The following is a 1,143,797-nucleotide window of genomic DNA, read 5'->3' as shown; positions in this document are numbered from 1 at the left end:
GTTACCATCTTTCTAAATTCCATATATATGCATTAGTATACTGTATTGGTGTTTTTCTTTCTGGCTTACTTCACTCTGTATCAATTATATACCCATACGGTGTTTAAAATTTTTCACTGTGGGGGAATTCCCTGGAAATCCAGTGGTTAGAACTCCACTCTCTCACTGCCGAGGGCTCCGGTTTAACCCCTAGTCAGGGAACTAAACTCCCATAACATGTGGGGTAGGGGTGGAGGGGAGCAAAAGAAGGAAATTTCACTGGGGAAATACCGCAACTACAGTGCTTTGCAAAAATAATAATTAGGACACTGTATGTCTAAAGCCAGAGTTAAAATTTTGGATAGGAATCGCATGTATTTACCAGTTTGGGGAAAACTGACTTATTTACTATGTTGATTCTGCCAATTCATGAATAAGTTATGTTTTTCCATTTATCTATTCTTTGATTTCTTTCTTTCTTGGTTTATAGTTTCCAGTACACAAGTCCTATACATGTTTTGTTAGATTTACATCTAAATTTTTCTTTTACTTTTTGTTTTTAAGCAATTGTAAATGGTATTGTACTTTCAATTTGAGGGCTCACATGCTTATTGCTAGCTTAAAGAAATAAAACTGACATTTGTGTGTGTATCTTATATCTGGAAACCCTACTGAACTCACTTCATAGTTCTGAGTTTGGGGGGAAGGAAGTTCCTTGGGATTTTCTACATGGACAATCACGTGCCTCAGAAATCACTTAAAGTGAATCTAAATTAAAACTAAGTCCAAAATTACACAATGAGGAAAAAGTCTGATTGGGGTTTTATCTTAAAATCAAGACAAGACTTCACTGGTGGCCCAAAAGATAAGAATCTGCCTGCCAATGCAGGGAACTTGGGCTCCGTCTATGGTCTGGGAAGATCACGCATGCCTTGGAGCAACTAAGCCTGTATGCCACAACTGCTGAAGCCCACAAGCCTAGAGCCTCTGCAACAAGAGAAGCCATCGTGGTGAGAAGGCCAAGCAAAGCAATGGAGACCCAGTGAAACAAAAAATAAATAATAAAAATCAAGTCAGAAGTATTGAAATAAATTTATTTGCTCCTGTACCTCACAGGATTTACACTGTAACTGCATCTCTGCTAACTCTTAGAACAAAGAATAAATCAGTGTTGGGGTTGGGAGGAAAGGGATATAGTTCCCACGATCTTGTATGATAGGGCACCCTTTATGTTTGATTTTTGCAGTCCATCATAAAGAACGTCTTTTGCAGCAACAACAACAAGTGTGATGCCTTCATTGCCTTCCTAATCCTTTGATCCTAAACTTACTCTCTCCTGAAACACTTATTGGATCATCATCTTTGTCCATTTTCAGATCTTTAATCACTAACTAGTTCAATGCTGCTGCAACACACTGGAATTGTTTTGCAAAATTCAAGCAGATTTCTAATACCACTTTCATCAACTTTAGGAAATTCTGTAAGTTTTGCAGTATTTGTCATTTTATTTTGCAATCATGCTGCATTGACTGTTGTATGTTTCCAACACCTGATGATCAGCATGATCACATACCACAATAAGGAATAAGAAATCTGACTCTATATTAAATGTTTCTTTTACTTTAACATTTTGTATTCTATAGCTTTTGCTACAAGATAAGACTGTTTCCTGTAGCTTGAAATATATAAGATAGCCCACTCCTAAGGCTCTGACCTTTAAGGGTATAACATTTTTCCATTTGTATAGAGATAAAAAGTTGCAAAACAGAGAATAACATTTATCTTTTGGAGGTTCACAGGAACATCATGACCTGACCTACATGGACAGCTGCAAGAACAAAGGAGTCCAACACCAAGAAGTTTGCAACAACCAACCACACTCCCTTCCCTTTTAGTATAAAAGAAGCCTGAATTCTAACTCAGGTAAGATTGTTCTTGGCGGTTCTAGTCCACCACCTTCTCAGTTTGCTAACTTTCTGAATAAAGTCACTATTCATTGCCCCAACAACTGTCTCTCAATTTATGGGCCTGTCATATGGCAAGTAATATGAGCTTGGACTTGGGACAATCATTAGTGAATACTTTTTGGTTTTTTATGCAATATCATTATGGTGGAGACAGTAATGACAGGCACCGCACTATAGCAAACCTGAAAACATCCATAGCCTTTGCTCAGGAAGTCTATTATATGAATTTCATAAAGATATACATAAACACACGTGCACAAGTTTATTAGAATACTATGACGTAGAACAAGAGTTAATATGATAAGAATTTCCATAATCTAATAAGCTGTAAAGGCATAACACAAAACCATGCTTACAGGCTGATATCCCAACTGTGTATTTGTTTAAAAACATGTTTTTTTAATTAAAAAAATATTTATGTGTTTACAAACATAGGGGGAAAACGTATAAAAGGACTTACACCCAATTTAGGTAGAGATTACCTCTATGTTAAAATCTAGTAGTGATTTAAATTTTTCTTTCAGTATGTTTGATTATATTTTTCCACCTTTCTACAATGTGTACCTTAGTTTTGAAATTGTTTTAAATTCTTTTAATAAAATACAATAAATAAAAGGAATTTGCTTCTTAAGATGTCTTCATATCCACTTCTCATCAAAGACATGGGTATAACTGACAAGAGAACGGTGAAGAGGAGTGGGTCATTTGATGGATGAGACCATTAACACAACTGCTAAAAGCTGCTGCCTTTCATCCACACTCTTGCTAAGGATTAACATTCCAGGGCTAACACAGCAGCTGTCAGTGAGCAAACTTAAATTCTACCTCCTGGCTGTGACAGAGGTTTGGGTGCATGTTACACACACCAGTGTCCCCAGGCACCTTCACTGCGGACTTAAGTGGGTCACATTTTCCTAAGTAGGAAGCAGAAGAATCAGCTGTGGGCAGATGGAAAGAACCTTACTTAACGGTGGAATTTGCCAGCCTGATTCCTCCCTCCTGGCTCCAAGCCCCACCAAGATGCTGCTTCCGGAGCCCACAGAGAGAAAAAGAAAACCTCTTCGCTGATGAAGAAGAAAAATATCCCCCTTGGGGAACACACCCCAAACGTGACTTTTCTTAAATTACAGTAGCCTGACCTTCACAAGAGGTCAGGCTACTTTCTCAGCTCCTCATAAAATCTATAGCTTATGGCTCTCGCTCAGGGAAACTGAGGCACAACACAGTGGGAGCTCTCAAATTATAAAAAATATCATTAAGAGTATGGATGGGAAAGGTGGTACCTTCTGAGAAAAAGACTCAAATTTTTTTTTTCTAGCATATTCAGCAAAGTAATTCAATTGATACCCACAATATTTAATACCCCAAAATGGATTTAGCTTATCCTAGGTATATGTATAAGCAATGTAATAACATGCCTATAAATGCACTGAAAATCTTCAAATGCAATTTGATGACTTGAAAATTTTCAAAAATTTCCTTGAGGCCCAGTCACCAAGATCCGGGCATTTGAATTCCCTCCCCACGTCTGGTTTCACACCCTCCTCTTTCCACACACAGTTACTCTCTGGAATCTCAGAGAGAATGATGAAGGCCTTCCTCTCTCACATACTCGCAAACACAACACTCACCAGCCAAGCTCCACCACAGGTTCCAGGCTGGTTCCAACAATGGCGGCATTGCTTCGGCCTTTCCGGAAGACATAATGGAGTGCGAAGTCAAGTGGGCCTGAGGAAGCATCACTACGAACAAAACTAGAGGAGGTGAGCTATTTCAAATCCTAAAAGATGGTTGGATGGCATCACCAACTCAATGGACATGAGTTTGAGTAAACTCCGGGAGTTGGTGATGGACAGAGAGGCCTGGCATGCTGCAGTCCATGGGGTCCCAAAGAGTCAGACACGAATGAGCGACTGAACTGAACTTCGGCCTTTCCTTCCTCCCAGGATGCCCTGGGGCCCAGTCCTCCCAGGATGCCCTGGGCGCACTCCTCCCAAAATGCCCTTGCGTGCACTGGAAATGAATTCCTCACTTCTCTGGGAAATTGAAACCTGATTTCTTCCCAGTTGTTATTGGGGGCTTCTCTCCAAGTCCAGGGCTACTGATTTTTTCATGTGTTTTCAATGTTGTGTTCCACTCACCTACCCCTAACTAGTTCTTAAGCTTTCTGAGAGAACCAACTGCTAATCCCTGACGCCTGGAGCCGTGCCTTTGTAAGCCATTTGTTAAATGAAGAGCAGGTGTTAAACTGTTGTTTGAAAGAATGAAGCAAAGCTGAGTAGGAAAAGAGCAGATTAGAAAGAATGAAGAGACAGAGCCAAAGCAAAAACAACGCCCAGTTGTGGATGAGACTGGTGATGGAAGCAAGATCCAAGGCTGTAAAGAGCAATATTGCATAGGAACCTGGAATGTTAGGTCCATGAATCAAAGCAAATGGAGTGAACATCGACATTTTAGGAATCAGCAAACCAAAATGGACTGGAATTTAACTCAGATGACCATTATATCTACTACCAAGAATCCCTTAGAAGAAATGGAGTACCCCTCACACTCAACAAAAGAGTCTGAAATGCAGTGCTGCTAAGTCGCTTCAGTCATGTCTGACTCTTTGCAACCCCATAGACAGCAGCCCATCAGGCTCCACTGTCCCTGGGATTCTCCAGGCAAGAACACTGGAGTGGGTTGCCATTTCCTTCTCCAATGCATGAAAGTGAAAAGTGAAAGTGAAGTCGCTCAGTCATGTCCGACTCTTAGCCACCCCATGGACTGCAGCCTACCAGGCTCCTCCGTCCATGGGATTTTCCAGGCAAGAGTACTGGAGTGGGATGCCATTGCCTAGTACTTGGATGCAATCTCAAAAGCGACAGAATGATCTCTGTTAGTTTCCAAGTCAAACCATTCAATATCACAGTAATCCAAGTCTATGCCCCAACCAGTAATGCTGAAGAAGCTGAAGTTGAACAGTTCTATGAAAACCTACAAGACCTTCTAGAACTAACACTCCAAAAAGATGTCCTTTTCATTATAGGGGACTGGAATGCAAAAGTAGGAAGCCAAGAAACACCTGGAGTAACAGGCAAATTTGGCCTTGGACTATAGAATGAATCAGGGCAAAGGCTGATAGAGTTTTGCCAAGAGAACGCACTGGTCATAGCAAACACCCTCTTCCAACAACACAAGAGAAGACTCTACACATGGACATCACCAGACAGTCAACACTGAAATCAGATTGATTATATTCTTTGCAGCCAAAGATGGAGAAGCTCTACAGAGTCAGCAAAAACAAGACTGGAAGCTGACTGTGGCTCAGATCATGAACTCCTTATTGCCAAATTTAGACCTAAATTGAAGAAAGTAGGGGAAACCACTAGACCATTCAGGTATGATCTAAATCAAATCCCTTACGATTTTACAGTGGAAGTGAGAAATAGATTTAAGGGACTAGATCTGATAGACAGAGTGCCTGATGAACAATGGATGGAGGTTCATGACACTGTACAGGAGACAGGGATCAAGACCATTCCCAAGAAAAAGAAATGCAAAAAAGCAAAAATGGCTGTCTGAGGAGGCCTTACAAATAGCTGTGAAAAGAAGAGAAGCTAAAGGCAAAGAAGAAAAGGAAAGATATACCCATTTGAATGCAAAGTTCCAAAGAATAGCAAGGAGAGATAAGAAAGCCTTCCTGAGTGATCAATGCAAAGAAATAGAGGAAAACAACAGAATGGGAAAGACTAGAGATTCCTCCAAGAAAATTAGAGATACCAAGGGAACATTTCATGCAAAAATGGGCTCAATAAAGGACAGAAATGGTATGGACCTAACAGAAGCAGAAGATATTAAGAAGAGGTGGCAAGAATACACAAAAGAACTGTACAAAAAAGATCTTCGTGACCCAGATAATCACAATGATTTGATCACTCACCTAGAGCCAGACACCCTGGAATGTGAAGTCAAGTGGGCCTTAGGAAGCATCACTACAAACAAAGCTAGTGGAGGTGATGGAATTCCAGTTGAGCTATTCCAAATCCTAAAAGATGATGCTGTGAAAGTGCTGCACTCAATATGCCAGCAAATTTGGAAAACACATCAGTGGCCACAGGACTGGAAAAGGTCAGTTTTCATTCCAATCCCAAAGAAAGGCAATGCCAAAGAATGCTCAAACTACCGCACAATTGCACTCATCTCACATGCTAGTAAAATAATGCTCAAAATTCCCCAATCCAGGCTTCAACAGTACGTGAACCATGAACTTCCAGATGTTCAAGCTGGTTTTAGAAAAGGCAGAAGAACCAGAGATCAAATTGCCAACATCCATTGGATCACCAAAAAAGCAAGAGATTTCCAGAAAAACATCTACTTCTGCTTTCTTGACTATGCCAAAGCCTTTGACTGTGTGGATCACAACAAACCGTGGAAAATTCTGAAAGAGATGGGAATACCAGACCACTTCACCTGCCTCTTGAGAAATCTGTATGCAGGTCAGGAAGCAACAGTTAGAACTAGACATGGAACAACCGACTGATTCCAAATAGGGACAGGAGTATATCAAGGCTGTATGTTGTCACCCTGCTTATTTAACTTATATGCAGAGCACATCATGAGAAATGCTGGGCTGGATAAAGCACAAGATGGAATCAAGATTGTCGGGAGAAACATCAGTAACCTCAGATGTGCAGATAACAGCACCCTTATGGCAGAAAGCAAAGAAGAACTAAACAGCCTCTTGATGAAAGTGAAAGAGGAGAGTGAAAAAGTTGGCTTAAAACTCAACATTCAGAAAACTAAGATCATGGCATCTGGTTCCATCACTTCATGGAAAATAGACACAGCAACCCTGACAGACTATTTTTGGGGGCTCCAAAATCACTGCAAATGGTGATTGCAGCCATGAAATTAAAAGACGCTTGCTTCTTGGAAGAAAAGTTATGACCAACCTAGACAGCTTATTAAAAAGCAGAGACATTACTTTGCCAACAAAGATCCATCTAGTCAAAGCTCTGATTTTTCCAGTAGTCATGTGTGGATGTGAGTTGGACTATAAAGAAAGTTGAGGGCTGAAGAATTGATGCTTTTGAACTGTGGTGTTGGAGAAGACTCTTGAGAATCCCTTGGCCTGCAAGGAGAGCCAACCAGTCCATCCTAAAGGAAATCAGTCCTGAATGTTCACTGGAAGGACTGGTGCTGAAGCTGAAACTCCAATCCTTTGGCCACCTAATGCAAAGAACTGACTCATTCGAAAAGACCCTGATGCTGGGAAAGATTGAGGGGAGGAGGGGAAGGGGGCAACAGAGGATGAGATGGTTGGATGGCATCACCGATTCAATGGGCATGGGTTTGGGTGGACTCTGGGAGTTGGTTATGGACAGGGAGGCCTGGTGTGCTGCAGTCCATGGGTTCGCAAAGAGTCAGACACAAATGAGCGACTGAACTGAACTGAACTGGGAGGGCCAGCCCTCAACAGAGAATAAGGAAGAACGCGTGGGTGCATGCTTAATCACTCAGTTGTGTGCCATTCTTTACCACTGGATGGACTGTAGCCCTCCATGCTCGCTATCCATGGGATCTTCCAGGCAAAATACCTGAGTGCGTTGCCACTTCCTTCTTCAGGAGATCTTCCTGACCCAGGGATTGAACCCACGTCTCCTGCACTGGCAGGTGGATTCTTTACCACTAAGGCACTTAGGAAGCCCTATAGGAAGAATAAAGCTAGCTTTATAGTAACAGCTGGCATGTAAAACCCTATATCCTTAGCTGCATTTGCAAGACTTTAACTATCTGGCCCATGGCCACTTCTGCCACTTCATTCCTTACTACAGTATTCCTGGCTCCTTCCCCACTGGCCTTTACTCTGTTCCTGTGCAGCCAAGTTCCCCTCCCAAAGAGTTTGCGTTTGTTTCCTCTGCCTGAAATACTGTGCCTGGTTGATATTCTCCTGGCTTGCTCCTTCAATAAGTGTCTGCTCAAATATCACATCTTCAGAGAAACCTTCCTTGATTGATCTATGTAGACACCACACAGCCACTGTTTCCTTATCCTAATTTTTCTTTCCTTCAGAGAATTTATCACTAATTGACACTTGATATCTGTTGTTCCCACATACACACACTCAAATAGAATTTAAGGCAAACTTTGCCTGTTCTGTCCTCTAGCACTTAAAATCTTCTCAGCATGTTGTAAGTCCTCAGTGGTTGTTTGGTGAATAAACAATTGAATGAGTGTCTTATAGTTTTAAAATTATCAGTTCCACATGTGATTTTTATCACTATCCTGGCTTGGTGACAGATCTCAGCTCGTTCCATTCAACCTCATCTTTACTATCATACCTTCAACAACCTTTTGGGTAGGGTGATAAATTTATCTGAGTTTGCCAAGGACTGTCCTGATTTTAAAACTGAAAGTCTCAGGAATCTCTTCAAATCCAAGCAAATTAGGGTAAAGGGTCACCCTGCTTGGAGATATCCAGGCCTCATCTTCCTTCTTTTGATTTATTGTTGTGTGTGGTGTTGAGGGGCAAGCGGTAACTTAAGAATGTTCTGAGGGGATTCCTTGGTGGTCCAGTGGCTGGGATTCTGCACTTCCACTGAAGGGGATGTGGGTTTGCTCCTTGGTCGGGTAACTAAGATCCTGCATGCTGCACAGAAGAGGAAAAAAAAAAAAAGATGTTTTGTGCCATATGAACAAGAAAATGGGAAGACTGGATGAATAATAGTCTGGCTGTGGTCAGCTGGTGAGCCTCACCAAACAACAACAAAAAGACACGAGAGAACAACATAGAACACATTGTCCTGACTTCCAGAGCCAACTGGCACTGCCAGTGGTTGGTACATTCTCTAGAGAAAGCTCCTGGCTTCTGAGTCTCAGGCTTGCCTGTTGACATGGTCTCACCCACTCTGTGTCACTTTCAAAAAGGAGCCTATGATGCATTCATTAACTCAGTTGTCACGAGAAGCCCATGAGTTAGGTATTATTATTAGCCCCATTTTACAGATAAAGAAACTGAGGCCCAGAAAAGCAGAAGAAGTTTTGCCTTATTGCCCAAATTCACACAGTTTAAAAGGTGAAGTCTGGATGTGAACCCCAACATTCTGACTCTCAAAGTCCACTCTAAGTGACTAAATTATCATGCAGATTTTAGCCATGTAAATATACATTTGGGCTGTGCCCAGCAAAGTTTTTGATCATGGTTTAGAAAAATGTTTTTATTATAGAATAAAACGGTATGAATTTTTAAGAAAAAAGGTATTAATCATGAACAACAAGGTTCTACTGTATAGCACAGGGAACTATATTCAATCCTGTGATAAATAATAACAGAAAAGAACATGAAAAAGAATGTATGTATAACTGAATTGTGTTGCTGTACAGCAGAAACTAACACACTGTAAATCAAGCATAATTTCGATCAAATAAAAATTTTAAAAAGTAATCAATCATGCTTTCCTTTGTTCTAATGAGGCTTTAAGCAACTGAAGTAATCAAAGTGCAACATAAAAGATGAAATGATGGAGACCTTAACTCTCACAGCCATCAGTCAAAGTTACGAGGCCAGATTGAGGGAGGTCTTCAGTTTACTGAGCAGACTAATTTTCTGGACACAATGTTCCCAGGTCATGAACACATGCTCTCCAGGATGTTTTCAGAGAAGGACGCCTGGTTTGTGTGTAGTTCTGAGAAGCGTGTATAATTCTGAGAACGTTAGTGTCTTCCAGGAACTTGCAAAGCCAGAGGCAGCTGTCTTGTAGTGAAAACACAAACTGGACTTCTTCTAGTTCCCATTCTGTCACTTACTAGCTATATGACTAGTCACTTAATCTCACCAAGCCTCAGTTTTCCCACCTGTAGAAGTGATAAATCTATGTCCTCATTGACTAAAGGAAAATCAATTTAAGCAATTCTCTGGATAATCTCCTATCAACTTTTTGTTTTGCAAAACTGAAGTGCATACATGCTAGCAGTGCAGAGGTTATGTATTGCACTGGGCTTCCCAGGCGGCACTAGTGGTAAAGAACCCACGTCAGCAGACTCGAGAGACGTGGGTTTGATCCCTGGGTCAGGAAGATCCCCTGGAGAAGGAAATGGCAACGCGCTATAGTATTCTTGCCTGGAAAATTCCATGGACAGAGGAGCCTGGTGGGCTACAGTCCTCGGGGTCGCAAAGAGTTGGGCACAACTGAGCACGCACACACACACACACACACACACACTGGATAATCCATCAGCTTTTTTCTTTGCAAAATTGAAGTGCATAAATGCTAGCAGTGCAGAAGATTATGTGTTGCACTTGAAAGTGTTCTGAACTAGCACTCTTGGATCTGAGAGTTAAATGGGGAAAGTTCTGTTTAATTAATTAAGATTAATTAGGTAACCTGTCCGGAACCTCAATTTCTGATTCTGTAATGTCAGAGTTCGATTAGCTAATAATATTCAAGGCAATATTCTAGTTCTGCAAGCTAATATTCTCACTCAGTGTTTTTAATTAGGTGATTAAATATAAATATATATCCTTCACAAATGTACCTGTCCTGTGACTTTTGCCCAGAAATTTCTGTTCCTGGCGGCGGGAGACCTTCTCGCTGCTTTGTGAAATTTCATCTGTTACATAAGCTTTTAGATGGTTGTGAGGGGTGAGGGTGATCCTCCAATTAGGACAATTAATTGCCCTTTCTTCTCAAGTAGCCCTCCAAGCCACGACCTTGATTACACTTGCTTTCTGGGCCTCTCTAGTTGGCCCTGCTACCGCTTTATCCATCCAAATCATGTCCTCTGAATGCACTTCCTATAGTGATTGGTGGAGAGATTTGCTCCCAGGGAAATGAGGAAAACTTTTTCCTCCTCCTTGACACCTGTCACTCCTTAATCCTTGCCTTCAGGGCTTCCACCCCCACCATCCTGCTGACATTCATGTCAGGATCACCTCTGTGACTGACCTAATGCCCTTTTCATGGTCCTCCTTTTCTCCATCTTGCCTGTAGAGCTTTTTATTATATCCTCTCTCTTGAAAACACCACTTCCCTTGAGTTATTTTGACACAAATAAAGTCCCGTCACTTTAGAGTTGACAAAATGATTTTGTAACAAGACTAGAGAAAGCCCTCATGGACAGAAGAGTCTTGAAGTTGGGAGAGATGGAACAATGCCGTGGGTGTGAGCTACAGACTACTACTCCAATTTAAAAAATAAATTCATATTTCCCCCTTCAGTATTGCTCCTGGGCTGGTGTCATGCCCCTAGATTTCTCAGCTGCTGTGAGGGCTGGATGAAAGGCAAGATTCTCTGATTTCATTTCCCTCCTCAAACCCAGCGGCATCAAAGTCCTGTTGGTCCTGCCTTCAGGGTATCCCTTGGGTTTTCTCTTTCCTTTTACATCTCATTTCTGTCCTGCTGAATCAAGGCCCTCTTTGTTTTCCACTATGATTATTTTTTATATTCAATGGAAATAGATATTGTTTGCTTGCTAAGCCACTTCAGTTGTGTTCGACTCTTTGCAACCCTATAGAATGTAGCCCTGCAGGCTCCTGTGTCCATGAGATTCTCCAGGCAAGAATACTGGAGTGGTTTGCCATTTCCTTCTCAAGGCAAATAGATATTACTTGTATGTTTAATGTGGACTTCCCAGGTGGCACTAGTGATAAAGAGCCCACCTGCCAATGCAGGAGACACAAGGGACGTGGGTTCAATCCCTGGGTTGGGAAGATCTCCTAAAGAAGGAAATGGCAACCCACTCCAGTATTCTTGCCTGGAGAATCCCATGGACAGAGGAACCTGGCAGGCTACAGTCCATAGGATCACAAAGAGTCAGACACAACTGAAATGACTTAACACGCATGTATGTTTAATAAATATATTGAGTGGATTTTAAGATATTAATATAATGTGGGGTAGGCCCTCAAAAAATAAGTCTTGAGCTCAGAGAGATCTTATACTGGCAAACATATTCCTTTCACCTCCTAGGGTTCTCTCTCTTTTTATTTTTTTGCCAGGCCTAAGTGTGTGTGTGTACATGTGTGTGTATATATTTACTTTTCTGCTTAAAAACCTTGAAACATTCTCCAATCATCTCAGAATAATGCCCTGATTCCTTCCAGGGTCATCAGGAGCCCATCGGAGACAAGCCCAGCCCACTTCTCCAACTTCACCTCCGTGTTACCCCCAACCCTTCCCTCTAGGCTTGCCCAGTCCACCTTCCTGAAACACCTTCCTGAAATCTTGTTTCTAACCACAGTCCCTGCAATCCCCCACGATCCCTAAGCCTGAAACTTCCTCCCTGTGCTCTCAAAATCTCCCTCCTCTAAGAGAGAGCAGAGGATAGAAGAAAAACTCAGGAACCAGACACCAGGGATGCCGCTTCTGGCTCCATTGTGTACAAGCTGTGGGGCCTTTTGGTCAATCACTTAACCCCCTTAGGCCTCAGTTTTCTGTGTGGACAACAGAAATAATAATGATTATTATTAGTACTTAATAATATAAGTAATATAACCCCCTAAGGCTTGCAGAGAAAAATAAACATAATAAAACATAAAATTTGTGACCCTATGGACTGTAGCCCACCAAGCTCCTCTGTCCATGGGATTCTCCAGGCAAGAATACTGGAGTGGGTAGCCATTCCCTTCTCCAGGAGATCTTCCTGACCCAAGGATTGAACCTGGGTCTCCAGCATTACAGGCAGATTCTTTACCCTCTGAGTTACCAGGGAAGCCCCTGTAAATTGGAAAGAACCTAGATAGCATATTCAAAAGCAGAAACATTACTTTGCCAACAAAGGTTCGTCTAGTCAAGGCTATAGTTTTTCCTGTGATCATGTATGGATGTGAGAGTTGGACTGTAAAGAAGGCTGAATGCTGAAGAATTGATGCTTTTGAGCTGTGGTGTTGGAGAAGACTCTTGAGAGTCCCTTGGACTGCAAGGAGATCCAGCCAGTCCATTTTGAAGGAGATCAGCCCTGGGATTTCTTTGGAAGGAATGATGCTAAAGCTGAAACTCCAGTACTTTGGCCACCTCATGCAAAGAGTTGACTCATTGGAAAAGACTCTGATGCTGGGAGGGATTGGGGGCAGGAGGAGAAGGGGACGACAGAGGATGAGATGGCTGGATGGTATCACTGACTCGATGGACGTGAGTCTGGGTGATCTCCGGGAGTTGGTGATGGACAGGGAGGCCTGGCGTGCTGCGATTCATGGGGTCCCAAAGAGTCGGACACGACTGAGCAACTGAACTGAACTGATAAAAAGCATTATTATCATCATCTCCACAATCACCAGCCCCTTCAGAGCTCTCCTCTCTTCCAAAGTGGTACCATTTCATTAGTAAGAACTCTGATAATATTTCACATGCACAACATACCTTATGGGTTTCAAACACCTTGTCCATACATCTAATCCACTGGGCATCCCACTCATCTTGGCGCTAAAGTTTACCTTGGAAAAATAAATTGTACTTTTTGTGTCTCTGTACTCTCTTACCATGTCCATTACCAACCACCTCCTTTGGGGCAGAGTCCCTATTTCATGTCTCCATTCCTCAGTATGCCAGCACTCAAAAGTGCTGGGCTTGCAAAAGTGAAAGGTTATAGGCATTGGCTCTAAAGCCAGAGAGGATTTGAATCCCATTTCTGCCACTTGCTGGTTGCATGACCTCAGGCAGGTTACTGAAACTCTCAATGGCCCAATTTCTTCAGCCATAAAATGGGGATGATATTAGCACCTACCTCCCAAAACTATTACAAAGCATAAGTGAGCCAAAATGGATAAAGCCTGGGTGCGTGGTGAGTTCTTAATAAAAATAAACTCTCACACCCATGGCGGAGTCATGTTAATGTATGGCAAAACCAATACAATATTGTAAAGTAATTAGCCTCCAATCAAAATAAATAAATTTAAATTTAAAAAATAAATAAATAAAAATAAATATAAACTCTTACTCTTAAGTGAGACTCAGTCTGATTCCATTCTTTTCCACTTTATCACTCTGACCCTCTTTCAACACAGATTCCCCATGAATTGTCTTGACTGGTTTATTCACAGGAACAACATTTACTGAGCATCTGCTACATACAAAAGAGGCTGTCCCTTGAATAAAAGCGGCTGTGTGTTTGCCTGATCGCTCTCTGTTGCTTTGTTCTAGGCCAAATGTAGCTAAGAAACAGAGACAACTCTATGGACTGCAGTCTTCAGCCTTCTGTTCTCGTTTTTTTGAACAGGGAGTAAGATGGTGTTCCAACAGCACATCACTAGTTACAAGAAAGTTCTTCGTGATTCTTTACTGGTAGGCTTCTCAGATTCCTTACCATGCTAATATTTATGGTGAATTTCCAATAGCAGGGAATAGAGTTGGCCACATTTCCCAAACTCATTTAACCACAGAACCTTTTATTTCACAGTTTCTCTCAGAATCAGCATTCTGTCAAATCTGCTTTAGAAAATGCTATTGTGGAAGTTTTATTCCTATCTGCTTCTTCCACTGCCTACAGTTTCATTTTCACTAATGCACGTTGTCATTTGGAAATGCCTTACTTACATGAGACTACCCACTGGAAAACTAGAGAATCTTTTTTTTTTTTTTTTAATTTAAGGATAGTTGATTTGGGCTTCCCCAGTGGCTCAGGGGTAAAGAATCCACCTGCAATGCAAGAGTTGCAGGAAATGCAGGTTCAATCCCTGGGTTAGAGGAGGGCATGGCAACTCACTCCAATATTCTTGCCTGGAGAATCCATGGACAGAGGAGACTGGCCGCTATAGTTCACAGGGTTGCAAAGAGTCAGACACAACTGAAGCGACTTAGGACACAGGCACGCATAGTTGATTTACAATATTGTGTTAGTTTGGGCTATATGGCAAAGTGATTCAGTTATTTTTTTTTCAGATTACATTCCATTATAGGTTATTAAAAAATATTGAATAGAATTCAGTACACATTGATCATATACAACATAAACAAGTCAGACTGTATTACTGTAAATGGCTCTAACTTCTAATATGTATGGTTATTCCTACATATTCAAGCATCACTTCCGTCTCAGCCAAAAACACCTGTGCAAACATAAGAGTTGTCACACAGACTATGTATTTTCATTAGAACTTCTAGAACTTTATGACTTTTTTTTTTTAATTTAAGCTTGCTCTTAATTTTATAATGGGGCTTCCCAGATGGCTCAGTGGTAAAGAATCCGCCTGCCAATGCAGGAGACACAGGAGATGCAGGTTCAATTCCTAGGTCAGGAAGATCCCCTTAAGAAGAAAATGGCAACTCACTCCAGAATGCTTGCCTGGGAAATCCTATGGACAGAGGAGTCTGATGGGCTATAGTCCATGGGGTCACAAAGAGTTGGATGTGACTGAGAGACTAAGCATAACAAAGCAGAAATCATCATATTAAGTCGAAGTAAGCCAGACAAATATCATGTGATATGGCATATATGTGAAATCTAAAAAAAAAAAAATGGATACATACGAACTTATACACAAAACAGAAATAGAGCCACAGACATAGGAAACAAATTTATGGTTACCAAAGGGGGAAATGGAGGGAGAAAAGAATAAATTAGGAATTTGGGATTAACAGATACACACTACTATATAGAAAATAGATAAACATCAAGGACCTACTACATAGCACAAGGAACTATACTCAATATTTTGTAATATAAGGAAAACAAATCTGAAATATAAATACACACACACATATATATATAACTGAAATACTTTGCTATATACCTGAAACTAACACAATATTGTAAATCAACTATACCTCAATTTTTTCAATGTTAAAAAAAAGAATGGATATGTTAAATGGCCAATATTATGTTTTCTGGAAATTTCTGAGAAGAGGCACACAGTATCTCATGTTTACAGTCCTTGGTAAAGGAGACGTAATTAGTATCCATGCTATTGATCACCCATTGCTTGACAATTCATCCTGTGTCTCTGCCCTTCACTGACCTTCTCAACACACTCTGCCCCAGTTCTACTCAGTCCCTAGTACTCTCTAAGTCTCAAAGATCTGTGTCCAACGTCAAAATCCCTACGCAGCTGACTTGGCATTACACAGCCTCCGCTGGTCATTTATCCAAGTAACTTAACAAGAGTGAGAGATCAGTGCTACGACGCATTTACATCTAACAAGTAAATGGTGATCCCCAAATATAGCCAAGCTAGAGCGCTGGGCTTGCAGATTTGGGGGTATAAAGGGAGCCCGGCGGGTCACGCTTCTGAAACCGCTTTGACCGCACCATAGTGAGGTAAGTGCTCACCAGTGCCCACTTTTCTGCTCCATGTCACTCTGATTATACCTGATTAGGTTATGTGGAAAGAAGAAGAGAAAGCAATACAGTAGCCTTTGCTGAGGACCTAGTAAGTGCAAGGAACTGTGTTAAGCGCAGTATGGAAGACAAGATGACAAAGCCTTTCAAGAAGCTTCTACAAGGAGTAAAAAGACAAGAATATAAGCAATTATGAGACCAAAAAAATTACCTTGCAGGATATGAAGCTGAATACAATGCATACTTACCCTTCTAATTGTTTAAGTCAATATTATAACATGCAGTCAGCAAATAAACCTGCTAATTTGTGATATCTCTTCTGCAATTGCCTTGAACTATTATTTGAAATTTTTGTGATCATTTAAATGTTTTTCTTATGTCAGGATATCTGGAAGATAATTGTGGGAAGAAATCCTCTCATGCATTTTATCCATCTCAGAATGCATCCTTAGTCTGCTTAGGAATGACTGGTTTCCAGATTGCTCTTGCGGTGTGCCCGGTGGACTTTGGGCTGGGTCATGTCTGACCCTGCAGAAGCATTTCTCAGAAGAGACTTGGGAGGCTTTGATTTCTGGCCACCATCTTCACCAGAAAGCCTCCTGTCATACATTCACAGAGCTAAGAGGAATCTTGAGATTTTCTGGTCTGTCTCATTTGACAGAAGGGAACCAAAGCCCAGAGACATTACAACAGCTACTTTACAGGACTGGCATTAGAAACCTAAGGTTCTGCCTCCAAGTCTGGTTTCTTTTGAACTGAGGGTTCAAAATAAAATACTTAATCATTTAATTGTTTCTGGAAAAATGTGGGAGAATTTTAGGATGTAGCTAGAAATCTTTTAAAGACTCATCAAAGAAAAAGATAAAAGGAGGCAACCAAAGTAGTAAAGCAAGTGTTGAAATGTCTGTTTCTACCTAAATGGTATTTCATGGCATGATTCTCTGATTCTATAGCAGTACTCTATGGTAAATGGGAAGTTGAAGGCAGATTTTATATGGGAAATTATTCAGACTCTTATGATACCTTGAGATCTTCATGCAGGTTATAAACTTGTGGACTGAGGTTAGTCCCAAATGAGTTATCAGCTGACGTACCTTCATCTTCTCCAACAGAATATAGTATATTTAAGAGAGTGCCCTTCCTAGACCTCTTAAAGAAGTCTTGCCTATAATTCACAACTTTTCTCCCATTGCCAAAGAACTCAACTAACTGATCTAAAGATTCAGGTAACAGTCTGGATGATTCTTCCTCTTCCTTTCTTCCCTGACCCCTCACAGCCCCCTACACTCAGCCAGAAGCATCATCTCTGTAAGTCCCCTAACATTTCATTTAGACTCTTACAGAATTTGCATTATTCTTCCTTGTATAAGGATTTATTTGACCACTTCTCTTACCCCGTACTATATTTTGCATTATTTTAGAGTAGAGACTGTCTTTATCCTTTTTTATACCTGCTTAAGGCGCTAACTCCTGAAGAAGGAAAAGGCAACCTACTCCAGTATTCTTGCCTAGGAAATTCCATGGACAGAGGAGCCTGGGTGGGCTACAGTCCATGGACTTGCAAGAGTCAGACATGACTTAGCAACCAAACCACCAAGGAGCTAACATGGTACTTGGCACACACAGAAGATACTCAAAAAAATTATTAATCAATATTGTATTTAACCAATTATTTAAAGAATAAAGAACTTAACCAAAAGGAAAATGGAAAATTTCTTTCCATACCACACCATCTACTGTGTACCCATTTAAAAGTAGATAAATTTAGAACAAGCACAGTTCCTAGATTTATTTAACTCTTCATAGTTCATTTTTCTTTGTTTTTGTTTGGTTTTGATTTCTGGAACCACCACCCAAGAAGATACTTCATTTCTGAAGGACACTGACGGTTGCTTTGGGAACCAAGAAGGTAAGAGTTACTATTTCGGTTGGGAATACAGTAATTGATTGAAATTAGCAAACATTTTATACATTGTCATCCTTGTCGCACTCATGAGAAGCTAAAAATGGTGAAATTAAAATCAGTTACTTAAGTATTTCTAAAGGCAGATTACAAATGTGCAAATTGTATCTAAGGACGAATGGCTTCCCAAATTTGCCCATCATACTGAGAATAATAAAATACACTGCAGAACTCTGACATGTAAGCTCCAAGCCAATATACTTAGTTGGCAATGAGCATGATGTTCATAGGCTCAAGATTCAGTCTTCACACAAGTCTAACTTTGAGGTTTTTTGAGCAGGGTCCACACCCCTGAGTCCACTCAGCTATGCCTTTACTCACAGATAATGCTGAGAGAATAAGGAGAAATGGATTCAACCTTATGTCCGCTAGAGTAATAAAAACACTCCCCTTCAAAATCTGCACTTTTGGAGGTAACTCTAGATGAATCAGGACCAAGGAAAGCAAAGTATAATTAAGTCATGACCGCACCGCTGTTGACAAGATACAGTAGCTGAGAAATCCCCAGGAGAAGGATGTAAGTTGAGATCAGTGTCATGTACACTGACAGCAGAAAGAGGGGGTGGGGAGCAGTGAAAAGGTGGTGATAGAGGTTAGGTAGACCGGAATGACTATCTCCATTGGAAGACCCTGAAGGCTGGAACAGAGTGGATGGTTGAAGGGACACAGCTGTGTAGGCTTGGAAGTAGGTTAAGCTCTTAAAACCGAGGAGAAGCTAATTAGGGGACTTTCTGGGGGTAGAGCCTCCAGGGACACCGCAAGTCATGCCAAGGGTGTTGGATCAGACCTAACAAGGCTAAGTTTATCAGCCAAGCATAAATGGTTTTAGCCTGGGCCCCAGAGTACAGTTGTATAAATATGGGGACAAGATCTGACTTAGCAACCACACGTAGGCAGCGGATTGAGGGGCTTTGCTGGACAGTGACTAGTGAGTCAGCAGTGTGATGAGACTGCCAGAAGGCAGTCACCACCCCAGGCGTAACACCTAGGTCAGGAGAGGTGAGTGCAATGCTGACGGAGAATGACATGTGGTCTGGGTGCCACACCTCGAGAGATTAACAGGAGTGAGCTCACCGTGACTGTAAAGGAGGTGCCAAAGCAGCAGAAGAAGATGGAGATGGTCCTGGGCTTATTCAGCCTGGAAAAGAAAAAGCTAAGGGGAACCCAGAGCAGCCATCAAATTGGTGTAGAGTTGTCTTTTAGGAAGAAGATTTGAACTCTTTTTGTTGTTACCAAGAACGGGAATGAGGATGGAACGTCCTGAAGTCATAGAAACCCAGATTTCAGTTTAAAGCAAGAAGAATCTTTGGCCTGAGAAACATTTCCCAAGTGATTTTCAAAAACTTCCAAAATTTTTCCAAAATGGAAAATAGTCATCCTGGAAGGTGTTCGAGTAGCCTGGACAACACATTTGCCAGACTATCACGGAGACAACTCATGCATCATCTACGCAGGGTAATAGAGGAAATGAAAAGATACTGGATTTTCAGTCACAGTTGGAGTTGTGGGTAGAAAAAGAGAAATCTCCACCTCAAGACTGGTCATGACCTGAATCCCAGATGGAAGGTCCTGTTTTTCTAGGAGGCCTAAAGACGTAGCTTGACCACCAGCTAAGCTTGACCACCCACCTTCAGACTTCAGTCTTATGCAATCATCACAAAGTTTTCAATATTCACGTAATACCAGAAACCAATTCATTTAGTATTTTGACTTGTTTCCTTTTTTTTTCTTAAATGTGTTTTTCAAAGCTACCTTATATGCTTGCTATGAAAGTGTGAACCATCTATATGAGTGTCAGCTGAGATATTTAGATATTCACAGTCTCAAACTGTACTCATACCTGCTGAATCACAATATCCATTTCAACAAGACTCCCACTTGGATTCCTACACACCAAAGAAGAGAAACACTGCTTTCCATCACTATATAAACAAATACTTCACAGTCATACTACCCTATGTTTTTTCTTCAGTGTCGTATCTTTTTGCTTTTTCCTACTGTTCATGGGGTTCTCAAGGCAAGAATACTGAAGTGGTTTGCCATTCCCTTCTCCAGTGGACCACATTTTGTCAGAACTCTCCACCATGACTCATCCATCTTGGGTGGCCCTAGACAGCATGGCTCACAATTTCATTCAATTAGACAAGGCTGTGGTCCATGTAATGAGTCAGTTTCTTCTGATCAAAGAACTGACTCATTGGAAAAGACCCTGATGCTGGGAAAGATTAAAGGCAGTGGGGAAAAGGCGGCAGCAGAGGGTGAGATGGTTGGATGGCATCACTGACTTGATAGACATGAGTTTGAGCAAGCTCCGGGAGTTAGTGATGGACACGGAAGCCTGGCATGCTGCAGTCCATATGTTTGCAAAGAGTCAGACATGACTGAATTGACTGACCCTATTTTATAAGTTCTAATTTTCTTTGCAATTTTCACAGAATATTATCTCTACACTTGGGATGCATCTTAGAAGCAATGAAAAAAGTATCATAATAGAGAAGGTTTTATCCTTATTTATGGGATGTAAAATTGTTCATGGCATTGTAGATTTTGTAGATATTTGTAGACTAAGGTAATAAACTTTAAAATAAACATATCACTATTAAAATTAAGAAATAGTTGCCTAAATCACTTTGTGTATGACCATTGGGACTATGCCATGGTTTTAGAAAAGCAAAATAATGTTCCCAAACATCACTGTGTTTGAGGCCCCTGGGAAAAATTCAGTTTCCTCAGTCTCAACCACAGAGATTCTGTGGCAGGTGATTTTGATATGGATCAACTTTCAGCACTTTGGGTACCAGGCTGAAGTCAAGCAGCCTGATGAGATTTCTTCATGCTCTGGTCCAACCATTCTCAAAATGTTACCCATGGGGACTTCCCTGGTGGCCCAGTGGTTAGGAGTCTGCCTGCCAACGTAGTGGACATGGGTTAGATCCCTGGTCCAGGAAACTCCCACAACCGCAGAACAACTAAACCCAGGCACTGCAACTACCGAGTCAAGCTCTAGGGTCCATGTGCCGCAACTACTGAAGCCCAAGCACCCAGAGCCTGTGCCCCACAACAGGGGAAGCTACTGCAATGAGAAACCCGTACTCCACAACCAGAGTAGCCTTCCACTCATGGCAACTAGGGAAAAGCACTCACACAGCTACAAAGACACATCATGGCCAATTAATCAATCAATTTTTTAAAAAGAAAAAAACATGACCCATGGATCCTTGGAGATCCATGGAGAGGTACCTTGGAGAGGTACATGAGGTCAAAAAAATTTTAATATAATACCCAGACACCATTTGCCGTCTTCACTGTGTGGACGTAATGATGCAAAAGCAAGGATGGATAAAAGTTCTAGTGCTTTATTACAAACCAAGACATGGCACCAAGCTGTGTTAGCAGTCGTAGAAATCTTCACTGCCATATACTGACACTGGAAAAAAATTTTCTTTATTTAAAAAGCCAACTTCATTGAAAAAAATGACAAGTTTTGCAGCAGTGGAAATGATTGGTTTTGTCACACCTCAACTTCATCCACGTCTTCATAATATTCTATGTAATGGAACAGGAAGTCCGCGTGACAAGCTCTCCTGCTGCACACTGGACTCTGAGGGTTGTCTGGAGGGAAAGCACGTGTGCAGTTGTCTCAGCTGCGAGATGAACCAGCCACTTGTTTCATGAAGCATCCTTTTTCCTGGAAAGAATGACTAGTGGACAAACTATGGTTTCCCAGACTTGGATATTTGGCAGACATTTTCTCAAAAAACAATGAAGTGTGCTTATCCAATTTCAAGGAAAACAAGTATTTGTTACTGATGATAGAGTAGAGCTTTCAAGCAAAAATTGAGATTTTGAAAGACTTGTGTCTACCACCATTAGCTTGACAACATCCTAATATTTGAATCTCCTAATAAGATGAGTGCTGATATTAATGACTGTGATTTTTTTATATTGTGCAATGAAATATGTTGATATTTGGAAGTGTTGTAGAATTCAGTGAACAAGATTTCTCAAATGATCAATGTATGATGTTTATACATAGGTAAAAGTTTCATTCAAGTTCAACACAGACCAACAGATTATAAGGTAACAGGTACCAAATGTTTGTTGATGTGGTTTCAGATTCTATGCTGCAACTAGCCTTTAAGAAAGTACCACAGAAACTATCATGTGTAAGTTTTGGTACAGTATCTAAAAAGAATATCCACAATCATTTGAAAGGACAATTAAAATACTCTTTCCTCTTCCAAATTACATAATTGTGATAATTTCTACTAGGATTTATCAACATTCAGTCATTCTTCTTAGACACCTTTAAGATTTGGGAATGACACAGAGATCATGAGGCTCAAATATGATATTGAATTAAGGAAGCGTTTTCTGAGTTCTCTTTTATTGAGCTCAGCTTAGATTCCTCTAATTGGTTTAGACTTCCACACTTGGAGCTGGACTTAGAGCTGTTCCAAAATCAACACTCAGAGTTGAAAGCAACCCCTCAAAAATTTTCTTGGAGTAAAATATCCCCTTTAGCTTGCCCCCACTTGCCCTAAACCTGGGCCTAGATTCCGCAGGAACTGGGTTAATCCCAAGAGCTTTTGAATCTGGCCCCTGTTTGAATAGAGATAATAGGCTGGGCCCCTCAGAGTCAAGAGCCCCTCAGCCCCCGCCTCAGCAGCCCTGGTGTCCCCAGCCCCTGCAGCCATGAGTTCTGATGCGGAGATGGCCGTTTTCGGAGAAGCAGCTCCCTACCTGCGGAAATCGGAGAAGGAAAGAATCGAGGCTCAGAACCGCCCGTTCGACTCCAAGAAAGCCTGCTTTGCAGTGGATGATAAGGAATTGTACGTGAAGGGTATGATCCAGGGCAGGGAAAACGACAAAGTCACAGTCAAGACCCTCGATGACCGGGTAAGTGTTGATCTCAGACGTTCTTGCTAACGTGGGCATCCTCCTTCATCCTCTGGAGTAGAATATTAGAAATTGCATGCTGATCCATGGCAACCTGATAACAGAACAAGACTTCTACTGATCTACTTTATGGTGACACGGCAGGTGAACACTGCTTTGACACACACCTTTGCCCCTGTCTCTTCCTTTCTCCAAGGACTTGAGCTTTGAGAGTTTTTGTGAGGTTTGCTCTGGGGAAAGGGGAAGGCGGTGGTGAAAGAGGTTGGACTATTGAAGGGAGAGATGGATGAAGACTGCTGCTGGATGGGTGAATATTCCACATAGAACTCTCTAGGCTGCGGTGTGACTTAGAGAGGGAGCTCCAGAGGCAATGCCTAGTTTACTACAGAGAATTACAGAGCACCGTTCAAGGTGGCTGAGATGGTAAAGAATCTGCCTACAATACAGGAGACCCAGGTTCGATCTCCAGATTGAGAAGGTCCCCCAGAGAAGGGAATGGCTACGCTCTCAGTATTCTTGCCTGGAGAACTCCATAAAAAGGAGCCTGGCAAGCACATGTGTCCATAGGGTTACACAGAGTCAGACATGACTGAGTGACTAACACTTTCACTATTCAGTTCAGTACTTACTGGACAACTACCACATCTAGATCACAGTGTCCATCACTTTGCAAAGGTGAGAAAATCTCAGTAACCATTTCCCCAAAGTTTATCATCCAGGATAGGTATCAAGAGTACATGACGGGTACAAATCGCAGTTCACAAAGCCAAGCATACAAAACAGGTGATTACTATTGTTGTTGACTTAACCTCTGATGTTAGTCTCTTTAAAAAGGGCCAGAAATAAATTTTCTTGAGTTACTATTGGGGTCCACTCCCAAGAGTTGTGCCACATTTTCAGTAATACCATATTGGGTCTCACTGTCCCCCTGAAGGATCTGCTAAGAAGCAAGCCCTGAATCTTCAAGACTCACAGACTTTTCCATCTCCCTTGTGCTACTCTGGGTGTCTCTCTCTTTAGTGTAGGGCAATGGGGCAGAAGGGCCTAATTTCCTCTAGAGATGTGGCCTTTACCAGCAAATCTTTTTCAGTAAAACCCTCAAAGCTCTTCTAAGGATATAGGCTTATGGCAAAGACTAGAAAGCCTTACTGGCTGTTTCTCTTTTATGCACTAGTTTCTACCTTTCCTGAGTAATGGAGTGCCAGCTGTATGCTTAAAAGGAGGGAAAAACAGATAAGGGAAAACTAGGTATTAGTCTCAAAATACTGTTTGGCCATACATGGCCATATGGCCATGGACCATACTCCAAGTCCAAACGTTTGAACTATTAGAGCAGAGGTGCAAGGAATTCTGGAAGCCTTGAAAAGACAGGGGAGAGCAGAGACAGGTCATGGATGAGGGAGCACCTAAGAAGAGCTCTGAAGGTAGCTAGACATAATTTCAATGTAGATATTCTAGACAAAGGGACCCATGTGAATAGGGATATCGAGGTGGAGATGTACCAAATATGCTGGAAGAGTTCTTTCCAGTATTCCAAGCTTGAGCTCACCGTAGCACTCACAGCAAATGGGGTACACAGAGACAAGCTTCTCTGGCCTTGGCCATCCTGAGTACCCCTGGCCACCCTGAGGTTGAAGGGCTCTACAGCTTTGCACAGGTGTAAGCCACTCCTGGTGCAGAATGGCACACTGACTTGGGGGCATCAGACCAGAGCTGGTTACACAGTTTGACCACACGTAGATTCAACAAGAACAGGTGGTTATGGACCATCTCTGGGCACAGATATGATCCATGATGCTATCCATGGTAATGGGGTCATCGCACCACAATATCTCAGCACTTTCTCCACACTGGTAGCATGGATAATGAACATCGGCTCTCCCACTCATCACCTGACTTTCCTCTCAATATCCAGACACTCACTCTCAACAGCGAACAGGTGTTCCCCATGAACCCTCCCAAGTTTGACAAGATCGAGGACATGGCCATGATGACCCACCTGCACGAGCCCGCTGTGCTGTACAACCTCAAAGAGCGTTATGCAGCCTGGATGATCTACGTGAGTTTGTTCTCATGGCCCCTGTTCATGCAGGCGGTTAACATTTTGAAAACCAGTATTAATGTCCTCATGAAATAATTATATTCCTTTTTTTATGGTGCAGACATATTCAGGTCTCTTCTGTGTCACCGTCAACCCCTACAAGTGGCTGCCGGTGTACAACCCCGAGGTGGTGGCAGCCTACAGGGGCAAAAAGCGCCAGGAGGCCCCGCCCCACATCTTCTCCATCTCTGACAATGCCTATCAGTTCATGCTGACTGGTAATTTCCATTTTTTATGTATTTCTTTTTGGTGTGCTGGGTCTTCCGGAGAAGGCAATGGCACCCCACTCCAGTTCTCTTACGTGGAAAATCCCATGGACAGAGGGGCCTGGTGGGCTGCCGTCTATGGGGTTGCACAGAGTCGGACACGACTGAGCGACTTAGCAGCAGCAGCAGCAGCAGTGCTGGGTCTTCATTGCTGCACACTGGCTTTCTCTAGTTGCTGCGAGCAAGGGTCATTCTCTAGCTTTGGTGCTCAGGCTTCTCATGACGGAGGCTTCTCACCTACTCCAGTATGATTGCATCTTTAAAGACATCTGCAATGACCCTATTTCCAAATAAGGTCACATTTTGAGGTATTAAGGGTTGGGAACTCAACCTATGAATTTTGCAATTCAACCTATTGTAAATGGAAAACCATTGTCACCTTCAAGTAAAAGGGAAAGGGAAAAGAAAAATGCAGTGACAACAAATAAGCATCCATAAGTCTAATTATTAATAGAAGCTATGGATTCTTACAAGTTCTGGGTCTGAGACTTGCGTTTTTGTGGTTGCTGTTGTTAAAAAGGGAGATAAGAAAGTGCTAGTGAGGAGATTAAGGTCTGTGAACGTGAAGAACTTTCACATCGTGGGACTCACTGTTCACGTCCCATGCTGCCCACATTACACATCCTACATTTTGGAAATCTGCACAAATTGTCTCAAAGAAGATTGTGTATGTTTAGTTGCTCAGACATGTCTGACTTTTTGTGACCCCATGGACTATAGCCTGCCAGGCTCTGTCCATGGGATTTCCCTGGCAAGAATACTGGAGTGGGTTGCCAATCCAAGGATCAAACCTACATCTCCTGCTTGGCAGGTGGATTCTTTACTGCTGAGCCACTAGGGAAGCCCTAAAGATTAGATATACCCAAATCATCACACCGCTAGTTATGGCAAACTCAGAACTGGACCTCAGGGGCTCTACCCACCCCTACCCAGTGTTGCCTTATTTGTACATCCTGCCTCTTGGTTAGTCATTGATTCTGTTCTGCTTCCCTCTGTATTTCTAGATCGAGACAACCAGTCCATCCTCATCACGTGAGTAACCCATGTCTGCTCTAGGATGACTTGGAAGAGGGCCATCCATCCCTTCCACTCTCCTTTATCTCACTTACTTTTTTAAAATATATATTTTATTCAAGTATAGTTGATTTACAATGTTGTGTTAACTTCTCCTGTACAGCAAAGTGATTCAGGTATATATGTGTATATATTCTTATATATACAATTCTTATATATGCAATTGTATATATACAATATATTTTCATATTTTTCCCATCATGGTTTATCACAGGATATTAAATATTGTTTCCTGTGCTATACGGTAGGACCCAGGTGCTTATCCATCCTACATATAATAGTTTGCATCTTCTAATCCAAAACTTCTGGTCCATCCGTCTTTCATCTCCTCTCTCCTGTTGGGCCTCTTTCCACCCATGGGTCTGTTCTCTATGTCTGCATTTCTCACTTTTAAATCAACAGTGGAGAATCTGGAGCTGGGAAGACGGTGAACACCAAGCGTGTCATCCAGTACTTTGCAACAATTGCAGTCACTGGAGACAAGAAGAAGGAGCAGCAGCCAGGCAAGATGCAGGTGAGCAGCCTCCTGCCCCTGGAAGGCTCCTGGGATAAGTACAACTTAAATCTTGGGTGAGCACTAGGTGTTCTGTGCAGGGCTCTGTGCTCAGCACAGATGCACAGTAAGAAGTCTTGCCTGGGAGTACTTAGGGGACAAGATAAGAAATGGCTCCACCTCGTGGACTCAACAGCCCAATGACCTTGACTATCTCCACATCCTCTGGAGAAGGAGTGGTTTAAGCCAGAGGTTCTCAGAGGATTGCTAGGCTCCTGGCCCAGAATTTCTGCTTGAAATTCCTATCTCACCTTCAAAGTCCTGGCAGGTTGCATTTCTCTCATGTTCCCACTGTTCATGCCGCTGGTCTAGGGACCACACTTTGAGAACCACTGGGCTGGACAATAGTTTCCAGAGAGCCAGAAAGATAAGCAATCATGCATGGAAGGGGGAGGGTGAAAGCTCTGCTTTCCATAAGAGGACTTTTAAATAATAATTCTCATGAAATATTTTATGCAACTTAAAAATATTTTCAAGACCCACTATGTCTATCATATGGGTCACTTTCGTTGCTCACAGTCTAAATTCTACTTCTGAACCCAAATATCTATATAAACGGATCCTGGTGCAGGCAGTAACATAGGTCTGTACTCTAAAAATCTGTATTTTATAATGAAATGTTGTCAGAGGAAAAAAGCGGTCTGGGAAATCGAGATGGAGTGGATAGTACTCCAAACAGGAATCTGGTGTGGCCAGAAGTCACTGTGATGCTGTGCTAAAACCCTCTCTTGGATGAGACCTTGAAGCCTCCTTCAGTAGAGTAGAGATGGGCTTCTGGGTACTTCCACATTCTGCACCGGCCACCAGCCTGGACTGTGTGACATCTCTCCCTAATCCCTTCCCAGAGCAAGCATACTTTAGAGTCACCAAGAAATTACTTCAGAAGATGTCCACAGTCCTCCCTTTTCCTCTTCTCTTATTTTTAGGGAACCCTGGAAGATCAGATCATCCAGGCCAATCCCCTCCTGGAGGCTTTTGGAAACGCCAAGACTGTGAGGAATGACAACTCCTCGAGATTTGTAAGACTCATTCCAACTGTCAACAGCCCCCAGAAACCAAACCCTCTCCTCCAGTGCTGGATGTGAGAAAATGGCCACAGAAACTAGGGTATTCCTGGCCTCATCTACCCCCAAGTGATTCAGATCAAGCTGCCCAACTGGGATATTCTGATACACTTCCAAGAACATGCTGGCTTGTTCCCAGCACAGGGAGGATTTAGCTATCCTTCCCTAACTAATCAACATCACCTTAGAGCATCCTGGGGCTTCCCAGGTGGCACTAGTGGTAAAGGATCCACCTGATAGCAGGAGACACAAGAGAAGTGCGTTCGATCCCTGGGTTGGCAAGATCCCCTGGAGGAAGGCACAGCAACCCACTCCAGTATGCTTTCCTGGAGAATCCCATGAACAGAGGAGCGTGGCAGGCTACAATCCATGAGGGTCACAAAGATTCAAACACAGCTGAAGCTACTTAGCACGCACATACACGCACAAGAGCATCCTGAAGTCACAATGACTCAAATTCCACAAGTACAGAGCAATTTCTTTATGCGATAATTGGTCTTTTGGAGTGGAATCATTTTAAAATGCAGAAGTCTGCTGAGCAACATCCACTGACTTACTAGCCATGAAAACCTTAGTGTGAAGTTAGTTAGCAGAATTGACCTCCTCCAAGTCAGGAGGACGAAAAACCTGGTGAAGGCAGCAGAGATCAAAAATTGGGGAAAAATTTAAATCGAAGGCTGTGTCCCATCCTTCAACATTTCACTTAGAATTAGCTCAACCAAAGAGGCATTTACCTCCGACATTGGCAAATAAACAAATATCCAGTCTTCTATCGAATTTCACTGGCCAGAGGAGCAAGTGCCCGAGGCACTTCCATTAAGGAGCTAAAACTCCTGAGAACCCAACACATAATTCACATAAACCTTGGCTGATCCTTCATTAGCTCTGCTTTAGGCTTCATTCAGAAAATACTGAGAATATCACTGAGTACAGTAGATTCCAGCGTCTGTGGGTGAACAAGCAAGGCAGGATTTTTGCCCTCGAATCTGCTCACAGAATGGCAGAGACCAAGTTAATGAACAATGTAAGGAGGGAATATACACACACATACACACGCGTACATTCACACACACACACACACACACACACACACACATATATACACATATATATACTATATGTAATTTCACCTCTGACTACCCCAAACTGAGTGAACCCAGGTGCTGAGTGGGTCTTTAGGGAGCCAGCTCCTCCTGGGAGCTAGGTTTGCCTGTAGTAAACAGTAAGGGGATATGAGGCAAGAAATCTCAAAAATGAATATGTAGGATTCATTTTGATATTTGGCAAAACTAATACAATTATGTAAGGTTTAAAAATAAAATAAAATTAATTAAAAAAAAAAAAGTAGCACCCAGAGGCAAAAAAGAAGTTAGTTATTCCAACCAGGTTATCAATGCAAAGATGTTATGGAGAGTTTGAGCAAGACAGAGACCAAGGAGGCAGTCAGGTGAGAGGTGGTCCCAAGAGAGAGTTGAGAGGGAGCTCACAGGCATCCCCAGAGCTAAAGGGACAGAGCCATGGGCTTTGGGCAGAGCTATCTGAGGCTTGGCTGAGCTGGTGGGGGGACCGGATGCCAAGCAAATGGAGAGAAGGAAGTCCTCAGGCTTCTGGCATCACCCTTGCTGACCCTACATGTCCCACCATCCACAGTCTCACCTAACAGAGGCTGCAACAATACCATGCAAATAGAATGGCCACGTGTCAGTCTCTCAGTGGTTCTCTTTGCGACCCCATGGACTGTAGCCCATCAGGCTCCTCTGTCCATGGGACTCTCCAGGCAAGAATACTGGAGTGAGTAGCCCTTCCCTTCTACAAGGGATCTTCCCGGCCCAGGGATCGAACCCAGGTCTCCCGCATTGCAGACAGATTCTTCACTGTCTGAGCCACCAGGGAAGCCCAGAATAACCCTGGTGTTTGTCAATCTGTCGTTGGACAGGGGAAGTTCATTCGGATTCACTTTGGAGCCACAGGAAAGCTTGCGTCAGCAGACATTGAAACCTGTGAGTCCAAACACACACCTTGAATTTGGCCCCAGGGTCATCTCCTGGGGAACATAAAAATCACATTGCTTTTTGTTGCCTTAGATCTCTTAGAAAAATCCAGGGTGACGTTTCAATTATCCAGTGAGAGAAGCTATCATATTTTTTACCAAATCATGTCCAACAAGAAGCCAGAACTCATCGGTAAGTTTCCTTAGTTACAATTCTTATCTTCCAAACCAGTCTCATTGGAAAAATCCCAGAGTCAGTTGTGCATAAGATGCTAAAGGGATCTTCCTGCTCCACAGACCTGCTTCTCATTTCAACCAACCCCTTTGACTTCCCCTTCGTGAGCCAGGGAGAGGTCACCGTGGCCAGTATCGATGACAGTGAGGAGCTGTTGGCCACTGATGTAAGTATTCTGTGTGTTTATTTACTTAAGTGAGGAATTGTTGAATTTATGAACAGGGAGGCATCCATGATCTCACAAAGAAGCTGGGACAGAAGTATGCTCAGTGATTAGACCCAAGATCTTGGAGAATTTGTACAGATGGCACCCTGCTCCCACTCCAGAAAACTCCAGAAATGGGAATAACAGAAAGTTCTCCAAAACAGGCCTCCAGTTCCATTCTGCAGCCTTTCAGGGTACAATGTTTGCATGGATAATGGATAAGATATTGATCAAAGTCTTCAGGATACAAGACCATCTACATGGTTCTTTAAGAAAATCTAGAAGATACAGAAAAGTCTAAAGCAGGAAAATTCAGCCCCACTCTGCAGTAGCTGCCCCATTCCCCCGTCTACCTGCCCTCGGGCTCACAGGAAGCACACCTGTCAGGCCTCTGGCTTTTAGCCCTGGGGAGCATCTCCAGAGTCAAATATAATTAAGTGCATTGAGCACTTACATGTGCTGCTGCTGCTGCTGCTAAGTCACTTCAGTCGTGTACGACTCTGTGCGACCCCATAGACGGCAGCCCACCAGGCTCCGCCGTCCCTGGGATTCTCCAGGCAAGAACACTGGAGTGGATTGCCATTTCCTTCTCCAATGCATGAAAGTGAAAAGTGAAAGTGAAGTCACTCAGTCATGTCTGACTCTTCGCGACCCCATGGACTGTATGTAGCCTACCAGGCTCCTCTGTCCATGGGAGTTTCCACGCAAGAGTACTGGAGTGGGGTGCCATTGCCTTCTCCCTTACATGTGCTAGGAACTGAAAAAAGCTTTGCCTGCATCGTCTCCTTTAAGCATCAACAAAACCTCTAGGATTGGCCCCACTGTTGCCCCCATTTCATAAAGGTAGAAGGAAGCTGAGTCTTAGGGGAAAAAAACTCACAATTTGCCTGAAGACAATTTGTAAACAACTGTCTGAACCCAGATCTGCCCAACCCTGAACTTACATTTTTAACTAAAATACATCTCAGCGTAGTACATCTCTACCCCTGAGTGGCTCCACCCTCTCAGAAGCTGTAAGAGCTTTTAGAGAAGGGTCTCATCCAATACCCCAGGGGCCCTGTTCAGGGCCCAGCTCCCTGGCCTTCATTTTCTGCCATTTCCAGGTGATGCTGATTGTTTTTAAGGCAAGGAGAAAATACACATGATCAATAAACTTCAGTTAACGTCAGTCTGACTATTGTATATTTTTAACCAGGTTTCCTCACCAGGTTTCTCCAGCCTTTACCACCTGGGGAGGAAGCTTAGTGACTGACACAAGGCGTCCCAGCACCCCGCCACCTCCCGAAAGTCCCTCCTGTTGTGTTGGCCACTCAGTCATGTTCTCCTCTCTGTGATCCCATGAACTGTAGCCCGCCAGCCTCCTCTATCCATAAAATTTTCCAGGCAAGAATCCTGGAGTGGGTGGCCATTCCCTTTTTCAGGTGATCTTCCCGACTTAGGGATCAAACCCTGGGCTCCTGCATTGCAGGTGGATTCTTTACTGTCTGAGCCACCAGAGAAGCCAAAGCCCTCCTAAGGAATTCTAAAAATTCCCAAAGTAATATCTCAGGTCCTCACAGGAGACCCCAGCTGTCAGGGGATGCCGTTGCTCCCCCCTCCCAAGGAGAGTCTTCAGGGCAGTGGTTTACCTATGGCCAGAACGGAGGGGGACAGGTGTCTCCAAGAGACTGTGTTCTCCAGTAATGCTTTCACCAGCATCCTTTTAGCTTTTAGCCAGAGTTCTTTCTCTCTTTATCTGTAGCCACCCACTCCTAGGACACAGACATGCACCAGCTGGGGTGGGATACGGATTCTAGGGCCTCAGAATCTCCCCTCCCTCAGTTTCTTATGCTGATTCTCCCTCCCTCACAAGGGAGTGCCACCCTGGAGTGCCTCCTTCTGCAATACCGTCCTACTGACACAGACCTGGTCTGTACCATCAGCTCCCCAGACACACCCAGACCTGTTTCAAATCCATCCCTGCACATTGCTGCAAACTCTCTTAGAATATCAATTCTTCACCTGGTTCAGTTCAGTTCAGTCGCTCAGTCGTGTCTGACCCTTTGCAACCCCGTTGAATGCAGCACACCAGGCTTCCCTGTCCCTCACCAACTCCCGGAGTCCACCCAAACCCATGTCCATTGAGTCGGTGATGCCATCCAGCCATCTCATCCTCTGTTGTCCCATTTGCCTCCTGCGTTCAATCTTTCCCAGCATCAGGGTCTTTTCAAATGAGTCAGTTCTTCACATCAGGTGGCCAATATTGGAGTTTCAGCTTCAACATCAGTCCTTCCAATGAACATTCATAACTGATTTCCTTTAGTATTGACTAGTTGGATCTCCTTGTAGTCCAAGGGACTCTCAAGGGTCTTCTCCAACATAACAATTTAAAAGCAACAATTCTTCAGCACTCAGCTTTCTTTGTAGTCCAACTTTCACATCCATACATGACTACTGGAAAAACCATAGCTTTGACTAGATGAACCTTTGTTGGCAAAGTAATGTCTCTGATTTTTAATATGCTGTCGAGGTTGGTCATAACTTTTCTTCCAAGGGGCAAGTGTCTTTTAATTTCATGGCTGCAGTTACCATCTGCAGTGATTTTGGTGCCCAAAATATTAAAGTCTGTCATTGTTTCCCCTGTTTCCCCATCTATTTGCCATGAAGTGATTGGACCAGATGCCATGATCTTAGTTTTCTGAATGTTGAGTTTTAAGCCAACTTTTTCACTCTCCTCTTTCACCTTCATCAAGAGGCTCTTTACTGCTTCACTTTCTGCCAGAAGTGTGGTGTTATTTGCATATCTGACGTTATTGATATTTCTCCCAGTAATCTTGATTCCAGCTTGTGCTTCACTCAGCCCAGTGTTTTTCATGATGTGCTCTGCAAATAAGTTAAATAAGCAAGGTGACAATGTACAGCCTTGACGTACTCCTTTCCTGATTTGGAACCAGTCTATTGTTCCATGTCCAGTTCTAACTGTTGCTTCCTGACCTGCATACAGTTTTCTCAGGAGGCAGATCAGGTGGTTTGGTATATCCATCTCTTGAAGAATTTTCCACAGTTTGTTGTGATCCACACAGTCAAAGGATTTGGCATAGTCAATAAAGCAGAAGTAGATGTTTTCTGGAACTCTCTCACTTTTTCAATGATACAATGGATGTTGGCAATTTGATCTCTGGTTCCTCTGCCTTTTCTAAAACAAGCTTGAACATTTGTAAGTTCATGGTTCACATACTGTTGAAGCCTGGCTTGGAGAATTTTGAGCATTACTTTACTAGCATGTGAGATGAGCGTAATTGTGTGGTAGTTTGAGCATTCTTTGGCATTGCCTTTCTTTGGGATTGGAATGAAAACTGACCTTTTCCAGTCCTGTGGCCACTGCTGAGTTTTCCAAATTTGCTGGCATGTTGAGTGCAGCACTTTCACAGCATCATCTTTTAGGATTTGAAATAGCTCAACTGGAATTCTATCACCTCCACTATCTTTGTTCATAGTGATGCTTCCTAATGCCCACTTGACTTCGCATTCCAGAATGTCTGCCTCTAGGTGAGTGATCATACCATCATGATTATCTGGGTCATGAAGATCTTTTTTGTACAGTTCTTCTGTGTATTCTTGCCACCTCTTCTTAATATCTTCTGCTTCTATTAGGTCCATACCATTTCTGTACTTTATTGTGCCCATCTTTGCATGAAATGTTCCCTTGCTATCTCTAATTTTCTTGAAAAGATCTCTAGTCTTTCCCATTCTATTGTTTTCCCCTATTTCTTTGCATTGATCACTGAGGAAGGCTTTCTTATCTTGCTATTCTTTGGAGCTCTGCATTCAGATGGGTATATCTTTCCTCTTCTCCTTTGCCTTTCACTTCTCTTCTTTTCACAGCTATTTGTAAGGCCTCCTCAGACAACCATTTTGCCTTTTTGCATTTCTTTTTCTTGGGATGGTCTTGATCACTGCCTCCTGTACAATGTCATGAACCTCCATCCATAGTTATTCAGGTATTCTATCAAATCTAATCCCTTGAATCTATTTGTCTCTTCCACTGTATAATCATAATGGATTTGATTTATGGTTTTCCCTACTTTCTTCAACTTAAGTCTGAATTTGGCAATAAGGAGTTCATGATCTGAACCACAGTCAGCTCCCAGTCTTGTTTTTGCTGACTCTGTAGAGCTTCTCCATCTTTGGCTGCAAAGAATATAATCAATCTGATTTCGGTGTTGACCATCTGGTGATGTCCATGTGTAGAGTCTTCTCTTGTGTTGTTGGAAGAGGGTGTTTGCTATGACCAGTGTGTTCTCTTGGCAAAACTCTATTAGCCTTTGCCCTGCTTCATTCTGTATTCCAAGACCAAATTTGCCTGTTACTCCAGGTGTTTCTTGACTTCCTACTTTTGCATTCCAGTCCCCTATAATGAAAAGGACATCTTTTTGGAGTGTTAGTTCTAGAAGGTCTTGTAGGTGTTCATAGAACCATTCAACTTCAGGTTCTTCAGCACTATTGGTCAGGGCATAGCCTTGGATTACTGTGATATTGAATGGTTTGCCTTGGAAATGAACAGAGATCATTCTGTCATTTTTGAGATTGCATCCAAGTACTGCATTTTGGACTCTTTTGTTGACTATGAGGGCTACTCCATTTGTTATAAGGGATTCTTGCCCACAGTAGTACATATAATGGTCATCTGAGTTAAATTCACCCATTCCAGTCTGTTTTAGTTCACTGATTCCTAAAATGTTGATGTTCACTCTTGCCATCTCCTGTTTGACCACTTCCAATTTGCCTTGATTCATGGACCTAACATTCCAGGTTCCTATGCAATATTGCTCTTTATAGCATCAAACTGTACTTCCATCACCAGTCACATCCACAAATGAGTGTTGTTTTTGCTTTGGGTCCATCTCTTCATTCTTTCTGGAGTTGTTTCTCAACTGATCTCCAGTAGCATATTGGGCTACTGTTCATGGGGTTCTTAAGGCAAGAATGGGAGAAGGCAATGGCACCCCACTCCAGTACTCTTGCCTGGAAAATCCCATGGACAGAGGAGCCTGGTAGGCTGCAGTCCATGGGGTCGCTAAGAGTTGGACACTACTGAGCGACTTCACTTTCACTTTTCACTTTCATGCATTGGAGGAGGAAATGGCAACCCACTCCAGTGTTCTTGCCTGGAGAATCCCAGGGACGGCGGGGCCTGGTGGACTGCTGTCTATGGGGTCACACAGAGTTGGACACGACTGAAGCAACTTAGCAGCAGCAGCAGCAAGGCAAGAATACTAAAGTGGTTTGCCATTCCCTTCTCCAGTGGACCATGTTTTGTCAGAACTCCCCACCATGACCTGTCCATCTTGGGTGGCCCCTACATGGCATGGCTCATAGTTTCATTGCGTTAGACAAGGCTGTGGTCCATGTGATCAGATTGGTTAGTTTTCTGTGATTGTGGTTTTCATTCTGTCTGCCCTCTGATGGAGAAGGAAAAGAGGCTTATGGAAGTTTCCTGATGGGAGAGACTGACTAAGGGGTAAACTGGGTTTTCACCTGGAAATCTTGAAAAATCTGTGCACCTATAAGGTTTTCATAGGGACTTAATGAGATAACATAGGGATGGTATTGTTCACTTTAAAAATAGTCACCACCTAAAATGTTGAGAGTTATGTTTTATTCGGCAGGAATTTTTAGGACTTAAAGCCCGGGAGGCAACATCTCAAATAACCTGAGACAACTGCTTGAAGGAGGCTGGGGGGTGGCGGGGGGGGGGGGAGCGGGGGTGGGGGAGGGGTGATGGGGGAGGTTGAGGGGGGAAGTCAGGTTATAGAGAAGCTTTACAACAAAGGTCAGGTAGTTTGAACATGAAAAGATGATTGTTAATTTTAAAAAAGCAGATATCCAAACTTAAGGAATGTAGGGCTTTTCTATGTATGGGAAGATGCAAGAGTCTGGACTCACTGAAATCATTCCTTTCATATGCACCTCAGCTCTCTGGAGCCAGTATCCTATATTTTCACATCCTGAATTTCCTTAGAGCTTACTGGCTCTTGAAGGAGGGCTGCCGTTGCTGATGGCTGTGATATCTTTTGCTTACTGATACCGCAGGAAATATTCCATTTATCAGTGCCTAGTGCCCTCCCTAGCTCCTTTCACATTTGAAAAATTGCCTTTTCCCTTCCAGTTCTAATATTCTATGATGCCATGTCATTGCTATTCTGAACAACACTGGAATTCCTAGATGGCAACGCCAAACTCACAAGCTCTTGGATAACATCCATGAGCCTGCCTCCTCCCAGAATCACACAATCGTTCCCAATGGCCTCGTCCAGAAAACAGCCCCAAATCTATGCACATTAGGACAGGACTCAAATCAGTGCTCACTGGATGGAAGCAAACAGATAATTCACATTTTCTTCCCATAATCTCCACCCACCCACACAAACATGGTCAATGAAAGAAATGGTTTTTAACCCCTAACTTACCATACGCCACCTGTCATCCACTTGTTGGGGTAATGCCGTCTCGTGTGCTCTACAAAATGCCAGGAAAGAGCTGCATTGGGATCCCTGAGGTCTGCTGTGACGGCTGTCCTTCTTTCTAATTCCCAGAATGCCATTGACATCCTGGGCTTCAGCTCAGAGGAGAAGGTCGGGATCTACAAGCTGACGGGCGCCGTGATGCACTACGGGAACATGAAGTTCAAGCAGAAGCAGCGGGAGGAGCAGGCAGAGCCGGATGGCACAGAAGGTATCACACATGGGAAGGGGATGAGGTTCAACTCTCCACACACAGAGTCGGACACAACTGATGCAACTTAGCAGCAGCAGCAGCAATCAGAAGAATAATGGTAGAAAGTGAAGTCGCTCAGTCGTGTCCAACTCTTTGCGACCCCATGGACTGTAGTCTACCAGGCTGCTCTGTCCATGGTATTTTCCAGGCAATAGTACTGGAGTGGATTGCCATTTCCTTCTCCAGGGGATCTTCCCAACCCAGGGATTGAACCCAGGTCTCCCACACTGTAGACAGACGCTTTACCATCTGAACAAAGAGTGAAACATGCAGTTGGTCTCTTAGTAAGTCCTTAATAAACGCTGCCCTGAATTTTTATTAACGTGACTCCCCAACCAGCAATGAGGTGATGGTCCCAACCAAGGAGGAGCTTGGGAACCAGCATGCTTCTACTTCTCAATGAGCTCGAGGCAAGAGCCCAGGCTCATTCCAAAGTCCACCGAACTAGTGAACTTTGTGAAATTGCCAGTATTCAACTGAACTTGACCATCTCCAAATACTAGGAGGCAAGATTTTGTACTTCTCTCTCAAGTATTTGCATGGCACATTGAGCTCCCCTGGTGGCTCAAACAGTGAAGAATCTGCCTGCAATGCAGGAGATTTGGGTTTGATCCCTGGGTCAGGAAGATCCCCTGGAGAAGAGAATGGCAACCCACTCCAGTATTCTTGTCTGGAGAATTCCATGGACAGAGGAGCCTGATGGACACGACTGATGATTAACACTTGTAAAAATTAGGAATGTGTTCAACTTATATTAATTGTCCAAATGGTGCTTCCTTTACCTATACACCATGTTGTATTATCAGATTCCAACAGTACTAAGTAGCTATATATTTTTTGTTGAAATTTAAATTTCAAGTTTGTCAAAACTGACCTATTACTAAAGACTATCTATTATAGAAAGCAAAATGAAAGTTCTTGAAAACCCAGGACCCTGAATTATGGGATCAAAACTCCAGTGCAGGCCTGGGACTTGTAGGAAAACATAAAAATATCCAAAAGCATTATAGACAATACTTCTGGGAGGACCCAAGGCCTGACTGGATGTTTTAGCAGCTGCTGGCTGTGTGACACTGCGTCTTCTTTTCCTTCAGTGGCTGACAAGGCTGGGTACCTGATGGGTCTGAATTCCGCAGAAATGCTGAAAGGCCTGTGCTGTCCAAGGGTGAAGGTTGGGAATGAATATGTCACAAAAGGACAAAACGTCCAGCAGGTAAATGGAAATGCTCTAAATCCAATCAACTCGAGTGTTTTTCTATTTTCAATCTCATCCTGAAGTTCTTTCAGTTGCAGGGGTCAGAAAAACATATGCAACTGGCTACAGACAGCATGGAAAAGGAATTCATTCTTCAGGCTCAGGGTAACTCGAGGAGGGCCTTGGTGCTATGAGGCCTGGGACCAGGCAGTGAAGAGCCCTCTGGAGCCAGGCAGCCTCCTTCTCAGGGACTGTAGACTGTCTTCTCTCTCCTGCTCTCTGTTCTCACTAGGCGGATAAGCTTTCCTTACCTCCCCTACCGTGACCACCCCAGAGCTCCCAAGTTTACATCTTCGTGGTTCCATCCACATCCTGAGACCAACATCTTTTTGATCCCAATTCCAAATTCTCAGGAGAAACACTCTGTTTAACCCAACTTGGAGCAAATGTCCACATCTGGTTCAATTAGGTGTGGCCAGGGCTAGAGTCATGTGTTATATCCATGCTTGGTACAAAACGAGCTTTGTAAATGAAATTGACCTCATGTACTGAGAAAATGCCTTGAGATAGATTTAATGTTAGGTTAAACTGTATGAAATTGCCAGTGTTCTGCTGCCTTTCAAGGCATCCACTTTGTAGGTTTCATAAAAATACTAATTTGAGGGTTGAGTGAATGATCCTTTTTCAAGGTGACCAATTCGGTGGGTGCTCTGGCCAAAGCCGTCTATGAGAAGATGTTCCTGTGGATGGTCACCCGCATCAACCAGCAGCTGGACACCAAGCAGCCCAGGCAGTACTTCATCGGGGTCTTGGACATCGCTGGCTTTGAGATCTTTGATGTGAGTTGTTTGGGTAAATGATAGACCTCAAAGGGCCCTTCTGCTTTGTGTCTGCTCTGTTGAATCACCCCTGGATTTTCCAGACTCACTTAAATTATTTGGTATCTGAAACACCCAGTTCAACAGCCTGGAGCAGCTGTGCATCAACTTCACCAATGAGAAACTGCAACAGTTTTTCAACCACCACATGTTCGTGCTGGAGCAGGAGGAGTACAAGAAGGAAGGCATCGAGTGGGAGTTCATCGACTTCGGGATGGACCTGGCCGCCTGCATCGAGCTCATCGAGAAGGTAAGAAACACTGCTCCCTGGGGCAGCTCCTCATCGGCTGGGCCACCCCCTCTTTGCTCTAATGCTTCTCTGCTAACAGACTGGCTCCCTAAACCCATGTCCCCAGGCTCTGAACCTTCAGAGAGCTGAATTCCCAGTGCAGAAAGGGTAAATGTTTGGAAAGCTCCCAGAATCTGTTCAGACAATTAAAAAGGTATGTGAGCGATTAAGATCCAAGGGCTCAGTGATCCCCAAGAATGTGAATGAAGCCCAGGGGTGACTGGGCATTTCATACATACCTGAATTGTCCAAGGAGGAGGGACCATGGAGCAGTGGGCTTCCTGGAGGAATGTTACTATGAAAAGAGGATGATATTAACTTTTTAAAAAGGAATTCCCATCACATTTTGAGCACTGGTTGTGTTGGAAGCTTGTCTTCCTAAGGTGGCTACTGAAAAACCCAGATTTTATTGCTTAAAATATTACTCATATGATTTTTATGTCTATGTATGGAAGGAAATGGCAACCCACTCCAATAGTCTTGCCTGGAGAATTCCATGGACAAAGGAACCTAGCAGGCTACAGTCCATGGGGTCTCAAAGAGTCGGACATGACTCAGCGTCTGTCACTCACTCACTCATGCAACTTTACATTTTTTGTAAATTTGTTCCTAAAAGGGAGTAAGTCGGGGAAATATAGCTTTTTTTTTCCTTCCTATGTAGGGAAAAACTTAGTTCTTCCCTGCTGTGTGTTTCTCTTCTATGAATTTGCTTTACTACTCACACAGAGCACTTCGTTTTTGATATTTCTGGTCACCAAACATATGGAGGTTTTTCCTCATGACAGTAAGCAATCCTCTGCAACATTAACTGGTCAACCTACAATTTCACTCAGTTCTGGCACTCTCTACCCAGAGAGGCCAAGTTCAAACAGTAAGTACCCGGGTGTCCTATAACTTCTCACCTCGTTGGCTATAAATCAGTTTCTCACAACCCTGTCCTCAGGTTTAATTCATTTACTAGAGGGGTTCACAGAGCTCAGGAAAACAGTTACATTTACCAGTTTATTAAAGGGTTTTTGATAAAGAAAACAGATGAGGGACTTCCCTGGTGGTCCAGTGGTTAAGACTCTGTGCTTCCAATCCTGGGCACCCGGGTCTGATTCCTGGTTGAGGAACTAAGATCCCACATGCCACATATTATGCCCAAAATAATAAATAAAATTAAAAGTAAATAAATAAATAAAAAATTTTTTAAGGGTACAGATGAAAAGCCAGATGAAGAGACATCTGGGAGGGTCCCAAATGCAAGTGTTTCTGTCCCCCACCCTCCCAGTGTGGACATGTTTGCCAACCTGGAAGTTCTCAAAATCACCTACAACTAGGATTTTATGGAGGCTTCTTCATGTAGGCACGATCAATCATAAGCTGCATTTCCAGCCCCTCTCCCTCTCTGGTGGATGGGGGAGGGGATGAAAATCCCAAGCTTCTCATCATGGCTTAGTCTTTCTGGTGACCAGCCCTCAGCCAGGGGCCCCCACCCCAGAGTCACCTCAAGAGAACAACAGATGCTCTAGTACTCATCACTAGGACACTTTACAAAGGCTTTAGACGCTCTTTGCCAGGAACCAGGGACACAGACCAGTATATGTATTTTCTATTATCTCACAAAGAGCTGCACTTACATACGTGCAATTTCATCCCATGCTTTTTTTGCTCAGCAAACATTAAATAAGCACCTACTATGCTGCTGTGCTTAATGTCAAGCACTATTCTGTCGGCACCAAGCAGACCGACAGCCTTGTTCTCGCAGCACTGACATCCCAGTGTTCCTAATAACAGTGACGGCACCAAAGAAGTTGCCCTTGGCTCCTCCCGAAGATGGAGTCATGGGGCTGTACTAGTGAACGCTGAGGACAGTCTATTATCCTCCCTCCAGCCTATGGGCATCTTCTCCATCCTGGAAGAGGAGTGCATGTTCCCCAAGGCCACGGACACCTCCTTCAAGAACAAGCTGTATGACCAGCACCTGGGCAAGTCCAACAACTTCCAGAAGCCCAAACCTGCCAAGGGCAAGGCTGAGGCCCACTTCTCCCTGGTGCACTACGCGGGCACCGTGGACTACAACATCGCCGGCTGGCTGGACAAGAACAAGGACCCCCTGAATGAGACGGTGGTCGGGCTGTACCAGAAGTCTTCGCTGAAGCTGCTGTCCTTTCTTTTTTCCAACTATGCTGGTGCAGAAGCAGGTGACATCCTTTTTTAAAATCCCCCCTTGTGGAAACTATGTAATCACTCACAGCTCATGAAGAACCAGTAATTGGACATGAGCTTCAGGATGACTTTGATTTGCCTGTTTCTGTGTTTCTTTCTCCTACTTCTATTCTTCCTCTTCCTTAAGAGATTGAGTTCTAATCATATGACCCACAATTCTACTCCTGGGTATACATCCCCCCCAAAAAACACTAATTTCAAAAGACATATGCACCCCAATGTTTATAGCAGCATTATTACAATTGCCAAGGTATGGAAGCAACCTGTGTCTATCACCAGATAAACACATAAAGAAGACATGGTAATATCTTGTATGTGTGTGTACACACACATATAATGGAATATTACTCAGCCATAGAAAAGAATGAAACATTGCCATTGCAGCAATAAGGATGGAGTTGGAGGGCCTTAAGCTAAGAGAAATAAGTCAGACAGAGAAAGACAAATACTGTATGATATCACTGACTTGTGGAATCTTAAAAAACCAAAATCATAGAAACAGAGATCGGATTTGTGGTTGCCAGAGGTAGGAGGTGAGAGCTGGGGAAAAATTGGGTGAAGGGGGTTAAAAGGTGCATACTTAAGATTATAATATAAATAAGTTCTGTGGTTGCAATGCACAGTGTAGCAACGATAGTTAGTAATGCTGTATTGTATATTTGAAAGCTGCTAAGAGAGTAGATTTTAAAAGCACTTAACCCAAGAAAAAAATTAATTATGGAGGTGATAGACGTTAAGTAGCAGTGATCATTTTGCAGTATATACAAATATCAAATCATTCCTTTGTACACCTTAAATTTATGCAATGTTATATGTCAGTTACAGCTCCATAAAATGGGTGGGGGTGGGTAGGAAGGCCACCACTGTGTCCTCAGGACTCACCAGACACACCCGCCTTTGTCTGTCTGTCTCCAGGCGACTCCGGGGCAAGCAAGAAGGGCGGGAAGAAGAAGGGCTCCTCCTTCCAGACCGTGTCCGCCGTGTTCAGGGTTGGTTTTTCACACCTTCCACATTCAGTTGCTTTTCTGCCCAGTGAAACAGCCTTTGGAAAAGTAAACGTGCTTCTTCTGGTTTGTGTCCCAGGAAAATTTAAACAAATTGATGACCAATTTAAGGAGCACTCACCCTCACTTTGTGCGATGTCTGATTCCCAATGAGACTAAGACACCTGGTGAGTGAGGACCCACCAGCACAGGACTCCCTGAAACATAAGCAAAATCCCGCGGCGGGTGTGCACACGTGTGTGTGTGTGCATGTGTCGGCGAGTCTGTGTGCATGTGTGTGTGTGCTTCCCTGCGGACGAAGGTCGTGATAGCCTTTATCTCTTCTCGGTCTATGAAATAGGGCTCCCAGATTTAACAAATTAAAAATATGAGACCCCTCCCCATTAAATTCAAATTTCAGATGAGACAGTGAAAATTTTCTTAGTATAAATATGACCCATGCAATATTTGGGATATACTTACACTGAAATAATTATTTTACTGTTTCTCTGAAATTCAGGTTCAACTGGGCGTCATTTATTTCACCTATATCCCTACTATGAAATTATTTCCAAAATACTATGTATTGGGTTGGCCAAAAAATTTGTTCAAGGATTCCATAAGATGTTACATACAAACTCTTTGGCCAACCCATCATCAACTCAATGGACATAAATTTGAGCAAACTCTGGGAGATAGTGAAGGACAGAGAAGCCTGGCGTGCTGCAGTCCGTGGGGTCACAAAGAGTCGGACATGACTGAGTGAACAACAACAACAACACATATGTAGGTACATTATATTCATAACTTTCATAAGGTTCTTAGAAACTCCCCCTCCCCCTAAAAATGAAGAGCCACTATATTTGGCAAATAATCGACTTAGGTCTTTCATAATAAAAGCAGAATCAGTAACAACTGTTTTCTGAGCACACTACAGTCACATTATTATGTTACGTATTATAACAGTATTATGTCACTGCTTATAACAGTTCACCGCAAGATAAGTGTGCTTATCTCCATTTCATAAGTGAGAAAATCGAGAATCAGAGACCAGGTATATAGACATAGCACTGTGCAGTACAGTAGACCTTTAACCATCCCCAATCTTGGATTCACAAATATTCTTGGAGTAGGACTGAGTTTCAGGGTTCTTTGTCACAAAGAAAAGAACAGACCATCACATACACTGTGGCTATGGGGCAGCTCACTGATGAGCCAAGTTGTTCCATCCCAAAGGCTGGGCTTTCCGGCATCAAGTCCTGCTTCAGCAACATTACAGGAAAGCAGATGATGCGGGAAAACAGCCCAGCTCTACCCGTGACTGCTCAAGGGCCCGCAGCCGAGTCCTTTAGCTTCCTGGTCTATAAAAGGAGGCTTGAATGGCATTTTGTTGATTCATTCACTTAGTTATTTACTCACTTATTTACTGAGTGAAAGTGATAGTCATTCAGTTGTGTCCAACTCTTTACAGTCCCATGGACTATTATAGCCTTCCAGGCTCCTCTGTCCATGGAATTCTCCAAGCAAGAACACTGGAGTAGGTAGCCATTCCCTTCTCCAGGGGATCTTCCTGAACCAGGGATCAAATCCAGGTCTCCTACATTGCAGGCAGATTCTTTACCCTATAAGCCACCAGGAAAAATTAACCCCCTTCACCCTCCTTAGAGGGTTGTTGTGAGAATTAAATAAGCCAGTACATGTACAGCATTTAAAACAGAACCAATCATAAGAGAAAAAATTGTAGCTGTGTATGGTGATGGGGGCTAACTGGACTTCTTGCAGCAATCATTTCATAATTATATACAGATATGGTTGTACACCTGAAACTAATAAAATGTTATATGTCAATGATGCCTCCATTTTTTAAAAAATGCTAGTAGATAGCACTACAACAGTAGTTGTAGGTGAATTTAAATAAACTCTGTCAGCTCATGATTGATGAGGCAGACGAAAATATGTAGGAGTGCATGCAATATAATAAATGATACGGTCAACCTTGTCAAAATATCAAACACAGCAATGACAGAGGAGGCTTCTTCTTTGCATATTCTCATGAAACCCTTACACATGATTACTTATTAGGCTACCAAGGAAAATAATAAAAACAAAACAATATAGGGAAAATACATTATGAACACTCTGCAAATGTTGGCTGTCAATTATAGTAATAATAAAAACTGCTGTTATTATGAGAATAATAATGATGAGAGACATTTCTAGACCAAGACAACCATTCTGTCTTCACCAGAGTCAAGAGCGATGAACAGGGCAAAGATTAATATTTTGGCTTTTAGTCCCATGGTTATGGGGTGCTAGAGTCTCCCCAGGATGTTGAGATTATTTCTACTGGCACCAAACCTTCCCATTCGAGTCTGGGTATCCAGGGGTCTCGTGGTGCCCAGATCATCAGAGAAAGCAGTGGAAACGCCGCTAACCGCCCTGGGCTCCTCTCTCCCCAGGCGTGATGGACCACCACCTGGTCCTGCACCAGCTGCGCTGTAACGGGGTCCTGGAGGGCATCCGCATCTGCAGGAAGGGCTTCCCCAGCCGGATCCTCTATGGTGACTTCAAACAGCGGTAGGTCGCCTGCCTTTGCAGCTCTCTCCTTTGGAGGGTACCTTCTGCATCCCCCAAAGGCACTCCTGCAGCTGGGTGTTGGGTGAGCTCCCAAGGTTTCCATAGCATTCTTCTGCTGGGGCGACGAGCCTTTGCACAGAGCAAGGGCTGGACCAGCCCAAAGTAATCCCAAGATCAAGCCCAGACCACTTGAGCCTGACTGAGACTCCAGACCAGAGTTTCTCAACCCCTGCACTGTGGACATTTGGGGCTAGATAATCCTTTATCGTGAGGACTGTCCTGTGTGTTACATGATTTTAGCAGCACCCCCGGCCTCGACCCGCACCGCCTCAATCTCAGACATTGCCCAGTGTTCCCCAGTTGAGATTCCCTGCCCTAGACCAAGGCTCTCCTCCCAACTGCCATCTGGGCCCACAAGTCCAGGCCTTGCCCAGGGGGACAGGTGAGAAGAGGACACTCTAGAATGACCACTAGCCTGCAGGTCACAGCTGATTTCAAGGCTCTATAAGTCAGATAAGTCATCTCCTCTGAAAGCACCATCCCAGCCATGCACTCAGCTGGCCTTGCTTCCATACATTTCTCTCCCTCCTGCCATAGTTGGCTGGCCTAAAATCAACTCCTAGATTCCCCTCTGCCAGACTAGTCACTGTATAATAATCCATTTCCATGGCTGGAGCAGGAGAAGGTTCTGGAAGGCCTGGTCTCAGGCACAGAGCCTTTTGTAGGAGTTGATTCCATTGGGAAATTTTGCCCCTCGACTGAAAGCTCCACCCTCCCCAGAACTGCCCGGATGGTGGGGCTGATCTGGACTGCAGTGCAGGTGAGGCGTCTCCTCGGCTCCCGTGTGCTGGGCCCGCTGCTGGCATGGCCTTGTCCCCTCAGCAGCAGTGGCTCCCTGGATTCTGCCTCCCAGACTCCACCCTGGGTACAAGGGACACCACCTCCTCCTGTCCCAGAGAGACCGGGCTGGGACCCCACTGGGCTCCGTGGCCCCAGGGCCTGAGCAGGCAGGAGCAGGAAACAGCAGCCCCTCGGGAAACAGCGGGCCCAGCACCCTCCCGGCTCCACCCAGGGCTGTGTCACCAGAGGCTTTTCTCCAGACCACTCACATCCAGGCCCCACGCCGACCCCTCCCCCTCCCTCATCAGGTACCGGATCCTCAATGCCAGTGCCATCCCAGAGGGCCAGTTCATTGACAGCAAAAACGCTTCCGAGAAGCTTCTGAACTCCATCGACGTGGACCGGGAGCAGTATAGGTTCGGCCACACCAAGGTGAGCACAGGTGGGGCAGGGATGACCCCCACCCCCGGTAACCCCCAGGCCAGTGGGGTTAACCCCCAAACCCCCTTTTGAACTGTGGTGTTAGAGAAGACTCTTGAGAGTGCCTTGGAAGGCAAGGAGATCCTACCAGTCAATTATAAAGGAAACCAGTCCTAAATATTCATTGGAAGGACTGATGCTGAAGCTGAAGCATCCAATACTTTGGCACTTGATGTGAAGAACTAACTCATTGGAAGAGACCCTGATGCTGGGAAAGATTGAAGGCAGGAGCAGAAGGGGATGACAGAGGATGAGATGGTTGGACGGCATCACCGACTCGATGGACATGAGTTTGAGCAGGCTCCAGGAGTTGGTGACGGACAGGAAGGCCTGGTGTGCTGCAGTCCATGTAATCTTAAATAATTGGACACAACTGAGCAACTGAACTGAACTGGGCTGCTTGTGAGCTGATGGGAGGAAAGGTGACTCTTTCCCATTCCAAAAAGCCTGACCGTCCCTTGCCCAGAAGCCCAGGCCAAAAGAACTCTGTTCAGGAATAGGAAGCTCTCTCTATGCTGATTTTAAGTGTCTAAAGGCTTAATTGGAAGCCCCAGCTCCAGCCCCAGCAGCCATAGAAGAAATCAACAGCAGCAGAGAATGAGTGCCCAAGGGGAGAGGGAGCCCAAGAGATCAGAGAACACAGAATTCCAGGGACCATGAGGTCCTGAGAAGAATTATAACCAATAAAAATGATCACCGTTATTGAGCACATGTACATTGAGACCTGTGACATGCCTTCTATACACATTTTACCGAATCTTTCAGATCACCTGATGGTGATAAGGGTGGTACTTACCTCATGAGGTTACTGGGAGGCTCCCAGAGGACAAGAGACTTGTTCGAGGTCGCATGGAGAGTGGGTGACAAAGGGCAGCTGCAAATCCTGGCCTGACTCCAAAGCTCCGTGTTCTGAAAGGGGCCAGGGGACCATCAACCCCATTAGGGAAAAGCCTGCAGCCCCCACGGGTGCCCTGCTTCCCGGGAACATCACAGGGGCAGAGGAAGCCCTGCAGGTGTGGGCAGTGCAGGGAGGGACCCCGAGGGTGGGACCCACCTCCTCAGCTGGGCGGAGAGATTGGAAGATGAGGATGGGGAGGCAGAGGCGTCTGTGAGTCCCTCCTGGTCTGCATCTGTGATTACATTTCTGCCCCATCCTTGCTTCCTGCACATGAACTCCATCAGAATCTGTCTGCTTGGGCCAGCGGGGCCTGGAACATACCTCGGAACAGGACACAGAGAGGCTCCTGCAGAGAACACAGCCTCCAAAAACAGAGTCCTGGGAGCCAGATGCCTGCTGGTCCCAAGCCAGGGCTCTGAAGGCGAGGGCTGGGGCTAGACAGAGATAGCCCCCCTTGAGCACACAGGCTAAGGATGAAGCAGGGCCCATCTCTCCTTTCACACAGGTATTCTTCAAAGCTGGGCTCCTGGGCCTCTTGGAGGAGATGAGGGACGAGAAGCTGGTGACCCTGATGACACGCACGCAGGCTTTATGCCGGGGCTACCTGATGCGGGTAGAGTTCAAGAAGATGATGGAGAGAAGGTGATGCAAGCTCTCGCCTCCCTGCCCTCCTCCCGGGAGCTGACCATCGCTTCGTGCTTTAATCTTAAGATGTTCACTAATTTGTCCCACATTTACTGAGCCACGGTTCTGTTCTGGGGCCTCTGCTTGACACTGGGGAAGCAGAAATGATCCCTGGCCTCCAGGAGCCCACAGAGGAGTGGGAAGCAGACACCTGCTCGGCTAGTTTTGTGGACGGATTGGGGGCTGGGGTTGGCATGAAAGGGCAGCAAAAAACAAAGAGCTTTCCAAAGGAGGTTTTGCATGGCTGGAGGAAGGGTGGCCTGTGGGTTGGGGGGAGCAAAAGCAGGACACTTGACTGAAGCGAGGAGAGGCTGGCAGTGGAGGTCCCCACCTGCCACCTTGAAGAGCCCAGGTTAAATCTTCCACTTGATGGGGAGCCATGAAGATGAGTGAGAGGATCGGATTTGTTTCAATAGCTCAGACAGGTCACCTGGGGGACTTTCCTGGCAAGCCAGTGGTTAAGACTCCATGCTTCCACTGCAGGAGGCACAGGTTTGATCCCTGTTCCAGGAAGTAAGATCCCGCTTGCCACACGGCGTGGCCATAAAAAAAAAGCACACATACTCAGAGAGGTCACTGGCAGCCGCAAGAAGAGCAGGCCTGAAGGCACAAGAAGGGGAAGGCCAGGCTGTAGCAGAAGTCCAAATAGAAGATGACAGGACCTGAATTAGCAAACAGGACGGAAAGGATTGAATGAAGCTTGGAGGGCCTTCGTCCTTCAGTAATTCAACAGGAGGAACAGCAGCACTGTGGGCCAGTCCTGTGCGGGGATTCCCTGCGACCCCTTCCCCCTGATTCCCTGTATTCCCTGTCCTTCACTACCTCCCGGAGTTTGCTCAGACTGACAACCTTAGGGTGAGCATTTTCAGTAGGGTGGTGGAGGTGGAAGCCACGTGGATGGCACCTCTCTCACCTCCTAAATTTGCACATGCTGTTTCCTCTCCTCTTCGTTTCCAGAACAGACTCTGGAGCTCATGGGATGGGTGCAGCCAAGCTGCACCTCTTCCCACCTGACCCATGAGGGTGAAGGTCTTGGGCCCCACAGGGGCAGGGGGGTGGAGACTGCACCTTGCTGTGGTCCATTAACCCCAGTCCTAACAATACACAGGGACTCCATCTTCTGCATCCAGTACAACATCCGATCTTTTATGAACGTCAAGCACTGGCCCTGGATGAACCTGTTCTTCAAGATAAAGCCCCTGCTGAAGAGCGCGGAGGCCGAGAAGGAGATAGCCACCATGAAGGAAGACTTTGAGAGAGCCAAGGAAGAACTGGCCAGATCTGAGGCTCGCCGAAAGGAGCTGGAGGAGAAAATGGTGTCCCTGCTGCAGGAAAAGAACGACCTCCAGTTGCAGGTCCAGACTGTAAGTATCCCCCTGAGGCCAGGAGGACCCATCAGTTTATTCAAGCAATAGTGGTGCCACCCAGTGGGCTTGTGAGGTATTACATCACTACCCCGCTAGTAAAAGGAGGCCAGCCCAAGCTTGTGGACTCAATACACTGCAAAATACATTTGCAAAGTGAATTTCTGCTCACTTTATTTCTCCCTGTCTTCTACAGCAGAGTCAGATGTATTTTGCTGTGGGATGAGGGCGATGTGTCTGTCCTAATAAAAAATCTGTCAGTGATATACCAAGTCTTTTTAAAAATCATGTAACTAAATCACTTGGAGTTTCCTGGTGGCCTAGTGGTTAGGATTCCAGGTTTTCACTGCCATGGCCTAGGTTCAATTCCTGGTCAGGGAACTAAGATCTTGTAGGCTGAGTGGTTCAGCCAAAAAATTTAAAGATAAAAACATTTTTAAAAATTAAAGATGTGCATATTTTCAAAGATATAGGGAAAATGAAGCTGTATATCTAGTACATAACACTCTGGCAGCGTAATGGTCTCATTTCAGAGAGCCAAGACATTTAGTGTTCGCTCTTTTTAATAAACTCCCAATACATTTACCTTTTGCTTAAGTGCACAGCACCTCCTCCTCCCCTTTCACCTTCCCAAGCACAGTGAGCACAAGAATGAGTTTTGGAACCAGATATCTGGGTTTACATCCCAGATCCTCCACTTGGCAGCTGTGTGACCTCAGGCAGGTGACTTATCTTCTTTGTCCCTTAGTTTTCTCAACTGTGAAATGGGCACAGCAATAGCCCCTCACCTCTTAGGGTAGCTGGGAGGCTCAGATGAGTTCATGCATGTAACACAGGACATGTTCAGTAAACACAGAAGGCTATTCTTGCCGGACTCTTTTCATCCATTACCTTGAAATGCGTGTCCAGTTCTCACAACACTGAGAAGTAAGTAAGAGAGGATATAATGTGTTTACATTTAACATAACATAATCAGCTAATCGTGGCCACTCCAAGAGACTCATTGCAGAGCCTTCTGGGGAATGTACATATTTAATCACTTGTTTCTGTCTATTTGGGGTTTTCTGTTCTGTGGCTTAAGGAAGCAGGCCTCAGGAATTGTAAGAAGCACTAGCTGTGGAGAGTTTCAAAAGGTGGTCAAGTTTGTGGAATATTAGTTAGCGTGTGAAAGCACAGAGTGGATGCGTTGATCTTCAACTCGTGTAGGAGGAAGAGGGAGATGGCCGGGCGTCCAAATGTGACAAATTTGCAGAGGCTTCATGAATGCTACGTGCGCCTTTGCTTGAGAATTTCTATTAAGTAGATGACACCATTAGTGGCTAAAAAAAAAGTATTTGGATGACATACATGAGTATGTGCATGCATGTGTGCACACATGTGCACATATGTGTGTGTGTATGTGTGTTTGTGGCGATGATCCATTCCTTGACTTGGGTCCAGATAATGCGCTTTTGGAGGGTAAAGCCCTTCCCTCTGGGGTTGGTCAAAAGGCTGATTAAAAGACAATAGTCTGTAAATAACACGATCCTGCTGTATAGCACAAGGAACTGTATTTAACATCCTGTGATAAACTATAATGGAAAAGAATATGAAAAAGAACGTGAATCTGTGTGTAAATGAATCACTTGGCTGCACAGCAGAGACTAACACAACACTGTAAATCAACTATCCTTCAAAAAATAAATTAGAAAAAACAATGATCTGTTTGGTTTTTTTTTTAAGGAAACAGAAAACCTGATGGATGCTGAGGAGCGGTGTGAGGGACTCATCAAAAGCAAGATTCAGCTGGAGGCCAAGGTGAAGGAGCTGAACGAGAGGCTGGAAGAGGAGGAGGAGATGAATTCTGAACTGGTTGCCAAGAAGAGGAACCTGGAAGACAAATGCTCCTCCCTCAAAAGAGACATTGACGACCTGGAGCTGACCCTGACCAAAGTGGAGAAAGAGAAGCATGCCACGGAGAACAAGGTGGGCATCCCCACCCCTCCTCCCAGGAGGAGACAGGTGGGGAAGGAATTGCCCGGAAGTGGGAGGGGAATGAATCCACCTCCACCCTGTTCTTAAACCTGTGGGCTCTTCCCTCGCTCCTGCTACCTGCCTGGTCACACCACAAGCTTCTAGCCCCAACCCTTCCTCCACAAAGCAAGAGATCCTTCAGGAGAAGCACTTGGCACAGGGAAGCCAAGGAATGTGCCCATAGAGCCAGGCAGATGATCGGGGAGGCAGGTGGTGAAGGAGGCAGAAAACTGGACCACACCAAGGACTGGCAGGGAGGTTAGAGGTTCAGGGACCCTCATGCATTACTGGTAAAATGTAGACTAATGCAGCCTACGGGAAAGCCATCTGGAAATTCTTAGCTGAGTTAAGAATCCATGCATCCTTCAACCCAGTGATTCTGCTTCTGGGTATACAGACCAAGGAGTTCTTCTGCCAGGTCCATAAGGGGACATGTATGAGGAGGCTCATGGCAGCATTTCTTGCGGTGGGGGGATGGATGCTGGAGGCAGGATCAGGGTCCACCTGGGTGGATGGAGAGGTGAGATGTGGAGGAGACACAACAGGGTGTACACACAGCCATTGGGACAATGAGATGGATGTAAAAGACCTCGTGCTGAGTGTGGGGACAGAGGGAGAAAATGAAACATATGGCATGAAACTGTTTATGAAGACTAAAATTACACGCACACAAAATAACACTTCACAAAAATACATGGAAAATACAGTCCATGATTCACATCATCTTTGTTGCCAGGGAGGTAGAGATGGCTCAAGGCAGTGTCGAATGGACAACTGGGTGTCAGTAGGGAGGTGACAGGGAGGGGTAGGGACTGTGGCAACCTGGAGAACACTGGCCCTGCCCCCAGGTGGCAGCCAGGACCCAGTGCCAGCCAATTGTTGCCAGGTGGGGATGTGAACGCTGCATGGCCAGAGCTTCTGGTTTTCCTTGACGAATCAGACATCCAGATTTTAGGTGAAATCTCATTTTTTTCCCCCAATGTTTACAACTTATTTAAAAGTTGTACACTATTATGTGGCCGGATTTGGCCCACAGGTCAGGAATTAACAACGTCTGGTCTGGAAGAGCGCTGCACGTGGGAAAAGCTCAGTTTAATGCTTTAAAGCTCCGTGGTTGGTGCCCTGGCCCTGCTTCCTGACACAGGGGACTCCCCATTCTGGATTTTCTTGCGTAGCACCTCCTGCCTATTCCTCTTCCCCTTCCTGCCTCATTCTAAGCCCTGGCCAGCTAATAAACAAATTCCCATGGATATAATCTGATGAGTATAGGTTGATGTGTTGTTTTTTGGAGGCAGCATGTTTGCATGGATAATGTCCTTCTGTGTACCATATGATGTCCTCTTTAAAAAAAAAAAATTATCCTAAAGGGCCCTGTGATAGGCCGGTGAGGACTGAAAAACACCAGAGGCTGCCAATTTCAGGATGATGCAGCCAACACAAGGGCACCTGCTGGAGAGGCAAAGAAGCAGTAACCAAAAAAGAGAAAGTCAAAGAAAAAAAATCTATAGCCTTTGCTGGAAGCTTCTGGTTTAATTGCTTGAACTGGTTTCAACTGGTGATATACTCCCTTAGGTAAAGAATCTTTCAGAAGAAATGACAGCGCTTGAAGACAACATTTCCAAACTGACCAGAGAGAAGAAATCTCTGCAGGAAGCCCACCAGCAAACACTGGATGATCTTCAGGTTGAAGAAGACAAAGTCAATGGTCTGATCAAAATAAACGCCAAGCTGGAGCAGCAAACAGATGATGTGAGGAGATTTCATTACTATGCCCTAACATTGACGACTCGCAGAAACAAAGACAAGATGAGGTCTACACGGGATACAGGGGCTGAGGGTTCTGATTCTGGGGTCAGAATCTCTGAGTTCAGATCTCAGCCCCTTCCAAATAAATGTGGAATGCTGAGCGAGCCACTTAAACTTGTGATGCCTCAGTTCCCACCTTGTGAAATGGGGATTCAATTAGCTTTACCTCCAAGAGTTTTCATGGAAAGCTTAGCACACAGAGCGTGTTCAGTAAAATGTCAGCTGCTAATATCACCGCCACCATCGTCATCACTATCATCCTCACCCTCAGCATCACCAGCACCAGCATCATCACCCTCAGCATCACCAGCACCAGCACCATCACCACCATCATCACCCTCAGCATCACCAGCATCATCACTACCACCATCACCATCATCATCGCCACCATCACCACAATCATCACTGTCACCACCATCATCACCATCGTCATCACCATCGTCATCAACACTATTATCCCATCACCATCAGCATCACTGTCATCACCACCATCAGCATCATCACCATCATCATCATCATCGCCACCGTCATCAGTACCACCATCACCACCATCACCATCACCACCATCGTCACCATCGTCATCACCGTCGTCATCAGCACTATTATCCCATCACCATCAGCATCACTGTCATCACCACCAGCACCATCACCACCATCATCACCCTCAGCATCACCAGCATCATCACTACCACCATCACCATCATCATCGCCACCATCACCACAATCATCACTGTCACCACCATCATCACCATCGTCATCACCATCATCATCACCAATGTTATCCCATCACCATCAGCATCACTGTCATCACCACCATCAGCATCATCACCACCATCATCACCATCACCACCATCATCACCCTCAGCATCACCAGCATCATCACTACCACCATTACCATCATCATCATCATCGCTACCATCATCACCATCGTCATCAGTACCACCATCACCACCATCACCATCACCACCATCATCACCATCGTCATCACCATCGTCATCAGCACTATTATCCCATCACCATCACTATCAGCATCACCATCAGCATCACCACCATCACCATCACCACCATCACCACCATCATCACCATCATCATCACCACTACTATCCCCATCAGTACCACCATCATCACCAGCATCATCACCATCAGCAGCAGCATCACTATCATCATCATTATTAGCATCCACTTGTAGGTCCTCGGGTTCCAACAGCTTCAATCCTGTTCTAACTTTGTTAAAAATGAGTTCCATTGGTGGTCTGAAAAATTACCATCAACCCCCTCCCTACCCCCACATCACGTTACACTTTTGTTCTTGATATAAGAGCCAGGTTTGAAGCTTTAAGGTTTCACTGCCAATCATGGCTAGAATGTTTCCAGATTGCTACAATTGTCCTGAAGCCAGAGCAGGTGTCCTCCCCAACAACTCCTTTCCCTCACCACTCCCCCGACACACACATTTTTGCCTAAATCTCCCCACAGCTGCCTGGTGCAGGTAGGGGAGAAGATTGACAGTATATAATCTAGACCGTCCCAGGCACAGCTGGGGCAGTGCCCTCCCACAGGTGCCCCGTTTGTTCTGTCTGGGTAAGAGTGTGCATCCCCCAGCACCATGTTTCCATCATGGGGCATGGGTAGGCCAAATGGGCATCAGCTGAAAGAGGCACTGGGAGGCCTCGGGGTGGACCCAGCATTTGCCAGAGGACAGAAGAGGGAGGAGGCAGGGGCCATGCTCCCTCCCAGGGCAGAGGTGAGAGCTCACAGCTGCAGGATCCCAGGGACACTGCCTTTGGCTAAGAGGCAAGCTCAGCTCCCAGCATATCTCAACCCTCCCCCACCATGTCTTCCCAGCTGGAGGGCTGCTTAGAGCAGGAGAAGAAACTGCGGGCTGACCTGGAGCGAGCAAAGAGGAAGCTGGAAGGAGACCTGAAGCTGTGCCAGGAGTCGATCATGGACCTGGAAAACGACAAGCAGCAAATGGAGGAGAAGCTGCAGAAGTAGCTCTTTCATGTTCACCTCTGTGTTTGAGCCCGAAAGCTAACTTCTGCCTGTGAAGGGCTCATCATTCGGGTATTTTAAATATATATACGTATCTGTTTGCAGGAAGGATTTTGAAATCAGTCAGTTACAGACCAAAATTGAAGACGAAAAAGTTCACAGTCTGCAGTTACAAAAGAAGATTAAAGAACTGCAGGTAACATGTGGACACCTTCCCCACCGACTGGAAATCCCTGTATCAGGGACCCCTCCTTGCTCTTTCCCCTAGGTTTCTCTTTTTAAAGTATTTATATATTTGGCCGCACTGGGTATTAGGTGCAGCAAATGACATCTTGTGTTGCATCCTGTGGGCTTAGTTCGCCTTAGTTCCTGGACCAGGGATTGAACCTGAATCCTCTGCATTGCAAGGCACATTCTTAACCATTGGACCCCCAAGGAAGTCTCATCCCCAGGTTTCTTTTGCTGCTTTTTTGTCTTAGTCCTGTTGGAGCTGGAGAGAATCTCCTTCCATTTTTTTGAAGTTAATATTCAAATTGTTTAAGTTGCATATAAATAGATTTTCTTGAAGATAATTAAAATTATCCATAGACTAAATATTATTGATAAGGGTGCTCTAAGCACCGCTCCTAAGTCCAGGGTCCTTCCACCTTCTCGGAAATCCACTGCATCCTCTGGATCTTTTGTACACATGGATCTATGTACACAGACACAAAGAAAAATATATAGGAGATGCGTGCAAGCATGCTAAGTCACTTCCGTCATGTCGACTCTTTGCAACTGCATAGACTGTAGCCTGCCAGGTTCCTATATCCATGGGATTCTCCAGGAAGAATACTGGAATGGATCTGCAATGGATTGCCATGCCCTCCTCCAAGGGATCTTCCTAAAAGGAACAAGAATATTAAATAAATATGTATATATATAAACCTCTACATAATATATATGTATATGGGGACTTCCCTAGCAGTCCAGTGGTTAGAAGTCAGTGCTTCTACTGCTATGGGCCCATGTTTGATGCCTGGTCAGGGAACTAAGATTATCCAAGCCATGCAGCATGGCCAAATATATATATGCATACAAAAAATATATACACTTAGAATATTATATAGAGACTATCATTACACGAGTTGCTCTCTTCGTGTAGCTGTCCATGGTAGACATGAGTGGACATCTTACTACTTTGTGGTCTCCTGGACCATGGGCTGATCTGACCATTCCCCTATTGATGGGCACTTAGATTGTGGCCAAGTTTTCTTCCAAGGATTTAATGTTATAATGTATTCTTGACTATCCTCCCCACCATGTCCTCCCCAAAGTAGGGCTGTTGCCCAACCCCCCATGACCTTCCTGACCCAGTGACCCTTCCAGGCCCGCACTGAAGAACTGGAGGAGGAGGTGGAAGCAGAACACACACTCAGAGGCAAGATTGAGAAGCAGCGCGCGGACCTCTCCCGGGAACTGGAGGAGATCAGCGAGCGGCTGGAAGAAGCCAGCGGGGCCACTTCAGTCCAGATCGAGATGAACAAGAAGCGGGAGGCTGAGTTCCAGAAACTGCGCCGGGACCTGGAGGAGGCCACTCTGCAGCACGAGGCCACGATGACCACACTGAGGAAGAAGCACGCGGACAGTGTGGCCGAGCTGGGGGAGCAGATCGACAACCTGCAGAGGGTCAAGCAGAAGCTGGAGAAGGAGAAGAGTGAGCTGAAGATGGAGATCGATGACATGGCCAGTAACATCGAGACCGTCTCCAAGTCAAAGGTATCTGATGCTTTTGCTCTCTGCAAAGGCGAGGCAGCATCCACCTGCTGGGTGAGCAGGTACAGTTCCATGCCTGCAACTCACTGCATGTTCTGAACGGTAACACTCTCTCCACTTCCATCTGCTCCTGGCTCCCCAAATTCATTCAGGTCACCAGAGCCCTGATCCAAAGATCTGCTACAACTCAAGATCTCATCATTCATCCAGTCTGTCCCAAATGCTTCCAATCCATCTCCCATTTTCTTATTTATTTATTTGTGTGTCCATGCCTGCCAAGTCACTTAAGTTGCATCTGACTCTTGTGACCCTATGGACTATAGTCTGCCAGGCTCCTCTGTCCATGGGATTCTCCAGGCAATAATACTGGAGTGGGTTGCCATGTCCTCCTCCAGGGGATCTTCCCAACCCAGGCATCGAACCCAGGTCTCTTACGTCTCCTGTAGGTGGGTTCTTTACTATGAGTGCCACCTGGGAAGTCCATTTTTTTATTTGCTTATTATTTATTTGGCTGTGTCAAGTCTTAGCTGTGACACACAAAGTCTTTTGTTGTGATGCTCAGACTCTCTAGTTGCAGCACAAGGGTTTAATTCCTCCACAGCATGTAAGAGCTTAGTTCCTGGACCAGGGATCAAACCCGAATCCCCTCCACTGCAAGGCAGATTCTTCAAAGTGGCAACCCCACTTTGAAGCTAAACTATCAAATGATTTGATACTGGGAACCCAGGATCCATTTTTCCCATTCATGTTGGCTTTTTTTTTTTTTTTCAAGAGTAATGTGGAAAGGATGTGCCGGACTGTGGAAGACCAGTTTAATGAGATCAAGGCCAAAGATGACCAACAGACACAGTTAATCCATGACCTGAATATGCAGAAGGCAAGGCTGCAGACCCAAAATGGTGAGGATGGGCAGGGCCCCAGGGTCCCACCGCACCACAGAAGAGGGTGGTCCAAACCCTGACGTGGGCCCACATCTGTTTGCCAGGGGAGCTAAGCCACCAAGTGGAAGAGAAGGCCGCTCTGATCTCACAGCTAACCAAAGGCAAGCAGGTCCTCACCCAGCAGCTGGAGGATCTCAAGAGGCAGCTTGAGGAAGAAACCAAGGTAAGGATGGATGCCTCCGTCTAGAAAGGTAGAGTCAGGTAGGACCTGAGAAGCCATGGAGCTGGTTGAGGGCAGTGCTGTGTCATGAAGTCTGATGCTGCTCCTCTCTTCCTTGCAGTAGGACAGGAAATGTTCTTGGAGGTTCCAGAACCTTGGCATTGGATCTCCTTCTTCAGAGCTAGAAAATTCTACCAGGGTGCTCCATCCTCGGAGCCCCTCTGTTCCCCAGTGGAGGGGCTGATAAACTCCCCTCCCCCACCACTGTACTAGCTGGGCCATCTCTGCCTCTGTGCATCTTCCCACTCTGCCGAGCAATCATTCCACCCCCTTGAAATGCCCTCCTCTCTCTCCTCCATCACTGTTTATGTATCACCAGCTACAACACCAACATTTAAGAACCCCCTCCTCCAAAAGGCTGGTTGGTTTGGGGGCGCTCTTGAGACATTTGCATAAATGCAAACACCATCATCATGTTCTTGACGTCAATATCAATATATTTATAATTCACATCCCCCAACTAATCTGTCAACTCCTAGAGGGCAAGAATGATTTTTCCCCACTGTAGTAGTTAACAGTAGTTACAGCACACAGCAGAACAGTGCACACAGTGGGCGCTTAGTAAATGTTGTCGATGTGTGTTTGAGAACTAAAACACAAAACCAAGAGTGCCCAAAACTGCATATATATAGTTCTGGGGTTGCCATGTGCCAGCTAAAACTTACAGGGCACTTTTCTGGAATTCCAGCAAACTCCATCTGCCTCTCCTAAAAAACAAGAAAAGTGCTGTATTTGTCTCCCATCTTTCTAGTATATGGTTGGGGTTCCTGGGGGACTTGTGGGACAGAGGGAGTGGAGAGAATCAGAGCCTGAGAAGGCCCCTTCCAGGAGCAGGGCTGTCCTTTGGCCAGGATACAGAAGGAGCTAAGCTTTCCTTTCTGGGAAAAGTTTGTTGTTTATTTGTGTCTTTGTTGTTGTTGTTCAGCTGCTAAATCGTGTCCTACTCTCTGAGACCCCATGGACTGTAATCCATCGGGCTCCACTGTCCATGGGGTTCTCCTGGCAAGAATACTGGAGTGGTTGCCATTTCCTTCTCCAATTTGTGCCTTTGAAAGTATGCAAATATATGAGTTACTGCACTGGGCCAACCAGAAAGTGTGCTGTGACCATTATGATGAGAGCACCAGTTTCCTCCCGACCAGGTAGAAGTGAGTGATGGAGGCCTCCGACATGTCCCCCTTCTGCTTGGGAAGTGGTGGCAGGGCCGTGGAAACCGCACAGCTCATGTCAGAATTCCCGGGTGGGGACACAGCCCGCTGATGACACCAGAATACACTTTTGGGGTTTTCATGGTCACAGTATTCCGAAACACTGAATTAAGTAGTGAGAAGATCAATCCCTTTCTGATTCTCCTCCAATTATTCTGATTAAATAAGAAAAAGGTCTCAATTCGGATGTTGTTGTTTAGTCACTGAGTCGTGTCTGACTACTCTGTGACCCCATGTGAGCCCGCCAGGCTGGTTAGTAGTCCACGGGATTTCCCGGGCAAGAATACTGGAGGGGGTTGCCATTTCCTCTTCCAGGGGATCTTCCCGACTCAGGGACCAAACCCAAGTCTCCTGCATTGGCAGGCGGGTTCTTTACCCCTGAACTAGGAGGGAAGCCCCTCAGTTTGGATACCATCTCTCTCACACTGGTGCATCCTCCTTACCAAAACACAAGAGCGTAGGACTAGGAGACAGGGTCACAGCCGCAAATTACTCAGCTAGAAGGTGGTAACACTGTCTTACCTCCATTGCATTTATTCGATTACCTTCTGTTTACCGCAAGTGTTAATGGTTTTCCACTTAAATATAATAGTCTACTTTTTAAAAAGTGAAGTAAAACAGGAGCTATGCTCCTCCAGCGAAGTTTGTGAAGGCAGCAAGCGAATGGTTCAAGTTGGGAAACACTGAATGAAACAAAATTACTTACCCTGGAAAATGACCAAACGGTTTTGCAATTTGCCACCACGGCGATTCCGCAGGCCAAGAGCGCCCTGGCCCACGCCCTGCAGTCCGCCCGCCACGACTGCGACCTGCTGCGCGAGCAGTACGAGGAGGAGCAGGAGGGCAAGGCCGAGCTGCAGAGGGCGCTGTCCAAGGCCAACAGCGAGGTGGCCCAGTGGAGGACCAAGTACGAGACGGACGCCATCCAGCGCACGGAGGAGCTGGAGGAGGCCAAGTAGGGGCTCCCAGGTTACACTAGGACAGACGACCTTAAGACACAAGGGAGAGACAGGTGACAGGCCCTGTCTTCCTCCCTAGGCCTTCAAGTTTTCCTAAGCACACAGACCGGGTCTCCATGCCCTTCCCCCTGGGTCCTGTCCATTCATTCCACCTGGTCCCCTTGGCACCACCTAGGTGACTGCTTTGCCACCAAACATTTTGGGGTTCTTCAGGTGATACTTAGCTCCTATCCAATCATCAAACTCTGGCCCTTGGTCTTATCAAATTCCAGTCCTTTATAGATGGCTCCATTCCCTCCTTATCTGACAGTTACTTCTGAAAGAGTCCACCTTTCCCAGCAACAGTAGGTCTGATCCTCTTAGGAAAAAACTGGCCCAGAGGCTCCAGGAAGCAGAGGAAAACACAGAGGCTGCGAGCTCCAAGTGTGCATCCTTGGAGAAAACCAAGCAGAGGCTCCAGGGAGAGGTGGATGATCTGATGCTGGATTTGGAGCGGGCCGACACCGCCTGTGCCTGCCTGGACAAGAAGCAGAGGAACTTCGATAAGGTCCTTCCCCAACACTCGATGCAAGAGATGTGTGAATGCACACACCTTCGGGGTAGCGGGAGGTGCACAGAGCATCAAGTCTGGAGTGGAGAACTTGGGGCTTTGCACTGTCTCTTGATTTTGTGATGGTCCCTCTGAAAGGAATTTTATTTTCCATCAAAGTTAATTCAGATTACTTTGAGAACAGCATATCTTTCAGAATACAGCAGATGTCTGTAGAGATATCAGAGTTTGGAACCCCTGAGTTTGGGGAATCCCCTGTTTCTTTGGTCTCTAAAGATGGGAGGGTCCCACTTTGGCATCGCTGACATGACTCACTGTTAACATGACTCAGTTCCTGGCCTTCTCGGCTCTTGATGGGTCCCTCTGTCACCTCCTAGGTCATCTCAGAGTGGAAACAAAAACTAGATGAGAGTCAAGCTGAGTTGGAAGCAGCTCAGAAAGAGTCCAGATCTCATAGTACTGAAGTCTTCAAGATGCGCAACGCCTACGAGGAGGTGGTGGATCAGTTAGAGACACTGAGACGGGAGAATAAAAATCTGCAAGGTGAGCACTGCCCCTCGCAGGGGTAAGACAGCCCCCAGCTCTCTCCCCCCACTCACAGGAGTGCGACAGTCCCCCCTTCTCTTCCAGCCACCTCTCCCCGACTTAGCCACGGCCGCCTCCTTCTCACTGCCCCACAAAATCCTCACATCTACTCCGTGACCCCAGGACCCAAACTCCACCGATGGAAGGCATAGTGGCAGCCAAGCCTCTATGTTCTCAAGAGCAGAGGGCTCCTGGGCTGCCAAGCTCCTACGCTGCTAGAGAACAGATCTTCCATGAATTCTGTCTCTATGTGGCTTTGTGTCCTCGGGTCTGACACTAAATCCCTTAGGGTCTCAGACTCCTGATCTACAAAATTAGACCAGACCCAATGCCCTCGAGAGCCCCTTCTATTTCCGAGACTGTGATTCTATGCACACTCTCCATGATTTCCTCCCTGGTCCTCTCCGTGACCATTTTGTAGACTGTGTGAAGATGCAGGGTCACAGTGTTCAGCTGTTCCTCCCTCTGCCCCTCCAGGTGAGGCCACACACCTGTGTCTTACCGACACCTCCCCCGAAAGGCTACACTGTATTTGTTCTTTCCTGTATCAATGTCATGAATGAATTGCCAGTCCCTCAGTTCCCTGCCAAAATTTGATCCTGTGCGATCAAACAGAACCTGTGGAAGTAGCCTAAATCAAGCCTGTCCTTTGCAGAAGAGATTTCCGACTTAACCATGCAGATTGCGGAAACAAACAAGAATCTTCAGGAAGTGGAGAAGACCAAGAAGCAGGTGGAGCAAGAAAAGTCAGACCTCCAGGCTGCCCTAGAAGAGGTGGAGGTAAGTGCCTGGGATGTGATGGAGAAGCACAGAGCACCACGGAAGGGGAACTAGACCATCTCCCTGGGCACCCTTCCGGCACTGGAGCTTTGCTGGAAAGAACATTCAGCTGCCTGCACCCCACGGTGGGGGTGGGAAGGGCAGCTGTGTCCTGCTGCTTCATCTCCTCCAAGTCCTCCAGTCCATCATATAATATTTTCCCTATTGAATAAATAAACCTGTCTTTATGTCCTCAACATCTCAGAAAGCAAGAACTCCATCACCAAACATCCTGAAAGCCAGCTCCAAATGCCTTAGCTTCAGCAAAGAGCTATGCACAGTCATATTTGGCCACTGGGAATTCCATGTGGCCCAAAGAGTGCAATGTCCTGATTTAATCATCCACGGTAGCCAGTGCAGGACAGATGGTTGAGATGTTTCTAGGGAAATTTCCACGACTCAGGATAACAGGAGAGCAATTTCTCTTTCTCTGTCTTTTTAGAGATGAGGTAGGCTCCTGATTTATGGTCACTATTTTTTTTTAACAAAGACACAGTAATCAAATTTTTACTAATTCAAAGAGATGCTCTGTCCTCAAGACATAAGGCTGTTTGTTTATAACAAAGTTTCAGCTCTAGTTTCAGCACTAGTCACAACTTGGGAGCGAACCGTTTGACCTCTTTGAGCATTGTTCTAGTCATTTGTAAAACGAGCGTAATGGCATCCATTTTATCAGGATGGGGATGAAAAACCTCGTTCCAGAAGGTGGCTGCCCCAGCACTCCCAGTCTCTCCTTTGCTTTTATCAGGGTTCCTTGGAGCATGAAGAGAGCAAGATCTTGCGTGTCCAGCTAGAGCTGAACCAGGTGAAATCCGAACTCGACCGCAGGCTCACTGAGAAGGATGAAGAAATCGAGCAGGTGAAAAGAAGCAGTCAGCGGGCGGCGGAGGCCATGCAGAGCATACTGGATGCTGAGATCCGGAGCAGGAATGATGCTCTGAGGCTGAAGAAGAAGATGGAGGGAGACCTCAACGAGATGGAGATTCAGCTGGGCCACTCCAACCGCCAGATGGCTGAGACCCAGAAACACCTGCGCTCAGTCCAGGGCCAGCTCAAGGTGAGTGGGCGGCCCACGGGGGACCTGGTGGGACCTCATCCTGCCCTGGGCTCCCGTCTCACCCCTGGCTTCCCTATGAAGGACTCCGAGCTGCACCTGGATGATGCCCTGAGGAGCAACGAGGATCTCAAGGAGCAGCTGGCCATGGTGGAGCGCAGGAACGGCCTCTTGCAGGAGGAGCTGGAGGAGATGAAGGTGGCCTTGGAGCAGACGGAGCGGACCCGCAAGCTGTCAGAGCAGGAGCTGCTGGATGCCAGTGACCGCATGCAGCTTCTTCACTCCCAGGTGAGTCCGTTCTTGCTGCACTCAGGGTCCACCCTGGGGGTCAGGCGGGATCCAGGCTCTGTGGAATGGAGTTTCCACCACTCCTCCCAGGCTAGTGGTCAAGACCAACTTTCATTAGGCTTAGTTCTTGGGATAACACTGTCTCTAGATGGAAGATGGCTGAGCTTTCTTTTATCCAAAGATAAAGAAGGATGAATTATTGCATTAAGGGGCTGGAGAAGGCTTCACAGATGCAGTAACATTTAAGCTGCAAGCTTAGATAATTAGGGCTTCCGTGTGGCTCAGACAGTAAAATATCTGCGTGCAATGCGGGAGACCTGGGTTCAATCCCTCGGTCAGGAAGATCCCCCGGAGAAAAGAACGGCAACCCACTCCAGTATTCTTGCCTGGAGAAATCAATGGACAGATGAGCCTGGTGGGCTACAGTTCATGGGATTACAAAGAGTCGGACATGACTGAGCAACTAACACATACACACACTTAGATAATTAGGGTCGTCTTTTGAAATAATTTTTTTAAGAAAGTTACAGAATTCCTTGTTTTATTTATTTATTTTTGGCCATCCCACATGGCATGTGGGTTCTTAGTTCCCCAAGAAAGTGAAAGTGAAAGTCACTCCGTTGTGTCCAACTCTTTGCCACCCAGTGGACTATGCAGTCCATGAAATTCTCCAGGCCAGAATACTGGAGTGGGTAGCCGTTCCCTTCTCCAGGGGATCTTAAACCAACCCAGGGATGGAACCCAGGTCTCACACACGGCAGGCAGATTCTTTACCAGTTAAGCCACCAGGGAAGCCCCAACCAGGGATCAAACCCTTGCCTCCTGCAATGCAAGCTCAAAGCCCTAATCATTGGACCATCAGGGAATTCCAAAAAAAAAATTCCTTGCTTTAAAAACTAGAGAATACAAGCCAAAACACAGAAAAATACCAACCATATCGTTAGCATTTGGGGATCTTTTATTCTAGACTCTTGTTTCTATACATAAATATGATTTTTTTAGTAAATGTCATCAGTCTTTTTGTGATTTTTTTTTTCGTTTAACAATGTCATAAGCACATTTCTATATTTTAAAATAATTTTCCTTGATACAGTCTTTTTAATGGCAGAAAAGTAGTCCATTTTAGTTGTGTATTACGACACTTTTATATAATCAGTCTTCTATGATTTGGTATTTTTAGATTGTTCCCAATAAAAGTTTTTATGATTAGAAGATTGCTATGACAAACTTCTTCATGTACATCCATGATTACTATTTCCTTAATATTCCTAGAAGTAAATAAACCCCTGGAAGCCCAATTTCATGGTCAAAACAGTAAAAGCATTTATATGCTATAAATTGCTCTTTAACAAAGTTGTCCCAATTTTTATTCCTATTGGGAAAATATGTGAGAGTGCTTAGCAATTATTTGTTTTAATCTTCACTAATATTTATGCTTGAAAATGCCTCACTTTAAAATTTCATATTTCTTTGATTACTAATGAGGTAGAACATTTTGTCATATTTGTTGGTTATTTGTATTTCGTCTGGTGTGTCTTAGCTATTTGTATTTTTGCCCTTTTTTCTTAATGGTTTATCTTATTTACATATTAAGGAAGGAGATATTTTTTTAGCAGTGCACATTGCAAATGCTTTCTCATTTGTCATCACATTTACAACCCTATGGATAATGTTTGGATAATCAGAATTATTTTTCATTTCATATAGTGAAATCAACCATTTCCTTGTTCCAACAGCATTAATTAAATAATCTATCCTTCCTCAAATATTTGAAAACCTACCTTAATTGTTTATTGTTATTTTACCTACAATTCTTGAATCTGATTTGGGACTTTCTGTCTGATCAATAATGAGTCTTTTTTAATATTTTTCACGTGAAAAATAAGAACCAGAACGTCCTCAACATTAGACTTCCTTCCCCACCCAACTCTCTCCCTTCCAATCACTGTAAGTGTCCATACGCAGCCTGAACCTCTGGTATCTAATTTTTCTTGTAGAACACGAGCCTGATAAATACCAAGAAAAAACTGGAAGCTGACATAGCCCAATGCCAGGCAGAGGTGGAGAACTCTATCCAGGAGTCCAAAAATGCGGAGGAGAAGGCCAAGAAAGCCATCACAGACGTGAGCTCCATTCTTTCCTCTCAGAGACACTGTCTGGAGATAAGAAAGGGGCTTCTAAGCCAGGGCCTGGCGAGTGGGTCTCCTCTCCTCAGCCCTGCAGTCAGTCAGTGGTGGCTTCCTGGAGAGATGGAGACGGGAGGCTCAGCAGAGGCAGAGTGGGAGGGGAGCTGAGGGAGGGAGGACCAGCCTCGCAGCATCCTCCATGTGCCCGGGGAGGAGGGTGGGTGGCCCACAGACATTTCCTGTGAACCACAGGCGGCCATGATGGCCGAGGAGCTGAAGAAGGAGCAGGACACCAGCGCCCACCTGGAGCGGATGAAGAAGAACCTGGAGCAGATGGTGAAGGACCTGCAGCACCGCCTGGACGAGGCTGAGCAGCTGGCCCTGAAGGGCGGGAAGAAGCAGATCCAGAAGCTGGAGAATCGGGTAGGGGGGCCAGAGGGGACTCTCATTCCCAGAGTGACAGAGGTTCAGCTGCCTCTGGCAGAACCACAGTCCCAAAACTTAGGTGGTGGGGAAGTGGGCACTGAGTCGATTGCAAGTGCCGTTTGAGGGCCACATGTGAAATTCCCTGTGAGCCAGATGTCCCTCCCCCTCCTTCCTCTCTGCCCTACACCCCAAGACATATACAGACCCACTTCAGAAAGGGTATCCCTCAATACCTGCAGTGCAACGACATACCACATGTTCATGGTCTATCTTTATTTAGATTCAGATCGATATTAACTGGGATGGGGGAAACATACTTTGCAGTCATAAGATCATACATTTGGGTGTAATTCATCAAGCTGCACTTTGATAAGGGGCTTCTCTGGTTGCTCAGTGGTAAAGAATCCACCTGCCAGTGCAGGACACTCAGGTTAGATCCCTGGGTTGGGAAGATCCCCTGGAGAAGGAAATGGCAACCCACTCCAGTATTCCTGCCTGGAGAATCCCATGGACAGAGGAGCCTGGCGGGCTACAGTCCATGGGGTCGAAAGAGTTGGACATGATTTGGTGACTAAACAACAATAAGCACTTTTATAAACAACAGCCCATCCTACGTAAAATCTGCCACTTTGGCTTCCAGTCCCAGGTCTCATTCCCTTCCTGGCTTTCCTAATGTCGATTTCCTACTGTCAAAATACAACTTGCGATTCTGGTGTCTTTCTCACTCCATCCAAAATGCAGGGCGATTGGCGCTTCCCCCAGGCTAACTCTCCAGCAACTTGCAATCCATACGCAGAACAGGATTGCTTTGTCTTGATCTGGGAGCATATTTTGTAGTTTTCAGTTTCTTTCCTGATGATTCCCTTCGTTTCCTGTACCCTTTGCTTTTCCCTTTCGACCTGGGATGGTTCATTTTATTTGCTTTTTAAACCGGGCTGCATTACCTGTTGGCAGTTTGGAGGAGGCCTTGGAGAAGGATGTGAAACTGTCTCTGTTGTCCCCGAGAGAAGGGACATGAAAGAGGCAGACAGGATGAAGAGGTGGCGAAGAGAAGAAAACCACTTCTCCCACAGGAAAGACCCAAACGCATTCTTGATGCCAGCCTCCCAAAGATGTGGTCACCACACTTGTACACTTTAAATGTAGCCATTTTTTAACACCGTAGTTCAAAATCATCAATTCTTCAGCGCTCAGCTTTCTTCACAGTCCAACTCTCACATCCATACATGACTACTGGAAAAACCATAGCCTTGACTAGACGGACCTTTGTTGGCAAAGTAACGTCTCTGCTTTTTAATATGCTGTATAGGTTGGTCATAACTTTTCTTCCAAGAAATAAGCGTCTTTTAATTTCATGGCTGCAATCACCATCAGCAGTGATTTTTGGAGCCCCAAAAATAAAGTCAGCCACTGTTTCCACTGTTTCCCCATCTATTTCCCATGAAGTGATGGGACCAGATGCCATGATCTTAGTTTTCTGAATGTTGAGCTTTAAGCCAACTTTTCTACTCTCCTCTTTCAGTTTCAGCAAGAGGCTTTTGAGTTCCTCTTCACTTTCTGCCATAAGGGTGGTGTCATCTGCATATCTGAGGTTATTGATATTTCTCCCGGCAATCTTGATTCCAGCTTGTGCTTCTTCCAGCCCAGCGTTTCTCATGATATATTCTGCATATAAGTTAAATAAGCAGGGTGACAATATACAGCCTTGATGTACTCCTTTTCCTATTTGGAACCAGTCTGTTGTTCCATGTCCAGTTCTAACTGTTGCTTCCTGACCTGCATATAGGTTTCTCAAGAGGCAGATCAGGTGGTCTGGTATTCCCATCTCTTTCAGAATTTTCCACAGTTTATTGTGATCCACACAATCAAAGGCTTTGGCTTAGTCAATAAAGCAGAAGGATCTTAAGTTCACCCTAAAAACAACCAGCACACAAGTGGTGAGAAAAGCCTGGGAGATGTGGCCTGACCCCTGTGCTCTCTTCTGGGTGCAGGTACGGGAGTTAGAAAGCGAGCTGGATGCTGAGCAGAAGAGGGGGGCTGAGGCTCTGAAGGGCGCCCACAGATACGAGCGAAAGGTCAAGGAGATGACTTACCAGGTAGGCAGTGACTCTCCTGAAACCCCAGCAGGCATCCTATGGATCCCACCTGCAGAAGCAGCAGAGAATGGGTCTGGCATGGACCTTGTGTTTGCAGGCAGAGGAGGACCGCAAGAATATCCTCAGGCTCCAAGACTTGGTGGACAAGCTGCAGGCCAAAGTGAAGGCTTACAAGAGGCAGGCAGAGGAGGCTGTGAGTATGGGGTCCATCCCAGTCTCATAGGGTAGTCTTTATCCCACCCACCCTGACTCACAGCACTGCCCCTGACTCACTCAGAACTCCCTGCCCCTGTGAGCTGACCTCAAATACCTGGTCTTAATTCATGTCATCCCATCCTACCCCTGGCCCTGGCCCCCACCACCTCCATCCTTCCTCAGCCTCCCTAACTCCCACTCCCCAGTTCATGCTTTCAGATCTACCCTTGAGCAAACAGTGGAACCAACAGGGAGGAAATGGTTTGGGCTGAAATGAGCACTTCCCAAATACCTTCTGGGGACTCAAGGTCTGAAGGACTTTAATAGCAGGAAGCTGGGGTGGCGGGGAGGAGAGGGGTGGGGTCTTTCTCTTTGATAGATGAGAAATCCTTTAGGAAACTCTGGGTTCCACAAAGTTGGAGGGTTGCTTTACTTCAAGGGTTTCTCAGATTTTGCAGATGACGCGGGATGGACCTCATAGTGGAAGAGGTGTTCTGAGTTGTAGCATTTCTCACCCTTGATGGAACATGGCATCTCTTTTTAGTAAACAGAGCATCTCACAGGACTTGCACCCTGAGAGACAAAATCTGGGGGCGTCTGCTCCAGATAAATGATGGAAGATGAGGCTTCTCTCCCTGCCCTTTGTCTTCTCTGCTCAAGAGGCTGGGGCTTCCGTCCTGACCTCTGGGAAGCCGGTCTGGACTGGTTAAATGGGAGGAGGATTAGCACCGCTGCAGCAGAGCTGGCCAGGGCCCAGCAGGCCACTTTCATCAGAAACCCTTGGATGGTCCTCAGCCAGACCCAGCCTGGCCATGGGAAGCCAGCACTGGGAGCAGGCACAGGGCAGGGGCGGGCACAGGGCAAGGGGGCATGGACCGTGAGTCTCTTGACACCTCTATGTGCCTTGGGAGACTTAGTCTCGTCTAAAGAGCTCTGAGGGGTAGGGATGGTACAGAGGAGGGGCACAGGGGAACAGGCAAGCATCCTAGGGGAAAAGTGACATGTTAATCACTCAGTCATGCCCGACTCTTTGCAACCCCATGGACTGTAGCCCACTCCTCTGTCCATGGGATGCTCCAGGCAACAATACTGGAGTGGATTGCCATTCCCTCCTCCAGGGGATCTTCCCCACCCAGGGATTGAGCCTGGGTCTCCTGCATTGCAGGCAGATTCTTTATCATGTGATCCACTGGGGAAGCCCAGGAAGCCCTATCCTGTGGGCAGCGGACCTCCAGGTGACTGCGCGGTGCACATGGTCAGGAGCTACGGGCATCATCCTCACTGCTGGAGAGCTCAGCTCTCCCTCCTCTGACCTCAGGGAATTGGGGCCCAAGCTCTCCTGGCACCCCCGTTCCCACAGAGGCCGTCAGGGACCCAGGGCCTCAGAGCCAGAGGGAGGGGCTTCCTCAGCCTCCTGCCCCTTCGGCCTTCCCTTCAGGAGGAGCAAGCCAACACACAGCTGTCCAGGTGCCGGAGGGTCCAGCATGAACTGGAGGAGGCCGAGGAACGCGCCGACATCGCTGAATCCCAGGTCAACAAGCTGCGGGCCAAGAGCCGAGATGTGGGAGCCCAGGTGAGAGCAGACTCCCCACTCCAAACACCCTGAGACTCAGGACCAGGCAGCAGCCGCAGAGCTCAGAGGGTGCTTGTCAGTGTCCCTCCCTGGCTGCCAGCTGTGCCTTCACTGAGGTACTGCTTTAGCCAGGTCCCCGGGGGTTCCAGGCTCACAGGAGCAGTGAGGGGCCGGGAGCCAGATGCCCTACTATCCCTGCCCCTCCCTCCCTGTTGCAAAAGGCAGTGCCCAAGGAGCCCCTGCTTTTGGGGGGATTCGCCCCATCTCCAGGGGCTCGACTGGTTTGCTTTTACAATGTACAAAGGGAGACAAAGCCACGTCTTAATGTTTTCCTGAGACTCCAGCCTCCCCAGTTACCCCACTTGAACACGAGGCCCAGCCTCACCTTTGCTTTGACTCATTTCCTGACTCATTTCCTGTGTACGATTCTTTTTTTTCTCCCCAGAAGATGGAAGAATGAGCCCCTCCCAATGCCTGTTGCCATGGGACACCTTGGGAGAGCAGAGGGATGGTGTCCTGAGAAATAAATTCTCCTGGCAACTCAGATCTCTGGCTCCGCTATGTTTATTATCACTGTCCGTTCTTCCTCCGTGGGGTGGTTCTCAGATTCTTGCCAGGTCTATTGTATAAACCATAAAGAAAGAGATGTGAAAGTGGACCCTCCTGGCCCTGAGTAGGAAAGAAGGAAAATCAACTCGCTGCAAGATAGACCACCGGCTCCCTAGCAGTTAAAAATAACTTTCAGATACCTGTGGGCCATTCTCTACTAGGAATTCATTATTTTTTCCAGCTCAGTTCCCCCGAATTTACAGACAGGGACACTGGACCCAGATGGATTAAGCACTCTGTAGTTATCCAGATTGGAGGAGCCCAGACCCCCAAGATCCCAGAGCCCCCAGGCTAGACACCTCCCCCCAAGACCTCAGGGCTCTTTCCCCCAAGCACCTCTGCTCTTCCATCCCGTCTCTCCTGGGGCGGTGTCTCCACTCCTCTCACACCACCCACAGCTCCCAGAACATCTTCAGAGGTAGCAGGTGCTCCTGAACACAGGATTCATTCCTAGGACAGTTCCTTCGGGAAGGACTGCCCATAAGCTGGTCTGCAAGCTCTGCTTGTTCCTCCTTCCCATTTTCCTCCATGTGCACAGATCCTGTCCACGGTGCTCTGGCCAAGGATGAAGAGTGTGGCTAGTCTTATGGTCACTCCCAGAGCCCCCTGACTCTGATTAAGTTGGGTTTCTTGCCCTGAAAGGATAGAAATGCAGCAGCATGAACAAGGACAGGATCAGGAGCCAAGACTAAATCTGAGCCTCAGACGGAGCACTTAGTAGCAATAGCTGTGTGGCCTGGCTTGGCCATGTACACTCTCTGAACCTGAGTTGCCTCAATGGTCAGACTGAGTCGTGTGGTCAGGGGCATGGACTTTGGGTTCCATCAAACCTGGATGGAATCCCAATATTATCACATACCAACTGTGTGGCCTTGAGCAACTTAAGACCAATTCCCTGGGCCTCACTTTCCTTATTCTGTAAGGCAGAGATAACAATAAAAATCATTGCTTCTCTGGGACAGATGGAGAGTTGGGGTGATGGCAAGGGGTGCAGAGTTTCTGGCTTACTATGTACCAGGCACTACAATGCACTCTCCTCTGACATCTTAGACAGTCCCTTCTCTCTGGCCTCTAGATCCCTCTTTGCATCTCATCACCAGCTCACCCCTCGTGCCGCTGACACAGGGATTGGCAGCAGCGGTGGTGGCAGGAAAAGATTCTGAGGTCAGGTGACCTCAGATGTCTGACATCACCATCCCCACCATCACCGTCACCGTCCTCACCATCCCCACCATCACCATCATCCTCACCATCCTCACCATCTTCACCTTCACCATCCCCACCATCATCATCGCCATCCTCGATATCATCACCATCATCACCATCACCCTCCCAGCATCATCATCACCACCATCACCCTCCCACCATCATCATCACCACCATCACCCTCCCACAATCACCATCACCACCATCACCCTCCCACAATCACCATCACCATCATCATCGCTATCATCACCATCCTTGGCACCATAATGCCTAAACTTAAAGACTGAAAAGGTCCATTAAAAAATGATCTCCTTCAATCTTCTCAATTTCATACACAAGGAAACCAAGGTCATTCTCAAAGTCCCCAGACACCAGATCCTAGCCCTACACTCCTGCCACGCCACTGCCCCACCCTCCCGATTAGAATGATAATACAGTTTCAGCTACGCAGAACCATTCTATAAGATGCTGAGGATCCACGTGCCCCGTTTTCGTCTTTTCCACAAGGGTCTCCCAACGATCTGTCGGGAGGTCAGGCAGGTATTAACACCCCCGTTTTCTAGCAGACGGGCTGTGGCTTTTCTGACGCTGAGAAGGAGCTGAGCTGGAAGCCCTTCAGACTCACGGTACAGCAGAGTCTCCCCGGTGGCCTTTCCCTGCGCATGTGGGGAGAGCCCTGGGCTGACCTTCTGGGTCCCAGTCCCACCCTACCACTCGCAGCTGTGCGATTTGGAACAAGTTACTTCATGACTTTGAGCCTTTGCTGCCTCACGTGTAAAATGGGATGTAATGATGTGCATTAGAGGGCTATTCTGAGAAGTAACTAAGAATATGCAAGACATGCCCTTGGTCTGGAGCCAGACACATAGTTTGTACTCTGGTAATGTGTCATCACAGTGGGCAGGGGTGACATGTGACCTCAGAGTGCAGGTGGAATGTCAGACGGGGGTTCAGAGGGGGCTGGGATTGGGCTGTGTCTCCATGGGGATTCCTCTCGTTTAAGGAGCTAATATACCATGCACTTGAGGGGCATCAAAAAAATTTCCTGTGGAATCACTTCTTTCTGACATTCCAAAAAAAAGCAGATATGAATTCCATCTGCTCCAACACTCCCCAGTTCACTTAGAGCTGCCTAGCATCTCTGCATTCACCCCACCCTGGTCCCCCAGATCTCTAGCACGTCACACTTTTCAGAAGGCCTTGGGAAAGTCAGGGAGTGTCTCTGAGCCTCAACGTGGAGCAGGTAGTCCTGGAATTTCCTACGTCAGGACAGAACTGTTGAAAGATTCATACCTGATGCGTGTAAGAGATTTTCCTAGTAACTATCCAAATTGGAGATGTTTTACTAACAAGAATGATAATAATAATGATACTGTTGGCTGCTGCTGCTGCTGTTATTAGTTTGAAACCTAGCCACCAAACCTGGGCTTCAAGTTCTGGGGGCCTTGGACAACAGAGCCTACCCTGACCTACAGGCCTCTTCAAAACAGAGCTTTGCTGCCACCTCCTGGCGGTGGGAAGACAGGCTTTTCATAATGCAGATGACCCAGAGGTCTTACCCCTCGAGTCTTGACAATAGACATTCAGAGTCAGAGGTGTCCTTGGGAAACAGGATCATCCCATCCAGGCCCCCGGTTTTGCAGATGAGAAAATTCAGATTCGTGATGGGATCTGGTGACCCCCACAGGATGAAGTGTCAGAGCCAAACACCCAACTCTCAGGGCTCCCAGACCAGGGCTCCCCCTAAGTGAGTGTCCTCAGAAGAGGACCCTGCAGAATCTGAGATGGAGGCCTGGGACTGGCCGGGCTGTGAGTAGGCCCCGGTGATGGCCCTGGCAGCAGAGGGTGAGACCATGGCCAAGGGTCTTCTCCCAGACCTCACTCCCCTTGTCCCAGAAATCACTGCCAGACTGGAAAAGAAGGGTTGGTCCCCAGAGTAGAAGGCAGTGGGCCTCCACAAACAGCCTCCTGCTCCTAACAGGGTGGGTGACCAGACCCTGGGTGTCTCTGAGATGAAGGTGGCCTGTGGAGGTTCCAAATGTAAGTCTGTTGGCCCTTCTCCTAGGCTCCAGACAAAGGGAATACCCAGGTCCATAATGAGATACTCAGGTCAAGACCTTTGCCATCTGACCCTTCAGACCCCTCCCACTTTTCACTTGTCCCAAAAGAGGTCGAAGAAACAATGCTTTTCCTTGCCCTCTGGACTTTGGGTGGGTCCAGCCAACAGGGAGCTGAGATAGAAAAGCAGAGGGAAGAGGAAGAAGAGGGCATTTATTCCCTGCATCCTCCCACTCCCCAGCCTGCTCTGTCATCATCTCCACTGACCAGTCCCCTCACCCTGTTTGAACTTGGAGCTCTGCCTTATTCCCGTGGCCTCCCTGAACCTGCCTACATCTCTGTGCAGAGTCTCTTCCTCAAACACCCGACACGTTGTGCTGACCTGGGTGTGGCATCTGCTTCCAGCCGGAGCCCAGCTGGTACACACCCTGCCCTGCACATCTATTTCCCTGCTCCACGGCCCTCCTATGCAGTGGGGTCAGCTGACCCCACAAAGCACGGCTGCTTCGCTGCACCATGTGTACATCTCCAGGTCATAAATCCCATTCTGATTGCTAATGACCCATTCAGTTCCATTGCATGCTTCAACTCTGGCACAGGCCTCCTGCCAGATCAAGCTTTTAGGATCTCATCCAGGTCCCTGTTTTCATTTAAACCTGGGCTCACACCAATAGCTCTTGAACCCAGGAAGACGCAGTCATTTCCTGCTGAGATCTAAGTGGCATCAGTGGTATCCTGGAAACAGCTCGTACCAGCTCACAAGAGCCAGTTATGAAACTTTTAGGAATTTTGTGAGCCAGTTCTTAAGAGTTAAATTTTATAATTTACTTACTATTAAATTCAAATTTTATAATTTTACAATGAGATAAATTACAGCTCTTCCTCGACTTTCATCGTAAATTGAAAATACCATTTATTTGGAAATGCATTTGATACATCAAACCTACCAAACCATTATCATTTAGTTCAGCCTACCTTGAATGTGCTCAGAACACTTACATTTGTCTACAGCTAGGCAAAATCATCGAACACTGAGCCCATTTGAGAGTAAAGTGTTGGCTATCTCATGTGAGGTATTGAATACGCTACTGAAAGTGAAAAACAGAATGACTGTCTGGGTGCGGAAAGGCTGTAAGTATATCAGTTGTTTCCCCTCATGACTGCATTGCTGACGGGAGCTGTGGCTGGCTGCCCTGCCCAGCGTCAACAGAGGATCAGACTGCATATCTCTAGGCCAGGGAAAAGATCCAAATGTAAAACTCAAAGCACAGTTTCTACTAAATGCATATTGCTTTTCTAAAGTTGAAAAATTGTGAATCGAACCATCAAAAGTCCAGGAGTATCTGTATATTTTTTTAAAAAGGTAATAAAAAATCAATATGGGGACTTCCCTGGCAGTCCAGTGGTTATGACTCTATGCTTCCAATGTAGGAGGTGTGAGTTCAATCCCCAGTAAGGGAACGAAGATCCTGCATGAAGCTCAGTGTAGCCAAAAAAAAAAAAGAAATTAAAAATCAATACATAAAACTGCAAAATATTGAAGGAGGAGAGGATGGCAGAGGATGAGATGCCCATCACTGACTCAATGGGCATGAATATGAGCAAACTCCAGGAGATAGTGAAGGACAGGGAAGCCTGGTGTGGTGCAGTCCATGAGGTTGCAAAGAGTTGGACACGACTTAGTGCCTGAACAACAACATAACTAATCTATTGCATTTATAACGATCTGTGATTTACAACTAATAAATCTGTGTGATGGACATACTCTCCAGTGGTTTGCTACTTACATCTCTTTCTGTCTCCACATTTAGGAATGTCATGGGGGATGCTGAACCTGGCCGAGGTGGAAATATTTACACCACAGAAACTGGCAAACACTTTAGTGCAGGGCTTTTTATCTCTTTGCTTGTTAAACAGTTACCAGCATACCACTACGTAGAACCAATGAACCCAATAAAGACAAACCTGGAATTTGTATATAAAGATACTGGAGGACGTACTGGGTAGGCCAAGCCAACCCCCAGTTTCCACCAGTCCTACCAGGCCAGCTGATTCAAGGCAGCAGATTGAGAGGGCTTCTCAGAGCCAAGGATTTCCTCCTTCAGAGTATGGGCAGGTGGGGAAGGCAGGAAGGAAATGCGGGTCAGGCCATCCTAGTCCCAATTCCACAGCTATCTCCTGGGCGTAGGAACTCATTCATCTGTGACAGAGAGTCAGCTGCAATGTCTAGGCAAGAAGGAAGATTTACTGGTTCACCTAAATGAACATTTCGAGGGTAGTCAATCTTCAGGCTGACTGGGTCCACAGATGTGTCATTGGATCTAGGATTTCAGACAGTTTCTTATTTTTCTCTTTTCTTTCCATCTGTCCATTCTGCTTTCCTCAAAATTAACTTTATTCCCCAGAAGCCTGCTCCTTTGTGATTACAACATGGCCAAGCTTGTATCCTGTATCTTCCCATCTTATGCTAGTGGCCTAGGAGCATCTTTTTTTCCAGGAGTTCCTGCAAAAGCCGAAGGGTTGGGCTTCCCTGGTTGCTCAGTGGTAAAGAATCTGCCTATCAATGCAAGAGCCACGGGTTCGATCCCTGCTCCAGAAGATCCGACATGCCTCGGTGCAACTAAACCCATGTGCCACAGCCACTGAGCCTGAGCTCTACAGCCCGGGAGCTGAAACCAGTGAGCCCACATGCCACAGCTACTGAAGCCCTTCTGCCCTAGAGCCTGTGCTCCACGACAAGAGAAGCCACCGCAATGAGAAGCCAATGCCCCGCAACTAGAGAACAGCGCCCGCTCACTGCAACTAGAGAAAGCCAGCACAGTAACGAAGACACAGCACAGCCCGAAAATAAAAATAAAAACAAATAAACAAATAATTTTTTTAAAAAGCTGAAGAGCTGGTTCTCATTGGCCTGGATGGTCAGGCCTGATGTCAGGAGATGGCAGGAGGACGGAGGGTTTTGACTGGTCAGTTCTAAGTCATGATGGTCCAGCCACACCCAAATCCAAAGTCAAGAGGGATGTTTCCTATTCCTCCTACGAGGTCAAGTTCCTACTCCCAGAAGAAGCAGTATAGATCACCTCAATTTGCTGCTCATGACCAGGGCTCACAAGCCAGGGACCGTGGGGCTTTGCTGAGTCTGATTTTCGGTTTGGGAATTGAACTGCCTTCCCACACAGTCACTGTGAGGACAAATTCATACACGGCAGTCAACCCCCTGGCACAAAGTGGGCTTCTGGAATGCCGGTTGGCATTTCCCTTTCTTCTTTGCTTGTCCCCACGAAAGAGGCACCATGGCCAGCCGCCTCAGAGTCTAAACAGGAGATCTCTCTTGGACCCAGCCGGCACACAGACCCAGCAGACATCCCTCGTCCTTCAACACTCCTGCTTAGAGTGTAACTTCTCATAACATCACATCATTTCCTCCCCCGCCAGTGACCTGAATTCCACCGTGGGCCTCTCTCTCACCACCATTGGGAGGAGGAAGAGACTTTAGCTCCGAGGTACTGCCCTGCAGCTAGGGGCTTCCTGTCCCATGAGTCAGGAGGGAGAGGTCCGGGTGGGGCCAGACAAAACATCTGGACCCCGATCAGGACCTGGTAGGGATCTGGACCAGGCTGGTAGCCCTGCTGGGGTGTGACTCCTTCTAGAGAGCAAGCAGACGAGGCTTCCAGCCAGCCTTGGACAGACGGATGGAGGGACTCTCACATACTGGGAGCTGTTATAAGCTCTGGGAGTAAATTAGGGTAATAAATAATAAGACTTACAAGTGCCTTTCCCTCTGAGGAATTACAAGTTCATCTCAGACCCCAACCGCTCCCCTGAGCGCCTCCCAACGTTCGCCCGCCTCACGGCCCTCACCCATTCCTCTCTGGGGCCCTTGGGTTTTCATAATCACCCACTTCCTGTTTCTCTCCATCACTAAACTGCCACCTCTTCAAGAGCCAGCACCCTCTTCATCATCTTAGAATCCTCCAGGGCAGGTGAGGCAGTCCACAGAGGTTGCCAGAATGGATCAATGTTCATAACAGCATTTTCATAACAATAAAATACTTGCAGGGCTTGTCAGAATCCTCTTGTTGTCTTTATTACGTGTGTTCTTTTATGGTCTTCTCTGATAAAAGCTTTATTAAATTAATTTTCATTATACCTCAAAAAAAAAAAAATTGCAGGCCTTCCCTGGTGGTTCAGTGATGAAGAATCCACCTGCCAATGCAGGAACCATGGGTTTGAACCCTGATCCAGAAAGATCCCACATGCCACAGAGCAACTAAGCCCACATGCCACAGCCTGCGCTCTAGAGCCCAGGAACCGCAACTACTGAAGCCCGCACACCCTACAGCCCGTGCTCTGCAACAAGAGAAGCCACCACAGCGAGCAGCCCACACACTAGAGAGCAGCCCCCACTCACAACTGGAGAAAAAAGCCCGCACAGCAACAAAGACCCAGCCCAGCCAAAAATAAAATAAATGAATTTTTCAAAATCTTTTTACATGACTATTTTTAAAATTAAACAATCACAAATAACCTAAAATGCTTAGTAATTGAGGGCTATCTGAATACGTTGGGTCATAGTTATAACAGCAGCTGATGTTAACAGAGCACTCTTCATGTGCTAGCTGCTGTTTTAAGAACTTAACATGCATCATCTCATTTAATATTCACAAAACTTCTCTATTGTAGGCTCCTATTTTCTCCTCATTTTACAAGTGTGGTTCAGAGAGGTTAAGAATTTGCTTAATGTCACACAGCTAGTGAATGGCAGGGCTCGAGCTTGCAATTACCATGATAGTCTAGGATTACTCGGAGGGTTATGTATCTTGTAAGAGAGAACAGCACAAACAACATTTGAGTCCATCAAGATGCAGATATTAACGTACTTACTAAAAGAAGTTAAATGAAAGAAGCTTAAGTTAATACATACATGCCAATGACAGCCCTGTGTCAGACAAGCCCACAACCAGGATGATGAAATAGAGTTTCTCATCTCTTTGAGGTTTCATTTCTCTATAAAGCTGTGCATAATTTTCTAAAGTTATCTTTAGACTTTAAGATAAGATTTATGCCCTGGGGGCTGGGGAAACTACTTCCTAATTTGATAGAAGAATACTGGCTGAGATGTTAGGACTTGAGGCTGACTCAATTCTGCTCCTTCTCAGCAAACACATTTTACAGGGATCTTCCAAAACGAAGCCTTGACTGAAGCCTGGCTTCGGGGGAGTCCTGAGACACGGAGGAGGGGGCTTCAGGGTGGTGGGGATAGGGGATCCTTGTAAAGAGGGTCACAAAAGTGTCAAAGTAGTCATAAAAGCCCCTGTGTCTTGGTGTGGTCAGAGAGCCCCCTGTCCCCAGCAAAAGGAAGGCCCCCCTGTTATCTCCTCGCAGCCCTTCCAGTGAATCGGGTGCTTCAAGGGGGGATGCAGACAGGAAAGCCCAGGTCACCAGTGTTAATTGAGGTGACTCTGGAGGGCAGACAGGAGACCCTGGAGAGGGCAGGGGTCAGGAGGCTCACCAGGGCATCAATCCAGGGGGCAGATGGACACTGCACTTTTCGGCTCTAGTGCAACTTCCTTCCTCCATCCTGAAGAGCTTCCCAGAAGCATGAGAGATCCAAAAATCCCCCCAGGCCTGGAGCCAACCTAGGAATGACTGAAGGAAATAGCCTCCCTGGTGGCTCAGACAGTAAAGAATCTGCCTGCAATGCAGGGAACCCAGGTTGGATCCCTGGGTTGGGAAGATCTCCTGGAGAAGGGAATGGTTACCCACTTCAATATTCTTGCCTGGAGAATTCCATGGACAGAGGAGCCTGGCGGTCTACAGTCCATGGGGTCACAGGAAGTCGGACACAACTGAATGACTAACACAAGGTGCTCTACACAAGATGTCAGGAGGATAGGAAGAGGAAAGAGGAGGCAGGGCTGGGGGTGGGGGGAGGGGGGAGGCATGCCATCCACAGGTGCAGCCCAAATAGGGGTTGGGGTACGGGGGTGTGGCAACTGCTGCCTGAATAGCAATTGGGGGAACTGGTCCTCTTTAGTCCAGAGAAGAAGCTTGGGGGCTGGAAGCATAGTTGTCAGTTTCAAATATTTGGGTAGCTGCTCATGACAAAAGAGAACATGCTGTAGTCAGAGGCTTGCTACTCTGAAGTGTGATGATGCAGCAGCAGCAGCATCCCCGGGTGTTTAGAAACACAGACTCCAGGTCCCTCCCAGACACAGCGAATTCAAACATGGCCCTGAACCTGATCTCCAGGCCATCTGTGAGCACATCCAGTTCAAGAAGCACAGATCTGGAGTGATGCTACTCACATTGTAGTTCAGAGGCCAGTGCCCATCTCTGAATGGCTTGTTAATCGTTTCCCACAGATGAGTACAGACACTGAGAGTGTTTGGAAGCTTTTACAGCCATACGGTGCAGTGGTAAAGAATCCGTCTGCCAGTGCATAAGATTCAAGAGATGAGGGTTCGATCCCTGGGTCAGGAAGATCCCCTGAATGAGGGCTTGGCACCCCACTCCAGTAGTCTTGCCTGAAGAATCCCATAGACAGAGAAGGTTGGCGGGCTACAATCCACAGGGTCACAAAGAGTTGGATGCAACTTAGTGAATAAACAAGAACAGCAAACATCCTGGATTGGAATTTGGAACCAAAAAAGGACACTATTAGATCTAAGTACAGTGTGGAGTATAACTGGTAATGCACAATGTTGGTTTTAGTTTTGTTAAGTGTGCCACGGTTATGTAAGACATAAACATTAGGGAGAACTGGGGAATTCCCTGGTGGTCCAGTGGTTAGGATTTGGTGTTCTTCCTGCCAGGACCTGAGTTGGATCCTTGGTCAGGAAATTAAGATCCCGCAAGCTATGTGGCATGGCCAAAAATAAAAAAACAACTTTAGGGAAAACTGGATGAGGGATATACTGGAACTCTGTTCTCTCTTTGCAACTTTTCTATAAATCTAAAATCAATCCAAAATTTAAAGTTTACTTATAAAAATTTAAAAATCTAAATGTAAAAATAAATTATACTTGTTTATTCCAGCACCGAACAGGTAGAAAATGATTTTTTAAATTATGCTGCTTATAATTGAATTTTTAAAAATCAATTTCCTAACAGCGAATAAAGCACATACAAGACCTCTAGAGAAAATTACAGAACTATTAAATTTTAGATCCTTAAGAACTACTAAAAAAAAAATTTCATAAAACAAAGATACAGCATGTGAACTGATAGACGACTTTACAAAATAAAGGCATGGTTTCTTTCCAAATCTGTTTACAGACTCAGTACAATCCAGATCAAACATTTCTACAGTGCCGTGTCTTCCTTCTCCCCTCAAACCCTTTCTCTCTCTCCCCTTTTCTTTCTTTCTTTTGACAAAAGTTAACAAGTTAATCCTACATTTTATAAGAAAATGCAAAAGATAAAGCATCACTAAAGCATTCTTGAAGAAGAAAAACAAGATGGGAAGAAGGAAAGAAAAAAAAAGTTTTTTAAAAAAGAAAAACAAGGTGGAAAGATTTGCTTGTGTGTGTTCAGTCGCTCATCATGTCCAACTCTCTGTGGTGCCATGCACTATAGCCAGCTAGGCGTCTCTGTCCATGGAGTTTTCCAGGCAAGAATCCTGGAGTGGGTTGCCATTTCCTACTGCAAGGGATCTTCTCAACCCAGGGATCGAACCTGCATCTCTTATGTCTACCTCCATTGGCAGGTGGATTCTTTACCACTAGCACCACCTGGGAAGGCCCAAAGACTTGCTTGCTCTACCAAAAAGGACCTCTGGGGCATAGAAAAGGATGGATTAGTATTTTCTGTCTATTCATTCTATTAATTTTTGAAAGCTTGGTATTGAAACTCCAGTTTAAAATCTTAATTTAGCTACTTTAAAAAAAAACTGTAATATAGAGTAGAACTATATTTAACTTTGTTCTGTATTTTCCAAGTCTCCTGTAAATGTTAATGTCATACTTTCATAATTCAAAAAAAATTTTTTTTAATTTAAAAAGAAAAGGTGGATTATTTTTAAAAGAATCGATTTACTTTTAACAAATACCGGGGCAGCCGGAAGCCCCAACACTCCAGACCATGGTGGTCCCGGTGGACAGGGCCCCTCGGGCTCAGGTAGTGGAGCCCGTCCCACAGGAGGTGGGGAGCGGCGCTGGCCAGCTGGCCCTGGTAGAGGGAGAAGAGGCCTGCCCGCTGCTGGGGGGCCAGGGTCCCCGGTGGAGCAGCGTCCTCTTCCTCCCCATGGGGCGCCCCCGCAGCGGAGCCCGAGCCTCCAGGACGCGCTCACGCCCCACGAGGAGGGGCAGCGGTGGTCTGTGCAGTTGGACCAGGGCTACATCTCCAGGAGCTCCCCGCAGCCCCACGACGACGACGGGGAGGGGGTCGGGTGGGGGAGGACGGAGGGCAGCCGCTGTCCCCCCAGGGCCTGAAGAGCCTGCGCAGCCTCCAGTTGCTGCTCTTCTTCCAGGAGCTTAGCAAGAACCCTGGCCTTGAGCCGGAGGAGCCGCCATGTGGGGCCCTCCCCTAGCCGGGGCGGTGAGTGAGCACGTGTACGCGTGTGTGCACATGTGGGCTTGCATGCGTGAGGCCGCACATTTAAAGGTAGCCAGCTTGACTGTTGGAGAAGGAAATGGCAACCCACTCCAATATTCTTGGCTACAGAATCCTGTGGACAGCGGAGCCTGGTGGGCTGCCCTATGGAGTCGCACAGAGTCGGACACAACTGCAGCGACTTAGCATAGCATGCATGCATGCTACAGAAAATAGCTTAAGATTTGAGGACTCTTCTGTGCCAGGCGCTATTCTAGGCCTTTTTCGTATATATACTCATTCAATACCCACAATAGTTCAAACAGGTGATTACTGTCCTTACCCCAGTTACCATCATTAGGAATACCAATGAGGACAAGGCCACAGCAGAGGACCTTAACGAAAGCCCTGGTCCCCAGAGGGCTCTGGCTACCAACACAGCTCCAAGAGATCTGGACACACACCGAGCTGCCCATCTGAGCACATCTGCCCAACACACGGTATCTCCAGCGGTGAACCCCCAGGTACCACCTGGGACCTCAAAAAAAAAAAAAAAGACTTATTTCAGCCTCCAATCAGCCCTAGGCACTTACAAAGCTCCTGAAAGTGTTAGAAGGAAGAGGGGGGAGGGGGTACTAGGGTGCCAGAAAAACTTCTCAGAGAACTAAGATTCCTACTGATGCCAAGAACTAATGGGAATTCCCAGAATGTTTCCTTTTGTTTTTTCCTCTTTAGCCTCTGTGCCCTTCACAGGACCCCTGGCATCTAACAAAAGCTGCCACAATTCTGTTTTAAAATGTTATGCAAATCATCCTCCCCCAGGGTCAAGGAGAAACTTAAGCAGAGAGCCAGAAAAAGAGGTGAGGGCTGCCCTGGCAGGGCCATCGATTAGTAGAAGGCCATGTGGTGGGGGCAGGGGCCCCAGAACAATCACAATGTCTCCTTAAGTACAACCTTGGGTAGCAGGGGGAAGCTGAGGTTCAGGTCGTTCGGCTCCTATCAGCAGCTATCAGAACTTCTGGGGAGGAGTGATGAGCGGGCTTGTGTGTGTTTCCAGGCTGGCTTCTCAGCTGTTCTTAAGCCAAGGTCAGACCACCCTGGAAGGCTTCGTCACCACTGCTTACTGCTCTGGGCAGAGGAAAGAAGTAACAGCTAAGGGGTCTGGGACTTCGTTTAAAGTTTGTCTTTAGACTTGACCCTGGACTGAAAAATGTTGGTTGCCCTCGAAGCTAAAGACCAAGGGGAAATGGTATATTCCAAAAACTATGTGCCTCTCCCTTGCCAGACTCCCGAAGGTAATAATAACAACAACAGCAGCAGTTATTTATAGAGTGCGTACTAGGGGCTTTCCAGGTGGCGCAGTGGTAAAGAATCCGCCTGCCAAGGCAGGAGGCATTCAATTCCTGAGGTAGGAAGACCCCCTGGAGAAGGAAGTGGCAACCCACTCCAGTATTCTTGCCTAGGAAATCCCATGGACAGAGGAGCCTGGCGGGCTACAGTCCATGGGGTCACAAAGAGTCATACATGACTGAGGGCCTGAGCGCAGTGTGAGTGCCTACTATGTCCTACACACTTTCTAAGCCTTCACTCCCCTTTAGCCCCATGAGGAAGGAACCACTGTGCCCATTTTGTAGATGCAAAAACAGGTTAAAATTTGCCCAAAGCCACCCTGGAGCTGGGATTTAACCCTGAGGGTGACCCCGGAGCCCACACTCTCCTACATCTCAGTGCATGGCTCCTCTGATATAAGGAAGGCAGAAAATTCCAACCTGGTGTTCTCTGCAGGCCTCTGGTCACTCTCCAGATTCGGTTTGAGGCAGACTCTGAGCCAGACGATAGGACCCACCTAACCCTTGGGGTCACAGTGGGGGCTCCTTCGAGGGCAGCTGTGATCCTTCATTTACGGGTTCTCTAGAGGCCCTTTGAGGCAGGTTCTCGGGGCTGCAGTCAGTCCCCAGTTCTCCCGGCTGCAGCCACTCCCTCCGATGCTAACACAGCAGAGTCATGCTGATTCATAGAAAGTCATGTGCTCTGACTCGGACACACAGCGACATCTCTGTCTTCCTACCCCAGGGCCTGACTTCATTGCATCTCCATGGGGACGTTCTAGCGCTCTGCTCAGGCAGGTGTAAGATCCTGAATAGCCACTGACAGTCACTGTGCATTTGGGGTTAGAGATTGCCCCTCAAGCCCCCATCTCAGCCACACACACACTAGCGCACCTCACTTCCTATGAACCACGATAGCATTCCTTGTCCCACAGAAGAACAAAACCTTTTTAAGCCGTCATCTGTACAGTCCTCGTCAGCCTATTTTCAGGCACTTATGAGAATCCCTTTCATTACTCCTCTGTCTGCCCTGACAGAGTTTCAAGGGTTTTCTTTAACCACCCTCTTCTCTGCCTGCAGCTGGATGCGTGCCCCTCAGACCCCCACGGCTTCTCCGCTTTGCTCTCCCTCTTTCGTTCTCCCTTTCATGGTGAAGATTGATCTCTGCCCTTAGGTGTTGTGAAGCTCCCTGCTACAGCTCTTTCATCTTCAGCCTGCCTCATCTGCGGTATTTTAACAGGAGCACCCTATAAGAGGGTCTACCCCTTCTCCCTCCTCAGATGTGGAAAGTTCTTTTCTGATTCGCTGGGCCTGCTCAGTTTCGGTCAATATTGGTCCATCCATTTCTGTTCTTCTTTGTTGATTTTACCCTCCCTGGGACCAAGCTGTCAAGCTTGTGAGGACAGGCACCCACCGTTTCATGTTTGAAACTACATCCCTGGGACCTGGGATAGCATCAGGCAAACAGTGCTCAATCAGTCGTGTCGAACTCTTTTATGACCCCATGGACTGTAGCCCACCAGGCCCCTCTGTCCATGGGATTCTCCAGGCAAGAATACTGGAGTGGGTAGCCATTCTCTTCTCCAAGGGATCTTCCTGACCCAGGGATCAAACCTGTGTCTCCTGCATTGGCAAGCAGATACTTTACCACTGAGCCACCAGTCAGGCACACAGTGGAGGTTCAATAAGTATCTGCAGACTTTGTTCAGCCCACCAGTCCAACCTCCTTAACTGTTCAAGTCATATCTCAACATAATGCATTTGAGATGGGGAAAAGGAGGGAAAGGTGACATCCTGGAGCATCTCAGCTTGTCTTTCTTATAAGGAAGAAAACTTTTCCCAGGAGCCCCAGCTACACTTCCTCTTCTTCTCACTGGCCCAAATCAGATTACATGGCCACATGTGGGAAATTCTGTACTTGGTTTTCCAGCTTCTGTAATTGCAGGCAGCTGGAGGGAAAAGGGGGGCCAGAAATTACTTGTGTAGTTAAACAACAGTGTCTTCCAGAAAAGCCTTCACAGAGAAACCACAAGACATCTGAATGAAGGCTACTCAAGCCATCTCAGGCTGGGAAATTTTTAAAAACTGAGAAGAAAGGCACACTTCAGACTGAGTTCAAACATTCTGACTTAGACTGCAGCTAGACCTATCCTGGGAAAAGCCCCCGGATGGAAGGCACCTCTGCTGGAGGAAAAGCCCCTGTATTTAAATACATGGCCCTTGGCTCTGGTGTGCAGCCAGAAATTCCATACCAGGAACCCAGATGATGGGTTATACTGTGGAGCGGGCAGAAACGTGGCCATATTATGCTAATAATGTGGCTTCATCAATAGTTAGGGATCAAAAGCTAGTGGAGGGGGCAACTCTCATCTCAAGTTAATCACATAAGCCCATCAACCTTGGATGAGATTACATCAGGAGTAAGGATAGAACTAAGGGACCAAGTCTACTTTCCCATCAAGAATATCCTTTTCCCAAACAAGCTGAACTGTATCCTTTACCCAAGTTATGTAAACACTTGCTACCACCATTATTATGGGTCCAAGTGTCTCATTTATGCTGACTCATAGGGCTTTGGGCTTCCACACACGGGAAGTTGGAAAGTGACAATTCAGTCAAAACAAAAATTTGGCATAACGCAGTAAAAAGGAAAAGAAAAATCCCAAACAAAGTCTCGTGTGTCTCCACACATGTGTTTGGAGAAAACATACCCATGCATAATGTTAAAAAGCTATCCTGGCCTGATGACATCCTAAGCCCAGGCCTGTCCATGTACCTCTGACCGCATTCAAATGTTTCAAATCAGCAAATGATTTTGGACACCCACAATGTCTTTCTTTCATCTGGACGAGTTGAACCAAGTTACTTTGGGGTTTTGTTTATTTGTTTTTGGCCACACTGCACGGCATGCAAGATCTTAGTTTCCCAGCCAGGGATCAAACCTGTGCCCCTTGCAGTAGAACAGAGTTTTAACCACTGGACTGCCGGGGAAGTCCCTAAACCAAGTTACTTTGTGAAGAGAACAGAATTCATCATCGTGCTGCTGTGTTTAGAGACATTTTCAGCAAAATGAGCGCCAGCCTCTGCGACCTGCAATTTCATCCATCTATTCATCCAGTCATACACTCAGCCACCCAGCCCCCTATTGACCTATCTTTTCAGATAGATAGCTGTGTATCTATCTGTTCATCCATCCATACACCCATCCATTCATCCATCCATCCATCCAACAATCCTTCATTCATTTCCATGGGACTTTCACTATCCCCTCTTCTTCCTTGCTGCCTAGAGATGTACTTTCTCCCTGTTAGCCTTCCCTTTTCACAGCGAATGCCTTTCCCCTTCCTCATTTTGTGAAATCCCACTGATCCCGACAGTTCAGGTTCAATCTCTTTTGGAAGATGCTTCATGGACTTCCACTGTAAGCCCCAGAGTTATCTTAAGTCTTATGGTTCAGTTCAGTCACTCAGTTGTGTCTGACTCTTTTCAACTCCATGGACTGCAGCATGCCAGGCTTCCCTGTCCTTCACGAACTCCTGGAGCTTGCTCAAACTCATGTCCATTGAGTCAGTGATGCCATCCAAACATCTAAACCTTATCCTCCTGCCTTCAATCTTTCCCAGCATCAGGGTCTTTTCCAATGAGTCAATTCTTCACATAAGGTGGCCAAGGTACTGGAGCTTCAGCTTCAGCATCAGTCCTTCCAATGACTATTTAGGACTGATTTCCTTTAGGATTGCCTGGTTTGCTCTCCTTGCAGTCCAAGGGACTATCAAAAGTCTTATCAAACACTACAGTTCAAAAACATCAATTCTTGGCATTCAACTGTCCTTATGGTCCAGCTCTCACATCCATACAGGATTACTAGAAAAACCATAGCTTTGACCAGATGGACTTTTGTTGGCAAAGTAATGTCTCTGCTTTTTAATATGCTGTCTAGGTTGGTCAGAGCCTTTCTTCCAAGGAGCAAGTGTCTTTTAATTTCAAGGCTGCAGTCACCATCTGCAGTAATTTTAGAGTACAAGAAAATAATCTGTCACTGTTTCCATTGTTTCCTCATCTATTTGCCACGAAGTGATGGGACTGGATACCATGATCTTAGTTTTTTGGATGTTGAATTTTAAGCCAACTTTTTCACTCTCCTCTTTCACTTTTATCAAGAGGCTCTTCAGTTCCTCTTCACTTTATGCCATAAGGGTGGTGTCATCTGCATAACAGAGGTTATTGATATTTCTCCCAGCAATCTTGATTCCAGCTTGTGCTTCATCCGCCCAGCATTTTGCATGATATATTCTATATATAAGTTATTTAAGCAAGGCAACAATATACAGCCTTGACATACTCCTTTCCCAATTTGGAACCAGCCCGTTATTCCATGTCTGGTTCTAACTGCTGCTTCTTGACCTGTATCAGATTTCTCAAGAGGCAGGTAAGGTGGTCTGGAATTTCCATCTCTTTCAGAATTTTCCACAGTTTGTTGTGATCCACACAGTCAAAGGCTTTAGTGTAGTCAATGAAGCAGAAGTAGATGTTTTCCTGGAATTCTCTTGCTTCTTCTATGATCCAGTAGATGTTGGTAATTTGATCTCTGGTCCTCTGCCTTTTCTAAAACCAGCTTGAACATCTGGAAGTTTTCAGTTCACATACTATTGAAGCCCAGCTTGGAGAATTTTGAGCATTATTTTGCTAGCATGTGAGATGAGTGCAATTGTGCAGTAGTTTGAACAGTCTTTGACATTGCCTGTTTTGGGGATTGGAATGAAAACTGACCTTTTCCAGTCCTGTGACCACTGCTGAGTTTTCCAAATTTGCTGACATATTGAGTGCAGCACTTTCACAGCATCAATCTTTTAGGATTTGAAATAGCTCAGCTGGAATTCCATCACCTCCACTAGCTTTGTTCATAGTGATGCTTCCTAAGGCCCACTTGGCTTCACATTCCAGGATGTCTGGCTCTAGGTAAGTGATCACACCATCATGATTATCTGGGTCATGAAGATCTTTTTTATATGGTTCTTCTGTGTATTCTTGCCACCTCTTCTTAATATCTTCTGCTTCTGTTAGGTCCATACCATTTCTGTCCTTTATTGAGCCCATCTTTGCATGAAATGTTCCTTTGGTATCTCTAATTTTCTTGAAGAGATCTCTAGCCTTTCTCATTCTATTGTTTTCCTCTGTTTCTTTGCATTGATCACTTAGGAAGGCTTTCTTATCTCTCGTTGCTATTCTTTGGAACTTTGCATTCAGATGGATATATCTTTCCTATTCTCCTTTCTTATGGTAATTCGTGTGGTACTTATATCTTATATTCTTCTCTTATTATGTAATAAATTATTGCCTTCAACATTTTTGCACTGTGGGATGGGGCTGGGTGGGAGGGAGGTTCAAGAGGGAGGGAATATATGTATACATATAGCTGATTCACTCTGTTGTACAGCATAAACTAATACAACATTGTAAAACAATTATCCTCCAGTAAAAAAATAATACATGGAAAAAAATTTCTGCACTGCTGTATTGCACTGCTCTTGTCTCTTGTGATTGACACATTTGTTTTATTTTTTTATCTCCCCGAGTAAATTGTAAACTCTGTGAGAAGAGAGACTATGGTTTTTACTTCTTTGCCACCTCCCTCCACAGCTGGCCTTTTGCATAGCATTATGCAAATTGTAGGCACTCAACAAATATACTTTGATTGGTTACGCAGTTTCGTCTGTGAAGTGGGGATAATGTTTGTGTTATAGGAGTTCTGGGAGGATTAATTGAGACAGCGTGTATTAAAGAGCTTCTTAAACTGCAAAGTCCAAAAGACATTATTACTGATAATAATCACTTTATTTTTAATAAAATAATAAGTTAATAGCCATATGCTAGGTTATCTACAATCTGGATGACCAAGGATGTACCCCATAAACATTTCATTAGTACTTATAGAATCATTAGGTCCTACACAAGATACGAGAGCTACAAGGAGGATGGAACATAGTAGTAGCCTTCAAGGAATTCTTACTTTACCAAAGGAGCAAAAACAGAAGTTCCTGCCATGTTGTGTGAGGCTACAGAAAGCTCTATAATACAGACACAAAGTGCTCGGAGACACTTAAAGGATTCATTTATCATGACTGGGGCATTAAGAAAAACTTCAAAGATGAACTGTCACTTGAGCCGACCCTGGGAGGTGAATAAAAGTCCAGTAGATGGAGAAAGAGGACAAGAACATCCTAGGGAAGAAAAAGAGTAGAAGTGCAGGGTGTTTGTAGAAGAGGACACAGGATTATCTGATTACAACCTAAGAACTTTGTGAACCGTGTTAAGGAACGTGAACTTGATTCCAAAGGCAATGCAAAAACCACAGAGAAGCGAAATGATGAGACTTGTATTCTGGCTAAATGACGATCAGGGACAATGCTTCCCACTGCAAATAACAGACATTCAATGAAAACTAACGTAAACCATAAGGACATTGATCATCTTACTGGAAATAAAGGGCAGGCAAGCTACAGGCATGGTACAACCAGCCCCATAAACACCCCAGAATCTCTCCAAGTCTCCACCGTGCAAACACTAGTTATTGCCTTTCCCTGGGGTGGCTGCAAAAAGGCAGTGCCAGTAACACATTCAGGCACAAATAAACCCTAAAGCATCTTCCCTACAGGTGCCTCTCCCCTCATCTCATTGGGTCATATGGCCCTGTCAGAGGAGAGAGGCACATGCCATGCCTGGCTTGGGCCCATCATCTGAGCTGGAATGATACTGGAGCACCCACCATGATGTCCACCACAAAGAGCCTTGCTGCCAGCTTGCAGATGGGCTCCAAGGGGAGACTGAAAACAGGGAGACCCATTGAGGAGCAGTGCAAGATGGAAATTATACTCAGTATTTTATAATAACCAATGAGGAAAAAGGAATCTGAAAAGTCATATATACATGTATATATATATATATAGATACATAACTGAATCACTATACTGTATACCTGAAACTAACATGACACTGAAAAGCAACTTAAACTTCAAGAAAAAAGGAGACAGAAAGAAAGGAAGGAAAAAAAAATATGTCAAATGCTAAAGTGGACTTTGGTGTTTTTTTTGGCTGCTCAAGGACTCTACTGAGGCAGAGTCCTACAGTAACTAGATAAGTAGAATATTCTGGATCTTCCTCTCCCAGCCTCCCGTGAAGCTCAAGCGTGGCTGGTGACCTAGACTGTCAATCAAATACACACACTTCTAGGCTTTGAAATGAGGGGAGAGAGGGGAATTGAAGCTAGGAAAGAGGAACAGAGTGGGGCAGGGGATACCAGTCTTGACTTCCAGTGTCCAGGCCAGAGGGCTCAGCAGTGCAAGGCTCTGATCTCAGGAATTTAGTGGTGTCAACAGCATTCTTTTTTTACTGAACTAGTTCTGTGTCATGATCCACTTTTGCTGTTCTCTGACTGCAAAGGCCTGCTATATTCCTGTCTATTTGTCTATATATTCAATTAAAACTAATTTTTAAAAATCATTGCTTCTCCATACAAGCAACACATAACCCTGGAAAATGAGAAAATACAAATAAACAAAAGATAAATTTTAAAACTCTCACAACCCACCACGCAGTCATAATCATTGTAAACATATTCTTCCAGACTATTTTATCTGCTTATTATATTGTCTTTTCTATCAGTTGTTTAATAGTCCACGTATGGTATATATCTAACCAGTACCGTCTGGATGGGTTCTGTACAGCTGTGTTTTGTTTTGCTATTCTAAACAATGCTTTGATAAACCTCCTTATACATCTGTCTCTGCACATTTCTCTGATGGTTTCTTTTATTTCCAGCTTTATTGAGATATAAATAGACATGTAACATTGTGTGAGTCCAAGGTGTTCAACATGTTGATTTTCATTTGCTACACTTACATATTGCAAAATGATGATCATCATAGTATTGGCCGACACCTCTATCCCATCACATAGGTACCATTTCTTTTTTGTGGGGAGAGAATTTCCAATCTGCTCTTCTTGGCAACTTTCAAGTATGTGATACAGTATCATCAGCTATAATCACCATGCTGTACATGAGATCCCCAGGACTTGGTAATCTTATAAATGGATGTTTATACCCTTTAATCAATATCTTCTGGTTCCCTACACCTCCCACCAGCCCCTGGGAACCACCACTCTACTCTGATTCCCTGAGTTCAATTTTTTTAGATTCTCTTTGTCAGTGAGATCAAGCAGTATTTGTCTTTCTCTATCCGACTTATTTCACTTAGCATATCTGATGATTTCTTAATAATTCCTAGAGGTTGAATTGCTGGATCAAAAGACGTGCATTTCCCTGTGAGGCTTTTCATTACTTATCACCAACTTACCCTCCAGAACCAACGTATACTCCTATCGGCAGATTACAAAAGGTTTTAAAGCTCCTGGAATTTTCACATGTGAGCCTGCCAAGCCAGGTGTCTACAAGTAGTCTGGTTTTAAGCTCAATGAAGTACTGTCTTTATATTTCCATAAGTGTGTTTCATTGACTCTAGTTTCTTATTTCCACCTGTTGAGATGATTATGTTAGCGACCCCATCTTGACTCCTGAGCATGAGATCTTGAGATTGAGTCAAGCTGGGGGTCTCTCATGAATCCTGCATTCACATCACCTGCAAATCTGACTGTGTCCCTGCCATGTTTTCGCCTGAGTTATAGATGACATTGTTGGGTAGGACAGAGCCAAGAGCTGGCAATCTGTTGATGTGCCTTCAGCCCGAGATAATCATCTACAAACCTACCCAAAAGCTCTGGTGACACCCTGTATCATGCCTGGTCCTTCTCAAGGATCCGCCCACAATCCAGCAATAGACAGGTATAACGGCTCACACAGCAGGATGAGGCCCAGCCCTGCAGGTAGAGTCTCTTCTGGTCAGACCCAAGGTGTGTCAGTAGTTCAATGTTATTAATACTATGCTTGCATCCATGTTCTCACTACCATGATGAAACAGATGTTTGCCATATTTGTCTCAAATAATTTTCTTGAGGAAACAAGGTGTCTCAAACACAGCTGAAACCCCACTTCCATCCCCCAAAGAAGGAGCGATAGAATTCCTTTGCATTGTGTATGTTTAGTACACTTATATGTATCCATAGACAATGCACATTACTGAGGGTTTTTTTAATCTGAAAATTCTGTAAATCGGTGCAGCCACTATGGAAATGAGTATAGAGATTCCTTTAAAAAGATTAAGAATAGAACTACTGCATGATACAACTATCCCACTTCTGGGTATTTATCCCAAGGATACAAAAACACTAATTTGAAAAGATATATGTGCACCAATGTTCACTGAAGCATTGTTTACAATAGTCAAGATAAGGAAACAATTTAAGTGTCCATCACATGAATGGAGAAAGAAGATGTGGTACACATACACTCTGGAATACTACTGAGCCATAAAAAAGATAAAAATCCTCCCAGCTGTGACAACACAAGTGGATCTTGAGGGTATTATACTAAGTGAACTAAGTCAGATGGAGAAAGACAAATACCATATGATTTCACTTTTATATGGAATGTAGCAAAGAAAAAAATCAAAGTAAGTGAACAAACCAAACAAAAGCAAACACATAAATTCAGAGAACAGAGTAGCCCTTATCAGAGGGGAAAGGGCAGCAGGGAGGGAAAAGTGGGTGAAGAAAGTTAACTGTATAGAAACTAAAGTTTTGGTGATAAGCATGCTGTAGGGTATAAAGAACTAGAAACATAATGTTAGACACATGAAACATACAATGTTACCTCAATAAAAGAAAATTAATTGTACAGCAGAAACCAAGACAACATTGTAAAGCAATTATCTTCCAATTAACAATAAAATTTAATAATTTAAAAATGCTAAAAAGATTTTAAAAGACAATTTGTTGTGCATTTTTCAGTTTGAAGATTTTGTTCTTGTTCCTCACAAAGGCCAGGGAAAAATGATCATCAGTACTGCTGACACAATGACCTTATCCCTAAATGCCTCTTTGATTGCTCCAAATGTTGGAATAGGACGTAGATACCAGTCATTTCTCTTCGTGGGTCAGCATCTGGATCGTTTCTCCAGGTCTTGAGTACCCCACACCCCCATAAATCAGCACAGAGCTGATCACTGCTGACACCCACTCCCCAGCCTCCTCTGAAGCAAGGATATGGGCACGTGACCCAGAGCCTGCTGATCAGAGACATGCGTCTTAGACTTTGAATGCAAAGAATCACCAGCAGCTATGGAGAATGCTTCTCAAACCTTAATCTTCTCAAGAATTACCCTGAAGTCCTACTGAGACGCAGATGGCTGGGTCCCACCCTGAGAGAGTCTGACTCAGTAGGTCTGGGATAGAACCTGGGAATCTGCATTTCTAACACTCCCAGGAACACAGCAGTGTCTTGAGTTTGAGCACCCTCTGTAATGAGGGCTGTGGTTCCCAGGGGAGAGTTCAGGTCCCAGGGCAGCAGAACTGACCCTGCACCCAGCATCGGCAGGGAAAACGGGGCTAGCTCTGCAGTGGAGTTCGAGCACTGTTTCTCTCTGGGGGCCGCTGCCACAGTCCTCCTGTCTTCCTGGCAATTCTATGAGCTGCTCTGCTCCCTTTAAATAGACTGTCTGGCTGCTCAAACTGGCCAGAGTTAGTTTCTGGTTAGCAGCAACTAACACCGTTAACTGATCTAGTAGCCATTTTATTGTCTTTTAAATTTTTCTTTGAACCCTAAACCAGGGGTTCCCAACCTCCAGGATCTAATGCTTGATGACCTGAGGTAGAACTCATGTGATAATAATAGAAATAAAGTGCACAATAAATGTAATGCTCTTGAATCATCCCGAAACTACTCCCCCACCCCAGTCTGTGGAAAAATTGTCTTTCATGGGACCAGTCCCTCATGCCAAAAAGGTTGGGGACCACTGCCCTAAACCACTCCCAACTTTAGCCTTCCTGACGTTATTATTCCGAATCTGTACTAATAGTACTACATCCCTGGGATCTATGCCACTTAATTCATCTTTGGTACACATCTGTTAAAAATTACGATTTTCTTATTTCCAGAATAATGTATGCTTATTATAAACATATTTGGAAAACACCGAGAAGCTCATAGAAGCAAATTCACAATTATCTTTAATCCCACCACCAGAGACAACCGTTATGAATGTTTTGTTATATTACTTTCAGTTTTTTTCTATATACACACAATTTTTATTTGAGATTATACAGTACACACAGTTTTTTTATAATTTTTTCATTCCAACAATATAAGTAAACATTTCCCCAGTCAAAAAATATTGCACAATATAATATGCAATAGCAACACAGCATTCCAGCATATGACGTGCTGTAATTTATTCAACTAACCCTTGCTATTTGACCTATATATATAGGTTGATTCAGATTTTTCACTAATACAAGTAACACTGCCAACTTCTGATTCAAAATAGCACATGGTGAGCAATTCTGACTATAACCTCTCCAAATTCTCTAAATTTCATTCATCCAACAAATATTTCTTGGGTGTGTACCATGTGTCACGCACTGTTCTAGTTGCTGAGGATAAAGAAATGAACAAAAATAGACAAAATTATCTTACCTTCACTGTAGCTTTCATTCCAGTAGGATGAATAGTAATGATACTACATGTCAATAGTATACACACAAATATACAATACACTAGTAATATGCCAACAATAAAATACGAGGGCAACTACCACTTATTAAATGTTTGCCATCTGTCAAACATTATGCTAAGCCCTTTCTGTGTAATAAATCCACAGATGCTATTATCATCTCCATTTTTCAGAAAAGGCCGTGGGCATTCTAACTTTCTCCGGCCTGCCCCCTCCCTTAACCTAGGAAGACCTGGTATTGAATCAGTTAAGTCGGAACCCCTCCTCAAAGGGGAGTGAGAGGAAGATGCCACCCCACAGAGCTGTGGAATCCCAAGTGAGAGCCTGTTTTAATCAAAGAAATGCACCAGGATCTGCATTGCTCAAGCCTTACTTCAGCTGTAGCCTGGGTAGGAAAAGGGACCAGCGTCTCCCATGAGCACAGGTGATTTGCCTTCTAACTGCTGACAAGTATTAGATCATGTGTTATTCAGAGCAACAAACCCAGAGACTTCCCTAGTGGTCTTAATTCACCTTCCAATTAAGGGGCTGCTGCTGCTGCTGCTAAGTCGCTTCAGTCGTGTCCGACTCTGTGCGACCCCATAGACCGCAGCCCACCAGGCTCCAGGCAGGAACACTGGAGTGGGTTGCCATTTCCTTCTCCAATGCAGGAAAGTGAAAAGTAAAAGTGAAGTCGTTCAGTCGTGTCCGACTCTTTTCGACCCCATGGACTGCAGCCTACCAGGCTCCTGCATCCATGGGATTTTCCAGGCAAGAGTACTGGAGTGGGGTACCATTGCCTTCTCCACCAATGAAGGGGACACAGGTGCAATACCTGGTCAGGGAACTAAGATCCCACCTCCAGCTCTTCTACTGAGCCCACGTCACAAAAGATCCCAAATGCATGCCACAACTAAGACCCAACACAGCCAGATTTTCTAAAAAAAAAGAGAGCGAGAACAAAATCAGCACGGGGTCCACGAAAAAATCCAGTGGGGAGCAACAACGACAAAGAAAGCAGATGCATTATTAGAAGGCCTAAAGGAAGAGCAAGCCACTGATAACCATCCATTGTTGCATCGGTAGGAAAATGCCAGGAAATTTTTTGCATCCACCAGAGGATACATGAAGACATGACCTTTCTGAAATATAGGATTACAAGGAAAAACAGACTCAGGTGAAAAGAAGAGAGCAAGATAAATAAAAGTAGCATTAAGGGATTGATAAAGGAGGAATATAAGGAAACTGAGAACAATAGCAGATTACAGCTCATATCCTCAGTCCCTTTGCAAATGGTAGAATTGATGTTACCAAAAATGTTCGTTAATCAGACAATACCACATACTGGTGAAAACCTGAAGCGATTGGAATTTTCCCATGTTCCTCGTAAGAAAATTCGTAGGACAGGCAGACACACGAGGGTAATGGTTCCAAACCCGCTTTCTAACACCCACATGCCAGTCAGACCCTATACCAGTTAAGCCAGAATGCCTTGGGTGGTGGTGAGGGGGGATGAGCCACACATCAATAGGCTGTTGTTGCGTTAATTCCCACGTGATTCCAATGTGCAGTCAAGTTTGGGAACGACTGTTCTAGAGAAATCCTTATGTGTGTGTGCAGAGGATGGCATATACCAGAATGTGAACTGCAGCATTCTTTGTAATCGCAAGAATCCAGAAATTTCCCACTGTCCATGGGCAGAATTGATACAATGGGGTGCATTCACACAAGGAAACACTACAGCACCATAAAAACTAATTGCAGCCATATCCATCAGCATGGATGACTCTCACAGACGTGAAGATGGGAAGGGAGAAGCAATGCACAGAAGAGCATGTGTAACTTGATTGCATTTGCATAAGAAAAAATGCATTAACTAGACAATGTAAAAAGATATGCATGTTCATGGTATCAATAAGACTATAAGGAAATGCAAGGGAATGATAACCATAAGTTTCAGGATAGAGGTGACCAGGGAGGAGCATCTAAGATACTGTTCGATTTTAAACTGATGGTGGTAGCCTATTTGTTATATGTATGTTGTGAGTATTATTTTGCCTGCTTTAATTATTTTTTTTTATTTTAAAAATTTAAAAAGGGGAGTATTCATGTGTAGGGACCAACCTGAAAATTTTTTTCAAAATTCAGAGAAAAAGGGCAAAGAAACAAAAAAATGACAAGAGAAAAGTGCATCTGTGGAGGACACTGGATGGCCATAATGATACCTTTTATTATTATTATTATTCTGTAACATTCCCAGGTGGCTCAGCAGTAAAGAACCTGCCTACCAATGCAGGAGATGCAGGTTCAATTCCTGGGTCAGGAAGATGCCCTGGAGAAAGAAATGGCAACCCACTCCAGTATTCTTGCTTGGAAAATCCCATGGACAGAGGAACCTGGTGGGCTACAGTCCATGGGTTTGCAAAGAGTCAGACATGACCGAGCAACTAAGCACACAGGAATGCACAGCATCTTACATAAAAACAGGAATTTTTTTGCCAACTCAACATAAAGCAAAGAAAGTGGAAAGATTTTCTTAAGATCTCACCACTCAAAAATGAGATTTTCATAAACAGATGAGGATAAGAACTCCCAGAATCAGAAACGATGAAGAAAAAGATTTTCCTAAGTACAAACACAACTACAAACATAAAACAGCGTTAAGATTATTGGCTAAATGTGTTGGAATAAGTTGATTGTATCTAACTCTTTGCTCCTGGCCTTGAATGCTTCCTTAGGCAAACTCCTGGAAGTAGAATTACTGACACATAAATAGATGTTCAAACAATAGTTGTTAAAAGCATAAATAGACAGAGAAGATTCCATAAAAGTAACATTCATACAGAAGAAAATTCTGTAAAACCATAGTGTCAGAGTTTAATTTTGAAGGTGGACTAAGACATGACTTTTATCTGCCTTTTCATTTAGTCTGTGTTTTTTTTTTCCTTTCCAACAATGAATACATGTTACTTATATAATAAAAACAAAATGTGATTTTATAAGCAGGTGTATCAAGGGTAATTGCAGCAAGGACCTTTCCTAGGTCTTTCCTGGAAAAGCTCATGCGGTAAAAGCAACCTGCCTAATTTTAAAAGACTAAGAAAAAAGAGAGCTTGATTTTTAGCCAGATCCTCACAGTGGATAAACCTCATCATAGTAACCAGCCTCCCTCCGCCCTAGTATCCATTTCTCTGGGTATTCTTGCCCTTAGGTAGCTCCCCTCCCAATTATGAGAGTTGGTCTATGAAACCCACAGAATATGACAGAAGAGATGTTATTAGGTTTTAAAAGACACTTCCATCTTGGTCATTCTCTCTCTTTTGAATCAGCTGGTCTGGGGGAACCAGCTGCCAGGTCATGAGCAGCCCTGTGGAGGGGCCCATGTGGGAAAGAAGTGAGCCCCTTGCCAATGAGTATGCAGGCACACCATCCTGGAAGTGGATCCCCACCCCAGTCAAGCCTTGAGGTGATGAAGCTCAGCTGGGATCCTGACGGGGACCACACGAGATACCTGGAGTCAGAACCACCCAGTTAACCCTCAAAAACTATGTGGACTAATAATGGTTTATTGTTTTCAGCTGCTGCATTTTGGGGTCATTTGATCTGCAGCAATGGATAACCAATGTACCCTTTATAAACTGAGTTAGTAACTTTCAGGACCAGGGAGAAGTAAGGGAAAGGGTGTGGGATGGAGAAAGGGAGGTGAAGACCTTGCACAGAGACACACTGGCAGGCCTTGGCTGCACCAAGCCTCAAGGCCGAATCCTACCTGGTACCCCATACCGGTGGGGCCAGCCAAGTACACAGCCACCAGTGGACGCTGAGGGCTAGTCAAGCAGAGAAGCATAGCCTGGCAAAGAAAGGAGGGGTCCTCCTTCTCCACTTTCCATGGGAGACCCTCAGAGCTGGCACAAGGGGCTGCAGGGAGGAGGGAAAGGGGTGTTAATAAACAAAGTCATCTTCTGCTCCCGAGCTGAGGGCAAGGAGGCTCTCAACTGACATGTGATGGAAGATGACAACATCTGAACATGATGGCACATTTCCAACTCTTAGTTGATGCTGCTGCTGCTGCTGCTGCTAAGTCGCTTCAGTCGTGTCTGGCTCTGTGCGACCCCATAGACGGCAGCCCACCAGGCTCCTCGGTCCCTGGGATTCTCCACCCAAGAACACTGGAGTGGGTTGCCATTTCCTTCTCCAACGTATGCATGCATGCTAAGTCGCCTCTGTCATGTCTGACTCTGTGCGACCCCATGAACAGTAGCCCACCAGGCTCCTCTATCCACAGGATTCTCTAGGCAAGAATACAGGAGTGGGTTGCCATTTCCTTCTCCTTCCTCGAAATGAAAACTATTTTAAACTGGAAGTGGCTGGACAGAGCTGATATTTATAAGATTGGGCTAACTTCAGTTTTTCCACTGCTGAGTATGAATAGGGTTTGTTTTTTTTTTGTTTGTTTGTTTTTTGAGAAGAAAAGGAAGTAAGTTATAAAAATAAAGCCAGCCTCGCTGGTACATGGCTAAGTGGTTCAATCAGAGCAGGGAAGTAAATGAATGGTGAGACCTGAGATACATATGCTGCTTCCTCTTGGGTGATATAAGCTGGTCAAGGTCCCCATGCAGATGTGTAGCACACTTTCAAGATCTTCCACCGTTACCAATGCAGATATTTTAAAATTGCTTAGGCTCTCCTGCCCTTATAAATACTGCTCCTTCCTAGACCAGCTGCCCAACAAAACTTTCTGTGATGATGGACAAAGTTCTCTATCCACACTATCCAATAAGATAGCCACTAACCACACAGTTATCTGTAGAACCAGTTATCTTAATAGCCACTACCACATCTGTGCTCAGTCATGTCTGACTCTTTGCGAACACATGAACTGTAGTTCACCAGGCTCCTTTGTCCATGGGATTTTCTACCGGAGTGGGTTGCCATTTCCTCCTCCAGGGGATCTTCCTGACCCAGGGATCGAACCCACGTCTCCTGCATTGGCAGGCGGATTCTTTACCACTGAGCCATCTGGGAAGCTCCTTGATAGCCACTAACCGTCTAGTCAAGGCTATGGTTTTTCCTGTGGTCATGTATGCATGTGAGAGTTGGACTGTGAAGAAGGCTGAGTGCCGAAGAATTGATGCTTTTGAACTGTGGTGTTGGAGAAGACTCTTGAGAGTCCCTTGGACTGCAAGGAGATCCAACCAGTCCATTCTGAAGGAGATCAGCCCTGGGATTTCTTTGGAAGCAATGATGCTAAAGCTGAAAGTCCAGTACTTTGGCCACCTCATGTGAAGAGTTGACTCATTGGAAGAGACTCTGATGCTGGGAGGGATTGGGGGCAGGAGGAGAAGGGGACGACAGAGGATGAGATGGCTGGATGGCATCACTGACTCGATGGACATGAGTCTGAGTGAACTCCGGGCGTTGGTGATGGACAGGGAGGCCTGGCGTGCTGTGATTCATGGGGTCACAAAGAGTCGGACACAACTGAGTGACTGATCTGATCTGAAGGGCTATGAACCCCTTGAAAGGCAGCCATCAACTGAGGAATGGATTTTCAAATTGTATTTAATTTTAATGAATATAAATAGCCACAAGGGCTTAGTGGTCCTTCATTGACAATGCAGTTTGACATTAAGTAAACAATTCTTTTTTTTTTTTTAACTCTTTGGTTGCCTTGGGTCTTCGTCGCTGTCCACAGGATTTCTCCAGCTGCAGCGCATTGGGGCTCTCTTCTTTGTGGTGCACAGGCTTCTCGCTGCGGTGGCTTCTCTTGTAGCAGAACGTCGGCTCTAGGTGCTTGGGCCTCAGTAGGTGCAGCGCGAAGGCTCAGTAGTTTGGCTGATCCAGGTCTTAGTTGCAGCATGCACGGGATCTTCGATCCTGGTTGCGGCATGTGGAATCTTTAGTCGTAGCATGTGGGATCTAGTTCCCTGACCAGAGACTGAACCTGGGCCCCCTGCATTGGGAGCTCGAATCTCAGCCACTGGACCCCCAGGGAAGTCCCAGAATCAAATTTACAAAGTGTTCACAATAATATTTACACCAGGAAATTTTGAGCACAGACTGGCTATCTGATACTCTTTAAGAATTACTAAAATTTCATACTGAAGTATTTACAGATAACATAATGTGATTCTAACTTTGGAGAAGGAGATAGCAACCCACTCCGGTATTCTTGCGTGGGAAATCCCATGGACAAAGGAGCCTGGCAGGCTACAATCCATGGGGTCACAGAGTCGGACACAACTTCATGACTAAACAACAACAACATGTGCAACTTGCTTTAGATAAGGGGAGTGGGGAGTGGATGGAGGAAACAAGGTGGGTTGAAAATTGGGGTTTTTTTTGGTTTGAGGAGGGTTGGTGTTTGGTTGATATTAACAAATGTAGAAGCTGGGCAATGGGTGTACAGGCCTCCCTTAGATTAGTCTCATTACATTTTTTTTTTAAATTTTGAAAACTTTAAGAGTTTTTACTAATAAACACTGAATTGTGCACTTTAAAAAAAAAGAGTTTTTAACAAAATGGGAAAGTACTCATCATAATATCCACTGGAAGGAAAAAAGCAATCTACAAAATGATAAATATACCATCAAATGGGGGGTTTCTACCCATGGAATAAAAGATATAGCCCACTGCAGTGGCTAGGATCCCGATGGCTGAGTTCAGATTCTATGATACCCACTTGGCTTAGCAAACTTTTTTAGTTTCGATAAACCTCAGTCTCCTCATCTACAAAATGAGGCTCATACAAGAATGGATCTCTTAAAACTGCTGCAGAGATTAAATGAGCCTATTGATGAGATAATTAGCCAGTATCTGGCACACAAGTCCCATCATCACATCTGGAAATAGATTGATCAGCCGTTGCCGTTAGACCACCGTATTATCCAATTTTCCATAAAAGGGACGCCTTCCCTTTATAGTCAAGGGGGAAAATAACAGAACAGCTTCTTCTGTTATTACGTCTGTGTTCTGAAAAACTGTTAGCAAAGTAAGCTGATAATTTATCAGATGTTCTAAACTTCAGCAAAAGTAGAATTCTGGTTTATGCTTTCGATAAGTGGAATTCCCTGTGAACACCCTGTTTTGTGGCCTTTGCCACAAGACCAATTAGCAAAAGCATCTTCTGGAAGTTTCCTCTGGTCTAGGGTGGGGGTGGAGAGGGGAGTGTGGACTTGTTTCTGTGGTTCTCATTCTGGACCACAAAGCTCTCCACACTGGTAGAGAGATTTTCTTTGCTAATAATGCATACATAATTTCCCCTTTCTATTAGTTTGCATTTTTAAAGCAGTATATATCCTTCCATTGTCACCTTCTAGTTAGGAATCCCCTCCAAACCGAGAGTGGTGCTAATGAAATTTTATTTATCTTCTTTCGATAACATGAAAATCTTGCCTTATCCATTCCCTGTATCCTTCACATTGGGAGATAGACATGAAAGGCCATAAATAAAGTGTGGACCAACTGTCTTTATTTTTGCTCAAGAATAATAGCACTGTGTCTGTTACCCTGTTTCTATCTATATCACAAAGGCTGTTTTCCATTTTCTCCTATCAGTGGTAGCAAGTTCACAGAAACGAGACTAAACCAGAGACAGAGCAGGAGACAGAATATTGGCTCACATAACTGAGAAGTCCAAGGGGTAGGGATAGCTGCAAACATGGTTTAATCCAAGGTTTCTAATGTTTTCAGGAGTTTCTCTCTCTCCATCATGAGGCTCCACTTTCTGCTATACTGACTTCCCTCTCAGATTCATTAAGATAAGGTAGCATTCAGAAGCTCCAAGTTTATAATCAACCATCTCAGCCACTCTAAGCAAGAAAGACTTCCCTGGTGGTGCAGTGGTTAAGACTCCACGCTTCCAATGCAGGGGAAAGCTCTCCACACTGGTTGATCCCTTTTCAGGGAACTAAGATCCCAAAAGCTGTGCCGTAAGACCAAAAAATTAAAAAAAAAGAAAGAAAGAAAGAAAGAAAGTGTAAAAGTCAAAGTGTCAGTCGCCCAGTCCTGTCCAATTCTTTGTGACCCCGTGGACTCTAGCCTGCCAGGATCCTCTGTCCATGGGATTCTCGAGGCAAGAATACTGGAGTGGGTTGGCATTCCTTCTCCAAGGGATCTTCCTCACCCAGGGACTGAATCCAGGTCTCCTGCATTGCAGGCAGATTCCTTACTGTCTGAACCACAGTAAGACAGTAGTACTTACTGTCTTACATTAGTACTGTCTTTAGTACTAAAGTACTAAAAAAAAAAAAGGAAAATACTAAAAAAAAGAAGGCCTACCCCATTCCCAATCATTTGAGCAAAGTCCTAGTGACAATTCTCAATGATCTAGATCCAGTCACATAGCCAAGCTTCAAAACAGTCTTTAAGATTTTGATTGACTATTTCTGGAAGCAAAGGATGGAATCAACCCCCTTTAGCCAAATGGATGTTGAAGATGGATGGTTTTCCTTCAAAGATAAACTGGTAAGAGAAGATGGCAAATGGATGCTGAGCAGACAAAAACAGCAGCTGTCCACTCCATGTCCCATAACAATATTTTTAAATGCCTTTTGACGGCACTGGGGAATCTCCTGCCAAACACACTCTTCCCCATCTCTGTGATTCTCAGTCCTTTGCCAGGAGCCTCCTATTCCAGTATCTTGGGCTTTTGCCCAGGAAGTGAAACCCTCATCATCACCATCAACATCACCAGCTGTTCACTCCCAGAATCCTCTCCTTTCTCTTCCAAAGTCACAGTCATCAGCTGGATGAAAAGATGGAATACCACCTGTAGCCTCAAATCCTTCCAAGTCCTTCTCAGAACTTTAAACTTCCAGAGACATAATTCAGATTTCCTGTGACTGCACCACTCATCTACACATGAATCAGAAGAAGTAGGTCATGGCTGGAGATTCTAAGCAAATATTCCATCATACCTTCTTATCTGTGCTCCAAATTAAATCCTGTATCTTGGAAATTCCCTAGTGGTCCAGTGGGTAGGACCTGGTGCTGTCTGGGAACACACAAGTTTTGTTTGTTTCTTCAATACATGTACCTGGCATGATGCTGAGGCCACACTAGATGATGCATGCCCTGTTTCTACTCTTGCCCTTTCCAAGTGCCCTTAAAAAAAAGAAATACTAAGCTGAAGATAGCATTAGGAAGGGAATACCGAGGACTTCGTCTGTGATATATTTTTCAAGCTCGGAGGTGGGTATGTGAGTGCTCATTGTATGACTGGCTGGTCTTCTGAAGTACTTTATAAATTTAAAATTTTGCAGGTTCCAGCTCAAGCTGACAGATTGAAAAGCTAACCTGATCATATCACTCCCCAGCTTGGCTCCCCACAGCCCACAGGATGGCATCCAAGGTCCTCACAAGGCACACAAGGTCCAAGCTATGGCCCGGTCTTCCTTTCTTCCACCTGTAATGGTCTGAATGTTTGTGCCCCCTTCCCCCATTCATATGTTGAAGATCTAACTCCCAATAAGATAGTATTTGGAGGTGGGGCCTTTGGAAAGTGACTAGGGTTAGATGAGGTCATGAGGGTGGAGCCCCTATGATGGGATGAGTGTCCTTATAAGAAGAGGAGGAAAGACCAGAGCTCCCTCTCCACACCATGTGAAAACACGAGAAGGCAACCTTCTGCAAGCCAGGGATAGCTCTCACCAGGCACTGAATCTACAGGCCCCTTGATCTTAGACTTCCCTGCCTCCAGAACTGTGAGAAATAAATGTCTGAGATATCGTATTATTATATGAAGCCCTTTCACAGCCACTGCTTCATGCATCTTGAAGTGCAATGCTCTCTCTTGACTGGGTGCTTTGAAATATGTCTCTCTCCATTTTTCCACATGGCTAACTCCTATAAACTCATTGTATTTGGTAGAGTAGGCTAATATAGATCCCAAAATGCAGTGGCTTAAAGAATATATTTATTTCTATTCATGTAGCAGTTGTGAGATGAACAATCCAGGTGAATGGAAGCTTTGCTCCTCATGGTTATTCAGAAACTCAGGTTCCTTCCAGTTTCTGCTCTGCTGACCTCCCAGTCCTCAAGATCATCTGCATGATGGAAGCTGGGTCACCATCACGTGCAGATTCCACCTGCAGGGAGGAGGAAGAGAGGTTGGAGAAGGCACGTTGGGATGTTTTTTGCAGCCCAGATCCTGAAGTGGTCCACTTCATTTTCACTCATGCTATTGGTGATAACGTAGCCACATGACCACAACTAACTGCCAGGGATGCTGGGAAATGTAGTCCTTCATTGAGCAGCCATGTCCCTGCCTAGAGTTGTCTTATAATAGAAGAATGATTTTCAACAAACAATTGAAGTTCAGAGCTTGAGTCCTCTGAAGAGCCTTCTCTATTTCCAACCTCTCTGTCTGGGTGATATTCCCTCTTGCAAACAGTGTGCTCGACAGCAGCTATCGCAGTAGTTTCTTACCACTCAGCTTTACCCATCCCCCTGTTCCCAAGTGGACTATGAACACAGTGGGTGTTGCTCTGTATCCTCATTGCCTGGCATTTGATAGAAAAATGAACACATTTTGAATAAAAGTATGGAGGACCAGCTACTTAATTTGCAGGGCCCAGTTCAAAACAAAAATGTAGGGTCCCCTGTTCCAAAAAGATTAGAATTTTAAGAAAAAAGCATCAGGAACTTCTCTGGCAGTTCAGTGGCTAAAATATCGTCTTTCGATGCAAGGAGTACACGTTTGATCCCTGCTTGCGGAGCTAATATCCCATATGCCTCTGGCCAAAAGTCCAAAACACAAAACAGAAGGCATATTGTAATAAATTCAATGAAGACTTCAAAAATGGTCCACATCAAAAAAATCTTTGAAAAAAGATTGGTTGGCCCAGGCAAGACCACAATAATAGGGTCCTCCTGAATGCAGGTCCCTATACACCTACATGGGTCACATGCCCATAAAGCCAGCACTGAAATTTTGAATAAATAAATGAATACAATTGAATAGCCTGAGTCATCCTCCATAAGAAAAGTCGCATATCTGTTGTATACCATGCAATGAGTGGAGATGAATCACACTTGTCCATATTTGGGAAGCCAACCTTTGCTCTCTCTATGGGGGAAACTGACTAGAGGTCATCTTGATGGTGAGGGCATATTCCTTGTCATTGAGGGGGTAGGGACACAGCAGCTGGGGGGCTGCCAGCTCCCTGACAATCCAGATGCAGAACCTCTCACCTTCTTTTTGTCTCCTTTCAAACAAGTCACTGCAGCAGCAGTAGTCATCATGGAAATTTTCAGAGACTCCTGGGGCTGGGGAGACCTTAGAAGTCATTGCCAAGCAGTTCTCCAGCATCTGCTCAAACACCTCCAGCGACAGGGAACTTCCTACCTCCCCAGGCAGCTCCTTCTGTTTCTGACAGCTCTGCGGATGGAGCTCTTCCTAACAGAGGAGACGAAACCTCCTAGCTCGTGACTTGCATGCACTGGCTCAGAGCCACACGGAGGAAGTGTAACCCGGCTCCCATGCCCTTCAGGTGTTTAAAGGGCTCTGACGTTCACCAGAAAGCAGGGATTGCCAACAAGCAGAAGAGAGATGGGATATGGGCCACAGATGTATTGTGTTTGGCCCAGGCAAGATTAAATATTGGTTTTGGTTGGTTGCCAACACTGAAAAATCTGGAGGGCTCATATAAAATGGAGAATCTAAGCATCTAAAACTTGGAAGCTCCAGCAATACTGAGCTCATCCCTCAATCCTACTTGCCACTAAGGATGCTGAAGAATAGATACTGGGTAGGTGACTGTCAGTCTCCACCATGGCCTGTTGCTTGGGCCTGTTGATATGGGTGCATACGCACTTGACTCACTTTCAGAATCCTTACCTTGATATTAATGTGCCCAGACTCCCTACTCTAGGAGTCAACAATGAGATGTAAACCCAAGCTTTTTAACTGGTTTCAGGTAAAGTTACTTAAAGAGTCTTTCATGCCTTTTTTTTTCCCTTCCTCCTCAGAATGTAGAGGTGTTGACTGGTGTTTCAGCAGCTACCTTGTGACATGAGGTAATCTTGAAGATGGAGGCCACATACAGCAATGTTTGTTGAAACAAACAGATGAAGCAGGATCTTGGTTCAACAATGATTATAGAACTGCCATGTCAGCTCTCTCTACTTCTGAACTTCTTTTACCAAAAATTAATAATTAAAAAAACCAAACCAAAACCAAAAAGCCAATTAAAAAACAAAACCAAAAAGCCACTAAAAAAAAAATTGGCTTTTTTCAAATTAAGCTTTTATTGTGGCAAACTCTATATATATACCAACATAGACTAATATCTACATGTAAAAGAATTAATTGAGACCTCTTACCTCACATCATATCTAAAAATTAACTCAAAATAGATCATACACCTAAACTTAAGGCTGAAACTATAAAACTCGTAGGCGAAAACATAACAGTGAAACTTCATGAAATTGGCTCAAGCAATGATTTCTTAAATATCACACAAAAAAGCATAAGCAATAGGAGAAAAAATAAATTGGACTTCATCAAAATTAAAAAACTTTTTGCTTCAAACAACACCTTCAAGAAAGTTAAAAGGCAGCCCACAGAATGGGGGAAAATATTTGCCAATCCTTTTTCTGACAAGAGACTTATATATAAAGAAGTATTACAACCAGAATATATAAAGAGGTATAAAATTTCAAATATTTTTTAGACATGATTTTAAAATGTGGAAAGGATTTGGAGAGACATTTCTCCCAAAGGAGATATACAAATGGCCAATAAGCACATGAAAAAATGCTCAACATCATTAGCCATCAGGAAAATGCAAATCAAAACCACAATAAGATACCCACTTCACACCCACTAGGATGGCTAGAATAAAAAATAACAAGTGTTGGCAAGGATGTTGGAGAAATTGGAACCCTTGTGCATTGCTGGTGGGAATGTAAAATGGTGCAGCTGCTGTGGAAAACAGTTTGGCAGCCCCTCAAAAAGTTAAACATAGAATTACCATATGATCCAGCAATTCCACTCCTAGGTATATATCCAAAAGAAAGCAGAAACGTAGGTATTTTTATACCAATATTCAAAGCAGCATTATTCACAATAGCCAAATGGTGAAAAATAGCCCAAGTGCCCATCCACAGATGAATGGATAAACAAAATGCAGTGTATACATACAATGGAATATTATTTAACAATAAAAAAGAATGAAGAACTGGACTTCCCTGGTGGTCTAGCGGTTAAGGACCCACCTGCCAATGCCAGGGACACAGGTCCCTGGTCCAGGGAGATGCCACATGCCTCGGAGCAACTAAGCCCGTGCACCGCAAGTGGGGCCCATGTGCCACAACTACTGAAGCCCATGTGCTCTAGGGGCCGAGAGCCACAACGAGAGAAGCCACCACAATAAGAAGCCCATGCGTCACAGGTAGAGAGCAGCCCCTCCTTGCCACAACTGAGAAAGCCCACGCACAGCAAGACCCAGCACGGCCAACACATAGATAAATATGTATTTCTAATGAAGCACTGATACATGCTACAAAGGGATGAACCTAGAAAACACTATGTTAAGTGAAAGAAGCCAAATTAAAGATCACATATTATAGGAATCCATTTATATAAAATGTCCAGAACACGCAAATCTATGGAGACAGAATGGAGATTACAGGTTGCCAGGAGCTGAGAAGAGGAAGAAAGGGGAGTGACAGTTAATGGTAAGGGACTTCTTTGGGAGTTGATAAGAATGTTCTAAATTTAGATTGTGATGATGATTACTCAGCTCTGCAAACTAAAAATCACTGCACTGTACACTTAACATAGGTGAATTTTATGGTATGTAAATTATGTCCGATTCTTGTTAACTTCATGTTCTTCAGCAACATATTGGATCTTTCTCTCTGTTGCTTCATCTGTGAAATGGGAATAATAACCCATCAGCTATGTGAATTGAAAAGATGACATAAAGATAGATTTATAAGGTACCTCACTCAACGTCTGACATGGAATAGGCATTCCACAGCGGTGGTTCCCATCTTACCAGCCGTGCTTTATTAGTAAATATGAAATTGTGTTAATCTTGAATCAGCATCTTCTTAATCATAAAAGATTCAGCTCTTTTATTATTACTGTTTTGATTTTAAGGAATGGACTCATTTACCTAAGTGTACTATCTTTATATACTAGTGATAATAAGAATCACTAACATAAATAATAACATTTCATGCAAAGATTGGCTCAATAAAGGATAGAAATGGTATGGACCTAACAGAAGCAGAAGATATTAAGAAGAGGTGGCAAGAATATACAAAAGAACTATACAAAAAAGATCTTCATTACCCAGATAATCACGATGGTGTGATCACTGACCTAGAGCCAGACATCCTGGAATGTGAAGTCAAGTGGGCCTTAGGAAGCATCACTATGAACAAAGCTAGTGGAGGTCATGGAATTCCAGTGGCGCTATTTCAAATCCTGAAAGAGGATGCTGTGAAAGTGCTGCACTCAATATGCCAGCAAATTTGGAAAACTCAGCAGTGGCCACAGGACTGGAAAAGGTCAGGTTTCATTCCAATCCCAAAGAAAGGCAATGCCAAAGAATGCTCAAACTACCGCACAATTGCACTCATCTTACACGCTAGTGAAGTAATGCTCAAAATTCTCCAAGCCAGGCTTCAGCAATACGTGAACCATGAACTTCCTGATGTTCAAGCTGGTTTTAGAAAAGGCAGAGGAACCAGAGATCAAATTGCCAACATCCGCTGGATCATGGAAAAAGCAAGAGAGTTCCAGAAAAACATCTATTTCTGCTTTATTGACTATGCCAAAGCCTTTGACTGTGTGGATCACCACAAATTGTGGAAAATTCTGAAAGAGATGGGAATACCAGACCACCTGACCTGCCTCTTGAGAAATCTATATACAGGTAAGAAAGCAACAGTTAGAACAGGACATGGAACAACAGACTGGTTCCAAATAGGAAAAGGAGTACATCAAGGCTGTATATTGTCACCCTGTTTATTTAACTTCTATGCAGAGCACATCATGAGAAACGCTGGACTGGAAGAAACACAAGCTGGAATCAAGATTGCCGGGAGAAATATCAATAACCTCAGATATGCAGATGACACCACCCTTATGGCAGAAAGTGAAGAGGAACTCAAAAGCCTCTTGATGAAAGTGAAAGTGGAGAGTGAAAAAGTTGGCTAAAAGCTCATCTTCAGAAAACAAAGATCATAGCATCTGGTCCCATCACTGAACGGCAAATAAATGGGGAAACAGTGGAAATAGTGGCAGACTTTATTTTGGGGGGCTCTAAAATCACTGCAGATGGTGACTGCAGCCATGAAATTAAAAGACGCTTACTCCTTGGAAGAAAAGTTATGACCAACCTATATAGCATATTCAAAAGCAGAGACATTACTTTGCCAACAAAGGTCCGTCTAGTCAAGGCTATGGTTTTTCCAGTAGTCATGTATAGATGTGAGAGTTGGACTATAAAGAAAGCTGAGCACCCAAGAATTGATGCTTTTGAACTGTGGTGTTGAAGACTCTTCAGAGTCCTTTGGACTGCAAGGATATCCAACTAGTCCATCCTAAAGGAAATTAGTCCTGAATGTTCATTGGAAGGACTGATGCTGAAACTCAATACTTTGGCCACCTGATGCAAAGAGCTGACTCATTTGAAAAGACCCTGATGCTGGGAAAGATTGAAAGCGAGAGGAGAAGGGGATGACAGGATGAGATGGTTGGATGGCATCACCAACTCGATAGACTTGAGTTTGGGTAGACTCCGGGAGTTGGTGATGGACAGGGAGGCCTGGCGTGCTGCAGTCCATGGGGTTGCAAAGAGTCGGACACAACTGAGCAACTCAGCTGAACTGAACTGATTGTAACAATAATGAACATTAACTGAATGCTAGCTCTGCAGCAGATACTGTACTAAGGGTTTTTAGTATCTCGTTTCATCTTCTCAGCCTCATTGTGTGTTAGGAATTACCTTAGAGAAGAGAAAACTCAGGTTGAGTTCAATTTACTCCCTACAAGTTCCCACAACAAGCAAATGGCTGGGTTGGGATGCTGGGCCCACCCGCTTAGTTCCAGAGCCTTTCCTGTCTGGCTTCTCTATCTACTCAATCCTCTGCCTCTAGCCCACCTAGTTCCTCTCCTTCCTAAAGAGCTCCACTGCTGCCGCCTTCAGGGCAGCTTGTAACCTGGGAGGCAGTGGTTAGGGGTTGGGCAGGAGAGGAAGAGGGGGAGGGGGAGGAACAGGGAGAGATGGGGAGAGGGCAAGCAGGAGAGAGAGGGTAGGAGCAGAACAGAAGTCACAGTCTGCTGTAACCTGATCTCAGGAGTGAGGACCCTCAGATAAGATCAGATCAGATCAGTCGCTCAGTCGTGTCCGACTCTTTGCGATCCCATGAATCGAAGCACGCCAGGCCTCCCTGTCCATCACCAATGCCCGGAGTTCACTGAGACTCAGGTCCATCGAGTCAGTGATGCCATCCAGCCATCTCATCCTCTGTCGTCCCCTTCTCCTCCTGCCCCCAATCCCTCCCAGCATCACAGTCTTTTCCAATGAGTCAACTCTTCGAATGAGGTGGCCAAAGTACTGGAGTTTCAGCTTTAGCATCATTCCTTCCAAAGAAATCCCAGGACTGATCTCCTTCAGGATGGACTGGTTGGATCTCCTTGCAGTCCAAGGGACTCTCAAGAGTCTTCTCCAACACCACAGTTCAAAAGCATCAATTCTTCAGCGCTCAGCCTTCTTCACAGTCCAACTCTCACATCCATACATGACCACAGGAAAAACCATAGCCTTGACTAGACGAACCTTTGTTGGCAAAGTAATGTCTCTGCTTTTCAATATGCTATCTAGGTTGGTCATAACTTTCCTTCCAAGCAGTAAGCGTCTTTTAATTTCATGGCTGCAGTCACCATCTGCAGTGATTTTGGAGCCCAGAAAAATAAAGTCTGACACTGTTTCCACTGTTTCCCCATCTATTTCCCATGAAGTCATGGGACCGGATGCCATGATCTTCGTTTTCTGAATGTTGAGCTTTAAGCCAACTTTTTCACTCTCCACTTTCCCTTTCATCAAGAGGCTTTTGAGTTCCTCTTCACTTTCTGCCATAAGGGTGGTGTCATCTGCATATCTGAGGTTATTGATATTTCTCCCGGCAATCTTGATTCCAGCTTGTGTTTCTTCCAGTCCAGCGTTTCTCATGATGTACTCTGCATAGAAGTTAAATAAACAGGGTGACAATATACAGCCTTGATGTACTCCTTTTCCTATTTGGAACCAGTCTGTTGTTCCATGTCCAGTTCTAACTGTTGCTTCCTGACCTACATATAGGTTTCTCAGGAGGCCGGTCAGGTGGTCTGATATTCCTATCTCTCTCAGTATTTTCCACAGTTTATTGTGATCCACACAGTCAAAGGCTTTGGCATAGTCAATAAAGCAGAAATAGATGTTTTTCTGGAACTCTCTTGCTTTTTCCATGATCCAGCGGATGTTGGCAATTTGATCTCTGGTTCCTCTGCCTTTTCTAAAACCAGCTTGAACATCAGAAAGTTCACGGTTCACATATTGCTGAAGCCTGGCTTGGAGAATTTTGAGCATACTTTACTAGCATGTGAGATGAATGCAATTGTGCCGTAGTTTGACCCTCACTCCCCCTCTTTTTCTTAAGAGTCACCGGGTGGGGCTTAGGAGGCAGGAGATGCAAGAGACAAGGGTTTGATCCCTGGGTCAAGAAGATCCCCTGGAGAAGGAAATGGCAACCCACTCCAGTATTTTTTGTCTGGAACATCCCATGGACAAAGGAGCCTATCGGGCTACAGCCCAGGGGGTTGCAAGACTGAGCACGCACACAATGCACACAATGAGCTTGGGAGCAGATCCTTCCCCAGTTGAGCCTGAAATGACTTTGGCCTGAGCCAACATCTTGGTTAAGCTTATGGGACTCCCTGAGCCAGGGAACCTTGCTAAGTCTCACCAGGATTCCTAATTCACAGAAACTGAAAGATAATGTGTGTCTTGAATTGCTTCATTTCAGAGTAATTATTATGGAAAAACAGGTAACTAATCGAACCACTGACTAGAGACTTCCCTAGATATACCCTTCATCTGTGCCTTTAACTTCCAGCACCAGATTAAAGAGCTCTTCTACTAAACACCCCTTGGGGAAGACCAAAGGGCTTTATGCAAGATACACTGGAGCACAGCCAAGGACGATTGTATTGCCAATCTGTGGGAAGGAGGCTTATTCTTTTAGGAGTATGTTCTCAACCAGGGGCAAAAATTGGTTCTCAGGAGGTAGAAGAATCTTACCCTTTGTACATATAAAGCACAGATATGTGTACAATACATAAGCAGACATACAATATATCCATGGTATTAACATTTCACGGGATTGGGGAGGGGTGGATAATGGTAATAAAAAGTTGAGAAAACACTGCTTTGGGATGACAAACCTGGCTGCCTGTGCAGGTGAAGAACTGCGGTGAAGAACAGGACAGCAGAAGCAGGAGGAAGCAGGGCAGGAGATCAAGAAAGCCCTAATAAGAAGACTTCTAGAAGCCTGCTTGGGGCCTGCCTCTCCCGGGGGTACTTCTGACATCCTGAACTTCTCCGTCGTGGAATTTAGCACACTGTTTTAATTTCCTTTTCTGCTGCTGCTGCTGCTAAGTCGCTTCAGTCGTGTCTGACTATGTGCAGTCCCATAGATGGCAGCCCACTAGGCTCCTCTGTCCCTGGGATTCTCCAGGCAAGAATACTGGAGTGGGTTGCCATTTCCTTCTCCAATGCATGAAAGTGAAAAGTGAAAGTGAAGTCGCTCAGTCGTGTCCGACTCTTCGTAACCCCATGGACTGCAGCCCACCAGGCTCCTCCGTCCATGGGATTTTCCAGGCAAGAGTACTGGAGTGGGGTGCCATTGCCTTCTCCAATTTCCTTTTCACTTGTCAGTAAATCTGTAGAAGATAGGGACTGAGCCAGCCTAGGCCTGGCACATAATAGGAAGTCAAATAAAGACTGGCCACAGCTGGTGGTGCCCTGGGCCGTGTCTTCCCAGGCTCAGGACTCCCCGCTAGGCACCTGCATCCCCCCAACCTACCCCCAGTTGGGGTTGCTGACCTCACAGACCCAGGAAATCTGACCACCACAATGTAACTTCTGCAATTTCTGGACAATGTGAAAGATCCCATTGCTTTATGGTAATACTTCATGAACAGGATCAACTCTAAGGTAATAAATAGGTAATCAAACAACCACAGGACAACTCAAACCCACTTAAATTTGGGATGAGAACCAGGTTAGAGGTGAGCTGAGCATCCACCTTGGTCTTCCTCTGAAGACTCAACCTGCTGTGACTCAGATCAATATCTTGGCACCAACACTCATGGGTTGGGGAGCCTTAAGAAAGCGTATTAACTTCGCTATGCCTCAGTTTTCACATTTATAAAATAAGAGTAATTATAGTTCCTCCTCATAGGGTTGTTGAGAAACAAAATGAAGTGATGCATGTAAAATACTTTGAATGTTGCCTAGTATACAGTAGGAGAAGTGAAGTCACTCAGTCGTGTCCAACTCTTTGCAACCCCGAAGACTATAGCCTATCAGGCTCCTCTGTCCATGGGATTTTCCAGGCAGGAGTACTGGAGTGGGTTGCCATTGCCTTCTTTAAGTGCTCCATAAATGTTACCTCCAGGCTTCCCTGGTGGCTCAGTAGTAAAGAAGGTACCTGCCAATGCAGAAGTCATGGGTTCAATCCCTGATCTGGGAAGATCCCACATGTCACAGAGCAACTAAGCTTGTGAGCTGCAGCTACTGAAGCTCTCATGCCCTAGAGCCTGTGCTCCACAAAAAATAAAAGCCATCGCAATGGGACGCCCTTCCAACACAACTAGAGAGTAGCCTTCACAGCAAGAAAGACCCAGCATAACCAAAAATAAAAATAAATAAAATTTTATTTTAAAAAGATCAGATGATTTTCAAAAAAATGTTACCTCCATTGATTAATGAGTCCCCTCATAGTAAGTGCTCTCACATATTATGGTGGCAGGCTCAGAGTGTATATTTCCTGCTCCAAAGTTATTCTCTCCTTTCTTCCTTGCTGGTAGAAATGGCTTCCCATGTTAGCTTTCAGAAATGCTGGACATTCATTTCCCGATTCCCTCCTAGCAAGAGATAACCATGGGCCAGTTCTAACCAATAAGGTATGAAGGGAATCTATTAGAAGTGTCTGAGAAATGTTTCCTCCTTGATAAGAGAAACATTTGAAAATATTCCTCTCCTTTTGGCTTCCCTGGTGGCTCAGAGGTTAAAACGTCTGCCTGCAATGCAGGAGACCTGGGTTCAATCCCTGGGTCTGGAAGATCCCCTGGAGAAGGAAATGGCAACCCACTCCAGTATTCTTGCCTGGAGAATCCCATGGACGGAGGAGCCTGGTTGGCTACAGTCAACGGGGTTGCAAAGAGTCGGACACGACTGAGCAACTTCACTTTCACTTCCACTTCATGCTTTGAATGATCTGGTGATGTGATGCCTGGCACTGAAGCAGTCATTTTGTCAACATGAGGGTAGAGTCACATGAATAGCAAAGACCTGGACTCATGCTGATATCATTGATCTTACCCTGGAACCACCTACCTCCCACCTTCTGTTTAACTAGGACAATTCAAAACCTTTCATTTTAAAGCTGCTATGTCTCACTTTCTGTTATTTATAACCAAAAGTGTCTTACACGTCTTGCGAGTTTCTTACTTGTCTTACAAGGAGCTTAAGTAATATCATAAGTTAAGGAATCCTTATAACATAACTTGACCCTGTGACAGACATATTGTTCCTATTTCATAGGTGAAGGAGCTAAAAGCAACATGGCAGGAGTCTCAAAGATAAATTACTTAACTTAATCCTTATAAAAACTCTGTGAGGTAAGTCTTATTTCTATTGATAGATTTCTTCACAGGTTCAGAAGGTTTAAAAAAATGCCAATTTCACATAATTAATAAATGAAGAGTCAAGACTTAAAAACCCAAATGTAAATACAACATTCTTCCCAATGTTCTTTGGGGCTACTGCTCAGCGCCCACATCTTTCTGGACATTGTATTCCACTGCCAATGCTGAATAAGTAAAAGTTCAGTAACACTAATTCAGGTCATGTCAACCTGAACGTAATTATGTTCATCGCTTAGAAAAGAGCATTTGCTAACTAAATATTAGCCATAATAAAGAAGAATGGTGGCGACGGCTAGATGAAATTCACAGTCTGAAGACCCATGTGCCAATGTATATTTCTGTCTTTAGGCTCTTGGAGAATTTATATTCCTGATCCACACTTCAATTGGTAATTGCCCAGCGTCTGTTCTTTTTAAATCTTTATTATTTTTTATTCTCTCCCAGATGTTGATTTGAGCGGCAGTGATTTCAGAATTTCAGTGAGAGGTCCAGCTGCTGGGTTTGGGACGTGTCCATGTTTTGTTTCTTTTCAATCCTTCAACTTGAATTTATGATGAGGTTTTGATGAATAGTACCCTTCTCCAGCCCTGCCCTCTTTGCATGTGTCTGAGTCTGCGATATCGTTGGTCTAATTATGCGGATGTGTCTCTTGCTGGAAAATTTATGTGATGACTGTTGCCAAGAACTAGGAGCCAGAACCAGGGATTTGTGGTCTAAACATCCTTGATGCTACTCTGGGCAGTATATTCAAAGTCAAGTCAGGGAGACCAGGTAGCTAGTTAATTGAGGGCGCTAGCAGCTGAGAGTTTGAGAAAGTGTCAGCCCTTCCGCAAACTGCAAACTTATGACAGAAATCAAGGATCTGGAAGGTCAATCAAGATAGGAGCAAAGGAAGGAAGTGGGTATAGGAATGGAGGGAGAGAAAAGCTGGGATGTGTGGGTGTGTGCGTGCTCAGCTGTGTCCAACTCTTTGCAGCGCCTCTGTCCATAGGATATTCCAGGCAACAATACTGGAGTGGGTTGCCATTTCCTCCTCCAGGGGATCTTTCCGATCCAGGGATCAAACCCTTGCCTCTTGCATCTCCTGCACTGGCAGGCAGATTCCTTACCACTGTGCCACCTGGGAAGCCCCAGTGGGTGGGCGTATTTACTACCTTTACATAGACCGTGCTTCACAGTTTGGGCCTTGGTCACCCTGAGACAGCTGGCACTATCTAATAAGCTTGGCTAGGTTCACTCACTTCTTGGCTTTCCAACTCATTTTTAAGTTCCTTGAAGTCAGAATCTATTCTAGTGATCTCTTGCCGTATAACAAGTCACTCCAATATTCAGTGGCTTAAAATAAAGATAGTCATTTCTATGAGTCAGGAATTCAGGATGTTCTCAGTTGGGTAGCCTCACCCCTTCCTCCACTATCCTCCCGGTCCAAGGGACTCTCAAGAGTCTTCTTCAGCACCACAATTTGAAAGCATCAATTTTTGGCTTCATTCAGAGCTGTTTTGGCCACCTGATGCGAAGAACTGACTCACTAGAAAAGACCCTGATGCTGGGAAAGATTGAGGCCAGGAAGAGAAGGGGACAACGGAGGCTGAGATGGTTGGGTGGCATCACCAACTCGATTGACTTGAGTTTGAGCAAGCTCTGGGAACTGGTGATGGACAGGGAAGCCTGGCATGCTGCAGTCCATGGGGGTCACAAAGAGTCGGACACCACTGAACTGAACTGAACTGTTCCTCTCTCCCCTCCCCCACTAGGCAATAAACTCCATGAAGGCAGGGATTTTTGCTTCTTTTGTAAACTGTACTCACCATTGTTGCCAGGCAGAAGCCCAAGTTCAGTGTTACCAGAGCTTCTGATTTTCCAAGAGAAATTACGTAGCTGTATTTTTACGTCAAATATGATGTTTCAGTACTGGTATGTAATAAAATTTTTCAACAATATTGCACTGGCCAAGTAACTTAGAACCATGGATCTCTAGTTTATGGTCTCTGGCCTTGTGTAAAGAGGCAGTAGCCAGGTTTGGAAAGCAGGCTCAGAAAGGACAAAGCTCTTGTCCTTTCTGAAGGTGGGATGGAGTGGGGCTTGGTGGGGGTCCCCCAAAGGCCCCGGATTGACAAGTTTAATGATGGCCACTAGGGGGAGCTCCCCACTACCTCCTTCAGATCACACTAGCCCTGTCTCCACTCCCAGGGAGGAAGCCCTTTGATGGAACCCAAACAGGAAAACATGGGCAGGAGGTCCCCAAAGGGAGGCACATCTGGTGTGACAAGCAAAGTGGTCCAAGGTTCTGGGGTCCACGTGGCCGGATCTGTTCAGTCTTCTCTTGGGACCTCTCTTGAGCCCTCCCTGTGTTAGAATTTTTCTGGCTCTTCAGGTTGGATTCCAGCTTCTCAAGCCCTAAGTGTCCAGATGTGCCTGGGCAGTGTCCTCCTGCAACACTGGGCAGGGGTAAGGTGAGGCCAGTAACAGAAGAGACGGGAAGGCCCAAGCTGGGACTGGACACAAGCTTCAGTGAACAAACTAGAGGGACTGAATAGCTTCTTCATGAACCACCATCAAGGGTACAGGCTGCTGGTCAAGAAGAGCTGGACTCAGGGACTTGGCCTAAGGTCCTTCTGTCTCGTAATTACCAACAACCTCATGAGGGACGTGGTATCTCCATTTTTATAGACAAGGACAAGTGACCAGAGAAGTGACAAACCCAAGACCACACAGCTGTGAGTGGTGGGCTTTGATTCAAACCCAGTGCTGTCTGACACCAGAGCCCAGCTTCTGTCCGTCCCACACCTCTGCCCAGGAGAGCGGCATGAGTGGCTCAGGAAGCAATCAGACTCCAAGGAGCAGAGAGACCTACAAAGCCCCAGAGTCCATCACCCCACTGGACTTGGGACTTTTTTTTTTTTTTTTAATATTCTAAGACAGAAAATCAATTTATTTTATTTAACTATTGCTTGTTATAAACATGATAGTTTAGGGAACATTTAGCAAAAAAAATTGAGGCAAATTCTATATGCTTCCAGTGGTGCTGAGTCAGTTGGACAGCTGTATGTAAATCAACGAAGTTAGGCTACCCCCTCACACCATATTCAAAAATAAACTCTTAATGGCTTAAAGATTTCAAAGCAAGACATGACACCGTAAAACTCCTAGACAAGAACATAGACAAAACATTCTCTGACATAAATCGTACCATGGTTTTCTTAGGTCAGTCTCCCAAGGAAATAGAAATAAAAGCAGAAATAAACAAATGAGACCTAATCAAACATACAAGCTTTTGTACAGCAGAAGAAACCATAAACAAAAATGAAAAGACAACCTACAGATCAGGAGAAAATATTTGCAAATGATGCAACCGACAAGGGCTTAATTTCCAAAATATACGAGCAGCTCCTAAAATTCAATACCAAAAAAACAAACCACCCAATCGAAAAATGGGCAGAAGACCTAAATAGACATTTCTCCAAAGAAAACATCATGCTCATGCTTAGTCAGCTCAGTCATGTCCAACTCTTTGTGACCCTTTGGACTGCAGCCCGCCAGGCTCCTTTGTAAATGGGGTTTTTCAGGCAAGAGTACTAGATCAGATCAGATCAGATCAGTCGCTCAGTCGTGTCCGACTCTTTGCGACCCCATGAATCACAGCACGCCAGGCCTCCCTGTCCATCACCAACTCTCGGAGTTCACTCAGACTCACGTCCATCGAGTCAGTGATGCCATCCAGCCATCTCATCCTCTGTCGTCCCCTTCTCCTCCTGCCCCCAATCCCTCCCAGCATCACAGTCTTTTCCAATGAGTCAACTCTTCACATGAGGTGGCCAAAGCACTGGAGTTTCAGCTTTAGCATCATTGCTTCCAAAGAAATCCCAGGGCTGATCTCCTTCAGAATGGACTGGTTGGATCTCCTTGCAGTCCAAGGGACTCTCAAGAGTCTTCTCCAACACCACAGTTCAAAAGCATCAATTCTTCGGCGCTCAGCCTTCTTCACGGTCCAACTCTCACATCCATACATGACCACTGGAAAAACCATAGCCTTGAGTAGACGAACCCTTGTTGGCAAAGTAATGTCTCTGCTTTTCAATATGCTATCTAGGTTGGTCATAACTTTCCTTCCAAGGAGTAAGCGTCTTTTAACTTCATGGCTGCAGTCACCATCTGCAGTGATTTTGGAGCCCAGAAAAATAAAGTCTGACACTGTTTCCACTGTTTCCCCATCTATTTCCCATGAAGTCATGGGACCGGATGCCATGATCTTCGTTTTCTGAATGTTGAGCTTTAAGCCAACTTTTTCACTCTCCACTTTCACTTTCATCAAGAGGCTTTTGAGTTCCTCTTCACTTTCTGCCATAAGGGTGGTGTCATCTGCATATCTGAGGTTATTGATATTTCTCCCGGCAATCTTGATTCCAGCTTGTGTTTCTTCCAGTCCAGCGTTTCTCATGATGTACTCTGCATAGAAGTTAAATAAGCAGGGTGACAATATACAGCCTTGACGTACTCCTTTTCCTATTTGGAACCAGTCTGTTGTTCCATGTCCAGTTCTAACTGTTGCTTCCTGACCTGCATACAGACTTCTTAAGAGGTAGATCAGATGGTCTGGTATTCCCATCTCTTTCAGAATTTTCCACAGTTTATTGTGATCCACACAGTCAAAGGCTTTGGCATAGTCAATAAAGCAGAAATAGATGTCTTTCTGGAACTCTCTTGCTTTTTCCATGATCCAGCGGATGTTGGCAATTTGATCTCTGGTTCCTCTGCCTTTTCTAAAACCAGCTTGAACATCAGGAAGTTCATGGTTCACATATTGCTGAAGCCTGGCTTGGAGAATTTTAAGCATTACTTTACTAGCATGTGAGATGAGTGCAATTGTGCGGTAGTTTGAGCATTCTTTGGCATTGCCTTTCTTTGGGATTGGAATGAAACCTGACCTTTTCCAGTCCTGTGGCCACTGCTGAGTTTTCCAAATTTGCTGGCATATTGAGTGCAGCACTTTCACAGCATCATCTTTCAGGATTTGGAATAGCTCAACTGGAATTCTATCACCTCCACTAGCTTTGTTCATAGTAATGCTTTCTAAGGCCCACTTGACTTCACATTCCAGGATGTCTGGCTCTAGGTCAGTGATCACACCATCATGATTATCTGGGTCATGAAGATCTTTTTTGTACAGTTCTTCTGTGTATTCTTGCCACCTCTTCTTAATATCTTCTGCTTCTGTTAGGTCCATACCATTTCTGTCCTTTATCGAGCCCATCTTTGCATGAAATGTTCCCTTGGTATCTCTAATTTTCTTGAAGAGATCTCTAGTCCTTCCCATTCTGTTGTTTTCCTCTATTTCTTTGCACTGATCGCTGAAGAAGGCTTTCTTACCTCTTCTTGCTATTCTTTGGAACTCTGCATTCAGATGTTTATATCTTTCCTTTTCTCCTTTGCTTTTCACTTCTTCTTCTTTTCACAGCTATTTGTAAGGCCTCCCCAGGCAGCCATTTTGCTTTTTTGCATTTCTTTTCCATGGGGATGGTCTTGATCCCTGTCTCCTGTACAATGTCACGAACCTCATTCCATAGCTCATCAGGCACTCTATCTATCAGATCTAGGCCCTTAAATCTATTTCTCACTTCCACTGTAGAATCATAAGGGATTTGATTTAGGTCATACCTGAATGGTCTAGTGGTTTTCCCTACTTTCTTCAATTTAAGTCTGAATTTGGCAATAAAGAGTTCATGATCTGAGCCACAGTCAGTTCCTGGTCCTGTTTTTGCTGACTGTATAGAGCTTCTCCATCTTTGGCTGCAAAGAATATAATCAACCTGATTTCAGTGTTGTCCATCTGGTGATGTCCATGTGTAGAATCTTCTCTTGTGTTGTTGGAAGAGGGTGTTTGTTATGACCAGTGCGTTTTCTTGGCAAAACTCTACTAGTCTTTGCCCTGCTTCATTCCGTATTCCAAGGCCAAATTTGCCTGTTACTTCAGGTATTTCTTGACTTCCTACTTTTGCATTCCAGTCCCCTATAGAGTAGGTTGCTATTTCCTCCTCCAGGGGATCTTCCTGACCCAGGGATCAAACCTGTGTCTCCTGCATTGCAGGCAGATTCTTTACTCACTGAACCATTGGGGAAGCCCCAAAGAAAGCATACAGACAGCCAAAATGCACATGAAAAGATGTTCAACATCACTAATTATCAGAGAAATGTACATCAAAACTACAGGGAGGTACTATTTCACACCATTCAAAAAGGCCATCATTAAAAAGTCCACAAATAAAAAAATGCTGGCAAAGGTGTGGTGAAAGGGAACCCTCCTGCACCGTTGGTGGGGATGTAAGTTGGTGCAACCACTATGAAGAAAATATGGAGGTTCCTTAAAAAACTAAAAATAGAACTACCATGTGATTCAGCAATGCCACTCTTGGGCATGTATCTAGACAAAATTATAACTCAAAATGACACATGCATCCATATGTTCACAGCCGCACTATGTGCCATAGCCAAGACATGGAAGCAACCTAAATGACTGTCAACAGATGAATGGATACAGAAGACAGATAAAGAAAGAAAGAAGGTATATATATACAGTGGAGTACTACTCAGCCATAAAAAAGAATGTAATCATGCCATTTTCAGCAACACAGATAGACCTAGAGATTATCGTACTAAAAAAGGAAGTCAGAAAGAGACATTTAAATACCATATGATATCACGTATATGTGAAATCTAAAATGCGCCACAAGTGAACCTATCTTTGAAACAGACACAGACTCACAGACATAGAGAACAGATTGCCAAGCAGAGGGGGGCTGGATTGGGAGTTTAGGATCAGCAGATGCAAACTATTATATATAGAATGAATAAAGCAGGGTCCTACTGTATAGCACAAGGAGCTATAGTCAAAGTCCTGTGACAAACCATAATGGAGAAGAATATGAAAAAGGATGTGTATATATGTGTAACTGAGTCACTCTGCTGTGCAGCAGAAATTAACACAACATTGCAAATCAACTACAGTTTAATAAAAAATTCTATATGCTTCCTGCATAAATATAGTGAGATCAATCCCACTTTATCATATGTAAATGTAGATAATGTTCAAACTTCTTTTTTATTTTATCTTTTGAGACCAATCTTTATTGCTTCAAACTATTGGTCACTAGTGAAAGGTCCTGGAATAAATCTAGCATGATATCCCTCCCCACGTGTCTCTGACCAGCTCTGATCAGAACTTTGTCTCCCTATAAGGTTACACACCAGCTTCTGCACCACTTAATCCTCTTTCCCTAAGGAGGTCTCCTGCATTTGACCAAAGTCCTCAGTGCAGGAACCAAGCCCTCCTATCCTCCTAAACAGCACATCTTTCATTTAAAAGCACCAGGGTGTAGAGAAAGGAGTTTCCCAGGTGGTGCTAGTGGTAAAGAAACTGCAGGAGACGTAAGAGATGGTTGTTCAATCCCTGGGTCAGGAAGATCCCCTGGAAGAGGACATGGCAACCCACTCCAGTATTCTTGCCTGGAGAATCCCATGGACAGAGGAGCCTGGTGGGCTACAGTCTATGGGGTCTCAAAAGAGTCAGACATGACTGAAGCAATTTAGCATGCATGCATTTTAGAGACAAGACTGGGATTTAAATCAGGATCAGTGGGTGCCAGGAGGTGAGCAGGAAATGGGGGAGGCAGGTTTGTCCAGCGCCAGCATCTCTTACCTGATGAGCCCCAAGAAGATCAAGGTCAAAGAAAGTTCTTCAGGGGTGTTCCCTGGTAGCCTAGTGGCCAGGATTCCGTGCTTTCACTGCTATAACACAGGTTCAATCCCTGGTTGGGGACCTGAGATCCTGTAAGCCTTGGGGCTAGGCCAGAAAAAAAAAAATAAAAAGAAAGGTCGTCAAGCCTCATCTTTGTAGGCGTTTTGAACAAGCTTGCCTGCCAAGGTTCTCAGCCTTTGCTCTGGAGCAAGAGCTAACACTGGTCTGGCTTCCTTCTGGCCAGCTGCAGACTGTCAGGCAGGCCTCTCCCCCAGAGCTCCCCAGCTCTTCTGGTCTGCTCTTGTCCGCTTGGCCAAAGGAGACATCACTTGCTGGTGCCACTGGAATCAGAGCAATTACAGGCCCCTGCAGATGCGCTGGGGGTGCGGTGGGCGTGGGGGTTGAGCAGGCCGGAAGGGATCAAAGCTGATGGAGACAGAGTCTGTCTCACCCACTCGCCCCGCCTGCACACTTTCACTCCCTCGCGGAGTTACACGAGTTCAGTTGACAAACCCTCCTTCCAGAAAGTCTCCCAAGAGAACGCACTAATCAGATCCCACGAGAAGTTGTTCCAGCACCTTTCTTCCCTGAAACGCCATCATCCTGGGTCTAATGTACTGATTATGCAATAAGAAAATGTCTTCATTAATTTCGTAAGTAAAGCACATTAGCCTACTTTGGAACTCATGCTTCCTTGTGAAATCATGAATAATATCAGTTCCTGTTCCTAAATGGAACCCATAAGGAAAATCAAGAATAATTACTGTGTTTATTAACATTCGGTGATTAACATTTCAAAAGCAATTTAAATAAATACAGTGCAAATCTGAGAGGGGGCCCCACGGTAGGGATCTGTATGGAGTAGAACCACATTCATTGGAACCTGGGAAATTTAAAATTCTTATTTTTCAAGGTGGCTGTCGCTGACCTAGGCACCAAGGAATCTGTCCAAAGATCTCAGGCTGTGGGGGATGAGATGGGTCCAGGGTCGCTCCCAGCTGTTTCTTCTCCAAACGCAATGGGAGCCTGGAGACAACAGTCCTTCCCCCTGTATGTCCCCCTCCTCTGTGAGAGGGAGATGGCAGCAGAGGACAACATTGACTGCAACAGGGGGAGCCCCTCAGGTGGGTGTATAAAAAGTCTGCAGGTAGGAAGTTTCATTTTTTAACTGGCTCTGTCCCAAATTTCCTATGCCACTGTGATAGGCTGAATAACAGTCCCCTTCTTCCTAAAGATAACCACACCCTGATCTCTGATGCTTGTGAATATGTTGCCTTGTTTGGGGGAGGTGGGTGGGAAAAAAGAAGAAGACTTTTTTTTTTTGGTCTTGCCACATGACTTGTGGGTTCTTAGTTCCCTGACCAGCGATCAAGCCTCCAGCAGTCCTAGCCACTAGACTACCAGGGAATTCCCAAAAGAAAACTCTGTAGATGTGATTAAATTCAAGGTTTATTTTCAGTTGAAGTATAGTTGATTTATACTGTCTTAGTTTCTTGTGTACAGAAAAGTGATTCGATTGTACACACATCTTTTTCATATTCTTTTCCATTATGTTATTTTTTCTTTTTTTGGCTGCACTGGATCTCAGTTGTGGCATGTGAGATCGTCCTTGCGTTGCATGGGCTACAGAGCACACAGGCTCTCTAGTTGAGGGGTTTGGGCTCAGCTGCACCTAGGTATGTGGGATCTTAGTTCCCCGACCAGGGATCAAACTCTCATCCCCTGCATTGCAAGGCAGATTTTTAACCATCGGATCACCATAATAAAACGTTATGTTTTATTGCAGGTTCCCTGTGCTATACAGCAGGACCTTATTGTTGATCCTAAACTCAGGATCTGAAGATGGGGAGAGTATCCTGGATTAGCCAGATGGGCCCTCAAGGCCATCACATGCATCCTCATAAAGGAGAGGCAAAGGGAGATATACTACATGCAGACGACAAAGAGGTGATGTGACCAGAGAGGCAGAGACTGCAGTGATGTGGCCACAAGTGAGGGAGTGTCCACAGCCACCAGAGAGGCCAGGAACAAAACCTCCCCTACAGCCCTTGGAGGCTGCAGAGCTGGGCCAATGAAACTGATTTTGGACTTCTGGCTCCACAACAGTGAGACAATAAAGGTATGTTCTTGTAAGCCACCGAGTTTGTAGTAATTTGTTATAGCAGCCATGGGAATTAATAAAGTCACCTTCATGACTTCTGCTAAGTCTGTACATGTACAGGTTAATTGTTTACTAACATTTGTCTTTAAATCAATTCTGAACTAATAATAGAACTTTCTACCTTCACCTTGTGCTGGAAAACATTTCATGAAATCCTAAGCTTGATATTCATAAAATTTCAACATCATTTTAAATGCTCATGCCTGTGCCCCCTACAATTACCTGTCAAATCAGCAGACCACCAATAAAAGTGCCCATCACTTATGAAACACTGACCCAGCTCTGCACAGCATAGGAAGGATCCACGTGCAGCTGGGCTTTCAAAACTGCTCGGTTAAGTTCAAATTTCACTTGAAAATAATCAGAAAAAAAGAAGGAATCAGCCCCTTTAAAAATAGAAGCCACTTCTCCAGCAAATTTTCAGAGTCAGATTTTAAAATGCAGAATTTAGCAGAATCTTAAATCATTCTTTGTAGAGTTACGAACACATAGACAAGGACCCTGAAAGGAGGGAGCCATAGAATGTGCTAGCAGGAGGCTGGATCTGATGGCAGCATCTGGCTAAGAGGAATCTTGTTTCCCCAGCTCAAACCGGAACTGCATATCTCCTTTTGTTTCTTTGTCTTCTCTGCCTCAGGACAGACGGATATGTAGTAAACCAGGAATTGCTGTGCAAGGGAAGGGACTAGAATTTTTAAGGCTGAGGGATGGTGAGGTGGTGGAACTGATAAGGTTCCCAATTAGAGAAGAATATGCCAATTACTGAAGTTTCCTATGACTCAAGCAGGAGAATGGGCAAAGCAGGAAACTTTCTTTTTTTAAAATTTATTATTATTTGGTTGCACAGATTCCTCATCGCAGCACATGGGCTTAGCTGCCCTGTGAGGGCTTCCCTGGTGGCTCAGAGGTAAAGAATCCACCTGCAATGCAGGAAAGACTTGGGTTTGATCCCTGGGTTGGGAGGATCCCCTGGAGAAAGAAAGGCTACCCAGTCCAATATTTTTGCCTGGGAAATCCCATGGACAGATAACCCTGGCAGGCTGCAGACCGTTGGGTCGCTAGAGTTGGACACAATTTAGCGACTAAACCACCATCATGTGGAATCTCAGTTCCCTGACCAGGGACTGAACCAACATCCCCTGCATTGCAAGGTGGATTCTTAATCACTGGACCACCAGGGAAGTTCCCAAAGCGGAAACTTTCATCCACAAAGTTGAAACTGCCCAACTGGGCATACCTGGGGAGGTCTCAACCTGCAAAAGGAGAGTCAGGTCAGTGTAGCTCATGTCTGGGAATAGATATGAATAAGTAGTGAATACTGAGCGTTAAGGGCTTCCCAGGTGGTAAGGAACCCGCCTGCCAATGAAGGAGACAAAGAGACGAGGGGGTTCAGTCCCTGGGTTGGGAAGATCCCCTGCAGGACGGCATGGCAAGCCACATCAGTATTCTCGTCTAGAGAATCCCACGGACAGAGGAGCCTGGCGGGCTATGGTCCATAGGGTCACAAAGAGTTGGACACAACTGAAGTGTCTTAGCGCATACACGCGTGCACTGACAGTTAAATTCTAAAAGGGGCCAGTACTGGATCTGCATCTGTATTTTCCCATTTAAAAAAAAAAAAATTGTTTCATCACAAGGCATGGCAAGGAGGAAGTACTTCAAACGTGTTTGATGGGAAAACAGATACATGAATAGATTCTTTTAGTTTATACATTACTGCTGAGAAAAGTAATCTGAAAACAAAATTCTGCTTTTTATTTCAAAAAGGTCTGTAGCTTAGGTCATCCAGGCTCCTACCAGCCAAGCCTGGGAGAAATCAAGGCCTCTGGCCTCACCTAAGTGAATAGTCACATGTTTCCTCCTTTGCCCCTGAAACTCAGCACTGATCTGACCCATCCTCTGATCACTAGCATCACTCCAGGGCTCCAGGAGGAACTCTCTCCCTTCGGTTCAATTCAGTTCAGTCACTCAGTTGTGTCCGACTCTTTGCAACCCCATGAATCACAGCACGCCAGGCCTTCCTGTCCATCACCAACTCCCAGAGTTCACTCAGACTCACGTCCATCGAGTCAGTGATGCCATCCAGCCATCTCATCCTCTGGCGTCCCCTTCTCTTCCTGCCCCCAATCCCTCCCAGCATCACAGTCTTTTCCAGCTCTTCGCATGAGGTGGCCAAAGTACTGGAGTTTCAGCTTTAGCATCATTGCTTCCAAAGAAATCCCACGGCTGATCTCCTTCAGAATGGACTGGTTGGATCTCCTTGCAGTCCAAGGGACTCTCAAGAGTCTTCTCCAACACCACAGTTCAAAAGCATCAATTCTTCGGCGCTCAGCCTTCTTCACAGTCCAACTCTCACATCCATACATGACCACAGGAAAAACCATAGCCTTGACTGTGCAAAGTAATGTCTCTGCTTTTGAATATGCTATCTAGGTTGGTCATAACTTTCCTTCCAAGGAGTAAGCGTCTTTTAATTTCATGGCTGCAGTCACCATCTGCAGTGATTTTGGAGCCCAGAAAAATAAAGTCTGACACTGTTTCCACTGTTTCCCCATCTATTTCCCATGAAGTCATGGGACCGGATGCCATGATCTTTGTTTTCTGAATGTTGAGCTTTAAGCCAACTTTTTCACTCTCCACTTTCCCTTTCATCAAGAGGCTTTTGAGTTCCTCTTCACTTTCTGCCATAAGGGTGGTGTCATCTGCATATCTGAGGTTATTGATATTTCTCCCGGCAATCTTGATTCCAGCTTGTGTTTCTTCCAGTCCAGCGTTTCTCACGATGTACTCTGCCTAGAAGTTAAATAAGCAGGGTGACAATATACAGCCTTGACTGACTCCTTTTCCTATTTGGAACCAGTCTGTTGTTCCATGTCCAGTTCTAACTGTTGCTTCCTGACCTGCATACAGATTTCTCAAGAGGCAGGTCAGGAGGTCTGGTATTCCCATCTCTTTCAGAATTTTCCACAGTTTATTGTGATCCACACAGTCAAAGGCTTTGGCATAGTCAATAAAGCAGAAATAGATGTCTTTCTGGAACTCTCTTGCTTTTTCCATGATCCAGCGGATGTTGGCAATTTGATCTCTGGTTCCTCTGCCTTTTCTAAAACCAGCTTGAACATCAGGAAGTTCATGGTTCACATATTGCTGAAGCCTGGCTTGGAGAATTTTGAGCATTACTTTACTAGCATGTGAGATGAGTGCAATTGTGCAGTTGTTTGAGCATTCTTTGGCATTGCCTTTCTTTGGGATTGGAATGAAACCTGACCTTTTCCAGTCCTGTGGCCACTGCTGAGTTTTCCAAATTTGCCGGCATATTGAGTGCAGCACTTTCACAGCATCATCCTTCAGGATTTGAAAGAGCTCAGCTGGAATTCCATCATCTCCACTAGCTTTGTTCGTAGTGATGGTTTCTAAGGCCCACTTGACCTCACATTCCAGGATATCTGGCTCTAGGTCAGTGATCACACCATCGTGATTATCTGGGTTGTGAAGATCTTTTTTGTACAGTTCTTCTGTGTATTCTTGCCACCTCTTCTTAATATCTTCGGCTTCTCTAAGGTCCATACCATTTCTGTCCTTTATCGAGCCCATCTTTGCGTGAAATGTTCCCTTGGTATCTCTAATTTTCTTGAAGAGATCCCTAGTCTTTCCCATTCTGTTGTTTTCCTCTATTTCTTTGCATTGATTGCTGAGGAAGGCTTTCTTATCTCTCCTTGCTATTCTTTGGAACTCTGCATTCAGATGTTTATATCTTTCCTTTTCTCCTTTGCTTTTTGCTTCCCTTCTTTTCACAGCTATTTGTAAGGCCTCCCCAGACAGCCATTTTGCTTTTTTGCATTTCTTTTCCATGGGGATGGTCTTGATCCCTGTCTCCTGTACAATGTCACGAACCTCATTCCATAGCTCATCAGGCACTCTATCTATCAGATCTAGGCCCTTAAATCTATTTCTCACTTCCACTGTAGAATCATAAGGGATTTGATTTAGGTCATACCTGAATGGTCTAGTGGTTTTCCCTACTTTCTTCAATTTAAGTCTGAATTTGGTAATCAGGAGTTCATGATCTGAACCACAGTCAGCTCCTGGTCTTGTTTTTGTTGACTGTATAGAGCTTCTCCATCTTTGGCTGCAAAGAACATAATCAACCTGATTTCGGTGTTGACCATCTGGTGATGTCCATGTGTAGAATCTTCTCTTGTGTTGTTGGAAGAGGGTGTTTGCTATGACCAGTGCATTTTCTTGGCAAAACTCTATTAGTCTTTGCCCTGCTTCATTCAGATCCAGTCAAATAGTGCCTTGGAGCTATGGAGGACCTTCCCAGTATTATCCCTCCTTTTTCTGACACAGCATCCAGCACCTCTCCTTGGGAAGGTTTCTTTGAGATTACTGGATGGAGCTGAGCCAGCCTCCTTAGTTTCTTGGGGTGGCCCTATATCAGATTAAGCCAATCACTATATCCCATCTGCTTGCCCCTAGAGAATGTTCAAGGGAGGGGTCAAAGAGCGTCAGGGTCAGAAATTTTATTTCAGATGCTAGAAGAATCGCCATACCTCAACTGAATCTGAGAGCCAGTAAGACTGGAGATGCTGTCTGCCATGATAACGAAAAAGTTTTAAAGAATAAATTTGATGCTGCTGCTGCTAAGTCGCTTCAGTCATGTCTGACTCTGTGCAATCCCAGAGACGGCAGCCCACGAGGCTCCTCCATCCCTGGGATTCTCCAGGCAAGAACACTGGAGTGGGCTGCCATTTCCTTCTCCAACGCACGAAAGTGAAAAGTGAAAGTGAAATTGTTCAGTCGTGTCCGACTCTTAGTTGATGAGGCTACATCAAATCAAAAGAAAGCAGAGCTAAGGTACAGAGAAGTGAAGACATTGTTTGAGACCCTGGATCCAGCCATGCCTGAAGCATCATATCCCTGTACCCTTCATTTATAGAAATAATACAGGGACTTCCCTGTGGCTCACTGATAAAGAATCTGGAACACACGGGTTTGATCACTGATCTGGGAAGATCCCACATGCCACGGAGCAACTAAGCCGGTGTGCCACAACTATTGAGGCTGTGCTCTAGAGCCCAAGAACCACAATTGTCAAACCCACATGCCCTAGAGCCTGTGCTCCACAACAAAAGCCACTGCAATGAGAAGCCTGAGCACTGCAACAAAGATTGGCCCCCTCTCACTGCAACTAGAGAAAAGCCTGCACAGCAACGAAGACCCAGCCAAGCCAAAAAGAAATTAAAAGAAATAATGCAATACATTCTTCTTTTTTTTCTCTTTGGTTGGATTTTCTATTATTCACATTTAAAAGTGTCGTGAGGCACAAGCTATACCTTTGTACGAACAGGGCATGTTCCTCTTCTAGAGAGGCACATTACAAACAGGTGTACCTGCTTGCTCAGGCTGGGGCATGGCCAGCCTATCTGAGTTCAGCCTGGACTGTAATCCCCACTTGCCCCATATGCCTGGTGTTCTTGCGAAGGGATTAACCTATACAATATACTCCATGACAACACAGTCATGACTCAGAAAGGATTTTCTCCTGGTTGTAGCCAGCCTCAAACATGGCCTCCAGTGAGCCTAACCTCTTATATCTTATGTCTTCCTTATGCTCTTATATAATCCTTCTGAGCTCCATGTAAGGCTGTGTAACCACTAAGACATTGTAGAAGTAAGATGAATCACTTCTAAAGCTAGGTCACAAAAATGACTGCAGCTCTGTCTTGCTGGCTCTTCAATCACTGTCTCTGGGAAAACCAGCTGCCATGTCAGGAGGACCCTCAAGCAGCCCTTTGGAGAGGCTCCCTGTGTTGAGAACAGAGGCCTCCTGCCAGCAGCCACCACCAGCTCACCAATCATGTGAGTGAGCCATCCTGGAAGTAAGTCCTCCAGCCCCAGTCAAGCCTTCAGATGATGCAGCCCCTGCTGGTATCTCAACTGCAATCTCATGAGCAACCCCAAACCAGAAGCACCCAGCTCAGTCACTCCTGAATGACCCACACAAACTGCGAGATAACAGACATTTAACATTGTTCTGAGATGCTACATTTTGCAAGAATTGTTCCAGAACAATAGGTAGGTAGTGCATGCTTCTTCATCCGACTTCTCTTCTCTGATCCATCTCTTCCTCCTGGCTAAAGTCCCCGATTTCCTTACCAGGCTACCCACCCCTGTTCCATGCAGCCCTTCAGTCTCATCCTTTTTCCTCAGTTGCGGTTTTCTCTCCAAAGATCACCCTTCAGTGCAGCCTCATGACCCCTCTCCTTTCCCTCCACCCCTGCCTTCCTCTTCCACCTGAAGAAATGGCTCTTTCTCCTTCCTACATCCCCACTCACTCTCCTCTTGACAAACTTCCCAACAGCAATTACAGTTAACAGTCCTTGCTATAAGAAACTAGATTTCTTCATGTGTCCCAACAGACTGGGTAACTTGAGGGGGTTGTTTTGAGACTACTGTCCACTCCTTCACCCCATCTCCCCAAAGCTCAGAGGGGAAAAATCTCCCACATCCCCTTCCGGTGGAGAAGTCCAGGCAGGTTGAAAAGCCCCGTGAATTCTGATTTTCACAGGGCTTTTGCAGTGGCAGAAGGGGGTTGGGGAGAAGTATGCCACGATTGTCATGGCAACACGCTCCCTGGTGGGTCCTGGGCTGCACTCCCAGGCAGGGGAAGCAGTCCCAAGTGTGTCTCTCGCTGTGGGCATCAGATGACGAGCTGCCCAGGAACAGAAGGCGCTGAGGCTTAACAGGTGTCCCATCTCCAGAGGCAGACAGCCAAGTAACAGAGCCAGTAAGTCTGGCACTAGAGGAACAGGTAAGCTCGCCCTGGGGTCTCACCAGAGCCCCACATGGGCAGGTTTCTGTCCTCCCTACACTATTTTTACTCCCTGAGGAAGTGGTCAGTTCTGGGCTTCAGGTGACTCTTGCCTGTGGAAATAAAGGTCAGCAAAGTCCATCCTTCACTGTGTCAATGGGTCCCAAACTCAGTTGTTCATTGGCATCTCCTGGAGGTCTTTACAAAATGCTGATGCCTTGTTCCCACGCCCAGATACTGACTTATTGGGTATGGAGTACTGCCTGGCCATCAGGATATTTTTATGTCTCCAGGTGAATCTAATATATAGCAAAGGGTGGGAAGTCTTGCACTAAGCCGAGTCTCAGGTCTGTGCTGAAAATTTAAGCATGCACACATCCAACAACTTCTCAACCAAATTTTCCATTGTTAATCCCAGGTATTGGAACTTGTCACAACCTCACTATTGGTGTTTCATATCATGAATCCAGCATAACATTAGGCAAAGCTTTGTAGAATGGCTGGTCAACAAGGAATGTGAGAGGAATGGGGTGGGTTGGAGACTCCCACGGGCCTCACGTTACCTCTTAAAGGTAGATCTGAATGGGGGATGTTGCACCAAAACTTGTGAAGTTAAAATTGTTATTTGTATAGACCAAAAATGGTTTGTGGTTGTTGTTTTTATATGGTTCAATCTAATACCAACTCACTAGGAGGCAGCTGTTTCCAGTGGCTTCCGTAAGAAGGCAGGCATGGTGGGGGCTTAGGGAGAGGGTCAGAGTTCAAGGTTCCAATAGCTCCACAGGGTTATCTGCATGTGATATACATGCAATTACGGCATCAGCTGGAGTTATCGTCCCAATGTTAATTGTTGATCCCCTACCCTGACCTGCATAGACCTGATTCCCCATCTCAACAGCTGTTTTCTCAAAACATCAAGGCTTGATGCCCCTGCTCAGGAGGCTAACAATTCCCACTCTATAAGGACAGTGTTGCTGGAAGGTGGGACTCACCATGGGCTAAAATCGGACTTGGTGAAGGGCCACAGGTACAAAATCTCTCTTCATTATTCCCTTGCTTATTATGCATATTTAATTTTTAATTTTTTATTTTTAGCTTTGGTTTATAGAAGTCATATGTGCTCATTTTAACTAAAGAAATGATCCCAAGATTTATAAAGGGTCATCTCCTCCTACCCTCACCTCCATTTCCACTGTTTTTTCCTCCAAGTGACCAATGCTGGCAGCCACCTCATTTATTTTTTTGTTAGGAAATGAGTTGTTCCACATCAATGAATTTGCCCACAAATCAAAACTGTCCCTTTCTGTGAACCCTCCTACACTGTTGGTGGGAATGTAAATTGGTGCAGCCACTATGAAAAACAGTATGGAGGTTCCTTAAAAAACTAAAATTAGAGTTACCATATGATCCAGGTATCCCACTCTTGGGCTTATGTCCAGAAAAGACGAAAATGCTAATTCAAAAAGATACATGCTCCCCAATGTTCATGGAAACACTATTTACAATATCCAAGATACGGAAGCAACCTAAATGTCCATTGACAGATGAATGGATTAAAAAGATGCAGTGCACATACATAATGGAATATTACTCAACCATACAAAAGAATGAAATCTTTCCATTTGCAGCAACACGGATGGAGCTAGAGATTAATATACGAAGTGAAGTCAGTCAGATAGAAAAAGACAAATATTATGTGACATCACTGCTGTGTTGAATCTAAAAAAAAAATTAAAATACAAATGAACTTATTTGCAAACCAGAAACAGACTCACAAACCTAGAAAAAAACTTAGGGTTACCAAAAGAGAAAGGGTGGTAGAGGGAGGGATAAATTAGGAGTACGGGTTTAATAGATACATACTATTATATATAAACCAAGAAGGATTAAATATATAGCACACAGAACTATATTCAATACCTTGTAATAACCTATAACAGAAAAGAATCAGAAAAAAGAATGTATGTATATCTGAATCACTTTGCTGTACACCTGAAACTAACACAATATTGTAGATCAACTACACTTCAAAAAAAAAAAAAATCCTGTCCCTTATACCTGCAAATACTTGAAAAATTGGGGGTAGTTTAAGCACTGTGGATGAAGCTGGCCATAGATGGAAAGTGTCCTCTCACTCCAAATTAATATGTTGTAACCTGACCCCCAGTGTGATGGTGTTAGGAGGCAGGACCTTGGGGAGGTGAGACACAAGGATGGAGCTCTCACAAAAGGGATTGGTGCACTTACCAGAGAGACCCCACAGAGCTGCCTTGTCCCTTATGTCCTGTGAGGATATGGTGAGAAGACAGCCATCTATGAACAAAGAAGCAGGTCCTCACCAGACACTGAATCTGCTGGTACCTTGATCTTGGACCTCAGTCTCTAGAACTGTGAGAAATAAATTCGTGATTACAAGCCACCCAGTCTAGGGTATTCTGTTATAGCAGCCCAAGTGAACTAAGATAAAGATCATTCCGAAAGGTATTACCCAGTGCCTTGGCTTTTAAAATGGAGGGGTTCAGAGTCATTGTCACTCTTATAAAATTTTACATTCAGTTCAGTTCAGTTCAGTTGCTCAGTCGTGTCCGACTCTTTGCGACCCCATGAATCGCAGCACGCCAGGCCTCCCTGTCCATCACCAACTCCCAGAGTTCACTCAGACTCACATCCATCGAGTCAGTGATGCCATCCAGCCATCTCATCCTCTGTCGTCCCCTTCTCCTCCTGCCCCTAATCCCTCCCAGCATCAGAGTCTTCCAATGAGTCAAGTCTTCGCATGAGGTGGCCAAAGTACTGGAGTTTCAGCTTTAGCATCATTCCTTTCAAAGAAATGTTTAATAGTTCACAAGCCATCATTCAATGCATGAAACCTACTTTGGTTTTTCCAGCGGGCCTGTAGAATAAGGGAGACACCTTAGCTCCTGTTGCACAAATGAGGAAACTGAGGCTCTGGATAGAAGAGCAAAACCCCAGGCTGGCATCCACACAGCCTCCTTTTCAAGCTTAGTTCAGGATCGGCTTACTCAGCTCTGCCCCCAGGTCAGTGCTGCTCTGTGTATTAATGAACGTCCATAACCAACATCTTAGAAACGCCTCTGGGTAAGACTATTTTATTTTCTTGTGTCTTTTTTTAGTGATCCTTCCATATTCCTCTCCTCACCAGTGTCAACTGTCAGCTAGCCCTTCCTCCTGCTTCAAGATACCTTGCCCCACATAGTACTGACTGAAAAATCAGCTAAGGAAAATTAGTTTGTTAGAATGGTTTGAAAGCAGAGTGAATAGGCTCTCACTGAGATTCTGAAGGACTTTCCTACGAGTTAGGTATATGGAAGAGGCTCAGGGGCACATACTTCCTTTTTTATTATGGAAAATTTCAGTCCTGTAAAAAAGGAAGACTGATGCTGAAACTGAAACTTCAATACTTTGGCCACCTGATGTGAAAAACTGACTCCTTAGGAAAGACCCTGATGCTGGGAAAGATTGAAGGCAGGAGGAAAAGGGGATGACAGAGGATGACATGGTTAGATGGCATCACCGACTCGATGGTCATAAGTTTGAGCAATCTCTAGGAGTTGGTGATGGACAGGGAAGCCTGCATGCTGCAGTCCATGGGGTTGCAAAGAGTCAGACACGACTGAGCGACTGAAATGAACTGAACTGAAAAAAGGAGAGAGAAAAGAATAATGAATCTTTCCACGCAACCCCTGGTTAAAGTAGACCACCTTCAACAATTAACACGGTTACACATTTCTTGTCTTGTTCAAAATGCATTTTTGCTCAGCTCTTGTTGAATTCCAGATCCCTGAAGTGTCTGGATATTCCTGCACCATTACTATCAACTTTGAATACCCAGGAAGGACCACCCCATCATGCACCCTTTTCTTTCTTGTGAGTGAGTGAAAGTCGCTCAGTCGTGTCCAACTCTTTGCCACCCTGACTATACAGTTCATGGACTTCTTCAGGCCAGAATACTGGAGTGAGGAGCCGTTCCTTTCTCCAGGGAATCTTCCCAACCCAGGGATTGAACCCAGGTCTCCAGCATTGCAGGCTGATTCTTTACCAGCTGAACCACAAGGGAAGCGGTCACTCAAGATGCCGGCACGGGCGAGGCCAAAGGGCAGTTTGCTACAAAGTTCTCAGGAAGCACCTTGTGTTCAGCCCTATTTCCAGGGTCCGCAGTGAGTAGCTCATGCTTCTCAAACTCTGACCTTCAGGTGACTGAGGAAGAGCATTTGCCTGACCCGGGAGATCCTGCTGGGGAAGTCAGGAGGAATGCAAACCTGTGTTCTGTTTCCTTGCCGAGGTTGTTCTGGAAGGCTCTGGAAGGAATTTTTATTAGTCTAGAGAGAAAATAAGCATAAATTCCACCCGTTTATGACACCAAGCCTGGAAGTTTCCACATACCACTCTTGGGCTTCTCAAATCCCAGATTTAAGTCAAGTCTCTTCCATTCTGATAGCAGCCCAGGGCACACTCACTAGAGCTGGACTCTTGACCAAGAAGATTTCACAGATGACCCCTGGTGAGCCTATCCTTCCCATGGTCTCTTCTGAAACAGGTGTCACCCCCGCCCCCTACCCTCAAACCCCTGCTTCTGCAGATGAGGAAGTAGAGCTTCCGGGAGGTGAAGTCACTTGTCCCACATGTGTAATTAGTAAGCAGAAAAGTTGGGGCTCAGATGAGCCTAATAATTTAAGTCTTCATTAATAAATGGAGAGCTAATTATAGTCATTGAAGAGCCTGTTCCTTTTCTGTTGTGATTAATTATGAATTTATTTTTAGTCTTTGGAAGAATGAAGACTCGTGGTGAGGTTTTGTTCTGAGCCAGAAACGTGCTATTCCTGACTGTCCTCCCGGGCCGGCCCCCTTTCCCTCAGGGACAACAACCCCAAGCAAGGTCGCCCGTGTGCATTTTTTTCAAGGCTCAAGATTCCCCAGGGATTTGGGTCCACTTAAGCAACTTTGGAGAACTATTTGCACACCTTGATAAGAGGGGCGCCACCTCCAGAATCCAGCCTCAGCCACACTGTTGGGAAAAGGAATGAGGGTCTGGTTTGTTTTGAGGGTAAGAGAAGCAGGCTGGATGGAAATAAAAAACCCATCTTGTGTGTCTGTGTGGACTTCAACAACAGCAGAGACCGGGAGCGGCGGCAGTTCTCTGAAACTTGTAAACTTCCAAGGAAAGATTGAGGAGAAGGGGGTGATGGAGGGTGAGATGGTTGGATGACATCACCAACTCAATGGATATGAGTTTGAGCAAACTCCAGGAGATGGTGAAGGACCGGGGAAGCCTGGCACCCTGTAGTCCCTGGGGTCACAAAGAGTTGGACCTGACTTCGCTACTGAACAACAAAGCTTCCAGACAGCCCAGCCCTGACAGAGTGTATTTTCCCAGGCTTTACATATGTTAACAGCCACCATCAAGCTAGAGGTGGGGCTTGGCCCTGGAGACTTGCTGTCTCTTTAATGTGGCTTTGTCTATCTTTGTTGGGTTTCTCAATGACTTTTTTGTTGTTATTTACTCCCAAAGGGGAATCTCACTTCCTTACTTCCTGTTGCTGCCAGGGTCAGAGTGGGAATGGGGCAGACACTCCTTTACTACCCACTGCCAAGGACTGGTGTAAAGATACAGTTCTATTTCTAAATGCTATTTTTGGTCCCACAACTGACAATTTCTCCAAGGCCATTCTTTTCTTTTCTGTTCCTCTTTCTCTTCTCTTCTTGCTTCTTTTGCAAATGAATTTCAGTGGGGAAGTGAGGATCTGGCCAGATTCTGCTCTGGCTTCAGAGCCTGGTGGGTGGTTGGGAGGGTGAATGGCGTGGGAGAAAGAAGGGCTGTCTTTTCTCTTCCCTCCTCCCACCCTGATTTCTCTTCTCCTTCCCTTTTTACTCTATCCCATCCCCACTCTCTTCTTCTATAGTCTCTGTCTCTCTTACTCCCCACGATGGCTTCCTCTCCATATTTATCTATTCCATCTCTGCCTCCCAATTTCTGCCTGCCTCTGGCTCTTCTGCTTCCCTCAATAACATCTTTTTAAGTGGTGGTAGCCTGGCCAAATAGGATGCAAATTCAAACCCTTCCTACTTATAACTTACAACATTCTGTGATGGTACAAAGATTACCTGAAAATGTCTGGCAATCTTAGTGTTGAGGGTGATGTTTCTCAAAGTATGCTGCAAGGACTCCAGCAGTATTCTATTGGAGGTTTTATTCCAATAATAAAACAAAAAATTCAATAATCCAAAAGTTTTAATCAAAACACAGATTCCTGGGCCCTATTGTAGACCCACTAAATCTGAATCTCCAGGAATAGGCATCATTTTATTATTATTTTTTAATGGCTGTGCTGGGTCTTTGTTGCGGGACATGTCTTTTTTCTAGTTGCAGTGAGAGGAGCTATTCTTCCTGGTGGTGTGAGGGCTTCTCACAGCGGTGGCTTCTCTTGTTGAGGAGCAGTCTCTAGGCGCCTAGGCTCAGTAGCGGCGGCTCACGGGCTCTGGGACACGGGCTCAGTAGTCCTGGTGCACACGCTTAGCTGCTCCAAGGTATGTGGGATCGTCCCAGATCAGGGGTCAAACCTGCGACCCCTGCATCAGCAGGCAGATCTTAACTACTGGATCACCAGGGTAGCACCTCCATGATTCTTATACACACTGAAGCTTCAGGATCTTTGGCTGCACCTCTTTTTCATTCCGATCCCAAAGAAAGGCAATGCCAAAGAATGCTCAAACTACTGCACAATTGCACTCATCTCACACGCTAGTAAAGTAATGCTCAAAATTCTCCAAGCCAGGCTTCAGCAATATGTGAACCGTGAACTTCCTGATGTTCAAGCTGGTTTTAGAAAAGGCAGAGGAACCAGAGATCAAATTGCCAACATCCGCTGGATCATGGAAAAAGCAAGAGAGTTCCAGAAAGACATCTATTTCTGCTTTATTGACTATGCCAAAGCCTTTGACTGTGTGGATCACAATAAACTGTGGAAAATTCTGAAAGAGATGGGAATACCAGACCATGTGACCTGCCTCTTGAGAAATTTGTATGCAGGTCAGGAAGCAACAGTTAGAACTGGACATGGAACAATAGACTGGTTCCAAATAGGAAAAGGAGTATGTCAAGGCTGTATATTGTCACCCTGCTTATTTAACTTCTATGCAGAGTACATCATGAGAAACGCTGGACTGGAAGAAACACAAGCTGGAATCAAGATTGTGGGGAGAAATATCTAACCTCAGATATGCAGATGACACCACCCTTATGGCAGAAAGTGAAGAGGAACTCAAAAGCCTCTTGATGAAAGTGAAAGTGGAGAGTGAAAAAGTTGGCTTAAAGCTCAACATTCAGAAAACGAAGATCATGGCATCCGGTCCCATGACTTCATGGGAAATAGATGGAGAAACAGTGGAAACAGTGTCAGACTTTATTTTTCTGGGCTCCAAAATCACTGCAGATGGTGACTGCAGCCATGAAGTTAAAAGACGCTTACTCCTTGGAAGGAAAGTTATGACCAACCTAGATAGCATATTGAAAAGCAGAGACATTACTTTGCCAACAAAGGTTCGTCTAGTCAAGGCTATGGTTTTTCCAGTGGTCATGTATGCATGTGAGAGTTGGACTGTGAAGAAGGCTGAGCCCCGAAGAATTGATGCTTTTGAACTGTGGTGTTGGAGAAGACTCTTGAGAGTCCCTTGCACTGCAAGGAGATCCAACCAGTCCATTCTGAAGGAGATCAGCCGTGGGATTTCTTTGGAAGCAATGATGCTAAAGCTGAAACTCCAGTACTTTGGCCACCTCATGTGAAGAGTTGACTCATTGGAAAAGACTGATGCTGGGAGGGATTGGGGGCAGGAAGAGAAGGGGATGACAGAGGATGAGATGGCTGGATGACATCACTGACTCAATGGACGTGAGTCTGAGTGAACTCTGGGAGTTGGTGATGGACAGGGAGGCCTGGCGTGCTGCGATTCATGGGGTCGAAAAGAGTCGGACACGACTGAGCGACTGACTGAACTGAGCTGAACTGAACTAGCTCAGACTCTAGATGGGAGAAGAGGGGAGAGGGTGGATGGAGCTCTGAATGCTATCTCTTCCTTGGAGGCCCAAATGCTAGGCTTTCTCCAGACTCCAGGAGAACTGGACCCAAAGTCCAGGCTTATTTTCAGTACACTAACTTCTTTTTCCTTCCCACTGTCTTCTTAAAGCTGACTCTCAAGATCACTGATTTCCCAGAAATCCACAGAATATCCACGAGACAAAGCAGGAAGACAGTGTTAGAACCTCTAGTTAAGTATAATATATATTTTAATATAACCCTTTAAAAATTTTAATCTTGTGTATTTTAAGATACTTATTAGCTTAGTGGTTCATGTATCTAATTTATAAATAATAGAAATATATATATATTGGGGAGTTTTACTGACAGAGGTGCGTAGTCAAGGTTTGGAGAACATCACTCTAGAATCAAGATATTATATATTCTTTGAGATCAGTGACTATATTATTTTCTTTAACACACTATATTGAAGCATAACATTTATACAGAAAAGTGCACAAGGATGTATACAACCTGGAGAATAGCCCTGTGTAACTTGCACCCAGATCAAAAAGTAATTACCAGGATCCCAGATCCTTGGACCCCTGCTCTCAATACCCTTTCCTCCAATAATGATTCTCCTCACTTCTAGGAATTTCATAAAATGCAATCATGCTATGTATGGACTCTTTAGTGCTTTGTTGTTGTTGTTTTGCCATTATTTTGTTTGCTTGTTTGCCCAAAAGTACATCCGTGGGATGTTCATTCTTAAAGTGTAAAATTTTCCATTGTATAAATGTCATCATTTTATCCGTTCTCCTGTAGGTGAACTCATAATCAGTTCAGTTCAGTTGCTCAGTCGTGTCCGACTCTTTTCGACCCCACGAATCGCAGCACGCCAGGCCTCCCTGTCCATCACTAACTCCCGGAGTTCACTCATACTCACGTCCATCAAGTCAGTGATGCCATCCAGCCATCTCATCCTCTGTCGTCCCCTTCTCCTCCTGCCCCCAATCCCTCCCAGCATCAGAGTCTTTTCCAATGAGTCAACTCTTCGCATGAGGTGGCCAAAGTACTGGAGTTTCAGCTTTAGCATCATTCCTTCCAAAGAAATCCCAGAGCTGATCTCCTTCAGATAACTCATAATAGTGTGGGGCTATTATGAATAGTAATAGCTTCCCTGGTAGCTCGGGTTTGATCCCTGGGTGGGGAAGATCCCCTGGAGAAGGAACACTCCAGTATTCTTGCCTGGAAAATCCCATAGACAGAGGGGCCTGGTGGGCTACAGTCTATGGAGTCAGACACAACCTAGCGACTAAACCACCAACCATTATGAATAGTGCTGCTGTGCACACTGTATACATCTTTCCCTGAGTATATGAACACATCTCAGGCAGCTCTATACCTAGACGGGGAATGGATGAGCCACACAGGATGCTCCAGGCAGCTTTGCTAAATATGTTTTCCAACCGGTTCCTCTCAGCCGTGCACGAGCGCTCCAGCACCTCAAAATATCAATACATGGTATTTTCTATTTTGCTTTTATATTTACCACATGATGAGTATATATTGTTACCTTTTTATGATTAAAAGTATTTGGCCGTGTTGGGTCTTAGTTACGGCATGTGGAGTCTTTTGCTGCCGTGCACGAGCTCTCTAGTTGTGGCACGCAGGCTTTTAGTTGCTCCACAGCATGTGGGGTCCTAGTTCCCTGACCAGGGATCAAACCTGAGTCCCCTGCATTGCAAGGTGGATGCTTAATCACTGGACCACTAGGGAAGTCCCCCGCCCTTTGATTTTGATTTGCTCTTCTGATGATTGATGAGGTTGAACACCTTTTAATGTCATTGGTTGTTTGTATATCTTCTCTTATGAAATGCCTGTTCAAATCTTTTGCCCTTTTCTCTATTGTGTCATCTGTCTTTTTCATCTCGATCAATAGGAATGCTTTATATATACTCCACACTTCTCTTTCTATTCCAGGCCCAACAAACTGTCCGTTTTATAGAATGGGCTTAATAGCTTTTCAGATTGGTGCTGAATGAACTAGCACATGGGTGGGGAAGAGCATCCTTGTTGAATGAATGAGGCCTTTATACGTTTTTGTGTGTTTTTTGGCTTATGTTAGCAGCTTTCCTGAAATGTAGTTTACATACCAAAACATTTACTTGTTTTAAGTGTACAATTCAATGATTTCTGGAATTGTGCAGAGCCAATTGCCACAACTCAATTTCAGAATGTTGTCATCACCCCCAAAAGAAATCTCCTGCCTCTTTGTTTACCCCCTATTCCGACTTTCAGCTTCAGGCAACTGTTAATATATATACTGTCTCTATAGATTTGCCATTTCTGGATATTTTATATAAATGGAATCATACAACACTGGCTTCTTTGACTTAGTGCGATGGATATCTTTGAGTGCATCCGTGTTGCAGCATGTATCAGTACTCTGCTCCTTTTTGTGGGTGAATGAGTGACCCACTGCATGGGTGAACCATCATCTCTATCTGTTCATCAGCTGATGATTGCTATTGTTTAGTCGCTAAGCTGTATTTGGCTCTTTGTGATCCCATGGACTGTAGCTCGCCTGGCTCCTCTGTCCATGGAATTTCCCAAGCAAAGATACTGGAGTGGGTTGCCATTTCCGTCTCCAGGGGATCTTCCCGACCCAGGGATCAAATCCGCCTCTCCTACAGTGGCAGATTTTTTTTTTTTTTTTTTTTTTTTTTAACCATGGAGCCACCCGGGAGCCTCAAGATGTACCACATCTTCTCTATCTATTCATCAACTGATGATGGGCATTTGTATTATTTCCACCTTTTGGCTCTTAGAAATCATGCTGCTGCAGATATTCACTGCAAGTTTTGTGTGGCTGTTTGTCTTCATTTCTTTTACCTAGGAGTACTGCTGGGTCCTATGGCAAATTTATGTTTAATTTTTTAAGAAACTGAAACTCATATTTCTCTGCCATCCATAGGCTGATGATGGAAAGGCATATGAAGCTGTCTCAAGTAAAAAAGAAATACCTGCCAGCACACAGCTATCAAGTGCATAGTGTTGAGAGAAAAGTTACAAAAGATGGAGTGGAGCCTGCTCTCAGGAGTTTACAGGCTAATCCAGATGTTCTAACACATGTGTTTATAGAGTAACTTGGCAGTATGGAAAATCTGAATCTGAACAGAGGTCCCAATAATCTGTGCAAAATGAATTCAGGAAATACTGGATGCGTACTTTTTGTGGCTTTAGGAAAGATAGATAGAAATTTAAAACAAACACGTTATCCCTCCCCTGAGTTACTAAGCAACTAATCAGTAAAATAAGGCCTAGTTATCAAAGAAGTTAAACAATTAGAGATTTAAACACAAAGTCAAGATAATACTAGAAGACGTGGGGTGCAGTGGGAATGGAGGGAGGAAGGTAAGAAGGAAAACAGAAAAACTTGTCTGTCCTTTGAGATCTTGTGAGAAAACAGAAACCCAGAGTGTGTTCCTTTAAAATTGTGGCCTTTCCAAAAATGTAAGGGTTTCCAGTTCTATCACTGCCCTGGAAATCTTAGTTCAAAAAGAAGTGTTGGATAATAAATAATCAGGACCATTGAGCTAGATCAATAATAATGACTGCTAATATTTGAGTAATTAATGTGCCAGGAAGAAATATCAATAACCTCAGATATGCAGATAACACCACCCTTATGGCATAAAGTGAAGAAGAACTAAAGAGCCTTTTGATGAAAGGGAAAGAGGAGAGTGAAAAAGTTGGCTTAAAGCTCAACATTCAGAAAACTAAGATCATGGCTTCTGGTCCCATCACTTCATGGGAAATAGATGGAGAAACAGTGGAAACAGTGGCTGACTTTATTTTTCTGGGCTCCAAAATCACTGCAGATGGTGATTGCAGCCATGACATTAAAAGACACTTACTCTTTGGAAGAAAAGTTATGACCAACCTAGACAGCATATTAAAAAGCAGAGACAGTACTTTGTCAACAAAGGTCCGTCTAGGCAAGGCTATGGCTTTTCCAGTGGTCATGTATAGATGTGAGAGTTGGACTATAAAGAAAGCTGAGGGCCAAAGAATTGATGCTTTTGAACTGTGATGTTGAAGAAGACTCTTGAGAGTCCCTTGGACTACAAGGAGATCCAACCAGTCCATCCTAAAGGAGATCAGTCCTGGGTGTTCTTTGGAAGGACTGATGCTGAAGCTGAAACTCCAATACTTTGGCCACCTGATGCGAAGAGCTGACTCATTAGAAAAGACCCTGATGCTGGGAAAGATTGAAGGCAAGAGGAGAAGGGGATGACAGAGGATGAGATAGTTGGATGGCATCACCGACTCAATGGACATGGGTTTGGGTGGACTCCGGGAGCTCGTGATGGACAGGGAGGCCTGGCGTGCTGCAGTTCATGGGATCTCAAAAAGTCGGACACAACTGAGCAGCTGAACTGAATTGAACTGAATGTGCCAGATGTTGCTCTAAACAGTTTACACTTTTACTCATTTAATCCTCTTAATAACTCTATGAAAGAAATATTACTATCATCTTCTAATGGTAAGGAAAATGGGACTCAGAGAGGTTAAGTACATTGCCCAAGGGCACACAGCTAGAAAACAGCAAAACTGGAGTTTGGATACAGAGTCCAGAGCCTACATATTTAATCACCTCAAGTCGTGTAGTACAGTTATAGGACTCAGTCTCCAAATGCAGATGGGAAAGTAGATCCAGAGGTGTCTGGAGATTTATCTGAGATCAGGGATAGGAGTTGCACTCACTACTAGTCCAGTCTTACTTCTATCAAGAGTGACACTGGGTATCACCAGAGAGCCCATTATTAAGATGCCATATGTGGATGAGCCATAGGAGGCACAGGTTTCCTGACTCCAGCAGAATAGACCCAAGGAAGCAGTGCTTCATGTACAATAAGCAGGTCTGACCTCTGCTGTTGACCGGCCACATGAGGGTGGGCAAGTTATACCCTCTGAGCCCAGTTTTTCTACTTGTAAACTGTGGGCAGTAGCCATACCAGCTCATAGGATTATAGGAATGAAATGAAAGAATGGAAGAGACTGACAGTCATTGCCAATTTTGGTACTGTTTGGGGCAGGTCATTTGGAACTGAAGTGTATAGGATGCTGTGTAGGCGGAGATTTCTCAAGTCCAAACTGGATAGCAGGTTGTTTTTAGGTATCCCACAGAATTCTGTGTTGCAGGAAGGCTCTGGACCAGTTGTCCTAACTTGATCTGGGTTATATCATCAGATGTCATATCTTTTTGCCTTTTCATACTGTTCAACTGCTATGTTTTTTTCAGTAATCATGTATGGATGTGAGAGTTGGACCATAAAGAAGGCTGAATGCTGAAGAACTGATGCTTTTGAACTGTGGTGCTGGAGAAGACTCTTGAGATAGCAAGTCTCTTAGACAGCAAGGAGATCAAACCAGTCAATCCTAAGGAAATCAACCCTGAATATTCACTGGAGGGACTGATGCTGAAGTTGATACTTTGGCCACCTGATGCGAGGAGCCGACTCATTGGAAAAGACATTGATGCTGGGAAAGATTGAAGGCAGGAGGAGGAGGGGGCGGCAGAGGATGATATAGTTGGATGGCATCATCAACTCAATGGACATGAGTTTGAGCAAACTCTGGGAGATTGTGAAGGGCAGGAAGGCAGGGAGGCGTGCTGCAGTCCACGCAGTTTCATATCATCAGATATGAAACCTGAGGTCAGTCTGCACATATGCCCCGATACAACACATTTTAGTCCCTTTTATGACTTGATTAGGTCGATTTCTTTTAGTGACTGTTTTCTGTACCAAATTTTGCAGCTCTGCTTCAAGGGACTCTTAGTGGTAACCATAGTCAAGAGTTTGTTTCCCCACGATTGTAGACATGCAAAGGTTGGTAAATTTGCAATCGATGGAATACTGTAAACCATCTGCATTTGTCAACTTGCCCCTGGCCAGAGGCCAGGCTGAGGCTGCTCTTCCAGCAAGATAGCTTTAATGCAGAATTTGGCTCTACAGTGATTTTCGAAGCTAGGGTGGGCCTGGACCTGAGCGTTTAAAAGTTGCTCAGGTGATTCTAATGAGATCCACCGATTCTCACTAGAAAAATGTGTGAGATCTCAAGGTTCTCATAGCCCAGCTGGGCAGGTTTTGTAAAGGGTATCTAGGCAAGCATGTGTTTCTCTGGTGGCTCAGATGATCTGCCTGCAATGCGGGAGACCTGGGTTCAATCCCTGGGTTGGGAAGATCCCCTGGAGGAGCGCATGGCAACCCACTCCAGTATTCTTACTTGGAGAATCCCCATGGACAGAGGAGCTTGGCGGGTGAGATGGGGTTGCGAAGAGTCGGACAGGACTGAGTGATTAAGCACACAGGCAAGCGTAGTGAATGATGAAGCTGGGGGAGGTATTGTGTAGAGGGCCTGAAATGCACAGGCTGAGACTGTTGGCACTGAATATAAAAGGTTACTGAGTAGGATGCAAGGGTGGGTAATTAGAAGTATACATAGAGATTAAGGGGTTCAGCTATTCACAGTTTAGGAAACGGAATTTAATTTTCCTATAGAGTAGGCTAACAAAGCTTTTACTACTATACCGCTCAGTTCAAACAAAGGTCAGCTTCCTTCAGCACCCCGGTCCACTGGTCCCAGCAGAGCAGGAGCTTGTCCAAAGGAATTCTGTAGGTCCCTGGCACATTGCGTGGATCGTAGTAGTCTCCCACTAATGTCTGTTGACAGAGTAAACGAGTGTAGACTTCTCGGCTTGGCGCATCTCGGTTTCAGGAGACGTGGTACCCTGGGCCGGTCTCGCTTTTGCATGTAAAGGCTGTTCCCCCTCTTCTCCCTTTATCGGTAATGACCTGCTTCCAATTCTACTAACTCGAGTTTTGACTCCGTCGCCGCCTCACTGGGTCCCACCGGCTGCCACCTGGCTCAGGAGTCGGCTTCAAGTCTGCCTCTCACCCCTCGTCCAGTTTCCGGTGAGTCAAGTTCAACCCCAGGTTCAACCCTGACAGTGACGGCCACACACACATTCCCTCACCGGCACCTCGGAGGAGGCGCACGCCCACCACCGGCCAACAGGCCGCGCAGAAAGGGGCGTTTCTAACCCCGCGGCTTTCCGGGGTGGGGGTGTGAGCCTGGAGACCCCTCCCGAGTAACCCGCCTGCTCTGCGAGGGAGCGCCCGGCCCTCAGCGGGCGTGGCCGCCCTGGCCCAGCCCCCGCCCAGCCCCGCCCCCGCGCGCAGAGAGGGCCCCCGCCCGGCCGCCAGCCCCTCTCCACGTCCGCTGCCCCTCCCTCGCCGCGGAGCCTGGCCGAGGGGGATGCTCCGGGTCCCACCTCCCCTGGGAGCTGCGCATTTCCGCGCGCCAGGGCGGCCTCGGCTGCGGCCGGCCCTCGCGGCGGACGCCCGCGTTCCGCGTCCCCGGGAAGTTGTCTCCGGAGCCCGCGGCGCCTGGGTCTCCTCCCCCTGAGCCCCGCCCCCCCGCCCCGAGCTGGGAGCCGCGAGCCGCCCGGCCCGGGGGCGTCGCCGCTCGCTCTCCGAAGCCAGCGAGTCTCGGTTTCCCTGCGCGGGGTGCACGTCCCTCGCCTGCCCGGGGAACCCCGGTTACCCCCGAGACGGCGCGCGCCCAGAGCGCGGGAGCCCGGAGCGCCGGGCGCCTGGGACCCCGCGGAGCCGCTGCCCAGCCCGCGGGGCTCGGCAGGGATGCAGGCTGCTGTGTGAGCCCCGGCGCCAAGGCCATGTCCGGCGCCCGCTGCCGGACCCTGTACCCCTTTTCCGGGGAGCGGCATGGCCAGGGGCTGCGCTTCGCCGCGGGCGAGCTCATCACGCTGCTGCAGGTCCCGGACGGCGGCTGGTGGGAAGGCGAGAAGGAGGACGGACTCCGCGGCTGGTTCCCGGCGAGCTACGTGCAGCTGCTGGAGGTAAGGGGCGAGGGCCGGGGCTGGGAGGCCGGCGCGCTCGCGTACCTGTTGCCTGCTCCCGGGAGGCCGGAGCCGCCCCTGCCGGAGGGGAGCCCGGGGGGCCGCCTCTGTGCGCTGGACCCAGAGCCGCGCGCTCCTGTGGGCGGTGGAGGCGGCGTGCGCCCTTGGGGCGTGGGCAGCGCGGGGTTCGCCCCCCGAGCGCTCCCCGTGCCGGGCCTCTCGAGCACATCGTGGCCGCCCTGAGGAAGCGAGAACTTGTTGCCAGTGTAAGCTCGGGAGCGGGCGGGCGCGTTCCGGCGGTGGCCGGGGCCGCCGGAGGGCTGCGGAGTCCGGCGGTCTAGGGAAGACGTGCAGACGATCGGGATGTGAAAAGTGGCCCCGGCGCCCCGAGCCTGCCGACCCGTGGACAGTTGTGCTGCGGCGGGTCAGCTCCCCGGCTGCCTCCGGGCCGTCCACTTACTGGTCAGCTGAGCCTGGCTGGCTACCAGCCCGAGCCCCGTCAGCAGGCCTGACCCGGGGGTGCCGCAGCCCCCAGCCAGCGCCCCCTCCCCTGGCCCAGCTCCCCTAGGTCAAGGTTCAGAACCTGGAAAGTGGCTTGTCCTGGGGTCCTGGCCCGGCCCCAGGTTTCACAGGACCTGCTGAGCCAAGTCGACTGGCTGTTTATTGTCTGGGTGACAGTTGGGAGGCCTCGCTGTCCTCTAATCGCTGAGCTCATGGTCACAGCCTGAGTGGGATCCGAAGTTTCTAAAGTCCTTTGGTGGGGGGTGGGAGGTGGTTTTACAGGACGTCCCCTTCAGCCTGACCCCAGGATTGCTGCAAAGACTAACTGTGAGTCGTCGGAAATATTCTGTCAAAATACTGTCCAAATCATAGAGATTGAATTGATTAATAATTTAACCCCCACCCCCCACCGACCTACTTCACAAAGAACAAAGTAGCAAATTTTGACTGAAAATGCTCTGTGTGACTCAAAAAAGACAGACAGAAAGCCAGATAGGGATGGAATGGTTATGGGTGAGTTTGCCTGAGAAAAACCCTCTGGAAACATTATCAGAAATCGAGCCTGGCCTCATAGAGATACAGTGATGTTTCTTTCAGGTCCAGAGAACAAAATCCCTCCTATGAGGCTTTAGTAGCCTTTGAGCAAAGTTGAGGCTGGAAGGAGCTTTCATGGGCTGTCCACTGAGGCTATTTGGAAACCTTCTTGGTTCTGTAATTTGAGAGCCAGGCAGCGTAGGGGAGGCGCAGGTGTTTCTCAGCTTTCCTAACTGCCTTCCTGAGATTCAGGTGTGAAAGAAAGCAAGTGAATGGCCCCTTATGAAGATCTGGAGCCTCCTTGTTTCTATTCCAGAAGCCCTGGGAGAGGCTCCTGTGGTAGAGTCCTCTGGTGGCCACACTTTTCCAGGAAACACTGATGTGGAAATCTGGCTGTTGGATGTCCGGTGAGGAGCGTCCCTGGCTGGACTGAGCCAGCTGTGTGTTGGGTGGGGAGTGAGGTTGGAGGGTTTGTCCACTGTGTTAGCGAGAGTGAAGTGGCTCTGCTTTTCCTTCCTGGGAGGAAAGGGAGGGTGAATCAGACCCAGGGGACAAACAGAACGATCAGATGGGACAGTTGTGGGTGTGTCGGTCACAGTTTGTGGTATATACATTGAGACTCTCCTATCTCCTAAGGGGCTTTCAGACCAGCACCCATCTGAGGGAGCAGTAACCCTGAGAGGGGCTCCCATTTTGTTAAGCACTTGCTAGGCACCAGGTATGGTCCATGCATTGTCACCAGTTCCCCTGACAGCCCTGGGAAGGGGAAGGAGCTATCCCCATTTTTGTAGGCAGGCAAATTGAATGAAAAAGGTGAAGGCAGTCAGCCAAGGAGTAGTTGGTTAGCAGCTCAGCTGGCTGAATATTACCCTTTGGGCCTCTGTCTCTTTTAAACTCAATATCCTGGGTCACACTGTACCAGAAGGCAAGTGAAGGGTCTGGATCCTTGTGGTGAAGGGTCTGTGTAGCTCCTGAGGTCAGCCTGCCGGAGACAGCGTCCCTAAGGGGCGGCAGAGATGCTGGGGCTACGGTGAGGGCAGCTGCTCCTACCCACTTGAGAAGCTCTCCTGCAAACCCTGATGTTTGATTTCACTCAGAGCCAGCTGTGTTTCCCACAGGTGGAGGGAGGAGTGGGCCTGAGTCCTAGGACTCTTTTCAGGGAAAAGCAGATGCAGCTTTGACAGGGAGGGTCTTTGTATCTGGGAACCTCATACATGAGCAGGCCTGGACCTCGAGGCTGAGGTTAGTAGAGATGGAGGATATGCAGGTAGGTTCCCCTGGGTTGCAGTGAGTCCCCAAAGATAGGCTGGGTTAGGGAATGCAGAACTCGCAAGGGGGTCGCAGGTGGTGGACTGGCCAGCATAGGGAATCATGGGTCTGGAGGACTGCCAGCCAGGTGTTGGTGCTGAAACCAGGTGGCCAGAGAAGGAGCCCGTAGGTACTAGAGGTGGTAAACCTCTGCTAGTGGGGTGCCTGGCACTCAGCTTGCAGAGGGGCATGGAGTTCAGAAGGCCAGGGGAGCTGTTGGGGATATAAGTACAGACAGAAGGGGCTACACTAGGCTCCTGAGGCAGGATTCAGATGGGGGGATGCACAGCCTAGCCCCCACCCCAGTGCACCATTTGTTCTGATAGAGTGCTGTCAGGAAACCCCATCTTGGCAAAAATGTGCCAAAGATCGAGAGCCGTCTGTGCAAGATAGACACGCCTCAAGGATTTCCTCCTTGTTCATGTGGAAAAAAAAAAAAAAAAAAGGGGGAAGCACACCCCGTTGAGAGGAGTTGAGAGCTGACAGGGAGGTCAAAAGACCCGCCCTGGTGGCCAGTGAGCCCCTGAGCAGAGGCCAGTTTGACAGAGGTCCTGGTTCCTGGGGAAATCTTTTTGGTCAAGACCCCAAGGAAATGAGGGAATGGGCTGCACATACTTGGCTTCCAAAGGGTGGCTTCCAGGAAAACCTCCGCCAAGCAGAGATGGGGGGCCCTGGTAGGCAGGGACTGGTCACAGGGATCCCACTCTTCAGTGGATGGGGCAGCCTTCCAGAGGGTGACAGGCGGAGGGAGCCAATTTTCCCAGAAAAGGGAGGAGGCGTAATAGATAAGATGCACAGCTGCCTAGGAATTATCAAGGCCCTTAGATAAAAGCCTAGAGGATCTGGTGGCTCAGACGGTAAAGCGTCTGTCTGCAATGCAGGAGACCCGGGTTCGATCCCTGGGTTGGGAAGATATATCTGGAGAAGGAAATGGCAGCCCACTCCAGTATTCTTGCCTGGAAAATCCCATGGACGGCGGGGCCTGGTAGGCTACTGTCCATGGAGTTGCAAAGAGTTGGACACGACTGAGCGACTTCACTTTCACTTTAGATAAAAGCAAGCAGAAACATCTTTCTTGAGGGTCTGATCCACCACAAAGAGCTCGAGGAGCTTAGAGAGACATGGTTGAGGAGCAGCTGAGGTGATGCTCTTACCTTGAATGGAGAGAATTAAGGATCTGGAAGGTACTGTAAAGCATCTGCAGAAACCTCTAGAGGTTTTGGGGATTAATCCTAGGGGTTGGGGGGCTGGTAATAAGATTGGAATGCACACACAATAGAGCTTTCCTTGAGCGAGGTGCTGTTTTCAGCATCCACAATCTGGCTGCAAGGCCTGGACTTCAGAGATAGTAACGGAATATGAGACTTTGCCAGTCAAACTAGTTGGCTGCAGAGGGTCACCCTTGCACGTCCTTCTCTCCAAGTCCTGTTCTCCCATTTTGGGTTCAGGTGATTGTGTTGCAGAAGTTTACAGAATGTTGCTGGGGGAGAGAGATGCTGGGCTGGGGAAGTGGGCTGTGCTGTGGATCATGAGGGATATTTTATCCATTGCTGTGAAATAAGCCCCCTCAAAACTTAGTGTCACAAAACAACTGTTTGTTACTATGGCACATGTTTCTGTGGATTGATGGGGCTCAGCTGGGTTGTTCTTCTGCTGGTCTTGGCGTCTCTCATGCATTTGCAGTCAGATGGTGGCCAGAGTTGGGGTCATGGAGGCTCCGCTGAGCTGGAACCTCCAGAAGGGCATATTCACTCACCCATCTGGTGCCTTTCATGTGGCTTCTAATGTGGTGTCTCATCCTCTGGTGCCTTTCTCTGCAGCAGAGCAGCTGGAGTTTTGACATACTGACTTCCAAGAAAGCAAAAGTGCAAACTGCCAGGCCTTCTTAAGGCTCAGGTTGAGACCTGGCGCATCGTTTCTGCCAGGTTTCATGGGCAAAGTGAGTCTCAGGGCCAGTCCCTGATTCAGGGTAGGAGGGCGGTTCATACAGGTGTGGGTACAGGTGTGACACTGAAGCAAGGTTCACTGAAGGCCATTTTGCAGACTGGCTACCTCACAAGGCTAGGGAGAAGACCTGGGACAGATGATCCGTTAGAGGGGAAGGTGTACCAGGTCACATGGATGAGAGAGCTTCGGGGAGGTAAAATGAACAGACTTGGTCATTCTGCTAGGAAATTCTCCATCGTCATCCTTTTATGTTTTGTTTTGTTTGTTTTGTTTTTAAAGATGCCAGGGATTTCTTTGTAATGGCGATTAATGATGCAGCAGAATTTGAAACCAGATTTTTCTGTGCCTGAAGCCTGGGTCTGTCTCCTGAGCCACTGACAAACCAACTTTTTCAAGTTGGGGCTATTTGGTGCTGGTTGTTAATGGACATCATGCATCCGAACTGCCTGACATCTTGTAGATGCTCGATATGTTGCACAGATTGGTTTTAATACAGGGCCTTTCTTTTTGTAACATGGAGATTACCTAAAATGGGTGTGACCTTGTTCCTCGTGCCTGTATTTTTCAAGGCAGTCATAAGCTCTGTCCACAAAAGAAATAATTAGGGCTGGTGGTTCACGGAGCATGTGATTGTGACTGAAAAGATTAAGGTGCTTTCTGCCATCTTCACAAAGTCATCCTGCCCTTTGATTTGGGGGCTGTGGCCAGCGTTTGTGGCTCCCGCTGTGTGAAACTCTACCTACGGCCCACCCTCTGCCTCCGCTCCTGAGCAGCATTCCCCCCTTCACTGCTCTGTGCAGGTCTGGTCAAGTGGCCACCCCCTCAGGACTTCAAAGCAGTGGGCAGGGTTTGTGGATTCTCTGGATTCGGGGCATCTTCACAAAAGTTCCCTTAGCAACAAGTCGGCAGGAATCCCTGACATCTGTTAACCACCACGTGAATCCCCGGAGTCCATTACCAGTTAGAAACATGAATGAGATGCTGACCTGCTTGTACTCTTCCAGCCCGAAGAAGCCCAGCTTTTATCTTACAGCCTGGTTGACCTTGTCTACGAGCACGGATGCTGGGCCTTACCTGGCTGGTGAAAGAAAAGGTTTGGTAAACCAGGAAATCTTGGATATAAGTTAGGTGTTAGGATTTTTATCCAGAGGTTGGGGTTCTCCCAGCTTGCCCACTTATTACTCCCAACAGCCACATGACAAGCTTTCTAACAGAATGTCAGCACGGGTCCCCAGCACTTAAAATTGCAAAATAAGTAGATTCCGCTCTGCCTGCAATGGCGAGGCTGCTGGATAGTGTTCCCTGCCCTCACCTGTTTTTGATTGAACTGTATATGGGATCTTAGTTCCTCAACCAGGGATCGAACCCACGGCCCTTGCATTGAAAGTGTGGCGTCTTAACCACTGGACCACCAGGGAAGTGCCTGGGTGGTGCTTATTCCCATGGAGAGAAGTAGAAGTGGCGGCCAGCTGGCGGGCTTGGCTTGTCCCTTGGAGCATCAGAGCATGGGTGACACTGTGGAGGTTCAGCTACGACAGGTGTGTGGTGCCAGGTTTGCATGGATTCCTCAGAGGACTCGCCCACCTCTTCCTTTGCATTTAGTGTCTCTCCTGCCTCCCATCTCATAAAGATCAATTTTGTGAGATTAACTTCCTGGTTCACTGCATTCCCCTCATTTCTTGAGTTGGTAGCCAGACTCAGTCCCCAGGGACTCACATGTCACATGTCCATACTACACTTTTAATCTCTCTCCTCCTCTAAGTGCCTTCTCCCCCCACCCTCTGAACCCTCTGACGGTGCATGTCACCGTCATCTCTCCAGTGTCACCCGATTCTACCCCTTCTTACCTTTCCTCTCCTGTTCGGTTGAGTGCAAGCCTGGTCTGTTCTCCCTTAGAAACGTTCCTCAGAGCCTTCTCCTTCTTCGCTTGTGTTGGCAGACTTTTTCTGAAAAGGGCCAGGAAACATTTTCGGCTTTGTGGGCCAAGCGGCATCCTCAAGTTATAGCTGTGGTGCTGTGATGTGCAGTGCGCCGGAGACAGTGAGAAGCTGTGAGAGCACCCATATGGTCCCTGTCACAGCCACTCAGCCCTGCCTGTGGAGCACGAAGCAGCTCGAGAGGAGCCCTGAACCAGCGGGTGTGGCTGCGTGCTGATAAAACTTTATTTATGGATGCTGGGATTTGAATTTGTGCCATGCAGTATTTTTCTTCTTTTGCTTCATTTTTTTCAACTATTTAAAGATGGATAGGCCAGGGACTTCCCTGGTGGTCTAGGTTCCCCTGGACCACCTAGGCGGTTCCCCTGGTTGAGGAACTAAGATCCCACATGCCAAGGAACAACTAAGCCCTCATGCCGCAGCTACTCTCGAGCCACAGCTAGAGAGTCTGTGCACTGCAGTGAAGATTCCCTGTGCTGTAACCAAGACCTGCTGCTGCTGCTGCTAAGTCGCTTCAGTCGTGTCCGACTCTGTGCGACCCCCCATAGACGGCCTCCCACCAGGCTCCTCCATCCATGGGATTTTCCAGGCAAGAGTACTGGAGTGGGGTGCCATTGCCTTCTCCAAACTAAGACCTACACAGCCAGAAAAAAAAGATGGATAGGCCCTTCCTTAGCTCTGGGCTGTGTGTGGTTTGCCAATCCCTGTTCAGAAGTTGATCATTCATTCAACAATCCCTGAGTGCCTAACAATAGACTGTGAATGCTACTGTAGGTGAAGCAACGAAAGGCATAGAAAAGAAACTTACCTTTTAGTTGGGGAGATGGTAAACTAGCAAAAAAATAAATAAATAAATAAATATATATATATCTGATTTTATAGTAGTATATATGATTTTAAAGCAGGGTACTGTGATAAGTTAGGGGTGCAGGGTACAGGAAGGGGGGTTCCAGAAACTGTCAGAGAAAGCTTCTGCAAGGAGGGGATATCTGAGCAAAGAGCTGAGTGAGCCAGGCACATGAGGATCTGGGATGTGAGTGTTTGTTCTGCAAATGCAAATAACCTTAGAGACGAGTATGTTTGATAGATATGAGAGAACCAGAATATTCCAGAATGGTTAGAGAGCAAGGACAAGCTTGGGATGTGGCAGAAAGGGAGGCAGGTAAGTTGGATAGTTACTTTCCTTCTCCCTACAGTATATGTAACTTGATTTTTCTCTATGAATTTATGTTTTATGTACCTGTTCTGCACAGTGAAAGAAAGGTACTGTCAAGCATTTGAGGTTCTTGCCTTTCCCTAGATTTGCATTTATGTTCTGGGGAATTTAACTGCAAACAGCATCATTCCAAGGGCCCAGCTGTTCCTCCGTGTCCTTTGGGCCTCTGCTGACCTGTGCTTTCCTGTGTGGTTCTCTGTTTGTCCGTCCATACTCTCTTTGCCAGAGACAATCTCCTGTCTGAAGGGTCCCTCTATCTGGAGCCCCCTCTGCTCCTTCTCAGCGGTTTTTGGGTGGACAAAATCGGAGTATCATTCTCTGACACTCTCTGAAGCTTCTTCTGCCTCCAATGATGTGCTGGTAAATGTTTATTGATCAACTTTGGGGGATGGAGGGTGGAAGTTCTGATTTGTAGCATCTGCCAATTTCTGGGATGTAAATACTCCCACCATGGCCGGTTTCAAGCTACAGATGGTTTCTTTTCATTGACTACATTGGACCTGTCATCTTGTGTAAAATTAAGGTATATAGCCTGTTCATCTGATAGCAGATATTATAACATGATAGCAACATTTAGCACCTCTATCACATTCCCTGTTTATCCTTTCTTTTTCAGTGGTTCGTAGCTTTCGGTGTGATTGACAGGTTAGCATGCTCTGAGTTGTTTTGGAAAGCTCACCTGGGCTGTAGTGTGGAGGATGGATTTTAAAGGGCAGGAACAGGAGCAAGCAGATGAGTTCGAAAGCTGGGAGCAGGTTGGTGGGAGTGGAGGTTCTGAGAGAGAAGGGGATGGATTTGGAATATGTCTTGCAGGTTGAGTCAGAAGAATTTGCCAGTGGATTGACGGGGGACGTGAGGGGCCTTACCTCTGCAGGACTGTTGTGATGTACTCTATGGTATTTTCCTCATCCACGAATCGTCTGCTCTGCCACCAGAGACCTCTTCCTTCAAAAATGAGCTAAAAGGCAAATAAAAATTGGGGAAAAGTTAATGTCCTTAATGCAGGAAGTACTTTTATAATTTTTTTTTCCCCAAAAAGCAGAAACAGGAACACATCAGTATGCGAATGGGCAGGGAACTTGGATAGACACTTCATAATAAAAGATGTGCAAAGTCATCAGCATATTCAGTGTCATTAGTAATCAAAGAATTGTAATTTTTTTGGAAAAGGTAGCTTTAACGAAAAGCGTCAACATAAAAACAGAATGAGTCTTGGCTAGAGTGTAGGAAGATTGTCATATGCTTCCCAGAGTGTAATTTGGCAATACACCTTAAAACCATAACAATGTATGTGCCCTCTGCCCCAGCAATTCCACATATAGAAATTTGGACTCAGGAAGAATCAAGCCATAAGCCTCAGAATACCCGTTGCAGCCTGTTTCTGTTATAGCTCAATTGGCCACACCCGACCTTCCCACCTGGAGGAACTGGTTAAAACAAGGTTCACCTGTGCTTCACACAAGGCCACCCATGCAAAAGGGGTTCAGCTGAATTTGAAAAATAAAACATTTTTGTCAGTGATGCTAAGTGTTTTTAATGGAGTTAGCGTGGTTCAGATTTCACCTGATGACAAGGCAAAATGAGCTGGTGTTTCCAAGAATGAACTGCTTTTTAAAAGCAGAGACTGTGTCCCATGCATTCTCTGATGTATCCTTTTGTGCAAAGACCCAGCTGAAGGAGTACTTGCCTAGCCCAAGGCCATGTTCTTTTAGATATCCTTAGTAACAGCAAATCTTTGTCTTTCGAGCGGTGCATTTGGTTTTTTTGGAAACAGCCAGATTTTATTTGGAGCCAAGTCTGGTGTGTCTGTATGTGTGACTGTCTGTCTGTCACCTTGTTGAAAAAAGGATGTAAAGCAGCTTACCAAAAAGCATACGGTACAGTAAGATAGAAGCATAAATACATGGGGAAATCTGGGGAAAGGAGAAAATAAGATGATGGAGTGAAGTCTGAAGAGTGTAGAAGGTCACTGAGTTAAGTAATGCTGTTCAGGGTTTAAAACGAGGTCCTCAAGTCATGATGTGTTTGAGCTGTTCTCAACGGGGAGAAACAGATGTTCTGAAGATGGCAGCATTGGGGGCTTAGGTGCTGTGTCAGTCAGGATGGGTTAGGGAATGCTGCTGTAACAAACAGTCCCCAAGTCTGAGTGCTTAAAAACAATATAGGTTCGCCTCTTCTCACACTGCCAGTCTATAGCAAGTCAGTTGGTGGCAGCGAGACCCTCCAGGAAGGACCCAGGATGAGGGTCTTGGATCTTGCGGGGTGACCAACAGCACCTGGTTCTTAAAGCTTCTTCCCAGAAGTGGCACATGGCGTTGGTGCTCAGATGTCATTGATGAAAGCCCAGCCACACCTCACTTCAAGTGGGTGGGGTGATGTAGTCCTGCCCGGTGCCCAGAAGGAGAGGAGGAGTGAGCTACATGTATATGGACGGCTTTGGTGTCCACCAGGGTGTGTCTTCACTCAGGGGGATGCTCTGTTTCTGTTCTAGTTCAGTCTCCGTATTTTATGGCCGTACCGAGTGGTGCTTCTCAAGTTGACTTTGATACCTCTAGAGCAAGGTTTCTGGATGTTGTTGGATGCAGATTCTGACTTAGTAGGTCTGGGGTTAGGCCGGGGACTCTGTGTGTCTGATAGGCTCCCTTGGAGTTCAGCCCCAGCATGGGCCCATAGCTACTGAGACCAGGATGAGCTCTTACTGTTCTTTCAAATCAGCTCCCCCTCCACCAAGCTCTCCTGGCATTTGCCATGCTCCTGGGCACACTAGTGATACTTGGCCTGATCCCAGACTTCCTGTGATTTTTTTTTTTTTTTTGCGGTAAATACATCTGTCAACGTTTGGTTCAACAAAAACAAATATTTATATTTGAGCACCTACTGTGTATGCTAGGCTCTCTGCAAGGCCCAGTGGATACAGTCGAGGCCTGGAGCCAAGGTCTTCTCTGGGAGCCCTCAGGGATGTGCCAGCCCCCCTAGGTGACTCTGGCAGATGATTTCTCTAAAAAAAACTTCAGTTTCACAACTTGTTCTACTGGAACGAAAGCCTTTCCAGAAGTTTTGCATCCATCGTTCTTTCTCAAATGCCTTCATTTCTCCACTCTTCTCATTTGCTTGTCAGATGCACAGAGAACTCCCATATTCGTCAACAAAAAAACTAATTAAGTTGTAAAAACTCTTCAGAGATGATATTTTAAAATTTCTACAGAAATGAATCCTTGTCCTAATTTAATCATGACAGAGGCTCCTTATTTTAGCGATGGCTCATGGAAGAGTGTCATTTGTTTTTGATTCATAATATAAAGTAGAAATAGAAATAGGAAGTTGGAGGCCACTCTTCTCATTTAGCAAGTGTTTTACTGATAAATAGCTACAAGCTTTTGTTGTGTTTGAAGTGAAAAATGAAACTGTTGAGTTCTGGATAATCAAGGACATACTTCACAGAAAATCTACTCATCTGATGATGGTGTCGGTCAGTCCCTAAGTCGTGTCTGATTCTTTGTGACCTCATGGACTGCAGCATGCCAGCTTCCCTGTCCCTCGCTATTTCCTGGAGTTTGCCCACGTTCATGTCCATTGAGTCGGTGATGCTATCCAACCACCTCATCCTTTGCTGCCCTCTTCTCCTTTTGCCTTCAACCTTTCCTAGCATCTCTACCAGCTAATCTTGTACTCAATCTAGTATTTTCGTATTTATAAAGAAGGTTTTGGATGCCTGGGGCTTCCTGCTTGCTGTGGGCACATGGAATCCACCTGTGCAACATACCATGTAGGACATTAAGCCAGCACTTATAATATTAATGTGCATGCAAATCAAGGGGGCTTTTGTTCAGATGCAGATCTGGCTTCAGTGGGCCTGGGGTGGGGCCTGAGACTCTGCATTGTCTAACAAGCTTCCAGGTGCTGCTGGCCTCTGAGCCTCAATTTGAGTAGGAAAGCATTTGAGTGCCCTAAGGGGTTTTTAAGTTTGCAAGCCATGATTAAATTCTGGAATTAGATTGGATTTAGTTTACTTTTCTTTCTTCATGGGTTATGGAAGACTACATAGGGTCATGGAAAGAACACAGGTTTTGGAATTAGACCTCAATTTGAGTCTGTTTAATCTGAGAGGTTTGAAGATGGTAAAAAGGTAGGATGGTGGGCGGGAGGGTGTTATCTGGTGTTCCTATTTGCCCAGAGGGGTCTCTTGATCGCCATCATGGGTTGGAGGTGGGGCTTGGGAATGTTTCACCCTGGCTAGGTAAGGAAGAGAGGTGGCTGAGAGCTGAATGGTAGGCCCAGGGTCTTAACTACAGCATGCATGAACTTGACAGCATACAGAGAGCCCAGGGTGGTCTTGCCGGATGCCAATGTGTTAGGAAAAACATGTCCCCACATCTCAAGGCACTTGATCCCATTCCAAGGGGATGCTGGATGTGTTGTGTGGTTTGGTTTGTGGGCTGGAATGTGAGCCCTGTGGACACTCTGCTCAGGGGCAGGGACAGAACCTCCTCCAAATGGCTGAAGAGTGCAGGGTCAGGGTCTGGCAGCTCTGGGTTCAAATCCTGACTCAGACCCTGCTGCCTGAGAGACCCTGGGCCAGTTGCAGAATCTGCGTAAGTTTCCTAGGGCTCCTGTGAGGTAGCCAGGCACCTTGTACACACTGTTAGTGGAGTCTACACCCCCCATGTTCTGGGGATCATGCCAAGACCAATACTGAGAGCTACCGCTTTACCGGACTTCCATTGATGGGGGTGCTGCTGGGGTGAGAGGAAACTCCCTCTTTCCCTGGGCCCCTCTGAGATCAAGTACAGGGCTCCCTGGTTGCAGTCCTGTGGTCAGGGCCTTCCGACCCACAGGCAGAAGTCACCAGAGCCTCTTACTGAATGTAGATTTGGATTCTGAGGGTCTGGGGTGGGACCTGAGAGTCTGCATTTTTAAAAAGGTCTGACAAGGAGATGCTGCTTGTCTGGGGCCCACACTCTTAGAAGCACTGCCGGAGAGCACTTCTCTGGATTTTTCAGGACCTAGATCCTACTATTTAAAGCAAGTGAAGCTGCAGCCGCTGGCCAGTTCTGGTTTATTGGAAACTGCTGCATGATGGTTGTTGCTGCTCAGGCTGGGTTAATTAGTCTTAATTGCTTCTTACCTGGGTCTGATGGGCCTCTGGGTGCTCAGACGTTCCCCGAAGAGGCTCTTATAATGAGAAAAATGTCAGGAGAGGTGACGTGTCGGAGTTTGCTGAAGGATTTAGGCATTCCTTTTCGTCTTTGCTGGTCTTGGGCCCACAGAAAGATTTGTTTCAAGGGCCTGGATGGGAAATTCTCTTCTGAAGGTGTTGCTGTGGGGCTTAGAACAACTGATGGTCTCAGAACTGGCGATGGAGTTAGTGCCGTAAAGCTGGCGTCTCCCACGGCCCCTGGATGCAGCCCTCAGGTCTACGTGGCTCTGCGCTTGGCCTGCCTCCTCTTGCCTGGATCACTGCCCTGGCCCCTGACCGCGCTGGCTCTGCCTTTGGTCCCTTGGTGATGTCCATTCTCCGTAGAAATGCCGTGGTGATTTCTCTAGCCAGTTCGGCCAAGGAACATTCCTGGTTAAGACTTTCCTTGGGTTTTTTTGTCTTCCTGATATAACATGACTTACCTTTGCTTATGCGTCCCCTCACTACCTGGATTCTGCCTCCCCTCCCGGTCACGTTTTTAGCCACTTCTCTGTATAGGCAAAGCTGGGAAGTAAGATTGTCACCTTGTATATAATGCACAGCAAGCCATACCAGGCCCTCCTGAAACAGGAGGGAAGAGGGCAGGCACGGTCTTTAAAAGAGTGATACAGCCGTTGAGGATGTGAGGTAAACGAGTCAGAACCTACTAGACCCAAGATGGCGGAGGATTCCACTTCTGGCGCAAGATGGTGGATGACTTGACTTCCGGGTCATAGACCTCAAGCCTTATTATATGCTTATCGTAATATATTAGCACCTTAATGACATGCCACCAGATGCCATGACAGTTCTGAGGCTGACCATAAAAAGGCCAAGATGGGCAGTGCCCCAAAGCCTGGAAATCCCTGCCCCTTCTCCAAGATAGTTAGAATATTCTTCCCACTCATTAGCATACTAAATTACCCAGCCCATAAAAACTAACAACCCCAGTATTCTGGGGCCTGTTTCACTTTCCAAGACAGCTCTATTTTCCTGCAGCAGTTCTGGAGTCTTAGAATGGGAGTGTCCTCAGTTTGTAGACACTCTGGTGTGTTGGTGTTCAGGGCTGATCTGACCTGGGTTTGAGTACTGGCTGTGTGAAACTTGGGGCCAGTCGCTTTCCTGTCCTTGGACCTTAGTTTCTATGTCTTTAAGACCCATGTCAGGCTTCCCTGGTGGCTCAGTGGTAAAGAATGCGTCCGCCAATGCAGGAGAGGTGGGTTCAATTCCTGGGTTGGGAAGGAAATGGCAACCTTTTCCTTCCCAAGGAAATGACAATCCTACTTCCCTTCTACCCCCTGGAGAAGGAAATGGCAACCTACTCCAGTATTCTTGCTTGGGAAATCCCATGGACAGAGGAGCCTGGCAGGCTACAGTACAGATCGCAAAGGAGTCAGACATGGCTAGCGACTGAACAGCAAGACCCGTATCAGAGGATCGTTGTGCAAGTTAGAGTTGTCTCCTTTGATGTCAGTGCTCTGCAGAGAGCCTGGTGTCAGGGAGCCGGATGTGCTTGTGGCCATCTATCACTCAGGGTTCTGGCTATTATTTTCTTAGTAAAAGAAACCTGCTTCCCTGAGCATCAGTTCAAACCTCTTGGTCACCATTTCTGATGGAGACCTTGTCTCTCTGGCTCTTGTCACCTTAACTCAGTTTCCATCTTGGTTCTTCCAAGTTAAGTCTCTTTCCGTCAGGTTTCAGGTCATCATTGAAGATGTGTTTACAGGAGGATCACTGCCTTTCTGTGGATGGACCCTTTGTCATGGTGCATTTCGACCACAAACTTAAGCCAGAAATTCCTTTCTTGAAATGTCACAGTTGTCTGACTCTCCTCCCATCCGGATTCTCTCTGAATGTAATAAACCTGCCTGGGAGTGACCAAGATTAGAATCTTAGCTGGAGGTCAGCAGTCCAGGGGAATTTTATCTTAGAGCCTACGGCAGATAAACCCACTTATAAGGGCAGGTTTTTTTGCAGAAGATTGCCTCCTGAGGCCTGTGGGTAGGGTCCTGCTCAGAGTGAGGGGGTCACAGGACCCGTGGATGTTTTCAAGCTGATGTGTTTGCTCCGTGGCCCTCGATTCCTTCTTTCGGCCAGCCAGCTGCCGAATTTCTGAGCATGGCTGCTGTAGGTTCTTTGCAGGTAGAACGGAAGCACAGTAGTGGGAGATTCTGCCTGTGCCCTGTACCCCTCCACCCTGGCTCCATAATCTGATTCTCTGGCAGCACTTGCAGGGCTTTCTGCTCATTGTTGTCCCCTCTTTGCATTCCCCCATGAACCAGGCACAGAGAAAGCCTGCTTTCTGTGCTCACGACAGCTCCCTCCCCCCACCCGCCACAGAGAGGGCAGGGAGGGTTTTTTTTTTTTTTTTTAACCTTTATTTATTTATTTATTCTGAGCAGCATGCAAGATCTTAGTTCCCTGACCAGGAATTGAACCTGTGCTCCCTGCAGTTGGAAGCACAGAGTCTTAACCGCTGGACCACCAGAGAAGTCCCTGTCTTCCCGCTTCTGACTCTTCTTTTGAAAAGAGGAGATAATCTGGTCTTCAGGGAAAAAAGGAGTATCAGTGTGAATCTTTTAATTGTTCACTTGCCACTCGGGCCAGATGACTGATGCACACCATCTGGGAATTTGGGATCAGAGAGACAGGGAGCTAAGGTTTCTGGAGGTTCATACGGACAGCCATGGGATGAGACCTGATCTGTGCATGCCCTCAAGGAGCCCTGTGGTGGGCGTGGCTGTGGAGAGCCTGGTGTTGTTGAGAATTTCAGACCTGCCTCCTCTGCCTCCCTGAGGAGAAAACATTCTGAATTAAATTGTAGCCACGCCTCTTCCTCCTTTGTGCAGGGTTCTCTGTGGAGCCATTTCGAGTGTGTTCAGCATGTGGGGAGGGACTAGCCTGGCCAAAGCAATACCAGCCATTCCAGGGAGATTGTGGAGCCAGCTCTGGCCTGAGCCTTTGCCCCGACTATGCCCCTGGTCCAAGAAGATGACTGCTGGTGCATGAATGGAGGCAGGGGAGCTGGAGCTGGCCTGAAGTCTGCGTCTCCCAGACCTGGGGTTCTCTGGTGCTGGTTCCTGGGATCTGACACAGTGCTGCTCTTCCAGGGACTATGGCTTGATCATTCTCCTGTTCAAGTGACTCCCGGGATTCCTCCAAGAAACCTGAGCACTCTGGGGGACACAGTTTGAAAAGCGCAGTCTCTCGGTCCACTAAATGCCAACCCTCTCTCTGCCCATTAGGATCACTTTCAGTTAGTTCAGTTGCTCAGTCGTGTCTGACTCTTTGTGACCCCGTGGAATGCAGCATGCCAGGGCTCCCTGTCCGTTGCCAACTCCCAGAGTTTACTCAGACTCATGACCATTGAGTGGATGATGCCATCTCATCCTCTGTTGTCCCCTTCTCCTCCTGCCTTCAATCTTTCCCAGCATCAGGGTTTTTTCAAATGAGTCAGTTCTTCGCATCAGGATCACTTTAGAGGATGCCAACTCGAGTGCCATTCCGCGGTGCTTCTGAATTGAGTGCCAGGGCATGGTCAGGGTGCCCTGTTACTCTAGGTGGCTGGTCTGTTTTTTAATCAGTCCTGGGGAAATGATTTCTCAAGGAAGCAGCAGAAGGTGTAAATTACGTTTCACTGAAAATCATCAAGACTATATTCAGCTACAGCAGCAAGTCTCTTGCAAATAGGGACTGATGTGAGATGCAAACAGGTTGGAAAGAGTCACAGTGAGGACCTGCAGCTGGCTTGATGGACGGTCACAGAGGCACGTGCACTTGGCTTTCTCCTGTTTATAGGGGAGAGGGATGGAAAAGCAACAATTATTCTCAGAGAGCTGTACCCCAAGGGGGACGGTTTTAAGGTGACTGACATCCACCTTGGAATGGACGAGTTTTCTGTTAACCTGCTTCTTAGTAAGTATTCCTTGTATTTCCACTGAGCCAGGAATGCTGGGCTTAGGGCCGGTGTCCCCACTCTGCCCTAGCCTCTTGTTGCCGTCCACAATGTCCTTCTGAGTCCAACAGAACCCTCTCCACTGGCTCCCTGCCATCCCTGTGTGAGGGTGCTCCTTGTGGGGATGAGCACGGGGCTTCATAAACCTACCCCCGCCTCCTCACTTGCCCTCTCCTGGCGCCCAACTCTGCACACCCTGCCTTTGCACGGCTGCACCTCTCTCTGGGGTCCCTTCCCCCTCCGGCGTGTCTGGGGAATGATAATCCCCCTCCAGACCCAGCCCAAGTGTGGCCTTTGACCTCTCCCCAGGCAAGCAGGTCATTCTTCCTTGGCTTCCGTAGGGCTTCCTGCTGTGGTGGCCCTGACCACACTGGGTTGCAGTCACTCCTGTCCTGCACTCTGAGCTCCTCCGGTGCAGGAAACCTGCACCTGCATTGTCGTGGATCTTTGTGATGCCCAGCTTGACACAGTGCTTGGCATCCGTGAGATTTGGCTGGGTGACTGTTGGATGACCGGTTGGGTAGACAGATGAACTAAAGAGTTTGAAGAGAAGGCTTGCCAAATAACAATAAAATTCTTTTAAAAAGGTGATGAGTTAAGTGAGGTCAGTAGAGTGACTTTACAAGAAGAGGAGGTCAGGACACAGACACAATGGGGAAGGCTCAGGAAGGAGACAGCTGTCTGCAATCCAAGGAGACAGGCCTCAAGAGAAACCAGCCTGCTGACACCTTGATCTTGAACTTCAACTCTCCAGACAATAGATTTCTGCTGTTTGAGGCCCTCGGCCTGCAGTTCTGGCCACCGGAGCCGACTCCTCAGTTCAGTTCAGTCGCTCAGTCATGTCCGACTCTTTGCGACCCCATGAATCACAGCATGCCAGGCCCCCCATCCATCACCAACTCCCAGAGTTCACTCAGACTCACGTCCATCGAGTCAGTGATGCCATCCAGCCATCTCATCCTCTGTCATCCCCTTCTCCTCCTGCCCCCAATCCCTCCCAGCATCAGAATCTTTTCCAATGAGTCAACTCTTCGCATGAGGTAGCCAAAGTACTGGAGTTTCAGCTTTAGCATCATTCCTTCCAAAGAAATCCCAGGGCTGATCTCCTTCAGAATGGACTGGTTGGATCTCCTTGCAGTCCAAGGGACTCTCAAGAGTCTTCTCCAACACCACAGTTCAAAAGCATCAATTCTTCGGTGCTCAGCCTTCTTCACAGTCCAACTCTCACATGCATACATGACCACTGGAAAAACCATAGCCTTGACTAGACAGAACTTTGTTGGCAAAGTAATGTCTCTGCTTTTGAATATGCTGTCTAGGTTTGTCATAACTTTCCCTCCAAGGAGAAAGCGTCTTTTAACTTCATGGCTGCAGTCACCATCTGCAGTGATTTTGGAGCCCAGAAAAATAAAGTCTGACACTGTTTCCACTGTTTCCCCATCTATTTCCTATGAAGTGATGGGACCGGATGCCATGATCTTCATTTTCTGAATGTTGAGCTTTAAGCCAACTTTTTCACTCTCCTCTTTCACTTTCATCAAGAGGCTTTTGAGTTCCTCTTCACTTTCTGCCATAAGGGTGGTGTCATCTGCATATCTGAGGTTATTGATATTTCTCCCGGCAATCTTGATTCCAGCTTGTGTTTCTTCCAGTCCAGCGTTTCTCATGATGTATTCTGCATATAAGTTAAATAAGCAAGGTGACAATATACAACCTTGACGTACTCCTTTTCCTATTTGGAACCAGTCTGTTGTTCCATGTCCTGTTCTAACTGTTGCTTCCTGACCTGCATACAGATTTCTCAAGAGGCAGGTCAGGTGGTCTGGTATTCCCATCTCTTTCAGAATTTTCCACAGTTTATTGTGATCCACACAGTCAAAGGCTTTGGCATAGTCAATAAAGCAGAAATAGATGTCTTTCTGGAACTCTCTTGCTTTTTCCATGATCCAGCGGATGTTGGCAATTTGATCTCTGGTTCCTCTGCCTTTTCTAAAACCAACTTGAACATCAGGAAGTTCACGGTTCACGTATTGCTGAAGCCTGGCTTGGAGAATTTTGAGCATTACTTTACTAGCATGTGAGATGAGTGCAATTGTGCGATAGTTTGAGCATTCTTTGGCATTGCCTGTCTTTGGGATTGGAATGAAAACTGACCTTTTCCAGTCCTGTGGCCACTGCTGAGTTTTCCAAATTTGCTGACATATTGAGTGCAGCACTTTCACAGCATCCTCTTTCAGGATTTGGAATAGCTCAACTGGAATTCCATCACCTCCACTAGCTTTGTTCATAGTGATGCTTTCTAAGGCCCACTTGACTTCACATTCCAGGATGTCTGGCTCTAGGTCAGTGATCACACCATCGTGATTATCTGGGTCGTGAAGATCTTTTTTGTATAGTTCTTCTGTGTATTCTTGCCACCTCTTCTTAATATCTTCTGCTTGTGTTAGGTCCATACCATTTCTGTCCTTTATCGAGCCCATCTTTGCATGAAATGTTCCCTTGGTATCTCTAATTTTCTTGAAGAGACCTCTAGTCTTTCCCATTCTGTTGTTTTCCTCTATTTCTTTGCATTGATCGCTGAGGAAGGCTTTCTTATGTCTTCTTGCTATTCTTTGGAACTCTGCATTCAGATGGTTATATCTTTCCTTTTCTCCTTTGCTTTTCACTTCTCTTCTTTTCACAGCTATTTGTAAGGCCTCCCCAGACAGCCGTTTTGCTTTTTTGCATTTCTTTTCCGTGGGGGTGGTCTTGATCCCTGTCTCCTGTACAATGTCAGGAACCTCATTCCATAGCTCATCAGGCACTCTATCTATCAGATCTAGGCCCTTAAATCTATTTCTCACTTCCACTGTATAATCATAAGCCGACTCCTATAGGGCCCTAAACCTATATTTGGGTGGGAGACTTATTTATGTAATTCTGTGTGGTATTGACATATAACAAGGCTGAGCACCAAAGAATTGTTGCCTTCGAACTGTGGTGCTGGAGAAGACTCTTGAGAGTTTCTTGGACAGCAAGGAGGTCAAACTAGTCGGTCCTAAAGGAAATCAACCCTGAATATTCATTGGAAGGACTGATGCTGAAACAAGCTCCAGTACTTTGGCCACCTGATGTGAAGAGCCGACTCATTGGAAACGACCATGATGCTGGGGAATATTGAGGGCAGGAGGAGAAGGGGACGACAGAGGATGAGATGGTTGGATGGCATCACTGACTCAATGGACGTGAGTTTGAGCAAACTCCAGGAAGTGGTGAAGGACGGGGAAGCCTGCTGTGCTGCAGTCCATGGAGTTGCAAGGAGTCGGATAGAACTGAACAACAACATGTGGGATCAACACTTTGGATGTGGCGGTTGTCCTGGTTTTCTCCTTCACACATGTCCCCTTGTGAACACATGATATGTTTCAGATCCTACACTAGAGTATGAGCCCCACGAGGACAGCTGTGCATCAGGTTTGTTTGCTGTAGGATCCCTAAAACTCAGCACACATGAGGGCTCGTGTAGAAGCTGGAATGTCTTTTGGATGAATTCTGTCTGAAACAATGGCCTGAAAGTCAAATACCTCACTCTGGGTCTAAATCCAGAATTTTTAATTAAAATCACTGGTTTTCTGTGTTCAGCTAGCTCTCTGCTTCAGGCTCACCCCACAAGGTGGCTTCCTGCTCTGTGTCCTCTGTCTCTCTTATCTCTACCCAGCCACCAAAGGTGATTAAAATGTATTGAAAATCAGAAAAGAGTTAATTTATTAGTTTTTCTTGACTCTCGGTGGGCTGAGCCACAGATTATGTTAAGCTAGGTCGTATCAGTCAATGAGTTTGAGTGCTGTGACCTTCCCAAGGGTTAACCCAGTGAGGCCAGGGATTTGCTTACTGCAGCATGCCTGACACCGATGACAGTGGCTGGTCCAGAGCTGGGGACTTACTCATATTTAGGAAATCAGCGATTCCACCAGTATAAAGGTGAAGTGAAGGTGTTAGTCTCTCAATCGTATCTGACTCTGGCATGTGCCTCATGGACTGTAGCCCGCCAGGCTCCCTGTCCATGGGGTTTCCCAGGCAAGAATACTGAGTGGGTTGCCATTCCCTTCTCCGGGGGATCTTCCTGACCCAGGGATTGAACCCAGGTCTCCTGCCTTGCAGGCAGATTCTTTACCATCTGAGCCATCAATATAAGGGGCAGACAGATAAATGCTTGGCATTTCCTGGTGGTCAGCTGCAGTCTTTTCTGCAGGAAAGCCACCCCGTGCCTCCAGGCTCCCATTGTCCCTGATCACTGGCCTGATTTCCTCCTCAGGCTGCTGCTGGTGGTTCCTTGTCTGCAGCCCCCTGATGAAGGCACCCTTACCTCCTCAGTGTAAGAGAAGAGGTCTGCTTCTATACAGCACAGCTTGGCCGGTCTGGTGTGTGGAGAGGGCCCCTTTATTTGGAGAAACTCATGACTTGCCTGGGAATTTTTGACTCCTTTATCTTCCTCTTCCTCTGCATCTGGTTTTCTCATTTTTGATTTTATCCCTGACTGCCTTTAAAAAAAGTGTGGTTAAACTCACACACCACATCACACTTTACCATTTTAAAGTATACAGTTCAGTGGCATTTAATACATTCGCAGTGTTGCAGCCACTGCTGTCCTGTTCCAGAACATTCTCATAATCCCCTAAAGAAACCCTGTACCCGTTAAGCAGTCATTTCCCATCCCCCTACACTCCCCAGTCCCTGCCAACGACTCATCTCTTTTCTGTCTGTGGACTTGCCTGTTCTAGGCATTTCATATCAATGGAACCAAACAACGTGTGCTCTTCTTGTGTCTCGTTTATTTCACTTATCTTGATGTCTCTGTGGTTCATCCATGTTTCAGCATGTGTCAGGACTTCATTCCTTTTCATGGCTGAATAATATTACATCATAAGGATTCACCACGTTTGCATATCATCAGCTGATGATCCTGTGGATCGTTGCCATATTTTGGCTGTCGTGACTAGTACCATTCACTACTACTGTCTCTGGTTCTGCTTCCAAATGCTCTTTAATTTTATGTCCAGAATGCATAGGTTACCTCTGGTGGCAAAAGCATTGTAAAATGAGAAGGCAGAGTCCTGGTGCTCCGTTCTCCCTCCATCTCTGAGATTGTGTCAAGCCTCAGTTTGCTCATTTCCAAAAAGGGTGTAGGATTCTCAGCCTTCCTTACTCAGCCAGAATGTTGTATGAGGCACACGTCGTAGAATATGAGTTTAAGCCTTTTCCAAGCTGGGAAGTCTGATGTCAAATGAGAGTCACTGATGTTCCTCATTTTTTCCTATGCTTTTTCTCACTTTCTGTTTATCTCTCTGCTTCCTCTTTTTTCTTTATTTTGCTAACGGCTGCCCTTGGATTCCCTTTTCCTTTCTTCTCATTTCCTCTTTCTTCAGCTGGCTAGGGATGTAGGAGGTGGTCTTCTGTCCATTGATGTGCTGGAGATGAACAAGATGATGGATGTAATATGGGCATCCTTGGAAAGGGAGGGTGGTGGGTGGCAGAAGCTGGCAGTTAGCAGAACTGGCTGGGGATGGGGTAAAGTCAGCCACGGCTGGACCCAGTGGTAGAACGTGGGCTGAGACATTCCTGCCGTTCTCTTGGCCTTGGCTTTAGAGACTCCATTTACAGGCAGTTTTGAGGCCTTTTGCAGTCCATATAGTAGGTGGTTTGATGGATACTTAGGCAGATATTAGAATCCAAATAAGCAGACCCAAGGGACACTTGGTGGAAAGCTGCAGATGGAGGCTATGCTTTTCATGGTGTTTTACTTTGCAAATGCTACGTCTTCTGCAGTCCTGCATGTGTTGTTTTCCCAACTGAAGTTTAAGCTTCTTGAAGGCAAGGGTGATGGTCCTCTTTTTTATTTCTATCCCCTGCGCTTGCACATGGTGTCCTTCAGAGATTCTGGACATAAGTGGTGTTGAATGTATGTGATAAGAACTTTGTTTAGTCCTACAATGGTTGCAGGGGTCTTCCACATGGAAGTTTTCATGTGTTTTCTCAACAGCCTGGCAAGGTGAATTCTGTTTCTCAAATCTACAAACTTAAGGCTTAGAGAGGTTATGGAACTTGCTCTGAATACACAGCCAGCTGGAGGGGCTGTTGGCTTCCTGGTTGCAGCAGCAGGGAGGTTTTACATCGGATAAGAACCATGTGGCAGCACTTATTCGGGGAGATGGGAAATCAATCCTTGTGCAGTTAGACCCCATTCATTTTGGAGATTTTTTTTTTTTTTTTCTGGACACCTTAGAATTTCCGAGTCCAGAAGAAGTTCTGTTGGAGTTGCAGGTGGCCTTCCCTGTTAGTCAGGATAGATTCCTCTTTTCTCAACAAACTTTAGAGACGCCTCAAGGAAAGCTGATATCGTGCTACGTTGGTGTGTTCCTCATTTGCTACCAGCGGGGCTGATTTAAGGAACTGTTGTCATTCCTGGTGACAGCCTTGGAGCCAGCTCTCAATGACGTTGCCATTTGGAACAGGGTTCTTGGGTCACTGTCGGCATGCTGGGTTGGATGAAGTCTCTGAGAAGTCTGGCTCCGATGGGGTCTTGCAGGAGGGATGAGTGTTTTGGAGTGAGAGAGCCTATGGGGAGAGCGTGCCTGGAGGAAATTGGGTCAAGATGTTTGGTTTTAACACCTCTGATTTTCTTCCAAATCGGAGAAGGAAAAGATTCTAACTTAAGGGATGAAGGGAGATTTAGAGTTTTCCGTGAATAGAGCTCAGAGCTCCTTGGAGCCTAGGTTCTTCATGGCTCAGGTGAAGCTGCAGAGGGAAAAGCCATGCCTGGCATTTAGGAGAGCCATGTGCTTGGCTGGGCATATTGCTGAGCTTAGAAACCACATGAACTGGTAGGGTTCATGCTCAGCCACAGAAAGTGCCACTGCCTTTGAGTTGTTCAGGAACCTGTGTATATGTATTGTTGGGGAGGTGGAATTTTTAAGCTTAGAGATCTTCCCCAAGGTGACAGAACCACTGAGTATAGTTAAAGGGCACTTCCTGCCCATTGGAATCCTTAGGCGTGTTAACAAGATAAGTTCAGGGCATCATGGACTTTGCATTCTAGTGTCCATGGGGTCACAAAGAGTCAGACACAACTGAGTGACTTCACTCCCTCACTCACTGAAGGCAGCAGACCATAAACAAAACTAAGCAGGGTGATGACTAAGAAAATTTGAACCGGATGGGCAAGGAAGGTCTTATTAGGAGAGGACATTTGAGCAAAAGCTCTGGAGGAGGGAGTAAGACTTTGGATTTCTGGGAGAAGATTGTTCTAGCCAGAAGGCGGAGGGGGAACAGCCAGTGCAAAGGCCCTGTGGCCTGAGCATACTTTGAGTTCAGAGCAGCAAGATCAGGGTGGCTGGGCCAGGTGAGGAGCTGGGTGTGGGGTAGGGAGTATTGGAGGTGGAGGGCATCAGGGCAGGTGGACCTTGGAGACCCTCAGGAGGTCCTAATTTTTACTTTGGTGTTCTAGGGGGAACTGTTAAGTAGAGATTTGATGTGACCTGATTTATTTATTTTTCCCCCATTTTATTTATTTATTTTTGACTGTGCTGGGTCTTCACTGCTACACGAGCTTTTCTCCAGTTGTGGCGAGTGGGAACGCTCTCTAGTTGTGGTGTCTGGACTTCTCATTGCCGTGGCTTCTCTCGTGGAGCATGGGCTCCAGAGCGTGCAAGCTTCAGTAATGGTGGAGCACAGGCTCACTAGTTGTGGCTCCCAGGCTCTGGAGCACAGGCTCGTTGTGGTGCACGGGCTTAGTTGCTCTGAGGCACCTGGATCTTCCCAGACCAAGGATTGAACCCGTGTCTCCTGCGTTGGCAGGCGGGTTCTTTACCACTCAGCCACCAGGGAAGGCCTGCTTTTCTGTTTACAAGAGTCACTCTGCTGCTTTAAGAATGGGTGTGGGGGATGCAGATGGGGGGAGAGTGAAAAGAAGGAGATGAGTAAAGACATCATCGCAGCAATACAAGTGAGGGGTGATGACGGCTTTGACCAGGGTTGTATAGTTGGATTTTGGCTGTAGTTTGAAGGCAAAACCAGTGGGATCTGGTGATGGATTGGATGTGTAAGGTTTGAAGAGAGCTTAAAGATGAATTCAAGGTTTTTTGTTTAAGTGACTGGATGGAAGGAGCTGGTACTAAATGAGAAGGTGAGGACTGGAAGTTGTGGATATTGGGAGGATATCAAGAGTTTGGGCGTGTCAAGTTTCAGATTCCTATGTATAGTCGAGTCATGATAGTGAGTAGGCGTTTGAAAAGAGGATGCTTGAATTCAGGGGAGAAGTTGGCTGCTATTGTGACTTTGAAGTCTTTCTGGTGTAGATGGTCTTTCAAGCTGCTGTTCTGAATGAGGTCACCCGGGAGTTCGATGGATAGAGAAGCAGGCCAGGGGTGGGGCCCAGAGACACCCTAAAGAGGGTGAGGAGGAAACCAACCTCAAAGGAGAAGGTTCAGCCATGGGGAAGATGGGAGGGAAACCAGAAGACCAGAGCAAGTTCATTGAGCTCTGAGACTGCAGCTCAGGGTCCTTGAGACTGGGGGCTCTCAACTAGGCAGCATTAAGTACACCGTGCCTGTGTGCGCCTGCGCAGTCGCGTCCGACTCTCTGCATGGACTGTAGCCGGCCAGGCTTTTCTGTCCGTGAGATTTCCCAGGCAAGAATACTGGAGCTGTTGCCATTTCCTTCTCTAGGGCATCTTTTTGACCTAGGGCTCAAACCCGCATCTACTGCATTGATAGGCAGATTCGTTGCCACTGAGCCACTTGAGAAGCCCATTAAGCACTAGGCACACCCCAAACAGTGTTTGAGATGAAGTTTGCAGGTTATAGGATGATTAGAATTTTCTTCTGATTTTTGTATCCTTTTGGGTCAAGCACAGTCATCTTAGCATGGCTTTAGTCATATTTGCATTTTCTGTAATCCCCCCACCCTCACGGCTAGGCCTCACTGGCAGCCTCATCCACAGATAGTTTGGGGAAGGAGCTTTTAATTATTAAGTTTTAACCACACAAATCACACATGAATTAAACTTTACATCCACAATGGGTGGGCTTCCCAGGTGGCGCAGTGGTAAAGAATCCACCTGCCAATGCAGGAGATGTGGGTTTGATCCCTGAGTCAGGAAGATCCCCTGGAGGGGGAAATGGCAACCCACTCCAGGGTTCTTGGGTGGAAGATTCCGTGGACAGAGGAGTCCATGGCAGGCTACAGTCCATGGGGTCGCAAAGAGCCCAACACAACTGAGCGTGCACACATACTCCACAGTGGGTGGAAGGGAATTATATTTTGGATGGCAAGGATGTTCCAGGTCTTATTTGTGGTTTGTGACCATCCAGAGGCTATTTTTTGAGGAAAGATTTCCAAGTAAGCTGAGAACATCAGTACACCTCACCCTAAGCACCTCAGCATACTGAGGTGGTTAGTAACACTACTAACCACAGTACCGTGTTGGCAGTTATTTTATTCTTTTGAGGTTAAATTTGCATACTGTCAAGTGCGTATATTCTAAGAGTCATTTGTTGAGTTTTGACAACTGCCTACATCTGTGCAGCCCCAGACCCTATCAAGTTCCAGAACATGACTGTCACCCACAGGCCCCTTCCTCTCTTGGCCCTCACCCTCACCCTCACCCACCAGAAGCAACCTTGGCTCTGATTTTTTTTTTTTTTTCTACTCTAGAATCTCACTGTGGTTTTAATTTGCATCTTCCCGATGACTAATGATGCTTCTCACCTTTTAAGATACTTACAGGCCATTAGGGTTCCCTCTCCCGTTAACATGTCTAAGGATGACTTTTAATTTGAGGGTGAGGGACCCATGAGGGAAGGAGTCCAGTTGATTGGCAGGGGTACCAAGAGTATATTCTTGTAATAATATGATTCCAAGGTATCTGCCATTAACTGAATGGCATACCCTATGAGACTTTCCAACAAGGAAATGCTGATATGTTAAGAAATCCAAAAACCAGGTGGAGGAGTGAAAATTTGAAGCTTGTCACTCAAAGCCTTATCTTCTAATCATTTCCAGTTATAGGACTTTGCTTCCAATGACTGTCAGTCCAGCAGAAGGACTCAAAATCATTAGCAGATTCATAAAGAGATTTGACCAACAGCTGCTAGAGGAAGTGTGGCTTTGAGTTCCCCATGCTGGTGTCAGACTGGTCCTCGTATTGTCAGGCGAGGGTGCTGGTGCAGGCGTGGAGGTTCCCAGGGCAGTTGACAGCAAGGGATTTTAAAAAAAAATTTCCCTGGTAAACTGCAAGGTTGGCTTAACTTGCATTTTAGAGCTTCAGGTCTCGCCCCATCCTTCGTGGGCAAGGAGTCTGGTTTTGCTGTAGGCTTATAAGTGGTGGGTATTGGGTTGACCAAACAGTCCATTAGGGTTTTTCCATAACATCTGACGGAAAAACCTGAACGAACTTTTTGGCCCACCCAGTATTTCCTCCTCCTCCTCGGGCCCCATCTGTCTGATCATGCAGCTGGACACATGTGGCCTTGTGACAAACAGTGGGCTCTACTGACGGGGGTGGGGAAGTGAGGTCACCCACATCCTCACTTAGTTCTGTGTCTTATCAGCTGTCATTTTCTAAAGGAGCTATTGGTTGGGGGGTGGGGGGAGGGAAGGTGGTCACCAGAATGTTCTTCCAAGGAACCTGTCCTCAGTGACAGCCGTGTCTGAATTGCACCACTGAACGGTGTATCCATCAGAGTGTGGAGGGCAAAGAAACCTCTTAATTGTGGAGGCAGTGAGGAGTTTAAAGAAGGGACTTTTCCCAGAGATGTAGGTGGACTAGGGGATGGTGAAGCAGGCCCTGGGAGGCAAGGGGAAGGAGTGGTGACAGGAAGCTGGAGAGAGGTCTGCAGCTGGAGGGGCGAACTGATAGAAAGATGTTGCAACCAACCACAGCCCACAGAGAGGGAGCAGGTGGAAATGCCCGGATCTCGTTCTTCTCCTGAACCCTCACCTCCCACCTGTCTCCCCCACTGGCTGATCCCCCTTGTTAACCAGTGGACAGGGGAGTCCTTAGCTGCCGTTCACGCAGGCTGGCCTCCCAGTGCACAGAGCAGGGAGAAGGGCCAGTACAGATGCCAGCATGCAGGTGGAGAGTCTCCAGCCCAGAGGTGTTTTCCAGACCTTGTCTCATGTTAAAATGGCACTTACTTGCTTTTGGAGAAGGACATTTAAAACCCTCTTGGAGAATTCTTGGAGAATTCAGAAGAGAGCCTGGAAACTGATATGAGATAAAATGCAAATACAGAGTATGTGGATCTTGAACATAGAGATCTTCCTCAGCTTGCTTTTAAGTCAGGAAACATGGCAGAGGGGTCCTGTGGTTCGTGTTGTCAAGGGGCTGGGTGGAGCGGAGGCGCCTTGGAGGGATTGTGGGTCTGGGAGGTGGGGTGAGCCAGAAGGACCTCCCTGGGCTGGAGGTAGCTGGCAAGTCCACTCCTGTTGTTCAGTTGCTAAGTTGTATCTGACTCCTTGCCACCCCATGGATAGTAGCCCGCCAGCTTCCTCTGTCCATGGGATTCTCCAGGCAAGAATACTGGAGTGGGTTGCCATTTTCTCCTCAAGGGCATCTTCCCAACCCAGGGATCGAACCCTAGTCTCCTGCATTGGCAGGCGGGTTCTTAACCACTGAGTCACCAAGAACCCTGGGAAGTCTACTTACTGCTACTGCTAAGTCACTTCAGTCGTGTCCGACTCTGTGCGACCCCATAGACGGCAGCCCACCAGGCTCCCCTGTCCCTGAGATTCTCCAGGCAAGAACACTGGAGTGGGTTGCCATTTCCTTCTCCGATGCATGAAAGTGAAAAGTGAAAGTGAAGTCAAAAGCTCAGTCGTGTCTGACTCCTAGTGACCCCATGGACTTCAGCCCACCAGGCCCCTCTGTCCATGGGATTTTCCAGGCAAGAGTACTGGAGTGGGATGCCATTGCCTTCTCAGAGTCTACCTACTAGGGAAATACAATTACATATCAAAAAGAGAGGGAGAGGGATGTCCCCAGCGGCCCAGGGGTAGGACTTGGTGCTTTGACTGCTGAGCGTGCGTGTTCAATCCCTGGTCAAGGAACTAAGATCCCACAAGTTGCACAGTATGGCCGAAACAAAACAAAAGAGATGGCGAGAGAGGAAGGTCATGGCAGAGCCTAGGTTGTACTGAACAAGAAGGAAAACTCAACTCAGAGTGGAGAAGCAGCTGGCCAGGTCAAAGGTCAAGAACCCAGTCTCTAGACTGGCTTGTGGAACATGAAATACAAGGGCCAGGAGGGGGAAGGCTGTGAAGTGAGCTGAGCCTAAGTCAGTTCCTGGTGGGAGAGGTTATTCCGTGGAATCTCGACTCCAGGTGATGCTTAGCCATGGCTGTGGAGGATAATGGTCCAGAGTGCGGGGTTCTGCTGCCACGTAGTAGCTGTGGGACCACAGGAGGGTTACTTAACCTTTTTGTATCTCAGATTTCTCATCTCGTAATGAGACCATTTTAATACCCATCTCATAGGGTTGTATTAAAGTTCTAGTAAGTCAGTAGACATGAACCTTAAAATTATGCCCAGCATAGAGTAATTGGGCTTCCCTGGTAGCTCAGTTGGTAAAGAATCTGCCTGCAATGCAGGAGACCCGGGTTTGATCCCTGGGTAAGGAAGATCCCCTAGAGAAGGAAATGGCAATCCACTCCGATATTCTTGCCTGGAAAATCCCATGGACAGAGGAGCCTGGCAGGCTACAGTCCATGGAGTTGCTGGTAGTCAGACACGACTTAGCAACTAAACCACCACCACCACCACCACCACGGAGTAATTAGGCAATTAGTGTTATCTGTTAACATGATTGTCATTTGAAAAAATATTGTTCCAGCCTCAGGAATTAAACCAGCATCCCCTGGAGGTAGGGCTTAAGCGTTATGCTATTTTTAAAGCTCCCTGGTGAGTTGCTGAAAACCATAAGGCACTGCTTTGTGGTTTAACCTTCAGGTTCTCTGAAGGCTGCTTCTGAACTGGAAAGGACCAAGTGGAACAGTTTTGGGGGCAGGGAGAAAGAGAAGAGAGGTCCCACCAGGGAGGAGAAAGTGGAGAAAAGCTGTGATCCAAACTGATCTTTGAGATCAACTGGGATCCTTGAGATCGCAGCAGAAAGTGAGCCAGAGAAATTGGCTTGAGTTAGCATCTATTTGGAAGCTGCCTTTTGTCACAGAGGTGGCTTTTTGAAGCACAGCAGTCATTTACACTTCAATATGAACAGGTACTAGGATTCTCTGGTTTTGAATAGGGTACAGTTGGGGGACTTTAGGAGGGCACGGGTATCAGAAGGAAGAGTGTTGGGGAAAGGGAGGTGGAGGAAGAGGAGAACTTTTTACATCAATGTTTTCTCATCTTGAAGAGTCAGTGGTAGGTAGGATTTAGGACTGGAGGTTCCATGAAGCTTCGTGGAGATGAGTTTTAGGGGTGTTTATGTGTGTATGGCTTAGGTAGGGGTTGATGGTGGTGCCCCTTTTATGAAACACTTCTACAGGGTAGGTTTCCCAGAACACAGTGCAATAAACATTTTTTTTCAACTGTAATGAAGATATTGTACAGGTGGCTTGGAGCATCACAGATCAGTAGCCTCTTGGAAAGTATGCAAGAGGCACCTGACATATACCTCCCTGAACTGGCACTGTTAAAGCCCATGTGTTAAGAGAGAGGTCCTTGAAGGCAGGGACTATCTCTCTTTCTTCTGTGATTTTTATTTATTTTTTTAACTTTATGTGTTTGTTTTTTTTTCTTTTTTTAAAATTTTATTTTATTTTTAAACTTTACATAATTGTATTAGTTTTGCCAAATATCAAAATGAATCCATCACAGGTATACATGTGCTCCCCATCCTGAACCCTCCTCCCTCCTCCCTCCCCATACCATCCCTCTGGGTCGTCCCAGTGCACTAGCCCCAAGCATCCAGTATCGTGCATTGAACCTGGACTGGCATCTCGTTTCATACATGATATTTTACATGTTTCAATGCCATTCTCCCAAATTTTCCCACCCTCTCCCTCTCCCACAGAGTCCATAAGACTGTTCTATACATCAGTGTCTCTTTTGCTGTCTCGTACACAGGGTTATTGTTCTCATCTTTCTAAATTCCATATATATGCGTTAGTATACTGTATTGGTGTTTTTCCTTCTGGCTTACTTCACTCTGTATAATAGGCTCCAGTTTCATCCACCTCATTAGAACTGATTCAAATGAATTCTTTTTAATGGCTGAGTAATACTCCATTGTGTATATGTACCACAGCTTTCTTATCCATTCATCTGCTGATGGACATCTAGGTTGCTTCCATGTCCTGGTTATTATAAACAGTGCTGCAATGAACATTGGGGTACACGTGTCTCTTTCCCTTCTGGTTTCCTCAGTGTGTATGCCCAACAGTGGGATTGCTGGATCATAAGGCAGTTCTATTTTTTTAACTTTAAAATTATTAATTTATTTATTTTGGCCAGAGTTCGGGATCTTAGTTCCTGGATGAGGGATCAAACCTGCACCCTCTGCAGCAGAAGTGCAGAGTCTTAACCACTGGACAGCCAGGAAGCCCCTCTTCTGTGATTTTTATTTTTATATTTATTTATTATTATTTTTTACTTTTTAGTCTTTTTATTTATTTTTTTTTTCTTTTTATTATTATTATTTTTTACTTTACAATATTGTATTGGTTTTGTCTTCTGTGATTTTTAATATGATCTCTTGTACCTGGGCACTGAGAGTTGAAGAATTTATACTTGAGTTTACATCTTGACTGTGTGACCTTGACTGAGACACTTGGTCGAGGTGGACCTGATTTTGTCAGATGTAAAATTAAGCTATCAATAATGAGAGCTGTAAGGGTTAAGAGATCAATGTACGTGAAACTACCTCTGCACTGTGAAGTGAAATCACAGAAACTCAGGGTATTGTTATCCATCCTCTTGTATCCCACCAGGATGTCTTAGTCAGTGCTGAGCACATAATTGTTTCCTGATAAAATCTCTTTGGGCAGCTGATTGCTTTCCAAAGTGTGTTGCTATAGATTTGGGTTTAACCCACCTGTTATGATGGTCTATGCCTCATCTTTTGAGGGGACTCATCCCTCTTCTCTTTATCCCCAACCCTGTAGTCCTGGTGGGGCTTATCCAAACAAGGTAAGTTGCTAAGCTGGGAGGAAGTTACCAATTCCCTCCTAAATTGGGGAGGTGCCACCTGCAGAGGACAGCCAATCAGAGGGGAGAAATGGCACCCTGTTGACATTGTGTGAACCCCTGGAGCCAGTCATTGCTGAACTCCACCCATTAATAGGTGTTTATACACCCCTCCCCCTACCCCCTCCCCATCCCTTTTGGCTTAAACTTGTGGGTTACTGAAAGCCTTGGCTCTCTTTCCCTTTCATCCTGGAAAGCAGCAATGGTCTCTTTTGTCCTGTTAGTAAAAGGGAAAGAAAGAGGATGTCACAGGTAAAAAGTCAAAACTGGAAGATTTTAGTTAACATATATATACCGTATCTCGGAGAAGGCAATGGCACCCCACTCCAGTGTTCTTGCCTGGAGAATCCCAGGGACAGGGGAGCCTGGTGAGCTGCCGTCTATGGGGTCGCACAGAGTCGGACACGACTGAAGTGACTTAGCAGTAGCAGTATACAGTATCTTCCTGTAAGCAAATGCTATGCTGCCACTGAATGATGTAGAAGAATATTTAATCAGGAAAAGTCTCACCAAGGAACAATGAACATGTGTTAGTTTTGCAGTTAGAAAACAATCTTTGAAAGAAGTTTTGCACTAGGAAGAGGGCTTGCCATCAAGTCTGGGGAAGCTCAGAGCCAGCCCTCACTGACAAGTTTCTTTCTTTCATTTTCTTATTTATCAAGAACTCATAGAGCACTTGCTATACGCCAGGTGTTGTTCTAACTCCTCTCATCCTCACAGTGACTTCATGAAGTAGTTTCTACCATTGTCCCCATCTTACAGGTAAGGCAACCGAAGCCCAGAAGTAAAATGGCTCATCTGTAGTCATCACAGTGGCTGGGTTAAAGCCCAACAGCCACTTCCCCAGATCGTGCTCCAGACGACCCCAGGATGCTGCCTTTCACAGACACATACTAACTACTGGCTGAAAGGAAAGAAGTTATTTTTTAAATACAGGGATAGACGTTCATAGAGAGAAGACAATGTGAAGAGATAGAGATCAGTGAGATAATCTTTTCTTTTTTTTCTGTTGCATTTTGCATGTGTGCTAAGTAGCTTCAGTTGTGTCTGACTCTTTGCGATCCTATGGATTGTAGCCCACCAGGCTCCTCTGTCTGTGGGATTCTTGAGGCAAGAATCCTGGAGTGGGTTGCCATTTCCTTCTCCAGGGAATCTTCCTGACCCAGGGGTTGGCCTTTAATCCACTTTAAATTTACCTGTTCTTTGTTTTAGTTGCTATATTTTTTCGGTTTTCACATTTCGGGTGTCCTCTTTTTCTGATGTATTGTCACTGTTTACAGTTTCTAATTACCTCCTGAGATTTTTATGCTTGTCCTTAACTCCTTGAGCATAACATGCCTAATAATTTCATGGAATGTATCTTCTAATTGCAAAAAAAGCAAAAAAGCCCACTACCACCTGAACTGTGTTCAGTCATTCATTTTATTTTTCCTTAAGGATATAAACCAGTTAAGGGAAAGAAAGAAAGAAGAACAGAGAAAGGAAGGAAAAGTCAGATGCAGGAGGGGGAAGGGGTGGGAGGGAGAAAGGGAAAGAAAAAGTTAAACCATACCCAAGAACACGTGGGATTGAAGGTAAGATGATGTCAGCTGTCCATGTCAGCCCTGATTTTCTCCGGGGCGGTAATGAAGTGAGTAACCCCTGTTAGGGCTGCCCTGTGCCTCTTAATGAGTTGACAAATGACTATTCCTAGCTCTTTGTTTTTATAGTACATTTTAAAAATTGAGATATAATTCACATACAATAGAATTCACCCTTTTCAAGTATGCACTTCAGTGTATATTCACTGTTTAATCCTAGGACATTTCTGTCACCCCAAAAAGAAACCCTCTATCCATTAACAGTTACCCCCTTCTTCTTCCCTCCTCATTCCTGACCACCGTTAATCTGCTGTCTATCTCCATGGATTTGCATGTGTTAGGTGTTTCATATAAATGGAATCACACACCGCGTGCCTTTCTGTGTTTGGCTTTTTTTTAGCATGATGTCTTCAAGGTTCGTCGGTGTTTTTGCATTGTCAGCAGTCCATTCCTTTTTATGGCTGAATAATATTCCACTGTGAATAGAGAACATTTTATGTATCCGTCCTTCAGTTGATGGACATTCGGGTTGTTTTTGATTTTTGGCTATTTTGAATAATGCTGCTACAGTTTGTGTGCACATTTTTGTGTGGACAGTTTTCATTTTCTCTTGGCTATATACTCAGGAGTGGAATTGTGGGGTCACATGGTGAGTCTGGGCTTAACTTTTTGAGGAACTGCCAACCTATTCCCAGCTCTTTAACCTCTAGTCCTTAAATGTCATTTATGGAAGGCTGTAAAAAGATAACCTGCTGCTTCAGTCTGTGGCAGTGTCTTAAGTTCTCTGAGATAGAATATGGCTTGCCCTTAAAAATGGCCCCTCTTCTGTTGAAGCTGACGTGCCAAGTGCCAGCCTTCTGCAGCAGGAGATTGGTTTGTGGTTCCTCCAGGCCACCAGTGGTGATTCATGACCAGCAGAAAAGAGTCACCAGAAGAATGGTGTAGAGAAAGACCTAGGTTAATCCGAACCAACAGAGCCACTCCCCATCCCACAAAAGTGACTCCCCAAAAACCAAGATGCACCTAAGACATTAAAAAAAAATCCTTAAAACAGGTGATCCTGACTCTTTCCTGAGCTGCTCAGTCAACAATGCCTGCTGTTGGCAGTAATTAAGGTTTGCAGGAACTTGAAGGTCTATTGTGTTCTCACATGTAACTCATGGTGGGACCGTGAACTTGGGTGAGCAGTGACCCCTCCCATTCTCCTGATTTTCCAGCGGAGGACTTAGGAGGCGTGTCATTTGTGATTTGCTCCAGGTTAAGAAGTGGATGTTGGTCAAGCACAGACAGAGCATTCAGACTCTGATGCAGAGTTCTGTGCTCTTTTATTTCCAGCTCTTGGCAGCGCTCACACTCGTTTTAAAATGTAGATAAAGGTACTCTGGTTTTCTTTTTGAAATCAGCAAGTTATTTAGAGAGTTGGAGCTTGGTTTGGGCATGCTTTGATAAAATTGTGGTTGGATTTTTGGCACGAGGGAGGAGGTGGCCGTGTGTACCCCCGACCCCATCCTGTGTGTACAAAGGCAGTTTACCTAGTATACTTTTACAAGTGTGTTTTCTGTGTTTATGTGTGAGGTTTCTTTACCGTGCTTGGCTGGTCTTAGAGTCTCACTTTGAGCTCTAAGAGGAAATAGAAGGATGTTCCTGTTATTTTAATAGCTTGTAAATTCCAAACGGCTAGATAGGTTCAGCTGGGATCAAACGTCGTTTACAGAAACTTTCAGGATGTTTCCTTTTGTCTGAGTGTTTTAAGAATCTACCTAATTGATGTTGTCTGGAAATTTTTGCAAGTTTTAGAGACGCAGCTATGTATTTATACTTCACTGTGGTTAAACACAGGGACACATACGTGCCTCTCCCCCCACCCCACCCCACCCCCAAAAAAAAACCCCAAACTTCACTGCTTGGCTTTGCCCAAAATCATGAAAACAACTATTCATGAGCCAATACCCAGACACATAGAGGACCTTGTGCAAGTAGGATGAACAAAATACTTTCAAATGTTGTTAAGCGAATTGGGAAGGTATGCGTAAGAATATTGCCATTAACAAAAAATGTAAACTGGGTGACTAAGCATTTGAAGAGGGCTTTTGGATTTCCTTTTAGCTTGTTGAAATTTTTGATTTAATAGGTAAATCTCAATTTAGCGTGCCCAAAGGAGCACAGATTCTGAAATAGTAGGCCCTAAAGTAAGGAATTTTTACCATCTCACTGCAGGAAAGGAGTGCCCTATTTTAAGCCGTCATCCCCTGATGGTGATGTAGCCTGTTACATTCTGAGGTGGTCAGGTTCCAGCTGCAATGCATCAGTGCAGAACAGGGGCAGGGGGGGAGGGGGGGGGCGCGGCGCGTCTCAGAGCCCCCCTCGGAGTTTTCATTTCAGGCAGGTTCCTAGTGATGCTGGTCCGTGGCCCACACTTTGAGTAGCAGGGCCCTGGAGAACTTGCCTTCTGTCTTTTGAGAGGATTTTGCTTTGTAAGGAAAGATGTGAAGGTCCGTCACAGTGTGGGAGACTCAGCTAGGACCTGGTCCTGGGTCATCTTTTCTTGGGTTGACCCGGGAGGTGAGCTGGGCTGGGTAGAACATTTCGTTTCTTATTCATTCTTTCTGTTTGATACTGGTTTTGGTCACAAAACCTGTTGATTCAAAGGATGTGTGGCTCATGCCCTGGATCCTTCCCACAAAGCTCCTGCCTTTGGATCAGCAGGAGCAAGTTTCATCATTGAGATGGTTGCTCTTAGCCCCACGGAGACAAAATAATGTGTCTGTCCACCTCACTGAGCCCCTGGGCTTTGCTCTAGGATTATGCCCCTCTGAGAGCTGGGAGATAGCCCTCATTTCTGGGGGTGTCAGGGAGCTTTGCTGTCACGCCCCCTCTCCCTGAGCCCTGGTCACTCAATGACTCCCCGGCTGCTTGTCCTGACCCAGCCATTCTGTCTGCCCAGCTGCAGGTGTGATGGTGTCCCCGGCAGGAACAGAGGACCCATGGGTGCCCCTTTTCCCCACATCAGGACCAGGCCACCAATTAGGCCGCCGCACCTATAGGAACTTGGAACCTGATCCTGGGGACCTGGCTCTGCTTAACCTCAATGCTGTATATATGACAGACTGCCAAGGCCAGGGTGGGGCTTCACCATCTAGTTTAGGACTTTGAAGGTTTCTCCCCAGCCTCCACCACCTCCTCCCTTAACTACACTTTCTAATGATGGGATTGGGGGCCCTTCTGGTCTTAGGTGCTGCCTGCACTTGCCTGGGCACCTTTTCTTTGGACTGACCTGAGCATGACTCTCTCCAGAGGAACCTGGGGGTTCTGTCCTTTCTGCATCCCATTCCCAGCGCTTCTCTGAAACACAGTTTGTTTTCCTGCCTTTGCGTGTACACTGGAGCATTCTTTTTCAAAAATTTTATTTACTTATTTTTGGCTGTGCTGGGTCTTTCTTTATTGGGCTTCCCTTGTGGCTCAGCTGGTAAAGATTCTGCCTGCAATGCAGGAGACCTGTGTTCCATTCCTGGGCTGGGAAGATCCGCTGGAGAAGGGATAGGCTATCTGTTATTCTTGGGCTTCCCTTGTGGTTCAGCTGGTAAAGAATCCGCCTGCAATGTGGGAGACCAGAGTTCGATTCCTGGGTTGGGAAGATCCCCTGGAGAAGGGAAAGGCTACCCACTCCAGTATTCTGACCTGGAGAATCCCATTTGACCCTGCTCATGGGCTTTTCTCTAGTTGTGGCGAGCGGGGGCTACTCTTCATTGCGGTGGCTTCTCTTCTTGCAGAGCACAGGCTCTGGCTCACCGGCTTCGGTAGTTGTGGCACACAGGCTTAGTTGTCCCAGGGATCCAATCTGTGTCCCCTGCGTTGGCAGGTGGATTCTCAACTACTGGACCACCAGGGAGCCCCACTTGAGCATAGTGCCTTCACCAATACCTGTCTCCATGCCGCTGGCAGATGGCTCTGGACACCAGCGTGCTTGTAGACTTGAGCTGGGCGATGCTGTCCGCCAGGGATGGGATGCGTTTTTTCCCCTATGGTTTCCCACCCTCTGCCTGGGACAGCCTGTCTTTCTTGAGTCATCTTGGTGGAATGGCCCAGCCATGGTTGAGAACTCCTTTTTGAGACCTTGCTATGCATCTACAGAAAACACTCCTTGTCTTTGGTACCAAGTGGCTTCTGTCGTGAGTTTTCCCCTAGCCTCCCCCCATGCTTGTCTCTGATTCGGGATTTGTTATCCACAGGATTCTGGTCAAGAGATGGGCAGATCAGATCAGATCAGATCAGTTGCTCAGTCGTGTCCGACTCTTTGCAACCCCATGAATCGCAGCACGCCAGGCCTCCCTGTCCATCACCAACCCCCAGAGTTCACTCAGACTCACGTCCATCGAGTCAGTGATGCCATCCAGCCATCTCATCCTCTGTCGTCCCCTTCTCCTCCTGCCCCCAATCCCTCCCAGCATCACAGTCTTTTCCAATGAGTCAACTCTTCACATGAGGTGGCCAAAGTACTGGAGTTTCAGCTTTAGCATCATTGCTTCCAAAGAAATCCCACGGCTGATCTCCTTCAGAATGGACTGGTTGGATCTCCTTGCAGTCCAAGGGACTCTCAAGAGTCTTCTCCAACACCACAGTTCAAAAGCATCGATTCTTCGGCGCTCAGCCTTCTTCACAGTCCAACTCTCACATGCATACATGACCACAGGAAAAACCATAGCCTTGACTAGATGGACCTCCTTTGTTGGCAAAGTAATGTCTCTGCTTTTCAATATGCTATCTAGGTTGGTCATAACTTTCCTTCCAAGGAGTAAGCGTCTTTTAATTTCATGGCTGCAGTCACCATCTGCAGTGATTTTGGAGCCCAGAAAAATAAAGTCTGACACTGTTTCCACTGTTTCCTATGAATTGGTGGGACCGGATGCCATGATCTTCGTTTTCTGAATGTTGAGCTTTAAGCCAACTTTTTCACTCTCCACTTTCACTTTCATCAAGAGGCTTTTGAGTTCCTCTTCACTTTCTGCCATAAGGGTGGTGTCATCTGCATATCTGAGGTTATTGATATTTCTCCCGGCAATCTTGATTCCAGCTTGTGTTTCTTCCAGTCCAGCATTTCTCATGATGTATTATGCATAGAAGTTAAATAAACAGTGTGACAATATACAGCCTTGACAAACTCCTTTTCCTATTTGGAACCAGTCTGTTGTTCCATGTCCAGTTCTAACTGTTGCTTCCTGACCTGCATACAAATTTCTCAAGAGGCAGATAAGGTGGTGTGGTATTCCCATCTCTTTCAGAATTTTCCACAGTTTATTGTGATCCACACAGTCAAAGGCTTTGGTATAGTCAATAAAGCAGAAATAGATGTCTTTCTGGAACTCTCTTGCTTTTTCCATGATCCAGTGGATGTTGGCAATTTGATCTCTGGTTCCTCTGCCTTTTCTAAAACCAGCTTGAACATCAGGAAGGTTCACGGTTCACATATTGCTGAAGCCTGGCTTGGAGAATTTTGAGCATTACTTTACTAGCATGTGAGATGAGTGCAATTGTGCGGTTGTTTGAGCATTCTTTGGCATTGCCTTTCTTTGGGATTGGAATGAAAACTGACCTTTTCCAGTCCTGTGGCCACTGCTGAGATTTCCAAATTTGCTGGCATATTGAGTGCAGCACTTTCACCGCATCCTCTTTCAGGATTTGGAATAGCTCAGCTGGAATTCCATCATCTCCACTAGCTTTGTTCGAAGTGATGCTTTCTAAGGCCCACTTGACTTCACATTCCAGGATGTCTGGCTAGGTCAGTGATCACACCATCGTGATTATCTGGGTCGTGAAGATCTTTTTTGTACAGTTCTTCTGTGTATTCTTGCCACCTCTTCTTAATATCTTCTGCTTGTGTTAGGTCCATACCATTTCTGTCCTTTATCGAGCCCATCTTTGCATGAAATGTTCCTTTGGTATCTCTGATTTTCTTGAAGAGATCCCTAGTCTTTTCCATTCTGTTGTTTCTTTGCATTGATCGCTGAAGAAGGCTTTCTTATCTCGCTATTCTTTGGAACTCTGCATTCAGATGTTTATATCTTTCCTTTTCTCCTTTGCTTTTCGCTTCTCTTCTTTTCACAGCAATTTGTAAGGCCTCCCCAGACAGCCATTTTGCTTTTTTGCATTTCTTTTCCATGGGGATGGTCTTGATCCCTGTCTCCTGTACAATGTCACCAAAGCAAAAAGAATACCCAGCTGTGGATGTGACTGGTGATAGAAGCAAGGTCCGATGCTGTAAAGAGCAATATTGCATAGGAACCTGGAATGTCAGGTCCATGAATCAAGGCAAATTGGAAGTGGTCAGACAAGAGATGGCAAGAGTGAATGTCGACATTCTAGGAATCAGCAAACTGAAATGGACTGGAATGGGTGAATTTAACTCAGATGACCATTATATCTACTACTGCGGGCAGGAATCCCTCAGAAGAAATGGAGTGGCCATCATGGTCAACAAGAGAGTCCGAAATGCAGTACTTGGATGCAATCTCAAAAATGACAGAATGATCTCTGTTCATTTCCAAGGCAAACCATTCAATATCACAGTAATCCAAGTCTATGCCCCAACCAGTAATGCTGAAGAAGCTGAAATTGAACAATTCTATGAAGACCTACAAGACCTTTTAGAACTAACACCCAAAATAGATGTCCTTTTCATTATAGGGGACTGGAATGCAAAAGTAGGAAGTCAAGAAACACCTGGAGTAACAGGCAAATTTGGCCTTGGAATATAGAATGAAGCAGGGCAAAGACTAATAGAGTTTTGCCAAGAAAATGCACTGGTCATAACAAACACCCTCTTCCAACAACACAAGAGAAGACTCTATACATGGACATCACCAGATGGTCAACACCGAAATCAGATTGATTATATTCTTTGCAACCAAAGATGGAGAAGCTCTATACAGTCAGCAAAAACAAGACCAGGAGCTGACTGTGGCTCAGACCATGAACTCCTTATTGCCAAATTCAGACTTAAATTGAAGAAAGTAGGGAAAACCACTAGACCATTCAAGTACGACCTAAATCAAGAGACGGGCAGGGGCTATTGATCCCCAAAGTTGTATCTGCTGTATAGTTTCCTTCTAGTTGAAAATCTATATGTTTTCTTATAAATTCAATGTCCATAGATACTGATTTACATAGTCATTTCCCAGACCTTCTCTTATCTGCTATTAGGGGTCCTGCAGAGATTGGCCACCTTCGGGCTGATTTCACAGCTTATGGGATTCACTCTGGTCTGATAGATTCAAAACCACCAAGTGCATCCTGAGGTCTGGCATGCTGTGAGCACTCATTCTCTTTCACTTGGGGTTGGTTCAGCCCCTGGGCCCAGCACTGCCCATAAGCAGCAGAGGTCCATCTATCTTCTGTGCACATTTGGTGAGCGCTTGGCAGCCATGGTCAGGACACACTCCTGGCTCTATTTTAGGGGCCATGAGGAGTGTAAATGGGTCCAGCAGCAGATTCCTCAGCTTGACACAGGGCCCCAAATGGAGCCAATCACCAGCCTCACCCCCCTCAGCTGTTGGGAGTCTTGTGATCACATCTCAGTGGGCTGCTGGTTGACCAGTCTCAGTCTTCTTCCTCCAAGCTGTCGGAGTGTAGAATCTACCACCTGGCTGGGGTCCTGACTATTCCTAGCCCTGGCAGGGTCAGAGGAGGGCTAGGGCTGGGGCCTGAGCCCTCTTCAACGGGCTCCTTTTTCCTCCACACTCACCAACTCGAGCTGTAACACACACCTGACCCAGGAGTCCTAGAAGCTGAAGGAGGACCTGGAGCGGGTGGTGGACCAGTTGCTGATGCAGGAGGACTGTGTAGGGGGTCGAGAGTTGTGGTCTGGCTGCTGCTTTGTGTCTGTGATGTGTCAGTGCATCACCTACAAGAGGTGTGAACTGCAAGGTGACTGTTACTTCTCTTTTACCCTCCGACCTCCCAAGACTTTTCCTGTGGTCCACCCTGAACAGGACATACAGGAAAATGGGTTCTGAGAGCTGAAGTTCAGCCTAGCCAAGGTGACCCATTAGAAATCCATGACACCCCAAGAAGGCTGGCTGAGCTGATGGGCAGACAGCACATTTGGGAGTCAGAATGATCTAAAGTTAGGGAAATGGTTTGACCTGTGCCTCTTCCTTGAAGGGGGAATAATAGTACTGCTGCTGCTGCTAAGTCGCTTCAGTCGTGTCCGACTCTGTGTGACGCCATAGACGGCGGCCCACCAGGCTCCCCCGTCCCTGGGATTCTCCAGGCAAGAACACTGGAGTGGGTTGCCATTTCCTTCTCCAATGCATGAAAGTGAAAAGTGAAAGTGAAGTTGCTCAGTCGTGTCCAACTCCTAGCGACCCCATGGACTGCAGCCCACCAGGCTCCTCCGTCCGTGGGATTTTCCAGGCAGGAGCACTGGAGTGGGTGCCATCGCCTTCTCCGAATAACAGTACTAGTACCATTCTTTGTGGACCTCCCTGGTGGCTCAGTGGTGAAGAATCCACCTACAGTGGAGGAGACTCAGGTTCGATCCCTAGGTCAGGAATATCCCCTGGAGAAAGAAATGGCAACCCACTCCAGTACTCTTGCCTGAAAAATCCCATGGACAGAGGAGCCTGGTGGACTACGGTCCGTGGGGTCACAAAGAGTCAGACATGACTGAGTGACTAAGCAACCTACCGACCTTTTGTAGAGGGTTACTAATTGCAAGGATTATATTGAATCAAGGGTGTCAAGGGTCTCACTTTGCTCCTGGATGCAGGGTAAGAAGTCTTGAGACCTCTTCACAGTTCTGGATGCTATCCACGGACATAATATCTCCACATAATTAAGTTTCGGTCTGTCCCCTCCATAAATGGCTTCATATCAGGCTTGTGTATTCCTTGTGTTAAGTCCATTCCTAGGAAGCTTCTATTTCTTCTTGTTATTGTGAATGAAATTTAATTATATTTTTAAATTGGTTATTGATGATGTATGGCTCCAGAAGGCTGTTAATAAATAACCATGTTCTATCTTTAATGGGAATTCCTCTGGGGTGTCCTGCTAACTCTCTAATCCTGGCCTTTGGCTTTTAGATAGCATGTATCATATTTTCTATTAGCATTTTAATATCTTTTTAATGTGTGTTTTTCTCTGTCCTCATGGAGCATCTATGATCAGGCTGCTCCTAACACCAAGAAGAGCTATTTTTGGAGCCACACATAGATGTGGAATTTTATCAAATGATGCCTTATCAGCATCTCTCAAGATATGCATAGATTTTAAAAGCCTTTTTGGAATTTTAATACCATTAATGATATTAATAGATTTTCTAGCAGGACAGTGTTGAGATCAGAGGCAACTCAATGGAGAGAGTGTAGGACAGAGTGTCTGAAAAGCCAGATTCCAGCTCTAGTTTGGTTCTCGGTTACAAATCTGACCTTGGACCAGTCTGTGTGCTTCCCTTTTCCGTTTAACGATAGCTCGCGTCCGTGTTTCCTTGTCTGTCATGTGGCCATAGCTCCGCTTTCCCTCCCTTTCTTGTTAGTGAGTTGGAAGGATCACAATGAATCAGTAGTTCTATCCTCTACATTTGTTTAAATGTTTTCTCATCTAAACAGTGACAAAAGTGCAAAATGAGGGGCGTCACCATGTTCCTTATCGGACCGTCAACGAGGAATCCATGTGTCCATTCAGTCATTCCTCCAACAAATATTTATGGAGCAACTGCAGCGTGCCAAGAATTGTTCCAGACACTGGGAATACAGCCGTCAATGGAGTAGACCAGTTCACTTCACAGTGGAGCTGACATCCTGAGAAACACACACTTTCACACATATGTCAGCTAAGTGATACATAATATGAAGGTCTACAAAGCAGGGGGAGGGGGTGGAGAAAGAGGTGGATGTGGGGAGGTTTACTTTAAGTGGAGTGGTCAGCAGAGGCCTTTCCGAGGTGACATTTGAGCAGAGAAAGAAATGCAGATGGGCAACAAGCCACGTGGAGATCTGGGGAAGGATAGCCATGCCTTGAGTTGGGTGTACTGGCAGGAGGAGGGGATTTGAGTTCTAGTAGGTCAAGAAAAGTAGATGATGTGGTATCTTGTGGACCTACCATAGGTGCTGTCTCTCTATTTTTTATTTTCAGTATGAAGGGAAGTCCTTGGGGATGAGGGGGTACGTTGTGAACTGTGAGTGACTTGGTAGCGCTTTGCATCCTAGACGGTCTCTCTGGCTGCCTGATGAACTGAGGCCGGTTGTGAGTTGGGGTGGGCAGATCCGAGGGGATGGTGATCCAGCCTGGGATGATACACGGAGGTGGTGACGAGTGTTGAATTTGGGGTTCATGTCTAAGGAGGCGCTGACGGGATTTGTTGATGAATTGCTAGCCTCATCTTAGAGATAGCTCCTTGGCTTTTCCCCTGAGAAGGAAATGTGTCAAGCTCCTCTTTCCTGAGATGGGAACTCTGGCCCACATTTCCCACAGCATCATTGTGCTGAGTTTAGAGAAACCCGAGGACCCCCAGCAACTCTCCAAACCTCTGGCTGGACCGAGAAATGAAGATAAATCACCAAGGGGTTTGGACGTCCCTGGAAGAAATCCCCTTCCAAGGCCAAGCTTAGAAACGCAGTTTGATCAGATCCACGGAGGAAGCCCCCCACCTCCCATGGGTCATGGGAGGTTCGTTTGGAAAGGAAGATGAGCAAGTTGGCGCCCCGCCCCAAGTTACAGTTGGCGGTAGTCACAAGATACTCTTCCATGGGTGACAGTGTGATTAGTAAAAGACAGACCGCGCTTGGGAGGCATCTGCTTTAATTCGGGGCGTCTAATCTTCCTGCAGACAGCCCTTTGTCCTGCACTGGCTGCAGCCAACGCGTGCTGCTCTGGGGCCAAGTTGCTAATTTATGTCTTTGCCCTTTCAACTTTCCCTGCAACTCTGAACCAGAAAAAGTCTCATCTCTCCTCAAATCTTATGGCTTGAAGTCTTCCCCCATGGTTTTCTGCTGGTGTTCCTTCCTTTGATCTTCTGCTGGGAACTTATTTCCTTCCAAGAGCTGAGACATGCAGCTCTGAGCAGTGCAGACACCCTCCCACACCTTGGCTGGTGGGCACCCCCATCTCCACCCCCAGTTCTGAGCCTGTATTATGTGTGCTAGTGGGGCAGGGAGCTCAGAGGGTGGTACCAGAACTGTGAATGGATAGGAAAGAAAACGGCATCATGCCTGCACTGTCCAGCTCGTTCCCTCCATGTGGAGATGGGAGAGCACAAGTTAAAAATAATCTTAAAAGGCAAAGTTGGAAATATAAACAAACGTAAACCAGCAGGGTGTGATGGAATGTTCATAGCCACCTCCCGCCCCTGATTTTATTAGTTTAGAAGAAGTCTGGCCAACCCAGTTCCTTGCCTTCATTGTGGCAATCCAATCTGAGTGATGGGCAGGGAGGGGCAGAGTTAGAGCAATCTGGAAAGCTAGTTTCAAGAAGAAAAGAGGAAGGGCTGATCTTGAGGATGTGTGTATGAGCATCTCTTGGTCTGTCTGTCGGAGAAAAATGTCTGCTGGGGAGAAAGACCCAAGCCATGGGGACACGGGAGGAATTTAAAGTTTTCTGAAGCAGGAGGAAGATGTGGTCTTTGGCTGACGCCTGCAAGTCAGATTGAAAGAGATGAGGTGAAGGTTTTAAGTTTTGCTCTGTGCTGTGAGTTGGACCCCTTTTCCTCCTTTTAAGAAGAGACTGAGTAAAGATCGCGTTGCTTTTATAACAGTTTTTGGTCACCTGAGTCACGTTTCTTTGAATGTGATACCATGGGGAGGCTGAGTCATGGCTGTGTAGACAAGGAATTCGATGACGTGAGGCGATTATCTGTGTGTGCACACGAGCATGTACACAGAGGCACATATGCAGAATGGGTGGGGTTGAAGATAGGGAATCCAGAATTGCTGGATTCGATGGTGACTGTGCTTAACCTTCTGAGGAACTGCCTGAGGAGTTTCCAAAGCTGGGGCGCAGTTTACATTCCTCCATATGAGGGTCTTCCCATCCCTGCCAACACCTGTGGTCACCTATTTGATTACAGCTGTTCTAGTGGGTGTGAAGTGGCATCTTGTGGTTTTGATTTGCATTTCCCTGAATGCTAATGATGTTGAAGATCTTTTCAAGTGCTTATAGGCTATTCATATATCTTCTCTGGAGAAAGGTCTTGTCAAAGCCTTTGCCCCTCATCTTGAGTTAAATAACAGATATCTTTTTCTTACTGAGTTGTGAGTGTTCATATACTCCAGATTGAAGTCCTTTATCAGATACATGATTTACCAGAAACTTTCTCCCATTCTGTTGGATTGTCTTTTCATTCTCTTGAGAGAGTCATAAAACATAAAAAATTTAAAATTTTGATGACATTTTCCCCCTGCATTGTCTCCTGTGCTTCTATTAAGAAACTGATGTCTAATCCAGCGTCATGAAGATTTACACTGTATTTTCTTCTATGAGTTTTATAGCTATAGCTCTTACCTTTGAAACTTAGATCTATTTTGAGTTAATTTTTGTAAATGATGAGATAAAGACATCAGTTTCCTTCTCTTGCATGGGGTACGGACACGACTAAGCAACTAACACACACACTCTCTGGTCCCAGCACTGTTGGTTGGAAAGAGTGTCCTCTCTCTGTCTTACGGGCTCGGCACTTTTGTACTTTTGTCATCAACACATCTTTTAACTATGTTAAGTATTTAAGTCATTGGCCAGGGAAACATCTCATGTATGATGGTTGTGCAGAGGGAGAAATCAAATCAGTCAAGGATCGTTTATGTTAAAAGATGCCCTTTGTTGGAATTTTAAACAAGAGTTTGATGAGCACTTTAACTGCGAGTGAAAATAGGCGGCAGATGATGCAGTTGATTAAATACAAGTCACGACACGGAGTTGTATATTCTGGCCCCTTAAGGGGGATTAGGGGAGGCACTTGGCCTCGGTTCACTCTGAAATTCCATCATCTGTGGACTGAAAATCAGAGCTGAGGGCATCAAGTGTGGGTCTGTGAGCACAAGCAGCCCCTCTGTCATATGTCACCCCAAGCCCCCTTCCTCAGAGGCTCCTTAGCTAAGAGGTAAATGCAGTGACAGAGGGCAGCAGTCGTCTGGGGGACTCTGCACAAGTTGTTTCTTGGCCTTGATTTAGGAAAGGGATTAGGGAATTATTTCCTCTCAAAGCCTCCACCGCAGAATGGAATCCTGGAGCACCGAGGCCTCTGCCTCCCACGTGTGGGCTGGGTGGTGGAGCCGCCCCGGAACCGCGGGTGTGGGCCAGGGGGAGGCATGCATGGCCTCATGGGGGGACCCGGGACCCTGGCCAGGCCAGGGTCATGTGCTGGGCTCCCAGGCCTGGCCTGGCTCCCTGGAAACTGGACCCGAATCCCACTCCGGCTCGGCTGTTTCTGGCAGTCCACCCAAGCCGAATGCCCCAGAGCCGAGGGTTAGCTAAGCCCCAGATGTTTAGAACCCTGACTCAGTGTTTGTGTGTGCTCCATCGAGGGCTTATGTGGCCCCAGAGGTGGTCCTGGAATTGCTCAGATCTTTGTGTGGTTCTCGGGTTTCATCCCTGTTTCCAGGGAGAGGCTGGGGGTTCCACATTTGCTCAGGGCTTTCTGTCCTGGTCTGCTCAGCCTGTGGGAACTTGCCCAGTCTCAGGGGCTTCGGGGAAGGGTGGTGGTGGGGGCGGTTCAGGTCTTGGAGGGGAATCTGGTCAGAGCTCTGGGCTTAGAAGGCTTCTCTGCCCAGGTCCAGTGTTTCCTGGGTTCAGGTTAGTGTCTTTAAAGTCAAAGTTTTCAAGTAAGCAGTGTGTCCTCCAGCCCTGAGTCTGTCCCTCTGTGTGTGTGCTAAGTCACTTCAGTCATGTCCAACTCTTTGTGACTCTATGGCCTGTACCTGCTAGGCTGTTCTGTCCGTGGGATTCTCCAGGCAGGAGTACTGGAGTGGATTGCTGTGCCCTCCTCCAGGAGATCTTTCCGACCCAGGATCGAACTCATGTCTCTTAAGTCTCCTGCATCAGCTAGTGGGTTCTTTACCACTAGCGTCATCTGGGAAGCCCATCCTTCTATGAGCTGACAGTTGAAATGCTTCTGGGAAGCTGGATGGAGCTGTTGATGACAAAGGTTCTGGAACAAAGAAAAAGTGAGCCTTTCATGCAGTACCTCAAGCCCAGGTTTCCTCCAGACCACAGAGCCAGTAGCAGGAGCCCACCCACCCCCCACTGCCAGGCCCCAGCAGTGCCCAGCTGCAGACTTTGCAAAAAGTCTGTGTGGTACCCTCAGAGAAACCAGGAGTCCCCCTGATGTAAACTGGAGCTGGGTCTAGAAAGGGGCTTATGGAGGGGAAGGGAGGGCCCAGTGATGCCTTCTTTCCAAGGCTCCCTGAGTCCCTGCTTCTTAGCTAACCCCAGCATTCAGAGCAGAAAGACACCCCACAGTCACGGAACGTTGCTTCATCTCGAGTGGGGATGATGGATTCAGATGCCACGTACCAGGTGGATCACTGGGCTCCGAGGAACAACATGCCACTGGCAACAGGCAGCCCCTGCCGATTATGGGGAACCTTTGCCCAGCTGGAAATTTGAAATCACCCCATTCTGTAATGTTGGTGATTGATTGAGGCTGAAAACAGCAGCCAGCAACAGAGTATGCCAGCCAGGATTACCAACCTCTGTCTGCTTGCAACCGCTTGCTGCAGAGGACATTTGGTTCTAGGCACAGGGTGACTCACCCGAGGTTGCCAGGCCGGTCAGCAGTGTGCACTCGCTTGGATCTAGACGCCCCCCGGGCTCTGGTGCTGTGTCCGGCCAACTGTATGAGACCCAGTGTGGTTACAGAAGGATCACTCAGCTTAGGGAAGGTGCCAGGCAGGGGTTTGAACCCAGAAGTGGGGCTCTGGCCACTCTGCTCTCACTGGGAAAGGAGGTCAGGATCTGTTGGTTCCAGATCATGTTCTCTCCCCACAACCCCCCCGGGATTGGTCCTGACCCTCAAAATAGGGCTGCTGTTTGACCAGCAAACAGCATCCCCTAATTCTGTGGGCTGTTCAGGAATGAGAGGCGATCTTGTGGGTGTGTGTGCATGCCCACGTTCTTTTCCTCTCCTCCCTCACACACATTTATTGTTCCTGGGTTTTCTTTTTTGGCCGCATCTTGCAGCACGTGGGCCCTTACTTCCTCTGCTGCTACTGCTACTGCTAAGTCACTTCAGTCGTGTCCGACTCTGTGCGACCCCATAGATGGCAGCCCACCAGGCTCCCCCGTCCCTGGGATCCTCCAGGCAAGAATACTGGAGTGGGTTACCATTTCCTTCTCCAGTGCATGAAAGTGAAAAGTCAAAGTGAAGTCACTCAGTCGTGTCCGACCCTTAGCAACCTCATGGACTGCAGCCTACCAGGCTCCTCCGTCCATGGGATTTTCCTGGCAAGAGTACTGGAGTGGGGTGCCATTGCCTTCTCCAGAAGGGGTATGAGGGGAAGTATTAATACATAAAGCAGGGGGCATGTGTGCTAAGTAGCTTCAGTCATGTCTGACTCTTTGCAACCCTTTGGACTGTAGCCTGCCAGGCCCCTCTGTTCATGGGATTTTTCAGGCAAGAATACTGGAGTGGGTAGTCATTTCCTCCTCCAGAGGGGCAGGGGGGATCTTCCTGACCCAGGGATTGAACCTGAGTTCCCTGTGTCTCCTGCATTGCAAGCAGATTCTTTGCCCATTGAGTGATCAGGGAAGCCCTCTAGCTGAGTGTCTTCTGGATGTTTCCTAGTCCGTTAAGGCTGGTCCAGAAGAAGGCCAAGCAGGAGTTTGTCTAAGTTCTCCACTGGCTCTCATACTCGGTGGACCCCTCACGCCAGCCTTGTTCCCAGCATCACCCACTCCCTCACTCTGTCATCATTCACCCCCCTTTTCCATCCTCCTGGGAAAGAAAGAATAATCTTCTTTTTTTCTCCCTTTTAATCATATGTTTTGCAAGTTGCTTTTTTTCTTTAAACTTAATATATGTTAAATGTCTTTTTATGTGAGTAGATGCATCTATTGTTGTTCAGTCACCAAGTGATGTCTGACTCTTTGTGACCCCAAGGACTGTAGCCTGCCAGCCTCCTCTGTCCTTCAGTATTTCTTGGAGTTTTCTCAAATTCATGTCCATTGAGTCAGTGATGCTGTCCTACCATTCTCATCCTCTGTTGCCTCTTCTCCTCCTGCCCTCAGTCTTTCCCAGCATCAGGGTCTTTTCCAATGAGTCGGCTCTTCACATCAGATGGCAAAAGTATTGGAGTTTCAGCATCTATCAGTCCTTCCCATGAATATTCAGGGTTATGTCCTTTAGGATTAACTGGTTTGATCTCCTACCAGTCCAGGGGACTCTCAAGAGTCTTCTAAAGCATTATTCTTAGTGTTTGCTTTTAGTTCATTTTTTTGGATAAACTATTTATTACTTCTAATCCCCTAGTGATGGACACTGAGGTTACCTTCTTTTTCTTTTTTTGCTAGTATTAAGATCACTGAAGTCAGCATACCTCCTGAGGCATCTTTTCCTGGTAGTTTCCAGTTAGGCCTATGGTGTGCTTTTTTTTTTTCCTTTAAAGTCTGTATTGAATTTGTTACAATGTTGCTTCTGTTTTATGTTTTGTTTTTTTTTGGCTGTGAGGCATGTGGGATGCCAGCTGCCTGAGCAGGGATTGAACCCCTACCTTCTGCATTGGAAAGTGAAGTCTTAACCACTGGACCCCCAGGAAAGTCCCTCTGCGGTGTACATTTTGACTCATGCTGTCATTACCCTTCAGAAAGGTGGTGCCAGTTTACAGCCCTCGAGAGTGCCTGCTGCACCATTCACTGGCCAAGACTGGCATTTGCAGGCCTAAAGGAGAAAAACGTCGAGAAACTGGTGGCAGTGTGTTCTACCAACACCCTTATGCCCGAGACACCTGCTCCTTCTCCAACATCAGTCTCTCTCCTCCGTGCTTTGCTTTTGCCCATCCTTCAAGACCCAGTTAGCACCCTGCCACTCCCAGGAAGTGGGCTGCTATAATGGAAGGAAGGCTAGACTTGAAGGCTGAGGTCCAAATCTTGGCTCTGTGCTTCAGCGCTGTTCAGTCACGGCCGACTCATTGTGACCCCATGAACTGCAGCATGCCCGGCTTCCCTACCCTTAATTACCTAAGAAAAATTTCTTGTCTTCTCAGCGACTCTTATTTTCTAATCTTTAAAATGGGAACAGTAATACTTACCTCACAGAATTATATACTTGGCACGTAGTGGGTGATGAGTAAATATCCACCTCTCTCTCTTATTTTTTTAATTGGAGTATAATTAACCCACTCCAGTATTCTTGCCTGGAGAATCCCCATAGACAGAGGAGCCTGGTGGGCTCTATGGTCCATGGGGTTGCAAAGAGTTGGACATGACTGAGTAACCAAGCACACACATAATTGTTTTAATTATAATTGTTGTGTTGGTCTCTGCTGTACAACAAAGTAAATTAGCTGTATGTATACATATATCCCCTTCCTCTAGAGCCTCCCTCCCACCCATCCAGGTCTTTATTTTCAGGTCTCCTTCAGTTATTCTAGTGCATGTAACTGCTCTCTCATCTCCCTGACCCCTGGCACCACATCCACCATGGGGCACCTTTGTCCTTGCAGACTTGACCTATGAGTGATTTGAGTCTTTGAGTCCATGGTGGTAACCTAGGCTCTTCCTGAGTTGTTTTTCAGCGCTCAGACACCTGGAAGGTTGCATGAATGTGTCAGAATCACTGTGGTTCCGTCAGACTAAAAGGAGGTCTTAATGAGATCTGTTGCCACCTACAAATGATGCTGTGGGTTAGATGAGCGGGCCCATATCTGCCAATAGGATTTGTGCCTGGGGTGGTTGGGCGGGGGGCCGGCAGGGCATCGGATATCTGGGCCCTTTCCTTTGGGATTTGGTCAGTAACTGTGTCCTGGAGACTGTGTTTCTTCCTTCTGGGACCTGTCCTGTTGAGTCTTATTTCCCCAAATCCCCATACTCAGATGCTCAGCCGTGTCTGACTCTTTGAGACCCCATGGACTGTAGCCTGCCAGGCTCCTCTGTCCATGGGATTTTCCAGGCAAGAATACTCAAGTGGGTTGCCGTTTCCTACTCCAGGGGATCTTCCTAACCCAGGGATCGAACCTGAGTCTCTTATGTCTCCTGCACTGGTAGGCGGTTTCTTCACCACTAGCACCACCCCAGGCAATGGCACCCCATTCCAGTACTCTTGCCTGGAAAATCCCATGGATGGAGGAGCCTGGTAGGCTGCAGTCCATGGGGTCGAGAAGAGTCGGACACGACTGAGCGACTTCACTTTCACTTTTCACTTTCATGCATTGGAGAAGGAAATGGCAACCCACTCCAGTGTTCTTGCCTGGAGAATCCCGGGGACGGGGGAGCCTGGTGGGCTGCCGTCTCTGGGGTCGCACAGAGTCAGACATGACTGAGGTGATTTAGCAGCGGCAGCAGCACCACCACCCAGGAAGCCCAGGTCTCACTCAGTGGGTCTCACTTAGGACCCATGTACTCGGTTTTCTGAGTCTTGTGGTGGGTGAGGGCTGGTCTTCTCCCGGCTGTGCTCTTCCTTGTCCACCTTCAGCCTGGCCTGGCCTGTCCTTGTTGGCGGCTCGTGCAAGACCCTGGCACCAGGGGCCAGTCAGAGCTGGGGGGGCCAAGTGGGGAGCCTTCTCGGGCACAGTGAGGGCCCTGTTTTCCTCCCCCACCTCACCGGGGGCCCCCGTTCCCTGCAAGGAGAGTCACGCTTTCCCCCTTGAGATAAGAATAGAGCCTGACTGTGCCCCAGGACAGAGTCCAGCTTCTTCAGCCGGGCCTCCGAGGCCTGGCAAGGGCTCCCAGATGGTACTGGCATGAGTGGGCCCTGGCCGCCTGCCCCGCCAGCCCCTTGTGCATTGTGCAGCGGGGACACTGGTGCAGTGTGCGTGCCTGCCCGGCCCTCCACCCACTGCCCAGAGCCCTCTGTCTCCAGGCTCTGCTCAGGATGGAGGCGCCTGGCCTGGATCAGTTCCCCCAGGCTCTGTGGTGCCCCTTGCCTTCCCCAGGAGGGCCTCTCACTCCACCCTCCCAGCCGTGAGACCTCCTGTGAGCAGCCAGGCCTGACTTTTCCTGGAAGGGAGGACTGGAGCTGTGGCTAGGAGCGGAGACCAAGAAGAGGCCATCCAGAGGGCTGAGTGTTGAAGGCAGGGGGCCCGAGGGACAGGAGGCAGGAAGCAGCAGGGGCCTTGGATAGAGTGGTGGCGGGGTGCTGGGGCCTCTACCTTTGTTGCTGTTGTTCAGTCGTGTCCGACTCTGCGACCCCATGGGCTGCAGCATGCAAGGCTTCCCTATCCTTCACCACTTCCCGGAGCTCGCTCAAACTCATGTCCATTGAGTCAGTGATGCTGTCTAACCTTCTCTTCCTCTACCGCCCCCTTCTCCTTTTGCCTTCCATCTTTCCCAGCATCAGGGTCTTTTCCAGTGACTTGGCTCTTCATGTCAGGTGGCCAAAGTATTGGAGCTTCAGCTTCAGCATCAGTCCTTCCAATGAATTTCAGGGTTGATTTCCTTTAGGATTCACTGGTTTGATCTCCTTGCTGTCCGAGGGACTCAAGAGTCTTCTCCAGTACTGTCTGTGTCTGAGGTGGGAGCTGGAACAGTCTTGCATCAGGCTGACAGCAGGACTGAACCAGGAGCTGTTAACCAGGCACAGGGCATGGAGTGTCCCCTGGCTCTTTTTGTGATCATGTTGGGGGATTCCCGGTGCCCTTTTTAGCCTTCAAATTCTAAGGCCAGGCTTCTCAAACTATGGTCCTTGGGCCAGCCTCAGCCGTAGACCTGCTCAATCAGAAAGCAGTGGAGCCCTGAAATCTGTGTTGAGCATGTTCTCCAGGGACTTCTGTTGAGCGTGGGAACCCTGGGACCCTGCTGATTTTAAATATAGTTTTCAGTGCTTTTTCCAGAGTCCAACAGGTGACTCATGAGTGTTGAGGCTGTGGCAACCTTGAGGGCCCCATCTAAAGACATTCAAGTAAAGAGATATGAAAATATGTGTTTGAATATGGGGTCCCCCATTTAATCTTAAAAAAACAGAGATCTCAGCCTGCACATTTAATTTGACAGCATGTCCAGTCGTGTTTGGGGTTTACGGGGTGAGAAAAGCCAGGGTTCATGGCTGTCAGTAACTGGTTTGTGCAGTGTAGTGTAGGCGTGGTTGGGAGCCAGGGTTTTCCACTTTGCACTGAGGGCTTTAACCAAACCCGCCACACACGTCAACTCAGGTGTTTGGGGGCGGTGTGCTGCCAGCGAAGGTTGACTGGGTCCCTCTAAGAAATGCTGGCATAGACGCTAGTTCCTCTCTCAAGAAGAAAGCACTGTTTGTGAGTCTTCAGTGGGAGGGCGGGATGAAGGCACATGCAACGGCTGACCGTTTGAGTTTCTGAAGCACCGTCCCCGGGTTGGGTCTGGGAGAGGCAAAGAACCATGTTCACAGATGGGAAAGTCCACTCTCAGGGGTCGGGTCATAGAGCTCATCAGTAAGTCATGTCCTCTGATGTTCTTTTCCTTCCGTCTTGCCAGCTGCAAGGGCTATGGTGCCGATGGCCCTTGGGGCATGGGGTTTGATGGTGCTAATGAGAGTGGATGTTGTGTGACCTTTAGTGAGAGGTCAGGCTCTTGCCACATGCTTTGGGGGCCTTGTGTCAAGGGCTCACAGGGCTCCAGGCAGCCCTCAGCCCACCGCTTCCTAAGTCTTCCCCTGCAAGAATGGGTCTCAGTGAATTTTGAGATGGCTGTGGTGTGCCCTGGGTGGGAGGGTTGCCAAGTTCTTTACTGGGATGCTGGAGGCCCCCGGGAAGCACCTGGACTTCTGAAATTTCACTAGAAAGCCTGGGATTGGAGAAGCAGGGGAGAGGTTGATGAAGAAGAAGCAAGCAGTCTCAGTGGCCCACAGTTAGATCTTCAGTACTCCAATACTCTTAACTAAGTAACAAGCCTGTGGCCTCACCGATGGGTGCGTGCGTGTATGCTAAGTCACTTCAGTCCTGTCTGACTCTTTACGACCCTTTGGACTGTAGCCCACCAGGCTCCTCTGTCCCTGGGATTCTCCAGGCAAGAATAATGGAGTGTGTTGCCATGCCCTCCTCCAGGGGATCTTCCTGTCCCAGGGATCAAACTAGTGTCCCTTACTTCTCCAGCACTGACAGCCAGGTCACACAGGTGGCTAGGCTATTTTAAAACAGATCTGTCCAATCAAAAATATTTAAGTAAGGACTTCTCTGGTGGTCCAGTGGTTAGGACTCTGATTTCTGCTGCAAGGAGGCACCGATTCAATCCCTGGTTGGGGGACTAAGATCTCATATGTTACACAGTGTGGCCAAAACATAAAATTTAAAAAAATTTAATAGACAGCATTGACATAGCACTTGTTGTTTTTCAGGTACTGTTCTAGAGACTGTACATTTATTTATTCACTCATTTCATCCTTGCAATAAACCTATGAGTACTACCAGGCCCGTTTTATGAGGAAATTGAGTCACAGAGCAGTGAAATAGTTTCTTCAGGGTCACCCAGTCAGCGACAGGATTTGTACCCATGCCATCTCTCTCCAGAGTGTGTGACCTGAACGACTGGTTGCTGTATTGATTTTGTATGTGCCTGCCACAGAGGGGCATGGAGCCCCCATAACTCAGTGCAGCTGTAAGGTGTGGAGCTCAGAGCATCTCTGCTGAGAGTCATCACCGGGGTCTGGGGATTGAGTCCTGCTCTAGCTGAACCATTCAGGGGAGACTCCGTATCAGGGCTTCCCAGTGGTAAAGACGCTAGTGGTAGAGAACCCACCTGCCTATGTAGGAGATGTAAGAGATGCAGGTTCAATTCCTGCTCCCAGAAGATCCCCTGGAGGTGGGCATGACAACCCACTCCAGTATTCTTGCCTGGAGAATCCCATGGACCGAGGAGCCTGGCGGGCTACAGTTCATTGGGTCGCAAAGAGTCAGACACGAATGAGGTGACTTAGCGTTTACACATGCAGTAACAGGGCAGGATGGGAAAGTGACGGTGCCCCATCTTCTCAAGTCTCCTCCGTTTCTGGAGAGAAATGAGACTGGAGGGTTTATGGCAGGGCAGAGGGAGCCTGGGGCCTGCCCTGGTCCTGCTGGATGAACAGTGGAAGGAGATGGATGGTCCAGAGGTCCAAAGACTGTCAAGGGTGTGCATCAAAGGCCAGTCTTGACTTTCCTCCACACAGGAAGAGCCTTTGTGCTCAGTTCACTTGCAGTCCCCCAGTGGTTAGTGCCACTGATAAGAGAGTTCCAAACTGAGGTCAGAGACTTGAGCTGCCAAATGCTTTTGGTCCCCAGATGGCCTAAGTGTGATGTCCTGCACGTCATCCTCTGCCTCCAGGCTGCCGTGGGCTGGGGAGTGAGCACAGTTGGGCAAGAGGAATCAGAACCTGCTCGACAGAGATGCTCAGAGTGGAGGGGAGGGGATGGTGCTCCTTGGGAACGTGTTGGTCTGCAATATGGAACAAACAAGTGCGTCCAGAGGCCCTAAAACCAGCTGATGCTTTGGGATGGTGACCAGGCAGGGTGTAAGGACAGTCTGTGGGCAGCTTCCGCAGAGACCACTGAGTTGTGACTTCTGCTAATCCAGGTCCCAGTGGTGATGGGGGTGTGAAGTGGGAGGGAGAACGTGGGCCAGGCCCTTTGACCAACAATCCGACACTCTTGAGGGGAGGGGAGGTCTCCGTTGTGATTGGCACGCTTGCGGGAATCCTGTGGATGGTGAGCTTCTGCTCTTCTGTCACCCTTCTGGAATGACTGTCTTTAACTTCTCTCTCCTTGGATAAAATGTGTAATAAAATGTAATAAACTGTAGAAGAAAGCATGTTCATGAAAGTGGGGCTGTGCCCGGGGCTGACCTCCGGTGAGCACTCAGTGACTGAGGGAGGGAAGGAGGAAAGGAGGAGGCTGAACAGCTAGACAGTTCCTCCTGGAAAGAAGTTGTTTCTTCTTGGAAACAACTGTAATATTTTGAACCAGTTAGAATTGCTGCCCACCGTCCCCGTCTGCTCTGAACTCCTGATTCCCCTTGTTCTGTTTGTTTTCTTCCATCACCTTCTTCTTTTTAAAAATAATTTTCTTTCTTTATTTTTGGCTGTGCTGGGTCTTCATTGCTGCTCAGGCGTTTCTGTAGTTGCAGCGAGAAGGGGCTCCTCTCTGGTTGCGGTGCTTGGGCTCCTCATTGTGGTGGCTTCTCTTGCTGGAGCCCGGGCTCTAGGGTGCACAGGCTCCCAGGCACTGGAGCGCAGGCTCAGTAGCTGTGGCCCACGCACTTAGTTGCTCCTTAGTATATGCGATCTCGGATCAGGGATTGAACCCATGTCTCCTGCATTGGCAGGCAAATTCTTTACCACTGAGCCACCAGGGAAGCCCCTTCATCACCATTTTAATATTCTTTATAGTTTATTTATTGAGTTGGCCAAAAAACATCTGAACAACTTGGCCAGCTCAGTATTTATTGATTTTTATTGTCTGCTCCCTCTACCCCCATGCAGAAGTCAGTGGTCCACACAGACAGGGTTTTTCCCTTTCTGTTTGATCACTGACATGTCCCAAATGTCTAGGAGCAGTGCCTGACCCTGGGTAGGTACTCACTAAATATTTGTCAAATGAATGAATGGATGGAAGTGCCAGGGAAGGGCTTGGCTTGTGCTGTCTGTCCCTGAGGATCCGCTTGCCGTAGGTGTTGGAACATGTTATCCTCAGGGAGGGGCAGGCCTGCGTCCCCTGGGAGGGGCCCACACAGTCTGGCCACCTGCCCTTGGCCCTCTTTGTCCTCCTGATTTCCTGGGCCCCTAGGGTAGGACTATGTTGATAGTGTCCAGCAGCTCGGACACAGAAAGGCTTTCTAGGACTCGTGGGCTGGACAGTGAGGACCCTTGGGGGCCAACCGGAGCCAGACCAGTAGTGAGGTGAGCTCTCCTCAATTGAGGATCCTGGAGTCTGTGGTCAGACTGCATTCCTGAATCCCGCCTAACTACCCCCCCCCACCCTACCGCCGCCCTGGCCCCCCATCCCCACAACTCAGATTCCACCTTCCGGGCTGTGAGAAGTCGAAAAATTCCAGATTGAGCAACGGTAGGCTGAGACAAAATCCCTGTTGACTCAGCCTCTGTCTTCTTGTCTTGCAACTGGTGCCTGACCCAAAGGATTAACCGTGGTCATCCTGGCTGGCTCTACACCCTGGGCTGCCGCAGGGCCCAGGCGTGTCCCATTACTCTCAGGATCAAACCCAGACCTCAGTCCTTAGCCTGCTGTTTGGGCCCAGTCCGGACCCCTGGCAGCACCGCCGTGAGAGCCTTCAGTTGTGGCCAGCAAGTCCATTTCCAGCCTGAGCTCATCAGTTTTGCCCCTGACCTCCTGACCCATATCCAGTTGGCATTGCCACTCAGCCTGTCCACACCACCCGCAGCCTGTCCTGCTCAGTGAACTCCAAGTCTGTCGCTTCAGCCGCTCTGGCCAAAAACCTTGACAGCCCCCTCCCGCCGCTTTCTCTCACGTCCTGTGTTTGGTTTGTCAGATAAGCACGTGAGCTCCTCCTTCCAGATACGACTTTAAAAAAAAAATTTCCAACCATTCCACCGCTGTCATTTTGCTCTGAGCCACAGCCACCAGCATCATACCCTTTGATTTGAACAGTCGCCTCCTGACTCAGAACATCTGGATGGGCCCCTACGATAGCAGAGTAAATGCCGACGAGGTCCCCACCACAGCTGACAAGGAGCTACACAGTCAGACACGTGACTGCCCTGACTCTGGGGCCTCTCCTCCCCCTCCCTCGCTCACCTCCCTCACCCTGCCTCTCTGGCCCTCCTGCAGCTGTTTCAGGCACACTTCCTCCTCAGGGCCCTGGCAGCCCCGCATGGCTCACTCCCTGCAGTGGACTGAGTAATGGTCTCCACTCCAATGGACTAGTAATGTCCATGGCCTAGTCCCCAGAGCCTGTGGGGACGTTACCTTACAAGGCAGATGGGATTCCGCAGGTGTAAGTAACTTAAGGCTCTTGTGATGAGGAGGTGGTTTTGGATTATTCCGATGGGTCCAATGTAAGGACAAGGATCTGTAGAAGAGGCAGGCAGGAGGGTCATGTCTGGAGTAGATGTGACAGCAGAAGCTAGAGACTCAGGATGTGGGAAGGGGCCTCGAACCAAGGAATGTGGGCAGCGTCTAGAAGCTGAGAGGAGAGGCACGGACGCAGGTTCTCTTTAGGGCCTCTCGAAGGAGCTGCCTTGCCAGTACCTTGACCCCTTTCTAGGCCTCTGACTCCAGAACTGGAAGACAACACATTTATATTGTAACTTTGAGCTTTGGTGTTCTTGTTGTTGTTTGGTCACTGAGTCATGTCGGACTCTTTTGCAACCCCCAAGGACTGCAGCCTGCCAGGCTCCTCTGTCTGTGGGATTTCCCAGGCAAGAATACTGGAGTGGGTTGCTATTTCCTTCTCCAGGGGATCTTCCTGACCCAAGGATCAAACCCACATCTCCTGCATTGACAGGCAGATTCTTTACCACTGAGCCACCTGGGAAGCCAATTAGTTTGTAATAGTTTGGTGCAGCAGCCAGCAGAAACGAACCCACTCTTTCATCTCTTTTGAGTCTCTCCCTCACCCCACTGTGCCCACCCCTTTGCATTACTTGGTTCTTTTCCTCCATCACTTGTCACATTTCAACAAAACTGAGTCATTTACTCATCTATCCAGCTGTTGTGTGTGTCTACTCACAGGGGTGTGAGTTCCGTTAATGTTACGATGTAGCATTGTCAGAGCCTAAGAGACCTTGTTGATCTCTAAACACAGCCTTATTTCATCAGAGTGAGATGAGGAGGGGTCCTGCTAAAAGCTATGGTGTTGCCAGGGTAATTTCTAGAGCCGGGAGGGCTCAGACCTCCCAGTGCTTCCACTCTCAAGCCCTTATCTCTTTAGGGCTCCTCCTCCCTGAGGCCACACCCAGGGATAGCAGGGCCTGCTCACAGCCGGTGCTTAGAACTTGAAGGCTGGGAATCAGTCTTGGCCGAGGATTCTCCAGGCAAGAATACTGGAGTGGGTAGCCATTCCCAGGGGATCTTCCCGACCCAGGGATCACGCTGGAGTCTCCTGCATTGCAGGCTGATTCTTTACTGTCTGAGCCACCAGGGAAGCCCTCCTTTCCCTTGGCAGAGGAGTTGGTGGGTGAGGCAGGGTCTTACAGGAAGCCTGGAGATTCTCCCCAGGGAGTAGGGATGGGGAAGCTGATGGTCTTGTCCCCAGCAGCCTGGGTGGAAGATGGAGTGTTTGGAAGAAGGAAAGGAAGAGAAGATATGAAACAGTAGTGATGGGCAAGCAGGTAGGACAAGAGTTGTGTACCCACGATGGGCACCTGGGCTTGAGGACCCCAAAATGACATGGCACATGGCCAGGGAGGAGCAAAGGATATAGAAGATCTTCTTTTTAGAGGGCCTGAGGTTTGCTTCCCCAAGACACAGCTGCAGGGTGCAAAGGGTGACGGGTTGGCTGTTGGGAAGACTCCTTCCTGCTGTCTTCTCCAGGGAAGGACATGGTTTGAAAGGCTTCCTGGACTGGGGAGGGAAGGTGACATTTTTGCCCCTCTCTCCGCAGGCTGCTGCTGAAGTGCGGTTAGTGACGAGCCTACAGCTGTGTTTTTGCACTGCTCCACCCTCCCTCCCGTCGCCCGTCCCACAGGGCTCCCCTCCCTCCCTCCCTTGTCCTCCCCCTGCTGGCGGGTGACTCACTCTGCTCTTGTGCAACAGCCCAGGCTCTCGGAGCAGAGTTGTTTTCCTCGGTGCATCAGCTCCCCTCCTGATTTATGTCTTTCCATTTGGGTTAATGCTTTCCACATTTGGGTCTGAAGATTAGTGTGTGGCTCAGGGCTGCAGCCACCAAAACCCCAGCGCCCTGCTTGGGTCTGGCATGGAGAAGCCAGCTAGCCAGCCAAACAGACAGCCAGACAGACAGAGGGCAGCTTGGAGCTTTACCTGGAGGCCATCCTGCCTCTGGCCAGCCTCCTTGCCTCCCGGAGAAGGCAGAGGGAGGGAGGCTCACAGCCTCTGCACCCGGCTTGCCCGGGACTTGTGCTGTTTCCTGTGAAGGGCGCACAGCGTGGAGGGTGCGAAGAGGTAATCGCCCGAGCCTGTGACTTCCCATCAGAGGAGCTGCATCGTCGTCGGGAAGTGAGCAGCACAAGTCATAGGGCGTGGAGAAGTGATATCTCTGTGGCTGTGAAAGCTGCCGTACAACACATTGTGTGTGTGTGTGTTTCTCTCTCTCTCTTCGTGGAACAATAATATTACCTTCGTTGCCATGGTGTTGTTGTGGGGGTGGCTAATTGGACGCAGACCTGATACGGGCTGGTGTCCATAGTGATTATCGGACGCAGCCGTGGAGCCCGCTTGCATTTGCTCCCCTAGCTTGAGAGGCTGGCGGGGCATCATCGCCATGGCGATGGGCGCCCTGGGGTAGGGTGGCACCCTGGTCCGGAAATGGACCCAGAAACCAGGGCTTAGGCAGGGGCCGGAGCAGCCCTGATCACTTCCAGGGCTGGAGCACAGCCTGGGTTTGCTGAGGACCAGGGTTTAAGGAACTCCTCATCCTCCTCGGAGGCCCTGGACCACAGGGGAGCGGATGGGGCGTCTGTGGCACCGGGAGGGCCGGGGGGTTGACTCGAGGCTGCTTGCTGTGCAGCTGTTCCCCTGGGCCTGCTCACCTGGCAGGTGCCATCTTCCCACCAAGGTTGTAGCATCCATGCAGAATGGGGTAGGTTTTAAACTCTTTGTTGAGTGTGAATCCCAGGAATGTATCTGTGTTAGTTTTATTCTTACTGAATATGTCATATATAGATGAATTCTGACATTTGATGAGCACTAAGAAATACAGCAGGCTTCCCAAGTGGTGCTAGTAGTAAAGAACCCGCCTGTTAATGCAGGAGACATGAGAGATGCAGGTTAGATCCCTAGTTCAGGAAGATCTGCTGGAGGAGGGCATGGCAACCCACTCCAGTATTCTTGCCTGAAGAATCCCATGGACAGAGGAGCCTGGCAGGCTACAGTCCATGGGGTTGCAAAGAGTCAGACATGACTGAAGTGACATGAGCACATTTTTACTGAATAGGTAATATATAGATGAATTCTGACATTTGACAAGCACTAAAAAATAGAGTGAACGTTGGCCTACCTCTTACCCCGTCCTCTGCCTCTCAGTTCACCTCTCAGAAGTGAGCAAGTTATCACTTTCTTGTGGGTGTGGAGGAAATCATGCAGATGTTTGCAAATGTACATGTGTCTTTATTTCCCTTCACACTGTGATGGCTTCCTCTTCTTCACCTTGCTGCTGCTGCTGTTTTTTAAACCCTGTAACAATAAATCAATGGAAAGAGCATATTTTGTTTGTTTTTTAAAACGCCTTCCTGCCTCATTTCACCAGTGTGCCTTCCTGGAGGAATTTTGATGTCCACAGATGTCCATGGCCCTGATCTGGGCCTTGTGGGCACAGGCATGAACAGAACAAGCCAGCCCTGTTCGAATACCAGCGTCTCGTGTTGTCTTTTCAATAATGAAATAAGCAGAAAATCATGATCCTTGGGCACTTAGAACTTTACCTTGCCCTGTTACAGAAAGGGAGGTGTTGGTTTTCTCTCGCCACAAATGTAGTAGTTTCACATCCCTTCCATAAATCTGAAGAGCCAAAGTCTGAGATGAGTCATGAGGTTAAAAATCAGTGTCCCAAGACTGGCTTCTCCTGGGGGGAGGCGGGGGCATCCATTCCTTTCTTTTTCCATCTTCTAGAAGCTCCTTCCAGGACTCGGGGCTGCATGTCTTACTGCTTTTTCTCCCCATTTCTGGCCTCACTTTGGCTTCCTTCCCTCTTTGACCTCATCTCCTTCTTATAAGGACCTTTGTGAGTGTATTTAGGGTCCAGCCAGATAACCTTCTCATCTCAAATTCCTTAGCTTAATTACACCTGGCACATCCCTTTTTTCTTTTTGCAAGTTCCAGAGATTAAGATGTCGCTCCATTTGGGGGCCCGTTTTTCAGCCTGCTCCAGGGAGTAGCTTTCAGTACTTGTAGAAGAGCAAGTTTGTGTGAGAGAATGTCATTAACCAAGTCGGGCCCTTCCCAGGTGTTTCCTATTGGTGGAAATGGCCAAGACTTGAACTATTCCTTGAAGGTCTGATGTTCTAAATCAATGCAGCTCACTGTTTACAGTGGCCAAGACATGGACTCCTCAATGCCTGTGGACAGACGAATGGATAAAGATGTAGTACATATATACAATGGAATATGATTCAGCCATAAAAAAAGAATAAAATCATGCCATTTGCAGCAACATGCATGGACTCAGTTCAGTTCAGTTGCTCAGTCCTGTCCAACTCTTTGTGACCCCACGGACTGCAACACGCCAGGCTTCCCTGTCCTTCACAAACTCCCAGAGCTTGCTCAAACTCACGTCCATCGAGTCAGTGATGCCATCCAACCATCTCATCCTCTGTCATCCCCTTCTCCTCCTTCCTGCCTTCAATCTTTCCCAGCATCAGGGTGTTTTCCATTGAGTCAGTTCTTTGCATCCGGTGGCCAAAGTATTAGAGTTTCAGCATCAGTCCTTCCAATGAATATTCAGGACTGATTTCCTTTAGGATTGACTGGTTTGATCACCTTGCAGTCCAAGGAACTCTCAAGGATGGACTAGAGATTATCATACTAAGTGAAGAAAATCAGAGACAAATACCATGTATCACTTATATGTGGAATCTAGAATAGGACACAAATGAGTTTACCTACAAAAGAGAAACAGACTCACAGACATACGGAACAGACAAGTGGTTGCTAAGGAGTGGGGTGGGAGAGGGATGGATTGGGAGTTTGGGGTTAGCAAATGCAAACTATTATATATAGGGTGGACAAGCAACAAGGTCCTACTCTATCACATAGGGGACTATATTTAATATCCTATGATAAACCATAATGGAAAAGAATATGAAAGAAAATGTTTATATATGTATAACTATATCACTTTGCTGTATAGCAGAAATTAACACAACATTGTAAGTCAAATATACAAAAAAAAAAAAAAGAAAGTGGTGCAGCTTACAGTTGGGTCTCTGCATTACCTGGGGATTGTGGGGAAGGCCCAGAGGCCCAGATCTTATCCTGTGTCCATAAGCCTTGACCTTGTGCCCTTCGTGAACTCTTCATTGACTCTGCTCCTCAGTGAAGTTTGAGAAGCACCCCTCTTAGGAGTCATCTCTGGGGATGATAATGTGTGTGTGTTGGGTGCGGGGGGTGGGTATGTGTGGGAGGTGGAACGTCTTGTCTTCCGTGAGTAAGCACCGAAGCTGGGCTGCAGACAGGAAGCGCTGGAGGAGACCAGAGGAGGGGCTGGTGTCTGCAGAAGCAGCCGCCACCTGAGCCACACCTGGGAGGCAGGCAAAGGCGCGGCTGCATGGAGAAGCAGGGAGGGTGCGCCAAGCAGAGCGGAAGCCTTGACGGCAGCGCAGAGGTAGGAACAGGCATGCTACCTGTGGAGACACGGAGGCCGTGTGGAGCCAGAGGGACAGGAACGGGGAACTGGGCCGACAGGAGGAGCACTTGACAAGATTCACCTGCGAGTGTTTGCAGGCTCAGGATAGGGCAGAGGCAGGATTCTGTCTGCAGTGTCGTCACGGGATGAAGGCTGGGTGGTGGCAGGGAAGGTGGAGAAAGGGTGATTTAAGAGGAAATCTGAGTGGCTAATTGAGCAGGTGTGTCGGGCGCCGGAATGCTATGAGCCAGCCGGACAAGGTCCCTGATGTTGGAAGTCTGCTTCGGGGTGAGGAGGCGTGGGTGGGGTTGGGCAATAAGCAGACAAATCCAAATAAACAAGGAGGGCCTCAGCCCGTGGTAAATGCTGTGCAGGATTAAATTGGTTCCTGTGGTTGGAAGTGACTAAACAGTGGCTTTAGATCGGTGCTTGTGGGGGAACCTCCCACTTAAGCCGATGTCTGGATCCGGCCATGGGAACGAATTGCTGGGGGAAAGGCAAAGGTAACAGCCCATGCCAAAGCCATGAGGAAGGACCAAACTTTTTCCAAGGAGCAGCTAGGACAGCGAGGTCGAAGCTTAATCTGCAGCGATGGAAATGTTCTGGTCATTTCCGGGTCATCCGTTCTGGTCATGTGGCCACCAGCCCCATGTGACAGCTCGGTACTTGAAAGGTGTCTGGGAACAGTTAGGAACCGAATTTCACATTTTATTTTAGTTGTCACTGTTTTAACTTTAAAAAAGCAACATACGTCTGGGAACCACACTGCATTGAGTGGCACAGAGCAAAGAAGGTTGGTGTGGCTGGAGGGGATGTGGTATAAAATGATGAGGGATCGGGTAGGTAGAAGGGCAGACTTTATTGCTTTGTGAATTAGGCGAAGTAGTTTGGATTTCTTTTTTCAAAGAGCAGTGCAAAGTCTTTGGATGACTTTGGTTGAGGGGGTTGATGTAATCTGATGACTGTATTCTAAGTTCTCTCTGGTTGCCGTGTAGAGAATAGGTTGGAGGGGATGGAGAGCCAATTTGAAGATCATTGTGATGATACAGGGAGTGGTGATGGTGCCCTGGGAACGGGGTGGCAGCACTGGGTGGATTCTGGATGAACTTTGGAGGTGGATTGACCGGAGTTGAGAGGGATTAGATTGGGAAGGTGGAGAACTTGACCCTGGGTAGCAGCATTGTGAGAAGTCTGCTCAGAAGTCTGGCTAAGTCTCAAAGTCTGGGTAAACTGTACCCAGATCCCTGACCTGCAGAAACTGAGACCCCATGTCTGTTTGAAACCACTGAGGTTTGGTTTAATTTGGTACACTGTGGGCTTCCCTGGTGGGTCATTGGTAAAGAATCTGCCTGCCAGTGCAGGAGACATGGGTTCGATCCTTGAGTTGAGACGATCCCTGGAGAAGGGAATGGCAACCCACTCTAGTCTTCTTGTCAAGATAATCCCATGGACAGGGGTGCCTGGTGGGCTACAGTCCATGGAATTGCAGAGAGTCGGACATGACTGAGCACACAATACTGATACACAGTAATATTATTTATTACTAATTAATCATTATTATTTGCTTATTTGCTAGTAATTCTATTAGTAAAATAACTAGTAGAAGAGGCAAAGGCAGTGTCCTCAAAACCCTTCATCTCCTGGCTTTACTTTCCTCTATGTTGGCAGCATTTTCTAGCTTAGTCACCTCTTCAGAAAGATGCTAAAAACTCTTAGTAATTCCAAGGAAAGAGGAATATCACTGGGCAGCTTTCCAGTGGAGCCTAGGATGGCGTAGTTGAGAGGTGGGGTCATCCTAACCCCCATGGACTGTGGAAGGAATAAGAGTGATACCCAGAGGAAAATTAAGGTCAGCTGATTCCGGTGGGAGAGGAATGGAAATCTACCCGGCATGGTAACCAATGAGACGTGGCAGTGATGGAATCCTTGATGTGAGCCTGGATGGCATTTGAGGGGACAGGTCCAGCTCTCAGGCAGAGAGGGACCTGAATGGCTGGTGTCATCAACATCAAGGGAACAGTCTCAAGTGTAAAGGCAACAACTGCGAGGAGCTCGGGGAATGAGGTCGTGGGAAGTGGTGATCCCCGCGTTAACCGTGTGTGAGATTTGGTGTGCCCGTGTCCACGCAAGGACATTAAGAAGAGAAAATGGCAGTGAGATGCCAGGCAGGCAGATAGGGACCATTCTTCTGAAAAGTCCAGCAGCCAGATTTTGTTCCTCTGTGCTAATAGGCGAGGTTGCCAGTTGCAGGCCTAGAACTATAATGAAATTAATCACAAAAAGGCAAGGCTGCCAGGAACCATATACATCACTTGTTTCATCATCTGTTAAACCTGAATTATTCCCCCAAGACTTCTTTTAACCTAAAGTTTCCGTTTCCTCCTTCTGAGCCTTCAGAACTCCTAACAAGGAGGGGAATAGCTGCCTCTTTTCCTCCCTCTTTCCTGGTCGCCTGTGAAGGTGCTAAGGAGCTAGATTAATAATAAGCTGAGAATATTCCTCCAGCCCAGCAGGAGTGAAGAGAGAGGTCCTGGCCCTGTCCTGTCCCCATCAAGTGCCTTTTGGTATGAAGTGGAGCCTGATTGTGAGTTTGGGAGGAAGTTAGCTGTCAGGTCTGAGCAATGCTTGGTTTGTGAGAGAACAAAGATTTCTCAGGAAATAAGATTGGGCAGAGGCCATCACATGGACTGGCCACAGGGAGACTAATTTTGTAAAAGTCATGAAGATGCAGCTTTGTTTTTTTTTTTTTAACATTTTATTTTGTGTTGGGGTGTAACTAATTTACACTGTTTTGGTAGTTTTAGGTGCACAGCAGAGAGAGTCATACATAGATGTGTATCCATTGTCCCCCAGACTCCCCTCCCATCCAGGCTGCCACATAACACTGAGCAGAGTTCCCTGTGTTATACAGTAGGTCCTTGTTGGTTATCCATTTTAAATATAGCTGTGTACAGATGTCCATCCCAAACTCCCCAACTATCCCATTCCCCCCATTCTCCCCCTCCCCACAGCCATGAGTTCTTTCTCTAAGTCTGTGAGTCTGTTTTGTAAGGAAGTTCATCTTTGTATCATTTCTTTTTAGATTCCACATATAAGGGATGTCATACACTATTTCTCCTTCTCTGACTTACTTCACTCAATATGACAATCTCTAGGTCCATCCACGTAGATGAAGCTTTTTTTTCAAGCCCAAGTGTTACCTGCAGACACAATGGCACTGTTGTAACTGCCTGGGATGGCTCGCTTCCCTGTGGTATCAGGTGTATTCCATAGAGCAAGCGTGCAGAGTGTTAGAGGGTTCACTTCATGCCTCACCATCCAACTTGGCCACCTGAGCAAGAATCCTGGGGGAGACATAAATTGGAAGAGGAATTAAGAACTCCAATTCGTCCCTCACTTCCAGCCTCCACACGGAGAGAGGCTGACTGCCTCTGCAAAGTCCACTCCAGGCCAGTGGAAAGATGCCCCTCTCAGGTCACTTGACACTGTGACCCACTTTAGACTTCTCACCAGCCAGAGACGCAAAGTGCCCGCCTGCTCCGGCTGCCCCCTTCAGCCTGTGTAATGGTTGGAAACCTGGCAGGGCTTTCTGCATCACCTTTCCTGGAGCTCCGCGGGAATGCGTCCTGGCCTTGCAGGGGCTGGTGGGGCAGGCACTGTTTGGTAAACAGGGGCGGGACTGGGGCAGAGGGGGAACTGGACGGGCGGGTCCCCGACTCCCTCTGCTTTTTTCCAATGACTCACAGGCTGTGATGCTGGAAGGGGCCTCTGGGATAGATCATCTGCTCCAGCAGGCTTATTTCACAAGCGCGATTTCAGAAACAGGGCTCAGGGAAGGTCCCAGAGCAGTGAGTGTAGGGGGAGGGGGACGTGGGACCCGTCACTCGTGTCCACTCATGTCCACTCCCAGGGCCACACGTGCCCTTATTTATTTAGACCCTGATACTGGGAAAGATTGAAGGCAAGAGGAGAAGAGAGTGGCAGAGGATGAGATGGTTAGATAGTATCACCTACTCAGTGGACATGAATTTGGGCAAACTCCAGCAGATAGTGGGGAACAGAGGAGTCTGGCCTGCTGCAGTTCACGGGGTCGCAGAGTCGGACACAACTTAGCAACTGGACAACAACATATATATGGCAGGGATGGGTAGGAATGGAGTTTGGTTTTGGACATGTTGAATTTGAGGTGTCAGTGGCCTGTGTTTCTGAAGCAAAATGTGGTTTATCAGACTTCCCTGGTAGTCCAGTGGTTAAGAGTCTGCCTGCCAATGCAGGAGACTTGGGTTCAATCCCTGGGTCAGGAAGATCCCCTGGAGGAGAAAATGGCAACCCACTCCAGTGTTTTTCCCTGGAAAAGCCCGTGGACAGAGGAGCCTGGCAGGTCTACAGTCCATGGGGTCGCAGAGAGTCGGACACGACTTAGCAACTAAACAACAAGGTTTTGTATTCTCAGAATAGAGGGTACTAGGAGTTGCTGTTTTCAATGAGGTCGACAGGAAGGGTCTCCAGTTGCGAACGTTTGAACAGAGACCCGAATAAAATCAGGGAACAAACCTGTGGGGTCTGAGAAGTGTGTTCTGTGGGGTGGGGAGGAAAATGCATGGGCCAAGAGTGGACAGGCCTTCATTGGGTCTGGAATAGAGGAAGATGGGAAGGTGGGAAAGATTTGACTGGAGGCATGACATGATTTCTTTTAAAGACTGAGATGAAATTCACCAAACCTAAAATTAACCTTTTAAACTGTAAAATTCACTGATCCTTAAGTGTATTTGCAATATTGTGTGACCATCTCCTCAGTCTAGTCCCAAAACATCTTCAGCAACCCCAAAGGAGACCTTGTACCCTTACACATTCATTGCTCATCGCCCCCATCCATCCCTCCCCGCCACTTGAAGCTCATGGTCTTTAAAGACTTTTTTAAACTATCTTCTTTTTCTGAATGGTGGGAGGAATTTCTTTTGGCTTTAGTGTAGGAATGGTGCTTGCCTTGAGCAGGTGGCTTGTTTTATCCTAAGGACACGGAGGACCCTTTAGCCAAACACATTTCCCCTCTTTGCTCTGGCTGCAAAGCTTCATGCCAGATTTGGGGGCCACCCCTTCTAGTGTCGGAGAGATTGGACTGGAGAGGTCCCTGACCATAGCCAGACCGCATCTTATTTTTCCTGCTCCAATTTTCTCTATCCACTTTGGCGCTCCCAGGGTCTGGACCAGGGAAATGGATCATGGGAACTTTCACTAATTCTCTCCCCTCCACTCCATCCTCCCAGCTTCTCCCCACTCTGAAATCAGACGTGCTGCACTTGACCTCCCTGCCTCGGGGTTTTGTGCCCACACCACGTGTCCCCCCCACTGCCAGTGTGGAAATCAACAGCTCCAGAAATAGCATGCGTGGCAGCCCGCCCTGGGTCATTAGGGTGATTTATTTCTCTGTTAGAGACGCCGGACTGGGTGAGGATTTACCTTGAGTCCCTTCATTGCGCTGGGCTGAGCCTTGTGAAAAGAGGCTCGGTAATTAGGGCCGCGTGGAGCCTCCCTCAGCCCAGCCTGTGCGGGTTTAATGAGAGTCAGCCAGAGGCCAGGGAGCTTCAGGTTGGCACACGTGGTCCCCATCTCCTGAACTCTCATTGACTCAACTTAGGGGCCCAGAGGACCGGACTGTTAAGAGGTGAGGAGGTTGCCAGCAGCTGGGTTCCCTGGGACCTTGAACCCCTTCTCCATCCTCCTTCCGACCCCAACCCACCTTCTTGGTGCCCCTAACAGAACCTCAGTTTCGCTGGCTCAGTAATGTATTCTCCCCACCACCTTTCTTTTTTAAAGCAGCACAAGCCTCTCCTTCACTCTCTTTAATGTTACTGAAATTGTACCTGGTGCAATTGTGCCTTGACAGCGAGGTGGGGGACGTCTGCTCTGGGTGAAGCCCCAGCCTCCCTTTTGACCCAGCCCATCAGGATTTTATTCTCTCCCCTCCTTCTGGATATACTCCCTAACAGGCGGATGCATTTCTTATTTTCAATTATTTTCTTATTAGAGGATGCTTAGGGCCCTGGCGGGGCAGGCTTCCCTGGTGCCTCAGGAGTAAAGAATCCGCCTGTCAATGCAGGAGATACGGGCTCAATCCCTGGGTCGGGAAGTCCCCTGGGGAGAAAATGGCAACCCACTCCAGTATTCTTGCCTGGGAAACCCCATGGATAGAGGGGCCTGGCGGGCTACAACCCATGGAGTCGCAAAGACTAAGACACATCTGAGTGACTGAAAACCATCACATCATTGGGGCCTGTGGATTTCAGAACTCAGGGACCTCAGACTTCAGCCCTTCTTCCATTTCTGAGCTGTAAAGGGGTCATCGTTTCTGAGCTCAGCGGTGGTGGGCTGACTGCCTTCTGAGATCTTAGGCTTGCTGAGTCCATCCTCTTCACAATGATGAAGGTTTTGGAACTGTTTGAGGGAGCTGTTCAGAAAGGCCTCTTGATTGTTTCATTCATTCATCATCCATCATGATTCAGTGAATCTTTATTGAATGTCTTCAGTGTGCAAGGCATGTCTGCTGGATGCATTGTAGACACCCAGCATGGGCACCTGGCCCCCTGCATCCCAGGGACCAACAAGCTCATTGCCAAGCAGGGACAAGTCCATGCCACGCTCCAGCATCAGCCTTTTCTGGCAAGTGTTATTGACATGGTGATGATGCTTAGTGCTTCTCAAAAGCATCCTGGCCCACTTCTTCCCTGGTGATCCCATCTTCCGGGAGACATGTGCCTGCTCAGCAGAAATCAGGGCAGTTTGTGTATACACCACCACCCCCGCGCCCCGCCCCTGCCCTCCCCCCACACACAAACACAAACACAAACACAAGCCACCCGGGGAGGCCAGGCCCTGCTCCCTCTGCAATCTGGGCGGGTGGGATGTTTCCTTCACGGATAGTTTCTTTTGTGAGTTTTCCCATGCATACCTGAACCTCTTAATGGACTCTCCTAAAACTAAGTGGGAATCACAGTTGTTCCCTTCGTTTAGAGGGCAGGGGAAAACCTTTCGTGTAACTGTTCCCTGTATCTGCTTGTGCCTTGGGGAGGTCCTTTGTTAAATTGACAGAACCATTTTTGGTTATTTGAGAGCCACTGAAGGATTTCCAGGTTGGTCTGAGGGGATCCTTGTAGCTTCTAGGCCTCCTCTGCCTGCAAAGGCCTCTAGAACTGGGATCTCTTGGGAATCTATGCTACAGCTCTGAACCTCTCACTCCATGCCCCTATCTGTGCTGTAGTTCAAGTAGCTTTGATTCATGCTGAGATCATGCCTGATCCCCCAGCAGATCTCTTAGCACACCCATTGGGATCCATGAAGAAGCTTTGGTCTGAAACTGGATTTCTGCACCGACCACAGTTCTTACTGATTTCATCAGCTTGTGCAACCTGAGTTGATTCACTTTTCCCATCATGTTTAACGGGCTTCCCTGGTGACTCAGATGCTAAAGAATCTGCCTGCAATGTGGGAGACCCAGGTTCGATCCCTGGGTTGGGAAGATCCCCCAGAGAAGGGAATGGCAACCCACCCCAGTATTCTTGCCTGGAGAATTCCATGGACAGAGGAGCCTGGCAGGCTGCAGGCCATGGGGTCACAAAGAGTCAGACACGACTGAGTGTCTAACACTTGGTTTTAACTGAAACTCTGCTCCTATCCCCTCTGTTTAGAGAGCCCAGAATAAATTCAGGTTCCTTATGATGGTTTGAGAGCAGGGATGGTGCCAGGTATTGCAAATCCTGTGCCAAAGCCAAGGAAACGTGATCCCTGCTCTCAGAGCCTCAGAGGGACATGTTGAGACCCTGTTTACCCGTCCTCCCTGCTGCAGAGTGTAAGCATTCTCAGCTGATTAGCTAATGACTTAGGACTGGGCTAGTGCGATGCCAAAAACGTGAGTCACTCACTTACAGGTATGGGCAGCAGTGCGCATGTTCTGTTGCCATGGGAACGTGAACATGTATTCATCTCCAAGCAGAAAGAATTTACTTCCACTCCTCAGGGATGTGGATGGTTCCCACATTGTTCCCCGGGCATGTCTGTTCTCCCTAAGGCTGCAGCGTCTTCACCCCATCACCCCATCCACTGTGACGCTTTTCTGGGTGAGTGTCCTGACCCAGTGAATGCATTGCCCCACCCCCAGCCCTTCTATTTTGTCGGTGCAGCCAACATCCCACTGTGCCTCTGATACCCAAGTTGAAGTCCCAGTGACCTAATTGTAAAGCAGGAGAAGCAGGAGTGTTTTCTTGAGGCCAGGCAGCCTGATGAGGTGACAGGAGCCAGACTTTAAAGTTTGAACAGATTTGGCTCAGGTTCTGGCGCTGTCACTTATGAGCTGTGTAACCTTGAAAAAATATTTTTCTTCCTCTTCAGTGTCCTCATAGATAAAGGGGGGTTGATCCCTATGTTGGACTTCCTGGGTGGCTCAGTGGTAAAGAATCCGCCTGCAGTTCAGGAGGCACGGGGTTCAATCCCTGGGTCAGGAACATCCCCTGGAGAAGGGAATGGCTACCCACTCCAGTATTCTTGCCTAGAGAATTCCATGGACAGAGGAGCCTGGCAGGCTGCAGTCCATGGGATCACTAAGGGTCGGACACAACTTAGCAACTAAACACCACCACCACCATCAACAAATCCCTGTATTACCAGGTTGTGGGAAGGATGAAATTAAAGCATGTCAGTCTGCTTCGTGCGTCACTGAGTACATTTTCTTATTCTGTGCCCCAGCACCCTGGGGTGAAGCAGTGACGCTGAGTACCCTGAGGCATTACCTCTGGCTTCCCAGGTGGCGCTAGTGGTAAAGAACCCATCTGTCGATGCAGGAGACTTAAGAGACACAGGTTCGATCCCGGGTCAGGAAGATCCCCTGGAGAAGAAAATGGCAACCCACTCCAGTATTCTTGCCTGGAGAATCCAGTGGATGGTGGAGCCTGGCAGGCTGTAATCCATAGGGTTGCACAGAGTCGGACGCTGCTGGAGTGACTGAGCACACTACACCCAGGGACATCCTGGAGCATTCAGAACTCTGGACTGTGGGCTTCGCCTACCTTATGCTGGTTGGGTGATGTGTCATACGGGGTTCTTTGGTCACAAACTTCAGAAACCAATTCTTCGATGTAAGCAAAGTGAAATTTATTACAAAGATTCTGGAAGCTCACAGGATGGACCGGAGGCTGGGGATATCTTCTGAAAGCAGATAGAAACCAAGATGCTCAGCTGTGTGGGGCCAGGAGGTAGGACTGATAGGAATAACTTTAGAGCGGGACTGATAGGAATAAGCTTAGAGCGAACAGAGCGTGCTCAGGTGTGCTTGGTCGTTAAGGGGGAAACCCCATGCGTCTCTCCAGGTGTCAGCGGAGAGCATCTGGCGGCAAGCACACCTTTGCCCTGTCAAAGAGGGAGGAACTCCCACTGGCATCCCTTAGGGCTTATAGAGGGAGGGCTGGCACCTGGATTCGGAGATCCATGGAGAAAGTACCTAGTAGGAGTGCCTTTTTTTCGTAAAAAAAGAAAAGAAAAAGTACAATGGTGTTAAGGTTTGGGTAAGGGACACTCGGCAGCTTAAGCAACAAATGTTTGCAGCTGTGATCTTGGACAAATTTCACTGCTTTCCTGAAAATGAGAGACTTGAACTTGATAATCTCAAAGGACCCTTGGGTTTCTAATAGGACTGCTGCAGTGATGAAATAGCTTTCCACGGGAAAGGATAGGATTTAGCATTAGGTGCCTTCTTAGTTCTTTGTTTTTCTCCGGAAGCCTCCTGCTCTGCCAGATATGCAGTTAATGACCAATATTTTCTAAAACCCACTTAGTTTTAACCAAAAAAAGAAGTTATATGTATCTACTATATCCCTATTTTAAAAATCAACTATAATTTATATATTTTACAATAAAGTATATAATTTACCATAAGTGTATCATGAAAAAAGTGAAAGTGTTAGTCGCTCAGTTGTGTCGAGTCTTTACAGCCCCATGGAATGTAGCACGCCAGCCTCCTCTGTGTATGGAATTCTCTAGGCAAGAATCCTGGAGTGGGTTGCCATGCCCTTCTCCAGGGGAATCTTCCCAACCCAGGGATGGAACCTGGGTCTCCTGCCTTGCTTCTCCTGACTTCCCTGGTGGCTCAGACGGTAAAGAGTCCGCCTGCAATGCGGGCGTTCCATCCCTGGGTCGGGAAGATCCCCTGGAGGAGGAAATGGCAACCCACTAGTGTTCTTGACTGGAGAATCCCATGGACAGAGGAACCTGGCGGGCTACAGTCCATGAGAGTCACAAAGAGTCAGACACGACTGAGCGACTAAGCACAGCGTTGCAGGCAGAGTATTTACTGTCTGAGCCACCAGAGAAGCCCAAATGTATTATAATTTACCATAAATAAATAAAATGTGCTGTAAGCTATTATTTACCATAAAATTCACCCATTCTCACGATATAGGTCAGTGACTTGACAAATATATACACCTGTATAACTGCCATTCCAATTGACGTCTGGAACATGGTTCTGAAAAGTTCTCTCTAACCCATTTGCAATCAGTTTTTCTCCTATTCATCTCCTCAGGTCACCTCTACCTTCTACCCTATAGGTTAGTTTTGCTTATTCTAGGATTTCATAGAAATGGATCATGTGGTTTGTAGCCTTGAATCTTGGCTTTGTACCCTTGAAGTTTCGCTTCCTTGAATAGGATAAGGTCTGAGATTTAGCCATATTGTATCAGTTGTCGATTCCGTTTTATTACTTAGTAGAATTTCATTGGTTGACCATACTCGTAGACCCAAACTTAACCCATTTGTCAATTGATGGACATTTGGGATGTTTCCAGCTTTTAGCTATTATGAGTAATTCTCCGAACTTTTGTATGTAAGTCTTTCAGACATGTTTTCATTTCTCTGGTGTAAATACCTAGGAGTGAAATTGTTGGATCATATGGTCAGTGTATGTTTATATAAGAAACGGCAAAACTAGTTTCTGCACTTCACTCGTCACTCACAGCAACATATGAGCTTTCAATCGTCCTAGGTCCTTGCCAAGATTTATTTTTTAACATTCTAGTGAGTATGAAGTGGTTTCTCATTGCGCTTTCAACTTGTGTTTTCCTGAGGGTTAGTGATGTTGAACATTTTTCCTGTGCTTATCACCATCTCTGGATTCGACAGGTATCAACACTTGCCAAATGTCAGTTAGAAATACCACATTCAGTTCAGTCGCTCAGTCATGTCCACCTCTTTGTGACCCCATGGACTGTAGCACGCCAGGCTTCCCTGTCCATCACCATCTTCCGGAGCTTGCTCAAACTCAAGTCCATCGAGTCGGTGATGCCATCCAGCCAATTTATCCTCTGTCGTTCACTTCTCCTCCTGCCCCCAATCTTTCCCAGCATCAGGGTCTTTTCCAAGGAGTCAGTTCTTCACATCAGGTGGACAAAGTATAGAGTTTCAGCTTCAACATCAGTCCTTCCAATGAATATTCAGGACTGATTTCTTTTAGAATTGACTGGTTGGATATCTTTGCAGTCCAACTGACTCTCAGTAGTCTTCCCCAACACCACAGTTCAAAAGTGTCAATTCTTGGGCGCTCAGCTTTCTTTATAGTCCAACTCTCACATCCATACACGACTACTGGAAAAGCCATAACTCTGACTAGATAGATCTTTGTCCGCAGAGTAATGTCTCTGCCTTTTCATATGCTGTCTAGGTTGCTCATAGCTTTTCTCCCCAGGAGCAAGCATCTTTTAATTTCATGGCTGCAGTCACCATGTGCAGTGATTTTGGAGCCCAAGAAAATAAAGTCTGTCCCTGTTTCCCTTGTTTCTCCATTTATCTGCCATGGAGTGATGGGACCGGATGCCATGATCTTAGTTTTTTGAATGTTGAGTTTTAAGCCAGCTTTTTCACTCTCCTCTTTCACTTTCATCAAGAGGTTCTTTAGTTCCTTTTCACTTTCTGCCATAATGGTGGTGTCATCTGCGTATCTGAGGTTATTGAATTCTCTCCCAACAGTCTTGATTCCAGCTTGCACTTCCTCCAGCCTGGCATTTTGCATGATGTATTTTGCAGGGTGACAACATACAGGGTGACAATAACACATTCCTTGGCGTTAAAAAAAAATCCCACATGTTCCTCCAGTTCTATTCCCCTTTCTCCTTGTCTCTGCAGAGGTAACCACTCTTCTGTGGTTGGTGCCTCATTTCCGTGAACATGTTTAAACTTTTTATTACCATGTATGCATCTACAGGGACTTCCGTGGTGGCTCAGCGGTAAAGAATCCGCCTGCCAACGCAGAAGACGCAGATTCGATCCCTGGGTCAGGAAGATCCCCTGGAGAAGGAAATGGCAACCCACTCCAGTATTCTTGCCTGGGAGAACCCCTGGGTAGAGGAGTCTGGCGGGCCACAACCCATGTGATCACAAAAAATCAGACATGGCTGAGTGACTAAACCACAGCAACAGCATGCATCTGCAGTAAACATTTCCTAATGTCTTATGTCTTTTGAAACTTACATGAAATATAGTTCTCTTGGTGGGATTGGCTTTCTTCACGCATGTTTTTGAAGTTTATCCAGGTCAGTGTGTGTAGACCTGGTTCATTTTTCTAGCGCATGCGTATCTCATAGTTGATTCCTGTGGGTGGACTTTTTAGATTATTAGAAACAACTGTACGTTTCTTCTTGTGCACTTCTGTGAGTATTCCTCTGAAGCAGGTAGATACCTAGAAGATTATCTGGGTCTCAGTATGTACCTTGGGATTTTGCCACTTGGGATTTTGTATTTTTCAAAGAGGTTTTGCAAATATACACGTAATGCTACTCGCAGAGTATACAATATCCACTCCCCTTGCCAAGAGAGCACACTTATTTTTGCCATCTGAACGTGTGAAATATTGCACCTCAGATTTAACTTGGGTTTGTTTTCCCTTCATTGCTAGTGAGGTTGTGTATATTTTCATATGTGTGTTTGCTTTCAGATTTCCTCTCCTGTGCATATCCTGTTCACACCCTGCTCACTTTTCCATCACGCTGTCTCTTAAGCCTTGCTTTTTCATATTTTTTAAATGGCATATTTTGTTACGTGGCATTTAAAAATTGTGATCTAGTCAAATGCATGTATTAACTGCATAGACTGTTTTTATTGAGGGCGTAAGATGGTCCTCCCATCCCCAGAATTTGCTAATGTGTATTTAGGATTTTTACACCTGTGCTCTGTGAGGTTAAGAGGTAGGCTTTTAATTCTTACTTTGTTTTCCTTTGAAGATTTGTATCAGAGTATTCTAAAAGGAATTGATTGTTTTTCTATTTCTGGTAGAGATGGTGTAAATGTTGCCTTTCCCTTGAAGGTTAAAGAGAACTTCGTCAGTAAAACCACATAAACCCATTATCGTTTTTTAAGGTAGATTGTAAACCGCAGAATTGATTCCTTTGAAGGTTATGGATCTACTCAGGTTTTCTATTTCCTCTTGAGTCAATTTGAAATTTTTCTGAAAAATGATCAGTGGCAGGAGATAGCAAACAGTCAGGCGGTTCCAGGACTTGTGAGAAAGCAGCACCTTCTGCCGACTCAAATTCCAGACACCTAGGTCAGCTGAGGAGATCAAAGGGAAAGCACTGCAGGGCTTTGTATTATTCAGAAGGAGAAAAGAGTTATCAATTAACTGTGTGCTTCAAGTCAAGTGTACATGTAAAAAATGTCAGTGTAACCACCTAAGTAGTATAAATAGACTCTATAAATACCAAGTTTGTGGATTGGAGGGAAAATAAAGAAAATGCAGTCCATCCAACAGAATGCAAGCAGGAGGGAGCAGAAACCGTAAAGCAAAAAGCCTGGTAAATAGAAAGCATGTCATTACGATGGCCTGCAGGCAGCATCTCCTCCTAAGATCCCTTTCTGGACCCCTCGGTTTTTCCACTTAGCACTGCACCCATCCGTCACCCTGTGCCATGACTGCCCGTCTGCCATCTTTCTCTCTTTACAGAAGGCAGACTCTTCCCAGAACCTGACTGGGTCATATTTTTGCTGCTTCTCAGTGCCTGACATATAGTAGGTGCCCACTCGGTGTTTGAACGAGCCTGGCAAACAATTTAATAAGTAAGTGAACAGATGGGCTAATAAATCTGGAAAGGTTACTCTATCAAGTTTAGTGGCTGTGGGGAGACATTTTAATCAGCGATTGCCTTAGTTGATCTGTGAGGGGGGAACTGAGGAAGTAGCTGGAGCCAAGGATTTGACCGGGGGTAGGAATCAGCGTGAGATGCCTAAACGGGACAAGAAGTGAAAGTCGTATCCAGCTGTTTGCGACCCTATGGACTGTAGCCTGCCAGGGTCTTCTGTCCATGGAATTCTCCAGGCAAGAATACTGGATTGGGTAGCCATTCCCTTCTCCAGAGGATCTTCCCAATTCAGGGATCGAACCTGGATCTCTTACATTGCAGGTGGATTCTTTACTGTCTGAGCCTAAATTGAAACCACCTCTAAAGTCTTCATTCAGCTGTCTGTGTGGCTGTTACATACTTCAGTATGTGGTTAGTACCTTGAGAGGTACCTTATGCAGCCAACAAAGAGCCTCTGCTGCAAATAAGAGTTTCCCAAACATAAACCAGAGCACGGGTCACCTGTGCCCTTAGCAGAAAGCAGATTTTGATGCAGGAGGTCAGGGGAGGGTCCTGAATGCTGTGTTCCTAACCAGCTCACTGTGGCTGGTGTGTGGACTGGGCTTTTTGGAGCAAGGGTTCATGCTGTCATCTTGTCATCTACACCTTGGCTTTCCCCAGGGCCTCGGGGACAACAGAGGAACTCTAGACTTAAGAGAACAGGCTCAAACAAAAACCATTCTGACTTCCAGGATTGTTATCAGTGACCCTGAAAGAGCCCAGCCCACACTGGCTGGGGAGGGGTATCAGCTAGCCTCAAGCTGTGTTTCATCCTCTTCCCCATTTTCCTGTTTCTCAGGCTGAGCCACTGGGCCTGTTAGGACACGTCGGATCCTGGGAAGCCCTCGTCTTTGTGATTCACATGTCACTTGTCACTGTTCTCCGGCCCTGCCACACTTAATCTGAGCAATCAAAATCCCATTTCCTTGCCTCATTCCTGCGAGCCTTCGCCTTGCTGTCACTAGGGTCCCCGGCCAGGGAGGGTCTCCTAAATCTCCATTTTGCTGCCCACCCTGGGCGAGACTATGTCACTCTGCACCCTTGGAATCATAACACAGCCTGGGAACTGTAATACCCTGTCAACCAGCTCACTTCTTTTTAGCCCGTCTCCCCCTTTTTAGAGAAATGGCACAAAACCAGTGGGCAGGTAAGCCAGTAACGCAGCAGTCCTAGGGCCAGACAATCCGTGCACGTTGGTCCATCCCCAAGCCTCTGTCCACAGTCTCCCCGCTCCACCCCCGGAAACAGTGCTGGCAAGTGGTCCGCTCTTTTCTTTGTCTTATGCTCATTATCTGCTCCCATGGATCCAGGAGGCTGGTGGACAGAAAGATCATTCTCTCAGTAAATGATGGAACTTGGGGTTTCTCTGGGCATGGGGTAGCTCCAGGACTTTATAGGAAGGGTGTTGTAAGCCAGAAGAACCTCTTACCTAGCAAGAAAATCGAAATTTGAATGCCTTTGGGGCTGTTCCCAGACCGTGGGCAGAAGAACCCTCCCCACCAGCTTCTCTAGCACACTCCTGGTCCTCAGTGAGCTGCAGCCTTTGGCTTTTCCCAGGATGGGCAGAGGTGACGCTGCCCTGAGAGGAGGCCCAGGATGACCACGCCGGCCAGCATAGCTGTTGTGGAACAGATGATGGTCAAAGCAGGCTGCATGCTGGCTTTGCGTCCCAGGGCCCCAGCCTTTCTTATTATTAACCTTGGCTGAGCAAGCTGTAGACCAGGTCGTGTCTGCTACCGGCCCCCATGAGGCAGGTGGTGGCCACAGAGTCATCCGAGCAGCTCTGTTGGCTGCATGTTGGAATTACCTTTGAGTTTGCAAGGCAGCCATCTCCAGGTGTCTCCCTGAGACATCCTGTTTCACGGGCCAGGGGATTCCTGGGCATGCAGGTGGCTATAAAGCTCCCAGATGGGGAATTTCCTGGTGGCCACTGTCACTGCCATGACCCCAACTGAGGAACCGAGTTCCCACAAGCTGTGTGGCGCAGCCAAAAATAAATTAAAAAAAAAAAAAAAATTCTCAGGTGATGTTCATGGGCAGCCAGGCTGAAAACCACTGCTTTCGAGGATGACGGGGAAGATTTTCTTCATCCTGTAAGGACAGTTTTTGAATGGCCCTGTTGAGTTTTCATGAGATGACTGCAGTCTTTTTTTTTTCATGGGACATTTCCTGGTTTTTAGGTAGGCCCCTGACCTGCAGGCTAAGCCCTCACCTCTCTGGCACAAAAACCTGTTGGGCAGGGTCCCACCTCTCCAGCTCTCTGCTCACAGGCTGTTCACTGCACGTGTGGGGGAGTAATCTGCCTTCGGCTGTTTCCTATTCTTGTTCTTGGCTTCAGACTCAGAGCCCAGCTCCACAGAAATAATGGTACTGAGCCCAGTCTCTGGGTGCTTCCCAGTACCCCTACAACAACCCTACTGGGTTCGTATGATTTTTGATCCTGTGCCTCAGATGTGGAAAGTCATTTGGCCAGGGGGATGGTGGAGCCAGGACTTGAATCTGGGTCTGTTTTCCTCATCAGCCCAAGCTCTCAGCCATCCCCACTGCCTTTCTATGCTTGGGGTTCCTTGGTGCCTTCCTGCCTGCTGCCTCTGGATGGTTTCTGAGTGGGACCCTCTGTTTCTGATTGGATGGCTCCTTAAAGCCTTTGGTTGGGTTGGACCAGAAGATCATGTGGTATTGGGGAAGTGGGAATCAGGGATATCGTCCCATGTTTGAGAAAAAAGGCACATTTCCAACTTCAGAATGCTGCCCTCATCCCGGACCAACCCCCACATTCCAGATCATGACTTGCCTGTGAGAAACCCTCTGCCTGTCCCTCCCAGCTCCTCCTAATTTAGGAAATTGGCCAGAAGCACAGCATCTCTGGTGGCATTTTCTCTCCCCAAGTTCAGGCCAGTAGCCAAGGCCAGCTGAATGGAGCTCAGGGGAGCAGAAACTAGGGATGAGGGAGAACAGGGCCCAGGCTGGGAGCAGAAGGGGCACCTGCCCCAAGTGGGTGCTGATGTTGTGTGACTCCTGGGCACAGTGGCCGCAGAGGCTGGAGAACAGGTGAGCCAGTGGGGCAGGGAGGAGCTGGAAAATGCCTTGGGATGGGGCGTGGGGCAGACAGGGAACCAGCCAGCAGTACCTGCTTCCCTGCTGCCTGACAGTGAGCCAGACAGGGCAGGTTCCTATAGCACGTAGGGTAACCGTGTAGCATGTTCCAGAAGACTGGGCAAAGGTGGGTCTCAGTGGTCCACAGGCAAGACTTTCCGAACCATTAAATCACAAAAGGAGAAGTGTTTTCCTTTTGCAGTGCTCTCAGTTAAGGAGAGTTTGGGGTGGTGCTGAGTGAGAACAGGCCTCGGCAGGTAGCACTGTCTAGTTACGACTGAGTAGCATCGCTTTTTTTGTTGTTGTTGTTGCAGTTATTTTTGTGTTGTAGATTTCTGGCAGATGTTACTAGTTTTCCATTCAGAGAATACTATTAAGATTTTCTGAGAAATGTGTTTTTTTTTTAAGTAAAGAAAGAGTCAACTAAAAATATTAAGTAAACAAGAGTGGTATGATGTCATGCCAAAAATGATAGTGAAAGATGAGCTCCCAAGGGAAGCTGGATATAGGGGGTTCAAGGTCACCAGCTGTAGGGTCAAATAGACCAGGGCTCACACCCATTAAAATGGGATCTTGGGCAAGTCATTGCATGCCTGTAAGCTATAGTTGACACCATTGTAAACCGTGAATATTATATTAAATAAGGTCACGTGTGTCACATGCTGGGCCCAGTGCCTGACATAGAGAGTGATAGTAAGTGGTGGTGATTATAAGAAGTGCTCATCAGTGTGAAATATTGCAGTTGCAGGCCAGTGTTTCTGGGAGAAAAATGCTGTCAATGAGCACAGGCCAACCATGGGCCAGCACGCTGTGTGAGGGAGTGAGCTCTCCATCAGCACAAGGGTTTTAGAGGCTTGTCCCTTGCTTAGGGGTCGGTGGCAGGAATCTGCCACTGAATGGGCCAGCCAGACAGCAGGAGAGGTCCCTTTTAAGGAACATTCTATATCCAGCGTGGTGAAACTGTTAACAGAGCCAGCCCAGGACTGCTCTCCTTACAGAGTATGCTTGCAGTGTTGGCCTTTGGCTGATGCCACTTGGCTCTAGGGAGGGTTCCCGCCATTCCAGAAATGATAAGGCTGGCTCTTAGGTTCTTTCAAACATTGTGGTTCATTCTGAGCACCTGCTTTCCTTCTGGGAGTCTGGGGTTTTGCTATGTATCAGGCAGAGGATGCCTATGGGATCATGAGTGCATGCTCAGTCACTTGGTTGTCTCTGGCTCATTGCAACTCCTTGGATTGTAGCCTACCAGGCTTCTCTCTGTCCATGGAATTTCCCAGGCAAGAATACTAGAGTTCCATTTCCTTCTCTAGGGGATCTTGCTGACCCACAGATCAAACCTGTGTCTCCTGCATTGGCAGGTGGAGTCTTTACCCCTGAGCCACCAGGGAAGCCCGCCTATGGGACCAGCCCCTGATCGAGCCCCAGAGCTCTGGTCTCTGAGCATCCCTGGTGCAGCTGGACAAATTCAGTGCATCTTGTGTGGCTGCTCTGGGAGGAGACTCCTGCAAGCTTTGCACCTGGTTTCCTCAGGGCCTGGCCCCAGACACTTTTTCCCTTTATTGATTTTTCTTTTTTTTTTGTATCTTTGTGTTATAATAAATCATGGCTACGTACTGGTTCTGTGAGTCCTCCTAGTGAATAACCAGAGGTGGTCTTGGGAACCCTGGCACAGCTGGTCTCTGCCTTCCTGTCAGAGGAGAACCCAGGCTCCTTCAGCCCTTGAGGGAAGGGGTGTGGGGGTGTGGATGCTGCTTCTGGGATGAGCTTGCCTATCAAGAATTTGTTGAGGGGCTGCCCCTCTCAGTACTGGTGTGATTTCACTGAGCTGCTCACGAAGCAGCTTAAGAGGTTTGGGAGGAGCTGGTGGATCTTTTCACATGAGGCCTCAGTCTCAGCTGTGGGGCGTATGACATTCTGAAGGACAGATCACAGGCCTGGACTAGTTTGTGCAGAAGTGTCCAAGGTCAAGACCAAGACCCAGTGACCAAGGTTGTTTGATATAGATAGTGTCAGAGACACCATACCCCGGCTCTTTACAGAATGTGAGGTGACCATACCTCCGAGTCAAGATTATGGGATATTGCTGTCAGCTTCTCTTAGTTACAGAGTTAGCCGTCTCCTAGTTGGGGGTCTCTCTAACAACTTCTAGGGGATGGTTTCTTATCTCTCATCAAGGCCCCTGCCCCCAGCCAGGGCAGAGCAGGGTGTGCAGTGTCCAAGCTGTATTCTCAAAGAACTGTCACCAACTGGAGAGTGACAGACATTCTGGCTTGGTGCTGGTTGGGCGGGTGGCCTGGTTTTTCTGTGTGGGTCTCCAAGGAGCTTTTCAGCCAGAAGTAAGCTGGTGGGGGCGGGGGCAGTAGTCTGTATGGAGGAGTGAAGGGGAGGCATTTAGTGACCTGCAAGGAGCCAAAGTGGATCATGGCTGCCCATGCAGAATGTCAGGGACCACGCAGTCCTTATGTGTTAGCTGTGTGTGGGTTTCCATAAGAGGCCTTAAAATGAGTGTGGTGCTATTTAAAAACGGCTCTCTTAGCCTGCCCAGGCCATCCTGGGCACCCTGTAAGGGACTACCTTGAGTGTTGGTGGTGTTACAGGAATGCCTGTGATTTGGGGAACTTCCCTGGTGGCTCATTGGTAAAGAATCTGCCTGCCAAGCAGGAGTTTCAGTTTCAGTCCCTGGGTTGGCAAGATTCCCCTAGAGGAGGGCATGGCAACCCATTCCAGTATCTTGCCTGGAGAATCCCATGGACAGAAGAGCCTGGTGGGCTATGGTCCATGGGGTCACGAAGAGTTGAACACAACTTAGCGACTAAACAACAACAGGGCTTTGGGAAACCCCACCTTGCCTCACCAACCAGGTCAGCAGACCGCAAAGGAGGCTCAAAAGTTTGGTTTTGTTCAGGGCGTTTCTGTGGAGATGTGGGCGTGTCCTGACCCAGCTCCCCACGTTGTGGGGGCAGCTTCCAGTTGGGAGGGGGGCCTTCCGCAGTTGCTCGAGTCCTCTTGGGGACTGGCAGAGGCCGGACACCCCACTTAGATCCGAGTCCACCCACATACTCTTGTAGGTGTGACCAGCCTCTGTTCTCCCCACGGTGGGGGTGGGGATGTCACTCCAGAGGCAAGCCTCCCCGACCCAGCTGGGAAGCACCTGTGATCTACAGGTCTGGTTCTTCCCAGTGGGTGGTCTTTCCCTTCCTTTTCTCTGGTGCCAGGGCCCCCTTAACAGCAAGTACAGGCCAGAATCATCGCAGCTGTAAGAAACAGCCCAGCTGGACGTGGCTTCCTTCACACATCACACTCTCATTTTCCCTCTTTTCTTCCTGCTTCCAGTACAAAGGGGATGCCTTCCCCCATCCTACCCCAACCCTCCCACTCATTGGGGACATTATGGTTTATGTGGGGGTGTGTTCTAATTAGCCTTACCTTGATCTGAGGTCATACTGCATTTTATCCCTCAGCAGACAGCCCCCTGACTCCAGCTCCCCAAAATGTCCCTGATCAGACCTCATCCAGGAGTGCAAGCCACACTGGGCCGAGCCTGGCACTCTGCTCCCTGCAGTTCTTCTACTCTCTTTTAAAGACTCTGTGGTTATTTCCTCTCCTAGTGCTGCTCGGCCTGCCCAGGAGTTCCCCGCCATTCTGTGGAGCCCCGCCGGGTAGGCCCTGTGAGGCCTAGGAGGTGTGAACCGTGGCGTGCCTTGTCCATGCTCGCGTGATGGTCTGACTTGGCCAGGATGAGGGGAGATGGCGAGAATGGCTCCCAAAGTTGCGTCCACATTCCAGTCCCCAGGCCCTGGGAAGTTACTGGATTTGGGAGAAGGGTCTCTGCAGATGTGACCAAGTTAAGGATTTTACGATAAAGAGATTATCCCAGATTATCCAGATGGTCCTAAATGCAATGCTGGGTGTCCTTATTAGAAGGAGGCAGAAGGAGATGCTACTGTGCCCAGAAGAGGAGGAATCTGACCAGGAAGGCGGAGACTGGAGTGATGTGGCCACAAGCCAAGGGAGGCTGGCAGCCACCAGGTGCCGGGAGAGGCAAGGACAGGATTCTCCCCCAGAAGTTCCAGAGGGAACGTGGCCTTGCCAAAAACCTTGATTTCAGTTCAGTCATACAGATTTTGGACTTCTGGCCTCCAGAACTGAGAGAATATATATACATACACACACACACACACACACACACACACACACACACACACATGCTTCTGAGAGAAGTACATATTCTGAGAGAATACATATAGACTTAGTTTTATGCTACCAAGTCCGTGGTAGTTTTTTGCAGCGGCCATAGGAAACTAATACGGAGGATATTTGGGAATGCATGTCTCATTGGAAGAAGACTTTACCTTGATAGAAGGGGCTGAATCTCTCATACTTTCTGCTGTATGTTCTTTAGAGTTTGCTGCTGTTGATATTATGCCCTGGCCTGTGCTGAGAGAATGTTAGGCACAAATCTTTCTATTTCATCTTATATAAATGCCTCTCAAATTGGCTTCAGACAAAAAGGGAATTCATAGTTTGGTGTAACTGAAAAAGTCCCAGAATATCAGCTTCAGGCATGGTTTGATCAAGCAACTTACACAGTATCAGCAATCTGATGTCTGTCTCTCTCCCTACTCCCCTATCTCTTCCGTCTGTCCCTCACCAGCTCTTTTTTTTCTTCTGTGTAGCTTCTATACTCAGGAGGTTTTTCCCATAGGGTGTCAAGATAACCATCATTTATCTTACTGCATTTACCATTAGCTTCACATTTACTTTAATTCCAACTAAAATCCAGGAATTGAGCACCTGGATCACTTGCCCCCTCCAGAGCTAGTCACTGTGGCCCGGAGAATAGACTGTGCTCCTTAGAGAGGCGAGGGCCATCTCTCTCCACAAACCATGATGACGGGGTAGGGGAAATATGCACCCCCAAAAGAAAATCAGGGCACTCTCGGCAGAAGTAGGGGTGTGTTGGGGGAAGGCACACTGAGAAGGTAAGTGTCACAAGTTGCTTCTGGCTTGGTGTTTCCTGGAGATGTAGCATGCTGTTGGAGCCCAGGGAGGTTTCCAGGCCCCCAGATCACTGTTCTTGGAGATTCCAGGTCATGCCTTTGAGGCTTTCCCTCTGCTGCAAAAATCCAAGTGTGAAAACAGACGTCCACATCCCCACATGTCACAGGAGATGGAGATGCTGACCCCAGAGGTCCCGAAAGGAGGGTATTGGATGAGGGAGCCAAGAGGTTTGTGTCCAGCAGCGGCAGCTGCTTGCATTAGAAAATCCCATTATCAAAGCGTCTTTGAACTTCTGTTGGCATTTACATGACTAATGTGCTTGGAAAAGGGAAGTGGGGGTGGGTGCTCCCACCACAATGGGGCTTTCTCTTTGGCAACAGTCCAGGAGGGAGGTGACTCACTGTGGGGACTGAACCACAGAGGGGCTTCTGGAGGCACATGAAGACAGGATCCCTCTGCCCCTTGGAGGTGGGAGCCCTGGGGCCCGGGTCCAGAAGGAGGCATTCTGCAGGCAGAATGCTCAGTGGTTGAGCTGTGCTGGGTGGCGGTCAGGAAGCTGCCACACTGAGCAGGTGAGAGGAGAGGTGACTCACTAAGAGGTCCGGAGCCAGCTGTGCAAGTTCAGCAAGTTTCTACGGAATGCATAGAGCTTTTACACCATCGTAGAGTCAAGAAATCATAAGTCGAAGTCAACAAAAGTCACCATAAGCCAGGGACCATCTGTGCTTCCAGAACCTACCTCCAGGCTTGTGGTGAACGTACATGAACTGATGAGGACATTTAGCCATACAGTGTCGTGTTGTGTGTTTATTGTTGTGGTTGTTATCACCTGAAAATGAAGATGGTTTTTCACCTTCCTCCGGTGTTGGTTTGCCTGTTAAATCAGATAGTGTTCATCCATGTTTGGAGCCAAGCCTTACTGTTCTCCCTTCAGTAGAGTTAAGCTCCTTGTGGACAAGGCCCTTCTGTCTCGGCTGCTATGGTTTCCAGGTCTAGATGGTGTCTCGAGCTTAGTAGAAGCATGGCAAGTGTTTGCAGGACAGACAGATGGACGCACGTGGTGTGCTGTGTGGCCAGCACCTTGGCGCAAGGGGTCCTGAGTGCCAGGGCATCTCACTCACGGGGCTGGCTTCACTAGAGCTGGTGTTTCACATGGTTTGGGGCAGAGATGGTGGCTTTGGCAAAAAATGCTGGATAATTGCCACAGAGAAGTTAAATAAGCAGTAGGTGTGGAGCAGAGAGCAGGGGATTGTCTGGGCTGCAGGACATGAGGACACATGTGCCCATGCCTGGTGCCACCGTGCCTCTGCTCATCATTGTGGTGGAGGTGGGAGGGAGTAGGAACTCCTTTGTCTGAATGACAGAAAAGTGGGGTTCACAGGTCCTGCCTGTCCCTGCCAGGGAATTGCCAGGAAACCATCACCAACTCGATCTCTGCTGCTGCTTCTTGACCCACTCTGGGAGCCCCGGCCGGTGAATGGCCCAGGGGGTAGGATGGAGGTTGCCTGTGCGGAGGCGCATCCTTTCTGACCCTTTCGGTCTGCAGGGCTGGACGGGGCCTCCTGCACAGCCCTCCCCTCCCCAGGCTGCCCCAGCAGCTGCGGCTTCACCCATGCTGGGCTTCCCTGGCTACCCACAGGAGCCCAGGGGCTGGAGGGCTTTTGCTGTGGGGACTGAGACCTCTAGGTCATTAAGTACTCTCAACAGCTGCTGGTGGCTCAGCCCTCCTGGGAGAGAGGAGAGAGAACATGGGCGTGTGAGCACTTCTGGATTGCAAATTCAGGGGTTTCTGAGACCAAACAGCATGTCAGACAGCAAAGCAGAATTAGTCATGTTATTTGAAGTTGTTTATGTAAAGGGATTTAAATGATCTATGTCCACTGTGTTCTTGGGCCTTCAGTGGGCAGGGTGCATTTTATTTGTTTTTAAAGCTTGTATGTATTTCAGAAAAGAATCATTTGAGGATGATTTTGGAACACAGAATCTACTTTAAAATATTAAACAGAATGATGAGTGTTCCTCCTTCATTGTGAGTCACAGCTTCTCCTAAGGTCCAGTGGTTGGTCTCTCCATGGAAATGGACTTGAGTCAGGGTCACTGGGAACCTGGTCAGTATTAGGCTGTACCAGAGTTTCTCAGCCTAGCCTCTACTGGCATTTGGGGATTTGGGGGTGAATAGTTCCTGGTTGTGGGCTGAGGGGTCCTGTGCATTGTAGGATGTTCAGTAGCATCGCTGGCCTCTACTCACTGGATGCCAGTGGTCGACACAATCATGCCACCCATCAGATGTCCAGAGCCCCCCTTCCTGGAACCTGTGAGTGTATTAGGTCACATGGTCCAGGGAATTGACGTTGCAGATGGAATTAAGGTTGCAATTGCACCTTGTGTTATGTCCCGGGATATGTTGCAGTGTCTCCTAGTTTATAGTCTGTGGGAACTTGAATAAAATCTGTATCCCACTACCGTGTGAAATGGAGAAGGCGATGGCACCCCACTCCAGTACTCTTGCCTGGAAAATCCCATGGACAGAGGAGCCTGGTAGGCTACAGTCCATGGGGTTGCTAAGAGTCGGACACGACTGAGCAAATTCACTTTCACTTTTCACTTTCATGCATTGGAGAAGGAAATGCAACCCACTCCAGTGTTCTTGCCTGGAGAATCCCAGGGACGGGGGAGCCTGGTGGGCTGCCGTCTATGGGGTCGCACAGAGTCGGACACGACTGAAGCGACTTAGCAGTAGCAGCAGCAGCAACTGTGTGAAAATTGTTTAAATCTTGATTATGTTGAATTGGTTCTCAGTGCTTTTCGGGTCTACTGTACTTCTCTATCTATTTATTCTATTAATTTTTGAGAGTTTGATATTGAAATGTCAACTAAAAAAATCTTAATTTATCTACTTAAAATAATAATTGATATATATAATGGAACTATATGTAACCTTGTTCTGTATTTTCCAAGTCTCCTGTATATGTGTTATCATATTTTCATAATTTAAAAAAATTAAAGCAAGAAAATAAAAAAGATTGCAGAGCAGTTGACCTGGAGGTGAGTAGTTTGGATTATATAGGTAGGCCCCAATATAATCACTAGGGTCCTTATCAGTGGAAGAGGATGAAAGAGAGAGAAACCAGGAACTTCCCTGGCGGTCCAGTGGTTAAAACTCTGTACTTCCAATGTAGGGGGCGAGGGTTGGATCCTTGTTCAGGGAATTGAGATCCCATATACTACTCATTACCTGCTCCCCCTCAATCAAAAAGAAAAAGAAGAAACCAAAGAGATCAGGGGCTTCCCTGGTGGCTCAGATGGTAAAGTATCTTCCTGCAATGTTGGAGATATAAGGAGTTCAGTCCCTGGGTTGGGAAGATCCCCTGGAGAATGGCATGGTTACCCTCTCTGGTGCTCTTATCTGAAGAATCCCATGGAGAGAGGAGCCTGGCGTTCTACAGTCCATAGGGTCGCAAAGAGTTGGACACGACTGAGTGACTAACACTTTGATTTTTCAGAGAGATAAAAGCAGCATGAAGAAGACTCGATTCACCATTACTAGCTTTGAAAATGGATGAAGGGGCCAGGAGCCAAGAAATGCAAGTGGCTTCTAGAAGCTGAAAATTAAGACAAGGAAACAGATTCTTCCCTAAAACCTCCATAAGGAACATAGTCCTGCTGACACCCTGGATCTAGCCCAGTGAGACCCATTTCTGAAATTCAGAACTCTAAGAAATTTGTGTCGCCTTAAGCTACTGAATATCAATAACCTCAGATATGCAGATGACACCACCCTTATGACAGAAAGTGAAGAGGAACTCAAAAGCCTCTTGATGAAAGTGAAAGTGGAGAGTGAAAAGGTTGGGTTAAAGCTCAATATTCAGAAAACTAAGATATGGCATCTGGTCCCATCACTTCATGGGAAATAGATGGGGAAACAGTGGAAACAGTGTCAGACTTTAGTTTTGGGGGCTCCAAAATCACTGCAGATGGGGACTGCAGCCATGAAATTAAAAGATGCTTACTCCTTGGAAGGAAAGTTATGACAAACCTAGATAGCATATTCAAAAGCAGAGATATTACTTTGCCAACAAAGGTCCGTCTGGTCAAGGCTATGGTTTTTCCAGTAGTCATGTATGGATGTGAGAGTTGGACTGTGAAGAAAGCTGAGCGCCAAAGAATTGATGCTTTTGAACTGTGGTGTTGGAGAAGACTCTTGAGAGTCCCTTGGACTGCAAGGAGATCCAATCAGTTCATTCTGAAGGAGATCAGCCCTGGGATTTCTTTGGAAGGAATGATGCTAAAGCTGAAACTCCAGTACTTTGGCCACTTCATGCAAAGAGTTGACTCATTGGAAAAGACTCTGATGCTGGGAGGGATTGGGGGCAGGAGGAGAAGGGGACGACAGAGGATGAGATGGCTGGATGACATCACCGACTCGATGGACATGAGTCTGAGTGAACTCTGGGAATTGGTGATGGACAGGGAGGCCTGGCGTGCTGCAATTCATGGGGTCACAAAGAATCGGACACAACTGAGCGACTGAACCGAACTGAAGCTACTGAATTTGTGGGCATTTGTCAGGACAGCAATAGGGAACCGGTACTCCTGCCGGTCACTCCTACCCCCATCGTGACAGCCAGTAAATGTCCCCAGACATTGCCAGATGTCCCCAAAATTGCCCCAGTTCAGAAACACTGGCCACTCGAACCACCATGCTGTTTCCCTAGAAACTGGGGAAGAGCTTCTCTGCTCCGCGATGCGAATGAGGCCGGGAGTGGGTGCACCCAGCACGATTGGCTGTATGCCCAACACAGTTGTCTCTGGAAGGAAGGGACCATTGGTGTAGAAGAGGGCAGGGGTGAGGCTTCCCAGGTAGTTCAGCTGGTAAAGGACCCACCTGCGATGTGGGAGACCCGGGTTCGATCCCTGGGTTAGGAAGATCCCCTGCAGGAGGGCATGGCAACCCACTCCAGAATTCTTGCCTGGAGAATCCCCACAGACAGAGCCTGAGGGGCTACAGTGCGTGGGGTCACAAAGAGTCGGACACAACTGAGCAACTAAGCACAGTGGGGGCCACAGCTGCTCCCCCAACCCCTCCCCGAGGCTCCTGGTGCTGTCACCAGTGGCTGAGTGTGCTTGTGCATATTTGTGCAAAACTAGAAAAGAAGTTGAACTATCTTCAAGTGCACCGTAAAAGAGAATATAAAAATGCAGTAAATGTCAGCTGAAGCAGCCTCGCTCATAGAGTCCTCAGTGAGGAGGACTAGCACGCCGGGTGCCCCAGCACTGTTTGTAAGCATTGTGGGCGGGGAGGAGAGGCCAGGGAGCCCAGCCTGTGCTGGGGGCCACCAAACCCGGGCTCTGGGCCAGACACTCAGACCCCGGTTTCCTTCTCCCCAACCCTGATGCTGTAATTCTGTTTATTTTGCCGACTATGAAGTCCATATGGTTCTGATTTTGCCTTTGTGATCCGTCATCTCTGCATGGCTTCGGAGCCAGGGTCCATGTGAAGCAGCTTTGAAGTTGTCCTTCTGGGGTAAGCAGGACGTGGTGCCTTTCCAGGGTTTGATTGGAGCAGTGCTCTAGGAGTTGAGAGTAGGAGGTGGGCGGCCAGGTCAGAAGGGAAGAGTGTTTGCAGAGCCTGCAGCCCTGTGTGCAGCCCAGGGCCCCTCCCTGATCCTCCCAGCTCCTCCCAAGACTGAGGTCACAGTGACTCTTCCTTCCAGGCATCCCAACAGGACATGTGATTCCATGTCAGTTAGAGCTGTGGCCCCTGCTCCTCCCTGCAGGGCAACAGCTGGCCTGGGGGCAGAATAAAGGCAGAGATGGGGAGAGGGGGAAAAGAGGAAGAGTCAGTGAGCAAGGAGGAGGTGGAAAAAGGCGTTGTCTGCATCTGTACTTTAGACATTAAAGGGCCAGAAGGATCTGTGATGGACTGGCCTTAGATGGATCTAATGGATGTGTGGAGGCCAGTGGTCCCCAAATTTCAGCATGCATTGGAATCATTCACCCCAAAGGCTTGTCAGAAACGGACTGTGGGACCCCACCCCCAGAATTTCTGATTCAGGAGGCCTGGGTTGATGCCCCAAAGTTTCTACTTCTGATCAGATTCCCAGGTGATGCTGCTGCTCCTGCTCCAAGGTGGAGAACTATTCGTCTAAAACAAGAAGAGGCTCTTTGTAATTAAAAGCGGTATCAGTAACTAATAGTTCTCAGGACTTTACAGTTTATTGGTGAGGGCCCCTCCCTTTTTAAAATTATAAATTAAATAAATTTTATAATAAATTATAAATTTTGGTTTATTTATAAAAGATAATTTTCAGGTATACAACATACTGATTCAATATTTTTATAGATATAAATATTCCATTTGAAGTTAATACAAAATAATGGCCATATTTCCCTATGCTGTACACTGTATCCCTGTTGCTTGGGAGGAGCCCACTAATGATCTGTTCTATAAGGAGACAGCATCATTGTCTGTGTTTTGTTTTTTCTTTTTCAAGGTGAAAGTAGCATGTATTTTAGTTTTTTCTAGACAATAAGATTGACCTTTTTAGGTATACAGTTCTGTGAATTTTAACACATATTATAGACTTATGTGACCACCACCTGAGCCAGGATATAGAAGAGCTTCATCACTCTAAGATCTTCTCTCCTGCCCTCCCTTTGCATTCATCCCCTCTCTGACCTAACCCTTCATGGGTCATCCATCCTTGTACAGTGGTTTTGTCTTTTTGAGAATATCGTACAAATGGAATCATACAACAGGTAACCTTTTGAGACTGGCCTCTTAATATCTATGAGATGGGTCCAGGTTGTGGCATATATCGATAGCTTGTTCCTTTGCGTTGGTGAGTAATATCCCATTGCATGGATGTTCCATAGTTTGTTCTTTAGTACCTGCTGAGATCCTTTGGGTTGTTGCCAGTTTGGGGTTCTTAGGAATAAAGCTGCTATGAACATTTGTGTACAAGACTTGCTGTGGACCTATATTTTAATTTCTTTGGGGTACGTGCCTAGGAGTGGAATTGCCGGGTCATCTGGTAAGTATATGTTTAACTTTGTAGGAAACTGCTGAACTGCTCTCGAGTGGCTGTACCATTTTGCATTCCCACCAGCAATGGATGAGATTTCCAGTTGCTCTGCATCCATGCCAGCACTTGATATTGTCCATCTTTTAAATTTTAGTCATTGCAGATCATGTCTGATTTTGAAATACGTAATCGAGTCTCAGAAAGGCGCAGAGAGTTGTCTAAGGCCCCTTGGCTCTTGGTGGCTCCTTGAATAACAGAATCCATACCTTTTGACTTAATGGCTGTGAGTATTCTGGGTGGTGGCTGTGCTGAACAGCACTGGTGGAAGGCTGTTCCACATGCCATACCAGGAACCAGGAGCTCCTGTGTGAGATGGGGGCTGTAGACATATCAGGGCTTATGTGGCAGGGTTAAGGCATATGTCCAGGGACGAAGGAAACAAGGAAAGTAAAAAACAGAAGTGAGAAAGGACACAAGATGCACATCCTAGAATTGCAGAGGTAGGAGGGACTAAGCTGCTTCTTCAGTCCCTCATCCCCCCTGCCCTTATTTTTTCTTTTTAACTTTTATGGTGGCTCAGTGGTAAAGAACCCGCCTACCAGTGCAGGAGACACAGGAGACACGAGTTTGATCCCTGGGTCAGGAAGATCCCTGGAGGAGGAATTGACAACCCACCAGTATTCTTGCCTGAAAAATCCCATGGACAGAGGAGCCTGGTGGGCTACATTCCACGGAGTCACAAAGAGTCAGACACTACCGAGGACACAGTTAACTGACTTACAGTGTTGTGTTAGTTTCTGGTGCACAGTAAAGTGAGTCAGTTATACATCTGTGCACTCTGTTTCATCCATATAGACCATTACAGAATATTGAGTAGAGGTCCCAGTGTTATACAGTAGGTCCTTATTAGTTATCAATTTTACATATAGTAGTGTGCCCCCTTATTTTTACACTGAGGCTCAGAGAGGGGAAGCTGCCTGCCAAATGTCACTCAGCTCACTGGTGCCTCTTGATTGCGTGTGGCCGACAGATGACAGAAGCCACCTTTGTTTCCAGAAGCTTCCTTAGAAATAACACAGGCTGCTTCCCCTTGGTCCTTAAGGAGTAGAGCTGCAGATAGACACACCTGGTCAGGGTCACCGCACCCCTTCAATGTCCTGGCCTCAGGTCTGTTCTGGGTAAGGAGTTGGCTTCAAGAAGGAGCTTGTGCAGAGGGCCACGGCCACAGCTGAAAGCAGAGGGGTGACTTCACAGGGAGGAGGTTGATGGAGGACCAGGCCCTTCTGCTGAGCTGTCCCACCCACCCTCGCGGGGGAAACGGCACAGCTGTCCTGGAAGGCTGTGGACATGCTTACCCGATTGCAGAATACTTACTTTCGTTTTGAATATCATTTGTTTGGTTGCCACAGCAACGTCAAGTCTCTATTTTAATGCTAACCTGCGTGGCTGCAACTTTCTATATATAAATGCTGCTTTGCACAGTGAATTAGCTGATGCCACGGGGAAGCAGCGGATGTGGAGACAGTGGCAGAAAATGACCAGCAGGTCAGCTTTGCAAGAGGAGGGTCTGTGGGGCTGAGGTGAGTGGGCACCCAGGGCGGTGCTACTGGTCTGCGGGGCAGATGCTCGAAGCTCATTGGAGCAGGGTGAGAGCGGAGTGGGGGAGGCAACCCCACACCTGCCACACCTGCGGAAAGCCGGGAGGCAAGTCCTTCTTGGACGGCCTCCTGCTGGGTGGGGGCGGTGTGAGTCTTCAGTTTCTCCACAAATTCCCCCTTCCTCTTCCCTTTACCAAGTCTGGGCCAGCGGGGGGCCTGAGGCTCCTGAAAGAGGAGCCAGCCTCTGGGCAGAATGGTGTCTGCAGTGAGCTGAGTGCTGCGTCAGTTTTCCTTGTTTTCACTTTGACTGGGTTCCCTGGTCCGGAACTTCGCCTCCTCTCTTTAGCCTTTTCTCCCTTCCCTGTTGGGGCTGGGTGGCTCCACGTGGTACAGGTAGAGTAGTCAGGAGAAGCCTGGAAGGGACCTTGGAAGTCGGCTGGTTCAACTCCCTCGCCTCTAGATGAGGGCGAAGCCCAGAGAGGTACACGCTCTGCCCGTGTCACACAGCCGGTCAGAGAGACTGGGGCGGAACCAGCTCCCCTAGCATCTTCTGACCTGGGTACCCGTACCTCCTGTGGGCACTTCTGTCATGGGGTCAGGATGGCTGAGGGTATACACACCAGGCTGCAGAGAGGGGGCCCATTACTCGGGGGTGCTTCTTTCTTAAGTCACAAGTTGGGGGGGCATGTAAGGAACCCAGGATTACATAACAGGATCAGAAGCCATTAAGGCTTCAGGAAAGAGCATGGAAGTTGGAGTCTGGAAAACTTGGATTCAACAGATTCAGCCGCTTCCCGTGTGACCACTGTGTCCACTCTTCCGAGGCTGGATTTCCCCAGGGAGTACGGGCATCTCTTCCCCAGCACTGTTGTGGACGGTCAGTGTCCCAGCTGGTGTGGACCTGTCGGCGACAACACTGGGGCCCTCGTGGGGGTACATGCCTCTGAGGACGAGGGGCCTGGAAACCACGAGCATCCATGCGGCTCCGTTCCCCAGTGACAGGGAGAGGCTGCCGCCAGCAGCAGAGGGCTTTGCTGGAGATTGGGTTTCGGACATGCCTTGAAATGCACTACAATTTTATCATCATTTAGAAAGTGTCATCTGGGCACCCTCTTCCATGATATCAAACATTCAACCGATATTTTAAGTGCGCTAGATCCAAAGGCTTGGACCCTGTTCTTTTTTCTTTCTTTATTTTTCCTTGGCCGTACCATGTGGCTTGTGGAGTCTTAGTTTCCCAGTGAGGGATCAAACCCGGGCTTATAACAGTGAAAGCACAGAGTCGTAACCACTGGACAGCCAGGGAATTCCCAACTCTTCTTTTTATTATTTTTTTAAAAATTTTATTGGAGTATAGTTGCTTTACAATGTTGTGTTATTTTCTACTGTACAGCAAAGCACCAACTCTGTTCTTGAAAAGAGGAAATGTGTACAGTAATCCTGGGTGCCCACAAGTGGTGTACAGTCTGGGGCAGAGAGATTGGAAATGAAGAGCTTGCATGTCTCTCTGGGCGGCCCAGGAAAGTGCAAAGTGAGGGAATCCCTTGCAGGAATTTATGATGGAGAGTGGGGGGGTAGGTGTCCAGTGGGGAATTTAGAAAGAGGAGCTGTTGAGAGCAGATAAAGCAGTGTTTGTTTACTAAAGCAGGCATCACTAGCCACCTTGTGTCTATAACCTGTATTAGCCAGCATGGAAAAGAGGGGAAAACAGCAGAGTGCGTTGCGTGTGGTAAAAGCAAGTATTGCCTCGTGAAACTTTTGCTTTGCATGTATATTGGGTTGTGAAATAAAATGTGCTTATTACTTTGGGTCAAACTTTCAAAACAGACAAAAAAACGACAACTGCTGGCCTGGAGTGGTGACCCAGTGAGCCTGAAGTCTCCTGTGGGTGGCTGGGAGTGGATGTCCTTTTCAAGGAAGAGCTAGAAGGAGGAAGTATGGGTTCTCAGTGGGGAGAACCCACGCAAGCATTATCTTGAGAAGCTGGGGTGATGCAGTGGGCAGTTCAGATGGGGCCAAACAGGCCAGCTGGGAGGTGTGAGGTCAGGGGACCAGGGGACCAGAAGGCATCCCCTTCTCCCAGGACCTGAGAGCAGAGTTCCCTTTGGGCAGATTGAGAAGGATACCTGTGATCCTTGCCCACTCCCCCTGCTCCCTCCCCAGCGGTCCCAAAACACACATTCCCCTGCCCCGGAGCCTTGCAGAGCTCTGCACTGCTTAACGCGAGGAATGAATCCAGCCGTCCTCATCCCCAGGCACCATGCTTCCAGAGTTCTGGCTCCCCAGCTGCTCAGTGTGTGTGATCCCATGGAGGAGGTGGATCTCTGCTCACTCTAACAGCTGTGTCATCCACCTTTATACCCGATGGATGTGCATCTGTCCTCCCCAAGGCTGTGGTACTGGTTCACTTTCTCCTCCTCCTGCTCCATACTTGGCTTTGCCTCTGAACGCCTTCTCTGCCTCCCTGCCCAGCTGGTGATGCATGCCTCTCTCCTTAAGCTGTATATCAGCTTCCTTACTCACTGCCTCCCCTTCCAAACCTTCTCATCAACTGTTGAAGCACCATTTTTCCATAGACAGAGTAGCATGGAATTTCCAGGGTCCACCTTTCTGGTTCCCAAACCTCATCCCATGCCTCTCTTCCAAAGAAGGTTGGAGCCAGGCTGGGGTGCTCAGCTCTGGGTGAGATGTAGTTGGTCACACGTTTTCAGCCCTTGGAAGCTGTGTCCTGATACCCCGGAATTTGGTATTCAGTTCACCCACCAGGTGTCTTAGTAGTAAGAGGTCTTAGCAAGAGGGTGACTAATACAGGGTTTTGTTGTTCAGTCACTCAGTCATGTCTGACTCCCTTGCTGCCCCATGGACTGTAGCCAGCCAGGCTCCTCTGTCCCTGGGATTTTTTTCCCAGGCAAGAATACTGGAGTGGGTTGCCATTTCCTCCTCCAGGGGATCTTCCAAACCCAGGGATGGAACTCGTGTCTCCTGCATTGGCAGGCGGATTCTTTACCACTGAGCCACCTGGGAAGCCCTAATACAGGGTAAAAGTGCTAATTATACCTTTAGTCTAGGATGGTGGTATTCAGTTCTTTAACACGAGGGCACCCTCTCTTCAAATGACTGTTTAGGCAGGTCCACAACAATTAAAACCAGGAGCTACACACTGGTGGCCAGTGGGAAAACTCCAGGGGCTTTTGGTGGTGGTTTTTTGTTTCTGCCCATGGTTTCATTTAAAAGTTGTTGAGTTGGTTACCAACCTCCAAAAATCTACAGATTTTATAGTAAGAATTCAAATCTCCAGCCTCTCTTGCAAAAAAAAAAAAAAAAAAAAATGACTAGTTTTGACGACACTGAGCCCACTGTCCTGCATGACATCAATATGCTGATGATGATGGAGGGTGTTCCAGTTTGACCCAGTCCCCACCCATCCCTATTGTGATCGCCAGCACTGAAAGCTATAATGAAACCGTTGCCAGTATTTGTGTGATGTTTTTCTTAGGGTTAGGAAATAGGAAATAGACCCTGCACCCATGTGTATGAAAAGAAGGAAAGTGAGAGGGTCAGTGGTTTCCAAGAAGATACTAAAGAATCTTATTTTGAAAGTGAATGTATCAGTCTCCTAAAGATGAATTTTTAAGGAATAGACTTATAACAGGTGCTTTTTTTTTTTTTTTTGCCTTGAAATCAGTGGTTCTCAAAGTGTGATGCCTGAACTAGCAGTCGTATCCCTTAGGATTTTGTTCAGAAATGCAGGTCATTAATGGTGCTGCCCAGACCTGCTGATTCAGAAACACAGAGGGTGGAGCCCAACAGTCTGTGTTCTGATGGCCCTGCTGAAGAAGCTGAAGGCTGAGGACCACTGCTCTGAGGCTCAGAGCACAGACAGGCTTCCAGCACCCTGTGTGGTCACTTTCCATCCTTTTAAGACCCAGAAGGGAAGAAAGGCAGGGATCCCTGACCAAAGAGAAGGAGTTGAAGGTTTCACCTGACGCCACTCCAGGCAGAGTCCTGTGCATGTTTTGAGGGCAGGAGGGGTTCTTCTGGCTCCAGAATCTCCACAAATCCCAGCACTTTGTCCGGCACTTCCGTCTCTGCATCCCATTGGGGGCAATCGTGGTGAGGAGCCCTAATGCCTTTGACCATCCTGGGGAGATGCATAGTCACTGGGCTGTCTTCCCAGGGAAACAGCAGTGTGTGACCCCAACAAACAAGGCCCAGGAATGAATGACATGACGAGGGCCCAGATTGGCTGAAACTTATCATAGGTGACCAGGCATTCACGGGCTGGGAGTCCTTAGGTGGAAATGTTAATAATATACCAATTCTTTTAACACTCAGAGGTAAGAGCCCATCACAGATGTATATTTCAGCTCTCTCCTTGGTAACTCAGGCTGCTGTCATCATAGCTGATCACTTGGCTTCTGTCCACTTTCTCTCTGGTTAAAGGCTTTAATGACTTCAGTGGACAGCCTAAGTGAGCCAAGAGAGTACATTTTTTCCCGAGTGCCTTTACTTGAAGGGCACTAGGCCTGTGAGATGCTTGTTTCAGAGACCCTGACTGAGCCATTGTTGCCTTCTTTGCCCCTGGCCCATTTTGTTCCTTTATGATTTGGGGGCCCCTGCAGCGTGTGGTATGTAAGAGCCCTCCCAGCATAAAATAGGTAAACACATGGGCTGTGTGTCTGCCTCTGCCTTCTGCCTTCCTCCTTCCTCTCTTCCCCTTACCCTCCCCTTCATGTCCTGGTGACCCTGGAAAATTAAGAAACCCACTTTCTTAGTGGACTGACAGTCTTACTCAGAGACTGAAGGAGCTCCATTGATTCAGCCGTACTTGTTGGGTGCATTTTCTTTGTCTGGGGACAGATTTGAGTAGGACTCTGTTCATGTTCTCAGGAACCTCGGGTGAATAAGCCGTGGCGACCACTCATCATCAACCCCTGAACAAGGCAGCCGTGGCAGTGATGAGAGGACCAGCCCAGGGGGAGGGAAGATGGGCTGGTGGGGTGGGGGTTGTGGGGGACATCTCCTGGGAGACAGCAAGAAGTGAGAAGGCTGGCCCACCAGACAGAGCAAGATGGATCTCCATGCTGGCTGGAGCATTGAGCCAGGATGAGCCTTAATTCATGGAGGAACCGGGGAGATGACTTGGGGTCAGTGGGCAAGCATCCACCTTGAAGACAGGACACTGGGCTCAAACCAGTTCTGTGTCTTGTTAGTGGTAAGATCTTGGTTTATTCGATTCTAAAATGAAAATGATTTGATTATAAAATGAATAACTTCTTTCCCAGGATTCTTGTAAAGGTCACATAAGCCACAATAGATATGTTACTGACCCAGGATTGACAGTGCTTAAGCAAGGAAGAGCTCCAGAGAAGATAAGGACAAATGGTGAAGTGCAGACAGAGGGAATCGATTTTGCGGGGGGAAAGAGACCTGGTCCTTTGTCCTCCTTGTTATCCAACACGTGTGCTCAGTCATGTCTGACTCTTTGTGACCCCATGGACTGTAGCCCGCCAGGCTCCTCTGTCCGTGGAATTTCCCAGGCAAGAATACTGGAGTGAGTAGCCATTTCCTTCTCCAGGGCATCTTCCCAACCCAGGAATCAAGCTGGCATCTCCTGCATTGCAGGCGGATTCTTTACCACTGTGCCACCTGGGAAGCCCAACCTGTCTCATTTTTAGGAGCTTGAAGTCAGGGTTGGAAGCATTCTCTCCAGGTGTCCTGGCTGATGGCAACAATTCAAATGAAGACGCACGCGGGCCCCTTTGGGAAGGTTGCCAGGCCCTTGTGTAGGGCTTTGTGTAGGTGGGTTCACAGCTCTTGTGCACGGCCGTGTCTGTTTCTTGATCTCATTTGCTAGCAGTCACCAACTTCCCAGGAACCCTGGTGATATAGGTGTTTCCAGGCCCCACAGATTTTACTGGCCCCTTCTGCTGGTCCCCAAAATCCTAGTCTTGCCCCACGGAGCGTGCTGATTCCCTGTCACGTGCTGTTCCTCTTTGTCCTTCAGCGAGCTCGGTCTGTGTCAGGTCATATGGTGTCACTCTGAGAGGTTAGCCCGCAAGCTGTGCAGCAGGAGTGACTCAGCGTTGGGGACCTCAGCTGATGAGTCTCCTAAAGGTTGCTCAGTGGTTTCATGGGGATGGAACGGTATGGAAGTACAGCTGATACTTACAAAGTTTCTTCCATCATTTTGGCCCTCTTATTCAGTCTTTGCAAGAATTTTGTGCAGGGGGTGGTGGTATTTCCGTTTTTGCATGTGGAAAAGAAAAAGAGGTTCAAAGAGGTGAAGTGACTTGCCTGAGGTTATATGGCTGGTACGCTGTAGAACTTACACTTGAACTTCCTCTGCCCTGGCTGAAGGTGAGAAGCTAGGTTTAAGGACAAGCAGAGGCATGTCTGTGGCCATCCGTGTGGTTTGTGGGGGTTGCCTCTTCTCTTTCTTATCCGTGTCCACAGCCCAGACATCGTGCATAACCTTCTTTAGGGAGCCCCCGTCGCGGAGTGGAGGCTGTGGTTCCTCGAAGCCTCTGGAATCTTCCAGGCCTCCTTGTTGGAATGGAGCTTTGCATTTCAATGAGTGGAAAAAAAATAAGCAGAAGAGGCTTTGCCAAAAGGGAAAATCAAGTGCGTTTATGACTCCTCTTTGTGTGCACAGATGTTTCCTCCCGGGTCACCCCCCCTTTGCGGGGGCTCACTGGCCACAAACAGATGGGAAGTGGCTCATGGTTGAGCTGAGAGCCAGACTTGTTGGCAAAGGTCTTCTTGCATGGAGCCGTGTGGGGGTCAGCCTGGGGAGGGGTCCTACGTGGGGTTTGGCTTCTGCCATGCCATCTGGCCGGACCTAGTTCTCCAGCCCTGATGGCAACATTAGCACCAAGGCTTAGGGCCAAAGATCAAGGAGGAGGAGGCTTGTCGTCTAACCTCAGTCCGCCTCTGAGCCTCAGTTTCCCCATCTGTAAAATGACAACATGAGATTAAGTGATCTCTACAGTCCTTCTGATCTCTTAATTTTTGTGTTAGCCCTGCATTGGTTGAGTAAGTTCTTTACTGTTGCTCATTTTGTCTTACTTCATTTTCTTAAAAATAAAGACATTCCGCCCCCCCACCCCGACCAAATCTCCCTGTCATTTGAAAGATAACACTATGAACCCTAATCTGATAAATAGTTTTCATTTTAGGGGATGGCAAATGAGGTGTGACATGTCAAGGGGGGTTTTACTAGCAAATGTTATCTAAATATTTTGTATTCCCTGGTGGCTCAGTGGTAAAGAACCTGCCTGTCGATGTAGGAAGTTCGAGTTTGATCCCTGGGTTGCGAAGATCTCCTGGAGAAGGAAATGACAACCCACTCCAGTATTCTTGCCTGGGAAATCCCATGGACAGAGGAGCCTGGCAGGCTGCAGTTCATGAGGTTGCAAAAGAGTCAGATACGACTTAGCGACTAAAACAACAATAAGTGAGATGGGATATATCGAGGGAGATTTTATCAGCAAATATTATCTAAATATTCTTCATAAGGCTATATGCATGCATTAACTCGTAATGGAATAAGTTAAAGCGTTTTTTTAAATGCACTTAAAATGAATATGCTCATTATAGAAAACTTGGAAAATGCAGAAATAAGAAAAAATAGTTAGCATTCTTTTCTGTTTTTTTTCTTTGCTGTGCATATTTGTCTACATAATTGGGATCATATGGTACATTTAACATTGTATATGCTGATTTTGGGGGGAAAGGCACTATTTACGACTACATCTTTAAAGAAGAATTTTTAATTTTTAAAATTAACTCTAAATTTTGAACGTGATGAAATAAATTGCAACAGCCAGAGGAATCCCGCAAAACAAAGAGAGCCTTTGTAACATTTTCATGTGTTTCCTTTGTGCTCTGCTTGGAGTTGGGGGGAGCGTTATTTTCCGTGGTTGAGATCATGCTGCATACTCTCATTTCTAAAACTGGAACCACTCAGAGAAGATGATATAAAAGAGGGTTTTGATGGCGGAAAACATTGGCTATTGAGGGGTTTATGAGTCTTTCCTGTTTAAGGGTGTGGAGGAAGATTTGGTTCATTCAGTGTGAGTTTTGAATGTGCAGAAGATCATAACCCAAGTTCTTTGGCAGAGAAAGTGGCCCCTGTGATGCTCCCACATCACTTGGACCGTGGTAGATGAAGAAACAATGCCTTGTTGTTGGGTGTGTCTCCCAGCGCAGCATCCACAAAGCTTCAGTAGCTGCTCCCCCCAGCCATCGGCTTGTGCTTGGACAGAAAAGGTGGCATCAGTTACTGATGTGCCCCACATGTGGCCAGAGGCTTCGTCTGTACTGGCCGTAAAGGATGTTGCAGGAGAAACGTGTATCATAGTTCCAGGGTGGGAGGAAAGCTGCAGAGGAGGACCAAGGGAAATACTCAGTACCAAACCCTGCAGCTGGACAGTCCCCCAGACTGCACAGTTTGCTGGATTTCTGAGTTGGGGGTTGGTGCACTAAGGAAAGGAGAAGGCAGTGGCACCCCACTTCAGTACTCTTGCCTGGAAAATCCCATGGACAGAGGAGCTTGGTAGGCTGCAGTCCATGGGGTCACTAAGAGTCAGACACGACTGAGTGACTTCACTTTCACTTTTCACTTTCACGCATTGGAGAAGGAAATGGCAACCCATTCCATTGTTCTTGCCTGGAGAATCCCAGGGACCGGGGAGCCTGGTGGGCTGCCGTCTATGGGGTCGCACAGGGTCGGACACGACTGAAGCGACTTAGCAGCAGCAGTAGCAGCAGCAGCAGCAGCAGCACTAAGGAATGCATCTAGGAGATTTCCCTGGTGATCCAGTGGTTAAGACTTCGCCTTCCAATGCAGAAGTGGAAGTTTGATCCCTGGTCAGGGAGCTGGGATCCCACGTGCCTCGTGGCCAAAAAGCCAAGGCATGAAACAGAAGAAGCGTTCTAACAAATTCAACAGACTTCAAAAATGGTCCACATTAAAAAAAAAAGGCATTTATATGGTTATTCCCCTGGCAGCATCTTCTTAATTTTGATTTCTCTCTCAATGTCTGGAGAGTAAGTGGGTGGTGTCTTCAACTTGCATGTCTACAGGAACATTCCTGTTCCTTTCATGACAAATATTAATATAACTCAGCTGGATATGTACATCTTGAATGTCTTAACTTTTTGGACAGAAACTCACATTTACAGCTCAGTCTTTTCCATCACTCAACAAATGTTTATTAGACACCCACAGGGATGAACAAAACCATGGTGATGCCCATTAAACTTTGACCTCAGTGGGATATGTTTTCTAGCACTTTCAGATGGTCCACACCAGGCCCTGATGAGCTGTGAGCGAAATAAAGCCTTCCCCACATGGAGCTTTTTATTCTAGTGGGAAGTGTTCTCTGTTAGTAGGAGCAGAGGAAAAGTCTGGAGAAGGACTGATTTCCTGATAGCATTTTTCTTGTGCTTGTTGGTGCGCATGATTTTTGTCATTGATTGTTGATTTTCATATATTTGTTCTGGTCTTTTCTAGTGGAATACTACTTAAACCTACACTGATTCATTATATCCCTGCTTTCTGTGCTTTTCAGTTTTGGGTGATCCTTTTAAGTTTACTTTGCACTTTACTGATTTAATATTTTTATTTATCCACAGCTGCTCATGTGGCTTTAAATGAGCAGTTTTCATATAATCGTTTCCTCATCCCTTTTCTTCGTTACGTCATCCTTTCTGTTTTGCCTGTTTTTTTCCACTACAGTTTTTCTGTTCCTCTCTAAGGGGTCACAGCTTCTTACATTCTAGCAGTTTCCTGCCATTTTAAATTACTTTTTGAATTACTTTCCGAGATGTGCTCTTCCTTTGAGCCTTTGGGATGGTGTTTCCTCACTCATTTCCCATGTGTTTCCCCTCCGTTTAAACTTTCTTAACAAGGCAGGATCTATGTAGACTCTGCGTTATACCAACAGAGTATATAGATCGTCTGTCACAGGCTTTGGCACTCTGTAAACTTGGGGGAAGGTGGAATCCCTTTTCACGTTTGCTCAGCTGCAGGTTCAGTGGTGTACTTATATCTCCAAGTCCGGTCCTTGTTTGCAGATTGGCCGTCACCTGCTGCATTGTCCTGTACTGCCTGGTTCTCTGCTCTTCCGAATGGGTGGAGGGCATGATAAACCCATCCTGGCCCCATCCCCGCGCACTGCTGCCAGGGCACCCTCCAGACTTGACCTGTGGGATCCAGACTTCTCCCAATAACCAACATCCCTCCCAGGCCCCTGCACCTGCCTGCACTACCTGCTGGCTCATTTTCTGGGCATCTCTGTGCCGAAACGGGTGGTGGAGAAGGAGGAGCAGCCCTCAGGCTGCTTCTGAGCCACAGGGGCTGGCTATTCAGTGCGCAAGCGGGTGCAGATCCTGTGTATCACATCAGGACCCCAGAATGATGAGGGTGCCAAGTGCATCTCAGATTAGACACAGACCAGTGAAGGTGTAAAGGGCTGTTTCCCCTTTCACAATTAGTCTGTGCTTTGTAAGATTTTCTCCATTCACTCCACTGGCCTTAAAGGTTGTTGTTGTTCAGCCACTAAGGTGAGGTCAGGTGTCAGATATCTGACTCTTTGCAACCCCATGAACTGCAGCACACCAGGTTTCCCGGTTCTTCACTATCTCCCGGACTTTGTTCAAACTCATGTCTGTTGAGTTGATGATGCCATCCATCCATCTCATCCTCACTCTTCTTCTCCTGCCCTCAATCTTTCCCAGCATCTGGGTCTTTTCTAATGAGTCAGCTCTTCGCATCAGGTGGCCAAAGTATTGGAGCTTCAGCTTCAGCATCAGTCCTTCTAGTGAATATTCAGTGAAATTTCCTTTAGGATTGACTGGTTTGATCTCCTTGCAGACCAAGGGACTCTCAAGAGTCTTCTCCAACACCACAGTTTGAAGACATCATTTCTTTGGCACTCAGCCTTCATGGTCCAACTCTCACATCTGTACATGACTACTGGAAAGCCCATAACTTTGACTATACAGACCTTTGTCAGAAAAGCGATGTCTCTGCTTTTTAATACACTGTCTAGGTTTGTCATAGCTTTTCTTCCAAGGAGCAAGCATCTTAAAGGTTCTGGAGGATTTTTTCCTTGGATTCCGATTGCCACTATTTTTGGATTTTTCATAGCTTGGGTGGGTTTTATCTTTTCTTCTTATTGCCACTTTAGCCCAAGGTTGACAGAGGTGTTCACGGGGCTCCTGCCAATGCCCCTTCCCACAGGAAGTCCCCTGCATCCCTCTACTGTCCTCTTGGTCCTCCCTGTGGTGATTCAGGCCCACACCAGGGCCCTCATTCCTGCAGTTGTGGTTATGTGGTCACTGAAGAATTCCAGTTTGGTTTTCTGGGATTCAAAAAAGAACCTCCTAAACCACTGCCTGGATGCTGTGTACTAGTTTTACACATCGCCTGAGAGTATGTTTCTCCAACTGGGCTGAGTTTACAACTAAGGATATACAAAATGATCTTAGATGATGATCATTTCTTATCTCCTAAGAAAACTTAGGAGATAAGTTTTTAAGCTCCACTGATTTCGCTGTGTAATATAAAAAAGAATCCAAACCCAATCAAATCCATGGTTTTTAGATATTATTGCTTTGGGCCAGGCTAAATTGAGGTTCCATGTAAGTCTGTAAAAAAGCAGTTAAGGAGGGACTTCCATGGCGGTCCAGTGTCTAAGAATCCACCTTCCAGTGCAGGGGACCAGGGTTCAATTCTTGGTCAGGGGAACGAAGATCCCACTTGGCTGTAACTACTGAGCCCACACGATCTAGAGCCCGTCCTCCACAATAAGAGAAGCCTGCAATGAAGACTCTGCAGGCAAAACACCACCACCCACCAATTAAGTAAATCATAGTGTAGCTGATGCATGATGATGGAAAAGATTTGATAGCAGAATGTGAGTGACTGAGGTCCGGGAGATGCTGAGTGGGGGATCCCATAGTTCTAGAACTGGATCTGTTAGGCCTTTTAGACAAATCAGGTGCCATTTCTGATTATGTCCACGTGATCTGGGGACTCCTTTATGATGGGGACACATCTCCCTTACGAGGGGCCTTGGACCCCACCATGTTGAATGCAAGGAACTGGCTGCCAATCACTTCACAGGAGCCACCGTGTGGCCAGGTAGGCTGGGCTGGCCACTGTCTACATTCAGCCACATCCTCTTTCTTGCTTTCTTCTGAGCGACATCTCTCTGAATGTTCCCCCGCTTCCCTGTGCATCCTCAGGCTCACTGATGCCTTGTGTGCCCGTGTTCAGATTTCCATACCCACCTTACTTCCATATTCCTCTTTCTGAGATTAGCAGGGGAAATAGCCTCTCTGTAGTCAGCAAGCACTTTTTTCATTATCTCACATGGACACTTAACTCCACATTTCTTCTTAAGATCCCCTCCACATCATTTCCTGTGACTCTGATTCTCAGAACCTGCATCCGTTCATTCCCCGTCATGTAGCCCCTGCATGTGAGGCATTGGGCTGGTTTGGAGGGGAAACAGATTAAGACCTGGGTTTTTTCCTTCACCTTTAAGAATCCTGAGAGAAGCCCATGGAGATGGAGGGCATGGAGGTGGGATGGATGCATTCTTCTGCGACTTGAATGCGACACCCCCTTCTCCCGCCCCGGTAGGTTCCCCTGTGCATCCTTTCTGCATGAACTCAGCGTTGACCTGGAGCAGCAGTGCCCAGTCTTTTTGGCACAGAGTTTCCTGGAAGACAGTTTTTCCACAGACTTGAGTAAGGAATGGTTTGGGCATGATTCAAGTGCATTACGTTTATTTTGCACTTCACTTCTATTATTATTACATTGGCTCTACCTCAAATCATCAGGCTTTAGATCCTGGAGATTGGGGACCCCTGACCTTTAGGATTTCACCATCTCCATGCAGGTGCTCCAGTTCCATGTGCTAGACTCACCGCGGCTGCCCAGTGATCACTTTGAACTTGGACGTGTCAACAACAGACTCCACCACAACCCCCCAAATGGCTCTTAAGGGCTGGATCACAGTGCGACTGGTTCTAGCTTCCCTTGCTCCCTTTGGAGTCGACTTTTACTATTGCTCCTTCTCCTGATGTCTCATCAGTTACCAAACCTTATTCTACTTCTTACTTAGTGTCTTCCTGCTCTGATCAAGCCCTTCTTTTCATCCCTGCTGTCCAGCAAAGTCTGTATCTTCTGAGGAGCCGCCCCTCCGCCTCCCAGATGAAAGTGCTCTGCCCTCCTCTGGATTCTGAAAGATCCTATTGTTCACCAGCTTATCAGTTGGCGCTCCTTACAGACTCCTCTGTATGGTTCTTCTTTTTTTTTTTTAACACTTGTGTTTGTCTGTGGCTTATTAACCTTCCAAATTTTTAGAAGTCAGTTCCTACATATAATACTTGCCCGCATCATCCACAGCATTCAGGAAGGTGTCATTAGTAACTTGATTACTTATGAGCTTAATTAGTTATTAGTTCGGAGAAGGCAATGGCAGCCCACTCCAGTCCTCTTGCCTGGAAAATCCCATGGACGGAGGAGCCTGGTGGGCTGCAGTCCATGGGGTCGCTAAGAGTCGGACACGACAGAGTGACTTCACTTTCACTTTTCACTTTCATGCATTGGGGAAGGAAATGGCAACCCACTCCATTGTTCTTGCCTGGTGGGCTGCCATCTATGGTGTTGCACAGAGTCGGACAAGACTGAAGCGACTTAGCAGCAGTAGTAGTTATTAGTTGCTTGATGGATCAAGTAGCCAAGGGGCTGCGTATGGGGTGGGTGTGTCTTTGAGACCCTGTACTGTAGAGACTCCACAGGCTGGTGAATAATTTCTCCCTTCATCACTCTGAAGCATTTAGAAAAAGTGAGTCATCACCATCCCGAGATGTTCTTTCTTATTAATTATCATTACAAGACAACACAATTTGTCCAACGGGGGTCCCTCAGCAAACGTGGCCTATTTTGGTTGACAGCGTTCAACTTGACTGAAAAAAAGAATAATTACAGGAGGGTTGGTTGCATCTAACTCCATTCAACTTGGGGAAAATGAAGCTTGGTGGAAATGATTGTGGGTCTTTTTGCTTTTGGATCATGGGGCTCCATAGGTAGAGACATACTTATTTTCAGGAACCAGAAGGAAATGAACAATTTGTGCTTTTTCACAGCCAGCTGTACTGGTAGAGGACTATTGGTAAAGCAAAAGAAATATGACTTCTGGATTGAATGCTAGGATAACCCCAAACAGGAAACCTATTAGAATGTGTATATGAGTAAATGTTAACTTGGGTGATTCCTAAAGACCAAAATCTCTGCAGAACTTTTATTTCTACTCTATCTAGTTCAGGTCAGAGCAGATCAACCTCCTGGATTATAATGGTCCAGAAGGGCCCCTTGCCTCTGGCTGGAGAACCACCTTGATGGTGATTTCTGTGTTGCCTACAGCAAGGCATTATTGTCTGTGGTTGTATCAGCTTGTCTTTGTGGTGCAAGGTCAGAGCCACATCGGGGCTGAATGGCCTGAAAAGGGTCCCCTCTTTGCTGTTATAAAAACCAGAAGTCATGGGCTGTAAAAGCGTCCATTGCCATTTTAATCCCGGAAAACCAGAGGGCTGGCACTTGCCTGGTGGTCCAGTGGCTAAGAATCCACCTTCCAACGTAGGGGGGCCCAGGTTCGATCCCTGATCGGAGAACTAGATCCCAGATGCTGCAACGAGGAGTTTGCATGCTGCAACTAAAGATCCTGCATATTGCAATGAAGATCGAAGATCCCGAATGCCGAAACTAAGTCCTGGTATACTGGAGGGGGTTGCCATGCCTTCCTCCAGGGGATCTTCCCATCCCAGGGATGAACCCAGGTCTCCCGCAATGCAGGCAAATTCTTTACCATCTGAGCCACCAGGGAAGCTCAGCCAAATAAATAAATACATGCATTTAAAAAAATCAACCCCAGAGGGCTTGAAGGTAAGGGTCTTGGCTGTCTAGGTGCAAATGAAGTTTGCTCTCATCTTCTCCTGGGTGGGAGCCCATTTCCAGGAGCACAGAAGGACCTTGCTTTGTATTTCAGGGCATGGTTGGTCCCACAGCTCAAGGTGTAGGTTTGCGCCTGGTCTTCCCTCCCAGCCACAGAAAGGAGATAATCCAGCAGCCAAGGGAGGACCCTCACCTCTGGATATGTGCTCACTTCTTTTAGTGGCTGGTTTGGGACCATTTTACATATGTAGATATAGCCCATATCTAGACTGCGTGCATGCATGTGCTCAGTAGTGTCCGACTGTTTGTGACCCCATGGGCTGTAGCCCACCAGGATCCTCTGTCTAGGGGATGCTCCAGGCAAGAATACTGGAGTGGGCTGCCATTTCCTTCTCCGGGGGAATCTTCCTGTCCCAGGGATTGAACACTGGTCTCCCACATTGCAGGCAGATTCTTTACCATCTGAGCCACCAGGGAAGCCCAACAGGTGTTATCTCATTGTGGTTTGAATTTGCATTTCCCTGTTTCCCTAATGACTAGAGACATGAATATCGTTTCACTCACTTATTGGCCATTTGTGTATCTTCTTTAGAGAGATATGCTTGTAAAATCGGGTTGTTTGTTTTTTGTTGTTGAGTCTAAACCTTTTGTGTCCAGGGAAGCTGTAGCGCGGACTCCTTCAGCCCCTGCTGATAGTAACAACATCAACAGTAATAACTCACATCTCCCCCGCACTGTGCTAAGTATTTACATGGATTCTCTTCCCCTTTGAATCCTCACAACAACCTTTTGGGAGAGGTACTCTCTCTCTTTTACAGTTGAAGGAACCAAAGCTTAGAGGTCTTGCCCTGTGTGTCTCAGCTAGTAAGCAGTGAACCAGAAAAGACATGACCTTGATCAGACTGTGTCCCTAGTCAATAGTACTGATGTCCCAGCCCCAACCAAGGGTGGGCATTGAAACCTCCTGCTTAGACACTTCATTCATGTGTTTGAGAGAAGAAGTGATGATTTACAGGAAACCACTCAGTTCTTTTTTTCCACTGAGTCAGCTCTTCGCATGAGGCGGCCAAAGTATTGGAGTTTCGGCCTCAGCATCAGTCCCTCCAATGAACACCCAGGACTGGTCTCCTTTAGGATGGACTGGTTGGATCTCCTTGCAGTCCAAGGGACTCTCAAGAGTCTTCTCCAACACCACAGTTCAAAAGCATCAATTCTTCTGTGCTCAGCTTTCTTTATAGTCCAACTCTCACATCCATACATGACCACTGGAAAAACCATAGCCTTCACTAGACGGACCTTTGTTGGCAAAGTAATATCTCTGCTTTTTAATATGCTGTCTAGGTTGGTCGGGATTGGGGGCAGGAGGAGAAGGGGATGACAGAGGATGAGATGGCTGGATGGCATCGCTAACTCGATGCACATGAGTTTGGGTGAACTCCGGGAGTTGGTGGTGGACAGGGAGGCCTGGCGTGCTGCGATTCATGGGGTCTCAAAGAGTTGGACACGACTGAGCGACTGAACTGATATGAACTGACCCAGTCCTTGGGACCTCAGTCCCTCCGGAAAACCATATTTACTTCGATGTCAAGAATCAGTTTCTGAAATCCCTAAGATTTGCATCTGAAAGCGAACCCAGAAAGGCAGGGCACTTGTAAGTGCTAAACCTTCAGCTGTTCCAAAAAGCTTTGTAAGCGGAGTGACAGGGAAGATTCACCAAGGTGCCAAGTCCTTGCCAAACTCATGTCATTGTTGGAGACAGTGTTGCTCTCGGAGTCCAGTCCTTTCTTCACATGAAACCAACAGATCTCTGGTCCCCAGGCTGTTTTCGTCTGAGATGCCTGGCATCGCCTCCTCTTTTATCCTCTGTCTGTCCAGGTTTGGGAGTGTCAAGGGCAGAGTGAAGGCAGAGGACCCTCGTCTTGTTTCTCTGGGAGCTGTAGCTTTTCAGCCCTGGACGGGTGTAATACTATGGTTCTTTGGGAGGGCATTCTCCATCCTTTTTACGTTGGTTTTTATCTGGCCTTGGGTTTGCACAGCTGGGGCCGGAGCCGGGGCCAGAGCCGTGACTTCGGTTTGGGAAGAAGTTGGCGGAACATTCCCTTGCAGGGCCTGGGCAGACCCAGGGAGTCCCGCCTAAAATACAGTGGACAAAGGAGCTCTTGTCCACAGGCCTGGGGGTGGGAGGCAACTGGTCAGTGACACAGGCTTGGCCATTGTGTGTCCTGACCTCAGCCAACTTTTTTTTTAGCTGAGAAAGGGGAAAAAGAGAGAGTGCAAAAAAAAGAAGAAAGCAAGCAAGCCTCCAGACCCTTTGCATCTGGAAAGTCCAGAATGCATCGTTGATTTCCTCACAAGCGCTGGAGCAGATTTGGAAGGAACTGTGCAATGTAGTGGGTTCTTTGTGAAAGAACAGCAGTGTGAAAAGCCACAGGAACATCCTCCGGGCTGCTCGGAGCCCTGACCCTGGGGTAGCTGCCCGCCTGGGCCTCATTTCCTGCATAGGGGGCCCATGGTGAGGAAGCTGGCAGCCCGGAGACCTCACACAGGATCCTGAGTTAGCAGCCCCCAGAGAAGATGAGCTCGCCTCCGATGGTAAGACTCGATCCCTCTCACCTGCCAATGTGTCAGCAGCTGGCTTTTCTGTGCATGTTTCTGGGATGAGTTCGTCATTGCAGAGAGGCAGTTCTGAGAACTCTCTGAAATACAGGCTCCCAAATGCTGAGTTTACAAGTCTGGAGTGTCAGGGGCACCTTTCATGGGTCTGAGGCCAGAGTGATGGGGGGAAGGGAAGGTATGGGCTGATGTTAGAGAAAGCTGGGAAGGAGGGGGAAAAGACGGAAAAGGGAATGTTTGTTGGGGGAAAGGAAGTCTTGCCTCCATCTTGCTACCTGGGAAGGCAGTTTAGTTCAGTGTGACGGAGAAACAGTGTGATGACGTGAGTTTTTCTATGATGGGGATTAGAGTTCAGGTCTTGCCTCCATTGCCTAACTTCTCCCACATCCTGGTTTCTGCCCACCCCCCAACCCCCTACTCCATGACCCAGCTCCAGCTGGGACAGTGGGCAATAAAAGTCCATTAAAGGATACAGGTCCCCAGAAGGTAGTTGGGTGTCTGCCCATTTAAGCCAGTGTTGACACTAGGGTTCCAGGTTGGGCTCGTTGCTTCTGTCCAGCTTGGTGGCCGCTGCAGTGACCGCCCTAAAGACGATGGATGTTCCTCCAGTACTTTCTACCCCCCTGACTGGGTCAGAACCAGCATCTCTGGTTTTGGCATGACTTCTGATAGGGTCTTGCACCTGTAAGGAGGAGGAGAGATGATACTAGTTGGCCTCTGACTGGTCATGTGACCTGGTTTCAAAAGTGCATCTGAATTGCCCCAGGACCTTCGCAATGGAGAGCCTGGCTCTAGGGTGGGGCCCAGGACCCTGTGTCTCTAACCAACTCGCAGAGGACTCCCCAGCTGTTGGCTGAGGGACCACACTTGGAGAAGGACCGTTGTAAAGAACCCAGACACTGTCAGTCCAGGGCCAACAGTTACCGTCGCTCAGGACCTGGCTGCAGAGCGCTGGGCGGGTCTGGTCATGTCTGTGGGTGGCAGCAGGGAGGTTTACAGGGAAGAAGGGATTAGCAAGGAGATGAACACTGAGGGGCATTCAGGGAGCGGGGAGGAGCCCGGTAAAGCTCTTGGCAAGAGAACGAGGTGTGTGGGGCACCAGCCATTGGCAGGTTACAGAGTGAGTGGTGAGCAGAGGCCACTGTCTGCCGGCAGGTTCAGAACTGTTTTTCCAGAGCCTGCCTTGGGTGTGGGGCGAATTCTAACTTCTGATGTCTAGAATCTCAGGACACCAGGTGGATGTCTGGTTTTAGGCAAAACAGAGAGCAACCATGTGTGGCTGTAAGAGTGACAGGGAAGGGGCGGACATGGGCCATCAGGACATAACTCACTAGAATGTCCCACGGTGAGAGGCAGAATCACTGAACTCCGAGGCAGCGAGGCACAAGCGCAGGTGTTTGAGGTTAAGGCAGCGTTCCAGGCTCTCATACCTCTGAATCCCATGTGTACCCTTGAACATGACTTTTTTCCCTCCTACAAATATGGCACATCCCTCAAAGAGTTACACTAACATCTAGGATCGTTGAGCATCAGGCTGTATATTTTAAGCGGAAACAAACTCAGCCCTGGAGACCATCTTGTCCAACTTCCGTATTCTTGAAATGAGGAAATTCCGTACCAGCAGAGATGAAGTATGTTGCTCAAGATCTCACAGCAAGACAGTGGCCGTGCTGGGTCCATATTCTATTCACGATGCCCCGAGAGCGGTGGTAGACTCCAAACCTCAACAGCCATGTCCTCGGATGTCCCACTTGTCTAGTTTCATAGGCACCAGGAGCTGAGGCTCCAGAAATGGCAGCTGACTTGGGTTGGTTGGAATCACACCCCTTCTGACTCACAGTAACAGTCGCAGCCCCTCTTAGCCTTAATCTCCCTCTGGTGCTCATGGTTCTGAGCCCATTAGGAATCACCAGGAACAAGTTCACAGAGTTGGAAGTCTTTGATTGAAATCATTGGGAGCACACGTGGTTGGCACTGCAGAGTAACTGGAATTCGTCCCTACGGGGAGAAGACTGGTCACCCCAGGTTCCTTTTGGTCCCTGTGGTCCTGAGAGCAGCATCCATGAAGCTGGATCATCTGGATCTCGGCCACAGACAGAGCATCAGAGACCCTCACCTTTGTGCCCTGGCGAGCTCTACTCTGCCTCCCTTTTAGACAGCACTAACTCTCCCGGAGGAAGCCCGCTTTTGCCCCCAGAGCAGCTGTGGGCAGCAACTGTGTCACCTGTCTTTGAAGCTCCTTTTCTGGCAGGCAGGCTGCTTTTCATGAGGTTCCCAAGCCTCTGACTGTCCGGACTAGCGACTTTCAACTCCCTGACTTACTTCTGAGCTTCTAAAATACATTTTGAATAGAACAGAATGCTTGGGAAACTTGATTATGGGGTTTTCTTCAGAGTCTTAACAACTTATAAGAGTGCCAGGAACGGCATAAAGTATTTTAGGGTTTTGCACCTTAATACTGAAGGAAGGCTATATTTCTTTTTCTTCTTTATTTTTTCCCTTTCCAATACCAAGTGTTGGCAAAATTCTCTTTTTCCCAGGTTTTTTACTTTGTGAAGGGAAACTAGATTTGGAATCATCTAGAAGGGCCTTCACCCTACTAGGAGCTCCCTAGGGAGGGTGTTGCATGTGGATGAGCCTCAAATGTCCTGCAAAAGTACCTTCTAGAATGGGATAATTGATGTCATTATAAAGTAGTATAGAAAATCTGGGATTTTTTTTTTTTTGCCTCCCCCCCCCCCACCCCCGGATCTTCTTCTAGGATGCATTTTGAGATCCTTTACAACTATGTCATTCAGTTCCTAAGTCGTGTCCAACTCTTTGCAACCCCATGGATTGCAGCCACACTTCGCTCTCCTCCACTATCTCCCAGAGTTTGCTCAAAGTCACGTCCGTTGAGTTGATGATGCTATCCAACCATCTCATCCAAGGGAAGTGTTAAACTTTACCCCAACTCCTTCCTCTGAAACATAGAGACATTACAGCCACGAAAAGGCTAGAACAGTGACCTGTGGCAGAAAAAGGAGAATTCCGGGTTCAGTCTCCCCACAGAGGTTTCAGGTATATTGCCCACAATTCAGTTATCCAACTGCTGCGGTTCAGTCACTAAGTTGTGTCTGACTCTTTGCGACCTGGTAGACTGCAGCCTGCCAGGCTCCTCTGTCTGTGGGATTTCCCAGGCAAGAATACTGGAGTGGGTTGCCATTTCCTTCTCCAGGGAATCTTCCCCACCCAGAGATCAAACTCACATCTCTTGTGTCTCCTGCTAGGCAGGAAGATTCTTTACCACTGAGTCCCCTGGGAAGTTTAGGCATAAATTTTTATTTTAAAGAATTTTTTTTAATGTGGATGGTTTTAAAAGTCTTTATTGAATCTGTTACAATATTGCTTCTGTTTTGTGTTGTTGATTTTTTTTTTTTTTGCCCCCACCACGAGGCATTTGGGATCTTCCTTCCAATCCGGCATCAAACCCGTACTCCCTGCATTGGAAGGTGAAGTCTTAACCACTGGACCACCATGGAAGTCCTAGGCATAAATTTAATGATTTCCAATTGCTGTTAATCACTTCACTGTTCTCTTTCCCACCAGTCCCTAGTCTGCAAGAATGAAGCAGTAGTTCTAGATCAAAGGAGTTTCAGATCTCTGCCTCTGCAGCCCAAAGGAGTTTGGGGGGAAATTGTGCATAAAAAGGGGGGGAGGGGAGTTTCATGAACATTTATGTTCCTCTTCAGGAGGTTTCTGCCATCTCTCTTGTTTATGTGGTGGAGGCTTTTGCAAGTTCGCGCCAGTCATTTAAATGCCTTGAGATTTCCCTCATGGCAGTTTTGGGCTCTGTTATGAAAGATGCTCCTTGGGGTGTAGAACCCCAGTGTTTGAGGGCTCATAACCCCTGGTTTCACAGATGAAGAGAAAGAAGTCCAGGGAGGCAAAGGGGACCACGTGAATTACAGCTCGTTGCCTGGGAACGCAGCCTCTCTAAGCCTGGACCCCTGTGTTTTCTGCTGATGCTCCCAAAGTGGAGGTAGGATCTCAGAACAGCCCCTGCTATTTTTAATCTGTTAGGGGAGGGGTGGGAGGAAGGGAGCCGACATTCTCAACAGCCCATCAGGAAGCTGAGTTTGAATAAAATGTCTCTGTGAATCACAAGCTGGGGAGCAGAATCACTTGGGTTTTTCCTGCTCAGAAGTTAGAACCGGCTGCCGGGAGCTCACCACCTTGTCCTTTAGAGCGCGGAAACATCAGGATGAGACACACCTGAGACACGGGACAGGCGTTAGGGGTTCCCCAAGCCCCTCCAGACTCCAAGGTGGGGATACAACTGTGGCTTCTGTCTTACTCCTGGAGCATTCTCCATACTGCAGGAGCACCCACAGGAACCCCCATCCCCCTCCTCCCCACCACGTGGCCCTCAGCATGGCCACAAGGACTCTGGTTTCCTGCTCCTAAACTCGTCTGTAAGCACCAAGAGGGATTGTGATATTCAGTGGCACGTTGATGCTGTTCAGTCAATGTGGAGATTCTCCCAGGAGACTCTGAGGAGTGAGCCCCTCTCAAATCCCAGCCATACTGGATGGTGCCCCAGGAAAAGTACCAGCCGCTCAGAATTCCCCATCTCTTTCATTGTCTTTTCTAAAACCCTGTTAATTGACTCTTCTGGTTTATATCTGTGTGGAAGGTGCAACAATAATGTCTTTCCTCCAGGGTCGATGAAGTGGGGCTCATGTAAGAATGTGTGCGGGGCTGGTACAGAAGCCACTTCCAACACTATCCGTTCCTTCTTACTCTCTACTGCTTGGCCCCCAGACACTGCAAGGCCATGAAGTGGCCTCTGAACCTGAAGGGTTCATTCATCCAATTCATTCTCATAATTTGTGGTATTGCTTGCAAAGCTTTTCATCCATCCTTGCCCTGCTGGAGACCCCATGGTTTCCAGTTGAGCAAGTTTTCCTGTGAGAGTTGACTTCCTGTACCCTTGCATGGGCTACATTGTAATTGTGTTCATCAAAATTCCTGGTTCACCAGATCACTCCCTTCCTTTTCAGGGTCAGAAAATACAGAGTTGATTGTTCTGTGTCCTCTGCCTATTCAGTCCTAAGAAACATGCCCAGTGAATTGATGGGCCCCCAGGGAGGCACTGGGTGGAGGGTGGGGTGGGGGCTTGCTGATGGATATTCAGAGTTCCCGGGACCCTCACTAAGTCTTCAGGAGACAGTCTGCAATGCTCAAAGTAGTTCAGCCTCCGGGCCCAGGGCTGGCAGCTTTGTGGGTGCCGGGAGAGAGCCCCCATGGCACTGATGTTCACTTCTCAGAGCGGTACCAGTCTCACCCACGGTGTGAGGCTTCCTCTAGCAGCATGGTGGATGGAGAACAGTGGCAGGTTCAGTGGGGGGATTGTGGAAGGTAGCTGATGCAGACAAGGAGTTGGAGTGCACCTTTTAAGCACTTGATTGGTAAACATCCTGAGCCTTTATTGGTAGAGCGATGTATTTTGAGCGATTCCGTTCGTGAAAGGCAAAGTGACATAGTGAGGGACGTGTGACATAGTGGCCACATAGAATGACCTCAGCATCTTCTGCATAACGATCCACAGGTGTCTTTGGAATCGTGGTCACAGAGGAGCTGAGGGCCGCTTTATTTATGCTCCTTTACTGGAGACACCCTCCTCCTCCTCCCACTTAAAGGGTTATAGGACTTTATCCTTTCGTTGCTGTGTAAATGTGTTGTTAGACGGTGTCGGCTTGTTGTTGGGCTTTGAAATCCCATTTTGCCTGGAGCAGTACAGGACCTTCCTGTGTGTCTTCTTTGAGCTGAGGAAAGTTTTCCCCCAACCCCAGAAATCTTTGTTTATAGTTTCTTTTCTGTTTTGGCTTTTGTTCTAGCTTCTTCCTCGGGAATACCTAGCACCTTGGCCTGCTCTTCTGTTGATTCCGTTTTCATGTTTTCCCATTTCCTTTTGCATTCCGGGAGGGAAAAAAAAATCTTCAGTTTGTTTTGTCCGTAACTGATTCTTTTTTTTTTTTTTTCTTTTTGCAATACTGATTTTATATTCTGTTGCAACCAGTGTGGCTGTTCCTTCTGTCACTATCTTTTAATTTTCCGTACAGTTTTGAGCACATTCTGTCCCTTTTTTATATCACTTTTTTAAACAAATTTGCCTTTTCTTCATTAGTTTGTTCTCTCCTTATGACTTTTGTAGCATAAATGCTGTACATTCCTGCCTTCTTTTGTGGTCACTCAATGGTTTCCTGGAATTTTTCTTCTGGAGATCAGATGAGCTCATGAGTAGAAATTTGTGCTGCTCCTGAGGCTTCCGGATGCTGTTCCTCAGTTTATTTCCTACACTTGAAAAAACACTGTATTATCTGGTCTCCCCACCTCCCTGTACTTGAACAGTCTGTTCAGTCAGATCCATGAAGAGCTGGGATGTGTTCATGGGTGTGTGTGTGTGTGTTTGCGTGCGTGCACGCATGCATGTGCATGCTCAGTCATGTCCCAATCTTTGTGACCCCGTTGACTATAGCCTGCCAGGCTCCTCTGGAGTGGGTTGGCATTCCTTTCTCTAGAGGATCTTCCCAACTCGGGATTCGAACCCAGATCTCTTGCATCTCCTGCATTGGCAGGCGGATTCTTTACCACTGGCACATACATTGCTTGGACTGCTGTTCTCTACTTGTTTAGTGAGAAAGCCTCTCAAATCTGTTTGAAGCCTAGTTTCTGTTACAGTTCCCAGTTTCCGTTCATTTATCTGTCCATCCATCCATCCAATATTCTGAATACTGAGCTTAGAGTAAAGGTAAGAACAAGATGGACGTGGCCTTGCCTTCCTGAATGTTTCTTTCTTGTGTGGCCTCTCTTCTGCTTCCACCTGTTTCCCCTCTGCCGCCTCCTTCTCCACCACCTCTTCTGCCTCTTCCTCCTCCTCCCCTTCACTCTGGCCAGGTCTCCAAATCTCTAACCCCTAGAAGATCCACTCGAAGACCATGAACATGCTGTCAACATCCATCCTCTTCCCACCAGCCTATAAAAGTACTGTGAGGACTACACTTCCCAGAATGCCCTGTGCTGTTGTCATGGGTCCCCCTTTCCTCCCAAGTTAGTGTCTGTGAGTTGCTCTCCATGGACAGAAAGGCTGCCAGAGCCAGAGAGAGCAATACTTTCACCTGTGAGATAGAGGCAAGGTGCCAAGAATTCTCGTAGACACAGCCTGTGGGCTGGCGGCAGCAGTGTGGAAGGCGGGCCCCACTTCATGCCTGGTTTCTTAACCCGTAGCCAAAGATGCTCTTTCCTTGGGTAGCCGTTCCCAGCTTTGTGTGGGGCTCTCTCCACCCTGAACACATGTCAGCAGAAGGCGTGGGCTGGACTTGAGTCTCCAGTCTCTGGCCCGACCAGGTCTTGGTCCTCTTGGTGGCTCCTTTGCAGCCCTGTCTCTAATTGGTTGGCCCATGTTGAGTGACAGTAGAGGCCGCTCTGGGCCGTTGGGTTCAGGACTGCTCTGGGCGCACCTGTAACAAAGTGGTTCCCGGGACCTATGGCTCCCAGGCACCCCTGGCCATGTCTCGGCTGCCCCCAGGTGTCCCAGCTGGCCGTGTGGTTGAGAAAGGAGAACTTGCTGCAGAGTTCTTTGTGGAGAAGCCTTCAGGCAGTGCCAATCACAGCTCTGGGCTCATTAGCAGTCATTGCCATGGCAACAGGACTGCCAGAAAGTGGCTCGTTAGGCTGACAACTTCAGCACTGTTATATATAGATCTGGGTGTAGGGGGGTGGGGGGTGGGGGCTCCTGGATATGCCTTTCTTTAGCTCTTCTATTGCTTCTGGGTTTGGGGTGTGATAAGACGTGGAATGGGGGGACCTTAAACCCGTCTGATCCGACTACAAAATCGAGTGTCTGACGACCACCCGTTACCACCAGCGAGGACCATCTGCTCACATCTGTGGAAGGTAAGAGCAAGATGCTCCTGCAAGTCTCCTGAAGGGCGAGGAGTCCCGGGTTGAACTTGAGGCTACCGGGAGCTGAGTGTTGGGGTTTGTACTGCCTGGAGGCTGCAGAGGGAGACTGGGTCTCTCTTAAAATAGTCTCTCTGAAGGGTCTGGGCTAGGGGCTAGGAGTCTTTTCTTTCATACATAGCCAGGAAGCCAAACACTGTCTTTTTATAAATTGTTAATTTTCTGTTCCCAGTTTTGATTTAAGAAGTGATCGTTTCTCTCCATCACTCCCTCTCAGGAAAGCTGCAGACCCTCTCTTCTGAGTTCATTGAGCATGAGACTTAAGGATAACATGTTAAAAGGTAGCTTCCCAGGCTCAAGGTTGATTTGAAGTCAGGACTCCAGCATCTGTACTTTAACCCACATCCCAGGTGATGGATGGGGTGTCTTAGGGACCACACTTTGAGAAACACTGCTGTAGCGGGGATTTGTTTTTAATCTCTGGGTGACTTCCCTTTGTTCACCTGCTCTTCTGCCCCTCTCCCCGTCCCACCCCAAGGGGGAATCAGTAGCCATTACTAAGAGGAAAATTTTCTTCTGTTGTGTTGTTCTAAGTAAGGAGACAAGGAAGTCAGCCCACAGACGGGGAACGTGACTGCTTGCACGTGGGTGGTGATATTTCTGCACATCTCCTGGGGAGGCATATGTTCGTTTGGAGACCGTGAGACAGGCAGGAGGATCAGGCTGGGGTGCCGTCCTCCTCGGGTGGGATCTGGAATGTCAGGTGGTCCAGGCGAAGATTCGAAGCTGATCACAGACAGCTGGGGAGAGATGGGCTGAGGGTAGCCAGGATCTGAGTTACTGGATGGAAATCTCTCGAATAAAGCTGATACTGTAAAGTTTGGTTTCACCAGTTAATTAGCTGTGCAGCTTTGGGTGAGATATTAAACTCTCTGAGTCTCGGATTCCTCCTTTTAAAATGGGGGAAGAAAATGGCATCTCTGCAGCAGGCTTGTGGTGATGATTGAAGATGAGTGTGTGAGGCACCTGGCTCAGTCCTTGGTGCAAGCAGTGGAAGTCATTATAGGTGATTGCTGGTGGGGTCCGAGCCCAGATGTTTCTTGAGGACCTTCTAGACTGGGCTTCTGAAGTCGTCTGGAACCTCTGCATGTTCCATAGGAAATAGGATGAGTGAGTAGGTAGACACGTGTCTTCATTTGAAGGGTGGGGGGCAGAAGAGCCAGAATTTGCTTTAGATTCTCAGAGGATGGGCTGTCATATACCGTTGAGCAGGTTCTATACTGAACAAGGGGGCCCAGGTTGGGAGGAGGTGAGGTCAAGGGAGGCCAAACCCAGCCTTGCACTCGGGGCCAGCCCATCTGGAGAAGAGGCGGTATTTCCTGATTCCCACAAAGCTGTGCTGTGCATGAGGTTAAGAATTTCTGAGTTGGAGGAAACTGGTCTCATCTCCCCTGATTCCCACTTCTTCTGATCATCTTCATTGTAGGTGTGGCCCCCAACCTCACCCTTCACCCCTGCTTCTAGTTCCTATTCCCATGGGAAAGAGCTGCTGAAATGGAAGGGGAGAAGCCACAGGACTAGGGAAGGGAAGGGAAGGATTTAAGTTGGAAGGAAACTAATTAGAAGTATAGGTTTGGCAGAGACCTTAATTACTGGGTAGTTCCTCATGCTGAATCCTCTTGATTGCTCTGGGGAAGCTTTCCCAGGAGGCCTGGCCCTCTGCAACCACAAGAAGATAATGGTGGTTTGGGCCACTTAAATGACGGCCTGCAGGTGGCAAGGCCAACTCTGTGTGTGTGTGTGTGTGTGTGTGTGTGTGTGTGTGTGTGTGTTAAAATACACCTGTACCTGTGTGTGTGCGTTCGACTCTCTGCAACCCTGTGGTCCATAGCCCACCAAGCTCCTCTGTCCATGGAGTTCTCCAGGCAAGAATACTGGGGTGGGTTGCCATGCCCTCCTCCTGGGGATCTTCCCCACCAAGGGATCAAACCTGTGTCTCTTGCATTGGCGGGCGGGTTCTTTACCACTAGCGCCACCTGAATAAAGCACAGGGAGCTCAGCTGGGTGCTCTGTGATGACCTAGAGGGGTGGGCTTGGGATGGCCCAGAGGGAGGAGATGTATGTATACATACAGCTGATTCACTTCGGTGTACAGCAGAAACTAACACAACACTGCAATGCAAGTATACTCCAATTAAAAGAAAAAAATACACCTAACATAAAAGTTATCATCAGTGACACATACACATTCTCAGTTTTGTGCAACCATCACCACTGTCTATTCCAGAACATTCTCATCATGCCCAAAAAGGAGTCCCTGTACCTGTTTTCCCCTCCCCGCAACCCCCTGGCAACCAGTCATCTGTTTTCTATCTCTAAGGATTTTTCTATTCTGGATGTTTCATTTAAATAGGATCATACAGTATGTGGCCTTTTGTGGCTAGCTTATTTCACATGGCATCATTTCAAGGTTCGTCTGTGTTGTCATGTATATCAATACTTTATTCCTTTGGATGACCAAATCTTCCTTTTTATGGATACACATGGGCTTCCCTGGTGGCTCAGATGGTAAAGAATCTGCCTGCGGTGCAGGAGACCCAGGTTCAGTCCCTGGGTCAGTAAGATCCCCTGGAGAAGGGAATGGCAACCCACTCCAATATTCTTGCCTGGAGAATCCCATGAACAGAGGGGAATTTGTTGGTCTGTTCATCAGTTGACAGATACTTGGGTTGTTTCTACCAGTCGTCGATTGTAGATGCTGCTGCTGTGAATGTGTATACAAGTCTGTGTTTGAGCGCTGTTTTCAGTTCTCTTGATATACCCAGTTGTCCGCACATCTTTGATTCCTGACTTACTTTAAACCAGCTAACAGGAGGGACTTCTCTCTGGAAGAAGGGAGACAACAAGGGAACTGTGCCTGCCTTGTGGGTGGGAGGTGGAAGCAGAACACAGCCAGATGGCGTGCGGAGCGGGGCCCCGTGGCCATGTTAGAGGGGAGGTGGAGACCATCTTTGCCATGTTGGCCCAGGTGCCCCCGTCCCCTCTTTCAGCACCCCTACCTTCTGGGCTCAGCATCCAGGAGACCTCTCCAGGTACCTTCCAGAGGGCCCTGCATCTCCTGGATGGGGGCAACCTCAGAGCGGTCATGGCCCCTCCTTGGTCATCAGTGTCTTCAGATGGAAACTCGGGCTTCTTCTGACCCTACAGAGTTAGGCGAGTTCACTAGTCCTTCTAAAGAGAACAGCACCACGCAGCTGTGGAGACAGGACAGGCATCACTGATACTGTTTCACAGGTGGGACCCAGAGGCACGAAGGTCCAGTTCACTCACCCCACCAGCCCAGCGCAGGAGAGGTTGTCTCACCAGAGTGTGAGAGTCAGTGTCTTAACCCGCCAGCCTCCCCTGCAGGTCTGTGTTTGCCTTTTAAGTTGAGCAGTCCTAGAAATAAAAACTTCAGGGAAGTGACTGTGAATGGTGACATTCCATCTGCGGTGACGGTGGGGCAGAGGCCAGGTACGTGCCCCTGAACTTCACATCGTAGGAGGCAGAGGCTCTGTGAAGCTTGGTCTTGCTCAGCCTTGAATGGCTCCCCTTTCCTCTGGTAACCCCCATTTATTGAACACAGCAGGTGACAGGTACTGTCCTTGGTGGCTAGTGTGTTATTAATTTCCACGGTGTCTTCCACAACCGGGCTAATATCGCCACCCTCCTTTTCACAGATGTGGCAACAGACAGCTGGTTGAGTCATTTCCCCAGGTCACGTGGCTGCTAAGAGGCTGAGTCAGGATGGTGAGCCAGAGACCAGAGGACTGGTTTTCACTGTGCTTCTGGGTCTGTCTCTCCTCTGCAATGTATTTCTGATGACATCCATTTCTGATACCTCTTAAAAATCTCTCATTATTTTACCAGGTTATTTAGACAAGCTTCAATCCAGCCTTTCTTCATGGATTCTATAAGTTACTTTGGGTCAAGCAGAAGCAACCTGGTTCTAGAAGGTTTCTCTCTTGGGACTTCCCTTGTGGTCTGGTTTTCAAGACTCCGTGCTTTCAATGCAGCGGGGGTGGGTTCAATCCCTGGTCAGGGAACTAAGATCCCGCATGCTGCGTGGTGTGGCCCCCCCACAAAAGAACGTTTCTCTCCTCAGCCAACCCTCTGACCCTCCTCTGTTTTACTCCCACCTCCACTCAGCCAACATGCCCATCTCCTGCAGGAGGGATATTTTATACACAAAACACAATACTCATCATAGGGTTTGCATGTGTTTTTACCACTTTCCAATCTGGGAGGGGCTGAAGCAGTGTCTGGACACCCAGGTAAACATGCAAAGCTGTGTGCTTGGGCTCAGTGGACATTTTCTGCTGAGGAGGAGGCCTCCTGGCTGCTGTCTAGCCCTGGGAAGTTCTTCTAGAAGCCAGTCTTCTGCAGAGTCAGAGGTGCTGTGAGTTAACAGGTGTGGGAGTCGGAAGCCATTAGGGCATAGGGGAAGGCTTTTAATTAAACTGTGAACATTTGTAATGAAACATACACCACCACTCCACGGAGGGACACAGGGAGGCTGTGTTTACCCCAAGTCCCAAGAGCAACTACAATTGATCCCATCCCGCTGAGGGTGTGCAGGGCACCGCAGGAAGCAGAAGCATGAGACTTTGCAGCTTCAGAGAAGCTGAGAGCAGTCTGGGAAATGAGTGTCTCTACTGCTCAATTTCAATCTCTTATTTTCCCAAACAGTGTTCATCAGTGACCAGAACCTGCCTCTTCTGGTATGGCTGGAGGATTCTGAGGGCACTTAAAAGCTGATGAGTTTTAATATTTCTGAACAGGATCCAGCTTTGCTGAGAAATTCACCACACCTCTCCTCGTGTGGCTGGAATTCTGATTTTAGTCAACTTACTTTCTTCACAAGGAATAGCAATTGTCTGAGAGGCTAACTTGAGCCCTCTTTTCTTATTTTTCAATGTTCTTTATTTAGGTCACAACTTTTTTGTTGTGTGTGTGTATTAACAAAAATTTAGATGCGAGAGATAAGCAAAAAGAAAAGAATAAAAAATTCCTCATAATCCCACCACTACAAATCACCTCTGTTTAGCCTTTGTGTCTTTATCTTGTTTTTCTGTTGTGTACTTTTTCTCTGACCTTATTTATTTATTTTTAAAGAAAAGTACTGTCACGCTTAGTTAAAAGAATTAAACCACACATCAGTGCATACTGTAGAAAGGAAGAAGCCAGTTTCACCTCAGCTTCCCAGTTCTCTTTGCCATTTAGACATTTGACTAGAAAAAAACCAACTATTTGGTGGTCCCGGAGAGTTTCAGATTCCAGTGACCCCCCACCCCCCACCCCCTCAGGCAGGTGCAGCATCCCTGTGAGTGGTTTCCTAGGGGCCCAGGAGAGAAACCCAAGCCATGTTCATTGAGCACATCTCCACCCCCCATCCTATGGGGGGAGCTGTCCCTTCTGTGGTGGTTCTGAAAATCTAAGTGCTTTTCACCCGTCATTGCTCAGGCAACCTCCATAATCACACCTGTAGCCTGTTACCTCCCCCAGGGAGGCCTGTAGGCCACCACACCACCCCTAACCCCAACCAGCGTCGAGACATTCTAGGGAGACTTCATCTGCCTCTCACTTCCCGGTTGAGAGACAGCTGCAAAAATGCCACACGTGTGTGACCTTCTCTTTCCTCCTCCACAGAAGCCTGGAATGGTCCCCCCTCCGCCGGGAGAGGAAAGCCAGACTGTTGTCCTTCCACCGGGCTGGCAAAGCTACTTGTCCCCTCAGGGCCGGCGCTACTATGTCAACACGGCCACCAATGGTGAGTCCTGCTCCGGGCAGCGTCTTACAGCAGCCCCCGGGGTCCTGTCCGTCTGGAGGGGCACCTCTCTCCTCCACCTCCTGGGCTTTAGAGCTTTCCTTCGAACTCTCCCTCAGAGGCTGCCAGGATATCTTTCCTTCCCCCAGGCCTGGGTAGCAGGAGGTTGAACCAGGGTGGGGAAGCCTGTCCTTCAAGGTTGGGGTCATCTTTGTAACCTGGCGTCTTTGTGGAACCCAACCTCATGGTCTGGGACCATATTTTCCAAGCTGGGATCTTGTAAGGATCTGTAGTCCACAGCTGGTTTAAATCAAATCAAACAGGTTAAGCCACTGCATGATTTCTGGGAGCTTGGAATGTGCTGATTGATACCCAAACGGGTTACAAGAGTGGGGTTTTCCTGTGATTTCAACACAGCATGGCTCTCTTCCCTGAAGTATCTCACTTGCTGGTGTTTCTTAGGATGTTCTTTGGGAAAGGCTGGGGCTACTTATGGGTTTATTCTAACCAGTAAGAGAGGTCCACATGCATTTCCGAGTTGAGTCAAGATCACTTCTCTTTGTCCCAGTAATTGTGGGCATCCTGAGCCTTCAGAATGACTCCAGGATCCCAGCTCATTCCCGTAGAGTGACCTGCAAGAAGGGTCATAGAAGGAGAAGCGGTAGGAGCTATATAACAAGGTGGGCAGAGTGATGTGTAGGTTGTCGTCTTGGACCAGGCAGAGCAAAGCCAGCCATCAGCTCTGTCTCTTAACCCCAGGGCAGTTGCTATAAGAAAACAGAGAGGATGGAAACCCAGAAAATGAGATTTGGTGGGAATCTGTGCCAAGGCAGAATGTGAAATCTTACCTGAATGCGCCTGTTGACACCTCACTTCCCTCATCTGTGCCTACCTGACTACAGCCACCTCCTCCCACCTGACGGGGCCATGGATATGGTTTATGTTAATGAACCTGCAGTCGGGACCTGGTGAGAGAAGAGCCAGCTGCTGTTTCAAGGGAGCAACAGAGAAAGCAGCTGAAAACTGCCACTTGGGGTGGTTGGTTTGTTTACATCTCCTGGCAACTCGGCCTTCCGCTCAAGGGGGTGTTCTAGTTGAAGACTTAACCGGGGTTTCTAGAAAAAAGGAAGTGGAACTCCTTCTGACCATTCTAATCAGAAAGAGTCTTCCTCAAAATAAACACGTGAGCCGCTTTGTACTGTTATCAGATTATCAGACTTTGAAGTTTCGGAGGAGAGTGTGTTTATGTGCAGTTCCCCATCTGTAAAATACAGAAATTGAGCCATATGACCCTGAGATCATCAAGAATTTGGCTCCATCCTTGTCCTGAATTAGCTCCTGTTGCAAAGGAGCAGAGGGGTAGAAGTAGCTTTCTCAAAATCTCAACTCATTTTTAAAAAACAACCGTGTAACAAACAGTCCACTGCTGATATATGCTCTCCTTCATTCAACTAGCCCTCTCTTTATTAGGGGGATAGTTAGGTCGCATTTTACCAGGCAGGGCAGACAGCTTTTTTCTGAAGCCCAGATGTCATGCCACTGGGTCCTGGAAGATAGTGATCACAAGAGATTCTAGACCAGGGGTCAAACTCTTTTTCTCTGATAGTCCAGGTGGTAGATATTTTAGGCTCTGAGGCCCATGGGGTCAATGTCACAGCTACTCGACTCCACCATTGTCATGTGAAAGCAGCCATGCTGCTGCTAAGTCGCTTTAGTCGTGTCTGACTCTGTGCGACCCCATAGATGGCAGCCCACCAGGCTCCGCTGTCCCTGGGATTCTCCAGGCAAGAACACTGGAGTGGGTTGCCATTTCCTTCTTCGATGCATGAAAGAGAAAAGTGAAGGTGAAGTCGCTCAGTCATGTCCGACTCTTAGCGACCCCACGGACTGCAGCCTACCAGGCTCCTCCATCCATGGATTTTCCAGGCAGAGTATTGGAGTGGAGTGCCATTGCCTTCTCCAGAAAGCAGCCATAGATGATGGTAAACCCATAGGGGCAGCTGTGTTCTGATAAAACTTTACTTAGACCCTGAAATGTGAATTTTCAATAGCTTGCATGTCATGAAATAGGCTCCTTTTTTCAACCATTTAAAAATATAAAAACTGATCTTGGCTAAGGAGTTCCCAAGCTGTATGATGACATAACATATATTGGTCCACAGGCCAAACTGGCAGGTGACACCTCTCTGGGTTCTCTGTCATTCCCAGTAGGACCTGCCCTGCTCACCCCTCCCCATTCTCTCCCAAATGCTCACAGTAATCCAATAATTACATTTATTATGTACATATTACATGTCAAAATGTGTTAAATTAGCCGTAAGTAATTTTATTTAATCTACTCAACAATTCAGGAAAACAGGGGCTTTCAATAGGGACAATTTTGTTCCCCAGAGAGCAAGTCTGGAAAGAATTTTGATTGTTCCAACTGGGGAATGTCCTGGCATCCAGTGAGTAGAGGCCAGGGATGCTGAAAAACCTCCTGCAATATACATGCAAGTTTTATTCATTCATTGTTTAATTCATTTTCATTTGTGTGGTTGATTGAATTGTTCATGCAACAAGCATGTTTTGGGCCTCACATATGTTCCAAGCAGAGTGTTGGATGCTGGGATATAAGAATAAAAAACAGCCTTGACTCTCAAAATGCTAATCTTCTTATAGTAGTAACAGATTTTATTTAATTTATTTTTATTTTTTGGCTGTGCAACTTGCAGGATCTTAATTCCCTGACTGGGGGCTTGAACCTGGGCCCTGGCAGTGAAAGCCCCGAGTTCCCTGGACTGCCAGGGAATTCCCAGAAGCAGATTTTAAATGAATCGAAATTTAATTACAATTGTGAGAAGGGTTGTGAAGGAGAGAAGTCCATGGTGTTTTGAGAGCATGTCCCTTAGAGACCCTGGGAAGTCAGGGGAAGCTTCCTGGAGGAGGAGGTACCCTTCAGCCGAGATGGGAAGCATGATGACAACATTAGCCATGTTTGGAGGGATCGTGCAGACCCTCAGGGTCATGTTAAAAGTTGTACTCTTTAGTTTTAAGGGACTGGGAAGACCAGATGTCTTTCTAATTCTCTCTGGGACCTCAGTCCTGTTTTGTCTGGCTGTTGGACTGCTTGGTAAAGTTTTGAATCTGACCCCCTTTTCTGCAGGAAGGTACTGAAAGCAGCCTCTCGGTCTTCTCACACCTACGTTCATCTGACCCCCTGACTCCTGGAGGCATTTGTGTCTCCTCACCACCAAACGGGCTGCACCCACCTTTCTGCCCCAACTCTTGGATCTCTGCCGGCATGTTACTCAGGCCAGAGCCAGGCACCACTGCCAGGGAAGCAGAGCCCCTGTGCTCAGCCGCCATGAGCCATTTCCCTCTTCTTCCTGTCTGTCTTCCTTTGCTCCAAGCTCTCCTAGTCCCTGTAATCCCTAATCACTTCTTTCCCAGGGGGTGCTGGGGTACAATAGACATGCTGTCCCTGTTTTTACACCACATACAAATGTAAGGAGTTTAAAGCCCAATTTACATTTGTATTGCCTTGCTCTGGCTAATCTGCTTATTTTCAAATCCATTTAGGATTTTTCTGCCTGGGAATTGTCCCAGGGCCGGCTGCTGTGCTATGCTGGGCTATGGGGTTGCAAAATCAGAGCAGAGGCCGTCTTTGCCTTCAAAGATGGAAGGTCTGATGAAGGCAGAGAAACCAGAAACCAATAATGTTGCAGGGTGTTAGCGTGGAAATCTGGGGGCTCATTGAAGGGGGCCACCAGCTTTATCTGGGCATCAGACCAGTCTTTGAAAGGACAACGCTACTTGACTTAGGTGTTCCTAGCTGTGGTGTCAGCCGGGGGAAGGCTGATGTGTTGGAGCAGAGAGAGAGGGACTTGAGAGTCTGATTCACTAAAGACCTCCTCTGGGTGAGGAGGAGTTGGGACTTTGCCCTGTGGGCATGGCAAGCAATGGAAGGATTCAGAGCACTGGCTTGACATCTCGGAATGTTGTGGAAGGCTTGCTTGTGCTGCAGAGTGAGGGGTCAGAGGATGGCGAGCAGAGGCCTGGCAGACTCGATGAGAAGTAATGAGGTCAGCTCCACGGCAGCAGCTGTGGCTGGAGAAGAGGAGGTGGGATACGTCAGGAGGGATATGGCAGGTCCTGGAAGGTAGAACTCACAGGTTCCTTTTCTGCCTTATGTGCTGGAGCCATGTGGTGAGAACAGGGGATTCAAGGGAGGAATGGCCTTGGAAGAAAGAAGATGAAGCCCTGTTGAGCATGCAGTTCCCAGGGAACATTCAGGGAGAGATGGCCAGCGCATGTTGGATGGATGGGTCATGACTCAGAGGTCATCTGGGCTAAAGATGCGACTCTGGGGAGTCTTGTGGGTTCACAGCATGGCGGGCAGAGAGCAGGATGGATTTCACCCCTAATTGCCCCTTGGCCTGACCTTGTTTTTCTGGAACCAACCTGCACAAGCATGGGTGAAGCCCAGAATCCGCAAAGAACTGAAATCAGGAGTTCCCTCCCAGGGCAAGCCTCCAGGAGGAAGAGAGCCCTGAAGAACCATGCTTGAGGGAGGGACAGAGTGGGCTTGGAAAGAATTGTTAGAGATGGGAGGTATCCTTGAAAAGGCAATGTCATGAAAGGCAAAGGAGAAAAGATTGTCAAGACAGACTGAAATATAGATCAGATTCATGGTGGAGGGATATTTTAAATCCCTAGAGAAAGCACAAACTATTTAATAAATGGTGTTGGGCCAGATGGCTAACTTTTGATGGGTAAGTTAATGCTCTTGTTTTCATATAAACAAACTCAGCTTAAACTTGGGTTTCCCTGGTGGCTCATTTGGTAAAGAATCTGCCTGCAATGCAGGAAACCCAGGTTGATACCTGGGTTAGAAAGATCCCCTAGAGGAAGGCATGGCAGCCCATTTCAGTGTTCTTCCCTGGGAAGTCCCATGGACAGAGGAGCCTGGCAGGCTACAGTCCATGGGGTTGCAAGAGTCGGACACAACTTAGTGACTAAAACACCACCAAACTCAGCAAGACCATCAGAGCATGAGACTTAGGGAAGCCCCCATCTCCCCTCATCTTCTCACAGTTTATGGCTCCCAAAAGCATTTTGTCAAGCTGGGTGGTCCTGTGCTCAGGCCCAGGAACCCTGGGGGTTCTGGTATCAGGAAGCTGTTCATGCTCTGCTGTTCTGGAAAGTGCTCCATTCCACCCAGAGTTGACTCAGTTGCTAAAAATGAGGGTTGTGTTTAATTTCTGGATTTTGACTTGTTAATAACTAGCCTGTTCAAGAATCTAAACTAGTGTGAAGGGAGACCTCTTATTTGTATAACAGATAGTTGCATTTCAAGAAATATAGCACAAAATTGTTTTGTTCTGTGTATAATTGGAAGGCCAGATATGCATGTTTAATCACTTCACAGTGCTACAGTCCTAGGTATTCAGGTCTTCTTTTTGCAGAGATGCTGACTTTTTAGATATTGTGTGGGATATATTTTACCATTTGGATTTTGAAGGGGTATTTCCAGCCAGTAATGAAGGCCAAGGGCTTCCCCAGTGGCTCAGCAGTAAAGAATCTGACTGCAGTGCAGGAGACGCAGGTTCAATCCCTGAGTCGGGAAGATCCCTTGGAGGAAGGCATGATAACCCACTCTAGCATCCTTACCAGGAAAATCCCATGGACAGAGAAACCTGGTGGGCTGTGGTCCAAGGGGTCACAAAGAGCTGGACACAACTGAAGTGACTTAGCACACTGCACACAATGAAGGCCAAGATGAGTTTTGTTTAGTGTATGTCAGTATTTGACTTCTTATTTCCGTATACTCTACATCTGATAGTTACACTGCTCTGTTGTCTTTCATTTCTAAAGAACGAGGATCTTTTGGGAGGCACCTTAGCCCTGTTTCTCTAGAAAGCAGAGCCTGAGACAAGGATTAAGTGTTAACACCTTATTTAGGAGGTATAAGCCTAAAGGTGAGGATGGGTGAGAAGGGGAAGGGAGACAAAAGAAGATGCCCTGTGATGCTGGCTTCCCTCGTAGCTCAGACGGTTAAGAATCTGTGTGCAATACAGGAGACCTGGGTTCGATCCCTGGGTTGTGAAGGTCCCCTGGAGAAGGGAATAGCTACCCACTCCAGAATTCTTGCCTAGAGAACCCCATGGACAGACCATGGGATCACACAGAGTCAGACACGACTGAGCAGCTAAGCTAACACCTTTCACTTTCAAGGCCAAAGTGGTGAGGATGGGTGAGGAGGGGAAGAGAGGCAAAAGAAGATGCCCCGTGTGATGCTGGCTAGCCTTAACCCTGAACTGACAGTGAACTGGTCGCTCAGCAGCTATGTTCACATCTCTGCAAGGTTTGCAGAGAGGAGCCCTGCCTTTGCGTAGTCCACGGGAGAGCAAGGGGTTTTATCTGTGCACCTTCTTCTTAGCTCCTGTTCCCCATGGGCCATCCTTCTCCACTTGGGAGAGCTATTTCCGCCTCTTCCCCCAACTTTGGGGTTGTATCATCTGAACCCCAGCAGCCTCTCAGAAAGCTTCATTCCACTCCCATGGAGTGGTGCTTCTGCTAAGCCCAAGGCGTATGGTCAGGTCTAACCACAGTAAGAGGAGACAGTTAATGGAAATGTGAGGAAGAGCTCCATGTCAGTCCAAACCTGGAGGCTCCTGCAGCATTACTCATCTCTCCACTGTCAGACCTGGATGACTTGATTGTTTAGTCTTTCTGTGACCAATGACTTTTACTCCACAGTCATCCTAGGGGGATCCTTCCAAATCATTGGACACAGTGGTTGGCAACGTATAGCCCTTGTACAGCTTGTACAGGCAATCCACAGGGCTTGTACAACTTGCAGCTTTTTTTGTTAAAGTTTTACTGGAATACAGCTGTGCTCTCTTATTGTCTTATTGCCTAAGGCTGTTTGTTATTACCTGAAGATGGCAGAGTTGAGTATAGTCCATATAGCTCACAAAACCAAAAATATTTACTCTCCGGCCTTTAAAAGAAAACGTTTGAGATTCCCCAGCCTAACAAATAGAGCCCATTCATTTTACACATGAGGAGGCGGGTCCCCCATGCGGTAAAGGGACTTGGTCACAGTTACCTGGCCAACCTATGCCTACATCTTCTGTCTTGTAGTCTTTTCCTTTTGCCTCAATATCCAAGAGAATGAACATGCGCAGTGGTGACTTAATTTGCAAAAAGGACAACTGAGTTCATGGATTAGTAGAAAAACAATCTGAAATAACTTTTATTTTTAAGAGAAATGCCACGGTCTTTTGAGAGTGTCAGCTGAAACCCAGGAGAGCTGGGAGTTGTTTTTAAGCTCTTTTGACAAAGAATTCATATGTATAAACGTTTTATTATGTTTGCAAGCCCAGCTTGGAGGATTAAACCAGGATTTGAGCTTTTGGATTCATTTGCCAAATAGTCGGCACTTTTCTTGATTTCTGGTTTTAATTTTTCTTTAAATGAGTAGATTCCCACTTAACTTTATTACACCAGGAGCTAATGTGAGTTTCCGGATCAGTTTTCCAGTAGAACACTTTTTAAAAGCATTCTCTGAGCTTTTCTTTGTTACAAATAATTGGGTACTTTTCTAACTCCCCAGAGAGAGCAACTCTGATAATTCTCAGTTAATAAAAGTTGCCTAAGAAACTTCTGCATCCGAAAACATTAGTCTGTTTACATCTATCCATCTGTGTTGAACAAATGTGAGATTAAAAAGATGCATTTATTTGGCACATTCAGTTGATTGAATTAGTTGTGTGTGTGTTTTCATGTTTTTTATTTTGGCTGTATAATTTTTCTTTAACAGACCCTCTCTTAATGGAAAGGTTGTTGTTATTTTTCAGTTGCTCAGTCGTGTCTGACTCTGTGACCCCATGGGCTGGCTTCCCTGTCCTCAGCCGTCTCCTGGAGTTTGCTCAAGTTCATGTCCATTGAGTTGGTGATGCTATCTAACCATCTCATTCTCTGCCTCCCTCTTCTCCTGCCTTCAGTCTTTCCCAGTGTCGGGGTCTTTTCGGATAAGTCAGCTCTTCACATCAGGTGGCCAAAGTATTGAAGCTTCAGCATCAATCCTTCCAGTGACTATTCAGACTTGATTTCCTTTAGGATTGACTTTAGGTTTGGTAAAGGCTGTTGATCAAGACTGTAAATCTTACTATTAATCTATTTCTGTGGGGGTTGTGTTTTTTCCTTTCCAAGAATTCATTTTAATTTGTAATGTTACTGTAACACTTTATTATATAACACATCTTATTTCTCAGCAGTTTTTCATACCAGTAATCTCTTAGAATTTTGGCAAATGCCAAGTGGGTTAGACAGTCGTTCACACTGCCAGTAAGTTGAAGTCCCATAAAAATCAAAAGACAAAGGAGACAGGAAGACAAAATGTTACTTTGAAGATGTTGACTTATTGGCTGTTAGGTGGAACCACAAATTAGTAGCAAATGGTTCAGGTAGGAAATAAAAAAGAATGTGTGGCACATGACCCAGCAATTCCACACCTAAATACCTATCCAAGAGAGCTGAAAACATGTCCACACAAAAACTTATACATGAATGTTCATAGCAGCATTTTCATAATGGCCAGAAACAACCCAAATAATATCCAAAATAAAAAAAAATCTGGTCTTATCCTTGCACTGGTAAGTTCTTCAGCTGTAAAAAGGGATGCAGTACCAGTGGGTGTATGCCTTATGCATGGGCAAGCCTTGAAAGTATCATGCTAGGTGAAAGAAACCAGACATGAAAAGCCGTGTCTCGTATGATTCCATTTATATGAAATGCTTAGAACAGGCAAATCCGTAGACTCAGGAAATAGGTATGTGGCTTCTAGGGTCTGGGAGGGAGAGGTGACTTCTCATGGGTGTTCTTTTGAGGTGATGAAAATGTTCTAAAATTAGATAGTCATGGTGGTTGAACATCTCCGTGAATACACTAAAAGCCCCTGTGAGGGATGCTTTTAGAGAGAGAGTGTCATGGTCTATGAGCTGTATCACGATAAAAACAGGTGTATTGTGGAGGGGACCAGTTGGTAACTTTCCTGGTGTCCTTCCAAAACAAGTCCTTAGATGCCCCAGTTGAACATTCCCTCTGCCTGATTCCCAGACTTTGGCGGACACAGAATCACAGAGGGAATTTGTCTAGAAATATCAACACACTGGACCTACTGCTAAACCTACTGGCTTGGAATCTATTATTTGGAAAGAGTGAAAATTTCTGCTTATTATATTTTTAATTTTTTTCTTGTAGTCACCTCCTCTTTTTGACTTGTAAGGTGACAACTAGATTGAGGACAGCATGGCCAGTGGATCAGATATTCTAAACCTGGGGAGTCAATGTATTTATTTATGTACTTGTGTTTTTTTAAATAAATTATTTTTTTTTTTTGGCTGTGCTGGGTCTTCGTTGCCATGCGAGCTTTTCTCTCTTGCAACGAGGAGGGGGCTGACCCTTTAGTTGCACACGTGGGCTTCTCATTCTCATTGTTTCTCTTGTGTTGGAGCACAGAGTTCTAGGCCCAAGGGCTTCTGCAGTTGCAGTCTGTGGACTCAGTAGTTGGGGCACATGGGCCTAGCCACTCCATGGCATGTGAGATCATGAGATCAAACCTATGTCCCCTGCATTGGCAGGCGAATTATTATCCTCTGGGCCACCAGGGAAGTCCTGCTGAGTCAGTTTAAATCCAATTTTCTCTTTCGCAAATTCATTGAGAAAATATGGCTTTGTTCAAACAAGTAAACATGTGTTGTAATCCCAAGGTGGAAGATTATATAAGTATAAACTATTGTAATTAAAGTATAATGTCATGGAAAAGCTACTTGAAGACAACTCAGTTTTACAGTGACAGGGAACCAAATGAGTATAAAACTACCAGGAAGGGCCCTTCACTGGCTAGTGTCTATATCCTTATGTGTCGTCAGGGTAGCGCACTTGAGGCTATTTCTAGCTTTTACACTTATCCTCAGAACAGGATGTAGTGGCAGGTCTTATAATTTCAAAGCTTTTGAGTCAATAGCTCAGAAAGAATTTTTTTTTGAATCTCGGTGTTTTTGTCATTAAAAAACAACAAGACCCATGGGCTCTAGTTTCAACTTTGTTTCTAGCTGCAACTAAGTCAAAGAATTTGGGGCTTCTATTTTTCATTTTCCCATTCTGTGTAGCACTCTGACATCTAGCCAGAATGAACACCATCCTTGCCTTCAAGGAAGTGCAGCTCTATGATGACTCCATTTTTAGGGCAGTGGTGTCGTAGTGCCTCTGAGTGTGGTGGCGGGCGGCAAGACAAGCTCAGAACCTCACCTCCATCCCAGTGAGCTGTTCTGCAGAGATTCAGGTAGACTCAGTGTCTCACAGTGGGTTGTCTTGAGGCCAGAAGCTGTCCACAGAAGCATTTCATTCTGTATGCACCACCCTTAAAGATGTTGAATGAACTGCCAACATTGAACATTGGGAGGTTTTTCATAAGCACCCACATACTTGTCTCCTTTTGAAAAAGCGTGAGGATTTTCAACCCACCTTCCTGCCTGAACACAACTGGATGGATCTGAGCAGGTCTCCATCACTCCTGATTTTTCTTAGACTCGAGAGTCTGCTTCCTTCAAGCATCTTATGTGTCCAGTGCTTGTGTGGGCTTGAGCTTTGACCTACGTTTGGACGTAGCCTTGTGGATTTACAATGAGTATTGCAGGGGAGAACTGGTATTAGACATAAAGTCAGGAAGCTATAAATACAGTTGGAAATCAGAGATTATGAAAGAGGACCAGGCAAGAGATTAAAGAATCTGGAGAGAAAAGACTGGCTCACTTCCACAAGGATCTGTCAGACTCATCCCACACTCTGTCTTATACCTGGAGCTTTTGTGTGCATCTGACATGTTAGTGCAGGAAGCACTGCCTTTGGGGTCTTCCGTAAGGCCCATGTGTGTGTTGGGGGGTAAGGTGGGCTCATGTGGCTGCAGCAGGAAGTTGGGGTACACAGGGAAGGGCAGTCTGGACACAGATAGCCATCGATACTCTTGAAAGGTTTAGGTCCCTTGGAGTCAGTGGGATTCTTGGCAAAAATGGAAATTATCCATAGCTTATATCTGATGAGCAAATGGGCCAGGACCACGTGGATTGGTTATCAAGCCACAAGTGTTTATTCAGTGCCTCCTCTGTGCCCATCTCCAGTTATGCACTTGGACTGCTCCTTGCAGGGGCGGTGTGGGCGAACACAATGCAAAGGACTTCGTGAGCGCTTCTTGGTGGAGATGAGATCACTGAAGGAGACTTTCCTCGTGGGTTGCAGCCCATTCTCTTTGCTGCCTAAGTAGACCCCTGAAGGTCCCTTCCAACTCCGAAATCCTGTGCAACCAGGAATTGCCGAACCACTGTGTTCATCACCCCCTTGAAATTTGGGGATGCGCCTCTGTACGGAGAGTTGGCGTGGCTCCCGGCAATCAGACCTTCATCACTGGAGGAAGATCTTGGAGTTTGGGAATAGCTTCTTGTTTCGGTCCAAGTTGGAATCCAGAGTAGGCAATGCTCTTCCAGGAGGCGTGGGAGGAGAATAGGCTGAAAAGTTAATGGAGCGGGATGAGTGTTGTTTGCCCGTGCTCTCCAGGAGCGGGATGCTGGGCTGGGCGTGGGCTCTGGGAGCCTCCACTGAAGGATCTTGCTGTCCTTGGACAGATCATGGGCTGGGCCTTGCCCCTAGCGGGCCTCCTGGACATTCCTGTCAAATGAGATGCTGCCCTCCTGCCAGCTGTGGTTATTGCCTATCTGTGCGTCCAGCCTGGCATAACATCCCGCCTTCCTCAGTTCCTGTGCAGAGGTGGTCTTGTGTTCTGGGGACTCTTCTGGAGCTAAGATGCGCAACTGGAGCTTGAACGGGGCCTGGTCTTTTTTGTATGGTGCAAGAAGCATCCAAGAATGCCAGGCCCCATGATCTGTGCCATGGAAGGAGGTGTGTGCTAGGCAGGAGTCAAGGACCCCGTCCCCTCCTCCCTCTCCATTTCTCCTTCCTCCCTCTTCTTTTCTCCCTCCCTGCCCCCGTTCCTCCCCCGTCATCCCCTGCTACAGATAAAGACTTCAGTTGCTTTCAGCTGCTTTTGTATAAAATTCACATGTGCTAATGGGGGAGATGCTGCAGAAAAAGGTACAGATTGGACAGAGCAGGGCCTTGGGAAGCAGGACAGAAGGGGCCAAGGAGCACAGCATTTTTTGATACAATATCCCACCCAGCTGGCTCAACTCTTTGATAAATAGGAAGCATGAATTCCTATTGCAAGCTATTGTGTCCAACTCTGCGACCCCATGGACTGCAGCACATCAGGCTCTTCTGTCTGTGGGATTTCTCAGGCAAGAATACTGGAGCGGGTTGCCGTTTCCTCCTCTAGGGTATCTTCCTGACCCAGGGATCAAACCCATGTCTCCTGCATTGGTAGGCAGATTCTTTACCACTGAGCCACCAGGGAAGCCCCACCCCCACCAGGTGTGCAAGCGCAAAGCCACCTTAACTAGCAGGTTTTAAGGATGGAGTGGAAATCCTTAAGAGGCTTCCACAACAACCTGAACATCTGTGATCCTGACAGATTTCTTCTTTGCTTTCAGAGCATCTTCGCAGTGAGACTCACTTTTTCTTTCTCTGAATCTCTCAGGCCAATTACACTATCTGTTGCGGTTTTCAGCAACATACTTGTTTGGGGGGAAAGGGTAAGCAGTGGATGCTTTCAAGTCAGAAGTAATTCGTGGGTTGGCTTGATGTACTTTTCAAAACAGGTTTTTTGGACACCCCCCCCCCACTGCCCCACAGCTTTATCTGCAGCCCCTGTAGACAGGATGTGAACTGTGGCAAAGAACTCTGTTCTTCCTTGTCTTAGTCTGCGTCTGCGGTTCTCAAAGTGGGGTCCCCAGACCAGCAGCATCAGCATCACCTGCGCATTTGTTAGAAACTCAGTGTCTCAGGCCTCCCCCCAGCCCCCCTGAATCAGACCCTCTGGGGTGGCCCCGCAATCTCAGGCTTAACCAGCCCTCCAGGTGACGCTCAGATCATCTAAAGTTGGAGGAGGCTGCCCCTTTTCCCAGCGTTTTAGCATCTCCCTTACTGGATGAGGAAACTCCCCTGGTAGCTCCTGCCAATGCAGGAGATGCAGGTTCGATCCCTGGGTCCGGAAGATCCCTTGGAGGAGGGCATGGCAACCCACTCCAGTATTCTTGCCTGGAGAATCCCATGGACAGAGGAGCCTGGCGGGCTACAGTCCAGGGGCCACGCAGAGCCAGACACGATTCAGTGACTAAACAACAATAACTAGATGTGCCTTTTAGACTCAACTCTGCCCATTTCTTCCTCATTTTGTTTGTGTCGTCCTCTCTACCCTGAATGCCCTTTCTTGATGTTTGAGAAGAGCTCCTTTCGCCCAGAATTTCTATACCTGTTGTGCAGTGTGGGTTCATGATAAAGACCAGGCACCTGAAGGTGCTTTGGGGCTGCTTGTGCCTTGGGGGCTGGCCCGCCTTTCCCAGGGGCCCAGCAGCCTTGGAAGTGTCTTCGTGGCTACACCTCGCGGAGACGATTGCTGATTCCTTTTTCCCAAAATAACCAGAGCTCTTTCTGACAGTTTCTTCCAGCTTGCGAAAAGCAACACTCTCAGTGGTTCTGAGCATTATTTATAAAATGTAAAGTCACACCTTTTACTGGAAAGTCTTCTAAATCTGCATTAGCAAAGCAGAGCAAGGGGAGTCCATAGATGTTGAGTTTCTCAGAAAACAAAGCAAAAAGATGATGTTTGAGTGGAAAATACCAGTTCGTGGGTAGAGAAGCTTCTGAATAGTTGAATGTTGTGACTTTTTAACCCCCCTTGGAGAGGTTATGGAAGCCCTACTTGAGGGCATCTTAAGACATCACAATTCAGCCTGGTCACAGAAAGAGGTTCCAGATGTGGATCTAATGGCCCTGGGACTGGTGTTGGTTGTTACAGGGCAGTGCCGTTTGGGGATTGTAGGTGGGCAGAGACTGTCTTGTAGAGAAATAGAAGCCCACCTGAACAGTTTATGGGGAAAAAATAAAAGACCTTTATTAGAAGGACATGGGGTATCTCACAAAAGCCCCCACTTAAGAACCGAAAAATCAGCTGCGTTGTTTGTCCTGGGTCTCTGGGATCTCATGATGTCGGTTCCTGGGTTGATTTCATACATATTTTTCTCTGCAGACTTGCCTTTTCTCTTTAGCAGCCATTTAGCAGAAAAAGATCCAATGGGTGGGGGGAAAAAAGTGTCTTAGACTGCACTTCTCCAATTTTGACTGAGAGGAAGCATCTTTTCTTATGGGTCATTTGTAATTGCTTTCCTGTGACCCACCTGTGTATGTTCTGGGCTCTTTTTGGGTTGGGCAGCTGGCTTGATTTGTGCTTCATAGTCTGCGAGGGGGAATTGGTGCTCTCTCTGCTCTCCATATGGATGGTTCGGAGGGTAAAGAATCTCCCTGCAATGCAGGAGATGTGGGTTCGATCCCTGGGTCAGGAAGATTCCCTGGAGGAGGACGTAGCAACCCACTCCAGTATTCTTGCCTGGAGAATCCCATGGACAGAGGAGCCTGGCAGGCTACAGTCCACGGGTTCACAAAGAGTTGGACATGACTGAACAAGTAACACTTTGAATTTCACTTTCTGGTCTCCATGGCCCTTCTTTGTTTCTGTCCTCTGTGTATCTTTTTATCTATACACACGTATATGCACTTACTCATTTTTAACATCAGCCACTGGCAGTGTAACTGGACTGACTTCTAACAGGGCTTTGAACTGAGTCTTCATTCATTCATCAAACATCTATTGACTGCCTGCATACTGGCAGCCAGGGAAACAGCAAGGCATTTGTTTGACACAGTCCCAGCCCTCGGAGCACACCTCTGGGCGGACTGGATTTGAAAGCAAGTGTTGCAGCTGAGCTAGGAAGAGCTCATCCAAGTCCCCGAGGGCAGGGGCAATACTCTGAGCTCTCAGCGCCCCTTCCCAGCCTCGTGCCTATTCACAGGGTTCAGAAAGCCTGAGTGATGCTGGTGGGGAAAACACAGGACCGTGAGTGTCCCAGCCGGGCTGAGAATATCCCACTAGCCCTGACCTGCCAGCTCCATCCACGCCAAGCACCTGGGACCAGGATTGCGTAAAACTTATCTTTCCAGTTCAGGACTTTGCCCCAGAAGCTTAAGATAAGGTTTCCTGGGGAAGGCCAGGCCCTGTTGGAGTGCTTCCTTCTGCAGCCTGCCCACAGGCTAGAACCTTCTCCTGACACTGGGCTTCCTTCTCTACAATGCTTTCTACCCTCTCCTCTTCATCAGCTCCTCTTCTAGGAAAAACCCTAAGGACTCAGTCGTGCTAAAGGGTTTGTGATGGTCTGTGTGATTCATAAGGCTCCCCCAGAAGCTAAAATAGATAATAAAGCCACAGGCCAAAGCAGAGGCTTTTGCGCACAGATATTATAATCCTGATATTTTTAAAACATCAGGATGGACATGGCATTTCCAAGGGCTCCTTAAGTTTCCATACATTGCTGTCACACGTCTTGCTTCGTGTTGTTTTTTTCAGTCACTGAGTCATGTCCGACTCTTTTTGACCACATGGACTGTAGCACACCAGGCTTTCCTGTCCTTCACCATCTCCTGGAGCTTGCTCAAACTCATGTCCATTGAGTCATTGATGCCACCCGACCATCTCATCCTCTGTCACCCCCTTCTCCTCCTGCCCTCAATCTTTCCCAGCATCAGGGTCTTTTCCAATGAGTGGGCTCTTTGCATCAGGTGGCCGAAGTATTGGAACTTCAGCTTCAGTATCAGTCCTTCCAATGAATATTCTAGGTTGATTTCCTTTAGGATTGACTGGTTTGATCTCCTTGCTGTCCAAGGGACTCTCAAGAGTCTTCTCCAACACCACAGTTGGAAAGCATCAATTCTTTGGCGCTCAGTCTTCTTCACGGTCCAACTCTCACATCTGTACATGACCACTAGAAAAATGGTAGCTTTGACTATATGGACCTTTGTGGGCAAAGTGATGTCTCTGCTTTTTAATACACTATCTAGGTTTGTCATAGCTTTTTTCCCATCTTTTAATTTCGTGACTGCAGTCACTGTCTGCAGTGATCACACCTGACCCCTCCCCTGGGGTTTGTGTCTCATCCGGGTACCTCCCAGTCTGGCTGGTTCCTGTCATGATTTTACTGTGGACTCTACCCCGTTTTTCCCACATCTGATTAATCCCTGAGACTACTTATTAAAATGCTAACTTCTGGATTCCACCCAAGATCTGCTAAACCAGAACCTTTGGGCACAGGGTCTGGGAATCTGTGGCTTCAGCAGATGGCCCCCAATGATCCTGATAAGAGGCCAAGTTTGGGAAACAGGCCTGGAGCTTTACCAAATCACTGTGCTGAGGGCCTGGGTCCTGAGTGTCCAGGCTTTGATTTGATGCGATTTCCTTTTCAGGACCCATCTACAGTTTTCTCAGCCACACAGCAGGGATCATAATATCTGTGAGCTGGCAGTTGGCTGCCCACAGCTGTTGGTTCAGTGACCAGACACCCTTCTTCTTGTGTGGCATCAGCCCTCGTCACTGCCGGCTCAAGTTCAGGGATTCCTGCTGTGTTTGCCCGAGTCTATGCTCTATGAGGAGGTTGGGGATCCTAAAGGGATTGAAGGACAGGCTCAGAGTATTCCAGGTGGGCCCTGCATCCCCTCCCACTAGAATTTCTCTGGCAGCTCCCGACCCCGCTCTTGCAGGACTGAGCCAGCTGGAGCCAGTCCAGAGCTTGGCTCAGGCCAGTATCAAAGGGCCAGGGCACTGCCGGGGCCACTGGTTCATCCACTGGCCTCTGTATCACCTATGAAGTGTGCATCAGGACCCCTGCCCCGCCCAGATCACAGGGTTGCATAAGGAGCCTGTGGGCTGCCACGTGGAGGGAACTTTCTCTGGTTAACTCAGGGACCCCCTTCAGCTCTGACGTGCATTCTCACACCTCTAACCTGTCAGCATCACAGAGGGAGCCTGCCCTTGCTCTCCCTTTGGGAGATGTGCTCTGTGAAGGTGGATGGGGCAGAGTGGGGTGGGAGGAGCTGGTGGGGTGGAAGCTGGGAGGCGGAGGGAGGGAAGGAAGGAAAGAATGGAGAGGGGTTTGTTTTATTCTTGTCATTAAAGTCTTGAGGGCTTCCTCTGTCTCAGAGACTGTGCTGTATATGCTCGTTGGCTGCTCATCGCAGGACCACGAGACTACAATCGTGTTACCCCACTTTGTATGCTCAGTTGTGTTCAACTCTTTGTGACCCCATGAACTGTACCCCTCCAGGTCCCCTCCAGGTTCCTCTGCCCATGGAGTTTTCCAGGCAAGAATACTAGAGTGGGTTGCCATTACCTACTCCAGGGGATCTTCCCAACCCAGGGATTGAACCTGTTTCTTGCATCTCCTGCATGCGCAGGCAGATTCTTTCCCACTAGCGCCACCTGGGAAGCCCTCACTGTAAGAAAACTAAGATTGAGGACCCAGTTACAAGGGGTGGACCTGAGATGCAAACCTCTGTGTGACCCCTGAGCTCTTAGGAACACCTCCAGGTTGCCTTAGAATATTTGAGGGGTGTTTTTAAACACCCAGGTGGTGTTAGTGGTAAAGCACCTGCCTGCCAATGCAGGAGACATAAGAAATGTGGGTTCGATCCCTGGGTCAAGAAGATCCCCAGAGGAGGGCATGGCAACTCACTCCAGTATTCTTGCCTGGAGAATCCCATGGACAGAGGAGTCTGGAGGGCTACAGTCCATGGGGTGGAAAGAGTCTGACACAGCCAAAGCGACAACATATTAAACACCCAGGCCAGGTTCCCTTGCATTTCTTTCCTTTCTTAAAACAACGAAGTCCTCGTGAACCCAGTTTTGTAGACATGTCCACTTCTCCTTCCAATTCTGAAAGGTTTTTGGATGCACCTCATGGCTTGCAGGATCTTAGTTCCCTGGAATCCAACCCCAGCCCCCTGAAATGCAAGTGCAGAATCCTAACCCCTGCACCGCCAGGAAATTCCCTGAGAGAGGTTGTTTGCGAGAAGGTTTTGTGTCCTTCTGTTTCCACATGTTCTGTCTCTCCCAAGGGCATCCATACTGTGTATGAGCAGGACCCCAGAACCCATTTCTTCCTCAGCTGGTGAAAGGGAAAGTCACTCAGTCTTGTCAGACTCTTTGCCACCCCATGGACTATACAGTCCATGGAATTCTCCAGGTCAGAATACTGGAGTGGGTAGCCATTCCTCTCTCCAGGGGATCTTCCCAATCCAGGGACTGAACCCAGGTCTCCCTCATTGCAGGCGGATTCTTTACCAACTGAGCTATCAGGGAAGTCCTTGGCTGGTACCTATGGTTATTTCACTTGATAGCCAGTGGGGGCAACAGAGAGCCACTACCCCGCCAAGAAAATGAGTCAATCATGAGCCAGGAGTCTACTGGTGTGTGAGGTAGAGGGTGGGAGGTGGAGGGCGAGCAGGGAGGGGGCAAGGCTTACAGATCCACCGTAGGCCGATCACCGAGACCAGTGGCCTAGGTCCAGGGGCTCACTGACTCTCCCAATACCTATACTGCATGCAGGAAGCGGCCTTAACAAAGGGAGGTGAAGTTTAGAGGTGACTTTAAAGTTAATAACGTCTGCCTTGCTTTTTTTTTTTTTAAATAATCATCATAATAATAGTTATGATGATTATTTTAAGGAGGGGGTATCTGTGCTCTGAAACCAGATTTACATCACTTTCCACCTTTCAACTTCACACTCTCCAAAAGTTTTATTCTACACAGAGCAGCTGCTGTAATGGGGAAGTGGAAATTTCTGGCTTTTCACGTGGTTGGCTGGAATAGCAACCTCCCTTGGTCTGATTTGATCCACGCTCAGCAGTCAGCTCATTTATGTGTGCCTGGATTCCCTGGTTTCAGCGAGAAAAGTTCAAATTGAGTTAGAATTGCCTTTAGAAATAAAACATGTTTTCTCATGAATTGGTCAGTTTTCCAAGCGAGGGTCTCACTCCTTCCATTCTGTCTTCACTGATTCCCGCCCCCGCTCCCCCCTGGGGCCTTTGGGACCTGCATGGGAGCAACTGTTAGGAGTCTGGATGGTCACCTGAAATGACCTAGAGCCCCAGAATGGAAGCCCAGAGGACTCATGGGGGCCCCAGTCCAGGGTAACTTGAGCCCCAAGCTGCCATTTCAGTTTTGCTTTGGTGCTTTGGCTCCGTCAAGGAGCCTGGTGTGCTGTAAATAGATTAGGGAGTCTCTTAGAGGAAAAGACCTGAGAATGGCTTCCTCCCTGTGGGTGGTGTGGTCATCTGGGGCAATTTTTCCTGCTGCGGATGAGATCATTCAGCTAGAGCCCCAGGGACTCTCTCCAGATGTATGCCCGGGCTGGCCCCGTTCCTGCCCCAGGCTCGAAGTGGCTTTGTGTTTTGTGTTGACCCGAGCTGGCCAAGACCAGGAGGTGGACTGGGTGGAATCCTTCAGGCATCTGCATTGTCCATGATGGAGCCCTGGCAGAGGTTGGGCAGAGAGATTCAGTCCTTACAGGGATAAGGGTCTCCAGCCTCTGGGGGCCGGTGAGTGACCCAGGTCAGTTAGTGCAGGGCACAGGGCCTTCCTTTGGAATCCAGCATCTAGAGCGGGATTCTGACTGCAGGCAGCATCTTCCTGTGATTTCAGGGTCTCCTCTTGCAGACCCCTGGGAGGGCTGCATGGAGGGAGAAGCATTGTTGTTGGGACTTGACAAATGGACAGGATTCTGACACCAAGAGTGGGGGGCAGGAGGTGATTGGGGGTGTGTGAACAGCTACAGCAAAGACGTTCTGAGACCAGTGAGTGTGTTACCTGGGCTGGAGTGAGGTCAGCGTGGATCCGTCTGGACAGACAGATAAGGTGCCTGTGCTAGAGCCTTGCTGACTGAGAAGTGGGGCAGTGGGTGGGGGTGGATGCAAAGTTTGGACTTTATTCTCTGTGCCATATTGAAAAGGGCTCCACAGAGGACTCTCCAGGTGAGTGCTGACCCCCAAGTGGGGAGACATGTTAGGGGTGAGATGGAATGAGGAATGTGATGGAGGTGGATGCCTCTAGGCTCTGGGAACTGATTGGAGGTGGGTGGGGACCCAAGGGGAGCTGATGAAGCCATGAAGGTTGGTCCCCAGAGCCGCGGGGGGCCAGGTTGGAGGAGAGAGCCTGAGCTGGGTGCTGTGGGCGTGCAGGCAGCAGTGTGGTCAGGCCGATCTGGCAGCAGAAAGGAAGGTCTTTTTGGAAACAAGACTGAGGCTGCAGGCTATGTCTGGTCCCAAGGGGAACCCACCTCACGTTGTAGGGAGGCTGTTTTAACATCTGAATTTCCCCCGCATTTTCACATCCAGCCTCCATGATCTGTTTGCTTTACTCAACTCCGATAAGGCACCTACTGTGTGCCCCTGTCATCCTGCTTCATGCTATTACAGCCCTGTTTAGGTGCCATCTTCATCCCCATTTTACAGTTGAGAAAAACAAAACACAGGTGGCTTCCAAAGGTCACAGGTCACAAGCGGCCAGGCCTAGACCACTTTGCACTGCCCTCGACCTCCGAGCAGGCTTGTGGTCTTCACACAGTCTCCAGGTCATGGTGCTCTCAGCTCCAGTCCAGGTGTCCGTCCTCCTCCAGGGAGGCCACTGAGCCTGCCCTCTGGTTGTCCCTCCTGGAAGACCCCTCTGCTCTCTCGTTCCTGGTCACATTCTCCCCGCAGCTTCCCTTGCTCCCCCCATTTTCTCTCCCTTAAGACGTGAAAGAGCCGTATTACCACCCAACTGCTAGAGCCATAAAACCCTAAAGTCCAAACAGTGGGTCTCAAGGTTTTGATCAAAGTCTGGGGGCAAGAGTCTTGGGACCTAAAAAGACCAGTCAGCCCAACCCTTTCATTTTAGGTAAATAATCAGAGGACCAGAGAGATAGCGTGACTTGCCCAAGGCTGCCCAGCAGATGAGAAGCAGAACTGAGGCAAAGACCCCAGTTCTCTCGAATCTCAGCTGAGAGAAGCTATGGGAAGGTTGTGCTTGTTTTTGTTTTTAATATTCGAAACAATTGAATTTTCAGTAATCGAATTTTGGATTCAATAATGTCATATCCATATATCAGATTAACTTTAACAATAACTTGACACTAAATACTTGTAAATGGGCATTTGGCATGAACATAGCAGCTGTCTTGGGTGGATGCCACTCTTGGTCTCATTTTACAGAGGAGGAAGCTAAGGCACCAAGGGGACGATGAGCTTGGTCAAGATCAAACCTGGTGATGAGAGGCAGAGCTCGTTTAGACCCAGGCATTTGGCTCTAGACTCACTGCTTTTACTTGGTGGCTCAGATGGTAAAGAATCTGCCTGCAATGCAGGAGACCCACGTTCAATCCCTGGGTCAGGAAGATCCCCTGGAAAAGGAAACAGCAACCCACTCCATTATTCCTGCCTAGGAAATCCCACGGACACAGGAGCCTAGCAGGCTACAGCTCATGGAGGTCACAAAGAGTCGGACACAACTAAGCAACTAACAACCGCTGTGCTGTCGGCCCTTTTAATTGTTTTGGAAAGATACCCACAGAAGTCCAGCTCAGTAGTTGCAGAGCTCAGGGTTAACTGCAGCATGTGGGGGTCTTAGTTCCTCGACCAGGGATTGAACCCGTGTCCCCTGCATTGGAAGGGGGATTCTTAACCACTGGACCTCCAGGGAAGTCCTGAGAAGGCATTGTGTTTTTTTTTCAGTAGATAACTTAATGAGAAGTCTTTGCTCACAGCTGTGAAATGGGTGAAGTAGCGTTTGGGGGCTGATCGTATAGCTACAACATTAGCTTTATTTCTGGCTGGGCATCAGAGGAGAGAGAAGTGTGTGATCAAACACAGCAGCTGTAATTCACACAAGGTGTGGAATTGGAGAAGCAGGAAGGGAGTCATCTTCACAAGACACAGAACCTGGGTCTCTGTCCAGACCCCTGCCCAGGGCTCCTTCCTCTGGGTTTTGGGGTTTCAGATGACAGTGGGCATTTGGGGAGTGATGCCCAGTTGGCAGTTGAGGTTCCAGGATAAGGAACTGAAGTGGAGATGTGTGAGGGGGGAAGGGAGGGGCATTGGGGACTGTTTCAGAGGGTCCCAACCAGGAGGCCACCTTTTGGTCCCAGCTTTATGGAGAAGGGTCCCCAATAAAGAGAAGCTTTGTTGCCCTGGGGGGCAGGAGAGGCAATTATATGGGAGCAGAAGGCAGATTCTGGCTTCCTGGAGTCAAAGAAGCAGGTGATCCAGTGCAGCTCTGTGACACTCAGAGCTTCTGCCCGAGGAAATTCTCAATACGATTTTCTTTTTTTTTTCTTTCTTTGACCAGAGACCACCTGGGAGCGTCCCAGCAGTTCTTCTGGGATTCCAGCCAGCCCTGGCCCTCACAGGAGCTCTCTGCCTCCAACAGGTACTGTCCACATGCTATCTCAGGGCATCGGGATGGACCACACTCACATGCAACTTCATGGGAGAGGCCCAGCTTCTGGAGCCTGGATCTGAAACCTGGCTGTGGATCTCATGGGCCAAACCCGGGAGGGGTCTCGAGGGCTCGGAGGCCCCGTAGGCTGTTGCCCTGTGGGATGGTTTCACTCTGGCAGTGCCAGCTGCAGCTCTGGTCTCTCTCACTCCACTGGGGTGCTTAGAGGAGGGGGATGGGTGGGTGAGGTGAGGCAGCAGAGCTCTTGCCTGTCTGCCGGCGTGAGGACCTGAGCAGCGGCAGATTCACTCCACGTGGTTTCAGAAGACATCAAGGGGTAGAGGTTAAGGAGGCAGATGTTTACTCCTAACAGGGCGTCTTTAGGTCTTCTCCACCACTGAGAAATCAAAATGTGATGCCAGCGCATTATTTAGTGAAGATTGCTCGGCTTCCCTGGTGGCGCTCGTGGTAAAGAACCCACCTGCCAATGCAGGAGACGTAAGAGACACAGGTTCAGTCCCTGGGTCTGGAAGATCCCTGGAGAAGGGCATGGCAACCCACTCCAGTATTGTTGCCTGGAGAATACTATGGACAGAGGAGCCTAGTGGGCTATAGTCCATGGGGTTGCAGACTGGACATGACTGAGCGACTTAGCACTCACACACATAAAGATTACTACCGTCAGCAGAATTCAGAACTGAAGTGGTGGCAGAATAGACCTGGAGAATCATCTGAGGCCTGATAGAAGGGATGGGGGGCTGCTTTTCATGAAAAGTTCTTCTAGGCTATTAAAATGTTTTTATTTATATTTTTGTGTATATATGCATGTATACACACACACACTTTTTTTTTTTTTTTAACTTAAATTTAAGAAGGAACCCCCTGTGGGGCAGAAAAATGGGGTATTTCCTCCTGGTTTCCTGGGGATGCAGCCAGGGCTACATTCTCAGACCGAGTCCCCAGAAATGGGGCCAGTTAGCCTTCCTAGTGGTCATATGACGGTAGGCATTTCCCGGCACACTGCCTTGTCTTTTGTTGCTGTTCTTGTGTTTTTTTTAACAATAGAAATGCTGGTGTGAATACTGTGAGGTGTGGCCCTCTATCCTGGCTGGCTCCAGGCCACCTAGACACTAGAGAGGAAACCCAGCTGTCTTTTGCAACCACAGGGGGGTCCCCAGAGCAGGACAGGGATGTGACACGGGCAGGGAGAGGCTGGGGCGTGTGAGATGACAAGTGATAACCCTGCACAGCCGGGTTGTGCCGGAGCCAGTTTGGAAAGCTTGCCCTTTAGGTCAGTGCGGTCAGCTCTCCGAAGCCTGCTGCCCCTGGCACCGTCCCCAGAAGCATCCTGTCCCCTCTTTGCTGTGGACGGAGCCAGCCCCCAGAAGGGGGGTTGTGGGGAGAGGCTCAGATCCAGGGAGAACTGCCAGGGTGGGCAGGGCATCAGACAGAGAGTGTGGCCCCCGACCTCCCTCCTCTGCCTCAACCCCCTGCGGCCCGGGGCACCCCCTTCCCAGGTCTCTGCCTGAAAGGGCTTTGTAGTCAAATAGAGTTGGAAATCCTGCCTCGTCTCTCCACCTTTGGAGATCACACATCAGCTAGGAGAATGCCTGGACTGGACCCCATTTAACTCGGTGTTTCTGTCCTTGTGTGTGTTTGTCCACATCAAACTTAAGCTTCTCTGGCTCAGCTTCTTCTCTGGCTTCTCTTCTCTGACTCCGTCCGTAGTGGTTCTCAACTCGGGGTGATTTTGCCTTCCGGGGGACATTCTTGGATGTCACCAGTAGGGGGTGGTGCTCCAGACATCTAATGGGGAGAGGCCAGGGATGCCGCTCAACCCCCAACAGTACACAGGACAGCACCGCCCCACCGCAGAGGTCTGTCCAGCCGTGCATGTCAGCAATGCCCGGCTCGGAAGCCCTGTTCTAGAAGGACTCAGAACCTCAGCTCAGCACTACTCGGGGGTCAGTCGATGGACTACAGCCTATGACAATGAGAAGCAGCCACAAAACACGCAGGACCCCAGCTCTGGATTCTCAGACCCACGTTTTTGGGTTGGTTTTGTTTTGTTTTTAAGATTTATTTGAAGATAGCAGTTTTATTTAATTAATTAATTATTTTGACCCTGGCATGTGCGATCCTCCTGACCAAGGATGAAACCTGCGCCCGCTGCAGTGGGAGTGCGGAATATTAACCACTAGACCACCAGAGATGTCCTCAGGCCCACGTTTTATTTCCCAGTTTTAATATCTTGGAAATCAGTGATGTGTCCTAGTCTAATTGGAAGCATCCTTTTTTTTTTCTTTCTCGCTAGTGCTTAAAATAAGTGTGCCTCTAACAACCAGTGACATCTTAGATTTGTGACATTGCAGCTCCTTAGATTGAGGTCTCAGGCACATCCCTGCTCCTTGCCAGGCCTCACTTTGCCCACTTATAAACGGGAGGAAGATGCGGCTCAGGTCCTGTCCAGCCCTCCATGGCTGTGATTTGTGGTCCTCTCTGCCCTGGGGCGTGAACACACATGTCAACTCTCCATCCGCCCTCTGGGGTGGAAGAGAAGAGAACCCACTAGTGAGGCTAAGGCAGAATCTGTGATACCCTGACATCTTCTTTTCTGGTTTTTAAATAGAATCTTGAAAAATAAAGCAATAGCTAGGTTGGTATTTCTCCCTACAGGGGAGCAGCACCAGGATTTTCCCAGCCATTCTTTCCTTCAGTTTTATAAGCAGCTTTCAGGAGATTGATTTTTATTGTGGAGAGAAAAATAGACTTGATGAAGACATGAGGTTGCTTCAAAAGCTGACCATCCCCATCCTCGAGTTCCTGGGGCTGTGGGCGCCTCGCCTGGAGACCACTCAGGGCCCTGGATTGAAGCCCCTTTTGTTCTGCTCCTGCTTCTGCAGAGCAGCAGTGATGGAATCGAAGCCTTTCCATTCAAAGAATGTACAGACATGGTTCTCAGTACTGGGGGTACATCCTCAGGCAAGCCAGACTTGTGGGGTCCCTGGTCCCAGGAGCTACATGCTAATGGGCAAGTTGGATAAACAGGCAAATGTGAACTTGATCAGATGTTCGTTGCATGGTCAGCGGGACAGATGACTGGGGCATTAGGGGCGGCCTCACTTTAGGTCAAGCTTTAAAGACAAGGAGGAGACGGTATGTGTGGAGGGTGGTGGTGGAGTGTTCTGGGCCAGGGGACAGCGGGTGCAAAGGCCCTGGGGTGGAAGTGATCTTGGCACATTTGTGAATGGAAAGCAGACCCGTGTGGCTGGAGGGTGAGGGACAAGAAGAAGGGTGGTAGGTGATGGGGCAGGGAAGTCAGGGTCCAGAGGAAGGTATTGTTGGGATTTCCTTCTGAGTGTGAGGGTTGGGATAGGGGGTGAAAAGCAGTGGAGGTGTCTCGTCTTTCCATGCAGCTACCCACTTGAAGCCACTGGGCAGCTCTTGGTTAGCAGTGATGGGGTTGGGGGTTACCTGCAAGGTGCGTGCGGGCGTAAGGATGATGTGGGAGGAAAACATAACCACGTTTACTGACTACAAGCATCCCATATGGTCGTTCCTGAAGGTCATGGACAAACAGGCCAGGAAGAATATGGGTGGGAACCACAAGTGAACCCAGCTAAGCCAAGCTTAGATAATGCTCCTTCAAGGAGGCAGAGGGGTGGAGGCGACCTTGGGGCTCAGGTTGACTTTTTTTCTTTTGGCCACACCACTTGGCTTGCAGGATCTTAAATCCTTGACTAGGGATTGAACCCATGCCCCCGGCAGTGAAAGCCCAGAATCCTAACCACTGGCATTGCCAGGGAGTTCCCTCAGGTTTACCCTTGAGTTGAGCTTCTGAAGAGGGTTGGCAGGACCACTGTGGACAGGGCCAGTTTGTTCTTGGTCCAGGTTTGTCTGATGCCTGAAGCTCAGCCAGCCGGGTTATAGCCGGGGAGAGACCTGAAACACCCAGTACCCACTCCCCACAATCTGGACTCCACTCTTGGAATGTTGGGGGCCACTTTGAGTCAGCACCGGACCCAGGACTTTCCGTGTGTGGAAAGTGTGTGGCCTCCTCTTGGATCACAGTGGGAGCTGTGTTTATTCAGTAACTTTATTAGAAGTATTTAATGCCAGGGTTTCCCAGTGGGGTCCATGCAAGTCAGCTTGAAACCCCAACAGAATACCAAAGGCTCTGTTCAGTAACTACTGCATGTATTAAGGAGAAGGCAATGGCACCCCACTCCAGTACTCTTGCCTGGAAAATCCCATGGGTGGAGGAGCCTGGTAGGCTGCAGTCCATGGGGTCTCGAAGAGTCGGACACGACTGAGCAACTTGACTTTCATTTTTCACTTTCATGCATTGGAGAAGGAAATGGCAACCCACTCAGGTGTTCTTGCCTGGAGAATCCCAGGGACGGGGGAGCCTGGTGGGCTGCCGTCTATGGGGTCGCACAGTCATACGCGACTGAAGCGACGCAGCAGCAGCAGCAGCAGCAGCATGTATTAAAAACCATCTTTGGGCTGGTTTAACATGCCATGCAGCAATGATTCATATGGAGAGAAATAGTAATAGGCAGATGGAAAGAAAACACGAGTTAAAAATAAAGTTCTGGGAATTTCAGGTAAGAGTTGCTGGGTCCAGTGGATGCCAGCACAGACCTCTAGAACTTTCTGCCCTAACGGAAATGTTCTGTCTCTACCCAGTATGGTAGCCGTTGACCACATGCAGCTCCCGAATACTTGAAATATATCTGCTCTGCCTGAAGAATGAAGTTTTCATTTTATTTAACTTAGTACTTTTCAAGTTTTAGAATAATTTTAGGCTTACAAAAGGAAATTGTGAAGACAGTACAGAGAGTTCTTATATAGCCTGTACTCAGTTTCCAGTAATGTTTTATGTATTTATTTATTTTTTGGCCACACCACATGGCATGTGGGATCTTAGATCCCTGACGAGGGATGGAACCCAGGCACCCTGCATTGGAAGGTGGAGTCTTAACCACTGAACTTCTGGGGAAGTCGCTCCCCTAATGTTAATGTCACATTACATAACTTCAGTTCATTTATCAAAACTAAGACATCAGTGTAGTACATATTATTAACTAGTCTGAATTTCATTTGATTTCACCAGCTTTTTCAGTGTTGTCCTCCTGTTCTGGGATCCCATCCTGGGTACCACCCTGCATTTGAATTATATTTAAATGTAACGTGTTAGAATTTGAATAGCCACCTGTGACTGGTGGCTGCCCTATCAGATGACAGAGCAGGCAGGCATGCATGGAGAGTGAATTCCTTTCTGAGCTTCTAGGCCCGGACAGACGTGGGTTGAACTTGCATTGTGTTTCCCTTCGGGATGGAGGAAATCTGTCACTTATTGAGCTGCTCTGGGAGTGGGGGTGTTGGGAAGCCTGGGTTCAGATTCTGGCTTTGCCCAGCCTGGGGCTTGACTCTGCTGAGGGGTCATGCTTGGACAAGCAGCCTGCCTCCAGCAGCCGAGGAAAGCCAGATTGCAGGGGAGGGAGTGAGGTCTGTTGTTGATCAGGGAGGGCCCGCCTTTGAGTACACGCAGACAGCTGTGCCCCGCTATGAGCAGAGCACCCCAGGAAACGGGCTTCAGAACCTAGGCCTCACCCCCAACACATCTTCTTCTCCAGATCAGGAAGCCCCAGCCAGCCTTTCCCTCCCACATAGGAGCAAGTGGAGACCCTGGCCCGCTGCAGAAATACAAGCTGCCGGACCCAGAGCGCTTCCGACGCTTTCAACTAGGAATCACTGTTGACCCCAGGGGAAGGGCATGGGGATCCACCTGTTCCTTGAGAAACATGCCCCTGTTGGCGTTCCTTTCCTGGGGGCCCTTGCAAAGGCCTGTTTAACCTTTGATAACCAGGACAATAGACTCAAATTTCCAACCTTTCACATCCATAGACACATAGATTGTAAGTTCTCTTTGGGGAAATATAGTTTACATCTTAGACAACCGGGGAGGCAGTGGGGACTGGGTAGTCAGACAGAAATGTCAAGAACAGAAGGATTTCCAGACCAGAGGGCTATAAATGTAAAACTTCTTCCCTAGACAGACCTGGCCAAATGTGGCACACACTTGGGAAGGTGAATATGATGAAGAACATCCTTTTAAGGCCACACAGGGCATAGTGGGGCAGCGAGGCAGGGATGGTACCCACCAATCTGGCGTGGGTATTTGCCTCGGTAACCTGACTTAAAACCTACTTTCCCACAGCCCCAGTTGCCTTTCCCAAAGTGGGTTCCATGACAGCACCTCTGCTTTCCTGGCACCCCCCATCCTGGTTCTTTGTCCTTGTAAGCTTGGGACTGCCATGGTTCTGCCTTGATTGAGATTTACAGAGCACATCGGCATATTTAAAAAAGGCCTACCGTCAGATCCTGCCCTTTACTTTCACTGCAGGTCGCTTACAAGGAATGTCCTACAGAATTGGTTGTTGTCACCTGCCTGGGGAGATACCCTGTTCCTCCAGGTTCAGATGTCGTAGGAGTGAGGCGAGAAGGATTTCCAGAACAGGGGCTTCCCAGATGGCTTTACATTGAGGAAAGAAGTTACTTGTTTATTCCAGAGACAAAGGAGATGAGCCACACCTGCTGGAGGCATCCAGGGCTGGTTTTCTTGTTTGGAAGAGTTAAGTCTTATCTTTAGGGTGTTTTAGAGAACAGGACCTGGACATTGGGGCTTGGAGAATAAACCATCTTACATGGCAAATTGGAGTTGGGGAATGGAGTCAGAGTTATAGGGAGGGGGTGAGTTCTGGGCCGCAGATGATGCTGGCAATTCTCTGTTGGTCTTATTTCCGTTTCTTTATCCACCACTCCACCAGCAAATGACTTCTCCTTTCTACAAATTATATGCCCCCTTCTCTCACTGTAGAGAGCCCTCTCTTTGTTTAACTTCCCATAAAGAGGAATGAAGTGTGTGTGTGTGTGTTTCTATTTGTGTTTGAAGTTACTAAAGTTACTAGATAGAGCTTTCTGTTCCCTTTTCTTATCTTAAAAACAGCTGAATTTGGTATTTTATATATGTTTTTTTCTTGTATCCCCAACTGAATTATGGTCCTTATGGTTATGAGTGATCTTTGACTATATTCTATTTCATTTTTACCCCTGGGAGGCTGGAGGCCTCTAAAGCACCCACCTCTGCCGTGTTCAGTTTTGACCTCACCCTCAGTAAGCCAGGGGGCCCAGCGGCATGGGGATGCCCATCGGGACCATCTCAGGCGAGCTGTAACGGTTCAGATCCCCAAGGATGAAGGTGTGGGGACCGTTGGAGTAAAATGCAGTGAGACAGGGTGTCAGAGGAGAGGTGCTGTATGGGGAGAGATGGTTGAATGGAAAATTAGTTTTTCTTTCCCAGTAATTGTTTTGACATGAGTGGTAATTAGCCAACCGCTGACAGGCCAGAACTGAAGCGAGAACAAGGGGATGGATTAGGGGCAAATGCCATTGCATTAGATGGTTCCTGGCCGCTGTTAGCGTGGGGGTCGCCAGTCTGGGGGAGGCTGCAGGCGGGACAAGGGCATGTTGAGGGTGCACTTTTGTGGGGGGTGCTGTGGTGGGAGAAAGCGAGGATCAGAAAGACTCTGCCCTCAAGAAGATGGGGACCACCTTGGGGTACAAGGACCCAGTAGCATTAAAGGTAGTGACTGCTTCTAAACTAAGGCCTGCTCAGGTAAGAGCTTTCATATTTCATTTTCATAGTCAACTGAACTGTGGTCCCATTTTTGTTCTTGTCCTTGGTGGGTTTTAGGATCAGGGCAATGCTGTCTTTGTAGAATAAACTGAGAAAGTCACCAGGTGTATTTATACTGTGCAGTGTAAGCCTATATATTTCTTTCAAGAGTTTGAATGACTTTGCCTATAAAACCATCTGGATCTGATGTCTTTTGACAGGGAGGTCCTTTTTCAAATGTTTTACTTGTTTTGGTGTCTCTGGTATTCTTTGAAATCATTTTGATCATTTGAATCTCATGGAAGGTTTTGTATTTATTAGCATAGAACTACAGATCAAATCTCTTGCATTAAAAAAAAAAAAGTCTCTGTTTGCAGTCTAATTCCCAATTTTAAGCATTTGTGTCTTCTTTCACTCTCAAATTAGGCTGATCTGCCTTTTTTATCTTTGTCATTCTCTACCCTTCAACCCCTCAACCAGCCAGAGTTGCTAATATCATCCTGTCTCCTAACTTATTAATTTCTCTTGCCATATTTATATCCTTGTCTCATGTTTTCCTTGGATTAATTTTATTGGCTTTTAAATTTTTTTCTAAATTCTTGAGTTGAATGTTTAGTCCATTTATTTTTATTCTCTTGGCCTTGGTAATGCAATAATTAAGGCTATGAATTTTCCTCCAAATATAATTCAGGCCCTTTCCCATTTGTTTTGATATGTTATTTTTCATTATTTTCAAAATATTGTGTAATTATAGTTTGAAATTGCTCTTTGACCTGAGATTATTTTTTAAGAGGGCATTCTCTTAAATGTCCAAGCTTCTCGGGTCAGGGTAGGGGGAGAGATAGGGACCTTGTCTGTCTGTTCTTTCATTATTTCTATCTACTTTTATTGCTTTCCAGTCAAAGAATATATCTTGTGTTATTTATGCCTTTTGCAATTTATTGATACTTTATTTATGGCTTAAGTAGGCCCAACATTTTTAATGTACCGTGGCTTCTCAGTAAAAAGAGATTATCTGTTTATAGGGTATGATGTTTAATCCATCTAGTTCAATCAGCCGTTTAAATTAAATCACTGAGACATTCCACATCCTGACTTTTGTCCACGAAATCAGTCCTAGACTGAAAGCAGTATTAAGGTTTCCTACTGTTGCCTTCGAATTCTCCAGCATTTGCGTTTTGTCCATTTTAGTGCCGGGCTCCTTGAGAAGTTAAGTTTCTGGAATGTTATGACTGCCTCATAAGTAGTATTTATCTATCCAGTCTAGTCTGCCATTGCTGTCACGGCCTGTGCCAACCTGAGTAGGTTGTCCTCTGAGGCCTCAGTGTTCAGTGATGCCCTTGGAATCCTACCCCCCACCCCTGCCTTTTACCTAGAGGACTCTTGGATAGAATCAACAGCTTCTTGAGGGCCCTGAGTATAGACCAGGAGCGTGGTTGGCCACGTGAACCTAACTTGTTGTTCCTTCTTGTGTCCTCAGCCACTGCCCTGGGCCCCCGCTGTGTGGCCAATGCTTTGTTTTCCTGGTCTGTCTGTGCCCACCCTTCTTCCAGAGTACCCGGCCAACTGTCGGATCGGGAGAGACCCAGTTACCCCGGGAATCTGCTGAGTGCATCTCTGCTCACGGGTGCCCTGAATTTTTCCCTGCAGTTGGTGGAGAATGGGGGACACACCCCCAGGATGAAAAGGGCTCTCCGTGGCGTGGCCTTCACACCCCATTGCTTGCCCCTGGCCCTTGCCCTAAGAATGGGCAAATGGTCATAACTATAGTCCCTCCTCCTTTACCTCCTCCCTCTCTGTTGGGTTCTGGCAGCAAGACCCACAAGTGGACATCAGTGTGTCCATCTTTCTTCAGGCTGACCTGCAGTGTATGTGATGTAGCAAATCCTCCAAAGCCTGGGGCGTCAGGAAGATGGCTTTCCTGGTGTCCAGAGATCATACAAGCTTGGGGCTCAAGGCCACTAGATTAAGGACCTTCGTGAAAAGAGAATTCATCCATTCTCTTTTCATGAAGTGTTTTATAATTTAACGGATCCCTTCTGCAGGTGTGGATTTTCATCCCAACAGAGTGGGTTTGGAGACTAGGTAGAAGTGTTCCCATTTTACAGATGCAGAAGCTGAGGCTTCAGTAACTGTATCCATGAGAGGGCAGCACCGCCTCTGGGAACTGAGGATGCGTGGGCCTCAGTGTGTATGTGTGATGTCAGGACCAGGCAGCAGTGTTGGGGGCTTCAGATAGGCCCCCCTGGGAGCTTTGAGGCCATAGAAATTGGCAAACATTGCAGACCAGGGCTCCCTATCTTCCTTTGAAGAGCAGGAGTATCAGCTCATGTTGGGAGCATGAGTGAGTGTCATAGGGAGAGACTTTTAGAGCCTTGAATATTTTTTTGTCTTAATTTTAGCAAAACCAGGACTCATGAAGGCTGTCATATGATCCCCTAACTCTTAATTAGCAAAGCCAAATTTCCTAGAAACCCATGAGGCCAGTTCTCTTGTCATTAAACTGACATTCCAGTAGGGGAGGGGGAGGAAGTCCTCAGGGAGGAAGTCCTTGGGCGGGCAGTTGTTGAGGGGGCGGTGATTTGCCGGAGGGTGGGGGTGTCCCCACCTGACTCTAGGGAGAGACTGGACCCTTGATCCGCACCAGTGATCACGGCCGATGAGGTTATTTTTGGCGATGACTGTTGGACTGTGATGCCTCTCCTCCTACTGAGCATCTTTCTTTTCTTTGGTTCAAAAAGATCCCCCAAGAGATCAGTAGTTGGGTGCTGGCACTTGGGAGATGCTCTCAACCCATCTCCAGCACCACAGATAGGAGTGAGAGCCAGAGAGGTGGTCCTGGCTGTGCAAGACCCCTCAGAGGTAGACAATGAGGTGGAAGAAGGGGCCTCAGCTGCCCGCTGTGGTCTGCAAGTTCGGAGGGGCCTGTCTGTGGCCAGCGCAGCAGCATCTGAGTGGTGTTTCTGTCCCCGCAGTGAATGGATACCACACGTCAGGGACCCCAGCGCACCCTCCCGAGACTGCCCACATGAGTGTCCGAAAATCCACCGGTGATTCCCAGGTAAGGGGCCCTGTTCCGGGATGTAGGGGCAGCCCTTAGGTAGGTCCAGGGAGGCATCATTAGAATGGGGACACTGTAGGAGTCCAGGTAGCTATAGCCCAGTCCTGCCCCAGGTAGGAAGAGGTTGGTATCTAGGTCATTCCAGTGTACCATGATTGCAAGAGAGATGGTGTGATTGTGGTTTGGTTTTCCCTAGAAGTTGAAGATAGTAGGGTTTTTTGTTTTTTTTTTTTTTTTTTCGGCCCATGCCACACAGCTTGAGGGATCGAACCCAAACCTCCTACAGTGGACATGTGGGGTCTTAACCACTGGACTGCCTTGGAAGTTGAGGATGCTTTTGATGGGTTGACAGGGATGGGATTATAACCTCTCTGTGTTGGGGCAGAAGGTTCCATCCTGCTGTCTGGATTCCTAATGGAGTCCAGATTTCCCAACACTTTAAGAATATGGGTGAGTCCAGGCCATTTTCCTTCTCTGCGTGACCCTTTCCTACCCCTAGACTTCACCCAGAGTAAAACTGAGTCAAACATTTTGTCACATTTGATCATCCAGAGAGGGGCAGCTGCAGGATAGAAGGACATGGGAGTGTGTTTTAAGATTCCCAACCTGTCATCTCAGCCGACACTTGTACAAATGTAGGAAGGAGGTGTCAGCCTGTGTTACAGATGTGGTCATAGAGTCTCAGACCAGATACGTGACTCGAGCAGGTTGACATGATTACCAGGTGGTCAGACCGGACTCGATGCCAGGTTCTTCCAGTGGCCTTAAGCTCTGTCTGAGGAACTGGGAACGGGTCTTACGTGGTCCATCTATGAATTATCCACAAGATGTCCTTAAGCAGAAGCCTCCAGACCAACCCTTCCAGGAGTTAAGATGCCAGGCCCCAAGGATGGTGGTGGTGGTGGTGATGGGATAACAGTAGTGGCTTGCTGTCAACAGCAGTGGGTTCTGTGTGCTGGTCCTGGAAGGAAAGCCCTTGTGGTCAAAGCAGCTCCAGTGTGACACTTAGCTGAAATGCAGGCGAGAGGGGCATGAGAGCACGTGTTAGGACCCAAAAGGTGATGAACTATGCCTGGACGGGTGAAGCCATAGGAAACTCCAGCGGAGGTCCATAGCGGTCCTGACATGCAAATTGGTCGTCCAGCCTGGGCATATGGGGCGAGAAACCTCAGAAACCTAATGATGTTCTTGTCTTAGGAGGCTGAGCCTTGGGCTCAGGTCCGTTCAGTTCAAACTCTGGAGGAGAATTGGGACATCTGGGTGAGGCGAGGCTCCGTACGTACTGATGGATGGACACATCACCCCGGGCCTCCTGTTAGAATGCAGATTCTGATTCAGGAGGTCTGGGGAGGGGCCTAAGGTTCTCTGTTTCTCACGAGCCCCCAGGGGATGCTGCTGCTTCAGGTAGGGGGACCGTGTCCTGACAGGCGAGCATCCGGGCACAGTCAGTCGTGGCAGCACATGTGTGTCCCCTTCATCCTCTGCTCACAGCACACGTCACAGCCCTGGCTCTGTGTGTTTCCTGCAGAGCCCCCCTTTCAACACAGCCTGTCAGTCTGTTCGAAATGAAGCTCATATGCCACCCAACTGCAGAGTGTTGTCAGTCCAAGTTCTGCCGTGGTCTCTCAGCAGCTAGAGAGGCACTTAGGAAGGATATTGGAAACAGCCCCCTCAGCCCCTCCCCGTCATTCTTCTTTCCTTCTCTAATGACACATGACTCCCCCATCCTGAAACCCTCTCAAGTTGTTACTTAATCATTTAAAGCAACATGTATCCTGATCCTTATAACCTCCTGGGAAGGCAGTTGGACATTGTGTTGCTGTTAAGACTTTGACCCAGGAATTTCCCTCCAGACATCTGTTCTTGGAATAGGCACAGGGATTTTGATCTGTGTAAAGCTGTCCACTCAAGCATACAGCCTTTGACCCAGCCTAACTGTCCAGTAACGGGATGGGTAAAATGGATAATGGCAGTGAGCATCTGTCTGGCCAAAGTACCATGCAGCCATGGAAACACATTCTCCTGGAGAAAATGTACTAATTTAAGAAAATGCAGAGACCATAATAGTGAATGAAAAAAGCAGAACGAAATTGCATATATGTATGTATGTTCAGTCGCTCAGTTGTGTCCAACTCTTTGGAGATCCCATGGACTGTAGCCCACCAGGCTCCTCTACCGATGGGATTTCCCAGGCAAAAGTGCTGGAGTGGGTGGCCATTTCCTCCTCCAGGGGATCTTCCCGACCCAGGGATCGAAGCCCCATCTCCTGCCTGTCTCCTACATTGCAAGCAGATTCTTTACCTCCTGAGCCATCTGGGAAGTCCCAAAGCTGCATTTATGGTCCATCTTGTTTGGGAGAAGGAAGTCCATCCATATATGAAGACACGTGACTGGATGAAAAAATAAACCCAAGCATTGGTGTTTCTGTCCAGTTCTCAATCAGGGGACATTGGGCAATGTTTGGATATTTTGGTTGTTACAACTGGGCAGGGGGTTTTACTGGCATCTTGTCAGTGGGACCAGGGCTATTACTAAGTAAGGTGCAGGAGAGCCCCACAACAAAGAATTACCCAGATGAAAAGATGAAGGGTGCTGAGGTTGAGAAACCTCGGTCAAAGGTGATGTTTATTTTCTTTAGACTTTTAAGTATTTTAAGAATTTTCTAAAATAAACACATTTTACTTTTATAGACAGCAGATACAATGAGAACTAAGAAACAAAGAGTTAGAGGTGAGGTGCTGGGGATGCAGGAAAGATCAGCTCTGGATACCCTGGCCTGAGCGCTGCTTCAGGACAGGTGGAGTCCCGTGTATTCCTTTTTTGGATGGTAACATTCAGAAGGTGAGGTATCATCAGAGTAACAATAAATAGTGCAGCACATAGAGAGAACAAAATACATGTGTCCACCAGTTTGCAGCACTGTGTTAGCCTTTTAGACTGTGGAAGTGTTCGTGTTCCTGCAGAGCTGGCTGTCCACAAAGGCACCAGAGAACAGTCATAGAAATAGGTTAAGAAGGGTTGGTATTTAGAGAGCACTACCGATAAATGGTCCTCAGAATATGTATAAGCGCACTTCAGCAAGCTCAGTGTTTACTCCCCCATCCCAGGCTGTCAACTGTAATTAATGACAGTCATCACCTAATAATACTACAGGTGGCACAGTGGTAAAGAATCCACCTGCCAGTGCAGGAGAGGCTAGAGATGTGGGTTCGATCCCTGAGTTAGAGATCCCCTGGAAGAGGGCATGGCAGCCACTCCAGTATTCTTGCCTGGAATATTCCGTGGACAGAGGAGCCTGATGGGTTACAGTCGATGGGGTCACAAAGAGTTGGACGCTCCTGAGCGGCTTTGATAGATAGAGCATGCGCACAATATTGAAAAAGTGAATGAATGAATGAGTGAGTAAATGAACACATGGCCATTTGAGATGCTGGGTCAGGGTAGATACAGTACCTTGTCACACCTCTCTTATGCTCTTTTACTACTGCCTGTTGGCTGCCCCTCCTTGAGAAAGCTAATCAAGAAAATGAGAATGTTGGGCAGGTTTGGGGGTGGGGAGGCATGTGTAATCTTCATGGAAACCAGAAATGTGTCTGTACCATCGTGGGTGGAACTGAATGGCTGGGTGCCCTGCAGCCCCCGAGGGTGCCCACCCCTGCTCCAGGAGACCTGAAAGGCTGGGCATAGGTGATGGCAATCTGGTGCCACCCAGTGGAAGTTTGCAAGTGTGCAGCCCTGGGGCGAGCTACCTGGGTGATGGATGCAGGAACCCACTTGATGGGAGGTTAGGGGATCAGAGACTGAGACTAGTCATGCTGGCCTTGGCAGAAGCACACCGAGCCTGTCCCCTGCCTGCCTGCCTGCCAGGGCTATGGTGATTTTATTTTATTTTTTAAATTTAAATTTATTTTAATTGGAGGCTAATTACTTTACAATATTGTACTGGTTTTGCCATACATCAACATGAATCCACCACAGGTGTACACGTGCTCCCCATCCTGAACCCCCCTCCCACCTCCCTCCCCGTACCATCCCTCTGGGTCATCCCAGTACACCAGCCCTGAGCATCCTGTATCCTGCATCGAACCTGGACTGGCAATTCGTTTCTTATATGATATTATACTATGGTGATTTTTAGCCCTCTCTGATCCCTATGCTGCAGATGGTGATTGCAGCCATGAAATTAAAAGGCGCTTACTCCTTGGAAGGAAAGTTATGACAAACCTAGATGGTATATTTAAAAGCAGAGACATTACTTTGCCAACAAAGGTCCATCTAGTCAAGGCTATGGTATTTCCAGTGGTCATGTATGGATGTGAGAGTTGGACTGTGAAGAAAGCTGAACGCCGAAGAATTGGTGCTTTTGAACTGTGGTGTTGGAGAAGACTCTTGAGAGTCCCTTGGACTGCAAGGAGATCCAACCAGTCCATTCTAAAGGATATCAGCCCTGGGTGTTCTTTGGAAGGAATGACGCTGAATCTGAAACTCCAGTACTTTGGCCACTTCATGCGAAGAGTTGACTCATTGAAAAAGACTCTGATGCTGGGAGGGATTGGGAGCAGGAGAAGGGGATGACAGAGGATGAGATGGCTGGATGGCATCACCAATTCGACGGACATGAGTTTGAGTGAACTCCGGGAGTTGGTGACAGACAGGGAGGCCTGGCGAGCTGCAATTCATGGGGTCACAAAGAATCAGACACGACTGAGCGACTGAACTGACTGACTGATCCCAATGCCGGTACAGAGAAGGCAAGGAATATGCCCACCAGAGCCTAGACTCTTGTGACTCACTTTCCAACTGTTTTAGCTTTCCATGAACTGTTCCCCAGGAAGGTTATCTTTAGATGCAGAAGAGAGGAAAGGGAGTGGGACCAAGAGCTTGGAAACTTAAGGGACCCGTTGGAGGAGACAGTGTGTGATGAAGGAAGAGGTGAGATTCTGAGAGCTCATTTACTCAGTGGGGCTCCTCCTTCCCTACTTGGTCAATAGCTCGTGTTCTATTGAACATGTATTTCTTTGCCAGGTGCTGAGTCATAGACAGATAAAGCCCTTGTCTTGTCAGGGTTAGGGCTTCCCTGGTGCCTCAGATGGTAAGGAATCTGCCTGCAATGCAGGAGACCAGGTTCAGTCCCTGGCTTAGGAAGATCCCCTGGAGAAGGGAATGGTTACCCACTCCCGTATTCTTGCCTGGAAAATCCCACGAACAAAAGAGCTGGGTGGGCTGTAGTCCATGGGGGTCACGAAGACTCAGACATGACTGAGTGACTAACACTTTCACTTGATAGAGGTTAGTAGCTGGGGCTGGAGAGAGACAAATGTTGATTTCATATTGTCAGTGATGGGGCTGGAGGGGAGTGTGTGCTCTAAAGACCTGACCAAGTGGTGGTGGAAATGTCTGGAGATGGGCTCTTTAATAAAAGTTGAGACTGGAAAAATCAGCAGAGGTTTAGCTTGGTCGAGAATGATGGTAGGGGAACAGCATTCCAGGTGGAGGGAACAGCATATGTGGATGCTTAGAGGCAATGATTTTGAAAAAGCCGTAGAGGCCAAGCAGGACTATGGTTTACTGTGTTAGCAAGTGTGGGGAAGGCAGAAGAGGAGGCCAGAGAAGTCCTCGAGGCTGTTTTGAGGAGCTTGGGTTTTGTCTCAGTAGTGTTGGAGCCACTGAGAGGTTTCACACTGGGTTCTACCTGCTGAGAGTATGGGAGCCAGACTCTTCACACGCACGGAGACCAGGCTCAGAAGACATCACAGAGCCAGGGGCCTGTGCAGTCAGCTGGGAATGACCAACCATGGTCTCCCGGGCACTGCCTCCTCTGTCACCACCCTTGATGGGTCCTCACAGTGCCAGCCAAGCAGCCCAGGTGAGGCCAGGAAACCAGGCTGGGCAGAGCTTTCAAAAAAAGAGGAGAAAAACCTTCTAGAATCATAGGAAAGAGAAATTAAAAAAAACAACAACAAACTTTTGTTATGGACATTTGTAAGCATTTATAAGAGTAGAATGAATAGTATAATACAGGAGCAATGGACCAATCATTTAACTTCAGCAGGAGACCTGGGTTCGATCCCTGGGTCGGAAAGATCCCCTGGAGGAGGAAATGGCAACCCAGTCCAGTATTCTTGCCTGGAGAATCCCATGGACAGAGGAGCCTGGCAGGCTACAGTCCATGGGGTCACAAAGAGTCGGACGCAACTTGGCAACTGAGTAGCAGCAGCAAATACATGTATATACACATACACATGTATGTGAGATCAGTGGGGTGACAGTGTCAGGCCACGCACACGCTCTGTCTCCTAGCAGCCTTTTCTCTCAGCCTTTTCAACCATCCCTGATGGCTGTGGCCTGAGTCTTTGACACTGAGCTTTGCCAGTGGTCATGTTTGAATTCCTTGCATACGTTTTCTAGACCTTCCTCTGTTTAAAAAAAAAAAAAAAAAATGCTGCCCCTCCTCCGTCCACCTTTTGGAGTAATTCTTTGAGGTTATTATTCATATTAATGCTCCAGTGGTCCCAAATTTGGGTGTGGAAGCCCCTTTGAGCTGGAGTCTGTGTCCTTTTGTTAGGTCACACCGTTTGTCTAACACTTTTTTTTTTTTTTTACCTCCTGGCACAGGAGTTCCAGGTCCACCTGGCCTTTGGAACTAATCGATTCTCCAAGGAGCCTGGGTTCCTTTTAGTGGGGCATCATATTAAAATCCACTTCTGTCTACGGCTATGCCACCCTGAACGCATCTGATCGCGGAAGTTAAGCAGGGTTGGGCCCGGTTAGTACTTGGGTGAGAGAAGCCACTTAATTGTAGCAGGTGTTCTCAGCGTGGCTGAGATGTCGTTCCACCAGGGCCCTTTCAGTGGAGTGCTTCAGGGTGTATGTGTCTGTGTGTGAGTATGTGTGTCTATGTGCATGTATGTGATGTCTGTGTATATGACATTCAAATAACAGGCACAGGTCACCAGCAGCAAAGACATGAGACCACCCGAAGGACCCTGTGACCCCCGTGTGCAGCACTAGCCAAAATTGCACAGCTAGGAGGGCAGAGACCGGCACCCGGACTTAGAACATCCCCACCCCACCTCACAGTGCTATTACTTGCCCTCGTGTCCTGGCTGAGATTCTGGGGAGGAGGGTGACCTCTGTGTCCAGCATCATCCCAGACAGCCTCGGACACAGCGGTCCCCAAGTCAGTGTGTATGGGTGACAGAGATGTTTCTTTGGCCCTGCAGAGACACCTGGAAAAATAAGAGATGGTCCCGGATTTCTAAGTGGAGGGGTGGGGAGGCAGGAAAGAGTCGTTTGGGCTTGGGTGTAGGTTTGCTCTGTTTACCTGCCTTGCGTCCTTGGACACGTTGGTGTCTGCAGACCTCGGTGTCCTCATCTGTACAATGATGGTGATGCCAGTAACTTCCTGGGGTCAGGAGGACTCAGGGGGCATGTCTTCAGCTAATCTGATGCCTCCAGAGCTCAAGGACCATTGGCAACAGGTAACACTGAGGCTCAGAGCCGAGTTAACTTGATGGGATGTCGAGGCCAGTGAGTTCATCTTCTCGTCTATGAAACGATGACGTATGAAGGTCCCTTTGAGCTGGACACTCCAGGGATGTCAGTCTTGAGTAGTGGACTTCAGTTACTGGACATGGTAGGTCTGGGTGGGAGTGAGGGACTGATCGTGGATCTAGTGGGGAAGAGTCCGGGAGTGAGGGGACTGTGGGCAGGAACTCCCTTAAGCTCCTTATTTTGCCTGATGAGCAGTTGGGTTCCTGAGGAAGGGGCTGGCTTCCCCCCACCCCCACAAGACACTCATCTTGCTGGGTGATCCAGGGCTGTGCTGGCCTGGGGATGGGAGCTGTTGGTTCCCTGGGGCTTGCTAGAGGAGCCCCTCCATGCTTTTTCTGGGTCTTTCCCTGTAAAGGCCTAGCAGCCACTTTCTTCCATCCCACTAGAGACAGAATAAGGCTGTGAGTCCCAGGACACACATGCAATGCTGCCGCAGTGCCTTAGGGGCCAGCCTGCTTCCCAGCTCGACGTGTGGCTCAGGACAGGAGGGCACATCCCACATCTTGCTCAGGGACCCTACTCAGTCCCTAATGTAAAGGCTGATGGGACAGCAAAGAGCCAGGCTTAACCTTCTCCGTCAGGGCCGTAGACTCCTAGGATCAGTGTGGTGTTTTCAGCTGGCAATCCTGAGTCTTCCATTCCAGGGCCGTCCAGGATCTAGAGGCAAGCTGCCGAGGTCCGGTGGGCCCAGTGGTCCTTAGGATGAGGATCTTCTTGCCGGCAAAGGGAAGACCCCAAAAGGCAACCCCAAAGTCGGAATGGAAGCTGAAATCACAGCCTCCCTGCTCTTGGGGTAGGGAGGGTGACAAGTCACGGAGGTGTGGCAGAGCACCCCGGTCCATGGTACATGGATCCAGGGTGTGATATGTTGGACAAGGTGGGGAATTCAGAATAAGATGTCTTGTTCTGAATCCTGTAACAGGAGATGGTGGCCCACAGTCCGCCTTAACTCTCTACTCCCAGATGGATTCTGCAGGTGGAGACAGCTCTCAGAACTGCTTAGCAGCAGAGGGCAACTGAAGGGTTAATGCTCCCAGTCACCGATGGGGAGACGAGGAGGCAGACCTGCTTTGGAGCAGTTTTCTCAGAGCTCCTGTTGGAAGGTTTCCTCCAATTCGCCTTCAAGCCAGGGCATGGAAGGCTCCTGCCTGCCCTCTCCCAGAACATGGTGACTTAGGGGTTAACAACAGCTGAAGGAGCATCCTCGAACTTCCCTGGCACGGGGCTTTTAACCCATCCCTCCACCTTCAGGGAACCCGAAGGAAAAAGGATGTCCAATATGGAGAACAGCTCTGACGATATTTCTTGCCTCTCTCCCCAGAACCTGGGATCCTCGTCACCAAGCAAAAAGCAGAGCAAGGAAAACACCATCACAGTAAGTGGCTCCCGCGCGGCAGGTGGGGTGGCAGGCTGGGACTCTGGTCCACAGCTGGGCTGTTGCCATGGCAGTGTGAACCTCTGAGTGGAAGCGATGCCCAGCCTAGAATCTGGGAAGTTCTAAAGCTTGGACGTAGCTGAAGTTTCCCACCACCCCCTGCCGCCCCCGACCCCCACCCCCTGCCTTGCCCTGGCCCTTCTTCTGTTGATTTCTTATTCACTTTTTCTCTCCAGGCAAATAAGTGGAAGGATGGTGCTCGGAATAATGCAAAACCATTTTTCTCAGGGCAGGCAAGGGAAGCTGGTGTGCAGGAGTGGGTGGGAGGGGGTGGACTGTGCTCTGAGCAAGTGACGTGACGTGTAAATTACAGCCGTGGCAGGGTGGCTTTTGTGCGGGGTAACTTCTGGAAGACGTCAAAGTTAAAAGCAAGAGAACGCGCCCTAAGAATAGAGTTCCTAATGGGGAAGCAGGCAGCCTCTGCCTAGAGCAGCCACACAGTCTCCCAGGGCTGAAAGCCCGCCAAGACTCACCGGCCCCCCAGCCCCATGGAGGCTGAAGAGGACCTCCCCCCATTTCCCTCCCCACTGCCCCCACCCCACATCAGCCTTGTGCTCGGGGAAAGCTGGCACTGAATGTCAACATCCCTCCACGTAGAGAAACAACTTGTCTGTCTGCTCAGACAGACCAGAACTTGGAGATGGGAGAAGTGTGGTCCCGGGTATGCGGTTTTGACCAAGTGCTGCAGAGCTGGGACCGGGGGATGGGTCCCTAGGCCCATTGCCATGCTGCCCACAGCCTCAGAGATGGAAGTGGCAGGGAGACCCCTGACCCGGCTCATGCAGGCTGCACATCCACTTTGGAGGAAGAAGCAGTGGGCAAGCAGTGACAGTAACAATCATAATTGCTGCCACTGCATGTGCATTTATTATGCACCACTAGGCTTCTGAGCACCCATTCTAGGCTCCAATCACTGAGGGAGGGGCGGGTGATTGGACCAAGGTGGGTATGGGGATGGGGAACCTAGACTCTGAAGCCAGGGTATCAGTCACAGCACTTCTGAGCTGGACAGTGACCTGGGGAAGCTTTCCTGGCCTCTCTGTGCCTCAGTGTTCCCGTCTGCACAATGGGGAGATGGTGGGCGTGTGTGCCCTAGGGATGGTGTAAGGACGGAGTGAGTTCATACCTGGAAAGCCCTTAGAACAGCCTGGCACACAGTAGGTGCTCAGTTCGCACCAGTCTCCTCGTCGCCCTATTTACAGATGAAGAAACTGAGGCACAGAGCAGGACCTCAGCCAAGGTCACAGCTAGGAAGCATCGGGGCTGAGACCTGTGCCCCTTTTTTTTTCATTAATTTTTATTTGAGTAGAGTTGCTTTACAAAGTCATGCTAAGTTTCTGCTGAACAGTGAAGTGAATCAGCTATATCTATACATACATCCCCTCTTTTGGATTTCCTTCCCATTTAGGTCAGCAAAGGGCATTGAACAGAGTTCCCTGAGCTCTGCAGGAGGCTCTTAGCGGTCGTCTGTTCTATTCATAGTATCAGTAGTGTATAGATGTCAATCCGCACCTCCCAATTCCTTCCACTCTTCCTGTTCCGCCTTGGTATCCATACATTTGTTCTGTATGTCTGTGTCTCTATTTCTGCTTTACAAATAAGACCACCTATACCGTTTTTTTTAGATTCCACATACATGCGTTAATATCCAATATAAACAAATACTGTATATTAAAGCGTATATCTGAGACCCGAACTCTTATCACCGGCAGTGTCCCCCTGGAAGTTGCCCCCTGAGGTGGGGGACCAGGTGACTCAGGGTGGGGCCAGCGACAGTTTCCTTGTTACTGGAGCTGATGGGCAGGGTGTGGGAGACCCCCACCCCACCCCCTGGGCAGACCTCCCATAGGTGAATTTTGCAAAAAGCCCTTAGGGTGCTAGGGCAAAGTAGGAGCTTCTGAAGTTTCCTGAAATCGGGAGGAGAAAGTGCAAGAGAGGGAATATGTTAGCATTGTAGAAGGAGAGTGAAAGAGAAAAGGGGGAAGCAGAGGGTTATGCCTCCCTTGGGTGATGGTGTGCCTCTCACGGGCTGGGGCCTGGGTCACCTGCCTCGGTCTGCCTTTCGCTCAGAGCTTAGGGCTTTGTCTGTGTGGGCTGGGTGTGGCCCTGGGTCTCCTGGCAACTCAACTCCTCCATCCCTGCCTCACCACCTTCACTCCTCCTTCCCTCTGCCCTGCATCACTGCCTCTCATCCAGAGCCTCAAGGGTACTTGTTTAAAATGCAGGTTCCTAGGTTGGTCCCTCCAGGGTGAGGCTATAAAGTTCGGGTTGTAATCAGCATCCCCCCTGGGTTTGAAATAAACACTCAAGCCTTAGGGACTTTTTGCTGGGGCGACTGAGGAGGGGCACAGCGAGAGTGAGGAACAGAGCCCCCTGGCTGTGAACCTGGATCTGCCGGCTGCCAGCCCGAGGGCCCTGCTCATCTCCAGACTGGAGGTGGGTGTCCTCGCTGGCTGGCCGGCGGGGCTGAAGACCTCTGTACCTCGGCTCTCTTCCTCCCCGGGAGTACTCTCTCTCTACCCACAGCTCCTTCCTCTGAGCCCTGATCCTGCAGAGCTCATGGTTTCCCTGGGAGGCAGTGTTGCAGGGGTGGGGCTGAGGGGGGAGCGTGGAGCTCGGGCCCAAGCCTCCCTCTTCCTGGCGTGTGGGATTGGGGTGAGGGTCCTCTCGCACGATCTGACCCTAGGAGCAAAGATTTGCAGACCTGTGTGGCAATGACGGATACAACCAGGCATCTGAGTCTGGCTACCAATGTGGCTGAGATGCAAGGACCCAGGTTTATTCTGATTCTCTGGCTTGCCCCCCTCCCCCCACACACCCCACCCCACTGGGTCTGGAAGAGGTTTTGAAGAGGCAGACACATGCGCTGCTTGACAGCAATGGAGCCCCGGGTAGGGCTGGCGGTGAGTGGGCTTGATTGGAAGTGACGGGCGGTGATGGCAGTTCACAGCCCTCGGCACCAACATCATGCATAAAATCTAGAGGATTCGAGAGCAGATGACAGCCAAGCCAGCCAGCCACACTCCTGCCCTAGAAAGAGGGGTCTGGGCTCCCCTGATCCTCAGGTTCCTGGTGTGGCCCCCTGGGGCCTGGGGCCCTGGGCGGGAGCTTGGAGGCCAGATGTGTATGCACCAGGGGGCATTTCTATTCTGCTTCCTTAGGTCTGGCTTTTGCCTCTTACATACCCTCCCCATTAGCCTCTCTCCAGGAGGAAATTCTGTAGAGCTAGGAGATCAAAGCAGTCCATCCTAAAGGAAATCAACCCTGAATATTCACTGCAAGGACTGATGAAGCTGAAGCTCCGATCCTTTGGCTACCTGATGGGAAGAGCTGACTCACTGGAAAAGACCCTGATGCTTGGAAAGATTGAGGGCAGGAGAAGAGGGTGACAGAGGTTGAGATGGTTGGATGGCGTCACCGACTCAATAGGCTTGAGTTTGAGCAAACTCGGGGAGATGGTGGAGGACAGGGAAGCCTTGCGTGCGTGCTGCGGTCCATGGGGTGCGAAGAGTGGGACAGGACTGAGTGACTAAACAACAGCAAAGGAGGAAGTTCAGGGCCCATTTAGATGTAAAACCACCATCTTTACTGTGCTGAAGGCGGCCTCTGCCTCCAGGGAGGCCTCCATGCCGGGCCTCCCCGCAGGAGGCGCCTTGGCTGGGTTGCACTTGTATTCAACAGCTCTCGCACCATGGTTGGATGCCTTTGTGGCGACTGTAGCCCCCTTAAGACGCCCCCCAGAGAGATTCTGGGGGCTGCTCTTGTTCCGGTGGAACCCCAGCTGCTTAGTGGGCCCACTGGGAGCAGAGCAGGTGTTACTACGGTTACTGGGGGCTGGAGTCAGTCCCTGAGCGAAGACGCTGCTGGTCGAGGGTAATGGTCTTGGGAGCAAGAGTGAGAGGGACCCCTGGAACTTTCCCCAGACACAGCAGGGTAGAAGGCATCTTCTGCTGCTGCCTCCAGCACCCCTTCCTACTTGCACCCCTGCCTTGGATGAGGACATGTCATAGTTACATCTAAGCGTGTTAGAAGGCCGTGTGACACAGGTTAAGGGCCAGGTGTACCTGGCTGGCTTCTGACCCTGGCTCCACCATTACAGATGAAGTTTGCAATTACTCATTATTTCCTTGTTTGCCTTCCTCATCAGCCTGTAAAACCATCGAGGGCAGAGACCACCCGTTCTGTCTCTAGGCTCTGTTCCTTGTACTGACAGACACTGACAGCTCCCATCCTGTGGCTGTGCTGGGACACAGCAGGGAGCAGGGCAGTTTCCTCCTCTCTGGCAAAGAAAGAGAGATGCTACACAAGCAGTCAGGAGAAATACAAATGCACACGTGCAAAGTGCTAGAAAGATCTACCCTAGTGCGCAGCACCAGGTAGCCGTTAAACAAAGGTTTGCATGAACCGCAGACGAGCAAGTGTTCCTGGTACAGCCTCATGGATGCAAATACTTCTGCGCCCCTCAGTTAATCAAATGAGGCCAGTGACCCAGCTCGTGGGGTTGCTGGGAGGATGAAGTGAAGAACCACCAAAGCTCTTGGCAGGAATTCTTCCAGGAATTCCACGAGTTTTACAAGTTCCTTCCACAGCAGGGTTGGTGAGGTGCAGTTCTGGAGATGCCCACCAAGGGGGTGCAGGGCTCTGCGAGGATTCAGGAAAATTCCTGTGAGATTCCTGGGCTGGAGAAATGCCAAAATCGGGGTTGACTGAGTGGAGACGGGCACTCGGGGCCACTGGCCAGTCCCTCTGAGGGCTGGTGCCCTCAGAGTGGCAGAAGCCACAAGCCCTCTCCCCCAGCCCCATTAGCTTTCCTTCAGTGATGATTACAGGGGCACTCTTTGTGGGATCCCCCCTGCCTTCTAGACCCTGGACAGCACTTTCTAGAAGACCTCTATATCCCCTCTGCGTGCCTTCAACCTCCTACTCCATGATTCTTAATGCCTAGTGCAATGTCATAGTTCGTTTGTCATTATTACATTTGCTTTCAATTGCCATGGGCTACATTATGAAACAAAATAAAGACGGGCTGTGATCATCATTATTTGTTGAGGCAAGAAAAGCTGGAACATGAAATAGGGACCATGTGAGGCTGTGGAATCCGGCCCTGCTTTCCAGAAGGAGACTCCCCTCTGGACATTCTCTGGGGTGTCAGCCTGAAAAGAGGGTTTGGGAAGACCCACTGCCTGAGCTGGGTGTCAAGAGGCTGTCTGGCTGCCGAGACTGCAGGCCAGTGATGCGGGTGGCAATGGGACGGGCTCTGGGGGGAAGCTCCCCACCCCGGGGTTGCCTTGGCACCCACCTGGACCTTGGTGGCATTCCGTGTCCCCCTGCCCAGGGTTCTCTGGATCATCCCTGGCCATGGGCCTGCCTCTTGCGTCATGTTTCCTTCCAGAGCGGGACTCTCTGCCCTTACATTGGCCACATGCTAGTTTCTGGGAAGAGGGGGCTCTTTCCTTGGCTGGAATTTCTCCTGGATTCTCCCCCCTAGACTGCAGGAGGGGGATTTACTGGATTTACTTCCAGCCACCCCCGAGCCCCTAAACCAGAGGCTGCAGCTGGGGACCCATGGACCTGACTCGACTGGCAGAGGAGTTGCTTTGACTTGCAAGGGGTTGTTGTTGCTGTTATTAACCATGAGTGAATTGCCAACATTGGAGAAGGGACTGGCAACCCACTCTGGTATTCTTGCCTGGAGGATTCCATGGACAGAGGAGCTAGGCGGGCTACTGTAGTCCATGGGGTCACAAAGAGTCGGACATGACTGAGCAACTAACACTTTCACTTTCAAGCATTGAGATACTTCACGTATAAATCCTCATTCTCCACTACTGTCAAGTCATCACATAAGCTGATAAGCCTGGACTCTTCATTCTAGCTTGACAGCAGTTGGCGGGAGCTGAGAGGAATCTGCTCCCCGCCCGCACAGACAGACCCTCCCCAGCCTACCCCACTTTTGAATGTGGAGGCTGGTCACCCCCCACAGCCTGAGCTGCAGTTTCCATGACGTGCAGCCCCACACTTGTTTCCATGGCTTTCTGGCAATGGAGTTTGTGGCTTCTATTCAGAACCTCGGGGATTTTCTGCACTGTTTTCCCCCTGAACGTCTGACGACTCCCACTTCAGCAGTTGCTGGGATTGTGATGAGGGTTAAAGACTGCCGGGGCTTAGGCCTTGCCTTCCTGAGGCCTTACAGCTCCCAGAACAAATTAGCAGACTCTCCAGGAGCAGATGCGGGGCTTGAAGTAGCATCAGCAGGGTCGGCGGCGAAGGCACAGCTGCAAGCAGGGAAAGCCAGGAGTGCTGCAGATAGGCTCCAGCAGAAAAGTCCGAGACAGAGCCCAGGAATCTCTGCACTGCTCTCTCCTGGGCCAGCTAGCCCCAGGCACACACCCGGGATTCTCATTTCAGCTCTCTTTGTTCATAGAATGTATGTTGTTCAGTTGCTAAGTCGTGTCTGACTCTTAGTGACTCCGTGGACTACAGCACACCAGGCTCCCCTGTCCTCCACTGTCTCCCAGAGTTTGCTCAGATTCGTGTCCATTGAATCAGTGATGCCATCCAATTCTCTCACCCTCTGTCGCCTGTCCCCTTCTCCTCCTGCCCTCAGTCCTTCTCAGCACCAGGGTCTTTTCCAGTGAGTCGACTTTTTGCATTAGGTGGCCAAAGTATTCAGCATCAGTCCTTCCAATGAATATTCAGGGTTGATTTCCTTTCGGATTGACTGGTTTGATTTCCTTGCTGTCCCAGGGACTCTCAAGAGTCTTCTCCAGCCCTGTAATTCGAAAGCATCAATTCTGCAGCGCTCAGCCTTCTTTATGATCCAACCCTCATTCATATCTGTACATGACTACTAGAAAAACCATATCTTTGACTATACTCACCTTTGTTAGCAAATTGTTGTCTCTGCTTTTGAATATGCTGTCTAGATTTGTCATAACTTTTCTTCCAAGGAGCAGGTATCTTTTAATTTGATACATTTATAGAATATATATCCTGAGATAAAATTCACAAGGTAACCTCTCACCCAGGATGCTCAGCCACTTAATTCCTTTCCCTAGAAGCAAATGATGTCATCAGTTTCCTCCCAGAAATATGCCAAATTTGGATCTATTCCTACCTCCTTCCTTTTTTTTTTTTCTTAACTCTAAGACAACAAACCCTAAATACTATTCCACCTCTTCTCCCCAGTCACCCACCCACTTAACACTGTCCTGCACCTTCCTTATCAGTACAGAAGAATGTCTCACTGGGCCTTTCACCATGGTTATGATTCCTATCCATGTCTCTCATACTTTCTAATGATTCTCTTGCTGATGGCCAGTAGAGTTGGGCTCTAGCCTTTTGCTGTGTAGGCATAGCTGTGGTAAAAACCGTGTGCTTAAGTCCCTGTAGCCACGTGCAGGAGGAGGGGAGAATCCTACAAGCAGGGTCACTGGTGGAGGGCTCTGGACATTGGTTGTGTTGTTAAGCCCTGTTGCACTGCTCTCTAAGACGGCTTGGACTGACTCCAGCCCCTGTGGGGTGGGGGCGAATGCCGGTTACCCCTCATTTGAATGCTGACCACCGCACGATACCAGTGCATGTTCTCGACCAAGCTGGCCCTGTAGGGAGACTGCTTGAGTGCTTTGTCCTGGGACCAAAGCCTCCCCAGCTTCTCCTAACCCTCTAACCAAGCTGTGCTCTCTCCTGTCTGTGCCTTCCAGATAAACTGCGTGACGTTCCCTCACCCAGACACAATGCCGGAGCAGCAACTGCTGAAACCAACCGAGTGGAGCTACTGTGACTACTTCTGGGTAAGTGGTGCTCGGTGTTCCTTGGACTGTGGTCCCAGGGACCAGGAGTGAGCACCCGAGAGGTGCGGGAGGAGCCTTGAGCTCAAAGCAAAGCAACTTCTCCAGATGAATCCTAACAGCTGGCAGTCAGTTGAGCACTGGAGGCTAGAAACTTAAGACCCACTTGGAGTCTAGATTATTCTGTAAACCTCAGAGAGTCCACAGGGCAAAACGGAAACTCCAGCCAGAATGTAGGTAAGCTGGAGGGTCACCTTGCTGCTCAGCGGTGACAGGAGACCAAAGTCAACTCCACGAAAGGAACCTGGGCTCCAGCCTGTTCTGTCGCTCTTGAAGGTGATCTTGGACAGTGCTTCTCCGACAGCCTTCCTGTCTCTATCAAAGTCACCAGGAATTTGTAGGGAGCTCCAGCGTGAGCAACTCTGTTGTTCCAGAGCTTTTGTGTTACTTATGGGAACCTCCAGTTTTGCAAGATAAGCAAGTTCTGGAATGGGATGATGGTGATGGTTGCCCAACAGTGCTGCTTCTAAGTCACTTCAGTCGTGTCCGACTCTCTGCAACCCCACAGACGGCAGCCTACCAGGCTCCCCTGTCCCTGGGATTCTCCAGGCAAGAACACTGGAGTGGGTTGCCATTTAATGCCACTGAACTGTGCACTTAAAAATGGTTAAGATGATACATTTTATGTGTAGTTTTCCAAAATTAAACATCTTTTGACAGATGCCGAGTCCTACTCAGAAACTCTTGGAGTCCTCCTGGACATTTGTATTTTAAAGTTAACAAGGGCTTTAAAAATGAAATCACCCCATTCTGGAATCAGACAGTGGTGATGATTGTACAACCTGTGTATATATTAAAAACCAGTAATCATACACTGGGGCTTCCCTGGTGGCCCAGCAGTAAAATATCTGCCTGTGATGTAGGAGCCACAGGTTCAATCCCTGGGTCTGGAGGATCCCCTAGAGAAGGAAATGGCAACCCACTCCAGTGTTTTTGCCTGGGAAATCCCATGGACAGAGGAACCTAGCAGGCCACAGTCCATGGGGTCACAAAGAATCGGACATGACTGAGTGACTTAATCACCATCACCAATGGTACACCTAAAAAAATAAAGTTTTGCAAAGGCCCCAAGGAATCAGAAATTAAAAAAGAAAAACTTTATAAAATTTCATCCACCATGCAGAATGGATTATCTACCCTTTTTTAGATTTGCTAACCAAGTGTATATTAAACAGTCACTTTTGTCTTCCTACCAAACCTCTTGCACTTTAGAAGCTAGCCAGGGATTCCTGTTGCCCCATCTGTGTTTCTTCTAGATCTTCTGAGATGAGTATGGGGTGGGGATATTGCAGGAAGAACTCTGGCTCTGGCAACAGACACACCTGGAGATGGTGAAGAAAGAGCTCAGGGGTGTGGATGAGCAGGGACCAGAGTGTATGAGACCTCATAGGCTCCATCAGTGTGCTGTATTTTATTCTGTTTGCAGTATAAACAGATGGTGGAGGATTCAAACAGGAACAGGATGTGATCTGGTTTGTATGTGCCTTGGAACATGCATGCATGTTATGTCATTTCAGTCATGTCCAACTGCGCAACCCTATGGATCCTCAGTTCATGGGATTCTCCAGGCATAATAATGGAGTGGGTTGCCCTGCCCTCCTGCAGGGGACCTCCAAGACCCAGGGATTGAACCTGCGTCTCTTACGTCTCCTGCATCGGCAGGTGGATTTTCTTTACCACTGGCACCACCCAGGAAGCCCCACGTGTCATATAGGGAAGGCAGGAGTGCCCCTTAGCCTCTGGGAGGCCAGGGAAGATGGTGGCAGCTGTGGAGATGGAGGGGAGGAGCTGAATTTGGAGATGTCATCCAAAAAGAAGGGAACAGGAACCAAGCATGGGAAGTGGACCAGCTTAGACTCCAGGAATGGGTACCCTGGGAGCCAGAGGTCAGTGGAGGGGAGAGGGGTTGGAGAGTGAGGGAGAGTGGGCGATCCTGGTCAGTGCCATCCTGCTTCCATCTCGATTCAGGCTTTCCTGGGACTCTGATACCTACCCTAGGGCTTTGTCTCCCTGACCATCAAGACCTTTTCTTCTCACAGAAATTTCTCTGCTGACACAATCCTTAAAGCCCACTTCTTTGGGCCGGTTTTCCCAGTGTGGACAAATTGCTCAGCCTGTCCATCCTCTCTGGGAGGTGGATTGGGGCTAAGTGTTTTGAATAATTTTTCTTTGACTTTTTCATGAAGATGTAGCATTCATACAATGGAGTGCACACATCTTAAATGTACTTGGAGTAAGTTTTCAATGGCCAGAGCAGCTGCACTGTGATGTGGCTGAGATGTCAACCCTGGAAACCTGCCTTTTTCCACTCCGGCAGTGGCCCTTCAATCCAGCTTCTCCCCAGAAGTCACTGCAATCTTTTAGGCATGTGCATTGGAGGATGGCACTGCCTGGCCAGTGTTAAAGTGGATGGCAAGGCTCAGGGTTGGGGTTACCTGCCCCCGAGGTTATCCACTGTCTCCCAGCTCAGTCAAGATGCTAAAATTCTGCAGAGGATCTAGCCAGCCCAAGCAGCCACCTGGAGCCTGTGTTCTTGGCCACCTGCCCTTCCTTTTCTTCATTTCTAGGTTGAGGGGTTGAGAGGCCCAGATGTGGGGCGGCTGCAGTGGTCAGGGCTCAAGCATCCGGGAGCACATTGGGGCAAGGGCGCCGGGAGGGGCGTGAGTTGGGGCGGCTGAGACTACTGCCCTCGTCCTCCTCCTCGGGCTGAGGTCAGGGTTATTAGCAGGTGACTCGGGGTCTCTTGAGAGTCCCTTGGACTGCAAGGAGATCAAACCAGACAATAAAAGGAAATCAACCCTGAGTATTCATTGGAAGGACTAATGCTCAAGCTGAAGCTCCAGTACTTTGGCCACCTGATGCAAGGAGCCGACTCACTTGAAAAGACCCCCACGCTGGGAAAGATTAAGGGCAGGCAGAGAGGGGTGTGGCAGAAGATGAGAAGGTTGGATGGCATCACTGACTCAGTAGACATGAGTTTGAGCAAACTCCAGGGGATGGTGAAGGATGGGAAGCCTGGTGTGCTGCAGTCCATGAGGTCACAAAGAGTCGGACACGACTGAGCGAATGAAGAACAACAGGGTCTTTTCTGGGGTCTGTCTTCCCTACACTCCGTTCATCCCAGCTCCAGACGCCGGTGTCCCTAAGCGCTCCTGCCTCTCTCTCCCTCCTAGGCTGACAAGAAGGACTCCCAAGGCAACGGCACGGTGGCTGGGTTTGAACTGCTGCTGCAGAAACAGCTGAAGGGCAAGCAGATGCAGAAGGAAATGTCGGAGTTCATCCGGGAAAGGTGAGTCCTGGGCCCTCCCTGCTCCGGGGCTGGTGATGGCACCCACCGTGGTCCCTGAGCCCGGCGTGAGCCCCGCACACCCAGCTCTGCACTAAGGGACGTGCAAAATAGGAGTCAGACTCACGGGCCTTGGGACAAGTCTGGCCAGCAGGTGTGTTGCTTTGGCCTATGTAGTGTTTTCAAAGATTCAAACCAATGTTAAAAACTGGTGGATTTCACATTAAAATCTGCATATCTGACCTCTCTGGGGAGAGCAAAAAGTCTGGCTCCGTGGCTGTGCCTCCCTCATGCAACAGTGCCTGGAGCTGAGGAGCAGCTGCCCGTGTGCTGGGAGCCTGTGCTTCCAGTTTGCTGCAGTCCCCACCACTCCATAATATATTGCCATGAAGACTGCTTGGCTCCTTTGCTTATCTGTGCATGCACAGCCACTGTTCTTTAATGTAACAAAAAAGGAGAATGTTACCTTCTGTTCATCTTTGAGTCAAAACCACATCCCAGCCCTGGGCATCCAGAAACACCCACCCCTACCCCCATCTCTGCCTTTAGGGAACTCAGTCTGATGGGAGAGGTCAGGTCATTATGATAAGAGCAGAGTATAATAGTGGTTTGCCTGTGTGTAGATGAGGAAACAACGCATGCCTGCTCAGTCATGTCTGACTCTTTTGCAACCCCCTGGACTGTGGCCCGCCAGGCTCCTCTTCCATGGAATTCTCCAGGCAAGAATACTGGACTGGGTTGCCATTTCCTCCTCCAGGAGATCTTCCCCACCCAGGGATCAAACCTGTGTCTCCTGCATTGGCAAGGAGATTCTTTACCGCTTGAGCCATCAGCAAAGCCAAGGGAATGATGAATTCAGCCTAATGGAAGTGGGGAAAGTTATAGTGACAAGCTCCTTCTCCATCTCCCTCCCTCCCCAGGCTCTCCCAAGTTATGAGACTCTGTTAAGCTGACATTTACCTGCACATTCACACACATATGCTTACCCCCCTCCCTCACACACATACATACACACAACTTCATATCTGGAATTTCAAAGGCACACTGGAAATATTTACGGTAAATGGCAATGTATTTTTGAAATAATTTTTTTTTTGGCCACGCTGAGAGGCATGTGGGATGTTGGTTCACCCACCAGGGTTCGAACCCACGCCCCCTGTATTGGAAGTGCAGAGTCTCAGCCACTAGACAGCCAGGGAAGTCCCAATGTTTCTTTTTTATTTACAGCAACAGTAATTCAGTAACAATTCTGTGGTATGTTAAAGCACCTGCTTTCCTTTAGGAGGCCTATTTTCTATAGATAGAATCAAATCTTTGCTTTATGGCCTATGAAACAGGTAGGAAATTGAGAGACTGTGTAGTTCGGGTGTCAGAAAACAATAGTAGACACCAGGCCAAGAGGAAAATGGCTAGAAAAGCCAAGTTTGAACATACTTGTGGTTTATGCTTTCATAAAGACGTCACATTAATAAATAAATGGAACCATACATGCGAGAACCCTGGTCTTCCCTGGGACAGGTGGACTCTTGAGACTTCTCAGGCCACCTAGGGTCTCGAAGGGGCACCTTTCAGAGCCAGGAGGGGTGGGACCTGAGGTGCAGAAGCAAGAGCTGGGCCAGGGTGGGAGGCCAGCCGTCCGGTGAAGCACGTGACCTCAGCTTAGGGGAGCGAGGCTGGCATCAGCCCTGGAGAGGACAGGCCTCGTGCCCGGTACACACAGTTGGCATTGCTGAACTTTTGAAGCTAAGAGTGTGACGTGGTTTTGACATGGTTAGATCTGCTTTCTCGAGAGATCTCCTGGCCGGAAGCTGCAGGCTGACCGTCCACATCCTCCTGGGGAGAGGAGGGACTAAAGACTCGCTGGATGGAGAGAAAGCGAGGGAGGCGGGCTTGGGAGGATGTGGAGATGGCAGAGGTGGTGGTGAGAGAAGGACCGAGACTGGGCCTCTCAGCACTGACGTGGGAAGTGATCGTGACCCCCGAATGCTGCCCAGAGATTCGATCAGGTCGCTCTCTCTACATCCTTTCACGCTTCAGCTCCTGAGAAGCCAAGAAGCAAATGCTGCAGCCCTGGGAGTATTTCTGGGTTTGTTTTGTTTCCCAGATGACGGACTAGGGGCCTCTCTGAGGCCCCAGCCGTCTGGCCGGCTCTGGTCATCACAAGCATGGCTCCTCAGGGGACTGCTTAGACAGTGACTAATGCCATGACAACACGTTTTACACAGTTGTGGCAGATAATACAGACCCTTTCCCGGAGAGCTGCCTTGAAAGTGTGTCAAGGGCCTGCTGAAAGTGAAATCCAAGGCAACTTCCCTCTCTGGGGATGTGGCATCTGCTGGGCACCACTGGTTTCCATGGAGATGCTTGCACCCTGCAGGCTGGGAAGTTGGCGGCCTTGAGGGCTGGGAGAACATGGACAGCGTTCTCTTCCTGCTGCTTAGGGGCTGTGGCTACCTTGCAGGCTCTCACGCCAGAGCTCTCACTTAGGGGCAGGGCAGCTGTGGTCCATTACCAATTACATCTCTTCATTTAAGTGTTTGCCGTGTGTCCAGCCCTGTGCTAGGGGCTATGCAGATGACCACTTTTCATCCTCACACAGGCACCAATCCCCACTTTGCAGATCGAGGTTCAATTTCATTCCTTCATTCAGCTCATATTAAGCACCTACTGTGAGTCGGGTGGAAAGACAAGAGCCACGTACTTGCAGATTAATGGTCTTTACACGGTTAATGAGCAGCAAGGCTGCAGGTCAGATCCACGGTCTAGCTCTGAGGAGCTGACATGTTGGGTTTTCTCCCTCTGCAGGATAAAGATTGAAGAGGAATATGCGAAGAACTTAGCTAAGCTCTCTCAGAACTCCTTGGCCGCACAGGAGGAGGGGTGAGTAGGAGGAACAGGGAGTGGGGTAGGGAGGGGGAGGGACACTCAAGAAAGGGGAGGGTCCCTTTTCACTGATCACTGGTCATTGCCATGGTCCCATATGGAAGGTGAGGTCTCCATGCACCTGGCTGAAGGTGGGTGCCCATGATTCAAAGTGGGCATTCACAGTTAATGGTAAACATTCTTGGTTCAAGGTGGGCATTCACGGCTCCAGTTGACCAGCCATGACTCCAGGTGTGGGCATCCATGCTCAAGGTTGTGCTTCCACATTATTTACTCATTAGCAGCCAAGGGCCTCCTGGCAGATGCTGGAGTATGCCAGGACCCCTTCTGCCCTTTCCCCAGTAGCTTGGAACCAGCCTCCAGATGCCCACCCCTGCTCCCTTGTCTCCGAGAGCAGGCTGGCAAGAAACTAGATGTGGGAGGATTCCACACCTGGCCCCTTGGTTAGAATCTCTCCTGTGAGCCTAGGCCCAGGCTTCCCTCACCCTCCAGCTGTGACCATCCAGACCTCCGTGGGTGGGACCTTGGCTAGGGGAGGCCCAGCCCCACCCTTCTGGCCACAGAAGAGTCCCTAGTTGGGGGTAGATTGCTGCCTTCTGAGCTCCATATGTTAACATAGTTTCAGCCTGCTGGTGGTAAGGCAGATCGGCACAGCTGCTATGGAAAACAGTTTGGCAATGTCTCAGAAAACTAACCAGAACTCCCACAGGACCCAGCAGTTCCACTCCTAGGTTTATATCCAGAAGAACTGAAAGCAGATATTCAAATATATGTACATGCATGTTCATAGCAGCATGATTTATTATAGTCACCAAGTGGAAATAACCAAAATGTCCATCAAGGATGAATGCATAAGCTAATTTTAGTCTGTCCACATTGGCTATATTGATAGGAATGTTATGCAGCCATAAAAAGGAATGAAGTACTGATCCTCATTACCATGTGGATGAACCTCAAAAACATTATACTAAGTGGAAGAAGCAAGATGCAAAGGTTGTATGTTATAGGATTCCATTTAGAAATGTCCAGAATAGACAGATCCATGGAGACAGAATGAAGATTGGTGGTTATCATGAGTTGGGGGAAAGGGGACTGGGAGCAACTGTTTAATGGGTACAAAGTTTCCTTCTGGAGTGTATGTTCATCTGCTCTGGTTGCTATAATAGAATACCATAGGCTGAGTGACTTAAGCCATATGACTTAAGCCACAGAAATTTAATTAATCCCGATTCTGGAGGCTGGGAAGTCTAAGGTCAAGGTGCCAGCAGGGTTAGTGTCCCGTAAGAGCTCTCTCCTGTGTGGCAGGTGGCTTTCCCTTGGTGAGGAGAGAGAAGGAACTCTCTGGTATCTCTTCCTATGAGGACACAAATTCTATCAGATCAGGGCCCCACCCTTATGACCTCATTTAACCCTAATTACTTCCTTAGAGTAACAGATAAATGTCCAAATAACAGCCACACTGCAGGCTAGAGTTCCAACCTATGGATTTAGGGAACAACACAAGCATTCAGTCCATCACAAGATGATACTGATAAAAAAAGCTTTGGAACTAGATAGAGGTGGTAGTTGCCCAGGATGGCCAATGTAGTAAATGCTTGTTCTCTTTGAAGTGGTTAATTTTTAAGAAAATATTTCTTTGGCTGTGCTGGATCTTAGTTGCGGCATGTGGGATCTAGTTCCCTGATCAGGGGTCAAACCCAGTGCTCCCCTGCATTGGGAGCACTGAGTCTTAGCCATCAGGCCACCAGGGAAATCCCCTGGTTACATTTGTGTTAAGTGAATTTCCCCTCAATCACAAAACAAAACCAGAATCTCAGGAGGTAAGAGCTGAAAGGCCCCCCGAAGTCCCCTTTCTAGTCTGACCTCCCTGCAGTGCAGTCTCTATTTGAATCCCTCCTATGAAGATTCAAATAGAGACTTCCTAGGGATGGAAGATACTCTGTCATAGTCATCAGAGAGCCGTGATGTTGAACAAGCCCGAATCTGCCTTCATAGCTTGAATTCTCCAGGGAACAGGGCTTTGCCAACCAAACATAGCTTTGATTAGGGCCTTTTCGTGGGCTTGCCATGCAGCCAAGAGGTTGGAATGGTTTTTACTGACGCAGCAGGCCACAAACCACAGGATCGCCCTGCATGGCCAGTGTCCCTTCCAGGGACATCAGGAAGCTGCCTCCAGCCTCCTCCTGCTCCATGTACCCAGTCTGGGACCAGGGCAGGAGGGGACCCATGAGGGAGTCTCCCCTCTGAACTGGGGATGGGGCTTTCCTACGTGTTCCCACGCCCTGCAGTGTCGCGCTACTGCTCCTAAGAAATTCCACCTCCTCAGCCTGGGCCACTGCCAGAGACACTCCATCCTGCCCATGCACATGGCATATGCTCCCGGCTACACGAGTCCAGAGTCAGGCCTCACCAGCATGCAGTACACATGTGCAGCCACAAACACGGGCAATCCACCACACACTCACAGTCATGGATTGGCATTGCTCACCTGCAACACAGCCGTGAACCCGTACCCCATCAGCCCCGTACCCACATCCCGCTCCCACACACACGCTTCTTCCAGGAGGCACGTGGGCCACTGTTCACAACCTGCCGCCCCGCCGCTTTGCATTCACACATGGCTCTGTCCGTCAGCCCTTCCACCTGAAACTTTCAGAGCATGACGCTGGAGCCTAGAGATGTAGGGTAGCCTAGGAAGATGCTGATGGGGAGACTTGAGTTGCCCTCAGATTCCACAGGGTGTGTACAGAATAAACAGAATCAGGAGATGAATCCTGCCTTCAGTTTTGCTCTCCTGTGTGGAAAGGATTTTGGTCTTTCCTGGTTGGTAATTGTGACAGTAACGTGGATTTTGATTTAGCAGGCCCCAGATGGTGTTCTGGAATAGAAATTATGTCTTGGGGTGTTTGTTTGTTTGTTTGTTTTTTCCCATCAACCTCTTATTACAGTCTTCAATGAGAGAATTTCTAAATGGCTTTTTTCCTAAGTTGTGATGTGGCTCCAAGGCTGGCTAAGATGTTGCAAGGGGGCTGAACCAGCTCAGATAGGCCCGTCCACGTGTTTGGAGTGATGTCCTCCTGCCTGTGGGGGCCCAACCTGGCAGTGGGGCCAAGGACATGGCCCTAAGTATGAAACTGTGCTTCTGCCTTTCCTCCCAATAGTCCAGATGACAGTCTCAGGCCACTGTCACCATCCCTGGGCCAGTTATTGACCGTGTGCTTTGCTAACAGCTGACTTACAAACACTCAGCACCAGCAGGGCTTCTGGGCTCTTGTTCAAATCTCCCGCAGGCTGGTGAGTAGCTTCGCTGCAGGGAGAAACGCCCCCTTTGACCTCACTGTCATGGAGCTCCCGCTTCTCCCCAGGACTGCTGCTGTGAGCAGTTGACTTTTATCCTAGTTGTGTGATCCATCTGGAGGTCACCTGTGTGCGTGGCTGGGGTCAGGGGCAGGATTTCTTTTTCCCTGTGGATGTAGAGTTGTCTCTGCACCTGGTGTTGAAAGGCTGTCCGTTTCTCCGTGAAGATGCTTGGCATCTTTATTGCACATAGATCACCTGTATTTGGATAAATCTTTTTCTGAACCTGGTATTCTGATCCCATATCTGTATGACTCTCATGACTCCTTCCACTCCCTCCTTCTCCCCACCCCAGGCCCTCTACCCATCTGCCCAGTCAGGTGAGGGTACAGGCCACCCAGCATAGCCCCAACCCAGCTCCCACGAGCTCAGGCCCTTCAGGCCAAGACAGACGTCAGCAGCTTGCATCTTCCCAATTCCCAATCCCTTCTCAGGTGGGCCCCCCAGCCAGAATCACCCAAGGGGACCTTTCTTTGCTGTCCAACTCCTAGATAAAATCGGTCAGGCACCCACCCTGGCCTGAGCCAGCACCACCACCAGACAGGCCTGGACTCTGATCAGAGGGATCCATTCTGTTCTGTTGGGTAATTTTCAGCTGCTGGCTGCTCAGCTTAGAACCCAGAAGCCTCGCAGCAGGCTGTCTTTTAATCAGGTTTTGCCACTCGAGTTTAATGAATTCTCTGGGGGAAGTGGCTTTTTGATGAAAGGAAGTCAACTGACCGTTCAGCCCTGGTGTACTGGCTGGGTGAAGAGGTCTCGAGCAAGAATGCAGGAGCATCAGTGGGAAGGTCAGAGAGGTTCAAGAGTTCTCAGTCAGGGAGATTGGAGCGTGGGGGCATGCTTTCAAAAGTCCAGGGGACTTTGGGAGATTGCTTGTACTCGGAACATCTCTTTCAAGTGGAAAAGCAATTTAGCTTAGAGGACTCTGCCATTCTCTGGTTGGCTGTGGGCAGCACTGGGGCTTTATTACTGACCAGAATAGGTTCTAGAGCATGGGTCGGGAGGCCATGTTCCTGAAGATGGGGATGGCGAGCCTTCTCCGTGGTGTGGGCAGCCCTAGGAGGCCCCTAGACCCAGGTGGTCCATCTTAGCCCCCCCAGAAGTCAGGCCACTGGAGGTTTGCCTGGAGGCAGGGCTGTGTGATACCTTCTGTTAGAGAAGGGCTTCTCCCTGGAAAGGCACCCATTCTCCCTCCTTGTTTGCCAGCAGGTGTTTGCACCCCTCAACAACAAACCAGGGAGGGTGACGGGAAGGCAGGGGACAGTCATGGGACAGGTATCAGGGCCCTCGTGACACCCCCCCACCAGCCCCATCTGCCTAATCCTCTGGGCTTCTGGACACTTCCCAGGCACTCAGCTGGCTGCTGCAGTCAGTTCTCTCAGCTGTACGATGCTCAGCTCGTTTGGGGGTGGCTTTTCCAGTCCCATAGATCAAGGCATGGTACTCATGTTTGTTTTGTGCCCGACCTCCTCCTCATCCAAGTCCATGGTCTCAGGCATCGTACGTTCCCCAGGGACTCGGAGTCAAGACCCACCATCCTGCCTCATGGGGGGAGGGCTGTGGCCTCTGCCCTGAGGTCAGTGCGTCCGTCCTCGAGCCTCACCATCTCCTTGGTGTTGCAGCTCCCTGGGAGAAGCGTGGGCGCAGGTGAAGAAGAGCCTTGCAGATGAGGCTGAAGTTCACCTCAAGTTCTCTGCCAAGGTAACCCCTCCCTGGATTGGTCTTATACACACATGTGCAGCTGCTGCTCCAGTGTGTGGTGTTGCCTGGTTTCCACGGTGTAAATTTCAAGAGTCAGGAAGAGATGCTAGCAATAGATGGTTGCTCCCCTGTACCAACAAAATAGCATCGAAAGCCATACACATCCATCAAGAGTGCAGATAATAATCAGATGTCGTTAATAGGAGGGTGTGAGGGTATGTGTTACCTTTGTTTTTAATACAGTTTGTTAATTTTAAGTTTAGACCATTTAATTTTTAATACTGGTTGTTCTTTACTAATCAACTCACAAAATTCCTCCAAGTTTAACCCTGGGCTATGGTGAGCCTTGGGCTTCCCTGGTAACTCAGACGGTAAAGAATCTGCCTGCATTGCAGGAGACCCAGGTTCGATCCCTGGGTTGGAAAGGTCCCCCTAGAGAAGGGAATGGCTTCCCACTCCAGTTTTCTTGCTTGGAGAAATTCCCTGGCAGGCTACAGTCCATGGGGTTGCAAAGAGTTGGACACGACTTAGTGACTTAGCACAGCACAGCACATAGCTGATTTACAATGCTGTGCTGATCTCTCCTGTATAGCAAAGTGACTCAGTTATATACAACATAGACATTCTTTTTTTTTAGGGCTTCCCTGATAGCTCAGCTGGTAAAGAATCCTCCTGCAATGCAGGAGACCCTGGTTTGATTCTTAGGCTGGGAAGATCCCGCTGGAGAAAGGATAGGCTACCCACTCCAGTATTCTTGGGCTTCCCTTGTGGCTCAGCTGGTAAAGAATCCGCCTGCAGTGCTGGAGACCTTGGTTCGATCCCTACGTTGGGAAGATCCCCTGGAGAACAGAAAGGCTACACACTCCAGTATTCTGACCTGGAGAATTCCATGGCCTGTATAGTCCATGGAGTTGCAAAGAGTCGGACATGACGGAGCGACTTTCACTTTCAAAGACATTCTTTTTACATTTTCTTTTCCATTATGGCTTAGCGCAGGACATTGATTAGAGTTGCCTATAAGCCCACACTTTAAAATTGAGGGGTACACCACCTCCTTTACTGCTTGAAGGTGGCATCCCCCAAGATGGCTGCTCTTTCCCGAGATTTCCACGCTCAGCACTCGCTAGTCCTGTCTCTTTTCTAGTGCTTTTCCCACAGCAGTTGCTTTTCTGGGCTTTGTGCACTGTTGGGGGACAGGAAACTGGCTTTGTTTCCATGTCTCCCCACCCTGCCCCATGATGGTTCTCTGCACACCAAGGGCAGAATGAATGACTCATACAGTTGAGATGTGCGAGGGAGCTTTATAAAGAGCAGAGGTGGGAGGAGAAACAGTGCCATTACCAGCTCCCCGCTCCTCAAGGATGCTGGTGCCCTGAGAGGGAGTTGACACCCAAACGTGAGTGAGAACTCCTGGACCAACAAGGGCACACTAACCTTAGACACCAACCATTTCACAAGGAAATTGCCTCTCGAGCACTGGCAGAGAAAGGAGCCCCGTAAATGAGTCGCCTTTGAACCTTGTATACAGAGCAGTGAGTTATTTTTAAGCTGTAGATCACAGCAGTGTTCCCTCTAGGTCTCCCTCCTGCTCTCCTAACCCCCGGCAGCTCCAATCTCTGCGGCTGTAGAAACCTCCATTGACCGTGAGATGAATGGTGAGGCTGTGTCGTGAGCATTGTGAGCATCGAGGCTGGGAGCCAAGTCTGCAGGCTTCTAAATGGTCACCTGCTGGATCCCCGGGAATCCTGGTGGCCTTTTCTCCCCATCAGCAGGCCCCCGATTCTCAGTCATTTGTGAAGTGCTCACTGGGAGACAGAGCCCTCCCCCATGCAGTTCTCCTATATCTTACTTTTTACTACTGCTGCTCACAGCACTGGCGGCTCAGACGGTGAAGAATCCGCCTGCAATGCAGGAGACCTGGATTTGATCCCTGGGTCGGGAAGATCCCTTGGAGAAGGGAATGGCTACCCACTCCAGTATTCTGGCCCGGAGAATTCCATGGACAGAGGTGCCTGGCGGCCTACAGTCCATGGGATTGCAAAGAGTCGGACACGACTAAGCAAATTCTTACACATACTCACAGCACTACTTCTAGTCACCAAATGTCTGGGTTTTCCCCACACTGACCAATTCCCTGGCCCCAGCTGGAGGTCCTACAGTGTAATTCACTTCTGACACTTAACTGCCCCGAGCTCAGCATCAGATCCTGCAGGTTAAGGACTCAGTCCCACGAGGCCACCCTTGCTTCAGACGGCTGTTATAAGTAGTGGGTCACCGGGTTACTCACAACTTCTGTCCCACTTGGCTGCAAATCAGGGTTTTGAGTGATCCCCTCATCAGGTTTGGTAACTTATTAGAAGAGCTCACAAAACTCAGGGAGACACTTATTCATCAGTTTATTATATATTAAAGGGTATGATAAAGGCCACAGATGAACAGATGCTCAGGGTCAGGTAAGAAAGGGTCCTGAGTGCAGGTGTCTGTCCCCATGGTGCTGGGGATGCACATCCCAGCACGTGGGTGTGTTCACCAACTCAGAACCTCTTGGACCCTGTGATTTTTCAGACTTTTGTGGAGGTTTCATCACATGTGCTGTGTGTTAGTCTCTCAGTTGTGTCTGACTCTTTGTGACCCCATGGGCTGTAGCCCACCAGGCTCCTTGTCCATGGGGATTCTCTAGGCAAGAATACTGGAGTGTGGTTGCCATGCCCTCCTCCAGGGTATCTTCCCAACCCAGGGATCAAACCCAGGTCTCCCTCACTGCAGGTGGATTCTTTACCATCTGAGCTACCAGGAAGCCCATGAATGCTGGAATGGGTAGCCTATCCCTCTTCAGGGGATCTTCCCAACCCAGGAATCGAACTGGGCTTTCCTGCATTGCAGGCGGATTCTTTACCAGCCGAGCTCCCAGGGAAGCCCTTCATCACATAGGCATAATTATTAACTCAGTCTCCAGCCCCTTTCCTCTCCCTCCAAGGGATCAGAGGAAGGGGCTGAAAGTTCCAATCATGGCCTGATCTTTTTGGTGACAAACCCCCATCCAGGAGCCCACCAAGACTCGTCTCATAAGAAATTCTAAGAAATGTAGGAGTTGGTGTCAGAACTGGGCTCAAAGACCAAATATTAAGCAGAAGACGCGCTCTCAGCACCTTTGTTGTTTAGGAAATTACAAAGGCTCCAGGAGTTCCGGCCAGGAGCGGGGATGAAGAGCAAAATAAACACGTTGTCATTTGGTGGGCCAAAAAGTCCATTTGGGATTTTCTGGACATGGGAAAATCCTAACATATACAGCCAACCCCATGTATCACAGTATCACGGTTACATGAGTTTCATGTGCAGGATGTAACTCATCTCCCTCAGTTGTATCAGCCATAATGCAAGACAACGTCGCCGTTTCACAAATGAGAAGGAACAAAGAGGTCAAGTCACAGCCCGTGGTCACATAGCCAAGTGGGCTCAGCTATTGAGGAAACAAAGGAGAAGACTGAGTGGGTTGGAGCCTTGACCCCTGGCCCTTTCCTCTGGGCAGACCAGTGGCATTTAAAACCCAGAACTCTGTGCTGAAGCACACTGCCCTCTCTTAGGGGCTGTCCACCATGGTACAGGCTGATCTTCCAAATGCCGGGATGTTTTAATTCAGAGCTGACTTCATCTAGCTGATGGGAGGCTTCTGAAAAATACTCACACAAAATTCACACATAGATTTTTCCATAAGAATGTCTGCTGCCTCCAGCCCATCAGTCAATGTTGGTGGCCTCAGGCAGCCATAGTAGCAGCCCAGTGATTGTATGACAATTCCTTAAAAAGAAAAGACTATCCAGCCACCATAGATAAATATAGCTCCACATGTGCAAAACCCATTTTAACATCTGCTCCAAAAGGCTCCTTGAAAATGTCCTTCCTGAGTATTCTGTGTCGAGGGGCAAGAGCTCTTTAAGAAATGCAATTTCATTCCAGGGATCTTAGGCTTTTCTAAGTCTCCTAGCTCGAGCCATTGTTCAAAGCAACAGACTATTAAAGAAATAAGATTGCTCTGTATAAAGGAAGTTATACCTGCTTCTGGGTGAGGAAGAGAGAATAGAAAAATTCCTTGCGATGGGAGAAAATTTAATCATGCAATCGAGGCCATGTATTCAGCCAGAAGATTTTTGGGGGGCACAGAGGGCCTCAAGAGAATGATAAAAAAATGATTTTTTATCAGTGCTATCACTCACAAGCTTTGTGATCTTGGGAGAAGCCACTTAGCATCTCTGGGCTTCCATTTTTTCCAAGTGTGAAGTGAAGTGTTTGGACCAAATCAGTGAGACTTGAAACTGACTTGACTGTGACCCAGTTATACATTTTCCATGGCCACCCGGAACACACACGTATCCACACCTAGATAATCACATACAGATACCCCCGTATGTGGCTAAAACATCTCTGATGTTTCCTCTTCATGTCTGGGCTATGCTCATCAAAAAGCCGTCCTGATCCACTAACCATTTCATAGCTCTTAGCAATGTACTGTTTGAGAAACACGGGACCAGATACAGGCATCCTTGTTCTGTATAGTACTTGGCTTTAGTGTGTCTTTTTTACAAATTGAAGATGTGTGGCAACCCTGCATTGTCAGATGATGGTTAGCATTTTTTGGTAATAAATATTTTTCTTTTGACCATACCCACAGCATGCAAGATCTTAGCTCCCCGACCAGGGATCGAACCCGTGCCCCCTGGCTTGGGAGCACAGAGTCTTAACCACTGGACCACCAGGGAAATCCAAGTAATAAGTATTTTTAAAATTCAGGCATGAACATTTTTAAGATACACTGCTATTGCACACTTAATAAACTACATGCATGCTTGCTCAGTCATGACCGACTCTTTTCAACTCTGTGGACTGTAGCCCGCAGGCTTCTCAGTCCATGAGATTTTCCAGGCAAGAATACTGGAGTCCGTTGCCATTTCCTCCTCCAGGGGGTCTTCCTGACCCAGGGACCACATCTCTTGCGTCTCCTGCATTGGCAGGCGAATTCTTTACCGCTGAGCCACCTGGGAAGCCCTAATAGACTACAGTGTAGTATAAAACATTGCTCTCGTGCACACTGGGAAACCAGAGCATCCATATGACCTGCTGTATTGCAACACTCACTGTTTTGTGACACTCACTTTATTGTGGCGGTCCGTCACCCAACCCACAGTTTCTCTGAGGTCTTCCTGTGGTGTCTGAAATTCCTTCCAACCTGAGACTTCTCTTGCTGTCTTCTGATGAGTGACGTGGAAGGAAGAGGCAGAAATTCTGAAAGACAAACTGAATGGCTTCAATGGCCTATTGCAGCCAAGCCAGGCCAGTTCAAGTTCATAAGGACAAACTTCTGTGGAGGACTTTGGCCTCCTGGTTAGCCTGTAATGCTTAAAACTTAAGAATGAGTATAAAGACATCTAGCCAACTTTCTTAAAAAATTAGCATTTTTGTTAAAGTACTTAAAATATAGAGTGAGTCTCTGTGGGTCTTCAATCCATGGGATTGAATCACTTCTAACAGCCAGTAGTGTGATGTTTCCAGAATGTCATTTGGAATTTGGGGAGAGCCTTGGGGGTCCTGGCAGGATCTTGGTCCCTCCCCAGACCACACAGTCTGGGGCCAGGACCGAGAAATCCTGAGGATTGACAAGTCTCTGCAGGTCACTCCTGGGCATATGAATATATGGAAATCACTCGCAGTCCAGGGCCTCAGAAAGAGAGCTCAGAGTTACTGGGTCAACAAGCCAAGTTAACCCATACAGACCCACAACCAGGAGCAGTTTCCCAAGGCAGCCAACTGTGCAGCCCTCGCCTTCCTCCCCCAGTGCCTAATCTGTGTGGGGAGGGGGTTCCCTAGGTCTCAAAAGCAGTTAAGTTTGTAACATCTTACAGATTGCCACCAGATGGGGGTGTTTTCCTGTGCAAGGAATCTTCCCAGGGCTCAAAAACATGATAGCAGACATTACAGCCAACATGAGGGGAGAGGTGGAAGTGCAGCCCGGCTCCATTAGACTTTGAAGGTCACCCACCAGCAAAGCATCGTCTTGTCACCCAGAGCATCGGGCCCCGAAAATCTCATTTTTCTGAGTAGTGCAGGAGGGCCCCCTGTGTACCAGCTCTGGCCAGGCACTGTGGATACAACAGGGGCCCAGCCAGCATGGCCTCCACCCTCCTAGAGTTCAGAGTCAACATGTAATCAGTGGTTTGGTACAGGGAGCACCTCCATCCTTGAGGCCTCTGGAGAAAAGGTAATGTAGCAAGAAAGAGCCTGGTGAGGAGGGAGAGAAGTCCCAGAGCTGGCATGTCATCCATCCAGGGAGGTTCAGTTCTGATTCCCAGCGGGAAGAGTGGAGGTTGAGAGACCCTGGAAGGCCAAGTCAGGGGCCCTAGGAGGCCAGTAAGGAGGTCCTAGAGGTTATTTTGGGGGCCTTAGGAGCCAAGACAGGGTGGGTGAGGCTCTGAGAAGCTGAGTCGGGGGCAGGGAGGCCGCTAGACTGTGCCTTTGACCACAGCAGGTCCATATTTATCTGTTGTCACATACATCTCATGTTCGTACCCTCAAAAAAAAGTTTTAAGTAACAGTTCTCCTTCCAAAGAGAGTGGGGTGGAAAAGAGGAATGAAAGAAAAGAAAGCTGGGAAACCTGATGCCACCCAGCGCCTCTCAGAGCATAAAGGGCCCTTCTCTGGCCCTAGAGGTGCAAGGCTGGTCCACTCTGGTGGCGTGGGGGTGCGCCAGCCTCCGCGCCGACCAGCGGGCACAGCCCAGGGAGGGTCCCTGTGAGCCCCCACCATGGCTTCCTGGAGATTTGGACCACGTGCACATCATCTGTGGTCCTTGCACCTGGCACGTGGTAGATGATCAATAAGTAGAACCGACCCGAGATCGCCTGGTTAAATGTCGCCCTTGTGATAGTGGCTGAGTGTTTGGGGTCACAGGGATGGTCCCCAAAGCTCCCAGTTTAGAAAGTAAGGGATACATCTGAGCAAAGCCCTGGAGGAGGCTCTGCGGGCTTCACACAGGAAGAGGGTGCCCACAGGGACTTGGTGGGCTCCAGGCACTAACCCATCCTTTGGTGTGAACCCTGGGCCTGGCCGGTGGAGGTGACTTCCTCAACTGCATACCACAACCACGTGTCTCTGACCTCCCTGTGAGATGGTATCCATCCTCACCCACGGGGTGGGAGAGAGCACCCCCTCCCTCCTCTCATAGCTTGTGCCCCCCGGGTCCTGAGTGTGTCTCCCCCATCGACAGCTGCACAGCGAGGTGGAGAAGCCCCTGATGAACTTCCGCGAGAACTTCAAGAAGGACATGAAGAAGTGTGACCACCACATCGCAGACCTCCGCAAGCAGCTTGCCAGCCGCTACGCAGCGGTGGAGAAGGTGAGGGCCCAGGTCGCGGAGTGGGAGGGGTCCTGCTGGAGGGAGCAGGGGCTGGGGGCCGGCAGGGGCTCCATGTGCCCTGGCAGGGGCGTCTGTCCCCCCTGCAGCCGGATCTGGGGTTGCGGGGTAGTGTGAGAACCCCTACCCCGGCCGAAGGTTACGTGTGTGCTTCCCCTGGTGCTCAGATTCCCGGTGAGTGTGGGAGAGGCTGCACCTGCCTTGGGGTTGTAGAATGTGAGACAAGATACACCCTGATTTTGAGGGTCCTGAAGCCTGGATGTACTGCCAGTCCACACAGGGCCCCTTTGTCTGGGTCTCACCTGGCAGAATCCCTCCTGACTGGACCACCCCCCTCCCAGAGGCCAAGGTGGTCTGACCTTGCTGGGAGCTCTGATGGTCAGTTATGGAGCAGAGAGAGGTCTCCCCCCGGGGCTGACCCCAGCGCCTTTGGGAGGGGTGCGGGAGAAGAGGACCGTGTTACCTCTGCGGGCACCCTAGACCTTGCCAGTGCCCAGCACCGACAGGCCCATTCCACCCCAGAAGGGGGAGGCTGGTGTCACCAGCTGCTGAGCACTGTTGGGAGGTGACGTCGATGATCTCTGTGGTCCCTGCCTCCCTGGAGAAGCTGTGGTCTCAGGACTGCCTGGGTCCCCAGTGCATGTACATGCTCCAGTGAAAACATGCTCTGGGGGGCTTGCTCTAGGCCAAGGATTAAAGGATGCTTTGCAGCCTCAGTGTGGTCCCCAGCTGGCTGAGTGATGCTGATCTGGCCACTCAGCCTAACGGAACCCCTGTAGCCTCATTTACCAAAGCAGGGAAAAGAAAGGACTTACCTAGGAAAGACTCTGATGCTGGCAAAGATTAAATAAAGGCAAGAGGAAAAGGGGGTGGCAGAGGGCAAGATAGTTGGATGGCATCACCAACTCAATGGACATGATGAGCAGACTCCAGGAGATAGTGACGGATAGGGGAGTGTGGCGTGCTGCAGTCCACGGGGTTGCAAAGAGTCAGAAACAACTTAGCGACTGAACAGCAACCTAAAATAGGAGGCCAGGCCCAGTGGGCCCTTGCTGTCTCTGAGCCTGTGATTAACTCCACGTCCTTGGACCCCAGGCCCGAAAAGCCCTCACGGAGCGGCAGAGAGACTTGGAGATGAAGACCCAGCAGCTGGAGATCAAGCTGAGCAACAAGACAGAGGAGGACATCAAGAAGGCCCGGAGGAAGTCCACGCAGGCGGGTGAGTGCTGCCCTGTCGCCTGCTGCCCTCTCTGTCCTCACCTGGTCCCAGAGGCATGGACAGGAGAGGCTGGAGATGGGGTGCCTGGGAACATGCGTTCCACAGGGTGAGACTGGTGCAGGCTGTGGAGCGGGAAGCAGTGGCGAGGGAGGGGTCTCCCCACACCCTACCCAGAGAGGGCTGCTTCTGGCCCAAGCCCAGGGTCTCTGGTCAGGTGGTGGGCAGACTCCTCCAGGACCTAGAATTGAGCGGTCTTGCCCCTGCCTGGAGTTCCTTGAAGTGCAAACCCCACCCACCCGCCAAGTTGCCCCACCTCCCCGGGTACTAGTTCTCCAAAGGTTCTCCTCCAGTGATGGACTTCTGACCCAGAATAGAGGCTGACATTTTGTTTAAAGAAATAATCGTATTTCAGGGACTTCTCTGGCAATTCAGTGGTTAAGACTACTCGCTTCCAGCGCAAGGGGTGCAGGTTTGACACCTGGTTGGATAACTAAGAACCCTCATGCCTTGCAGTGCAGCCAAGAAAATATTTTTAAAAAAGAAAAGAAAGAACCATATTTCAGAGTCTCTCCAAAATATTCCTGTGAGTCAGCTTCTGCTTCCACCTAGAGGTAAAAATTAGCTAATGCACAAGGAAGGGGGAGAAAAATCAGCAAGAAAGTTTTTTTAAAAATTTCAATATAGCTTAACAACCAGTTTCGCAGTGTACAAGGTAAAAAGGTAAAGCACTTTGCTTTCTGGGATTAGAATATGTGCTGTGAGAGAAGGTTTGGATTGGATGGTTTGGTCTCTAAATCTTTTTCACCCCAACTTCTGTTGAACCTGGTGTAATTAGTTCATTAAAGGATGAAAAACAGCATCTTAGGGACATTTGGAAATAAGATGATGTAAAGATGTCATAACAGAATAATGTAATATAAATGCAACATTTATATAAAAATCTTTAATAGCACAGTAGTAGAAACAGAAGCCATGCTACACCTGTTGGGAGTAGGAAAGAAAACCCAAGGAGAGGAGAGGCACATTTAAATTAGCTTAACTACAGAAACTGTTAAATAATTATGTTACAAAAACAATATTGCTGCTTGACAAAATATTTTAATCAACACATAAGAATATAAAATCTTATTCTCCAGATATAGTCACTGTCGACACACCCTAATTTTTTAAATGTTTTTAAATGTATATACATATCATATTATATTGTTCTGAACTTACATTTTAATAGATGTATCTTAGAGATAGGTCTGTTTCATCGTCAATTTATTTACCCATCCATTTATGTACATCAGATTTCTTAAACAGTTGAATAACGTGCAAGTATATGATTGTATCCAGATGTATTTCATCATTCCCCTAATGGACTTTTGTAGGACTCTCAGATGGTTTCAGAGTGTTTGTCAATGCCAGCGATGCTGTTACTATAAATGCCTCTCTGTGGGCGGGGGAGGGGGGGGGTGTCTGCATGTCGCCAGGATGTGGGGGGGTGTAACTGGGTCAGAGGCTTGTATTCATTCTGATGGATGTTTCCAAGTTGCTTTGCAGATGGGTGTGCCTACTCTCTATGAATGCCTGTTCCCTAAACTCTTGTCAACACTGTATCCTGTCTCATTTTGATATCCTAGCTATCTAGTGAAAAATAGTATTTTGTTTCTAATTTAATTTACACTGCTTTTTTAGTAGAGTTGAGCATTTTAAAAATAGACTTTTAAATCATCTGTGACTTTTAAAATGATTCACTCATATTATCTTCCCATTTTCTTGTCAGATGGCGGGTCTTGTTCTCATTGATTGATTGACAGGGATTATGTTAGGAAAATCAACATTTTGTCATTTGAATTGCAAATATTTTTCATAAGTGGTTTATTTTTTTATTTTGTTCTTTGTATTTCTTTTTCATTTTTTTTTTCTTGGTTTGTCTAATCTTCACTGTGGCTCTCTGAAAGTACTGTTATTATCCCCATTTTACAGATGAGGAAACTGAGGCACAGGCAGGTGAATCAACTTGGTCCAAGGCTGCACAGCTAGTAAACAGTAGAGCTATATGACACCCCAGTAATCCGGTTCCAGAATCCGTGTCCTTAACCCGTACTGTTCAGAAGGGTCTGATTTCAAACCCTTGGACTGCATAGGGAAGAGACACACTTGCCTTCATCTGCTTTATTTCCTGATGTTGCAGAGGTTCGTGAAGCATGTTCTCAACATCAGGATCAACAAATAAAGCTTTGGGAATTTCATATTGTGTTTATAAGGGTGACCTTACCCACAGTCAGGCCCAGGCTTTTGGTGGGACTGTGACTGCAGTGAAATATCCACTTTCTTCCCTCCAGTTCAGTCCTTCTTGGGATCAAGGGCCCAGCCATTGGCCTTGGACCAAGAGCAAAATGAACCAAGCCCTTGACGTGGGTTCTGTTACTCAAGGCTTAGCTCCCAGATAATGGTGTGGCTCACTGGGGAGGAGACCCTGAGCCAGGCACTGGGCATAACTCTCCCCCACTTCCCTTCGCTTTCATATCTGAATACACGTGAGCAAGTGATGCCATTCTAGGGATCCCTTTGAAGAGTTAACCCATTATCGTTGGGTTCACTCATGAGTTTTCCCATCGTGAGCGAAGTCCCTGGTGTCTTCCTTTCTCTGGAACCCTGTGATAATCAGGAAGCTCTATGCAGACCGACCTGTGCTCCTCCAACTGTGATGTACACATGAATCACCCAAGGAACTTGTGCAAATCGTTTCTGATTCGCCCTGTCTGGGGAACATCATGAGATCACATTTGGAGCAAATATCCAGGGTGTACCAGTGCTTCTGGTTCAGGAATTGTGTTCTTTGTAGCAAGAGTCTAGGGTACCAGGACCTTAGTAACGCTTTCAGGTTGCTTTCTTTCTAACTATAAACTGTCTCAAACATATACAATTACATAAAAGAACACACTGGCCATCAAGATAGAATAGTTTGTTTCAGATGTCTCTCTTAAGAAATGCTATCGAAAGAGCCCATCCCTTCCCACCCGGACCCTTTCTCTGTTTCCCAAGGTAGCCAGTATCCTGGCATTGGTGTGGTAAACTCTGGTGCCTGTTTTTATACCATTATTGTACATGAATGAGCCATAAAGCATCAGACACGTTCTTTTGTGTTTCAGAATGACAGCTTGCTGCCTGTACACACACACAGACACACAATCACAGAGACACACAGACACACCAGTGGACGGACGTGGTGTGCAAACTTCCCTTCTGTAACTAGTACCGAGTTGCTTGAGACACATTGTTCAACCAAGCAGGACTTGCCAATGTGAAATCAAACTGCCATCTCTAGAGGAGGAAGCATTTCTGGGGCTTATGATAGACTTGAGGGGTCCCCGGAGTACCCCGACCCACACCGTACATACCGCCTTCCTGAGTTTTTGGCATCTGGAGTCAAGTTCAGGTGCACGCTCTGAAGCCAGTCTTTGATAATGCTGGGTTGCCCCTTCTTTGCCTCCATCACCTCGGCCGTGGGGTACAGGTGGCAGAGGGCAGCCCTGGTGAGTGACAGTGGCCTTGGCCCTTTGCAGGAGATGACCTCATGCGCTGTGTGGACCTCTACAACCAGGCCCAGTCCAAGTGGTTTGAAGAGATGGTGACCACCACATTGGTGAGTGACTGGAGATGCAGAAGCATGTCCCCGCAGGGGTGGGCGCTCAGAAAGCTATGGGTGGATGCTGGTGGACGTGAGGTCGATGGGTGGAGGTGAGAGATGGTCATTAGATCTTCTCTAATGTTGAAACTGAGAGCTTATCTCCAGGCCAGGCCATGTGGATTCATACCCTTGCTCTGGCACTTCCTACTGTGTGAACACAGGCAGCTATGGGCTCTTGCTGTATCGTCCTGAGGGGTCAGGGTCAACCGAGCAGAGAGTGGTCCATTTAGGAAAAATAGCCAAGTTGTAGGAAATGTGGGCCTTCCTTCCCCCAGAAGAATTAAGGGTCTACAATCACAGAGCCTTGCGAGACGTGTGGATGGGTGAGGTTGGGGCAGTGGGGGAGGCCTCTGACCAGGGGTGGGGGAACAGGCATTGGACCACTTCTTTGCTCTCCTGAGTATTTCTGTGAAGTCAGCACCCACTGCGTAGATGGTGAGATGGGTTGGCACTTGGGCCACTGGGCCAGGTGAGAAAGGAGGTGTCCTGCCAAGTGCTTATCACACCATCCCTCTGCCCCAAGCCACCCCTGTCCATCTGCCCATCCAGCATGGGACTACCCTCTGCCTTCTGCAGGCACCAGCCCACCAGAGCAGATTAGAGGCCTCCCCCGGGGACAGTGGCCTAGATTTCCTCCTGGTTAATCTCCTAATTAAGCTTCCTGCTTACTCCCCCGACTCCCGGCTAATCACCTGGGCAGTGACCTAGTTGGACACAGAATAGTGGCCGGATCCCCTAAATTCCAAAGAAGCAGGGCCATTTAGGAGTCAAAGCAAATTTCTGCTCTTCCCTGTGGCCTTGGCCACCCCGCTCCTGGCCCTTCTGCCTCCCCGGCCTGTCCCTCAGCACTCAGGGTGGACAGAGACGAGGCCACTCAGCAGAGGCCCAGGGACAAAGCCCCAAGAGTTTGAAGGGCAGAAGCTCCTGCACGTGTTTTGTTTCTCAGCCCTGTCAGGGCCTGGGGCTGCAGCCGTGCAGAAGTTTGATTAAGGGCACAACAGGGGGCTTCCCTGGTGGTCCAGTGGCTAAGACTCCACACTCCCAGTGTAGGTGGCCTGGGGTCAGTCCCTGGTCAGGGAACTACATCCCACATGCCGCAACTAAGATCCTGTGCAGCCAAAAAAAAAAAAAAAAAGAAATGCACAAAAGTGCAAATCCCACTGCTCCCATAATTCCTTGTCACTTTGGGCAAGCGATGTAACCTCTCGAGGTGTTCATTCCCTTGTTTGGAAAAGGTAAGAACAGAACCTGTATCTCTTAACATTATGATGAGGACAATTAAGCGATGCATGGAAAGCTCATAGTACCCACCATGCCTGGCAGAAGGAGATTCAGGAAACAGCAGCTACTGCGTCCTTGGCTATACCTTCGCCCCCAGATATGGGGTGGGTGCCTCGCCAGACCCCAGGGAGTCGGGCAGTATCTGTGTTTTGCCTCTAGGATGGTCAAGGACCCGTGTAGGGGGAAGGTCCCCAGGTTGAAGGGACACCCCAGAGGTCTCTGTGGGTTTCCTCCTCGCCAGGAGCTGGAGCGGCTGGAGGTGGAGAGGGTGGAGATGATACGGCAGCACCTTTGCCAGTACACGCAGCTGCGGCACGAGACGGACATGTTCAACCAAAGCGTGAGTTCTCCAACCTAGGTCGAGACCAGTGGGGCCCCTGGGGGATGCTGGGCCAGGGGGAGCCATGGCCTTTGTGCCATGGTGGCAGGTTACATAGCTGCTATGGAGGAATCTGTCCTGAGGGTGGGCAGGGACCTCTTGGGATGGACGTGTCAGTTACCCTGGGCAACCACGTGACTCCATCCCAAGCGCACCCCATAGATGTGTTATGATGGTTAAAATAGCTGGAGGTGACCTTGCCTCCTCTGTTGGATTTCTTACAATGCTGGAGCTATTCAAAACCTCTCAAGCTAAAGTTCAATAAACCTGTTTTCAGGTGGTAAACGGGGGGACACGTGAAAAGAGGAACAGGTCACAGACTCTTGAGCCCACCTGCCCTTTCACCCACCCTGTGGTCTGGAGGGTCATGTGTATGAGGGGAAGAAGAGCAGAGGCCAGAGCTCTGCATCTCCCCACCCCTGGTTCTCCCAGCCCCCAGGTCTGTCCCTCACACAGGCCTCCCTGGGACCCCACAATGCTCTAGAGGAGCTGCTGTGTCGGGTGCAAGGGTGTGAGTGGCGTAGCTCAGAGGATACGCCCCTGACTCCACCTCTGCCTCCAACTGTGTCCTCTTTCTCCATCCCTTGCAGACAGTCGAGCCTGTGGACCAACTGCTTCGAAAAGTGGACCCAGCCAAAGACAGGGAGCTGTGGGTCAGAGAGCACAAGACGGGCAACATCCGCCCCGTGGACATGGAGATATAGACGCACGGCCCGGGGGGTCCTACCGAGGAGGGGTTGGGGTCCCACGGAGAGGAGGTGGCACTCCCGCCGGGGGGGCCTGCTGTCGGGAGTGGCACTGCCCTCCCCCTGCTCTCCTGGTCCACTGAGGAGAGGGGACAATGATGCCAGAAGGGCGGCCCAGATGGCCCCACAGGGAGCTCCCCGGTGTTCCCAGGCCGAGAAGATGGATCCACAGCCCTGCCCTTGTCTCTGAGGCTGAAGCCCCCTGAGTCCCGTGCTGCGCTTGCCACTCCAAGGATAAACCGAGACTGGAACTTTGTGGTCCCTGTTGAGTACCAGAGGGGTCCCCTCCCCACCCAGAGCAGTTGTGTCCCATGCTCATGCCCCTGGAAGCCCAACGGCCCTTCTTCCAACTGACCTCCTTGTCTCCAGGCCTTTGGAGGGGCAGGGGAGGGAGGTCTCCGTCTCCAAGCCAAGTGTCAGGATCAGAGTCATGGAGAGAAGGCCACCATTCAGCACAGCAGCCCGCACCCAGAATCCTTTGCAGCAGCCCTCCCTCTTGATTTTTTTTTCCCCCCTTGAATATTCTGAGGGCCTTGAATATTCTGAGGGCCTACATCCTGGCTCTTCTCTGCTAGTTTTCACCAATGGGAGTCTTGGGAAGAAGGTCTGGCTCCAGTTTTCCCAGACTGACCCTGCCTGGAGAGGTCAGGATGAAACTACCTCATTCAGCAAATTCACCCCAAGTTGGAGCAGTGAATCGTGTGCCTGTTAGATCAGGCATCCATGTCACATGCTCTTTCCAGATATCCCAGTCCACCCAACCTGCAGCCGCTTCCTCGGGGAAGCCCCCTCCTCCACCCTCACCCATCCCAGGGAGCTGAGTCAGTCTCACGTCAGGGAGGGGCAGGTGGTTCTATCTGCCTGTGCACGGTGGAGTTGGGACTGCCGTTCCGTGTGTGGCTCTCATTGGCGGGCACCACGCAGGCATTGCAGACTGTCGTGGCCACAGTACATGTCACCATCCAGGCAGTCGGGTACCTTGGCCTCTCAGCCCCTTCTGCACGTTCCCAAGCCCCACATGCAGCCCCTGCTTGGGGCTGGTGCCCCCTTGCCCTTTTGCCATCTCCTTTTTCCCTGGAAAGCCTGGTCTGAGCTGACCTGGGAAGCCACCGGGTCCTCACTCATCACTTTCTCGCTTACATACTAAATCTTGAGAATTGGCTTGAGGGGACTGGAAGCAGAATAGGGCTGGAGGAGGTCAGACAGCTTGCAAGGGGCACATTCTAGCCTGGAGCCCACACCCTAAGAACCCGTGTTTCTTCACTTTTCCCATTGATTACTTTGGGTTCACAGGACTCATGTCTCATAAGGGCAGCCATCTAAGAGGATAACTCACTGGTCTTTCTCTCTCCATCATCCAGGCTGGTAACTGATGACTCGTTTTTCTTGTATCTCTTGGTACCCCTTTCTCTGAGTCAGTATGGCGCCCTCGTAGTGATAGTAGAAAGATGCTGAATATCCTAAAGCAAACCAAGCTTTGCCACTTTTCTTCTCAAAACATCCCAACCAGAAAGGTCAGTGTGAAGGCCTTCACTAACATGCAGGCCGCCAGGACAGATCTGTGTCTGGTGTGGAGAACCACTCCTTCTCGTCTGGGGTTGGGCTGTGACACCAGCTGCCCATTTGGGGCTATCATTTCTTGGTTTCTTGATTAAAAAAAAAAAAAAGATTGGTGCTAGTAGTAACTGCTTTGTGGCTTAGTCAACTAATTTGTGGATTCAACTAATTTCCAACATTCAAAGCCAATAGCCTTGTTAACATAGATACGTTCATGTGTGATGTGGCTCATTGATTTTGTTTTCTCATCCCCATCTGAGGATTCCCGAGTCTTCTGTTATTCCCTGGGGCTCTCGCCTCTTTCAGGGTAGCCTGAGTTGGCCTCATGTAGGCCAGTCTATTTTCTGAAGTCATGCTTTCCCCCTTTTCCCTCAGTCTCATTAGGCACCCCCATATACTTCTTTTCCTTTTTTCTTCCCTCCTTTATTCATTCATCAAGCATTTAGCTAAGCCTGGGCAGTATGCAAAGATCTAGGAACAAGATATAGCCCTATCTGTCATCAGGGAAACCAATGATCTGTTCTTTTGTGTAGACTCGTCTTTTCCCCAAGGGTCTTGCAGATGAGTAACCTTGGCATTCACCTACAGATACTCTCTGCAGAGTCTAGGTTTGCAGAGATACCCTCTGTTGTACTGATAGCTCTTCATTCATTCACTGATTCTCATTCATTCATCTAATCAGCAGACACTTGGGGCAAGCCAGGTATTATACAGTACTGCAGCCGTAGCTGCATACCAGCCAGGAACTCCGCCCCATCCCCCAGCCCTTCTGTTCTCCATGGGGACAAGCGCATGTTTTCAGACCTTTCTGGGAAATGAGAGCCTTGCACCTCTTCCACGTTTAACCTACTGCTAGCCTGTAATAAACCGTGTGGCATTTACCCAAGGACAGAAGAACCAGAGAGCACCAAGAGTACGATCATGGGGTCACTAGACCCTCACAGCTCACATCCAGCTCAAATTTGAGAGATTTGTTTGTTTTAAATAATTCTTGCTTTACACAGAGGAAGCATGAAGCCCAAGGCCAGCCAGTGAGAGCTGTGAACTGAATAGCGAATCACGAGCAGGGCTGGAGTTGAGAGTACAGGCCTCTGTCCCTGTGGTTGGGAGGAAGTCATGTCTGAGAGTCATCTTCAGAGTGGTGCTCTGTCCTCGTGGTTGGTTTGGTTTGGGTTTGGGTATTTAGGTTATAAGAGGATATGCTTGGCTTTTTTCAGGGTGAATGACTCCAGGTCATTCGTGAGCACATCCACTGTTCCATTTCTGAGAACAGGTGAGCCCCTTCTACCTAGGAGACACGGATGCACTTTGTTTCATCTGTGAAAGCCTGATTTTTAGAATAGAATCTAAGACAAACAGTTACCACGACAACCTCCAGGATAAGCTGCTTGTCCCTCTCTCTTTTTTTTTTTTTTTTTTTCTATTGCTTCTGATCAGCGTTGGAAAGCACTGGCCAGCTGACCCACAGGGATGGGTGACCTGAGGTTCTTCCCATGGGAGCACCTTGGGTCTCCTTTTAATCTATCCAACACCTGTGTCAGCTGGGGAGCAGGGAAGGGTGGGTTGGATTTCTTTGAGGGGGAAACACTTCTTCCCTCACTGAGGCTGATTAACAACTGAAGCAAATAGAAAAACCCTGTGTATACTCAGGAACCAGGGGTTTGTATTCCCTTTGTGGAAACCAATCAATTACTAGATTAGGAGATGGAAGCAAAGAAATCTTGGCAGAGCCAAAGTCCCTTCTTGGAAATGCAAGCCATAAGATTCCGAGGACATCAAAGACCTCGGCTTGTTTAAGTGATTTTACTTCCAATGGTGAATGGCCTTGACAAGGAGAATTTATACAGGATTCTGCAGACCTACTGGTGATTATGTAGATAGGGAAAGTTCCTGGACCAGTGTTAAGTGGGGCACAGATCAGAAGCACACTTCCTTAGCCAGCATACCATTATTTCCATAAACCTTCCTGTCCCCACAGGTCCCACTGCCTTTTTTTCCAAGTTTATTGAGATATTTGACATTCGAAATTGGGGGTTCATGAGCGTACAAGAAAATTCACCCTTTTGAAGGATACAGTTCAATGAATTTTGACAAACTTACACAGTCTTATGGGGCTTCCCTGGTAGCTCAGATGGTAAAGAATCTGCCAGGAATGCAGGAGACCCGGTTCAATCCCTGGATCAGGAAGGTCCCCTGGAGAAGGGAATGGCTACCCACTCCAGTATTCTTGCCTGGAGAATCCCATGGACAGAGGACCCTGGCGGACACATGGGGTCCATGGGGTCACAAAGAGTTGGACATGACTGAGCAACTAACACTTTGACACGGTCTAGTACCACTGCTGAGATCAACATAATATTTCCATCACTCCAAAAACATCCCCTCATGCTCCTTTGATGTCTATCAACTCTTCCCAGCCCCAGCACCTGGCAACCACTGATGGATTTTCTGACCCTGCAGATCTGCCTTCTATAGTGTGTCATAGAAATAGGCAGAAGCCTTTGAGTCTGGCCTCCTCGCTCAGGTTGATGCCTCTGAGTCACCTTGTCGTAGGATGTCACTAGCTTGTTCCCTGCAATGCCCAGTAGCCGTCCATTGAATGGGTGTACCCCACTGCTTCCTTGCTCTTAAAAACATAAGTTGTCTTCCTGGAAGCTCCTGACCTGGAGTCTTGAGCTTGTTTGCACAGCTACTTCCAGCCAGCTGCATCCAGTGGTTCTTGGGACTTACACTTGGCTTTTTTTGAGTCATTTTAGTTTGGGGGGCATCTAACACTTAAGTTTTTCACAATGCAGAGAGCTGCTGGGGATGGAGGCGGGGATGGCGGACAGGGTCTCTGCTGCCCCCTGAAGCTGGTATCTCAGCTGGTAGATCCACTTGCTCCTTGGGACCCTCCCTTCACCTCGCCCAGTCCCTGCCATTTGGTGAGAGTTCAGGGTGTGGGAGGTGGGTGGAGAGGGTGTGGGTGAGAAAGCAGGGGGCTGGCCATGGGCTCAGCACCACCTTTCTCTGGATCTTCCTTCACCTGCAAACTGAAGGTGTTTATTCTAGAACATTCTCCCAGGCCTCCTCCAGCTGCTGCATTCTGTCTCCTTCCGTTCTCATTTCCAGTTTTGTGCCCAATGCACATGTCATACCTAATCTGGGTCCGCTTGGCACAGCTGTGCATGCTGTCACCTCACACCTTCCTGAGAGGGGGCCCCGGGTGCTGAGAAATCTAAAAAGAGATTTTTAGACACAAAAACTTAGAGTTTCATGAGCTGTTGAGAATGAGGTAGTTCCTCCTCCTCGGACTCCTAAAGAAAGCAGAAGCCATTACCTTTCATCCACTGATGTTTGACACCATATCCCGAGGGTCACTTCCAAGGAGCAAAAACAGGCATGGTGTCAGAGCCCCCTCCCTTAAGGTCCTTGTCAGCGCCCTAGCCTTGCTTACCTGATCTATGCCTGCACCCTCCTGGGTGGTGGCAGAGAGAAAACCACACCCAACTGCTGATGCTGGTCAGCTCTGGCCAAGATCCCCAAAGTAAGGACGCCTCCAGCTACGTCCTGATTGTGCCCTGCTCAGTGAAAGCTAAGCCCCGGAAAGCAACCAGGTACCTCTCCCAGCCAACAGAAGACATCCTTGGGTCCAGCCAGGTGACGGTGTGGGCTGTGGAGCCCACAACACAGGATCCCCCGCTGCCAGGATGCCTCTTTTTTCTGGGGGAGGGGGGCCTGGGGGCTCTCAACATCTTCCCCACTCCACCCCACCCCCACTGGAGTAATTTCTATCGGGCCCTTTGTGAAGGTGGGGGACCCAACCCCTCTTTCCTGGCTTGGTGAGACTAAGGTGACAAAAACCAATGTTCTGTTTCCCCTGAACCTTCTAGATGCTGGGGCATGGCTACTGGGGGACCTTGTTGGAAGGTGTCTCCAAGGGAGAGGGGCTGTGATGCCTTTGGATCTCTGTGCTGTTCGGGGGACTTGACCCTTTATGTGTGATGGGGCATCCCTAACGGGCTTGCAGTGGTGGGAGGCAGAGGGTCAGGCACATGGGTACTCATGGGGACGGTGTGACGTGGTGACGAGGAAGGAAAGCATAATGAGCCAGGGCAAGAGCACCAGACTGGCCCCGCTCTGCTGTCATTCGTCCCATAACCTGTCATTGTCCCATCCTCTCCCGGGACCTGGGCGTTTGTTGTCTGTCGAGTGGAAGTGCTCTTCAACTGGCATTGCATGCAGCAAGAGACCAGCTCTTGGGACAGGGGCCTCCAGGCAGCCGTGTGGACCCAGGGACAGTCATTCAAAGGGACACATGCCATCCTTGGGGACGGGGCCCCAAATCGGTATCTCTGCCCTTCCCTTAGGAAGGGGACGATGGGGCAGGAACAAGCCCCTTCACAGACAGGAGCACATCAGCAAACCCCATGAAAACGGGATTTTCTAACAAAATAAACTTGCTTGTTTGCTCTGTTTTCTGTAACTTTTGCTAAATACTTTATACATTTTTAATGTTAAAAAGCTGTGTCTCCTCCAGCATTCCTCATCCCGGTATGAATGTGTTTATTCCACGTTGTATATCCTTCCATCCCCTGGCTGCCTAGATCGGTAAATAAAGTTGATGTACTATAATTTATAAGTAACACTGTTGAAACTCTGATCCCTACAGAGGCTATAATCCGCCCTTCCAACCCCACCCCCGTAATAGCATTCGTGTGTATTAATGCTGAAAAATTAAATGTTTAAATTTTGAAGGCGTTTGCTCTATATAATTGTTCTGCATTATTATAAAGCATTTTCAGGAAGTTAAATGCTCTCATTTTTTCCCCCTTTGGCTCTGTGTGTACACTTGAGATGCTTAGATTTCGTCCTGTGTAAAATAAACTGTCCAGAGACACCATGTCGTCCCACTGGGCGACCCTCTTTCCTGGAGGGCTCCCACACTCTTCTTTGCACAAATGGGCTCAGTGTCCTTCCCGAGCTGGGTGATCATTTTACCCCCAATGACTTAGCAGAGGGACAACGAGCATGTGGGCATTGAGCCTCCCCCACCCCAATGGGTATCATGCTGCCAGACCAAACCCTTGGCCCCAGTCCCCTTCCCTGGAGCCTTCTGTCCCTATGAACACAAGGGGCTCCTGGCTATTATTTCCTTTCTCCACCCATCCATCCCATCCACCCATCCATGCAATAATTAGTGAACACCACTGTATGCCAGGGTCTTTCCAGGTGGTGCTAGTGGTAAAGAACTCACCTGCGAAATGCAGGAAACTTAATATGAGACAGGAGTTTGATCCCTGGGTCGGGAAGCTCCCCTGAAGAACAGCATGGCAATCCACTCCAGTATTCTTGCCTGGAGAATCCCATGGACAGAGGAGCCTGGTGGGCTACAGTCCGTAGGGTCACAAAGAGTCAGACACAGCTGAAATGACTTAGCACGCACGCACAGAATGCCAAATACTGCTCTCAGTACTGGGAACACGTTGGTGATGGGAACAGATCAAGAATCTTGACCTTGGAACTTATTTTCCAGCAGAAAGAGACAGGCTAACAAAATGGTATGTAGAGTGTATGTAGAAAATGACAGGTGTTACGACAAAAGGGCAGGGGGAGGGTTTCAGGGTGATGGTGGGTAAGTGGCAACATGAAATAGGGTGATTGGAGTGGCCTCATTGAGAAGGTGGCATTTGACCAAAGTCAAGGACACCTGGGAGGGAGCCCAGCAGGTAGCTGGAAGGGAGAACATTCCAGGCAGAGGAGGTGGCCCTGTTAAAGGCTGGAGGCACCTCATTAAGGCCAGTTGGCTGGAGCTGACACAGTGACGGGGAGGAGGCAGCTTCTGCAGAGCTTTGCAGGCTTTGGAAAGCCTGTGATTTTGCTCTGGGGTCCATCCAAGCTGAGAGCGCACAGCCTGATTTCCTTGCTGGAGAGCTCACTGTAGGAAAAGGGGAGCAGGGCAGCCAGAATGCAGGGACAGGGGACGGTGCCTGCAGGGGTGGCCACGAGGAGGTGGGGAGAACGGTCAGATTCTGGAAGTGCTTTGAAAGTGGAACCAACGTGGTTTTGAGCCAGTTTGGAGTGGCTCGAAAGTGGGGTGTGACAGAAAGAGGGGCACAGGAGATGACTCCAAGGATTTTGGTCCAGGCAACCAAAAGGACAGACTGCTGTTTACCATGATGGAGACAGCCATGGGAGAGGCGTTCCTCCCATTCTCTGCCTCCCACTCACCCTCTCTGAGCCCTCTTTCCCCTCTGCTTCCAGACCAGGGTCTAAGGGTTCTCTTGTCCTTCTGCTCACAGCAAGGGAAGGTGGGGGAGGGGGACCGGGGCTACGGGGCTCCCAGCTTAGGGAGAGGACAGGGCCAGCCTCTGGGAAGAGTGTATGTCTTTCAGTCAGGGCCAGGCTGGGAGGGGGAGACACAAACAGATGCACTGGCCAGAGACGAGGGCTTCTCCCCAAGTGGTCTTTGGGGCTCGGGGACAGTTTATGGCCCCAGCTTAGACTTAACAAATCCCCTCACAATACATCATCTCCAACAACTTGTTTGGCTAAGGAACATAAACTCTCCCTCTGATAGAAGATGTTTACGCAGGTTTTCAAACAAACCTCCAGGTCATGACCCCTCTCTCAGCATCGACACAGCTGCCTGTGGTCCCCTTCCACGGTCGGGCCCTCCTGGGCACAGCAACCTGAAGAGTGTGGGCAGCACCTGCTCCTTGCTCTTGAGAGGGGCAGAGGGGCTGGGGGCTCTGGCTGCCTTCTGTGTTAACACGGGGTCCTGTCTCCTGGCCCACAGCCTCTTTGTTGTCATGGCAACCCAGCTCCTCACCTTGAGAAACACAGCTTCTTGCCCACTCTGCTCACTCCTTGAGAACGAGAGCTTGGTTTCTTCCTGTGACATTGGCCTTGTCTCACCTGCAGGCTCGGTGTGGACACCCAGGAAGCACTTCTAATCCTCGCACACCAGGTTCAGAGGCAAGGGTGGAGGCGTCTGACTTCATTTTCAGGGCTTGGGTTTTGTTTGTTTGATGACTGTCCTATTTCTAGCTGCTCTTGAGAACAAATGCCTTGCTGCGGGCTAGTGAAAGCCTAGAAAAGGAGAAACCACTCCTTTTAAGAAAGACTATGCTATCAAAAACTGATGGAAAAAATAGTAAGTACACAGACACACACACGTCTAACATTAAGGCCTCCTGAGAAGCACTCTGGACCCTCAGTGGGTGGGGCGACCAGGAGGAGTGGGTCAGCACACCTGAGCCTGAACTTCCGGGTCCTTCCTGCATAACATTAGCGGGGGCTGGTGGATGTCTTTCTCCCAGCAGCAGGGACCTGCCATTAGCCTCTTATGAAATAGGATACAAACCCTAAGTCACCTGCCTGCACACTGTGCGCTTTATTCTTTGCAGTTACTGTGTGTGCGTGCCAGGCTGCTTCAGTTGTGTCTGACTCTGTGTGGCCCTACGGACTGTGGCCGGCCAGGCTCCTCTGTCCATGAGATGCTCCAGGCAAGAACACTGGAGAGGGTGGCCATTTCTTCCTTCAGGGGATCTTCTCAACCCAGGGATCCAACCCACATCTCCTGTGCCTCCTACATTGGCAGGCGGGTTCTTTACCACCAGCGCCCCCTACAAAGCCCTTTGTAGTAACCACCCCTGGGTAAAGCCGAGACTTCTCTCCCATTCTAGATGGCGATTCTGGGGTTCCAGGTGTGATGCTCAGCCAAGCAAGGGCACCAGTGGCCTCTCCTTCGGGTGTTGAGATTTCAGGTACAAGCCTACTCATGAGGGCTCTTCCCTGAGGCCCACACTGGGTACTGAGCTGACCACAGGGGTGGAAGCCTCCCCTGGCAGAGCTCCTTCTTGTCCATTCATTCACTCAGCAAGCACATACTACTGTCTTCCAGCTCCTGGCACCAGGCTTGGTTGCCAACCAACGATATACAGCTGAAATCAAGCCACAGGTAAGTTGTATTTATCCCACACCATGTTGTTGAAAAAATTGGAAATCACTCCCACAGTTTGGAAATTGCATCTGGAAATCTGATTTCTGATTTCTCTTGGGTTACCAAAAAGTCTAGTAACACCAGGCCATAATCCCATCTGACTACATTCTAATGGAGGCAGCCCCTGCCATGTGGGACATAGGCCTCACCACTCCCTATTGCCTTCCTAATTCCCTGGCTTCACTCACACACTCCACATGCTGGCCTGGCCTCTGTTCGCAGTGCAGTTCTTGATCCCTGTCACAGAAGAATATTGGCAAAAGGTAACATGTGTTCAGGGCTTCCTTGATAGCTCAGTTGGTAAAGAATCCGTCTGCAATGTGGGAGACCCTGGTTTGATTCCTGTATTGGGAAGATCCCCTGGAGAAGGGATAGGCTACCCACTCCAGTGTTCTTGGGCTTCCCTTGTGGCTCAACTGGTAAAGAATCCACCTGCAATGTGGGAGACCTGAGTTTGATCCCTAGGTTGGGAAGATCCCCTGGAGAAAGGAAAGGCTACCCACTCCAGTATTCTGGTCCATGGGGTCGCAAAGAATTGGACATGACTGAGCAACTTTCACTTTCACTTTTCACTTTCAACATGTGTTCAGCTCTTACTACTGCCAGGCTCTATTGTAAATGCACTGCACATATTAACTCATTTCAGGCTTACAGTAACAGCGATGCTATTACGATGCCCGTTTAGTCAAGGAATAGTCACTGAGGGCCCAAAGCTGACAGGTACCCTTCATGCAAAGGAAATGCAGTGGGGAACAAAACAGAATCCCTGCCTTCACGGTGCTTTCATTCTGATGCCATCCCAGGCAGCACGTGGAATAAATAAACACTAAGTCAGAAGGTGTGCTCAAGAGGAAGAACAACCACGCAGGATAAACAGTTGGGGCTTGCTGGTGGTTGGGATGGGGGTGCTGCTGTTACTGAGAAGGCAACATTTAAGGAAAACCATGAGGGAGGTGAAAGATTAGAAGAGAACTCTAGGCAGAGACAGGTTAAGAAACATGCCTGAAGCCGCTGTATAGGTCAGGGAGCTCAGCTCGGTGCTCTGTGATGAGCTAGAGGGGTGGGACGGGGGAGGGCGGTGCGAGGGAGGCTTGAGAGGGAGGGGATGTATGTACACTTACAGATGACACACGCTACTGTACAGCAGAAACTAACGCAGCATTGTAAATCAATTATACTCCAATTTTTAAAAAATGAAAGAAAAAGAAATGCGCCAGAGGGTCACACGGCTAGTAAATTGCAAAGCTAAGGTTTGAACCTGTGCTGGTTCCAGAGCCTGACTCCTAACCCAGCATTATAGGACCACCCCTGCCGCAGAGACTCTCAGAGTTAGGGCAACGGAAGACAAGCAGGGAGCATCCTTGCTCTTAGAGAGCTAGAGCTAGCGGTGGGGGGTGAGGTAGGGATGGCCGCGGGGCCTAGGTGAGGCCTCAGGTCTCAAGATTCTGATCTACTGTCCCGGCCTCCCAGAAGGCCAAGATGGATTGACCTCCTGCTGTCAGCTCTTTATTTTAATCTCAGGGGGCTTCTGGGAGCTCGCCTCCCTCCCCTAACCGCAAGCTCCAGGCCCCTCCTCCCTCCAAGTACTGGGGTGACCCGGCCACAAATCCGCCTAATCCATCAGCATCTCAGGGTGCGACTGTCTCCTGTGGCACCAAGCCCGGCAGCCAGGAGACCCCATTGCTCCCATCCACCCAGCAGTGATAGCCCGGCCGGGCCCACACCACCTCACCCATGGGGAACAGCAAGAGTGGGGCCCTGTCCAAGGAGATCCTGGAGGAGCTGCAGCTGAACACCAAGTTCACGGAGGAGGAGCTGAGCTCCTGGTACCAGTCCTTCCTGAAGGAGTGCCCCAGTGGCCGGATCACCCGGCAGGAGTTCCAGACCATCTACTCCAAGTTCTTCCCCGAGGCCGACCCCAAGGCCTATGCCCAGCACGTGTTCCGCAGCTTTGATGCCAACAGCGATGGCACCTTGGACTTCAAGGAGTATGTTATCGCCCTACACATGACCAGCGGGCAAGACCAACCAGAAGCTGGAGTGGGCCTTCTCCCTCTATGACGTGGATGGCAATGGGACCATCAGCAAGAACGAGGTGCTGGAGATTGTCACGGTCAGTGTCAGCCTCCTTATCTCCGGCTGAGAGGGATGGGGGTCTCGAGGAATTGGGCTGCTACTAATTCCTCACGGGGGCCTGGCAGGGAGGAGGGAGTGGACACCCAAGGTTGGTGACTCAGTGGCTCTGAGAACCTGGTCAGGAGGAGTCTCCAACAAATCAATATTAATAGAGGGCTGGACAGTATTCTTGCCTGGAGAATCCCCATAGACAGAGGAGCCTGGCTGGCCACAGTCCATGGGGTTGCAAAGAGTCAGACACGACTGAGTGACTAAGCACAGCACAGGGCACATTCCCACAGCTTCATTTTCCTCCTAGAGAAGAAGAATCTGGGTATTTTCTATTATTTACCTTTACCATTTCCTTCTTTCCCTCCCATCATTCTTCCTTTCTTCATTAAAGCGTTCTTCAGGGACTTCCCTCGTTGTCCAGTGATTCCAATGCGAGGGGTACGGTTTCCATCCCTGGTCAGGGAAATAAGATCCCACCTGCTGTGCAGTGCAGTTAAGAAAATATAAATAAATAAGTAGGTGTTAAAAATAATAAAACATCCTTCAGAACCTCCAATAGGACACACTCAGATTCTTTTTTTGTTTGTTTGTTTATTTGGCTCCAGGGGGCAGGGGGGGTCTCAGTTGAGGCACGTGAGGTCTAGTTCCCTGACCAGGGGTGGAACACCAACCCCACCCCCAGCACTGGGAGCCCAAAAATCTTAGCCACTGGGCCACCAGGGAAGTCCCTTTCATAAGATCTTATGGACAAACCCTAACGAACTTTTCGGCCAACCCAATATATTTATGTATTTATGTTTATTTTATTTTGGTCCTGTGGCTTTTGGGATCTTACCTCCCCAAACAGGGATTGAACCAGGGGCCATCGCCACTGCAGTGAAAGCCCCGAGTCCTAACAACTGGACAGCCAAGGATGTCCCTTTCGAGTCATTTTAGAGACATAACATGTTTCAAATATGTTGGCCCAGGATCAGATCATCTGCCAAGATTTTTAGGTGTTTGAAAAGTAGTTTTATTTAATATAAAATGCATGCAATTTAGAAACCGATGCAAAAGAAAATGCAAATTGCCTTTACTTTCATCATCCAGAGAAAACTACTGTCAACAAATAGGCATGTATCTTTCCAGTCTTTTATCTATATATTTAAAAACAACTTTAGAATTAGGACATATACACATATAGTTTTATCATACTTTTCTTCAGCCACTATTTTACTATGAATATTTTCAATATCAAATTGTTTTTAACAGCTGCTTAGAATTCCATCTTATAGACATGTCATAAAATTATTTAACTGTTCCTGTATTTTTGGATAACGAGGATACTTCTATTTCTTCCCTATTATATCATTTTTTCCCTTCATTCAGTATCATTTTATTGAATTTTCCCCCTACCCCCACCCATGTCACTTGCTTTCTTTCTCTAATGCCACTCCTGTAAAGAGAGAATATTTTTCATCTTTTATATAATTTTTGAGGCATTTGTAATCCCACTTTCATTCACCCAATTCTTCCACCTTTATTAGGCAAAACCGTAGATAAAACAGTCAAGGATGCAGCTGTGGTCAGCGACTCCTTCTTGGGCCTCCCGTTAGGGGCAGGTGTGTTTAGAAACCTCACTGGTCTCTGGGTGGGGCCTGCAGAGCAAGCTCCCTGGATTGACAGGTGGCCTGTGGCAGGGACCACCTCCTCAGAACCACCTAAAGGATGCCAAGCCCAGCAGAGGCCTCTGAGTTGGTGATTCTTCAGAGAAAGGAGGAGGAAGAAGATGAAGGGGTAGAAGGGAAGGGAAGGAGGAAGGAGAGGGTGGGAGGTGTGGGGAGGCAGAGAGAGAAGGGCACGTCCACAGATGAGGCTATGCAAGAGCGTGCCAAGCCTCTGCTATTCACCATGTCCAAGGTAACTGGCCTGGGAGTCGGTCATCTGTTGAGGGTTCTGATGTACCACCACCAAGCTGGGCGTCCAGAAAACCACAGAACCTCCCACCCCCAAGGGTGAGGATGTAATGGTTCTTTCTCAGTCCGTTCCTGGAGGCCCTGACAGCGTACCCTTGGTTTTAGAAGCAGGGTGATGGGCAGCCAGTCACTCTCAGCCTTTAGCCTTCCGACCTGCCCATGGGTCCCTGGCTCAGGAACTTAAGGAAGCCCTTACTTCAGTGCCGGGTACCTTGGGGCTCTGAGCACTGTCAGTGAGGCAGCTGCCCCAGCTGCGGGTTTTGACTCCCTTGCTTCTCTTGCTGCAGCACAGGGAGCTGAAAGGAGTTTCTAAAACCACTGCTCTTCCCTCCAGGTTAATTCCATGGGCATTACTGCCCCTGCCCAGCTGGTTCCCCGGTGTCTCCACAGCGTCCCAGTCCCAACACTTAGGTCGCAAACTGGGACACTCAAGATGGGGGAGCCACAACCTTGAGCATCCACTCTGGGTCTGGCCAGCCTCCTGGAATCCTAGTAACCTGGAGCTGAAAGGGCACATCAAGACTACCCTGTCCCTTTCCCTGACCACATGTCGGAAGGCACTTCCTGCTTTGCTGGACATTGTCTACTCAGCTCCTGTATTAGCTAGAGTAGAGGGAAGTGAGAAGGACCCTTGAGCTTTACCCTCCCTAAGCAGAGGGGTAAAGGAGGAGCTTCCAGAGGCCTTACCCAGCCCCTACCATGCTCTTCAAGACATTCTAGGAATAGCATGAGATGCAAGCACAGAGGTTCTAGAACCAAACTTGCCAGGGTTAGAATCTCCAGTTTTCTGCTTCTGGTTGGCTGAATTCTAGCAAGTCAGCTGATTCAGTTTCTCCATCTGTGAAATGGGCCAATAACACCCACCTCATAAAGCTGTCATGAGTTTACATGTAAAGACACTTAGAAAAGGGCACAAACATTAGCCCTTATTACCATAAGCAATCCATGTGACACTGCTGTTGAAAAACCTGTCTGCCAATGCAGGAGATGTAAGAGACACAGGTTCGATCCCTGGATCGGGAAGATCCCCTGGAGGAGGGCATGGCAACCCACTCCAGTATTCTTGTCTGGAGAATCCCATGGACAGAGGAGCCTGGCAGGCTATAGTTAATGGGGTCGCAAAGAGTCGGACACAACTGAAGTGACTTAGCACACACGCACCATAGGCCAGCCTGCTAGGCAACCAAAGTACCACTTGGATTCAGAAAAAGCCGTCTGATGCACTTCTGGGCAGTGAGGTTAAAGGTACCAGTTTTCAAAATGCAGCCTTCAGGAAGCCTTTTATTTCTTATTTTCATTTTTTAATACAATGAAAGTAATATGTCTGCATGGTCAGGAAATTCAGACTGTGCAGAAAGGGACAAAATAAGAAGGGAAAGTCATCCTCACCCCTCCCCCGCATTCCCTTCCCCTTCTTAAAAGTACAGATGACTCCTCCCACTCTCAGGAACTAGGGAGGATTCAGTCGGGGCCAATGGGTTGGGGGGCCTGGGCATCTGCATTTTAACCTCAGCGTCCTGCTCAAGCCATGTGGGTTCCCCCAGAATCACTTCTGACCGGTGCTCCCCCTCAATTCGGTGCAGGCTATCTTCAAAATGATCAGCCCTGAGGACACAAAGCGTCTCCCAGAAGACGAGAACACTCCGGAAAAGCGAGCAGAGAAGATCTGGGGATTCTTTGGCAAGAAGGATGATGGTGAGTGACTTCTCCTTCCCAGCTCTTGATTTCACCGTCCCGGGCTATGTCCTAGAGACCCCAGTGAGATTGACCCTTCCCAGTCCAGAGACCAGGTGGGACGGAGGACCCCTCCTCCCACTGCGAGGTGGTCAGCAGAAGAATGGTCAACAGACAGTTGTGGGCCCTTCTGGAACTGACTGAAAATGTCACCACCTCCCACTGCTCATAAAACTCCACCACTGCCTAAGATTCTCTGGGGGCAAACATAGGCTGTAAATGATGGGGTGCTTTGGAAGAAAAAAAAGCATCTTTTGTTTGGACAGAGTTAACCCACTTTGAAGAAAGAGTGAAAAATCAAGACAACAGCCCATCATTTTGTAAACAAATGACAAGTTTTGAGGCTTTGCAAGCATACTGCTTTCTTTTTGAATGGAGTGCCCAGTTTTGTGTTGTTATTTTAGGACACTTTGGTTTACTTGTTTAAACCAAACAAGTAGCCTTCTGCACGGCTGGGATGGGGTAAAGCTCACTTCAGAATTAGCATGGCATCCCAAGTAAGCGGGATCTCAATTTATATGGTGTTACTTTAGGACATTAGTTTGGGTCCCCTCTCCCAACCCCCAAGCACCATCAGATGGAATTAGATTTCAATTCAATCTCAAGAGATTGATGGGGGTGGGGGGTGCTATGAGGGTAAATGAGGAGAGATATTCAGGAGGCTGGGAAGGCCATCAGACTGCAAAGCAGATGAACGGCTTATGGGCAGATGCAAGAGAAGTCTTAAACTGCAGGGCTGGGCTAAGAAAGTCTTGGTGAAGCTGAGGGTGTGTCCTCGGGCCCCCTTCTGCCAGGAGCTGACCTGTCTTGGCTCCCTCCCCTGTTCAGTCTGGCTGAGAGCAGCCAATGGGGAGCATGAGCTTGTACCGAGCGGTGATGGATTCCAGAACTGGGCAGTGGGGGCTGCTGGTGCCTGAAGCCCATGTCCAGCTCGGGAAGGACACAGGAGAGGGGTTGGTGTCAGATGGGGACTGCAAACTCGAATGACCAATGGGGCCGGGATGATGAACGTGAGAGAAGTGGACAGTGGCCCAATGAAGCAATAGGGACTGGCAAACACTGGGGCATGAGGGCCTGCCTGGTTTTATGGCCTCTGGTCAATTGTTACCACATAGGAATACAGAGCCGTTGGGGCCTCATCGTCTGCTTTTTTTTTTTAAAGAGAAGCCAGCAATCGAGATTTTTAAAATCTGAAGTGCCTCCACTGATGAAACACTACATGGTCCACACACATCTGAGGAGCTGGTATCGGCCCGTTTGTGATCTCTGGGCGAGTCTCTTACCAGGGTTCCAGGTCACACACCCATGGAGGATGTTAAAGAAGGCCCCTACTAATCTGCAGTCCAGGGAGAAGGTGGATTAGCAACCAGATCTGTGACGTTAGGGCCAGAACTAGGGTGAGGCATGTGAGGTGCCCTGGCACAAGATTTAAGGAGACCCCTCTTCTCAGATGCCAGCCCTGTGCCCATACGATGCTGAAAGTGAGAGCCTCCTTAAATGTTGAAGGGTAGGTACCTCCCTTTCCTCACCCAGACGTCATCTCCCCTTTGAACACCTTCTCCTGGCTGCTTCAGGTGCCTCCCAGTGGCATGTCACCCCTCTGGCTCTTTAACCTCCATCTTGACATCCTGCTGGGTCTGGCAAGTGCTGAATCCCTTGTTCTGCTACTTGCTGACCTGAATATTGACCCCAGTGAATGTCACAGGAGGCAGTGGTACTCCTGCCAGGTGACTTGTGTTTTCACATGGTCCATCTGAAGACCAGGCTTCACTCCACAATCAGCTTCTGAGAGTAGGAGTTTCAAGCTATCAGTGAGGTTCATAGGGCACCTGGGACCTTAAAACCCACATTTCATCACCCTGACCTGCACAAGGAACCTGCATCCTAATCCAGGAAGGATTAAGGTCACTCAAAAGGCCTGGAACATAAAAAGCCAATGGAAACCCACTTCAGCTAAGCCAAGCTTTACTGAGCATTTAGTACATCAGGACTATGAGCCTCGCCATAAGCAGGGAGGAACATTTGCCTCATTCTAGAGTCATTTCTCGGAGAAGACAATGGCAACCCACTCCAGTACTCTTGCCTGGAAAATCCCATAGATGGAGGGGCCTGGTGGGCTGCAGTCCATGGGGTCGCTAGGAGTCGGACACGACTGAGCGACTTCACTTTCACTTTTCACTTTCATGCATTGGAGAAGGAAATGGCAACCCACTCCAGTGTTCTTGCCTGGAGAATCCCAGGGACGGGGGAGCCTGGTGGGCTGCCGTCTATGGGGTCGCACAGAGTCGGACATGATTGAAGCAACTTAGCAGGAGTAGCAGCAGCAGAGTCATTTCTGGGCTTCCCTGGTGGCTCAGACAGTAAAGAATCCACCTGCAATGCAGGAGACCTGGGTTTGATCCCTGGGTTGGGAAGATCCCCTGGAGGAGGGCATGGCAACTCACTCCAGTATTCTTGTCTGGAGAATCCCCATGGACAGAGGACCCTGGCAGGCTACATACAGTCCATGAGATTGCAAAGAGTCAGACACAACTGACCAACTAAGCGCAGCACAGCACAGAGTCATTTCTACAGGTGACTGTCTCCCCATCAGACCAACAGTTCCCCAGGCCAGGGGCATTATCTCACTCCCTTCCATGTTACACCCTGCCCTCTGCCCCCTGCAATGACCTCAGCCCCATATACAGTGGCACAGAGGAAGGGCTTCGTGAGTGCATTTAACTGGAGAGAACTGAACTCAATAGTTGGGGCAAAGCCCTTTCTCGTCCCAAAGGGGGAGGTAGATTCAGTTCAGTTCAGTTCAGTCGCTCAGTCGTGTCCGACTCTTTGCGACTCCATGAACCGCAGCACACCAGGCCTCCCTGTCCATCACCAATTCCTGGAGTTCACCCAAATCCATGTCCATCAAGTCGGTGATCCCATTCAGCCATCTCATCCTCTGTCGTCCCCTTCTCCTCCTGCCCTCAATCTTTCCCAGCATCAGGGTCTTTTCAAATGAGTCAGCTCTTCGCATTAGGTGGTCAAGTATTGGAGTTTCAGCTTCAACATCAGTCCTTCCAATGAACACCCAGGACTGATCTCCTTTAGGATTAGGGATGCAGAGATGCCTAGGAAAGGATCGCCAACCAGTCAGAAGAGACACAGCACTGGCCCAGCCTCCTGGAGACCCTGCAGGGCCTGTCACCAACCCTCTCATTGTTGGTTCACCGGGAGGTCCAGGGGTCCTAGGAAAGAGTTAGAGGGTGGGGTTGTCCTCAGGGGCAAGGAGATCAGTATTTTCATAATAGAGCCATCCACTCTGGGTATGCTTGCAAATATCAGCTTCATTGCAGCTGGAAACAGTCTATCCTGACTGTATTATTTTCTCCTCTTGCAGATAAACTTACAGAGAAAGAATTCATCGAAGGGACCCTGGCCAATAAGGAAATTCTGCGACTGATTCAATTCGAGCCTCAAAAAGTGAAGGAGAAACTGAAGGAAAAGAAACCCTGATGTCAACTGCTCAGGTCTCCTCCCTCCCCACCCCTCTCAAATAAACACACATGTGCACGCACACAAACACACACCGCCCCCGGGGCCGGGAGGGCCTCCAACCCACAGCACATTAAACCCTCCTGCACACCTCCCTGCCAAACGGAAGTGTCGTTAAGCTATTCACCAAGTCCCGCCCACTATACTGCCCGCCTCCCCTCCCCCCAGCCCGCCAGCCCAGGCCTCCGTAATAATTCCAGGATTAGGTCACAGGAGCCCTAAATATAGGTCACTGGAGCCCTAAATATCCCCGCCCCCATGTAAGCTCCTTTGTGGATTGTTGGGTAAGCAGGTTCCAATAAATGCAAGAGGAGCCGGGCACTCAGCTGACTGGTCAATCTCCAACTGGAAAAGGAAATGATTTCTGTCGGTTCAGCCTCACGGACAAGGCTGTGTCGCCGTCGCAGTCACAGACCAGGGTGCGGGGACTGTGGCGCTGCAGGAAAGAGACACGGCCCTGTTCTGGTACAGCTCAGGGTGCAGAGGGGACCATAGACCTTGAAGAAGCCGGCAGGGGTGGTGAGGTTACCATGGAGACACGCAAAGCATTGTGGGAAGATACAGTAGGCGGGGCTGACTTGTTCAGGGATGGGGAAGATGTTCCGGATGAAGAGGCGTTTCAACTAAGACCCAGGGGATTGGAGTGGGGGAAATGTGAGGGTGGAAAAGTGATGTGTCTTAGAGACCCTGAGTCCGGTATGAGCAGTTCAAGTTCTAGGACCCTGAGAAGGCCAGTGTAGCCCAAAAGCAGAGGGAGGAGGCGGGGAGAGCAAACTGAGTTAAGCTTCCAAAGTAGGCGGTGGCGGGGGGAGGCCAGACCATGCAAGGACTTCCCTGCAGGCCAGGGGAAGACCTAGGGTTCACCATGGGGGTAGTGGGGGCTGTGTGGGGTTGGAAGTAGGAGGGATTTATGTTTGTAAGAGAACTACCCCGGTACCCCCCGCAGGATAGGAATAAATTAGGCAAGACTGGGGCCTGGATATCACACTCCTATAATTGCCCAGGTGGCCTGGGCCAGGGGAACAGCAGTGGGGTGGAGAGAACGCGACCTGCTGGGAGATATTTAGAAAGTAGGATCCACCTGACTGGTTCAGGGGAAGAGAGAGGAGCAAGGATGGTCAGTAGCCAGGTTTGTGGCTTGGGTGCCCAGTGTAATCCATTTGATTACACCAGATGCCTCAATGGTTTTCACCTGGTTTTCATTGTGATGTCAATAGGTTTCACTGATGATAGCCACCAAGGTGGGAAACAGCAGGGAGAGATGCTGGTTTCGGGGGAGGATGACCAGTTCAGCTCTGATCCAATGCAAGGTGAAGACAGATGTCCCCACAGCCCCTACTTTTTAGGGGCAAGGAAAAGGAGCCACACAGTCAGCAAGTGGCTTGGTTAGGGTCCACTAATGAGTGGAAGCCAGCCCAGTGCTGCCCATTGGCTCACACTCCCTTATCAGAGCTCCAGAGCCTGGGACACCTCAGAGCTCCACCTGCGGGTTCTCAAGATCATTGTGTTCCTTGTTTTGAAAGCTCTTTTATTCTTCAGCCTTAAGTTCCAAGACGAGGTCAGAAAAATATGCACATGTTCCGGACACTTGAGCAACCTGTATGCTGCCCTCGGGGGCTGGGGAGTCTCCCTCTGCTGGTGTGGGGGAATTACCCTCGCTTTAGCAACAGCAAAGGCTCAATCACCGCCACCAGAAGTGCTGCTCTTTGTGGAGGACAGCCTTGAGAGTCATCGTAATACTTAAGGATGCAGTGTTTTCTATGAGCCAGCCATTCTCCTGGATACTGGGCATTATTTCATTGATGGGGGTGTTATTATTAATATCCCCAGAGTATGGATGAGGACACTGAGGCCATAAAGTAAGAGTAGGGTTAGTACTCGAACCAGAGCCCCTTTGATTACACCAGAATGCCTCAATAGTTTTTACCTGGACCTGATAGGACAGAATTCTGGGATCGCACAGCATCAGAGCTGGAAGTGGGAATGGCTATACAGCGTCTAGTCCAGCGGTTTGGGCAGAAGGAGAGAAGCCAGCTGCCCAAGATGCCCCTCCAGTATCAGACATAGAGGCCACCCAGGAGCCATCTCGGGGGAGAAGAAAGGCCCAGGGTGGCCTAGGGAAAGAAGCAAAGGGCTCAAGGCCTCACTCCAGTGCTCTTTCCCAAGCTGTGTGCCGGGCTGCTGGTGTGCCTTCTGGGCTCACTAGCCATCAATGTTTCTAGAATTGCAATGTTCCAGTAATTGCAAAGCCAGAATAGAGACCCACTAGGTGGGATTTTTTTTTTAATTTAGGCTGTGCTGGGTCTTCATTTCTGTGCACAGGCTTTCTCTAGTTGCAGCAAGCAGGGGCTACTCATCATTGCTGGGGGAGGGTTTCTCTTGTTGTGGAGCACAGACTCTAGGGCACCCTCGGCAGTTGTGATGCCCAGGCCTATTTTCCCCCCTGCATGTGGAATCTTCTGGGACCAGGGATCAAACCCGTGTCCCCTGCACTGGCAGGTGGATTCTTCACTGGACCACCAGGGAAGTCCCTAGGCAGGATCTTTAAAACAACAGCAAAGTGAATGATCTAGGGAGCAATCTAGAGAAGGCAGACACCTGCCTTCTACGCTTTTGACATCTGACCTCTACTTCTCTCCCCTACCCCTCTGTCCACTCCTCTTGGTCCCTGAGACAGTGGACCCCCCAGGCTTATTATCCCCAGGCTTATTACCGCAGCTCTTTTCCCCATTCCTGGCCAGGAGCAGTGCACCAGGTTCTCCAGGGGTGGAAACCTTCAGCTCCAGTGAGAAACCAATGGAAAAGAAGAGACAAAACACAAATCCAATTAAAAAACTTATTTTAATCATTAGCAGAACAAAAGCAAGCAGTCTGTGTGGCACCCCATTTGTGGAGTGAGTGGGAAGGACTTATTTACAAACACTTTTTTAAAAGTCCCTTTTATAAATGGCCGGGCCCTGAATAACTGACTCTCAATAGCATCCAGTGCTCCCAAGACATATCTTTGTTTCCTTTGACGGATGTGTTCTGAACCTGTTCTCAACCAGCTATGCTGGGAACCAGCTAGGAATTCACACAGCCCAGCTTTCTAGGTGCTAATAAGCCAGTGAGAAACAGAAGAGACTTTTACAGAATGAAAAAACTAGGGCATATATCTTAAGGATTGAATTGTGGATAATCTGGACACAAAAAAGAAACCTTTGCTTGGCTCTATACTTGCCTAAGGTCAATGCTTCAGTTTCCCCTGGTGCAGAGCAGAGCCAGGCCTGGGAGGAGGGGAAGATGGGCACTTCAGGTGCAAAATGTAAGGTGGGTGACCAAAAGCTCAGTAATCAAGATAATACTTTGATGTAATCATTTTAAAATAAAAATTAATGTTAAAATGTCCATTATGAGCAAAACATTCAAAATTTTTTTCTGGCTGCATTCTGCATCATGTACGGTCTTAGTTCTTTGACCAGGATAGAACCCACACGCCCTGCAGTGGAAGCGTGGAGTCTTAACCACTGGACCACCGGGGAAGTGTCTCAAAAATTTTAAAAGTCAGGACCAGACCCTGCGTTTATATCTCATGGTCCCGCTTACTCCACCCTCATCGTGGCCTGGGTCCAGTAAAATATCATTTTTATGAATGGTCATGGGCTGTAGCTCACAGAATCGTCGTTGCTTTGTTATCACATTAAAATAGTACTTGACAGTTGTGGAGTTTTGTTTTTGTTTTTATTTTTAGTACTCTCTTCAATGTTGTACCTGAACTGTGCTTCTCATTTGCCTCTCCCTGGTCCCTGTCCTGATGCCAAGTGTCCTTGACAATGGAGTTGCCAGGTGACGTACCAGATGTACAATTAGACTTGAATTTCACATAAAATATATCCCATGGGATATACTTAGACAATACTATTATTCACTGATCCAAAATTCAAATTTAATTGAGGATTGTGTATTTTTAACTGTTGAATCTGGCAACCATACTTGATAAGCATCATACCTCCCGTCCCCCTAAAATAAGGCAGGATTTGGCCCCACAGCAATATATCCCACCCACCCACTCATGTACAGTTCACATATAATAAAAGCAACACTCCTGAACACCAAAACCCTATTTCCATAGCGCATTCCTCCTTTGACCTTCCCTCAGCCTCTCGCCTTACAGTTTCAGTCACTGAATTTGTCCCTAAGCCTGGGCCCTCCTCTGCCTCCAGAAACATCCTCCACTCAGGGCCTGTAGCACAACTCATTCCCCATCGGCAGACTGGGTTCCCTAGCCCTGGCCCTCCTCAGCACCACCTTGACATGTCCAGATCACCCATAGTCCTCTCATTCAACTGGGTACCTCTGGCTCTTAGCATCAATTTCCACAGGAGGAGTAGAATTCTTATCAGTGGGGACTTAGGGGGAGCAGTGGGTAAACCCCCCAGGGAAGCAGGTACAGCCATTGATGGCAAACCAAACACAGCAGAGTCAAGTAACGCTTGAAGTCAAACTCAGAAAGGCAGGTGGAGCCAGAAAGGCGAGAAAACAACCAATGGCAACTTTCAGAGGGGCTCTGGGAGCTGGGGCCAACGCTCCAAGGAAGGATGGGCTTGTCTCGGGTCAAACAGAACTTCCATGGAGTGGGATCTGCACTGTCAGAGAAGGAGGGCAGGCAGGTCACAGCCTAACCGCTGAATGCAGAATACCACAGGCCTCGCTGGACCAGCGGCCAGCTCAGAGGGGTTTCTAGTTCCAGCACATCCTGCCCTGGATTTTCAAAATGTAGGCTTGCATCAGAATTGCCTGGGCTGCTTGTTATAAAAGTCCCATCACCGGCCATCTAAGTGCTCAGGTGCGCTCTCAGTATCTTTGCTGTGAATGAGTCAGACTCTGCATGTGAAACACTTGGCAGGTGGTCCTGAGACACCCTGCTCCCGACTTCAGATGGATACCTGGTGAGCGCTGGCCTCTGTTTCAGAGCAGACATCTTTCTGAGTCCTCAGGCGAATTTAGGGCCAGCCTGGGAGGCTAATGGTCATTCTGGAAAACACACCTGCAGGGGTGATGTGAATGACAAGGGCAGGCAGAAGTGGTGAGGGTATGCAGCCTCTGTCTATGGAGCAGGGAAAGCCTGGAAAGAGTCATGGTGTTGGAGAGAGCTGGATGTACCAGAATGATGCTCACCCTGCACCATCCAGCTTGGCCGCCGCCTCCTTCAAGTGCTCAGGAGTCCGTGGGAACTGGTGCAGTGGGCTCCTGCCTAGATCTCACTCTCCTTGAAGATCTCCTCCATGGTGTGCACCAGGGTGAAGTAGCCCTCGCTGCTCTCCGACAGGCTGCTGCCACGGGGCCAGGCTGCGTGGCCTTGATGAGGCGGGGTGCCTGCCACCCCTAGGCCCTCCTTGGTCAAGTGCAGGAGCCGCCCACCACCAGGCCAGGGCCGCGCCTTCTGCAGCGACCCGGAGTTGGTCCCCTCAGAGAGCTTCTTGGGACATTTCCCCAGGAATCGGAAGTTCTTCCCCAGCACCCAGGCCCTGCAGCCTGAGTGGTGGGCTAGCAAGAAGCGGGCCCACTGTTTTCGCAGCTCAGCCTTCACCTGCCAGGCGAGAAGAGAGCAAGGTTACTGCCCGGGAATCATTGAATCCTGCATCCACTCAGCAAATGCGTGTTGAGTGGCTACTCAGGACCACCCTACGGAAACTTGCGTTCTCACTAGGGGAAAGGAACAGAGAAGCAAACAGACACATTTGAGCAGAGCAGAGGGTAGTAACACCCAAGGCTGTTAAGCAGGACCACGGGAGGAGGCAACAGTGGCTAGAAAAGGACTGTGTCAAGGTGGCATTTGAGGCCTGCCTGATGAATCAAGGGTCCCTGTGTGAAGATATAGAAAAAGCAGCAGTGAGCAAGACAGACGAGGTTTTGCTGTCAAGCAGCTTACATTCTAGTGGAAGGAGGCAGAGATCAATATTTAAACCTGGGGTGGGGAGAGGGGAGGATGAAAGGGAGCTAGAAATCCCACTGGCTCCTAAGTCAGGAGCAAACTGCTCCAGCCTGGGCCCTTCCCCCTTTCAAGCCTCTTTCCAAAGGAGCAGAGGGCTGACTGGGGCTCTGCAACAATAATAAATGTAACCATTGTTACGAGGCAGAGAACCTTTACCACCAGCGCCCCAGGGTAACACTGCAGGGCAGGGACTGTTCCTACTCCCATTTACAGACTGAGGTTCCAAGAGCCATGGTGACCTAACACACAGCTCCTAAGCGGGTGAGTCTTCACGGCTTGATGCGAATTTCTGGACTCTAGACTTGCAGCTGGTTCCCTCTATCACACTTTGATCCTCCTGCCTGGCATAGCTCCAGCGGGACCATGGTTGGGTTCTGTAAAGAAAACTCACCCCAACACCTTGTCCCCAGAGCCTCAGCTGCCTCTTCTCTCCACTGGACACCCGAGGTGCCCATTTGTCCCCAACACTTGCTGGTCACTGCATGTCTCCCCATGGCACTGTCATATAAACTGAACCCTCCAGGGGGCAGCAGGATGCCAGCCCCAGCCTCGCAGGAAGCTAGAAGTTAGCACAGAAAACTTACCTCTCCATTAGCAAAGCAATACTGCGAGGCCACCAGTAGCCCCTGGAATGAAAGGAAGAGGTGGTGTGAAGCTCTACTCAGTAGAAGATGTGTCTGAGGGTCACTTGGAATGTCCGCAGGCCAGCCCTAGTCTCAGCAGCTTCTACAAGAGGCAGGCAGCTACTCGCTTGTGCTAACTAGAGTTAGTCTAGTACGTACTGGTGATGTTAACTCGGATTTCCATGGGGTCTCTTCTTTCTTTGACACCCACCACCCATATCAGCCAAAGCATTGGCTTAGGTGGTCATAGGTCAATGATGTGCGTGTGTGTGTTAGTTGCTCAGTCATGTCTGACTTTTTGCAACACCATGGACTGTAGCCTGCCAGGCTCTTCTGTCCATGGGAGTCTCCAGGCAAGAATGCTGGAGTGGGTTGTCATTCCCTTCTCCAGGGGATCTTCCTGACCCAGGGATCAATCCCAGGTCTCCTGCATTGCAGGCAGTTTCTTTACCATCTGAGTCACCAGGGGAAGCCCAACATCATTTATTCAATTATACAAATACTGAAAAGGCAAATGTCCCATTTCTACTTGTCCATAGTGGGCAGTTAAACTATTTTTGTTTTTTGCCTAACTTGCATCCTTTCCTGACCCTTCCCCACTCCCTGGGCTCTGGCAGGGCTGTCAATCATGCAGTCCTCATCTTCTATGAAAGCTATCACCACCATAAGCTGCTCAAATGGTCATGTGACCCTAGCAGGCTCAATCACAATTCTTTTCACTAACAAAGAAGGCTTCATCTCTTCCCCACATTGGCCAACTTCAGAGTCAAAGTCAGTCTGGAGACACTCAAGGGCATCTCTCCCAGCCACGCAGAGTGATCCCATCTGAGGATGAGGCCAACATAGAGAAAAGTTGAGGCTGGAGATTGTCAAGAGATGGGTTTCGGCGGTACTGCTATGGCTTTCGCTGAGACACGAGAGTCTCTGGGACTTAGACTGTGTGTCTGAATCACTGGAGATCCATATGTGTGCAGGACCCAAGGGCTTGAGTGTTTATGGGAAGAACATCATAAAATGCCAGGACTCACAAGCAAAGGACACATTTCCAAACAGAGGGTGAAGGTCATGGTGTAGGCTGACTCTTCCACCCCTCTTGATAACATTTCTCTCATCTGCTGTTGCTAGGGTGGGAGGTTTGGTGCTGGGAACAGAGCTAGGCTTGAAAAGGAATTATAAAATGTTGTTCTGGGGCGGGTAGATTTTTATGCTCGTTCTCAGGGAAGCCAGAGATCGCCACACGGGCTGACACGACATCAGTCACGTGTTTGGATTCTGCCCAGGGGCCGGGAATTTTCCTTCTCCCGGGCACCTTTCTTTATTCCATGGCTCCAGAATGGCTCTGCTCTAGGGCTCCTAAAGGGGGCACAGTGCAACCAGTTTACCATTCTCACACACTCGGTCTCCTTGGAGGGTCAGAGCTGCTCTGTGCAGTTGGCAGGGCAGGTGTTATTTGCCTCTGGGTCTAGGATATTAGAACAGAGTGCTGGGACTCTCATGAATCAGTTGGCTAAAATAGGATTCCACATCACAAGCGTGTCTTTCACTTCACGTTCCCGAGTCATGGTTGGAGGAACATCCTGGAGTCTGGTTAATTTTTGTTCTAGATGAAGCAGGTGTGAAGGGCTCGGCCCCCCGAGCAGATGGCTCTCACTCCATATGTCACCACCACGTGGTAGTCTCTCCATAGATCCCTTGAGAGCAGTGGGAGGCTGATGAAATCCTCTAAGCAATAAGACCTTGGGAGAGCGAAGCCCCCCCACCCACCAAAGCAGTTCAGTTCAGTCGCTCAGTCGTGTCCGACTCTTTGTGACCCCATGAATCATAGCACGCCAGGCCTCCCTGTCCATCACCAACTCCCGGAGTCCACCCAAACCCATGTCCATTGAGTCAGTGATGCCATCCAACCATCTCATCCTCTGTCATCCCCTTCTCCTGCCCTCAATCCTTCCCAGCATCAGGGTATTTTCACATGAGTCAGCTCTTCGCATCAGGTGGCCAAAGTATCGGAGTTTCAGCTTCAACATCAGTGCTTCCAATGAACACCCAGGACTGATCTCCTTTAGGATGGACTGGTTGGATCTCCTTGCAGTCCAAGGGACTCTCAAGAGTCTTCTCCAACACCACAGTTCAAAAGCATCAATTCTTCAGCACTCAGCTTTCTTTATAGTCCAACTCTCACATCGATACATGACTACTGGAAAAACCATAGCCTTGCCTAGACGGACCTTTGTTGACAAAGTAATGTCTCTGCTTTTTAATATGCTGTCTAGGTTGGTCATAATTTTCCTTCCAAGGAGTAAGTATCTTTTAATTTCATGGCTGCAATCACCATCTGCAGTGATTTTGGAGCCCAAAAATATAAAGTCTGTCACTGTTTCTGCTGTTTCCCCATATTTGCCATGAAGTGATGGCAATGGCAAGCCACTCCAGTACTCTTGCCTAGAAAATCCCATGGATGGAGGAGCCTGGTAGGCTGCAGTCCATGGGGTTGCTACAAGTTGGACGCGACTGAGTGACTTCACTTTCACTTTTCACTTTCACACAATGGAGAAGGCAATGGCAACCCACTCCAGTGTTCTTGCCTGGAGAATCCCAGGGACGGCAGAGCCTGGTGGGCTGCCATCTATGGGGTCGCACAGAGTCGGACACAACTGAAGCGACTTAGCAGCAGCAGCAGCAGATGGGACCAGATGCCATGATCTTCGTTTTCTGAATGCCGAAGCAGTAAGAAAAGGAAACTGTTGGGTCCAGTGCTGATTCCTGTGGTGGAGCCACTAAGACACAGCCCCCTGATAATGCACCTGCTCACCTGAGCTCCCACCTCTGCCCGGTGGCCTGGAGGGAAGAGCACAGGGTTATTCAGGAGGGCAGCCTCTGCCCCGGCGTGAGGCTCTCAGTGTGCTTCTGTCTCTCTCTGGAGAGCCCATCTGATTCCTCACCCTCCTTGGCAGTGCTCCGGGGGAGCAGGGCTGCAGGACCAAGTGATCAGTGCAGTAGCTGGTCTCCAGAGACCGCCCCAATGTTTTCTCCATCCCTTTATGTGACTTCGAACATCAAGAGGTGGATCTTATCTTCCCTTCCCTCGAGGCTGGGATGACCTTGTGACTCCTCCTATGAGCACAATGTGGTGGGAAGTGACATTCTGGGAATTCTGGCCCTCCCTCTTAGAACACTTGCTCTGGGGATGTTCTGGGAGTCCAGCTGCCATGCTTCGAGGCGCACAAGATACATGAAGAAGCCACGTGGAGGAGGATGGAGGCTCTCTGATCCATATCCTCAGCAGAGCTCCCAGACGACAGCCCATGGCAACGTCCAGCGTGTGAATGAGCTGTCTTGGATGTTCCAGACCAATCCAACCTTCAGATGTTTGCAGCCTCATTCAAAGATGACATGTATCAAAAGGATCGCTCTGACAGCCCAGCTCACAGACTCATTCAGGATAATAACATAGTTACTGCTTCAAGCTATGATCGGGCCTGGTTTGTTACACAATAACGGGTGACCAAACATGTTTCCAGTCACCAGAGAGTTTGATAGGCTAGGATTCTTTCTCAGAAATCTGACCCACAAGACCCCACATGAGTGTCTGATCTTCAGCTGGCTTTGGGTACGTGAGATCAGCTGATCGAGGGGAACAAGCTCTCTGAGGAAAAAAGGGCACCAGATACTTCTGACAGAACAGCTGTGGGCTTTTGTTTTGTTGTTGTCATTTCTCGTTTGGGATTACTTTTTAAAGAAGATTAAGACCAAGCAACATAGGAAACCCAAATGACTAAACTATATAGCCTTTGCAATCCCCCAAAAAGATTGAAATAAACATGGTTTCAAAATGCAAAAAATTATCAGTGTGTGCTCTCTGTTCAAAACTACATGCAATTCAGCTCTAACAGAAGGGAAAAAGAGCCATTGTCCAGTGATCCCTACCGTACCTCAGGCTCTGTCTCCCTGGCCTCTGGTGAGTGTGCAGTGGTCAGGAGCATTTTCTTCACTCTGCCCACAGACTCTCAGTACCTGACAGTGTCTGCTAGTGGCTTCAGGACTCTGATACAGGGACTTCCCTGGTGGTCCAGTGGCTAAGACTCCATGCTCCCAATGCAGGGAATCCAGGTTCAATCCCTGGTTAGGGGACTAGGTCCCACATGCAGCAACTAGAGTTCACACGGCACAACCAGAAGATTCTGCATACCTCAACTAAGACAAGGTGCAGCCAAATACATAAATAAATACTAAAAAAGAGACTCTGCTATAGGAAACTTGGTTCTGACCTTCACAGAGCACCTGAGAAGCCCTCCTGCACAGTGGTTACAAGCAAGGCTTAATCTCTGAATGCAAATCTCATCTCTGCTACTTGTTAGCATATGCAAAAGTTCCTCTGAGCCACAGATGTTTCAACTATAAAACGATAGAATAATCACTCCCTCACAGTGAGAATGTGAGGCTTCAATGACATTTATTTTGACCCAAACAAAACCAGTTCTGGTGGCAAAGAGTTCACCTGCCAATGCAGGAGATGCAAGAAACGTGGGTTTGATCCCTGGGTCAGGAAGATCTACTGGAGAAGCAAATGGCAGTCCACTCCAGTATTTTTGCCTGGAGAATCCCCTGGACAGAGGAACCTGGTTGGCTACAGTCCATGGGGTTGCAAAGGGTCAGACATGGCTGAGCACAGCACAGAAAATCACTTCAGCCAGCCTCAGCCATCCAAGTCTGCAAAGCTTAGGCTCTAGATGAGTGGGGAAGTCATCTAGAAAGTTAAGCCCATGAATCCCATGAAAGAAAGATGAAACAGACCTACTATGTCCTACCTGGATTGCTGACCCCCAGAATCATGAGAAATAATAAACATGACTGCCATTTTAATCCACTAAGTAATGGATGACAGTTTAAGCAATGGATGAGCAAAATGCCTAGGTACCTCAACCACAGCTGGCCTCTTGTTTCTAGATTCAGCTCCCACATAACTGTCAAGGTTCAAGAGCCTCCTGGTCTCTACTCACTGTTCATTTTGCACAAACTCTGTGGAGAACCCAGCAAAAATAGGCACTTAATAAAAGACTCCATGCTGACACTCGCAAAGAAAATGATTGTGAGTCACACCAACTATTACAGAGCAGGAAACAAACCACTTTCCCTTTTGTAGTCACCAAGTCATGCTGGCAAGATTAAAGCAACATGTCCCTCTCCACACTCTCCTAATTTGAAAGGCCCTCGCTGATCAATCCTGCCATTACTTGAACTCTTTTTCCACCTGCAGGCTCTTGAAATTCTGAGTCTGTTTGGATCAAAGGCATTAGGCTTTCTACAAAGGCAAGAAGTCCTTGTTCAGACATCTACTTACATGGAAGGAGCCCAGAGTCAATTGAATGAAGAGTCGTATATGTCTTGGAAATCCTTCAACTTGATCATCAGTGATGAAAGAGAAGAGAATGTCATGAACGCCCAATAAAGGGATGAGGACCAGTGTGGACTTGGCCAGTCTGCAAGTAACAACCGAACAGGTGTCATGAAAGCCGCCCTGGGAACAGGCAACATTTTCTGCTTTTCTGTGTACCGATTGTGCTTAGTCGTTCAGTCATGTCTGACTCTTTGTGACCCCACGGACTGTAGCCCACCAAGCTCCTCTGTCCATAGGGATTCTCCAGGCAAGAATACTGGAGTGGGGTTGCCATGCCCTCCTCCAGAGGGTCTTCCCAACCCAGGGATTGAACCCAGATCTCTCACATTGTAGATGGATTCTTTACCATCTGAGTCACTAGGGAAGCCCAAGAATACTAGAGTGGGTAGCCTATGCCTTCTCCAGGGGGAATTTCTCAACCCAGGAATTGAACTGGGGTCTCCTGCACTGCAGGGAGATTCTTTACCAGCTGAGCTACCAGGGAAGCCCTTTAGTATAGCTCTAATTGTATTGATAAATAGTTGGTTTTTCTGTTTGTCTCCTTGGGTACATATACATTGAATGCCCTAAGAGCCAGTATGGTCTTGTTCACAGATGCATCCCCACACTTGACTCATGGAAGATGCTCAGAAAACATGAATTAGATGGATGAATGGATTCCCCCATACAGATTATGATATACCTACAGATCTTAACATTTTGTTTGATGGATATATTTACACGTACATGGGTGTCCCCCTGGGACATTACACAATTTCCCTATTGCCTGGCCAGCAAGTGCCTCTACTTCTTTCTCTATCCAGGACTTCCAACGTCAGTGCCTTACAGAGCCAGAGAAGGGAAAGAAAATGACTTGCCCAGGGTCACACAGCCACTAAGTGGTATCTCCCAGCCTGGAAGCAGGGCTTCTGACCTCACACTCAGGCCTTGCACACTAAAGCAGGATTTCATCATCTGTCCCCATGCTGTTCCCAACCTGACAGCGAGGGCAGCAGGAAATGAGACACTGATCCTTCTCGTAAAAAGCACCGTGTGGACACCGCTGTTGTATACACTCTACACAAAAAAGACAAACATTGCTTTGTACCACCCACGTGCAAATGCACAGCTGCGACCCAGACATTCCGTACCGCATACTGGTGGTTCCCAAATGGGCTATCAGAATTCCTACAAAGCTTTGAAAAAAAAAAATATATATATATATAGGTTGGCTCTCAATACAGCTTCCTGGGTCCTGTGTCAACCCCCTGAATCAAAATCTCTGGAGGTTGGGTCCAGGGAATGAGGATGTGTAAAGGACTCCCCATGGGATATCAAGCAGCCACATTTGGAAACAACTTCTCTTCACTGTTGAGCAGCTTCTAAATTTCAAACTAACTACATGAGTAAAGGTGACTCACATTTGGGGCATAAACAAAGCTACTGTCTGATACACATCTGGGGAAAAAAGAGCTTAAATGTAATGAATTTTTTTTTTTTTGCCCAAGTCACTTGTCTTAAAGACTAGGAGAAGGTTCATTTCTCCTCACTGAATAAAAACCCCATGGAGTTAAAGATGTGGAGGGACTTCCCTGGCAGTCCAGTGGTTAAGACTCTGTACTTCCGCTGCAGGGGTTCAGTCCCTGGTCAGGGAACTAAGATTCCACGTGCTGCATCTTGAAGTCAAAAAAAAAAAAGATGTGGGAACAGAGAGGGTCAGCAGCCCCCATGTGCAGTATCTTCAGGGAGGTTTAATTTTATCCAAGAGAAAGCATCTATATGAATCTTGTATTTGAATGTTATCAATGAAATTAAAACCCTCACCTTTGTACCCTAAAAGGACCTACAGCCAATAAGAGTTGAGCAGGAGTCACCAAGGAGGGGGACGCCCCCCACCCCCAGCACATGGGCTGAGTGTCCCAGGACAGAGCCCCAGGACCGAGGAGTGGAGAATCTGAGATGCAGCCACCAGTTAGGTGATCCTCCTGAGCCGAGCTCACACCTAGTAGAGCTCCCACACCCACCTGTGCACACTCACTTAGCTGAGCCACATTAAGGTGTTCCCAAGCAGAAACTCTGTCAAGAGTTTCACGTTTTGCTTGTTTGTTTCTCTAATTTCCAGGAGTGTCTTAAATCAGAGGTGGCAAATTGGTATCCATGGGTTATATTTGACCTGCTTACAGCTTTTGCTTATGCTAGGTAGTGATCTTTGCTATTGGAGCCGCCCTTAAATAATGAGATTTCAAGCAAAGAGGTCCAGGTGTTCAGCTTCTTTTGAAAAGTAGGGAGATCTGGCCAGACTGGGCCCCAATTCCTTGTTGCCAATCGTCATCTACAGCCTTTAGAGGGAACATGGTTTCTCCAACCCAAGACTGTTTGGCCCTTGCAAGCGTGTGAATCTTTGACCCTCACTCTGAGTTATTTAAAAAATCTTTATTTATGTATAAAAATATTAAAATATGTATGTATGTATTTATGGATTATTTTTTAAAAAAGATTTATTTAGCTGTATTGAGTCTTAGTTGTGGCACATGGGATCTAGCTCCCAGACCAGGGATCAAACCCATATCTCCCTGCATGAGGAGCTCAGAGTCTTAGTCACTGGACTGCCATGGCAGTCCCTATTTTGGATTTTAATAACACATACTTTCATGCATGTCTTATCATCGACTTATTCTCAGGGCCATGCTATGACATTATGTTTTTTAAATAAACTGTTCATCTTGAAATACTTTTCGATCTACAGAAAAGTAGCAAAGATCGCACAGAGAATTCCCACATACCCTTCACTTCCCCTAATGTTTAAGTTGTACAGACCCATGATGGGACCTTTGGCAGCACTAAGAAACCAGTATTGGCACGTGGCCAATAACTATCCTCCAGACTTTACCCAGATTTTCACCAGCTTTTCCAATAACGTTCTTTTCACATTCCAAAATCCAATCCAAGGTCCCCACACTTAGCATGGAAGAATTGTTAAGGAATGATCATCTTCTAATGACTTTTTGGGTCATTTTACTAGCTGCTATCTCTCTGTGCGTATTCCAAAGGAATTTCCCATTCCTCATATGATTCTGAGTTCTCTTTGGACAAAAGACTATTTACATCTCTGTTTAGATGAAAATCCATAAGTACCTATAGCAGCTCCTCTTATGAACTGTGTTTATGCCCTTTTTCATCTACAGTCATTTGTTTATTTTAATGGTTTAATTTATTGCAGTCGGTTAGCTCTTCAACTAGAGAATGAAATGGCAACCCACTCCAGGATTCTTGCCTGGAGAATTCTGTGGACAGAGGAGCCTGATGGGCTGCTGTCCATGGAGTCACACAGAGTTGGACATGACTGAAGTGACTTAGCATGCATGCATGTATTGGAGAAGGAAATGGCAACCCACTCCAGTATTCTTGCTTGGAGAATCCCAGGGACAGAGGAGCCTGGTGGGCTGCCGTCTATGGGGTCGCAGAGAGTCAGACACGACTGAAGCGACTTAGCAGCAGCAGCAACTCTTGTGAGTAAGTACAGAGAGGAGGAGGAGGAGCTGGGGCCAAAGGCAGTGGGACTCGAAGACAGTACCTGGGGCCGGGGTTTGAATCCCAGCACTGCCAATTACTAGCGATGTGGCCCTGGGCAAATTATTTAACCTCTCTCCCTGTAAAAATGAGGATTATACTACTACTACTATCATATGAAATGTTAAAATAATAATAAAAATATTATTAATAATAATAATTCCTAACATTGCCATTTTAAGGACTAAATAACATGGAGCCAACCCTCAGACTAAACCATACCCGATATGTGAAGCATGATCAATAACATTTAGTTGTCACTATTTTTAAAGAAGCCATCTCTCCCTCAGGTTGCTCACAATCTCAGTGACTTGGATCAATTTTTCTTCCATTTGTGACATTTTTCTGAAAGTCCTTTATAAGTTCACTAAGAAATGGTTCTGGGCTTCCCTGATGGTCCTGTGGTTAAGAATCTGCCTTGCAGTGCAAGGGACACCAGTTTGATCGCCGGTCCAGGAAGATGCCGCGTGCGGCAGGGCAACTAAGGGCTCCACAACTACTGAGCCTGAACTATGGGATTTCTTTGGAAGGAATGATGCTAAGGCTGAAACTCCAGTACTTTGGCCACCTCACGTGAAGAGTTGACTCACTGGAAAAGACTCTGATGCTGGGAGGGATTGGGGGCAGGAGGAGAAGGGGACGACAGAGGATGAGATGGCTGGATGGCATCACTGACTCGATGGACGTGAGTCTGAGTGAACTCCGGGAGTTGGTGATGGACAGGGAGGCCTGGCGTGCTGCGATTCATGGGATCGCAAAGAGTCGGACACGACTGAGCGACTGAACTGATCTGAACTGATGGAGCAACTACTGGAGCCCGTGCTCCACAACAAGAGAAGCCAGTGCAATGAGAAGCCCAAGCACCGTAACTAGAGGGTAATCCTCGCTCTCCACAACTAGAGAAAATCTGCAGGCACAGCAACGAAGACCCATCACAACCAAAGACAGATAAATATATTTTTTAAAGATATGTACTTTAAAAAATAAAATAAAAATAAATTTTAAAAAAGACATGATTCTCCTTTATAAGTTCATTAAGAATCCTGCCCCACACATCACACCAAAAGTTAAGATCATTTTTCTAGGAAGAGCATGTCACCTCCATGCTGGGAACCACAAGAAACAGAGAACTCCCTCCAGGCTGAGGGTCTGCTGGGGTCTGTCCACAATCCAGGGACACTGCTCTCTCTCCAGGTCTGCCTCAGTTGTCCTTTGCCAGACCATGCAGCTGGGCTGGTTACAGTTTACTGCTTGAATGATGGAAGCCGGGGAATGAGGGATAGGATTACAGAAGGTTCTGGAGTCCTAGCAACTTGCCTCTTTGGCGAGTCTCAAGTGTGTCTAATTTAAACTTTTCTAAAATATACTCCTGGAGGGGGTCCAAATCGTGAGAACTACATTCTGAAAGTTCTCGAAAACCTGGGAGAGTTGGAGGCCGGACTGTTCCTACCAGAGTTTGGACAAAATGCATTGGCTTCATCACCCTCTTCTCCTCATCCTTGCAGGGGCCCCAGTAGGGGGGACGTGGAAGAGGAGGACCTTCCAACATGGGGGAGGGCAGTATGAGCTGAGTGTGCTCATGACCCCTTGGGGTGACGGGAAGCAGCCCTCCCAGAACTTAGAAATGAGGGAGTTAGCACTGCTCAGACAGAAAGATGGGCAAATGCACGATTCCCTGGACCAGGTGGTAAAATAAGGTGGCCTAAGGGACATTTCCCTGGGGACTCCCCTTGTAGTCCAGTGGTTAAGAATCTGCCTTGCCACGCAGGGGCTGTGGGTTCGATCCCTGGTTAGGGAACCAAGACTCCCCATGTCACAGGGCAACTAAGCTCAAGCACCACAACTATGGAGCCTGCATGCTCTAGAGCCCACAAGACACAACTAGAGAGTCCTCGTGCTGCAATGGAAGATACCATATGATGTAACAAAGATTCGTGTGCCACAACTAAGACCCAACGAAAATAGATAAAAATAAGTAATTTTTTTTTTAAAGATAAGAGAAGTTTGAGAGCCATTGTTTTGGATAACTCTAGAGAAGAGCCTGGAAAAGAGGATGTCAGGCTGCTTAGAAACATACTTTCCATGGTCCAACCAGAAAATTGCATGTATCTGGTCCCATGGTCTATGTATTCTGACTGTGTATCAGAATCTTCTAGGAACTCTCCTGCAAGAAGTCCATGGGCAGGGAACACTGGTGGTCCAGTGGTTGCAATCTAGAACCTGTGCTCACAACAAGAGAAGCCCCCCGCCCAAGAAGCCCCCAACTAGCAAAAGCCTGCACACCACAACAAAGACCCAGCAAAACAACCCCCAACCAAAAGAAGTCCATGTGATGGGGCTCCATCCCTCGATACTGAATCTAATATCCAGCGGAGGGGCTCATGAGTCAGGGCTTTGGGGCCGGCTATCTGGTGATGCTTAACACAGCCAGGATGGAAAGCTATCATAGGGGCCACTGAGGGTCTGCAGCTCAGGGACGGCTCAGTGGTCCGTGGTGGGCTTTGGCAGGGTTTAGACACTCTGTGTGAAAGGTGGTGCCTTGACACTTGTCTGCCCCTGTTTCTGCCTCTTGGGAGTGCTGTCTTCTGATGGGTTTTCATGGTGACTGGGTTTCCCTGGTGGCTGGTTAGTGAAAGGATTCCCCAGTGAATGGACCCAGCCAGGGTAGAGGGGAGAAGCCCTGCTCTTGGCCTTGGATCTCCACCCTCAGAGACGGGTGAGAGGCTTAGCCTTGGGAAAAGGGCCAGAGAGGCTGTCAGCCACTTGGAGGCTTGGCCAGAGACGCCCAGAAAGACACATAGCTCTGTGTGGTCCGAGCCAGCTCAAGTACCCCCGGGCAATGGTGGTTTGCATAATATCTGAGCCAACAACTGTATATATTTGCCTGGTCCTGAACTGTATGTGTTTATGCTTCTGGAACTCCCGAGGGTAGGGGGTTAGGCTGATAGGACTTGGGGTCTGGAAACCCCAGGCAAATACTATTCATTGCATTTAATTAGGACCTCCTTTAACCCTCATCCCACTCCGGTATTCTTGCCTGGAGAATCCCATGGACGGAGGAGCCTGGTGGGCTGCAGTCCACGGGTCGCAAAGAGTCGGACACGACTGAGCGACTTCACTTTCTTTCTTTCCTTTAACCCTCGTCACAAGTTGAGGATGGGTCTGGGGTGACTCTCCCAGGTGACACACCAGAAAGCAGACCTGGGGAGGCCAAGCGACTTGCCCAAGGTCAGTCCAGGATGAAGGTCAGCATCGGCCCTCCTGATTCATTCTACACCCACATCCCGATCCGTGGCGAGTTGGAACGTGTACTCCTCACAGATGGGGTCCCCATCCTATTTTCCTTTCACTTGAAGAACAGGGATGGCACATCATAGACCCTCATTGAATGTCTGTTGGAAAAATGAAAAACTACCTTCCCCGCACACCTGGCTCAGGGTGGCTTCTGGCCTTAGAGGGAGAAGTCCAGCTATATAGCCACTCTCACGCATATCTCTGCCCCTGCTCTGCCACGTGGACTGAAATCTCTTAAGTTTTGAGCAAAACTTTGGGTTAAAACACTGCATCCCCAAGAAGCACACTCATGCTATAGAAAGTAGAATAACTGGGAAAAGAGGAGGGGAGGGGGACCTTTGTCTCGCTTTCATTCAGCATTTGATTGACAGCAACACAGAAGTAAGTAATCACCCATGATCTGACACTGTGAGACGGGACCTCGGTCACCTTGGAAGCAGAACAAGGGATGCAGCAAAAGCAAGTCCCAGAGAAAACATGACTGTGTTAAAAATGTACTTCTTTGGGCTCCAAAAGTTTGTGGTCACATTACTTGAGGTCTTGATGCTGCTGCTGCTAAGTCGCTTCAGTAGTGTCCGACTCTGTGCGACCCCATAGACGGCAGCCCACCAGGCTCCCCCGTCCCCGGGATTCTCCAGGCAAGAACACTGGAGTGGGTTGCCATTTCCTTCTCCAATGCATGAAAGTGAAAAGTGAAAGTGAAGTCGCTCAGTCGTGTCCGACTCCTAGCGACCCCATGGACTGCAGCCCACCAAGCTCCTCCGTCCATGGGATTTTCCAGGCAAGAGTACTGGAGTGGGGTGCTATTGCCTTCTCCGACTCAAGGTCTTAAAAATACCCAAATACTCTCTTCTGAGTTGTTGTTGTTCAGCTGCTATGTCATGACTGGGTCTTCTGTGACCCCATGGACTATAGCCCACCAGGCTTCTCTGTCTATGGGATTCTCCAGGCACAGATACTGGGGTGGGTTGCCATTTCCTTCTCCAGGGGCTTCTGAGTTACACTACGTCTTTTATTCTGTTACCTCAAATAAGGCAACTGTCCAACTCCCCTTCATGTGATTCTTTCCTATCCCTGTAAACCACCCACTCTTGGGGGCATTTTTCACAGTTTCCCCCTGGGAATGTGTGTGCCCTTGATTACTCACCACTGACTTCATTTTCATGGGACCAGAAGGTCCTCGATCTTTAGCAAAAGCCTTACATGACACCCTGACACTTTTTTCCGAGGGGCTCTTGCAGACACCCTCATCTCAGGAGAGAAACATATGAATGCCATTTTCCCCCTTCCTGGGACATTAGCCAGAATAGCCAGAAGGGGTCAAAATAAACTTTGACTGTTCGGTACTGACCTCAGGCCACTCACCTGTATTTATAATCTCTGAAGCACATTTGATGAGCTTTGAGCTTAGAAATGAGAAGCTTGAGAATTTTCAGGAAGATGAAGAAATTGACCTTGAAAAAAAAAGCAGATATAAATAAGTGATGGACTCTATGTGGCTATGACTATCAAGGTCACCCTGGACCCTGCCATCAGATCCTTGTCCATGGAAATGGAATGAGGCAGGTTGGCAGTCAGCCAGTCAGGTAGTTAACAGTCAGGGTAATCACCTCTCTCCCAAAGGCCATCTCAACTGAGAGCCTGGAGAGGATTCTAAAGAGTCACTTATCCTTCTGGTTCTGGGACACCCACCACAATAGCCATCTGAGAAAGGCAAACAGACATTTACATGACTATTTTTAATTAAAATTATTGAGGGACTTTCCTGGTGGTCCAGTGGTTAAGAATCCACCTTGCAATGCATGGGACACAGGTTCGATCCCTGGTCGGGGAACTAAGACCCCCACATGACACAAGGCATTGCCAAAAATTTTTTTAATAAAAATAAGTAAAATAGAAAAGACTTTAAAATGCCTCTATGCAATGGAGAAAGAGCCCATAGAGATGGTGGTCAGGTTACAGTTAACGGAATAAAGTCTCTATAGACATTGAGCCAACACAATACTGATGTCCTTGTCTCAAACCACAGATTGAAACACAAGCTGAAGAATCCAACATGTACCTGTTATTACTTGTCTTATTGGCCTGGGGAAAATCGATACTCAAAGCTAAGAGGGCAGGGTTTCAGGCAAGAGGCTATGTATCCAATCTGCAAGCCAACAGGGAGAAGGGAAATTCCCAGCCAAGGAATATTTAGTAACAGAACACTTAAAGGCAAACTAAGTGTAACCAAGTAATTTATCCCCTTTAATGGGATATCTGTTTTTCATCACAAAGAGAAAACGCTGTGTCCTTGGCTTAGTGGCTTGTTGAACTTGAGCATTTTTCTTACAAAGTAAGCCTAACAGGGAAAGACACATATTTCAGGGAATTAATTTCAACCAGGACTGTCTTGTAGGAAATGAAGGTTTGTGATGAATGTGTTGATTCATTGTTCTTTGCGTCTTCCAGAGACCAGACAAGAGAAAATGGGCATTGACCACTGACATGGAATGAAACACCAGCCTAGTGGACCACAGAACCTCCATCCATCCAGGTGCCCCAGAACTCAGGGCTCAGCAGTCACAGTGGGATGGGGCGGTTTCTCATCTGTACACCATCTGGAAAGGGGCTGAAGAAGGACTTTTTTTTTTTTTTAACAAGTTTCTTTTTCTTTTGGCTGCACTGGGTCTCCATTACTGGGTACGGGCTTTCCCAGGTCACAGTGAGCGGGGGCTACTTTGTGTCGTGGTGCACAGGCTTCTCGTCGTCGCGGTGGCTTCCCTCTCTCGGGGCACAGGCCCCAGGGCACGTGGGCTCAGTAGCTGCAGCTCCCAGGCTCTAGAGTGCAGGCTTCCACAGTTATGGCACACGGGCTTCGCTGCTCTGTGGCATGTGGACTCTTCCCAGATCAGGGATTGAACCTGCGTGCCCTGCATTCGTGGGTGGATTCTTCTCCACTCTGCCACCAGGGTCCTGAAGGAGGACACTTTTGAAGAACCAAGCCAACTCCTGTTGGATTCTGTGACCAGACGTGGGACACTTAGGATCCCAAACATATAAGGCTCTTTTTCCAGCCCTAGACAATACAGAATGCATTCAATTCAGTTCAGTTCAGTTGCTTAGTCGTGTCTGACTCTTTGCAACCCCATGGACTGCAGCACGCCAAGCTTCCCTGTCCATTACCAACTCTCAGAGCTTACTCAAACTCATGTCCATCGAGTCAGTGATACGATCCAACCATCTCATCCTCTGTTGTCCCCTTCTCCTCCTGCCTTCAATCTTTCCCAGCATCAGAGTCTTTTCCAATGAGTCAGTTCTTCGCATCAGGTGGCCAAAGTTTTGGAGTTTCAGCTTCAGCATCAATCCTTCCAAAGAATATTCAGGACTGATTTCCTTTGGGATTGACTGGTTTGATCTCCTTGCTGTCCAGGGGACTCTCAAGAGTCTTCTCCAACTCCACAGTTCAAAAGCATCAGTTCTTCAGTGCTCAGCCTTCTTTATGGCCCAAATCTCATATCCATACATGACTACTGGAAAAACCATAGCTTTGACTAGATGGACCTTTGTCAGTAAAGTGATGTCACTGCTTTTAATATGCTGTCTGGGTTGGCCATAGCTTTTCTTTCAAGGAGCAAGCGTCTTTTAATTTCAGGGCTGCAGTCACCATCTGCAGTGATTTTTGGAGCCCAGGAAAATAAAGCTTCTCACAGAATGCATACGGTCAGATGTACTGTTCTTGGTGACGTTTCTCTGGCAACACTCAGCTGCCGTGCTCAGATCTGGGTCTACAAGTTGGCAGGGGTGGTTGTAGCAAGGTGGGGGCTCAGAGTTTGATGTCATGTAAAGCAAAACTCATCTGCCTCCCCACCACCCCATCAACCCCCTCAACCCCCTCCACTCCTGCTGCATAGACTAAAATGCCTACATTAGAACTACTCCTTTAGGTTAAAACACTCCATTCCTAAGAGCCCTGCTGAAGGAAGGGCACACCGAAGGTGAAGGGAGGCTGAAGGGGGATTTCTCTTTCTTATCTGCTCACTTGCTCATTTTTACAACAAGGAAGGATTCAATCAATACCTATGATCTGACTTGCTCTCATCATGAGAAGGAGAAGATGGGACAGCAAAGGAAAACAACCCATGTGCTGCAACCACTGAAGCCCAGGCACCTAGATCCTGAGCCAAGAAGAGCCACAGCAATGAGAAGCCCGCACACCGCAACACAGAGTAGCCCCACTCACTGCAACTAGAAAGCCCATGCTCAGCAAAGAAGCGCAGCCAAAAATAATAACTAAATATATATTTTTTAAAGGAATAAAGGCCCTTCCTCTGCAAGGTCTCAGAGTAGCATCACCAACTGACTCTAACCCTCAGCACAGCTTTGCGTTAATAGTGATTGACTATATATATATATATATATATTTTTTTTCCCCCTCTAAAAAAAAGCTTCCTTAGTCTCCCCTCTCTCCTGCTAATGGTGTTGAAATCCAGGCCCATAGCTTTGCTGTCCCTGGACTTGTCCATGACTCAAGACCCTGCAGCCCCAAGGTTTGTCCACATCGAAGACAGTTGATAGGGGGTCACCGAGCTGACTACAGGTTTCTTTACATAGTCTGAAAACCCAGAGAGAAGGAGGCTTAGAGGGTGAGCCTGGATTTAGGTCCTGAACCAAAACAAGAAGTTTCTTGTGGGAGAGGAGATTATATGGCACACTTACTTCTGCCATGACACAACACCCAAGAGGAGTTTCTTATTTGTTTCTTCTCGTTCAACAGATCCAAACCACGGCTCAGCATCTTCATCTCGAGGGATCTGGCCCAGGTTCTTTCTGAGCCAGAGAATTTGATGGGAGGCAGGGAAGGGGGTGGGGTTCTCCACAGCTGCTGAGCTCAGAGAGGGAAAAGGGTGGGTGGGGTGGTCCTCACCGTTATGCAAAGCATCATGGGTCCTCGGATGATCCACCAGATATTCTTATTCCTGTTGTTTCCCCAGCACCTAAGGCAAAGAGTGGGCAGTAGAAGACTTACAGTTGAGACAGTAAAGACCCCAAGCTCCCTGGAAGAAGGCTCACTTGGTGTGGGGAGGGAGGACTCAAATCCCTTCTTACTAGGTTGATAGTGTTGACTTTTTTTTTTTTTTTTTTTTGGTGAACCAGAAAAATGGTCTTCATGCTAACAGCTTGCAGTGTATCCTTCTACATATTTTCCCATGTTCGTACAAACATAAACTCTTCATTATATGAGCACACCTCGTTTTCCTATGCTTCACTTTGTTGCACTTTGCAGATACTGCGTTTTTTACAGATTGAAGGTTTATGGCAAGCTTGCATAGGGCAAGTCTATTGGTGCCATTTTTTCCAATAGCATTTGCTCACGTCATGTGTGTCTCTGCGTCACATTTTGGTAATTCTCACAATATTTCAAACTTCTTCATTGTTGTTACATTTGTTATGGTGATCTGTGATCAGTGGTCTTTGATGTCACTATGGTCATTGTTTTGGGGTGCTGTGAACTGTGCCCATATAAAACATTGAACTTAATAAATGTGTGTTTCTGACTCCTCCACCAATTGCCCATTCTCCCATCTCTCTCCCTCTCCTCAGGCCTTCCTATTCCCCAAGACACAAATAGTGAAATTAATCCAGTTAGTAATCCTACAAAGGCCTCTAAGTGTTCAAGTGAAAGAAAGAGACATATCTCTCACTTGAAGTCAAATGTTAAAAACAATTAAGGTTAGTGAGGAAGGCATGTCACAAGCTGAGACTGGCTGAAAGCTAGGGTTCTTGCCTCAAACAGTTAGCGAAGCTGTGAACACAAAGGAAAAGTTCTTGAAGGAAATTAGAAGTGCTACTCCAGTGAACACACAAATGATAAGAAAGCAAAACAGCTTTCTGGCTGATATGGAGACAGTCGGAGTCTGGAGAGAAAATCAAACCAGCCACAACATTCCCTTAAGCCGAAGCCTGATCCAAGCAAGGTCCTACCTCTCTTCAATTCTATGAAGGCCAAGAGAGCTGAGGAAGTTGCAGAAAAAAAACTGTGAAATTAGCTGACATGGGTTAATGAGCTTTAGGAAAGAAGCCATCTTTATGACATGAAAATGTAAGGGGAAGCAGCAAGCACTCGGTGCAGAAGCTACAGTGAGTTATCTGGAAGACCTAGCTAAAACCACAAATGAAGGTGGCTACACTGAACAACAGATTTTCAAGGTAGGCTAAGCAATCTTCCATTGGAAGAAGGTTCCATCCAGGACTTTCATAACTAGAGAGGAGAAGTCAATGCCTGGTTTCAAAGCTTCAAGGGACAGGCTGACTCTCTAGTTAGGGGGCTAATGCAGCTGGTGACTTTAAGTTGGAACCAGTGCTCATTTACATTCCCCAAATCCTAACTTGTACTAGAGCTACCCTGCCTGTGATCTATACATGGAACAACAAAGCGTGGATGATAGCACATACATTTACAATGTGAGTTACCGAAAATTTTAAACTCACTGTTGTAAACTACTCAGAAAAAAAAAAAATCCTTTCAAAAACATTACTGCTCATTAACAATCCACCTGGTCACACAAGAGCAGTATATGAGAATATTTGATCTTAGTTCCCGGACCAGGGATCAAGCCTGCATACCCTGCATTGCAAGGTTGATTCTTAACCACTGAACCAGCAGGGAAGTCCCTGTTTTGTTTTTAACTTCTGAATTTCTTATTGTGTGTCTCCTCTCTTCAATCTCATTTGAGACATAAGAATCAGGGACACATTTTTCTTGTTCTTATGTTCCTATCTTTACACATACCATTTTTTCAGTCTTCACCCAAGAGCTCTGATGAAGATGAGCAATGAGATTAATGTTGTTTTCATGCCTACTAGCATAACATCCATTCTGCAGTCCATAGATCAAGGAGTAACAGATGAATTACTACAAATCTTTGATTCTTTTACCTATATTCTTAAGTATATTCTAGATGGCCCAAATGGAAGGGAGTGGATATTCTCTTTGGGAAAATGATGTATTCCTTATATTGGGGCCATCTTGGAATGAGGCTTCCCAGGTGGCTCAGTGGTAAAGAACCTGCCTGCCAATGCAGGAGATCCAGGAGATGTGGGTTCAATTGCTGGACTGGGAAGATCCCCTGGAGAAGGAAATGGTAACCTGCTCCAGTCTTCTTGCCTGTAAGATCCCGTGGACAGAGGGAGTCTGGTGGGCTGCAGTCCATGGGGTCACCAAGAGCTGGACACGGCTGAACACACAGCATAGTACATCTCGGAATAACTAGCTCATGGAAGTTCAAAAAGAGTGAGTTACCTACCCTGTATTCTCCAGCTGAGCACGGGCAATGCTCCAGGGCACAACGAAGAGCACCGGGAAGCCTGGGAGAAAACACGGAAATGGGGTCAAGGGCTGGTTGGCCAAACTTGCCTACTGCTCATCCCACCCTGATGGGCCAAGTACACCTGGTTAAAATTATAAAAAAACAAACATCATAGAATTGTGGACTGTGAGAGCTGGAGAGACCTACAGATGGCACAGAGCCATCCATTTGTTGGGAAACCAGGAGGCAAAGAGGAGACCAAATTTGCCACCTGTCACAAAGTAGCTTAGAGTAAATCCAAAGACATTAATCAAGCCTCCTGAATCCCAAGCCAGAGTTAGTCCTTCTGATTATTGCAACCTCAACTTCCCCAAGAATCTATGGCAGCAAGAGCTCCATATCTCATCCTGGAGGTTTGGTTGGCCCATGGACTGAATGTTTGTGTCCCCCAAATTCATACATTGAAGCCCTAACCCCCAGTGTGATGACATTTGAAAAAAGGACCTTTGGAGGTAATTAGGTTTAGATGGCATGTGTGTAGGGGCTGGTCATCATGATGGGATTACTGTCCTTATCAGAAGAGACCAGAGAGCTTGCTTTCTCTCTCTCTCTGCAATATGAGGCTATAGCAAGAAAGCAGCTGTCTGCAAGCCAAGAAGAGGAACTTCATCGGAACTCAACCATCGTGGTGCCACAGTCTTACACTTCTCAGCCTCTAGAACCTTGAGAAATAAACGTCTGCATTTTAAGCCACACAGTCTATGGCATTTGTTACGGCAGCCCTAGTAGATAATACAGTTGGGGACAGGTTAGGAGGAATGTCATCTGACTCTACCAAAAACTTCCCAATTTCTGAACATGTGTATTGGGTCTACAGCACTTATATCTACATAAATATACATGCAGGTGCATGCACACATGTGTACATGTGCACGCATGCACACACACACACACACACACACACACACACACTACCCCTCTCTTCAGAGCCTCTTGTCATTGAGGAATTATCTATCCCAGAGACGTCCCTCCAACTCCAACCAAAAGCTCTACGGGGCTCCCATGTTCAGACAGATCCCCAGTTCAGGTCACTCACCCCAACCCACCAGCAGGTATCTGGGCCACAGCCGCCTTTCTGAAAGCATTATGGGCTCCAGCAGTGTGTGAAGGTAAAGGCCTTCGACGAGCAGCCACGAGTAATTGGTGCCCACAAAGTAGTGCAAGAGGACCTGGGCTGAGCGGCAGGAGGCAGCAATCTGGAAAGGACAGAGCACCTGGGGGTGAGTCCAGGTTTCTCAGCATCTGGACCACAGCGGAGGGGAGAAGGGCCTCCACACACAAGTCCCTGCCTCTGAACTCCCCTCTCTCTCAGACACAAGAGTTTTTTCATACACAGTGCTATTGCACACTTAATAGACCACAGCACAGTGTACATACACAATGGTCAGTGTTCTTGTTGTATGCACTGTCTGCTCTGCTTAGTCGCTCAGTCATCTCCAACTTTTTGCAACCCATTCTCGGGACGTTGGCTTTAAAAAAAAAATCAGGTGATGCATCTCTTACCAGAAAGACTGACACCCCTTTCTCTCTCTCATCCACTCCCCAGCCTCACCTTCCTGCTCTCTGATTCCCAGGACTGATCCACCAGGTAGAGCCCAGGAATGAGGAAGCACATACCTCCGACACATAGGACAGCCACTCTGTCTCACTGTTGGGCGTCTTGGAGTAAGATTTGTAGAAGATGACGTCTTTCACCAGCACAGCCAGGGCTCTCAGGATGAAAGAGGCAAACAAGTTCATGTGGATGTAGTTACGTGTGCAGTGGAGTTTTCTGGGCAGGGAGAAAACCAAGGGTCTTCCCTCAGAAAAGAATGGCTCAGACCAACAGGTGTGTGCCTGAAACCTGTGTATGTGCCACCAAAGGGCACAGGTTCAGAGTGTAGGCTGCAGAGCTGGATGGATGGTGCAAAGGATCTTACCTCTCTCTGCCTCACTTTCCTCATCTGTAAGATGGGGAGAATAACAGGTACCATTTATAACATGCCAGGCTAGGCTCCAAGCTATTTGCATGTGGATTTAGTTAAGGGCATCCTTACTCCTATCACTTACATCACAGTCTCAGAGGAGTAAGTGCCAGAGGTGAGATTTAGATTCAGAAACTCTGAGGTCCACATATGGCTCTCCAAGACTCTACTCCCTCTAAGAACGTAGGCACTCGTCGCAAAGGCTACATGAGGATCCAACCAGTTAATGGGTGAAAAGTACCCACGCAGCACCTGGCACTTAAGAAGTACCCAGAAAATGTCAACTCTCATGACCTCCCTCACCCACCTGGAGCCTCCAGCACCAGCCGACGTAAAACTGCATCCTTGGTCTCTCTAGGCAAAAGGGCCCTTTTCCATCACTGTGTTCTCAGAGCCCCGCCTATGCCCCTGTGTGACACATGCCCAGTCCTGCCTCTCTCTAGAGCTATTATTACTTTTATCATTTCCAAAAAGATTTGAGCAGATCTTTGTGTTTCATGATTCATGCATTCTTCTCCCTAGACTGGGCAGGGACTGGGTCTTGCTCTCCTCAGAGCCAGAGACAAAAATGAAGACATGGTCGACCCAGGCTCTGCTCAAGTTAATTCTTCTGAGGCTGGGCAGTTATCTTCTCCTGGCCTTGTTCTGAGACTTTGGGAACGTGAGTGGAGGTGGTCACCGAGGGCAGTGGGCACAGGCTGCGGAATTCTCTCCTGATATTCAACGATTGCTCTCCCACTGGGGCAGGTGGTCATGACTCCGCTTTCTGCTCCAGGAGCTAAAGAACATCATGGGATTGAGGGGGCAGGTGGGGCCAGACTGGACCTCACACAGCCCAGGTGGGAGTGCTCTGGAACCAGCATCCAGGGTCCCCATCCAAGTCTCTGCATCCGTGTTGAACGCTCACTCTACCACGTTACACTCCATTAGGTTCTTGAATTGACCAAGACCAGGAGACAGCCTTGGAGGGTTCCTTAAGGGGTCTATAAGTATCTCACTTGAGTGACTTCTAAAATGACTTAGTAAAATGCACTCCAGTTTTGGATTCTGAAAAGCGCTACAATAAAGGAATGAAAGTGCTCAGCCTCTGGACCACCTGCTCATGATTTTGGCTCCATCATTCACCAGCTGTGTGACTGTGGGCAAGTCACTTCATCTCCCTCTGTTTCAGTTAACTCACTCATAAAATGGGGGCGATAATAAGGCTAATCTCCAAGGATTAGAATTCATCTTAATTCTGATTAGAAAGAGACTTAAATGACTTAATGCATGTAACAGGGCCCGGCATCCTCAAAAGGTTAATGGCTAATTGGAGTCCGAGGGTCCTGGGTTAAAATCCCAGCTCTCCCACTCACTAATATGCCTTGGGGAAGTTTCTTAATCTTGTCCATAAAAATAGTGCATCCAGTAGAGCTATGGTGAGAATGGGCTGTGGCAGTCATGGGTATGTACGACTAGGAATTTAGAGCAGGGACTAGGAGTTTGGGCAGAGCTCATCTAATCCAATGGAGAAGGCAATGGCACCCTACTCCAGTACTTTTGCCTGGAAAATCCCATGGACAGAGGAGCCTGGTGGGCTGCAGTCCATGGGGTCGCTAGAGTCGGACACGACTGAGCAACTTCACTTTCACTTTCATGCATTGGAGAGGGAAATGGCAACCCACTCCAGTGTTCTTGCCTAGAGACTCCCAGGGATGGGGGAACCTGGTGGGCTGCCGTCTATGGGGTCGCACAGGGTCGGACATGACTGAAGCGACTTAGCAGCAGCAGCAGCAGCAGCATCTAATCCAAAGAGACAAAGACAGAGTTGGGAGCCCCAGGTTCCAGTCCTAGCTGTGCTTTGCAACCCAGGGTGGCTCAGTACCTCTCCCTGGACCTCCCAGATCCCTTCTCTTTGCCTACAAAAATGGGATGGATGGACTGGAGACTGTCTCGGATCCCCTCCAGCTCTGAGGAGCCATGAAATCACCCAGCCTGGTCTCCTGCCTTCTCAAGGGAGCCAATGAGCACATGCCTGGATACCTGCCTGAGCACATGCAGGCAGCAGTTCCACTCACCGAAGAAACAAGAGGAGGGTGAGAGCCAGGAAGAGCGAGACGATGGAGAGAGAGTAGCCCACTGTGTACAACAGCTGCAGTGTCGACAGCAAGGTGCGGTGTTCAACCTGAGCGCAGAGGAAGAGCAGACATGACTGGCAAGCCAGGCAGCTATGGCGTCCAGCCCCTGGATCCATGCCCCCAACCACCAAGGGTCTAGGTTTGAACCCGAGGACACTTGTTGACACCATAGCCCTCTGGCACATCTCAGAGTTCAAGGAAACTTCATGAGTGAAGAACCCACTATGGGTCTCACCTCCGTGGTTGGTCCCACCACCACCCAGCAGCGATGCACCAAGATTCATGATATCCTAAGAGAACTGTGCCCAGGACCAGAGGGTGCCTTGGGAATGAAGACAGGTTCTTTGCCCCTGGATGTGCTGTTCCTACAGTGTAGGGGCCTCTCTCTCTGGAAGACAGGGCCAGCTTTCCATCTCGATGTCTCCCTCCTAAAGTAACTCTTCATAGATGATCCCTTAAACAAAGACCCAGTTAAACACTGGAATATTTTCTGAGTCCCAGGATAGCCTGATGGTGAACAGAGGATAGTTTACTGGAAATTCTGTGGGATTTTTTAATGGAATCCCTTCTCACTCAATCCATTGTGCATATAGCCATCAAGATTATGTTTCTGAATAAATTTTTGCACAAGAACCCACAGCTAATATGTATTATCTGCTAGATTATGCCTAAACTTCTCTGCATAACCTTAACAGAAGTTAATCAGCTTCACAGAAGTATAATTGGGATACAGCAAACTACACATATTGAAAGTATAAACCTCGGGGAATTTGGACATGACTATATCTCTGATGTCATTTTCACATTCAAGATAATGAACATTTCCATCACCTCCCCAAAGTTTCCTTGTGGCCCTTTGTAATTCATCTCCTCTCATCGTTTCTTGCCCTTAGAGACAAGTTTGCATTTTCTAAAATGTTTATAAATGGAAACTTCTAAGTATTCAATTTTCTGTTAGGCTTATTTCCCTCAGAGTAATTATTTAGAGATTCATCCTTATCATAGTATGTATCTTAGTTCATTCCTTTGTTGTTTTTATTGTTTAGTTGCTCTGCAACCCCATGAACTGCAGCATGCCTGGCTCTCTTTCACTATCTCCCAGAGATTGCTCAAACTCATGTCCATTGAGTCAGTGGTGCCATCCAGCCATCTCATCCTCCCCTTCTCCTCCTGCCCTCAATCTTTCCCAGCATCAGGGTCTTTTCCAGTGAGTCATCGCTTCACATCAGGTGGCCAAAGTATTTGAGCTTCGGCTTCAGCATCAGTCCTTCCAATGAGTATTCAGGGTTGATTTCCTTTAAGATTGACTGGTTCGATCTCCCTGCTGTTCAAGGGACTCTCAAGAATACTACTCAGCCAGCATTTTTTGACAATATGGATGAACCTCGAGGCTATTATGCTATGTGAAATAAGTCAGACAGAGAAAGATAAATACTGTATTATTTCACTTGTATGTGGAATATTAAAAATGAACAATCAAAAACAAATCAAATAAATGATCAAACCAAACAAAAATAAACATGTATACACAGAGAACAGAGTGGTGGTTATCAGAGGGGGAGAGGCAGAGGGAAGGGTAAATTAGGTAAAGGAGATCAACTCTATGGTGATAGATGGAAAGTAATCTTTTGGCGGTGAGCATGCTGTAGGGTTTACAGAGGTAGCAATACAGTGTCGTTCACGTGAAACTTAAATAACGTTATAAACCAGTATTACTGTTGAGTAGTATCCTATTATGAATATACCACGATTTACTTATGCACTCACCCATTGATGGACTTTTGGATTGCTTTCAGAGTTTAACTTTCACAAATAAAGTTGCTCTGAAAACTTCTGTACAAGATTTTACGTGGACACAGGTTTTCATCTCTCTCAGATAAATATCTAGAAATAGAATGACAGGGTAGCATGGTATGTGCTTTAACTTCTTAAGAAACTGCCAGACTGTTTTCTAAATAAGCTGTGTCCGTTTACATTCCAACCAGACTGCCAGCTGCTCGGGAATCGACTAACATTTCCTGCAATCAGTCTTTTACATTTCAGTCATTCTAATGGGTATGTCGTCGTGTCTTATGGCGCTTTTATTTGCTCTTCGCTAATGATTAATGACGTTGAGAATCACTTCATGTGCTTATTTGCCATCTGTATGTTTTATTTGGTAAAGTATCTGTTCAAATATTTGGCTGTCTTTTAAATTGGATCATTGGTCTTAATTTTGAATTGTAAATCTTTATATATTCTAGACATAAACCCATCAGATACATGTTTTGCAAGTATTTTCTTCCCCTTTATGGCTTGCCTTTTTATTTTTTTCAGTTCAGTTGCTCAGTCATGTCCGACTCTTTGTGACCCCATGGACTGCAGCACACCAGGCTTCTCTGTCCATCACCAACTCCTGGAGCTTGCTCAAACTCATGGCCATTGAATCAGTGATGCCATCCAATTACCTCAACCTCTTCTCCTCCTGCCCACAATCTTTCCCAGCATCAGGGTCTTTTCCAATGAGTTCTTCACATCAGGTGCCAAAGTATTGGAGTTTCAGCTTCAGCATCAGTCTTTCCCATGAATATTCAGGACTGATTTCCTTTAATTGACTGGTTTGATCTCCTTGCAGTCCAAGGGACTCTCAAGAGTCTTCTTCAACACCACAGTTCAAAAGGATCAATTCTTCAGAGCTCAGCTTTCTTTATGGTTCAACTCTCACATCCATACCTGACTACTAAAAAACCCATAGCTTTGACTAGACTGACCTTTGTTGGCAAAGTAATGTCTCTGCTTTTTAATATGCTGTCTAGTTTTGTATAGGTTTATTTTATTTTTAAAGTATCTTTAAAAGAGCCTAAGTTTTTAATTTTGATAAAGTCCAATTTATCAACTTTTCTCTGGGCACTTCATAGCCCTCTCAGTTATTAGCCAGACTGTCTTAGTACAACAGAGTTTGTGTTTTAAGTGACCTTATTCTACTTAGTTTATTGGTTTTAGTTGCTAAGTTGCATCTGATTCCTTGTGACCCCATGGACTGTAGCCCACTAGGCTCCTCTGTCCATGGGATTTCAGGCAAGAATACTAGAGTGGGTTATCATGCCCTCCTCCAGAGGATCTACCTGACCCAGGTATCAAACCCATGTCTCTTATGTCTCCTTCATTAGCAGGTGGGTTCTTTACCACTGAGCCACCTAGGAAGCCCCATTCTACCTAATAACGGCCCCCAAAAGTAGTGATGCTGGCAATTTGGATGTGCCAAAGAGAAGTCATGATGTGCTTCCTTTAAATGAAGAGATGAAAGCTCTTGAGTTAAAAAAGAAAGAAAAAATATCACATGCTGAGGTTGCTAAGATCTATGAAAAGAACCAATCTTCTATCTGTGAAATTTTAGAGAATCAGTGGTGCTTGTTGTCACACTTCAAACTGTACAAGTTATGGCCACCGTGCATGATGAGTGCACAGCTACGACAGAAATGGTATTAAGTGTGTACAGTTTTGAAAGACACCCACAGACACACACACACACACAATATCCTTAAAAAGCACCAATTACTATGCATAAAGACCCCCAGTGTGTTGTTAGTTGGAAGAACATAACACATCTCATTTTCCAAAACCCCAAAGGGCAGAGACTTACTAACACTAGCCTTGTTTGGGCAAACATTCAACCCTCTACTAGAAATACAGGTAAACATGGCCAAAAATTTTGGGAAGTATTTGATTTCTTAGAAATATGATCATTTGCAGAGAAGGCAATGCCTGTGTCCTCACTGCTCTAAAGAGAGAACCTTTCCTTCCTGTCTTGGAAAGTTTAGCCTTTCAATCTTGTTTTGCGGTCTCAGTTGCCTGACCTGAGCCCAAAGCAAGTGGCAGGCATTTCACACCAGCTGGTGAATTCGTCATCACCACGTCCCTTCAGAGTCACCTGGGGAACCTCCCCATCAGTATGGACGCCTTGACCCCACCACATCCCCACTGACTCAGAATCTGTGGAACCATTCAATATTTATGAAGTACCCACTGTATGTGAAGGTTCTGTGCACTTTACCAGCACTGTGCCAGAGGGTGGAAGCTGTTCAGATATGATGATGGCTTTGTGATTATTCTCAAGCAGCTTTGTCCAGTAGGGAAGATAAGAAATGAACACAGTTTGCCCAAATCACAGCATGACGTTAACAAGAGCATGGTGTTGTCACAAAAGTCAGACAAAATCTTGAGATAAGCTGAATCCAACCCAACCGCAGGCATGATTTTAATACCTTTAAGAGGTGTGGCCTGTCACATGGTCTAGGGAACATGGAATTCTGCCAATTCCAGTCAAGGAATAAAGTTAAAGAGAGGTTTAGAAAAAATTCCCTGCAGATAGAGAGGCTGTGACGGAAGGCTCTTCATGCCTGATGGGAGGATGTGACAGACTTGAGGGTCGAGGACCGGCCAGTTCCCACTGGGGGAGGAAGTGAACCACAAACACGATCATTCACTGCCCAGCGACCCGGCTGGGTCCTAGGGGTGGAGCCGGCACTCTTACTTTAAGGTCGTGGTGACAAGGGGTCAGGCTTTATCCAGAGACTCGGATGTCTGTCAGCTCTTTAAACCCTCGTGTGGTCATGGGCAGTAACTGTGCTCTGCTGGGGCATGCGGAAGCAGAGGCCCAGAGCAGTGAAGGGTGAGGTAAGAAGAGCTAGAAAACAAAGGGACTTCCCTGGTGGCCCAGGGGTTAAGAAGCCACCTGCCAATGCAGGAGACATGGATTCGATCCCTGATCCAGGAAGATCACACATGCCTCGGAGCAACTAAGCCGGTGCACCATGGCTATTGAGCCTGTGCTCTAGAGCCTGGGAGTAGCAACCACCGAAGCCCGAGTGCCTAGAGCCTGGGCTCCACAACAAAACAAGCCACAGGAACGAGAAGCTGGCTGACTGCAACTAGAGAGTAACTCCCACTCACCTCAACTAGAGAAAGCCTGCATAGCAAGAAAGACACAGCACAGCCAAAAATGAATAAATTAAATAAATTTAAAAAAATTAAGAATTAGAAACAGGGCTTCCCTGGTGGCTCAGTGATAGAATCTGTCTGCCAATTCAGGAGACACAGGTTCAATCCCTGGTCTGGGAAGATCCCACATGCCAAGGAGCCACTAAGCCCATGTGCCACAACTCTCTAGAGCCTGGGAGCTGCAACAACTGAGCCCATGTGCCACAACTACCAAAGCCCGAGCTCCCTAGAGCTCTTGCTCTGCAATGAGAGAAGCCACCACAATGCGAAGCCTGTGTACTGCAACTACAGAGTAGCCCCTGCTTGCCACCACTAGAGAAGAGCCTGCTGAGCAATGAAGACCCGCACAGCCAAAATAAATAAAACTATTAAAAAAAAAAAAATTAGAAACAGTAAAAGAAAGAAAGAAATGGAAATTCCATATTAAAAAAAAAAAAAGAGAGAGAGCTAGGAAGCAAAGACTCTGGACATGAAGGTGGGCTGCCTGGGCCCTTGGCCTTGAGCTTGTAGCCAGACACTAGGTGTGTTCCCTCAGGACACTCTGTCGGAGAGTGACAGGTGCTGTCAAGGCTGGAGAGACCACTCCCCATGGGGTGGCCTTGGAAGACTTCGCTTGAAAGGAGACGTTGACTTTGAAATGTGACTTTGGGGAAGGAGAAGCTGAAGAACAGCTGGGGAAATGTGGGCCAGGCGGCAGGAGCAGCAAGCACAGACGCTGCTTATCTTTCCTTAGGGGTTCACGCCTCGGCCCAGCAGCAGAAGACATGCTGCGTCTGCCACAGGAGGTGCAGTTTTGTGTGACCAAGGACCTTGCCAAGTGAGTCTGGGGCCGACGCGCTGGGGCAGGCTCCTTGCGTAGAGCCCCGGCACAGGGTGGTTTGGGCCCTGAGATCCGCCCTCACCGAGCCCAGCCAACTCACTTTTTGTTTGAAGCTGTCATCCTCGGCACATTCGGAGTTGTCCTGCCAAATATCTGTGGAGTTTTCCAGCGTCTGCCAAGCACCCCGAGACAGGCAGTATCTGTAGGCCCTTCCTGAGTTCTCTGAAAGTAAACACAGCTCTAGGGGAAAGGTCAGAGCACGCAGCCCGCTCTCCGAGCACGTGGGAAGGCCCTCATTCTCACTGCAAAGCTGTGGAAAAATCCCAGGGAAGAGGAATTTTCACTTCCCCTTCGGGGGACTCGTTAGCGTCCTCACTGTTTATTTGGGATGGAAGGAAAAACACGGAAGCCTCTACATTTTGTAGCAAACCACAATCCGTTAATGTCTGCTGTGTTTACCCAAAGTCCCTGGTGACTCAGAGATGTGACAGCCCTTCAAGGTGCAGCCCAGCTGGGAGACACAGAGCTGGAGCTTCCTGACGCCCAAGAGGCCATGCCATGGAGAATAAAGGGCCCTGGACCAAGCCAGTTCCGCCTCCTACAAGCTCTGTGGCCCTGGGTGGGGTCCTACCCTCTAGTCCATCAGTTCCCACTTCTGACGACAAGTCTTGACTGTTCCACCTCCAGTTCTTTTCTTTCCTCTTTCCTCTTCTTCCCAACCCATTGCCTCTGCCTGAATCCACATCCTCCTCCTCTTTTTCTGGACCACTGCAGGAGCTTCCAGACTTGCCCTTGTGATCTCCCTCCATCCCTCAGTCCATTAGCCACAGGCTACCCACGTCAGCTCCCCCAAACCACCTCTTCATGCCTTAACACCTTCAGTGGCTCCACATCTCTACAGAGGGGAGTTTAAAGCCCGAAGCATAAAGCACAGGCCCAGCCTCATTGCTTGGTCTTTTTGTGCCAGTATGTCCTCTCCCTTGGGCTTCCCTTGTGGCTCAGTCAGTAAAGAATCTTCCTGCAGTGCAGGAGACTGGGGTTCAATCCTTGGGTCAGGAAGACGCCCTGGAGAAGGAAATGGCAACCCATTCCAGTATCCTTGCCTGGAAAATCTCATGGACACAGGAGCCTGGTGGGCTGCAGTCCATGGGGTCATAAAGGGTTGGGCGTGACTGAGCAACTAACACTTACTTACTTACTTATTCTCTCCCTTCTTACATTCTAATGCTTCTTCCTCTAAGCTCATCCCTCGAGAACTCTGCAGCCAAGTCTGTGGTAGCCAGGCCTGGACTCTCAAATCTTCAAAGGAGAGAGGACCAGGATACAAGCAGAGTCTCCAGGCACAGAAGACTTGCAGGAAGATAGGAGAAGAAGCAGAGAGGAAAAGGAGGATGTGCTACTGACAGCTAAGAGGAGACCTTTCGTGGGAGAAGAGGGCTGGAGGAAACAATCTGGAGCCCCCTCCTAATCAAACCCTGGCTGCTCTATCCAGGGAAGCCTTAAAGGAAATGTTAGATATTGGTAAAATAAGACTTATTACCTTCGCGCCACCAAGGTAAGTAGGAAGGGCAGGGGACAGAGACATTTCCAGGAGTGGAATGAGGCCAGCACACATACTTATCGAAGGTCCCATTACAGACTGCACCTGCAGAGAAAAGTGGGCAAAATAAACAGGTGGAGCCCAGAGCCCACCTCACTGGCATTGAAGCTGGTGTGGCCCGAGCAGGGACCAGCCAGGGCGTCCCACTCTCTGGCGTCAGATCAAGCATGAGGAACCATGTGGGGAGGACAGGAATGCTTCACGCAGCCCCACATGTGGCTCTGTCCACCCAACCTGACCCCTGGCGGTGGTCCAGTCTTTCATGTCAACATGCACGTCACACTGGTGTTGGTTTACTTTACATGGGCTGAACTCTCACAGAAACTCAGGGTCAGGAGGACACTTAGAGGTTCAGCCAGCATTTTCTGTCCTATAATTAACCAGTTATATCTATGAAATGTGCAAAATGACTGGTGGATAGAAGGACATCTGCAGGGTTGAGGTTCTCGGTCACGTGTACCTGAGTCAAGCACTACCTGGTCATTTTTCTCTGTTTGAAGATGAAGCCAACAATCATTATGAAATATCTGAGACTCTCAAGCAGCTCAGGGGATGAGCTGGTGCTTGGCAATGAGATGCTATAATGTAAGCATCAGCTTTATGAGCCCCCAGGATCAAACGAAGGGGCTTCAGGCTGGACCCCAAACATCCATATTGCAAACTCCTCACTCCTGGTTACCAAACATCATTTTCTACCATGGGCTCCCTATTAGGCTAGAACTCAGGGGCCACTCAGAATGAAGAGCCAGATCGTTGGTATCAGGACCAAGCCACAGGTCTGGAGTTTGGGGCGCCCTATAGACCTGGCTGCCAGATCAGCACCCAATCAGTGCCTAGCCTGCGTGAACTCATCGAGATGAGCTGCCCAGAGGGAGGCTCTGGATCAGGAAGGCCTCCCTACTCTTAGAAAGCAATTTTCCTCAAGATGGAAGTGGTTCTTATAATGAATCAAGCCTTGGCAGCCACCTGCTTAGCTAAAGGATATTTAAAAGGAAGGAGGCATGGCTTGGAGACTGGACTGCCTTTGGGTTGGGAAAAGGCAGATAGAGTTTCTAGTGTTCTGTCAACCTCCAGGTCCCTGAGTGAAGTCATCTGAAAGAAGCCAGGAGATGAAGGAGAGGGCAGTTTCTACCCACAGCTGACCAGTCTCAGAGGCAGGGGGCCAAGGCTTCTTACTTCTTTCTTTTCTCGACAAAAAAGAATCTGGATGCACCCAGAGACCCAGCATGTAGACAGGAGAGGCTGTGGGCTGAGCAAACTATTAACATATTTGCTAGAATGCACTCAACCTAGTGCAGTCCTAGATAAATGTTCGTACCATGGGAGACTGAAGGACAACCCCCCCACACATACGTATGATAGATTTCTGGGTTAATCTATGACAGTGGCTCATGTCATGTGATTAGGTGGTCAAAGTACCATGACACATGGCTTATATCAAACATGGTCACATGCATGTATATTCTACCTTGCATGCTCTTGGAGCATTGCAAGATGCTTGCAATTGGAGGTGGGTAGCCTTTGTAACTGTCCGACCCAACTGAACACAGCAGAAGTGACTTCCAAGGCTAGGTCACAAAAGGCAACATGGCCTCTGTTCATGCTTGTGCTTGCAACCCAGCCACTGTGCTGTGAGGAAGCCCAGGCCATATGGAGAGGCCACGTGGATGTGGCCCAGCCAACAGCCCCAGCATGACTCCCAGCATCAACCCGCAGATGAGGGCATGAACCAGACTTCAGATGATTCCAACCTCCGGTCTTTGAGTGTTTCAGCTAAACTCCAGACATTGCAGAGCAGATATAAGCCCTCCCCAATATTCTCTGTCTGAAATCCTGACCCACAGAAACTGTGAGAGAAACGTGTGCACTCTAAGTCGTTTCAGTCGTGTCTGGCTCTTTGCAACCCTATGGACTGTAGCCCACCAGGCTCCTCTGTCCATGGGATTCTCTAGGCAAGAATTCTGGAGTGGGTTGTCACGCCCTCCTCCAGAGGATATTCCTGACCCCTTGATCAAACTTGCATCCCTTACGTCTCCTGCATTGGCAGGCAGGTTCTTTACCACTAGCGCCACCTGGGAAAGCCCATGAGAGATAGTAAATCATTGTTATTACTGTTTTGAGCCACTAAGCTTTGGGACTATCTGTTACACAGCCATAGATAACTGATACGTGTGCTTACCAGAAGTTTCCTTGAGTAAGTCTCTCAGACACTTCTCTTTATACTGAGCCCACTTCCGAGTTGTCTCCTCAAGGAGAGATCCTGTAACCTGAGCAGAAAAAAAAATTATAGTGAACTCCAGTTACCAGCAAGCAGGTTATCACATTTTATCACAAATTATCACCTCACACCATGATTCTCAAACCTTCCCACTGATAAGCCCATAATGGCCTGCACCATGGAACAATTTCTTTTGTATCTTATGTCCTATCTTAAATATTGCTGCTGTTGTTTAGTCACTAAGTTGCGTCCAACTCTTTTGTGACCCCGTGGACTGTAGCCCACCAGGCTCCTCTGTCCATGGGGATTCTCCAGGCAAGAATACTGGAGTGGGTGACCATGCCCTCCTCCAGGGGATCTCCCCAACCCAGGGATCGAACCCATATCTCCTGCATTGCAGGTGGATTCTTTACTGTCTGAGCCACCAGGGAAGCCCAGTGGGGATAGTAAAACATCTCAAACCTAACAGTCAGATTGACCACTACGACCTGTGTTCCTGTTCCGCCCTGGTTTTTGCAGTGTTTGCTTTTTATCACAGCAGCTGCAAAGAATCCCATCTTTGCAAAGATACATCATGCAAGAAAGTAGTGCCATATAATGTTGAAACCATGGATTACCTCAAGTTCGTCATTCGCAGATGGAGTGTATCCCTGCTTCCCTCAAAAAATTAAAATTCCTAACAGCACCCCTGCCAGTTCACAGCAGGGGTGCCCTGGGACATCTTAGCACAGTTTGGGAACCATGGGATTATCCAGTAAGTAGTTATCATGATGATAATAATGATGAAGTAATTGGTATTTATCCCTTGGTTTCTGTTTCCAGTGCATTTTAAATCTCCATTAATAATCTCTCTTTCTCTGTTATGGCCCAAGAGGCACCATGGTACATTAGCAACACACTGTTTAAAGAAACACATGTCCTAATGGGAACATAACTGACTATATTAATTTTACAAGTTTGGCAGAGATGTTGATAACTAAATCATCAGCTTCCAGGATCCTCCAAGTCACCCAAGTGAAGACCTTTCCTTGGATAAAATGCTGTTTATATGCACCAGGACCTAACAGAGAGAGAGACAATAAAATCAACTTATATGTGAGCTGTCTATGGACTAATATTCTCTTATCCCCCTGTTCTTTCCCATGACTGACGGCCATGGTCAAAAGAAAAATAAAACCAAAGCAGCACTCAATCTGATCAGTCTAGAAAAGCTGGACAAACTCTGATTATCTTCCCAGGTACTTGACCTAAGGACACCAAAAACATGAAAGGCTAATCTAAGTTCAATCATAGCCAAATCCTAATAAAGTAGTGATGAGTGGATATTTTCTAGCTGGAAAAATCCAGCTCAATCCTGATTCCTCTTTCTCTCGCAAGGGTAACCAGCACCAACTCACTCAACAGAGAATGGATTAAGAAAAAGGCAAAAAAAAGCTTCTGTTGACTTGCTTTCAACAAAACCTCTATTATTCTTTGTTACCAAAGGAATAGACTTCACTGTAGATAAAATAAAAAATGAAGACAAACAGAAAGGGGAGAAGAAATGGAATCTTAATCTTTTTACCCAGAAATAACTATCTCCCTCCAGACTCTTCTCTCTACACTCACATACAATCCTTTCTCTTTTTTCTTTCTTTTCTCTTTCATTTTAACCCCAAAGAAAAATCATATTGTTGTGTAGTCTCTTTTTCCACTAGAATATACACAGTGCCTATATTTCCATTTGAAAACTATACTTTTAAAACATCATTTTAAGAGCTCTGTAATTTTCTACAGATGAATGTGATACAATTTATTTCTCAAATCCTCTAGCAAATTAAACACCTACATTGTTCTAGATGTTTGCTAATATAAATGATGCTGTAATGAAAATATTCACAGCTAAACACTCGAGCACATCTTTGTTTTCTTAGGGAAAATTCTTTGAGTTGGAATTTCTGGGTCATCAACTATACATTTTTAGAAGCTTTTGACAATATACTGCCAAATGATCCTAGCCAGAAAGAATTTTTTTTAATTTAAAAATATGCACCTTTTTACACTCTCATTGGCAAAGTATGAAAGAACTACACATTCACTTCTTAAAGAGCCTGAAGAGTTTATATTTTTTGACACCAAAGCAACTCCTAATTAACTCAGCTGAGCTGTGGGAAGGGGGAGGAGGCATGAGGATATAGCACTGTTTCCCAGCTGAATTTAGAATCTAAACTATCCCTGAGAATTTCTCATTAAGGGAATTTTATGGTGACTTCCTGCCAAAAAAACACGCCATGGTCATTTATATCCATGCAGGGTGAACGGCTACGAGCAAAAGTCATCACGGAAATCTACGCCAAGGCTCGTGTAACATAAACATTTGGAGAAAGAAGTTGGGCTTTAAGATGGGTGACCAAGAGGAGGGTCTTCAGGATTTTATACGCATAACACAGGACAGACAGAGGGAAGAGGTTCTGAAAACAGACTGGGTGGTGGAGGTGGGGAAGATAGGCTGCCCATAGGCACATTATCGATTATAAATATACCAAGGTGTGGCTTGGTCAGCGTCATCCGCCAGCCTGACTCACTGCAGATTTGGCTGTTGTCACATAGAAATATTCGTATGTCAACAGCTTCCAAGGAATGCTGGGGAAGAAAGAACACAGGACTTTCAAGTAGCCTGGGGGGAGGCGCAGTGTCTCCACCGCTCACAAGCTATCTCATCGCAGGTGATCAGACAAGATCCTGTGAATCTTGGTGGCCAGTGACAGTCACCTTTTCAGAGGCTCGTTGTGGGATTTGGGCAAGACCATTAGGACAAAATACCAAGTGCTGCAGCAGAACTTGGCACCTAAGAGACAGCCAACCCACGGTTGTGGAGAGGAGATGGACAAAACCAGAGAGTTAGCTGAACATATACTCCGTTTGAATATGAGACAGGGGACTGGAGCAAGGGTGAGAGATCTGTATCAACGCTTCCAACAACGGCCCCGCCACTAACGAAGTCCCAGGCCACCTGCCCCAGGAACATTATGGTCACTCGCCGAGAGGCAGCCTCCACGGCAAGAATCCCAGGCAACCCTGGACCGGGTTCACATCTACTGACTACAGCCTCTGGGAGGACGTGGATGTAGCGAATTTGGTGTGGGTTTTCTGCCCGTCAGGTTCTGGACCAGCATCAGAGAAAGTCTGATAAGGTGAGCAATGATGAGACCCAGCACCGCAGCCCTCCCTCTGTGGGGGCAGGAGGAATACAGATATCCAAGGCTGCAAAAGGAGATGAACTCTGCCCGTGGACCAAAGGAAGGAGAGAAGCGTTGAGTTCTCAAAGTACTTCCTCACTCAGGCGAAGGGAACTGAAGCTCCTTCACATCATGGCCCAGAATAAAGAAGAAACCTCGAGGGACCTCCCTGAGGGTCCAGCGGCTAAGAATCCTCACTCCCATTCCAGGTGGCCCAGGTTCCATCCCTGGTCAGGATACTAGACCCACACGCTGCAACTAAGAGTTCTCAGCTGGTTGGATGGCATCATAGACTCAACGGACACGAGTTGGAGCAAACTCCAGAAGATAGTGAAGAACAGGGAAGCCCGGCATGCTGCAGTCCGTGGGCTCACAAAGAGTCAGACACGACTTAGCGACTGAACAGCAAATGCTGCAACTAAGACCCGGCACAGCCAAATACATTTAAAAAAATTGAAAAAAAAAAAAAGGAATCGCAAAGGGAAGGGGCAAATGTCTCGTCTCCTTGGATAAGAAAAAATAAGCTACCAGAATGCCCAACTAAAGAAGATAGTTACAAACATACATTATGATTCACCCCTGAAGTCCTTAAACATCATGCCATAGAGCTCAATTTTCTGACAGAAAAACATTCAACTTCCTTGAGCTTCAGTTTTCTCATCTGTAAATGGGGTTAACAGGAAAACCTCCCTCCTAGGTTTGCTGAGAGCATGAAATAAGATAAAGAGCCCCAGACCTGGCATCAGACCTGGAGCATAGTAAGTGTTCAGCAAAAATGTTAGCTTGGGTTAATAAGTATTTTGTTAAGGAGAAAAGCAGACTGTTGTTTTTCTTTTAAACTATATGTAAATAAATGGTAGAAAAGTATGAGTGTAAGCCAAAAACTGTGAATAAGGGTGATCTCTGGGTGGTGGGAGTACAGTAATTTGTAGTTTATATTTATACATCTCCGGATTTTATGAGTTTATTTCTGTAAACAAAAAGCATTCTGCATTTTTATAATAGGAAGGAAGGAAAAAGGAAGATAGGAAGGAAAGAAAAAAAAATCCACTCATTCAGTCTAAATACTCAAACCTGGAACAATGATGAAAGCGAACAAAAGAAACATGCAGGGATTTTTAAATGCTATTTGCAGAGTTCATGCTGACATGCAAAAATGCTTATCATCTGATGTAAAGGGGAGACCAGGATACAAAATGTTTTCCACATCCTAATTCCAGCTGGGGAAGAAAAAAAATGCATAGAAAAAGGATTTGAGGAACATATGCCATAATATCAACAGTGATTACCTCTGAAGGCTTGGGTTATGGTTGATTGTCATTGCCTTAATACCATTTTACATTTTCCAAATTGCCTACAAGAAGCCTGAAGTGCTTCTATCATCAGAAAATACATACAACTGATAATAATAACAATAACAATAATAATACAAACGGCTCTTACTTGTTTGATGGAAACCAGAAGCAGAAGGGCCAGGAAGGGCCTCGCAGGGGTCCAGTGAGCCAGCTTGTGGGGGGAGGAGAGAGGCCCAGCCCCCTGGGCAGCAGGGGTGCCCATGAGCAGCACATGGGCTCCAGGCAGGGGGCTCACTGCCCTCCTCCGGGACCCTGCCCAGCTCGGCCCCGGCCTCATCTTTCTTGCTGTGGGTCACAAGTGTCAGCACATCCTTCGAACGGTCCAAGATGTACCGCAGGCGGCCGCCTCTTGCATTCCTCTTCCTCCAGCGAGATGTTTGCACAAACCCTCTGCACACCGCCCCTGAGAGCGTCTGGCCCAGTCTAGAGCCATCTACCGAATCTCCAAAGTTTCTCATCCCCCGTCCCGCCTCCCCCTCAAAAGACAGGGAGATTTTTCCCAGACCTTCCCCAAGTGCTGGGACTTCCTGGGCAGAGGCCGCCCAGGAGAAGAGGCAAGGCAGCCGGTGGGTTCCACCCCTGAAGCCCCACCAGCTGCAAAGGACCAGAGTGGGACTGACCTGGATTCCAGGCCCTGAGGACCAGTGGTGGGAGGATGGGCCTCCAGGTCTGAGGTGGGCATCTTCATCATGGGGGACACTTGTTATTGAGGCTTTAAGTTTGTCCAGGATGGGCTGAGCCCAGCTACCAAGGCAGGGTCTCCTCTGGCCCTGTTTATGCCAAGACTTCCAGAAAGACAGCTTTTCTGCCCAGGAGACACCAGCTCCTGCCCCAGGGCCTGAAGCAAAACCCCCATCAGTGGGCTTCCCTGGGGGTCCAGTGGTTGGGAATCCACCTGGCCAGGCAGGGGACATGGGTTCAGTCCCTGGCCGGGGAAAATAGGATTCCACATGACGTGGAGCAGCTAAGCCCATGTGCCACAACTATAGAAGCCTGAGTGTGCTAGAGCCTGTGTTGCACAAGAGAAGCCCCGCAGTGAGAAGCTCACACACCACAGTTACAGAGCAGCCCTCATTCTCTGGAGCTAGAGAAAGCCACTGCACAGCCACAAAGACCCAGAACAGCCAAATAAATACTTAAAACAAAACAAAACCCCATCACCGACTTGAGCTCCTGCTTCATAGCAGCGAACCAACATGCTGAAAAGTCAAAAAACGTGCTCGCCTCTAGATGGCTCTCACCTGTGAGCAAAGGTTGCTCAGTCCACCAGGCAGATCCTTTGTCAGAACCCATGATCCATTATTGCCAACTAACAGGTGTGTAGTTTTCCACCACAACTCACATGGACAAAATCTTCTCACCTGACAGCCTACTTCTTTCATCCTTAAAATAACCCTGTGAGGGGATGGTTAGTTCTCTGCTTGATGGCTGCAACATTGAGGTTCAGAGAGGTTAAGTGGCTTGCCCAACGCCACACAGCATGTTAAAGGCAGAGCCAAGATACCTAGGTCTTCTGACCAGTCACCTGACCACAGAAGCTTGATAAGGTCCCATATCTGACCCTAACCCTCTAGGTGAGTTCATTTTTTCTAGTAGGTTCAGCACTGTATCTCTGAGATACTCTGCTTGGCCCTTCTCATCCACCCCTCCCTGTCCAGCCCCTTCCAAGCCTTTCCTGAACTTGAGATTCCACAGAAGACGTCCTGATTGTATGAAATGCAGGTCAGCAAGAGACAGGAACACCGTGTTTCCATTTAGGCTATTTTTCCCCCCATAAGTTGGACCAGAGGCTCTCATCTTGGCTAACTTTCCCAAGTGAGTGAACTTTGAACAGTTGGGGCAAAACAGGTGAGCATCCCTTAATAGAAATCCTTTGACAGCTTAAAACAAACAAACAAACAAACAAACAAAAAACACATGGCGAGATTTTAAATACCAGCAGTAAAACATTCAAAATGAACACAGACCCCCTACCCCAAGATGGACTCACATAATGATGCGACCTCTGGAATCCATGTGGTCATCCCTTTGGGACAGCAGAGAGAGGAATGGAGTAACCCAGAGGGAGAAAACTGCCCACATGATGGTTCTGATCCTTCCATACGGCTGTAAAGCTAGTCTGTGATGCACTTTACAGATTGTCTTCCCAATCGCCTACTTGCAAAAACAGTGCCGCCTGCTTGATAAGAATATTCTGTCTAGCCTCTCTGAACTTTTTCTCAAAAACAGCCTTTTTCTAAAGGGACAGGGGTTGTGGGGAGGGGACAGCTACACACGACTTCCCCACTCGTTGGATGGATGCCATCTAGTGATAAAATGAGGTAACTCCTCTTCCCACAAGACTGGTTGGCAACCACACAGACAGACACAGCTCACAGCACAGTCCTTGGTCTTTGCCAGCCGGAAAATCCAGGCTAAGCGATGTGGACCCAGATAACACCGGCCTTTTTTCCCACCTGCCCAGGTTGATTCTCTGTCATGATGGGGGAGGGGGGTTTGTCTTTGGGAGGTGTCTATCATAGAATGGAGAACCTTTGTGTTCCAGATGCCACGTGGAACCCTTGAGGACATCATGCCACGTGAAATAAGTCAGTCACAAAAAGACAAATTCCACATATAACTCGAGTGACCAAATTCATGGAGAGTATCATAGGGGCTGGGGAAAGAGGAATGGGGAATTGGCATTTAGTGGGGACAGAATTTCAGTTTTTGCAAGATAAAAAGAGTTCTGGAGCTTTGTGGCAGACTTGAATGTACTTAAGAGTGCACTTAAAAATGATTAAGACAGTAAACTCTGTATTATGTGTATTTCATCACAATTTAAAGAAGAATAAAAATGGCATCTGTGCTCAGTGTTTTGCAGCAGCCTGGATGGGAAGGGAGTTTGGGGGAGAATGGAAACATGTATATGGACGGCTGAGAACCTTCGCTGTTCACCTAAAATTATCACAATATTGTTAATCAGCTATACTCCAATTCAAAATAAACAGTTCTTTAGAAAGTGATGGTGAAAGTGTGAAAAACACGAATCAAATTTAAGAGCATTTCGAGTTGGATCTGTAGCTATTCCATCGTGCCTAACACAAAACGGAAGGACATGGTCTTCCAGTATCTAAAAACAGTCATCCAGTTCAACAAAAGAGTTGCTCACATCACATGGGAATAAATGAAGTTCTGCCCTTGCAAAAAAAAAAAGAGAACAAAAACAGAAAACCAGCACCCCTACATCATGGGAAGGACTGAAGGGCTGACAGTGTTGAAGGGAGCACGGCCCAGCTCTGTGGCTCCTTCGGGCACAGATGTCACACCCTGGAGAGCACCAGTTCCCCAGGGGGACGTGCAGGGAGAGGTAAGGATGCCAGATGGTGGACCGAGGTGGGGCGGGTACCAGGATGAGGCAAGCGAGGGGGACCCCACTGCTCATCCTGCCGCTGCACCCCGCATTCAGCCATGGACCAGTGGGCTAGGCAGCAGCGGGCTCTGGCCCTCCTCCCGGTCTGCCTGGCCCTCACCTTCTCCCTCACAGCCGTGAGCAGCAGCTACTGGTGCGAGGGCACACGGCGGGTGGCAAAGCCGCTGTGCCAGGATCGTCCGGGGGTGCTGCACTGCATCCACTACAGCCGTGGCAGCAGCGACAATGGGACCCAGGCCGTCCAGTACATTTGGGAGATGGGGGACGACAAGTTCGTCCAGCGCAGGTTCCACGTGGGGCTCTGGCAGTCGTGCGAGGAGACGCTTGGAAGCACAGGTGAGCTCAGCATAAACGGGTCCTCTGGTGGTTCGGGGATGTAAGCTCTCTGGCTTTCCATGTGAAAATATCACCTAGACCCAAGAGAGCCGGCCTGGGAAGACTGCAGCCTGGGGCCCCTGCAGGGAGATTGCTCCACACGCACATCTGCTAGTCAGTCTAATTTAGCACAAATGCCTGGGCGAGTTGATGCATAAGGAAAGGAGCAGATTACAACTGGAGGTGGATGGCGGCACCCACAGAGAGGGACAGGAGGGACGAGGGGGGCTACGGAGACCTGGCCGCAAGGACTCCAGCCTGGGGAGGATGCTCCTGGGCCCTGAACAAGCACAAGAAAGGGATCAAAGGGTGTCTGGTCACCCCCAGCTCTGCTGCCCACTGCAGCTTCCTGGGTATTCCCCTTCTTAATCAGCTTCATCTGCACCCCCCCTAAAAGTTGACCCTCTGTTGGACACCCTGGGGACCCCCTACCTGGAGTGCTATGTAGTGACCCCCCTACCTGGAGGTCATTTTCTAAATAGCTCTGCACCTTCTTCCCAATGCCTCTAAAAAGAGAACGCATTGTCTGAAATGAAGATGTAAAACAAAAACTCCTCTTAGAGAATGAACTTATGGTAGGTAGCCAGGTGGAAGGATAGGGAGCTTGGGATGGACATGTACACTCTGCTGTATTTAAAATGGATAATCAACAATGACCTACTGTAGAGCACAAGGAACTCTGCTCAATGTTATGTGGCAGCCCGGATGGGAGAGGAGCTCGGGGAGAATGGATACATGTATATGTATGATCAAGTCCCTTTGCTGTTTACTTGAAACTACCACAGCATTGTTAATCGACTCTATCCCAATACAAAATAAAAAGTTTTTTAAAAAAAGAAATAGAAAAAACCAAACATTCATGGTTGGGGCAGCTTTTCAACTCAATATTCTTTCTCTTGGGTGAATGAATTAGTCAGCAGAATGTGTTGATTCCAGACTCTGTGCGGTTCTGCCGAACCAAGAAATTCAAGCACAGAGGGGCCTAGGCACACCACAGCGGGTGGGGGTCTGGGGAGAAAAAGCAGACGGGGCGCCACAGTCCGTCCCCAGGACTCTGACACCGTCTCCCAGGCAGGCTGGCTGTACCGCTTGGCTGGCAAACCTCTGTCCAGCTATGTAACACCTGCCTGTCTGGCTTCATGGGATTTATAAAGATTTTTTCCTTTTAATCCTGCTGGACCTATTCAAAAGGAACATCATTTCTGAGGATTCGTATTAACCAAGGGGTCACTGCGGTCTGATCCACACTAAACTCACCCTTCTAAGCTGTTGTGAATTCTCTTAATCTCCTTGGCTGGTCTCATTTTTCACTCTGCCCTGCCCCTGGCTCTGGACTTGCCTCCTTTTACCCCCCATTGAGATAAGGCAGCCCTCACCAGAAGGCTAGTTAGATGTCCAGTCCTCCCTGCATTAAGCAGAAAGACAGCAGTAGGGTTTAAGTGCATACTAACCAGGAGAGAAGCTTTCCTATCTAAGTGTTTGTTGCTCAGTCGTGTCCAACTCTTCAACCCCATGGACTGCAGCCCACCAGGCTCCTCTATCCATGGGATTTCTTAGGCAAGAATACTGGAGTGGGTAGCTATTCCCTTCCCCAGGGCATCTTCCCAACCCAGGGATCGAACCCGAGTCTCCTGCATTGGCAGGAGGATTCTTCCTATCCAGTATCTTCAAAGCAAGGCTAACGTGGGGACTATTAAACCAATTTTAGAAATAGGAAAGCCATTCCTCTGAAGAGTCAGTAACGGGTGGGATGGGAGGGAATCTCAAGAGGGTAGGGATATATGTTACTGACAGCCGATTCGCATTGTTGAACCACAGAGACCAACACAACACTATAAAGCTATTATCCTCCAATTAAAACAAACAAAAAAAGAAGAGTCAATGATCTTTGCCCCTAACATTTGCATCTTTTAGCTCCTAGCAGCCCAGACTGGGAGCCTCAGGATGTGTCTTCCCGGCACCTAAGCTCCTGGGTTGAATCACTGATGCGGCAGGACAGTCTTGGGGCAGTACTGGGCCCCTGCAAGCCCAGTTCTAATGCTGAAACTGCCTCTACCCGTGTTTTCTGTACCGTGTTTCCCTCTCAGAGGTCCTAAGACACACTCTTCCTAACCGTGCAGAGACAAATCAGGCATGTCCTCGGCTCCTCCCACTCCACCATCTATGATTCAATTCGGAGCTGATGTGTTAATGGAGCAAGACGGGGTACCCACGTGGGACAACATCCCAGAGGGTGATTCGCCCTGGTGTCAAATCCTCCATCCATTACTCACCCCCAAACCAGAATTTGGTGACATCAATATACTCAGTAGATAACCAAGGACTCATATCCTTCAAAGGGACTAAACCTCACAGGGGGCAGCACAAGCTTTTCTAGCCAATATGTGCAACATGACTGATGATACAGGCAAAGCACACCCCCTGGAGCACAGAATAAGTCTGAGGGTGGGTTCTGCCTGGTATCTGGTACTCACACACATAACTCTTTCCTTTCCTCTCCCACTCCAGAAAGCAGGATGGAGTGCAAGTAACTGACTCACTTCATAGCAGAGATAGTTCTGAATCTGCTCTATTTCATTTTTGAAAATGATTACAAACACTGTCACTTTCCCCTCTACCCAGAAAGAAATTATTTGAGACTCACGTCATCCTGGATGCTGTTTGGGAAGTCCAGCATCCAGTCGTGCAGCATCAGTCCAGATGGGCTAGGGTATGCTGTAATAACAAACAACATCCAAGTCCCACAGGTTTAAACCACCAAATTCATTTCTAGTTCTTGCTATTTGTATTTTGCCGGTTGGCAAGTGGTGTCTCCTCACTGGAGCCACTCAGGGATCCAGGCAGAGAGAGGCTCCACCCGGACATATGCTTCTGTGATCTCAGAGGCAAGAAAATGAGAACTTTTAGGCAAAACACTAAGTCGTAAAGCTTCTGACCGGAAGTGACCCGCACCCACCCACCCCATAATTTCCACCCCCAGTCCTCGGCCATAACAAGGCATTTGACCCAGCCTGGATTCCCTGGGGCCGGATTGCATCATGATGCTCCAGGGAGGGGCACCACCTCTATGGGAACAATAAAGCCACACTCCCCAATCCTTGTTCAGAATGATGTGGGTGCAGCCAAGGGGGGCTGGAAACACAGCTTGTCCCTCGTTGTCAAGGTTCACCCTACTTGATTCTATCTTCTTTTACTTCCAGGTGAAAACTGCAGAAGTTTCCAGAGTGTAATACCAGCTGAAGAACAAGGTAAACACCTTCCTCATGTTCTGTCCACCAGCCCTTCTCACCATTCGGACAATGTCTATGGTTTCGGTTGGGCGGGGGGGGGGTGGGAGGCGGTGGGAAACATGAATGAGTTATTTATAGTTTTTCCATGAATTCAAGTCCCACAGAGCCACTGGCTCTTTTCATGGGCCCTGTAGGCAGTAATGCTAAAAAAAGGTTAAACCATCAACACTGCAGGGAGGAGGGGGATGCCTTGATAGGCGGTATTTGCAGCTTTTCGGGGTGTGAATACTCCCACCGAGGCCAATTGCAAACTAGCAATGCAAGGTGACCGCAGAGCAGGAAAAAAGATGAGTCTAGCTCATCACTGCCAATAGCGTTTTCCCTCTCTGTAACACTCATCAAATTTAAACTTACTTTCCTATATCGTTTCCCCAGCAAGAATTTAGCTTTTGTGATGACATGGACCATGTCTCTTTCATTCATTGCTGTGTCCCCAGGACCAAACTGCCTTATAGGAGGCTTTTTGCAAATAACAGTTTCACTCCCTGCCCCTTTTATTCACTCCACATCCAACCTATTTCCTTGAAGCAGCAGGAGGGGTCCCACCAAAAGGATAAATTGTAGGTTGACATGGAAACAAATGAGATTCTTGGCATCTCGAATCAGGGGGCCTCAATGCTCAGGCTCCTTCGTCCGCCCTGGTAAAGTTTACCCTCTCCTTCAAAAAATGAAGATAGTGTCTTCTGGTGGAATCAAAATAACATGGTTAACTTCTGAACTGGGGAACGGGACCTCCAGCCGCCTTCAGGAAGAATTTTGCTTAGTATTTTTTTCCCTCCCAGCTAATGACAATCTTCCCAAAGCTTCTCTTTCAAGCCCCAGGACTCCCCTTGCATTGTCAACTTTCCAAGACTCAGCAGAGGTTTCTGTGGTTTTCACCCCGTGGTGGTTTTTATTTGTTTATTTTTTGTTTTAGAAGTGACCCGAATCACATGATTGAATATCCTAGTATTTCTAAGGGGCTGCCCTGGTGGCTCAGATGGTAAAGAATCTATATTTCTGAGTCCCAGCATCTCTTTTATCCTTACATTTGCAGGTGTCTTGTGGCTGTCTATTGGGGCTGAGGTCCTGAATATCCTACTGACATTGACAAGTGCAGTCCTCCTGGGCTCCAGAGTGAGGCATCACTCTGGGTTCCACTGGCTCAAGGTGGATGCCTCAGTAGCCATCCTCACCGTGCTTGCAGGTACTTTCCAAGAGCATTATCAGAACAGGCAAATTCCCTACAGCCTACCCCCAAGGGAACTGGCAGAGCTCCAGACTGGCTCTTCCTATCTCTGGCCCATTCAGCGGGACAACTGGTCCACTGGAGAAGTTACCAAATTAATCCCATTGGTGGAAGCAATGGGGGGCTGATGAAAAAAGTGGGGATAGGCACAAATGGAGAGCAAAATTTATCAGCATGTCTTTGTCACAACTGTGGGGGAAGAAGTCCACTGGCTTTGAGGACAGAGACTGCCCTATTTGTACAATGGTTAAGCATGAGTCCGTGGAGAAATACTGCCTGGATTCAGAGATCTCCAACTTGCTGGCTGTGTGATTCTGGGCAAGTAGCTTCACTTCTCTAATTAGCTGCCTCAGAAAGCTGTGATGGAACTTCCCTGGCAGTCTGGTGGCTAAGAATTTGTGCTTCCACTACAGGGAGCATGGATCTGATCCCGGTCAGGGAAGATCTTGCATGCCAGTGCAGCCAAAACATGCAAAAACAAACAAAATGCTGTGGTGATGACTCAATAAGAACGCACACAGTATATAGTAAGTACTCAAAAATGGCAGCTTGTTAAAAATTATCCAAGTGGGGTCAATAGCCCTGTGAGTAAAGAACTCCTCTTTTTGGTCTTCTGTGTTGTCCAAGTAATTTTTCCATTATTGTTGTTCAGTTGCTAAGTTGTGTCTGACTCTTTGCGACCCCATGAACTGTAGCTAGCAGGCTCCTCTGTCTAGCAACAAATGGGATTCTCCAGCAATAGTACTGGAGCATGTTGCCATTCCTTTCCCCGGGGCCTCTTCCTGAGCCAGGGATGGAACCCCAGTCTCCTGCATTGCAGGCAGATTCTTTACTGTCTGAACCCATAGACCAGGGAAGCCCATAGACCACTAGAGAAGTCCCAAAACTACTATTTGACCATTGAAGCCACAGTTGGTCACTCCCTGCCATATATTTATTAAATTAAAGCATAGCCCTGTAATGGGAGCCCCTGAAAAAGAAAGACAAAATAACTAATATTTAAAAGTAATATTCAAAGAAACTTTCTGGAACAAAAGACCAAAATCTATGCATATAAAACTCTAATACCTGGGGGAAAAAATGACACAGTACATTCAAGTCCTAGACATATCCCACTAAAACTGTTAAAGGAAAAGAAAATCATCTGGGTCCTCAAGCAAAAAGATCAATTCACTTACAGAGAACAGAAAATCACATTGGGAACTGACCAGTTCCTGCTGTGAAAGTCTAAGTGGCCAGAACCTATTCCGATTTTTATGCAAAGTTTTTCTGTGTTAGCAAACAATCCACATTCAAAAGAAAAAGTGACAGAACTTAGGAAAGTATGGCTTCAGGCTAAATGTAGCTCAAGGACCTCTTCCCTGTTCTGGAAAACAGAGGAGATAAAATCGGTGCCTCTGGGGACTTCACTTGTGGCCCAGTAGTTAAGACTCCGAGCTTCCAATCCAAGGGGCACAGGTTTGATCCTCAGTCAGGAAACTAAGATCCCACATGCTGAGCTGTATGAGCAGGAAAAAAAACACCCCACAGCGACATGATAAAATAGAAAAAGGAGGTGGTCTTGAGACAGATGACATGGCAAAGGAACATTCACCACCGTGTAGATTGGTGACTCTTAAGAAATCAGTAGACGTGTAAAACATGAAGGCTGCTTGGAAGGGCTCAAGGAGGATGTTAGTGGGCTAGGACAGCCAACCCATGTGCCGTAAAAAACTGCATTCTTGACTGTAGCTCACAAGCTTTCCTTGTACAGGGCTCCTAGCCATGGTGGCCCACATGATGTACACAACCATTTTTCAAATCACCGTGAACCTTGGGCCAGAAGATTGGAAGCCTCAGACGTGGGACTACGGCTGGTCATACTGGTGAGTCGCTGGCCACAGTAGACCAGCAGGGATGCACACAGGTTTTCTAGGACCACCACCACCGCCCTTGGCCACGGCTCCACCACCTGCTACTCTTGGGACTTTGGGTTAGTTCCTCAACCTTTCTGTAGCTCAGATTCCTCATCTATAAAATGATAAAACCCAGTTCAGATATTTTTATGAGAATGTAAGGTTATGTTTATAAAATTCTTGGCACAGAGTGAAGCGCTCAAGAAACAGAGATAGTGCTGCTGTTACTTTCTTGAACATGGTTTAAGGAGAAAAGTCCTATTATAATTCTTAATAAATATTTCAGTGAAAAGAGACCCTGTCCTCGATTCTAATGGAAAGACAGGCCATGACATGGAAGTTCTACTAGAAAGACTTGATGCAGAATTGGATACAGAAATGTGAAGTCACCAGCTCAAGGTTGCACAGTTAATGAGAGATGTGTGCAAACCCACAGTGCATGCCTGACTCCCAAGTCTGGTTCTCATTACCATTCACACATTCCCAACAAAAACACGTTGACTGCTCTCTGAGATCTGTGATTCAAAGCATTAGTCACTCAGTCATGTCCAACACTTTGTGACTCCATGGACTGTAGCCCGTCAGGCTCCTCTGTCCATGGACTTCTCCAGGCCTGAATACTAGAGCAGGTAGCTGTTCCCCGCTCCAGGGGATCTTCCCAACCCAGTGATCGAACCCAGGTTTTCTGCATTGCAGGCAGATTCTTTACTGTCTGAGCTACTGGGGAAGCCCAAACCCAGGTCCAAATTGGGTAGAACCGGGAGTTGATTTTCCATCCCAGCAGGAAGCCCTGGAATCAGCCCTGCACCCTTTCCTGCTGCTGCTGCTGCTGCTAAATCACTGCAGTCATGTCCGACTCTGTGCGACCCCATAGACGGCAGCCCACCAAGGCTCCTCCGTCCCTGGGATTCTCCAGGCAAGAGTACTGGAGTGGGTTGCCATTGCCTTCTCTGGCACCCTTTCCTAACCATGCCTTTTGTTGACAGCCTCGCCTGGGGTTCCTTTGCCCTGTGCATGGTTGCATCGGTCATGGCCACAAGCAGATACACAGCAGCCCGCCGGGAACTCGCAGACAAAAACAGTGGACAGAAGGGCAGTCGGCACTCTCCACAAGACTTCCAGAAACCCAAGGCTTCAGAAAGTGTTTGGGAAACAGAAACTGCTCCCAGCCCTGCGGGGTGTGCCCTCATTGGTGTATCTAAGCACCTGCCACCAGAGGCTGCAGGCAAGGTGTCCATGTGCTAGCCAGGGTTCATGGCTGACAGATCTGCACAGGCAGACACACCAGACGCTTGTCTACAAGGAGCATCCCTGGAGTGGGCTTCACAAGGCTGTGAAGTAAACCTCCCACCTGCCATCTTACCCTTCACTAAACACCTTTGCCTTCAACTTCTGATTCCTGTTATAATGCCAGTATTTTTAAATGAGATAACACCTACAGAAAATATCAACCATTGACACTCTAGTATAAGTGAGCATCCCAAGCTTTCCTGACAGTTTAATTAGGGTGACAGAGAAAGTAGGCGCATGTGAGGGCTAAGAGGAAGAGCTGAAGAAAGGGGAAAACAAGGCTTTGACTAAAACAATGTAGATTTGTTGCCCACACAGTTATGTTGACAAAAGAGTCTAGAAAGTCTTTTTCCTTAATTGACACACACAGATTAATAGTACATGTGACTATCCTATATTTTTTTCTGTTTTAATTGGGAAGAAATGAATTTAAAAATCAGTTTTGTGTTATTTTTAAAATACATTTTCTTCTAAATGTTTTACTTTCCACCTATAGGAAAATCAGTTTGGAAGGATAATCAAGTGATAAAACAAAATAATAAGGGCTGAATGGAATGACATCTTGTCACAGCTAAGTGGAACAAATGTTTGAATTGTGGTGCTTAAATTAAATTGCCAGGCACTTCTGCTTCTAAAAATAAACACAGTGAAACCTGAAAGTCTTGTTTGAAACAGTGGTATGCTGCATGTTTCCTAACTTGTTCAGTTACAATATTATATACACCTATTTTGCATTTCAAACTAACATGGTATTGAGGCCACCGATTGTTAAACACATAACTTGGGTTTTAGGGGAGGAAATGAACTGCCATATCCTAATAATTCTAAATGCATCCTAGCTTAGATTCATATTTTAAAATGTGTTTATGTGTGTAGTGAATGTATCATTTCTGAAAAAAAGTCTGAATGTTTCCAATAAAATCACTCAATCCATTTATGCTGAACTGTACCATGTATCAGAGAAGGCAATGGCACCCCGCTCCAGTACTATTGCCTGGAAAATCCCATGGACGGGGGAGCCTGGTGGGCTGCCGTCTGTGGGGTCGCACACAGTCGGACACGACCGAAGCGACTTAGCAGCAGCAGCAGCAGCCCCATGTAGACTGTCAGAGAATAAGGGGCAGTTCAGCTAACTTCTTCATAGTTGTGGATCTGCCTATGGAATGTTGTGCTATGTTGAACCAGGCATATCCAAAGTGGTATTAAATGGCTTTTTCCTGGAATGAGTCCAACACGAGGAAGGCGTGCTGGGGTCCTCTGGAGCAGAAGAGTTCATACTCAAAGGCCCTGCCCTCCACAGTGTGCATATTCTTTTATAGGACTTGTCACCCCTGTGCGTCTGTGTAGGTAAATCCTGTGTCAATGTCACAACATTGAGAGAGTCTGATCCTAGAGAAAAGGAAATCCAAAAGAAAAGTCCCCAAAGAGACACTCAGTTCTTTTAAAAAAAAAACTTATGCCTGAAGTTTCCAAGGAAGAAATGAATGTTCTGGAGTCATGTGAGAGAAACTGACGTCAGCAAACAGGATACACAGCATCTGGGGAAAGGAGTCAGTGATGAACGACACATCGGGCTGGACAAGAGGTAACTAGTCCCCAAGGCTCAGGTCAAAACCGACTTTGCTGCATTCTCTGAGTTTCCAAGGCCCTCTGCTTTCTTTTATTTTTTTATTTTTGGCCACACCACGTGGCATGTGGGATCTAGTTCCCTGTCTAGGGACTGAACCCATGCCCCCTGCATTGGAAACACAGGCTCTTAACCACAGGAACCCCAGGGAAGTTCCCCTTTTATATTTTTTAAGTCTTGATTTTATTCAAGTACAACATGCCTACAAAAAAATTACCCAAACCCTAAGTGTACAGCTTAGGAATTTTCAGACTATGAACACAGCCCCTCAGATCAAGGCATCTCAGCTCCATCTGTCTATCTTCGCTATAAAACAAATTCAGGTGGATTTTAATTCCTCCATATATTGCAATAATCTGTTTGCAGGTCTATTCCCCTCTTATGAACTGTCAATTATTTCTCTATAGCATGAACTGTCCTCTGTACCTCCCAGCATTGAAAACAATCATAGGCATATAGAACTCCCCAACACACACATACATATATATATATATACGTTTATATATATACATATACACACATACACACGTATGTTTATACAAGTATATGCACACAGATTGCCTGACTGAGCCCTGGCATCTCTCACCTCTCAAGCCTGTCCAGGGTCCTGAGGAATGAGCCCTGATATGCATTAAGGAAAGGCAACCAGGAAACCAATGCAGACTAGGAAAAAAATGCCAGAGTGAAGGCAGAAACTGAAAGCAACAGGCACGGCAATGGACCAGACCCATTCTGGGTGTGGTACACAGTCACCTCCTATATTCTTTCTTTCATTCATTATTTTTGGCTCTCCTGGTTCTCATTGCTGTTCTCAGGCTTTCTCTAGTTGCAGTGCACGGGCTTCTCACTGTGGTGGCTTCTCTTGCGATAGACCATGGGCTCTAGGCACACAGGCATCAGTAACTGCAGCACTTGGTCAGTAGCTGCAGCACAGGACCTCATTAGTTGTAGCCCACGGGCCCTAGTGCATGCAGGCTTAATCACTAAAGAGAACAGAGCCATCTTCTCAGAGTCTGTTACTAAGCTACAGTATCTTATTCTCCCAACAGTCCTGCAAGATGAGACGATTGTGCTCACTTTACGGATGAGGAGACTGAGGCTCCAAGAACTGGAAGCACTTGAAAGAGGAACAGCTCCAAACTGCCCTTTCCCATAGTTCATGTCACACCTTCAAGTGGTTCATCCGTTCTGTTAAACAGATTTTCTGTGTTTTTTCACCTCCATCCAGAAAGTTCTCTTGCTGCCACCAGAGTCTGAGCTACCTGGAAGCTACCTGATAGGAGAGTTAGGACGTGAGGGTAGGGATGTTTGTGCTGAAATCCCAGGTCCCAATCCCTAAGGTCCATCCCTGAACTGCAGAGGAACCTCTACTAGAGAGGCACCCAGGAGAGCTTTAAAAGGCTTGGCAGGGACTCTGAAATCAGACCCGGCCAGCATGTGTTCCTGAATATCAGCAGAGACACTATATTTACCCTGAAAGCCCTTTAGTGCACTGACAGCTATAAATAGCCATTAGGGCCCAAGCAAGTGGCCTTAACGCATGGCTTTCCTTCCAAAAATGCAGGCACATTTTAATTAAATTCGTAATTAACCTCTGGGAGGGCAGGTCCCTGGATTCCATCTGCTTCTGAAAACACTGTGAGTAATTCCCTCTTCATTACCATTTGGGGATTAGCACGCAGCCAGGAGCTCTGGAAGCAGCACTCAGGGGGTTTGCACAGAGCCTGGCTCCTGCAGAGGAGGCTCCGGGCTCAGGGCTTGAATGTGCAGCCTCGGGCCTCCTCTGCCTCGGGTTCCGAGTCCCTTTGTCAAGCGAGTTCCTTTTCCCCATTTTTCCCAGAACAAGATGGGGGTCACCGCCGTGCTCATGCTGCCCCTGCTGCTCTTAGGAATCAGTGGTCTCCTCTTCATCTACCAGGAGGTGTCCCGGCTGTGGTCCCAGTCAGTCGTGCAGAACAAGGTGGTGGTCATCACCGACGCCATCTCAGGACTGGGCAAGGGTAAGCAAGTTTTGGGCTTCCCCGACGGCTCAGTGGTAAAGAATCTGCCTGCCAACGCAGGAGACTCTGGTTTGATCCCTGGGTCAGGAAAACCCCCCAGAGAAGGGAATGGCAACCCGCTCCAGTACTCTTGCCTGGAGAATCCCATGGACAGAGGCACCTGGTGGGCTGCAGTCTATGGGGTCACAGACTCGGACACAACTGAGCACACACAAATGAGCTTCACAGCCTCTTGTGCCCACTTCTGCCCTGAAGGATGAGAGGCCATAGTGTGGGGTGTGGGTGTGCCCTCTGGGCAGGAGGGCATGGGTCAAGGCTGAGTTCTCTCCCAGCATATGTTAATCAGCCAGTGTCTTCTCTCTTGGCGGCTAAAGCTTGCTTGCCTGAGAAATGAGGGGATTGGAATATCTAGGGTTGCAAATGCACAGCCTATACCCCAAAAGCAGTCTACAGAAGTGATTTGCTTTGCCTTCAGGGAGTTTCTAGAAATTTTGAAGTTCAAAGCCCTCAGCTGGGGCAGTGAACTGGTGATGAGGCCAGACCTGTGAGCTGGGTTCAGTTCTTGGCTCCACCAATTACTAACTGGTTTTGCATTGCTCCGCCTTGGATTTCTCATCTGAAAGCAAGGATGCTAATACTCTGTGCCTCGTAATGCGGTTGTGATGACTAAATGAATAAAGAAATGGAAAGCCCTTAGGGACAGTGCCTGGCACTGTCGTGGGCACCTCTCAAATGTTAGCAGTGGCGATAATAATGAACAAATCATGCAGAGAACGCAAACGCCAGCGTGCCACACACCCCATAATCCCTGTTGTCTTACGATTGGCCTGATTCAGCCACATCACTTCCCAGTTCTGAAGGCATTTAGAAGTAACTTGAGAAGCTGGGAGTGGGGGTGTGACCTTCAGTAAACTCTTATGGTGGCTTTAACATGCTGCCGACCGCAGTGATTCTGGGTTCAAAGTGCTCCATTTCTCAGGTCCCAGGCAAAAAAAAATAGTGAGGGGCATTGAGCGGATGAGGTCAGTTACACATAGCCCACAGCATACACACAGTCCCACAGAACCTGACCGAACCCAGTGGGTAGCACTGGAGAGCAGCAAGGGGGCCAGAGCCAAGCTGTCTCCTAGGGAAACCAGACAGACAGAGATGTCAGGACTTCTAACTTTTGCCCCAAACCCACATAATTCAGCCAAGTCAGGAATAAAGTCACCTTGTACCCACTGTGTCTGCAGCAAGAATGATCTTCAAAATACTTAACCACTGCACTTCAACTGCTTCAGAGAACACAAACCTTGCCTGTGTTTCATCACCTCTAAGACACATTGTTTTCTTCCTTTAACCATTCCTGAAATTGAGCTGGTGGTGGTGGTTTAGTCGCTAAATGGTGTCCGACTCTTGTGACCCCATGAACTGTAGCCCACCAGGCTCTTCTGTCCATGGGATTCTCCCAGCAAGAATATTGGAGTGGTTTGCCAGAAATTGAGCTAACTGTCTCTTAATCAACAGTCTCTTACGATGGCCCTGGGCCATCTTTGTGTATTTTAATATCGCTGAAATCAAAAAGTCTCTTTCAGACTAAAGGCCTCTGGTCTGTGAAACACGACCTCCAGGGCTGCCCACACCCAGCGCAGCTGCCGCTGCCACTGAGAATTACAGCCCAAACTTGGGGAGACTAGCCATTCTCCCTTTGAATGGTTTCCTTTAGTGAATTCTCTTATTATAAAAACCACATATATTTAAAAGGATCTTTCAAGAAAAAAGAACCGAGGGACTTCCCTGGTGGCCCAGTGGCTAAAACCCTGTAGGTTCTGTTTCTAGGGAACCCAACATAACAAACCGCTGCGTAGGATGACTGTGAGAATAAAATAAGCTAATATGTGTAAACCTCTTTCAATAGCCACTCAAGCAAGTAAACTGTCAAAGTCTGCTAGCTTTTATTGTTTGGTTTGTTGGCTGTGCTGGGTCTTCCTTGCTGCGCATGGGCTTTCTCTAGTTGCAGCAAACGGGGCTACTTTTCGGTATGTGGGCTTCTCATTGCAGGGCTTCTCTTGTTGCAAAGCACAGGCTCTAGGGCATGCGGGCTTCAGTAGCTGCAGCACGTGGGCTCAGTAATTGTGGTGCATGGGCTTTAGTTGCTCCACTGACTGTGGGACATTCCTGGACCAGGGATCAAACCTGTGTCCCCTGCAGTGGCTGGTGGATTCTTATCCATTGCTCCACCAGGGAAGTCCAGCTTTTATTGTTCTTAAATATCAACGTTATTGCCACATAAAAATATTTGTATTTACCAATCACTGCCCAGTTGAGAACATTGAGCAAGCAAGAAATTCATCTAGAATAAAATGAACTACACAGAAGACAACTTCACTTTTTTTTTTTTTTTTAAATAAAAAGAACCCTAGCTGGGGCATCAACCCACAATGAAAATGTAGAGGAAACTAGTGACATTTGATCTGGAAAAAAAAAAAAAGCAACTGTCTCCAATATCCTCAGACTGAGATATACTTAACACTGTGCTTCTGGGGGTCTTATTGGACAGAGTCATCTTTCTCTCCAGTTTAAGAAAGAATATACCAGGATTTCCCTGGTGGTTCAGTGGTTAAGACTCCACTCTCCCAATGCAGGGGGCACAGGTTCAATCCCTGGTGAGGAAACTAAGATCCTGTATGCCACACAGCCTGGCCAAAAAGAAAGAAAGAGTGTCCCGAAAATCAGAACTGCTCAATGGAGGAGGGGCTATTCACACCCCCGTGAGCTGCCTTTCACAGAAGGCAGCCATGCTGAGGCTAGAAACAGGAAGAAAGTCCAGAGGAGGTTGAATGCAGTGCCCTCTAAAGGAACTCATAGCTCTAAGCCTTCTGAATTCTTTGAATCCTCGAATTTGTAACCACCCCACCCCCCATCTGCAGTTTTATCCACTCAGTGCATCCTGTCCTCCTCCCTTCTTCCCCACAGAGTGTGCTCGGGTGTTCCATACCGGCGGAGCCAGGCTGGTGCTGTGTGGAAAGAACTGGGAGAGGCTTCAGAGTCTATACGATGCTCTGATCAGTGTGGCTGATCCCAGCAAGGTAAGGCCTTCGGGCAGCCAGCATGGGCAACCCCTGGGCACCCTTAGTCTTCATGCTTGTCACAGAGCAGCTCTGCCTGAAATCTGGTGATAGCTCTGGGGAAATGTAATCTTGACACAGCCGACTTGGGGGTTGATTCATTTTGAACCCTCACCACGCCAAAAATTTCTTCTCTAGCCTCTGAGCCCCACCCCATTCTATTTAAGTCAGACTCAGAGGACCCAGAAGATACAGTATGTCATAGACACAGCTCTGTTTATAAATTCTTATGGCTGACTTTTAAAATAATACTTCAAATAATATCTCCTTCAAAGAGGGACTTCCCTGGTGGCCCAGTGATTAGGACTCAGTGCTGTCACTGCAGGGGGCCATGTTCAATCTCTGGTCGGGAAACTAAGATTCCTCAAGCCATGATGTGCAGCCCCAAGTGTTTTATTTCCGTCCCCGTCCATGAAGTTATATAGGAGGTAAACACATTTCAATGAAGCTGGGGTTTTCAAGGCATTTCTGGATCACTGTTTAAGAAATTGCTTTCAGAGTTCTCTTTAGGATTTGTTTTCTTTTTTTTTTGCCAATCTACATGGCATGTGGAAGTACCCAACCAAGGACTGGAAACAGAGTCTTAACCACTGGACCACCAGGGAAATGTCAAGAATTTTTTTTTAATTAATCTTTGCCCTTGATGTTGAATTGGATTTTGGATAAAGCCAAAAATAATTCAGAACTAAGTCTGGTATTTGAGGAGATGAAGCAAAAGGATAACACCAAAACCCCAAAGCATGTTTCCTGGGATTTTATCAGGTATTGGTCGTGAAGTAGTAAAAAGGAGGTTCTGAGGTCAACTGTGTGGGAAATACTGAGTTAGAGAAAGCTTCTCTGACTGATTTCTTTACTGCAGGACTTTTCAGAACCTTTGTTATGTAAATATGCATTGTGTTATCTCCAAGAAGAATGTATAGTAGTCTATATTTCCCAAATATATTGAACCAGAGAACATGCTTTTTTAAGGGCATATCTCAGGACTCATATTTGTGAAACACCAGGATTGTATCTGCCATGTGGAATTATCAATTTTTCCATCTGTACCCCTTCTAAATCATGAAAATCTTGATGACAGCATGTTTAGGCTGTTTTGCACCTATACAGACGGTGTTCCAAAAAATTTATATCGAGTATATCATTTTGGCCAAAAAACAATGTGGCTACAAAGTCCTGGGCAGATTCTCTTGTGGCTTGGAAGCCAGTCTGAAAGCCATTTCCAAAGAGGAGCTCAGAAATGTTATTAAAAAATGACATCAGAGAATTTATGCACAGCCTCCATTTAGATTTCTCAGTTCTGGCCCCTTGACCAGAAGATCAAACTTTGTAGTGCATGTTAACATGTTGGGAATGTTACTGTTGCCTTGGTCCCCAAGGATGCATTTTCTCCATCAGTTTACCTTCTCCCAGTTATCTGTTTCATTTAATCATCTGTTTGTAGTCATTCCACAAGCTCTGAGTTTCAAAAGGGGCAACTCTTAGATGGAAGGGCCCCAAGGTCTGTGAGGATATTCCCACACGTGCCTTGACTTTCTCGTTGGTCCAGCAGACATTCACCCCAAAGCTGGTCCTCTTGGATCTCTCAGACATCAGCTGTGTCCAGGATGTGGCCAAAGAGGTCCTGGATTGCTACGGCTGCGTGGATATCCTCATCAACAATGCCAGCGTGAAGGTGAAGGGACCTGCCCATAAGATTTCTCTGGAGCTCGACAAAAAGATCATGGATGCCAATTACTTTGGACCCATCATATTGACCAAAGGTCTCGTGAGTTTGACCTTCCCATGGATTCCTGGGTCACTGGGCTGTTCAAGAGGTCTCTGTTATGCCCCCAGATAGTCATCCACTTCTGGATGGAGCCTCTAGCCCTCTTCAGAAAAATCCCTGCTTGTTTGGTGAAAGCTTTCAGCTTTTGACTATAAATGTTGATGAAAGAAAAGGGTTGTGAAAGTCTCTTAGTGGTATATTCCTGCCTGCCTCCTCTGTTCAGTCCCCTTCCCAAACCCTGCCCTTTACTTCCCTTTTCTTACTCACATCCATGGCTCCCCTCCAATCCCATTCCACGTCTCTGGACCATTGTCTTCAACCCCTGCAAACCTTCTATTATATCCACCTTGTGGTTGATCTGCTCCTAATAATGACAGTTGGTCCAGTGTTGAAATTCTGTCCTCAGTCATGAAGAAAAGAGTTTATCCCAAACTACAAAAGACCCAGAATACCGTCAATTCCTTTTCAGAAACAGGAAAGTGTTAGTCGCTCAGTTGTGGCCAACTCTTTGTGACCTCATGGACTGTAGCCCACCAGGCTCCTCTGTCCATGGGATTTCTCAGGCAAGAGTACTGGAATAGGTAGCCATTTCCTTCTCCAGAGGATCTTCTGGACCCAGGGATCGAACCTGCATCTCCTGCATTACAGGCAGATTCTTTACCATCTGAGCCACTAGGGTAAAATTATGGTCCCTTTGTGGAGATTCTAACAACCAAGTTCAAATGCAGGTCTGAAGCTAGGGTGGGGGTTGTGGAATAGCTAGAGATGACACGGAATAGAACCAAGAGTTAAAGCCCTTCCCCCACCCTAAATAAGGTTTACCAAAGCGGAATCACAAAAGGAAGAATATAAGGATATACATTTAGGGAGCAGGGTACACTGGCAAAGCTGAGAGAGCAGGGTCTTTGAGCTGCCTTCTGTACAGCAAGAATCTCCTCGAAAATGGGATTCTGAGAACTGAGACAGATGAAGGCCAAGCAGCATTGGGAGCAGAAAAATGACTCCCAGAGCTTCCAGAGATGAGAGTGCCCCAGAGACCACGGTTTCCTCGGCCCAGTCGCTGTGGACACACCCAGCAGGCCAGCCAACGTGCGTCCTCCCCTCAACCCCTGAGAGCTCCGGTTCCCTGGCAACAAAGTGAGGCATGCTAAGTTGAGTCTTGATTTTTTGCCATCTCCTGATTCCACCTGTGCTATCATTGCTCTATAGCTTTTTCTAAATTCCCTCACTTGTCAATTAATTCTACTTAAGAGGAACTTTTTTTTTCACCATAAATTAAAAGTTCCTTTCCTCTCCGTAAATGGAAGAAAACCTGAAATCAAAACAAAGTCTTAAGTTTTCCCAAGACACAGGGCTGAGGTCTTTCCTCTTTTTCTTGTTCTTTTTTTAAAGATTAGCACATGCAAGAGAGGTTTTAAAGACCCGCCTGAACCAACTTTCCTACTGGAGGAATAGGAGAATTGGAGAGGGAGCTACCTTTCTCACTACTAAAATCAGTGTCACTTCAAGGACATGGATGGGTCATTTAAAATCACCCAGGGTTGGGGACTTCCCTGAAGGTCCAGTGGTTAAGACTTCACCTTCCAATGTAAGAGGTGTGAGTTGGATTCCTGGTAGGGGAGCTAAGATCTCACATGCCTAGTGGCCAAAAAACCAAAACAAAACAGAAACAATACTGTAACAAATTCAATAACAATTTTAAAAATGGTTCCCATTTAAAAAAAATAAGCTTTAAAAAATATAATAAAATCACCCAGGGTTAGGTCTAGTGGTTAGGACTTCGAACTTCAACTGCAGGGGGCCTGGGAATTAAGATCCTGCATGACACAAAAATAATAATAAAATAAAATAACCCAGCAATTCACCAGTCAAGCCCAGCCCACTCCTAGGCAACACTGGATAAATGGTGGCTGGGATCCAGCCCACCTGTGTCCCACTGTAATCTAGTTAGCAGGGAGGCAAAGGAGCCTGTGGGAGAAGGCAATGGCAACCCACTCCAGTACTCTTGCCTGGAAAATCCCATGGGAGGAGCTTCGTAGGCTGCAGTCCTTGGGGTCGCTGAGAGTCGGACATGACTGAGAGGCTTCACTTTCACTTTTCACTTGCATGCATTGGAGAAGGAAATGGCAACCCACTCCAGTGTTCCCTGCCTGGAGAATCCCAGAGACGGGAGAACCTGGTGGGCTGCCGTCTGTGGGGTCACACAGAGTTGGACATGACTGAAGTGACTTAGCAGCAGCAAAGGAGCCCGTGTGATGAGGGGTCTGGGGAAGGGGTCTGCCGGCTGCTGCCTGACTCCATCTCAGGTTTGTAACCATGAGTCTTCATCCTGCGCTTTCCAGCCCTGCTCCCCGACATGATCTCCAGGAGGACCGGACAAATCGTGTTAGTGAACAACATCCAGGGGAAGCTTGGAATCCCCTTCCGCACAGCCTGTAAGTTGCTAAGACAAGTTTCATCTCAGGTTATGTGTCTTATAAGACAAGAGATGTGGTGTCTAGCACGAAGCATATGGTTCCTAGGGAGAGGGTCCAGAGATGAAAGCATCCGTTGGCTTTTCTTCCATCCCCTCAGCTCCTATTTTTGAGTGCCTACAGCACACAGGTGACTGAGAGATAAAGATAAGTCCTTCCCTCGGACCCCAGAAGCTCATCTTGTTCTATGCTCACAGCAGTTATATCTGTTACTTCTACACCTCACCATATCCTCACTCTACAAGCCAGGCATCTGAGCCCTGGCACCTGCATTCTTAACCCTGACGGCCTCAGGACCCTGAGAAATCAGTCTTACGTGGGGTATCAGGCTTCCGAGAAAGGATATGGGAATTCACACCCATGTCAGGCATTTTACATACATTTTCTCACTTGGCAAGAGTGATACTATCCTTAAATGATTAATTAATTACCTCTATTTTATGATTTATTTTTACCTGAAGTGGTGTAATATTAATCTTTTTTAAAAATTATTTAATATTGGAGTATGAAGAAGGCAATGGCACCCCACTCCAGTACTCTTGCTTAGAAAATCCCATTGATGGAGGAGCCTGTTAGGCTGCAATCCATGGGGTCGATAAGAGTCGGACACGACTGAGCAACTTCACTTTCACTTTTCCCTTTCATGCATTGAGAAGGAAATGGCAGCCCACTCCAGTGTTCTTGCCTGGAGAATCCCAGGGACGGGGAGCCTTGTGGGCTGCCATCTGTGGGGTCGCACAGAGTCGGACACGACTGAAGTGACTTAACATAGCATAGCATGGTTGATTCTGGGACTCCTAGATGGCATTACTGGTAAAGAACCCACTTGCCAATGCAGGAGATGTTAGAGACATGGGTTTGATCCAGGGTTGGGAAGATCCCCTGGATGAGGGCGTAGCAACCCACTCCAGTATTCTGGCCTGGAGAATCCCCATGGACAGAGGAGCCTGGTGGGCTACAGTCCACAGGGATGCAAAGAGTCAGACACGACTAAAGCGACTTAGCACGCATGGCTGATTTACAATGTTGTGCTAGTTTCACATGTATAGCAAAGTGACTCAATTATACATACACATACATTCATTCTTTCTCAGATTCTTTTCCTATAATGGTTATTACGGAATATTGAGTAGAGTTCCCTGTGCTATACAATAGGTCCTTATTATCTCTTTTATATATAGTAGTGTGTATACGTCAATCCCAAACTCCTGATTTATCCTTTCCCTCCCTCCTTTCCCCTTTGGTCATCATAAACTTGTTTTCAAAGTCTGTGAGTCTGTTTCTGTTTTGTAAATAAGTTGATTTGTATCATTTTTTTTAGATTCCACATATAAGTGGGATCATATGATATTTGGGAATACCAGACCACCTGACCTGCCTCTTGAGAAATCTGTATGCAGGTCAGGAAGCAACAGTTAGAACTGGACATGGAACAACAGACTGGTTTCAAACAGGAAAGGGAGTACATCAAGGCTGTATAGTGTCACCCTGCTTATTTAACATCATGAGAAACGCTGGGCTGGATGAAGCACAAGCTGGAATCAAGATTGCCAGGAGAAATATCATTAACTTCAGACATGCAGATGACACCACCTTTATGGCAGAAAGTGAAGAAAAACTAAAAAGCCTCTTGAGGAAAGTGAAAGAGGAAAGTGAAAATGTTGGCTTAAAGCTCAACATTCAGAAAACTAAGATCATGGCATCTGGTCTCATCACTTCATGGGAAATAGATGGGGAAACAGTGGAAACAGTGACAGACTTTGTTTTGGGGGGCTCCAAAATCACTGCAGATGGTGACTGAAGCCATGAAATTAAAAGACGCTTACTCCTTGGAAGAAAAGTTATGACCAACCTACACAGCATATTAAAAAGCAGAGACATTACTTTGCCAACAAAGGTCTGTCTAATCAAGGCTATGGTTTTTCCAGTAGTCATGTATGGATGTGAGAGTTGGACTATAAAGAAAGCTGAGCACCAAAGAATTGATGCTTTTGAACTGTGGTGTTGGAGAAGACTCTTGAGAGTCCCTCGGACTGCAAGGAGATCCAACCAGTCCATCCTAAAGGAAATCAGTCCTGAATATCCATTGGAAGGACTGATGTTGAAGCTGAAACTGCAATACTGTGGCCACCTGATACAAAGAACCAACTCATCTGAAAAGACCCTGATGCTGGAAAAGATTGAAAGGGGGAGGAGAAGGGGACGACAGAGGATGAGAGGTTGGATGGCATCACCGACTCAATGGACATGAGTTTGAGTAGGATCCAGGAGTTGGTGATGGACAGGGAGGCCTGGCATGCTGCAGTCCATGGGGTCACAAAGAGTTGGACACGACTGAGCGGCTGAACTGAACTGATTTGTCTCTGACTTATTTCACTTAGTATGATAATCTCTAGATCCATCTATGTTGTTGTCAACGGCATGATTTTATTCTTTTCATGGCTGAGTAAGATTCCAGTATGGGGCATCCCAGGTGGCTCAGTGGTCAAGAATCTGCCTGCCAAATGCAGGAGACGTGAGTTCGATCCTTGGGAAGGTGACCTAGGACCTAGAGAAGGAAATGGCAATCGGCTCAAGTATTCTTGCCTGGTAAACTCCATGGACAGAAGGACCTGATGGGCTACAGTCCATAGGGTCGCAAAGAGCCGGCCAGGCCTGAGTCGCTGAGTATGCACACACAATATTCCAGTGTATATATGTACCACATTCTCTTTATCCATTTATCTGTTGATGGGCATTTTGATTGCTTCCATACCTTGCCTATTATAAATTGGGCTGCAACTGGACATTTTAAAGATGAGAAAACTGAATCTCTGAAGGTAAAAACTGGCCACTTGCCCAAAGTCATACAGTGGAATAGTAGCTAAAGTGGACTGGGTCCCATCTCTGCATCTGTTCACTGCTTCACAAAGGCTCTCTGTCCGCATCTACGAAGTGAGGGGCAAGGCTGGGGACTTTGCAGCCTCACCCAGCAGAGCCTGTAGGGATGTGTGTCTCCAACCCCCTCCCGGGAGGCACAGAGGGATCCGCACCCACTGCCCGGCTGGTTTCTCTTCCAGATGCCGCCTCCAAGCATGCAGCACTCGGCTTCTTCGACTGCCTTCGGGCAGAAGTGGAGGAATATGACGTGGTCGTCAGCACCGTGAGTCCCACCTTCATCCGCTCCTACCACGTTGATCCAGGCCAAGGAAACTGGGAGGCCTCCATATGGAAATGTGAGCTTTCAGAGCACAGCTGGAGGGAACGGAGCTGGGGAGGGCTTGTGGAGGAGCGGGGTACGCCCAGGGTGGCGGGGGGTGGGGTTGGGGTACCATGAGGGGAGGGTGTTCCTGAAGCGTGAGACTGGGGAGATGGGGTGTCTGCACCCCGCTGGCAGCGGGGAGGGACCCCAAAACTTCAGTTCCAAAGCACCAGGTAGAGGGTTCAGTTCAGTTCAGTTCAGTTCAGTCGCTCAGTCGTGTCCGACTCTTCGAGACCCCATGAATCGCAGCACGCCAGGCCTCCCTGTCCATCACCAACTCCTGGACTTCACTCAGACTCACGTCCATCGAGTCAGTGATGCCATCCGGCCATCTCATCCTCTGTCGTCCCCTTCTCCTCCTGCCCCCAATCCCTCCCAGCATCAGAGTCTTTTCCAATGAGTCAACTCTTCGCATGAGGTGGCCAAAGTACTGGAGTTTCAGCTTCAGCATCATTCCCTCCAAAGAAATCCCAGGACTGATCTCCTTCAGAATGGACTGGTTGGATCTCCTTGCAGTCCAAGGGACTCTCAAGAGTCTTCTCCGATACCACAGTTCAAAAGCATCAATTCTTCAGCGCTCAGCTTTCTTCACAGTCCAACTCTCACATCCATACATGACCACTGGAAAAACCATAGCCTTGACTAGATGGACCTTTGTTGGCAAAGTAATGTCTCTGCTTTTGAATATGCTATCTAGGGAACCCTCCCTAACTCGAAGCCAGCAGACCAAGGCCAGGCTAGGCTCCATCACTCACAGGCTGTGTGACCTTGGTCCCAGGACTGCCCATCTCTGGGCCTCAGTTTCCCATGCTAAACAGCCAGGATTTGGTTTTGGAGAAACTTCTGCTCCACTTCAGAGAAGGCAATGGCGACCCACTCCAGTACTCTTGCCTGGAAAATCCCATGGACGGAGGAGCCTGGTAGGCTGCAGTCCGTGGGGTGGCTAACAGTCAGACACGACTGAGCGACTTCACTTTCACTTTTCACTTTCATGCATTGGAGAAGGAAACGGCAACCCACTCCAGTGTTCTTGCCTGGAGAATCCCAGGGATGGGGGAGCCTGGTGGGCCGCCATCTATGGGGTCACACAGAGTCGGACACGACTGAAGCGACTTAGCAGCAGCAGCGGCGCCCCTTCCCTAGGTGGCAGCACAGAGGAGAAGCTCAGAGTGTGGCCCAGAGTGACTATTCTGAAACTCACCTCTGTCTCATATTAAGTATTGGAACAGCAGCAACTCCCTTCCCCTGTTTCCCCTTTGGAAAATGAGAGATGATGGTACATACCGACCTGGTAGAGTCCTAGAAAGGAAAGTTCCAGCTCACAGAGTTTGGAACAGCAACTAGCACATCCTGAGTGCTCTGTAAGTGCACCTGTGATCTCTATTCTAGAATGCTCTATACAGAGCAGCTACCTCACAAGGCTCAGTAGTAAAGAACCCACCTGCCAATGCAGGTGGGTTCAATTTCTGGGTGGGGAAGATCCCCTGTAGAAGGAAATGGCAACCCACTCCTGGGAAATCCCATGGCTATACGAGTCTGTCAAGCCACCCATGAGGTCGCAAAAAAGTCGGATGCCACTTAGTGATTGAACAACAACAAAGACGTGGGCAACCGGTTCCAGGAGGCACTGGACAAGCACAGCCTGGCAACAATCATGAACAGCAGCCCCTTCATATGTCTGACACCTTCTTACCTTCTAAGCTCTTTCTCATCCCTTCCACCACTCATAACTACCCTGGGATGTCAAAGGGCCAGAAACTGCACCCACTTTACAGATGCGGAAGCTGAGGCACGGCGGGTAAAGTGCCTGCTCATAGCGCATGGCCAGCGGCCCGCACGTGCAGGGTTGGCCCTGAGGCTGGGACCCCTGCACCGCACACCTGTCCCCACCTTGGGGGGCGGGGCTCTGACCACCTCCCCCTTCCGGAGCCTATGAACCACGCCCCTTCCTCGGGGGGCTTTTCAGTCTTTTTCAGGAAGCTGACCTACGGGACACACCCTGTGGACGTGGCGGAGGAGGTGATGCGCACGGTGAGACGCAAGAAGCAAGAGGTCTGCCTCGCCAACCCCATCCCCAAGGCCGCTGTGTACATCCGCACCTTGTTCCCCGAGCTCTTTTTCGCCGTGGTGGCCTGTGGGGTGAAGGAGAAACTCAGCGTCCCGGAGGAGGGTTAACTGCCGGGCTTCAAACAGGTCTCCTCGAGGGGAATAAAGGTTTTGCTGGTAGGTGGTGGGTCCTTCCATCTTCTCAACACGGGGGTGGGGGTGGGGAGGGAACAGTTCCCCCAGCTGCACTCCACGTGGGAGATACGCACCATCACAGTTAGGGTGGCCCTCAGTCACTCCGGGCCTCTGCGACATACCCGGGACAGATTTCCAGAAGCTTCTCGACTCTATAAGGTGACAATCCAGCAGAAAAACAGGACCCATGATGGGCTCGACACCCACAAACACACACACGCCATCAGCCTGCCCAGGCACACAGAAAACCACCTCCATTTTACCTAAATGTGATCTGTCCAGTCAGCCCCCAACCGTAGAAGCTGGACTTGCCAGCTCCTTAGGGAAGCGCTGCTAAATAGAACTTTCTAGAATAATGGAAATATTGTATCATCTGCTGTGTCCAGTGTGGCAACCACCAGCCACGTGTGGCTGTTAGGTACTTAAAATGTGGCCTGTGCAACTGAGAAAGGGAATTTTTTATTTTATTTAATTTGCATTAATTTAAATTTAAATAGCTGCATGGGGCTAGCGGCTCCCAGGTTGGCAGTACAGCAGAGCTAATCCTTGGTCTTGGCAGCAGAATCAGCCCTTTTCCATGGATTTCATTTGTCCCAAGAGGAGCCCAGGCACAGATGTTTAAAATTTTTTTCCAGTGGATTCTAAATTGCAACAAATCTTGAGAACTTCTGCCCTGGGGCATCCAGCTCATTCCAGCTTTTTCTTACATTCTCAAAGCAAAATTCATTTAAAACTGCCATCGTTATTATTGGTGGATGTTTCCCTTAGTTTAGTTTTTCTTAAACACAACAGTTAATGATTCTTCAGATCTTGGAAAGTGTAGGATATATTTTTTGCACTAATTTTGTAACTACTGCTTCAAACTTTTTCTAATATTTATAGTTGAAAGAGGGCCCAAATTTCCTCCCTGAACTCAAGCCATTTACAAAATTAACATACGTGGTACACATCCACATGTACATATCCCTGAATTTATAAAGGAAAATGTCAGGGACTTACTTCCCTGGTGGCCCACCTTCTAAGGCAGGGGATTCAGGTTTGATCCCTGGTTGGGGAACTAAGATCCCCATATGCTGCAGGGCAACTAAGCCCAAGAGCTGCAAATGAAGACCCAGCACAGCCAAAAAAAAAACACACAGTGTCCAGACCATATGATCACCAAGGAACCCAGGCAGCCCCAGGATAAGGCAGCAGGCCAGGATGTATCTCCAGAATTTAGGACTCTTAAGTCAGGGCAGGCCTAGAATCAGCAAGATGACCTTCTGTGTCGTTGTTGGGTGTCAGGGTGCCTGGAGGTGCCTCGGCCAGAATATTGGAAGGTCAGTAGGGGCTGGGAGGCAGGGGAGGGACAACACCATTAAGAAAATGACTGATGTGACTGGTGACCAGAGACAGAGAAGGCAGCTTCGGGACAAGAAGGGCTGGAGCCAGCCCTGCAGGCAGTCTTGGGGTTGCACCAGGACTGGGTTCCAGGTCAAGCTTGGCCACCACCCAGCCCTGGACCTGGGGTCCTGACCTGCTCTCTTTAAGGCTCTGCCTCTTCTCAGGGTGGAGTGGGGCTAAGGGGCCCCTCCTTTGATGGTGGGGGGTGGGGTGGATGGGTGGGGAGGGGCTGCGTCTGGGAAGCATCCACGCTGGCCCTGATCCACATTCTGGGAGAGCAAAGACTCGAGAACTCCAAGGTGAGGGAAGACCTCGGCCCCTGGGGTTCCTCAAAGGAAGCCACGTTGAATGACAGCTCAGGAAAAAAGGTCTCAGGAAGAAAGACATCTGTATCAGTAGGCCTGCTCCACTGTCCCTGCAGCCAAAGCGGTCAGAGACCTACAGGTGGACCCATCCTCAGCCGGACTGTCTGGCTGGGACCCCAAGCTCCCTGAAGTTGAATTTCCTGTCCGGGGACTTTGGTCTCCCTCTGACTGGATGCCCCCACCCCATTGCCTTCCGGATGTCCCTGTGTCCACGCAGGCCCTGCTGCCTTCTCAGGATGGGATATCTCACCAGTCTAGCAAATGAAAACCCACAACTCTTAGGTGGAAACACAGGGGAAAAACTAAGTTGTTGAGGGGAAGGCATCATGCAATAAGAGGAATGGCCACCAGGGGTCACTGTGGCTCCAAACCTATTTTATAGCTGCATTCTCTGTTCAGTTCGGTTTGGTGGCTCAGTCATGTCCGACTCTTTGTGACTCCGTGGACTGCAGCATGGCAGGCTTCCCTGTCCGTCACCAACTCCCGGAGTTTACTCAAGCTCATGTCCATTGAGTCGGTGATGCCGTCCACCCATCTCATCCTCTGTCGTCCCCTTCTCCTCCCCCCTTCAATCTTTCCCAGCATTAGGGTCTTTTCAAATGAATTGGTTCTTTGCATCAGGTGGTCAAAGTATTGCAGTTTCAGCTCCAGCATCAGTCCTTCCAATGAGTATTCAGGACTGATCTCCTTTAGGATAGACTGGTTAGATCTCCTTGCAGTCCAAGGGACTCTCAAGAGTTTTCCCCAACACCACAGTTCAAAAGCATCAATTCTTCAGTGCTCAGCTTTCTTTATAGTCCAACTCTTACATCCATACATGACCACTGGAAAAACCATAGCTCTGACTAGATGGACCTTTGTTGACAAAGTAATGTCTCTGCTTTTTGTTATGCTGTATAGGTTGGTCATAACTTTTCTTCCAAGGAGTAAGCGTCTTTTAATTTCATGGCTGCAGTGATTTTGGAGCCTAAAAAAATAAAGTCTGTCACTGTTCCCACTGTTTCCTCATCTATTTGCCATGAAGTGATGGGACCAGATGCCATGATCTTAGTTTTCTGAATGTTGAGCTTTAAGCCAACGTTTCCACTCTCCTCTTTCACTTTCATCAAGAGACGCTTTAGTTCTCCTTTGCTTTCTGCCATAAGTATGGTGTAACCTGCGTATCTGAGGTTACTGATATTTTTCCCAGCAATCTTGATTCCAGCTTGTGCTTCTTCCAGCCCAGCATTTCTCATGATGTACTCTGCATATAAGTTAAATAAGCAGGATGACAATATACAGCCTTGACGTACTCCCTTCCCTATTTGGAACCAGTCTGTTGTTCCATGTCCAGTTCTGACTGTTGCTTCCTGACCTGCATACAGATTTCTCAAGAGGCAGGTCTGGTATTCCCATCTCTTTCAGAATTTTCCACAGTGTGTGGTGATCTACACAGTCAAAGGCTTTGGCATAGTCAATAAAGCAGAAATAGATGTTTTTTTGGAACTCTCTTGCTTTTTTGATAATCCAACAGATGTTAGCAATTTGATCTCTGGTTCCTCTGCCTTTTCTAAATCCAGCTTGAACATCTGGAAGCTCACAGTTCACATACTATTGAAGCCTGGATTGGAGAATTTTGAGCATTACTTTACTAGCATGTGAGATGAGTGCAATTGTGCGGTAGTTTGAGCATTCTTTGGCATTGCTTTTCTTTGAGATTGGGATGAAAACTGACCTTTTCCAGTCCTGTGGCCATTGCTGAGTTTTCCAAATTTGCTGACATATTGAGTGCAGCACTTTCACAGCATCATCTTTCAGCATTTGGAATAGCTCAGCTGGAATTCCATCACCTCCACTAGCTTTGTTCGTAGTGATGCTTCCTAAGGCCCACTTGACTTCACATTCCAGGATGTCTGGCTCTAGGTGAATGATCACACCATCGTGATTATCTAGGTCATGAAGATCTTTTTTGTACAGTTCTGTGTTTCTTGCCACCTCTTCTTAATATCTTCTGCTTCTGTTAGGTCCATACCATTTCTGTCCTTTATTTTGCCCATCTTTGCATGAAATGTTCCCTTGATCTCTGATTTTCTTGAAGAGATCTCTAGTCTTTCCCATTCTGTTGTTTTCCTCTATTTCTTGACACTGATCACTGAGGAAGGCTTTCTTATCTCTCCTTGCTGTTCTTTGGAACTCTGCATTCCAATGGGTATATCTTTCCTTTTCTCCTTTGCTTTTCGCTTCTCTTCTTTTCACAGCTATTTCTAAGGCCTCTTCAGACAGCCATTTTGCTTTTTTGCATTTCTCTTTCTTGGGGATGGTCTTGTTCCCTGTCTCCTGTACAGTGTCACAAACCTCCATCCATAGTTCATCAGGCACTTTGTCTATCAGATCTAATCCCTTGAATCTATTTGTCACTTCCACTGTATAATTGTAAGGGATTTGATTTAGGTCATACCTGAATGGTCTAGTGGGTTTCCCTAGTTTCTTCAACTTAAGTCTGAATTTGCCAATGAGGAGTTCATGATCTGAGCCATAGTCAGCTCCTGGTCTTGTTTCTGCTGACTGTATAGAGCTTCTCCATCTTTGGCTGCAAAGAATATAAACAATCTGATTTCAGTATTGACCATCTGGTGATGTCCATGTGTAGAGACTTTTCTGGTGTTGTTGGAAGAGGGTGTTTGCTATGACCAGTGTGTTCTCTTGACAGAACTCTATTAGCCTTTGCCCTGCTTCATTCCGTATTCCAAGGCCAAATATGCCTGTTACTCCAGGTGTTTCTTGACTCCCTACTTTTGCATTCCAGTCCCCTGTAATGAAAAGGACATCTTTTTTGGGTGTTAGTTCTAGAAGGTCTTGTAGGTCTTCATAGAACCATTCAACTTCAGCTTCTTCAGCATTATTGGTCGGGGCATAGACTTGGATCACCATGATATTGAATGGTTTGCCTTGGAAATGAACAGAGATCATTCTGTCGTTTTTGAGATTGCATCCAAGTACTGCATTTCGGAAATGGCAACCCACTCCAGTGTTCTTGCCTGGAGAATCCCGGGGACAGGGGAGCCTGGTGGGCTGCTGTCTATGGGGTTGCACAGAGTTGGACACGACTGAAGCAACTTAGCAGCAGCAGCACTGCATTTCAGACTCTCTTGTTGACTATGATGGCTACTCCATTTCTTCTAAGGGATTCTTGCCCACAGTAGTAGATGAAATGTTCATCTGAGTTAAATCCACCCATTCCAGTCCATTTTAGTTCTCTGATTCCTAACACGTCAGCGTTCACTCTTGCCATCTCCTGTTTGATCACTTCCAATCTGCTTTGATTCATGGACCTAACATTCCAGGTTCCTGCAGTATTGCTCTTTACAGCATCGGACTTTGCTTCTATCACCAGTCACATCCACGACTAGATGATGTTTTTGCTTTGGCTCTGTCTCTTCATTCTTTCTGGAGTTATTTCTCTACTGATCTCCAGTAGCATATTGGGTACCTACAGACCTGGGGAGTTCATCTTTCGGTGTCCTATCTTTTGGCCTTTTCATACTGTTCATGGGGTTCTCTGTAGAGCAGAGCAATAACAAGTCCACAGAATTGCATGCAGTTCACCATCTCCAATGAGCAGCCCCCCAACCCCCCCACCCAGGACTCCATTTAGTCTTCACACCAACACCGAGTCACTGGAACAGCTGAAAAATCCATTTCACCGACAGAACTGAGGGTGGTCCTGCTGTGTCCGATAGTCTTGGCCTCCAATCTGGGCAGAAATCTGACTCTATCCTTTCCCATGCCCTGTTCTCCCAGCCTTCCCTACCAGGTCCCTCTAGATGGGAAAGTGATACAAGGGAACTTGGGCATCCTTGCAGAAGGTGTGGCGTGGCAGATAAAAGCACAGGGTCCAAGTATAATTGCCTCTTCTATTCCAAATCCATAGCCTAGGGCAAGTGCTCCAATCTGTAGTGTATTAAAGAGAAAACTGCTAACAACTGGGCCCTGCTCATGATATCCAAGCGTGTTCAAAAGGGAGAAGCCTGGGTCACAATGCAACCCCTTAGAGGACAAAGGAAGTGGGGCTGGGCTTAGGAAGAGCTTGGGAGTGAAAGATGATGAATGAGTGTCAACAGAGAAGAACCAGATACAGCAGGAGGACTCCTAGACTCCCATAAGCTGGGAGGACAAGTGTGTCTTCCCCATCACCTGAGAGCACGTGGATTAAGACTTGAAGAAAACACAGACTTCTTTTGAAATGCACTCTGGTCCACTGATAACATACATCTCTCTCTGGTGTCAGGTGGTGGGCCCCCCTGCTCATTTCCTCTGTCATCTCAGTTCTGTCTTGGAAGTGGTGCTCCAAAGTACATGGTCTCTACAAAGGACCCAATTTCGTTCATTCTTATGGCTGAGTAATATTTCATTGCATATGTGTACCACATCGTCTTTATCCATTCATCTGTCGATGGACATTTAGGTTGACGTCCACGTCCTGGCTATTATAGTCTAGAAACACGGAACAGATGAACCTATTTCATCAGGGAAGGGGAGGGTGGGATGAACTGGGAGATTAGGGTTGACATCCACTACCATGTGTAAAATAGCTAGGAAAACAGATGATCTGTGTAGCACAGGGAGCTCAGCTCAGTGCTCTGTGATGACCTAGAGGGGTGGGTGGCAGGGAGGCCCAAGAGGGAGGGGATGTAAGTAAACATATAGCTGATTCACTTCCTGTACAGCTGAAACGAATGCAATATTGTAATTATACTCCAGTTTTTCAAAAGTACAGTCTTTCTTATGGGGAAGAAAAAGAACCTCATTCTTCCTTCTTAGAAAAAGAACAGTAGCAGAGACACACCAATGAGTCATGCCAAGTGTATGAGGAAAGACTTAATTCAAGTCGGGTGTCTTAAATGGAAAGGAAGTATTTCTAGAAAATGGACTGTTGAAATAGAGACTCTCCAGTCACCTTACCTGTCAAGCCCTCTGTCTGATATCATTACTGATATCAACAGCTATGAGCTTAGATAACCAACAAGGAACTATGCTCAATGTTTTTAAAAATGTACAAGGGAATCTGGAAAAGGATTTCTCTATCAGAGTCAGGTTTAGCAGCTTCCCCATAAGTGAGGCAATATTTGTTAAAACAGCTATGAAAAGTGTGCGAAGTTCTAGGAAACAGAGGACAGTCACCTTGAGACAGGCTGGGACCTGGGACCCTTTGCAGTGCTTGCATCTGGACAAATGTCCCAGAGGAACAGATACAAAGAAACTATAAGGGAACTAAAAATAACTGCACATATAGGCTGCTGCTGCTGCTAAGTCGCTTCAGTCGTGTCCGACTCTGTGCGACCCCATAGATGGCAGCCCACCAGGCTCCCCCGTCCCTGGGATTCTCCAGGCAAGAACACTGGAGTGGGTTGCCATTTCCTTCTCCAATGCATGAAAGTAAAAAGTGAAAGTGAAGTTGCTCAGTCGTGTGCGACTCTTCGTGACCCCATGGACTGCAGCCCACCAGGCTCCTCCATCCATGGGATTTTCCAGGCAAGAGTACTGGCGTGGGTCGCCATTGCCTTCTCCACATGGGCAGTTGGCCCAAATTATAAACAAGAAGATAAAGGCCAAAACCCAACTGCCACTTCTGAGGGGCAGGGAGCAATGGCAGGGTCCTGCCCGTGATCCCTGCACACAGCACCACCAAGGGGGTGGGCAGACCACCTAAGCCGCCCCTCAGACCCAACCACCCTCACCCCATTTTAGGGACCAGCCTGCCCTCTGCAGGGAGGGACCAAGGGCACCCGTTGCTTGCCTTCGCTCCCTCCTGCTGCAGCACGAGTCCTGGTAAAGCTTTGCCTGAATTCCTCCTCTGGCCTGTCATCAGTTTCTATCATGAAGGAGTCCAAGGACCCCGGTGATGATCCATCAAGACAGGCTCAGACTCTGGTCCTTGAAAGTACATGCTTTCCAGAGAGAGACCTGGGGGGACTTCTATTTCCTTAGCAAACAGCAAGTCATTTTAATTAAAAGGACTTAAAATTTTCAGAAACAACGCAATCAATGACTTTCTGATAGCAACAGCAATGAGCTTAGATAACCAACAAGGAACTATACTCTGTATTTTTAATAACCTATAAGGGGAAAGAATCTGAAAAAGGATCCATCTATCTATAACTGAATCATTGTGTTGTACAGCTGAAGTGAACATGACTTTGGAAATCAACTTATTTTTTTTGACCATGCCATGTGGCATGCAGATCTTAGTGGGGTCAAACCTGTGCCCCCTGCATTGGAAGTGCAGGGTCTTAACCACTGGACTGCCAGGAAAGTCTAATTATACTTCATTTTTTTAAAAATGGCTAAATGGGGGGGAAAAGCAATGAGCTAAGTTTATGCAGCAGAAACAAGAGCATTTGTCTAACTTGAATAATTCAGAGAGCTATTTGCATGTTTCATGGATGAACTTTTATTAAAATTGTACATAGATCTCACAGTTAATTTTTTTTAAAAAGAACTTCCTTTTGCCCCTAGTATCAAAATAGTTATCTTTCTTAAATACCTTGAAAAACTTTAATACAATTGTTATATATTAAATACTCTCCTAAAATACTCTCCGTTCATTCTAGAATCCTGCTTTAGTGTAGCTACCACTTTGTTTTTTGGCATCCTTAATGCTTCATCCCAGAGAAACATCAGGAGGAAAAGATTTTCCTGTGAAGTCCATTATTAAAAAACAAGGTTTAGGAAGCCAGTGACAATATTTGATTTAGTACTGAAGGTTCTTATTAATCATTCCTTAATACAAGCACTCAGGCCCTGGAATTACTTAAAACAGCAGATCTTGCCCTGAAATGGTTATACTGACCGACCAGCACCCTCTAGTGGTCTGGAAACACACACAAACAGCTAACAACCCAGGAAGGTCTTTTCAGACGTTTGGTGTTGGGAATACAGATGCAGAGACCAGGAATTTTAATTTTCAGGAGTCCAGAGAAGACAACTGGCTTCCCCCAGTCCCACTCTCAACACGGGTTGCCCACAGGTGCTCGGTGCAGAGCCGAGAGAATGGCAGCTCCCCCCAGAGCACACAATCAGAAGCTGGACTCAGGCAAGGATTTCTTCCGACGTAAGGACAGCGTGTGGTACTTCACCTTCGGCAAGGTGCCAAAAGACGTCTGCTCCCCGGGGACACTCCTCTGTGACATGCCGAGGGCGCTGGCCCTCGGGGGCCTGCCAGTCTTGCGAGGGAGGAGCAGAGAGCTGGGTGCTGATCGGATGTCCCTCTCTCTTTCCAGGTGGCCAGCTGGGCCCCTGGCCAGGCTCTCTCGAATCCTGAGGGATGGAGACAAGCTTCGGGCCTCCCCATCCACAGCTGGGCTCCTCCTGCCGCTCACCAGGGAGACGGGGGCCACCTGGGGGGCTGCCTCTGGCCTGTCCCTCTTCCTGATCTCCTTCTTCCAAAACACAGACCTCAGAAGGGTGAGGGTCCCTTGTGGGAATCTGTCTGTCTCAGGGTCCCTTCTCTCCCCATTAGCCCTCATCTTGCCTGGGCTGTTTGGGCGACTGTCTGCACTCTTTCTAGGTAACGCCGCAGCACTGGGACCCTCCTTGGGGGAGGGTGCTTGGCCACTGCTCCCGGTTAGGCCACTTCCCTTACAGCTTGTGGTCCTTTGGCCCTCAGGCCGGGCTCGTCTCCCATCATCTTCTGTTGAGGACATCACTGTGAGGGGCAAGTCAAACTGTTTGGGCAGTCTGATGTCCTGACTTGAGTTTTCCTTGAGCTTCCTGGCTGCATTCAGGCCATCTGGGTTGCCAGGGACCACGCAGTGGCCAGGATGGCCAGAGGGGCAGGGCGCTGTGGCCAGCACTGTGTCGCTGGTTCGCCTACTGTCTTCACTCTCCGCAGAGAGGGTGGCGTGTGACTTCTGGTGACCGCCGGCAGGACCCGTCAGCAGCTGCACGATGGACTGGCTCGTGGACCGAGGTCTCCGTCTGGACTCCAGGTACTCCACCAGCTCAACAGATGTGCCCAGTGGTTTCTCCCTGGGGCCAAAAGACCAGCGGAGGGGCATGGTCTTGAAGGCCCCCTGCTTTGCTCGGGAAGGTGTAGGCACCTTCATGCTGATGCTGCGGCCTTGGATGCCCCGTGCCAAAGGCCTGGACTCCAAGCCTCCTGAAAGAGACACCAAGAGCATCAGTGCCTGACTTGCCCTCCAGCTGCAGTAAGAGTGGGGCTTACCTGGTGGTTCAGATGGTAAAGAATCCGCCTGCAATGCAGGAGACCCAAGTTCCATCCCTAGGTCAGGAAGATCCCCTGGAGAAGGGCATGGAAACCCACTCCAGTATTCTTGCCTGGGGAATCCCATGGACAGGGGAGCCTGGCAGGCTACAGTCCATGGGGTTGCAAACAAGTCAGACACAACTGAAGCAACTTAGCACCCAAGCAGTAAGAGTAGCCACATCCAACAAGCACTGACCGAGCACCTCTGATGATCAGGCACCATCCTGAGTGCTGGGGACATAGCAGTGAACAAGACTGGCTCCTGCCCTTGGGAACACCAATGTTTTCACTCACTGTTTCATGGGCTCCATTTATATATTTGAAGCCACAGGGCAAGCCAGGGCCAATGAAGGCAGCTACGTGCCAGGCAGTGCAGACTCCCGAGGAAGCTCAGTCTCTGAGGCCACTGGCCTAAGATTTAAGATTCTTTTCATTCATCTTAAATATGGTCATGGAACAGAATGCTCAGCAAAAATCCCTGCCTTTTCAGGTCAAATTAGGTGCTTTTACCTTTCAAATGCACCAATCTCCCTTAGGCTTAAAAAAAAAAAAAAGAAGAGGATCATGTGTTTAATTTTATCAGAATTGCCAGATTCTCTATTGTGCGTTTTGTGACATAGAAAGATGCTTTTGATATGTACTATTAAGGACGATACAGAGTCTAGAAAAAGTAATCCAACTTGCAAAAAAATATATATATATATATACACAGGTGTAAGTATAGATCTGTGCATGTGTACATATGAAAACATACAAAGAAGTATAGAGAAATAAATACTAAAATGACAAGGTGTCGAAGGAACCATGGGAGTGCTGTGTGTTTTTTATTTTCTTCTCAATTCTTTCCTTACTCTCAACATTTCAGGGTTTCAGATTTACAAGATGAGAAGAGTTATAGGGAGTTAAAGGGAACATACATATACCCAAGACTGTGTATCCTTCCTGAAGACAGTCAATTAGTGTCAAAAAAAAAAAAACCTCAAGCACTAACTTAAGCAAGGAGGTGACTTCTACACTGAAAACTGAAAAACATTGCTGAAAGAAATGGAAGATGACATACATAAATGAAAACAGATCTTGTGTTCATGGATTTGAAGATCGAATATTGTTAAGATGTCAGGCCTTCCCTGGTGGTCCATGGTTAAGACTCTGCACTTCCAAGGCAGGGGGCACAGGTTCAATTCCTGGTCTGGGAACTAAGATCCCACATGCCTCATGGCATGGCAAAAAAATTAAAATAGCAATAAGAACAATATATAATTTTTTTAAATCTTCAAAAAAATTGTCAATGTTACCCAAAGCGATATATGGATTTAGTGCAATCCCTATCAAAATACCCATGAGGTTTTAAACAGAAATAGAAAAACTCATCCTAAAATTCATATGGAATCTCATGGGACCCCCAAATAGCCAGTCCCCGGAAAGACACATACTGTATGATTACACTCTAAGAAGGACTCTGAGCAGCCAAAAGCAGAGACACGAAAAGTATAATGGTGGCTGCCAGGGGGTGGGGGAGGAGGGAACAGGGAATTAGTATTTAACGGGTTCAGGGTTTCAGATTTAAAGATGAGAAGAGTTATAGGGGTGGTTTTTGGTGGCGGTACAACAATGTGAATGTACTTAATACCACCGAACAGTACACTTACAGATGGTCACAATGGCAAAGCCTATTGTGTGTGTGTGTGTGTGTGTGTTTTCCTGGTTTGTGGGATCTTAGTTTCCCAACCAGGGGTTGAACCCAGGAACCTTGACAGTGAAGTCCAGAGTCCTAACCACTGGACCACCAGGGAAGTCCCTGTCGTGTTTAACACAGTTTTTAAAAGTTAAAAAGTCGTTGGTCATTGCACCATTAAGATGCCTTGATTTATGAGATGCTTGTCACCACTGAGAAAGGACTCCTCAGCTAAGCCCACGTGGCACAAGGACGGTCACCCTGAGCAAGGGCACCAGCCTCTTGCCCACAGTCCTCCACTCTCACCACAGGGCACGGTCCACAGCTCCCAAAATGAACAGGACTGTAGCCACCAAAGCCGACATCTGAGCTGTACGAAGAGGGCCCAGGGGGCGGGGGTGCTCAGGAGGTCAGAGGAGCAGATACGAGGGGTCCCCAAGCCGCCAGCTGGGAAAACACACAAGCACGTAAGCCAGCCGAGGTGCACAGACAGTCCGTCAACTCCACGAGGCGTCTGACAGCATCTCCGAGGTTCTGAAGATCTCGCCTTTCAAGTTTTCCACAGATAATCTTTGGTATTTTTTATTTTTTTTTAAAGCACTTCAGATTAGCCAGCGATGGACACAACATCACTCCCAAGTACTCTGTAATTCCAGTCCTGAATGATGTTGTTGTTCCATCATTAAATTCCCACACCTTGGAGGGAAAAAAATAAATAAAACAGTTCTGGGGGCTGAGATGTGTGGAAAGGTTTTGTTTCCTGTCCACAGCCCGGGGTAAGGGCAGAAAGAGAAGCTTTGTATTAGGAGTCACAGAGCGGTGACTTTCAGCCTTTCAAAACAGGAGGAGCCGACTGCAGCCCTGGCAGGCGGTGGAGCCAGCTCTCCATCCTTCCCCCAATCCCAATGGAGGGGCGCGGGCACCCTGCATCCTGTCACCGGAACTGCAGGTGTCCACAAAGCACCCAGCTCCTCTTTCTCAAGACACAGTGAGAAAGCACCTTGCCGATCAGGATTTTATTTCATTCTGTTTGTTGGATCTGAGAAGGAGCCAGAGCTTTGGCGGAGCAGAGAAATAAACGCGAAAGCACCCACTGGGAGCCAGTGCTTCCTGTTCACCAAAGACCTCGCTTTCGGGGAAGGTGGGGGGCGTTGGGGGGGGCGGGCAAGTGCTCCCCAATAAGAGAAGCCACAGCAATGAGAAGCCCCAGCACTGCAATGAAGAGCAGCCCCCGATCGCCGCAACTAGAGGAAAGCTCACGGGCAGCAATGAAGACTCAGCACAGCCAAAAATAAAAATAAACAACTAAATAAAAGAAAGACTCTCTCAGGAGCCAAGGCCACTGGCCCTGTCCATCACTCCAAGAACCACCCACCACTCGAAGAGGGTGGAGGGCAGCCTCTATGTGCAGAAACAGAGAAGTAAGAACACACTTAAAGGGGTCTGGCTGGAGAAGGACGTGGTAATCTGCTCTGGTATTTGTGCCTGGGAAATTCCACCGACAGAGGAGCCTGGCAGGCTGCAGTCCATGGGGTTGCAAAAGACTCGGAACTGACTGAAGGGCCTAAACAGCAAACAAAGGGGGTCTGGCAGTCAGAGAATATGAATAAACAGAAACATCAGAACAGGCTCTTTTGAGCCATCAAAGAAAACAGACAAAAGCTGTCAATGAGACTCCAGTGTAGAAACAAAGGAGACTGAAATATGTGACTTTCAGGTTTCAAATTTCAGTAAATGAACTGAAGGCATCGAGGGTCACTGTTAAGACTCAGATTAGTGCCCTGAAGTGATCTTGAAATTTATGACATTTGGTACATTTCACAAATTCTATAATTGTGAAAGAAGCGTTTGAAGCCACAGAGCAAAATGGCAGAGATAGAAATTGCAGGGCAAAGCTAGGAGACTTCTGAGGACGGATGTAGGAGAATCAAGAGGCAAATAACAGGAATTTGAAAAGTAGGCAAGACAATAATTAAACAAAAAGAGCATTTCCTTAAAGAAAAGCCTGCATCTGGAGAAGGAGCATTCCAAGTTCCAGACAGAGTTGATGAACGAACACAGACCCAGGCATATTCTGGTAGGATTTCTAAACTCCAAGGTCAAAGCTTCCAGCCAGAAAGAACAAGTGACTCTCACATGAAGAAAAAGAACTTGTCACCTGCAACCTTGGGGCCTCATAGACCGTGGGAAAACATCCACAGATGCCCGAGAGAAAAACAACTGTAACCTAAGAGCCCTTCACCACCGAGCTACCATACACTTCCCAGGAAAAGAAAATATTTGCGGCTCTGCTGAGAGTTAGACAGCATGTCATGCATACCTAAAAAGAACTCTGAGCAAACACTAAAAGTCAGCACCACGCCCGCAAGACAGAGGGTGATGAAAAGACGACAGACCGTGGCGTCCCAGCGGACCCTGCAACCAGGTACCATCCACCCTCCCGGGGAACGGGTGGTCTTAGGATGTGTTATGTGAGCTTAAGTTGGTGTGTTTGGGACAGGAAACCGACAGCAAGAGGAATTCTGATGACAATCTGGAACAGAGTAGGAAACCATCTCAGCAAAACCTAAGAGCTGGGGAATGACATGGGGGAGCTCCAGAAACAGACGGGAAGGAGCATGTGAGAACATTTCCAATCTCTCAGCTGGGGGGGATGGCATGGAAGCGTCACACAGGTCATCTTATGGGGGAAAGAGAGGAGGCAGTGCTGAAACATAATGACTCCAGGAAACAGCAGGCTTCTCATACCCGTATAATAACAGGACAATACATTTGATTATAAATATTGGGAAGCATGAAGTAACAATTAATAAGATGTTAAAGAACAGCACTTCCAAGTGAAAGAAGAGAAAAAGGGAACACATTGTAACATGATCAAATCACTAAAAATAAAAAAAGAATGAGTAATAGAAAACATTTTTAAATGAAAATTCACTATATATAGAATAGGTAACCAACAAGGACCTACTGAATAGCACAGGAACTATATCAATATTTTGCAGTAACCTGCAAGGGAAAAGAATCTGAAAAAAATATATAATATATATGTTATATATGCGTGTATGATGTCACTCAGTCGTGTCCAGCTTTTTGCGACCCTATGGACTGTAGCCAGCCAGGCTCCTCTGTCCATGGGATTCTCCAGGCAAGAATACTGGAGTGGGTTGCCCTCCTCCAGGGGATCTTCCCAACCCACGGATCAAATCCATGTCTCTTATGTCTCCTGCATTGGCAGGCAGGTTCAGGAAATCACTTTGCTGTACACCAGAAGCTAACACAACATTGTAAATCAACTATAATTCAATTTTTAAAAAGGACATGGTGAAATTGAATACAACAATTGACTCACCTAACTGAATACTTAAGATATAAAGCTCAAAAAAAAAAAAAAAGATACAAACTCACATTCCTCAGACAATGTACATTATTTTGTATATTGTGTACACAGAACACTGACAAATAACAAATAACACTGACAGAATAATCATCGTGTACTTACTTGATCACAAAAAGGGAATCGTTTTTGAAAACAACATTCTTGGATCACGATCCATAAAATCAGATATCAAGAATAAAGAGTGACTAAAAACTCTTAAACAATTGAAATACCCTGATAACCTTAAGATCAAAGAGGAAATCGAAACTGAAATAACATACTATTTGGAAAGCACTGAAAAAGAGACAATAAAACCTTTGAGGCTTAATAAAAGCCATAGAGGAAATTCACCATCAGGAGCATCGACACTGAAATGGTTTAGTCCTAGGGCCCCTCCTCTGAAAGGACCTCAGCAATTTTTTCACATGGTCATGTTTTTATATACAATTACACAAGTGTTTCTGTGTCCTTTTCTTTTTAACAGAGCCTCTCCCAACGTTCATCCCCAATTATATAAGTTGTGGTCCCCATAAATTTGAATCTGTTCATTTTTGTTTAAATTGCCTTCATTATTATGAGGTCCCATCACCAGAGCTATCGGAAGGATCAAACTGCCTATCAGTGTTTCTCTGCAGGGGAACTGCTGGCACTTGGGAAGGACGTCTGTGCTGCGTGGAACCATCCCTGAGCATTGCAAGACATTTAGCATCCTTGCCTCCTGGGGACTAAATGCCAGTTGTCCTCTCTACTCATTTTGACAGTAAAAAAAATTCTCCCACAGACCCACAGGGAGAGGAGGTGGTACTAAGTGAAAATGTTAGTCCCTCAGTCGTGTCTGACTCTTTGCAATCCCATAGACTAGCCCACCAAGTTCCTCCATCTATGGAATTCTCCAAGCAAGAAAACTGGAGTGGGTTGCCATTCTCTTCTAAGGGATCTTCCCGACCCAGGGACTGAACCTGAATCTCCTGCATTGCAGGCAGATTCTTTACCATCTGACCCACCAGGGAAGCCCAACCACTGTTGAAAACCTATGGGCTGGATTTTGATCTCGCCCAGGCTTAGTATTCACAGGAAAATAAGGATGGATATACAACCATCTCAGGGCTTCTCAAACAGGTTCCAAATCTATCACCATTATGTTCAAACTCCAAAAGGGAACACTCCCTTTGAACCAAGGCTCTGACCCGTGTCCTAACTTGAAACTGGAATTTGGAATTTACACCTAAGAGCCGCAAAGCCAGGATTCGGGCAGCCAGAAGGAGCAGGTCTTCCTGCAGCCCAGCTACTATGCAACTGAGCTTGTGACTGGTTATGTCTGAGGTTCAGCTTTCTCTTTTGTAAAAGGGCGATCATCTTACTTCTCCCAGAGAGCTGGATGAGGAGATGAGATACGTAACGTGCCTGCAAGGGTGTGGAGGTCAGTGACTCTCCAATACTATTTCTCCTTCCACCCCACCCCCTCTGTCTCTCTGGGGAGTTTTCTAGAGCTATGCCCCACCCCTGTCTGAGTACTATGTTGGAAAGTTGGCTGTCTCTTAAAGTTGCCTCTGTGAGCGATATGAAACACATTTTTTCTTGGGAGAACTGAGAAATGGCCCAAAGTCCTAAACCTCTGAACAGACCTGGGGTGAATTTATGAGCCTGTGAGAGGCTCATGCTAATGAGGAATGGACAAGCTTGGGAAAGAATGCCTTTTGGTTTTTGTTCAACAGACACTACCCTAAAATGTGCACAGATAAAAGATGTGAAGAGAAAAGAAATGCCCAGATAGGGGGAGTCAGAATATAATGCACTGGGACTTCCCTGGTGGTCCAGGGGCTAAGACCTGCGCTCCCAATGCAGAGGGCCCAGATTCCATTCCTGATCAGGGAACTAGATCCCACACGCCCCACCTCAAAGTTTGTAATGCTGCCCCAGCCAAGACCCAGCACAGCCAAATAAATAGACAAATATTCTAAAAAAAGAAAAGAAAATGAAAATAAGATCAGCAAATTTAACCGACATGACGGAACATACCCTTCTCCTGCCTGGGCAGGCTGTTGGTGCAGAAGGCAGACTCGGGCAACCGGGGCCTCGCAGGGCCAGGGGCAGAGCTCCAGGACAACAGGCTGCCCCTTGTACTGCCGTTACTGCTCCCGAGCCTGAGGAGCCAGTGGTCAGACAAGGAGGAGCTGGTGGAACCTGCAGAGGGAACACAGAGCTGGTGGGCTTGACCATCCTTCGGGGGCCCCAGAACACTTCTCACTGCCAGATTCCCATCCCCGCGCCCGGAACTAAAGAACCAGAGCGGAGCTACAGAAATGAAAGTGAATTGCCAGAGGAGAACCTGTAATTGATGAACCGTAGCTTCCCTGGTGGCTCAGAAGGTAAAGAATCTGCCTGCAATGTGGGAGACCCAGGTTTGATCCCTGGGTTAGGAAGATCCCCTGTAGAAGGGCATGGCAACCCACTCCAGGATTCTGGCCTAGAGAATCCCATGGACAGAGGAGCCTGGCGGGCTACAGTCCATGGGGTCGCAAAGAGTCGGGCACAACTGAGCAACTACACTTTCACTTTCTTTTTTAATAAACATAGCTCTCAGGTTGGGTTAAGCGATTATTTCCTATTGAGGACCCACATCCCTTATAACTGCCTCTCCCTTTCTAATGGGACTAATGCAGGGTTATACTACACAAGCTTAACACATTATTGACCTGAGATGTATTAATGTGTCTTTTGTTACCTGAACGTTACTGACTGGCGACACAGCAATACATTTGTAGAGAGTGATACAATTAACATCACCCTGAGAAGGTGTTAGAGCTTAAAATTGATCAAGGGTTTATTATGCAACTTATGAATGTCATTATCATTCACGTTTTCCTCCCTTAGGTTTTTGTTCCAACCTTGTGTGTAGTCTAAACCTAAAATTTTCAAAAACGACACATCGCAAAATTTTGAGTGAAAAAGAATTTTTCAGTAAATTTTATGCTGATTGTCCAAGTGACATATATACTAGTGTCTCAGAAGATGACAGTTCTTCAGAATATAGTTCTGATTCAAACAATGTAATTATTAGGCCAACAAAAGATGGAAAGTGAAAATGAAACTCACGGTGCTAAAGAAGGCTCCTTTGCTTCTACAGAAGAGAGAACGAAAGACAACATTTTATGAAAATCGGAAAACTACAGTTGTGTCAGATGTAACAACTGAACATCATAACCACAAACTGTTAATGAAATAACAGAACCAATTTTTGGCTGACCAAAATAAAAATCGGTGGCCAAGGCAATAGTTTCTGCAAAAATCCCTCGGTCAATAATGAGCTAATTAAGATCAGGCTCATATGAGCAAGAGAGAAAATATAGAATGCCACGCTCCCAAGAGTCACCTGTCACAGGTACAAAATGTTATTCCTTTTCCCATTCTGCTCTCAGTGTGTCCTGCCCACATCGTTACAAATGGGACACAGTTCTGTAGGGCTGTACATGCTCTGGAAAGTGAAAGTAAAAGTCGCTCAGTCATGACTGAGTCATGGACGCCCCATACAGTCTGTGGAATTCTCCAAGCCAGAATACCAGAGTGGGTAGCTGTTCCCTTCTCCAGTGGATCTTCCCAACCCAGGGATTGAACCCAGGTCTCTCACATTGCAGGCAGATTATTTACCAGCTGAGCTACCAGGGAAGCAGACAAAGCTTCCTCCTTCAGACCCTTGCCGGACCTATCCTGGTCCTTGATGTGACTGAGCATCTTGCCTTTGTTCAATACCCCCCTCTCCCGGGAGGAATGGCAGTACCTACCTCTCATGGAGCTGCTGGCTGACCATGGAGGGATGCTGTTCCTCTTCTGATAAAACAAGATGTAAGCCCCTCGTGTATTGACCTCGTCTTCTAGAAGTGGCTCCACCATGCTGTCATCGTAACTGTACCACTGGCCGTCCAGAGAGTTCCGGCAGTAGGCTGCGAAGGTCCAAACCCCAAGTCCCCGTTAATTGGAGCCCCCCAAAGCAGGAAGAGATTTCCCACTGGCATGGCTGAAAAACAGATAATTTGTCATAGAATGAGAAACATCGGTTCATTTTTAGCCAGAAAGGAATTTGGTGGAATCAGAAAGGATCAACCAGGTATACATCCAGATGCTCACTGATAAAGTGAGTTGTTACCACACAAGCTGAATCCTTATGTTGTAGAGATTGTTCAGGCAAAATTTCTAATAAAAGCGTGTCCTGAGTTCTTTATGGGGGGCTTCCCTGGTGGCTCAGACGGTAAAGAATCTTCCTACAATGCATGACACCCAAGTTTGATCCTGGGTCGGGAAGATCCCCTGAAGAAGGGAATGGCTACTCATTTCAGTATTCTTGCCTGGGAAATCCCACGGACAGAGGAGCCTGGTGGGCTACAGTCAATAGGGTCGCTAAAGAGTCAGACATGACTGAGCAACTGATACTTTCACTTTTTTCAGGTAACAATGCTAACGGTCATCCTGGTTCTTTTGAGAAGCTTCAAAATGCACATCTCTGATTCAGTATGCAAGGAAAACATGAACTTGGGATTATAAGACACTTCTTTCCTACCTAAGAACTGTAGCCAAACATCTAAGAAAATGATCATAGATAAGACTCTCACCACCTTCCAAACAAATACAAGAGATATTCTTCTCCTTTCCCTCCACGTCTCAGTAAATGGTACCATAACATACTAACTCAGGAGTAAAAGCCAGCTTTTTTTCTGTAATGGGCCAAATAGCTCATTTGGCCAATTTTTGGCTCTGCAGGTCACCTTTGGCCACCTACGGTCTCTGTCATATATTCTTCCTGCTGTTATTTGGTTTGTTTTTTGTTTTGCTTTTTTACCCCCTTTTAAAATGTAAAAGCCATTTTTAACTCATGAACCGAGCGAACACAGGTACCAGACTGGGTCTGGCCCACGAGCCACACTTGGCTGGTTTTTTTTTTTTTTGGCTGAAACTCATGGCATGTGGGATCTTAGTTCCCTGACCAGGGATTGAACCCACGTCCCCTGCTGTGGAAGCACAGTTGACTGACTTGCACTGGCTCACACCAGGCACGGGAAGTTCATCTTTGCTCCTGCCTCTCTTCCATCCCATGCTGAGTGCAAAAGCCAGTCTGACCAATTCTCTTTCTCAAATGTGTCTTGAATACCCTATCATCACCCAAGTCCCAGCCAACACCGTCTCCCACTTGAGGCCCAGAAACACCCTCCTAACTGCAATTCCAGCTTATATTCTTGCTCCACCCAATTCTCTGCTCAAGCTAAGACCTCACTTCGTGAACTCGATTATGTCTTTATTCCTCGGCCGAGAACCTTTTAATGGCTTCCCACCACGGTTTGGAAAAATGCAATCTCTTTTCCATGGCCTCCAGCATCTTGGGATCCAGCCCCATCTTGACTTACTTCCCCCTTCAGTCACAGCGGGATTTCATCAATGCTTAAACACACAAACTCTGCCTCTGGACCTTTGCACACGCTAGCAGTGCTGCCCATAATGCTTTCCTACCATTAGTCACACAGCTAAGTTCCACATCTTCTTTCCTAAAGGTAACACGCTCAGGCAGGCCTTATCTGTATCTCAGACACAGCAACCAATCACCTTTCCATGACGCCAAGTAGTGAAAGTGTTAAAGGGACAAGCACCTTTTTATTTCTGTGTCTGAAATTAGTCCCATGAGGGCAGGACTCCTATTCGTCTTGTTCATCACTTAGGCTCCAGCACCTAGCCCAGGGTTTGGCATAGAATGGGGACTTCATAAATATTTGCTCAATGAACAGATGAGTGATGGTCCTGGTTGTTTATACGGTCCAATATTTTCCAAATTGCAGGTTCATGAGTACACTAGCAATAGCCCACTTTTCAAAAAAAAAAATATTTCCAAGAATTTTTTTCCAGAAATGACCTAATTTATATTAGTGTAGAACAGACCAAGGTATGCAATTATGAACTGAGTGAGCTGCCAAGCTCTTTGTTTCTGTCCTCCCATCCTTCATTCACTTCAAGTTCCTAGAAGGCAGTAACAACTGAATGTACCCCATAGAAATAAATACCAAATCTGATAAGTGGGAGTCTGTGGGCTGAATCACAGATGAGGACAAATGTCACTCTTTGGGTTTCACCTGATATGGTGAAAACTCAGGCTGTAACAAACTTTCTATCCCAACTACCCTCCTAAGCCTGCCCCATGCTTGGACCAGCACCCCCTACCCCCTGGCAGGTTCCGGGCATGGAGCGGGTGAGGGGTCAGCTGGTGTTCAGTGCCCGAGTGAGCTTGGCATCTCATGGGTGTCCCTTCCAAGGGTATCTGGAGGCCCAGGCCACAGCCACGAATGTGGGCATAGCAGCAGCAGCCACGGGCCGCGAGGCAGGCTCACCTGTGTAATGCCCACCTTGCAAACTGCCGTGGTGGTTGCAGACGGCGTAGAGGTCGTACAGGAAGTCTGGCGGGTAGCTGGTGGGCAGGCAGGCTGGCTGCTTCCAGGAAGGAGGCCAGGCACCCGGCATGGCCTTGGGGCTGGTGCTCCTCTGGGCCACGTGGGGAGCCATGTTGAGCCCGGCGAGCGGGAACTTCACCAGCGTGGAGAGCTTGTTCCTCCTCTCGCCCACCTGGCAGAAGCGCTTGAGGTGGATGATAAGGATGTCCGGCAGGGTCCAGAGGCTCAGCTTCACCACCCCCTGCTGCAGGGCCTGGCAGTGGGGGCAACGCCACGCGTCGTCCTGGGCCAGCTGGAAGGGAAGCCGCCAGGACCGTGAGCCCACCCACCGACGGGCCCTGGCACCCCCCGTCCAGCAGGGGCACAGACCCCCAGGGCGGGACCTGCTCCTCCTTGGTGTAGAACTGGAAACACTCGTCCAGGGTGCAGCTGTGTTGCTGGTGAGCCTGCTGCTGCCGCCTCACACTGTCTGCGTCTTGCACCTGCTCCTCCTGGGGGCTCCCAAACAGGCTGCAGGGGGAGCAGACAGAGGCCGTGTGGGTGTCTCACTTCCCCGCAACACCCCCAACCGAGGGTCTCTACTCCCAGCTAATGGGGTGCAAAGCATCTGCTGTGGAGTCAAAGGCCCCCTTCCTTGGGCTCCCGGAGCGCCCACTCTCTCTTACTGGAATTCTCAGTCTCCCCCAGCAGCCCTGAGAAGGACCAAGCCCTGGGCTTAGGTATCTTTGTCTCATGTGATTCATGGCCTGGCACCTAGTTGAGATTAATAAACCCTCACCAGGCCCACTCCAGTGTTCTTGCCTGGAGAATCCCAGGGACGGCGGAGCCTGGTGGGCTGCCGTCTATGGGGTCGCACAGAGTCAGACACGACTGAAGCGACTTAGCAGCAGCAGCAGCAGCAGGCCGAACAGTGCCTTTTCCCAATGTTGGAAGATGCCCTCGGGGTTAGAGAAGCAGCCACACTGGGTGACTCAGAGTGTGCACTTGAGCCTGACGGCCTGAGTTCAAAGTCCACCTCTGCTAGGCACGGGCTGTGTGACACTGAGCGACGGGCTGTGTGACACTGAGCGACCGTTTAGCCTCTCTGTGCCTTGGTTTCCTCATCTGACAAGGTGGATTCAAGTTGGCCCTACCTTACAGAATGGGATATATGAAATATCCTGCACGGATGGAAAGTGCTCAGGGCAGGGCCTGGCCAGGGGAAGTGAATAAGTGTCACCTCACCATTTACAACTGTGACTGTGACCACCACGGCCATCACCCACTGACATCATTATACTATTCCTACTGCTGTTGTTTATAGACAGACAATTGCCAGTGGGGCTTCTTGGAGGAATAGGTCACAGGGCATCCGGGAAGCTTCATACACCCCACAGTGGCATCAGGGGAGCTGGCATAGGAAGGTCCTTTATGCACAAACAGGCTTTGTCTCCTCTGCTGGAGCTGGGCTCTGCTGGACTCACCGCTCCTTGGTGTCAACGTCCCACTCCACGGCCAGTTTGATGTGCGGAGGGCCTCCTGGCCTCCTGAGATGCAGAGCCCTGATGAGAGAATAGGGGCCCATCCAAGACATGGAGATGGGCTTCCCACTCTCCCCACCCTCCCCACCCCCAGGACCAATGTTCCCAACAGAAACGTCCAGAGCTGCATGGAAACCAAGGTCGGGGGCCTGAGGAGGCACTGTCTGCGGAAGGCTTGGTCCTTCATCTACCCTGAAGCCTCTGTCCTCCCTGTCCTGGGAGCTGTGAGCTCTGAGGGTCTGGTGGCTCAGCGCTCCCACTGCAGCCCCAGCCACCTGCTCAGTGACAATAGGTCTGTTCTGTTTGAACATCCTATACACACACCCAATTCTGATGATGCCCAAAATGAGCTGCCGGGTTTCCCTCCACTGTGAAGTGAAAGGAGCACCTTTGAGCCCACCTCCACGACCTAAAAGGTCTTCCCCTTCCAGAGCCCCCCAGACCCAGAAAATCTCATTGGCCCATCGGTCTTTCCAGCTGCTTGCACTCAGCCCATTTCAGAAGAGACTGGCTGGCCTTAATGCAGAAGAAAGTAGAAGACGTGAAATCAAGACACATATAGACAAGCGATGGGAGGGTCTGCCCCTTAAAAGAAAGTTTTGAATGCCCCTTAAAAGAAAAAAGTGGAGATGTCACATAAGCCTCCAGCTGTCACCAAGATGATTCAAAAACAGGTTTTGAGGGACATCCCTGGGGGTCCATGGTTAAGACTCTGAGCTTCCAATGCAGAGGGCATGGGGTTACATCCCTAGTCAGGGAACTAAGATCCTGCATGCTATATAGCATGGCCAAAAAATAAAAATAACAAATAAAACCAAATTGAAACTATCAAAAACAAAACAAAACAAAAACCCAGTGTTTGAGTTCATGGAAGGTATACAATCCTTAACTAGCCATGTGAGTGTGAATAAGTCCTCATCTTTGGGAACCCCAGGGTCCCCTCCATCTCTGAAGTGGCCATCAGTCCTGCTTAGACATAAGGACTGGAAGCACAGAATGTATACAAGGACCTAACCCAGTTGCTAGTGCTGAAGACCAAGGGCAACTAAGATTGTCATCAGTTTTACTGATACACAGCCTTGAAGGAGTCTAGTCAGACAAGAATGTATTCATTCTCTTACCATGTCTGGAACATCCCCTTACCTGTCAACTGCCCAGTGACAGAGGGGCCGACTGTCCTGTGGGGACAAGTAGCTACAGGCCAGGGAGAGTCCCACGACCCGGATGGAGAACAGTGACCCCAGGTTCTGCCAAGCCAAGAACAGGAAGCAGGTCAATGTGCATGTTGGTGTGAATCAGATGGTTATGTGCAAAGAAGTTACTCAAAAAATGCAACTTTCTGATTATAGGGATTTTTTGAATATGTCTTTAATAATTTTTTTCTAAACCTGGAGATATAAAGGCTTTAGATTTTTTTAGAAGATACACCCTATACCTTTTAACATAGTAATCTAATACCATGTAACATTAAATTTTCTGAAACAGCGAACACAGTGATTTAAAATAACATTAAAAAAAAAAAATAACACATGGTTAATTAAAGCAAATGTTGGCACAATAAATGGGAAATTAAACCAATTCTGTTCATCAATTATTAATGGAGAAGGAAATGGCAACCCACTCCAGTACTCTTGCCTAGAAAATCCCATGGACGGAGGAGCCTGGTGCAGGCTACTGCCCAGGGGGTCACAAAGTTAATAGATTATCAAGATGATTATAATCGTCACCAGATTACCAAAGTGAGGCAATTATCTCAAAGCAAGCTAGTGTACATTTTACTTATCAAATGCTAAGTATTTGTACACATCGAAATAAGCCACATAAAAGAAATGTCACATATGTTTTTATTCTAAGATATATATATTTTTCATATTCTAACTTTTCTGAACTGAAGTGAACCTTGAAAGTGAAAGTCGCTCAGTCGTACCTGATTCTTTGCAACCCCATGGAATTCTCCATTGAACCCCATGGAATTCTCCAGGCCAGAATACTGGAGTATGTAGCCTTTCCCTTCTCCAGGGGATCTTCCCAACCCAGGGATCGAACCCAGGTCTCCCACAATGCAGGCAGATTCTTTACTGTCTGAGCCACCAGGGAAGCCAAGTGAACCTTAAACAGCGTTATTTGCAATAGTCAACTGGTAGAAGTAACCCAAGAATCCATCAACGTATGAATGGATAAACCAAATGCGGTATTATACACACACAAGGGATTCCCTGACAGCTTAGCTGGTAAAGAATCCACCTGCAATGCAGGAGATTTCAGTTTGATTCCTGGGTTGGAAAGATCGCCTGGAGAAGGGATAGGCTACCTACTCTAGTATTCTTGGGCTTCCCTAGTGGCTCAGCTGGTAAAGAGTCTGCCTGCAATGCGGGAGACCTGGGTTTGATCCCTGCCTTGGAAAGATCCCCTGGAGAAGGGAATGGCTACGCACTCCAGTATTCTGGGCTGGAGAATTCCATGGACTATACAGTCCATAGAGTCTCAAAGACACACACAATGGAATATTACTCAGCCTTAACAAACAAGTAAATTCAATGCATGCTGCAACATGAATGGACCCTGAAAACATTTTGCTTAGTGAAATAAACCAGACGCAGAAGGGCAAATATTGTATGGTTCTATTTATATGAGATACCCAGAGTGGTCAAATCCTTAAAGACAGAAAGTAGAATGGAGGTTCCCAACAGGCTAAGTGCTGGGAGAGCAGGGAGCTGTTATTTAATAGGTATAGTTTTTGTGGGTATGAGGAAAAATTTAGGGGGTATAGTGGTGATGGCTATGCATCATGAGGAATAAATTAATGCACACTTGTGAATGGTTAAAATTAATGTTACATGCGTTTTTCCACAATGTTTTAAAAAAATCAAGTCAGGGGTTGCCTGTATCATAATTTTGCAGGCCCCACTGACCGCTTGGTTCTAAAACTGAAATGGCTGTAGAGGTGCAGAGGCAAAAGTACATGGGAGACCACGGGGAGACTAAGAACAGCTGAGTTCAGTGTTTGCATGAAAGCGGTTCTGTCCACTTTCAACAGCAAGGAGCACAGGGTTTGGGGAAGGCCAAAGCTATTACTAGGTATTCTGACCTACTTAGGGAGAAATTCAAGTTTCTAATTTGGGCAGATCTGCCGGGCAGTTCATGGAGCAAAAATGCTTTGGAGATAAAGATTTGGTACAAAGGTAGAAAAGGTCATTAACAAAATGATATTTGGGGTAAATCCTGAGTCAAATGTATGGTTTTCCCTGGGCAGGAAAGCACATAAATTATGAATAATTATGAAGAAATCCCTTTGAAATGTTTGGGACATCCTCCAAATGGGAAGATTGTACTTAGAGAATAATTGGGGGTAAATGAAACTCGGGGGCTACTGACCTGTCCCTAAAAATGTTAAAGTCTTCTGTGCCAAGCAGCCATCAGAACAACTTCTGATGCTATCGGGGCTAAAAGGAATGGTTTTAGGGAATTCCCTTATGGTCCAGTGGTTAAGAGTTCGTGTTTCCAATACAAGGGGTGGGAGTTCTATCCCTGGTTGGGGAACGAAGATCCCACATACCCCATGGCATGGCCAAAAAATAAGAAATGGTTTTAAAATTTGTTGCTTTTATTTGGAAACTACCAGACTCTACACATGGACATCACCAGATGGCCAATACAGAAATCAGATTGATTATATTCTTTGCAGCCAAAGATGGAGAAGCTCTATACAGTCAGCAAAAACAAGACCTGGAGCTGACTGTGGTTCAGATCATGATCTCCTTATTGCCAAATTCAGACTTAAATCAAAGAAAGTAGGGAAAACCACTAGACCATTCAGGTATGACCTAAATCAAATCCCTTACAATTATACAGTGGAAGTGACAAATAGATTAGATCTGATAGGCAGAATGCCTGAAGAACTATGGATGGAGGTTCGTGACACTGTACAAGAGGCAGGGATCAAGACCATCCCCAAGAAAAAGAAATACAAAAAGGCAAAATGGTTGTCTGAGGAGGCCTTGCAAATAGCTGAGAAAAGAAGATAAGTGAAAGGCAAAGGAGAAAAGGATAGATATACCCATTTGAATGCAGAGTTCCAAAGAATAGCAAGGAGAGATAAGAAAGCCTTCCTCAGTGATCAATGCAAAGAAACAGAGGGAAACAATAGAATGGAAAAGACTAGAGATCTCTTCAAGAAAATTAGAGATACCAAGGGAACATTTCATGCAAAGATGGGCACAATAAAGGACAGAAATGGTATGCACCTAACAGAAGCAGTATTAAGAAGAGGTATGAAGAATACACAGAAGAACTATATATAAAAAAAAGATCTTCATGATCCAGATAACCACGATGGTACGATCACTCGTCTAGAGCCAGACATCCTGGAATGTGAAGTCAAGTGGGCCTTAGGAAGCACCACTACAAACAAAGCTAGTGGAGGTGATGGAATTCCAGATGAGCTATTTCAAATCCTAAAAGATGATGCTGTGAAAGTGCTGCACTCGATATGCCAGCAAATTTGGAAAACTCAGCAGTGGCCACAGGACTGGAAAAGGTCAGTTTTCATTCCAATCCTGAAGAAAGGCAATGCCAAAGAATATTCAAATTACCACATAATTGTACTCATTTCACACACTAGCAAAGTAATGCTCAAATTCTCTAAGCCAGGCTTCAACAGTACATGAACTGTGAACTTTCAGATGTTCAAGCTGGGTTTAGAAAAGGCAGAGGAACCAGAGATCCAATTGCCAACATCTGTTGGATCATTGAAAAACAAGAGAGTTCCAGAAAAACATCTACTTCTGCTTTATAGACTATGCCAAAGCCTTTAACTCTGTGGATCACCAAAAACTGTGGAAAATTCTGAAAGAGATGGGAATACCAGACCACCTGACCTGCCTCATGAGAAATCTGTATGCAGGTCAAGAAGCAACAGTTAGAATTGGACATGGAAAAACAGACTGGTTCCAAATCAGAAAAGGAGTACGTCAAGACTGTATACTGTCACCCTGCTTATTTAATTTATATGCAGAGTACATCATCCAAAATGATGGGCTGGATGAAGCACAAGCTGGAATCAAGATTGCCAGGAGAAATATCAATAACCTCAGATATGCAGATGACACCACCCTTATGGCAGAAAGCAAAGAACTAAAGAGCTTCTTGATGAAAGTGAGAGGAAAGTGAAAAAGTTGGCTTAAAACTCAACATTCAGAAAAAGAAGATCATGGCATTTGGTCCGATTGCTGCCACTGCTACTGCTGCTAAGTCGCTTCAGTCGTGTCCGACTCTGTGCGACCCCATAGATGGCGGCCCACCAGGCTCCCCCGTCCCTGGGATTCTCCAGGCAAGAACACTGGAGTGGATTGCCATTTCCTTCTCCAATGCGTGAAAGGGAAAAGTGAAAGTGAAGTCGTTCCGTCATGTCCGACTCTTCACGACCCCATGGTCTGCAGCCTACCAGGTTCCTCTGTCCATGGGATTTTCCAGGCAAGAGTACTGGAGTGGGGTACCATTGGTCTGATTACTTCATAGCAAATAGATGGGGAAACAGTGGAAACAGTAACAGACTTTATTTTTGGGGCTCCAAAATCACTGCAGATGGTGACTGTAGCCATGAAATTAAAAGACGTTTGCTCCTTGGAAGAAAAGCTATGACCAACCTAGACAGCATATTAAAAAGCAGAGACGTTACTTTGCCAACAAAGGTCCATCTAGTCAAAGCTATGGTCTTTTCAGTAGTCATGTATGGATGTGAGAGTTGGACTATAAAGAAATCTGAGTGCTGAAGAATTGATGTTTTTGAACTGTGGTGCTGGAGAAGACTCTTGAGAGTCCCTTGGACTGCAAGGAGATCCAACCAGTCAATCCTAAAGGAAATAAGTCCTAAATATTCATTGGAAGGACTGCTGCTGAAGCTGAAACTCCAATACTTTGGGCACCTGATGTGAAGAACTGACTCATTGGAAAAGACCCTGATGTTGAGAAAGACTGATGGCAGGAGGAGAAGGGGATGTCAGAGGATGAGATGGTTGGATGGCATCACTGATTCTTTGGACATGAGTTTGAGTAAGCTCTGGGAGTTGGTGATGGACAGGGAAGCCTGGTGTGCTGCAGTCCATGGGGTCGCAAAGAGTCGGACATGACTGAGCGACTGAACTGAACTGAACCAGTCTGAGAATCAATAAACGAGCAAGGCATAAAGGTGTTCCTTCTTGGAGTTTTTCATGTGTTTCTCAAAAATTGGACAAAATTATTTGAATATCTACATTCTCATATTTGGACATAAACATCAATTTTAGTTTTCCACAGGAGTAATATTTCAAGTCCCTTAAAACTGTTTTTTCATTTCTTTTTTTATACTGGAGTAGAGCCGATTAACAATGTTATGGTAGCTTTAGGTGGAGAGCAACAGGATGCAAGTCCATTGAAATTTTTGGTTCAAATGTCTACATTACAGTTTTTTACAGTAAGTTTCTCTCCAGGAAGAACTATGGGAAGCCACAAACGAATGATGTAAATTCCACTCTTTCTTCCAGTTTTTTAAAAAAATATTTATTTGTTTGGCTGCACTGGGTCTCAACTCTGGGATCTTTTCTCCTGGCTGAGGCATGCTAGATCTTCAGCTCCAGCATGGGAACAATTAGTTGTGGCATGTAGGATCTGGTTCTCTGACCAGGGATAGAACCTGTTGCCCCCGGCACTGGGAGAATGGACTCTCAGACACTGAATCACCAGGGAAGGCCCCAGTGGTGTTTCGAAAGATTTAACAAGCGAAAGCTCCATCTATGAAAGGTCTTTGGTAATGTGACAAAGAGAGGAACAGCACAGGTCATAAAATGGTGATTTTTCTTGCATAAAAAAGTTGTTTGATATGACAATGTGAATGCTGTCATTGATGCTAAATTCTTGTCTCTCCTGAGCTACCCCTAAATTCCTACCCTACACACACAACACACACACACACACACACACACACACACACACACTGACCTGTATGGGGACTTCGCTCTTCATGAGGTATCGGACTTTGCTAAGAATGCACTGCTGGAGCTGGATCCATGAGATGGCTCTGTCTTCCCTTACCAAGAAAGGAGGCCCAAACCTGGAAATCCAAGTATATGAGGTTATTTCAGCAAAACAAAAACCAACAATACCCAAGAGTCAACAGTGTTGACTCTACTCATTGGCTTCACTCAATTGGATCCCACATACCATGCACCAGAGCCAATTAAAAAAAAAAAAACAAAACTTAAAAAAAAAATAGAGATGAGAGTAGTTATCATTGTTCCTAAAACCAATAGAAAAACCTCTGATACTTAATTGTTACGGATGGTGTTAGCCATCTGCTGAGGGCTATCACTTTTGATCCTCTTGATCAGAAAGCACCTTACACCCTATTCCTTGTGGATCAACATTAAGAATGGATATTTAATCTTTTTCAAATTAGAATTATTCCAGCCCAAATTCCAAGTACATGTTGACACACCCCAGAAATCATGTGAAAGAAAGACAAAGTTAAACATACCTGCTGGCCTGCTGCCCCGAGCCCACCAGATTACAGAAGAGGATTAGCACCGAGGTCTCGTTGTGGACGGGCAGCGATAATCGCTGACCCTCACGGGCTGCCAAGCACGGGGAGACCAGTAGACCAGATGGACGAGCTGAAGATCAAGAATTACATTTGTGTTCTTAAAGGAGCTACTGTGCTGGGTCAGAACGCTGGCTTCTAGCCCCTCTTCTCTTTGAGCATCTATTAACCACTGGATTAATAGATGACACTGGAGGGCTTCAGGGAAAGCAATATTAAAGTTCATGGCACATGTGCCACTGGACACTTGGTGCAAGAAGAGGATCTACACGGTAGTGAACTTGCTGCTGTGTTCAGCCAATTTTAAAATACAGAGATTTTTCAGTTCTAATGAGATAGATGAAACTGGAGCCTATTATACAGAGTGAAGTAAGCCAGAAAGAAAAACACCAATACAGTATACTAACGCACATATATGGAATTTAGAACGATGGTAATGACAACCCTGTATGCGAGACAGCAAAAGAGACACAGATGTATAGAACAGTCTTTTGGACTCTGTGGGAGAGGGAGGTGGGGGATGATTTGGGAGAATGGCATTAAAACATGTATAATATCATATAAGAAACGAATCGCCAGTCCAGGTTTGATGCAGGATACAGGAAGCTTGGGGCTGGTGCACTGGGATGACCCAGGGGGATGGTATGGGGAGGGAGGTGGGAGGGAGGTTCAGGATGGGAAACACGTGTACACCCGTGGCGGATGCATGTTGATGTATGGCAAAACCAATACAATATTGTAAAGTAAAAAATAAATAAATAAATATATTTTAAAAAATAAAATACAGAGATTTTAATCAACACTTTTCAAAGCCAATCTGAAAAATACACCAAAATGATTTTGGTTGCTTGTATGCTTTGATCAGAGAGCTGTAGAGTTTCTGCTCTCTTAGAAAGCCAACATAAGAAGAACAGAGGGAATGCAAAAATCTTTGTCATTGAGAAAGTAGAAGAATTGGACCATCCTCAATTTCCAATCAGCTCTGAAATTTTACTTTTAAGGCACAGACGGGTGACCTGTGATTAAATTTGAAACGAGGGCTTGTTTCACTGAGTAATCACATAATCAGGGCCTGTCAATGTTTTATTCCAGATTCCACACCCAGAGTCTCTCCAGTGACTCAAAGTGACTGCAGATACTTGGTTCCCACAGCCAGTCTGCCACCTAGGCTGGCCAAGGATACAGCCTGGGCAGAGAATTTATCTGTGGTACATGGTAAGACTGGCACAAGGTGCTCTAATATGAGTCTTCTTGACTGGTTAATTGGACCAAAATGTATACTGACCTACAATGAAAGGCTGTCAGAAACTGACCACCTTTGCCTATCCAAAGTTTAGGAAAAGTAAACATAGGGAAGTGAGACTATTAACAAAATGTCTTTTAATAACCTATTTGACCATCTACTACTCCAGTTTATAAGGGTTTTTTTTATTAATTTATTTTTATTGAAGGATAATTGCTTTACAGAATTTTGTTATTTTCTGTCACACCTCAGCTCAACATGAATCAGCCATATCTAAATATATCTCCTCCCTTCTGGAACTCCCTCCCATCTCCTTCCCTATCCCACCCCTCTAGGTTGATACAGAGCCCCTGTTTCAGCTTCCTGAGCCATACAGCAAATTCCCGTTGGCTATCCATTTTACATATGGTAATGTACGTTTTCATATTACCCTGTCCATACATCTCACCCTCTCCTCCCCTCTCCCCATGCCCATAAGTCTATTCTCTATGTCTGTTTCTTCACTGTTGCCCTGTAAATAAATTCTTCTGTACCATTTTTCTAGATTCTGTATGTATGCATTAGAATATGGTATTTATCTTTCTCTTTCTGACTTACTTCACTCTGTATAATAGGTTTTAGGTTCATCCACCTCATTAGAACTGACTCAAATGTGTTCCTTTTTATGGCTGAGTAATATTCCATTGTGTATGTGTACCACAACTTCTTTATCCATTCACCTGTTGATGCACATCTAGGTTGCTATAACAGTTTTACTTCAAGCACTGAGCTTGAACCATAAGACTCCTGAAGACAAAGATTACTCCAGCACCCATTCTGAATGAAAGTGAGTTGCTCAGTTGTGTCCGACTCCTTGCCACCCTATGAATTGTAGCCTACCAAGCTCCTCCACCTATGGGATTTTCCAGGCAAGAGTACTGGAGTGGGGTGCCATTTCCTTCTCCAGAGGATCTTCCCCACCCATGGATCAAACCCAGGTCTCCTACATTGTAGGCAGGTGCTTTACCATCTGAGCCACAAGGGAAGTCCCATTCTGAATAGTGGTTCTCAAAATGTGGCTCCAGGATCATTATCACCAGAGCTTACCAGACAAGTAATTTCTCAGGCCCCACCCCTGGCCTTCTGAGTCAAAAGCCCTGTGGGTAGGGTTCAGAAATCTGCTTAAACAAGCTCTCCAGATGATTCTGATACTAAGGTTTTGAGAATTCCTGTATTAGTTGATTGATTTTTAATAATGAATCATCTGTAAAACAAATATCAGAGAAAATAAGCCTGATATTTCCAAGTACTAAAACTGAATGTCTTATGCCTTAGCACCCAATAGGTATTCTCTCAAACCTATAATTCATAATATGCAAATAAAATTTTGCAAACACTACTGTACCTGAGAGCATCTCCTGCCCAGGTGATGGGGGAGCTTGGAAGGCATAGACATTATCTCCTTCTGCAATAGTATTCAGGTCCTCTTCGTCAAAGAAAGACCGCTGGAGTCCACTGGGATACAGTTCAACCAAGATCACCTGGAATGAAAAGGATCATTTTCCCTTTTGTTTCTCAAAGGGAACTTAACAAAGAAGCAGTCTAAAAATGAACCAATTGCCTGAAACTTCTCTTTTACATTTTCCTTCCAAGTGGTTACTTATTTTTAGTAATAAAACACTAGGTGCTACAGTCAGACTAACACAGACTTGGATCTCAACTGCAACAACAAAATATCAAAGTGCCAAAGGAAGAGTGGGGAGAAGAAATTAAAAAGCTAAAGTTTTATACCCAGCTAAACTATCCTGACAGAATGAGCCTAAAATGAAGCCTACTTCAGATAAACAAAAATTGAGAGTGTTTCCCACTAACCGATCTCCACTTAAAAAACTTCTAAATAGTATTGACAACTTTTCTCACATTGTACCATACATGGAAAATATTTTTATGGAACACTGAGGTGAGCGGAAAAGGCTGGTTTTGTAGTGGAGCAGATGGGTGACTACTGCTGTGAGGGTCCTGGCTGCCCCCAGATCCAACTCTGTCCCCTGAAGGGTGGAAAGAATCAACAACTGAGCACACAGACACACATTTTTTCCTCCAATGGAGATCTTTATTAAAATAGTGAGAAAAGTCAGAAGAACTGATTGGGTAGAAGCAGGAAGGAGCCCACTGGGGTGATAGAAAGGTTCTGTTATCATGGTGGTTACACAGATGTACATGTAAAAAGTCAACAAGTTATAACTTTAAGATGGACACTTTCTTATATCCCTTCCCTTCTGTAATGAAAAGGTTAAAAATATTCCTTAATTAGAAAAAAAAAATCTCATGAGGTCACCAAGTCACCAATTTTACACCAAAGGAAGTATAAAATTTCCATTTTACAGTTAAAGAAACAGAGGATCAGAACTTCCCTGGAGGTCCAGTGGTTAAGGCTCTGTGCTCCCAATACAGGAGGCGTGGGTATGAGCCCTGGTCAGGAACTAAGATCCCACACGCTGCACAATGTGGCAAAAAAATAAAAAATTTAAAAAAACTAAAGAAAGAAATAGGGGACTGATTACTTAGTCTAAGGTCTGAAAACTAGAAAGGAACTGAATCACAATTAGAACCCCATTTTGAGCCCTTCCCTTGTTGCTTTTCACCACCATCCCTTCTATCCTGTCCTTTCATGAGGGACCCTATTATGGGTCTGTCCACCAAAGTCACAGTGAATCCAAACTCTTTACCAAGACACTTAAAAAAAAAAAAAGTGGAGCACACCCATCCCACTGTCCCCAAATCACCTCTCTCATGTACTCATCCCAAGTTCCTCTTCAGTCTCCTGGTTTATATGCTCAGGAGTGAAAACATAGAATAGTGGCTCAGGTTCTGAAATCACTACCTGCATTCAAATCCTGGCCCAGGCACTGACCTTCTGTCACACTTGCCCAGTGCTCACTGGTACAATGAGCATAACCGTAATACCTGCCTCACAGGATGATGGTGGGGAGTAAATTAGCCATAAAGTTCACAGAGTGGTGCTCAGCACTTAATCAGCACTACTGAGAGTCAGCTATTGTTGAAAGGATGATGATCGCCATCATCATCACCTTTTTGGAAGACAAAGGTGATTCCCTTTCCAGGTTACTCTGTGAAAAAGCAGGGAGCGGTCTAGGCCCAGTCATCACAGACACCAGGGACTATTAATCAAACAGTATCTCATGAATCACACTGGAGTCACTGAGAGCCAAAAATTAGCCTAAATAGCCCAGAGGGCTGGTGCAGTTAGCATCCCTCATCCCATGCCCAGGTCCCCCATCACACCTCCTCTGGAGAGACGCCGCCTTCCTCTGCAACCATCTTCCTCAGGGCTGCCACTGTGCTCAGGATTGGCACGGCCAGGCCAATGCGCAGGAACCGCTGGCTCTTGGAGGGGAAGACCAAGGTGACACTCAAGAATCTGGAAAATAGGAAGGAGGCCACATCCTTAAAGGACGGACATGGGCTGTCACCAACATCACTGACACTAGACCAGGTTTAGCACTTGGGCAAATCTTTGCTTCCTGGTCGGGTCATTGCCCTTTAAGTACGTTGTCACCAGGTGGCAGCGGAGAGCCAATTCCCCAAGGCTCTCAGTAGCATGTACTTTTCCAGCGACTTAAAAATAAAAGATATTTGATCAAGAATCACAGCACAGGTCTTCCTCAACTTACAGTGGGATTACGTCATTGTAACTTAAAGTATCTTAAGTCAAAAATGCATTTAATACACCTAATCTATCAAATACCATAGCTTAGCCCTCCCCACCTTAAACATTCTCAGAACACTTACATTTGCCCACAGTTGGGCAAAATCATTTAACATAGAGCCTCCGTGATAATAAAGCTTTGAATTGCCCCTGCAATTTACTGAATGCTGTGCTGAAGGTGAAAAACAGAGCGGTTTTAAGTGTATGGTTGTTTACCCTTATGATCACCCAGCTGGACTGGGAGCTGTGGTGCTGCCCTGCCCAGAGAGGACCATACCTCACATTGCCTGGCTGGGAAAAGATCAAAATTCAAATTGCAAAGTACGGTTCCTACTGAATGCGCATCACTTTCATACCATTGTACAATCAAAATATTGTACGTCTAACCATCGTTAAGTCAGAGACCATCTGTTCCGACCTATGGTCTCAAGATTCTATTTGCTAAGTAGATAATCTAAAGCAAAAAGAAACTCTGACGTCGGAAAAGTAGAGCAGTCAAGTCTCTCCCTCCAGGACAACTCAACACTACTGACAAGGCTCCCCTTTTCCTCCTGAAGTTCTTTCTCCCTTGTGATGGAGTACAGCCCTTTTGCTCCCCAACTTCTCTGGACTCTCTCTAGTTCCACTGTCTACTACACCCAGCAGCACACCAGGGTTTACCCCTCCAACTCCTGCGTCTCCTGCTCTCTACTACAGTAACAATCTAATCCATATGAATAATTAGCAGAGCTGAGACTTGAACCCAGGCAGTCTGGCCCCAGAGTCAGTGGTCCTAACCATTGTGCTATGCTGCTTCTGGCCAGGAATCACAGCTCATATCTATCAGTAGCCATCATATGATGATAGGATAAGTCAGTTATTAATATATTTATGGCACTGACAATCAGCAGAACAGGAGTTCAAAGCAGGAAGCGAGATTCAGTTGCCAGGAAAGGATATATAAAGCCATCAGTCTTCACCGCATCCTAAAGATGGAGGATATCAACAGACAGAAGGCAAGAGAAAAGATTTTGCAAAGCGGGGGAACCCAGGGAAGAAAGGCCCCATATAGGAATTCACTAAGCTTCCATGTGGTTGGCAGTGGCCTTAACAGTCCCTGCCAAGACCTAGGCTTCTGGGATGCCTGTGCTACGTGCTTCCTCTTTTTGCAGAGCCAAACTTCATCATGTCTCCTACCTAATCCTGCCTCCTCTTTTCTTTTTTTCTCGTATCTCCCAACAACCCCTTTCCATTTCCTTTGCCCCTTAAATAAACCTTTTCCTACACCTTCCCCAAGAGGAAAAAGGATTTAGAAATAAAGCTGGGGAAAGCAGAGGATGACAAGTTTTCTCTGGTTCACCTCTGTCTGTTTGAGTGGTACCAACTGGCCCATGCCAGCTTCTAAATGGGCCAAAGATGGAAGCCGGGCAATGGGGCTGATAAACAAAAGCATGTTTATAATCCCATCTTCAGCCAAAGAAGGAACTCAGTAACCTTTCACGTTAATCATCCCATTAGGTCATTGGATGTCCCCAAGAAGCAAGGCTTGGCTGAGAAGCAAAAGAGAACTTTGTAGCTGCAGGGTCCAGAGATTCCAAAAGATGGACATCAAGTTCACCAGCATGATGCTCACGTACCTCGTCTGGCGCAGAGGGATGGGCAGGGACACGCACAGGAAAGGGTCGAAGGTGTTGCTCTGTTTCAGGCAGTGGGGACAGGTCAAGGAAGATCTGTGAGGGTGGAGGATACACATTAAAGTCGAATCGCCACTTGAACAGTTGGGCAGTTCCTCAAAGAGTTAGAGCCACCATTGCAATTCCTCTGCTAGGGCCATACCACAAAGAATTGAAGACAGGTATTCAGATCTTTGTGCACAAAGGTTCAGACAATGTTATTCACCAAAGCCAAAGGGTGGATACAACTCATGTGTCCATCAATGGATAAATGGGTAAACAGAATGTGTTACAGACACACAATGGATTATTATTCAGTCCTGAGGTCCTCACACTTGCTATATAAATGAACCTTGATAACATCATGTGAGTAAAAGAAGCCAGACACCAAAGGCTACATAATTTATGATTCCATGTATATGAAATACCAGAGTGAGTAAAGCCACAGGAAGAGAATGCAGATTGGTGGTTGCCAGGTGATGAGAGGAGGAAAACCTGGGGAGTGGCTGCTTCATGAGTACCAGGTTTTCTTTTGGGGGTGATGAAAATGGTTACGAACTAGAAAAAAAATCGGTGGTTGCACAACATAGTGGGTGTACATGCTGCTGAACTACAACTTTAAAATGCTTAATTTTATGTTATGTGGCTCTCAACTCAATTTCTTAAAAAGGAAAAAGTTTAATCATATGTATGGGGATTTCCCTGGTGGTACAAAGGCTAAGACTCTGCTCCCAGTGCAGGAGGGTGGGCCTGTGTTCAATCTCTGGTCAGGGAACTATATGTCACGTGCTGCAACTAAGACCCAGCACAGCCAAACAAATAAATAAATTTTAAAAAAAGAAAAGATAGACCAGAGAACAGACTGGAGTATTTAATGTTCAATCACTCTCTGCCTTTGGTGAATTTTCCTTTGGGAAAACCATGGCAATGCTGTAGTAAAAAGGATGCACCAGGCATAGAGCGCCAGCCAGCAGGGGGACCTGATGTTTGTGGGGACTCCTCTGCCACCCTGTTTCTCTCCCTCCCTCCTCCCAACCTCACCCATCACATACTGTGCCATAACACAGACCTGAAAGATGTACTTTGTCATTGGGAACTTTCCAAACCCGTTTCACATTTAAGCAGACCAATGAGACGGAATGTTTTTCTTTGACTTACTCATTTTTTAAAAATCTACTAAAACTAAGCAAGGCCGAGTTTTTCTTGCAGATGCACCCTAGTCAACCGATCCAGGGACACGACCTTTAGATGGAGCCGTGAATCTCTGGCCCGGAGCAAGAGATGCATAGTTTGGCAAAAACATAGAATGACCTAATTTTGTATTTAAAGAATAAAGAAAGCATATTGTTTTCATAATAAACCAGAGAGAGGACGTGAGAGGCACCTGTTCCTCAAAGGATGAGAAGAGGATGATGAGTATAACCAACAGATCAGGGGGAGAGGGTAGCATCACTTTCACAGAAAACTCCAGCGGTTACGAGGCTCCAGCTACACCTCAGATGTGGCCTGGAGGGGTCCTTTCGTCCATGCCATCCCCTCCAGTTCATCACAGTCCTATCCTACCGTCTCCCAGGCACTCACAGGAGAAAGGACAGAAAATCACCCCAACGCCCTTCACTCTTCACTCGCCCATTTTCCCCAAGCTATTCATCCTCTCTGTCCAGTTGCTTCTGTTCCAAAACTAGCCTCTCATCTGCCGCTGGAACTCAGAACTGCTGTCTGCTCTCCATGGGTTACAAATGCCCCGAAACGACACTGCTCGTTTCACACCCTGGCCTCTCACTGCCACTGAATATCCATCTGACACCTCCCACCCAGCTAGCTTCACCTGCTCGCTGGCTGGTGAGACGGATGTTCACACCGGCAATGGTAATTAAGACAATGCACAAGCAAGATGTCACCTCTCCAAATCTGCGATCTGAAAAACGCTTCTAAAACATACTCTGCCTAAAAGGGAATGCCACCTGTAATGGGAACCAGATTAGGATTTCTGTGAACAAAAGTTATGAATGCCATGGAGAGAGGAACACACACACACACACACACACACACACTGCCTCCTCTAGCCAAAACTCCAACATAGCAACAATCCTTGACTATTAAACTTGCAGATGTTTTCAAGCCATGATAATAATTGTATAGAATAACCAATTATTTGCCCTCCAGTCCAGTGGTCCTGGACCTTTTTGGCACCAGGGACCAATTTTGTGGAAGACAATTTTTCCAAGGGGGAGGGATGGTTTGGGAATGACTCAAGAGCACTACACTCACTGTACACTTTATTTCTATTCTTATTACATCAGCTCCATCTCAGATCATCAGGGATTAGATCCCGGAGGTTGGGGGACCCCTGCTCTAGCCTACAACCTTCAGCACCCTAATACTATTCTCCCTTCCCTCCTCCAGCCACAGGCAAAACCTCAGCTCCCTAAAAAAGGGACAGCAAGGGGAGATATAGGGAGAATCTCAGTGAGCAGGGGGCCTCTGCACTAACCCAGAATAGCACTTCCGGCTTTTGGTTTCACAAAGAAGACTGATACCAGAGGGCATCCTCCCCAGGAAAGGAGACTGAAGAGGGTCCAGATCAGCAAGGACCACACCCTGGGATTCCAGCCTGGAACTGGCACCCACTATAGCTGCAGAAAACCACTGCTCAGACCTCAAAAGCCCTAACCTAGATGGATGTCCCTAATGATATTTTTTTCCTTTACTCTGGACCAGAAGGCAGAAAGCAGCTATTTTTAGCTGTCACCAATCTCTTTTTTTTTTAGCATGAATATCTCGCTTCTTACTCACCCTTCTACAGCAATCAACCCAAAGGGTGCTTACAGTCCTTAGTATCGGATCAGCCTAAATGTCACTTCTTCAGGAATCTGTCCCTGACTCACCTTTTACCTTGTGACACTGTGATTTATAATAAGAAATATATATTTATGTTGAAAAGTATGTATATTCCTGGCACAGAGCTCCTAAAACCCTTGGAATTTCCTAAGTGATGAGAGCAGAAATAAAGGCAAAATGAGCATTTTTTGCTATTCATAAAAAACCCCGTACAACCACACCTGAATTTATGCTAAAACCATAGGATGGGGCTGGTTGTCAGAGGAACCCAGCACAGGACGAGGACTTTCAGCTCCACGTGCTAGCTCCACACTAGCACTCAGCTAGGCTAAGATCCCACATGCTGCGGGGGCGTGGCCAAAAAGAAAAGAAAAAAAAAAGAAAGTAATGTAAAGGGAAACAAGAGATTTTTTTCCTCTTTCACACTCATAACATGCACTTCAACACTCCCCCAATTTTTCCTTCAAAGCACTTGCCAGTTATACAACTATGTAAAAACCCAGGAGTCGCCCTAGATGTTCACAGTTCCCTTGGTCCCTCCCCCTCTTACTCTTAAACCCACTGGCAAGTCCTGGTGACTCTACATCCCAAACTGTTCCCCATCTACCCACCCTGCTCCCTCCATCTCCGTCACTACCCGTCTCCATCATTCCCAGTGCTGCCTCCCTTCATCACCAAAACAACTCATTTCTTTCTTTCTTTGTTTTTTCGGCCGCAGGCCACGGCAGGTAAGATCAGATCCCCTATCAGGGATCGAACTCATGCCAAGTACAGTGGAAGCTCAGATTCTTAACCACTGGACAGCCAGGGAAGTCCCAACTAGCCAATTTCTTAAATGGATAATTAGACCACATGCTGCCTTAAACTTTGAAGTGGTCTCCTATGGCCCTTAGGCTACATACAACCCATGCTACCAGATTGCCCGTCCAGCTCTCCAGCCTCGCCTCTCCCCACCCTTCACTACTTGGCAGTTCTCTGTTCCCTGAACTTGCATCATCTCCACCCCAGACCCTTTGCTGCTTTTTCTGCCTGGAATATCCTGTCCCCAAGTATCTGAATGGCCAGCTTCTTGTCACTCAGCTCGCAGTTCGAATGTCCCCCCTGAAAATAAGCCTCACCTGATCATCTTATCTAAGGTCAGCTGCCTCCCCAACCTCCCAAGTTATCATTTCACTCATTGTTATCACAGATTGTTGCATATTATGTGTGTATTAAGTCCCTTCCCAGGTGGCGCTAGTGGTAAAGAACCCGCCTGCCAATGCAGGACACGTAAGAGATGTGGGTTTGATCCCTGGGTTGGGAAGATCCCCTGGAGAAGGGTATGGCAACCCACTTCAGTATTCTTGCCTGAAGAATCCCATGGACAGAGAAGCCTGGCCAGCTACAGTCCAAGGATCACACGGAGTTGGACCCAACTGAAGTGACTTGGCAGGCACATATGTGTACTATCTAACACCTCCCCCAATACATGCTTTCAAACTGTGATGCTAGAGAAGACTCTTGAGAGTCCCTTGGACTGCAAGGAGATCAAACCAGTCAATCCTAAAGGAAATCAACCCTGAATATTCACTGGAAGGACTGATACTGAAGCTGAAGCTCCAATATTTTGGCCACCTGTTGCAAAGAGCTGACTCTTTGGAAAAGACCTTGATGCTGGGAAAGACTGAGGGCAGGAGAAGGGGATGACAGAGGACAAGATGGTTAGGTAGCATCACTGACTCAATGGACATGAATTTGAGCAAACTCCAGGAGAGAGTGGAGGACAGAGGAACCCGGGGTGCTACAGTCCATGTGGGTCGCAAAGAGTTGGACACGACTTAGCATCTGAACAACAACAAACCCCCAGTAGAATGTTAGTTAATAAGAACAGTGGCTGGGGTCTGTTCACAGCTCAAGTCTCAATACCTAGAAGGGGGCCTGGCAGAGTCTATGTAAGTTTATATTTTTTACATCCTTCATTATGCTGGGAAATCTAGAACTCCAAATAATGTGTTAAACTCAGCTCTCTGGTAATAAAGAACAAATCAGAAAGATCTCACCCACTTCTCAGCAATGGCCTGGGGAGATCCTAGGCCTTCACATTCATGTTTTATAGAACCATCTTCACCAATACTCCTCCTTCAAGCAGGATGGGAGGCCCAGGAGCCAGCAAGAAAGGAAAGAAATACTGAAAGTTGGAAACAACAGGAGTAAGTGCTTAACTGTGATTAATAATGGGGGAGACAAGGGAGCTTATGGTTTGTGTTGTTTTACAATCTCAGGTAAACCTGGCAATGTGAGGCTGGTTACCAGCATACAAGTTTGCTGAAGCCTTAGGCAACACATTTTAAACATACCCTATTCTTACCTGTATTGTGCTTGGAAGTGGCTTTGCACAAAGCTTTGGCCCATAGAAAGCGGAGCCGATGGCGACAGAAGGTTCTCAGAGGTCTTCCTGGCTTCAGGTTGAAGCTGCAAAGAAATGAGGGGAGGAAACAAAATTAGCCATGCCTCCCATCACTTCACTGCATCCAGACCAACGAGACTCCACCGCCTCCTGGGTCCACAGCATCCCTTTCTGGGACTAGACCTGCAGAACCAGGCTTTCCATGTTGCTTACCATAATCTACTGCTCCTTCAATCCCTGGACCTCCCCAATTCCCTGAGAGAGTGACAGAGAAAGGAAAGAGACAGAGGTAATGTGTGTTGTGTGTGTGTGTGTGTGTGTGTTGAAAGAGCATGACCCTTGGTGAACACTCACACATACTACCCCAGCTCCAACCATTACCTCTGGATTAACAAACCCATTCTTTACCCCCATGCTTCTAGGAACCCTGTGTCTAAATGTTTCCTGTACATTTCACTTGGATGGGCTGTCATCACTTCAAACACACCCACACCAAATCTGACCATCTCCCGCCTCCTAAACCATTCCTGAACATATTTTCCAGCGAGCCAGTCTTCACGTGAACATCGTCTTTCTCAGACAAAACAGGTTTGCATCTCAGAATAATGAATGTGTCAGCCTCCTCCCACCGCACTCTGTCCTACTATATTCTTCTCTGAATTCCCTTACGTATGAGTGTCCCATTGCAGCTATAATAAATGTAATAAAGTAGTGGCTTGAAACAATAGAAATGTGTCCTCTTGTAGATTTCAAGACCAGACATCCAAAATCAGGGACTTCCCTGGTGGTCCAATGGCTAAGACTCTGAGCTCCCGATGCAGGACACCAGGGTTCGATCCCTGGTCAGGGAACTAGACCCCATACACCACAACTAAAAGATTCCACATGCTGCAAGATCTGGTGCAGCCAAATAAATAAACCGATATTTAAAAAATAAAAAGGAGGGAGGGACTTAATCAAGACACCTTGTGTGACACCCTGTGTGCACAGCTCACAACTGAGCAGCCAATGGGGCAGGGGAGGAGACAGAGGAAGGGGTTCAGTTCAGTCACTCAGTCGTGTCCGACTCTTTGCGACCCCATGAGTCGCAGCTCGCCAGGCCTCCCTGTCCATCACCAACTCCCGGAGTTCACCCAGACTCACGTCCATTGAGTCAGTGATGCCATCCAGCCATCTCATCCTCTGTCATCCCCTTCTCCTCCTGCCCCCAATCCCTCCCAGCATCACAGTCTTTTTCCAATGAGTCAACTCTTCGCATGAGGTGGCCAAAGTACTGGAGTTTCAGCTTCAGCATCATTCCTTTCAAAGAATACCCAGGGCTGATCTCCTTCAGAATGGACTGGTTGGATCTCCTTGCAGTCCAAGGGACTCTCAAGAGTCTTCTCCAACACCACAGTTCAAAAGCATCAATTCTTCAGTGCTCAGCTTTCTTCACAGTCCAACTCTCACATCCATACATGACCACTGGAAAAACCATAGTCTTGACTAGACGGACCTTTGTTGGCAAAGTAACGTCTCTGCTTTTCAATATGCTATCTAGGTTGGTCATAACTTTCCTTCCAAGGAGTAAGCGTCTTTTAATTTCATGGCTGCAGTCACCATCTGCAGTGATTTTGGAGCCCAAAAAATAAAGTCTGACACTGTTTCCACTGTTTCCCCATCTATTTCCCATGAAGTGATGGGAAAGAGGAAGGGGTACATAGGGTCAACTCCAAGCTTCCGATCTGGTGCCTGGAGAACCCCTGATCCATTAACAGAAGTGTGTGTATGTGCTCAGGGGTGTCTGATTCTTTGTGACCCCATGGACTCTAACCTGCCAGGCTCCTCTGTCCATGGGATTTCCCAGGCAAGAATACCGGAGTGGGCTGCCATTTCCTTCTCCAGGGGATCTTCCCAATCCAGGGATTGAACCCTTGTCTCCTGCATTGGCAGGCAGATTTTTCACCACTGAGCCACCAGGGAAGCCCATTAACAGAAGAGGGAATGGCAACAGGAGAAAGGGGAAGTTGAGGGAGGGGAGAGCAAGCCAAGTTCCAGGCAGAGACACCAAAGGACAAGGGAATGAAGGGCTCGGAGGAGAGAGAGAGAGACCATGGATGCAGAGCAGACGTGGGCATTTGGGGCTGCCCAGGACGGTCTTCTTTTCACTGAGAGTAGCCCTCACTTTGGGAATGCTGAATTCAGTCCGGGGGGAGGGGGCAAGGCTCTTTCATCAGGAATCCTTTCCTCCCTCACCAAAGAGACTGGTACGTGATCCAAGCAGGATGGATGAGATGTCCCTGCTCTTCAAGTCAATCACAGGCAGACTGACCTACAGGCCGCAAACTGCGACTCTGGCAGAAGTGTCCAGGCCAGAGGATTGAGCCATTCCTGCCACTGACACCCTCCCCACACCCAGAGCTGTCTGGCTCAAGACGGTTCCAAGCCTAGTCTTCAGCCTTCATTTCCATTCTTCACACCTGCCCTTTGCCTTCCAACTAATTCCTTTGTTGTTTGAGTTGGCTGATTGGCTGCCGTTCCTCACAACCAAAGACCTCACAATGACCCAGGCTGCTTCTCCATCAGGATGATAGGGCAGTGGGACTTCCCTGACAGTCCGGTGGGTAAGACCTTCCAATACAGGAGGTTTGGATTCAATCCCTGGTTGGGGAGCTAAGATCCCACATGCCTCAGGGCCAAAATAACTAAAACAGAAGCAATTCTTTGAAAATGGTCCACATTAAAAAAAAAAAGAAAATCTAAAAAAGATGATAAGGCAGCATGCGTTGGGAGCGGCTGCATACAGGACCGTCCAAGGAGGGGTATGTAAAGAGAAAATTCCAAACGAGGCTGGGGTGAGAGGCAATGGAGGGTCACTCACAAAGCATGGTGTATCAGACAGGTCGGACCAGGCTGGGGCTACCCTGCTAGCCGAGTGATCCTGACTATCTCTCTGAGCCTTGTTCCACACCTAAAAGGAAGAGGAGTATTATGTCAGCTCAGGGAGTCATCATTTAAATAAAAAGAGACGAGGGTATCCTGCCTGGCACATAGTAGGTGCTTAATAGATGTTAGGTTCCTGGTCCTCTCCCCAGCCTCAGTCCCTTTCTTAATCCTGCAAGAGTGGCATTTTCTGTAAGATAAACTGCCCAAAATATTGCTGGTGTCACACTGTCCACAGGATAGTAAAAAGATGCCCTATTCACCAGATGAAAACATTTATTGTTATATTAACAGAAAAGAAAGCGGTCCTCATGTTTCCTGTTCTAGTTTCAAATAAATTGAGCTACATGGCTTTCATATGTTTGAAACAGAAATAGCCTCAGAAAGAAAAATTGTTCAGAGGTACACAGGGGCAGTCTCTTTCCTTCTTGGAAAGCGAAAATAAAGTTTGTGCCAAATAGTCCAACAGCTCTGCTCTTCTACCTTCAAGCATTCACAGCCAGCCCTCTGCAGGCAGCCCGATTTTCTGAGAGCAAGTTTCAGGAGGAGCTTTGACTCCAACCAGACACAGAAAAAGATCTTTCCTGGTCTCAATCAGGTCAGATGAAGAGCAGGGCAAGCTCCTCTCTCCGGCCAACAGCCAGCCGTGGTCTTGCTGGGTCGTGGGTGCCTTCTTGACACCCTTGGCCATTAAAGGAATAGAAAGCAGCCGGCGTGACTGAGAATCATGAGTGAGGGGCAGAAACCAGGCAGAGCTGTTGGTGGGTCAGCCAATTAGGGCCCCGTCAGCTGTATAGGAGTCTGGATTCTGTTGTAAATGCAACAGGGAGCTGCCGAGGAAATTAAAGCAGGAGGGTGATGCAATCTTATTTCCTTTCTGAAAAGATCCCTCTGGCTGCAGCATGAAGAACACACAGTAGCAGGGCACACTGGAAAATGGAAAACCAGTTAGGGCTGCTTTCATGAGGGTCTTGAAATCGTAACACATTATTGACTTAAACTCACTGTCATCTTAAAGACAGGTTTGAGGTGGTGTGCTGTGGTTGGGACCAAGGCTCCAGAGCAGAGTTCTCCATGAGGGGGATGCTTTTGCCTCTCCTCCAGGGGACATGTGGCCGTGTCTGGAGACAGTTTTGGTGATCAATCACAATTACGGGTGCCACTGGCAGCTGCTAGGTAAAGAAATGCTGCAGACGGTACAACGTACAGGACAAACCCGACTCCCCTAGAATTACCTGGTCTTCTGTCCAAAGTGCTGAGGCTAAGAAGCCCTGTTCTAAGAGTCGAATTTTCTAGCTTTGCATCCTGGCTCTCCTACTGGCTTGCTGTGTGACTTGGGCCAAGTTACTTAACCTCTCTGGGCTCTCCCCCACCTCTATGGGATGATTTTCCTGCCACCAAAGGATGAAAGAGAAGGATCGAAAGGTAACTGGGAAGGCTGTTTATTCCTCTAACTTGCCAGGTAGGAAGTGCTGCCTGGCACAGGCAGGGAGTGGGGAGGAGCAGGGGAAAAATGGAACAAGAAGCCTTTTCTTTTTTGGCCACATGGCTTGCAGAATCTTAGTTCCCTGACCAGGGATCGAGCCCATGCCCCCTGCAGTGGAAGCACAAAGTCGAAACCATTTGACTGCCAGGGAAGCCCCAGGATGGTTCTTTTTAAAAGAAGAACACAGGCTTTCAAGCTACATTCCCCTTGGACTTGAATCCTGACTCTGTCACTTCTTCAGCTGTGCTGCTTCAGGAAGGTTACACAGCCTGTCTGATTCTTGGTTTACCCATATGCCAAATGGGGATAGTAACTCTCGAAACACTCCACAAATGACAGCAGCTATTCATACTGTGTACAACACTCCAAGATGCGCTCTGAAAAGTACAGAACACGCTACAGTCACTGCCTTCCCCATCCCAGGCATTGGGCAACCTGCTGTCTCAGACATAAGAACTCTTTCTGCAGCTCTGTCAAGCTCTTTACCTTCTACATTATACTGTGGTTTAAAAGAGTTTATTCAAGACATGTATGGTGATGCTCTCCTTAAAGCTGCAACTTGTCATTTTAAAAGAAAAAGAAACAGAGACAATGCAGGCTGTGCAGACAAGTTAAAGGAAAAAGGTGACTCGGCTTCTTGAGCCACTTTATTTTTAAATAAACATTTTATGTATTTAAGGAGTGCAACATGACGATTTGATACACACCAAGGTAGTGGTGGTGATGGAATTCCAGTTGAGCTCTTTCAAATCCTGAAAGATGATGCTGTGAAAGTGCTGCACTCAATATGCCAGCAAATTTGGAAAACTCAGCAGTGGCCACAGGACTGGAAAAGGTCAGTTTTCACTCCAATCCCAAAGAAAGGCAATGCCAAAGAGTGCTCAAACTACCGCATAATTGCACTCATCTCATATGCTAGTAAAGTAATGTTCAAAATTCTCCAACCCAGGCTTCAGCAATACGTGAACCGTGAACTTCCAGATGTTCAAGCTGGTTTTCGAAAAGGCAGAGGAACCAGAGATTAAATTGCCAACATCCGCTGGATCATGGAAAAAGCAAGAGAGTTCCAGAAAGACATCTATTTCTGCTTTATTGACTATGCCAAAGCCTTTGACTCTGTGGATCACAATAAACGGTGGAAAATTCTGAAAGAGATGGGAATACCAGACCACCTGACCTGCCTCTTGAGAAACCTGTATGCAGGTCAGGAAGCAACAGTTAGAACTGGACATGGAACAACAGACTGGTTCCAAATAGGAAAAGGAGTACGTCAAGGCTGTATATTGTTTAACGTCTATGCAGAGTACATCATGAGAAACACAGGGCTGGAAGAAGCACAAGCTGGAATCAAGATTGCCGGGAGAAATATCAATAACCTCAGATATGCAGATGACACCACCCTTTGGCAGAAAGTGAAGAGGAACTAAAAAGCCTCTTGATGAAAGTGAAAGAGGAGAGTGAAAAGGTTGGCTTAAAGCTCAACATTCAGAAAACAAAGATCATGGCATCTGGTCCCATCACTTCATGGGAAATAGATGGGGAAACAGTGGAAACAGTGTCAGACTTTATTTTTCTGGGCTCCAAAATCACTGCAGATGGTGACTGCAGCCATAAAATTAAAAGACGCTTACTCCTTGGAAGGAAAGTTATGACCAATCTAAATAGCATATTGAAAAGCAGAGACATTACTTTGCCAACAAAGGTCCATCTAGTCAAGGCTATGGTTTTTCCAGTGGTCATGTATGGATGTGAGAGTTGGACTGTGAAGAAAGCTGAGCGCCGAAGAATTGATGCTTTTGAAGTGTGGTGTTGGAGAAGACTCTTGAGAGTCCCTTGGACTGCAAGGAGATCCAACCAGTCCATTCTGAAGAAGATCAGCCCTGGGTGTTCTTTGGAAGGAATGATGCTAAAGCTGAAACTCCAGTACTTTGGCCACCTCATGCAAAGAGTTGACTCATTGGAAAAGACTCTGATGCTGGGAGGGATTGGGGGCAGGAGGAGAAGGGGACGACAGAGGATGAGATGGCTGGATGGCATCACCGACTCGATGGGTGTAAGTCTGAGTGAACTCCGGGAGTTGGTGATGGACAGGGAGGCCTGGTGTGCTGCGATTCATGGGGTTGCAAAGAGTCGGAAACGACTGAGTAACTGAACCGAACTGAACTGAAGGTAGTGAAATAATTACTTCAGTCAAACCAATAAACATATCCATCTCTTCACATAATTCCCTTCTTGTGTGTGTGGTGAGAGGACCTAACATCTACTCCTAGCAGATTTCTAGCACTCAATATGGTATTATTAATTACAGTCACCATGCTGCATGCTAGGTATCTAGATTCATTCACCCTACAAAACTGACTGCCATTCAGTCTCTCCCTCATTTATCTACTCATTTTAATAAGTATAATTTATTTACAATGTTGTGTTAATTTCTACGTACAGCAAAATGACTCAGTTATATATATATATATACACATTCTTTATTGTATTCTTTTCCCTCATGGTTTATCACAGGATACTGAACATAGTTTCTTGTGTTACACAGTAGGACCTTGTTGTTTATCCTTCTGCTAATCCCAAACTCCCAATCCATGCTTCCCACACCCCCGCCTCGGCGACCACCAGCCGTTCTCTGTGTCTGGGAGTCTGTTTCTGTTTCATGGGTGGATCCATTCGTGTAACATTTTAGCATCCAATCTCTACTACCCTACAATAATAGTCTCCAAGCAGGCAGTGTAAAGATGGGAGAGTGACAGGTGAAAGAGCAAAACACTTCCGAAGGGCTTTTTAATCGATTCGCAAGAGGGATGGGAAAAAATGGTCCAGACGTAAAACAAACAAACAAAACAAGCAAAGCAGTTCTTGTAGCTGGTTCTTGATGTGGACCAGTTTTGAGACACATCAAAAGTAATGTGCGACTGATTCATTACCAAAGCTTGTAAAACATTTTTTAAATTACAATGGATTATTCATGGACATTGTTTTGATAACTTTGCTCACTCGTGGTATAATAAATTTACTCACTTTTCCTTTCTTAAGTGAGAGATAAAAGGACAGAAACCAATATTGATCTTTATTTAGCAAAGCCCATAGAGAGTATAACTGATGTATCAACCGACTGTGGCTATTACAAATGATCGTAGGGCTTTCTTACTCCCAAAGGTTTGAGGTTTCATCCAAATCTGGGAATGCTGAGGGCACACGTGAAAAGATCACCCATCCTGTGTCTTGAGAAAAATGATTGGGAATCACTTGCTCTGCAGGATAAGTAACTGAGAAAGCAGAGCTAAAATGGTAGCATTTGAAAATAATAAGCAACACCACCGATGGCCTTACAGGACCATTCTAAGGCATAGGATACCGACGAAAAGGAAAAATTTTTTTTTTCGAACTTTAAACCAAACAGAAACCGTATTCACCGAATCACTGGGATTAGAGAGAATGAGGAACGGTGATGGGAGGAAACATCTGGTCTAAAACAAACGGGGCAAAGAGGAAGGCGCAGGGAATGGTACTGTGTGAGCAGCAGCCAGAATACACAAAAATCTACGGAGCTGAATTTCAAGATTTAGTTTTGAGGAGTTGAGTAAATGTTCAAGGCAAAAAACTAAAATTGAACACAATGTGTTTTCTGAGGGTGACTGACCTTGTCAGAACTCGGCCCTCGGGAGGAGCCCTCCAAGTCCTCGTGCACGCGATCCAACAACCAGAGCAGGAACTCCAGGGCATCGTGCTGGGCATTGCCTTGGAACTGAGCGCCATACTTGGAGACTGCGTTCTGAAGGAACAGAGAAAAACCAGAGGGGCAATGCGGCCTTTCCAACAGCCAAATACATACATCTCCACTCTTCGGAAGGTTCTTTTCCATATAGGTCATTATAGGGTATTGAGTAGAGTTCCTGTCCTATACATTTCTGCTCTGTATACAGATTCATTTGTATAACTTTTTAGATTCCACATATAAGTGATATCATATGGTATTTGTCTTTGTATTTCAAGAAGCCCGCTCAGTTGTGTCCAGCTCTTTGCAACCCATGGACTGTAGCCCGCCAGGCTCTCTTTCCATGGAATTCTCCAGGCAAGAATCCTGGAATGGGTTGCCATTCCCTTCTCCAGCGGGTCTTCCCGACTTGGGGATGGAACCCGGGTCTCCTACATTGCAGGCAGATTCTTTACCATCTGAGCCACCAAGGAAGCTCACTAACACATAAGTAATATTGTATAGTATTTTCTTCGTCTGACTTATTTTACTAAGCATAATATTCTCCAGGTCCATCCCTGTTGCTGAAAATGGCAGTATTTCATTCTTTTGTTTTTTTGGCTGAGCAATATTCCGTTGTCTGTTTCTATTACATCTCTTTTATTTACTTATTTTATCACGCCGGTCTTCACTGGGACATGTGGGGTCTTAGTTGGAGCATATGCGATCTAGTTCCCTGACCAGGGATCAAACCTGGGCCACCTGCATTGAGGGTGGGGAATCTTAGCCACTGGACCACCATGGAAGTCCCCATATCTTCTTAATCCAATTGTCTGTTGATGGGCACTTAGTTTACTGCCATGTCTTAGCTATTGTAAACAGTGCTGCTGTGAACAAACAGGTGAGTGTATCTTTTCAAACTAGTGTTTTCATTTTTTTCCTGGAAATATACCCAGGAGTGGGATTGCTGGATCATGTGGTAGAATGTTTTGATACACATGATTATCTCTCTTCCCTGAAGCTCTGGCCCTTGTAGTGCTGGGGCCCATGCTCCCCTGCCCCCATTAGTCTATTTCCGCGCTCTCTCTGCTCATCCCACAGGTAGACAGCTTCCGGCCCTGCTCTCTCAGCAGTGGTTTCCTTCGTTCCCAATTAACTCTCCTCTTTGAGAATGACCACATGACCCAGTGAAGTGGAATTCCTTAAATACCAGGCCTGTGGTTCCTTCACTGCCTCTTCCTAAAATGAATGGAATTTGAGAAGTCTGAACTTCTTCTGTGGTTAGATCACAGTGTGAGCCAATCCTTCATCCATCCCTTTAATAAATAGGTGTTTGTTGAGTGCCTACCACAGGCCAGGCACTAGTCTAGGGACGAGACTTCCTGCCCTCTCGGCACTCATATTCCCACGCCCTTCACTTTGTCCCATTAAAGGATATGGCAACTTCGTCATTTTCTGGGTAAAGGCAGGTTCCAGCTTTTAAAAAATTTTATTTCAAAGGGTAATATATGCACCCACCTTTTTACATAAAGAATTCGAAATATAAAAAGAACAGTAATGAAAAGTCTTCCTTGCCTGGGTGCCCCTCCCCAAAAGGAAGAAGACACTGAATATTTTCTTACTTAAGCATCCTTCCAGGGTCTTCTTTGTGCAAGCATGAGCATTTGAGTGTAAGCAACCCCCCTTGTCTGTGTACAGGGCACATCTTGTATATGTTCCCTGCAGGTCTGTCCTCTGCTCATGCCCACCCAAGGGAGCAATGTGAGCAAAGCTGTGGACCCAGCTGGTCTCACCACGTCCAATCAAATCAAAGGTGTGCCGTGTGCTCAGTCGCGTCCAGCTCCTTGCAGCCCCATAGACTGTAGTCCACCAGGCTCCTCTGTCCATGGGATTTCCCAGGCAATACTGGAATGGTTTGCAATATTCTTCTCCAGAGGATCTTCCCGACCCAGGGATTGAACCCACATCTCTTGTATCACCTGCACTGGCAGGCAAATTTTTTACCACTGAGCCACCTGGAAGCCCTAATGAAAGGGCCTGGGCTTTTTTTCTTTTAAATCTTCCTTTGGGATTTAAAGGCAACTTTAGGATGAGCTGAAGCGAAATTCAAGATTTGATTAACTGAAATGCTGGTTCTGAGTTTTTATTATTTGAAGCACCCTACCTTGGGTACATTGGAGGGTCTAGATTTCTCTGCACTTTGACCCCACACACACACACAAGCAGGGCTGCCCAATAAGCAAATAAAAAGAAGCATGAATACGTGATAAACAATGAGTAATGTTTGTGGTAGAAGTATTCATATGCCCCAGGCAATACTGGGGATACATTTTGACTAACAAGTTATTGTTAATCTGAAATTCAAATGGAGCGGGCATCATGTATTTTGCTGGCAACTGTACCCCCCAGTCACCCTCAAACCTGTATCATTAGCACCAACATTCCATTCTGGGGGAGCAGCCAGCACCCCCCAGCTGGAAATCTCTAAAATCAGCTCTTTGTTTTAATGTCAGAGTCCTCTTTCAGGGTCCCTCTCACACCCACATCAGTCAAGAGTTCTGATTCTGGCTTCCTGACTGCGCCTTCCAGAGTCCCATTCCCACTGTTGAGTCCTAATTCCTGTCCACCCAGATGACAATACCCATCTAGAAGGAAGTTGGGCCCCCAGAGGCTCCCCCTGCCCACCCACTGCCTGCAGGACAGGACAGACCCTTCTTCCCACAAGCCTGCTGGTAAGGTCAGGCCCCCACCCCAAACCCTTCCTAACTGCATTAAAGCTATATCCTAACATGGGAGGGATGAATGGCAATATTTGGTATTTCTACCCTGCAATATGGCATAGCTCTTACCCATATGTGTGTTTCTCCTTCTCATCACTGATAATTTACAACATGTTTAAGCAGTATTCCTAGTTATTTCATATTTCTGGTTTTTAGGAATGAAATCTCATTTTTATGTTTCTAAAAGGGTCTTGCTTTTGACTATCTAGTACCTGACCCTATTAATGACAGTGATAATTCTAAAACATGGATTCCCCGAACCATTCAGTAGTTTCCCTTCCAGAAAAAAAAAAAAAAATTGAATTTTTTTTTTATCCTGTTTCCATTTCATGTCTTACTGTTTTGTCCAGAACTTCCAAAACATACAAGTGATGAAGGTATCCTTGTTTTTTAAAAAAGCAATGCCTCTGGTATATCACTTGAGGCATACTGCATTTCTAAAATTGTTGGTCTAAAATTGATCCTCAAACACATAAGCTAAGATAAATTCCAGATGGCTGAAATCCTTAAATAGCCATAGAAAAATCAGAAGTACATAACACAGAATGTTTATCGAAAGGTATGAAACAAATAAATCTAAAACTTTCTGTAGGTAGAAGGATTGAGTCTGGAGGAAATATTTTCAGCAAGTATGACAAGAGTTAAAGAATTTAAAGAAACAAGAAAAAAGAGCATTATGACCAAGGCAGAATGTTCAGACAAACCACATGAGCAGACAATTCCAGGAGCAGTCTTATAACCACTCATAGTGAAAAAGCGTAGAAAGATCCAACACTTGGCTCCAAACAAACAAATGTTAAAACCAAGATGCTATTTCTATTTGTTCAACATGTTAATGAGAGAATATTTAATACTCAGGAAAACATGTATTGCTGGGGTATCTACAACTTGATATCATTTTTGGAAATTTGTCAATGCGGGCACTCAAAATAATCAAGCCCAATAAAGTTGATCTAAAAACTAAAAAGCAATAAACACTTAAAATTGGGAAGATGATTTATATAGATATCAAAACTCATCAGATGGTACTTAAAATTTTTACTCAGCCCTGAGAAGAAATTCTGCTATTTGCAGCAACATGGACGGACCATGAGGACATGACGTGAGTGAAATAAAAAGACAGAGAAGAACAGTGTATAACACCTTTTATAGTGGGATCTAAAAATATCAAAATTGAAAAGCAGTATATAGTGGTTATGAGGGGCTGAGGGTAGACGGAAGGGAGAGGTGTTGAAGGTACGTACTTGTAACACTAGGTATTTAAGTTCTGGAGACTAGTACATGGCACAAGCAGACATCAGGTATGGGTTCAGTTCCAGACCACCATAATAAAGCAAATATTTCAATAAAGCACATCACGTGAAATTTTTGGTTTCTCGGTGCATATAAAAGTGATATTTACACTCTTCTGTGGTCTCTTAATAGTACAATATTATAATGTACAATAATATGTCTAAAAAACAACATATGGACCTTAATTTTCTTAAACATTTATCGCTAAAAAATGCTAACCATCATCTGAGCCTTCAGCGAGTCTTCATCTGCTGCTGGTGAAAAGTCTGACCTTGATGTTGATGGCTGCTGAAGCCTAGGATGGCTGCGGGAATTTCTTAAAATAAGACAACAGTGACTGACGTCTACGCTTGGATTGACTTTTCCTTTCACTTGAACCCTTACAGGTCACTGCAGGGTTACTCATTGGCCTAATTTCAATGTTGTGTGTCTCAGGGAAGAGGGAGGCCCGGGGAGAGAGAGATGGGCGGAATAGACAGCTGGTGGAGCGGTCAGAACACACACATTTATTAAGTTCATCTTATATGGGTGCAATTCACAGCACCCCCAAAACAATGACAATAATGACATCAAAGATCACTGATCACAGATCATCATAACAAATATGGTAAAAATGAAACAGTTGGAAATACTGTGAAAATTACCAAAATGCGACACAGAGACACAAAGTGAGCAAATACTGCTGGAAAAAGAACACTGACAGACTTGCCCTACACAGGGTTGCCACAGACCTTCAGTTTGTAAAGAACACAGTCTCTGCAAAGTACAATACAATGAAATGTACCTATACAGTGATTATAGACAACACAACTGTATTATAAATACTAAAGTCACTGGAGACTAAACCTTAAATGTTCCCAGCACTAGAAGAAATACAATTACATGATGAGATGGAGGTATTAATCTATTAATGCTACTACTGGCAATCATACAGTAATACAAACGTACCAGATCAATATGTTATCAATACATACCCTACACAGGGTTGTATCTCACATATAACTCAATTTTTAAAAATGGGTGCATTTCATTGTACATAATGTATACCTCAAAAAGTTGATTTAAAAAGCAAGAAACAAAAAAAAGAACAAAACAGTCATCTTTGCTTTGACCATGTCATTTCACTCAAGGAATTAAGCATATGGAAATGATCAGAGCTGAGGACAATGATTTAAATATAAGAATTTTCAATGCAGCATGATAGTTGGAAAATTGTACAGTATAAAAATGTCTCCCCACAGATGTACAGAACAGTCTTTTGGACTCTGTGGGAGAGGGAGAGGGTGGGATGATTTGGGAGAATGGCACTGAAACATGTATAATCTCATATACGAAACGAATCGCCAGTCCAGATTCGATGCATGATACAGGATGCTTGGGGCTGGTGCACTGGGATGACCCAGAGGGGTGGTACCGGGAGGGCGGTGGGAGGGCGGTTCAGGATGGGGAACACGTGTACACCTGTGGCGGATTCATGTTGATGTATGGCAAAACCAGTACAATATTGTAAAGTAATTAGCCTCAAATTAAAATAAATAAATTTATATTAAAAAAAAGTCTCCCTAGCAATTGGATCATTTAGTGAAATAGCATACAATCATTATTAATAAAAACTGTTTCATAGAACATTTTAATGACCAGGAGAAAGTCTCAAGTTAATACTCACATGAAAACAGCAGGATACAAAACTAGAATTTCCAATTGTTTGTACATGATTTGAAACACATCAACACACTAATGATGGTTATCTCTAGAAGGAGGAATTTCAGATCTTTTTTTTTTTAAACACATTTTAGTATTTTTCATTTTTTTTTAGTTATACATATTTAATTATATCATCAAGAAATCAAAGTATTTTGGAACAGGATTTTTTTAATGTATTTATTAATAAAACAGTGGTCCTACTGTCAGTAGGAGGCTGGGTGACTCAGGGCCCGAGGAGGGGGACCCCCACAAACCCATCCCATTTGTGTGCCTGGGCTGGGGTCACACACTCCAGCATGCTGGCTTCTCAACTTCCTCTCTTCCTCAGTTCAAAGCTAATAATCTCTCTTAAAGACCAAACTCCTTCGTATAACCTTCCGTGGCTTGTCCCCAACGAATTCTCCAGCTCCTCCCCCGAGCCACATAGGCTTTCATGGACAGAGGAGCCTGGCTGGCTACAGTCCATGGGGTAGCCAGACATGACTTACTGACAAAACCACCACCACCAATTCATTTTACCAAGCACTTATCCTGTCCAGCCCCACTCCACTCGGTGACTGGCAGTTTCAGTCTCCCGGACTACAATGCATTTTTTCCCCCCACCCTCCTTTGTCCTTAGTTGACCCTTCATTCCTCAAAACTCAACTCAAAGCTTCACACTCCTGGGAAGCCTCCCTGCCCCGCCTCCTCACCCCACCTCCCCGGAACAATCAAATCCTTCTAGCATAATTGCCTGGTGTCTCAGATTGTAAAGAATCCATCAGGTTTGATCCCTGGAAGGGAGGATCCCCTGGAGAAGAAAATGGCTACCCACTCCAGTGTCCTTGCCTGCAGAATTCTGTGGATAGAGGAGCCTGGCAGGCTACAGTCCATGGGGTCGCAAAGAGTAGACTACCACTGAGCAACTCACACTTTCACATAACAGAATTGCCAGAGAACATCTTCATTTTGTAGTTCTTGTCACCATTTCTAATCATGGGCCAGTGGGATTACTTCACTCATCTCCGTCTCTCCTGCTGGACCGTAAGCTCCCAGGATTTGCATTCATCCCCCACCGCGTGTTCCATGCTCTTAGTATAGTGTCTGGACACAATATTTGTTGAATGAATGAATGTTTCCTCATCTGGAAAATCAGAGAAGCCCACCTAGATTTCAATCCACAAGGTTTAAAAGCCCCTGTTCTAGACTCCTCCACTGTCTCCAAGGCTGTCTGCCTGAAAAGTCCCAAGAAAATTTGGACCATATCACCTTTATTAACAAATTAACAGTTTGATTATCATTCAATTCCTCCAAGACTCACAAGGAGTTTCTTAGCTCTAGGGATTTGAGGCAGAAGAGACATAGGAAATCCTGGTGAGTCACAGATTACTAATTCAGAAGACTTTTCAATTACTCCTGCCTCTCCATGGCTGCAGTAACTGGATGAGAATGCAAAGACCAAGAGAAAAGGTACACAGAGCTTACCTCCCTCCTTCCTCTTGGTCTCTGCAGGTGAGGAGGTATTAATATAATTAACTCATTTTATCATCACAACATCCCCGTAATAAGGTACGTACTGCTAGAGTCCCATTTTACAGATGAGGAAAGCTGAGGCACTACTGAGCTTTTAGTAACTTGCTCAAGGTCACAGAGGTGGTATCCTTCACCACCATAGGACACTGCCTCTCACGTTTAAAAAGTGAATGCTACCAAAAGAGCTATTACTGACACCCATTTGACTCCCTGACGCCTGCAGAACAGTGCTTCCCTGGTGAAAGAAGGAGAGAGGAAGGTGAGGGTTGGCATCCTTGTGGGTCACATGTCAAGGATTGTTTTCTCCGGCTGAAACTCAAGAGTGGTGATGCTTGTGGAATGAACACTGACAAGTTCCTCCTCCCCCAAGAACAACAATCCCTAGTCTTCAGGGAGCTTCAGCTCTCTGCCCAGAACTGTGGGTTTTGTTTTGTTTATTGTTGTTGCTGTTGTTTTAGCAGGAAGCCAGCCATGTGCCTCAATTTTCAGGACTCTTTCATCCAACTGGGACCCCAAACAAATGCTGGGTTTTTATCCTGGACAAAGTGATACACAGAACTTCCAAAGTCTCTTGACCCTGCAGCATCCCCAGTAAGGAGATGACCCCAGGGAAAAAGGATACAAACCCATGCTAATGCATCGTAGGGGATTTGATTCACACTAAACAAAAGGATGCCATCTCTGATGTAGCAGATCCACTCTGTTTCCCTGGCACTCAGTGCAGTACCTGGCGCACAGGTTCTCAGCTTGCCTTGGGCTTAGACTGAAATCCAAACTCCTTACCACTGCCTCCGAAACCTTACATGATCTGGTCAACTTCATCTCCACCTCACTCTACTCTCCTGGGCAACAGCCACCCTGGTTTTCTTTGATGCCTCCAACTCTCAGCTCCTTCAGGCCTCTGGTCTTGATACTTGCTGTTCCTCCTCCCTGGATTATGCCTAGATCTTTGCCTGGCTGCGTCCTTCTCGTCATTCACCTCCTTCCTCCCAGGCCCTGGCCTTGAAAGTCTGACTCCCCGCACCGCATTGGAAACCAGACTGTAAATTCCATACCTGGCGTGAGAACCAACCCTCCGAGGCTTCACCTAGCGTTTGCTGAACACAGAAATGTTGTATACACTCAAACCTACCAGCTCCCGGCACTCCCCCTCCTCAAGCGCTGACACACTAGTCAGCTCAAAACAAAAGCGATAATCCCAGGCTGAACTGGTAACTGTCATCTCGAGAAGTCCCCAAGAAGCCCCCTTCCTGATGGAGCACCCACTTGTCCAGAAGGGAAAAGCGAAAGGCCGGAGCGCGGCTGCCGCCGAGCGGCGAGGACTGGAGGCCGCCGGGCGCTGCCTACCTTGAACTCCGCGGAAAGTTGGGGCGTGTATTCGCGAGTCCAGAGCGCGCGCACCAGCGCCGCCAGCTGCTCGGTGACCTCGGCGCGGCCGGGCTCCGCCCGGTAGCGCCTCAGCGCCAGGAACTCGGCCAGCAGGTCGGTGTTGCTCAGACACTGCACCACGGCGTTCATGAAACAGGTGTTGCCGTGGTTCTTCAAGCCCTGCGCTCCCGGGGGCCGCGCCCCGTCGCCGGCGGGGAGCTGGGGCTGGGGTCCGGGCGGGCGCTCCTCCCCGGGGCTTCCGGGCGCGGCGGGATCCGGGCCCTCAAAGCCCCCCTCCCCGTCGCCATCGCCGTGTCCTGACTGGGGCTGGGGTCGGGGCCGGGGCGGCGAGTCCCCAGGGCGGGAGCGACTGCCCAGCGCCAGCAGGAAGCGGCCGAACAGGCGGCGCAGGGAGCGGCGGCGGCGGGCCCGGGGCGCCGGCGGCTCCTCTTCGGCCGCGGCCCCCGCGCTTGGGTCCATGGCTCCTGCCAGCGCCCCTCCCGGAACCAAGCCTCCAACCCCCGGGGACCCCAGGGGGACAAGCCGCCGGCAGGCCCTTCCAGGCTCGGAAAGGTGCCCAGGCGCCGGCTACCTGCGGGCCAGGTGTGCCGGGACCGGGCGGAGGCGGAGCTAAGGGCGGGGCTGCCCCGCCCCGCGCGGGAATCCGGCTGCAGAGACCGCCCGGGCAGCGCCCCACCGCCCCGACCCGCCTCCGGGTCCCGCCCCCGCCGCTCGGACCCGGAATCAAAGCACTGAGGCTTGGCTTTCAGCTTTCCTCCCCTTTCCTTATCTCTCCTAAACCTACCGACCCAAATTTAACCTCTGCTCTTAGTCCTCTCCCAGCCTTCAAGCTGTGAAAATAATAGAGGAATGATAAATATGAACACCTGGTAAACTGCAAACCCTGGCTCTTGCTAAGTTTCTTGGAATGACGTCCAGGCGAAGGTGAAGCCTTCCCAAAGGGTAGCCGCGGGCGTAGCGAGACGCGCACAGGGAGCGGCGACGGGGTGGGGAGCGCTTTGGAACCGCTGGTTCCTCCGCAGGTTCAGGTGTGTGCGGACAAGTAGCACCATCTCCTTCCAGCCCGTCTGCCCCGCTGGGGAGGCAGAGTCTTTGCGGGACCCGCCATCCTGAGACCAGAACTGGGAGGCGTGTGTAGAAACACCCGGGGTGGCCGTGGTTTAGACCAGGTTAGAGTTTATCAAAACTTGCAAGCGAGACCTTATCATCCTCAGTTTAGCTTGGTGGACAAACTGGCTCAGAGAGGTTAACGCCATGGGCTGAGGCCATAGACCCATAAACAGGGAAACCGGAACTGAAGCCGGGTTCTGCCAATCCCGCAGCTTCGCTCTTTTCCAACCTCAGTATTTGCTTACGAGGAAGTTTTCCGGCTCCCTGGCGCGCCCCCTACGCGGTCACACTTTCATTCCTTAAAGCAAAATCCTAACTGGATTGCTACCCAATAAGAATTGACTTGGTATAGCCTCTCCCTGGATTCGCTGGGGGACTCCGCTCACCTGTCCTCTAACTGTCAGGTTTATAATTAATCCGACGAAGTCTTGCAAAGTGAATTTCTCATCCGTTTCTAGCTCAACAAGAGATCAGCAGGATGCGTCATTACATCAGTGCCCTGAAATGTTACTTATTGTTTGATGAATATGTGGTCATCATTTATTAAATATCCACCTTGACATATCAAATAGGGCAGCAGCAGGTTACCTGATGAAAAAAAAAAAAAAAAGAAGCAGCAGCAGCAGCATTAAAGAACAAAGAATATGCCCAGAAGAAAAGACTGTTCTGTGAATTAGAAACTTGACGTGTTTCTGAAAAAATGCCTTCGTCTACCTTCCCTGGAAAAGGATACTGGGTTGGACAGTCAATAAACAAGTTCCATCACCTTTCTAATGGTAAGCAGAGGAGAAAGATTTTATGCTCAATTGCAGAAAAGCACCTATCAGATTTCACCTTTGATAATCACCCTCAGGGTCCCTAACTCACATTTTTATTTTAGAAAGCACAATTCATATTTAACTTTCTGCCCTGTGTCTCATGAATTCTTCTGATGCCTTAATATATTATTTCACTTAATTATAACAATAATTTTTGGAGCAGATATTCTTGCTTTGGGGCTTCCCTGGTGCCTCAGATGGTAAAGAATTCCCTTGCAATGCAGGAGACTTGGGTTTGATCCCTGGGTTGGGAAGATCCCCTGGAGAAGGGAATGGCTACCCACTCCAGTATTCTTACTTTATAAAAGTATCAGAAAGTACTTAAAACAAAACAAAAACCCTACCCAAGATCTGGACTCAAACCCACATCTTGCCCAAGGCAGCTTGACCAATGAAATGCTAATTAAGTAAACTCATATGTATACCTCAGAGAAGGCAATGGCACCCCACTCCAGTACTCTTGCCTGGAAAATCCATGGACGGAGGAGCCTGGTAGGCTGCAGTCCATGGGGTCGCTAAGAGTCGGGAATGACTGAGCGACTTCACTTTCACTTTTCACTTTCATGTATTGGAGAAGGAAATGGCAACCCACTCCAGTGTTCTTGCCTGGAGAATCCCAGGGACGGGGAAGCCCGGTGGGCTGCTGTCTCTGGGGTCACACAGAGTCGGACACGACTGAATCGACTTAGCAACACATGTATACCTATGGCTGATTCATGTTGACGTATGGCAGAAACCAATAAAATATTGTAAAGCAATTATCCTTCAATTCAAAAAAAAAAATTTTTTTTAAAAAGAAAATAAACTCACCTTCTTTGTTTTTAGAGAATTACAGCAATGATTATCTGCAACAAATTGTGAGGAAGGGCTGTGGGGTTTGCAGACTCATGGAACAGATTAGGATAGGAAACCAACGACTGGGAATTTACTCATAATGAAAAAAACAGTCTAGATTAATTATTCTTGAACACATCTCAATTTTAATATACAATTCAAGAATGTGCAATGCATTCTATAAAGGAAAGGAGAAACCTGTAGATAAAATATTTTGATCAAAGAACAAAAACACAGGTGTGAGAAAGCAAGATTAGGAGTCTCAGGCTTCTTCAACAAGATGGTAATTGATGCTGTGAATCCAGGAGATCTCTGCTGCTTCATGAGGGAAATGGGTATTTCCACCTCAAAATGGCCCCATCGGCACTCACGCTAACGATGTACTGATTTCCTGGACTTATCCGGATACGGGTGATGTTGCCACTGTGTCCCACCCCAACATGGGTCACTTCACCCTCATTGTAATCCCAGACCTTGACCAGATGGTCATTTCCACCTGAAACAGACAAACAGTTATATGGCATGGCTGCAACAGAACAGAGAGAAAACAGTCCTGATTTTTAAAAACGACCATTTTCAATACATTCCCCATGTGATGATTTAAAGGAAGAAAAAACCTATCTTTATAAACACTCTTCCTTGACTGGGAAAAATCTAGAACTGTTGCAGTAAATTTGGGGGGAAAAAAGTAAAGAGGTGACATCACCCTTGATCCCACCACCCAGAGATAACAATCAGTAACTTCTTGGTTTAGTTCCTTTTGGTCTTTTCTCTGTAAGTTACACAGTTACACAGCTGAATATGCGATTGGGATTATACTGTGTCTACTTTTATATCCTCCTTTATGTAAATGTATTTGTGAAACTTTCATTGATTTAGAACATTAATTGGTTACTGTCCTGAAGACTCAAAGAGGCTGTAAAAAATAAGACTGATGCTGTTGCAATGGGCACATTGTGTAGCAAATGCCCCCTGGACATGCTGATTGAAAAGCCTGGCATCAAAGACTTCAGTAGGAAACATCACAGCAAGGCAGGCTGGATAGCCCATCTATGTAAAGGTCTATTTCTATCTTTTTTTTTTTAATTGAAGTAGGGCTTCCCAGGTAGCGCTAGTTGTAAAGAACCTGCCTGCCAATGCAGGAGAACTGAGAGACAGGGTTCGATCCCTGGGTTGGGAAGATTCCCTGGAGGAGGGCATGGCAACCCACTTCAGTATTCTTGTCTGGAGAATCCTATGGACAGAGGAGCCTGGTGGGCTACGGTCCATGGGGTTGCAAAGAGTCAGACATGACTGAAGTGACTTAGCACATATCATTGCTGCCCATCACAAAGAAAAAGCAAACCGTGGAAGCTTAGCTTTTATTTGTGCCCCTCAGGCTCGTAGGCAAATGTGTCTTCTCATTGAAATGTGACTTCTGGATTTTTCTTTCCCAGCCACATAGGCTGCAGTGCACAGGCCTGAATCTAACCTCGTTGCCCTTTAGACCCTTCTGGGGTCACTGCAGTTGCCCCCTGGCCAGGGAATTCCAGGTTTCCATTTAAATAAGCTAAGCTTGGCTTTCTTCTCTGATTCCAGGACTGACCTGTAACAAAATGCACCCCTTCCACTGTGATGTCCATGCCGTTGACAGCCCCGGACAAGGAACCGTCCAACTCTCTGATGACTGAGCCGTCGAACACTTCCCAGTAAGCAATCTGGAATTGGAGAACGAAGCATGGGGCAGGATTCAGCTCAGTGGAATCATCCAAGCACACGCCAACAAAAGAAGGTTCTACTTTATATAGCAGGCAGCAGAAATATACTCAGGGATGATGTATCGGCTGACATTATAAATAGGCTAAGGCAGGGGATGGAGAAATCATTTTAATATTTTTAGGAGTGGCTTTTAAATTTGCATTCTATTTAAAGAGATGTTGATATGCTGGTAAACTGGATTGAGACAGAGAGCGCTTTTTGGTTAGATGGAGCAGATTGAGCCTGGAGGAAGCTGTAAAGGGAAGAAGAAACCGGCCAGTGCACAATTCTGCACTTAAAGGAGGAGAGCAAAGCTTTCTTTAGGCTTGGCAGGAGGGGAAATGAAATTTCTTTAGGGCCTTCAGCTTGGAGAATGAGCGGTTCTGCAAAATTCTGGAGACTGGGCCTTACAAAGTCAGCTCTCGCTGTGGCTGGCCCTCCTTCTTCCTCACCCCACACTTATCCCCACCTTCTCTTCAGACTCAAAGCAACAGAAGATTTTGCAGGGACGGGTTTAAACAGAAACTGATTATATTACCCCTGCCACCTTCCTGGGCCATGAAACTAGGTTAGGGGTGGATAGGAGACAGGAGCTCAAAGAGCGACGGTTTTTCTCTGAATATACTGCTTTTATACTTTTTTGAACTTTGAACCTTGTCAATGTACAACCTGTTCAAAAATAAAATTTCTTTCTAAACAAAAGTGCCCTTGACCGGAAATTGGGAGTGGGAACTTAGGTATGTATTACACCCGGAACTTTCTCTGTCTTTCGTGTTGATGGAAACTTGCTGTATTTCAGTCATGAACACCAGGAATCTATGTTCCTCTGAATTTAGCTAGAAATTGTGTATGCTATTTAAAATTTTTTTCTTTTCTTTTTTTATAATTTCTATTGATGCTGGATCGCTTTAACAATAAATTTCGGTTTTCAGACTAAAAGCATAAACAAGTGTAAAAGCATGCTGAGGGGACTTCCTTGGTAGTCAGTCCAGTGGTTAAGACTCTGTGCTTCCACTGCAGGGGGCACAGGTTCAATCCCTGCCTGGTTGGGGAACTAAGATCCCACATGCCACATAGTGAGAACAAAAAAAGCAGGGGGCCGGGGTGGGGGGGCATGCCAAAAATCTTTGTTTCTCAGGAATCACATCCATGTAAGTCCTTGGTGCTTGACTACTAGTTTCCTTGACCAAGGAAGTCAAAGTGATCTTCAGCTGGGCTTTCCTGAGGGTCCTCTGCCAGAAGTGGTCTTCCCTGAGATCAAAGCATGGCTACATCCCCCTGGCACTGAGGCCTCAGCTCAAGTGTCACCGCCTTAAGGAGGGCTGGCTGACCAGCCTCCCTAAAGCAGTTTCCTTCTCTCAGCCAGTATCCTATAACCGGATCTATGTATTTGTAGCTCTTTTGCCATCTTGTATCATCTTGGTCACTTATTGCTCATTCATGGACTCTGTCACATGTGTACTGTTCAACTCCAGCCCCTCCCACCCAAAATTAATACAGAAAGTAAGTTGCCTCCATGACAGCAGGGACACTGTCATGCGCCTAGCGCTTAGTTTGACAGATTTGTGATTTATGGTTGGAATAGTCTGGTCAAAATTCAAATAAGAGGGAGATGGACTGTTTCAAGTCTCATAAGCTGAAACCTAGAATACAGCAGATATCACCCTAATCTAGAAATGATATGAATCGTATAGCAGAGCATTTATAATGACGTTGTGATTAGCTCCTTAATATCTATCCATCCTAGTTCCCAGAGGAAGCCCACTTAGACCACAAGTCAAGCGTGCATTAGGGGATAGGCAGGTGTGGGCCAATTTGGACAGATGCGACACAAAGAAACTAACAACCTAGAGACTGGAAAGGATGCAGCTCTCCAAGCCTTCCCAGAACACTCTGTCTGGTTGGTTCAGGCAGCCGTCCTTGGGTTTTTATGACAAAGCTGTTGAATCCTGCCCCCAGATCACAGATGCAAGGCCTTGTACCAAGGCCATGGAAGTACAGCCCAGAACCAAGGACACCTCTGAAGTTGAGCCCCTTTGTAAGCATTGCCAAAAGCCCCTGATTATCACTAACAAGCTTCTTGACTCCCAATTAGACAAAGACGCCCACTTCAGTAAACACCCTAAAGCGCCTCAACCAACCACCTGACGCTAGCTTTCCCCCAGGAATTTTCTTTGTCTTGAGGCTATAGAAATTGGCTGTTAACTCATGAAAACTGTCGACTCTCCTGGGCCTGTTGTGGGGCTGGCCCGCTGCGCTCACAGTGCCCGCTGTATCTGTGCTTTGTTCTTAGTAAACTCACTCCCTTCTGAAATGCTCCGTGTCTGGAAATTCTTTGCCATCCCATGCTAGGACTGCCTCAATGAAAGAAAGGGTCTTCAGGCTGTAGTTCCCACTCACCTGGGAAGCTTAAACAGGAAAAATCCCCACTTCTGGATTCAAATTTATGGGCGTGGGGGTGGGGAGGGCAAGTCCCTTTAGAACTTTGCCCATGCTATTTTTATACTTTTCACTCCATTATCTCAGACTGCAGCTGGCAAAACAATAAATAGGCAACCTCCTCTTCAATTATCTCAAAGGCATCTCAAAGACTAAATTAGGGGGATCCAAACCCAATACCTGGATTGGCAGGGAATCAGGCCAAGATCTGACGGATCTGATGTGGCTGGCAGGATGGGAGACACCCTACCAGCTTCCTTGCCCCTCTCTCCTGAAGCCTCTTGCTCACTCTGAGGAGGAAATGTTCCCCCCAAAAGAAGGGCCGATTTCCACCCAAGGACATGGACCCCCCCAGCTAAAGAGGTTTTTAACATATTGATGAAGTAGGGTGATGAGGGCTTCCTAGGTGGCACAGTGGGTAAAGAATCCGCCTGCAATGCAGGAGACACGGGTTTGATCCCTGGCTCAGGAAGATGCCCTGGAGGAGGAAACAGCCACCCACTCCAGTATGCTTGCCTGGAGAATCCCATGGACAGAGGAGCCTGGCAGGCTACAGTCCATGGGGTCACAAAAAGTTGGACACGACTGAGCACTCACTTATAGCATGAAGTGTTGAGAGATGAGCTCCATTGTCATTCAATTTGAATTTAATCACATGACAACTGCTTTGGACATGGCACTTCCATTCTAGCCCTAAAAATTTCCTCATAATCAAAACCAGTACTTACTAAGTGCCTGCTCTGTGCCAGCCCTCACCCTCAGCTTTTAGCATTGTGGCTCAGCTGGTAAAGAATCTGCCTGTAATGCAGGATCATTAAACCTGTAATGGGTTTGATCCCTGGGTTGGGAAGATCCCCTCGAGAAGGAAAAGGCTACCCACTCCATATTCTGGCCTGGAGAATTCCATGGACTGTATAGTCCATGGGGTCACAAAGAGTCAGACACGACTGAGCAACTTTCACTTTCACACTATATGAAAACAAGCTTGATTAAAGTCAAGCATGACTGTAATCCATGAGGTCAGTGGTGTCGTCACATCCATTTTGCAGACAATGAAGCAAAGGCACCCAAGAAAATGACACAGCATTTCCAAAGTGACGCAGAGGATCACCGGCACTCCCATCCTCCGAACTGGCGTGGCTTGGCTCCAGAGCCTGCACCCGTGGCCACGAGGCACCATGGCTCTTCTCATGAACCAGAAAGGTCCCAACCCTTACCTTTCTGTCTGTGCCACTGGTGATGATCTGGAACTCCTCCGGGTGGTAACAGACACACTGGAATAAGGTGTTAGCCAGGATCATCTGATTCCTCCTAAGACGCCTGAAAAACAGATCCGAAAGCTGTGAAATCACTATTCTCTTCTAGAGAAATCTTATTTACCAGTAGAGCCTGGCTTGTGACATGGCCACCCAGCCATCTGGTCTATGGAAGGAGAATCAATATTTACACATTTCTTGGGCAGTTGTATTATTGTTATTTAGTCATTCAGTTCAGTTCAGTTCAGTCGCTCAGTCATATCCGACTCTTTGTGACCCCATGAATCGCAGCACGCCAGGCCTCCCTGTCTATCACCAACTCCGGGAGTTCACTCAGACTCACATCCATCGAGTCGGTGATGCCATCCAGCCATCTCATCCTCTGTCGTCCCCTTCTCCTCCTGCCCCCAATCCCTCCCAGCATCAGAGACTTTTCCAATGAGTCAACTCTTTGAATGAGGTGGCCAAAGTACTGGAGTTTCAGCTTTAGCATCATTCCTTCCAAAGAACACCCAGGGCTGATCTCCTTCAGAATGGACTGGTTGGATCTCCTTGCAGTCCAAGGGACTCTCAAGAGTCTTCTCCAACACCACAGTTCAAAACCATCAATTCTTCGGTGCTCAGCCTTCTTCACAGTCCAACTCTCACATCCATACATGACCACTGGAAAAACCATAGCCTTGACTAGACAGACCTTTGTTGGCAAAGTAATGTCTCTGCTTTTCAATATGCTGTCTAGGTTGGTCATAACTTTCCTTCCAAGGAGTAAGCGTCTTTTAATTTCATGGCTGCAGTCACCATCTGCAGTGATTTTGGAGCCCAAAAAATAAAGTCTGACACTGTTTCCACTGTTTACCCATCTATTTCCCACGAAGTGATGTCATTAAGTCATGTCAAACTCCTTGCAACCCCATGGACCATAGTCCACCAGGCTCCTCTGTTCATGGGATTCTCCAGGCAAGAATACTGAAGTGGGTTGCCATTTCCTTCTCCGGGAGATCTTCCTGACCCAGGGATCGAACCAGTGTTTCCTGCTTGGAAGGCAGATCCTTTACACTGAGCCAGGGAGTTGCATTAGTGTAAGTTAAACCATGTTTTGCTTTGTGTATCTAGAGAGCTACTTCCCTATCCATCAAGAAACTTCTAAGGTCCAGCTCTTTCTGGAAGCTCTGCCCTTTCCACCAGTATCTGTGAACCCTCAACAGTCATGGAGATGAATGGCTTCTGAGATGCACCCCTTTCCTGTTGCCCAGAGGCAGGTTTCTGCCCTTTGTTTGAGTTTTCCCTCGAGTTCAATAGCTGGGACTGCATTCTGCATCAGTGGTCCTCCCCATCACTGGTACCTACACCAGGTCCCAGATGATGCAGGTGCCGTCTGTGCTGGCTGTGACGCACTCCTCATTACTCTTCTTCACCCGGATGCAGGACACGGAGGACTTGTGCTCCTTCAGTGCCTCCTCCAGCTTCTGGGTCTGGTGGCCTATGTGCCACACCCTCACCTGGAAGCCACAAAGCACAGGCTCTCAGTTCCAACTTGGGACTTTCTGATGAAAAACAGATCCCAAGAGTGTTCTCACCTCCTGGGCCTGATTTGTTTTTCTAATTCCCTGTTCTCATCTTGGTTGAGTGGGGTGGGGATATCAAGTTGCAGGGCGGGAATATTCTTTCATGGAGCCAGGAAGACGCCTACCAGGAGCCTACATCCATTTTTACTTTTAGGGCTGAGAAATTTACCAGGCCCCCGCTGCTAAAACCAGTAAAGCAAGGGCTGCTGCTGAACCAAGTGAAATAATAATGTCTGCTCGTTTCTGCTGAGCACTGCTATCAAATTTCTGGTGCCATCAGGGAATCTCTTGGGTACCCAGGGCCATATTTAAACTTTCACATAAGCTGCTCAGTTTCAATCGTTTAAAATCAGTGGTTCTCAACCCCATCAAAGTCAATACCCACTTTCAATAACAAATATTGTCTGACACCCCTCTGTCAACTTGAAATGAAATGCAGAGGTGATACAACTACCTACACACAAAATTTCATAACTGATGCCCTAACTGTAATAAAAAAAGGGTAAGTAAAAAGGAAAGTTATTTGGTTATAACAGTGGGTCCTGTAATGGATAAACATGCTGTCACAGCTAGACCAGAAAACATTATCATGTAGTCAGATGCTCACAGTCAGATGCTTCCTATAATGAATGTGTTGGACTTAGGAAAAACAAGGAAAGTAGAAATCATTTTGTGTAAGTGATACAAGACAATGAAAGAGCCATAGTCTAGTTGAACATGAAATGGAAAACTAGGGTCTTCACAACTCAGGTAGTGGCCATTTACCAATGCAAATGGAAGTAAAATACTCAAGTGTATCTTAGCAACCATTGCATTCAGACCAGTACACACCTGTGGACCAGCAGCCCTGGCCTCCCATACCTAAAAAGACCTTAAAGACTATGTCTCTTGGAAGGAAAGGTCTTTAGTAGCCAATGGAAATGGGAGGGGGGACTGTGAAAAGATTGCTAACCTGGGTCAGGGGCAACCAATTTGTAATGTGTAAGTTCCTCCAGTAGCCCTCCTCAGCCACGCGGGTGCATATGTGTGTGCTCAGTCATGTCTGACTCTGCCACCCCATGGACTACAGCCCACTGGGCTCCTCTGTCCATGGGATTTTCTAGGCAAGAATACTAGAGTGGCTTGCCATTCCCTTCTCCAGGGGATCTTCCCAACCCAGGACTCGAACCCATGTCTCCTGCATTGGCAGGCAGATTCTTTACCACTGAGCCACCTGGGAAGCCCTCCTCAGCAAGGCAGATGCCCCCAAAGGCTGAGGGAGCAAGCAAGGATGCTGCGGGTGTTAGCAACAGCTAGGCTGCAGGAATGACGGAAGGGAATGGAGCTGCAAGGGTCCAGAGAGGAGGGAGATGGCTCAGGGCTGGGCGGGTCTGTGGAGCATCTGCAAGGTCTTGTCTAGAAGATGTGCTCTGACCATGAAAGGCACACCAGGCTCTGAAGACAGTGCAAAATAAAGGGTGTAAAGTATCTCATTAATATCAGAATTGCTATCTTCACGTCACACTTTACTTTTACAGGACACTGAATCACAGAGAAGTTAAAGCACACAGCCCAGGTCACACAGCTTGGAAGTGGTGGGAGTGAAATTTGAGAAAATTGAGTGTGACTCCAGAACTAAAACACTCAGACACTAACTGGTTTGGTCTGATCTCTGCCAGAGGCTATATGAAGATGCTGTCTCTTTCTTCTCCTTAGGTCATTCCTATGATAGCATGGAGAAAGGAAAGGAAAATGTAATGTCCTATGTTGAGAGAAGGAAGGCTTTGGGATGGAAAAAAAACCTGGGGAGTAGAAGGAAGGGAGATACTGAGATGTATGAAAAGACATTTTAGGCTCCTTGAAATGATGCAAGAAAATGATTGAGTGTAATAATTTTAAAATGATGGTCAAAGTGTATGGGTAGATTAAAGAATTGAGTCCAAAAATGGCATTTCCTTTAAAAGACAAGATAAAGACAATTTAGAAATGGCAACCCACTCCAGTACTCTTGTCTGGAAAATCCCATGGACCGAGGAGCCTGGTAGGCTACAACCCATGGGGTCGCAAAGAGTCGGACACGACTGAGCAACTTCACTATGGTTTTTGAAGGGGAAAAAAAGGTATTCCAAACCTCTGGCAAAACACCAACTTGGTCCCTAGCTTGATTCTATATAGAATGCTTTCATGTCCTTATCCTAAATGTCCTTTCTGGGAACAAATATATTGATATGTGTATTTATACTATTAGAACTTTAATGTATGATGGACTTCAGAGTTTCATCAAAACCTTAATTTGGTCTTGCCTGACTCCTAGTACAGATGAAAAAAATCAAATTAGTGGCCTGTTATGGGGCAGTTGAAAGATTGAAGGCAGAAGGAGAAGAGGGCAACAGAGGATGATATGGTTGGATAGCATCACTGATTCAATGGACATGAACTTGGGCAAACTCCAGGAGATGGTGAGGGACAGGAAAGCCTAGCGTGCTGCAGTCCATGGGGTCACGAAGAATCAGACACGATTTTCTGACTGAAGAACTATAACAAATGGGGCATTTGCTCTGAATATGTGACTATTTTTAAAAGATTCAGCCCTGGAGAACAGTACCTCCCCTTCTCCTCCGCCGCTGATGACCCTTTTACAGTCGCTGGTGGTGGCGATGGCGGTCACGCCAATCCTGTGTGCATTGTTAATAACGTACATCAGTCGGCCTGTCTCCGGGGCAAAGGCTCGGATTCTACCATCGTCCCACGCTGGCATGAAAGGGAAAGAGAAGGCAGGCAGGATGAGCATACTCTAAATCCTAAGTGAGAGACAGGATGTGAGGGGACAGCGGTGGTGATAGAGGGAAGAGGCCAGTCCCCCACCCACTGCCAGGAATCACAGCCCCCTTTTCCCTGATTCCCCAAACTGGTCACACCTCCCAAAGGAAATGAACGGCTCGCCTTAGCTAAGCCTGCCTCCTGGTGTACCCCAACCCAGGAGACATTAGTTGGGGAGGCCATCCCCCACCTCTCCCATGAGCTGTAAAACTTGCACAGTCAACTAGATGGTTGATATTGCAACTGGGATGTCAACCAGGGATCAGAAGTCAGCTTCCAGAAGAGTTCTGTTTAAAAGCATGTCAGCCCTGCGGACTTCCCTGGCCGTCTAGTGGTTAAGGCTTTGCCTCCCAGTGCAGGGGGTGCAGGTTCAATCCCTCATTGTGGAGCTAACATCAAGATCCCACATGCCTCCCAGCCAAAAACCAAAACATAAAACAGAAGCAATATTGTAACAAATTCAATAAAGACTTTAAAAATGGCCCACATCAAAAAAAAAAAAAAAAGTCTTAAAAAGGAAAAAAACCTTTGAGTACTAGAAATGGCATAGTCTTACAAATTAAAGAATTTCCTGGCTTCTGTATTGAGAGCAGATCGTGGAAGAAAGGTGACAGGTGAGGGCAGAAGCAAGGAGTCCTGGTAGGAAGCTACCAGAATAATCTAGGAGAGAGATGGTGGTAGTGACTGAGATGAGGGTGGAGATGATAAGATGCATGAAATCTTGGATATACTCTGAAGAAGGAGCCATTGGAGCAGGAGAAATGGGGTTTTGGTATAAGACAAAAAGAGAAGTGATGATGATATCAAGATTTTTGACCCCAGGATTTGTTAGCTCTAAGTGTAATGCAAACCAAGAGCTCCTGGGGACCACTATGTGGAGAAAACATGCCCCAAGGTAGAAGCAGCACAAGGAGACAAAGCCAAGAAGAGAGGGCAGTGAGATGGTTCCTGATATCATCGTTTTATATTATTATAACGATTGTTTTGGCTGCATCCAGGCACATGCAATCTTAGTTCCCTGACCAGGGATCGAACCGGTGTCTTCTGCAGTGGAAATATGTAGTCCTAACAGCTGGGCTTCCAGAGAATTCCCCTGATATCACCATTTTAATACCTGCCGCTAAACTCCGGGAGTTGGTGATGGACAGGGAGGCCTGGCGTGCTGCAATTCATGGGGTTGCAGAGTCGGACACGACTGAGCGACTGAACTGAGCTGAAAGACTCACTTGACTTTTCATTGATGTGAACCAGTAATTCACTTTTGACCGTTGGGGAAATTTATACATGGATTGAACATAGATGATATTAAGAAATTATTATTTTATAGGCAAATATCTTCAGAGATGCATACTGAAGTCTTCAGAAATAGAATATCATGGTGTCTATAATTCATGTTAAAATATTTTGGCACGATATAATCAACTGAATTAAAAATAAATTCCCTTGGAGCTATAACTTAAAGTCAGGTTTTTAATCTCTTGAGCAACAAAAAAGGGTTCTCACACAAGAATCCTGGACTCGCTAAGGCCTCAAATCCACCCTGTGAGGTGAAAACTGAATTTTCCTGGCCAGAGAGAAAGCAACATGCTATATGAAGCAATGTGGGGGAAGAGAAATTGCTGTTTGGTAATTCCTAGCTCAGAAAGAATCCTAGCTGGAAGGGAATTCCAAAAACAGGCTAGATGAAAAGCAAGTGACCCGTGGGAGGCCACGCCAGTTCATCCTCACACGGAGCCTGGTAGGAAACGACTAGCAAGAACCAAAGCCACAGCCGGAACCGGAAGTCAAACCTGGTACTCCGACCTTACCGGAAATGATGCTCTTGCCGTCCCGCATGAAATCGATGCCATGGCAGGTCATATTGGGCACGGTGATCCGCAGCAACTCCTTGTTGGTCAGCGTGTGCCACACTCGGATGTCCTTCTTGGCGCAGGTGGCGAAGAGCTCAGCGGTGCCGCTGCAGAGAAGCCACCAGGGGAGTGAGACATGCAGCTGCACAAGACGCACAGTGTTTCTCAGATGCAGGTTTGACGCTAAAACGGGCTTCTTGAGGATGTAGGGAAGGATGCTTTTTGAAAGTGTTAATTGCACAGTTGTGTCTGACTCTTTGCAACCCCATGGACTGTAGCCCGCCAGGTTAATCTGCCTATGGGATTATCCAGGCAAGAATACTGGAGTGGGTTGCCATTTCCTTCTCCACAGGATCTTCCCAATCCAGGGATCGAACCCGGGTCTCCCACATTGCAGGCAGATTCTTTACCATCTGAGCCACCAGGGAAGCCACCAGGATGCTTTTAGATGCCTATTGTCTCAGGCTTAATGGCCTTACAGATTCCTTGTGCAGAATGGCATTTGATGGGGAGTTCCTTGGTGGCCCAGTTACTAGGACTGGGAGCTTTCACTGCTGGGGGCCCAGGTTCAGTCCCTGGCTGGGGAACTAAGATCCCACAAGGCGCACTGCTTGGCCACAATTAGTAAATAAAATACCACATTTTGGAGCAGTGAAATCGTCACACAAACCTTCTCACAAATAACAATTATAAAACCCAGATAAAATGAACACAATAACAAGGCTGCCAAATCCCGAAGACACTGAAAATATTTTAAAATAGAAATCAAGAAGAGCTTGCTCTTGTGAAAGTGTAACTGGGGGACTTTCCTGGTGGTTCAGTGGCTAAGACTCCATACTCCAAATGCAGGGGGCCTGGGTTCAGTCCTTGGTCAGGGAACTAGATCCCACATGTTGCAACTAAAAAGAAAAATCCTGAACGCAGCAACAAAGATCAACTAAGACCTGGCACAGCCAAAAAAACAAATAAATACCTTTTTTTTAAGTGCAACTAGAAAGGGTTAAGAATCATTACTGTGCGATTTTCTAACCAGAGATGCCCCAAACTCCCTAGGTATGGTGACCACAGAAAAAAAGTAGCAGAAAAATCACAGCCTCACTGACTAAAGGTGCCGGCCATCAGAGTAAGGGGCTGGAAAATTCATCTGGAATTTAAAGGGAAAACCCTGGCAGCAAGAGAATCATAAGAGGAAGACCTAAATTCTGATTATTAAAAACTGCCCCAATTCCTGTGTGCCAGTTGAATTCTACACATGGGGGGTGCAGGAAACCTCGAGAGGAAAAAAAAAAAAACAAAAAACAGGAGGCAGAGACCAGAGAGGACACTACTTTTCTTTTTCAAATTCTATTTTTTTCTTTCTTTTTAAAAAATTTTAAGATTCTCTTTTTGAGGTCAGCACTATATGGATGAATCTGAGAGCTTTTTTAACTGACTACATTAACCAACTGTGCTTAGTTTGGGTGGCTGAAAGCTGAACCTTAGAGACTTAAAGTGACTGCTAGGATGTTTCTTTAGGGGGATATAAAATGTTCTAAAATTGATTATGATAATGGTTGCAAAACTCTGTAAATATACCCCTAAGAAAGCCATTGAATTGTATAGAGGGTGAATTTTAAGATATGTAAATTATATTTCAATAGAGCTATTAAAAAAAAAAAGAAAGGGGTACGAAACCTGATTAGATTAAAGACTGCATAGAAATTGAAAAGACATGTAAAAACTTACCCTTACAGAAGACACCAGGACCAAGTATTTTACAGATTGATTCTACCAAGCTCCTTAGAAAAAGACAGGAAAAGTGACACAGAAAGGAAATGACCAATTTTCAAATAAGAATTCGCCTGATGGGAGGCACCAGCCATTTTCACTTTTAGAAATAGGAGGGACCTAATCACAAAGGCTCAGGAAACCAAAACTACATTTGGTGACCTCAAGGACCAAGTTTTCAAAGAGCCTTGCTGCCTATACAACAATGATCTTGAGTTTTATAAATTCAAATGAATTACTGAAGAAGTTCAGAGCAAAAACTGTGACCAACTTTATGGGACAAATCTCGCCAAAGACAAATAGATTTCATAATCAAATAATGACAGACTCTGATGGCAGCTCTGTTTGACATTAAAACTGCTCATGGTTATATGTTTCACTGTCTTGTGAGAGATTTACCAATATATATAGCAACTAGGTTCAGAGGAATTCTTAATCTTATGGCCACTGCCATCAGGCAAGCCAAATCTGGAAGACACAAGAGGTGCAAACAAACGACCTGAAAGATGTTTGAAAAAAGGCATTACTAAGTTGTGCTCCAGACAGCAGTGGAAAACAGCAAAGTTTTTCCAGTCTGTTCACCCTTTCCATGATGAATTTACTAGAAAAGCCAACATTCCAAAGAGGCCCAAATTTGAATTATAAAATGAATGTAGCTGCTTGGTAAAAGCCAAAGAAAATCTATTAACATAATTCACTACAATAGAAAAATTCATGGAGAAAAAAATAATAATTTATTATTGTTAGGTAGTCAGAATAGCAAAAAGGAGTCCAAAAGGGTGGTGGCTAAAAGACAAAGAAAGGGAAAAGACCTTGAAAATAGAACAAAAGAAAATCCATGGACTGGAGTGAGAACTTCAGATGAAACAAACACACCCCCTTCTTGGCTAGCGCAATTGCACAGGGCAGGCTCAGCAGGGAGGAAACAAATGAATAAATGGAGGAAGCCAAGGATTGAGGCCTCTCCTTTGGGGTCGGCCCACCCTCACGCTTTGAAGATGTACTATCCTTTGCTTGCTGAATAAAACTCTGAGTTGTAACCAAGCTGTAACACTGGTCTGCTGTTTCAAATCTTTGCTGTGGTGAGACACACCACACATAAACATAATGTAAATTACATTATGATTTATCATGATTGATTAGGTTAGTAGGTGAAAAATGTGTTAATAAAATTAAATTTCCTTGCACATGGCATCAAATCTCTACATTCTTATCACTTTTTTACTCTTTACTTACAATGGGAAGACAATGTCCTCAACAGATTCAAAGTGACAAGTTGTGATGAGAGTCTCTTTGAAATTAGTGAAATTGACACGATAAATGTGTGATTCTTCTGTTCCTACAAAGAACTGGTGTCCTTCCCCTCGAAGTGTGATAGAGGTGATTCCACCTTGTAACTGGATTTTCCTTTAAGGAGAAGCAAAAGGTGAAGAAGATTTACTCAATTGATGAGCATTTATTAACTGTCTGAAGCATTATAGAGGATACATATTAGGTATAAGAACCTGAGTCCTGCCTTCAAGGAGATCACACGGTTGGAAAGGCAGGAGTTAGAATATCAAGTGCCCATGGTCAGCAAAGGGGGAGGCCCACATGGTTTATGATAATCAAGGAAGTTTACAGTGAGATGTCCCTCTAAATGGGTGGTGGAACACAAGTAGGATTTAGATACAGGGAACATTCCAGGCAAATAAATGGGTAAAAATGACCATGGCCAAAAACACTTCATTCACTCCATGTCTAACAAGTGGAATCTTTTCATTGGCAAAAACCACCATCTACTGTGTTTCCAGCTACTCATTTTAATAGCAAGATGAGATTTGTTTTAAACCAAATATCACTTTGTCCACATCATTTAGTTGCCGACTAAGCAAACCTCTCTCTAGAGGGTGTCTCCTCATCCAAACCCTGTGGGGTAACTTACTTGATAGGTTTGTAGCTGGGGCTTTTACAGAAGACCAGCAATCCATCTCCAGAGCCTACCAACAAACCCCCCATCTTCAGGCAACAGATAGCTGACACTCCCTAGAGGGAGAGAGAACATTAAGGGAAAAAAAGCTAAATGGTTTCATCATTAGGAATCTATGCATCTCTATTTTTGCTTTGCAAATAAGATCAACTGTCCCATTTTTCTCAATTCCACATGTATCTATTAATACACGATTTTTGTTTTTCTGACTTAACTTTACTCTGTATGACACACATACACTATTGATACTATGTATAAAATAGACAACTTATGAGAACCTACAGTATAGAGCTCAGGGAACTCAGTGCTCTGTGCTGACCCAAATAGGAAGGAAATCCAAAAGAAAGGGCATATATGTATATGTATGTGTGCATGTATGCTCAGTGACTCTTTGTGGCCTCGTAGACTGCAACTTGCCAGATTCCTCTGTCCATGGAATTTTCCGGGCAAGAAATACTGGAGTGAGTTGCCATTTCCTCCTCCAGAGGAATCTTCCTGACCCACTGATTGAACCCATCTCTCCTACTTGGCAGGCAGATTTTTTACCACTGAGCAACCAGGGAAGCCCCCTTGCTCTACATATTGTAAGTTAATTATATTGGTTTGTCCATAAAGTTCATTTGGGGTTTTCTGTGAGATGTATGGAAAACCCAAATGAACTTTTTGGCCAACTGAATACTTCAATAAAAAACAAAAATCTAAATTAAAAAAAAAAGTTGGCTCTATGGTTAGAAAGATGAAGAATTACTTGATATTCAAACCAACTGTCTTGATATTCAAACAAATACCTCCAATCCCTTTGCCCTGAAAGAATGATATCTCTCCACTTGTGTAACGGGCATCTTGGAAACATTGCTTTATATTATGTAATTTACCTTTACACCTGAATTAAGCACTAAAGCATCCATGGGAGAAACTTAAGTGCCACAGGTTTGAAGAACACTGAGACAGTCAGCATCTTTTCTGGAGAAGCACTGACATTCCAAGTACTCAGCAAAAATATCCAGGTCAGAATTTTCACCCATGGAGCCTTTCAGAGTCAGAATTGGCAGGACTCTCAACCTTGCCCTCCTTCAGCCTGATCTGATTTGGTTTCATCTGTTGAATATATTGGAATCCCTCTCCTAAAAATCATTTGAAAAACACTGATTTGGCCTGTGCCTATGACTGCTGCCGCTAAGTCGCTTCAATCGTGTCCGACTCTGTGCGACCCCAGAGACGGCAGCCCACCAGGCTCCCCCGTCCCTGGGATTCTCCAGGCAAGAACACTGGAGTAGGTCACCATTTCCTTCTCTAACGCATGAAAGTAAAAAAATAAAGTGAAGTCGCTCAGTCGTGTCCTACTCCTAGCGACCCATGGACTGCAGCCCACCAGGCCCCTCCATCTATGGGATTTTCCAGGCAAGAGTACTGGAGTGGGTTGCCATTGCCTTCTCCTAGACTCTGCTTATTGCTAGACTCGACTCTACCTATACTGCAGCTTTCTCCCATTCTTAAAAGCTGAATAATAAGTGGTTATGTGACTTAGAAAACTCTAACACCTTCCCAGCAACACGGTGCAATATTTCAAAGCTTCTTGGGACCATCAGCTAAGTGGAAAATTATCTAAGCTTGAACCATCTGTTCCATTATCAGACATGAGATAGATAGGTGCAGAACCTGAAAGAAGCTTTGAAATCCAAAGTTTAGTAGAAACAGCCCTGTAACTTTCTGGGGGCACTGGAAATAACAGCACTTATTCTGTCCAATTACCCTTTGATGGTAGGCTTTTTATTTTGGTTTGGAGATCAAAGTCTCTTATTGGACTTTTAACCTGAATTGTTAGGAATTCTGCAAATATAAACAATGAACAATTTCTACATCTTGCTCATGACTTAAAATGTCAGCTGAGGCTAAAGTTTAAGATCTAGTTATTAGATTAGAAAAAAATGACAGATAGTCTTGTAAATCAAAGAGCACATGTCACTTACACATGGCAACTGGACTGCCCAAATGCTGGAATGGATGTGATTACAAATCACAAAGCCACAGGCCTTGAGCTTTGAAGATGCAAAAAAAAAAAAAAGTGTGATTCTGACCCCTAATTGAGGACACCTGGGATATCCTGAATATACACCAGTGATGAGGGTTTGATCGAACTAGTCAATGAACATTGCAAATTGCAGTGTGGCCTTGGGTGCACCATAGACGTGTTGTTTCTCCCCACAACCCTTGATGGAAGTCTGTGCTAACAGTGGCAGGGGGAAATCACTAGAAAACAGCAGGGCAAGCAGACTTTGATGGTCTCTACTCACCAGACTGAACTTGTCCTTTGCAGGCCCTGTGTCTGCCAGCAGCTTTGTCCTGGGGTTCATTTTTAAAATATCTCCAGTGGTGGTGCCAAGGTAGAAAAAGCTATCGTCATTAGCCATCTGGGGATGAGAGAGACAAGGAAACCTGAAGACCTGGTTTGCCCAGTTGATGCCCAGGAGCCCCTGATCAGGGAGGGGATGAGTTTTCTCTGAACCCTATGAAGACCTCCAAAAGTCCTTGAGGTGACTTCTGTCTCCTCAGACTTGAAGATGGGTAAGAACACCTTCAAGGGGAGCAGAATCAGGGCCAAATTCAGAACTGTATGAAACATCAGACTCCAATCAGCGTGAATTTCACTGAAATGGACTTGTGTCTGCTATTAGCATGCACTCCCTGAGGCATCTCCGAAGGGCTCCTAGGGTGAAGGTGTGCTCCTCCAGAGAGAATATGTATTTGCTTTATTTCCTATTTCCCAAAGTCTACATTCATAAAACGAGTGGAGAATGGGGTTATATGCATGAATATCTGAATCCACATTAAAGACACATGAATAATCCCTCTTTGTGGAGGAGACTGCATTTCAACAAGGAGTTTCATTGTTAGAAACTTTATTTCTTGTGCAGAAATAACATGAGTGGCAACAGGAGGTGCTGTGGGCCTTGAGCACCTCCTGGCTACCCTGCTTCCCACCAGGTGAGGCAGATTCCTGGGGTCTGATGGCAGTTCAGGTCCACTGAAACAGATTCCCCCAGAGCTGTGTCTAGGCAGCCTCTCCAGCTTCCCACGGGAGCTCCTGAAGTGAGACTCCCTCACCTGTGCCTCCCCAGGCAGTGCCCTCCATGTCCAGGGCTCCCCTCCCCACCCCCAGCCCAAAGAACATGTACTTACACACATGCACACATACACACACACACATACCCCTGTCTTGCTCAGTACTGTTAACAAGGACTTGTACTAATATTTACATAAAATAACAGAGTAATTCTTACTGAGATGCTCATGACTATTCTTTTCATCTGTCCTGTTTGGCACTCAGTTGGCCAGATCTTTCTGTTTGGGAGATCCAGTTCCCATACTCGAATTGTCCCGCTAGAGAAAAGAAACAATCAACTGGAGACCCATTTAATAAATCCTTCATCTCTTCTCTGTTTTCTGCAGTCTTTTGAAGGAGAAGCTGAAAGGAAGAGAACTAGGTATTTTTGAGGATTTGTTATGGCCTGGTGGTCTCCCCAAGATACAGTCGTCATTTGGATGCCGAAGTACTAGCATCTGCAGGCTTTCTCATTTGATTTGGTATAATGAATTCCTGAAGTTGGAATTGTCACAGAGAATCTAGTATAGATGGGTACCAAACCAGAAATCTTATTGAAGAGCAGTAACTTTTTCTTTCTGGGTTAGGAGGATCCCCTGGAGAAGGAAATGGCAACCCACTCCAGTATCCTTGCGTGGGAAATCTCATGGACAGAGGAGCCTAGTGGGCTACAGTCCATGGTATTGCAAAGAGTTGGACATGACTAAGTTACTGAGTGTGCACACGCCCTGAGTGTGAGCACAGATTGTGGGCAGTGTGTTATCAGTAATAGGCAGACCAGAGGCAGAAATGGATTTAGCCAATCAGCAGAACTTTTTCAGTAGGAAGCACAGAATGATTAAATAACTGTATTTAAAAGGACTTCCAGCCAAAATAATTTTTACGTGCGTGCTAAAAACTCGCTCCTGTATTGGCAGGTAGGTTCTCTACCGATAGCATCAGCTGGGATTTTTCGTGTGAAAATTATGATGGAATCTCTTTTTTCAGGATGAAAACCACGTTCCCCATAATTGGAATGACCGTGTTTTCTTTGTAAGCGAATAGGGTGATTTACATGTTCTAGAAACCTTGACAGCAGACACGTACTTTCCAGCAGTGACAAACATCTCGTCGCGGCACTTGGAGAAGATGACTGTGGTGGCGTTCCCGACATTGAGGCCGGCTGCGGGGCTGCCACAGATGGCCTCTCTCTTGGCTATGCTCCAGACTACCACACTGCTCAGACGAAAGGACAAAGAGAATCAGGGGGAAACGGGCTTTCAAAATAAGAAATGGCTCTTTTAGCCGTTCTAGAAGGAAAGAAATACAAGAGGTTACTAACAAAGAAATGAAAGAATTATATTGACCATCCCCCCAACCCCCAGACAGCTAAGTCTCTTACTAAAATAAAGAGATTTTTGAGACAGGCAGGGCATAAAAGTTTACCACTCATTTATCGCTTGTAAAAAATTCCCTTGGGGAAATACTCCAGCAAAAAAAAAAAAAAAAATTGTTAATTAGAAGCAATAAAAGAGAATGACATAGGGATGTTTTCAAACTTCACCATACCATGTAGCTGATTCAGCTGGAGGACTTGCCAAAGCAGGAAGTGCTAGGACCTGCCCCCAGACGTTCTGATTCAGTAGGTCTGGGGTGGAGTCTGAGAATCTGCTTTGCTAAAAAGTCTCTGGTGTGCTTTGGTCTGGGGACCACACTAAGAGCAGTTCTGTTGTAGCTCAGGGCTTCCCAGGTGGCTCAGTGGTAAAGAGCAGCAAATGCAGGAAACACAGAAGATGTAGGTTTGATACCTGAGTCGGGAAGATTCCCTGGAGTAGGAAGTGGCAACCCACTCCAGTATTCTTGTCTGGGAAATCCATGGACAGAGGAGCCTGGCAGGCCCCAGTCCTTGGGGCCACAAAAGAGTCAGACATGACTGAGCACACACACAAACATGTTGTAGCTTACCTTTGCATCTTTCTGGGTGTAATCATACAATTTAGTCCTAAATTGATAGTGCTTGGTTAATGATATCAAGAATGCAGGGGAGAGGGTATTACGTTAAACCCTGGAATCACTGCAGAGATGTGGATGGACCTAAAGATTGTCATACGGAGTGAAGTGAGTCAGAAAGAGAAAAATATTGTATAATATTGCTTATATTTGGAACCTAGAAAAATGGTAGAGACGAACTTATTTGCTAAGCAAAGCAGAAATAGAGTCGCAGATGTAGAGAATGAACTTCCGGTTACAAGCAGAGGTGGGATGGACTGGGAGACTGACGTTGAATATTTACAGTTGTTGTTCAGTCTCTTAGTCGTGTCCGATTCTTTGCAACCCCATGGGGTATAGCTTGCCAGGCTCCTCTGTGCTCCACCATCTCCCAGAGTTTGCTCAAATTCATGTCCATTGAGTCAGTCATGCTACCTAACGATCTCATCCTCTGCTGCTCCCTTCTACTTTGCCTTCAGTCTTTCCCAGCATCAGTCTTTCCACATACCCTGTGCTGTGCTAGCCTGCCAGGCTTCTCTGTCCATGGGGACTCTGCAGGCAAGAATACTGGAGTGGGTTGCCATGCCCTCCTCCAGGGATCCCACACTGCAGGCAGATTCTTTACTATCTGTGTCACCAGGGAAGCCCATGAATACTGAAGCGGGTAGCCTATCCCTTCTCCAGGGGATCTTCCCGACCCAAGAATCAAACCAGGGCATATATACACTGCTGCTAAGTCGCTTCAGTCGTGTCCGACTCTGTGCGACCCCACAGATGACAGCCCACCAGGCTCCGCCGTCCCTGGGATTCTCCAGGCAAGAACACTGGAGTGGGTTGCCTTTTCCTTCTCCAATGCATGAAAGTGAAAAGTGAAAGTGAAGTCGCTCACTTGTGTCCGACTCTTAGCGACCCCATGGACTGTAGCCTACCAGGCTCCTCCATCCATGGGATTTTCCAGGCAAGAGTACTGGAGTGGGGTGCCATTGCCTTCTCCACTGCTATGTATGAAATAGATAACTAATGAGAACCTACTGTATTGCACAGGGACCTCTACTCAATGATCTTGTGGTGACCTAAATGGGAAGGAAATCCAAAAAAGAATGGGTATATGTCTCCATTTAACTGACTCACTTTGCTACACAGAAGGAACTAACACAGCAGGAATGGGGAGTGACTGCTAATGAGCACTGGTTTCTTTTTGAGGTTGAAAATGGTCTAAAATTGATTGTGGCAAAGCTTGCACAACACGACATGTAAACAATGTCTTGGGGAAGTATTTTGGCAAAAATGATTCCTCAGGAGATTTCAATGTGTACCCAAGATTGAGAACAACTACCGTAAGTTAAGAATAGTAATAGACTGCTGGACGCATTTCTGTTGAGGAAAAAAACAGTCAAATGGGGATGGGCCAGGGACATGTGACTACTTTGCTATATACTGAGAACTATCAATATATAACTACACATGAATATAAATTTCCATTGTAATTAAGCTTTGCAGCTCAAACAAGAAAATATCTGTAAAAGTGCACTGAAGTGTTAAGTCCTACACAAGCCTTGGGTGTTCCTTTAGCACTTACACAGGGATATGCACTGCATTGATTGTTCTTCCTAATATAATGCTTTGAAATACTTTTCCCCCAATTTCGTTTGTATGTATTCTCTCCCTACTAACCTTGACCGTGAGATCCTTGAGGTCAAAGATCATGCCTTAGGGAAGTTAAAAATGCCACCTCTGAAGTCACACTTCAGGGTTTGTCCCCCAGCTCTGCTACTTAGCAGCTGGTGACTCAAGTTCATCTGTCATATAGCCCCAAGAGCTCCACCTCGTGGAGTTGCCATGAGACTTAAATGAGATAATGCAGTTAAGATGCTTGGCACACATCTGACCTGTAGTAAGTGCTCAAAAAAAAACAAAAACAAAAAAAACAGCTATGGTCGATGATGAAGATGATGATGACAAGGATGATGTCATCTTTTCCAGCAATGATTCTCGATTTAGCTGCAAACTAGGATCATATGGGAAATCTTTAGAACTCCTAAAACTGAGGCCAATTAATCAAAGTCTCTGAAGGTGGAGCCAACCACCAGTAATCTTCTAAAGCTCCCAGTTGATTTCAGTGCACTGCCAGGCTTGAGAATCAGCGTCTTATGGTATTTTCCTCACGGGCTTTTTAATTTTTTTCTTTTGATTCTTAGCATTTCAGAATATTTAATTTTCACTATTTTTCTTTGCAGTCTTTTCATACAGATGAAGTTTCATGTAAGTAGAATTCTTTATTCTGTGCTTTTTCTTAATATAGGGCATATAAATTTCCCAACCAATTGGGGAACTCTCTATAAGCACTTTAAGTCTTTAAAAATCTATAAATATTTTAAATTATCAATGGCCACTAAAAGTTAACATGTATTTTTTTTAATGACATTTCCCCCAGTTTTTGCTTGGTTCTACATATATATGCAGGTACTTTACTTTCATAGTTACATTATTTTCTTTGTTATTTGTTTCTGTCTTTTCAGCTTAATTCGAACTCTTTCACCAAAAATTTATAATTTCCCAAATTCATATGAGCTTCATAAGCTTTTCACATCACACATGCTCAAATACAGACAGGCAAACAGAGAATGTTAGAAAGGGGACAGTTGTTAACACGTCTAGAAATATGCCTAGTAGAAAAGAAATAAGTGTGCTTAGTTCATTACCTTCCATCGTCTGGGCCTCCTAGTGATACCAAGTACGTATCATTTGGTGAAAAGGCCAGAGCTTCAATTTTGCCCTTGTGAAGTGACAGCCGAGCCATCAGCTCCCTTTTCTTATAATCCCACAAAATGATATCTGCCTGGGGGCAAGAATACACTGTCAGACCATAGACAGGCTTTGAAAGGACCAGAGGAGAGAGCTACCTCTCTGTGTGAAAAAATAATCATTCATCACTTTTCTAGAAATTAGAGCACGTCTTCCGAACATGACAGCAACAAAACAGAAACAGGTGTAAGCGGGGACTTTTGTTTCTAGGTATTACCAGTCACAAGCTGCTGCACTGGGTATAAAGCCACCAGGTGCCTTTACTTTCAGCTTCACAGAGCGAAAATGAGTTCCAGGAGAGGCCAAGGGAAGAGGAGGCAGGGTGTACACAGGACAGTGCAGAGCTACTCTGAAGTGAGGCAGTTTTTCTTGGGAGGCGCCTCTGAATCAATACACGGTGGGTGGTGTTTTAATGTATTCACCTTAAAGCCCATGAATGTGACTTGTCCAGACGCAATGTAAAGTCCACTCTTGGAGATGGCCACACAGGAGACGTTGTTGCCATGACCGTGTAGGAAATTCTGTTCCTGAGTATTTATTGCCTGGATGAGGATGGTGCAACCCAGAGGGTAGACCAGATGCTCCTGGTCAGGATGGCATTTTAGACCAGTGGGGACATGTCCTGAAAGAGAGGTTGAAAATAATAAAAGTCGAGGGCAGAAGTGGCTAATTGTTTTTATTTAGACTGAGCATAAGGCTTTTAAAATAAGCCTTAGTTCAACTAAAATAAGTGTGTGTGTTTGGGGGTTGGGCAGTATTAGGTAATTTTGCTCTACTGACAAGGCTGGTATAGAGTATATTCACTGCTAACGAAAGATTTTCAGGGCATCCGAGGTAGAAAAAAGTCTGGTTATAATATATACAGCATGAGTCCACTTTTATTAAAAAATTATGTCAATGTACATTTGAAAGGATCATACCAAAGTTTAACAGAGATATCTTTGGGACAAGTAATAATGGTTGATTTTTCCTTAGATTTCACTGTATTTTTCCACTTTTCTAAGCTCTTGTTCTTAAGTATGACTATGGATTTACCCCCTGTATTACTCTATATTCTCAGTGCATCGTATACTATTTACATGTGTGCGTGTGTGCTCAGTCGTGTCCGACTCTGCGACCTCATGGACTGTAGGCCTGCCAGGCTCCTCTGTCAGTGGGATTATCCAGGCAAGAATACTGGAGTGGGTTGCAATTTCTTCCTCCAGGGGATCTTCCTGACCCAGGATGGGACCCACATCTGGTGTCTCCTGCATTGACAGGCGTGTTCTTTACCACTGAGCCACCTGGGAAGCCCACCATACTACTTGGCATTCAGTAATTTTAGATAAATGCATATTTGACTGTATGAAAGAATATAAATTGTCACAAAACCAAGAAGGCAAAAACAATTCAATTTTATTGAATTTTAAAAGGCCAAGATAATTGGAGACACTGAGATATAACTGACAATACTCTCTGAGCGCTACAAAACAGTATTGAACAGTACTGAATTCAGTAGCAGGGCTCTCTACTGGTCACCAGTGTGATCCTTTGCCCTCATAGCAGGTCACTCACTTCCTTTACCAATGATCTGGTGACCAGCTCTAAAGATGGCCAGTACTAGGATGTACTAAGTGCTCAATTTCTATCAGAGACCATTAACATAAAACAAAGAGAAGGCTCAAGAGCCAAGTCCTAGAATGTGCTAAAGCTTTAGTTATTGATTGTTCTGTGTCTACATTACTACACTTTTAAAGCTTTCAGGCATCACAATGCATTTTCTTTAAAAGTTTGCTTTTTCTAAAATGCAATCCATTGCTTGTTTGCATCCTTCTCAAAACCCAAACAGCATTTCCCCTCTTCATGTTCCAAACAGGAGGTGGTCATAAGTCAGATTCGAGTGGAACAACCAGGCCCCTCTGACCAAAGCACCTCTCCAGTCCAGCTCCCCGTGGTGTCCATCATGGTCTGAAATCCTCACCTTCCTTCTGGTTAGAAGACAAATCATCCCCTAAAGTGGTTGCTCAAAACACAAGTTCCCCACTCCCTCCAGCCCCTTCTCATTAGTACATCAGCTGGGATTTTAGAGGTTACTTGGTCCCAGGGACCTACACGTATTCTGTAATCCAATACTGAGGGGCAGACAGTTTTGCTGGCTGTGTGGGGCTTAGAGCCAGGGGAGAGCTGGCTAGTGGGAGAAGGGTTTCAGATCACACTTTTTTATCCTTATGGCCTAGTAAGGGGGCATTTGGTTCCTTTCAGATGTTGGCAAAACCCATCCCCAATCTTTAAGGTCCGGAGCGAGGACATGACTCTAAGATCTTTGGGGAGGAGAGGCTGTTTGGGTCCCCAGTGCTTGACTCATGCCAGTGTCCCAAGCTGCCTTCCAGGTGCCGCCTGGTGTCTCACTCTCCCTGGTTGCACCACATTGTCCCTGGGGTCCCTAAACCACCTAGCCCAGACACGTTCGAGGTCTCACCATTGAATCCGATCACGGCCTCAAGCTCCAGCTCCACTGCCTCAGCCACCTCATCCTTGGGCGAAGTTTGGGTCTCCATCATCTGGAGACTCCGCTCACTTTCCTCTCAGCCTACAGAGGTGCAGCGTCTTCTGGTCGTTATGGTAACGGACTTGCGCATGCGCGTCAGATCCACGGTCGCGTTGAAAGCCGGCCTACGGAGTCCGAGTTCTTTTGCCCTCGTGAAAATCAAGAGAGGGCTTTTTTTTTTTTTTTTTTTTTTAATTTTCTAGTATTTCTCTGGAAATTTAAGGGGCACGAAATGCACAGACTAATTCCCTCCTCCTCCATGTAAAGAGTCTGTGACCTTTTGGGTAACGATATAATCAAGTACTTGATGGCATTTAAAAATTAAACATAAAGTTAAGTGCCTCTGCTGGGAAGGCTGCTATAATATATAATTGACACTTCTTTGGGTCCCTTGAAACAGGATAAAAAAATAATTAAACCATTGAGGTATAAATTACATATCCTAAAATTTATTTAAATAGAGTTTATACAATTGTGCAACTATCACCACAATCCAGTTTTTTTTTTTTTTCTTTGTTTTAAGCAGAATAAAATGTTAAATAACGCTAGAGGTCTTAAGAGGCTCCCACCTTCCGGGGAAATTGCTTGGATTTTGTTCGAAAACATTTTTATTTGAATTGCACCCAGCTGTTCGCGTCTCTTAATGGACGCAAATTGGTCCAGCCCTCAGTCCCCGGGGAAGCGCTTTCCTTTTTCTCGTATCAATAGATTGGAGGCCTTAGGGTACGTATATTGCAAACTCCGAGTTCCGGGCGCGCACGGGTCGAGCCGCGGGGTCTGAGCCGCGCGGGCCGCCGTAGTCAGCTGCTGCGAGCAGGAAGTGTCCGAGCTGCGGGCGGAGACTGCACCATGGCCCCGGACCCCTGGTGAGCCCCGGGTGAGGGCGGCAGCGCGCGGACGGTCTCGGGGGAGGCCAGGCTTCCGGGGAGCGGGTGATCGCTAGGCATTGGGGACGGCGGCCTTTCGGAATGAGGGGTGGGGTAGCAGGGATCCTTCTGCCGCCGAGAGCCGGGGGTTGAGGGGCTGCGCTCCTCCGCATCCCGCCGCCACTCTCGGTCCTGCAGGGGTGGCTGGGGTGGGAGACGCGGTGTACACTTGGGGGAGTTCCAGCGCCAAATCTCTGAGCCGCATCTCCATCCTGGTGGTGGAGCTGGCTAATGCAGGCTTCCCCGGGACTCCTGTGAAAGTGAAGCACAGAGTAACCTTTTTTGTGGAACGCCAGTCCCTCTGGTGAATTTCCTTATTTCGCCGGTAGCGAAACCGAGGTTCAGAATTCACGGGAGTCCGCGAGTTAATAACCAGTTGACGCTGGGGTCTAGATCTTGTGCGCCCTTCAAAGAAAACTAACCGGAATCTGGGAAGGAAATTATGCCTGTTGTTGATAAGGTATTATATCCTCACCTCAGTATCTACAGCAGCAACTTATGCAGTAAAACAATAGCTGAGAAGAGTCTTTTATTCAACAGTCAAGTCCCTAGGACTGAATGATGAGAGACATGAATTCCGATCCAAGGAACCTACTGCAATAGCATATTTACTTGAGCTTTTTGTTTACTAATTAAAAACCCTCTAGCTCTACAAAGTTCTTTTTGGAGAATATGTCTCACATTAGTACTTCTAACATAGTTTATAGTTAAGTTGCAGACAGTCTGGATATTAATAGATTAACTTTGCAAGATCAAAGTTAATCTGCCTAGGATCTGGATTGTCTGGACCAATGGCTTAACTAATTCCATACTATTTTTTTTTTTCACCTAATTTTAACACCCTGATAGAAAAATTTAGAAAATACTGAATATTTGCAGAGGAAAAAAAAAAATCTTTAATTCTATCTGGAATAATTGCTGTTGTTGACTTTTTAAATGAATTTATTACTTTGTATAATATATGTATGTATATAATGTATTTTATAGAAACAAGGGCCATTCTGTGTATCACAAATATTCACCGAAAACACAATCTTTATGTTGCTTAATAGTGTATCATGTGAATAACCATGATGGAGTGTGATTTAATCATTGTACCTTTGTATGTTTTAAAAAAATACTAGGGTTTTTTTGCTTTTATTTTTTTTTAATTGGGAAGACTGCCCTTTGGAACCATCTCTCACTTCCTTGACTTACTTCCTTGACTCCACTTCCTAGAAGTGGAGCTACTGGGTCCAAGAGTATGAACATCTTTAAGGCCGTTGATACAGATGGCTAAGTTGCCCTCCACTTCATGGAGGCTAATTCCCTCATTTTACACATAAGGTAGGAAATACAGCTCAGAAATAAGGTAGAGGTCCCAGGGTATCCATTTAGGTGGGTGGAAACTATCCCCAAACCCCTAGGCCTCTTCCACGGTTAATGTGCAAAAGTGCGGATAATTTCTCCTGCTACTCTCAAGTAGTTTAACTTAGCAGCTTCTCATGTTTGTTGAAAGTGAAACACTGGGGGACTCTGCTGTGCTCAGTCAGCTTCCTTGCAAAGTGGGCTGCTGATCAGGAGAGCAGAAAGGAGTAGGGGATAGGACTTAGAAAAATCTAGAAAAACAGACTTGATTACAGCTTAGCCCTCCTGCTATCGAGAATCATGTCAGTGATGCTTTACTCATGTTTAGAAGTAGAATATGACTGTTACTCTTTTAATGGCCTGTCAAAGCAAATGGTAAGCTCACTGTGTAATAGAAATATCGCATGGAGACGGTCTCTGAACAGGCTCTTTGCTAAAAGTTAATCAGCTTTGCCACTTTTTCCCTCTCCATTCCAGTTCCTCAGCCTCTGTCATGGTGTCACCATCCTCTTAGTCTCTTAGACCTAAAAAACTCTGATCATCTACTTTTTCTTCATTCCTCCTATCAGATTATTGACTCATCTCCACGATTTTTATTTTTTTCTTTTCTGCTGTTGTCCAATCCTTTTTAGCCTTATGGTTTACAGAAAGTAAATGTTGGTGGCTGGTTATGGAGTTGAATAGCTGGAGAAGCCTTCTCCTGGTCTCCTGCCACTCTTCTTTCATTCCCAGTGATTTGTGCACGTGGAGTTCAGGTTACTTTTCTAAACTAGGACCTTAGGCACCTGTGTGCTTGATTCCATCATGAGGTTGCCCAGTGGTTCTCAAGCTGTGCTATAGATTGGAATCTCCTGGGGAGCTTTACAACGCCTCACGTCTAGGGCAAGCCCCCTGCCAATTCAATCAGAATGCTTGGGGTATGAGGAAGCTTTAAAAAACGTCCCCAGTGATGGAAGGGGCTTCCAAGGTAGCTCAGTGGTAAAGAATCTGCCAGCCGATGCCAGAGATGCAGCTTGGATCCCTGGGTGGGAAGATCCCCTGGAGAAGGAAGGGGCAACCCAGTATTATTTCCAGTATTATTGCCGGGAAATCCCATGGACAGAGGAGCCTGGCAAGCTACAACCCATGGGGTCACAAAAGAGTTGGGCACAACTGAACACTTGCAGACCAGACAGTGATTCACATGTGTAGAAGAACTTCAGAACCAGTTTGTAGAGCTCGGGCGAGAACACAAGGATTAGGAGCAAGACAACTGGGGTTTTGGCCATAAGCATTTCACATAACCTCTTCAAGGCCTCACTTTCTCTGTAAAAGTATACCCCACAGTTCTCAAATTCCCTTCAAACCTTATTATTATGCTACTCAAGGCTCTGCAGAAACCATCTTCAACTCCTTTCTGCCATCTTGTTCTTCACTGTCCTACCCAGGACCACCCCTCAGCCGACCGTGCCAGGCTCTTGCCCTTCCTTTCATCTTTGCTTGCTTCCTGTGCCTCTCACCTCCTCTAAAAGGTGCTCCTCCCTCTTGCTTGAGTGAGAGCCCTGCTTTGACCTTGTGGTTCAGCCCAAAGTATAACCTCTTGGCCCAGCCTTATCAGGTCCAAGTGTCTTGGCCAGTAATTTCTGTCACTTCTGAACTCCGGATATAGGCACTTGTTATTTCTACTCCTCGTCTGTCAGGAGGTGTGTTACACCTTATTATTGACTTGCATTTTATGTGGTCTGGGACCACAGAGCCAGACCTAAGAACCTCTTTTCATTGATGACGACATGGAGGGGAAATGGGGAAATGTGGCAAAGTCGGGGCCAGCACCCAATTTTTCTTATCAGCCTCCTGTTTCCTTAATTATGTATTGGCTCATATCACCTGCTCACTTTTGGTATACATGAATATATCAGATCAGATCAGTTGCTCAGTCGTGTCCGACTCTTTGCGACCCCATGAATCGGAGCACGCCAGGCCTCCCTGTCCATCACCAACTCCCGGAGTTCACTGAGACTCACGTCCATCGAGTCAGTGATGCCATCCAGCCATCTCATCCTCTGTGGTCCCCTTTTCCTCCTGCCCCCAATCCCTCCCAGCATCAGAGTCTTTTCCAATGAGTCAACTCTTCGCATCAGGTGGCCAAAGTACTGGAGTTTCAGCTTTAGCATCATTCCTTCCAAAGAAATCCCAGGGCTGATCTCCTTCAGAATGGACTGGTTGGATCTCCTTGCAGTCCAAGGGACTCTCAAGAGTCTTCTCCAACACCACAGTTCAAAAGCATCAATTCTTTGGCGCTCAGCCTTCTTCACAGTCCAACTCTCACATCCATACATGACCACAGGAAAAACCATACCCTTGACTAGACGAACCTTTGTTGGCAAAGTAATGTCTCTGCTTTTGAATATGCGATCTAGGTTGGTCATATACATATGGGCTTCCCTGGTGGCTCAGGGGTTAAAGCATCTGCCTGCAATGCGGGAGAGCTGGGTTGGATCCCTGGGTTGGGAAGATCCCCTGGAGAAGGAAATGGCAACCCACTCCACTATTCTTGCCTGGAGAATCCCATGGACGGAGGAGCCTGGTGGGCTACAGTCCACGCGGTCGCAAAGAGTCGGACACGACTGAGCGACTTCACTCACTCACAGTACATATGTAAGTTAATCCTGTTACAGAGCCAATTTGCTCACCAGTGGACAGTAAAGCCAATCTACTGACCCCTGGCGGTGGTGAAGGGAAGTGCAGCGTTTATCGCTGCTAAGCAAGGAGTCCTGGTAGTCACTGCTCCAAACACATGCAAATTCCTTCCCCGCCCCGTCCCCGCCAGGGGATCGCAAAGAGTCGGGCAGGACTGAGGCACTAACACTTTCATTTTCAGGGAAAGATTTTTAAAGACGGGATGAGGAGTTTGTGGGGCGCGTGATCAGCTCGTGGACATTCTTCTGATTGTGGTGGTGAGGTAATTAAGAATCAGCATCATCAACCTGTGGTTCCAAAACCGGTCTGGGTTCTACAGGCTTGGGGGCGCCGGGGCTGGGGACGGTTAAAATCGTCTGCCTGCTGGGGGTTTCAGCATCTGCAAGACAGCTTGAAGGACACGGCTCAGAAAAGGTGGCTCTTCTACCACCCTTGAAGAGGAAGTAAAGGTCCTTGACTTTGCTTAATGGCTAAACTATTCTTATTTTGTCTCGCTTGAGTGTTTTCCTTTCTTTCTGCATTTTCTTTCTTCTCCAAATTTACTCTTTGGAACTCAAGGAAGGCCTAGGAGGCTAAAGCTTTTCTATAGACAAGAGACATGTCTTTTCTATAGACAAGAAGAAGACATGGAGGTAGGGGTCTATTCCAGGAAGGCCCCATAGGTTACACTACCTCACTGGATCCTTATTCAATTTAAAATGTAAAGCTCTTAGCATGGAACCTGACCCAGATCAGGTACTCAGTTGTTAGCCATAGTTATCATTACTATAGTAAGATTCCTCAGGGAAAGGACTGGAAATTGTTTTTTTCTCTTTGTTTAGAAAGACATTTGCCAGGTCCCCTCAGTGTTCAGGTGACACATGGGGATTCAAAGATTTTAAGAAATGGCTTGTTTATTTTTTTCAGACAAAAATTGGAACATTAGATTCCACAGGAGATCTAAATATTGTTTATTGGCACTGGAAAATATTTCTGTCATGTATTCATAGTCTCCACCCTTTAGAAGATGTGAAATGTCTATACACACTTAGATATTTTCTGAAACAGATAAAAAGTGAAAAGGCTCTTAGCAAAGGAAAAATTAAGGGACTGTTAGACATTCACTGTGAGCCTTTCAAAGCCCTCACCCCTGTTGAATAGCAAACAGAAGCTCAGGATGTGTTTCGAGAGAATTCCTGTGTCAGGTGGGTGTGTGTCCTTTGTCCTCAGAGCATTATGTTACCTGTTGTTCTGTAGGGCTCTTCCCTAAATAGCTGCTCTCCTGGCCTCTCACTCTCCATCCTTTTATCCTGCCTTATTTTCTTTCTTCAGTTCAGTCCATTTCCTCAGTCATGTCTGACTCTTTGCGACCCCACAGACTGCAGCATGCCAGCCTTCCCTGTCCATCACCAACTCCCGAAGTTTACTCAAACTCATGTCCATTGAGTCAGTGATGCCATCCAACCATCTCATCCTCTGTCGTCCCCTTCTCCTCCTGCCTTCAATCTTTCCCAGCAACAGGGTCTTTCCATTGAGTCAGTGCTTCGCATCAGGTGGCCAAAGTATTGGAGCTTCAGCTTCAGCATCAGTCCTTCCAATGAATATTCAGGACTGATTTCCTTTAGGATTGACTGGTTGGATCTCCTTGCTGTCCAAGGGACTCTCAAGAGTCTTCTCCAACACCACAGTTTAAAAGCATCAATTCTTCGGCACTCAGGTTTCTTTCTAGTCCAACTCTCACATCCATACATGACTACTGGAAAAACCATAGCCTTGACTAGAAGGACCTTTGTTGGCAAAGTAATGTCTCTGCTTTTTAATATGCTGTCTAGGTTGGTCATAACTTTTCTTCCAAGGAGTCTTTTAATTTCATGGCTGCATTCACCATGAATTGCAGTCACTGCAATTTCATCTGCAGTGATTTTGGAGTCCCCCAAAATAAAGTCTCTCACTGTTTCCATTATTTCCCCATCTATTTGCCATAAAGTGATGGGACCAAATGCCATGATCTTAGTTTTCTGAATGTTGAGTTTTAAGCCAACTTGTTCACTCTCCTCTTTCACTTTCATCAAGAGACTTTTTAGTTCTTCTTTGCTTTCTGCCATAAGGGTGGGTATCATCTGCATATCTGAGGTTATTGATATTTGATATTTCTCTCGGCAATCTTGATTCCAGTTTGTGCTTCATCCAGTCCAGCGTTTCTCGTGATGTACTCTGCATATAAGTTAAATAAGCAGGGTGACAATATACAGCCTTGACGTACTCCTTTTCCTATTTGGAACCAGTCTGTTGTTCCATGTCCAGTTCTAACTGTTGCTTCCTGACCTGCATACAGATCTCTCTAGAGGCAGGTCTGGTATTCCCATCTCTTTCAGAATTTTCCACAGTTTGTGGTGATCTACACAGTCAATAAAGCAGAAGCAGATGTTTTTCTGGAACTCTCTTGCTTTTTCGATAATCCAGCGGATGTTGGCAATTTGATCTCTGGTTCCTCTGCCTTTTCTAAATCCAGCTTGAACATCTGGAAGTTCACAGTTCACATACTATTGAAGCCTGGATTGGAGAATTTTGAGCATTACTAGCATGTGAGAAGAGTGCAATTATGCAGTAGTTTGAGCATTCTTTGGGATTGGAATGAAAACTGACCTTTTCCAGTCCTGTGGCCACTGCTGAGTTTTCCAAATTTGCTGACATATTGAGTGTAGCACTTTCACAGCATCATCTTTTAGGATTTGAAATAGCTCAGCTGGAATTTCATCACCTCCACTAGCTTTGTTTGTAGTGATGCTTCCTAAGGCCCACTTGACTTCACATTCCAGGATGTCTGGCTCTAGGTGAGTGATCACACCATCGTGATTATCTAGGTGATGAAGATCTTTTTTGTACAGTTCTTCTGTGTATTTTTGCCACCTCTCCTTAATATCTTCTGCTTCTGTTAGGTGCATACTATTTCTGTCCTTTATTGTGCTCATTTTTGCATGAAATGTTCCCTTGGTATCTCTAATTTTCTTGAAGAGATCTCTAGTCTTTCCCATTCTATTGTTTTCCTCTGTTTCTTGGCACTCATCACTGAGGAAGGCTTTCTTATTTCTCCTTGCTGTTCATTGGAACTCTGCATTCAAATGGGTATTATATCTTTCCTTTTCTCCTTTGCTTTTCACTTCTCTTTGTTTCACAGGTATTTCTAAGGCCTCTTCAGACAGCCATTTTGCTTTTTTGCATTTCTCTTTCTTGGGGATGGTCTTGTTCCCTGTCTCCTGTACAATGTCACGAACCTCCATCCATAGTTCATCAGGCACTCTGTCTATCAGATCTAATCCCTTGAATCTATTTGTCACTTCCACTGTATAATTGTAAGGGATTTGATTTAGGTCATACCTGAATGGTCTACTGGTTTTCCCTGCTGCTGCTGCTGCTAAGTCACTTCAGTCATGTCCGACTCTGTGTGACCCCATAGACAGCAGCCCACCAGGTTCCCCCGTCCCTGGGATTCTCCAGGCAAGAACACTGGAGTGGGTTGCCATTTCCTTCTCCAATGCATGAAAGTGAAAGTGAAGTGGCTTAGTCGTGTCCAACTCCTAGCGACCCCATGGACTGCAGCCTACCAGGCTCCTCCGTCCATGGGATTTTCCAGGCAAGAGAACTGGAGTGGGATGCTATTGCCTTCTCCGACTGGTTTTCCCTACTTTCTTCAATTTAAGTCTGAATTTGGCAATAAGGAGTTCATGATCTGAGCCACAGTCAGCTCCTGGTCTTTTTTCTGCTGACTGTATAGAGCTTCTCCATCTTTGGCTGCAAAGAATATAATCAGTCTTATTTCAGCATTGACCATCTGGTGATGTCCATGTGTAGAGACTTCTCTTGTGTTGTTGGAAGAGGGTGTTTGCTATGACCAGTGCGTTCTCTTGACAGAACTCTATTAGCCTTTGCCCTGCTTTATTCCGTACTCCAAGGCCAAATTTGCCTATTACTCCAGGTGTTTCTTGACTTCCTACTTTTGCATTCCAGTCCCCTGTAATGAAAAGGACATTTTTTTTGGTTGTTAGTTCTAGAAGATCTTGTAGGTCTTCATAGAACCATTCAACTTCAGCTTCTTCAGCATAACTGGTCGGGGCATAGACTTGGATCACCATGATATTGAATGGTTTGCCTTGGAAATGAACAGAGATCATTCTGTCGTTTTTGAGATTGCATCCAAGTACTGCATTTTGGACTCTTGTTGACTATGATGGCTACTCCATTTCTTATAAGGGATTCTTGCCCACAGTAGTAGATAAAATGTTCATCTGAGTTAAATTCACCGATTCCAGTCCATTTTAGTTCAGTGATTCCTAAAATGTCAACGTTCACTCTTGCCATCTCCTGTTTGCCTTGATTCATGGACCCAACATTCCAGGTTCCTATGTAATATTGCTCTTTACAGCATTGGACTTTACTGCTATCACCAGTCACATCCACAATTGGGTGTTGTTTTTGCTTTGGCTCTGTCTTTTCATTCTTTTTGGAGTTATTTCTCCACTGATCTCCAGTAGCATATTGGGCACCTACCGACCTGGGGAGTTCATCTTTCGGTGTCCTATCTTTTTGCCGTTTCATACTGTTCATGGAGTTCTCAAGGCAAGAATACTGAAGTGGTTTGCCATTTCCTTCTCCAGTGGACCACATTTTGTCAGAACTCTCCACCATGACCTGTTGTCCATCTTGGGTGGCCCTGTACGGCAGGGCTCATAATTTCATTGAGTTAGACAAGGCTGTGGTCCATGTGATCAGATTGGTTAGTTTTCTGGTTTTTTGTGGTTTTCAGTTTGTCTACCATCTGATGGAGGATAAGAGGCTGATGGAAGCTTCCTAATGGGAGAGACTGACTGAGGGGGAAACTGGGTCTTGTTCTGATCATGGGACCATGCTCAGTAAATCTTTAATCCAATTTTCTGTTGATGGGTGAAGCTGTGTTCCCTCCCTGTTCTTTACCTGGGGCCATACTATGGTGGAGGTTACTGAAGATAATGGCGACCTCCTTCAAAAGGTCCCATGCATGCAGTGCTACACTCAGTGCCCCCAACCCTGCAGCTGGCCGACCCACGCCTCCACCGGAGACTCCTGGGAAAGTCTGGGTCAGTCTCTTGTGGGGTCACTGCTCCTTTCTCCTGGTTCCTGGTGCATACAAGGTTCTGTTTGTGCCCTCCAAGAGTCTATTTCCCTAGTCCTGTGTAAGTTCTGGCAGCTCTATGTTGGGTTTAATGGTGACCTCCTCCAATAGGGCTTATGCCATACCCAGCTCTGCTGCACCCAGAGCCTCTGCCCTGCGGCAGTCCACTGCTGACCTGTACCTCCACAGGAGATACTCAAGCACAGTTCTGTCTCAGTCTCTGTGGGGTCTCTTGAGTTCATTGTTTGCTGTATTCTCCCATGCCTGGAGCAGTGCTGAGCTCTCCAGAAATCTTTGCTGAACGTTTTGTAAATAAATGCATTGGGATGCTTTATCAGCGGCCAGAGAGCACAGTGGTTAGGAGCACAGACAGGCTCCAGCACAGAGGCCAGGCAGCCGGGGTTTGCTGCTGGAGGAGCCCATTGGGCAAGTGGCTCTACCTCCCTGTGCCTGATTTTTCTCAAGTATATGCTGGGGATGGGGACCCAGCTCCCAGTGTTCTTGTGTGGGTGGAGTGAGTTATTACAAAGGAAGAGTGGAGACCGAACCCATCCCATAGTGAGTTACCATTCACCGCGTGTACGCCTTCACTGCCCCTCTTATCATCCTCCCTGCCTGTTCACTGTCATGACTAGAATTACACACTGCAGCTTTAGATTACGCTGACATTTCCTTTAAGGAACTTTCAACATGTCTGTCCCTTTATGACTCTGACGCAGGTTCTCCACCTACGATTCTACCTGCCAAATTGCACAAGAGATTGCCGAGAAAATTCAGCAGCGAAATCAGTATGAAAGAAATGGTGAAAATACAACCAAGGTAAGGCCAGGAGAGACTGGGCCCTTCAGAGGATTTGTTTGAGCTGTAAGGTCTGAAAACTCTCCCCTTTCAGAGGCTGTATGTGTAACAACCTGTGTGTGTCAGTCACTCAGTCGTGTCTGACTCTCTGTGACTCCATGCACTGTAGGCCCACCAGACCCCTCTGTCCATGGAATTCTCCAGGCAAGAAATTGGAGTGGGTTGCCATAGGTCAAATGGACATTACAACCAATCCATTCATTGTTAACTTAATCACTGAGACCAAATGAAGCAGGGCATCTCTTTAATTTCTCCTATTTTATCTTAAAAGCTGCTAACAGTTTTATAGTCTAGTTCCAGAGTTGGTACACTGTCCCCCGGGTGGTAAATCTATCAGGCTCTGCAGAACAAGAGGCAAGTTCTCACCTCTTTGAGTAACCATTCTCAACAAAACGATGATAGTCTTTTTTCTTTTTTTACATTTTACGTTTAAACATGATCATCCTTTGCTTTCGGGCTGTAAAAAAGACAGTGGTGGGATTTGGCAAGGTTTTTTTGAGCAAATCCTGAGTCCATGCCAATTCCTTTGATTCTAATCCAGCATCACAGGTTTCTTTGTAACTTCCCCATTCCAAATTAATGTTTTCCTTTTCCTGCAGTGAGAACCCCGATTTCCACAAGCATTGATATGTTCTTGCACATTTGGTCTCTCTTAGGAGTGAAAGTCACTCGGTCATGTCCGACTCTTTGTGACCCCATGGACTATATAGTCCATGGAATTCTCCAGGCCAAAAACTGGAGCGGGTAGCCTTTCCCTTTTCTGTGGGATCTTCCCAACCTAGGGATCGAACCCAGGTCTCCCACATTGTGAGCAGATTCTTTACCAGCTGAGCCACCAGGGAAGCTCAAGAATACTGGAGTGGGTAGCCTATCCCTTCTCCAGCAGATCTCCCTGACCCAGGGATCAAACCAGAGTCTCCTGCATTGCAGGTGGATTCTTTACCTGCTGAGCTACATGGGAAGCCCAGTCTCTCTTATAGTTTATACAAAAAAGTTTTCAGAATCATTACAGAAGCACCACTACATATGCTAAGTGTAGTTTGAGTCTCTTTATTGTTATTTTTAAAATTTAGAATATCCCACTAAGGATACTAAGGTTATTCTGTTTTAAAGATATGAGAATTGATTATTTTTTTCTGTATCTTATGCTCTCCTCTGTATCTATTGATACTCATTTTCAGGGTTTACTTTTTTCCCTGCCCTTAAATTTTAAATATGTAAAACATTTATATAGTACAGAAGTCATATTATATATAAAGGTGTACTCAAAGTCTTGTCTCCATTCCACCCTTTTTCTTGCCTTCTTCAACTTCTTCTTAGAGTAATCCTTTCTTTTTTAACTTAATTTCTCATTTATTCTTCCTGTGTTACTTGTGGAAATTAGCATCCGGGTGTGTGTGTGTGTGTGTGTGTGTGTGTGCGCGCACGCGTTACTCTTTTGTCTCTTGCTCTTTTCACCTAACAGTAGTATCATAGAAATGTTAATTCGTTGAGATCTTTTTGGTTGTTCTCAGGACTTTGTAGTGCTCTCTTGTGTGTTGCTGTTTAGCGCTAAATTGTGTCTGATTCCTTTGTTTCCCCATGGACTGCAGCACACCAGGCTCCTCTGTCCATGGGATTTCCCAGGCAAGAATACTAGAGTGGGTTGCCATTTCCTTCTCCAGGAGACCTTTCTGACCCAGAGATCTAACCCAAGTCTCCTGCATTGGCAGCAGATTCTTTCCCACTGAACCACCAAGGAAACCCCTATTGTGTGTACTGTAGTTCATTAACCTGTCTCCTAAGAATAGGCATTTAGATTGCTTCCTGTATTTTGCTCTTAAGAATAATGCTGCAATACATAACTTTGTGATTTTTTTTTTTTTTTTTGAGATTCTTTTAAGAGTGAATTCTCAGAACCAGGGCATTTGTGATTTCTTTTTTTTTTAATCTGTTGCCAAATTACCCTCCACAGGGGTTGTCACCTTTGGCTTCCCAGGTTGGCCAGCAGAGGGCATTGTCAATTTCCTGAATTTTTTGCCAACCTAGGTGAGATAAAATATTTTAGTGTAATTTTATTTTATTCATTTTTTAAATGGAGGCATAATTGAATTATAATATTATATTGGTTTTAAGTATGCAGCATAGGGATTTGATATTTTTGTACATTATAGTGTGATTACCAGATAAGTCTAGTTACCATCTTACCATATGAAATTATTATATTACTGACTATATTCCCTATGCTGTACATTATGTTCCCTTGACTTCCTTACTTTGTAACTGAAAGTTTGTACCTGTTAATCTCCTTCACCTTCCAGTGTGGTTTTAAATTTGCGTTTTTCATGATATGAAGTGAAGTATGTTTTCACATTCATAAGCACTATATATATATATATATATTCTGTAAATTAATTCCCTATCTTTTGCCCATTTTTTTTACATTGGATTATTGTTTTTTTTTTTTTTTAATTTTTAAGAGCTCTTATGTATTAGGGAGATTAGCTCTTTCTGATATATTGTAATTATTTCCTCTCCTTTATCATTTGTTGCTTGACTTTGCCATGGTAGCTTCATCATATGAAAGTTTTAGTTTTTTTTTTTTTTATTAAGTTGACTATCAGTTTTTAATTGCCTCTGCATTTTCACTTATAGCTTTTGCTACTTGTAGGTTATAAAGGAATTTGTTCCTGATTTCTTCTAGTAAATTCATGGTTTCATTTTTTACATTTAGATCCCTGATCCATTCAACCAGTATCATCTTCTGATGATAAACCATTCTGCTAAGTCACTTCAGTCGTGTCTGACTCTGTATGACCCTATGGACTATAGCCCACCAGGTTCCTCTGTCCGTGGGATTCTCCAAGCGTGAATACTGGAGTGGGTTGCCATGCCCTTCTCCAGGGGATCTTCCCAACCCAGGGATCTATTCCGCATCTCTTATGTCTCCTGAATTGGCAGGCGGATTCTTTACCACTAGCACCACCTGGGAAGCCCAATAAATCATTTGACTAAGGGCTGGATGGGAGAAGGCACTGGCATCCCACTCCAGTACTCTTGCCTGGAAAATCCCATGGACAGAGGAGCCTGGTAGGCTGCGGTCCATGGGGTCGCTGAGGGTCGGACACTTCTGAGCGACTTCACTTTCACTTTTCACTTTCATGCATTGGAGAAGGAAATGACAACCCACTCCAGTGTTCTTGCCTGGAGAATCCCAGGGACGGGGGAGCCTGCTGCGCTGCCGTCTCTGGGGTCGCACAGAGTCGGACACGACTGAAGCGACTTAGCAGCAGCAGCAGCAAGGGCTAGATGAAGCACAAGCTGGAATCAAGATTGCCGGGAGAAATATCAAATATCAATAACCTCAGATACACAGGTGACACCACCCTTATGGCAGAAAGCAAAAAAGAACTAAAGAGTCTCATGATGAAATTGAAAGAAGAGAGTGAATAAGTTGGCTTGAAACTCAACATTCATAAAACTAAGATCATGGCATTTGGTCCCATCACTTCATGGCAAATAGATGGGCAAATGGAAACTGTGAGAGACTTTATTTTTTTGGGCTCCAGAATCACTGCAGATGGTGATTGCAGCCATCAAATTAAAAGACACTTGCTCCTTGGAAGGAAAGTTATGACCAATCTAGATAGCATATTGAAAAGCAGAGACATTACTTTGCCAACAAAGGTCCGTCTAGTCAAAGCTGTGGTTTTTCCAGTGGTCATGTATGAATGTGAGAGTTGGACTATAAAGAAAACGGAGTGCCAAAGAATTGATGCTTTGGAACTGTGGTGTTGGAGAAAACTCTTGAGAGTCCCTTGGGCTGCAAGGAGATCCAACCAGTCAATCCTAAAGGATATCAGTCCTGAATTCATTGGAAGAACTGATGTTGAAGCTGAAACTCCAATACTTTGGCCACCTGATGCAAAGAATAGACTCATTGGAAAAGACCCTGATGCTGGGAAAGATTGAAGGCGGGAGGAGAAGGGGACGACAGAGGATGAAATGGTTGGATGGCATCACTGACTCAATGGACATGAGTTTGAGTAGGATCTGGGAGTTGGTGATGGACAGGGAAGCCTGGTGTGCTGCAGTCCATGAGGTCGCAAAGAGTCAGACATGACTGAGCGACTGAACTGAATTATAAAAATGAGTTTTCCATGTGGCTGAATATTGCCCAGGTTAGATTAAATTCCTCAATATAGGCTTTCTGGATTTAGGTTGTATAAAATTTTAAGCATTTTAAAAATGTCTCAGATTCACATGTCTATACCAATTCTGATAAACTTTAAAAAAAATCTTTCTCTGTTAAGTATACAATAGTTTAATATACATTTTAAAAGTTACTTATGCCATTGAGCATCTTTTCATATATTTTTTGGATGTTTGTATTTCTTCCTTTATGAATTGCCTGTTACATTCCTATACATGTTCTTAACCTAGCTTATTATTTCTTAATTTCCAAGTGTTTCTTACCTATTTGTTAACTAAGCTTGGATTAAGCTTTGATTTGGCACATTTGATACAAATATTTTTTCTATTAATTTGGATTTTGATTTTATAAATGACTTTTTAAAAATATACATACTTGTTTTTAAATTTTACTTGAAATTATCACTGTTTTTATTCATGGCCTTTTCTTATAGGAGAAGGGGAGTAATAGTTAGAAAGACTTTTCATACTCAGGGATTATATTAACAGAAATACTTTGTCTAATTACCTAAATTTTCTTTAAACTTTCCTCCTCTTTTTTTTTTTAATATTTTTTAGAACACAGAAATCTTTACAATATTTGAAATTTGTTTTGTGTATTATAATTTTTTCCCATTTGCTCAATTATTAATCCCCACCGAAGTATGAAATATTTCCTATTTCATTCACTGAATTTTTTCACAGCTGCACTGTTTATGGACATTCTGTTCTTTTGCACCAATGAAGCCATTGGTAACTGCTAGCATCACACTCTTGTAGTTTTTTTAATAAAGATGTAACATCTGATTGTTTAAGGCCACCTTTGTAACACATATCCTTGATCTTTCTATGCTGCTGCTGCTGCTGCTGCTAAGTCGCTTCAGTCGTGTCCGACTCTGTGCGACCCCATAGATGGCAGCCCACCAGGCTTCCCCGTCCCTGGGATTCTCCAGGCAAGAACACTGGAGTGGGTTGCCATTTCCTTCTCCAGTGCATGAAAGTGAAAAGTGAAAGTGAAGTCGCTCAGTTGTGTCTGACTCTTAGCGACCCCATGGACTGCAGCCTACCAGGCTCCTCCGTCCATGGGATTTTCCAGGCAGGAGTACTGGAGTGGGGTGCTATTGCCTTGTCCGGATCTTTCTATATCTCCCTTCATTTATCCTCCTCTAACAGCAGTTTTGCATAGCTTTACGTAGTTTACTTGGAGAGGGGGGGTGCTGTGCTAGGTCTTCATTGCTACACAGGCTTTTCTCTAGTTGTGAAGAGTGGGGGCTACTCTCTAGTTTTGGCAGGTGGGCATCTCATTTCAGTGGCTTCTCTTGTTGTGGGGCACAGGCTCTAGGGCGCTCTAGGAGTTGCAGCTCCCAGGCTCTAGAGCACAGGCTCAACAGTTGCGGTGCACAGGCTTTGTTGTTCGATGTACGGCATGTGGGATCGGCCTGGATCAGGAATCAAACCCGTGTCTCCTGCACTGGCAGACAGACTTCACCACTGAGCCACCAGGGAAGCCCTGCATAGCTTTATTAAAAAGAATTTTGTGCTGTGCCTCATTTACCACCTCCTCTCAGAGAAGGCAATGGCAACCCACTCCATTACTCTTGCCTGGAAAATTCCATGGACGAAGGAGCCTGGTAGGCTGCAGTCTGTGGGGTCACTAAGAGTCGGACACAACTGAGCGACTTCACTTTCACTCTTCACTTTCATGCATTGGAGAAGGAAATGGCAACCCACTCCAGTGTTCTTGCCTGGAGAATCCCAGGGACGGGGGAGCCTGGTGGGCTGCTGTCTATGGGGTCGCAAAGAGTTGGACACGACTGAAGTGACTTAGCAGCAGCAGCAGCAGCTCTAATAAAAGCACTGCACACGGGGTTTTGGATCGATGTGTAGTATATTTATAGATTAAATTGGGGAGCATTTACATTTTTGCAGTATTGATTCTTTCCCTTCACTCATTCCTTCAGCAGTATTTCCTGCAATTACTATAGGCCAGACACTGTGCTAGATATGTTTCAGATTTTGTTGATATTGTTAATGATGTTTAAAAATAATTTTTAGAAGAGTTCTTCCTACCTGAATTTAGGAATGCCCTGGATTTTTTCATTTTGTGATTGATCACCACCATGAATTCTTTACCTTTTTCTAGTCATTGTTCGGTTGATCCTCTTAACTTTGCCAAATAGACTATTTTTAACCTGCAAATAATGATAATTTCATTTCCTTCTTTCCAGCCCTTATGTATTTCTTTTAACTTGTCGTATTGCATTGGTTAGAACTCTAGACCAAAGTTAAATAATATTGCCGTTAAGGCCAGCACTGACCCATTCTGAGTTTTCTTTCCTTGTTTTTGTCATGTTTTTAATTAATTTTCCCTGTGTTGTATTAATCATATGTTTATTCTATTTTTAGTTGTTAATACCACTCATAACTTTAGTTATTAATACTATTAGCTGTATTATTAGATCTTCTAACATCAAAGTATTTTTAAATTGCTCAGATAAATTCTGCTTGGTGATGGCATGCTGTCATTTTTAATGTAATTCTGAATTTGCTCTGCTAATATTTTTTTAAAGGCTTTACATTTATAATCCTTGGGGGAGATTGGCAAGTGGCTTATTTTTTTTCTCTTATCTCCTGTCAGTGTTCGTTACCAATGTTGTGTTAGCCTAAAGTATGAATTAGGCTTTCATCCTTTTCTGTGCTTTGGAAAGCTTCTGTTAAATTCTCATAACAGAATTTTTTTTCCTGAAAATAATAGTTTTCTTATAAAATATTAAGAAATCCTGCTACTTAGAGATAACCACCCTTGATGTTTTGATGTCTTTAGTTCCTGGGTTGTTTTTTTTCTCTCTGTGAGTGACATTGCATTTTATGACTTGATTTCTTTTTCTTTTAATAAATTACGATGGATATCTTTCTATGTTAACAAATTTAGATGTCATTCATACTTTTTAATGACTACATTCTTTTTCATCTGTTAAATGCTTTTGATCTTTAATTTTTTAGACTCTTAGACCTGGTGTGTGTGTGTGTGTGTGTGTGTGTGTGTGTTCATTATTCTTTTGTTTGTCTGTTTTGCTCTTTATTTCTTGAATGAGGAAAGATCTGCCTTCCTTGGTGTTTCCCCATAGACGTTGTGGGTGGTTTTTCTGTGGTTCCCAGAGGTATTAGAACAGTTACGGTTAGGTTTTTCTTGGCTGCTGACACCTTTGAGGGTTGCTTGATGCATGTCGTGCTTGGTCAGCCTCTGCTGTTCTGCTGTGTTTTCCTTGTGTGACCCCCACTAATCTAAGGAGAGAGCCCCTGCTTCACTGCAGTTGTATAAGTGTTCCTTTTAACAAGGTAGCAAATGAAACTTGGGACAGTCTTGTCTTTCTAAACATACCTCCAATTATATCCGTGGTTGACTATGTTTATTTTACAGGCTTGATTTTATTTTTCATATTTTTAAATTCCTGAGAGGCTTTCTCTCCACCTCTCCACCATCCTCTTTAAGGCAGCACTTAGAGTCACAAACAAAACTTGACTCTGGGTTTGTAAATTAGAGAAAATTCACACACTCCTGGAAAAAAGAGTCATATGTGGTTAACATTCCTCTTGTAAAGAAAGGCCACTCTGCTATAAAACTTTGAATGGGTTGTAAGGATACCAGTGTGTTTAGGGAAGACTGTCCAGGATGGCCAGGGGACTTGACATCTTGCTCTTTGCAGTGTGGGTGAGGGAACTGTGGGGTTTTTGCTGGTGAACAAAGATGGGGTACATGCAATTTCCTGTGTGGCTCCTGGTAGACAAATAGGATCAGAAGGTACATGTTCAAGGGCCAGAATTCAGCTGATTGTGAGAGCAAAGTCAGGGTTCATAGATGGACCGACTTACCACCTGGTCAGGTCATACGACTGGGTATAAGTGTTACATGGGTGGCTGGCCCAGGCAACCATTAAGATTCCATAAAATCTTGAGGTTATCATTGGGAGGCTTGATGTCTCTTCCAGCCTTCCCCTGATGGAATCAGTTTGTAAAGCAGCATTTACATGATATTTTTAGGAGATTCCACACCTCTGGACTAGCATACTTAGGCTGTGTTCTTTTCTTTTCAGCTTACCGTGACAATCAGAGCTTTGTTGCAGAAACTGAAGGAAAAGATCGCCCTTTTGAAGGACTTATTGCTAAGAGCTGTGGCAACACATCAGATGTATCCATGTAAACATTTCCACCTCTTGCTAGAGTGGGAGGACAAGCAGTCTTATTTTAAGAAAGGAAGGAATCTGGGCCACCCAGATTTTTTCCACAGCTTGAGGAAGACCTGGTTTCCAAAATATTGCCTATAATCTCGATTTCTATTTTAAGGGTCCGTTATATGTTTTACAGTGAATATGCTGGCGAAGCAAGACGCACAGCAAGAGCTTACTTAGTTGGGTGTAACCTTGCCCATGCAGGCAGCTCATGTTTTCTGTTAGCGCTGTGTTTACACCGAGCCCCGCGTTGCTACCTGTCTAGACTGCGGTGAAAGCAGTCCAGCAGCAGAACTTCGATGATGCTCTTGAGCCATGATTCTGCTCAATGCAGTTCCCAGAGTTTTGAACAATTCCTTTTCTTTTCCAAGAGACCCGTACCAGTAGAAACCGTACTTTTTCCTCCCCAATTATGTAGGTTATTGAGATGTGACTTCTTCGCCTTATGGTTCTTGAAGTGACAGTACCCCTGGTTTGGGAGGTTTTTTAGGTGGGGTATAAAAGCATCTGCCTCCAATGCGGGAGACCTGGGTTCGATCCCTGGGTTGGGAAGATCCCCTGGAGAAGGAAATGGTAACCCACTCCAGTATTCTTGCCTGGGGAATCCCATGGACGGAGAAGCCTGGTAGGCTACAGTCCATGGGGTCGCAAAGAGTTGGACACGACTGAGCGACTTCACTCACTCACTTCACTCATAGGAGGCACCTGTGTGAAGTCAGTTGTGACATCACCTCTACTTCCTACCAAAGATGTCAACTATTAAAATCTTTTTATTTTTTTAGAAATTCATGATCTGATCAATTTGGGAAAATATATGTGATCTGTTACATAAAACTAATCCCTTAAATCTGAGTTTACAACTGACCTCAAACTGGGCCTCTCTTACCATCCCTTTCCTTTATCCATGGTTCATACCAAAAACCCAGACTTTGGTATCTCAGGAAATGGATTGTTACTGCCGAATTTTAAGCATGGTGAAAATGTAGCTTTTTAGATAAAACAATAGAAGATGTTGTGAAAATGTATTTTCTCCAAGTATCATCCTTATATGTCACCAGAGAGGTTGGTTTAGATAGTTGCATGATTTCTAGTATTCAGTTATTTACCCAGTAAGTTTCAAATAAAAGTTTAATTTCAGTGAACAATTGAGGCCTTATTTTTAACACAATTAGGGCATTCTGATATGTTCAGTTTGTAACTTTACCCTCCGTCTGGTATGGTTTGTTACTGCCCAATTAGTTTATTATGTAAGGAATTTTTATTTTATCAAAATCCACAAGTTTTAATATATTGACCTCAAGTTAGCAGAGCTGTTTTCTCTACCAAGTGCTTGGAAGTCTGCACATGGGCTCGAGGTGTGCAAACTCATTTTAGTATTACCTAAATTGTATATTACAAACATAGCTAAATATTGTTTCCTGATTTAATATTAATAACTGTATTTGCTAATAGGTAACTGATTATTACTCATCTTATAATGTGTGTGTGTGTGCTAAGTCGCTTCAGTTGTGTCAAAATCTGTGCAACCCTGTGAACTGTAGCTCGCCAGGCTCCTCTGTCTATGGGAATTCTCCAGGCAAGAATACTGGAATGGGTTGCCATGCTCTCCTCCAGGGGATCTTCCAACTCAGGGATCGAACCTGTGTCTCTGATATCTCTTGGATTGCAGGTAGATTCTTTACCACTAGTGCCACCTGGGAAACCCCCAGACATAGCACATCTTATAATATTTATGTGCTAAACCTATGGTGCAAGAAGATATAAATTAATAACTTTTACTTCTATTAATAATTTCTGCTAGTTATTAATTATAAGGCGTACCAAGCATGGTGCAATAATAATTGACTTTGTTCTTCTAAATACTTGCAGTCTAACCACATTTTGAAATCTTGTGGCATCTGGTTTCGTGGCGATCTCAGAGTTTGCTGAATTAAGCACCAGACATTTAAAAGCACCAAACCAAAAAAAAATAAATAAATAAAATAAAATAAAAAATAAAAAAAAAAAAACACCAAACCGAGTTATTAAATATATTATGAAAGTATTTAAGGACCATCATGTGAATAATTTAGACTTTCCTAGGAGAAATCAAGCACTCAACTGGAATATAACAACTTTCTTGAAGATTCTGTTTTGTTTTTAAATAAAATAATAGAGCCTCTTTCTACTGGAACGGCAACCACAGCTAGGGATGGAATTTAGAGAATCGCCCTATGGGAAAGTGAAAGTGTTAGTCACTGAGTCCTGTCCCACTCTTAGCGACCCCATGGACTGTAGTCCGCCAGGCTAATCTGCCCATGGAATTCTCCAGGCAAGAATACTAGAGTCGGTTGCTGTTTCCTTCTCCAGGGGACCTTTCCAACCCGCATCTCCTGCACTGCAGGCAGAGTCTTTACTATCTGAGCCACCAGGGGGCGCTCATTAACCTCTGGATTTTTCAGGGAGACCGTTTCTTAGAACGGGAAGAAGGAGGTAGCTTCTGTATTACTCAGGCCTCTATTTAATTAGTCTTGTTTCTTACATCTTCCCTCTCCCTGACCTTCCTCTTCCCAAACATTTAAGATAATTCTGTGGCGGTTATCTGAGATAATTCTAGGGCAGTTATCATCCAGATTTAAGATGTATCATATAGCAACTTGTCAGGCCTGGTAGGCTCGTATTATTAGACTGTTTGGGTGGGTTCTTTCCCTTCTTTACAAAAAAGGTACTGAGGCCAAGGCCAGCTTGTGCCTCAAGTCACTAATGTAAATTAATAACTTTTACTTTCAGCATTCCAGCAGAGGAATTTTCTTCACACCCAGGAGAAGAATCTTTAAGAGCTTAAGTAACTTGCCTAAGTCCCCGCCGCTGAGAAATGGAAAGCCAAGATTCCAATGCAGGGCTGTCTGGACCCAAAGCCAGTTGTTTAAAAGCTGAATTCTACTTTAGTGATAGAATACAGTCCACCGTCACATGACCTGTCTTCAGCGAGAATTCCCTATTACTTGGCGTGTTGCTGTAATGCCAAGACAAATCTTGTTTATAATGCAAATCCTCAAGACCCTTCTTAATCATCAGAAAGATTAAACAGTCTTCACTGTGGTTTATTAGGTATACTTTATGATGTTGTAATTCTTAGAAAAATGTGTGTCCATAAATCGCCAAGAGAGTGACTTTTTAATCCTTTTTCTTGAGGCATAATTAATGTGGGGTGACTTTTTTAATGTGAATATTTGGAAACCACATTTCCTTACTGTGTCGGGCAGTCGAGAGTTTCTGGTACCTGACTTAAGAAATTTATGCCTCTCTGCATTCGTGAAGTTTTCCAAGGAACACTAGGAGTTGCCAGAAAGATAAGTCCTATGAAAATGCCTTCCAAACAATTAAATTCTGGGATGTTAGGCATAAGATGTTACTGCTCTTTCCTGAAAAAGTATTTTTCTCTGGCAAGAATAAATGTGAAATTAAAATGAAAGTGGCGTGCTTTCGAATCGGTTAGCTTGCAATTCATAATCCAAAGTCCTGCAGCCAGAGTGAAAATTGCTGAAAAGCATTAACTTCTATTCACAGTGCTTCTTGGAGACGGTGATTATAATGGTCTCACCAGTTGAGAAAAGCTATGTGCAACAGGAGGTTGCATAGGAAATTTCAGGTAGCACTAAGGTTATTCTTAGAATTAGTTTTACATGAAGCTTGTCTTTTTGTTGGGTTTTTCAAAGGCAGCACTTTTAGTACTTTGAAAAGAATTTTTGAAAATCACTTTACAAAGGACTTCAGTATCAAAAGCTATTTTGGTCTCTTGTGAGAAGTCCTAGAGAACTAATTTTTAAGAATCGATAAATAAGGGGACTTTCCTGGCAGTCCAGTGGTAAAGATTTTGTCTTCTAATAGTGGGGATGCAGGTTCAAACCCTAAGATCCCACATGCCTTGCAGCCAATAAAGGCAAAAAGATGGTCCACATAGAAAAAATAATCTTAAAAACAAAAAAAAAGGATACATAACCCTGTTCCACTTTGTGTTTTGGGGGAAGAAAGATGAGTAGACAGGTAGCTGGCTGGAGAGATCCCCGTGTAACAAACCTGGATACATGGATACATGTATGTGTGGAGGAGCTCAGTGGATAGGTGTTAAGAATAGCCCCTGGGTGCCCCAGTAGTGGGGACGTGGTTCTAAAACACTGCACCTGGCCATGACAGTTTACACTGGTGTCTGCTATTGTGAAAAAACTAAGGACAAGGTCATTTTTATTTCAGTAGGAATTTTCTGATTTATAGTCTGTGTCATGGTTCTCTCTGGTTTCGAGTGTTAACATCTTGCTTTTTCGCCATGGTAGTAAAAGCAGATGAGCGTTTTGTCTGTTGTGGTTTTTGGAATGTCCACATAGATGGCAACGTGTATAATTGGTCTATATAAATCCCCCCTCCCCACACCCACAGTTTGTTTGGAAATACTCTGCTCCATGAAACCCCTAAGTCTGGGCACTGTTGGAACACTGTGAACAACACTGGCTTGGTGGCAAACAACTGAGATAGAAGACCAGCTCCACCACTGCCTCAAGGCCAGAGAGCAACGTGGCCTTTCTTGACCTCAGTTTTATCTACAGAGTAGGAATAATCAGACTTGCTTTGCAGGCTGTTGTGAAAGTTGAAGAAAATGCTATATTTAAAGCATCTCACAGGACAAGTTCCCCCATAATCATTGGTGTTGAATAAAAGTTTTCAACTCTTCGAGGGCAAGTTACTTAACTTCGTTGTGCCTTGTTTTCTTAATTTGTGAGAAAAGGATAAAGTACATCCAGCTTATAGCATTGTTGGGAGGATTAATTATATGCATAGAAGGTGCTTTGCGTAAAGCAGGCCCTCCTTGAGGATTACCTGCTGCTTACCATTTTATCACTGTTAAAATTACAGCTAATGTGGAGAATTAACAGGTACCCTTTTATGGAGTTTATAACACATAAGGAGGGTACATCCAGGCATGGAGATAATGATAGTATTAAAATACTACTTGCAAAATGGGATCAGTGCTTTGAGGAAGGTTGGCACCTGGGGCTGGTCGGTAATAGACACTCAGTAGAGTTTGTTAACTTTGGAGGATCTTCCTGTCCCAGGGATTGAACTCAGGTCTCCTGCATTACAGGCAGATTCCTTACCATCTGAGCCACCAGGGACTCCCTAAAAGCAAATAATAAATAAAAATGAAAGAGTTGAAGTGCTCTGTGAGCCAGAAAAATCTCTGGCCTCTGGGACCTTAAACTGTCTCTGTGCAATTCTTCTTGTGGTTCTGGAAGTAATTATCCTTCTCCACAGCAATTAATTTGCACGGAAGACTTACTTAAATTCTTATGCCTTCTACCAATAAGGAGAAACTCTAGGAGCTGGAAGTGGGGGAGGGAATGGGGTGTTCCCTGGGTCCAGCCCCATCTTCACCCCTCTCCATCCTAGGTTGGAAGTGCTTCCCAGGTTATAGCAGAGAAGCTGGACTCTGAAGTACAGTGATGCAAAATCAGGATCTAGTTTTATTTGCAACCTTGCATGAACTGGTTATAATTACATGTAAATTCAGTCTGGCCAAAGACAGAGTACTATGGTGGTTAGATCTTCTATTTCCCTGTCTGTTCTCTGATCTTCCTCCTTGGTTATTCACTAAGTTGATGGAAGAGAAGGTCCCAGCACTGGCCTCATGACCATCTGCCCTGTTTTCTGCTTATCCTTCCTTACCCTGTACTCGGTCCCGCCAGCTACTATGAGCCCACATCCATGGAGTGTCATTACCTTCTAGGTGGTTCTCTGACCTCTTGTTAGCAGCAACTTTTATTATAGTAAGTGTGCCATGCAGAAGGGCTATGCATCTTTTTATTCTCTTCAGCTCCCTCTATCCCCCATTTACTTATGCTCTGTTCACTCAATAGATTAAAATAAAAACAAAACCAGGAGGTAGAGTGAGTGTTCCTGATTGGTTACTTTTCCAGGTGTTCCAGATTTACAGGGGATCTCTGGAATATTCTGAATTAATATTATCAGTATTGTTATTAACAGGATGCTAAGAAGTGGCAAAGTTAAGTGAGCAGTACTGGGGGCCTCAGGGTAGAGAAGCCGCACTCGAGGTGGCGAAGAAGAGCTGGGCTCTCACCCACTGTTGCCATGGTTTCCGGTCTGGTGAACAGGAGATTCAACTTACCTGTCCCAGCATCAACTGTGATTCTGTTCTCCAGTTACCCCTCCTCTTCAAAACATAATCACCAAGTTTTACTGCTCTTAGAATTGATGTCCTTTGTTGGTTAATAGTTTAAATTCAGTGTCTGCTAAATTTTAAAACTTGCCTTTACTTTTTCTATAAAAGGTACTTTCCACCTGTCAATTTCCTTTTTTTTCAGTATCATTTGGCTCTCTTGGATCTTAGTTGGGGTCCATGGGCTCAGCACACAGGCTTCGGTAGTTTCAGCATGTGGGATCTTAATTCCCCAACCAGGGCTCAAACCTGAATCCCCTGCACTGCGAGGCAGATTCTCAGCCACAGGAATCACGAGGGAAGTCCCTCTACCCCTACATTTTCTGTTGTTAATTGTTTACTCTTCTCTCACTTCCGCATCCCCATCCTGTTCTAGCTCATTCTTCCACAGTTAACAGTGTTGCTGGTTGGTTCCTATTATCACAGACTTTTCTAGGCATGAACAGATATGTGTACATGTAAGTGTAAAATGCTTTTGACTACAGAAGGATCGTATGTTCTGAAACTTTTTGTTAGCATTTAATAGAGTCAAACAGTCCAAAACAATACCCAGTAGATAGGAAGTCTCCCTTACACCCTGAGTCCCCGGTTCCCTTTCCTTAGAGGCAATTGTTTCTATATCCTTTGAGAAATTTTCTGTGTATATACCAACATATGTATTTAATGCATGCAGTGGGAGCATACTATTCACTATTTAGCTCTGCTGTTTTTTGTTTTTGTTTAACACTTTATTTTGGAGATTGTTCCATATCAAATAATTTATGTAGCACTTAGTAAGTGCTCATAAATGTTAATTTTCATTATCATTGATACATACAGGGCTTTCCTATTCTCTCTGTTTTGGGGGAAGGGGGCTACAAAACATGCCATTGCTGAGATGTGCTATTTCCTTATTGACAAACCTTAGAATGTTTCCAGTATTTGGCTGTTATAAATAATGCTGCACTGAACATCTTTTTTTTTTGGCTGCACTAAGTGGTGGCTTGTGGGATCTTAGTTCCCCAACCAGGGATTGAACCCAGACCTTGGGCACTGAAAGTGCGGAGTCCTAGCCACTGGACCACTAGGGAATTCCCTGCTCCCGCATCTTTGTATAGTCTTGTGAATGTATCTGTAGGAGAAATTCCTGTTAAAAGAATGTGCCTTTTAAATTCTGTTGGGTATGTAGAAGGCAGTCGGGCAACTGGTTGAACCCATCTCCATTCCCACCTAGGATGTCTGAGAGTGCTTGGTTCCTCAGCCCTTTCCAGAGCCTTCTGTCACGGTTTCTTATCTGGCTGGCAAAAACGACAGTATGTTTCAATTTGTATTTCTTTCACTAATGTAAAGCTGCATTTTTTTTTTCAGTTTATTAGCATAATTCTTGTTTTTTTTCCAATGCCCTGTTATATCCTTTGCCGTTTTAAAATTTGTCACTGTTAATTTGCCACTTGTACTTTTATTTTGCAGATAGTTACAATTTTTATCCAGATTTATAGTTTTCTTCATGACCTCTGGGTTGACATTCTCTACTAGGAAGATTTTCCTTACTCTAGAGTATTAGAAAGTTCTCCAAAGGCGTTTTCTAATGATACTTCTGTAATTTTATTTCTTATGTTTAAACCCCTGAGCCAGTCAGATCTGTAATCTGCTTAATTGTAATATTGGATTATCGTTGAGTTTATGCTCACTTGGAGGATTGGATAACTGAAATCCCAGCAAAACCACAGGTTGCCAGAGTAGGTTGAGCATAGAACGGAAGACAAGGCTAATCAGCACTGTGATATAATTAGTAATTTCCACAATTAAAATTCCTGTTTTGTCCTGTATAATTTATGTCATAGCTTCTGTCCCTTCTCCTCCCCACCCCTCCTTCCATTCTCACGGGCCGCTTCTGCTTTATTGACAATTTACCACTGATTTGAAGCACACTGTATTTATTTTTGGTGTTGCACTGATCAGAAGGCTAATATTTGGCCCTTTTATTAGTACACGGAGGAAGGACTTGCTCACTGTTTCTTGGTTACAGTTGCTGCTTCACTGTTTCCAAGATGGGTTCTTAGTGACCGTAGTCAAGTAGGAGATGGAAAAGCCATAGTAGTCATTTTTCTCAGGAAATCGGGGCATTCTGGAATGTTGAGAGAATGTATCCATTATTATTTTATAAATGTCCAGAGTCAATAACACTGCTTAGTTACATTGGTTTAGGGGATTTATGATTTTTCTAGCTAATATCTGTTACCGGGGAACATTTTTTTATGGGCTTATTTGCTTTTTTTGCTAGCTATCCAGCTCTTTCTATTCAAAATTATCAACAAAAGTAGATTCACTGGGCCGTGGTTTTCCCACCCAGGGAAAACTAGTATATTCTGCCAAGTTCTCAAACTTTTGGGGCCTAAATGCAGGATTTAATATCCCTCTCAAAAGGAGAAGTGTCTATAAATCCATAAATCCAAAGCAGTAGTCCCATTCTTTAACCGGAACTGGGAAAACCATGGCCATGAGTTGTGTTGGAAAAGGTATGAGAGATTACCTGGGGGACATCTGAAGAAACAGATCCAAAACACTGAAGTAATTGGTCAAGACCATGGATACTGATCAAAACAGAACTAGTAGGCTTTTGGACCCCTAGTCTAGCACAGATCATAGATTAACACATTAGAATATGGTTATTTCTTTGTAATTTTGTTTAGAATTATTGAAGATCATGCAACGTATTTAGTGAGCTGATGGTAACAGTTTTTTTTAAGAGCAAATCTGTATAAAGTAGCACTTTACAACATATATTGTAGGTGCATTAATAGGTGTTAATAATATGAAAGAAGGCAACAAAACTTTTTTTTTTTCTTTTTTTCCTTTTTAACAAAGTATCTTAGGTATTAATGTCTAGGAAAAACCCTTGACCACTGTGACCAGCACTCAGAACTTAAGGATTCCCTGAGCCACAGTGTGCTGTAGAGAAGAACATTTCAGGGTTGGCTACTGGGAGGAAAATCATTTTTACCAACTGTATTTCTCAGTGAATGATCTCACATGGTGGGTCTGGTTCAGTGTTTGTAAGTCCTCTGCGACCTGGACAGGTCCTTTACTGGAAGGGTCAGTGAAGGCTGAGATCAGAGCAGGAGAGCGCTGGCTCAGGACTCTTCGGGGTAGGGTTGATTCAAGTCTGGAACAGTCCCCTCTGACTTGGAGAGCTCGGTTAATAATGTAATAGATCAAATGAGGTAATTCACCTACTCTTGGACCTTAACGAGTCGCCTGCAGAACACAGCTCGAAGGAGACCGAAGACAGAACCTCTTGGATGATCTTGTAACTCGAGAGAGACTACTTCTGGCCTCCTTTAAGAACGAGGGTGCAGAACCCGATCTTATCAGGTATGATGCTTTCCTTTACAGGGATTAAGCAGTGGGCGAAACTTACTTGCAGTGGTTACAGTTGTTTCCCGAAGGGCTTAATTTCTTTATCTGGTAAAATACATCCTGTCTGTTCATTTGTAGTGCTTGACTGTCATTTTCTGTTCAGCATGGTTTTCATTAAGTTTCTGCGTTTGAGTAAACCAGGCACATTCAGCTGAATCCCATTTTGGAAGATGGTTATTTGGATAGAATACAGACGAAGTCAGAAAATGTCTCTTCTTTCCCTGGTTGAACTTTTGCTGTGTTAGCTGCCTTTTAAACTCTGGACGTCATGTTTTTATCTGTGTTGGAAAATGATGTGTTTTTTTTTTAATTGACTTGTAGAAATGTGTCCTAAAGACTGTGTAGTCTATGGCTTACAGGACTAGAGGAGTTGGGGCCCTTGGTTTCTTCTCTGATCTTTGCCAGAGCATGATTCACACTTGACGGAGTTTGTCGGCTGCTCTGCACACGACTCCGGTGGAAGACTCAGAGGAGGGGTCCAGCTTTCCGGATTGAGGTTAATAAAGTATAAACTGTGATATCTTTAGAACTGGCCTCCCCGGCTGCCTCTAGAACCCCCTTCACCACATTAAGGGACCCAGCACAAATGAGATCAGGATGAAACCTGCCTCTCCCCTCCTTCCCCACGAGGGATGGGGTCTTCACAGTGGGGGCGGCAGCTTGTTCCTGGTTAGGAATAATATGGCTTCCCAAGGGCAATGGTTGTTTTTTTATTTTAATGGGGTGGGGTGGGGCGTGGAGGGCGTGGTCCTAGAGTGGTCCCAGGTGACTCTGGTCTGCAGTCAGAAGCTGGAGAATCACTGCCAGAGGGTGACCGAAAGAGGATGGAGCAGCTTCTTGTCCATTCCAGTCTTCTCAGGAGCTTGGGATTTAAGGTTTCTAGAGAGGAAGTGATGAAATTCCAGGAAGCTAGAGGAAATCTTAGAGTTGTTTCTTTGACCTAAAGGCCTAAAGTCAGGGAAGGAGGAGTTGGGTGCTGGGCAGGGTTTGTAAATGGACGGGGAGGCCTCCATTGAGCGGGGCTGATCCATCATGGTGCCTGAGCCTTCTCGGGCGGATGCAGGAGTAGAAGTTTGAGGATGAAAGCTCAACCCTCAAACATTCAGGGTTGGTGAAAAAGAACCCGTGAGTGAGGAGGTCTTGCAAGGTGAGAAGAGAGTGCCGTCTGCGGGCATGGGCCTTTACCTTGAAGTTCAGAAACGAACTCAAAGTACCATGGCGAGGGAGGAAGTTTCCTGGGTGAGGAAGGGCCCGGTAGAGAGAGGTGATGGTGGGAGGAGAAGACATGGAAACCTTCCTCCTCTGTTGTGGAGGTGACTGTGTGGTGAGAGCCTTCCGTGTGTCAGGTTCTGCTTCTCTTCACTGTCATTTAATGATGTCGAGGGGCCAGTTTAGGCCTTAGGTCTTTGTGGGGTGGGGTGGGGGATGAATGGTTGATTTTTGGTTCCTCTCTCCCTTGTTGACGAAAATAATAAACAGTAATAAGAGTAGAAAAGTTTCATTTGAGCCAAACTGAGGATTAGCCCCCAAGCCAGCTTCCCAGGTTACTCTGAGAAACTGTCCAGAGATGCAGGGTTTTTTTTTTTTAGCACAGTTTTATATCTTGCAAGAACAAAGAACACTAAACGAGTCAGGGGTACATTTCTTCAAGGTTAAAAATAAAAAATAAAAAGACCAGAACATACACAGGGAGTCAGCACGGCCTTGGCACCTGGGAAGGGAGTCGCTTATCCCATCGTTGGCATCCCAGAAAGAGGGGCATAGCATCTTTATTTTTAACATGGACATTCTTTACTTCAGGTCATTGTGCCCTTTTCTGTAATAAATAGAGCAGATGTACAATGGGTGTTAGATCAGCCACAAGCAAGCTGTTTTAGCATAAAATTCAAGTTAACTCATCTTTTTCCTCCCCCATAAAAATCTGTAGGCCAGAATGACTTCCCTAAATCTCAGTATATAAGAATTTATCACTTGTCACCTCCTCCTCTTTTTTCGGTTTTGGTCACTCCTCTTCTCTCCTGTGATAACCTTTCTTTGCTATTTAAAGCACTGTTCGCTCACGAGTCGGGTCATCTTCACCTGGGTGCCTCTTAGAAATGCAGGGTCTCAGACCCCACCTCTGCCCTCCTGAGTGGAATCTGTATTTTAACAAGATCCTCAATTTGGTTTGAATGCCCCTTCCAGCTCAAATACTGGTTTATATCACTTGTTCTTAATTATGGCACTCAGTCACCCACAAGGCTTATAAATTTTTTTTAAAGAAAAAAAAAGTGTCCAGACAATATACTTGCAGACTCTGAATGAGTGAGTAGTTTGGGGGGAGCTCTGGTTGGGGTGAGAACAGTTAGAAACCACTGAAACCATTTCTTTCCCTCATGGGGTCTGATGAGCACTGGTAGCTAGCAGCTGCTGCTTGTTTTCTCCCTGCCAGGCCCTGTGCCAAGCTATAGGTGCCTATGCTTAGGAGATCTTTATAACATCCCACCTTATAGAAGAGAAACTGAGGCTCAGAGGGGTCAAGGAACTTGCACTAGATCCTAAGGCTAATCCGTTTCAGAGTTTGATAGTACGTGTGTGGGTGAGTGAGTGCATGAATTCTAACACTTAACACTGGTTAAGGTCAGGTAGGTTGCTGGAAGCAGATTGTCTCAGATTTGAGGCCAGAGTTTCCAGTCTTTGATTTCACTCACCTGCCCATACCTGAGTGTTATTTTTGCCTTTTTCCCCTACCCGCTGAATCTCTGGGTCAGGAAGATCTCCTGGAGAAGGAAATGGCACCCCACTCCAGTATTCTTGCATGGAGAATTCCATGGACAGAGGAGCCTGGCAGATTACAGTCCATGGGGATCGCAGAGTTGGACACGACTGAGTGACCAACACCCCTGAATCCCCACTTCCTTCCCCAGCTTCCCATGCCTGAATAACTCTTTTGCTTGGATCTGTCCTTCTGAGGGTCTGAATTCAGTTGTAGAGGTGGCCAGTTTGGGTTCCTGGTTCAGCCTTGCTCTCCTGCCTCCTGGCTGTCCTGTCATTTCTGAGACCTCATCAGGGACCTTTCAGCTCTGTCCCTGGAGACACCTCATTGTCCCCCCTGCTCTGATGTCCCCAGTGACTCACAGAGGTTTCTTCAGTCCTCCTGTAGGTCAGTTCCTAGTTCTGGGCTCCTCCAGCATCTTTGGTTGCTTCTCTAATCTCTGGATTCCTCCAGCATTTTTGATGGCTTCTGCCATTCTTGATATCAACGTGGGTTGCCTTGTCACCAGGGGGATAGGGAGGTGGGGGGCTCATGTCTTCCCTTTTGGTCACGACTCACAGACAGCGGAAAGCCTCACCCGAACTTGAAAATGTTCTGGACCTACTCTCTCTGGCACTTTTGGTCATTTGTGCTAGACTGTCACCAAGCATGTACTGTTGGAGAACTGGCGGTGATCTGCTCATTGGGCTTTCAGAGCCCCGTAATAACTGGTGGCAACATTGCAAGAGTTGACCCAGCCAGGACTCCCTGAGAACTGGTTGAGCCTCTCTGTCCTCCTGGGCTCTTCCATCTTCCTCTCCTGTTTCCTTAGTGTCCTCCTCCTCCCTCACCCCAGACCTTTGCGCTCTGTCTTTCTCTTCCCCATCCTTCATTTCCTGGGGTCCTTCTCCCCTCCCTTTCCTCCCCTTTTCTCTTCCTCCTCATATGTGGCCTTATTAAGGAGAGGAGAGTATTGTCAAACTTCAGTTCAGATTAGCATTTCCCTTAAACAGACACGAATGTAACAATCCCATAATTGAATGTGTAGCTGTCATGTGACAGAATCTGAGTTTTTACCTTACGGATTACTGATCATTGTTCTCACGCAGTAAGCCTTGATGTGAGACTCAGGTCTAAATAAGCAATGGTTGACTAATTGAGGGTATTTGGAAACTTGTTAAAGAAGTCTCTGTGTAACAATGTCTCTTAGAAGATAAGCCCTAACTTTATAAAGAGGTGACACAGCTTCTGATTGAAAACCCAACTGCCCTTTCTATTCGAGAGCATCGCTAAGTCTCACAATTAGTTAAATCTTTGTAAAGAGACAGGAAAAAAGAAAAATCATTGCATACTCCACTGCTCCCTGACCATCTCAAAGATTATGTGATTAACTAGGCTGTAGTGGGTGGCTAATTGGCTAAGCTTTAATCTTCACACCACCAACTATATGGAGGATTATAGGAAATAGGAAGTTATTTAGAAGTTGAGATGGTAGTTATGGATCAGGAGTGCTATATTAACAAGCAGACCAACTGCTAAAATCAAAGAATAGAAGATGATAATGAAATATTCACATTTTCTTAGAGTGTAAGCTTTACATTTAATTTCATATATTTACTTTTTCTTGGAGCTGCTTTTTTAAAAAAAGTATGATCCTTCGAATTTATATTTCATAGCACTATATTGGCAGCCAAGGAAGACAGAGGAAAAATTGACTTTAAATATTCCATTAAAAGTGTTCCCCCTCTACCATTTTAGATCATTGCATGTTTTCTTTCGATTTAAAACTTAGTTCATAAGAAGGATGATTTCTATTTGATAGTATTGAGATTTCCTAAAAACTAGTAATTTATACTCTCTATTGCTTGAAGTTATGAACATATGACCAGCCTACTCTTCCAGAAGTAGGAAATGGCTGAGGAATAAACAACTGCATCATTACCTGCGAGACAGTGGATAAGCCATAATTATTTATCTCTCTTACTTATGTCCCAGAAATACACTAACTTCCTAGGTCATCTGACATGTAAAGGATGTGCTGAAATCAGTAAAGATATGCTTTTCTCTGTATTTCGGTGAACCCAAGGATAGTTGAACCAGTTCAGTTCAGTCGCTCAGTCGTGTCCGACTCTTTGCGACCCCATGAATCACAGCACGCCAGGCCTCCTTGTCCATCACCAACTCCCGCAGTTCACTCAGACTCACATCCATCGAGTCCGTGATGCCATCCAGCCATCTCATCCTCTGTCATCCCCTTTTCCTCCTGCCCCCAATCCCTCCCAGCATCCGGGTCTTTTCCAGTGAGTCAACTCTTTGCATGAGGTGGCCAAAGTACTGGAGTTTCAGCTTTAGCATCATTCTTTCCAAAGAACACCCAGGGCTGATCTCCTTCAGAATGGACTGGTTGTATCTCCTTGCAGTCCAGGAGACTCTCAAGAGGCTTCTCCAACACCACACTTCAAAAGCATCAATGCTTCGTTGCTCAGCTTTCTTCACAGTCCAACTCTCACATCCATACATGACCACTGGGAAAACCATAGCCTTGACTAGACGGACCTTTGATGGCAAAGTAATGTCTCTGCTTTTCAATATGCTATCTAGGTTGGTCTTAACTTTTCTTCCAAGGAGTAAGCGTCTTTTAATTTCATGGCTGCAGTCACCATCTGCAGTGATTTTGGAGCCCAAAAAAACAAAGTCTGACACTGTTCCACTGTTTCCCCATCTATTTCCCATGAAGTGATGGGACCAGATGCCATGATCTTTGTTTTCTGAATGTTGAGCTTTAAGCCAACTTTTTCACTTTCCACTTTCACTTTCATCAAGAGGCTTTTTAGTTCCTGTTCACTTTCTGCCATAAGGGTGGTGTCATCTGCGTATCTGAAGTTATTGATATTTCTCCCAGCAATCTTGATTCCAGCTTGTGCTTCATCCAGCCCAGCGTTTCTTATGATGTACTTTGCATATAAGTTAAATAAGCAGGGTGACAATATACAGCCTTGACGTACTCCTTTTCCTATTTGGAACCAGTCTGTTGTTCCATGTGCAGTTCTAACTGTTGCTTCCTGACCTGCATATAGGCTTCTCAAGAGGCAGGTCAGGTGGTCTGGCATTCCCATCTCTTTCAGAATTTTCCACAGTTTATTGTGATCCACACAGTCAAAGGCTTTGGCATAGTTAATAAAGCAGAAATAGATGTTTTTCTGGAACTCTCTTGCTTTTTCGATGATCCAGCGGATGTTGGCAATTTGATCTCTGGTTCCTCTGCCTTTTCTAAATCCAGCTTGAACATCTGGAAGTTCACGGTTCACGTATTGCTGAAGCCTGGCTTGGAGAATTTTGAGCATTACTTTACTAGCATGTGAGATGAGTGCAATTGTGCGGTAGTTTGAGCATTCTTTGGCATTGCCTTTCTTTGGGATTGGAATGAAAACTGACCTTTTCCAGTCCTGTGGCCACTGCTGAGTTTTCCAAATTTGCTGGCATATTGAGAGCAGCACTTTCACAGCATCATCTTCCAGGATTTGAATGAGCTCAACTGGAATTCCATCACCTCCACTAGCTTTGTTCGTAGTGATGCTTTCTAAGGCCCACTTGACTTCACATTCCAGGATGTCTGGCTCTAGGTGAGTGATCATACCATCGTGATTATCTTGGTTGTGAAGATCTTTTTTGTACAGTATTTCTGTGTATTCTTGCCACCTCTTCTTAATGTCTTCTGCTTCTGTTAGGGCCCTACCATTTCTGTCCTTTATCGAGCCCATCTTTGCATGGAGTGTTCCCTTCTCATCTCTAATTTTCTTGAAGAGATCCCTAGTCTTCCCCATTCTGTTGTTTTCCTCTATTTCTTTGCATTGATCGCTGAGGAAGGCTTTCTTATCTCTTCTTGCTATTCTTTGGAACTCTGCATTCAGATGCTTATATCTTTCCTTTTCTCCTTTGCTTTTTGCTTCTCTTCTTTTCACAGCTATTTGTAAGGCCTCCCCAGACAGCCATTTTGCTTTTTTGCATTTCTTATCTATGGGGATGGTCTTAATCCCTGTCTCCTGTACAATGTCATGAACCTCAGTCCATAGTTCATCAGGCACTCTATCAGATCTAGTCCCTTAAATCTGTTTCTCACTTCCACTGTATAATCATAAGGGATTTGATTTAGGTCATACCTGAATGGTCTAGTGGTTTTCCCTACCTTCTTCAATTTAAGTCTGAATTTGGCAACAAGGAGCTCATGATCTGAGCCACAGTCAGCTCCCGGTCTTGTTTTTGCTGACTATATAGAGCTTCTCCATCTTTGGCTGCAAAGAATATAATCAATCTGATTTTGGTATTGACCATCTGGTGATATCCATGTGTAAAGTCTTCTCTTGTGTTGTTGGAAGAGGGTGTTTGCTATGACCAGTGCGTTCTCTTGGCAAAACTCTATTAGCCTTTGCCCCGCTTCATTCCGTATTCCAAGGCCAAATTTGCCTGTTACTCCAGGTGTTTCTTGACTTCCTACTTTTGCATTCCAGTCCCCTATAATGAAAAGGACATCTTTTGGGGGTGTTAGTTCTAAAAGGTCTTGTAGGTCTTCATAGAACCGTTCAACTTCAGCTTCTTCAGCGTTACTGGTTGGGGCATAGACTTGGATTACTGTGATATTGAATGGTTTGCCTTGGAAATGAACAGGATCATTCTGTCGTTTTTGAGGTTGCATCCAAGGACTGCATTTCGGACTCTCTTGTTGACCATGATGGCTACTCCATTTCTTCTAAGGGATTCCTGCCTGCGGTAGTAGATATGATGGTCATCTGAGTTAAATTCACCCATTCCAGTCCATTTTAGTTTGCTGATTCCTAGAATGTTGACATTCACTCTTGCCATCTCCTGTTTGACCACTTCCAATTTGCCTTGATTCATGGACCTAACATTCCAGGTTCTTATTAATATTGCTCTTTACAGCATCGGACCTTGTGTCTATCACCAGTCACATCCACAACTGGGTATTGTTTTTGCTTTGGCTCCATCCCTTCATTATTTCTGGAGTTATTTCTCCACTGATGTCCAGTAGCATATTGGGCACCTACTGACCTGGGGAGTTCCTCTTTCAGTATCCTGTCTTTTTGGCTTTTCATACTGTTCATGGGGTTCTCAAGGGAAGAATACTGAAGTGGTTTGCCATCCCTTCTCCAGTGGACCACATTCTGTCCAAGTTGAACCAAGGTGGTATTAAATGCAGTCAAGAATATTAAGTATTTCCAGTAACTTAATGAAAAAAAACTTAGAGTAAGAAAGTGTGGTAAATAGAAAAATATTGAGTGCCTACAACGTGCCAAGCACTGGTAAAGGGAGTGTGGTGGCATAAAGCTCCAAACAACAAAAAATATCTAGTTTTTGCCTTTGAGCTCTCTACAGTTCAGTGAGAGAAACAGACGTGAATTAAAGAGTCATTCAAATAAGTAAAATAAGTTCAGAAAAATATATTGTGCTTTGAGGGAGTATTAGTGAGGAAATGATTTAGGTAGGAAAGTCATGTGGTTTAATATTTATTTTGCAAATGCATATTTTGTTTCTCCATCTAAATTTTAAATACCTTGGGGATGGGGACTGAAATCTTGCACAATGCTTAATAGATACTTGCTCACTTAATGAAAGTCTTTGTGTTTCCTGTATCTTTTATAGATACTTAGCAGATTTGGGTATATAGTAGGCACTCAGCAAATTTCTGTTGATTGAAAGGTTGACTGAGTCAGAATAGAATAGCATGGGTTCTGTAACTAAAAAAATCTGGGACCCTCACAGGATTACCAGATGAAAAAGTTTTTTTTGCCTGCCTCATAAAATCTGGTGGTTCTCTGGGACTGCTCCCTTCAAATGGTGATGCAGGTTTTCCCATCTTACAGCTGTGCTGTTTTCACAGAGGACCTCCATTTTCATTGTGAGAGGAGAAGAGAGAAGGTATAGAGGGCTCACACCCCTCTTATATGCTGTCCCCTATGTGTCATCCCATTGGCAGTAACCAGTCACATGGTTCTGATCTGCCTGCAAGGGAGGCTGGGAAATGTAGTCTTGTCTAGACTCACAAGAAAATGAAATGGGACTTGCGGCAACACATTGCTTGTCTCTACCTCACTGATTATCTTGGGTGGTTTTCTGAAGAGATAAATAACTTTGGGACATAGTCTGCCTACTTAATTAGCAGAGATTAGAGTCAGAAATTAATAAAGGCACATGAGCGGGCTGAGAGGGGACCCTGGTAGGGTGTGTTCTCCTTTTGTACGGTCATACTTGTTCTAAAAGGGTTCACTCGGGCAGGGGTACAAACACAGGACAGAGAAATTAAACTCCAATGGGTATGTGCAACGAAACTAGAAGAGGAGGTCATGTCTGCAGCAGTCAGAGGAGGAGGCCCAAGTAAAGCACCTGAAGGGTCTGGAGAAGATGGTACTTGTGGTTCTTACCTTCAGCCAAAGGGGCGCCTGGTTTCGCTCAGGCACTGATATCCCAATTACGATGCCCTCAGCCATGAGGGGAGAAGGTAATGGAAACCCACTCCAGTAATCTTGCCTGGAAAATCCCATGGGGGGAGGAGCCTGGTAAGCTACAGTCCATGGGGTTGCAAAGAGTTGGAAACGACTGAGCGACTTCACTTTCACTTTTCACTTTCACGCCTTGGAGAAGAAAATGGCAACCCATTCCAGTGTTCTTGCCTGGAGAATCCCAGGTATGGGGGAGCCTGGTGGGCTGCCGTCTCTGGGGTTGCACAGAGTCGGACACAACTGAAGCGACTTAGCAGCAGCAGCAGCCATGAGGAACTGATGATTCTACTCAAAACCGCTTACATAAGGAAAAGTAGCTCCGTATAGTAAGTTCCAAGTTAGAGAATTGAGGGAGGTGGTTAATTCTACAGCCAGTGGTGATCCAGAGTCTGCTGTGTCTTTGTTGTGTCTTTATCTTCAGACTGACTCTTCTCGTGGTTGAGGATGCTTGTAGTAAGTTCCCAGACAGATGGGAGTGGGAGGAGAGGTTCAAGAGGGAGGAGACATACGTATACCTGTGACTGATTCATATTGATATATGGCAGAAACCAACACAGTATTATAAAGCAGTTATCCTCCATTTAAAAATAATTTTTAAAAAAAGCTCCCAGACTTCAAACAGCCATAGGAGAGGAAGGAGGGTGTATCTTGCTTAAGTCATATATTCATGTAGCTGAGATGTTTTAAAAGCACTTAACAGTGTTCAGTGAGAAGCCTCCCTTCCTCTGTGTCCCACCCGCAAGATAAATATCAGCGTTAATAATCTTTGGTCTGTCTTTCCAGGGTTCTCTTAAGTATATGCCAACCGATAAGAATATATTTTCTTATTTCCCCCCATCTTTTACACAAATGGTCGTATACTGCGCAAATTACCCTACAATGTTCTTTTATCATCTAAATATACTGGAGATCTTCCGAAACCAACACGAAGTCTTGTCATTGATTTTTGTAGCCTTATAATATTTCATTGTATGTGCTACATAATTTATTGAATTAGTCTCCTATTAATATGTGTGTTGTTTCCACTCTATTACATTGTGTATGTATGTATGTACTTAATACCTGTACTTTTTTTTCTGTTACATAAATGCAATGGTAAATATCCTTATACATAAAGGGTTTCATCGTGTGAAAGCCTTAATCTCTAGTTAAGTTCTTAGAAGGTCAGAGGGTATTTACATTGATAATTTTTATATGTCTTGGAGCTTTTTTTTTTTTTTTTTTTTTTTTACAGACTTCATTTTTTAAACTTATACTTATTTTTGGCTGTGCTGGGTCTTCATTACCATGAAGGCTTTCACGAGTTGCAGGGAGTGGGGGTACTGGCTAGATGCAGCGTGTGGGCTTCTTCTTACAGTGCTTTCTCCTGGTGCAGGGCATGGGCTCAGTAGCTGTGGTGCACAGGCCTACTTGCCCTGCAGCATGTGAGATCTTCCCAGACCAAGGACTGAACCTGTGTCCTCTGCTTTGGCAGGTGGATTCTTAACCATGGTACCAGGGAAGTCCTAATGTGAAACTTGCGAAGTAGGATGTTTCAGTAGCACTCTTTTTATCTTAAAATTGTCTCAAGCTTGACAGTGTAGTCCTTTGAGCTTTTTCAGGTAGGTGTGTACTTGTAAGACTGATTATCACTTGAAGGCATCTCTGTAGTCACTTAGTCCAATTATTTTTTTTTTTCTCCTTGGGTTAGGAAAGGAAAACCCCTGTTAGCCAAATAGATAATCCTTCATTACCATTAGCATTGATTTGGATGGTTGATCAAGGGAGTCAACCCAGAGACCCTGAGATCTAAGTAAATCTTAAGACGTTGCAGCCCCGTGTTGCTCAAGTCAGTGAAGGTGCCCAGTTACTACCGTGTGGTTGTGGTACAGTGTAGTCTGCCCACAAGCTGGCAGCAGCAACCTGGTAGTTCCTCTCCTCGGAAAGTCTTGAAAGCCAGACAGCAAAGAAATACCAAGTGAAAACAAATTTAAAATGCTATTTATAAATAGTATTTTAAAAGGCCACAGAAGAGTAAGTCAAATGAAAGAAGTATGAAATCTCTACACTCAAAACATTAGGAAAATGAAGGAAAACCATATTCAACATATTGCTGACTTTCCCTTTTTCTGTTTCTAAACATACTTTCAAGACTGCGTTGTGTTATAAGGCAAGGAGCTGCTTATAACACATGGTAATCATTGGATTGCTTTTCATTTTGTAGTTGAACTTCAATTTCTCACCAGCAGATGGCGCTCAGCCACCAAACATTTGACAGAGCAGCTCATTCCTCTTACACTTAGAATTCTTAGGTTTTATGTGTTATCCCTTCCTGTCCTCCTCCTGCTTTTCAGGTACCATGATATTCACACTTAAGACAAAAGAATTGTTCCCTTTGGTTTTATTTGCTTGATTTTAGATTGCCTGGATGACTCAAGAATTTCTCATTTCAAATTGAGAAAAGAGGCCAAAATGATTTCTGATGGCCTTTTCGACCCTCCATTTGTGTTCTTCTATAAACTCTTTGTTGCTCAGTTATGTCCAACCCTTTGCAACTCTGTGAACTGTAACCCACCAGGCTCCTCTGTCCCTGGAATTCTCCAGGCAAGAATACTGGAGCGGGTTGCCATTCCCTTCTCCAGGGAATCTTTGCGACCCAGGGATGGAACTCGCATCTCCTGCATTGCAGGTGGATTTTTTTTTTTACTGTCTGAGCCACCAAGTTAGCCAACTGTTTTATTAAATTTTAAATTATAATATTAAAGCTTCTTATTGGTATACTTGGCCAACAGTGAATAGGGGAAAACAGAGTGGTTTAAAAGTAGCAAATTGTTTGATTGCAGTAGATCTTCAGGTTCTGCGGTGAGACTTTCCTTGGATGATGTGTAAGCTATTTTTTCTTGAGTTCTTATTGTTCTGAACTAATACTAATTAGTTTAAACTAATTGAATAAAATTATTCAATTTAACCAAAAAGAAAAATGAGTATTTACTTTTCAGAAGTCATAGTGTTAGGCATTTCTTCTCCCTGGAATGCCAGCTCTCTGAGGTCAGGTCTCTCGTTCTCTGCCAAGCCCCTAGATTCATGCTGGCACATAGAAGGGCCTCAGTATTTGTGTGTGGGAGGAATGGATGGATGGATGAATAGGTAGATGATACAGAAAGAACTGGACAGAGTACCAGACCTAAAGAAGTAAGCTGTCTGGCAAATAGGGGCTATGAGTAGCTTGTGGACTTTCTTCTGATCACTTAGTATTACAGTAACAGGGTGATATTCGATTATCTTAATCATCAGCCTGCTAGTTTCCACCAGCATGGGGTCTGTGTACTTATGGTCAGCATGTAGTCACCATCTTCCACTTGGGTGGGGTGTCTTGGTTTCTGCTGAAGAGCTCATAGGTATGTGTCAGATTGTAGTTCTGTGTATCCCTTGAGGAGGAACTAGGACTCTGTTTAATTGCTGAGCTGTCGTTTAAGCTGGGCTTCCCCAGTGGTAAAGAATCTGCCAGGAAGACCCCCTGGAGAAGAAAATGGCAACCCACGGCAGTATTCTTGCCTGGGAAACCCCATGGACAGAGGAGCCTGGCGGGCTAAGTCAAACCCGACTTAGCCACTAAACAGCAACAGCAGCCATGGATCCACAGCTCATGATTGTGACGGGACAGTTTTACTTTGGGGTTGTTATTGGGAGTTACGTTGCAACTTGAGAAAATCCCAAAAGGAAATGAAACATATCTCCAAGTTGTGTCGATTCTCCAAGTCACCCAGTTTGGAAATCTTGATCCTCTGTAGTCATTCTACTCAGCAGCACTTGTGGAGCTTTCCTTGGAATGACTGGGTGAATTGTCCCATCCCCGCTGTCCCATTCTGCCACTCCCCTCATCCTGACTGCCATCCCCTTCTGCCTACATTGCCCTAGCCTTCTGGTCTACCTCCCTGACTGTGGCCCTTCCTCGGTGTAAGCCAGCCTGGGTATTGCTGCCAGATTTTTGCCTCCAAAGAATTTATGCCAGAGAAACTATTTCTGATTGAAATTTGAGCTTCTGTACATCTTTATATTCACGGAAAGAAACTAACTGAAAAAGCTTTGAGGAAGGAATTGCCTTTTCATACCACAGTAGCATTTTCACACCTACAGGCAAGTCTAGTTACAAAGCTCTGCAGGTTCAATTCAGCTCGCTGACACCCTAGACGTACCATCTCTGGTCCTGACTGCGAACCTCTCTGTGGTCTGTGAATACTCAAACACTGTTTTTTTCCAGACAAAACAAACATTTTATGTAGTTACTTTGATATCTTTTGGAAATGCTAGGAAAAGGTGCTTCTTGAAATTCACTGGTTTTTCAATGCTCCATTTGGTTGATAAGAAAATCCTCCTTGTGAACTCTGACGAGCTTCAGCAACATGTGTCAGCAGAAAAATGTGGATCATCTGCACCTCCCGCATATTAACTTAATAAGATGCATCGTTCACTTTTGGGGAGAAAAATGAAATATTTTTATAGTGTCAGAAGGGACTATGAAACCTTTTGGTAAAATCTTTTTTAAGACAGATATCTAATGTATTTAGTAATGTGGCATTTATTTGACATGTTCCATTTATTAAATAAGCTCCATCTTGAAAGACTATAGAATAAAAATGATGGATTTATTTTTAAAAAACATTTCAGTCCTAATCGGGGGAGCATGGTAGTTAGCATTTCCTTTCTTTTTTAAAAAAATATTTATTTATTTGGCTGTGCCCGCTCTTAGCTGTGTCACGTGGGATCTAGTTCCCTGCCCAGGGATCTAACCTGGGCCTCCTGCACGGGAAGGGTGGAGTCTCAGCCCCTGGACCACCGGGGAAGTCCCAGCGTTTTCTTTCTATAACTTACTTTTCAAAGGAGAAACACTCCTTCATTGTCCTTCCAAGAAGGAGTTTGAGCTACAAGGTGTCTTAGTGACAGAATTCCCTTTCAAGTTAAAATTCCCTCCATCTGCTTGAACAGCATCTGTTTCTGCTGCTAAACTCTTGAAGGCAGGTAGCAGTTGTTTCCTTTTGCTTTCTTCTTCTTCTTTTTTTTTTCTCTCAAGATAAATGTTAAATACCCCTCTCTTTTTGTCTCCGTTGCTTAAAGAGCTCAGTGGGTTTCCTAGTTCTGTTTCACAAACAGATTCTGAATGCTTCTTCTCCAGCATACTCAGAGGAACTGTCTTTCTGGTCCTGGGGATAGAAACATGACGGTCATGTGGCCTCTTTCCTTCCAGAGTTTATAATTTAGGAAGGGAGACAGATGAGTAAATAACTAACTACAATCCTGCTTGATAAATGCCACGTCGGAGGTTTTGCATGAGGTGCCATGGGAGCACCCTGGAGTGATTGATTCAAGGGAAGAGGGGGGTGAGGATGGGAATCAGGAAAGACTAAACAGCAGAAGTGACATTTGAGTTGAGCCTTAGGGGATGAATAGAATTTTGCCAGATGGACAAAGGGGTGGGGGCGGGGACCCTCCAGACTCATACAAAAATATGAGAGTGTGGAAGTTTCTGCCTTTGTCTGGAGACCTGGTGAGCAGTCCATAGGTGTGGAAGGGGGTTTGGGGAGGTGACATAGCCGATATATCACTGGGGCCATATTGTAAAGCTTAAACTTAACCTGTAGCTTCTAGGAAGCAGTGATAGTTTTAAAACAGGCGAGATCTTGGGACTTCTTTTGGCGGTCCAGTGGTTAAGACTGCACACTTCCAATGCAGGGGGCACTGGTTTGATCCTTGCTTGGGGAACTAAGATCCCACATGCTAAGTGGTGCAGCCAAAAATAAAAAATAGGAGAAATCTGTTTTAGAAAGATCGTTGTGGCAGCAGAGTGTAAGATGATTTGAATGGGGGTGACTGGGAGCAAGGGGGCCAGTCAGAGGCCATGAGCATCTTCTACGGGAGAGATGCTTTTCTGAGCTGAGGCAGCAGCAGCATGGATGGACACAGGGCGTGGACTTGAGGGCCACCTCCTGCAGAGGCCTTGGGCGTTGATGAAACGTGGCCAGGGGTGGGAAGAAAGGAAAAACGGTCCAGATGACTCGGGAATGCAGCGATGCTGCTGAGTAGAGAGCATGGAAGAAGAAACTGCTTATAGGTGAAAGGAGTGGATTTGACTTTGGGTGTGTTGAGTTTGGAGTGGAGTTCTCAGCTGGAGATTCCTAAAGGAAAAGCCGTAAATGCAGAGAGAGCGAGCTGGTAGGGAGATGTTGTGGGTACGGAGAAATTTGAAAGGATGAACAGTTGAGGGACCTGCCTTGCCTGGATTTTGATATGTGGGTTTTTTTTTTTTTTTTGCTTTGAACTATTTATGTGCCATTCCTTCCCTACCCCCAGATTCTGATTGTGTCCTGCTAGGGCAGGGGGCCCCCAGGTAAGAATCCATCACCATGATGAATGGAGAGAACCATGACTTATTGCATTTGTGTTGGTGTAGAAACATGGTCTAAGCACTATTAGTGTCTGTCCTTACAGCCCGAAACCACAGGAACAGATAACACAGCCCAGAGAGAGACAATATAGCCAGAAGCTGCTCCTGCTAAGTCACTTCAGTCATGTCCAACTCTGTGCGACCCCACAGACAGCAGCTCACCAGGCTCCCCTGTCCCTGGGATTCTCCAGGCAAGAACACTGGAGTGGGTTGCCATTTCCTTCTCCAATGCGTGAAAGTGAAGTCGCTCAGTTGTGTCCGACTCTTTGCGACCCCATGGACTGCAACCCACCAGGCTCCTCCGTCCATGGGATTTTCCAGGCAAGAGTACTGGAGTGGGGTGCCATTGCCTTCTCCACAGCCAGAAGAGAAGATCTAAATAGAATCCCTGAGGCACACCACTATTTAAAGGGCAGATGGAAGGAGAGGTACCTGCAAGTTAGAGGACATGCTGTGGGAGAGAGGGGTGTGAAAGGAGCCAAGGGAAGAGGGCTTTCTTGGGTAAGGGAAGAAGGTCAGCAGTGACCAGTGGCCAGTGAGGCCTGGAGGACGAATGAAGTGAAAACGGAGAGGCTTTGTCAGCAAGGAGGTTACGGGTGAGAAGAGTCTTAGCAGAGCCCCGGAGGTGGAGGCGGATCCTGGGCTGAAGAGTGAATCCTGAGGGTCAGGAAGCAGAGCTGATGAGCACCGGCCATTCTTGAAGGAAGTCTGGCTGTGAACAGGAAAGAAGGCCTGAGGATTTATAGGATGAGGAACAGCCAGTGGAAAGCTGAGATCACAAGATTGTGGAAGTGTGAGGCTGGAAGACATAGAGGCTCACTCTGGCTGCCTATCTTGGAAGCAAGTCTACTAGACCCAGGCCCCCCTTCCTCCGTATCTCACCCCCTCCCCACTTTTATCCTGGGCATGTCAATGGCACATGTTTTCTGCTGAGAAATCGTTTATTCATGTTGTTATCCTTTCCTGGGGTGTGTTTCCATGTCTTCCTCATAAAACTCAACCTTACCTGTTTGGGGTCTCCTTGCCCATCGTGAAACCTTCGCTGAGATGGTAGAAAGAAAGGGCTTTGGATTTGGAGTCAGAAGATGTGGTTGAACTTTAGCTCTGCCGTGAAGCATGTGGCCTTCAGGAAGTGACTTGATGTCTCTCTACCTTGATTTTTCTTGTCAGTAATACCTGCTCTGACTTACACACAGGCTTGTTCAACGAGTCGAATGAGATCATGTTTGTGAAATGCCATTGAAATGACAGCACACAGAGCCACTGTGTTAGGTTACACTTGCCTAGCTTCTCTTCTTACTGATTTCATTCATTCAGTTGTGGGTTTTGCTGAATAAATTAACTCATTCAACTTTTTTTTTTTTTTTTGGTTTGTTTTTCCCTAGTGTCTATTCTGCCAGGCATTGAGGATATAGTGATGAATAAGACAGTCGCTACTCTCTGGAGCTTACAGTGTGGAGTGGGAGACAGGAAAATAAGTGTGTAGCATACAATTGCTGGCTGTTTCAGTGCTGTAAAGAGAAACGAGGCAGGCTGAGGAGGAGGAGAGCCCAGAAGTTACAGGGAGGGGTACTGTTTTAGAGGGAGCAGTTGGGGCAGCTTCTCTGAGGACATGACATTGGAGCAGAGTAGAATGAGCAGGGAACAGGGCCACGTGACCATCACGGGTGACCAGAGCCTTAGCCATGGGGGAGGGGAGGTAGCAGGTGCAAAGGCCCTGAGGTAGGAGTGTGCTCAGTGTGTTCTAGAAACAACAAAGAAGTGAACGTCATGGGTTAAAGATGTTGCATTTTACGCTAAGGGTGATGGGAAGGCACCGAGAGGCTGTGGCAGAAGAAACATTATCTGTACGGTGGTGGCTCTGGCAGCTGGTGGGGAGTAGATTGTGGAGGGTGGGAGCAGACGCAGAAGGCAGGAGTGCCAGGGGCAGAAGCAGTGGAGCAGAGGAGAAGCGGGTGGATTTTAGGTATGTTTTGAAGGATTTGCTAATGGACTCAATGCTGTGAGGCACCAGAGAGTCAAAGTTGATTCGAGGGTTTGGGCCTGAGCCGATGATTCTGTGGTCGTCTTGAACTGAAATTGGGAAGAATGGGGCAGAGGAGAATGGGCTTTGTGGGGAATTTGTCTTTTTTTCTCTGTTCTTTGTGGAATTTAGCTATAATGAGAAAAACTTCCATTAAAACTGAAAGACTTCCATTAAAACTGAAAGGATCTTAAAGGTCTTCGAATTCAGTGATTTCCAAAGATATAAAGACATCTTCTGCAGGATTATGAAGAATACCTGCCTCCGCCTCCAACGTGAGTCTTTCCCGCTCACCTGCCAACCCACCGTTAATGAGGGTGGCGTGCCTCTCCAGAGTGGGGCTGGGGCGGGGGCTGAAAACCACTGACCCACTTGGTTTCCTTGTCTTGTGGCTGAGAAAACCAGGCTGAAGAGGTTATTGGCATTGCCCAGGGATGCAGGGCTGGCTGTTCTCTTATTTCATTTAAGAGTTCCTTCACGTGTGGTCAGTTTCTCTTTTCCATTTGATTGTAAACTCCTTAAACTCTAAGATTTATATCTTAAGATTTTTCATAGACTTTCTTTCTTACCCAGAACAGTACTAATAGGCATCTATCCTAAATGTTAGGTTTTAGCACCTGATAATGAAAAGAAAATCAAGTCTCCTGCCCGCAGCGGCACCTGCAATTTTACCTGCTCTTGTTAGTAAAGTCACATCCATCCTTCGTTGAATTTCCCAACAGATTTAAGGCATCAGCAAAGTACAGACACACAAGGGAGAGGGCAAAGGGGAGGGGAAGAGGGAGAAAGTGATCGTTCAGCCTCGAAAAACTGAACCAAAAGTTTGGAATCAGCTCAGAAAGAAGGCATTAGGGACTAATTACCACTTAGGGAAACTGTAGTTTACTGCTGCTTTTATATTGAACTATGTGAAAGTGAGATCAAAACAGTTCTTCCAGCGTTTAGGACTTCTGCAGGACTGAATTTAGCCCTGGGAAATCTTTCTTGTATGTCTGGTGGTTGATGTGTGTTTGATATTAATATTAAATTGTGCCCGTGTTGTACTTTTATTCTCCAATAGGTTAAAAAAATTTTTTTCTAGAACCTAATTTTATTTATTTGTTTTTGGTTGTGCTGGGTCATCGTTGCGTCAAGAGCTTTCTCGAGTTGCAGAGAGTGGGGGCGACCACTCTCTAGTTCCAGCGTGTGGGCTTCTCAACTGCAGTGGCTGCTTTTGTTGTGGAGCACCGGCTCTAGGGTGCTCGGGCTTCAGGAGTCGCAGCTCTAGGCTCTCTTAGAGCACAGGCTCAGTGCTTGTAGCGTCCAGGCTTAGTTGCCCCCTCAGGTCTGTGGGATCTTCCCGGGTCAGGAATCAAACCCGTGTCTCCTGCTGTAGCAGGCAGATTCTTTACCACTGAGCCACCAAGGAAGCCCCTCTGATAGGTATTTTAAAAGTATATTTTAACTACTGAAGGCTCTGATTCAAATTTTCTGTCTTTTGAGAGTACAAAGACAATTTTCTTATATTTTTCCCCCATGAGAATTTTTAAAATTATGCTCTATGTGTGGCAAGGGCTACAGCGGGGACATTCCAGCATTGACTTTCGAGGAGTCTGCTGACCACTCGGGTGCAGCATGCTAACTGAAAGGAAGAGCGTGCTGATAAATGCACTTTCAAGTTCACTTTATTCACCTCTGACCCACCATCCTGGTTTTTGGCACTCGTGTTTGCAGCAGTTCATACATAATATCCCAGGGGCCATGTGGGTTACGAGAGGGAGTCAAGATTAAGACGGATAATTCAGAATTTGTGTTATAAATGCTCGGTTGTATTCATTGAATTGGTTTTGAAACCTACATGTGTTTCTCTCTGTGAGTAGCCAGATTCCCTCTAATAAGGAATTCAGTGGTCATTTTTTATGCTATCAGCCGTCACAGCAACATTATATCTTCTTGAGAAATAATATTTGTGCCTTTGGTGCCACCTAGCCCGTGAGACAAACTTTGTCTCAATGGAAAGGACACTTCCATTTGGCCTTGAGTTTCTGAAATTTAAGACCCTCACTTATGATTATTGACTCAAATATATCATGGAGGATTAGTAAGAGTATTAAGTGTCGCCACAGTCTCCTTCACAAGCTGTAATTCTCCTGGGGACCAGGCTCGGGCCTTATTCATCCTCGTATCTCTTCCAGCCCTGAACACAGTTGCTGGCATAAACCAAGGATGCAATAAATTGCGGTCGAAATGAATTTTCAAAGCATGCGAGGCTGGCCCCCTCTGCCCCTGTGGGAGCGATTTGCGGCCGAGCTGGATTTTTTGAGCTATGTAACGCATTCAATCTTGTTCTTAGGTCCAGCCTGATGACTGGAGGGGCCAAGCGAGGAGCACCCAACCCTTGGCTCTTGGAGGAGCCGGAGGAGACCAGAGGCTTGGGTTTTGATGAAATCCGGCAACAGCAGCAGAAAATTATCCAAGGTACTAAATACCCAAAGGGTGTGGGCTCAGAAACCTGGTCGGGTTTTTTTACCTTAGCCTCAGATGTTCCCAATACCCATTGAAAATCGGAGGGAAAACGGTTGGTCTTTGAGAGTTCTTGGCGGTTCTGTGCCTCAGGGTACCTGGGGATTAGACAGATGCTGTCATCCATCCAGGTAGCTGGTGGAAGTAGGGATTCTCTCCTGGGAGAGGGACAGAGTGCAGCTCAGGGTCTGGTTATCCCAGGTGACTCGAGGCATGGGCCTCTTCCTCCTCTCCATGATTAGGACTCATTCTCCAAAGAAAAGGCTCCATTTTTTTTTTTTTTGTATAAAAGTTAGTTTGGCTTTTACCTTCAGGTTCATCTTACCCAGCTGGCTTTTAAACCTGCTAATTTCTTCTGTTAATTTCAGAAGTAATGCATGATTGTTATACAATGTTCAAACAATATAGGGATATATAAAATGAAAAGCTTTTTCTGTATTGTTCCTCTGATCTCAAACTGTAAACAGATTAACAATATATATTTCCTCAGGCTTTTTTTTGTACATACATGCATGTATACTGTATATTCAATATAAGCACATGTATGTTTTGCATAAGTGAGATCATAATATAGATATTTCTACAGCTTTTTTTTACTTAATATGTGTGATAGACATTTTTTGATGTCAGCGTTGCAGATGTTACTCCTGCTAATTCTCCTGATTGAAACACAGCTTTATGTAGGTCTAGTTGACATCATAAATAGCACATATATGAAGTGTATGATTCATTAAGCTTTGACATATACATACACCTTTGAAACCATCTCTACAATCCAGATAATAAGCATAATCATTACTCCTGATAGTTTTCTTCATTTCTGTTGGTAATTCTTACTGTTGTCCTCCCCACATACCCAGACAGCTGCTGATCTGCTTTGTGTTGCTATAAAATCATTTCTGTTTTCTCTAATTCTGTATAAATGGACTCATACAATATGAGCTCTTTGCGAGTTCAGGGGTGGGGTGGTCTGGCTTCTTTATCTCAGGGTAATTATCTTAAGATTCATCCACATTGTTCCATGGGTCAGTATTTTGTTCTCTTACATCACAGAGTAGTAATCCCTTGTATAAATTAACAACAGTCTGCATGTACATTTACATGTTGACGTATGTTTTGCTCTGACGTATGTGTGGGGAAAGGGCTATATGGAAACTCTTTGTACCCTCCTCTCAATTTTGCTGTGTATTTAAAACTGCTGTAAAAAACGTCTCTTAAAAAAAAAAAAAAGGTAAAACCTTTTTATCCACAGATGGCATTGACCATTTGTATAGAAAATCCTACAGAGTCTACCGCAAAACTATTAATTAGTGAGTTTAGCAAGGTTGTGTGATCCAAGATCAGTATACAAAAATCATTTGTATTTTTATATACTAGCCACAGCCAAGAGTAGGAATGTATAAATGCTGTTAATAAGAGACCAAAAAAACATGAACTACTTAGGGATAAATCTGGTGTTGAGTTTAACTCTTTGCCAGATCTGTCCATTTCTGAGAGGAGGCTAGAAGTCTCCAACTATGATAGTAGGTTCAGTCACTCAGTTGTGTCCAACTCTTTGCGACCCCATGGACTGCAGCATGCCAGGCTTCCCTGTCCATCACCAACTCCCGGAGCTGGCTCAGACTCATGTCCATTGAGTCGGTGATTCCATCCAGCCATCTCATCCTCTGTCACCCCTGTCTCCTCCTGCCCTCAATCTTTCCCAGCATCAGAGTCTTTTCCAGTGAGTCAGCTCTTTGCATCAGGTGGCCAGATTATTGGAATTTCAGCATCAGTTCTTACAATGAATATTCAGAACTGATTTCCTTTAGGATTGACTGGTTTGATTTCCTTGCTATCCAAGGGTCTCTCAAGAGTCTTCTCCAACACCAGTTCAAAAGCATCAATTCTTCAGCACTCAGCTTTCTTTATGGCCCAACTCTCACATCCATATATGACTACTGGAAAAACCATAGCTTTGACTAGATGGACCTTTGTTGGCAAAGTAATGTCTCTGCTTTTTAATATGCTGTCTAGGTTGGTTGTAGCTTTTCTTTCAAGGAGCAAGCATCTTTTAATTTCATGGCTGCAGTCACCATCGGCAGTGATTTTGGAGCCCAAGAAAATAAAGTCTGTTGCTGTTTCCATTGTTTCCCCATCTATTTGTCAGGAAGCGATGGGACCAGATGCCATGATCTTAGTTTTTTGAACGTTGAGTTTTCAGCCAGCTTTTTCACTGGCTTTATCTGTTTCTCCTTGCATTTTAACAGGTTTTTTTTTTTTTTTTTTTGCTTCATGTAGTGTGATGCTTGGTGTTAGGTGCGTACACATTAAGGATTGCTGTGTTGTCTTGGAGAATTGACCCCCTTATTATGTAATACCCTTTTTTACCCTTGATTACTTGCTTTGAAGTCTACTCTATCTGAAATTAATGTAGCAACTCCTGGTTTCTTTTGATGACTATTATTGTGGTTTATCTTTCTCCATTCATTTGCTTTTAATCCATATTTAAAGTGAGGTTTCTTTATATTTAAAGTGAGGTTCTTTGAGGCCACATGTAGTTGAATTTTTGATCTACCTTGTCTTTGTCTTTTAATTGCTGTAGCTTTATGTCTTTATTTCAATCGGGATGCCTTTTATTTTTCTTTCTTGCCTTATTACACTTGCTACCACCTCCAGTACAGTGTAGGAATGATGAGAGCAGACATTCTTGCCTTGTTTCTAATCTTATGGAGAAAATAATTCATTTGAAAGCCAGATGTGAGTTTTTCTTGGTTTGGTTACTAGATATTTCTTTCTAAAAATATTCTTGAGATTTTCTTTTTTCCTTCTCCTGGGATGCAGTTATTCAGGTCTTGCTTTGTCAGGTGGACCAGAGAAGTGTTTATTTTAGGGCATGGGTTAGCAAACCATGGCCTGTGGACCACATCTGGCCCACCACCTGGTTTTGTATGGTCTGCAAGCTAAAAATGGTTTTTCCATTTTTAAATGATTGAAAGGAGCCCCAAAAAGAATATTTCGTGACTTGTTTAAAAAAAAAAAACACAAGACTGTGTAATACTCAAAAGTGTAGTGTTCATAAATAAAGTTTTATGGGAGCACAACCATGCTCATTCATTTATGTATTACTGACGGATGCTTTCCTATGACGAAAACAGGGTTGGGGCAGCTGCAACAGAGATCAGACGAACCACAAAGCCCAAAATATTTGCCGTCTGGCCCTTTGTAGAAAATGTTTGCAGACTCCAGGCCAGAGGTTATTTCCCTCACTTCTGTGCCAGAACGATTTTGTGTACTCTCTGTGAATTATGTGGTGACCTGGTGAGTGGGGATTAGGAGTTGCCTCTTTTGATTGGTTATGTCTTATGTCCAGTTCCTGTGAACTCAGAGGGTTATTCCCTCTAAGGTTTTCAGGTGGTTCTTCCCCCGGCCTCAGTCAATTTCCTCACACACATGTCCTGATCAACACTTGCCTGAAGTCTCAGGGTGGATCCCATGCAAATCTCCCATTTTCTCCCTGCACAGCCCTCTGCTTTCTATGTACTGTGCCCTACATACTTGAGCCACCTTGACCTCTTTTTCTTTTTTTGGATTCTCCTCAATCTGGGAAGGCTGCTGGGCGCCACCTGAGATCCACCTTCCCCATGCCATGGCCTGGGACTCTCAAGCCAATGATCTGGGACTGAGAGCTCATCTCATTTGTCTCCCAGATCTCAGGGATCACCGCCCTTTATTTCCTGACATCTGCATCTTGAAACTGTTGTTTTGTATATTTTGCCTGTGGTTTTGTGTATTGTTTTGTTTTCTCTTTGTTTGGGGCCAGAAGTAAATCTGCTCCCTGTCAGCCCCTCTTGTCCAGAAGCAGAAGTCTAACTCTATTTTGAACTCCTTTTTCACAGTGAAAGTATCTAGCACATGAAGTCCTGGTCCTCCTGAATCACTTTAATTCCATGGTATCTCACCCGTTATCGTGTCTGAAGCAAAGTGAAGAAGCTGAGAACAGTGCACCCTTGCACGTAGCCCAGCTGTTCATTTGCAGTGATTTACTTTTCGGGATTCATGGTTCCTGAAAGGAATGTCTTGATAGCTAATACTCATGAAATTTCTGGGCATTGTTGCTTTTTTTTTTTTTTTTTTTCTGCCAAGAAAAGCTGTTTTCGGTCAAGAGAAGTATCTCTGCCACTGACAAGGTGCCTCATTCAGAGATCGCTGTGGGCTGGGTGTGAGAGGATGCAGCATGTAAGTGTTTGTGTTAAGTCTCCCACACTGAGAGCATCCTCGCTAATATGCCTACCCTCTGGAAGCCGGCTGGCCTTTGGGGTTTATGGGGTGGGGCTGGGGAGTGAAGGGATGGAGGGGAGGGGCACTTACTACAGGTCTGAATGGGTTTCTGCTCTTCCCTTTGTGTTTTGAAACGCTCTATCCTTCCTTGCTTTCCGGGCAAGCTGCCTTTTCAAGGATGAATGCAAAAACAGAAGTTCTCTTTACATGAAACCCTCATTACTCTTTTCTCTGCCTCAAGAACCTTGGTGGTATGTGTGCTGAGATTGCCATGGCCATGCTTCCTGGCTAGGTCCTGCACTACAGAACCACGAAGGGTCATTTCTAACTTTGCCTGTGGCATCTGTTAGCCTTTTTGTACTTGCGTTGACCTTTAGAAAACACTTGGAAAATCATCCTAAAATAACAGGTTTCTGGTGGAGCTTAGACTCAAGGCAATGAATGCCTTCCTTTCCTGATCTGGAGGCTAAGCCTCCTTACTGCCAGTTAGACGGCCTCAGTTTCTATGCTTCCTATGCTATAATTTGAAGCACAAATGGGCATTTGGCAGAAGATGGGTGAGGTGATCCAGTTAGTAACCGGATCATTCCTGGTGGTCCAGAGGTCAGGGCTCAGTGCTTTCACTGCCAGGGTCCAAGTTCATCCCTGGTTGGGGAACTAAGACCCCTCAAGTTACGTGGCACAGCACCCCTACCCCATGCCCATCGCCCCCAAATCCCTGAGATAAAACAAGGGAAACTGCCTTTTTGGTCGGTAAAGACCTTTGTCTCTGAGTCAGATGGTGGATGGTGGACCTGGAAGAAGGTGTATCACTTAGCCTCTCCCCAGGAGGTCTTTGTTGCTGGGGCTTTTAATTAGCTCCAACTCTCCTTTACCATAGTCTATAGACGTTGTTTCTAGATTCTAGCAGAAGACTGTGGATTAGTTATGGGTTTTTGTGTTTTAGGTCTTGTAAGTATTTCCGTTGAAATAGTGGTGGGGAAAGTGACTGGCAGGGCTGTGGTGTACCTTGGCGTCATCCGAGTGGCTCATCTTTGAACCCGTGGATTCTTAACATCACAGACAGCTCTCTTTCAAGATACCCTTTCTTACAGCTGCCACCTAGACCAAGATTCCTTCCCCTAAAATCTTAAAACAAAAACATCTGTTCTTAGAACTTGCTCTAAGAGTCTTTCCAATGTAGTGATTAACTTTACCCAGCTTGACCTCATCTTCTGCTCATTCGTTCCTTATTTCCCCTTCTCCAGGGAAAGTTCCTGTATGTCAGATGTGGGAGTTTCCATCGCTCCTCTCTGGGCACTGGACAACACAGCCTCAGCTACTTTTTCTGCTACCTAAACTCAGAGGGCTGGCTAATGTTGACCAGAAGTCACTCCATATATATGTAGCAGAGACTATCTTTATTTCTTCAACAGATCTAGAGGGCCCTCTGTGGTCATTCCTTGGTTTAAACACATTGATCAAATACTTGATCTGTTCCACCAGTTGGGCTCAGAAATGGGGCAAAACCTTAGGAAAAGACACAGCCTCAGGCCTCGCGGCTCTTACCATGTGCTCAGTCAAGGGGCCTGAGATTGCCGTTCTTAAGAATGTTCCTTGGTTTTGTTTGCTTGCTAAAATGTTGGTAACTTTTTGCTGTTGACAGTTTGAAACATATGACAGTGAGAGAGTAGGCTGCTGACTCCGTCCGACCCAGCGGTTGTTTCAGCAGTTATCAACTCATAGCCCATCTTGTTTCATCTATACGCCTACCCACCTTCCCATCCCCGTGATTATCTCTGAAGCAAATCGTAGACATTATACCATTTCATTGGTGAATATTCCAGAATATATCTCTAAAGCATGTTTGTAAAAGATTCTTGTTGTCCAGTCACTAAATTGTATTGGACTCTTTGCAACCCCATAGACTGCAATATGCCTGGCTTTCCTGTCCCTCACTATCTCCTGGAGTTTGCCCAAGTTCATATGCATTGAATCGGTGATGCTATCCAACCATCTCATCCTCTGTCGCCCTGTTTCCTCCTGCCCTAAGTCTTTCCCAGCATCAGGGTCTTTTCCAGTGAGTCAGCTGTTCGCATCAGGTGGCCCAGGTATTGTATCTTCAGCTTCAGCATCAGTTCTTCCAGTGAATATTCTGGGTTGATTTCCTTTAAAATTGACTGGTGTGGTCTCCTTGATGTACAGGGGACTCTTGGGAGTCTTCTTCAGCACCACGGTTTGAAAGCCTTCTTTATGGTCCAACTGTCACATCTGTACATAACTACTGGAAAAACCATAGCTTTGACTAGACGGGTCTTTATCAGCAAAGTGATGTCTCTCCTTTTTAATACACTGTCTAGGTTTGTCATAGCTTTATTCCTTAATATAATCAAATAATCCAGTCAGATTGTTTGATGTTCAGATTTCTCTGATTGTCCAATGGTTTTTTTTCTTTCAGGTTGTTCAGTTCAAGATCTGAATATAGTCTGTACATTGCAACTAATTGATATGTCCCCTAAGTTTCTTTAATCAATATATGCGTTTGCCAACTCTTTTTCTTCACAGTTTGTTGACAAAACAAGGGCTTTTGCCCTGTAGTTTCCCACCATCTAGACTTGCTATTTGTTTCCCCATCTACTGTTTAATGTATTCCTCTGTCCTGCATATTTTCTGTAAATTGGTAGTTAGATTTAGTGGTTTGATCAGAGTCATGTCTGTCATTTTTGGCAGCAATACATTATGATGACCTTCCCTTTATTTTTAATCTGCAGCCACCAGATCATCCTCCCACAATTATATGACATTTAGTTAGAAGATGGGTTTTCTGCATGTCTTAAGACAGGAAGTGTTCAAACACCTAACCATTCTGAAGGGATTTTTTAAAAAATGATTGTATTAATTTTCTGTTGCTGCTATAATAAATTAGCACAAACTTGATGACTTAACCAACCTAGTCAGCATGCTAAAAAGCAAAGACATTACTTTGCCAACAAAGGTCTGTCTAGTCAAAGCTATGGTTTTTTCAATAGTCATGAATGGATGTGAGAGTTGGACTGTAAAGAAAGCTGGGCACCAAAGAATTGATGCTTTTGAACTGTGGTGTTGGAGAAGACTCTTGAGAGTCCCTTTGGCTGCAAGGAGATCCAACCAGTCAATCCTAAAAGAAATCAGTCCTGAATATTCATTGGAAGAACTGATGCTGAAGCTTAAACTCCAATACTTTGGCCCCATGATGTGAAGAACTGACTCATTGGAAAAGACCCTGATGTTGGGAAAACTGAAGGTGGGAGGAGAAGGGGATGACAGAAGATGAGATGGTTGGATGGCATCACCAGCTCGATGGACAGGAGTTTGAGCAAGCTCCGGGAGTTGGTGATGGACAGGGAAGCCTGGCGTGCTGCAGTCCATGAGGTTGCAAAGAGCCGGACATGACTGAGTGACTAAACTGAACTGATGACTTAAAATACAGATTTATCATCTTACAGTTCTGTAGCTTAGAAGTTCAGTACAGATCAAGGTGCTGGCAGGGCTGGGTTCTCTTGAGGCTCCAGGGAAGAATTCATTCCCTTGCCTTTTCCAGCTTCCTGACGCTACCCACATCCCTTGGCTCATGGACCCCTTCTTTGTCTTCAGTGCCAGCACGTTGCATCTCTCTGACCCCTCCTCATAGCTCTCTCTGTCCACAGCTGGGAAAGATTCTGTTTTTAAGGACTCATGTGATTACTTTGGGTCCACTTGGATAATCCAGAATAATCTCCCATCTCAAATCCCTTAACTTTAATCACACCTGCAAAGTTTCTTTGCCCTGTAAGGTCATATATTCACAGGTTCCTGGAATTAGGAGGTGGACATCTTCAGGGGGTAATTATTCTGTATAGCACAGAGGTCGTTACATTTTTTAAAATTAATGGCACCCCACTCCAGCACTCTTGCCTGGAAAATCCCATGGACGGAGGAGCCTGGTGGGCTGCCAGTCCATGGGGTCGCTAAGAGTTGGACACAACTGAGCGACTTCACTTGCACTTTTCACTTTCACGCACTGGAGAAGGAAATGGCAACCCGCTCCAGTGTTCTTTCCTGGAGAATCCCAGGGACGGGGGAGCCTGGTGGGCTGCCGTCTATGGGGTCACACAGAGTCAGACACGACTGAAGCGACTTAGCAGCAGCAACATTGAATTATGATTAATAGAGTGTGGTGTGTTACAGATGATCTGTTGTGATATAAAGCCTTGGGCTGTACATTGGGTAGAGCAGAGTATAGTAATGAACTGTTATTATGATATCATAATAGTTTGTGGGGTTCTAGATTAACTCTCTGCATGGGTCTTGATAATTGTTGATATTTTTGAAAATAGCAGCATTTATTTTCCTTGTGTCTAAGATGACTGTACCACCTCCGTTTAAGAAATGCTGCTTTAAGACTTGCAGAAGCTCAGGTCATCACAGTCATTATTACTACATGCATAGCATCTCTGTTATCTGGGCCTTCTGTGTTTCTGAATTATGGGATGAAACTGTGCTGTAGCACTTAAACATCGAGAGGAAGTACTAGGTTCTTATAGAAATGATTTGAGTGGAGCAGAATTTTTAGCCCTTTTTCTGTTTCTCATTAGCAAGATAACCTTTAGGTGGTTGAGGCAGGTAATGAGTCGAGGTTAAGTGAAAAGAGTGTAATGTAGGTATTTTTCATTCATAATCTGTGTCTCTGCTAGGTAAAGCAGCTCCAGGGCTTTGATAATTTTTTCTTTTTTCCTAATTGAAGATCATAGAGGAATCTCCTGTTTTCTTCTTATATATTGTTTTACCTTTTAATTCATACTGACACTTGACCCTCAGTTGTATATATAGATTATTTGGGAGATGCATTTAGAGTTTTCCAGTAACATCGGTCATCCTATAGCAGCACTAGGTTGATGATAGATTTTTCTTGGAGTCCATCCAAGAGGTTGTTACTGAAGACCAAAAGGACCTCATTATAAAGTGATTTTGCTATAAAATGGTCCCATGGAATGATCCCTAGAGATAGCAGGTCATTTGTATGGTTAAAAAAAGAGCACATCGTGTCAAAAAATGTTACTAAGGGGTCCTTACCCCACACCATTAGTTTAAATAAATTCCAGATGAATTAACAAGTTAAGTGTAATGGTTTAATTCCATAAAAAAAAAAAAAATCTAGAAGAAAACCTAGGAAAAACTATGCAAGGAAATGTTAATGTGATCTTGGGCAGAAGGACCTTTGTGATTTCTGCTTTTATAGATGGGCCATCATGTGAAACAGACGTTTTAAAAACCCCAACAAGTGAAGCTGCGAATGGCAGAGTGCTCGGTGGAAAGAGTCGTTCGACTCGGCCTTGGAGAGTTCTTTCCAGTGCACCTGCGGGCAGAGGAAAAAAGTACAGGGATGGAGGCTGCCTAGAGTTAAGAAAAACAAACTTTAAAGATCTTGAGTAACTTAAGTGCTTTTCTCTTTGAAAATCTTAAAATCCAGAAAAATAACACATTACAACAAGATTTTTTTTGGCCACACGATGTGGCGTGCAGGATCTTAGTTCTCCAAGCAGGGATCAAACCCATGGCCCTTGAAGTGGAAGCACAGAGTCTTACTGGACCGCCAGGAAGATCCCCAAAAATAACGTGTTTTTTAAAAGCAAAAATATTCTTTTACTATTGTATATATTGTTTTGTATTCTACTTTTTTTTTTACTTAATAATGTTATCGTGAACTTCTTTTGGAAGTTCATGCCCCAGGAGGGGGTGTGTTGGGAGAAGTTGCTTGCCTTGGGGTGCTGCTGGTCACTGCACACTGAAGGAACTGTCAGCACCCAGAAGCCTGTCCGGAGGGCAGGCTGGAGCCAGGAAGGAAAATTCGTTTGCTCCTGCAGTGTTTCCGCAGTTTCCTCCACTGACAAAGCTGGTGAAGGAAAAATTATTTAAAGGACCCGGATCCATTTTCTCAGAGCAATCAAAATAAGGGAGAACTTGGAGCTAAGAAGCATTAAGTTGAAAAGCAGCAGAGGAAGCAGTATTTCAAGGAATAGCCTTGTATCGATTGGATTGGCAAAAAAGTTTACTTGGGTTTTTCTGTGCCATCTTATAGAAAAACCAGAATTAACTTTTTGGCCAACCCAATACATCATTGCATACCATCCAATGTTTTACTGCGTACATTCCTAGACACAGAATTGGTAGATATGGAAGTTAGCACAGTTCACTCTCTAGAAAGATATATTAGCTATCCCCCCATGACTTAGTACTTAGGAGCTTCTTTGCACTTTACTTAACCCGGGGTGTTAGCAATCTTTTTAATGCTTACAAATCTGATAAGTCAGAAAAAAGCTTCACTATTCTTTGATATCTTTAAAAAATTAGTAGTGATGTTGGAACTTTTATGTCTTTTTCTTTTTTATTCTTCTGTGCATTCCCTGTCTATATCCTTTGCCCATTTAAAAAAAAAAAAAAGGAAGATTGTCTTATTGATTTCTACATGCTCTTTATTATCAGAAAGTATAAACATTTATGTAGTCAAATCTTACTCATTTATAATATTTAAAATTTAATTCATCTGGAAATTATTTTCATTTAAGTTCTGAAGTGTAGGTATTTAACTTTTTTCTTTATTTTGTTCCAATACTGTTAACTATTTTCTCTTTTTTTCTGACTGATTTCAAATGTTACTTTGATCATGTATTGAATTGTGTTCCATGCCTGGGTCTGTTTCTGGACCGAAATTGTTTTCCTTAGGTTTTTAGTGAGTTAACTGCCTTACTTTTTCTTTCAGAACAGGACGCAGGCCTCGATGCCCTTTCCTCAATCATAAGTCGCCAGAAACAAATGGGGCAGGAAATTGGGAACGAACTGGATGAGCAAAACGGTAAGGACGTGTCCGACATTGATCAGATTTGCCACTGAGTACTAGTGCTGAAGGCTTGACTGTTTGTTAGATGACTCTGATATTACAGAGCACCGAAAGTAGTTTAACGTCTATGGATTATTATAGTTTAATGCGATTGAGGGTGGTCTGCAGCCGATTTAGATTGTAGTTACTAAACACTAGGTTAAGAAACTTAATAAAAAATCTCCAGTTTTTGAAGCTGCTTTGAAAAGTGCTGTGTTCTGTAATTGAGTTATCCCCTGGGCCCTCCTCCTGTGGTCACGGGGTGAGGTGGCTCAGTGCTTTTCGAGGACGCAGGGGCACATGGAGCCTACAGGGACATGTCCTCTGCACACCCAGAGAGTTGGCTCCTCTTCCATCATAAATATCAGGCTGGGGGACAAAAAAGTCGTACGTGAAGCTTTTTTATTTCAGGGCTTGATGTGATGAACCTGGCTAGAGAAAGGTCAGTTTTCAAACCCACAAGCAAGATGGCTTGGGAGAGATGAAGTTAGGAGCCTACCCGGGAGCCTACCCGGGAGAGATGAAGTTAGGAGCCTACCCGGCAGGCTCTGGAGCTTAAAGTGTGTGGCTGAGGGTACAGGGGCTGGAATGGAAGATGCAGCGCTAGGATTATGTGGGGAAAAGGGAACGGAGGCAGGGGACTGATGGCACTTTTACTGAGTGGTCTTGGTCAGGGGAATGCGGGAGGGGAAGTCACTGGTTTGGAGCAGAGGTCCTAAGTCCAGTGTGGACACGTTCAGTGAGAGATGCCAGTGAGAAATCTGAGGCACAGCATCTAGTGGACAGTGGCAGATAAGGTACCAGAGCTCAGCAAGAGGACAGGACCACAGGGAAGAGAAGTGAGAAGCTTCAGTGTAGAGGCGATGGGTAGAACCATAAGAATAGTTGAGTTTCAGTGAGGCTGGTGTTGATCAAAGGCGTCTGCTAGGTGCTAAGCCCTTCAGTCTGCGCCATTTCATTTAATCAGTTCACAGCATCGTGAAGGCGACATTATCACTGTTTGTCAGAGACGAAGCCCAGAGTGGCCGAGGTGCCCTGTTACGTCACCTCACTTGTCAGGAACAGAAATGAAATTTCACTCCAGCTTCCTCTCTAAGGAAGACAAAGTAAGGAGAGAAAAGCAAAAGGCTCGAAGCTGCTAGCTTGTGGTCATAGTGTCATGGAGGCTCACGGTGGAATGGCTTTCAAGAAAGGTTACCCCGTATGGAGCCCTGGGAGTCGGTGGTTGCTCACTCCAAATGGGGCTGCACCTGTCAGACCGTATAAGCTCCACTTCTCGTCATCTCTCTAAGCAGTGAGTTCATTTGTTGCTATAGTACTATTCCATTTATCTATCGTAAATGAACAAATAAGTTAATTCCATCTGTCTGCCATCTGTCATAAATAAATAGGTCAGCAAAGCAAATGGAGAAGTCCTCTAGCGTTACCATCCTAGTGTTAGTCGCTCAGTCGTGTCCTACTCTTTGGCCCCATGGACTGTAGCCTGCCAGGCTCCTCTGTCCATGGAATTCTCCAGGCAAGAGTACTGGAGTGGGTAGCCAGTCCCTTCTTCAGGGGATATTCCCCAGGGATGGAACCTGGGTCTCCTGCACTACGGGCAGATTCTCTACTGTCTGAGCCACCAGGAAAGCCCTCATCCTACTGTACCAGTAGAGGTTCTTAATGGTTTAAGCACAGAGGGGAGGACAGTTCAGTCCTTTGCTAATGGTGCTGACATGCACGTACTAATTCATGTATTTGCATTTAACTCAATTACTGGCCAGTTCCTTCCTTGAAAGATAGTATTTGTAAGAAAATTGGCTCTATAGAAAGTCTGCTTATCATAGGTATAACTTTTCTTTATCCCAAGGAAGTTTAGCTTGCTCACTGGGTCAGAAAGAACACTGGCCACATGCTAATAAAGCATGTCCATCCTGTGATGTGCTTGGATAAGCCATGTCCAATAACCATGGTCCATGGTCAAGCTGGTTGGTGCCTACCTTAGTGAGGTTGACTTACTGACTTCCCAGATGAAATTGCCATGTATTTTCTTTTTTAAAAATTTTATTTCTTTTTGGCTGTCTTGGGTCTTTGTTGCTTTGTGGGCTTTTTCTCTAATTGTGACAGCCAAGGGCTCCTCCATAGTTGCAGTGCATGGGCTTCTCATTGTCGTGGCTTCCTGAATTGGCAAGCAGAGTCTTAACCACTTAGCCATCAGGGAAGCCCACCAGGCATGTCCGAATCTTATGTTTCCTCCTGTTCAGTAGTTGTCATGCTTTGCTGCATATTAGAATCATCTGAGAACCTTCTAAACCTTCAAAGCCCAGGCCATACCCAAATTGGTTTTCTGTTGTTGCTATAACACATCACTACAGACTCCATGGCTGTAAGCAATGCAAACTCCTTATCTTATGGTTCTGGAGATCATAAGTCTGCCATGCTCTCCCTAGAGGAGGCGTTGGCAGGGCTGTACTCCTTCCTGGAGGCTCTAGGGGAGAATTCGTTTCCTTGCCTTTTCCAGTGTCTGGAGGCTGTCTGCATTCCTTGGCTTGTGGCCCCCTTCTCCATCTTCAAAGCCAGCAATGTAGACTGAGTTCTTCTCTCATTGCATCATTCTGACCTCTAACTCCTGCCCCTCTCTTCCTCTTTTAAGGGTTTTTGTGATGACACTGGGCCCATCCAGATAATCCAGAAGGGTTTCCTAGTTAAAGTTAACCTTAATCCATCTGCAACCTTGATGCCCCTTAGCTGTGTAACCTAACATTCTCAGATTTGGGGACCTAGATGTCTTTAGGGGGCTGCTGTCTGCCCAACACAATACCTGATGCCAGTTAAGGCAGAATCTCTAGGATGAGGCCTAAGCAGGAGTACTTTATAAAGCTCCACAGATGGTTTCAATAGGCTGCCAGGTTTGGGAACCAGTGCTCCTGTTGAATGGGGTTTCCCAGGTGGCTCAGTGGTAAAGAGTCCGCCTACCAATGCAGGAGATACAGGTTCGATCCCTGGGTCGGGATCTCCTGGAGAAGAAAATGGCAACCCACTCCAGTACTCTTGCCTGGAGAATCCCATGGACAGAGGAGCCTGGCGGGTTACAGTCCATAGGGTCAAAGTCAGACACAGCTGAGGACAAGCACAAGCCCTTGTTGAATATGCTGAGAGAATGTGTCTTGTACTGTACTTTTCTCCACGTATGCTCACATGACAGATGTAAAGCCCACATGTGCACAGACCGTTCACATGGTTACATGTTACATGTTTGCTGTCCTGGTCGCACAGACTGTCTTCCCATCGTAGTGCTTTACCCGCATCCCTCTCATCTCTTCCTCTGCACCTCCACAGTCCTCATCTCCGTCCAGGCCCAGATGCATACATGTGTACATGGACAAACATGAGGTATTTTCCCACGAGTTGCCAAAACAAGCTGGGTTTTTCTCTGCGGTGGCCTCCCACTGAGCCTGCAGCTACGCTGGTGGTTTTCCGATGTGCACGCTCGCCCCTCAGAAATAGGGCAGAGTCAGCCATTCTCTTTCAGAGGAATGGAGAGGCTCCCTGAGGGTAAAAGGTGATACCTCTGCTAGGACCGTGGTCAGTCTTTGTTCCTTTCGCCACAGTCAGGGCCATTCTGTGGTCGAGGTGTTGAGCACAGGGGTGCTGCCCCATCTGGGGTTTTACTGTGACCCGTGTGTGTCACGAGGCATCTGGGACCCTGGAGAAGGCTACCACTTTTGGTTGTAAATATCTCTCCGTGGTTTATGGGCCTACTGAATTGTTCTTTTGGTTTTCACTGAATGAGCGAAATAATAGGCTAAGATCATGGCCAGCCGGGCCAGGCTGGAGTCGGGTATCCAACCCTTAACTAAGAAAATACACGGTACTGAGAACATAACCACAAAGCTGAAGGGCTGGATCGTCATCACTGCAGGAATTAAGATTCCAGTCTCCTCATAGAGTTCAAAAGGGCCTGACCCACGCCAGTAATTATACCCTGTTCACATGCCAGGGACCCAGCCTAATGAGGAAGGGGACTGGCGGTTCAGTGACGAGGCGGGTGGTGGGAGACCTGGATGTCTGGTGGGTGTGGGCCTTGGCAGCTGGCGAAGGTGAGGGGATGCAGGAGAGAGAGGGGCGGAGGCCTGAGGTCACCAGGGAGACCCCCACGAGGGACCAGGTCACAATGAACCACGTGGATGACCCAGGGGAAGAGGGCTCGTGTTGGGCTGACTCCCCAGATGCTGTTCCAAGGTGAAGCTGCGAAAAAGTCTTACAGAAAAATCCTTTAAAGTTCACGCTCAAATTAAAGTTCATGTTCAAGAGCACAGGGCCTTTTGAAAGGAACACTAAAACAAGAAAATGAACGGGACTGACCTGACTAAGGCGGGTATTTCCGATACCCGGTTTGGCCGTTGGCCAAGCTTTGAAGCCAGTGCCCAGAAGAACCCCAGAAACCCAGTTCTAACAGAGGGAACAGCCCCAAAACAGGCTGTGTCACCAGCCTCTGCCAGCAGATTCGTTTTGATGTTCAAATATGCCAACTTCAGCCAGCCCTTTCGATGTTTCTCTGTCAAACTTTGAGCACTTCCTTGCCTTCTGGAAGAAACCACAGTGACAAGGAAGGTGACTTGTCTCTGTTGGCAGCCTCAGTAGTGGGGTTGAGGAGACCAGGGTGTGCTTTGAAAGAAGACCTAGACAAAATGCTAAAAGATTTCATGTACATATTAATGAATTACCATCTCATTCATACAGAGATTTGTGAGTTCCTCAGGCTCAGAGACTCACAGGATGGAGAGACGTTTCTGAGGTCACTCCCTTTCCCCATCCCCTGCCATCTTTTCATCTTTGGGAAGAATTCCACTCGGTCACCCTTGCCTACCGTCATCGGTGCTTCCCTCTGGCGCCCCTGGAGGCGTCGAGAGCTCTCTGGCTCTCGGGTTCATACGTTGCGTGTGCTTCTTCTACTGACTGGCTCCATAATCTGCCTGTATCTATGAAATCATTTATTTTCTATTTCATAAAAGTTTATCAAATAAACTTTTTATTAACCTAACAAGAAAAGGCCTCATTAAACCTGGTAAGATCTGTGCAGAGTGATACTTTTCCTTCCGTAGTACATCCTCTGTCCATTCAGCAAGCACTGAGGGCCGACTGTGTGTGCTCAGCCCTGTGCTAGAACCCGCCACGTCCATCAGGTGTGGGGAGACTTGGCTTCTGCCCTCAGGGAGCTTCTGCTCTGGAGGGGGAGGCAGAGGTTAGACAGACAACTGCACAGACGCCCAGCTGCAGACGGCGGTAGTGACGTCCCTGGGCACCTTGAGAACACAGAGCAGAGGAGACTGACACGGTTTAGCACTGAGAAAGCCTACCCTCGAGGAAATGATACCTGTGCTGGGATTTACAGGGAAGACCGCTGCTGTCTCACTGTGACTATATATTTTTTCCTTTTCCCTTGTATTTCTTACGATTTTTGCTTTACGTATCTTTGTTTCTTTGTTGTTAAGGTATCTAATGGTTTATGATGTCTATCTTCTTTGTGAATTGTACCTTCTATCATTAAAAAAAAAAGTAATAATAAAAAATAAAGGGAAGACCATTTCCAACAGCAGGAACCGCATATGCAAAAAGCCCTTTCATGGAAAGGAGGGTAACACGGGTGAGAAACGAGGGCAAAAGCCTGCTGATCCCAGAGTCCAGGGAGCCCAGGTAAATGTTAGAACAGTGAGCAGGGGAAGGCGGAAATCAGAGTAGTGTTTCTGTGATTAACATTTTATTCGCATTTGTTGTTGTTTAGTTGCTAGGTGTGTCCGACTGTTTTGCAACCCCATGGGCTGTAGCCTGCCAGGCTGCTCTGTCCATAGGATTCCCCAGGCAAGATTACTGGAGTGGGTTGCCATTTCCTTCTCCAGGGGAATCTTCCCAACCCAAGGATCGAATCCGCGTCTCCTGCATTGTCAGGCGGATTCTTTACTAATGAGCCACGGTACAGGTTGTCAAAAATGGTAGACTGAGCTGATGGGAAGCCCCTCACTCCCTTCCCGAAACACATGAAAATATTAGATAAAACATTAAAAAAATTGATTTATACTTCTTAACTGAGCTTGAACGCAAGAGTTTCTCCAGGTGTCAGAAAGGAAAGCGCTGCCCCACAGCAGTGAGTGCAGTGGAAGCCCCGTGGCCCTCAGAGATAATTGAGTGGATGTACACCCTAGGCAAAATTCTGAAAGAGATGGGAATACCAGACCACCTGACCTGCCTCTTGACAAATTTGTGTGCAGGTCAGGAAGGAACAGTTAGAACTGGACATGAAACAACAGACTGGTTCCAAATAGGAAAAGGAGTACGTCAAGGCTGTATATTGTCACCCTGCTTATTTAACTTATATGCAGAGTACATCATGAGAAACGCTGGACTGGAAGAAGCACAAGCTGGAATCAAGATTGCCGGGAGAAATATCAATAACCTCAGATATGCAGATGACACCACCCTTATGGCAGAAAGTGAACAGGAACTAAAAAGTCTCTTGATGAAGGTGAAAGAGGAGTGTAAAAAAGTTGGCTTAAAACTCAACATTCAGAAAACGAAGATCATGGCATCTGGTCCCATGACTTCATGGGAAATAGATGGGGAAACAGTGGAAACAGTGTCAGACTTTATTTTTTTGGGCTCCAAAATCACTGCAGATGGTGACTACAGCCATGAAATTAAAAGATGCTTACTCCTTGGAAGGAAAGTTATGACCAACCTAGATAGCATATTGAAAAGCAGAGACATTACTTTGCCAACAAAGGTCAAGGCTATGGTTTTCCCAGTGGTCATGTATGGATGTGAGAGTTGGACTGTGAAGAAGGCTGAGTGCCGAAGAATTGATGGTTTTGAAGTGTGGTGTTGGAGAAGACTCTTGAGAGTCCCTTGGACTGCAAGGAGATCCAACCAGTCCATTCTGAAGAAGATCAGCCCTGGGATTTCTTTGGAAGGAATGATGCTAAAGCTGAAACTCCAGTACTTTGGCCACCTCATGTGAAGAGTTGACTCATTGGAAAAGACCCTGATGCTGGGAGGGATTGGGGGTAGGAGAAGAAGGGGACGACGGAGGATGAGATGGCTGGATGGCATCACTGACTCGATGGACGTGAGTCTCAGTGAAGTCCAGGAGTTGGTGATGGACAGGGAGGCCTGGAGTGCTGCGATTCATGGGGTCGCAAAGAGTCGGACACAACTGAGTGACTGAACTGAACTGACACCCTAGGGACTAGTGTTTTAGTATCCATGCAGAGATGAGAGCTGGGCTATAGTCCCTGGCATTGTGAGGGACTGAAAGCAGGCTCTGCATGCAAAACCAGGAGCTGAGAAATGACCATTTTATGGGAAAACGAATCTCCCCTACCCCCACCCAAGAATGAGATACTCAGTGAGGCCACCCACCTTGGGCCACAGCCTGTCTTACGTTTTTAACATGTAGGCTTCAGTTTACGTCTCTGAATAAATCCAGATTAGAATTATTAAACTTTCCTTCAGACACCTCCTCTTTCATGTTTTAAACTGAAGTCCTCTTTTATTTTCTACTGACTGTATTTAGATTAACCAACATGTTTTTACTGATTTCTATTTCTACTCTCTTTTCTGTTACTCAGCTGTAAGTTTTAATACTCATGATTGTATGTTTTTAAGATTGTAAAGTCCTTTAAACCTTTGAATGGTGCCCATCAGAACTTTGCATCTTCTTTCTGCTTTTTGCAGTGTTTCTGAGCCCTCCAGGTATGTTTTGGTTTGTTCATCTCCATCTTAATGCTGTTACAGGCTGAATTATGTCTTCTCAACATTTACAGATTGAAAGTCCTGACTCCCAGAACCTCAGAATCTGATTGTATTTGGAATTAGGGTCTTGCTTTCATTCTTTTTTTAACTTTTAATTTAATATTGGAGTATAGCTGGTTAACAATGTTGTGATAGTTTCAGGTGGACAGCAAAGGGACTCAGCCATGCATATACATGTAACCATTCTCCCCCAAGCTCCCCTCCCATCCAGGCTGCCACATAACATTGAGCAGAATTCCCTGTGCCATAAAGTAGGTCCTTGTTGGTTATCCATTTTAAATACAGCTGTGGGTACAAGACCATCCCAAACTCCCTAACTATCCCTTCATCCCATCCTCCCCCCACCACAACCATAAGTTTGTCCTCTAAGTCTGTGAGTCTGTCTCTGTTTTGTAAATCAGTTCATTTGTATCATGGAAATAGGGTGTTTAAAGAGGTGATTGAGTTAAAATGAGGTCATTGGGTTGGGCCCTATCCTATATAATTGGTGTCCTTATAAGTAGAGGAAATTAGGGCACCGATGGGAGACCACGTGAGGACACAGAGAGAAGACGGCTGTCTGCAGGTCGAGGAGAGAGGCCTCATCAGAAGCCAGTTCTGCTGACACCTTGATCTCCTACTTCTAGCCTCTAGGATTGTGAGAAAATAAACGTCTGTTGTTGAAGCCCTCAGGCTTGGACTTTGTTAAGGCGGGTCCATGAGTCAAGGACCATGCTGATGAGTATAGGAAGCTGACATAGGCTTTGTTGGTATTTTGGTACATTTTGCTCTTGTTGTTCAGTTGCTAAGTTGTGTGTGACTCGTTATGACCCTGTGGGCTGCAGCACACCAGGCTCCTCTGTCCTTCACTGTCTCCCTGAGTTTGCTCAATCCATTTCCTGTAAGTCAGTGATGCTATCTAACCATCTCATCCCCTGCTGCCCCCTTCTTTTGCCTTCAGTCTTTCCAAGCATCAGGATCTTTTCCAGTGAGTCAGCTCTTCACATCAGGTGGCCAGAGTACTGGAGCTTCAGTTTCAGCATCGGTCCTTCCAATGTGTATTCAGGGTTGCTTTCCTTTAGGATGGACTGGTTGGATCTCCTTGCAGTCCAAGGGACTCTCGGGAGTCTTCTCCAACACCACAGTTCAAAAGCATCATTTCTTCTGTACTCAGCCTTCTTTATGGTCCAGCTCTCACATCCATACATGACTACTGGAAAGACCATAGCTTTGATTATGCGAACCTTGCATAAGCAAAGTGATGTCTCTGCTTTTTAATACAATGTCTAGGTTTATCATAGCTTCGCTTCCAAGGAGCATGTCTTTTAATTTTGTGGCTGCAGTCACTGTCCTCAGTGATTTTGGACCCTAGGAAGGTAAAATCTGTCACTGCTTTTCCCCCTTCTGTTTGCCATGAAGCGATGGGACCAGATGCCATGATCTTAGTTTTGGTAGGTTTGTTTACCCCCAAACCTTCTTTCTTGAGTGTCCTCTCTGTGGGCAGGCAGGGGTACCAGCAGGCACCTTCCCCGCAGGGTGGTGTGGACACAGCAGATTCAGGACCCTTGGCGGCAACCCTGACCCCCACATCACTAAGGGAAGGAAAACTTTAACCTCAGGGTGACATTCTTGTATGTGTTTATTTCTTTTCACTTCTGTCTATCCTAGAGGCTCCTGTTCAACTCATTCTGAGCCTGAACCCCAACACTGTGGGCTCCCCAGGCAAACCCTCCTCTCCAGAGAGAGTGGTCTGGGCACTCCAGCTGGGAGCCAGTGCTGCAGACTCTAGGCTCCACCGAACAGGGTGGAGGCCCGCCCAGCTCAGCTGTTCTCTAGACAGCCCTGCCCTCAGATGCCCCATCCCTGCCTCCCAGCCTCTTCTCTGTAGGCCTTTCTTCGGCTCCCAATAGCTATTGACGGCAAGCTTGGAGCTTCTCCAGGGTTCTATCAGGAAGAAAGAGCTCCTATCTGTAGCTCTGATCATGTATTTCAAGCTGTTGCCCACCCACCCTCACCACCCCCCACCCCCGGTTTTGGTTTATTTGTCAATATAGTCCCAACTATCTTCTTCTTTTTTTTTTTTAAAGAAAGCCTTTCAAATGACTTATTCACTGACAGCATTTCTTCATGTTTTCAGGGCCACCATGGATTGATTCTCCCAAAAAATCTTTTTACTGGCTTTTCATTGTGCCCGTGGGAAGGAAGGGGACAGCCATGTGTGCTGGCCCTTCTGTCCTGAGCTCAGAGTCTCGCTCTTATATTTTGGACAAAGAATCAGTATCTATAGAAATCATTTTCCTAAAACAGCTAGTGTTGTGGAAGCTCTGGTTAAACAAGTTTTCAAATACAGTCTGTGAAAGTTGTTTTCTGGGGCTTCTGTGATTGGAGTGATACTTCCAAGTTCTGTCAGTCAGTCTGTTTACAGATGGATTTGCTCAGAGATAAGACACTTAGAGATATGGATGGAAAGTGATTATTTTCCATGTACTTAGGGCTTCCCTGGCGGCTCAGATGATAAAGAATCTGCCCACAATACAGGAGACCCAGGTTGGTTTAGTCCCTGGGTCAGGAAGATCTCCTGCAGAAGGGAATGGCAGCCCACTCCAGTATTCTTGCCTGGAGAATCCCATGGACAGAGGAGCCTGGGGGGCTCCACTCCATGGGGTCACAAAGAGTCAGACACAACTGAGCGACTAACACACTGACTTATGGTACTAAGTACTTGGTGAATATAAAAGTAGTTCTTTATCAAAACATTCATTATTAATCTCTCGGAAGGGGTTTTATTAGTATTGTTTAGTTGCTATGTCGTGTCTGACTCTTTTATGACCCTATGGACCATAGCCCACTAGGCTCCTCTGTCCATGGGATTTCCCAGGCAAGAATACTGGAGTGTGTTGCCATTTCCTTCTCCAAAGGATCTTACCAGCCCAGGGATCAAACCCTCATCTCCTACATTTCAAGGCGGATTCTTCACCACTGAGCCACAAGGGAAGTCCTAAGAAGGGGCTAGTTGATAATAATGCAGCTAGTGGGGGTGAGGGGAGAGAGAGAGAGCTCCCCAAGCCTCGTTGTTCAAGGTTTTTTTTTTTAATCATGGCTTCATTATACAGGCAGAATCTTCGTTGTATAGGTGTGATTGATCAAACCTTTGGCCACATGAGGAACCCAGATTCTTGGAATTTGCTGGGTCTGCCGAAAAGATTCTCAGACCCATGCCTGATGTTTGTCACTGGGAACTTCAATTCTGGTGACCTGGGCTGGAGCTACTTTGGGTCCCAAGACTTATTTTGTCCTCTAGTCTAGTGCTTTCTTTATCCTTTTTTTCTAGGCCAACGTCTTGGTCTTTACCCTGGCCCATGTAGCCGGCTGAGAGATCATCTGATGAGAGAGGCAAGGATTTTCCAAAGGAAAGGCTGTGGAAACAGTTGTCGGGGGAAAGGTCATTTATCTTCAGGCCCTGGGACAGCTGGCCCAGGCGATTCGTTGGGCTTCCCTCTCCCTGGGCTGCACCGAAGTCCCTAGTTGACTTCCAGGAGGGAGGCGGTCAGGCCAGCACCAGCAGCTGGAGTGGAGAGTGAAGGACAGAGGAGCCAGCCAAAACTGGAGACTGTAGAGACTCTCAAGGGGAGGGCCAGAGCAGTCACAGTTACAGGAGCAGGTCAAGCTGGGGGGCGCTGCCTTCTGCCACCTTGACCCAGTGATGGTGCTCTCCTCGTCCTTGGTGCCTTTGCAGGAAGGGGAGACCCAGAGCTCCCCTTGGAGGTCATGTTGGGGGTCTCCAAGGCCACCTGCAGGTTTGGTGCTTTGTTGAAAGGACTCGTAGGACTCAGCAGATACTTGCCTTCTAAAAATCTGTGTCTACCCTCAAATCAATACCTGTAGTGCTTTTGCAGTTATTCACGGACATGTGTAAAGGGGATAATTCTGGGTTATGTGATGAGCACATTCCTAGCCAAGGTCAAATCAGGTGATGGTCTGCCTTTTTATTTCTGCTTGCATACAGAGGTGGCCAAAGGAGGAGACTCTGGCTGTGGGGCCAGTTGGATGGGGTTTGAGTCCCAACTCTGGCTCCTGATTTGGGGGGGCCAGCTTCAGGCAAGTCACTTAACAGTTTTGAACCTCATTTTCTCTTGTTTACTGAAGTATAATTGATTGACAATATGGTATTACTTTCAGGTGTACAGCAAAATGATTCAGATATATGTATGTGTGTATGTATACAAACAAACACATATTCTTTTTCAGATTCTTTTCCCTTATAGGTTGTTACAAAGTATCGAGTTTAGTTCTTAGTGCTATACGGTAGGTCCTTGTTGGTTATCTATTTCATTTTCTTTACTGAAGAATAAAATAGAATTCACCAGGATTATCCTGTTTTTTGTTAGGTTTGAAGATACAATCTATATCTCCATAAAATGTAGACATACAGCAGTTCCATATTTGCAAATTCCATATTCATGGGGACTGTGTAGAACAGAACTACCATGAATAACGATCGATTCTAGTTGTACTCATGGTCATTGTGATCAATTACAGTGAAAGAGCACAAAGCGAAGTCAGAGCAAGAAAAGGCAGGAGGGGAACCCAGACACATGCTTCCCACGCCTTCTTCCAACAGGTGGAGTCACACGGAATGGGCCCTCACCCCATAGCAGCGGAGTTATAACAACACCTGTAAAGTGTTGCCAACCAGGGAAGCTCATGAGAGACTCAGGGCCCAGGGATTATTATTTTTTTTTCTTTTAGGGAATTGCTATGTTCCCAGATTCCAAAAGGAAAGCTGGCATTAAGCATAAACCAGACTATTTATATGGTTTTGAACTAGTGACCACGCTTACCAGTAATCGGTGGGAACCCTCCCCAAATCCAGGTTCCCAAACACCAGGCAGTTTTGTGAGCAGGCCTTCCTAAGAGAAGCAGTCAGGCCTGGCATGTTCACTGTTTTCCACACAGAGACCCCCACCCCGTGTGGTTTGTTTATCATATCTCTGTGCTTCTCTGTGGCTGGAGGGTCCAGGGAGAGTCCTGAGATGGGGTAGGCGTGGGCTCTGCAGAAGGGAAGGGGTCCAGGAAGCCGCCGGGGACCCGTGCTCACCTTTCAGCTGCACCTAGAATGTGCGAGGCTGGCTCCGTTAAGCAAGACCTTCTGCTGAGCTCAGTCTCTTTAGGAGCCACAGAGAATGTGCTTTTCAAAGTGGAAGTTCTTTAGCATCTGGGGTGGTGAAAAGGATTGAAGGACTTGGGTAATAAAAACCAAAGCAGCAGGAAGGAAGTGGTCTGATTAGAACCAAGTGCTTGGGCGGGGGGAGAGCGCGTGGGGAAGGAACTGGGGTGTCTGGGCGGTCCTTTCAGATGGTTCAGGATTGTTAAGGGACCTGGAGCACAAAGGTAGCTCGTCCCCACCATGCATTTGGGGAACACCATGTTCTCTTTGCAGGCTGACAGTTCCGTCCCTCCAGGAGAGAGGAATCATAGAGGAAACAATCAGTTGTTTTTAACTATTTAAAACAATAGTTTAGGAACTGGGTTGACATCAAAGGTAGAGTTCTCTCAGTTTGGTTAGTTGGAAATCCATAAACACAACTTTAAAAACTTTTTCTGTCGTGTACTAAAAAAATTAACCAGGGAGACTTCTGTAGTGGGCCAGTGGCTAAAACTCTGAGCTCCCAATGCAGGAGGCCTGGGTTCAATCCCTGGTCAGGGAACTAGATCCCACATGCTGCAACTAAAGATCTCACATGCCACAGTGAAGATCAAAGATCCTGAGTGCCACCATTAAGACCCATGTATAAATAAATTGTAAATATTATTATTATCATTGTTTTTTTTTACAAAAAAACAGCCTTTGAAAAGTGTGCTTCAGTGTTAAGTGTTGTGTACCCACCAATAACTGAGCTGAAGGAGGCCCCAGTGTGTTTCTGTACCCTGGGGGTCCTTTAGGTAGGATCATTTGAGGCCCCATGTTCTGTTTCTGGCTTCACTCATGACTCTTGTAGGGTCTGTTCTATTAGCCCCAGCCACAGCTTGGCGGGTCTTAGGGGTGGGAGTAAGGTGAATACTTATTGACTGTTTTCTTTCATCATCCAGTCAAAAAGCATAAGAGTAGCCATTTTTGTTGTGCTTTGTTTGAAAAGGAATTTTAAAAACTTGCTCTTGTACTTTTCCTTGCTAGAAATGGACAGAGTCTGGGACGTGGTAGGTAGCTTGTGATTGTGAGAGATGTTTCAGGTGGCTTGTGGAGAGATGGGGCTTGAGATGGTGGTTTGGGATGTAAATTGATGAGATGGTTTATTTGCTTTTCACCTTTTGTCCTTGTGTGTGTGCTCAGTCATGTCCAGCTCTTTGAGACCCGGTGGACTGTAGCCCTCCAGGTTCCTCTGTCCATGGGGTTTTCCAGGCAAGAATGCTGGAGTGGATTGTCATTTCCTCCTCCAGGGGATCTTCTCAACCCAGGGATCGAACCTGTATCTCTTGCATTGGCAGGCGGATTCTTTACCACTGAGCCACCTGGAAAGCACCTTCTATCACTTACATATTAATACATGTAGCCTGACATCAGTACAATTAGGCCTCAGTTTTGGGCCCAGAGCATCTTTGTGTGTGTGTGTGTGTGTGTGTGTGTGTGTGTGTGTGTGTATTGTGTACAAGAGAGACAGGACACATGTGGGCTTAGACTCGGATGTGAATAGGAATACATCTGACGCTCTGGGAGTTCACAGTCTGTTATGTACTAGGTGGCAGTCCTGCTCACCCTGCTCAAGGGACTATGTGGGCTCCTCACTTGCCTCACTGAGAGTTCTGTTGTGCTCCTTTGTCTGGCTGGAATAATGCAAAGACCAACCCAGGTGGAGCTTCTCAGTCTCTAAGTTGAGTTTTAAAGGCCTGTGGAGTGTAGGTCATATAGAGGAGGAAAGACACCAAGATGATTATGAAGGCTTTTTTTTTCCCCAGCATCTTCTTTTAAGTTGTGTCACTTAACCTTGAAAACTGATTATCTTTTCTTATCCACAGAGGTGTTGAGTCATAGGTTGGATTCTCTTGGGAGCAGCCCCAGGAGGGAGTTTACTAAGCAGGATGTATATCAGGAGTTCCCGGCAGGGTGGTGGAGGTGGTGGTGGTCAGCCCCTGTGGAAGGGAGGCCATGGAGGCCGGATGGGCAGAAGGAAAAGCTGAGCTCAAAGACAGCCTCAACCAAGCCCACAGGAAGCCTTGGAGCCAAAATAGCCTGTCAGGGTAGGCCCATGTTGAGTTCACACGCCGAGGCCTCTTGACCCCCATCTTGATCAGTCATCGGACGTGGAAGAGCATGTCATTGGGCAGCGCAGCTCTGTGCCCTGAGACGATCCCCAAGGAAGCTGATGGCCAAAGGCCACCTGGTAAAAGCGCTGTCAGTAGCTGGGGCACCGAGTCCTTCCTTGAAGGAGGGCCCAGGCGGTGCATCTCTGTTGGGTCCACCCCAACCCTGGATCAACTTTACATATTTGAGAATTGTTAGTGTTGGGAAGCCCAGTTAGCTGGTTGGAGAAGGTCCTTGGGAAAATGGCGAAGGGCCAGAAATACCCCAGCTTGGTGTGCTCGGGCAGAAAAACATCTTCTGCCTTTGGTTATGCCCGGCGCCAAGATTTAATAATAAATATTAAGGATGTTGCTTGAGAAAACGGGTTATGGGATAAACACATGGGTCACTTAGAGCGCGCTGTCCTTGAAATATTTTTACTGATTAGGTGTTAACCCCGTATGCACTCTGCTGGCTGTATACTCTAAGCTCTTTGTTCCTACTTCTATAAAAAGGCTTGACTACAAAAATAAACTTGTCAGTCCTTACAAGAGACTGTCCAAGTGTCCTTCTTCCATGTTCGTCGCTTCCAAGTCCCGGGGAGAAAATCCCCAACAGTTAGGTCTATAGAGTCAGAACTCAGCAGGTCAGATGGGATGTGTGTTAACTAGAACACCAAATCTCTGGGAATGATTGACCCTTACCTGACATTTTCAAGAGACATTTATAAATCTTTGGAATTAAACCAGTATATTGCTTCCACTCGATTTCTAACCATAGCTCTGTTCATCGTTAGGATAAAAATAAGGAACATTGTGTCTTTTCACCTTTTATAGTTAAATGTGTATCATTATGGGAGCTGTGTATTTTAGGGCTTTCTGTCTTTAAAAACTGTTACTCAGTTATAGCTTGTTCAAAAATAACGGGAATCTGTCAGCAGATATAAAGGGTTCTCTTCAGAAACTTGAAATAAGAATAAAAAAAAATCACAGCCAGTAGAAATGATAATTAGCTTTGTTTTATCTGCACCAGTGTCCTATTAACTGCATGTTCAGGCTCGTGCCTCTTTTCTTAATAAAAGAAAACTAGTTCCAGACTTCTTTATCCTTTTAAAGATTTCGTACTTCATGGGTAATTTCTTAGAATTATTTATGTGGCTGCTCTGGGTCTGGGTTGCTGCACGCAGGCTTTCTCTAGTTGCAGTGAGCAAGGGCTGCTCTTGGGTTGTGGTAGTCGCGGTGCGCGGGCTTCTCACTGCAGTGGTCTCTCTCATTGTGGAGCACGGGCTCTAGGGCACGTGGACTCAGTAGTTGTGGCACATGGGCTCCGTTGCTCCGTGGCACGCGGGATCTTCCAGGACCGGGAGTCAAGCCTGTGTCCCCTGTTTGGCAGGCAGATTTTTAACCATTGGACCACCAGGGACGTCCTGGTAATTCTTACTGTTGACTAGTTAATTAAGGGAAAGATGAAATGGGTAGATTTTTAATTGGAGACAGAAACCATTTAAAGAACCCAACTGTCTGAGTTCAGTGGGTTTCCCCCTGGGAATCAGCTTGTATGCTGTCTCTACCTTTCATGGGTTTGTTTTGTTTTATTTTGTTTTTGGTGGAGACGTGGGGGATCTACCTTTTAAAATAGAACAAAGTAAAAACTCCTTCCCAAGAAGTTTTTCTCTGTATCTCACCTCAACTCAGGCTCCATTCTGAATTAACGTTGGTTAAAAGCATAAGGGGTGGTAATGACCACGCTGGCTGAAAGGCCTGGAGTGTCTGGGATGGCTGGCAGGGTCAGGACAGGTGCTCTCTGGACTCTGCGACCTGGAGCCTTCCAATGCCCCAAGCCCCTCTGGAGAATGGGCTGAGCATTCTGGCTTTCCCCTTCTCGGGCAGCGGGGGGAGCGGGGGGAGGTCCTGCATTTCAGGGAAAGAGAAGGGAATGGAGCCTTTGTCTTTATCTTCGCATGACAGTCACATCCGGAAGGGTGGACACTGTGTTTCACCCGCATAGCCTGTGGCGTGGCCTCAGTGATCAGTCCTGAGACTCAGGCACGGGACTTAACCTCCTCTCTATGCCTGGGTCATCTCGTTTTTAAAGCAGGGAGATGTTTCCACCCCACAGGGTTTCTGTGAGGACTAAATGGGATAAAACACATAAGGGGCACCCCATCTCGGATACAGCAAGCTGTCAACAGCTGCTCATTGTGGTCATCATCATGAAGCCGCGTGCTTCCCAGGTGGTCAGTGAAGTTGGTTGAAATGAGGTTCCGAGGGTTCTCTTGGAGCCACCAGGCCACCCCACTTGTTATCCCCATTATGCCTCAGGCCAAGGGAGATGGGCCGGGGGAGTGTACTGGACACAGGTCGGTGTCTCTTTGTTGGAAACAGTCGTGGGGGATTTAATCCCAATCCCTTTTTAGGGTGAAACTGAGTAGGAGTCTGTCATACCCCTTTTGAGCTTTCATTGTGTTCCTTAGAATTGGAAGAGCTGGCTAGTGTCCGTGCGTCTCTGCGATGCTTGTTTCCCCACTCTCTCTCTCTCTCTCTCTGTTGAAAGGTCAGTGTTAAGTCCTTTCCAGCAGCCATCAGGTCTTTCGTCTTGGAAGTAGTACTTACTTGGTCGCCCAAGGTGATTAATGTACTATAGTCCCTCCATTCTTTGGAAACAGTTGCTCCCGTGTATTTCCAGGACCATCTTGTACAGCCTCAGTCTTGCCAGGTTTTAATTTTTCTTCCATCTATCCGATTCTACAAAAAGTTCGTTTGGACTTTTCTCTAACAGCTTACAGAAAAGCATCAACAAAGTTTTTGGCCAACCCGGTAGTTTTTCCAGGTTCCCCGCCCCCCTTTTCTACCAGCACCAGGGCATGAGGAAGGGGGAAGGACTGTTGCAGAGAACAGTAGTTAAGAACAAAGGCTTTGGAATCAGAGAGGACCTCTTCCCCCACCCCACCCTACCCCTCTTCTCTCTAGCTGTGGGACCAAGAACCATTTTCTTAATCTTTCCAAGCTTTGTCTCCATATGGGATGATAACACCTACCTTATGGGCCGTGGGGATTAAACTGAATAGTATCCTGCCGGCTGGGCGAAGGCCCCAGGCTCAGCCCTGGAAGCCCTCAGTCAAGGGCGGCCTTGTTGCCCCAACAGCCCTCAGATAGCTCTGAGCACCGCTCAGTTTTTCATCCTCGGTGATGACAGGCATGCGGCCCGAAGAAATGTTTGAACTCGCGTTCTTGAAAGTTCAGTTTCTGCAGGTGAGCTGGCACACCTGTGATACGGCTGCTCTCAGGGTATAAATTTCTCCAGCCCACAGAATTTCCTTTTCACCACGCCCAGCTCATTCCCAATATTAGTTCACCAAACTCAGAGCCTTCTGGTTTTGATTGGCCAGTCAAGGTTCATGGAGGCAAATTCTTTCCTGAGACGGGCCCATATGTTCTGGAAAGGGAGTGTTTGCGAGCCGCCCAGGCGGTCACGGAGACGCGAAGCCAGAAGACAGCATCATGTTGCCATTTTCAGCAACTCCCGGTGGACAGCCAAGCGGGATGATTAATATTTGAGCGTCTTTGTTCTTGCTGTTCCGTTAGAAAACCAGCGCTGTTTAAATCACTCTGAAAATAACACGCCTGACATTTCCACGGTTTAAAAAAGAAAAACAACCTGGGGAAGTAATCCACCCCGCCTATTACCGAGGAAGTGTTTTCAGTGAGAAAGGAGAGAAAATTGTCTGACTTGGGGGAGAAGGCTAATTCCGAAGAGCTTCATGGCAGAGAATACATTAAAACCTATGAAGCTCAGAGGCGTGACCCAGCGTGTGTATTTAAGAAGCTGAGATTGGCCTCGGGAGGCACTTAAACTCCATCGCTGGTCCCTGCGTCCGGCCACCGAGCTTGTGTTGAATGTGTATTATGCGCCCACTTCTGACACCATTTGCTGGAGACATGCACCTGAGATTTTTCAGCCCATGAAGCCATTTGGGAATGCGTGTTATATTGAAGCAGTACCAGAGGCCAGAGAACACAGTTTAATTTCATATTTAAGAATTTTGTTTCCTTCTTGTGTTGCTCTGTAAATCTAAAGGGAAAGTACGACCTACTCGGGTGTGTGTGGCATGCAGCTAAGTTTGAGACCTGCTTTTAGGGACCACATTGAGCTGTGGACCTGGACACACTAACCATTTTCCTCATGTCGTAGCTGTGTTCTTAAAATAATTGCATGTCATAATTGAAAGATCATAATTACGGATCTCAATTTAGATCACCCCAGTGTATCGTTCTATTTATAAGGTTGCCTTCATTGCTTCAGAAAATGAGCTTCGACTCTTTCTGATAATTGCCTCTTGCAGCTGGTGATTTTTAGGAATCAGATTTAAGGAAGCTGCAGAGCATATATGACAACTGTCTGCAAGCAGCATGTTTCAGTCCCATGATAAATAAAATATTTAACTTTGGGGAGTTAACATTATTTTGATTCAGAAGAGAGAAATTAATACAAAAAAAAAGTCTCTTAATAAAATGGATTCCAGTGATGTCTTATTTTCAGTAATTCTCTAGTAAGACATATAATTGTTCTTGTGAGTTGGGTGCCTACTCTGTTCCAGGAACTGTCTTCCTGGTTTATGTAAAGTACTGTGTTTAATGCTAGTCCCATTTAAGGGGTCAGAAAACTGACACTGAGAGAATTGAACACTTGCCTAGGATCCCACAGCAGTAAAATGGCAGCGTCCTCTTAAGGCCCTGTACCTGTAGACCAATGAGACACGCGGGTGTGTTCCTACATTGCTGCTAAGTCGCTTCAGTCGTGTCCGACTCTGTGTGACCCCATAGATGGCAGCCCATCAGGCTCCACCATCCCTGGGATTCTCCAGGCAAGAACACTGGAGTGGGTTGCCATTTCCATCTCCAGTGCATGAAAGTGAAAAGTGAAAGTGAAGTCGCTCAGTCGTGTCCGACTCTTAGCGACCCCATGGACTGCAGCCCACCAGGCTCCTCCGTCCATGGGATTTTCCAGGCAAGAGTACTGGAGTGGGGTGCCATTGCCTTCTCTGGTGTTCCTACATTGGGAGTTCTCAAACATGACTCCTCTGCAAGATTCTCTTCTGTCTTCCTGGAAGCCCAAGGAGGTCTCGCTTCACATCCTTTAGGGCCCAGGTTGAATGGCTCACTCTTCTTTGAACTCCAAGGGCTGCAACCTAAGGACCAGCGCCTCCTCCCCCCTCCCCCAACCCCGTCTTCTGGTGCCTGGGGAGCAGGGCCGGTCCCTCTGTGGGCAGTGTCCCCAGCTCGTTCTCAGACTCTCCTCCTCCGCTCACGTTGCCCCAGGGTAGAGGATTCAAGAAGGTGCCCCCAGACAGTCCTTCCTTGTGCAGACTCACTTTATCAAAAGGAACCGGTGATGGCCCTTTCAGGTTTCCTTGTATGTTTTATCATTCCACAGGTTGTTTTTTGTTTTTCCCTGATAGAAACCCATGAAAGGGAGGAGAAGTCAGGGTTGAAATGAGGTTTTGTTTTCTGTTCTGTCACAAACAAGCCCAGCTTCCACTGGCTTAGAACTACTGTTAAGCCCCTAGAGGGGTCTTATTTTCAGGTTTCCTCCTGTAAAGACCTAAGCCCTGGAAGCTCTCTGTGTAGTGTATTTGTGTTCCTCCTTCACTGGAACTGGTCACGTGGTCTCGCCCGCCGCCCCCCACCCCCACCCCTTCCCACAGTGGGAAGAACTCCCACGGCCTCCTTGTGTCTGGGCACCTGGCTGTCCTTTGGGCTTGTTGCGAATCACTCTTACTGAGAAGGTCAGGCTTCCTCTTCTTCACCTTCTGCTGGCTTCTGACTCTAGCCCAGCTCCCAAAGGAGTGATAGTAGGAATTTTCTGAGGGAGATGAGCCAGAATCTAGGCTGCTGGCAGGTAGGGGGTGTGTGCTCTTAGGAAAAGTTCCACATAATTCTGATACACATTCTCTCAGCATCCTCCCCCCTCGCAAGGTCACTCCTCCTCACACTGACCATCTGCCTTGTCCGTATACCCTCCAGGGTGGGTTCTGTGGATAAGCCTGTAGTTTGGAGTGCTCCATTGTTCAGATCTGTCAGGAGGAGAATGTTTTTGTTTTTTTTTTTCAGAAGCCATGTTGTTGAGTTGCTAAGTCATGTCCGACCCTTTGCAAAACCCCATGGACTGTAGCAGGCCAGCCTTCCTTGTCCTCCACTGTCTCCCATAGTTTGCTCAGATTCATGTCCATTGAGTTGGTGATACCATCCCACTATCTCATCCTCTGTTGCTCCCTTCTCCTCCTGCCTTCGGTCTTTTCCAGTGCGTCACCTCTTTGCATCAGGTGGCCCAAGTATTGGGGCCTCAGTATCAGTCCTTCCAGTGAATATTCAGGGTTAATTTCCTGTCAGATTGACTGGTTTGATCAGGAGCTGCATATGTGGTGAAAAATAGGCAGTTTTACTTTGAAGGAACTCTAATTTTAGTTGGAAAGATGATTAGTTATTAAAAAATAATCCTAGGAGATTATTGAGATCAGAGCTGTCACAGAATGATGTGGAAAGTCTACAAAGCAGTTTTCTCAGAAGGCATGGAAGGGGACGACAGAGGATGAGACGGTTGGATGGCATTAGCGACTCAATCGACATGAGTTTGAGCAAGCCCCGACAGTTGGCGATGGACAGGGAAACCTGGTGTGCTGCAGTCCATGGGCTCGCAAAGAGTAGGACACGACTGAGCGACTGAACTGACTGATGGATGGACAGTATTTCTCTTTTCTAGGTTGTACATTCAGAGGGAGGAAGAAAGTTGTTGGCCAGCTTAATAAATTTTATGATGGTAATTAATTAAATCTCCATAACAACCTTGTGAGGTAAACACCATTTATACTGTGAAGCCCATTCACCTCCATCTTTCCCAAAGATACACCACTTAACTCCCCAAGAGGCAGCATGGTTGCTGCCATCACGTGACACTTGTTTACTGTGCTCTTCATAAGCCAGTGTCTCCCAGCTCCAGACACCCTCCTGGGCTCTCCTTTGCGATGCTGGAGCTGGCACTCTGTGAGCCACATTCTGTCTTGCCAGCTGGCTTCCCGTTGAGCTCTGCCAACAGGAAGTGCTAGGAGCATGCTGCAGGGTTGGGGGACAGAGAGGGGCAGGCACCTTCTACTTACTTCATGTCTGCGTGCATCACACGAGCCATGCCTCTTCACCCTGGTAACAGCAGCAGCAGCAGCAGCGCCTTCCTGAAGCAGCAGCCGAATGCGTTTGCAATTTTCCGGTAGTCGCAGGGTCAGCCTCTTCGGGTGCCCACCAGACACTAACGCCATCTGAGTGGCAGTCCCTCCAGAGAACTTTGAGTTCATTTCCATAGAACCCACCTTTAGGCTCCCAGTGTCAATAATCTCAACTTATTCGTTTTGCTACCAGTACTGCCTGGCATGCTGCAGTCCATGGGGCTGCAGAGTTGGACACGACTGAGCAGCTGAACGACCACCACGGATACTGCTTCCTTGACGTCTTAGGGTTGTGCTTTCACCGTTTCAAGTACCTAGTTCTCAGCTTTCTAGTTAACAGTTCTCTATGTTAAATTCTCTCTCTTAAAATAACTACTGTGGTTTCTGGCTCCTGGTTGGACCCTGACTGACACACCTATAGAACTTGGACTGATACACCGATAGAACGTCTGACGGAAGTGAGAACTTAGCCCCAGAAGTCTAAGTTTAGCTTCATTAAGCTGCTTGTCCTCATAAGCCATTGTCTTCATCTGCGGGAGCCGCCCTCTAAGCAGCCTCTAACGTACACTCGTACTGCACTGGAAAATTCTGACCGCCTTCGAGGAGCGAGAGCATGACAGCAGACTTGAAATTAGGACCTGGGATCTGTTTTCTAGCAAGCCATAGGCTGAGCTTCTTTAAGTCTGGATTACTTTGGACAGTGCTGTCATAGTATCACAGGGTGTCCTATGGTAGAAAACAACAGATTTCAACTCAACTCTCCTGCCCTTAATAGACAGAAAAATCTGTAGCTGCATCTCTATATAAAACAGTATAAACAGAAACAACTATAGCTAGAATAAACAGTAAAATTCAAACTGGACCTTGGTTTTCTTGGTAAGATTGAGTTACTGTCTATCCCACAGGACTGATGTGAGATTAAGCCAGATGACATGTAAACACATCCAGCACCATGCTGGACCTTTAGTTCTAAGTCCCTGTAAACGGTGATTATCTCCCCGTCTTGGTGTTTGCTACACTGTGGGGGATCTGATGGCTGACTCTGACATCGGTCCCAAATTATCAGTCTGTGCCGATTACAGCACAACCATTCACCTTGTCAAAGATCGGATGGATAACTGACAGGTGTCCCATCCCAGACCGTCAAACAAGAAGGAGAAGGCCTCCTAGGGCCTCTGGCAAAGGTTTTCTCTCCCTTCTAGGACAGAAGTGGCTCAGGCTTTTCTTCCTCTGGAAGGTGTGTCTGGACATGACTCTCAGTTCAGTTCAGTCGCTCAGTCGTGTCCGACTCTTCGCGACCCCATGAATCGCAGCATGCCAGGCCTCCTTGTCCATCACCAACTCCCGGAGTTCACTGAGACTCACGTCCATCGAGTCAGTGATGCCATCCAGCCATCTCATCCTCTGTCGTCCCCTTCTCCTCCTGCCCCCAATCCCTCCCAGCATCACAGTCTTTTCCAATGAGTCAACTCTTTGCATGAGGTGGCCAAAGTACTGGAGTTTCAGCTTCAGCATCATTCCCTCCAAAGAAATCCCAGGACTGATCTCCTTCAGAATGGACTGGTTGGATCTCCTTGCAGTCCAAGGGACTCTCGAGTCTTCTCCAACACCACAGTTCAAAAGCATCAATTCTTCGGCGCTCAGCCTTCTTCACAGTCCAACTCTCACATCCATACATGACCACAGGAAAAACCATAGCCTTGACTAGACGAACCTTTGTTGGCCAAGTAATGTCTCTGCTTTTCAATATGCTATCTAGGTTGGTCATAACTTTCCTCCCAAGGAGTAAGTGTCTTTTAATTTCATGGCGGCAGTCACCATCTGCAGTGATTTTGGAGCCCCAAAAAACGAAGTCTGGCACTGTTTCCACTGTTTCCCCATCTATTTCCCATGAAGTGATGGGACCAGATGCCATGATCTTTGTTTTCTGAATGTTGAGCTTTAAGCCAACTTTTTCACTCTCCACTTTCACTTTCATCGGGTAACTCACATGACTCTCAGAACCTCTCTAATTACCATTCTGTGACTTTAGGAGGCTGAAGCCCTTGCTGAGGCTGGAAGGACAGAGATTTTTCAGGCCGAGTAGTGGCCCCAAAGTTCATGTCCTGGTCCCTGGAACCTATGACTCTCTTACTTTACACAGAAAAGGGGGACTTGGAGATGTGACTAGGGGTACAGGCCCCAAGATGAGATTATTTTGGATGATCTGCATGGGCCCGACATACAAAGGTCCTTAAAAGTGGAAGAGGGAGGTGGAGAGCCAGTGTCAGAGTGATGTGAGAAGGACTCCGCCAGCCATTGCTGGACTTGAAGGTGGAAGGGGCCATGAGCCATGGCGTGCAGGCAGCCTCTAGACACTGGCAAAGCAGGGACATAGGCTCTTCTCTGGGGCTTTCAGAAGAAGCTTCAGCCCTACCAACACACTGATTTCAACCCAGCGAGGCCCAGCTCAGACTTCCCACCTCCAGTTCTGTAAGATAACATGGTGTTTGAAGCCAGTAAGTCTCTGGTCACGTGTTACAGTAGAGATAGGAGACTAGTACAGAGGTGGAAGGAACCTGGTTGCTAAGTGACTTTGCGAACCTCTAATCAGCTGCCCCCTGGAGCTACTCCTGAATTTCTCCTTACATGAGACAAGTTTCTACTTTTAAATCCAGTTGGAGTTGGACTTTCTGTTTCAGGCAGCCCAAGATGTCCTGACTGACACACACATGCTTCACAGAACACTGTGTAGGTATCAGGTCAACTCTTAAGTTTGCATTTGTTGAATTGTGAAAAAGTGCTGGAGAAAACCCCTCAGAGTCCACAGCTGAAGAAGCAGGGCTGTTTTCTGATTCATACTAAGTAATAACTTAGAATTCTTTTTTTTTTTTTTAAATAAAAGACACAAAAGATGTTTGGAAGGATGGATGAATTATTTTAACACTGAGAGGGCCTGGAACTTCAGCAGGTGCACTTTCAAATTGCCAGATTCATTTCCTCCTGTGACCTCCGGGCATCCAAATTCTCGTTTCCGAAATAACATTTCAACAGACTCCAAGAACACGCCAAGAAGTGATTATTTTTACAAATCCAGATGACTTCCTCATTTAGGATAGCCCCGGCAGAGGTAGAAACGAAGGGAAACATGGACTCTTTTTCCACCTCCGCAGAGAGGGAACAGCCCCATCCCTGGCTCTAACCGAATACTGCTGACAACTCTGAAAGCCGTTATCATCCGGACAGCTGTTCAGTGGCCTTCGTGAACCCAGCTGGGGGCGCGGCCCAGTTTAAGATCAGAGAGGCCAAAGATCAAACGCTATTTCAGTTGGTTTCCCAGCCTTCCCCCACCACTTCTGGGTTTCAGATTAGCGTTTGCAGTTGCTGCCCCAAAGACCATCATAAGACCCACTATGGGTCCCGCTACGTCTCCCACCCCCCAAGTACAAGTGTTTAGTCTCGCTACCTCCTCCTCCCCTTCACCATCGAGCTGGTTTTCTAAAGCAGATAAATCTCATGTCCACGAGAAAACAATACTTCTTGTATCATGGCGCCCAGCCCTGCCTGTCTAGCCAGGGCCTTCTCTGAAGGTTGTTTGTTTAATACGCTTAACATCCTTGGTTGTGATGGTTCTTCCCAGGATCTGCCTGGTTGTCCGTTTCTTTGCTTGCACTTCATGGCGCTCAGCATCATCCCCCCAAGGTGGGTATTTCCTCCCACCCACCTGAACCTTTCAGAACTACAGTGTGTTTTTAAGCACTGATTCCTTCTCCCAAGGAAGCATTATGATCAAGGAGCTAAGAACCAGTGTTTCGAAATAGAAATATTTATATTTAACTCTCTAGTTAAGCAGAGATTTTCTTCTTCTTCTGTATTTGGTATCTAAATTCCATTCAAGATTGAAGAGAATTTTTTCCCCTCTTACCCCACCTTTCTGCAGCATCAGTTTTCTTCCCCACAAGCACTCTTGTGTTTGAAAGAAGGGAAAATGGAGCTAATCGTTTCAGGTATTTCTCAGCACGACAAAGGCTCCACCAAGAAGCTCTCAGGTACAGGAATGTCTGGGGTAAAAATGAACCAAGATACTTAGAATAAAACATCAAAGAAGACACAAGATTGCGTTATAGTTACTGCCGAGTAACTAGAATTTGAGTCACATACCAGCTGGGTCAGTATAATGATGAAATTGCCATTAGGGCACGTCTTATTGTTTGACCCCAATAGAACAACTCATGCTCCTTGTGTTCAGAGAGATTTCGGTAAGTGCTTCAATATTTTAAAGGTAAATCATCAAGGTAGCTTAATTGGATTAAGAGAAAAGCATCCATCCAGATACAGCTTGAATTAAATCACATAAGAAAAAAGAAGCAAGCTATCAAACTCAAATCTTCTAAACAGTGAAACTTTAGTTTTTTTAAGAATCCAGGGACAGTGTGTGTATCTGTGAGTATGTCTGTGTATTTGTATATTTAAATCATGCGTTTATTTGTTATGAAGTAATCAAAGTTAGTGATCGTTTGGGGGGAAAAACACAACACCTTGGGTATTTTTCCATTCTTCCTTAAATACTCATTTTTCATTGAAAGGAAAACTTAGAGATGGATTTGTTTATAGAATTATAAAATAATTTGGACATCTGTATTGTGGGAACTAAATTATAACTCTTGGAATAGGGATTTTAGTTACTTTTACCTGACATAAAGTATATAATATTTCAAGTTCTACAAGCCACTAGAAACCATGAACTCTAGTAGGGGCCAGAACTGTGTCAACGGCCCCATTTTATTTAGAGAAATTATGAAAACCATTGCACCCAAAGGGAATTCGTGCTTAGTTTGGAAGATTCCACCAAACATTGAAACGATGCCTTGTGTAAGTTCTCAAACTGGGACTGTCTGTCTCCATAGACGGCACACTCAGTGACCAAGTGTGAGATGAAAAGATGAGACGACATTGACTTTTGTGACCCTGTTTTTTTCCCCCAACAAGAAGATGAATTTAAGCAGAATCAGCTCTAAGAAGTTAATGGGATTACAGTGAGAATTAGACCTGGGAAAAGTGAATAAATCAGAAGATAAATGCCGGGAGAGATGGTATAAACAAAGGAGAGATTTCTAAACTCTAACTCATGCCAGGAGTCTTGAGGGATGAAGGTCACCACTGCTTTAAGATGGAGGGAGGAAGTGAAAGAGGCGGGCTGGCTGATTCATCCTTTTCTCGCCAGTGCTGAGCACAGGGCCTGGTACACAGCCTGTGCTTCCAAACGTTTCTCTGTTGTTGAAAGCAGAGAGAAGGGTCCTCTCCTCGAGGAAGGCCACTAAGAGGCCTTGTTTCAGGATGTCAGTTGGACTTGCTCCGTTGGTTAAGAGCAGATGCATGCACAAGTATGAGACCGCCAAGAATAGAAGTGCTTCATGAGAAGTGGTCCTGCACGAGCTTACAAGAGACTTGTTGATTTGAAGCTGATGAACGGGTCTCACCTCACCAAATCATCATGCTGGTCTTGGCTGGAGTGGCAAAATGTATTCAATTAAAAAAAAAAAATTACTAGCTAAAGTGTGTAATGTTTACTAGCTAAAAATTTTACTATCCATTTACTAGCTAAAGCGTGCCTGTGAACTTTGGTAAAAATCAGAGGAGAATTTTAAGGAATGTCTAATGTTAAAGCATTACTGTCTTTTGTTACTTTTGTGTGTCTGTTAGGTTTATTGAGTCATAATTTGCATATAGTTAGTTTTGTTGTTTTGGGCGCAAAGGTTACTCTGAGTTTTGATAAACAGGTACAGTCACAACACGAAGCAGGTCCATCACCCCAGATCGTTCTCTCACGTCCCTTTATGGTCGGCTCCTCCTTCCTTCCCAGCCTCTGGTCATCACTAGTGTTTTATGTCCTTATAGTGTTGCCTGGAATATAAATGGAGTCGTGCAGCATGTAGCTTCTGTTATCTGCCACTTCCACAGAGCATCAAGGCGTTTGAGCTTCATCCATTCTGTTGCTCATATCAGTAGTTTGTTACTTTTCACTGCTAAAGAGAAGTTCATTGTATCTCATTGTATTATTGTACCACAGTTTCTTTTAAAAAAAAATTTTTTTTTTTTTGAAGTGTCCTTGATTTTCAAGAGTGTGTTTCAGGTGTGCAGCACAGTGATTAAGCCTTTCTCAGATTATTTTCCACTATAGGTTATAAGACAATTGGAAAAAAAAAAGATAATTGAATATAGTTCCCTGTGCTAAACAGTAAGTCCTTGCTGCTTTATACGTAGTAGTGTGTATCTGTTAATCCCAAACTCCTGATTTATCCCTCCCCTCCCCTTTCCCCATTGGTAACCATAACTTTTGTTTTCTATGTCTGTTTCTGTTTTGTAAATAACATTTAGAAAAATGTATCATTTTTTAAGATTATACATATAAAGTGATATCGTGTGGTATTTGTCTTACTCTGATTTACTTCACTAAGTGTGATAATCTCTAGGTCTGTTCATGTTGCTGCAAATAGCATTATTTTTGGTCTTTTTTATGGCCAAGTAGTATTCCATTGTATATTTGTATCTCATCTTCTTTACCCATTCATCTGTTGATGGCTCTTTCGGGTGCTTCCATGTCTTGGCTATTGTAAGTAGTGCTGCTATGAACACAGGATTTGTTTCTTCACTCCCCAGTTTGAAGGACATTGGGTTGGTTTGGCAGCTTTGAATCAAGCCACTGCAAATATTTGTATTTAGGTTTTTCTGTGAATAACTGTTTCTGCTTCTCTTGGTTAAACACCCAGGAGTAGGATTTCTGGTTTTTACAAGTAAGCGTATGTTTAGTTTTCAAAGAAACTGACAAGTTGTTTTCCAAAATGACTGAATTTGCATTTCCACTCACAGTGTATGAGAATTTCCGTTGCACCAAATTCTTGCCAGCACTTGGTATTGTCACTTTATAAAAAATTTTAATCATTTTTAATCTCTCTTTAAAAGTTGGTTTTGTTAATACTTTTTATAATGTAGAGTGCTTACTCTTACCCTTCAAAGGCAAAATCTGTCTTTCTCTAAAGAGTGAAAATTTTGTATTAAGGTCATTTAAAACAAACAGTCATTTCTCATGACTGTCTTTATGATGTTTGTGGTCTACAGAGTCACTGTGAACACTGAAGGGTAGTTACGGAACCATTGCTCCTGTGGGAAATACCAGGTAAGGTTCCCAGGAGACTCTGGTCTTGACATTTGTGTCAGCTGATCAGTGTGTAATCTTAAGTGTCTTTCTGTTCAAAGACACATCATTTAATATGTTTCGTAGATTCATTAACATTGAACTCACGGTCAACAGCTCAAACAAAGCCGATCTAATACATGCATTTTCTCCATAAGGCACATCACAGCCCACGCTTGGGGGCCATTCCAAACAAGCAAAATCACCAACAGAAAGTACAAAAATGGGGAGAGCGTAGCCACAGGTAGACCAGGGTGCGCTTGTTTGAAGTATGACAGCTGAAACAAGAAGGCAGACTGTCATCTTGTCTCACCTCACCTGGGGACAAGTGCATCTCCTGATTCAGATGTTTCATTCTGTGTGTGTCCAGGAATGACTGGCCATGTGCTCCGAACATTGTTTTTGGCAGGGTTACAAGTAAATTTTAGCGAGTGGGCAGATTTACCGATATTTTTCTATCAGGCTTCGCTGATAGTTCACTTGGCAAAGAATCCACCTGCAAGACAGGAAACCCTGGTTTGATTCTTGGGTCAGGAAGATCCCCTGGAGAAGGGAAAGGCTACTCACTGCAGTATTCTTGGGCTTCCCTTACGGCTCAGCTGGTAAAGAACCCACCTGCAATGTGGGAGACCTGGGTTCAGTCCTTGGGTTGGGAAGATCCCCTGGAGAAGGGAAAGGCTACCCACTCCAGTTTTGGGCCTGGAGAATTCCATGGACTGTGTAGTCCATGAGGTTGCAAAGAGTCGGACACGACTGAGCGACTATCACTTTTCTACTCTAAAAAGTGCTGAAACTTAGTTTAAATAACTATTTGTAGTGATTTGGTTCTGTGCCAAACACAATTAAATACTGCTTTAATAATTAACTCGCCAAACCAGGACCAGGCAGCATGAAGACTGCTTTAAAAACACCTCAAGACCTTCCTAAGATTTCTACCCCCATCGTGAAGACATACTCCTGATTTATGTTAGGTTCTGTACACTGTTCAGACATACTAAGCACCCACTTCATTCCTGAAAAGTAATATAAACTGTTCAACTCTGAATTTTATCATAGGAATAGCTATAGGGTATGTGTTTAAATTCACAGAGACAGGTTAATGCGCTTACCAAACCCCCATTGCCTAAAAGTAATTATAAGTTTTCTAGATTGACTGCCAATATGATATAGGTCCCAAAGAAATCACCCCCCTCTTTACTGAGACAGAACAATAAATTGGTTTTCCTGAATACAGTGGGTAAAGAATCCAAGTTCCTGACCTTGAATATTTCACTGGTTGTGTTCTGTGCAGTAGGGAACAATCAGGATGACATTTGCTGAAATGTTTGAGATTTATAACATAATAGCTTGAGCATATGTGCCAAAAAATAAAAATCTTAAAGCCCATCCAATCAAGATTAATTACCTATTAAAATGCTAACAAATAGTACGGTACAGGTGGTGTAATAAGCTGTCTCCCTTCATATATTGTTACAAAACAAACTATTTGGCGGTGACATGAGACGTCATGTATCTTCTATCTCACTCTCAGTGGGAAAATGGGGGGAAAAATGGCTACTCGGTCATTCTCGGTGTGGATTTTGGCATTTCGTTAGGAAGTGCTATCACAAACCTTCTCACTGAAAAGCATATGCAGCACTCTGGAAACTGCTAGATTTCCTGGCTTTGTACTCCTGCCAAAAAGCTGTTGCTTCTTCCCGTCATTAGCTACTACATATTTATTCCTCTCTATCTTTGCGGAGAGTAAACCCATGCAGCACTCCCATGAAAAGGAAAACAGTAATGCACTTCTTCCCTCTCACTCACTTTGCAGAAATTAATCCCATGGGCTAAATGTCTTCTTTATATTCAGCTTAAATTTAATAGTTTCAGCGGTGGACCAAGTGGTAATAGCCTAAACAGTACAGTCGTGATGTGGTTTCTTGACTGAGATGGTTTTCAAAATTGGTGGGAAAATTGCTGATGGAACTGTGTCAGTGACCTTCTATTAGGAATAATGGTGTTGCTAAGCTGGCTCCCAATGAATAGTCAGTCAGCAAATATTCTGTAAGGATCCGTGACATGCCAGGCGTGCTTCTAGGCTTCAGCAAGACTCTGGTGAACAAGATAGTCCCTACCAGTGTAACGTCCTCGTGCAGATCGTCTTGGGTTAAAATGTCTGTTATCGGAAGGTGATGGAAAACAAGTGCAGGAAACAATGGTTGAAATATTAAGGTACCCAAAGTGTCATCATAGTTTGAAAAGTATTAATAGTAGGTGGGAAGATGTTACAGCTTTTACTTTTTTGATGTGGATCCATTTTTTTTAATGTATTTATTTTTTTTTTTAATTTTTTTGTGTATGTATTTTTAATTGAAGGATAATTGCTTTACAGTATTGGTTTGGTTTCTGTCATGCAGCAACATGAATTAACCATAGGTATACGTATGTCCCCTCCCTCTTGAAGCTCCCTCCTACCTCCATTTTTAAAGTCTTTACTTGATTTGTTACAATATCGTTTCTATTTTATGTTTTGGTGTTTTGGCCACGAGGCACGTGGTGTGGGATCTTGGTTCCCCGACCAGGCCTCGAACCCTCACCTCCTGCATTGGAAGGTGAAGTCTTAACCACTGGACAGCAAGGGAAGTCCCTACAGTTTTTAAAAAGTGCAAAATAATTGGAAAAGTTAATAACTCAAAGCACATCAGCAGGTCACTCGGGTATCAATTTTCTTAAAGGAGTGAATATGCCTTGGCTGCTTGTGTGCTACTCAAAAGTGTTTCTTTAAAGAAGGGGAGATGTTTGACCCTCCACCCCATCCATGAGGAATCCCAGTGCTGTCCTTTTTCTGAGACCCTCACTTTCAGGAAGGGTGTAACAAGCTATACTTCTTCATTTGTTTTTGCAGAACAAACTCTTTAGCAGTGACATGAAGTATCGTGTCTCTTCTTTCTCACTCGCAGTGGGAAAAGGAGAGAGGAAAAAAAAAAAAAACTTCCTTGATCATTTTCTGTTTGTGGACTTTGGCATCTCGTTGGAAAGTGCCAGTAGGTATTCAGTTGTTATGTTGCTTTGGAAAGCCATAGCCGCCTTCCAAGTCACAAAGCAAACCCCGGTCCCTCCCGGTTCTCTAAGCCCAGGTCAGAAAGGTGGGAGACTTGTATTTTTCCAGGCGGGGAGTTCTTGAATAATACATTTGCAACCTGCGTAGCATCCTCGTGTGCTCCATGGTCAGCTTCTCCGCCCTAAGAGCCACACATCAATCTGATGCTGATGGTCAGCAGAGCAGCAAAGAGCCAATGTTTTTGTGAAGCCACAGCAGAATGACTTGCTTCCAGCTGGTGATCAATCTGTGCTGGCCGGCAACGTGTTTGCCTCTACAAATGAGCTGGACCCCTCTGCCACATAGCTCTGCCAACTTTTGAAAGAAAGAGTCTGTTTCCATTCTCTCTGGAGTGGGAAAGACAAAAAGTCTGTCTCCCTTGACACAACCAGCTATTGAAAACTCCATGCAGATGTCCACAGCCGGTATCCTAAGGAAATCGTTTTGCGAGGTCAGGAAGTTGCCCTAAAAAGAATATGGATGGGTTCACACACACCAGTGCAAGAAGTATCTTTGTTTTGCTTTTGTCAAGATGATGTGCGCATGGTACCTATCACACCATCTCTGGAGAATTCTCACTGCAGTATTTAAAGATCCTAGGGTTTACGATTTTAATTAACTTCCTCAGGCTCCAGGTAAAGACAGCATTGTGCTAATGCTATGAAAATTGCTACAAAACTCTTAACTGAGGTTTTTTATTATTACTAATTAAAGCAGACTGACTGGGTCTAGGCTGGAAATAATTGCATGGAATCAGTGCTAATCGAGACACACAATGTGTGTTAGTAGTTGTGAACTTTTGAAAACTTCAAGGTCAAAGAGTCAGACACGACTGAGCACCCACACACACATTCTTCAAGTTCACTGTATAGTGATACAGAAAAGCTGTATATCATTTGGGGATGGAGTTAGTAACACACACGTAAGTGTGCATGCTAAGTCACTTCAGTCGTGTCCGACTCTTTGGGACCCTGTGGACTGTAGCCTGTCAGGCTCCTTTGTCCGTGGGATTCTCCAGGCATGGAGTGGGTTGCCATGCCTTCCTCCAGGGGATCTTCCTGACCCAGGGATCGAGCCCACATCTCTTACGTCTTCTGCATACTATAGTTCTTTCTTGACTGTGATCATGTTAGCCCACTGCATTAACAGATCCTTTGGTCATTAGTGCAGAAGTATAAAGAAGGAATGGGATTTGTGCATGCATATAGGGTAGGTGGGGTGTCTCATCTCTCAATAGAGAGTAGGGCTCTCCAGACCCCTGGAGGAGCTAGTGAAAATAAGGTAGATGGGGGACTTACCTGGCTGTCCAGTGGTTAAGATTCTGTACTTCCAATGCAGGGGGCTCTGATTCGATCCCTGGTTGGGGAACTAAGAATTCACATGCCACATGGCACAGCCAAAAAGAAAAAAAAAAGAGGTAGATGGGATAAAAGGAAGGGAACTCTGGAGAGAGTAGCGATCACTTGGGCTTCAAATTGATGCTCAGCTGGGCCATTCTCCCTGAGGCATTGCAGGGATTTCCAGTTGTTCTAGGTGCACTTAATGGTGCCTTCCTGTAGCACATTCCATGTGAAACCGAAGCAGAGGGTACCACATTGCGAGATTTCAGGTTCCTTTCAGGTAGAGACTGTGTGTGACCATCTTTGTGCTCTCTGCATACCCCCAAGTAGTAAGATACTTGATGAATGAGCGAATCAATCTTTAATTCTGTTTTGGCGAAGAGTGAAGAATCAAAGACGCTCTAGCTGCTTTCAGTAGTTAATTTAACTATTTGAATGTGAGTATTCCCGACTCAGAAGAAGAATCTCATGGAGCAGCTCAGGTTGGGAAGCCACTGGATTGTGAAGGTAACTCTGAACTCTCTCCTTCCAGAGGTCCCTTCTCTCTGTCTCTTTCTTAGTGAGGTTTTCCGCAGTTCTGCACATGGGCTAGTTTTTGTCACCAGCGTGTGTACCCTCCAGCTTTCCCTTACCCATTCTGACCAAGGTTTGAAAACTCTCATGTGGAGTGAAAATAACAGAACACCTTTTATTTACCATGTGTTTTTCTATGTTTCACAAACACTTGGGGACACCTTAGTGAGAATTTTTCTTTCTTGGTACTGTATGGCAGTACCTCCCATCTCCAGACCTCCCTCTCAACCCATCAGGAAGGAATATCGGCAATGCTTTCCTGATAAAAAATTACAGAATTTATGTGGAAGAAAGTACCGTAGTGATAGGAACCATCAATTATTTATTATAGCATGGAGAGGATACAGTCATTGAAGATAAAAGCGCATCTTGCCCAACAATAAAAAGCTTTTATCCTCCCTGTTGTATATTGCTAAGTTAAAATATGGTGTTAAGCATTGGCCTGCATTAAAATGAATACCGTATTAGACCTGAAAGAACGGTCTTGCTCTACTTTGTATTGTTGAAAAATCATTCATTGTGTTGATTGTTATGCATGTCACATTAAGGAATTGAAATGCATTACCTAGAGTTGCAGAATTGGCAAATAATGTCTTGCAAAGCATCAGGGCATAGAGCAGAGTTCAGCAAATTAAGGTCCACTGCCTGTTTTTGTGCAGTACACAAGCTAAGAATATATTGAAAAGTGAAAATGTTGTTAGTTGCTCATCGTGTCCGACTCTTTGCAACCCCATGGACCATAGCCTGCCAGACTCCTCTGTCCGTGAAATTCTCCAGACAAGAATACTGGAGTGGGTTGCCATTCCCTTTTCCAGAGGATCTTCCTGACCCAGGGATCAAACCAGTCTCCTGCATTGCAGGAGGATCCTTTACCGTCTGAGCCACCAGGGAAGCCCCTTAACAGTGTAGGTTTTTATATTATTTAATATTTTCAAATGGTCATAAAGACCCAAAAGTAGAATGTTATTTCATGACGTGAACATTATATGAAATTCAACGTTTATAAAGTCTTTTTTATTTTGAATATAGCCTTGCTTGTTTGTGGTTGCTTTTGTGTTGTTAACAGCAGAATTGAGTGGTTCCAACAGAGACGTAGAGCCTGCAGAGTCTAAATTATTTACCATCTGCCTGGGCTAAGGCAGCAGGTCCTCAACCTGAACATGCATGTGAATTACCTGGGAATCCTGTTAAAATTCAGATTCCCAGTCCGGGGGTCTTGGGTGGGGCCTGAGAAACTGCATCTCTGACAATCTTCCAGAGACGCCAAAACTACCGGTTCCTGGATCACACTTTGATGTGCAAGGGCCCAGGTATTTAAGGGTGGAAGAAGTGAATTGTAAAGGAGGCATTGTCAACTTTTAAAAATAGAAAGAGACTTGATTTTAGTCTACTCCAGAATCCAGAGCCAGGACCCGAGGGCACCAGCTACGGGGTTTATACGTTAGGAAGCACTTTCTGATGACATAAGGGAATCAGAATCACTGCAGTGTTGCAAGTGAAATGAAAACTGGGACGTTAGAGAGAAAATTCCTAGGCTGGGCAAGTGGCCGGACTTTCCCCAAAGTGGTAACTCGGGGCTCTTCTAGCTCAGTTTCTTTGATTGACAATGAAACGGTTTAGAGAGAATATGAAATCGGGAAGCCAGACTGATTTCTCGTCGATACAAAGCCAAGGTCTAACAGGCATGGCACTAATTGGCTTAATCTTTCTTAAGGGGTGCAAGAGCTACTTTACCTGTGTAACAGGTGTAACCAACTATCGAGGCCTCATGTAAACTCATGGAGAGTAGTTGTTGAGCTGTGATTTTTATAACTTGTACTTAATATTTACAAGCCAGCCCTGATGTGCGCTGAAAAGGCTGAGTTGTCAGACTCATACAGTTTTATTCGTTCGCTAATGAAGCAATTAAAGGGTAATCCCCGCCCTCTTACTCTCCCCGCGGGGCCCCTTTCTCCCCACAACCCTTGCTTGCAATCTTGAATACCTTGTGCATGAATCCGGGCTCGCAATTGAATCTCCCAGCTGCAAGTCATTTGAGGCCCTGACGAGTGAATCCTCTTGTTAATGGCTCCTCTAAAGGAGTACTTTAAAAAAAAAAAAAATAAGGAAAGAAACTAGCCATTTTGAGCCAGCCGATCAATGTTGGCGTCTGTAGCGCATTTAGACCGATGAGTGAGTCATGGAGTCCTTAAGCAACCTGATACATAGCTATTGAGGAATACCTTCAAAACCATAAAACTCATTAGGTTAATAGTATAGCTATCTGCACAAAATTCAGTGCAGGGCCGTCGTAGTGGCCTCATTGTATTCTTCAACCTCGAACACTTCACGGGCCTTTACAGACATGATTTATGCTGCCTAATACCCCGGGGAGGTTAAGTATTTTCATATTTATTGCACAGAGGAGCGTTCTGTGTTTGCTCGCCTGTCCTAAAATCGGTTTGGCTGGAAGAGGACCCAAGAATTCTGACCTCAGCTCTATATCCAAACCAGAAGTCAGCCCTTGAAAAATGTGAATCAATATCTTGCCCAGAGAGTGCGTTTCATTTCTGCTAACCTGGGGGAGGAACAGCTGGTGGAGGGAGGCAGCGTCCATACAATGCTGGCTTTTTCTTTTGCAAATCCACACGTATATACCCTCACGTCCCAGATCTCGACCACAGTGACACAGGCCAAACATCTTTCAGCTCTCAGACTTTTCAGACAGTTCTTCATCATCCACCGTATTCTGTACATCGCCATCATAATTGTTATCCTGACAATTAAAACCTGCGTAGCACAGAGAGTCTAGATTCTGTCCTAAGCAGGTTGATGATCTTACCCTCAACAGATGTGTTTGTGTGTGTGTGTGTGTGTGTGGATATTTTTCAAAATCATAATCATTTTCAGTGCCGACTCCCCCTTCTTGTTATACACATGTGTACCAGGTCTCTTTCCACTTTTACAACCAAACAGTTATCTTGGCCTTGTCTTCCGTTCTTGTTCACCTTTCATGCAGTCCTTGGGTTTATTGTGGCTGTCTCTCTTTTGGCAAGTCAGAGGCAGATACGTTTTAGGAGACACATTTTGGGACCCATGCATGTCGTTCTATGCAGTTAACTGGATGGATGATAATCCCATTTGGCTCTGGTGTTCTCCCAGGACCAGTGGCTCAGTTCCCACAGTTAATTCCTAATGAGTTCCATTGCTGCAGAATCTCTATTTTTCCTCCACTCCGTGTACCACTGCCTCATAAATCTTCTAAAGATACTATTTTTGTTGCATAACTTCAATACTCAGAAAATTTCATTTTCTTACTATCTGATGGATGACATTAAAATTCCTTAGGTCAGTATTTAAGGCCCCTTTTAATCCAAGCCTAATTTTCTTCAACTGTGTGTAAGTTTCTTCCGTAAGTGTCTTTTACATGCCTGTTGGTGTTCTTGGGAGCTCTTTAGGCAGTGCGTAGGAAGCATTATGTTCTTAATCAACTTGGGGAGACAGTGTGTTCTCACAATGCCAGTAAATAAGGGTAGAAGGGAGCATATAATTAAGAACATACTTATTTTTAAAGAGAACCATCACTTGAGTCCTGGCCTCTTCAGTGCCCTGTCTTTGGTTCTCTTTCTCTGCATGCTCTCGTTGAGCTCTTCTCTATTCTGATTGGTTAAATCTATAGCCTCATCCACTCTTGTGCCTTCTGCCTTGCAAAGGCACCAAGCCTGTTTCAGTGTCTCTTTCCCTGCAATCCTAGACCCACATTTCCAACTTCACCCAGAGTCTTCACCAAAGAAGGCGCTTCTGATGCAGTATGTCTGCAGCACAATCCGTTTTCCTCCCCCACAGACCTCTTCCACTCCTTCCATTCTGTCTTGGTTACTGGTGTCACCATCCAGCGTATCTTCAGGGTTAGACATCTGCAGCCAGTCACTAAATTCAGTCAGTTTCTCCTCTGAAACCGGCCCTAATACCTTTCCTTCCCACCTCTACCATCTCTGCTTTCCTCTGAGGCTCATCTTCTCCCTTTTGAGAAGACAAGGGCAGCCCAGCAGGTTTTCCTGCCCCCCCCCCAGTCTTTCTGTGTTCCAGCCCACCTTCCCCTTGCTGCCGAATTAGCTTCTTAAAAGCAAATGTAAGCGTATTATTTTCCTGCTAAAAAATCTCTAGTGGCTCCTTGTCACATTTAGGATAAAATAGCCGCTTTGAGAGGCTGGCAAACTACAGCCCATCCCATGCCCGGGCAGCCTCACCTGTGGACGCTCACAGTGGCAGCAGCAATCCACTTCACCCCTCTGCCCCTCACACGTTGTTCCCTCTGCCCATGGTGTGGTGCCTGTCTTTCTTAGCTAAAGGACATGGTCCTAGTACAGACGCCATCTTCTTCATAAAACTCGGCCCCATTGGCAGCTTTCTTTGGGCCCCGGCAATGACTCCCTGTACTGACTAAAATATTCACCATTTTGGATTTTCCCCCATTTTATTTATATTTTATTTTTAAAATATCCATCCATCCATTCAGCTAGCTGGCTGTGCCAGGCCTTACGGCATGCAGGACCTTCAGTCCCCATTGCAGTGTGCCAGATCTTTCAGCTGCCGCATCTCTAGGTGCAGCGTGTGGTAGCTAGTTCCCTGACCAGGGATGGAACCTCGGCCCTGCATTGGGAGTGCAGAGTCTCAGCCGCTTGACCACCATGGAATCCCCGAGTATTCACTGTCTTGGGTCTTCCCCTTCATTTGCAGAGGTGAAGCCTCGGGTTAAATGATTTGGTTGAGACTATGTAGCTAACACTGGTTGTACCGCTTCATTCCCACCAGGCTTGTACAGCAGTTCCAGCTGCCTCAGATCCTTGCCAACACTCAGGATCTGTAGTTTTAGCCATTCTGGTGGGTGTCTGGTGGTACCTCATTGTGGCTTTCATTTGCATTTCCCCCATGACACAAAAGATGTTGAGCATCTTTTGTGTGATTTTTTTTTTTTTTGGCTATTCGCATATCTTCTGTGAAGTGGCTGTCAAGTTTTTTGCTGTTTTCAGTTGAATTGTTTGCCTTCTTATTGAGTTGGGTATTCTAAATGTCTATTTGTGTATTCTAAATAAGTCTTTCATAAGGTTAAAAACAAAAAAACCAACCCTCAAAACTGTGTAGCTAATATGCAAAGGAGTCATGCCTTGAACCCAGATTGGTCCTGGGTCCAAGCTTATGCCTTGTTTTCTAGCTTCAAAATGCTAGTTAGTGTCAAGGAAAAAACCTCAGGAGCACGTTCTGAGACCCCCCACAAGGATAGTGGCTCTGTGATTATAAAGCCCTGGGAGCTTGTGAAGGAAGCCCGTGGTTTTGTAAAGGACTAGCACTCTCTCTCTCTTTTTTTTTTTTTTTTACAAGTGGTTTCCCTGACTGCGTCCATATCTGTGTGGCCCGAATATTGTTTGACTCCCAAAGTAAAATTGTTGATCCAGAGTGAACCAGTTCCATGTTTCTCCTCCTCCCTCTCAAGAGTATTCCAGGGAGGCAAATGTTTAAAACCGCACCTGAGCTATAAACAATTTATTCTGAAGGTAACAGTGTTAGTATTGCAGTATGTAAACTTTTAGCTAATAAAAATCAAAGTAGTCTCATTTGGAAAGTACACAGAAGGTTAGAGGGAAAGCTTGTAAATGTTTTCAAAGACTCTGTATTTAATTCTATCACCAGCTAGCAAAATAAATAGTCCAGCTGTTCGCTCTGAATCGGACACGTGTTGGAAATGAAACGTTAATAGTTTAAATGCATCTGTCATTAGAAATCAAAAGGAACACGAAGTGCACTTTCTAGTTTATGAGAAACAAGGTGAAAGTTCCCAAAACACATTTGTGGTAACTGGGTTTAAAATTGCTTCCTCATTTTGTATTTTAGTGGCTAATACTTACCATGGTGTAGGTGTGACTGTGGGGGCATTACCCCCTCATCCTGTCCCCGCCATTTTGATGTAAAGGTTTGGAAATAAATGGAGAATGGAAATCAGGAGATGTTAAATTCCAGTTTTCCTTGTGTCCAAGCTGTTTGCCGTAGGTTGCAAGCTGCGTGCCAGACTCTTCTGAGGAACGGAAGGTTACTCTCAATAATGTGCTCAGATTGACCTGAAATATTTAGCCAACACATCTGCTTGCAAGCTCTGGCCTTGTGTGAGAAGGTTACACTGGAATTAATTACCCCTGTTCAGTACTCTGACATGTTTTCTCCACATCTCGTTTTACCGTCATAAAACTTATAAAAATCAATTGGAACTTCTTTATTTTTTCTTGAACTTCAAAAAAAAAAAAATTTGGTGAAAAAAGTGATCTGTAAAGCAGTGTTTCTTTGCTTGCAGCAGATGTTCAAGAAAAGCATTAAAATTTGAATTTTTTTCTTCAAAGCTTTGTTTTTAACTTAAAATTAGGATGGGTTGTATGCCTCTCATCCATTACAGCCATGGCACCTTTAAAATGTTTGATGTTATTGTTAGAAAGCCAGGAGAGTGAGTCGAGGGGCAGGCTGTGTGCTGAGGCGCTCACGACCTTACAGAACTCTTGGGGAAACTCGATGTTAGCTTAGGGACTTTGCAGCTTCGGAACGGGGAAGGCAGGGAGGATGCTGGGAAATCCCTGCAGCGCTCCTGGTTCCAACACTGTGGCAGTCATGCTGGCGTGTTTGCCGTTAGTATTGCTGTTCACCTGTTCAATCTTAACTTGGCCCTAACGGTTTTCTCCGTAAAATTGAGAGGAAAGCTGCCTTCAAGGTGTTGCATAGAGTTTCTGTTTGAGGTGATGAAAAAGTTTTAGAAGTAGATAGTGGTGAAAGTTTTCTCACATTGTGAAATATAATTATTGCCACCAAATTGTACCCCTAAAAATGGTTAAACATGGCAAATTTTATGTTATCCATGTTTTTCCAGTTTAAGAAAATGAACAATGGGATATACCAAAACCCACTGAATTGTACCTTTTAAAAAGATGAATTTACAGTTTATAAATTATATCTCAGTGGGGCTGTTAAAAACCTGTGTATCAAGAGTAGAATGTTTTGGTTAACTGAATATTTGAGGTAAATAAGGACTGGTACATTGAAACTCGCAAGTGAAAAGTGATTTTGTGGGATGAAAGAGTGTGAACGTGAGGGAATTCCTTGGCAGTCCAGTGGTTAAGACTCCACACTTCTACTGCAGGGGGCATAGGTTCAACCCCTTGTTGGGGAACTAAGATCCTATAAGCCTCTTGGCACAGCCGAAAAAAAAAAAGAATATGAACTTGAAAAACACTTTTGTGCCTCAATGGGTTGTATATTCTTTTAATTATCTAAATTATCTATCTTTAGAAATACGTTCTTCTAAAAATGTTTTTATTAATTTTTTTTTCCTGTATCTTTAGAAATATGATACTTTACTGTCAAGTTAGAACTGTGATGTCCAATGCAGTGGCCACTGGCCACTGAGCACTTTGTATGTGACTAGTCTTAACTGAGATGTGCTATGTGAGCAAAAATAACACTGAATTTTGAAGCTTGGATACAAAGAAAAGGCACAGTATCTTGTGAATAGTTTTTACATTGATTACATTGACATTACAATTGTTTTTTACATATTGGGCTATGTAAAATGTACTATTAAGTATATTTCTGTTTCTTTTTACTTTTTCAATGTGGCTGCCTTTTTTTTTTTTTTTAATGTGAATTGCCTTTGGGGCTTATATTATATTTTGATGGGATAGGCTGGTCTGGAAATCGGGCCCATCTACCCAGGGATTCACATGCTTTGAGATGAAGACTCACTTCGATGACCAAGTAGAAGGCAGAAACATTCCCTGAATTGGCATGGATGTGGAGGGAATTTACCTCCCAAAAAATGGCTTCCCCCTCTTCTCCTATGCAGAGGGTTCCAGAAATGGCCAACCTAAGAAAGGTCCTTCCCCAACCAGGAGGAGCGCTCTGGGCATCGGTGCATCCCTGGCCCTAGGGGTACAGCTGCTCTGCTCTAGCACATGGATCCATAACACAGGTTTGCTCAGTTGAAGAGGGGAGGAGCGAGGTCAGTCATCCTGGAGGACAGATTGGTTCAGAGGCAGTTTTTCCTTGGCCAGAGGAGCAGGAATTGCAGGAGTAGAATCACAGCCTTCCACAAGAAGGTTTAGAGCCCTCACAGGCTGCGGGCGCCTCTCCAGTCAATTTTCAGAAAATAATGAGCACGCACTCAGGACCCCCTCCCTCAGGAAGGGCACCTCCCGAGCCTTGAAGGACTCTGAGCTCCTGGCAGGGGTACCCCCTGGCTCCAGCCTTCACTGTGTTCTCAAGCCAGCCCCACCACTCTGGGCAGGCCAGCTCATCTCTCCAGGCGTTCACTCTCCTTCTTGGTTGTGCTCTGGTTACAAAGTGACATAGGTTTCAGAGGGTCTGTCCCAATGGTGTTCCCTACCATCTATCCTGTTATTATTATTTTTTAATTTTCCGTTTCTTACCCAGCATTTTTTATTTCTCAGATTTCTACATACGGTGTTTGTTTTCCTTGCTAAAGAGCTTACGAGTAGATATTTATTTGGCTGTGCTGGGTGTTACGTGCGTCCTGCAGCGTCTTTTGTTGTAGCACGTGGACTCTCTGGCTGTGGCACACGGGCTCAGTAGTTGCAGCACGCAGACCCAGTTGTTCCGAGGCATGCGGGATCTTAGTTCCCTGACCAGGGATCGAACCCAAGTCCCCTGCATTGCACTGGACCACCAGGGAAGTCCCACCCCTGTTATTTTTAGAGGGTGATTTTGTAGGATGCGAGGTTTTTCAGGAACGTGCCTATCACATTATAGCAGAAATACCCACATGGACTTTGTCCTGCTTCTTTGGTGGGGGAGTCTTACACCAGGTGACCACCGCTACCACACTGGGAAGGTTTGTTCCTGGCATTTCACACAGACGCAGGTCGAGACCGTTGTACCTGGCAATCGAGTATGGCGGGATTAATACTGTTCCTCTTAAGATGTGGTGAATATAAGCCTGTGGGCTGCCTGGGAACAGGTCTGCCTTAGCTGCATTATCTCTGTGGGCGTCCTTGACTTCTATGTAACCAATCTGCTAATATACTTTGAGAATTCATTCTCTGCAAGTTGGTGAATGCCTGCAAGCCTCTAGAAAACAACCCTCACCTTCCACCATCAGTGAGAGAGGAGAAAACAGGACATTGGAACTTAGGGAAGCTGAAGGGAGTTGTGAACATCACAAACATTAGAAGGCAATTAGTGATAAAATAGGAATTTCAGACTACCTTCCCAGCTCCTCACATCAAGACATCACTTACGTTGAATTATTTTGTTTTCTCAGGTCGCAACCTCTGAAAATCTTCAGAGAATAGATATCTTCCTCCCCAGTTCTTTACTAGCATAGGAGAAATCTTTTGGAATGTCAAAATTCAGAATATGGGGCGCTTCCGGCATTTTATCAACTTAAATGACAGCTTGTCTGCATTCTGCTCAGGGTGGATTTCAGTGGCTGCCTGATCCTACTTGAGAGTGGTAACAAGTATTATAGGATGAAGCCTGAGACCTTGAAGCTGTATTTCAGGGGGGTGTGTATGCCCGCACATACACCATGTGTGTGTATGTGTGCACACGCTTGCGTGTGCCTGCCAGTCCCTTCTCCAGGGGATGTTCCCAACCCAGGGATCAAACCCAGGTCTCCCATATTGCAAGCAGATTCTTTACCAGCTGAGCCACAAGGAAAGCCCAACTGGGAGGGGCAGAGATTGAGACTGACTTGTCCAGAGATGTGCAGGCCCTTGGGGGTGTGTATGAGCCTTCCTGCAGGGGCCGACCTCCATCACCAGGTGATGCTGGGGATCTGGGCTGATGGCATCAGCACACCATCTCAGGGAGGCTTCCGGGCTTAGTAGAGCTCGCAAAGCTGTACCATTTACCTGTCACTTAACCAGAAGGAACAATGAAATCCTGCACTGCAATTATTTTTGCAAGTATTACTGAAGGTAACAGCTTAATAAATTTAAAAGTTTGATCATAATGGATGGTAATGACGTTTTGAAAAATGGTTTACTTTTCGCTGTGAAAACCTTTAGGTGGTAATGTTTAGCTGGCAGCTATTATCATTATTAAATGCAGTTATTAAGTGTAGAGTCCCCTCCCCTCCCCGCCCCATTTCAGGCGCACATCTTTGTTTTCATGACAGGTGGAGGAATCATGGCATTTATCATACAGATATTAATAGTGTTCATAATTTAAAAATACAATGCATCTATGAAATATGGTTAATTAGGCTATTGAAAAGAAAGAACCCAGACGGGGGAGTGTGTGATAAATTAAGTTTGGAGATTTTGTAAAAGGTTGAATGCCAACTCCCTAAGAGATATTGTTTTCCTCTGCACAACTTGGGATGATGGAGCATTTCAGACAGAAAGCTGGCTGATTAGAAAGAACATATTGACAAGAGGCCAGATTCGCTCATTACTTATACATGGGATTTGAAAAATAGACTTTCTCCTAGTGTAGTTTTCAGAGTTCCTTAGAAACGATGGCCTCCTTCCCACCCCATAGAAATCCGGCTCATCCGTCAGTATCAAGCCCAGATGCTGCCTCATCCATGGATCCCTTCCTGCGCTTTCTGCCCTGAGATGATCTTCATCCTCTACACCCAGTGGCACGTTGTCCCTCTCTCCTGTCCTAGAGTATGCTTTGTGGTGGTCATTTACAGTTGTTTCTGAATTTGTTTCTCTGCTGAATCTCCTCACCTTCTTAAGGGAAGAGGACTAGCACATCTTTGCATCTTTAGAAAGAGATACAAAGTGCCTTGTGCAGACTCAGCAGATAGAAAGATACTGTTATCTGGGTGGAGTTGGTTCCTGATTTTATTTGTAACTTTGTAGAAGATATACCACAAGTATCTGTGGAGCCCTAGTGAGCTGTCCAGAATGCTTCTGTGAGCATGCCGGTACTGGCATTAGGACTTGATCCGTGATCAGCCAGGCCTGACCCAGAGGGAGAAGGAATTTCATTGTGAGAGGGGAAAGGAGCTTCTAGCTGTGAGCCAAGAGAAGAAGGCTGGCCACTCAGCTCAAGGCCTCTAATAGGAAGCGCCGGGCACAGAGATCCTGGGAGGCAGGGGGAGTGCAGTGTTGGTCTCCGTGTGCAGTGTTGGCATCTGTAGTAGGTTAATAGTTGGCAGGGAGCTTCAGCAGCAAGTTATAAGGACCTGACCGAGGGGAGCAGACTGGCTGGGAAACCAAGCACAGCCCCCATCTTGCAAAGATCCAGAACAAAGCACAAGCTAAAATCCCCCCAGAATAAGCATGGCACAGGCTCCCAGCACCAGGGCACAAGCAGCCAGGACATGGCAGGTGCAAAAATGCCCTGCCGTTGAGCTCCTCTGCTCATTGTTCTCTTGTCTAGGCTCAGGCCTGGCACCCAGTTCTTCAGCAAGTAGAGGGCTACCCAGCCCAGGAGCCCAGGAGGCATGGCTGTAGGGATGGGAAGAATACAGTCTTGGAGCACTTCTTTCACAGCTGTGGTAGGTGGCGGTTTTATGAGGTCAGCACATCTGGAAAATGTTTAGGGCCCGTCAGTGTTCAGAGATAAACCCTGCCAGCCCACCTGTCAGGGCTGAGCTGTGTGCGGAAGCCCAGGTCACTGCTGTCCCAAGCTCGGTGGCCGTAGATGATTTGCAGTGGTCCTGTGTCCGACATACACGATATGCTTTTCAATAACAGTCAGTGGAAAACTTGGATCAAAACTCATCCGTGACTGACACAGACGGCATCTGCAAAGATCATCTCTTGCAGCATCTAGCTTTCTGGGATATAAAAACCCAATCTACTGTAGTAAGGGTTTTTTCTTTGGAGGGTCACTGACTTACAAGGGAAGAAAAAAGTGACATCTCATTAAAAAAAAAAAAAAGCTTGTCATATTTTAAAGTAGTATTTTGTTTTGACTTTTTTTTAATTTCCTGTTTAAAAGCATCATATTCATTTGATTGCTCTTTCATTATTACATGTACATACTGATTTATAAAGAATAAAAATGATATAAATAAATGGACCTTAGTTTCCTCATTTAGTTAACATCTTTTGACAATGATGATAAATGTAAGTAAAAGGTTGGAAATTTCACACAGTACAGAAAGGTATACTATGGTAACTGAGAGTTTCCTGTGATTCTCAGAAGTTTTATACAGAGATATATGTATATAACCTATAAATAAGGGTGTGTGTGCGTGTGTGTGTGAGATACAGCAAATCCCCACTGGCTATCTGTTTTGCCTGTGGTAATGTACATGTTTCAGTGCTACTCTCTCAATTTGTCCCACCCTCTCCTTCTCCCCTGGAGCCAGAGGTATTGTTTTTTTTTGGGGGGGGTGGCGGGGAAACATGTCATGTAGGTTGCCTAAAAATAAAATGCATTTAAACTAAAAAATAGGAGAGAGGGTGATATGTGCTCAGCATACTGTAATTCTTTGCTTTTTAACTTAGTCAAACCCAGAGGTCTTATCCTATCGGCATGCACACATTTTTCTGATTCTTCCGAGGGAGTGTGTAGTATAACGTCATATGGGCTCACCATGATCACGCTGGTCCTCTAATGATAGACATTTTGTTTCCAGCATTTTTCTGTTCCGTACAGCACTGCAGTGACCATGAACAAGCTGATTCTCCAAATTACTTCTTCTGAAGGTCAGGGCATGTACAATCCAGGGGCTGGCAAGTTTTTTCTGTTAAAGAGCCAGATAACATTTTCAGCTTTGCAGCAAGCCATCCAGTCTCTTGTGACTACTTGCCTCTACAGTTGTAGAGCACCAGCAGCTCTAGTTAGAGAAACAGACTGTGGTGTGTGCAGTGGAGTACTACTCAGCCATAAAGAGGAACAGAGTTAGAAACTAGAAAAGGTAGAGATTAAATCCACCTTATTAGTAGAAGTTTCAGTTTTTCCTTTCTCCATTCTAATGAATCATCCTGTGAGCCCCAGTTTGTAGATTATTGGCTTCAGATACAGTCCTGGCTTAAATTTCTCCCTCTTTTCCAACAGAAATGGAACCCAGGGAGAAGGCGACGTGGTTATATATATTGTTTTAACATTGATTATCCGGGACCGTGTAACGTAGGAATTTTCTGGTGTGCAATTTGGAAACAGCTGAACCGCTTTTGAGAACTGCACAAACCAAGTTAACTTGAGACCTTTGTGATTAATAAGATAGAACTATTTCTCTTAAAGCAAAGCCAGGGATTAAGGCTTTCTTAGGGTTAAGAGAACATTCGTCTTGCAACCAGGGATTTCAGTGTCTTTCTACCGGAACAAATGCTTTTTTTCAGATCTAGACACAGTATGAAAAATAAGACCCTTTGCAAGGTGCTTGGGAAAGTTCTAAGTGGTTCCCAAGTGGGGAGGCCTTTGTTCTGGAGGAACAGGCCTGACTTGAGGGGTGAATCAGAGGGGCGCTGGGCCCATCATTCACGGCTTGAGTAGGTCAGAGAGAAAAGTTCACATCTGGGTGTTACTGACCACCAAGCCCTTTCTCGTGGTCCTTTCAGAAGTGATATATTGTCAAGCTTACCAAGAGCACAGACCTCTAGTGTAGATTTATTGGGGGAAAATACCCCTTGTCCACATGATAAAGTTATATATTTATTTTCTTTGAAACTTGGGGTAGGTAACATGTAAGGACTTTGTGCTAGTTATTCGAGGAAATATGCTAGCGAGTAATCCTAGCTAAAGTGTTTAAATGTGCACATCACACAGTGCCTGGCATATCGTTTGTCAGTTGCCTGGTTGAATGGGAGACTGCGCTTTTCCAAGGTCGATGGCTCTCGTTGTATGTGAGTGTATGAAGGTGGTACAGTTTTGCTTTGTAGCTGTTCGTTAAACTGTCCATGTAAGTCAGTGGCTTTTTTTCTCTTTGTATGTGGCCTTTCACGATAAGAATGTTTTTAAACATTGTAGGAGAAAATGTAAATGAAGTAAATACCATACATGGGCTTTGTTTCTTTTCACGGTTTCTGGGTAATATGCTTCAGTTTCCCTTGTCAAGTTGAAGCATAAACATGAGAGTGTTTGCTTGTCAACACATGGAATTTGGTAATTCATTTATATTTAGAAAACCTTTTCCGATTCTGAACATTTTAGGGAACAGGGTTTCCAAGTGCATCTCGCTAACAACCAGGAACAGCTGCATCTGTGCTGTTTTCAGACGGCTTCGCTGTGACGTCTGTGAAAACAGACAACTTCAGTAACTGAGCGCGCCTCAGTCACGTGGCCTGGAACAGCATTTAATGCTGTAAGGGGGCCAGAGCGCCCCTGGAGTCGGACAGTATGCCCACCTGTACAAAAATACACTTGACTTCCACCTGAATTCTAAATGTACCTGTATTACATCACCAGTGGCTCAGTGGTAAAGAACTCGCCTACCAAGGCAGAAGATGTGGGTTCAGTCCCTGGCTTGGGAAGATCCCCTGGAGAAGGAAATGGCAACTGCCACAGTCTTCTTGCCTGGGAAACCCCATGGACAGAGGAGCCCGGTGGGCTCCAGGCGTAAGAGTCAGACATAACTTAGTGACTAAACAACAACACAAGGGTTGAAAGTTGCATTTTAACAAGAAGTGTAAACTGTTGACACAGTACTTCATTTTGATTGGTACCTGAACACATGTATACCTGTGGCGGATTCCTTTTGATATTTGGCAAAACTAATACAATTATGTAAAGTTTAAAAAAAAAAAAAAAAGATGATTCCTTATCAATAAATCTGATTTGGAATGGGCATTTACAAATCTGGAATAAACAATGATGGCTTACCTGGCAGCGTTGTTATGACCATTATTAGTCAGAAATACAAGGGAAGTTCAGAGTCTATGCCCTTCGTGCAAACGTGAAATAGAACCGAGGATATTTAGGTGGGATGGGTTTGGGGAGGCGGGCGGGGAGCAGTACCTTCGCACCAACCACTTGGGCCTGTTCTCTTGCCGAAGTGTTTTCTGGATTTCTTTCACTCCCTCCCCCAACCCCAATCCTTCTGGGTCTGCATTTCACAGGAAAAAACAAGATCAGTCTTTTAAAAATCAGCCAGTTAATTAAGGGAAATCATGGGACAGTTTCTTGTTTTGTAGCTGCTCAGATTAAATGTGGCAAAGGGGCTTCTCTTTGACTCTTGTAAAACTCTTCTTAGTTTTTCCTAATAAAAAGCGTTCACTGGAGAGAAACCACGAACCCGGTTTTCCTCCCCTCAGTGCTTCCAATTAGGGATCTATTATCTCATTCCAGATAATTGGAAAAGGATATTCAAAATACTGCTCCGTGTAAATATGGCTTTTGCCTGCATTCTATTACTTAGGAGTTCCGAACACATCTGGAGCGAGGGCGGCCCCAAGGGCATTGAAGTGCGCTGTTTGGGTTGGCAGGGTGACATTAAAGTATATGCCAATTTGTAATGGCTTTTGGAAGCAGGCAGTTTTAAACTCTCCCTGAACTATTCCCCCGAGAAATTATTCAATTAAGTACAACTAAAATTAATGTTTAGCATTTTTTGTTTAAATAAAAGAGGCAGCTATAAAGGGAAATCTGTGGTTCATGCTTGTGGATTTTTTTTTTTTGCTCTCAAATCCAGCGCTTGAGAAATAATTTAGTGGCCTGGAATTGGTGCATTTCCTAGAAGAGACCTAGTTTCTGGGTCCTCTTTACCACTTTCAGAACATGTCTCCATAGCTGCCTGGGCAGGTTTAGACACCTGGATGATTATTCAGTTTCCACATGTCCAGCACCAGCTGGGGAACCATGGGGAACATAGAGCCAGAAGGACGACTCCGTCTGTCTTCCTCATTGCTTCCCAGGCTTGAAATAGGCAGAAGTGATCACCTGAGGATCTTGTTAAAATGCAGATTTGGATTCATTAGTTGTGAGGTGGGACCTGAGCTTCTGCAGGTCTGTTAAGTTCACAGGAAATGATGCTCTGGCTGCTGGCCTGAGGGCCACACTTGGAGTAGCCAGGTTCTACGCAATAGTGGGGTCTACTTTGGGGGTTTGGTACCTAGACTTGACTTTGATTTCTAATTGGTGGCCTGTTGCGTAGGTATGACTCTTGCTCTTCTTCTCGGTATATTCTTACTTATGTCTCAGAAGCCCTGGGTCTCCTGAACCTTCCTAGGGCGCCCCCTCCCTCCACCACCCAAAGACTGTTTTGGGAAATAAAAACAGTCACTTTTGATTGATTCATCACAGGAGATAATAGCTTTGGTTCTTCTGTCGTGAGTCTTCCTGGAGTCCAGAAACATTGTCTGCCTGGTTTTCTCTGGTGCATCTCTTTGCAGTCCTGTTATAAAGAAGGAGGGGAAAAGTTGACCTGATGTTCTTTAGTCTCTATCCCTAAACACAGAGGCCAGAACCCTGGTGTGTGAAAGGGTATATAAGTAAGTGTGGCTTTGCGATTTTTAACCAAGCATTGTTACTTTCCAGGTTTGGCCCCTCAGGCCTTGAGGTCCAGGACCTTCATGGTCAGCTTTCAAGGGTGGCCTCATTGGAACATGGTTAAAATCCACCCTGGGTGAAATCTCCTGAAAGACTGATTCATAACCCGAGGTGGTTCTTTGTCCTTATATGAGAGGGTACTCTAGGAAAGACTACAATATTTGCATCTGCTGGACTGGTTCATCCCTTCCTTGTGTTGAATGCTAATTTATAGTCAGAACTACCAGATAGAAGAAGATTGAGACGTCCTTGTAGTGGCCACTACATAACCCTCCTGATCGTCCCCCACGGTGTGCTGTCTCAGCTCAGTGTGGTATCCACTAGGAATCCCTCACTCTTTTTTTTACCTTAAAACTCTCTGACAATCTGTCCTTTGTTTTTTTCTCATTCTCTTTTTTTACCTTAAAACTATCCTTCTGTCAGTCTATCCTTTGTTTTTTTCTATCTCAAAAAATCTCTCTGTAGAGTACAATTCTGATCATGTCACTTGCTTGCGAAAACCCTGCAGTGGTTCTTCTTTGCCTAAGCAGTGTTTCCAAGACCTTCTGAGATTTTGTCGTATTCACCTGTAGTGTTACTTATTTAAAGTTCTTCTTTGGACTTAATTTTTTTTAATTTAATTTTTTATTGTTACCAAAGTAATATATTTTGATTAAAAAATCAGAATTAAAAAAAAATCAAAATTAGAAGGCTTAGGAGAAGCAAGTGTTTTGCCCATCAGTCCTCCTCTCCTCAAAGTTCTATCAGCCAGAGGCAGTGCTTCTAATTGTCTTAGTGATTTGCATGTCAATCTCTGTGGTACAAGATCTATATTTCAAAGTAATTCGCTCCTGTTTCTTTGTTTTCAATCTTCGTCCCTGTCGACTTCCTCCTAAGGAAGATGTTAATTTAACCCACAGCAACCCCATACATACACACTTCCCCTCTTCCCCGTTGCTCACACGTTTTCGTGAAATCAGTGTTGGTGGAATCGTGACTACATAAATGTTGTTCATGACGGAGCCACCCACAGTGGGAGCTAGAATTAGACATTATTTGATTGTATCCTTTTCCTCGAAAGTCACTAATTGCCTTTTTTTTTTTTTTGGTTTACTTAGTTGTCTTTATTGATGCTTTTTCATCTTCCCCTCACCTCCGCCGCTGACAGAATTGTGAAATTCCTTTCAATGTGGACAAACTGGCGGTAGCTGTCTTAGTCCGTCCCAGCTACTGTAATCAGAGCTGTTACTGCTGTCCTAATTTCTGAAAACTTATTTTCTGAAAGTTTCTGTTCTACCTTGGTATAGTTTTATAGATGCATTGCCTTTTAACTCTCTAAGGAGGTGTGTGTGCTTGTTTCATTTGCTCCAAGAATAAAATAGAATGCAGAGCCTATCAACATATTGTATAAAATTGGGACGTTTTCAATTTTCAGCAGTTCTATAATTGATGGGACTCCCCCACGCCCAATTTGTAGTTCTGTGCTTCATAAAGGACTTTGCACTTGGATTTCTTTTTTGTACTTGGAGAGTTTAAACATACATATAAAACAAAACACAAAGTTTATTTAAAATGCATGTATAATCAGATAGCAAAGATACATTGGCGAACTGTGGCTCCAGGTGACCTGTCTGTAGGTACCTGCCTAGAACCTTTACACCCCGCTTTAAGAATGGAGACACACGCTTCAGATAGATCCAGAGTGTGAAAACTGGTTGGAATAAAGGGAGGTAACTTTTTTTTTTGCAAAGGAGGAATGTTCCCTTCTAAAGGGGAAATGTGTTTCTTCAAGTTATTTGTTTCTTTTAAAATAAGAGTGTGTGGTTAACTTCAGTTTTCTGACTGATAGGTGTCATGGCACCAGATCTCTCAGACTCTATGTCTTAACCCACTCTCTGGGCTTCATCAGGTATCTTCTATGAGAAAGGGACATGCAGAGAAATCAAGGTGATGTTCCTCTGGAATGGGAAAAATGCAGACTATGTTTAGTCTGGAGGTAGACATAGACCTGAAATTTGAGACATAGGAGGCATGAGCTACCAAGCAAAGCTTTTGAATTGAAATGCAGAGACCCGTCTCCGTGTCCTACTGCTTATTCATAAGGTAACTTAGACAAGTTGCATAATCTGTGTGGGCCTGTTTGGACATCTATAAAATACTCTGTTTCCCAGTCTGTCTTCCAGGATTGTCAGGAGGATTGGATGAGATAATAAATGATTACAGTACATTAAAACTGTATTACCCTCCTCATAAGTATTTTTAGAACTCTTCATTTATAGGAAATCAGACTGAAACAGGAATGGAAGCCCTAACTTAAAAGTAATGCCACTTTATGGATTTCATAAAAAGCTTGTCTCTTTTGTTGAGCTCTCAGAGCAAGAACCAAGGAATGATGTTTAAGACTTTCTCCATCTGTCCCATTTTCTTTTTGGACTTATCTGCTTTGTTCTTACTGTGTTCTAAGAACTTCAACATGCTCTGAATATTCAGCAGCTGGGGCAGATATGGAAACACAAGGCTGTGATCCTATTAGCAGTTTTGAGTCTAAGAGGAAAAGTAACTGCTCTGGCAGGCAGTTACTGGATTGTAGGCTCTTTCTCAAAGGGAGCAAAAGTCTAATGGTTTGGGTCTAGGAATTTCATGAGAGACTGTCTAGATGCTTAAGTGACAGAATGGAGCTAAGTAAAAAATGTCCATGATTCTCTGTAATCACTTGTAAGAGGGGAAATGTTGGCAGTGACCTTAGCTCACTGTTGGAGGTTATATTCTCGACCAAAGTTGTGACATTAGATGATCGCGATTATGACCAACATACATCACAACATCACAACATTGCTTGTTGTTATGACCAGCATCACAGCAAGTAAGAACGGTACATTTTTATAACAGTTACAAAATAAGATTACATAGTTTTATAGCATTTAAATAATTCCACCGACTACGCAAGAAGCCATACATTACTACAAGGTATATACACAGCATAAAGAAACACTCTACTGGATCCTGGATTTGGCTCAAGGAACTCATATATTCATTGTACTAAGTAATAAACATTTACTTAACAATAGTTTAGAAGACATTTATAGGAAAAACTTGAATGATCTCATCTTCAAACAAAGCAAAGCAAAACAAAACAGTCTTGGAACTTTTGCTCTGCTGTCCCCTTTTCCTTTCTGAATGTTAGGAAAAAGTCTCTGGAACGGGGTAGATTACAAGTAAGGGGTGTTGCTTCCTACATGTACAGTACAGCTAGATGCTCAGAGCACAGTCTGCTTTCCTTCCTGGAATCCCCAGCCTCCTACGTGATTCTTTTTTTTTTTTTTAGTTTACATTCATTAAGGTTCACTGTTTGTTTATTTGACTATGCCAGATCTTAGTTGCGGCATGCAGCATCTTTAGTTACAGCAAGTGAGATCTATTTTGAGTTGCATCATGCGAGCTCTTAGTTCCAGCATGTGGGATCTAGTTCCCTGTCCAGATATTGAACTCAAGCCCCCTGCATTGGGAGCCCCTGGACCACCAGGGAAGTCCTTAAGGTTCACTCTTTGTGCTGTAAAGTTCTGTGGGTCTCGACAAATGCATAACGTCGCATATCCATCGTACAGTAGCATACAGAATTTTGTACTCCCTAAAAATCCTCTACGCTTTTCCTGTTCATCCTTCTCGTCTTCCTCCCGAACTCCTGGCCAACATGGATCATTGTATTCTGTTTATAGTTTTACCTTTTCCAGGATGTCATGTAATTGGATTCATACAGTCTGTAGCCTTTTTATTCAAGGTGCACAAAAACGTGTTGATTATTTTGAAATCATTTAGTCAAAGCTGAGCCATGTTGTCACCAGGATTCCAGTTTTCTGAAATAATAGGAAGTGTATTTTTATCGTCACTTTATTTGCTATAGCAAAGATTCTGATATGGCTTACCTTTTTTTTTTTTTAAGTACATTTTTTTTTCTTGAAGGGCTAGGAAAATGGGTGAGGTCTATATTTTTAGCCCTATTATAGAGTTGTTTAATGCCTAACTTAAGATATTATGCCTTTAGCATCGTGTCTTCAAATTAGGACTGATAGCATCTTCTCGGAGCTCTGTGGTTGATTTTTTTTTTAGTGACTTAAAATTTCATGTCTCTCTACTATTGATAATATTTAAAAATTAAAAGAATTTTCTGGATTATCAGGATGACCAATGTATTGTTTTGCCATGCAATTCTAGCTCACATTTGTTTGTGATTGTCTTAGTAGTCCTTGGCTGGTGATAAAAAGACAGTATACCTAATATGTAATGATATATTTGCTTCCAAGATAAGGCCAAAGGCTGTCACTGTGCTGTGTCTAAAGGATGTCTCCACCGCTGGAATAAAGAACAGCAGGACAACCCCAAAGGACCTATACTTTAGTCTGTATCATCTTCACATTTCAAGCAGTAATTTACTATTCACAAAACAAGCTTCCTCTGTCAGCGTGAAATTAATGGTTGTTAAAATAGAATTTTAGTTTTCTATTTTTCTATAAACATAAAGAATATATCCCATCATTGATGTTTATAGTTAAATAATTTAAATAGAATAAACATATTAATACTGTGGGGTATAGAAGAAGTTTCTAAATTTTCTAACAAACTAGATACAACTCAAAATTAGAAAACAGCGACTTACAGCACCTGGCAAGTTTTCAGTAAATATTAGGAGTTGTCATTTTGGTTTCAGATAATGGGAACTTTCGGATAATAGTGACAGACTAGTGTCTTCTGGCTGCCTTCTCTTGCCCACACTTGAGCTGCACTCGGTCCTGCAAATCAGGAAACTGCCCCCTTTCTTCCCTTCCCTCCCGCACCCAAAGCGCGTCTCAGCACAGCCCACAGCAGGGGACTGCGCCCATCCGCAGACACGGTAGACGCCACCTTCTTTCCTGGAGCGTTGCCCTGTGGGACTGCATTCTCTTCTGGGCGTGTTTTTGTTTTTGTTCTTGCCTCCTCCTTTGCTTTTAGTTTTTGTTCCTCTTGTTCTTTAAATACTGACGTTCTCTAATATTGTTCCTCCTTCACCTATACTTCTCTTCTTGTTTAATTTGAATTTTTCAGTTAACATTACAGAAAAACCATGTATGCCTGTGTAGTGCTGTACTTTTAACACACATGTAGATGAGTCTAACCGCTGCCACGGACAGGGGACACAGAGAGGCTCCATCGATCGCTTGTCCCCTCCCCATCCCTCACCTTGGTGGCAACCAGCTGCTCTGTTCTCCATCAGCATAGTTTTATCTTTTGGAGACTGTCATATAAATGGAATCATACATATGAACTTCTGTAGTATTCCACAGTACTATTGAGCCCATCCAGTGAGTTTTTCTAATTTGATTCTTGTATTTTTCAGCTTCACAGTTCACATTTGGCTCTTCTCTGATTTCTGGGGTTTAAAAATTTTTTTTTTTTGCAAAACCATATCTTCATTTGATTCAAGAGTGTTCACCTTCACTTGTTAGGTCATTTTTATTGTAACTGCTTTAAAGTTTTTGTCAGATAATTCCAGTGGCTGTGTTATCTCAGCATTGCATCTGCGGACTGTCTTTTCTTGTGCATCTTGAGATTTTCTGGTACTTCACAGGCTGAGTGATTTTGGATTTGATCTTGGACATTTTGATTATTATATGATGAGACTCTGGTTCTTGTTTAAAAGGAAATTTATTATTTACTTGGGTATTGTTTCTTTCTTTCCTGTATCTTTGCCCCTCTTATTTTTTTCTTCCATGTTTTGCCCTCTTTAACCTTTTCCTGTGACTCCTGGGAGATTATTCCAGTTTGTTTTCCAGCTAAATATTTTATCTAGATTACAGTCTGCCTAACTGCTTCACTGTGGTTTTCTAATTTGACAAGTGTGTCTCTACCTGGAGCACTGTTTGTAGTAATTTAGGTCAGTCCCTCATTGTGGCTCTCTGTTGTGTTGTATTAATTTAGTGTCTTTTTGAATCTTGTTTTTTAAAAGGAGAAACCTCAAGAAACTGGTTTCTCTTTTTCTGGAACGAATTCTCTTTTCTAGCACAGAAGGGGTGAGGGAAGGGGAGAGGATGCTCCTTCTGTATTTACACCCGTTATAAATACATTGGCCGTTAGCTTCTGTATTTACACCCGTTATAAGTACCCGTTATAAATACATTGGCCGTTAGCTCGTCTGCACACACAGGTCAGTGTCTTCTGTTAGAAGTTGGGAAGGGTCCTAATCTTGGCATAGGCCTCTGTCACACATGTCACAGCCCAGTTGAGGGAAGACTGAAAGGTCATGGGTTGATGGTGGGAAGGAAGAAGGAAGGAAGCCTGTGCCTTCTTCCCAGCCTGGCCCACCTGTCCCTGCTTAAGATGCGAGCAGGTGCAGCCAGGGAGCTTTCTCCTAGGCCTCCAAGGCCGAATTTTCCCCAGAGGCTCCGTGTGGGTGGGCAGTAACTCCCCACCCTAGGGTGCCATGGCCGATGTGTTACTTTTCCTTTGCTGTGTCACAGGTCCATCTCTCCTGTTCTGTTTCCCTAACCCCTTTCCTAGGGTGAGGGTAGGGTTAGGGTTTCCTAGCGTACAGAAAAGTGTACTGTTAGATGTTATCACCCACCTCACGTTTAGTTTCCATGATAATAAAGGGAGTTAAATTAATGCCCTCAAGAAAAGCTCTTTATTCACTGTTTGTTGTGTTTTTTTTAAATGCTTGTCTTCAAATGTCATTAGCGATGTAAGCTAAAGGCATAACATAATGACTTTGCAAGTGCCAGCATCCACTATGAGTACCAAAAGATACCAAACTTATCTGAAAATATGCTACACGCTTCCTACACTAATATGGAATTCACTGAGACTGTAACTGAGTGTAGAAAACTTAAATATAATTAGATTCAGCTATGTTGGTACTGTATAATATTTCTTACTGCTCTTTGACTCAGTTTTGCATCACACTTCCTATTGTCCATTTTTTCCCATTCTGTGTTGGAATGGCACTTGGTATCTCGAGTTAATTCACAATAGAAACATAAGTTCCTTCTTGAAACCAAATGCAAATAATTACCAGGAATCAAAATATCAGTTGCCATTTGGAGGCTGTACTGTCAGGAATCTGAAAGAGTCAGCTGGTTGTTTCTTAACCTGTGTTCTGAAACCTGTATTTAATTTGCTCGTAACAGTCTGTGGTTGGGGAAATTCCCCCCTTAGAAGCTGCTAGGCTGCAAGGTGGGAATTCCCCCAGGCTCCTTGCCCTTGGAAATCTCCTTCTGAGGTCATATTAAGGAGTGAGTTCAATTAAATCAACCCACAGTGGCAGTGAAGACCTTTTAAAAACTAACTTGGCAGTGTGTTTCAAAGTCCATGGGGCAGTCATGATCACACTTAATTAACTTAAGGAAACAACAGAGAAGAAGGAAGATGATCATGGAGGAAAGAATTCATTGACTCATGATGTAGAAACACAGAAGCATTCTCAGTATCCCACAATAGGCTATTTTTAATGAATGTTTATTTTAATGGAATGAATATTTTGTAACCATTAGAAATTATAACCATGAAGACTGTATAACAACATGAAAGCATACAAATGATATGTTAACAGGGGGCAGAAGGCTCATATATTGCAATTATATAAAAGTATGTATGTTTATGTCAAATCTTAGAAGGGAATCCATAGAAGATACTTTTCCATCTCTCATTTATAAACTTGCTATTATATAATTTTTATCAGTTAAAAATAAAGGGTTTTTTCTTTTTTTGGAAAGCAAACAAACTGGTAATCAGATGAGGTTTACCAGCCAAGATGTTTGGTCTAAGATGAAAACATTAACCCATTCAGTGTTGACTACTGGTTTTTGTTTAGTTAACCTTCTACTAGTTTTTTATTTACCTCTAAGTAATGAATATTTATAAATCTAATGAGAGCTCTGTCCAGAAACCCAGTTAACATATAACAACTGACATATTTAGTATCTGACAAGGAATATTTTAACTTGACTTTCTTATGGTGCTATATAAGCTTATTAAGTCTGAATTTTATATTACATATTGTGACTTTAAAACATATCAGGCAGGGACTCCCCTGGTGGTCCAGTGATTAAGACTCCATGCTTTGAATGCAGGGGATTCAGGTTCAATCCCTGGTCGGGGAACTAAGGTCCCACAAGCAATAAATAAATAAATCTTTTTGCCTTTTCCCCCCATGTTTTACTAAATAGTGTGGGACTTAAAATGTTTGATAGAAGTTGCCAGAGAAGGTTACTTTTGCCTTTTTTTATTATATAGGTTATTTAGGAATGGTTTCCTTAACATTCAAATATGTTTGGGTTTTTTTTCCCATCTTCTGTCATGTGTTCCTTCATCCTGATGAAAGATTCCTTTTTATCTGTGATCATACTCCTTGACTTGAAGTCGATCTGATCCATATTAATACAGCTGTGCCAGCTTTCTCGCACACACACGCTCTGTGGTTTATATTTGAAGTTATTGTGAAGGCACATAGTTGAGTAGTGTGGTTTTTTATTATTTTTGAATCTTGTCTGACATTCTTTATCTTTCGATTGAGAAGTTGGTCCATTTATATTTAATGTAATGACTGGTACAATTGGGTTTAAGTCTGCCATCTAGGTACTTACGGCCTTTTGTCCTATCTGTTCTCTGTATCTCCTTTCTTGCCTTCTTTGGGGTAAATTCATGCATATTTGGTATTCAATTTTATTCCCTCTATTGATTTTTTTTAAGCTATTCCTCTTGGTGGTGGTTATATGGTGGTGGGTGTGTTTTTTTTTTTTTTAAGTTATTGCTTCAGAACTCTGCTGTTTAACACATTATTGATGAGAGACACATTAATACATCTTTTTTTACCCAACCATTATTGACATGTCAATATCATTTACATAACAAATTACTGGCCACAGATATTAATTCCTTAAAATAATCCCCTGGTCAATAATGAGTTAATATAATAATCACTAGTCACATATGGCTATTTAAATTAATTGAAATATGAAAAAATAAGTCCCTGACTAGAGTATGGAGAATGGATTGAAGGGGCTGAGGAACAGAAACAGGAAGGTAAGTTAGGACAGATTTAGAAACCCTGGAAACTTTTTGTGAGGTATTACTAACAGAGTTTAAGAGAAATGGTAGGATTGAAAGATAATGGGGAGGTGGAATCAACAAGAATGGCTAACAAAGGGAATGTCAGGTGAAGGAGAAAGGAGACGTTCGTGTGACTCCTAAGATTTCCTTCTTAGGCAAGCAAATGAATGATGGTACCATTCTTTAATTGAGGCAGGGAAAACAGGGGAGTCAGAGTTGGGGGAAGATGAGGAGTTTTGTTCTGGAGACCTTGTGAGACAGATATTTGTAGGAATTTCAAGGTGGAGATAAGTAGTAAGCAGTTGGCTGTGTGAGTCAAGGATTTTTGGAGAGCTGTGTAGAGCAGAAATTTCTTTTAAAAAAATTTAAATATTTTTAAAATTATTTAAATAGTTTTAAATGAAAATAGAATAGAAATATACAGAACTCTGGGGATCACCAACAAGAGGAGGACTCCTCTCGTGGTCTGCCTGCTCCAGTGTGGGGGACAGGTTCGATCCCAGGTCCAGGAGGATTCCACATACCTTGGGGCAGTTAAAGCCTGTGTGCCACAACTACCGAAGCCCACCCATGTGCCTAGAGCCTGTGCCCCACAGCGGGAGAAGGCACCGCAATGGGAATCCCTAGGGAGTAACAACTAGAGACTAACCCCCCGATCACCACAACTGGGGAGAGCCCGCACGCAGCAACTAAGATCCAGTGCAGACAAAAATAAGTAAACACATATTTTAAAAAAAGAGGAAGAGGAAACACTAGGCAGAGCTTATAGATAGTTGAAAGAAAACTGCTGCTGCTGCTGCTAAGTCGCTTCAGTCGTGTCCGACTCTGTGCGTCCCCATAGACGGCAGTCCACCAGGCTCCCCCGTCCCTGGGATTCTCCAGGAAAGAACACTGGAGTGGGTTGCCATTTCCATCTCCAATGCAGGAAAGTGAAAAGTGAAACTGAAGTTGCTGAGTCTTGTCCCACTCTTAGCGACCCCATGGACTGCGGCCCACCAGGCTCCTCCATCCACGCGATTTTCCAGGCAAGAGTACTGGAGTGGGGTGCCACTGCCTTCTCCGAAAGAAAACTAGGAGAGAATATATCCTTGAATACAAGGAAATAGTTGTGAATAGATGGTTAAATAATAGTGACCAGATTACTAGGCAGATGTTGTGTAGATAATATTTGACAAATTTGGCTTAGATCCACTTTTCTAAGAAGCAGCAAGTTATTCAGTGCTTTGAAATTATTAAGTGGTTTTATCATTTATACTCCAATCATTCATTCCCTTTATCTTTTAGTATCTATCCTATCTTGCTGTGTATTGGGCACTCTCCTAGGGATAGGAGCTACAGAGATAAGAGTTAGTGTCCATCATCCTCTTCCTGTAAAAGAAAGACATGCAAAGAGATGTCTGTTGTTTATTTGCTAAATCGTGTCCGCAACCACAAATAAAGAGGAAGGGAGGGAAGGAGGGAAGAAAAAGAACCAAAATTGGAAAAAAAAAAAAAAAAGCATATAGAGCTCATCATAAGAAATTCAAGCAATTCAGAAAATCCAGGCAAGATCATCAAGGACCCCACCACTGAGAAATAATTGTTATTAACATCAGGTTAACACTGTCTGGATACATCTTTAAAGGTTGGTACATATAAAAGGAGGGATGGAAATAATTTTACCTAATTAGGGTTATACTATATGTGCTATTTAAATGTTAAGTGCTTAATTTCACTTTTAAAAGATAAGCATCAAAAAATAAACTTCACATGAAGAATTCTTTCAAGAGGTAGTAATTGCCAAAAGATCCATTTAAGGTTAACAGAAAAAGAGCGTAAAACATTGAAACCTTGGTTATTTTTATAAAGCTGTAAGTGTGTGTCTTACTTTTCAGCAGCCTGATATGACTCTACTATCAGTGACGAAGAAATTAACACCTTAGTTTCTTTTCACCTTTCTCCTCGTGTTCCCCCCCTACCAACTATTTCCTGATCTTCACCTTTAATTCCATTGTCACTGTTGGTAACATTTGTCTACTCCTCTGTAACCTGATCCATTTATTTGTTTATTCTCAGCTCCACATATTTGATTCAGTTTTTACCATCATCTCTTGTGTCATGGCCTCTGGCTTCTCCAGCCCAGAGTTGTGTTATTTTTTTCACCTCTCGGTTGGCTAGATTTCATCATCAAGTAGCTTTCTTAAGAAGGGCCCCAGTGGTCCCCGAAGTCCTCTATACCGTCTGTCTGTCACCTTTTTATACTCAAATGACAACTTGGCCGGGCATAAATTTGTTGGGTCATGCTTTCTTTCCCCTGAACTTTTGACATTTCTCCTCTGTCTCCTGGAATTATGTTGAACTTTTTTTTTTTCTTCCTTTACTACTCCTTCCCTCTCTAACTTCCCCCCGACCATCAATGAATCAGAATTGCAGTTTTCGAAGAAATGTAAGTTCTTTAAAACCGTCTCACACACTGCAGTTGAGAGAATTATTACTAGGAAGGCCCACCACAGCTATGAGACTCTGATGTGAGCCAAGGTATTTTTGGAGTGTTAACCATGCATCTTTGTTTTCCTTTATAGAGATAATTGATGACCTTGCCAACCTGGTGGAGAATACCGATGAGAAACTTCGCACTGAAACCAGGCGTGTGAATCTGGTGGACAGGAAGTCCACGTCTTGTGGTAAGAGACTGCTGTAGTTACAGCTCTTGCTTCTCTCATCGCTTGCGGATAAGCTTCCCACGTTTGGTCTGATTTTACCGCAGGGATCTGCTTGCTCTTCGAATACATGCAGTTTCATGGGATGAAGTGTTGAAATTTCTAGAAGATTCCTACATCTTGGTAAAAACGAAGTGAATTGTTACAAGTGCAGGGAAAGTAGAATGCATTGTTAATTTTTTTTTTGTAATTAAAAATAAGAAACTTTCCTCAGTGCTTACCGAGAATCATAGTCTGAGAAATTGTATGATGTCATGCAGACCGGTGGTGGTAGATCTCATGGGTTTTACAGGCCACCTTGCTTGTTTTGTGCCTTGTTGTTTTAGTCACAAGCGTCCTTGCTGAACCTGGAGCCATAGAGCAGTTAGAGCATAGAGTCTAAAGTCCAGCTGAGTTTATATCCAGTATTTAGTGATGTTATCTTTGGCAGTTCTTTTACTTCTTAATACCTTGTGCATGAAATGAGGAGACATAGGTCAAAATAAGAACCACCAGGAATGATGTTTAGAGTGCTGATTCCCTGGCCGTCCCCTTGAGACTGAGTAGAGCGAGGCTGGAGTTCCAGAGGGTTCATCATTTAACAAGTGTGCCAGGCACTCCTGATGCGGGTCCTTGCTCTTGGGCAGACATTCTGATGCAGATGCTTGTCGGGTTTCAATGATCTGTTGCCCGTGCACAGCGCCATGCCCACAGGTAAGTGACGATGAATGGTGCTGAAGCAGCAGTGATTACACTCATGGTTATTTGGTGTTTCATCTCACAAAGGTGCGCCAGATGTATAAAGCTAAGACTTTTGTTACATCTAACAGTGCATTAGCACTACCAAAAAAAGAAAAAAATCTAATGACCTGAACTTTTCGCTTTTTGCCTGATTTTAGCCCTTTCAATATGAAGAATGTAGTGGATCCCTCTGTTCTGTCCAGTTTTAGAAGAAGGACCTCTATGCCAGGGTCACCTGTGATGCACAGTTTGAGAAGTGCTACCTCCCTTGCCTGTGTGTGTGTGGTCAAACAGCAATCTAGAACAACCAGGTGATGGAGGGCCAGGTAGATACAGACTCTGGAATCTCAGAGGAAGTAGAACGTGGGGGCACCTGCCTGCTTCCTTTTCATCACCTGTCTGCTCCCCTCAACCTGGCAGTTCTCATCCACCGGATGCCAAGCCAGTGTATGCTCCTGCTTCTATAATAGAGCGCGTGCTTCTTTCTGCTTCCTGCCCAAAGCAAAGCCTTCTTGATTTTGCTTTAACAGTCTTTTCATAACTTCCCACCATGCTGTTCTTTGCATCAGATCCTCCTGAGTCTCTGGCAACAGAGATACATGGGTTCACTCCCACCTCCATCTGTTATTATCTTCAATTCTCATATAAACTTAATCTTTCTGAACTTGCGTTTCCTTGGCTGTTTAAAAAAACAAAACAAGTAGATAGCCTGGTTGTCAAAATGAAATTATATAAACCATGTAAAGTATCCAACACTGGCCATTGTCCATGAATTTCCGTATTTTGTGCAGAGAGCGGCTACGGCCTGATAGTGAAGAGTGTGGGCTCCAGAGGTTGGACTCACATCCCAGCTCCACCATTTACCAGCCATGTGACCTTGGGAAATCCCACTCCCCTGTGCCTTAATTTTCCCATCTCCAAAGTGGGAATAATAATGGTACATATCTGAGAGGGTTGTTGTAAGGAATACATGATTTAATAGAGATAAAGATATAGATGATAAGTAGATAGATAGATAGGGATATATAGCACTTAGAACAGTGGTTAGCACATAGTAAGCAGTGAGCAAGAGTAAGTATTGACTGTTATCATTATATGTCAGTCTGTTTTGCGTTTACAACATAGCGGTCCTCAGCACATGCCATTCATGACATCACAATGAAGAATATTGATTCTACTGTTGCTAATTTTTTATTTTATAGTTTTACCTGGTATTGATGTTTGTATCTAGAAATGTCCATAAAAATATTTTGAGCTGAGCTGTTTAATTTTTCTGTCTCTGCAAATATGACTACTTCTTGTCTCTACAACTGTGACTACTCTAGGTATCTCATGTAAATGAAACCATACAGTATCTGTCCCTTTGTATCTGGCTTATTTCACTTAGCATAATGTTTTCAGTATTCCCCTATGTTGTACCATGCATCTGGAATTCTTTCCTTTTTTAAGCTGAATAATATTCCATCGTTAATATTTATACCACATTTGTTTACCCATTTATCTGTCAGAGGACTCCTGGGTTGTTGCCACCTTTTAGCTACTATGAATAGTGCTGCAATGTGCATGAATGTACAAGTATGAGTTCAAGCCCCTGCTTTTTTGTGTATATACCCAGAAGTGAAATGTCAAAGTGTTGATCGCTAAGTCATGTCCAACTTTTTGTGACTCCTTGGACTATAACCAACCCAGCTCCTCTGTCCATGGGATTTTCCAGGCAAGAATACTGGAGTGGGTTGCCATTCCCTTCTCCAGGGGATCTTCCTGACCTGGGGATTGAACCTGGGTCTCCTGCATTGCAAGAAGATTCTTCACCATCTGAGCCATCAGGGAAGCCCCATCTGAAGTAGAATCACTGAATCAAATTGTAATTCAGTGTTGAATTTGGAGAAGGCCCTGCCCTACTGACCTGACCTTTTGTTTTGCTTTCAACCTTTAAACTCTTAGTTACTTTCTGCTAGTTTTGTTTTGTTTTGTTTTGTTTTTAGTGTGATAAAAGCCCAGTTGCAGGGAGGAGTCAGGGACTTCTGCAACCTGAGAGGGGCAGGCAAGTGGGGTGGAAGGTAAGGTCCTGGGCCTGCCTACTTGGCAAGTGTAAGAGGAGACCCTTACCCCATTAAAGTGGGGCCCTAAAGAGCTATACTCTGGGGGGAAGAGTGAACCAGAACCAAACTTGCCTTGGGGATTGTGGAGAAGGCAGCCTTGGCCCTGTACAGATGAGGAGAAGAAAAGGAAGAAAGACCATTTTTTCTGACAAGTTGTGGTCACAGAAAGGCCCTCATGTGCATTTGTATCCTGAGTAGACATACTCATCTGTTGTAGCTCCAGGTGCCTGGCGAAAGCAATGAAACACCTCTCTGGAAGAGAGAATATTATCCGTGGTCTCTAGGAGTCAACCAGAAATAAAATGTCCAGGGCAATGACCAGCACACACCCAGAGATAATCTGGCATACACAGAGACAGCCCAGCATGAGCAGGGACCAGCAACAGACTGCAGGAACCAACTTGCACACGCTGGCTGTATTAGAATTTTCAGATACAAATGATGAAATCAATTATTATATTTAAAGAAAGACATGACAGGCTTGAGAGTATCTTCAGAGAATAGGAAGCTATAAAGAGTAACTTAGAAAATCAAAAGGGATCAAACAGAACTTCTAGAAATAAAAAGTAACTGAAGTTCAAGACTCTGTGGACATATTTGGTACCCAGCAGAAGAGGGACTCCACTAGAGGACAGATGGGAAAAAAAAAAAAACCCAACATATTCCCTTTCTGTAAATGCAGGCATTTACAAAAGGCTGTCCAGACACCATGGAAGTTAAATTATGATCTTAATAAAAAAGGTGTTTAGTGGGGTAAGGGCTTGGTCTAAGAGCCTCAGGACATAGCAAAGAGTTAATCATTTGCTCTCCCCAAGTGCAGGGCCAGGTTGATCATTGACATGTAAATACAGACACACAGTACCTGAAGCTGCTAGTAGGGAGTATTTTAACTGTCTGGGGGCGGGGTGGGTGGGAATCAAGCCTCTCAGGGTAACTCAGTTACTGTTAACTTGATGACTGTTTAAGAGGGCTTGAGCGAGCTAAGAATAGCAGTGACGCCTCATCATTTTACTTAAGGGAGTGCAAAAAAAAAAAGGCTGTGAACCGTGAAATGGTCTTTTGTTTTCCTACCGCCAGCATATCGCCCTACCGATCTGATATAATATCAGTCATAGATGCTTTCCCAATGAGGAAATTTCTGGTTGTATAGACAGACCCGATTGCAAGGGGGCCCGCTCAGAAGGGCCCAATGATGAATCTGTTTGTTCAGTTGTTAACAAAGGATTCAGACGCCTCTTTATGAACCTTTCACTCGGCAGCCTGGGCTTTAACATTTTTTTTTTTTTACTGGGATCTTTGGGTGGTTTTTTCCCCCACCTCCCTTTTCTTCACCCACCTCCACCCCAATAACAACAGCATCAAGTATAAAACAATATTGTCTCTCTCCAGCTTCTAAACACAAACGAGACTGCTATTTTTCATTGGCACCTACATGTCCGTTCAGATCTGTTATGTGTGCTAAGGACACCCACATAAAAGCAGCATCTTTGTAATTGCAGTTTAAATATTCATTGTGCCCCGTCCTCATTAGAATTCAAAATAGAGCCTCGTCTGAGTCTGAGGGACGCAGCCAATTGTGAAAGGCCAGGCTCAGAGTTCTGAATGACCCGGGTCGAGGGACAGTGTTGCTTCTCAGCATATGGACTATTACGTAATGTTGTCTAAGCACAGCCATTGTGAGTTTAGCAGCGTCTCAGGGATGTGGTTAGAAATCAGCCCTGCTGGCACTGTGTTAACACTGTCTTAATCTGGAACCACTGGATTTGCCTTCCACTCCTCAGAAATGGGGTGGCTTAGGCGAGGTGGATCCGTTCAGTCTTTCAGAAAGGACAGTTCCGCATGGCTGTGAGCCCAGGCAGACCCAGGTCACATCTGGGCTCTGACACTGACCACCTGGGTGACTCGGAGAGTGGCTTGCTCTCTCTAGGGCTCAAAATGGGCGTACCATGGTTATTCTGCAGACTATACAAGAACAAGTTGGGTGGCATCATGCATGCCTGTGCTACTGAGTCCTCAGTAAATGCCAGCAATGTTAAAATGTGGCTGTAAATTGGTCATCAAGAGCCGCCTTGACGAATGAGACTCAGAGGCTCTTACCTCTCACTGAAGTCAGCTTAGAATGGTCTTTAAGGAAAATAGTGATGACTCAAGAAAGTTATGGTGGAATATTATGGAGCTAGGAAGTTTGCATCCTCATTTAATCAGAAATGGAGTCAGTTCCCCCCGCCCCCGCCCCAGTTAAGCTGGAATTTATAATCTTGTGGCTGAAGCCATTTCCAGTCATGAAATTAGTGAAAGCCCCCTGGGGGGCATATTCAGGTGGCATGGCTTGAGTTTTGTATAGCACAGAAATGACTTGCTCTTTTATTAGCACATTATTATTACTTATTACAGACTTATTTTCCATATAGACTTATTTAGACCCAGGGTGGGGGCAGCATTAAGCCTTTTGGTATACAGGCATACATCATCGTATTACACTTTGCTCTTATTGTACATCACAGATGTTCTGGGGTTTTATTTGTGTTTTACAAGTTTAGGGTTTGTGGCAACCCTGTCTTGTCAGATGATGGTTGGCGTTTTTTGGAGAGTATTTTTAAATTAAGGTATGTACTTTTTTTTTAGACGTAATGCTGTCACACACTTAGTAGACTACAGTATAGTCTAAACGTGGCTTATATGCACTGGGAAACCAGAAATTTGTGTGATTTGCTTTATCGTGATATTCCCTAGAATAGCTACTCAGCCAGCCTCAAACCAGCCTCTGGAGAGCCAAGGGGGCTAATTCAGTCTTTTCAGTCTCCGTACGCTCCTATTCCCCTTTTTAATTTGGCTTTGCTGAGTCTTACCTGTGGCAGGTGGGATCTAGTTCCCTGACCAGGGGTCGAACCCAGGCTCCCTGCATTGGGAACTCGGAGTCTTAACCCCTGGACCACCAGGGAAGTCCCTCAGCCTCCCTTTGTCTTTCTTTTTTTCACTCTTCCATCTTCCATGGAAGACGTACTTAGGACTCAGTCCTTTATTCTTTTTTCCTTGGCACTTTTTCCTTAAGCTACTCTTTTGACTCTTGGACGGTTTCACAGGCAACTCACAGCTCTGCATCCCAGACCCCAGCTTCCCCTGAATCTCAGGGTCTGTGTCTTCAGCTGCCGCCACACAGTTTCTCTTGACCGCCCCCCCACCCCCCGCCCAGCACACTCTCAATCCCTGTATGCTCTTCATAGACGCATTGTCTTTAGCCCCAAATAAGCTTCCTCTTCCCTTGCTCCCCATTTCTTCAGGCTCAAAACTTCCTGCGTTCCCTCAGAGGCTTTCAGAAGCCAGACAGCAAGTCTCCTTGAAGGAAGCAGGCCCTCGCTGTTCTCTCTGGGGGCAAACGAGAGAGTGAACAGCAGAGTTTTGCTATGTGGGAATGCCACGCCGGATCATCTGTGTGTTTATTTTTATGGGAAGCCTGAAATCTGGATCTTTAAGTGAAATTTCCTAATATTTTAGTGTTGACAGTAAACGAACATTTAAAAAAACTCCACGTGGGCCAAGTAAAGCATGTGGCGAAGCCCTACACTTTGGGGCCTCTCTCTCACTTCTGTTTGGTCAACCCCTAGGCCTGTCTGAGAATAACCGTGAAGTATCTGTCTTCCCCATTCATCACTTTGTGTTCTCACCACTCTGTTTCTGGCTCTTGTCACATTAAAAATAATAATGAAAGGATTTCCCTGGCAGTCCAGTGGTTAAGAATCCGAGCTTCCATTCCAGGGTGCTCAGGTCTGATCCCTGGTTGGGAAACGAAGATCCCGCAGGCTGTAAGGTACAGCTGAAAAAATTAAAAGTAAATAAAACCTTAAATAATAATGATAATGAGGAATTCTGTTTACTGGGTACAGAAAAACGTGCATGATTACAGCGTTGGTCGTATTTATAGAAACTGTGGCCTGCCGTCTTGTGAATTTGGTGTCTGAATACAGGAGACGTCTACCTGGCTACCAGTGTTACCAAGATAAACAAGATGAATGCTTCTCTTAAGAGTTCTCTTATTTTGTCAACGTGCCCTTCTCAGTTGATTTAAAACTGTTTTGCTCCCTAGACATATCTGCTGTATATTTTAGAGAAATGACTGTTCTCCATCATGGAGATAATAGATACCAGGAAGTGAAACTACAGAGCGTAAAATTCTTAGGACACCTGCTTCTAAAGTCCAAGGAAATACGGGGACACTCCAATGAATATATTGGAATTGCTCGATACTCATTTTAGGAGCTGAAACGTACAACTCGCAGTCCTGCCCTTCTCCGGGCACCTCTGAATACTCCCCTCCTGGGCCCCATGGGTGCATGTGGCACTGGTGTCATGCATGTGTGACCCGTTTGTAATCAGGTGTCTTTTATATGTGACCACACCACTGTTGTCTGCTTTGGTTTTGAATTCCTACTGTGGAAAAGCCTGGTTTTTCTGCTAACAACATTTATTTTAGGGGAGCGAGAAAAGGACCAGGCTGTTCAAATGTTGATGCTTTGGCTTAATCCAGGCAAAGTGAAGCCTTTGAGAGGAGCGCCAAATTGGAAAACCCCTACTTAATGGAAGGTGATTGATAAGGGCTGACAGCCCGAGAGCTGTCACCATGACCGCCTGTGAGGCCGCCACGCTTTTCTAATCTGTTACGAGGCAGTGACTTTTGCTATCATCAAGGGGTCAGAAATGATCACAAAGTAGAATCATTTTTTGATTATTGTTTTTGCTCGGTGTGGTTTGGAAAGATAAGGTGTGATTTCCAAGAGCGGCTTCTGTTGTGATGGAGCAATAACCACAGTGCACGGGCTTGGCTGATACCCCTCCCCCGGGCATGTTCGTGCGAGTTTTCTGGTTGTGTCTGTTCACCAGTGAATTCGTCTTTCAGCCTGCTCCATGGGACCGGCAAGTACTGGATGGGTTTAGAAGGATGATCATGGCCTGGGACAGAGCATGTTTTGCTCACTCAACGTGTATCTCACTCACCTCTATCGTGTGTCTACCACTTATGGGAGGCAGAGCCCCAGTGCCTACTCAGGGTACTTGTGTGCCTGCAGCCTGACTTTTCAGGAGTTTACCATTACAGGCCAGTGCTTCTCATTCTTACACTGATGTTATTTTATATTTGTAAATTGAAATGAGGAATTGGATTCTCTTTGTGACCAAAATTAATCCAAACGGGGAAGTCTTGGTATTTTTGATATCTTTCTTTTACCTATAAAGTCAATGGCTTAGTAACACTGTGTTGCAGTCACTCAGTGGTGTCTGACTCTTGTGACCCCAGGGACTGTAGCCCACCAGGCTCCTATGTCCATGGGATTTTCCCAGGCAAGAATACTGGAGTGAGTTGCCATCTCCTTCTCCAGGGGACCTTCCCGACCCAGGGATTGAATCCGAGTCTCCTGTGTCTCCTGCATTGGAAGGCAGATTCTCTACCATTGAGCCACCTAGGAAGCCTGGTTAGTAACGTTGACCATAAGCTAACGGTCAACATTACAAGGGTTTATTATTGGACTCTAATCTAATTATAATTGGATTTCCTCAGAAGAAATTGGCCGTTTTCCTTATAGCTGCTGCTGCTGCTGCTAAGTCTCGTCAGACTCTGTGCGACCCCTTAGACGGCAGCCCACCAGGCTCCCCCGTCCCTGGGATTCTCCAGGCAAGAGTACTGGAGTGGGGTGCCATTGCCTTCTCCCAAGTCCTTATAGCTAGATTCATCCAAATCTCATGAAGTCAGTAGGGGGGGGTGGGGATGGGGGGAGTCAGTGACTTAGACTAGATGGTCTTTGAGTTGATCCAACTCTGTTGTCCTCTTTCCATACCCCTTTGAGGAGAATTAGACACTTCCTTGCGCACGCGCGCACACACACACACACACACACACACACATACATGTTGTCAGATGTGAGCCAAGGGTCTTGGCCAGAACTTTGCTGATCTCATTTCATATAGGGTGGTTGGCACCAGGCTAGATACTTGCAGAGTTAAATCCTACCTGAACAGGGACTTTGACCTTTGATGTTATGTATTCTGTTTGATTGGGGGGAAATTTTAACAGTTATATAACAGAATAAAACCAAGTGAGATAGGGTAATTTTTAAATGGAAGATATAGAGACCATCTGTTGTAGTATGTGTTTGTATTGGAAAATAAAGCACTGGGCTTATTGAGCATAACTCCTGGGTTCTGTGTTATAAGTAGTTGGAAGAGATGCCTCACACGTTTCTCTCAATTTGGCTGTTATAGCTCTAGGGTATTTTTAGTAAATTAAATTTTTTAAAAGGAAGCTGTAATTTTTGAAAAACATCCCCTAAAATTTAAGTTTTGAGTTCAGGTTTTCATGCCGCTCTCCCTCAAAAATTGTTACTATGAAATGGAATAAGTGGACATTTAGCTGATTTTAGGGTTATTTAAAGTCACAGTGATTCACAAGTGGATTATCTTCTCTCTGTATTATCCAAAGGGAAATTCAGATATCAGACGACCTTCCTGACTTTCTGGTTCTTGCCACTCTGCTGAGGCTCTCTAGCCCGGGCCAGTTTCTAGTGTGTACTCAGAGAACATCGTTTTACTACCACATCAGCCATGATGCCCAATGTGGATGCTTCCGAGAAAGAGTTGTTTTCAGTCACTCAGTCATGTCTGACTCTTTTCGACCCCAAGGACTGTAGCCCGCCAAGCTTCCCTGTCCTTCACCATCTCCCAGAGCTCGCTTAAACTCATGTCCATTGAATCAGTGATGCCATCCAAGAATCTCATCCTCTGTCGTCCCCTTCTCCTCCTGCCTTCAGTCTTTCCCAGCATCAGGATCTTTTCCAGTGAATCAGTTCCAGTGAATCAGGTGGCCAAAGTACTGGAGTTTCAGCTTCAGGATCAGTCCTTCCAAGGAATATTCAGGACTGATTTCCTTTAGGATGGCCTGGTTGGATCTCCTTGCAGTCCAAGGGACTCTCAAGAGTCTTCTCCAACACCACAGTTCAAAAGCATCAATTCTTGGGTGCTCAGCTTTCTTTATAGTCCAACTCTCACATTCATACATGACTACTGGAAAAACCATAGCTTTGACTAGATGAAACTTTGTTGGCAAAGTGATATCTCTGCTTTTTAATATGCTGTCTAGGTTTGTCATAGCTTTTCTTCCAAGGAGGAAATGTCTTTTAATTTCGTGGCTACAGTTACCATCTGCAGTGATTTTGGAGCCCGGGTGATTTTGGAGAAAAGAGTAACCACTGGTAAAGTTGAATAGAAACAAGCAAAATTAAAGGAGCTGTCATACCTTCAGAAGTCATAATAATTAATACCTGGCTGCAGTCATTTCTCACTGTGCAGAGCGTCTCTGTCACCCCCTTCTGCTGCCTGTCCAGGACTAAGTCCCAGCCACCACTTTTCACTGAGCAGCAGACTTCACAGCGGCGCCCATGTGAAAAGCAATTCAATTTCAGGGCAGTGCTTCCAGTCCAGAGCCCTGACATTAATTTTTTTTTTTAAGTCTTTGTTGAATTTGTTACAATACTGCTTCTGTTTTATATTTTAGTTTTTGGCCCGGAGGCATGTGGCATCTTAGCTCCCCCATCAGGGATCAAACCCACACTTCTGCACTGGCAGGCAAAGTCCTAACCACTGGACTGCCAGGAAAGCTCCCAACATTAATTTTTTTTTTTTTAAAGAACTTGACTGTAGACCTTGTTGCATTCATAAAATAATTTTTTTTTTAAATCAGCCCTAGGGACCCATTCATCTGCTCCAAGAGAACCTCACCAGTGTCACAGTTTTTAGTTTTCTGGTCACCTTTTTGTTTTTAGTTTTCTGCTCACCTTTTCTATCTCAGAGCCAGGCAGTCATGACACTTTCCAGTCATTGAACCGGTGTTAAATTCCTGAGAAAAATTGATTTGGAGCTCATTTGAAATCACTGTTGGATTTTCTCTGTCCAAGAGTGTGAGCACTGAGATCAATTTCTCCGGATTAGCAGCAGAATGATCTTTGTATTGGACTCCGGCATCAGCGGTCCATGACACGGCCCTCCGCGCATGCGCAGTATCGAGGACCCCCTGTATCTCGCTTTGTGCTGCTCTGCGCTGACTGCAGCCTGCAAAATGAGACTCCGTGGCCTTGGCAGGGCACGTGTCCACTGAGCGGCTCCCTACCCCACCACTCCACATTCTTCCACAAGTTGATTTATGGTGATAAGAGCCCTTCTTTCTTTTGGCCCTCCAAGCACTCATTCCTTTCAAAATGACTTTTGAATTTCTGAAGTCTTATTTTTTAAAAAAATAAAAAAAAATTTTTTTTTGGCAAATCTGGAGCTAAGATTCTTCATCATTGTGTTGGCATTTGTCTAGTATAACTTCTTACCTGTAAACCAACAGAAAAGTGGAAAGAAAACTGTAAAGAGTCGCTTTTTTAAATGGATAAATACAGTGGTGGTTGCAGCACAGTAATGTGAATTCATATTTAACCCCCTGAACTGTACACTTTAAAATGGTTAAGGTGGTAAATTTTGTGTTACATGTTTTTAGCATAGTAAAAATTTTTTTCTGTTTAAAAAATGAGTAAATACTTGGTATACCCCATTCCAGGAAATATGGCAAAGTGAGAATAAAATTTCTTGTTATCTTTGTAAAATAATTTGTAATATTGTTCCATACAGCCATTTGTTATGTGATGTGCTAACAGAATCTTACTTATATCTATATAGATTTGCCTAAGCAAAATAGAAGTAGGAACAAAAGTGGCTTCAAAAACCAGAGGGCATCTTGAAAATAAATGTAAGTGAATTAATCACTGTGGTTGCTATATCTTATTCTTGCCATTCTTAGTAATACAAAAAAGGAGACATAATTGTAATGCATTACTGGGTATGTGTGTGTGTGTGCTTAGTCATGTCCAACTCTTTGTGACCTCATGTACTGTAACCTGCCATAGACATATACATAGCCATAATAATATAGATATTAGTTATTATTTTAGAATTATTTGAATAAAAAATTTATTTGTGCATTAATCATTTTGATGCAATAATTTTCTTTAGTGTTGAGGTCTTTAGGTTTATAAGGTCTTTAAAAACTTGAGGGACAAGCTTCTAAATAGTAAACAAAAATCTGTTAATTAAAATAATAAAAAGATTATCCAGTAACAAAAAATTCAGGTAACTTTTAAAGAGTCCTTTGTATCCCCTTAGCTGGATATATTTCCAGAATGATGAACTGCAGACTCCTCAAATGTTACTATTGTTGTTGGGAGTGGTATTAGTAGAGTAAATCAGAATCTACTGCATGTGTTAGTAGAAGAGAATAAGTTAGTAAATATATTGATGTTCTTAGGAGCAAAATAGATAGAGATAGCAAATGGAAAAGAAAGAATGAACTTTATGGTGTTAGACTTGAATTAGAAGTATCACTGTAGACTCATGATTTAAAAATAAGGAAAAAATTAAAAAAAAAAAAAAGACATTTAACTACCTAAAGAGCCTAGAAGCAGTGATACTCCAGTATTTGACGACAGTTAGTGCCTAGATCTTTTTGGGGTTGGCCATTAAGATCTTTGGGAAAAATTCGAACAAACTTTATGGCCAATCCAGGAGTTTCTAAATAGTATTTACCCTGCCCCGCCACGCCCCCCCCCTCCCCCCGCAACAACACATATGCAAACCAAGTTTTTCTTGTAAAAACAACTAATTCCAGGTCTGGAGCAGAGAAATTATAAGGCAAGGGTGGAACTTCTTGGGTCAGAAGTCAAGGAAATGCCCTAACAATGATGAGGGCTTGGAGCTGGCTTAAAGGGACCCTTGCTGGTCAAATTTAGATAATCGAAGTAGCAAAAATAATGATGGTAATAAATATTGGATTTTTTGTTTGTTTTGATTGTTTATTAACCAGATTACAATAATAATCCTGGTAGATATCTTAGTTCATCCTTCTAATAAGCCTGTTGATCTGGTCCTCCCTGTTGCCAGCATCTCCACCTTCTACAAAATGGGTGGTCTCTTTCTTCATTCCACCTCCTGGAGCAGACAATTTAAAGGGCCACAGGAAGTTGTTTGCTTCTTTGAAACATTTTCCAACGGTATAGATCTCATGAATCAGATCCTCCATGCAGATGATTCCATATTTCCCAAGAGATCGAGCAATCAATGCGTTGTCTGTCAGGGCAGTTCGCTTTTTGTTGATTTTGCCATAACCACGCTTGTAAATCAATTCATTTACAGACTTCAGATTTGGGTACCCCCATGCAATGTATGGCTCCACAATTCTCAGCATGTTAATTGATGCCTTGTTGAGCTTCACAGAGGTGCCGCTGAATATCTGCCGGAGGCGAAGGAGCCGCAGCACCTTTCGAGCCTTTGGGCTCAACCATTGATACCTCTGATCCTGATGACAAACGCCAATTTGGGTTCCGAGGGTACATAGAAGTTACCGGCTTTTCGTGCCATCCTAGCCATTCGAATTTCAGTTCTGTACATCTGCCTGTATTCCTTGTGGTAATGCTTAGCTTTTTCATAGATAAGCTTCCTCCTTGCCTTTCGAAGCATCTTTTGGGCAGACTTCTTTCTCAGTCGCTTGATCTTAAGCTCTGCGAAATTCTTCCACTTTTTCTTAAGGGTTTCTGGCACAGCAGGAACCTTCTTTTTCTTCTCTTCTGCACCCTCCATGGTTCCAGCCGGGAAAGAGGCTGGATTTTTAAAAAATGTATTCATGAGTCCACATCAGTAGTCCAAAAAGGCAGAGGTGAGGCTGAGGGTCATCTTGCCAGTAAATGTAGAAGAATGATAAAATTATAAAATCATAATTTTGCAACCACTAGTATAATCATTTCAGAATTGTCAATGGATGCCAGATTGTTAGGTGAGAAGGTTGTGGGAAGTAGGATGTTCACAGTCTCAAATGGCCAAATTATTAATTACAAAGGAGGAAAGAAACTTGGACAGAGTGACCACACTTAGCCTCACCAGCGTGAGTGACAACCTCGCATTGTGCAGCTCCAAATGTGACACGGCAGGATGTAATGCAACATTGTTGCCAGATCTAATTGAGAGAAACAGACTAGTTCAGGTTGGTGGACAGTCTATAAGACAGCCATCCTGGGCCCTTTACAAGTGTCATGGAAGAAAGAAAAAGATGGGAGCGCGGCTGTAGACTAGAGGAGACTGAAGAGAGATGACAATTAAATGCAGTCTGTGGTTTTGATTGGATTCTGGATCAAAACTCACACAGCTCTAGAGGTATAATTGGGATAATTAGGGGTATTTTTTTTCCTTTTCTGTAAGTTTTAAATCTTTCAAAATAATAGGTCAGGGTGGGGGAAAAACAAGGAAAATATAAACAGTGAAGTTTCCCCTGGACTACTATCGTGTTCCTATCGTACCACATTGTTTTAGGAAGGGATGAAAACCTGGTGAAGCATCTGGGTGTGCCCCAGTGGGTGTTGCTTTCCAGTCAAGTCCGAAACGGTAGGAAGATCTTGAAAGATGAAGGCATCTTAGTGTGAGCAGGATTAGGCAAACATGGTAGGCGCTGCACGTACAGGGTTGTGAGGCTCTGGCTGTGCAGAAAAGAAACCCTGATCTCACTGGGGCTTTTCACTGAAGACCTAGGCCATCAAGAAGGTAAGAAGCAAAACTGAAGGATGGCCTGCCTGCGCAGCCAGCGTATGTGCTTCCTCAGCTGGAATACTTGGTGAACTTGAACCCTCACAGTTTCGATTCCCATCCTGAAAGTCATCCTGCTGTGGGGAAGATGTCTGGATGTTTATCTTCCCACTAGACCTTGAGCTTCCTGAGGTCTTTGAACTATGTCTTTCAATTCTGATTCCTAGCAGCTTGCAAAATGATGGACTTTGAATGGGATTTATTTGAGAGGCAGCTGAAGTCCTGTGGGTGATGGTTTTCCTTCTTTTTCTTTTTTTTTTTTTTTATTATAGTCGATTTACAATGTTGTGTTAGTTTCTGGTGTACAGAAAAGTGATTCCACTTTATATGTATATATGCTATGCTAAGTCACTTCAGTCGTGTCCGACTCTGTGTGACCCCAGAGACGGCAGCCCACCAGGCTCCCCCGTCCCTGGGATTCTCCAGGCAAGAACACTGGAGTGGGTTGCCATTTCCTTCTCCAGTGCATGAAAGTGAAAAGTAAAAGTGAAGTCGCTCAGTCATATCCGACTCTTAGCGACCCATGGACTGCAGCCTACCAGGCTCCTCTCTCCATGGGATTTTCCAGGCAAGAGTACTGGAGTGGATTGCCATTGCCTTCTCTGATATGTATATATATGTGTGTGTGTGTGTGTGTATATATATATATTCTCTTTCATATTCTTTTTAATTATGGTTAATTACAGGATATTGAATATAGTTCCCTGTGCTATACAGTAGGATATTATTTATCTGTTTTACATGTAATCAATTGTATCTTAGATGGGGGTTTTCTGAGTCTTCAGACTTTTTTTTTTACTTTATTTATTTTAATTGGAGGCTAATTACTTTACAATATTGTATTGGTTTTGCCATACATCAACATGAATCTGCCACGGGTGTACACTTGCTCCCCATCCTGAACTGCCCTCCCACCTCCCTCCCTGTACCATCCCTCTGGGTCATCCCAGTGCACCAGCCCCAAGCATCCTGTATCCTACATCACAGACTTTTTTAAGGACTTGTCAGTCTGGAAAGATAAAAATCTGAGTATAGCTAGAAAGTTTATTAGATTATGAATGACATAGATAGGGATCACTTGGATTTGTTTCTCATAGTCGACAATATTCTAATGTCTAGGGCCATAAAAAAAAAAACCACCTGTCGCATAAATAAATTCCTTAAGTTTAGTAGCTTGCAGCCACAGGCTACCCAGCCACCATCATCCATTTTGCAAAGGCACACACACCCATTCTGTGGAATATTACTCAACCAGAAACAGGAGTGAAGTGCTGATACATACTACTCTGTGGATGAACCTTGAAGCATTACATTAAGGGAAAGAAGCCAGACCCCAAAGACCACGTATATGAAATGTCTAGAAGAGTCAATTATATGGAGACAGACAGCAGATTAGCGGTTGCCATGGGTTTAGGAGGAAGCTGGGGGGGTCTTGCTTAGTGGGTATGAGGTTTCCTTCTGGGGTGATGAAAAGGTTCTGGAATAAGATAGTAGCAGTGGTTGTAGGACTTTGTGAATGTAAGTCATGCCAATGAATATACATGTTAAAATGGTAACTTATTATGTTATGTGTAATTTACCACAATTAAAAAAGAAAAAGAAAACCATGAAAAATAAGGAGTAATTTCTCTAGGATCCTGTGGTGTCAAGCAGCACAGGCAATTTGGGAAGGCTGAGGGTTTCCTGGTTTTCTATAAAATGATGGGTTATTAAACTAAGGTAAGTTGGGGGCATATTTGACTCTTGAAGCTGCTCACAAGGAGAGACGTGTCTGTGTCCCTCCTTGTTAATCATAAATCCAGCGAAAGAGAACATTGGATCCGACTCAACAAGACCATTCCTATGGTGTCACTCGTGCCACTGAGCGCGTTAGAAGCTCCAGGGAGCCTGCGCACTGCCCCGCCTCCTGATTTCTGAGTTGGTTTTCTTTTTCCTGAATTCAGAGGCCTGTGTGATCCACCCTTAGACCCGCACTAGCTAGAAACACCCTCCCCTGCCCCTCTATTGAGTATGTGATAAAGTGTTTTGAGTTTTGTAAAGAGCTGTGACCAAGTGCGGCCAGTGTTTGTGGTTTGTGGTTGTCGCTTGCTAAACTTTTTCTTCTCGTGGTACCTCTCACAAGTTCATTTTCCATGACATGCTGAGGTTGAGGTTCAAGAGGATGGATGGGCAGACTGGCAAGGTGTGTGCTCCTGGGGCGATTCAGGCTCAAGTCAAGGGGAGAGAGAGAGATGGGGGAGGGCCTAGTAGAGTGAGAGGTAGAAGAAAGGAAATTTAAGAGATGGGAGAGGAAACAGAGAAGAGTGGTTTTGAAAGGTCGAGAAGAGAGGTCCCCTGTGCTCCCCTGTGGAATCTGCTTCCTGACTGTGATTCCTTTTCTTGATCTTGACAGTGGAGGGCTTCCGTGGTGTCTCAGACGGTAAAAAATGTGCCTGCAATGCGGGAGACCCAGGTTTGATCCCTGGGTTGGGAAGATCCCCTGGAGAACGGCATGGCCACCCACTGCAGTATTCTTGCCTGGAGAATTCCATGGACAGAGGAGCCTGGAGGGCTACAGTCCAAGGTGTCAAGAGTCGGACACGAGTGAGCAGCTAACACTAAGTGATACTGGAAATGAAAGTGAAAGTGAAGTCGCTCAGTCGTGTCCGACTCTTTGCAACCCCATGGACTGTAGCCTATCAGGCTCCTCCGTCCATGGGATTTTCCAGGCAAGAGTGCTGGAGTAGACTGCCATTTCCTTCTCCAGGGGGGTCTTCCCGACCCAGGGATCGAACTCGGGTCTCCCGCGTTGCAGGCAGACGCTTTACCGTCTGAGCCACCAGGGAAGCCCAGTAATACTGGAGGAAACATGCAAAGAGTCGGACACAACTAAGTGACTAACACTAACAAACAGTGGAGGAAACAGCAGCTGTTTCTTGATTCCCCAAATCATTTATAAATGTGAAAAATATGGCTGTTTGGATGAGGCATGGCAGATGGCTAGGTCTGTAGCAAAAAGCTAGGAGAGACCCATACCTCAAAACATTGCTTCTCCCCACTTTCCAAGAAATCCTTTATTTACTTGTACCATCATTTAGAGAGTCACGTAGGCCAGGTGTCACGGATCCAAGCACTAAGCAGGTATTAAGAACCTGAGAGCTGCAGACCAGACATGTAACATTTGGGAGTGCTGGCTGCCCCCAGGAGCTGGAGCACATGTGCCCACCTGGATGGCATGCCTGCCCTTCAGCCCCTAGAACTGGGGGCCCTGCATGCCCAAGTCAGCTGCCGCCTTCTCTCTCTCTGTGTTTTAAAGAGAAATCTGATTTTACGTGGAATTGGAAATTATTGTGGAATTTTTAAAACTCTGCCGAGGTCAAAACATAACTGTAGACCAGACCTGGCTCCCTGGCTGCTGAATTATGACTGGTGATTTAAGTCCACAAATTACTAGTATTATCAGATGCAGAGAGTGGATATAGTTAGGGGCAAACATATGGTGGGGAGGGGGTGGTGAGGGGAGGTCAAAGTGTTTGTTACTCGCCTTCCAGAATAACATAATTTGATTTGGAAAAATCACCAGGGAGTCATCCATGTTAGGGAAGTTAGCGCTTTGATGGAGAAATGATTTTGTACCCTGGGTGGAGGAGGATTGGCGGGGTGGACAGGCCTGGATGCGGTCGGACGCTGTGGACCGTGACAGGTCCGGGGTGGTAGCATGGGATCTCAGGGTGTCTGGGTGCTAGGCAAAGGAGGACCAGAGCACAGAAAGAAAGGGAAAAGTTTAGTTTCAAAGACACACTGTCCAGCTTCTTCATTTTACCCAGAAGCCCCTCATCATCCAGACTCCTGCTCTCCCATCCCACCGGTCAAATGGGAAACACTCCCTTTGCTTAAAGGTGAAACCTACGCAGAAATGCAAGGATGAGTCCTATACCTGTGCGACATAAATCCTGGAACGTGAACAGGTTGCTCATGTATGTTTATCTGCTCCTTTAAAAAAAAAAAAAAAAAAAAGGAAAAATTTTTAAGGGAACCTGGGTGAACATTAACTTCATTTTTTAATAGATAGCACTAATGGTATATTGTTCCCAAACCCAACCAAGATGAAACAAGAATGGAAGCCTGGTTCCCCCAGCACAGCAGTGAGTAGAGCAAGAAGCTGGTAGAAAGGCCAGGAGCTGACAGATGGGGGACCTGGGAGGCAGGAGCGGGGAGGGTCACGGGGTGAGTGAGAATCTGTGATTCGTGTGCTTATCTGTTCCCAGGCGGGAACCACACTTCACCCTCCCCACCCCCGGTCTGACATCCATCACCACCAGGCCTGCCTTCTCTGATCTGAAGGCAGAATTTATGGTTAAGTTCCGAAAACGTGGAAAGGGCATGGAAATGGGGATGATGCATGCATGGGAGCCGGTTGTGAAATGATAAATCACGGCCTCTTAAGGTCTAGGATTATTTTTGGCGTCTTTCACGTATGGGTTCTTTATAGGAGGGGCTTTGAGAAATAGGAATACAGCTTAAAAATGTGTAGAATTTTGTTGGGGTTTTTTTCCCCTCAAGACAAAAAAAAAAAAAATTACAGTGATAAATTTGGCTGTTTAAATAGTCGAAGTTTCATCATGGCCTCATTGAGGCTGTTTTGCACCCAGCAGTAGGAGGACAGCTGTCATGGACCGCTTTCATCTGATTTTACCGCCTCCGGGTAAACTGAGACAAACTCTAGTGGTAAAAACCTAGAGTGGTTGGGAATCTCCAGGCAAACAGTTTGGTTTGGTTTCTGAGGCTGTGTGTGGAAGAATCAAATCTGCAGTTTCCTTGAAACGGAGCAGAAACATTTCACGGTCAGTGCTGTGGATTGTCCCCAGACCTCCGATCTCCTTTCTCAGAAATCACATCCGCCCCTCTGTCCCAGTGGTCCTGGTCATGCCATGCCTCCGGTGTGTGGCTCTTATCCACACACGTCTCTCTCAACCATCCTGTCATTTCCTGGCACTTCTCACATCTCCTACCACACTCATCATTTACAACCTCCCACTTGGAGAAGGCAATGGCACCCCACTCCAGTACTCTTGCCTGGAAAATCCCATGGACGGAGGAGCCTGGTAGGCTGCAGTCCATGGGGTCGCGAAGAGTCGGATATGACTGAGCGACTTCACTTTCACTTTCCACTTTCATGCATTGGAGAAGGAAATGGCAGCCCACTCCAGTGTTCTTGCCTGGAGAATCCCAGGGATGGCGGAGCCTGGTGGGCTGTTGTCTATGGGGTCGCACAGAGTCGGACACGACTGAAGCCACTTAGTAGTAGTAGTATGCACCACCTTGAGTGCACACACAAGACACACACATGTACTTAGGTACTGCTGCTGCTAAGTTGCTTCAGTCGTGTCCGACTCTGTGCAACCCCGTAGACGGCAACCCACCAGGCTCCCCCGTCCCTGAGATTCTCCAGGCAAGAATACTGGAGTGGGTTGCCATTTCCTTCTCCAGTACTTAGGTACTGCTGCTGCTGCTGCTGCTAAGTCACTGCAGTCGTGTCCGACTCTGTGTGACCCCATAGACGGCAGCCCACCAGGCTCCCCCGTCCCTGGGATTCCCCAGGCAAGAATACTGGAGTGGGTTGCCATTTCCTTCTCCAGTACTTAGGTACTGCTGCTGCTGCTGCTAAGTCGCGTCAGTCGTGTCCGACTCTGTGTGACCCCATAGACGGCAGCCCACCAGGCTCCTTATCCACGGGATTTTCTAGGCAAGAGTACTGGAGTGGGGTGCCGGGGTGCCGTTGCCTTCTCCGGTACTTAGGTACACTTGACACCAAAACAAACAGCCAGCCTCTCTCCAGGATTTGTTTATTTCATCACTGCTCTTCAACGACTCCAGTGGACAGTTGCTTTCTTACTTGAGTCTTTCCTCTTTCCCCAGGGCTGTCTATCCCCCAAGCCACAGCCCTTCTCGTGTGCTCTGTCTCCCCCTTGTCGTCATCACCACTGGCCTCCAGGCCGAGCTCCTGCCGCTGTACCTTCGTGCAGGGCCGCCAGCATCCCTGCCTCTGCTCTCAGCTTTCTCCCGTGCATCTTGATCGCTCTGAGACACCACTCTCATTTTGCCCGGTGCTTTCCGGAGCTCCAGCCTGCCTGGCCATCCTCAGCTGTGGCCCCGGGGCCCTCTGCAGTGTGTCTGCCTTCCTGCTCCCTTATGGGAACCTTCTACTCCAGCCAAGCCAGTTACCTCCCCTCCTCTAAGCCTCACTTGTCCGTTTTCTTCCTCTGCGCATTTGCTCGAAGTGGTGCTGTTCTCTCTCCAAGCATCTTCCTCCAGCTCCACTTAAGAGTTAAGTACTATCGTTCCCCTCTAGGGCACGCAGGTATTTTTACTCTTCAGTTTATGACCATAGTGAATCTAAGTCTCTCTGGGGGAGGACCCAGGCCTTCCTCTGTGTGGTCACCACAGGCTGGTGCAGAAGCAAGTGCCCTGGGCTGCGGGGGCATTGAATCCGACCCTCTTCTCGGAGAGCTCGGCCCTAGGTGAGCCTGTGAGGTAGCCAGCTGGGTCCACCTTGATTTTTTTTTTCCCCAAGGAAAGCCAGAAGCTCCCATTTCCCTGTGAAATTGCTTAATTAACATTTTTTTCATATCATACTTAAAGGTGGTAACTTCCAGGGGAACACAGTTCCTTAAAATGACAATTGAAAGACTATCTCATGTGCAGCTTGGCTATAAAATAGCAGTACATTCTGTGTACCAATACAAAATGGAGTTAACAGCGCTGCTTTTCAGGATGGCTTCTGGATCTGTAAAAGTAGATTTTTCTAGGAAGTCAGGAGTTGAAGGCTCATTCAGTGAACCTGGGATTTAAATGGTAGGATAATCTGGCAGTGGTCACTGTTTACAGATGAATTTAGTAATATAACATCTCTGTTAGTAATGTAACCCGATGCCTCTAAGAGCCCCTGGTTATTTTCATTTTTATGAAAATATTCCAATGAAATAAATTTTACATGGAATTTTTTTAGATTGACGTTAAAGGGGGCCGGTCTGTAGAGCAGGGTTAGTCGGTGCAGAGGTTGCCAGTGTGTTGGGGAGGATGCCGGCCCTTTCCAGGTTAGACGAGTGAGAGAAGGTCACAGGGATGCACCAGCCGCCCCCTCTCACAGGCCGAGAAGACACGAGTGAGGTGGCCTCGGCAGGTGTGCAGAGAATTCCCACACAGGTGCCGATTCCAGATGAATTGCAGTTTATTGCCCCCCCCCCCCACCTTGGGCTCTTGTGACATAGTCATCTGCCCATCCCATTTTTATTGAGTCTCTTCAGCCATGCCAGGGATCCTGAGATATATGGGCTGTAATCCCGCCTGCAAGTTGCTTCAAGTCTAGTGGGAGAGAAAAAAAGAACCCTCACAACCACAGTAGTACCGGAGATGGGGTGGTGAGTGTTTCTCACAGTTCCTGAACGACCAGCTTAAAAAGTTAGTAGTAACAAGAGGAAGCAAGTTTGCTTTCAAAGCCACATAGTCTCTCTTATATTCCTTATGTCACCTCTGTGGGGACCTTTGATTCCAGTCTTGTCTGTCTCTCTCTCTCAAATTTTTATTGGCATATAGTTGTTTTACAATGTTATGTTAGTTTCTGGTATATAGCAAAGTGAATCAGCTATATGTGTGTATATTATATATAATCCCCTCTTTTTTGGATTTCCTTCCCATTCAAATCGCCACAGAGCATTGAGTAGACTTCCCTGTGTTAGTCTGTTTTTAATTAGTTACCTATTTTATACACTTGTTGTTCAGTTGCTAACTTGTGTCCAACTCTTTGCAACCCCATGGACTGCAGCAGGCCAGGCTTCCCTGTCCTTCACTATCTCCCGGAGTTTGCTCAGACTCATGTCCGTTGAGTCAATGATGCCATCCAACCATCTCAATAGTCGTGTATATATGTCAATCCCAGTCCAGCCCACCCCCTTTTTCCCCCTTGGTATCTAAACATGTGTTCTCTAGGTCTGTGTCTCTATTTTTGCTTACAAATGGGTTCATCTGTACCACCTTTCCAGATTCCTCATATATGCATTAATATATGATATTTGTTTTTCTCTTTCTGACTTACTTCACTCTTATGTGATAGTCTCTAGGTCCATCCATATCTCTGCCAATAGCAAAATTTCATTTCTCTTAATGAATGAATAATAGTCTGTTGTATATATGTTCCAGTCTCGTCTCTCATATCCATGATGAGAGAACCCAGACACCTTCCTAGCTCTTGGGAGAAAAGCCGTTTCTGAGTACTGACCAATAGAATGGGTACAAATCAGGAAGGAGGGGGAGTACCTTTCTACTGTATATAATTAAGTTATGGTAAGTTTTCTTGGTTTATTTATGGAAGCAGCTTGATTTGTTATTTAATTGTGGACGAGCAGACAAAGGAGGTGAAGACGCCGTGTTTGCTCACCTCTTGAGTTGTGGTGTGCCCAGGTTGACGCAGAGGTACAATGTCAGGTGCTTGGATTCCTGGGGTGACAGCAGTCTTGGCCCCCGATGTCCTAAAGTAGGTGGTCCTTGGGAGCTGTCCTTTGAACAGCTGAAAAGCTTGGGTTCACAAGTCGGAGAGCGAAAATGGCAGACAAGACAGAACTGCAGAAGCAGAGAGGCTGTGACGAGGCTCATCTGGGGGTCCATCCGCAGCGCCGTAGAAGGTGAGGGTGGGGAGAGAGCTCGTTTCCAGCCTCGGTGCCAGGAAGGCATTTGAGTTATTGCAGACAAGATGGGTGGGACACGGATGATTGGCACTGGGTTAAGAAACTTCAGGCTCAGGGAGTGGAGTGAGTGGATGGAGCACAAGTGGAGAAAACGGTGGGTCTTCAGGGGAATCTGATCAAGTCTCTCCCCAGCTTATGATCCTTCAGGGGATAAAGTCCAGAGCCCAGAATGTGGTTTCGTAGCCTAGCAAATCTGGTCCCCGACCTTCTGGCACACTGCCCCCAGCATGCGCACATGCAGTGTACACACACACACACTCTCTCTCTCTCTCTCACAGACACACACACACACACACTTGCTTGATACAGTGCCCCCAGCATGCACACATGCAGTCTACACACACACACACACACACACACACTCTCTCTCTCTCTCTCACTCTCTCTCCCCACAGAACACAAGCTGCTTTCTGTTCTTCATTCCCCTCTGCTGGCTTTCTAAGCCTTCAGCATTCAGTGTGGATAGCACATCTCCCAGAGCAGCTCATACGTGGCCCCTGAGAAGCTCATCAAAATGCAGATTCTGATTCTGAGGGTCTGGAGTGGGGTTCCGGTTGCTGCGTGTCTGACTCACTCCCAGAAAGCGTGGACACTGCTGCTCCAAGGGCCACCCACCAAGCAGGAAGGATCTAGAACAGCAGTTCCAGACAAATCAGAATCATCTGGAGAGGTTTTTTTTGTTTGTTTAATTCCCGTTGCCTGGATTCCCCTTCCCTCTAAATTCTGATTTCATTGCTCTGGAATACAGAACATTGGGATTTTAAAGTTTTCCAGGTGATTCTGATGTTCACGTTGAGAATCTGGGCGACTGAAGTCTTCCCTGACTCCCCAGGTCTGGGCTGTGATGGACACCCATGGTGCGCCGGACCTGAGCCTCATGCCCACCATGTCCGTCTCCGAGGGGGCGTCTGTTCTGTGCTCTGGGGAACTGTGCAAGGTTTCCAGGATGTCCAGTAGACCTGGTCCCTGGGCTCAGAGCATCCACAGTGTAGAAGAAGAACCATCACTCAGCATAGTGCCTGAGTCGGGGGTTTGGGGGGCACGGCAGGGAGGCTTAGTCGGTGTTTATTGAATGAATGAAGAGGAGGAAAGGGAAGGAAGAATGGAAAGAAGGATGGTGGGGGATGGGTGCCTGATTTAAAACAGACATTTCATTATTCTGGGTCCGTCTCCCCGCCTCGCCATTTCTAGCCGTGACCTTGTAGGAATGAGTGGAAATGAATAAACAAGTGATTCTGAAGGTGAAAAACCTTGACAAGCAAGTATTATCATATATCCCATCTCGTCCTCACGCTCTTTGCACTAGGTACGGTCAATACCGCTCAGAGTCCCCACTTGAGCGCTTAAAGCGGTGTTCTTCCCATTTCCTGATGCGGCAGTGTTGGGCCTATAGGTCTGTAAAGCCATGTTTGGCAGCTGGGTCTTTAACATCTCTTTGGTGACCACTTCCTGACAGAAAGGGTTTTAACCCTGTTTTGCACTCAGTCTTCCCATCTCTACAACATGCTGAGTGCTCTAGTGAAAAAGTCAGAAGGGTTTTGAAATGCTAATGCACAGCTGTTGACAGGTACGAATCCCCATCAGCCTGGAATGTCACACCTGTTCAAAGTAATTGCGCGTCCTTGAGGATCATCTCCTTTAAAACCCAGAAATGTGACACCAGGTTGCTTCCAGCTGAGAGAGAACACTTCCCCCAGACTTCAGCAGCAATTTTGTCTCAGTAAATTAGAAAAGAAATCTTCACAGGATTCCCCCCACCACCAGTGTTTCTGTATAGCTTTAGGCATGTGTGTCTAGGGTGTGTGTGTGTGTGTGTGTGTGTGTGTGTGTGTGTAAGACACATCAATTGGGTGCCTCCTCTCTTATGCTAAGTCACTTCAGTTGTGTTCAACTCTTTGCTACCCCATGAACTGTAGCCCGCCAGGCTCCTCTGTCCATGGGATTCTCCAGGCAAGAATACTGGAGTGGGTTGCTAGTTAATAATTTATTTTTTGAAACTCTTCAGGCACATTTAGCTCATTTACTAATATATTACTTTAAAAAATGCTTGTTGAAGGTCTCTTCTATTTTAAATATAATAAATTTCCTGTAGCAAAATAGAGAACACTAAGCACAAAAGAACCCCCCACCCATAATCAACATTAACATTTTGGGTATATCTTTCTAGTCTTTTCTCTGTGCATACGTGTAATACGTCTACATGCATGACTTTTTAAAAACCATTTGGGATGATATTTTATATGCCACACAACTTGCTTTCTGCTTCCCAGAGTCTGAAAGGTTTCTCTGTCTTTACAGAGTTCCCGAAACAATGACTCTGATGCCTGTATAACTTTTTCAAAAACTGTGTATTATTATCTTTTTACATGACTTCCTGCTTTAAGCAAGAGTAAAAATTTCTAGCATTTATATTATTATACATTATCCTATTTATATTGTAGTTATTATAAGATATCCTTGAAATTTGGGAACCACAGGAAACAAATCTCTCTCTTTTTTTTTTTTTTTTTTGGTTGCAGGCCATGTGGAATCTTAGTTTCCCAACCAGGGGTCGAACCCATGCCCAGAAATGCAGAGTCTTAATCGCTGAATCTTTAAGGAAGTCCCAGGAAACAAACTCTCATATTCATTTTCAGTGGAGAAATACCACCCTTGAGGAAGATTTGCAGGTCATTCCTTTGGGGAGTGGCAGCTGAAAGCTTTTTAAAGATATTGTGTATTTTCCCAAAGGCAGGCAAAAAATATCTCCACCTCATTCGGCAAGCACATCTTGGGTTCTGGGGGCCATACTGGGTGAAACAGGATAGTACTGTAGCCCTGGCCTCGAGGGAGCTTATGTGGCTGTTGGAGGGGTGGAGAAGACAGTAAATAGTCAACAGGCACATAGATGTCATAACTACCAGCTGTGACAGTCTAGACAGCCAGAAGGCCCTCTGGATCCAACGGCTCTGAAAAGGCATCCAGTTCTGCATTACTTGGGGCTCCCCTGGTAGCTCAGCTGGTAAAGAATCCGCCTGCAATGCAGGAGACCCAGGTTCGACTCCTGGGTTGGGAAGATCCCCTGGAAAAGAGGTAGGCTACCCACTCCAGTATTCTAGCCTGGAGAATTCCATGGACTGTATAGTCACAAAGAGTCAGACACGACTGAGCGACTTTTTCTTCTGTGTTACTTATTTTTTAATATCACTAAGATTGTCACCAGAGAGTGGCTTGGACAACACAAGCACATTTAAGTATTATAATTTATGACAGACAAATGAAATCCAATACCATTGGCTCCATTTGAATGTGTCATAAACCAGTCTCCGGTTCCTCATCCACGTGGGCTCAGTGATATATCACTGAAGATATGGAAGGAGAAGCTAGAAGAGCTAGCGGAAGACAGCTGCAATTTTTGTTCTTCCCTTCTGTGAGCCTCATCCCCCTTCAGTCGTGGAGGATGCTGGTGAAGTTAACCAAAGCCAGCACCTCGAGGTGACGATGTATAACCAGTCCTCGTTGTCCATTGGTGCTTTGGATGAAGGAAAGATGATGCAGTTTCTGATACTTAGTCACCCTCCCTGACTCCAGCCCAACCCGCATTCCAGTTCACCCTGTCCTCATTATGAAGCAGAAAAGACTGCCTAAGGCCTGGTTTATTTACCTAATAAACTGGCTGTTGTATGGCCTGGGAAATGCTAAAATTTTTCAGCCAAGAAATCCTAGTAACAAGCAAACAGAGGTCCAGCAGTCAGGTTTCTGAAGAAACAACAAAATGAAGGTCAGCTAATATGGCCATTATTCCCCTTCCTGGTGGCCATGACAGCGCCGGGGTTTATTTGAAGATCCCAGACTTCGAATCCTTGCTCGCATTGTTCACTGCCCAAGTATTTCAGGCTGTGCCAACAGCTTCAGATATTAATGTATTCGAGAGATCAGTGAATGAAGAATTCCTCTGCACTTTTTTTTCCCCCTTTTTTTTTTTTTTTTTTTTCTCCCTTTGCCATACACTTTGTTTGTAGTGTTCTTTGTCTGCCAGACGTTGCCGGGCATTTCTAATGAGGAAGCAAAGAATTGCAGAAGGAAAAAGGCAAGAGGCGGTGGTGGTGGGGGGTGCGGTGTAGGGAGAAGAAAACAGGCGAGGAAACACAGGGCGTGTTTAGCACTTCAACCGTAAGGTGACGTTTTTACAAGCTAGTCAGGTGCACGGGACACGCTGGGGACCAGAGTCCAGGATGCTGGTGCAGAGAATACAGTTCTGGGAACAGCCAACTCATTGCTTAGCTTCTCGCCACAATAAACGCACTTTTATTTTTGAGCACCATTTTCCCTGCAGGACAGCCGGCCTCGATGCTGCTCTAAGTGTTCATCTCAGCTTGCATGATTGCAGCCACCTCACTAACCCACCCCGGGCGGCCGCTACAAGGGGGGAAAAAATCACAGCATTTCCTACTCCTGGTAACCTACTGCTGCAGGATAATTGGTGGCTGTTTGTGAAGAACTTTATCACTGCAAAACCCAGAAAGGTCTGTCTGAGAGCTGGTTGCTGGGGCTAGGCAAAGTGGGGAGGGCTCTGAAAATCACATTTCTGCAAAGGCAATGAGCTAGTAATTAATTTTTTAGCATCACTCGATCCTCGGACTCGTCCTTCCGTGCTGTACGCACAGGGGGCTGGTTTTGCAGACTGTCCTTTGATACCACATGGAAATGTTAATGAGACGAAACCAGCTAAAGGGCTCTTTAGACAGCAGTGCTCCGGGGAAGGCCGAATGAAACGCAGACCCTCCGAGGGCTTCTCCTCCGCACAAGAAGTCCCTTTGTTTCTCGTCTTATAAACCAGAGGCATGTCTGAAATTGCAGGGAAAGTGAGAGGGGCCGGAGAGTGGGCGCCTGGGGCTCGGCTTTCTATGTTTTTTAAAAAGGGGAGGGGGAAACGATTCTCTGGTTATTCGTGGCTGAGTTTGGTAGGCAAGCGCAGGGTGTTTTTGAAGTTCCGAAGGAAGGTTCTCTGAAGATGCGAGCGGGATCTGTCTTTCACTTGGACTTAATTAAGAAACTTGCTGGCTTTGTCTGTAGGGGGCCCATTACGTGCAAGCTGCAGCCCCCTCTGAATAGGGGCTCAGCCTGGAAAGTGTATACATTCTGCACCGCCTTTGTGTCGTGTTGCCAAACTGGAGGCAGAGGCAAGTGGGGACGGGGCTCTGCCAGAGGCCATCCCGTGCTGCCCCAGCGCCAAACAGAGCCACCGCCAGTGCACGGGTGTCCCTTGGGGGCCTGGACCGAGTGGGACTTTTACAAGATGAATCTCGTAGGTATACAGGTGGTCGGGAGTCGGAGTCCTGCTTTTGCGCCCCGATCACTGGCTGGAGAATGGACCCAGGAGGCACTCAGAGTCCTGGGAACGAGCGTTTGGTCTCTAAACCCGGGGTGGCGGGAGCCCAGCTTCGGGTGCCGTCTCCCCCCGAACTTGCTTCTCCCTCGCCACCCCCACCCCCACCCCCGGAAGCCCAGGGAGAAAGTTTGCCTGGCCACTGTTCTTGTAACCTTGAGAATAATTTCCCCCTGGTGGGCTACTGTGGCCTACCCTATTTAGAACAAAGTTGCTGAATGCTGGAGGATAAAGAACAGTGGGAAGGCTGTGAGCAGTGGTTAATCAGCTAATTCGCATTTCAAAAGACACTAATAAGAGGTGATCAATTCAAATAAAGCCCCGGGTATGAGTACTTTCCTCACCCTGCAAAGCCTGCCGAGCGGGGCTCTCAGCCCCTCCTGCTTCTCTCCCCCTGCCCAGCTCCTCCCTTCCCCTTTGATGCTGTCGGGACCTCCCAGGGTACCTGCGCCTCCCAGGGTACCGAGCCCAGCAGACCTTCACCTTCTTCCAGGCTGAGACCAGCTGCTCCCAGTAGCACTGGCCCTGGCCCTTGTTTGCCTGGACTCTCTGTTCCCCTACTCCACCCACCCCCGCACCTGTTCGGCTTGACGAATGAGTGCCAATCTTTTCTCTCCCAAATGTGTGGTAACTGTCTCTATCTCTCCAGCTCTGGGACATCCAACAGCCTCCAGTCACCTCTGTCCATTCATTGGCTTGGCTGTGACCAGAGGGACCCTCCTTGTTAGTCTGGCATTAAGTGTCCTGCCCCTGGGACCCCCTTTGTGATGGCCTGAGTGGTCTGATGGGCCTCGAAGTGGCCCCACGACATCTCTGTCCCTGCCACCCCTCTGCCCCCGCTCCACGCCTGCTGCCCACACAGAGTCGGGTGGGCTGCGTCTGAGCTTTTCCAGCAGGACTCCTCGTAATTGGGTCTTCCTGCAGTTCCAGGCTAATGGGCCTGTCCTGGAACTAGTGTCACTCACGCAGCGGCTGGAAAATCACCCCGCCAGCCAAGTGGCACTGTAGAAATAAAGCCGTAAATGCCAGCAATCAAGTGATTTTGTTCCAGCCAGGAGTTCAGTTCAAGTGTTGGGAAATGAGCTTGTCAGAGCTTTCTTTCCGCCTCCTCTCCCAACCCTTGGCAAAAAGTAAAATATTGTCACCATTGATAGAACACGCCTATAAAAGGGAGTGGGGTGAGGGCGGAGTCCTGGAGCATCCTTGACCCGGATGCAGAAGCCACACCACTGTGTTCAATGCATCTGGCTTTTTCTGCGGCCCTGATGTATGTGAAGCGTCTTTTGAGTGTGGTCCTTGGTGTTCAGAATCCCAGAGCACTTTAGCCCCACTGTGTCCCAGAACTCCATCAGGAACCCCACTGCCAGCTTAATTACATACTCCGAATGAAAGACATCTCATCTTCTGGCTGCGAGCAACATGGAATGTCCCTGAACTCCATTCCTGACAACCTGACGACAGTTGGGGATGTCCTCGAAAGCCCCAAGCTGACCGCTGACCTGGAGGGGAGAGGAGATGGCCAGTCTTCAGGTCTGTCACCCACGATAACGGCCTTCTGCTTAGTGTACCCTCTGGCTATCGGAAGCATCTTTATCTGCATCTTATTTTGACCCTGAATCATTCTGGAAGGAGTCCCACTTTCAGAAGGAGTGTGGGCCACGCGACCTGCCAGGTCCACTTCCACGTGGGCAGGCACCAGCGCTCCAGTCGCCACCCGAGGCTCGGGGCCCAACAGGCTCTCCCTCGGGACGCAGGGCTTCTTTGCTGCCTGTCAGCTGAAGGAGAATCAGGCTCCGTAACACAGTCCAGCTTTATATCAGAACAAGCTCTTGGCTATGAACAGAAAGCATCCCTGATTACTGAAGTACAGAAGAGAGGTGTTAGAAGGATACTGAGTGGTTTGAAAAATCACTCATGGAGAAGGCTGGAGAATCAAACTAAACCACAGGCGGCTGGATCATCCCCACAACCCCATCACAGAACCATCTCGTACAACTTCTCATTGCCATGATTACTGGATGCTCCCCGGGCCTGCCATCCGCTAACCCCACCGGTGCTGACCAGCAGAGGCTGTAGCCAGGAGAGGGCTGCCTCTGGTGTCCCTAGAGAACCACTGTTGTCTGGCTGTGTACTGGTGCTTGTGGGGAGGCAGGGGGTTGCCAGTGTTTGGCCCTTTTAGTCTTGCCTCCTACTAAGACTCATATAGCTAAGAATTCCTCCCTTGTTAAAGAAAAAAAAAAAGGGTTCAGATGCTGAGCAGCTGAGAAACTAGTGTCCACTTCAGACTTGCAGCTTACATGGGAAAAATGCATTCGTTGCGTCCGATTCTTTTGCAACCCCATAGATAGAGAAACCTGGCGGGCGACAGCCATGGACTATAGCCAGCTAGGCTTCTCTACGGGAATGGGTAGCCATTCCCTTCTCCAGGGGATCTTCCTGACCCAGGGATCAGACCCCAGTCTCCTGCCTTGCAGGCAGATTCTTTACCATCTGAGCCACCAGGGAAGCCCACATGAGAGTTACTTGCCAAAGATGGACGTCTTCTCCAAGACTCATCTCATTGAGCCACGGAGCTTTACCCAAGACGAACTATGTAATTTGTGAGGTCCAGTGAGAGATGAAAATGCAGGGCCCCTTGTTTAGAAATTATTAAGACTATCATGATGGTGACAGCATAGGACTTCTAAGCATGGGACCCTGTGTCACTACTCAGGTGGCTTTTCTGGAACAGGATCATGGGCTTATAGTTGAGTCTTGGGGCCCTTGTCAGGTCTTGTAAGTAGATTCTGGTAGGTCAGTGTTATTTCACTGTTTCCTGCCCACAACTTGAGGTGTGATTATGATTTCCCCCATTTTACAGATAGGGCAGATGGGGCTGGAGAACAGTGGAGCTGTGTATTCCAAGCTACATCTTCTGACCCTGAAGTTCCCCTCTGTCTACACCATGTCACACCACGTACCAGGAGCTTACAGAGAAAGAGCTGTGTGATGCTCCCTGGAAGGTACGCTTTTGGAGCATCGTCTCCAGAATTGTTAATGTTGTGGGAAAAAGACTCTACCTGCAATGCGTGAGACCTGAGTTCAATCCCTGGGTTGGGAAGATCCCCTGGAGGAGGGCATGGCAACCCACTCCAGTATTCTTGCCTGGAAAATCCCCATGGACAGAAGAGCCTGGTGGGCTACAGTCCATGGGGCTCACAAAGAGTCGGACATGACTGAGCAACTTAGCACAAAAGTATGGATGTGTGTGTGTGAGATTGATGCCCTAGGACCTTGAGCAAGTCATTTACTCAACTTCCCAGGGCTTCAGTTTTCACATCTATGAAATCCTTGGCCTTCTGTCATAAGATAGGGTTGATGCCTCTCTGCCCTGCTCACCCGGCAGGCACATCTCATTCTTGGTATCAGTGCACACTCTGGGGCCCACATGCATTCCCTCTCTTCCAGCTCTCCTTCTGCCACTTGCTCTGGCCTTCGGTGTCCCCCTGGGGTTCAACCCCTTGAATGTCCAGCTTGCGCTGCCTGCCAGCTTCTACCCATACCACCCCAAGACTCCTTCTGTCCACAAGATGTTCCGTATGGGCTTCCTGTGTTCACAGTCCTAATGACCAGGGTATCTTCCTGCTTCCTCTGCCTTCTCCTTTCTCTCCTGTGCTTTTGTGTGTGTCCTTTCCCCCTCCTGGTTCCCAGAGAGCCCACCTCGGGCGATGTCTTCTGCAGAGCCGGGTCTATTAATCTCACCTGGCTTATTGATGTCTCTGGACTGTCTGATGTCTCTCGACTGTCTCTCTCTCCTTTTCTGTTTTTTTTTCCTACCCTTTTCTCAATTCTCTTGACACTATATGACATTAAGGCTTTTTTAAAAATAAAATTTATTGTATTTATAAAATACAAGATTATTTGACGTATTTTTAATTTAAAAATCATAGCTCTCAAAATATAGCTTTCTTTAAAAAGCTATTATTATGAATTTGTTTTTATTGCTATGGTAGTCTTTGACTGATTACTTTTTCCCCTTCAAGATTTTTTTTTTTTTTTTTCATTTTAAACCCAGGGAAGGAGAAATTTCCAAAGGTTATTAGTTCATTAGCTGTTAGAAGGAATAATTGATCTGTCAACTCAAAGGATTTATAAGGATTTGGCTCACAGGATTCATGAAAGCAGTGGCATACGTTTAAGTTCTACCTCAAAAGAAAACATTTCAGAAGGGGCTTCCCTTACTTTCCTGGAGATAAAAATTAGCATCTCTGTAGTGATGAAAGGCCCCTGATTTTTTTTTTTAAGAGCCTCTCTATCTTAAGGCGGCATGTGCACCTATACCTGAGATAATTGGATGTGTATTTCAACCTAAAGGATGGATTATAAATAAATAAATATTATAAAGTTTTGAGTTTCTTCTACTGTTGTTGTGTTTTTTTTTACCCCCTATTAAAGGAATGGAACACAACTAACATTTCTTCAACCTCAAATGGGGTTTGCTTTTTTTTTTTTTCTTTAAGCAAATGCACCCAAATTGGGTTTGGTTCACAAAGGAGAGCCTGACTGCAGAGCTAACAGACCCATCATTAGCCACCCCTGCCCTCTCAAATGGCCTGTCCATTCCCCTGCTCACAATATGGGCGAAGGCCGTAAACAAGGGATCCCAGAGCGCTCCGGACAAGAAACATACAATGGAGTGGGATAAATTTCTTTAGCATAAATAGCAGTCTCCAAGGGTGACTGGTGTGAATGGATTCCCGCTGTGAGGGTCTCTGTGCCTACAGAGGAGATCTGTGGCTTTAAGAGCTATGGTCCCACCCCCTGGGCTGTGGAAGTGCTCAGTCTCCCCCCGCTGGGCTCGGTCCGAAGGCCCCCTGTGGGCCTCCTCTTTCCTTTCAAGCTGTGAGTCCTAAGGAACTCCGTGACAGCTCCTCTTTCATTCTGCTCTGCAAATCCTTGAGCTGTTCCTAGTGCTTTCAAAAGGGAAATATAGGACATTTTACTTATTCTGTCCGGCAGGAGCATTGGAAGCCTGGTAAGACCCAGGATTATTCCAGCAGCGAGCCTGGCGGAGATCTTCCTCTTTGTGATGACTCGAAATTCCCTAAGGTGACCACTAACCCAGTTTATATCTCCTACCTCCGTTACACCATGCCCTGTGGGCTGCCATCTGTCTGAAGACGTGCTTCCTGCTGGCCAGTGTCTGGATCCCCAGACAGGAACTGTACCAGTAGAATTAGGTGCATCCAGGGGTACATGTCAAGGGTTAATTTCTTCGCAGCCATGAGCCAAAATATTCAGGTTCTAGAGTAAACCATAACTTTAGAAGAATTAAACAGTGCACGTTCACTTTTCAAAACCAAACAGTGCCCTGACTCATCCATCCCGATCACGATCCCAAGAGTCAATCACTTTGAACCGTTTTTGCTTGTCCTTCTTCAAGTGATTCCTTGCGTATTAACACATCATTTTTTATTTCTAAACTGTAGACATTACCTATTGACTTCCTGGTCTGATACATAGGGTTTCACTCACTGGGTACTCAGCCTCGTTGTTTCTAAGATCCTGGTTTTATTCCTCTGTGTATTATTATTGTCACTTTCAGTAACACTTAAATCTCTACTTCCAGCTCCATGGGTGGTACACAGTATATTTGCCTCACGTTTTTTCCCAACCTCTTCTCATCTCACAGCCCTTCACTTCTGTCAGATGTTGATAATTTGCATTCTATTTTGACCACGATTAAGATTTCTAAACTGTGGTTGTTTCCAAGTTAATAGCCGATAAATAGCTTTCAGGTTACTTTATCTGTGTGAATGCTGTGCACTGAAAAACCAAGACGTGCACTGTGGTTGATTATATTTCCATCTGTGTAATTCCTAACTCATAATCCCTGTGTTAGTCAAAGGAGAATGTTGAGATCTATTCTTTTTTTAAATTCTATCGTTGGTTTAAAACCATGCCACATTTTGGTTTGCTAGAATTTTTTTCAGATTTCTTTTTGTTGTTGTTATTTTTTAACTTCTTCTGATTGTTTTTTTCTTTTTCTTGTTGTGAGAAGAAGCTTGTCTTTTTCACCACACCTGATATCTTTTGAATCCATTTCATTCTTCTAGAAGCCCATGAACTTCCTGTTTTAATTTGCTTATTCTAAATTACTTATTACTAATGCCATACAAAACTTACCCTGCCCTTTATATTTCTTGGATATTCTGATTGCCTTCGATTTTCCATATATTCATTCCCTTTATTTGTCTTGAAGTTTTTCTAAACTGAATCTCCCTTTTTTCCTGGAAACCTACATCCTCAAGCCCTCAGGCATTCTGTTCCAATCTGAGTGGGATTATGGCTCTGTAAACAGTATTTATTTGCCAAATCAAGTGATATGCCACTGCTCTATTTTCTATCACTTCCCCACCGCCCCCCCTCCCCCCAGATAACTGGTTTTCCCTTTTTTCTTCTGTTCACTTTTCCATGCTCTTGTGGATAATTCTTTCCAATATATCAACATGTCTTTAAAATGCCTCACAATGCTAATTTCTCTGTGGGAAAGTTCATCAGATAATCTCAGTGTTTTTATTTATCTTTTGGTTTGTTTGTTGTTTGCTTTTCGTTTATTGGTTTTCCTAGTAGTTTTCGTTCTAAATGCCTCTTCTTCTTTAAGCGAGGTTATTTTGGGTCCCCACCCCCCACCTCGGGTTTTTGGACTGTTCGTCGCCGTGGTATTTCTATTTGTTGTTGTTCTACGTGCTTATACTATTTCTCTGATCTCTCTTTCTCTAAAGTTTTAGTCCTTATTTTGCTGAACCACACCCTTTCTAAGAAAAGGGGCAAGAATGGTATGCCTTATGAATTCCCACACGTAAAAACGCTTTATTCCATCTTCATGCTCCGTTGGTGGCTGGTCTGAGTATGGAGTTGTGAATTATAAATTACTTCAGGTTTTGCTTTAATATCTAGTATGCTGATGACAAGTCCACCCAGACTGATTCTTGTTCTTTTGTTTGTGACCTGTTTTTATTTATCATTGACATACTGTTTGTTTATTATTCGGGAAGCTTTTAGAATCTTTTAGTGTTGCTGTCAGAACAACAGAACAATGCATCTGGTTGTGGGTCTTTTCATTTGTAGAAGCTCTTATTCTTGATTGTTCTTTATTTGTTGGATTCTGTTCTTGTTTTTATAGATGCAATATTTTCCCCAAGTCTCTTCAAGAATACTAGAGTCTTTTATCATGTTGTGTTTTATTTTTCAGTTCTCTTCTTCTATCAGAATTATCTCTGTATCCTCTATGGTCAGTTTTTCTATTTGTTTACTGATGCTTTCTTAGTCATGATATGGACTTTGCTTAACTGCTTTGATGAATCCTCAGGATGAGTTTGTACACACGAACCTGGAAGTAGAAAGGCTGTGGGAGCTCTGTGTATACAGATGGATCCGGTTGACTAATAGGCCTCATTGCCAGGTTGCGGAGGACCCCCTTCCCACCCCTCACAATATGCCACAGGCGGAGGACTCAGCTGTAGGACAGCAGCACCCACACTGGTAGCTCTGGTGCCCCAGGGAGCTTTTGCACAATTTCCTTAGGGAAAGCACTCCTCGTTTTACATAGGTGTCAACACTTGGTTTTGCTACTTAGTAGGTGGGAAGGTTCATATAAAGATCTTCAGTGAGTCCTGTGTTCAGTTCCATTTCTCTCATTCTCTTGCTTGGTATCTCTCAGTCTGGAGCCTCCCAGGAACCGTGCTTGTTACTGTTAGCAAGTTGGCACTCTCTTCAGTGGTTTCTCAGCCACTGCTTCCTCCTCACTTTGCATAGTCAGCCCTTCCACATTTGTCTTCTGTCCTCTAGAAATCTGGGAAAGCTCTCTTTCACCAGTGCTTCCTCCCCAGTTCTGTTCATTGTGGTGGAGCTGTGCCTCCTCTTCTATGCCTCTCTGTTTTTTCTCCTCTTGAACAGTTTCTTTCAGAGCAAATCTGATCTTGTGTCTGTTACTGCTATTCATCTGCCCAAATACTCACACAGAGATCTTAGTAGGGAGATGTCCTTAGTAAGCTAAAGTTCAGGGCCCGTCCATGCCTGGGATTTAGGCCAGCAAGTATTCTTTGAGTGTATACTATAGTAGGGATTATGGGATGCATAAAGATGTAAATGATACATTCCCAATCTCTCAATCTAGTGGGAGGCCCATAGCTTAGGTAGAGCCAGGCCCAGAATTATGGGCATTTTTAGACGTTTTGTGTTTTGGTTGGAAGGAACCTCAAAGGCTTGCCAGGAACAAACCTGGCAATACTTCTCCAGGAATTGATACAGTGAGAAGCCACGTGACAGCTCATTCATTCTTCATAGATTTTAGGATTGTAAGGAACTGTACTAGAAGTTCATCAGATGCATACCCTGCCTCAAGGGGAAGTAGGACATGAAGGAGATAAGACACGTATCTAAGTATCTCTTCAATAAAAGGCAAAATGAGATAAAAGGTATAAGAGGAATACAGGTAAAATGTTACAGGAATTTAAAGAGTGAAGAGGTGACTTCATGCAAGCGTGCACGTGGAATAAAGGAAATTAAAACAGACTCGTTGAAAGACAGCAGACTTAGACAACCTAGATGAAGGGGAGGAGAGGGCATTACTCAGATGAGTCCAGGGTACAAGGAGAAATTTGTCTCGACTGGAGCCAGAATTTCCAAGATGCTCATTGTGTGTCATCATGAAGTGATACTCCTGCCTTAGAACGTTGCTTCATAATTGAATAGGTTTTCTCTGACCACTCGTTGCTCAGTCGAGGGTCTTTATTCTTCCACCAATTTTTATATCTCAGAACCACAAAAATATAGCTCCTCCATTCCTGCCCTCCTGTTATTCCACCCAGGGAAGCCCATGCCACATGAAGTCAGCTTCTCCTTTCCAGCCTCCTCTGGCAGATAGTTTCTGGTTTTCTTTTTTAAGATTTTTTCAGTGTGGTCCATTTTTAAGTCTTTATTGAATTTGTTACAATATTGCTTCTCTGTTTTATGGCTTGGGTTTTTTTTTTTTTTTTTTTGGCTTGTGGGATCCAAGCTCCCCGACCAGGGATCGAACTTGTGCCCCCTGCATTGAAAGACAAAGTCTTCACCGTGATACCACCAGGGAAATCCCAGGCAAAGAGTTTTGATCGACTCCCTCACCACCCACTTTAGCCCCCTCCTAACTCTCCTCCCTGAATTACAGAGGTTGGAAAGTTACGAGGTACATTTCTCAGACTCCTTGCCACTGAGATTCCACATCTTTCCTGGCTTCCACCTTAAAGATGTGAAAATAGCAGTGACCACCGTGAGGTGTCAGCGAAACCCTAAGAGACCGGGTCTTCTGGTGGGCATGGGCTTGGGAACGTTCGGCTGTTGACGAGGAGCCCAGCTGAGATCGGAGGGCCAGTTCTTGTCCTGTGTGTCACATGACTGGCTGCTGCAGCGGTGGTGCCCACCTGTCACCTCGTGTGTTCGGCCCTCTTGGTCCCAGTTATGTATCCTCCAGATCTGGTTTTCGGCTTGTGCTGAAGATCTGGTGCTTTTTTTTTTTTAAGCCCCCTTTGCCCAACCTAGCTAGAGTGTTGTCATCAGCAACTAAAACCCCATTGATATGATCTGTCTTGACCTTCCAGCCACCCACCATTGCTCCTTGAGGATTTGGGTGCTCAATCCCCAGTTCTCTCTTACTCTGCTTCCTGCCATCCTGCAGTGGGATGACCCATCCACCGTTCTAGCTTCAGCCTTTCTCCGTCTCCATGGCTACAGCCTGGTGTCTGTATATCCGGAGTGGAATCACCTGTAAAAGTTTCTCTGCCTCCTCTCATCCCTCTTCCCCACTCCACTCAGAGCGCCCTTCAGCCTCACCATCCCTCTCCTCTGACATGTCAGTGAAGCTTCCTTTCCCTGGAAGCCCCGACCGAACGAGTATTCATCTCAGCCACACTCCTGCCAGCACTCAAGTGTCCCACCCTTTGGACCTACCTGTCCATTTGTTGCGGAGAAGTCAATGGCACCCCATTCTAGTACTCCTGCCTGGAAAATCCCATGGATGGAGGAGCCTGGAGGGCTGCAGTCCATGGGGTCTCCGAGGGTTGGACATGACTGAGCAACTTCACTTTCACTTTTCACTTTCATGCATTGGAGAAGGAAATGGCAACGCACTCCAGTGTTCTTGCTTGGAGAATCCCAGGGACGGGGAGCCTGGTGGGCTGCTGTCTATGGGGTCGCACAGAGTCGGACACGACTGAAGCGACTTAGCAGCAGCAGCAGCAGTGCATTTGTTGTCTCTTACGATAACCTTGAAAATGTTCCAGGCTGGTATAGGCTCCCATCACATACTTATTACTAAGGATATCATATGAGTTAATGCTTAGAAAGTTTGTACTATGTTCCTGGTGCTGTTCCAAGCACTTGATTAGTAGTCCAAGGAGATGGGAACATTTAATGTCCACGTTGTACAGATGAAGAAACTGAAGCACAGAAAGGTTGAATGATTTGCCCAAGGCCACACAGCTAGTCAGTGGCTGAGCTGGGATTCAAACCATACCCTACCTGCATTCCCTTAGTCTGTTTTAAAGGATGCCAAGATACCTGTGCATCTTTATGTGGATATTAAGAACATTTTTTCTTTGTAACCATAAAATGTGATGAGTATCTCAATGCTAATACCACAACTTGTGGTTTCTAAAAGCTACATCCCATTAATGTATCTGCCAGCCTTCTTTTTTTTTTTTTATGAAAAAACATCTTTTTAATCTCCCATGTTATTTCCTCACTGTGCATTTCAAATCTCAATTCTGTTGTGAAATCTGGTGTCATACTATCACAGATAAAACTTTGGGGCAGCTGTTGCATAGCTAGGGTAATGGATGTCCCATGCTACCTCCTGAGTCCTCTTCTTTCAGTAGCAATCCTGTTACCCCCAGTAGTGCATTCTCTTCTAAAGAAAGTCTGCCAACTAGGAAAGGATGTCAATTAGTACTTCCTTCCTCTACTGTCTTCCAAGATAAGTCTAGTGCAGTAGGATCATTTTTTGGCTTCAAAACTCAGACCATGGAGACTTGAACGCCAGCTCAAGCATTAAGACCTGGGACAGGAGACAATCTCTCTAAGCTCCAGGGATTCCGTCTATAAAAGTGAGGGTAGCCCTGTTGTAAATTGCATGTGAACAGATCGCCAGGGCATACTACCCTCTCCCGCCCCACCTCCCCCATCCAGACTTAATCCCAGCACACTACACTACCCTTTCCTCCCCAAACAAGCACATCACCCATCACCACGCCCATAACAGCTCCAAAAATTTTAATAAAGAATTTATAGAAGGTTTCACACTGAGACAGGTTACAATGTAATTTGTACAAAGCAGATCTTCCCTCTAAATTAAATTTTTTTTTAAAAAGCGCTGCTTTGTCATCCGCTACTGTTTCCCCAGAAGCACCCTCGGGCTTCGTGGTCAGCCTCCTGGCCCATCCTGGCCCAGGCAGAATCTCTGCAGGTCCTCTGCCCTCTCAGACAGGTGTCGGGAAGCCTAAATTCCTGGGAGTCAAAGAGTATTCATTTAAAAGAGAAGCAGCAGCAGTATTTCACCCTGTTCAATTATTCCATGCAAAGCTTGACTTAGAGAGTTCATGGTTCCCTGACTTGTTTCCAAGAGTGAAGATGAGCGAGCGCTCCGCTCTGGTTTGGAATGCCTCCGGTCGCCGCTGCGCTCCTCAAAGGGAAATGTCATGCCTGTTTATGCCGGCTGTTCACAGTTCAGTTACTGGAAGCAGAAAGTCAGCACTGATACTAACAGCCTCCACCGCCAAGTTCTCTTATTTAGATTTCGGTTATCAGAGCTCCCGGTAGGCTTGTCATTGGGTTGGTTTCTCCCTCCTGCCAGAGAAACAAGGGTTTGTTTTCTGCCTCCAGATCACTTGCATTTATTTCCATTCCTTTCCTGGACTTTTTTTTTTTTTCTCTCTCTCTGAAACATCATTTCAGGCTTTTCGTCAATTTGACTAATAATAGTCAACTTGATTATTGACTAGTGTGTGCTACAAGGAATACTTCCAACAGGGAAGATGTATTTTGTTGCAATAGGCTTGAACACGGCTATTGGTGGCTATTAATCACATAACTTCTATCTGCATGGAGTTTATGGGCTTCCCAGATGGCACAGTGGTAAAGAATCAGCCTGCCAAATGCAGGGGACACAGAGATGTGGGTTCAGTCCTTGGGTAGGGAAGATCCCCTGGAGTAGGAAATGGCAACCCGCTCCAATATTCTCACCTGGAAAATTCCACGAACAGAGGAGGCTGGTGGGCTGCAGTCCATGGGGTCGCAGAGAGTCAGATATGACTGAACACACACAGCACATACAGAGTTTATGGAGTTAATGCAAGGAGGTTAGGGAAGCCCCATGTTTTCCTAGAGTAATCATTTTATTGGCATCAGTGTCTGTACCTCTACTATTTGAGAACATTTTTTAAATCTTAAAGTCTGATAACCTGTCCCCCTCCCCCTTTCCTTTCATTTGCTCCCTACAGGGTGAACCTCACCCATCAGAACTAAAGAACTGTTTGGAAAGTTAAATGAAAATTCATCAGAGTCCTAGTATTTATTGCTTCCCGAGAAGGTTCTTCATTGTAGATCATCCAGGATCCAGTAATGAATGTGTACTGTCAGGGGCCAGGGATTTTGGGGGATGAATTTCCCAGGGTTTAATCATTTCATAAGGCCTCTGAGTGTGACTTTTTCCCCAATAATCTACTTATCTCAGTAATTTACCCCTCCTACTGCCTTGCAAGGAAAATGAGTCTCCCAGGTTGTTTGCATGATAAGTAGCTGGGAATTGTGCGAGCCTTTCAACAAGCAGCCCTGAGTTAATTGTAGCAGCCTGAGCTAATGGTTTCCCATGTTAGTTGGCAGGTTAAGTGAAGAAGAGGGCTTGAAAACACCCTTTATCACAAGTACCACGAATTTGAAAGGCTGCAATCTTAAAAAATGTTTGCTTCGTGGAAGATGTTTTTCCCTTGCAGCATAAATGGGTGAGAAAAATGTCCTTCCAAAGATAGGACTAGCAGTTTTGCAAATAGCTCTGGATGTGGGCTCCCTGGAGGGGCTGGGAGGTTTTTGTTTTTGTTTCTCCAGTGGATCATGCTAATTTACCCCCACCTTCTCTTCTTTTTTCAGTCAAGTCAGAAATTGAAGAATAACCTTGTTCATTGCAAGAAAAATCACTGAAAAAAAAAATACACTTCCTAATACTTTCTGGTTGTACTTTTTTAGGTATATTTCACATGTATCCTTGACATTGTGAGTACAGTCACACACCATCCAGCAAGGACAAAATGGATTTTCTATGCAGGAAAAAAGTTAGAATACAGTTTGCTTTGAGAGGAGGGGGCCAGGGGAGATTCTGCTGGGTATCCTCTGAAGGCAGAGGGGGCTGCATGCCCTTGTCGACTGAAGAGAGGCCCTGGAAGAGGGAAGAACCAGAAACTCCTGCCCTGCTTGGTCAGCACCCTCCCATCCTTCAGATCTCCAGCTCACTCATCCTTCCTCTAGGAAGCCCTTCCTAATCGCCAGGCTGGGGAGTCTCATGTCCCCTAATCCCCAGGCTGGGGAGTCTCGTGTCCGTCTTTCTTTTATACCATTTTCACAGTTGTTATTTAGTCACTAAGTTGTGTCTGACTCTTTGCAGCCCCGTGGACTGTAGCCTTCCAGGCCTCTCTGCCCGTGGGATTTTCCAGGCGAGAATACTGGAGTCGGTTGCCATTTCCTCCTCCGGGGATCTTCCCGACCCGGGGATGAAACCCTACATTGGCAGGTGCATTCTTTACCATCGAGCCACTGGGGAAGTCCATTCATTGTTGTAATTGCAGGGTTTTTTTTGTATGGTCTTTTTCTCCTCAAAGTTGTACCTCCTATATGTACATAAGGATCCTGTCTGTCTTTCACATACCATTTTACGCTCAGTATCTAAATTCTCAAAAAATATTTCCTGCATGAATGGCTGGATGAATGAGAGCACAGTCGTTAGAGATACTTCAGTGAACACCTTTAAGGTGAGTTCACAGGTTAACTGATGACCGTGAGGGAAGAATTTAAGACTTGTTAAGAGGAAGAGAGAAAGGAAGAAAAGAGTCACAAACCTCAAAAGCAGAAGGGTACTTGGGAGCGAAAAAAGAATGTGTATGTGACATTCCCTGAATAAACTGGCCTTGGGATATACAAAGGAGAAAAGAACAAATGTGAGTGGTCTAAGAAGCAGATGACTGAATAGATCAGCCAGGTTTCCAGCGTAAAATAGATGGCATGTTCATCCAGGTGATTTCCAGGGAGTGTGGGTGGGGATGTGGGACCAGCTAAGAGATGCTGGGGCACCAGGGATCAGCCGCAGTGGGAAGCTATTACTCACTCCTGTCAACTCCCATCCCAAAGGAGCACAAGGGGAAAAACACAGTGTTTCTGAAGCTGACTTAGAGCTAGAACCAGAGAAGAGGGCAGCAGACAGGACGTGTGGATATAAGGGGGTACAGAACTGCAGTGCTGACACGAGAACAAATAAACCAGCCTTTCCCTCTCCTGACCTGGGATCCAGCCAGTGCCTCCATCGGCCAACCCAACAGGAAGCTAGAAAGCAGGAGAGCCCAGGGGATTTAGTGTGTGGAGATCAGCCACCTGTATCCCCAATCCAGAGTGCAGAGAAGAGGGGAAGAAAGATCGAGAGAGGCAAATGGAAAATAACCAGCCCAAAAGAGAATTGAGACTCAGGTTTTTTTGTTCATTTTGTTGATAATGGTAAGGATCTTTGTAAGTACATAATTGAGGCTTCCCTGGTGGCTCAGTGGTAAAGAATCCACCGGCCACTACAGGAGATGTGGATTCGATCCCTGGGTCAGGAAGATCCCCCAGAGGAGGAAATGGCAACCTACTCCAGTGTTCTTGCCTGGGAAATCCCATGGACAGAGGAGCCTGATGGACTACATACAGTCCATGGGGTTGCAAAGAGTCGGATACACACGACTGAGCAACTAAGCAACAGCAAGTATGTGATTATATACTGTAGTGATTATTTAAGACTGGCCAATGAGTTGTTTTTAAAAGGCCAGCTTTTCCAAATACCTACCTGTAACTTTACTTTTTAACTTTTCAACTTGCTTTTTCTTTTGAATATATATTTTAATGAACAAGATGTACTCTGGAAATTTCACTCCTCTCCTGTCTGCTTCACTTCCTCCTTCCCCACATAGTAACCACTTTTACCAAGCTTCTCATGTTTTCTCCTAGTGTGTCTTTTTTGCAGATTCAAGCAAATATGCATATGTGTGTGTGTGTGTGTGTCATATCCCTACCCCCCACACTGTCTCCTGCACCGAGCACATACGTTATTGTAGGTGTCAAAGGGTGTGTGATACAGCTGTAGGACAGACTCCCACATGCGCCAGTTTTGATCAATTTTGCCAGATTGCCCTCTGTAGGGTTCAGTCCTTCCATTGGTATTTTATGAAAATTTCTCCACAGCCTTGCTGAAAGTGTGTTGCTCAGCTTTTGGAATTTTGCCAATCTGATGGATTGGGGGGAAAATTCATTGCATTAGGTTGAACCAAGTGAAGCTGCAACGTGTTTCGATCAGTAACATATGATTCTCAAAGCTCCTAGGACTCTTTCCCTTTGGACTGCAGGGTTCAGTTGTTCAGAGCGTGCACTAAACAAGTCTAAACCCCAAGGCTTGCCGTTCATAGGCAGTCATCATAGATGTATTGGGGTCGTCAGATTTATGGCATGTTGTCATAGGAAGGAGCACTTGTTTCTAGCACACACAAAGTCACTGTTCGGGTTAGTGGTGGGGTTACATCCTCCACTCCTTCATCTCTGCTTCGGCTTCATCTTTCCTGCCTCAGACTGGCTTTGTCTCCCTGGTGGAGAACATGACCACTGGCAGCCTCACATTCAAGTCCCCCTTGCTCTGTGGAAGGGTTGCTTCTTGAGAACAGTGAGGAAAGTCGTAGGGAGGTCTTCTTTCTGACCTGGCTGGAATCTTGTATCTATCCCGAAACATGGGTTATTATGTTCAACTTAGCCTGTGGTCCAGGGCACAGGCTGGCTGTTTCCTCTGAAGAGTGTGGAGGTTGGTTGGGGTGACAATTGCTAGGCAGGAAAAATTATAGCTACAGACAAGGAAGATTTGATTAAGTGTAGGAATATGCTATAGTCCCAGATTGGCTGGCTTCAGTTAAATTGCAGAGATGTAACTTTTTCCCCAAGTTGATATATAAATTTCACATAATCTGATTCAGAATTCCAAAGGGAGTTTTGGGGGGGGGGTTACTTGACATCATGATTTTAAAGTTCATCTGGAAAAACAGACATACGTGGTGAGAATAGCTAGGAAAATTTTTGCCCAGTGAAAAGGAATCAGCTTAATTTGTACTATTTTCATCAGTATTATTTTATCATCTATCCTGGGCTTAAAATATGATCCAGTGTTGACACCAAATTTTTTAAGCTTTCCTCCCTGAACAATTTTTATATAACCCAAGGAACTCTGAATTAGGTATCCAGAGATCTAATATCTGATATTCTTACATCACTCAAATTATTCTGTGTATCCGCTGTGCACAAGATGCTGTAGAGTTACATTAGATGCAGAAGCAGACTCCCTTCCCATCCATCACTCCTTCTACATTAGTCTTTTCCAGCCAAAGATGGGTAACAGACATTTTAAGTTTGTCTTTCCTACATATGATTCAGGGAATACGTTTGCCAAAATGAAAAGAGCAGAAAGAAATGCAAAAGATCCGAGCTGCAATTACACAGACACAAAAAATCTTGGCGGGGACTCCCCTGGTGGTCCAGTGGCTAAGATTCCACGCTCCCAATGCAGAGAGCCTGGGCTGGATCCCTGGTCAGGGAAGTAGATCCTGCATGCCTCAACTGAAGATCGCGTGCCACACCTAAGACCTGCTGCAGCTAAATAAATAAAAATAAAAATATTTCATTAAAAAAAAGCTTCTTTGGTTGGTGAAGAGCTTTAGCTCCTGCACACTGTTGAGGGGGATGGTGGATAACATGCATTTTAAACATAAGGATATTTGTGGAATAGCAGTAAGAAAATTGCAGTTGTGCAGAATTTTCCAAAATGCCGGAGCTGACTTGAGCAGGAAAGCATGCATTGACTGCCCTAGCCAAAGGAGGGACAAAGGAGGGGAAAGGAAACATCAGTTCAAAGAATGTTTGCCTGGGAAATAAATGCCGGTCAGAAAAACTGACATTTGTGATTCTGTTTTGCGTTTACAAATGGTCCTCTTCTTGGGAAAGTAAACCCATGATTGAAAAAGAAAGCGGATGTGTAATGCATGAAAATGCCTTTGTAAATACATGTCAGGTCTCATTTCTTTGGCTTTTGAAGCAATTGGAGGCTTTTTCAACTCTGGAAATTTGTTTAAAAAAAAGTAGGCAGGATAAATGTTTGTCTTCTGTGATGTATGTTCATACCATACCCAAGTTCAAAGTTCTTAACGAGATAACCGCTTCGGGGTCTCTTCATCTCCAGGTGCTGGCAACGTTAATTGATGGAGACAAACCTGAGCTTAAAAGTAAAGGAGTTTACGTTACATTCAGAGAAACAGAGAACTTGAAAGGAGGGCTTCTAGAAAGAAGTCACCATGCTCCACTGACTGGAGGCCCAAGTAGTGTAATCAGCGTTCAATAGCGTTAAGAATGAATGCGGAAACGGGCTAGTCCCCTCCTCCCTCCAAATCCTGGGGGTTTCGCAGCTCAAACTCAGTCCCCCAGTTGGCTTTGTACAGGAAGGGCAGATATGGTAAGATTGTGCATTTCTAAGGAACATATGTTTGGAATTAATCAAACCACATTTGCCCTAGCTGAAGCTGGAGTTCAGGAAAACGTGGACAACCCTGGTGAGATCTGAATTCAGGAGGAGAGGTCATGGGGCCCGTGCTAAAACCCACGTCGGAGAAAGCTCATCCCGGCCACCAGGGCACCTGAAGCCCCAGAGCAGATGTGAACCCAATCTGGCCTCAGACGGCCAACCCCCAGGCCAAAGGGAAGTGACCTTCTTCAGCTAACGGGGAGGGAATGAAAGTGAGAGAGAGCCCGCGAAACACCGACCAGAGAAAAACCAGGTGGGGAGGTGAGCCCATCTGGCTAATTGGTCACAGGCTGTAAATCCACCCCCCACCCCCCGCTGCACCCTCCGCGAGCATCTTTCCTTTAAGCCACATCTGCTGTGGCTCCTGAGAAGGACCTAGGTCTTCAGAGGAGAGGCAGAAGGACATTTGCAGGGGTGGATGCCCCTCAGTTTTGGGGGGCTTTTCGGTTTGTTTGTTTGTTTTCCAGCATTTATTTGTTTGGCAGCATCGGGCCTTAGTTGTGGCTCACGGGATCTCTGTCGCGGGGCTGAGACTTAATTGCCCCACGGCATGCAGGATCTTAGTTCCCTGACCAGGGACCAACCTGTCCCTTACCCTTACCCTTCTTATGTGGCTAAGAAGTCACATATGCTGAAATCAGAAGGGTTTTTCCTCTTCCTCTCTCAGGTACCAAGGAAGCTTTTCCAAGCCTATTTCATTGCCTCCTTCAGCCCTGCTTTAAAACGACAAGCTTGTCTGGCATTTTAAGTAGATGAAGAATCTCTCCATTAAACTGAAGTGGCGGGCAGGGTGGCAGGAATGAGATACATCCATCCTTCAGAAGTGTTTTGTCATTAAATCCTCACACCCACCCAGTGTGACAGACACTATCATTATCCCCACTTACAAGCTGGAACAATTAGGAAATTCATTGAGTTCTTGACCACTTGTGTGCTCCTCTGTAAGTGTGTTATGCTTCAGCAAAATTTACGTTTAAGAAAATGAGGCCATTTCAGCCCCAAGAAGTGAAGTAGTGGGCCCCCCAAGGTCACCTAACTGGTATTAACCCTGATGTGAGGGTTCGGCCGTCACCTCCGTGTCACTGTAGAGTCCACGCCACACATTTCATGGTAAATAGTTCACATAAGTACCTGTATTTGCAAGCTCTTACACAGCTAATCCTTCATTTTGTCACTTCTTCATTATCTAAGAAATGTCTCTTCTTTCAAGGGGTTCAGAGTCTAGTAGGGGCAGACAGACTTTTTTTTTTTAAGTCAATAATGTGTTACAGGGTTCTAAGATATAATCTCTTTATGGAAGGGGCGCGTCAAGGAGGAAGTGGCCAGGGTAGAAGAGAATGACCTCACGGAAGAGGTTACTTGGAGTGTTGAAAGATAAATAAGAGGGTCAGGGCGTAGCAAGGTCAAGGCTCCCATGGTCGGTCTGCTTGGGCCGCCGTAACAAAGGGCTGCAGACCGACTGGCTTTAGGCAACAAGAATGTATTGTCTCGTGGTTCTGGAGAAAGGAGGTCCAAGGTCACGGTGCCAGCAGAGGTGGCCTCTGGGGAGACCTGTCTCCTGGAGTTGCATATGGCTGCCTTCTTTGCTGTGACCTCACATGGCCTGTCCTCTGTGAGTACACAGAGAGAGAGAGCGAAGTCGTCTTCTAAGGACATCAGTTCAGTTCACTTCAGTCCCTCAGTCGTGTCCAACTCTTTGCAATCCTATGGACTGCAGCACACCAGGCTTCCCTGTCCTTCCTATGTCTAAGGACCTATCAGATTAGGTCCCCACCTATGTATGACCTCACTTAACCTTCCAGTTGGTTGGTTGTTGTTCAGTCACTCAGTCATGTCCGACCCCATGGACTGTAGCACGCCAGGCTTTCCTGTCCATCACCAACTCCCAGAGTTTGCTCAAACTCAAGTCCATTGAGTTGATGATGCCATCCAACCATCTCATCCTCTGTCGTCCCCTTCTCCTCCTGCCTTCAGTCTTTCCCAGCATCAGGGTCTTTTCCAATGAGTTGGCTTTTTACATCAGGTAGACAAAGTACTGGAGCTTCAGCTTCAGCATGAGTCCTTCCAATGAATATCCAGGGTTGATTTCCTTTAAGACTGACTGGTTTGATCTCCTTGCAGTCTGAGGGACTCTTGAGAGTCAAGTTTGGTTCCACTGTCTGTCGGATTATTTTCATCTGCCTTGAAAATAGTCTCCAGGCAGTAGACTTGCCAGCCAGGTAGAAGGCCCATGCTTAGGGAGAGGGTCAGCGGCCATGACCTTTGAATACCTAGCGATGTCTGAGGACTTAGCACAGTAGCTGAGGAGCATATTCTGAAAAAACAGCCCAAGGATGGCCAGCTCAGAAGCAAAGTCTGCCCTTTTCAAACCAGCCTGCGGTAGTTAGGCGAGATGATGTTACAAGCCCTGGTCAGCTGAAGCCAGCAGTGAGAGCTGCGCTCCCAAGGGGCTCAGTGCGCAAGTGAAAAAGGGGGAGTTCTCTTTCAGGGGGCAGTGAAAGGAGGAAACCTCATCCTACAGGCCTCACTGGAGCTCAGTCTTTTGCAGGTAGCTCGCGAAACCTCTGAGTGCTTTTTTTCCTCTTTATTTTGTCTGCCATATGATTATTTTCTGAAATCTGTGTCTTGTTATGAAAGAGACAAGTCGAATAAACAGATTCTATTTTTGTCCAGAGCCGTTGCTCCGCCAGGCGTTCCAAGTCTGAACCAGGAGGAGCCCTTTGGGTCCTGCGCGCCTGTTAGTCTCTCTCCGGCCACACGGTGGCGACACATCTAAGCCACAGGGGTGGGTCTCAAAGTCCACGAACAGGGAAGTCCCGGCGCCCTGCACCAAGGTTGGGAGTGTGTGTCACTGACTTTCTCTTGCCCTCGTAAGAGGCAGGTTCAGTGTCCACTTACTTGTCATGTTTTTCCTTTGACCACGAAGAGGAGTTGCTCAGTGGACGGTGGGCAGCATCCATGCCCCTCTGGCCTGGTCCTCCTGATTCACACTGCTTCTGCCCGCAGCTCTAAGTCCCGTTCCCAGATTCGAGTTCTGGTCCGCTTAGCTGCATCCTGCCTGCACTCCGGAACACACAGACATGTGAGGAGAACAGCCCTGCTTCCCCTTAGTTCAACTAAGGCAAGGCTGGAGGATTGCAGTGAGAACTACTGCTTGGAAATAGCAGCAGAATATACACAACAGGTTAAATTAGATGGATAAGTTCACAGAGATTGGCTTGCAGACCAAGACTTGGGGATAAAATAGCAAAACAGTGAGCAGTGAAGACCAGCTGGCAAGGCTTGTGGACCATCCAAAGCCACCTCAGGATCCGAGGATCTTGTAGGGCAAACTTAAAGATAGCCCAGCTTCTGTCCCAGGGTAGATTTTATTTATAATTTGTAACCTCTGTGTCATGAAAATGTGGAGTAGCTTACTATAAGACAGGGTGCGCATCTGTGTAAAGTCTCAAAGCTGCTAAAGGAAGAAATTTAAATCGAATTTACAAGAATGTACGTAGAATTAATCAAACCAATAAACTGAGATCACATTGAAAGTGAAAGTTGCTCTGTCGTGTCTGAGTCTTTGTGACCCCATGGACTCTACACAGTCCATGGAATTGTCCAGGCCAGGATACTGGAGTGGGTAGCCATTCCCTTCTCCATCTTCCCAACCCAGGGATCGAACTCAGGTCTCCCGCATTGCAAGCAGAGCCTCGCCAGCTGAGCCACCAGGGAAGCCCACGTTGGAGCCTTAAATTTAGCACCAAGACTAGAATCCAGGGAAACATAACACAACAAGGGAGACAGGATACATGACACAAGACACCATCTAATAGGAAAGAAACAAACTTTTTCCCAAGAAAGGCAATCTTGCTCCTGGTACCAAATATTTATCACTGTAACTGGAGCATATAATTCAACAGTGATTTTATAGAGCTCACAGCTCTTCTATTTGTTTGATAGCAATATGTGTTTGGGTTGATACTCCATTTAGATCTGACGAAATCCCTGTCTTCCCGGAATTTGTCTCCACACCCACCATGCTGTGTAACATCCCCTTCTTATTTATTTATTTGGCTGCGTCAGTGGGATTAGTTGTGGCACGTGGGATCTTGGTTGCGGTGCCGGGACTCCCTAGCTGTGGCTCACAGGCTCCAGAGTGGGAGGACTCAGCAGGTGGGATCTTAGTCCCCTTAGACCAGGGATCAAACCACGACCTCTGCATTGCAAGTCTTGCACCTCCCAGGAAGGCTTAGCACAGCCTGACAAGAAGGGTATGTTTTCTGGACTGTTCCCCACCTCTCCTTTCCCAAATGGGAGCTTTTGGTGGCATGGTCAAGGTGTTGATCTACAAGTGTATATATGTTGGGCATATGGGAGATGATTAATTACGAATCGTAATATAGAGAACCATGTGTGGCCTGGATTGAGAAGATGGCCATCCACCGGAAATCCAGGACTTAACGGAGCGGAGCTTCCATGACCGTTCCTCATGATGCGAGGTTTCTCTGCCTTTGGGGAGGAGGTGAATGCAGTTTGGTTTGCACCTGGGAGAGCTGTATTAGGATGTGTGTGTTGTTAGGTTATTGCAGTTTTACACGGGTGTGTGGATCTGTGTGCCCAGACACACCTAGGCTCGCTGGGCAGCCCAGGGGAGGCTGTCATGGGCCTGTGCTTCTCTTCTCTGGAGCCCAATACTGTGTTTGTTCCATGTGGTCCCTGTTCTGGCCACACCTGCCCTCGCTTCCTGTGCCAAGCCATAGCGGTAGGCATTTAACCCGGACCCCAGTCTGGTGATGAGTCAGAATGACACCTAAGCATGGTTTACAAAGACAGTGGTCCAGGGTGCCTTTCCCAACAGAAAAGGGAGGCCAGCCATTACCTGCCCTGCTAGCCCTCCCACTCCAAAGGGAAGTCCCCTCTGTCCGCTGTTTCTTCTATTTTGCTCCTTGTTTCTAAATAATGTGCTTGTACTAATACTACTCGATTGGATTGCAGTTCTGGGTGTTGTCTGTGAACTTCCTGCTGTGGAAGACGTTGCACTTACACTTTCCCTCTGTGCCACCAACAGCATTAAATCACAGTTGTCAGTTAAATCACTACTCAGCATTTTCATCTCAGCTGTGTTAAATATTTTTTTGGTGGTGATGCCAGGGAGCAAACTCAGAATGTATTAATGTTTTTAGCTGAACCATGTAGCTTACTATAATCAGATTTCCTTTCTTACACACTGTTTCATTCTTCCTAAACTTACTGTTATTTTTTCCTCCTTTGCTGTTCATAATGCTTGCCCTAAATTACTTCAGCGCTGAGAAATCCCTATGGATATGGTGAAAAGCACATCAAATGACCTGTCTTTTTAATGTTTTCCTTGGGGCTCAGCCCTTTTGTAGCTGAAGAATATCTTTATGCTGCTCCTTGCAGTTGAGCAATTGACCACATCTACAGAACTTTAGGTTGCAGGCAGTTTGTGACTGGAATGTTGTAGGCGTTTTTCATTGTCTATCTTTCCTTGTTGATTCTTGAGCCAGGTTGACCACTGCACTTGGTCACGTGCCCTGTTTTCTCTCAAGAACTTCCCTTTGGCCTGAGGCATCTAGATTTCAGTGGAAGCCTTCCAGTCCAGTCTCCCCTGTACAGCACTGTTGTGTTGGGTACTCGGCCGACCCTTCAGTCTGGAATTCATGCCTTCACTTCTGGGCATTTTTCATTACATTAAAGTCTTGCTAATTACCCCCTTGGTTTTTTTTCTTTTTTCTTTCCTTCTGGTACATTCATTAGATGGAAAATGGGCTTTCTCATTTCCTTCAAGAAGTTTGTTAGCATTTTTCATAAACTATGAAAACCCAAATGAATTTTTACACCAACTCAGTATTTTCTCTCCTCTTTTTCCTGTCTTTGCTTTTTGTTCATCTTGGGAACGTTTCTTCAAAACTTTCTCCTGAAATTTCTTTTTTGCTGCTGTTTTTTAAACTCTCAAGTTTTCCGATTTCTTAAATGTTACTACTGTGTCCTAGTGTTACAGATACAAAGCATTTTATACTTCTGAGCATATTAATGATTGTTTCTTTGCTATTTTCTTCTGTTCTTTGCATTGTATCTTTTTACTGAATTCTTTTTTCTGGTTTTTTTTGGGAGGAGTATGTTTGGAGTCTCATTTTTCTCTTTGGTCAGGTATCTAGTGATTCTTGTCTACCCATTAATATTTAAGAATGAAGCACTAAAGAGACATCTGAAAGTTTTATATGCGTGGATGGGGCATGTAGAGTTGTCGGTCTCACAAGAGATTATCAGACAAGGAGTGGGGTCCCTACATGCTGGCGTCTGTAGGTCTTTTCTCGTTGGTTAGTCCCTTTCTGCTGAGAAGGGGCCCTGTGGTCTCCTGCCTGGTGAATAGAGGCTTAGCTGTTAATGCCGGGGAGCCTAATATTGGGGAGGCCGCATGCTCTTACCTCCCATGTGAAAATGTGTATTTATCTTCTGCTTTCAGCCTCTCAACTCCTCCCTTCCTCCTCCTGCACCTGTCGCCTCATGCTCAGAATCCTCATCCTCTCGTCCCATTCCTCCACTGGCCCTCTTTCCCAAGAGGATAGTGCAGAGGTTGGTTATGCAGGGTGATGGAGGGATGTGAGGTAGAGTGGGTCCTCGCGTAATCTTTGACCAGCCCCGCTGTTTTTGGCTCTGTCTTCAGGAGTACCTGGTACTACCATCCCTAGCCTTGAGAGGGATCCAGCCCCATAGCCAACGTCCTCTTCCCAGCCCCATCCCTACTCACTTGTTTGTTTCAGCATCTCCTCTCAGTCCTTCATCACTTGCCCGTATGCTTTCCGTCATCCAGCACCGTGTTGATACATCTGATTGGATGTCATTTTCTCCCTTATTATTTTGGATCACGGGTTCATGCCATTTCTCCCCCTAGAGATGGAGTCCTGGGCAGGGCAGAGGTAACTGTGAGTTTGGCCGTGTTTAACGGAACCAGCCCATCACATACCTTGTACCCTCCAGTCTTCATTGCAGTCCCTGCTGTAGGTAGAAGTACTCCCTTACTGCAGATAAGGAACCGGGAGTCCCCCGCCCCCACCCAGAGGCAAGGCCCTTTGTCAGGGTCACTAGCTAATCAGTCACAGAGCCAAGGCTTGGGCCCAGGTGTGTCTCTAAAACTCACACTCTTCCAGCCACATCACACTTCTGATTCTCCAGGGCTGCTCAAGGATCCCTTCTTAGCACACTGCACTATATCCATCAGGACCACATGCCACAGGCAGTCCCAAGGGGCCGTGTCGTTCAGCTCACGGGCCGTTTTTCCCCCTTCTTCCCTTTGTTTCCTGAAGCAATTATTTCTCTATTTCATTTAAAGACCTGGCCTCTGCAGCTGCTGCGGACAGCTTAGCGTTGTCTCAAGGTTGAAGACAAGAACCAAGCCGTGAGCTTACGAGCCATCAAACTTGAAAGATGTATTGAGGTGAAATACCACTGCAAAGCCTCCCCACCAAACCTTTTCTTTTTTTCCCCTTAAGTGCCTTTTTTCTTTCCAAAATGAAAAAAGAACCATTTGTACTATACATGCATAATAAAATCCCTCCAGCTCACACACATAAAAATGTTCGGTTCTGGCGCTGCTCAAGACAAGATTTTTTTGGTAACTGCCCACCCCACCCCAACACAGCAGACAGTATAGTCTTCCGAAGCCAAAATAATTGCGTGTCTTACAGCAATACTTTGAGTCAAAGATCAGCGTATGTGTGTGGGCTGAAACACGTGCCTTTCCTTCTCCCCTCCAGAGAAGAATCCTGTCAAATAACATTGTTTTCATACCGAATATTTAAGTTGCAAATGTGAGCCATGTGGGCAGGGGTTTGAAATCAAGACAGCTAAACTGTGAGGTGCTTATGGAGTTCAGCATTTGCAAGAAACATAGTCTGACTTCACGGGGAAGCATGTAAGAGGCGTTTTTCATCCTCTGTATGATCTCGCTTTATTTTTTCCCTTCTTCCTAGCCTTCCCAAGTCCGGTATTTCCCTTGGCATTCTCCAAGAGGTCCGTATAGTTATTGGCAAATGTGAAGCGCAGTGATGCGAGGCTTCCAGAAGTGTGTTGCAGCTTTTTCAGCACTGAGCAAATCAGTCACTTTTGAAGGGAAAATGTGAAGGTATTGTTTGTGTTTAAAGTGTTTGTTTTTCTAAGCACAAGTGCCTTAGCAACTGTACGTGAAGACAGGTTTATTTGAGCAGAATTTGTAGTAAACAGGGTGTGTGGTTATGACCCAGCGATGGTACACCGAAGTGTCTCATTTGCGATTTGCAGGCATACTATAACCAGGCCGTGGCCTTTCCCAGAGACAGTTTGCCGCTCCGTGTGTTTCCCAAAGGTGATTCTTGCTTCAGAGGACCAGACGTCCACCCATCGGTGTTCTAGATCTGCCCCATATAGGGTCAGGCCCTATGGCCCACAGTGCTTTGGACTGAGCCCTGGCCTCCTGGAGGCAGGCCTTTCAGAAACAGCCCATCCAGTGTAGATCCAGGAAGCAGTTGGGCCTGGGAAGACCAAGGTGTCCCCGATTTCCCCCTTTGGATTATGACTTTATTTTTTCTTGGCCATACCACATGGCCTGTGGGATCTCAGTTCCCTGACCAGGGATTAAACTGGCACCCCCTGCATTGGAAGCTCAGAGTCTTTACCACTGGACTGCCAGGCAAGTCCCCTGGATCATGACTTAAGTTTTTCCTGATTCTGTTGTTTTAAGTCAAGTTTGGCCGCTTATCAGCAACCAAAGAGATGTTTCTTACAACCCAGATGTCACCTGAGGCACTCATTAAAAATGCAGATTCCCCAGGGGCTTCCCTGGTGGCTGAATGGTAAAGAATCTACCTGCCAATGCAGGAGACACACATTCAATCCCTGATCCAGGAAGATCCCACATGCCTAGGGGCAACTAAGCCCATGCGTCACAGCTGTGGAGCCCGGGAGCTGCAACTGCTGAAGCCCACGTGCCCTAGAGCCCATGCTCCGCAACAAGAGAAGCCATGGCTGTGAGAAGCCCGTGCACCACAACGAAGAGTAGCCCCCGCTTGCGACAACTAGGGAAAGATTGTGCTTCAACAAAAGACCTAGCACAGCCAAAACCAAAAGGTAAAGAAAATTATTTTTTACAATGCAGATTCCCGAGTCCAGCCCCAGGCTTTACTGAAGCTGGCTCTCCGGATCCTGAGGCCTGGAAATCAACCTTTCCCTCCTAGCTCCAATGACTTCCCCGCGGGTCTGGCCCCAGTCCTTGCCCCCTTCCGCCCCCCCCCCACCCCGTGCTTAGGCAAATCATATTATCCAGGACCATATGTTTTTCTTGTTGATAAGGATCACATGATGCTATTATTAAAAATACAGATTCTTGGGCCACATCCCAGAACCACTGAATCAGGATTGCAGGGGTGGAGGGGAAGGGTGACTGAGAAGCAAGGAGCGTGGAACCTAGTATTCCAGAAAACTTCAGATCCTAAGGTTGCCTGCTGGAAACCATCAGAGGGAAGAAACCAAGCCCCATTCGTGCCTTTGAAAGACTTTGCATATATTAATAAAAACATAAAACCAGTGCGGGGGATTCCCTGGAGGTCCAGTGGTTAGGACTTGACACTTGCAGTGTCAAGGTCCAGGTTCAATCCCTGATTGGGGAACTAAGGTTCTGCAAGCCACACAGCTCAGCAAAAAAAAAAAAAAAAGAAAGGTGAATGACGGAGAATAACCCAGGGAACCAGGGTCTTTGGGCCCCTGACAAATCACATCAGAACTTCTCAGAAGTTACTTTTACCTGTTTCATTCCTAACAACTTTTGAAGCTTTCTAATTCTGCTAAGTTGAAGTCAGAATATAAAATCGGTCCTTATTCTGCCGGTTAAAAAATTAGTGCTGGTGGTTTAGTCACTAATTCGTGTCCAACACTTGCGACCCATGGATTGTAGCCTGCCAGGCTCCTCACTCCATGGTATTTCCCAGGCAAAAATACTGGTGTGGACAGCCATTTCCTATTCTAGGGGATCTTCCCAACCCAGGGATCAAACCTGGGTTTCCCGCATTGCAAGCGGATTTTTTTACCTACCGAGTGAGCCACCAGGGAAGCCCTAATTAAAAAGTTAGAGACTCTTATTAAAAAGTTAAAGGCAACTTTAAATTTATTTTCTTTTCACTAATTATTTCCAAAAGTACATTTCATTTGCCTTGATTCATCAAAAGCAAGTGTTGGTTTTTATGCTTTTGAAGGAAAAAAAATTTTAACACCCATCATTTCTTGTATCATTTGAAGTTTTCGACTCCATCTATATGTAAACCATGAGCTTCTGAGATCCCAAAACCGTGTACTGTTTGTCTCTGTGGCACCTGTGTGCAGATTGATGCCTTGTGTGTTAAATGACTGCTCCATGGAGGAGAGAAATATATTTTCTTTTACTCACTAAGTTGATTTTCTTTAACTAATACTATCACAGTTAAGCTTAACCTCTGTTTCTTTGGTGAGGCCTCTGACATGTGGTTGATTATTGGCTTATTAATTTGAAGATTTATGGGCGGGAAAATGCTGATTTTTCTTTTTCTTTTTTTTTTAAATGTAAAACTGAGAGACAAAACATACAATTGTACATACCTGAAAAAGAGATGTCCAGATCCCCTATATCCTGCTGGGGAAATTTCATTGCATAAATGGGTTACTATTCGTTGATGGAAAAATTAAGTTAACTGGAATCCCCAATTCACCAATCGTGCCAGTTAACTGAGGTATTAGTGTCCTGGGTAAGCTCTTAGAGCTATTAAATTAAATGGTCATGACATGAAACCTCAGAAAAGTCTCATTGTGTCTAGAAAGATTGTGTACAGGTGTTGCTAGCCTGCTTTAGAATAAGAAAAGGCTTCAGTATTCTCAAAAATCATTTCCTCTCCTGAGGAAATGCACCATAGTAAAAAAAAAAAAAAGACTTCCCCAGTGCAGTAATTGCTGGCTTTCTGCTTCAAAAGAAAAAAAATCCTTGAATATTATTCAAGTTACAGTTTCCATCAGGCTTTTCTGAATAGATAATACTTTGGTGTTTGATTAATAAATTCCAGAAAATGAACTGGAATCCCTACAGACAGAAGTTGTGGGAAACATCTAGTTGCTTAAGAACATTGTTTTTTATTTCAAAAGATGCTTACAGTTTAAGCTCAGGAAGTAAAAAGGGTATCTTCCATCTGTTGGAAAAGCTCTACATTCGAGTACTTTTCTCAAATTTGTACTCTGACCCTATGAAATGAAAACCCTGAGAATTCTGTTTGAAACACAAAACGTTGACTGTTGATCAAAAGGAAAAAGCCTCCTTCATTTAACGAAAGACATTTCTAATTATCTACAGCTTCTTGTCAGAGTAAAACATATTATTTGATGGTGGAGGGTTCAGAAGTTACTACAGGCAGTCCTGAGGGCTCCACAAAATACTTTCTCTCAAATTCTGATAGTCTGGAGTCACATTCCATTTAGGGGGTCTGTCACCATGAAGCCCCCTTTTTCCTATACCTGTCTGATTTCCTGGACTGCCTTATCCTCCAGCATCCCTAGCAAGGTTCTACAATAAACATCTAAGCTCTCTTGCTTCCACCTGTGTTGATGGGTGTCTTAGACATCCAGTAGGTACATACGGTTCTTCATTTGGTTAAAGGAAGACAGATTCATCCCCGTAAAGCCACTGTCTCATTTCACACATTTGAATTTGCAGATTCAACTCTTGGCTCTCAGAAAGGCCTGTTTCCTCTTAGAATCCCTCTTTCAGCTGGGTAGGCTGCCACAGGTGAGCCAGGGAAGCTCAACTCTGCTTTTGCCCAGAGAGTTTGACCAGAGGCGTGTGGAATAGAGGAGACAGCCAGCTTTCCTCTGGCTGACCTTTCGCCACTCTCGGATCAACAGCTCAGTCTAAGGATCAGGGTACACGGGGGATCGTTATAAGTTAAGAAAACAGACACCTGGAGACACTGTTTCATTAATGAAAAAGGATGGCTTCCAATTACGTGCCTTTCCATTGAAACTTTCTTACCAGACTGTAAAACACCGTCATGTTTGGAGGAATACAAGGAGTGAATGCACGTAGCCTAGGATGTCAAAGAGGAGGGATTCTGGTAAGAAAATATCATCAGGGACCAACCAAAATATTATCACATGTACAAGAACGTAAAGTGAGTATCTGGGAGTCTTGGGAGAGAGGAGAGGAGAGAATGGGGAGGCGGTGTGGGGCTTAGCTTCTGAGAGGAGCACGGAGCACAGGCAGGAGACCCCAAGGGCCTTGCAGGGCGGGGTCTCTATCAGCCGTCTGCTAGACCAGTACCCGAGCCCCTTACCACTCTGACAACCGCTCCAACAGGCCATGCCTGCTTCACACTTGGGATCCTTAAAGTAGATTGTTGGCTGCCTCCAAACCCCCCACCAAAATAGGAAATTTTCCTCAATGGCTGGCTAGCCCAACAGACAAGTTTTATATAATCCCAGTGGAAGAAAAGCAAATACCAGGCTGTCAAAACTTGCTCGAAATAAAACCCAAAATGTCCATAGTCAGGCTTGTGATCTTCTCCAGCCCCGCTCTTCTTTCTCTATTTGCTGATTTGATGAGCAAGACCACCAAGCACTCAGTTTTTCCAGCCAAATCCTCAGGAGTCATTTCTGGCTTTCCCCTTGCGCTTGGCCCAGTCCCTGTGGATCCTGCTTCCTGAGTGGCTCTGGAAAAGCCTCACAGGTTTCCTCCAGATGCCTGCCATCTTCTGGGTCCCTCCTGGCATCTCCTGACCCTGTTCCCTGTCTCCCTTCCAACCCACCCTCCTCACAGAAGCCAGGGCATGCTTTGGGAAAATGCGAATTTGCTTTTAGCAACCATTTTCCTCTTTGCCACCATTTCTCTCTGCAGAAACCTGTCAGACAGGGTCTGCTTGGTGACAACACTCAAGGCCCTCTGTAACCTGCTCTCCTCCTTATTCCCTGCACACACATGTGCACACATGCATGCACACACATGTACACACAAGCACACATGTGCATGGGTATGTGGACACAAGCGTGTGCATGCATACACACATGCACACACACACAGCTCTGTGGCAGCAAAGGTCCAGTGGTGAGTGTTTGTGTCTCCACACTGATTGTCTTAGATGTTTTTCGTTGTATTCACCTCTCTAGGCCCTGGTTTCCTTATCTGCAAAATATAGGGATCTCCCTGGCAGATTCACAGTAATTTAGCAGATTCCTGAACCCCCGTTGCTGTTTTTATTGTAGCTGAGTTAAATGTTTCTGCTGATTTGGAGAGAAGGGACTTGTGCCCAGTGTGGGATCTTCCCATCCAGGCATATGAGTCTGGCTGTCTTTTTCTTCAGACTTATTCTTGAATGTCCCTTCAGTATTATGGCATTTTCAAACTATCAATCCTGCCCATTTTTATTAAGTTCTTTGTTCTCTGTTTATTAGCTTAGTTATGAGTCAGATTTTTTCATTGTGTTTTCTGATGGCTTGTGACCAGTTCATTAAGAAAGGGTTTGTAGCATTCTGTTTGTTAACCACCCTCTTTGCTGCTGCTAAGTTGCTTCAGTCATGTCCGACTCTGTGCGACCCCATAGACGGCAGCCCATCAGGCCCTGCCGTCCCTCGGATTCTCCAGGCAAGAACACTGGAGTGGGTTGCCATTTCCTTCTCCAATGCGTGAAAGTGAAAAGTGAAAGTGAAGTTGCTCAGTCGTGTCCGACTCTTCGCGACCCCATGGACTGCAGCCTACCATGCTCCTCTGTCCATGGGATTCTCCAGGCAAGAGTACTGGAGTGGGGTGCCATTAACCACCCTCTTTACTTCAGTTTATATAGGTTTTCTGTTGACTGTTCAGTTATTTGCAACTTAGATGTTCTCATTTTCTGCAAGCAATAATTGTCTCCTTTAGTTCTCTAAGAGAAGCCAAGGACTAGATGTGGTTAGGCTTTGAATTCACAGTTAAGAGGAGGGTTGACTTGAGCAGCAGAGGGCGACTGTTGACGCCTGGTGGTCCTGGAGCAGGAAGGCAGGGTTGTCCACAGTAGGTTCATCTGAAACCAGGTGACTGGCAGTGAAAGCAGAGAGGGTGGTTTGGAAGGTGTGTTGTCGGTATTCATAGGACTTCCTATACCTCTGTACAGTCTTCAGTTCAGTCGCTCAGTCGTGTCCGACTCTGCGACCCCATGGACTGCAGCACGCCAGGCTTCCCTGTCCATCACCAACTCCCGGAGCTTACTCAAACTCCTGTTGATAGAGTCGGTGTTGCCATCCAACCATACATCTGTATAGTCTTAATGTTACTGCAAAGTTTTGACCATGACTGTTGAAATTGGTGAAACCCAGGTTCATATCCAAGGCCCAACACAAAAGAGCTTTGAAACCTTAGGTAAATTGCTTCACGTCTCTGAGCTTCGGGTTCTCTCACCGACATCATCATTGTCACAATCATGCTGTTGGTTTGCAGGGTTGTTATGGGGCTTCGAGTTATGTACAGAAGACGGTGAGCAGAGTGCCCAGCACATGGTACACTCTCAGCTTCTCTCGTGACTAAATCCTAACTTCTAGGTCACCAGGAGGAGGCGCTCCATCAAAGCAGCTCTGATCATAGCCCCTTGTTTGGCTCCTTCGCACTTAACCGTGATTTGTGATTGTCGTATTGTGTGGTAATTGGGATCTCTCTCTTATTGGCATGGAAGTTCCTTGGGGCGAGGGGTCACGTCCATCTTGACTGTTGTAGTCCCAGCCTCTGATGTCATACCCGGCACAGAGTCAGTTAGTGATGGATGGAGGATGCATGGCTTCTCCTCTCGGCCCAGCTTAGACCCCATCCGGACCCATGTACGTCCTGCCCTCAGTGACCTTCCCCAGCTCTCATCTCCCGCCCTTCCTTCTCTCCTGGCTCCACCCTGTGCTCCAGAAAGCTCCATGATTTCTCATTGGAGACACGTGGTTGGTTAGGGCCATTCTCCAGAGTGACAAGGACATTAACTGGAAAAGAGTTTGCTCTTCATTCACCTTCAGTCATGAAGACACTGGTCCTGATAATACTTGCAAACCCTGAGAATCTGGATTTGAAAAGGGGGTGGATGTTAAAAGGTGACTGACAAAAACCAGTTTTGTTCATGTCTTAGTTATCTCGCTGATGGCCTAAAAAGTCTGATTCCGCAAGTGACAGAAAGCCTCCCCGCCATCTTGCTGATGACTCAGAATGTTGAAACTAGAAATGTATTCCTTCCATCCAACTCTGTCGTTTAAGTGCATATATCCGTAGCACGAGACACATGGTAATTAAACCTTTGTTCTTTGGGAGATCTTTTGGGCTTCCCTGGTGGCTCAGATGGTAAAGCGTCTGCCTGCAGTACCGGAGACCTGGCTTCGATCCCTGGGTCGGGAAGATGCCCTGGAGAAGGAAACGGCAACCCATTCCAGTACTCTTGCCTGGAAAATCCCATGGACAGAGAATCCTGGTAGACGACAGTCTGTGGGGTCACAGAGAGTCGATTACAACAGAGCGACTTCACTTTCTTTCTTTCTTTGGTTGGAAACAAAACTAGAATCACTCACATTATCACAGTAATAAGCTCAGGCGGGTTTATCCTAAGGACCTGGTTACTGTTGTTAGGGAATACGGCGGACCTGGGGAGCACAGCAGACCTGGGGAGCCTGCATTGCTCCCAATTCCCTGGTTTAGCTCCAGAACAAAGAACCTGTTTGTGCAACTCAGCCTCATGTGCTGGGCTGAGATGGGCCAGGTGGGCTGGCTGACCTCTCTGTGTGCCCCTGTCACCATGGCTTGATGGGCAGCATCATGGGGTATAAATGGCCACTGCCTTGGGCCACCCTCCACCAGAGCCTTGGTCTAAACAGATCCCACTGGAAGGGGCTATTGAAACACCAGGAAACATGCCTGGTAAATGCTTAACAAGAAGAAAAGGCAATGTTTGTCATGCACTTACTGTGTTACAGATTCTGTTTCCGGGGCATTTTGTACAGTACTCTTATCCTCATGTACAGTATTCTTATCCTTATGTCTTGGTGAGACCAAGACAGGTTAAATAGCTTGCCCATAGTCACACAGACGGGAAGTGGAGTGGCCAGAATTTGAACCCAAGCAGTGTGGCTCTAGAGCCTTCCATGTCACTGAGACCATGGGTAAAGACAAGGAGATGGGGCACATAAACAGGGAAGGGTGGGGAGGGCAGAGCAACCAGGGAGAGGACCCGAGAGGAGGGAGATGGTGAGCACTGGTGGGCCCCAGTGTCGTGGGGCCTCTACTGGGGAGTGACAGGGGAGGGGTTCAGCCCGGGGGGTCAATGCTGAGGGAAGAGGCCCCTGCGATGCTTGTGGGTAAGAGTGGCCTATAGTGAGGAGGACACCCCTGGGGTCTGGGTCAGCCACTCAGCCCTTATACGCTAGAGTAAGAGCAGGTCTGGTCATCAGCAGCTGAAGAAGTGAACCACTGACTGTAGTAGTAAAGTGATGAAGATTTGGGTGGTTTCTGACCCAGGGACCTTGAAAATAAATTGTTGTGCTTTAGAGGGACTTTGTTTAAACAATGTGGATCTTACCCATAAATGTGGTTGCTTTCCCTTTGGGCACTTACTGGTAGAAGTGACGAACAAAAATCAAGCTGGTGTCAGAACCCTTCTAGAACATTGGTCAGGACCTTCACTACCACCCTGTCCAGCAAACGGGTGACATGTCTGAACAGGAACGCGTGTCTGTCCTATAACAAAACCCAGTTAGGCTGAAAAGCAAAATGGGAGAGTGGCGAGTGACATCCATTGGCAAGTTGGACAATTTTAATGAAAAAAGTTACTCGCCTGCCCGATTTTCTGGTACCAGAGTCTCACGTGCCGTCACTCACAGTCATTTCCCCAGAAACAAGGTGAGACTGTGGTGATGGATGAATGGACTGTGAGTCAGTTGCTCTGATCTTCTGATACCTGAATTCAGCCTGGACAGAAGAACAGCATCTCATATCCGGAAAACTGCTCAAGGGGACCACTTGGAGCCAATGGCAGAGGCTGCCCCAGGACCCACAGGCCTGGAGCTGCTGCCTTGAGGTCCAGGCCCGGTAACCCCTGCCGGCTCCGGGGCAAGGACGGCCTTCCGAGGTTTCCAGAGTGAGATGCGGCCTGAGCGGGGGCCTCGCCAGAGCAGAGGCCTCAGGCCAGTAACTCAGCTAGCCAACAGCCTGTGCCGGCCTCCGCATTTGTTTAAATAAACCTTGAAATTGCCAGCAAGCTCTTAAGCCAGAGTCTGTCTCTGTGAGGAAAAGTCAGACTGTGTACACCTGCCTAGCACCATGCAGCGTGACCCAGGAGGAGTTCCGGTCTCTCCCGCCACCCGTCCAGGAGCAGCGGCATCCTCAGAGAGACCCCTGGCTGTGTGTGGCCTGGCGTGGTCCTCGCTGGTGGGGAGAAGGGGCACCCTGAGGGTGGCCACCAGAGTCAGCACCCAGTGCCCAGGCCGCCTTTGTCACACTGCCTGCCCGGGCCCAGCCCCACCGCCACATCAGGCTTGCACACACACACCCCCACCACCACACTCACACACATTGGAGCCTGTAGAGGGGTTGCTGGTTAGCAGAGACTGGAGCTCGGGGGTGTGGGAAGGAGACTGCTCCCTCTCCGTTCCAAGATGACCTTTTTTAGACCCAGAAGGGGAAACTGGGCTCCAGTCGCCTTTATCTGAGGCACTCGGAGTGCTTCCCACGTATCTCGTTTATCCTCACGACACCCCTGAGAGGTACGTTTGTTTGAGATTTCTACACAGTTATGATTATGCCTATAGACTGGAGTTCCTGACTCTGCGTCATTCTAAACCCAGAGTCTCATCTCATCTCACTTTTCCTAACACAGCTAAACCCTTCAGGGAATGAAACGTCTCCGGCCTTAGCCTAGCCAAAGGGGGATTTCCACCCCCCCGCCCTTTCCTTCTTTTTTCTGTTGTTGTTAAGTTTGATTTATTACTTTGCCTTCTAGCCAGGCTCGATGGATGGTCAGAATATTATAAATAATGTGGATTGAAAAGATTGTGCTGAAATGTTTATTGCATTCTTAGAAAGAGAACAGGAGATGGCGTGGAGAGCGTGGCCGTGGGGAAGGAGGGGCGTGGGGGATGGGGGAGGCAAGTCTCGCCCCGAGGCCATGTCGGTGAGTCCATAAAAGACAGCACTCGGAAAGGAAGGCTCATATATTGCAGCCCCACAATCAAGAATGCAGGAGTGTTCCAGCGGGTGTAAAGAATATACTTCAAGAATGCCAGGACCATAAGGAACTAATCATTAGCCATCCCCCTCTCGTTTCCCCACCCACAGTGCTCGAAGGAGACGGCTAAAGGAGTGGCTGCCATGCTTTATGACCAGCTCCCCAGCATCCTGGCTTTGGGGCACCCTCTGGGATGGGGCAACTGTGTGTGTGTGTGTGTGTGTGTGTGTGTGTGTGTGTGTGTACGTGTGTGTGAGCAAGTGCCTCCTTTGACTCAGCACCCAGTGCTTTAGCATCATGAATCTCTATTTTTGGGGTACACCACTAGAAATACACATGTTCTCCAGGATCAGCACCCCCACACACGTACACGGTACGGGAAATAAATGTCACGTTGGCCCACTGGCAATCAATGGTCACCTGTGAAGCTGGAATCACACCAGGCTCTTCCTCTCTTAGGGCCTTCCTTCTGGAAGGAAGAAGAAGGGTCAAAGCTCCTTAGGAACTAAGGCCTCCTGGGTCAACCTGATGCTTGACAGAAAAGTCTGGCAACCCAGTGGAGATGGTTCTGTGCTGTTCAGTCGCTAAGTCATGTCCGACTCTTTGTGACCCCGTGGACTGTAGCACGCCAGGCTCCTCTGTCCTCCATTCGCTCCTGGAGTTTGCTCAAATTCATGTGTGTTCAGGCATTGCTACTGGCCAACCTCATCCTCTGCTGCCCCCTTCTCCTTTTCCCTTCAATCTATCTCAGTCTTTCCCAGCTTCAGGGTCTTTTCCAATGAGTCAGCTCTTCGCATCAGGTGGCCAAAGGACTGGAGTTTCAGCTTCAGCATCAGTCCTTCCAATGAATAGTTAGGGTTGATTTCCTTTAGGATTGACTGATGTGATCTCCTTGCAGTCCAAGGGACTCTCAAATGTCTTTTCCAGCACCACAGTTTGAAAGCCTCCATTCTTCATCACTCAGCCTTCTTTATGGCCCGACTCTCACATCTCTGTACATGACTACCAGAAAAACCATAGCACTGGTTCTTTGAATCATTCTCTGTTCTAAGCAGGGGTCGTCTTTGGGCCACTGTAGCTGTTGGTTTGGTCCTGCAGAGCTCAGAACATAGCTCTCTCAGTCAAGAGGAAAGGAGGCCAAGGTGATATTGATGTGGGGCTGGGGGCAGGTGGGACTGGTGTGTCAGATACAGCCTGCTTGCCTTCCTCACTCTGGGTATCATCAGCCGGGACAGTGACTTTCTTCCTGGCTGGGGACCCTGAGCGTCATCTATCTAGTACCCAGAGAAAGCCCTGGCTCTTCTTGTGCTGTTAACAGATTCTATTTGATCTTGTGGTGTGGAGAACCACCAGTGAGCTTTGATCCTGACCTCCAACCCAGTGGTTCTCAAACGTAAGTGCCAGAAGAATCACGAGCAGGGCTTGTTAACACCCAGCTTCTGGGAGGCCCCTCCACCCCCAGAGACCCGGACTCAGTAGGCATGAGTGGGGCCCTTGAAGCTGCATTTCTAACCAGCTCTAGGGCGATGCTCCTGAGACCACAGCATGAGTAGTACTGCTCTGAACACAAGCATAGCGTTGGCAGCATCAGGTAGTTTTCGGTAATAACCTTCTCAGGAATATCAGCAAATGGCAACTGAATAAAAATTCCAGGGAATGAAGGAACTGTGAACAGGAACTGTTCAATGTGATACAAAGAGGGTCCCCTTGGCTGAAAATTCTGAGTCTGAATTGTGTGTTAGAAAGAAGCCCATGAGCATCTGGTAAAATCCTAGCATTTCACCAAAATGTAACTGTTCATTTACCTGAAAGATACACGTAGAATCTGTTCTCTCCTAGGATTTGATACCAGGTCACTAACCACTAACGGGCAATGTATTGATTTTTAATTTGGCAACACTAACTTACTTTACCTGTACCCCCTTATAGTTTTTTAGAGCCAATATTTTATGATAACCTCTTTTATTGATAGTTTGTGCTCTTTCATACTGTTCATGGGGTTCTCAAGGCAAGAATACTGAAGTGGTTTGCCATTCCCTTCTCCAGTGGACCACGTTTTGTCAGAACTCTCCACCGTGACCCATTGTCCATCTTGGGTGGCCCTATACGGCATGGCTCATAGTTTCATTGAGTTAGACAAGGCTGTGGTCCATGTGATCGGTTTGATTAGTTGTGAGAGTTGGACTATAAAGAAAGCTGAGTGCCAAAGAATTAATGCTTTTGAACTGTGGTGTTGGAGGAGACTTGAGAGTCCTTTGGACTGCACGGAGATCAAACCACGCAATTGTAAAGGAAATCAGTCCTGAGTATTCATTGGAAGGAAGGACTGATGCTGAAGCTGAAGCTCCAATACAATATTTTGGCCAGCTGATGCAAAGAACAGACTCATTGGAAAAGACCTTGATGCTGGGAAAGATTGAAGGCAGGAGGAGAAGGGGATGACAGAGGCTGAGATGGTTAGGTGGCATCACCACTCGATGGACATGAGTTTGAGCAAGCTTCTGCCATTGGTGATGGACAGGGAAGCCTGGCGTGCTGCAGTTCATGGGATCACAAAGAGTCAGACACAACCGAGCAACTGAACTGAACTGATGCTCTTTCATGTGTTCACTCACTCACTTATTTCAACATACATCGATCACTTATTACGCACCAAGTGCTGTTCTACCAGCTAAAACATCCACACGAACTACTGCCAAGTGATAATGCATTTGAAATCCATCCTGTTGTTGTTTAGTCAGTAAGTCCTGTCCCTCTCCTCAACAACCCCATGGGCTGTAGCCAGACAGGCTCCTCTATCCATGTGATTTCCCAGGCAGGAATATTGGCTGGGTTGCCATTTCCTTCTCCAGGGGATCCTCCCAACCCAGGAATCCAACCTGCGTCTCCTGCAGTGGCAGGCAGATTCTTTACCCCCGAGCCACCAGGGAAGCCCGAAATCCATTCTACTGTCTCTTAATATCCAAAACAGTATTTGAATCTCAACAATGAGGTGCTATTTAATCCACCAAAACAAAAATACGTATGTGTCGAGCAGGTATTAAGTGACATCTGTCCTGGTCACCTGTGGATAACATGTTGGAGACACGGACACGGAAACACAAGGTCTGTCCTCTCAGAATTTTCCGGCCATTAGGGAGGTAGAGCCTGAACCCAGTCAGTCATTAATTTCCCCAAGTGTTAAGTCAATGTCTCTAATGCGCATGTTCAGTATGCAGAAGCCGCCCAGAAACAGTGGTTCAGAGACCGCCTTGGGCACACGGGAGGAGGTGTCCCTGGGGGAGGGAATGTTTTTGAGCTGAGGCCCCAAGCCAGTGTTGGGGTGCCGGCTGTAGAAGTTGGCAGGGGGCTCAGAATTGGTGCGAATAGTCCCTGCCAAGGTGCCAAGGTGTGAGAGAGGGTGCATGTTGAGTGAGAGGCCGGGGTGGGAAAGCTGGATCGTTTCTTTGGGACTGTGTCAGAATTCCACTTTTTGTATTTTGCTTTGAAATGATTTCTGAAATATCTGACAGACCATTTTTTCATGTAAGCCAACAAATATTTCAAAGCCAAACCTGACATCCTGAAATCGTCTCTTCGACTTTTTTTCGGGGGAGTGGAGGAGGAGACATTAATGACATTATTTTAATATTATCCTCAGACACCTGTAGCATCTGTCCTCACAGCTCACATCTGAAAGGCAGACTCTCCATGCGTTTTGCACAGCGTGTCAGAGGCAAACACCCGTCATCAGCTTGAACAGGCTCGTAACGTGTGACCCCTGGCACCCCATGGCCATCAGCATGCCTTTCTGTGACTGTACTTCTGTGGTCTCTTTAAGCCCCTTACACATTGACCACCTTCAGAGGAAGGAAGAGGACGAGGACTTCTTCCCGGGTTGCCTTATCCTTGAAAGTTCCTTGGTCCACGTGTTGTAGGCCAGCACTGCAGGCCGGTCCTTCGGTTGGGCTGGTTCCCCATCTTTGAACTCTGCTGAGTGAATCCCTGAGCCTCACAGACTTCTGTTCATTTCTCTTGCCAGTAGAATCCTTGCTCAACAGTTTGTAGGCTACCGTATTCTAGAACATCTGGTTGGGGATCTCACCTGTTTGGGTATTTTTTTTTTCGGTCAGCTCATTGGTGACATCATTGACCCTGAGCACCTGTCAGAGCCACATTGGGGCCAGGAAGGACCAGTGTCCACCCTGAGTGTTCACATAGGAACCCACACTCTGATGCTTCACTAATTGGTGCTGCCGAAAAGGCGCCTTTCTTCTGTGAAGGTCAAGGTTAATGGATCCTCGCCGTTCGTAGAAGGATGTCTTTGTGGGTGGTGAAGAGCATTAGAGAATGTTGTTCTGGAGGGGGCGTCGTTGCAGGGGTCCACACGACAGTAAGATGGCACCTTCACTCCACAGCGTGAACAGTGCTGCGGTGAGACCACGCGTAGGGTGGGTGCTCTGCAGCCTGACCATCCTGGGTGTTTCCTTTACTGAACTGCAAGCCTGCTGCTGCTTTGAGAAAGGGGCCCTTTTCCATGACGCAGCGCAGAGTAGCTTCTCAATCTTTGTGGTCCTCACCCAACCCATCCTGACGGCGCCCGCGGGCTCACAACTCTCCGTGCTGCCCACGGGAAGCTAGCCCCTCACCAGGGTGCTGGAAGGTTGTCAGTCCGCCCTTGCAGCCAGGCGTCTCACTGCAGCGACGTCATTAAATTCGTGTCTGAAAGCAGCAAGAGGAGGCCATCGGGGCCCTCCAGGTAGAAGACTGCGTGTCCTTTCTGATGGAGCAGATATGAATTGCATTTATTGATGCACTCTTAATTTATGATACATTAAGAAGTGTATTTTAATTTTTGTACATACAGGCATACAGGCTGTTGCAGAATTTTGCATGAGCACAAATTTCAGAATCTGTTTTTCCTGGTAGTCTTTGAGGAGTGACAGAGAAGATTTTCAAGAACAGTGTGGCAGTCGTATCTGGGTTGCACCAAGTGGTCATGCCTGAGGGCAGGTGGCTGGCCACATAGCCCTCAGAGAACCCTTTTTCCTGGGTGTTGGTATTGTGAGCTGGAGGAGGCTAAGCAGCACTGGAGGCTAAAGGGGGGTCACAGATGAGGGACAGAGCAAAGTGTCTCCTGGCCAAAGGTTGAGGACCCTGAGTGCCATGCTCGTAGCCACACCAGTTTATAGGAGGTGATAACAGCAGCCAGTGTCACTCAAGAACGTGCCGTGGACCAGGTCATGTGCTCGGTGCCAGGCCTTTTACCTCGTGGCGTCTCCATGACAACCCTGGGAGCTCAGGGTTAGAATTCTCCCGACTTGGGGCTCAAAGGATTGGTTCCTTCCCCGAGTGACAGAGTTGTGATTTGAATGCGAGCCATCTGGCGTCTCCACCCACGGTGCAGCTCTGGCTCTTCCGCTCTGCGGCCTCCCAAGGAGGGAAAGCGTGTGTCCACGCCCGTCCCCCATCCCTCTGCTGCACGGTTGGGAAGTACCACGTCCGGCGCTGGGAGGTGGTGGGACAGAGAATTTGCGATCACTTAATGGCTGTGGCTTGAAAGCCAGAGTGACCTCCAGCTCACAGTAGGGCTCATTGGGCTGCCTCGTTGATGGGGACGGACTGCGCAGACAAGCTGAGGGACCAGGACGTCATTCCGGTTCTCTGGTAAGAGACTTGGCTCTTCAAGTGAAATGACCACTCCTGGCTGCTCGCCCCAGCCCTCAGTTTTCATTTCTCCCACAGCTCTTAGCGGTCATCCTTCTGTCCTCCCCACTGTGGCTCTTGGTTATATATAGTCCCTGTCACCTTGGAGGTGACAGAGAAAAACAGAGATTAGGTGGGGGGCCAGTATGACTTCAAGATGACAGAGTGACCCAAAGCACAAGGAATGTGCTAACCAGCCCCACGTCAGCTGACACGCATTTACCCAAATTCACCCAAATTTGGGGTGACATCTTGTGTCTGCTCTGTCATCTGACTCCTACCTCCAACCCCCCCGCCACCCCCCACACCTTGCTTCCTCTTGACTAAAGCCCCCAGCTGGTGACCAGCACTCTGTAAAGTGAGAGGCCCCTGGTTAAGGCAACAGCCCTCAGTTTAAGAAGCACAGTTTTCACCAGGGCATGGAACTGCAAACCCAGCCACCCGCGGACACACGGTCTGGACCATGCATCCCCACAGGCCAAGTGGCCGCGGAGTGTGCGGGCCAGGGTCCCCCTGCACTGGCCAGGGCTGGCTGCCACTGGCAAGCCCTTCCTCTCTGGCCCACCTTTTCTACACTCCATAATAAGTCCCCCTTCTGTTTCCACTTGTCATTACATCACCCTTCATTCCAGCAAACTCTCGTCATGTGTTATTTCTAAGCTTACATATTATTAGCATTCAAGGATGGCAGTTCTCTGATGCCGCATAGGAAGGCACCCTAATCTCACCCGCAGTGTGTTTCCAGGTCCCGCTGTGGGGCGACCGGGTTCTGGAAGGAATTAGTGCCCCCTCCCCTCCACATGCCCCTGGAACTTGAGTGAGAGGAGAGCATGCCTCAGACCAACCCCCGCCCACAGCCTGCTCACTAGGACGACACAGGCTGTGCTCCTCTTTCTTATCCCCCTTCTGGAACACAGTTTGGCTTCCCTGGTGGCCCAGCAGTAAAGAATCTGCCTGCCAATTCAGGAGACGTGAGTTCAATCCCTGGGTCAAGAAGATCCCCTGGAGAAGGGAATGGCAACCCACTCCAGTGTCCTTGCCTGGGAAATCCCATGGACAGAGGAGCCTGGCGGGCTACAGTCTGTGGGGTCACAAAGAGTCAGACGTGTCTGAGGAACCACCGAAGCACATGGTTTACTTATTTTGGGTTTTGTCCGTTTTCGCCCGCTGCACCCCCAACACACACACACACAGACACACAAATGGCAACTCAGTGAGGCCAGTGATTTGTCTGTTTGGCTTATTGCTGATATAACCAGTGCCTAGAATGGTGCCTGGTGCCCTGGACATGTTCTGTCGATGTTTGTGAAATAAATCAGCTGAGAAAGAGAGAACCCAGAGGGTTATCGGCACTGTTTCTGCTTTCCCAACCACACTGGCAGTGGGGACCGTCTGTTTCATTTGTGGATTAAACACTGATCAAGCGACTCCATGTGAATGTGTGTAAAGAATCCACATGCCCGACAGCGCTAATGGTGGCACTGGTGGCTCTTGTTAGGACTCTGGTGGCAGGAACAGCGGGACTTGCTGGATCCAGGCGCCCCGTGGCCGTACATGGTGCATCCTGGGGAGGAGGGGACCCCAGTGGGGAGGCTCTGAATGCCTAGTTCATGCTATCCAGGGGTCCTTGTTAGCACTGCTTAGAGGGGGCTCTATTGCCCTGATCTCTCCAAATACCTCTTGCCTGAGAATTGGAGGGCAGCTTTTCGTGCCTTTGATGCTTCAGGACATCTCTGGCAAATTAGAAAATACTTTAAAATAATAGGAGGTGTGTGTGTGTTAGTTGCTCAGTCGTGTCTGACTCTTTGTGATCTCATGGACTGTAATTATAGGATATGTGAATGTAAAAAAGAGTTTGGTCTCCGAGAAGGTATCTTAATGGCGACAGCTATTTCAAGTGGGACCTTGGCCCATTCAGACCAAGGTGTGAGGTGCAGCCCAAGACCGTAGGCGCCCAGGAGCTACGCCTTCGCACTGTGCTTTCAGCACTCAACCAGTAAAGCAAAACTGTCCTCATGTGACTCTCATATTTTCCCAAATAATTCGAGACAAATTATTGTTTCTGCTGATGGTGTCTTTACTGAAGAATCTTAGTTACAAGTAAGAGGAAATGACTCTGGCTCCGTTAGGTTAAAGAACAAATAATTTATTTGAATGTCGTTGGGTCACCCGAACAAGTAATTTATTTGAATGATATTGGGTCACCTGTGAGGCTCTTTAAGTGTTGGTGGGGCCAGACAAGTCTCAGGAAGAGTTGGAAGACAGCGGCCTACATGTGTGGAGCACCCTTCTGGAGAGTCCCCTGGACTGTGGTTGAGCCCCACCTCTGTCCATCCAAACTCACAAAGTTCCTGGAGAAGGCAAGCCTCATTGTCTTCACACAGGCTTCACTACTGGACCTGCCAACTGTGGCTGTAGGGACAGGATCAAGTTGAACAGACGTGGCTGCCGCCTCCTCCGCTGCCAGAGATGTGTTCTTTCGAGGTCTGGGACTCTGAGACTCAGTTCAGATCTACCGCCCAGTAGTCTTGTGCATCTTGGTCAAGTGATTTGCTTTAAACAAAACAGAACAGACGGGTAAGCGTCTGGTATGTTGAGAAAGCATGCCGCAGATGGCCAGTCCTCCCTGCCTGTCTCTACCTGAGCCAGAACTTTGGCCTGAGCGCCTTCCTGTCACCTTGCTCATCGTCCCTAATTAACCCCAGATGATGCTTCCCGGCCCACAGGGCCCAAACGAAGGGGTGAGTAACGGTGAATCCACAGCCTGGCCGGAGCCATCCAGAAATCGTCCGACACTTCGTCAAGAGGAAACTGACAGAACAAGATATCCATAACCAAGCTCATGACGGTTGTGCTTGGAGACACTTGAATTTCTGCCAGACTCCAGCCAGAGTTCCATTCCCAGGGGTGACGTGCAGCACGGTGAGGGGATATTGCTCAGCAGATATTGATGCGCCAGGGAATTGGCATTCAATTACTGACTTGACAACTCATCATAAGCTGCCTTGGACAGCTGATATGAAGGATTACCTAGTCACAATTGGATCCTGTTGTTGAATTGCGGCGGTCGCCAGGCTGAACTTATTTCAGGGAAGGGAAATGAATGACACTTTAAGAACACAGATGGAGACTAGCAACCAGTCAGCACTCTCTGTGCAGGAAGCAGCACTAATGGCTGGGTTTTCACACGCTTCCTCCAAGGAATGGTGTCTTCTGTGGGATGTTTTGTTTTTGTTTGGGGGAGGTAGGGATGGGTTTGATTTTCCGCCTCTCCCGTGAGGCCTGTATCTTCACCCCGTCGCACCTGGCCCACAGTAGGCACTCGGTACATTGTGTGGAGTGTGGTTCTGATGTGGGTCAGTCTAATGCCCTGGGCACATCTTAGCCAGGGCAGTGCCCTCAGTCAGGGCACTTGACCAATACATCTGGCCCCTCCGTCGGAACCTCGTTTGCCCTGGGCCAGTGTAGTGAGCTCTCAGGTCCTCACACTGGGGCTCCGTGGGCCGAGGGTCAGCTCGCCATCCGGCGGCTGTGACAGGGCTGCCTGACGTCCAGCAAGGCCCTGGTTCCTGGAGCCCAGACTCCGGGAGCCTGCCTTTCGCTCGGCCTCGGTCCAGCTCCTCTGCCCCGTCTCGCGCAGTCTTAATTCCTTTTAATTTCCTGTTTCTAGGCAAGTCCTTTTTTCCTCGCCTCCCACCCCCAACCCCTCCCAGGTCACCCTCCCTGCTTCCTGCTGAGAACCACGCTGTCTCTGGCCCCCAGATGTCCCCCGCACCGCCCTCCCCTCCCCCAGTCTGCAGAGTTGCTTCCTGGTGAGTTTTTCTGTTTACACAGAGGAGGACTTCCTGTCCGCATTGAAACAGGGTGCCCGCTGGGGCGGGGGTGATGCTCCCCATGAGGTGGACCGTCAGAGCACAGGAGTGAGTAGCCAGCATCACATCAGCGCAGATCCAGCCCAGCCACACTCGGGGACACCAGGCTCATCCCTCCAGAGACTCACTCCAAAGAAGACCCCAAAGCCTCAACCTCAGGGCACCTTCCAGAATGGAGTCATGTGCCAGCCCCTGCCCCCAAGGTGGGGGTGCTGGGAATGTCACGTGACCCTCCCACAGCCTGGGGTGTGCCACCTCTGTCAGCCCCAGGGACCAGAGGTGTGGGGCAGCCAGCTCACACAGGCCAGCACGGGGCCGGGCTGGGGTCTGCAGGTCCTCCTGGTGCTCTGCGCCAGGAGCCTAAGCTGTGACCTTGTCTGAGGCCAGACACTCATCCGGTCGATGTGACGTGAAGCCACGGGAACGTTAAGATCTGTGTGATTTCAATCAGAACCAAAGCATAGGCACATTCCAAGCCCGTTCTTTGCCTTCAGATGTGTTTCTTGGTATTTCTAGAGGGGCTGCGCCGTCACTTCTGGGTCCCAAGCCCCGACTTTTCACTCCTTCACCCCCTGGACCTCCTCGGGCCCCCAGGCCACCCTCTCCCCACCTGACGCTCCATCCCAGCCAGTCCTGTGACTGCTCCTGCCCTCCTGGGCTCTCAGAAGGGCCACACGAGGCAGATCGCCCCAGAGCCCCCACTTTCTCACCCAGAAACGGGGGAAAGTTATTGCTCATTGCCCAAAGGTGAGAATACGACTGGGATGTGAGCACTGGAGAGCTTTCAGAGCATGTGTGCCCCATGGCAGAACGGGAGCCCTGACATTTGCACTTCTTGTCTCGCTGTTGTGGTCATGGTCGTCGCCATCGCAAGTGGCCCCCGAGTCCCGCTCTGCCCATCCTCCCTTGTGGTCGGGCGCATCCCCGATGCAAGGCACACCTGCCCAGTGCTGTTTGGGTTTGCTTTCACCATCTCCCTCTGCTGCCTGCAGCTCCGTCCTCAGCACGCCCCTGCCCTGCCCTTCCCCAAAGGCCTTTCCCATTTCACTTTTCCACAGCTTCTCTCACCTGGTGTCCACTTGGCTGGGCTCTGCCTGCTTTCTGACCTCAGCTAGCGCCTCACCCGGCACAGCTGCCCTTCCTGCGGCTAATAACCGTCATGGATGCTGCCAGATATTCCACTCTGAGCATCCAGCCTTTCCTGGATGCCCGTCATCACCGCTGAGCCTCGGCTAGGATTGGGCTGTTACTCAGCTAAATGCCACCCAGGTGTTCCCCTGTTTTTGCGCCTCTTCCTTCTCCTCCAGAGTGAGTGACGTTTGATTCCTGTCGTTAAGCCGAAAGGCCGGCTCGCTCATCTGCCGCACACAAGGCACCTTTCTCGGGCCGTGGGTCACGCAAGGAGTCGAGATTACTGTCACCATAGCTGCCATTTATGGAGTGCCAGTTATGATCTCGAGGTTTTATACACTTCCTTTTATTGAATCCTTACAGCAAGCCTGTGAAGTCGATACTCTCAGGCTTGTTCTGCAGATGGTGGACCCAAACTCAGTGTCAAGTAACTTTCCCAGCATTTCATAGCTGGAAAGTGGGTGGGCCGGAAGTCAGGTCTCCCTGGCTCCCCAAACCAGTGCCCCTTCTGTCCATGGTCCTTGCTTTTGGAGAGCCTGTGACCTGGGGAAAGAAGTGTTAACAAGTAAGATAAGAATTGAAAGATGGAGGCCAGTCGGTGGAGAGCAGTGGTCTGGCTCTGAGTGTGTCTCTGACTTCAGGGAGGTGGGGGTCTCTGTGGGTGGAGAGGTCTTCATGGAGAAGTGGAATCCGGGCTGGGGTGAGAAAGGGCTGGGGGTGCACACAGAGGGGCAGGAGGGTGAGGAGGAGGGATGGGAGGTCTGGTGAGGAGATGCGGGGAGCCCATGAGAGTCTTGGAGGAAGGTCTCCCCAACAGAGAAAGGGAAGTGCCAGGACAGAACAAAACCAAATTCAGCACATCAGAAGTGACTTCTGCACAGTATTCTGATGAAAGCACAGTTTGGAGAGAATTCAGATGGGGGACTGAGGTGTGAAACAGATTCAGGAGCAGGCAGGCCAGTCTGCCCACTGTGTCTGGGCAGACCCAGGCCCCCACGGTGGTTTCTCCCAGCCCAGCCGAGCTGCCAGGTAGGTCGGAGGAAGGCGGCTCGTGTCCACACCCCGTGGCCAATGAGGAAGCCAGACACAGCTCCTGAGTGGGCAGGTCTGGGCCAAGGAGTGAGTGCGAGGGGAACTGCCACGCTTCAGGCCTTCAGCCTGAAAATCAGAATGTCAGTACGTTCACCATCTCTGTACTGTGTCTACTCTTTTCGTAGCTTATTTGCCTAGTAACAGGATTAAAGGGGATATTTACATGAACTTTAGAAAACAAATATCCAGTTTTGTCTTTCCTCCTGCTTATTCCTCACCCCCAACTCAGGAGGCTGCTGCTGCAAAAAAAAAAGCCTGTTTGATAAGTGAGAACCCACTGGTTAATACATAAGCAAATGTCACCTATTGGGGGAGGGGACAACTAGAGGAGTCCTCCATAAATGTCCTCTGTGCATCTTCAGCGGCTGTGTGAGGGCTGTTTGAGGCCTGATCCTTCCTACAAGAAGAACAAAGCAAATTGGATAAGATTCGTTTTGGTTCCAACCAACCAATCACAGCCGGCAGCCAGTATGGCTTTCCTTGTGATGAGCAAGAACCAGATAAAAAGAGTTCCAGATAAAATTGGCCTTTGCAGCCCCCCCACCTCCTGCATGTCTCCCCTCTATTCCCGCATCCTCTCCCCTCCAATGGCTCCCCGCCCCCATGCTGATCACTTGGGTTTTCTTGCAGTTTCCTCAGAGGCACGCATGTGTGCTCAGTCGCTCAGTCATATCTGATTCTTTTGCGACCCCATGGACTGTAAGCCCACCAGTCTCCTCTGTGCATGGGATTTCCTAGGCAAGAATACTGGAGTGGGTTGCCGCTTCCTCCTCCAGGGGATCGTCCCCACCCAGGGATCAAACCCGCATTGGCAGGTAGATTCTTGACCACTGAGCCACCTGGGAAGCCCTTCCTAAGGGGAGAACTGACCAGCCCAAGGGCCTGCTCCCACTCTGTCAAGAAAAGCCAGACTCTACACCCCGCCTGTCCTCGTCCTCCTCATCAATAAGCACTTGGAGCCTTGCCCTCGCTCCACTGTGGCAGAGGTGTTGGCCTCACAGCCGCCATAGTTTGCTGGTTTCCAGTGTTTCACTAGAAAAAAACCATGGCCCCTAAATCCCGATGAACAATCTCTAGCAGACACCGCACTGTTCCTGAGAGACCATGTTTCATATCCTTTCCCCGTTTGCAAAGGACTTTTTCTCACATCTTTTTGGTAATTGCCATGAGCTGGACTTGTAAATATTAGATGTGGTTGAGTAATACTCATCTGGTGAACTGACCAGAGGAAACGGACGTTTTTTTTTCCACTCTTGGAATTCTGGCACCCCAGGCCTGCCCCCCAAAAAGGGGCACTTGGGGATTGGCAGGGAAAGTCTGCCTCTACCGGTGCCGGCAGGCCCCGTGCGGGGCAGAGTGACGTGTGGGCAGAGGCTCCCGGCGCCCGCAGCCTCGCCAGGTGTTCCTGTGCTGGGCTCAGGGGCAAAGAGCGTTCATTGTTTCGGAAACTGGCAGGTTCCCAGAAGTTCCGCTGTCTTTCCTCGGTCTGAAATGTCAAACATTTCCTCAGCGGGGTGGGGGATGGATGACGGGACCCCCTGAGGTTCGAGCCCTGCTCTGAGGCGAGAGAAGGGAGTTCTGTCTCTCACATGTGGCTGAACGCTGTTCCCATCCTTCCCGTGGCCGGTGGCCAGCTGTGGCTGAGCCTCCCTCGTCCTCTGAACTGGATCCTCCTTCCTACATCTGAAGTGTTGGGGGCTCCCCCCTGCCTTAGTCTTTAAGAAGTCGCAGCCTCTCTAATGTTCTGCATGGTGGTGGTGGTGGCAGCGGCGAGTTTGCTAATGATGCCTTTTGGTGATACTTCCTGACGTTTCTGTAGATGAAACATGTCTGGGATTTGCTTCCAAAAAACACACCAGGGGAGGGTATGGGTGAGAGATGCACCGGGGGAGGGTATAGGTGAAACCAGGTGGGCCTCAGATTGACCCTTGTTAAAGCCAAGTGATGAGTTCATCACAGTTCCATGGACTCTTCTGTCTGTTCTTATGTTTGCTTCCATTTTCCCACTATAAAAAATTATAAGAAGGAAGAAAGGGGGAAAAAAGAAGAAACTCTTGATCTCGATTTTTCAGCCCAAAGACATCTGGGCCTCTCTCTCTGATGAACCCTGTGCTGTATCTGGGATCAGGATCCCTCTGGACAGGCCCCGCTGGTGCAGGAATAGGGTAAGAGCATGGCCGAGGGGGTCCCTGCCCCCTGGATTCCAGTCCCAGGTCTTCCTCTCACCAGCTTTGGGGCCTTGGGTGACAGAGTGAGCCTCCCAGAACCTCAGCCTCCTCACAGAAAACAGAGATGAGAATTACCTATTGCTGAGACTCTAGCGAGGCCACCTGGCTGGCCCACGGGAATAATCCATGCACGCCATGGCCCAGCTCTCCCTGGCTTTCCAGAGACCCTCAATTGCTCTTTCTGAAACATCCTTCAGAGGAGAGAGACTCCATTCAAGGAAGGTGCCAGAGTTGTGTCCACATTCCAGAAAAGCCCGAGTCCTTAAAGAGAAAGCATTGCAGCAATAAGGTTTGTAAATATCTACTCTTTGACCCCAAAGAATCTACGAGGCCTCAGTTGGCTTATCACTGTCACTCACCACCTTAGAATGACTTCCTCCATCGACCCTGGGGGCACCCCAGTTTACTTAAGCCTGCTGGAAGCCTCTTATCCGGAGGAGCCATGTTTTGCTCTGAAAGGGTTGGACATGTCAGCATCTTATTTGTCGTTGCTCTCCAAGCCCCCCTTTTCATCTTTGGATTAGAACCCAGTGTATCACATCTTATCGAGTTGCCATCTATGATGTCAGCTGGCGAAGCCCGTTTTCTTTCTTCACGGGCCTTGGGGAACCTTGTCGCACCTGTCCTGTGGCACCATCTGTAGAACCCGGTTTCTGTGAGAAAGTGGCAGCCGACAGAGGAATCGCTGTGTTGGTGATGGTTCTGACAGCTCCCGCCCTCTGCTCCTGCCGCGCTGTGAACCATCTCCAAGGCCCCGGGGACAGGCTCTCCTCCACCCTCCTGGTGTGGCTGCAGGGTTTGCAACTGGGGTCGAGCATCTTTGGGAGTATGTCTCTTGGCCTCCTTGACGCATCTTCCCAGCTCCTCTCTCCCTGTTGTCTGTCCCTTCGGTGTCCTTCTCATTGGCTCTTCTTGTTCCTTCCAGATACTCAATGCATTTATTCCTTTTTTAAAAAATATTTAGTTGTTCTTCAGTTGCTCAGTCATGTCCAACTCTTTGCAACCCTGTGGACTGCAGCACTCAAGGCTTCTCTGCCCTTCACCATCTCTTAGCGTTTGCTCAGATTCATGTCTGTTGAGTTGATGATGCCATCCAACTGTCTCATCCTTTGTCACCCCTTCTTCTCCTGCCCTCAGTCTTTCCCAGCATCAGAGTCTTTTCCAGTGAGTCGGCTCTTCACATCAGGTGGCCAAAGTTTTGGAGCTTCAGCTTCAGCATCAGTCCTTCCAATGAATATTCGGGGTTGATTTCCTTTAGGGTGGATTGATTTGATCTCCTTGCTGTCCAGGGGACTCTCAAGAGTCTTCTCCAGCACCACAGTACGAAAGCATCAATTCTTCAGCGCTTAGCCTTCTTTATGGTCCAACTCTCACATCCATACATGACTACTGGAAAACCATAGCTTTGACTAGACAGACCTTTGTCAGCAAAGTGATGTCTCTGCTTTTTAATATGCTGTCTAGGTTTGTCATAGCTTGTCTTCCCAGAAGCAAGTGTCTTTTAGTTTCGTGGAAATACTTATTTATTTGTCTGTGCTGGGTCTTCATTGTGGCATGTGGGATCTAGTTCCCTCACCTGGGATTGAACCCAGGCCGCCTGCGTTGGGAGCGCAGAGTCCTAGCCACCGGACCACCAGGGAGGTCCCCATTCATTTATAGAAAGAAGAACATCTCATGCCTCTTTTGTGTGCCAGGCCCTGCTCCAGGCACTGGGGACGTGGTGGTGAACCCACTGGGCAAAGGCCCTGCCATGGATGCTCCCGTGGTGATGGTGGAGGCAAAGAGTAATTAACCGAGGACCTAAATCATAGTTTAAGAAGGTTCACTGCAGAGACAGAGGACAAGGTCCACTGCAGGTCATGAAGTGGTTCCTCAAGGCCCAGAAACTGATGCTGAGTTTTGGAAGATGAGCAGGAATTCACTAGGCCAGGGGTGCCAGGAGAGAGTGCCCTCAGGACAGCAGGGGTCCAGGCCAGGAGGCAGGGCACAGGGCCCGTGGGAAGACCCGGAGGCCAGGGTGGCCTGAGGACAGGTGCAGGGTGTGGCTTCAGGGGTCCCGGGGCAGATGGCGCAGGGTCTTCAAATACCATGAAGTGTGTGGATTTTAAGCCATTAGACAGTTTTGAGCCAGGAAGCAGCCTGATCTGATTTCCATTCCAGTTCACTCAAGGGGAAAGGATCAGGTAAAAGGAGCAGCAGGTCAGTTCCCGCAGTGACCCAAGCAGGAGATGCTGGTGACGACGGATGCCCGAGGCCGCTCCCCTTGGACTGCAGGCTTCATGCATGGAAACTCAAACCAGATGTGTGCTTTCTCCTTCCCAGCCTGTTATTGTTCTTGACTCCTCAATCCTCATCACTTGTTCTGCTTTACCCATAACCACCCTGATTTAAAAATTCGGGGCCATTTGTGAGCCTCTCCTCTGGGCCATCGCAGCCTCAGTCCAGACCGGAGCCACAGGGGCAGCCTCTCAGGCCCATGTGGCCGCCCAGCTCCGGTTCTGGATGAGTGTTGGTGGCATGGCTTCTTCCTCAGCTACCACTCAGCCCATTTTCTCCTCTTTCCTCAAAAAATGCAGTCCTCCCCCTCATCTTCAGGATGAGCCTGGGCTTGAGAGGGCCAGAAATTGTCCTGCCACTTCCCATCGGTCTGTCTGCTTCCTCCATTTCCATTATTTTTTAAGGAAAGACGTTGTACAATATAAACCTTTTTCCCAGCCAAGAAGTAGTGGGATTCCTGCCCAAGTGGAGGCTTTGGTCAACCTGAAGATGTTTCTGGAGGGAGAAATGAATGAAAAAATGTGTTCTTCTGGTTCTGGCAAGATGAACTGAGATAATAGTCACACATATATACATACGTACACACACCCACCCACCCTTGCTACAAGCATCTTGAAATGCTAGATGAACTATTACACCACCCCCTCGAGTGTTAATGGATGGCTGCGTTTATTAATACAAGGAAGAAAGGAAATGCACAGATGAAAGAAGTGGAGAGAGAGCCAGAGCCCAGCCCCTGAGGTCATCGTCGGCCGCAGTGACAGAGAGCAGGGTCCGCAGATACCGTAAAGGGCCAGACAGTAAGCGCGCTGGGCTTTGCAGACCGCAGACAGTGCGTCACATCTCCTGTTTCTCTTTTGACAACCCTTTCAAAGTATGAAAACCACTCTTAGCTCATGGGTTGTACAAAAACAGGCCACAAGCCAGATATGGCCCATGGGCCACAGTTTGCAGACCCCTGATGTCGAGGCTTGGGTTTTGTGAAGACGGGAGAAAAAAAAAAAAATCATAGATCCTCAAGAGGAGGTGTTCTCCTCTCGGTTCATTGGAGAAAGAAGGTGTGTTAGAAAAAGTGCACCCACTGTCACAGGGAGGTGACAGGGAAGCCTGCCGTGAACTTGCTACTCCTTCCTCAGTATTTAAAACCATGAGCATGCTGTGCTTACTTGGGTTGGTTTTAAAATTTACTCAGACTGAATTACATCGAACCCTGGGCACCTGTGGATAGAATTCAGGGAGTCCATGAGCTTGGATGGGAGAACATTCTTATCTTCACAAACCTCTGATTGAGCGTTGCCATTTCTTTTCTTCAAAGAAAAGAAATGCAGCAAACCACAGCAGGACTAATCGTGCTTGCGATTTTGCCACTCACAGAAATCACAAATGTTTTCACACCAAAATATAGTACATGTATCATTGTCAGAGGAACCCGGTGGGCTACAGTCCGTGGGGTCTCATGAGTCGGACACAACTCAGCAACTAAAACCACCACCACCATCATTGTCTCAGAATTTTTAAGAAGTGCATTTCGATAAGCTTGTTTCAGTAAAATTGGAAATCTTAAAATCACTTCTAAATAATCACTGGGCCAAAGAAGACATTGTTGAAAATTGTTAAATGTTTAGAATTTAGAGGGAATTCCCTGGTGGCTCAGTGATAAGACTCCGTGCTTCCACTGCAGGGGACACGGGTTTGAGCTCTGCCTGGAGAACTAAGATCCCACGTGCCACACAGGGCAGCAAATAAATAAATAATAGAACTTAGAAACTAGCAACAATGAAATTATTTTATATCAAAACTTGTAGGTTTAGAATGGTACTATTTAGAGGAAAATGGAAAATGAATTAACTTTCAAGTAAAGAAGTTCAAGGAAAAAAAAAACCAACAAACTAAATCCAAAGAAAGTCTGAATTGTAGGATTAATAAAAGTAAATGGAGAAATTAATCAATGAGAAGTGATCAGCAAAGTCAAACTTGTTCTCGGAAAAGGTTCATAAAAAGGCTCATTTGTGGCAAGGTTGGGGGCGGAAAATGCACAACCAGGTGATGTGAGAAATAAAAAGGACTGAGACAGGTGTCGTGCTAACATTATAGGAGAGTCTAATGAATAGCCTTATGCCAGTAATTTTGGATACTCAGGAAAAAATGGACAATTTCCCCCCAAAATACAATTTAACAACAGCAACTCAAGAAGAGAGCAGAATTCCCCCCGTGGGGAGCTGCCCAAGTGTGGCACGAGTGTTGAAAACGCATTGAGCAGCTATTCAGTCCTTCGTCAGTTCAACGGTTATGTGTGGAAATAAATGGCAGTGAATGAAATAATCGGAGCTCCACACAGTATGTCCATTTTGCCCAGTGGGACTTGCTACAATGATGGAGATGTCTGTCCTGTATTGTTTTTGTCCAGTAGAGTAGCCATCAGCCACATGTGGCTCTTTAGCTCCTGAAGCCAGATGTGGCCAGTGGTTATCTAGTTAATAAGATCAAGAGCGTGTTAGTGGCTTCCTAGGAGACAATAAGTTGCTGAACGCTCGGAACCCTGACCTTTGCCAAAACAGCTCCTCAGCCTGCAGTGGGCAGTCCTGGTGGGCCAGACGGCCCCGTGACCCCTGACTCCCGGTAGTTTGTAGAGCGTTTTCTCTGTCTCATCTCATCTGCTCCTCACTCCCCTCTCGGAGCCTCAGTGGCTCAGGGATCCTTCATTTCTCAGCGCCTGCTCTGTCACAGCCGTGCCGTGTCTCTGGCGTGCCACCGCCATGCTGGCCTCCAGGGTGAAGGAAGCACCTATTGCCCACGGGAGAAGTCAGCATGGAAGGTGGTGAGGGCGTCGGGTAAATGGGCTGAGTCCTCCTGGCCCCTCGCTCTTCATCTGCTTTGAAGGAGTAGGCAGTGGTAGGTCCAGATGTGTGAACCAAGGGAGGCGGGGTGGCCTTGGCTGGACGCAGGGAGCAGACTGGCCAGGAGTACATGGTGGTCCCCAGCCAAAAAGTTGAAGTAAAACTAGAGAATATTAATATTAAAAAAAAAGTAAAGCAGAGGTCCCTCTTTCAGAATTCTTTCCAGATGAAAGACATAAGTTTCTTCAGCCCAAGAAGAAAAGGCCAAGCTGTGTGGATGGGGAGAAAATGGATTCTAGAGTCAGTATTTCTTTGTGAACTCTAAAGCCCTTTGCTTTATCACACCCTCATTAATTAGGACACAAAACATGGCCAAGTTGCACACAGAAGCCAGAGCAAGGGGGGCTGAATGGGGAGGCCCCACCCGGTCAGGAGCACGGGCACTTGGCCGGCACAATTCTTCAAGTGGCGAGATGGCAGCCCTTTGGGGTCCCTGGAGCCCCTCCCTCCTGCCTGCGAAGCCAGAGGCTGCTGACACCCCTGACACACACTGGGGCTCCCTGGAGAACCGCCCCGCTGTCTCAGAAGATACTTGATGGGAGAGGTGAGGCTCTGCTGGTGGAAAGCATTACAGGGGGTCTTGCACGCTTCTGTTTTTCAGGGATGATAATGGTGATTTTACTGCTGCTCGTGGCCATCGTGGTAGTTGCAGTCTGGCCGACCAAGTAGTGGCCTTCAAGGGGCCACCAACCAGGACACCTGCCAGAGATGGAGTAAAGCCGAGCTTCCTCTTGGTACCCAAAAGCCACTCTCAATAAATTCCCCCAAAGTTCTGACCTCGCCGTGCGTTGCTTCAGCAAAAACAAACCGGGTGGTGCCTCTGCTGAGGTATCGTGCAGGATGGCTTTTGGGGTTCTGCCTTGGTCATTGGGGTGCTAGCCCAAGGTCCCTCAGCGGTCACTGCCCCTTGGCTGCCAGTGGATTCTGGCCACCCCTTCAGTGTCCCGGGCCACCTGTGGAATGATGCTGAATTCCAACTGAATTCTTGGCAGTTTGTAACCTGGCATGTCTGGTCTGCTCTGGGCAGTCACATGCCCACATGGGAGACCAGCGAGCAGCCAAGGCCACGTGTGTCTTGGAGGGAGGAAGGAGCTGTAATGCAGGCAGGGCTCTGTAACTGCCCCCCTTCCCCCCCAAGCTTGCCACTCCTAGTGGTGAAGCGTCTCTGGACTCTACTTTGGGAACTACCTTTGCACCTAGAATCACATGCTTTTTTCCTCCCTTGACGTAGTAAACCACTTCTCCAAAGCTGATGCATCTCTATCAGCAGCGGAATCAAGTCTGATGAACCAGGCAGGGAGACGGGAATGATCAAGCGGGAAAGTACCACGTAGGGTTCAAAGAAAGGTACGATTCTGCGGTCAGAACAGGGCCTTTCTCTGGCTTCTAAACTGACCCTGACCTGATGCAAAGAGTCGACTCATTGGAAAAGACCCTGATGCTGGGAAAGATTGAGAGCAGGAGAAGAAGAGGGTGACAGAGAATGAGATGTTTGGATGGCATCACTGACTCAGTGGACATGAGTTTGAGAAAATTCAGGGAGATAGTGAAGGACAGAGAAGCCTGGTGTGCTGCAGTCCTGGGGGTTGCAGAGAGTCAGACACGACTTAGCAACTGAACAACAGCAAACCAGCTGTGACAACCTTGCGTGTGTATGAGTGTGCACTGCACGCATTGCACACATGTATGCATGTGTGATGATGAGGGCAGACAGATGGGCTAGACCTTGAGCGGGGTGCCAGGCCCTCAAGGGCAGCGGTGGATTGGGTGGGAAGGGGTGGAGGGCCAAGCTTCATGCCCTTCTCCTTGGCTGTCAGAAGGCAGGCTGGGCTGCCAGGCCTTGCTTTGCCATCCATGGCTCAAGGAGAAAGAATTGGGGTTGGTGATAGAAAAATTAGGGTGGTTTCCAAGCGCAAAATTTCACTGGAAGAGGCCAGATCAGGGGTGTGGGAGGGGAGTTTTGAGGTGGGGGGGGTCTCCTGGGGATTCCCTAGAGACTACAAGACAGGCATGGGAGGGCTATGTGCCCCTGGCACAGCTTTATCTACTGGGACCCCGAGACCTGAGATGGCAGTGAGCAGGGAAGACCTGGGCCTCCATCAGTGGAGCCCTGGCTCTGCGCTTGGTCTCCTGTAAGTCACTGCAAAGGGTGGGTGACCTTCTTTCTTCCAGCTCTCCCCTCAAGGGGCTGGGTCACTTCCAGGCCACCTGGGCAGTCCCACGCCCACCTGCTGTGTGTGTGATGGTGACACACGGCACTCTCCCGGGAGGCGGTCTAACCCTGGGCCTGGCCTGCCTGGGCCGTACCTGGACTCGGCTCCGTGTTAGCCAGGACGGTGTTGCAGTCACAACCCCCCCAAATCCCGACAACCTAGATCCGTCCCAGTGTCAGGGCCTCCCCACTGCTGCTCGTCCACGCAGGTCAGCTGGGGGCCCAGACCCAGGCCCAGGGACAGCCCCATGGCTCTGGCAGAAGAAAGGGGACTCTGGACACCCTCGCACCAGCCGTGAAACACTCTGCCCAGGAGGGAAGCCGTCAGCTCTGCTCACAGCTAGCTCACTGGCCTGACTGTCACCTGCTCTGCTCAGCAAGGGGACCTGGAAGTGCCCAGAAGACTGAGAGCCTGAACTGGGAAGGGACGGCCCCAGTGACCAGCACACCGCTCGTCAGCTGTGTGACCACAGGCCAGATGCTGTCTGGGCCTGCGTTTCCTCCTCTAGGCAATGGAGAGAAGATGGTCTTCTGCCTCCAGAGCTGCCATGAGGACCAGGTGAGTCAGCCTGTGTCGGCACAGAGTGCCCAGAGCGGCTCAGCATAGTCTACACCCGCTGGGCCAGGTGGTCTCCGTGTCCAGGGCTCAGGCATCCTCTCCAACCCAACCTCACTGTCGTGAGGATGTGAGAGTGAGCTGGGGCACAGCAGCGGCTCTCCTGTCTGACTGGCCCCGCTGCCCACTGACCTCCTGGGCGGCAAGCCCGTGCAGACCTGGCGAGGCCCTGGAAGCCACGTTCAGAGTGGGGACCTGAGGGCGGGGAGCAGGGCAGCCGTGAGTGGGAGCCCCACTGTAGGGATCAGGACAGGGTAGCGGAGGAGAGGCCATGGAGGCGCGCTTGCGTCAAGGCCAAGACACCAGCAGAGGGGCCAGGCTGGACTGCCGGGGGCGGGAGGCGGTTTGGACCTTAAGGCGCCCTGGAGGCATTTTCCTTGTGGGCGGGGGGTGGGGCGGTTGCCAATGGATGCCCCATGGAAGAGCAAGAATCCACCCATCTTGTACTAAACCCCAAATCTGTATAAACAGCGTCTCCTTGGAGTCCCCCATTTCGGGGCTCATGGGAGGTGGCATTTAAGGCCTGTTTGACTTTCTCACCTCCTCTTGACTTGCTCAGCATGGAGCCTCAGCAACTCATAAGGCATCTTTGAGCCAGAGCCCCGGCGGCCTGGCTGAGCCACACGGGGAAGGCCTTTCCGAGCCAAGCGTGGAGCCCAGGTCCTCACACAGCGGCCTCTGTCCTCCCGGCTGAGCGCGCTCAAGGCCCGGCCCCCGCACTGCTGTCACGGGACCAGTGGCTTCACTTCTCTGGACCCAGGGACGGGGCGGGCGGAAGAAGCTAGTTGGTTGAGACCATGGGATCTGTCATCCAGGCCTGGAGCAGTGCCGGGCAGGGAGGCTCCCCTGTACCCTGGCTTCCTCAGGGTGGGCTTCTCATGGGAGACACCCACCCCACTCTGAACTGAAGGGCGGCCTGAAATTGGCAAGGCATCTCAAGTGGCTGGGCGGAGCCACTTAGGCTCTGCTGCATCAGGACACACGGTGCAGTCACGTGGCCTTTTCCAGTTGTGTTTGGCCAGACCTGGTTTGCCCCCTCCCCTCCCCACACCCCACAGAAGCATCAGGACCAGGTCCCGGGGTGGCTTAAGGGCTCTGGATGGGTGGCATGAACAGCTACAGCTCTCAGCATAGAAAGAGCGGTGAGACCCCATCACCTTGGGTGCATTTTCAATGAAAGTAACTTTATTCAAACAACAGCATAAGTATTGTTGAACTGAACTGATCATTTACTAATCATAAGCATTTAAAGGCTCTTGTTATTTAGTCGCTCAGTTGTGTCCGATTCTTTGTGACCCCATGGACTGTAGTCTGCCAGGCTCCTTTGTCCATGGAATTTTCCAGGCAAGGTGTACCATGTCAAGAAATCCGGGTACCTAGTTACAACTGGTACTTTTGTCCTGTTGAAGCCTCATGATTATCAACAACTGTAACTAAAGCTTAGTTTTCAGTAGCCCCAGGACACCTGCTCCTGGCAAAGCCCTGGACCCTCCTTCCACGGGGCTCCTGCAGGACTCCAGACCATCCTGCTTTGAGAAGTGTTGGGTTCTCTCCTGACCCGTCCTCTGAGAACTGCCGGCTGGCCTGTGGCTGGTACTCCCTGCCTCTTGGCATAGACTAGTTCAAGGTCATCTTTTATCTAGCTGGGTTTTCTAACCTAGCCCTGCTGAAGGTAAGTGCAGTTTTCCCCCCCTTCTTTTGAAAAGTGGGCCAAGGCTCCTCTTTCCTTTCATTGCTTCTTATGGCCTCAGAGTTCCTCCCAACTGCCTGCAGTAACAGAAGGCATCTGCGTCTTTGCAGACTAGACTTGCTGGCCTGGCGAGTCTCCACTTTTTTTTTTCCCCCAAACACTGACAGACTTAATTGTGGCGGGGGGTTCCCACCTGTGATCCCAGCCACTTAAATAAAAAAGTGCATAGAAAAGAAGGGATTTAGAAACTTTTGTACAATATCTGCATCCTGGGCCCCCAGGGCAAGAAAGGGGTGATTGCTGGGTGGGCTGGAGGCAGGGCCCTTGCCACCTGTACGCCCACATCCACCTTGACATGAGGGTGGGGGTGGGATGCTCTGGTCGAGTCTCCACTTTGATACAGTATTTGGGTGGATTAATTCATTGCTGTATTTCTCACATGGGCTGGCTGTCTTTCACACCTAGGTTTTCTTGGTGTATTTCTTATACATCTTTATTTAGTCTTAACATGGACAGAGCTGTGTTCAACGGAATCTGAAACTCAGGTGTGTCTCTACCGTGAGTGGGCGACCCCCGGCCACAGTGCTGTCTCTGGCCCTGGCAGGTGGAGGCGTGGGGGAGGCCTTTAGAAATGTGGGCGCCTCCTCAGCCAGACCCTGGGGAGCTCTCACCCAGCAGGGTCTGGGCTTTGGACTGAACTCTGCTGGCCCCCAAGTGCCTGATGGGAATCTCTGTTTCCTTGTTCCTCAGCATTTCAGTCTCTAAAATGGACTTTTCCAACCACCTTGGGTCAGTGCTCCACAGGGAGCCGGCTGATTTCCTGCACTGAGTTTGGCAGATGTCTTAAATCCGGCAAATGGTCCAGCTGGGTCTGACTGGCTTTGAGGGGAGCCCAAAGCTGCAGAAAAGCCTCGCTTTCCCCTTGGCCTGTCCGGCCACTTGAGACCTGTATCCTGTCTCTGCCACGGGGTGTCAGTGCTGCCCTTATGACGGGGCTTACACCAGGCACCAGCCCTGCAACCACCTGTGCTGGCTTTGACCCCTGTTCTGAGAGCACAGCTCCCATGTCCACAGCCCTTGAGGAGGCAGGACGGGCCTTATTCCTTCCTGCGTGTGTGCTAAGTTGCTTCAGACCCCATGGACTGCAGCCTTCCAGGCTCTGTCCATGGGCTTCTCTAGTCAAGAGTACTGGAGTGGGTTGCCATGCTCTTCTCCAGGGGATAGTCCCAACCCAGGGATTGAACCCGTGTCTCATATGTCTCCTGCATTGGCAGGAGGTTCTTTATCACTGGTGCACCCTGGGAAGCCCTTAGTCCTTCCTGAGCAGCAGCTCATGGCCTCCCAGCCTGATCATGCAGGGGGAAGGGCCTTCCGTGCCATACAGGGGAAGGATGAATCTGTGTCGTTGAGACTTGTCTTCAAAACAGCTGGGTGCAGAAATTACAGCTTCCTGGTGACGATCGGTTCCACTTTGCATGGCAACACAACATGTTCCTAATGACTGAATTGTTTGTTTAATAGAGAAATCGCAACCATTTGGAAGTTTAAATATAGCCTCCCAGAAACCCAGTGAGCTCAGCTCCTGGTGGTGCTGGCCCCGGCCCCATCCCTGCACCTCACGAAGCGTTAGCGACACGACGGCTTGAGAACATTCTCCAGTGTCACTGATCCTGCTGTCTTTGCCGGCGAGTCTCCCCTCTACTCAAATAGAAGAAACTGGTTACATGAAGGGCAGTAACTCCACTTGCCAGTTCTGAGTCAGATGGGGAAGAGCAAAGGTAGGCTCTGGCTTATCCCCGGGGCCTCCAGTCTCCAGGATCTAATGCCTGATGACCTGAGGTGGAGCTGATGTAATAATAAAGTGCACAATAGATATAATGCACTTGAGTCACCCTGAAACCATCCACCGTCTCCCCAGCCCGTAGAGAAACCGTCTTCCCTGAAACCGGTCCCTGGTGCCAGAAAGTTTGGGCACTGTCGCTCTAGAGCATCACAGGGCCTTGGTCTCAGGTTTGTCTTGCTGGGAGCTCTTAGACCAGAAGCCATATTCCTTAAATGGCCTGAAGACTCGCCAGCCTCTCACCCAGCAGGCTGACCACCCCTAGATCAGACCACCAATAAAGACTGGGAGACAGAGAACAGTGTACAAGAGTTTATTTAATTGATATCTGAATTTAGTTCTATCATGTGGGGCCCACGTTACAAGTTCCATCTGGGTCCATTACAACTCTAACCAAAAAAAAAAAAGAAAAAACTTAAAAAATCCACAACTTTTTCCATGTCATTAAATATATTCATATATAATAACCATAATATATTAGTATGCATTGGAAAGGAACACTGACCCAAACAATATGTCATGGTCACAACTAAACATTTACAATTCTGAGTGAACAGAACTCCAGAACGCAGGGGGGCGTGGGGAGGTGGAGCCACGTTCAGTGACACAGGGAGCAGGACTGGCTTGATTCTGACAGGGGCGAGGCCCTACAAGTACACACTTCAATACCCTTAGGGTACGACTTGGCTATGGCCATGAACCGTGGCCCAGTAACCCCATCCATGGGTTTAGTTCATCCACTCTCCAGTCTTCCTTTGAGCAGTGAGACCCAAACATTTTTCAGTTGCCTAAAGGGACCATCTCCTGACCCCGAGGGGTCTCTCCTTGATTTCAGTCTCCAGCCTGGGGTTAACCCAAGACAGGCTGTACCCATTTCCTGCGGTTACTCTGGGGGCAGCGTGCTAGGTGAGTACCAGAGACCTTGGGGCAGCTCCCAGCGCCCCCAGCTTGGGCTGCGGGGGGCCCTCCCACTTTACCACCAGGACTTGCCTCTCACCTTGCTTTGCTCAGGACAGAAGCCAAGCTGCAGGTGAGTCCAGGGGGCAGCCCCCTCATCCTTCTTCCTTCCCTCCACCCCAATCCTTAGCATTACTGTGTGTCAGAAAGGCAGGGACCCCGCTGTCAGGGGCTCCAGACCCCCCAGCAGGTAAGAAAAAGGACAACTTGGAAATCTCTTAAAAAAAAAAAAAAAAAGACTAATCTGGTATGTTTTTCTTCAAACACCTACATATCACAACTCTGGTTAATACACTCTTCAAAATCTAGTTCCATTTTACATCCTTTCCTAACTGTACAAACCGGAACCTCAATTCCTATTTCCATTTCTACCCGGGGGGATGGGCGAGGGAAGAAGAGGGGTGTTTTCCCAAGGGGGGGGCCTCCCGAATTGGTGGCTGGATTCAGAGGAGCAGTGGGCTGGGTTCTGGCTGGGTGGGGAAGGCCACCTGCCAGGACTGACCCCCCCCCGAATTCCCCTCCCCCCAGGCTGACTGGTGGCCCCGACATTCCCCAGAGGCCAGGTTGCTCTGCTCTCGGGATGCTGAGCCAGAGGGCGAGACTGGCTGAATTTAAAGCAAGATGCATCGCTGCCTGGCGGGCTGCTGGCCGCAGAGGCCACCAGTGCAAGTACCCCTCACAACGGGGGCCGAGACTTGGGCCTGGAGTAGGAGCTGGCAGGGCTGCCATGCCCTCCTGGGCAAAGCAGAGAAGCCAGGCTGATGTGGACAGAAACAGGACGACTACCCACACAGGACAGAGCCTCTCGTGGACTGTGAGCCGACAAAACACACCCAAACCACACTGGGGCAGCGGTGGTGGAGGGCCAACTGTGTGGAGAGGGCCCTACACTTCCAGCCTTGGGCTTGGAGTCAGGCAGCACAGTTACGCCTCCCCAGGCCCATTCTGTCCTGCCCCTGCCCCTGGGGGCACCTCTGGAACCCCTCCAGGGTTCCTTTCTGCCTACACCTTAGGACCAGCCACGGCCTGCCTGCCTGGAACCTGGAGTGAGTATACACCAGCCTCACGCATCGCCCTGGCTGTCACCTCTCAAGATGTGACTGTGCCCATCCCAGTCCCCAGTTCCTGACGTCTGTTCTCCAGGCCAGATGCCATCACCAGGGCCAGCATCTCGCAGGTGACTCACCCAGAAGCACCCCCCACAGCCTGCGAGGGAACCGAGGAGGGGTTACAGTGCCCGGTGAGGACCCCTGTCTCACGGGGCTGTCATGAAGATAGTGTGAGGTTACGGGGTAAAGTGCCTGGCACACAGCAGGTGCTCGGTAAATGGGGCGGTGGCGACGCAGGTGGAAGCAGAGGAAAGCCAGACCAGGAGGGCCCGAGCTTCATACTTGGTGTGACCCTTCTGAGCAGCCAAACTCCAGCAGGGAAGATGAAACCAATTTCCTGACTGAGAGGAGCCAGGCCTCGAATTCAGAGTGCCGGCTAGCGGGGTGGGGGCCCCTGGGCACAGGTCCTGTGTGAGGCCATCAGACCTGGATTGATTTAGGGCTGCCAGCTTGGAAACGGTATCTCTCGGAAGCTTTGGAAAGGGAGCCTGACCCCTCTAGCGGGCCGACAGGAGGGGGTAAGGTGCCACCCAGGCCGTACCAGGATGGTGGCGGGAAGCCTCCTCTGTCCACTCCTTGGGGAGCCAGGAGCGAGGGCCCAGCAGGAAGTGGTCAAGGCTTCCCTGGTACCTGGGCCCTAATGGTTCCAGCCCTGCCAGCCGCGACTCGGGCACTCCCACGCCTCCCTGAGCCAGCAGAGCAGATCCCCACTCCAGCCAGCCCACTCCCACCCCCCAACCCCGCCAGGCCCAACTGCCTTAGCAGCCTGCCTTCCAGGCCCTTCCCAGCTGTTGACACTGCTGAGGGGCCTTGTGGGAGCTGACGTCATTACACAAATAGTGTCGCTGCCTAAGCCCAGCCAGTGCCCCCTCCCCCCGCCCCCTGGAAAATGTCATAAAGGGGCTGCTTCCAACTTTCCAGAAAGGAAACTCTCTGGGAGGTTTTGCGTTGGCAATGCCTCCTTCCATCAGGCAGCTCCGGCGTGAGCAGTGACCGACCACCCGGCGTGGGCTTCTCAGGCGTGTCCCTAGTCCAGAAGCCTGGCCAAGCACACACCCACCCACCCCCGCACCCCCAACCCGACCAGGGCAGGACCAGGACGGGGCTTCACTGCTCTGGCTGCACAGACTGTAACCCCTCCCCACCCCCCAGCACCAGGAGGATGGCGGGGGCAGGTGGAGACCACAGAAGGCACGGGGAAGGCTGGCTGGACAGGCCACTTCCGCCTCCCCAGGTGCCCCCAGGCCGCTGCAGACAGGAGCCCGAGTTGTCACAGCCAGGGTTCCTATGGCAATCCCCCAGGAAGGGTCAGGGGAACCAGACGGGGTTTTCTGTTTGGGGCTGCGGGCCCGGGGGTTCACAGTTCTCCTCCTCACGTGCCCTTCTCTACCCATCGCTGCTGCCCACCTGCGCCGGCCCCGGCCGCCCTCCCGCCCCAGGGAAACGCATCTCTGCTCTGGAGGGAGCCCGTGAGGTAGCTAAGTCTCGGTCCTCAATTCTCCGGGGCCTGGCCGCCCAGGGGGCTGGGGGCGGGGCCGCCGAGGGCCCCGGCCCCACCCCCACCCTCCCCCCAGCTGGGAAGCCCCCGAGGGCCAAGTCCACGCCGCGGTGGCCGCCCCCGCGCCCAGCCCGCCAGCGCGCTGCTGCCTCCGCGCTAGGCCTTCTTGCACTTGCCCTTCTTCTCGCGCTGCTGGAACTTGCGCAGCCGCCGCGCCCATGTGTCCCGCCACTGGATCACCAGGCTGCTCTTGTCCGCCACGATGCCGCTCTGGTCGGGTGAGTCCTCCGCGTTGCCGAGCAGCAGGTACTTCTTGAGGGGCTTGATTTTCGGGCACTTGCAGGCGATGTCCCGCGAGCGGATCCACAGGTTCTGGTCACCCCGGCGGATGCGGCTGGTGCCCTGCTTGTACACGGAGATGATGTTCACCGTGAACTTCCACCAGTCCCCCGCTTTGTCTGCCTTCAGGATGTGGATCTGGACGGCTGCAAGGAAGCACAGGCAGGGCATGGGCCTCGGCTGCCGCCTGGGCCCCCTGGCTCCTGCCGCCAAGAGGCCCCGGGATGGGGCGGCCTGTTTGATGGAGAAGGAATAGGAGATCCAGTGTTGGGAGGTGACTGCAGCAGGAGCCCCACTGGGGGAATGGGTGTGGAGGCAAAGCTGACCCTAGAATCCTGTGTGCTGATACGTCGGCCAAGGCCACTGCTCGGATAAGTCTTACTTCCTGCCTGTGTTGAAGGTGCCACCCAGCCCTGTCTTTGAGGACAATCCCCCTCAGAGTCCAGGAAGACACTATAGGAACTGACCACACCCCATGAATTCTGGGCAGAATCCAGCTGTTTGGGCAGGTGCCCTCCATGAGCACAGTGCTGGCCACTGGGGTGGACCAAAGCGGGCAGTACCTCCTGGGCATTTCCAGAGACCCCACCACCTAACATCAAGCCTCATGACACCCCCAAACACCTTGCTCTTGATCTAATCTCAGACTGGGGTCTCAGTGCCCAGGGGCCATGCACCCTGAACAGCCCTCCAAGGCGGCCACAGCACCTTTTCTGAAGTCCAGGGTCCTTGTACTATCCCCTCCCATCCCTGCCAGGCCTACGTGTCCTCTGGACCCTCCCCAAGCCCCCAGGCCATTCCCTTCCCTTTCAGTTCTCTGCTACTGTTTCCCCGAGTATGGGGGCTCTCTAGCTAGGGCAGGCATCAGAATCCCCTGGACGGCTTGTCACACACACATCACTGGCCTCGCCCCGATTTCCGATTCACCAGCTGTGGAGTGGGGCCCAGGAAGGCACACTTCTGACTAACTCCCAGATAGTGCTGATCCAAGGAACACACTTAAAGAATCAATGCCCTAGTGAATGTCAACAGATGCTATTTCTGCAGGATATAAGGTATATTATAAGAGAAAAACATTTTTAAAGGGTGGGGGATGGATTTTGTTCAAACCACTAGGTGAAATAGTGGGTTAAAGTCAAAAAGTTTTCTTACTGAGGGACTTTTCAGAGCCTTTAATCTACAAATTATGTGCGCCTGCACAGCTGTGGGCTTCCCAAACAACTCTGACTGCAGGGCCCTTTGGGTGGTTATCTCAAGTCACCAGAGCCCCACAGGGCCTAGCTGAGGAACATTCTGGGTGCACGGGACACATACCATTCCAGGGGCTAAGTGCAGAAGTCTACACTGGACTAATGTCCAGCCAAAGGAAACTTGCACTCCTCCTCCATCCCCATGGTCAGAACCCGGCACCCTCCCCTCCACCCCTGGTCAGGCTGAAGCTTCTCCTAGCAGCTGTGCAGACCTGAACCCTGCTGAGAAAGGGGCTTGTCTCTACAGGTGAAGACACCGAGACAAGGTGGGCTCAGTGGCTCCAGGAGCCACGCAGACGTGCACCCAAGGGAAGGCCGAGCAGTCTCACCTGCCCTCTTAGCTCCGGGTGCTGGGCCCACTCACCCATGCTGGCCAGCCTCTCTCAAGGTCTCAGGGGGCTACTCCCTGGGCCCTGCCCACACCCCTTCTGTGCCCACGCTTGGCCGAGGACGATGGGAAGAGGCACGGATGGCCAGGCCCTCCATCGAATCCCACCCTTCTGGGGCGAAGCAAGTGGCGGATTTTCCCATATTTTCATTTCAGCTGTTCCTGGGCATCCTGAACTTTGCACTCCAGTCTGAGGGCTCCAAAGAATGGCTGCCATGGCAACCGTTTCCATGTTTTCGTCACCAAGGGACTCAACACTCAGTGTGAACTCGGAGGAGGGGGTGGGGAGCCCTCCAGCCTGGAGCAGTGGCTGGGCTCTGTGTGTTTGACTGTGCAGACAGAGGTCACCGTGGCAACTGAGTGCCCCTCAGCTAAGCAAAGGAGGGGAGCCGCCCCCAGCATCCCCAGGAGCCCCAGCTTCCTCCTCTCAGGACTGAGCTGAATGCAGAATGAGCTTCCCCCAGGGTGCAGCTGCTGCCTGTGTGGGACCTCAGACTCCCGGTCCAGTTGCAGTGTCCCGCCCTGCAGCCAGGGTGGGCTGAGGTAGCTCAACAAGGATGCTGCCGGAGGCACCCCAAAGAAGGTGGCTTTGCCTATCTACTGGTGTTACGAGCTGAACTGGGTATCGCTCCCTGCCGGTAAATTAATACACAAGTCCTGACCCCCAGTAACTCAGAACGTGGCAGTGTTTGGAGATAAGGTCTTTAAGAGGTAGTTAAGAGGAAGTTCGAAGGGTGGGCCCCAACCCAATCTGACTGGTGTCCTCATAAGATGAGGACACAGAGACGCACTGAGGGAAGACCACATGAAGACAGAACAAGATGACGACTGCCTCCAAGCCAAGGAGAGAGCCTTGGGGGTAACCACTCCTGACAACCCCTTGATCCAGTACTTCCAACCTGCAAGGCTGGGAGAAAGCAAATTCTTGTTTGAGCCCCTCAGTGGTACTTTGTTCTGGCAGCGCCGGCAAACTCATAACCATTGGAATCAGAGACTCAGGATCCCGGGCCTCAGCTCAGGGCCAGGTGGGAGGGGAGGGCTGTGAGGCCAGAGAGCCGGCTGGACAAGGTCAGGCCCTGGGCTGGCCCTCCAAGCCCCCGGGGCCCAACATTCCCTGGACCTGCAGGGATGTGGCCCTTCCCAGCAGGAGGCCTGGAGACCCCTGCCCCACCTTCCCTGGTCTGCACCCACCCTCTCTCTGGGGCAGCCTGCTTCCCCAGCCTGGAGGAAGCCTGCCAAACACGGAGGATGCAGCCTGGAGGGGGACCTGGTGGTGGACACAGGTCGATGGGGACGAAGCGCTGGCCCTCGTCCTCCTCCCAGCCCAGCAGCACCCTGGCAGCGGGTGGGATGGGCCGGGGGCAGGGCAGGGGCGGGTGGTGGTAGATTCATGTGATTATGCTGGAAAGAGTCCACATTTCCGCTGCCCTTGGCAACGCCTCCGCATATTACACAGCCCACCAAGTATGAGCTGCACACGCAGTGCACAGGCCAAGTCCCCGTGGTGCACACACGGCTGAAAATACTCAAAATACACATTGAAACAGTGACCTCAGGCAGACCAACTCGGCCCCCTCGGGGAGCGTGCAGGGCTCAAGACAGCGCGGGGCCGCCACCAGCTCTGATGCCCTGCTGGCTGGGGGCCAGGAACAACCGGCATCTCCTGGGGGCCCACGGCACTGCCCAATTGGGGGGGGGTGGGGTTGCAGTGGCCAGGGGCAGCTTCTTGCCCACCCTAGCCGCACAGAAAAAACTAGACTTGGAAAAGCCCTGATGCTGGGAAAGATTGAAGGCAGGAGGAGAAGGGGACAATAGAAAATGAGATGGTTGGATGGCATCACTGATTCAATGGACATGAGTTTGAGTAAATTCCAGGAGTTGGTGATGGACAGGGAAGCCTGGCGTGCTGCATTCCATGGGGTCACAAAGAGTCAGACACAACTGTGTGAGTGAACTGACTGAGGCGCACGGTCTCCAAGGCTGTGTCCTTTACACCCACCCAACGCTAACTCCAGGCTAACTAGCCTCAGCCCCTGGGACGTCTAAGCTCCACAATCCGTGTGCCGATGTCCTAAACTGGCCAGAACAAGGAGCTTCGGGGAGGATCCCCCACCCCTTATTCAGAAAGGAGGCAGATGAGACGACCCTCAGAAAGGCAGATGGTGAGATCAGACTGGGGTGATAAGAGGCTTGCCGAGACCCTCCCCCCGCACGCCCCCAAAGAAAGAGGGAGGGTCCCGGCACTGAGCTGGGGGTGGGGGGCAGGACTCTAAAGCACTGACTAAGGGAGTGGCTAAGGCAGACTGGCTGGAACAGGAGCCTGCCCCACTTGCTGGTGTCTGCCCACTCCCAGGCTGGGCTACGGTGCAGGTGAGCTTCACAGGTCCCACAGTTCTGCTCCTGTGCAGTCAGTCAGCAGGCAGGTGTAGGGAGGAACCCCCGAGGAGACGCAGGTGAGGCTGGCTCCAAAAGGTACCCCCCACCACCACGGAAGTGGGGACCTGCAGGACAGAGCAAGCAGGGGAAGAGTGCGGCCCTGAGCAAGTAGAATCGGCCTCCAGGTCCCAGGGGCCGGGCTGCACCTGGTCTTCTGGCCTCCAAGTCCCCAGGGCCCCAGAGCTCTGCTGGTGCAGCAGCAGGCAGGCTGGAACAGTGCCCCCTCAGCAACTCCGGAGCTCACCGGAGGGCCCTGTGCTCCAGGAGCCGACCCCAGCCACCAGGGCAGGGCTTAAGAGGGCCGATCTCCCCTGCTGGCCCGTGAGTCTGCCATCCGGCTACCGGGCACATGGCTCTCCGTCCCTCGGTAGAGGCCTGCCCCTGGCCCTCAAGGGCGGGCTGGGGCTCTGAGAGGGAGAGCAGGGCAGTAAGCACCAGCCCAGGGAGGCAGGGGTCAGCATCGGGCTGGTCTGAGCCATGAGGCCTCGGGCTAGGAGGCAGGCCAGGGGCCTTGCCCATGCCCATTCCTGGCTCAGCCCGAGGCCCCGACATGTCCTTGCATAGGCGCAGACCTCTGGCTCTCCTCCCCCGGGGCCTCCACGTCCACAGGGTCCTGGTGCTGGGAAAGTGGGAAGCTGGCCAGGGTGAGCTGAAAAGTGGAGCTCGGGGTCCCACCTCGAGCTCAAGCTCAGATTCCTCCAAAGGGAACCATGCACCCCAAGGCAGCCCCTGGTTCCTTCAAAGCCTCACTCCGTCCCCAGCTCCTGCCCATCCCCAGAGACCAAGGATGGGTCAGCTCCGGACCGTCTGAGGACTGGGCACTGCCAGCACCTTGGACAGTCAGTAGCAGGAGGCAGCACTGGGCTGACTGCCGCCCCCCCACTCGCAGGTCTGGGGGATGCCTGGCTGGGGTCAAAGCTCCCAGCCAGGCCAGGTTCTAGGACCCAGCATGGCCACTGGGTCAGCGACAAGCACAGTTGATGCACGTTCATCTGCCGGCCCAGCCGAGGTGGACGACCTGCTGGTGGGGCCTGGGGCTGTGGCTCTGGGGAGGCGGGCAGGCCTTTCTCCTCCTCTCCCCACCAGCTTGGGACACCTCTGCACCGAGGCTTCATGCCTCCTGGAGGTCTCCTCGATTTATGGGCTGCTCAGATGGGGTCCCCAGGGGCTTCCCAGCAGCTGCCCCTCCCAAGGAGGCTTGGGTGGTCAGCCCTGGCCTTCCCCACCCCAGCGTGCCCTCCTGATGGGCCAGGCCAGCCCGAGACCCATCTGCCTCCAAGACGGCAGCCAGGACAAAGCAGGGAAGGACACCGGCCCCGCAGAAGCCATTAAAACCACGCGGCCCCATAAATCTCCCGGTATGGAAAGCGTGTCAGGAGCTGCAGCTGCTCTCATAAAGCACAGCTCTGACCACATGTTTCCCAGCAGCAGCACACCACCACCCCCACCCCACCCTGTGAAGGTCAGAAGCAGCCAAGCACGGCCAGCCTTGTTCTCGGGGATGCTAACCTGCGGCAGGGGCGGGTGGGCGGAAGGGGTGTGGATGGGGTGTCACAGCAGCCCCCCAGTTTGCATCCCATCAGGTGGAGGGCTGGAGGTGCGCTGTGGTCAGAAAAACCCCGGGGGCTGCCACCTCCTGCCACACCCACCAAGGCCCCACCTCAGACCTGGAATAAAATGGGGACCCCCCCAACTTGGGGTTAGGGAAGGTTCCATCCTTCCCTCCCTCAGCAGAAGTTACGGTGCACCCCTCTCTCTCAGACCAACACAGAGGTGGCCTCAGTTTCACCTGCCGGGTCCCGGTGTTTTTAGGCTCTGTTCTTGGGAAGCGAGAGGGTGAGTGGGCCTGGGATGAGCTGATTGCCCAGGGCTCCCTGGAGGAGGGGACATCAGGAGATCTGGGTTCAGAAGACCAGACTCTGGGGATGCTAGGGGCCCTGTTACCCAGGGGGATGGCCTGGCACACCCAGCCCTCAGGCGAGACGAGCTCAAGAGACTGGCCACCCTCTTCTGCAAGAGGCTCAGGCAGGACAGTGGACCCAGGCCTGGCCCTGCCCGAGCAGGGCACTCTTATCACAGAGACTGGTCTCTCCTGCAATCAGCCTAAGGGAGAAAGTACCTCCCCCCACCAAGGCTGACCCCCTTCCCATCAGAAGGAACTGTAACAGCCCAGCCCACTCCTGATCCAATGTACCCCACCCCCCCATCACAGCATCGCCACAGCTGTCAGAATGTGATCCTGGAGGATGGCAGAGCCCCGCCCCCTGCCCCCCAGGGCCTCAGACAGCCTCAGGAGATGCCCCACCACCCACACCTACCCCCCAGGTTGACTGCAGCAAACCAACCCACCCACCACACACACGGCAACAGTGGGGATGCTGCCTGTCTGCTGTAAAGTCCCGCAGGTCAGTTCCCATCATCACTGGGGCTCCAGCCTCTGGGGGAAGGGGCAGGCATGAGAGTTGGTCCCCACGCGCCAGGGCTCACATCCCGGCTGCAAATACCTACCTGCTTAAAGAGGGGCCTACCTAAGAGCCCCCCACCCACAGTCCTGCCACAGTCATGCTCGCAAACCCCACTAGGCTGCCACCTGGCCACACCCAGGACACTGCAGAGAGCCCTGTCCTGGAGGATGGGTGACCAGCAGGGACTTGGGTCCCTTGTCACCCTGTGAACACCACACTCACTCAGCTCCTAAAAATCAAACCACCCTCAAAGGATGGAACCTGCTTCTCCCAGGACACCCAGAGAAAGGGCCATGTTGCCCGAAACAGGGACCAAAGCAGATCCTGACCAGAGCTCTGCCAGGGGAGGAGCCCATTCTGGGGGTGACCCTTAGGAACCTTTGAGAAACTATTCTGTTTTTAAGGCCTCGGCTGCCTCCCCACGGGTAACCCAGGCTGCTCAAAGGGTGTGTACCCCCTGGGTGCGCCCCCTCCCATCGCAGCCTGGGCCAAGCAGGTAAAGCAGCAGGTGGGGGTAGACCCCGGGAACAGCAATGGTGCTGGGGTCCTCGTGCTAAGGCTCTGACCCCAGGGAAGGGGGGCGTCAAGACTCACGAGATCCATCCCCCTGGGGAGAGGTGCCCATCCCACCCCTGCCCGGGGATGGGGAGGGACATGCTCTGTGATCCTGGAGACGGGTCTCTGAGGAGCCGGAGAAGACAGGTGCTGCCTGCCTGTAGGGAGCCGGCTGGTGTCCCCAGGCGCCTTGGACAGATCACCTTTCCCCACCCCCACCGACCCTCGGTCTCATCTGGGAAATGGGAAGAAACATCTTTCACTGGGTGCCCTCCCCTACCCACACCTCCTTCCTAAAAACAGGACGTTCAGAGGAAAGGAAGCACCAGGCCTCAGCACCCACAGCTGTGGGGGCGGCAGAGGTGGGCGCCTAGGCTCTGGGCCCTGTCCGTGGGGATGGGAGTCGCTGTAGCGGGCAGGGCTGTGCCCACTCCTGCCCCCACAGCGCATGGCAGGAGGCCCCGGTCAGTGCAGCGCCCTGCGGGCTCAGGGGCTTCTGCCGAGCTGTCACTGGGGCCTGCTGCCCGCCCAGCCCAACCCAGTGGTCACCCGCATTCTGCGACCTCAGGCTGACTCATGCCGACCCAGCTCCACATCTGGCCTCCATATGGGGCTGGCACTCCAAGGGGGGAGGTCACATCTGGCTGGGGAAATCGGAGGATCCCCAGGGGGCCAGTGACCCACGCCCCCGGGGAAGGGTCAGTGAGCCTCTGAAACTCCATGCCACGTGCTGCTGGCTGGGCTGCGTCTGACTCTCTGAGCTGGGGACAGTACTGGGGCAGGTGGGGAGGACTGCCCAGCCATCACCACCAGCTGCCATCCGGACCTGGCTAACCACCCTCAGCGGGACAGCCCCCAGGGTGCTCCTCTAACGTCTGTACCCCCGCTCCAAGCCCTGAAGTCACAGTCTGCTGCAGACACAGGAGCCTGGCCCCCAGAACAGGGTTGATAACCTGCCCCGTGTTCGGCCCTTGAAGGGATTGACCCTGATCAGGAACAGCCACTGACCCCAAGGTCGAAATGAGGAAGGGCAGGGGGTCTGAAGAGGGGCAGAGGCCATCATTTGCCAAGAGGCCCCGTGTCCCTCATGAGGCCTCCCCATCACCCCACACATCTCATCCCTGGCCTGAGCATCGAGAGCCGGCAGGCACCCCCTCTAATCTACACCAGCTCCATGGGCTTCTGCAGTCCCTCCACCGCCAGCATCGTCTCCACTGCCAGCTCAGTCTCCTCCCTCCTCCCTCATGGAGCTGCCCATGACCTCCCTCCGCCGCACAGCCAAGCCCACCACTGAGTAGTCATAACCACCCTGCCTCTGCTAGAATCACTGACATTCTCACCCATCATCTTGGCTCCATCATCTCCAACAGCCCCCCCACCGTGGTGACAATCACCCAAGCACCATGGTGACCACTCCTGCTGTTCCCCCATGGAGACTCCTTTCTGGCTTATCAGGAGTGAGAGAGTCAGGGGTCCCATGGGGGGGAACCAGCCCTTGACCCTCAAGTAGGGGCAGCACCCATTCTGTTGCCAAAGGCTCAGCATCCTGGCATGGGAGGGGCGCGCAGGCAGGGCACATAAAGATCTCAGGCCTCAGGGGCCCCAGTCTTGGGCACGCTCCTTATCTTGCTGAGTCTCAGCATCCCATAAGGCCTTCCCTTCCTAGGTGTTTTTGAGGACTCACCCAGGGTGAGAATGAAGACTGTGAGATGCCCATCCGGGGCCTGCAGAGGAGGAACAGTCACTGGCCTTACAAGGCCTCATCTCTGGGGTTTCTGCCGCCCCAGGAGAGACAAGGTATCAATACTTGGGGGAGGAAGGGTCCACTCAGGTCCCCGGGCTCTCCTCTGCCAGGGGCCCATAAGACGGCACACATGTGCACACACACGCACACACACACACAGCCTCACAAACCCAGTTCCTCCCCACAAATGCCAACAGGACTTCCGCTTCGAGCTGTTATCCTCAGAAATCATCCTTGAGGGATGGCGGGAGGAAGGCGCGAGACCAATCATCTCATGAAAAGCATTCTGATTTTTCCATCCGCTGGTGCCAAAATGTCTTTCAACAAAGGGGGTGACTAATAGACATTTCTGGGAACGAATCATTTTTCCAAGAACTGGCAAAAGTGAGATGATCTCACCTTTCAGAATATGGGCTGTCTGTCCTCTCCCCCCACCTCTGAATCCCAGGGAAGCAGAGGTGGGTGGCAGCCCTCTGTGTGCCAGTGTGAGTGGGGCTGGCTCTCTGGTGGCCTCCGAGTGGCTTCTGCACACAGACGTGAACCCTCACCAGCCTCCCTGGCCTCCGCCCCTGTACCCCTATGTGCCCTCTCCTCCCATCTCCCCAGCCTGCTCCTGTCTCTGTGCTCAGACACTTTGCTCCCTCTGCCTGGGAGCCTTGCTTTGCCCAGTGAGCACCAATTACCTGGGCTGCCTCCTCCAGGAAGCCCTCCCTCCACACCCTCTCTGGAGGATGGGCCAGGCCCCACTTACGCCCACTATAGGCTAGACCCTGGCCAAGGAGTCTATGATCTAGACTGGATTGGGAGGGTGGTGTGACAGGGGCAGGCTGGTCCCCCTTCCACGTGAATCAGAGGGTAGAAGCCAAGGGGTGTCTTAGCCTGAAGTCATTGTCAAGAGGTGGCCTTTCCCGCCAGCCCCCACCGTAAATGCCCTGGGAACAGTGTCATCTGGCCATCCTGTCTCCACAGACCGAGGTTCTGGAACCCGGGCTTCTAGGTAAATGAGCCACAGAGCCAGTGACTCCAGAAGGGATGGACACGTTCTGCCCATGTGGGAGCCGCTGAGTGAATGCGGGCTTCATGGGGAATGCTCGTGGGTGCATACAGGCACACATCTCCGCACATACACACACTCACTGGGAGCGTTCTACACAAAAGAAGGGCCCCTCTCGGCTAGGTTTTCCTGAGAAGTTGACAGGAAATGCTACCACACTCGAAAATAATAAAAACCCCCATCTTTGTGCACAACTGCCCCACCCTGAGCCTGCCCACGAGTGCCTTCTCAGCGTTTGCAAGGTGAGCCGATTCCCCTAGAGGGCAACAGAGGACTGAGGTGGCCCCGGGACGGGGTGGGGGGGCCAGCGATGACAGCGGCGCCATGAACCCCTCCCTGCTCCTTGGAGATGGCAACAGGGCCACCCTCCTGCCACACCTGGAAGGCCAGCGCATCCCTTCATCGACCTCCACTGGACAGACCAGGAAACTGAGGCCCAGCCTGGTCCAAAGTCACACAGCGAACATGGAGTCTTCCTCAGGTTCTGTGGCAGTGGCCCTTCCCTACCTACAGATGGGAATGGAACTGCCATCCTTCTGGTCCTGGGGTCTCTCCAGACCAGAAAGGCATGGGGCTTGGCCCTCACGCCTCCCCAACCCCAATTCCTACCTGCTTCGTGTGGCACCCACCCTCACCTGCTGGGTCCTCTCTCACCAGGAACATGGGCAGGACCAGCAGACCCCAACCAGCCCAAGCCACTGCTCCAGCCCCCTTCCCCACGGCCTCCTGCCCACTGGCCACCACCCGGGTCAGCAGAGACCCAGATCCAGGTGGGTTGGTGGAGACCCAGATCCGGGTGTTCCGGCTGCACAATGTCAAGAATCTCCTGAGCTGGCCTCAGAGGAGGAAGGGGGCCTGGGGCCTGCCCTTCACTGACTTCCACCCCACGCACCCTGCTGAGGTTCTAATTAGCAGCTTCTGGAACATCCAAGTGCCCTAGCTGGAAAGCTGGAAAGTAGAGGAAATGCGTTTCCTAATTGGCTCCCTGCAGGGGTGTCAGTCAGAGACGGGGTGGGGATTATGCAGCCCCCTCCCCACCCTCCTGGGCCCATCTGCACCCCCGCCCCACCCCAGGCCAGCCAACTCCCCTCGCCCCCTCCTCCTGCTCACCTGACCCAGGTCTGCGGGTGTGGAAGGGACCCCTCCTCCAGGGGCCCGGCCAGGGGCCAGGCGTGCAGAGCCCAGAGGGAGACCTGGCCTGCCTCAGAGCAAGGCCCGGCTGCCCCCGCCCAGCCACCCGGGGTGCCACTCACTCCTCCCTCCACAAGCCTCTCCTGGGGTCTCCCTCCCCAGAAGCCCCTCCAACCCCCACTTTTGACACTTCCTTGTCCTGCCTCCTGCCTGAACACTCAGGCCTGGGTATCCAGCCGGGCGGGCTGCTCCCCAACTCTCAGGTAACCCCAAGAGTGTTATGGACAGTGCGGGGGACCCTTTGGGGGATGGGAGGAGCAGTGCCAGTCCAGGCCTCCAGGCCAGGGTATGGGGATGAGGACCTTAAAGCTGAGGGTGCCATGCTCCAGACCTCGTCAGCACCCTAAGGGGGCACCCCGCTTCTCTCCTGACTCTGCGGTTCCTCAAATCTTGCCCGGCAGCAGAAATGTGGACACCTGGGCAGTGGGCTGGCAGTAGTGTGGGGCCAGGAGCTGGGGTGGCTGAGGTGAAGTCTAGGAAGACCTGGGTTCGATCCTTGGGTTGGGAAGATCCCCTAGAGAAGGGAATGGCTACCCACTTCAGTACTCTGGCCTGGAGAATTCCATGGACTGTATAGTCCGTGGGGTTGCAAAGAGCTGGACACGACTGAGCAACTTTCACTTTCTTGGTTTTGGGACGGATGGGGTCCAGGAGATCAACGTGATGAGGGGGCAGGAGGGAGGCTGGGGCTCTGCTGGGCCAGTCAGCCAGCCAGACCAGGACCCCACCTAGGACACCAGCTTTCCTTGGACAATCCAGGAGGAAGTCAACAGCGAGGAAGGGAGGACCAAGTCAGGGAGCAAAAGGCAAGAAGAGCTCAGAGACTGAGTCCCCACTCCCCACACACAGCCCTGTTGCCCAGGATTGGCGGGGTGGGGTGGCGCAAAGCCAAGGCAGGGCTCAGGGCAGACCCCCCTGGGTCTATAACAAGAGGGAGCCAGGCCCCCTTCTGCAGAGATAGGGGCCTGCCTGCTGCTGAGGAGTGGGCAGGAGAGTCAGAGGGAGCCAAAGTGCCCCCGGAAGTATCAGGGGTGGGGAAGGCAGAATTCAATGGAGGAAAAGAAGTCAGAAGAGAACAAAACAAGTCCTAGAGAACCAGGTGGAAAACGGATCCATTGGGTAATTTTTTTAAAAAGTCCAATTTTCCCTTTTCTCATTGGAGGAACAGAATGGGGGTGGTGGTTAACCCTTCACAGAAAGTCTCCCCAGCGTCTGTCTGCTCAGAGGATGCTCCACACTGAAATTAAACCCACCCTTCCCCCAGGTGGCCAAGCTGCTCCTTCCTCCTGGTCTCTGTGGGGGAGGGAGATAAGGGGTGGCAGAGTGACAGGCCGGGGGTCTCCTCTGTGACCCTGGCTCTCTGACCCTGGGCATCCCCACTTGGCCCCCAGCCCTAAGCCTGGGACACCACAGGACCTTGGGCCTTCTTGCCCACATCCCACCTTGCCATCCCCAGCAGACTCTGATAGCTCGGGGTTGGGAGCACAGGGTCACCCAAGCCTCACCCCAAACCACCGGGGCCTCTTTGGCTACTGTCACCCTGGGTCAGAGACAGCACTTCCTTTATCCTTAAATCACCCCAAAGTTTGTTACCAAAATCACGGTTGGTTTTTCCTGTGAAAGTTGCCTTGGGATACAAGCACTTTAAAGGGGCTTCTTTTCAAGAATTCGCTATGGACCCAGGGCCTGGCTGCTTCAGAACAGATGCACAAAACCTACCAGCTGCTCCAGTACGATCGTGTACTGGGCTTCCGTGTGGGGTGTGTGCGCACGTACCTGTGTGTACACGTATGCCTGTATATGCACACACAGACACATGTGTGTGCACAATAAAATGAAGAAGTTTTAGAAGTTCTCAACATTCCTTTGGGTTCCTTTGGGCCTTTCTCTTCCCTTTGCTAAAAGGTCCTGACCATTGTCCTTATTAAAGAAGGACACCTTGCATTTGGTTCAAACAGCTGCCCCGATGAGACCCCAAAGGCCTGGCGTCCAGGCCAGGTTGCCAGAACCCCCGGGGTCTGGGAGGGACACCATGCAGGTTGTGGACAGTGAGGCCTCAGCACCGGGTCACTGTTCCCTCCCCAGCCCACTTCTTCCTGCCCTGTCACCCAGCTGCCAGGGGACCAGCCATCTTTACCAGGAGCCCACCAGGCACCTGGCCCCATGCTGAGTGCTTCCATATGACACAGTCGGGCATCACCCCCACATGCCAGACAAGGAAACCGCAACTCAGACACGCAACCGGACTTGCCCCAGGTCCCTCAGGAGGCACCCGATCAGGGCAGACTAGGAAAGATGGGCAGAAAACACAGGTCGCTGGCCTTTCCCTGGAGGCGGCCGGGTGATGCTAAAAGGGGCAGGACTGCTGAGGAACAGAGCAGCAAGACCAGGAACACCCAGCTGGAGCGGGGAGGTACGCGGGGAGATGGGCAGAGTCGACTTTCGGGTCCAGGAAGAGGGGGCCCAGCCTCAGCCCGAAATAGCCAGGCCCACCGGGTCAGGAGGAGAGCCCCAGAGTGGAAAGACCAGGCCCCTGGATGGGTGCCCAGGCTGCAGCTACCTCCTGCCTGAGTGTCGAACACCTTGACCTCCATACCCTGGGCCTCCCCAGCTCCACCAGCAGACAGCTGGACCATCTGCTTGGGATTTCTGTTTGCCTCTGAGCTATCTGCAGACACCTGCCCAGGGGCTGTGAGGGGCTCCTCTTCTCCCGCAGGCCCCCACCCACCCTGAAGTCAGCCTTGACCCTGAGTCCCGTGAGGTCTGGCCAGCCCAGGCCGCCAGCCAGCTCAGGGACCAGAAACCACAGAGCCGGTGCCCCCCTCCCACGGGGCAGAGCTGATGGAAGGCGGCAGAGGAGAGCCTGACAAAGGAGAGGTGCAGGGCCTCCAGGGCGCTGGGATAGATGCTGCACGAGAGACTGGCAGGTGGGATACTCTTCCCTGGAAGGGAGCCTGAGGCCTGCAGTGCAGAGAGTCTGTGCAGGCCCCAGCTCCCAACGGAAAAGGCCCTCAGTGATCCCTGAGGCTCTGGTCAAACTTCTGGTGCATCAGAATTACCAGCGAGCAGTTTAAAATGCAGATTCTCCACCCATCCCTGGAGGTCTGTTTTGTGGAGTCAACCCTCAAATCGGCATTTTAAATACACCACAGAGCTCTCTTCCTTTCTCCAATACCTGAAGGACTTCTCTTTGAGCTACAGAGCCTCAGGCTGAATGCCCATGAGTACGGATGAGGGCACAGAAGACCAGAGAGGTAAAGCGACTGATTTGCAGCCACACAGCCCCTCAGAGGCAGAGTGAAGCCCAGGACCCCCCAGTGGCCAGGATGCAGGGCCAGGGGAGAACGCAGTCCCCATACCTGTGGCTACCGCTCCCCCACCCCAAGGAGGAAGAGCTGGGAAATTCCCAGGCACAAGATCCATCCCCCTCAGCTCCTGGCCAGTCACAGGGACTCTGGGACTAACACCCACGCGGGGCCCCCTGCACCCCACTGGTCACATGGTGCCCTCCCCCTCCCCCAACAAGGGGGCTCTCACTCACCATAGTCCTTCTTGCAGTATTTTTTCATGTTAATCTTCAGCTTCCCTTTGGAGGCCTTGCAGTAGGAATCACAGTCTGCAGGGGACAGGAGAGCACAGACAAAACTTAATTAGGCGAAGAATAGGCTGGCGGGCGGGGTGGGCGGCCACCTCCCTAAACACCCAGAGGCTGGTGATACCCACAGGCCGGGCAGCCCGGAGGGCCATTCAGGGCAGGTCTGGCCCTCTCGAGTAGTGCTGGGACAAAGAGGTCCCCGCCTGACCCACCCCCACTGGCCCTCCTGGCCTCCACACAGGGACTCTGCGGGCTCCTGCATTGTGCCACCCAGGGCTTCGGAGCACCACACAAATTCCCCCGTTCTTAAGATGCACCCGGAGCCTGATTAAAGCCAATAGAGGCCTCATTGTCGCCCCGCGCCCTGGGTCTGTGTCAGGCGCTAGCTTCCATGGTGAGCAGCCTCTGGCTGGGGTCAGGCCCCAACAATAGAGGTCACGGAGAAAATTAGCAGCCCATGAAGCAGGAGAAAACCCCTTTGGTGTCCACGCTACTGGAGTGTGCAAATAAAATGCCCCACGAAGAAGAGTTCAGTTCTAATGAGCCCCACCACTGCTGAGAGCCAGGGCTGCTGGGCCTGCGTTTGCAGGGTATCACTTCAGGGGCGTCCCAGCGTCAGCTGGGCAGGATGTTGGGGGGGCGCCCAGGGGCCTGCTTCCCCTGGGGGTGGCCTGTGTCGGCCCAGCAGAGGCAGACCTCCAACACCGGCCCCACCAGGCCCTCTCCCCGCCAGCTCTTCAGTTGAAAGTCACTCAGTTGTGTCCAACTCTGCGACTCCATGGACTGTATACTCCATGGAGTTCTCCAGGCCAGAATACTGGAGTGGGTAGCCGTTCCCTTCTCCAGGGGATCTTCCCAACCCAGGGATCGAACCCAGGTCTCTCTCGCGTTGCAGGCGAATTCTTCACCAGCTGAGCCACCAGGGAAGATCAAAAATACTGGAGTGGGTAGCCGATCCCTTCTCTAGGGGATTTTCCCGACCCAGGAATCGAACTGGGGTCTCCTGCACTGCAGGCAAATTCTTTACCAGATAAGGTGATACAGTTCCTTGCCTGATCTGTGTTCACAAATCAGCTGTTGGCATGATGGCCAGCCCACCATGGAGTCTCACTACATCACTCCAGCACCCCCTGTACAACCACTCAACATGCCGGCTCTCACTAGATTCTCACAACCCTTCTTTGAGCTGTGGGGGTTATTCCCATTCTACAGATTAGGTATCGAAAACCACCTGCCAGTGCATCCCAGACAGCTAGCAAGTCAAGGCTGGGCCTTGAACTTGGGTCTGAGGTGGAAGGTCACTGTACCCACTGGAATTGGGCTGGGTGTGTGTCCTGGCGAGGGGACTCAAAAGGTGAAGGGGAAACACACATGGCTGCTCTAGAAGTGGGTGCCAGCCCCTCATACTCTAAAGGGGAAAACCCAGGCCAGGGTGGAGTGAGGAGCGATTTGTGAGGGAGCACAGGACAACAAGGCCAGGCCTCCTGGGCCCCCTGCCCCCCAAACCATCACTTAGATCTGTAGGAATATTCAGAGAGCACCCCAGAGTCAGCCTTTGGTCCCATGGGAGATGACTGCCTCCTTCAGGGTCCTAATTAAAGTTGAAAGAGCTCTATCCTGTTGCCCTGGGAGCCATGGGCCTGGCAGCTCCCTGCTGCCGTTAGGGCACCCTATTAGGAACCAGTCTCAGGAAATGAGAAAAACAGCCCCTCTTCCTGCTCCCTAGGGTGCGAGTCCTTGGACCACCCCCTGTCCATCAGCATGCCCTGCCCAGGGGCACCAGAGTCCACAGTGCCAGCTCCTCCTGCCACCTGGATGGCTACTGGAGTCAGGACCTCTCAGAAGGTGGGGTGTGGAGCATCCTGAGAGAGAGGCCGGGAGCCCACCGGGGATGTTGAGACACAGGGTGACAGTGACCCAAACCCACAGTCAGTGCCACTGGCACCCCCTCCCCCACACCGTGACACCACCTCACCGCTGGAAAGAGCCACTCTCCGCCATGACTCTGCCAACTCGGGCAGGTGACGCTCACAGCAAAGCCACTGCTGGGGCTAAACCCCGGCCATGCACAAGTAGCTTGCGTTTCTAGCAAGCTGGCTGGAATCCCCGCCTGCTTGCTCCACTCGGGAAAGAACTGAACTGCCAGCAGTGCTGATGACGTCACTGCATGGATGGCCTTGAACCCACTCATCGCTTTTTCATTATTATTATTTTTTTGGCCCGTGTCATCAGTACCTGCATGCTGGTCAATCACCTGCCATGCCTCCTCTATAGGGGGGAATCTCAGCACCCCCTCGACCGCCACCTCCCATCATGGCCCTGGAGGCAGCCCCTGACAGCACACCAGCTCCCCTGAGCCTCTGGGCAGTCCCTCAAGAGAGGGACCACGACTCTCAATCTACACATAGGACAGTTGAGTTCAGCAAGGCGCCACAGTACTGATTCCAAGTGCGCCCTGCACTGCAGGCAGGAGGGCAGGTGGCCCCTGGGACGACCTGGCCCTGCACCTCCAGCTTCCCCTGCTCCCTTCCCTCCCTCCTTGCAGCATCTACAGCTCTTCTCTTCAAAGCCAAGTATCCACCTGGGCCAGAGATTGTCCTCGAAGTGCATGGCATCCATCACTGCCTGATTAGATCCAGCTCTGGGCCCCGTGAGACCAATCACAGCCACCCTCATGAACATTAAAAGTCTGTCCCCCAATAACCACAGCCACCCACAGGGCACTAACCAGGCATGAGGCACTGCTCTCAGCCCTGCCTGTGCTTCTAACGGCCTGGTTCCCTACCTGGCTACACAGTGGAATAGCCCAGAAGCTTTAGGAAAACACTGGTGCTTGGGTTCCCCAAGACATTCTGATTTCACTGGCTTAAAGGATAGCCTGTGTGTCCAGATTTTTAAAGTTTCCCAGGTAAGACCAATGGGCAGCCAGGGTTAGAACCACAGTCTGAACTGTCTGCAGCCGTGGGAGGTGGGCCAGGGTCTCTGCACCCAAGATTTGTAAGGAGGACCCAGGTTGGCAGAGGAAAAGCTCAGAGGAGTGGCTGTTGACTCAAACTAGAGTCAGAGGACATCAAACAGCTTTGCCCTTATAGGAAATGGTGCCAGCCTCAACATGTGCAGATTTATAGCTGTATCTGGTTTGTTGTTGTTTACTTTTTGTGGGTCTTATGTCTTTCCTTTCTGTCAGCCAGAAATTCTCATCAGGTCAGTGTGCTTGTCGTTGTCAAATGTGCCCTTGTTACTGTTGTTTAGTTGCTAAGTCGTGTCTTATCCTTTTGTGACCCCATGGACTGCAGCCTGCCAGGCTCCTCTGTCCATGGGATTTTCCAGGCAAGAATACTGGCGTGGGTTGACATCTCCTTCTCCATGGGATCTTTCCAACCTAGGGATCGAACCCACGTCTCCTGCATTGGCAGGTGAGTTCTTTGCCACTGAGTCACCAGGGAAGCCCCCCACATGTCCCCTACTCCCTACCGATTTGCTGATTCTGATTTGGTTGTGAGCTAGGAAAACAGAAAGACTAGGCTTGTTAGAACTGTATGCAAAGCATGGGTCAATAGGCCTGGAATGAGAGAAGGAACTGCTGTCCTCTGGGTATGGTGAATAACCTTCAGAGCACTGACATCGTAGCAGCTCTCTGGCTGCGTGCAGACTCTCTGGGTGTGTGCCAGAGAACTGAGGTCACTCGACAAGAGGTCCTCAGATAAGGGAAGTGTTCCTGCATTTTCTTCTTTTATCAAATACACACAAAGCTACAGAGACTGCCTCGAGATGGACCAGACGAAGCTTTGAAATGCATCTTTGACTCCTTCAAAATGGCATCTACTTGGCAGTTACCCACGTTTCCTCTCCTTGTTTTGTTCCAAAATAGCTATAAAGACAATGAAAAAAATGAAAATTCACACTAATGCCAAGAACTAAACTGACAGATGACCCAACACTGGAATCTGGGAGCAATCTCTATTAATTAAAGACAGATGGTGGTAGAACAAGGAAAACCTGTCCAGGTTTTACCTCAAGACACAGCTCTTTGTCTGATGAACAGAAAAGTCCTGGAAAATAGGAAAGATGACAAGGAGACACCAACCAGAAAACAAATGGCAGGAAGTGGGTGGTGGGACACGGAGGTGCCCTGTCCAGAGAGAGCTTAAGGAAGAGGAGGGACAGACAGGAAGGACAGTGTTTGCAGCGGGGACGTGAACTCGTGTTTTTATCTAAATCACTGATGCAGGGAATGAGAAAGTCTGGCAGTGGAGACAGAAGATCACCACCTCCACAGAGCAGAAGCAAACTGAGAGAAAAGGCCAGTAGGGACTAGGAAATGAAGAAGGAGCTGGAGGTATTCCCCTGCCATCCAGCTTGGGGCTGGAATGGGAATCCAGCTGTCACGCCAGGCCAGGGATCTGCAAAATTTTTTTGCAAAGTGCCAAACAGTAAATATTTTTGGCTTTGTGGGCCATACGGTCTCTGTCACAACTATGCGAACTGTCGCCATAGCTCAAAAACAGCCATAGGCGACGTGTAATTGAATGGGTGTGTCAGACTTAAGATATTCTAAAAACACAGCCTCTATGAAGTAGGAAGAAAAAAAGATACAAGGGAAGGGAGGGCAAGCTGAAAAGGCCACATGATGATGCAAAAAGGGTGACACATGAGAGAAAGAAGAGCTAGAAAAACCCAAACCCAAAAGCCCAGCAGCACAATGAGAATTGACTTTGGAAGCAATCAAGAAAAATAACACTGTAGGAGACGGATTCAGAAACATGGAGTGAATTGTGGAGATTCTCATACACAGAATAAAGACATGGAAACTGCGAAAGAGAAAATAATAGGGACAGAAGAGGGAAAGTGGACAGATGGCAGATGCCTGGGAGAAAACTGCAGCAGAAACCAAATAGAACAGAAATGAGAACCAAAGAAAGTGAACCAAAATGAGAACTCCTGAGGTTGAAGGCCAACCTACATATGAAGGAAAGGGAAAGGGAAGGGAAGTCGCTCAGTCGTGTCCGACTCTTCTCAACCCCATGGACTGCAGCCCACCAGGCTCCTCCGTCCATGGGACTTTCCAGGCAAGAGTACTGGAGTGTGTTGTCATTGCCTTGAACTTAATTTCTGGGAAAAAAGAGACAAACACATCCACATACATCTTTGCAAAACATACGAAATACTGGATAAAGAAAAAAGTATATATACAGATTTAACATCAAGAAGAAGCTCCAGATGACCATGGAACAAAGTCTATAGGTTGAGAGGAGGGAAAACTTTGAGTCCCAAGACTTTTATACCTAGCTATACTGTCCTCTATGTGTGCAGGCCATAATAAACCAAAGACATTCTCTAGTATGCAATATTCCAACCATGTATCCTTTCTGAGAGGAATATCTGGTAGTGTTTTTCAACCAACTATGAAATGGATCAAAAATAAGAATTTAAGAGGGGAAAGTCACAGAATAAACACACTGGTGATATGCACAGAAACCAGCAAATAGAGAGGGTTCTAATACGGTTCTAAAAGTGAAGGCAAAGTTTAGAATAATTTTAAAATGTTTGAAAGGGAGCATCAGACAATGAATAGGTATGTATAAATAACTATAAAATCTAGTCTGCACTTTAGATCATATTAACAAAAACTAAGAATGAGGTGGGTAATACAACTCTTTGTCTGCGGTAAGTAGAACACCAAAGATGTTATTGCATGCTTGACCCTGATAAATAAGAGCTATTCGATCAAGCAGTGCTTTTGAAAACCCCAAAATAACCACAAAACACTAGAGAAGAGAAGAAATGGGTATAAGTAGTAAGACAGGAGAACACGCAAACTGGAAAATATAAAAGGCAACTGTGGTAAATTCAGATCACAGAAGAGCCACTATGTGAAAGCGAAACAATGACTGTCAACAGAGTTACAGATTTACAGGTGTTTAAACGCAACACCTCTACTGAAAAGCTAATTTTGAAACATTAAATGATTGTTGACGAGAGACTTGAACAAAACTAAAGCAATTCTTTAAAAGCTTACAACTTTTAAAGAAGTTGTAAAAGTTTGTCACTAGGTGACAAAGAAGTTCAAACGTAATAGATTTTGGTTTTTATTACGTCTTATTGAAATATGCAAAAACTTGAGAAATACAAAAAAGAACAGACAGAAATACATAACTAGTAAAAGAATGCTAAATTAATTCCAAGGAGCTGAAACTGCATAGGCCACATTTCCTGACCACAATGTAATAAATATATTAAACAAAAAAGAACGAAAATAAATGAAGTGCTTTTCATTCTAGAAGTTAGAAAATAAGGAAAATAAAACCCAAAGAGGGCATGAGGAAATAATTAGTAACAGGAGTAGAAATTAATACAGTAGGATGCTGAAAAAGCTTCAAAGTTATAAATATACCCAAGAATTGAATCTTAGTAAAGCCCCCAAACCAACAAATACACACACACACACACACAGATAAAACACTGTTATGTCTAATAATGAATAAAAGAGAAAATAGACTCATTAGGAAGTAATGAGAAAGGGGTATAACCACAACCTAAAGAAGATTTTATAAATTACAAGGCTATCGTATACAGCTTTGGGCTGAAATCTTGGCCATCTGAATGAAACGCATTCCTTGTTAGGGAAACATAAGGGACCAAAGTGAACTAAAGAAGCGATACCCAATCTGAATAGATAAAGAATCTTAAGAAATCTCTGGATCCAGATGGTTTCAGAGGCTGACTCCAAGCAAACATTTAAAGGATGTTTCACGCTCTTTGGTTAGAAAACAGAAAAAGAGGGAACGCTAATAAGATGAACCACATAAAAGTGCCTAAAAATCGATCACTCCTCAACTTTACAAGAAAAAAGCAGTTTCGTATGGTTTGATCTTAAATAAGCACTGCCGTGAGCTTAGACACACAGAACCTGCAGACTATTGGTCGGCCTCACTGATTAATCAGGTCTGATATTTTATGCCCTGAAGGCCCCCATTCTCTCTGGGCCCAGGGCCCCGCCCCCTGCTCTGCACAGGAGGATGGGGTGAGCAAGAAGTCCCACCCCCACCCCCCGGGGGATCCTGCGGGGCTAGAATTAAGGGTGTGCAGGGAATACTGGAGGATCTGCAGGGGCCCCTGCACCAGGGTCACCCTTCACCCTACCCTCCTCCCCAAGGAGAGGGGAGCTGCCAGGGAGGAGAGCTGGCACCGCCCATCTCCTCACCCGGACGTGCTCTGTCCCAGGGAGAGTGCAGAGACCCAGGGCCGCCATCTGTGGCTCGCAGCAGGCCCATCCTGGCTGGCTGGCATCCTGGCTCCTCCTGAGAGCAGCCAACCCTCCCTTTATTCCCCCCACCTGCTCCCCTGACCGACCAGCAGCCAAGAACGGAGCAGGGAGCCCCTGCCGCCCCACGCAGGCCCCATCCCAGTGGCTGGGCCCCTCCCTCCTCTTCCTCCACCTTGGGTAGCTCACCCTCAGCCCTGCCTCCTGTGCCCCAGGTGCCAAAAGTCCCGCTGGGCAGAGCTGCTCGCCGGATCGAGGCTCAACTCTGAGCATATGGCAGGCGGCGCCCGGCGTCCCCCTGTTGGAGCCAGGGGCGCTGCAGCTGGTACCGCCCCTGGAGCAGGGCGGGGAGCTGGCCAGGTTCTCACTCCTGGCAGCACCCTGGTTCCTCTGCTTCTGGGCTGTCGGCTCGGAAAGCTGGGTGGTGGGAGCAGAGCGAGAGACATCCAGCCACTGGGGTCTATCCCAGACAGAGGCCTGGAGGCTAGGGCAGTTTTAAATTCTGCTGGCTGGGTGCAGGGGAGGGGCTCCTGGAACCCCCCACCCCACCTCCACCCCTGACCCTGCTGGGGATAGAGCTCAAGGGGGCGGGGCCACTCTGCCCACCAACAGGTGACAGAAGACAGGTGAGGCCAATCTGCCCAGAGTTTTGGCTGCCTGACCTGGATCCACAAAGCCACTTGGAACTCTGCAGGCCAGAGAGACCGGCTGTCTGTGTGTGTCATTTTCACACGCAGAGAGTATCTGTAGGTTTCATAATGACTGTGTCAAGGCTGGAGGAAGCACTCCCCTCCAAGCCAGCCTTCACCCTCTGGGTCCTAGGCTGCAGATGGCTGACTCACTCCCCCTGGGGAGACCACCTTCTGAGCACCCCCACCACAAGCACTTTGATCGGCAGACAGCTGGAGTCCACAGGGAGCTCCCAAGCACCCACAGGTCTCTCCTGGCCTATACTGGTCTCGTATGCCCCCTCTATCACCTCCCAGCCCTGCCTGTCTCCACAGCATGACATCCATTGAACTCTGGGGCAGAAAGGCCAAGGTCATCATCCCAAATGAGGCAGTCCCAAGTAATGGACTGGCATGAGGTGCCTTGTAAAGCTTTGGGGAGAAAACCAAAAGTATTTGCAACACAGAGACCAAAGCGTGGGTGTCTTTAATATATAAAGAACTCTTCTGAATCAATAAGAAAAGACAAGCACCCTCACACTCCAAGGAGAGAAACAGGCAATTCACAAAAGAGGGGAGAAAGTAGACAAGGAGATGTTAATAATGCTCATCCTCAAATAATCAAAGAAACACATCTTTAATCAACAGAAATGTAAGGCCTTTGCCTAGGGAGGTGTCAAAGCAAACACACAGACTGAGATAATGTGGCTGCGGTGCAAATCAGTACCAACTTCCCCGAGTGTAGCTGCCATAGAAAGTCAAAATCCTGGAGAGCATACACCCTTGATTGCAGCAGCCCCATTTCTAAGAATGTATCATTGCTTCATACACTTCAAAGTTTGGCTAAGAGACTTCCACATGGCCGGCTCTGGGAGGCGCTAGGCGTGGCTCATGGAATGGTCAGGGTGGCCTTATAGCGGGAGAACATGTCAGTGACGTGAGTGTAGCCACACTCACAAAATGAGGACAATACCCAGCATGCGTGCCTTAGCAGAGGATGGAGTTAGGGGTCCAGGTGGAGACCACGTTGGATGTGAAGCCGCTGTGAGGAGAAGTTACATCTAGGAGGACGAGGGAGGAGCTCTGTGAAGCAGCCAGGCCAGGAAAGGGCGGCGCAGGACTGAAGAACCAACAGAAGACAGGCCTGGAGCTGGGGGTGGGGGGTGGGCAGCCTGAGATGAGACTGCATGGTTCATGGGCGTCCCTTGTCAACCATGGAAGGGGTTTGAATTCTATTCTAGAAGAATACACTGTGCACCAAAATGCAGGGAGGAGGGACTGCGGCTGGTTTCTGTATACTCCTGCTTCGTCTTATCTGTATGTTTAACTTTACGATAATGAATATACCATTTTGGTATTAGAAGAAAAACACTAAACAACATTCTGAGGTGAGTCTCTTCTTCAGTGAGGATGGGGACTGAATGGGAGGAATCCCATAATGACATTACATTCCTATTCAGCAAGGTGATATTTCTATTTCTTTTTTAAAATGCTTTTTATTTATTTTTGGCTGTGCTGGGTCTTCGCTGCTGGACGCAGAATTCCTCTAGTTGCAGCGAGCAGGGGCCACTCTCTAGTCACGGCATTCAGGCTTCTCATTGCAGTAACTTCTCTTGTTTCAGAGCGTGGGCTCTGGGGTGTGCAGACTTCAGGAGTTGTGGTACATGGGCTTAGTTACCCCCCAGCATGTGTAATCTTCCCAGATCAGGGATCATACCTGTGTTCCCTGGCATTGGCAAGTGGACCCTTAACCAATGGAACACCAGGGAAGTCCTTAACTTTTTAAATTAAAAAACATATTTTTGGCCACACCACTTGGCATATGGGATCTTAGCTCTCTGACCAGGGACTGAATCCTTGCCCTCTGCACTTGAAGTGCTACAGGGCTTCTACTGCTGGGTGGGGGTGGGGTGGGTGAGACCGTGTGTCTGTCCTCTCTTTCCCTCACAAGAAGTGAGTGGTGGCTGGGACAGAGGGTCAGGGAAACCTCCCTGAGAAGGTAACACGGCACTGAGACCCAGACAGTGCGAGGGAGGCCAGGACAACAAGGCCTGGGGAAGACGGTTTCCAGCAGGAAGGACAGTTTGTGCAAAGACCCTGAGGTAGGATCGACCCTGGCAGAGTCCAGGTCCGAATGAAAGCCAGGAAGTTTCACAGAGAGTGAGCGAGGGGAGGAGCAGAGAAGAAAAGTCACACCGGCTGGACGGTCAGGGCAGGGCTGGATAAGGTTTGGATTCTGTGTAAATATAATGCAAAGCCACCAGAGGGTTCCAGCCTTCCTCTTGGGCCCTCAAGCACAGCAGGCCGCCCTCTATGCTCTCAGCACTCAGGACGTGGTCTAGAATTATCTGTCTGCCTCCTCACCCAGCAGGGAACTGGAACCTTGTTTCCCAGCACCTGGTGCGGGGAGGTCACCACTGAACTCCCGTGGAACTCACTGGAACGTAAATTCTGGGTACCCGCTAAGCCCGTGTCCGCAAACAGTGCAAAACAAGGTGAACGCACTGTAAAGCAACTTTCCTTCAATTAAAAAAAATTTTTTTAAAAGCTGAATCCAGTTGTCCCTGTGAGATACCAAGACTGCTCAGACAAACTTCCAAATCAGGCTCCCCAAACAAAAGACAAGCATCCTTCTCGATTATTCTGGGGACACCCATGAGAAAGCCTGGGCATTCAGGCATCTTTTAAATCTGCTAAGCTCTTCGACAACAAAGAGGGTATGATTTGGGCTGGCGAGGGCTTGAGTGACTCCAGAAATCGGGGGGGTAGGTCCTGATGCCTCTGCCAGGAGGCGCAGCTGATACCGGAAACAGCACCCTGAGCTCTGGATATGAGGGCTTTGCCCATTCTCCTTGGGAGGTAGAGTGTCCGTAGGACAGGATGCCTCTGCCTGGGACCCCAGGATACAACCTGGTGCACCGACCGATAGGGGTGGGGGTGTGTGTGGGTGTGGGTGTGTGGGTGTGTGTGTGGGTGTGGGGGGGTGTGTGTGGGTGTGTGGGTGTGTGTGGGTGTGTGGGTACTGGAGTGGGTTGCCGTTTCCTCCTCCAGGGGATCTTCCCAACCCAGGGACTGAACCCACAGGTCCAGAGACTCCTGCACTGGTAGGCAGGTTCTTTACCACTGAACCACCTGGGAAGCCCTATCTCAAAATACAGATGGGAAAACCGATGGGGATCAAGGCCATGGGATGGAGCAGCAGTCAGCAGGTAGGCTATGGAGGAACTCCGAACACTGGCTTCTTGACTCTTAAGCTGTGTGTCCTTGGGCTTGTGACTGCACATCTCTGAACCTCAGAGTCCTCATTTATTTTATTTTTTATTATCCAGACTTATTTTTGTTGTTGTTGTTAGAGTATAGTTGATTTACAATGTTGTGTTAGTTTCAGGCATATAGCAAAGTGAATCAGCTATACATATACCACTCTTTTTTGGATTCTTTCCCCATATACCTTATTTATTAAATAGGGTAAGAGCATGTAATCCTTTGAGGTGCTAACAAGATGAAGCCTAACAAACTCTTAAAAATGTTACCTGTTATTATTTTTGCTATAATTCAGGAGCCATGACAAGAAAACCAATCTTGTATTCTTGGCATACCCTATTAAAAAAAATTTTTTTTTAAATTTCTCACTCTATGTATCACATTTACTGACTGATGTTTGGCTGCCCCCAAAAACAAACCCATCTTGAGACAGTCTGGTCTCCCACCCCCAGGACGTGTCACAGTGCGGTCTCACACTTTTTCAACATGGTTTGCTTTTTGTCTGCCTCCCTCCCTGAAGGCAGGGGCCACTGCCCCTTCCACTGCTCTCCCCAGGGCCTGGGATACTTACAAGCTCTCAATAAATATTTGTTGAATAAGCGGGGGACTCAGCCGCCCCCACCATGTGGCAAAGTGACCCTCGGCCCCAGCAATCCCCACACGGCCGCAGTCCAAGGGTGAAGACCCCAGGCCTGCCGGGGAAGAAGCCGCCCCAGGACAGAGTCTGTGTAAACAGCAGGAGAGCAAATCCTGAAGCAGGATTCTGAAGGGCGGAAAAAGACAATTCTGGAAAATGCTGTGAAACACAAAAAGCCGCAGCTTGGCGAGAGCAGCTCCTCTCCTGGGCAGGACAGCGGGAGACGGCAAGCCTTCCCTCTCCAGGGACTTTGGAAGGGCTTCAGTGTTTTGTTTGGACTTTAATAACAGAGATTCAAAACCTGCTGCCTTATGATGAAAATATATTTGCAGATTGAACATCCCAGGCCTGGAATTAGGAGGGCAACCCTGGTAGGAGGGGCCAGGGAGGGTCAGAGCTGGGTGGGGCTTTCCTCGTGGGAAGGTGCAGCCCCCTACCAGGCCGCTGCCTTGGAAGCCTGTCTTGCCTGGAGCACTGGGACCCCCAAAGGCAGAGGCAGGAAGCGCTGATGGAACAGACAGGCTGGGCTGGGCCTTCAGGAGGGGAGACCAGCACGCCAGGTTTTTCCCCTTCTGCAGCCCAGCCTGTGAAAAGGGTCAACCTACCCCAGTCCCATCCCTGCCGGGCAGGGTGGCCTGCAGTCTGGTTTGGGGGTGGGGTGACCAGGCTGGACGAGGTCAGGGGGCTGCATCAGCCTCATGAGGCGGGGAGCAGCCCCTCTTCCCCACTTGGAACAAGAGGGTGCCAGGAGTCCCCAGCACGCTCTTTCTTCTTGCTGAACAAGATGGATTGGAAAACAAATTGGCTCAAATAAAGCATGTAATTAGATTAAAGCCTCTTGCCCAGAGCCTGGGGGACTGCAAAAGCCCTCCCGACTGGAGGCGGGAGACCTCGGCAAGCTCAACCAGTGCCTGGACATCGAGAATTTTCTCTCAGCCCTCAGCTGCCCATCCCCAGTCCTTCCCAGCTGGGGCGAAGTACACCGAGGGGCTTCGTCCTATCCCAGAGGTGGTCCCCAGTCCTGTGCTGCCACCAGCCCCGCAGGCCTGGGGTCCCCTCTCTCCTGCCTGCAGACCCCACCTCAGCCTCAGAGGGCGGCTGTGTCCGATACTCAAGCCCCACAGGAGCTCAGCTGAACAGCTGAGTGGGTGCTATACCTGGACAGTACCCGCCAGAGCACTTTCCACCCATGACCCCATTTGAGCTGTACAATGACCGGTAAGAAGCCAGGCAGGTGGTATTAGGACCACCATTTCCACTACACACGAGAACACAGGCCCACAGTGTTCTGCATCCCAGGTCATGTCCACTGGGGACACTTTCCCTGTCACCAACTGCCCCTCACTCCAGGTCAGGGCCACCCAGAGGGGTCTTTGTCCGCAAAGCCTTGGGCAACCTGATGACTGAGCACTGACCCTTAACCTCCCCTACCTCTGATGCAGGGGACGCCCCTCCTCAAGGGACCACGCTCTCGGCTTCCTGTCCTCAGGCAGAATCCCTCTGCCCAGACCCCCCACCCTCAGACATCCCATCACAGCCCTTCCCATAGAGCCAGCATCCATCACCATGCCCAGTCCTTCCTCCCACCAGCCATGCCCTTAGGAAACACAACCTGGGGCTGTGATCACAGGTTGCCAGAGGAAGGCAGGAGCAGGCAGACCAAGTCAAGAAGCTGCTGCACCCAGAGAGTAGATTGCTTTTCCTGCAACTGCTTCTGATGTAGTTCCCCATCAAAATAGGAGATGAGCTTCTGGCCCTTAGAAGCGAATGAAAGCCTTGGCAGAGAAAGCAGGCAGGACACTCTGGAGTCCTAGTTTGAAAAGGCTTGATGAGGAGCAACTTATCTCTAGAATAAACACAACGGCTGCCCAAGAAGACAGTGATTGGGAGCAAGCGTGAAAGCAAAAAAAGCAATCAGACAGCATGCATGCTTAATTTCCATGTCCAAGCTCATGGCAGACATTACTAATCAACCTCAGAACCCAGAGGCCCAGAACTCAATCAGGTGCTCTTGCTGCTCAGTGAGAAAGCTGTCACACTCCTACCAGGTGGCGTTAGTGGTAAAGAACCTGCCTGCCAATGCAAGAGACGCAGGTTTGACCCCTGAGTTGGGAAGATCCCTTAGAGAAGGAAATGGCAACCCTCTCCAGTATTCTGGCCTGGAGAACCTCATGGATAGAGAAGCCTGGTGGGCTAGAGTCCAGGGGGTAGCAAAGAGTCAGACACGACTGAGCAACTGAGCACTCCTGCCATTCCTGGTTTATTCTGCCACTTGTCACCAACTGATAGACTGGAGACAGGCCACGGAATCCACCTTACGGGAGCTGAAAGTGGGATCTTAAAAGGCAGTTCACCCTTGCACCATTGGCCTCACTTCTGACCCTAGGGTTGTGCAGGATGTTCATCACCTGAGCCTCACCTATTCTGTAACTGCCCCCCTACCCCGCCCCACATCCTTCGTTCCACCTGCTGGAACAGCCCGGCACAAGCCTACCCATCACCTGTTTAACCAACAGTTCAGCCCTCAAGACTTCGGGGAAAGCACCCTGCCCTCCCAAGCTTCTCGGTTTCTTCAAACTCCAAGAACATGACTTCCTGGACCCTCATCATGCTGGTCTTTCTTAACCTCTCTGTCCCTCAGCTGTCTGATGTGAGAACTGAAGAGGCTAATCCTGTCTCTATCTACATTGGGTGTGGAAACGCTTCCAGACTGTGAAACCCTACCTGCCTGGAGGCCACCTGTCCGTTTCTCTCAGTTCCTTGGGATACAGGTGAGAACACAGAAGGAAGAGTTTGGAAGCAGCCAAATTACAAATCACTAGGGGATGACAGAGGATGAGACGGTTAGATGGCATCACCAACTTGATGGACATGAGTTTGAGCAAGCTCCAGGAGTTGGAGATGGACAGAGAAGCCTGACATGCTGCAGTCCACGGGGTCACAAAGAGTCGGACACAACTGAGCAACTGAACTGAAATTACTACCACAAAGGAAATCCCTCTAGATCTTCATTTAGAGCTTAACCATCCTTAATTCACAAACACTGATAATAAATGTCATTATCAGACGAGATGGTTGGATGGCATCACCAATTCAATGGACATGAGTTTAAGCAAACTCCCGGAGATGGTGAAGGACGGGGAAGCCTGGTGTGCTGCACTCCATGCAGTTGGGTCGCAAAGAGTTGGATGCAACTGAGCGACTGAACAACAACCGCCATTCCCAGAACACAGGACCCTGGGATCTACCTATTTAAAGGGTAGGGAGAACTTTCTGAAGATTCACCCACTGGCAGGAGGAAGGACTGGCTAGGAGAGAGCAAGAAAGAGACAGAAAACTGTGAAACTATGAATAGCAGATGTAAAATACCTAAGGGCCATTTTGAATAGAGGCCAACACTCCTCAACGGCTGAAAAAGCTTCTTTACAGTATAATCCCTTTTTTGCAATGGTTGTATCATCCTGAGACATTAAATCATGTTCAATGTGCATTGCTGAATATGGCAGGAAAGCTGGCAATATACTTGGGAAAGATTTCCATGCAAAATGGCTTTTTAAAAAAGTTACATGGCATTTCAACGAATTATGGCATCTGAAAACCGTATTTATGGGGGTCGCTCATTCCACAAAAATGCAAGAACCATGACAGATACTGAAACCCTCCCTTGTCAAGACCAGACTCTGCTACCCTCTCAAGTGGAAAATGAAGAGACCACATTTGCTTTGGGGAAGGAAAGGATTCTGGTTATACTTCGGGTCACCAGCACAGACCCCGTGCCTCCCATGGAAGGTGCCAGAATCTTCACATTCCAGGCAGAGGCATGGCTGTCCTCCACAAGAGCCACTGCAGAGCCTAGAGGGTGATGGTCACCAACAGGCCAGTGGACTTCACCCCTGCCCTGCCCTCCCCACCTGGACACATCCAGGTTTAATAAGACAGCTAAAGTCATCTTCTATAGTAGGCTTCTGTTTCTTACCCATCTCTTCTGCCCCAGGAGTCCCCCAGACATGGAATTCCCAGTCAAGAGCTCCACATCTGTGTCCCTGTTGTCCAGGGCACCTTCTGAGCCTCTGCTGCCCAACTCCCACCCACAGACCAGAGGGTACTGGAACCAGAGGATGGTGTGTCTCAGAGGTCCAAGCATTGCTGTGGACCCCACAGACCCCCCAGAGCTGTCCTGACCCACTGCTGGGGAGTTCACGCTGGGAGAAGCATCCAGTGCGATTCTGGTAGCCAAGAGACTAAGCAGCTCTCACCCACAGGTGAGGCCAGATGTGTCGGAGGTACCCCTTAGTTCTGTTCCTACACCCCCAAGCACCAGCTCCCATTACAAGCCAGGAAATACCTATCTGGGTCCTGGGACAAGCTAACTGAGACCCTCCTGACCTCATATGCCTCCACCCTCTGAAGTCAGGCTTCACGAAAGCCCTGAGGTCCCAACCACCCTCTTCCCTCCCCTCCCCACTACAACACTCGCACTGAAGCCCTGAGCCACAGAACAGGTTCCAACATCTTTTGTCAAAGATCCAACACCTGCAGGAGGTGGGCACTGTGAAGCCCGGCAGAGAGCTCAGGTAAGAGATTCCTACTTGCTTGACGATGCGCTTGCCTGTTGGATGAGGGAAGTCTGATTGCGGCAGACGGCGGCAGGGTCCCCACCTCTAGGAGGGAAAGACATGGAAGCCAAATCCACATCAGAGCCACATCAGAGCCACAACCTGGTCTTTTTCCAAGATGCAAATTCTGCCACATGAGACAGACTTTCCAAAAGTTTTGCTTGAAGACCCCAAACTTCTCGCTCTGCCATGGGTTCTCCTTATGTGCCATCAGTGCCATGGGGAAACAGCAGCCCAACCGAGGGTTGACGAGCCACCTGGGACTTGAGGCTTTGAATGAGTGCAGAACAGAGCCAGCAGGCTCTCAACAGAGCCTGACACTGGGAGGCCCAGAGACAGCCATGGGGTATCTGCCGCCATGTAAATCCTTGGTTCTGCTCTAACATTCTGACTTAGAGTCATCTATCTGTGCATCTTTCTCACATAAACCACAGTCCCCTGAATTCGAGACTCCATGTTCCATCATCTCTGGAACCCCAGCTCCTAATACAGGCCCTCAATAAATGTGCTTCTGATAAATGAATGAAAAGAAAATGAATCGACGGACAAGTGCACAAATCCTTGGCTTGGCATTCCCAAGGAGTGCTGAGAGTTGGCGGTGGGACACTCAAAACCACTCCCAAGCCTGGCTGGACAAGAAATCCCCATTTTTCAGGCTATTGCCCAGATGAGGCCAAGGGAAGGATTTATAGAGCGCGGGATCAGTATTTCATAAACCCTTCCGAACTGCAGAAAAGGCTGCACCTGCCTCCGTCCGTCTGTGGCCGCTAATCCCCTGTAACAGCTCCGCGCCCTCCTTTCTGTCTGCCGCGCAGAGGGCAGGGCCAGCCTGTGTATTGGCCTTTAACAAGCTGAAGCCATCGGGGCCCTGCATTCACTGCTGTCTGCTCCCACAGGGCCAGCCCCACGGGGTCTCCTTGTCGGCTCTGCGAGTGAACAGGGGATTTTGTGTTCAGCCGGGGAAACAAAGCTGTCCCAACGGGGATCCAGTTGGCCGTGGACACGCTTCTCCAGTGAGAGCCAGCGATGGACACAGCCTGGAGCTGCCGTCCATAGGCGCTAAAGGGCGATTCAGTGGCACAGGGGAGGGAGGCGAAGCCAGGCTCCCTGGGAAGGTCAGGAAAGAGAGCAAAGCTGGTGGCCCTGCAGTATTCACCGCACTGGTTGGCTGGCCGGCTGTTAAGCCCAGCTAGTTAGGCCAGTGCCAATGCGGTCACACCTCTGCTGAGTTCCCTGGGTGGGCTACACCCCAATCTGGGCAGCTGGGCAGGCTGGATGTCCACCCCTTGGCCCAGACTGGGCTAACCTGCTTCCTACACAGAGAAAAGGCCCTCAAAGCTCACCATTGCTTTCTCATGCCAGTAACAGTGGCACCCTGAAGATAGGTGGCCACAGACGCCCCAAAGTCAGCAGAGTGAACAAAAAAGTCTACAGGGAAGACTGTATATAGTTTCCAAACACCTTTTTAGTTGCCTCCTGGGCTTAGAGACTACATTACCCAGCATCCCTTGCAGTTAGGTGTGGTCCTGTGACTGAGTCCAGCTCTGGGACTCAGATGGAAGTGATGCAGATGTTTTCGGGCCTGGCCTGGAAAGTGATCCCATAGTACTCTCTTTTCCAAATCAATGACCCTGAGGCTTCAGGGGATGGCAGAGCCACATGACAGAAGAAGCCTGGACCTCGGATTCACTGCTTAGAAGGGAGCCGCCCAGCCAGGAACACCTGTGATGGACTGTTGGGGACACTTGTTACAGCACAGAGCCCACTCTGACCAACACACCGTTGGTGGGAAGTAAACAGAATCCTGAATCAGGATGGTAGCAGCAGTGTGTGTGTGGCAGAGGGGAGAGATTTGAGGGAGATTGCAAGACTGTGTGTACTGAGTGACTGGTCAGGGGTCAAGAGGGAGGGCACAGGCCCCAGAGAATAACCACCAGGCCTTTCCACAGTAGAGCTGTTGGAGAGTTAACAAAACAGAAATCCACTGATAAGATCCCTTTTCCTGGGCCAGTGCACCCACCTCCAGCTGCTGCAGGAGCTGGTGGCCACAAGCTCACACTTGCACTTTCTCTGAAGGTTTGCCCTTGGCTGATGGAAACTGCTCTGCTTGGAAATATCCATATGCCCCATCCCAGGAAGAAGTCTACAACCAACAGCCAGCATTGTGGGTAGGTATAACAAACTAGTCAATCCTAAAGGAAATCAACCCTCAGTATTCATTGGAAGGACTGAAGCTGAAGCTCCAATACTTTGGCCACCTGATGCAAAGAGCTGACTCATTGGAAAAGGCACTGATGCTGGGAAAGATTGAAGGCAAAAGGAGAAGTGGGCGGCAGAGGATAAGATGGTTAGACAGCATCGCCAATTCAATGGACATGAATTTGAGCAAACTCTGGGAGATGGTGAAGGACAGAGAAGCCTGGCATGCTGCAGTCCATGGGGCTGCAGAGAATCAGACATGACTTAGTGACTGAACAACATAACTACCCAGCCCTTTTGCTTGTATGCAGGACAACTTCTTTGGGTTCTCTGGGGTGACTCACTGTCCAGAGCACCCATGGAGACAGGCTGAGGCCAGTCTTCTGAACCTGCACGTTTTCCTAGCTTCTTCCTCCACCCTGTCCCGCTCCCCTCACTCTGTTACTGGTTTCTCCTGAGAACATCACCTCAATAAATCGCCAGCACAAGAACCCCTGTCGTGGGGCCCCTGACAGCCCGAAAGAGCAGCTGGTGCTGTGCCTTATCCCCGTCCACAGCAGTACATTCACCACCAAAGAGGAGGAAGGACAGGAATGAAGTGCAGAGCCAGGACAATCCTGGATTATCAGCCCTAAAAGGATGGCCACTTTCTCAGCACTCTGTCTGGTGAAGATGTCCTCGCCTGCAGGGAGGTTTCAGATGCTAAACTATGACTTCTCAACGCTGGGACTGAAGGAGGTGACCTCATGGGACAGAAGGAAGGCTTGGCCAGGAAGCTAGGGCCATGTCCCCCTGTTGGGGGAGGGGGATAAGATGGCAGTGAGTGAAAATCTAACCTGTCCTGGCTCGAAGGAAATTTTAAAGCAGCTTCCACTAAATCTGCTGCCCCAAACCCTTAAGAATTTCTCATCTCTCTTCAGCAAGAGGAATCTTCCAAGTCCACATGCTGATCTCTCTCCACAATTTGAAAGGGTGCTGGCTTGAGACAGTACGGTACGTGGGGAGATGGGAGACCTGGGTCCTCACCTGGGTTCTGCCATCAATCCACTGTGTAACCTCAGCCGTCACTGTCCTCTGGGGCTCAGCTTTCCCACTTGTCAAATGGGGAAGCCAGATTGGATGCACTAAGTCCAGATTTCATACTGCTATCAGGGGGCAAAATTCCAGTCTTGGGAGGTTTCTGGGGAGAAATGCTGAGAAATGTGTAACCACCAGCTCCCTGGGAAGAAAAAGCCTTGATTCACAGCTTGTGCCAATTTCCAAGGTGTAAATATTCCCACCACAGCCAATTTCAAACTGCCAGCACCGTGCCCTGAATGCAGAGTTGGAAGAGATGCCAGCAGTCGGCTCTCATGAGCAGGTGTGTGCCAGCTCTGGCACACCACCAATTCTCAGACATGTCTTTGTAAAAAATAAATTTGTTTCAGACCCTGATTCATTTCTAACCTCTGCAAACAGAATAGCCCTCTCCTTTCCTTGATCCTACAACACAATTTACTCTTGAGCAGAACCCACAAAACAATGCAAGTCACACAGGCCACCACCTCCCCTGGGAAGCAGCTGACCTCTCCTTTGGAAGGAACTGGAAGAGGGCAGGGTCCCCAGATTCTCCTCAGATTCAGGTCCATGGCTCTAACTGAACTAAAGCTCTGAAGGCCCCTGATCTGTGCGGGTACGTCTTGGGGTAGAGTGGGACCGGTTTCATAAGCCCTGTCCATAGTTTAGAAACAGTGGGACAAGCAGCAGAGAGTCCTGCTTGACAGGAGGTGGTGGGGTGGGGGTGGGGGGTAGTGGGGACAGTCCCTCATGCATATCAGATGGTAGGGGCAGCTGGTAGCCTCTCCCACCTCAAGACCATACTGGTCCTTCCAGTACTGAAGCTCTACGTCCACAGCCAGGGAGGATGCTCGATAATGGGCAGACGATGTCCCGTCCATTCTCCTTTTCACCTTCCTTCCCCTAGGTCTGGGCACACTTCCTGGTCCAAATCCCCCAGGATCCCCTCAACGCAATCTTGAAAGAGCCTCAAAGGCAACCACTTGTGACCAAAAGGCCCCAGAATCACTGTCTGCCAACCAGCCAGGACGCGGAAATACTGAGTGGGAGGGGGCTGGGAGGGGGCTGAACAGACCATCAGCCCACAGCTTCATTTCAATGGCAAGACAGATCCCAGAGCTATCAAGTGGTCTGCAGGACACATTCATCGAGTCACTGGTGTGGGGGAGGGTCATGGAATACTCAAAACCTCTGTTTTAAAGTAAATGATGGCATTTAAGAATGCTGTCATCACTGCTTGCCATGGACTGAACTGTGTCCAACCCTAATTCCCGTGTTGAAGCCCAAACCCCCAAAGTGATGGTATTTGGAGGTGGGGCCTTTGGAGAGTAATTAGGATTTGATGAGGTCATGAGGGTGAGGCCCATGAGGGTGGAATTAGGGCCCTTAGAAGAAGAGACATCAGAAAGCTCCCTCCCCGCCAGGTGAGCACACAGCAAGCAGTTGGCAGTCTGTAAGCCAGGAAGAGGCTCTTTGCCAAAACTGGACCATGTCGGCACCCTGAACATGAACTTCCGGCCTCTGGAACTTTGAGAAAATTAAACTTCTGTTGTTTAAGACACCCAGTCTATGGTGTTTTGTTAGGGCAGCCCAACTGAACTAATACACTACTATTATTATTATTGCTTTAGGTCTGGAGTAGCTTTTTTTCTTCTTGACTATGCAGGCTTTTCTCTAGTTGCAGTGAATGGGGCTACTCCTCATGGGGCTGCACAGGCTTCGCAGGCTTCAGTAGTTGTGGCATAGGGACTTAGTTGCCCTGTGGCATCTGGAATATTCCTGGACCAGGGATCGAACCCCTGTCCCCTGCATTGGCAGGCAGATTCTTAACCACTGGACCACCAGCAAAGTCCAAGTCTGGAGTAGATTTAAACCTGGCAGGGTATTTAAGAAATCAGAGGGACCACTTCTGGGGTTGGTGGGGTGGGGGGCTTTACTAACTTCAGTAGCAAGAGAGGTTTCACAGGGGACAAACCCAAGAGCAAGCAGAGAGGGGACTGACTGTGATGCCTGACACCAGCGCCCAGCCCCCGGCCGCTACAGGAATCCCAAGGGAGGTTCCAGGCACAGCTCTGGGCAGGGGCCGCCCCTCGGGGTGGGGGTGGGGGTGTCTCAGCCTCCACCCCACCTCAGCCAGCTCTGCAGCCTGCACGCCCCCAACCCTCCAGCCTCAGCAACAAGGACCCTGTGACATCCGCGTGACACAGGGGCGGGCCCGGGGATTCCAAGCCTCTCTCTCACTGACACCTGTCACTTGTCCCATCCCCACCAGCCACCCCCCCCTTGAGTCCCCAGTGGGAAGAGCCCCCAGAAGGGCTGAATATTCCGCCCCCACGTGCTCCCCTGGCCTCTGGGGGCTCATCCCTTTATTTTCCTCCAAGGCTGGTGGCAGCTCCACCTGCAAAGGCCTGGCCAAAGAGGAACAATGAGGGTCCTGAAACCTCCCAGGCCAAGGGGCTTCCTTTGTGCTCCCCAGGGTGACTGAGGCCCCCGGTGGTGGGACGGGGGCGGCGTGCTCTCCCGGTCCTGCTCACCCCAGCCTGACCTCTGCCCTCGGCCCTTTGTGCAGGCCCTAAAAAGGGGGGAAAGGGAGGGGGAGGAGATGGAGGGAAAGCGAAGGAATAAGGAAGGTGGCAGAGAAGAAAGGCAGAGACAAAGGCAGAGAAAAGTCTCAGAGACAGACTGACAGACAGAGAGAGAAAGTCTGTCCAGCAGGCTGCCTGGGTCTGCTGGCCAAAAGGACAGAAGCAGTCAGTTGAGTCATGTGAATCGCCACTTCTGTGGGCCACAAATGCTCAAAGAAAATGGCAATTCCATTCGGTCCAACCTAACACATACAGATCGGTCCGGTCTCCAGCCAGGGCAAGAGGAATGGGCGGGTGCTGCTCGAGAGAAAGGGGCCTTGGGAACCACTGAGTCCCCTGGCTCAGCCTCTGGTTCCTTTCCCAGAGTGTTTTAGGGAACACCACTGATGCCCGGAAATCTGGGCTTAACCAGAACCCGGCAGTTTTTAACCAGAAGCTGTTTTGCCACCAGAGGATATTGGATGGTCACAACCATTTAGAGATGCTGAACCAAATGGAAAATGCAGGGGACAGCCCCACACCCGAGAATTCTCCAGCCCCGCTTGGCACCTGAAGCCACTGCTGAATGGCTTTTAGCTCCAGCACCCTCAGCTCCCATCACAGAGGGTAGTGACAAGGATTTATGATGGTGGCTGGCTCCCTTGTCCCTTCAGCTGTGGAGGTGCCCATTCCTCAGGGACACTCCCCTGAAGGAAGCTCAGAGCTATCACCCGACCCCTGTCCCCAAAGCCCACGACCCTATGGCCAGATGTGGCCATGCCCCTTAAGATCATGAAGTTAACAATGACGACAGGTAACACGCAGGTAGCACTTTTCATTTGACACGGCACTTCACACACATTCTACCCTCAAAAACAGAACGCTAATGCACTTCTAAATATAATGCTTCGTGTAGCACATGATTGCATTATGTTGTAATCATTAAACCACTGAGTAGACCAGCTGCAAAAGACATTTGGGGGAGAACCAAGAAAGCTGGAAGGTGGACTGGGCATCTGATGATATTAAAGAATTATTGTTCCTTTTGTTAGGTGTAATAAAACTACTGAGAAGATGTAAGAAATGTTCTTTTTCAGAAGGAGGGGTTCTGAAATATTTAGGGGTGAAATGTCATAATGTCTAAGCTTTTCTCGGAAAATCTTTTGGCAAAAAAAAAATCATTGAAGCAAATGGGGCATGATGTTAAGTGTTAAATCAATGTGATGGGAACACGGAAGTCTAACTCTGTTCTGGCCACTGCTCCAAGATTTTTCATCATAAAAATTTTAAATCAGTTAAATCACATTAATTCAAAATACAGTAATACATAGTAAAGCTCAGAACTTTGGATAAATTTCATATTTGGTTGGGCTAAAATTCACCATGGAAAAAGGATCAGACAAACACTTGCCTATGTGAGCATAGCATTACCTATGATTGCTGAAATCACAGCTAGCTGATTTCCGAAAATTTCAGTTTAGAGACTCCCTAGGTGGTCCAGTAACGGTTGAGGATCCATCTTACAATGGAAGGGACTGCATTCGATCCCTGGTCACAGAAGTAAGACTCCACATGTCCTGGAGCAACGAAGCCTGCATGCCACAACTAAGACCCGATGCACCCAAATAAATAAATATTATTAAAAAAAAAAAAAGAGAGAAAAACTTCACTTTCTAAACCTTCATGCATGTGCGTGCGTGCTCAGTCATGTTCGACTCTGCAACCCCATGGACTGAAGCCCCCCAGCCTCCTCTGTCCACAGGATTTTCCAGGGAAGAACACAGGAGTGGGTTGCCATTTCCTACTCCAGGGGTCTTTTCGACCCCAGGATCAAATCTGAGTTTCCTGCATTGGCAGGCAGATTCTTTACCACTGAGCCACCTAGGAAGTCCCCTTCTAAACCCTCAGCTGCAGTAACTGAGTAACCGAGTAACTGAGAAATCACCAGCAGCATCCTGCCTCAGTACTTCTGGAGAGAGCACGTGGGCGCTATCTTGCAAAAATACACCTGCCTTCTCAACCTCGGCACCCCTATTACCATTCAGGGCTGGATAATCCATCGCCGAGGGGGCTGTCCTGTGTGATACAGGATGTTCAGCAGCATCCCTGGCCCCAACCTACTAGATGCCACTAGCACTCTCCTCCTACTGACAACCAAAAATGTCTCAAGTAATGTCCAAACATCCCCTGGGGGCAAAACAGTCCCAGGCTGGGAACTATGTGAATATATGAGCACAAACGAAATAATTTCTCCGAAATGCTGTGTAAGCAAGTCTTTTCACCAACCAAAATTGATCCTCCGCATGTAATTATATGTGTAATCTGCTTTAGCGGGTATACTGTATCTTTTCATTTCATATTCAAATATTCTCCTACAACATAATTATATGGATATTTCATAACGGAGTCACTAACACACTACTGAAAGACATGTGGTCCTTGTAGCTAAGTCTTGCCATACATCACTATTCCTTAGGCTAAACTCCTATGAGGGAAAGGATGGAGTCAGAAATACATTTTGATACATGATGCTAAATCGCCCTTCATAAAAGTGGTACCAAGTTACCTTCCCATCACCAGAGCAGGTGAGTGCCTGTTTCCCTAACTCCTTTAACACTAGGAATTACTTTTTGTTTATTAATGTCAATTTAATAAGGGTTTTTAAATGGTATTCTTTTTTCAGTATTTATTTGTTCGGCTGTGCCAGGTCTCAGTTGCAGCATGTGGGATCTAGTTTCTTGACCGGGGATCTAACCCAGGCCCCCTGCATTGGGAGCTTGAAGTCTTCTGACACTGGACCACCAGGAAAGTCCCTAAAATGTATTCTTGCTAATATTATTTCTTTATGAAGCAAATACTTATTAAATAAAAATATTTATTAACTAAAGTGTAATACTTCAAATACAACAAACTGTGGAAAAAATTCTTAAAGAGATGGGAATACAAGACCACCTTTCCTGCCTCCTAAGAAATTTGTACGCAGGTCAAGAAGCAACAGCTAGAACTGGACATGGAACAACGGACTGGTTCCAAATTGGGAAAGGAGTACGTCAAAGCTGTATATTGTCACCCTGCTTATTTAACTTATACGCATCATGTGAAATGCTGGGCTGAATGAAGCACAAGCTGGAATCAAGATTGCCGGGAGAAATATCAGTAACCTCAGATATGCAGATGACACCACCCTTATGGCAGAAAGCAAAGAGGGACTGAACAGTCTGTTGATGAAAGTGAAAGAGGAGAGTGAAAAAGCCAGCTTAAAACTCAACATTCAAAAAACGAAGATCATGGCATCCAGTCCCATGATTTCATGGCAAACAGATGGGGAAACAGTGACAGACTTTATTTCCTTGGGCTCCAAAATCACTGCAGATGGTGACTGCAGCCATGAAATTAAAAGACTCTTGCTCCTTGGAAGAAAAGCTATGACCAACCTAGACAGCATATTAAAAAGCAGAAACATTACTTTGCCAACAAAGGTCTGTCTAGTCAAAGCTATGGTTTTTCCAGTAGTCATATATGGATGTGAGAGCTGGACTATAAAGGAAGCTGAGCATTGAGGAATTGATACTTTTGAATTGTGGTGTTGGAGAAGACTCTTGAGAGTCCCTTGGACTGCAAGGAGATCAAACCAGTCCATCCTAAAGGAAATCAGTCCTGATTTCATATTCATTGGAAGGACTGATGCTGAGGCTCCAATACTTTGGCCACCTGATGTGAAGAACCGACTCCTTGGAAGAGACTCTTGTACTGGGAAAGACTGAAGGCAGGAAGAGAAGGGGACAACAGAGGATGAGATGGTTGGATAGCATCATTGACTCTATGGACATGAGTCTGAGCAAACTCTAGGAGTTGGTGATGGACAGGGAGGCCTGGCATGTTGCAGTCCACGGGGTCACAAAGAATCAGACACGATTGATTAATTTAACTGAACTGATTACTTCAGATACTTATTGCCATTTGAATAAATTCTCTGAATTTCTAGTTCATTTTCTCAGCTCAATTTTGTATTAGGATCTCTTTTTTGGTGAATTGTAAAAGCTATTTATTGAGGATATTAGTCTTTTGTCATTCACATTAAAAATGGATGTTTCTCAGCTTTTCGTTTGCCTTATGTTGGTTAGAGATTTCTGAGGTACAGAGGTTTTCTATTTTTATCTACTTAAAATCTTTCCCTTTATCATTTCTGACTTTTGTATATCAAGAAAGCCTTCTTTAGTCAAAGATTACATGATACTAGCAATGCTTTATCCTAGAATTTTTAAGATTTTAAAAATAAATTTCATCCACTGGAATTTATGTGGGTTCACAGCATGAAGCAGAAATTTAATTTTATTCTTATTTAAAAATAAACAGCCAGTTTTCCCAGCACCATTTACTGACCGATTCACCCTTTTCCTCACTGATTTATAATCACAGCTTGACCGTATACAAGTCCTTATGTTCATATTCAAGTCTGTTTCTGTTTCTGGAGTTGCTACTCGGTTTTGTGATTTCTGTTCCTATGCCAGGATGACACTACAGTCAATATCCTGTTTACAGTATTTAAAAAACCTGGTAGGACGAGTCACCTGTCATCACTCTTCTCTTTTAAAAAACACTCATGGCTCTTCTCACTCATTTATTTTCCTCCCTGAACTTAAGAATCACATTCTATCCAGTTGGAATTTCGGCTACAATGATGCTAAACTTATAGATTTCAGGGAGAACTGACATTTCACAGTATTGAGTCTTGCCCTCCCAGAACATGGTACGATCTTCCAATTTTTTCTTTAGTGTCCCTTGGGAAATAATCTTTTTTATTTCTTTTTAAAAAAATTTAATTTTTAAGTTCAATTTTTATTTTTGGTCACACTGCACTGCGTGTGGGATCTTAGTTCCCTGAGGAGGGATTGAACCCAGGTCCTTGGCAGTGTAAATGCAGAGTCCTAACCACTGGACCACCGGCAAATTTCCAGTTTTACCCTCTTTTTATTTTTTTAATATATACTCTGTACTTTTATTGCTACTTTTATTTCTGTGTATTTGATATTTTTGTTGCTATTCTAATTGGGAGATTGTTTCCATTACCATAAAAAAAAAAAGGTATATTCAGTAAACAGTTTCTACAGGCCATTATATGCTTTTCACTGGCTCTGACACAGTTTGTAACTAGGTATTGCTGATATAAGAAAAGTTACTGACCTTTGCATGTTAATTCTCTAATGGCTTCCCTGGGTTAGTCTTAGCAGTTTTAACAATTTTCAGCTGACTCTCTGCAGACACTTTTTAGGACATAAGGCTGTGAGGAAGTCACCGAGGCCCTGCCCACCCCAACCCCCAACCTATAAGCTGATCCACATGCCGGTCTCGTTCAGCTGCCTTGTGACCAAAGGGACAGGTCACTGCTAAGTGGTTCTCCCAAGCCCAGATCCTGTGGCCTCAGGCACACCAGCCACTCCAGCGCCCCACACCGACAAACCACACTCCCAAGGGGCACTTTAACGGGCACCTGTGGGAGACAGTGGCTTTTAACTGGCTGCACCTCCATCTCTACCTTGATTTTAGGTCCCCTATGGACACACCAGTTTGTCTTCTCTCTTGGTAGGATGTTACCACAAGGTCGTGTGTGTGTGACTACATGTGTTCATATATATATATTAATATATACGTGTTTATATATTTAAAAAAAATTTTTTTAATTACCCTACACTGACCAACTAGCATGGCTACCGAGAGGTCAAATGACAGGGAGGTTAATGCCACTCACAGGGACATCCCTGGTGGTCCAGCGGTTAAGAACCCACCTGCCAAAGCAGGGAACACCGGTTCAATCCTTGGTCCAGGAGGACCCCACGCGCCACAGGGCAACTAAGCCCAGGAGCCACAGCCACTGAGCCCTCACTCCAGAGCCCACGAGATGCAACCACTGAAGCCCACACACCCTAGAGCCCATACTCCACAAGAAGAGAAGACACCACAAAGAGAAGCCCAGGCCCCGTGACAAGTAGCTCCACTCACTGCAACTAGAGGAAGCCCGAGGCAGCAATGAAGACCCAGCACAGCCATAAATAAATAACACCACTCACAGACCTTGAGGTTGGAATCTCAGCTCGCTGACCTCTCCGAGCCTCAGTTTCTCCTACGTAAAATGGGGTAATAACAGTACCTACTTCACCTAGGTAAATGAGGTGATTAAATGGCTAAGATTTGGGAAGACTGCCGAGCACGGAGCAGGCATTCTATAAATGTCATCTCCTTCTCCTTCACTTAGCCAGAACTGCTTTATCTTCACTCCTGAGTCTGGACCAAACTCTTCAAGGGGCAATACTTATCTGATGGCCGTTTACTCAAATGGCTGATCCAGGACAGCCCTACGTCCTGTTTCACCCCATCTCCTGAAATCCAATTAGCAATCAATTAACAGACCTTGTCCTTACAAGTAGCCAGAGCTGCTTACAGGTGATTGTGGTCGGGGATCCCAGCTCCCCACTCCCGCCCCCACGAACTCACAGGTCCCTTTCTCCTATACCAGGAGTAACAATGGCTCCCTTACTGGGACCCAGAGAACCACATCCTCATAAGACAACCCTAAAAGGAGAAGAGGATGCGGGCTGTGCAGGCAGATCTTTTCAACATAACACTAAGCCACACAGCCACTGGTGTACATCCAGAAGGTCACAGAGGACATCCACCATTTCCCCATGTTGGTTGAGCTATTTCTGCTTGGGGACGAAGTGGGGAGGTACGAAGAAGCCCCCAAACTCAGAAGTCTCCCAGTGAACAAAAGGTCGGGAAGGCAAGCTTGTCGCCCACTGCTGCCTGAGCCCCAGCGCCCCGTCCCCAGGGCTCCCGCTCTCCAGTCAGCCCACCCCAAACAAACCAGATCACTGCACCCTTGCACTCTGACCTCAAAAATTCAAAAAAAAAAAAAAAAAAACTGTGGTAAGAACTTCCCTGGGAGTCCAGTGACTAAGACTCCATGCTCCAAATGCAGAAGGCTCGGGTTCGATCCCTGGTCAGGGAACTAGATCCCACATGGTGCCATTAAGAGTTCATATAGCCGTGACTAAAGAGCAAAGACCTTGCATGTCGCAACTAAGACCTGGCACAATTTTTTTTTTTCACATGGTGGTAAAGCACATATACAATTTACCGTTTTTAAATGTAGAATTCAGTGGCATTAAGTACATTCACAGTGTTACTCATCACCACTCTCTAGTTCCAGAATCTTCCATCACCCTAAAAGGAATGCCTGCACCCATCAAACAGTCACTCCCCATCTCTCCCTCCTCCCACTCCATGGCAACCACAAATCTACTTTCTATCCCTGAATTTGCTTATTCTGGGCATTTCGTATAAACAGAATCATAGACTCTGTGGCCTTCTTAGTCTGGTTTCCTTCACTCAGGATAGTGTTTTCAAGCTTCCAGCATTTAAATGCTAGCATTTGAGGTACCAGCATTCATACTTTCTTCTAGTATGTTCAATGGGTCTAGCCCATGCTGGTACTCCATCCCTTTTTATGGCTGCATGATATTCCATCCTATGGACATGGCACATGGAGTTTATCTGGTCTGCTACTGGTAGACATTGGGCTGTTTCCACCTTTTGGCTATTGTGAAGTCAAGCTCTTTAACTGGTTTCCAGTCTTTAAGAGGGTCTTATGGTCTGTAAGGAGGCCACCTGGCCTCTGTCTTGGGCAGCCCCACATGCTTCCAATCAAGGTCTTCCCAAGGGCCCTCCCTCTGGCTGACTCTCTGCACCCGTCCTCATGTAAACCCACAGTCCCAGCAAGGAACGGAGAGACTTTAGCCCAGCTCAGCCCCTCCCTCCATCTTGCTGTTGTTTAGTCACTAATTTGTGTCCCACTCTTCTGCGAACACAAGGACTGTAGCTCCCAGGCTCTGTCCCTGGGATTCTCCAGGCAAGAACACTGGAGTGGGTTGCCACTTCCTTCTCCAGAGGATCTTCCTGACCCAGGGATCAACACCCCACCCCTCCCCTTCCTGCATCAGCAGGCGGATTCTTTACCACTGAGCCACCAGGGAAGCATCTATATTTTCCATGGCATTCCATTGCTTTTTTTTTTTTTTAACTGAGCACTTATAAGCCCACTGTCGAACTACAGTTTTTACCCAGATCATCTCATTTAATCCCCACAATAACCATACTCAACAGTGTTATCATTACCCAATTTCACAGCAGAGGAAACAAGATCAGGCAAAACTCCCAATTCAGTGCCCTTCACCCCGCCACCCCAACCCCACCCAAATACCAGCCAATGCTGTGTTCAAGTCTTACCCTCTCCCCCGGAAAACCAAAGTCTAAAGTGAGAATAATCCAACCCTATCCAGCTACAGGTCTAGAAAAACCAAACTGTCTTTTGGGAAAAAACAGAGGTGCTGCTGGGTCCCCAGAGGTGACATCTCTAAGCCCACCCCTATCCCCTTACACACACACCCCCATCCCCTTAAACACCCCCAACTTTGACCTGGGAGCACCTGAGTTGGGGGGTTGCTGGCTCATGTAGATTCAGCTGCCTGGCTCCCCTGAAGGGCTGCTGGGGGTGGGAGGCCTTGGAAGTTACCCCTACCCCCAGGCTGGGCCACTGGAGCGGTTGGCAGAGGGCACCACGTGGGGCCCTAAAAGGGGTAAGTGCAGCTGGGCTGCAGGGAGGACCCAAGACCAGTTGGGAGGTGGCGGGAGCCCAGGCGTTGGTTGTTCGCTCTCCTACCTCCATCTGGGGTCCAGCTTCCACTCGGACGACAGCCATGTCCCTTCAGACCCGGAGGCCAGCGCAAGTAAACAGTGCCTGGCCTTCTCAGAGGCCGCCCTGCCTCTTTCTGGTTTTCTGGTTCCCAAGGCATCTACATACTATTTCCAGTGGGGAGGCTCACCTGGGCTTGGTTTACACCAGGGAGAGCAGCAAAGGCTAGAAATCAGGCCCCACCTCCAGCCAGGTGTTAACTATTTACCTGCACCTTCTGCCCACTGGGGGCATGCGAGGCTCGTGGGAGAAGCAGATCACCAGAGGGAGCAGGGGAGTGAGCAGGTGTTGACACGGAAGAAGAAAGCTTAGCAGAAGTTCATTCCTCCCAGAAGACGCAGGGCAGGGAGGCCCAGGACCAGTGGTCCCATCCTTTCATCCTTCAAGGAGGCAGAAAGCAGTCTTTGCTCTGTTCAAGGCTTCACTGTCAATGCTGGATCAACCCCAGATCTCCTGGCTTTGAGACAGTGCTTATTCTGCTAAACCCAGGAGCCTCTACAAACCAAACATGCAGATAGACCGATATCTTGGAGCTGATGCATGGCAAGGGGACGCAGGGGTAGAGGTCACTACAACTACAAATCGGTGGGTTTGAAGCGGGTGGTCTTTATCTCTCTCCCAGCCCCAGGTCTCCCACGGGCACACGGTTCCTTGCCTCCCTTCCCCCCAAAATGGGGTACCAGCTGGCTCAGCGAGCAGGTGGACAGCATTCCCAGAGAGAACTGGCCCTTCAAGGGGATGGGTGGGTTCAGGGTAAGGTTATGTCCATCAGCTTTCAGGACAAATTCTCGGCTTTATTAATTCTCCTTCGTTCCTCAGGCAAAAGTAAACAAGCTTTTCTCAGGCAGCCCAGCATGGAGGCCTTCCCTATTCAAACACTGCAAGAATCGACAGGCTCGGATGGACTGAGCTCCCAGGCCCGCTTCCCAGGGGGCCCCCTGGCCTCCTGCCCACAACTTCCCTCCTGCTGAGACGAGGCGAGCAAGGCCTTTGCTGTGGCAGACCCCAGAGTCCCAAAGCCCGTGATCCGGATCTGGCCCAAGTTCCCTGGGGAGAGCATGAGAGATCCTGGGCATCCGGAGACCCAGAGAAGGTCACAACGGGTCTGGCCAAGGACCCAGCATCTCGACAGGCATCACACTTGCTCACCTAGCCCCTCGGTGGAGGAAGCACTTTGTCAAGGGTGTTCGTTGACTGTTTGCTTCCATTGAAATTGTGTTTTCCAAGGTCCAAAAGAAAGAAAGGAAATAAACAGTAACAAAACCAAAAGGAATGAGAAAACTTAACTGAGAATTAGTAAAGTTTTTTCAAAGCAAGATGCTACCGCTTAGTTGCCCAGGAATCTTTTGTTTGGTTGAGCTTTATACCAGCTTCTCATAGCCTGTAGAGAAATCTCATGAGTTGTTTTTTTGCTTCTCCTCTATTCCATTTGCACGTTTGAATTTGGAAGGAAAAAGCCAAAAACCACCGTGAGAAACCTAAAGTCAAGGTTGGAAGGACCAGAAAAGTGGGAGACGAGAGTGAGAGACCATGAAGATCTGCCTTGACCTTGGATGGGCTGTGTTCTCAGCCTGAGGAGCTCATCCTGGTGAGCTTTGCTGGGGCTCATGTCACAGCAAAAGCAAGAAGCAGGACTCCATGACCTGAAAGTGTCTTCTCGCTTCAACTGCTCTGAAAGTGAAAGTTGCTCAGTCGTGTCCGACTCTTTGCGACCCCATGGACTACATAGTCCATGGAATTCTCCAGTCCAGAATACTGGAGTGGGTAGCCTATCCCTTCTCCAGGGGCTCTTTCAGACCCAGGAATCAAACCGGAATCTACTGCATCGCAGGTGGATTCTTTACCAACTGAGCTATCAGGGAAGCCCAGGAGCTGGATGAACTGGGGTTGTCCCTCTGAATCTGTTTTTTATCAAAGAGTGTCCTCCCAGGCACCCATGATGCTGTTTCCTCCAGCCCCTTCCCAGCACAATTTCTCCTGTAAGTGTCCCCGAGACTCAACCAAAGGTGCTGAAGACCCAGCAACCTAAGTCCACTATGTCTTTGGTTCTCCCCAGTGAGGCCTCCAGCACTCCCTGAAATTTTCTGGCCTTTCCTCTTTGAGGGCCGTTTGGTGACTATGAATATCCAAGTTCTGAATCCATTTTCTCAAGTTCCCAGGGACCGGCCGACACTTGAAACAATCCAGTCTATTCTAAAGCATTCAGGTGATCACACGGATACCCGGGCCTCCCCCACAGGCCAACCAGGAGAGGAGCAAAGGGGGCCCCGAGTTGACTCTGAGGTCCCCTAGGGGCTCCACTGTCACCATTCTTGCCCCCCATGCCCACTCCTACTCCAAGCTGTTGTTTAGTCAGAGTTATGTCCTACTCTTTTGAGACCCCACGGACTGTAGCCCACCAGGCTCCTCTGTCCATAGGATTTTCCAGGCAAGAATACTGGAGTGGGTTGTCATTTCTCTCTCCAGGGGAGCTTCCAGACCCGGGGACTGAACCCATGCATCCTGTGCCTCCTGCACTGGCAGGCGACTTCTCTACCACTGAGCCACCTGGGAAGCTCCCTACTCCAAGTACCAGTACGCAAAAGCCCCATGTGACCCCAGGCCCACGGCACTGGGTACACCCTGACCTGCTCTCCACCTGGTGCCCCCTCCAGCCAGGCTGGAGCCCTCTCTGTGCCCAAAGCCAGGGTTAGGTGACCCTTCTTGTACCAAGGATTGGTGACGTCCATGGGCCCTTTCTCCCAGTAATATTTCTAAATGCAGAAATAAAATCCGCAAGACTACAAAGGAAACTAATCAATACTGAAGTACACTTACCCAAATATTTTCAAAACCCCAGATTTATGGTACAGTGATGTAATGTATGTGTTTCTTTATTAATGATTATAAATCAAGATCCCACAGCAGGGCTGGTAACTTTCATCATTTTTAAGCAATTAGCAAGCATAAATAATATTTCATGATACCTGCACCAACTCTAACATGATGTGAAAACGGCTGGGATTTCTGCAGGTGGCCAAATCTCCAATGTTGCTGACCCGGCTGTGGTTTGTGGTCCACCTTTGCAATGGAGGAAACTTTTTTTTTTTGGCCACACAGCATGCGAGATTTTAGTTCCCATCCAGGGATAGAACCCATGCCCCCTGCAGTACAAGTGCAGAGTCCAAACCACTAGACCACCAGGGAAGTTCTTTTTTTTTTTGGAAACTCTTAATTTCAGTTAGAGGGAAGGAACAGTGAGAGCGTGAGTCTCTTCCTGTCCCGATTCATACCCCTCCTCATTTTGTTTATGGATCCCAGTGCTCTAAGAATGTCCTTTCCATCCCCACCACCCATCTCCTTCCGTCTCTGCAAGAAGGAATTTACAGGACCCTGGCCTGGATGGCCCTGGGCTAGAAGACAGCTTCTTCCCCTCGCTGGCTGAGCAGGAGGACCGTGGCTTTGAGGGTCCCAAGCTTGGAAGGCAAGCTAGCCCTAGGCACTAATAAAGCCCCCTCCCCTTTATTCTTAGAAGGGACATCATCGCAGAAAATGCCATGTGGCTCCATCTTGCTCAGTGCAGCCCAGGGGAACCACTGATACCAGCCAGCGCCCCAGTGGTGGCCGGGGAGTCTGGCCCCTCTGACCTCCCTTCCCCAGCCCCCAGCGCACCCCACAGCAAAAGCAAGAAAGCAGCAAGGGGACCACTTACCTTCGGGCTCCTCCACGCTGCTGGCTGCAGTGGTTGGCGGTGCCACAGGGATCTCTTTGTGGGGTTCAGGGTGAAGGGAAAGGGAAACAAGGTCAGAACACGTTATTTTTGACCTTAGAGAAGAAAGAGCACAGTGCAGATTCCTCCCAACCTCCCTGAGCCCTCCCTCCTGGTCCCACTCTTCACCCCGGAAGATGATGGTCAGGGAGGAAGGGAAAGCCTGGCGTAGGGGCCAGGCCACCCTGTTCTCAGCTGGAAGCTGTCCCTCCAGCTGGCAGAGACTGGAGGAGGGGAAGGCAGGACTTTGCCCCCTCTGCTCTCTGGGTGCCATCTACTCGCCTCGGTGCCGGGAGCAGAGAGAGGGGTCCTTAGGCCCCCCTTACTCATCATCAACAGACTCTGAGCTCAGGCTGACCTTGACTTATGGGTGGGGAAGCTGTCTGTGGCAGGGGTGGCATGTGAGGGTGCTGGGAGGTGTCTTCCACATGCAAAGAGGGGCCTGCACCCTGGCTTAGGTTCCCACAGGCTCACACCTCAAGAGTAAGGTGTTTTCTCGGCAGGGAGAACAGACTGACAATACAGAAGATTGCAGGGCCAGAGAGAAGTGTGCTCTGTTGGGACCGTTCCTCGCCTACTGAGAACAGCAATGCGTTCCTACAAGCTCCGGTCCTGGACTCAGAAAAGGAGAGGAGCTTCAGCCAGTCTCTAGGAAAGACCCAGACTTCACGGCTCCAGATTCTCTTTCTAGTCGGGGCCAAACTAAGAACCCAAACTCCCTGAGTGGCAGGGAGTCACCTCCCCTGCTGAGTGACCGTATGAGTGTGGGGTCACAGTCAACTCCACGAACCCCACTGATTTTGGCCACCACCTGACTGCTAGGGGTTAAGATCTCCCTTGGACCCCCCCAGACTCTAGATCAGCTGCCACCTGGGTCCTGGTGGGTGGTCAAGATGGAAAACTCGGGCCTGGGGGCAAACCTGAGGGTCACCCGCAGAAGCCAGCTGTGCACCTTCGGAAGCAACAGGCAGAGGGCTGGCCCTCGATATGGAGCTGAACCTCTACTCTCAGGTTGTTTTATCATCGACAGCAAGCTACAGGTGCCCTGTTACAGCAGCTCATTAAGAAGCTGGGCTCTCTCTGAGTCTTCATGAGCTACTTGGTCCCAGCAGGAACATTCCAGAGGGAAATCCAGACAGCCCAGCCTAATCCTGCAAGTCCAGGAAAGGGTTGGGGCCAGTGGCCATGGAGGCACCCTGGCTGCCCGAGCCCCACTCCTCGGGCCTGGCTCTAGGACATGAGCAGAGGGCCCCATGACTCCCAGAGTTGTGATCAAACAGATACAAGAGTCCAAGGTCCTGTCTGGACACCTGAAACCTGGTGCTGGCAGGAAGAGCTCACAGGAATCCCAGGATGGAGATCCTGGGTCTCCAGGTGGTTGGCAGTGACGCTCACCCCCAGCATCAGCCCGCCCTTTTCAAGAGGAAGGGAAAAGGTACACAGCGTGTTGGAAAGCGGGATGCTTTCTCATCTCCCAAGGTTTCCATCCCTAATTCTGAAACATCAGCTCCACTTCCAGGCCTTTCCCCTCAGGGATTTGAAATGTTGCTTCCAGCCACTCTGGGAACGTGACAGCTCCTGACTCCCCCTCGCAAGGAGACCTCGTTTGCTTCTCCTATGTTTTCACAAGCTCGGATGGTGGGGCGATCTCCTCCCAACTTTCTAAAAATGGTCAGCTTTCTAGAGGGCCAGAAGAGAAAGACCCTTGCAAGCTTGAGATCCGGACAATTAGACGTCGTGAAAACCATCTCAACCTGCTCCACAGGTTGGACACAGGCTGGATGGACACAGGCTCAATTTCCCGTGGTTCGGATTTGCGGTATCCGCTGTTACCATGGCAACATCTTCTGGTCGTAAGACCTGCTGGAAGCCACGCAGCCCGGACTGTCCTGGACATGCGGCCACACTCAAGTCAAGTGGGTGAGGTGTGGGATGTCCCCGCCCAGTGTAGGGGGAGCAGATTCCCTGCAAGATCCAGGGCCCACTCCAAGGACCCCAAGCAGCTGCCTGGCCCCAGCCTCCTGCTCTGCTTCAGGTTGTCTGTTCCAAGACCCTGGTATCTGACCTGAGAAGCTGGTGCCCACCCAGAGCTACAGGACACTGAAAACCATAAAGCAGGGGTTGCCCGACTTCTCCAGCAAAGGACCAGCTAGGAAACGTTTTGGGCCCTTCAGGTCACAGGGGCTCTGTCGCCACTACTCAATTCTGCCGTCACAGCCCCAAAGTGGCCACAGGCAGTCCGTGAACAAGTGAGCCCGGCTGGGTCCCATTAAACTTTATTTACAGACGCTGAACTTTTCCTTTCATATCATTTTCACATGTCGTAAATTAGTAATCTTTTAATTTTTGTTTTAATCATTTTTAAAAGGTTTTTTTAAAAAAAAACCCCAGCCAGCCACATAAAACCAGGCAGTGAGCCAAATCCCCAGGCAGGGTGTGCTAAGCCCTGCTCCGGAGAGGCAGCCTCGTGCCTGGGGTCTGCCTCGGAGGCTGGGGTTCGCTCCTCCTTCATCCTCCCTTCTGGTTCAGGTCAGCCCTGTATTCAGGATCAAACAGGCCGAGGCCAGGGGCCAGCGCCCAGCCAGCCTCTGCTCGTGACACCTGTGCAGTTTTAACATGTTAAAGCTCTCCCGAGCCAAGGCCCTGAGCCACCCCTGCTCTCTCCCCAAGTTCCAGCAACTAAGGGGCTGACCACTAGCCTGCAGGGGCCTCTGGAACCCTCAGAGATGCTGCCATCCTTCCTAAAGGCCACTGGTGCCCCGCCTGGAGTCTGTTCTTTCTGCTCTGACTCTGCCAGGCCAGAGGGGCCTAGAATTCCCACAGCAGCAGCCCCTGATCCAGACCTCACTCCCAGCCCAGGCCCAGGGCCAAGGTGGATACAGGAAGAGGTAGATATGCTTCCCCTGGCACCCTGGGAGCAGGAGACTGTCAGAACAGAGCCATGAACGGGCTGGCTCTGCTGAGACTCCCATAGGCTTGGGGGTCTCACACAGGGCCCCAGTGAGTGCAGAGATCCACCTCAATGAGCGCTGGCCCCCTGACATGGGTGACCCTGAGCCCCAGCCGGGAGGAGAGGCGCCCCGCATACTTATGCAGGGGGCGATGGGCGAGCGGCTCTGCTGGTAGCCCTTGGCGCAGCGGTTGCAGGTGATGCCGGTCACGCCGTCCTTGCAGGGACACTGGCCCGTGGTCTGGTTGCAGGTCTTGCCAGCAGCGCCCACGGGGTGGCAATCGCAGGCTGTGGAGGATACACAACAGAGGGGGTGAGAGGGTGGGAGTGACCAGAGCACACCCTCCTCCGAGGCCCTCCCCACCTAGCGGCACCCTCCCAGACCCCACCCCAGGGGAAGAGCTGAGCGGGGTGCGGGGGGCCAACCCACACACATTCCAGAAGCTCTGATCACTGACCACCTGCCTACCTGGAGACAGGAAATGAAAATCAGAATGGACCAACCGGAAAGGACAGTCTGGGCAGAGGAGTCAAGTTGGGGTGCCCTTCTGAAGGCCCAGGAGGAACACCTCACAGCCCCTGGCTGAGTGGGAGGGCAGGAGTCAGATTTGGGGATACACCTGCCCTTGACAGGCTGCTTTGTGCCCTCTTGCTCCTTTGCCCCCAGCCAGCTCCTAGCGGCCAGGCATCCTTGCTAACCTCTGGGTGGGAGGGACAGGGTTTGGGACCTGATGGAGCCCTGGGGTTTGCCACCTCAGAGGGAGTCAGCAAGGAGTGTCCCTTCCAGGGCTGTTGCCCTCACTCTGCTCTGTCCAGCCAATCTGACTGGCAGGCAGGCAGTCTGAGATGCAGGCTTCTGGATCACAAAACCCATCAACTGTAGCTCCAGGAAGAGTCACAACTATCCTTCAGTTAAAGGCCCTGATGAAATTTAAAGACTTAGAGGTGACAGAACCTCCCAGGGCCTTGCAGAAAAGGACTGGCCAAACTGGGAAGTGCCACAAGGCCCTGGTTCTCAGTTCAGGGGTTGCTGCACCCCACACCCCTCCTCCAGGTTTGCAATGGGCTAAAGAGCTGCGGTTGCCCACCCTGTCACACTGCACCCCAAGGCTCCGTCCCTATTTCCAGGACCCAGTGACAAAATGGCCAGAGGAGTTTAAGGGGACACGTCCCCTACTATGGACTGAATGACTCCATCCCCCCTGCACATTCATATGTTGAAAGCTAACCCCCAATGTGATGGCATTAGGAGGCAGAGCCCTTGGGAGGTAATCAGGTAGATGTGGTCACGTGGGTGAGACCCTCATGGTGGGATCAGCGCCCTCAGAAGACGAGGAAGAGAGAAAGAGCTCTCAGTACAAGCACACAGCAAGAAGGTGGCGGTCTGCAAATCAGGAAGCAACCTCCATCAGACACTAGATCAGCTGGTACCTCCATCCTGGGCTTCTCTGCCTCCAAAATCCTGATGAGTGTCTATGGTTTAAGTCACCCCGTCTGTAGTGTCTGGACACAGAGGACTAGTGATCGTGCTATGTGTACTCAGTGTGTCCGACTCTGTGTGGCCCCACGGACTGTAGCCCCGCAGGCTCCTTTGTCCATGGGATTCTCCAGGCAAACATACTAGAGTGGGTTGCCATGCCCTTCTACAGGGGGTCTTCCTAACCCAGGGATTGAACCCACGTCTCTTACGTCTCCTGCATGAGCATGCAGGCTCTTAACCACTAGTGTCACCTGGGAACTCGATGCCCATTAACTCCATGAGGCTTGAGCAAGAACTGTGTATCTGCAAACACAGGACACCTGCCTCCCTGGACCGAGGCAGTGGACTCAGCGTAGGCAGAGGAGGGGAGGCAGGAAGGAGGCCAGTGCCCTCGCCCACTCCCCTGGGGTCTCCCTGGCCCTCCCCCCAGGGAAGAGAAGCCTGGAGAGGGTGAGGAGTTGTCTGCAGGAGGGCGACCTGCTGCAGGTTCACTTGGTGCCAGAGCTGCTCTGTTTCTATTCCAAATGGGGAAAAAGTATCCAAGGGAATAAGTGAGAGCAGTGTTCCCTCCCCAAAGAGCTACACTAACACCTCCCCAGCGGGTGCCGCTCAGCATGAGGGCGCCAGGCCGCGGGTGAAGACCTGGCCTCTCCCGGCTGGCCAGCCTTGGGCCCAGGAGGGGCCCGGAGAATTAGGAAGAGGAAGGCAGAGGGCCGAGGGTGCAGAAAGGACAGGAATGTGAGGAATTGCTTGTTGAAGTTGTGTCTGGACACGTGAGAGCTTCTGGAAACCCTGGGAGTACGGGTCTGGGGGAGGAGGGGGCATGGGGCGGGGTACTCCAAGCCAGGTGAGGGGAGGGCAGGGGACAAGGCCTAGAGGAGGAAATGGAACTGTCCCAATCCCGCCCCTGTGGACAGCAGCAAACATTCTATTAGAAACCTCTGTCAAATCTATCCTAAATTCAAGTTCATTTCCCAATGTTTTTTTCTTCTTCTTCCCTCTTTTCTTTCACTCAGCCTCAAAGTACACTGTGGATGATGCTATGAAGAGGGGATGGTTGGAAGTGACCAATGACCTTAGATCCATCCCTGTGACAGGAAGGGCGATGGGCCACGGAGGCCTCTCTGAGCTGGCCTGGTGACAGCAAAGGGCCAAGCACAGGCGCCTGGTGTCCCGAGCCCCTGGTGCAGGCGTGGGCACCACCAGGCGGATATGGACTCCCCAGGCTCCTGCCAGCTGACCTCCCTTGGCCAGCTTCGCAAGCCTGCTGGTAATCCTGAAACCCACGCCAAGACATCCTCCCCTCCGTGCTAACGGAACACAGCTGTGTGCCAGTGACTTCTGGGCCTTGGACTCGGCCAGGAGAGGGTCACCAAAGGTTGCATGGTCACTGGAGGGTCCGAGCCAAGTCACCCACAGGCCCAGGTCATCTTCATCGAGGCAGGAGCTGGCCCAGAGCAGAATCTGGGGGGAGCAGAGTGCATCGCCCTCACCTGAGGCCCTTCAAAGCTGGGGACCCCTCAGCCCCCTGGGGTTGGTGAGCTGGCAGGGAGGAGCCGGGCGCCAGCTGAGACGGGCAGAGCTGAGGGCCAAACTCGGTGATGGCAGGGCAGTGTGTCTGCTTCACAGAGCAGGCACGTCCTTAGGCCCAGCCTTTGGTTACAGGAGAGGGCTCTTCGCTGTGCAGTTTCCAAATCATTCTCTCAAGATCTGCAAAGACTCCAAGCAGCTGGCCCTTGGTCTGAGAGAAGCAGCGGGTTGCCCTGTGCTTCACGCAAATCACTGTTCCAGGAAGAGAAGTCAGCCGAGTCCCAGAGGGTCCAGGCGGAGGCGTGGGTGGCGGTGAGTGGGAGGCTACTCAGGTCACTGCCATGGTGGGGGGACCATCCTCAGAGGTGGGCACTCCTGCAACACAGCCCTGCCACTCGGACCCCTGAGCCGTACACACCCCGACATGGCGTCCTTCTGGTCCTCGCACCGGCCTGTGAAATTAGCATGACTATACCGAGGAGGCCAGGAGTGGAGAGACAGAAAGGGCCTGATCTCTTGAGCACGTCATGGAGGGCCCTCGGCCTCTCCTGTGTGTCCCCCTGCACTTCCCATTCTGCAAGGAGAAATACACCCTTCCCTGTTGAAACCAAGGCCAGGTGGCATCTCTTACGTGCGGCCAAATGCAGTCCCGACACAGACACTTGCATTGCACTCATTCTCAATTCACAGCTAAATGGCCCCAAAGTAAAGAGTTTTCCTCAAACCCCGTGATTACGGAAAGCTAAGTTATACCTTCTGGGCAAAGAAGGATGAGCTTCAAGGTGTGGGGAGAACTGATGAATCACAACAGCCCACAGTAGGTTCTCTACAACCTTGAACAAGAGAATGCAGCTAGTAATGCCCACAGGAAGAGGGTCTGAGCTGCCCACCAGTTACACAGGAGACTACGACCCTGGTCCTTAGAGAAAGAAAGCCAAAGGGATTGTGCTGTATCCTCCAAAACCCAAAACACACCCAGACGCACAAACACACATAGATTCCTACAACTCTCAGACACGCAGGCGCACACAGCACCACAGGGGGCAGGGGAGAGGATGAGGGCGGCTGAGCTGGGAGGATGTGGACGTGAGCGAGTAGAAGTCTTCTCCTTGGCGGGGGGGTCTGGTGAAAGGGACAAAGTGAGAGCCTCCCGGATTCTTCCGAGAACAGGCTCTGGGTCAGAATGTCTTCTCCTGCAGGAAGCCTGGTTCGGTGACTCCCGTTTCCCTGGATGTCAGCCACTCCACTCGGAGGAGGTCAGGCCCTTCCCCGGCAAGTCATCATCTGCACGCAGCAGGCAGAACCTGGCCCTGGGAAACAATCCACCAGAGAGTTTTTCCATGAAGAGGAAGGTGAGACCAGGAGGAAGCCCAGGGCCCTGAGAAGGCGGCCGGATCAGGTTTCTCATGAACACATGGGCTGGATGGTAGCCCGATGGCGCAGAGAAGCCAGACTGTCCTTGCTTGGGGTCATCAGCCAGATAGGAACAGCTAAGGACACACAGATGGTTTCATATGGGTGTCAAGAGACCCAGGTCTGATCCTTCCCTGCCAGTAATGCGGTGTGACCCTGGGCTAGTGCCTCGCTCTGAGTCTTGGGTAGCTCATCTCTAAGGCCAGAGGTTTATACTTGCACTAAAGTTGCTTCCAACCAAACAGGCTAAGATCCAGGGCAGTGTCCTGTCCCCGGGACCGTCACCCCCACCGCTGCAGTCCACTGCAGTGTCTCAGCTCAGGGGACCAGGAACATGCTCCTGCCGCCAGGCATGCCAGGCCCTCGCGCCACACCCATGGGGCACCCTGCCCGACACCATGCACTGCTGCACTGGGCTGGACTCTGGTCTCTGAGATCTGTGCTGTCAGCTATGAGAAGTGCACTGGGGTTACTGAGGGACCCCACAAAGCTGACCCGGAGGCAGGCAGCCCTGACCCTCCTCTGCGGTGAGGCCCCTGTCCTGACGCCCGGCAACCCCGGATCTTTTCAGAATACCTTATTCTGGGATTTATGGAGGTGCAGGATGTATGGTCAGAGAAGGTGATGGCACCCCACTCCAGTACTCTTGCCTGGAAAATCCCATGGACAGAGGAGCCTGGTAGGCTGCAGTCCATGGGGTCACAAAGAGTCGGACATGACTGAGCAGCTTCACTTTCACTTTTCACTTTCATGCATTGGAGAAGGAAATGGCAACCCACTCCAGTGTTCTTGCCTGGAGAATCCCAAGGATGGGGGAGCCTGGTGAGTTGCTATCTATGGGGTCGCACAGAGACAGACATGATTAAGTGACTTAGCAGCAGCAGCAGCAGGATGTATGGTGGATGGAATCATACAGCAGGTAATCTTTTAAAATTGGCCTCCTTTATGCCCAGTGCGTCTTCCCAGGTGGCGCTAGTGGTAAAGAATCCACCTGCCAATGCAAGAGATGTTAGGGACATGGGTTCGTTCAATCCCTGGGTTCAGAAGATTCGCTGGAGCAGGAAATGGCAATCCATTCCGGTATTCTAGCCTGGAGAATCCCATGGACAGAGGAGCCATAAGGTCGCAAAGAGTCGGACACGACTGAAGCAACTTATCACACACACATGCCTAATGCGTTTGAAATGCATCCGTGTTGCCAGGTCAGTCAACAGCGTGTCCATTTGCACTGCCAGATTCCACAACACGGACATACCACTGGTTGTTTGACCATTCACCCACCAAAGCACAGTTGGGCTGTTTCCAGTTTTTGCCAGTTGTGAATAATGCTTTTATCAACATCCATGTGCCTTTTTTTGTGTGAACACAGATTTCATTTCTCTGGGATAAACATCAAGAGGAAGCATTGCTTGGTATTATGGCAGCTCTATGCTTCACTTCTCCCTGGTGGCTCAGGAGTGAAAAAGCCACCTGCCAATGCAGGAGACGCAGGTTCAATTCCTGGGTTGGGAAAATCCCCTGGAGAAGGAAATGGCAACCCACTCCGGTATTCTTGCCCGGGAAATCCCAAGGACAGAGAGCCTGGAGATCTACAGTCCATGGGGTCACAAAGAGTCGGGGCACAACTTAGCGACTGAACAGCAACAATGGGTGGGTGGTGGCATCTCGCCATGGTTCTAGTCTACATTTCCCTAATGCAGAAGAATGATGGTTGAGGCATTTATCCACCATCCCTGTATCTTCACCAAGTAGCCGTTCAAGTATTCTGCCCATTTCTAGCTGAGTGGTTGTTATTGCCTTATTGTGCAGTTTTGAGAGTTCTCCACATAAGCTGGATTCAAATCCTTGGCCGGATACGTGATGTACAAATACTTCCCCCTGTCTTCTCGTTCACAGCAGAAGCTTCTTACGAGGCACACTGTGAGTATCAGTCTGGTCACTGATCCTTAGCCTTCCTGGCGGCCCCCTTGGCTCTCAGAACTGGCCCTTTCCTTTCCCTTTCTGACTCAGAGCCCTCCAGCCCTCCAGCCCTTTCCTGCTCTCAGGCATGGGTACCGCTCCTCGGTGTCCCCATGGCTGTTTGCCCCTGAACCCCAGGTCTCATCTTGAAGTCCATCCCATCCTCAGACAGGTCCTCATGGGATGCCCTGCAAAGCAGCCTCCCCTCCCCACTGCCAGTTACACTATTTCCAGCTTATTTATTTCCTCCATGTAACTCACCACAATCTATAATAATCCTCTGCTTACTGTTTCTTCTTTATCATCAACCTCCCTCCAGAACATAAGTTCCACAGGAACCTGTCTGTGCTGGTCACCACTGGACCCCCAGTTCCCATGTAGGGCAGGAGATCCATGGACACGGGTTCAATCAGTGCACACGCTCAGGGCCACTGTGTCGCCCTCCCTGTGGGAAGAGGCTGTTTCATGGACCCTAAATCTGGAGGAGAGGAGGAGGGACGCGCAGGAAAGACCCTCCACTCACATCTGAGATGAGTGGCAACCGCAACAACGAACACTCCCCACTTCCAAATTCTCTGTGCTAATGAGGGACGAGGATAATTTAAATCCACAGGTAATCCGCAAACTTCATCTCAGCTGTTTGTCCGCTCCTCCTAGGCTCTGCTTTTCTTTCTCCCAGCAGTTGCTGCTGCTAAGTCGCTTCAGTCATGTCCAACTCTGTGCGACCCCATAGACGGCAGCCCACCAGGCTCCCCTGTCCCTGGGATTCTCCAGGTAAGAGTACTGGAGTGGGGTGCCATCGCCTTCTCCCCCCAGCAGTTGCTAAGGAGGCACAAAAGAAGACACATTTCAAGTTGCATGACCTCTCTTTCCCCCGACACTTTCGGATGAAGGTGCAGACAGCAGGAAGTGGAAGGGGGAGCCCCGGCATCCCAAACTGGGTTATTTGACCCTCCGTGATCTATTAATAGTTAACTACAGTCTTCCTGCAGCTGATTTACAGGTGAAAGGTTCAGATGTGTGTGTGTGTGTGTGTGTGTGTGTGTGTGTTGTCTGCACACACTGGATGCACAGAGTCCAGCAGGCAAGCAGGGGCTGGATGGTGGGGGAGATGCCAGAGCACCAGGGTGACCGGTAATGGGGACCAGCTCGGGCCTTGCATCTGCCTTTCAGCCCGAGGGCCCTCAGATGCTGTGGATCTTTCTTAGTGGCACCTTCAGAACCGCACCTGGACACACCCAACCTGTTCCCATCTTCTCCGCTGAGCCCCCCACCCCCACCCCTGCCTGCAGCTGCCAGGCACCCAGCTCTGCTGTTCCAGCCACTTATCAGTTTTGCTCCTAATATTGAGTGTGTGCAATGGAATTAGGGCAAATTCCTCGGGCCCTATGCAGTCTGGTGGGAATCAGCTTTCAAGTCCACATGAGGTTTAAGCCCCTCAAGTAAGAGGGGCCAGCTGTCCTAGGCACCACGCTCACGGAAAGAACTAAGGCCGCGGGGAGCCTAGGCGATGGTCTCCACGTGGTGTGCACGCTGGCAGTAACAGCAGCTCTGGTTACTCACTTTTCCTCTGCTTGTACCAATGATTGTAACAGTTCCTGGTGTGGCGTGCACGCCATGTGCCAGGCACCTCCTCTACATCATCTCATTTAATCAACTCTGTAACACTTGGGATGAGGGACTATTATTATTATTGTTGCTGTTGTTAAGTTGCTCAGTCATGTCCAACTCTTTGCTAACCCATGGACTGTAGCACACCAGGCTTCCCTGTTCTTCACCATCTCCAGTGTTTGCTCAAACTCATGTCAATTGCGTTGATGATGCCATCCAATTATCTCATCTTCTGTCATCCCCTTCTTCACCTGCCCTCAACCTTTCCCAGCATCAAGGTCTTTTCCAATGAGTCGGTTCTTTGCATCAGGTGGCCAAAGTATTGGAGCTTCAGCATCAGTCCTTGCAATGAATATTCAGGGTTGATTTCCCTTAGGATTGATTAGTTTGATCTTCTTGCTGTCCAAAGGACTCAAGAGTCTTCTCCAGCACAATTCGAAACCAGCCTTTGGTGCTCAGCCTTCTTTATGGTCCAACTCTCACATCCGTACATGGCTACTGGAAAAACCGTAGCCTTGACTAGATAGATGGACCTTTGTTGGCAAAGTGATGTCTCTTCCTGATATCATTTTAATATGTATTTATTTGGCTGTGCTAGGTCTTAGTTGCATCACTCCAGATCTTGGATCTTCTCTGGCAGCATGCAGAATCTTTAGTGTCAGCATGTGAACTCTTAGTCACAGCATGTGGGATCTAGATCCCTGATCTGGGATTTAACCTGGGCCCCCTGCATTGGGAGCAGGGAGTTTTACCCACTGGGCCACCAGGAAGTCCCAAGAAGGGACTGTTACTAATCCCCATTTTCAGATGGGACAATTCCTAGCCTGGGGCTGGGGACCACCTGCTGCTCTTCTGGTAGCAGAAGTTCCTTCCCAAGTAATGTCCCTGTTAAGGGGGGGGGGTGTGGGGGAGAAGCAGAAGCTTTTCTGCTCAGACTGGGGACCCCCGGGGGCTACAGGTCCACTGTTGCCCACAGCTTCCAAGGGCTCAGGCACGTTCTCAGCGGCTTGCGACGAGCCATGGTGACTGTGAACTTGAAGGGGGCAGGGCAATGACGGCAAGAAACAGGCCGCTCTGAGCCAGGCGGGCGCTGGATGCCGTGGGTAATTTCTCCGTTCTCATCACAATTCAGTTCACGGGAGACACCCGGAATGTCTTTACCCATCACAGATGGTTTGAGGAGATGATAAATTAACATCGTTTAAAGGGAGGCCTGGCTGAAATGGTTAAATGGTAACGTCTTCTTTGCTGGCTCTAAAGAAAAAGAGCCCCCGAGTCCATAAAGAAGACAAACGGTAAACAAAACCGCCTATCCCTCTTGACAGATTCCAGGACGAGTATCACTCACACACCCTTCTGCAGAGAAAGGGGAGAAACTCATCTCGTCTGACTTTGTATAGGAAAACAGCCCAGGCCATAATGAGGCCTTCCCAGGGCTGTGAAATCGCGCTGAATGGCAGAGAGTGCAGCCGCCTGCTCCCTGGGCATGTTGACTACAGCCCTTTGTATGCACTAGCGCTGCCAGCCCCCCATCTGGTTCCAAACTAGGGGAGGGGAGAAAGAACCCAACAAACTTGTTGCTACGAAACTTCCCTTGGGGGGATGGCATAATGATGCTTGGGATGGAATGCCCTTGCTCCAAGCTGTTCTTGTCTGGGTCCACCCCTGCTCTCAACTGAACAAGGTCAGGCGTCAGCCCATCACCCGCAGTGTATGGGTGGCCTCAGGCCCATGCTCGGGGCTCCTCCCAGTCCCTGGGAAGTCCGGGCTCAAGGGGCCCCCATGACTATTTCCAGGCACCCTTAGGTCAACAGCCGAGTTGAGTCAAGAGGCACTGCTGGCTGTCCCATTTCCCCCATGAAATGCATTTGAGACAGCAAAGAAGTACAGCTTTCACCTCAGGGCTACAATCTACATGATTCTAGAAGTCTCTGACAGTGAACCATCAGGGATCAAAATACTGGGATCAAATGCTGCCACCAAAGGAACCATTTCCTTAAACCATCCAGCCCTGGGAAGACAAGACAGTGGAATTCTCCGAAGGTGATGACAAAGACCCCTGTCTGAAGATCTCGAGGGTACACATTCCCCTGCCAGCTTCTGAACTATAGCTGGTTCCCCACAAATCCCAGGGTCTTTATGAGTGGGGGGAACTGTGGACTCCAAGTTCCCACATCTCTAAGGGGGTGACATCAGGAAAAAAAAGAGCTAAGAGGAAAGATGGGGAACTTTCAAAAGATGCCTTTCCTCAGAGTGAAATGGCAGGACCTTTCAGGTCACATTCTTCTTCTCGCCAATCAGAGACGATATCTTCAACGTGTTGTCTCTTCTCACCAATCATGAAGCAGAGCCCTTCAGGAAATGCTCTTCCTCACCAATCAGGAGGCAGGATCCTTGAAACACTGTCCTCCCCTGCTAATCAGGAGGCACTGACAGTCTCACTTCTCCTAACACATTTCCCCAGAAGGATAAGCAAGTATTCTTTTGAGCAGATTCCATCCTTACATTTTTTTCCTCTTCCATGGTCCTTCTCTCAGAGTTAACATCAAAGTGGTTGCTGTCCAGGGCTGGGAGGAAGGACAAAGCCACCCAGGCTAGCCAGAGCATTTGAAAGAAGCCAGGACCCCACCCTCGCCTGCCTGAACCTGTTCCTCCTAGAAACCAGCACAGGAAGCCTGTAGTTCCACACCACTGAACCAGAGTGGCAGAGCCCCAGAGGATGGTCTGCAGGCTCCCAGGACCCTGTGGCCTTCTGAGATCTCACTCTGAGCATTGTCAGGCCACACTCGGCCCTCGGCCCTCCCCACAGCAACAGAGGAAAGGGAGGGGATGCAGATGGCAAGATGACCAAGGCCTTGCTCCTTCCTGACTCTCCAGGGGACATGCCTTTCCTTCTCTGACAGCTGAAACTGGCACTACAGGAAGTGACCACTGCCCTTCCAAACAGAGCCCAGATCTCATTCACGGGCACAGGACTGCCCACCTGACTGGCCCCCGTTGAGAAAATTTTTTTGGCCAAATCTCCAAGAAATCTATGTGCAGCCAGTTGTTTATAAGACCTCAACTTCAATTTCTTCTGTAGAAAAAAGACAACAAAACACTTGGGCACAAGGCACTGGCCACTTTCCAACTACCTCCTCTGAAAACCCAAAGCCCTCCTTCCCTGGTGCCCCTGCCTTCCTGCTACTGTGGATATTTCTTGGGTCCGTTTTCCCAGGTCATCTTTCTCAATTTCTGGTCAAACTCTCCTGGGGCTTTCTCACCTGGATCGGTTGTTTTTAACATGGAAAACAGCCCAGCTACCTTAATGCTTAAATTTCTCTCAGCAACCACCAGAGGCAGCCTTAGGTCCACAGAACTGGAAAGAGACCTTGTGTGAGGGAAGCCACCCTGTTCATCTCTGCTCATTTGGAATCTCAGGGACTTCTCTGGGAGAAGACAGACTGGGAATCTGTTTTTTAGAGAAAAGCTTTCTGCACCAGTAGGGCAGGCTGCATGGGCCCCACACTCAGAAGGGCACAAGCTAGGCTGAAACTCTGCTTGCCATTTTGAAATTCTTAGCAATTGCTGAACAAGAAGAAGTCCCATATTTTCATTTTGCACCGGGGCCCACAAATTATGTAATCAGTACTGCACACAAGTGCCCAACATCTGGTGGATTTCCTGTTAAGAAGATGATACTCTGGCTTCATCCAGGGCTAAGCAGTAGCCATAGAAGGACTCCTCTGCTGCAGCTCCTCATCCAGGCCTAGGTTGGCTTGGGTCTCTCCTGCCTCAGGGTCTTTACAGGCCCTTGTGAGGATCCCAGCCACACTGGCTTGTGGCCCAAGAGCCCTCAGAGATGAACATCTTCCCAGGAAGTCAGGCTCTCGGCAAGCAGTGTCCCTAGGCCCCGAGTTTTGGACCCAGAGGGCCTTGGTTCCTGGAATTCCCAAAAACAAATGCATGTGGCAGGGTGGGGAGGAGGAGGGGAGCACTTCTCCCCTCCCCCATTGTCACTAAATTCCCTGGCATTTCATCAACTCCTTGGAGTCATCTGATCACGGCTTCATTTTTGTTAGTGGGAGAAAACAAACAGCAGAAAGTTAAAACATTACAGCTTGCTTCAAGGAACGAAAATAGAGACCACCGTCTCCGTTTAATTTTTTGTCCTGAGAAGTGAAACTGTTTGCAGGTGGATTAAATGCTCCTTCTGAACCCCTGCCTCTCACCCCACTTTCCCCCTCCCCAAGTTGCCGACATCTGTGAAGGTGCGCGTCTGTTTGAGTGTTGAGGGCTGGAGGAGGCCGCGAGGGGTGGGGTGGAGGGTGGTGGGCGCACACCTCCAAAGAAATGCATCTGCGAGGTTTTGGTGAAAGAGAGTCCTTTGTGCTGAGAGTAAGCCGGGGGAACATGACCCCCGCCCTGCGGTATGCAGCACACCTGTGCGGACAGAGGGGGCGGGGCGGGGCCGGGAGCCCTGCACCCTCGCGGGGATCACCACCCCCCTTTCTTCTCCCTGAGTCGCGTCTCCACCGCCCCTTTGTTCCGGCTTACACCTCCAAAAGGCGTGCATGCATGCGATGATCTCAGCATGGGGGAGATAGACAGACAGACAGATATAGATAGATAGATAGATAGATATAGGAAGATAGAGGCGGCGCCGGGGCCTCGCCCCGCCTACCTTTGCAGGCCTTGCGGTGGGTGATGGGCTTGCCTAGGTCGCGGTAGTAGCCCTCCTTGCAGTAGTGGCAGTGACGGCCGGCCGTGTTGTGGCGACAGTTAAGGCAGACGCCCCCACTCTTGCGCCCCGACAGCTTGTAAAGCTCCATGTTGAAACGGCACCGCCGGGCATGCAGGTTGCAGTTACAGGCTGTGAGAGGCAGGGACTCCGGTCAGGAGGGGGCCACCGAAGACTCTGAACATCCCCTCCAGTTCCCCCTCCTCCACGGCCCGACCTCAAGCCAGCCCTTCCTCTGGGAGCTTTTCCTAGGCTCCCCTGTTTGCATCCATCAGCCCCTACGGACCACCTGACTGTGCCTGACCCATCGCCAGGCACTTGCTTCCCTCCCCATGGAGATGGTTCAATTTCTGCAAAGGATCACCACCCCCACCCTCTATCTATATCCAGTCAGAGTTGGGAGGTGCAGCTGGCATCCTTCTTGTGCCCAAATCCTGCTTGTTATGGGCTGAACTGTGCCCCTCCCCTGCCCCCCATTCATATGCTGAAGCCCTAACCCCAGAATCTCTAAATGTAACTTGTATTTGGAGACATCCTGGCAGACAGAGGGCTTCCCTGATAGCTCAGTTGGTAAAGAATATGCCTGCAATGCAGGAGACCCCAGTTTGGTTCCTGGGTCGGGAAGATCTGTTGGAGAAGGGATAGGCTACCCAGTCCAGTATTCTTGGGCTTCCCTGGTGGCTCAGCTGGTAAAAAAGAATCTGCCCGCAATGTGGGAGGGAGACCTGGGTTCGATCCCTAGGTTGGGAAAATCCCCTGGAGAAAGGAAAGACTACCCACTACAGTATTCTGACCTGGAGAATCCCATGGACAGTATAGTCAGACACCACTGAATGACTTTTACTTCACTGGCAGACAGAGGACCTACCCTAGAGATGGGGTCCTCTCTCGTTTCAATGAGGACACTAGTGTGGGCCCTAGTCCAAGCACTGGTGTCCTCTTTTTATAGAGAGGAAGTCTGGACACCCAGAGAGGTGGCAGGGGTGCAAGTCAAGGAGAGAGGTCTCAGGAGAAAGCAGACCTGCCCAAACTTTGATCCTGACTCCAGCCTCCAAATTATGAGAATACATGTGTTGGTTTAAGCGTCCCAGCGGGAGGCATTTTATCACCGCAGCCCAAGCAGATGCACGTACTGCTTCTGAGCATCACTTCTACCCGTGCACACTCCGCACGTCCTTGCGCTCCAGACACTGGCCTGGACTCTCCTTTTCCCCACCTCCTCCTGCACCATCTCCCCTCCTGCCATCAACTTGCAGAACTTCCTCCCACAGCGTGGTGGCCACACTCCTGGCAGCCGGGTCCTCCAGACAGGCCCTCAGCATCCCGCCCCTGGCCTTCACAATTCTGCCTAATCCTGTTTCCCTCTGCCTGTTCCCCACACTAGTGTTCCTGTGGACTTTTCCCCTCCACTCTGATGCTCTCCCGGGTCTGCCTGGTTCACCCCTCACAGCAGTGACCGCCTCTGTGCTCCTGATCCGCAAATCCACATTTCCGGCTTCCGCTTCAAGGTCTTCTTGTGGACCCAGAGGCGCTTCCCCCAGACCCATTCACTGCTCTCCATCCATCAGATCTCAGACACCGCCCTCCCCCAACCCCCGCCCCACTGAGCCCTCCAGGCTCCCAACACTATAACCGGGACAGGAGTTCTGAGCCCCTGTCTGAGGATGTCCAGCACCTACTTGAAATTTTTCAGTGGCTCCCCACTGAATAAAATCAAAATCATTTAACACTGCCTCCAGGGCTCTGTATAAACTGGTCCAGCTCCTCTCTCCCACTGTAGCTCTGCTCAGCCCCCTCTCCTCTTAGGCTTCAGCTGTGTCAAACCCTTGCAGTTTCTGGAGCAGGCCACATATGAGGACCCCTCACCCGTCCCCTCTGTGGGGACAGGCATGTGCTGCTCCTTCCCTCCTAGGACTCTCTGCTCTCAAGCCCCCTTCTCATCTGACTGCCTCCTTCCATCAGCCCTTTCTTGGTTTCAATGTCACTTCCAGGCCCATCTTCACCTTCCGCCCGCCCAGCTTACACACAAAGGATCTGAGCTCCCCAGGCACCCAGGAGGGCCCCCCAACTCAGCATTCCTTATGTTACCCTGTGACACTGTTACCTGTTTCTTCTTTAGGCTTCTAACTCGGGGTTATCTCCAGCTTAAATCTGGCCTAATCTTGCACACTCTACAATGCAACTTGCTTTTGCTTTTGTGATAAGCTTGTTTTAAATAGCTTTTTTTGTTGTTTTCCCTGACTGCACCACGTGGCATGTGGGATCTTAGTCCCCTGATCAGGGATTGAACCCGTGCCCCTTGCATTGGAAGCAGAGTCTTAACCACTGGACCACCAGGAAAGTTCTAAATCACCTTCTATGTAATTGTTAAATATATATTTAATACCAGACACTTGAAAAACAAAAGCAGAAAGGTTAAAAAAACACACGCACACACACTCAAATTTCCACCAACTGCTGTTAATATCGGGGCTTTCCCTGCAGGCTTTAATTAACATTTACTCAGCTGTGGAGCTCTTTCTTTCTGACAGACATGGATCATCCATGTACCTCTCACTTCCTAGGTATTTTCGCATGATGATGAATATTTTTTAATGTCAGATAACGTGAATACACGAAATGGGCTCCTTGGAAACAGAAGTTCATGCAGTGAAAAGCTGGGCCTTGGGACTTCCCTGGTGGTCCAGCAGTTAAGACTCTGCCCTCCAATGCAGGGGGTGTGGGTTCAAGCCTTTGTTGAGGAAGATCCCACATGCCACGAGGTGTGGCCAAAAATTCAAAATAAAAAGCAGAGCCTTCCCGGGTTGGGCAGTTATTTCCAGTTTCTCACTATTATAAACAATACAGGGGTAACCACCTTTGAACACACATATGTGTACTCTGCTCTGAGGACTGTCATACAGTAAATTTCTCGGGGCAGAATTGCTATGTTAAATTTTGGTGTTTTTAGCTCAAGATCCCAAATGCCAAATTGCCCTCAAGAAAGGCTGTCCTGGTTTACTCTCCCACTAGCAGGATGTGAAAGCTCCTACTTCCTATTCTCCATACTGCTGAAAAGAAAAACAATATGCATTTGGTATCAGCATTCCTTTTTTTTTTTTTTTAACCTTTGCCAATTCATCTGGAAAACACACAATTTTAATTTGTATGTCTTTGATGACCAGTGAGGTTGGACATTTCTCCGTGTGTTTGTTTTTCTATTTATATTTCTTTTTTTGGATATGCACTGCCTGTTCATGTCATTTGCCCAGTTTTCAAATAAGGTGGGTTTTTTTTTTCTGATGACATCTACTGTATTTGTATGTTTTATATACCAGTTGCAAATATTTTTACCAGTTTCTTATTCACATACTACTTTGGTGATTTAAAAATTTTTGCCTCTTTCATTTTTCTCTCTGATGTTATGATAAACTTCTTTAAATATTCTTCCTAGAGTCACTCTCCAAATGACACACTATTTACAAGTAGAGATGGATGTAGGGCTTTAGAGGACGTGCTGTGTGTGATACAAGAGAAAAGACCTCAGCTTAAGCCTGAAGTCTGGAAGAGCATCCAGAAGCCAAATTAGGCCAAAGAATGACTCCCAAGAGCTTTACAAGTCTCCCCTCATCACTTCCAGCCCTCAGGGCTGAGTTCAACTAGATACAAAGAAACCTCCTCAGCCATGCCCTGCCCAGGAGCACAGGGCATGATACAAGTTCACAGTCCCTGGGGACTCACTCAGCCAGACTTGGGGAGAGGGTGCTGCTCTGAGGGGTTAAGCAAACTACCAGACTAGGACCACCGAGCCAGGAAATGGGGGCCCAGGACTAGAGCCCAGGTCTCGGTTCCTGGCCAATTGCCCCAAAGGAAAGGACCCAGGTCCCCGGAAGGAACAGCTCGCCCTAGACCAAGGATCAGAATCCAGATCTTTTCTACTTGGACAGAAGTCACAGGGCCTGACATAGGGATCTAGAAGGATCTCCAGGGTGACACTTCCTCAGGCCTCTGGGCTAGGAGAAAGGCCTCAGGAGCAGCATCTTCTGGTCCATCTCAGAGGCAGATGCTAAGCTGGTATTTACATCTGCAAAGTCAGCCCATCTGTCCCCCGTGACCTCCTGGGAGCTCAGCACCCCACTTCCCCACTCCAAGGGAAACCTCTGGCTGGTATCGCTCTACTTTCCACGCACCTTCCACCAACCGAAGCTCTTCTCAAACAACTGGTCACACAAAAGAAAGCTCAGAGACTGAACATCAAAAGGCAGGGCTCCCCTGCCCCCCACCCTGTCCCCCCTCCTCCTGGAGCTGTCAGGGGACATCAGTGACCATTGCCCACACTCAGGCTTCTGCAACGCATTTTACGGCTTGTTTTCTTTTCTCTTTGTTTTATTTTCTCTGCACAAATGGAAAAATGCGTCGGGCCAAGCAGCTCACATCTGGAGCCCTCGGCTGTACACAGGGATGTCACCCGGCTCCCAGCCTGTCTCCTGCCCCTTCCTTGGAAAGACACCTTAATCCCTCACGCCTTCCTGTTTATCTTCTGCCTCTCTTGGAGGCAAAAATATTGGGTATTAGTTCTGTTATCAGATTTCAAGGCGGGAAGGAAAGGGGAGGTTTGTGAGAATGGAGAGGTCAGCCTGGGAGACCAGGGAGGGCAGAGGGCAGCACAGCTTAGAGGAGCACCGCTGCACCCTGACCAGGGGGACCCCTGGGACCAAAAGACCAGCCACCCAAGGGAGCTGGTCTGGCCTGCACCCCAAGCACCATGCCTCCTTCAGTTGTTGTGTGGACACTGCCAAGGACACTTCACAGACAGTTGCATTTCAGACCCAGAGGCATGACATGGGGACATTGGGAAAGAGGAAGGAGGAAGCAAGCTCCTCACCCACCACCCAGCAGGGAAAGGGGTTCAGGAGATGGGGTCCCATTTTCCTCTCCTATCGAAAGGTCCTCTAAGCCTCTTCACACATACCTGTCACCACCACTCCTTAAGCTTCTATGAACTTCTCCCACCAACCTGGACTGTCCAACCCCTCACCACCTCCAGGTGGTTCAATCAACACACAGGTAGGTGCTCCAGCTTTGTGCCACGTCCAGTGCCACAGGCCCTGAGGGAGACAGGGGCTCCTGGTATCATAGATGGATGGGGCAGATGAGCAAGTTCTTACATTAAGTGGGACAAATGCTCCCCTCAGTGGGGATGGTTCCTGGAGGCTGAGGACAGTGTTCACCCTTATATCTTCCAGCCCACAGCAGACCTCGATATGCTTTCATTGTACAAATGAGAGAAAGAGAGAGCAAAAATAAGAAAGCACGAGGGAAGATGAATGGATGGATGGATGGACGGATGGACGGATGGATGGGTGGGTGGCTGAGTAGATGGACACATGGATGATGGATGGGCTGGTGGGTGGGTGGGTAGGTGGATGGATGGATGATGGGTGAATGAATGGATGAGTGTATGGGTAGATGGGTAAGTGGGTGGATATATGGATGGGTGGGTGGATGAGTAGAAAGATTAGGTAGGTAGATAGGTAGAAATATAGGATAAGTGGGGGACTGACACCCTCCACCAAGGCATAGCCTTGTGGCATTTGTGATATTTCTTGTGGCTTTGAACTCCTTTAAACTTGTCCTCCTGCTTTAACTCATTGATTTAGCTCCTGTCTGCTCAAGTGGACTGCAGTGCTCCAAGGAGAAGAACCCACATTAGGATGCTCTGGACTCCTTCTGGGACCCCAAGGAAGGCCTAGTAAGACCTCACACACCATGGCAACTGAATCCGCCCCTGTTGGTTTGATAACAAACCCATTGGTTTGTTGGTTTTACCAGTCACAGGAGCTGGCCCTCTCCTGAAAGGTGTGATGTGCTAACCCCAGTCCCCCCAGGGCTCTCCCAGGCCCTGGGAAAACCCAGCACATGTTGCTAAGCTGGATCCTGGCCCTGTCTCTCAGAGACTCAGGTCCTGGCTCCCCTGAATGCCATGTGGCTCAGGGGAGCTCGTGGAACAGGGTGGGCCTTGTTCAATGGGTCCCCTCAGAGCTCGGAACACAGGGTCCTCCCCACCTTCCCCGCACACAGGATCCATCCTAACATTTTCCCCTTCCAGGTCAGCACTTCTGAGAAAAGTTGCCCGGGTTAGTCTGGCAGCACAGCAGGGCACTCTGGACTCAGGTATCTGCAACTGAACTGCCCCAAATAACCGGCTCCTGTGTGTTCCACCCGCAGGCTGGGGGCTTTGTATGCAGGAAACAGTGCCTAGCCCTGGGCTGCCTGAGTGCCCATGGAAGCACAGTTCTCAGACCTGCCATGAGACCCCTCACTCATTACTGGTGAGACCAGCCCCTAACTGTCTGATCCAGCTGTCCCTCCATCAGTGGACCATTCCATGAGGAAAATGGAGCTAAGGGCAGTCACCACTTTCACTGGTTAAGCCTCTTTCTGATTAAAGATTTCAATGTTACTATCATTTTAGACCTGTTGTTTAAGTCACCTGCTTCAAATTCGAACATCTCAGGTGTCTCTCTAGCTCAGCTGAGCGCCTGACACTTTTAAGCAACTTGCTGTCAAGATTTCAACAACTTAAATGGAATGGACACATTTCCACATGTCCAGGCTACCGGGGCAGGTGGGACACAGTGGGCACTTACAGGGTTGGAGGGGGAAGGGGCTGCCTCCATCACCAGTTCCTTTGCTAATTTGGTCTGTGGCTGCCAGGTGAGGCCCACAAGACCTACTAAGTGACACACGAAATGTCCAGAACATTCCAGGTAGGGGATTAGAGCGGTGGTTCTCAACCACGGGCCATTCTGTCCCCCAGCAGACGTTGGACAACATTACTACAGACATTTTTGGATGTCACAACTGCCAAAGGAGCTGCTATCAGCATCTTGAGGACAGACACCAAAGTCCTACCCAGCACAGAGCAGACACAGCCAAGTCATACCACCCCAAATGCTAATACTGCCAAGTGTGAGAAAGCCTGGGTTACAGAAATGGTGAATCCCTCAGCCCAAGGGTAGGGGAAGCTTTACATCCTTGGCTGCTGCCTGACACAGCAAACTCTGCAGCTTCAAATACCACCCAGAGAGCGGCAGCCGTTTCTTCCTTCAACAAATGCCAACTGAAGCCTTTAAAAGGACCAGATTGTGGTGTGAGCAGACAAGACAGAGATCTGCCCTCAGGGCACTTCTATCTCAGAAGAGAGCCAGACAGCAGTCTGGTAACCACACTGTAGACCTGGAATTTCCCACTGTGCCTAGAGCTATGGGAGCTTCAAGGCTGGCTCAGTGGTAAAGAATCCACCTGCCACTGCAGGAGATGCGGGTTCGATCCCTGGGTCAGGAAGATCCCCTGGAGGAGGAAATGGCAACCCACTCCAGTATTTTTGCCTGGAGAATCCCATGGACAGAGGAGCCTGGCGCGCTGCAGTCAAAAAGGTCACAGTCAGACAGAACTGAGTACGCATGCTAGAGCTATGGGGGTATACTGATGCTCAGGGAGGCCCTTCTGCTGAGACCAGATAGAGACAGCAGGGTCTGAAAAAAAAAAAAAATCAGAGGACAGATCAGTGTTCTTGCCGTGGCTGCAGATGGAACCCCATGCGTAACCTGTTCAAATGCAGATTCTGATTCAGAAGGGCCAGAGGGGCCTGGGAGTCTACATCTCTAACAGCTACCCCCATGCCCCCACCCCGGGCACTGCTGCTACTGGTCCACAGACCAGCAGCAAAGGTTAGTGGAGTTAGAACTAAATTGAAAAGAAATCGGTTGGAATAGAAGCCACTCTGGAGAGACAGCCCATGGGGAGGCAAAGGTGGCGTCTGCAATGGAGCCGTGGGGGGAGGTCTGCTTTCAGAAGAAACTTCTGAAACGACTGGTTCAGAATAACAAAAATATTTGAGAGTTATTTTTAAGAATTTGGGGTAGTTTGTACTTCCTTTTATTTAGTCTTTTGCTACTCTACTTGGTATACTGTTTATTTAGAAATCATTTGACCCTTTTTTATAAATGTTAAGTATTCCGCCCCCAGGGGTGGATTCTTGGAGCCCAGTTCCAGCTTCTCCAAGATGACCAGGCTGAGCTGTCATGGCTCCCCACACACCTGGCTCCCGCCAGCACCTGTGGACACTGTGCTGGGCCCTCCAAGGGCTTCGTCCTGGACAGGGGCTGAGGCACAACCCACCCAAGCATTTCTGGGGCCCCCACCCCTTTGTGTCTACAGCTGAGCTGGGCATAAGAAAAATGATCACTGGCATACGTCAATTTGCAAACTCGAGACTGTAGGTTTCGTTTTTACTAATGGCAAATCTGGTAGCCCATAGATTTATTTACTCACTCAGTTGGTATTTCCTGGGCACCTACTACATGCCAAGCTCCAGGCAAGGGGCTGGGATAGCACAGTAGGCAGGACAAATGTGGTCCCTACCCTGGCAGAGTCTTCGGGGATACCTGGTATATGAAAAAGTCTGGTCAATGCTGCTGTCAGCTCACTCCTGAGGACTACCCCTTCCCCCTGAATACAGGGCTTAAAGCTTGTCACCTGGACATCAGCTGCCAATGCAACACGGTGGTGCCCAGCTGGGGTGAGCCAAAGAGGCGGTGCAGCTGCTAAGAGACTAGAAGCATCTCATGGGAGCCATTTGGTTCCAGCCAAGGCTCGGGGGCTTGCAGTCATTTGCAGAGTGTGTTGCGTTGTGTCCAAGTGTCAGCTTCAATCTGAACTACTGTTGAACGCACCACCTAGACACAGCCAGGAGGACTGCACAACTCGCTTGACTGGAAGAAAAGCTAACAGTCCAGGCTGGGTATGACAGTGCCCAGCTGAGCTAAGGATTGGTCCATGGGGTTCCAGGGGCTTCCCAGAAAGAAGATGTGATGCCTAAAGACATGAGACCGGACCACCAATGACACCCCCACCAGACACTGCACACTTCTGCACGAGGGCTTGTCCCTCTCTTCATTCAATAAATATTAACAGAGCCCCTCAGATATGCCAGCCTCTGAGTTGGGAAGCAAACCTGGAATGGGATTGATCCTGCTACACTTTGCTTGTTCAAGACTATATATGGTCCCCTTCCTTCTCTTGAGGTTTGCTTTTCAATTCAAGGAGCCACTAAACCCCTGCCAAGAACCCAGCATGGGATGGTTCTCAAACGTGAATGCATAAATGAGTGCGCAGAACCACCAGGAGCGCCTGCCAAAACAGAGGCAGCTGAACCCCACACCCAGGACCTGTTCAGTAGGCTGCAGGCGGGGCATGACCACCTGTGCTGCTAACACCACCCCAGGTGATGCTGACGCTGCCCGTCCCAGGGGCCACACCATGAGGACCACTGGCTCAGAACATGCAGAGGCAAAAAAAGATGTGTGAAGGCAAAGAAAGGACCTAGAACCTCACATTTGAGTGGAGTCATGATCGTTGCTGTTGTTACTGTTGTTTAGCCACTAAGTCGTGTCCGATTCTTTGAGACCCCATGGACAGTAGCCCACCAGGGTCCTCTGTCCATGGAATTCTGCAGGCAAGAATACTGGAGTGGGTTGCCATTTCCTCCTCCAGGGGATCTTCCCAACCCAGAGATTGAACCTGCATCTCCTGCAGTGGCAGGTGAACTCTTTACCACTGTGCCATTATGATTAAGTAAAGTCAAAGTGGCACACAACTAATACAACATCATAAGGCTGCAGAGACGAGAGGCAAGAGAACTGGAGCTGATTTGGGAGAGCGGGGACCTAAGTGCTAGTCCTGGCTCTGCGGCTCACCCCAGTGTCCATCATTGGAAAGCCCTCGGCCTCTCTGAGCCTCTGTGTTCTCATCAGAAAAATAAGGACATTGGGTCTGATGATCTCCGAGTTCTTTCCCAGCCCTGAAAGTCTATGACAAAGGGACACCAAAACTCCTGGAGGTTAAGGGGCAGGTTCTACCTGGCAGGGATGCTTCTAGGAGTTCAGGAGGAGTGTGCTCTAGCTGCAAACAAGCCACAGGGGTGGGACTGAGTGGGTCAGGTGTCAGGAAGACCATTTTCAGCCTGCAGGTAGGTCAGAGATAGGGCACAATGGTACCATGGCTCTGAGGGGACTCCTGCAGACCGTGACCTTGATCTTGTGGAGGTGATGGGGCGTTCACCACGGGAGCAGCCTCAGAAGGGGAGTAGTCGACAAGAATGGTAACCACCTGCTTCATAAGGGCGGACTTGCCAGGGCTCTGGGCAGAGAAAACCATGCTGAAGGAGAAGGTCGTTGGGTGGAGAGTTGATGCAGGAATCTTGGTGAAAGGATTTCCAAGAGGGCTGTCAGCAGTGAGGAACCGTGGGTGGGGGGGCCCAAGAACCCCCTTGAAGCTGAGTTCTCATAGCGGGGAGTCCACTGAGCTTTCTGGAAATCTCTTTGACACCTTCTCTTAGGAGACAGAAGGCCTGCCAAGCCACAAAGCTTTTCTTTTCTTTTTTTTTAAGCTCCAACTTGAAAACAAAATCTCTGACCCCAGACCTGTGCTTTATCTCTGATATCAGAAACAGAATGGACAACAGGTGGATCAAGGTGTAAGAAAAAAGAAAAAAAGGAAAAAAAAAAAAAAAACTAGAAAATGCTTTCAAAACCTTCCCCAGTGTCCCATCCTGGAGGCTGGAGTTCCCAGCGGCCAAGGCGGGCTTTAGATGGTTCCTGATAAAGTCCCGGGAGAGAAGTGGCCTGTGTTTGTCGAAGGCTTAGAGAGCTTTAGCCGCGTCTGCACACAAAGGGGCCCTCTGTCAACAGTCCTTCAGGCCACTAATAGGGCTGAACAAACACCAGGGTAACAAGCTCTTCACACCTGTGGGGCTTGGGAAAGGCCGGGGCCCCTTTGTCAAGACAGAGTACAAAAGAGCTCTCTCCCCCACCCAGCCAGACCCTCCTGGGCTTCTGAAGCAGGGCCTGGGGTGGGGTGGGGGGGTGGTGCAGACATCTGAGCTCTGCAAGCAGAAATGTGAACTCCATTCGCGCAGGGAGACAGTGGATTAACGCGATTCCCGCGCACAGGCAGACAGAGAGCGGACCGGAGGGGGCCTTTCGAGGGCTGGGCTGGGGCCACGGCGGCGGGATGCGGGGTGGCAGGGTGAGAGACCGAGTGGCTTTCTCCCCCGAGGTCTGTGAGGGCGACTGGCCCCTCCCCAGGGGACCGCACAGAACCATCCCTCGAATGGGCTTGACCTCCCCGTCACTTTTTCCACTGACTTTTTTTTCTCTGTAAACATCGGACCTTTTTCTTTCCCCTGCCCTTTTTTGGCTGCTGCACCTCCCCCGAAGGCTTTGAAACGATCCTTCCTAACGTCTCCCAGGCTTTTTTTTTTTGCTGCCGAGGAATAACTCAGGGCTCCTGCCGCACAAACATCCTCCTCTCGGAAATGCCGGGGAGGCTTCAGTGAGCCCTGAGGAGCCGTCTCAGTTCTTGGTCTGCAGCTTCAGTTCCTCACACCCTCACTTCCCAGGACCCCACCCAGGCCCCTCCCTCGGGGACCTCAGCCCGGGCCACTTGTGTTCTTCCCAACTCCAGTCGGGCCCCACCCCGATTCCCTCTTCTAACCCTCCTCTCACCTTGTCACTACCCTGTTCTGGAACCTTCCTCGGCCACCCACTGACTACAAGATGCCAACTCCCCTGCCCTCAAGGGTATTAATTTCAAAAGACAGGTCCGGAGCCTAGGAGTCTTGCTTCTCGCTTATAACAGGACCCACTCTGTGTGAACACCCCTGCCCACCCCCAGTCATGTCCAATAGGAAAATGGCACGCCATCCTCCAAGGGCAAAAACAGCACCTTGGGCTGCTGGGGGCTTCCAACTTTTTCTAGTTTACCGTCTTGTCACAGAAGAAAGGAGAAAAAATGAGGCTCCGACGGGCAGAGAGACCTTGCCAAGGACCTGGAACTTGTTAGGGAGCTCTTTCCAGACCTCCAGCATAGTGAGGTGGCACGGCCGTGGGCAGGAAGAAGCTCGATAAACCCCGTGGTTGCTGGAATTCACTTCCCAAGGCCAAGAGTTTTCAAAGGCGAAGAGATTGTCTGAGCAAAACTGCCCCCACCCCCCAAGCGATGCTGTTTCCTCCCAGCCTCTCCACCCTGCCCAGATGCCTTGTCTAGCAGCAGGGGGCTGCCTTCCAGCCTCCGCTCCCCAGAGGTGGCGCACACGGTCCCCAGGCTTTATTAACAGACACAGGAGAGCTGATTTGCCAGTTGGCCAAGTCTGGCCCCTGGCTCCCCCGCCACCGGAGTCATTTCCCATCTGTAACGGGTCCCGTAGCCGAGTCTGGCACATGCCAGGCGGCAGCCTCCAGCGGCAGTGGGAGAGGCTGGCCGTGAGGCGCTTTAATGACTTGCAGCCAATTCTGTTCCCCTGACACCAGGCAGGAAAACATGCGACATGCAATTCCCCAGATACCTTGCCCCACGGGGCCACGACCCTGTGCTTCTCTGCTGGACCAGTTAATTGAATTCCACTTTGCAGATAACTTTGACGTGGGCTGGAAGCCTGGAGACCAGTCTTGGCTGCACCCTACACTGCTCCGGGGGATGCGACCCCGCACGCAGGACCATGAGAGCCCAAGACACAGAGGTTCTGGCTCATGGACAGGGCCAGGCTGAAGCTGAGGTCCCCACAGACCCTTACCTGGTCAACACCAACGTGCCTTCTGGTTTCCTAATGTGCTCCCAACTAGGGTTGCCAGACTTCACAAATAAAAACACAGGACGCCCAGTTCAGTTGGAATTTCAACAAGCCTTTTTGAGTGAAGGTCTATGCCAAGTACTGCAGGGTGGTCCTATCTCCGTCACCCTCCAGATCCCCATCAAACTTGTGCTTCGCCCAAGATGTGATCTGGTACAACAAGCTTTTATCAAAGGTGGATCTGATCTTCTTGGCACCTGAAAACTCCCAAAGAGGTTAAGAGGGTCCCCCAATTCGTCAGGACCGGGGTGGGGGGTGCGTTCAGGCTTTTCTGAACTTCAAGGGTTGTCTGATTCTCCAGTTCCTGTGTGGTCCGTGCCAGCCTGTCCTGCCCTAATCACTTCCTTTTCTGCATCAGCTCCATAAGAACAGAAATCCCCGGCCTGAGACCATGAAGAGAAGTGAGAGAAGGGAAAGACCCTGCCCATCGGATTGCTACCAACCGGGTTTCTGGGACTCCCTAATCAATAGAAATTGATAAAGAGGCCAGACAAAAAATTCAGGCAAGGATTTACTGGGACTGGAGCTGCAACACAAGGGGCTGAAAACAAGTAACTAGTGCTCTTGTTTGCTCTTTGGGGGGAGCTTGTTCCTTATATGGGGTGAGGGTAGGGTGGGTCCAGAGATCAAGCTAGAGCCCCTTTGGTGGATATGAAGGGGGCATGTGCTTTTGCCTCCGGCTTTTCAGAAGTTGCCTCAGAAGTGGCCGTTGGGTTCTTTTGGTCTTTTTGGATCTTCCTGTCCATAAGCTGCACCAACTGCACATACACACAGTTTAGTCCCTTATGATTTCTTTGTATTTTGTTGCTGGAAGAGACATCTGTCCAGGTGCAAGCACTGCAGCAAAGGGTTCCAGGTCCCAGCCTGTCTCGTGATGACCCAAAAAGTGTTTTTGATGGACACCACCACCAATGCTGAACAGACAGGCCACTGCTTTGTCTCCATCAGGCCCTCTAGGGATCTGGTGGTTCCCAGCATGCCCCAGTATCAGATGCAAACAGCCCCCATGGAATCTTACCACCTTCCAGGAAAAAACAAGAGGAGGAAGGCAGTTATGATCAGAATGGTCAAAACTCTATCCAAAAAAAGGTCATTTTCATCAGGACATGATAAAACTTAGGACTGATTAAACCCTGAATCCTAAACCTGAATCCAGTTATTTCAATCAAACCAGTTGGTATAGTTTATTTAGATGTATTGGTCAAGTGTGGATGCTATCACAATTAAAGACTTTAAATACCAGCTCACTGAAGAATGTGGGTGGCCTACCACAGAATAGACAGAATGACCGGGAACAGCTGATTTCAGCCAACCTGGAATGGGCCGCCCCCAGGAGAGTGATCTTGCTGTTTTGGAGGCATTCAAGAACACGGACACAGTACAGGAGATTCTGGCTCTGAGAGGGAAGGTGAACCAGATAAAGTCCCTTTCTACTCAATGAGCCTAAGAGGAGACACGGTTCCACTGCTGGGCTGGGAGGTCCTTCCATGTTTGAGGCTCTAGCTGGAGTCATAAACATTCTTAAACATGATTTAGTGAAAGGGGTGTCCCGAGAAGTCCTCCAGCCTGTAAATGACCCTGAGTGAGAAGGAGACAGCAGAAGAATTTCCCTGAGGGCAAACCTTGAGGAGTTACTTGCCAAAAATTAGTCCAAATGGTCCTTCTGGAACGAGGTCCCGTGTTATCAGCCACAGCTAGGGAAAACGGCCAGGGGACATGGCTACCTTTCCCTCATAGACAGCAGATAGCTCAGCAGCTGAGCATCTTCTAAAAGGGCTCTTGGACAATGTGTTGGTAAATTGGTATAGTCACAATGGAGAATAGTATGGAGGGTCCTTAAAAAACTGAAAACAGAGCTACCATATGACCCTGCATTCCCACTCCTGGGCATATATTTGGGAAAAAAAAAAACATGATCTGAATGGATACATGCACCCCAATGTTCACTGCAGCACTCTTTACAACAACCAAGACATGGAAGCTACCTAAATGTCCATCAACAGAGGATAAAGAAGATGTGGGACATATATATGATGGACTATCACTCAGCCATTGAAAAGAATGAAATAACCCAATTTGCAGCAACATGGATAGACTTAGGATCATACTGAGTGAAGTAGGTCAGACAGAAAAGGAGAAACAGCCTGTGGCATCCCTTATACGTGGAATCTAAAGAGAAATGATACAGATGAACTTACAAAACAGAAAGAGACTCACAGACTTAGAGAACAAATGGTTGCCAGCGGGAAGGGCTAGTTAGGGAGTTTGGGATGGGCATGTACACATCTCTATATGTAAACTGGATAACCAAAAAGAACCTACTGTACAGCACATGGAACTCTGCTCAGTGTTATGCGGCAGCCTGGATGGCGGGGGGGGAGGGTACATGTTTATGTGTGGTTGAGTCCCTTTGCTGTTCACCTGAAAGTATCACAACATTGTTAGTCGGCTATACCCAAGTACAAAATAAAAAGTTCAAAAGGAAAAAGAAATAAATAAAAGGGCTCTCAGATCAGCACAGCAACAGCAGGACAGTGGTGGTTTGGCTAAAAACCAGCCACTTTTTCAGGGCTTCAAAGGCTTTGGGACAGACCAATCTTCTGCAGAAATGCACCAATGCATATACACCAATGTATGCAGCTGGGATCTCCGTGATGGCTAGTGCCAGGAAGTTCTTGTTTCTGGGCATTCTAAGCATCTCCCTTGGATTATTCCTAAATTATTCCATCCCAGTGGCTTGTTGGCTCTGTCGTACTAAAGCTCCAGGCCAGAAGCCCACGAGAGATTGGCCCTAACAGGAAAAGAGAGGGTCCCGTGATGGGTGAGCCCCTTTGCTCTCCTCCTCCAAATTGTTTTGAGCATCAATAGTGTGGCCAAATGCCTAGCTCACAAACAAGCTGAGAGATTCTGCTGCACTGCTCAGGAAGGCCTGGCGTGCTGCAGTCCATGCGGTCGCAAAGAGTCGGGCACGACTGAACGACTGAACTGAACTGAAGACACGGAAAGCAACCTATATGTCCATCGATAGATGAATGGATAAAGATGATGCAGTACACATATACAGTGAAATGCTTCATTGTTGTTCAGTCACTAAGTAGACTGGACATCCAATCTACAACCCCATGGACTGCAGCACACCAAGCTCCTCTGTTCTTCACTATCTCCCAGAGTTTGCTCAAATTCACGTCCATTGAGTCAGTGATACTGTCAAACCATCTCATCCTCTGCTGCCCTCCTTTTGCCTTCAGTCTTTCCGAGCATCAGGGTCTTTTTTCCAATGAGTTGACTCTTTGCATCAGGTGGCCAAAATATTGTAGCTTCAGCTTCGGCAATAGTCCTTCCATTGAATATTTGGGGATTTCCTTTAGGATCAACTGGTTTGATCTTGTTGTTCAAGGGACTCTCTTGAGTCTTCTTCAGCACCACAATTCAAACGCATCAATTCTTTGGTGCTTAGCCTTCTTTATGGACTAACACTCACACTCATAAACGACTACTCAGCCATAATAAAAGACTGAAATCATGCCATTTGCAGCAACATGGATGGGCCTAGAGATTACCAAGATGAGTGAAGTCAGAAAAAGACAAATACCACATAATATCATTTATATGTGGAATTTAAAATATGACACAAGTGAGCTTATTTACAAAACAGAAACAGACTCGCAGACACAGAGAACAGACTTGTGGTTGCCAAGGGCGACTGGGGTGGGGGAGGGGAGGGCTGAGAATTCGGGATTAGTAGATGCAAACTAGTATATTTAGGATGGATAAACAACAAGGCCCTACTGTATAGCACAGGGAACTATACTGAATATCTTGTGATAAACCATAACTGAAAAGAATATGAAACTGCATGTATATACGTGTATATATATAAATAGCACTTTGCTGTACAGCAGAAATTAACACAACATTGTAAATCAACTATGGGCCTCCCAGGTGGTACTAGTGGTAAAGAACATGCCTGCCAATGCAGGAGACATAAGATGCAGGTTCGATCCCTGAATCAGGAAGATCCCCCGGAGGAGGCATGGCAACCCACTTCAGTATTCTTGCCTGGAGAATCCCATGGACAGAGAAGCCTGGTGCGCCACAGTCCACGGGGTCGAAAAGAGTCACACACAACTGAAGCAACTTAGCATTCACGCACGCACATAGAACAACTATACTTCAATAAAATTTTTTTAGAAACCATCTTTTTACGTCTCTTCCTCTTCACTGGCGACATGAATAGAAAGCTAACACAAACTTCCTTGCTCTTCAAAACGCCCCAGAATGTATAATTTATGTATCTTCATCTCACTAAAGGAAAGCACAGAATAAAAAAAGGTGGAGGACTAGGGGCCTAATACTTTAATCCACCCGACGTTTCACAGCGAGTGGGTCAGACAGGCACCCTCATGCCCATTTTCCAGATGAGGGTGCTGATGCCCCAGGCTTAGCCTCCATGGCTTGCAGAGGAGACTGGATGGAACCCTGCTTGGCTCCAGCTTGGAATCCTGGCATCGTCCTGCTTCCCCAGCAGCAAACCGTGGGGTTTGGCCTGGCCTCCCGGACCTCCGCTGGTGACTTGATTGGCTTTATAACTAGAAGAGAATGATTTAAGGCACAAGCGGGGCTGGGCTGGCTGGGGTGGCTTAGTGACAACAGTTCTCTCAGGTGAAGCCTCTGGATGTCTTCCTTTGCCTTAAAATTAGGGGCTTTGGGAACCAGACAGGTTCCTCGTACAAGTGGGGGGATGGACCCGCGTGTAAACGCCCCACGTTTCTTGGCCTTGGTGCTTCTGGCTGCTTTGGATTTGGCTAATTCCCCGGGCGTCCTCTGTAATTCCACAGTAATGTGGCTTTAATTGTCCCCAAAGCGGGCCATTCTTCCTTTATTGTGCAGTAAATTTCCCTCCAGAGTTCAGATTTCATGTGCCTGCTCCAGCCGGGGAGCCAGGCGCCCCACCGGCCCCAAGGGTGGGGAGGCAGCTGTCCTCACCTCACACAGGCCCCTCGTGCTGGCTGCCGGCCCTTCTCTGGCCTTGGCCGGGCCAGGGGGCTCAAGGTGGCCTGGAGCCGCTGTCAGGCCCCAGGGGCGGGCACACTGGCAGGAAGGCAGGGACACTGGTCTGTGGTTCTGTCTGGAAAACGAATTAACTAACAAATGCAAACAAGCTGCTTCACCGGGATTCATTAGGCCGGAGTTGAGATGGGGTTTCATCCGTTTGTCTCATCAACACGGAGGCAGGAGCTCAGGGGTGCTCAGAGGGGTGCACGGCCTGCTCGAGTCATCCGCCTGGGCCACCTGGGCCAGACACCTGCCTCCCTCCCAGCCAGCTTTGCCCGTCTGGAGTGAAGAGTAATTACAGGCATCCCCTTATCAGATGAGATAAGGCTTGTAAAACACAGTCAGCAGGGTGAGACGCAAGAGGTGCGATCCTGTCTGTCACACATGAGCACGTGTACTTGACCTTGGATGTGCTTGTTAAGCTCTCTGGGTCTCAGTTTCCTTACTTGGATGAGGACAATAAAGGTGCCCACCTGTTAACAGCAGCTAACACACGGGGACAGTACCGAAGTTAACATGATCGTTCTGGTAACATCATTCCAGGCACCCGTGAAAGGTCCGGATTCAGGACACAATGCTAAGAGATGGTCAGAGCTCTGGGTGGATTCCTCATGGGGAGACAGAGGCAGAAAGCAGGATGCTCACAAATGGGGTCCCCTCAGGGGAGAGACCCTGTCCCTTGAGAAGCAAGGCCGGCTCTTCTCCAAGGGCCCCTGCAGTTTAGGATACACTGTTCCAGCAGTGGACTGACATGGTTTGTGCTCAGAGGGTTTTTTGTTTTGTTTTTGTTGCTGTTTTCTTTCTGGGGCTACGCAGGTTTTACTTACAGCACTCAGGACCTTTCATTGGGGCACGCAGGCTTCGTTACCACGCAGCATGTGGGATCTTTGTTCCCCAACCAGAGATTGAACAAGTGCTGTGTCCTCTGCACTGGAAGGCAGGTTCTTAACCATTGGACCACCAGGGAAATCCCTGTGCCCAGAGTTTTAAGGGACTCTCCCTATAGCCATTTTTCATCTCTGGAACATAAACCATCTAGAACAGAGTCAAGAACAACACAAAAGGGAAAAAAAAATCTCTAAGCAGTCAAAACGGTGGTCACCACTTTTCTCCACTAAGATGGATGCTCTTTAGTCCCAGAAGGTCTCCTCTTCAGATTCTCCTCTCTGTTCAAACGGAATCCTAACACAGCAAGAAGGAGGAGCAGAATTTGACAGGGAGGCAGAAAACAGAACAACAGGCAAGGTAAGAGCCCAAAGCAGCTTGAGGTGTGAGGGCAACGGAGCAGGGGCTGCTGTGTAAGCAATGCCGCCTCTTCTTTATCCATTCGTGTCAGCGGACATTCAGGTTGCTTCCATATCTTGCAGTCAGAGGGTAAGCTGCTATTTCACTCATACCTGACATTGATGGCACAGAGTCTGGGCATGAAATAAAGACACTGCCCTCCTGTACTCTGGGTTTCCCAGGTGGCTTAGGGGTAAAGAATCTGTCTGCCAATGCAGGAGACATGAGTTCAATCCCTGGGTCCAGAAGCTCCCCTGGAGAAGGCAATGGCAACCCATTCCAGTATTCCTGCCTGGAGAATCCCATGGACAGAGGAGCCTGGTGGGTCACAGTCCATAGGGTCGAAAAGAGTCAGACGTGACATAGCAACTTTAACAACAACAAACAACTACTGTACTCTATACAGCACTGTATAGTACACTACATAACAGCATAACCATGTGCAGAAGATGCACACGTGTGACAGTGTACACCAGACACACAGACTACCGTAATTGTACGTGTATGTTCGCATCTTTGAAAGTTCGCAACTTGAAGGTTCATATGTAGGGGACTTACTATAGTCGCTAATGAAAGTGTTAGTCACTGAGTCGTGTCCAACTCTTTGTGACCCCCTAGACTGTACCTCTGTCCATGGCATTTTCCAGGCAAGAATACTGGAGTGGGTTGCCATTCCTTTCTCCAGGGGATCTTCCCAACCCAGGGATTGAACCCGGGTCTCCTATATTGCAGGCAGATTCTTTACCGTCTGGGCCACCAGGGACGCCTCTCGACAGCTCAATGGTGCATTTTTTTAGTTTGTGTTTTTGTTCCTTTAAAAAATATTCTGTCCTGTGCTTGGTTTCATCGCCTTCAGAGGCAGGGCATCCATTCTGCCATATGCAGTGCAGATACGTCGATGGATGAAATGCCACCCTGTGCCCCGCAAGGACCTCCCCTTGCCTGGTGACCCAGAGCGCACACAGCCCTCCCTGCCAGACGGATCCTTTAAGGAGCACTCAGCTCTCCTAGATGCCCGCCAACACGTTAAGTGTGCTGCTTTCCAATCCCCAGTGTGGCCAGTGCTCAACACACTGAGATAACAACCCTTCTGTGGGTCACGAGATGGGCTTAGCGGGTTGTGGGACAGGGTTAGAAAAACAGAAGGGAACAGAAAATATCAGGGTGGACCGCTCCTAGCCAGGGTTCATTAAAGTTTTATTTTGGATGGATGGGTGGATGGATGGATAGAGGTATTGGGTCATGATTCATATGGTAAATGTATTTTTACTGTGTGTCACGGTCCAAAAATGCTTCATTGAAATTCCACTGGATGTGGTTATGCTTCGTCCTTGAGGACGGGGGGCCGTGTTTTCCTTCCTTCCTATTCTCTCGCTGGACATGACCATGTGCAGGACTTGCTGGAGGCTCTTGGCAAACACGGAGAGACAAGAGATTGAGTGAGTTTCTGGACGAGCCAGGGAACCACTGGGAAGCTTATGCCCTGAGGTATAACACAGGCCCTTTCTCTTGAAACAGGAATCTGCATACCCCACACCTGGGAAGGCCAAGTCCATCCTTGACAGCCTCACCTTTGACTCCCGAAGCCAGGGTTCCCTGAAAACTGAACCCTGGGGAGGGTGATCAATGTGGGCGTAGGTGGCAAGTCTGAAAAGTCAGGGTGGCAAATGGGGGGGTTTCTCCGTGCCCTCACTCTGCCCACTTGCCACCCACATGCCGTCAGGCCTGGGTTCCTGCCACTGCCCTTCCTCCTGCCCCCATGCCACTGCCTAGCAGACAGGCCTAAAGTGGCCTTTTTATCAGGCCCCTTGTGTGTTCAGAAGCCTGCCCAGTTCCTCAGAGCCTAAAGGATGTGTCTAGATTCCTTGGCCTGGCATTCAAGGCTCCCTGCAAACTCCCTGATCCCTGGGCCGGTGTCACCCACGATTCCCCTCCACTCCCCAGCCCTGCCCAACTACTCACTCCCTGCAAAGACTCCTCTGACTAAATCCTTTCTCTGTGATGTGATGGCCACAGACTTGACCCAGGGCAGCCTCCCAACTTCCTCTACCGCATGCCACATGAACAACAGGATAGTCAGGTACCGGAGCCCGGACACGTCTGCCCACCTGCTCCCTGTGGGAGACTGGCCTGGGCTCCCAGCCACCTGCCACCTGGGGCACATCTGGTGGGAAAAAACCGTCCTAGGCTTCCTGGCTTTCCAACCTTCACGGCCCTCTTCCAGTCCGCATCTTCACCCCCCAGGTCCCAAGTTCTCTTCCTCCAATTCCCCATCCCCCTGCCAGAGCTCCAACGGCCTGCCTCTGGCCTGGGACCTAACACAGCTGCCTTGTCTTGTCCACACTGCCCCCCGCATGAGGGGCTTACCTCCTTGCGTCTTTCGCTCCCCCATCTCCCCGTGACAGTACCTAGGGCCCGGCTGTCAGTGTGACAGTTCTCAATAAGTTGGTGTGGACGGATTGACTGATGGGGGGTGGGTTTGCCAGAGCCCAGATGGGAGCGAGGGTTCTTCTGCCCTCCATCTCCCGCCTGGGCAGGGCCCTGGGTGACAACATGCTAGGGGTGGGGGCAGGCCAAGGTCAGGGACAGACGGGGCTGGAGTTCAAGGCTGAGCCTTCTCCTGGGGCTGCTCTTGCAGGAGCTGGAGCAGAGGACGGGCCCGAGAAAATCGGAGACACGCGTCTCGGCCGGACTGAGGCCCTGCCTTGTCTCGGCCGCCCCATTACAAGGTCTGTTGGAGCTTCCTCGGCCTGGGGCAATATCTCACCACTAACATTTATGCAAATAAAATAATGAGCAATTTGGGGAAAGGAATGAAATGCACAGCGGGATCCAAACCACCCCAGACACCCGCCTGCAGGGGTTTGCAAGTTGAGCAATCATTTTAAAGACGATTTAAAGTCACTCGCTGGGAAAAAAACACACCGGGATTCCTGCACACCAGCAGGCCCTGCGGCTTCAGGGGGATCGGGCCTCACTGCGGGAGTCTGGAGGAGGCTGGGCAGGGAGGGGATGGGGAGCTGGGCTTCAGGCGGGCCGGCCGTGAGCAAACCACAGGGCCACAGCCCCTGACCTGGGCAATCTGTAACATCCACCTCCTTCCAGAACCAGATCCTGGGAAAGAACCCCGGTCTAGCCCCGAATGCCGGAAATGCTCACCAGCTCTTACTGGTGGACACGAGCCCACCCCAGGGATAGGATGCACTGAGTATTCATTCATTCATTCATTCACTCACTCACTCAACAAATCTTCATGGGACTTCCCTGGCGGTCTAGTGGTTAAGAATCCGCCTGTCAATGCAGAGGACACAGGTTCGATCCCTGGTCTGGGATGATCCCACATGCCTCGAAGCAACTAAGCCCCTGTGCCACAACTACTGAGCCCGCACACTCTAGAGCCTGCGCTCGGTAACAAGAGAAGCCACCTCAATGAGAAGCCTGCGAACCGCGATGAAGAGTAGCCTCCCATTTGCCACAATCAGAGAGAGCCTGCACGCAGTAACAAAGACCCAGCATGGCCAAAAATACATAAAGAAATTAATAAATACATAATTAAAACAAAAATTCTTCACGCAGTGCCTACCACATGCAGGATCTGCTCTTGATGATGGATTCCCTCCCTCCTCCCACCCCTGCCAGGAAACAAATATTCACTCAGCAAACATTGCCTGCACTCCAGCTTCACATTATAACTGACCTGGGCAATGGGGAAGTGGTGGTAGGGGTGGGGTGGGATAAAATGTGAACAGGAGGCATTGTCTCTGGCATCCAGAAGCTTACAGTATGATGGGAAAGGGACAAAACACAGATGAAACTCAGGTTCCCGGCACCAACTGTGAACAAGGAGGGTTTAGAAAACGCAGAGGTCATTTCTAATGGGGCCAGCAGAGAGATCTTTCTGGGGGAGGTGTCATCTGAGCTAGCTCTTAAGGAAGGGATAGGAGCTGGGTGTGTGAGGGAGGGGAGGAAAGCTCTCCAGGCAGAGGAAATGGGACTGGAAAACTGTAGACCAACATGGGGACTCAGGCTCTCTCCTAAGCCCTGAAGCAGAGAATTAGCCCGAGTGAGCAGTCACTGTGTTTTTTTTCTTACCGTCCATGTACATTCCTTTTAGGACACTAAAGAGATTGGAATCTCCCACTGCCCTCATCCTGCCCACTTTCTGCCCATAAAGGAGGAGCAGGGCAGGAATGAGCTGGGGAGGAAGGGTTAGAAGGGCCAGGCTGACACTGCAGAAGGACCTTAACTTCTATAAGGACTAGAGGGCAGGGTCTGCCTGCTGGTTCTAGGCCCTCACCTTCTCACCACAGTGCATGCTCCTACTACTCAAGACTGGAGTGCGGAATGAGGTGGGGGCTTCATAAAGACCAATTTCTAAGAAACAGAAAAAAGAGAGAGAGAAGTTGGGAGAGGTGCACAATGTGTTGGAGGACGGGGACATAAGCACTTATCCCAGCGTCCTTTTTTCTTGCTGCTGGTGCTTAGTCAGTAAGTCATGTCTGACTCTTTGTGACCCCATGGACTGCAGCGCGCCAGGCTCCTCTGTCCATGGGATTCTCCAGGCAAGAATAATGGAGTGGGTTGCCATGCCCTCCTTCAGATGATCTTCCAGACCCAAGGACTGAACCCACATCTCTTATGTCTCCTGCATTAACAGGCGGGTTCTTTACCACCAGCACCACCTGGGAAGCCCTTACGGAAGGAATAACTGGGTTTTAATTAAAATACTCCAGGAGTTAGACTGGACCACACTCCTGTTGACCCTCAATCACATGGAGCTTTGTGTTATCAGTGTGGATGTGTCGTTTATTTCTTCATTGATTCACTAAACGTGCAGGTTGGTCTCATGCCAGACACTGTGCCAGGTCCAAGGGCATGAAGGGGCATGGGATGTGATAACTGGCTTGAAGAGTTCACCTTCGAGCAAAGGAAGGAGGCATGACTTAGGGAGTGGGCCCCTGCTGGAGGGGAGGGATGCGCCTGGAAAGAAGTGTTCAAGGCAAGTGAGGGATGACTAGGGTTTTGCCAGGGGCCCAAGGGCCAGGGCATTCTCAGCAGGTGGGACAGCAGGTGGAACACCAGAAGCCAAAGCTTGGAGATGGGACTGCATCACGTTCATGAAAGCACAGGGCTTTTTAGAGGGCAATGCTGTAGTTGCTATGTCGTGTCTGATTCTTTTGAAACCCTACAGACCGTAGCCCACCAGGCTCCTCTGTCCATGGGATTTCCCAGGCAAGAATATTGGAGTGGGTTGTCATTTCCTATTCCAGGGGATCTTCCCTAACCCAGGGATCCAACTTACGTCTCCTGCATTGGCAAGCGGATTCTTCACCACTGAGCCATCAGGAAGGGCAAAGTGAGAGTGTAAGGAGTACGAGTGTGGGATGCAGGGGGCACAGAGGAAAGCAGGTACCCAGCTGTGGCTAGGTGACATGAGATTAGATGTCAAAGGATTCAGTGACAAGGGGATTGGGTGAATATACAGAATCTACCCAAAAAGACAGCCTTTCAAAGGCCAAAGCGACATGCTCAGAATTCTATTCAGAGAGAGAATCCCGACAGAGGCTGAGACAATCATTTATTCACCAAAAAGGCATCGAGGAAATACGATGGCCAAAACAAACAGAACAAGGCTCTGCCCTCCAGGAGGCCAGCATCGAGTAGAGAAACTAAAATGAACCATTTAAACATGGGGTAAATGCACGTCATTCATTCACTCAGCAGCTATTTATTGAAAGCCCACGTGCCAGGCACTGTGCCCGGCACAGGAGAATCAGCCGGGAACAGACAAAATCTCTGCCGCCAGTGATTAAGGACAATCAACAAGGCACAGGAAGGGATCACAGGGTGTGCGAGAGGATGACGAGTGTTATGAAGGAAAATAAAGCAGGATAGGAGGACAGAGTGTCTGAGAGGCATGCTGTGAGTATCACAGAGGTGGTAACCCGCTAGGTGACCTGTGAGTGAAGACCTTAAAACAGCTGAGGTGTGAGCCACATAGATACACACAGGGGAGGAGCACTGCAGGAGAAGGAACAGCCAGTGCAAAGTCCCAGTGGCAGGAATGTGCCTGGCAGTCTGGAGGAACAGCATGGAGGTCACTGTTGGAAACGGCTTCCCTGGTGGCTCAGCTGGTAAACAATCTGCCTGCAATGCAGGAGACCCCGGTTTGATTCCTGGGTTGGGGAAGATCCCCTGGAGAAGGGATAGGCTACCCACTCCAGTATTCTTGGGCTTCCCTGGTGGTTCAGACGGTAAAGAATCCGCCTGCAATGCGGGAGACCTGGGTACAATCCCTGAGTTGGGAAGATCCCCTGGAGGAGGGCACAGCAACCCACTCCAGTATTCTTGCCTAGAGAATCCGCATGGACAGAAGAGCCTGGCAGGCTACAGTCCACAGGGTTGCAAAGAGTCGGTCAGAAAACAGACAGGAAATACGGGCAGAGATAAAAAAAGTTCAAGACACTAAGCTAATTGGGACACCACTCTCATGATAGATAAGAATAACCCCTGTGCCACAAGGCCCTGCCAACTTGGGTGGGATGGTGTGGACTGGGGGCTTGAATCAGAATGGTACAGCCACTGGAAGGATTTAGGCAGAGGTTAAACAACAGCTTCAATCTTGAGGTTGGACACCAGCTCATGAAGAAGGGGGAGACATCTGAGATGCCCTGAGGTCTTTAGGGACCAAGAGATGTCAAGGACCAAGAGGAAACCCACAGTGGGGACAGGTCTAGGGGAGCAGATGGATTCAGCCCAGGGCGGTTGAGTTTGAAGGGCAGCCAGTGGCAGGTCTGCCCAGGAGGTAGGTGGCCACCCCAGCTACAGCTCTCAGGGACAGAGATCTCCAAATAAGATCAGAAACTCCTGGGGCTTCCCTGGTGGCTCAGTGGTAAAGTATTCACCTGCCAATTTAGGAAACACAGGTTCGATCCCTGGTCCGGGAAGATCCCACATGCTTCAGAGCAACTAAGCCTGAGTGCTGTAACTACTGAGCCTGTGCTCGAGAACCACAACTACTGAGCCCATGTGCCACGCTGATTGAAACCCGCGCACCCTAACGCCTGTGCTCCACAATAAGACAAGCCAGCAATAAGAAGCCCATGCACCCCAACTAGGGAAAAGTCTATGGGTCGCAACAAAGACCCAGTGCAGCCAAAAAATAAAGAAAATTAAAAAAAAAAAAAGTCACAGGCCACATGTGAGTGATCAAACGCGCTTCACAGGAGGTGACAGTAAAAATGATGTGGAAGCTAAAGATCTGGAGTCATCAGAGATTGGGGAGATGTATACCGAGAGGGACGCAGTTTGGCTCCTGATTTCACTTGCGTTTTCCTTTTAACTTATGCACAAACCTTAGAACCAAGAGAACCGTAGGCGTGATGAAATTCACAAGGTCGCTCAATGCTGGGGCCAGAAGGGACTACTTCCTCCCCGAGAGGAAAAGTGATGGGGACAATGAAAATAACCAGAAAGCAGCAGCCATGAGGGGACCAGGAGGCACACCTGAAACTAACAATTCTAACTTGCATTCTTTCCACTGCGCCCCGTGGAGGCTCCATCTCCCTTTCTGACTGTGCCTCCCTCAAGGACAGGCTTTCTGGGATCTTACAGAAAATGCCTTTTAATAAGGTCCAGGTTCCCCAGCCACTCCGGAGCCTCTCAAGTCACGATGCCCTGAACGAGGTCTTCAATGGACCCACTGTAAACCCAGTCCCACGGTGGCTGGAGTGTGTTTCAATTTCCTCAGGTCTGAGTTCTCCAGAGACTTAACTAAGGGTATTAATCTCAGCTCTCGATTTATGTTGCTCTAGGTAACAACAGAAGGGAACCACTTCGAGTCATGTTACTACTGCCAGAAGGTGCTGGGGGATTATAGAGCCAGAACTCTGGTTCTATGAGCGAAAAAACCAAGCCCCTGGCCAGGGTCACACAGGGCAGCGTCCAAGACAGGACTGCAGACTCTTGGTTAAGTTGTAGATTCTCCTTCTTCTGGTCCAGAGCATCTCTGAAAATGTCAAATGCGATTTGGGGAATTTTTTATTTTTTTTACTCTAGGGATATTTCTTTCTGTTCTCTCAGTGCCTAGAAATTCCAGGAAGATTTTTATTTTGGTCACAACTCTCCACTTGGGTTTAGGTAAACGTCACCCACACAAGCCTTGGGAAGAGGGTGGAGATGGAACATTCTAGAGGCCCTGTGGGATGGGTAAGAGGACTCCCTGGTGGTGTACCAAAGGGACCAGGCATGCCAAGGTCTCTGGGTTCCACCTCCTCCCAAGACTTGAGTCCAAGGAAAACCACCAGGTGCAGCCTCGGGTTCAGATGGAGAAAATGAGTCCAAAAGCAAGAGTCTAAGGGGTGGGGGGCGAAGAAGGAGGATGTAGAAAGCATGAGGAACACTCCCTCTGCCCTGCACTGACGACAAGGAGAAAATTCATGGGCCAAGTTTAGGTGCCAGGCTGGGGAGCCACCTTCGCCTCCACATCCCTCCAGCTGGCTGCCTTGGCCCAGGGCCGATGGCCAGGAGCGTCGTGGTCACGGCCCACCCTCCACTAGCCTCCCACTCCATCGGTGAGCCACAGGAACAGTTCTGAGGTGGGTAGATCAGATCAGAAGCCCCATCTCCTGGACCGCAGAGGCCAGGGTAGCCTGGGATACCCTTAGACGAACTTGGGACTTTCTCCTCCTGATTCCCGAGATTAACTCTGCCCCAAGCTACTCAGGTCTCACGCATCAGTGAAATGATTGGTGGTTTCCACCATTTCCCAGCGCCAAGCTGCAGGACGCCTGGGGTCCCTGACACTCGTTATCTCCAGCCCCCAGAGTCCACAGCAGTTTCTAAGATCAAGTATGCCCAGATCAGATCAGATCAGTCGCCCAGTCGTGTCCAACTCTTTGCGACCCCATGAATCGCAGCATGCCAGGCCTCCCTGTCCATCACCAACTCCCGCGGTTCACTCAGACTCACGTCTATCGAGTCAGTGATGCCATTCAGCCATCTCACCCTCTGTCGTCCCCTTCTCCTCCTGCCCCCAATCCCTCCCAGCATCAGAGTCTTTTCCAATGAGTCAACTCTTCGCATGAGGTGGCCAAAGTACTGGAGTTTCAGCTTTAGCATCATTCCTTCCACAGAAATCCCAGGGCTGATCTCCTTCAGAATGGACTGGTTGGATCTCCTTGCAGTCCAAGGGACTCTCAAGAGTCTTCTCCAACACCACAGTTCAAAAGCATCAATTCTTCGGCACTCAGCCTTCTTCACAGTCCAACTCTCACATCCATACATGACCACAGGAAAAACCATAGCCTTGACTAGATGAACCTTTGTTGGCAAAGTAATGTCTCTGCTTTTGAATATGCTATCTAGGTTGGTCATAACTTTCCTTCCAAGGAGTAAGCGTCTTTTAATTTCATGGCTGCAGTCACCATCTGTAGTGATTTTGGAGCCCAGAAAAATAAAGTCTGACACTGTTTCCACTGTTTCCCCATCTATTTCCCATGAAGTGGTGGGACCGGATGCCATGATCTTCGTTTTCTGAATGTTGAGCTTTAATCCAACTTTTTCACTCTCCACTTGCACTTTCATCAAGAGGCTTTTGAGTTCCTCTTCACTTTCTGCCGTAAGGGTGGTGTCCTCTGCATATCTGAGTTTACTGATATTTCTCCCGGCAATCTTGATTCCAGCTTGTGTTTCTTCCAGTCCAGCGTTTCTCATGATGTACTCTGCATATAAGTTAAATAAACAGGGTGACAATATACAGCCTTGACGAACTCCTTTTCCTATTTGGAACCAGTCTGTTGTTCCATGTCCAGTTCTAACTGTTGCTTCCTGACCTGCATATAGGCTTCTCAAGAGGCAGGTCAGGTGGTCTGGCATTCCCATCTCTTGCAGAATTTTCCACAGTTTATTGTGATCCACACAGTCAAAGGCTTTGGCATAGTCAATAAAGCAGAAATAGATGTTTTTCTGGAACTCTCTTGCTTTTTCCATGATCCAGTGGATGTTGGCAATTTGATCTCTGGTTTCTCTGCCTTTTCTAAATCCAGCTTGAACATCAGGAAGTTCACGGTTCACATATTGCTGAAGCCTGGCTTGGAGAATTTTGAGCATTACTTTACTAGCGTCTGAGATGAGTGCAATTGTACAGTAGTTTAAGCATTCTTTGGCATTGCCTTTCTTTGGGATTGGAATGAAAACTGACCTTTTCTAGTCCTGTGGCCACTGCTGAGTTTTCTAAATTTGCTGGCATATTGAGTGTAGCACTTTCACAGCATCATCTTTCAGGATTTGGAATAGCTCAACTGGAACTCCATTAGCTTTGTTCATAGTGATGCTTTCTAAGGCCCACTTGACTTCACATTCCAGGATGTCTGGCTCTAGGTCAGTGATCACACCATCGTGATTATTTGGGTCATAAAGATCTTTTTTGTACAGTTCTTCTGTGTATTCTTGCCATCTCTTCTTAATATCTTCTGCTTCTGTTAGGTCCATACCATTTCTGTCCTTTATCGAGCTCATCTTTGCATGAAATGTTCCTTTGGTATCTCTGATTTTCTTGAAGAGATCCCTAGTCTTTCCCATTCTGTTGTTTTCCTCTATTATTTTGCATTGATCGCTGAATGGCAAACCACTTCACTATTCTTGCCTTGAGAACCCCATGAACAGTATGAAAAGGCAAAATGATAGGATACTGAAAGAGAAACTCCCCAGGTCAGTAGGTGCCCAATAGGCTACTGGACATCAGTGGAGAAATAACTCCAGAAAGAATGAAGGGATGGAGCCAAAGCAAAAACAATACCCAGCTGTGGATGTAACTGGTGATAGAAGCAAGGTCCGATGCTGTAAAGAGCAATATTTCATAGGAACCTGGAATGTCAGGTCCATGAATCAAGGCAAATTGGAAGTGGTCAAACAAGAGATGGCAAGAGTGAATGTCGACATTCTAGGAATCAGTGAACTGAAATGGACTGGAATGGGTGAATTTAACTCAGATGACCATTATATCTACTACTGCGGGCAGAAATCCCTCAGAAGAAATGGAGTAGCCATCATGGACAACAAAAGAGTCCGAAATGCAGTACTTGGATGCAATCTCAAAAATGACAGAATGATCTCTGTTCGTTTCCAAGGCAAACCATTCAATATCACAGTAATCCAAGTCTATGCCCCAACCAGTAACGCTGAAGAAGCTGAAGTTGAATGGTTCTTTGAAGACCTACAAGACCTTTTAGAACTAACACCCAAAAAAAAGATGTCCTTTTCATTATAGGGGACTGGAATGCAAAAGTAGGAAGTCAAGAAACACCTGGAATAACAGGCAAATTTGGCCTTGGAATACGGAATGAAGTAGGGCAAAGACTAATAGAGTTTTGCCAAGAGAATGCACTGGTCATAACAAACACCCTCTTCAAACAACACAAGAGAAGACTCTATACATGGACATCACCAGATGGTCAACATCAGATTGATTATATTCTTTGCAGCCAAACATGGAGAAGCTCTATACAGTCAGCAAAAACAAGACCAGGAGCTGACTGTGGCTCAGATCATGAACTCCTTACTGCCAAATTCAGACTTAAATTGAAGAAAGTAGGGAAAACCACTAGACCACTCAGGTATAACCTAAATCACATCCCTTATGATTATACAGTGGAAGTGAGAAATAGATTTAAGGGCCTAGATCTGATAGATAGAGTGCCTGATGAACTATGGAATGAGGTTCGTGACATTGTACAGGAGACAGGGATCAAGACCATTCCCATAGAAAAGAAATGCAAAAAAGCAAAATGGCTGTCTGCGGAGACCTTACAAATAGCTGTGAAAAGAAGAGAAGCGAAAAGCAAAGGAGAAAGGGAAAGATATAAACATCTGAATGCAGAGTTCCAAAGAATAGCAAGTATGCCCAGTGGAGGCTAAGTATTCAATATAACCACAGAAGTCAGGTGACAGGGTCTGGTCTTTCTCCTCTGTATCTACTGCCCCTCTGAACATCCTGCTCCCCAGTCCATGGAAGCAACTTAAACGTCCATCGACAGACAAAAGGATAAAGAAGCTGTGGCATATCTATACAATGGAATACTACTGCTGCTGCTGCTAAATCACTTCAGTCATGTCCGATTCTGTGTGACCCCATAGGCGGCAGCCCACCAGGCTCCCCGTCCCTGGGATTCTCCAGGCAAGAACACTGGAGTGGGTTGCCATTTCCTTCTCCAATACAATGGAATACTACTCAGCTACGAGAGAATGAAATAATGCCATTTGCAGCAACATAGATGGACCTAGAGGTCATCAAATTAAGCAAAGTAAGTCAGAAAGAGAAAGACAAATATCATATGATATCACTAATACATGAAATGTAAAATAATGACGCAAACGAAGTTATGCATGGAACAGAAACAGACACAGACACAGAGAACAAACTGGTGGCTGCCTAGGGGGAGAAGGCTCGGGGGAGGGATGGATTAGGAGCTTGGTATTAGATGGTGCAAACTATTACACAAGGGATGGACAAACAACAAGGTCCAACAGTACAGCACAAAGAAATATATGCAATATCCTATAATAAACCATTGTGAAAAAGAATATACCTATAACTGAATCAGGGCTTCCTTGATGGCTTGGTTGTAAAGACTCAACCTGCCAATGCAGGAGACGCAGGTTCGATCCTTGATCAGGAAGATCCCCCGGAGAAGAAAACAGCAACCCTACTCCAGTATTCTTGCCTGGGAAACTGCATGGACAGAGAAGCCTGGCGGATTACAGTCCACAGGGTTGCAAAAGAGTCAGACTCAACTCAGCAACTAAGCAATGACAATAACTGAATCATCATGCTGTACAGCAGAAATTAACACAACACTGTTGATCAACTATACTTCGATAAATTTTTAAATTAAAAAAAATAAAAATAAAGGACAGATAAATAAATAAAGCTCTCACAGAGCTTCCAGTAGCTAGAAGTGTAGGAAAAATAGGCACATACACGGCATTCACAAGAACACTAACCACAAACACGAAGCATGTGCCAGGCACCAGAAGATGTCCACACAGACCAACTCATTTAATCCTCACATCATCCCTGTTTTACATCCCCATTTTACAGATAAAGACACTGAGACACAGAAATGTGAAGTCATCTGTCCGTGTATCATGGTAGAAGCAGAGTCAGGGTTCAGACGGAAACAGCCAGGTCCCAGGGTTTGAGAGCTCAACCACTCGGCTCTACATACTGCCAGGCTCCTCTGTCCATGGGATTCTCCAGGAAAGGATACTGGAGTGGTCTGCCATTTCCTTCTCCAGGGGATCTTCCCAACTCAGGGATTGAACCCAGGTCTCTTGCACTGCAGGCAGATTCTTGGCACCAACCGAGCTACCGGGGAAGCCAGGTACCAGGACAAGGCATTGTAAAAGCAGGTTTCTCTAACTGCCCACAGCATCTCCCACTGTTCAGGGGACAGGGTGGTGCTCAGTCATTAAACTATGATCTGTGAACAGGAGGCCTCTACAGGATCTCCTCTTCAGCATCCAGCTACTGCCTGGTCATCACCAAAGTCACTGTCATCGTTGGCATCGTTGTCAGAAAAGAAAGAGCTGCTGAGTGTGGCCCAGGCCATATTAAGCCCTGCCCAAGGTGTGGCTACACAGCTCTTGGGAGTCTGGGCAGACCACCCAGCAGGCTTCCACCCACAAGTTCCCTAAAGCTCAGGAAGTGGAATCTGGAGACAAGCTGCCCGAAGGAGGGCACCGGAGGACGGTCTGTCTTAGAGACTGTCATGGCAATAGCCCAGGGAGGGGAGCAGGGAAGGGGCGTCCCTTACTTGCTGGACCTTGGTGTCCTTTCCCACATTTCCACCCTGGATTTCCCACCTCGGGAAGGAAAAAGCAAGGATCGTGCCCGGCACTCCCAATTATGGAAGGAAACCATCTGGGAGTCAGAGAACATGAGTCAGCAGAACCGGATTGCTGATTTTTTAAGAAAAATGGATATGACTATGAGATGTGGGAATGGAGGGACCTGGGCTGACACAAACCTGCCTTTCCGGGGGCTCGGGCGCTGTGCGAGGCTGAGGGGCAAGGGATAAGCCCCATGCTGCCCACAGACCTGAGCCCTCGAAAGCTCAGAAGACAAAGTCATTGTACTCAGGATCCAGAGAAACAAGCTTTAAAAAACTTCAGTGAGTGTCCTACATACAAACCTTCAAGTTGCGAACTTTCAAAGAAGCTAACGTGCGATCTCATATCCAATCACATAAGTTAGTTCACGTGTCAGGCGTACACTGTCACGTGAGGGCATCCTCTACAAGAGGTTGTGCTATTGTGTGCTGTACAGTACTGTACAGAGTCCTAAGGGAAGTCAACCCTGAATATTCATTGGAAGGACTGTTGCCGAAGTCAAAGCTCCAATACTTTGGCCACCTGATGCGAAGAGCCAACTCATTGGAAAAGACGCTGATGCTAGGGGAAATTGAGGGCAGGAGGAGGAAAGGGTGACAGAGGATGAGGTGGTTGGATGGCATCACTGACTCAATGGACATGAATCTGAGCAAACTCCAGGAGATAGTGGAGGATAGGGAAGCCTGGTGTGCTGCAGTCCATGGGGTCACAAAGAGTCAGACACATCCTAGCGACTGAACAACAACAACACTGTATAGCGTACAGAAGTATGGCATCTTTATTTCAAGCCCAGGATGTCTGGAAGCAAGTATAAAAGCAGCAGTATATAGCTGGTTATGTTAGGTGAGTACTTAGGCTTACTTTGTTGTATTTGCAAACAAATGCACTTAATGAATGCACTCTAGGAACAGAACTCCTTCGTATGTAGGGGACTTACTGTATGAATGTGTTACTCTCACCAGGGAGGATGGTGATTATAACTATATTCAAAAACTTGGTACAGCAACATGAATACTCCTTTGCTGGTATACAGATCACCAAGCCTCCTGAAGTTTTACAGTGTATCCTGAGCCCCAAGAGTCAAAACAGTATGAACTGGCATAAGAATAGAGACAAAACCTAATCAAACAGGGAGTCTAAAATAAGATTTGCTTATATCCAGCAAGTATAAGGCAAAAGTTGAGGCAAAAAAGTCGAGGAGGAAAAGTAGAGGCAAAAAAGACAGATAAGTGGTATTGAGGCAACTGGTTGACCATCCAGGAAGTATACTGGCTACACTCTACTTCCCTTCCTTCTTCCAAGGAAACTCAGACAGACTTAAAGTCTACATGGAAGAAATGGGGACTTTCCTGGTCGTCCAGTGGTTAAGACTCTCCCTTTCCAGTGCAGAGGGCGCAGGATTGATTTCTGGTTGGGAAACAGATCCTCATGCTATGCAGGGTGGGCAAAAATAAATTAAAAAATTAATTTAAAAAAATTAAGTCTACCTGTAAGAAATGAGGCTGCAAAAATTACTGGAACAAAGAGTAAGTAGCTATATAATATTGAGGTCCAGATCACTTTTCTAAAGGATGATACCAAAAGCAAAAACTACAAAACGTGTATCTCACTTCGGGACCATTTTAAACTTTTTTGATATGTCAAAAAGCACCATAAATTTAAAAATTTCAATAATAAAATCGATCATAACCCAAGAGAAAGATCTGTAAGACCAAACATGGACTAAAAGTTACAATCTGTCACACAGAACGAGTTCCTTAAGGAGAAAGATGAACTCTTACTAGAAGAATGTATGGATATCCCATTAGGTAATCCACAAAATATAAACTTACGGAAAATGTTCAACCTTTCTTGTAAGTTCTCAAAGACACACAAATTAAAACAATCAAATACTACTTTTCATCTTCCAGGTTAGCCAGTATTTTTTAGAGTAATTAGTGTCCAGTATACTAATGAGCAGCTTTCCTGGTAGCTCAGCTAGTAAAGAATCCACCCACAATGCAGAAAACCCCGGTTCTCTTACTGCATCTGGAAGATCTGTTGGAGAAGGGATAGGCTACCCACTCCAGTATTCTTGGGCTTCCCTGGTGGCTCAGCTGGTAAAGAATCTGCCCTGTAATGCGGGAGACCTGGGTTTGATCCCTGGGTTTCCAGGGGAAGATGGCTACCCATTCCAGTATTCTGGCTGGAGAACTCCATGGACTATTCCATGGGGTTGCAAAGAGTCAGACATGACTGGCTGACTTTCACTTTCTTTCTTTCTTTCTTTCTTTCTTTCTTTCATACATGAGAAGAAGGGCCTCCACCCATGGCTCAGTGTAAAGAATCCACTTGCAATTCAGGCGACATAGGAGTGGGTTTGATACCCTGGGTCGGGAAGATCCCCGAAGGAGGGCATGGTAACCCACAGCCCACTCCAGTATTCTTGCCTGGAGAATTCCATGGACAGAGGAGCCCAGCAGGCTACAGTCCATGGGGTCACAGAGTCGGACATGGCCTGAAGCGGCTGAGCATGTACACACATCCACGTGAAAACGGGGACAAGCACTCCATGGGATGCTTGTGGGGGAAAGCAACGAAACAACACACATTAAGATTTTGTCTTCAACACGTGCTCACTCTGACCCAGCAGATTCACATCTGGGAATTTATCCTAAGGGAACACAGAGTGGCACAAAGATCCACTCAGAAGGATATTCAACCCAGCAAAGCTCAGAGTGCAAAAAATCCGAAAGCAGCCCCGAAGTCCTACTTTAATGCCTGATGAAGTAAGCCGAGGCACATCCACAGATACAAAACTATGCGCCCACACAAAACTCCAGAGCACAAAACTATTCCACAACACAGACAGATGGCAACGATATATTAAGTGAAAAGCAGTATGACTGTGTGTGATGGAAACAAACACTCAGAGACAAAGGTCTGCAAGGTGACAGATACTCTGGGGCGTTAGCAGTCACTCGGGCTGGTGGGATTAACTGTTACTTGCCTTTTCTTTTTTTTTTTCTAGTCTAGTCTTCCAAGTTTTCCACAATGAATAAGCATTGGCTTTGAAACATGAAAAGTAAAACAATAGGACAGTTTAACCGGCTTCCCAGGTGGCTCAAAAAAGAATCTGCCTGCCAATGCAGGAGATGCAAGAGACACAGGTTCAACCCCTGGATCAGGAAGATCCTCTGGAGTAGGAAATGGCAACCCACTCCAGTATTCTTGCCTGGAAAATTCCATGGACAGAGGAGTCCGGCAGGTTACAGTCTATGGGGTTGCAGAGTCGGACATGACTGAGCACACACATACACAATCGGAAACAACGGTGCCAGACTTGGGGGCTGGGGTCATGCCCTGACAACCCAGCCACTGCTTGGGATATAAGGCTCCCCTAGACTCACTCTTCTGCTCTTCATCAGGGGTCAAGGCATCCTGGTAGAGTGATCAGCAGGATCACTGGGAAGGAAATAAAAGCCACTGCTCCATCAGAGTCACCATTTGCTAGTTATGAGCCAAGTTTGAGAGGACTTCTGGGTGTGTTGGGACTGACTGAGTGTTGCTGCTAAAAAAAAAAAAAAGTAATTCTGGAACTTTAATTCCTCAGAACCCCAAATGCATACAGACCAGGAAAGACAGCACTCCCTTGACCCTGACTGGGTCGTATTCCAGTTCTGCCATATCAACAGAGGCACTGACAAATTAGGAGCTGTAGGGGGAAGGTGACTGAGACCACGAGAGGTCCGGAAATGGTCACACACGGGAGAATTGGGAGAACTGGCTGAAGTAGGTGTGATGGGGTGGGGGGCGGGTAGAAAAGCCTGGGGCAGCCAGCGGAGGGGAGGATGCTTTGTGAAAGCAGGAGGCAGCTGTTCTGGAGTGTCCAGGGAAAAACTGTTCCTGGCCAGAATTGCCAGCCCTGGGCTGGGCCCTGATGCAGCTGACCAAGGGGTGTGGGGTGGTGGGCGGTGGAGGGGAGATGCTGCAGACCGCATTCCTATAAGGGGGTGACACGGGGGGTGGGGGGGAGCTGGCTGAATGACTCACGGGCACAAGAAGGGGTTGGGGGAGGCAGAAAAGCTTCTGCAGAGCACACGTGAGCGAGCACAGATTATCCCAGTGCCAGAAAGATCGTCATCATAAAAATGCCGAGAGGTCCCAGAGAGAACGTGAGGGCCTGAGCAGAGCGGGGGAAGTCACGGAGGAAGCATGCTTACAGCAGGCACGGATTAACGGAGAAGCAGGGGGAGGAATCCAAAATTAGGGTGAGGCACCGTTGCCAGATATCATACTGCGGGATGAAAAATTAACTCTCCGCGGCACAGCGCAGGGAGGGAGCAGCTGGGGAGGGGCTGTTCGAGGGGAGGAGTGAATGCCTCCCCTCTTCCTCCGGGAGCAAGAATCTGAATATAAATGGCCTCGAGGAAAAGGAGGAGGAAATCGTCCTTTGGAGCAGACGGGAGTTTTATCACCAGTGGGGTCATTAACAAGCTGGCTGCGGGGACCTGGGTGTCTCCTGGGAATTTTAATTACGACTTCCAGCTCTCTGCCCGTGTCCATCTGGACCATGGGTGTCCTCATTTTTCCTTGCCCCACCTGGCCCTATACTGAAACAGGGCCGGCCTCCCTCCTGGTCCCACCACGCGGAGAGTGACACATAGCCTGGGGGCTTAATTCTCAAGTTCTCGGATGGGCTCCTCCCTTGAGGCTCACACAGGTCTCCAGTAAGGCACAGGAGATGATGCACTTGGAAGTGCTGAGGTCAAACCAAACCTGAATTCAATCCTCAGCAAGCACTGCTCAACTCTTGGAAAAACCTGAGTATTTTTAGGCAAGAAGAAAAGGAAAAGGAAAGCATATACAGAGCCTATGAGCCACCAGAGCAACTGGCAGCTGGTACAAAAAAACGGTAGGAGGATAACGGGGTGTGATGGAGGTGGGGGTGGGGCAGGACCTGGGGCATCTTGATGGGGCTCCCATCGCTGCCGACACCCCCACCAGCAGCCTCTTGGGAGGGCTTGAGGATGAACAGAATCCAAAACCTGAGCAGCAAGGAAGTCACGGCCACAGGCAGCAGGTGTGGACAGCCCAGCCAGAGGGAGGCAGAAAAACCAAATTGGAAAGGTGCAGGTGGGCGTTTGGCCTGTGGCGGGTTGCAAACATTCCAGCCTCTCCTCAAGTTGGCGGTATATTTGAAGAAAATAGAAAGGTACCCACTCCTGCATGCCTGGTTATTTATGCAGCATCACCAGCCCCACCTCCATCCCTGAATCCTGCACACAGGTAGGAGTCTGGCATGCACAGGTAGGTGAGGAGTCTGGCATGCCAAATCCAAGGATCTCTCCCTAACGGTGACTTCCATAAGCTTCTCATGGGGAAGGCATTCTTCTCAAGCACATCTAAGAACTAACATAACCAATTAAAATGGTAAAGGATCTGAATAGACACTTCTCCAAGGAAAATGTACAAATGACCAACAAGCCCATGAGAGGAGGCTTAACATCGCTGGCTATCAGGGAAATGCAAACCAAAGCCATAATGAGATATCCACCTACTGCATACCCGCCCAGATGAGACAAATATTAACAAGTGCTGGCAAGGGTAAGGAGAAAGTGGAAGCCTCACACATTCCTCCCAGTGCAGCCCCGTTGAAAAACAATCTGGCAGTTCTTCCAACCTTACACAGAGAGTTATCATGTGACCCAGCAGTTCCACTCCTGGGTATATACCCCAGAGAAATGGAAACACACATCCACACAAAACCTATACACCAGTGTTCACAGCTGTATTATTCACAACAGCCAAGAAAGCGCAAACAACGCAAACGCCCACTGACTGATGAATGAATACGTAAAATATGGTGTGTGCATACAATGGAATGTTACCTGGCCATAAGAAAGAATAAAGTTCTAATACGCGCTACTATGCAGAGGAACCTGGAAATCAGGATGCAAAATGAAAGAGGCCAGTCACAAAAGATCACATGGTATATAATTCCATTCATACGAAATCTGTCCAGAATAGGGAAGTAGATTGGTGGTTTCCTAGGGCTGGGAAAAGGGGTGGTTGGGAGAAAATGAGGAGTGACAGCTGGTGAATACGGTATTTTTTTGGGGGGAGGAGGGTGACAAAAGTCACCACTGTGGTGATGGCTGCACAATTCTGAATATACTAGAAGCCATCGAACTGTTAATATATCCTTCAAGTGGCTGTGTTTATGGTATGTGAGTCATGCCTCCAGAAAGCTGTTTTTAAAAAAGAATTAACTTAAACCTCACATCCCTTTGAAGGGGGCACTAATATTAACACTCTTCTACAGGTGAGGAGGGTTTCTTTGGTGGCTCAGACAGTAAAGAATCCGTCTGCCAATGCAGGAGACCTGAGTTCAATCCCTGGGTTGGGAAGATCTCCTGCAGAAGGGAATGGCTACCACTCCAGTACTCTTGCCTGAAGAATCCCATGGACAGAGGAGCCTGGTGGGATACAGTCCATGGGGTCGCAAAGAATTGGACACGACTGAGCAACTAACACTTTCACTTCTTTCACAGGTGAGGAAACTGAGGCACGAAGATGAACCTGCCCTCCCCCACCCTACCCCAGGTCACTTGGCAAGTGGCAGGGACAGGATTTGGAGCCGGAGGTGTGACCCATGGTCTCTGTTCTTAGACACATTGGAAGCTGCTTGGAGCCCAAGATGGGATTCCTGCCCCCCTCACCTGCCACATGGTCACCTGCCACTTGGGAGGGGACAACGGGAGGCAGAGTTTACCTCTCTCCGTCCTTTCCAAAGCAGGTGCTGGGCCAGATTCCCTCCCCCTTCTGTGGACCCTGTTCCTCACCCTCCCCAAAGTTTTGGGCATCCGGGCGGGTGGGCAACAAGCTCCTCACAGGGAGGCTTCCCAAGCCGACAGTCACTCCTCTGGGCACAGACCAAGGGCCAGCGGCTCTGTCTGAGGCTCTGCCTGTCCTCATGCTCCAGAAAGGTGCAGCCAGACTCCTGGCATCACCAGCCATTCCGTAACCACTCCACCCCAAGCCCGGCCTTCCCTCTGGGAGCAGGGCATCCCTTCCTGTTTCCCCTCCAGGCAGCCGCCCAGCCTCTTCGGCCAGGCAGCCCCTCTCTCCGGCTCCCACTAACAGTCTGCTTTACATCCTCCCTGCGTTGTCCCCTGGCTTCCTCTCGATTCACGCGCTGTTTCCTTAGACGCTGCAGTTTTTCCTATAACATCATGTCTGACCCAGACTTTCCTAAAAGCACCCTTTCACGCCTCAAAGCTTCTCCAGAGTGGCTCCTGGCTGGGCTGGACCGAGGCCCCTCCTCTGTAGAGCCACCCCAGCCGCTGTGCCTTACCCCATTCAGGAAGTCACAATACACATTTTCATATCAAAAGCCTCCCCGTGTACTTCGGGCCACAAACCCTTCCACCCAAAAGCAGACAAGATATCCTCCATCAAGAAGAAACACAATCAACAGGATGCACTCAACATTTAAAAATACTTATATCCCATACTTGTATTTTAACATACTGGAATGTTCTCCCACCTACAACTGCTTGTCTAGCTTCAAAAGAATGCATTTATTATCAACTTTTCTTGGGAGGACAAGAGGTATTTTTTCGCGTATTCTGTGAAAGGCCAGACCCCCCAGGCAATACAAATAAGACTGTCCTGAGGGGCGACTGGAAGCTGACCTTCGGGGACCTTCCATAGTGACAACAAGAGTGTGATGGATGGGAGGGCTCTCTGGCCCTGGGTTTTGAGCTGAGGCAGGCATCCTCGTCCTCGCCTCCACAGAAGAGCCTGGGGTTTCAGCTTTGGAAATAAAGTCGGGGGAAGTCACAGAGATGAGATAGAGAAAGGGGGTGGGAGGGGGGAGGGGGAGGGGGAAACCCCCACGATCTAGGGTCTCCTGCAATCAACGGTTCACAGAAGAAGCAAAGAGCCAGCAGAGATGCCAGAGACCATCCAGCTGTTCCCAGTGGAGCAAACATGGGCCCGCGAAGGCCCAGCGACGAGGTGAAGGCCTGTGGAGGCCACACAGCTAGTCGGTGGGCGGGCAGCCCGGGGTGGGGGCGGGGGTGGGGGGGAGGGCCAGAGTCACAATTCAGGGATGTTCCTGACCCCAGGGGGGCCCTGCCCACCACACCACACCGCCTGCCCTCACCGAAGAGCACCTGCTCCCTCACTCCACGCTCTTCAGGGCCGCCTGCCCGTGTGGACAAGGGTCTGAGAGGCTCGCAGCCTCGTTTCCAAGAACAACAGAGCCCTCGCCAGCACCAAGAGGCCACGGCGTTCGGTTAACCAAATAAGATGATGAGATCCACAGGCGGCTTTCCGGGCCTCCGAGAAGCTTCCACGGTCTGTCCCCTGGAGAAACAAATGCCGAGGTTGACGGAAGGGCCACCCAGCCAGTCCCTGGGGCCTCCTCCCGTCAGCCCCTGTTTGTTTTTGTTTGCAAGAGGAAAATGCTCTGACTGTCCAGAGAGAGAGGGCGAGAGGAGGTCCCTCCAGGACTTGGAGGCACTGGGTACCTGGCCCCCATCGCTCCACTCCACAGGAGGCTGCCAGGCCCAGGACCTCAGCACGGCGAGGCCTGCTGTCCCTGGAGGCTGAGGCCAGGGGAAATGTCAGAGCCGTGTGTCACCGGCCCTGGGGGCACATGAGTCAGAACGCAGATCTTGCTCCCGCCTGCCTTCTTTCCCTCAGAGGCCTCCTGATTGTGTTTGTGAAGCTGGTTTTTAGGTGAACTCCAGCACACATACAAGTGGGAGCATTTTGAGCATTTATCAAACCCTGCTCCAGATTTCAGCGGGATCTGTCCAGCTCCAGGAACCTCTGTGGACAAGGACAGCCTTTCAGCAAGGTCATGGATTTCTCTTCCTGACACAAGCTCTGCGACCAGTGAGTCAGCTGCCGGGTACCTGGGGATACATGCTGAGCAGACGTCAACACCCGGGACCTTCAGACAATCCCAACACACCACCTCCAATTCCCACACTCCAGCCAAAGCTTCAAAGGTTTTCTCAAAAGCCTTGAAGGAGCCTCGACACACCTTCTGGTCACCAGAATGAATGAACTTGAGGTCACTAGTTCTTTTCTTATTTGTGAATATTTATTTATTTATTTAGGCTGTGCTGGGTCTTGGTTGCAGCTTGCGGGATCTTCACTGCAACACGCAGACTTCTTAGATGCGGCATGTGGGATCTAGGTCCCAGACCAGGGATTGAACCCGGGCGCCCTGCATTGCGAGCTGGGAGTTTTACATCTTCCCACTTTCACTGGACCCACCCAGGTGCTCCCATGTGGAAGAAGCTAGGGCTGGAGAGGGAGAAGGGCTACTGAGGCTGGAGCACCCAGAGGATGGGGTAGGGCAGGGGCTCCCTGCTTTATCCTCCTCACTAAAGAAGGAGATGGGCATAGAAATGCAAACGGTTGAGCCATGGGATAAATGATGGACAAGTCAGTGGGGAACCAGGAACCAGGAGAGGACAGAGGAGGAACTGCTTCTCAGCAGCTTACTCTGTAAGGCTTTTTCCTCTTTTATTGTTGTTGTTGTTCAGTCCCCAAGTCGTGTCCAACTCTCCGTGACCCCATGGACTGCAGTCAGGCTCCTCTGTCCTCCACTATCTCCCAGAGTTTTCTCAAATTCATGTCCATAGAATTGGTAATGCCATTCAACCATCTCATTCTCTGTCACCCCCTTCTCCTGCCCTCAATCTTTCCCATCATCAAGGTCTTTTCCAATGAGTATCCTCTTTGCATCAGGTGGCCAAAGTACTACAGCTTCAGCTTCCAGCTCTTTCAATGAACATTCAAGACTAATTTCTTTCAGGATTGACTGGTTTGATCTCCTTGCAGTTCAAGGGACTCTCAAGAGTCTTCTCTAACACCACAGTTCGAAAGAATCAATTTTTGGGTGCTCAGCCTTCTTTATGGACCAACTGTCACATCTGTACATGACTACTGGAAAAATCATAGCCTTGCTAATACAGACCTGTATTGGCAAAGTTACATCTCTGCTTTTTTAATATGCTAAGTTTGTCATTGTTTTCCTTCCAAGGAGCAAGTGTCTTTTAATTTCATGGCTACAGTCACCATCCCCAGTGATTCTGGAGCCCAAGAGAAAAGAATCTCACTGCTTCCATTTTTTTCCCTTCTATTTGCCATGAAGTGATGGGACTGGGTGCCATGATCTTACTTTTCTAATACTGAACTTCAAGCCAGCTTTTTCACTCTCCTCTTTCACCCTCATCAAGAGACTCTTTAGTTCCTCTTCACTTTCCTCTTTACCCTCACTTTAATTTTTTAACCCAAGTAATAATATCAATATATATTTCTTTGCAAAAACTCAAAACACTACAGAAACATATGCATACTATCTACTAAAAGTAACCTTTATCCCACTCTAAATACCTTAATATAGTCATCCAGACCTTTATAAGTAAGCACATATACATCTTAAAAAAAAGAAATTAAAAACATTATATGCTCACACTATTTTAAATACTGTCTTTTCCTTATACCTTGTAAGTCAATAAATAACATGATACAGTCATATAAATATATTCTATATAATATTATATAAACAATACCTTAATAGCTGAATCATACACATTTCACTTTATAGTCAGATGAGTTTTTTAACTCATTTACTGTTGGACACATCTTTTGCTCCTTACTGCCTGCAAAATGGATTTTGATCCTGCAGTTAATGTTTCAGTTTTCTGAAACCTTTCCTTATATTTCCATTCCATGGACTCCATGTCCATTTTATCCTGCTGTTAACCTCAGATCCCTTTAATCTCAACTGAGGAATGTTGGCTTTGGTTGCACGGAGAATATCTTCTTACCACTGAGGGTGCCAACTTCCTGACATTTGCTCCTAGATCTTTGTTGTTTGATCCCTTCACAGGTGGGCTTTTTTAGATGCAACTGACTCTCTTCTTCGTAGTGGTCACAGTCTGCATGGTTGCGGGAACACTCAGTGTATAAATACTGAACCATTGCTCCTACGTGAAACGCAGCGTTAGATTCCTACGAACCTCTGGCCGAAGCGCTCTGGCCGCAGCCCTGTTGTAGACTGGCCAGTGCTTAGCCTTGTTGCACGTGTGTATCTGTTTAAAGACACCCTATTTAATATATAGTTGAGTCATGAGCATGGAACTCACAGCCAACAGCACCATAACTCGTGCCTGAAGGAAGCTTATTCAACACACAGATTTTCTCCGTGAAGCTCATCTTCTTGCACTTGGGACACTAGACAGCACTTCAGCCCTACACGTGGGGCCATTTTAAACAGTGAAATCGTCAACAGAAAGCACAGAAATTCCAAAAATGTGGCACCCAGTAGACCGCAAGAAGGAGGCTTGTTTACAGCATGAGCTGAGACAGGAAGGCTGTGCGTCGCCTTGCACGACCTCAGCTGGGAATGTGCCCTTGAGGGGTGACTCAGAGTGCTTGCAGCGCTGCTCTTCCCGGGTGACTGTCAAAGGGCCGTGAGGACTGTTCTGGGGGTACAAACGGATTCCAGTGAGTAGGTAGCTTCACTAGTATGGAATCCACAAAAAACGAGGGTGGATCGATGGTACTAATTTTTTCCTTGGTTCTGCTCTATTGTTTTCCTATGGGTCCTGTTTGTTTTCCTTTATCTGTAAAAGGCAAGATTTGTGAATGGATGGAGTAGGCTGCACTGGGTCCCGTCTTGGCCTACTTTTGCAGGGATGCGGTCATCTGCTCAGCTCCATAGAGGCCAGGGATATGCTCAGCCAGGGGGCATCCTCCCTGTACCCACTGCCTGTTTTCTGGGGCTCTGCACAAATGGAAAATGGGATGAACTACTATGTCAAACTACATGCATGGCCACTACAAACTCCATGAACTTCACGCACGGCCACTCTTCTCTGGGGAACGGCACTTCCCAAATAGACTGCTCCTCTGGGCATGCACTTCTCCTCTTCTACGTCCTCCAATGCTGCACTCTTTTACACACACACACACACACACACACACACACACGTACTTCTCCTCTACGTCCTCCAATGCTGCACCCTCTTACACACACACACACACACACACACAAACACTTCTCCTTAGCTACAGCCTCCACTGCTGCACCCTCTTACATACACATACTTCTCCTCTACAGCCTCCACTGCTGCACCCTCTTACATACACATACTTCTCCTCTACATCCTCCAAGGCTGTGCCCTCTTACACACACATACATACACACACATAACACACATACACACACACACACACACAACACACATATACATACTTCTCCTCCTCTACGTCCTCCCAAGATTGCACCCTCTTACAGACACACACACACACACTTCTCCTCTACATCCTCCAAGGCTGTGCCCTCTTACACACACACACACACACACACACCCTGGTCTCAGCCCAGTTGTTCTCTGAGATTAACACAATGGGTTGAATAGCCACCCAAAGATATGACCATGTCCTAATTGCCAGTCCCTGTGAATATAACCTTATTTAGACACAGAGTCTTTACAAATGTAATGAAGTTAAGGATCTTGATGTAAGATCGTCCTGGATTTAGGGTGGGCCCTAAATCCAGTGACAGGTGTCCTAATAAGAAACAGAAAAAGGAAAGACACAGAGACATGCAGAAGAGAAGGTCATGTGAGACAGAGGCAGAAATCAGAATGTTGCATCTATAAGTCAAGGATACCAAAGGTTGCCAGCAGCTACCAGAAGGGAGCAGAAAGTCATGAACTGAATTCTCCCTCAGAGGTTCTAGAAGAAACCAACCCTGTCAACACTTTTTTTTTTTAATTTTTAATTGAAGGATAATTTCTTTACAATATTGTGCTGGGTTTTGTCATACATCAACATGAATCAGCCATAGGTATCCATACGTCCCCTCCCTCTTAAACCTCCTTCTGACCTCCCACCCCTTCCCATCGCTCTAGGCTGTTACAGAGCCCCAGTTTGAGTTCCCTGAGTCATACAGCAAATTCCCACTGGCTGTCTATTTTACATATGGTGTGAATGTGTTTCCATGCTACTCTCTCCATTCATCCCACTCTCTCCTCTCTGCCCCCCAGGCCCCTGCCTATATCCATAAGTCTGTTCTCTATGTCTGCATTGCCATCGCTGCCCTGCAACTAGGTTCATCAGTATCATCTTTCCAGATTCCATATATAGGGTTTCCCTGGTGGCTTAAAGAATCTGCCTGCAATACAGGAAACACAGGTTCCATCCCTGGGTTGGGAAGATCCTCTGGAGAAAGGGAATGGCAACCCACTCCAGTATTCTTGCCTGGAGAATCTCATGGACAGAGGAGCCTGCCACAAGTCCATGGAGTCACAGTCAGACACAACTGAGTGATTCCATATATGTGCATTATACACGACATTTGTTTTTCTTTTTCTGACTTACTTCACTTGGTATAATAGGCTCTAGGTTCATCCACCTCATTAGAACTGCCTCAAATGTGTTCCTTTTTATGGCTGAGTAATATTCCATTGTATATATGTATCACAGCTTCTTTATTCATTCATCTATTGATAGACATCTAGGTTGCTTCCATACCCTAGCTACTGTAAGTAGTGCTGCAATGAACACTGGGGTACATGTGTCTTTTTCAATTTTGGTTTCCTGAAGCCAACCTTGCCAACACTTTGATTTCAGACCTCTGGCTTCCTGAACCGTGAGAAAATAAATTTCTGCTGCTCTAAGTCACCCAGTTAGTGGTGATTTGTTATGACAGTCCTAAAAAACAAACACACTGAGACAGAGAAAGCTGTAGGAGGTGGGAAGGAGGAAAAGGAATCCTGCCTTTCCCACTGCAGGGGGCGGCCCTGAAAGCGGTTTCAGGTTTTCTCACTGACGTGGATGCTGAGGTGCTGAGTCAGGCGGCATCCAGAGTGGGGAAGCATGCCCTCACTCAAGCATCTGCATGGGGCAAAACCACATCGGAGGATACAAAGGACAGGAAGGGGAAAGGACCATTACAGACTGGGGGAAAAGAATGGCAGCACATAAAACAAAGAACTGGTAGCCAGAATATATAAAGAACTGAACAGGGACTTCCCTGGGGGTCCAGCGGTTAAGAATCTGCCTTCTGATGCAGAGGACACAGGTTCAATCACCAGTTGGAGAACTACGATCCCAGGTGCCTCAGAGCAACTAAACCCACCTGCCGCAACCAAGACCTGATCCAGCCACATAAATAAATATGAAAAAAAAAGAACAGATAAATAAGAAGATAAACCAAGGCATCCCATACAGATACACAATAGCTATGAATATGCCTGTTAGAGAAAAGGCAATCTGAAAAGCCAATAAACATATGAAAAGATGCTCAACCTCGCTAATAAGCAGGCATATGCAAATTAAACAGCCATGCAAATGCAAACTGAAACAATATTCCCATTGGACTAGGAAAATTATACAAGCTTGACAATACTGAGTGTTAGAGATGGCAGGGAGAAATGAAATCCTCCCTGTAGAGCTGGTGGAAATTGGTGCAGTCATCTTGGACAGCAATCGGGCAGCATCTAACAGTACTGTAAAGAGCCAAACAATTATGGGTTTTGGTGTCCATCCTAGAAAAATCCCACACATGACCCGCAGGAAGGACAGACAAAGCTGCTTATTGCAGCAATGTTTGTAATAAGAAAACACCAGGAAAAAGGCAAAATGGCCATCAATAGGAAATGGATAAATGTAGCTTACTTTTACAATGTCATATCATATAATCCTTAAAATGAATGAAGTAGAGCCCAGTGAAGCCACATGGGTCCATCACAAAAACACAAGTTATAAAATACATCTGGTGGCAATAGGATTTAGATGAAGTCATTAACTCATAAAACAACTCTGCATTGGACGTAGATATTTATATGCAGTAAAAGTTGAAAAAATACAGAAGGATAAATTGACTGTACTATTTGTATCTGGGAGGAGGGGAATTTAATGGAACTAAATAAGAGAATGAAAGGTACTTCAAAGGTACTGTATCAGCAACACTCTCTTATTAAAAAAAAAAGTCAAAAAGAAAGACATGGAAGAGAAAACTTGGATGCACATAACCATCAATGAAGAATATAAAAAATTCCTAGACAGTAAGCAGATGAAGTGTTCTGAGAAGGCAGATGATAGAGTCCTCCACCTTAAGATGAAGGCTTCCTGAAGGAGGTGGTATGGAGCCTTGAAAGATGGATGGCTGAGATGTGGAGATGGGTCTGAGAATGCTTTCAATACCACCTTAGGCCTGCTCTCTTGGGCACACCATGTCAGTCTATTTGCTATGTTTCCTGAATAATGTCTTAAATTCTCAAATTTTAATTAAAAAAGCGACAGACTCAGACCCTTTCTGTTTATCTTTTAAGGCAAAGCTACCAAAGTGGTGGCTATAATGATCTGATCCACATTCAGGGTCTGGAGAGCTGGCACTCTTCCCCGACTCCCTTGCAGCTAGGCCCGTGTGTGATCTGGGCTCTGCCAATTAAGCTCCTGTGTGAATCTGCAGGAAGAGAGCCATGGCAGGGGGCATCCTTCCATGGGGTGGGCAGTGCAGGGGAGCTGTGGTTCTGGGGCTGCAGTAATGCCTCCACTGCCTGGTTCTGCAACTTCCTGATTGTGGCAGAGACAGCAGCTCCCAGGTGGCTTGTTCTGGGAGACATTTGGGATCTTTGCTTCTGAAAGTCCACTTAAGAGTCTTTTCTTCAGCCCTCTCAACAATTCTGAGAGTTGTCTACTCTTTAATGAATCCCTTTGTGCTTGAGTAGCGGATTCTATTATTTGCAACTAAGAATCCGGACCAATGTAAATTCACCAAATGTTTCCCTGATTCAAACCTAAAGTCTTAGTTTGCAAACCAACCGCACCATAGGCTAAAAATACACTAAACCCATCAGCCCAACCTGTAGAGAAGTTGGGAGAAGTCAGTCATACCCCAGGCATTGATGTCCAGCCTAACATATAAATCTAATCCAATGTCTCCACGTTCATACAAAGCTCCCATCACTCCCCAGACCCCGAACTTTCTCTTTCTCTTAAAATGTATAATCTGGAAACTGTCATAACTAGGAATATAGTATCCTCATGTCCTTCATACTTTTTTGGCAACAGCATAAATCACATTTTATTTGAGCATTTAGGATTCTTTTCTCTTAATTGGCTGAGATACATAGAATTTCCATTTTGGTATATAATTAAAATATAATTAAAATGCATTTGGAAACTTAAACTGACACAGTCATTCATGTTTATATTATAAAATCCCTTGATACACTTTAACATATGGTAATAATAACTAAACAAATTTGGCACTTACAGGATAACTTCTGTCCCAGAATCATAGAGTTTGGAGTATGTCACAAACACAAAACATACTACAGTTTTACCTAACCACCCAAGTTTTGAAAATAAGCATAATGCTGGAGTCACATGGGCCCCAGTGCAAATTCCATCTCTTCTATTATCCACAACGAGTGACCATGAGCACCTTACGTACTTATTTTTCCGAGCCTCAGTTCCCTCAGTTTTAAATGAGATTAGTATGTGATTGGTGTGAGATGAGACGACCTGCATATTAAGCACAAGTCGTGGATTCCAGTAAGTGCTTGCTTGATAAAGGGTCAATGCTGTGATGACGGCGGCAGTGGTGGCGGTGATGGTGGTGAGGATAATGGTGATGAGGATGATGAGGGTGAGGGGAGTGATGATGGTAATGATGATGATGTCAGTATAATGGTGATGATGATGGTGATGATGGTAATGGTGATGTTACTGTAATGGAGATGATGGTGGTGGTGGTGATGTTGACAACAGTGGTGGTGACGATGATGGTGGGAATGATGGTGACGGGGCTGGTGGTGAAGATTATGACGGTGGTGATGATAATGGTGACGGTAGCAATGATGATGGTGTTAATGTAATGGTGATGATGATGGGATGGTACTGATGGTGATAACAATGATAGTAGTGATAATGATGATGGTGGTGATGATGAGAGTGATGGTGATGATGGTAGTGGTAGTGGTAGTGATGATAATGACAGAATAAAGTATGTTTTGAAATATCAGTGACCAGATGGCAAGTCAAGGGTCAAAACCAAGCTCACAGCACTGAGGGTTTCCAGCCTTGTGTGTTAACTCAGAGGCAGGTCTGCAACTTCAAATCTTTTGTTCCCAAGATACACAATGCAAATGGATTCATCCAGGCATAAACTCCTTACCATCAAACACGAGATACTACTGTCCCATCTAATCTACACAGCAGGGGCAAAGTCCCACCTCTACAATTGACTACCTGCAGGATCACAGACAAGCCACTTTACAGCTCTGGGACAGAAAATGTGAGCCAGTTAGTGCTCCCTGCAGACTTCAAGGCTCAGATGAATCACCTGGAGAATTCTGTTAAAGTAGCTCTGAGGAGGGCCCAGTACTTTGCATCACTAGCAAATGTCCAGGTGCTGCTTCTGCAGCCTGAGACCATGCTTTGGGAAACAATGGCCTAGAAGATTTCTCAGTTCCTCCACCCCCAGACTAACAAGCTTTGATCAAAACACAAGGGCCCATCTGCTCACCATTCATTCTTTCCTTTTTCCTTCTCTTCAACCTACTCCCCTCTATCTTTGGGCTGCCCCCTTTTCTACCCCATCCATGCGTTTGGGGGTAAGGGGAGGAGTCCCAGAGTTCCTAAATAATCACAGATCTGTTCTCTATCAATAGCATGAATAGAAAGAGAGAGTCAGAGAGATCCCAAGAAACCCCCTCCAAAATTTTTAAGGTGCAAATCCTATTTCTCCTTAGCATGGAGCCTTCACCCAACACCAGTCTCCACAAGAAGCCAGGGATATCACGAATACTGAGGGCCTCCCACATTCCCACAGATTTGCAACAAAACCATCTCAGCAGGAAAAAGTAATCTGGATTAATGTAGATGCCTTCTACATCCACCTGCCAGCTAAGAGCATTCTTTTCTAGTCCAGAAATGTTCCTAAACCTTTCCAGGCCACCAATCCCACACCTTTGGCTCCAGAGACCCACAGACAAGGCCCTGAAGAGGCAGCTGTCCTGGGACCGGCAGGGTGGCCTGAGTTGACCAGCTGGGTTGCCCCAGAAATCCAGGTGTCAGGACACAGCTCTTCTGGGAACCCTGTCTCTGCTGGAAACAGAGTTATTGCCATGCCTTCCTGTTACAGAGCAGACACTCAGAACAAAACACCTGCCCACAGCTCCCCAGGGTTCTGGCCCAGATGGGAAGTTCTATCCTCAGTGAGCCTCCAGCTCAGGATGCTTCCCCAGGCCCCCTGAAGCTGGGTCTCTTGCTGACCACATGGTCAGTGGGGCCTCTGTCCCACAGTGAGTCCCGATGACAGGTCACCCCAGCCCTGCTCCACTTGGAGATGCTGTGACTGGAGCCTGGGCCTGGCACGTTCTAGCCCTTGAGTGGAAGAACTTGACTCTGAAATGTCCTGTGGGCAGCGGGCCCTGGCTGTCAGGTCAGGATTATGGTTCCAACCTCTCACTCCACTGAATAAAGCCCACGTGGGAAATCCTGCCCTGCCATGGGCCAGATTGCCTCCCCTGAGGGCTCCTGGCCTCCAGGACCTGCCGGGAACACTGCACAGAGGTCAGAACTCGGCCAGACCCGGGCACTACAGGGCCAACGCTGGCCAGGAGTGCCAGCCAGAGAGGAGTTTCACTCGGGCTGGCACAAGCACCCTTAAGCGAGCCAGTTTCGACATACTGGCCTGTGTACCCAGCCGCTCTGACCCTACCGCCACCTCCAAGGTCATGTCAGGCCTTCCCTACTCCGGGAGAGGTTTCTCAAGCCCATCTGTGCTCAGAGCTCCCTTTCTGGACTTCTCATGGTCCCCCAGCTGACCCGGCTTTGTCCTGTCAGTTGTTATTTGCAGTCATATATTCTACTGTAAAATACACACTGGGCTTCCCAGGTGGAGTTAGTGGTAAAGAATCCACCTGCCAAAGCAGAAGACACAAGAGATGTGGATTTGATCCCTGGGTCAGAAAGATCCCCTGGTAGGAAATGGCAACCCACTCCAGTATTCTTGCCTGGGGATACTCTATGGGCAGAGGAGCCGGTGGGCTGCAGTGCATGGGGCTGCAGAGTTGGGCATGGTTGAGCACAAAATAACCAGTAACCAAAATACATACCACATAAAGCTTACCATCTTAACCATCTTTGAGCATGCAGTTCAGTGGCAATAAATACATTCGTAATATTGTGCAACCATTACCAACAATCCGTCTCTGGAATGTTTTCACCTTCCCAAACTGAAACTCAATGTCCATCAAACAGTAACCCCCCAAACCGCCCTTTTCCCCCCCAGCTCCTGGCAACCACCATTCTACCTTCAGATTTTATGAATCTGATTATTCTAGGTACCTCAAATAAGTACAACTATACAGTATTTGTCCTCTTGGGTCTGGCTTATTTTACTGAGGATAATGTCTTCATCCTTCCTCCAAGCTGTAGCATGTGTTACAACTGTTGTGTTGAATGGGCTTCCTCAGTGGTAAAGAATCCACCTGCAATGCAGGAGACTTGGGTTTGATCCCTGGGTCTGGAAGATCCCCTGGAGAAGGAAATGGCAACCCTCTCCAGTATTCTTGCCTGGAAAATCCCATGGACAGAGGAGCCTGGCGGGCTGCAGACCATAGGGTTGCAAAGAGTCAGACACTACTGAGCATACAGGCACTGCTAAGTCACTTTAGTCGTGTCCGACTCTGTGCGACCCCATAGACGGCAGCCCACCAGGCTCCCCCGTCCCTGGGGTTCTCCAGGCAAGAACACTGGAGTGGGTTGCCATTCTCCAATGCATGATAGTGAAAAGTGAAAGTGAAGTCGCTCAGTCTTGTCCGACCCTCAGCGACCCCATGGACTGCAGCCCTCCAGGCTCCTCCATCCATGGGACTCTCCAGGCAAGAGTACTGGAGTGGGGTGTCATTGCCTTCTCCGATACAGGCACTAAGACTGAATAATATCCCATTCTACATATACAGAAACATTTTGTCTATCCATCCATCCACTGATGGACACTGCAGTTGCTCTTCCTTTTGGCCGTTGTAATGCCACTATGAACATGAGTGCACAGTCCCTGCTTTCAATTCTTTGGGGTACATACCCTCTTCAATTACTTTTTTTTTTCAATTACTTTTTTTTTTTGGCTATGCCAGGTCTTCACTGTAGTACACAGGATCTTTACTGCGGCATGCAAACTCTTAGCTGCGGCATGTAGGACCTAGTTCTGTTACCTGGGATCAAACCCAGGTCCCATGCACTGGAAGCACAGAGTCTTAGCCACTGGACCACCTGGGACCAGACCCTCTTGTCAACTACTTTTTAACTTGATATACAGTATCTGTCAAAAGATTACTCAGATAAGTGTACTACACATGGAATTTTCACAAACTGAAGACTCCATGTAATCAGTACCCAGATAAAGAACTAGAATACACCACCCGCCTCCTTAGAACTGCCCCCTCAAGTGCTCCCCCTCCCACAGGCACTACCCTCCACCCAACCAGGGTAATCAATATCCTGACAGCATAATTAGCCTTCCCTGTCTTTTCACTTGGCACAAGAGGAATCACACAACATGTGTGTGACTTACGCAACACTGTGTTTATAATAGTCTTACACGTATTTGTGAGTTAGTCACACTCACTCTTGTATGGCATTCTACTGTATGATATATCACAACTGATTTTTCTGTTTCATTGTTGATGGGTGTTTATGGCTGGTGTCCAGATTGGGACTATCAGAGATAGTGTTGCTGTGAACATTCTAACACATGTCTCTGGTGAACATATATACACATGTCTGATCAGTATATACCTAGCAGTGGAACTGCCAGGTCAGAGGATTTATATCTATCAGCTTTAGCAGACAAAACCAAACAGTTTTCCAAAGTGATTGGTCCAGGTTACACTCCTGCCATGAAAGTGCTTCACCAACACTTGGTAGTCTCTTTTTCATGTTAGCCATTCTGATGAATATGCAGGGGGAGTGTTTTGTGGCTTTAATTTGCTTTTCCCTGATAGCTAATGATGCCGAGCACCTTGTCGTATATATTATTCCCTCCTACGTTTTAGCGACAGGTCACAACCCTCAACAAGAAGACGTAGCAGGGCTCTCAAAGTCTTACATGTCTGGGTCTCCAAGTCTCCCATCTAGCCAGGACTCATGATGAAATCCAGGCTTAACCTTTGTTACACAAGATAAGGCTGAGTTCTCTACTCACCTGGCCAGGTCGCTATCATGGGCCCTGGGATGGATTAGACATGGCCAGCCTGGTCCTCAATCACTGTTTGTTCATAACTGTGTCCCAGGGCCCAGGCCTCTCGCCAAAAGTGCCAGATGTCACTGGGTTGGCACTGGCCGATGCCAAAAGCCAACGAACATAAATGTGCAATTCTTAGGAACAATGCGTTCCTCTCTGGAACGTACACCACAAATATGGAGAATTCTGAAATCAGACCTAAGAGTAACCCATGTCTGGTCTTGCTTAAGAGTCATGCCAACCAACTCCCTGAGCTAGACCTGCTCCACTGGTCCACTCAAATTCAACTTGATTCACTCTAGCAAGTATTACTGAGGCACTACTATGAACCAAGCACTGAGATGAAGATAATCCCACCCCTCAGACAGTCTACAGGAACATACCTATATCACAAGGCAGAATGTGATAAATGTCCTAAGTAAGGTATGTACATAATACAGGTAGAACATCATGAATTTAATGGAGAGAAAATGTCGGGTTACAGAGAATCAAAAAGACTTCATGGAGAATGAGGAGCTTGAGATAAACTCTGAACAACAGGTAGGGTGCCTCAACAGCTGGAAACTGATAGGGAAGGCCCTCTGGATGTGAGAACAGCATGAACTACAACAAAGAGGCTGGGGTGGTAGAGGCAGGCTAGAGGAAGTATTACTTTGGTAGCAGAGTGATGAAGGGGAAAACTCATGAAAGAAAAAATACTGATATGACAAATAACCTTTTTATTTAAAAAACCCACAAATATAATTAAAAGGCAAACATCACACTAGAAAAAGTTATCTGCGTCATAAGGAAGACCAACGGGGTTGTTCACATGAATTCTAGCAATCCATGCAGTAAGTCATTAAAATGATGATGTACAGCTACTTTCTGACCAGTTCAGATATTGACACATTGCTGAGTAGAAAAAGCAGGCTACTAAGGACTTCCCAGGTGAAGAAAGTGGTTAAGAATCCACCTTCCAATGCAGGGGACTGGGGTTCAATCCCGGTTAGGGAACTAAAATCCCACATGCCTTGGGGGAACTAAATCCACACACTGCAAACTATAGAGCCCATGTGTCCTGGAGCCAGGGCGCTGCAACTAAGACCTGACACAGCCAAAAATAAATCAATAAATAGGTTACTAAATGACATGGAGTAAAATGTATGCAAAATTACACACAGCTAGATCTCTTGAAGAACTTTTATCAAAATGTTAGTGCTGATTAGTTCCAGGTGGAAAAGGATTACTCAGTAACTTTTTCATATTCATATTTTTCTACATTGTTTAATGTTAAAAAAGTACAGATTATTTTAAGTTCAGAAAAAAGCTATTCAACTCTTAAAAATATAATACACTTAATTATTTTGCCTAATATATAGGCAAAGATATTTTAAAATAATAACTCAAATGACAATGAAAACATGACAACTCAAAACCTAAGGGATGGAGTGACAGCAGTTCTAAGAGGGAAGTTTAGAGCAATACAATCCTACCTCAAGAAACAAGAAAACATCGAATAGACAACCTAACTTTACATCTAAAACAACTAGAAAAAGAAGAAGAACAACAACAAAACCCAAAATTAGTAGAAGGAAAGAAATAAAGATCTGAGAAGAAATAAAGGGAAAAAGAAATGAAAGGAACAATAGTAAATATTAATAGATTAATAAAACTAAAAGCTGTTTCTTTGAGAAGATAAAATTGACAAGCCTTCAGCCAGACTCATCAAGAAAAAAAGAGAGAAGACTCAAATCAACAAAATTAAAAGTGAAAGAGGAGAGGTTACAACAGACAATGAAGAAATACAAAGGATTATAAGAGACTATTATGAACAACTATATAACAATAAAATGGATAACCTGGAAGAAATGGACAGATACTTAGAAAAGTTCAATCTTCCAAGACTGAACCAGGAAGAAACAGAAATTATGAACAACCCAATTACAAGCACTGAAATTGAAGCTGTAATCAAAAATCTTCCAAAAAACAAAAGCCCAGGACCAGATGGCTTCACAGGAGAATTCTATCAAACATTTAAATAAGAGCTAATGCCTATCCCTCTAAAACTCTTTCAAAAAATTGCAGAGGAAGGAACACTTCCAAACTCATTCTACGAGGCCACCATCACCCTGATAACCAAAACCAGACAAAGACAACACAAAAAAGAAAACTATAGGCCAATACCACTGATGAACATAGATGCAAAAATCCTCAACAAAATTTTAGCAAACAGAATTCAGCAACACATCAAAAAGCTCATACACCATGATCAAGTTGGGTTTATCCCAGGAATGCAAGGATTCTTCAATATATGCAAATCAATCAATGTGAAACACTGTATTAACAAATTGAAAGATAAAAACCATATGATAATCTCAACAGATGCAGAAAAGCCTTTGAAAAAATTCAGCACCCATTTATGATTAAAACTCTTCAAAAAAATGGGCATAGAAGGAACCTACCTCAACATAGTAAAGGCCATATATGATAAGCCTACAGCAAACATTATTCTCAATAGTGAAAAACTGAAAGCATTCCCCCTAAGATTAGGAACAAGACAAGGGTGTCCACTTTCACCACTATTATTCAACATAGTTCTGGAAGCCCTAGCTACAGCAATCAGAGAGGAAAAAGAAATAAAAGGAATCCAGGTCAGAAAAGAAGAAGTAAAGTTCTCACTGTTTGCAGATGACATGATACTGTACATAGAAAACCCTAAAGACAGTATCAGAAAATTACTAGAGTTAATCAGTGAATTTAGCGAAGTTACAGGATACAAAATCAATACACAGAAATCACTTGCATTTCTATATACTAATAATGAAAAATCAGTGGCTACCCACTCCAGAAATTAAGGAATCAATCCCATTCACCACTGCAACAAAAAGAATTCAATATCTAGGAATAAACTAACCTAAGGAGACAAAAGAACTGTACATAGAAAATTAAAAGACACTAATGAAAGCAATCAAAGATGACATAAACAGATGGAGAGATAGTCCATGTTCCTGGATAGGAAGAATCAATACTGTGAAAATTACTATACTACCAAATGCAATCTACAGATTCAATGCAATGCCTATCAAACTACCAATGGCATTTTTCACAGAACCAGAACAAAAATTTCACAATTCATATGGAAACACAAAAGACCCCAAATAGCCAAAGCAGTCTTGAGAAAGAAGAATGGAACTGGAGGAATCAACCTTCCTGACCTCAGATTATACTACAAAGCTACAGTCATCAAGAGAGTATGGTACTGGCACAAAAACAGAAATATAGACCAATGGAACAAGATAGAAAGCCCAGAAATAAACCCATGCACCTATGGGTACCTTATTTTAGACAAAGGAGGCAAGAATATACAATGGGGCAAAGACAGCCTCTTCAATAAATGGTGCTGGGAAAACTAGACAGCTACATGTAAAAGAATGAAATTAGGACACTTCCTAACACCATACACAAAGATAAACTCAAAATGGATTAATGACCTAAATGTAAGACCAGAAACTATAAAACTCTTAGAGGGAAAACAGAGGCAGAACACTCGATGACAAAAATCAAAGAAAGATCCTCTGTGACCCACCTCCTAGAGTAATGGAAATAAAAACAAAAGTAAACAAGTGGGACCTGACTAAACTTAAAAGCTTTTCCACAGCAAAGGAAACTATAAGCAAGGTGAAAAGACAACCCTCAGAATGGGAGAAAATAATAGCAAATGAAACAACCAACAAAGGATTAATTTCCAAATATATAAGCAGCTCATGTAACTCAGGAGTTTCCCTGATAGCTCAGTTGGTAAAGAATCTGCTTGCAATGCAGGAGACCCTGGTTCAATCCCTAGGTCGGGAAGATCCACGGGAGAAAGTATAGGCTAGCCACTCCAGTATTCTTGGGCTTCCCTTGTGACATAGCTGGTAAAGAATCTGCCTGCAATGCGGGAGACCTGGGTTCGATCCCTGGGCTGGGAAGATCCTCTGGAGAAGGGAAAGGCTACCCACTCCAGTATTCTGGCCTGGAGAATTCCACAGACTGTATAGTCCATGCGGTCACAAAGAGTCAGACACAACTGAGTGACTTTCACTTTTACTTTCACTTTTTCATACAACTCAAGGCCAGAAAAACAAACAACCCAATCAAAAAGTGGGGAAAAGACTTAAACAGACATTTCCCCAAAGAAGACATACACATAGCTAACAAACACATGAAAAGATGCTCAACATCATTATTAGAGAAATGCAAATCAAAACTACAATGAGATACCACCTCACAAAGGTCAGAGGCCATCATCATCAAAAAGTCTACAAACAATAAATGCTGGAGAAGGTGTGGAGAAAAGGGAACCCTCTTGCACAGTTAGTGGGAATGTAAATTGATACAGCCACTATGGAAGACAGTATGGAGATTCCTTGAAAAACTAGGAATAAAACCACCATATGGCCCAGCAATCCCACTCCTAGGCATATACCTTGAAGACACATGTATCCCGTTGTTCATTGCAACACTATTTACAGTAGCTAGAACATGGAAGCAACCTAGATGTCCATCCACAGATGAATGGATAAAGAAGTTGTGGTACACATACACAATGGAATATTACTCAGCCATTAAAAGGAACGTATTTGAGTCAGTTCTGATGAGGTGGATCAACCTAGAACCTATTACACAGAGTAAAGTGAGTCAGAAAGAGAAAGATAAATATCATATTCTAACACATATATACAGAATCTAGAAAAATGGTACTGAAGAATTTATTTACAGGGCAGCAATGGAGAAACAGACATACAGAACAGACTTATGGACATGGGGAGAGGGGAGGAGAGGGTTAGATGTATGGAAAAAGTAACAGGGAAACTTACATTACCATATGTAAAATAGATAGCCAATGGGAATTTGCTGTATGGCTCAGGAAACTCAAACAGGGATTCTGTATCAATCTAGAGGGGGGCCAGATGGCCCCAATCTGGGATGGGGCCAGAGATGGGAGGGAGGTTCAAAAGGGAGGGGATATATGTATACCTATGGCTGATTCATGTTGAGGTTTGACAGACAACAAAATTCTGTAAAGCAATTATCCTTCAATAAAAAAATAAATTTAAAAAAAAAGAAAACTTCAAAAAATAATAATAACTGCTATGGGTAAGAGATTAAAGCATTCTTGGATATATATATGCGAGAATATGTGAGATATATATATATGTGATATATATATTTCAATATTACATAACAAAATATTACTCAGCCATAAAAATGAAGTAATGCCCTTTGCAGCAACATGGATGGACCTAGAGATTATTATACTAAGTGAAGTAAGCCAGACAGAGAAAGACAAATATCATATGATGTCACTTATATGTGAAATCTAAAAATATATATATATACAAATGAACTTATTTACAAAACAAAAAGAGACTCACAGACATAGAAAACAACTTGATGCTTACCAAAGGGAAAGAGGTGGGAAAGGGACAAATTAGGAGACTGAGATTAACCTATATACACTACTATCTAGAAAATATTAATAGACAACCAACAAGGACCTAATACACATACAGCACAAGGAAATATACTCCCTATTTTGTAATAACCTATAAGGGAAAAGAATCTGAAAAAAATCATATATATGTGTGTGTATAGGTGTACACATATATGTATAACTGAATCATTGTGTTACACACCTGAAACTAATGTGATACTGTAAATAAACTATACGTCAAGAAAAAAATTTTAAGATTTTAAGACATCCTCATATGTTTCTGGTAGAACTATGATTGGTTTGATCATTTTAGAGAGCAAATTTAAATTTAAAATATTCTTATCCTTTGGCCCAGAAATTTCACCTCTAGGAATTTATTATAAGGAAATTAGGAATTTACACAAGTATACAACTAAGATATCCACTGTAGAATCTTTTCAAAGAAAGGAAGAAAGGGAAAACCTGGTTGTCACAAAGCAAGATTATATGAGACTACTGAAATAAGGCTATGGTTTTTCCAGTGGTCATGTACGGATGTGACAGTTGGACTGCGAAGAAAGCTCAGCGCCGAAGAATTGATGCTTTTGAACTGTGGTGTTGGAGAAGACTCTTGAGAGTCCCTTGGACTGCAAGGAGATCCAACCAGTCCATCATAAAGGAGATCAGCCCTGTGTGTTCATTGGAAGGACTGATGCTAAAGCTGAAACTCCAATACTTTGGCCACCTCATGCGAAGAGTTGATTCATTGGAAAAGACTCTGATGCGGGTAGGGATTGGGGGCAGGAGGAGAAGGGGATGACGGAGGATGAGATGGCTGAATGGCATCAATGACTCGATGGACATGAGTTTGAGTGAACTCCGGGAGTTGATGATGAACAGGGAGGCCTGGCGTGCTGCCATTCATGGGGTCACAAAGAGTTGGACACGACTGAGCGACTGAACTGAACTGAACTGAAATAATCTTACAAAATATCTATTAACATGGAAAATATTTCCAATGAAGCAATTAAAAAGCCCCAACTACACAACAGAATGTATAATTCCATTCCACTTAAAGATTCATGTATAAAGGAATAGGAAGAAATACCAGAAAAATATATGCCAAAATGTTGTTTTTCCTCTAGATAATAGGATTTCAGATTCTTTTTTCTGTATTTTCTTAAATTTCTCCAATTAGTACTCATAGAATAAGAAAGAAATGAGCATTAGTGGTCAACAAAAGCTATCCCACCAGATGGAAAAGTGAGAGAAGAACTGCTCATCAATCTGAAAACCTTCATCTCCCCCACGACCTTGATCTCCAGCAGCATCTCGGTAACCTCCCTGGTCCACATCCCAGTGATAGATGCTGCTTATTTTCTCCGTGTGCAGGTGTGGCTGGAAACACACAGCATCATCTCCCGACTTGCTCCAGCCCAGGTCCTGTGAAGACATCTTCCTGCCCCAGGGTCCTCATAGATGCGATTCCTGCCTGATGCTCCGGCTCCACCCGAGTCTGTTTGTACCTGCTGCATCAAGTAGGATGCTCTGCAATGATTCTTCTCACATCCTTTAGGACCTACTCCACAGCTTCCCCTGCATCCCTCACTCCTCCAAGTTCAGCGCACTGTGATTACAACTCTTCAACCGCACAGGTGCCTCCCAGGGTACCCAGCTGCATCGCTGGGGATACTTCATGGCCACATAAGGCTCGCCTTGCCCACGCACGATGTTGATGAAACTGAATGAACATAAGGGACAGCTATAGTGGATGCAGGTCACATCCTCATCGGGCCAGGTGGCATCAACTTCACCTTTGGGGATGGGAGTGGGAGGAATCATTTAACTGGCAAACTCAGAAGTGAACAATGGCAAGTGACAATAAAAAAAAAAAGAGTAAAACATCCATTTCATAGCCAAATAAACAAAACAAAATATGTAAGATCTATTCACTTTGCTCGACAGACTTGTTAGACTCTCATTCAGAACCTATTTATTCTCAGTTTACATTCAGTGTTGAATAGTTCATCTATTTCCTTTCTTGATGAGGTCAGAGTAAGTTGATTAGGAGCAGAAAATCAATAAACGAGAGAAGAGGCTTATATTATTACAGATGTTCACTAGCTGTTTTTGGTATAGCAAAAGACTGGGAAAATCTAGGTACATCGGGGACCATATAAATAAATTATATCACCTGCATTTGATGGCATAATAAAGAATCCATATGTGCTGATTTGGAATTACTGTCACAACATATTAAGTAAAACATGCACTTAACTGTATGAATACTGTGCTTCTATTTGTGTTTAAAATACAAAGATATGTATTCATATATCTCCTGGTACACGCATCAAACCAATCTGCAAGGATACAAAACATTGCCTTTTTTGGAGTGAATAAGCATTTGGTATGAGAGGGAGACACTTTTTACTGCAGTGTTTAAAATTTTTGCTTTTGAATTTTTACTTATGCAGGGCTTGGAATGTTTTCCACACTCATGGATTATGACTTCAATTAAAACAATGGTTTAAAAAAAGAAAGAAGGGGCGAGGGATAACTTTTGGAAGTATACCCAGTGACAGCAGAAATAATTGATAACAGACAGCTTGGGAACAAGGGAAGAAATCCAAGGAAAGTTTCAGTAAGTCAATAAAGCAAAAGAAAGAGAAAGAAGATCAAAGAAAAACAGAAGTTTGGGACTCACAAGTCAGGTAGATACGTAAGATCCATGGATCCCAGGGGAGATTACTATTATAGGATGATTTTTAAATATTACTAACAATGCCTCTCAAACACCAAAAGATTAGGTTGCACTTAACACAAAGGAGGCAGAGAAATTTGAAACACAGGAGACATTCCCACTTATATCAGAATTAAGACGAGGACGTCTGTTGTCATCCTTACTATTTAACGTTGTTTTGGCTAGTGCAGCCAATGCAACAAGACAAGAAAAGAGACTGAACAGCACAAATGCTATAAAGAAAGAGACAAAAGACGCCAGAGACAAAAGACAAAAGACGCTCAGTAGTAAAGAAGCCACCTACAACACAGGAGGTGTTGGTTCGATCCCTGGGTTGGGAAGATCCCCTGGAGGAGGAAATGACAACCCACTCTGGTATTCTTGCCTGGGAAACCCCATGGACAGAGGAGCCTGGCAGGCTACAGCCCATAGGTGCCATGATGATTCACCCATAAAACCCAGGAAGAGAGACCCTCTGTTCAGTGAACAGACTAATTACTATACAAACATATGAAAATCAATCTTTTTATATATACCAACTGCCAACAGCTAGAAAACAACTGAAAATTGATACCATTCACCTTTCCTGCAAACAATTCACCATACCCAAGGATACATTTAAGAAAAGCGCAGGGACCTATGTGAGGAAACTATGTGAACAGCTGACAGACAGACTGAAGTTCCAGAGGAGACCCAGTATTACAAAGATGCCAATTCCCTCAGCATTCGTCTATAAACTTAATGCAATTTCAATCAGAATCACAGAGGAATTTTTTTCCCCAAGTTGACCAAATCATTCTAAAGTTCATTTGGAAATAAAACGCAAGAGCACAGCCAAGAAATTTTGTAATCACGGGAACCATGCCCTAAAATAATTAAAATATTAAAACAGTGTGGAACTGGCAAAAGAACATAGATTCCTATCATTGGACAGAAAAGTCCAGAAACAGAACGAAGAATATGCGAGAATTAACACATGACAATGGCAGCACACTGAACCAACGGGAAAAGGACAATGTCGGGATAATGTAAGGCTGGATTCTTTAACTCACATTAGACATCTGATCATTTTAGGAATGGATTCAACATTTAATCCATTAAACATTTTTTTTTAAATCCACGTGAAAAATTAAGCTATAGAAGTGCTACAATAAACTAAAATGTAGATGAGTATCTATAACATAGTAGGTTGTGAAGAACGACACCAAAGACAGCAGTTAAAAAGAAAACAGACATATCTCTACGAGGAAATAAAAAGCTTTTTTTCAGTATCCACAAGTACCAAAAACCAAACTTAGAGCCAACGGGCAAACTGGAGTAAAACTGTTTGCAATCGATAGAACAAACAATTTACATTTTTGATATACAAAGATTCTTACAAATGAATAAGACAATATTAATCCCCCATGGAAAAAATACACAAAAGCCATGAGTAAGCACTTCCCCAAAGAAGAAACACAAATGGCTAACAGACATAGAAATAAAAGATGTTCAAAGAAATGCACACTTTTTAAACCAAGATGCTGTTTTTCACCATTCGGATTGACAAAGATATTTTTAAACAACGATACTCAGCGTCAGTGAGGGTATGGGGAAGACCTCTTCGGTGCTGTTGATGAAAATATGAACAACTAAGCAAAACAAATCTGACAAGCAATTTGCCAATACAAGTAAAAGACTCCAAAAGATTAAACAATGTGCACACCCTCTAACCCACCAACTGTGGTTGTAAGAATCTATACCAAAGGAAGAATAAACAAATGTACAAAGGTATGGCTCCAAGGATGCACTTTCCCGGTGGCTCAGTGGTAAAGCATCCGCCTGTCAATGCAAGAGACTTGGGTTTGATCCCTGGATCAGGAAGATCCCCTGGAGGAGGAAATGGCAACCCATTCCAGTATTTCTGCCTGGGAAACTCCACGGACAGAGGAGCCTGGAGGGCTACAGTCCACGGGGTTGCAAAAGAGTCAGACACGACGTAGTGACTAAACAACCACCACTGTGCATTACATGTACTGTTGGTAACGGGAAAACGGGAAAGGTAGCAGGTAGTTGGCTGGATTCCATGGCATATTCATGTGCTAAAATGCTAAAATCATGGACATCTGCAGCCAGAGTCAAGATAGCAGTAGGTTTGAAAAAAGCAAGTTACGAAATAGTTTGTGTTTGAATATAAAATCCTGTCTTTGGAAACTGAACGTGTTAATAAATGAAACAGAAGTACAGGTACTACAATGTACACAGATATGCTGGTGATTTACTTACGAGAGTGGTCTAATTCACAGAGACAGAAAGGAGAGTGGTGGATGCCAGGGGCTGGGGAGGGGAATGGGGAGTGTTAACGAGGACAGAGTTCCTGCTTGGGGGGATGACAAAACTTCTGGAGCGAGACAGAGGTGACTGCTACAGAGCAGTGTGAATGTCCGCAACACTACTGAAAAGCATACTTCAAAACAGGGAAGACGGTAAATTTTATGTGATGTCTATTTTACAATTCTTTAAAAAATAAAAAAGTTTGATGTACAGCTTATGGAAAAATCCGAATGAACTTTGTGGCCAACCCAATAGTTAAACTTTCAAAGTCTGGGGGAGGCGCTTCCGTGCTTTAGAAAAACCGCTTAGGAAGAACAGCTCACGCTCTGATAATGCCAAATAAAGGAGGTGTTATTATAGAAAGTGAGACATAACCAACACTCCAGAGACCTTTCATTTGGCACCGCTGACTCCTCTGCCTGGCATCCAGTGCCCTGCTGGGGCTGGAGTTTTTTCTAAACCCTCCTCCCTGAAGTCAGCCCTGCCCCGCTGGACTGGGGCTGAGAGGTCCCACTAGAGAGTGGGAACCCCTGCCCCCTTTCCTGCAGCAGCCTCAGGATGAGCAACCCTCCCCCAAAGATGGGCAAGCGTCCCCCATCTCCACCCCCGTTGTGGCCCCAAGCCTCCTCCAGGCCCCGCCAGCCTCCCTGCCCCCTTCTCTTGGCTCCCAGTCCATAGTAGCATTTGACTTTCTAATTCTTCCCTCCTCACAACAAAAAGCTAAATGTTCCCCAGGCACTTGGCCTGGTTTCTGTCCCCGGGCAGAGATGGTCGGAGAAGGCAGGCAGCAAGAAGCCAGTCCCAGCAAGTTCCCGAGAGCAGCTGCCTCGAACACCATTCGGCTTCATAAACCAGCACCAGATCGGCCCATCTTCCTGCTCATCAACAGCCGGATACGTGAAGCGACTTGCTTGCTCAGGGACCCACAGTGAGTCCTTCCCTGCTTGGGGAATTGAGAGAAATCAAGTCAGCCCAGGGGAGCAGCCCCAAGGTTCCCATGAGAAGACAAAGCAGCGCCTGAAGTTGGGAGGAGGCAGGTGTCACCCCTATCCTCTGCTCACGACCCTACCGGGTCCTGGTGCCCCGGCCTGTCCCCGCCGTGTCCTCAAGTGCCCATCTCCTCTCCAGGCCCCAAAAGGATGGGCGGGCACATGGGCTGTAGGACTTCTCGGCACAGAAGGGAGCAGTATTAGTTTTGCTTAGTAACTGGTGGCTGTGTCCAGATACTTTGTTAGTGTTTAAAAATAAAAAAAAATCTCTTTGGCCATTCTAACAAGTGCTCACCAGAAACAGCAGGAGGCTGGTGGTAGGAGCCAGATCCTAAAAGGGAGATGAAACCCCCCGACTGGAAAAAGACGATCACAGGAGAGTGGCTTGCAGCTATGCACACAGGCCCCGTCTCCAGTCCCTGTGGCACTGGAGATGAGTGGAGGGAAAGGATCCCGGTGTGGCTGAGGCAGGGGGCTGACACAGCAGGGCTTCTCAAAGGGGGGCGATTAACACTTAGGGTCAATCAGCAGCATGCAACCCACCCGGGAACCGGAAGGAGAAGCATCTGAGAAAGATTTAGACGAAACTTTTATTACAGTGACAAGGAGTTAACCCTCATCAGGACTGGCTGCAGCAATGTGTTCATCAAGGCATAAAACGTAGAAACCAGAGAGGAACCAAAATACATGTGTTCATTCAATGATAGAGAATGGGGAGTGCAAACCGGGCTCCTCAAGCCTGGTTCTCAGTCCTCTGCGATGGAGAAGAGCCTGTCTCCTGGCCTCGGGCGCCCTGACTCCATGTCCGTCACCACCATTCGGGGGTGGGGGGTCACTCAGGAGCCAGTCATGGGGCTTGTGGAGAAATTAATTGGTAAACCCAACCGTTTAAAATAATTCAGACGCACCACGCGCTGCAGGGTGAACAGGTGTGAGAGAGGGTTTTTGTGACGGCTGGGCACACAGAACCTGGAGAGAGGTTGTTTCTCTGGATTTGAGATCGTTTAAACTCTTGGAAGGACCAGAACAGATTTGCAACCCCAAGGTCCTCCACTCTGCTCCCAGCCAGCTCGGAAACAGTCACCAGGACTCAGCCAAGCTGCCAGCCAGGTCTGAAAACCTAAAACCCACAAAGAGGGTTAACCGAAGCAGAAAAAGCCTCCATCTGTGACACTGAATGTGGTCCAGGCTTCCAGGCCCACCCTGAGGTCTCCATCCTTAAATGTGGCACCCCTCCCCAGAAGTTAGAGAGGGGTCCAACCAGGAGTCTGTCCACCCATCTGTCTGGGGGCACCTACCTACATGGTAAATGGGGGTGCTGGGATCTCCAGAGAGCCTCCGAGGACTTCTACAGACAACCCCTTGTTTCTCAAAAGGGAGGCTGAGGCCCAGAGAGTGGAAGGGTTGGCCCAGTATTTCCCAGTAAGCCAGGAATATAGCCAGTCTGGACCCAGAACTCATGAACCCGACTCACTAGGGATCCCTCCAAATCTTCAAGGGCAGGATGATGGGGAGTTTCAAGTGGTAGAACAGGTGGCTTTTGAGGCTGGCCTGCAGATGGGACACCCACCTGCGCGCCTGCGGGGCCCCCTCGGCTCAGCCTTTGGCTGTCCCCTCTCCCCCTACCTCCCACTGTTCAGCATGGACGATGCCAGCCTGATGGAGCTAGGTTCCTGCTCACTCACCCAGTGTGCTGTGCCGCACTGGACTCCAGACGTGGCAGCCCCAACACCCCCTCCCGGGTTCATACAAAGTGAGGCAAAGCCATGCTGCAACCTCAGAGGAGGAGGGGACAATGGCAAAGAGCAAGGGAAAAGGGGCTTCGTGTAGCCTCCTTGTGCATCTGGGGCTGCTACTCCTGCTCCTGGGCAGAAGGTGCGTTCCCTGGGGCAGGATGCCCAAGGAGTGTTCTTATTACCTGGGACCTCGGGGACTCCTCTGGCTGCTTCTGAGCCAGACTCTTCAGCCTTGAGAGGAGTGGATCTGATGGACTGCCCTGTCCCTGGACCAGGTTCGAGGGTCAAGAGACCACGGCATAGGAGCAGCTTGGGAGATCTCGGCTCTAAACCCTACTATTCCCCATCCTCAAAACTGTCAGCGCTATAGGAAGCATAAGTCTGGCTCAATGTGGACCCTTTCCTCAGCCTTCATGAAGAAGTGACATAAAAGGCCAGCACTATGGCTTCCTGCATCAGATGAATCCATTGGAAAGTTTATTAGGCAAACGGGCACCGGCCCAGAGCCCCACACAGAGGGAGGGGGTCACTGCCCCGAGGAAGGAAAGTGGTGACTGGGCCTCCCCAGCAAGGGGAAGGATGCCCAGAGGGACTCTGAGAATGACCACCTGCTCAGAGGGTGACCCCCTTTTTCCAGCCCCAGGACTCTCATGTGTGGGAGGTAGGTGACTTCAGACAGCCCCTGCCCCAGTCTCCCCATCCTCCACTTTGTGACCAGGGTGGTCCTTCCACAGCTTTACAAAACCAGCTGTGGCTCCCTCTTGTTTAAAATTCTTCAGTATCTTCCTCCTGATGGCATGGGACAAAGTCCAAACACCAGACACGGCCAAGAAGGGCTTGGGGACTGGACCCTGCCATTCATCCAGCCCCATCTCTCAGCCAGCCACCTAAGAGTTTCTGTGGGCCCTCACTGACCCCAGCTCTCCGTCACCTCTGCACCATGCCACGGACCCCCCTCCCTGGAATGCTCCCCACCTGGCCAACGCCCACTCGTCCTCCGAGCACGGATGGTAAGATGAGGCCCCAAGGCAGACAGCCTGAGCCTGAAACTGACAAACTTACTGTGATCAAACTGCCTAACTTGCATGGGCCTCGTTTTCTTCACCTCTTAAGTGAGAATAATAACTTTCAAGCATGATGTTAGGCACAAAATGGGACAATGCATGCAAAGAGCACAGTGCCAGGCACACAGGGGGTAACCAATGAATGCCAGCTACCATGGTGATGGTGATAGACAATGATGGTGATGCTGGTGATGCTGACAGTGATGTGATGATGGTGACAGCGATGGCGATGTTCTGTTTCAAGATGCTTTCACTTCCTCCAGGAAGTCTCCCCTGATCCTGCCCCACACATCTGGGCCAGGTGCCTCTTCTTCCTACTTCCTCAGCGCCTGTTCTAACCCTCCTGTAACACTGACCACCCCCTCCTGGAACCGCTGGTGTGCATGCCCGCTACAGTGTCACTCCCTCGAGGGCAGGACCCATATGGTGGTCTCCACTGTATCCCCACCACTTAGGGCAGAGACTAGCATGAGATAAATGCTCCAGAAGTAGTAACCGAATGATTTTAAGGCTTGTTTATGGAGGTACCACGAAGACTTATCTCCCTACACCTACTTTCTCTTGTACATTAAAAAAATACAAATAGCCCTCATAAAAAGAATAAGAAAAAGAGTGATCTTTTAAATGAACACAAATGGGATGCTACCTGGTTTTTATGAAGTGGTTTTAATAAACAGCAGAAATCCATCTTATGTAGGCTCTAGTGAAAATGTTAATCGCTCAGTCGTGTCTGGCTTTTTGCGACCCCGTGGACTGTAGCCCACCAGGTCCCTCTGTCCATGGAATTCTCCAGGCAAGAACACTGGAGTGGGTTGCCAATTCCTTCTCCAGGGGAGCTTCCTGACGCAGGGATTGAACCCGGGTCTCCTGCACTACAGGCAGATTCTTTACCATCTGGGCCACCAGGGAAGTCCAGGCTCTATCACTAAATGCAAAAAGCCATCTGGAAGATTCTTACAAGGAGCCCTGACTTGGATACCCCATGTTTGGTATCAGTGAGACCCAGGAAAGAGAGTGGTTAGAAGAGCTGACAGTTCTTCCCTAGTGGGTACCACGGTCTCCCCACTAGAATGTAAGTTCCCAAGGACTGAGCTTGTCTGGTTTTTCACTGCTGACTCCCCAGTACCTGGAACAGAGAGTAGGCACTCCACACCTATTTGTTGACTGAACACAGCCCAAATGGCAACTCTTTTTTAAAAAATTATTTATTTATTTATCTATTTGGCTGCCTCAGCGCTCATTTGTGGCACGTAGGCTTTGTTGCATCATGTGGGATCTTTAGTTACGGCACACGGACTTAGTTGCTCCGTGGTATGTGGGATCTTCATTCCCCAACCAGGGATCAAACACACATTCCCTGCATTGCCAGGCGGATTCTTAATATCTGGACCATCAGGGAAGTACCCAGCAGCTCCCTTTTGAGCACACAACTATGTGTGAGGGTCACACAGCTCTTCCCTCTCGCATGTTTCCACAGCACCCTGGTACAAGCAGCCACGCTGCTCTAAGTATTAGAAGGAAGCATTAATGTGCAAAGAATAAGACCAAAGCCACAGACGCCCACAGGAATCCTGGGGAATGAGCTGCAGGACATTTAGAAGTCTCCTTCCACCAGAACGTCCCTGGTGGTCCAGTGACTGAGACTGCAAGTTCCCAGTGGAGGGGGCCTGAGTTCAATCCCTGGTCAGAGAACTGGATTCCACGTGCTGCAACTAAGAGTTCCCAGGCCTGCCACGAAAGATCCCGCGTGCCACAATGAAGATCAAAGATCCCACGTTCCGCAACTAAAGACTCGGCACAGCCAAATAAATGCATATTTTTAAAAAGAAGGAAGTCTCTTCCTACCGACAGTCTGTATCATGGCAGGAAGAGGATTCAGTGGTCCAGGGATGCTGCTCCCCAGATGGAAATCTCCGGAACTCCCCGCTCCCTCAAGGGCCAGCCTGTGATAGCACCTTGTGAAAGCAACACTCCAGTGGCTGTTTCCACACTAAAATGATGACAGTTTGGGGTTTGGGCTTCCCCTCCCACAAAATGACGAGACAAAACAGTTTCTTCTCATTCGAATCATCCTGTGCCTTTGTGGAAATGTTCTCTTGCTATTCCCGGCACGATCACAGAAGCCACAAGTACATCTCATTTCGTGCAACACAGGTGCTCCCAAAACGCTAACAATTCCATGTTGCTATAAAACCTTACCCTTTCAAAAAATGTATGCAGTGAGCTTTCCATTTAAAGAAGTGCTGTTAGGAATCTACACATAAAAGTGGACTGTCACCACTCGTGTATGTGCTCTTTAAACCTGGATTCCACACCCCTTCCCCAGCCTAGAGCTCTGTATCAGCCACTCTGCAGTTCCTCAACGTGCCTCAAAAAGACCATGGCACAGAAGCCAATGAAGTATTCCACACATACATGTCACCCCCATAGGAAGCAAGGGCTCTCATCTCCATGGCAGCTGAGATTCTCCACATGCCAAGTAACAGAAAACTGAACTCAAAAGGCTTAAGAGAATGCTATGGGTCCATGTAACCGAAAGGCTGTGGGGTAGAGCTGCTCTCATTCAGGGATGTCATCAAGGACTTTTCCTCCATCTGTTCCTTTGACCTTTGTGACATCAGTATCATCCCTGGGTGGGTTTCTCTCTGGTGGCAAAAAGGGTGCAGCCATTCTAGGCTTCGCCTCTACACACCACACCTTCCAAGGTAAGAGAGAAGGCTGGAATCTCTCTCCAGAAAAGGACAGGAGATTCCAGAATCTCCTCCAGAAGAGGATAGGAGAATCAGTAGTACTTTATTTTACAAATGTCTTCAGTCAATGTGTTCTCGTGCCTCATTAAGCCAAACTGGGCCACCTGTATGCTCCTGAACCAATTCCTGTAGTCAAGAGAAATTCTGTATATTGATGGATCACATCCATAGAAAGAAGGATGAAGTCGCCCAGATTGGATTAGACAACTCATGGACAATATCCCCGTGGCCGCATGGCTGTACAGGGAGAAGAAGGGATGGACAGGAACTGGGGAGATGGTCAGTGACTGAAGATGACATTAGCTTCCATGGGCAGCCACATTCCATGGGTGACTCAACATAAACCTTTCATTCTACTGAAATCCTGTCTCCCAGATAACAGAAGTATTCATCACAATGTAAGGGTGCCATTCATTTTTTTGGACCTATGGCAAAGACTTTAGACTTCTATCCCAGATTTGTCATCTGATTAGGTTGTCTCAGTTGATAGTCATCCAAACTTAAAACAGAAAACCCCTTCTGACCCATCTTGACGCAGTGCGCTCGCCAGCGTAGCTTATACTTTGCACCCTCTGTACAGCCCTTCAACCACTGTCCAAGGTGAGCACTGCTCATGGTGGTTGAGCTCTCAATGGCCAAATGTGCAGGCTTTCATCCCACTGAGAACAACCAGAGAAGAGCCCTTGTTTCTATGAAAACTCCACTGGAAAGCCTCAACAAAAGTAAGCCGCTAAATTTTCAAAAGAAGGGCTGTCAACGGAGCTGTGGAGGAGCTATATGGAAAGGACCCGGGAGAGGTTATAAAAAACAGGAGATGCTGAACCCAGATAACTTCCCAAGCTTCTCTAAGGAATCACTTCACTTTAATGAAACTGAAGATGATGTACCGCGGGCAAGGTTCATGCAAGAAAGAACACAGAACCAGCAGACGCACACTCAAAGAAAATGCCTTGGCCCCGCATCAAAAGCTTGGCAGACAGATGCACATCTACATGTCTGAAGTTAAAATCAAATATTTAAATGTTTATCTGACTTATTTGATTATCCAGCCAACTCTGGCCTTCCCACCCCCACCCCGGCTTCCTGCCATTCATAACTTAACTGGCCTGTCATTCATCTTCTCCCCAAAGGAGTAAAAACGTTGAGAAAGGCAAGCTGAGCCTAGAACTCGGTGCCAGCACGTCTGCTTCCTCGCTGACGTGATGGAAGGAGATGCTTTATAACCAAGAGTGTGGGTGTGGAGCTGGTGGGATTTGATGGGATCGGGGCAGGCAGGGAAAGAGACTAGTCGGGGGAAGGGCAGTCACATCTCCAGGTGAGCAGAGCTTGGGTGTTGGCAGTGTGAGAGGAGAGGAATAGGTGCAGAAGGACGTTACAAAAAGATAATCAACAAGATAGGGAGATTGCTTGAGAGGTCATAGACCAAGATGGCATTCCTGGGTGACTCTCAACAGCATAAACAGAGAAGACCATAGAGGAAGTACATTTTGGTTTATGGGTGAGATCTCAGATGTTCCAAGTTTGAGATAGCAATATTGTATGTTTCAATAAAAACCTTGATTCATGGACCTAACATTCCAGGTTCCTATGTAATATTGTTCTTTACAGCACTGGACTTTACCTCCAATGAAAAAAGCTAGTGGAGGTGATGGAATTTCACTTGAGCTATTTCAAATCCTAAAAGATAATGCTATTAAAGTGCTGCACTCAATATGACAACAAATTTGGAAAACTCAGCAGTGGCCACAGGATTGGAAAAGGTCAGTTTTCATTCCAAACCCAAAGAAAGGCAAGGCCAAAGAATGTTCAAACTACTGCACAGCTGTACTCATCTCACATGCTAGCAAAGTAAAGCTCAAAATTCTCCAAGCCAGGATTCAACAGTATGTGAACCATGAACTTCCAGATGTTCAAGCTGGATTTAGAATAGGCAGAGGAACCAGAGATCAGATTACCAACATCCGTTGGATCATCGAAAAAGCAGGAGAGTTCCAGAAAAACATCTACTTCTGCTTTATTGACTACGCCAAAGCTTTTGTGTGGACCACAACAAACTGTGGAAAATTCTTAAAGAGATGGGAATACCAGACCATCTTGCCTACCTCCTGAGAAATCTGAATGCAGGTCAAGAAGCAACAGTTAGAACTGGACATGGAACAACTGACTGGGGAAAGGCTGTATATTGTCACCCTGCTTATTTAACTTCTATGCAGAGTACATCATGCAAAATGCCAGGCTGGATGAAACACAAGGTGGAATCAAGATTGCCGGGAGAAATATCAATAACCTCAGATATGCAGATGACACCACCCTTATGGCAGAAAGTGAAGAAGAACTAAAGAGCCTCTTGATGAAAGTGAAAGAGGAGAGTGAAAAAGTTGGCTTAAAGCTCAACATTCAGAAAACGAAGACCATGGCATCTGGTCCCATCACTTCATGGCAAATAGATGAGGAAACAATGGAAACAGCGACAGACTTTATTTTTTTTGGCTCCAACATCACTGCAGATGGTGACTGCAGCCATGAAATTAAAAGACGCCTGCTCTTTGGAAGGAAAGCTATGACCAAACTAGGCAGCATATTAAAAAGCAGAGATATTACTTTGCCAACAAAGGCCCATCTAGTCAAGGCTATGATTTTTCCAGTAGTCATGTATGGATGTGAGAGTTGGACTATAAAGAAAGCTGAGTGCCGAAGAATTGATGCTTTTGAACTGTGGTACTGGAGAAGACTCTTGAGAGTCCCTTGGGCCGCAAGGAGATTCAACCAGTCCATCCTAAAGGAAATCATTTCTGAATATTCATTGGAAGGACTGATGCTAAAGCTGAAACTCCAATACTTTGGCCACCTGACACAAAGAACTGACTCCTTGGAAAAGACTCTGGTGCTGGGAAAGATTGAAGGCGGGAGGAGAAGGGGATGACAGAGGATGAGATGGCATCACTGACTCAATGGACATGAGTTTGAGTGGACTCAGACAGTTGGTGATGAACAGGGAGGCCTGGCTTCCTGCAGTCTATGGGGTCGCAAAGAGTCTGAGCGACTGAAATGAACTGAAGAGAAACTAGAAGATGGATGAATAATCTGGAACCATTTCTGTCTCAACTCTAGAGATGGAGTCTTTGAGACAAGACAGTTAAGTGGGAGGCAGGGTTTACCTCAGGCTTCCCTGGTGGCTCAGATGGTAAAGAATCTGCTTGCAGTGCAAAAGATCTGGATTGAATTCCTGCGTTAGGAAGATCCCCTGGAGAAGGGAATGGCAACCTACTCCAGTACTCTTGTCTGGAGAATCCCCATGCACAGAGGAGCCTGGTGGGCTACAGTCCATGCAGTTGCAGAGAATCAGACATGACTGAGCTACTAACACAACACAACAACAGGGCTCACCTCAGGACACACCCATGCTTGGGGGGTGGGGGGTGGGTAGAGAAAGACAGCCTGAGCAGGTATGGCAGGAGAGACCTGGGTTGTCAGGCCAAGTGTGGGGAGTCTCAAAGGGGTCGAAGAGGTCACACAGGGCCACTTGGTTTGGATCCAGGAGTCATGGCTGCCTGGGGGAACCACTCTTTCACTGCCCAGAAACAGCCAGAAGGTGTGAGAGAAGGGGATGGGGTTCACAGAAAAAGACACACTGCTTACTCCTGCCAGCACCAACACAGTGGAGAGAAGCCATGCTCCCCAGCCAACCTCACCGTGCAGGATGCTCTTCAGAGGCCTTGGAACAAGCCCAGAGATCAGGAAGAAGCATCACAGACACTGTAGAGGCAGCCGGAGTAGCGGGGGGTGTAGGTGGAGCCCAGTCCCCCTCCCCCAGGATGACAACCCTGCAGTTCTCCAGCAGGACTATACCCCTCCAGTGAAGTGGTGAGGGTCTACAGGGCAGGCCCTTCCATCAGGACCTAGCTTCCAGCAGCACAAAGGATTCTGGGAGCTGCTTTGCCATTCCAGGCTCTGCTTTGTGGGGGTGCGTCTCCTCTTCCAGGGCCAGAGGCTAGCATAGGGGGCGGGGGATGCTGGGGAGTCAAGACAACCACAGAAGCCACAGGGAGCTTCCCTACATGTATGATTTCTTTCCAGCCAGATGTACTGTGCATGTGTGTCTGTGTGTGTAGTCGATTAGTCATGTCCCACTCTTTGCCACCCCATGGACTGTAGCTCTCTAGGCTCCTCTGTCCATGGGGGCTTTCGAGGCAAGAATACCAGAGTGGGTTGCCACTCCCTTCTCCAGGGGATCTTCCCAACCCAGGGATCAAACCCTGGTCTCCTGCTTTGCAGGCAGATTCTTTGCCATCTGAGCTGCAGGGAAGTCCTGAATGTACCCCAGACCTCCTATGTTGGTTGCTATGTACCCCCCAAGGAAAGGTTCATGGGAAAACAGGAAGGGAGGCAAGGGCAAGAGAACAAACAGAACACTGAGTGTTGACAAGGAGAGCCTGACCACTGTCTGGGAATGGGCACACAGAGCTGAGTAATGATAATAAAACCTGTTATTGAAAACATCTTCCCTGGGATGACTTTCACACTCCCCATATGGAGCCCAGGAACCCGAAAGCCTCCACAAATACTGACCGCCAGGCAGCTCGTGGCCAGGTGGCTGCAGACTTGTCACACCCTCTCTCCTGTATGGGGGAGGTTTGGATGCCCTAAGATCAGAGAAACATGTGGTTTATACATGATTCCTTCTGCCTTAAATTTCCACCAATGATCCCTCTGCCATCTTTCCAATCTTCCTGGATATTTCACTAGCCATTAAGCTCATCTTCCCAAACATTCCCTCCTTTGTTTCTAACAGATCACGTCATGCATCGTGAGTGTGTGCTCAGTCTTGTCTGACTCTTCTGACCCAATGGACTTCAGCCCGCCAGGCTCCTCATGGGATTTTCCAGGCAAGAATACTGGAGTAGGTTGCCATTTCCTCCTCCAGGGGATCTTCTCTGACCCAGGAATCAAACCCATGTCTCCTGCATTGACAGGCGGGTTCTTTACCACTGAGCCACCTGGGAAGCCTACCAGATACATCATCTTTACTATTATCATTATTGATATTATTATTCACATGACACCTTAAAAATGAAGCGTGTCATCTCTGGCTGAGCTCATCTGGTCTTCTCCTGCCTGGGAGGGAGCTGGGAATTATCATCTCCATCTTATAGGTGAGACCACTGATGCTCAGAAGGCTGAGGTGACCTGCTCACAATGCTACAACGAGCTGATGGTATGGCCTGAATCAGAAGCCGAGTCTTCTGTCTCTCCCAGCCCAGGGCTCCACCTCCAACATCCTGTTGCCTCTGGATGCCCGCCCTGTCACCCCAAATGCATCTGAACTTAGGTTCTCCTGGGCCTGCTCCTTAAACAACATGTAGCCCAAACCTTGTCCCCCTTCCCAGCCAAAACCTACATCATCTCTTCCACTTCTGTTCTTTTCTTTTTTAAATTTTTCCATCATTTCCAACGGGAGAGCTGGGGCTGGTTGCCCACATTTTGGAGACAATTTATCTCCAGCTGTTATCAGGTCTTTCCTCTCATCTCTCCCTTTGTTCATTCCAAGATGCCCCAAACAGGAAAGAAAATGATAACAGCTGATCCTCTGTTCACCCAACTGTCTGCCATTACCTGCAGCAGAAAAGAGCAGGGCACATTTGCAGGGAAGAGGGGGAGAAGCAGCAGTGTGACCAGGGTTTCAGCTTCAAAAATGCCACCCCTCTCTGTAAATCTGACTCCTATGCAGAGAGCGAAACACTGAGATCCACACCAGGACTCGGTACTCGAGTGCTCAAAATCACCATCATTCAAGAAAATATGACGGGTCCACACTGGAGCTCCCAGAACAAGTGCAGGGGAGCTCCCCCACCTCCTTAGCAGGAAAGCACCTCTGACAATGTGAAGCCAGGACACCTGAGCCCTAGCTCAGGAAAGCCCAGCCCTGGATGGCAGCAGGTGGTGGAAAAAGTCACACAGGAGGTGAAAATAACTGACTGTCAAAATAAACTGAAAAATTCACTTAAATCACCAATAATAGCACAAAACACACACTGCTGTGTATTCATTTTCACCCTTATTTATTAGACGTGTTGAAGGATGAGAAACTGTGAACTAGTACAAATGTCTCAGCATTCCCATCACTATACCTCCCATCACTATACCTGGAAGGAATCCCCAGTGTGTGTGCATGGGGGGCGATCAGGGGACTCTGCAAACTTCTCGCCAGGGCTGAGTCCGCCCCATTTTGACACGAGGGCCCCTTTCATTCGTAGAGGAGGTGGCTCTTGAGAGGATCAAAGCACACAGTGGGGCTAGGCGTCATCCATGGGTCAGGCTCTCCCGTCAACTCCCATGAGCAAGGCCAGCTGAGTGACCCTGGGGATTGTTTCATCTCTCCAACCAGCAGTTTCTAAAATACCTCCAGGGGCCCCAGGGTTTGCTGGCAACACCTTGAGGGGTACTCTGGGGTTGAGGGGTGGCCTAGCCCTTGGGGCCTCTCTAACTTCAACCCAAGGAAATCACCTACTAAGGGCAACTAACCCTAATACCAACCAGGTAAGACTCTTCTGGTTCAGTTGCTCAGTCGTGTCTGACTCTTTGCAACCTCATGAACTGCATCACGCCAGGCTTCCCTGTCCTTCACCATCTCCTGGAGTTCGCTCAAACTTATGTCCATTAAGTCAGTGATGCCATCCAACCATCTCATTCTCTATCGCCCCCTTCTCCTCCTGCCCTCAATGTTTTCCAGCATCAAGGTCTTTCCCAATGAGTTGGCTCGTCCCATCAGGTGGCCAAAGTATTGGAGCTTCAGCTTCAGCATCAGTCTTTCCAACAAATATTCAGTGTTGATTTCCTTTAGGATGGACTGGTTGGATCTTCATGCTGTCCAAGGGACTCTCAAGAGTCTTCTCCAACACCACAGTTCAAAAGCATCTCTTACAGAACCTCATTTTTACATGATGGGAAAACTAAGGCACAGAGAGAAGTAGGTAACTTGCCCAAGTTCATGACCATCATTAAGGGATGGGCCTGGGATTTGAATTCAGGCTGTCCGGCTCTGGAGCCCATGTCCTTAATCACTGTGCAACACTGCCCCTCAGGGAGAGCCTTGGTGCACAAACCCACTAGGCCTGACCACAATACAGCGAGGCCTTTTTAACAACCCAGAACATTCTGCAACCACACACTCCTTTGAGTCAGACCCTTGGGTGTTGGGGGTGGCAGGGTGAGGACTGTTCATTTACTCCAATACTTGTCTTGGGGCACTGTCCTTGGGGTTTCTGAATATCCAGGTGGCTTCAACCCATGGGTCTGGACAACACTTTCACGTCCAGCCCTGAGCTCTGGGTGCCAAATCTGGTGAGTGGGCTCAGGAATAAAGCTCGGGTGATGTTGTTCTTGGATGAAAACTATCTGTGCCCATACAGGCACGAATCTGGCCATGCCCCGTGGAGCTGGTAAACGGGGCTCCAGGTCAGTGGAAGAAGTGTATCTCCTTCCAAGGGGACCACTCCAGTAGACCGGACACGTCTCTGGACCTGTCAGCTTGGGTCTGTTCGGTGAAAAACAAAAAAGTCGGCTCCCTCCTTAACAGTCACACCTCTGAGGCCAACGAGTCATGAACTTGGAGTTGTTTTTCCAACTCTGGACATGAATTTCCACTGATGCGCACAGCCGCTCACCCGCTCCACGGCTCACCCTCATAAGGAATGACACACATTTTCGAGAAGGCCGGCCAGGTGAGGGGTTCAGCCCAAGGCCGCGCGGAGAGACGCTTGCTGACCCCGATGGGAATGAGTCACAGCCCCAAGCTCCAACCCCAGCGAGCTGGCCGAGGCCCATCCCTAGTCCTCCTGAAAAATGCAACTGCCGAACTCACACGCCACCCTCGCCAGCCTCCTTCCTTCCCGCGCTGGTTCAATGTCAATGCCGCGAGTGGCCAGCACCGCTGCCTTCTCTCCGATGCTCCCTTTGAGGCCTAAGTGGCTGCGCTCTGGCTCTCAGCGCCAGCAGACCAATCTCCCCAAGTCTTCATTCAACCTTTCCACCAATTCCTAGACCTCTCATGCTGGTCACTGTCCCCGAACCGAGAGCCCATGATGCTGGGCCCCTGGCAACAAGATCAGGCGTCTTCTAGGTACTACTTCCAAATGATTTCCCTCTTCCCTGTTTCCCTTGCAAGACAGTTGAAAAATTGGCAGGGCAGGGAGGGGACCAGCTTAGGAAAATAGCCAGGGTGGGGAGCGGGGGAGCTGGACCCAGTGCACCAGGGAAAACTGAGAACCCCGGCAGGCTGCCACGAGGAGAGCAAGCCACAGCCGCGGTCACAGCAAGGCTTTCCAAGCATCTACTTAGCGCCCATCCCTGACCATGCTGGACCACTGCTGCCCGTGTTCCCAGAAGGCACTTCCAAACCAACAGGTGTAATTCCCAGAATCTCTCTCCAAGAACCGACCCTGCGAGAGGGCAGACACCGGCCCCTGGAGGGGATGAACGTTTCCTGTCGGGGTTAACACGAAGGGGATTCCTGCACTGAGTGCCAGGTCAGGTGCTGGGTCATCAAGAGCACCCTTCCACCCCCGAAATGTCACAAGTCTGTGACAATCTAACCCAGGGAGAGACACACACGTGCCCCAGGCCTATCACGGACATCGATGCCTTCCTGGAGAAGACTGAGAATTTTCCCTCCCAGGCTATTCCGGTGGGAGAGCCACCCTTGAGTCTGTGCCCTGATCTAATGAACTCCCGGGACAGGAGGTGACGGAGCAGCCTCACAGGGGTGGGTGCTGGCTGTAAGAGTTCAACATCTTCCTAGATGACTCACCCTCGGCTTCAGCCCTCCAAGCCACCCCACACACTCCTTCAGCCTCCCCTGTCCTCGACCCCTGTGCTCAGGAGGCAGGTGCTGGGGCCCCAGGTGGAGACCCGGCTCCTCCAGGCCACCGTTTACGGAGTTGTACCCCACCCCCCGACCGCCTACCCTACCCCATCACCACCACCACCTCCTCCTCCTCGCCCGGCCTCCCGAGTGAAGCGCCGCTGCCAGCCTGCTTTCAATATCCGCTCGTCCCTCGCTGGCCTACCAGCCAGACGGTCGCCTCCCCACCCCTTTCTCTTTGAAGAAAAGTGATTTAATTTCATGAGACTTTGGGGTAATCATGTTATGATCTTCAACATTAACCAGAACCAACTCCCTGCTACAGGAGGGTGGGGAAGGAAAGGGGAAGAAAAAAGTAAACAGTCCCACTCGGGATTGCCAGAAATGAGAGGAAAAAGAAAATCACAACAGCTGCTCCGCTGGTTCCCCTGATGAGGACGGGCTTCTGCCAGAAACGGGCCTCTGTGCCAAGGTTTCTGGAAACAAGGAAGTTGGGCTTGGCAGGGCCTCTATTTCTACAGGTTAATCAGCTCAATTCTGGGGGCGGATTGAGGGAGGGTGGAGAGATTGGTTTTCACTCCTTAACCTTCCTCTCATTCCCACCCCACCCCCTAACCTTCACTCATTCCACACTGCCCCTCCTCTGAAGCTACCTGGCCTCCTTCTTTGCCCATGCTCAGGCCTCCCTGCCTCCTCGGAGGCCGGTGGGCTTTGGGGACCAGGTCAAGCAGCCACTTGAGGTTTTGCTGCAGGGCTTCACCTCCACACTTCTTTCTGCTGGCCTCTCAAAGCTTTCTGAAGAACGAAAGATGAGATGACTGGGTTGGGAGAAGGCAAGAATAAGTCAGAAAGAGCAGAGCTTAGGAAAAGACAAGGATTAATTCAGGGCCCAACCCCAGAACAGTGCATCTAAGGGTTAGCTGGAACTCGCAAGGAATTCTCATGAACAATGGTCCTTCTTGGCAGTCAGTCCCAGGGTGTGGTGCTAGCTTGAAAAAACAGCAAATAACCCAGGCTCCAGGGCCACTGGGAGGGGGCTGGTGTGAGGTGGGACAACTGGAAAGCTGGAGTGAGGTGCAGACACCCAGGAAGTGACAGCCATACTGGAAGGTGCAACCCTTGGGGCCAAGGGACACAGACTTTGGCCAGGCAAAGAACAGACAGCTCCAGGTCTGCCCTGGCCTCCCTCCCATCGCTCAGGGTCGCCTGTCTGCTCAGACCACCACCATACCCCATCACCAAAGCCTCTCTGGGACCCTCAAGGCTCTGGACCCTCCTTGAGGATGCTGAAACTGTAACATCTTCCAGGGGCTGTGACACAGGGACCACATAAGGCATCGCTTGGTCAGACCCCAGCATCCATTCAGATTCCAAGCCAGGGCTGAGAGTGTCTTAGGAATTCTGGAGGGAAACAAGGTCTGGACATGGCTTTGGAGACATATGTTTGCAGTTTAAGTCCTTTTCTAGGGAAAACAATACAAGTGAAATTGGCCCCCATGTGACTGCCACACCACCCCTAAACCTCCCTACCAGGTTGCTGGCTGAAGGGCACGCATGGGGGTCTCCCTCCACCCTGGGCAAGCAGGTGGGCACATCCTTAGACCCAGGGTGGGGGTCTAAGCGAAGTCCTTTGCTCCCCCACCCTGTGAGGCATGTCAATCATTCATTTTAATAGGTTTTTGTCTTTGCAAGCATGTTTGAGGGGCTTTGTTTTTCCACCTCATAGAAAAATTTTAATTTAAGATAAAGGTCAAACAGAGTAGAACAGAGGGATTACGAAGTCTAATTAGTGGGAATGTGAAGAAGTATCGTTATATTAGAAAAGTGATCAAAACAGGCTTAGAACAAGCCTTGGAGCGCATCTGGAGCTTAAAGCGCTGATTCCAGAGACTGCCCTTCTCACACTGGAGAAATGCTCAGGGAAGTCACTCCGTCCGAGGGTGTCAGTGTTGTTGATCCACGTTACGTTAGAATTGGGTCTGTGTCCCCAGAGAGGGCAGACACCTTCGGGCAGCTGACGGAGGTGGAAAAGCGCTGGGTTCACAAGCCCTGCCGCCTTCGTGGTTTGTGGCGACTCTCTCCATACGGAAAGTTCCGAGAGGCTGGAGGAGCTGAGGTCTGTGGGGTGTGGGGCAGGCTGAGGACCACAGAAGGGTTCCCGGGGGAAGCTGTGTGGCCGTCACATACGGCAGGAACATTCTGCAACAGGGCACCCCAGAAGTCTGGGGAAGCCCCGACTGTGGGTCGAGCCCCCACCGAGTGATACACAAAGCACATCGTTCTTCAAAGTGAGCTCCTAATCCCCGGCAGCTTAGATTACTGCTAAACGTGCTGGACGAGGAGGTAAAAGATTTAGGTTCTAATTCCATCTTTTCATCACATTGCACTTTTCCAAAGTTTCAGAGGGTCAGGCTAAAGGGGCCGGGACTGCTCTGTGTTCATTCTCCTGTCTGTAGGACCTCTCTAAATAGTGAAGTGAGCTTAGACAAAACCTCCTTCTGGAAAAGGGAAGAAACAACCGCAGATGAAACGTTCTGAATCGTTCTAACCAGCAGCTTAAGTAAAATCCACCCAGAAGTCTCACCACCACCATTTTTTTTTTTTTTTTTGGAGCTTTTTTCCCCTTAATTTTATTTATTTCTTGTTGGCTGCACTGGGTCTTCGTTGCTACGGGAGCGGGGGCCACTCTCTAGTTGTGGCGCACAGGCTCAGTTGCTCCTTGACATGTGGGATCTTCCTGGACTGGGGCTGGAACCCATGTCCCCTCTATCGGCAGGAAAATGGCTGACCCCTGGGCCACCCAGGGAAGTCCAACCACCAACATTTATTAAGCACTTGCTGGGAACCAAATACTGTCCCAAGCACTAGCTCACGTAACTCACGGCAGTCAATTGCGGGAGGCATTACTACCACCCCAGAGACAGAAGGAGGACCTGAGACACAGGACCTCAGCATCACAGGGCTAGTACGTGAGAAATGTGGGGCTCAAGCCTAGACATTCCACCACAGAAGTCCCAGCTCTAAGCCCAAGAGACCACACCACCTACAAGAACAACATTCCCAATGTGCTCTGGCCAAAAAAGCTCTCGACCACGTGTCTGGGAACACAGTCAGACTAGCTCACTCTTTTCTCCCAATACCCACCAATCTCTTCCCAGGAGGATGGTCCATAGGTAGTTCCTTTAGCCCATGACTCAGAATCTTGTTGCACTCAGCCAGGAAGGCAAAGGTGGAACGTATTAGGGTCACAAACAGGGGTGAAGAAAGTGAAAGTTGCTCAGTCGTGTCCGACTCTTTGCAACCCCACGGACTATACACCATGAAATTCTCCAGCCCAGGATACTAGAATGGGTAGCCTTTCCCTTCTCCAGGAGATCGTCCCAACCCAGGGATCTAACCCAGGTCTCCTGCTTTGCAGGTGGATTCTTTACCACCTGAGCCACAAGGGAAGCCCAAGAATACTGGAGCGGGTAGCCTATCCCTTCTCCAGAAGATCTTCCCGACCCAGGAATCAAACCAGGGTCTCCTGCCTTGCAGGCTGATTCTTTACCTGCTGAGGTATCAGGGAAGCCCAGCAAACGTAAAACAGGGGAGCAAACTTCAAACATTTTAATATGGGAGTCAACCCCACCAGATTTTCTTTCTCAGGAGTAACTGGGAGCTCCAGGCAATAGCTCTGCTCTGATTCTTAAGACATTCTTTTTTTTTTCTACATTAAGTCATTTATTTAAGACTATCTGTAAAGAAAATCAAAATATTCAACCTCTAGTACCTAACTTAGGCTTATTCTTTTCCTAAAGATATTGACATTATTACAAACTGGTTCCAGCTTAAGAGTTAATACCTTAATTATTTTGGCTTTTCAATAGTTCATATATTTGTTTCTTTTTTCTGTTAATATGTTGATTAATATTCCACAAAAGTAAAAAGAATCAATGTTTATCTGCTATGAGCAACACATTAAGCCTCATTAAGTCATTTATGTCACTATCCTTAATATGGGTGGGTTGCATTCATGTTAGTAGTTAAGAGCAGTATTTTTCTTTAATAGTTTTTTTTTCATTTCATACTATTAAAAAATTTATTTTTTATTGAAGTATAGTTAATTCACAATGTGTTAGTTTCAAGCATACAGCAAACAGATTCAGTTACATATGTGCGTATGTACACATATACACATATATACATTTTTTCAGACTCTTTTCCATTATAGATCTTCTTTTTTTTCGCTGCACTGAGTCTTCATCACTGTGTGTAGGCTTTCTGTAGTTGCAGCAAGCAGGGGCTACTCTCTAGTGGTGGTGTGCGGGCTTCTCATTTGATGGCTACTCTTGTTGCGGAGCACGGGGTCAACAGTCGTGGTAGAGTAAGCGCTCAGTAGAGTAAGCGGGCTCAGTAGTCGCAGCTTACGGGCTCAGCTGCCCCACAGCACATGGAATCTGCCCAGACTAGGGATTGAACCCATGTCCCCTGCACCGGCAGGTGGATTCTTAACCACTGGACCACCAGGGAAGCCCCACATTGTAGACATTCTTACTTCAAGATGGCTTCTGGGGACTTGCCTAGTGGTCCAGTGGTTAAGATTCCACACTTCCACTGCAGAGGGCACACGGGTTCGACCCCTGATCAGGGAAGTTTCGCACACTACACGGCAAAGCCAAAAGACTTCTTAAAAGATGCCTTTAGGTTCTCCTGTCCCCAGATCCCTGTTGGTGACGAGAAGCTAGGTCCCCGAGATGCAGACAAGGCAAGACCTCCAACACGGAAAATGCAAGAACTTTCAGGAAGCATGCCATGTAGAAGATTCAAACTCTTCTCAAAAAGGAAATGACCTCCTTGGCTCCATTATTTTGTTTGTCACAAAGTGAAAGTGATTAATCCATCCTCAAACCAAAACAGTTTATACACAGAGTCTGCTGAGGGCTTTTTAATTATGAAATATGAAAGAAAAAGAATGTTCTTCTTCTGCTCTGGAATAACAAGTCAGTAAAGTGGAAATTCAACTGATCTTTCAGGAAGACCAGAAAGAAATGTCCCTAAAACTTAATTTCCACTTTTTTTTTTTTTAATTCCCATGACTATAAAGTAGTTGAATACTCCTTTCAAATGTTTTAATAGGAAAATTTCTGGGAGAGGAAGTGAGATCTTGGTGTCTAAAAGGTTCAAATTCAACAGTTGAGAAAAGTGTCTCAGCAGCATGCAATCCCCACAGGATTGTGAAATCCATCAACGTGGAGCTCTCAGTACTGGGTCTTCAGAAACAGTGGCAGAGGCCAGGCTGGGAAGCCTGAGCCTGTTTGTTCATTTGTTTTAATCTGTTTTATTGAAGTACAGGCTTCTCAGGTGGTGCTAGTGGTAAAAGAACCCACCTACCAATGCAGGAGACGTAAGAGATGCGGGTTCGATATCTGGGTAGGAAAGATCCCCTGGAAGAGGACATGGCAACCCACTCCAGTATTCTTGCCTGGAGAATCCCAGGAACAGAGGAGCCTGGCAGGCTATGGTCCATAGGGTTGCAGAGTCGGACACAACTGAACCAACTGAGCACACACTCACGCATGCACACGTACATATACATATATAATATATCGATTCTTTTTCATATTCTTTTCCATTATTGGTTATCATGGAATATTGACTATAGTTCCCTGTGCTCTACAGTAGAACCTTGTCAGAGGCTGTTTCTAAAGATAGGAAAAGTCAGTCAGCATCAGGCTCTGAAAGGCAGACAAGCTTATTCCTAGAGTCACGGAGGGGTGGGTGTGGGCGCACGTGCAGGGCAGCTGTCAGGGGAGCTGGGGGTCTGTATGCATTGCTGCCATGTGATCTGGGAGCCAACCACTCTCCCTTCCTGCATCTCGGGTCACCCGCTGAGAACCTGAGGTTGACACGCTGCTCTTTACCAAGGGTTTAGAGTGAGAAAGGCCTCAACCAGGGGATATAATCTGACTATTCACACCAAGAGGTACTTCCATAAGCTTAACCAATATGCCTTTATGATGCGTCTCTGTTAAGACACTAAGATTTTGCACTGAGAGATGCGATCTGAGCCCCATGGAGGCAGAAGCAAGCATGTTGGTCTGCCCTAGAGGATTCGGCACCTGAGCAGGAGCGTCCAGGGCTGCAGGGAGATGGACTCCACGTTTATCCCCCTCCCCCATCTCATCTTATGGAGGGACTGGCCAGGCAGAGCCCCCTGGAAAAACTCCAGACCCAAGACTGAGGGGGTTTGTACAGCACAAGTTCAGTGGGACACAGGATGTAACCGAACAAGTTAGAAAGATGGGCATTCCAATTCCACGCAAAGGACTTTGGACTAGATTCTGTAAGAGACAAGGATGAAGAATCAAAATCACAGAAGAAGGCAACTCAGGTGGCAGTGTACCAGGACACAGCATGAGTGTGAATGAAGGCACACAGCATGTGGTTCAATGGAATGTGCCTTATGCCACTGACAAACGTCTTTATTATAATGAAAACCTTAAGAGTCACTGCCATTCCATCTGCAACCCTACCAACACTCCATTTTCCAGACTGCTAACTTACACGATCCATGGATTTGATTCGACCATTCTGAATATGTGCTATTGCATTTCCTCTGTTTGAGCCACAAAGAATGCAACCAACATCAGTGTCAGCTTAGGATGTCTTTAATATACCGAGTGATCTTTTTAACCAGACAATAAACTATATCATGGCATTTTACTCATTTTTAAGGCTTAATGAATACATCCACACAAAGGTGTCCATTCTACGGCATTCCTGTCCAGGTGTGTATTTTTCGTCTTTCTCCAGACACAGACAAACGTACATAATCTCAGGCTAAAGGCAGATATTCAAGCAGAGATGCTGGGATTAGCAAAATGATAAATGAGGAGTTTGTGCATTTATAGTCAACACTGAATCTTGTGATGATTTGTTTAAATCAAGCTTTCCTGCCTTTCAAGTGAAAGTGTTAGTCACTCAGTTACGTCTGACTCTTTGTGACCCTATGGACTGTAGCCCACCAGACTCCTCTAATCATGGGATTTCCCAGGCAAGAATACTGGAGTGGGTAGCCATTCTCTTCTCCAGGGGATCTTCCCCACCCAGGGATCAAAGCTGGGTCTCCTGCATTGCAGGCAGATTCTTTGCCATCTGAGCCACCAAGGAAGCCCCAGGATACTCTGTGAAAGTGAAAGTGAAAGTGTCAGTCACCCAGCCACGTCCAACTCTTTGAGACCCCATGGACTGTAGCCCACCAGGCTCCTCTGTCCATGAAACTCTCCAGGCGAGAATACTAGAGTGGGTTGCCATTTCCCTCTCCAGGGGATCTTCCCGACCCAGGGATTGAACCTGGGTCTCCCACGTTACTGACAGACTCTACCGACTGAGTCACCAGGGAGGAACTAGGATACTCTGTATAACATGCAATGAATGATGGGAAAAAAAAATACAGAAATCATACTGGAAAGCCCTGGGCAAAGTGATCAAGTGGATTTCTCTCAGTCCCATAAGCACTGGGCTATGAGAATTGCTCCTTCAGTCTTGGCTAAAAGAGAATCTTTACTAAACACGCATGCTAACTTCCTTCACAGCAAGGTACGGAACCTTTGGATTACAGACTAAATCCCACCTTGGAGCTCAGAACACGGAGAAACACCATTTTCTGCTTATTATGGCGAAAATATCACAAAGCTTTAAAAGTCACTAATGATATCTATAAAAGGCTACAGGATGCATGGAGATTAGAGTCTTTCCTTTAAAAAAAAAAAAAAGCACTGATAGTCTCGTCTCTGAAACAGGATTTCTCTGTGGAAATGGAAAAGTACAAGTTCAAAAAGATGTGCTTTCAGATTTTAGACAGGCACGGAATAAATGCTGGAAATGTTTGTAACAACCCCAAATCTTTTTTCTAACATAAAGGTGACACTGGCAAACCTATTAGATTTTACTATGAGTTGACATTGTCACACCTACGGATACACTGAGTGTCAGATATCCTCATCACGTGATCCATAAAATGTAATGCCTGCACATAATTTCATGTGCTATTTTCCTGAGCTTTCTCATGAAAAGCAGGGTGACTTCTTGGGTAGCAGCAATTTACCTTTCATACTTCTGTAAGGAATCAAGGTGCCTGATTGCCTTGAATAACATTCCAGGCTGTCAGAATACTTCAGGGCTATGAATTAGCATTTCAAAACCTTTTGAAACCAAGGGTAGGAGGGCTTTTCCCCTAACTATAAGCTCGGGCTGGCTGGCTGCAAGAAGCCAGAGTTAGGTGCACACCTGGAGAAGCTATATTTCTGTAGGAGGATATTGGATGAGGGTCTTAAAAATGTGTCCAAAAGCTCAAGAAACATTCTGGCTCAATAACCATTGAAATTTCCAGGAATGATCTGAGTTCAAATGTCTCAACACTTTAGGCACAGAAACAACACTGTCTAGACTGTATCTCCAGCCCCAGAAGGAGCATTAAAATCGCTTGTGAGGCTACAGCTCTTAATGTGGAGTTGGGGAGACTTCATATCAAGAAAGTCATCAAAATGTAACAGTGGACTCAAAGATTTTTTTGTTAGCAGGTTGGACATCTGGGAGTAAAGATATACTGAGATTTTCCTCAATCTGAACCTAACGCATTCTCCCAGGATTATCTGTAGGCAGGAACAACACCTCAGACACCTTCATATTCTACCCAGTGGGGCCTGGGCCTGCCACAAAGTAGGCAGGCAATACAATGAATGATGATACAGAGGCCTTATCAGGTGCAAAGTGCATTGCTAACTGCTTTACGTACATTACCTAAGTTAATGCTCACAATAGCCCTGTGAGGTAGGCACTATTGTTACCCTCATTTTTCAGATGGGTAAACTGAGAAGCAGGGAAATTAAGAAATCTGCTCAAAGCCATACACCTAGAAAGTGGAAGAGCCAGGATTAGAACTCAGGCAGTGTAGGCTCTTCAGCCACTATACCATCAGCCTCTCTCATGATCACCTCCCCTGAACTCCTTAAAAAGAAACACTTTGGGGTTGGGGTGGGGTTCCTGAAACCTAGGGTTCCAAAAGCAAAATCAGGTCAAACACGGTAAAATGGAAAACCAGTAAATAAGCTTACAACTGAAAACACCTAGCCTCCTTAGCATCTAGTGCCATTTTTTATCCTTTTAAGCTACCTTTTTTTTTTTGAGTGCCTACCATTGGTCAAGGCTATGACAAACCTAGACAGCATATTAAAAAGAAACATCACTTTGCCAACTGCCCATGTTTTTGTTGTTCAGTCGCTAAGTCATATCTGACTGTTTGCAACCCCATGAACTACAGCACACCAGCCTTCCTTGTCCTTCACTATCTCCCAGAGTTTGCTGAAGCTCATGTTCATTGAGTCCGTGATGCCATCCAACCATCTCATCCTCTGCCACCTCCTTCTCCTCCTACCCTCAATCTTTCCCAGCATCAGGCTCTTTTCCAGTGAGTCGGCTCTTCACATCAGGTGGTCAAAGTATTGGAGCTTCAGAATCAGCATCAGTCCTTCCAGTGAATATTCAGGGTTGATTTACTTTAGATTTGACAGGTTTGATTTTGCTGTCCAAGGGACTCTCAAGAGTCTTCTTCAACACCACAGTTCGAAAGCATCAGTTCTTTGCTGCTCAGTCTTCTTTATGGTCCAACTATGCATCTATTGCCACTTTTTATTCTTTTCTTTAAGCTACCTTTTTTTTTTTGAGTTCTTATCATTAGTCAAAGCTATGAAAAACCTAGATAGTGTATTAAAAAGCAGAAACATCACTTTGCCAACAAAGCAGAGACATTACTTTGCCAACAAAGGTCCGCTTAGTCAAAGCTATGGTTTTCCCAGAAGTCATGTATAGATATGATAGTTGGACTATAAAGAAGACTGAGCACCAAAGAACTGATGCTTTCGAACTGTGGTGTTAAAGAAGACTCTTGAGAGTCCCTTGGACAGCAAGATCAAATCTGTCAAATCTAAAGTAAATCACCCTGAATATTCACTGGAAGGACTGATGCTGATGCTGAAGCTCCAATACTTTGACCACCTGATGTGAAGAGCCAACTCACTGGAAAAGAGCCTGATGCTGGGAAAGATTGAGGGTAGGAGGAGAAGGAGGTGGCAGAGGATGAGATGGTTGGATGGCATCACGGACTCAATGAACATGAGCTTCAATAAACTCTGGGAGATAGTGAAGGACAAGGAAGGCTGGTGTGCTGTAGTTCATGGGGTTGCAAACAGTCAGATATGACTTAACGACTGACAACAACAACATGGGTGAAAAATGCTATGGGACCCCTAATTCTCATAAAAATCCTGTAAGACAGGCATTACTATACCCATTCTATGGATCAGAAAAGTGAGGCTTTTAACACACAACCCTAACTCTTAAGACTTGGCCATCTGGGTTCTTTTAAGGTCAGGACACAGAGTCCAACATGGTTCCATACGTTGCCTTTAACCTAAAGCAACAAATGACATTCGTGCAGATGATCTGAGCTATTAAGAAAAAGAAAGGTTATGTCTGAAGCACTCTGTTCAAGAAGAAAGATGAGTATAAAATGCATTTCAGAAAGACTGTTATTCAAAATGATGAAAATGAAATTAGAAGTGTTGCACTTAAAGCAGCTGTTCATAATTTTCTGGGAAATTTTTTCTACGTGGATCTTCTCAAACCTGATCTTGGAAGGTTGGTCTTGAGCCTGTCCACCCACCTGATGGCTTCATGGAGATGTTTTGTAAACTGCGATCAGCAGGTGAACAAGGAAGGGAACAGCAAGCCAAATATTATGGAATGGAAAATACCCGTGAAATCAACGAAGGCAGGGAGATGAAGGAAGATGTGCTGAGCAGAGTGAAAACAGGTCACACACAGAAGCAGATCCTACCCTACCCAGCAAAGCAAAAAGCAAGCAAAACAGTGACAACCCTGGGAAATCACTAGGAAACAGACTGGGAGGTCAGCAGGGATCTGTGTATAATCAACACATCAAATTGAGGATCAAGTGATAAAATTATTTCAGTCAACATAGCCCAGGGCCTGTTATTTACACAGTATATTCAGTGGGTCAAAAAACAAACTGTTGTCCAAGTTGGTCCCAGGTCTCTCTTTACAAACTGCATCCCCCAGGGCCCCTCTGGGTCCTCTGGTCCTTTGGGAGGGGGAATGGCAGGAAGAGGGAGCAGGAGAGATGAGAATGGTACACTCCAGCCCCGTCCCTTCACCAACACCTCCTTCAACCAAAGCAGGTCAACCCTTCCAAGTTTTCCACAGTTTACACATAAAATTTTGTACGAAGAAAGAATCCTGGGGAATTCCCTGGCCGTTCAGTGGTCAGGACTCTACTTTCACTGCCGAGGGCCCAGGTTCAAACCTTGATCGGAGAACTAAGATCCCTCAAGCCGTGTGGTGCGGCCAAAAACAGGTGGGAAAGGTGGAACCTATCACATCTCAGAGGGTCTTTGCTTGACCAGCCCAGTGGCTGTGGCCACAGTAGCACCCTGTGTGGTTCAAGTTCTCTGGACTTTCTGTCTGGCCATCTTCTCTATCCTTGGTACTGGTGGTGGTGGTGGTATAGTCATCAAGTTGTATCCGACTCTTTGCGACTCCATAACTGTAGCCCGCCAGGCTCCTCTGTCCATGGAATTTTCCAGGCAAGAATACTGGAGTCAGTTGCCAGTTCCTTCTCCCGACTCAGGGATGGAACCCAGGTGTCCTGGATTCCAAGTCGATTCTTTACCGACTGAGACACCAGGGAAGTCCATCACTGCTACTAGACTGGCCTCCAATCCCAGCAGTTCTTCTTCAAAAAACTGGCATCTCTTCCATCCCTTTGGCCGCTGACCAGGTCAGTCTGCTCCATCCCCTCGATCCCAACCTTCCTGCTGCCAGCTCTGCCAGCTGCCTATCTACCCTCCACCCTTCTCACCTGCCTGAAGCAAGCTTTCCTGACATCACCACTGATCCAAAGGGTCAAAGCATCCTCACTGACCTCAGAGAGGGTCCCAGGGCACTCGGACCAGGCTGATTCCTCACAACCAAGAGGACCATTCAGAGTACTCCCACATCTCAGAGCTAAGCATTTTCTTTCTCTCCAGTGCCCCACACAGAAACTGATGAAAAGCCAGCGAAGACTGTGTCCAAGTTGCACCCCGAGGCTCCGTAAGGTGCCCTGAGCCCCTCCCCACTGGCCTGTGTGGGTGCCCCGTAGGGCACAGGGTGTGTGACAGAACCGGGAGCTGAGATGTGAAGAGGCTACAGCCTACATCTGCAGGTGGGATCACCCTGACCTTCACTTTCAGCAAAAGGGTTCCCTCCATCACTGCCGCATAACTGCTCCTACCAAGTTGGGCCTGCAGGCTCTGGCCCTGGAGGCTGCTTCTCACAGGGTTGTTGTTGTTGCTGTTGTTCAGTCGCCAAGTCGTGTCTGACTCTGCAACCCCATAGACTGCAGTGCGCCAGGTTTCCCTGTCCTTCACTACTTCCCGGAGTTTGTTCAAACTTATGTCCTTTGAGTTGATGATGCCATCCAACCATCTCATCCTCTGTCACCCCCTTCTCCTCCTACCCTCAATCTTCCCCAGCATCAGGCTCTTTTCCAGTGAGTCGGCTCTTCGCATCAGGTAGTCAAAGTACTGAAGCTTCAGCTTCAGCACCAGTCCTTCCAATGAGTACTCAGGGTTGATTTCCTTTAAGACTGACTAGTTTGATCTCCTTGCTGTCCAAGAGACTCTCAAGAGTCTTCTCCAGCACCACAGTTCGAAAGCATCGATTCTTCAGCGCTCTGCCTTCTTATGGTCCAGCTCTCACATCCATACATGACTACTGGAAAAACCACAGCCTCTCACAGGGTGTAAATCCTATTTCTGGACTCTGAGCAGAGTGGAGGAAAGCTGAGTTAAGTGCTCTCCTGTTTCAGACTCCATGACCATGTTCACAATGAGTGGGCTCATGGCCTCATTCATCCTCTGGACTGTGCCTTGAGCCACAAGAATACCCTTCCTTGGCCCCAGGCTGGCCCCAGGATCACATGGCACCCCACAGCCCCCTACCCAAGGCTGAGCAGCTCCCAGTTCAGAGCCATCAGCTCATCTGACCCAGGTCCCTTCCCTGCTTCTCCTTTGCCCTCATCCTCGCCCAGCAGCCAGACAGGTCACCAGCCTACCTGAAACCCCGAGAGTCTCCTGCGGTCCTCAGAATAAAATCCAAGCTTCCAACCCACCATATGATGGTGGCCCTCCTGCCTTCCTCTCTACCCACCAGCCTTTGCTCTGTTCCTCAAGCATGGCAAGCTCTCTCCCTCCTATTCTCTTTTTATTTATCTTTGGTTGCCCTGGGTCTTCGTTGCTGTGCAGGGTTTCTCTAGTTACAGCAAGTGGGGGCTACTCTCTAGTTGCAGTGTGTGGGCTTCTCATTGCAGTGGCTTCTCTCGTTGCGGAGCACGGGCTCTAGGGAGTGCAGGCTCGGTAGTTGTGGCGCTTGGGCTTAGCTGCCCTTCGATCTTCCCAGAGCAGGGGTTGAACTTGTATCCCCTGCACTGGCAGGTGGATTTTTAACCACTGGACCACCAAGGAAGCCCGCATCTTGTTCTCTTGACCTGAAATGCTCCTACATCCAATCTCTGCAAAACTACCTCCTCTCACTCAGGTCTCAGCTCAAATGCACCAGCTCAGGAGGCCTCCCCTGGCTCCTGCTCTAATGCTGCTCTCCCCACACACACTCCCTGCCATGTGCTTAGTCGCTCAGTCATGTCCGACTCTCTGTGACCCCATGGACTGTAGCCCGCCAGGCCCCTCTGCCCATGGGAATTCTCCAGGCAAGAATACTGGATCAGCTGTCTCCCCTACAGAACATCCGCTCCACAAGAGCAGAAACCCTGCTTGTCCACTGTGGTGTCTGCAGCATTCAGAACTCTCTGAACATTGTCTGAACTCAGTGACTAAGGCTGAATAAGTGAATGAGTGGATGAGTGAATGAATGAATGAGAAAATGAATAAGTGAATGCATGGTCCGAATGAACACGTGCCAAGAATGAGCGCATGCACAGGTGGCAGGTGGCATGAATGCAGGGAGGTAGACATCCATCCAGGGGTCCTCAGCTCCATCCCCTGCCTTTTGCCCGGGGTGGGGGAGGGGGCCCCGAAACCCAGCAAACTTGGGCCCAGCCTTGGCTGATCTGCTTGGATACTCACTTAGCCCAACTGAGATGCTGCCAAGAAGACATGTGCGCTTGATTCTTCTTTCTCATAACACAGATCAAAATTGCACACTGTCCATTTAAACCCCCATTGTTTGGTCCTCCCCTAAGGAAATTTCAAACCTAAAAATGTCTTTCTCCCCTCATTTTGCCCCTTTGTGGAGAACGAAATGCTCCATTTAGCATTCCTAAAGGGCCATTAGCATCCCAAAGCTCTTGTGTGCGGCCCGGCTGGAGGTGGTTCCCGGCGGAGCTGCTGTGAGCTGCTGCCTGGGGCTCAGCCTGCCACTCCAGGCAGCCTCCTGAATCCCCAGCCTCTTGGCAGAATCTCCCTCCTCCCTCGCCAAACTCTGCTGGTCCTCTCATTTCAGATATTCAGTGCATACCTCCCTTCTCCTTCTCCGGCTCTAGTTCCGAAGTATTTTTCCCTCTCCTCCTTTCTTTTGATAAATGCTGCACAGGGGAACTTTTTAATTCCAATAAAAGAATCACCCTCCCGCTCCAACAAGGCAAGATGAATATCCTCATTATAAAACAAACAGGGGACGGGGTTAATCCTCCCTTTGCCACCCCCACTTCCTGCGCCCTCCATCCTTGTTCAAAGAGAAAGCCGAAGCCATGTCCCCACGAGGCAGGTGGGGCAGACCTGGGTATGAGGCACACACAGCAGTGTCTCCAGACTCCAGAGAGGCCTGAAGAAGTGATTCCTCCCCAAGTTCGCATGTCAGCTTGCCAGGGACATTGCTCGGTGTGGTACATTGTTCTAGATAATCACCTGCTGTTGAAATTAGCCTGGGAATCAGACAAAAATCCTTCTTGAAAGGGTAACCCAGTGGGCCAGGTTCTCAGGGAGAGAAACTCATGGTCGGCCCTTTAGCTTCCATCAGAGAGGATTCTCCTTTCTCACAGCAGCCTTGCATTTTCTATATCCGGTCTAAAACTTCAGGATGCCCACTTCCAATAGGGATCCCTGCCAAAGCAACAGGATGACCACTGGTCCCTGGAGACAGCGCGGCAGCCTTGAAGACCATGATGGCCTGTGTGTCCTGGACCTGGTGGGGACCTTGCTGACCTTCGCCTTCATCAGCCCATGGGGAGGGGAGGCAAGACACTTCTTTTTCATCTGGCAAGTACTAGCCCCGTGAGCCATTTGCACAGCTAGTATTTCATTTAGGTGAACCAATTGCCTTAATTTTTGCTGACTGAGGTCAGCATAGGCTGCCCGAGGGGCAAGAGATTGGAAATGATTCTTTTTAAAAAAATACTTTTCGTTGATGTATTTATCCACTGTATGTATGTGTGTGTGTGTGTATACATATATATATATGTGTGTGTGTATGTATATATATATGTGTGTATATATATACACAGACATATACAGTAGATAAATACATCAGTGAAAAGTATGTTTTAAATATATATATGTATTTTATATACATATACACACACATATATATACATATAGCCAAATTTAAAATATAAAAATATATATTAAATATATATATTTTTTTAACTGGGCTGCACCAGCTCTGAGCTGTGGCTCACAGAATCTTTTCTCTGTGGTGGCATGCAAACTCTTAGTTGCAGCATATGGAATCTAGTTCCATGATCAGGGATCAAACCCGGGCCCCCTACACTGAAAGTGTGGAGTCTTAGCCACTGGACCCCCTGGGAAGTCCCTTCACAGTATACTTAATAAGCACGTACTATGTGCCAGCATCCTGCTGGACCCTGAGAACACAAAGATAACGGCCAAAGGACTGTCCTTGGGGGGATCAAGTCTGCTTCCAGGGGCTACTTCGGAAATTGTGTAATTCGAAGTGCTGGGGTTAACACCCATGGAGGACCTACACTGGAAAGGGCTTTGCTCCAGGGCTGCATGTGCTGGAGAGGGAGGGGATGCAGTGACTTTCACAATGACTAATTCATAATGAAGTATCCATCCATGGGGGGTTTTACAAACAGCTCTTTCAAACTCCACTGAAATATACAGCATGAAATTCTCCAGGCCATAATACTGCAGTGGGTAGCCTTTCCCTTCTCCAACCCAGGGGATCTTTCCAACCCAGGAAATTGAACCTAGGTCTTCCACATTACAGGTGGATTCTTTACCAGCTGACCCATAAGGGAAGCCCAAGAATACTGGAGTGGGTAGCCTATCGATTCTCCATGGGATCTTCCCGACCCAGGTATCGAACCAGGGTCTCCTGCATTGCAGGTGGATTCTTTACTGAGCTACTAGGGAAGCCCCACAGCAGCAACCGGAATGGTAAATTCGTTTCAACATCCCCCAGACAGTGGACGAAATGGGGTTGTCTGGGAGAAGGGTCTAAGATATGTTTTGTCTGTGAAACAGCCAGATAATAATTATTTGAGGCTTGGTGGGTTGCAAGGTCTCTGGTGCAACTACTCAAACCCTGCTGTTGTACCAAAAGCAGTCACACACAACCTCTAAACAACAGACATGGCTGTGTTCCAATGAGTATTTACAAAACAGGCAACAGGCAGAACTTGGCCCACAAGCTGTAGTTTGCAAAGACATTGTCTAGTTCAGTACCAAGAAAGAACTCACTCCAGGCCTAGTTCTTCATTAGTTTAATAAATCAATGATCCACCTAATAACAACAAGCTCACTCGAGTTACAAATTTCCTGAAACCAATGCTATTCCCAAAGCACCAGAACTAAGACTGGCTAGGGAGAGGTGGAGGAGTAGGAAGAACACCCTGCTCAGGGGAGCACTTCAGTGACAGATGAGGCAGGATCTTGTTTTGACATGTGAGTGGTATTATACCATATATTATGGAGTTCTGTTCCTGGGTGCACACATATATTTATGATTTTAACTGCAGCATTATATTTTAGGGTGTGAACAGACCAGCTTATTTAGCCATTTCCTTACTGATAAGACATGGAGGCTGTGTTCTCTGCCTCTCTTATCTCTCTCTTTGTGTGTATGTAGAAATAGACATGGCATAATGGTAAAGAATCTGCCGCCAATGCAGGAGACACAGGAGGCTCAGGTTCAATCCCTGGGTCCGGAAGATCCCCTGGAGGAGGAAATGGCTACCCACTCCAGCATTCTTGCCTGGAAAATTCCATCGATAGAGGCTGGCAGGCTACAGTCCTTGGGGTTGCAAAGAGTCAGACACGACACAGCATGCACGTACCCATGCTATCCCCCCATACAATAGATATTTTGAGATAAAATTATAGAGATAGATATTAAGATAGATAAATAGATATATACAGTAGATATTTGTTGTTGTTCAGTCAGTCGCTAAGTTGTGTCTCTTTGTGATGAAGACAGTAGAAGCAGTAGATAGACAGATGGATACAGATCTAGATAAATCTGGGACAAACACTTGTTGATACCTTTCTGTGTGCCCTGTGTATTTCTCCAGGTTGGGCATGAAGGGGCAGAATTGCTGGGTCACAGGGAAAACCCACTTATGTGCACACTTCAATGCACTCAGTCCTTCCAACGTTCTCTAATGATGCCTTTAACTGTGGCTCACCTTCTTGTGTCCCTCTGGCCTCGTCGGGGAGGCAAGTGACAGACTACGAAGGGGTCCCTACAAAAACAGTGACTGAAGGACTTCCCTGGCGGTCCAGTGGTTAAGACTCCACACTTCCACTGCAGGGGGCACGGGTCTGATCCCAGGTCGGGCAACTAAGATAACACACGCCATGTAGTGTGGCCAAAAAAAAGGGGGGTGTACTGAAAAACTACCTAAAGTACATGACCCAGTGGGAAGTCAACACAAACTGCTCTGTTTTATTATTTAAAATCATCCAAAAGAAAACCAGGCCAGCACAGCCACCCACATGCTGCAAAGCAGGGAAAGTTGGACACGGTGGCAGGTGGAAGGGCACCACCTTTGCGCCCGTGGCCGAGTCTCAGCTGTCAGCAGAATAAATGCCAGCAGGGAACCGGCACTGACTTTACTCTAATTAATTTGGACCCGGGGTCAAGGATGGGAGCAGGCCTGGGAGGGGAGCTCTCCCGAAGGTTCTTGGCATTCTCGGAGTGGGGGCAGAGCTACCGGGATGGTCTGGCCTGTCTGTGAGCTCCGAGGACTTGGATTTCTGAATTCAAATGCCAAGCCAGGCCTGGCACCGGCCAGGTTGAGCCCTCCTTTGTGTCTGAAAACCCTTTTTGTTTGAAGTTGGTGTAACTTTAAGCAGCCTGCCAAGGAGAGCCTGTGAGAAAGCTCTCCAGGCCAGACTCCTTTCCCATCTCAACCTCGTCGAACCCCCGCCTTCTCCCGTGATGCAACTTTTCTCGGCTGCCCAGCCCGGGTGCTTAGACGGCTCCCGGCCAGGCCAAACACCCCAGCCCAGAGGAACCATCAGCTGATCCTCTCGCTCCAAGGCCCGAGAGGGACCTGAGGCTGATTGAGTGGGAGAATAACTCTGAACTGCGGGGGAGGGCTGGCATTTCCTGAGCAGCTGATAAAAGCAGGGGGCTGTACTTAGCATCTTGCTTACATCCTTTCACTGAACTTTCCAACAATTCCAGGGCACGGAGGTGGATGAATCCCATTTCTCAGATGACAGGTTGAGGCTGAGAGGCTCAGGATCTAGATGGAGAGGGTGTTCAGTTCAGGCCTGTCTGATTCCCAAAGCCAGAAATCTTCCTGCTACCCTACTGGCTTTCAAACTAGGAATCGTGACACTCTAGGATGGTGGTTTCTTGTTAATTTCATCGTTCAGACAGTAAAGGATCTGTCTACAATGCAGGAGACTGGAGTTCAATCCCTGGGTTGAGAAGATCCCCTGGAGAAGGGAATGGCTACCCATTCCAGTATTCTTGCCTGGAAAAATCCCATGGACAGAGAAGCCTGGCGGGCTACAATTTGAAATAATTTCAGACTTAACAAAAAAGTTGCGAAACAGTGCAAAGAAGTCCTGTGTCCCCTTCACCCAGCTTGCCCAAATGTTAATGTCTTCTACCCATCCCATAATGATTACAACCAGGAAACTGAAATCTCATCTAAAAACATTACTCAAACTTTACCAACTGTCCCACTAATGTCCCTTTCTTATCCGGGATGGATCTGATCCAGCATCTGATATTGCACGTAAGCCTCTTGTCTTCTTTTTCTCCTCCAGGCTGTGACAGTCCCCCAGTCTTTCTTTGTCCTTAATGACTCTGATACTCTTTTTTTTGCAGGGGGGAGGGGGTGGCTACATCAAGTCTTAGTTGGTTCGTGGCATGTAACATCTTAGTTTCTAGACCTTACCCCCAAGAGATGTGACTTCATTAGTCCAGGAAATGCTCAGAAACACATATTTTAATAAACATTTCCTTGCCCACACAATTTTTTAAATTAAAATATCATTCCCATATCATAAGAGTTTATCCTTTATACGTATACAATTCCACGATTTTTAGTACATTCACAAGCTTATACATCATCACTAATTCTAGAACATTTTCATCACCCCAACAAGAACCCCATACTCACTTAACAGTCCCTCCCCACTAACCCCTCCCTTCAATCTCTGGTAACCATAAATCTACTTCCTAGATGGATCTGCTTATTCTGGACATTTCATGTAAATAGAATCATATAGTATGTGGCCTTCTATGACTGGCTTTCAATTATCATGAAGCTTTTTTTAAAAATTTATTTATGAAGTTTTTAAGGTCTACTCATGTATGAGCATATACAGTACTCTATTCCTTTATATGGCTGAATAATATCCTATTTTTAGGATGAGATGGTTGGATAGCATCATCGACTCAATCGACATGAGTTTGAGCAAGCTCAGGGAGATGGTGAAGAACAGGGAAGCCTGGTGTGCTGCAGTCCACGAGGTTGCAATGAGTCAGACATGACTGAGCGACTGAACAACAATACTCTATTCTGTGGATACACCAAACTTTATCTATTCATCTGTTGAGGGATATTTGGGTTGTTTCCACCTTCTGGCTATTATGAATAATGCCATTATGAACATTTGTGTTCAGGGTTTTGCGTGGATATGTATTTTCATTTCTACTGAGTATATACCTAAGAGTGGAATTGCTGGGTCATATAGTAACTCTACAGGCTTCCCAGGTGGCTCAGTAGTCAAGAATCCACCTGCAATGCAGGAAACCAGGGTTCAATCCCTGGATTGGGACAATCCCCTGGAGAAGGGAATGGCTATCCATTCCAGTATTCTCGCCTGGAGGATTCCATGGACAGAGGATCCTTGCAGGCTACAGTCTATGGGGTTGCAAGGAGTCGGACACGACTGAGCCACTAACTATACTTACTGTGCATGGCAACTCTATGTTTAGCGTTTTCGGGAACTATTTTCTAAAGCAGTTACATCACTTTACGTTCCCACGAGCAGAGTACCCATGAAAGTTCCAATTTCTCCACATTCTTTTGAACACCTGTTATTATTTTATTGATTGTAGCCAATCCGCCTGCAATGCAGGAGACCCCAGTTCGATTCCTGGATCTGGAAGATCCTTTAGAGAAGGGATAGGCTATCCATTCCAGTATTCTTGGGCTTCCCTTGTGGCTCAGCTGGTAAAGAATCCGCCTGCAATGTGGGAGACCTGGGTTTGATCCCTGGGTTGGGAAGATCTGCTGGAGAAGGGAAAGGCTACTCATTCCAGTATTCTGGCCTGGAGAATTCCCTGGACTCTATAGTCCATGGGGTTGTAAAGAGTCGGACACGACTGAGTGACTTTCACTTTCACTAGCGATCCTAGTAGATGTGAACTGGCACGATTTATATTTCTCCAATGGCTAATGATGTTGACATCTTTTCATGTGCTTATTGGCCATGTGTATATCTTCTTTGGAGAAATATCTATTCAAATTCTTGACCTGTTTTTAAATGTATTTTGTCTTTTTGTTGTTGAGTTGTTTAAGATTTCTTTATATATTCTGAAACCTTTTCAGGTAGTTGATTTGTAAATATTTTCTCCTATTCTGTGGGTTGTCCTTTCTTTTGCTTGAAAATGTCCTCCAAACCACAAGTTTTCAGTTTGATGAAATCCATTGTATCTGTTTGTTTCTTTGGTTCCACAGAGGACTGTGAAGTAGGTCATCTATTTACAATCTTATGAGACACTCCAAGGGGTTGATCAAGATGCTTGAGGTCATATAGAGTCACCATATGACCCAGTAATTCCACTCCTAGCAATTCCACTTTTTAAATTTATTAGCATAAAGTTGTTCACAGTATTATCTTATTTTTGTCTCTGTCAGATCTCTAGTTATATCTCTTTTTCACTCCTAATGTTATTTATTTGTGCCTTCTCTTTTTTTCCCCCCTTCCTCTACCAGTCTTCCAGATATTTGTTTATTTTACTAATCTTCCCAAACAACCAACTTTTGGCTTTGGTCTTCTCTGTTGAGTATTTGTTTTCTAGTTCATTGACTTCTGCTCTTATTTTTTATCTCCTCAGCCCCCACTTTGTTCTGGCTTATTCTGTTCATTTTTTACCCCTAACTTCTTAAATTAGATACTTAGGTCATTAACGTTCAGCCTTTCTCATGGTTCTGGTATCCTGTGAAACACATGCCTCTCTTCAGCATCCCCTCTTTCTTCAATGAATTAATCACCTCTTGGCAAGAGAATGAGGGGGCACAGAGGCCGGCATGGAGCTGAGTAACCTGCCTGTTCCTGTAAGTAAGTAGCCGCCTATGGGAGTGGTGGGGGGAGTCGTATTCCAGAGCCAAACTCAGCCGTCAGGGTCATATTTCATTACAGGAGGTGGCACCCCACGTCAGGGAGTTCTTGTGGCCTCACCAGCTTGTCCTTGCAGACTGACTTCTATTTCAGCACATCTCCTTTGCCAAGCCAAGAGGCAGTGAGGCAGATGCTCCTGTAAAGACAGGAATGAGCCAAAGCAATAAACTCAGCCCCAGCTGTCGGCTCAAACTGCTCCAAAGTAGGAATCATCCTGTCCTATTCTTTGCTTCTAATCCTTACTCCCAGTTAATTCCCTTCCTGGAACCACTTAGGAGGGAACCCCAAAACCATCCTCATGGAATGGGAGCACTGGAAGGGACCAGGAAGAATCTGCCAACTCCCTCTTTTCACCACGGAGACCAAGGCCCTGGTGACTTCCATTCACATTCATGATATGGCGCAGCTCTTCTGAAATCAGCTGCTGCTGCTGCTAAATCGCTTCAGTCATGTCCAACTCTTTGCAACCCTATGGACTGTAGTCTGTCAGGCTGCTCTGTCCATGGGATTATCCAGGCAAGAATCCTGGAGTGGGTTGCCACACACTTTGCCAGGGGATCTTCCTGACCCAGGAATCAAATCCTCATCTCCTGTGGCTCCTGCACGCAGGCAGATTCTTTACTGCTGAGCCACCAGTGAAGCCCTTTCTGATACCAGTGTAATATAAAATAGCCATCTTTGTCCTATTTAATGCAGTCTGCTCTGAACTCTACATTTCAGATACTATTTTGTGACCCCTGCTTTTACTTTGGGTTCAAGCACCATATGGCTTTGCACATCTCTTAATTTTTAAAAGGTCGGAAGACTTTGTCACTTTGTAAACACAAATTAAGAGAGTGATATGTTAGAGTCTACTGTTAACATGATCTTTTTGCTCTTTTTGTAGGCAAAAATAAAACAAAGATACAGAGTCTCTGAAAAATATAATTAGTAACATTGATTTTGATAAATATATTGAACTCTGTAGCCTGAAAACAAGAGCTCTCTTTCAGTTCCCATGGGCTAGCAACAGAAGTGACCTTACATACACACATGAGATTATTTAAAAACAAAACAAAAATGTATATGTTGCAATGAAATGGAATTGTACACTAATAACAAAATATATACTTTGAGGAGTTAATACCCTAGAAATGAAAACCCAATTCATAAATAACTCCAGAAACAAAAAGAATATCAAAACTACAACGACACAGTCATTGGAAAAACAGTGACAATGAGAGCTGCTGCTGCTGCTGCTAAGTCACTTCAGTCGTGTCCGACTCTGTGCGACCCCATAGACAGCAGCCCACCAGGCTCTGCCGTCCCTGGGATTCTCCAGGCAAGAATACTGGAGTGGGCTGCCATTTCCTTCTCCACTGCCTGAAAGTGAAAAGTGAAAGTGAAGTCGCTCAGTCGCGACCAACTCCTGGGGACCCCATGGACTGTAGCCCACCAGGCTCCTCCATCCATGGGATTTTCTAGGCAAGAGTACTGGAGTGGCTTGCCATTGCCTTCTCCAGAGAATGAGAGCAGTACAAATCAAAACTAAGGCTAAGTGGTCAAAGCTACTCTAGAAAGGAAAAATCTTTGCCTTAAGTAGCTGTACAGCTAAATACGAACAAGGAAAAAAAATGATATTAGTTGAACTGAGCATTCAACTAGAAATGTTAGTAGGACCACAAAAGCCTAAATAAGAAATTAATAAAGATAAAACAGAAATTATAAAATTAGAAAGAATTTAAAAACATCAAAAAAAAAAAAAAAAAATAAGTGGCAGGACTTCCCTGGTGATCCAGTGGTAAAGAATTCGCCTACTGATGCAGGGGACATGGATTCGATTCCCGGTCCAGGAAGACCCCATATGCCACAGAGCAACGAAGCCCGTGGGCCACAACTATTGAGTCCGCGCTCTAGAGCCCAGGAACCGCAACTACTGAAACCCCTGAGCCGCAGAGCCTGTGCTCCTCAACAAGAGCAGCCGCTGCAATGAGAAGTCCACCCACGGCAACCAGAGAATAGCCCCCGCTCACCACAACTGGAGAAGAAAGCCCTCACAGCAACGAAGACCCAGCACAGACAAAAAATAAATTAAATAAATAAAAGAAAAATAAGTGGCAGACTAAAATAGTATGCAAGAGCTCTGTCTCCGAGAAGAGAGAGATCCTGTTTGAGTTACAACTCTGGGCTTTGTAGCTGTGTCTCAGGCAAGTTAAATGCCTGAACTTCTTAACCACCTGTAAATGTGAATAATAGTACTCAACTCGCAGAGTTGTTCAGATTCTGAAAAGCAGACAGTACATACAAAATACTTAGCACAGAGCCTGGCACACACGGAGTGTTCAACAGATATTATCAGATGTTATTATCATCACTTTCAAAAATGTCAAACAAACAAACTGAGGCAAAAAGAGAGAATATTCACTATTAGAAATTAGAACAGTGATACAGCCATATTTGAAAGTTAAAACATAATTTTTTTAGTGATTGGGAATGGGAAGTGATTACTATACACAACTATGCTTAAAAAATGAAAATCTGGGTAAATCATTATTTTCTTGGAAAATAAATTACCAAATTTGACTCAGAAAGCAGTTGAAAAATTCCTGAATAAACATATAAGCATGGAAGAAATTGAAATGGTTATCAAATAACTCTTCACAAAATGGCACAGGGCCCAGATGGGCTAATTCTAGCAAATCTTCAAGGAAAAGTTCTTTCTCATGCTACTTAAAGTATTTCAGAGCATAGAAAAGAACAGAAATTTCTCACTTCATTTTATAAGGTTAGAACAGCCCTGATACAAAAGACAATAAAAAGAGAAAAAAGTTCAGATAAATTACACATTTGAACAGATACAAAAAAAAATCAAACATAAAACATCACTAAAGAATAATATAACCAAGTAAACTTTATTCCAAGAACACTAGAATGGCTCCCATTTAGAAAATCACAAAACCACAATGAGATACTACTTCACCATCACCAGAATGACTATTATCAAAGAGAAAGAACAGAAATATTGATGAGGATGTGGAGACACTGGAATCTTCATACATTACAGGTAAGACATTAAAATGGAACAGCTGCTCTGGTAAACAGTCTGGCAGCTCCTCAAAAAGTTAAATATGAAGTTACCATATGACCCAGCATTTCCACTCTGAGGTACATACCCAAGAGAAATGAAAACACGTATCCATGCAAAAACCTGTATATCAGTGTTCATAGGAGCATTACTCCTAGCTGCCAAAAGGGAGAAACAATCCAAATGTCCACTAGCTGAAGGATGAATTTAAAAAATGTGACATATCTAGACAATGAAATATTCAGACATAAAAAGGAATGAAGTACTGACACATGCTGTAACATGGATGAACCATGAAAACATTATGCTAATTATTTAGCATTAAACATTATGCTAAACATTGAAGTCAGTCAGTAACAAAAGGCCCCAGGGTATACGACCCTATTTATATAAAATGTACAGAACAAACAAGTCCATAGAGATCAAAAGTAGATTAATGTTTTCCTGGGGCTGGGACAGAAATGCAAGAGAAAAGGACTGGAAAGTGACTGCTTTGGTAATAACGTTTCTTCTGGTGATGATGACAATGTTCTTTAATGATGGTTGCACCACTCTAGGTCTTTCCTGGTGGCTCAGCAGTAAAAAATCTGCCTCCAATGCAGGGGCCACAGGATAGATCCCAGGGTCAGGAAGATTACCAGGAGGAGGACAGGGCAACTCACTCCAGTATCCTTGCCTGGAGAATCCCATGGACAGAGAAGCCTTGCAGGCTACAGTCCACGCAGTCGCAAAGAGACACCCCTGAAGTGACTTAGCATGCATGCACGCACCACTCTATAAACATACGAAAATCCATTGAGTTGTATGCTTTAAATGGGTGAAGCATATAGTATGAGAATTATATCTCAGTGAAGCTATTAAAATTTTATCAAACCAATTAATATAATTCATTACTTAATATGCTTAAGCAGTAATATTATATGACCACTTTGATTGATATCTAAAGGATTAACATTCTAAAGGAACCACATATCCTTGATTTAAAACAACAGCAAAAAGGAGCAAACCTACAGTAAACCAGGAACCAAGGTCATTCCTTTGAGCACAATACAAAAGATCTATCTGAAACTAGGAACAAATGACATACTTAATAATAAAACTCTAGAAACATTCTCACTCAAATCAAGATCAACATAAAGGTGTCTTACCGTTATTCTATATCATTGCTTTCAAGTTCTTTTCAATGCAGTAAGGCAAGAAAAATAAAAGTCCAAATGCTGGAAAAGAAGAGCTAAAATATTCGTGATTTGTGGGTTCTAATTGAATAGAGAAGAGAATTAACTGAAACACTATGACAATTAATTTTAAAAGAGTTCAGTAAAAATGCAGGTTGCAAAGTACTAATATAAAAATCAACACTTTAAAAAAAAAATCAACAACTTTCCTATATGTCAGCAGTGTCCAGTTGGAAAATACAATAAGGGTTTCCCTGCTGGTCCAGCAGTTAAGAACCCACCTTGCAATGCAGGGGACACTGGTTCCATTCCTAGCTTGGGAAGATCTCACATGGGACAAAGATCTCACAAGAGAAACTGAGCCTGCTCTCTGGAGCCCAGGAGCTGCAACTACTGAGCCCTAGCACCCTAGAGCCATATTCTATTCCGAAGAGGAAATGCCAATGGCCAACAGGTACATGAAAAGATGCTCAGCAACCTTAATCATCAGGTAAACGCAAATCAAAACCACAATGGGACACCCCTCACACCTGTCAGGACAGTTATTATCAAAAGGAACACAAATAACAAATGTTGATGAGGATGTGGTGAAGAGAGAATACCAGTGCACTGTTGGTGGGAATGTACATTGGGTCAGTCACTTATGGAAATGTCTCAAACAACTAAACACAGAGTTACCCTATGACCCCAACAATTCTACTCCCAGGTATATATCCCCCCAAAATGAAAACACTAATTCAGAAAGGTACAGGTACCCCAATGTTCACAACAGCATTATTTACAAATGCCCAGATATGGAAGCAAACTGAGTGTTCATAAGCAGAAGAATGAATAAAGAAGATACACACACTCACTAATATATACACACGCAATGAAATATTACTCAGTCAAAGGAAAGAGTGAAACTTTGCCACCAGCAGCAACATGGATGGACACGGAAGGCATTATGCTAAAGTAAAATAAGCCAGATGGAAAAAGACAAATACTGTATGAAATACCACTTATATGTGGAACCTAAAAAAAATACAACCAACTGGTGAACACAACAACAACAAAAGCAGACTCAGAGACACAGAGAACAAACTAGTGGTTGCCAGTGGGGGCAGAAGGAGGGACAATATAGGGGTGAGGGATTAAGAGGTACAAACGGTTAGGTATAAAATAAGCTGTGAGGATATATTATACAACATGGGGAATCTGGCCAATATTTTAATAATAACTACAAATGGAGTATAACCTTTAAAAATTGTGAATCACTATACTATACACCTGTAACTTATATAATATTGTACAGCAACTATGCTTCAACTAAAAACTTTTTTACAAAAGAAAGTTCAAGTCTAGAAGCAGCACTCCACCTCAGGGTCTCTTTTCTATGAGCCTCCTCTAAGCCCCCTCCTTGGGGGTGTGCCCCCTCACTTCCTACCCTACTCCATATACCAGTGAGGTCTGGAGCAGAGTCCCCAGGACTTGCAGGCATTGAAAGCCCAGAGAACTTCAATAACATTCCCAAGGTCACGCTGTGAGCCTGGACCCAGGACTTCAACCCAGGCAGTCTGAAGCTGGAGACGGGTTCTCTCAACCATAACCCCTAACACACATCTTGGTATTTCAGACGCTATTACACAGAACTCTGTGCTCTCTGATCTTGATTTTAAAACTGAAGTGTTTCTATACAGCTGGAATATCAGAATTTGCTTTTCGCTGAGGGTTTAATTCTTCTGCAGACATCTTTGGTTGAAAACAACGAACAGGGACTTCTGTGACAGGGAGTAGAGCGGTTAACTCTGCACTTCCAATGCAGGGGCCGTGGGTTCCATCCCTAGTCTGGGAACTATGATCCTACATGCCGTGGAGCATGGCCAAAAAAATATAATGAGAAAAATAAAACAACAAACAGGTCTCTCATCTTGGTTCTGACAACAAACTGGGGTGAAGAACACAGAGGACATCCAGTCCTGGTCTTCCCTGCCGAGTCTGAGTAGCACTGATAGGTGATCCACCCCTAAACATGGCTTAAGTCTCTGTGGATTGGAGTGAGAAGCAGTTTCCTTTCTTGTGGCAGCCCGAGTACTTTCTCACCATGAGTTCTCCCTGGGGCTGAGCCGAGGACTGAGACAGGGCTGGGTCTGGGAAGAAAGACTTGGCTGCGATGGACCTGCCCACCTCTGAGGTCTGGCTGCGGGAAGAGGAAACGCGTTGGCCGCAGGACTCGGAGCAGGGGAACCGCTGTCCAACAGCCCTGCCCTGGGGCGCCCGACCCAAAGGTACTTTCATGCTTTGGAGGCCAAGCTCTATATCTGTAAACACAATGTGTTTCCTTTTTCATGCTGGGGTTGAAACTGTTATTGTTCGGCACTTTTTCTGCTTCGGCCCAAATGCAAGCAGAGCGCTTGCCCTGGGCAGAGTCCTGTCTCCCCAGGTCACGCAGACCTAGTTTGGGGTTCTGGGCCTGACTTCTCAGGTGGGAAGAGCCCCAGGCTCCCGACCCAGGTTGGGGGATAATTTCCTTTGCATTTCGGGGTAGTTCTAGAGTTTTCTCAGTCCAGGGGACCTTGCATGGGAACTTCAGGGCTGACTCTCCTGGGGAGGCCACTCTTCTAAGGGCCCCGTGATCTCTCAAAGTGCTGGGGTAGGAGGAAACTAAAATACAGAGCAGATGCAGGAGGAAAATGTGAAGTGGACCACAGTGCCATCCCTCCCTAGTACAGGAGCCAAATCCAAAGCTCACTTCCTCTCAAGACCTACAGCATCTTCCGTGTGTCCCAGGCATTGAGCAAAGCTCCTCACTTGGAAGCCCACCCATGTGTATGGTTCAGTACAAGTGTTCACCACTCACACGCACACCCTCCTTAAAGAGACCACTTCCCACCTGCATGGAGGGCACCATTTCCCCCTTCTTCACATCCCCAGACCCAACAGAGCCACCTGACCACTGACTGCTCCAGAAATGTCCACTTAAGGCTACTTCTTCTTTTTAAAAAAAAAATACTTATTTGGCTGAGCCAGGTCTTAGTTGCAGCACGGGGGATCTTTTTTTTACTTGCAGCACACAGGATCTAGTTCCCTGACCAGGTATTGAACCCTGGTCCCCTGCACTGGGAGTGCAGATTCCTAGCCATTGGACCATTAAGGAAGTCCCCTACAGGCTAGTTCTTTGTCTCCAGGCTGGGGGACAGGGGAAGTTCTTCTGGGACCAAAACTGTCTTGCAGTTTTCATCTCCTAGGCTAATTCTAACTAAACAGCAATGGCTGCCTAGGATATTATACTGAAGTGTGTGTTAGTTGCTCAGTCAGGTCCAACTCTTTGCAACCCCATGGACAGTAGCCCAACAGGCTCCTCTGTCCATGGAATTCTCCACACAGGAATACTGGAATGGATAGCCATTCTCTTCTCCAGGGAATCTTCCCAACTAAGGGATCAAACTTGGGTCTCTGACACTGTAGGCATAATTCTTTACCATCTGAGCCACCACGGAAGCCAAGAGTCTAATACCCTAAGACCATTTCTGGACTTAGGAAAATGAATACTGTGACTGATTAATGATGTCTGCCCTGGTTTCAGAATTTGGAAGAGATGCATTGCTAAGTACTCACCACAGCCACTCCAAACAGGAAGAGATGAAATCAGAAGTCCCAACAAACGTAATGAGGCAGCAGAAAGTGTCCATCCCTTTGGGACAGTCCATCCATGGAATATAATGCAACATATAAGCACTCAGGAAACTAAAAGAGGTCTACCTCATTTTCTTGTTACCTAAGACTCATTTATTCAAACCCAGCTCCTTCAAAGGTGACTATGGTCCTACAGAGTGTCTAACGTAGGTGTGGAGCCTCTGGAATGTGTGAAAAATTGTACATGATAACTAATACTCTCTCTTATCTGGAGGCAGTAAAGGAGTGGAGAAAATCTAGAAAGTCTAGCAATAGCACAGCCAGGAAGGAGCATGAATGGCTCTCAACTAAAGCTGAACCCTGCAGAGAGGCTGGTACCTTGCACACCTTATATAGGCTAGTCCCAAACCATCCACAGAGACTGAGTTCTAGAGCCTCCTTCCCGGCTGAGTTGGGAGGACTCATTGATTATCAGGTGATATCGTGAACTTTCTGTCCCTCCTAATATCACTTTCTGCCTTTCAGGTTCTCACTGAACAAATGTACTCTGACCTCTAAAAAACCACTCATCCTTCCCCTGTTTTTGGCAGCACCATACTGCATGCATGATCTTAAGTTCCCCAACCAGGGATCAAACCTGCAGCCCCTGCATTGGAAGTATGTGTGCATGCTCAGTCGCTTCAGCTGTGTCTGACTCTGCGACCCTATGGACTGTAGCCCGTCAGGCTCCTCTGTCCATGGGATTCTCCAGGCAAGAATATGGGAGCAGGTTGCCATTTCTTCTTCCAGGGTATCTTCCCAATCCAGGGATTGAACTCGTGTCTCTTGCATCTCCTGCATTGGCAGGTAGATTCTTTACCACTAGCACTGCAGTGGAAGTGCAGGGTCTTAACCACTGGACAGCCAGGGAAGTCCCCACTCACCCCTTTAAATAACCCAGAGGCCAGGCATACCTACTGAGAAATCTTTCTTCTGGATCGTCTTTATATGCATAAGTGCACTGCAAGGAGATTACAGCCTTAGCACTAGCTAATACACTAATGGCAAAAGGCTCAGGGTCTCTAGGAATGACCCTAACAGAGGCAGAGGCAGTGTACATTTCTCCACTCCTTGGCAGCACTCCTGAACCACTGGTACACCTGTCTCCTTGCTGACATATTCCCTTGTTCCCTGAAGGCCAGTGGATGCATTGGCTAGAAACATCCAACACAAAAGAGGCTTGGAGCAGGCGCTTCAATGCTGGATGAGAAAGGCTCAGACGGAAAGCATCTCATATCTCATCCATCCCATGACCACAGTCCCTTCTCTCTGTCAGAGGGCAGAATTGGCACAAAAATAACAAAGTCAGGGCTGAACACAAACTGAGTCAAAGACTCCCAGGAGCTGGGGATGGAAAGGAAGTATTATCTCTAGAAGCAAAGAACTGACCAGCTGACGGGTCTCTGCCTTCTAACCTGGGGGAAGCTCACATTATATAATCATAAAACATTATGTCATTAAATCATTAAATGTTATGTAAATCATATAACATTCCAACACAAAGGAAAATCTAATTCCAAGTTTATAATAGGGCTACATTTTCTGGAATATGAATACAGAAATGCACTCTTGAACTCCCCACGTGGTGCTATACACATCGAACCAAACTAAGACAAGAGACAGACTGGCGGTGAACAGCCCTATGTCCAAGGACTCTCGCGGGCAGTTTCCTTATTCCAGGTGCTGTTCAGAACCATCCCTGGGAGCTGGTTACAACAGAACGTGGCTTTTATGTGATCAGCCTTTGAGACAAGTGCCACGATACCTGCCTGCTCTCTGCGTCTGCAGTGGCATCACTGAACAAGCCAAGATGTGCCCTGTCCACGCTCAGTTTTGTTTGTGCAAAACCTCCCTGCTGGTGGCCAGGACATCTGGTTTGGAAAGGCTTCCGTTTCTCATGGCAATCTGATTCACTGACATAGAGCACATGTAGAGCACCGAGTACAATGCCTGGCACTTAGTAGGGGTTTTCAGTCTGTCCTCAGCATGCAACCTGACATGCCCCTGGGACAGACACTTTAAACTCCCTGGCCACCTAAACCAAAGCTGCATCTTCCGAGGCTGCGGAGACCACAACGGCTGAGGAGTGTCTCTTCAGACCAACAGGCAAAATGCTGTCGGCCACTCTGTAAGTATTAACCTCCAATCTCGAGCATTTCAAAAGCCCCCCAAGACCTCCGGTCTCCCTCTAATGAAAGGCACTGCAGAAACTCAAGGTATGATTATCACTTCTGAAAGGAAGAAAAAAAAAAATACTGGCTCACAAAATACCCGCACCACAGCATCAACAGATAAGACCGTTTTATAATCCAGTTCCCTAGAGAGCCATTTATTTTGGTGAAGCCAGTGTGCATAGCAGACGCCGTAGAAGCCATCAAGATAACACGAATAACAACCCAGTGGACTTTTGAAGTGTAAACATAAAAGTCTATTAAGAATACAATGTTGGTTTAATCCCAAGACAAAAAATTTACTTAATGAAAAGCACAACTCATCTCCAGAAGGAAATTATCGATACCAGCTGTGAGCAGACAATGAGGGGGTTCCTTCCAGGGAACATCTGAATCGCAACCCACTGCCTTTCCAGTATTTACTCTGAACCTGAAGTCTCAAATACTTTTCCGAGGATCTCATTTTTCTACGGGAGGAGGAGGAGGTCAGGGAGAAGTCTGGGCAGGGCAAAAGGACAGCTTGGCAAAGCCTTGGAAAGAAACAGACGCTCCCCAGAAGGCGTGTCTTGATTCGGCTCTGTCTCACTTCTCTGGGTCAAGCAGCGAGCAGCCTCTAGGCCCACCTCAGTAGAGACCCTCACTCCAGCCGCCATGGGGCCCAAAGTGATAAACGACAGCCCCGTGCCACTGACACATGTGCCCTGCATGTACCAGCACCCCGCCAGCGACTCTCTTTATTTTTAAGACTTTTCTTTTTGATGTGGACCATTTTTAAAGTCTTTATTGAATGTGTTACTGTCTATGTTCACTGTTTATATTGCTTCTGTTTTAAGATTTTTTGGGTCTTTTGGCTGCAAGGCATGTAGGATCTTAGCTTCCTGAGCAGGGATCAAACCTGCACCCCCGGCATTGGAAGGTGAAGTCTAAACCACTGGACCATTAGGGAAGTCCCTCAACTCCCTTCTTGAACAATACTTCTTAGCCACATCCTATACTTTTTCCAATATGTCCCAGAGAAGCAACCAGCTACTGACCACTAGGGAGAAAGGAGAAGACCTGGTTAAAAAAGGAATTTCTGATTACAAGCTCTGTTCCACCACCTCTGAGAGAGATCACGGGCCCTGAAATCAAAACTCGGCCATGAGCAACACCTGTGCACGCTGAACACCCACACAAAGGTGGTTTAAACACTCTGCAGTTACATTCCTAAAAGCTCCCAGCTCCCACGAGGCCCAAAGGCTAACATCAAGGACAACTTTTTATATACAATTTCATATGCAAGCATTCAAGCATGTATGAACATAGTAAATACAATCTATGCCATCATATGACATATTACACATATTACAACACAACTAGGGAACCACCTTTAATTCCAGCAAGAGGCAACAGGTTGTTCCAACTATTGTCCTCTACATGCAGATCTCGCTTGACTGTATTGTGCTTTATTGAACTTTGTAGACATCCTGTTTCTTACAGGTTGAAGGGTTGTGGCAACCCAGCCTCGAGCAAGTCTACAGACACTGTAGCATAGACTCACTTCATGCCTCTGGGTCACATTTTGGTAATTCTTAGCAATAGTTCAAACTTTTTATTATTGTCTGTGTTATGGTAATCCATCATCGGTGATCTTTGATGTTACTACTATTAATATGACTCATGAAAAGGCTCAGAGGATGGTTAGCATTTTTTAGCAATGAAGTGTTTTTTTAGTTTTATTGAAATATAGTTGATTTATGATGTTGTGTTAATTTCTGCTGTGCAGCAATGTTTCAGTTATACATATATATATAATTTTGCACATTCTTTTCCATTATGGTTCATCATAAGATATTGAATATAGTTTCCTGAAATGAAGTATTTTTATGAATAATTGAGATATGCACATTGCTATTTTTTAAGACATAATGCTATTGCACACTTGATAAACTACAGTATAGTGTAAACAACTTTTACAGACACTGGGAAACTGAGAAATTCATGTGACTTGCTTTATTGCAACATCTGCTTTATCGCTGTGGTCTGTAAATGAACCTGCACTCTCTCTCTGAATTCTGCCTGTACATGAACTGTTCATTCATCCAGCCATCCAGCCATTCATCCATTCTATGGGGAGGCAGCACAGAAGATGCAGTAAAACAAAGCCTAAACTTCAGACTGGGGACCCAGCTCCACCACCTACTAGCTATATGACTTTGGGTAAACCCTTTACCCAAAGGTTATGGTTTCTTCCTCCGTAAAATAAGAACAATAATGGGGCCTAGTATTAGCTTAGCTACAATGATCAAATAACTAAATGTTGGGCAAAAAAAAAGCCCTCCAGGGTTAGTCATATAAAGATAATAATTATAATAAATGGTGGTGGTGGTGGTTAGTCGCTAAGTCATGCCCAACTCTTTGCAGCCCCATGGCCTAGCCCGCCAGGTTCCTGTGTCCATGAGACTTTACAGGTAAGAATACTGGAGTGGCTTGCCAGTTCCTTCTTCAGGGGATCTTCCCAACCCAGGGACTGAACCCATGTCTCCTGCATTGGCAGGTGGAGTCTTAACCACTGACCCACCAGGGAATTACCTACCATGATAATTACTAGGACTATAAGAATATTCACTTATCTACAGCTATATACCAGACTGAGCAGCAGATCATTTTAGCCTTTTGATTTTGCAAGAGTTTTTATAGGGGCATTAGATTTCTCACAGCAACACCTCCCATATAACCTCCCTCTCCTGCCAGGAATGACGGCAGGCCCAGAGCCATTTACAGCCTGAGGACCCCCTCCCAAAGTCATGTTTAAACAATTACAAGCTTTATGGTGCAGGTACCCATGACCATAGGAGGCCAGCCCAGCACAGTGCTCATCTTGCAGAGACATCTTTTGTGTGGGTTTTGGGTTTCAGCAGGGCAACGCCAAGCCAAAGTGTGAGTTGCAAAACGAGTTTTCATAAGTTCACCCTGTCACAAACCAGGCAGGGGTTCATGCTGACATCCCCACAGTAAGATTAAACAGCATGCTTCATCAGGCACTAAATACTAACACAGCTCCGACGTCAGGGGGACACTGATTAAAACTGATGTCAATAATTTATGGAAACACAATATGGTCTTCAGATGCTCTTTTTTGAAAAAAAAAAAAGGAAGGGAGGGAGGGCCTAGCAACCCAGGTGGTTTAAAACTGTTCATGCATTTTCTCTTGAATGTATACTCCCCCCCATGCATGGATGCTTCTTTACACGATGAATATAGATGCACATGTGTGTAAGAGCACGTGAACACTGCTGATACATATGGGCGGAAGAAAGTATTTAGTTATTCCACGGAGAGCTGTCGAGGCCATAACATTATACAGTCTTGTCTTTCATATTGTTTCGAGTTTTCTTTTCCGGAAGAAATCCAAAATTGCGTTTAAAACAAAATTGGACCTTATAAAAATTCACGTTTACTTCATAGAGAACTCAACCTTGAAACAACCCTGAAAAGAAAGCTGGACCAAAGAAAAACCTATAGGATATAATATTTTCTTGGCCCTATAGAGAACTATTTAGAAAAATAATAATATTGATGTTTTCTTAAAGTTTTAGACTGGGGGGGCGGTGAGACAGTTAACTTAGAGAACGATGTCACTTTATTATGTCGTGTCTCATTATTTTAGAAAGGCAAAGACAGACAGTGATAGTGTTTCTTTTTTTTAATCAAAACATTTTTAGAGTACAAAATATACTTCTTTGCCTTAGCTGTAAATAATCTGGGTAGCCTGACTTTCTATGTCAACAGTGTGAAATTCACAAGATAGGATTATGTTTGGGGGGAAAAAATCTGAGCCGCTGATAGTACAAAAGTTAGTGTTTCAAGGATTTATTAATGCCTTTTCCTAGCACAGTGCCCTGTAGTGTCTCAGAACACCTGTCAAATACTAATTCATTCACGTATCTCCACTTCAGGGCCTTTTCATAAAAAGCTCGACCTTTAATTGTAAATCACTTCTAAATTGTCTTTGCTGGCTTTCTCTTTTGCGAAATGATGGAAAAATCACTAAGACTTCAATTAAGACTTTATGGGAACTTCAACCTGACATTCCCGAGGCTATATCTACAAGGTATCAGAACATCTATTCAAAAAGGAAACTATAAATAACTTTAACATCATTGAATTGGCTTGGCTTTTATGAGATGACTGAATAATTGGCAAGATTTAAAGATACTTTAACTACTGAGAATTAAAATAACTTCGGTGAAACCCAGAAAATATTGTCAGCCGATTATTTGTCATGTAGATTATGTACTTATTAGGCCTAATTAAACTTTTTGAACAAAAAGGCTTACTAATTACGTTAGTTAATATGTTGATTGCTCAATTTGGCTTAAAAAAAAAAAAACCCAGTCAATCCAATTTGTGCAGAGTTAGTGCTTTGGTCAAAAGACAAAATCCTCAACTATGGAGATTATTTCAAGCGCATGGCCATTGTTATAACAATTGCGGGTTACTTCTCCACATACAAAGTGACGGAGAGCTGGAGGTGGGTGGTATCAGAACAATACCACCACGGCTAAGAGGAATCTTCAAGCCAGGAAAACGTTACCTTCATAGCCAGCTTATTTGCCTCCATGTATTCACTTGCGTATTTTCCAATCAGACCCTGCTGGTGACGATGAGAAGTTATCTTTCATATGCACATACAAGCTAACACAGATAGCCAAACCCTGGGAGGCCTTTTAAATGTCAATAAAGGGTTTTCACTCACAAAAGGAAGAAAAGAAAAGAGGAAAGGCGAGAAGAAAGAGAAAAGATGGGAAAAACCAACATTTCTGAAGGAATGGAGCAGATCAAAGGCGTTCTATTCTCAAAGACGACTAAGTCGGGGAGTAACCACTGTCTCACCGCCCGAATCCTGAAAAGTCTCTTCCGACCAGCCAGCAGTGGCTTCCCTTACAGGAGGGGGAAAGACAATGAGGTCTGCAGAAGTGGACCCTTGGATGGAGTGCAAAAATGGAGATCGGGCCACGCAACAGGAGAACTGCCCTCTGCAGACCAGGACGCCCGCCTGGGCCTCAGAGCCGACCAAAACATGTTTTCCATTCCGAGAAAGTCTGCATCCACAAGTCATGAGGCACAAACTATTCAACAACAACATGACACAATTAATCAGAACCAGACCTCAAGACGTGTGTTTGTGGGGGCCAGCAAACTTTGTAATGTGCCTCAGAGGCTGAGGCAACTGAAGAAACTCACACTGGCTGTGTGGGAGGGGGAGGGAATAACTCTATTCCACAAAAGATGAACACCCGAGGGCGGATGGCCGAACTGAATGATTTTCCTTAAAATAAAGCATGGGATTTGTACCTTTACATCTCATACTGGAAAAGCTGATTACGGTCTAACTACCTACCTTTCCTCTACGTTTTTTCTTTTTCTTCTCCTGAGGAGAAACTGAGGGCTCAGAGTTTCTACAGCAGCAAAGCTGTATGATCCAGAAACGGAATGGATTTCTTCTTTTTTTCTTTTTTCTTTTTTTTTAAGCCTCATTTCAGACCCAAGAGTATCCACCAGTACAGGGTTTTGTGAGATTTCTCTTTCAGGAGCTGAAACCCCATAAAATCAAGAATCTGGGCCCTTAGTTAATTTGCCGTAATTGTTTAATTTCACCTCAACACACACACACACACACACACACACACACACACACCCATGCTAACAACAACAACGAAAATCTGGTATACTTCTTTTTTGGACCGGGACTGAATTAGTTTACAATAATTAGTTAACTCTCTTTTGTAATCTGCAGACAGTAATTAATTTAAATCACACCATTCTTTTGCTAGCCCAAACACGCTATCAAAAAGAAAACTATATCTATTTTCAAACCGTAAAAGACAAATGGAGGACGCAGGAGCGATGTTCGTCGTGCACCGAATTAGCCCCAAATTGCAAATCCCTTTGCCACCTCCCAAGGGATTTGTGGTCGTGGAGCTGGAACTTCCTGGGAACCGGGCCGGGGTCCCCAACAGCGAGACCAGCTGCTGCCCTGGGGCGGGGCGAGGGGGGTGGATCCCAGAGTCCCGCCAAACTGAGGAGAAGGCAATCAGTGTCTGCCCTTGGATCTGGGATTCGGAGGACTGACCGGTAAATTTCCTGCAAAGCCCACTCCCAGCATCTTGTCTTAGGGCAGCGCACAGGAGGCCAACCCAATCGGCCAGCGTCAGGCGCGCGAGTGGACCGACTCTCCCGGCCCCACAGCCCAGGATTTCCCGGAACGTGCCTCCCACCATCCCCACCACATTCACGCAGCCAGAGATGCTCAAGAACCCTCGATCGCTAGGCCCGTGAGCAGCCGCCCGGGTCCCCGCCCCGCCCGGGTCCCGCCCGCGTCCCCGTGGCGCCCCACTCACCCACGCACTCGTTGGCCTCGCGGGCGGTGGCGCGCTGCCAGGGCCGGTCGTAGTGGAAGGGCTTGCAGCGGTCACACTCCGGGCCGGCCGTGTTGTGCCTGCAGTCGCACACCAGGCTGTCGTCGCGGTCGCGCACGCAGCGAGCCGCGTGGCCGTTGCACTTGCAGCGGCCGCCCACCTGCAGGTCGGACACGGCGTAGAAGTACGAGTCGCGCGCCAGCTCCGAGTCGTCCTCGTTCTCGTCGCCGAACGTGTGCAGGCGGCTGAAAGCCACGCGGATGTCGGTGGCCGTAACCCAGTCCTGCAGCACCGGCGAGTTGTCGAAGTCGTGCGCCGAGGGTCGCCCGTCCAGCGTGCTGAAGGCGATGAGGCCGCCCGAGAGTGGGCGCATGTCGGTGTGCGAGTCGGTGCACACGGCCTCCTGCTCGTTCTGTTTGGTGATGGGCGCGCGGTGCGGCCGGTTGTACATCTTGCGGCACTGCGTGGAGTAGAACTGAAAGGGCACCCACGTGCGCCCGTAGTCCATGGACTTGTAGATGGCCATGGACTCGGGCCGGGGCGAGCAGAACTGCAGGCTCACGTAGGTCACCTCGAACTTCTTGCCGAGCGACAGCGTGAGCGTGACGTTGTGCGGGAACTGCAGGTAGTTCTCCGACTGCCAGCACGTCAGGTTGTGCGGGTTGTTGAGATCCGTGAGGAAGGCGGGCGGGTGCGCCTTCTTGGGGTCCGACGCGTTGCAGAGGTGGCAGGAGCGCAACCGCTCCTCGCCGCGCTCGCTCACCACGCAGTAGCGCGCCGGGGGCCGGCCGCAGGTGCTGGACACGCGCACGTCCTTGCCGAAGGCCGCGTTGACAAAGTCCGGGATGCAGCGGCGCGGGTGGCCGTTCTCGTCCGAGCAGGGGTCGGGCTGCGCCGCCTGGCCGGCGAACATGCTGAGCCCGGGCCCGCCGCGCACCGCGCCCACCAGGCATGCCACGGCCGCCAGCGCCGCCAGCGCCTCCCACACTGCGCGCATCGTGCTGCGTCCAGCCTGCCCCGGCCCCGCCGCGCCGAGGAGTCGGTCCGCCCGCCGCAGAAGGCGCCTGCGGAGAGAGGGGAGCCGCGCTCAGCCAGCCCGCCCCGCGCCCTCCAACCCCGCGGAGGGGCGGCGATCGGGGACGCGGGCGAACGCCCGGCTTCCCCCGCACCGAACGCCCGCCTCGGTCCCCCGCGTCCCGGAGGCAGGCGAATCCGGAGACCCCCCAGGCCCCGCACTGCCCGCGCCTCCTCTTCCCCGCCGGCAGCGAGCCGGGGCCGCAGGCAATCGCTCGGTTTCCCCGCCGCCGCCGCGCCGCCTCCACGCCGCCCGAGGGTCCTGCCCGCGCCCGTCTGCTCGTCCGCCGCCGCCCCGCCCGCACCCCTCAACTCGGGCGCGGGACAACTCGTAGAGCCCCTGAGCTCGCACGGCCCGCGCCCCCTCCTCCCGCAGCTCGGGCTTCCCGCTCAGCTGCCCCAGATCGCACTCCCGGCCAGCGAGTCCGCGTTCGGGACTTTACCTCAGGAGAGGGCAAAAGAGAAAGAAAAGTTTGCCCGGCCCCGGCCGGGGAGCCCGCGCGCCGGACGGTGGAGAGCTTCTCGCTGGTTGCTAGCAGGCGCGTCCTGCCTCAGCGCGGGCTTGCCAGCTCCATGCCCGGCGCGGCCGCCGCTGCCCCAGCCCCGGCCCGGCCCGGCCGCCGCCGCCTCTCCCGCCCGAATGACTACGCGGCCGCCCGGCTCCCGCCGTTGCCGCCGCGGTGCGAGTGCCGCCCAGCCCGCGCCCGGGGCGCACACACTCCCGCTGGCTGGCGCGCACTCACACACGCACGCACGCCCCCGAAGGCTCCGCCGCCGCCGCCGCCGCCGCCACTAGCGCAGGGAGTGGGGGGCGGAGGGGAGCGCGGGGGCGGGGGGCGGGGCCGCCGGGCGGGGCGCCGGCCAATAACGTCGGCGGGCAGCCGCCCGCTCCCGAGCCAAGTTTTCACCCCGGGAAAGAAGAAAGTTAAAGGGAAGCGGCCGGGGACCCGGAGAGAGCGAGGGTACGAGCGGGTGGGAACCGGGGCGCCCGAGAAGGAGAAGCGGAGACAAAGGGAAGCGAGGAGAGCGCCCGGGGAAACCCCGGAGAGGGGGCTGGGCCCGGCGCGCACCCCGCGGAGGGAGGAGGGGCCGGCCGGGGACCGTCCGCGTCGCCCGGCCCCGCGCTGCCCCGGGAGCCCAGCAGGTTTCCGCCGGCCCCACGCCCCTGGGGAGCGCGCAGGCGAGGGAGAGGGGGCGATTTTTCTCCCTTCTGGTCCCGGGCAAACACATCTGTGTTTGTTTTCTTTGCTGAGCTGGGGGTCGGGCCTTCTTCTAACCCAGCGTGATGGCCCTGGTGGCACCGCGTCCCGGGCCGTGCCCCGTGGGCAGACAGCCCGGAATCGTGAGGAAGAGGGAGCCCCTGCTGGCTCGCCTCTCCTACCCGCAGCCCCTGGCATCTGGAGGGAAAGAGCGGCTCTCCCGTCCCCTCACAGTTGTCACCGCTCGGTGGGCCTGTCTGTAGAGAAAGCAGCCCCTTTTCTACCAGGGGAGTTGTAGTGGGCTGGAGGCTGAAGTGGGATGAAACCAGACAGCACCTGGGCACTGGCCAGCACCCCCCAGGCCTCGGGCTGGAGGTGGCCTAGCCCTCCCCAGATCCACAAGCAGCCTGATTAGGTGCTTACCGGCTCAGTGTGCAAAGGTGCTGTAGCCCATACTGTCTGCTGGGAACCCATAACTGCTTTGCAGAGTAGGTGTGAAAGTCCATTTTGCAGATGAGGGAGGAAACAGTTCTCAGGAGGTGAAGAAACTTGCGTAAGATCTCCCAGCCATAGAAAGCTGGCTCCTTCCTCTCCTCACGTTTGTCAAACGGATCATCCCACCCAGTTCTAGTCTAGTGGGACACCCTTGGGGCCACCCAGCTTCTTGCCTCCTTCTCTGCTACCCTCACCGAAGGGCCGAAGACAGTGACAGTATCCTTTGACCGTCTTCCAGCAGCAGCCAAAGCACTTCAGGGGAAAGAAGACACTAGGCTAAGAGTTTTGAACTGAACTGCCAGTTGTTAACTTTTAGATGAGTGAGCTGGTAACAGGCCTGGCTTGAAAACTTGGGATACTGGTTCTGGCCCAACAGCTGGCTTGCTGCATTAGCCCCATTGAGTGTCTTGTTTTGTCTTATTGGTATTTTCATAAACTGGGAGTCTAAGATGGGGCCTCAGGGCTAGTCTGGCCCAGCTCAGTGTGTTTGGAAGACTGCCTATCCCAGCCTCCCTGAGAGATGGCCACCCAAGCCAGCTCTTCTAGGGATGGAAGTTCACTGCAGCCCAAGGAAATAAATCCACTTCATTGCAGGACTGGCTGGATTCATCCTCCGCCCTGGGGTAGAATTTTAACTGTTTTCTTGTGCCGGGTACCACTCTCTGCACTGTTTGTTTATGCCGTGGCAGAGGGGGATTTCAGGTGACTTACAAGGCTACTTAAAACAAGGCAAAATAACATAAATTAGTAAGTGAGGTGGAAGAAGATAAACGTTTCTTTTTTTCTGTTTAACTCCGTGGACTGTGAAATCTCAATGGCGTCCTGAAAGGCAAGGTGGCGGTTTGGAGTTCAACACCCTTTGGAGTCGGCGTGTGACCTTGGCAACTTTTGCATCTTTCTGTGCCTTGGTTTCTTCATTTATAAAAGGGGGACAATAAGCTCTAACTCCTAGGGTTGTGAGCATCAGATGAGTTGACACATATGAATGTTATAGCTTCTGTGTATACAAATATTGTCCTTAGAATATCTCCGTGGGTGTACTTTCATATACATGTATATGTGACGGATGTAGACATGTTAGTTGGTAGTATGTCATTATTAGATCTTCATAGAAATTTTAAGTTATTTAAAGACATTTAATTACATGGAAAGATATTGGTGACGTAGTATTATAAAATGAAAAAAGCAAATTACAAAACACTGTGCCCCCCCCAAAAGGTAAGCATGGTATCCTCTCATTTTTATTTTTTAAAAATATGCATAAAAGGACAACATTGATAATTGTGGGTATCTCTGGATAGTGAGATTACAGGCGATTTTTATTTTTGCTTGCCTGTTCTTGATTGTGTATGCTAAAATAAGGAGAGCTAAGAGAAGAAAGAAAAACCACAGGGAAGACAAAGCAGAGATGGGAATAAAGGTAAAGTGGTTCTGGGGCTGCGCTATTCACTTCCTGGGGGTGGGCCACAAATTTGTCCGGAAGCTTTTCCAAAGCCCAAGTGAAAAGGAGACCATGTCAGTCACACAATTCCCAGTGCCTGTGAGATAAAAACAGACCTATTACTCAAAAGAATTACAACTATTCTTAGTACTAAAATCAGTCAGGAATTTGTCCTGGAGGGCCTCCTAAAGAGACCACAGTGTGAGGTAACAAGCAGACACCCTCAGTATCCCCAAACTTCACGGAGGGTTTCTGTGATGGGCTATCGTGTAAACTGATAGCATCACACCAGAACATGAGTCAAGAAGACAGCCTCACAAGGAGGGTCTGAAAAAGGCACGCCGGGCTACCCCACTCCCTTCCGACCCAACATGGTCTAGTTTGGAATATCTTTAGGACCAGATTGGCTAGCGCTCTGAAGCCTTCCTTCTGCTAGGTTGTTTCTGTCTTTTTTAAATATCTATTTATTTGTTTGGCTGTGCTAGGTCTTAGTTGTGGCATGCAGACTCTAGTTTCCTGACCAGGGATCGAACCTGGGCCTCTGCAGGGAAAGCGTGGAGTCTTAACCATCGGACTGCCGGGAAGTCCCCCAGTTCTTTCAGTGAGTTCTCACAGGACACTTTGCTGACCACCCACTCTGTAGTCTCTCCTGACGTCCTCTAATTTGTCAGTGTCCCTACAGCATACTGCGCTTTGAGGAGGCAAATGAAAAAAACAGATGTCCAAATGTTGTGAGAGCTTCTCGAAGTGACAGTTATAAATACACACCCAAAAAGGCATGTCAGGCTCTGAGCAATGGGATTCACAATACAAACTGATGTTCAAAACAGCACAGTGAGTTTCTTGAGTGAGAGAACACATTCCCAGGTGTTTGGGCCAGGAATGCAGTCGGGGGGTGGGGTGGGGGGTGGAGGACACCATTCTTGACACCTAAGCCTTACCTGGGAAGCCTGAGAATCACGCTAGGAAGATGAGAATGTGGAAGTTTTAGGAAACTTAGAAGTAGCCAGAGTAGTGGTGGTGGTGGTGTTTAGTCACTAAGTCATGTCTGACTCTTTTGTCACCCCACGGACTGTAGCCCACCAGGCTCCTCTGTCCATGGGATTTCCCAGGCAAGAATACTGGAGCGGGTTGCCATCCCCCAGGGGATCTTCCTGACTCAGGGATCAAACCCATGTCTCCTTCATTGTCAGATGGATTCTTTAATGCTGAGCCACCAAGGAACACCATACCCAGAAGAGGAAGAAAAGCAGGAGACTCAGGTGTCCTAGAAACCAGTGGGCAAGTTTCAAGCAAGGAGTGGTGAGCAGTGTCACATGCCTTCAAGGTCAAGATAAGATCTGAAAGAGTCCTTTGGATTGAATGACAAGGAAGTCCTTGGTGACCTTGACTGGTAGTGGCAGAAGAGTGACGGGGACACAAGCCAGACCGCCCCAGGTTATAGAGTGAATGGGAGGTGAGAAAGTACAGATAGCCAGTGAAGACAAGTTTCCAGAAGTGTGAAAACAAGTAGCAGGAAAGAGAAAGAGTGATTGGAAGGTGACATGGGAGTGAAGGAAGCTTGGGGTTTTTTATTGTTGTTTATAAGATAAGGCTATTTGAACGTGCCTAAATGTTGATAGGAAGGAGAAGAAGGAAGTTGAAGACAGATAAAACTAGCCTCATAAAAGGGGCAGTCAGGTGGTCTGAAAGCGTCTCTTGTTTCAAAGACATAAGAAGTAATGCCACCTGCTGAGAGCGAGGGAGCAGATTTGGAAAGGCAGGAAGTCTTGATTGGGTCATTAATGAGAAGGGGACAATGCAGGCCAGTCAGAATTCAAAGACCTATTAAGGTTGGTGACCATCCAGGAGAAAGAATGCCACCCAGGAAAGTCATGCCCCAACAATGCTCAGTGGCCACTGTAGACCTGGAGAAAGCAGAATGACTGGATTAATCCATAGTTGAAGGTTGGTTGGTTTGTTTCCCAAGAGGTGGGGCACAGGGACAAAGGGAAGAAGTTGGCTGATGTGATGGACAACAGGCAAAACTGAAGAGAGAAGGCAGTGAAGACAGGCCACCAACAGCAGAGGAAATAGAAAGGCCAGGATCTATAGCCATGCTGATGGCTCAGACAGTAAAAAAAAATCTGTCTGCAATGCAGGAGACCTGGGTTTAATCCCTGGGTTGGGAAGATCCCCTGGAGAAGGAATTGGCAACTCACTCCAGTATTCTTGCCTGGAGAATTCCATGGACAGAGGAGCCTTGTGGGCTACAGTCCATGGGGTGACAGAGTCAGACAAAACTGAGCAACTAACATGTTCACTTTTCAAGACAATAGCCAGGGGGCTTTCCTGATGGTCCAGTGGCTGAGACTCCATGCTCCCAAGGCAGGGGGTACAGCTTCGATCTCTGGTCAGGGAACTAGATCCCACAGGTCATAACCAAGAATTTGAATGCTGACACTAAAAGATCCTGCATGCCACAGCTAAGACTCGATATGGACAAATAAATAAATATTTTAAAAAATCAAACAGTAATCACACATGGCTCATTTCATTTCAATTTGAATGAGCTAAAATTCATTAAAATTTAAAGCTTGGTTCCTCTGTTGCCCTGACTTGGAGAGAGAGTATAGATAAAGAACATTTCTATCATCACAGAAAGTTCTATTGGACAGAGCTGGTCTGGAGGCTCAGGAAGATAGATGACACGAGTTGGGAATAACTGAGGAGACCATGGTCTAAAACTGGATGTCTACAGCAAGAATTCCAGAGGTGGAATAGCTCTAGATGATGACAAGGCCCACAGAGGATGAGGTGGGTTTCTGTTGGGAAGCAGAGAAGGTGAATGGGGATGACGAAGTCGACCAGACAGGCTGTCTACCTAGGGATGGAAGATCCTCAGGACTGGCACCAGGGCTCGCTGACCCAAATGCTTCTGTGGAAACTGAGCAGGACCCTGTAGGGCTCCTGGGCATGGGACCCTTTCTGTTCAGCCTCCTGACCTTCTCTGGGTTCCAAAGGGCAGGTTCACCTAGTTGCTAACCAGGGAAGGGAGGGAATGCAGAGACAAGTGGGGAGCAGTCAAGAAACAGCAGAAGCCTTGGGAAAGGATCCTGGTTCCACCTCAAGGGATGCACAGAATGATAGCTTTGAGCTTTTCTGCAGAACCAGAACCCCCAACAAATGTAGGATGAGGAAGCATTCACTTGAGGAAGTATTCTTCAGAGAAGATTAGGAGATCAGCTGAGGCCAGATGAAAGGAATCCGGGTCTGTACACAGCCTGATCGTATTAGCAACCCCACCCTTGAACCATTGCTATAAAACTCACCAAATTCCACTAGGTCAGGACACACAGTTTTTGAAGGGCACGAACCCAGTGTCCCACTTTGCCTAGCAAATAAAGCTATCCCTTTTTGAAAAGAAAAGTGAAAGTGTTTAGTCACTCAGTCGTGTCCGACTCTGTGACTCCGTGACTCCATGGACTGCAGCCCACCAGGCTCCGCTGTCCATGGAATGCTCCAGGCAAGAATACTGGAGAATTTCCTCCTCCGGGGGATCTTCCCAACCCAGGGATTGAACCGAGGTCTCCCGCATTGCGGGCAGACTCTTTACTGACTGAGCCACCAGGGGATCCCTTTTTATTTCACCCAAAACTCTTGTCTCCAAGATTCGATGCGGCCCCAGTGCACAGAGGCTGAGCTTCTGTCATCAATGTTTTCAAAGAAAGAGAAGAGTGACCTGCGTAGGGAGGAGTCAGCATGGACGAGATGTGGACGGGGGAACAGCTGTATGGTTCTGGCCTTAGAGGAGCAGGGGGTTGCTGTCAGTTCCATGAAGATCACAAGAACAATGGAGATTGAGGAGAACAAGAGCTCCCCCTGCCTGGGTGCTGGGTGCCTCTGGTGTGGACAAGAACAGCCCCTCTGAACAGTGTGAATGGGACCTGGGGGAGGGCCAGGCTGGAGGGTCAGCATGAAGGTGGGGTGGGAGGAGCAATGGGAGAAAAAGGTGAGGATGCAGGGAGGGAACATCTCATAATGGGAGGGGGTGGTTCTCAGGCCAGTGGTTCACAAGGAAGGAGGACAGGAAAAGAGGGCTTCGGAGAAACGAGATGACCCGAGGGACCTTCACCTTGGGTATGACTGAGGGTTTTACTTTTGAAGTCAAACATTTATATAACGTCTGCCGTGTGTCAAGTCCTCTTCTAAGCACTCTGTCAGGCTTACAAGCACTCATAATTCTTGTAAGAATCTTATGAGATAGGGATAGTCCTAGCTCCATTTTACAGAGACTCGGGAAAGTTGCTGAAGCTCATATCACTGATGAGTAGAAGAGCAGGAATTTGAACTGAAATGGTCTGGATGCAGGGTTCAGAGCTTTTAGTCGGCACCTGTGGGCAAGACGGGCTTGGTTGATGTTATCTGACACAAATGGGTCTCAGTTGTGTCTAGACAAGAGACGGGGTCCGGGTGGACCAGAAGTTTGAGCTGTGACCAGGCTTGACTGTGCTTCTGAGCACGTCCTGTCCAGTTAAGAGAACACACGTTAAATGAAGTGGTTTCCAGGACTCCTGACATAGTCTGGAAATTACAGCAGTGGAGGATTTTGATGCGGGTACCTGGCTTCCCCAGAGGAGTCAGTGGGGTCTGAATTGATTGTGTTACTTTGGGAAACAGAAAGAACTTGACTCAAACAAAACTTGACTCCAATTCACAACTTCATTGTGTGACCCTGAGCAAGTTGCTTCACCCATCAAGTTGGAAACCCATTGGTTTTCTCCCAGCGAAATGGAGACCATCACACTTACCTTATCAAGTGATTAAAAAAGCACCTGTAAAAGGAAAGAAGCTGGCAGACTGAGTATATGACAGTTGAGGGTGTTTGAGGTTGGTTGGTTGGTTTTTAACTATTCATAATCCTCAGATCACTCACCCTGGAAGAAGTTAGGGGCCTCCTCTCATTTTGAGGCTTTGAGAGCCCAGCTCACCTGGTCAGCCTCTTGGAGACGCTCAAGGGATCCCAGGCCCCTGGACTTGACGCCAAGAGATCTGACTGTTCTGGAGTGTGCAGGAGAACAGGTGGGTCTAGAGCGTAGGTTTCCCCGAGCTTTGTCCGGGCCTCAGTGCTCTTGATCAGCTTCTTCAGCTGCCCTCCCTTAGTGCCAGCTTCTTGGCTGAGGATTCCGGAGCTGGGCAAAGAAGCCCATACAAACCCCAAACCCGCCAAATCCCTTAATCTACCGGAGCTCTTTGAAGGGGTGAAAACCGCCTGTGGATAAGGGGAACCAGCAGATGTAATTTATTTTCATTTGCAAAAAAAGCTTTTGAAAGGTCCCACCCTGAATGCTACTACAATAAAGAAAATGGGTCACCGTCCAGGGAAGCTTTGTCAAGGGTGGAAGTCTGGCCTTGAAGGAAGGAAACAAAGGGTGGACATAAAAGGACGGTTCTCTGGGGAGGGGGGAAATTATGGGAAACCTCTGGACCCAGAGCTCAGCTCACTGAACACCCACACACAGTCTGAAGGAGGGGATCCCCTCACATGTAGAGGTGACAGTCGAGCGACATCAGGCAGAAGAAGGTGAACTGGAGGATCTTTAGAAGTTGAATGGTTCATGGGACACAGGTTCGGCAGAAGGTGATGTATTGAGGACAAAATCATCTGAAGGACTCTTAAAGGGTGAAAGATTATCAAATACACTTGAAAAATACTATTTTAGGAGTGTAGTACAAATTCCTTCCTTAAGATAAGTACTCCACGCAGATGCTATTGGCATTTGGGGCCAGACAGTTCTTCACTGGGCAGAGCAGTCCTGTGTCCACTACAGGATGTTCAGTGTCCCTGATTCCTATCCACTAAAAGCTTCTAAGTCCCACCCCCAACATACACACATCACTGTGACAACTGACAAATGGTTCCTCTCATTTATAAGTCCCCCTAAAAGAGCCCTCATTCCAGTCCCATCCTGATCGACTTGAAATTTAGCTCAGGGTCTTCCTAAGGCCAAAAAGGTAAGAGAACCAGAAATAAAAACAGAATGCATTTGGGTTTAGAATCTTCTTCTGGGACGTTCTAGTCATCACATCTCAAAATGATTGCAATAAGTGCTAGAAACACAAACAGAGCAGAGGATGGGGGCACAGTGCCAGGAGAGGAGGTGGGTTTTAGACAAGATACTTGGGGTGGGAGAGGCTCTGAGAGGGATCCAGTAGAGCTAAGTGAAGAAGGGAGCTGGGGGGATATGCTGGTGGCAGGGGGACAGCGGGAGTGTGCATTCCAGTGGAAGGAAACGGCAAGTGCAAAGGTCCTGACGCAGAGCTTGACTTGCGTAAGGAACACGAACAAGGGGCTTGGTGAGCAAGATGGGAGTGCTGGGAGGTGAGCTCAAAGAAGTCGCCATGCAGGCCAGAGAACACAGGGCTTTGCAGATTTTGAGAAGGAATTTGAGCACTCAATGATGAATTCTGGGTACCTCCAAGGCTTTGGAGGCTCTTCCCATGGCTCTTCATATCATAATGCTTCCCTGACTAATCCATCAACTTCTCGAGAGAGGAACTGGGTCTTTACTCTTTGAATCCCCAGAGTTTAACAGACTGCCTGGCACAGGATAGGAATGTACTACAAACTCATTAAAATCAATCAAAGCATGACATTATGGACAACTGATGTCACCAACTGAGGTAGGTTGAAAAATGTCCTCCACCTCCACCCTCAGAGATATCTGTGTATTAATTCCTGGAACCTGCGAATGCTACTTTATGTGGCAAAAAATGAGTCTCAGCAGATGTGATGAAAGTAAAGGATACTGAGATGGGAAGATCATCCTGGATTATCTGGGTGGGCCCTAAATGCCATCACATGTCCTTATAAGAAGAAGGGAGGGGGAGATCCAACAAATTAGAAAAGGGCAGGCAAAGACAGAGGCAGAAATCAGAGTGATGTGGCCACAAGCCAAGGAATATTGGCAGCTACCAGAAGCTGAAAGAGACAAGGAACTGATTCTCCTCCAGAGCCTCTGTAGAAAGCACAGCCCTTGGTTTTAGTCCAGTGACACTGATTTCAAATTTCTGGCCTCCAGAATTGCGAGAAAATAAATTGCTGTTGTTTTAAGCCTCCAAATTTGTGGGAATTTGGTACAGTGGCCATCAGAACTAATACACCACCAAATAGTAGAAATGCCAGAGTTCAGCAGGTTCCTTGCAAATCTTACGAGGCAAGCTTGGGGTAAATGAAAGGAACAAAAAGAGGGAGCATTAACACTCCGGCTTTGGAATGTTTCCCAAGTCTTCCTTTGGGTCTTCTTCCCAGGGGCTGTATGGCCACGTCCCCCTATTCCTTACTTCATGCAATGCTGAGTTCAGGGCCTCCCACATTAGCTTGCCAGGTGCTCCCTCTTTCTGGAGGCCAGGGTCTCAGCATCCTTTACGATTCGGAACACAGTTCAGAAACAAGTTAATAGTCTCCTGGGCCTTTGAGAGAAGAGTCACCATGATATCCAGGGATTTCAGTTTGCATGGAAGCCAGAATACTTCACTTAGAAGTGTTTATGAGGTCAGGCATCTTCTGTTCTTCCAGGGTCACAGAGAATCACAGATCAGGACCCTAGGGGAATAGGTGACTGGGGGACAGTAACAGGCTGAGAAGTGACTGCTGAAGGGAGTATCCATTTCAGCCACCACCCAGGGATCAGGGCAGGTCTTGCAACCACCCAGCTTTCCAAGGGCATTACTGTCTGAGAGCCCAGAGGAGCTAGGAAAGTATAAGAGCAGCCCTTAGTGAGCATCCATTGAGTCAGGGCTCCCCTTTAACAATGAGGAGACTGAGGCAGGGAGGCTGAGTGAATTGCCCAGAAGCTGATGTTCTGAGAGATGGCTTCACAATGACTCCTTGGAATGGCTGTGGGTCACCCATTCAACTTCACCTAGGGAATACCTGCTATATTCAATTCTGCTAAATTAGGTGGAGAAAAAAATCATGATTCTGGAGGGGCAAATGATTACATAAAAATTTTCTATGCTTCAAGAAGTAAGCTTCAGTTAACTGCAAAAATCAATTATGTGGAACACCTTATGTTCCCCAAATGTCAGTAAAATGAGGTATTACGGGTCTACACGTCACACAGGGAGAAGACTTAGGGGACCAATTCCAAGAGGTGGTGCGTGATGAAAACAGCCATGGACCATTGACTCCAAATAGATTGAGTAAGTGCATGGATAATAAGGTATTAAGGGAAAGTAGGAGTGGGGGGGGAGGGGGACCTCTCCCTCACTGATGCTACCATCAGGCAGGGGGTACCACTGTGCTAGGCCCCAGAATGATGCCAGAAGCTAGTCACAAGGATGGATGGACATGACCTAACCTAGGGAGCTACCTCCTTGTCTCTGGCTGAGCACCCTGCTTATGGGGCCTCCCAGGGGTCCCAGGTCCCTGGGACTGGAGGGACCTGGGATGCCTGGGTTTGTCAGGAGCTGCCTGGGTGGGTGACAGGATAGTACAGGCCTGGATCATGCTCCAGGCATACACACTTCTTGATCTTCACACCTCTGCGACCGTGGGTACCAAGGACTGAATGACTGTGTCCCTCCCCCAGATTCATTTAAAGAGCCAATCCCCAACACAGTAGCATTTGGAGCTGGGGCCTTTGTGAAAGACTAACACAACACTAGATCTTGAAGGTGGAGCCCTCGTGATAGGATTAGTGCCCTTATAAAGGAGACATGAAATTAATAGAATGTGACATATCCATTATATCTAAATTTTTAAAATTAAATTGTTTTTTAAAAAACACATGAGAAACAAGACCTTTCTCTCTACCATATGAGGACACAGCCATTTGCAAACCAGGAAGAGAGCCCTCACCAGTTACCGAATCAGCCAGCACCTTCATCTTGGACTTCCCAGCCTCCAGAACCATGAGAAATGAACATCTGTAGCCCCAGTCGCCCAGTCTATGGTGTTCTGTTAGAGCGGCCTGGACTGACAGTGGGCAAGTCATTTCACCTCTCTGAGCATCAACTTCCTCTTCTGAAAAATGTGGATGGTATTATCATTTGTCCCCTTACTTTCTTCCTTCCTCCCTCCCTTCCTTCCATAGATATCAGGAGTATACAGTTTAAAAAGGCATGTACAAAAGACCCTGAGATGTCCGAAGTCTGAAGCCCTAAAGAAATATAATTTTAATAACGTCATGTGAAACCAGCTAACCCAGTGCCTCTACCATCACCATGGTTACCACAAGGATGCTACCCTCTTGAGAGGATGACAAACTGCCCTCAGGCAACAGAAACTCATATACAGGACAGTGCCCCTAGCACTGCAGAAAGACTGGACTTTGGTGTTAATAATGTCAATAATCCTTTCCTAATTACCAATTAATAGTCATAATAAGTCAACAAGCATGAATAATAAGTGTCAATCAAAAGTATCTGATTCAGCTTGGGGTCAAGGTAGATCTGTCAAGAGTGGAGCCTCAGAGCAGCAACCACAGTCGTAAACACAACCATAATCACAGCCACAGCCGGAATCACAATCACAACCTTCATCACAACCACAGTCATAATCACGATCGTCATGACAGCTCACACTTACAGAATGCTTCACTCACTGCCAGGCCTGGTCTGGGAATGGGTCTGCTGGATTTCAGCCAGGAAGCTTGTTGAGGCAAGGGCAGTGGTGGAGAGGCTGGAAGGGAATCTGTGAGAAGTTTCTCTTCTTGGAAAACAGAGGCAGGGGGAGGGTAAGGCAGACCATAAGCCCCATGACTGGGGCAGCATCATTCTTGCTCACTAGTGTCTGCCCAACACCCAGCACAGAGCTTGGCACATATTAGGCATTCAAAAAAATGTTTACTAGGGACTTCTCTGGAGGTCCAGTGGGTAAGACACCATGCTTCCACAGCAGGGGGCACAGGTTTGATCCCTGGTCGGGGAGCTAAGATCCCACATGCCATGTGGGATGGCATGGCCAAAAAATAGAAAAAACAACAACAAAAGCAAACAAACAAAATTTTTAAAAAATGTTTGCTAAATGAACAGCAAGGGGCCTGCCCAGGATGTCCCTAGGGAAGAAGCAGAGGTTTCTTGTTGTCCAGGAGCACATCTGGGCTTGAGATTAGTGAATCAAATTCTGCTTCCCTGGGTCTTTGATTTCCAATAACTCTTCACGTATTTGATGACCATTTACACTGCAGGTCACATTGGCCTTGCTTGGAGAACTAAATAATCCTGGCATCATCAACATCTCCTAACCTATGAAATAGGCACGCATGTACGCACACACGTCTCCAGGCTGCAGAGTGGGAGCCAGCCCTTTTCAGCAGGAGCCAAGGACCCTCCCTGGGCTGGGTGCCCTCACCCCAGATCCAAAGGGCTTAGGAGACGGCTGCCTTCTGCCTGGGCCCCCTCCACTAGGATCTGATTTTCTCATCATCTGGATAGTCTCAGCAACTCATAGCAAAGGGATGAACCAGCCTGACCTTTCTGGAGGTTTGTTTAAAGCAGAACAATGTTTGTCTTGTCCAAACACTATGAATTACTCCAGAGAATCCTGCCCAGTTTTACAATCCGCAGCTACAAACGGCTTACATAAATAGGGACTCGTCCCCTCCCCGTCCCCCCTCTGTTCCTAACAGCTTCTCCCCACATCCCAACTTCCCTCCACTCTTCCAGGCCTCCCCCTGTGCCCCCTCACCCTTCCTCTCTTCTGAGCCCCAGCCTGGTGAAGGGCAGGTGTCCGTGGTTCCAGGCGACAGCTCACACCTGGGTTATTGCTGGCACAGATCCCGCCGGTGGGCTGCTCTCCCCGGCGTGGGCCAGGTTTGCCTGGCTCGCAGGGAGGGGAGGTAGGGGCGCCTTCCGGGCACATCTGTACTATCTGTGTGGGGCCAGCAGTGCACAGAGTTAGGTCCAGCTGGGAAAGTGTTGGGAAGAGGAGGCCCCTAGGTTTGGGGGCAAAACATCCAGTCACCCTGCAACCCACTTGGACCATTCCTTGTCTGACAGGATGCTCAGCACCCCCACAGCTGCTGCTTCATAGGCTGCGCATTCAGGGGATCTGAGGTTTCTTCTTAGAAGTGCACCCCACTCACTGCGGGCCTCCAATGGTGGTGGGTAACAGTAAATGTCGTTCTGCCCATCGAATACGGGCCACAAAAAGCAAGCAGGGCCCATAATCCCATTAGGGAAGGGACTGCCGGGGAAAGAGCTGTTTGGGCTGGGCTTCCCTAAGTATAGTTTCAGTCCCACATGCATTGAAAGGCTTTGGGGAGCTCCTTTAAAATGTAGATTTCTGAGGACTTCCCTGGTGGTACAGTGGCTAAAACGCTGCCTTCCCAATGCAGGAGACCAGGGTTTGATTCCTGGGCGGGAAACTAGACCCTACATGCCATAACTAAGAGTTTGCATGATGCAACTAAAGATCCTATGAGCCACAACTGGAAAAAAAAAAAAAAAGTAGATTTCTGGGCCCCTCCCCCGGCCTAAAAAAGCCTGGAGGGTTGAGGGGAGGAGATGATGTTCAGGTCTGAAATTCACCTCCCTGCATGAAATCCTCTCCAGGCAAGTCCCCAGATTAATTAGCTGGATGACATCCGCCAGCCAATCACTTCGAGTTTCAGCTTCCCCATCTGTACAAAGCCCAGAGAATCTTTGAAAGGCCCCTTCCAGCTCTTAGAATGTGGTTTTAAGGAAAGCTGGCTACCAGAACCCAGAAGCAGCAAGGCTGGATGGAAGCAGCTGGAGAGAAAAATCAAGGGAGTCCTTAAACTCCGAGGAGAGGTGTTGGTGAAGACTTGGGGAGGTGCCGGGGAGGGTGCTGCTGGTTGGGCCGTGAGTGGTGTGTGGACTCCTTCCACCGAGGGCCCCACACTTGGAGCCAAGTGTGACCTCATTTCATCCTTGTTTTGCAGGCAAGGAAACTGAGACTCAGAAGGGAGGACGGACTTCTGCTCGGAAGTTGGTGAGTGGCGGGGATTCCATCACCGACACACCCTGGAACACCCATCTGGCCATTCCAGAAACGCCCCTTCCAGCCAGCTACTTCCCTTGTTTCAGCCTCTCCGCGGAGCACGGGGGTGTGTGTGTGTTTTAATCTCTCAGTCGTGTCAGACTCTGTGACCCCATTGACTGTAGCCCACCAGGCTCCTCTGTCCAGGGAATTCTCCAGGCAAGAATAGGGGAGTGGGCTGCCATTTCCCTCTCCAGGGGATCTTCCCCACCCAGAGATCCAGCTCGGGTCTCCTGCATTATAGGCAGATTCTTTACCGTCTGAGCCACCAGAGAAGCCTATTGCACCTTAGGGACAGAGCTCCTTCTCTTCCCCCAATGGGAGGGTGCCACTGGCCGGGAGGGCCCTGGGCCAAATCTGTCCCACGAAGTGGATGCGCGGTGAGCCTCCACGGCAGGAAAATCAACTGCCCGGAGCTTCACCCTGGAGAGAGCCAAGCCGGTCTGGTCTTACCCACCCCCAAGCTCCACAGCCGGGCTGGGGGCGCCCTCGGGGCGAGGTCGTCCCGGTTATGGTTGCGGCTGCAGCGCTCGATCCTCTTTCGCCCGAGGACAGGGAGCGCTGCCAAGGAGAGGCCCCAGCTCTCAGAGCCCGCAGACCGTTCGTGCCCAACACTCGGGGGGACCCGAGGTCAGAAGATAAAGCCGCCGCCACTCTCTCCGCTGATGCTTCGGGGTACACCCTGAGCTGGCAGGAGTGGCGAGCCGGGGGCCGCGAAGGGCACCTCCCCAGCCCCGCTGCTGGCAAAGACCTGGTGTCGCGGGAACTCGGGATCGAACGTCTGGTGCGGGTCGGGACAGTATCAGCGCGCCCTGCCTCTACGATCTCTGAGTGTGCACTGGGATCGCATTTCCACTTTGGAGATCCAGAAGCTTACCGTGCGACCCCGGGCAGCCGCGCGCGGCTCTGGGCCGCGCGCGATGCACTCCCCAGCCCAGCTCCAAAGTCCGCGCCTCGGATTAGCTGCGCCTCCCTTCCAGTTCAGCATTTGATTTTCTAATCAAGCTCTTTGTCCCCTGCGGCCTGAACCCGAGCCCCCTGCTTCCCCGTTTCCCCTAGGGCCCCGCCTGGGTCTCGCTGTCGCCCGACTTTCCCGTCGAAGGCAGTCGAGTGAGTGATTCGGGAGCCGAGGCCGAGGCCGGCGGGTCCGCGGCGCGGGCCGGGCTGTATGGAAATGGCCCGAGGAGCCGGCGGGCGCGGCGGCGATTTATTCTGGGAGTGACAGCCCCTTTGAGCGCTCAGCGAATGGCATTTTCTGTCTGTGAAAGCCTTTCTTCCCACCTCTGTTCAGATTAGCCCGGGGGATGAATGCGCCCATTATCCAGCCCGCTGACCATTCTGAAACGCCAAATTAATTACTAAGCACTGAATCAGGCGCCGGGGCCGGGGCACCGGGAGGTGTGAAAATAGCGAGCGACTGGAGCTGGGGAAGACGAGGGGCGCAGCGCCGAGAGGCCGGGCGGGGTGGCCCGGGGCGCGGGCGCGGGCGCGGCGGGTCTGGGGGCGGGCTTGGCCGGCCGCCGAGCGCGACCTGCCGGCGTGACCGGACGCGACCGCAGGGCGAGCGAGCTGCCGGGGCCCCGGGCGGGCGGCAAGGCGCGGAGCCGTGCGGCGGCTCCCGCGGATTGGGCTAGCAGGGGGCGCGGCCGGAGCGCGCCAAGTGCGCGGGGCGCGGGGCCGAGGCTGGAGCGTGCGCGGGGCGCCGGTGCGTCCCGGGCATCATCGCCCGGGACAGCTGCCCCAAGACGGCCCCGGTCCACGGGCGCCCCGCCGTCCCCTCCCAGGCGCTCGCCGCTCCAGCTGCCCTCCGAGGCCTTCAAACTTGCGCGCCGCCCGGCCACCACGGCCCCCGACTCGAGCTCCCTGAGAGCGAGGCCGCCTCCCCGGGCCCGGATTCCGGCTCGGCTGACCGCACTTACCTCCCGAGGCGCCGGGCGGGAGAGGGAGGCGAGCTCTCGGCGGCTCCCGCTGGAGTGCGCTGGGCGCGGGGAGCGCGCGCCTTTAAGACTCTTCCCCGAGACTCCGCCAGGTGGTGTCAGGCCGGCCGGGCCCTCTCGGCTCGGCACCCCCGCGGCCACCCTGCTCCCCAGCCCGCCCCGGGCGGAACCCGGCCGCTCGCTACCCCCTCGGCGCCCCGCCGAGCCCGCGCCAGCGGAGTGGAGCCCGAAGCTCGGGGGGACAGGATGGGTGGTGATTTGGGGACACACGGATGCTCAGGAGGAAGGCATCCATCCTACCCACTCTAGCTTTGGCGGATGGAGGAATTTCTCTTTGGCCGGATGTTGGGGGTGGGGGAAGAAGAGGCAAGGATCGAGAAGTCTAGTCTCAGGATGTGGGGGTACGGTCCTCACTGTCATCACCCCGGGACGCGCCTGAAGTCCGCGCGAAACTGGTCCTCTCGTCCTTGATCCAAGATGGCGAGTGACACGCCTCCCCCAGTCACCGCTGACACGACCGAAGCGTTAGAGAACTGTCGCCACTTAAAACTGGGGCTATAGGAGATTCACACTTCGGAAACAAAAGTTTTAGAGGACCCATGGGAAGGTTGAAGGAACTCCACCTTGGGCAGGCGAGAAGCCGGGTCGGCCTGGGATGCGCAAAGAGCACTCCTCTTTCCCGATGCCCTCTAGGAGCCCAGGGGGGTGAGCTCACGAGCCGCCGGCACCTGGGGACCCTCCCCGCCGGCTGCAGGGCACACGTTTGGAGGCATAAACTGTGATTCTAGCCTTAGGCCATTATTAAAATTTTGTATGTGTCTTCTCTTTCAAAAATAATTTTTTGACACTTGTTGAGATTTCAAACTGCACTAATAGTCAACTCAGTTTTTCTGTCTTCATCGTTCACTGCTATTTCTTTTATATAAACGTCTTCCTCATCCCTGAGTTCCTTATTTTGAGTAATCTCTCACACAACTGAAACTTACTTTTGAGTAACCCTGGGAGGGGGGGAAGGGCATGTGGGTGGTGGGCTTTTGGAATCTGTGTATGTCAACAGATGTCTCTCTGTTAACTTCTACAGACATTAGTCGGATATAGGATCCTATAGGATATAGGCTCCATACTTTATTTACATTTATGACACTGCAAGATAGGGATGTCTTAGCATAAAGCAGGGAGGCAGGTGGAAAGTACTTACTCTGATCTGTGACCCATGATCTGGGGGAATCCATGAAGTGACTCTTTGTGACTATTATTGTTCCATCCATCTTCTGATTTTTATGTCACAGAAATTTCTCCCAGGTTCTAGAGAATAACATCATTCGAAGTCTTTCATCTTATGGGGACCATCTGGCTTCAGTGTACTTTGTTAAAAGAAAAAAATATATGGGTTCTGTTACTGCCTCTTTTACTAATTGTCCCCCAGGGCTAGTCCCGCCTCTCTTCACATTCAGCGCTTCTCCCATAAAAATGAACAAATTGGGCTGCCTGACTGCTGTGGTCCTATCTATCGTCAATGATCTAGGAGCCTAAAATGCAATGACCCAGCCCACGGAGAGACCACGTCACACCAACTAGGATGCTATAACAGAAAAGACAGATAATTACAAGTGTGGGTGAGGGTGTGGAGAAATTGGAACCCTCCTGCATTCCTGATGCAAATGGAAAAAAAAAAAAAGGTACAGCCACTAGAAAAGACTGGCAGTTCCTCAAAAGGTTAAACATACAGTTTTCACAGGATCCAGCAATTCCACTCCTAGGTATATACTCAAGAGAAAGGAAAACATATGTCCACACAAAAACACCGTACACAAATATTCATAGTAGCACTAATCACAGTAGCCTCAAAGTGGAAACATCCCACATGGCCATCAATCAATGAATTAACGAATAAAATCTGGCATATCCAAATAATACAATATTATTCAGCTATAAAAAGAATGAAGTACTAATACATGCTACAACATGGATGAATCTTGAAGACAGTATGTTACGTGAAAGAAATGAGTCACCAAAGGTCATATATTGTAGGGTTCCATTTACTATGAAATGTCTTTAGAATAGGCAAATCCATAAGAGGCAGAAAATAGATTTGTGGTTGCCTATTACTTTGCCAACAAAGGTCTGTCTAGTCAAGGCTATGGTTTTTCCTGTGGTCATGTATGGATGTGAGTGTTGGACTGTGAAGAAAGCTGAGCACCGAAGAATTGATGCTTTTGAACTGTGGTGTTGGAGAAGACTCTTGAGAGTCCCTTGGACTGCAAGGAGATCCAACCAGTCCATTCTGAAGGAGATCAGCCCTGGGTGTACTTTGGAAGGAATGATGCTAAAGCTGAAACTCCAGTACTTTGGCCACCTGATGCGAAGAGTTGACTCATTGGAAAAGACTCTGATGCTGGGAGGGTTTGGGGGCAGGAGGAGAAGGGGACGACAGAGGATGAGATGGCTGGATGGCATCACCGACTCGATGGTCGTGAGTCTGAGTGAACTCCAGGAGTTGGTGATGGACAGGGAGGCCTGGCGTGCTGCAATTCTTGGGGTCGCAAAGAGTCAGACATGACTGAGTGACTGAACTGAACTGAATTGAGGGCTGGGGCTGGAGGTTGAGTGGGGAATGAGTGCTAACAGGAGTGGGCTTTCTTTTAGGGGTGATCAAAACTGATTGTGGTATGTGCATGCTCAGTCGCTCGGTCATGTCCGACTCTGTCTTTGCGACCCCATGGACTGTAGCCTGCCAGGCTTCTATGTTCATGGGATCCATCTCCTGCATTGGCAGGCAGATTTTTTTTTACCACTGAGCCACCTGGGAAGCCAAAATATATAGAGAAATATTACATTCTGTGTGCGTGCTCATGCTCAGTCAACTCCATGAACTGTAGCCCTCTGGGCTTCTCTGTCTATGGAATTTTCCAGGCAAGAATACTGAAGTGAGTTGCCATTTCCTACTCCAAGTGATCTTTCCAGCCCCGGGATCGAACCTGCATCTCTTTCGTATCCTGCATTGGCAGGCGGATTCTTTTACCACTAAGCCACCTGGGAATCCCTATTGGGTTACACAACTCTGTGAGTATACGAAAAGTATCATATTGTACACTTTAAGTGGATGAATTGTATGCTATGTGAATTGTGTCTCAATACAGACATTATATTAAAAAATATTTCCCGCCAGTTCAGGATCCTATGGAATCAAGGGTCCTGCCCAAGGAATCAAGCGCCCTCCTCACAGTTACACACAAAGGTTTCCATGGCAAGACATACAAAGGCAAGACTTTTCCGGATCTTGTTGTTCAGTCGGTAAGTCACATCCGATTCTTTTCTGCATCTTACCATATCCTAATACTTAGGTGTTACCTTTTTATTCTTCTTCCTCTCTGTTGGAAATCCTCCAACTGGCTGCAGGTAGCCCTGCACACTCAGTAAGCTGATTCTCAGAACAGGGTCTCCCAAGAGAGCAGCCACTTTCAAGACTATATAGCACAGTTACTAAGAGTAGCAACCATGGAACCAGACCTCCAGAGTTCAAATCCCAGACCTGTCTCTCACTAGCTACCTGACACGGTCCAGTCACTTACTTTCTCTTTTCCTCAATTTCCCCATGTGCAAAATGAGGATAACAGTGCCTGTTTCATAGAGATTATGTCAGGATTAAATGAGTTAATATACCTAAGATAGCTTCTGGTGGACTATCCTAAGTGTTGCTGTGCTGTGCTGGGCAAGTCGCTCAGTCGTGTCGGACTCTGCCACCCCGTGGACTGCAGCCCACCAGACTCTTCTGCCATGGGATTCTCCAGGCAAGAGTACTGGAGGGGGTTGCCGTGCTCTCCTCGAGGATCTTCATGAGTGTTAGCTGACGGTATTCCTCAGAGATGCAGGTTAAAGCACAGACCTGCTACTTTCCCATGTCCCACTAGGTGGCGCAATGGCACCACTTTGGGTAATGAAAATGGCCCCCTTTCACAAGGGTCCCTTGCACAGTTAACTCTGGACTTTGATAAACCATGCAGATAGTATTAACTTTGCATAAAGAGTGTCACAGTGGTTCCACCTGTGAACTATATGCAGTAATATCACCTATGGTGTGGCAAATTTCTCTCACTGGTGCCACTCACTGGGAAAAAAGTTCTCTCCGATCCAGAGAAACTAGTGTGTATGTACAAATACCATGCATGGTCTGAGTAAAATGTTAGCTCCATTACCAACTCAGATGCAGCCACCCAACCAAAGTTGTGAGGCCTTTGTGTATGTAACACACATAATTTCTCCCTATATCAATACAATGCCCTGATGGTAATATTAGGAAGAAATCAAGAGTTTCGCAAAGTAAAATAACTGCATTTCAATATGTAAATACTGTGAACAGAATGACCAAGATGACCCTGAGAACAATGATCATTGGTAGGTGTCTGTACCTCTGGTGGTTCAAACACCTTGAGTGATGTTGCCCCGCGCAACATGATTTTCCAAAGTGTTTCCAGTTTTGGTCAAGTTGCCTTCCTGGAAAACACTAGGGTGTGGTAAGATTGTGAATCAAAACAAAACAAATGCTTTGTGTTCACAGACAAAATAAAATCAGGCTCCAGGCATAAAATCAGGCTCCAGGCATAAAATCAGGCTCCAGGCATAGAGGGTTTCTTGTCATTATGAACATCCAGCGGGACATTTAGAAGCTGTAGAGGAAGTTGTGTTGTATTGTCCCCTATGTGCAGTGCAGACGTCCGGCACCTCTGGTTTCTGATACTAAATAGTAGTGTCCCCCAACAGTGTGGCAGCCAAGACTACTTCACCACAGATTCAGTTGAACAATAGCATCTCTGCTGAGAGCCCCTGGTCCAGGGTCAAAATGGCTTTGGGCATTTCCAGCAAAGCTGGCACTCAATCCGCTTTGGACTCAACTTGTAAAAAGGCATTGGCTTTTCTCTAGTCTACACAAATACGCTTGTCTGGGACCAGAGCCGGGACTCGAAGGGGGTTCCAGAGAGAGGGAGGCTGGGGTTTCCTCTAAGTGTCTCCTTTCTTTGTCCAGGAAGAGGAGGCCTGAGGAGGCAGGCTGCTCTCGCCTGCCAATCTTGGGCACAACCCAGTGGTCTGTTTGAGACTTTTCCTAAAACCCAGCTGGGAAGTAAATCAGCACAGACATAATCCTGATTTTAGCCACAGGGGCCAGGGCCTCTGCGCAAACCCCTGGCTTATGAGAATTTCCTGCTGTACATTTGCTTGGCATGTCAATCTCAAAGCTATTCTTGCTCTGCTTTCTCAGGGATGGGGCCAGCAGGTCCAGGGCTCCTGGGGACAAGGTTTTGACATACTGGCATGTACAGACTTGCTCACTGGCTCCATTAATTATGTCCACCTCCACCTGCTATGGGGCATTTTCCGGTCCTTGCATCTGGTCCCTCCTTTCTCTCGACAGTTATGGGACCAGTTCCCCACTCCCCGCCCCAACTTTCAGCTTGCTTGTCTTGAGAAGCAGGTATGACATGACCCGCCCCCCTCCACACACACACACATACCCCCACTGGTATTCCTGGAATTCAGCTGGTTTAGCAAAGCAAGACTGGATCTCTCCTGAGCAGGGCAGCTGTGTCTTTCTGGACACATTCCATCACTGCTGCCAATTGATGTCTCGGGGCCAGCTGGTCATCTACGACCCAGGTTTTGACGCCTCAAGAATTCCCTCCCAGACTCTCTGGTCTAAAAAGGGCAGCTGAAGGGCCCAGGAGCCTTCCTGTCATCAGACAAAAGGGTCAGAAGCCTGCGACTCTGTGCATTTCTGTTCTGCCGACAACAGTCCAGATGGTTCCTCGCCGAGGCATCCATGCACCTGCAGTTGTGGGCCTACGCAGTATATCCAGTGACCAGACATTCAGGGACGGCCTCTGGTACGCCAGGGGCTCTGGGTGCACTGGGGACCTGGCAGACACAGTTCCTGTTCTCCTAGGATGGACAGCCTATGGGAACAAGATAGTCACTCAGTAAACAATAGTACAAACAGACATGTGATTGCAGCTAAGATGAGCAGTACAAGGAATACAGAAGCAAAGAAGTATCTGCAAAGGCTATGGTGGAACAGGGGGCTAGCGCATCACAGAGGAGGCAACATTATGTTGAAACCTGAGAAGACTGGTCTAGTGGTTAACAATCCACCTGCCAGTGCAGAGGACTGGGGTTCGATCCCTGGTCCGGGATGATCCCACAGGCCGCAGGGCAACTTAGCCAGTGCACCACCACTACTGAGTCTGCGCACCCTAGAGGCTTTGCTCCTCAATGAGAGAAGCCACCGCCATGAGAAGCTCCTGCTCCAGCAACTAGAGAAAGCCCGCGGGCAGCAACGAAGACCCAGCGTGGCGAAAAGTAAATGAAAAAAATAAGAAAGAAACCTGAGGGATGAGAAGGTGAAGACAGTGGGGAGGAGCCTTTCCAGTGGTGGGAACAGCCTGGAGTGGTCAGAAAATCATAACAATAGCCAACATTCATGGATCATTCACCATGTGCCCAGCCTGCTCTACTGTCAGCCCCAGTTCACAAAGGAGGCCACAGAGGCACAGAGAGGTTACGTAATTATCCTAAAGTTCCCCAGCTACAAAGTGGCAGAGCCAGCCTTTGGACTCAGGTCAACCTACACAGGAGACGGTATCCTTTTTTTTCTTTAAAATGTTCGTTCATTTGGCTGAGTTAGGTCATAGTTTCAGCATGCAGAATCTTAGATCTTCCTTTCTTTAGTTGCAGCATGTGGGATCTATTTCCCTGGTCAGGGATCAAACCTCGGCTCCCCCTGCATTGGGAGCACAGAGTCTTAGCCACTGGACCACCATAGACGTCCCCCTATGGGTTCTTTTAGGTCCTGCTGACCTGGAGTCAGGACTATCATTACAGCCAAGGACCTAGACCTGGGTAATCTTGAATAGCCCCCACTGTGTTGGCAAAGCCCTCCAAGTGCTGGTTGGCAGGTGGTTCATGACCAGGAAGCCTCCGTGTCTGTCACGGACAATTACACCAAGAATTATACCTCCACTGTCAACAGAGCGTGCCTGTGAGGGTTTGGAGGTGGGTGAGAAGCAAGCAGAAGATGGTCTGGAGCTGAGAGGGTCTGAGGCTGGCCGGTGAAAAGGCCAGGAGACAGTTGGGGGTAGTTTACTCTGCCTGAGCTAGAGGCATAAACGCCTCTTTCTAAAATACCAGCACCCCCTAGTGGGAGTAAGTCTTCATTCACACGAGCCTTTTTAACCTGGAGTTGCTGCATTTAGAAGGGAAGAACACACATCTCACTCACACCACCAACTGAAACGGAGCATTTCTTTCAATAATAGATGTATGTAATACACCACAGGGGTGCCAATGAACAGGACCTGTGATTTTATCACCAATACATTAACAGACCTTTTTGTATCACATTACAGTTGTTGCAGATAACCTGAAATATCATTTCCATTTATTACTACTTTGAAATTATGCCCATTTTCTCTCTTCCCCTGGAGCACTGTTATTTAGCACATTAATAAAGAAGCATGTATGTTAGCAGATTTCCAATTTGTTTTTATTTGTATTAAACCTGTAATACAATGTAATTATTTTCTTTTGAGTCTTATGTTTTTTATTTTATGCATTGAAAGCACTATCCTGAAATGGGGTCCATAGGCTTCACTGGGCTGCAAAAAGGGTCCATTTTTTTTTGCAGATTATATTCCATTATAGGTTATTACAAGATATTGGTTACCTTGTAATTCCCTGTGCTGCACATTATATCCTGTAGCTTATCTATACCTGATCCATTTTGTGAATCCAGATGTTTTTATTCCAACTTTATTGCTCTTAGCAACATCCCACAACTCATTAACTAGTCTTTCAAAAGCAGCATTATTGAGCTAAAGTTCACATGCCAGACAACTCACTATGTAAAGTATACAGTTAAATGGTTTTCTGTATATGCAGAGTGGGGCAACCATGACTAAAATAGACATTTTCATCACTCCCATCAGCAATCACTCCCCATTTCCCCTTCCCCTTTTCCTTCTCAGCATCCAGTCAAATAATTACACATCTCACCCTTAAGTAACCCACCAATTTACTATTTTCTGTCTCTGTGAATTTGCCTGTTCTGACCCTTTTGCATACAAATAGGATTACACAACACAGGGTCCTCTGTAAATGGTTTCTTTCACTTAGAATACAGTTTTCAAGGTTCATCTATGTTGTCGCTTGTGCCTGATTTCAAAGAGGATGCTAGGGATTTCCCTGTTGGTAGTGGCTAAGACGCGGCACTCTCAATGCAAGGGGTCCAGGTTCGATCCCCGGTCAGGAAACGCGCTGCAACCAAGACCTGGCACAGCCAAATAAATAAATAAAATAATAAAGAGAATGCCTTCAATAATTTCTTATTAAAACTATCTGTGTATTATAGGTATTTGATAGAGATCCTATTTCAGGTTAAGGAAGTTCTACTCCTAGTTTTCTGAGAGGTTTTTTTATTTGTTCATAAATTTGAGAATTTTACCAAATGCCTTCTCAGCATCCAATCAGAAAATTGTACAATGTTTCTCCTTTTACACTGCTTATATGATGAAGGACACCACAGAATTTCTAGTGTCAAATTACCCTTGCATTCCTAGGATAAACCCAAGTGGTCGTAATACTTATTTTCACCCTCTTAATACTTCTGCATCTAGAGTCACAAACAAGATTGGCCTGTAGTTTTCCTTTTTTCTACTATCTTTATCGAGTTTGGATATCAGGGTCATGGTGGCCTCATAAAATGACTTGGGGACTCTTTTTTCTTCTTTTTCAGTCATCTGAAGCAGTTAGTACATGATTGGAATGAACTGTTCCTTGGAAGTTTGCTAGAATTCATCTGTAAAATGGCCTGCGTTTGGGATTGCCTTTGTGAAAAGATTTAAAATTATTGCTTCAATGTTTTAGTAAGTTTTGGAATCATAGGCATTGTATTTCTTCTTGAGTTAGTTTTATTGTTATTTTTTCTGGGAAAAAAAATTCCTATTTCATCTAAGTTTTAAAATGCATTCACATGAAGTTACTGAACAACTGTATTATAATTTTCATAACCTTCACTGTATCTATAGCTACATCTCCTTTTACATTCCGATTATTATTTACTTGTGCTTTCTATTTCTCATCTATCTTGCCAGATATGTGTTTGCCTTTCCAAAGAATTGTCTTTCTGTTTATTTGGTTCTCTCTGATTTGTATTTGAATTTGGCTTTTATTTATAAAAGCCCTTTTGTGGGGCAGGGTGGGAACTTATTCTGTTATCCTTTGTCTAACTTCTTAGAAACTCAGCTAATTAATTTCAGCCTTTCTTGTTTTCAGATTAGCGTTTAAGAGGCCATACGATTCCTTCTATTTGCCGCTTTTATTGTATCTCACAAGTTTTGAAATGTAATATTATCATCATTCAGTTCTAAATATTAAAAAAAACTTTCCATTGTGATTTTTTTTTTCTGACCAGGAGTCATTCAGAAACATCAAGGTTTATGGTCATTTTAAACTGTCTATTTGTTGACATCTAATTTAATGGTAGTGCGGTCTGGGAAAGTGGTCTGCATGACATCAGTTCTTTGAAATTTGTGAAGACTTGCTTTGCGGTCTTGCAAGTGATGACTTTGGTCATGGCTGCATGTGTGCTTGAGAAGAATGTGATTTTTAAATTATCGAGTGCAAGGTTCCGTGTTCATCAAATCCAGCTTGGTTTTGATCCAATCTTCTACAGTTATTACATTTTATCTTTTGAAGTAGTAATAACTCAGGGAAGCTTGTTGAAATCCCTCACGATGATGGTGCCTTTCTCAATTTCTCCATGTCCTCCGCTTCATTACTGCTTTACACATATTTTAGATTTTTAAGATTAGTTTTGTACAGGTTTATATATTTTTTACCTGTTGGTAAATGAAACCACCAGAATGTATCACTCTAATAATGCCTATTTCAATCTGAATTTAAGACAACTAACCACCTTTATTTTAGTTATGATTTGCTTTTTTTTTTTCCTGCCTTTTACTTTCAACTTTGGTGTCTTAATAACTCAGATATTATTATAGGCTACAAGTAACTGGATTTCATTTTCTCTAATCCAACAATCTCTATTATTAATCACATTATTTCACTTACCTTCATTATGATTATTGGTATCTTTTGGCTTGTTTCTACCACTTTATCTTGGTTTCTATTTGTCTCACTTTTTCTGTTTTTGTCCCCCTTTCTTGCTGTTTCTTGTTTGCTTTTTGTAGTGTGTGTCAGTTTTATTTTTTATATGCTTGTTCATCTGGGAGATTTCACTTTATTGGTTTTTAGTCTGGCTTTGTATTTAAATTGTTTGCTGTTAGATTTTATCCAGTATTTCTGCATTATTAAAAAGGGAGGAACAATTTCCTTTATCAGTACTGTCTGCCGTTTGTATGTATGTACACCCACACACATCTTCTCTCTCTCTCTCATACACAAAAATTTTTGTAAGCCTGGTTCCCAGAAATGTAATCTCTAGCTCAATAGGTTATGTACTGTTTTGAAACTATTCAACTTTTAATAGCATTATATAAAAATATTTCATGAAAATGTCCTTGAAATATTATTTAATTGCTCACAATATTTTACTATTGTAAAACTAACCATATTTGAAAATGAATTCTCTATTTTTAAACACTAGTTTTGCTTATAATTTATCACTGCTATACTTATAAGCAAACTGATGACTAATATTCTTGGGCATATTTAATTACTGAATTAATTCAGAATTACTGCATACTCTTTAAAGTACAAGTACTTTTGCAACCTCATGAACTGTAGCCCACCAGGCTCCTCTGTTTATGGAATTTTCCAGGCAAGAATACTGGAGTAGGTAGCCATTCCCTTCTCCAGGGTATCTTCCCGACCAGGGGAATGAACCTGGAGCTGCATTGCAGGCGGATACTTTTACCGTCTGAAACACCAGGGAAGCCCATATGTTTCCATACACAATACCAAACATATACTTACAGTCAGAGTTTACGAGAATTTGGGGTCTCCAAATGTTTGAAAATTCTGGGTAATATAATTTCTCTTATCTTTGCCTGGCTGTCAGATGGACATTTATATCTCACTGTTTAAATTTACATTTTTTCCTTATAAACATTTCTCACATGCTTATGGCTACTTGTATATCTTTGGTGAACTGTCTGATCTGCTAAGACCACTTTTATTTGGGATATGTATTTTTTAATGTAAAAAATATATTTTACATTAAGGATGGCATGCTTAACACTCATTGCAAACATTTTGCCTTCGCATACCATTTCCCTTCTCATTTAATGTTTATGTGATTTTTCATGGACAGAAGTTATTTTACTTTTCTATACACAAATCAGTCTTTTCCTTCATAATTTCTGATTTTGGCCTCATGCTTTAAAAGGCCAGCTACAATTCCAATGTTATATACACATTTCCTTTTTTGCTTCTGCACTTCCCTTATTTTCACTTGGACGTATGGATCTAAAATTAGTCAGAATTAGGGGTGGGATATAAGATTTGAGGTAGAAACTACACTTGTCTTTTTCCTCCTAATGGCTGTCCTAGCCTATTTGTTGGATGATCGAGCCTATCTTCTTTACCATATATTAAATTCCTTCAGATACTTGTGTTTGTTTCTGACTGATCAACTTAGCCCCATTGATCTTTTTATAAACTGCAAGCAATTGGACTTCATTTTCTCCAATCCAACAGTCTCTATTAATAGTCACATTGTTTTCACTTACATTCGTCATGATTGTTGGTATCTTTTGGCTTGTTTCTACCATTTTAGCTTGGTTTCTGTTTGTCTCATTTTTTCTGTTTCTTTTTTCCTTTTTCTTGCTGTTTTTGTTTTTTGTAGTGTGTGTTTATTTTTTTGCCTGTTTATCAGTCTGGGAGATTTCATTTTATTGGTTTTTAGTCTGGCTTTGTATTTAAATTGTTTGCTGTTATATTTTATCCAATAGTTCTACATTATTAAAAAGAAAGGGACTATTTCCTTTATCAGTACCATCTGCCATTTTTATCTGGAAGGCTATGTATGTATGTATACTCCCTCTCATATACTGGACAAGAATTTTTGTGAAAACCCTAATCAATATTTTGTGACAACCTATATGAGAAAAGAATCTGAAAAAGAATGAATATATGAATATGTATAACTGAATCACTTTGCTGTACACCTGAAAGTAACATTATAAATCAACTATAGCCAATAAAATTCAAATTAAAAAAATAATTTTTATGAGACAAAGTCCCAGAAATGTAATGCTTTCAATCTGTGGTACATGGAACATTTTCGTATGTCAGATGGAAACTTCTACCTCATGACTAAACTTTTTTTAATGGCTAAACTTTTGAGGGAGTTTCTTGGCTATCCTCACACAATTATTTTTCACGACGAAATGTAAAGTCATTTTATCAATCTCCTTCTCCTCTTCTCACCAGAAGCTTTCTTTGGCTTTTGATTGAAACTATATCACATTTACATACTCCACTGGTAAGAATGGATATTTTTTATAATATCATTTTTCAATCCCAGAACATAAATGTTTTTCTATTAATCAAGGCTTCTTTTGTATCCCATAATAAAGTTTATCACTTAAAAAAATAACAGCTTTTGTTCACTTGAAACTATCACAAGATTGTTAATTGGCTATACCTCAATACAAAATAAAAAGTTTAAAAAAACAGAGATGACCAAAAAATAAAAAATAACTACTTTATTGAGACATGGTTCGCATTCACCATTTTAAAGTGAATGGCTTTTAGTACAATCACCATTGCAGTCAATTTTTTTAGAATTTAAAAAATACTTATTTATTTATTTAGGCTGTGCCAGGTCTTAGTTGGAGCCTGTGGGATCTAGTTCCCTGACCAGGGATTGAACCTCGGGCCTCCTGCATTCAGACTGTGGAGTCTTAGCCACTGGACTACCAGGGAACTCCCTGCAGTCAATTTTTAAACTTTTTTTTTCCCCACCACAACAAAGAAATCCCATGCCCATTAGCATTCACTCCCCATTTTCCTCCAATATTCCAGTGCTAGGCAACCACGAATTTGCTTTGTCTGTATGGATTTGCTTATTCTGAACATTTCACATAAAAGGAATTATACAGTATGAAGACTTTGTAACTGGTTTCTTCCACCTAGCATGATGTTTTCAAGGTTCATTCATCCTGTAACATGTCAGTCCCTCATTTCTCTTTATGGTCAAATAATATTACATGGTATGAATATACAATATGTTATTTATCCATTCATCAGTTGAGGAATTATCCATTCGTCAGTTTTTGTGTTGTTTCTACCTCTTGGCTAATAAATAATGCTGCTATAGATATTTGTATGTAAGTTTTTGTGTGCACATGTTTTAACTCCTCTTTGGTATACACCCAAGAGTAAAATTGTTGGATCATACGGTAACTTGGACAAAGAAGCCTGGCAGGCTACAGTCCATAGAGTTGCAAAAGGTTGGACACAAGTGAAGCAACTTAGCACAAAGGGCACACGTGGTAACTCTATGTTTACCTTTTGAGGAATTGACAAACTGTTTTCCAAAGCATCAGCACCATTCTACATTCCCATCAGCAGTGTATGTATGCATGTTGTTTTCAGTCCCTCAGTCATGTCCGACTCTTTGTGACCCCAGGGACTGCAGCACACCAGGCTTCCCTGTCCCTCACCATCTCCCAGAGTTTGATCAAACTCCTGTCCATTGAGTTGGTGATGCCATCCAACCATCTCATCCTGGGTTGTCCCTTTCTCCTCTTCCTTTCAATCTTTCCCAGCATCAGGGTCTTTTCCAGTGAGTCAGCTCTTCACATCAGGTGGCCAGAGTATTGGAGCTTCAGCTTCACCATCAGTCCTTCCAATACATATTCAGGACTGATTTCCTTTAGGATTGACTGGTTTGATCTCCTTGCTGTCCAAGGGAATCTCAAATGTCTTCTCTAACACCACAGTTTGAAAGCATGAATTCTTTGCCACTCAGCCTTCTTTATGGTCCAACTCTCAGATGCATTCATGTATGTACGAGGTCTCCAAATTCTCCACATTCCTGTTGACACTTGTTATAATCTTTTTATTCAATGGGTGTGGTGTTTCCACTGTGGTTTTGATTTGCCTTTCTCTGATAACTAATGATGTTGAGCATTTTTTTCGTATGCTTGTCGGTCATTTATAGATGTTTGAAGAAATACCTGATCATATCCTTAGCCCATTTTTCAATTGGCTTTTTTTTATTATTCATTTATAGTAATTCTTTGTATATTCTAAAGTCTCTATCATATTTATATGATTTGCAAAAATCTTCTCCCATGCTGTGGGTTGTCTTTTATTTCTTGATGGGGTCCTTGAAGCACAAAAGTTTTAAATTTTGATGACATTCGCCTTATCTGTTTTTCCCTTTGGTTGTTTGCCCTTTTTATGTTATATCTTAAAAACCATTGCCAGGTCCAAGGTCATGAAGATTTACACCTATATTTTCTCCTAAGAGTTTTATAGCTTTAACTTTTATATTTAGTTCTTCTATTCCTTTTTGAGTTAATCTCCATGTGTAATGGGAAGTAGGGATTCAGTTTCTTTTTTGGGGGGATATGGTTATCCAATTGTCTTAGCATCATTTTTGAAAATAATTCTTTCCCTCTTTGAATTGTTTTGACACCCTCATCAAAAAGATGAGCGTGCACGTGTGCTCAGTCGCTAAGTCACATCTGCGACCCCATGGACTGTAGCTAGCCAGGTTCCTCTACCCATGGGATTTCCCAGGCAAGAATATTGGATTAGGTTGCCATTTCCTTCTCCGGGGCATCTTCCTGACAGAAGGATCGAAACCATGTCTCCTGCATTGGTAGGTGGGTTCTTAACCACTGGGGCCCCAAGGAGGGTGTTGCCTCCCCATTGGGGTATCGAATCCTAGTCTCCTGTGTAACAGGCAGGGATACTCACCACTATATTAACAAGAATCAATTGATTGTAAATGTGAGAGTTTATTTCTGGATTCTCAACTTTATCCATCGACCTATAAATCTATCTATAGCTCTGTGGTAAGTTTTGAAATCAGGGAGCTTGAATCCTCCAACTTTGTTCTTTTTCACGGTAGTTTTAGCTATTCTGGGCCCCTTGAATTTCCTTTTCTTAGGCTTTTTTCATTGCTAGGATGAATGAACTCTTTTCTATTTCGTCACTGCTCTGTATAGAAAACTATTGAAAGTCATATATTTATTTTTGTGTCCAACTACTTTACTATGCTTGCATATAAGTTCTAAATATTCCCCAATCCATTAGATATGGGTTCTTAGCTAGACAATCATATCTTTTGCAAATAATAAGCTTGTCTCTTCCTTCCCAAATTCACATCTCATTTATTTTTCTTCTCATTGTTTTTCCTTGAATTTCACACTCTTCACAGTGTGACATCCTTGTTTTGCTCCTTGTTTTCATAGGGTTGTCTTTGTTATCAAGGATTATATTATTCATTCCAGGTCATCACTGAGGTATCACATTGTCTGTTGCATTGAAATAAATACATTTATCATCTTGACAAAGTCTTTTTATTCCCAGTCACTAAGAGTTTTCATCAGGGTTCATCTTATTAGGATAATTATGTGGTTTTTCTCCTGTGTCCTATTCATATGATGAACAATATTAATAAACTCTTAACATTCACACCCCCTCCCCCAGCCCCTTGCGTAAACTGTATCTCTTGAGTCAGTGGGAACAAATTAGCTCACATTAACAGGAATAACTGAGGTCTCACAGTGCAGCTCCCACCTGTATAATATAGAACAGATGTCACAAACTGAAAGTTGGCAGGTCACGTCTGGTTTGGCTTGCAAGGGGGGGGGGTGTGTGTGTAAAATACTGTGTTAAATTAGTTTCCAGCATTTAAAAATCAGGAGATTTCAGACTAAGAGCTCCAATTTTTGGTTTCTCTTTACAAATGATAAAATCTGACCATGTGAGTCCTGCATTCTCATAGGATGACAGTGAGCTAAAGTTGCCCCCTGGGTGAGGGGGCTACTGTAGAGGACTCCTCATTTACATCTTTTTCACATCCTATTGTCTCCATACCATATTGTTCCCAGACATCAAGGTCAAGGGTCAGTTGCCAGACTTTATATTTGTGTAGTTATTTTTCTTATAATGGAATTAGGTGAAAGTGTGTAATCATGTCCCTAGCAAATGCGGAAAAACAAGAGACCAAGAGGGAAATGAGCTTCAGGAGAAACGGAAGCACACGTAATTCTCAGGGGAAGTGAAGAATATTCCTATAATGCTCAATACACAAACTGTGCCTGTTGAAAAGATACAATGTGAGATGCCACCAGCTAAAAAACTAGTAAGAAGAACATGAAAAAGATATGTAGGGGAAAGAAAAAGGAGCGGGGGGGGGGGTTCTGACATGTCCATTGGGCTTGTTTCAGGAGGCAGAGAGCACCCACAATGCTATCATGAAATACCGTACTCTATCTAGCAAACCAACACCATCTTGCTAGTTTTGTCCTTGAATCTGAGCTGTGTAGCTCTTGACCCTGCTCCAGTCCTGGGTGGCTGTAGTTCGAAGTCCTGGCCAATAGCTGTCAAGTGCTGATCAGATCTCCTGGTTGTTCTGCCCTCTTGGGGTGGGGAGACACAGACAGAGCTGAGGGGGAGAGTGGGGATGGTTAACAGGAGAGCTGGATCCACTTTTTTTCAATTTATTTGATTGCACCCGGTCTTAGCTGTGACATGGGAATTCTTAGTTGTGGAATGCAGGATATAGTTCCCTGACCAGGGATCCAACCCAGGTACCCTGTATTGGGAGTGAGGAGTCTTAACCACTGGACCACTACAGAAGTCCCCCTGATGTGGGATGGGACCAAGTGGGCTTCATGAGATGCCCAGCTCCCTGATAGTAAACCCTAGTGGGCAATTCTGTTTCAGCTTTCTTCCACCTCCAGTTTCAGGGACATCAAGGATATGGAAAAAGTCAAGGATGCCATAACTTCTCCTGTAGCTTTCAAAGCACTCTCAGGATCCACCATGTCAATCCCGCTCATGCTGTGTCTTTCTTGCTACTAACTTTCCGCTTCCAGAGCCCTTCCAGCCCTTCCTCCCGACTTGGCCACCTCTGGGCTGCCTCCCTCTTCCCCCTTCTTTCTTTTTTTTTTTTTTTTGTGGTGGAAAAAGTAAGGACTGGGGAGACCAGAGTCCTTGTTTACCCTTCTCAAGATGAAAGACCTCCAGGATGTCTTCTCACAGACTTTGTGGCTCTGGTTCCTTGTTTGTAAAACGGTGGGGGGTGGGTGCTCTGGGTGGTCCATGCAAGAGAAGAAGTGCTCGAGGTTCTGAGCGCCTTCCCGTCTCTAACAGTGGCTGGGACCAGTTCTCTGTGCTCATTCACGAGTACTTTCTGTTTCTGTGTTTTTGGGGAAGTTGCTTTTTCTTGGTATTGAGTGAGTCAGGAGAAGAAAAATCATTGGCAGTCCCATCTCTCAAAGCCTCAGGTAGGGCTGTGGCTTCTGACAACACTAACGGCTGATCTTGAGGCCGATTTCGAATGCCTCTAACAGATATTGTGACACAAGTCCCATTCAAGAGTGAAAATGGAAATTCCAGCCTCGCCCTTTGTGACCTCTGAAATAAACTGCTATTCTTTCGTCGCCAGAGCTGCTCGCACAACAGCAGCCAACCTTCTCATTCCTAATTTGTAACGAGGAAACGGAGGCATGGGGAAGAGCAGTGATTTCCGGGATCCCTAAAAGTTCTTCAGGCTCTGGGTAAAAAAACACATCTGCTCGCGTGGCCTGTGGGGAGAACGGGTCGGGGAGGGCGCCAGAAGAGGGCCTGGACCCTGGAGACGACCCCTCCCCGCCTTCAGGAGAAATGGCTGCAGTCACAGCCACTGGTGATGGACGGTGAGGAAGTCAGACCAGAGGCTGGGGCAGCCGGGCCGAAAGTCTGGATGGGCTGGTATTTCTGGAAAGATATCTGCCCAAGGACGAAGGGCGAGGGTCGCGGGCCCGTGTGCACAGCAGGGGTGCAGGCATTTTAAAGGTTAAGAGCACCCGTAGAAAATAGAAGTAGGAGGAGGAAGTGGGGCGCTGGGGCGCAGTGCGAGAAGGAAGCAACTCGTCGGAGCTTCCCCTTTTTCCTCCTTCCCCGAAGCCCCCACCCCAGCCCCCTCGCCCGCTCCGCCCACCCATCCAGCCCTGCCAAGCCGCGCTTCCGCTCCCCCTGGTCAAGCCTCACCTTACTCCTGGGGGCGACGTGGGGGAGGGTCGCTGGCGTCCCTCCGGCCTTGGCCAGCCCTCAGCCAGGACCTGTTCCTTCCGAGGGCAGAGGAGCTCAGAGCTGGGCGTCCTCATACGCGCGGTGGGCTCGGGCCGGACTCCGAGGATGCTTGGGGTCAGGCTGGCCCCAGGCCGACACCGCCCGGCCACCAGGTGGCGCGAGAGTCCGGCTGGGCGGCCTGCCCCGCCCCGCCCTGGCATGGCCCCGCCCCGCCCCGGCATGGCCCCGCCCCCAGTCCGCCGTCTGAGCGGAGCCCCGATTGATGCTGGGACTCGCCGCGCGGGTCCCCAGCTCCGGCGCGGTGGTCGCGACGGTACCCGGAGTCGCAGGGAGTCGCCTCTGGAGAGGGACTCGGCGCCCAGCGGGGACTGCAGGTGTGTGGCCGGGGCGCGGGGACGCGGAGTGCACGCGTAGGGGCTTGAGGCAGAGCCAGAGCTGCCCGCGGACACTTGGAGACAGGTGCGCCCTGAAAGCACAGGCTGCAGCCAGTGCGCTGGACAGATCTTGCCGTCTTCTGCCTCTGAGAATAGGGCCCATTGCCGGGGACACGACTCGCACACACGCGTGCCCAGTAATCTCAGACAGAAGGGTATGCCGGCTGTCCATCTTTACCTAAGTAGCCACTGCTGGAGGCGTCTGTGCGGTCCGACTGTGACCGCAGCCTCCTGCTGCCTCTTTCGAGGCTGCCCTGTGTCTTCGGGTCAAGGAGCCTGCTCTCCCGTCTGGGAGCGCTCTCTCTCTGGGAGCCTTGGCATCAGGGGTCCTCAGTCACCAGGACCTCCAGCGAGCGTGGGCCCCCAGACAGTGGTTGCTTTTCTCCAGAAGCTCACTCTTGGCGCTGTCAGCTTATCCGTGTTTACACCCTCTCGGTATCCCTGCGTGACTCTGTGTGCGCGTGTGCATGGGTGTGCGCGTGTGCATGGGTGTGCGCGTGCGCGTGCGCGCTGGCCCATCCCAGGCCTCGGGTAAATAAAGTTCTTTAGGTCAGTAGGAGGAAGGAGATTATTCAGAGGGAAAAGGAAGGCGAGATGAAAGCAGCAGGATGTGGTATCAAGTAAGTTACAAGCCTCTTGCAGAGAGGAGGAGTGGGTTTGGGCGAAATGAGGGCCGGAACTGGGGCCAGGTCTACCTGCGTCCAGGGTTCTGTCTGGGTCCCCCATCTTTCCCTCCCTGCAGTGGTCACTCTGCCTTCTCCTCCACACCTTCCCTCCTCCTGGCCCGGGACTACCCAGAAGGGCACTGGTTCCCAGAACTTGTTAAAACACACCTTCTCCAGGCACCCCCTACAGTACAGCTTTCCAAGGGTGGGATCTGGAATCTGTATTTTTCTAAAATTTGAATAAGATCCGTTAAGTGATGAGGCTGGTGCCATTGCTTGGGAACCCTGGATGCTTTGGAAAGGAGGCCCGGGTTCCAGCTGTGCCCAGCTGTGTGACCCTGAGCCTCATGAGCATCACACTGCCCTCTCCCAGCCTGCTTCCCTGTCTGCAAAATGGGCCCTAACCTGCAACCTCAGGGAGCAAATCAAATGAGAAAGTGTGAGCAGGGCGAATGCACAGGGAGCTGCCCTGGGTGTTTGCAGAACAAGGGAGTGGGTGTCTCGGGCTTACCTGCTTCCTCAGCGGGGACACTGCGGTGTGGCTCCTCCGGAAGACAGTTTTGAATGGTCCACTCTCTCTTCCTGCTCAGAAGACCCTCCCCTGCTTCTTGAAGAATAACTAACCAGGATGGTTATTCTGGGGGCAGTGCAGAGTCTGTGTGTGCCAGGCCTCACTGTTTTTTGTTTGTTGTTTTTAAATTTTGGTTTTGAGGGCTCTTTGTTGCTGTGTGGACTCCTGTTCTCTAGTTGTGGGGCAGCTCCGTTGCCTGGGGACCTGTAGGATCTTAGTTCCCTGACCGGGGATTGAATGCGCATCCCTTGCATTGAGAGGGGGATTCTTAACCTCTGGACCCCAGGGAAGGCCCCTCATCAGGGTTTTAAGATCCTTGCCAATCTCTTCGGTGAGGGATAAAGAACTGTCTTCTCTTTACAAGCTGTAGTGGACAGAGAAAGACCTCTGTCTCTTTGCCTGTCTCTCCCCAGCATGCGCCCCGCTTTTTTTTCTTTCGAGAAGAATCAAGCGGAAGCTAACCAGGTGACCAGTGTGTTTGGGTTTACTACAGGGGTCATAATGTGAAGGAGGAGGCTGGCTGTTGGAGGCTGCTCCATGGCCCCAGGTTAGTCTGATCACTGGCCTTCCGGCAGAGATGCGGAAAAAGGAGAGGCAGTCACCTTTGCCTGGGCAGCCCAACGTTAGAGGCTCCAGCTTGGGTTCAGAGGAACACTCAAAGAGCGCTGACTTGGTCTTTGTTCAGAGAGCCTCACCCACAAAGGACTGAGCTGGCCAGACTTCTGTGGGACCTCTGTGAACTAGAAGACTTGTTTGGCTCAGCTGTGGGTAGACTGAAAGCCTGGATCAGCTTTTTAAGCAAGGAAGTATCTAGAGGGGCAAGATGGAGTGATTGTCATCAGTTCAAGGAAGAGGTTTGAGGTTCTGGCATAGATGGCATGGGGAGTGGACAAAGGAAAGACTATGTCTGACTTCTATCCAGAGGCAAGCTGAGACAGCACGGCAAACATATATTACTTATTAGAGTATTCCATTGATGTGAAGATGTACGCATTTTCACATTTTAACAACTCTGAAATCATCTTACCATCTATGGCATCTTACCATTATAAAAGGCGGCAATATTTCTTTCTGGCACACAAAATAATGGTGGTGTAGTCGCAAAGTCATTTTCCACCTCTTGTAGCCCGCCAGGCTCCTCTGTCCATAGGACTTTCCCAGGCAAGAATATTGGAGTGGGTTGTCATTTCCTTGTCCAGGGGATCTTCCTGACCCAGGGATCAAACCCATTATCTCCTGCATTGCAGGAGGATTCTTTACCACTGAGTGACTAAGGAAGCCTAAAATAATGGTGCATCTTACAATTGATGGCATCTTTTTCGATTCTGTTAAATATGATGTGTATTTTGCAAATATGGGGAACGCTTTCGATGTACAGAGGTACACACAGAACCACATCATTCTTGTAAGTGAAATGGCACGTATCACTTTTTCCACCAGCTCTACCTTTTAAACACCAAAACTTTTCATGGTATCCAGTTTTTAAAAGAAATCCTTGTAAAATGTGTTGCTTGCCTTTATAAATCTAGCACATGGTGTGTGATTTAATAATTCCTTGAAAATATTAAACGGTTCTACCTGCCATTTTGTGCATACCTTGGGTCTGCTCAGGACAAAATTTTTGTCATCTTATTGTCCTTTTCCCCTTTAGCTATCATCTCATGGTCCTTGGCAGTGGGCTAAGTATTTCTCCATTTCCTTTTCATCTTCACTGCCATACTCAGGTTGCTACAACTATTATCCACATTTCATGAAGGAAGAAACTAAGGACCAGGATGATACTGCTAGGAAGCGCCAGGGCTGGGTGGATAACCAGAGATGACCCAGCCCAAGGGGTATTCTGCCTGTGCCTGTGGGTGTGGAGGGCATGGCTTGTGGGGCTGACTGGGAGCCTGAATGTGGCCATCTACAGGTCTTCTCTGTTTGCTTCCAGGCTAGTGGCCGGAAGGTTCTGGATAGTTGGGTTATCAGCCAAGTGCCTTCCGGATAAGTGAGGTGTAGCTGTAGCAAAGTGCACAAGATTGGAGGGTAGGGCCGATGAATGGGAAGAAGTGGGTGACCAGTGGCACCAAGCAGACATTGGGTCCTTCTTGAGTCTACCACATCTAGCACTTGGGGTGCATGGCTTTGAGCTTTAGGGTTTGTCCTTAGTGGGAGACGCCTGCCTCCAGCTTTCCCCAACTCCCAGTCCACCTTCTCTCATGGGGATATAAGATGACAAAGCTGAACAGGTCACATTCCAGCTGTAAATCCTCCCGAGCTGCCCTGGCCCTCTGGAGAAGGTCCATACCCCTTAGCATGCCTAGCAAGGCCTCCGCCACCCAGCTCAGGTCACCCTGCCTTCTTCATCTCTTGAAGCTTGGGCAGACCTCAGTACCTTTGCACGTGCTGCTCCTTCCCACCACATTGCCCTTCCTGTCCACTGCCTGCCTGGCAGACCATGAATTCATCCTTGGATGCCCAGCTTCAACCTCATCATCTTTGAAGACTTCCCTAAGCCCCTCTTCACTCCACAGCACTGGCCACGCCATCCTTCCGTCCTCCCCATGCCTTCCTTGTCCTCCCGGAGCACTGGCCCCTCTGGCCTGCAGGGTCTGACCAGTGACATGGTGGCTGGCTCACCAGGGCCTTCTGATGCTCAGCACAGCTGTTCAGCTGTCACCATCAGACTCCCCAGGATTTCTGAGAAATCCACGAACAGCAATAGTGGGGGCTGCCAAGGGGGCTGCGGAGCACAGGGTGTTGTGGGGGGCAGAAGGGTGGGGTCCGGAAGGAGTGGTGTGCTTTTCATTTTCATGTCCTCAAGAGTCTTGCTGCTGTTGTTGTTGACCTAGGCAAATGAGTCTGTGTGGTTTCCTTGTCGGGGGCAGGGCAGGGGTGTGACAGCTGAAGGCAGCTTCTGCCTCCTGTGGAGTCAGGGGGGCTGTGTTTCTGCCTGATTCCCCTATTTCTAGCCCTGTGACCCTGGGTTGAGTCCATGTACATCAAAAGTGTCAGTTTCCCCATCTCCCTAGAAGCGTGCACAGATGCTTTCTATGGCCCCTTCCTCATCTCCAACAGTCCATTCCTTGGCTCAGCACCTCTGCACGGAGCACCTTCCATGTGCCAGGTACGTGCTGGGGCTCTGAGGACCGTGAGGGAGACAGATAACGTTCCTGGAAATTTTTCATTTTGGCTGCATTGGGTCTTCATTGCGGGCTTTTCTCTGGTTGCGGCGCTTGGGCTTAGTTACCCTGTGGAATATGGGATCTTAGCTCCCCGACCAGGGATAAAACCTACATCCCCTACATGGGAATGCAGATTCTTAACCACTGGACCACCAGGGAAGTCCCCCTCCCCTGGTGGAAATTAGTCTAGTGGTCAGGACACTAGATACCTATCGTGTAATTTCCATCATGAGAATGATGAGGTCCCGGGCGAGTATGGAAAGGGAACCCCATATAGTTTAAGGATTAAGGAGAGGCTTCCCTGAAGAAGTCACATTCGAGTTGAGAATTGAGAGATACAATATAGAAGAAAATACCAATGGTAATAAAAATGATCCCCAACACTGAGCAGACATGTGCTAAGCCCTCTCTGGGTGCACCCTCTCAGGAATTCCTTTATTTCTGTGGGGTGTGGGGGCCTCCTCTCCTACAAAAACCAAGTGAGGTTAACTCTGGCATAAACCAGAGACCCATCCCCTGCGCCCCATCTCCCCTCTCCTTGTCTCTCCCCCTCCTCCGAGGTCGCATGAAGGTCATTAACACTATGAGGGGGCGCCTCCCTTTTCCTTTGCACTGATCATCACCAGAGAGTACGTTCCTTTGCTGCTGAGGGGCTCCTTGCAGGAGTCCCTTGCATTTGCTCTCACATTGGCTATCCATAGCGAAAGGAGCCTCCATCCACAGAAAACCACCGTTGGCCTTTCGTTCCGTCCCTCTCAGAGTTGCTGTCCTTACAACCCAGATTTTGTGTATTTCCTACGAAGTCATCCTCTCAGCACCCACATCCTTCTTCCTTCCAGGTTTTCTTCCCAGGACCCCAAGGTCTCTGTGGACGTACCTCTGGCTTTTGGGTCTGAGCGTTTGTTCCTGAGTGACTTGGTGGTTTTGACTCTCATCAGGCAAATCTCCCCACAGCCACTTCCATGCAGCCTGGCTGAGGCCACCCTCCTCCTCAGTGCATTTTCTGGGTGAGATTACATCTACACCTGCTGCTCTTATGGGAGACTTTCGAACTCAGTCTCGATAATGGGCCTCTTTCAGAAGCTGATAAAGCCATAGATCATCCCCTCCATCTCCCCACAAAAGGCACACGTGTGCACGCACACGCATGCTCTTTCAAAGTTTTGCAGAAAACCTCTGGGTCTTCTCAGACCTCTGCTGTCCACCAGGGAACCCAGGTGAGTAACCTCTGATCTGGAAAACAGGACTTTCTATACACTGATTTCTTTGGCTCCATGCAGGAGTCAGCTGTTGTGGGAATGATGGATCTCTCCTTGGGGAGATCTCAGGGCTCGGTGTGGGGACCACTCACAAGCCGTGTGCACGCTTCCTGGGTTTATTATTGAATCTTGAATTCAATCCATTTCCAAGATGATTGAAGAACATCACTTTAGCTAGTAGTTGTTGTTGTTTAGTCATTAAGTTGTGTCCAACTCTACGACCCCATGTACTGTAGCCCGTCAGCCTCCTCTGTCCATGGGATTTCCTAGGCAAGAATAACTAGACTAGATCTTCCCAACCCAGGGATCGAACCCATGCCTCCTGCATTGGCAGGTAGGTTCTTTACTGCTGAGCCACCAGGGAAACCCTTACTTTGGCTAGTGGTATCCTTAAAAGAAGCCCTCTGCTCTGGTTCCCCTACCCCCAGCCAGGGAGCTAGACTTAAGGCTAGAAACGAGACCAGAGAAGGTGCATGTTGGTGGCTATTCTCATGAATAGAGACGATCCAGGAAGCAGAGAGGCAGCCACTGCTGGTGTTTTTGCTGCAAATATTCTCACGGCCTCCCTTGTTCTCAGGGACTGGCGTGAGTGTGGGCCTTTATTTCTCTGATGTGGTTGTAGTTCTTTAGAGCTGATACCTTGAAGTCAAGTGCCACGTGTAAAGGAAGTTTTCTTCAATTCCTCATTTCTAAGGATTTGTTAAAGCACAGATGGAAGTTAGGTTTGCCAGTTACAATTGGAAGCATCCACTAGGAAAGCCTTGTATTCTTTCGCCTTGAGGTAGGTTTGCGTGATGTGTTACATCATTAACTTCCTTCTCTTCAGCCCTGCTTGCCCTTTTGGAGTGAACTCTGCTTAGTCAAGGAGTTTTGTTCTTTCAGAACAGTGCTAGGTTTGATTTGCTGCTATGCCTTTAAGAATTCTTGCATCCGTGCTCACAGATAAGGTCGGCCCATATTCTCCTCTTTTGTACTGCTGTTGTCATGTTTTGATGTGCTGTTTATGCAAAGTGATTTTGGAGGCATTTCATCTTCTCCTGGGGCTTCCCTGGTGGCTTGGTGGTAAAGAACCCACTTGCCAAGGCAGATGAGGGTTCAATCCCTGGATTGGGAAGATCCTCTGGAAGAGGAAATGGCAACCCACTCCAGTATTCTTGCCTGGATAATCCCATGGACAGAGGAACCTGGCGGGCTACAGTCCACAGGGTCTCAGAGTTGGACACAACCGAGTGAGTGATCATGAGAATCTTCTCCTGCGCTCTGGGGACAGCTGGCAGAGCAGGGCATGGTCTGTGTCTCGGAAGTTGGAAGAAGAGCTTAGTCTTAGGTCTCCATTACTGGATTCTCGGTTTCCCATTTCCCAAGCCTTCCTCTCCTCTTCTCTCTTCCTTAGTCCTCCCGGGTACACACCTAGCACCTCCGTGCTCCCAAGCTGGAACCTCAGAGTCATCTTTGATTCTTGAGCCTTCAACAATTCTCCACTGATTCCCGTGAGTCTCTCCTTTTCCTGCCCTTCAGCTGAGGGAAGGCTCATTTCCACTCTTAGATGCTTCCATCCATCTGGAGAGTGGTGCAAGGCCAGGTGCTGTGTTTAGTGGGGACGCTGATAAACCATCTCATACCCAGAGAAAGGTAACCAAGGTAGTGATGGCACAATACCGCATGTTTACAGAAGGAGAGATGTTTTTCTATATGAAGAGGACATAAAGGAGAAGTCATATCCATGCAGGAGACATGGGATCAATCCCTGAAGAAGGAAATGGCAACCCAGTATTCTTGCCTGAAAAATCCCATGGACAGAAGAGCCTGGCAGGCTGCAGTCCGTGGGGTCACAAAGAGTCGGACACAACTGAGCAACTAACACTCTACTTCGGGACTAAGCATAATTCTTTGGAAAAGGTGAAGACCTGCCCTGTAGAGGTCGTTCTCCTAGGAGGAAAGGGACCCATGAAGGGAATTGTGAGGAAATAGATCTCAGCTTACCACAGGGAAGAGCTTAGAGAAGTTCAGAGCAGAATAACAATGGAATGGGCAGACTTGTGGTAGTGAGTTCCCCATTGGGAGAAACATTCAAGGAAAACGCATGTCAGACGTAGAAACGAAAGCTGTGAGAATAGAGACACATCACTTCATTTCTAAGCACCTCTAACTCTCCAAATCTTGGTGACTGTGTCTTACTGGCTGTAGAAAAGTTGGTTGTTCTGATAACATAATTTGAATTTAAGAAATTCAGTGGCCTTGAATAAACAAATCCCAAAGCTGGGCAGTTCCCTCACAAATCCTGCAGCCCGTCTTCAGAGCCTGTCCTCCCAGAGCAGGAGCTCGGTATTGGTTAGAAAACCAGAGCCATGCATGGTAAGACTCTGGAGCCACAGCTGGACATAGGGATGCTTGCCCATCTCCTGTGCTTGATAATGGACTTTTTTTGGGTGAGGGGCAGGGGGGGAGTCTCTTGTTCTTGGCTCCTCTGAACCAATCTGATAAAATGGACTACTTCAGAGACACCTTCCTCTGTGGCTGTCCCACAGAAACTCGGTGCCAATCTGATCCACCTCCAGGTCACGCGGGGAGTTAATGGCCTCTTGTTCTTGGGGTTTTTGAGCCAACGTTTAATGGGCCTTTGCATTTCGCATTCACTTCTGTACTGACATCTTGAGAGTTTCATTTTGAGAAAACCCAAAACTCAGAGCTCTCCTTCGCCTGTTATTGTGCTTAAGTGAACACAGGGGGGTTGTGGTGTGATATTCAGACTACTGAATGGGAGTAGGAGCTGAGATCTCTAGTCCTAGCTGTCCCCCACTCAGCCGCTCATCTCCCTAAGCCTGTTCCCTCTTGGCTCAAGGGGCTGTATCTATATTCTGACATCCTATGAGTTTTACAAAGTCTTCTCTCCAAGTGTAGACTGATAGGAGCTGCTCTGATGAGCTAAGCAGAGAGGGGACCCGCTCCTTCCCTCATGTTACCCATGTCATGGCAGGACTCCCAGAGGCTAAAGTCCTTCTGACCACAGTGGTGGCCTGCCTCCCTCCACCCAGGCTTCTCTACTGGAAGTCTTCCTCTGAAGTCATTGGTGGCCTTGTAATGGCAGATTCCAATGGCTTTCTGCTAGTTTGCATCTCTTTGCAGTTTCTGTAGCATTTGATGCCCAGCACCACTTGCTAGAGAGCTTCCCAGGTGGCTCAGTGGTAAAGAATCCATCTGCCAGCTCAGGAGATGCAGGAGATGCAGTTTCGATCCCTGGATCAGGAAGATCCCCTGGAGAAGGAAACGGCAACCCACTCCAATGTTCCTGCCTGGGAAATCCCATGGACAGAGGAGACTGGAGGGCTACAGTCCATGGGTTCGCAGAATCAGACACAACTGAGCGACTGAGCACACACACACATCCTGACCTAGAGCCTCTTCCTCACCATATGCACCTCCTGGCATTCCTGTGCACGCTCCTCTTCTTGCTGTCCCAGGTCATGCTTAGCTCCCTCACCCAGACCCACATGTCCAAGTCCATGCTGGTCAATTTTACCATTTCGACATCAATACAACTCCAGAGCCCAGCTCTTCGTCCACGACGCAGGCTTCCTCTCCAGACTTCCCCATTTGGGGATGTCTAGTGAAACCAGACTCCTGGTCTGGAGTGGAGACGTTGCAGTCACCTCTGAGTGCTCCCTCCCTCTTCCTGTCCCCTACTCTCCAGCCAGCTTTGATGGCGCTTCCTTTGGTTCTCGCTTCTTTTCACTTCCCTATAGTTCTCTCTGTCACCCAACTCAGCTTTCGTCACCAGCATCCTAGGCCTGCTTATGGGCCTTCTGGACCCTGCTGTCTTCCTCGCTTCCTCCAGGAGATTCTTCTAATGAAACTCTTTTTGTCACCACGCTCAGAAGCCTTTGGTGCCACCTGCCTCCTAGGGAAAGTCCAAAGTCCAAGGTCTTGTGTTTGGAGTTTCAAAGCCAAGTCTTGCTCTTAGAATGTTCTCCGTGAATCCACACTCTCTCCTCCAGCCAGATGGCCTGACTCAGTTTCCTCCCCAAGACCTGATGGGTATTCTTATTTCTCCCTTCTCCTCCCGGTGAGGAAAACTTCCCAACCATCTTGTACAGCGCCAACTCCCCACTGAGGGGCCAGCATCTAGTGATGCTCAGTTCATGTGCGGTGAATAAATGTTTGCCTGGTGGAGCACCCAGCACACAGGAAGTCTGGGTCAGCCCCGGTGGCTGATGATCAGGCATCTGAGTGCTTTGTGGGATTCAGTCAACCTCTGAGAATGCATTCTCAGGCATCTCCCTGGATTCTGTGGGTCCCACCTGAGGTAAGGGTATCCTTTTGGTTTTCCCTGGTGGCTCACACGATAAAGAATCTGCCTGCAATGCAGGAGACCTGGGTTGGAAAAATCTCCTGGAGAAGAGAATGGCAACCCACTCTGGTATTCTTGTCTGCAGAATTCCATGGACAGAGGAGCCTGGTGGCCTGCAGTACATGGACTCACAAAGAGTCAGACATGACTGAGTAACTAACACTTTCCGCTTTCAAAGGGGCAAAGTCCTGGGTCTTTGCACTCCAGTATGGGCAAGACAGGCTGGTGGAGGGGACAGGTGGGGAGGTGGGGTTCAGACGCATTAAGCCCCTGGGAAACTCCAACTGCTAAGTCCTTGATCCTTGGGAAACTGTTCCACCCTCTAAGTTATTTCAGATTCAAGACAGCATCTGGGCACCCCTGGTAAGCCCAAACAAGCCACTCCCAGCTGGTGACCCCGCCTTAGAGGAGCCTGGGGAAGTGTCTGTTTGCAACATGGGTGTTTACAAGGCAGAGGGGCTTCCTGTCCCGCCTACCAGGCTGACTGTGGGGCAATCAGGAGCTGTGTCTTCAGGGGCACTGGGGCAAAGAAATGCTTGGAGGATTTCTTGGGATTCTTCAGACATACCAAGGTGGGGTGTCTGGCCATGCTGACCCTCGAGGAAGCCAAGGGCAACATGGAATGACCTCAGGTTTTTGAACCGGGAGAAAATTAAATGTGACTGATAATTAATTTGCACATCGCCCTTTACAACTTCTAAAGCATTGTTCATAAATGCAGCCCGGCTAGTTTAACGTGGAACCCTTTAGAGGGAAAAGAAATTCCCTTGGTCACACCCAAGCAGGGTAAACAAGGAGAAGGTTCTCTTTTTCTTTACTGCTTTGGAGAGGAAAGAAGGCTTTCTGGGACTTCTCTGATGATCCAGTGGTTAAGAATCTGCCTGTCAATGCAGGGGACACAGGTTGGATCCCTGGTCCAGGAAGATTCCATATGCCCTGGAGCAACTAAGCCTGTGTGCCACAACTACTGAGCCTGTGCGCCTAGAGCCTGTGCTCTGCAAGAAGAGAAGCCACTGCAACGAAGGGTAGCCCCTGTTCTCCGCAACTAGAGAAAGACCCTGCCCAGAAACGAAGACCCAGCATAGCCAAAAAAATTAATATTTAAAGAAGAAGAAGAAGAAGGCTTTCTGGGGGAAGGAGAGAGTAGTGGAAAGATCTCCCCAGGAGAGAGAAGCTCCCAGTAGTGCTTCCGAGTTCATTCGACATGGCAAGTACGCCCCTCTCCTCATCCACCAGAGAAATGGGCCGAGGGGGCAGTCCCCCCACCAGGCTGTAACCACCACCACGGCACCCCCAAGAACAGGGGCTTGTGTCCAGGGCCCCCATCCCTGGGTTCCGACATAAGCGCCTGGAAAGTTCTGGGAACGTACCTCATGCTCTCTCGGGCCTGGGGACAGGGGGGACCCCGTGACCTTTCTCTAGTGAGCAGGCAATCCAAGGATGGGGTTCACCCCATCACGTGACTTCTGGTGCCCTGTGGCTGTTTTCTCTGGTGACTGCTTTCTCTGAACCCAGTAGAGAGAAGATGCAAAACAGAAGCTGCACCCCAGCAGGGCAGAGGTGCTAGGGACGCCGGCGCCGTCAACACCTCAGCCTGCGCATCACGGTGTGATAATACTGGTCTGTGCAGGGAGGTTTATGGTAAAGCACGAAGGAAGAAAAACAAGCACGCACAGCCCTCTAAGAATCTGATACTCAAACCTCCTACTTGAAAGTGGCAGAGGTTGGCCTAGGGGGTGGGGCTGAGAAGGGAGGCGAGAGGTCGTGTTGAGCGAGGACGAGCTTTGTATGGAATGAAGAAAAAAAAAAAAAACATTTCTGAACGAATGAGGCTGCGGAGCTCAGGTCCAAGGCATGGGAGGTAAAGTTTGGCGGTCGGGAGAGGAGGTCGTTCTAGGAGGCACTCGAGTGGGCTAGAAAAACAAGATGGCGGGGCCCTGCGGGAACTGACAGAAAGAAGCCCTCAATACTGGGCCAAGTACTGGGTGCAATGGAGACAGAAGGAGATGCCACCAATTTCCATTTCCTTTAGGTGCTGTCATGGTCCTGCGTCCTCCCTGAGATGGATGTAGCGGCTGAGAATGCCCCTTCTTGCACCAAGCCTCAACTCTACTGGTTTCCCTTCAAGGCTCCTGTGGAGGGAATGTTGAAGGATTGGGCTAGCACCATGGTTGAGTCCAGGGCACAGTCCTCTCAGAGAGTCCGGTTTTCCTCCTCCCCCTACCCCCACCCCCCCAGCATTTTCCAAGATGAGATTACTTCTCATTGACTGCTTACTCCTAAGACCTATTCAGTAGATGGAGGTGGGAACGTTATTATTGTTAATTAAATGTTTTAGAACAAGTTTAAGGTTACAACAAAACTGAGAGGAAGGTACAGATTTGTCATATTACCCCCTGCCCCGCACATCATCAACATCACTCACCAGACGGGCACATATATTTTTACACCAAGGACGAATGTACATTTAAAAAATTTTATTGGGTTGGCCAAAAGATTCATTTGGGTTTTTTCATAACACATTATGGAATATTGGAACACTATGGAATATACTCAAGACATTATGGAATATACTCAGTATTCTATATTGGAATATAGTTTTTTTCTTTTTTTTTCATCCTATCATTTTGGAGTATAGTTGATTAACAATGATGTGTTAGTTACAGGTATACAGCAAGGTGATTTAGTAATACCCATAAAGTATCCATTCTTTTTCAAACTTTTCCCATTCAGGTTATTACAGAATATAGAGCCAAGCTCCCATGCTATACAGTAGATCTTGGTTAGCTCTCTGTTTTAAATATAGTAGTGTGTACATATCAATCTCAAGCTCCTATCCCCACTCCCAGCCCTTCCCCCATCCCAGCCATAATAGATACACCTACACTGACATATCACAATCACCCAAAGTCTATAGTTTACCTTTGGTTTCACTCTTGATATTTTTACATTCTATGAATTTTATGAATGTAATGACATATATCTATTATTATAATATTATACAGAGTATTACATGCGTGCATGTGTGCTCAGTCATGTGTGGCTGTGGCCCCAAGGACTGTAGCCCACCAGGCTCCTCTGTCCATGGGATTTCCCAGGCAAGAATACTGAAACAGGTTGCCATTTTCTTCTCCAGGGGATCTTTCCAACCCTGGGATTGAACCCACATCTCTTGCATCTCCTGCATGCTAGCAGGTAGGTTCTTTACCAGCTGAGCAACCAGGGACACCCCATACAGAGTATTGTCAATGCCCTAAAATTTCTCTGTGCGTTGTCTAGTCTTCTCCTTCCCCACTCCCCGGAAATCATTGATCTTTGTATTATCTCCATGATTTTGTTTGGAGGACATAATTTTTCACTGAACTGTTCGATCTTGTCTAGGGAGGAAGAGTTTTGTAACACCTATACTTTCTTTTCAGGATACCTTCTTATCACCAGTAAGAGATTATCTCTAAACGTTTACCAAAACAGTACCCTCTCAACTTGAGTTGCTTCAGTACTAGCTAGTTAAGCCAATTTGCTCTGAAGAATGTCTGACCTTTAGATAACTCAATTACTGCTGCTCCCCTTGGAGTGGGATACACAGAAGTGGGCACACTATATGGGAAATAGGGGCTGTTTCTCGGGAGGATGACTTCAGCTTTTATGATGTGCCTCTTTATAAGGGAATTTTGGGTACATCGTGTGGTCTCTATTTAAGGTCAGACCTTACAACATGGCCTACAAATTTGGGGAAAATCCCACCAGCTGTATCTAAATGACACAGTAATGGACAAACAAATACAATTGTGCTTCTAGAGAACTTGGTGGTGACTGAACTATTCGTTAGTATATTGGTTTCTTTGTTATTTCAGAGAGATGTAAAATGATGGTGGCTTAAACATGATAGAGCTTTATTTCTCCTTCATGTAAAAGTCTGACCATAAGGGGTCCAGTCTTTACACAACGACTTCATAGATCACCTACATTCCTTCTATCTTGTTGCTTTGTTTTCCCCAACATGTAGCTTTCATCTCAGGGTGCATGATGGCTGCTTTAGCAATTGCCATTGGATTTGCATTCCAGCTAGCAAAAGGAAGAAAGAGAAAGGAGGAGGCACGCCTATCCCTTTTAAAAGCATGATTTGGAAATTGTACTTATCAACATCTACTTATATTCTATTGGCCAGAATGTAGTCAAATGGCCACAATTAGCTACAAGAGAATCTGGGAAATATAATCTAAATTTTCTAAAAATTACATTACTATAGAATAAGGGAGAATGGATATGGAAAGACAGTTATGAGTCTTATCCACGTTTGAACTTTACTAGTTTGAGATCTTTCTGAATCTTCAATGTTATATAAAAGTTCTTTATCCCTTCAATTGTACAAAAGCCTACCTTCTAAGCCTTATTGAAAACCATTAATAAGAAAATGGCATACTGTTCTAAAAGATGGAATCCACACAAATGTCTGTCTACAGATGGAATAAACAAAATGAGATCTGTACATACAATGGAATAGTACTTAGCCTCAAAAAGGAATGAAATTCTGATGTATTTTATAATATGGATGAACCTTGAGGACTTTATGCTAAGTGAAAGAAACCCATCAGAAAAAGACAATATTGTCTGATTCAACCTACGAACTGACTACAAGTTCGTAGTGTAGTCAAACTCATAGAGACAGAAAGTAGAATGGTGATTATCAGGGGCTGGGAAAGAGTGGAGTGGGTAGCTAGTGTTCAGTGGGAAAGAATTTCAGTTTTGGAAGATGAAAAAGTTCTGGAGGTGATGGTGCTGATGGTCTCACAGTAATGTGAATGTACTAAATGCCATTCAGCTGTATAGTTTAAAATGGTTAAAATGGTAACTTTTATGTTGTTTATATTTACCACAGTTTTTACCATGACATGCTGTAAGGGGTCCCCAACCTCCGGGATCTAATGCCTGATGATCTGAGGTGGAGCTGATGTAATAATAATAGAAATAAGCACACAATAAATGTAACGCACTTGAATCATCCTGAAACCATCCCCCCACACACACTCCTGGTCCATGGAAAAATTGTCCCTGGAGCCAAAAAGGCTGGGGACCACTGCTATAAAGGACCAAAAGCAGAGTTCTCTGGCATTTTAGGAGAGGTGACCCCACAGATGAAGACCCTTGGCTCTCTTGGGTGAGGTTCTGAAGCCAGAGGTGAGTCCATTTATCTTGTGATTATTGTGCTCACTTTTTTTTTTTTTTGCACCGTTATGAGCCTATAGCAGGACTTGCTAAAATTCATATAAGCTATTTTTGTGCATTTTCTTGAGTCACCCCCTTAGTGAATCCATTCTTGCTCCTGGTAGTCCCTGGATCCTTCCCTGAATGTTGTTCACAAACTACCTCTTAATAACATAAAGAGAATGATGTCATGGGGGCTGGCAGACTCTGAGACTGTAGTTTCCAAGATTCTACTTTTGTTAAGTTCTCCAAAACTGGGACAGCCTTTTCTTGCGTCTCTCCCGTCTTTCTCTATCTCATCCTGTCCTTCTCTCGTACATCTTTCATTTTCTCTGATCCTTCAAAGAGTATCAGTAGCAGTTCCCTTTCACAACCTCAAGTTTCTTTATGACTCTGAGAGGTATTTATACTCATCTGCCATCCTCAACTCATTTTAAGCAGTGGCTTTTGACTTTAGAGCCCTCTGTGTTGGCGGACCCTGTCTCATCTCAGACTCCCCTTTATCCCCTTGCTGGTGCGATCATCTAAATTCCAAGGTCAGTGAGACATTCACCCACTGAAAATTTGGCCATAGTTCCATGTGGCACTGGACTAAACCCTTAAGCACTTGGCCTGACATTTAAAGCCATTCGCCGTCTGCCACCCAGCCTGGGCATCTTTATCTCCCCATACCTGTGTCATCCTTTACTCTCCAGTAGTTCTGAATGCCTGGGCATTCCCTGCAGGAACCAAGCTGTCTATACTTCTTAATTCTGTGCATTTCCCAACCCCGTGCCTGAATCCCAAGGCAGCTTATTCCTGTAGACTTATCTCTGAAGTTACCTTCTTTTTAAAAAATTTTTTTTAATTTTTATTTTTTGGCCATGCTGTGCGGCATGCAGGATCTTAGTTCCCCAACCAGGGATTGAACCTGAGCCCCCCTGCAGTGGAAACTTGGAGTCTTAACCACTGGGAGTTACCTTCTTGGAGAAGCTTTGCTAATTGACCTTGTGCCTCCTCCACCATACCTGTCTCTTGTAAACCTACACGGAGATGCCCTACCTTCCAAGGGTCTACTTGGAGGTTATTTTCGATGGTGCCTCTCTGAACTTTCTGGTGCGTATCTTCTGAGCATGTACCCGGGGGGTGGAATGCAATGTTACGTGGCCGGTGCAGGTCGTACTGTGGTGGGTAGTGTCTTCCATTTGGAAGGTGGCTGGACCAGTTCACACCCCACCTGCAGTCGTGAGGGGTCAGGTGCTTCACATCCTGAAGCGTGTGCCCATCTTGTTTGTTTCAGCCATTCAGGTGGGTCTGGTGGCATCACATCACGGCCTGAATTTGCATTTCTCTGATGCCTGATGAAATTGAGCACCTTGGCGTGTTTACTAACCACTTGGAGATCCTCTTTGGGGAAAAGGTCTATTCAAGTCTTTTGCCCATTTTTCTATCAAGTTATCCTGTCTTTTTTAATAATTTTTTTTTCTTGGTGGTGGTCCTACCATGTTGCCTGGTGACCTTTGGACGTTATCTTCTCCTCTGATTGTGAACTCCTTGAGATTTCTGGAACCCCTCCCCCCTCTCAGTGCCTAGTAAGACCCCCAAATAATAGACACTTAATACCTGCTTGCTGTTGACTGAACAAGCCATCTTTGATCCATCCTTTCTGGTAAGATAACTATTCTCCTTGAGAAAAAGGATGGAGGAACTAGCCATGGAACAGTTCTGTTTTCTTTCCAGCATCTGTAACTATGCCCCAATCTGTCCTGAATGGCCAGGCTAATCTTTTTGGATTTAGGTTCAGAATATAACTCTCTGGGCCCTTCTTGATGTCTTCTGTGTTTTTCTCCAGCCTCCCTTTTGTGACATGCTCACTCTCGATCTTCAGTGTTCCATCTTACTTGGGGCCCTCACTTCCCTGTTTTAAGCACGCTCCAAGAGGTCATGCTGGCCCCTGACATCCCCCTCTTCACTTTCGTGAGACTCTGTGACTTGCCTCCAATTTAATTTTCAGAATTTTCTTTCCCTGCTAAGCCATTCTCTTGGGTTCCTGGCCTCTTAGGAGCCTGCTTCCTTAAAGTCTAAGATGTGGGTCTGACTGTCCAGCATTTTCTGCTAGGATTAGTCCACACTTTGAGATGATGTGGTCATTTCCCCTGTGTTTCCCCCTCGCTTCTATTTTATAAACCTCCCGTTATTCTTGGTCAGAATTAAAGACACAAGACACATTAGTATGTTTCCTCATTGCTTCCTTGCCCTTCCAAGAGATAAGATGACCAGAAGAGCAAGGCTTTCTCAGATGGCCTGGTTTTAACCCAAGGACGCTTCCAGCTTCTGTCCAGGTGATGCCCTTGGCCATCCTTGGCCTGTGGTGACCCAGTTCTGTGATTCATACAAGGAAAGCAGCATCCTTCTCTCAGTCAGGCTAGATGTGTGTGATCCCACATGCTTCTCTCTTCTATTACTTTTCTTTAAACCTCTTGGTCATTCACTTATTCATTTGTTATTTGTTCATTGACTCAGCAAATATATGCCGAGCACTCTTCCTAGTCCTCATGGAGTGATATTCTAATGGGGCTGGAGGAGAGAAAAAGCCCGTTATGGTTTATTATATATATACTAAGTAACATGAATAGCGTGTCAGGTGGTGATAAGAGAGGTGAGAAAATGAAGCACCAGGTGCCAGAGGTGGGGTTTACCAGAAGTCCCAATTAAGACCGTACCATAAAGACCAGGAGGAGTGAGAATTAGTGAGCATCTGGGAGCAGAGCACTCCAGGCAGAGAGAATAGCAGCTGTCAAGATCCTGAGGCTCATGTGTGCCTGGCAAGTTGCCCTGGTCATTCTGGTCCACAGAATGTGGCCACCTCTGTGCTGGTGTCAGCAAGGGTCCGTATCTGAAAGGGCAATGTATCAGTGAAGTTTGTATCTACCATAGCATCCAGAAAAGCATTGGGTTGACAAAAAAGTTTGTTTGGGTTTTCTGTAAGATATGATGGAAAAACCCGAACGAACTTTTTGGTCAGCCCAATATCCTGTGGTCATCTGCACTCCATAAGAGGAGTTTTTATTAGAGTAAGTGAATTTAGGTTGAATACCACTATGGGCCCTTGCACCTCTGAATTGCTGTGATTGTCTGAGCTGCCTGGCAGATGGCACTTGTGTCTGAGTAGCGTTTTTTTAAGTTGTTCCAGCTGGGCTTTTCTGAACACATAGTCCAGTGCCTTCTTGTCATGTGGCCTGGTCTCTGCCTGGGTGTGGGGTCTATGCCAGATACATATGTTCCATATACTATTGCTTGTAATGTGCAGACATGCTCAGTCACTAAGTCATGTCCAAGTCTTTTGTGACCCCATGCCCGAATGCCCACCAGGCTCCTCTGTCCATGGGATTTCCCAGGCAAGAATACTGGAGTGGGTTGCCATTGCCTCCTCCAGGAGATCTTTCCTACCCAGGGATAGAACCCAAGTCCCCTGCATTGCAGGCGGATTCTTTACTGCTGAGCCACTGGGGAGGCCCTGTTGCTTGTAACAAACTACCCCAAAATGTAGTATTAGAAGATGTTAACCATTTAAAAAAAAACGATTATTTGTGTCTGCCCTCGGTCTTTGTTGCTGCACATGGGCTTTCTCTGGTTGCCGTGTGTGGGCTTCTCATTGCAGTGGCTTTTTTTGTTGCAGAGCACAGGCTCTAGGGTGCATGGCTTCAGTAATTGTGGTATACAGGCTTAGCCTGTGGCATGTGGGATCTTACCAGACCAACAATCAAACTGGTGTCCCCTGCACTTCAAGGTGGGTTCTTAGCCACTGGACCACCAGGGAAGCCTGAGGCTAACCATTTTAATATGCTCATGGATTCTGTGGACCAGGAATTTGGGCTGGGCATATTGGGGATGGCTTGTCTGTGTTCAGTGCTGTCTGAGGCTTCAGCTGGTAAGACCTGAACAGCTGGGGACTGGAACTGCAAGTCAGAAGTGCCTGCAAGTGGCCTCCCCATGTGGCTTGGGCTTCCTCACAAAATGGCGACCTCCAAATGGGTAGTCAGATTTCTTCCTCCATGACTCAGAGCTCCAGGTGCAAGTCTTCTAGGAAATGAGGCAGTAGCTGTATCAGCGGCATTGCTTCCCTTCACCTCCACTGTCATCTATCAGTTGAAGCGGCCACAAGCCCGTCCAGGTTTGGTTTTTTATTTTTTAATATGTATTTATTTGGCTGTGCTGGATCTTAGTTTCAGCACACTAAAGTTTCAGGATCTTTAGTTGCAGCATGTGAATTCTTAGTTGCGGCATGTGGGATCTAGTTCCCTGACCAGGGCTCAAACCCAAGCCACCTGCATTGGGAGCACAGAGTATTAGCCACGGGACCACCAAGGAAGAGGGCTTCCCAGGTGGCGCTAGTGGTAAAGAACCTGCCTGCCAATGCAGGAGACATAAAAGACGTGGTTCTATCCCTGGGTCGGGAAGATCCCCTGTAGGAGGGCGTGGCAACTGACTCCAGTATTCTTGCCTGGAGAATCCAATGGACAGAGGAACCTGGTAGGCTACAGTCCATAGGGTCACAGAGTCAGACACTACTGAAGTGACTCAGCATGCACGCACACAGCAGGGAAGTCCCCCACCCAGGTTTAAGGGGAGGGAATTAGATTCCATCTCTTGTGTGGGGAAGTGTCAGGGCTGCATTGTAGAAGAAGCCATGGGATGGGAGGTGCCATGACTGTCTTTGGGAAATAAGCCTTATGACTTGTCTTCTATTTCCCTGGGGAGGAATTATCATTTTATGTTGTCACTGGGCTCTGGTGGATTTTCAGATGTCTGCTTTGTACCCCGTCTAGCATCAGCTCCCAGGGTAAGAAGGTTGCTAGGACCAGCGGCACCCCCTCCTCCCAATGCTTGGCCACTGGATGGAGGTGGTTCCCCAAGATGCAGGGCTGGTGGGCAGTCAGGCACGGAGCAGGTGCTCTGCAAGTATGTACACGCCCCTGAGGCATAGCAGATGGCGTTGTGTAACATCATTCTTTTGCTCAGTGTGGTAATGGTCTCAGGTCAGAGAATGTCCTTGTCCTTAAGGGAGGCATGGTAAAATATTAGATTGAACCATATACTTGTTTCAATGCTATTCTCTGAAATCATCCCACCTTCGCCTTCTCCCACAGAGTCCAAAAGTCTGTTCTTTGTATCTGTGTCTCTTTTGCTGTCTCATCTATAGGGTTATCATTACCATCTTTCTAAATTCCATATATATGCGTTAATATACCGTATTGGTGTTTTTCTTTCTGGCTTACTTCACTCTGTAAAATAGGCTCCAGTTTCATCCACCTCATTAGAACTGATTCAAATGTGTTCTTTTTGATAGCTGAGTAATATTCCATTGTGTATATGTACCACAACTTTCTTATCCATTCGTCTGCCGATGGACAACAGATTGAGCCATATGATCATGTTGATATCTGTTCCTATTTAATATGGTTCAATCTAATGTTGAGGAGTGACTTGTCATGATGTTACAACCTGCAACTTTTTTTTTTTTTTTAAGATTTATTTATTTTTGATCGTGCTGAGTCTTAGTTGCTGCATGTCGGTGTTCTCTAATTGCAGAGACCCGGGGCTACTTGTTGTGGTACATGGGTTTCTTGTTGCAGCAGCTTCTCTTTTTGCAGATGACAGGCTTTAGGGCGTGTGGGCTTCAGCAGTTGTGGCACATGGGCTTAGTTGCTCCACGGCCCAGGGATCAAACCAGTGTCCCTTGCATTGGCAAGTGAATTCTTAACACCACTGGACCACCAGGGAAGCCCTGAAACTTCCTTTCAAATAGTTTATATGTGTGAATGTTGTCAACCTGAGGATCGGGTCTACCCACTGGGGTAGCAGCCAAGTAGGAATAAAGCCTGAGGGCAGATGCAGGCTGGCTCACTTCTGTCTCCCTCCCTCCATCCACAGCTCCTACCCAGCCCTGCCTGTGGGGGAGTGAGGGAGGGGAGGCTTGCTGGTGGGGCTTGCTGGGGCCTTGCAGGGTGGGGGAGAGATGGTGGCCTGGGGTTCTTTGATTTTCTGCTCCCTGGAGCCCCCACATGCTCCTGACCGGACTTAGGAATTCAGATGAGCATGGCACAGCCCATCCACGTGCATCCTCTGAAAGGGTCCTCTCAGCCCCTCGGACCTTCTGCTTCCCTGTCTCCCAGGCAGCATCCTGCCTCTGAGCATCCTCGAGCTGCAGATCTCTGGGGCAGCTCTGCCACATCCTGTGCCCGGGACTGCTCTCGAAGCACAAGCCAGATGTGCAAATTCTGCGGCTGTGCCCAGGGCCGAGTGTAGCACAGCTCGCTTTTCTTGGAAGTCACTGGTGATTTGTTAGAAAAACAGGAAACATTGGGGCTGCCGGTGTACATTTTGACTTTTTTGTTTTTGTTTTCGAGCCACCTTCATCCGTCCCAGTCTCAGGACGTTTTAAGGGTATTTCTGCTCCACCCAACCTTTCAAGCCTCCCACTTGACCTTCCCCCACCCTGCCCCAGTCCAGTGCATCCTCTTTCTCCCTCCCTCTTGCCTTCTGCCACCTCCCCCCACCCCCAATCACTGTTGCAGGGAGGAGGCAGGTCTAGGGAACCACTGACACAGGTGCCACATCTTGGTGATGTTGTAACTTCAGGCACGTGCTTCTGGGCAGTCTGGTTTCCCTGCACCTGCCCTTCTTCTCCTAGCCCGTCCCCCAGCTTTATCGTGGTGGTTAGACAGAAAGCAGAGTGGGCTCTGCCCACGGGGACCTGCTGGGGCAGCTGTCCTACTGACACTGGGGGGCGATGTGGCTGGGACAGGAAGTCCTTCATTCCCCATGGGTCAGACTGGGGCTGGAGGGGTCCTCAGAAGTCACTTTATCTATGGAGACACGGAGGCTGGGAGGGACCTTTCCAGGGCCCCCAAGTTGGATGCCTTGATTAAACAGGAAGAACGGGGAGGGGATGAGGAGGCCTGGATCCAGCTCTTCCCCAGGTCATCCCCTCCCTGAGGGGCAGGGGCTGCGGTCATTTTGTACATTGCGCTTGCATGCTAAGTTGCTTCAGTTGTGTCTGACTCTTTTTGACCCCATGGACTACAGCTGGCCAGGCTCCTCTGTCCATGGGATTCTCCAGGCAAGAATACTGGAGTAGGTTGCCATGATCTTCTCCAGAGGATCTCCCCAACCCAGGGATTGAACTGGTGTCTCTTATGTCTCCTGCATTGGCAGGCGGGTTCTTTACCACTAGTGCCAGCTGGGAAGCCCAGTTTGTACATTGAGAGATGGTTAAAGCACCAGAAAGCGCTACTGCTTCCCAGTGTCCCTTGGTGAGTTTTTTCCGGGCCTCATCTTGGCAGAGGTGGGCTCTGAGCATGCATGGTTCTTGGTTTAGAGTGTATTTGAGCCTTCTTGCTGTCCGTTCCTCACCCCATAAGGTACCATGATGGAGAGGCCTGTCTCCTATTTTATGGTTGAAGAAACTGAGGTCCAGAAAGGTTATGTAACTTGACCACTGTCCTCCCTTCTGCAGGCAGCCCCTCTAGGCAAGACCTCTCTGCCCTGGGAGGGCCCCTCCCCACCATTGCTGGACTTTGCCCTGGGTTCTCACCTTTGCACCACGCCTGCAGTGGGGCCTCCCCTTCTCCGGGGGCTGCCCTTCTGAAGTCATATGAGAAGTGTGATATGAGAGATGAGAAACTCCCCAAACCTCTCAGGGGTGTTGTTTGAAAAGGCATTAAATTGCCCAGAGAGAGAAAAGAATGGTAAAACAGAGACTAAGATGGGAACCAGGCTGAGAAACTGAAAGACTATTTAGGGAGCTTCCCAGAAGAGAAGCAGTTTTGAGGAATTCTGGAGCTCAGGAAGGACAGTGGACAGGAACGTGACCCCTCCTCACACAGGGACTCCTGAACATCCAGGGGCTACAGCTGACTCCGTGGGGGAAGGAAGGGGTCCTTCCCTTCCCCTCCCTCCTCTCTTGCCCACATTCCCATTCCCCCTGGTCCCATAGCTGCTGGGGAGCAGAGACTCTTAGCCAGGGGTCTGTGAATTGGGATGAGAAAGATGAGACATCCTTATTGTCACCCGCCTCTAACTGAAGTTGAGCGTTTCCTGCCGTGATGAATGTAGGAAGCAAAACTAGAGTCATATTAGTAGCTCCCGTGACTTGGTCACCGGTAGAAATCCAGATGTTTTCGTATCGCTTTGCAGTTCTTATAAGGTACCAAAAACATCGTTTATGCCTTTACTACTTCAAAGTGATACTAATGATTTGACCCACTGCTGGATCTTGTTATTTAATGTGCAATGAGAAGAACAAATATAACCATCTGTTACTGAAAACAATTGATAATTATATTTCCATGCAGTTCATTTCCTTTGCAGTCCCATGTATTTTATTTCGTGTGTTTAAAACATTATTGTGAAGGGGGATGTCTATAGACCTCTGCAAATTGCCAAATGGCTCTAGGGTGTAACATAGTTAAGGAGTCCCACTATCAGAGCATTTAGGTAAAAAATTCTAGGTGTTGGGGCTTCCCTGGCCATCCAGTGGTTAAGACCTCACCTTCCAATGCAGGAGCTGTGCATTTGATCCGCTTGATGGACTAAAAAAAAACAAAACCCACAAAAAAAATATAAAACAGAAGCAATATTGTAATAAATTCAATAAAAGGCTTTAAAAATGGTCCGCATCAAAAAAATCATAAAAATAAAAAATTCTAGATGTTACCTGACAGCTAAGGAGGGCTTTGGTGTTCTGCAGACGTGATTTGGCATCCTTGCTGTAGACCCTGAGAAAGTCACTCTATCTCTGAGTCATAGTTTCCTTATTGTAAATGGAGGTAGAAAAAGTCTACCTTGAAGGACTGTTTTACGTGCAAATGCCAGGCAGGCAGTGGGAAGCACGATGGGTAGTAGCTGGGGACGGTGGCAGTGGTTGATTCAAGCCCGCAAGACTCAAGCAGGATTCTCTTTTATTACAGAGGAAATTCCAAGCTAAGTTCACTTCTTATTATCTCTCATACAGAAGGGGAAACTGTACACCTGGCTAATGCCTCTCCTCTTTTTCTTTTGCTCTGGACTGGGAGCAGGTAGTCCCCAGGTATCCAGTATGAATCTTGGTCCCTAAATTGAAGTATTTAAGAAATAACCGTGGTACATCCCTGCAATGGAATATTTTTCAGTGATGAAAAGAAATAAGTACTCTTACATGCTACAACACAGATGGACCTGGAAAACATGCTAAGTAAGTGAAAAAAGTCAGATGCCGAAGAGCACGTATTGGGGACTTCCCTGGTGGTCCAGTGGTTAAGATTCTGTGCTTCCAGTGCAGGGGGCACAGGTTCGATCCTCGGTTGGGGAACTGGGATCCCACACGCTACATGGCACGGTCAAAAATAAAAAGGACCACATACTGTATGGTTACATTTCTATGAAATGTCTAGAATTCCAAAATAAGGAAGTTCACAGAAACAGAGAGTGGATGAGTGGTTGTCAGATGATGGGGGGAGTGGAGAATGGGGAGTGATTGCTAATAGATATGCAGTTTCTTTTTGCGATGTTGAAAATTTTCTAGATTTAGATTGTATGGATGGGTATACGACATGGTGAATATACTGAAAACCACTGACGTGTGCCCTTTAAAATGATGAATTTTATGTTATGTAAATTATATACTGTGACTCAGTGGAATTTATTCCTGGTATACAGGCTGGTTCAACGTGTGAAAATCAGTTAATGTAATCCATTACATCAATAGGCTAAAGAAGAAAAATCATTTGATTATCAATAGATACATCCATTCACGATCAGTTCTCTTAGCAAACTAGGAATAGAGGGGAATCGTTCTCAACTAGGTAAAGAATATTTACAAAAAGTCTACATCTAACATCATACTTAAATGTGAAAAGTTAGTTCTCTCCCTAATATTAGGAATGAGGTAAGGCTGTCCCTTCTTATTCTTTCTATTCACATTGTACTAAAAGTCATAGCTAATGCAGTAAGACAAAAAAGGAAATAAAAGCTACACAGAATGAGAAGAAAGAAATAAAACGGTCTTTGTTTACATGTGACATGATTGTCTATGCAGAAAATCCCGAAGAATTAACAAACTCTTGGAACTAATAAGCTACTGTGGGAAAGTTACAGGATACAAGATTTATCCAAAGAAATCTATTGTTTTCCTATGTGCCAGCAATGAGCTATTAGAATTTGAAACTAAAAATAGAACGCTTTTTACCTTTAGCACCAGAAAATTGGCACAAGATCTACATGAGGAAAACTACAAAAGTCTGATGAATGAAGTAAAGGAAGACCTAAATAAATGGAAAGATAATCCATGTCCGTGGATAGGCAGACTCAATATGCCAGTTCTTCCCAACTTAATCTATAGATTTAGTGCCATCCCCATCAAAACTCAAAAAATTTACTGATTCTAAAGTTTATATGGAAAGGTAGTGTAAAGCAAACAAACAAATCAGCGTATACAGGTGAAAAACAGGCAGACAGGTCAATGAAACAGAACAGCGAGCCTAAAATGTAACAACTGATTTGTGACAAAGGAACAAAGACAGTTCAATGGAGAAAGGATAGTTTTAATACAAATAGTGCTGGAACAATTGGACATCCACATACAAAAAAAAGAAAAATAATCTGTGTATGTACCTTGTTATTATATAGTCGCTCAGTCATGAGCGGTGGACTGTAGCCCACCAGGCTCCTCTGTCCATGGGATTTTCCAGGCAAGAATACTGGAGTGGGTTGCTAGTTGCTTCTCCAGGGGATCTTCCTGACCCAGGGATTGAACTGCTATCTCCTGCTTTGTCAGGCCTATTCTTTACCACTGAGCCACTGGGGAAGCCCATATACATACCTTAAACCTTTCAAAAAAATTAACTCAGAATGGATCATAAACCTAAAGGCAAAATGCAAAACTATAGTACTCCTAGATGAAAACAAGGGAAAACCTAGATTACCTTGGCAATGAGTTTTTAAATATAATACCAAAAGCATGATATATGAAAGAAAAATTTGATGAGCTGGACTTCTTGAAAATTAAAAACTTCTGCTGTGTGAAAGACACTGTTAAGAGAATGAAGAGACTAGCCACAGACCGGGAGAAAGTATTTGCAAAACATTTATCTGATAAAGGACTTATATCTAAAATATACAAAGAATTTTTAAAACTCAACAGTAAGAAAATAAACAGCCCAACTGAAAAGTAGGCAAAAGATCTCAAACGGCTCACAAGAAGATAAACAGATGCCAAATAAGCATATAAAAAATATGCTCAGCATCGTATATCATTGGGGCTTCCCAGGTGACTCAGTAAAGAAACTGCCTGCAGTGCAGGACACCTGCGTTCCATCCCCTGGAGAAGGGAATGACTACTCACTCCGGTAGTCTTGCCTAGAGAATCCCATGGACAGAGGAGCCTGGTGGGCTACAGTCCATGGGATCGCAGAGTTGGAGAGGACGGAGCGACTAGCACTTTCACTTTTTCTTTTCGTATATCTTTAGGGGATTGGAAGTTAAAACAACAAGGAGATACAAGTACATACCTATTAGAATGGCTAAAAAAAACCTGATACCACTAAATGCTGGTAAGGATGTGGAACAATAGGACCTCTGAATCATTTCTGGTAGGAATGCAGAATGGCACAGCTACTTTGAAAGACAGTTTGGCGGTTTCTTAGAAAGCAAACTAAGTCTTGCCATCGTGCTTCTAGATATGTACTCAAATGAGTTGAAAACTTACATCCACACACAAACTTGCACATAAATGTTTATAACAGCTTTATTCTGATTGCAAAAAATTGATAAGGTGTCCTTTGGCGGGTGAATAGATAGACAAACCAGGGAACATTCATAGAATGGAATATCTTTTTAGTAATAGAAAGAAATGAAAGGAAAAGAAATAGAAAGAAATGAGCTATGAAGCCATGAAGACATGGATAAAACTCAGATGCATGTTGCTATGTAAAAGAAGCCAGTCTGAAAAAGTCTACATAATATAAAAGGCCAACTGCATGACATTCTGGAGAAGGCAAAACTCTAGAGACAGTAAAAAGATCAGTGGTTGCCAGGAGGTGGAGGATGGGAAGGATGAGAGCTGGGGATTTCTAGGGCAATGAAACTGTTCTGTGTGATACTGTAATGGTGGATACATGACCTTTTGTGTTTGGCAAAATCGTAGAATATACAACACCAAGAGTGAACCCTAATGTAACCTGTGGACTTTAGTTATTATAATACTGTTGGATTAATACAGGTTCATCCGTTGTAACAAATATACTGCACTAATGGGAGATATTAATAATAGGGGAAACCCTGGGGAGAGGTGGGGCAGGGCGACGGGGATATATGTGAAGTCTCTACTTTCTGTTCAATTTTCCTGTAAACCTCAAACTCCTCTAAGAAAGTTAAAATTTATAGACAGAAAAAGAATATTAAAAATTTTTATTGGAATATAGTTGCTTTACAATGTTGGGTTACTTTCTACTGTACAGCACAGTGAATCAGCTATAGGTGTACATACCAGTTCAGTTCACTCAGTCGTGTTCAACTCTTTTCGACCCCATGGACTGCAACACACCAGTCTTCCCTGTCCATCACGAACTCCTGGAGCTTGCTCAGACTCATGTCCATCAAGTCGGTGATGCCATCCAACCAGCTCATCCTCTGTCGTCCCCTTCTCCTGCCTTCAGTCTTTCCCAGCATCAGGGTCTTTTCCAATTAATCAGTTCTTCGCATCAGGTGGCCAAAGTATTGGAGCTTCAGCCTCAGCATCAGTCCTTGCAATGAATATGACTGACTTCCAATGACTGATTTCCTTTAGGATGGACTGGTTGGATCTCCAGGTGTACATATATCCCCTCTATTTTTTGCCATTTCTTGATCTTCAACTGAAACCCAGCTCTGAGCCCCATTCCTCCTGCCAGGAACTGTCCAGTAGCTCGGAGTTTTTACGCTTTCCAGCTGCAAACCTTCCCCAAGGGGGTTACCTTATTAGCATGGGAACAGAGCTTGGGGGAGGGAACCATGTCCAGAAAGAAATATATCAATAACGGCGTAATATCAAACACAGCCCTGTGTTAGTAACCTGTGGCCTTAGGAACAGCTCCTGGAAAGCCTGGGTTCTGACCTGAATCTCTCCCTTTAGCCTCTGTTAGAGGAAATACTGGAGGAAGAAGGTTTCCTAGGCAACCTGCCCCGCATCGTGGGTGGCCAGTATGACTCAATCCACACCACCCTCCCAGAACTGACTCATTGAGAAGTTACAAGAGATGTGATTTCCCCCTCCAGGCCTGAGGAATATCCCGGGTGTCTCCGGTGTTTTGTAGGGTCACAGCCTCAGGGTTACATATTTGGGGTGGGGCCTTGGGTGTCTTGCACACTTACCCAACTGTCCCAGGAGACTCCACCCCAGTCTTGCACCAGGAGCTGGGTTAGAACAGTGTGCATGAAGGACGGGCCACTGTCAGAGGAAGCACAGACGGTGGGGAAGCAGAGGGGGAGGGGATGGGCACCCAAACCAGCCTGAAGTCTAGAGGCAAAGCGACCTTGTAAAAGGGAGACAGAAGAATGTCTATTAAGAGCCGCATTGTAATGGAAAAGAGTCTGAACAAGAATAGACGCACATGTATGTATAACTGAGTCACTTTGCTGTGCACCTGCAGCTAACATAACATTGTAAATCGACTAGACTTCAGTTAAGAAAGGAATCTCAGGTTTGGGGGAAGGTACAGTAAAAAAAGAGCCACATCAAAAGCAGGGAAGATGGTGGAAATGTTTTGAGTGAAGGGAACACAGGCAGGAAGAAGTCTCTAAGAGAGAAGGAAGGTGGGGGTGTAAGACTGGCCCGGGAGGAAGGGCCCAGACCCTTCAGGGGCTTGTAAGCAGGGTTGGAGGTTGAACTTTGTCCTAAGGCAACGGAAAAGCTTAAGCAGCAGGGAAGGAATGAGAGATATGCTTTGTCTGAGAAGACAATTCTGCATAGAACGTCTCTGCTCTGATTCTGTGAGTTTAAGAAAATGCATGGGGGAAGGATGTGTTATATAGGCATGTAAATGTATCAACCAGACTGGAAGGATAACAGGCCACCCCAAGCGGAGAGAGTGTATCTTTGAAAAGAAAAAGTGGGGTGCAGGTGTTGTAAAGCCACGCGTTCCAGGAAACAAACTCACTCAGAAGGACAATGCAGATAGTGAAGTGCAGTTTATTACTCCGGCGCGCCCAAGACACAGTCTCCTCTTAGCCAAGGACCTCGACCAGTTTGTGTGAAAACCTTATATACCCTAAGTGTATAAGGTTCCCTGAAGCTAGTCTGAACAAAGGAAAAAGAAAGATACAATCAAAGTTAACCCATGATCATATGCCTTAAGCCAAGTTGTTCAGTTCAGTTCAGTTCAGTCGCTCAGTCGTGTCCGACTCTGCGACCCCATGAATCGCAGCACGCCAGGCCTCCCTGTCCATCACCAACTCCCGGAGTTCACTCAGATTCATGTCCATCAAGTCAGTGATGCCATCCAACCATCTCATCCTCTGTCATCCCCTTCTCCTCCTGCCCCCAATCCCTCCTAGAATCAGAGTCTTTTCCAATGAGTCAACTCTTCGCATGAGGTGGCCAAAGTACTGGAGTTTCAGCTTTAGCATCATTTCTTCCAAAGAAATCCCAGGGCTGATCTCCTTCAGAATGGACTGGTTGGATCTCCTTGCAGTCCAAGGGACTCTCAAGAGTCTTCTCCAACACCACAGTTCAAAAGCATCAATTCTTCGGCGCTCAGCCTTCTTCACAGGCCAACTCTCACATCCATACATGACCACAGGAAAAACTATAGCCTTGACTAGACGGACCTTTGTTGACAAAGTAATGTCTCTGCTTTTGAATATGCTGTCTAGGTTCGTCATAACTTTCCTTCCAAGGAGCAAGCATCTTTTAACTTCATGGCTGCAGTCACCATCTGCAGTGATTTTGGAGCCCCAAAAAATAAAGTCTGACACTGTTTCCACTGTTTCCCCATCTATTTCCCATGAAGTGGTGGGACCGGATGCCATGATCTTCGTTTTCTGAATGTTGAGCTTTAAGCCAACTTTTTCACTCTCCACTTTCACTTTCATCAAGAGGCTTTTTAGTTCCTCTTCACTTTCTGCCATAAGGGTGGTGTCCTCTGCATATCTGAGGTTATTGATATTTCTCCCGGCAATCTTGATTCCAGCTTGTGTTTCTTCCAGTCCAGCATTTCTCCTGATGTACTCTGCATATAAGTTAAATAAGCAGGGTGACAATATACAGCCTTGACGTACTCCTTTTCCTCTTTGGAACCAGTCTGTTGTTCCATGTCCAGTTGTAACTGTTGCTTCCTGACCTGCATACAGATTTCTCAAGAGGCAGGTCAGGTGGTCTGGTATTCCCACCTCTTGAAGAATTTTCCACAGTTTATTGTGATCCACACAGTCAAAGGCTTTGGCATAGTCAATAAAGCAGAAATAGATGTTTTTCTGGAACTCTCTTGCTTTTTCCATGATCCAGCCAAGTTGTTAACAGTGGACAATTATCAATAGGCCTGTGGTCATACCCCAGTAAGCATAATAGAATGTATGATTCTATTCAATTACACAGATAATTGGGGTATTCTTTTAGCTACAGAGAGCCCTGGGGCTCTTCCTTCCGGGGGCCTGGTTTTCCAGTTGGTATGTCGTTTCCATAGATACTGGACAAATAGCTCAAAGTCCATAGTCTGGCCCAAGATGGAGTCCTGCTTTCAAGATAGAGCCTGTTCTGTTTCCTCCTTCACAGGTAGCTGGTCAGGCTAAGAAAGCTTTCAAGATTTATTCCAGACACATATATAGTGTGAGTCTTAAAATATTTTTATTGAGGTACTTTTTAAAAAATGTTATTTATTTATTTATTTGGTTGTGCCGGCACACGGGAGCTTTGATCTCTGTTTCGGCATGCGCGATCTGTAGTTGTGGCATGCGAACTCTTCTTTGCAGCATGTGGGATCTAGTTCCCTGATCAGGGCTGGAACCCAGGGCCCCTGCATTGGGAGCTCGGAGTCTTAAGCCACCGGACCACCAGAAAAGTCCCTGGGGTTTGGTTCACCATATAATGAAATGTCCAAGTTTTATTGTACAGTTTGATGGGTTACAGCAGATGCATACACCCATGTAACCTGTACTTCTATCAAGATACAGAATATTTCCATCATCCCAGAAAGTTTTCTCATGCCCATTCCTGGTCATCTCTCCTTATTAAGCCTTCCAGGGACAACTACTATTTTGATTTATTTCACTACAGATTAGTTTTGCCTGTTCTAAAACTTAAATGGAACCATAGAATATCTGTTTTGTGTGTGTCCAGACTATTTGCACAACACATTTTTGTTACTCATCCATGTTACACACATTCGTAATTTGCTCTTTTTAATTCCTTCCATCACCAAGTAGTAATGGATTATAGAAATATATCAAATAATTGGTTTATCCATTCTCTTACTGGTGGATCTGGTTGTTTTCCGTTTGAGGCTATTATGATTTATCTATATTTTTTAGATGAAGAGTTTTTGTTCAATTATTCAGTACTCTTTCATTCATTTATTTGGCTGTGTTGAGTCTTAGTTGTGTCACGTGGAGCCTTTTGTTGCGAGGCGCAGATTCTCTTACTTGTGGTGCCCAGGTTCGGTAGTTGTGGTGCACAGGCTTACTTGCTCCATGGCATGTGGGCTTTTCCTGGACTGGGGATTGAACCCATGTCTCCTGCATTGGCAGGCAGATTCTTTACCACTGAGCCACCAGGGAAGCCCAGAAATCCACTGTCTTTTGAATTATTTTTTCTTCTCAGAGAAGATGTTATTTCTCTCTTGCCACTTTTAAAATTTTTCTTTTCTCTTTAGTTTTTCAAAGTTTGATTGTGTTGGGTCTTGGTGCGTATTTCTTGGCTCCGTTTTGTTTGGGATTCACACAATTTTTTGAATCTGTTGTTTTATGTATTTTGCCAAATTTGCCAAGTTTTCAGCCATTATTTCTTGGCGTACTTTTTTAGCTCTGTCCTCTACCACTGGGACTCAGATGATAAGAATGTTAGAGCTGTTTGTATAGCCACATTTCCTTAAGGCTCTGTCCATTTTTCATTTGATTTTCTCTCTATTGTTCAGATCAGATAATGTTATTGTTCTGTATTTAAGTTCATTGGTTCTTTTCTTTGTCCCCTCCATTCTGATGTTGAACTCATCCACTGAGCTTTTTTTATTTCAGTTATTATATATTTTCAGTTCCATTTGGTACTTAATTTACCTCATATTTCTTTGCTGAGACTTTTCTAGTTTTCATGTGTTTATAATCATTCACGGAAGCATTTTAAATGATTATTGCTTTAAAATCTTTTTCAGTTATTTTTAATGTCTGTCATTTTGGGGTTGGCATCTACTGATTGCCTTTTCTTATTCATTTAGGATCTTCCTTATTCTTGATGTGACTAGTTACTTTCTGTCGCAATCTGGACATTTGGGGTATTTTTTTATAAGAGTTATAAGATGCTGGATCTTATTTAAACCTCTTATTTAAATCTGTTTTGTTGACTTTCTCTCCAACATGTTCCTGAAAGGGAAAGTGGGGCAGGGCTGGGGCTGGGGTGAAAGAACCACCTTTTTACTGCCAGGTGAGGGTATAAATCTGGGAGAAGGAAATGGCAACCCACTCCAATGTTCTTGCCTGGAGAATCCCAGGGACAGGGGGAGCCTGGTGGGCTGCCGTCTATGGGGTCGCACAGAGTCGGACACGACTGAAGTGACTTAGCAGAGGGTATAAATCTAGGTTCCATGCTTAGCTTCCATTGACATTGAGAAGGTGCGTCCGTATTACCACTGGCTGCTGCTGCTGCTGCTGCTAAGTCACTTCAGTCATGTCCAACCCTGTGCGACCCTATGAACAGCAGCCCACCAGGCTCCTCTGTCCACAGGATTCTCTAGGCAAGAATACTGGAGTGGATTGCCATTTCCTTCTCCACTGGGTGGAGTGGGAATTCTGGCTTCACAAATAGGCCTCCACTGATACCTCCCTTGCTGGGAGGGGCAAGGGTGCATCATAGCTCCGTGCTTGCTTAGTCACTTCAGTCATGTCCCACTCTCTGTGACTCCATTGTCCATGGGGTTCTCCAGGCAAGAATACTGGAGTGGGTTGCCATTTCCTTCTCCATCGTAGCTCCACTGATACCAAATGGGTTTCCCAGGTGGCGCTAGTGGTAAAGACCTTACCCACCAGTGCAGGAGACCTAAGAGACACAGGTTCAATCCCTGGATTGGGAAGATCCCCTGGAGAAGGGCATGGCAAAGCCACTCCAGTATTCTTCCCTGGAGAATCAGGGGAGTCTAGCAGGCTACAGTCCATGCGGTCGCAAAGAGTCAGACACAGTTGAAATGACTGAGCACATTGATACCTGGGGTGGAGGAAATGACCTCATTGCCGCTGGGTAGTAGTGAATGCCCTGACTCCTTCACTAGGCTTCCTCTGACACCACCACAGAGTGGGAGGAGGCACTCTTACTGTCTGTTGGGGCTGGAAATCCAGGCTTCCCAGTGGTCTCCACTGAGAAGTGAAGGTGGAGGGGGCTTATTACTACCAGTGTCGATACAAGACCTGGCTCCCTACTTGGCTTTCTCAGACACCACCTGTGGTTGGGGAGGGGTTGGGGTACCTCATGACAGTCTGGCCAGAACTAACAAATCATATTCTGGTAGCTCAGTTGATAAAGAATCGGCCTGCTAATGCAGGAGACCCAGGTTCAATCCCTGGGTTTGGAAGATCCCCTGGAAAAGAAAATGGCAACCCACTCCAGTCTTCTTGCCTGGAAAGTCCTTTGTACAGAGAAGCCTGGCGGGCTCAGTCCACGGGGTCGCAAGAGTCGGACACAACTTAGCAACTAAACCACCACCACCATTCATGAATGGAATAGAGAGAAGGAGAGAGACTTTTCATATCTAATTGGGCAAAAATTGAAAGAGCATAAAAAGGAGGCTGAAGAAGATAGGCATGCTGGTGACTGAGAGCAATCACCTGCTGGTGATTAATGGAGAGAAGATTGGTGGTAAGTGGTCTTCATCCTGAGAGGGGAAAAAAAGATGTTCAAGGGATGAGATAATGAATTAGACAATCTGTCTCAAATTTATTTCAATGGCAGAGGATCTGGAGGTCTCAGTGTTCCCTAAAATCTTCTCTGCCCAAAACTATGAAATATTCGTGTCTGTTTTACAAACTGGAAATGGTTTTGCAGAAAGTGAGCAGCTGTAATGAATGCAATTTGTCACAACCACAGTCTTTTTCCACATCCAAAAAAAATCAGAAATCTGCCAGTATATGTGTAATTGGCCTTTCTGGAGTTGCTACATTTGCATTCATTTGCTGTTTTATTACTCCGTGAGCATTTGCTGGCAAACAAGACAGGCTCTGAATTTGAAAGGCGGCAGGATTAAACAGGGCCTTCCCACGTGGTGCTAGTGATAAAGAATCCACCTGCATTAGCAGGAGATGTAATGAGATGTGGGTTTGATCCCTGGTTTGGGAAGACGGCATGGCAGGAGGGCATGGCAACCCACTTCAGTGTTTTTCTGTGGAGAATCCCATGGACAGAGAAGCCTGGTGGGCTACAGTCCATAGGGTCACAAAGAGTCGGACATAAACGGAAGCAACTAGCACACACACGGGATTAAACAGTCTCCAAGGCCAGGTGCCCACGGTTTAGCCCAGGAATCCATAGAATTTGGTTGCTGCCTGGGGTCTATGCCTTGGTACATTCTTATAGTCTGTCTTTGGTTCCCCATCTTGGCAGTAATTTCTGTTTACCCATCTCCAGCTCCTTTATGTATACAGAGAAGCTAAATTGCCTAGATCATGCCAAGACAAGACATGCCTCACTTACCAGGGAGAGAAAGCTCTGTCTCCTCATTTGTAAAATGGGAAAATGGGGGAAAGAGTGTATCTACCTCATACGAATTCAGTGAATTAATTTATTGAAAACACCTAGACAGTGCCTGGCACATAGTAAGCCCTCAGTTAGCATTAACTGCTGTTATAAGTATTACATACAAAGGCAATATAATGCATCTTACTGTCTTTCAGTATTCTTCCAGATGATTACTTGGGTAGAAGGGAGTCAGATGGACCTGGGTTCAAATTCTGCCTAAACTGCTTGCAGTTGTATGATCTTGGGAAGGTCATTTAGCTACCAGGGACTGCATTTGCCTCCTCCTTGTATGTTCAGAGTTTTATGAGGTTATTCAGAGTAAATGAGCTCAAGGCTTCAAGCCCTAAGCACAGGAGTCAGTGCTGCAACCTGTTAGCATCTTTCTTCTTCTCTCCTCCATTCTTCATCCCATCTCTTCTTGGTCTGAACCACAACTTGGTCTTCCTGGGAATCCTTGTGCTCTTTCCTTGGTAAAGAAGAGTGTGAGCTAAGGTGGGAAGTAGGCAAAGGCTTATCTCTGCCCTCTTGGCTCCTTTTGGCACACTTCCCCTGCATCCGCCCCCTGCCCTCCCATGCCACCACCACCTACCTTTTCACACATCCTCGCTCTCCCGGCCCTAGAGCCGTTCTGCTGCCCACTGTCCACCGTCACTGCCGTCACAGACCCATCTGTTGGCTAAATGTCCCTCCAGGAATCTTACGTTCTTGAAAAATAAGCGAGGACAGAGGAAGTGAGCCACCACCCTAACCCAGGGAGAATGAATCACTGACAATGAGGATTTAGGCAATTTTTGTGCAAGATGGCTTCCAGGGAAGCCTCAGATGATAACACCGAGGTGAAACCATGTACCCAGCCCTTTGGGTGTCTAGAACACAGTGGAGATAACTTCCTGCAAACACGGTGTAGGCGATGGCGTGGGCTCTGGAGTACAGCCAAGGTGGGCTGTGCTTACAGCTCAGGCTATAAGAACGATGACCACGGGAATTTGTCCAAGTAAAAGGCTCACCCTCCCTGAGCTGCAGGAATTGTACATAACTGTGAGTATGCCATGGGGTGACTGTGATCATTAAACTAGACTGTCACGGGGGAGTACCAAGCCTGGGACCTGACATGGAACAGCCACTCAGTGGTAGGCAGTCTGTCCTCTTTCCTTCTCTCCTGTTCTCTAGGCTGAAACTGATAGACAATTGATGTTCCTATCTAATATCACAAAGATGTCGGTTAATTTATCTAGTATCACAAAAATATCGATTAATTCTTTTTTTTTCTCACTGTTTTTAAAAATTGCAGTAAAATACTTATGACATAAACTTTACCACTGTAACTATTTTTAAGCATATGGTTTCGTAGTGTTTTTTCACATTGCTGTGCAACTGACCTACAGAACTCTTTTCATCTTGTAAAACTAACCCCCGCCCCTTTTCCTGAACACCTGGAAACCACCATTGAACTTTCTGTCTCTACAAATTTGACTACTCTAGAGACTCATAGAAGTGGAACCATACAGCGTTTTTTTGTGACTGGCTTATTTCACTTGGCGTGATGTCCTCAAGATTCTTCCTCGATGGAGCACGTGACAGAGCTTCCTTCCTTTTTAAGGCTGAATACTATCCCATTGTATGTGCGGACCACGTCTGATATCCATTCGTCTGTCCGTGGACACATGGATGGCTTCTACATTTGGCTATTGTGAATACTGCTTCAGTGGACATGGGTGTCCAATAATATGTTCCGGTCTCTGCTTTCGGTTCTTTGGGGTATATGCCAAGAAGTGGAATTGCTGGATCATGTGGTAATTCTATTCTTGATTTTTTGAGGAATCAGCGTGCCATTTTCTATAGTGGCTGTCCCATTTTACTTTCCCACCAGCAGTGCACAAGGGTTCCAGTTGCTCCACACCCCCACTGACACTTATTTTTGTTTTTCATAATGACTATGCTAATGGGTGTGCAGTGGTACCTCATTGTGGTTTTGATGTGGATTTCCCTAGTGATGAGTGATGTTGAGCATCTTTTCATGTGCTTATTGGCCAATTGTGTATCTTTGGAGAAATGTTTATTCAAGACCTCTGACCATTTTTAATTGGGTTTTTTGTTGTGTTGAGTTGCAAGACTTCCTTGTATATTTTGGATATCACCTCCTTGTTAGACATAAACGATTTGCAAATATCCTCTCCCTCTCTGTAGGCTGCCTTTTCACTCTGTTGATTTTTCCCTCTGATGCAAGAGTTTTATATTTTAATGTAGTCAAGTTTATCTATTTTTCCCTTTTATTGCCGGTGCTTTGGTGTCTTTTCCAAGAACTCATTGACAAAGCTAATGTGATGAAGTGTTCCTCCTGTTTTATTCTGAGTTTTGCAGTTTAAACTCTTTACGTTTCATTCTCTGATTCATTTTGAATTAATTCTTTATGATACTGAATTTTCCTGTCTACCGAAAGGTTATGCATTTCTGTTTATTTGCCTTCCTTTGTGTTCCTCAAAAGTTTTACTTCACTGAATTCCTGCAGATTTTAAAAGCTTATTTTCTCTTATTTTATTCTTTTTGTTGCTGTGTAGGTGGGTCTCTTTCCAACACCATTTCTGTTTTTGTGTGTCTGAATGATACTAACTTCTACTTTAATTTGTATGCAGCCACCTTATCTGATTCTCCTATTTGTGGTAGCCATTTTTCATTTCATTATTTTGGCTTTCTATAAACAATTTGAGGGTGAAGAAGTATACGTTATGCCAGTCCTATAGTTGGCAAAGCTGTAATTCATAGTAAGCCTCCATGAATGACACATGACACATACAGCCTCAGAAAGTTCCTCACCCACACACTCTTCCTGGAGTTACTCGAAATACCGTGGCTGAGCAACAAATGAATTAAAATTAAGAACTCGTAGATAAGGATAAGTGAAGTAAGTGCAGTCGTTCAGTCGTGTCCGACTCTTTGTGACCCCATGGACAGTAACCTGCACCAGGCTCCTCCGTCCATGGGATTTTCTAGACAAGAGTACTGGAGTGGGTTGCCATTTCCTTCTCCAGGGAATCTTCCCGACCATGGTACAAAACAAAACAGCAAGCAATGAAATAAACTGAACTTAAAGCCGCTGTTCAGGAAAAAAAAAAACTATAATTATCGTAGTTATTATGTTTACTATAAATTTCAAAAATAATTATTTCAGGAATTGTGATGTGTGAAAATTTCTAACACAAATCTGGATTCTTATTTTAAGAGAAAACAATATTACAATAGTCAGATTAAGAGAGGAGCTAAAATCACAAGATTCAAAAATAAATTTTAAAAATATATAGGAATTCTAGACCTAGATCCTTGCTAAGAAATTTAAAAATCTGACTAAGATGAATGATACCGTCCGAAAATTTAAATTTGCAAAATTGACCCAGGAGTAGTTGAATATCTACACAGCCCCAAAACTCTGGAATAAATTTGAAAAAGAATTCTAAAATTAACCTTGAGGAGAGGAGCAGAGGTCACTCACTGCCGCACAATAGTGTCTGATTCTCACTCAATCCGGAGGGTTGCATGACTGTCCTGAGGTTCTGGACTCAGATTCTAGTTATAGATTCACCACTTTCTTTAAAATTTTATTGATGAATAGTTGATTTACAATGTTGTATTAATTTCTGCTGAACAGCAAAATGATTCAGTTATATATATACACATATATGTATATAAATTCCTTTTTATATTCCTTTCCATTATGGCTTATCACAGAATATTGAATATAGTTCCCTGTGCTCTACAGTAGGACCTTCTTGTTTATCTAGGCTCTATATAATAGTTTGCATCTACTGATCCCAAACTCCCACTCCATCCCTCCCCTACTCCACTTTGCCTTGGCAACCACAAATCTATTGTCTATGTCTGTGAGTCTGTTTCTGTTTCATTGATAAGTTCATCTGTGTCATAGTTTAGAGTCCACATATAAGTGAGATACCATATGGCATTGATTTGTCTTTCTCTTTCTGACTTTCTTCACTTAGTATGATAATCTACAGTTCCATCCAAGTTGCTGCAAATGGCATGATTTCATTCTTTTTTATGACTGAGCAGTATCCCGTTGTATATATGTACCACATCTTCTTTATCCATTCATCTGTAGATGGACATTTAGGTTGCTTCCATGTCTTGGCTTTTGTGAACAGCTCTGCTATGAATGTAGGGGGTGCATGCATCCTTTCCAGTTATAGTTTTGTCTGGATATATGCCCACGAGAGGGATTGCTGGATCATATGAGATTTGCCACTCTCTAATCTGAGCAAGTCCTTCATTGCTCAGAGCCCCCATTTTCTTGTCTGTAGAATGGGAGAGTTGCACTAGATGGTCTATAAGGGGCCTTTCTAGTCTCATGGTCTAGTGTATGATGCATGTATGTGGTGGGGATGTGGGGATGAGTGTATTTGTAAAATAGAAAATGTTACTGTACATCAGAGTCATCCAGGGAGTGTTTTCTTAGCCTGACCTCAAAGCCACCTAGAGTTGAAATGTGTATACTGAGAAAGCACCCTGATAGCTAATTGAACACATTTATTGAATGTATATTATGTACCAGGCACTGTTCTAAATATTTTTCATTTATTAACCCATTATGTACAACCTTGAGCTCTCCCAGACACTAACAACACTGTTCCTTTAGGGGACACCAAATTGAGGATAGAAACAAATGCGTCAACATTTTATGGTAACATTTGGTCATAGTGTTATCAAGATATTCCAGAATATATTAATGTTGTTGTTCAGTTGCTAAGTAGTGTCTGACTATGACTCCACAGACTACAGCGCCAGGCTCCTTTGTGCTCCACTATCAAATTCACACCCACTGAGTTGGTGGTACTATCTAACTATCTCATCCTCTGTCGCCCCCCTTTCCTCCTGCCCTTAATCTTTCCCAACATCAGGGTCTTTCCCATGAATTAGCTCTTCACATCAGATGGCCAAAGTATTGGAGCTTCAGCTTCAGCCTTGTATTAACTATTAAATACTAATTTTTCCTAATTGCCATCAAAATGAAAATACGGTTTAAGCATTCTTCCAGAAAGGCCTCAGAGACCCTCTAAAAACCCTAGAGATTCTCAACTCCAGTTTAGGAACATGGGGTTAGGGGATTTTGAGGCAGCCAGTTCTGCACTGGTCCACCCACAAGTAATTAGGACCTGTGACTGTTCATTAAATCTAATCAAGTTCATGAAGGGCAGTGAAGCTTTGCATACCCACTTGGAAAGATATATAAAGGTTATGTAAAGCCTAGGTAACTATTAAAGCATTGTATAGACCCAGGTATACCCTTCACCAGGGCTTCCCAGATGGCTCAGTGGTAAAGAATCCTCCTGCCAAGGAGACGTGGGTTTGATCCCTAGGTCAAGAAGGTCCCCGGAGAAGGAAATGGCAACCCACTCCAGTATTCTTGCCTGGGAAATCTCATGGACAGAGGAGCCTGGCGAGCTACAGTCCATGGGCTCGTAAAGAGTCGGACACAATTTAGCGAATAAACAACAACTGCAACAACATACTCTTCACCAAGCTTCCCTTAACGTTAGCAGTTTATATGACGTGGTGCAATTATCCAAACCAGGAAATGATAGTGATCCACATCCGTACTTGAATTCTAGCCAGTGTCCCCTAACATCCCCTTTCAGTTCCAGAATCTAGTCCAGGACCCCACATCACATTTAGTTTTTGTGTCTCCTTAGTCTCCTCCTGTCTGTGACAATTACTAAGTCTTCCCTTATATTTTATGACCTTGACTCTTTGGTAAATTATATTGTGGAATTTGTCTGCATTCAGTTCTTTTGTTTTGTTTGTTTGTTTTGGCCACACTCTGAGGCATGTGAGATCTTACTACCCCATCAGGGCTCGAACCTGTGCCCCCTGCCTTGGAAGTGCAGACCCTTAACCACTGAACCGCCAGGGAAGTCCCTACGTTTGGTTTTGAATGGTTACTCATGATTTGGTTTGTGTGGTTGGGAATTTTTGGCAAGAATCCCACAGAAGTGATGTTGTGTCTCTTGTAGTGACTTGAATCAGGATATGGGAGGATACGTGATGTTGACACGTGTTATTATTGGTGATATTAAATTTAGTCATGAAGTTAAAGCAGGGCTGGATTTCTCTACTGTGACATTATTTTTTCTTGTAATTGATCAGTTTATTGGGGAAAATACTCAAAAACTATGCACATATCTTGTTTTCTCTCAGATTTTCACTCACAGATTTTAGTATCTGTTGGTGGATCTTGCCTGTAATAATTAGAACTGTGGTGTTGGTGTAATGGTCATTTTGTATTTTTCTCATTCCTGTCACATTTATTAACTAGAATTCTTTTGTGAAGAAGACCTGTACTTTCTCTTCCATTTATTGATTTTTTTACTTTATACTTTATGACATTAGTGTAGACTTATGGGTATTTATTTCATCCTGTGAATTATTATCCAACACTTTCATTATTTAGTTGTTCAGACTATCCTGGCTTTGACCATTGGAAGCTCCTGTAAGTTGGCTCCTGTGCCTTTTAACATTCCCCATCAGTGGCTCAGTGGTAAAGAATCTGCCTGCCAATGCAGGAGCCACAGGAGATACAAGTTAGATCCCTGGGTCAGGAAGATACCCTGGAGGGAGAAATAGCAACCCACTCCAGTATTCTTGCCTAGAAAATCCCATGGAGAGAGGAGCCTGGTGGGCTGCGGTCCATGGGGTCACAAAGAGTCAGACACAACTGAGCATGCACACATCTTTTTCTAAATATTGGTTTATTTTCTGGTTCTACAAGATGTACCAAGCCTCCAGATTTATCTTCTGTATTTCCTGCCCCAATCCTAAAATCAGCTGTTTGTCTAGGAAGCCTTGGTTCCTTTGATTGGAAAATGATATTTAGAAACCAAAGTCTGGGTGCTGGGGGTGCTTATCATTACTGGGAAGTCATTGTTTCTAGGCTCTCTCAACAGTCAGAGCTAGAAAATATAGGTACGCATATTAATTCATAGTCCACACAAATGATTTTTTCACTTCTATATGTGTCCATCTGTTGTTGTTGCTCTAATACTTTGGCCACCTGATGTGAAGAGCCAACTCATTGGAAAAGACCCACATGCTGGGAAAGATTGAGGGGAGGAGGAGAAGGGGATGACAGAGGACGAGATGGTTGGATGGCATCACTGACTGAATGGACATGAGTTTGAGCAAGCTCTGGGAGATGGTCAAGGACAGAGAAGCTTGGCATGCTGCAGTCCATGGGGTCGCAAAGAGTCAGACACGACTGAGCAACTGAACAGATACATATCTTTCTGAGTAGACATTAAAACCCATGAGTTGATACTGATTTCTCCAATTCCAGTCCTACACCAGAAGTTGGTTCATTCTAGACTTATCCCTTTCCTTGTCTGTAACTTCTTTCTCTAACAGTAAGAAACTGGCTCTCGATATGTGTGATCTGTTTGCAAATTTGTTCGGTCCTAGCATACAGGTGCTAGTGGTAAAAAAATCCGCCTGCAGTGCAGGAATGCAAGGGACACAGGTTTGATCCCTGGGTCGGGCATATCCCCTGGAGAAGGAAACAGCAACCCACTCCAGTATTGTTGCTTGGGAAATTCCATGGACAAAGCAGTGGGTTACAGTAGTAGGAGGTGGGCTACAGTCCATGGGGTCGTACAGAGTCAAACATGACTGAGCATACACACACCCAACATACACATGAAGGAGTTTCAGGATTTATAACCCACATCTCTATAAGAAGCAAGTTTAGTAACTAGAACGCAGTATTCATATATGGTTCTTTTTGTCTTTAGCCTTACAGTATGCAGTGGAAGTACTGTTTTCCACTAAGTACTGTTTTCCTGTTTTACTCAGGTTAGTTTCTGTATTCCCATTCCTTACAGTGTGGTTCTACTAATCATTTAATAGTAGTTAAGGTAATTTGTTGTTTGGTTGTTTGGTTCCTACTTTTTCCCCCCACTCCTCCCCAGATCCTGGTTTGATTTCATTAAAAAATTTTTTTAAATTTATTTATGTATTTGGCTGCACAGAGTCTTAGTTGCAGCATGTGGGATCTAGTTCCCTGACCATGGGTCAGACCTGGGCCCCCTGCACTGGGAGCGCAGAGTCTTAGCCACTGGACCAGCAGGGAAGTCCTCTATTTATTTCATTTGGGATATGTAAAATATTGCTATGGTTCCAAGAGTTGAAGCCATGTATGAAGGTCTCCTCAGAGAAGAGCTACTCCTCCTTACCCCCCATCTCATTCCGTTACCCCTTCCATCTCACCCCAGTCTCCTTGGTTTCTGGTATATCCTTCCTGTATTGGAAATGAAATTTTTACAAATTAGTTCAAAGAAGAGATTCTGCCTTATGAAGAGACATGAGGAGGAGACTGGTGATACAGAAGGGAGATGAAGCCTCAGACGACCGTAGGAAGGGGGAGAGGGAGGGGTGACCCAGGACCAAAGCAGTGGGGCCAGCCCAGCACCACAGGCCTTGGTGTTTCTCATATGTCCACCTTTGGGAGTAAGTCTTCAAAACGTGGGCCTGGAATATTCCAGAACACAAAGTTAGCAGTGTGGAGTGTTGCCAGAGCCTGGAGGCCCATACTTCCCTCTCTAGGAGATGTAGACTCCACAATTCTGCTGTTTTCCACTAAATCCCTCAAGAAAAGAACCTTTCTTCATGGCCACATGTGGGGCTGCATCAGGAAACCAGGCCGACCCTGCCCATGAGGGGAGGCGCCTCCTGTCTTGCATCGTGGGGTCATGTCATCATGAGAAGAGGTGGTTTCCCTCTGCCCTCCAGCACCTGCTCCCCACACCCCTGAGCCATCAGACCTCACTGGCCTCACTGTCCTGCTCAGGTCCCCAGTGAGGACTCATCCTTACTGGCTCAGAAGAGGAACTCAGAGGTGGAGGCAGGCCCTGTTGTTGAGTGTTTCAACACTACCCCACTGAGGGTGAAAGAGGGGGGCAATTCCCATTCCTGGCAGCAGCTGGAATTTCACAACTTGACCTCCTGGTAGTAAGGTGGCAGGGCTGAGGGCTGGGGGGTTGGTAGGGGGATGCCAAGGGAAGCCAGGCCTTGCCCACCAAGCCTTTGAGAAAAGTCATCATCCTAGGGAGGGAGAGGTACCCCCTCTTCCCCTTTCATCTCTGCCCCAAAGCCACTGGAGTTCTGCTGACAAGTCACCAAAGGCGGCTGATGACTGACTCATCAGACGGAAGTGAGCTTGCCAGAGGGCTGGGCTGTGAACCGCAGTGTGCTGGGCTAACCCCCCCAGTGCAGCCAGGATCCCCGGCCAGGCTCCCATCCCTCGGCTCCCAGGACCCAGCACCTCAGGGAGGTCCTGCCTCTGTGAAGAGCCAGGTCAAGCTCAAGATGGCCTCAGGGTACCAGGGAGACTGCCTAGTTCCTCAAGGATAAGGTCTTGATTTGTCTCTGAATGAGCAGCCGAAGACACGGAGGCCTGGAGATGGGAAAGTCGCTTGGGGCCCAGAGACAGGGAGAAGCCTGGCCCCGTGGCACTGGACGGGGTGCTGGGGAGCAGGCTTCAGCGTCCATGCGTCCACTGTCAGCAGCCCAGGACACTGCTCTGAGGATGGGGCAGCGGCAGACATGATGTCGGCTGAGGATGTGCGTTTGTGTCCTGCCTCTGCATCAGACATGCTGGGACATCGGAGGGCACTCATTCCTGCCCCCTGACACAGCCAGCTTGTCTGTTGCAGCAGGGATTGGATGGAGGGACCTTTAAACTTAGTTCACCGGGATGGCTCAGTGATAAAGAATCCACCTGCCAATGCAGGAGACACAGGTTTGATCCCAGATCAGGAAGATCCCCTGGAGGAGGGAATGGCAATCCACTCCAGTATTCTTGCCTGGAGAATCCCATAGACAGAGAAGCCTGGCAGGCTACAGTCCATGGGGTCACAAAGAGTCAGACATGACTGAGCGAAGGGAAAAGGAACACACCAGGTTCTGCCTTTTCTCTGAGCGAGAGAACACCTGGACCCCTTGAGCCATCGTGGTCATCACTCAGTCCAGCTGAGGTTGTTTGCTTCTGGGGGTCCTGGTCCTCTTCCTGGAGGAGGCAGGGCTGCGGTGGGCAGCTAATATAGACACGTGTGCTGGGAATGGAGGTCTCCTAAAGCAAGATCATGTTAGTTAACTGAGTCTACACTCGCCACGGTAGTAACAAAAAATGTTATTTTTCTCCCAGCAACTGTATCTGACTGGGCCAAGGAGCAGTCAGAGCCAGACTGTCTGGGTTGCCACCCCTAGCTGCATGACCTTAGGCAAGTTGTTTAACCTCTCTGTGCTACAGAGTGCCCACGCTCCCTCTGGCTTCCCCACAAAGTGTCCAGTCTTCAGCCTCTTACTGCTTTGTTTCCCTTACCAGGCTGGAGGCCCTCCAGGTGAAGAATCAACAAAATAGCTCCAGTCCAGCTTTTCATCCTAGTATCCTAGATTGAACCCGTGTCTCTTGCGTCTCCCGCATTGGCAGGTGAATTCTTTACACCTAGTGCGGGGCCACTTTTAGTGCGTGGGGGGTTAGTAAATCCCTGGAGGAAAGAATGCATGCGCACTGCTTCCCGGGGGGCCTGCCCCCACGCCATCCCAGGGACATCGCTAAAGTGAGGTGATGCTGAGCTGCTCACAAAGGGCTTCTGTTTCCCTCGGTGTCTTGTTCCTCCCTGGCTGGGGAAGTGGGAGGATTTGCCTGCTGGGCTTCTGTGAACTGACCACTGGGTCCAGGCCAGGATGTCCTGCATCTTTGCATGTCATTTGCATGGCTCAGCTCTGAGCTCTGTGCTTCTGCTTGTGGTTTCCGGGTCCATCCCCTGTTCCACAGAGCTGGACAACTGCTTCCTTTGCTTCCCTCTGTGACCTGGCCTGACTGGCCAACTGTGGGGTCAGCCTGGACAGGGTGAATGCAGGGAAATTCCCTAGGAAAGAGGGATCACGGAAAAGACTGTAGCAGGAACGCTTTCCTGTCTTGAAAGCTTGTTCAGTGCATCCACCCTGGCATTGAATTTCCCCAACAGCCCTGGAGGCTTAGTACCCTTATCATACCCATTTTACAGCTAAGTAAACTGAAATACAGAGAAGTGAAAGACATTGCCTAGTGCGTGGCTAGCAAATACTAGAGTGGAGATTTGAGTCCAAGTCTGTTGATGCCAAACACCAGGCTTATTCCTTGACTAGGTGACCTGTCACAGCTTCCCTGGGGACCCAGGAGCCCATGCTTCAGTGTGAAGCTGGCCCTGCTGCAGGCTTTCAGAATGGGGCCCTTGGCACCATTGCCCATCTGGTACTAAAACCCCTTCTTAGATCTCCTCCTCAGCAGCCCTCCAGCCTGAGCTCAGTACCCCTGTCCCTCATCAGCAGGAAAGAGAAGGTGGTTCTCTGAAAGACTAAGCTAAGGAAGGTCTTTGAGTAACTGGTAACTTTGCTAAGCCTCAGAGAAAGCAAAGAAAAACAGCCAAAGTGGAGGTGAGGGCAGGAAAGGACCGGGTGCCTGGGGCCTGGGCACCTGAGCAGAGGGTATGGTGTGCTGGGGGTGGGGCGCCTGTGAAGGTAGGAGGCCCCTGACACACTGAGGGGGATCTCTGCCATGTGGTCATCAGGAACAGGCTCCCTGCCTGCCCGTCCTTGGGGGCTGGGGGACTCAAGCCTGGAAATTCAGAAGAAAGTCCCCCAAGTGATGCTGGTTTTTCCTTTGAGGTCCTCCTGCCCAGCAATGGGGCTGGGCATGTCCCGGGCACTCCCCAGGCTCTTGGAGACACTCACCCCTGCCTGTGGGACCCACACGTCTCCACTCCCCTCCTCCCCCGACACCTCACTTCCCTAGCCTGTGCTGTTGGGTGGCCCGAGTGCCCTGTCTTGCCTCTCTGAGCAGCACAGCCAGGGGCCAGTCCAGCCCTGGAGGCAGCCAACTGACGGCCCGGGGCTGTGAGTGCCCGCTGTCTCCACTGGCTGCCCTGCTCGGCCATGTGCTCCTTGAGCCTGAGGGTCTCCAGACTGACCAGTGTCTGTCCCCCACGCAGGCGATGACTCAGGATGCAGCAAGGGGCCACGACATGCACGGAGGACCGCATCCAGCACGCCCTGGAGCGCTGCTTGCATGGGCTCAGCCTCAGCCGCCGCTCCACCTCCTGGTCAGGTAGGTTCCCAGGGAGCCGGGGAGGAGGCGCATTGAGGGGCTGCAGGGAACACTGGGCCAGGCCCGGGCGGGCAGATTCTGGTTCCAACCCTGTCTGCGTGACTCGGACCTCACCTAGGCAGGTGCTCGGCAGCAGGGCACCTGACGGAGAGTTGCCCTGGGTCAGGGGGCGGGCGTTTCTCCTCTCCCCCATGCTGTCTTCTTCATCCTCCTTGGGTGCTGGAAGCCTATGTCCCTAAGGTCTGCTTAGAAACAGCTGCTGATTTCAAAAAAGCAGCTAAGACTCCATGAACAGCCCTCCCCATAATTCTCCCATTTTACCTGATTTCTAGTTCTCTCCAGAGCCTCGTCCTCCTCTTCCCCATAAAACAATGGAGAATCTCGGCAGACCTTCAGAAAGTAGGAGTTCTCCATGTCATGTGATCCCCAGGACTGAGAAACGGGGGTATCTGTGGACTGGGGCAGTTGTGTCTCCAAGGCTGGTGCCTAACTATAATATCTCCTTATGCTTTTAAAGATTTTCCCTATCTCACTTGCCTCCCTAACTACCCTATGAGATAGACATCCATGTGCCTTGAATATACCTGGTTCCTCCCTACTTCAGGACCTTTGGCACTTGCTGCCTGGGATTTATCCTTCAGAACTCTGCAGATCTGGCTCCTTCTCATTCAAGTCTCAGCTCACACGTCACCTTCTCAGAGAGGCTTTCCTTGGCCTTTGGAATTAAGCAGATCTGACTTACAGCTGACTCTCATGGGCTGTAGGAACTTGTGCAAGTCCCTTAGCCTCTCAGGGCTCAACTTCCTTGCCTGTAAAATGGGAATAATAATAGCAGGAACCACCTTCCCAAGGAAAGGATGGGAGACTCAGTGGAGGTGATGTATGAAAAGCCTGCCAACTTATAGGTACAGTTTTTGTTGTTCAGTTGCTCAGTGGTGTCTTACTCTTCGCAACCCCACGGACTGCAGCACACCAGGCTTTCCTGTCTTTCACTATCTCCTGGAGCTTGCTGAAACTCATGTCTATGGAGTCAGTGATGCTGTCTAACCATCTCATCCTCTGCTGACCCCCTTCTCCTCTTGCCTTCAGTCTTTCCCAGCATCAGGATCTTTTCCAGTGAGTTGGCTCGTTGCATCAGGTGGCTAAAGTATTGGAGCGTCAGCATCAGTCCTTCCAATGAATATCCAGGATGGATTTCCTTTAGGATTGACTGGTTTGATCTCTTTGCAGTCCAAGGGACTCTCAAGAGTCTTCTCCAGCACCACAGTTCAAAAGCATCAATTCTTTGGTGCTCAGCCTTCTTTATGGTCCAACTCTCCCATCCGTACATGACTAAAGGTACACAGTAGGTGCTCAATAAATGGCAGTTTTCTTCCTTCTGGCCTCCCACCCAGGTTTTAAGGAGACTAAGTTTACAGAATTGAGGGGCCATTTTTAAGTTAAAGAATGCAAAGATATCCGACTTTGGCAAAAGTTACCAAAACCTGTGACCATAGGAATGCAGTGTTCAGGACCTTCAGGACTTTGGAAGGAGCTCAGACACAGAGGGGGCCACTTGCGCCCACACTGCTCTCACCCCGCTATCTCACACACACACACAGGCCTCCATGACCGCCTCTTTAACTTGAGGATTTACCCTTACTGGCTGCAGGGAAGCAGATTGACAAACTAAGAAAAATCTGGGGAAGTTACAGGGTGACAAAGTAGTAATTGTCACTTTTAAAGCAGACATGAATGGTGCTTCCCCTTCCCAGGCTCCACCACCCGATAGTCCCTGGAGGTCCCGTGGCTGTCACAGACTCAGCCTCATGTCCTGGGATGGAGCTTGTGGGGCACCTGTTCTTGTTCCTCCAACCGTCTCTGCTCCTGTCCCCCTTCCCTGCATCTCAGAGGTTGTGGGCAGGCTAATGCTTTCTGGAGGGACAAGGAGCAGAGTCGTGGCCTGTTCCTTGGCCTCTAAGGGAGATCCCAGCCCCTCTGTGTCACTTGAACCTCCTGTCTCAGTAGGAAGAAGCTTACTATTATCTAGATGGGGCCTGATAGGGTCCAGTGTGTTGGTCTAGAATTTTCTGAGAGTCTTCCATCAGAAGGTAATGCCCCAGTGCAGCCCCAGGGATGCCCAATTCTCTCCAACCCTGAGCTGACTGACCCCTGGCCTCTCCTCCGTTTCCAGCTGGGTTGTGTCTGAACTGCTGGAGCCTGCAGGAGCTGGTGAGCAGGGACCCGGGCCACTTCCTTATCCTCCTGGAGCAGATCCTGCAGAAGACCCGAGAGGTGAGGGCTCGGCTTGGCTTTGAAGGGCAGCACTGGGTCAGCCTTGTAGAGTTGAGACATAGGTCCCCACAGGACTTCCCTGGTAGCTCAGTGGTAAAGAACCCTCCTGCCAAAGCTGGAGGCATAAGAGACATGGGTTCAGTTGCTGGGTCAGGAAGATCCCCTGGAGGAGGGGATGGCAGCTCACTCCAGTATTCCGGCCTGGAGAATCCAATGAACAGAGGAGTCTGGCAGGCTACAGTCCATAGGGTCGCACAGAGTCGGACACAACAGAAGTGACTTAGAACGCATGTTCTGAAGGTCAGTTCGAGGGTGCCTGGACTACCAGGGGGCTTGGAGGCACTGGAAGCCTGAGTTCTCTGCTTCAGCGGTGCTTGTGGATCTAAGTCCTCAGGAGAGGAACATGGTACTTTCACTAAGAATGCATGCTGTATGAGCCAGGGGCCCAAGTTTACGCTGCTTCTTATGACAGACAGTGTTTTTATGTCACAGGTGGCGCTAGTGGTAAAGAACTTGCCTGCCAGTGTAGGAGACATAAGAGACGCCGTTCAATCCCTGGGTCAGGAAGATCTCCTGGAGAAGGAAATGGCAACCCACTCCAGCACTCTTGCCTGGAGAATTCTATGGACAGAGGAGCCTGGCAGGCTACAGTCTGGGTCACAAAGAGTTGGACATGACTGAAGTGACTTAGCCCACCCACTCCTTATAAGTCAAAGGATTGACTACAGAGGAGAGAGGAATCTCTGCCAAATTCCTTTCCTCGAAAAGTCCCATGAGAACAAAAACACAAAAGTGAAAACTGATCTGATTGGAGAAGTAAGCCAAGACCTCCTCTAACTGTTCGATGTGCGTGCGTGCTCAGTTGCTCGCTCAGTTGTGTCCAACTCTTTGCAACCCCATGGACTGCAGCCCGCCAGGCTCCTCTATCCATGGGATTCTCCAGGCAAGAACACTGGAGTGGGTTGCATTTCCTCCTCCAGGGGATGTTCCCAACCCAGGGATTGAACCCACGTCTCCTGCATTGCAGACGGATTCTTTACCACTGAGCCACCAGAGAAGCCCGACAGTTCAATAAATAGGCTTTTATGATTTAAAGAAGAGTAGGTTTAAAGCTGGTTGGGCTAGGCTTCCAGAGCAGCCACAAATCCCTACAGAGACTGACTTTATTATAAGAGTTTTTAAAGTTTTCCTTTCTTTCTTCTTTCTTTTTTAACACATGACTACATTAGAAAACACGTGTCTTTCTCAGCTGGTTTTTTACCTGTAAGAAGAAAGTCTTGGTTCATCAAGACACTCAAGGCCAGTTCTGACACCACCATTTACCTGATGCTTTCTCTGGTCACAAGCAGACCAGCTTAGAAGGGCTAAACCACTTCAAGGCTGCTTATCTTATGAACCCAAATATAAAGGAACAACCACTGTGTAGCAATACGGAACGGTTTTGTATTGGATTGACCAGAAAGTTCACGTGGGTTTTTACAGAAAATCCCAAGTGAACTTTTTAACTAACCCAATAGAAGGGGCCAGCTGAGCAGCAGATGTGCTGGACACGTAGCCTCTTCAGGGTAAAAGAGGAGAATTCTAAATTTCATCCTGCTGACATCACCGGCCACAGCAGAGGTGGTGTGCCTTTCTCTGCCTCTTTAGCCCCCATGAATTCCACAATGAGTGGGGAGACCACTAGCATTTTAACCAAAGAATTCCAAATCGTGTGTATATATGTGTGTTTATGATGGAGTGGGTGAGCTCTATCAAAGAGATGACTCATAAAAGAAGAAACAGAACTTGTAAACAATATGGAAAATGTTGCCTTAGTTATAATAAAATAAATGCAAATGAAAACCATAACGACACAGCTTTTGCCCAGCAAATTTGCAAAAACTTTGAAATAACCCTTGCAGGGAAAAGTGTGGTGAAACTGGTACTTTCATACATACAAAGATTTATAAATGGCAAAATTCTTTGGGAAAGCAGTTTGGCAATATATTTCCAAGATCATAAATATGGTTATAGTCTTTGAACCATTGATTCTACTTCTTGAACTCTGTCATAGATAGATAATCCAAATTATAGGAGTGTGCACAAAAGTTTTCATTGCATGAGTACTTAGAATAGCAAGAAATAATTTCAAGTGTATAAAACAAAGCTAATAAATTATGGAGCTCTACCAGAAGGAGTATTATACAGCTAATAAAAATGATGAATAGTACCCAAGAGTAGAAACAAAATTTAATACATTATAAAATTTTAGAGAGTTCCCTGGTGGCCCAGTCGTTAGAACTCAGTGCTTTCACTGTTGTTGCCTGGGTTCAATCCCTGGCTGGGGAACTAAGATTCTGCAAGTTGCAGGATGTGGCCAGAGAACATGGGAAAAAAATTTTTTTTTAACTTTTTTAATCCAGAAAGGAAAAAGTTAACATCTGTAATTTATGTACATTTAAAAAAAAATCCATTAAATTGGGACTTCCCTGGTAGTCCGGTGGTTAGGACTTTGCCTTCCAATTCAGGGGATGCGGGTTTGATCCCTCATCGGTGAGCTAAGATCCCACATGCCTTGTGACCAAAAAAAAACAAAACATAAAAAAGAAACCAGAAGTAATAATATTATAACAAATTCAATAAAGACTTTTTAAAAACTCCACAAAATTAAAAGATCAACAACAAACTGGAAAACATATATACAACACAAATAATAGATAACTGTGTAACCAGGAGGGGGAAAAAGGTGGTCTTAGAGATGATGTAGCAAGACAGAAATCCATTTATCATACTGTATGTAAAAGACATGAAGTATAAAAATACACACCCAATGATTACAACTTTGCAAAGGAAAGTACATAGAGAAACATGGTGTAGGGAGCAGTAAGTTAAAATATTAGCCGTGGCTAAGTTTGGAAGGAGGATATTGAGGGATTTTTTTAACTTTTATTTTCTAAAAGTTTGTCCTGGGATTACTTTTCACTTAATGGGTTGCACACCCCATGAGTGAGCCGCTCCCCATCCTGTCCTCCATACAGGTTCAAGAGAAGGGCACCTATGACCTCCTGGCCCCCCTGGCCCTGCTGTTCTACTCCACTGTCCTCTGTGTAAGTTCCCGGATGGGCCAGCCTTGGGGGCTGCGGGGGAGGGAAGGGAAGAACAGCCTCCTGGGGGTGGGGGGCAGAGCCCTCACAGTTCCGAGGATAAAGGCACAGCGAAAGAAACTGTCCACCAATGACACTGCAGATGGGTGTTACCCCTCTGATGGCTTCAGATGACCATTTGAGAGACCTCCAGTGACTCCCCATGGACACCATCGTGCCGGGACTATCTGGGGACCCATGGAAGGGATGCAGTCACAGCCTGGTCCCAGTCACAGAGAGATTCTGCTAAGAGATGTGGTGTCCACCTCCTTTTGTACCCCCAGTGGTCAGTTCCCCCAGTGTGGTCACCCCCTGTTCACCAGACCAGTGGCACCAGATGACTCCATGTACATTGAGTCAGTCCACTGCAAAGAATAAACATTTGCCTCTCATGAGGATATTTAAATAAAGACAATTTAGCCCTGAAGACTATCCCATGGCAGCAGTGGCCCCATTTAGGATGACCTCCAAGGGGACAGCTTTTCAGAATTTGGTAAATTGTTTTGTTTGGTGAAAGCCAGGCCCCTGTCGTAGAGACATCCTTGGGCACCATCTCACCCGGCTGTCTGTAACTCACTTTTTGTGGGTAACTTTCAATTCTGCCCGCCTTCTCCCTGAGACACACTGCTGCCAGGAAAGGTGTCCCCTTGGTGGAACATTCCAGAAAGAAGCCAGGTCTGCCCTGGAACATCACTGAACTTTTTCTCACCTGACTTCTCTGCCTGCTGCTCCCTCTCCACCCCAGACGCCACACTTCCCGCCAGACTCAGACCTCCTTCTGAAAGCATCCAGAACCTACCACCGATTCCTGACCTGGCCCGTTCCTTACTGTAGCATCTGCCAGGAACTGCTCACCTTCATCGATGCTGAACTGAAGGCCCCAGGTGAGTGTGGAGGCGGCCAGCACATGGGGCAGGGACCCTACAGGTCAGGAGATTTCCCACCCTTCTGAAACTGGGCTAGGACCCTCCTCATCTCGCATCCCTCAGCTTCTCTCTATCCATGGCCCGCCTCACTACCTTGGAGTCCCTCTTCATACGGCACTCACGCTCCATGTCTACATCAAAACCAGAAGACTGAAAGCCGTGAACACCAGCAGGAACTCCAGGAGGAATTCTCAGGAGGAGCTGAGCAGAGGTTCAGGTTAAGGAGACCCCATCTCATGGCTTGTGCCTCTGCTCTGGTTTGCCAAGGGATTGGTCTCTGAGGTTGCCCAGGTCAGACAGAGAAGCCCCCACAGTGTTGACAAGAGGCCCTTGTTTGTTCTCTTTACCCCAGAGCAGATAGGGGGATGCGTGTGTGATGGACTAGGTTCTGGCCAGGGAAGGTGGCTGGTGCCAGGAATGAATAGGTAGACGGACACCATGACAGGTATGGGCGAGTGGAACTCAGGGTTCTTGAGAAACTGCAGGTGCCATAACACAGGGGTCCCCAACCTCCAGGATCCAGTGCCTGATGATCTAAGGTGGAACTGATGTAATAATAATAGAAATAGAGCACACAGTAAGTGTAATATGCTTGAATCATCCTGAAACTATCCTCCCCCCCCAATCTGGGGGAAAATTGTCTTCCATGAGACCGGTCCCTGGTGCCAGAAAAGGCTGGAAAGGGAAAGTGTTAGTCACTCAGTCGTGTCCGACTCTATGCGACCCCATGGACTGTAGCCCGCCAGGCTCCTCTGTCCAGGGCATTCTCCAGGCAAGAATACTGGAATGGGTTGCCATTCCTTTCTCCAGGGGATCATCTCCAGGGGATCAACCCAGGTCTCTTGCATTTCAGGCAGATTCTTTACCATCTGAGCCACCAGGGAAGTTCAAAAAGAGTTGGGACCACTGCTTTCACCAACATGGAAACAAGGTCTAACAAAGCTATTGTAAGAGCAAGAAAAACAGAATCAAGTACAATTTACTGACAGGTGGCCCCTCGTTTGAGTAATTCCTCATATCAGTGGCTCAAAGGAATAAAGTCACTTAAGCATCCTAGTAGATGCCTCTGAAACATTTGATAAAATTCAGTATCTATTCTGAATAAAAATATCTCAGTTAAAAAAAAAATTCAACAACCATTCCTGATATTCAAAGCCCCTCTAATATGTGGAAACTATTAATATATGGAAGGGTCCTTAATAAGGTAACAACCCATAGTGAAATACTAGAAGCATTTCCATTATTAACAACCTTCCTCTTTATGCTTATATGACTTTGCCTATGCAAAAAGACAAAAGGAAAGAATATTTCCTCTTCCAGAGAAGATAATTTAATTTCACAGAGTTCAAACAATTGCTTATCTGTCAAGACTGTGAGAGTCACCCAAAGCAGTGTCAAACTAATAATCAGGGAGCTAAGAGCTTTTTCATATAATAGCATCAACTCATAAGAAAACATAATGGGGAAAAATAATTTAAAATAGCAACTAAAAATATAAAATAAAGAGAGAAATGTGAATAACCTATACAGAGACAGCAAACTTTACTGAAGGATGACGAATTTAAGAGACTTTGTTGGATTGAATCAATATTGTAATAACATCCAGTATCATGGAAATAAGTGTAACTGTGATCAAAAATACCAATGTCTTTTAAATTTTGACAAAGTAAAGTCTAATGAACAGAATAAATGCTCTACAGTGGCATTTATTATGTATTTATTTATGTATTCTTAGGGAAAAGTAAGAAAGGAATATTTCCCTACTAGGTCTTTAAAAGTACTATAAGGCTGTTGTTATTAAAATAGTACAGTATTGGTATAAGAATAGATAAATTAATGGGATGAAATAGAATGTCTCAGAATGGATCAACTGTATAAAAATGTATTATATGATAAAGAAGCATCCATAAGTCAGTAATGAAGAAATTGGTCATTTAATAAATGGTATTAGGATAATTGACAGACTGAGAATTGGATCGGTTAAACTTCTGTCTCAAAAAGCATTGAGTGGTAACGCAAGCATAAAAATATCTTTCAGATGGATTAAATGTTTAAGTGTGGAAATCAAGACCGTGAAAGTAATGGGAGAAAAATAGGTTATATGAGCCTGGAGTGGAGAACAGATGGCAAATGTGTCCCCCAACCCAAGGCACAAATAATAAAAGGCTGACAGATTTGAGAGCATGAAACTAAAGCTTCTCTATGGCAGAAGCCACCGTAAGTGGAAAGTAAATAACCAACTAAGAAAAATATTTGCAACAAATGATATATCAAGCCCATGAAGAGCTCTTTTGTCAACTGAAAAAATAAGCAAACACATCAATGGAAGTATCAATACGAGGATATGATTCAAGCACATCCAGAAAGAACCAGAAAGCTGAGCAACACCCCTCCAAAACATTCACCCTCACTAGTAGGAAAGAAAATGCAGAACTAAATAGTGAAGACACCTTTTCCCCCTATCAAATTGGTAAACCTAAAAATAGAACGAACATACCAGTGTTGCTCAGGAAGTGGGGCGGGAGGGTGTTCTCTAAAGCATTAAAAATAATTATCTTTCCACCCAGAAATTCCATTCCTGGAAGTTTATAACCTGATGGATAATTATGGATGTGCAAAGGTTTAGCTACAAAGGTGTTCATTGCTGCATTCTTTTTAATAATCTGCCAATTCCAAAAAACTTAAATATTGTACATATTAATAGTTGAATATATTGTACCAGAGTCATTTGGTGGAATCCTACTCAGTCATTTAAAATGAGATCATAGGGCTTCCCTGATGGCTCAGTGGTTAAGAATCCGCCTGCCAATGCAAGAAACGGGTTTGCCCCCTGATCTGGAAAGCTCCCGTTCTGTGGAACAACTAAACCTGTGCGGCACAACCACTGAGCCTGTGCTCTAGAGCCAGGGAACTGCAACTCCTGAAGCCCATGCTCTGCAGCGAGAGAAGCCACCACAATGAGAAGCCAACGCAGCGCAACTCGAGAGTAGCTCCTGCTTGCTGCAACTAGAGAAAGCCGGAGTAGCAACAAAGACCCAGCATAGCCCAAAATAAGTAACTAAGTCAAATGGTATCATAGAAATAAGGTTACTGAGATGAAAAGACGTTTAGTAACTTGTTGAGTAAAAAAGCAGGCCCCCCAACACTATGTGTGTTGTAATCCCATTTTTGTTTTATTCTTTTAAATCTGTATATGCCCCAGGCTCTGTTTAGTACCCAGACTATCTAAGTGTCTGATCATGGGCATTAAATACACACAGAACAGATGTGCTGAATCTTATTCCCTAGTAATTAATGGATCCTAGAAAGCTCCAGACTGAAGCTTTATATGAAAAGTGCTTTGGAGAAATGTATGACTTCCCTTCCCAGTTGATCATCTGGTTTGTCTGCCCCCAACCAATGAGGTTGGGCTTGATTCCACCACAGAGCTTCCCTGGTGGCTCAGACAGTAAAGCGTCTGCCTGCAATGCAGACAGACCTGGATTCGATCCCTGGGTGGGGAAGATCCCCTGGAGAAGGAAATGGCAACCCACTCCAGTATTCTTGCCTGGAAAATCCCATGGACGGAGGAGCCTGGCAGGTTACAGCCCATGGGGTCGCAGAGTTGGACAGACTAAGCGACTTCACTCACAGCCAATCAGGGGCTTCCTAGGTGGTGCCTCCTGCTAATGCAGGAGATGTAAGAGAAGCAGGGTTCCATCCCTCGTTTGGGATTATTCCCTGGAGGAGGGCATGGAAACCCACTCCAGTATTCATGTCTGAAGAATCCCATGGACAGAAGAGCCTAGAGCCTGGCAGGCTACAGTCCATAGGGTCACAAAAAGTCTGACACCACTGAAGCAACTTAGCACATAACACAATCAGCTTATCTGTCTGCCCAACCAATCAGCTAATCTATCTTCCTCCAACCTATCAGCTGATCTGTCTGCCCAACCATTCAGCTGTCATTACAGTCACTAAGGGCCTGGATAGGTACAGGCTAGGTGTCCTTCAGTCAAAAGCTCTGCACTACATGAGCCTCACTTCCTGGCAGAGGCTTGGGTGGAAGAATCAAGAAATCAGGGAGGCTCTCAGGAGAATGGCTGGACAAAGACAGGTGCTAAGGCATGTGATAAATAGACAAGTAGGCCAACCTCGCTTTCCACGGCACCCTAAATGAACAAATCAATTTAATCTCTTTCATTCCCTTCCTCCTCACTATCCCCCCAAACAAACAGATCTAGATTGCTTCTGGGCTTCTTGGTGGTGACCAGAATTCCTTTAATGAGAAGGCAAAGCTTTTCTTCTTTTCTGTAACAGGACAGAAAGGATTTAAAATGCAAATGTCTTGGCAGGACCTTCAGTTTCTGCCTAAGATCTAAATGACATTCTTTTTGAAATGGGTCCGGGGGAGGGCTGTCACCTGCGTGCAGGGAGACCGCTTCCCAATTTCAAGTGGAACCAGCTGGCTGCCCTCTGCCACCCGCACACTATGCCTTGAGATGTTTTTGTGGGCAACTGAGCAGGAACTCAGCTCCCAGCAGCCCCCAGCGAACAGATGTGGAGCTGAGAGGCGGGCTGTGGGGAGGCCCAGACACTGGGACTCGGGGTTCTATTGGGGAGAGGAGAGCCAAGCAGAGCAGCAGCTGGAGATGGAAATGGAGTGAGAGTCCTTGAACTCAGAGCAGTGAGGGCTCGTGGAACCCTAGCCACTCACTGCTGAGGGTCTTCCCCTGGATCTTGCCCCTGGGACCATGTGAGGGCTCAGGTACGCTGGGGACCAAGCGAGTGGTGGAGGGGGATGCTCAGGCCAGGCTGCCCATGCCAACAACGCCTCCTCTTCCAGGGGAAGCAGAACCGAAATAGGAAACCATTTGCTCGTGCCAGACAATCCTTTTCAAACAGTTAAAAAGCCTCAAACTCAAACAGATGTATGGTGAGCCTGTGTCAAAGATGCATTCCAACTCGTTACTGAGGGAACCAGCCAGGAAGGTGAGAGAGGCAGTTTAAAGAAGGGTATCAGAAACTGAAATAAATTTCTCATCTAAGCCACGAAAAGATGGCAGAATTAGATACAAAATTAGTCAACGTCATATAGGGGAATGAAACATCATACAGTGGGGAGAAAACCCTTTGACATTATCTTTTTTAAAAAATGTTTTATTGGAAGATAATTGCTTCACAATGTTATGCCAGTTTCTGCCATACATCATTGTGAATCAGCCACAGGGATACATGTGTCCCCTCCCTCTTGAACCTCCCTCCCATCTCCCATTCCATCCCTCCCCCTTTAGGTTGTCTGTCGCAGAGAACTGGATTGAGCGCCCTGTGTCACACAGCAAATTCCCACTGGCTGTCTATTTTACATATAGTATATATTTCCATGCTACTCTCTCCATTCGTCCTTCCCTTTTCTTCCCACACCATTTCCACAAGTCTGTTCTCTGTGTCTGCATCTCCACTGATGCCCTGCAAATAGGTTCAATCAGTACCATCTTTCTAGATTCCATTCCGTTCAGTTCAGTTCAGTTCAGTCGCTCAGTCGTGTCCGACTCTTTGCGACCCCATGAACCGCAGCATGCCAGGCCTCCCTGTCCATCACCAACTCCTGGAGTCCATCCAAACCCATGTTTCTTGAGTCAGTGATGCCATCCAGCCATCTCATCCTCTGTCCCCTTCTCCTCCTGCCCTCAATCTTTCCCAGCATCAGGGTCTTTTCCAATGAGTCAGTTCTTCACATCAGATGGAGTTTCAGTATTGGAGTTTCAGCTTCAACATCAGTCCTTCCAATGAACACCCAGGACTGATCTCCTTTAGGATGGACTGGTTGGATCTCCTAGATTCCATACACACACGTTAATATACAATATTTGTCTTTCTCTTTCTGACTTCCTTCACTCTGTACACCAAGCTCTAGGTTCATCCACCTCATTGGGACTGACTCAAATGTGTTCTTTTATATAGCTCAGTAATATTCCATTGTATTTATATACCACAATTCCTGTATCAATTCATCTGTTGATGGACATCTAGGTTGCTTCCATGACATTATCTTTTATAGTGAACAAAAAGCACTCATCTCACATCTACAAGTAAGCCTCTAATTTCATAGAACCTGACCCCTCATTAATATTAATAGCAAGTAGTAAATTCAACCACATTATCTTCTTCTCCTTAACCCTTAGGTAGGCTAGTTAGAAAGTGCTATGCTGTACTGTGCTAACTCACTTCCGTCGTGTCTGACTCTGCCACCCTATGGACTGTCTCTGTCCACAGGATTCTCTAGGCAAGAATACTGGAGTGAGTTGCCCTATCCTCCTCCAGGAGATCTTCTGACCCAGGGAGTGAACCAATGTCTCCTACGGCTCTCACATTGTAGGCGGATTCTTTACCGCTGAGCCACTGGGGAAGTCCAGTTAGGAAGTGCTTTGGTGTAATTTGGTAAAGGCAGGTGGGTAATAGTTTTGCCTCATTGCTGAGTGGCTCCACCTGCAGTAACCCAGCTGAGGGAGGCAGTAGGGGGAAGGGGAGACCAGGCCCTGAGCTCTGTAGGGGAGGCTGAGGCGCATCACTTGGTGGTTACCAGTACTTGGTACAAGACCATCTTGGGGTCCCTACAACCCTGGGGCTGTGGGGCCTTTGGCAAGACATTTCACGTCATAGGAGCCTCAATTTCCTCATCTGTAAAATGGGAGGATAGTCGTGTCTCCCTCTCAGCAGTCTGCGAGGATAATGCTGGCCTACTTTGATTTCCCGTTGCTGGGGGCAGGAGGGTTCAGGGTGGTCTTATCTTAGTAGGTGGATCCTGGCAAGGTCACAGGGAGAAGATGACAGGGACTTGGTGAGCTGGGCCCTCCACCCATGCAGCCTTGTGGAGTCAGTTGCCATGGAGATGAGTGAAACAGTTTATCCCACTTTGATGTGGCTGGGTGGCAGAGGAAGTGGGCAGGTTATCAAGCCTGCGGACCTCCCCCTTCTTCCTGACTCCACCCCCGCCATAGGGTCGCCCACTGCCTCCATCTGGGTGCAGGAAGCCTCACATCAGTGTTTCCGGGTCCCACCCACCGCAGCCCCCTTGGGTTCAGCCCGCATGTTTGTTGAGTATTTACTCTGCCTGCCTGGCTGTGCAGAACACAGCACTTGCCTGCTGAGAGTTGGTCTGTCATCCTGATGGGTGACAGTGGGCATCATATGTGTGAGTTACGCCTCAGTTTTCAAAGCATCCAGACCTCCACGATTGCATCACCCAGACCACAGCCCTGCCGAGTATGAGGGAAAAGCAGCATTGCTCCCATTTGTGCATGAGACAACTAGGACTCAGAAAAGTTCGATGATTCTCGCTTTAGCTAAAAGTCAAATGTGAGAGCAGGAACATGGGCTTTTGGATAACAAAGAACTCTGCTCTGCCACTTATTAGCTGGTGACGTTGGACAGGTTACAGAAGCTCTCTGAGCCTCCTGATCAAAAGTAGGACTGTGTTCATCGCAGCTGTGTTTACAGTAGCCAAGACACGGAAGGAACCTAAGTGCCCATCAACAGATGAATGGATAAAGGACATGTGTGTGTGTGTGTGTGTGAGAGAGAGAGAGAGTTCCGTGGCTGCTGTCCAGGGGACCCCAGAAGGAAGGAAAGCATAAGAGGAAGCCAGTAGCCAGGAGCGTTCGTGTCAGGGTACAATGTGGGTCAGGAGGAGGAAGCCAAGATCATCTCCTGGGACAGCCGTGCAGCTAAGGCTGAGCCTCCCCTGCCTCGTGTTAGCCCTGGGGACTCTGCCTCACGATGACCAGGCACCACGTCGTGTCCTAAGCATGGATGTTCCAGAAGAATGTCATTAGCGTGGTGCCAGTTTCTGGTTGGTGACACCAGCAGTGACTGTCACTCATCTTCTGGCTTCTTTGTCAGCTGTCCTGTGCAGAATGGCCATTTCCAGTCATCACTTTAGAAAAGGGAAAGGGATGGTGGAGGGATAATTTAGGAGTTTGGGATTAACAGTTACACACCATTATATATAAACCAGATAAACAGCAAGGACTACTGTGTAGCACAGGGGACCATATTCAATATCTTGTAATAACCTATAATGGAAAAAACCTGGAAAATATATATATATATAAAACTGAACCACTTTGTTGTACACTTAAAAGTAACTTAGTGTGGTAAATCAACTATACTTCAATCATAAATAAATAAATTTTAAAAAAATAAAAAGAAGGGAAGCTCAGTTGGGTAAACAAAGCTCAGTTATGAGGGCAGTCCTGTGCCTAGACAAGGCATTTGCACTTCACCGTGGCCGCCCACAGTGGCTGCCCACCACTCACCAGGACACATCCCTTGCCCGTATGGGGGGGCCCTTTTGATTTCCTACATTAAGACCAGACACAGAACCACCTAGGTGGGTTTTTTTTTGTTCAGCCCTTGAGCCAGTCTTGGTCTAAATAAGTCTGTTTCAGAAAGTTGTTCGTGTCTGCTGAGGTGCCCAGGGAAGACGGGTAAAGGTCAAAGAGGAGAAGCACCCATCGCCACGAGGCTTCCCGATAAGTAGAGGTTCATTATCAAGAGAAGCCAAGGAAGGGGGATTTGTTGGGTGTCTTTGGGGGAGGGGTAGAGAGTTTCAGCTGATGCTGTTGGAATCTGGGCTCTTCAGCACCTGCCAATCACTCTGGAAACAGCACCCACTAATAGAACATCATCAACCAACAGTAGCTCCCAGCTAATGATGCCATAATTCCCAAATGTGATTGTTTGTTGTTTACTCACTAAGTTGTGTCCGACTTTTTGCAACCCCATGGACTGTAACCCGCCAGGTTTCTCTGTCCATGGGATTTGCCAGGCAAGAATACTGGAGTGCGTTGCCATTTCCTTCTCCAGGGGATCTTCCTGACTCAAGGATTGAACCCATGTCTCCTTCTTTGGCAGGCATTGGAAGGCAGATTCTTTACCAATGAGCCACCAGGAAAGCCCCTAAGATGAGCAGGTGGAGAAACAGGATGTTAGAGAATGCTCCTTGTCTTGTAGACTAAAGAGAACAGCAGGCTTCAAGGATAAAGTGGCCCACAGTACCTCCTGGACTGTGGCCCCAGCCTGGCCTGAGTCTACAGGGGCAGAACAGGGCAGCGGGGGTGTGGCATGACAGATCAATGGGGTGTGGGTTACGTGTTAAGAACAATACATGGTATTTAAAAGAGAAGTGTGGACAGATCAAGAGAAGACTTTGATGTCTGTGTGTTTTGGAGTCTGGGAGATTGGGGGGCAGGGAAACCTGGGATGGCCAGGGACATTGTTGTGGTTGAAGGGGCAAAGAGGGGACTTTTCTCCGTCATGTCTGTAGGCGGCCACTAGGTGGCGTCCTGAATCCTGATCGTCATCACCTCTGTTTCAGGGACTTGCCTGTCAAAGTAGACATAACATTAACATCTAAACATGTGACAGTTACATAAAAGACACATCAAACAAAAGGCACCGAAATCAAAGAAATCAGGTCTGAAGTTGGAATAGCACAAATTGGAAATGTTTGACCGCTTACAAAACAAAAGTCACAGCCCTCTGCTTACAGCCATCTCTAACCCCAGTCGTGGCTTTGACTCCCCCAGGAGACTGCCTTCTGCTCCAAACTCTCACCCAGTCCACGCCCAGCAGGGTCCCTATGAGGATGTCCAAACCCTAATGAGGGGGACTGCCTGCCCCCACCCTCCACCACCAAATCCCAGCCCCCTCGGTGAGAAGAACCAGGTGTCGTGGAGTCTCCTCACTGTGGTTGACACAGCACCGAGTACCTGCTTTCCAGCTACAGAACTAAGTTTCAGGGAAAAAGGGAAACCTTGGCTCGTTTCTTCTCAGCATCTTTGAATCAAGGGAGATGGATGATGCCATAAACGAAGGCTGGGATGGGATCCGTGGTGCAGAGACTCAGCCGTAGAAGAGGACAACGCCAGGCAGGACCGCGGAATACTGAGGGTCCCCTGAGGCAGGGCCGGGATGCTGAGGGGAAGGCTGGGGGGCTGGTTGGGGCTAAGGCTGGGCTGCAGGAGGACACCGGAACCTGGAGAGGTGACAGAATCAGTACCAGGTGGACAGCAGGAGGCCACTTCGGGGTCCCTAGTCTCCTCCCTGGGTGCCCTACCCCTCAGTCTCTAAAGAGTGAAGCTTTGTGGGTTGGGTGGGGCCACAGAGGGGACTGGGAGTCAGACTGTTAAAGGCCCTGGAGGCCAGGGGTCTAATCTTCCTGGTGTTCTGACCTTCATCTGGGAACTCCCAGTGCTGGCACCTCCAAGGAGCAGGGCCATGACTGCCGAAGGAACAGGTAAATTCATGAACTGCTGTTTTGGGTATTTTGGCCACAGGAATCTCCTACCAGCGACTGGTGAGGGCCGAGCAGGGCCTGTCCACTAGGAGTCACCGCAGCTCCACTGTGTAAGTGCTCTTGGGGAGTAAAGAATGGTGGAGAGGGGGCAGGTGGGTGTGATGTTTTGTGCACTGGCTCATTTTTCTGGGCTAAGGGTCTTTCATCAGATTCCTAAATGGGTCTGAGATATAAAACAGAAAACAAAAATTACCTGCTTTGATTATGCTGAAGAAGCACACATTACCTTTCTTTACCCCTACTTTACAGATGAGGAAGCCAAAGGTCAGAGAGGGCAAGCAACCTCCCCAAGGTCACACGGCTAGTAAAAGTCTGAGCCAGGATTTGAGCCTCAGTCTTACTCAGAAGCCCAGGCTCTTTGCATAATGTCTTTCTGCCTGTCAGTAAAATGGCATTTTCTAAACTTACCTGACCAGGACCTATAATTTAAAAATGTGTTTTATATGAAAACCTGATACACACACAGAGAGAGCTGAGACAAGTTTTAGGGAAGAAAAGTCACCTTCTCCCAAGCATGTTCTAGTTCACTTTGATTTCAAAGGCAGTTCTGGTTAGGACTCCCTGAGCCGATTTCATTACCCACGGCCTGCAGCTGGAAAAGCATTTGAGAGGAAGCCTCTATTCTGAGGGCCCTCCAGCAAGCCTCCAAACACATGGGTGCCTGGAAACCCCAGCCTCCACTGGCTCAGAAATTCCAGTCTCCCCAGCCCCTTCCCATCCTCAGTCCCAGGGGTTCACGGCACATTCACTGAGCAGATATTATTTGAGTTCCTTCTTGGTAAAAACAAACAGAAAAGCAAGTGGTAGATTTTGAGAGAGATAGAAAGGGCAGAAAAAATGTCTTGTAAAGAAAGGTTGGTTAAAAAGCAAGCAGAATTCCGCCAGCAGGGCTGAGGCAGGTGGATGATGGATAATCACCAACAGCTTCAAGGTGCTTCCTGAACCCCAGGTAGTGCTGCAGGCGTCCCTCCATCATCCAGTCCTCCTGTTAAGTAAGCCTGTGAGAGAGGTATGCTTTAGATCCAGGAACTGAGGCACAGAGAGAGGTTCGTAGAAAGAGCTCACAGCCGAGTCCGTCTCACTTTGGTTAACAAGCGTGCAGAGGAGGTGCAAGTGGTGAGGCCTTGGGGTGGCTGGCACAGTCCTGTATACAGTGGTGCTTAATGCATGTCCATGAGGGGATCATCCAGCAGTCAGTAAAGGAGGATGGCTCAGTGGGGACTACTTACTTGAGCCTGATCCCTTTTTCTTACAAATAGAGAAATCAAAATGAGTTTCTCCCTAAACCCTGGGGAATCTGACACAGCCCCATCCCGTCCCTGAGTTCTGACCCCTGGGCCGGCTCTGGGACAGTCGTCCACAGACACTGGCAGGAAGGCCACCTGCCTGGTGCTTCTTTGTGCTGTGTTTAAACGCTGCAGGACTTGTGAGGGAACAGGCGTGAGCAGTTCACACTAACAGCCTTCACAGGAATAACACTGCTATGGCTGGTGTGTGCTCAGTCCTTCAGTCATGTCCAACTCACTGTGGACTGTAGCCTGCCAGGCTCCTCTACCTATGGGATTTTTCCACGTAAGAATACTGAAGTGGAGTACTTTAGAGAAAACGCAGTGATTGGGGGTTGTCGTGGGTGAAGTTCAAACAGTCATGTGTTAACTGAGTGATTGATCCTTGAGGCTCATGATTCTCTTAATATTTGGGTATGTTCGAAATGTCCATAATGCAGACATTTAAACACTGGCATCAGGAGGGAACCCAGGGGCCGATCTCACCTCCTGAGATGGACCACATTCTGCTGGTGGGATGTGTATCTTTCTCAATATACCTGCTTTCTGAGTGCTTTCACTCAAAAAAAAAAAAGAGTCCAGGGGAAGGGAGGTGGGGGTTAGTGACAGGATGCATGCTTCCTCCCCCAGCCCAGTGCTGGCCTTCATGATGGCTTTGGTGGTGCAGTGGCTGAGACTCTGAGCTCCCAGTGCAGGGGCCCAGGTTCAATCCCTAGTCAGGGAACTAGATCCCACATGGAGCCAAATAAATAAATATTTTTAAAAAGAAAGAAAGGGCACCCTCTGCCAGAAGAGGAGTCAGATGCAGCCCTGACTTGTTCCCCTTCCTCCTGGCAGAAGCCACCTCACACCCGACCCTTGACTTGAGGAGTGCACAGGCTGAAATTTCAGGCCACATCTCACAGCATGTGGTTGCCTTGCTGCCCCTTCCCCAAAATGATCACCTGGCCTCCAGTCACCTCCCCTAAAATACAATCCTTTATTGTGTCATTTTGTATCTGTCCAGATGTCTTGTAGGAAAAATTTTTTATTTAAAAAAAAATGAAGGTAGAATTTATCTGTGGAAACGAAGTTCAGTTTTTAAAAGGTCTTTGTAAAGCCCAGCTGAAAACTGGTCAAAAGTAGGTGGTAAGGTTTCCCGTTGGAACTGGGACCCCCAAGCCACCGGCTCTCCCCTGCCTCAGGTCCCCCCTGGGCTGTGAGAAGGCCTGGGTGTCAGAGGGGCCGACCCCAGCCCGAGTGGGCTCTGTGGCGGCCCCACCCCTGTCCCCCAGTGCCCATGGCCGGTCCTCTGTCCCCAGCACTGTGCTCTTGCTGAACCCGGTGGAGGTGCAGGCCGAGTTCCTCGCCGTGGCCAACCAGCTGAGCACGCCCGGGCCCTCGCCGCACAGCACCTACACCACCCTGCTCCTGCACGCCTTCCAGGCCACCTTTGGGCCCCACTGCGACCTGCCGGGTTTGCACTGCAGGCTGCAGGTATGTGCCTGAGGCCCTGGGCTCAGCAGCGCCCCCTCCCGGCAGAGAGTCTCTCTACAAAGGCAGGGTCCGCCCTGGGCTCAGCAGCGCCCCCTCCCGACAGAGGTTCTCACTGCTCCCTTTTGGAGCCCGCCCGGGTACACTGGCCCCCCTCACCCCGAATGAGGTCGCTAGAGCACTGACCTCATTGAGAGGTCTCTGTTCTGCTGGTTCCTAACCCGGGTGGATGGAACCGGGACTGAGGGACTGAACGCAGCCTCTGAGGGTGGCGTGGGCTGGGTGGCACAGGCATGAACTTTACACTGAAGCTGGCACCCTGGTGTCTAGGCTGAGCTCTGGGACCTTCCGGCTGTTTGGCTCCCCCTCTCTGAGCACTGACATTTCCTCCACCCTGCCCCAGCTCTTCAAGGCTCTGGGCCTTTCTTTCTGACCATTTCTGGAGAAGGGGGCTGAGGGGGCCCTGGCTTGGTGGTCAGTCATGGGTGGAGGCGGGCAACAAGGCCAGGGAGAGACGGGTCACTGGGAGTTTGAGAAGTTGGGCAGCCAGGCCGAGGTTCACGGGCAATCCTGCCTACCCTACCCCTACCCCGGCTTTCAGTCCAAGACCCTGGCCGAGCTTGAGGACATCTTCACGGAGACGGCGGAGGCCCAGGAACTGGCATCCGGCATCGGGGATGCTGCCGAGGCCCGCCAGTGGCTCAGGACCAAGCTGCAGGCGGTGGGAGAGAAAGCCGGCTTCCCTGGTGTCCTAGGTGAGGTTCTGGGGATAAGCCCCATCCCCCCATGGCTCCACAGCTGCCCAGGCAAGCAGCCCGGCTGGGCCTGCTCCGTATAATCATTCAGAGACCCAGATTCTCCAACACCTCCTGCTCTGCCATCCTGAGGGCATGGTTTCCCTCTGCAGGGTTAGGGTTCGGCTGCAGATTGCCACAGGGGTGGTAGTGGGAGATGGAAAAGGGAGGACTGATCGAGGGCACTGGGCTGCATTTGAAGACAATACAGAAGCTGCACGTACCCCTCTGAGCCCCCTTTGTCACATGGCTCACCTTGCCCCAGCGTCTCTGGGGAAAGTTTGTTACAGAAGAAGGGACTTCTGGTGAGCTGGTGCCCTCATTTTCCTGTTTGAACCAGAGGTTCAGAGCCTGAGACTTGGCCACAGTCCCACAGCTCACAGAAGGGCGTGGCTTCTACCTGGTGGGCTTGAGAAAAGCCCCCTGACTGCAAGTCAGGCATCTCAGCTTCCAACTCAGACTCAGCCCACCTGGCTGTTGGTCCCTCTCCCCGCTCTGGTCTCTCCTCCAAGACAAAGAGGGGTCTGGGCTGGCCTGTTTCAAGGCGCCGGCCCAGCCCTCACCTCCTGCCCCTCCCTCCCCGGCTCCTCCAGACACCACCAAACCCGGCAAGCTGCGCACCATCCCCATGCCCGTGGCCAGGTGCTACACCTACAGCTGGAACCAGGACAGCTTCGGTGAGCGGCCCGCTGGGCTCCCCCCGGTGCCCACCCCCAAAACGTCCAGGGCTCTTTTCCTCTGCAGTGGGCCTCCCAGCTGAGCAGGCTCTGAGCAGAGCAGAGGGCAGGCTCTGAGTCCGGGGCTGGCCCCCTGCCCTCTCCCCCACAGTGTCGTTCTGTCTGAGTCTGTCACCCTGCCCAGGGTTGTACAGGAGGGGTCCCAGGGCCTGACACTCAGACAGTGTCCCCCCGTTGCTCCCGGCAGACATCCTGCAGGAAATCCTGCTGAAGGAACAGGAGCTGCTCCAACCGGGCATCCTGGGGGACGACGAGGATGAGGACGGGGAGGACGAGGACGAGTACGAGGAGGAGGAGGAGGAGGATTTGGACAGCGACAGGCACTGTGCCGAGAGGGACTCTCTACTCTCCACCAGTTCCACGGCTTCCCGCGACTCCACCCTGTCCCTTGCCTTGTCCCAGGCCTCAGGACCCACCCTCCACCGCCAGCTGCTGACCTCCTTCGTGTCGGGCCTGTCTGACGGCATGGACAGTGGCTACGTGGAGGACAGTGAGGAGAGCTCCTTCGAGAGGCCCAAGAGGCCTGGCACCCAGGAACGCCGGGGCCATCGCAGGTCCGGGCAGAAGTTCAACAGGATCTATAAACTCTTCAAGAGCACCAGCCAGCTCATGCTGCGAAGGGACTCCCGGGCCCTGGAGGGCGGCCCAGAGGGCGCCCTGCCCCTGCGGCGGGCTGGCAGCCTCTGCAGCCCTGTCAGCCCCCTGGATGGCCCGCGGCCCGCCTCCCGAGCCCAGCGCTCACGCTCCCTGCCCCAGGCAAAACTCAGCCCCCCGCTGCCCGGCTGGCTCCTGGCCCCCGCCTCCCGCCACCAGCGCCGCCGCCCCTTCCTGAGCGGGGACGAGGACCCCAAGGCCTCCACGCTGCGAGTCGTGGTCTTCGGCTCCGATCGGATCTCGGGGAAGGTGGCCCGGGCATACAGCAAACTGCGGTGAGAGCTGGAGCTGGGCCTCCATCTGCCCTGGGCTGAAGCCCAGATGCTGGCGGCATCTGGGCTCAAGGACTGGGGTCCCCCAGGGGCCCAGGGGCTCCCTTCTCACCATCTTCTTCTCCACAGGCGGCTGGAGAGCAACCGTCCGCTCCTCACGCGGTTCTTCAAGCTCCAGTTCTTCTACGTGCCCGTGAAGCGGACTGGTGGCTGTACCAGCCCAGCTTCTCCATGCCAGACGTCCCCACTCCCCGCAGACTCCCCAAGGCACCCCAGCCCTGCGGTAGGTCCCCAGCCCTGGGCCAAGCAGGGTAGCAAAGCAAGGAGACATGAGCAGGTCCCAAATCCCTGGAGGGGGTCTGGTCGGAAGTCAGGAGCAGCAGCTACCCCTGTTTACGAGGCACGTCCTCCTGGGTGGGCCTGGCTCCTGGGTATGCTCCCTGCCCTGCATGTGGTGATGGAGCTGGGGAGCGGGGGACATGAACTGAGGGTCGTTAGACCTCTCTAAGGGCAAGGGAGAAGCTCGGGATGGGACAGCAGGTGCCGTGCAGGGCCCGCAGCGAGGGTGGCAGGGCCAGGGTGCCGGGTATGACTGTCGCCCCCTCTCCAGGAGCTGGGCGCGGCCCCCTGGGGGGAGAGCACCAACGACATTTCCCACTACCTCGGCATGCTCGACCCCTGGTATGAGCGCAACGTGCTGGGCCTCATGCACCTGCCCCCCGAAGTCCTGTGCCAGGTGAGCCGCCCCTTTCCGGGGTGCAGGGGCTGGGGGGCGCCTGGCTGCAGTCACCCAGTCTTGCTTTGAAGGCCCTAGTTTAGGGGGTCCAGCTGGAGGCCCCTCTGGAGGGCCAGGGCTCACTCGTGATGGAGCAGGGAGGCTGGGTGGAAGCAGGGCTGAGCTGAACCTGGGGCTCCAAGGCCCAGGGAGGGGTCTCTATGCTGGGAGGGAAGGAGGGGCCCTGGAAGGACCCAGGCGTCTTAGGCCTCAGCCCCACTCCTCGACCCCCAGCTTGGAGGCTGGAGAGGAGGGACAGAGGCGGCCGTGGGCCCCTCCCCAGCCCTTCTGTTTCCATCTCACCGCCCCCTCCCTGGCCCTGCCTGCCTCTGGATGTGTCTCCTTTGTGTGTCGTCCTCTCATCCTCCCCCTTCTCTCTCCATTGCGGGGCTCCCCCCACCCCCAGCAGTCTCTGAAGGCGGAGTCCCGGCCCCTGGAGGGCTCCCCTGCCCAGCTGCCCATCCTGGCCGACATGCTGCTCTATTACTGCCGCTTCGCTGCCCGCCCGGTGCTGCTACAGGTCTATCAGACCGAGGTAAGGCCTGTCCTGCCGCTCCAGACTGGCTGAAGGGTCCCCCTCCGCCCATCGCCCTGTGCGGGGGGTGCCTGGGAGCCACTCTGGGAGGTCCATGCTGATGCCCACCCTCCTGCCCACTCCAGCTGACCTTCATCACCGGGGAGAAGACGACAGAGATCTTCATCCACTCCCTGGAGCTGGGTCACTCTGCTGCCACGCGTGCCATCAAGGCTTCAGGTGGGTCCTACCTGAGTTCCTGTGGAGGTGGGCCAGGATCCAGGGGGCCCCTGGGGAGGAGGGGTTATAGGGTAGTGAAGCAGGAGGGACAAGAAAGGGGCGGGGAGCCAGGGCCCCGGGTCTGTGAGGGCCTGGAAGGGAGAGGAGCAGAGGGTCTGTCTGTGTGCACAGGTCCTGGCAGCAAGCGGCTGGGCATCGACGGTGACCGGGAGGCCGTCCCGCTAACACTACAGATTATCTACAGCAAGGTGAGTCTGCTGCTGGCCTGCCCCTCCGGGTCTGCTCCCCATGCCGCCTCCCCAGAGCCAGCCTGCTGTGTACTGGGCCCAGTCTGTAAGCTGGAAGGCCGCGGCTGGCTGCCAGGGCTCTCCAGGATGCTGAGAGAGCGGGGAAACAGAGGCAGTGGACCTTGCCCTCTCCCTCCGCCTCCAAAGCTGCCCTCCCTCCGGGGGTCCCCCTCCTCAGGGTGCTCGGGGACCCGGATTCCGGGCTGGGGGTGAGGATGGAGCAGAGTTCCACCCGGTTACCTGGCTGGCCCTGGACCAAACCAGTGACCTGGCAGCTCCTCCTGGGGTCCGCAAGGTCTTTATAGGGGTCGGGGGGCTCTTGGTGAAGAAGCTGGCCGACTGGAGTGAAGGAGAGAGAGCTGCCTGGGTGTGCTGGTGGCGGGTGGCACCCTGTGGCTGGTGGGTCTGGAGCTGAAGGCACCAGGCACCGGGGGCCTGGGGCTCAGACAGTGTGGCTCTGCCCCCTCCCCAGGGGGCCATCAGTGGACGCAGTCGCTGGAGCACCATGGAGAAGGTCTGCACCTCCATCAACCTCAGCAAGGCCTGCCGGCAGCAGGAGGAATTAGGTGAGGGGGTGGGGGTGGGGGTGCGGGTAGGAGGAGCGGGAGGTGGGGTGGGGCAGGGGTAGGGTAGGGATGAGGACAGGGAGGTAAGACAGGGAAGTGGAGGTGGGGGACCGGGAGATGGGGTAGGGGACAGGGAGGTGCAGGTGGGGGACAGGGAGGTGGAGGTGGGGCAGGGGTGAGGGAGTGGGTAGGGACACGGGTGGTCCTGAGCCGCCCTGCCCTTCAGACTCGAGCACAGAGGCCCTGACGCTAAACCTGACAGAAGTGGTGAAAAGGCAGAACCCTAAATCTAAGAAGGGCTTCAACCAGGTAAGGGCGCCCCCTCCTCTCTGCCGCCCCCTCAGGAGACTTACTGGGCACATGTGTGTGTGCGTGTGTGTGTCTGTGCGTGTGGGGGTGGCGTGTCCAAGGGCTGTGCTGGGTCTTGGGGGTGACAGGAGAGGCTGGTGAGGGGTATGCACACGTGTGGGGGCTCTGGGAGGAGGAGGTACCCTGCACCTGCAGAAAGGCTCCATGGTAGCTGCCAGGGGGACCCCGAGTGGCTCCGTGTCAGAATGGACTCATGGTGCAGGCAGTGGGGTTTTCCTTCCAGAACAATTGCTCCTTCTAGACTCAGGAAAGGACAGAGGCTGGGAGAGAGTCAGGGCCTGATGGAGGCCGTGGGCCCATCCCCTGTGTGCCCCCACCCCTTGGACCCAGGTGGGTGGTTCCAAGGGAAGAGGTTGCGGAGGGCTGGCAGCTCCAAAGGAGAGGAGAGGTGGGCAGGGCTCCGGGTGACCCGGGCCCTCTTTCCAGATTACCACGTCGCAGGTCAAAGTGGACAAGGTGCAGATCATCGGCTCTAACAGCTGCCCCTTTGCCGTGTGCCTGGACCAGGACGAGCGGAAGATCCTGCAGAGTGTGGTTAGGTAGGAAAGTGGGGGCTCCCAGCCCTACTTCAGCACCCCTACCCCGACCTTGAGGCCTGGAAGGAGCTGGAAGGGTGGGAGCCTGCCCTGACACCCACCCTGCCCCACAGGTGCGAGGTCTCACCCTGCTACAAGCCCGAGAAGAGCAACCTCTGCCCCCGGCCCCAGAGGCCCTCCTACCCACCGGCACAGGGGCAGACCACGCCCGACCTCTGCTCCCTGCTCTGTCTGCCCATCATGACCTTCAGCGGAGCTCTGCCCTAGCTGTGCAGCACCAGCCTGGACAGGAAGCCCGGGGCAGCCTTCTTTGGGCCGCCTTTTCCTGGGAGGGCCTGTCTCCTGGTGGACAGCTGAATGGTCCTTTGCTGGGTCAGGGTCCCCACTGTGGGCTCTGCAGCAGACAGGGGGTTAATGGTGCCTCAGGGCTCTGTTTGGGAAAAAAAAATACAACCAGGCATTAGGGAGGAGGGACCTGGCCTCACAGCCCCTCAGATTCCTCAGGTAGAGAGGAGAGGGATGGGTGAGCTGACCTGTGGAGGCCCTGCCCTCTAGATGGTCTAGGATCCTCTCTAGAAGGAAGATCCGAGGCTCTGGTGCTCTTGGGGGTGGAGGGGTTAGGGTTCCCCTCTCGACCCTTGGCCAGGCCCTCCCCTTACTTTGTCAGAGACTTGCGGGGTGGGGGGGCATTTGAGTCTGGAGTTCAGTCCCCCTACCTGGGGTTCAGGTAGTAGAAACGTGGGTGTTATTTTTCTGACCCCAGTGCCGCCCCCTACCCCCTTCTCCATCTATCTTTCTCTCTCAAACGCACACTTTCTCTCTCTCAAATTCCCTGGGTCTTCTAAAAAACAGCGTCAACACCTGTCTACTGTCAGGACTCAGAGCAGACTCTTTCTGGAGCCCCTTCCTGGATCGAGATTCTTGGAGGAGACAGGACAAGCCTAGATTCAGTGGCAGCTCAGTGACCTGCTGGCTAAATGGCCAGAAGGAAGTGAATTAGCGTCTTCAAGTCTCTAACGGGGGTGACGAGCCCTCCTTAAAGGGTTGAGACAAGACTGCAGAGCTCCTGGCCCAGCACCCCTCTCAGGTGCTCAGGAAAGGTCAGCGGCCTCGCCCCCTGAGCGCTGAGGCCCCGGTCTGGTGGCGGAGAGGGGGGAAGGCTCTTCATTGCCTCTTTTCCAATTTTCTGCTGAGGCAGGACCCAAATGAGAGGGGAAGGGACGCTCAGCCCTACCCTCTGAAGGAGGAATTGCCTTGGTCTGGGTAAGGAGAGGGTCCACAGCTGCCCCAGCCTTCACCTCTGCCTCTCCCAGGCTGGCCTGCCTGACCCCGCCTCCCAACTCAGTCCATCACATGTGGAATCTTCCAGCCCCAAAGTTCACAGGCACCATTGCGCCTGGGCAAGTTCCCAGAGGAGCAGAGGGTGGAGAGCTGACCTCAAGGAGCTTAGAGCCTGACTGGGGGCAAATGGCTGATAGAACACGAGAGCCAAAAATTTGTAACCGCCAGATGGCACTGGTGTGAGAATCTGGACACTGATGTGTGGGCTGGGGTGGTTGGGTGGAAGGCTGGGCTGGGGCTCGGGGTTGGGACTGGGAGAGGTGGGGAAGTAACCACGGATGCAGACAGTTAAATCCGCACAGAACCCCTCCCGCTCCTGATTCATATGTGCCAACGGCTCTGGGCTCATAGGAGCCCGTGAAGCCCCAGCCCAGCATACTCAGGACCTGAGAGGAGTGGACAGAGCGGCTCCATCTCCCCCTGCCCCGTATTACCATCCCTCCCCTGTCCAGGCCATCTGTCTTTGCTCCAGGCCCCCGACAGTGGTTGGCAATACATCTTCAATATTTTTTGTCATGTGAGTCGGTTGTCTGATGACATGATTGACAGATGTTCAAGAATAAATGAGTGGAATTTAATATTATTGTCAAATAAAATTTGGTTTCTCTTGGATTTGATGATCTACAGTTATTTTCCTGCTAGTTTTAGTTCATGTAAGTCATTTCAGGTAGAATGGAAATAAGATTCTTAGGGGATTGTTTTGTTTATCTTTTTGTAATTTTCATCTCTGTAGAAAATACATTTTATGCCCAAGTCTTCCTTCCATATAACCCTCACTGTGGTGCTGAGCAGAAGGGAAGTGAGCTTTGTGCTGGACCTCACGGATTCATTTGGCAATTTCGATAAAATGGAGAAATTTCTCAAAATTATGGTTTGCCAATCTGACAAAGGAAATGGATATCCCAAATGGGGTAATATAATTTTTATAATGGAAAACATTACTTAGACTGGCAACCAATTATCGTTTTACTGTCTCCCTAGTTGCAAATTTTCCAGAATACCATATAGTTGGGACCCTATGGTATCACCGACTCAAGGGGCATGAGTTTGAGCAAATTCCAGGAGATACTGAAGGACAGGGAAGCCTGGCATGCTGCAGTCCTAGGGTCGAAAAGTCAGACACAACTTAGCAACTGAACAACCTATAGTACATAGCTTTTTCATATTGGTTCCTTTCACTTAGCAATATGCACTGAGGATTCCTCCATGTCTTCATGGCTCATTTGTTTTTGTTGCTGAATGGTATTTCAATTTATTGCGGTACCAGGGTTTATTTATACATCCATCTAATAAAGAACATCTTGGTTGATGCCCATTTGGGGCATTTATGAATAAAGCTGCCATAAACATACGGTGCTGGTTTTTGTTCAGACATACACATGTTTTCCACTCCTTTGGATAAATACCAAGGAACATAGTTGCTTGATCATATGGTACAAATACGGTATAGTTAGGCTTATCTGTTTTCTCGTTCTCACCAGCAATGCATGAGAGTTCCTATACCCGCACACCCTTATTAGCATTTGGTTGTTGGTGCTTTGAGTTTTATCCATTCTAATGGGTGTGTAGTGATATCTCCTTGGTTGTTTTCTTTTGCAGTTCCATAAAGACTGATGTTGAGCATCTTTTCATGTTTATTTGCCATATGTCTATTTTCTTTGTTTTTAATGTTTAAAATAGACTTTATTTTTAGAGCAGTTTTAAGATCAAAGCAAAATTAAGCAGAGGATATGGAAAGTTCCCACGTACCCCACCTCCTTCCACTATCAACAAGTACATTTGTTACAACTGATGAACCTACATGGATCCATTATTATTGCTCGAAGTCTGTTGTTTACATTAGGGCTCACTGTTGGCATTGTATAATACATTCTATGGATTTGGAAAACTATATCCACCATTATAATATCACACAAAGTAGTCTCACTGCCCTGAAAACCTCTGTGTTCCCCTGTTCACCCATTCTTCCCCTACCCCCTGCCAACCACCGATCTTTTTACCATCTCCGTCGTTTTTCCTTTTCCAGAATGTTATGTAGTTGGAATTGTGTAGTATGTGGCTTTTTTTACATTAGCTTTGTCTCTTTTCTTTGCTGAGGTATCTGTTCAGATCTTTTGCCCTTGTTTTAACTGGGTTGTTTGTTTTCTTATTGTTGAATGCTAAAAAGAGTTTTTGGAGCACAAATTTTGGATACCAGTCCTTTATCAGATATGTGTTTTGCAAATATTTTCTTCCAAACTGTGGCTCATGTTTTCATTCCCTTAACACTGCCTTTTGCAGAGCAGATGACCTTAATTTTAATGAAGTCCAATTTATCCATTTGTTCTGCTCTGGCGGCTTGGAACTTCCTTTGGGGCCCAGAGCACAGTGGTGTCAGACCTCTTCCTGTGGTCCCAGACCTCTTCCTGTGGTCCCTGACATCCAAGTCATGCCTCTTCCAGAGGGATGGCTCTCCCACAACCCCTGGGGCAGGGAACGCTTAGCACCCCCCAGTCTGCTCAAAGGAAAGGCATCAGAGAGATTTCCAGATCCTACAGCTTCTCCCACACAGGAGATGCACGTGGACATGGACTGCTCGGCACCTGCCCTGGGACTTCAGACTTCCCTTCCCCCAACTGCCACACCCATCACACCCTCTAGCACTGGGATGGCAGCCGCTGCCCTGGGAGTGGGGCTCCTGGGTTTTCTTGGAGAAGAAACTACTCTTTTTGTCCAGTCTCTAAGTCCTTGTATTTGTTCCCCCCAGCCCTACCAGTACAATCAGGATAAAGGAAGCCAGCCCTCCTGGGAAAGAGTTCTCTCCCTGGGGCAAAGACAGGCAGGTAGCAAGTCATCCCCATCTGCAGCAGGCACACCTGTGTCCTGGTCAGATCCCAGCCCCAGGATCTCAGTCTGCTTGGGCTCCTATAACAAAATACCATAGAGCGAGTGATTTAAACAACAGACATTTACTTCTCAAGAGACGTGTTCTATCACTGGGTCAGCAAGATTCCCTGGAGAAGGGGATAGCAACCCATTCCAGTATTCTTGCTGGACAGTTCCATGGACAGAGGAGCCTGGTGGACTGTAGTCCATGGGGTCTCCAAGAGTCGGACACGATTGAGCACACACCTTTCTTTTGTGCTGTGCTGTGCTGTGCTAAGTCACTTAAGTCTTGTCTGACTCTTTGCAACCCCCTGGACTGTAGCCCACCAGGCTCCTCTGTCCATGGGATCCTCCAGGCAAGAATACTGGCATGGATTGCCATGCCCTCCTCCAGGGGATCTTCCGAACCCAGGGATCGAACCTGCGTCTCATGTCTGCTGCATTAGCAGATGGATTCTTTACCACTAGCACCACCTGGGAAACCCTACCTTTCTTTTACTTCTCATAATTCTGGGGGCTGGGAGGTCCAGGATCAGGGTGCTGACAGATCTAGTGTCCGGTGAGAGCTCTCTTCCTGGGTTGCAGGTAGCTGTCTCTCATTGCATCTTCACAAGGTAGAGGAAGCGCTGGTGTCTCTTCTTCTTAGGACACTAACCCCATTATGGCAGCTCCACCCTCATGACCTCATCTAAACCTACTCGCCTCCCAAAGGTCCCATCTCCTAACACCATTGCATTGGGGTTCAACATATGAGTTTGGGGACGACACAAGACATTCAGTCCACACTACTTGGCCATTCTGAACGTGTGGTCCCTGGAGGGTCAGCTGTGGTTACAGCAGCCACACGTATGTGCCTCTTTCTGCACAGGGTGAGGGGGAAGAAACAGGGCCCATTCGGGGAATCTCAGACATTTAGAGCTGGAAGGTGGAGCCTTGGAGTCACTGCAGCCTGACCAGGGCGTCTCCCCTGAACATCAAGGTAGTAAAAACTGAGATATTAGCAAATGCTATGCATGGGCCCAGCATGGTCCACGCACTTTATGTGTTTACATAAACACCCGCCCTCCAACTTCACCACTGTTAACACCCAGGATGCCTGGACTCCTTAATCAGTAGAGCTTGATGAGAGGCCAGATGAGGAATTTAGGTAGGTCTTTATTGGGACTCTGCTGCAGCACAAGGAATTGAAAACAAGCAGCGAGTGTCCTGGCTCGCTCCCTGAGGTGGGGTGAGCTGGCCCCTCAAATAGGGTGAGGGTGGGTTGGGCCGGAGGGGCAGCATAGGTGGTCTGCCCACCCCTGGGTGGTGCTGTGTGCAGCAGTCTTGGTCATGCACTGGACCTGCTTTTGCTCCTGGAAGCTCAGAAGTGGCAGTTGGGTTTTGACCTTTTTGTATCTTGTTTATAACTGGCCGCAACTGCTGCAGTTAATATGCCTGCAGTTAATTCTAGTCCCTTATAGTTTTTCTGTATTCTGTTGCTCCAAGATATTTGTCCAGGTACAAGCACTGCAGCAAAGGGTCCCAGGTCCCAGCCTGTCTCACCATGAGGTAGGTACTATTGTGTCCCATTTTACAGATGAGGAAACTGAGGCAGAGAAACTAAGGAACTTGTCCAAGGTCACAGAGACTGTGAAAAGGGGAAGCCAGGGCTCAGCGCCACCCCAGAGCCCCTGCCCTTACTGCTACTTCCTCAACCCACTCAGGTGAGCTGTAGGGAAACTAAGGCCCAGAAAAGTAAAGTTCCCACGAATCTGAGAGGGATGGCTTCATCATAAGGGAATTCCAGAGGAGCCCAGCCACCCTCTTCTCTCCCTGGGGACCTGCTGGGAGTGGGGTGCGGTGAAGAAGTGGAAGTGGGGGTGGAGGTGGCAGGAAATGGTTGGCAAGGCTCCAGGCAAGTCCAGGGCGGCCACTCCTGGGGTGGGAGCGGGGGGAGGCGGCAGAATCAGGAAGGAAGCCCTTGGTGAATGAATGTCGCTCCATCCCCCAAAGCTGGTACTGGCCCAAGAGGATCCCCTGGGACCTCTGGAGAGAGGAAGTGGGGGACAGCAAAGCAGCCTTACCCCTCACCCCCACCGCCCACCCCAAGGAAGGGGCCTCTCATCTGAGGGGCCAGAGGCCCTCTCTGAGCAAAACTGTAACTGCAGAGCTCTAAGGCCAGAACCAGGACTGTCCGGGGAAGAAGCCGGAGAGGGCTGGCGGGGGCTGTGCAAACACACTCTCCAATCGCTGGGTCACAGATGAAAACTGAGACCCAGAGAGGAGGGGTCGACAAGCAGAAACAGCTAGGACCAGAGCGTGGGTGCCAGGATGCGCTGTGTACATGCATGTGCCTGCCCGTGTGTGCATGCGTGCATGTGTGCATGTACACGGGCCAGGCACCTCACACAGGTAACAGAGGCCCAACTCAGCTTTCTCCCTGGTGTCCTCGTCCATTCTCTGCCTTCTCAGTGTGAATTTTACACAAACAAGCTCCTCCTCCGCACCCTGGGAAGCTTGCAGGCCTGTCCTGGGGGACCTGCCTAATAGGAAGATAAAGGGGGTTGGGGGTGCCACGAAGGACAGGCGACCTGAGAACAGGCAGAGTAAGGGGATCCCAGGCCCTGCCCTCCAGGGAAGCCCCAAGTTCTCTCTGCCCTTGACCCAATCTCAGAGGAACCTGAGGGTCCCCAGGAGTTTGGAAGGGGAACAGGTGTGAAGGGAGGCCTGGGCAAAATTTTCCTCACCAACTTGAAAGATGGCTTGTACAAGAGAGAATGGACTGGGTTTCTATGTTTCCCGTCTCTCTCTCTCCTTTTTTAATAGCCAAACGTAGATTTTTATTATTATTTATTTATTTTTGGCTGTGCTGGGTCTTTGTCGCTGCGCCGGCTTTTCCCTGGTTGCAGAGAACAGGAATTAATCTCTAGTTGCGGTGCGCAGGCTGCACATTGCGGTGGTGCCTCTTGCTGTGGAGCATGGGCTCTGGGGCTCATGGCCTCAGTAGTTGTGGTTCCCAGGCTCCAGAGCACAGGCTCAATAGCTGCTCCAAGGCATGTGGGATCCTCCCAGACCAGGGACCGAACCTGGGTCTCCTGCACTGGCGTGTGTGCGTGCTATTGCTTCAGTCAGGTCCGGCTCTGCAACCGCATGGATTGTAACCTGCCAGGCCCCTCTGTCCATGGGATTCTCCAGGCAAGAATACTGGAATGGGTTGCCATACCCTCCTCCAGGGGATTTTCCCCACCCAGGGATGGAACCCGCATCTCCTCTTATGTGTCTTCTGCATTGGCAGGCAGATTCTTTACCACGAGCCACCAGGGAAGCCCTGTGTCTTTCCAGTCTTGATCCATTTAAATGTGTTACTAGTCCAGAAAATATGGACATTTAAGAAAAGAATGTGGTTGGTCCTTAGATACTAATAATAATTTCTAAGAAACAAAGCAAGTCGAAAAACAATTTGTATAAATTACTCCAAGCTATGGAAAACGGTGATCACTGAATGGAGAGGGAAAAGAAGCTGGGAAGGAGGAAGAGAAGGCTCACTTTTTAATTCTATAATGTATATGTATATATACAATATATAGTTTATATACTAAATATAAATAATACATTTATATTATATATTTAATATAAAATTGTATATATTTAATTTAATATATAATATAAATATATATGTATACTGCAGTATAATGTTTGTTTTTACAATGAAAACATATTTGTGAATTGTTTGAGCAATTTTTAAACACTAAAATTTTTTAAAAAGTTAATGGTGTTTAAAATAAAAATTCCGGGATTTCTCCTGAAGTCCAGTGTTTAAGACTCTGTACTGCCAATGCCAGAGGTGCGGGCTTAATCTCTGATGAGAGAACTAAGATCCCACATGATGCCTGGCCAAAAATAAATAAAATAAAATTCCTTCTCCTCCCATATAAGAATGCCTGAAAGGGTAAGTGACTAGATTAAAAAAAAAAAAAAGATAAAAGCATATCTGCTTCCTTCAGTTGTCACCCCATTAGCCCTAAGTCTGGGTTCTCACACACCCCACAGAACAACACTGCTGGAAGTGAAGTCTGGAAAATTCCCAATACGTGTACTGTTCCTCCTTTTACACACCCACACCAGACAGTTCAAGTTACTAACAAGTTACTAACAGATGCCTCTGATGCTGCTGGTCCAGGAATCACGCCTGTGAAACCCTGGTTTAGAGCCTGACGTTCTGCTGCCCCTGCTTCCCTGGGCCACCGGTGTGAGTGCCAGAGGGAATTCACTAGAAGCAGAAGTGCCCACCAGGAGAGCAGCCTTGCCAATGCCTCAGTCTCCCTTGAGTAGAGTCGAGAGCAAGGAGCACAGGCCAGGCTTCAGGCTGGCTCAGCCTGCGGGTCCTCTCTGTGGGCCCACAGTGAACTCCCTGGACTAGATGTTTCTGGTTCAAGTCCCACCACTTGCCAGTTACGTGAGCCTGTTTTAAAAAAGTTTTGTTTTCCACGATAACATCTCTTTATTTTATTTATTTACTTTGGCCACACTGTGCAGCATGCAGGATCCTAGCTCCCTGTTGCCTGACCAGGGATTGAGCCAGTGTCCCCTGCACTGGGAGCATGACGTCTTAGCCACTGGACCACCAGCGAAATCCCTGCATGAGCCTTTAAAGTGAAGCTTGCCGTAATTGTCCTAACTCATTAAGTGATTGCATATTTCTATAACAGCTATCTTCTGGTTTATTACTTCTCTCAGCTTTCTAAGAATAGGTCCTACCAACCAGAGAACCATTTGATTTTTGGCTTGTTGTTAATGAGTTCGGGGTATAAAAACTGGGGGATAAGGATTAGAATGGAGTTGAGGTGCTCTGAAGGCACTTCAAGAGGACTTTGAGATGTTTGTGAAAAACTCTGGGTGGAAGGAGTCAGGAGTTAGTGAGTTGGGATCACCTGGGGAGAAAAGAGAACAAAAAGAACTCTATTGGCTCCATAGCACGGCCTGGAAGAAGGCATCTGGACAAAAGAAATATCCACCGAAAAAAATTTTTTTTAAGTTTAGATGTTTTTTTGCCTGTTTGTTTTTAATTTGGCTGTGCCAGGTCTTAGTTGTGGCATATGGGAGCCAGTTCCCTGACCAGGGATCAAACCCGGGCCCCCTGCACTGGGAGCATGGAGTCTCAGCCACTGGCCCACCAGGGAAGTCTCTCATGGAAGATTTTTAGATAGCTTGTTAAGAGATGATTAATATCGACTTTTTTTCCATCCTCCCAATGTAATCTTCAGGAAAATCTACATTGCCTTTTAGGATTTTCTATGAGTGAATTCCTTAGAAAACTCAATGAGATGATGGATTCTGCATCGGTTACTGAATGATCCCAGAAACAGTTCCCACAGAAGGTGGGGCTGGAGGAACACACAGATGGCCCTGGGTTTCCTGTCTCCAGAGCAAATGTTAACAATTCTTACTGGACTCCCATACCATGGTGTTCCAGAGTGTCCTCATCCCAGCACTCATCTATCTGCCACCACAGTTACAAGAGGATTTTAATTTGTTTAAAAATTAAAAGTTTCATTTGCTTTGTAATAGATAGGAAAATAGGTCAGTAGGGGCTTGGAAAGAGGAATAAGGATGGAACAGAAGTGGTGGATTCTCTGCTGGAAAGCTAAGTAACTTGGCAGCCCCAAGTGAGTTAGTGAGCAGACTTCCACACACCCAGGAATGTAGAGGGATACAGGAGCCTGGGCGAAGCCATCATGGCTGTGGCTGGAGGAGCCACAACAGTGAGCCTCGGCTTGTGTATCTTGGGCACCCACCATCCAGAGCGTCTTTGCTGCCCTTAGCTCACCGATGATCCGGAAGCCAGAGCAGTAAGTAAGTGCAGGGAACCCTAGCTCTCTGGATTCTGATGCTGATGGATCATGTGGTCTGTGCATGGGTTAGAAAAGAATTTCCAGACATGAGGCAGAAGGAGAGGAGAATAGAGTTTATTAGAACGGGAGATGCGGTCAAAACAGCGGGATGGCTCCTTTCGCAGGCCAGTAGCCAATTTTATAGCCACAAGAGAAAGAAAATTCCTACTGAAAGGATGGTGTTAGGTGAGGATGCTATGTGCGTGCCTGAGTGCCGACTCTTTGTGACTCCATGGACTGTAGCCCGCCAGGCTCCTCTGTCCATGGGATTGTCCAGGCAAGAATACTGGAGTGGGTTGCCATTTCCTCCTGCAGGGGATCTTCCTAAGCCAGGGACAGAACTCGCATCTCCACGTCTTGTCTCCTGCATTGCAGGTGGATTCTTTACCACTAAGCCACCAGATTGGTCAGGATTATAGGGTAGATATTTTACCTGTGAAGTCAGGGAATTGGCTGGTTTAGATCAGGAGGCTTGTGGCAGCAGTTGCTATAAGGCTTGGTTAATTGTAGAGATTTTTGTCCTGTGACCTTGGTAAAAGGCTCCACAGTCTTGCTGGGGGCTGTTCCTGGGAGACTGGTGCAGACAGGGAAGTTGGCAACAGACGGCCTGAAAAGCCCAGGTTAAACAAACCCTAGAGCGACAGGGAGCCACTAGGATCAACCAGAGAGGCAGTGCCACCTACCTTGCTGATGGTACATATGGTGAGCTGGGGGCACCTAGGGGTCTCAGTCCTTCATCCTTGCACCTCCTTTTCACTCTCTCTTTGTCCCTGGTTGGCCCTCGGCTGCATGCCCTCACAATAAGGTTGCAAGGGACATCCCTCTTGGTCCAGTGGTTAAGAATCCGACTTCCACTGCAGGGGGCACAGGTTCCATCTTTGGTTGCGCAATTAAGATTTCCACATGCCACACGGAGTGGCCAAAATAAATAAATGACAATAAATTCAAAATGAGGGCGCCTCAGCTCATCCTTGCAGGGGGCAGCTCCGGGGCTGTCCACAGTCACCAAGCAGCCCCTTTGGTGGCCACCACGCCCGGGGTAGTTGCAGAGACAGCAGCCCATGATAAGAGGAGTGGAGCAGCCACAGGAGGCTGACATCAACTTGTGATTTCCGATCAGTTAGGCCAGAGCTGATAATGAGAAGGCGCTGCCCGCGATGGCCACACTGCCAGCTGCTGAGTGCCGAACCTGCGAGGGCTCCGTTCTTGGCCCTTTGTCTTGTCCTGAACTTTTTCACTTCACCCATTTATTCCCTCCTTCATTCCTTGATCCATTTGTTTTATTTACTGACCTCAACTATCTCTCCACATTCTCTTATCTTGTGATGGAGAGAATAATGAATAAGACCTAGCTGCTTCTTCCTCAGAACTTATTGGGGGAGGGCTGAGGGATAAGGCAGACATGTGAATACTAAGAATACACAGATGCTTGATAAAATTGGGAGTCCACTCACATGAGTGGGACAGAAAAGAGGAGGCTATAAGGGACTCCCTGGTGGTCCAGTGGCTTAGACTTTTTGCTCTCAATGCAGGGAGCCCAGGTTTGATCCCCAGTCAGTAAACTAGATTCTGCAGCCAAATAAATAAAAAAAATTTTAAAAAGAAATAACTATAAAAGAGAAGCTGAGCTATAGAGCAGATGGTTTAAATTTCTGGTCTTTTTTTTTTTCAAATGGCCTCTTCTCCAAAATGAAAAGATGGAACCAACCCACTCAGCCCTTTCAGAGAAAGGTCAATGACTTCTCCTTTGGTTGCAAAGGAGAAACCCAAGTAACAGAAACCGAATGCAAACAGTCTTAACGGAAAAGGAAGGGGCCATTTATCGGATCACATAGTTGAACAATTAAGAGAAGATCTAGGCCTCAGGGTTTCAAGCACAGCTGAATCCAGGCGTTCATGGGGTCAGCAATCTGCCTCTCTCCAGAGCCATTTAGCCATTAGGCCAAATCTGATGACAGCACAGAGTCTCTGAGTTGTTTTTCAAAGGTCTAGAAATGTGTTGGAGAGGCCCCTAAATATTGCTTGGCTTACAAATGTGAGAAGAAGAAAGAATACGACAAACTAGTGAGTGCATCGCCTTGGAGGCGATCTGCTCCCCAGCACTGCTCTCTCCTAATCACCACGGTCAGCAGATAATTCTTCCTGCTCTGCATCCATGTCCTCTGTGCAGGCTTGGACACCATTGACTGTCATGTCCTTGACACTGTCCTCGCTCCTGCTTCCATCACACTCCACTTCTCCTCCTGCCTCTCTGACCTGTTTTTCCCACTTCTGTTCTGAAGGAAGGATGGTTAGGAGTGAGGCAGGAGAAGGGTTGAGAAGATAATCCCACTGCCCACATGAAGGCCTGGAGGTGGGAGATGGCCTGGATCTTTAAGGAACTACAGTCATTCAGGACTCCTGGGAGGTGTCAGAGCAAGAGGATAAAGCCCGAGGTTGGGGATCAAGGAAGGACCAGATCAGATCAGATCAGATCAGTCGTTCAGTCGTGTCCAACTCTTTGCGACCCCATGAATCGCAGCACGCCAGGCCTCCCTGTCCATCACCAACTCCCGGAGTTCACTGAGACTCATGTCCATCAAGTCAGTGATGCCATCCAAGGACCAGATCATTCCTTGCAAATCAAGTGAAGGAATTTTGCTGTTCTCTTGAAAGTAATAGGGTGCTATCGGGGGTTGTAACAAAGGTGTAACAGGATCAGATTCATATCTACTCTAAGAAAGAGACCTTCAGCTGTAAGGTGGAGGCAGGTAGACAGCAAGGGGTCGTAATACTTTAGGAGAAAGATGATAATGACCTCATGACTGCCATGGGGATGGGAAAAAGGGGGACAATTCATGAGAAGTGATAAGACTTGGTGCCATTGAGGTGTAACAGGTGAGGGAGAAGGAGGTGTAAAAAGTGACATCCAGGTTTCTGGTTCTGAGATGAGCAGCAAGGAAGTGGGTTTCAAGGGTGAAATGATGAACTGGGTTTGTACCAGCTGAGCTGTAGAAGCTTGGGGGCATTTAGCCAGCAATGTCTGGGGTGGGAGGTGCTTGGTGTGTTTGGAGCTCCAGAAAGAATCCTCAGCTCCCTGCATCCAGCCAGCACCAGAGGGGGCCCCCGGGAGGTGCCACCTCCCACCTGATCAGAATAAAGAATGTCAGTGGAACTTCCCTGGGAGTCCAGTGGTTAAGACTCCACACTTCCGCTGCAGGAGGTGCGGGTTCGATCCATGGTTGGGGAACTAAGATACTGCATGCCTGGTAGCACAGCCAAAAAAAAAAAGGTCCAGTGGCTGTGGCTGACCACAGACACTTCTCTAGAAAGAGACCTCACAGCAGGATGTGCTCTGGGAGGAGCTTCGAGGGCCATGGGGAAGGGGAAGGAAGGGGAGGGGACAGAGCCAGGCCTTTGTGACACTGGGCTTTTCTCTGCAGGGCTAGAGGCTGCAGAGACACCCATCATCCGGGACTGGTGGCCTCCCTGGGCAAGACTGTGGGCCGCTGAATTACTGCTGAGTCAAGGTAGGTGCTGGCTGGGGGCAGAGTCTCCAGGGAGGGATCTGGGAGGAGCAGATGGAGGGTCCCGGAGGCGGGATGTTGGAAGGGGAGCCCACGAGGGGCCGAGACATCCCCAGCCCTTATGAACACACGCCCAGCATTTCTGAGACAGGTCACCCAGGTATGGTGGCTACTAGGACTGCTCTGCCAGGTTAAGATTACTCAACCCATTTTCACAAGAAGAAAGGATGCAGGACCTGTGAGAAGACCTCTCCTTTCTTCTCCAGATCCTGTAAATGCCCATAATGAAGGACTAATTATTCCTCCCTGGTGCTGCAGAGCACATTCGTTAGCCTGTTGGATTCCTACAGGCGATTGGAGGAAGGCTGGATATGTGTTAATACTGCCCATTTATAGGTCAGGAGACAGAGGCTTAGAGGGATGGAGCATCTTGCCAAAGATTGTAGAGTGGAGAAGCAAGATGCAGGACTCCGAGAGAAACTTCTGGGCCCCCGTCTGCGTCCCTCCTGGGACATCATCTGTCCCTGTCTGTCCCAGGTCTTGGTTACTCTCTGCACACACACACACACACACACACACACACACACACACACACGGAGAGGCCCAGCTGGCGTGGGGTTGAGACCTGACTGTGCATGACCAACACAGAAATTAATAGGTGCCAGGGCCCCTGGCAGAGTGAGGTGTGGGCTCAAGTGGAGAGAGCCCCCCAGGGCTGGGGTCAGGGAAGGTTCTGCTCAAAATGTCAACAGGGCCTTGAGGCAGACAGAGGGTTGGTGTGCAGAGATGAGACTGCAGGCATCTCGGTGAGGGGGAGAAACTGCAAACACAGAGGAGGAAGGTAGTGTGATGGCAGGAAAGAACAGCTAGCGGTTCAGTTTGGCTGCTAATGCATGCGTTTGTGGAGGACCAACCAGCAGGGGCCTGTCCTGTTTATTTATCTGTAAATAAGTGGCTTTTGAATATCATCATTTTGAGTCCTCACAGAAACCCTGTGAGTCAGGTGCTATTATTAAGTCTCATTTAAAGATAGAGAAACTGAGGCACAACGGCTCTAAGCAACACATTGCCATAGCAACAAAGAGATTTGGTACCCAGCAGTCTAGCGCCCAATGCTACCTGCCCCAACACTCTGTGGCTCCCCTCTGTTACCTCCTCGGCTCCCAGGGTGGGCATGAATGCCAGGCTGGCTGGTGGCCACCTGGTCCTCAGGCCTTCCTGGTCTGCATCCAGGCCCATCACCTTCCTCCTAGGCTCCCTGCCCCCAGGAACAATGCTCTCCTGCCTCCTAGATTGGCTCTCTCACATCCAGGTGTTTCCTTTGCAGTCAGGGGCAGACACAACAAAGGAAACAGGCCTGCCCAGTCCTCGGGGACAGCTGGGAAATAAAGCCCTTGGGAATCTGGAAAGCCCAGTGGGGCCTCGTGGGATGAGGGTTGACGGGGTCCCCTCGGAACCCCAAGCTCTGCCTTTCCACCCCCGCTAATCACATGCTTTAAATCAAAGAACTGGGTGTGTTGCCTGGCAAGTCTGTGTCTATGGAGAGAAAAAATCCAAGCCCTGGAGATGGCATCTGCCAGATACCCTGGGGGCAGGAGGGAGCGTGGGTGGGAGGAGAGGGAAGTGGCTCCACGATGGGATGGTCCCCTCTCTGTGCTAGAACAGCAGGCAGAGGACAGGAGGGGGCAGAAGTATGTTCCTGGGAAGTTCCATGCCTTTCTTCCCAGGGGGTGGCATAGGTGGGCTGGGTGGTGGCTTTTCCTGGCTGAATAGTCTGGCCCAGGAGCCAGCAGTTGGGGTGGGAGGCCAGGGTAAGCAGGGCATCAGCTGTAAACTTCATGGTGAAACAGTGACCCAGAGCCTGGCCACCTCAGACCCTCTCAGTCCTGCTGTCTGCAGCCCTTCCTCTGGCCAAGAAGTCTTTCCTACAATCTCCTGCACAGAATGAATGAGCAACAGCTGCTGCCGATAGGGTCCCATCCACTTCTTGCTGTGTGTCATGGAGCCATCTCTGGTTCTGTGGCCTGTGTTACCCGCCGGGGCAGTGAATAGCTGTGCATTTGCACCCTCCCTGAGGACTGTTCCTTGCTAATGTTCTGTGTTTAAGGAGGACTGTCCTCTGAATCCCGATTCATTCAGCCACCCGTTAATTCTTTGTCTCTGGTCCCATCCCTCTGACAAGAGCTGTAAGGGTCTAAGATTTACCCTACTGATAACTAACAAGTTGAGGTGTCCCACGTGGCTCAATGGTAAAGAATACAATGCAGGAGAAACGGGTTCGATTCCTGGGTCAGGAAGATCCCCTGGAGAAGGAAATGGCAACCCACTCCAGTATTCTTGCCGGGGAAATACCATGGACAGAGAAGCTTGGTGGTCTACAATCCAAGGGGCTGTAAAGAGTTGGACACGACTTAGTGCCTAGACAACAACAACCACGATCAAGTTAGTCTCCACAGTTTTATGGTCGCTGGCAGAAAACACAAGACTCCAGAGTCGCACATCTTTATCACTCACAGTGAAACCAGCAGCATGAGCTTGTCCTGCCCTCAAATCCCCTGGGAGAGCAAAGAGGCGGCCCCAAGAGGTTGCTGTGCATCACCGCTGAGGAGCCTGGAGCTTAGGAAACCCCCAGTGTTCACTGGGGGCAGGGGAGGGAAGGGTGGGCTGCCAGCAAACCTGCCACCTCTGCCCTGGAAGGAAACATTGTCTCTATTCCACTGGTGGCAAAGAAATCTGTTCTTGGCCCTGGGGAGGGCAGGCTCTCTGTTCCAAGGTTGTCTGTGATACAGATCTTGAAGAAGTGATCTGGAACAAATGCTCACGAGGTGGGCACAAACCCATGGAGGATTGCCTGCCAGGGTTCTCCTACTGACTGCACCCCGGCTGCACTGTCCCCTGAAATGCCTCCAGCACCCCCTCCTCAGTGCTTGGCTGGCCATTCCCTTCGTTTGGAACATGTTTTCTGCAGACTTTGCCCGGATTGCTCCCTTCCTCCTGCAGGCTTCTACTCAGAGGTCACCTCCTTGGGGAGACCTTTTCATACTGCACCCCAGTCACTGGAACCTCATGATCACATTCTCAGCCATATTTCTTTAGCACCTTTCAGCTGTATAATTAATACACAACTTAATTATGGCATTTTTGTCTGCAACCCCCGCCCCCCACACACACACACATAGGGCTTCTCTTGTAGATCAGTTGGTAAAGAATCTGCCTGCAGTGCAGGAAACCTGGGTTCGAATCCTCGGTCAGGCAGATCCCCTGGAGAAGGAGATGGCAGCCCACTCCAGTATTCTTGCCTGGAGAATCCCATAGACAAGCAGCCTGGTAGGTTCCCAATCCATGGAGTCGCAAGAGGCATGGGGACATGACTTAGCGACTAAACCACCTCCCCCCCACCAACAAACCCACAGGTAGTACAAGTTTTATGCGAGCAGGTGTTTGTCTACTTTTAACTTACTACCACATCTCCAGGACCTGGAGTAGCATCGGACACTTAGGAGAGGCTCAAAAAATACTCATCGTGTGAATGAATGAATCCATCCACTTATCTGATCTTCAGAGAAAAACCTGGTTCTCCTCACTTGAATCTGTAGGACAGATAAGGCTCTGTCATATAGAGCAAGTGAGACGAGGAGCGAGTAGCTCAGGCTGGGAGTTGGGGTGGAGGTGAGAGGCCACGGCGGGGTGAGAGGCCACGGTGCTGTGACCTTGGGGATGCTCCCAGGTTGTTGGAATTTACCCCCTAGCCACTTCCCATGCTCTTGGTACCCGCTGCTGGGAATCTTCCGGATTGGTGGCCAAGGCTGGTGTGTTTCTATCCTACGGTGTCATATTCTTGCTGTGATTGGGAGAACGGGGAGAGGGCAGGGGCTTGCGAGCTGAGCTCGGATGTGCCATTTGCATGGTCAGCGATGCATGAAAAGAGCCACAGTCCAAGACGGAGCCCGAGGCCAGTCCCTCCCACAGAGGGTGACCACTCCATCCAGGTCCCCCTTCCAACCAGAAGGCTGTCTCTTTACCAGGATTCTGAGCATCAGCCTCATCTCTGTGACCTGTGCCGTCTGTCATGCCAACCGTGCCAAATAGACTGGCTTCCACTCTCTAACCTAAGAATGGTTTGGAGACGGGGACCCTGTGTTGTCTTCACATGAGTGCCTGACAGTCACCATATAGTGAGTCAGGGGCTACGGAGGAGTAGGGAGGTGTACCATAAACGTTTATCGAATGACTCACATGGCACCTCGGGGCAACTCCAACGCCCAGCTCACATCAGGCACGTCTGTAATGAACTCTTCTCTCTTAGAACTGGAGCCTGGGTGGAAGTGGACAGTCCCCAGCTTACAATGGTTGGACTTAAGGTTTTTCGACCTTACAGTGGTGGGAAGGCAAGGTGCACTGAGTCGAAACCATGCTTCAATTTTTGATCTTTTCCTGAGCTAGCGTATGGGGTATGATCCCGTCTCGTGCTGCTGGAAGGGCAGTTCCTAGCCAGCCACATGATCACAGGGCTCAACAACTAGTACACTCACAACCAGTCCGCATCCAGACAAGCATTCTGTTTCTCACTTTCATTACAGTGTTCAGTCCGTTACACGAGATCGTCAGCACTTCACTAGCAGATAGGCTTTGTGTTAGGTGGTTTTGCCCAACTGTAGGCTCATGGAACAGTTCTGCGCATGTTTAAGGTGGGCGGGGCCAAGCTGTGATGTCCTGTACGGGTAGAAGTGTTCAGTGCATTTCAACATAAGATATTTTCAACCTACGATGGGTTTGTGTGTGTTAGTTGCTCAGTCGTGTCTGACCCTTTGCGACCCCATGGACTGAAGCTACCCAGGCTCCTCTGTCTATGGGATTTTTCAGGCAAGAATACTGGAGTGGGGTGCCTTTCCCTTCTCCAGGGGATTGTCCTGGCCTAGGAATCGAACCTGGGTCTCCCACATGGCGGGCAGAGTCTTTAGCATCTGCGCCACCAGGGAAGGTCCAACAATGAGCTTATCGGGATGTAACCCTATTGCACGGCAACTAGAGGGTAGGCTCTGCTTGTTGTAACTAGAAAAAGCCGGTGCACAGCAACAAAGACCCATTGCAGCCAAAAAATAAACAGACATGTAGATGCATAATTTTAAAAGATGAGGCATGGAGAAAGGTGACGGGGATAAGAAAAAGGTGAGGTAATCATTCTTCACTAATACAGCTGAGCTATAGTCTCCTTCGTGGGATGCATGCTCAGAAATGATGAAATTAGCACAGACCACTTATTATTTATTAATGACTCACTGATAACTGCCCTCGGTCTCTGTGAAATGAATGTGTTCTCATGCTTGTTGCGCGATCAGTGTGCCAGTTGTGGACTGAGAATGTGACGAGTAGGGTCACACCGCAGTCAGTAAGAAGTCACGGACAAGTAGACCCTCAGCTCCTAAGGGTAAGAAACCGTGTCTCATTTATTTATCTCTAAACACTAGGGCCTGGCACAATTTCCGCCATGTGGATAGTGTTCCATAGGTGCACTTTGGTTTACTCAGCGATCTCAGCCCCTAGAATTACTGCCAGGAGCTAGGGAGGAACATCCTTTGGCCTCGGAGCAGCCAAAATAGATGTTCTAAGCCCACTGCTGAAATAGCATTCACACCAGAGAAAAGAAGCCTTTCAGTGTGGGATAGAGACTTCCATTAGCTGCCAACAGCCCCTGAAATCTTCACCGTGTTACAGCCTAGTGCATGCAATCAGCTCCCATGACATTCATCCAGAACACCTCAGAGGCATGTTCAGGTGCCTAAAAGGGCAAGCTTATTTCCTGAGAAGTTCACATCACCCTGAACTGAAGCAAATGCAATGTTGATTCGTTCCAAGAAATGACCTGGGTTCTGCATATTTCCTGTCTGATGCAGACTTGACCCCAAGGGCTCTGCCCGACACGGGTGTGGTCAGCAGCCCAAAGAACAGGAAACAGATTACACAGGTCCCCTCAGAGGAACAAGGGGGTGGCACAGAGAATCCCCAGGTCCCACACAAATATATATGGACACCAGATAAATGTTTGATGAGTAAGCGAGTGAATGAAGAATGAATAAGCAGGCTTTCTGACAGTGACTGTTGAAGCTTCTTAGAATTTTACTTTAAAGAAAAAAAATCAGCCCAGGGCTTCTGTAGTGGTACAGTGGATAAGAATCCACCTGCCAGTGCAGGGGACACAGGTTCGATCCCTGGTCCGGGAAGATTCCACGCGCCACAGGGCAGCTAAGCCCGTGAACCACAACTACTGAGCCCATGTGCTGCAGCTACTGAAGCCCACAAGCCCTAGAGCTCATGCTACACAAGAGAGGCCGCCTCAGTGAGAAGCCCGAGCACCACAACCAAGAGTGGTCACTGCTTGCCACAACTAGAGAAAGCCTGAGCGTCAGCAAAGACGCACATAACCAAATAAATACATAAATGTTAAAAATCAACCCAGATCATCCACAGCTTTACAAGTAGAGCTGATTTACAATGTCGTGTAAGTTTCAGGTGTACAGCATAGCAATTCAGTTTATGTGTGTGTGTGTGTATATATATATATATATGAATAAATATATAGGGCTTCCCTGGTGGCTCAGATGGTCAAGAATCCGCCTGCCATGTAGGAGAACTGGACTCAATCCCTGGGTCCCGAAAAAGATCCCCTGGGGAAGGGAATGGCTACCCACTCTAGTATTCTTGCCTAGAGAATCCAATGGACAGAGGAGTCTGGTGGGCTACAGTCCATGGGGTCGCAAAGAGTCAGACATGACTAAGTGACTAACACTTTCACTTTCAAGAATAAATATATGCATGTATTTATTTATTCTTTTTCAGATCCTTTTCCCTTATATGTTATTATATGGTTATAATAATATATTATAGTACATATACATTACACTGCATATATATAGTATAATGATAAAATATAATATTGAATTCAGTTCCCTGTGCTATACAGCAGGTCTTTGTCGGTTAGCTTTTTTTCAAGTTTGTTTTTATTTATTTATTTTTATTGTGCTGGAGCTTCATTGCTGATGAGGGTTTTCTCGAGCTGTGGCTACTCTCCACTGTGGTGTATGGACTTCTCATTGCAGTTGCTTCTCTTGTTGTAGCACACGGGTTTAGTTGCCCCATGGCATGTGGATTCTTCCCAGACCAGGAATCAAACCCATGTCCCCTGCACTGGCAGGCAGATTCCCAACCACTAGACCACCAGGGAAGTCCCCCAATTTCCATTCTTTCCAGCTGAATATGACAGAACAAATTTTTCATGTCCTCCCCAATAGTTGATATTACTCATTTCTCTAATCTCTGCCAATGGTTTGTCACAGTTTTGCATTCATTTTGATGATTATCATTCAATTCAGTTCAGTCGCTAAGTCACGTCCGACTCTTTGCGACCCCATGGACTGCAGCACCCCAGGCTTCCCTTCACCAACTCCCAGAGCTTACTCAAACTCATGTCCATAGAGTCGATGATGCCATCAAACCATCTCATCCTCTGTTGTCCCCTTCTCCTCCTGCTTTCAATCTTTCCCAGAATCAGGGTCTTTTCTAAGGAGTCAATTCTTCGCATCAGGTGGCCAAAGTATTGGAGTTTCAGCTTCAGCGTCAGTCCTTCCAATGAATATTCAGGATTGACTTCCTTTAGGATGGACTGGTTAGATCTCCTTGCAGTCCAAGGGACTCAAGAGTCTTCTCCAACACCACAGTTCAAAAGCATCAATTCTTCAGTGCTCAGCTTTCTTTATAGTCCAACTCTCACATCCATGATTATCATTAGACTAAAATTATTCAAGGAGATCCAACCAGTCCATTCTGAAGGAGATCAGCCCTGGGATTTCTTTGGAAGGAATGATGCTAAAGCTGAAACTCCAGTACTTTGGCCATCTCATGCGAAGAGTTGACTCATTGGAAAAGACTCTGATGCTGGGAGGGATTGGGGGCAGGAGGAGAAGGGGACGACAGAGGATTAGTGGCTGGATGGCATCACTGACTCGATGGACGTGAGTCTGAGTGAACTCCAGGAGTTGGTGATGTACAGGGAGGCCTGGCATGCTGCGATCCATGGGGTCGCAAAGAGCTGGACACGACTGAGCAATTGAACTGAACTGAACTAACTCAACTGAAAATTATTCATAATACATTATAATTTCAATACTTTGAATTCAACTCTTTGATATTTATTTTATAATTTTACATCTGTATTTATAAGTGAGCCAGATATATTTTTTCTGTTGTGGTAAAATTATACATATCATGAAATTCACCCATTTTAACTACCTTAAAGTGTACAATTCCATGGCATTAAGTACATTTACAATATTGTACAATCATGACTACTATCCATTTTCAGAAGCTTTTCATCATCCCAAATAGAAACTCTGTGCCCATTAAACAGTAACTCCCCATTCCTGCCTCCCCTCAGCCCCCCGTCACCTCCATTATATTTTGTCTTTGTGAATTTGCCTATTTAGATGCGTCATGTAAGTGGAATCATATAATATTTGTCCTTGTGTGTCTGACTTATTTCATTTAGCATGATGTTCCATGCTACATTGCAGCATGTATCAGAATTTCATTCTTTTTTAAGGCTGCATAATTTTCTGCATACACCACCTCTTGTGTGAACACTTGGGAGTCTTTCCACCTTTTGGCAATGTTTAAATAATGGTGCTATGAACATTGGTGTACAAATATCTATTAGTCCCTATTTGCAATTCTTTTGGGTGTTTACCTAGGAGTGGAATTCCTGGTAAACCATACAGTGAATCTCTGTTTAACTTTATGAGGAATCGCCTTACTGTTTTCCATGGCAGGTGCTCAGTTTTACATTCCAGCCAGCCATGAACCCAAGTTCTCATTTGTCCACACCCTTGCCAACACTTGTTATTTTCTGTTGTATTTATTTTTTAAAATAGCTATCCCAGTGGATGCAAAGTGTTTCCTCTATTTTTGTAAACTATCCTCATTAGATTTTCATATCAAGGGGAGGCTGCCTTCTTCAGAGAATCTCTTCTTCTTTCTCTATGCTTTGGAACAGTTTTTTGCTTTGCTCTGCATATTTGAGATGACTTATCAGAGGAGCCATCTGAGCCAGATATCACTTTTTAAGAGCTAGTTCTTTGAGGGCTTTCTCTGTTTCCTCACTGGTTACCAATATAAGCAGTTTCTCCGAGTCTTCTAGAACCTTTTGATTTATTTTTATTTTCCAAGAAAACTGTGTGATATCGAGGATTCAGGGCTTTCTTTGTATAATCAATGTCTTATGTGATGTTCATCATTCCTAATACTGTCTCTTTTTTCTCTCTTGATTAGCTGTCCCAATCCTTTCAGAGTTCCTCTGCTTCTCACTTGGGGAGTATATTGCTCTGGGAAGCTAACTCTGGGAGTCCCTCACTCTGGGGTCCCAGTGGGGCAGCTTGTGGTCATGATGGAGGGCTTGAGCTCTCGAGCCAGATGGTCGGAGTTCAAGTGCTCATTCTTTGACTTACTATCTGACCTTAATCGATATTTAACCTCTGTGCTTCAATTCCCCATTTGTAGAATGGGGAGAAAAGAGTACCTACCTGACTCATTGGAAAAGACTCTGATGCTGGGAAAGATTGAGGGCAGGAGAAGGGGGTAACAGAGGATGAGGATGGTTGGATGGCATCACCGACTTGATGGACATGAGTTTGAGCAAACTGTAGGAGATAGTGAAGGACAGGGAAGCCTTGGGTGCCATGGTCCATGGGGTCGCAAAGAGCTGGACACGACTTGGCAACTGAACAGCAACAGCATCAGGTTAATATTAAAGAATGGATAGTTTGAACTCCCCTGGAGGTTTAGTGGTTAAGACTCTGCACTTCCACTGCCGGGGTGGGTGGGTGGGGCCTGGGTTCGATCCCTGGTCAGGGAACTAAGGTCTCACAGGCCAAACAGTGTGACCAAAAACAAACAAAACACTGAGAGTGAAGAGTTGACAGTTTTTAAATTTTTAGAAGAGTACCTGGCACGTAGCAAGCATCATAGAAGCACTTCTTAAATAAATCTAGACGCCCCTTCCATGTGGGAGAAGCCTTGGTCCCCTGGTCTCCTTTCCATTCCACACACAGACTTTCTGCACTTTCTCACCACTTACACTGTCTCTTATTTTGCAGAACCACCTCTTTGCAGAAAAACAACCAATTTACTTTCCATTCTGCTGCCTGAGACAACCACATCCTCCTCTTACACACACCCCAGGCTCCCATGGAGAGCTCAGGTCAGTATGGCAGGGGGGAGAGGGGTCTGCAGGGTGGAGGAGGCCCCTCTTGAAGGTGAGAAAGCCCCAAGGGCTGGCAAGGCCACCCTCCACCCAGCCCAGCTGGGAGATCCCCACTCAGCTGCCCAAATGTGACAACATAGTTGAGAGATGGACATCCATGCACTTGTATGAGTCCCAGCTGCTGGCAGATCACTCAGCTGGACACTGGGAGTAATGACAGTAAAAGCCAATATGTATTGCCAAATACTTGCATTTATTTAACAAAAATCTCCATGGCACTTACAATATATCAAGTAGTGGAAACAGCACCCAACAAATATTAACTTGTTGAGAGACAGACAGCATTATTGCCTTCATTTTACAGAAGAGGAAAGTGAGAGAGGACACACAGATAGTATGTGATCCAATCAGGATTTGAGACGGTGGCATCACTGACTCAATGAACATGAGTTTGAGAAAATTCTGGGAGACAGTAAAGGACAGGGAAGCCTTGCGTGCTGCAGTGCATGGAGTTGCAAAGAGTCGGACATGACTTAGCAACTGAACAACAGCAATCAGGATTTGAACCCAGCAATCTAGCTCCAGCGTCCAGACTGTGAATGACTTCACTGTGGGCTGCCTCATGCAAACATCAGAAGGATTCTGCGAAGTAGGGATTTCAGTACAATTGTCCTCATTTTACTGAAAGAGAAACAGGCTCAGAGAGGTTAGGTAATTTGCTGGAACCTACATAGCTGGTTGGTGGCAGAGCTAGGATTGGAACCTACGCCTGGCTAATTCCAATACCCAGACTCTTCTCCGTGCCCCTGGGATAACAAGCAGAGATGACATCAACTAAGATGTACATCAACTAATGTTCGTCCAGCAAGTGAGAAACCACTCCTCCCGCCACCAGGCATAGACTCTACTGTCATTGAAGATCCCTGTCTCGGGGAATGGTAGGGGACACCCTGAGGCAGGCACAGCTACCAGCTTGTTGTCATTTCCAAGACAAGTAACCTTTCCACACCCTGCTTACCCTCGGAGAGCTTTACCCAATCAGAAGACGCTTCAAACCATGACTCCCCCAATGAGAAGAGCTTCAACCAGTGAATCACCCAATGAGAAGAAGCTTCAATCAGTGAATCCCCCAATGAGAAGAAGCCTCACCAGTGAATCTTGGTGTCTCAGTATTCCGGGTTGTCTTTAACCAGCTGGGGTTTGGGCTGGGAGGATAGGGGTAGCAGAGCACTGTGAAAGTCTCCTAAATATTTCAAAATATTTCAACTTACTTTGCACTCACTTGAATTACAGTTAAGACCCACCATGCTGTGTTTTAAGAGGAGAGGTGTACCGATAAACTTTCTTTGGATACAAGCAATAGAAACCCATATGATTCATTTAATTTTCAAAAATATAGCAGAGCATGGAAGGAACAACTGAAGCACCAGGCAGCAGTAAAGACAAGGAACAGAGTGGATCTGCCACGGGATAGGAAAAGGGAGGTTTTCTTCACTCCAGTCCATCATCCACACAAGGGTCACCCAGAGGGCGAGGAGAGCCTGTTGGCCAGCTTGGTTCTGTGCCACTCCAAGGCCAGTCTCACTGAGATTACAGTGAGTAAAGAAGGCTCCTGGGCAGGCAGGACCACCAGCATCCACTCTCAAAGATGTGACAGATGGCCCCCACCCTCCCAAAGTTCAGTGGGTGAGAGAAACATCCCCAAATTAGGATGCTTGTCTGGGAGCGCGGAAGAGTTTTCTCATCCCGACTAGGACTGCAGTTGTCCTGGCTGACTTCCCAAATTACAGTTGTTTTTTTATATTGCTCCACCTTTTTACAGTCCTCAGAGTCCTCTCATCCTAGGGTCAAGAAGAGGGGCTCCAGAAAAGGAAGATGTTTATTTTGAGGGCAAAAGAGCAGTGTTTCAAGGGCACCAAAGGTATTGCTGTTTTGTCATTCCTGAGAACAGGGGCAAGATTGCAAACCTTTTTAGAACCGTCTGAGCCTTTATTCCACATGCAGGGAAGGCGGAGGTCAGGCACAGGATGGAAGAGGAGCATTAACTGTGTTACTCCAGTCAGTGGCACATCTGGATGCTAAGCACATAAATGTCAGTGAACAACTGAGGGGCTTCCCTGTGGTCCAGTGGTTAAGACTCCAAGCTTCCCCTGCAGGGGGGGCAGCTTTGACCCCTGACCATCCTGACCCTGGGAGCTTCATTCTGTGTTGCACCATGTGGGATCCTTCCTTGTGGCCTGCAAGCTCTGGATCTTGTGTGCTTGGTTGTCCCACAGCATGTGGGTTCTTAGTTCCCTGACCAGGGATCGAACCCAGCTCCCTTGCATTGCAAGGCAGATTCTTAATCACTGAACCACCAGGGAAGTCGGGACCTTCATTCTGAATTCAGGGATGATTGTCCTCTGTGAACTCTGAGCATCTTGTCATTTCATTCCTTCCCTTACAGATCAGTTATCAGATCTCCAGACTAAGACAGCGATTCTCATTAGAATTAGGTTAATTCTGTAATCCTGTACATTACAGTCTCCTGGGGAGCTATTTTAAAAAATTGATTATTAGTCCCCACCCTCAGATATCTGATTTTTTTGGTTTGGGGTGGACTGTGCATTGGCAATTTTGAAAGCTCTCCAGGTACTTCTAATGTGCAGCCGAGGTTGGGAACTAGGTGAAAAGACAACATCCAAGAGTAGGTTGGGGAGAGATTTGATTGTCTTAGGATTACAGGGCAACAGAGAGCTGGCACTGCCAAGTCCTAGGTCAGCTTTGAATGGCCGGAAATTGAGGAGCAGACCCCAGACTAGGGGGTCCCGCTGCGGTCAGGACCCTGTCAGCTTTTCTTCTCCTTTCCTTCCTCCCTATTGTCTCTTTAGCTGTGATAACATCTACGCTGGTTGGAGAGCTGGGAACCGGTGTGTATGCATGTGTGTGGTTCGTCTCTCCACCTTCTTTTCTTTTTTCTTTTTTTAATTTTTTGGCCATGCTGCATGGTACTCGGGATCTTAGTTCCCCAACCAAGGGTCAAACCCAAGAGTCGACCAAGGGCCAAGCCCCCTGCAGTAGAAGCATGGATTCTTAACCACTGGACCACCAGGGAGATCCTATGGGAAATTTTTTTCAGGCAACTTCATCAGGGGGGTTTATTTGTGCATTCAAGCCCCAGGCACACATAGGTAGACACATGCCCACGGTTTCACCCGGGTACACCCTCTTCTTTTCCCCAGTGAAGAGGTGAATGGTCGCACATAAGATGACAGCTTTAAAGGAAGAGCAATTGGCAAAGAGAAAGCTCTGCTCCAGCAGCTCTGTGACCTTGCAAAAATCACCTCTCCCCTCTGAGCCTCATTTCCTCATCTGTGAAATGGGAAAAGAGTCAGCTCCAGGGCCCATCTGGGTCTGACCTTCTGTGGTTGGAGAGGTGACAGAGGCAAGGGTCAGGTCTGTCCCTCTAGATTGCGCAAAACAGGGAGAACAGTATTTATTCTGCCGAACTCACAGGGCTCTGCCCAGAACCCAATGAACCCAACACACCAGAGAACATTTTGTATGTCCCCGAGTCAGAGAACAGTAGCTGCTATAATAAATGACCTCAGTGTCCGTGGATCAACACAAGAAATGCTTATTTCTTACCCAGGTGGCTCCTCAATACGGGCTACAGTCTTTCAGGGACTGAGATTTCTTTCCTCTTAGGGACCATCATCATTTCTTCCAAGCTCATGGAGGACAGGACAGAGGGTTTTATGGCCACACCTGAAAATGCTACATACCACTTCCACCGCATGCCATTGGCCAGAACTCAGTCACATGACCCCCATTGAGCCACCACAAGGGAGTCTGGGAAATGTAGTCTTCTCATCTAGCCATGACAAAAATCAAATTGGTTTAACATGTACCATTGTCTTGCTACACCTACACAAGACTTTCTATGTGTCTACCTTTCAAGTGCTATTTAAATGTTAGGTATGAATAGTAATCTGGATACCTGATAGTTATATCCTACTCCTGAGTGGAGGGGAGGATAAGGAATGTTGTTTATTTAGTGGCTGTCCCGGATCAAGAATGATGTCAGAGGGAGTCCCATGGTGGTCTAGTGGTTAAGACTCTGTGCTTCCAATGCAGAGATTCAGGGGAGATGGGTTCAATCCCTGATTAGGGGACTAAGATCCCATATACTGTGTGGTAGGGCCAAAAACCGAGAAGGCAATGGTACCCGACTCCAGTACTCTTGCCTGGAAAGTCCCATGGATGGAGGAGCCTGGTAGGCTGCAGTCCATGGGGTCGCTAGAGTCGGACACGACTTCATTTTCACTTTCACTTTTCACTTTCATGCATTGGAGAAGGAAATGGCAACCCACTCCAGTGTTCTTGCCTGGAGAATCCCAGGGATGGCGGAGCCTGGTGGGCTGCCATCTATGGGGTCGCACAGAGTCAGATACGACTGAAGCGACTTAGCAGCAGCAGGGCCAAAAAAAGATAAAGAAGAATGATGACCCTGAGATATTTGAGGCATGAGAAATACTTTTGTGGGCTTAATCAACTGCAGTCCAGCTTCCAGCTCTAGTTTTCCGAGGTCAGGACAGATTCCTGTGTCCTTCACTCGGGGCACCACCCCCAGCTCTTTGGTATCCTGTGAGAAGCCCAGAGGTCACAAAGTCTGGATGATGGAAACATCTGAATGTCTTCAGTCCACGGTGGCTGCAGCCCCCAGAACGGTCTGGTCAGGCTTGTGTGGTCCATCAGGAGACAAGGGGCTCCTCTGGGGACATTCCTGCACCCTGGCCAAGGTGGCCCAGGAGACCACACCAGTGGCACTCAGGTGCACAGAGTTTAGTGCTTAGCTCCCCCCATCTGAGATCTCTGCCACCACCCATCAGCTTTGTCCCAGCCAGCCCTGGTTTTCCTCCTTCCTGGGGTCCCCACAACCCTTGTGCCCTCACAGTCTTGGAGAATCTGACCTCCTACCCTCAAATTGCCACTTTCTCTCTCTTTTTTTTTTTAAATTGGAGAATAATTGCTTTATAGTGTTGAGTTAGTTTCTTCTGTACAGCATGAATCAGATGTAAGTATACATGACATCCCCCTTGCTTTTAAGTCTCCCCTCCACCGCCCCCCATCCCACCCTTCTAGGTCATCACAGAGTACCAAGTTGAGCTCCCTGTGTTATACAGTAGATTCTCACTGGCTATCTGTTTTTAAACACGGTAGTGTATAATTCAAAAAGATACAGGTACCCCAGTGTTCATGGCAGCACTATTTACAATAGCCAGGACAGGGACGCAACCTAGATATCCATCAACAGATTAATGGATACAGCAGTTGTGGCACATATATACAGTAGAATATTGCTCAGCCATTTTTTAATGAAATGAAATGAAATTGGGTTATCTGTAGTGATGTGGATGAACCTAGTAGAGTCTGTCATATGGAGTGAAGTGAGTCAGAAAGAGAAAAACAAGTATCATATATTAACGCATATATATGGAATCTAGAAGAATGGTGCTGATGAACCTGTTGGCAGGGCCGGAATAGAGACACACATGTAGAAAGTGGACTTGTGGGCACAGCGGGGGAAGGAGAGGATGGGTCGAATTGAGACAGTAGTGTTGACATCTATATGCCAGTCTTCTTTTTAACAAAAAGCAGCAGCCTTCAACCCATCCCTCTGAGACAATCCAGCGTGATTGTCTCGATCAGACAGCCAGGGGTCTCAAGGCCAAGGGGCCGAGGAAAGGATGTAAGTAAGGGAAACAAGGAGAGTGACCGCTCTGAAGCCCTGAAGGAGCCATGCCCTCTCTCAGGAGGGCAGCTGCTCCCCAGCCCCTGTCACTGGCACCTGGGGGAAGAATGCATGCCCAGTGTTGACAGACTTTCCAGAGATGCCAGGAATTCGAGCTTTCATGCAAAATCTCCTCATTTGTAAATGTTGGGAGCTAGTTCAATTTTTTCCCCCAAAGACACTCTGCAAGCCCAAACAAGACATGTCTGCAAACCAGATGTGGACCAAAGCCTGAGTTTGTTCCGGCTGCCCAGACTTTCGAAAACAGGGTTTATTTAGGGGTTTTCTCCCGGGGCTACTGGCAGAGTTTGTTTTTTCTTTTTTTAAACTTCTCTATTTTTCTTTGAAACATAAAAACATAACTCCCTGTGCAAAACAGCAGGGGAACCTAAGGCTCCAAAGACAAAGGTTTGGCTATGCTTTTAATGAGTGAGGAAAACACAATTATTAATATCACAGTTTTAAGTCTCTTGTGTGGTCCATGTTGGGGTGGTGGGGAGAGGGAAGAAAGAAGAGATAGAACGTGGCATATTTTTAAAATAACACACCCTGTGCTCAGCACTTCAGTCATGTCTGACTCTTTGGGACCCCCCCACACTGGCCCCGACCCATGGACTGTAGCCCACCAGGCTCCTTGGAATTTCCCAGGCCAGAATACTGGAGTGGATTGCCATTACCTTCTCCAGGGGATCTTCCCGACCCAGGGATCAAACCATGGTCTCTTGCATTGCAGGCAGATTCTTTACCACTGAGCCACCGTGGGAAGCTTAACTCATCCTGCATTAACTCATCCATCTTCATGCCAGGTGGAACTAGGTAGATGGAAGGACTGCTTGGGACAAGCCTTCTTGCCAGGCGAAATAATTTCCTTGCCAGTTTGGGGAGATGCTGCACTGCCCAGCAGAGTGGCCGGGTGGGCTAATGTGGACTGGAACACCTGCCCACTTCCTGCTCTGAGCCCAAAGGAGAGTCAGACCTGGACCTGCCCTGGGCAGGGGGCTGAGTGAGAGGCCGGAGGAAAGTGAGAGTGTCAGAGATGCTGGGCGACCCCAGGCTTGCAAGGGTCCACGCCAGAGTCACAGAAGAGCGGGTCCATGACTGTGACAGCATGGGGTGCCTTGACCTAAACAAACTCTGACTTCTGGGCTACAACCTGCTGGGTTTTTAGATTTGTCCTCTCTAACTACCCTGGTGGCTCAGATGGCAAAAAGCCCGCCATCAATGCGGGAGACCTGGGTTTGATCCCTTGGTCAGGAAGATCCCCTGAAGCAGGGCATGGCTACCCACTCCACTATGCTTGCCTGGAGAATTCCACAGACAGAGGAGCCTGGTGGGCTACATACAGTCCATGAGGTCTCCAAGAGTCGGACACAGCTGAGTACCTAACACTTTCACTTTCACACCTTCGTCCTACCTACTTTTTTTTTTTTTTTTTTAATTTTTTTAATTTTATTTTATTTTTAAACTTTACATAATTGTATTAGTTTTGCCAAATATCAAAATGAATCCATCACAGGTATACATGTGCTCCCCATCCTGAACCCTCCTCCCTCCTCCCTCCCCATACCATCCCTCTGGGTCGTCCCAGTGCACTAGCCCCAAGCATCCAGTATCGTGCATTGAACCTGGACTGGCATCTCATTTCATACATGATATTTTACATGTTTCAATGCCATTCCTACCTACTTTCAAAGGAACCCGAGGAGATTAAAATATATGTTTGTAAAGCAGGAGCACCCCCAAAGGAGTAAAGGAAAGAAATCTCCATCTCTTGAGATGAGCAGGTTTTTGAGGCAGGGCCTCCATGTGGCTGTAAGTTTCCTGACAGCTCAGGCAAAAGCGGAACCTGTGGTGGTGTGTGGTTTGTACTGACAACCGGAGACTGCACTGACAACCTGAGACAGCACTCCCCTTGGTTGGAGCTGATTTTAAAGGGGAATTGATGGCACAGGGAGTGTCTGCCGTACTTCCTGTGTTGGTCCCGATCCTCCAAGAAGCAGACAGTGGAGACAAGATTGAACATGCAAGGCTTCATGTGGGGAAACACCTGTGGGACAGAAAACGGACAGGGAGCCGGTGAGGGCTGGAGGAGTGAGCGCTCAGACTGTGGGCAAGCCCAACACTGAAAGAAGGAGAAAGGGAAGAAGGGCTGGGTGGAAATGTGCTAGACTGACCACAGGCTGGGGAACCCTGAACCAGAGTCAACCGTCCACAAAGGTTCCTGAGGATGAGCTGGCTTTAGAATCCCTGCTGCTGTCCGTATTGGCTGGAAAGTGATGGATTTCACAGCCCGACAGCCCCAAGCGCCTGGATCCCTTGAACTCCTTGTAGTGGGAGATGAGTTAGGTGCATTTTCGCAGCTACCACACTTTCCAAATGTCAGTTACCATCTCCAGAGTTTTGCCATGTCAGCACACTGCTGTTACAGGGAAAAAAAAAAAATTCTTGACACTTGTTAAAATCCTAACGGGCTTCCCTGGTGGCTCAGTGGCAAAGAATCCACCTGCCAGTGCAGGAGACTGGGGTTCAATTTCTGGTCCGGGAAGATCCCACGTGCCAAGGAGCAACCATGCCTGAGTGTCACAACTACTGAGCCTGCGCTCTGGAGCCCTTGAGTCCGCAGCTCCCGAGCCTGCACGCCGCCAAGTACTGAAGCCGCACACCCTAGAGGCCGTGCTCTGCAACCAGAGACTAGCCCCCTGGTCGCCACAACTGGAGAAAAGCCCACAGCAACAAGGAAGGCCCAGCACAGCCAAAAATTAATAAAAAAGTAAAATTATATATGTATAAAAAAAAAGCCCTAAGGAAGACTTTATTCAAGATGATTGCAATAGAGAAGGGGGATGAGGCTCAGCTCTAAATAAGGCAAAGACCTAAGGGGATTTGCAGTCAACAAACAGAGGGAGAGGTTGGTGGGTGGAAAACTATTTACTAACAAAGGACCTCAGGGCTGGGGGATTCTCGATAGATGGTCCTAACAGGACTCTTGCTGGAGGCAGGTTGAGGAGTTACCCATCAAAGGTGGGGAATAGAGAATTTGATAATTGAGCCGGGGCTTCTCGAATGACTGGCAGAAGGACTCATTCTAAAACTGGGCTGGGAGGCCAGGGACAGGACAGGGGCTGTGCTGAGAGCCTAGCAGAGAACAAGGCTTCGAGGATCCCGAGTTTGGTCAGGGAGGGAGTCGTTGTCACCTCCTGCCATTTATCTCATGTATTTCTTTACTGCTACTGCTAAGTCACTTCAGTCGTGTCCGACTCTGTGCGACCCCAGAGACGGCAGCCCACCAGGCTCCCCCGTCCCTGGGATTCTCCAGGCAAGAACACTGGAGTGAGTTGCCATGTCCTTCTCCAATGCATGAAAGTGAAAGTGAAAGTGAAGTCGCTCAGTCGTGTCCAACTCCGAGCGACTCCATGGACAGCAGCCTATCAGGCTCCTCCGCCCATGGGATTTTCCAGGCAAGAGTACTGGAGTGGGGTGTATTTCTTTAAGTTGACTTGAAATTTTAGCCTCTTCATACTAGTTGAGGAACTAGTTACATATTTTTTCTATATATTAAAATTAGCGCACAGTTTCTCAGATTTGGGGATCACCTGTGTACCACTGAAAAGTGTCTCATGGGACTTCCCTGGCAGTCCAGTGGTTAAGGCTCTGCGCTTCCACTGCAGGGGACAGGGTTTGATCCCTGGTAAGGGAACTAAGATCCCGCATGCCTCATGGTGCGACCAAAAGAAACAAGTGGGATTGTCCCACATATCTTTGGCAGTATATATACCTCACCCTGAGATACTCTGGTTGTACAAAGAACACAAACATGCTGATCAAAAGGCTGTTTTCCAGCCCTGGCCACGATGCAGGCTGCCAGCTCTAAGTTGATTGCTTCTGGGCTCCTTTTGAGGCTTGAAGAAGAGGCTAAGGACATTCTCAGGGAAAGAGGAGGTTGTGGGGGAGGATAAGGCTGGGGCAGCTGAGCCTCAGAGCTCCCAGCCTGAAAGCCTCCCCACCCCCACCCCCTCTACCCCCAACCCCAGATGTGGAGCTGGATCTCCAGCGGAGCGTGCAGGCTGTGCTCCGAGAGCTCAGCGCCCAGGCCCCTGCCCTGCAGAGCAACCGAGGTAAGAACCAGCAGTCCTCCGTGAGCTCTGTTGGCTCCCCCACTACCCTGTCACCACCCCAGCCAGCTCTGCCCATGCATTCTCAGGAAAGCGCCCCGACCCAGAGCTCACAGGATGAGGGGGACTTCCAGCCAAGCCTCCATCCTGCTGGAAGTCCTTGGGGCCTGAAGGACCCAGATGCCTTCTCTGCCCACTGGCTCACCCTCCCAGAGACCGTGGCAGAGCCCATGAGGGGTCTGCCATCCTCTTTCTTAACCACCTTCTCCAACTCCCCTTGTAAATAAGATTCCCCTGGCACTGCAGGCCCCAAGGACTCCCTGGCACGTGGCTGAGCTCCAGAAGCCACGTGCACACACCTGTCCCCACTAGCACCTCTGTCCTTTCTGCCCTGGGAATTCACTGCCCACTGGGGTGAAGATCAGAGCTCCCCCATGTATGAGAAGCCCAGCCACGGGCTCAGAGCCCGGCGCCCAAGGCGGTGGGGGGCAGGGTCAGACCTGGGGCTCTGGGGCTCCAAGTCTCAGGGTCCTGCTCAGCACTGCTCCCACCCTCTCCCGGCCCAGGCATGTGGAGGTGGTCCCTGCACAAGAAGGTTGAGCGGGATCCTGGGAAGAGCCCGATGCTGGTCCGCATCCTGCTCAGAGAGCTGGAGAAGGTGGGTTCTCGCTCAGAGAGTTAGGGAAGGTGGGTTCTCACTCAGAGAGAGAGTGGGTTCTTGCTTGGAGAGCTGGAGAATGTAGGTTTTCGGGCTTCCAGGAGGGGATGAGAGCAAGAAGGGCCATGTCTGCCCATCAGCCCCACGTTTCCTGCACTCTGGTCTTTTGGTTTCTACCATATTTCTCCCTCTCCTGTACTTTCCCATGAGCAATAGTATCTGCACATTGATTCCCACTGTTTGACTTGAGTTAACATCTTTCAGAAAGAATCTCTAAAACACCACCATAAATGAAAACCCCTGTCACTCGACAGAAACAAAAAGCTCCTATAAACATAAATGTATAACTACTAAGAATTGTCAAAGTTATAATCATCCTTCTCACCACCCAGTGCTCTACGCCTGGGAAAGCTGCACTCAAAGGGGCCTCCAGGCTGGGGACTCACCTGCCCTTTGCTGCCAGCTGCTGCCCCTCCCCCATGGAGGTCCCTGTTCCCCTCCCCCCACACCTGGGCTCCCGCACCTGTGTGCCCTCCCCACCCCCACTGCTCTTCTTCTGCCAGGGCAGGCTCTGGCCCCTTTTCCACACCCCTTGGCCTGGTGGGACACTGCCTTCCACCCCATCTCCCACTGGGATGAAGCAAGTCCCCCTGCCAGCCTCCAGCCCCCTCCATGCCCTGTGCTCTCTCCTGTCTTCCAGGCAGAAAGTGAGGACGCCCGCCACATCATCATTCCTTTGCTGCACACTCTAATGTACGTGCTCACTAAGGTGAGCTGGGGCTGAGGGTCTGGGTGGTCCTGGTGACCCGCAAGTAACTGGGCTGGACACCCAGGAAACACCAGGTCTCTGCCTGGCAAGCCTGGAAGAACTCTAGTACTGCCTGCCCCTACCTGACTTCCTCCCTTAGCCCTGTCCTTGCCCTGAAACACGAAGAGATGAAACTGGGGAGGTGGGGGGCAGGGGGTAAAGGTGCAACCCCAACAGAGCAGAAGGGTTGGGAGGAGAGTTGATTTGCCGGAGGAACAGGATGGGGATGAATTCCCATCTTGATAAACGTGAATGGAGTGTCTTGCATGAGTGCATACTAAGTCGCTTCAGTCGTGTCTGACTCTTTGCAACCCTATGGACTGTAGCCCACCAGGCTCCTCTGTCCATGGGATTCTCCAGGCAAGAATACCTGCGTGGATTGTCATGCCCTCCCCAGGGGATCTTCCCAACCCAAGGATTGAACCCATGTCTTTTGCATCTCCTGCATCGGCAGGCAGATTCTTTATTACTAGTGCCACCGGGAAACCTGAATGGGGTGTCAAGAGGGGAGGAGTCTTAGAGATGATGGGAGAAGAAGCTAAAGGTGTAGACTTGAAAGGGAAGTGTGAGCCCAGGTCCCTGGCTCTTCTCCCATCCCATCAGCCCACCCCAGCCAGGGCCCTTTGTGACCCAGGGCTCTGGGCACCCTGACCGCTCCCTCTCACCCAGGCTACAGGCATCACAGAAGAGCTCCACCGGAGAACATATGCCTTTTGCACGAGGTTGCTGACCCTGCCCGCCCCCTACTGCACGATTGCCCTGGACTGTGCCATCAGGCTGAAAACGGAGACGGCGGTCCCAGGTGAGAGCACCCCCAGCTCCACCTGAGGTCTCGCCTTCCTCTCACGATTCCAGGCAGCTCGAAAGCTCCAGCAGCTTCTGGGAAAGTGGGGAACAGGGGCCAGAGACTCAGGGACTGGTTGGCTGAAGCAGTTGCTCTGCAGGGACGCTGTACCAGAGGCTGGTCATTGCCGAGCAGAACCTGACGAGCGAGCTGTACCCCTACCGGGAGAGGTGAGTGGCCTAATCCAGTGTGCTGCCGCCGGGAGGATGAGCCAGGAGGCTAGATGGAGAGGAGCCCCAGCAGAGCTGCTCATTTGTCCAGCCGTGGGGGATGTCCTCCAGGGGGGAAGGGACGTCCTCCAGGGGGAATGGGGTGTGTCCTTCCTTGGAGGTCCCGAAGAGCAGTCAGGTCTTTCTTCTTGGCCTGGATTCAGAGCTTCTCCGCTCATATGCAGAACGTGGATGTGAGCCCTTGGCCACGCTGAGGTTCCGTGGCTCCACCTCCAGCCTGCCCTTGGCTGTGATGTAGCTTCAGGCAGCCGGGAGTGGCTCCAGGATTTAAGTAGTTCAGGCCACAATCACACCATGAGGTCTGGGCTGTGAGTGCAGCCCCTTTTGATAAGATTGAGGACACATCCGTTGCTTGTGCTGGAGAGAGCAGCTGATGGGGTTGGGGGTGGGGCAGGGAGTGCAGAGCCTCCTCCCCGCAGGTAGCTCTGCTAACCTGGTACTAAAAGGGGCAGCCTGGGGCTCAGTGTTCATGGAAGTGCGGGGAGTGGAAGGGACCCAGAGGACCTGGCATCAGAGAGCCTGGGTGGCAGTTGGGTATGGAGGAAAGGGTGGGTGAGGCTGGTTTTCTGGTATGATGAAGGCGATGAGAGATGGGGCTCACTTAAGGTTTGGAGTTTCAGTGAGAAGGATATACAGTCCCTCCTGGAGGATAGCGGGGTCACTGGGGCACAACGCTGAGGCGGAGAGTGACATTTCAGTTGGAATTTCCCTAGACAGGAGACTAGAGGGTCCCCAGAAGGACCAGGTGCCCCCCCAAAGGACTGTGCCTGCTCTTCTTTGCCACAGTCCCCACCGCTCCCTAGCGTTATCCCTCCCTAGACTTTTGAACTTGAAGCTCCTGTTTTTGGAGGAAGTAAACAACTTGGGAGGAGTCTGCAAGGCTCTGAGGGTGCCCCTCCAGTGGCCCTCCTCCCCACGGTCATCCTCATCAGCCCCCGGCCCCCCCCACCTCTGCCCTCAGAGTGTTCCTCTTCGTGGATCCTGAGCTGGTGTCTCCCTCCGTGTGCAGTGCCCTGCTGCTGGAGATCGAGGCGGCCAGCGGGCAGCAGACGCCGGAGGCCTGCATGCGCCACGTGGTCTCCCACGCCCTGCAGGCAGCGCTGGGGGAGGCCTGCCATGCAGGCGCGCTGCAAAGGAAGCTGCTGGTAAGGTCACTGCCCTGCTCACCCACATCCGTTCTCCTCTGTCCGTACCACCTTTTCCCCCTTAAGCCAAACATAAATACACATTCACTAAGGAAAATTGGGGAAAAAAATGCAGATGAGCCAAGAAAGAAAATAAAAATCACTCGCACCCCTCTACTCAGTCATGTTAGCAATTAACATTTGGTATATTTCATGAATAATAATGATGGTGGCCATCATAAAAACCACTTTTTTTTTCAAAAATATTTATTTATTTGGCTGCATTGGGTCTTAGCTGCAGCACACGGGATCTTCTAGTCGGGGCATGTGGGATCTAGTTCTCTGACCAGGGATGGAACCCAGGCTCCCTGCTTTGGGAGTAAAAGAATCTTAGCCACTCGCCCACCAAGGGAATCCCAGAACCAGTTTGTTGAACGTCTCTTGGGTTCCAGGTACCATGTAGACATTTTACATGTGTCACCTTAAAACACTACTACACTGTGAAATGGATGTACTTATCAAAACAGAGGCACAGAGAAGCCAATCACCTCCCTGCGGTGACACAGATAAGAAGTGGCTCTGCCTGGATGTGAACCCAGGTCTATCTGACTTCAAGCCTGTGTTTGGTTGCCTTCCAGCCCCACCCCTCCCCCATCACTGAAATATGCCATATGGAAATGTTTTCCTTGGAAAGCTGTGCTTCTAATGGGGCAGAGAATTCCCTCTCGTGAACATGCTGTCATTCCTTTAACTGGTTTAACTAGTCCCTTGTTCTTCTTGTGGGCATTTAGTTTGTTTCCTAGCTTTCCTTTCTGACTCTGCCTCTCTGACAGCTCAGTTGGTAAAGAATCCGCCTGCAATGCAGGAGACCCCAGTTCGATTCCTGGGTTGGGAAGATCCCCTGGAGGAGGGACAGGCTACCTACTCCAGTATTCTGGCCTAAAGAATTCCATGGAGTCACAAAGAGTCAGAAACGACTGAGCGACTTTTACTTTCACTGTTCACTAGCTTTTCTCTCTGACTCAGCCTCAGCCCCTATCCACAGCCAAGACCACAGCAGATAGACATTCTCTGGCCAGGGTGGCCCCAGGTGCTGGATTTCTTGGGCAGGGGAGGATGCCAGAAGGGCCAGTCGGAGTCTGCACAGGGTGGGGCAAGGTGCCGCCCCTGGGGAAGGTGGATTGGCGGGTGGCTCTGTGGTGCAGTGCTGCCGCTGCAGGAGGGGCTGACTCCAGAAGAGGGGTTGCCCTTGAGGGGTCCACGATCCTCTGCTTGTCCTGCCCCAGGAAGTGGGTGTCTGTTCTTTCTTTGCCCGTCAAAACACACTGGAGGCATTACTCTTCCTCCTCTTGTGTTCCATTCTCCGTATCCTGAGCCCTACATCTTTGATCCTTCCTTTGATGCGTGTCTTTTGTGTTCAGTTCAGTCATGTCTGACTCTTTGCGACCCCATGGGCTGCAGCACACCAGGCCTCCCTGTCCATCACCAGCTCCCGGAGCTTGCTCAAAGTCATGTCCATCAAGTCAGTGATGCCATCCAATCATCTCATCCTCTGTTGTCCCCTTTTCCTCCTGCCTTCAGTCTTTCCCAGTATCAGGGTCTGTTCTAAGGAGTCAGTTCTTCACATCAGGTGGCCAAAGTATTGGAGCTTCAGCTTCAACATCAGTCCTTCCAATAAATAATCAGTGTTGATTTGTTTCAGTATTGACTGGTTTGATCTCCTTGCAGTCCAAGGGACTCTCAAGAGTCTTCTCCAATACCATAGTTCAAAAGTATCCATTCTTCAGCACTCAGCTTTCTTTATGGTTCAACTCTCACATCCATACATGATTACTGGAAAAAACCCTAGCTTTGACTAGACAGACCTTTGTTGGTAAAGTAATATCTCTGCTTTTTAGTATGCTGTCTTGGTTGGTCATAGCTTTTCTTCCAAGGAGCAAGTGTCTTTTAATGTAGTAGCTGCAGTCACCATCTGCAGTGATTTTGGAGCCCCCCCCAAAAAAAGTCTGTCACTGTTTCCACTGTTTCCCCATCTATTTTCCATGAAGTAATGGGACCAGATGCCATGATCTTAGTTTTCTGAATGTTGAGTTTTAACCCAACTTTTCCACTCTCCTCTTTCATGTCCATCAAGAGGCTCTTTAGTTCTTCTTCACTTTCTGCCATAAGGGTCGTATCATCTGCATATCTGAGGTTATTTATATTTCTCCTGGCAAACTTGATTCCAGCTTGTGCTTCATCCAGCTTGGCATTTCTCATGATGTACTTTGCATATAAGTTAAATAAGCAGGGTGACAATATACAGCCTTGACGTACTCCTTTCCCAATTTGGAACCAGTCTGTTGTTCCATGTCCAGTTCTAACTGTTGCTTCTTGACCTGCATACAGATTTCTCAGGAGGCAGGTCAGGTGGTCTGGTATTCCCATCTCTTTCAGAATTTTCCACAGTTTGTTGTGATCCACACAGTCAAAGGCTTTAGCATAGTCAATGAAGGAGAAGTAGATGTTTTTCTGGAATTCTCTTTCTTTTTCTATGATCCAACGAATGTTGGCAATTTGATCTCTGGTTCCTCTGCCTTTTCTAAATCCAGCTTGAAGGTCTGGAAGTTCTCAGTACGCATACTGTTGAAACCTGGCTTGGAGAATTTTGAGCATTACTACGCTAGCATGTGAGATGAGTTCAGTTGTGCAGTCGTTTGAACTTTCTTTGGCAATGCCTTTCCTTGGGATTGGAATGAAAACTGACCTTTGCCAGTCCTGTGGCCACTGCTGGGTTTTTCAAATTTGCTGGCATATTGAGTGCAGCACTTTCACAGCATCACCTTTTAGGATTTGAAATAAACCTTAAACTGTGTCGGCTGCTTTCTGTCACCTTTTCTCTAAAAGCACCATCCACACCATTCCTTTGTGGTTGCCCACTGCTTGGACCCGCTGAGGGCTCTCGACTCACTCCTCCCACCTCACCATCTGGACGTCTCTCTTTCTGTAACAGTCCTTTTGGGGATTCACTGCACACAGCCACATGATGGAGGAATGCACCCCCAACTTGTACCTAAGCCCCAGATTTATTTATTTAGCTATGCTGGATTTTAGTTGTGGCATGTGGGATCTACTTCCCTGGCCAGAAATTGAGCCCAGACCCCCTAGTGGGGGTGGCTTTTAGCCACTAGACCACCAAGAAAGTCTCCCCAGGCTGGTTTTAGCACAGACACCGAAGGCCCCTACTGTGGGCTGCTGTCCTGTCTCCCTGCACTCAGCCATGGCTCTCGGGGAGAGGGGAGGGGAACACTGACCAGCCTTCCTGACCAGAGTTCATCAGCTGACCCGGCAGTCCCCGTGCGGCCACCTGCGGCTCTGCAGATGGTTTCTGGTCACCAAACAGGCCGTGGTCAAGTCGCCATTTTGACACAACAATGTCAGATACGTCAGTGTTGCAGGAAGCGGGATCCCTTCCAGGGTCCAAGAGTGGACTCTTGTCCAACGCTGGGAAATGAGTAGTCCAAGGAGACACACAAGCTTACCAAGCAAGAGACTATTGGGAAGGCACCAGGTAGAGAGCAGTAGGGTAAGGGAACCCAGGAGGACTGCTCTGCCATGTGGCTCGCAGTCTAAGGTTTTGTGGTGAGGGGTTAGTTTTGGGGTTGTTTCTGGCCAGTCAGCTTGATTGGCCCATAGTCTGACTCAGGGTCCTTCCTGGTGGCACACGCATCTCTCAGCCAAGATGGACCCCAGTGCAGACGATTCTGGGAGGTTGGTTGTCTCTACCCTGTTTTGGCCTCTCCTGAATTCTCCCGGTTAGTTTTATTGGGACCTCCTGCTGTGAGACCACTTAGGCAAGCAGGTCTCATCCTGCCTGGCCAAGGCGTGTTGTTTCAGCCAATGGTTCCCGAACATAAGAACATTGGCTTTTGTTTCTCAGTGATGCAATCAATAGAGCATCTCAGGCCTCACTCCATGACTGAATCAGATGCGCCTGGGGCTCAGGGATAATTGGCTTAGGAGTGAGGCTGGGCAGAGTCTGAGGGCATCGAGATGGGGAAGGATTGGGAGGTGCCCGGTCAAGAATGGAGTGGGGTTCAGAGCTGGAATTAATGGGTGCCTGCACTATTTTGCTACAGAAAAAAAAAAAATGCTGAAAATGAAAGCTGTGTTTTTTTTAAGCACAGTCAGCCTGTTATGCCCTCTCCCTCACTTTATCTGAGTGTCCATTTTAAGGAATAGAGAATGGGGGGAGGGGCCAAAGAAGTGCCAGAAGAGACATAGGGACTGCATCATCAATCTGAAGTTAGAGACCCTGAGAAGCTTGGAGTTAAGGGGTCCTCAAGGGCCCCCTGGGACCCCCCACCCATTCTGGGTGCACCCAGACTGAGGCCTGGCCTGGGACGGCCCACTCCCTGAGACCCCAGCCTCCTTACCTGGAATTCTGCTCCTGGAGAAGCTGTAGGGATCCCATGTCCAGTCATACCTGCTGGCTGGAGGACAAGTGGGGCCTGGGAGAGGTGGCCCAGCCAACCACAGTCTGGTGGCTAGGCCATATCTGGCCAGCAGACCACATCCTGTCTGCGAAGGGCCTGGTCCAACCCTCAGGTAGGGAGTGGGGGAAGTAGACTGGTCTCCCCGCATGTCCACAGAGTCAGCTGACAAGGCCTCTAGGCTTGAAGGTCAGCTTGGGACGACAGTCTGTCTCTCTGACACACTGCACCGTGTTCTGCCTGCTGGAGACGGGTGTCCAGGTGGGGCTGCCCCGTGGCAGGTATCCACAAGGCTCGATCCTTCACTTCCTTTACGCCTTTACTCAGAAGTTACCGTTCACTGAGGCTCCTCTGGTCACACTATCTAAAACTTCAGCCCTCCCCCAGATTTCGCATCCACTCCCTGTTTTATTCCCATTACTGTTATTTATCATACTGTACATTTCACTAATTTTGTTTATTATTTCCCCACCCCCACTCATGCTCACATACGAAGAGATGCACTATAATATAAGCTGGGCTTCCCAGGTGGCTCAGATGGTAAAGAATAAGCCTGCAATGCAGGAGACCCAGGTTCGATCCCTGGGTTGAGAGGATCCCCTAGAAAAGGAAATGGCAGCCCACTCCAGTCTTGCCTGGAGAATTCCATAGACAGAGGAGCCTGGCAGGCTACACAGTCCATGGGGTCACAAAGAGCTGGACACGACCGAGAGACTAACACTTTCGCTATAAGCTTTCACTTTCAGTATAAGCTACATGGAGACAGGAATTTTTAAAATATTTGTTTGGCTGTACCGGGTCTTAGTTGCCACAAACGGGATCTAGTTCTCAGACCAGGGATCGAACCTAGGCCTGCTGTATTGAGAGCTTGGAGTCTTAGCCACTGGACCACCAGGGAAGTCCCCAAGGCAGGGATTTTTATGTTTTGTTTACTACTGTACCCTGGAACTTAGAACAGTGCCTGGCACCTAGTGGGTACTTGGTAAATATTTAATTAATTCACTTATAATCAATTTGTAAGATGAAGCAACAAGATGAGATGGTCCCCAAGGTCCCTTCCAGCTCTGATTCCTTGTCCCTGTCATCACTTGTGTTCACTCAGTTGATCATTCAGCAGGAATTTATTGGAACCCTCAATAGTCAGAATGACCCTCTGTCCCTGAGCCCAGGAAGTTAAGACTTTGCTCAGCAGACCCCTAGCACGGAAGAGAGAACAAGTCCTGCAGTGCCCACCTGTGTCGCTTCTTTGGGTCCCGCATCCTCAGTGATGAGCTGGGATTAGGTGGGGAGTAGGGAGTAGGACACAGCCTGAGAATGGTGATCCAGGGTGGTTGTCAGGTCAGGGCGGCAGGACTGTACCCCTGGAGACGGAGCCTGCGGTGCTGGAGAGCGTGGTGCTGCTCTTTCAAAGAGGGAGGAACTCTTTCAAAACCTGTTTCTATTAAGGGGGAAGGCTCTGGTGCTTTACCCTTAGCCTCTTTTTTTGCTTTTAAAGAATTTTTTTGATGTGGGCCATTTTTAAAGTCTTTATTTAATTTGTTACACTATTGCTTCAGTTTTATGTTCTGGTTTTCTCACCCCGAGGCATGTGGAATCATAGCTCCCCAACCAGAGATGGAACCACACCGCCTGCTTTGGAAGGTGAAGTCCTAACCACTGGACTGGCAGGGAAGTCCTCCCCTTCAGCTCTTTAGCACTCGCTAATCTACCTTTTTCAAAAGAGAAAGCAAGCTTCCAGCTCTAAAGCCTTGGCAACCCATAGTACCTGGCTAGAATTTAATAACAGAGCTTTGTGATCATTCCCTGGTGGCTCAGATGGTAAAGAGTCTGCTTGCAATGCAGGAAAGCCGGGTTCGACCCCTGGGTCAGGAAGATCCCCTGGAGAAGAGAATGGCAACCCACTCCATGATTCTCGCCTGAAGAATCCCATGGACAGAGGAGCCTGGCTGGGTACAGTCCATAGGGTCGCAAAGAGTCAGACAAGACAGAGTGCTTAACACTTGTGACTAATGTATTCAGCTTGCTGCTGCTGCTAAGTCGCTTCAGTCGTGTCCGACTCTGTGTGACCCCATAGACGGCAGCCCACCAGGCTCCCCTGTCCCTGGGATTCTCTAGGCAAGAACACTGGAGTGGGTTGCCATTTCCTTCTCCAATATTCAGCTTACTTATTTTCTATTTATGAGAAGTGACTGTAGCATTTTTACTTAGAGCAGCAATATAAAGTTTCCTTTTGATATAATTTTGAACCAAAGAAAAAGTGCACCGATTTAAAGAAAAGTAATGATTATAGGTGGTATGTCAAGACAGTATAGGAGTGACAGATGTTTAGGAAATATGCAGCAAGTGATGTATTGAGCACCTACTGTGCCAGCAGATGTAATAGGGCTTGGGGAGCTGTAAACGAAACAGACAAAACTGCCACCTTCCTGGAATTTACATCCTAGTGACGGCAGAACAGTGATCCAGATGCTTGGTGACATTCCGAGCAGGGTGGGCGTCAGTGTCATCCCTGCCCCCCTGGGTTCCTGGTCGCCAGCCATCCCCCCACAACAGGAAATGAGGGGCCGAGGGGAGCCCCTCCCCCCAGTTGCAGAGAGCATCAGGCAACAGCGGGTCCCTGGATGTGGGGAGCAGAAGCTATCCTGGGGAATCTCCTCCCGGTGTCCGGGGCAGAGGGGAGGTGCCACAAGGCCTTGGGTGCACCTGCGGACTGGGCGGAGCAGGGGCGGGAGGTGCTGGGCCAAGGCTCAACCTCTGATGCTCCTTCTCGGCAGGCCAGCTCCCGCCCCGCCCTGGAGGGCTATTTCCACGCCGTGGTGACAGCAGTGGAGCAGATGGCCAGAGAGCCCAGCCCTAGCCGAGAGGGCCACCTGGAGAGGCTGGAGGAGATTTACTGCTCGCTGCTGGGGCCGGCGGTCGCCGCCAGGGGGCGCTGCGGCGGTAAGAGGCAGGCGCGGTGAGCTGCGATTCGGGCACCTGCAGGGGGCGCCAAAGAGCAACTCTAAACCAGCCGGGAGTGGGCCAGTGTGGCTGAAGCTGGGGTGGGATACACAGCAGCTTCCAGGAGCCTAGGGCCTGAGGATGCTCAAGAACTTGAAGGTCTTGGGTTAATATGAAAGTGGGTAATTTGGTCATGATAACAGCTGACACCTACTGGGCACCTCCCTACACCCCAATTGCTGTTCTCAGCAGTTTACATGGTGGTTTAGATTCTATGACTTGTCCAACTCCAGCGACCCCATGGACGCTAGAATACTGAAGTGGGTTGCCATTTCCTTCTCCAGAGGATCTTCCTGACCCAGGGATTGAACCTGGGTCTCCTGCATTGCGGGCAGATTCTTTACCGACTTAGCTACAAGGGAAGCCCTTGAAACAGTTTGCATAGATTAAATCAATTAATCCTCACAGTAAATTACTTATGAAATAGAAAGCATTATCTCCATTTTACAGATGAGAAAACTGAGTTAGAAAGAGGCTATAAATCTTGCCCACGGTCACCTACCTCCTAAGTAGCTGAACTGAGATTCAAACACAGGCTGTCTGGTTCTTAGGTGTGTGGTGTTAGTTGCTCAGTCATGTCTGACTCTGCAACTCCCTGGACTGTAGCCCACCAGGCTCCTCTATGAAATTCTCCAGGCAGGAATACTGAAGTGGGTAGTCATTCCCTTCTCCAGGGGATCTTCATGACCCAGGGATCGAACCCAGGTCTCCTGCATTACAGGGGAATTTTTTTTACCATTTGAGCCACCAGGGAAGCCCATCAGTATATTATAATAACCAATGTGCTTCCCATGCAGAGGTCACAGGTTCAATTCCTGTTCAGGGTACTAAAACCCCACATACCTCTCAATGCAGCAAAAAAATAAGTATTCTGTATGCTTCTGATTACCACATGGAAATGCCTATTCATAAAGCTCCCCACCCACCCAACCCTATGCCCAGTCCCAAAGCTGGGCCAAACTCTGGAGCAAACCTGGCTTTGCTCTTCTCGGGTACCACATGCTAACTCAGAGGTAACTCTGCATTGGCAGGACAAAACCTGTCTGGACTGTCCCCACCATCTCTGCCATATCCAGACACCTGCTTCCCACCCAGACTTGCCCAGCACATCTTACTGACCAGCCAGCACCCCCGTTGATCCCTTGTTTCTAGGGGGCAGCATAGGACAGTGGTTATGGGCACCACATCATGGGTAAAAGCATGGACTGTGGAGCCAGACTGCCTGGATTTAAATTCTGGCTCTGCCCTTCTTGTCTGACCTCAGGCCAGTTACTTAACCTCTCTGTGCCACTGATTCCTCCTCTGTAGTGCAGATATTATTCCCTGTGACCCTGGGTCGCTGGTAGGACCTGGTGAGATGACAAGCGAGGTGAGAACAGTAGTAAGTGTTCCATGAACGTGGGTTGCTCTCCCCTGAGGAAGCTGCGGCCTCGTTCTGGAGGGAGCCGTGCTCTGGGGAAGTTAAACCCGAAGGCTGCCCGTTAGGTGTGCCCAGTGTGCAGCCAATAAGGTCTGGGGAGGGAATGACTCCCAGGGCTGGAGTGTCAGGAAGCTTCTGGACGGAGGAGTGGAGATCAGCTGGCCCTGATCTCATCCCTGGATGCAGGCTTCCCACTGCACTTAGTACTTGGCCATGAGTCCGTAACATCCCCTACAGGAGCAAACGTTAATGGAGCATCTATTGCACCCAAGCTGCTAGAGAAGACCCTGAGAAATCCAGAGGCCTCTCCCCCTGGTCTGCTCGTGGACAGTGGGAAGGGCAGCGTGGTGGCAGCGGGGCTGGGGGTGGGACCGCAGTGGGAGGGGCCAACAGCGGGAGAAAGGGTTGGGAAGGATAAAGTGGGCTGGCTTGAGAAGGGTCCTACGTTTCCAGCTAGGAAGTTTGCAGGAAGCAGGAGCCGCTAGGCGTGCTTGGGTTGACCAGGGGTGTTAGCTCCGATGAGCTGATGGTGGCAGAGAGGCAGGGGAACTCAGCAAGGCCAGACATGGGAGGGAGCGGGTCTCTGCCATTTCCTCTGGGCCCCCTGACTGGGGGCGGGAGCGGGGCAGAGAAGACTCCCACAACCCTCTCCTCCGTGGTCTCCACAGCCTGCTCCTTCCTTCAGGTGACTCCCTCCAGGACGAGCCGCTGAGTGTCCCTCTGCCCAGCCCCCGCATCACCTTCCACCTGTGGACTGACGAGGAGCAGCTCTGTAAGTGCCTTGGACCTCCACGGGGAGCGGGCTGGAAATAATGGGGGATATGCGTGTGCGTCTGTGTGTGCATCTGTGTGTTCATGTGTGTGTCTCTCGTGCTGGTGTCTTTGTGTGTCTGTGTGTGCACTGTGTGTGTATCTGTCTCTGTGTATATCTGTCATGTGTCTGTGTGTGTGTTCATGCCTGTGTGTGCCTGTGTGTGTCTTTGTGTGTCTGTGTGCATCTGTGTATGTGTCTGTGTTATCTCTGAGTGTCTGCTTGTGCATCTGTTGTGTGTGCCTGTGTGCATCTTTGTATGTCTGTTTGTGTGTGTGTGTCTGTGTTGTCTCCGTGTGTCTATGTATCTGTTGTGTGTGTCTGTGTGTGTGCTCCTTGCCCCTTGAGTTGTCTGCAGAATCTGAAAAGCATTTTCTCTGTGTCAGAGCAGCCCCGTGCATTAGCCTCTGGTCACGTGTGTCCAGAAAGTTCCACACACCATGTTGATGCCAGTAGACAGTGCATGCCCTAAGAAGGAGGCAGGCACCAAAGAAAGCTGTGGTTCCTGGAGCAGGAGGGGGCCCACACTTCCGCTCCATGCTGGTGTCGGTCCCCCTTCCCCCCAAGGCCCTGCTCTTCTCAAGGAAGGGGGAAGTCAGAGGGGCAGGTTGTGGTGGGCAGTGCCAGGCTGGTGAACCAAATTCCAGGTCCACACAACCCTTCATGCGCTGGGTCACCCTAGACGGGCTCAGTGCCCTAGGGCCCTCAGTTTCCTCACGAGCAACAAAATGAAAGGCGATTGGAAAAGCCCGGAGGCCTCTCCAGGAGCTGATGCTCTGTTGTCTGTGTCCCGGGGGAAGCTGCAGGGGAGTAGGAGCGCGGGAGGGTGCTCGTGAGCCCACCGGAAGAGGGCTCCAGAGTTCAGAGGCAGTGCGTTAGCCGATGTCTTTGCGGCAGGACTTCTCAGAACCTTTTAAGTGATGTCTTTGCAGCAGGACTTCTCAGAGCCTTTAAGATGTTTACTTGTGGTATGAGTATGTGGGGTTCTCAGTCTCTGTTTGCTACATAACCTCTGTTCCTTCTCGAAGCATCTCATGGGGCTTCTGTTCAGCTAACAAGTGTGTGGGAAACATGGAACCACCAGCCTCGTGGGTGAGGCCCACCCAGCCTGGTGTCCCGTCTCCATCCTGACAGTCCCCTTGGTCTTATGTCCCAGGGAAGGAACTGGTGCTCTTCCTGCGCCCGCAAACCCAGCTGCGCCTCAGTGCAGACTTGGAGGCCTTGGATCTTCAGGGCCTCCTGCCAGACTGGGAGTTGGCCCGGGCATCCATGCTGTCCACTGACAGTGGCATCGAGCGGGACCTTCCTCTGGGGGCTGACGAGCTGCTGGCACCTGGCAGCCCCGAGGCAGAGCGAGCCGGGCTGCAGCGCAAAGGGGGCATCAAGAAGCGGGTGTGGCCCGCGGACATCGTGATGCCCGGCAGCTGGGATGGGCCCCCAGGGCTGCACCGGAGGACCGGCAGACCCAGCGGGGATGGGGAGCTGCTGCCTGGCGTCTCCCGGCTGCACACAGCGCGGGTACTGGTGCTGGGGGATGACAGGATGCTGGGGCGCCTGGCCCGGGCCTACCGCAACCTCAGGTAGGGCCCCAGAGGGCGGCTGGGGACGGTCGGGACAAAAGTGGGCCTGGCCTGGGCTGATGAAGGATGGAGAAATGGGCTGGGGGAGGCCGAGACCAGGGTGGAATGGGGGGCGGTGGTACACTGTGTTCCCCCAAACCCCACACCCAGCCACCATGGAGCACCATGCTCCCTGCTTTACTGCACCCATTCTACAGATGAGAAGGCAGAGGCTCAAGAGTGAGCAGGTCAATTGCCCAGAGTCAAAAAGATATTAAGTAACAGAGCCAGGAGGTGGAACCAAGTCTGTGGGAAGCCCAAACCCCTGCTCATGCCTGCGTTCTGCTCCCTCTGCCAGGAAGCGAGAGACCCAGAGGTTCTGCCTCACCCCCCGACTCAGCCTGCAGCTCTACTACATCCCCCTGCTGGCTCCCGAGGTGCTGGACTCGGGGGGTGGGCAGTTGGGAGAGGGGGGGACCTAGGGGAAGGGGTGGACGGCAGGGTTGGGGGGTGAGCCCTGGGGAAGGGTTCGAGGGTGTCAGGAGGAAGAACTGGGGTCAGTCTTCCTTAGGATGCGGAGCTGGGCAAGACCTGGAGGGCTTCTGTCCCAGAAGCCACAGACATGGGCCCTAGGGGTGGCAGAGGTGCCTTTTCACTGTGGCAGCCTGCCCATGATCCCACAATACCATGGCTGATGCTCAAACAGGAGGGCCTCTCTTACACACACACACACACACACACACACACACACACACACACCCCTACCCCTTCCTAGGGGGAGATGAAGCCGCACTGGCAATATTTCCTTTCTATCGCCCACTCTGCTTCTGACAGGGGATCCTTAAATTCAAGGCACTGCTTGTCTCTCCCCTTTAAGGCTAATGACCGTTTTTCAGTGTCCCTGGCAGACATCCTTGGGAAGGGGGGTTCCAGCTTCACCTCAGGTATGAGACCCGTCTTCACATGGTGCAGAAATCCAGGCCCCAAGAGCTTGAATAATTTGACCCATTCCCAAAGCTAGTTTGTCTAGGACCGGCACGTGGGGACCCACCCCCCACTGAGCAGGAAGAAAGTGCCAGAGAGGCCCTGACCCGCCGACCCTGTCCCCTTGTTCGCAGACGTCTGCGGCATCCAGGCGTTCGGAGCTGGGAGAGCTGGCCGCGTTCCTGGGCCGCGCGGACCCATGGTACGAGGGCATCGTCAACAGCCTGTGCCCCACCATCCACAAGCTGGCAGAGATGGTAGGGGATGAGGGGTAGTGGTGGAGGTGGGGGCGTTTTCTTGAATTTCGACCTCAAGAGTCAGCCCCAAGGGGCCCCACGAGGGATAAGGCAGAAGAGGGGCCGTAAGGAGCTAGTGGCTAGAATTTACTCTGTACCAGGCACCTTCCTGTTTGGACAGGCCCACTGTGTGGAGAGGACAAGGGAAACATTCTTTATTCGTTATTAAAGGGTGTGGGCCAATGATATGCTTCTCATTGGAAACTTGTGAGTTTCCTGGGCCGCTTTGCAACGGTTGCAACAGTTAGCGGTCCTGAGCACGGCTCCGCGCCAGGCACTGTTCTAAGCGCTCCCACCTGCAGCCCTACCAGCTGGGTACGCGTGTCTGTCTACTGGTGCTGTCGTCATTTTACAGATCAAGCAGCGGAGGCACAAAGAGATTAGGTCTCTTGCCCAGAGTCACAGGATGAGTCCCACTCGGAATAAGGCAGCTTCATTCCAAAGCATGTTCTCTGAGCCACAAGCCATCGCGACTGTCCCCAGCCCCAGGCAGTGGTGAGGACAGGCAGGGAAGGGGCTCATCTTTCACTGATTTGAAAGCCCTTCTGTCATATGTGCCGCAGACATGTTTTACCCACTTTTTTCATTTCAGTCTTGTCAGAAGTGGAGTTTGTTTTGACCTACAGAATTTCAAATATGTTTATCCTTTATGGTTTCTGCCTTTGCAGCCATGCTTTGAAAGACCTTCTCCATCCCAAGATTAAATTCACTGATAATTTACTCTAACACTTTTAGCATCTATTTTTTTGCATTTAGATAAACTGTCTGCAATTAATTTCATTATGTAATTTTATTTTTTCCAAGTGTTTAGGCTATTGTTGTAAAGCTATTTATTGGGTATACTATCAGCTTGAAATGCCACTTTTGTCATTTATTAAAATTCTTACATATGCTGGAGTTTATTCTTTCTCAGTGATCTGTTCATTTCTGTATAAATTTGCACTTTTATATTTTCGTATCTGGCATGATACATTCACCCCATTATTCTTCTTTTGCAAAACTTTTCAGACTATGTTTATTTATCTTTCCATATAAATTTTAGAATTCCATTGTTGAGTTTGTTTGTTTTTGGGTTTTTCTTTTCTTTTCTTTTGCCACACTGCAAGGCATTGGGATCTTAGTTCCCCAACCAGGAATTGAACCCACGCCCCCGGCAGTGGAAGCACAGAGTCCTAGTCACTGGACAGCCAGGGAATGCCTGTCAAGTTTTATTTTTAATCCCATTGAGATTTTGATTGAATTTTGGAGAATGAACTTCTTTAGCACATTAAGTTACCCTCTGGGGGTGTGGTATAACTCTTCACTTCTTAAAGTCTTTATTTCCCTCAGGATTGGTGTTCCATTTTCATCTGTATTATTTTTTTTAGATTCCACATGTAAGTAACATCATATGATATTTGTCTTTGTCTGACATACTTCCTTTAGTGTGATAATCTCAAGGTCCATCCATGTTGTTGTCAGTGGCATCATTTCATCCTTCTTTGTGGCTGAGTAATATTCCATTGTATACATGTGCCACATCTGCTTTATCCATTCATCTGTTGATGGACATTTAGGTTGCTTCCATGTCTTGACTATTGTAAATAGTGCTGTTATGAACACTGGGGTGCTGGATGGACCCTTTTGATTAAGGGTAGAAATCAGCTGGCAGGAAAGGCTTGGACAGCGCTGAAGAAACAACGAGGTTAGTGCAGGGCAGGGAGCACGAGGGGGTTTTGGAATTTCTCTGTTAAGAAAGTGGCAGGTCCCATAGCAGTGTGGAGGGGGCTGGCTGAAGACAGTCTCCCTCCCTCCCTCACAGCCTCTCTCCCTGGACACATCCCAGACCGTAGACCCCTTCATCCTGGATGCCATCACCTACTATGTTCGCATGGGCACCCAGCCCGTCTATTTCCAGATCTACACGGTCAAGGTAAGCTTCCCACCTGGGGCTCCAATGAGACCATGGCAGCCTGTTGGACTCCAGGACCCCTGGCTCCGGGGAAACGGGGGACCAGGATGCAAGTCATAAACTCATCCAGACGTTCTTTTTTTTTCCCTATATTTATATATTTATTTTATTTCTTTGGCCATGTCGGGTCTTCCTTGCTGCACACAGGATCTTTCGTTGCAGTTCACAGACCCTCTAAGTTGTGGCCCATGGGCTTAGTTGCTCCTCGGCATGTGGGATCTTAGTTTCCCGACCAGGGAACGAACCCGTGTCCTCTGCATTGCAAGATGGGTTCTTAACCACTGGACCACAGAGAAGTCCCCCATCCAGACATTCTTGGCTGTTAACTTTATATTCTTCCTCTCCGGATAAGTAAGATAATCATTAACTTCTAACACCTCAAGTTCATGCGGAAGGACTCTCTGTCCTTCCATCCTCCCCATCATCCTTGCCAACCTCACCTCTTGCAGCAACTGCCCTCACCTCTGCTCTGCTCACCCCATTACACAATCAAGTGCTTCTCCTGGGTGTTCCTGCGATGCTCTGGGCCGCACTCTGGCACCTCACTGCCACTTTGTCATGTACCTGCAGATGCCAGTGCCGCCCCACCAAGACTCTGAGTCCCCTGAGATGAGACTATACTTTGTTCATCTTGATCCCCTGCTAGTAGCACAGTAAAGTGTGTGTGTTTGTGTGTGTATCAGAGGATGCGTCAGTGTGGGACTGGCTGTGTGCAGTGGGTATAGAGTTAGAGGCAGTGTGAGGTACTGAGAAGTTCATGGCTCACCTCCTGGTACCTCTGCATGCTCACTGTATGATCACAGCTACCTTCACCTCCCTGACATTGATTCTCCCCACCTTTTTTTTTTAATATTTATTTTTATTTATTGGCTGCATTGGCTTGTGGCACATGGGCTCTCCACTTGCACCTCCAGAGCATACAGGCTTAGTTACTATGAGGCATGTGGGATCTTGGTTCCCTGACCAGGAATTGAACTCATGTCCCCTGCCCTGCAAGGTGGACTCTTAACCCCTGGACCACCAGGGAAGTCTCCCTCCCCACTTTTTAAAAAAATTAATTAACTTATTTATTTATAGGCTGTGCTGGGTCTTTGTAGCTGTGCTGGCTTTTCTTGAGCTGCAGTGATCTCTAGCTGCAGTTTGCAGGCACCTCACCATGGTGGCTTCTCTTTTTGCAGAGCACAGGCTCTAGGATGCATGGGCTCAATAGTGATGGCTCGTGGGCTCTAGAGCTCAGGCTCAGTAGTTGTGGCACACAGGCTTAGTTGCTCTGTGGCATGTGGGATCTTCCCAGACCAGGGATCAAACCTATGTCTTTGGCATTGGCAGGCAAATTCTTTACCACTGAGCCACCAGGGAAGCCCCATTTTCCCCATCTTTAAAATGGGGAAAGTAATCTTCATCACAGGGTTTTTGTGAGAATTCAAATGAGTAGAAAAATATATTAAACGATTGATGGGGGAAGATGATGGCAAGGCGGTCGGCACATGGAAGATTCCAGGACAGTGGTGGGAGGCCCAAAATCCCACATCCTGGGACTTCCCTGCTGGTCCAGTGGTTAAGACTCCACTCAGGGGGCCTGAGTTCGATCCCTGGTCAGGGAATTAGATCCCACATGCTGCAACTAAGACCCAGTGCAGCCAAATAAATAATAAATAAGTAAATATTTTAAAAACATCCTGGGCTGTGGGGGTTACTGGGAGCTGCCCCTGGCAGGGACGACCTCCCCCAGCCTCCCTGCCCCCCCGCCAACCTCCCTCCAGATCTTCTCTGGTGATCTGAGCCAAGACCCTGCCGAGGACATTTTCCTCACCGAGCTCAAGGTCAAGATCCAAGACTCCAAGTTCCCCAAAGGTGAGCATCTGTCTCCCCTTTCCCAAAGCTCAGCTGACTCAGCTTCCTCAAGGCCCACTTCCAGAAAGTCCTCCCACCTCTCACAGCCCCATCCCACCCCTTCCTTCCCACCACTGCTGAATACCAGGGTGCCCTGTCCCCTGCAGGCTTTCCCAGCCCTAAGGGCAGCCTGGCCCCCCCTGAGATGCAGCTTTTCCGCTCTGGAACAGATGTGGCGTCACCTAGGCCTCAATGAGGGAGGGATGGGGCCTCCCACCTTCATTCAGCCTCTTCTCTTCCCACAGATAGTTTTTCACCCCGGAGGAGGGGCGTGGCCGAGGGTCCAGGGGCTGAGCTCTCCATCTGCTACCAGAAGGTCAGTGGGTGTGGCGCCGTCAGGAGGTGGCCGGAGGTACCGCTGGAGGGGGGCAGGTGTCAGGGACATGGTGGGGGTCGGGGAGCGCGGAGCAGACAGAGGGACCTTCTGCCCTTCCCTTGACACAGCCCCCAGTTTCCCTACCTCCAGAGCATTTTGCAGGGATGGGCGGGTTATGACTGGCCTTACATATGGACGAGGAGGCCATCTGATGTAAGGAACAGGGCGCTATCCCTTTGTTCAAAAATACCTTCCTCCCTAGCTGACCAGATGCATCGGAGTACAGTCCTCAGTCTGGAGGGTGGAACGTGTTCCCAGGACTGAGTGCTCTGAGCCTTCGTCCTCTGGTTCCTTACTGGACGTTAGCTTAACCAGGGCTCAGGGCAGTGGTGGGAAGCGGAGAAGGAGGGGTGGGGAGACAAGCAGACTGTTGATGTGGGGATGTGTGCCCTGTCCTGAGGACCCCTTCTGTCCCTGCGTCCCCCTCCGCAGGCCCTGCTCAGCCACCGGACCCGGGAGGTCACCGTCTCCCTGCGGGCCACCGGGCTGGTCCTGAAGACCCTTCCAGCCAGTGACACTGAAGGTGAGGAGCTGGGCAAGCAGGGAAGCTGGGGCGGGAGGAGGAAAGAGGGTGGAGGGCCAGAGATGGAGGGAGCGGGAGAAGGCAGCTTCCCTCCCCATCTCTGGGAGAGCAGGAAGATGGCCCAGCTCCCACTCATGCCGGGCCCAGGGCTGGGCACCAGGCTGCCTGGTGAGGCCCAGCCCGGCCCTCAGGTGGGTCACCATCAAGCAGCCCAGGGTGACGCTCCCCTGCCTGAGCAGGTACGGGAAGGGGTTAAAACAGGAAGGGGCGGTGGTCACAGTGGGTTCGTGTCCTTCTTAGGAAATAGCATCCCCAGCTGCCCTCCTTCCCTGGAGGCCCATTCACAGCCCCGCATCTCACCCTTCCCAGTTTCAGGGCCCACCCTCTGCACCCCTACTGCTGCGCCCGACACAGACCACATGTGCCTGAAAGTTAGTGTGACAGAGATTGTGAAGACCTCCAACTTGGCGGGAAGGTCCTTCTCTGTAAGTCCTGGGGAGGACAGGAGCTGGGGAGATTCACACAGGGTAGGGTGAATCAGAGAAGAGAGCCTGGGGAGGGTGTGCAGAGAAGAGGGAGTGAACCCCGAGCCTTTGTGAGCCCCTGCTGTTGGAGCCAGTCTTCCTGTTGGGAAGAATCTGATTTCCAGTCTGTTTGAAATATTGAGCACCCACTAGCCCTCTTCCAGGGCCCTGGAAGAGGTAAGGCCCCACCCCCACCTCCACCTGGACCATCGGAGGACCTGAGATGTACACAGATAACTACAAAATGCACCCAAGTACTGTATGCCCTGCTCACAGCAGCCAAAACAGCAATGGCCCAGCCCTTGTGTTTGTTCGTTTGTTTGTGGCTGCATTGGGTCTTCATTGCTGTGCTTGGGCTTTCTCTAGTTGCAGCGAGCAAGGGCTATTCTTCCTTGTGGTGCTTGGGCTTCTCACTGTAGTGGCTTCTCTTGTCACAGAGCACAGGCTGTAGGGCATGTAGGCTCAGTAATTGTGACCCAAGGGCTTTGTTGCTCCGTGGAATGTGGAATCCTTCCGGACCAGGGATCAAACCAGTGTCCCCTGAATTGGCTGACGGATTCTTAGTGACTGCAGCATCTGAGAAGTTCCGGCAATGGCCCCAGCCTTTGACCAAATAAAACCATCCCATGGCCCTACCACCGCCCTTTGCCCTTTGTTCTTATTGATACTCATAGAAATACAGACGTAGGACCTGCCCATTTTCTCCCTATCTGATGGCCACTCTGGATGTCACTGCCCTACTCAGTTGGGCTTGGAGTACATGATTACACCTGAACCGTGTTGTCAGAAAGCCTGGACTCCCCCCTCACCCAGGCAGATACTCCCTTTAGGTCAAGCTGCCTAGAAGGTCTGATGCCCGAGTGTCTTGAGTACTTCTGTGACATCCTGCATCCCTGCAGGTCAGGATGTCTTATCACCTCCCACCTTATCCTAGCCCTGGGCATAACTCGACCCTTTCCTCTGGACTCTTCCTAAATCACCTCCTTAAATAGATAGTGTTCTCACTTTGGTCCATGACCCACTTCATTTCTTAGCTCCTGGGCTATCAAAGCTATGTCCGTGGCTTTAGTCCAAGTTGTTCAGGACACCCACATCTTTATCTCCTGCTCTGACATTCACCCCTGAGTGTCTGACCCCTAAATTAGCATGAGCTGGGTGTCCCACAACACCCCAAACTCAAGATACTCAAAACCAAAGCCAGAGCTTTCCAGTAGTGGAGTTCTCTAGAGCCAGACTGCCTAGACTCAGATCTTGGGGCTCTCATTTACCAGCTATGTGACTTTAGGCAAGTGTCTCCAGTTTTCTGTGCCTCAGTCTCACTGTCTGGAAAATGGGGATAGTAATGGTAGCTACCTTATCTGGTTGTTGTGAGGACTGAATGATGGTGACATGTAAAGGTTCTAGAAGAGCACTTATCCAAGTCAGAGCTATATATGTGGTATGGTATTGTTTAGTCGCTCAGTCGTGTCAGACTCATTGCAGTCCCATGGACTCTGACCTGCCAGGCTCCTCTGACCATGGGATTTCCCAGGCAAGAATACTTGAGTGGGTTGCCATTTCCTTCTCCAGGGTATCTTCTCGACCCAGGGATCGAACCAGTGTCTCTTACATCTCCTGCACTGGCAGGTGGATTCTTTACCACTGAGCCATCTGGGAAGTCCCATATATGTGTTAGAGGCTGTTGTTATTTCATGCCCTCCTCCACTGTGTCCATCTCCTGTCCAGTGAGGCCATCGTTAACCAGTCACCTTTCCCAGAAACCTGGGAGTCAGCTCAGACGCCTCCTCTTCCTTACTTCCCTTTGTCTGCCGGTGTTCTCTCTCAAACGTTCTCATACGTCTCCCTTCTTCATCCTCCTCCTGGGCCAGCGAGGTTGACCAGCTGTCCCAGTTTGCCTGGGACTGGAAGGTCTCCTAGGACCTGGGGTTCTTGGTGCCAAAACTAGGGAAAGTTCTAAGCAAACTGGAGCAAACTGGTCATTCTTGGGCCAGATTTTTCATCCACCTCCTTCTGGACAAACTCAACAGCCCCCCGTTGTCACACCAGTGCTCCTTCAGTCCACCCTCCACACTTCTGCCCGTGTGCTCTTTCTAAAACAGACACATCACTCCGTGCTTAAAACCCCTCGATCATCTTCCTCTCCCCGGGCAGAAGGGGTGGAAGAACTTCAGTGTTGCATAGCTTGGTTCCTCTTCCTCTCCATTTGCAACCCCAGCCAGCCCTGCACGCCCTTGACACTGGGTTATCTGTGATACCAAACCAAACCTGGGTCCTCTCGCCCAGGTGCAGTAAAGCCAGTCTACTGATGCTGGGTTGTGGTGAAGAGAAGTGTAGCTTTTATTGCAGGTGGCAAACAAGGAGTCCAGGGCAGCTGATGCTCAAAACCACCGACCTCCCCAAGGAGTTTCAGCAAAGCACTTTTAAAAGCCAGATGAGGGAGGCCTGTCCTAGGCTATGTGATCAGTTGGTATACAATTCTATGATTGGTTGATGGCAAGGGAACAGAGTGATGTCATAGGCATTAACACCATCAATCCTTAGGTGCCAGTGGGTCTGAGGGCTACCTGCTCATGATTATGTAATTAATAATTATCATGTAGTTAATTTCTTCCATTGGTGGTGGTTTTAGCATCTGTAATAAAACAACTCAGGAAATGTGCATCAAATACTGTGATCTAGGTACTTCAGAGAGGAGCTGAAGCATAGGATATGGGGGAGGGGCCTGTTACCGGGAAGCCCCCATAGCACCCTGCTCAGTTACATTTGGAAGTGTGCTGGCCGTCCTTCCTCTGCGCCTCACTTGGCCTGAAACCCCGTTCCTCCCTTTCTCTTCCCTGTCCTCCTTTAATGACCTCTGTTTCTCTTTCAAGATTAAACTCAGGTGTCATCTCCCCCAGGAGGCCCTTCCCTGCACATCCTCCACCCCCCTCCCTGGAGAGCTATGGCCCCACGTCTGTGCCCGCTGCCACCCTCCCCCCCCCAAACCCTGGGGACATGGCCATGGCAGCATTTGCAAAACTATCAGTGATGTGATCTCAAGGTCTCTGTAGGGCTCAGGCCCTTCTCCATCCTCCCATCATTCAGCTTGGGAACAGCTCACAGCAGGAGCTCTCCAGATGTCTCCTGACCTTCTCATCCAGCCTCCACCTCTGCAGGATCTCACCCCTAACCAGAGCTCCCTTTTTCTGGGGCAGCCTATGCCCTGGAGGAGCCCTCTATGGGCTGAGAGCTCTGTACTGAGCTGAGGTTTCCAGACAGGATGCTCTGTGTTTGAGCTTCGAGCTCCAGGGTGGACCTATTTCCTTTTCATGTATTTCCTCTTTCAAAGTCAGTTCCTTACAACAGTTTCTATTTTGAATGACCTCTTTAAATAACCTGGTTGTGGGAATTTTGAAAATCTAAACACCCCAGTGAGTTCCCTTTTACCTACAAGGTAGTTGCTAATAGTAACATATTTTTGTTCTCAATAGATGAGAAACAAAAAGCACAGAGAGATTAAGAATCAAGTCCAAGGTCACACAACTAATAAGTGGCAGACCCAGGATAGGAACCCGGGTGCTCTGGGTGTGGAGTCTCTGCTTTGACTCTCTTCCTGGGAGATTCTTGCACACCCTGCCCAGAGACTTCTGGCAGCCAACCCTCCCAGTCCACAAAAGTCCAGCAGAAATGCCCGGATGTGCTTGACCTCCCCAGGTTTAGTCTCTGTTTGCATGCATATATGCCCAGTCACGTCTGACTCTTTGCAACCCTAAGGACTGTAGCCCCCCAGGCTCCTCTCTCCTTGGGATTTTCCAGGCAAGAATACTGGAGTGGGTTGGGTTGCCATTTCCTCCTCCAGGGGATCTTCCCGACCCTGGGACTGAACTTGCATCTCCTTCATCTCCTGCACTGGCAGGCAGATTCTTACCACTAGGTCACCTGGGAAGCCCTTCGGCACGGTTGTGAAAGTGAAAGTCACTCAGTTGTGTCTGACTCTTTGTGACCCCATGGACTATACAGTCCCTGGAATTCTCCAGGCAAGAATACTGGAGTGGGTAGCCTTTGCCCTTCTCTAGGGGATCTTCCCAACTCAGGAATCGAACCAGGGTCTCCTGCATTGCAGGTAGATTCTTTACCAACTGAGCCATCAGGGAAGCAGTTCCCTGCAATTTGACAGCAGGAAGATGGATCAGCCCTGCCTACAGTGGTGACCTTATAAAAAATGCCCAGGCTTGGGTTGGACTCCAGACCACTTAGATCAGAATCTAACTTTATGTTTGGGAAAGGCGGATCTATGCTTGAAAGAGGTGGAGACTAAGGCTCTAGAAACTAGTGCTCTGTGGTGGTGGATCACCCAAAGCTGCTGTCCACATGTGGAAGTGGCCAGTGACCAGAAGGGCCCTAAGAGCCCCATTTGGAACCCAAGATGCTCCACCTTCTCTGTCCAGGGGGAGGGGCCTCTCAGGAATAGCAACCCCCTGCACCCACTCCGTGCTCCCCAGGCCACAGGTTGGAGGGCTGCCTCAGGGCTGTTTTCCTTTGGTCCTGGGTGCATTTTGAAGAAGCCACAGGGCTTTGGGTTTGGAAGGCGGGGTTTCCTCCACCACTACCCAGGTTTCCCAAGCAGGGGATGGATCCCTCCTGCCTGTCACTGGTCCCCTGATACAAACTGATACAGGCCTGGTCTGACTCACAGGGGTAAGTTGCCACTTTCTAGACCTTCTGTCTCTGCCCCAGGGAAATGATCTTGTATGCAATCCAACTAATAACTGGGGTCAGGGCTTATAAAAACCTGGACATATCCCCCAATTCCACACAATACACGCCTGTCATATAGGAGGTGCTCAGGTCACTGGAGTATCTGGCAGGGTCCACCCGCAGCATCCCAAGTTGTTTTTTAAATTAAGGACAACAGGTTGGAAAAAAGAACTGCACAAATGATGGGCAAGTCAAGGGCCAGGGCAGCCTAGAAGCACTTCCTGCGGGGCTGTCACTGCTCAAGAGTCACTTGCAGAAAGAGAGGCAGGGGCCCCCATGAACTGGGCAGGAGGTGTTGGCTGGGCCGTCTGTTACCAAGGTGACGCTCCCTGAGCTGTTTCTGTTGCAGGTGGTGACAAACACCTTCCGGACAGCCAACATCCAGATCCAGAGCCAGGACCGGAGGCTGCTGACCCTGTTGCTGGACAAGGACAGCTGCCGCACGTACAAGGATGTGGTCAGGTGAGGTTGGGCTCCATGGCAGCCAGCCCCTCCCCCTCCTGCCTCGAGCCCTGAACATCTTGAAGGGGGTTTGGATCCTGTGCCAGGCAGCTGTCCCTGATGGGTATGGACTCAGGTGATAACTTAAATCCAGGCAAAAGAGCACTTGAGTGGCTGAAGGTGGGCAGCAGCTGAGATTATACTGTCCTAAATCTCCTCTACAGACGCTCAGCCTGCAGCCCTTGACCCATCCCCGGGGCTGGCACTGCACCCACCCCCCCACAAATACACACACGCATACACAGGCTGCTCTTCTGAGGCAGCTACACTGCAGTTGATGTGACACTTACTGGTGTCACCTGGAAGGTGTATTTGGGTCAGGCAGGCACACAGAGTGACCCACCTGGGCATGAACTCTCCCTGTGTTCACCCCAGGCTGCTCTTTCTCATTTTGACTCTTCCTCAGCTCTCATCGGCCCCTCCCCCTTGTCTATACCAGACAATAAAGGGTATATTTTAAAGGTATATTGTCTATACCTTTAAAATGCCCAGGCAGATTGGACCCCTGAGATGGGTCTCCTGAGCTGGCCTCTCTCTCTCTCCATAGGTTCGAGGTTGCTCCCTGTCCAGAGCCGTGTTCCAGGACCCAGAAATCCAAGGTGCTGGGGCTCAGCTCCCACCAGCAGGAGATGGAAAGGAACAAAGCCAAGGTTAAGCCTCTTCTGATACCCATCAACACGTTCTCTGGCATCGTCCAGTGAACCCGAAGGGGAGTCCGAGAGTGGCGGGCTTGAGAGAAAGGATACACCACCCGTCCCCGCCCCAGTGGCTAGAAAAGGTTCCCTGGGGCGGCTTTCAGCCGCATCTAGAAGCCAGCAAGTGCAATGGAGCACAGGATGGGTGTGATGGAGCAGCACCCATACAAAAGCCCAAGAAGGCTGTGACCAAGCTGTTCACACAGAACCCAGCTCCTCAAGCCTGCATCCACTCTTGCATGAATTTCCAGTTCCCGCCTCTCCCACTATCTTCTCCCACTCAGGCTGAAACCAAGATGAGAGCTGCGGTCCGGGCCAGGGCCCGGCAGCCTGGGGAAAACAAGAAGCAAGCAGCGGCAGCTACAACCCTCCCTTCCCACCCAGACTGTTCCCTTCAGCCTTGGGACCACTCCCAGGTGGGCGTCTCTCCCAGGTGAGAGGACGTGTTAGATTCAGTAAATGCACACTAAAGTCTCTCTGCTGTCATCTAATATCCAGCAATACTTGTATGTTATTTCATTTAAATTTTTTCTTTTGGGCCACCCTGCATGACATGTGGGATCTTAGTTCGCCGACCAGGAATCGAACCTGCGCCCCCTGTAGCGGAAGCACAGTCTTAACCACTGGACCACCAGGGAATTCTCAATACGTGTATTTTAACAGACATCGGAGGCACGACTTAGTCTAACCTGATGTATCCATTTAGCTAGGTGAGAGCTTGGTGAAACATTCACTGGTGTGTTCTGTCCACCTGCCCAGCTCCTCATTCACGTTCACTGAGGGCCTCCTGACCTGCGCTATTGCCAAAGTGGAGGTGGGAATGCAAGTTCGTTTCAGAGGAGCCAGAGATTAAAGACATCAGATTTATTGGCTTTGAGTTCAACAGTGTATATCCAGATGTTAAGTTCATACCTATCACCTGGGCATGGTGACTCTGGGATGGAAGTGTCCCTTCCAAGTTTGGGACCGAAGAGTAGAGAAGTAGGCACTTCTCTTGTGGCCTTATTGCCCCAGGAGTAGGGGGCAAGTCTGAGCACATTCTCAAAGCCTAAGGAAATGGTGTAAGAGGGGCTGCCTGGGGTGCTTAGGCAGATGGGCCCAAGAGTAGCCTTAAAGAGAGCCCCTGTGCCTCTGTGGGCATTGGGAGCTGGTAAGGTTTTTCCCAGATAGCTGAATGCAGACAAGCCCAAGGGGTCTCACTGTGAAAGGGAAGAGGTGCAGCCATGAGGTGGCAGCAGGGACCCCAGGATATGGACTGCGGATATCTTGATGGACACCACATGGCAAAGGCCCTGCTGCTCATTGGCAGTCGACCCTAAACAGCTAAGATGGAGAGGTCAGTGAATGTGCAATCCTCCACTGAGGCTGTCCCGTGAGGAGCCCAGGGAAGAGGGGGGAACTAGGAACAGCCCTGAATGTGACTAAGGTGACTTTAAACTGGAAATGACTGGCATCACTGAACATGGCTAGATTTTCTTTTTCTGTCATTGGGGTGATGTTAATTGATTCATACCAATTTGAGCAACAAGTACTAGATTCTTGAACTAAATGTTTGCAGGACTTACTCAGAGTTAGGGAGGGCTCTGAGCCTTCCCCCAACAATCTCCCCACCAGCTTACAAAGAAAGCACTTCGTAGACAAAATTCTGCTGCACATTCAGGTGTGCGTTGGCAAGTAGCCCCCTCATCCTCACCCCCAGCCAAATTAGGTGCTCTGAAGAAATCTTGCTTGAAAAGTTCACTGAACAGCTCTTGTTGAACACTGGGCCATCCTGGAGTAAAGGCGGCTGGCTATTCCAAAGGGTTTGGGCTGCTGGAATCTCTGGATTCTAATACCCTGTTCACCAAGGGAGGAAATGCCTCCAAAAAAATTATAAACAATCCATGTGACATGTGAAATTTTGCCAATATCTGTCGGGATAATTAATAAATCCACTTCCGTTGATGTAAGATTGTTCACGTGCTAGTATTACTGCCTCTGGAGTGACTTTTGGATGAAATGTTAGCTAGCCACCCCTGGCGTGTGTATCCCCAAATGGACAACAAAGCACTCCTAGGGATAATTTAAAACCATCCAGGGACTTCCCTGGTGGTCCAGTGGTTAAGATAAGACTCTGTGCTTCCAACGCAGGGGGCACAGTTGGATCCCTGGTTGGGGAACTAAGATCACACATGTGGCCCAAAATAAAAACCAATCCAGGACATGTATAATGTTGGTGGGGTGAGGGTGTGCTGGAGGGCTGCCTGAAGGAGCTGCCACCTCAAGTCCACCCTCAGCTGTCAGTCCCTCTCAGGGGATGTCTCCAGTGGAGAAAACTGTGTTGCCTAAAGTCATGCCTCTTCCATGGGCAGCTCATATCCAATCAGACTGTTCTAGGCCCTGGGGACAAAAATAGCACTTTGATGGGAGAGAGACAGTCAACAAGATAAACCCCTGAAATAGAAGCCAGTAGCACGTCTGACCGGAGAAGGCAATGGCACCCCACTTGAGTACTCTTGCCTGGAAAATCTCATGGATGGAGGAGCCTGGAAAGCTGTGGTCCATGGTGTCGCTGAGGGTCGGACACGACTGAGCGACTTCACTTTCACTTTTCACTTTCATGCATTGGAGAAGGAACTGGCAACCCACTCCAGTGTTCTTGCCTGGAGAATCCCAGGGACAGGGGAGCCTGGTGGGCTGCCGTCTATGGGGTTGTACTCGACTGGAGTGACAGCAGCAGCAGCAGTATGTCTGACATGGACACTGCTGTGGAGGAAAATAAGCAGGAAGGTGAGCAGGTGAGCCTGGGGAGGGGCAGGATTTGTCAGTGAGGGTGGCAGGGACGGTTCCTGAGGGGGAACTGGATGGTCCCTAATCAGGGGGCCAGTGAGTAAACACCTGAAGAGCGTGAAGAGGCGGGCGGGGTGTCATATCACGAATTCCATTCTCGCTCCCCAAGTTTTCCTTGCCTCTAGAAGTTCAGGGAGGTAACTCAGCCTCGCAGGCGACGGGAGCCCTGAGGGGCGGCCTGGAGCGCACCCCGAAGGCCCCAGCCTGTGCACCCACAGGTGCGCACGCCTCCCGCACCTGCGCGGCGCCCCGCAGGTGCGCCCGGCAGGTGCGCAGCCCCCGCCCCCGAGGTGCTGCGTCCTCCTGGGCGGGGCCACTTCCGGGCCGGTGGCCGGACGTGGGGGCGGGGGCGGCCGTTGACCCGGTGACCGCGGCGCCGCCAGAGGCTGGAGGCGCCCTGCGGCTCGCTCCCCCGCCTCCCTCCGGGGGACAGGACACGGCGGCCGCCGCCCGCCCGGGTCTGAGGGAGCCCGGCAGCCATGAGCGCCAACCCGCAGTGGGACGTCAGCAGGGCGCTGAGGGTGGCCAAGCTCTTCCACCTGGTGTGTGGAGTCCGGGATGCCTGCGTGACCCCGTTCCTGACCCTCTACCTGCGGCAGCTGGGCCTGGCCGCGCCCTGGGTGGGCATCCTCATGGGAACCAAGCACCTCATCGCTGCCTCCTGGGCTCCCTTCTGTGCCTTCCTGGCCAGAAGCCACCAGAAGCGGAGGGTGCTCATGACAGCCTCGCTGCTGGGCTCGGCGGGGGCCAGCCTGTTTATGGTCCTGGTACCGCCCCTGGACAGAGACCCAGGGGACCGCCGGTGTAATGGAAGCCACAGCTTGACTGCCGAGGGCCCACCACCGGGAGTCGAACTAACTGTGACTGTCACCTTGGCCTCAGAGCCAGCCTCCAACTCCCCAGCGGGGGCGCTCAGCCTCCCAGGGGAGAGGAGTTCTGGGGTCGCTGGAACCCTTGGCTTCCGAGAAGGGCCTGGGGAAAGTGCCCAAGAACCTTTCAGTTATCCACCTGGCTCCTCCGTGGGCTCCACCCAAGGAACCAGGAACAGATCCGGAGTTCTCCTCCATCCTGACACTCCAGGAGTGACAGGTTCTCCCCGTGAAGGTGCTTTTAGAGTGGTCAGTCCACCACTCCCTCTGTTTGCTGGGGGCACGGTGCTGGCAAGTCCAGCCAACCAGTCGGCAGCCAAGGGGGATGGTGGGGCCCTTGGCCTCTCCTTGGAAGGGCTGCAGTGGACTTTCATCCTCTCACTGGGCTCCATGGTGCTCTGGGAGCTGCTGACATCCCCTCTGGAGCAGGTGGCCGACGACAGCCTCTACGAATACCTGGATTTTGTGGATGCCACTGACCGCCACAGAAGCCTGTGGGTGTGGAGGCTGCTGGGCACATCAGTTGGTGTGTGCGGCATTGCGGCCTTGGTGGGGCCGCTGGACTGCTTCCTGGCGACCAGTGGCCCGCGGGGCGTGGTGCACTTCTACGGCTACTCCCTGGTCAGCGCCCTGGCTTTACTGGTGAGCATCGCCTTTCCCGTTCCCGTCTGCCGGCGGCAGGAGCCCAGCTACAGGACGGTCAAAGCCCTGTCCCTCGTGGTCGGCGACCCCCACCTCACCATCCTGGCCCTCACCATCTTCTTGACAGGAGGAGCCACCAGTGCAGTGCAGAACTTCCTGTTCTGGCAGATGAAAGACCACAGGAGCAGCGAGCTGATCATGGGTTTCTCCGTGGCCCTGGGCTTGCTGGGGGAAATTATGCTTCATCCTTTCAAAGCTCTGTTGCTTAGGAAGCTGTCCAGGGTAGGCACGGTGGGGCTGGGGCTGGGCTGCCTGGCGGGGCAGCTGCTGTATTACTCATTTCTCTGGAGCTGGTGGTCCGTCCTGCCGGCTCAGATCTTGAGCGCCCTCAGCCACGGGGCTCTGTGGTGGGCAGTCAGCACCTCCATAGAGCACCTGGCCACTCCTGGAACAGAGAGACCCCTGAGCGCCGTGTTCCGAGCCCACGTTTGTGGGAGTGGGGCCAGCCTGGGAAGCTTTGTGGGGGGCTTCGTGGTGATGCGCTTCAGCCTGCCCGTGCTCTACCAGGCCTGCTGCGTCCTCTTGTTGCTCTGGCTGGCCTTGTTCCTGTCCATCCAGCCCAGACTGCCCCAGGAGCGGAAAATCAACTACTCCAAGCTGCTGACTGTGGAAGCCAGTGACACAAGCGACTCTGAGCAGGGGACCGAACGGGACTGGCTAGTGAAGGCCATAAGGGAGGAACACTCTGACTGGAGGGGCTGAGAGACAGAGCCAGGATGCACACTGATCTGGGAAGGAGTCGGAGGGATGGACAAGACTCAGTCTGCTGAGGGCAAAGCCCACAAGTCCTGTGGGGCTTCAGGAAGCCCTGCAAGAGAGAAGTGTGTCTGTGCCAAAGCTCCACGGGGTCATCTCACTGCATGATTTTCTTTACTTTTGTAGTAAAAGGAGATTCAACTTTTGGCCATTCAATCTTTGGAAAATAATGGTGCAAGAATACATTTGCTATAAAACAAAAAATGTTCCCTCTGTAGTCACTCTCTTGGCAATGGGGTTTGGAAGAGCTTTGCATGGTTTGTTGTTGATTTCAGCTGTGGCTGAAGTGCTCAGATGAAGCTGATGGGGCCGGGAAGGCGATGGGACCTGCAGGATTCAGTTGGCAGAGGGGGCCTTGACTTTGGTGAGTCACATGCATTCCTGTGGATCCTAAGGCATAAGCCTATCTTATAGGGCAGGTCAGGATGATAATGAAACCAAAACTCTTCTCTTTACCTGTCTCTCTCTGCATTGATATACAAGTGTTATACTCACACCCAGATACTTAAGTCTCCAATAAGAGAAAGTGATGGGAAGTGTAATGTATATTGGATGGGTGTGGAGGTGATTAGGTTTTCACTCTTACTCTCCAGTGTGTGTGTCACCAGGAGTAGGATACTAGACTCATCTCCCATACTTCAGTCAGAGCAAAAGTCATTTCAAGTCCTTTGGACTCAATTTTGCAGGCTCCACCATGTAAGAGCACATGGAGATTTTTTGCATCTGCTTTGATAAGGGTGCAGCAGCCTCCTTATGGCCAGGACGGTCTATACTACCTCCAGAGCCAGGATGCTACAGGTGGTCCACATGCTACCTGTGCCATTGGGCTGCCCACAACAGCCTTATGAATCAATCAGAATCATTCACTGCATCATTTAAAAATTTTACTTGACTGCATCGGGTCTTAGTGTTGGCACGCAGGATCTTCAGCGTTCATTGGGACATATGGAATCTTTTAGTTGCAGCATGTGGGATCTAGTTCCTCGACAAGGGATCGAACCCAGGCCCCCTGAATTGGGAGCGCTGTCGTCTTAGCCACTGGATCACCAGGGAAGTTCCTAGAATGTACCGTACCCTTTTATGTCCCATTCCTTGCGCTCAGCATAATTGCAGTGGCTTCTGACACCAGCTACCAGGAGTCACACCGTAGGTTAAGAAGCACACAACTGCCCTCAATTCAGACACTAGCCACAAATTTGGGGGTCCCCAGGATCACCCTCACTTCTGACCAACTGGCTACCAATTTGGGGTTCCTACTTTCCTCCTCAGGTTCAATAATTCACTAGAATGGCTCACAGAACCTAGGAAAGTACTGCATGAAAGATAACATTTTTACTGTAGACAAAAGATACAATTCAGAACAGCCAAGAGGAGAGACTCATAGGGTGAGGTTCAGAGAGTCCCAAAGGTGAAGTGGGCAAGTCCTCTCCCCACGGAGTCAGGACCCCTCACCTCTGAGCACGCCCATATCCACTGGGGAGACTCTAGCATCTGTGGCTTTTACCAGGACTCCATTATAGCTGCATGGTTCATTGAGCCATTTAGCCACTGTCCACTTCCCAGAAGTCAGGCTGATGTCACAGGACTCCAAGCCCCAAACTTCTCTTCCAGCATGTGGTTGGTCTATCTGGCATGGCAGCCTTCTGAGTCATCTTATTAGCATTAGGGTCCCACATTAGTCACTCCATTAACATAAGTCAGAGGTCCATCCTGAGTCATCTCATTAGCATAAACCAGGGCCTATCTTTAGTTACTTCATTACCATAAACCAGGGGCCCTCCCAGAGTCACCTCATTACCATAAATACAGGTGTGGTCCAGAGAGACCCACCAAGAATAACAGGGACACTCATACCTTAGGAAATTTCAGGAATTTAGAGGCTGTCTTCCAGAAACCAGGGATAAGGGCCAGCCGGCAGGCCCAACAGAAAACATCAATACCCAGGGATAAAGACAAGTTAAGCTGAATGTCAAGTGAGAAGCTCAAATAGAATTTCAGGAAGAGCAGGGTAGGCATGATGATTGAGTGCCGGGAGAAAAACTAATGGAGATGATCATTATGGGCTTGCATACTGAAGGAATGATCAAGTCACAAAGAGTTAGAACCAAGATGTATGACTTTTACTCTAGTAACAAGCCGTTGGATCAGTTCAGCTTCATACCATTAAAAGTAAATGAAATTCTTATCTGGCAGCCTCGTGGCTATCAGAGATACAGAGTTCTAGCATATGTTTGTTCGAGCTCAGAGGAAAGTAAAAATTGGAGGAGCAATTAACCTTTCTGCCCAGGCTGACTTAAACCATCATTTCCCAGGTGAGTTTTGCAGAGTACTTGATTCTAGCGGGATGGTGGGTGGCGGGGTAGGGGTATTAAAAAATAAGTCTGGGCTAAACAATTTAAGAAATGATGTAAATGATGTCACCTCTTAGAAACTGATAATACATATGAGCGTTTAAAGACTCTGGAAAGCCCCATAGCCAACAAATTTGTTTAGCTTTGTCTGCCCTGTAATTCCCCTGATGTAACACGTATCAACCTTCTTCCGGGTTCGCAAATCACTACCTTGCAGAACTAGTGTGCCCTAGAGGGTACTTTGGAAAACACCAGTGTTGGTAGTTTTCTGTGTGACCTTTTTTTTTCCCCCAACAATTCTGTTTACTTTTGGGTGTGCTGGGTCTTCATTGCTGCGTGGACTCTTCTCTAGTTTCAGCGAGCAGGGACTACTCTCTGGTTGCAGTGCTCGGGCTTCTCATTGCCGTGGCTTCTCTTGTTGCAGAGCACAGGCTCTAGGGTGCATGGGCTTCAATAGTTGCGGTTCCTGGGCTCTAGAGCACAGGTTTAATAGTTGTGGCACGTGGACTTAGCTGCTCCCAGGCATGTGGGATCTTCCCAGACTAGGGATTGAACCTGTTTCCCCTGCATTGGCAGGCAGATTCTTTACCACTGAGCCACCAAGGAAGCCCTGTGTGACCTTTTGGACTCAGGGAGACATCTGGGCCCCAACCCCAGAGTGGCAAAAATCTGGGATATCCATGCTAAGACAAAGCCATCTCATTAAGTCAGAGCATCCACTCATTTTACAGATGAAGCAACTAAGGCTCTGAAGGTTAAAATTCAAAACCAGACTTCCAGCCTCCAGAACTGTGAGAAAACATCTATGGTTTAAACCATCCAGCCCATGGTGTTTTATTATGGCAGCCGGAGAAAACTAATACAGTATGCAAAGGAGTGTCATAGATGGAATCAATAATATAGCCCTTGGTTATTGATTAATAATAAAGTGGAGGTCAGAGAAGAAGGAGGTATCAAGGATCATGGATGACTTTGCAATTCTGAACCCATGTGATAAGGGGAGAGGTCTGTAGAAGTGGCAGAGTCCAGAGTGATAGAAAACCAGCACCTAAATCATAAAAATGGAAGATAGTATAGCAAAAACACTCCTAGGCCTACCAGTTGCCTTCTACAATGGATGACTGTCACTGAGCCCAGGGATACGGCTGTTTAGTGATACTTGTGATATGGGGCAGAGCAGAAGGCATTCACAATACCCAGAGGCTTTTCCAGAGCTATGTTCAGGAAACCTGACTCTCTTTTCAGCTCTGTTTGGGAGATAGCTTGGAGACATGAGTTTGGACTGGACTGAAGTTCGTCTGGATCCTTGCAGCCTGTGGTCTGTGATGGGAGGGTGATGTGGTGAGGTGGCTTCTGCTACAGAAGCAAAGCTTAAGATATGACCCCTCGGGCAAGTTACTTACCTGTTGGTCTCATCTTCCAAGTCTGAAAAACAACATCTTGGTCTCTATGATCTTTTAAGTTGTGCCATCTGGTGACATGATCCCTTTCTTTGAGCCAACGTCACATTGCCTTGGCCCTTCTCACCTGGCAGAGCCGCATGGTGTCCTGGAACCCAAGGGATGCGGGCTCTGAATGTTTATTTTCATTTCTGAGTCTGGCACAGAGCCCCTGGTCTGCTGTGCAGCTTGGCCATGTGGAGCCCCAAGCCCCATCCCTAGATGACCCCCCTGCCCTCAGAGCCAGGGTCCCAGGGCATGAACCCAAAGGCAGTCTCTGGGGGCTAGAATTGCAAGCCTGTGGGTAGGGAATCCAGGACAGGGGTCGGGGGAGGGGTGTGCATCTAAGATGGAAGGGGGAGGCCCAAGCAGGCACCTTCAGTGCAGAAAACTTCATCCTTGGTTTGTTGTTCAGTCGTCAAGTCATGTCCAACTCTTTGCAACCCAGCACGCCAGGCTTCCCTGTCCCTCACCACCTCCCAGAGTTTACCCAAGTTCATGTCCATTGACGCCATCCAACCATCTCATCCTCTGTCATCTCCATAGCATCCTATCCTCAATCCTTCCCAGAATCAGGCTCTTTTCCTCTGAGTTGGCTCTTTGCTCAAGGTAGTCAAAGTATTGGAGCTTCAGCTTCAGCCTCAGTCCTTCCAATGAGTGTTCAGGGTTAATTTCCTTTACAACTGACTGGTTTGATCTCCTTGCTGTCCAAGGGACTCTCAAGAGTCTTCTGCAGCACCACAGTTTGAAAGCATCAATTCTTGGCCCTCTGCCTTCTTTATGGTCCAGCTCTCACATCTGTATATGACTATTGGAAAGACCATAGCCTTGTCTATATTAATGTCATCTAAATTCCAGCTTTGCACATGTCAACCATCATAGGCTGCAGCCCTGGACTCCTGTGTCACCTCTGCCCTGTGCAAGGGGCGAGGGCATCCTCTCAGGCCAGAGAGGCCATTTTCTAGCTCCACATGGAGTATGTGCAAGAGGCGTAGGCTGAGGGCTATAAGGGGAGGGCTGCTGGTCCAAACCAAGACGGGAAGTGAGGGGAAGGGGGTCAGCTCACAGTTCAGAAGTATTCCACCAGGGGGCACCAAATACACAGGGAAATGCCCCCACTGGCTTCCTTGGGCGAACCCAGTCCCAGCTCTTCCCAAAGCTCCAATTCAGGGTGAGGCCGACTTCCTGAGGACCCTGTAGCTCCTGGAGCTGGAAAGACAGAAAAAAAAACCCCGAGCATCAGGTGCCACTGATGCTGTCAATGATGCTGAGCTGGCTTTGAGTGAGAGACAGGACACCTCCAGGAGACAGGGTAAGAAACACAGGCACCAGCAGCGCTGCCAGCTCAGAGCAGCCCCTCAGTTATCTCTTCCTGAGACAGGCTACCCTTCTGTTGCTTCAGTCTTGATCAGGGTGGGCGACAGTCAGTGTTAAGTGTGACAGAAACAGGGCAAGCGGCTGCATGGCCCACTTGAAGATCCAAGGGTTCATATCCAGAATATAGAAAGAACTAGAACGTAACAAAATCAAGAAACCTGATTAGAAACGTAGGCAAAGGACTCAAATAGACATTTCGCCTTAGAGTGTATACAGATGGCCAACAAACACCCGAAAAAATGCTCTACTTCAATAACCATTTTGTAGTTGTTCAGTCGCCCAGTCGTGTCCAACTCTTCGCGACCCCGTGGACTGCAGCACACCAGGCCTCTCTGTCCCTCACTGTCTCCCGGAGTTTGCCCAAGTTCATGTCCATTGCATCTGTGTTGCCATCCAACCATCTCACCCTCTCGCTCTCTTCTCCATCTCCAATAACCATTAGGGAAATGCAAACTGAAACCGTGGTGAGACACCGCTTCACACCCATTAGGATGGCTGCTATTAAAAAAAAAAAAAAAGCAAAAACGAAAAAACCCAGACAATAGCAAGCGTTGACAACCATGTGGAGAAATTGAAACCCTTGTGCACTGTTGGAGGAAACAAAAAATGCTGCCTTTTTCTGAATGTAGGTCCGGTGGGGAAGCCTGACGTAGCTGTACCGGCACCTGCACAGAACGACTGCCTCACTTTTTTCTCATTTCCAATCACCTTTCCCCACGCTCCCCGCGCCTCAAACCACCCTGCTTCTGCATCCTGTAAATACTGTAAATACCTGTAAATACCTGGCCTTCCAGGAGGTGGACCTGAGGTAAGTTCTCCCATCTACTGGCTTGTCTGCCTCCTGAATAGACCCTTTCTCTGCGGCAAACCTCAGCATCCCGGGCTCACTGTACGTTGGGCAGATGAACCTGGCTTGGTGACAACATGAGGTCCTTCCCACGGTCAGATTCCTACAGACAGAAAGTAGACAGTTGTTACCAGGGCTGGGGTCCAGGGGGAACAGGAAGTGTCGTTTCATGGGCATAGTGTTTAATTTTTCCAAGATGAAAGAGGATGGAGGTTGGTTGCACAACTACATGAATGGATTTACTTCTCCTGAACTGTACATTTACACGTGTTTAGGGTGGTCAGTTTTATGTTTTACCACAATTTTTTTTTTTTTAAGTAAAAGAGGCAGGTCTAAAGGAGGAATTGGCTCTGGGAGTTGAGGTTTCTGAAGTGAACAGTAGGTTCTCAATTCTGCTCCTGTCGCGCTAAGAGAGCTTGAGGTTGCCCTAGGGTAGGAGGGCCGCTGCCTCCTTCCTTCAGCAAGCAGCTGTTCCTTCGTTCTCCAGCTACTAAAAGACTTAGCAAGGGAACTGCTCTGGTGGTCCAGTGGTTAAGGCCTGTGCTTTCACTTCAGGGGCTGGGGGTTTGATTATCTGATAGGGGAAGTTGTGGATGCTCATGACGGGGCCAAAAAAAAAAAAAAAGATTTAGCAAGGCCTAAGCAGTTGTAAGGCCCGGAGGGTTGTTGTCCACCCTGCAAGGAATTTGAACGGTTTGGGAAATGGAAGGATTTCGGGGAACTCACAAGCTGGTGACGCTCATCTCCAGGCTGTAAGCCAGGATCAAGAATCATACCTTGCATTTGCAAAAGTGAATTCCTCCTGAGACTTTCAACCTGTGGTCTATGACCTTCGTTCCAACTATAATTTTAGCCAAGGTTAAATTGGAGCGTTTGAAGCTCTCAGTTCATATTTCCACAGTATCCTTTCACCAGTGTTTCATCTGGTGTCATTTTTTTCTCTTCTTTTTTAAAATTTTTTGTTTTAAATTGCAGTATAGCTCATTTATGATGTTGTGTTAGTTTCAGGTGTATAGGAAAGCGATTCCGTTGTGTGTACACATTATTTTTTTCAGATTCTTTTCCCATATAGGTTATTGTGTGTGTGCTCAGTTGCTCAGTCATGTCTGACTCTGTGACCCCGTGGACTGTAGCCCGCCAGGCTCCTCTGTCCATGGGATTTTCCAGGCAAGAATACTGAAGTGGGTTGCCATTCTCTTCCCCAGGGGATCTTCCTGACCCAGGGACCAAATCCAGGTCTCCTGTGTTGCAGGCAGATTCTTCACCATCTGAGCCCCCAGGGAAGCCCCATATATATAGCAGTGTATACATGTTAATCCCAACCTCCTAATTTACCGCCCCCCCCCACCACTGTTTCCTTTGGTAACCATAAATTTGTTTTCCAAGGCTGTGAGTTTGATTTGTGAAAAGCTCATTTGTATCATTTTTTAAGGCTTCTACATATAAGTTATGTAATACGTATCTTTCTCCGTCTGACTTAGTATGATACTCTCTAGGCCCTTCCATGTTGCTGCAAATGGCATTATCTCATTCTTTTTCTGGCTGAGCAATATTCCATTGTATATATGTACCCCATCTTTTTATCCATTCCTCTTTTGATAGACATTTAGATTGCTTCCATGTCTGCTGCTGTGAACATTGAGGGGGCATGTGTTTTTTTGAATTATGGTTTTCTGTGGACATACGTCCAGGAGTAAGATTGCTGGAACTTAGAGCAGCTTTACTTTTAGTTTTTCAAGGAACCTCCACACTGTTCTCCACAGCACAAGCACCAACTTGCAGCCTTAAGGTAACAAGCGTGGGCAAAAAATTCCCACACTCAGCAGAACACAGTGCTTTTTTGCTTAGTTACTCTTTTCTGAAGTTTGTATGTAATGTTTCTAAAGGACCTGTGTTTGGTTTTGTTAATTTTGTCCACTGTTTTGCTCTCTTTTCATTTCTCCCATTATTTTATTGCCTTCCTCCTTCTTTCTGTGGGCTCACTATGTTGCTCTTTTTTTTTTTTTCCCTAACTTCTCCAGTTACACACTAACACCTTTTATTCCCAGTGTTTCTTGCTTTCCAATAAACATAGTCAAGATTTTAATTTCCCTTATGCGCTGCTTTAGTACAAATTTGGACATTGTAATTCAGCACAAAACTTAGCATTGTAATTCAGTTTTAAGTATTTCATAATTTCCCTTGTCATTTCCTCCTTAGCCCAAAAGTAATTTTAATTTTTTCCTAGGAATATGAGATTTTTAAGAGTTCTCCTTTTATTCAATCCTAACTGTATTTCATTGTGGTTGGAAAATATAACCAGTGTCATTCTTTGTAATTTGTGGAGATTTTCTTTGTTGGGTCAGTATAAAGAGTTATGTGTGTACATATATTTTAGTTTAAGATTATTAGTTGTGTTAGTCAAATATTCTATCTTGCTTATCTTTGATCTGCTTGATGTATCCTATTCTGAAAGAGTTATGACACCATCTCCAAATGTAACTGTTAATACATTCATTTCCCTCATTTTTTCATTTCATTTATTTATTTATTTAAGTATAGTTGATGTATTAACATATAAGTTTTGGATGTGTAACATACATGCTGCTGCTAAGTCACTTCAGTCGTGTCCGACTCTGTGTGACCCCATAGACGGTAGCCCACCAGGCTCCCCCGTCCCTGGGATTCTCCAGGGAAGAATACTGGAGTGGGTTGCCATTTCCTTCTCCAATGCATGAAAGTGAAAAGTGAAAGTGAAGTTGCTCAGTCATGTCTGACCCTCAGCAACCCCATGGACTGCAGCCTTCCAGGCTTCTCCATCCATGGGATTTTCCAGGCAAGAGTACTGGAGTGGGGTGCCATTGCCTTCTCCGTAACATATATAATGATTCACATTTTTTTAAGGTTAGACTCCATTTGTAGTTATTATAAACTATTGGCTATATTCCACATGTTGTACAATATATCCCTGTAGCTTACTTTATACATAATAGTTTGTATGTCTTAATTCCCTGCTCCTATTTTTCCCCTCCCCATTTTCCCCCATTTTAGTTGTTTTTTGCTTTATATATTTTGAGGGCACATTGCTGGGCATGTATATGTTTATGATGTTATTTCTTCTTCTTTTTCTAGTCATGCTGCACAGCTTGTGAGACCTCAGTTCCCCGACCAGGAACTGAGCCCAGATCACGGCAGTGAAAGCCCAGAATCCTAACCACTAGGCCACCAGGGAATTCCCTGTTGTTTTTCCTTTATTTATTATTTTCCTTATTAGCATACAGCATCTCTATTTTCCCTTTGTTAATTTTTACCTTAAATTCATTTTTTTTCTTCTGATATTAAAATTGCTACTGTGGAATTCTTTCTTATGTGCCAGAACTTTTTTTCCAATTTTGCTTTAACAATCTCTTATTTAAAAAAATTATATTATTGCATGTTGATTTAAGAGTCAGTCAGAGAGTCTCTGTATTTTGATTTGTGAATTTAATTTATCCTCATTTATATTTATTAATGTTGTGTTAGGGCTTCCATCTACTGTCTCATTTAGTGTTTTCTGTTTGCTACATTTTCTTTCTACTCCTTTCCATCTTTGGAATGGTTCACAATGCCCTTTCTTCAGTGAGAAAGTTTGGATTTTCTACTTTCCATTGGCAAAATCAAATTATTCTGTAGAAAACAATGCATCTCATTTATACGCTTCTCATGGGTAACCCTAGCTTATTATGATCCTTACTTATGTTTATTCTTGCCCCGGTCAACTTCTTTTTAACATTTTATTTATTTATTGCTGAGCTGGGTCTTTGTTGCTTTGCTTGAGCTTTCTCTAGTTGCAGTGAGTTGACTTCTCGTTGCAGCTGGCTTCTCTTATTGTCGAGCACGGGCTGTGGCTTAGTTACTCCATAGCATGGAATCTTCCAGGACCAGGGATCAAATCGGTATTCCCTGCATTGGCAGGTGGATTCTTATCCACTGCACCACCAGGGAAGTCTCCCTGTCAACTTCTTGACAAATCTATGTGTTTCCTTAAAAAGGACAAGTTCTCTAGCATAATTTCAGCGCCCTCCAGTGCTTCCTCCCTCTGCTGGTTCCTCATGCCCCTTCCCCAGCCACACTTCCAGTGTACAGCTTTATTTCTGAATTAGCTGGGTTTTTTATTTATTTAATATATGTAATAATTTATGTACATAGCTTGCATATCTCATTGAGTCATCCTCGATTCAATTCATTTCCCATATTCCTGAGGCACTTTTTTTTTTTTTTAATGCTTTCTAGAGAGATCAACTTCTGGAATAGTGAAGTGTGGTTCTTGGTGAACCACTCTCCCACAAAAACATCAAAAATACTGACAATACAACTAAAACCAACCATTTTAGAACTCTAGGAATGTACCAATGCCACTGACTGAACTGAAAATTATCTATCCAAGAGAAACTCCTGAACCTCAACAAGACATTACTGTCCGTGGCCTTTTAACTTGGGGCTATTCCTGTCCTCTCTCCCTCCCCAGCTTGCTGGCCCAGTAGCCTTGAAAAGTTAGCAGTCTCAAAGTTGGTGGAGAAAACCGATTTCTTCTGGAGCTCTGTTAAAGGCACATTCCTAGAGCAGTCAATGTGTGCGTGCTACGTGCTAAGTCGCTTCAGTCGTGTCTGACTCTGCGACCTGTAGACTGTAGCCCATCAGGCTCCATGGGCTTCTCCAGTCAAGAATACTGGAGTGGGTTGCCATGCCCTCCTCCAGGGAATCTTCCAGACCCAGAGATTGAACCCATGTCTCATGTCTCCTGCATTGGCAGGCGGGTTCTTTACCACTAGCGCCACCTGGGAAGCCCCAGAACATGTTAGTATTTTGTCCAAATTAGAAGCTACCTGAAAAATCTCCATTCCCAAGGTGTTATGGCTATTTGATGTAACTCACAGCTCATGGGGCAGAGTGGGGGCGGTGGGAGTGGTATTTCTAGGACATCATCCCAAACAATAGTGTTCTGCTAGTCATTTCTTAGCTGCCTAGGGTTGTGATTTTGGTTGGAACAAACAAAAGCCTGGCCAACAACAACCGTTTTAAAGTAAGCCCCGGAGAACTAGAAAACCACAGGGAACTTTGCAAAGCTCCACCATGTCCCTAGGGATCTAGAAGGCTGTGCACATGTACACGGTTAGGAAAGACCTTTGGGAGAAGGCTGCAGACACTCCCCTCTGACTGACCCTCAGGCCTCGTGTACTCAGGAAGTGAAAGCTAAGTCTGTTTAGTAAAGTTTGAATGTATGTCTTCAGACATAGACTGTCCTCATCAGAGGGTAAAAGATGTCTAAGCAAGGCATTTAGGAAATCTTTAAGTTTAGTGGCTTACCACTAAATTATACTGAACCAGGACTGAAGCCTAGGAAACCGGACTTTGAAATAAGAAGTTAAAAAAGGCGGAAGATGGGGATAAGTGGGTAATAGAACTCAAGGGCTACACACTTCAGAGAATATGTGTGTGTGAGTTGCTCAGTCATGTCTGACTCTCTGTGACCTCATGGACTGTAGCCCACCAGGATCCTCTGTCCATGGGATTTCCCAGTCAGGAATACTGGAGTGGGTAGTCTTTCCCTTCTCCAAGGGATCGAACCTGCATCTCCCTGCAGCTCCTGCATTACAGTCAGATTCTTTACTGCTGAGCCACCGGGGAAGCCCTGATCCAAGGAAAGGAATGAATAAAAATGAATAAAGCCTTGGAGATCTATAGGGTATCGTTGAGCATATGAGCAGACACGCAGAAGAAGTCCCAGAGGAGAAGAGCAAAATAAAGAATACTTTAAAAAATTTATGGCTAAACTCTTCCCAAACTTTAAACTTTTTATTTTGTGTTGGGGTATAGCCGGTTAACAATGTTGTGATAGCATCACATGAACAGCAAAAGGACTCAGCCATACACATACAAGTATCCATTCTCTCCCAAAGCCCTCTTCCATCCAGACCGCCACATAACATTGAGCAGAGTTCCCTGTGCTCTACAGTAGGTCCTTGTTGGTTATCCATAAAATCTTCCCAAATTTGAGGAAAAGAATGTTTCATTGTACTGTGTCTAGGTGTGGGTTTTTTTTGTTGTTGTTGCCTTTCCTTCTTAGAGATGAGATTTCTTTTCAATTTGAGGTCTCTTCTGGACACTTTTTAATTTTTTTGGTCACATATGCAGTATGTGGGATTTTAGTTCCCCGAACAGGGATTCAGGAAATCAGTCCTGAATATTCAATGGAAGGACTGATGCTGAAGCTGAAACTCCAATATTTTGGCCACCTAATGCAAAGAACTGACTCACTAGAAATAGACCCTGACGCTGGGAAAGATTGAGGGCAGGAGGAGAAGGGGACGACAAAGGATGAGATGGTTGGATGGCATCACCGACTCGATGGACATGAGTTGGAGCAAGCTCCAGGAGTTGGTGAAGGACAGGAAGCCTGGCATGCTGCAGTCCCTGGGGTCACTAAGAGTCGGGCACGACTGAGCGACTTCACTTTCAAGCACTGGAGAAGGAAATGGCAACCCACTCCAGTGTTCTTGCCTGGAGAATCCCAGGGATGGGGAGCCTGGTGGGCTGCCATCTATGGGGTCGCATAGAGTCAGACACGACTGAAGCGACCTAGCAGCAGCAGCAGCAGCAGAACTGAACTGAACCAGGGATTGAACCCATGTCCCCCACGTTGGGAGGATGGAGTCTTAATCACTGGACCGCCAGGGAAGTCCCTGCTATGGACATTCTTGGTCATTTTTTTCTTCAAACATTCATCCCTTCCCATTTTTTTCTTCTTAAGAAATGTTCATTATTACTTTAGCTTTTCTGTTTTTTTAACCTCAGTCCTCTGTATATTAGCTCTTATTGTTAATCTGTTTCTGACACCTTCTGAGAGAGTTGCTGAAAAAGGTCTTCTACCTACTAGTTGTTCTTTGTCTGCATCCATCTACTGTTCAGTGCATCCATTAAGTGTTTCACTCAGTTTTCAAATCCAGTATATTGTTTGAATTCGTTCATCTTTTATGCTGGCCTCTAGCTTCGTGTTTCCAGTATCTTCCCTCCTCTCTTTGAGAATATTAGTTATATTTGCTTATTTTAAAATGATTTTATTTACTGATTTATCTTTGGCTGTACTGGGTCTTTGTCACTATGTGGGCTTTTCTCTAGTCACGGGCTACTCTCTAGCTGCAGTGTGCGGGCTTCTCCTTGCGGTGGCTTCTCTTGCTGCGGAGCATGGGCTTGAGGGCGCTCTGGCTACAGTAGTTGAGGCACACGGGCTTAGTTGCTCCACAGCATGTGGGAGCTTCCTAGACCAGGGATCGAACCCATGTCTCCTGCACTGGAAGGTGGATTTTTTACCATTGAGCCACCAGGGAAGCCCCATTTGTTATATTTATTTTAAATGCTTATTCCTTTGATCCATTAGTTCTCTTTCCTTCGATACAGGTTCTTCCGTCCATTCCCTTTCTTTTATAACAGGTACCCTCCTCAGACATCTCAGTATTTTTGCCTCCTGAACTCATGTGTTCTTGGAACCGTCAACGACCTTGGCTGGCAGTGTGTCCTTGGGCAGTCAGAGAGTCTGTCTGAAAGCAACCACTCCACTTTCCCTCTCCCAACCAGGCAATACTCTTTCTCAGTGAATCTTCCAGAACCTCCTCCCCAGACACTTTCTTTTCCAGGGGCTGCCTCCCTCTCGTAACTCCCCATCCCTTGGAAGAGGGAACATTCAAGTGTGTCTAGCTTGGATGCCCCTGTATCTGCTCCAGTGCTGCCTCCCTATTCCAGGCTAGCATCACATTGACATGGGCTCATGCTATTTTCTTTCGATACAGTAAAAGTAGAGAGCACAGTGATTTTCCCCAGAGCAACGTGAAGGAGAGAAATGGCATGGTCCAAGTTTTATGGTATCTGGCCCTCTTCTGCTCTAGACTACCATTGTTGTTTAATCGCTCAGTTGTGTCGGACTCTGTGACTCCATGGACTGTAGCCCACCAGGCTCCTTTGTCCATGGGATTTCTCAGGCAGAATACTGGAGTGGGTTGCCATTTCCTTCTCCAGGGGATCTTCCCGACCCAGGGATCAAACCCATGTCTCCTGCATTGGCAGACAGATTCTTTACCACTGAGCCACCAGGGAAGTCCAGACTACGATTAGAAAGAGAGAGAGAGAGAAAGAGAGCGATCCAACCTCTTTCAGTTTTCCTAGGGTTTTCTTATTCGTTTTTGTGTTTGGTTCAGGTGTCCATCAACTTCCCTCCCACCACTGCAGCATCTCAGGACAGGACCAAAGATTAGCCCCTGGTGTGGAATCTCATGGAAACCTGAGGTCAGCTTCATTTGATGTTACTGAAAATGAAGCTTAATCTCCAAGTCTCCATTCTTTTCTTCTCTGTAATGAGAAGTTTGGAATAGATGATCTCAGGTTGTCCTCGCTCTAAAATTCTGTGATTCCATGTGGTACACACGGAGGCGGGAGGTAAGAGACATTGAGATATTTTAAGACCACTCAGTTTCCAAGGAGATAAAGAGACATTTTTGGGGGGGGGGGACACCCAACAAGAGAGAGAGTTATTAACAAAAATGAATGTCAAGTTAGAGGGTGGAATGTCAATCAAGTTTCAAGGAACGAGAAGACGTTGTTGGCAGAGAAAGAGATGTCACAAGAGAAAGAGAAAAACCACTGATTGGAAAGAGGCTTGGAGAAGAAATCAGCAAGTGTTGAGATTGACGAATGCGATTAACCCACCATGGGAGCAGATGCCATCTTTTCTTTCTAATTTATTATTAAACATTTCTGACTTACCAACATACTACGCAGAATAATATAATGAAATCTTATGTCCCCGGTGCCCAATCTAAAACATTACTCACGACCAATATATAGTAACCTTGTCTCCACCATCACCAGAGGTAGTCGGCATTACCCTGTTCACAGTTTATCATTCTCAGTAGTTCTTTATGCTTTTACTGCGTATATATGTACTCAAGGGCAATATTTTATCTTCAGAGAAATCAGGTTTCATGCTTAAAGACGGAAGTGTGGGGACTTCCCTGATGGCCCAGTGGTTAAGACTGCCTTTCAATGCCGGGGTTGCAAGTTCAGTTGCTGTTCGGGAAGCTAAGATCCCACATGCCATGCAGCCAGAAAAACCAAAGCATAAAACAGAAGCAGTATTGGAACAAATTTAATAAAGACTTTAAAAATGGTTCACATCAAAAAAGTCTTTAAAAAAAAAAAGACAGACATATGACAATATTGAAATACTTATTTGAGGTTAAAAAAAAAGTGTCAGAGCTGGAGTCTCAGGCGAGGAGAATAATGGAATAGTTGGAATAACTTGGATCAGAGCACAAGAAGCTTCTTCCTGCTCATCAGATTGTCCCAAGGTGATGACATGGTGACTGGAAGAAGCTCCCGCAGAGAGACAGCATTGGTCAGCTTCCTGATGGAGAGAGCCACCACTCCTAGAACATCAAGGTCAGGAGGAAAGGGACGGTTTCTGCTGCTGCCCAGCAGAGCTGTTAGTCTGGACCACTGGAAGTTCACTTCTCAGAAACACCAGTGTTGAGAAATCAGACATCAGAACACAGCAGGGAGTCATTTACAATGTCCAGGACAAGTCCCACAGCACGCTGAGGTTTGGGGCCAGGCACCAAGGTCAGAGCTGGCCCATGACCAGTCACTGAGATGAATACCACCAAGGTTCTACGTTATCCTTTCCCTGTAAGAGGCCCTTGAAAGTGCCTCTGAAGGCACGTGTCACCCTCAGGCTCAGCAGACTGCCAACACGGAATAACAGAATCATTCCGTGCAAAGATGGCTGGGGTCAGGGGGGCCACCGGCCTTGCACAGTCCTACGAGTGACAACCTACCTGGGCCATCTGTAGACAATCCAGCCTTGCCGGGTACATGACTCAGCCCTAAACCCCCCGCCACTGCAAAGAGATTAAAAATGCACTCCATCGACACAAAGTGTAATTTGCATCAACACTAAATATAATTTGGGGGTGGGGGGAAAGAGAGGATTTTTGTAAATACACTTTTGAAATTTTGGTCTATGAATAACTCATTTAATTCGTGATTTGCTTTGATTTTCTTCCAAAACTCTGTGCATAATTGGGAATTCTTGAGAAATGAGGAAATCAAATCCACAGATTACTTTCAAATGTGTGAAATGCTGTATGAACGCTAAAATTAACAATTCGTGGAGTTGGAATACTCTGTTTGTATGCATTTAATTAAAACATTTATTCTTCATTTTGTGGTTTCCTTTCTGTATTCTAGAGCCAATAATCATTTCCAGGCTTCAGACATAGTTGTAAGCTCTTGAAAAGCTCATAGGCCCTGGGCCCACAGGGCCTGGAGGATAAACAACCCAGTTGAGGAGATTTTATGGGAGATGCCTGGGTCTGTGGGCACTAGTTGGCTCCTTGTCCCAGTTCCCTCCCTCTCCCCACTTATGGTCACTTATGGTGTTAGTGGGACCAGCGTCCTGAAGACAACATCCCCAGATAGAGTCACCGGAGGCTTGTTTCCTATTTGCTCATTCAACCTCTGTAAGAGGGGAACCTTGTTTTGTTCACTGCTGTGTCCCCAGCATAGGAGAGTGTCAGGCACATCACAGGGATCCAAGTATTTTATATATATATATATATGATTTATTTTTATTTCTGGCTGTGCTGGGTCTTTGTTGCTGTGTGGGCTTTTCTCTAGTTGCAGCAAGTGGGAGATACTCTCTAGTTGCCGTGCACAGGCTTCTCACTGCTGTGGCTCCTCTTGTTGCGGAGCACTGGCTCTAGGGCACACTGGGCACACAGACCTTAGCAGCTGTGGCACATGGGCTCTAGAGCACAAGCTCCATAGTTGTGGCTCACGGGCTCAGCTGTTCCACGGCATCAACGTCAGTATGTGTTGAATTCATGCTTATTACTGGGAAATGGGATTAGATTGATGAATCAGTAGGGCTCCAGCTGCATCAACATTGTTTGAATGATGGACAATGAGAATATATTCACTCATTACTCTTCTAATTCAAAAATAACATAATTTCACAATGGATATCACTTTACACCCATCAGGATGGCTCCTTTCAAAGAAACTCAGAAAGAACAGGTGTTGGTAAGGATGTGGAGAAACTGAAACCCTTGTGCATCGCAAGTGGGGATGTTATGTGGTACAGCCGATATGAAAAACAGTATAATGGTTCCTCAGAAAACTGAAAATAGAGCTACTATATCAGCCAGCAATCACTCTACCAGGGATATACTCCAAGGAAATGAAATGAGTATGGCAAAGAGACGTCCGTGTGCCTATGCTAATTGCAGCACTAATGCAGTAGTCAAGATGTGGAAGCAACCTAAGTGTCCATGAGCCAATGAGTGGCTACAAAACTGTGGTGTATATACGGACAATGGAATGTTATTCAGCCTTCACAAAGGAAGGAGATCCTGCCATTCGCAACAACATGGATGAACCGTGAGGACATTATGCCATGAGAAACAAGCTGGACAGAAACAGAAACTGCATGATTTCACTGATATGTTGAACCTAAAAAAGCTGAGTACAGAGGAATAGAGAGGGGAATGGTGGGACCAGCGGTGGGAGTCTTGGGGGAGAGGGAGAGGTTGGTCGAAGGGTACAAAGTTGCAGTTACGTGGGATGAATAAGAATAGAGATTTAGCATACAGCATGGTGCCTATAGTTCATAATACTGTACTAAAGCTGGAAATTTGCCAAGAGGGTAGATTGCAGGTCCAGACACACAAAAATGGTACCTATGTGAAGTATCGATGTTAAGTTGTAGTTGAGTGTGGTTATCATTTCACTAGGTCGATATATATCAACTCTTCAGGTTATTCTCCTTAAATATATAACATTCTTATTTTAAAAATAAATGTGTATATATTTTTCTTTTTTTCCAAATACTTAGCTAGTTCTCCCAGCACCACGTGTTGAGTAGTCCACACTTCCTCCACTGGCTGAATGCCACATGAGCATACAATGCATACTTACATAAGCTCGGATCTATTTCTGGGCTTTCTATTCTGATTCATTGTATCAAGGGGCTCTATGGGTTCAACAAAAAGAGGCTCTATGGGTTCAACAGGCCTCCAGATGTGTGTTTCAACCTGTTTTGTTTGGGGCCAGAGTGCAAAAAGAGGTGTTTTTTAAGTCTGTGAATTTTTTTAATTAATTTTATTTTTGTCTGTGCTTGGTCTTCGTGGCTGCGTGAGCTTTTCTCTAGTTGTTCCAGCCGGGGGCTACTCCTCCTTGCAGTACGCCGGCTTCCACTGCGGTGGCCCCTCTCGTTGCAGAGCACAGGCTCTAGGCACCCGGGCTTCAGGAGTTACAGCACAGACTCAGCAGTTGTGGCGTGTGGGCTTACTTGCTCCTTGGCAGGTGGAATCTTCTTGGACCAGAGATCCAACCTGAATCCCCTGCATTGGCAGGCAGATTCTTATCCACTGCACCACCAGAAAAGTCCAAGCCTGTGACTTTTAATATCTTTAGGGATTCCATAGAGTCCAGTGTCTTTGGTCTAAGACATTCCAGCCCTGTCTTAAGACCAAATTACTTGCCCAAGCCCTTAGATCATTGAGTTTTTTCTGCCTGGAGTATGACGCTAGCAACATAGTTATCATAGTTTTATAACACATTTTAGTGTGCCACAGTGAACATTCTCTTGTTAGTCTTCCCTTTCAATATTCCTATAAGTGCTCTAATTCTCCAAATAAGACATTATTTTGTCAGCTTCTGGGAGAAAAAAAAAGTCTGGGGCTTTGATTGCAATCACATCAAATTCCTAACTCCATTTGGATGGAATTTACCTCTTTACAATATTGTCATCATTCAGAAATGCTATAAGTCTCCACTCAATTCTTCATTTATATCCCTCAGTAAAAATTTAAAAATTTTCTTTTTAAAGATCCTGCATATTTCTTGCTAAATTTATTTATTTCTAAGAATTTCTTTTGCTGCTGCCAATACAAATAGATATCTTTTTCTATCATTTTTTTTCAAGATTACAAGAGTAACGTGGTCATTGTATGAAAAAAAAAACCAATATAGAAATATAAATAACCATCACCACACTCCCAGAAATATGGTGTCTCCAGAAATATGGTGCTATCCTCCTAGGACTGTACTTACCACACACACACCCAAACACACGCATGCATGTACACGTGTGTACACACACAGGCAGACTAGGTCACACTACACATTCTGTTCTGCATCTTGCTTTTGTCTCATAACAATTTGTCACAGAAATATATTCATGCATATAAGTCAAGCCCAGTCTCCTTTTAAATTGCATAGAATTACATTCAATTCTTACCATTTTTCATTAAGTAACCATTTTCCTGGATTTTCACAGTACATGATCATAGCATCTGCCATTATTTAAAAAAGAAAAAAAAGGAAGGAAACTTAATTTTTTGGTCTTTTTGCAGTATCCAGAGCATCCAAAACAATGTTAAATGATCGTAGTGACAGAAGAAAATCTGTCCTGTCTCTAACTTTAACAAGAATGTCTTCATGTTTTAAATAATTTTATGTACTTATTTGGATGTTCTGAGTCTTGTTGCTGCATGGGCTTTTCTCTAGTTTTGGTGAGCAGGGGCTGCTGTCTGCTTGCCATGTGCTGGCTTGTCCTGCTGCAGAGCGCAGCTCCAGGCTGCCCGAGCTTCAGTAGTTCCGGCTCCTGTGCTCTAGAGCGCAAGCTCAGTGGTGGTGGCACACAGGCTTAGTTGCCCTGGAGCACGCGGGATCTTCCCGGACCAGGGATCAAACCTGTGTCTCCTGCACTGGCAGGCGGATTCTATACCACTGAGCCACCAAGGGAAGCCCCAACAAGAATGTCTTTAATGAAAATTTTAATGTTATCTGTTGGGTTCAGATATTTTTTATCAAGTATATACAGGGTCTTTGTACACTAATAATATGGAATTTAAAAAATCAGGATGGATGTTGAATTTTTCAATGCCAGCTTGGCATATATCCCAACGATCATGTCTTTTTCTCCTGAGGCATATTGACAGAATTAACTTTATTCATATTAAACCATTTTTGTATTCGTGGTCCTGGTGAATTGTTTGTTTAACGTCATAAAGTGGTTTTAATTTTGGGTTTTAATTGAAGTATAGTTGATGTACAGTGTTGTATTAGTTTCAAGTTGCAGATATTTTCATTCTTGAGATTGTGACTGGCCTGTTTTTCTTCTTTGTTTACAATTAGTTTATAAAGCTCTTTCTGCTTACTTCCAACCATTCTTTTAATTCTCAAAAGAAATACAGCACAAACTGGTTTGATGCCCCTGGGAACACAGTCAAACCACATCACTAGCCCCTTGCAACATAACCAGCCACGTGACTGATTCCCACCAGAGGTCAGTGAATGGACATGGCGATGAGTTTGTCAAGAGCAGAAGGGCCTTTGCTTTGCTTTCTCTCTTTCTCTTCCATAGTGACCTTGGAGATGATGGAGCTGCAAGATGGAAGGGGCTTAGACCCTTCACTGCCTAGGAGAGAATCTCCCAAAAGATCCACCCAAGGAGAATCCACACTGGACCTTGGTCAGCTATTGAGGCTTGAGGATGTTTGTTACAGCAGCTAGCATCAATATCATCATATAGCTGACAGTGCAGGAAGTTTCCATAGCATCCGTTTTGAAACATTTTTAATATAGTTTATTTGCATGAGTCCACTTATATGGAATATAAGACACACAGAGAATGCAATATAACAGAAATAAAGTGGTTCCTCACACCCAGTACTCTGTGAATACCTATTAATAGCACTAGACTGCTCTATATGGCAGGATAATATTAATATTTTTTGAGACTTTAACCTAGATATTTTTTCCTCCAGATATTTTCCCCCTCTCCCTTTTCAAAAAGATCATTCTCTCAGAAGGAGGATGGAACAGAACAGAAAACACAAAGTTTTTTATGCCTAACTTGGTTTCCAACCACCTAAATCCATCAGATTTTCCTGGATGCCTCAGAAGCAAATATCAAGATGGAAAAGTGGGGAGTGAGGGGGTGGTAAGAAAGCTGGGCTCACCCAGGGAAAGAAGAAGAGGTGGGTCAGAGAGAGTACAGATTTCTGTGAACCCCAGACAGCACTGCATCTTCACCCACATCTCGGGGAAAGGTGGCAAGACCCCAGAAAGGGATGGTGGTGGGTGATGGGGGGATGAAGATTCTCACAACTTCTGAGCAAGGTACCGAAGCGACAGAAAGAGCTACACAGGCATGTTCATGGCAGGATATGATGCGTTAGCTGCTGCCTATATGCACCAGTTTGGCCCTGGACCGCCGGATTTGTAGATGCAACCAAGGATGTGTCAATATACCACGGCAAGCAGGGCGTTCAAGAAACAGAGAGCCTCCTCCTCAAGGACTGGCATTACATACCCTCGAGGGGGAAAAGGAGGGAAACCCCCGATTGACTGTGCCAGACTCTAGGAATTAAGGAGAGAAACACACTCCTTCGAAGCACTTAAAATCCTTACTGGTGCCCTTATTACCCTGCTGGTTCTGTTTCTTGGGGTAGTTCCCGGTGGGGAACCATCTCCGGTGGAGGGGCTTAGGCGGGAGTGGGATGGTTGAAGGAGTGGGTGTGTTCTGCGTGGGGTAGGGGCTGTCAAGCTGGCTCAGGAGGGGAGGCTGGGGGGTAAGAATAGGAGAGGGCGGAGTGGGCGGCGCCCCCGACCACGTCTCCTCCTCCTCCCCTCAGGCCGGGATTGAGGGCGGGCTCGGGCGGCCAGCAGGGGGCGCCAGAGGACCGTCAATGCCGCGGAGTGGGCTCGCCGCCCTGCTCGAAACCCCGGTCCCACCCGGGCTCCGCGTCCCAAACGTACTGTATAGGGCATGCGACCGGCGAGGGTTGGGGAAGCAGAGGGAACCGGGCGAAGCCCGGGAGCCTGTGGCCGGCAGCGGCGGGCTCGAGGTCACAGCCGTTACCTCTGGGCAGGGACCCCAGGGTGTCCGCCTCACACACAGGGTCTCAGATTTAGACGGGGACCTCGGGGCAAATGAGCTGATGCACCATCCCGTGATGGGATCAAAGAAGGCAGGCTTCATGAAGCAGACATGTACACTATCTGACATTTATGTCAACATTTATGTGATATTTTTGTCGCATTTTGGCATTTCTTCATATTTTTCCAACCTCAAGACAGGACATTGGTATTTTACCCTTCAAGGGGGCCTCCTCCATCTTTCCAGGGGGCAGCTTCTGTAGTCCCCAGACTTCTTGCCCATCTCCCTCCTGCCCTGGCCGACCCTCCAGCCCCCACTCACCCCTCAACACACACACCCCTGCTCGTTCTTCCCCCACCTTTCAGGCCTCCCCCAAGCCCTATGCTTCTCTGTCCACCCCCATCCCTGACTAAACTCAGTACCTCCCTTCAGTTCTTTTCTTAACCATCTGTCTCAGCCCCAGCCCTGCCTCTCTCTCTCTCTCTCTCTCTCTCTCTCTCTCTCACTCACACACACACACACACACACACATAAGGGAGCCCAGCCGGGAGGCCCCGGGGCAAGGCTGCCCTGCATAAGGTCACCTCTACCAAACCCCTACCCTCATCAGCCATGGATGCCTAGCCCTTGCGTCCCGGCCCTGAACACCAGCATCAAATCAGGCCTAACTTCTTCCCAGAGCTCCTGGGGGAGTAAATGCAGGGGCAGAGAGTCAGACCCCAGCAAGTGGGGTCAGTGGGGACAGGGGTCAGAGGGCAAAGCCTGAGTTCTGCCTGTGGTTCACAGAACCCGGAGACCTGTTGCTAGGTAACCAGGTCTCCCAGCCCCTTCCCAGCACATCCTGAACTGCACATCGGCAGCCTCCGGCCATCTTCCCTGAGTCTCTCAGACACTTGCCCTCTGTGGAATCCTCAAGAGCAGGAGGAGGGGAGAAACAAGCCCAGTCACCACCCCTGAGCTGCACTACCCCCGTTTCACTGCGAAGACTCGGCCCTTGGGCCATTAGCTCACCACCGCCATGAGTCTGGGCATCATGGAGGAGGAGGACCTGGCCGAGTACTTCCGGCTGCAGTATGGGGAGCGGCTGCTGCAGCTGCTGCAGTGAGTGTCAGAGGGCCCGCCCATCCCCCAACACCCCAAACCACCCAGGCCCCAGCACAGCCCTCTCTCCCTCTCAGCACACCAAGCCCTTTTGCTCAGATGAGTGCTTTCCCTGGCCCATTCCCTGGCCCCAGCACAGCCCTCTCTCCCTCTCAGCACACCAGCCCTTTTGCTCAGATGAGTGCTTTCCCTCCCCATGGGTGCCTGTCTCCACGGGTTCTTCCCAGCCCTGGCCTGCCCCTGGGGCTCAGCGTCCACCGTCCTTCTTGCCTGTGTCTTGGGTAGGAAGTTCCCCAGTATTGAGGACCAGTCGGACTCTCCATCCGTCCGGTTACTGGAGAAGAAGAAGGAGGCCAAGATCATTCACCATGCCATGGAGCAGAAGAAGGAGGTGGGCAGCGCAGGGTGAGGGATGGGAAGGGCCCACCCCTTCCCAGGGAGAACCTGAGGACAGCCCTCCATTTTGTGGGTGGTGGTGGCTAGAGTCAGGCAACCTGGTGATGGTCCAGTGCTTCCTCTGCAGAGCGCAGGAGAGATCTGATTCTCAGGGTGCCAGAGTCCTGGGATCAGATCAGAGCACAGGAGAGATCTGAGTCTTAGGGTACCAGAGTCCTGAGATGTTCTGCTCTGAACCAGACAGGGGGTGGGAACTGGGCACCTGGGACAGGGCTCTGGGACAGGGGATGCTGGAGCCTTCCTGGGTTCCCACTCAGGGGCCCTCCTGCCCTCCCTGCTGCCCCCCACCCCTAGACGTTTCAGCGCAGAATGGAAACCCTGAACCTGCGCTGGGAGGAACTGGGCATCAAGGAGGCCCAGCTGAAAGCCCACATACAGAAGTTTGAGCAGTTCATCCAGGTACCAAGGGGCATGGCCTGCTGCAGCCTGGGTACCGCACTCTGCAGTTGTCCCTCCTCCCCCGCCCCCCCATCCCCCGCCTCTGCTGTATTCTGTTGACTCCTCATCCTGGGTTGGGAGGTCTCCTGGGTGCTCACCAATGCCTGGAGCTTCCCCCTTTGTGGCCCCCTCCTCTTGCCCTGTTTGTCATTTTCTGCTTGTCAGTCTCCGCTCCTCTAGGGTGCTATTTCCCGCTTCCTTGCCTGTTGTTGGTATGGACAGTTTATCCAGTGAATGAGTGAATGGGGAATGATGAATGAATGAACGTGCTACACTCAGGGCCAGACGCCTGGGGTTACAGAGGTAAACCATGCCCCCAGCTCACCCCACCCCTCCAGACACTGGAGTTGAAGAACCAGCACTGGAGTCCACTCTGAGACAATCACAGAAATCCCCTCAACCAGCCTCACATAACCCTAAGACATGCTTCTCCTTACACCTCGCCCCCACTCAGGCAGCCCGGCCACCCCCGTCCATTTTCAAGGTGGACAGAAGCTTCGTGGGGGCCTCACCATCCTGGGCCCCAGGGAGGGCAGGGCCCATGCCTGACTGGCACCACCTCCCCGGCCCCAGGAGAATGACCAGAAACGGATCCGAGCCCTAAAGAAGGCCAACAAGGAGCGAGAGCTCAAGAGGCAGCGCATGCGCGAGCTGGCCAAGGCCAAGCAGGAGATGGCAGTCCTGCGACTGGAGCACCAGCGGCTGAGTGCCAAGCTGCAGGAGTACTCCATCTTCAACAAGTACCTGGAGAAGGTGGTGGAGAACTCCGAGGTGTGTGGAGGGCTGGGGGGCGGGCTTCTGCAGCCCTACCGCCTCGTCCCCAGGGGCCTGGGCTGCGGACCCTCTGCTCTGGGGAGAGGTCTCCAGACGAGGAAGGCAGCTGGCAGAGGGCCCTGGTGAGACTGGACTCATTTCTCAAGGGTGGGGGCCTGGTTGTATATCTTTGTGTGCATGACGTCTGTGGGCCTGCCTCTATATGGGTCACAGGTTCGAGGTTTTGTTTTGAAGCACCAGCAACCAGCTCTGCCTGCCTCTGTCTGATGTGGTCCACACTCTCCCTGCTTCCCCTCCTCTCTGGTGTTTTTGGTCTACGTTGAGAGTACAGGGGCAGAGGGAGGGAAAGAGACTGGGACACACCAGCCTCGTGTAGAGCTGGGCACTTAGCATATGCTGGGCCCTGGGCTGCGTGCTGCAAGTGGAACCTTGCTCAGTCTGCTCGCTAGGCCCCAGAGGAAAGCCATCATCTCACCCTGTTAGAGGAGGAATTGGAAGCTCAGAGAGGTTACGTAACCTGCTCAGGGTTGCACAGCTTGTAGGTGGCAGAGCCTTTGTGTCTAACCACCCCTCTGTAGGCCACTGACCACTGCTTTTTATCAAGGTGCCTTGTTGCCAGAGCTAAGGGAACTGCCCAGCTCTCTGCCCACCCATGCTTCCTGCGGCATTTGACACTGTTGATGCTCCTTTCTGAAATATTCCTGCGCCCTTTCCTATGGGGCTCCTCCCTCTTCCTCCTCCCTTCTGGCCCTTCCTCCTCAGGCTCCTCTGGGGCTCCTCTTCCTTAAGTTCCTTAGATCTTTGTCCCAGACCCTCCACTTTTCTCCCTGAGCAATTCCCTGGGCCTCTGATAGATGTCACCCATGTCGACAGCCACCCACTTGTGTCCTCCACGCCCACATGTGACAGCAGCAGGGCCCCTCACCAGGATGGAACGAGGTACGAGGTGTGCCTTCTGGGCTGTGAGTCTGAGTCCATGTCCTGAGAGGGGTTCAGGGAGACAAAGCACACACAGCTTTTTTAAAAGTCCTGGCAATTTCCATATAGAACCACTAACCTAGTTTATTTATGCGTGAGCCCCAAATCTGTTATTTCCTGCATTCTAAGGTACCTACTATATGAGAAATTGTTCATTTAACAGTTGGTTTTTCTGGGGGTTAGGGGGAGTGAGGGAAGACTACTACATTAAAGCAGTAGACTGATTACAAGACGTGACTCAGATTTAGAGCTGGTAAAATGTGTCTTAGGACCAAGGAGACTGGTCTGGATCTTGCTGGCCCATATCGCCCTCCTAAGCTCAGGCCCCTACATCTAATTCACCGAGTCCATAACTGCTTCTTGCCATCCCCAGGCCAACCCTGCTGCTGGTGGGTCCGTTGCTGGTGAATGGCATGACCACCCACCCACAGCCTCACCAGAACCCAGACCTCACCCTTGACTCCTCCTCCCTCAATCCCCGAAGCCATCAATCAGCAGATCTGGTCTATTCTCCTAAGTATTTCTGGAATTCAGCCCCTGCCCCTTCCTCATTCAGACCACCAGACGTACTTCTTAGGAGTTCAGCTCTGTGTTATTCCTGTCCAGCATTCTGCAGCCAGCGTACTCAAAATCTTTTTCTCTTTCTTTCTTCCTTTATTTCTTTCAAAATATTTAAATCATACTGAAAATTATACAAAATATATAACAACACCCAAGTATCCACCATAGCTCTATCAAATTGGAATTATTTTCTCCTATTTTCCCCCTTTTTTTTTTTTGGCCAAACCATACAGATTGCAGGATCTTAGCTCCCCAACCAGGGATCAAACCCAGGCCCCCGCAGTGAAACTGCCAAGTCCTAACCAGTGGACCACCAGGGAATTCCCATCAAGCTTGTTGTTATTATTTTGGGCAACAGAATACATTACCCATAAGCTATGAATAGTATGTACATGTCCTTTTATGGCTTTTTTCCAATCAATGATTTTTTAAAAAATTTTTGTATCATGGGAAATTTCAAACATACAAAAGTAAAGAAAATAGTCTACTGAATGCCCATTCAGTTCAGTCCAATTCAGTCACTCAGTCATGTCCAACTCTGCGACCTCATGAATCGCAGCACGTTAGGCCTCCCTGTCCATCACCAACTCCCAGAGTTCACTCAAACTCATGTCTATCGAGTCAGTGATGCCATCCAGCCATCTCATCCTCTGTCGTCCCTTTCTCCTCTTGCCCCCAATCCCTCCCAGCATCAGAGTCTTTTCCAATGAGTCAACTCTTCGCATGAGGTGGCCAAAGTATTGGAGTTTTAGCTTCAGTATCAGTCTTTCCAATGAACATCCAGGACTGATCTCCTCATCACCTAATTGCAACAATTATCAACTTACTGTCAGATCCCCATCTCTGCTATTGTGAAGCAGATGATATGTTTTTAACCCATAAGTGCTTCAGTATATCACTCTAGAGCTCTTTGTAACATATCCACAGTACCCATATCACATGTGTCTGCTTGCTCAGTCGCTTAGTTGTGTCCAACTCTGCAATCCCATGAACCCATATCCAGCTGACGTCAAAATTTCCTGGTATTGTACAAACACTTTTAGTACAGCTGGTTTGTTCCAATCAGGGTCCAAACGAGGTCCCAACTCCAGGTTTGGTTGGTGTGTTTATCAGGTGTTCTAGACATCATTATTATGCTGATCAAAAGAAGCCAGACATACTGTATGATCCCATTGAAATTTTTCAGTTCAGTTCAGTTGTTCAGTCATGTCCGACTCTTTGCGAGCCCATGGACCACAGCATGCCAGGCCTCCCTGTCCATCACCAACTCCCGGAGTTTACTCAAACTCATCTCCATTGAGTCGGTGATTGATATGTGTAAAAACAGGTAAAATGAATCTTTGGGGATAGAAGTCACAATTCTGGTTTTCTTGGTAGTGGTGGGGGCAGATACTGAAAGGGGGCCAAAGACCCTTCTAAGGTGTTCAGAATGTTCTGAGCTCCCTTCTTCAGTTATTAGCTAGAATACTATGAACACCATCAAGAAAAGGACTTCATAGAGACTTCCCTGGCAGTCCAGTGGTTAAGACGCTGTGCTTCCACTGAAGGGGGCACAGGGAATCCCTGGTTAGGGAATTCAGATCCCACATGCTGTGTTGCATGGCCAAAATGTAGGAAGAAGAAAAAGGACTTCAGAAAGAGAATCTTCCCTTCATCAACTATTTGGTGACTATATTAGCCATAAAGCAAAAGCTTCTTAAATGCTTGACTCTTTGAGTCTCCAGAATAATGAGTTGGTTCTCCAGCATCCTCGACAAGTGCCCTGTAACGTTATTAGTATTATTGCAAACTCATGGGTTTTTAACATATTTGATATGTTTCAATCCTTTGCACTTATTCTTACTGATGTTCAAAGGGTCCCATCATTGGATAATGGGAGCCTCTTCAAATTGGTATCTGAGTGCTTTTGAAATTGGTGTTAAGTTTAGGAGCGGTAGTCCTGATTGCTCTGATGTAGCCCACTTTTTAAATTAATTTATTTTTAATTGAAGGATAAATGCTTTACAATATTGGTTTGATTTCTGCCATACATCAACATGAATTAGCTATAAGTGTACATATGGCCCCTCCCTTTTACCTCCCTCCCACCTTCATAGCCAATTCTTTTTAACTGTTATATATTGTTGCACCTCTTAGAAATGCAGACCGGAAGTTATCTCTCTGCTCACTCCTCCAGTGGATGCAATCCACACTCCTCAGTGTTTACTGAGCACTTTTTTTAAAACTTCTCCAGGGTGATCTCTCTCTCCCCATCTTGAACTTGGGCCATTCCTACTAAACTCTCTTGCTCATCCTGAATATGCCACACACACCTCATCAGCTTTATCCAGGCTGTTCTGTCTACCTGTACGACTTCCTCACCTGCCTTTGCTCGGCCATCTTCTCTTCATACCTCTGGTCTCATTTTTTAACCACCCTTTCCCTGAAGAAGCTTCTTCTGGCAGTCCCTATCTCCTCTAATACTGAGTTAAGTGGCTCTTGCCCACAGAGGAAGTGTTTGCTGGAAAGGCGAGTTCCCGGAACACCAGTCTATTGCTGGAAATGTCATGAGATGGAGAGAACACTCAGGGAGTGTCCCCTGGGTGGCTGGAAGGCACGTGTTGATAAATCCCCCAGGCATGAGTTGGCATCCTGAAGCTGGTGCTCACAGCGCCTTGAAGAGAGGGAAGGTCGCAGGGCTTTTGTTCTGCTTAGGGTCAGAGACGCGTTGTGTGTGGGGGAAGGGTGGCTGAGCCTGGCCGGGTCCGCTCCTCTGGTACCCGCCCTCTCCAGCCCCGGAGGGAGGCCTCAGCCATTGCTGAACAAACACGAGAGCACCAGGTGGAAGATACTACCTAACACTCTGCCGCGGCCCCATCCCCCAGTCACCGATAAGGCTTATCACTCTGTGTCGTAACTGACTGTTTACTTGTCTGTGTGTCCTACCGCGCCACCGCCTGTGGTAAGGCTTCCTAAAAGCAGTGTCTGGCTGTCTTATCTCCTGCTCTGTCCCTAGCGTTTAGCACACTTCCTGGCTACTAAGTGGTTCGTGGTGCATTCCTGCTGAATAGGCTCATGATTGCCATCCGAGACAGCGCAAAGTCTACCCCGCCCCCACCCAGCAATGCTCAACCCTAGAATCATATGGGGACCCTTCAGACCGGTTTATTCATCCGGGTCTCTGAGGGTGGAGCCTGGCACGTGGCCTCATTGAAGCTCCCAGGTGATTCCAATAAAGTGCAGCCAAGCCAGAGAGCCTGCCGAGCCAGGTGCACATGCTCCCGACACGACACCGAGGTCCACGACCCACACCATGTGACCCACGGCCTGTACCAACTCGGGGAGGTGGTGTGGCGCAGGGGAGACTCCGAGGGCTTTACAGCCTTTGGCCCTTGAACTTAGCCCAGGGCCTCCCTACCAGGCAGAGGCGCAGAGGGTGGGAGCTGGGGGCGTAGAGTGGGGTCGAGGCCCCCCCGGGCGGAGGTGCACTGACCTGAGCCCCCAAACCCCACCACTACCCCGCCCGGCCCCCCTGCCCTTGTGCAGTTTGAGGAGATCCACGAGGTGATCGCGCGCTACAAGACACTGGTGAGCATGCACCACGACCTCATGCAGTCGGCACAGGAGGGCCAGGAGAAGATTGAGCGTGCCAAGGCGCGGCTGGCACGCTACAAAGAGGAAAAGGACGACGAGATCCTGCAGCACAACAACGAGCTGGCGCGTCTGCAGATGCGCTTCGACCGTGCCCGCAGCGACGTCATTATCTGGGTGAGTGCCGGGCAGGCGGGGGGGCGGGGACACAGACAGACACACATAGACACAGACACGCACACACAGGCAGGCATGTAAGGGATACACACACACCTCAGCACATACAGGTAAGGGACACACACACCAGCACACACACACAAACACGGGTAAGGGATGCACACAACAACACAAACACACCCACCCTTAGCGCTCACACCCCGCCCTCATTCCCCTCCCCAGGAATCTCGCTGGGCGCACATTCAGAACACCGCTGCCAAGAAGACACTCTTGCTTGGCACCATTAAGATGGCAACGCTGAACCTCTTCCAGATCGTGAGCAAACAGCTCAAGGAGGCGACCGTGTCCCTGGAGGACACGCACAAACAGCTGGACATGGTAAGAGGAGCCCAAGTGCCTGGCAGGCAGGCTGGAAGTAGCCATGATGGTTCCCCATGGGTTGAGGGGAGGCCTGAGGGCTAAAGAGCAGTGGTCCTCAAGTTTTCAGAATCGCCTGGGGACTCGAGCTTGTTGCTGGACCCAGCCCCAGAGTGTTGGACTCGATAGATCTGAGATGAGAAACCATGAATTTTCATTTTCCGCAAGTTTCCAGATGATAGTTCTGGTCTGGGTTCCACACTTTGAGAACCACTGCATTAGCGCTAAGATTCTGTTGGCCCCATCAACAGGTCAGTAGAGAAACCCATTACTGAATTCCTTAGCTGCTGCACAAGAGTCTTACAAAGTTCTAGTGAGATGCTGAAGGCCTGTGACTGGGGCCCATCCTTAGGGAAAAGAGAACATCTGCAGGGGCGGGAATTAGCAAGGGGGTGACAGTATCAGTCTTATTAGTACCATTCTGAGATTTTTCTCTTTGAAGTAATTGAAAGGAAACTGAAAAGGAATTAACGTTCTCACTGTGTATCATACAAAGCTGTCTGATGCCATGTCTGTGTGCCCCCTGGAATAATCTCACTTCTGACCAAAGGAAAGCCGCATCCCTTAACTTGGGAAACTCTGCACCATGCTTCTTGTGACATGAGGAGAACCATGACGAATTATTTATCCTTTTGGCATATCCTTTTAGCCGTGAAACAGTGGAAAGTAGACTCCTAAAGGCTGGAATTTCTGTTTGCTTTGTTCTCTGTTGTATCCCCAGCCTCTAGAACTATGCCAGGCAGATAGTAGGCACCACTCAATAAGTATTCAGTGAATGAATATGAAACACAAGCCAATGAAAGCAATTGACTGAGAAGTGCTTTGTCTGTTTGTTTTTAAAGAGAAAAGATGGGAATTCCCTGGGGGTTCAGTTGTTAGGACTCTGCACTTCCACTGCAGGGGACCCATGTTCTGTCCCTGAACAGGGAACTAAGATCCTGCAAGCCTCACAGCACAGCCAGAAAACAACAACAACAACAACAACAATAAAAAAACCCCAGCAACCTGAAATTCATGAAATGTAAAGAATTTCACCCACTGACCAGCAGAATTTCCTTAAACCAAAGAATCAGCCTGCATCGTAAAGCATGTTAGTACTGAATTATTCATATTAACAGTCCAAAGACTGTAAAGGGAGTTTGTAAGAAAGTTTGTTGTGAAACAGCGATCCTCAAGCTTTTTTTGGTAGCAGGATACCTTTACACTCATAAAATTTGTTGAAGACCCCCAAAGAGCTTTTGTTTATATGGGTTATATCAGTTGATATTTACTTTATGAGAAACTCAAGCAGAAAAACTAAAACTATTTAATTCATTTAAAATGACAGTAAGAAACATGTTAACACAAATAGCATATTTAAGAAATAGATGTATTTATTCATGGCTGCCTTGGGTCTTAGTTGCGGCACGTGGAATCTTTCATCCTGGCGTGAGGGCTGCAGAGTGCCTGGGCTCTGTAGTTGACGCACGTAGCTTTAGTTGCCCCACTTTGCACGAGGGATCTTCGTTCCCTGATCAGGGATCAAATTCACGTTCCCTGCGCTGGAAAGTGGATTCTTAACCACTGGACCACCAGGAAAGTCCCATAAATAGCATTTTTAATGAAAAATACATTTTCAAAAAGTATTTTGTGGGATGGGTGGCATTTCAACACTTTGCAAATCCCTAAAATGCTGCTTCCTGAAGGACAGGTGGATTCTCACACCTGCTTCTGTATCCAGTCTGTCATGATAGCCTCTGTGATGGGAACATCCCACTTGGGTAAAAGTCCACGTAGACTCACCAGACAAAAGACAAGTAGCAGAAGTAACAAAAAGACAGGTAACACCTTAGCATTATTGTAGAAAGAGTTTTGGCCTTGCAGGCCCCTCTTCCCTGCTGTAGGGTCTCAGGACTCGAGGCGTCCTCAGGCACCTCCGCTTTAGCTGTTGTAAAGAGAGATGGGGCAGGAGGTGGTGATCTCCAGCCCATGGCCCCTGCCCGAGCACCCCCTGTTCGGATAGTAGCTTACAGTCCATCCACTCCAAATTCTGAGCGTTCAGACTCCCTCGACCATTTGTTGTCCTCCCCCCAACCCCCCACCCCAACCCCGGGCATGCTGCATGGCCTTTGGGATCTTAATTTCGCAACCAGGGATCGAACCTGGGATCAAACCTGGGCCCCAGGCAGTGAAAGCACCAAGTCCTAACCTCCGGACCACCAGGGAATTCCTGTTCTCAACCTTGACTTGCCTGCACAGGAATTCCTCATATGCCCAAATGTTATTTTTAAATATCCCACTTGATTCCTGTAGGATATGAGCCTACTGACACATATACATGATTAAGTAGCCTGAAAAATGGAAAATAAAGACCTAGGAAAATATTGTAATAAGTTGAAACTTTATATAAGATAAATATATAAATAGTATTATAAATAATACATGTTACATTTATAGTAAATATAAGTTAAAATCTAAGGTCAAGGTAAGAGAGAGATGTATGGACTCTTGGTTCTTGGATTCTAAAGGACAGTAGTTCGACAGGAACAGAAGTTGGCTCTGAGCTGCCTTATAACCAGAGGAAAAGCAACACACTGTTCTTGAACCAAAATAAGAAAACATAAGGTTTGCTTAGAGAGAGAGATCCTTTCCCAGCACCTAACCTCTAGCTGAAAATTTTCACAGAGGCTTCAGAGACACTCAGTGAATTATGTTCTCAGTAGCATCCCTACAATGGATGCACGTTGTGGGCTTCAGAAGGGAGTCAACTCATCTAGAACTGGGAGCAGGGTACCACTCAGGGAAAGTGATTCTGCAAAAGGCCAAGACAATTTGCATTCCACTTACTGTCTGTGCAAGGTCCAGCATTATTATCTCTGAATAAAATCCAAACTGTGCTTGGCAAATCCTAGAATCCCAAGGTGATTAAGTTTCCTCCAGAAAAATAAATGGACTCTATGGACTAAAAAGGGGCTTCCCAGGTGGCGCTAGTGGTAAAGAACCCACCTGCCAAGGGTTCGATCCCTGGGTCAGTAAGATTCCCCTGGAGGAGGGAGGGCATGGCAGCCCACTCAGGTATTCTTGCCTGGAGAATCCCATTGACAGAAGAGCCTAATGGGTTACAGTCCATGGGTTTGCAAAGAGTCGGATACAACTGAGGCAACGTAGCACAGCACAGCATGTGGACTAAAAAAATTTAGAAAACAAATGACGTTTTCTGGGTTTAAAATGCAGAACTTCACAGTGCCTTTGCTGTGGCTCTGTCCTGAGACTCCAAGCTGATCAGGTTTCTACAGTTTGCTTGCCCACAGAATCCATGTTGGGGGTGTGATGACTTACTGTAAGAACATAGTTTGGGAAATACTGCACTTGGCATCTCTGTAACCTCGGGAAAGTTACTCTGATTCTTTGTTTCCTCTTTTGCAAAATAGGAATTATGTTGGTAATCGTAATAGTGTTAGCAACTAGCAGGTTGTTGAGAGTTTTGGACAGTCTTTTGGAACACTCTTGAAAAGGAGAAACTGTCGGACTGAGATCTAAGAGGCCATCCAGGCCAACCTTTTCTCCCTCTTTCCTTTTTAAAGATAAAGAAATTGAGTCCCAGAATGATGAAGTGATTTTCTCAGAGTTGTGTCAGGACCCCACGTCGTCTTTTTTGTTTTTTAAATTGAAGTGTAATTCATTTACAGTGTTGAGTTATAATAGTTTCAGGTGTACAGCAAAGTGACTGTGTGTGTGTGTGTGTATATATGAATGGATAAATACATATATCCATATTCTTTTTTTCAAATTCTTTTCAATTATAATAGTTTAAGATATTGAATATAGCTCCCTGGGCTATGTATCAATGTTAAGTCCTTGTTGTTTCTCTGTTTAATATGTGGTCGTGTGCATCAGTTAATCCACACTCCCTATCCCTGCCCCCTTCCCCTTTGGTAACCAACCATAAGTTGGTTTTTTATGTCTGTGAGTCTGTTTCTGTTTGTAAATAAGTTCATTTGTACTATTTTTAGATTCCACATATAAGTGATAATCATATATGTCTTTGACTTACTTCACTTAGTACGATGATTTCTAGGTCCATCTGTATTGCTACAAATGGAATTATTTCATTTTTTATGGCTGAGTAATATTTCAGTGTGTGTGCATCCATATATATATATATACACACACACATGTATTTTCTTTATCTATTCATCTATTGATGCAGAACCACAGGTCTTCTAACTTATGAGGCTGTGCTCTTTCCACTGTATCATACTGATTGCATGTTCCTTTTTTAATATTGTTTTTAAAATTTTATTTATTTTTAATTAGAGGATAATGGCTTTACAATGTTGTGTTGGTTTCTGCCATATATCACCATAAATCAGCCATAGGTATACACATGTCCCTCCTTCTTGAACCTCCCTCCTATCTCCACGATTGCATGTTTTTTACAACTAAAGTTAGTGAATAAAATTGAAATTTCCTTTGATGACTCAGGATTAACATAATGTGCCTCTGTTCTGGGTTTCAAGTAAATTAACCTGCTTGAAGGCTATTAACTAGTGGAGAGGCATCTGCCCCGACCCTGGCTGACTCCTTTCTGCTGACGCTTCTATCCCCAGAGTCCTCTGTGGAGCCTCCCCCCTGTCTCCCTGTGAGACGGTGAGCCTGAACTTCATCCTCTCACTGTGTCTGCCTCTAGGGGTTCCCACCTCCATCCTTCTTCATTGCTTCTAGTCTGCTAAGCCTGATTCTCCACATCAACTAGAATAATTATCAAATGAGGGAAAGTGACCTCAGTCACAGGAAATGGTGACTCCTTACAAGCAGGCTATGCCCAGATGTTTTTGGATGGGTGGCCTGTCACCAGCTTGGGATTGACTGCAGTCCTTTGGCCTCGCTAGATCCAGCAGTTTATCCAGGACCTGTCAGACATCTGGGCAGAGGTGAAGAAGAAGGAGCTACAGCAAATCCGGGTTTGAAGAGCAGCCGTGGTTCCAGAATGTTCCAAGATGGAGAAGGGAGGGAGGAAGTTGCTGGTGACCTTGCCATCCAGTCAGCCCAGTCCAGCTCCCTGGGACATACTCCCATCCACTATCGTGCCTTCTGCTGGTGAAATCCCTGTTATTCACGTCAGGCCTCAGCCCATCCTATCCCTGAAGACATTAAATGCTATAAGAACTTTGTTCCTAAGTTCTCTCTCTTTTTGGTGGTTTATTCATGGGGAAGAGGGTACACTGAGGGAAGAACCCCCCAAAGCACTCTCTCTGGAAGCTAGTCACTTAGGCTGCTCAGGTTTGATGTCTCCTAGGCTTTGCTGTTTCGGAGAAGGCAATGGCAACCCACTCCAGTGTTCTTACCTGGAGAATCCCAGGGACAGGGGAGCCTGGTGGGCTGCCATCTATGGGGTCGCACAGATTTGGACACAACTGAAGCGACTTAGCAGCAGCAACAGCAGCAGGCTTTGCTGTTTGCATAGGAAGGATCCACATGGCAACATACAGTGGAGTGAGGACATAGGCCCCTTCTTCTCCTCTGCTACCTCAATTTTTTTCTTAGGTTGGTGTTTCCAGTTGGAGTGCAGAAACTCACTGGAAACCTGGAGTCAGCTTTCCGGGTCAGAGCAGCAAAGGGTTTGACTGCTGAGTTTTTGACCATAAGTACAAGGCTTCACGGGCTTCCCAGGTGGCTCAGTGGGCAACTCTTTCTTGAGAGTGAGGAACTCTTTCTTCCCTGACCTCAGGAGGCAGCCCTGCCCTCCCGCTGTCCCCACTGGTCCCCAAGACCTGCAGTATGGTATCAGCCACGCTGATGTAGGAGTAGCAGGCAGGCCTCCAGGCGATGGCATCTTAGCACCTTAGGCTGGAATGATGGCTTCAAACCAGCAAATCTGAACTGAATGGAGGTGAATGGGAAGCCTCACGGCATGTGCGCTCGGTTGTGTCCGACTCTGCGACCCCATGGACTGTAGCCCACCAGACTCTTCTGTCCGTGGGTTTCTCCAGGCAAGAATGCTGGAGTGTGTTGCCATGCCCTCCTCCGGGGGATTTTCCTGACTCAGGGATTGAACCCACATCTGCTGCATTGTAGGCAGATTCTTTGCCCACTGAGCCACCTGGGAAGCCCGTGAAGCCTTGTACTTATGGTCAAAAACTCGGCAGCACCGTTCTCAGTCATCAAGAGCAAAAGGCAGGTCAGAGACTGGACCGAAAAAGCAGCATTCATTGAGCATATATTTCAGGTTATGTCATCCTGGTGAAAACCATGGGACACCATCAGCCCTATCAGCCCTGAATTACCAAATGGGACACTTGCCCATGGACACTGGCTCCAGATGACAGGGTCGGGAGTCACGTTTGGCCTGCCTGTCCCCAGCTGGTCTCCCTCCTGGCCAGGTTGCCTCCCAGGAGGCAGAGGCAGTGCTGTTTTCCCTCTGGGGCACCTGAGGAGGCAGCCGCAACATGGCTGCTCCCTGTGATCTAAGATGCCCCACAGGAGAGACCTCTATCTCCAGGGGAGTCTTCAGAAATGCCCCTATCTCCGGATCCTGCTGGGGGCAATGGTCATGGGCAGCAGTCACCTCTCACCTTTGTGTTCACCGCCTGACAGCAGCATCAATGTCCCCTAGGAATTTACTAGAAAGACACACTATTAGGCCCCATGCCAGACCGGAACATCAGAAACTTGGGGTGGGGCAAAGCCCTCTGTGCCTTGTTAATAACAAGGTCTCCAGGTACAAGCTCCAAGTTTGAGAACCACTGCTTCAGCGTGAGCCAAACACTTTGAAGGACCTGAGGTCGCACCACGTGAAGTCATGCCTATCAGTGATCCTACCTGTAGAGTCCATGCAGTCAGAGGAGCAGACCCAGCACGAGGGGGATGCAGACAGACCGACAGCAACGGCTTTGTCCCCGCGGTCTGACCTCAGGCAGGGTGGGCG

At 47.5% G+C, this 1,143,797-nt stretch overlaps 14 protein-coding genes, 1 long non-coding RNA gene and 1 pseudogene across 38 annotated transcripts; 11 read left to right on the top strand and 5 right to left on the bottom strand.

Moving 5' to 3' along the window:
• Positions 1-22,857: 22,857 nt before the first annotated feature.
• On the top strand, positions 22,858-70,343 carry MYH13 (myosin heavy chain 13). Its single transcript, XM_070357313.1, has 38 exons — positions 22,858-23,061; positions 24,977-25,120; positions 25,224-25,380; positions 26,433-26,460; positions 26,905-27,016; positions 27,982-28,074; positions 30,056-30,119; positions 30,204-30,302; positions 30,407-30,510; positions 37,125-37,263; positions 38,400-38,518; positions 39,190-39,339; positions 39,458-39,628; positions 41,544-41,853; positions 42,794-42,867; positions 42,962-43,049; positions 45,321-45,438; positions 46,587-46,710; positions 48,162-48,298; positions 49,449-49,704; positions 51,427-51,669; positions 53,290-53,466; positions 55,369-55,514; positions 55,621-55,711; positions 56,884-57,273; positions 58,043-58,169; positions 58,256-58,374; positions 60,398-60,594; positions 60,962-61,145; positions 61,526-61,691; positions 62,389-62,513; positions 63,301-63,609; positions 63,691-63,894; positions 65,892-66,017; positions 66,273-66,443; positions 68,438-68,542; positions 68,640-68,735; positions 70,176-70,343. Exons 1-38 carry the CDS (start codon positions 22,858-22,860, stop codon positions 70,341-70,343), a joined length of 5,835 nt encoding a protein of 1,944 aa, XP_070213414.1.
• A 78,283-nt stretch (positions 70,344-148,626) lies between these two features.
• On the top strand, positions 148,627-357,659 carry GAS7 (growth arrest specific 7). Of its 6 annotated transcripts, none has more exons than XM_070389493.1 (14): positions 148,629-149,239; positions 275,279-275,399; positions 297,760-297,840; positions 308,506-308,591; positions 317,467-317,520; positions 325,284-325,373; positions 328,604-328,719; positions 331,522-331,596; positions 336,579-336,657; positions 343,916-344,044; positions 345,158-345,281; positions 348,836-348,915; positions 350,483-350,581; positions 351,211-357,659. In XM_070389493.1, exons 1-14 carry the CDS (start codon positions 149,057-149,059, stop codon positions 351,322-351,324), a joined length of 1,431 nt encoding a protein of 476 aa, XP_070245594.1. In that variant the 5' UTR covers positions 148,629-149,056; the 3' UTR covers positions 351,325-357,659. The 6 variants fall into 6 exon arrangements, with proteins under 6 accessions (XP_070245596.1, XP_070245594.1, XP_070245595.1 ...); XM_070389497.1 differs by lacking the exon at positions 148,629-149,239 and adding an exon at positions 243,898-244,044; XM_070389496.1 differs by lacking the exon at positions 148,629-149,239 and adding an exon at positions 261,365-261,625.
• Positions 357,660-362,641: 4,982 nt separating this feature from the next.
• On the top strand, positions 362,642-370,265 carry RCVRN (recoverin). Its single transcript, XM_005907541.2, is given in 4 exon segments — positions 362,642-362,919; positions 362,921-363,020; positions 366,573-366,684; positions 370,100-370,265. Coding segments are annotated over 4 exon segments (606 nt in total). The 3' UTR covers positions 370,216-370,265.
• A 2,846-nt stretch (positions 370,266-373,111) lies between these two features.
• GLP2R (glucagon like peptide 2 receptor) lies at positions 373,112-415,066 on the bottom strand. The gene is made up of 13 exons (XM_005907555.2): positions 414,799-415,066; positions 410,099-410,186; positions 407,860-407,964; positions 406,420-406,541; positions 400,460-400,566; positions 398,056-398,209; positions 397,475-397,634; positions 396,376-396,436; positions 393,996-394,065; positions 390,455-390,543; positions 382,190-382,328; positions 376,813-376,854; positions 373,112-375,823 (listed from the first exon to the last, which is right to left on the bottom strand). The coding sequence occupies exons 1-13, from the start codon at positions 414,985-414,987 to the stop codon at positions 375,488-375,490; spliced, it is 1,662 nt and encodes a 553-aa protein (XP_005907617.1). The 5' UTR covers positions 414,988-415,066; the 3' UTR covers positions 373,112-375,487.
• Positions 415,067-418,160: 3,094 nt separating this feature from the next.
• GSG1L2 (GSG1 like 2) lies at positions 418,161-426,155 on the top strand. Its single transcript, XM_005907556.2, has 5 exons — positions 418,161-418,458; positions 421,698-421,745; positions 422,824-422,973; positions 424,769-424,880; positions 425,897-426,155. Exons 1-5 carry the CDS (start codon positions 418,161-418,163, stop codon positions 426,153-426,155), a joined length of 867 nt encoding a protein of 288 aa, XP_005907618.2.
• A 3,172-nt stretch (positions 426,156-429,327) lies between these two features.
• DHRS7C (dehydrogenase/reductase 7C) lies at positions 429,328-442,643 on the top strand. Of its 2 annotated transcripts, none has more exons than XM_014482102.2 (7): positions 429,328-429,465; positions 429,668-429,827; positions 432,786-432,898; positions 434,487-434,697; positions 437,045-437,137; positions 440,236-440,391; positions 442,384-442,643. In XM_014482102.2, exons 2-7 carry the CDS (start codon positions 429,674-429,676, stop codon positions 442,590-442,592), a joined length of 936 nt encoding a protein of 311 aa, XP_014337588.1. In that variant the 5' UTR covers positions 429,328-429,465; positions 429,668-429,673; the 3' UTR covers positions 442,593-442,643. The 2 variants fall into 2 exon arrangements, with proteins under 2 accessions (XP_014337588.1, XP_005907604.1); XM_005907542.3 differs by having other exon boundaries at positions 434,484-434,697.
• Positions 442,644-451,275: 8,632 nt separating this feature from the next.
• USP43 (ubiquitin specific peptidase 43) lies at positions 451,276-502,761 on the bottom strand. 4 transcript variants are annotated; one of them, XM_070389490.1, is made up of 16 exons: positions 501,799-502,761; positions 493,109-493,240; positions 487,915-488,004; positions 485,016-485,119; positions 479,792-479,884; positions 477,752-477,887; positions 475,851-475,986; positions 473,161-473,296; positions 472,626-472,737; positions 466,794-466,897; positions 465,594-465,671; positions 464,514-464,640; positions 464,086-464,422; positions 461,485-461,643; positions 459,722-459,886; positions 451,276-452,543 (listed from the first exon to the last, which is right to left on the bottom strand). In XM_070389490.1, exons 1-16 carry the CDS (start codon positions 502,297-502,299, stop codon positions 451,462-451,464), a joined length of 3,492 nt encoding a protein of 1,163 aa, XP_070245591.1. In that variant the 5' UTR covers positions 502,300-502,761; the 3' UTR covers positions 451,276-451,461. The 4 variants fall into 4 exon arrangements, with proteins under 4 accessions (XP_070245591.1, XP_070245590.1, XP_070245592.1 ...); XM_070389489.1 differs by having other exon boundaries at positions 464,071-464,422; positions 501,799-502,760; XM_070389491.1 differs by lacking the exon at positions 487,915-488,004 and having other exon boundaries at positions 464,071-464,422; positions 501,799-502,758.
• On the top strand, positions 501,799-508,949 carry LOC138992093 (uncharacterized). 2 transcript variants are annotated; one of them, XR_011467949.1, is made up of 3 exons: positions 501,799-501,933; positions 503,523-503,726; positions 506,181-508,949. It is a non-coding gene; the product is annotated as an uncharacterized lncRNA (long non-coding RNA). The 2 variants fall into 2 exon arrangements; XR_011467951.1 differs by having other exon boundaries at positions 501,851-501,933; positions 503,409-503,726.
• CFAP52 (cilia and flagella associated protein 52) lies at positions 504,726-530,454 on the bottom strand. Its single transcript, XM_005907558.3, has 14 exons — positions 530,319-530,454; positions 528,283-528,482; positions 527,758-527,894; positions 524,174-524,302; positions 523,266-523,365; positions 522,279-522,395; positions 519,940-520,040; positions 519,252-519,422; positions 516,207-516,355; positions 514,184-514,329; positions 511,382-511,533; positions 509,996-510,098; positions 506,188-506,299; positions 504,726-505,098 (listed from the first exon to the last, which is right to left on the bottom strand). The coding sequence occupies exons 1-14, from the start codon at positions 530,398-530,400 to the stop codon at positions 504,923-504,925; spliced, it is 1,875 nt and encodes a 624-aa protein (XP_005907620.3). The 5' UTR covers positions 530,401-530,454; the 3' UTR covers positions 504,726-504,922.
• Positions 530,455-531,111: 657 nt separating this feature from the next.
• On the top strand, positions 531,112-737,876 carry STX8 (syntaxin 8). 5 transcript variants are annotated; one of them, XM_070389485.1, is made up of 9 exons: positions 531,112-531,253; positions 541,187-541,286; positions 549,590-549,684; positions 559,179-559,289; positions 579,360-579,484; positions 590,547-590,639; positions 653,141-653,242; positions 684,704-684,845; positions 737,702-737,876. In XM_070389485.1, exons 1-9 carry the CDS (start codon positions 531,237-531,239, stop codon positions 737,856-737,858), a joined length of 942 nt encoding a protein of 313 aa, XP_070245586.1. In that variant the 5' UTR covers positions 531,112-531,236; the 3' UTR covers positions 737,859-737,876. The 5 variants fall into 5 exon arrangements, with proteins under 5 accessions (XP_070245586.1, XP_070245587.1, XP_070245588.1 ...); XM_070389486.1 differs by lacking the exon at positions 737,702-737,876 and adding an exon at positions 707,049-707,133; XM_070389487.1 differs by lacking the exon at positions 684,704-684,845 and adding an exon at positions 664,804-664,873 and having other exon boundaries at positions 531,114-531,253.
• On the bottom strand, positions 665,877-666,988 carry LOC138992009 (large ribosomal subunit protein uL30 pseudogene; annotated as a pseudogene).
• A 5,879-nt stretch (positions 737,877-743,755) lies between the features above and the next one.
• On the bottom strand, positions 743,756-949,142 carry NTN1 (netrin 1). 2 transcript variants are annotated; one of them, XM_070389483.1, is made up of 7 exons: positions 948,999-949,142; positions 930,867-931,948; positions 812,411-812,599; positions 799,893-800,042; positions 796,748-796,801; positions 761,986-762,060; positions 743,756-747,507 (listed from the first exon to the last, which is right to left on the bottom strand). In XM_070389483.1, exons 2-7 carry the CDS (start codon positions 931,879-931,881, stop codon positions 747,179-747,181), a joined length of 1,812 nt encoding a protein of 603 aa, XP_070245584.1. In that variant the 5' UTR covers positions 931,882-931,948; positions 948,999-949,142; the 3' UTR covers positions 743,756-747,178. The 2 variants fall into 2 exon arrangements, with proteins under 2 accessions (XP_070245584.1, XP_070245582.1); XM_070389481.1 differs by lacking the exon at positions 948,999-949,142 and adding an exon at positions 932,402-932,690.
• A 17,096-nt stretch (positions 949,143-966,238) lies between these two features.
• On the top strand, positions 966,239-1,042,121 carry PIK3R5 (phosphoinositide-3-kinase regulatory subunit 5). Of its 6 annotated transcripts, XM_070389477.1 has the most exons (20): positions 967,537-967,657; positions 1,013,241-1,013,345; positions 1,014,889-1,015,004; positions 1,017,178-1,017,278; positions 1,020,296-1,020,364; positions 1,021,146-1,021,284; positions 1,031,646-1,031,715; positions 1,034,253-1,034,427; positions 1,035,026-1,035,179; positions 1,035,812-1,035,895; positions 1,036,143-1,036,884; positions 1,037,011-1,037,164; positions 1,037,492-1,037,617; positions 1,038,063-1,038,191; positions 1,038,317-1,038,410; positions 1,038,582-1,038,658; positions 1,039,170-1,039,263; positions 1,039,490-1,039,572; positions 1,040,059-1,040,171; positions 1,040,282-1,041,164. In XM_070389477.1, exons 3-20 carry the CDS (start codon positions 1,014,902-1,014,904, stop codon positions 1,040,433-1,040,435), a joined length of 2,661 nt encoding a protein of 886 aa, XP_070245578.1. In that variant the 5' UTR covers positions 967,537-967,657; positions 1,013,241-1,013,345; positions 1,014,889-1,014,901; the 3' UTR covers positions 1,040,436-1,041,164. The 6 variants fall into 6 exon arrangements, with proteins under 6 accessions (XP_070245579.1, XP_070245581.1, XP_070245580.1 ...); XM_070389478.1 differs by lacking the exons at positions 967,537-967,657; positions 1,013,241-1,013,345 and adding an exon at positions 966,239-966,769; XM_070389480.1 differs by lacking the exon at positions 1,013,241-1,013,345 and having other exon boundaries at positions 967,522-967,657; positions 1,041,021-1,042,121.
• Positions 1,042,122-1,053,636: 11,515 nt separating this feature from the next.
• PIK3R6 (phosphoinositide-3-kinase regulatory subunit 6) lies at positions 1,053,637-1,103,242 on the top strand. Of its 3 annotated transcripts, none has more exons than XM_070389473.1 (21): positions 1,053,637-1,053,753; positions 1,063,896-1,063,999; positions 1,073,807-1,073,890; positions 1,074,454-1,074,545; positions 1,075,246-1,075,314; positions 1,076,023-1,076,155; positions 1,076,298-1,076,367; positions 1,077,437-1,077,572; positions 1,084,798-1,084,963; positions 1,087,129-1,087,215; positions 1,088,411-1,088,834; positions 1,089,172-1,089,250; positions 1,089,932-1,090,054; positions 1,091,895-1,092,005; positions 1,093,808-1,093,898; positions 1,094,183-1,094,253; positions 1,094,746-1,094,836; positions 1,095,206-1,095,321; positions 1,100,447-1,100,559; positions 1,101,146-1,101,248; positions 1,101,578-1,103,242. In XM_070389473.1, exons 2-21 carry the CDS (start codon positions 1,063,987-1,063,989, stop codon positions 1,101,728-1,101,730), a joined length of 2,325 nt encoding a protein of 774 aa, XP_070245574.1. In that variant the 5' UTR covers positions 1,053,637-1,053,753; positions 1,063,896-1,063,986; the 3' UTR covers positions 1,101,731-1,103,242. The 3 variants fall into 3 exon arrangements, with proteins under 3 accessions (XP_070245574.1, XP_070245573.1, XP_005907609.1); XM_070389472.1 differs by having other exon boundaries at positions 1,077,389-1,077,572; XM_005907547.3 differs by having other exon boundaries at positions 1,077,389-1,077,572; positions 1,101,146-1,101,718.
• Positions 1,103,243-1,103,365: 123 nt separating this feature from the next.
• MFSD6L (major facilitator superfamily domain containing 6 like) lies at positions 1,103,366-1,106,628 on the top strand. The gene has a single exon (XM_005907549.3). The coding sequence runs from the start codon at positions 1,104,602-1,104,604 to the stop codon at positions 1,106,393-1,106,395; it is 1,794 nt and encodes a 597-aa protein (XP_005907611.2). The 5' UTR covers positions 1,103,366-1,104,601; the 3' UTR covers positions 1,106,396-1,106,628.
• A 22,808-nt stretch (positions 1,106,629-1,129,436) lies between these two features.
• CCDC42 (coiled-coil domain containing 42) lies at positions 1,129,437-1,142,027 on the top strand. Of its 2 annotated transcripts, XM_005907550.2 has the most exons (7): positions 1,129,437-1,129,519; positions 1,129,805-1,129,910; positions 1,130,270-1,130,374; positions 1,130,987-1,131,184; positions 1,136,252-1,136,473; positions 1,136,696-1,136,851; positions 1,141,762-1,142,027. In XM_005907550.2, exons 1-7 carry the CDS (start codon positions 1,129,437-1,129,439, stop codon positions 1,141,837-1,141,839), a joined length of 948 nt encoding a protein of 315 aa, XP_005907612.2. In that variant the 3' UTR covers positions 1,141,840-1,142,027. The 2 variants fall into 2 exon arrangements, with proteins under 2 accessions (XP_005907612.2, XP_005907613.2); XM_005907551.2 differs by lacking the exon at positions 1,136,252-1,136,473.
• The last annotated feature ends 1,770 nt before the right edge of the window (positions 1,142,028-1,143,797 follow it).

This window comes from Bos mutus, chromosome 19 (assembly GCF_027580195.1).
Source record: "Bos mutus isolate GX-2022 chromosome 19, NWIPB_WYAK_1.1, whole genome shotgun sequence".
Classification (NCBI taxonomy): Eukaryota; Metazoa; Chordata; class Mammalia; order Artiodactyla; family Bovidae; genus Bos; species Bos mutus.
The sequence above is the reverse complement of the archived record's forward strand: the minus strand, read 5'-3'. Positions and strand labels throughout refer to the sequence as shown.

Coding starts and splice junctions, on each gene's coding strand:
- MYH13 (XM_070357313.1), top strand. CDS start 22,858: ATGAGTTCTGATGCGGAGATGGCCGTTTTCGGAGAAGCAGCTCCCTAC. Junction 46,711..48,161: donor ATAGGTTCGGCCACACCAAG/GTGAGCACAGGT, acceptor CCTTTCACACAG/GTATTCTTCAAAGCTGGGCT. Junction 55,515..55,620: donor ATGGAGGAGAAGCTGCAGAA/GTAGCTCTTTCA, acceptor ATCTGTTTGCAG/GAAGGATTTTGAAATCAGTC.
- GAS7 (XM_070389493.1), top strand. CDS start 149,057: ATGTCCGGCGCCCGCTGCCGGACCCTGTACCCCTTTTCCGGGGAGCGG. Junction 325,374..328,603: donor GCTACTGTGACTACTTCTGG/GTAAGTGGTGCT, acceptor TCTCCCTCCTAG/GCTGACAAGAAGGACTCCCA. Junction 328,720..331,521: donor TCGGAGTTCATCCGGGAAAG/GTGAGTCCTGGG, acceptor CTCCCTCTGCAG/GATAAAGATTGAAGAGGAAT.
- GLP2R (XM_005907555.2), bottom strand. CDS start 414,987: ATGAGGCCGGGGCCGAGCTGGGCAGGGTCCCGGAGGAGGGCAGTGAGC. Junction 398,210..400,459: donor ACCCTCCTCTTGTTTCTTCG/GTGAGTGGAACT, acceptor CTCCCTGCCCAG/AAAACTCCACTGCACACGTA. Junction 390,544..393,995: donor CCATGATGCTTTGCATAACG/GTGAGGACCACC, acceptor TTTTTTTTCAAG/GTCAATTTCTTCATCTTCCT.
- GSG1L2 (XM_005907556.2), top strand. CDS start 418,161: ATGGACCAGTGGGCTAGGCAGCAGCGGGCTCTGGCCCTCCTCCCGGTC. Junction 421,746..422,823: donor AATACCAGCTGAAGAACAAG/GTAAACACCTTC, acceptor TTACATTTGCAG/GTGTCTTGTGGCTGTCTATT. Junction 424,881..425,896: donor GACTACGGCTGGTCATACTG/GTGAGTCGCTGG, acceptor TTTTGTTGACAG/CCTCGCCTGGGGTTCCTTTG.
- DHRS7C (XM_005907542.3), top strand. CDS start 429,674: ATGGGGGTCACCGCCGTGCTCATGCTGCCCCTGCTGCTCTTAGGAATC. Junction 432,899..434,483: donor GTGTGGCTGATCCCAGCAAG/GTAAGGCCTTCG, acceptor TCGTTGGTCCAG/CAGACATTCACCCCAAAGCT. Junction 434,698..437,044: donor ACCCATCATATTGACCAAAG/GTCTCGTGAGTT, acceptor TGCGCTTTCCAG/CCCTGCTCCCCGACATGATC.
- USP43 (XM_070389489.1), bottom strand. CDS start 502,299: ATGGACCCAAGCGCGGGGGCCGCGGCCGAAGAGGAGCCGCCGGCGCCC. Junction 493,241..501,798: donor AACTTTCCGCGGAGTTCAAG/GTAGGCAGCGCC, acceptor CTGTTCCTTCAG/AACGCAGTCTCCAAGTATGG. Junction 488,005..493,108: donor GAGGGCCGAGTTCTGACAAG/GTCAGTCACCCT, acceptor TCTTCCTTTTAG/GTGTGGAACAAGGCTCAGAG.
- CFAP52 (XM_005907558.3), bottom strand. CDS start 530,400: ATGATGGAGACCCAAACTTCGCCCAAGGATGAGGTGGCTGAGGCAGTG. Junction 516,356..519,251: donor GAGGACATTGTCTTCCCATT/GTAAGTAAAGAG, acceptor GCTTCTCTGCAG/CGGCACCGCTGAGCTCTTCG. Junction 510,099..511,381: donor TGCATCATCTGGGACCTGGT/GTAGGTACCAGT, acceptor TCTGTTTTTCAG/GCGTCTTAGGAGGAATCAGA.
- STX8 (XM_070389485.1), top strand. Junction 549,685..559,178: donor GCTGTGGCAACACATCAGAT/GTATCCATGTAA, acceptor AGTCGCCTGCAG/AACACAGCTCGAAGGAGACC. Junction 590,640..653,140: donor CGAACTGGATGAGCAAAACG/GTAAGGACGTGT, acceptor TTTCCTTTATAG/AGATAATTGATGACCTTGCC.
- NTN1 (XM_070389483.1), bottom strand. CDS start 931,881: ATGCGCGCAGTGTGGGAGGCGCTGGCGGCGCTGGCGGCCGTGGCATGC. Junction 800,043..812,410: donor CCACCGCAAGGCCTGCAAAG/GTAGGCGGGGCG, acceptor TATCCTCCACAG/CCTGCGATTGCCACCCCGTG. Junction 747,508..761,985: donor ATACTGCAAGAAGGACTATG/GTGAGTGAGAGC, acceptor GCTTCCTTGCAG/CCGTCCAGATCCACATCCTG.
- PIK3R5 (XM_070389478.1), top strand. CDS start 1,014,902: ATGCAGCAAGGGGCCACGACATGCACGGAGGACCGCATCCAGCACGCC. Junction 1,038,192..1,038,316: donor TACAGGTCTATCAGACCGAG/GTAAGGCCTGTC, acceptor TGCCCACTCCAG/CTGACCTTCATCACCGGGGA. Junction 1,038,411..1,038,581: donor GCGTGCCATCAAGGCTTCAG/GTGGGTCCTACC, acceptor CTGTGTGCACAG/GTCCTGGCAGCAAGCGGCTG.
- PIK3R6 (XM_070389472.1), top strand. Junction 1,076,156..1,076,297: donor AACGGAGACGGCGGTCCCAG/GTGAGAGCACCC, acceptor GTTGCTCTGCAG/GGACGCTGTACCAGAGGCTG. Junction 1,088,835..1,089,171: donor CGGGCCTACCGCAACCTCAG/GTAGGGCCCCAG, acceptor TCCCTCTGCCAG/GAAGCGAGAGACCCAGAGGT.
- MFSD6L (XM_005907549.3), top strand. CDS start 1,104,602: ATGAGCGCCAACCCGCAGTGGGACGTCAGCAGGGCGCTGAGGGTGGCC.
- CCDC42 (XM_005907550.2), top strand. CDS start 1,129,437: ATGAGTCTGGGCATCATGGAGGAGGAGGACCTGGCCGAGTACTTCCGG. Junction 1,129,911..1,130,269: donor CCATGGAGCAGAAGAAGGAG/GTGGGCAGCGCA, acceptor CCCCACCCCTAG/ACGTTTCAGCGCAGAATGGA. Junction 1,131,185..1,136,251: donor AGGTGGTGGAGAACTCCGAG/GTGTGTGGAGGG, acceptor GCCCTTGTGCAG/TTTGAGGAGATCCACGAGGT.